Raw genomic sequence first — 1,009,758 nt, 5'->3', positions numbered from 1 at the left:
ATCCTCTGTATCTTGAGTCTGTCCTTTACTAGCCTGGATGGGAGAGGATATAAACACTTCTTCAGTAACATGTATCAGGATGTAGCTTGCTTTGGCTCACTTGAAGAAGGTTGCACAGAATGTTCTCTTTGGGAAGTTTTCTTTTGCAGTCTCTAGGACTGTACAGTTGAGATACCAGAAGGACATAATTGGGTAAACCACTATGGCATTGACAAATTTCTTTAAATAATTTTTTTAGAAAAGGTAACTAAGTCATATTAATATTAAGATGGATAATTTTAAAGCTACTGTTAAAGATTGTGATTTGTTGCTATCAAAGCAAGTGATAAATTGCTACATGCTGTGAGCATTATGTCTTTCATGTCTTTGTTTATATGATAATTTTAAGAGAGATAAGTAGATGCAAGGATTAAAATGTTTGGATATTTGAGTCTTGAGATTGCCTATCTCAAGGGTGTTCCAAGTACTGAATGTATTTCCTCAAGAATTTAGAAGCAAGTTTAGTAAAGGCGCAGGTGTTACTGGATCTCAGCTTGACACTTTTATTGCTGGTAATTTTTTAACAAATTGTTTGTTGAATTAGAAGGAATCCAGTTGTAATTAATTCAAACACATTTCTTCAGAAAGCTCTTGGATTTCTGAATAGAAATACTGGAACTTTGTAAGACTTGGGTTTAGATTCTACTTGTATTTTACACTTTGTGTAAATAAGGAGTAAATATCATGCTGATATAAAATCCATGTAAAGGAAAGAAGGGCCAAGCTCTGTGGTAGAAAGTGAAACCAGGATTGCAGGATGTCTTCTTCCTTAAGAGTATGGTAGAAGAACGGCTGGAAGTTTGGAAACTTGAATGCAGAGAACATGCAAGAAATCTTCTTGAGAACAGGTCTTGCTCTTCCTTGCCATATTCATGATAGCTTCAAATTATAAAAATTGACCACATTCCTATTCCTGTTTGCTTTTTACCACGACCATCATCAAGTGTCTGTTATTACAGTATTGACTGGTATTTATTAACTATTAGCTATCTGCATGCATTAGGGAGAAAAGTTTTAAAGTGAATTAAGTGTATTGATTCAACACCTGACAAGAAAAACTCACAAGTTGCTTGGGTTATCTGGGAGAGAAATTATGCCTGATGTAAACTCCAAGCCTGTAGACTACTTAAGCAATCTTTTCAAAGTGGCGAAGACTTCTGAAAGCATTACAGTGAAAACAGCCCTTTCTATGCCTAAATACATGAATGATAATGACCCCACATACCAAGTCAGTGATGTACAGGTAGCCCAGTTTGCTGAAAGCAATAGATATAAAAAATGTTTCTTTGACAATATTTAGTACCAATTTTCTTGAATGCCTTCTGTTTATGGGCACATTTTGGAGTTTTGCACAAGTTTAAAGCATAGTATCCATTTGACATGGAAACGTATAATACTGCTTTCACTAAAGAATTAAGGGAGTCATGGAATTAATCCCAAGTCTACCCACTTGCTAGGATCTCTTGGATATAAATTAAAACATAATTTTGTTCATTGAATGTGCATTGATTAAACTGGTGTGAAGACTAATTACTTTTTGAACTTGGTTTGCATGCACAGTAGAGTACCTACACCATTGTCCCTTCTTTTTCTCAGAATGTTATTTCTTACATATTGTGAAATTGTATATTTCTGTTTGTGAACTTGTGGTTGGAAGAATGTGTTCACTCTTACTGATGTCACCTGTATTTAGAAGCTTGTGTTCACCTGTATTCTGATTCACTTGCACTGTTTTGGAAATGTCAGGTTTACAAAAATACAACTTTTGGAATAAAAGATGAATGCAAAATTATCCTAATAATATTTTGTCAGTTATTTACCTTGTCTAGCTCAAGTACTTTTCCATTAAGTGGGTGAGACATTTTCTCCTGTATATTTGAATTAATATTATATGTGTGTGTTAATTTGTGTGTGGCTAATAGACATCTTTTATTGTAATTCTATGATTTATAACAGCAAACTGTTTGGAGACAAAGAGTACAGCTGACTTGAATGCAGTATTTTAAACCCATGCAAATAAAGGTAGTGAGAATTACTTATATTTCATCAATCTTGCTTTATCAACATCAAATCAAACCCCATGTGATTGTGATACTGACCTATGTTAAGAGTATCAACCTGTGTAACTTGAGTTCTGTTTCAATCTATGAATTTGGATGAAAATTGAATTTTTCAGCTTCATGTGCTTTTCCTGCAAGGATTTATAGTCCATAGTGTCTGGAATATAGTAGCTGAATAATATATTTGAAATTATGTTTTCAAGTCTATACATCCCCATGTTTACTGGTCACCTGTATAGGGAGCAGAAGCTAGATGTAAGCTTTTACTTCTACAGCTCTAAGTGTTTCAATGTTCTCTAGCCATACTAAAGCAGTTTGTTTCCTCAGTATTAAGACTATTGGCTATATATCTAAGAACAGGCTGGGCAGAGCTAGGACCTGGCCTGTGACTCAGAGCACATTTGTACTGGTGGAAGACCATAGCTTTATGGACCACAATGCCAAAGACATTGGAGAGTTCCAAGTACATGTGGTTTCTGACATTTGAAGGTAGCACCCTTCAAAGTAAAAATAAATGTTCTCAGTCATTGCTGGGAAAAAGTAGGAGCAAGCTGCTGCTAAAAGGAATGCAATGCCCAGTTTGCTTTTGGAGATTAGTGGAAGCACTAGTGCTGCAGCAGCTAAAATAATATCCAGAGACTTTTGGATGTACTAAAATCTCTTTGTTATCATGTGAGCCTGTGTGTGTGTAGGGTGTGTGTGTGTGTGTGTGTGTGTGTGTGTGTGTGTGTGTGTGTGTGTGTGTAAGCAAGCAGTGTACATCCCTTTCTGGGGCCAGAGGATTGATGAGCTAATGATGCCCTCTGTGGGGCTCACTTCTTATCACCTTGATAAGCAGAGAACAGCAGTTTGTACAGAGCAGGATTTTGTGTATTATGTTACTCCAAACAGCTTTTCCCTGTAGGACTTCTGTGACAAAATGGCTTTGTTTTGGAAATCAAACCCACAAACTTTAGCACATTTATATCTTCCGGTTTCACCAAAGGAAGAACTAGATCAAAATTCAAGAAAAATAATATGTTTTTTAACAGTAGAAAAAACTAGCTAATTTATTAGCATTCTGCTCAGCCTGGCTCATGTGTCTGGACTGGAGCTGGTCTGACATTGTGGCTCTCTATGCGTGCCATTGGCCTGCTCTTTTGATTGGGCACAATGGAAGTTTCTCTGCCAAATCTTTTCCATTTAGTAGTGAAATACCCCTTGAAAAGATAGGACACTTTCCCCTTTTTGGGTCTAGTGGGGTGCATATTGACCCAAGTAGTCCTGGGCAAGGTATCTTGATTTTATTAAAATTCTGAGTGCATAACACACTGGATAATTGAGATCCCAAAGGCCTAAGGATGGTGTCATGGGAGTCATTAAGGGTACAAAGTAGATTTTAGCGTCCTATGGACCCACTTTGCTTACTACCAGAATTAAAATACAATGAAGACAGCTATTTTGTATAGATTCAAATATACAAATGAATTTAAAGTCATTAGACTATTTATTGCAGCAAATCCAAAATTTCAATATTTTGGATGGCTACAAATGGAGATTTTATTTGCAAGTGGTTTTGACAGAAATAAAGAATTAATGGAGAAATTAATCTTATTAGTAAAAGAGCAATGAAATTTAGTTTATCATGTCTTGGTTATGCTATAATCCCCTGTGAGTGTTGGAAAGGAATAATTCACATATTTCTAGTTCATTTCTACTTGCTTTTTAGATAGCTAGTGCCATTTTAATGCTTGAACTTATAAAAATTCAATGTTTTAGTAAATTAATCTGCAGTTCAACAGCCATAAAGAATCAGAAATTAATGAAGTAACCTTAAGCAGAGATGTCCCTGCTTCAGACATGCATTCAGATACAATGTATTGACTTGCGTGAAATTATTCTAGATTTATATCTACACAAGTGAGAAGGGACTCAGATGGGCTCCTCTGAAGCTGAAGGACACACGAGACAGGCTGTGCACTAATCTGTGTTAAGTGGTAATGTACAATAATTTTAATAATATAATATAATAATTACAAGAAGTTTTCCTCAGGACTTGCAATCTAAGAGCTGTGTTATTCTATCTTAATGATGCTGCTCTGTGCTACAGTCAGAAAGATAAAAGGAACAGTAAAGGAAGTGATTGTTTTTCCCAGAAGAGACCAATTCATAGGGAGAATGTATTCTGTCCTACATCATTCTCTCAATGGAGATAGGGCACTTGAGAACTGGGCATGATCTGCCCCTTACCTTTAGCTAACTTAAATAATCAGACTAATTACTGAAATTATTGTTTTACTGTGTTGATTTTAGGTGAATGGCACAGAGTAGGAAATTGACAATAAAGTGATTACCTATTAAGAGGTCAGAATACTTGCTCAGTTTTAAATTAATGAAACCTATATATAGGATTGGATAGAAGATTATATAAATGTGGTAAAATACTTTTCTCCATTTTAATTTTCGAGTGAAAGAGAAATCAAATCTAACGGTCTGTGAAAACAGATTTTTTTTTTTTTTTTTTGTGAGATTGCCAAATGCCAGAATCAAGGTAGCATTTGTCCTGTTTCTTAACTCAAGACTGTATCTCCCCTTCATCAAAGGGGAGACCCATGTTTCACCTTGGCCAGGTGGCACAGGTTGCACCTTGTCTCAATCTACTTCCTGCTCAGCTGTGCTTGTCCCATTCTCACTCCCATTCTACAAACACTACCAGCATTTTCCCCTGGCCTTTTTCTGAAGTTTTTATTCTGCTTTGTAACTGGTGTTACCCTTCTCTCTCAATTTTGTCTGAATAAGAAGGCTAACTTAAATGTAAGTGATTTTTCCCAGCCTGTCACTGTTGTTTCAGACCCAAAAAAGATGTGTCCTGAAAACCTGGCAGTTTTCCCAATTACATCAGCAGTTGAGGCCTATGGGAGGTTAGGTCAGGAACTGTGGTCTTCTCCTCAGGTTTCTTTTCATCAAACTTAATAGCCAGGCTGAAGTGCACCTTGTCAAATAACGAATGAACGTGAAATCTGAGGGAGGTAGATAGACTGACAGACAGACACGTATAAGACTGAAACTTATTTTGGAATGGAAAAGTCATATAAAAAAGGACAGGCCTGCCAAAGTCAGAACCATTCAAAATTATGTAAGCAAATTGTTTTTTGATTCTGAAACAGGGACGTGGAACTGGAAGGTCTTCAGTTCCAGTCTCCTATTTTCATTGGCAACTATTCCATATCTTTCCTTTTATGAACTGAACAAAGTCCAGTAGAACTAGTTAAATTTTTCTTTCCTTATTGTTCTTGCTAAAGACTATTCTAGCATTTTGTCTTGATGGTACTTTTAATGGTAATTCTCTTCTCAATTTGTTCTCTTGGCCTCAAGGTCTTTTAATTTAAGGAGTTCCTGTCCTTCCTTCCTGATCTGAGTTGATCTTTCTTGCATACAGGTTACCAAACACTACTTCTTGGGTAAGATACCAATTTAAACACAGAAGAGCAAAAAATACTAGGTCTCTGTGAATAAAGTTGATTGAACTCAGAAAGGTTTAAAATATTCCCCAGAACTTGATTAAAACCAAACAAAGTTGTTGCCAAAAATTGATTTTTTTTTTTCAATAGTAAAAGAGGTAGAGAGGCAGAGAGAGAGAGAAAGGTGGGGCAGAGTTGGGAAACAGGGAGAGTGACGGGGATTAGGTAGAAACATATCATCCTCCCAAGGGTCTCAATGACGTCTCATGGGTTCCCTCCATCTGGTCTTGGTGATAAGTGTCCCCCACTGCCCTGCCAAAAAGTATAGAATCAAATGGATTAATATACATTTGGGCTAGGTGGGAGTGCCCAGGTGTCTCCCCTGAAGGGGCTAGGTTTGACACTGTTCCTTGCAGCATTGTGCATCTGTTGCATCATATTGTGGTCCTCTGGTGCAGGGTCTGGGGACCTCTTTGAGGCGGGCCTTTGACGGGCCATGACACCTCTTCTGCTGTCCCTTCTGTGAGCATAGCTCTCCCCATGGTGAAGGGGCCCCTGCAGCTGGTCTCCCCTGCACAGCAGAGGATGGACACTGTCATAGTTTGACACTGGCCCAGTGCCAGACACCCACAAGAGTCACTCACTCACCCTCCCCTGTCACAGCTGGGCAGGGAAGAGGAAAAGGAAAAAAAAATTAATGAAGGGTTCATGAATGAGATAAGGACAAGAAGAAAAACATTTCAAGGACAAAACAGGATCTGCTTAAGGTTGCAAAGTGAATTTATTACTAACAAAATCAGAGGACGATAATGAGAAGTAAAATAAGCCCTTAAAATGCCTTTTTTTCCAGCCCCTCCCACCTTCCCATTGACAGATGCTTCACCATAGTCTTCACTGTGGCCTGCAGAGGAATCCCAGCTCTGGTATCTGCAGCACCTCCTTCTTCACTGACCTTGGTGTCACTGTGTTATTTCCCTCACATGTTCTCACCTCTTCCTCATCTCTGGCTGGAATTAACACTGTCCCCACTTTGTTTTGATTTTCTTCTTAAATATGTCATCACAGAGCCTCTCTCATTGGCCCAGTTTTGGCTAGTCGCATGTCCATCTTCAGAGGCATTAGGGATTGGTTCTGCTGGACATGGTGAAAGCGAAAGCTTCCAGCAGCTTCTTACAAGAGCCACCTCAGTGGCCCTCCTGCTACCAAAAACCAGGCTGTGCAAAACCAATACATTCTCATACTGCCCCACCACCAAGTAGGCTCTGGGTGTGCAGGTGTGCACAAGAAACTCAGAGGGGACACAGCTCAGACAGCTGTCCTGGACTGAACAAAGGGATGTCCCAGACAGTATGGCTTCATGCTCAGTACATAAAGTCAGGGAAGGAAGGGAAAGATATCTGGAGGTATGGCATTTGTCTTCCCAAGGCATCATCACATATAATGGAATCCAGCTTTCCTGGACATGGCTGAACACGTGTCCACCCATGAGAAGTGGTGAAGAAATTTCTTTTATTTGCTCTTCTTTTACATGCAACTGTTGCTTTACCTATTAAAGTGTCTTTACCTCAGCAGTTTTTTTCTATTTTATTCTTCTGATTCTTTTCCCTGTTCCACCAGGGTGTGAGTGAGCAAATAACTGCATGGGTCTTGGTTGCTGGTTGGAGTTAAAACATGACTGTCAGTGGTGATCTGTTCTAGACTGAATAATAGAACATGATAACAGAATAAGGAACACCAAGATCAGTAAGTTTTTTCAGTCTTGTGGTTTTTTTTGTTTGTTTCGGTGGTTTTTTAAAATATCTTTTGCATTTGGAATGTGAATTATTTCAATATCTCTTTCCCTTCATCAAAGACTACTTCTGAGGAAAGTCAATATTTTAAACTAAACATATAGTATCCTCAGTATCAAATATTCCAAGCTTTCATTATCAACCACTCCAAACATCCAATTTCCCAATAATGCTTTTGAGCCATCTCAAAGCTCACCAAAGTGATACCTAAACATTCTGATTGTTTCCATCGTTCAAACATTTCCCCTCCTCTGGCATAGATCTTTACAGATTGTTTTACTGTCTAGAATTTTTCCATCATATAGTTTATAACAAACCTCTGCCTCCCCAAACATATGCTACTGCAGCAAAACATTGCAAGTTTTTCCCAGAAGAAAACTGTCCTTCAGAAGCCAATCAACAGTATTAATAACAACAACAAAATGAATTCTACTTTGCTTGGCTTGTCCTAAAAGGCTAAAGACTGGTCAAAAACATGACTGAAAGTTGAAGGTGTTCTCCTAAAGAATATTGAAAAGCCATAATCCAAAATAGTAGGTGACAACTCCATCTTCTATGTCTTTGAGATGCGGCAATTATATAAACTGATGTGCTAATAAATGTTTATGTTGTACTCCTTTTTTTTTTTATCCTTTCCAGCTGAGATGAAAAGCTTTCAATTGTGGCAGAATAAAAGCTCTGGAGGACCAGTTCTCCTTCCTGCGGGGTAGGTAGGCACTCAAAGCAACACCAGTGTTGTCATGGCAAGTATTTGAATACAAAAAGAAATGCTTTGGGAATGTGAAGCTGGATCATGTGGTAGCTGTTATTTTACAGTTTGTTCTTCTGTAGTATGTTTTAATATTCCTTGTTATAAGTTTGTAATGCTTTGTTCTATGTACCCCATTTGGTTCAGTCCTGTACCCTAATGGTTCAGTCCTGAGCTGTTTACCACAGTTTTCCCTGCCAAAATGTATGTCAATCCACTTGTCAGTCTCCTTGTATACTTCCCTTGTTCCCTTTTCTTGCCCCTGTCTGTCACAGATAGCACGTTCCTTTGGTTCTGGAGTGTTCCCTGTCTTTCATCCCTATCTCAAAGCAGAATTGGATTGTGAGGTTTGCTCCCTCCCTGTGTTGGCTTCTATTAAGGAGCTCTTACCCTGCACCCCTCCCCTAATGCCTCCTATTGCTCAAATGTTGTGTCCTCCCCGTGTTCCCTCTACCCTTTAAAAGCAGTCCTTCCTTTCATGTTCAGAGCTGTCACTTGCTCTGGCCCCCTTCAAGAGTTAAATCCTTAGAGATTCAGACAAGTGTCCTTCCGTTGTTCCTTTGCCTCAGTTTCCCCATGCTCTGTGCTCTGCTGTGCTCCCCACACCACAGCAATCACTGTCACCCGCACGGTCTCGGCAGAGACTTGGGGACAGCCACTCGTGTGTCTGCCCTGTGGCCACCCATGGGACAGTTCCAGGAACCTCCATCCCGAGGCCACTGAGAGCCAGACTCAAGATCCTAATTTTACCTGTGAGCAAAATTTCAGTGGGAGTCTTGGTGGCAATGGGGTGTTTAGCAGAATCAGTCATAGTCCTTGAGCCTGCTGGATACATTTAAGAAGAGAATTTATGACTAAAGTCAAAATCCATTTAGTGCTGAAAGTTTTCTATCAGGGACTAGACAGGCATAAAAATTTATTTCATGTAGACTTAAGATTAAAATAACTCCTGGATAATTTGAAATATGTATTTTTAAAGCTGAATAACGCCTCCCTTCCTCCTGAGCTGTTGTTTTGTATTTTCAATGTTAGCCTCATGCCCAGATGTTCTAAGTGGTGTGAAATAAGAGAAAAACCCAGTTGTGTGAAATAAATGTTTTAAAGCTTATGTAAGGTTAGAAGATCCTACAAGATTTTGATACTTACAGTGATAGACACTGATTGATATCAATGATATAAAAAAATGTGTCAGTACTTGAAAACTGTCTGGGCAACCCAAAGTGTGTGAAAGAGAATGAAACACAAAATTTTGGTTTTAGCAAAAGTGATATTGGACCTAAAATGTGAAAGCAAGTTATTCTAGTATGAAACATCATTCTCTTTGTCATTCTGTTCTAAACACACTCTGAAAGATAACTAGACTTTTAGGGCAGCATGCATGTTGTTATTAGACAAGTTTTCATTGTAATTTATATTTACTAGTTGGACCTAAATTACTAAAAATTCAACCTCTAACTTTGTCAAACAAAGCATTCCTGCCATGATCAATTAGTGATATGATATAATAGTCTTTATACTTTAGTCTGGATTAAGAAAATATGGGTCATATCCTCTAATATAAGTACTCTCCTCATTTGTCCTGAATTTTGAATTACTAATGTATTCAAAGACACCTTGAATAATTAGGAAAATCTCCTTAAATTAATTGTGCTTCGTGATACCTACAAAAATAGCACAGCAGCATCTTGCTGTTCACCTATTGCAATGCCAAGTGCCTTACTATTTCATGCCATTCTTCTTTTCTGTACCATTTGTTTTATTGACCTGGTGCCTTGGACTATAGAAACTGCAAAAGTTTGGCATGCCCTTAGTTCAGTCTATTACTTGAAAGACTAGATTATGGATACTACAAACTTCACTAGTTGAAACCTGGATAGACTTTGAAAACTAGACAGAAAAAAAAAAACCCAAAAAAAACCCACCCCAAATCATTAAAACTGTAAGTACATTTGGTTGATAAAATCCCATTCTTTTTTCTTTAGGCAGTTTCATTTACCTATGGCAAGCACTTGCAGCACAGGGCTGAAGTAATTGGAATGCCTGAGTGAATGCAAATCTGAGGAAGTTTAAGCACACTGTATATAAAGCTGATGTAGTTCTTGAGCAGTCCAGCACTGATCAATTCATTATCCTTACAAACAACCTGCTTAAGAAAACCTGCTGAAGACAAGAAAACCTATTGAATATTACTGTAAAATTAGAGAGCAAATCAGCTCTAATATTCACTAATGGATATGAACATTAGCCTTCAGCCAACTGCACTGAATGAGACCCTGGTAACACTTTGGAATAAAATACATTAGGGATTGAATTTTTAAAATTATTTTTTAAATTTAATGTATTGATTTTTTTATTAGGAGATAAAGTAGCTGAGGAAAGAAAGGGTTTAGGAAAGATACTGAAAATGGAAATGAATGAAGGTTGCCCACTGGCTCACCTTAAATATTCCTTTCATAGGTTTCTGTCATATTCAGCAAAAAGGAAACTCTGAGCGAATATTTTCTCTCCACAAAACTTCATTTGTTTACTTTACAGTCCAATGCTAGCATTGACAAGCATGCCAAATGTAACTTTGGAGGTAAAACTGACACCATGTAAACTCAAGAAAGCACCAAGTTTTTGTGTACACTTTTGTATTAGTGAAATCTTGAACAGTAAGTAGGAAAACCATCATTTCTGTTGTCTTGAGTGTTTTATTATTAAGAAGCTGAGATAACATCTTAACATAAATTATTTTTACAGTCTTTGGGAGGCAAGCAACCTCTTCACAACAGCTATAAAAACATAAGTAGTTTGAAAGATACCTTGATGTCTAAGCAGTGGTCCAATTTCCCTATTAAGAGTTAGCCTTACATCAAGAAACTTATTCTGTTTAATTTTTGTTGTTATTACATAAATGACATTAAAATAAAAACCTTTTTTCAGTCTTGATGCTTCAATTATTCTGTCTAAACTCCTTTTATGCTATCAGCTGTCCACAGCTGCTCCCAGGATTGGTTCAGCCTTTTTTAGTTCTTTTATAAACCACTTTATTATGTTGAAGTGTAACAGACTCCATAATATAAAGTAGCACAGCCACAGCACTGGAAGTTACATGCAAATGTCTAGACAGGATTTCTTCACTGGCAGCCATTGGGATTTTACGTTAGTTATGCATTTTAGGCATTTCTTGCCTTCGTGTGGACTTCAAAAAGCACATTAAGAGAAACATGGGATTATTGAAAAGTTTTCCTTTTACAGAATTTTCTGAAGCTTTAAACAGAAGTTTATATTATTAGTGCCAGATGTCTGTGTGATTCTATGCTACCACATAATATTTTGTATCTTTCCCATAGCAGTTCTGTGCTCTACACAGAGAAGAGGAACCCACTGCCCCCTTGTCTGTAGCTTGTCCAGAGATGTTGCCATATGATATTAGTCCAGGAAGCACTGGCCATGCTGGCATGTAAAGACCTGGATAATGGGTTGAAATGACCTAAAATTGAAATGGCTTTAAACCAAAAGAGGGTAGATTTAGATTAGTGTCTTGGTTTGAGCCAAATTGTGAGGAAGTGTCCTGAAATGAACATGTCCTCAGGTTCAAAAAAGAATCTCTGGAGGAAAGTGAAAAAAACCCTGTTAATTTAACAAGCAGAGTGTTCACAAAACATGAAAAAAGAAAAGAAAAGAAAAGAAAAGAAAAGAAAAGAAAAGAAAAGAAAAGAAAAGAAAAGAAAAGAAAAGAAAAGAAAAGAAAAGAAAAGAAAAGAAAAGAAAAGAGAAAAATGTTCAATAATTAAACCTCTCACTGCAGAGATGAGCTGGTAGATTCAGAGTCCTTTCTGTAGGTGTAAACCTTCCTGTAAGTATCCCTCCAGGATCCAGAGCTGGCGTCTGGGCTGTGGCATGACAGAGCCCCTGGCAGTCTTCTGGTGTTTCAGACCAGAGAAAAGCTGAGCAGTTCCAAGAGAAGAAGAAGAAGCCACAGACCCAGGAAAAAAACTTCTTGCTTCAGCTAACTAAAAAAAAAAAAACAAAAAAACCCAAAAAAACCAAAAAAAACAACCTAGCTAAAAAGCAAAGAAAATCTCTCTGTCTCTCTCCAGAGAACAAGAGAGCCGAGAACTGCAGGGGAAAAAACAAACCTGAGTGAATATCCTGGGTTGGCTTCATCACTTCCCTAAATGTCTCCCATGCAAAACCACCATAGCAAGTTATCTGTGTTTTGAACACAGGCGCTGAAAGAATTCTACCACCTTCTCCCCCACCCCCTGATCTTAAAGCTACAAGACTCGTGTCTGGGCATAGACCAGCTGATAGGGGATTCAATACCCCCAGGATAGTTAGCTATTAGGAAGAATAAGAGGGTGGTGAGCCACTGGAACAGGATATCCAGAGAAGTTTTGGATGGCCCATCACTGGAAGTGTTCAAGGGCAGGTTGAATGGGGCTTTGAGTAACGTGGTCTAATGAAAAGTGTCCCTGGACAGAGTGGGGAGGTTGAAAGTAGATGATCTTAAAGATCATTCTATGATTCTTTGAAATCTGAGTTGGTTCCATTGCTTCACAGTATGCTCTTTGTAAAGATAGGTCTGGAAAATAAATTTTGAGACTATGAAGCTCACAAAGAGACCCAGGGGGTGATGATATCTGTGGAGTACCTAACCTGAAGACAGCCACTTTAATTCACTGGGGAGCTAAAGGCTACAGAGGTAGCTTTAGGAGGGCAGTGAGTGAGATGTACCTAAGGGCTAAGGTGAGATAGGAAGAAGATGGTAAAGCTCAGCATTAGTTGAGGCCTGTTTAGCCAGCAACCGAAATTGTTTTATCTTTAAAAGAAGTGCTAGGCATAGAACTTTTCTGATATAATTATAGGGTCTGCATCTTGGAGACAACAGAGACATCCTTCTTAAGACCCCTGGGACTGGATACAGAAAGGAGAGTTTGGGAAATGGGGGAACCTAGGACCAGTTTGCTTTTACTGTAAAGATAATGGGCATATCAGAAAGAAGTGCCCCCAGAGGGAAAAGGACTTGAGGGTCTATGAGACTGAGCAAAAAGGGGAAGCAGAAGACTAGGGGTGTCAGGGGGTCTACCTCCCAGGGACAGAATACTATAAGGAGCCCTTGATGACTTTAAAAATAGATTCCCAGGAGGAAGAATTTGAATTTCTAGTAGACATGGGGGCTGAAAGAGCTTGTGTTTGTAGAATTCCAAAGGGGTGCAAAAAGGGTCAAGATACTGTGCAAGTAGTAGGTGCAAAAGGGGAAGGGTTCAAAGTCTCAGTTAAAATGCAAGTTTGAAGGGGCAAATAAAATAGAAATTGGGGATGTTCTATAAGTTTCAGAACAGGGTACAATTTATTAGGATGGGATTTGCAGGTGTAGTTATACATTGGAGTACTCCCAGAGGAAGGGAAAATGGTAGTTAAGCTTCTCCAATTAAGGGAAGAGGATGAGGAGAAAATTCATGAGATGGTGTGGGCAAAACCAAAAAATTGAGGTAAATTGAACATGAAACCTATAGTAATAAAAATAGTTAATGAGGGCCATCCAGTTTGGGTATGACAATGCCCACTTTCCCTGGAAGGGAGATGAGGACTGCAGCCAGTGATCCAGGACCTACTTGAGGAAGGGATCTTCGAACCATGTATGTCCCCCCCATAATACACCTTACAGGCTTGTCCAAGATTTGAGAGAAGTGAACAAGAGAACAGTGAATTGACACCCAGTAGTGCCTAAGCCCTATATGAGCAATATCCCCCCAGCACAGCAGTGGTTTAGTGTGATAGACCTAAAATATACTTTTTGGACTTGCCAACTGGTAGAGAAAAGTAGGGATATGCCTTTGAATGGGAGGACCTTGATTCTAGGAGGAAGCAACAGCTTCGGTGTACTAGGTTACCCCAAGGGTTTTCTGAATTCCCAAACCTATTCGATCAAGCCCTAGGAGAAGTACTACAACTCTTTTCCATCAGACCTGAGATAAAACTCATCCAATATGTAGATGATTTTCATCTCTCAGGACAGGAAGAAAAAGAAGTTTGGGAATCCAGCATAGCATTATTACAGTTTCTGGGGGACCAAGGACTTAGGGTATCAAAAGGGAAACTCCAATATGTAGAGTGTGAAGTAAAATACCTAGGACATGTGATTTCTTAAGGCAGTTGAAAACTGAATCCTGAGAGAATTGCAGGGATAGTCTCACTCCCATTGCCAAAAACTAAGAGAGAAGTCAGAAGGTTTCTAGGTTTGTTGGGATATTGTAGACTATGGATTGAAGGATATACACAGGCTGTCATATTCTTGTATGAAAAGTTAGTAGAAGATGAGATTAGGTGGGAAGAAGACAATGAGCAAAAGTTTGAAGCTTTAAAGCAAAAATTAGTCAGTGCACCAGCACTGTCTTCCTGCCTTAGACAAACCCTTCTATCTGTTTGTAGATATAGAAAAAGAAGTAGCTCATGGAGTACTAGCCCAGGACTGGGAAGGATCCAGGAAAACACTGGCCTACTTATCAAAACTGCTAGACCCTGTCAGCTGGGGGTGGCTAACTTGCATTCAGGCGATGGCAGCAACTGCCCTAATCATAGAGGAAACCAGAATTTAACCTTTGGGGGAAAATTGAAAATATACAGCTCACACTCAGCTAGAAGTATCCTAAGCCAAAAGTCTGAGAAATGGCTCACTGATTGTTGAGTGCTAAAGTATGAAGACATCTTAATAAATGGTGATTTAGAGCTGATCATGAGTAACCAACTCAACCCCACCCAGCTTTTATAAGGAGAACCAGGTGAGGAATTAATGCATAATTGTCTAGAAGTTATAAACTATCAAGCTAAAGTAAGAGAGGATCTAACAGATCAACCACTCCAAGGGGAAGAATTATTGTACATTGATAAATCTTAAAGGGTAATCCAGGGACACCAGGTAACGGGGTACGCTAGAGTAGATGAAGAGTTTGTAGCCATAGAAAAGGGTCCAACCTTTGGGACCTTCCAACAGGTCAGCCCACGCATGTGAGTCATATGATCTAAAACAAGCTCTGGAAATATTAGCACAGAAAAGGGGAACCATATATACATGCTCAAAAAACGCCTAGTTATAGTGCATACCTCTGGAAAAATTTGGGAAGAGAGGGGGCTATTAAATTCAAAGGGAAAGGAACTGATTCACAAAAAACTTATTTTAGAAATGTTAGAATTCTTATAATTACCAGAGGAAGTGGCAGTAGTATATATTAAAGGACATCAAAAAGGGATGACTCAAGAGGTGTGAGGGAACAATTTCACTAATGTAGAAGCTAAAAATGCAGTGGAATCAGGGACAGAAAAACTAATAATGGTATTAACCCCCATGAGAGAAATGCAAGAAGTCACGGTATTCAGTAGGGCAGAAGAGGAAGAACTCCTTAAAATAGGAGCCAAGAAAGATAACGAAGGGAAATGGAGATTAGCAGATGGGAGGAAAATTCCCTTGCCAAGAAAATGCTAGAAGGCATAGATGGAACAACACATTGTGGTACACAAGTACTAAGTGATCAATTTCTCAGGAGCTGGGGCTGCATAGGAATTTTTGGGATAGCTAAGCAGGTGACTGAACTGTCTGTGATGTGTCAACAAGTAAATAAGAAAGTCATGAGGAAAACACCCAGGGGAGGGTGAGAACTAGCCTTATGGCCCTTTCAAAACATCCAAGTACATTTTACTAAGCTTCCCGAGGTACAACAGTGGAAATTTCTTCTCGTGACAGTAGATTGCTTGACTCATTGGGTAGAGGCGGTACCCACTGTGAAAGCCAGTGCCAATGCTGTAAAACACTCCTAGAATCAATCATTCCCCAATATGGGATGGTAAACAGGATTGATTCAGACTGGGGAACTCATTTCACACTGAAGACATTGCAGAAAGTTGTTCAAGCCCTGGGAGTAAAATGGGAATTATACACTCCATGGCATCCACAGAGCTGGGTTGAAAGGATGAATCAAACTCTTAAAAGAGCTCTAGTTATACTAATGATTGAAACCCAAATGTCATGGATAAAATGCCTCCTTTTAGCCTTATTAAAAATTAGAACCCAACTCCAGTTAGATCTGGGGGTGTCACCCTATGAAATGATGTTTGGGTTACCCTTCCTAACCTCACCCCAGAAGGTTGCCACCTATGAGGAATGGGAAGACAATGCCAAGAAATATGTTATGGCTATAGCATGAACCTCAGAAGGGCTAAGACATAAAGGGGCTACTCCTTAAACTACCACCCTGGATTTCAGAATCTACAGTATTAACCCTGGGGACTGGGTGATGATCAAGTCATTAAAAGATCAGCTTCTAACTCCTCAATGGGAAGGTCCTTTCAGGTACTGCTCACCACTGAATCAGCCATGCATACTGCAGAGTAGGGATGGACTCATGCCAACAGAGTTAAAAGGCCCAGTAGAAGAACCCAAAGAATGGACTATAACATCCAGACTGGGTTAAATGAGATTGACTCTCAAGCAGAGACTGAGAGACAACCAGAAAAATAACAGGATGCCCAAATAGTAGAGTCAAGTTTCCACCAGCCAGCTCAAGAACTGTTTCCCTGTTTTAATGGACGAGAATTACAAGGATCTATTAAGGGGAAGTACACAAGGGACCATAAGAGGCAATGGGACAGAATCCTTAAGAACCACAAGTAAAATAAGATGAAGGAGGGCAAGACAAGGTTGACCTCTTATTCACTACCAAGAAGACTCTATAGCCCTGCTGCAGGTATCAACCCTGTAGACATGGTAAGGTAGGAGCAAAAAGGCCATGCCAGACCTCTATAAATCCTCAGCTGTCTTTCAATACAAAAGGGACTGGAGGGCAAGACCAAGCTGGCCTTTGTACTCAGCACTAAGATACACCTACTATGGGTATCAACCGCATAGGCTCAGTAGATGGGGGTAAAAGCCATGCTGGACCTCTGTAATATCATTCTGCTCATTCTGGATAAGGGTGTCTAGGGAAAACTGGGGATTGTTTCCCTTTGGTTCCTTCTGTCCTTGCCCACATCAACAGATGCTAGTGTGATCCATTCAGCTAAATTTTTTGAGACAAATAACTTGAGGAAAAGGGGGGATTGTGATAGATGAGTAATGCGATGACTGACACTCACAATTAACAGACAAATATCATGTATATATGTTAAGAGAAGTTTTATAGACCTAGAGTTATGTTTTACCCCCTCCTTGCATTGTTATCGGGGATGACCTGGGTTCAGGACATTTGGTAGGGTCGGCTTGTTACTATGGCATCACCTGTCCTCCAGTCAAGATTTAAGGAAGTAAACTCCACCACTGGACAGCAAAGAAGGAGTTGATGGACAGAACTTTTGGAGGAACTAAAGGGTTAAAAGGCAAAACCTCCATTGTGTGGATGAACACATGGTGGGAAAAAGCCTCTGCACCTACCACCATAATATTTTCTCTATTCAATTTTCTGTTGTATTTTTTGATAAGGTTCTAATAAACTTTTGAATTTTTTTGGAAATGAGTTGGGGCAGTGTGAGCATTTCTCACACTGCCCCAATGCTCACCGAAGCAGAACATATCTGAGACACTGCATGTTATGTCTTCCCACAGAGACATTTCCTCTTCATTCCCATACTTCTATTTTCTCCTTATTTGTTGCTTGACTTCTCTTTTTCTCAAATATTATTGTAGTTCCTTTAACAACAAAATTCTGAATAAAAGAACAGGAAACTGAGAGAATAAAAGGAGTGTTCAACCCTTTCCTTGAGATGGTTGCTGGAAGTCATAAATGACTGATATAATGGAGGCAAGACTCAGTCTTCCCTGATCCCATACCTATTGTAAACTGCTCAGCTTTACCTAGTTATGATTGAGTTGATAGATGCCCCTTACTTTAGGGGGAAGATAGTTGAGGGAAAGCAAATCTGACACTTTTGTAACAAGCGTCACTTGTGTAACTTGTGTAATTTGTGTGACTTTGTGTAGCAAAAAAGCAGTCAAAACATGGGAAAGTGCAGTGGAAAAAGCAATGAAAAAGCAGATGTTTGCACATCTGTATGAAGGAAAACTCTAAAGCAAAGCTGTTTCCAGGACTAAAGTTTGACCTCTCTGTGCTCCCAAATCACAGAACTGCCCCTCTGTATGTTTTAGGGTGAAATCGTGTCCCTTTGAGATCACCACAGTTCTTTACTCTTGACTTTGGGGGGAGCAGGGACTTAACCTAAATAAATATTTTATGGCACCATCATATAATATACACATCTTGTACTTCTTGGAGGAAAAAGTCAGATATTCATTTGTCATGCCATGTGGCAAAGGATGTGTCTGTAAGGCCATGTTCATAGCAAACAGGTAATACCTCTGAATTCAATAGGCACTACTGTGACACGGTCCTGAGGAGGCTAAAAGAAAAAAAATATCATTGATTCAAATGAGGCCAAGATTTCACCTCGTGTTTTTAATGTAGCAAATGTTATTGCAAGCCCACACACAGCCAGTGTAAAGTGCAAATTACCATTGGAGTTTGACATATTCATTACCAAACTAACGTCTTCGTTTATATGCATGTTGGTAATTAGAAGAGATGTTTCAGTTTCTTTCTTTAAAAATGAGAATTTTATTAACAAAATGGCAAACTTTCTTTCAATGAAAGCAAGTCATATGCTACAGGAAGAGACACAAATTTGAAAAAAGAGCTGAGAGCCAATATTTAGTGAAACAGCATTGCTGTACGGTTGAGAAGACAGACAATAACTCGCTTTATTGTGTAAATGGAAGTTAAGTAGAAGAAAAGTAACCATGGCAGTAGAGGCTCCATTTGCAAAAGCAGATTAAAAGCTACTGAAGACAGAGTAAAGACACTCAGAGAACATCAGGAGACCCTGTTGTTAGATACCATAAATAGATTTGGTTATTTTCCATCTTAATTTTTTAAAGTAATTTGGTGAAAAAAATACACTCACTCCCTCCCACCCCTCCCTTCCAAAACCATTTGATAACTCCTGTATGTTAACTAAAGCTGCACTATTTATCACGGGCAATAATATTTTTCCCAATAATTGAATATAACTGATGAAGATGCCATCCTTTTCTCCTGTGAGAGTTAGTTCCACCTTGGCACATTGCTATTAGGTCAAATATGGTCCCATCTTTTTGAGTATCAGTGAGAGAAGAGAAAAAAATATAATAGAATTTTTAGGGCATGGATGTGTAAATATTATATATATTTTGTAAATCTACATGCAGGGGAAAATCAATCAACCCAGTGTAAAATCTGGTGTAACTTTCTTGCACTTCTGGTTGAGTTTTCTTAATTTTGTCACTCTGCAGGGTTAACAGGAGCTTCCAGGGCCTTGTAATTCTATTCTAGAGTGACCTCTCATGTTATGTCACTCAACTTCTGTTTGAATCTGTTCATTTTACTGTTTCCAGTAAGGTTATGAAAATGTCATCAATTGCTTTGGATGCTGGTGTTGTATGCAGCAAGCTCAGTTTCACTCCCCTCTACCTCCTGCTTATTTCTTAGTCAATGCACCAACAAAACTCACAAGACAATTTTCTCCTTATTTTAAATTAATTTTCATATATGTTCTGTTCTATCTGCAGTCTTCACCTTATAGTGAAATGACCAGATGTCTCAGAAAGCCTCAAGCTATGCTGGCATCAGGAGAATTTGCCCCCATCCTGAGTGACTGCAGACTGAGATGCCAATATGTTGTAGTTTGTAATGGATGATTGATTTGCAAGGCTGTTTTGCACTGATTGTCCCTTGCTTAAAGAAGCTTTGGGCCTTTCAAAAATTATTTTATCTTTCATTTTATACCAGGCAGTATTTCCCCTGTGTGTGGTCTTGTGTCCACTACATCCTAACTAGCTGCTCTACTGTTTGTGATTCTTTTTTCTCTTGAAGAGAAGTTAATGGTTTTTTTAAAATTTTAATGGCAAAATTATTACATTGGAGAAATAACCAGATCAGTTGTCTAAATACCTTTGAATGTTCCAGGATCAGCCATGGTGGAAGAAGGTGGAAGACCATTCCTCAGCAGCCATCTGGACAGATCATCACACTTTTTTTCTTCTCCTTAGGATGGTTATGTGCCACCTCCTCCTCTCATCTCAATCATTGGATCCAAACATCTAACATCCACACTTAATAAATCTTTGCAAGCTGTGTCTTCAGACACCATGGGCAACCCTGTGGTGAGACCCCTCAGATTCGGCCAGAGTGTGCAGACATGTAGCTGTGTTCCCCACACATGAGGAAATCCTCCATGTTCATTAGAAAGACCATAAAACTGTTTCTCTGTGTAACCCCTTTGCATATGAATCCATACCTCTGAAATACCAGTACTCTCGAGGTCCAGCTGTCAAGGTGACCCTGAGAATGCAAAAGTCCTTGTTTCCCAGCCTGCACAGCCAAAGAAGAAGCCTGAATGCGTAGGGTTGGCTTCTCAAGGTTGTTTATTTTTTTCTTATCTATAACATTCTTTCTCTGACCTGCTGAGCTCTGTCTAGCAAGTTGTCCATGGCATTCTGTCTGCCCCCTAGGGTGGTGTTTACCTTTTATACTAAAAACTACGTGAACTATGTTTACAATAATGTGCCAATATCTATCATTTATGTTAGACAGTGTGTCTCTACCTTAAACCAATAGAAAAGTGTCACCATCACAGCAAGACATGGAGGACAAGAAGAAGGAGAAAAAGGTCAGAACATGCCCAAATCCCTCCATCTTGTCCCCTCAGACACCATTCTAAAAAGCCCCAAGATTCCACTCCTTCACCCCATGTCGATTCCACCACCACACCACTCAAACCCTTGTGGCCTGTAATTCCTCATAAACAGAAGTTTTTCCACAGGCTAAAATTGAAGCCACAGGTGTTTTTGACTTCATGCCAGTGTCTCCAGTCCCCCTGCCAGGGTCTCAAGACAGCCAGGTTGACCAGAGGGATGTCCTGAGTTACAACACAGTACAGGCAAGGCCATCTCTGGGAAAAAACCTGTGAATAGCCAGAAAGTCCGAGCTTGGACATTAGAGGCAGTTGGTGTTGAGGAATACACCTAGTCCGGGTAGGTCAGTGTGCTGCTGCAACGCAGTGCAAGTTGCAGGTTGTGCTTTGTGTGTGGGGAAATGACTGGAGCTTGCAGCACGAGCAGTGACCGGGCACTGAGCCTTTGCTCAGCAAGGTGCATGGGAACCTGTGGCACCAGCCGGGCAAGCGGCCACTCAGAGATACAGGGGAGCCAATGGCCCAGCAGAAGACCCTACAGCCCTGTGTGCATGGACTGGGGATACAAAACCCACGTATTGCTTGGTTCAGGGTCCCTCACTGGCAGCACCCAGCTTGATCTTGAGCTAGTTTTGTGTGACTCTGCCATGATTAAAGTACTTAGAGAAATCAGGTAGCTGAGACTCTCTTATGGGAAACTTGTGGCTGAGCCTGTAAGGAAAACTTGTCTGACTTTGTGAGAGGGGTGTATTAGGGAGTCTAGCAAGGCACACATTGACTTACTGAAGCCATCCACTGCAAAGGGTGTTTGCCACTAGCTGGGGTGAAATTCTGGGGTGGTGGAAGTGTTACTGCCAGAGTGGTTCCTGGATGGTCAGACAGGAAGGTTTCCTTAACAGCTGTCCTAGGACTGGAAGTGGGATTTGTAAATTACAGTCTTCAGGTTATAGCAGTGTCTTTTCCCTTAGAATTGAACCATAGCTTAATTGAACAGTAGTAAATTACTGATTTAACCTATTTCAGTTCCCTGGAGTTTTTAATGCATTCTACAAATTGATTACATAACTTTTACAAATAACAGGAACTGAGCTTTTAATTCCTCATACAAGGTACTTAAAACATAACCGGGCAGCATATGTTTCTCTGCCTTACAGTGTTTTTAAGCTGATCTGGCAAGAAAAAGGAATTCCTGAATAAATAGTAATTGGATTCTCAATGTTTTTAGTTGGGAGTGGGTTATCATAGAATGACATTTAAAAATTACCTGCTTTTAGGTGTGAAGGATTGCTGGGGTGTTTTTAGAGCATTATTCTTTTTGCAGGACTATGTTAGCATTCTGTTTGGCTAGTAAAAAAATGAACGAAAATCCATTGCATCCTTCATTTATTAAGTTATCTGTGAATTTTACCACTGTATTCAACACACTTTACTTTTTATTTTCTTCCACTCTGAGGTCATGTTCTCTAATAATTACATTAACCTGTTTTCTGTATAGCAACCCTTTTGTGTTATGTTCATATTTGGAAATACTTATCATTGTTTCAAATACACTGTTTTAGTTGGGTATGGGGAGAGATACCAAAGAGTCTCACTTTATATAAGTCTATTCAGTGTTTTTTGGGGTCTGCCAAAGATTTGAAATAGCTTTGAAATGTAAGCTTATTTGTCTCAAACCTCAAAAAATAGATACATACTAAAATGTGTGAAAAAAGTGAATTTTTTTTTGTCTGATTCTTTGCAATATTGTTATCATATTTTGCCTACAGAAATTTGCCAGAGTAAGTTCTGCAGTAAATCAAATATATGTAGCCAGAAGAATTGAAAGTGTTATTGGCCAAAACTTTCTACATAGAAAAGCCTGAAAAGTAGCTTCACTACTGACTCTTGGTAAGCTCTGTGGCAAGCCATTTAAACTCTCTACCTTTTGTTTTCCTCATTTACACAAGATTCAACATAGCTACATGACTAAACATTGTGTAGGAATGATAATCTAATAACACCTCTGGATACACTACCGAGGTACGCATGGAGGAATTTTTGGATAACCCTGAATAAAAATCCTCTTATGACTTTTTTTTGTATAGAAGAAAACCACATTTCCCCCGAGCCGGGGGAATACTGCAGAAGTAGAACTCGCCCCTAGAGGTCACTGCGAGCCAGGGATTTCGGCAGGCTCCAGCGAGCGCCCTGCGCGCCGGGAGCGGGAGCGGCGGCGGCGTCCTGCGGCAGGGCCGGCGGCGGGTCCCGGCCGCAGCGGGATGCTCCTGCGGGCTGCTCCTGCCTTCCTTTCCCTTAGCCTATCTCCCATTCCTCTTATCTCTGTGACATTTAAGGCTTACCACCAGAAACCAGTCAGTAGTCATCTTTTTTTTTTCAGATTACACCGTCTTTGGTGGAGATTTTTTCTTCAGTTTTGTTGGGTTTGGTTTGATCTGGGTTTTTTTTTTTTTTTTTTTTTTTTTTTTTTTTTTTTTTTTTTATTATTATTATTATTATTTTTTTTTTCATCTTTCTTTGCACTCAGAAGAAAAACCCAGAAGGACAACTGTGGCAAATTATGATAATTATTTTAGATTCAGGAGAAAATTCCCTTTCTGCAGGTGAAGAGCTTGACTTCTGGATTCTCTGGTGTTAATTCTTTACAGAACTGGACTTTACTGTGCTGTGTAATTTAGGCGGCATTTGATTTTGCTTTCTGGCATGATTTACCAATGCCTCCTATTTTTTAGCATATGATTTGAGATATTTCTGAGTTGACTCTCCAGTTTCAGTGTAGATCTCCAGTAGCTCTGAGGCTCAGTGTTATGCAGAGTGGTTCAAAAGCATCATGCTGCATTTGCAAGGACTGTAAAATTACTCATTCACACTTTATTTTCACATTTACTTTGTCTTTTAGAACAACTAACAATTGGTTGTAGCTATCCGGTTGATAGACAGAGTTATAGTTGGGTATGGGGAGAGATACCAAAGAGTCTCACTTTATATAAGTCTATTCAGTGTTTTTTGGGGTCTGCCAAAGATTTGAAATAGCTTTGAAACAAGCTTCTTCGTCTCAAACCTCAAAAAATAGATACATACTAAAATGTGTGAAAAAAGTGTAATTTTTTTTGTCTGAATTCTTTGCAATATTGTTATCATATTTTGCCTACAGAAATTTGCCAGAGTAAGTTCTGCAGTAAATCAAATATATGTAGCTAGAAGAACTGAAAGTGTTATTGGCCAAAACTTTCTACAATAGAAAATCCTGAAAAGTGGCTTCACTACTGACTCTTGGTAAGCTCTGTGGCAAGCCATTTAAACTCTCTACCTTTTGTTTTCCTCATTTACACAAGATTCAACATAGCTACATTACAAACATTGTGTAGGAATGATTAATTATTAACACAGGTTGTGTAATCCTATTTGGATAGTACAGAAATTACAGAAAATTGCAGGCTTTCTGTTACTGAAATAACTGCTATCTGACTAAATAGTTACGATAAAATGCCACACTGGTGTAAAGAAGACATAATGTGAAATATTACATACTTATATGGAAAAATGGAAGAAATACCACTGTCATAACTCAATAAATAAAAATATAAATACAGAAATTGATCTTATGTAAGTTCCTAAAACGAGCTGCATGTATTGGGCCAGGGTGGATAGATGCATAATGTTAATAGGGTGGAAGAAGTTAGTTGGACTGGAGTGAAGTGGTAATGTTGCTTCTGGTTACATTCTATTTCTTGCAAGAAGGGGAATGATGAGGAAAAAGTTGAATTTTAGAGGTTAGTTGAGAAAAATAGAATAAGCCCTCCTCTGGTAAAGGCTTTACAGGTAACTCTAGCACAGGGAATTTAATGATCTCAGTTGGCTGCAGTGGAAGTACTTATGGTCCGAAAGCACTTCAGTGTCCATCCAAAGTAGAGCCATGAGACTCTTGTGTTACATGAGGCCACAGCAGAAGGGCAACTGGAAAAGCTTAATATATGTCATTTAATACAAAGTATGTGTGCATGTAGTTTGCTAATGTGAAATATCAAAGAATCAAAGTTTTAAGCAGAATATTAATTTAATCTTTATTTTCTTGTCATTGTCTTATTTTATTTCAATTTAAAAAATACCTTCCTTAGTGGTGGCTGCTTAAATGCTTGGCAGTTGTAGCCCTACAGAAGATCATCACAATCCTATTGATCTATGAAATTTCTGGAAATTATCTGAAAATGTACTTTCTGCCTCAACCATTCAGTCTTTCCTTCAGTGTGGAAAATTTTGCTGTTTGTGAGATGGGTTTTCACTCACATAACAGACCTCTGCTCTTCCCTGTAGTGTTGACTGAGCATCTGCTTTACTTTGCAATTGTTTTTTTTTCAAAATAGTAAAGACTGAGGATGAGACCGTATAATTTTGTAACATCAGTGGCAAAAGTCCTCCTGCATCCCTCCTGGCCTCCATCTGAGAGGTGACACCATTCGGGAGAAAGCAATGTCCTACTTTCTGGATTTTGTCACTGTTGTTTAATGAGATAACAGCATGCTTTATCATTTAGCTGTGACATATGATGGGGTTAGGAGATCCAGAGAGATTTCTCAGAGCTGCCAAATTTGATGCTGTTCTGTAAAGGATATTTCTTACCAGTGAAAAGGTTTTTTTTTTTTTCCCCATTTCTTGCTCCCTTCTCATCACCAAAAATGTATCTGTTTCTCTCTCTAGGTCAACCTACTTCCTGGCAGGCTTGCAGCACTCCAGAAGAAGTAGGACGATGAAGGGGACAAAAACCCATGAAATAGGATGGTTTAATCAATCCTCAACTCCCATCAGAAAGACCAGCAGCACAGACTCCTGTGCCCCAAACTGTGCTTCCTTTTGTCTTATTTGGGTTCTTAGGGGTTTCTGCTGCAATTATGGATGCAAGAAAGGTGCTCCTGAAGAGAGCACTAGGGCAGTCCTCAGGAGCTGTAGTGGAAAATGAGCATCTGTTGTGATCGGCAAGAACCAGGAGCAAGGAATAATCTCAAAGACTGAGAATATAGGTGGTTTTGGCAGCTAGTGCAGTGAGGTGGATCTGTTTTAAACAGGCACATTACTATTGAGGGGCAGGGAGGAGGAGAAGAAATCATCAGGAAGGGTAGAAAGCCTATAGAAAAAAAGAAACAGGCAAAGGGAAAGAGAGGCATGCTGTCTGGCCTGGCTTGACTCCTCACAGGGGGCAAACAGCAGTGAGGAGCCCTAAGATGAGGGGAAGGAGCAGCTGAAGAGACTGGTCCTATCCATAGTGCTTACAGGCTTGGCATTGCTTCCTTCTAATGTTGTATCCCATCCAACGTGGGGACACCAAACTGCCAGAACAGACAGAACCCACAAAGTGAAACTACCTTTTATGATGGAGGGACAATCCAGGTGAGGATTGTTTTCTTCTCAGTACGCCTGCTGTGCTAGACTTAAACTTTCACTGCCAAAGAACAGACACCTGTCATTTCTTGAGAAAAAAAATTCAGTCTCTGTTATCTCTGGAGACCACAGAGACAAACAGTGCAGCAGCTTGCTGGGGTGCTTGCTGTTCCAGGGATAAAACAGTGGTGGAGACCTACTGATGCCCAGGAGAAACAATAGAAGCCAACTGCTGCAGTGAGAAAGAGCCCACTTGCTGTACCTGCTGCAGCCAGGGATGGCAGAGGAAAGGGGCAGGAGGGCACGCTTGGGCTGGGCTGCTGAATCATTACTGCCCAGGCTCCAGCCCCAGTGTGTCTTGGTGTGCTGCCTTTTCACAGTTAGGAGTTGGGGAGAGAAATAAGGAAAGGAAAAAAATGAATGATGTTGCACGAAATCTGGTTTTCTGTCCAAATTTTACACTGCTGTGGACTTTTGGTGTTTGGAGTGAGTTGATACGGGCTTGTCAAAGATCTTCTAGCCCATAACTCTGTCTAGATCCCAGCTCAGCACCACTCTGAGAGAGCCTGTGGAAGCAGCTGGTAGGGCTGTGGGCTGCCTGCCCTTGCCTCCACAATGGACTTTGGGTATGATCAATCCTCTGTTTCTGTCTCTCAAAGTGGAGCCCTCAGATCTATCAAAGCAATTCCACACATTTAATTTTGGTATGTTAGTGCCACAGGTTGTGTGGTGCAGGAAATAACATCTCTTCTGGAGAATGATGTCAAGGCCAGGGGAGAGTGTATGGCAGAACACAATTTTCAGCCAGGGTTTGCCAAACTGCCATGCAACTTTAAACAAACCTCAGTGAAATCTGCAGATGTAGGCTTTTCCCCAGACCTTTAAATCATTAGACTTCAAGTCTTGCTCAGCATTTGCTCATTAGCTCTGTTTCTAACGCAGAGCAGGGACAGAAGTGTTTGGGCGCTGCTGGTCTTTGGCTGTTTAGCCACAATAATTAGATATTTAAAGGGTGGAGGCTCAATAGACAGCTTTATGCATTATCCACACTACCAAACACTCCTGAGATACTGTTACAAACTTAAAATGAGTTGTATAATGCTAACAACCATGGAAATAAGGGAAAATTAAACATTTGGGTGTCTGGGCCTTTTAACAGTTATTGCTGTGTAGGATTCTCAAAGGCCTTAGAAGAGTTCCTGTTGTTTCATTGGAGGAAGGTGAAACAAAAGTCACACACACCATAGTACATGTCCAAAGACAGGAATATAATTATGAAAATGGAATTTATTCCAGTCTATTAGGTGACTAGCTGAAGCTCTTAAGTATGCAGATAACACCCTATAATCATGGAAGTTCACTAGCAGGTGATAATTTCCTTTCAAATTCCTTTGGATATCTCATCACATCAGAGCTCTAAGGCTTCAGCCAAAAGCTCAATTTTCAGTTATAAAATTACAGGCAAACTAAATGAGAGGAAAGGAATTTTTTAGGTGAGAGAATGGCTTATATCAGGCATAGCTGGAGTAAATACAGTAAAAATTATCAGGCACATAATCTCCTAGTGTCTTCTCCTGTGCTGTGATTGACGGTCTACATAGTCCACATAGGGTGAAACTACAAAACCACAATACTGTAGCTGTTCTGTAAAACATATTGGTATAAAAAAACATTGAGTTTGTGGATGGGAGTCCTACAGTCTACTCTTCAGAAGCATACATAGGAAGTGCAAAGGAAATGAAGGTCTGTAAAAGCGTGTGGGGAAATTTCAGCAAGCATATCATCCTGCTAGCCTAGAGCTAGTACCTAGAAAAAAAAGCAGTAAGACTGATAGGCCAGAGAAAATGACTTCTCAACTGTACCTTTGTTGGTATATATATAGTGTCATAGGGAGAAATGAGTAGACATCAAAATTATTTTACTGAGTATTTACATACTCATACTTGCATTTCACACAAGAGTTTATTAATAGGCATATTTATTGAAACTGTGAACTCAAAGTGAATATTAAGAGGAAAAATGAAATCTTTAAATGCAATAATTGACTGTCATACTACTTCTGAGAACCACTGTGCTAGGGTGACATGAAGCAAGTAACTTGTGTTCTAGTTGAATCAGCCCAAATGGACATATCTGATGGCAGTTCAAAATTGACCGTGTTGCCCAGTAATCCCATGTTGGATTGGGAATAAAAATGGTAGCAAAATTCCTCTGGTTTTGCAGTAACTGACAACAGAAAAAAATAACAAAAGCAAAGTATAAAATGATTTTTTAAAAAACATAGCATTAGTGAAAAAAAAAGGGCAAAGGTAACCCCCTGTGTGTCACTTTTTCCTAATATGTTAAGAAAAACTGCAGACATAAAGAAGTCTCTCAGAAGTCAGAAGACATCTAAACTTTCTAAATAAATTAAGACCTGTGAAGTACTTACTCAGCATTATTCAATCTTGTACTGTGTAAGAAGCAGGAGAATACCTAGTTCTTCTATCCATTTACTTATTTGACAGAGTCATTCGGAGAATAAAATCTTTCTTCTACTGAGGGAATACAGGGAGAGATGAAGTGAGACCTCTGATCAGTACATCGTGTTTTCCATCTGTTTTGTTTCCAACACATGGGAAAAACATAGCAGATTGCATGTTGCATTTATTGAAGAACATACACGTGTTTAAATCACAGTTTCCTTTCCTATGATGCAATTGTGAATTATTAATTTTTCATTCACAGTTAGAGCGTAGACCTGATGCAGAAGCTTAGTATAAGGTGGTATCCATTAAAGTAACCTAGACTGCTGAGAAATTATTCATTTTAATAGGGGAATGTGCCCATAGGAATAGTGGTTTTGTTCCAATTCAGCGTTGCAGGGACAGAAGTCTTCAGCCAATGTTACTCAGATTGAGAAAGTTCTTGAAACAAGATGGTACTGGACTGGTGCTGAGGAAAACAATGCCTTTCTTATGAAAGAAACAGGGAAATTCTTACAAATTTAAACTATCAGTTTGATGCTTTGTACCATAATAAGGTACAGTAGTGTTGACATCACTTTTTTCCCACAGCATGACTTCTACTACAATGGCACATAAGCTGCAAAATATCTTAAAATATTAACTATTAGGCTTTTAATTTTGAATGAGACTAAACAAGGACTCAGATTTTGATCAAAGACAGCCCATTAGTCTGTAGTTATGCTTGATTGAGATTGGGTCTGACAGCCAACATAATAATAGACAGACCATTCTTTAACATATTAACCCTTGTAACCTAATTTGCCATCAAAAAATGCAAATAGAATCCTCAGTAACATTTTTATCCACTCACTTCTCAATGACATTTGATTTTCCTTTTGCAATGTCAGAGTACTTGTATTACAATTTTAAAGATATTTAGCCTTTCTTCAGGACAGATGTAGACATTAGGTTCTTGCTCAGCTTTAGTTGAAAATCTCTCTCTTTAGCTACCAGTGCTCCCTGCAATATTTGCAAGTTTGAGGTTGAAGTTCCTGGTTTAACAGAGCGTTAACCACCCTCACTACACCATTTAAACATTTGATCATTATCAGCGCATATAGTTGAAATTGTACAGAGAGGATGGGGGGTGGCAGGAGAGAGCAGGAGGGAAAGAAGAGAGGAAGTGGGAAAGGAAAAACTGAAAAAGGTGCCCTATTTACTTCTGCAAGGAAGTCCTTGAGTCATTTCAAAAAGCTCAGAAGGAATAATTCACATGACACAACAAAGAGTAAAAGAGAAAAAAAATGCCTGCCATTGAATTGGTTTCTAATTGGCATTACACTATCTGTTCATATTAACTGTATATATCTTCAGCATCCATCTTTTTAATTTTTCCCATTAAAAGCAAAGTCATAAAGTCCTCCGAAAGTTAATCCTAGTCTATTCTGGGCAAGAAGATTTAAATCAACATGTGTACAGGAATGTTTAAATTCGGTTTACAATAATCCCAATGTGGTTAACTATAACCTCTAAGTAATTCTAGCAATGTTCTAATTTGCAAATGTTATAACAATCCTTCCCATTACAATTTCTAGCAACCAGTGGAGTGCAAGTATGAATTGGTTTGTTGATTTTATATTTTTAAAACTTTTTAATTTTTTTCCTGTTTTTTTCTTTCTCTACCTTCACAAGTTGTCTCCTGCCAGCACTTCAGGTGCACACAGCTTTTTGTGAGCAAGGCAGGATGCTTTCCATCCAAGTATGTGTCTTTTTTTTTTTTTTTTTTTTTTTTTTTGTCACATAAATCAGATCAACTGTGTGTCTGTATCTTGGGACTGGGTAATAGAATATCACAATGTGGAGTTGTGGGATAAGAACCTGATGTTTGCTCAACAGAGCTTAAAATCCTCTTGTTCCTGAAAAACTCTGTTGTGTAAATTGTTGATGTATCTAGGTTTTGGACTTAGAAACATGTCTTTCCTAGAATTTTGAGGATATGGATCAGCATACATTAGTTTATTGCAAGTGCAAAGCATGCCAAAACTTTCACTAGCATTTGCTGCAGAGATGAGCAGATGAAATGTTTTAAGAAGTGAAGAATTAATCAAAACATGCTAAACAACATCTTATGTGTCCAGTTGTCAAAAAAGTCTCAAAACTTGTTGTTTCATAATTTTTTTTGAGAAGGGAGGTCTCACTTGCTGACTTTTTTTCCTGAATAAATGTTTACTTTTTTATTTTGTTTTTATAAGACAGAGACTGAAATTGATGACACAATTTCATGATTCAAAGATACTTGGATTTGAGAGAAATCACAAATACCTCTTCACTGGCGAGTAATTCACAGTAGCATCTTCAGCTGAAGACTTTAGGGATTTTTAGGGATAGTGAGCCTTTGACACATTTCGTTGTGTGTAGTATACCTGGGCTGGCCTTATTCATGCTAACTGGTGATGCTCAGCAGGAGCTGATCTGTCTTTTGTCATGTCTAGTGTGGCTGTGTTCACACATCTGCTGGTTTAAAACTAGATTGGATGGTGGGCAGAACTCACTGACTTTGTTGTGACTGCAAGTCAGACACATATTGTGTTTCTTCGCCTAAAAGAACAGAAGACAAATGGGGATTTGCGACAATCTGCATTAAGAGGTTTATTCACCGTGAGTGTTAATGATAAGTGGAGAAAAATAGCATGCCAGAATGTGGTGGCAGCTTTGGCTGTCAGAGTACATATCTCGTCACACCTCTGACCAACACAGCTGTGCTGTCAGAACACGATAGAGTTTGCCTTCATTGGGAAGAAGATGAAAATAGAAGGAAGCAACCATTGGACATGGTGAAAGCTCCTGTCCAATTGTAGCTCCCAGGCTGACAACCCATGTCTCCCTACCCAAGTTTTTCCCCTCTTTTGGAAGGTCTGTTCCAACCACCCATCATCCTCTGGACTGCTTGGACATTTCCAACCACGATCCCAATGAATGTTTCAGCAGTTTGTGAGTTTCATACAGTCTTTCCTGAAGAGGGAAAATCACAATGAATGCTCTAGTGAACACAAGGAGAATGAGCTATGATATTAAACTGTGACAGGATTAGATATAGTTCTATAACTCCACCATCTCAGAAGACCCCAAATCTGCCATGACTAATTCACTGGTAAGATTGTTGCCTTTTCTTTTCCCACACCTTTTTTGTTTTAAAATAGGTTGAGTTGGATTTTTAAATGAAGAAAGTGAATTGGCGCAACCATGTGCTGAGTCAACTTCCCTTATAAGTTTATTTTTCAACTGAAGGCTCAAATGCACCAGTATTTTTAAGGTTTTGTCACCACTGTTGCTGCCTCTATCTCACAGCCACTATCACTAGAAAAATACAATGCATTGTGAGCTATTTTTGTGGTTGTAGATGTTTTTAAAGTTCTGAGAAATTATTATTATTTTTTAAAGTAAGACATTATTCTTTCCAGTCCATTCTTCCAGTTCATTAAAGTCACTTAATCCTCAACTCCATTATGGATTAAGTAACTTTACACTTAATCCATCATGGAGTTACTAGCCAGACACGCAGTTTTTCTCAGCAACTCTGAGCACAAGTTCAGACCACACTTCACCATTGGGTTGTGAACTGGGAGGAAAGGTGTACATTCACACCTACACTCATCATTGTTGATGATTACTAGCTGCCACAAGGATTTTTGTGTGGGAAGAGATGGGATGGAGTTGAGCTGCCAGCTGTGGGAAGCACCTGCAGAAGCACATGGCAGTACAAAGAAGCACATGGCAGCACAGAGAGGCTTGCTTCCGCCTTACCTTGGGGGAAGGAGGTGCCACATTGTTGTGTTGCACCAACTGGTTTGTTCCATATCCCCCCCTCTCCCCCTGGAGCCTTGTGGTGGTGGTCTTAGCCTGGATTATTTCCTTGCCTCACTTCTCACATCAGTTGCCCCACTGGCAGTGATCCCTCTCCTCCTCACACCTTTCCCCTGGGTTTAAAATCTCTTGCCATCAGGCATTCGGGCTCTTGCCCCTCTGGGATGCCTCCTTCTTTCCCAGGCAGCTCCTATCCAGAATAAAGTGGTACTCTGGTCCTGAGAGGAAAGAGTGCCTCCCAACTTTTACTCTTGTCCTTGTGAGATTGAGCGGGGCCGGGGGTCCGGAGCTAGCAGGATCAGAGCCCAAAGGCCCCGGGGATCAATCTTACACCACATGACAGAGCCCTGCGGAGAGGAACCTGCTGGCAGCTGACAGACGGGTGAACAGCACGTGATCACCCCATAGGACATTTAGAAAGTGTGTTGCTGATGTAGCAACATGGGATAGGTCATGTAGTGAATATTACCATGTAAGGAAATACTGTGCCTTGAAAAAGTGTATAAACCCGGCTCATTTCTTTGAATAAACAATTCAGATTCCCTGCTGGTCTGGGTCTCTGTCTCAGTCATTAAACATTTGGATGCAACCTTTCGGCTATGGAAAAGAAAGCAAGTTGGCTGCCTGTGTTACACAGAGAAAGAGTCAAACATCTAGGCAATCTCAGGAGCAGGAGGTGTCCTTCATATCTGCAGCTGCTTCTGATATGATTCCACTTGAAGTCAACAGTGTAGATTTTGGAGAGGGAAAATTTTTTTCATTTCTCCTCTTAACTAGAACGACCACATTGTGAAGGGCTATAGAATCAAATATACAAGAGTATGTGCCTGATTTTACAAGTAAAACCTTTCCTAACAGTTACAGAGAACAGCTGTTTTCCTATAACGACACAGGCATTTTATTACCCCCCCCTTTCTTTTTAACTGTGCTATATAATTGTTGTCTCCCCTTAATTTTTTCTTTCCATCATCACTGTTTGATAATTGTTTTTATGTAAGATATCTTCATTGACTTGACATTTCTCACAACAGCTAGAAAAAAGTGATTTGTTTGAACTGCAGGAGGTACCATGAATTAATAGCTGAATTCTATATTGTGTTCTCATTAAGGGGGAAGACAAGTCATCTTATTTATGAGTAACACTTTTACCTTGTAATTTTTCACAGCAAGCTAAGATAGCCCTGGACACCTACGGTGTCTCAATCAGAGGGTGACAGACAGTGCCATAGCATACACTCTGTCTTCAGTATGCTGCTGTCAGTCAGTCACCAGAGACTGAAGCTATTTGTGGTCCATAATAATGCACATTTGTATTGCAGGAGAAATACCATCACTAGACCAATACAATGCATCGTGAGCTGTTTAATGGGTTGTAGATTTTTTTAAAGTTCTGAAAAACTAATTTTTTTTAAAGTAAGACATTATCCTTTCTAGTTTGTTAAAGCGATTTTATGGGTTGTCTGTATAACTCTCTTTCATGCAAAGCATCCTTCTTAAGAATTTTTCTGGGACTCTTGGCAGGAGAGAAGATACTAGCACAGTGGCTTTCCAAGTTATACTATTTACTGTTAGCATTTGGAAACACATTGGACATGGTAAATTTTAGAAGGATAAGAACAGGGATCTGTTGTATATAATCACCCAGTTGAGACATAGTTTTTCATTAAAGTATTCATCAATTTATTAGACAAAGTTTAGGAATATAAAACAGTTGGAACTGCTGCTTCAGGACAGAGTACCTGGAATAAAAAGGCTACATCCATTGACCAATCTTTCCTTTTACCACCTTAAAGTCACAAACATTATAGAGTTCATCAACCACACTCTGCCAATGAAAATCTTGGTCAGAGTTCCTGGTGAGGAACTTGTGTTTGATGTCAGAAGGAGTAGAATGGAGGTCTAAGTAAGAATGAAAGCAGTTATATCGCTGCTAGAAAAATAGCTCAGGACTAAAGTTTGTCATCTTTTGGGTTGAATTCTTGTCCTTTTAGAGTCCATGTCGATTTTGACACTGTTGTTTTTATGATCAGGATTACACTACTAATATGTTTTGACCCAGCTTCCATTAAAAAAAAAAATTAAAAGAAAAAATGTTGCCCTCCTTTTTTATATACTCATGCAATATGCCCACTTGCACATAAAGTGGCTTGTGTAACTTTTATTTCTTGCCTTTGGGCTGGATTTCAAAATATTGTAATCTATTTGGCTTTTGTGACTTTCACTAATTAAACCATCTAAAGCAGATGGAATTACAGAAATTACAGGGTTTAGAATACAGTCCTAATTGGTTTACGATCTATGTGACACTACAGTGCCATTCAGACTGTGTAATGTATAAGGACTGCACAAAAGAGAATCTTCACCAATTAATTTTCTTAAACTCCATTATCTGCAATTTTTGCTTCCTCTTAATTTCTTTCTGTTAAGCTTTTTCCTGATGTCCTTGTTACTGTGGGAAGAGAGAAAGTATACCATTGCCATAGTGGGCCTTCTTCCATCAGCTAAAATAACCCAAACATTTTTCTTTTTTTTTTCTCATCTGCAGTGGAATAGAACAAGAGAATAACAGAATAAAAATCAGTGAACTTAAGAGTAATAGACCATACTAGAAATGTAAAATAATCATTGTGTACTCTGATACATTTTAAAATGATGGGGATTTGGGAATGCATAGAAAAAGATCCCATTTTTGAGAATGTAATCACTCAAAGTTGTAATAATGCTATGGGTCCCTTGCATAGGAGGGAAAAAAAAAATCCTTCTGTTTCTTTAAATTATCTCATTTTGCCATTTAGACATGATTTTTAAACTCACGATTCCTTTTGTTGCCATGGTAACAGGTTTTGGCCTTCGCGGTGACAGAAAAGTATCTCAGTTCTTGTTCCTCTTTGAACACATATGTTTCTATGTATAGCTGAACAGGCAGAGGGAAGGGAGGTGTGACAAGATCACACCTTTTGGAGCAAGGTAACACCTTGTGCCAAACCGAGGCTGTGCTGAGGAAATAGCCTGAAGCAAGGACAGATTTATCCCTCCTGATTACTGTGTGGACTCATTCAGACTCCAGCTTTAATGATGCCAGATAGGTTTGCTCCCCCTGCTCCCATCCCCCTGGCACCCCCTCTTTCCTAGGTGACATTTTAGGAATTTTTTCTATATGAAGCAAGTACTTGAATGAAATCTAGTTTTAGGGGATTCCTATGGAGCTGGCTGCTAGCATTTTGCAGCATTGCAGGGGTCAATTAAGAGAAACAATTATCTGGTTTTAAAGCTTTAATAAGAAAAGCAAAATAAAACAGAAAAAGCAACAACAGAAACGGAATAGAACAGAAAAGCAAGAAGAAAAAGAGGGAAAGAAAAAGTGGACAAAAAGTAATGTTAAATAGCATGGAGCATGACTAATGGCACAAGCATGTTAAAATCATTGGGAAAATGTCCTTGGAAGACAAATGAATTTTCAGCAGAATAATTAACTTAATTAACAAATTTGCATGCATATTCATCAGGCTATTGAAGTCTTTCCAGCACAGCTTGATGAGCATTGGTGTAATAATTGTCTCATTTACATTCTGCAATCTACTACAATTTGGGCCATGCAAAAAAAGCCGACCTCTTCCTTTTGACTTTCTTTAGGACCCTGACCCTCTCAACAAATGCATGCAAACAACATGTAGTGTCCAATATTTAGCCTTGTGTTCCATGCTTGATCAAAAAAACCTGCTCTCACTCTGCTGTGCTTTCCTGCCTTTTACTTTCCTCTTCCTTTGCTTTATTATTTTCCCTTTGGCCCACATTCTCTTTTTCGCCTCTGCTTGCTCTCCTGGGTAAATCTTGGCACCAGTTTTGACTTCAAATCTCCTGGGCTGCCAGACTGCATCATGTAAAAATTGCCATTTTCCTCTATCTCTGCAGGGCAATCTTTAAAGGCAGTAAGGTGTGACGCTCCAGACTGGCAGCTTGGCAAGAAAGAGCCCATGGATACCAACACACAGGAATCTGGAGGGTTCACTCTGACAGGCAGTCAGTACTGGGAACAAAAGAAATTGAAAAGAAAAATTTTATTTTACATTTTGCAGGCATATGGTCACAAAACCAGCAGAAATATATTTAATTACTGATATTGTCAGTTAAGCAGAAATAATGTACCAACAGCAGTACCTTATTATTTTTTCTCCTTAGATTATAATAAAGTGAATTAAAAGAGGTGTCTAGAACATAGTTGGTTCATAGTGTTGCATTTCACATCCATTTACATTTTTATCCCAATCATTTTTGAATAGAATCCAATCACTTGATTTTAGCATGATTTTCTTTTTAAATGAGAATTCATATTTTTAAATGCAATTAGGCCATTTACTGGCATTTTTTTACCTTGTTTTAATGCAAACTCTTCAGCCATGCAGAACTGAGTCCCAACAGTGTTTACAAATAATATTAGATATGCACACTGTGCTATAAGTGAATTGACTTGTAAGACACCAGCCTGAATGATTTGTACCAAATGTAACTCACTGTGCTACTTTTCAGGCTATATAACAACACTGTACAAGCTGTTTTCCTCAGAACATAAAATCATAGTAAAATTATGTTCCCTGATTTCTGGTTAAAAAGTTCACTGCTAAAAGAAATGCAGTACCTAAATCAGGATGGATATGGAAGGTAAAAACAGTGATCAAGGGTTGTGATATATAATTCCTAAGCCTATTTGCTTCTTTTTCCATCTTCATCACTCCCCAGATCCATGTGTCTAGAGCTGTGCTCACACCCTGCACCACAGTGAGCAAGCCAATACTGATTTCTAGTTTGTTTAAATAAAATGAGGATCCAGAAATTTTCATATTCCATTTTTTCTGTCCCTTCAGTAGTTTTAGCCAGAAAGTATGCTATGGGTGTTCCCCATGAATATCAACAGAATTGGACCTTTCAGAAAATGTTATGGCCATTTCCTTCTGTTTTGCTGCTGGGATTTATACAGCAAACTGCAGCCCAATCTTAAGCAATCAAATATAGTTCTCTTCTCAGTCTGATGGAATTCAAACCTATCATTAACCAAGCAGGTACTCTAATCAACTAGTTGTAGTGTGTTTTGGCAGGAGAGGAGAGCATTTCTAATCTCTTCATTGGAGTGGTTCTGTAGTTAAATATCAAAAGTATATCCATGTAAATGCAATGAAGTTGTTATGGTAAGGTCTCTTTCAAGAATGTAAGCTGCACTAACTTGCTTGATGTAGGTGATTTTATTCATTAAAGTATAACAAGAAAAAGTTAGAAAATATTTAAAATTAAAATTTCTCAATTTGCTAGGATATTTATGGCCCATTCAAATCTGTAAAACAGATAACGCTTCACACCACAGAGACACTATCCAAAAGTTACAACTTGGTACTTTTTAGCTTATAGAAAATATAGTTATATATATATATTTAACCTTTGAACAGTGCAGCATGTCTTCACCAAATGGTGAGTTCTTCATTTACAAGTATTGGATGAATTTCAAAGACTTTCACATAATGTGATTTTCCTGGTTTCAGTCACAATAGGGTTAATTTTTGCAGTGGCCAGGAGGGAGAATGTATAGGACTGGGAGGTTATTCTGGCCAGGCCGGGAGCTGAGAGGGGGTGAGGGTGAGGGCGAGGGGTGGAAGTAGGGCAGAAGCAGGGGGGCAGGTAGGAAGACAGTCTCTTTCAGGGAGAAGGAGTCCTTTTCACGTAATAAACTGGAGAATACCATTCCTAAACCACAACAGAAACAAATTAGTTTGCCAGTTAAAGTAGTTTAAAACTGGCTCATTTACAGACTTTAGCACCTGTGTCAGTTGAAAAGTCCCAAATGATCCTAGCAGCATAATAATTGTCATTTAAGGCCTTTCATATAAAGCTAATTCATACCTCAGGTTGTGGCCATATTTGAAGAACATAGGCTGTAATTAAGCAGTTATTAATATTTATTTTTTCCAGTTGTAGTTACTATTACAGGATAGAATAGATGTGCCATGATCAACAGATTTTCTAACTCCTAAACAGAGACTATATAATACAGGTAATTCTGGCAAGAATCATATTTCCACCCAATGTTAATACATTTGCAACAGTTCCACTGATTTCAGTGTCTGAGGAAATCGCACATGTCAAGAGAGAGTTGCTTGTTCAATTTTTCTCTGCATTTGACAATTACATTGCTACATGGAGATGGGCAGTTTCAAGGCTCTCACAACACGTCTGCTTTCACATTCCTGCAGATTGAGTCAGTAGCACCAGGGAGAACTGAGAAAGAATCGGTCTTGTGGTCACAAACAGAAAAATTATTTTTTTATTGAAGGAATAACCTCATCTGAATTATTGCAAGAATATTCTGAAAGTATCATATTGGAGCATGGTGGAGCTTTTCTTGGTTTGAGTGCTCTAACTTGAATACTTATTTTGGTAAATTAATCATTTTTATTTGTACTTGAGACACTGTGTAGTTTAAGATAAGTGAAACCCATGAAAATATTTTAATTTTTAGCAAATTTACATACCTATATTAATTTGAAGTTTCAATGACTGAAGAGAATTAAAAAGAATGGCAAAATGTTTATTTTTATACAAAATTTACCAGATTTGTTTTGTGGGTCTGTAATGTTGCTCAAAATATACATATGTATTTAAACATTATTACTTTAAAATTAAAGAATAGAAAAAAACAATGAAAACATTTTACACTGAAATTTTAAAGCAAGCATTTAACTTCTCAGAAAAAAGCCCCAACCTTTGTCAGATGAGATTGTTGGCAGGCTTCAACATGACTGTGGATAGATTCTGTGGGCTTTTATGTTGGTTCCCAAGCTGTATTTTTAATGTAGCTGCATTTTCTATTCAGATAAAAATTCTTTTGAAACTGAGGCTGATAGACCTGTACAACATGAGAGAGGGAGGAAGCCTAAGGACTGGATTGGAGATCAAGATTTTTCTGCTTGCTATTCCACCCATCTCGCTACAAACCCAAGACCCTTCCACCTGTACAATCCATGAGTCAGTGTAGAGTGTTGTCCATTTCTCTCAATCAGTGGTATCTCAAGCCACCTATATGGTTTTCAGCTCTGCAACCTTACTTGATCTACCTTATCCCTCAGTAGCTTCTGCAGCTCACCTCATAGGACTCCATACAGCAGCTTTCCATTTTCAATGTATCCCTACAATACAGCAGGAATCATCATTAAAGAGAAGCTATTGCTTTTCATTTTCTGGAAGTTGGTTATGTGGTAGGGCCTTCTCAGCACATGATACAAATCTTCTCCTCCTCTTCTGATGATAGTCTGACACTTCTATCTTTTGTCCAGTTTATGAAGAGTTCCAAGATCCCTGGGCAATTTGGATTACCTATTCAAGCTTGCTGTATGATCCAGTTACTCAATGTAGGTGGCTGTCAGGACGTCAGGAGGAGCTATGTCGCAGTGACAATCACTTCTGAAGCAGCTTGAGCCCTTTTGTAAGCTGCCACTATCTCTTTTTCAGTTGGATTTTTACAGGCCTCATACACTTTGTATTTCTGACCCTAGAACCCCGGGGTTCATCCTCAAGTCTTCCAGGATACCTTTTTGCCAGGGACTGCAGGAAGGACCATTCTCCCCATCTGCAGTGTAGAGGATATTTTTCACATTTTGTTCAGTCCTGACTGGCCCAAGGGCTTCTGCATGAACAATCTCCTGTTTAATTTGCTCAAAAGATTCTTGTTGTTAAGGACCCCACTTGAAATTATCCTTCTACTGGGTCACTTGATGGGAAGAGTTTACAATCTGACTGTAATTTAGAATATGCATCCTTCAAAAATCCACAGTGCCAAGGAAAGCATATGTTTCCTTCTTGTTGGTTTATGGAACATGACTTCTCTTTTATTTGCCACATCCATGGGAATCTTGATGATGTCCATCTTGCCATTTTACTCCTAAAAACTGAATTTCCTGGGCAGCTGCCTTGACCTTACTTTGCTTTGTGACAGACCTGGAGGATTTGGATTATCTTCTCCCCTTTCTCAAAAACATCCTCTGCTGTGTTGCCACACATAGTGATGTCATCAAAGTATTGCAACTATTCTTACACTTTTCCATTTCAGTCTGGATGAATGCATGGTAAATTGTGGGAACCAGGACTCCAGCTCATACTGAAGGTCCAGCATGTCCTTCACAGCAGCACTCAGTGGTGGGTGAGGGTCACAGAGTCAGGTTGGTGAGGTGTTGTTGATGATGCACTGTGTGGCTGTGATTGGTATGTTGTTCTTCCACCCTCAGCAGTCCCACAGCAGAAGGGTCCTTTGAGACACCAGACAAGGTATTCAGTTGTGTAATTTCCTCTATCTCCACAGCACCTATCCCAAAAGCCCAACAATGCCCTTTTGAGTCCTTGAAATAGCCTCTCCTGAGCTAATCTTTGCCAAGGGTGCATGGGGTCTCTGGGCAAATCAGAATGGGGTGATTTTGCCATTCATTCCCAATCAGGCTCACCTCAGGTTCCAGTTCTGTCAGGTGTTGGGACCCCTCTGTCACCCCAGAAATAGAGATAGATCATGCCCCTACAGATCTTGATGGTATCAGGGTACAATGTGTGCCAGTGGATTGTGTATACTGGATCTGATCTGGATCTACAGGGGACTGTTTGTTATTTCAGTCCCTATCGATTGCCTCCAGCACAGCTAATTCTTTCAGGTCCTGGATACCTTTCTCCATGGCATTCCACTTATCTCAGTGCACTATTAGGTCATCCATGAGAGAATACTGTTCCCTCAAGCTTGGCAGATGTTGCCTCCAGGGGCTGAGAGTTTCTGTCCTCTTTCCAATCGCCTTGCCAATGCCTACATCCTGGAACAGGGATCCCAATTGCTTGGCTTCACTACATCTAGTTTCACCTTGCATTTTGTGATATCCCAGCATCAGAACAGGCAGGTCACAAGAGCTCTCCTGACTGGTGGCTGAAATGTGTTTGCATATCTTGCAGCTCACCTGAGGGTAGGGATCAGGTGATTCTCTCTGGCCCTGCTTCTTCCTCCTGTTGTGAGTGCCTTAATCCTCTTCATCCCTCACTAAGTGAACTAAATTTATCTTGAATTTCTTTATAGGGGCACCTACTACCAGCACAAGTTGTTCATCTGGTTCAAGTTGCAGTTTGAGTGGCCTCAGTGCCTGTGGTTCTCTTTTCCTTCTCTTCCCTCTGAGGGTGCTGTCTAGTACAGAGCACTGTCCAATAAATAGTAGCCAGGGCCCAGCAATAAATTGCTTATTTGTGGAATTGCCACAGCATTCTTCTTGAAAATATTCTGTCACTTTATCAGTGTCTTAGAGTTGTTCAGGAATGAACTCCCAAGTAATTGGAGCAGATAATTTCTTGAGCAACTCAGCCTTTTTCTCCCACATTCCAGGCCACTCATGACTATCCACCATCAGGGCAGATCTCTGAATGACCTTCTTATAAACCTCTTTCCTGTCTCTAACCATGGTGCAGTCTTCTACGGGGAGACCTGGCAGATTTAGCAATAACATGCTTTCCTTTATATCCAAATGGAATTCTCCAAAGCTGTTGTAACAGGCCTGAAAAAGGAAAAGGGGGTAAAAAGCTGGGGAAAATCATATTTCCTTCACAGGCTGGGTGTGGTAGTTAATGAATTCCCAGTGGTAGAAGCCAAGTTCAGGGCAGGAGAGTGGTACTGAATACAAATCCCAAAGGACCCTTTTTGCCCTTGATGTTATCATGCCATTACTTGATATCTTAAAGCATATCAACAAAGTAATCCTGATCCCTCTTGCCACTCTGATAAAGAGCACCATGGTGGGGACATATTGCATATAGTGAAACATAAACAGGGTTAAATACCCAACCACATTAAAAGATTGAGCAACATTGTAACCAGAGGGATCCACAGCTAATATACAAATACTTAGATCAAAATTAGACCAACCCATTCTGATCAGATCTGTTGTTATCTCAACAATTCATACTACACAATGTATGCCAATTAAAAACTGTCATCATTTAAGCTAATACGGAATTTAAACTCCCCACAGCTCCTCCCTTTTCCCACCCCCTCTAGTGAGAGAGAGAGAGAGAGAGAGAGAAAAGGCAGAGATTTTGGGTGTCTTTCTTGAATTGTGGAGACCAGAATTGAACACAATACTCCTCACTAGAGCCCAGTAGAGGGGCAGGATCACCTCCCTTGACCACACTCTTCCTGATGCATGCCAGGATACCATTGGCATTCTTGGCTGCAAGGGCACTGCTGGCCCATGGTCAGCTTGTCATTCACCACTACCCCAAGGTCCTTCTTCACAGAGCTGCTCTGAAGCAAGGCAGCTTTCAACCTGTGCTGGTACTTGGGGTTATTCCTCCCCAGGTGTAGGTCTCTATACTTACTTGTTTTGTTGACCTTCATTAGGTTTCTTCTCACCCAATGCTATCAAGGCCCCACTGAATGGCAGCACAGCCCTCAGGTGTATCAGCCACTCCTCTTAGTTTCATATGATTGGCAAACTTGTTAAGGATGCATTCTGTCTTCATCCAGGTCATTGATGAACAAGTTGAGTAAGACTGAACCCAATATTGGTCCTTGAGGAACGCCACTGACTAGAAGCCTCCAACTGGATTCTACTCCACTGATTGTGATACTCTGATCTGTACCATTCATCCAGTTCTTGATCCACCTCATGGTCCGTTCCTTTGATCTGCATTTTGCAAGCTTACCTGTAAGGATTAGAGACAGTATAAAAACCCTTGAAGAAATCAAGGCAGACAACATCCACTGCTTTCTCCTTGTCAACCCAGATGGTCTGGATAAACCAGCTGACAATTGAACCTATCTATTGTCAGCAAGAGACCAGAATTTCTAGTCCCTTCCAGAGCTGCATGCTTCTATTTAGCATGAAAAGAAGATTCCCTCTACACTCACTCTACTGGTGAGTGTAGAGGGAATCTTCAGTTTACAAGAAAATTGGTACTTTAGAAGATGCTTAACTTACTTAACAGAACAGAGTAATAGGCAGATCTCAAACTTCTTGGTAGGATATTTTTTTAACACCATACTTTGTGCATTTTTGTCATGCATTGCCAACATGCCATATGCTTATAACACATGGTAAAAGCATGGGTAAGAAAATGTAATTGTGACATGTTAAGACAGCTCCGGATCCATAATACTTCTGAGCTAAAATACACTTGTGCATTTGTTATGTAAGTTTACAGGCCTTTTTTATTAGTCTCTTTGTATGCGTATCACTAAAAGGGATAACGTACCTCAAACTTAGCAGATTCCCAAGGAGTGGAGCAGGTGATATGAGCCAGGGTTTTGAGTCTATAGTTTGTAGTTTGCTATTGATTTTCATAAGCTAAAAGCTTTTCACTTGAGTATCCTGTGTCAATATCCTATTCCAGCTACACTGGAAAAGCAGATTTAATTGATTGTTTTTAAAATGGTTAAAAATGAAATGCAGGTACAAAAGAACTGAAGTGCTGAATTTATCATTTAATTGCATAATGGCCAGCTTTGTTCTTCTGTTTTTCTATATGTAAAGACTAGCAGCTCTTATCTCAAAGAGTTTATACTGTGAAGAGATAATGAAGAATATTATTGGTGGAGAAAAAAAGCTAATGAGTGATAAAGAAGATTTACCTAAGGTGAGTCACACAACACACAGTGACAGATTTGGAATAAAATCCAGGCTTCCTGCATTCCAGATCAGTTTCAGACATACTAGATCTTTCTGTCTTCAGCTACCACTGTTACTCATCTCCCTGGAGAGATGAGGAGACTAGCAGCTGTCCTCACATACTGGCATATGGGGCAGACTCCTCTTCAGAAGTTGCTGCAGGAGTTTGTCTTTCCAAACACGCCACTGATAAAACCAACTGCATTTGAGAAAAGTAGGCAATAGAAGAAAATGCATGAGGAATTGCAGTTAGGAACCTTAACCTACTGAGTCATGCAGGAACACAGACTCCATCTGTGACTGAGCAGAGAGAGGGGTTCTTTCATGGAAATATTCAGAATATAGCTAAGATGCCTTAGTCAGGCCAGTCTTACAGGTATACATGTTTATAAATGGACATTAAAGCTTGGAAATTATTTCAATAGTTGATTGAAGAACATTTTATTACTTGTTCCCACAAAAAACACTATTAAAATTGCAAGATTACCTGCCACCAAATGATATGCAGACTTCTTAGAGATTATATGTATGATACAATTTTATCAGTGATACCCAAGCACAAGATGCTGTAAACCCAGGGTTTACTCCATTCCTTGTTTTTTTTCTTTGCCTCCTATCTCTCAGCAGGCCACTGGACTAATCACAAACTACAAGAAGAGAGAAGGAAAGGCTATCCTTCATTTATCATCACTTTAAACTTATAGTCCAAGTGGTCATTCAGTTCAGGCAGATTTAATTCCTTCATCTAAAAACAGAATGTAAAGCCAAGGCCAGCATATGATTTTGTTCATTTACCATGCCCCCAGAGGGCTCATAATGGCATTTACTAATACCTTGCTGGCAATGATAGTGAAATACTCCAGACTTTTACCTCCAGAGATTTCAGCATTCATGGTGACACAAGTATGGATTAAAAAAAAAAATAAATCACAGAACTCTCTTTACTATTTGCATTCCTGGAACTTAAGACATTAGAAAGTGAAGTTTCAGGGATTGCCTAAAGAGATTGTACTGAAACATCAGTTATATGAATATGCTTTTCTCTGGCTGATAAGAAAGAAAATTTTTAAGAATTGGCACTGCCCAGATCCAAAACACATAATGTCTTTATCAGGAAATGGTATGTCCCATACTCCTTTGAAGTGCAGGATAATGCTGTCCACATTTAAGGAATTCATTTTCTGCATGGCAACCCTAGCTCCAGGTTTTCCCCACAGGGTGCTTTGCAAAAACAGTGGAGGGTGTACCTTTGTTCCGCAAGGACATTATTTTTCTCCATGCAGAATCTCTGTATGCACATATTAACAAAATGTAAGGCAAAAACCCTCCACCAACATACATTTACAGATAATAAGTAAAACCCTCACTATACAAGGCCTTGCATTTTCTCCTAAAGGAGCCCACTGCCTTTAGGACAGTGTTGATTGAAGTCATGCTAGAGAAGCTGCATGCCTTATGCTTGTAGAATTTTTATTTACAATTTTACATTACTTCATTTTTCAGTATTTATTTTTAATATTTCTGCTTGACATATGTATGTTTTAGTTAGTCCTTAACCATACTTCTTCCCTTTTTGACTGGACACAGGGTAAATATACAATGCAGTCCTGTATATAGGAAACCACCAGCAAGACACAACATAGAAACATACATGGACAACAGAGGCATTGTGTTGGTTTCTAGACACTATCCACACCAGGTGACTTGGTGAGGAGCAAATCTGTTCTCATTTCTTGACCCCTTCTATTGAAGGTGCTCGGTTGTTGTCCTTTTATTTCTAACAAAATCGTTCACTTCAGAAGGAAGATTGTAGTAATTTCATTGTGTTTGGACCCTTTTGGAGCTCACTTAAGTACAAACCTCATCTCTGCAGAGCCAGCAACATGGTGGTGGTGGTGACAACCTTTGAGATCCTGAGAACTCAATAAACCCCAAAGCTATGCAACCTGACACAATTATTGACTCACTTGATAAAACAAGGGTTGGGATGAGAGGTGATAGGAGGCTGAAAAGAAGCAACTAAGACTCCAGGGCTTCACCTTACCTCCTTTTGTTTTGTGTTGGGTACCCTCAATCCTGCATTGTGCTCATCTCCTTTCCCTTTCCCTTTCCCTTTCCCTTTCCCTTTCCCTTTCCCTTTCCCTTTCCCTTTCCCTTTCCCTTTCCCTTTTCCCTTTCCCTTTCCTTTTCCCTTTTCTCTTTTCCCTTTTCCATTCTATTCTCTATCTATTCCCTTTTCTATTCTATTCTCTATTTCTTCCTTAAGATATTATCCTAATAGTCTCAGCCTCAAATGGCAGAAGCAGCGTCATAAGCCTGACCAAAATGGTTCCTTGAAAGTGACAGTGAGCCTGTCAGTCCTCTAGGAGAGCAATGGGAGCCTGCACCTGGCTGTGATGCAACTTTCTAGGATTAAATCCCCTAGAACACCATGGAAGAGTGTATAATGAGAATGTTGCTCTTTTCATTTTGCTGTCAAATTCAAATCTGAATCCCTTCTGTTGTCAAGGTTTTCAAACCTTGAATTTTAATTTTGATGGATTTACCACCAACCACCCTTTGCACACAGTTGTTTCCGTCTATTTCTGGACTTACTGGCTGTGCTGGGATAGCAAATGGTAGGAGAAGGTATTATCTTAAATGAGCTACATGAAACAGATTTCTGTCCGTGTCCCCTCGGCATTTCTTGATAACAACACTGTCAACAGATCTAAACATTGTCAAGATGTGTGAAAGAAGCTAAGTTTATGTCTGTGAACTTTTCAGAGAATGGGTTTCAGAAACTTTTCATGCTTTTATTTTATCAACAAGAACAAAAAAATTCCATAGAAAGCAGATACTTTTTGTAAAATAATTTTTAGTCAGGACACCAGTTTTCTGTTTTGTTGAGAAAATGTTAACAGGCTCGTCTTGGTGATTTAGTGGTTTGAACATTTCAATACATAAATTTGCATGTCTGCTAATGGAAGACAGTTCAGCTTAAACCTTTAAGACTTCTAGTGGATGGTTGTAACCAAGTTTTCACCAATCCTTTGAATTTTTTACAATACTGATGACTCAGCCCTCAACACATGCTCCGTGCAGTAAATATTTAGGTCAACGAGAGCACAACTTTGTATATGTAAAGCTAAAAGATGGTTTTACTCAAAGGACATTTTTCTCTGTATGGCCTTGTAATGCTTTTGCACAAAGGTGAAGTAGCACCATAGAATTGAATATGTTTGACACTAATACAAGTCTTTTACCTTAGCTTCCCTAGCACAAATTTTCCCCAGCAGTCTATGTGTGCAAGAAATGAAGCAAAACACCACACACAATTGTCCTCTTGAGGAGAAGAAGAAAGAGCAGAAGTGTGACACACATCAATTCCTGCTCCAATGGAAGGTGCTCTGCTGCCGCAATGATGAACACAATACGAGAGATTGAACAGAAGTACTTTTGCTAAATTTTCAAGTTTTTGCTCCTCCTTTTCTGGGATCATGTCAAAAAGAGGTATATGGACCACTGAATATTATCCAAGAAAAGCTTATATGTAAATAAGCAATAAATGACAATATGCAAGTGCATATCACTGAAATTCTTAGCTTGTCCTTGTAGAAAATATATTACTGCTAACACATGAAAAGCAAATATTTATGTATTTTTATATACATTCTTTTTTACAGTAAACCCATTCCACCTTATTGTATGCTTTCTTTATGCATTTCTTTAGTGCATATGTTTCTGTGTGTCCGGGGCTCAAAGAATTTCAGAACTTTTCTGCTTGTTGATTCATTCCAAGTTGTGAGCTTGATCCCATACTTAAGAAATGAATGTCAAATTTTAGAGAGCAAGTGGCTTCTCTTTGCACAGTTACCTTCATACATGGAAACTTTCCTTCCTGCAAGTGCATTAAAGGCTAACTTTGCCTGTTGCTCTGCTCTTGTGTTCTAGATTTGCTGCTTTCTGATCAGTCCTGGCAATGGGATGAGGAAACATGAGTTGCTTTTGCTTGTAGGCAAGAGAAAGGAAAGTAATTAAATACCTTGTAGTGACCATAACATATTTGATAAGAATAGTTTTGGATATTAGAGTTCTGAATTCAGTTGTAGTAAACTTTTTTGCATTTTACCTCTGACTCCAGGAAGGTCTCCTGAGCACTTCTCCATCAAAGAACTCAACAGTTCATTTTCAAGAGGAAAGGTGAGTTATAGGTCCATTAAACACAGCAAAATTCCATAATGTATCACAATTACAAAACCACCTGGGCTAGGCAGAGTAACATTTTGTTGAATCACTGGATTAGACTCTTTAAGTTAATGTGCTTATGTTCATTTGTAGATCACTTTAATAAATAAGCAGTATTCCAAACTGCAATTTACTATCTTTAGATAATTGCATAATATCAGACTTCTTTACAGTATTTATATGAAGAAATTGGCAATTCATAAATGTTAAATTATACTATTTCTGCCTGTTTGCCAATTGCATAAAATTACTGAACTGTATCTTGCAGTCATCAGAGTAACATAGCTTGAGATACAGTAAATTCTAAAATACAGCTAATCTGTGCAATGCGGCTTCACATAAACTTATGTCAAATACTGTTGTGCTAGAAGAGATCCTGTTACCTGTTATGTAGAATGGATACAGTCATGTCACAACTGCAGTGCACTGGAGTAATTTGCTCTGCTTCTAAATGTTGATAAAGATTTACTAACTAATTGTTTTCAGATGGGTTCATATTCTTAGGAAAACTGCCTTTTGTGCTTGTGTGCTTGGTTTTGGACAACTACCTTATCTCAGTTATTTTATAAAATATGTTCCTGTACTTATTTATTCCCTGTGACTATCTTTTTATTTTTACATAATTTCTTTAATTACCCAGTCTGGGTTCAAAATATCTCTTTTTTATATATATATAAATTATTTCCTTTTTTAAAGGTTGTTGTCATTGTTTTAGTTTGTGGTTTGGTGTTTGGTTTTTTTGTTTTTTTTTTCCTGAATGTTGAACCAGTGAATTCATAAGAACCCAGAACTGAGGTTTTGCAGCAATTCTGAGTTTGGGTTTTTTTTAATGCCAGAGGAAAACTAAATATATAACTTTATAATATTAAAACAAATCCATTAGGATTTATAATAAATCTTAATGATCAAAGACGTGGATAGGCTGCTTTGGTATTCTTTATAGATTTTACTTGTGAGGCCACCTTCATTTCAAAACAGACATTATACATTGTGTCTCTTGGGAATCCAATCTATATTCCTTTTTCTCTGAAAAACAGAGATGGATATCTTTCAGACTTGGGTATTCCTTTACACAGAATTTTCTCATGGTTCTTTCCCCACCTTAGAAGCTCTGAGTTTCTTTGACAATAAAAGGAGAAAGAACAGAATTTTTTTATTTTTCAATCTGGCTTCTTTTCTCACTTGAATGTGGTATCCAGATACACCAGTAATGAGCAGTGAAGCCCAGGCTGAGACAACCAAGTCAGAATGTCGGCATATGGATTCCTGAAGCAATCTGGTGTGCAACTCTATTATTACGCTAAGAAACAGTACAGGGCACTTGACCCATCAATGTTACATCACACAGAGATTGCTCTCTGGAACTGATGATCATGATCATCTTGAATTTCCTTCAGTTACAGGCTGAGTTGGTAATTGCAGAAGTATTTTGTCCCATCCCATTAGCACCTTGTCAGGTAGCAGTGCTTTTGGAGGCACAGTATTTGAATTCTGTGGAGTTTGTTTGGCTTTTTTCTTTTGAATATAACAAAATTTAAATTTCAGTCTCACTTCTTGAATACAAGCATACAGTTAAATTCTCAGGCAGACATTTATTAGCATTTTGCCTTTGTAGCCATTTTCTAATCATTGTGCAGATTAAGTATTTCAGGAAGGAAAAATTTACTGTGATTTTTTAGCAAGTACCTCAGGCAATTTGCTGACATATATCAGTGCACTTGTCAAATGCTTTGACACAGATGTCTGGTTTTGGCAACTACAGAATTTGAATATCCTACCCTGTACATAGCTATTCATAGAGTCAATTCAGATCTGGTGTAGGTGGGTGCAACTTCATTGACTTCAGCTCTGAGGCAGTTGCCTGTGCTCAAGCTGAATTTAGGCTTAGAGAGGTGTGCCAGAGAGTACTCAAAATGGTCCTCTAAGACCTATTGCTGTCTCTGCCTGTGTGGGAGGATGTGTTACAGATGTTTCTGGGCCATCATGGACAGCCATGGCAGTGATGGATGGTCTGGCCTCACCCTTCCCTTTCTCTTTAGGAGTGTAAATCTGGAGTCAAAGCCAGCTCTGGGTAGTGGTTCCACATATGTTCCAGTTCCAGTCCTTAGCCTCTGGCTATCACATTTCTTCCCTGGTTGGAGCTTGGAACTTGGGATTCTGTACTTCCCTTTACAGACGGTTTCTTTGGCCACTGTAAATATCCCATATATGAAAAAGGCTCTTTATTCTCCCTCCAACCAGCCAGTCTAACTTCCTGCAGCTACAAATCGCTAACGTTACTTACTTACCTGAGCTTTTCACTAGTTTTACAGTAGACCTTGAGAAGAAAGGTGTCTTTTCCGCCCTTGGAAGAACAGCCACCCCTAACTGTCACCGTGATGGATGTCCAGGCTGGGGGCACAGAGACTCTTTGTTGACTCAGTTGGCCCCAGTCACTTTGGGGGCCATTTGAACTTCTACTCTGCTACCCAAAAACTCTTCCAGGGAAAGTTTCACATTGTGAAGAGGACAGCAAGGAAATTAATAGCAAGAGGATCAGCCCCAATGTACCTGATAATATTCCATAGGTCTGTGGAGGCTAGTATTGCCTCTGCAGCTGTTACTTCCCTGCTCAGTGATCCTCCACACCATGAAATATGTTAACGTGACTGGAGGGGAGAGGGAGGGCATGGGTCTCTGGCATTGCTGATTATTACCTGTTATGCTCCATTCCAATCCACTGCTGTCAGCTTCCCTTCCCCTATGTCTAGTCTAAAGGATCCAGTGAATGCATTGCAATTTGGAGCAAAAGCCTAACATTAACATGTCAGTATACCCAGACACTCAGATTTGCTAAATTTATTTGATCAATGTTGTGAGAGAAGGATAAAAACCTTGTTGTAGATGTTTGTTTGCCTGCAGATAGAAATGCAATTGCCATAGTAAATTTGGGATTGTCACTGCATATCACTTCTAGATTTGATTTTTCTCAAGATGCTTGTGAAATGAAACCCAGAGGATTGACACAATGTCTTTGATTGTAAATCGTTACGCTGAGCTGCCCTGCTGCTATCAGAAATAATGACAAAATATAATGCTACATGGCACACGTCATCCTTTAGTTTGAAGAACGCTTTTAATTTTATGCTCTACTTTCACATAAATGCCCTCACTTGCACCTTAACAAGCCCCCAAGCATTGGTTACCAAATGATATTATATCAACCCCCCCTTTTGTTCTCTCACTATAAAATTGAACAACTGGGATGGAGAGAATTTGGCTTTGGTCCAAAACATGGCTAGATTCATCTGCATTTGGCTCTGTGCCTTAAGATATAATATTCAAATATGAGTTGTCCTTAATTTTTGTTTAAATAATCCTTCTTCTTTTTTTTTTTTTTTTTTTCTGGGATGATTGCAGTACTTGCAAGATGTTTTCCCCTCCTGTTATCAGATTTTTATTATTGTTAAATGCAAATTCATCTCTTTTCCCCCATGGAATTAAGAAGATATGAAACCCAGTGAGACTGTTTAGAAATTAAATGGGCCCCCTAGAAACTGTTCTTTCAGAACCTCTTAATATTTAATCAGAAATTGTACCATTTCTGTAGTTTCCTTTAAATATCTCACAAAGTATTGTGAAGAAATTTATTTCTCTGATTTAAGTTTTTTTTTTTTTTTAGAAATAGCTTTTATTACCTATGAAATCCTAGAGGTCCTTCACTCAAACAGCTTTAGCTGATACTGTGGTTGGTTAATAATTATGCATGTGCTTTTGAGAGGAAGTGCTTGGTACATATTTTCAGGGTGGACCTGGTCTGACTGCAAAAGGGGATTTGGGTTAAACCAGAATAGACCCTTGCTTGCAACAGAGTTACATATAAATCCTTTGTGCATGATGCTTGCTGTGATTAAAGTAGAGCAGGACTTTGAGAAGTGGCCTATTACCAAATTAGCTGTAAATTGAGTCTTGTCTTGTACTTTTGAGTTCATGCTGCTCTATTTTCAGAGACAGAAAGAGGGGAAGCAGGTCAGTGGAGATTGTGATCTTCAGCTGAGAAAACATTTGCTGTATTCTCAGTGCTTTAGTTGTTTTTATTAGTACTGATATTGCCAAGAAGCAGTACCAATTAAATTTGTCATATGTGGTCAGGGATAACACAACTGACAATATCTGTATTTAAAAAACAGTAGTATCAGTATAAAGTATGTATAAAGCATCACCAACATGGTAAAACTTGGTATTTCATAAGACAGCAGACCATGGGGATTGCTTTAAGACAACAAGCTGAAAAAAACCCATTTAATTTATAAATGAAATATGTTTTAGTGTTATATGCCCCAGCAGGCAATTCACTCATTGGGAATAATCATTCAAAATCTGCTCTGCTTTGGTAATAAGCTGAAAGAGAGACAGAGCGGCATTTCCAAAACACTGGTTTTCTTACTCCTTAGGAATAAGTTATTTTATCTTTGGAATAAGTTATTTATCTCCAATTCACTCATTGGGAATAATCATTCAAAATCTGCTCTGATTTGGTAATAAGCTAAAAGAGAGACAGAGCGGCATTTCCAAAAACACTGGTTTTCTTAATCCTTAGGAAAAAGTTATTTTATCTTTGGGGTTTGGTTTGGTTTTTGTTCTTATTTTTGTTTGGTTTTTGTTGTTGACTTGTTTTTATTTGGTTTGGTTTTTGTTTTTCTTGTTGTTTATTTGTTTTGTTTTGATTTTTTTTTTAATTTAAAAAATGCTGTCTTCTGTCTGGAGAGTAGTCCTAAAAGGTTAGGTTTATTTATTTTTTTTAGATTTACATGAACTGTTAGTAACTAATGATAAATATGGGGATTTACACACTTTGTGATAGAGGAATTAACAGTCTTCCTTAGCCACCTGATCCAGCAAACTTCAATGAAGTATTTAAATCAGATATGGAGAGTAAATGTAAGTCAAGGGCATCAGTTGCTGAAGCAGTTAACAAAAGAAGCTTTTCTTATTATTAAAGTGTTTCCAGAGGCTGAATTACTCACTGTCATTTCTCAGGCTATAGTTATTGTTCCCCTACAACAATGAATGGGAGATTTTAAACTTCAGGGCTGGAAAGATGGGCTAACAGACTGCTGAAGCAGAAGAGGTTTGGGTCTTGCTAGGTGAATGTGAAAACTGGAGTTCTTGTCAATAAATGTTGATTTCCAAGAGGTAACAAGGTGCAAAAAATTTCATCTTGTTATTTATGAGGGATCAGCTTTTACTGAAACTGACTCAAAAAAAATCTCACTTTCCTGGCTTGGCATTTTGTCTTCCTCCTCTTTTCTCCCTATCTTCCTGTAATGGTAGAAGACTTTTTTTTCCCCCTCAGCTATAACTGTGAATAAGATTCAAATCTGAGAGATATATAGTGGCTGTGGATCTACCATATTCAGCAGATGAAAAAAATGTGATGATGCAGGGTCCCAAGAGAAACTATTTAAGAAGTTTTCTGTAAAAATCTGGTCCTGGTTGCTGCGTGGGTTGCAGTTAACCAGTATTGGGAGGAGCCCCAGAAAACCTGAATAACATGATTACAACATAATAGTGTTATAGTATCATAAGAGTGTAATAGCACGTTCCTATTCCTATTCCTATTTTAAAAAACTTTCTAGTAAAAAAAAAGGAACTTTAAAGGTTCTGTGAAGGGGACTCTTACCTTCTTGAAATGGTGAAATGAAGGTCACATAAAAATTGAAATATGTAGATGACATAACAGAGTTCTTTTGTACTGACCTGACAAAAAAAAAAAAAAAAATTAGAAGCTGTTGATGAGGCTATAAAAAGAGTTTCTTTCAAGAAAATTTACTGAACCTAGTGATTAATTAAAAAAAACAAAGTAGGTGTACATCTGCATGGAAAAAAACAGTCACACCTTTCTCTAAATTAGAAGGGGAAAACAGTGTATTACTCCTAATCTGATGTTCTTCTTTTGCTTTTCTTTTTAATAGATTTCACAGTCATATATTTGTTCCTATTGAATCTATTCCTTATATGTTTTATAGCTGGTGTGGTAGCTTCCACAAATGAACTATCACAAGTATAACCTATCTTTCCATTTCCAGAGAAGATTTTTGCTAGTAGATTCTACTCTCCCTTAACCATGAGTAAGGAGGCCGCTGGAAAACAGCATTAAAATAATATCAGCTCTCTCAAGAAGGAGGCAGTGGAGGCAGATCTAATTCGTATATGCCACTGTTAAATTATAAAGCAGCACCAATGAGGCGTGAATCATCACCTGCTGACAATTTCTGCAACTATGGCTGCACAGCACAGTATCTGTACAGTTAGACATTGATGTTGCTGTCAGAAAGGATAAAGATCAGAAAACAGGGTCCTTGGTAGGATTTGACCACTTAGGTATTGCCAGTTCTGCAATGAGTGTGTCTACACCAGGAGGCTGTAGCTGCACATTACAGACATAACATATGAGGCAGCTCTTCAACTGCATGAAGCTTCCAGTCTCAGTAACTGTGTGTCCCCTGTGACATTGAGTTCATCAAAATACTAGAGCAATGAGGGCACTATACCAGTTGTTCATAATGAGACCCTGAAACCAAACTTAAGCAGAGATGCCTGTGAGAGCTGATCTTCTGGGCAGGGAGGTAGATTAAGTACCTCTCGTTGCTGCCACCTGAAAGTCACGTGTGGATGTGCAGAACCAGTGCTGCTGCAGCTGATTGATTCTGTTTGACTCAACAGGTTGTTTATAAGCAACTGTTGATGTGCATTGTGTTCATATTATTAAGTGAGGGTTATTTTTGACAATAAGATGGTTGTGGGGAACTGTGACTTGTGAGTCTCTGCCACAGCAGTGTTGGCATAGTGCCTATGTTACACTGATGCCTTTTCATGGTCTTAAAAAAATTGAGTCAGACACAGTTCAGGGATAAGGGGGTTTTATCTCAGAATCTAATAAAATTCTTTATGATGCACCATTTTGACAAGGATGCGCTGCAATGTACACACATGATAAATTGTGTATACAATTTGTAGACCATGCAAATTAGCATATCTAAAAAAGATGCTCCAATGGGAGGCCTGGATGATATTTCCCCATCTGAGGAATTCTTCCATGGATGGGCCAAATCTCTAGTTTATAGGATATGTTCTAGAGGGGGCCTTGGTTTCTCAAGATAGTGTAGGGTTTTCTGACCTCCTATTATGAGGCCTTTAGGATGCTTGGTCTTCTGGTCTAACAAAATAGTAGGACTATGCTAAGCTATCAGACTTAAGGACAAGTATGCATGTTAAGAATACTGAGGATACATAAAAGTTATATAAAAGGTATATGAAAGAAAAGGCAAGAAATCATCTTGGCATAATTTCTTTGTGCTGGCTGGCTGCCATTCTGATACAGCCTGTAAGGAGCTTCTTAGCTTTAAGAAATTTCTGAACAGTGCAAGTGTAGTGCAACTTCCCCTTATTCATTATCAATAAGTGCAGAGGCTGAAATGCTTATCACTGTGCTTCAGTGCAGATGTTTTCTGTTCTGCTTGGGCTTTTCATATGTCTCTTGTCCAGCTGCTGTCTGGGTGTTTCCCACAGCATCTTCTCCATCCCATCTTGTGTGCAGCTCCCTATTGCTATAACTATGCTGAAAATGCCTTTCAACTCCCCTCTCTGCATCAGTGAAACTCTTGTGAAAATGAATCAAAATCCTTCCATGACATATTTGAGTGACTGCATTATGGATGTCATGGATCACATATGCATGTCATATCACTGGATTGTGTTGCCTACTGCTAGTTATAGGTTATAGATTTTCTTCTATAGCTTGTGTAGCTCTAACTTAGCCTATAGTGTGACATGGTTGCTGGAAAGCAGATACAGTCTTTCAGCTGGCTACTTTGGCAGGGTTTTTTTCCTGGAAAGGGTTTACATCCAGCTCATGATGTTTATTTTCTGCCTATTTTCCATATCTTTAACTTTTATCATTAATGCCTCTCACATGTCCAAGGACTGGGGGCTTTTTTTTGCCTTTCCACAGGATGGAAAGGATCTTTTACACTTCCCTTTCCTGGTTATTTGCTTTCCCCTAAAGCTGTGGAAGCATTCCTTTCTGTCCTCATGCAGTGAAATTCTGTTTGACCTGCAGCAAATGCCACTTTCTGTCAGAAGTCCCTTGGAAATTTTAAGGGCCTGTTCAGTCTTTAGACTCTAGAGAAGAGGGAAATGCTTAATCCTTACCAAATATCTTTTCAATATTAGATGCCTATTCCAAAATTCCAGTTCAAGACAAACTTGGAAAACATATGTAATATACTTGTATATTACAAGTTGTTGTATATTACATATGTAATATTGCCAAACAAATGTAATATATCAGCCATGAAATTAGGTTAACATAGCAGAAATTATGTGCTTTCTGAGTTAAAAGGACATCTAAAAAGAAAAATCATTTACTTCTCATTAATAGCTTAATAGCAAATCCTACTTAAAAACTTTAAAATTCTTTCTAAAAGTATGATAGAGCAGTTTTAGGACATTCCAAGAGCCTGCTTTAAAGGCTCCTTCTGTCCAGTTTCCTCTATTGGCTCTGAATCAGGTTAGAGAGTTGTGTCTTATGTTGTCTCCTGATATTCAGCCCTTGCTCTATCACTCTCCCAGCCCACAGCGGCCAAAAATCCTGTGAAGCCTTAGAGGAAAATGTGGGGTTATTTTTACTGTTCCATCACAAAAAAAAAAAAAAAAAAAAAAAAAACCAACAAAAACAAAACCCCAAAAAACCCAACAACAACAAACAAACAGGAAAAAAACAAAACAAAAAAAAAACAGAAAAAAACCCCACACCAAACCATTAAAAAACCCATAAGAAACCTCACCAAAACTTAGCTTCTGCCTACAACCTGTGAGACCAGCTTGATAGTAACACTTCAGTGCAAGAACCAGTCATGCAGACATGGCAGAGGTCAAGGTGAAAAATTGATGCTTACTTGTCATTTAAGAGAGCACAGACCAAAGGAGTGATGCAGAGTTACTCATGCTTGCAACTGCTGCATAGTCCAAATAGAAGGTTTTTTTTTTTATTGGAATAGGGACACATTCAAGCCTTTGAATACAGACCATTATTTCTACCTCAGTGAGCTCCTGCACCTTCAAAAATAGCTCAAAGAAAAGACACATGTAATTTATAGGGAGTCTTTTGATATCCAGATTCCTCAAATCAGCAAAATTAAGGTATCATTCTTATTGTATCTTCTGAGTTTACTCCTTTTCCAAGCTCCACAGACAATAAAGTTTTTGATGAACAAAGAAGTGATGATCAGACTATTACTCTAGATCCTCTTTGGCAGCAGGAATTTTGAAAAGGTAAGAAAAAAATGTTGTAAGAGTGCATCTTTTCCTTGTTAACCTTCTTCTCTGTTTCAGCTTTCCAACACCAGTAATTCCAGAAGAACCTTGCATTTCAAAAGGCAAAATTTAATCTGGTATTTCTCCTATTTTTCCAAAGACCTGCTTATCACAACACATGCAGGGCTAGAAAGCAGTTACTCACCTGAAGTCTATCTTAATTTAATTTGGTTCCTCCCTTCCGTAACACACCTGCCTTGTGCTGAGTGAGATATTTCCTATTAGTCAATGCAAGTTTTCTGTAATGATCTGAAAGAAGTATGGGAATATAGTTGAGAGATTATAGTGTAGTTGCTAGTATACATATGGCATGCAGGATTGAGGTCTCCAGCAGTATGTTGCCAGTTTTGGGAAATTTGTAACTTTTTGTTAAAATGACCCAAAGTGACAGGGAACAGCTAAAATCAATTAATATTCAAATGCTCATTAATTTTAAGTGGGTAATCATTCACAAATTTCAGTGGCTTTAGGTACCAGGGCAGAAATGTGAACCCTAGATGACACAGAGCTAACTGTGTGGCCTCCTGAAGAAGCTTCTGACCATATTGAGATATAATAGTTCCAGTCCCCACAGGAGAGGACTCTTACCCTAGTGGGAATTCATTCTAGGATCTTTTTTTCTGTATAAAATGGCCACACGGCAATTAATCAAAACACTGTTGACAAAATGTGATTTTAACATAGGCAGTAGTCAAATGCTTGATAGACTTGAGCTGGGATCCTACCTTGGAGTGTACACAGGACCCAGTCTTGTCATAGGGCCCTGATTTTAAAACTGTTTTTTAAAAGTCATTTAGAAAGCCATGGTCACACATAGTTTCTACCTGTTCTGGTACCTTTCTTCATATTTGCCTGTGAACAATTGACAGTTAAATACATCTAAATAGGGTCCCATTCATTTGAAAATATCTTTTGCCTCAGAAATGTGATTGTAAAAATACTGCGTGCATGTTTCCCACATTCAGTTTTATTCCTTGTTAGTTTCTGTATTATCTACATTATGCTAAAAATCTTCTTTATAAGAAATTCTCTTATAAACTCAGCCTATTATTCAGGAATCCAAATACCTTCCTCTTTAGTTGTTAATCACCACTAGTGGTGAAAATTCAATAGTCCATAGTTTCTTCTGCCACAACTTTTCATTCAAGGTTAGATGTAACACATAGGGTTTACTCACTGGCCCATGTATTTTGCAGTTCGTTGTCAACACTACTTCTAAGAGGAAATAAGCAAGCTCAATCTTTGCTCTTTTGTCTCTGCAGGGCAGACAAAGAACAGAAGCAACAAGAGCAACAATAAATATTTGATGCCTAAGCAGATATTTTTTGAAGGCAGTGACAAAATATTTTTAAATTGCTTTTTTATTATTATTATTCAGTGAGATTAATTCTCTTTGTTCCAAATATTTATGATATTTTATCATTTATGCATAGTTTCTGTAACAACATAAAGATTCTGTGTTTTGTCAATTTTTGTCCCCAAAATAAATAATTTGCAGTTTTGCCATGGGAAAAATAATAAAATTCTGTAAAAATTTTGTTAAATTGTTTGGAGATGTCAGTCATAAACATAGATGTTAATAAGGCAAAAAAAAGTTGTGCAATAATAAAGAGTCATAACATAGAAATACAGCATGAATAAACTGAAACATCAAAGGGTCTTGAATACAGTTCCAGTCTTTTATTTACATGGTAATCTCTGGGTTATGCATTATCTCTCCTATTCTAATGATGCAGCAACCCGCTATATTTTCTTTTCAAAATGGAGTAGCTGTAACTTTTTGGGGAAAAAGCATTCTGTTTCAAAACAGTGTCAAGAACTCTGTTCTTGATATATTACAAAAAGTATTAAATAACATGCTCTCTCATCTAATAGAGAAATTTTTGATTCCATAATATAAAAAGTAGTAATCTTTCTTTAGCATCTGTGTATATCTGTTGTCTCCCCACAGAAGCTTGCTAGAATTCTTGACATTTAGCTTCAAGCACAATATTTACTCTGCACCATGCTTATCTCCATAAGCATGGTGAGTGATCTGCATTTATCCAGGCTCCAGCTTCTGGTGATATAGAAGGGTACAAGCAGCTGACACTGTGACCCTGAAATTTCTCTAGCCTTAGAGCAAACAAAGCCTTCTGCTGAACAGTTACAGAGTTGAGGAGAGGTTTTGGCAGTTTTTAGGGATTTTAGTTTTTTTAGTAGAATTAGCTTCAACATAGGGATGCTGCAGAGGATAGTGCCACTCTTCTTCCCCCTGCAGGTATGACTTCTGTTTCTTGAGGGTGAGGAAGGAGTGTGCAAAGCAGGTGCTGCAGCAGAACATATTCTTACAGACATATTGTGCTAGATCATGAAAGCCATCACCTTTTTATGCTGCCCTAAAGACACCTTTGCAACACCACTCCTGTGCTGCAGCAAAGCAATGTTACTAATTGTAAAGAGCAAGGAAGGAAGTAACGTCAACCTGGCTTCATCAGCAATCCTAGAAATATCTGCAGGCATTCTTCCAACATGGGTGTCGGCAGAGTACTTCCATGGAAAAGGCATCTCTTTGTTTTGATGAAATGCAGAGTGCTAACAAAGTGACGTGTTTAGATACCATTTCCCATCTACTGCATCAGCAGTCCATTCTGTACACATTCTGGAAGCTGCTCTGCTAATAGATTGGCTCCTGATATGATGTCTGAAGCCCTTGATCAATTATTTTTGCAAAGTTGTTTGGCTCAGAAGAGGCAGCTTTCAGTAAAATAAGTGCTGGCTCAAACATTCTCTGCTTTTTCTCTGGGTGTGTTTGTATATATATGTGTGTGATAGATACATAATGATGTGCTACTTCTGCATCTAGAGCCCAATGGTTTTCTCTTATAGTCTATGTCAAATCACCAAGCACAGCTCTGGGGGGCCATGAAATAAACCTCCCTCAAAAATCAGTATATCTCTTGTGTAATGACCTGATTATAGCATTCAGTAGCAAGCAAGAAGTTGTGTCGTTCTGCTAAAGCAGTAACTTTTCCCTTTCCTCCAAGACAGTACCATGACCTGGCATTTGAGGGGCAGCAACCACGTCATGGGGTCATTTTCAGCCCAGCAGTTCATCCACAGGGCTAGAGAAAAACCTTACACCACTGGTCATCGGGGCTGCTCTGGGGAGGTGAGCTGCTCTTTGATGACAGACACTTCTTTAGTATCCTACAATCAATTTGTAAAGGTAGCTGATTGCCCAGGTGGGGTTTTATTTGCATGTCTGGCTTTAGTTTGGTTTGGTTTGGTTTTATTTTTTTTTTTTTCTTTTTTTCTTTTTCTTTTTTTTTTTTTTTGGTGGGGTGGGTGTGGGTATGTGTGTGCATGACTGTGACAGTATGCAAATATTAGTGTCCTGCACCCCAGGAAAATGACAAGGAGTGGAGGTAATTTTTAAGGAGAAGCTGTATAAGCATGGAACAGTTATGGTTCTTGATGTAAAGAAAGTCACCAATTCACAAAGGAATTTGATTACCTCTATCCATTATACACACACAGTGAGTGATCGTGCTACTAACCATCTGTCATCTATTTCATTTGCATCATCAACACCTGCCCTGTTTATCTGCTACATTCTTTTCTTCTCTGAATTCTTACACTGCTTTAATAAAATACAGAAGTGTTATTGTTAAAAAACAATTAATTTACAATCCTCCACAGAGATCGTATTACTTATATTTCAATTTAGCTTCTAATGACCTGCTTTCTTGCAAAATGACTTAATTCTGGTGTCAAAGATTAGTTATTAGACATTACCCTGATGCACCAGTCATGTACTGCTGAGACAGCCAAAGCAGCTCTAGGTGTCCCCAGTCATTAATCAGAACTCAGAGACATTTTCCCTATAACTCATTACAGAACCTGATCTCATCTGCCACTTTAACTCTTTGCTTTACTAAGTATTTAAAAATCTACTTTTCTTTGTTGTTTTCACAGTTTGAACCTTCAAGAGGGAGAAAATTATTGGAAGTCTAATTGCTTTGGAAAAATCCTCTTGTTGCTTGTGTTTTCTGCTGGCCCTCTGCTGAGAAATTAATTTTGTGTCTCAACTGGTATGTGAATAGGGCCTAAAAATCAGGACTTCTTGTTCTCTACATTGGTTTTGGGAGAAATTAACACAATTGGATTTTCCACACAATTACAGCCTGGGATGTACATTCCTTCCAATGGCAATAGACCACAGAGGCCAAGCTGCTTCCATGGGAGTGCCTTGGGAAGGCAGCTACCAGCAGCCCCTCCTTCCTGGGCTTAACAAAAGATGTTATGAAGCAAGTGGACAAATCCAGCCAATTCTTACAGCAACAGCTGGGTTTGTGAGCACTCAGAAGAATGACTGGTTTTGCAGTTTACACATTGATGTTTCATACACAAAATATTATGTAGAATCTATGGTAGGGCCAAATTCTACATTCTTACCATATTCCAGGCAAGGGTTGACTTTTCTTGCTCATAAACTAGTATGGCTTCTTCCACCTTCACAAGGAGTGTGGCACTTTCCTGAGAGTAACCTTATTTGTGAGGCATTTGCAGACAGTAAAGATAGATTTGATCTTTGAAAAACATATAAAGCACTATTCTGTGTCTTTGTTTACAGATTCTGTGACACATAAGAGAAATACTAGCCATTATATTAAATCCCAAATCTTTAGAACATTTCAGCAATGAGGGCATAAAAATTTCATATACTAATGAATGGATTATATATAGAAATTAAACCTTTTAAGCAATTTTTGTCAACTTCAGCTTATTTCAGCAGAGTATTTTTAAAATGCAAAACAAAATTAAAACTTCAGGCTTATAAAAACTCATTTATGGAGATGGCACAACTGGCAAGATTTAGCATAGAAAAGGTTATTTCTTTTATTCACAGCCAAGACTATATGCTGCAGTACTACTTCCAATAAAATTTTATTTTTAGCATGTCTAAATGGTACAGTTGAGAATGGGTGAAATCTTTTACTTTCCCAAATCACAGTCACTTCTGTCTGTCGAAAACTGAAAAGCTACGTAGTGTTATAAAAGGCAAATAGTGTCTCATTTGACTTCTTGACAACTGCATACCATGCTGGATGAATAAGAGATGCTCTTCATTTTCCTAAAGCACAGGAATTGGCTGTAGAGTGTGAGCTGATAAAACTTCAACAGCTGTCTTACAAGAAGTAGGATTTTTTTTCACAGTAGACTATCAAGGGACATGTGAATAGTACACTAGACTAACTCTTAAACAACAGGCATTCTATGAAATTATCAAACTCAGCTATGAGGGCCTAAGAATAGTCTTCCTTTGGATGGCAGAGGTTCTTCACATTGTTCTTCACATACTGTGAATGCTAAAGCTGTACATAAAATATTTTGCTAGGTGTGTTCTATTCTTATAGCTTATAATATTTGCAGATAAAATTAATTTGAAACATTGATATCTTAAATACTGAGAGGATCAACCCTTTAGACAATATGTTATGTCTCTTTGTATAAGCAACTTTAACAGTGCTGTTTCCAAATGATATAGACTAATTGTTTCAATGAGACTAACAAATAATTCATATTTATAAATAGTTTCTACACAGGGTGATAGAGCATGGTAGAAGAGTAAGTAACATCCACCTAGAGCCTAAAATGTCTTCAGACATAATCCTAAAATAATTCTGTTTTCAAATGGTGAAATGTTATGCTTTCAACTCAGGCTGCACATTATCAGCATCCAGATCAGGAGTTATGCCAAACTAGATGCAATCTAATATGGAAATGAGATGTTGGCCTTGATATTGTGTCATTCTTCTGAATGGGATCACCTGCACCCATATCTCCTAAGAGGAAATTTCAAACAGAGTTAGCTCCTTAAACCTTCTAATTAAAATGAGAAATCCCCAGGCTTCCATGACTCAGCCTCAGAAAAAGATTATTAGGAATTTAATAGGGAAAATATCGCATCTCAGACCATCTGTGACCCAGTGCTCTGTGAGAATTTAAAGAAAACTGGAGGGAGGAGGTGCATGCTCCAAAGCACACTCTAGAAGTATTTTGTTGGAGCTGCAATAAATCAACATAGTTAGAGTACAACCTTTTTCAGATTTAATTACTGTTACATAATTATTAGCAAAGCAGTCTCCTCTGAAACTGTAGAACTCATTATATCAAAAATCCCCAAGCTCCTGATGGAATTTATGAGCTAGGTACTCTCTTCCTAGCTCTGGCAAAATGCAATAAGATGCATTTGATTTTTGTCTCCAGCAATATTTTTAGTGGGGGGAGCCGTTCTATTCTATTCTATTCTATTCTATTCTATTCTATTCTATTCTATTCTATTCTAAATTTTTGTTTGGGGAACATTCCCTCTTTGCCTTTTTTATTATAAAACATGTTTGTTTCCATTTGTACACTTTTCTGCTCCCAGCATAGAATGTAGACATAAGCACTCAGGGACAGATACCCTTTCCCCTTTGTTGAAAAGGATTCACATCTCATTTTCTCCCTCTAGTAGCTACTGATTGAACTAAAATATGGATTCCCTCATGGAGATGCCCAAGGACAAAATTTTTATTGTCTTTTCCCAGAGGTTTTGCTATGAATACAGTTTCAAAACTTGCCAATGATGTGAACAAATTGCTACCAAGGAAGACTATTTGGTGTCTGTCTCAAGCAAATCTGGGGTGAGCCCCTTCCCTGGCCATTGTTGCCTGGTTAGGGACTTTTGACAGCTGCCTTATGGCTCCTCTGTAGGACGATGGAGAGATTGCAGGATGCCCTGACAGACAGGCTGACCTCAAAATCCATGACGTTGCTTCATAGATAGAAGCAGTAAGAGGCATCTCCCTCAGAGAGCTGAGAGAACAAGTGAAGAATGGTAATGGCCATGGTTTCTTTAGAGTCACATTATTTCACAGCTGGTGGGACTGGGCTAAGGAAGAAGCAAGGCCTCAGTTCAATCAGATGAAAAAACTACAGCAATCCTCACTTTCCTATTTCTTCCCTCAGTCAGGAAACTGCAATTCTTAGCAGAACTTGTGCTAGCACAGCCCATCCATCAGCCCTGGGAGGTACTCCAAAAAGCTAAGCAGGTCTTTAGTTTCTTATGAGCTCATAAGGCACAAGTCTAGGAAAATTATCATAGTATATTAAGGGGTAACTCACAGATAATCAATGCTTTTGTGCCACAGCACAAAGCTGAAATTATATTTACCTGTTGAAATTGCTATAATAATACTGCCAGATGGAACAAGAGCAGGCTGCTTTTTCTTGAGATGCATAAATTTGAGGCATTAGACAGTGACTGGTCTTCCTGCATTTACCCACTCCAAAATACTATTTTGTTGTTGTATTAGTTGACTTGAAAAATTGCAAATCTTATTCTGGTAATTTTATGTATGTGCAAAATTTCTCAGCTCAATCCAATTTTTTTTTACCTGTAGACATAATTGTTGAGATAACACTTCCCCCAAGGTTTAAACTAGTGCCTTACAAAAGGTGAGATGCTGAGATATACTGGGTCAGGTATATTGCAATATTAACTTTTGCTCTGCATTTAATATAATTCAATTATCTTCAGAGATATTACTCTTGTTAGATATTACAGGTTGCAAAATAACAAGAAATAAAATACAAATTAATTATGCATAACAATTTAATGTGATCTGTATCCTATATTTAATAAATTATATACTTACAATACTCCAAAAGAGAGATTAAGGAATAAAACAAGAATGAATATGGGCCCTCTTTCCTATAAGAGGGCTCAAGGATCAGGATGTGCATTTCACATGGTGCCAGCTGAACTTAAGTTTCCTGCACTACATTTCTAACAGACAATATATGAATAGGTGGTCTAGAAATGAAGAGAGAATGATAAAGACAGCTTGAAACTGGATTTCTAAATTTAGGAGGAGTCAGTCTATATAGTCTTTAAATTTTTCTTTTCTTCCCTAGGAAAAAGCAGTTGCTTGAATTGTTCTGGAGAACAATTTAATCACAAAAAAAACCAAGAAATCAGGCTATCACAAGGAGAAATTACAATAGTTAAGGAAAGAGGACTGTATAGTGTAATATTTGTTGGTGAGCTGAAGAAGAAAAGAAGACAAAGACAGGACACAAAGAAATCCTAGTACCATCCATGAAGTTTATTTGAAGAAATATCTAGATCTAGCTACTTATCTAAATAAGTCTTCTTCTGAAGCATCTCCCTGGAAAAGTGTACTGAATTTATTTTCTTGGGCACATCCCTACTTTGTGAAAGATGGGCTCAGGAGGTTTATTTGGCATGGAGGCAGAGAGCATGATTTGGGCAGTTATGTGGGCCACTGGGTAGAGCATCAGATTGAGGTTTCAGACTCTTGAGCAAGTTACCATAGCTTAATGAGGTCCTATGTAGCAGCTGAGTGTTGCAAATGTAGGGTAGCACATGCTAATTTAAACAATTTTCTCTGGGGCTCAGCTGATGCATGGCAGCCATTAAGCCAAGTCACGTGTCTGAAATCTGATTTAAGGAATCTGGGTTCAGCTTGGTTCAGGAAGTGGATCACTAGGTTTCTGCTCAGTTTGTAACTTCTTGGGACAGCTGGTTCATCTTGAGTCTTCTCATGCGTTTAAACTGTAGTAATAGTGCCAGCTTACAAATACAAAGTGTTCTGAGGGAAATAAAAAAAGAAGGGAATGTTATCAGAATAAGATGTTTGGATTTGGTATTGGGAAGAAGTGTGGAGGATGTCAGACTTTGGCAGAACTGAATGCAAATTTTTATTCTTATCCCCATTAATATTTGAGTAAATCCAGTGTGTTTAAAGGAGCTTTGCTGGTAGGAATGAGGGCAGAACCTGGCCCTCTGTTGGCAAGCATACATAACCTCAGCTGAGATTTGTCACATTTCCTGGGAAGTGCTGAGGAAAGGATGGAAAATCAGGGAATGTGAATTTTATTTACCACTTACTAACTTTGGGACTTTGAAAAGTATCATGTGTCCCTATCCTCTCAGGAAAGATGAGAGCACAAATGTCCATTTTTATTTTTTCCCCAGTATGGTATGCTTTTAATAATTTAATATTGTGATTTTTTTTCCTCCCTTGTTTGAAATGAAGGTCTCTCCTGTGGAAGGATTTTATTTTGCATTTGTGTGCTGATAATAACATGTGGCACTCCAGACAGCTATTCTGCTCAGAGCTAAAAAACATCAAGCCGCTCCTTTAATACTACTAATAAATATTTTTGCTATTTTTTTTCCACAAAGTGGTACTCTAAGCATTGTGCCAGTTCTCCAAGTGACAGATGCTCTTAGAGGTAAAAGTGTCAGTATTTACTGGTTACAATAACTAGTTCAAAACAATTTAAATCCTAAAATATTTATGTATGCATGTCAATTACAGTACTCTGCTACTCTTTATTAGATAGATTGACAAAACACATGTATCATCAGAGTTACAATAGCTATGATAATTCCTTGAGGGAATAACTCTGTAAAGAAAATGTGAAATAAAACCATAGTATTGTGCACTGTGATTAAATATTTTTTGTAGTTATATATTCTACAGTTATTTGGGTTGCTCATATATCAAAATGTTTGTTGCAAAAAGTAACATCTTACTGCAAAAATTATAGCTGTATTCTTGCAATAGCACTTTTATAAATTGCAAAGGAGAATGCTTTTCACATTCTTACAGTCCATTTCTTGTCTTGCTCCTCCTGTTACAAAGGACTTGAAGACAATAAACTCACAATTTTCAACAAAAGACATCTGACACCACTCCTGTGAGCATTTACAGTGGATGATAACATGGAACAACAGAGCAAGATTTGAAGCGCTGGATTTGGGGGTCTTCCCTTGTAAATATACGCAGCCTTTGCCTAGTTATTCATCAGACTAAAGATTTTCAAAAGAGCTCTGCTAGCCCCCTCAGCTACTGCTTCTGCGCTGGCAGAAGCAGCTGTCTCTTACCATTATGCCTGGAGGAAGCAGTGGCATTTGCCAGCAACTCCCTTTGTGTCAAACTCATTTTCTACATTCTCTTATTTCATTTGCATAGTCAACTGGTCCTTACGCCTCAAGAAAATCAGGAGACCATGTGAAGAGTAAGTTGTTAGAAATGGAGGTGCATAAACAGACCTCATTATATTCCCAACAGATCTGCCAGCTCACGAGAACATAACACCAGAGAGAGACTCTCTGTACTAACAGTTGACAGTACTAAAATAAAGAAGGCAGCTCCCCCGCTCCCTCACATTTCAGGAAATTATTGTGTAAATGCAGTGAAATACATCCGTGAGTCCTCTCTTCACTGTGATGCCCTTCTGGTGGACAGGGCTTATTGATGTCAGGAATGCTGGAAAGAGTAAGAATTAAGTTATAATTCTTATAACTTAATAGAAGCAGGGCTGCCTGTTTCTATTTTCTTCCTTCCATCTATCTCACTTCTTTCACAGTAATTTAGTCCGGGAGTGTCCCAGAAATGTAAGTTAGAAATTAGTCAAAATAACCTGAAATCCTGGAATAGCCTAGATCAGAGACTTGTTTCATTGAATACTTTCACAATCAGGGCTTCAGCATTGTTAGTGATTTGATCTCTAATGCTTTTTCCTTGTCTGTGTCTAGCCTGGCTGCAATGGTATGCTGATGCTTTTGCTGCCCAGGAGAGGTCTGGCAAAGATATTTTCCAGGAGAGGAAATCTCTATCTATGTATGCATCTGCTTACAACAACCACTCCGAACCACTAACACCTACTGATGCCTCAGGTGTGTCTCTGATAAATACTCATCAAGAACTTCTTTCTCTTTCTTCTTGAGTAGCTCCATGGACATTTGATAAACCTGACCTCCTAATTCTGATTGTGCTCATGCCTTTGATAGATATTTCCAGTCTATTACTTGATGAACTATAGTCTCACGATGTGAAAGCCTCTTTCTGCCCCAGCCCCATGCCTTTTCATGCTGAGTTTTGATATAACTGGCATTGTGCTGGACGTGGTTTCCCAGGTATAAGTGAAATCCAAGCATAGATGAACAGTGCCAAACCAAAACTGATGCTGACTTAGCAAACAAGTGTCAGTTGCAAGTACTGTTAATGAAAAAAATAATTCTGTGCCTATGATTTTGGCCTTATTTACTATGGATGTTGATCACCACAGCTGATGCCAGTTTGAAGAAAAAGAGAAAGCATGCTGGGAATCTCTGTTTTATTAACACCAGAGATCAGAAAACTGATCAGAAAGCTGATCATTAAACTTCCCACTAAGCAAAAATGCTTTAAAGATCTTGCTTTGATTATAAGATGTACTTCATTGAAAGGGTTTTTTCAAGAAGGAGAAAGAAGGAAGGAATAAGTAATACTGTGATCTGTGCAAGCCTGCAATCTAGTAAATAGAACTGTGGTATGGGATGCTGGTGTTCATGGCCTGCTCTTATTTGGAAAGAACTTGGTTTATTGCTCTTGCTCTTAGGTAATCTACCAATCAGACTTGAATCCAGGGGTATAAATCCACTGTAATTAGTCTCCAGCAGGATTTCTTAAATAAAAATGAGCTAGGCGTTGCTGGAATTTGGTGTGGTTGAAGAAGATAAGAGAGATGACTTTGAAAACAGGCACTGTTGCTCATTCAATCATGACAATGTTCTGCAACAAGATTACTGATAATGAAATGCATGTGCAGCATATTTCCTTAATCTAGTTGATGTGTTCAAGCTAATCACAGTGCATGCACAACTCTGGGTACATTATGCAAAAACTTAGCAGTACCTCACTTACAGGTGATCTATATATCCTTGTCAAAATTTAGGCTCTTTAGCTGTTTTTAAGTCTTGTAGACTTTTTTTTTAAGCTTTGTAAAGCTGATGTTATAACATTTTATTTTGGCCCTGTAGTCTCTAAAAGAGATACCAGATGCTTAGTGCTTTTAAAAATGTGCCTTCATGGTTAGGAGGATGAACTGGTAAATAGCAATTCTGACTATGGATGCTTTTAAAAATAAGCACTGGTTAAATCTGTAGTTCTGTGAATGAGTGTAGATATTCCTCAATCATAGGCAGGATATGATAATCCCAAACGGATTAGTGGTTTGGAACCTTTTTGGACTAATGTACCTGTGTAGGAACCACCTTGAACAGCTTTTTTCCCAGTAAGCACAAGCTGATTTTGTATGCCTACAGACCATTCTGCAAATGAGCCTCTGTAGTGACCAGGGAACCTAAAATTGAAGCCATATGGAAACTTACTATGCATATTAAATTGAATGCAGCAGTGTTAACAACGTTTTGATTTGTGGCTGCAAGTAATAAATGAATTACATTAATTTTGTAGCTGCAAGCTAATTTATCCAGAATTACTTTTTAATAACCAGCACCATGTTCACTTGTAAGATTTAAATACATTTAGGAAAAATTCTGAAGATGTTTTCTTAAAAAAAAAATGCTAGATTCTAATTTGAGACTGGGTTTATTCTGTAATTCTCTAGGTATTTAAAAGTAAGTTGTCACAGAGCAATGGAGTGAACTGGAGACCAGATTACCTCTACATAATGCAGGAACTGGGGTAAATCACAGATTAAATGGACAAACCAAGCGAAGACTGTTATTTCTACTACTACCTTTACACATACTGGCTGGCAGAAAAGAAGGGGCAGGTATAACACTCATATAGGGTATCTGAGCAGAGATATCCCTCTGTGTGCAATCCTTCCTTGGCAATAACTTATCCCTTTTAGGGGAGGAGTTTCTTCCCAGAAAACTTGTTGGCAACTTTAGGAAGGCAGAAAATGTTAGTGAGTGTATACTTGTAGTCTAGCACTGACAGAAATGTGTATGCCCCCTTATAAAATATCTTCTCTTATACCTTGGTTCATTAACAACATAATTAATATATTAAAACTAATTCTGTAGTGATATTTTTGCTCAGAAGAATGCTAAATTTAAAGGGAGGGCACATCCCAACACATAGATAGCAAAAAGAGTTAAGGGACTATGACCACAGTATCAGCGAGATACTCTACTCAAGCAGTATGTACTGTTAATCACTCATGGAGGCCACTAGGCATATCTTAAATTAAGAGCTTTTCCATCAGGCTGTTCCTGTGATAGAGACCATTACTCATGGCAGCCACCATTTTACAGAACGTGCTGACATCTGTGTGAGTACCTGAGGGTACAGGAACCCGTGACTGGGTAAGATGTGGATGTATGGCACAGCAGCAGAATCTCCTCTAGGGCTTCTCTTGCAGGTTCAGCTGCTTGAAGTGGCTGTGAATCCAGCACGAAGGCTGAAGTAAATGTTATGGGGTAGATGACCTGCTGTGTGAGGCAACCGGCTCATTCAAAATAGGGATTGGCAGAGTTGTATCTGGGACATATTGTTCAGGCAAAGCAGACTGGCACCCCAGCTCACATATGATGTGCCTGTCTCTGAGGAGGTAATTAGCTGAATTTGTTGTGACCACAAAGTTGCTTTTTCCTCACAGAGGTTCCCTCGCCTGTGTTTCTGCTGGGTGCTGCAGTGCATCAGGCATTGAATTATTACTCTATTCACTAGGAAAGATGTTGCCATACTTCTGGTGATGTCTATTCACATTCTACATCACTTGTTATGTTAGCGCTGTGTTTCTGTTGCTGCAATATTCTTTATTCTGATTTCTGGGCTCAGTTATCTTAAGATTCTCCTACAGTGAGTGTGTGAGATGAGGCACAGGAACAGGTTTATTCTTTTAGCTAAGTTTCTATTATTTAATTGAATAAGGGAAAAACTGAGAGTATAGTAAGAAAAAAGAACATATGAAATTTAGGAGTAATGGGAACATGACAGTTATGGCTAATTTGAATCCATGAGATGGAAATCTGCGAATCCAAACACCTGACAACAGGTGGTTGTACATATTGAATGGCTATTCACTCACCGTCTTATCACATTAATAAATTTTCTGGCATTTTGGCATCAAAACAATTATAACTACATGCATTCAAATGATTTTATCCACTTTGTGGTGGAAACCCACAAAATCCATCCCAGTGGGTGTAGGTGTGTCTTTGTATGTAAATGGATGGATGTGAACTGAAATGGTTATTATATCTATTGTGGGGAAAATATTTACTTTTCTAAAGTAATGCCTGTTAACAAGACAAAGATGCTAAGCCCAAGAACAGCTCTCCTGTAAATCCAGATGGAGAAGGCTTTTAATCATGGCTGACATGAACTCTCCTTTAGAATTTGGGAATGCAATCTCAATTCTTAATTATTGAAATTGGCAGGAGTCCAGCTTCTAGTGTTCTCCATATCTAGACAATGATTTTTTTCCTACAGGCACTTCTTTCTCCCCATGTGAGGCACATATTGACTAACATCCATGTGGGTCTCTCCCTGGGTTCTGAGGAGGATCCTATCAGAGTCTCTTTGTTTGCAAGTTATCTGCTCAACAAAAAATTCATTTCAGTTGCATCTAAGCATCCATGCATTTGCTCATGTGTCAATAAATAACATCATGGATAAGGCTATGCTTATCTTCCCATGTGATTTGGACTCCAATCTGATATCTGCTGAATTCCAACAGAACAAGAGTGGACCCAAGTCCTCACGTTCCTGCTTTCAGGAGTACAGAATTTATGATATAATCTGTGGTTTTGCCTTTATTCTCTATCTCAATAATCAGCTTCAATCCAGCTGATTATTAGATTTTGCAAACAGAATGTCCAAGCACTTCAGAATTAATGACATTTACCATGTGGGCATACTTATAGATCAGGAAATATCACCAGTTTCAAAAATTCTATTTCACATACTAATCAGTTGCAATTAAAAAAAATACTAAGAGGGGGGAAAACTCTCAGACCTGCTTAGCAGCATTCTACAGAAATTCAAAAAACCTTCAGAGTATCAGAAAGTACAATGTTCACAAGACTGGGGTGAGGATGAGAATATACTGAATATCCTATAAAAACAATTGTAAGCATCACTTTTTTCCAGCAAATATTTTTAACCTCCTGAAGTAGTGCAGATTTTCAGCTACAACCAGATATGCTTTACATACACGGTGTAGAATTAAATAATACAAGAATAGAATTAAATAATTCAAGTAATGCAGTTACAGGGATAAATGTGGAAGTGTAAGGAGCAAGTGACAAGGAAACAGTCAAAAGAAAATGGTGTTTTGGTGAAGTAGGGGGAGGAAATCTCTTAACCATTCTGTAACAACCTCTGCTGCTGTTGCCAATTCAGAGCCAGTTGTGAGTCATAGGGACTCCAAACTGTAGGCATTACAAAAAAGAAGAAAAAAGAAATAAAGAAAAAAAGAAAATAAATTAATCTTGTTTCCCTTCCCCCCCCCCCCCCCCCCCCTCCCCAGAGCTCTTTTGCTTGCACATTTGCCTTTCCCTTTTCCTAGCTCATTCTTGCACATCCTCTGAGATGAGGGAAAAAGCTCTACAGGAAAACATGCCATCCTTTTGGCATAGCATAATTTTTTGTGAGATGATTTGCTCTGGTATAATTGTGTGGTGGAGAAGGCTTGGGAGCGTGATTCTGCATGGCAGCCCTGTGTACTGTAGTTAGATTTGTATCAGTGAGATACGACAGGTCTGCCCTTGAGATTCTGCAGTGGCACAGTGCCAGCTGTTCACCATGCTGATCTGTGTCTCTCCAGAGCAAAATCAAAATCTGCTGCCATGGTTCAGCTCTGGGTCAGACCCACAGCCAGATTACTGAGGGTTGTTTTTTTTTTTTTTTGTTTGTTTGTTTGTTTCTTCTTAATTCAAAAACTGTAGAAATTTTGTAAGGGAAGCTTCTTTCCTGATAATTCAGACTAAAGCAGCACTGTATCTGCTACTTATACATCAAAGGCTGAAGGATTTTGGTATTAAACCTTCTTTGACCTCATGACCATAAAATATAACCACGGTTAAGCTAGATTCCCAATCTGCTAAGCAAAACCATGCAAAGACATTTTTTTTTGCAAGGAAAGATTCTGCCATGTATTGCACTGGGATTTCATTCATCTTTGTTGATGGCATTTCACTTAATTGCTGCCATTTGAGAGCCCTATAGGCAAGGCAGAGAAAGAAGAATAAAGTAGGGATAAAAATGGGAGAGGGAATTGCTAATATAGAAAAAAAATTCCCATCATGTTTGTGCCTGTGCAATCTCCATAAATTTTAAAAATCTTCATAGAAATAACCATAAAATGAAAAAAATGAAGACAGTCCCAAAGGGACCATAGTCAGGATGTGTCCTAAAACAAGGGTATCCCTACTGTAATTCAGAAAAGGTTTGAGATCTCCACTAAGGTCTGACAAAGCAGTGGCTGCCCCTCCCTCTCTCTTTGTGGTCTTACAGGGCTTTGTAGGACTGGGGCTTGGGCCACTGGTTTTAAATTGTAGTCTGGATGAGGTTTTTCTTGGCGTGGGGTTCAGAGATACCACCTAGCGCTATCAGTGTAACCTACTCAGTAATTACTGATAAGTCCAGTGTTACAGAGTGCTAAAATTACAGTACACTGTTATGCCTCCTGGCCCTTTTTGAAATTCAGGCACATCTCTGTCTTCAATGAGACTGGAACATTATGTTTAGTTTATTTTCCAGTACTTTTATTAGTTAAAAAAAAAAAAATAAAAATCCTTGCCCTCTTCTGACACATTTGGACAACCTTTTAATGTTCTCATATTAAAAATAGATATTAGGTCAGATGGGTGATTAATCTGAACCAGTACAGCCATTCCTAAATAATTGGTGTGTTTCCAATACCATAAAAACCACATTGCTTTTTTAAAAATCACACTAAAATTTTACTCTGGGAAATAATAAATGGCAAAGAGTTCCACTGTGTAAAAAAGCCACATGTGAAATAGCTCATCTTCTGACAGCTTTGGGGTTCCCATCTCTAAAACTGACAGAAGGTTTCAATATTTTTGTGCTAAAGGACACGGAACAATAGAAATTTCTCACCTAATTTTTCTGAAGCAGTTTTTGTTTTACATAATTCTATCCTCAAAAACTTGAAGGCAGTGAAGAGGACAACAAGACACACAGAACTGACCAGTTTGTTTTGATGTATGAAAGGGATTGAAAGGAGACAAACGTCAGAAAATGGAGATAATGAGTAAGAAACCCATTGGCTTTTATTCCTGTGATTTTAAAGAACCAGCTCTTTATTAGTACTCAGATTTTTTCCCTAAAATAGGGCATCTTAAAAGGCTTTTAAAAATCATGTCAGAGGTTGGAGCACCTTTTTATTCTGTGACTAGCCAGTGAAGGATCACAGAAATGTTTGTTGTGTGCATGGAAGAAAGCATGCAAGAGAGCCTTCTGTCAAGGGAGTTTCCTACCTCCGTATCTCTAAATAATCCATACCCTCCTAGAAAGAGAATGTTGGAGGTTTTTTATGCCATCTCAATATTTTCCTATTACTTGTTCCATTATTTATCGTGGAGTGACTTTCCAACTTGCAATGCCCTGAGCAAGCGTGGTTCTTGCCTTGAGCTACCAGAGGGGGAATCTGGCTGCAAACTGCCTCCCCATCTGTCATGGAGTGAGAGAGAAAGATCCGAACTGGCAGGGAATATTTTCCCCTTTCTCTTTGTCTCTGCTGCCAGAAGGGGAACAAGGAACTGGCCCATGAGTTATTGAGTTAATATAAGGCCATTGAGTTAATATACTTAATATAGAGTTGGACACCCCAAGATTGCACAGCCTGAAGACTGAACACTCCTTGGGTTCCTGCTGGATGTGTTGTGGTAGGCATTTCTTTCCCTTGGTTCAGGTCTTTACAGTTGCCTCCTCACACCAGTCTCAACTTATGCAAAGACCCTCCCCTTGTGCAACAAGACAGCTTTGAAGTACTTGGTGAACTTTCAACCTCCTAGAAGAGGCTTCTTTTAGTAAAATTGGTTAGGTAAGTTATCTGCCAATGCTCAGTGGGGGGTATTTGCCACCCAGCAAATGATCCCCTGTTTCTGGGCCCTCTTGCCTACAGTACCTTGTTATATATTGTTATTTCTCAGTGTGCATGAATCTGTGCCCAAGCTTGTGTGCTTTCACCTCATCGAATGGAGCAAATGCAATCAATTTTAGAGTCTTCTTTTCTCCCAAATCTCTCCTATATCCAGTGCAGAACACCTGGGGATGCTTTTGAGTTCACAGTCATCATCTTTCATCCAAGGTGGAAAATGGCTGCCTGTACCCTCTATGCCTGACCCTGAGGAAACCGGGAATGATCCTGGGCCAAACCCCTGAAATCTGGCCCAAGACTGCTCCAAAAGACTCCATTTTGGTGTCATATTTGTGCCTAGAGAGGATATTGGTTGAACAAAATCCCATGCTTGTCCCTCTACCTCTGCAAACCTGGAAGCATTTAGACCTTGATACAAACTTTGGGACAAGTTATCACTTTCTTTTGAGGACAGCCTGGTCTTAGAAGAGATGAACATCAGGTTGTATTTGTCCTGAGGGAGCTGCAATGCTTGGCAGGGCAGACTGTTTACTCCAAGTATTGCTTGTGACATTAGGCAAATTATCAGGAGAAATTGGCCCATCCCCTCTTTGTCCAGCTGTGTACTCGAGTGAGGCTCTGAGATTGATGTGTCATTAGCAAACTGTGACCCAGACTGTGATTCAGCCAGGAGCTTCCAACTTGAATGTGAAATCTGCACTTTTTATAAAGGTTTAAAAAAGTATTCCCTCCTCATTTAGAGCAGAGTACTTCTGCTTGTCAGACAGCTGCTGTATATCCATCATAATAAAGAGGTCTTGCTCATTCAGAGGTTTAAAGACTGTTAGCTTTTAGATCAACGGTTCATTCATTTTATCACTCGTGAGCTTATAGATAAATAACTCTAGCTGGTTAGAAAACAACTGAGGCTCAGCTAAGCTAAACTCCTTTAAGGTGTGTGGGACTGTGCAGACCTCTGTAGCTGCTGAACTAGTGTGGGCTGCATACACATCTGTAGTTTACTGGTGCTGTTTTTTAGTCAACACTAAGTTTAGCAATGTCCAGGAATTATTTTTCTTTGAAGTTCTTATAATTCTCATGCTCCTGCCATTCCCGCAATGAGCCAGAGCTGGAGGAGCAGCTAGTGTCCTCTGTGTTAGCTCAGGGCTCTTTCCCAAATGAAATTTGGCATTTCATTGAGAAATAAAGTTACTTTATTCCCATAACCTGTATTTCATTTAGCACACAGCTGTTTTAGTGGTATTTTGAATCTACTGCATCATTAATACATCCTTTTGAAACAACATAAGGTTCACCCTGATAATTCTTGACTTCCTTCCCCAGACTTAACCATTATGAGTGTCCTGGGAAGAAAGGTGTGTAGGCAAGATCATAGGCAACTGTATACTGTGAAATTATAAGTATCAGACAAAATACACGGAGCTATAGTATCACAACTAATAGATGTATTTTAAAAGTTGAAACATCTATCTTTAATTGCATGTTAAGTATGTACTGAGAAACCACAGTTATACATTTTTATAACAAACCTTTACATCTGAAGTCATAATAACACAAATAAAAAGTGCTGATTATATATGGTCAAAATAACTGAGGCAAATTTTTTGACAGTATCTTCTAAATATCATCATGTAGCCTCTGTCAGCAACACTCTAAAGTCAGGCTGAATACTATCAATGACAATAATTTTTTCCTTAGTTTACCGAAAACCAACAACTCAAAAACTATTTTGTTTCTTTGTTTGCCTTTTTTTTTTTTTTTTTTTTTTTTTGCATAGCTTTCAATATTGCTATCCTCTCACCTCTCTGCATATTGCAAGCCCATCTCAGCTCTGGATAATTACTTTAAAGTTCTTAATATTTTTAATCCAGCTCTCCTTGAATACATAATATATATTTTCTACGAATTATAAATACATTATTTTTATTAATCTGATTTCAATAACATGCATTTGTATAATTACTATACAATCAAAATAGACATTGACTTCACACAGTGTGTACGCTTTTATTTCAGTAATATTGTTCAGACACACTGCTCAACAAATCAAATAAGGAAACAAAAAGTTAAAAAGGAGGGAGAAAACCTCTGGGAGGAAACATATTCTCACAGTGATTACAGAAAAAAAAACTTACAATAAAAAGGGTTTATTAATACATAGAAAATTCTCACAATAGTTGAAACACACTTTAGGAACCAGTAAACATTTTAAATAGAATTGTGCCAATTATGCAGTGCCCAAGCATCTGCTTGCTCTTAATTAGATGGGGAGGTGAATGACCACTGTTTATTTTCATTTTCCTCATTAATTATGAAAAACTGCATTCAATTCATCTTGCATGGTGAGAGACTGGCTGCGCAGATGTAAGTCATAAGGGAAGTGGCTCTCTGTAGGCAACCTGAACATCGAGCTCTGCCCAAGGGGACCCCTGGGTGGCACTGCACAGTAATGCATACCATAATTGTAATTTTTGCCATAGTCCAAGCTTTCCTCTTGCTTCAGGGAAAATATCCCATTATAGTTAATTGGGGGAGGACTTAAGGGACCTTCAAACTGTGGGCTGGCGCACTCAGGGGAAGTGCTTTCATAGAAGGACTCGTAAGCACTGCAGTAATTGTATGGTTTCATGGACTTAGAGTTGTCAAGAGTCCCATGCCCTGGGGGGGTGCCAAGCTCCGGGCTGTGGTAGGGAGGATAAAAGGTGGAGTAGGGTGTGCGGGTATGATGGGCACCATCGCCTGCCTGGCCCATGAGGAAACTTCTGGCATTCAGTTGCAGGCATCCTGCCACCAAATTTGTAGTTGGCTGGGACAGACCCTTGCACAAGTTTTGGACAAAGGTGAGCAGGTCAGGTCTCTTCCCAATTCGCAGTATTTCAGAAAGAGCCCAAATATAGTTCTTGGCTAGTCTTAAAGTTTCTATTTTCGACAGTTTTTGTGTTTTAGAATAACAAGGGACAACTTTCCTTAAATTGTCCAGAGCATCATTAAGGCCGTGCATACGGTTCCTCTCTCTAGCATTGGCTTCTTGACGCCTGAATTTAATTCTTTCCATCCTTATCTTGCTCGTCTTTTTTTTCCTAAGGCCCCTTCTCCGTGGCAAACCATTCTCATCCTCCTCTTCTCTCTCTTCCTCCTCCTCTTCTTTTTCTGTGTCTTCTCCAGGAGATCTTTTAATATTCTTTCCTCGGAGGATGATCTGCTTTGAAAAGCTTTCTGTGTTCTTCATTTGCTTTTGGTCATCACTTTCTCTGGGAAACTTTCTACACATCTGGGATTCTGGCATTACAACAGACTCATCAAATGGTAGTGTTAACATGGTTCTACAATCTTAAGTTACCTGAAAGAATGCCAGCACAATGTTTAAATATTTCCATTTTTAAAGTTTTTCGACTCACACAGACAGCCTCATGCACCTTATTTGTGTCTGTGTGTAAGCTCTCCTTATAAGAGAGAGTGTGTGTATGTGTGCGTGTGTGTGTGTATATAAATGCTCAATCTATATTTTTTGAGTAAAATGGCAGTTGCAAATGCCCACATTTAAAAAAAACATAGCTGTAGAGAATTCTAAAATCACTTGAAACATTTGATCCTGCAATTAAAAAAACACATTTCTCACAGATAAATATGGAGTAAATCCATACTTTAAATGTACAGTTAGCTTCCTGCTCATTTATTTTATTTTTAAATAAATCCTTCAAACTCTCACCATCATGGAATCCAAAGAAATACAAAATGTGACAAAGCACTACAGAAATTTCATTAATCCAAATTCCCCTGGGTGGAAAAATGAGGAGAGGGAGTGTAGTTTTAAAATTGAGAAAGTGCCATATCTCTATTACCAGGTGGTAAATATTTTAAAATCACCTTTTGACTTATACTTCAAAATTCTGGATTTTTGCTCTCCACATTTCTTCCTTTATGTATCAAGATACTAAACTTTAGTAAGTTACAGTAGATGAGAAGGAAAAAAAAAAATGGAATATATCCCCCAAATCACTTAGCTAGTAATATAACTCAAAACAAAGCACTTTTCCTAGTTATTTGTATCAAAAATCACACAATATTTATTTCACATTAAGACAAAAATCAGAATTATTTAACCCTAAACGTATTCAGATTAGAGTTAGGAAATAAAATCCCCCTACCTTTTTTTCCCCCCCTTTTCAAGCAAAAATTCTATTTGATATTATCTGTTAAGTTAGAATCAACTTATTTGCTTTTTTTCTTGTTCTTTTCTCCTTTTTCTTTTCTTTCCCATCAATTAGGGGAGGGGGGGGAGGTGAAAAATTCCCTGCACGCTATAGCAGTGTTTATGTTCTGCGAGGTTCAGATGTCTTCCTCCAGCTCTTAGCTGACAGGAGCGGTCTGTAGATTCTGACTGTAATCCTGCACGTGTGCTCAGAATCCAGCCTAGAAAGGAAAAATAATTTCCTTTTCCCAATTACTTTGCTTTTGTTTGCAGCTTGGGAACAGCAAAAAGCTTGTATCCCATGGACTTCAAAGAGAGAAGCAAAGTAAATGCAGGGACTTTTAACAGAACAAAATTAAACAAAAACCCCAGTCAAAGACTAACTCTATCAGTATTGTCTACACATTTGCAATATTACATAAAAGCAATGAAAGTTTGTAATTGCATCAGAATAATAAAATGGTAGAAGTTATTAGACAGCAAATAGCATACACAAAATACAAGACAATGATACTGTATCTTTAAACACTTGCATGCACACCCAACACCAATTGAAATATATCTTTATTTGTATTACCTTAGCTTTTTATTTCATTCAACAATCAGTTTTCATTTTTTGCCTTCCAAATCTTTTCAGTCTGAATGTCGCATCGTCTGCTGGAGTCTAGATCGGTGTATATCTGCACTATCTCATTGATCTCTAAAAAGTGACATTGATGCCAACTGCCAGAGCTGGTACCCATGCCATCTGCTAGTGACGTCACTGGGCAGAGAAAACCACGTGAGTCTTTCTCCTGGGACCTTCATTCTGCACTGATCATCTGGCATCCCTCTAAGTGGGTACCAGCATTCAAGTATCAACACAGAAGGTTAGACTGATGGAAAAAAAAAAAAAGAAAAGAAAAAAATTCTGCACCAGCATTTCACATACAGTAGGTGCATTTCCACTGTGGTTGCTTCTTTTTAGCAGTCTAGCTGCATGGATAGACATGCCAGCATTTGGTGCTATCCCTGCCTACAGGTACAGCTGCCCTCTGGTTGTTAATATGGCATTGTTTATATGAGAAATGCTGTCTTGTATTGATCTGAGTCCCTCCAGTGCACCTGGTACCCAGGGACAAAAAAGAAAAGGCAAGGAAAGAAAGGCGGTAAGGGGGAAGTAATGCTGGTGCTATAACGCATAGCACAGTCACAAAAAGTAGTTTTTGTGTAATGCTGCTGGGTGAGATTTTTGGGGTGTGGGGTTTTTTTTGAGTACAGCTTGTTGCCCCAGAGCACAGGATAATAGGAGCAAGCCTCATGCCATCTGTAAGAAATCCATCCTTCGCATCCCTTGGTGGATTTTGACATTGCAAAATAAAAGAGGCATTTATAGGAAACTGGACATACAGCATGAAAGTTTAACAAATCATGCCTTTTTTTCTGAAGTATGTGGCAAGGCTCGCTGACCTGCTCTGGCATGTTGCAATGTGACTGGGGTGCACCTGCTCAAAAGTGTAGCTTAGGATTCTCAAAGGGTTTGGCCTCTGCCATATTTTCTGTCTGCCTAGTCTTTTTGTGAATGTTTCCCCAATATCTCTTTAAAAACTGAGTTATTCCCTTTGAAAACCTCCTAAAATCTCCCCCTGCTCTTCTGTTTTGATACCTAGCTTCTCCTTTCTTCATGCCCTTGTTTCTCCTGTCAGCTGCCTCTCCTGTGCTCCCTGCTCTTCCTTTTTAACCCTTTTGTCTCTTTCTGCTGGCAAAACACTGTTAAAGGAAGCTGACAAAGACTCTTAGCTCAGCCTTACCATGGAGCTTATGACAAACTCCACCTTCATGTGTTAGGGGTTTGTGTCTTGTTTTTTTTTTAATTTAAGGAGTGGCATGTCACATATAAGTGATATGAAGTGACAGGAGTCACCTTAGAAATATTATTTTTAAAATTTTGGTTTTGTTATTATTGTATATCACAGTTTTTTTTTTTTTTGTAACTAAATAATCTCTTTAAAAAAATAATGAGTGACTGAGTATGCTTTTAGTATTAAAATAATCCCTGGCAGAGCTGCTATTGTTACGGGTCCGTGTCAGCATTTCCATTATAAATCCTGGTTTTGAAGGGTTTATAATTCATTTGCTTCAATTCACATTGGTCCAAACCTTGGCATTAATGTTCTCAGCCTTCTAGCCCTCATCCAATTAATTTTTGTTCCACAAAGTTTCATTTAAATATGTTGGGGCATTTTTTTGATTAGGGTCGAGAACAAAAAAATAAGACTGCAGTACAGAACAACATGTGTGTGGGAAGATCATGTTTTATACATCTATATGGATGTGCTCAATGATTTTACAGCTTTTCATTAAAAAAAAAAAACCTCATCCTAAACCTTGAGGGTTTGTTTTTTTTTTTGTTTGGTTGGTTTTTTTAAGGATTAAGACATTCAGTCTTTACTTATGCTTTATAAAACCCAGGCTTTTTTTTTAGATTTTGTTTATTAAGGAAAATTTATCTGAAATGAAAAAAAATGTTAAAACTTACGGAGAAACTGTTCAAAAAGAGCAAATGCTGTACTATTCATAGCATTTGCTTCATTTTTACCACAAATATTACAATCTGAAACAAAGGAGAGGGTAGAATACCATTATCCTCAATAGGAATTTATGTATTAAGATTTATATTGTTAAAGGTTATAAGGATTGCCACCCTTTTCAAGGATTTTGAATTTTCAAAGTATTAAAAAATGCAAGATAATCTAAAAATGAAAAGTCCTAGAGTAACTAACACTGTTTCAATACATACTAAAAATATCATGAGATACTGAAGGAAACGTTGACATTGTAATAGTTCTATGTTTAGGGAAGGACCAACAAAATTCTCAGTTATATCACACGGCACCCAAAATACATGAAACTATTTCTCCATCCTTTTTTATTATTGAAGTAGGTGGCTATTTTTTTTTAACAACTCAAATGCATTTTTGAACATCTTTTATAGCGCTAATAAAACCAAAAATGAATTAGTTTGTGTTGAATGATTACCTCCATAGGAGTAATATTACAGTTTCACACATTTCTAATCCATCATTTGACCTTTTTTAATATTTTCAAATAAATTGTGGAGTAACAAAATAGCTGAGATATCAAGGTTTAAAAAGCCTCTACTGTGCATGCATAATAACTTTTCATAAGGCTTTTACTATGCCTATTTTGTATTATGGATCCATGATATGCAAATATGTACTGCTGTTAATATGCATTCACAGCATACCCAATAACTGCTGCTTTGCTGTCTACTGTGAATGCATGTTAAGAATAATACACAAAATACAGTTAAATGCACTCTATAGAATGGTTGCACAGCACCAAATATGCTGCAGAACACATATTTTTTTTCCCTGTACCTGGACTGTCCAGTCTTGAATTAAAAGTGAGATTATTTCAAATGGAATATTATAATAATACATTAATATTACTATGTATAAATAATAACACAACAAAATATTTATAGATTAATTTAAAAAATACTGAGTCATTAATAGATTTACTAAAATAATACTGAGTTCCAAGGTTTGCAGAGCCTCCATGGTGCATGAGGGGGACTGAACCAAACAGCACTGCATTCAATGTGAGTCCTTCAAGTAAGTTCAATATGCTATCATTGAAGCCCTAGGGAATGTCTTACTATTTTTCTTTTTCTCTCTCCTTTATTTTATTTTATTTTATTTTTATTTTATTTTTTTATTTTTAAATCATCTTTTCCAACCCTCTTCTTACTGGCCCATACCTCCCCATTTTGCTAGAGCAAGAAAACTACATCAAATTAAGGAACTCAGGAACATTTTGAACTGTGGTAGCCTTGGTCATTCACTGGGAGCAATGGGACCTTGTGGACAGCAGGAAACTGTTCAGAAGGGGAAGACAGCTAAGTATTTTTCTTTTATTTGTTTCCTCATCTTTCTAATGTACTCACTAGACATCACTGCAACACAGACACAGTGACAATCATGTGATGCCAAACTCCCTCTTCCACACTCATCACCTGACATGAGTTTGCCTTCCTGCCATAGCCCCCACATGAACAGCCCAAACACCAGAGCAATTGCTGCCTTAGGAGTGAGACTGGGGGAAAATGTATGTCTAGTTCATCTTAAATTGCAGTCAGACCATAAGGGACAAATACATGGGTAAGAGTGTAGAAAGCAGTGGCTCTGGTCTCCTGCTGGGTTTAATGCTACGGAGGAGGTGGGAACACCTGTTCAGCAGGAGCACTGTGTGTGCTTTTGAGGTTTTGGTGGGTTGGTTGATTGGTTTGGGGCTTGTTTGTTTTGGGATTTGTGGTTTATTTACTTATTTTTAAATTTAAATTATATGGTTTTACAAAAATATTCAAAAGAGGATAGCATCTTGGAAAGGGACCCTGGTCTGCTAGCCTCAGTAGTTTAAGACTGGTCAAATTTGGGGCTTTCTTCGTGAAGACTGTAGAGACTTTGTAGAGACTGTGTCTCTACAAAATGAGCTGCTGGGGAAAGAACCAGAAAAATGTGCCACATGCATGTTGTATAGCTAGCACACCATGGGACCAAAGTGATGTATCTCTCTGTCTGTGAAGAACTGTCCCTCTTCTGCCTCTGCATGTCTCCAGTGTGCTGTTGCAGACTCTGAACTTCTTTATGAGGGGAACTTGCTGTTCCCATCAAGTTGACTAAACACTCTTCTGAGAGTGCTAAGACAATAGATGTCCTTCTCCCAGGACAGATTAGAAAACACCAATAAGGACCCCTGGCTTCAGAGAAATAAGCTACATTAGCTCCAGAGGATTTGGTTCAGTCTGAAAATACAATTTTTAACCTATCTGCCAATATGGCAAAATATAAGTGAGTTTTGCATTAGGCCTCCTTTAATAAAGATGCATTTCTTGCTCTAATCAGACAACCTTAGTTTCATGTTTTGAATTGGTTGTTAGACACAAATAGGAAAGAGCTGTAAAGGGCTTAGTTACTCTCTTTTAATGGGAATTATTTGAGTAAAACACTAATGTAGAATCTGAAAATGGTTGCTAACTGCAATTGCTTATGTTTAACCAAAAATAACTTTGTGACCAGAAATTACTCTAAGATTTCTGAAACACATGACTAGAACAGGTAGATACAAAATACATTTGGGATAATGTTATTAATTTTGAGTTACTCCTGGTTCACACAAATATAAAGGAGTTGAAAGATGGTGGAACCAAATAATTTTAAAATGGAAAATACCTTTGTTTTTTTAAATCAATTAGAAAAGTAGAGGCACAATATGGCCTGAAAGTTTCAGTACCTGATCAAGAGGTGATATGTACTTTGCAGGAGTATGGGGTAAAATATTCCAGTCAGACCAGTCATGTAGCTGTGTCCTTCTTAAAACTGCGGGGTGTTAAGATGATTGCTATTGCTTTGTGGTGTGAAGCAGCCCTATGGTACATCTAAGACACCCTGACACTGCTCATCACCATTCATTCTTTAATGGCAATCCTGTCTAACAGCTAGGCAGTGATGATGACTTTCCTCCTTTTGAGATGATGCTAATGTGTACAGCGAATCACAGGTGTGCTTCCTCTGTGTTTCCATTTTGAGACCCTCTGCTCCCATCAATGCATGTTTTTTCAAGGACCTTGCAGCTAGTCCTTTTAGTAGACATAATGTTGCCTAAAATCAAATAAAACAAAACTTGCAGCACTGATAAAATAGTGAGCTAAAAAGCAGGTCTTTATTGAAAGTTCCCCATTGTCTTGGGCACATCCAGCATGAGATTTCTACACTTTTTGTAAGTTTAACAAATTAGCATATTTAAAAAATATTGTTCAATTAGAATAGCGGTTGGTTAGGTAATTTCCTCTGGGTTCTGCCTCATTAGAGTTGTTCCAGGGGCTTCTTTGCCCCATTTCTTGTTATGTCTTTTAAGTTCCAGTGGAAAACAAAATGTCGTTGTCAGGCTTCTTCTTCTTAAGAATGAAACTAAACAGAATTTGAAGTATGGATTAGAAGGGTTAGCCTATTATTCTAATATCTAAGAGACAGAGTATGAAAAATACCAGGAGCTGTGTATTAACTGTGTATTAACAGTCTGCAAAATTGCAAGTATTAGGAAAATGTATAAGAAGCTAAAATTTTTAGGCATCAATCATGTGGATATGTGTGACCCCAGAAGAAACCTACACTGCTTCCCCTTCCCCAAGGAGACCTCAGAACTATGATGTATGCTTTTTCTTCCATAGGCTTGCTTGCAATCTCCCTAAAGCTGCTGCCTTCTTCTCCCCACTGCAAATCTCCCTCAGCAAGAGGTGTCTGATGAGGTAGTCTCCCTAGATCACCTGTGTAGATGTTCCCAAACCTTTTTCCTCCTTTTCTGTAGTCTTCTGCCTTTGACAGGATTGTTCATCCCACATGGAGTGGTGACATGCTGCACTTTACATGGTGTGGTCATACTGGGGCAAAGCCTGTCCAGGAAGTAGTGGGAGCTCTGAGCACGTGGCTACAGCACTGATGCAGAAGAGCAGAGGGACCTTACAGAAAGCACATGCCACAAGATGAGTAGTTCGATTAGGACCTAAGGTCATATATATGTATATATATTTATATATGGATTCTATAAATTAAATGCAGTATGCAATGTAAGAGACTTTAATATCACAATTGCTTTAAAAATTGTTAAGATCACTGAAGGACTTTGCCCACTATAGCAAGCAATATAAAGAATCAACTACTCATCTGCAAAAACCCAAGCCCACCCCCCTACCTGCCCTCCCAACCCATTCCCCCACCCGTTCTCTCTACCTTTCCCACCTACCCCCAGTATGCCTCCTGGATTCCTGGAATTTGGACTGTGAGTTAGGTCACCTGATGGGAATTGCCAATAAGTTAAAGGTGTTACTATTGTCCAATTATCTCAGATCTAGGGAGAAGCAAGCAAGCAAGCAAGGCTTCCAGAGAAGAAAGTATCCACAAGGAGAGCCAAACCCAGCAGCTGTCCTGAAAATCAACTCTGCCTGGCTCCTGTAGGGGAAGCCACAGCCTGCAGACACATTGCTGAGGCTTTCCACCAGGGGACTGTGCATGATACACAGTGTTGTAACAAATCCCCAGTGCTGAGAAAGGCAGCGTAAAACTCTCCACTTCAACACAGGGGAGGTGCTTGGGCGTTCCCACGGGTACCTGAACATATTCACTGAACTTTCCACTGAACTTTCTTTTGTGGGAGCCCCTTCACCAGGAAGTCCAGAAGAAGGACAACAGGACATGGTCTGGATCCACGAGATGGTGATGTGTTTCTCACTTCAACCCCTATCCCCCTTTCCTATTTCTGTCTCTCTCTCTCACATTTACTGTTAAATAAAATCCATACTATTGACATTGACATATGGTCTCATTTGCACCTTAATTTGGGTAGAGGCTTCTCTCTAGTGATTGGATCTTAAAATACAAGGAAACTAAGAAGCTGAATTAATGATGACTTGACAGAAGTGTAAAATAAAATTTAAGTGTAACATTAGCTTCTGTTGGACAGTTCCCTCCCAGGAAATTATAGCATGCTTTGTAAGGGAAACTTTGTCAATGTTCCTTGCAAACTTTATAAGAAAGTCTATCACTTTCATTATTTGCAGCAGACTTTTGAAACTCAGCAGGGAGAAAGTCCTCAGACTAGAGAAGTAACTTCTTTAGCCCCATGAAACTTGACTAAATCCAGGTGGGCTCTAAGCTCATATGTAGGAATCATCATTTCCTGCTTCTTATAGGCATGAACAACTTAGGAAAATACATTTTAAAAAGTAAAAACTTTAAGCCTATTTTGCATGTTCACTATTAAAGGTGAGAAGGCAAGTAGCTGACAGAAGTAAATGCCAGAGCTACAATTGCCAATGAAAAGTCCATTCTCTCTACACACAGGTATGCAGGTAGTTTTCATAACAGTTCAGCAGTGGTGCTTGTTTATAGCAAATAATCTTAAGTGTTTAGCAGGATGACTGAGGCTTACTGTAATGGATATATATGCTCCTTTTGGTTTGCCTTTTATTATCTGAATTTATAACTCTTTTAGGACAGGACTTTTCCTGAGATACCGGTCTGATTGAGATTAGCAAATTTTCATTCAAAAAGCAGAAAAGCTGTCCAATCAGGCATCCCATGCTGTTAATGAACTATGGCCTCCCTTACATTTCTCAAATCTGTATTACACTTTTGACTGGTCCTAGCATCCATGATTGCCAAATGGCATTGCAACCTGTGATAATGCATGTACTTTAAAACCTTACTAGAGCTCTTTCCTTATTGAAAAAAAGATAATTTTGGATTAAAAAAACAAAAAGCAAAATAAACAAACCTAAGCTAGTGCCAGAATTGTTTATAGGAATGAATCAGAGAAATGATACTTTCTAGGAGGAAAAGGGAGGCATAAGGATCTTACAGCATTGATCCTGAACTTTTTTCAGTGATTTAAAATGGTCGATGCAAGTGTTAGGAGTCATGAAGGGTCCAGTGTCTATTTGATGCACATGCCAGAAATTATTTTTCAGAGAGATTAGGTGATGTGTGCAGTTACTGAATCATCTAGCCTTCCTGCTTTTTCTTGTTACACAAAACTATATGCATCTTTCACTGATTTGAAAACAGTGGAAGGTCGATAGCTATATATTTTGAAGGATCTTGACCATCTCATTTTACCTTGAGACAAGTTGGAACATTTGAGGTCTTATACCCACAGGATCAATTTTCCTGTGAGAGTCGTGGAGATTCACAGGTGGAATTCCACTGCAAATAGAATAGGAATTTATAAAACTGTTTTCTGGATTCTACCCTCAAGCTTCTGCGAAAGTGAAAGGCACAGCTAATTTCATCTTAGCTATAAAATTGTGCTGAAATCAGATATTTTCCCAATATCATTTTGGAAAACCTGATGTTTAAAGAACAATTCTTTCAGTGATGAAGAACAATTCTATTACTTCTAGCTGCAGATCTACTTTTAGAGTAACTGATGTTTCTTATCTATAAAAATCCATTGTAATTGTGTTTTTCACCAAATATGCTGATCAAGCAGTCACGATGGTGTTGTAAGATGTAAATTTCTTAGATTCTTAACCTAACAAATTCAATTCCCATATATAGAAGCATACAATTAAAGAAGTAGAATCAAGAGGGGACTTTACTTACAGCTGCATAGAGATTTTTATAAAATATATGGACCTCTCAGAAATAGCATTGTCTAAACAGTCAATCAAGTTTTCCAAAATCAACATGACACTGTGATCTGCTGTATATAGAAGTGAGGTTATCATGCACTTAAGTGCAAGATGAAGTAAACAGTACTTTCTGTAATTAACATCCCTTATGTCTGAGCAATCTCGAAGGAGTTGTGCAAATCCTACAGCTTGCCAACTTCCTTGTCCACCAGTCATCATGAAATCAGTGCTCCATGCCACAGTTTGAGTACACAGTGCTGATTTTGAAGGTAACCACTCTGTCAAGTGATCTCACCTAACTGCATGTGCAAAGGAAATATCTTTTGGCATATCTTTCGGCAGCGTGAAGTTTTCATTTCAGTCCTTTGGCTGGCTGAGGACTAGTTTGAATCTCCAAATAGTTTAAATTGCCACCTAGAAGGCACCTAGAAGTTTGGCAAAATCCCTTTCCTAAGAAGAAAGTGTGGCTTTTTGATCCTGAATTCTGTTTGTGTTTACCCTCTATTGTGCTGGTTGCTGTATTAGTTTTCTATCTAGCTCGTGCAGCCTTACTGTGAGCCTGCCTCTTTAAGCTCTTGAAATGTTGGGAAAAGTTTATACATGGCATGGTTTGAAAAATGCTGAAACAGTCAGTGGTCAGTAGAAACAGTACTGAAGAGGCACATATTTTTGCAAGTTATAAATACTTTTTTTCCTCTCATGGCATTGTTCCCAGTGTTAGACAATATATATCTGATGTATCTAGCTTTATTTTGGTTTCTTTCTGATCATGTTTATTTCAGTTGCTATTTTTTGAGAAATATGTATAGCAGTTCAAGTTATTACTGCAGTGTGTCCAGGAGAGAAAAAAATTTGCGCTTAATAAATTGTTCAAATGCATACATTCTGAAGAGTGTGCGTCTGTTCAGGCTTTCATTCCTGTGTTCAGGAATTTTATATGTGACTTGAATTTTTGTGGGTTGAAGGGGACTTTCTGCCTAGAGAAACATACTGGAGTCTGCATTTTGCATTTGGACCTGTAAGACATCTTGCTATGTAAAGCCATATAGATAAGATTTCTCTCAAAAGGGTACTTTGCTATGAATTTTGAAGACAGCTGATGTTAGCAGATGGTGACTAGAATAGCCATCTCTCCCAGTATCTCTAAATCCTTAAACAGTGTGAATACAGGCAGTGCAGTAATGATTTGGTGAGGCAACATAGGAAATATACTTGGCATTATGGCATGAGGCCAAATCCTGAGAGATTCATAGTTCCTGCACTATGTCTTGAAGGCTGGGTGCTTGAAGAATGAAATCTATGATGCTCAGGTTGGTGGGGTTTGGAGTAAATATTCCTTTCCATTCAATCTGTTATTCATTTACTTCTTGTGGCACAAATTAACAGTAAGATTTTTTTTGCAGAGACTCTGTGAAAATGCTCTTACTCCCACAGAAACATAAATCTTGATTATGAAGAAGATAGTTGCAGTTTGACCTGGTTACATAAAGTGGCGAAAAAATTCTTTCAGAAGAATGTGTTTATTTTTTGGCAAAAAACTTTGTGTTTTAAGTGCACTGTAATGAAATTTCATTCTGAGAATAAGGTATCTAGGAAAAGTAAGATCTTTAAATCACTTAGAAGGGATTTGAAAGGATGCTTCTTTTAAAAATTGCATATAATACATATATTCAAAACCAGAGCAATTTTTTAAAAAAATTATTGATTTGAAACAAATCTTCACTGGAAAATTTTCATTGCAGAATATACTTTTTTTTTCTTCGTTTTTGTTTCATATCTGAAGGAAAGAAAATTTTTAAAAGGGATCTTTGTTCAAAGAAAGGAATGTCTCAGTTTGCCTTATGTACTAAAATCTCTGTAGCACCTGGCTTAGATAATAATTTCTAAAAAGCAAACCTCTTTCAGCCATGTATTGTGGATTTGCAATTTTCACTTTTAAAATCCATTTCTCTATCATTTATAATATTCTACAATAGAATTAGAGGCTATATTAGATAGCCTATGCTTCTTATTTAACTACCATATCTAAATTCTTATTTAACTACTATATCTAAATGTTTCTACATGCTCCCCAGATATTTTTATTTCCTTTAATCATCAGCAATTCTTGGAAGCAGAGGTTCAGGATTCCTTATACCCTCAATTCCATTTTGCCAAAACCAACACAAAAAAAGATAGCCTTTGTTTAAAAGTTTAATGTTCTTAATTAGTAGAATTGTCAGACTAATTGGAATGACAGAATTGGCAGGGCTATTGTTATTTAGAAGTTCTGTGGTCTAGTGTTAACTGCTATTAAACCTTATAGCTTGTGAAAGAGAGGGAGTGAGGAGATGTATACACACAAACACACAACCTCCATTCTCTTCCATTTTAAATGACAAGGGTCCATAATTATCTGTGCTGACAAAATGTACTTAGGGACTGTTTAATCCATGAAGACACCGATGAAAAGTTAATGACTGTTTATGCACAAAAGTAACATTATGGAATAAAAACTATTTAAATGGCTACATTCCATCTGTGGCTGGAAAAAATACTCAAAGCACCATGAATTTTCATTTGAGTTGTGCATGAGAAATCTACTTTATTTTACTTTCTGTAATTGTGAAAGTTACCTTGAGCTTCTTATAGCACGTGGCAAATGGAGATTTAGAGTATTGTATGAACTGAAATTTAGCTTCAGTGCATGCTTGTTCAGGGTGTGTTTCATAGACAGAGGAGCTATCAGTCAAGTTCCCACGGTGAGTCAGATGTACAATGAGAAATACACTGAGAGCTCAGCAACTTTCACTCTCTGTGCATGTTCCCTTCCCATTGACCTAATTCTAAATTCTGAGATGATCATGGAAGGAAACAATTTTCTTCTTCAGCCTCAAATGAAAATAAAAAAATCTCTATTCAGACTATGTACTTAAAACATATGTTCCTGACTGAAACCATAAGGGACTGCTTCCCAGAGGTGAATGCTGTGAATATTGCTGCGAATTCCATGCTCACTGCTACCACATGCACATAATAAATACAACTTACATCTGTAAATGATTATATCTACAAGTAATTGAGAAAAGAGGGTGCTCAGGCAGCTAGAGAACCACTTGAAAGCCTGGTGTGTCCCAGACCGAAGTATAAACAAAATATTTCAATTTTCTAAGTACAAATATATTTCCCACTTTTATGTTTTCTCCAGCTGGGATGATTGCCTTCTCAAATATCTTACCAGTGATAGATTGAGGCAAAAGTGATGGTACTGATGATTGTTTATTTAGAGCAATGGTGATGTGAGCTAGAAGAGGATAGACAGAGGGCAGGGCAGAAAAATAAAAGGTCAGTAGCACTGCTGCCTATGGAGAACGTGGAGGTAATGCAGCACAGCATAAACATCTTTCTGTTCCTCTTCAGCCCAATGTAGTTCAAGTAGGCAGTTTATGCCACAGCTTGTTCACAGTCTGATAAAATCAATCTAGTCCTAACTGCACTTCCTCATCTATTTCAGAGAAACCAAATAATTCAATTTAACGTCAGATGTTTAAATTGTAGGTGTGTGGTCAAAAAAACCTGTACCATGATCAAATCTTGTGTGCTAACATTTTTTTTAACCTTTGTTTATGTAAAGCTAGAGTAAAATATAACAAATGTCTCTTTGTTCTTACAGAAGAAAAGGTGTGAATTTACATGATTCATATAGGAAAAGTGATTTAAGAATCAGCTACAAACTTAACGTTCATAGCTCCTATTGTGTTATTGCACAAAGATAAATTCAATTCTGGAAAAGTAAAATGCTGAAAAAGAGAAATAATTAAGATACTTTAGAAGAAATTACCTGATGAAAAAATCTTTAACTTAAAGAGAGTGTTTTCTTTCAGCTTTTCACTACATAGGTATTTCTCTCTTATAAGTGTCTGGAAATGATCTGTTCCTCTCTACTTTGTATATCAAAGCAGGAAATATCAGCTTCTGAAATTTAAATGCAGTTTTTCTGTTGAAAATACTGTACGGGAGTATACCAACAAAATATTACAACATTTCATCATGTCTGAAATTGAAAACAAACATGGAATTTTTGTCATAGCTCACTGGAAGAATTCTCTAATTTCATTTTCCCTAACTATTTCAAGGTACTTTGCAGGCACAACTTCATTTAAACCTGCTACATCACAGGTTTATTGTTTCTGCCTCAATTTGTTACAGTGAGGTATCCCCCAATGTGTTGAGAAAAGAACTTTGAAATACAATAAAAAAGAGGAAGCCAGACCTTTTTCTCTCCAGTAGGGATGTAGTGGTTTAGTTTCAGTTTTCTGACCAACACTAGTGGCTTGCACACATGTCTTTGAAGCACTGAATTGCTTCACCCTTGATTTGTATTAGTGATGCTTCTGGTTGCTGCCTTGGGCAGCCAGTGTCCCAGCCCTGGGCTCACCCATTGCTAAATATCTTAATATGTCCCAAGTGTGGTTCTTTGTACAGATGCCCTCTCTGAGCTGTGGGGATGGTATTGCATCAATGTGGGAGCAGAGAGGAAAGCAACACTCTACGCCTGTAAGAGAGATGAACAGAATTCTCATTTTGCTTCTCTGGATATCTTACTACTTGGGTGAAAAGGCATCCTTGTGTTTGGAGTCCTGGAGGCAAAGAGCTGAGGACACAGAACTTCAGTATAGAAAAATTATTTTCCTATTTTACTGTTATTTCCCCAATCATTAGTTTTATTTTTTGCTTAGGTGGTTTGCATTTACCATACTTATTAATTCTATTTCTGTTTGCCTTTAGGGCTTCTCTGTGCTTTTCTCCACCATTAGTTTGTTCTCTTTTTTTTTCCCCCAATGATTTTATATGTGATCTTTATGTTAATTTAGCCTGATAGTTGTCCTCTTGTCCATTGTGGATGCAATTGTTTCTAAAGAGATGAACAATATTAATTAATTTGTTGGATGAAAAGACCATGTGTATTATGCTACCTCTATTGCTTGATCACTGGAGTGATCAAGTTTTCCTTGAATGTTTTTTCATTTCTTTTGCATTCTAGCTTTATAAGGAATTAGAAAAGAGACTAAATGAACTTCCAAGAGCCATTCACTCCCATAAGACAAAGAACCACATAGACATATTGTCTATAATTCAGAACATAGCAATTTTTGGTGTTTGTTTAGATCTATGATCATTCTGATCTCATTTGTATTTTCTAGTACTAGCCTTTGATGAAGACAGAGCCCCAAAGTCTGTACATGAAGGTTAAAAAGAGATTACTCTTATTAAATCTCAACCTGTTCTCTAACAGTTGCTGAATTCTGAGAGCCCTGAAGCATGACCCAAAAAGCATTACTATAATTAATTATGGTAACTGATACTGGTACTCTGATATGCATATAAATTCCTTTTTCCAAACATACATTTTAGAAATCCACTTCTTGTGGTAGTGTGTTGTCTAGCCTAAGTAGACTATTGAGCACAGTCCATTTAGGATGTTTAATTTGGGGGGTTTTTTTCTGTTTAAGCCCCTAGTGTGTATGAGAAAATCAGTCTCATATCAGCTTTAGCAAAACAGGGATTTTTAGCCATCCTTTTGCCTCCTCTTCTATCACAGAGTCTTTTAATTCTCAATTTAGAAAGAACAGATTTGTTCAAAACCCATCAAAATCCTTGATGAATTTCTGGCAACTGTTGCTGTATTGCCATAAGGCTCCCTAGTCCTGTGCCCTTCCTCCAGACATTACTGAGTCAGTACGCAACCAAGAAAAAGACTGCAAATAAACTCAGTGGCGTGGTACATATTCTGTTGTACTGAGGCCACCCATCCTTCCCTCAGCAAGGGAGGGAGGGAGGGAGATCTTTACACTTAAAGAAAAATATATTTGAAAACAGTGCACTGTCCTCATGGAAATCATTCACTTGGAAGCAGGTAAGGTCCTCCTTCAGAACAGGGCAAAGGAGAGGAGCATCAAATAGTTCTTGTTCATGCTTTGCTTACATTAAATTATTCTTGAATAGGACACTAATAAATAGTGAAAAGTATATAGCAAAATATACAGCTAAGAGAACTCAGTAGTAAGTATGCTGCTTTACTTGCCAACAAAAAGCAAAAGTGAAAATGTTAACATGTGAATGATGCTCTCTGTATGAAGAGGTGCCATGTTCCAAGCATAAGTGCAAACTAAACCCACATTTGTGTGAATCGCTAATTACAAGGGTGAAAACACTGTCAATCTTAACACTCATCTGGGTTTCATCTTGGATACCAAATGGGTCTTGCTGTTCTATATGTTAAGAAAAGTCTTGATTTCACAGTCCTGACAAGAGAATGAATATCAGCCAGAAGTAAGTACAAGGACATAAACGTATTATGATGGAACTTTACTAGCATCACTTTTTAAAACTATATTTAATCAGAAAAAAAGAAAAAGAAAAACAAAAAAGAGAAAAATAAGAATAAAAATAAGAATAAAAATAAGAATAGAAAGAAAAAGAAAAAGAAAGAAAAAGAAAAAGAAAAAGAAAAAGAAAAAGAAAAAGAAAAAGAAAAAGAAAAAGAAAAAGAAAAAGAAAAAGAAAAAGAAAAAGAAAAAGAAAAAGAAAAAGAAAAAGAAAAAGAAAAAGAAAACCTACTGGAATTTCGAAAATATGCATGTCCTGTTGAAGCTTTCTAATAAAGGCAAGCACATCAAAGGATGAGTTTTATCAAATGTCTTAAATTACATCTCATGTCCTAGTACAATTAAAATTTAAATGTAAATCTTTAAAGCACAGTACAGACAATCAGAACATTACCATCTCATATCTATTAATTAATACCAAGCTCTGTTAAAATCTTTACATATTAATCTCTGAAACTTTGTAGACCTTAAAAAAAAGCAGCTACAAAACTCCCAGCAGGTGGGGACGCCTGCACTCTATAACAAATAATTTGGATCCCATGTGACTCCAGGATCCTGCAAATCTAGAAAGAGCAAAGGTGGTTTTAATTTTTTTTAATTTTCATGATGTTGAATGGCATAGCCATTAGTGTACATTAGTATTTCAAACAAAAATTACAAGTTTTTGAAAAATTAAATTTGTCTTTGGCTGTTCCATAAACTGCTCTTTCAATCTGAGCATTTTTAAAGGGTTTTTAATTTTCCTTTGTTTCCTAGAGCCTAAATAATAAGACTTCAGGTTATCAGTTTAATAGTATTTTATTCCATTGTTTGGATAAGAAAGAAAAATAAATAAAAAAGACGCTATCCTAGGGTTTTGAACTATGAGAAAAGTATACAGCTCAATTTCTGGTTGCATCTAGAATGATACAGGCCCTTGGAAATTAATTACCTCTAAGTCGTATTTATTGTTTCAATTTAAAACATAAAGCAAAACATTTGCTAATGCTTTAGATTTTTTTTTTAATAATGGGAGACTATGATACATCAGTTGTCTGAATTTCTGGTAATAGAAGTCCTCTGTTGACTTTTATAACATCTTTGACTGGTTCCCAACCTACATCTATAAGGCAGGTTAACTTAAGATACATTCAAACGCTCAAGAAAATTCTCTGTAGATGTTTCACATTAATGGAAAAAATGGTACACAACTGTGGGGGAAAAAAAGTAAGCAAGTGGAAGATGAAAAAAACTGGGAGCTGTAGAAGATTTCCAGTTAGCCTGAACTTGTGTGACAGAAGAGGGTTCACTTTGCTTTATGCCTTTCTAACCTCTTAGGAGAGGCTCCAAGAATGCTTGTAATTAACTCTGTTCTACAGCATCGCTGGTAGTTGGCGTAGCTTCATTTGATGAGGGGATTCTTTTTTTACAGCCAGGTGCTGTTGGGTTGCTATGCTATGAGGACGGATTTTTTTCCCCTGTCCAAAAAAAAGTAAAACATAGAATAAGCCCCGCCTTGCACACTGACCTTCAGACCTTGGCAGGCTTTGGTACATAAGGTTCTATGAACATGATGTCCTATATACCATTGCTGGGGCATTAAATCAGTATTGAGAACTCGCTGCACCTTGCAGATATCGGTGTGGGGAAGGAAGACTGCATATCTCCTGAGACTGGGCAAAACATTTGTGAAGGGGGAGTGGAATGACACTCTCTGTTCCCAGGGTGTCATGGCAAGGTAAGGATTGCAAGGGAGGGGTGGTGCCAGATGGGGAATTGAAAGTTCCCTGTTGAAATGGAGCAGAGACAAAGCAAAATTCAAGACCAGGGAAGGGCTCTGCAAGCAGTTTCTTCTTCAGCCACTCTTAATTTTCCTTAAACAATCCATTCAAATGTGATCTAATGAAGCTGCAGAATTAAGGAGTATATATAGCAGACCCAGATTCCTGGGATTTTAGTGCAAGCCTTAGCGGAACATTCAGGTAGAGCAAAGTGAGTGTTTTCCTCCAGATTATATTTCATGGATGTATAAACAGCATTTTATGCAAAATGTGTCAATTATGGAGTCACAGCCTGCAGCACAGCAAACTGGCTTTTCCTGGAACTCATAATGTGATAATTAAATTGCTAACAGGCACCTTAGTGATGGCATTTGCTAGGGATGTGCAAGACTTCTTACAATCATACCTTTCTGAAGGGAACCTATCAGTAGAGTTAGAATCAGAGTTTTTAAAATATATTTTCTTCAATTAGTACATTAAATTTTTATGTGGAGTGAAATGGGACAGGACGTGTTTCCCTTCCACTGCACAATGATTTATTACCCCAAAAAGACTGCAGAACTAATTAGCAGAGTAATTAATTAATATAAATTTGCATATTTGCATTTGCAATTAGTGCAGCCGACTGATTAGTCTGAAAATGGGAAGTTTGTCTCATTAGATGTTAGTGTCTGCTGGACCGGAAAGCGGCTGCCAGATGAGGCGAAAAAACATAGAATAAGCAAGAGTGTGTGTGTGCACACACGCAAGTTCATAATTGTCTTTTGTTAGAAGAACGGAGTGCAAATATGATACTAAGACTGCTGGCTGGGGGGGTGGTGTTTAATACTCTTTCCTTGCTTTTCATTCTTAATCACTTTTTCTGCCTGGTTTTCCCATGCATTTACTTCCTGCAGTGAGTCACCGCAACCATGAAACTCATTGATGGTTCTGTACAGTCACATCTTAAAGCAGGGCAGCTGCTGCAGATCTCCGGATTTTGGTGCTGGAGGGAACCTGTAAGAAGCCTTCTTTCTGTGTGATTGATGGGACAGGGCTATTTCACATCTTACTAGTTACATTGTATAACCAATTCCTAATGCTGAAAAGTCAAACTCAGTGGTGCCCAGAAAAGCTCAAGATAAGTGACTAGTTTTCTAGGTTCTGTTCTGTTATCTCCGTGGACACACCTGTAGATAAGCCTTTTTGTATTCATCTAAACAGTCCTTCTCCTCTGGAAACCTGAATTTGGTATGTCCCAGGTTTTAGTGACATTTGATAGGACATTGAAGACAACGTGTATGTCTCTCAGGTAAGATACCCAGATGCCAAAATATCTGTAGGCTAATACCAATGCTCTTCTCAGGGTGTCAAAGCAGAGCTAGTTTTCATAGGGGTCAGTGGAGGAGTCCTAGTACCTCTTCGGGACACTTTGCTCTCGCCACTACTGCTGGAAGAAATCTTCAGTCCTCCCCTTCTGAGACTGACTGTCTTTCCTTCAAGATTGCTGAGAGTGGAATTGGCTGGCTTTAAAACAGTCCTCTATAAGCACACTGGGTCCTCGTTCGAAAGCTTTGATCAGATTTCAGCCATTTGGTGCCACTTTGACACTTGTACAAGTATTGCGAAGATTGCAATGCATACTATCATTGATCATTTGCCATCAGCATGCACTTACAGTGAAGTCCAATTTCTCTCTAGTTCCTCTGCAGTACTATAACACACCACTTTCATTCCTCTTTTAAATTATTTTTTAATTTTATACTAAGCTTAAAATTTTAACTACAACTATAGAACTATGGTAAAACTGCAGTTATACTTTCAATAAAGTGTAATTCTGTATTGTTCCAGGAACAAGCTTAAGCTAATGTACACTTTAGAAATACAAATTCTGTACCCTCTGGTATACCATCATTACTTGGTAAAATCTGAGTGCAAACTGGACTCAAGTCAACAGGAATATATTATAAACTTGGATCTAATTTTTTTTTGGGATTTGCAGATGTTGGTTACATCTCCAGATGCCCCTGTCCTATTAGATGTGTATAACATAATTCAAAATGTAATCATCCCTATGAAATGAGGAAAGCCCTTTTTTTCCTTTGTATACCTATACCAATGTATGATAATTTGTTATTATGATATGTGTGGGATTGCAAGCAAAATTATTATTTCCCCCCTACCAATCAGTAAATTTTAATTCCCTGTTTACTACAAAAATTCCAATATATACCATCAGTATTTGAAAACAACTACAACGTGAGAAAATATTATTTTCTAAAATATATTTCTAAAATATTATTATTTTCAATTATGAAATCCAAGTAAGAAGGAATTTGTGAATAAATATTTGATGAAGAAAGAACTAATATGGGTAAAGAATGCTACTTAAAAGAATCTTCTTCCCACTACAGATGAAGATATAAGTTTTATAGTCATTCTTTAACAAGCATATATTTAAAAAATTCTATCATAATGAATTGCATCATAAACAATTGGAAGAAAATATGAGCATAAATAAAATTTGTCCCACAGGAATGTCATCTCAGGCAAAAATAAAACCATTTGTAGGATCAAATAATCAAACTTGCTTCCACCAAATTCATTATTATACTCAAAGCATAACCAGATTTTCAAACACATTCAGGACCAATAGAGGCAAATAATTTTTCATGCCCCAATCCAACAGAGTTCTCTGTCTGCACCCTTTGGCAATCTTTAAAAATCTAACCCAGGTGAGAGTCATTTTGGACATGGATGCATATGAGGCAGCCCTGGTCTGGGAGTATAGCACTGTGTTAAATACTATAGCTCACCATCATGTAGGACAGGCCTATTGGGATGGCATATTACAGGGACTCAGCAGCATGTTCCCACAGCTATCTTCCTGGCAGATAAGAATTGATTGGTTCCCCATCAGCTGGAAGTGCAGGCAGATGTGGGCTCTACTGAGCTGGTCTTAGTTTTAATTCACAGGCAGCTTTGCATCTGGATTGAAGCATCATTTGCCTTTATTTGCAACTTTGTATTCTAACACTATTTCCAATTCTGACCATCAAAACTGTGCTAAAAGAAAATTCTCTGGCCATTTAGGGAGATCCTTTTTACTCTTACTTCCCTCACTGTCCAAATGCTGACTCAACAGCTGAGAAATTGTTCACCCTCTTCCTAAACTTCCCTGCGCAAAATAGCAAAACATTCTGTTTTCATGAGGTCCAAATGTTACATTACACCTTTACTAAAAGAGTAAAGCAAAAAGCAACTCTTTACCAAAAGAATTGCATTTTGGCAAGGCTGTTTAAGTCCGAACACAAAGCGAATAATTTTTGCAGAAGCATGACGCATATGCAAACAGAAAAGCACAGGGTGTACAGTGCAGTTGGTGCCTGCAGTTGGAGAGCACCCCAAAGAGACTCTAGCAGCAGCAGGGACACAGCACTCTTCTTGGCTACAGTACATGGCAAAAAGAGAAGGATAACAATGCAGCTTCCTAGGCCTAATTAGCTGCATAGGGCAGAAGGAGAACCTGCGATATTCAGTTTTGAATAAACAGCTGCGGAAAAAGTATTTTATATTCATGAGAAACAAGAAGACAGCTTCCATGTGGATATTGATAAAGTATGGAATTCTTCAGCCCCAGTTGTTGGAGAACTACAGATTGCCTATAGACGAAAAGGGAAAGGTCAGAATCCCTCTATGTGTCTGGCATGCTGTCAAATAAGTCCTAATACAGAAAAATGGTGTCACTTCATAAAAATCTTTATGCATGTGGAATCTATTCCATAACAGTGGCAAGTGAAGCGATATTTTTCTACCAGCTAGGAACTTTTGTGTCCAGAAACATGGGTAAAACTGGAAACTGCAAAAATAAGTCACCTCCCAAGTTTCTGCTACCGACAACCAGGTATTTCAGCAGCTACTTCCATGAGTGAGATGCAAAGGAATCTCAGTTTTTAAGAAAAGCCTGTGATTTAAAGTAGTCAAACTTCTAAGGTGAGTACAAAAAAGGGAAAAAAAGGACAGTCTGGAGACTTACTGATCACTGCAAAAAAATAGTCTCCCTTTGCAATAGGCTATAATTTATCAGGACCTTGCAGCATATTCTGAATATAAACTGCCCATCCTGGGCAAGTTAGGTGGGGCTGGAAGAAGAGATGAGCAGCCACAACATTTGGTAGGAAACACCTGCTGGCCTGTTATCAGCACACAAGATTTCCTGGGAAAAGGGTGCATGATGCAAGACTGTTGACAGGAGGTGAAAACATACATGACAGTGTAGATGTATGTGACCAAGACAAGAGGGAATACCACTGCTCAGTCAAAATTCAGGAAGAATAAGCTAAAAGTGGATTGCAGCAGAATGTAAATCCCTGCATAGCAAATAGAGGACTTTGGGAACCACAGATGAAGTGAATGCTGTAAAACAATTTCTCCTAAGAAATGGAAAGCCATGGGCTGGGCGACTACCTTCCAACTATTAATGAGTACCAAGAACAGCAGAAGTCACAGGGTGCCCATAAACAACTGGAATGAGGCAGCAGTCTGAAAGATAAGGGATGCTGCTGGGAAAGAAACAAAATAATTCATGAAAACAAGGGAAGTTCCACCACATGGAAAAGTTAATCCTCACTTGAAAGGAACTCTTGTGCAAGAAGAAGCTCACAGTGAAAGGACTCAAAGTATATATGTCAACACAGCAAAATCATATTCAAAAGGAAAAAAAATATTCTTGTCTTCCTGGAGTGTCATGAGTTTAGTCACCACATGTGGCTGTGCTATTACCACTGAAGCAGACCACAGGCCCCTAGGGTACATTCATGACAAACCCCTAGTATCCTCATGGTCCAGAAATCTTTACTTCACTTTTAAACTGTGAGGGTGCTTCTTGAAAAGCACAATACAAGCCTGGAAGAACAATTCCTTTAGGAGATTTTTCTTGACTGTATTTGTGTTGGGCAGCATGTTCCAAAGTGGAAGGAAGAATTTTAAAAGTGCGGTAGAAGTGCTTACCAGGAAATAAATAGAAAGTGATGATGTAATCAGTCATTTGAAAGATGGAATAATGTCAAGAAGGTCTGTACAAAAGAGTGAGTTTCTTTTGCTTTGGAGAGAAAATGAATTGTACGAAGTGTAGCAGGTTAAATCAAAATAATCTGTGGCCAGAGCCAGAAAAAGTACTCCTAGCATACACCTTCATATTGTATTATATGATTTGGAGGCATATTCTCCCAATTAAATATTTCTCCACTGAGAGCCACACCATAACACACAAATTCCTAAATTTGCTCCACATGGCAGGACTGTTGTTGTGGGAAACCTTTGAGCATGTGAGTTGGACGTAGAAAAGTAAGGTAGCAGCTTGTCTTCTCTGACATGGAGGAAAAACTCTCTGATGTTGAGTAATGACAACAGAAATTTTTAAGGCCACTTCAAATAAAAAGGAAGGCTGTTAGATACCAAAACAATCAACCAAACAATTACCACAAAAACAATCCCAGAAAGCAGAGAAATTTTGCCTTAGGACCCTTGAAGATTTCAGGGAATGAGTGTCTGCTGCACCAACAACTTATGGTTTGCAGGCCATGGTGTCTCGGGATAGCTAACCCCAAGTGACACACAATTTCCTTTCACAGCTGAGTGACTTCTACATTCCTGATGAGGTTTTCCCTTTGACTCCAGCTCTGAAGATGCTGTCCATTTTGTGGCTCAATGCTGGAAAGCTCAGGAAATTATGCAACTTCCTGGCTGAAGGAAACAGGAAGAAATCCTCCTATTACTAAAAACAGGAAGGTGGAAGAAAGCCTCCTTTCTAATAGATGAAAGCCCTACTGCACAGTGTTTGGCTAATATTGTGGCCAGTTAGGAGTAATGCAAAACATTCTTAGGAAAAGCAGTTATCAAAGTGAAGCTGCAATAAAGCTTCGACCCAGCTTTCTGCAACTGCCAAAATACAGTTTCACCTTCCAAGGTACCACCTATCATCAATGAAGAGAGAGAGAAACTTTTTTAGTGGGCAGTTCTGGGCACTAGCAGCAGCATCCTGGACTATGCCCTTGTCTGACAGTTCCTGTTTCTCATTGCTGACCATGGAGAGATCTGGGAGTTCAGGTTTGTGGGGAAAGCTCTGTAGGAAGACGCCTTGAGGCAGGTATTGTGGTAAGTTTTTTGCAAAAACACAACTGTTTCCAGCTGAAACTGATTTGAAGTAAAAGTGCCACAAAACTTCATTGACTTTTTGACTGGGAATACATCATGTCTGTGCCCAATACATGATGCCCGTTTAGCTGAGGGACAGGCTGCTTGCATGTGGGTGCCTAGCTGAGTTGCAGAAAGCAAGAGATCTCTTTGTGAAAAGACTTACCCTTCTTGTGTTGTGTGTAAAATCTTCATGACTGGGAATGGTCTGAACTGAGGCAATGTCAGAGAGACAAAAGAGGCAAAATTGAAAATACATTAATTGGAAGCGACTCTCGAGTATTCTGCAGAAAATCCTGTTATTGTAGGTCCTGGCAGCTCTCTTAGTCTTAGCATTTCTAAAGAGATTTATTGAAAGGTCTTACACAAGGAATTATCTTCCTCAACCTGTGAAGACTTCCAGTGGCAAGCCTTATATAGCAGAGGTCAAGGGAAACCTAATTAAAGATGAAGACCACAGAGTTCAGCCCTGAGGAAAGACTACAGAGTTTCCCAGCAACAGCAGACTTAACCAGGAGACTTCTAGCAAAGGTAAAATTTTCTTTCAACCTCAAGAAATTTTCTTTCAACCACAGCACTAGAAGGTATTTGAATGTGAAGACAGCTCACAGAGAAGAGCAGAGAAACCATGTAGGTCTTGCACAACCAATTTCCACCTCATTCTCTGTTAATTCTCTGTCTTGTTCTCATGCATATGCAGTAGAACATCTTGGTTTCCCTTCTCATCCATCATCTACTGATGAGACATGGTATAGAGAGTCTCTGAGGGAAGGAAAGACCATGACAAAATGGAAGGAGGGAATTGTCATTTCAAGGAGTTCAGGCTGAAGTATGCTTTCCCTCTGGATCATGAACATGACTGCCATGGCTGTGCATGCCAGAGTCACATCTCTTATGTATGTGTACCACGTGCAGGGGATAAAAAGCTTCAGGGGTCCACAAGTATTGGTCATGGCAGAAGGAGGCTCACTAACACAAGTTTTGCAAATTCATCCAAATCATACAACCATTTGTATGACAAGAGATTTTCTGGTAGTCTTTTGGAATCCTGTGGGAGCTGAGTTTCTAGTTAGTGGAAGATCTGGCCATAAAACAAGATAATTATGTTTACAATGGACTTTAAAGATCTTCTCTGATGGTTGCTTCAGCACAGATGTTTAGGTAAGTACTAGAATAGAGATTCAATTGTCCTCTACTTTTTTGATGATGGCTGTGAATGACAGAAGCTTTGCAGTGGTTTAGGTGGGAAGGTATATAGAGCATGAACCACCATACAGCATTTATAGGCTAAGTGTTTGTCTTTCAGCCTCCAGAACCTGCCACTCCGCCCTCCTTGCGAGAGTCAACTCATACTAGGGCAAGCATGGTTGAATGTGCTATCTTCCTTCCAGCTTTGTACATCTTGTTTCCTGTATTATACTTGATTAAAGTAGCAGTTTCAGAGAGTGGAGCATTACAAATGATGCTGTAAGTCTTTAGGCAAATATCTAATTTCAATAATGATAGAAAGACATATTGTACATATTTCCCTCATGCCTCTTTCTTCAAAGAGAGAAGAGCTAAAGAACAATTATATGCCACTGGTAAAATAAATTAACAATCCTTCCATAAGTCTGTTTTCTGTGTGTACCCCTGTAGTACCTGCAAATACTGACAATGCTGTATATATAATAACCCTAATTATTGTGCTGTGAAAGAAATTTACTTTGAAACAGCACAATTTGAAATGTAGTGCAGCTATCCTATGATTGTTGTGTTAGAAGCTTCACAGACACACTGTCCAACTTGCAGCTGTGCCTGAAGTTCTATTGCTGAAGTTTTTCACAGTCAAAACTAGGGAACTATTTTGGAAATGTTTGAACTGACCTAAACTTTGGCAAACCAAGTCTCAGACTGATAGCATGAGCTAGATGGGATAAACATATTTTCATAGAGAGGATGAGATATGTCAGAGTGACAAAAGCATTTCATTCTATAACTCTCATCCTCTCATGCTGGGATGTGATGGTGGTAAGAGAGGGCTGAGGGTGACAGAAGAACACATTTTGGGTTATTGAACACTACAGGGCTTTATAAAACATTTGACGGAAAAATAATTTTAGGAAATTTCCTTTCTATCCTAGCCCCAGCTTTTCACTGTAATAGAACTATCCTTTAATTTATATGAAATAATTTTTTTAAAGAAAATTTTAAAAAGTAGTTTTGAATATAAACATACAAGTATTGCCACAATATTAGAGATTTTAGCCTTTGACAGGGATGCAGTGGGAATGGACTATTATTGGGACGGTACAAAAAAACCTCTTCTTGAGTCAGGTCTGATAGAGAAGAATTCATGGCATGGATGGCACTTTGGATTCATAGCACTTTCAACATCCAAAGTCCAACTTTGTGTTGAGCAATACACCTGGTGCAGGTAGCCTGGTTTGCATAGTGCAGTTCAAGATGCATATTGAGCTCTGGGTGAGAGCCCAGAGAGACAAGAGGCTGTGAACTGACAATCCTTTGCGTAACAAAGGGTGCAAAGACTACTGGCCAGGTAAGTGAATGGATACTGAGAGACACAGCAGGAGCCAAAGACTCAAGGAAAGCAAGACTTTCCCACATGTACATTGTGAGCGGGTTCCTTTGTTGGGAGTTCTCCTTGGAGGCATCAGCTTGAGCTGATTTTTCTGTTACTGTGATAGGAATAAATTGCTTCATGGACATCTGAGACTCTGGTATGGTAAACCTGTGCTCCAACCAACAAGGAAACCTGGTTTCACTGCATGATTGGGATGTGTAAAGCAAGGCACCCATTGGTTCCCTGCAGCCACCTACCGTGAAGAAGTTTCAGTCCCAGCAGTGAAAGTGTCTGGCACTGGGAATGTGACTGATTAAGTGTCTGCCAACTGTCAGACCTGGGTGTTTTCTTAACACCTCCAGGACCAGCAGGAATATAGGAGCCAAATGTCACTTCTCAAGAAGAGTGAGGCTTTACTAACAAGTCAGGTGGGTTTTTCTGTCTCTTAAGTAGTAAATGTTGCAAGAAGACCCTTCGTATATTTTCAAAAATGGCTGAGGACTGTTAGGACCTAAGTACTAGAAAGGGATAAGCAATCCAGGGTATTTACTGTTTGAAGTTGCCAGATCTGAGAAATCAGTTGAGAACAGAAGAAACTGCCTAAAGCCATCTGAGCATGATGTTTTGCAACTAGCAGTAAAAGTTTAAAAAAATAGGTGTTTTTGAAAAACTCCTTGAGATCTGCCAAATAATGCCATTTTTTCAGTCACTGAGGTATTTCAGGAAGATTACTACCAGTTACAGTACCGTCAGGTCTTCCAGAGTTATATGAACACATTGAGAGCCTTGATTAAAGAAAAAAAGTGAGAAAAAGAGTTCCATAGTGTGGAAGAATTGTCAGAAATATCTGTAGGACTAGCAAATATAAAGCTGTCTGTTTAATATATATGTTGAAAGTGAATATCACAGAACATTCCAAGGACTTTCTCTTAGTTTAGTGGCTTTGGTTGATGGCTTCTTCCCTTGAATGATCATTGTTCTAACCTGATGTATATCCTTTGTTCTAGAAAAGAGATGGGACATATTGCACTTGTGAATGTTCTTGCTACACTTGTTTTTGATGACAATGTACAAGACAGATGGAAAATCATTCTAATGAGTATTAACTACCTATATGACCATGTTTGAATATGCAAAATATCTTACTTGTGTTATGTTGTGTGTGGGGGGGATTAGGTTTCTTTCCTTTTGCTCCTTTTTACTTACAAAATATCTTCCCATAAGTTGCTAGGAAGCACTAATGGCTGGGCATTTAAGAAGGAAAAGAAGTGATCAAGCTCAGGAGAGGAGGGATCTGGTTGCACTCCTCTGGGAGTTTCTCTCTGAGGGGAAAGAAACTGTAAAATTGGGCAAGTAAAGGGCAGGGCTGGGGCAGCTGCTACCTCTCTCTCTTTGGGCTTCGGAGGAGGAGAATGGTCAGAGCTGCTGCTTGGGGAAAGGAATTTGCTGCCACTGCCATAACCTTAATTTCAAAATTCTAAAAATTTTGAGGGAAGGGGTTTATATTTTCAATTCCAAGGGAGGCTCCTGACTTCCCTAGAAGACACCTGTCTTTCAAACTAAGGCATGTTGTTAAATGTACAGTGAGTAAGGCTTGACATTTCTGTGGACATTAACTATTTATTTAAAGGCATTAACAGGAGTGAGTCTTGGATTTATAAATATGCATATAAGCTCCAGAATTCAGAATGTCGTAATTAAGTTAATAAAGACAGAAAGAAGAAATTTGAGTATTGTCTGGTTCTGGATAGTATGACAGCCTCCACTCTACTGAGACAAAGCAAATCTACTATATCAGTAGCTTTCAGTCAAACCACATTTGTTTTGATGCAAGTTCTGTTCCAATAAACTTATTTATAATATATATATACAGAGTGTAGGAGAGACATCTTATAGCTACTAGAGATTCCATCTTTATGTATACTTCCACAAGCAAACCTTGTCTTGTACATGATTTTGGAGCAAACTTACTGGGTGGGCAGTGTAAGAAGTCCACTCACCCCTATGATGGTGGGGTCATTCCTTAATATATTAACGTGGCTATGAGAGGCTTTCTGCTATGTTTTATGGACAGCTTACATGCCTGACAAAGTCAGTCATTCTGGAACAACACAGGGCTATTTGATGTACTACATATAACATGAACAGAATGTAGGAATCCAGGATCTGAATTGCTAGTGCTGGCTTCAAAACGTATTCACAACTATTACCCATTTTATCTGAGGTCTTGCCTCTGAGACTAATGTAATAATTTAAACCCTGAAATGGAACTTTCAGAGATAAACACCAAATATTGTGAAAATTCCTGAAAAACATGACATCTGGCAACACCATGTTTAAGCTGGCTCCACAGTTTTATATTGGTATACCTACAATATTTTTATACATTATTATTTAGAGAATCTTGCACCAAAAAGTATTTACTGACATGTTCCTTGTTTTTTACTTTCTTTTACTTTTGATTTTAAAAGGTAGTGTGTCATAGATGTTATCTGAAGGCCAGAGTCCAATTCTTGGTTCATATTGAAGAACACCTTCAGAACCACCACCAATTCCAGAAGTCAGGCTTTAACTGGAGAAGAATACTAAATCAATCTGAGGGAACATAAATTAATTAGTTAATTATTAATCAGGTTAGTACTTGAATACCAGTTCATGTTGTCAAAACTGAATGGTTTAATTTTTCAATTTCTTTGCAGGCATTTGGTGATTTCATGTATGCCCGAAGCATGACTCTGAGGCCTAAAGGATTTGAGAATATGATCCAATAGCATCAATGTCAATGATACATAAAAGGAGACTAAATTGGTAAAAAAGTATGCTTGTATAGGCTTTTTCTAATGCTAATTCTTGTATTACCAGGATAATTTTATTCAAGTATCACAGTATGGAACAAGAATAGGTAGCTGAAAAAGACCATTTTACCATTTTCATAGATTAATAATTTTCACCTTGGTATTACATATCTGGAAGAAATATACATTCCATTGGTTATGCATTGAAAAAACTTTTATTGTGCCAGCTGTACTTCATAGACCTGAGAAAGTGATTCAAGCAAAACAAAGGAGAACATAAAAGCACAACTCTTAATAGTTGTAAATCCTAAAGAGGCAATTACAAGTTTGATTTGAGTCATGTGGCTGGACTACATTGGAAACCTAAACACTTTACCCATATAAAGTAGATGTGAAAGCTTGGATAGGACTGTAAATAATAAATCCATCCTGCAGTTTTATTTGTGAAGTAGAACTCTTTTTATAATCTGGGAAAATAAAGCAATAAAATTCACACTAATTCATGTGTAAAAGGTAGTTTAACAGAGCTGAAATGTGTTAAAACATCTCTTTTTAAATGAGAAAAGTAAGTTGTGCAATAACTAATAATTTAAATGAAATAACTGAAAAGTGAATTAATGTAATGTTGCAAAAGGAATAATTTACAATTCTTTAGCCTTTGTGAATGAAAATTCTTTCTAATTTTTGAATGTGTTAGGCTATAGTATATACAGTGTTTTATATTTAGAATATTTCTGGGCCTATCAAGAAAAGCCTGGCAATTGCAGTACACATTTATCTTTGCTCTGGTGGCTAAGGAGAAGGGTAAAGGGCAGAGCATCACAGGATGCAACAACCCACCCAAACAATGACATGAAGAAGGACCAAGGTTTAAAATCATGCAGATCGCAATTGGCTGGTGAGGATAGACATGAAGGAGAAACACAGCTACCTTTGGGTGCCCTGTATCCCAAAAGGAGATCCTTCATTTAGGGTACATGTGCAGGGTCTTTACTCTCAGATAAATGGGACATGCTGAGTTATAAGCTAGTTCTGTGGGCTGCTTCAGCAGGTACTCACTTTTTTGGAGAACAATTTGACCCACAGAAATTACTTTAGACTGAGATAGATCATTACTCTCCACTGAACATTGAGCCACTCTAAATGGGTGCTTTCAAGTGCTCATCTTAATTTTAGGTGTGTAAAATTAGGTAAATGAGTCCTTCCCTTGATAGATATAATAAAGATGATGCAGCTCTTCCCTGATTTTTCTCAAGTGCTGGGCTTTTTCTCAAGACCTCTGTCCAAGAGGTGGACAGAGCAAGCTGAGGCAGTTCCTGGGCTGTCTGGAGCAGTTTTGCATGTGTCTGAAATAAAGTCTTCCTTGTAGTTCTTTCTGGATGTAGTAAGGCCCAGGCAAACACCAGTGTTTGGAGAAGAGAGGGATGGAATGAGGTATATAATTATACATCTGTTCTCCAACATTTTGACTCTCAGAATTAAAGTAAACTTTGAAAGAAATAAATAGAAAAAAAAAAAGGGAAAAATAGGCAGATCATGAGAAAGGGTAGTAGGACACAAAATAAATCCTATATTATAATTTTAATTCTTTGCTTTTTCTTCTGGAAAATGTAGGTACATTGAAAAAAAAACAATAGAACCTGTTTGTAAGAGAGGTCAGTTCTTATTATTCTGATCTACCTTGAAGCAGTTCTGGGGAAAAAAAGTCTTCTTGAAATGTTCCCTTTTGATAGTTTTCAGACAAATATTTTACTATTTTATAATTCAAGACAATTATTTTATCACAGTATTTAGTTAATTTATGGTCTAAAGTGTGAATATTTAACAACAACAACAACAAAAGAAGAGATAATATTATTTACATTAATATTTTAACAATTTAATTTTAGGGATTTCTACTCATTATTCTTCTTGAACAGCATTCTTTTCCAGTTTTTTTGATTTTTACCAAAATTCTGGAACTTGTGGGACAGAAAAAAAACATCTGTGACTTAACATAGTGCTTAATATCTAAAGGGGTCTTTGGCACAAACTATAGTCAATTCTGCACTTTGTCAGATTTTGGGTGTACTTTGTTGAAATGGGCTTCCTCAGGACTCTGAGTTTGCTGCTTCTCTTTGGCAGCGGCAAGGCCAGAACAATGTTAAGTATACCTTAACATTGTTAAAGCCACGTTTACTAAGAACTATGCTTCAGACTGTTACTTGCTACTATTTTGGCCTTATCAATTGAAGACATGGCTGTATCGTCAGGTATTGATGTGCGACGTGGCAGATAGAATAGTATTTCATGCTTAGCTTGTCTGAAGTTGCTTCTGCATGTATTTAACATTGGTGATTAACATATCCACGGACAGTAAGGAAGAAACCAGAATGGAAGCTACGGTCGAGGTCTGCAGGGATGTTGGCAGGCATAGACTGAGGTGTTACGAATATGACTGGTGCCACCTATGGGCAGGTAAAGAACAGTAACAGGCAGAGCTGGGGTGTACTTTATTGATGGAGCACCGTAACACTTGCTAGATTTTGGCAGTACTTTTGATTAGCTGTAGTTTTTGCATAGTTTATAAACAGGTGGTATTTATTTATCCTTCCCTGTTTTTTTCTAGTACAGACATACTATTGCTGTAGCCAGTGACTTGAAGCTGCAAAATTAAATTGGTGAATGTAGATGACTGAAAAGGAAATATTATTAAAAATTTGTTTTCTTCAGAGATAAAACCCCCAAACATTTACTGCTTCACACATTCACACTACAGCCAAGATGTGGACTCGATGATCTCATGGGTCCCTTCCAACTCAGCATATTCTAGGGTTCTATGATTTTGTGATAAAGGAAGCTCCAAACATCCTGGGATGAGGGTTCTGTACTTAAATTTAGATATTACTTTGTAACAGGACCAAAATAGAGCTAAGAAGCTGAACTGCAGCTGACCAAGAATGAAAAACAAAACTTGAAACCAGAGGAAGGGCACAGTGAATTCTAACTAAAATTTTAAGGGCTCTTCTCTCTCTACCTTTTGCAGTCATATTATGATTTTTTATTGGTATTAAAAAATAAAAATATTTCAGGCAAAATAAAATACTGGTATGACACTTTTTTGAAATTAGGTAAGAATGACACAAGAATCCTGACAGACTTGACTTCTAGCCCCGGCCATCAGTCCTACTTACAAGCTTTATCAGTTTCTGAAGATTTTAAGTCACATTGTCTTTTCCTCTTTTCTGTAAAAGACCTATTAGCACTGTAAAATGGATTATTGCTTATGGGATAAGATGAGAAGAGACCAGAAAGAATGGCAGTCCTTTTGTGAAGCTTCAAACTTTCTGTCTCTTGTATGTCCATCTCATCTCCACTCTTATCTTCAGCTGATGAAACTTTGGACATGATTTCCCTTTTTCTTTCTATGACTTTTAAACCAAATTTGCGCCACTGTTTTGTTGGTGAGGATGAGTAGATGTCTTCTTGCTTACCAAATAAGAAAGAGTGATTCTCATATCTGTAGTAAGCACAAGTGATAAATTTAGTAGAGATGCTGTTAAATATTACTGTCTGAATTTAAATATTCAGACAAAGATTAGTTGCCAGTACAAAATAAATGGTATGAATGTTTAATCAATATCTATCATTCCTGCTGGTCAGATATTATCTTCTTTGTTTAAATAGAGAGTTAAGCATGCTTGCTTAGTACTATAACTCTCCTAAAATTTGGACAGTTTTAAGCAAAATCCAATTCATACCTTGGTGCATAATTAGGAATGAATGATAAGGGAGTTGAATCACACATCATAGGTAGATACATATTTTACAGACTCTAAAAATTATGTCGGGGCATGGCTTTCAAAAATACATTTAGTCACTAGAGGGAGACTCAATCATATGTAACAGAAATTTTCACACTGGGGAGGCACATATCAATCAGGCTGGAGTGCTACTGCCCAAGTGAAAGGATGCTGACTTGGTAAGCATCTGGGGGCCATGGGGATTTGAGACAAGGCAAGAGCCCTTCATGGATCTGCCTGTTCCTCCAGAATTTCATCAGCAATTCCTTTTCATAAACCAAGCTGACCTGAGCTCCAGTGAGAAAATCAATCACCTTCAACATAAGTGAGTAGAAAAGGCTTTTAAACTCATTTTCAGCCAGTGCTGGTCTGTGCTGTGTAGGCTTTCTTGAGAAACCTGCTGGGTATGGCCAAATTTCTCACCCAAAGTAACTTGACTGGGTGGAGAAAGGGCAATGAAGAAAGCTTTGTGTCTCCCTGGGAGTTCTACTGTCAGAAGTGGGCTAGCACACCTTAAAAGCTCCTAACATATGGTGCCAGTAACCACAGATTCCTTCCACATTGCATTTGGGCTGAGCAGAGATGCTGCTTGGGGGAAAGTAGGGAGGATGTGCAGAGCAGGCTCCTGGATAATTTGTTGGCATGGGTGGGAGGAGACCTGTTTTTGTCTTGGTGGAAGGCCCTGCAGGGGACAATCTGTACAACTGTGGCTGGAAAAAGTGGCATGCAAGGCTAAATTGGCAGAGTCTCATCTCAGTGGTTTACTTAAAAAGGAAAGCTAAGGTGCAAACATTAGAGGCAGATTTTCTGCCCACTGTAAAGTGATTTGATCAAAGCACCAAGCCCAGTGTGAAGCTTGCATAAGTGTTATTATTCATCCAAAAACCAAACAGAGCAAACCAAAGGCCCTGTCCATGCTGGGATCAGGATTGGGCTAGCTTTAACCATGTTGCTGCTGATAAAACCACAGGGAAATATCTCTACATCTGGAGTTCCTGTTCAGTGTTTATCCATTCTGGGATACTGTTTAACAATGCATTAAACTAGGGTATTGCAAAGGTGTGGTAAGTAACATTTTTTTTACCATTACATTAATAATAGGTGTTATTTATTCTTTATTGCCCAGAAATACTTTATGGACTTGTTAATATTGCTTCCAAATTAATGTTTATGGAATCACTAATTCTGGATTTATTTGCCATATTTCTCACAAAGCTTCTGAGTCATAGTTCAAGTCTGCTAGGATTTGTGACCCTATTTTCTCTTTGCTTTGTACATTATGTATGTCTGTGAAATTTGAAGAGACAATTGCAGAATGTAAGATGGAGGCAAGTATTCTTTATTTTAATTAAAATGCTAACGGCAAAAAATGGTCCTATTGAGTGATTTTGTTGTAACATAGCCACTTGCTCCATCATACAGTAGTAAAATGCTATTTGATGCTTCCTCTAGACTGCTTCCCATTCTCCAGGGCTTATACTGTAGCCAAAACCATCCTCTCTTTAGGCTGAAACTTGGCACACAAAAATCTCAGCTCAACTTCAGTGCAGCTTGAAACTTGCAACAAAAAAATTTTACTTTCCTGTGTTCAAGTTGCTTTGGGACTACACCTTGATGTTCCTTGTAATGTTTCTTTTTGAGTGATTAAAGACTTCAACATCATTCCAAGATTAAAAATTAAGTGTTACTGTCATTAATTTTTAATGGAAATATCATTACTGCTGACTACAGTAAAAAAACCCTGTGTATCAAGCCCTCTGTCTGGGTTCAAGAAGGGCATAGATGTATCACTGCACAGAAAGAAAAAAGTTATTCTTTTGCTGGCAGTTTTTGCTTGTGTTGGCCATCCTAGATGGAAGACCTTACCATTCGTGGAGGGGCCATGACACAGGCTTTCATGTCACTGACCCTTGTTGGAGATATTTGATCTGATTCTAGCATTGTTGAAGCTGTTGCTGTAATTCATAAAAGCTGTTGTTGCTTCTATGAAGCCCAGCAAATAGAGAGTCTAAACTCTTCTTAACAAATACCTCATCTATGGTTATTTATGTATAAATGGTTTCTGAAGCTAGTCAAGTGTGTTACTGAGCAAATTGCCTGTCCTCATGTCACTGACTACAGAAACTTGGTCATAATAATCTGATTGGCCAGTTAGATTTGGATAGACCTTTGATCTTTTAATAACAGCATATGAATACACACAGGGGGAAAGGGAAAGTCAAATTCATTGCAATCTGAGGATACACAAAGACTAAGTTTAGCACAACTTGAATACCTAGGGCCAAGGGGAAGTTGTGCAGCAGGATTACAAATTTGGACATACATATGTACCTATCTTTTTTTTTTACTGAGTTGTGTGCCTGGTTGATATAAAGCAATTTTTCCACCATGTTTTCCCAAGATAATTACCATAAATTTAATCACTTCAGATGACTAGAGATTGTTTTCTAAGAAATTTTTCTCCTAATTTTATTTATATTCACTCTTTGAAATATCTTTCTACATAAAAAAATTAAAGATGGTGATGGAACTTTCTCTCTCTGTAAGACACCTATAAAAAGGGTTCCTCTTAGTAGAAATAAGGAAAAAATTTAGGTTTTTTTCATTATAGGAGAAAAAGTTGGGGAAGCACTGACTGACACTTGAAAACCGGAAAATGAACCCTCATGTGGAAGAATTTATAGTTGTTTATGCCAGTCAAGAGTCATATGGAAAAAAGACAGAAAGAGACAACAAGACCTAGCCTAATGGTGTAGGATAGTTTGGACTGATAAATGCTAGTCATTTAACTTGGAATAATGAAGAGGGAATTTGAAATGGCCCATTCATTTTGGAGGTTACAAGCTAAATTTTTCCTACTTAGCAAAAATACCACTGAATACAGGTCAGTCAGAACTTGTCACTCTGTAAGAGCTTAAAAATATAGGCAAAGTGTTAGTACCTGTAAAGGTTGAACTATAAACTATGTCAACCAGTTACAGATCAATGCAAGCCTGACACTGTCACTGTATGCATCAGTGGTATGTTGTCCTCTGCAACACAGGATCAGACGGGCACATGCACTACTATTTTTCTCTTTTCTTCTCTTTTGTTGGTTTTTTTTTTTGAGTTTTTCAGTCAACACTTGTATTACATTTTTAAGAGACCAGTGCTTATATGTTTTACAGTTTAAGGAATCTACTTTTGGCAGTAGAGATTCAGAAATAGTTGTGGATCCTCCTGGTAAACCATCCCCAGGCTTGTGGTTACACAAAGAAAACCATCTTCTACCTTTCCATGGGTCACTTATTCCCTTGTCTCATCTTTCTTGAGGCATCAAACTTTGTCTTGAGACATCAAACTTATTCTCCTATGCTGTCTTGAGACATCAAACCTCCAGTGACTGTAATAAGGTCCCTTTCCATGTCATGTCACTGATCCTACAAGAAGTGAAGCATCTTCTCTGCAGCAAAGCCCAGCTCTGCTGCAGATGGTGACTCTCCAGTCACCATCAGTGACTTGGGGGAGTTTTGAATGGTAGCAGTGCTCAGTAGGAACTGAGCAAGCAGATACTTGTGGGACCCCAGGCTATTGTGGGAAGGACCTGTCAAAGGAAAATGGAATGCATTAGTGGGTAAGGGTGTTCAGTGTTTACATGAAAGAAGAATGGCTGCTAAAAAATGAAACAATGGGGCCTGGTTCTGCTCACAGGAGTTATGGAAACCACTGGTTCAAAACAGATGGAGTGACATTTATGTGGAAGTGGTTTAAGAGGAGTGCAACTCTGATTTGCAGTCTTTATGGAGTAGTCTTTTCTTATTTCTGAGAGCAGAATCAGTCAGCAAGGTGAGTTAATAGTACGTAAGTAAAATTGAAGCCTACAGTAATTAAATTAAAAGCTAGAAAATTAGGAATGGTAAAACTGTATACATTTTAGTTTAACATAATCAGTTGGAGACTATTACATTACCAGAGAGGAACAGAAGCACAAAATACCATGATAATCACTTGCTGAATTAAAATTTTAAACCTATAAACTGAAAAATTGCACGTACCCCAGTTTATGACATGCAGAGTACTCATGATATGAGAACATGAATTATTTATATCTTCTTTAAGTGTAGAATGTAAATTTGTTTTGAATTAATTTTGAATGAATTTTGAATGAAATTCTGCCGGGAAATCAGTAAATGTAACTGTCTCCTGTGGCAATGTTTTCTCCTTCTAATTATTGTTATTATTATTTTATCATTTTGCTGTTTGGAGAGGGAAAGAAAAAATGGCAAATTTTATTGTAGTAAGTAATTTAAATAAGTTATATTGAAAGGATGTTGTAGTTTTCTTTGTAGTGAAATACACTGCAAGGTAGACAGATGTTAAAATAATTTCGGACAGAAAGACTCCACTATGTTAGGACAAATGGGTGTTCATGTCTTCAAAAATTACGTGATCTGAAAGGACCAATCAGATTTTGGAAGAATGGGTGTGGGGGTCTCCATGAACATCAAACCACACTAGTTTGTTGCAGAGCTGAGCACTCTGAACTATTGAAAATTAGAAAAAAATGCACAGGCTTAATAGACTCCAAAATAAAGTTGCTGGACTCCTCTGTCTTCTTAGTGGTCAATGACTTTTCACAGCATAATTTTCCACACAAATTTGGTATCACTTTTTGTGACCAAGAAGTCAGTATCTACTTGTTTTTCCTACAGAGAGTAAATTGGTAGACTGGTAGGGAACATGAAGGGGTTTAGCTAGTGCCTTATTATTATTGTGGTCTGTGGGATGCAGAAGCAGGTGCCAAAATTTATGATGGCCATAATATCACTGAAATTCAGGAAGAAGAAAAACCCCTCCAACATCATTCCTCTAAGTGTTAGAGAATCAGGCATTATTTTATTCTGGTCAGGATGTGCCATGGAAATAGTTCCATCCACCCATGCTTTTTTACCAGACTTTCCACATATCTATACATTAAAAAATATGAAGAAATCCTCATTCATTCGTTCTACATTACACAATTTAGTATTTGATCTCTTATCGGTTATTGATTCCTTAGGCTTCACTGCTAATTTGGTCCTCATTCTTTGGTTCTCTTATCAATCTTTTCCCAGATCAGGTGTGTCCAACCGCATCAGGGCTTAATTTCTGTTAATGTCTGGTTATCTCCCCTGTGTCTTCTGGCTACTCCCAACATGTAGATGTTAAACTCTCAGAGTCTAGGAATCTTCTTCCTAAGATTGAGCCTTATCAGGCCTCACCCAGCAAAACTCAAACACAGGTAAACAGTCTTTTGGAGGTAAACCTACATTTCCTCCCCCATCCAGTCCCTACCCCTGGTAAAGACAAACCCATGACTAAAGTTACTCAAAATTTAAAGAGTTATATCATTTCCAACAACAGGAATAATCTAAAAATTAAGGAAAAATCTCTTGTGAGTAGGGAAAAAGTAATTAAATGAATAACCCACTATTATTGTCACTTCTGATTTTTCCTTGTTTTTACCTGTACAAGTGTGTTCCACAATGAGGGAAACCTACCACTTTGAGGAAATTAGGACAGACAAGTTTCTAAAAATGCAGACATGCTCATAGCTTGCCTGTTGGCACTGGACAAGTGATTATTGCTTTGCCTTTGCAGTACTCCTGCTGGAGTATTTTACAGGTAAGTCTAGGGTAAAGTCACTGAGGAATTATGCCTTCCCAGCTTTTTGTACTCCTATGCTTATAAAAATTGAGGTAGAGAGCTTCTTTTGAATTGTGTCACAGTGTCCTTGGGGGTTACTGAAGTACCTAAGTCAGAATAACCAGGACTGAGGCTTTTTTACATTAGCCTGACCTTTACAACCCTTTCTACTAATTTTGTACACTTTCCTTGTCCATCTCTCCCATCATAGGGAATAATGATACCTCGTGGATAATGTTACATTGCAAACACTAAATTTGAGAGGCAAGTAAAAGATAGAAAACATTAAAAAGTTTTGTTTCATATAATGCATCATTTTTTCATTATTGGATCTTTGTCTTGTAATCCATCTGGATCCACAACTCCTCATTAGCTCTAAACTATGTTCTTCCCATTCTTGATCCTCTGACAATGGGAAGGTGATGAGCTAAAAATGTAAAGATTTTTGTTCTTATGATTTTGGAACAACTGCTCTCCTGTTTTCTGCTGCTTTTTTTCATGGACCATTAGCAGCTTCCAAAGGCAATATCCTTTCACTGTCACGCTATGCCATGGGGTGCCATTTCAACAACTTCAGATGAGGGCATTAAGTACAATTCTGGATGAGAGTCAGAGCATAACCAAATAAAAATAATAAAGGAAACCTTGTAAGAGCAATTTGGAATGCTGTCCTGTGCTGAATTCATTTGCAACTTAGCAAAAAAGCTACCAATCACTGGTGATTGGTACAATAGTCTTCAGCACCTTATTTAATCGTAAAGTATTTCATACCCTAAGAAACATCACTGTTCATTTGCTTTCCTTTTTTGGTGATCATCTTAGCTGAATGCCGAGTGGTGAATCAGTAGGAGGGGAAGAAAATTCATGTTTCTAATTCAAGGAGAATAAAAATGGACTTCTTGTTGTTCCTCTCTCTTCCCCCTTGCAATTAATCTTCAGTTAAACATTTCTTAGGAGAATAAGAAAAAAATCCTAGAAAGAAGGAAATAACCATCATAATCCTTTAGTAAATCTCTCTTGCATAGAGGTCAAGCTGTGGCAAACACTGCATACAGGTCCAAGACAAAGCACACTCCCAGTCAGTGGTAGGACTGTGGGGTAGAAGCTCACCTCCTTTAGCTCACTTCCCAGGGAAACAGATAATGATTAGTCTACAGGTCCTCACAGTGCTGCATGCTTTGGGGAGGACTCAGGCTACCTAAAGCCCCCGAGTTGGCACTGACTGATTTGGCACCAGCTTTTGCATTCAGTACTTGAATTTCATTCTTTATAGTGGGGAAAATTTGTAAGGTGCACGATAAATGGACTGCTCAGAGCTAGAACTGAGGCATTTCCTGACTCTGATGATGCATTCCCTTTCCATGCCTCTTTCATGGTGGCAGATATGCAACTTAGCAGGCACCGCTTGGAAGTGTCATGCAGAGATCCACATAGAGTCTGTCTGTGTCGTGAGTTGAGACTGTCTGGATGCCAAGCACCCACAAAAGCCTGTCACTCACTGTCACAATCTGCTTGTAGCGGGGTGTCGTGATGGTTCGTTAGCTGATCCCAAAGTGCAGAAGACAAACAGCAGGGGACTATCAGTTTAATCACAACAAATGCACTTTTATTAGGGACCAAAAACAATAAATGCGATAGTGGGGTCAGAAAAGAAATAAAAAGGATAGAGAGAGAGAGAGAGAGAGAGAAGGGGGAATAGGAATAGCTACCAACACAGGCGAGGTCCTCACTGGTCCGGACAATGGGGATCCGTCTTGTTGTGTTGGGGAGAGTCTCCAAAGTCCTACCTAACCCAGGGGTCCAGTTATAGTCCACAGAGGGAAAAGGGGGGAACATGCAGAACAATGAGAGTCTATTGAAATTGCTATGGGGGGAACAGGTGTATCTACAGAAAATCACCCAGGCTGAACAAACACAATGAAGAATAAGTCCATTGAAGTTACTGGAGAAGAACAGGTCAGGTCATTCTCCACCCCCCCCCCCCCCCCCACTCTTTGTGGTAAGGGTATCAGGCTCAGTCCTTGGGGAGAGGGTTCTTGATCTCTGTCTGTCATGGTGGTAATGAGGCAGATGAGGGGTCTGCAGTGAGAGACCACCAGAGTCACCCCAACAGTTCATTCAGCTTAAAGGTGGAGAGTGAAGCAGGAATTGCAGTAGGTCGCTCCGTGCTGGGTCCACACTGGGTCTTTGCCAAGTCCTTGCCAACTCCTTGCCAAGTTCTTGCCAGGCTCGTTGGGAACAGCAACGTAATGGTGCAGTACCTGCACCTGCACTGTTGCCTTCTCCAAGCTGGAACTGCAGCGGGGGAAGGGAGTTCCTGCTCGTGGCAATTGGCAGGCAAATGAGCAAGGGTCTTCAGACGGCCTCTTACACTCACTCCTCTCTGCAGCTGGACAGAGGAGAGAAAATTTATTTCACAGGTTCATAGGTCAAGGACCAGGAGAGATTACCCATCAAATACCATCATGGGCAAAACAGTCTCAACTTAGAGATACTAAGTGATTTTATTACTAACAAAATTAGAGCAGGATGATGATAAGTAAAAAGAAGACACTCAGAAACACCTTCTTCTCAGCCCTCCCTCCTCCCAGCTCTACCTCCTACTCCAGTGGTGCAAGAAAACAGGGAATAGGCGTTATGGTCGTTTCATCACCCAAGGCTTCTCCTGCTGCTTATGGAGAGGAATCCTTCCCCTGCTGCACCATAGGGTCCCTCCCACAGGAGACAGCTCTGCGTGAACTTCTCCAGTGTCAGGCCATCTCACGAGCAACAGCTGCAATCCCATGGGGAACCGTACCCCTCACACTGCTGCACTCTTCTATGAAGTGCAGCCTTTCAAGGACAGGCTTCTCCAGCATGGGAGCAGGACCCCTCACTCCATGGGTCTCTTGTGGGCTCACAACCTCCTCTAAGCATCCACCTGCTTTGCTGTGGAGCTCCTCCATGGGCTGCAGGCAGATCTATGCATCCCAGTGGACCTCCTTGGGCTGCAGGGGCACAGGTGCTTCACCAGGAATCTGGGTCTTGGTGCCTGGACCACCTCCTCCCCCTCCTTCTTCACTGACCTTGGAGTCTGCAGAGTTCTTCTCACATGTTCTCACTCTGTTCTTCTCTGGTCAGAATTAAACCTTTTTGTTTTGATTTCTCCTTAAATATGTTAATCACAGAGATGTTACCACAATTGCTAATTGGCTCAGCCTTGGCCAGGGGCACATGTCTTTGGAGCCACCAGGGACTGGCTCGGCCAGACATGGAACAAGCTTCCAGTAGCTTTTCACAGGAGACATCTCTGTACCCCCACTGCTACCAAAAAAGCAGGCCATGCAAAATCAATACAGTCATCAGAAATCCAGATCAGTCAAGAGGTTTAAGCCTAAGACAGGGAGGTAGTTGTCTTATGGTTTCTGTCTTGGCTATGCTGATAGATGACTTTGGGCTAGCTAGCTGTGTATTCTGGCTTTTTTTTTTTGTTGTTCTCTAAAAGAGGGCTAATCTCTCTTCCTGTGAATGATGGAATTTTCTCTGGCACTGACCTTGTAATATCTTTATGCCAGCAGGGAGTGTGTTGCAAGACAGTGAAGGTTTTAAAGCACTATAAATTTGTGTTGGGCTAGCTCTTATATGTTACCAGTGCCTTACTATCAGAATGTTTACATTTGACTTGCACCTTACCTAAAATAGTTTTATACTATTACTCTCTGCTCTGCTAAACAATATTGAGTCTTGTAATTTTCTCCCTAACACAGAAATTATTTCACCTTTACATGGTAGACTAGGCAAGGGTGTCCAATTCTGGAATAAAAGGCACATGGGACATGTTCAAAAATACTACTGGTGTGGGTAGCTGGGTGAGCTGCTGTAGTGCACTGCAAGCTGCAGATTGTGCTTTTCGTGGGAGGAAATGGTGGGATCCCCAGAAAGGAGCTGTCAAGTGCTTGCATAACAAAAGGCTTTGGGTTGGAGGGTGGGGGGTGTGGGGGGGGGGGGAAGGGGAGTGGGAGCTGGGGTGGACCTTGCCACCAGCCAGGTGACCAGCCACGCAGAGGTATGGTGGGAGGGAGCTGATGACTCAACAGGAAAGCCCCACACTACTGTGTGCACAGACTGTGAGGATACAAAAGCTTAGACATTGCATGGTTCAGGGTCCCTTCTAAGAAGCACCCAGCTTGATCGCAGGCTGTTTCTGTGTGAATGTGCCATGCTTTAAAATTACTTAAAGACCGTTGGAGGTTAGGATTTTTCCATTTTTTTTCTTTCTCTCAGGGAATTGTGTCCCATTTGTTACCCTAAGAGATGGTAATGACTAATACTTAAGAGACAAAAGAAGTGGCCAAGGTGAGGGGAAGCATGGAGTTGGTTGCTCTCTTAGCCAGCACTGTCCACTCTCCTGTGAAAATTTAAAAGTTTAATAAAGGACAGTAGGAGACAAAGACCACAGAGCAGGGCTGGGTGTGTCTTGGCACTCAGCCTAGATCAGCCTGCTATTTTGTAAACACTCTTTATATACCATTTCTATTGCATCAGCCTGTTACATATTCATAAACAATTATGCATAGCAAACTTTTTCCTAAACTAGTTTACATATTCCAAGAACTGGTTAGCATAGGTCCTCCGCAGGTCTGCCTTTTTAGAGCATGGGTATTCCTTGGTTGTGGTTTTAGTCCTTTTTTACCATCACCTTCTGTTATGGGCCCCAGCCCACACTGTCTTCAGACAGTGACTTAGTTGGCATACCTGTAGCAGGTGTCCTCATCATATGTTCACTGGATGTTATCCCATCCAAGCAGGCATTTTAACACAAGCATACTTATATCAGCTATTTCACTATTATGTCTAAGCTTAGTAATCAACAGAAATAAAAACTATGTATTTATAACAAAGTTACTTTAACACCACAGATATAAAATCAAATTTAATATTTGTGAAAAGTCAATATTATAATATGTATCTATAACACCAGGGGGATTTTCTCTTGGGAAGAGCAGAGATACTGTGAGATTTTGGCTGAGGGGTTAGGGGCTGAGCTCAGCTCCTCGCTCTCTCTCACTCTCTATTTGGAGGGGAATGGTCAATTTGCTGCTACCACAGAGAGAATTTGCTGCAACCCGGGAGTCTAGCCCCCTTACTGCTTCTTCCTTACAGTTCATGAACCTTTGCTTGTAAAACAGGGACCTTTGAACACCCAACCACATTGGAAAGGACCCTCACCTTTTTCCCCCTGAGGCACCTGGTCCCTCAGGGGAAAAACCTTGGACCCCAACACCCCAACTCCTTCAAGACGTCTAGCTCCTAGGATCCAGACATCTGAAACAACATCTGGGGCAGGGCCAGTAAGGAAATCATGTCTAGTGTGCATATGGTGTTAGCAGGGAGTTAAGTGGTGCACCTACTGGCTCACTGGAGATGCTAGCTTTGAAGGGGATTTGGTTCCATAAGTGACAGTCTGAGGTGGTGGAAATGTGACTGCCAGAATGGCTCCTGTATGGTCAGACAGAAAGGTTTCTTTATCAGCTGGCATGAGATTGGAGATGCCAGGGCTTTAAAGAGAAGGCTAGGACAGTCTCAGTTCTCTTGTCTCAGTTACATTAATGTTGTAGAGATTACTGATCCTGATATTGTTGTGTCTGGGCTGGGCTTTGTTTTTGTTTGGGATGGCAGTATTTTGGTGGGTTGGTGTCTTGGTTTGAAAGATGGGTGTTTGCTAAGGAAGGCAGAAGCCTCCCTTGGAATGGAGAATGTAAACCCCCTCCCTCCAAATTATTGTAAATTTGAAATTAAGGGGTTCTCAGGCAAAGATATGGGAATAGGAATAACAGTTCTTTACTAGTATGTATAACAAGGCAAACAAAACAACAATAACCATGACATTAAAAATAAACAGAACCAGGGACCCACTAACAGTCTTCTCGACTTCAGGCATTTTCCACTTTTGTGCAGTTACCATCACAGACAACAGGAATGAGCAAAAATCCTGGGCTGGTGGGTGAGATATATCAGAAGTTTCACAGCAGTAGCTGGAACTGTAGGGACATGCTGGCAAGGCAGTAAGGTGCAGGCTACAGCAAGAAGAAATCCAGAGGAGTACAAAAGAAAACTGTGCAGCAGGACAGCAGCAACCCGGCTCCTAGCAGGGCAGGGAGAGGTGAAGTTCAGGTTCTTGGGCCACACCAGCAGATAGTAATTGGTCCCTCAGGGCTGACTCCAGTGGTGCTGGTGTATTCTTCCCACAGTAAGCGACCATTTGGCCATCTTCTTCCAACACCCAAAGAGCAAGACAGAGAGCATCTGCCCCCAACCCCATCTTTTACCTGCCCTCTCATTCTCACGGTGTATCTGTCTCACCGAGAGAAACTCCAAAAAAACCAGAAGAGTTTCTGCTCCCCACTGTCTCAAGCACATAGTCATCAGTGATTCTTAGCATCTCAATGGAAAAAAAAAATCCACAATTAACAAGGAAAGAAAAAAAACCCCAACACCCAAGAGTTTGTTGGTTGGTTGCTTGGTTGGTTAGTTGGTTTTTTTTATTGTTTGGGTTTTTCTGTTCTTTGAATTTTTTCAGTCTCATTCTGACTCATGCAGATTTTTAGCATCTCTTTGACACAGAAATTTGCAATATAACCACATCCTCTGTGAAGAAGCATTTCTTTCAGTTAAATTTGAACTGGCTGTTGCTAGTTTTGTTTTATATGCCTTGCTTCTTACTCCAGAAGATAGAAGATAATTCACTTTATCTCAGTGGCACTCATGGTTTCATAGATTTATTTAGATACCCACATGATCATTTCATGACAGGCTGAAACAGTCCCAGTCATTTAGTAATTTCTCTTACCAAAAAAAGTGTCACACAAAAGCTGAATCTTGTTCTTGACCATCCTTGACACAATTCCCTTTACCCTTTCAGTTTCACTGTGCTCTTTTGAAAGAGGGGGGTAATAGAGTTGCAAACAACCAGCACATTCTGGATATATAAAATGCTGCCCCTGTATCCCTGGTTTATTCTTTATGACAAGTCTGTCATTCATGGACTTCCATTGCAATTATTTCAGGTGTGGCAATAAATTTATTACAGTGGCCAGGGTTATATTATAGTCACAACTCTGAGTGATAGAACAAATTACTGCCTCTGCAAGTCTCTGATGATGAGAGGAATAAGTCACCAAGACAGGAGATGTTCCCCTTACTTTTGCCTTATTTGCCTCTGTCTGCTTTATGATACCCCACCTTGGAGTGTTTTCAACTTACTGTACATTTGCTAGAAAAGAAAAAGCCTCTTTAAAACTGCTGAAATGAAAATTAAATACAGGATGGCTGCAGGCTATGTTTTTATTTGCTGGGATGTGCCACCATGGTCATTGATTCTGCTACTCTGGAGAAACCACTACTCTGGGGGAAAAAAGAAAAAAAAAAACAAACCAAAGAAAAAAAGAGACAAAAGCCAAACTCCCAAACACCCTCTCTTTGTTTGGACTTACCATAAAGTATTGCTAGTAATTGCAGAAGCCAATTGCACAACATCTTAATTTGACTTAACTGGCAATTTTTTTAAGCTGAAAAACAATAAAAATAGAAAATTAAGTCAGTGCAGGTTCTAAAGATGTTAAATTTAACTTCATGAGAAAGCTTTAAAGCTTTAAACTTTCATGCAACATGTTGTCTTGTAATTCTCTTCAGTTGGTTATATATTATTTTTCCTTTTTTGTTTTTTCTTCTAGTGTAATATGGAAGCGTAGAAATATACAGTAGTTTTGGAAAGAAGACTAAGCTTTGCTTTTTCTCTCAGTGCTGGGCTCTGTCTGACAGAAATGTTTCACAGTGAAAGATTATCAAGAGGTAGAGAGATCAGGTGTTAGCCTTATTTCTTAATGGCCACAGGGTAGAGGTTATTTTTATTAAGCTGTTTGTTTTTTTTTTAAAGTGAGTACCAATTCTAAATGACAAATTTTTATATCTCCCTTTTAAGAAATTTAAGAAATGGTAGTCTATTAAAGAGACAAATCCTTTTCGAGAAAAGAATTTATCCATTGTGGGTTTAACTTTAATAGATTAGTAGTTCCCTCTAAATCAATTGAGCTTTAGTGTGTTTTACAAAAAATTAAGCCATCTGTACGCACTACCAGTGAGATGATTTAACTATGGTAAGAAATAAAATTATATTAAGTCTATGTTTATTTAGCTGAATGTGAGCTGAAGGATTGTCTATTATAATACACATGTATTACACAAGTTGATGTGATGACAGAATTGTTTTATGCTATAAATACCTAAAGGATGCAAATCTATGTATGTTGTTAAAATACCAGGTAAGGATCTGCAAAATGAAGAATCAGTTTACATTCTCTACCCCACTTTATACCCTTCCTGTCCGATATGAAACATCTAGTCCCAGCTGCTTGAACTGTGATTCTGGTCACAGAAATCCCTCAGAGGTTTCCTAGGCTCTTCTCTAAGAAAGGTGATGTAGATGAAGGGTACTTGGCAAGGGAGGGCCTGGGACACATTGCAGCTAGTGGGGAATTCCTAAGGGACATTTTTCATCTGACACAGTTTACCAGAACTGCAGGTCAGTCAGGAAATCAACTGTCTCATCCAAAGCACTCAGTACTGTGATGAATTTACTCTCAACTTTACATTAGTCCTCTGTTGGCATCCAGAATCCAGACTCTGCACTTTGTCTAAAAGAGTTCAAGCTCAAGAAAGATGAGGATGTGAAGCTGATTTGAAGCTAAATTTGAACCTCCTTGTAGGAACCCAGGGCAGGGGGAATATCCCCTTGTCTGCGGTGCTCTGAACTCCCAGGAAAAAAATTTGACCCTTATTCATGGAGAAGGCCTCCTAAGCCTCAAAGTAAACTAAAGACCACAGAAATGTGAAATAGACTGTAGAAATTGTAGAGAGTAGTTTAGTATGTCACATGTGTGAGACACTTAGATTTTTAGGATTTTTAGCATACTGTAGACAGGTACAAGATGGAGGGTGCAGGGTGTTGTCTTAAGTTCCTTTCTTCTCTTTTCTTCTCCCTTCTTCTTCTTGGGTTTGGGTGGTATCTTGGGTAGAAAAATCCTCATTGCGGGTCCTTAGGGGTCAGTTATTGGGTTAAAAAGGGAAATAATCTAGGTGTCACTTCTTAATTGGTTAGTTTAGTTTTTGATTAGACTTAAAAAGACCTTGTAGCATGAGTTTGTTAGCCATTTTTTGCTGTTTTCCTGCATGCAAGGTCTGGGTGCAGATAGTGTGCTGAAGTCATGATAAGATAACAATAAAACAAGAACCTGAGGACCGAAAAAGTTCTGTGTGTCTGCTTTTCCAGACACAGAACTGCTTCAGGAGGGTTTTCCCCTCCCAGGGGAGCCCTCAGGGAGTTGCCCGACGTGGGGCCCACAAACTCACACTCCTTAGTCCTAGAATTGGTGCACATTGAAAGCTATTTTGAGTTGCTTGGTTTCATTTGACTTAATTAATCACCAGTAGATCCATTTCCTCTTCTGATTCTTGTTATAGTGGCTGAGAGGATCACAGGTTCTGTTGCCATGTGCTGGAAACAGTGATGACACACAGGGTTTTCATGCAGCTGAGGGAGTTTATTTGTGTACCCAGCTCTTTTTATAGGCTATTCAAAAGACACTGTGTTTGATTCTGATCAGTTACTACCAAACTATTGATCAATAGCTACCTGCTTGCATTTTTATCAGGGACTGGCTCTGTAGCCAAGCCCCTCCTCTTCTTATGAAGCATACAGATCATCTGTATGCTGTGATAATTCCACCTTTTCTGTTTTAAAATGTAAAACCTTCTACTAAACTCAATCTTTCTAGTTACTGGTGTGTTCTATCAGTTTTTTACTGTCATGTCTAGGAGGTATTAAAGTACAATGTTACCAGGTGCAGTAATGTAAATCACTTGAAACTTACAACTTATAATGAACATTACAAAGAAATTAACGTAAAAATGATCAGAGGTAACATTAAAAGCTGTTAGGGGTAGTATTTAATGTTTTTAAAGTGTCTTGATTTTTGAGGTCTAGATGAAATCATGGATGAGTTGTTACTCGAAAGGTTTATAGCTGGTGCAAAGCGTTGTTACCCATTGAATATTGACATCTGTGGAAATATATGCATTCCCCTTCTCTGTTTATCAAAGGCACACTTTACCTGTGTTAGTATGTTTGGTTGTGGTGAGTTGGTATGAATGTATCAGCTGTGCACAACTATGAAAGGTAGTAGTGATTTTTAGCCTGAAAATTATTTTATAGACATTGTAAACAAAAGTGATAAGAAGTAAGTACTTAGCTAGCAAACTCTGCAACTGAAATTTGTAATTTAAAGCTGTGGAGTTAATGTAAACTTTTAGGTTATTGTTATAGGTAAATAATGAGATAATTGGCTCTCACAATTAACCGGTGAATATTGTGTGTATATTAAGAAAAGCTTTATTGATGTACACTTATGTTATTATTGTTTAGATGTCATCTGTTCTTCCCATCATCCCCTTCACCCCCATATTGTTGCCACTGGACAGTCTGGGTTGTCTAGGACAGGCAGAAAGAAGGCATGTGCATATACCTCTTCCATGGAGCAGTTGGGAATGGAAAAGCTTGTTGCTTGGGTTGCATGGCATGACGACACCTGACCTTCCAATTAATTTGCAAGAAAGTAGTCTCCACCAATAAATAGCAAAGAAGAGTTGACTGACAGACTTTGGGAGGGGCCAGGGTTGCCTGCCGCAACCCCCCGGGGTATAAAAGGCAAACAGCCATTTTGTGGATGAGCCATGTGGCAGGCAGCCACAGGGGAGGGCTCCCAGTGCTGTTATTTTTCCTTGTTTAGTAATTTTGTTGTATTTTCTTTTTTTTGTTAATATTTAATAGACCTTTAAAATTTTAAAAAGTGAGTGGTCGTTTCTCTGTGTTATTATATTTTAAGAAAGCATGTTCAACAGAAGCGTTTATGCACTTTTAATATTTTGCTTTAAGATGAGAGAAGGTTAGGGTTAGATTAGTGAAGTGGTTACTTGTCTAGCTAGGTTTTAGTGTTAGTTTATGAAGGTCTGCAGGACACGAGAACCTTTTGGCTGCTGTAGAAGAGGCAGGAGTGGCACCTATCGAGGTCACCCCTATGGCACCACGCCCCTGCACACCTCCTCCCTGCTGCCCTTGCCGCTGCATGGGCTTCTCCCATGCTGGGATCCCTAGCCCTGGGGCAGGGGAAAGGTGATCGGGAAACCCCCCCTCCCCCTGGGATGGGTGGCGACTCTCAGTACAGTCAGGGTTGGTTCAGAGTGTTTTGTTGGGCTCTGGAGTTTTTGCATTGTTGCCGGGGATGCCAGCACCAAGGAACCACATGGGGCACAGCGCTGGGACAGCTCTAGGGCTTGGTGGGTTTCTGCTGAAGGCCCTGGATTTGGGACTCACTTGGTCTCTGTGACTCAGCACTCTTAATGACTGGTTGTTCTTTTACACAGATAAATCTGCCTCTTTGGTGGGCTCTTCCTTCTATTTTTCAGCTTTTTTGTTTCTTTGGCTCTTATGGCATCTGGATTTCTACCTCTACTGGCTTTTCTGGCTGCTGTTTCACACAACTCTTTGGCTGTCCTTTACTCACAGCTCTGGCTACATCTCTAGCTCTAACTGTCTTTTTCTCACAGCTGCGAGTTGTGGTTCTCTGCTGTTTTGTCTCGTTCATTTTCTCATGGCTTAGTTCTTTTGTTCATATGGGGGTCACCACCTGTCGCAGTGCATTGGAGATGGGCTGATGACACACATCAGAGTTTTCAGCAGCAGAGGGAGTTTATTAATGTACCCAGCTCTCTGTATAGGCTACTTAAAAGACTCCACATTCGACTCTGATTGGTTACCACCCAACTATTGACCAATATGCATTCATATCAGGGACTGGCTTTCTGTAGCCAAGCCCCTCCTCCTCTTATTAGGTGTATAGACCATCTGTATGCTGTGATAAGGTTCCACAGTACAACTTTGTAACAATGACTTCTTGATTTAGTGGCTTAAACTGGTTCAAAAGTTGTCAACAGCAACAGAAGAATCATTCCAGATAATGAAGAAGACTATGCAAGTTATACAGTTCCAGTGAAAAATGTGTATACATGCCATAGCACTTAGCCACTCATGGGAAAAGGGTTAATTACAGATCTGTATTTGGTGTGCTCTGTGCTTATATGAAAGAGTTATGCTAGATCAGAGCTTATATGACTCAATTTGTTTTCTACATGAGCTCCATGCACTCTGATGCTGTTGAGTACCATGCTGGAGTGTAGTTTAGTTCTGCATTAAAGCACTACTTCAGGTAAATTCTAATGTCATGTAGTAATACATATACATAAGTGACATTTTGTTTTGTCCCATTGCTTTATGGAGAAAGGAACCATGTAAATGTGGAACTAGCTCTCCCATACTACAAAGATAGCATTTAAAACCTATGGGCAAGATTTGCCTATGTATTTATGGTTATCTGCTTTCAATGAGATCACAGCACGCTTCACACTCTCCACACTGAGTAGAAAAGAAATGGGGAGAACATTCAAGACTTGAAACTGACAGTATAAACTAAGTGGAATTCATAGTAGAAAATGCAGGATCTGCCACACAATTTCTCTTTTCACAGTCAGTTTTAGCTCTGCCTCATTGCAAAGAGATTGCTATCAACAATAGTAGAACTGGACCTTTTTAATAATTAACAGTCCTAAACGACATATTTATTACCTGTCAACAAAGTGATTCATCTGATGTGTTCATTGAGCAGTGGAGAATCATGTAGCTGGAGTTGTAAGATAGGAGGAATGGCAGATAGGTGCTGTTACCTTCTGAAATTTGATGAAAGAAGTACGGAAGAGAGCAGCAAAATCCTAGCTAAGGGTTGTGAATTGAGAAGATTCTACTTTATGTTATGCCCTTTACGTTATTCCTGAGGCAGATGTTGATGTTTGTGTTGTTTTGATGAAACCTATCTCAAGGCAGTAGAGGATAGCATATGTGATATAGAAGATGAACAATAAAGAATCAGACTTTTCAAGGTCAAGAGGATACTCGGTCAATCACAGAAATCTCTGGACTATCCAATGCACTTTGCCAACATACAGTCAGGTCCTAACAACTCTGATCACAATTTAGTGGCTTAAAATGGCAAGAAAACAGCAATGTGGGAATTACTTTGAGACACTAATCTTGGAGCATTCACCTTACCTTCATGCTAACACCATTTTAGCCAGTAATCTGTTATTTTTTATTTCTTCATAACTAGAAATACCCCAGAGGGGGAAAAAAGCATTAGTATTTACACTTAAAGGAAGTAAATCAGTATGTGCACACAAGGGCAGAGAGAATTAAAAGAGTTGTGTTAATTTTTTTAAGGCTCAAGGAAGGTTAAATGTGGATTTTTTTGGAAGTTATTTTTGGGTTTTTATGGCCAGAGCTGGTTTAATGGCTGTAGCTGGGATAACTCAGTTGCCAAACAAATGGAACACTGAAAGTTTGGATCTGGACATGACTTCAGTGTTAGTGAAGATTCATTTACTTGCTCATTTCCATATGCTTATCTTTCTTTCCCCCTCATCCAACACACCTATATCTGAATTACATTTTTTTTACCTTGAGTGGTTCCCTTAACTTAAATGCTCATTGTTTTTCTATGTGTACATTGACATTGCCTCTGCATAAGACAAATTGTCAAAAAATGACATAGAGTGAGTGGAAAGGAAGAAGGTTTTGGCTTTCTGTTCTACTCCCCCCACACACAAAGACTAAGGTTTCAGTTTTGATTTCATTTTTTATTTCATATGAGAGTTTCAAGCACATGCTAGGAGAAAAGCATTACTTCACCCATAGCAAATATTCAGCCCAATTGATTTTTTTACCAGGTTTCACTTTTACCTTTCCAGAAAACTGGAGCAATAGACCCACAACAACACCTGGACAGTACTAAATCAGTGTAGTTTTGGCTATCTGCCTATACTCTCTAAATTGTTGTGCTTTTGGAAGGGGGAAGGATTCAATGTATTGTCAGTATTATGTACCCACCTAAATTTTCTTGCATAATAAATTGACTGACCTTATGAAAAGGTCAGTCAATTTATTATGCACATTGAGTTAATACAATTTTTTTTAATTTCACTTAGAACTTGGCATGATGTGCTTAAAACTAATACCATAAAAAGAACTGTTGAAAAACTCACAAGTTGTGAGTTGATCATTATTTGTGATTACCTGGCTCAGAGACCTCTAGAAAGTGAGCTATTATTTATCCAGTAATTTTGCATTCAGGCATTGTAAAGAATATTTTGTTCAAAATGTAAAGAAATTGTTTTCTCAAAAAAAAAAAAAAAAGAAAAAAAAGAAAAGAAAAGTAGTCTAGTGAGAAAAAGCAGTATTTCCTCTTTATTTCAAATAGTTACATGCCAGTGATGTACCCACAATGAACAGAAATGCCCTGTGGTGATTTTCTAATCCTTTATGTACCATAAGTTTCATAATTGGATAACTTATATTTCATTAATGCCCTCCCCTCCCCTCCCCTCCCCTCCCCTCCCCTCCCCTCCCCTCCCCTCCCCTCCCCTCCCCTCCCCTCCCCTCCCCTCCCCTCCCCTCCCCTCCCCTCCCCTCCCCTCCCCTCCCCTCCCCTCCCCTCCCCTCCCCTTCCCTTCCCTTCCCTTCCCTTCCCTTCCCTTCCCTTCCCTTCCCTTCCCTTCCCTTCCCTTCCCTTCCCTTCCCTTCCCTTCCCTTCCCTTCCCTTCCCTTCCCTTCCCTTCCCTTCCCATCATAATGGGATACTTAAGGTCTCTTCTCAAATTTCTCCACAACCAGGTGGGATTTGAAGATTATTCCTGGAATTTCTGATTTCATGATGGGTGCCATCATAACACAATGGCTTCTATTTATGCTCATCCCATATGCAACTGTTGTTATGAAAGATGCAGTCCTTGTACTTGGGAAGTAATTGTAAATGAGTTTGACCATTAATGGCAATTCATTCTCAGAAGTACTATGTAAATTTGTTAATGGCGTTAGGTTGAAACTGACTCAAGCAAGAGTTTGAGGAACCTAATAATTTTAAACTACCCACCTCAGAAACAGTTAGTTTAATCAATCATCTGCTTCTCTTTCACCCATCCAATAATCTTTCTTAAACAGATTTCATGTAACGATTTAAGACCAATGAAGGATGCAATTTTTAAATTACTACTACATTTTTAATGAATTTTGTTTTTGTTTTTTTTCAGTTTTCTTTTGAGGTGTTTACTCCAGGTTGTCTCATACTCAACAAATACCCTTTTGTGATGTTCATTTCATAGCAGAAAACTAATTTTTTTCACTTTCTAAGATGCCAATAGAGCTTCCAAAGGCTCTTTGGAGAAAGGGGGGGAAGGATTTTCCAAATGTCAAAAGTCACAGTGAACATGCAGGTGAGAAAGGAGTTTATCTTTCAAGTTTTCAAGGGTCAGTCTCCAAGGGGAAATCACCTATCAGTATATTCTATGGAAAGAAATAGGGTTTGTGTCTCAAACTATGAGCATTAGATGTTCAATAATTAACCCAGAGAATAAAAACATTATTCTGGAAGTAAAACTTTGGTGACGGTGACCAATGCATGAATGATAGCAAGTACTGAAAAGTAATGATCTGGTGAGACAGTTAAGAGTATAACAGTAGGTGGTTTTCTATCCTAGGCAGAGCAGGACATCCTGGAAGACCTTGATTTAATTATTGTGTCTGTCAGTCTTTATATGACTATAGGCAGAGTATTTAATCTGATAATGATTCAGGTTTTTTAGTTCTGTGAATTTACTTTTATTGCATTTCGATTACAAACTCCTTAAAAAGCAAATGCCTTACTCTATGCTCTATAATAAAAAGAAACTTAAGAACAATAATGTAATGAAGCTAAGTTTTATCATTATGACATAGTGTTTTAGTCCAGTGAATAGCATGATGAACTGTGAAGGGCATTAAGGATGTTGCATATGGTCTGAAATCTTATGCAGAGATCAACCAAACTCCTGATATTTTAATGAAATTTTAGGTAGGAGGAATAATACATGGTTGTGTTAAATGATGGCAGAGAGATATTTTGCCAATTTGCAAGTTCTCATATAACACTGTAAACAAAATTTTAAAAGCCCTTCCCTTGGAATACTTTGAAAACCAACCAAATCACACAAAACCCCTTGTATGTGAAAATAGCCTAAAAAGAAGAGTTGCAATATTATCATAATAATTTCAAAGCAAAAGGATAAAGCTAGGAAGCCAAGTATTTCATAATGAATGCAGCATATAGCTTTTAAACAGGGCTAACATATGGGCGACTAATGTGAATGTGAATGCAAATTAGATACTTTTGATTGCTTGAAATAAAATCAGCAAAATCCAAAGCTTCAAAAAGCAAATTGTGTGGATTTAACTACCTGAGTGCCACAGAAAGATTATTGTTCATAAAGTATTTCCATATATAAGAAGGTAATGAAGCTAATTTAGGTAATTCTAGGGCAAGCTGCCCTAGATTATTTGAAGATAAACTGTACATTTTCTCTGGCATTTTTTTTTTCCTGTTTTGTTTCTTGATCCTGGTTTGTTTAACCTTTTACTTCTACTTTCTGCTGAATTTGTCACCCAAAATTACCAGGCATCTCACTTTTAGATGTGGTATAACTTTCTATAAACATGCTTCTTTTGAGATAAAGTGACACAACTGGTGCTGGCTGGAATTAGCAGTCATTGGAACTTTACAACATGTAAAGCATGATTTAGAAGATAATGTTCAAGGGCTTCAACTGTCTTTTGGCTCAGGTAAATAGAGGGAGAAGATCAGAGATTGCCCTAAACCTTGGAAATTCTGATGTAACTTAGTTCAGCAGCACACATTTTGCACCCAGCTTTTCTCTGCTGTGACTAGTGGAAAAACTGGAGAGTAGCATTTTGTCCAAGACACTACCCTTTCATGTAGAAGCAGTAAGTTACTCTTGGTAAGAAGGAAAATTAAGAGGGTTGCCTACCACCAAATATTTGGCATGACTCGCCCCCACGTAGCAGCTATGTCATACCCTCACTGTGACCTGCAATTTTCAGGTTGTAGGAGCTACTGCCAGGAGCTCTTGAGAGATGGGTGCCAAAGGAGCTACTTAGTTTGGAGCAACACCAGCTAAGTGGGAGCCTGGGTGTTAAGACATATCCACTCCTACTCCATTTCCTGCTTGCCTAACTTAGAGCAAAATCTTAGGCTCTACCAGAAGAATCAAGAGGTGAATTTTATCGCCATACCTTCAGATCCATACCCTTCCCCTGTCAGACCATCTTTCCCTCATCTGGGGTCATCAACTATATTCCAAACTGCTGCCCCCTTGCAATGAAAGCAGCTCTTTGTTTCCTTCACAGCCAGAATTGCCTTGCACCCTCAGACATTTCAGCTGTTGATCACTCTAAACATCCCATCCACATCCATTTACTGCTGATACATCTGTTCTGAGTACTGCTCTGATGTCTTCCTACCACATCTGGAGATCTTTTTAGTGCATTAGCAGCCTATGCTGTTTTTTAGCATTCTTCCCATACCTGAGGCACATGGTTACACTAAGCCAAACCACTACAAGACCCACGCAGTTGCATTACATTATCCTCATTGCCGTAACTTGGGGAAGGGTGCACTGATCCTAAAGGACATTTTAACAAAAGAGGAAAATGGCTAAATGAGCTCATTTACATGTTTGCCAATCACTTGTGAATTTGCAAATATGTGAATTAGCACATTCTTAAATTTACATAAATTCACACATAGAACTGTGCAAGACTTGGCAGCTATGAAACAAAAAACAAAACAAAAAAACCTCCCAAAAAACAAAATAAAACAAAATGAAACAACAACAACAACAAAAGAATAAAAGAAAAAAATGCATTAATGGCTATGCAAAAAGGAAAGGAAAACGGCTCCAGAATATAAATTTTTTTGTGCTCATGCAAATACATAACTGGGAAAATCAGAAACAATTCTGTTACTATCAGTGGTACTCCTTTATATAAGTCCTGAAACTGGGCTTCATGATTCAAAACATTGACTTAGGTCCTCTTCTTTCTTGGAAAACCATAAAGAACAGTTGCAAAGACTAGGAAGAAAATTTGTTGCAAAAAGAAAAATGCAGCACCTAGGCATTGGTGAGTGTCAGCAAAGTGTTTTGGTACACTTAGAAGATTTTCCATCTTCTACACTTTGTTTTTCACATCAGCATTACTCACCCCTGGCTGTGCGCTTACACTCTGACAATTATACTGATTAAAGCAAATGATGTTTTTAAATCATGGCTGTGATAAAATTTAAATTGAGCCTGAAGGACTTCCTGGACCGCTGATGTTGCACTCGTGTTCATATGCCGGGCTTTGCTAGCAAGGTCACTGAGCTCAGGCTGCAGCCTGATTTGTTTTTGTTCAGAGGAATCAAGGTAGCAAACAGGTGTGTGGTGTTTCCAGCTAGATTACTTCAGCTAGCAATTGGTCTTGTCTTCCTTTATCTTCAAAACTGTGTAGCAGCTTGAATTGGCGGCAGGACCTTCTTTACAGGATGGCACTGTATGTGTTTACATCCTCAATTATTTGAGGGAATTTTGCTTGCAGTTGGACAGCTAATGCATAATCCTCATTGTCTGTTCCTTCCCAAGTGCAGCTTTCTCCAGCTAGTTATCTCTCAGCAGAGAAAACTGGTTGACAATGTCAGTGGATATTAATGACTTGGTCAGTGGCAGTTTTTTATTAGGAGAGGCATAGTCACCATGCATAGGCATGGCAAGGAGTGATGTGTGGCACCTAAGATGATGGTATTTTATGCTAACAGAATTGTAATTGTTGACAGTATATTCTGCTTTACCTGGAAAGGCTGGATTAATGGCCACTAAGTATACTGTCACTCTCAAAAAATGATAAGCACTTTGTTAGTCCCACACCCTGTTATTGTTACATAAGCTGGTTCCTTCATCAGTGTTCTGACCTCTGTTTTCAGCAGATATTTACAAGCTGAAAATGTAAGGGGCAGAGCTGTGTACAATGCAGTGGTCTAATATCGGTGTAAAGGCTGACAGAGGCCTATTCTTGAAAATGCCTTTTTATAAGAAGGATTTATTTTTTATTGGAGCAAAAATGGTAAGTTTGGCTGGAATTTTTTGAACTCTAAAAGTAAGACAGAAAAATAAAGGAAGTCAAAGTAAAATTGCCTTCATTTTGCCAAAATATTATTTTACTGAGACCTCTTTTTTTTTTTTTTTTTTCATTCTAGAAATCAAATAATACCTAAGAAAATTTAGTAAAGCAGGAGAGCTATTACATATTGTAGGTTCAATTTTAGAATTCAACTGAAGTATCTTTATTCTGAAATGCTTTGATACCACACATTCAGGAATGTTGCTAAAGTTTTTTGGACCATTGCTTGCACTAGATAAAAACAGTTGCAATGACTACCCTTGCTACCCCTGCTACAGAGGTAACTGGGCTGCAACCAGACTTTCTGTTAGGAAGAATGTGATGGTATGACATATGGGGAGAACTGGTATTTCCAAAATAGCTGGAAAGATTTGCAGTCCTCAAAATCTTACAGGTTCTTTCCTCCCTAATTTAAATGTCATACTCTACACTGAATATGTTTAGAGAGTAGTGTCACTGACTACTTCATAGAACTCAGTAATTTATCTAGCAATGCTCCCCTTAATGTGGATGACACAATTTGTCCAGGTAGTGACAATTTAGTCAAGCATAGAAACATAATCCTTCTGTCCCTGAAGCAACACATTAGTTACGTGACACTCTACATTTCTTCTTGTGAGAGTTGGCAACTATTTTAATTTCATTTTATATATTTTCATATCATGGGCTAGAAAAGAGAATTCTGTTGTTTGCCTCCCTTCCTTAAATTCCAGGAAAGCAGAGCTGAATAGATTAGCTTTTTAAAGATATTTCATTTCCTTAATGGGTCATTTTGATTTTTCAAATCTGTGAGGTCATAGGCAGAAACTGAAATGGTTTTATTTGCATTGGAGAAAATATATTCACTTTGTACTAAGCAAGTGGTTTACATATCTAAAAGCAAAGAGTGCACAGCCCCATCTGTCACAGAAATGATGAGGGAGCTTCTGTACTGTCAGCAGCACCTGGTGATATTCACATGCACAATCTACTTTGTAGAGAGAAAGGCCCCAAAGTTTTGGCAATGTCAAGTATTCTTAAACTGAAGCAGAGAGGAGATGAAAGGGTGAAATAACCTTCCAGAATAGGAATATGTTACTGAAAACCATTCATGCAAATATTTGTAATTGGGGTGGTATTTCTCTGGAAAATTTGCTCTTTGTATAGGTTTTATTTCTGATTCTCTGAAAACAGGCAGATGAGCGGGCCTGAGAAGGATGATGTGCAAAGTCTTGCCTTACTCCAGACTTCTCAGGTCGTCAGAAGTATGCAATTTATCTCCTCTGAGACTTTGTTGACCACCTGTCTAAGAAAAATATAGTGCATAAAGATAAATCTTTTAGACCTTGTAGAGACTTAGAAATGCCATCATGGAGGTGATCTATATTAAAACAATTGCAGAAAAAAGTAAAACTGGCCAAGGTTTATATATAATCTCCATACCCTTCAAGTAGATAGGCTGACTTTGAATAGAGATTTCTCATCCAATTTCTCTAGCAAATAGGTGCCAGCAAGTCTATCTATGCATACAGGTTCTAAGACTTCCCTGTCTCTCTAGAATTTTCAAATTAAAACACAGAGAGTTGTACATTTATGAAGTATCCTGTCTGCTAGTGAGGCAGTGTTCTGGGGTGACTTTATGATGTTTGTATCCCCATTCATCTCTTTAGCTCAGAAATAAGTTTTGCATGGTTCCTAGAGCAAAGCAGGGGACGGAAGTTCATTATCAGAAACTGCACTTGCGCCCCCACATCCTTCTGCTGCACTATGCTGCCTGCAGAACAGAGACAGCGGGACAGAGCTCTCCTTTGCTTTTTAGTTAGTTTTTAGCTAGCTGAGGCAGCGAAATTCCCTGGACTGTGGTTTTTCTCTTTCTTGGAACTGTTCAAAAACCCAGAAGAGCACCAGGAGCTCACACTTGTTGCCACCATGGCCTAGCTTGGGCTGCAGAATTTCCCAGTGCCAGAAGGACTGATAACTGACCGTGTGAGCAACCCACAAAGGGGACTTTCTAAATTTGTCATCTCTCTGGAGTGGTGAGAGATTTTATTGTTTAATGTTGTTCATTTTTTTGTGCTGGTGAATTCTTTGCCTGTTAAATAAACAGTTTTTTTCCACCTTTCTCCAGGGAAATCTTTTCCTGAAACGGTTGGGGGAGGGGTTGCTTGAAGCTGCTTTCTAGCGGAATCTCTTTGGAGGTTTTCTCCCAGATTTGCCCTAAACTGGGACAGGCACTTAGCAGACATGGAGCTGCTATGCAATCACTTTGTAATAAATGGATAGTGTGATGTTGGCTCTCGTGAATGTTAAATGTATGTTATAAGGTTGAAAGAAATTCTGTTAAGATCTGAATTTTGTAATGTTGAAAGTTGATCTCCAACCATTGGGAAAGCAGAAGCATGGAGGACTGCACAGACTCCAAGAGGTGGGATGAAGGAAGAGATGGGTCGGTGGAAGAGTGACATATGAAGGGTTGGCTTACAAGGGAGTTGGCTTGTCAACAGCACATATAAGGATTGTTACAGGTGTGGGCAGTATGCCTCTGGCTGCAGCTAAGCACCCAGCACAGTCTGTTTTTCCTTCTTCAGTCTCTTGTTGTGGTTCAATAAACCTTTTTAAAAATTTAAAAAGTAAGGTGTCATTTCTCACAACTTTAAATAACAATTTTGAAAATTCAACATGTAATCTTATCTGTGAGATAAAATAGGTGTTGGGGGTTAGGATTTTTTTCCTTTTATTTCTTTCCCTCATGGAATTTTGTCCCATAAGCTGCTGGGAAAAAATAACTGTGGATACTTAAGAAAACAAAAGATGTAGCTGAGTGGCACAACATAGGGGAAATTAAAGAGTAGGAAGAGTCTAGAGGGAAAGGGGTCATATTCTCCATTCCAAGGGAGGTTCCCACCTTCCTTGGCAAGTACCTGTCTTTCAAACTAAGACAATAGGGTACCATTCTGCTGAGACACAAAATTTCCTTGCATGAAGACATTACCCTTGCTGAGCATGGGCATAATGGAAAACCAAGCAGGAAACTGACTAAGCGAATTTAGATTAGCATCTTCACAGCAAATGTTTGGGGGCAGTTTTCAGCTATCTCCTGTGCTCATACTCCCAGCTGAGGATGTTTTGAAAAAGAAGAAAAAGTCATGCGTAATCAACCAGTTTTTTTTTTTTTGTTGGGTGTTTTTTTTTTTTTTTTTTTTTTTCTATAGCAGGAGCAAAGAGCAGGAGTCAAGAAGTGGAAGAGTCTCAAAGCTACATAAGACCATGTCAGAGCAGAGCAGCCAAACTGAAAAGATTGACATGAGGCAGGCAGCCTGAGAGAACCCTTTTAGTGGGCTCCTATTCCCCCCAGGAGTGAAAACTCTGTGAGGCCAGGAACTTCTTCATTTGTAGCATTTCTTAGGAAGCAAGGGAGAGTGAGTCTGCTTTGTGTTTTTACCCACTGAATAATTTGGGTGTTGCAAGTAGGAGCTCCAGGCTGGGACAATGGACACATTATCTCCTTTTTCTTTGCTGTGCTGCACTAGGATGCAGGCCTGGCACCAGAGTCTGTCAAAATCCCTGACTATAAGGCTTCTGTAGTACACATGTGCTATATAGGACTTGAGACAACATTTCATGTTCTTTTTATTTATTCTGTTTAATCTGCCAGAGAAATAAAAGACTGTATATCAAACACATAAAGCACTTAAACACATCTTTATAATAGTTTTGAGTAATAAAGAGTTTCACAATGTCTGTCACCACAAGAGCACTTTTAATAGTGTTTTCTTATTTTATATATCTATGCTGTTACTTCCTATCTTGATCACAATTAGAGAAAATTAGGGCAAGAAAGGCAAAATATTATATTTTATTGTTTTCTACTTTCCCAAAAGTATGTGATCTGATTTGTTTCATGTTTAAACAAAATTTTGTGTCATTTCTTATTTAACAGTATTGTTATTCTTTTTCAGAATAAATTCATCCTGCAGACAGATTTGTCTTTGGCTCTATCTTGATTGCTTTTTAACCCACTTGTAGAACATAAATACACTAATGATACACTATTTTTTGAACAGTTGTCTGTAGTCTAGAGACCTACAGTTTACATTCTTTGGTCTCTGGAATTAATGAATGTTTACACGTTGCTTGATCTCTCTGTATCCAGATTGGACTATGCTGTGACTAAAGTTCTGATACAAAAAACGCATTTCCTTTCGTATTCAAATTACATGTCTAACCATGGAGTGAAGTGCTGAACTGACATGAGGGATAGTTCACTGTGGAAACTTCATTTTATAAGAAGGGTGAGTCTAGCATGTTTTCGTGACATAAATTCTTGCACATGTGCTGTGAAGTAAGTGGACTGTATTGGGAGGACTTCAGATACATTGTATGTACGCAGACAGTCTTTGTGGTAAAAATCAGAAGAGTGTATATGGTACACATCCTAGAAGCAGCAGATTCAGATACCAGAACTATAATATTTATCCATACTTACCTACTACCATTCAGCAGGTACATATTAGGACAAAAAAGTGTATTTCACCCAGCAGGAAAAGACAGGGATGCCAAAACCAGAATAGCTTTATATAAACACCAGGTGTAGGTTTTTTATTTGCAGATAGTTTAACCACTTGTGAGCGACACCTAAGATTGTTTACTAAGTGAAAGTACCTTTGCTATCCTTGATGAAAACAACAAAATAACCACGTGGATACTTGAAAAAATTAAAACAAAATTTGTTTGTGCTGCTCCACTCCATGTACCTAAAATTGTACCTGGGAATCTTTCTGACTTCAGAGTGTTTTAAACACATATAGAATAACTGTCAAATGAAAAACTGCTGGCATCCTTACATAAACATAGGATGCAGAAGACAAAAGAGTATCTGTAAATCTTTTGTGGAAGTGGCGGCACTGTTGATATCTCAAGAATCAGACATGATTATTTGCCACTGCACACCGGAACCCAGGCTAGCTCTGCTTTTCTCCAGTGGAGCAGCAAGTGTGGGGAACTGCCTTGGCTGGGGTGAAGCCAAAGGCAGAACCTTAGAGCCAACAATGCCATAGGCAGAGGGACATTGTTTCTGAGCAGCGAGGCAGGAACCAAGCAGAGAAGGAAGAGGAGACTCTCCAGTCGTGAAGCTCCAACAAACTTTAATGACATCAAAAAGGTCAGGACAAGGAGAGCCCTGAGCACCTCTGCTCACGGGGTTTTAAGGCACAGCAAAACAAGGGGGTGGACACCAAATGACAACCAATAGGGTAGCACTAGGGACAGAGTTTAGGGGCAAAAACCCAATTAGGATAGGGGGAGGAGAAAAGTCTTGGTTGGGGATTGGTCCGGGTACTGAATGGCGGGGAATAATCTGGAAGAAAGGGCAGGGTTGCCTTGACAGGAAGGAAAGAAGGGGCAGGGTTGTCTTGATAGGCAGGGAAGGGTCTGGAACAAGGGGAGGGGATACATTGAGGGACAGATGAAGGGAGGGTGCAACTTAGGAAGAAACCAACTTAGGCAAAACATGAAGGATAACAGAACGAACCATTTAACAATCAACTTAATAAAACTTAATAAAATAAACATGATCCACAACAGTTAATAATGTACCCAGACAGTTACAAAGAAAGTAAATGGAATTGTGATTCACTTACCAGTGAATCAACAACTTGGCTCCATAGCCTCAAAGTGGAGGGGAAGATGGTATTGCTTAGCTTGTTCAGGTCTAGGGCAGAGTTTGGGGGTAAAAATATGCTACTGATAGTGGACAGACCTCAAAGACATTTGGCAGAGATAAGAAAAAGTAAAAAGACAGCTCAGTAGCTGTATTAAAATCAGCCCCAGCTAGTTAAAAGGTAATTCCAGCAGGGTGAGATTGTGACCACTGACTCAAGAAATTCACACACTCAAGAGAATGACTGATCAAGCAGGGTAATAAGAATGAGAAGCAAGAGAATAATTTAATCAGTAGAAGAAAGAATACTAATTAACAAGAGAACTAGTTTATTTGCCACGGGTATACCATGATTCCTTTATCTGCTAAACTGTATATATCAAGTTTTGAGAAATCAATGTGCTATCTTTGTAGATTTACCACTTAGCAGCAATCATTGAGGAAAAAATAAATATTTCAGCTATGTGTATGAGATTGGCATACTGCACACTGGGTGATTAATCCTGCTTTTAGGGACAACAATGCATCTTCTGGAATTGCTATATGACTTATTGAAATCTTTGCTCCAACTGTGAACAAGCTCAGACATGGCCAGGCCAGGCTACTACAGTGTTGAAAGAGATGCGGAGGTGTCATGTCCTGTGCTTAGAGGAACCTTACAGCAGAATGGGGAATAGCTGTTAAAGAACCTGCATGTGAGTTGGACGTTGCAGTGCAAGAAAAAACCCAAATTTTTCTGCTCCAATGAGCTTGTGTTTGGAGCCAAGACATTTATCATGAGGAAGAGGAAGCAGAAGGGTTGTATTGACTGGTGAGACAACTCACTGTTGTAGACAGAGCTGGAAAGTCAGGAGGAACATTTTTAGTTTCCTCTTGTAGGTTAGAAACACAGAGGGAAAAGAATAATATTTTTCTTGTTCTAGATTTTTTTTTTATCCCAGAAGAAAGCCAGAGAATCATACTCTCATTTCAGTACTCCAGCCCTTCAAAATGGTTTCTCTACCAAATAAGTATTCTAAGTAAATTACTGTTTTACTATTACTATTTTAAGTAAATTACTTGTCTAGGTTTGGAAAGACAGATATCTGCTAAGGAAGGCAGGAGCCTCCCCTGAAATGGAAAAATGTAGACTCCTTCCCCCTGAATTGTTATAAATTTGAAATTAAGGGGGGCTCTCAGGCAAAAATATGGAAGCAGGAATAATAGTGCTTTATTAGCAAAGAAAATAAAAAAATAAAATAAACAATGCAGTCAACCAAAGCAACACTGACAGAGTCAGAAAACAACCTGACACCCTGTTAGTCAGGTTGTTGGTAGCAGTCCAATTGGAATTGTGGCTGCAGTCCTCCTTTAATGTCAGGTGTGGTTCTGTTGGAGAGGTGATCCTGTAGAAAATGGTACAGTCTTCCTCTGAAGAGGCAGTGGAAGAGGCAGCTGTTCCTCTAGGAAAATCGAGCACAGAAAAAAAGCTGTGTTGGTGGGCCAGAATCTCCAGACTATATGCAGGTAGGAATGCTTGGCTCCTCCCTCTGGGTGGAGCATCTCACAATGGGATGTTACAGCTCTTATCAGTCATGCAGTGACATCAATGGCCCATTATCAGCAGATGTCTCCCCAGAGGGAGGAGTGATTGTGGAAGAGATAAGGAAAAACTGCTCACTTAACACAAGACAACTGCCATACAGATGGCAAATAGAATACATCTTGCTTTTCAATCTGGAACATTACTGTTTCTAGGCAGTATTAGTCTCATGATTCTTCTGTGCTCTAACGTAAATACGTTGCTAGTACTTAATTTTCTGTTTTGCTACAGTCTATAAATATTGGGCAGATATGGAAGGTTTTTAAACTCTAAAGAAAGGAGTGGAATGCATCCCATCTCACTCTTGCTATTTGGTCAGTTTGGTGAATGTGGCTCCCATTGATCAGTCACTTGGACAAATGAGTCCTATTCTAGGCATCTGAGTTTCATGGACATAATCTTCCATTTAGATTTTGTAGCAGCCAAACTAGCTGCTAGTAAAGTCCAGGGTAAGGGACCAAAAAGGCCCTTTGCATAGTATCCACAGATGTTTAATTCAGCTGTGCAGTAAGATGTTCAGGGTCCAAGGGGGTGACTGTTGGGGAAAGTCCAGGTTTTTGTGTATCAAGAGGTAGGGGATGAACAGTGATATCAGGGCAGTACAAAGATTAAGGCCAATGGGGGAATAGGGACGGAGTGGCTGAAGGACATAGGAACAAGGGAAGGAGCCAATGGGGTATAACAGTTTTTGAGGAAGCTTCTTGTCTCTCCCTAACCCAGGGAATGCCTCTCAGGGTCTCCATAAGATTTTATGTAAGTAACTTTTACTTTTTTGGTATTATATTCTTCCTTGTTTTGAACTCTTATCATTAAGTAAATTCTCTCTCCCATGAGAAGCTTTGTACTCTTCTATGCTGTTATTCCCAAAAGAAAGTTTGAATTTTGTTTATAAATGTACAAGCTGTACTTTATATGTACTAGCTGAAATATATTTATCATACTTCTAATTCTTAAAGTTAAAATATTTGTTAAAATATTTGTTTGTATTGATGCATGAGTAAAAACAATAGATTTTTTCTCCTTCTAACTCCCCACATGCTGGAGAAGAAAAACCAAGCAAAGATGCAGCTTAACTGAAATAACTTTTATGTATTTGGTTTCAGCACAACCTGTGTAGTGAAGTCTTTTGCAAACTCATTAAATGAACAGCTTGGATTCTTAAAGATTTCCCCTGACTTCAGTAGCTGGAGCTATTGTGATATATAGTTTATAATGTAACACATTAATGGGATCTAGATGTATAATAATGCATAGCAGAGCTAGAGCTCAAACTCTAGGAGTGAGCTTCCACTTTTTCTGGATTTGGGTTAATCAACTTGTAGCCTCCTTCCCTTGTGGGATTTCCTGGGTGGGGGATGCAGCAGTCTTACTGCTGCTCATCTCCACTGCTCCTGCATGCAGTCTGGCTCTTGGTTTGAGGTTTTCCTGCAATGACCTCCTTCCGCAATGTTTAGAGGATGTCCTTTCTTGGCTCTACCATCCAAAAGTCCAGAGGTCCCTCTCTGACTGGAACTCATGTTCCCTAGAAAGGGTAGAACTATGGCTTCCACTTTCAAATGTATGCAGATTAAGGGGCAATCTCTGAGCAGCAGTGGCACTAATGGTGGGAAATCACAATTTCTTGTGTGTCAAGAATTTACATTTACATTTTGTGAAAAAGGGTCCCTAAATAATGAATTTCAGCTTTTTATAATTTTATAATAATTTTATAATAATAATTTATCAGCCTTTCTCCTGCAGTCCTGTTCTAGCTGGCTGCTCTAAAAGTATGCAGTTAACAAGACAGCAGTGAACAGAAACGTTTTCAAGAGCAGATGGGCTGTACCTTAAAAACCAGGATTGTCCCAGTAAAACCATGACATCTGGCAATCTTTAAAGACCCCCAACTAGATGAAATAAAAATTATGAAATGGAGGAACAGAAAAATATATCTTTGCATTGATTAGCAGGCAAAATAATCAATCTCCGCCAACTCCCCTTTCAGTCCTTGGTGTAAACCAAGGGGAAATAGAGATATTATTTTCAGACTTAGAAGGGAAGTTTCATATCCTTTCCTCCTTCTTTCATGTTGTCTCCAGTAACTGTCTTTATGGCACTTTAAAGCAAAATATGTTACTTGCTATCCTTGTTGCTAGGTCCAGTTGAAGTTTTACAATTGTTTTTCAGATGCTTTGAATCAAACTGAAGCCTATCTTTGCTGAGTGTGTTATTGTGCAGGACAACACCTGTCCATAGGCCAGTTTGCAACTGAATTTCTTTCCTGGCCAACATATATTGGCATTCTCAAAACATCAGACAAAGTAGTATATCCATCTGGTCTCTTTCAAGTGTGGGAGAGCCACACGTACACCAGATCTACAATAAAAATACCATAGTGTTTTTTCTCTGAGTTGTTTTTAATGGCATTATACTACTATGATGTCAAATGTTACATAGCTGCATAAATAAAGTTAGACTCAATGATCGTAAAGGTGTTTTCCAATCTAAGTGATTCTAGGATTCTGCATCTGTAGTTTCATATACATGATCTAGTCTCATGGTAGGTTATGGGGTAGGAAGCCTACAAAAATATTAAGTGTGAAAACAGGGACAATTAATCTCTCTGTTTAGGATGTATCTTGCAAGAAAAATGTTCTAGAGCTACAAATTGAGTATAAAATTATGCTCCTTGCATTGCTAGGAATTACTTAAATTTATGTAGAAATTAGAAGACAGTGTGTTCCTATAGATACAGTATCTAGTGCAGTCAAATCCTCACCTCTGCTGGGGTGTGGGAAAAAATCATGCGATGTTACAGATGATATGCACTGTAGTAAAGTTAAACAGTACTGGTTTTATACTGTATTTCATCAGCAGATCGCACAATATATCTAGATTGGAAAATTGTATTTTCAGTAAAGGGAAAAACTAAATAGTAGAGTTTTGCCAGTGAGTGCTTATATATTAATGGCAGTTTGATAATGTAGAGGGAATGTTTCTCTAAGCATCTTTTCACCCATACGTTAAGAAGACAATCCAAAAATCAGAGCTCCCCGATAACCAACATATGCGTGTTTCCCAGTATGATTATAGGAGGAATAGCTACTATCAACCCTCCTCCCATACATGTCCACTTACCTGAATCATTGTAACCCATTTCCCTCCATTTGTATATCTATTTTTTTACAGTACAACAGTTCAATACTTTCTCATGTTCATGCCATAGTTGTGCCTAAGATATATATTTTTCATTTTAACTTTTTTTATTTTTTAATTCCAGATAATTTTCTAAAATAACTCTTACTGTTGTTAAAGCTAAAAACCTAAAAGGAGGTACTTTCCTCAAACATCAATATGTATTAGTTCATAATTTGATCTTCAGACAAATTATATGCCTGTTATCCTCATGAACACGGCCTGTTTGTCAGAGATGCCTCTCAATGACAGCCATGCCACTAGAGAAGTTATATGAGGATGGGATTTGCTTTCTGGGAAGGGAGTCACAGCTGATGCTGGTAGATATGAGTTAAAAAGCAGAAAACAGGTTGCTCCCATTTGCCCACTGCATTTTTACTAAGACTTATATTTATATGAAGTTTCAGTGTTGCATAGCCAAGCTTTTTCCCAACAAATATACATGTTCAGGAAAAAATATTTAAGTAAGCAGGGTCACTTAAATTTACCAATCCCATATATACAAGAACTGTGATAACAGAAGTTTTGTTGATATCCCACCCAAGATTGCTTTGATGATGAATACTTCAGAGATAGGGACTGTTTTAAGATATTCCCTTAGGAAAAAATAATTTTATGAAATCCCTAACTCATTCTAGAGTGAAAAAGACCTCTGCTGGTGGAAATTTGAACATTTATTCAAATAATCATTATTCAGGTCTTTTCATAAACATTTGTGTCCAAATGCTGTTGCACTACTTCCTCAGTATTTTTTTACAGTAATCTTCTAAGAGAAACTGGAATATTTCAGAGTTGCTGTATGTTAGAAGGTTATCACCTAATCATCAGTACCAGAAATATATATGCCCAAGAAATACTACTGAAGGTGTCACAAATGATGAAAAACTAAAGTGACTCCTAAATACTTATTTTTATATAAAACATTTTGCCTGTGGCATCTGTTCTGGCTTCATCCTCTCCTTATAATGAGCTGATTCCTGTAAGGATAAAATTAAATCATGTAAGTGAAAAAAGAATCATCTGTACAGAAGATAGATTTGATTTGGAAGAGAACAGTCATTCTGCATTTATGAATAAATTGTTTCTAATCTTTCTATAAAATCCAAAAGGTTTGTGATCTAAATTGTGTTTATAAAATTTGCAATTTTCCATCTCCTCTATGAAGGGGACTTAGGGCATGATAACAGACAAGAAACTTTGCAAGGACTGTGGTATTAATTTTTGGGCAGGCATGGACAAATAGAAAATTATAACCTTGTAGATTTCCTAAATTGTGTCTGTTTTGCAAATGTTATCTAAATTTTGGAATCACCTAAATTCCTGAAGTTACAGTACCATTTTCTAGCTCACTATTTTCTATGAAAATATGTGTCCGCTTTTGTTGTTGATAAATATCTGAAAGTGAAAAAGAAAAAATGGGGGGGAGGGGGTACCCACTTCCTGTAGTTGCTGAGCAGTGTTTGCCATATGTAACATAGTAGCAGAGTGGTAAAATACAATGTGAAAATACCAGATGCTTGTTTAAGGACAATTAAAAAAAGTAAAAGCACATTTTAAAAATCCCAGTCTCATTTTAAAAATCTTCAGTCTCAGAAGATTCTCGATTTCAACATAACCCTGTTTTTTGCTGGGGAAAGAAAATTCTTCAGAAACTTTCCAACCAGCCAGATATCTCTAGGGAGAATGCTGTCACAGAACAGGGAATTTCCTGTTATTTATATGCTGTTTTCACAAGTTGGGTTTTAGCACTCCAACTTGGAGTGTCCTGTGTGACAAAAAAGGTAGCAGAAGAGGCATGGCAAGAGCACAGATTGATGTATTTTTACCTTGGTTTGCAAGAAAACTTGTATTAGTTTTTTGCCATCCAGATTTGTTCTTTAGCATGTTTCTGGCTAAGTTCACAGAAAACGCTGGAAAAATATACTTTCAACACTTTCTTCTAATTTAGTACACCCCCCATATGCACCCATAGAAGAACAGACATATGCATATGTGACAATAGCTCCTTATTAATGGCTCTTCTGTTGAAAAATGTTCTTTTTTTTTTTTCTTTTTTTTTTTTTTTGCCTAGTATTTTAGAAGTAGCTCTGACAGGAATAGTTTCCCTTCACAGGCCATCAACCAAACTTTTTATTCATACAGAAGAAATTTGTGGCTTTAAATCTCTGAGGAAGAAGTGGAGTTGTTGCTGTCATGTTGTTGTTTTAGGGTTTTTTAACAGGAGATTGGGAAGTAAAATTTAAAATATTATCCAAAAAAGCTGAACAAAAGAAATCTATTGCTGAAGGGCTGAGTCCAGCTTGCTGAGAGCAGCCTTATGAGCTCAGATTATTTGTTTGTCTGGCTGTTAGTTTTGTTCCAAATCTGACCAGAGAAGTTTTGTAGACTTTGGCTGTGTAATTTTCATTTTTTCTTAGCCCACCTATTTTTTTAAAAGTCTTGTTTATTATTGGGATTGAGAGAACTTTGTACTGTTTCCATGAGTCATGAAGGCATCAGGTTTTGTTCTGATAAGCTCTGTGATCACCACCATCCCTCGGCACCTGACTAACAACTGGATAGGCTGGTTTCCCACAGGCATCTGGTCCTTCATACCTGTAGAAGATGCCATAAACTGGCATAGGCAATCCACTTTTGGATGTCATTAGGATCTCTTCCCAGTCTGTCTGTGCCTTACCCCGCAGGATTGCCTAGAGTGTTTTGCATTCATTTATGTCTGTGTACAGTGAAGATGGCTGCCATCAGCAGGATGGCAGCACTCAAAATAATTGTCTAAGGCCCTAAAATCTGTGCCACATCAACTTCTTGCATCACTTTAAGGAAAAACTCAACAATGTAAAACTTCCTGAACTCGTCTGTTCTTGAAAACCCATGACATGGAGTAGACAAATCATATTTGAAAATCAGGGAGGCTGGGCATCCATGAGTGAGGATTATGAAAATATCAGTCCATGTTAGGCAAATGTTTGTCCTCTCCCCTTTAGAAACAGGAAAGCTGTGAGAGTTTTTCAGAGCTGTAAAGCTGAGATAGGAGAGCTGCTTTACAGCAGACTCTCACTTGTCCCTCCTCTGGCTTCTGAGGAAGCATTAGAGCATGCTCTGCAGTACCTGTGATGGCACTGGTAAGACTTGTTTACTTTCCCTTATTTATTGAAGCTGTATGTGTTTTATAAGTCAAAGGAAGACAAAAGGAGACAAAGGAGACAAAACTTCTTTTCTGCTGTCCCACTGTGTTCAAATACATTTAATATAGAGGTAAGGTGTGTCTTACACAGCAGGACTGTCTCTCATACCATATTATTCCAGGTGCATGGGGCAATGCCATTACCAGTGGCTAAAGCTTGAAACTTAAATCACTGAGTAATTAAACATACACTAAGATAGTAAGCTGTGTACTTTTATTGGCTTGTATAAAGTCAGATTAAGTTATTGACTTATTAACTATACTCCTTGTTTTCTCAGATATAGAGATAGAATTAGTAATTGCTTAAATGAAAGATCTGGTTGATTAAGAGACAAAAAATCTGGCCTACAACACAAAAGTTTACATGTGCTTACAGTGTCTCTCCTGCCGACTCCAGTATGCCAAGTATGCTCTTATCAACACACAAAAGCAAAATGTTTGCCCTCAGGGTTTCCTGTGCCAGTTTTCAGATGGGCAAAGTTTATGTTCATGAAGGTTAGCAGAGCCCGACGTGAATGAAACCTTAACCAAATTTTCAGTGGGTAACTTTAAATTTACTTTTGTTTCCTCAGAATTCGATCTTAAGTGACTGTCAGTTAAATCAGAAGTAATTTTGGACAAAACCTATCTACTAAAAAAATAAGTTGAAACTTTGTACTGCAGAGAGAAAAAAAAGGAGTAATTACCATTAAACACTTGTCAGGCAAATTTTGGTGAACCTGTAGTATTTCTAATCTGAAATACAAGATCAACCTCATCTGGCTTCTTTCTTTATAAACTGACACACTCTAAGCATGCTGACTTCTGACTGAAGTCAGCCAGGCTGCCTGTGAACCAACCAAAAGCTATCTGAATCTGCTCCAAATAGATGACAAAATTTTGTAGTACTAGCTGCAAGCAAGCTGAATCAGTGTTTGCTTCTCTGTGTTAAACTGTTATTGAGATATTAGTGAAATGCATACTCATCCTATAATGGCTTTTTGAACCATTATTATCTTCTAATAAGAAGTTGGAACTCATATGTAAGGATCAGGTAGGGATAAAAAGTTTGGTGGGAATGAGATTTTGCCTGAACTATATTCCCATAAACAGCAACATGTAAAAATAGTTTGCACTGGTGCTGTACCCTGAAATTACTCCTTACAGGACTCATTTTACATTGCAAGTGCCAGTACACTTAACTATTACTGTAACTATTGCTTTATGACTTACAGAGACTAATTTTATCAAGAAGAAAACAAAATGTTCTAAATTCCAGTTCTGGAAAGTTAGCTTTGTCCATAAGAATGAGGGCAGTTATTCCTGGCTCTGACAACACTAATAATAGAAATTACAGATATTCCAGGAGAGGCCATTTGCCTCTTCTGGAATATCTGTATTGAACTCCCTTGAAACCAGTGGAAATGGGAATAGGAAGATTCAGCATTTCTATATAGATTTCACTGTCATGCTGATGTGAGGAGACGGAATGCTGCTTTTACCATTCCCCTTGAGGCTGTACAGGATTATTAAAATTAAAGTAACAATATGGTTTTTAATAAAATAGACAGAAGACTGAACACATAGAGGGAATAAACCTATTGATTGGAGGACAGAGCCCAAACATATTTTCAGACATTAAACAAGACAATACTTTTCACAGGTTATTCCCTGTAAGTCATTTGTTATTCAAGGCACTTACCCTCCTGACTACCTCACTCTTCTCTACTGGCCGGCACATTATTGTTTAAAGAAATTCCAAGAAAGCTGTTTCCCAATAAATTCTGTAGCAGAGGAAGGAAAAGATCCCACATGACAGGAGGATGAGACTAACAGTAAACAAAATGCTAAGTTCAGTTTTCAAGGAGACTTACACATAGTAAGGATTTGTAATTGCTCAACAGGACAGGCTGACACTGGAATTTTCTATGCTTTCCTGTTGCTGCCGTGGAGTGCCTATGGAAGAGCATTATGAGTAGCCCATGGGCAACACAACCCCACTCTGCACTGCTGCAATGGTAGACTGAGGACTTGAAACCCTGGAGAGCTGTTGTAGGCACACAGGGACAGCTGTTTGCTCCCATGACAAGTCCCACCTTCACCCCTCTTCTTGACTTGCTTCATGGGCTAGTGTGGAAAGGGAAAAGAGTAGACCCAGACTTTAATTGCCAGGTGCTCTGAAAGGATAGAGAAAGCCTGAAGCACATGTCTGATTGTGCTTATATAGGCAACATAAGGCTAGAGTAGTATTTCTGTGTTTTATACATGCTCCCTTCTCTTTCTCCTTCACCAGCAGCACAATGGCATGAGTAGTTAGTATCAGGGCTACTGGAAATGCCTGAAATTATCCTCAGGGTAGCTGAAGATCTTGGTCCAGTGATGTTGCTATCTGCTTCTAAAACTGGCCTCAAGTGTATATATGACTGCTAAGAGGTCTGAGTTCAAGGAATACACTGAAGTGGGACAGAGGAGCAGAGAGGTAACTTAATCCATTTCTCAAGCTCCCTCTTTGCTTCCAGTCTTTGCTCAGGGACACATTGGCGGTTGTCATGGGGGCTTGAGCTCCCCATGACAACAGTGATAGAAAATGCATTCAAGGATAGGCATGGTGCCAGCTGCTTGGTTTGTAGGAAAGGGAAAAGGCAAAGATGTTTGGGGCTGATACTTCTCTCACTTGCAGATAGCAACAGGAAACAAATCCACAGATGTAAGTGGGATTATATTGATGCAAATCTACTATTTCATGGATCCTTATGAGAGCTACTGAAGAATTGCCCTAACCCCTGTGCCCACAGAGAATGATGATGTGAGAACAGAGAGGTCTGATTGCACTCTTCTTATCAAAGGAAACCTACTGAGATGGTGCTGATGCCCTGTCACCAATTGTGGCCACTGTCCTAAAGTGGGGAGATAAGAAGAATATCTTGGAATGATATAGCTGCCCTAGTTCCATCAGAGATGTGCCTAGTCCAGTGCTAAGGGAGGAAAATATTTTTGCTGAATATCTGATCTATTATTCTGCCTAAGATCCTTTGGAAAGAAATTCCTTGATTCACATATGTGGATGAATAATTTGGTATGCAATTTTCTTTTTGTCAAACCAATGGCACTTTGGCCAAGTCTGTCCATAGAAGCAGGGCTGCACCATTTGTATCCCATGTTAGTTGAAATAAAAATGATATATAACTTTATATCTGGCAGAGCTTAAAGCAGTAATAATAAAAAAATACTAACAATCTCGTGATCTAACAGCCAAACATCATCATCCTTGATTTGTTTTGGGAAAAAAGACAATTTTCTTCCTCCCTATTAATTGTACTGCAGTGGTTCCAACTAGGTCTCCTTAGAGAACTGCTCATTTAACTGGTCCTTTTATAACAAAATTAAGGTGGTATACAGTACTTCTGCAGAATGAAGAGGACACTCGGCTAGATAAAAACTGTTGCAAAAAAGCCCAACAGTCCTAAAATCTGGCTGCTTCTTAAACCATTCCAGTGCTTGTGGAAATTACTTAGTCCAGGTTATCAGCACATTCATTTAGCTTCAGTATCCCACAGGGAAAAGGACAGAAAGCTGAATTGTTGTTATACTGATCTATTAGCTATTTCACACTAGGTAGTACAAGAAATACAATTGTTCTGCAGATGTGAGTGATTCTGTGTCTTCCTTCTTCATCTGAAATGCAGCATCCCTTATATTTTTTCTCTTCATAGCAAATATAGATCCAAAGCTGGTGATTGTTTTACTTGCGATCAGTCACAAAGAAGATCCTGGGACAGTCTTTTGCCAGAATACCATATTGTGTGTCCTTCACTCCTCATGGCTGTTTGCAATGCAAATTGTAGGCTTTGACTCCTGTAGTGCCATATCCATGGTAACCAAATGAAGGTAAGTTTGCATTACTTCCTTAGTGAAGTGAAATCCTCTCCCTGGTATATGTGCCAAGAAGGCATACAAAGTTAAAGGGACAGCAATATATTTCATGGAAAGGAAAGCAACCAAAGCATCTTTGCTTTTTTTTTCCCTTCAATTCTTTTCCCCATGTGTCAGTTATCGCCACACTCACTCCTTCATCCTCTCTTTCCTATCTTGTCTTTTTCAATAATTCCCATTGTTGAAAGCTAGACTAGTTCTGATTTCTGCTTTCCCTTTGCCTAAAGGCTAAGCAAACAATTATCAAGTCAAACTGCCAACTTAAACACTACTTCTTGGCAAAAGCCTTTCTTTACCTTCTTGGTATCTTCAAAAAAGCATAAAAAATGTGTGTGGAAAGCTAAGTGAAAAATGTCAGTGCTTGTATTCCAGTTTTTCAGACATCGGGTAGAGCAGAGGCAGAGGTGCACCAGCCTCCTTTTATGCCACTGTATTAATACCTGGATCAAACCATACAGGTTAGAGTTAGCATTTTCTTTGTAATGGCAAAATATTTTAGAATTTTTTTTTTAATCTGTAAAATATGATGTAAAGATAATTTTTTAATCTTCATTTCTGGTTTTAATTCTACTTAAAAGAGCTTAATTCAAGATTTAAAGAGCTGTTATTTTTTGATAGCTTCACAGGCTCTCTTTTGACTGGACAGATACATTTTTCACCTAAGGGAACAGACTCAAACTGAATGTACTGCAAAATTATTGCTGTTGATACTGTTTCCAATGTTGTTTTAGTTTTCTGCTCTGCACTGAATTTATACACTTTCCCTTATGTATCTGGAAGGCTTAAAATGCAACTCTTTCCCTCTTCAATACAGTCTCATGCTGTTTGAATACAAGGAACAACTTCTTTACTATGTAGATGATCAAGTGCTGAAACAGATTGCTGAGAGATGGTATAGACTCTCCCTCACTGGAAATACTCAAAACTATCTCAGCGCAAACCTGTGCCAGGTGCTCTAGGATGAGGCTTCTTGAGCAGGGAGGTTAGACAGATGACCCACTGTGGTACATTCCAAGCCCACCCGTTCTGTGATTCTGTGAAACACATTTAGCTATTGTTATTTACCTTTATCTGTAGTGTTCTCAATTAGAGTGAGCTCACGTAATTAAAATGAAGATACCATCAGCTTCCAGTCTTATTACTTAGGGTGAACAACACTGCTTGTCTCAACCAGCTTTATGACTTCTACCTTGAGAAGAACAGAACAAGTTGATATTATGGCCTCTAGACAGAAATTTTACCAAAGGCTTCACATGGGTAGAACCCTCTCAAAATTTATATTTACCAGCATATGAGAAAGTTTGAAGTGTTATTACAGCATTCATTACCTGAAGCTTTCAGAAAAGCTTCATTTCCTGGAGTCACTCATCTTTGTGAGTTTTCACATGTTCCAGCGGTACTTGAATATCAAACTGAGTGTCCTTTGTTTCTGTCAAAGCAAATGGCAGACATGCTGGAGAGACAAAATAAATTAAGATCATCCTACAGCAGCTCTGAGTCCAGTGTGCTTAACTATTTGGATGTTCATGAGTAGGGAAAGGGGACCCCAGCTCCATTTAGCTGCCCAAAGTCAGATCCTTAGGCTAAAAACTGAAACGGTGTTACAGTGCGCTCGGACATGCCTTTTCCCCATTCCCCGGGACCCTGTGACTCTGATCAGATAACCCTGGACCCCTCCTTCCTGCCCTGACAGGTTGGCGGAGAGCCAAGAAGCCCTCCCTGTCCAAAGCCTAGATAAACCCCTGACATTTCCTGTTCATCCTCTTTTGCCCCGCTCTTTCCCTTAGACATGACAGAATAAAGAGAGCTGGACCAACATACATCAGGGTAAGAGCCACTTTTGGAAATCTTTACATATCTCCTGATATTCCTCCCCTCAAGGCCTCAGATCTCTGGGCTAGCCTGATAATTTAGGGGGCTGAAAGGTGGGGGGAAAATATCAAAAAAGTTTTTGTCATCTCCTTTTGCTACTGATTAAGACAGAGAGAAACAGGAAGTTTTCAAGGAGTGATTTGTCCTAATACATGACAACTGAAAAGAAAGAATAATACAGATCACAAAATATGACTAGTTTTTTCCACAGAGCACCTGACTAGATGCATATTTCTTCTTGTTTAATGGAGCAGCCTTTGGTAGACAGATACTGTGCTCTTTTTCCCTGACAGAACTACTGTCAGTGTAGCTAAATCAGAATGGAGAGCACAACTGTATCACGTAAGTGACTCCGCAGTTGTAGTATGAAGGACATCTGCTGTTTTCTTCCCATTTTCATTTTTAAGTGTTATCTAAAAGCAACAATTAATTTATAAATAATACAAAGTATGAACTCTAGAGTTCATAGAGTTGATAACAGAATTTTCATCCTAGCTATGGGATCTGAAAAAAAGCATATTTTTTTCTATTCATTCTATGTTGCAAAAGCATACTTAGCATTCTGTTATCATGTCAAAACAGCCCAGTCACCACAAATATATTCAAATAGAGAGGACATTGAGGTCCTGGAGCATATTAAAAGAAGGGCAGTGTCTCAATATTGATACATAATTAAGAGAGGGTACTCTGTAATGAGTAGTCTCCTCTAAAGGGTTTCAATAATCCCCCTCCACAAACAGAAAATTAATACTAATAGCAGAAAGCGAAAAAAAAAAAAACAAAACAAGAGTTTATTAACAATGCCCACAGAATGTCCACAAGGCAAGGAAAAAAGTAAATAACTAATAAACACCAGATTATCAGAACTCACACCCCTCCACGCACACACAGGAACAAAGATCCAAAAATGCCTGGAGAATGGGGCAAATGTAGGGGAAATACCCCTTCCTGACATGTGGTGCAAAATGGCACCAGCTTTCACGCTGAGGAAAGTGGAACTTCCATGAGGGAGGTAGGCAAAAACCTGGTGGTTCTCTGGCATCAGCCTCCTCTCCACATTAATCACAGTGGGTGAAGCAGCTGGGCTGGAGCCTCTTGGTGTGATTTGTCTCCCTGGCTTGTCTCTCCAAGACTTGGGGTTGGAACAGGGTGGCCCACTCTGGCTGGTCCTGCTTCTCTATTCTTAGACCAGCAGATGTTCAGCTGACCTCAAGGCAACTGAAAGATTTTTACTGCAACTCTTCCAAGACATGGAAGGGAAACCTTTTGCCAGGGCCAAGAAAATCAAGATGGCGAAGCAAAATCTAACCACACAGTGCCACAGAATGCCTGGGCAGGGAGGCTTCAAAAATGGCCACCAAAGAGCCCAAAGCTTCCCCTTCCCTGCTCCAGCACACATCCAGTTATGGGCTTTAAAGATAAGCAACCATGTCTGGGCATAAAGCAGTTGATCATGGAATAGACTATCATCATAAATCACTTTAAGACAAGCAACAAAGCTGGCAAAGGGTCTAGAAAATCTGTCCTGTGAGAACCAGCTGAGGGAACTAGGGTTGTTTACCCTGGAGAAGGGGAAGCTTGGGGGAGGACCTCATTTCTCCCAAAAATTACCTGAAAGAAAGTTGTAGTAAGGTAGGGGTCAGTCTCTTCTGCCATGGCTCAAGTGAAAGAATATGAGGAAATGGCCTTAAGTTCCACTAGAGGAGGTTCTTATTAGATATTAGGGGGAAAAAAATTCACTGAAAGAGTGATTAGGCATTGAAATAAGCTGCCCATGGAGGTGACATAGTCACCATCTCTGGAAGCATTCTTGGGGTTATTGTTTAGGGTCATTATGGTGGTTCTATAATGATGGTTGCACTAGGTGATGTTGAAGGTATCTTACAACCTTTGTGATTCTGTAACAGGAAAGCAATTTTTTTCCCACTCCAAACAGTTGTAGTGTTTTTACAACATATTTTGCCTCTGGTGTTACATCTGAGCTGTTGTGCATGACTGTTGCAGACCTAGACATAACTTTTTTGTGTTTCATGCCAGCAAAGTCATAAAATCACCTCTCTTAGGTGCAGTTCACCTCATGGATGGGATTTCCTCAGGAGGTGGTGGCATTGTCCCAGGTGATGCAGATCAAGTGTCTCAGCAAAGTGAAAGCATTTCTTCTGTGGCAGATGAACTGTGCCTTGAACCAACACTTCCAAGGTCAGACAAGAAGCTTTCCAAATTTACTGAATAATACAGCATTTTATAAGTCTTCCTTTTCACCACTATGTCCCCTGATACTAAGCCATTTAAAAGCTACTTTTCCAGGGCTTAATCCATTTTTCTTTCTGAATGTCTTTAACACAGCGTGGTTTCTATCTCTTCTCCTTACTCTGTTCACAATCTCAGGAGCCTTGGTGTGATTAAAAATTGCATTGAAGGAACATTGCTTTTGTGGTTTGATGGAGCAGTTTGCATGGTCTGAAGGCTAGCAGCTGGACAGCTATGTTAGTGCTGTCACACTAAACTCACATTTGGTTGCAAAGGCATCTGAACACTTAAGAAAGGTTTAATCTCTGAATGATATGAGAAGTGATAAAAACCATGATGCCCCAGCACTTGCTGTTTCAGAGGACTTAAAAATTTCTGTTACAGTGATATTAAAAAGAAAAAAAGAACACATTATTCCACTGATTAGCATACAATGACAGAAATCTTACAATTTAAAAAGATACTATTAGCAAGACAAAGTATTATTATATTTGTGTTGCACTCAGGAAACTGATGTGCAACAGAAAGAGGAGATTTGTCCATTTGGAACTTGTGTTTCCAGATTAGCAGCCCAAAGATTCATCCTCAAAAAATACCTTCCCAGAATATCATTAGCAATAGAATCTCTATTGACTGATGGGCTCTAAAAATACTGATGTTTCACAATAAATAAATGCAGGGAATTATTTTCTTTAGTTTCCAGACTTGCTTTTTGAGATACATTAGACTCAGGACAATGTATTATACTGGTAACAAGCATTTGTGCTTTGCTCTTAGTCACTAATTCCATCTTTGTTTTTATTCTCAATGTTGCTTTCTTGTTCACAGAGCTTTTGATGGAATCTTTGCACCTGTTTGTATTTCCTGTTTGTCCTGGTTTAACATAAGTTAAGGTTTTCAGTTAAGGAGAAATCCATCAGCTACTGAAGTGATTCTCTGTAAGGACTGCTAACAGCTTCCTCCAGACCCAACAGAACCAATCAGCTGGCTAGTTTTGAATATTTACACACTCTTAAACCACTTAAGAAAGTTGAACACACTGCTGTGAAATCACATTTTAAAACTAACAACCCCTGGGGAAAACTCTCTTGCTTCCAGCTTTTGGACAGGTAACTGGGAGCCTGCGTGGACCGGCAAGGCTGGACTCTTTTGTAAGACCATTGTGATTGACTATGATACATTCAAATATATATGTAATTCATTAAAAGCATGGGGGGATGGAGCATTCAAACTGTAGACATGAGCAAAGGCATCTGTGCTAAAGCAAGCAGATATTGAGGTAGCTGAGATGCTGAGAGGTAAGTGATGAAGAGCTTTGCTCCCAGGGAAGATGAGGTCTTCCTCAGATGAGATGAGACCTTCCTTCCTTCAAGGTCTTTGCTGCTCTCTTCCCAGAGATGAAGATGATCTTAGAGAACCTTTGCTTTTTAACAACTCATCCTTAAAAGTGTACCACATTAGCTAAAGACTGATCCCTCAAAAAAAATTGTGAGGAAAGCTGTAAGTTGAGGGACTTTCACATGGTGAACAGATTTTCATCACCAGGGCACCTGATTTGCTGTGATGTTGAAGCCATGAGAAAATGGTTTCTTGTGGAAAAGTTTCCATGGCATGTCAAGAGAGGCTCTTCTCCCTAACTGAACTGAGGAAAGACTATTTTGGAGGTGGTAAACTGACTGAAAGTCCCAGGTTTTGGCTCTTTATGTTGTCAGTGGGAAAGAAAAGAAGAGGTGGGGGAGGAGAAGTATTCTGAAGGTTTATTCTGATTCTTATAATTCTTCTTTTAGTTCTGTTAATAAAGATCTCTTTATACCTTTTAAAGTTTTCAGACTGCTTTTGCCCTTCTTCTAATCCTCACAGCAGAAAACGAGTAAAGAATTTTAGTTGATGCATTGGCATTTGGCCAGCGCTCAACCCGCTACACTATTGAAATGTTAAAAAAGCACAACTTTATTTTTTCCCAGGGGAGTTTTTAAGTACCAGATACTTATATTGATACTCAGTGTCATAGTAATGATTGTGGTTTGCCTCCTTTTTCTTCATTGGAAAACAGCCAGTGTAGCAAAATCTAATATTTCGTTCACCAAACCTTCATGGGTGTTCTGTTTTCATTTCTGTCTGGGTGAATGTGCCACTTTTTAGGAAATATAATCTCAGAGCTCTGTGTTTAGTCCAAGGCTAGGCTGCTTCTTTCATCAACAGAGAAAAAAACCTCTTTGCGCCTTCTTCCTAATGTGGGTGAATTCTTTTACTGACCATAAAAGGAACTGGAAAGATTGGTTGGGAGAAAACATGCTAGCTTACTGGTATAGTTTAATTTTCAGTGAACCAGTAGTGAGCTTCCAGAGTTACAGCTAGGTAGATATGGACAGTCTTCAAACAACTCTGTTGCTCTGTAGTTTAACAAAAAAACCCCAAAAACCAAAAAAAAAAAAAACCAAACAAACAAAAAAAAAAAGAGTAACTTTGTAAATTTATAGTCCACATGTCAAAATTAGTTATCTAAAGACTTGAGTGTAAAGACTTGCAACTGTTGCAATCTTTCCATGTCTTTTTATTGTGCTAATGAGAGTTGCAGCATTGAATCCAGGAGATAATAATGTAATGAAGCCACGTGCCACTTTATTTTATGTCTAACTCAGCCATGTTGCAGATCAGCCCTTCCCTCCCTCCTCTGTAATGTATCCTTAAAGTGATAGTCTCAGTGGCTTTGGTTGAACTTGCAGGGTACAACATTTTTTCAGCAACTGCTAAAATATCTGTGGGCCATGTTTGTTTATCTTTGGGTTAAAAAACTGAAAAGAAAGGTGGGAGAGCTGGGATCCATTTCTGGCTCTGCTGGAGGATAATCCTCCCTCTACACAAGAGTAGACAGCCTCCACAATTCAAGCTATGCAGAAACTGTGTATTGGGATGCATTCATGCAGAATAAGAAAATATTGTTTTCAGTTTTCATTAGGACTGCTGGATACATCCAGAATATTTATGGCTGCATATAATAAAATAATGCTTTGCAATTTTATTTTGCTTTCCAAATTTAGTTATTAAAAGCCCTCAGACTACTAATGGAAATTACTAGACTCTTCTCCCAGTATTTCCTATGCATCTCAAGATTGACCAAAAATGAAGTCATACAATGGGGTGCTTGTTATAATTTGTCAGTGGTCTTCCTGAGAGCTCTACTTTTATTGTTAGAGGATTATATAGAAGAAAATATCCATCACTGGTTGCATTCTTGTGTTCTGTAAGTTTGTGTTACTTCATTATATAATTATTTATCTTTTTTTTCCAGTAAGAAATATCTTCAGTATTGAAGATTCCGGTAGGAAAATTGTGACCCCTGAAAATTCATAACAAAATGTTCTACTTTGGCGGATTTGAACCAAATATTGAGTTTTTTACTTTGTTGAACTACATCAAAATGCTTTTTATACAACTGTTTGTTCTGAAATGACCTGTTTTGCTTATGGCACAGTCCCTCATGAGAAATGTGTCTCATGCTCCATTAATTTCCAGGCTATTATTTGAAAGATAGAATTTCCCATAATGTGTCTCAATCTCTTTCTGATCAAATAGTCTGCTTTGTCATGATAATTTCACAAGGCTGTGTGCCCCAGGGTAGATGTAGCACACTGTACAAGAATGATTTATAGCACAAACTGTGGTTACACATACTGTATCTAATCCCATAGGCAAAGTACCACTGTAGAGAAATATAGTTTAACCTTAAACATAGTTAAAATTAATTGTATTTTCATCACCAAAATTGAGATATTTTTAAATTTTTGTCCAACTTTGGCATAAAAACAAAGCCTGAAAGACTGTATTTCCCATGAATTCTTCAGTATGACTTCATGTATTCCCTGCTTTTAAAGTGTAAAAGAAAGAACATATGCAGACTTTGGAATGATATTTGGAAGTGAGATGAGGAGCAAAAAATAAAATAGCAGTTGCCTTATATTACCGTCACAGCAACATTTTTCAATACTAGTGTAAGACCAAGTCATCCACATTCATAGAAAGGAGAGCTAGCTATTATTGCAGGTGTCATTACTAATTACCATGACACTATGCAAACATGGAACAGCTGAGAGCTATCATACAGCTTCCTCTTAAGCAATACACTGGAAAGGCTTTTACTTCCATTCTACTCACTCCTGGCCCAGATAAGCTGATTTAATTAGGTTCCTAATAACATTTAAGTTCAGAAATGGAAGACTTTACTCATGCAGAATGCTAAAATTTCATGTGTTTTGCTTTAAGCATAAACTCAAGATTTGAATCTAAATACTTAACAGAAGTCAATATATATTGAGGGGAAAGTTGGTGATACATACAGGAAACATGAGCCTATGGCTCTGTTTTTCCACAAACCATCCCCATCAATGTCCTGAATTATCTGTGTTGTGCCTGCCCATTGGACTGTCTTCCTGACCTTGTCTTGTCTCTCCTTGGGACAGAACACATGTTCTTTTGGGGATTTATTTTTTTTTTCAATCTACCAACAAGGGGGAATAAGTTGCGAGGCCAAGAGCAGAAAAGTAAGACAGAACATCAGAACACCATTCATCTTTTCTAATAAGGACCGCTTAATGATAAAGTATCAAGCACCACAGATCTTGGTCTGGACTGGGGGGACGTTAGTGGGAGAATGTGATACCATGGATAAGGTATATATTTTTTTCTCCCATAAGGCCCTCAACCAAAAAGTCCCAGGTTCACCTTCTTCACTGGCATGATTTCATTTTCTTCTGCTGAAGGAGTAGAGGTTTCTAGGATGTGTTTGCAATGTACTCTGGAAGTTATGGTATGATATTACTAGGTGACTGTAATTCTGCTTGATCTAAATGCAAAACTTCTCACTTTTTCTTACCTAATTTCCTCACCTGTTGAATACAGGGAATTCAGAGGTATTTTTTTTAATAGGAAAGGAATCAGAAGCTCTAGTCACCTCACAGCTCTTCATGTCCACAGAATATTTTTGAAGCCCAAAATATTCTTTAGCAGTCTTTCCATATCTGCACTTTCTGTTTATTGAACAGAAGATGCAGTTCAACAGTTTGTGATTTAATCTTGTCTCCTGTTAGTAAGAGATTACTAAGGCTAAAATGTCCTATCTTTCCCTAAGTATATGAGGCCACATTTTGGTTGGCAAAAGTATACTTAGATGTTCAGTGAAGAGTCCCAGTTAGCACCACAGTTGGTGTAAAAAGCATTTTTTATTTGTTTATGTTCATTAGGTTTTCTGACAGATTTCTAAAGGGCATTATTTCCCCCAAAGTATGTTTCCTTATTTTGGTAATCAGATTCAGTGTTTCCAGTATTGGGAAAAAATACTTATGTAGATCAGGAAACATAAATACTGTGCCCTCCCTGTTACAATTTCTGTGATGTCTTGAAAACAAATTCTAAAAAATGTCAACCTCTCTAATGAGAAATTTGTCATTACAGTCTTCTCATTAGGAAAAGAACTTGAGACTAACCATAAAGTGAAATGACCTGTATTGCCTTATCCAGAGATGCACACTTTGTCCAAGTCACAAGGTGGACATGGGGTCCTGTGCAGTTTATTACCACTTAACAGATTGGATGTCTTAGTCTTGATAGCAGTCTATTGGTATGCTCTTGCCCCACAGAAATACAGGACAACTTACTCTGTCCTACTACAAAAGCTAGTTAAGGTATCACAGACTGCATTTGCCTCATTTTAGAGTACAACCACACCAGCAACTGCCTCTTACCCAATTTGAGGTAACTTATCATGTTCTGCCCATTTGATTTTTTTGTTACTTGCTACTGCCTATATTGCCTATAAACACAGCATCATTAAAATTGTCATTATGTACTTAACATCCTACCCAGTGTTTCACAGTGCTAGGCTTTTATTTTGCAGCATTTGTGTTGGCCGAGTCCTGGCAATGTGAGATAGTGAGGAAACCACATCAGCAGTCAGTTTGTGGTATAGTGTTCTCTTACAGAGAGAAGTATGTATGTGCTGCTAGGGGAAAAATTGTGTTAATTCTCACTTTCTAATCTTATTTTTTACATTTTCTGGGATTTTATAGTGAATTTACAGCCTCTGTTGGTACATGAGTAGGAAATAGTATACAACTAGCAGTTAACTGTAATTCAAAATGTGCCCAGTTTGCTGCTAGAAAGTTTGTTTTATGTTACTGCACAAATCATGGGATGTCAGTAACCTTTATGTTCTCAATTTGGATGGATATCCTTTTACTGAATAAGCCAGAAGAAACTTATGTAAGAATTTACAAGCAGAAGAATAATACGCTGAAGGGATGCTTTCTCCTTCTTTACTGAGACAAATTTATTAAGTAGAAGAGAAAACTTTTAAAGTTTTTCTTCCCTATTTATTTTTATAGATGAAAAAGCCCATAGAATTTATCTTATGTAATTCAGGTATCTTCTGCTGTTTGTAGGCAAATGTTACCCTAGCTTTCTAATCAGTCAAGTGTGATAGTTCAGTGTTAGAATAGGAAGTTACAACTACAGGCACTGTGTATTTTCATGTAATTTATTCCTATCTCATCCTCATGAAATTATCAAATATATACCATACGCCTTACAGGTATAGCACACTTGGAGTCCAATAAACAGTGTCTTAAGTTCTTGGACATATATTTCCTCCTCCAGAAACTCTTGCAAGTATTCAGCCTCTGTCACTACTCTCAAACATATTTAGTGTATGATGTGAAGCCCAGAGAAATCAATATTCACAAATATTCACAAAATTTTGAATATACTTGAAAAACTATTATGTACCAAAAAATCATATCTGTATATGTTGGAATGGAATATAAAATGATATATTACAACTGTGGGTTTTTTATTAATAAGCCCCCAGGGATTGACATTTATTTTAATCAAATTTTCTCTATATATATCTTCAATGGTTCTGCAGCACATGGTATAACCCAGTTCACAGTGCTTACTTTTAAATGCAGAGGGTTAAGAGTGCACTGCTGTGGATTTTTGAAATATAAAGGTACTTATTTTCCTTTTCTTATTGACATGTATTATTATATTCTATGACTAAACCACACTTTGAGCTTCCCATAGTGATATTGTTTGTTTGTACTTTGTCACTCAGGCTAATATTTTTCCTTATTTCATTAAATAAGTCTTTTGGCCTTTTCTCTAGTTTGACAGATTTCTGTTTTGAGGGAAAAATGTAAGAAAAAAAATTACTTTTTGTTCTTCTTTGCAGTTTCCTTCTCTCAAACTTATATCAACAGTATTAATTCAAATATCTGCATATCCCTCTAGGCCTGTTTCATTTGTGAGCTGATGGATAATCTGCAATGGTAAAAAAAAATATCAATACAATGCTTCCACTCTATATAAACATTTGTTACTGATCTTAATAGGTGTGCGTAAGGTAGAGTTAATTTTGGGCATGATAAAACCTGTTGGCAAATACTATCATGGTGTGGGATATTCCTTTTACAGTGTGAGGCTCTGAAAAGCAGTTATTTCTCTACAGATTAGCAAATACAGAAAGAATAACGTGAAGAACAGGATCATTCTCAGCTGCCACTCCTGTTGCTGCAACTCATTATGCCTTGTGTCTCCAAAACTTTGTTATGAGCAATTATATCTTTTGAAGTAGGTAGCTAGAAAAACCATACTCCCTAAAGGTTCCCCAAAGATTCACCATCTGTCAAAAGTGAGCCACTGTGCCACCTTTATGATTGACTGGTATCTTACACCTACATTCTCACACCTACTGTAACATATTGCTCTTGAGAAGCGTATTGCCTCACTCATATCCACTCTTCTTCTAAGACATTCCTATTATGTATCATAATAAACCAAGACAAAATGCAATTGTTTACTCTAGCAAGAAATAATTATGATATCCCAGAGGAATATGTAAGTAAACGCATTTCATGGTTGCTTTTTTACCAACTAGGTCCCTGCTAGAGTTTTCAGAAAGTCCAGTTATGTCATACTGCAAGAATCTCAGCTTTTCCCACATGCTCACGCTCACTGGTCCACCCCAAAGGTTAGTTACATCCATATATTACCAGAGAGAACTACAAGTTATTAGTCTGTCCAGAGATCAACAAATATGAGTACAATTTTTAATAAGCAGTCAAGGTCTTAATTTGTAAAAGCCATGGAGTGGTTTATTTGAACAAGATCTAAATTATCTCAATCAAATTTGTAAAAAATCAAAACCTATCTGAAGTTACAGTGAGCTTTGGATCCTCTGGAAGGTAAAAGGCTGTGAGACTTTATGGCAGCTGCAGCATGCCTTGTGTGTGTTGTGTCTAGAACAAAGGGAGCCTGCAGAGCTGTGAACCTACACCTTTTATTAATGTTCTACTTGCTAAGCTATCTAGATGTAATGCCACCAGATTTTTCTGAGGAAAGAAACTTATAATAATCTTTTAACAACATGACTCAAAATGCAATGTGACTACTTCCACTTCAGCAATAGTCCCCACAAGAGGGGAAAAGAAGGGAAGATAATTATTATAAACAAGACCATATAATAGCTACTGCAAGATAAAAGTGGTACTGAGACAGTGATGTAAATAATCTTGATGTTTTCACCACAGCATCACTGAATGGCTGGTGTTTTGGGAGAAAGATCCAGTGGAGATTCTGCTTAATTTGGGGTTTGGTACAGAAGAACCTGATGTCTGCACAAAAATCCCTCCTCGCTTCCTCAGTGGTGTTTCTGTGGCAAAAGGATTTGACGTCCAAGCCTTTTTGGAAGCTCAGAAGAAGCAGATGGACATTGAGAGGCCAAATCTACATGGTAAGGAGAAACATTTTGGCAAAAGGAGAAGTTTTAGCCATAAACAATGTGGGAACTGAGAGGGTAGAGAAGAGGCTTATGAAAGAAAAATAATGAAAAAGAGACATATTTAGGAGACATTGAGGAGCCTTTTGTGACAATGATACTTCCTGATATGACTGAAGTACTGTTTAGCTCTACTCAGGTATGGACTCTGATTTATGTGCTAAAGCTACACAGCTTGTGGCATTTTAAAACAAAACTGCATATTGTCTGTACCCCACAATCAGAGATAGTCCTTGGTGTTGCAGAGGCTGCAGAATTAAATGTGTCCATTGACTCATCCACTTCACCAGCAGTACATTAATATGTACTGACCATCACTGGTGATGTAAGTCAATAGAGAATATTGGAACAAAACACGCAAGACTCCATTTTCTTCATGCAGGAAAAGCCCTTCTTTATTCACATAACTAATTTTTATACAGTTTTACAGACCTTGTGTGTGACTCCAATTGGTTAGTAGCTTTCTTGCCAATTACTCTATTGGTTAGTAAAAGGTATGTTACTTGTCCATCAAATCTCTCTATTCTCAAGTTGTTTGCATATTTTCTTTACTGATTCTCATGGGCTAGATTTAATGTTTATGCAGGTGCTAGTTGTTTTTCACCTAGTAATAGATTGTTATGTTAACAAACTATTCATACTAGGACTGTTTTCACAAGGGAACTTGCAAAGTCCTAGCTTCACTTATAAGAAATGACAGGCCAGCATCGATCTACCAGAGCAGGCCTGATTTTATGACGCCTTTCTTTTATAATTTTTCTACCTGACTGCAACAGAGAAGATATGGCATTCAGCCAGGCAGATGTGGGCCTACATTCCCTTTTACTCTTGGTGGGTTCCTCTCACAGGACAATGTTCACAGCAGATTACAAATTATTAACTTCCCATGACTAGAGGTGCCAGGGCTTGTGCATTAGACCCTAAGTAGAGCCTAACAGTTCTGTGGTTCAAATATGCATTAAGGGTAGATGAGGATCATATTTTAAGTACAACAAGTTCCTTGTTCAAAATGGCACTATTTAAAGCACTCAGTCTTGAGTTTTATTAATTTAGATTATTTTACTTCTTGTTTTGTGTATTTTTCTATTGAGAAATGAATACAAGGTCTTCACCCTGAAGATATTTCTGCATTAAAATGGAATTGTAAATCCTCTGGTATATCATACATCTGAGAAGTGCCTTTTTGACATAATATTCCCACAATTTGAAATCATATTCCCACATATTCCTGTGCCACAAGTTGTGGCACAGGATAGCCAGATGGCTCTTGAAATCTTCTGTTTACTGAAGATGCTCTGAAGCAAGATCTCTCACACAGCCCATGTATTGTTGTGTAGAACAAGATGGATGGAATAAGAATTTTAAGTGATATGTGAAAAATGTGATCCCCCTGCTCCCTCCCAGTCCCTCTCCTTTTATAGCAAGGCCTGTGCACTTATTTCAATATTTACAGCAAACCGATACATAAAACAGGTTTCTCAGCTCTCACTTTATTTCTGTCCTTAGAGAGAGGGAAGAGAGGGATCTGAGCTATTGGGTGTGAGTGGATGGAGATGTATTTGATGAGAAGACTCTCAAATGGATAAGAAATTGGTTGGATGGATGTAGTAGTAGTAGTCAATGGCTCAGAGTCCTGATGGTCTCTGGGATCCAGTGCAGCTTCAGCAAATTTGCAGATGACACCAAGCTGGGTGGTACAGTTGACACACCTGAAGAACACGATGTCATGCAGAGGAACCTGGACAAACTCAAGAAGTGGCCCTATGGGACTCCCATGGAGTTTAATAAAACCAAGTGCAAAATGCTGCCTCTGGCTCAGGCTGGGGGATGAACAGATTGAGAGCAGTCTTGCCAAGAAAGAATAGGGGATGGGTTGATGGATGAGAGTCTGGACAGGACCCAAGAATGTGTGCTTGCAGCCCAGAGAGCCAAATGTGTCTTTGGCTGCATCAAATTAAGCATGGCCAGGAGGTTGAAGGAGGTGATTCTGCCTCTCTGCTTTGCTCTTTTGAGATCCCATCTGGAGGGCTGCATCCATCTCTGGGGTCCCCAAGCCATAAGGGACCTATTAGAACAAGTCAAAAAGAAGGTTACCAAGATGATCAGAGGGATGGAGCTTTTAGGAGGAAAAGGGAAAATGCTATGATGAAAAGCTAAGAGAGTTGGGATTATTCAGCCTGAAGAAGAGAGGGCTTCATAATGACCTAGTTACTGCCTTCCCTTCAGTACCTGAAGGTAGGGACAAGAAGGCTGATGAGGGACTTTTTTATAAGAGCATGTAGTGATGGGATTTGAGAGAATGGCTTCAAACTGAAAGAGAATACATTTAGATTAGGTGTTAGGAAGAAATCCTTTACTGTGGTGTTGGTGAGGCACTGGAACAAGTTGCCCAGGGAAGTTGTGGATGCCCCATCCCTGGAAGAGTTCCAGGCCAGGTTAGATGAAGCTCTGAGCAACCTGCTGTGCTGCACTGAAATTTTCCCTGCCTAGGGCAGGAGAATTGGAATTAGATAGTCTTTAAGGTTTCTTCCAACCCAAGGCATTCTATGATCCTGTTATGGTGGATGGAAACTAGGAAAGTAGAAAATTAGATGGGAATGAAAGCAGAAAAAAGCCTTTGAGAGGAGTTTGCATAGTGTAAGTAGACAGTCAGTAACCAATGTGTAATTTCATTACGTGTTGTATTTGTTTTGGTATAGGGCAAATTTGGGAGAAAATTTAAAGTTGTTTTTTTTTTTTTAGAAAAAAGATTTAAGTGTTTTTTTCCTTAATTGGTTTGGGAAAAGATTTTTTTAGAGCAAAGTGGGAAAAATTTGTTTATTTAATATCCAAAATATTTTTTCATATAAAAATGAATAATATTGTACAATAAAAGCTTTCATTGCTCTAAAAGGAATTATAAGGTTAGAAAGTTTTCTTTGTATGTTGTAGTTTGGCTTATTCAGTCTTTTATTTGTCTTTTTGGTGTTGGAAATGTTGCAGTTCAGCCTTGATTTGGTGGGCTACAGATGTGACCTGTTGGTGCTTTTTTAGGTGTTTAGTTTAGAGTGGGTTTAAATAGTTTTAAAAGAAAGAGAACCTATAGTTAAAGGAATTATTTTTGCTTTAGTTACCTAAAAACTAATTAAAAGCGATGGAGAGCTCTGTCTTGTTTATACTGTTGCAGATAACATAGTTTAGGAGTAGGAATGTGAAGGAGTTAGTGTAATTTGTGAAAATAAACGTTGTGCTTTTTTTCCCTCTTTTTTGCTCTTAGAATTAGTTTTGAAGGTGCAAAACTTATTTTTGGGCTAAATAGATTTATGGGGATATAAGTATTATAAAGCTACTTTAGGACATTCTACTTTTTTCATATTGTTAGCTTATTAATAAAACTAAAATGTATTTAAACTCTATAAACACGTACATTATTTATATATATAATGTAGCTATATAGAGATAATGGTAATAACATTTAGTACATAGTGATATTTATACATAGTTTTTACTTAATAATTAGATTTTATTAGTTGTTTGATATTGTGTTGCTTTATTTTTTTGTATTATTTATTATATGTAACTTGTTTTTTGAGAAAAAACTGTTTTATGAATGGGTTTGTTTGTATTTGAGGCAGAATTAATTTTTTTTTTTAAATAAACTTCTGACATTATTGGGTATTGGCATTATAGGCTTTTTGTTTTTGTTGATTGTATGTAGGGGTTTAGATTGGGTATGGCTTATTCGATTAGTGGAGCTTTGGGTGTTACCTAACTAGGTGGCTGTTGTTAGATGTTGTTTTTAATCTTTGAAATTTTTTTTACTTAATGATTTTAAGGTGGTTTTTAATAGTTTTTGTTTGGTTGGTTTTTTTTCAGCTGGTGCATGGTAGGGGATATAGTACACTTAATGTGTTCTTTAGACTACATTTTGATAAGGTTGCTTTTGAAATTAGTCTCATTGTTTGACTTAATTTTTTTAAGGGTATTATGTTTCTAAAGGACTTTCTTTTTCAGGCTTAGGATGGTGTTATGGGCTGTACTGTGAGGCATAGAGTAGGGCTCTAGCTGTCTAGTGGTAGTTTTTACTAATGTGAGCATACAGCATTTACTTTGGCATGTTTAGGGTAGTGTGATGTAGTTAATTTGCTAGGCTTCTTTAAATTTGGACTTTTGCTTATTATATTATTGGGGTTTTAATTTCTTGGCTTGCTTGATTGTAGCAGATGTTTTACAGTTATGGATAACTTGAGAAATAATGTTTATGGTTAAATTTTTTTTTTTTGGTTTTGTGTCTATTTATAAGTGGTATTTTTATTTTGATGACTTTAGGCAATATGAGCTTATTTAGCTAGGAACAACTTTATTTTGTGTTGTTAATTTAAGTCTATTTTTGACACTTCTATCTTTGTAGCTTGATTGATTTGCTTGTTGTTTTGGTGCTTTTTATTATTTTTACTTTTGGAGATATGGGTATTTATATGGTGGACTTATAGGTCGTTTCTTTACTTGGCTAGTGATATATTTTTATTTTTTAGCAGCTTAAATTGGGGGTTTTATGCTACTAATGAGCTTTTTTTTCTTCCTTTTAAACTATTCTTGTAGAGCTTTGGCTACAATTTATGAATTAATGTAGAGGTAGAGCTTTGGCTACTTTGTTTTTTAGCAATGTTTAGAGCTAGCTGAATTGCTTTGAGTTCAGTGAGTCGGCTTGATTTACTTTTTTTAGTAGCTTTTGTAATTTGTGTGAGGCTTTATATGGCTGGTTTTTGCTTTCGTTTTATTTTTCTAATGTGACAAGTACTATTAGTAAAAAGAGTGCAATATGGTTTTTTGTTGGCAGTTGTATGGTGGAGCTTTTTTAGCATGTGTTACTTGCTCTTGTTCTTTTTTGTTTATGAGACTAAAGTTTTTACTTTTAAGTTAATTTGTAATTACTTTTAAAATCTTAGGGCAATTTAGTTTTTTATATACAAGTGCACTGTGTGATGAGGGCAATTTACCGGCTTTATGTGGCATTGATGGCATGGTGAGTAGAGGGAAATTTTGTTTTGAATATTTACTCTAGTATTGGTAGTTGGGCTGCTAGGAGGAGTTGTACTTTAGTGTTGATTACTTTTGAGGAGGTTTGAACTGTTTTTTGGGTTGCTAAATTTTTTTTTTTGTTGGAGTGTAGTTGGCTTTAGACTTTTTGTAATTTTGGCTCTGGAATTGGTGGTCAACTTTTAGTTTTGCTAGGCACTTTTTGTTAAAGTTTCTAGGATAAACTATGGTTCTTGGCTGTAGAATAGAGCATGTTTTTTATATTTGGTTTTGTTTTGACTGAGCAAAGGGCTATTGTATGAGTGATCTTTTGCTTAATTTGGGTAAAGGCTTATTGTTTAGGCCAGTGGTGTTTTGTGGGTGATTAAATAGAGAGGGCTTATAATTTGGTTGTATTCAGGAATGTGTATTTTTTAAAAATCTTATGGTGCTTAGGAAAGCTTGTATTTAATTTTTCTTGGTTGGTGGAGACATCATTTTGTCACAATGATGTTGATGACATTGGGGGGAATGTGACATTGTCTGTTTTGTCACTTTACTTTTAGGAATTGGATCTCTTGAGCAGGTCCTTCAACTTTGCTTTTTGTGATGGCAAAATTGGCTTTTAAGGGAATTGGGATGATTTTTATTTTGTAAACACTTTTGTTGCTGTGTTCTTCTATACAATGATGTTATTGATGTATTGTAGAGTTTTGGAGCTTTAAATTTTTCTAATGAAGTTTGGATTAATTTATGGTAGATGGTAGGATTGTGTTTCTACCTCTGGGGCAATTGGTTCTAGGTGTGTTGAATGCCTCTTGACATGAAGGTAAATTGAGGCTTGCATTTTACTGCTAAAGGAATGGAGAAAAATGCATTGGCAATGTTAATAGTGGCATACTATTTTGTTGCTTTGGATTTTAGCTTGTGTTGGAGTTTTTATATATTTGGTATAGTACTGCTTAATGGTGGAGTCACTTTATTTAAGGCACAATAGTCTATAGTTAATCTCTATTCTCTTTTAGATTTGCATATAGGCTAAATGGGGTTTTTGAAGGGTGAGTGGGTTTTGTTGTCTATCTTTTGGCTCTCCAGATCACAGATTGTCTTATGGATGGACATCACCGCATTTTGAGTTGTTTTGTATTGTTGGTGGGGCATTGTTGAAGTGGCAATTGGTATTTGTTGCTTTTCTATTTTAGGAGTCTTATTGTAGATAGGGTCTTTGATAGTTTAGGCAAGGTGTTTAATTACTTTAATGTCTTTTGTCTCTATAGCTGTTATCTTAAACACCCACCTGAGTCTTTTTGCGTCTTTGAAATACTTATTTTGGAGGAAGTCTATGCTTAAAAAGCATGGGGCTTTTGGGCTAGTTACAATAGGGTGTTTCTTTTAATTATTTTTAGTTAGGCTCACATTAGCTTCTACTAAAGTAAAATCTTGTGATTTTCCTGTCATGCTAGCAATAGAAATAGATTCTGCCCCTACTTGTTTTGATGGGATTAATGTGCATTGCTCACTAGTGTCAACTAAGTCTTTATGTTTTTGTGGTTTTGATGTGCTAGGCTAATGAATCTATACAGCCTAAAAACCATGTTTTTTTCTAGCCTCTACCTGGCTAGAGGCAGGGCCCCTCCAAGCTTGGATATCTTTTTTTAGGGTGGCATATATTTTGGAGGTTCTTTCAAGGGGATTGGACATGTCATCATCATCATTATGCTTTAGTTATGGCAGTTCAGTTATGGGCCATTGAAGTTGCTTCTTTTTTTGTGGAACTTCCTTTCTGAGTCTTATTGTTTTCTAATTCAAGCACCCATTGTGTTAGAGCAGGAGTAGATACCTGTCTTATTTTTTCATGTTTTTTTTTTTATAATTATGCAGGAAGAACCACAGCTCAGTTTGTGGGGTGTACCTTTTTTCTCCATCTGGGGGATGTTTGCATTTAGTACAAGAATTTTTGATTTGTATTGCCAAGATTTGGAAAAAGCCCTCTTTCATCTCTTCTTTGAGTTTTTTGTGATTGTCTTCTAATTTTTGCAGACATGTTTTTATATCTGTGATTTTTGCATGTGTTGGGCCATGCAAAGCATTTACATATGTTTGGAGCTTCTTCACCATATCAAGTACAGCATCTTCCCTGTTATTTTGCATTTTTTTTTTGTTAAAGCAGAGTGTATTCTTGTGGACAAAGTTGTACCAAGTCTGGATTTGTGGTGTGTAGGTCATCTGAGAAGACAATCTCTGCAATTGCCATTTCTCTCAAGCGTTGAATCCCTTGCTCTGTGGTCTTCTACTGGGTTTGTTGCATATAGAGATAGTTTGTACATAGAAATCTTTGTTCTACACTTCTCAGGACCCGTGCCCAGAGATTGTGAGGGTCAGCCCCGCTCATCATTCTTTGGTCAATAATCAGATTATGTGACAAGGATCTCAAATGCCTCGCTTCACTACTGTTTAGAATTGTAGCTTTTTTTGTAGCACTCTAAAGATGGAATACCTATAGATTTGTTAGGTTGTTGAGAGCAATCTTTTCTTAGGCTATGACGATTTTCTAGGGAAAATAACTTAATAGTGACTTCTGATTTTATGTCAGTTTTTGGCTTTGATGGTCCTTCCTCTGGATCATCATTATCGTCTATTGATCAGTTTTGGTTGTGTGTTTTCTGCCTCTCATGGTAGGAGCAACAGCCATTGGTTGAGGCTCACTGTCCAGTTTAGATATGGGCTTAGGCATACTGTTTGCTTTAGCTACAACTTGAGTAGCTGTGGTGTTGGCTGCAGCCTGAGTGATTGGGGTAGCTGTTGATTTATCTCCCTACCCCCCTGCTTCTGTCTGCTGCCTGTAGTGGTTTTGGTTTGTTAATTACTGCAGGACGAGTAGTGAGATGTTAGAAATCACAGCTATGGCCCGACCTGACCAGCTGTACTCCCTCTCCTACCCAGCAGCTGATGAGGGGTGGGAATGCACCCCGGGAAAAGGGGCTCAGCCCCATGGATGGGGCCACCTAGCGTGACCTGGTCAAGACAGGGGGATGGGGTGTCTTACTTTTTTGTTGGTTGGAAGAGAAAGACAACTTTTCCAGGATTTTTCATCTTTAACATGTTTTTTTTCACAGAGGCATGTACAGCTTCTCAGTGGTTTTACACAGAAGCTTTTGTATTACTTCTGTAGATGTTTCTCATGCAAAACTACCACACTGCCCTATAGTATCCAGCAGTATGTGATGATATAGGCCAGGGCCTAGCTTATTTCAATGATCTTTTTTTCTTTAGAGTCATTATGACACTTTTCTTTGAGGTATTTCTCCACCTCAGCTAGGTTCTGTATTTGTTCACATGGAAAGTCTCAGGCTATAGGGTTAGAAAATTCTCTTAGAGTTTGGCCCATATTTTCCCATTCTTTACACTACTTAGGATTTTTCATGTCTGGGTCAGGGGTCTAATCAGCTCCTCTGGACATCTCAGCCTTTATTCTAGACAAATTTCAGACTATATAAAGGAAATTTACTGGATTAAATAGTAGGGCAGTGGTATCTTCAACATTTAGCGGAAATTTAACATTTTCACCAAGTGACTTAACAGATTCAAAGGAGAAGAAGGAAAGGCTGAAAAGCATCATCTCCTGTTCCTCCTCTAACAAATTGGGTGCAATTACTAATAAACTCTTAAAACATGCTATTGGAATTAGGATGTAGGGAGGATTGTTATATGTAAAATTAATTGGGCCAAATTTATTATTAAAAAAAATAGATTTTTATTTTGCAACCGTGATACAGTCCAAGATAGCCACAATCCAATCAAAAAGGACAGTGCTGAGCCTGGGTATCGATGCTGGGTGAGACACAGGTCCAACTGCTACAGCATAAGGTCCCCTATGTTCACCCTGACTGTCCTGTATGAGCGATTTTTATACCGTTTATTTTGCCCGGGGCTGAGTCCCTTTTCTTCCTTTCAGACTTTCACATATTCATGTAGAGTCCTTTCTCTGCGATGAACTGAACAAAACCATGTCCGGGAGTGATGCTCATCCATGATCAAGTTCCCAGAATGAACCTGGCATTGAGATGTATCTCCCTGATGGCTCTGGCTATCTCAATCTTAGATATTTATCAAGTATTCATCATCCAGGTGTTCCTGGATCACCTTGAGGAACGATCCATCTACAGGCTGGCTAAATTCATTCATTTGCAAATGAAGTTCTCCTTCCTCTTGTCCATGATGGTTTTGACACTGTGATGCAATCCCTGACACTGACTTGCACACTTAAAACTCTTTTATAAGAATGTTTCTCACCAGCAAAATATATATAGACATATAAATAATTTTATATGCACAAATCCCATATACACATAACAGTTGGATGAAGAAACCATAAACTGTACTTATTTTGAACAGTCTCTTTGGTGCTGGAAAAGCTGCTGCCCAGGCTCGGCTCAGTAGGCCACAGGTGCTAGCTGCTGGTGCTTTTCTCAGTGCTCGGTCTAGAGCAGGTTTAAACAGTTCTACAAAAAAGAGAAACTACAGTCTAGGGAATTCCTCTGCCTCAGCTAGCTAAAAACTAACTAAACGCAAAGGAGAGCTCTGTCTCACCATCTGTACGTGCTGCAGACAACACAGTCTAGGAGCAGTAATGTGGAAGAGTGAGTGCAGTTTCTGAAAACAAACTGTGCTTCTTCTCACCCAGCCTTTTGCTCTCAGAATCAGTCTTAAAGGTGCAACACTTATTTTTAGGTGAAACAGACAAATGGGGATACAAGCATCATAAAGTCACTCCGGGACACTTGTCCTGTAGTCATCCTCAGTGTGCAGAATTGGACAATTGAAAATCTTCTGTATAGTCTTCTACAGTCCCTGTAATGTCAATGAGAAGAATAAATTCACAGAGAACAGTATTTAGCTGCACTTGACCCAATGAATTCAGCACTCTATGATTTTCTAATATAAAGAACTACACACTGATGTCTCTATGTAATCTGAACTGGTCCTTTTGAAGCAAAAGGAAAAATGTAGCAAATTTTTAATGAAGTAATTAGCATGTGTCTCAGCACTGCAAGTTTGAATAATCATGGTACCTGCTTATTTAAAGTTATGAGTTCTAATAATCATATTGTCTCCCATTCTGCCAAAATTATGAACATTTAGGACAGCTGGAAGTACTTGACCATGTAGTCAGTGCCCTCTCATCTTTGCTGACCCATGTCAATACCCAACAGACACACAGGACACTGGCAGGGGTGACACTAGTCTGCTGGATGCTGCAAAACTCAGACCTGAGATTACACAATTGAAGTGGAAAAGAATAAGTGAGCTCCTGTAAAGGTCTTCTCAGCAACCAATGCTACTGCCTCATTTAAAAGACAGAAGTCTGCTAAGAAAGGCAGGAACTTTCCTGGAACAGAAAGATGACCCTCTCTCTCCAAATTATTATTAATTCAAAATTATGTGGTTTCCAGGCAAAAAATGCAGGAAAAATAACAATTCTTTACTAGACTATATATATATATCAAGACAAACAACAACAACAACAGCAACAGCAATCAAAGAAAATCCAATAACAGCATTTCCCCACCCATTTAGCAATTTCCCCTTTGGTGTAGTTGCAAGAACAACTGGCAGGGGAAACTGTTGGCCTGCACTGAGGCAGAGGGGCTGTAGTACCTTCCTGACAGCTTCAGGGGGAACTGCAATGCAAGAGCGGGATCTCCCTGGTGGTGATGATAGCTCAGATGAGGGAGAGGGAAGAAGGGTCGACTTCTCCAGGCACCACATAGACTGTGCTGGTCTCTCTCAGCACTGGCAGCAGGTGAAGTCTGTCGGTGGAGTAGCTGGGACTTTCTTTTTCTCTTGCAAGCAATGGCCATACAAGCCCACAGCGGGCAGAGGTCGGTACTAAAAATGGCCGCATGGGAGATATCCAAAGTGAAAAAAAACCCACAAAACTGCCTCTGCTCCCAGCTGGGAAAAACATTGATGACCCCCCAGCTAAAAAACTTGCCAAAACCACTTCTCCCCATCCCCCAGAATTATTCCAACAGTTTGCCAAGGCACTCAGCCACATTTTCTGTATCTTAATTGCCCACCATTCATTCCCTCCTGGTCATCAACTGTGCCTTCCTCACAATGTCCTCCTTTTCAGGTAATAAATGGCAGAAAATTCACCACAAAAATAAAACCCACATCAGCTACTGAAACAGGGCTCACTAGTACTTGGGTAAGCCAACTTGCCCATATTCTCCAGAAAAAAGCAACCCTCTTCTTGTGCAGATGTTGCTGGTGGGGGGACAGTCCAAGCACACATTTCACTTGTCTGACACACTAACAAGTTCTAGGAAACAAATATGCCTTAGCATATCCTACATCCCAGTGCCCACCAATGCCATCAAAGAGTGGCCTTCATTGCACCTTGATGCAGAACAGCCCCACCATTCTCCTGCATGCAAGGTACCTGCTATAAACAGGCCAAGAAAAGTTTCTATTTCTGGTGGCCCACATGCTCAAAAAAGTGGCTGACCTAACCTGCAAGGTGCCAGATTCTTTTGAAATCTAAGAGGTAACCTGGATTTTGTACTTTATCTCCATTCTATTTACAGTATAAATTTGATTCCTTTTTTCAGGATGGAAGTTAAACTAAATATTTTCAACAAACACCATGCAACAGCATTATGGGGAAAATTATTAGAACTCACACTATTCATTGGGGGTTTGATAATTTTAAATTGTCTTTGTGTTAGGTTATTGTCAAAGAAGTCACCACTTAAGTTATTGAGATAGGATTCTTTCAACCAGTATGATAGTGTAAGGTGCCAATGTTTTTATACAGCACTAGATATTGGGTTTTTTTTTATAGTAGTAAGTTTCAGGGACAATGATACATATGGTAAAGAATATTTTTATAGATCTATTCATTGACCAGGGTTGATCCTTTCTTCCTATCTTTCTTTTTTTCCCCAAGCTAATTTCCTAGTGTGCTTTTTCAGAAGGTTGCTTGGCAAAATTAGCCTTACTTTATAGCAGTGCTTGAAATAATGTATCACTCTGTAAACTGAGCATACTATTACCCTAATAAAGCATTGTGAAAGTTTAGACTGAGGTGGTAGCATTCTTCTTGAGGAAAAGATATTTATCTTTTTAAGTCCATCCAAAAGTGTATTTTTCTGTGATTAGGTTGGTGCCACTTTTCTCTCAGTAGAGCTTGTTCAAGAGTTGGAGAATGGACCTAATTATCAGCCTCGGTAGGAAATAAGAGTGGTTTTTACAGATCTGCAGCATTGCAAATTTATAGTCCTGGAGCAACCTCTATGTCTTTCTAAGTCACTTAGCATGCTGAACTTACAGCTCCATGACTAGAAGGTCACACAAAAGGTCACTTTTGTGTGACCTGACAGGACAGTAAGCCCAGGTGATCATAAACTCCTCAAACAGATGTCTAAGACAATTTGGTAAATGCTGTATTCTCAAATTAGATAGGATATATATTGTTTAACCTCTGAGTATTCTCTACCACAACATTAAATTAGGACCATGTACTTTTTGAAACCATGTGATCCTTCTCTCTTATTCTAGCCTTTGAAAATGAGAATTAGAGACTGCTTAATGTACAGACTGCATGGAGAACACACCCAACATCAATGTTACTGTGTTACTTGTGTGTAATAGATCCCCTCTTCTCTGATTTTTTTTTTTTTTTCTGAAGGAGTTTATGCAGCACTATGACATGATATACTCATCGATATTATGAAAAAGTCAAATGGGTCTAGAGTAAAAAAAACATCTGACCTTACAGATATTCTTTGGCAAAAATATTTTCTTGGATTTCTTCTGCTAAGTAATTTCTTTTTCTTAGAGATATTTCTCTGAGTTTGTTCAAAAAAAATTATTAACAAAATTATTAGTGTATTATAACCTTTATGAATTTATTACTTTGACCTAGGCTTGGAAAAGTTCTGAGACTATTTTAAAGAGAAGGCTACAAAAAGAGAACCATCTGAAAGATGTTATGTTTTTATCTTGAAACATTCAGAATTTTTATTTGTTTTTTGCTTTTGCTACTAACTTCCCCAACAATAAAAATAATTACCAATAGTAAGAATTCTTCCTCCTTTCTTTTCAGGTTCAGATTTTGAGGATCAATCTCTATGTGGAAATGCTCCTGACACCCCTTCACCTGAGTGCTAAGAAATAATTTGGCTGGTTTTATTTTTAAAAATAAAAATTATCTTCCCATCTAGCTGCTTTTAAACTTTAGCTGAAAAATGAATTTTTTCTCTCTGCTCTCATCATCTCTGGCACTTGAATGCATCCTTCTAGACATAAAAGTCTAGATGATATGACTTGCTCAATCTTAGGGCTGTAAAATATACTTAGTTTACTAAGGAGACTCAAGGAGTGCACATAAAGAGGGTATATCTAACACACACCACTTTGAGCATGTAAGGTCCCAGTCTCATGCTTTAAGCAGACCTCTCTGCTCTTCTGCTATAAATGAGTAATGTGATGGTTGGCTCTCACAATTAAAAGTTAGATATTATGTGTATGCTAAGGTAAGTTTGCAGATATATATTGATGCTATTGTAATATGTAATAGGGCTCGGTGGGAAGGGGTGGCGGCTTGGGGCTGTGAGGCAGGGTTGCGCACTACGAGACCAGCGACTGGTGCCTCTTGGCAGGGGCCCCGGCACTGTGGACTCAGCTGTGCGAGGCTGTCTGTGGCAACTCGGGGTGCCAAGAGCAGTGGTGCCCGGCAGGGCTGACCCAGAGCGCCAGGCTGCGGAGTCTTCTCTGCAGTGTCTGCCAGCACACGGAGCCGTGGGGCCAGGGCGCTGGGCCATGGAGGCTTCCCAGCAGTCTGACAGAGTGGAGCTGCATGAGTGTGGGGGACCACATGCGCTGCTTGGTAGTTGCTTGCACTAGTGTGCCAAGAAGGGAGACCAGGGCATGGAGGCTTCCCCTCAACCCGTCGGCGTAAAGACCACAAGTGTAGTACTGCATGTGGCTGCCTGCACTGGTGTACTGAGGGTGCCAGGGCACCAAGCCAAAGCAGGAGAGGAGTGGCAGAACTGACCCAGTGGTACAGGGGTGCCTGGACCCTAAGCAGGTTGTTTATTTGCTTTTGTTTTCTGAGAAGGTAAAGCTCCTTCCCTTTCTTCCCTTTCTTCCCTTTCTTCCCTTTCTTCCCTTTCTTCCCTTTCTTCCCTTCCTTTCCTTCCTTCCCTTCCTTCCCTTCCTTTCCTTCTTTTCCTTCCTTTCCTTCCTTTCCTTCCTTTCCTTCCTTTCCTTCCTTTCCTTCCTTTCCTTCCTTTCCTTTTCCTTCTTTTCTTTCTTTTCTCCTAGCTAATCAAGGTGAGCTCTGTTGGGAGAGCCTGTGGTTGGTCTACTGGGGAGGCAGGCTCTGTCTAGAGAGCCTGTGGTTAGACTGATTAGGATAGGACAAGGAGCAAAATTGGAAGTCCCCATGGAGAGAAAGAGGAAGTACAGAGATGTCAACAGGTATACCCCCAATAACACACTAAGAAAATAAACCTGGTAGAGATGTGCCCCCCAACACCAAAAGTATGCAATATTATGTAATACAATAGACTAAAAAAGAGATTGAATATATGTACTAGCCATGGTGTGAGTCAAAAGAAGAGTAGATTTATCAAGTTGTAACTATTCTACACCCCACTCTGCCCAAACAAAATTCTAGACTTGAGAAAAACAGCTTTGAGTGTGCTTTGTTTTCCCCCTCCCTTTTACCATCTCCTGCCTTCTTGTATATTTCTCTGTGAATACTAATTTTCAATCAAATGTGACACAAAACAGTTGTTTTGCACTCAAATTTAATACTAACAGGTGCTACTTCTATTTCAAGTTAAGAGAAGAGCTTGAGTGTCAAAACCTTAGATAGTTTTCCATTAATAACACAGATACCTTTTCCACTTTCAGTCTGAGATGAAATCCTGATAAAAAATGTTGTTTCAAAATCACTGTCACCCCTGCTGATAGGCCTGGAGCTTTCCTTCCTGTTTCCCCAGGGGACTGTGAGCTACCCTCCACAGTAATAGAGACCACAAGTACCTGCTCTCAGTTGAGAAGTAAAAAGTGCCCCTTGAAAAAACACAGGCTTCTAGAGCAGTGGAGTAAGGCTGTTGTTAGTTCCTACCCCAGCATTCCATGATAATGTAAAGGGTGAAAAATGCCAGGTGTGCTATGCACTGGCAGTGATCCTCAATAAATCCTTCTAATCCTCTCCTTCATGCTGGTTACGCTCCTGGGAAAGACAGGACAGCAAAAAGTGCTCAGTTTTGCCATTGCAGAGTGAGAAGCAGGAAGCAAGAATCCAGCGTGGTCTCTCTGTCACCTTTACTTTAGGACATGCCTGTCTGTTCTTACCCCAAAGGTACAGAGGATGCTCTTTAAACTGTGACATAAAGTCCCACCCATACTCCCCTCTCCTTTCCCCATCCCCAATCTGACCCCATGATCCGATGAGGAGAGACCCACAGGGGCATCAGGGCCAGGAGAGCTCTGGGAGAGTGCTGTGCACGTGTGTGCCAGTGTGCACGGCTCTGTGTGCACATGTGTTTTCTAGTGTGTCCAGATGTGAATGTGCATGTCCTGGTTTGCACAGTGTACATATGTGCTGGTGTGCGCAGCACTGTTCACATGGATGTGCTGATTTGTACATGTAATGTGTGCACTGCTGTTTACACCTGTGTTAAATTGCACGCTCTCAGGTGTGAGTGGGTCTGTGCACAGCTCTCTGCTTGTGAGTGTGCTCAAGTTCTGGAGGGGTGAGCATGGCTCTGTGTGGGACATGTGCATATTAATGTGTATGACACTGCACACATCGGTGTGCACAGGCTCTATGTGCAAGTAGGTCTCGTGCTTGTGAGCCCTTGTGCATTGGTAGAGACTGTACATAGGTGAGTGTCTGTGAAACACATGTGCTGGTGTGGCAGGTTGGGTACACCAAGTGTGTGCTGTAAGCAAGTACTGTGGTGCACAGGAGCTCTGTGCAGGTGAGCAGGTACCTGTGTGTATGTGCACTAGCTCTGCACATGTCCCTGTATGCACAGGCTTGGCACACCCAGGGACGTGGCCCTGTGCATCCAGCTTCTGTCCAACCTGGGAAAACAGACATGTACATATATTTGTGTTTCTGTGTGTGTCACTACATAGCTCTGCTGGCTGGAGTGGTCCCTGGCTCTCTGTGTACACTCTGTTCTTGTAGGGAGAGGAATTTACCTCTATGTATAAGTTTGCTAAAAGGTTTATGTAAACTTGTATACAGTGATTTTCATCAAATTTAATAGTCTTTAAGTTTCCATTAAATCCCTGTGAACTTTGAATCCCTATCTGCAATTGCTGTGATCCACTGCTGTTCTGACCCACAGTTTCCCTGGAAAACTGCTGCCATCAAAACAGGATGCTAGGCCAAATGCTAAAGCTCTCTGTGATTTTAATACTTCCTAGGCCACACAGTTCCCTTGTGTTAGCAGTGGCGGGTAACTAAGACTGAATTACCCTTTCAAATAACGAAACATGTAACACAGTGCTATGTGCATTGCCTTCAATTTAACCCCTTAGTGAGGAGATCTCTTTCAGGTACTGCTAACCACTGAATCAGCTGTGCAAACACAAAGTGAGTGTGGACTCATGTCAACAGAATGAAAGGCCTGGTGAAAGAACCCAAAGAATAGACTATAACATCCAGACCGGATGAGAACCAAAGTTCAAAGACGTCTGAAAAGTAGAGTCAAGCTTCCACCAGCTAACTCGAAGACTGTTTTCACTAACTTTGGGTGGAGAGTTTGAACTGTATTAGTTATTGATGTAATTCTCCTGGTTTAATAAATGGGATTATAAGCATCTGTTGAGGGGAAGTGCACAAGGAACCATAAGAGGTATTGGGGCAGTTTCCTTAGGAACCAACAAGTAGAGTAAGACAAGAAATAGAGGCAAGACCAGGTTGTCCCTTGTGTTCACCACCAAGAAGATTACAGCTCTGCTGAGGGCAGCAACCCCTTAGGCATGTTAAGGTGGAGGCAAGAAAGCCATGCCAGACCTCTATCATTCCTCAAATGTCTTTTAATGCAACAGGGCCTACAGGGCGAGACCAAGATGGCCTTTGTACTTGCTACTAAGATACACATGCTATGGGTAGCACAGTAGATGGGAGTAAAAAAGCCATACCACACCTCTGTGATCCCATTTTGTCAATTCCAAATAAATATATCAAAGGAAAACCTAATTTGTTTTTCTTCTGCTCCTACTGACCTTGCTGACATCAACAGACTCCAGTATAATTAATTAATTTTTTTTTTTGAAAAGCAGAAGTAGATTATTGGAATTGAAAATGAGAGTTAATTGTTTGAGCCAAATGACTTATGGAAAAAGGAAAAGGGGGTTTGTTATAAATGAGTCATATGATGGTTGGCTCTCACAATTAACAGATAGATATTATGCATATGTTAAGAGAAGTTTTGTAGATGTATATTGATTCTATTATAATATATTCTCCCATAGTCCACTTGCCCTTCCTCCTTGTAATAGCCTTGGTAGTCGGGTTATTTGGGGAGGGCTGGCTTGTTACTAGGAGGTGCAGCATAACAACACCTGACCTCCAATGAAGATGTAAGAAAGTGATCTCCACCAATGGACAGCAGAAAAGGAGTTGACTGACAAAATTTTGGGAGGGGCTAAGGCCATAAAAGGTAGAGCATCCATTTTCTAAATGAGCATGTGGCTGCTGGTCATGGAGACTGCCAGTGCTGTAACTTTTCTTTAATCAGTCCTTTGTTGTGTATTTTTGTTAAGGTTTAATAAGCCTTTTAAATTTCAAAAGTGGGCACCATTTATCACATCTTCCAAGCAACACTAAAGCTGTGCTTTTGCTTGGTGAATTATGTGTCAGACTCAGATAATGCTTTCTACACCAACTCTCAGGTTCTCAGGAGACTGAAGACTACTACTATTCTGTATTCAACTTAAACATGACCATACAACCAGAACTCTCTGGTGGCAGCATGGCCTCTACCCCATGATCTGCGTCTACTACATTATATAGACTACCATCACATGAACTGACATAGTAGCAAATCATGTATTTTCTAGAAAATAAGTTGTTTGAGGAGCCCATGAAAGGATCAAAAGCAATGCTGTTGGACCAGATGTTACGCTATCATTTGGGGTAGTCCGGGTTCAGATCCTGAGAAGTGTTTGCTGTCAGGGATGGTGGTATTGGGGAAACGGCTGTTCAGTCTGCAAAGCAGGAAAGTCATTCCTTTCTAGAGACCCTCCTATTCAGTGTTTGGAGAAAGACTGGTAGATCTTAGTGGTTTTTTTTTTTTTTTTTTTTTTTTTTTTGTTTTTTTTTTTTTTTAATGGGATATAAATGTAATGAAAAAGCTAGTAACTAGCAAGGGACAAAAGTAATATTATGTCACATTTGTGGAGCCTGCACAAATAATATAGCAACCCAAGTTCCTACACAGGTATCTGTCCTAGTTTAAAAGACAGATGTCTGCCAGGGAAGGTGGGGACCTTCTCAGAATGGAAAATATTATCTCATCCCTCCAAATTATTATAACTTTGAAATTATGGGCCTTTCAGGCAAAGACTGAACCACTCCCAGCTAAGAAACTGCCAAAACCACACTCCTTTCCCCCTCTGCAAACCAGTGTCCAAGCCATGCTCTCTCTCCCTGGAAGCTTTCCAGTGGAATGCAAAGGTAATTGGACTGTTCTTTTGTATTTTAATCACTAATTTCCACACCCCACCCTGCTTCAGCTTCAACTGCCCTTTCTTTGCAGAGGTCTCTTTTCCAGGTAACAAATGGGAGAAAGTTCATTGGGAAAACCAAACCCATAACAGTATCTAAAAAAATCAGGTATCCACTGGTGCTGGGTATTCACAGGTGCCATTGGCTAGAGTGGCAGCTATGTTTGCAGGAGTGAAATCATGAGCCTATTGAAATCAGTGTCCTACAGCAGGGACAATGTTTTTTATCAAAATGTGTGGTATTTTCTTGATTAGTGCTAGAGCCCAGGAAAGGTGATGGAATAGAATTACTATTTATTCAGTTCTGAAGTGTTTATTTATGTTTTCAAATTTCTGTAAACATATTTGCTGTTTTCCTGAGGGGTTGGTGGTAGTGGTGTGATGTTTACCTGCGTACAGGATTGCTTACCTATGACATTCAAATGCTCTTGCCACATCTTTTTTCTTTTTGTATGTGTCCAGTTTGTCAATATGCAGTTTCATCAGCCTTCGAGGCTCAATGTGAAGTTGTTGCTATTCAGATTGGTCATGTAACCTGAGTTACATGAGGTTACTTTGGTTTTATTTTCTGATTAATGTTTTGATGTTCATGAACAAAGATATGAACCCATACCAGTAGTCTTGCTTATAGAAGTATCTGCAGAAATAATAGCAATTCCCTGGGACTGGTGAAATGAAAAACACCATTTGGATAAACTTTAGATAAACCTGTGCTTCAGTGATAAACTAAAACTGAGAATGTGGACATAGGCCACTGGGTAAAAAAATTAAAAATGTAACAATACACATAAAAATGCTTTTTTGCATTTTTTGTCCATCTCTAAAAAATGACTGTGCTATTTAATTGAAGGATTTAGTAGGCAGTATAGGTATAGTAATTACAAGATGAGGGACAAAAAAGAACAGTGTATCCTGAATACTCTTTCAAGGCATATGAATAAGAACATGTTTACTAGTAATTTCATGACAGGAAACACAGACAGCAATTATTTCTTTTCAGTTCAGGTAAGACTGTCATTCAGTTCAGTGATCAACCAAAATTATAGAAGTAAACTGAACTTATGTAAGATTTATGCCTTTGTAGAACCACTATTTAGATTTCTTTTAAACACCATAATTTTTTGCTCTTTTTTCTCTGTTGTTTCAGAGTATTTGATATTTTGCCTAAATTTAAAGTGGAGATTTCCAGCTTTTTTTAACAGGCTGTTTTCATATGCTTTGTCTTTTTATCACTACTATTAAATAGCATATCCGTCCATATCCAAAGAAGTCTTTCTGCAACTTCAACTTGCTGTGCATCATAGAAATAGTCTAAAAATTTTCAGTTGTGAATTTTATCGCTAGTAAATAATACCTAGCTTTTAAGAAGGTTCCCATTAAATTCAGGATGTGGTTCAGACCCATAAGAGGGGTCCGCAAAATAAGAGCAAGTGGGAAATAGAGTTCATAAGGACCCTACACAAAGAAAATCTCAGGTCTTGCAAGAGCATGCCTGAATTTATATTTGGCCTCCAAATCCCCTAGGGCGCAGGCTGCCTATTTTTCAAGTCTCCTGGAGTGTCTGATACCATAAGGGTCCACTCTTATTTGCCTGTGGGATCTCTTGGAACAACTGTGAGTAATTATGATGTGAGAGCCTGACATGACCCTACTGAAATAAGAGCTTACTTAAGTGAAAGTGTGAAGTGACCAACATGAGAAGAAATAGAGATAGGCAGGAACAGACTGCTTTGCCTAGATGAAGCATATTAGAGAAGACTCTTAGAAGTACTTGTCCCAGTGGTATTATTCCTTGGCTTTGTAGCCTGGCCTTAATTTTAGTCCAATTGCTTAATTTTCTACATTCTCCATGAAAGCCAATTCCCTAACTGCAGTATGTCTTCTTTATATTTCTCCGTAATGTAGAGTCTGGCTGTTTAACTGCGGTAGACTTTATGACAAGGCTTTTCTCCCCTCTTTTTTGGCAGAATACCTAGACTTAATTTTAAAAGACACTCAAACATTCAAACACCCCTGAATGACTTACAGAAAAAGCAGTGTTTACTAGTTCTGTTTTTAAAAATATGACAATTTTTTTTTATTAGGCAATTTTATCATTGTTATAAATAAGTAATTGTACTGGGGAGAAGGGATAATCCTTATTTAATTAAATTCATCTATACTCCCAGGTTGGCAGCAACCACACATATGTGAGACTAATACCCACAGCCTGCCAGTATGCATGTGCAATTAAAAATTCACTCTACAGTAGCACTGGCAGTTTAGTGTTGCTTTTGGCATTTACAAATTCTTTTATTTTGTGACTTTTTTTTACCATACACATATGCTGGAGCAGATGTTGCTTATTTGTTGTTTATTCAAATCTGTAGGCTCTGGCAGCTAACTCCAGAAGTCATTGTTCTGTAATGAAGCTTTATTTGCTGTCCTGTATTAGGACCCAGCAAATGCATGATGGGCAGAGTTAGCTCTCAGCAGGAGCTACAGTTACTGTCCTTACTTATTGGCTGTTGATACGCTAAAGCTCACAGTTAAGAAAGCTGGCTGGGCAGGATATGGAGCAGGGAAGAAATACTTAACTCCAGTCACTGTATCATTGCCCTGATGAGGTGCAGGCTTGCATGTAAACTCAACTGTTGGAAAGGTTCTGCATTCATCACCTGAAAAATAGAGCTCTTCTCTCCTTCTACACCCTCTCTCTCCTAGTTCTCCACCTTCCACGCCTGCTGCTCCTTCCTTTTTTCAATTACCCTTTGTAAAGTACTGAGTATAGCTAAAGATATTTCAGTGTTGCTCACCCCATTAACTCAGCGTGTGCCTGAAAATTCATTAACAGCAGCTCCTATCAGGGAGGCATGGGAAATCCTTGTTATTTGTGTGCGTATTATAGTCACCCTCTTGTTCCTTGCTTACTTGCCTCTCAGTCTGCTGGGTGGCCATGCACCGGAAAGGCATCAATTCCTGTACAGTGCTGACCCAAGGGGACACATTGCTCCCAGGCACTACAGTGCCAATAGAAACTCATTAGCTTGCTGGAAGAGCTCTTGGTAGCCCAAGAGATAATCAATCATGCAAGTAACCAAATCCATTTGGCTCACTGTGACATGGTATCTTGTGATATATCTTGTCCCAACTAGTGGTGCTGGGTATCACATACATTTTTTGCAGCAGCTGGGAATGTCCCAGCTTCCCACATACTGAGCTAACATGTTAGCTCCTGTGACTTACTAAGCAGCAATTTTTTCAATTATCACACTGTCACTCTTCCTACTTGCCAGCTCCTCTGATGGTCTGGCACCATTGCAATACTCGCAGAATTCAACTGGTATTTCTTTTAATTGACTGAGTACCAAGAGTGTGAATTCTATTTATTATCCATTATCCATTGTAAATTCTGCCTGTAGTTGAAGGAACAATGTCTTCAAAAGTACAAATGTGTACTTCCTATGCTTTAAAGATTAGAGGATTTCCCATGTGCTTTTCTCTGGCTTCAATATTAAGAAGTGAACAGCTGTTTTGTATTTGCTGTAGTGCCAACATAACACTATTGATCTTCATGTATAACAGTGATTTTTAGTGTTAAGTGTATATTAAAGAAAAGGGAAAGGCAAAGAGACAGACAACAGGAAGACTTGCTAAATCTGCAGTCAAAATTTGGGAGCCTTAACTTCATAATGTTTTACAACTATTATTGTGTTGCTACCACCTGACATCTATGTTAAATTTTGTCATTGGCTAATAAAAACAGTCTCCAAATATAAATTCTCCCTTCATAAAACATGATGAATAATAGATTCATAATACATAAATCCCTCTTTGCAGCACTTTTATCTCCTGCAGGTGACCTGGCACAGAGGGGGCATACACCTTCTTTAGTTGCTTTGTGTTGCCTCCACTTGATTTATGATGCCACGGCCTGTATTTTTCCCCTCTTATACACATGAAGCATGTAAAGGCTTTCTTCTTCTTTCTAGTTTCTTATGTAAAGTATCTGTAAATGGGACTAAGAGGAAGTTGCTGCATTTTAATACATATTATGCACTGAATAAGTCTGGAGGGTCCTGTGGTCCCAGAAAGAAGTGGAGAAAAAAATAGCAGTGTTGTGAAATGATGAGTCTTCAAACTTTCCTGTATTTTTTTCTCCTCCAAGAACATTTTGAGTCGCCTGTTTGCCCCAGAGAAGTCCTGCTGGAAAAACAATTTATTTTTTCAGCTCTTGGTAATACTTTGCCTGCTTCACTTTACTATGGACCTCCTTGATGTATCTCACACACTTCTATATGCCTAAGTCCAGCAATGGATGTAAAATGTAAACTTAGGATGTGGTGATGTCACCTTCACCAGTATAGAAACTAGATGGGCAGCAAAGAAAGGAAGATTACTAGCTTTTTGAAATAGTTCCTGTATGGTTATGCCACCCAGCAGTGGTGCAAGGATACTCTGTCTGCAGTCCTTGAGTCTATCAGCATCCCAAGGCCTTTAAAAGGTTGTGCAATTTTTAGTGAGAATATTCCTTAAATTTATGTCATTTTGTTGCATATGTGTGTCATATTTTAGGTTCTACTTCAGCAGGCTGATTCATCCTAGTGGAAAAGGATATACACACAGTGCATACTTAATGCAGATGGCCCAGTGAAGCTTATAGAATCTGCTATTGTTTAAATCATAGAGGGGAAAGATCATAAAATATCTTAGGTATCCAAGAAGACAACCAAATACTTAAAAAAGGAGAGATTGGTTTAGATCAAGTGATAGCTTTTAACACAAGAAAATTTCTGAAATGAAATCTAGCTGTTCCAAAGTTGTACTGATTCCTTGAAAGGCCTTTTCTAATATTTCCATCTCTTCCTTTTTTTTCCTCATACCCTCAACAGCACAGCAGTATCAGACTGTGCAGTCACAGACCTCTATGTTGCTATAGTAATTGTTCCAGTTGACATCCGATATTTTGAAACTTGCTGCAAAATTCAAAACCTGACCCCTACATTCAGCTCAGGCTTTGAGGCAGCTTTTTGAGAACATACATACTTCTTATGATGCTACCACATTGCTTTGAGAGAATTGGTTCACCTCACTGTTGAGGTGAAGAGGACCTCAGTGTTGATGATACCTCTGAGAAGGGGACCTTGTTATCCTGAATGTATTTTTATGCTCTGGAGAACTCTACATAATCCTTCTATAGGTCTTCTACATATTTCTTGTAGTCTTTACCTACTTGTTAAAACTTAGCATTTTTCCTTGGGAAAATATCACTGGTAGGAGAGAGGCAACCTTACTAAGCTGGACAATCTTAGACTCCCTGAGCAGAGTTTAATGGCTGTTATCATTGAAATAGGGCTATTGTAATTGATTTTTGATCTCTAGAAAGTAACACCCAAAAATCAGTACCTGTTCTTGCTTTTCAATTGCTTTGGGCACTGCTGACCAGAAGCACCAGGATCTCACAGAAATATAGAGATTTGTTCTGATTCTAGCCAGGATAGGGTTAATTTTTTTCAGCAGCCAGGAGGGACACAGCCAGGACCCTGGAGCTATTTGGATACCACCTTAAGAAATGTGCAGAGGGCATGGAGAGGGCTAGGGTTTTTCCAGTATTGTTAGGGTGTGCAGTGTGTGCAGTTGGATGACAGCAAGATCCACAGTTCTGCATGGTGAGCAGTTGCATGTGAATCTTTTGCCCATTTTATACATTCTTTGTGCTGGTTGGAAAGTAAACTGGGGGAGGAATTTACTCCACACAAATGCAGGGAGATTTCAAGATGGAGTTAAAAAATTGTGAGAGATTTCAAGATGGAGTTACAATTTACTAGGAAAGTCACAATGAAGACAATATTACAGACACACTGGCTTAAACCAAAAAGTCAGAGTCACCCTGTTGGTCAGGGTGGTGGTAGCAGTCCAACTGAATGGTGGCTGCTGTCCCATTGAAGTGATGGATGTGGTCTTGTCAAAAATGGTGTTCCTGTGGAAAGGCCTGGTCCTTCTCTGGCGGTCCAGTGGTGGTAGTGGATAATTCTTGTCCTCTGGGTGTCCAGTGGTGGTCGTGGTGTCCAAGCCCCAGATTATACACAGGCAGGAATGTCTGGAACCTCCCACAGGACAGGATGATGTAATTCCATGAGTCATTCTGGGAAGTCCTTGATGGTTTATTAGCAGCGATGACCCCCTCCCCACAAGGTGAGTGGGGCTGCTACTTCCCCAGAGAGAGTTATCACGGTGGAGTCATGGTAAAAAACATTGCTCCACCGATCTTAACAGTTCATCAGAAAGTATTATAGATGATGGTACACCCCATATTGTAACCCAGGACACTCTACTATTAGTAGTATTGCTGTTGTTACTGATGATTTTCTTATTTCACTGCTGTTTCTAGTAAATTGTTCGTTATCTCAACCCATGATCTTTACCTTTCTGTGCCTCCAATTCTCCTCTCCATCCAGCTGCAAGAGGTCTGGGGGTAAATGAGTGAGCAGCACGTAGTTTGGGATGTTTCAGTGGGAACATGAAATTGGGGAATATTATTCTTAAATCATGACAGGATCTTCCACTCTTTCACTCATTTTTGTCAAACGAGTAAATGCTGCAGTAAATGATCCTTCCTTTTTTGAGGTGGTTTCAGTTGCAGAGAGACCTATGAGGCTCCCTGTAATCACTTATTTTTTATTCATTATCTCTGTGCAGGTGCTACTGGAAGCAGTTGTGATGTAAAGTGATCTGCAGTGTAGGATGATGACATTCAGCTCTACCTCTCATTTTCATCAGACGCAGATACAACCATCATACAACTCCCAAATGCAGTGGTACAAATCTACATTAAAGACTGTTGGCTGAAGCTCAGTGGAAATAAGATGGAAGTGATACTGACTCTCAAGGCAAAGTAGGAGGAGAACCTGGCAAAGTTTGAATCTGTTTCATTAACTGAGGGAGGATAAAAGACTACCAAAATTACTACAGTTCAGCATTTTGACTAGATTCCTCACTTCTCCCAACCTCCCAGACTGTGGAAATATGGTTTATCACAGAGAACTGACTACAGTGTTATCTCTGTTCCTGTCTAATTCAGAACATAGATTAGTTATTGTCTTGGTTTGAAAGACAGGTGTCTGCCAAGGAAGGATGGAACCTTCCTTGGAATGGAAAATATAACCCCCTACCCTCCAAATCATTATAACTTTGAAATTATGGGGCTTTCAGGCAAAGACATGGGAAAAGTAATAACAGCTCTTTACTAGAATATATATATATATATATATATATATATACATGTAAAACAAGGCAAACAAACAACAACATCAGCCACAACAAACAATAGATGTAGAAACCCATTAACAGGCTTCTCTCAGCCACCCATCTTTTCCCCCTTAGTATAGTTGTGGCCACTGATACAAGTGGCACTGTTGGCTCCCAGCCAGATAGGGCAGGTACGACGATTCCCCTGTGGCTGCAGGGGTGCTGTGACACAAGCTCACCCCCACGCCACTGGTTAATGGCAGTGCTGTGGGGGGAAGAGGGATTTCCTTTACAAATTCACGGGAAGCAGAAGGTCTCAGTGTACATCGAGGTTGTGAAATGGACCATTGCAGGAATTGTGGAACAGCAGGCTGGTACAGCTGGAGCAAGCACACCCCATGGAGGTGAGGCTGGTGCCAAGGAGAAAAGTGTAGAGGGAGCAATATTGGGGCAGCCCTGCGCTGGCCTTGGCAGGCTTTGGTGAAACTCTGCAGAGTAGGGTAGCTAAGGCTGTATACACTTTAAACAATTCAACAGTACCTGAAAATTTTCAGAATCTTGTAATTTTAAATTATTTTCTATTGTTATAATCTCCTAGTGACATTCAGTCACTCAAGTCTAAGGTATTGGTAAAAGGACCTCCTTACCAGCAAATGGGAAAGTCCCTGGGACCCTGTTACTTGGGGGTGCAGGTGCGCCTGTATTTCCATGGATGTTGGCATCCGATGGGTGCCTGCTAAGTGTATATGTCCTGCTCTACAGCCTGCTTGGGATCACATCCAACAACTGATCTCCCTGACAGCCCCGCAGCAGACATTGTGGAGCAATAATCAAAACAACACTTTGCACCACTGTATGAAGATATGGGACCTGTGGAATGACAGTCTACTCCTACCTTAACTTTACTTAGTCTCAAGAAGACAGACACTTTGGGAACATGGATTTGTACATTTTAGTAGAAACAAAACAGCATAACCCATAATAGTTTTTAAGTTTTAACAGTTTGTGAATGAGTTAGGTGTTTGTTGTAGTTGTGAATAATTTGCAGTATGCCACCCTGCAAAGCTGTTCCTGATAGTACCCGGACTATGTCATCATGATTGTTCCACACACTGGGCTGTGTTCATCATCATGCAAGGGCCCGGCAGAGGATAACAAACACTGTCTTTGTATTTAAAAACAAAAAGGAAGAACTGTAGTGGCTAATAGCTGGCCTGTAGGCCTTACAGTTATAATCAATCATAATTATAATTTTATAAATGAATGCAACGAATTATAGAACTACCTCAGTTATATAATTTGATTGGTCTGGGCTGGGGGAACAGGCTTAGGCAGTTAGGGACACAGGCAGACACTGGCGAGTTAGCTGGGTGGTAACAAATTTAGCCAATCAGAATTAACTGCATGGGCTTTCAAAGCTATTTAAAGAGAACAGCTCTTAATAAAATTTGGCTGCTGCTGCATGAACATGTAGTGTTGTTTTGTAGCTTCAGTCTCAACTGCGACGCCCAAGTGCTTTAGGTGCAGATTAGAGATGGCCCATGCAAGATCAAGGCCAGGGAGAGCAGTCTGTCCTGGCCACTTTTGTGCACCACAATTTTTGAATGTACTTGTCACTTACCTTGCTTTGGCAACCTAGCAGTTTCCTTTCCTTGCCCTGCTGATCCTCCATTGCTTTGCATTCCCTTGCAGGTGCATGCCCCACCCTTGACCTGCCGACTGGCTTTACTGCAGGGCTTTGCCCATTTCCTGTTTCTGCCTGGCCTTAACAGTAGTGGACTTAACTTCTTATGCCCTGCCTTGCCTTTAACTTCTGTGACTTCTCTCACCTACCATTACATTTTCTTCCCCTCATGGCTCCAGGCTTGCCGACCTCTCCTGTGACTTGCCTGCAATTGTCTACACTTCCCTAGCATTGCCTTGCCGGCATGGAAGGCAAGGCAAAGAACGATAGGCAAGACAAAGCAAAGTATGGAAACTGTAGGGCCAGGCAAGGCAGACATAGGCAAGGCAAACAAAACAAGGGCAGGCTAGGAAAACTAGGCACAGTACTAGGAGGCAAGGCAAAACCAAGTGACTCGGAGTGCCGTTCCTTGGGATGTAAAAGAGCGACAATGTTGGTAGGGCAGATGTGAAGGTACCGTGGGGAAGTATAGTCCTGCAAGACATTTCTCTCCTGGCCCCTTCTATGTAGGAGTCATTGTTGGACATAGTCAGTAGAGGACATGGTATACAACTTTTGCTCGGTAAGTTCTTGAACGAGAATAGCAATTCTTTCTCCAGGGAAGGAAAAAATTTATCCCCAGTGCTGGAAGTGCAGATAAGAATCTGCATTGTGCAGTTCAAGGGTAGCAGCAATTTTCTGTCCTGGTATATTTGGTTTGGAAGCACTGACTCAATCCCTTCAACCATAGAATTGGTAGCCATCTCTGGAAGGCAGTCTCCCTCCTGAAAGGTTCAATTTGGCATGTTTCCAATTCTCACAGATAGCCTTCTTGAAATTCTGCCAGCACAATTCTTCTGGACAAGATAAGCAGCCACACTGAGCCTTGGTGTGCAGCTGATCTAGTCCCCCAAGCAGATAATGTCCAGTACCAGTGTTCTGATACCTTTGTATAAGATCAGTCTGAAGATGTTTCATATTTTCCAGGAGGGGATACCATTTCTAGTTCCACTCTTTGTCAAAGAAAGCACGTTTGGAGGAGCACTTTGGGTGGTCTCAGTGAATGTAAAGCCTTTTCCCAATAGGCAGTTCTCTGGGTTAGAGCTGTTGAACTCCAAGGAGAATGCAGATACCAAGCCGTGGAATTTTAGTCCTTGTAGCTTTAGTGTGCGAGCAGTCCCTGGACCCTGGCTCTGTGAGACTGAAGGCTCAGAATGGTTCCTAGACCTGTGAAGGAAAGTGTCGACAGCAGGGTGTGTGTTTGTAGTTTGATGGGTGCAGTTGAAATTGTAGGCAGCAAAGAACTTCCTCCACTGACAATTTTGCGAGCTCTGTATTTGGCAGATGTTTTCCAGTTTGTTACTGGAGACAATGAGAGTGAAAGAGTTTGTTAAGGCAGAGGAGTTCGTGTTGCCCTTTGAGTGTGGTGCAAGGAAGAGTATCCACTTGGAAGGGGAAGATCAGCGAAAACGTTTTGTCCTGACACAGTTGATTGGAGAGCAGGGACGTTTCCCACTTGTCTGTCCCGGGGGTGGTTCCGAGCTGAGCTCGGTGCGCGTCCTTCTTTTGTGAGTCGACGTCGCCATCGTGTGGTTCTGCTGATGAGCGCTGACAGTGCCCGGGAGAAGCCAAGCGCTTTCCCGGCCTGGCCCCCATCAGTGTTTGGAGCGGTGCGGGCAAGAGCTCCGCTGTGGATCCTGGGTCTTAGGCACTGACAGAAAGTGATCTTGCATGTAGAGGGGAAGGAAGGGGAATAATTTCATTGTTGGCTGTGCAGTTTATCGGCTGCAAAAGAAAAGGCAATTGCAGCATGGTCTCTTCCTTTTAGAACCTTTTCTGGGCCATCAGCTGCTCAACATGTAACTCTCACCCACTGAACTGCATCCTGCTCCCTGGAGATATTCACTTTCCTTCAAGCTCTGTGTACCATCTTGCACTCTAACTGTCCCAGATCCCAAACCCCTTCAAAACATCCAGCAGCTGTTCACAAAGAAAAAGTCCTACAACAAATGGCAGTGCTGGCCTTTATATTCCCTTTGCAGTCTGTAAATTAACAAAACCCGCTAATGATTCACACATTCCTTCTCAACTATGTATATATTGTATACACAGATTCTCTCAAAGTGGCAGAGTCTATCCTTACAGAGAAGTGTTTCCAGCTGCAGTTCTGATAGAGAGATGTGCCAGGACAAAAGGCATTTGCCAACCTACCCCCTTCCCTGTGCAATCTGACATTCTCATTGCAAATATTTTCACACACTTTCATTGTTGCTGCGTCCAAGCAGCTACAGATCACTCAAATAGAAGTGTCAAGACAGATGTTCTTAAAGTACCTCCTCTTCTTAACAGCTTTTAAATTGCATATAATGCTTTGTATCTTCTTTCTCAGATAGACCTGCCATCACTTTTTTCACTCTCACATCTTCGTTGTAAATGTCCAGCAGCTATTCTCATAGAAAAAGGGTGTAGAAGTAAAAGTCAGTGCAGGGTTGCACCTTCTGCATGTGTCATGTAAGCCACGTCAAACTCACTGGTACACTCTGTCCTTCCCTTCTCTGCTTCATCTACCACTGTGTTCTCTGGATGGCGCAGCCCAGAGTTAGGTGCCAATTGTTTCCAAAGAGGGGCTGGAAAAGGATAAAGCAGCAGCAGAAGTAGCTCTCACTGAACTTTAATCCTTACAACTAGAGAGTGAATTTGTTTAGCAGGTCAGTGGCAGCCACGCTTGTTTACAGCCAGTATGCTGTACCCACCAGCCTGCTGCTGTGCGGCTTTGTTCTTCCCCTCTTGTAAGCTGTCACACTGTTACTATCCTGGAGGTGAAAAGACATCTGCTTCTCACTATGAACACTGGGCTGGTAGTGAAGTGCCCCAGCAGGCTGCTTCTGACGAAAAGACACTTGAGGAATGTGCTTACCTTCGCAGCATTGCATAGTCCCATATTCTGCACCTCTTCTCATCTGAATCATATGGAAAAGATTTTCAGCTACATTTCGCTCAGAGAAAATGTGCCAGGACAAAACCTTGTGCAGAGCATGCGCCTGAATCTTGTCAATTTGCACCACATTCAAGGGGCAGTCCTCTTTCCTGTACAACATGCAAACAGCTATCAGACCATGGTGCTGTCTGCATGGTTCTTCTCAGCTCCAAGTACCAGTGTGCATATTACAGCCTTGCAAGGACAAAAGACTCAAAAAATGTGCAGCATCCACATGGAAGAGGAGAAAATTCATTGCCTAACTTCCATAGTGTGCAGATGAAAAAAGGCGAAAAATGAAGCAGCAGAGCACTGGGCTGGTCCATACAATGTATGGAATTGCAAACCTCCAGCAACAGCTTGTCCACAATCAGGGTCAGCAGAAAATATGCTTACTGCTGAGAAAAGTAAAGTGCTGCCATTGAACTTAATCCCAAAACATGGAGAAATGCATTTGCTTCCACCTTTACTGTTGCAAAGTCCTTGCTTCTGGAGATCGCAGATTAGCATGTGACAAAAGAGGAGGGGTTCTTGATATGCCACTTCTCCAAGGAGCCTTGAAACTGCACTGAAGACACTGCAGCACTGTACTCTTTCACTAATACTTGTGCCATCCCATTTTTCACTCTCACAACTCCCTTGCTGACCTTCAAGCTGCTCCCACAGAAAAAGGAAGAATGATTTCAAGGACACCTTGTGTTCTACAGAACTCTGAAGCTCTGAAGGTGTAAGAATGTGTTTATCTCTACATTTTGAGATGACTTCCCACAGGTGCAAACATATTCTGACTCGGATTGTGCTGTTGCGGGACTTCTGCAATTTGGTACACTGTTCACACAAGCCCTCTGCTCTGCCACTTCATTCTTTGCCTTCTGTGATCTGCAGAGGACTGAAGCTCAGCGAATGCATTCAGCTTTGCTGCTTTTCAGCATCTGGTACTGCACACCTGCATTGTGACATCTTTTGGGTGTGGGGCTGTAGTGTGTGCTCTCCTATTTTGAACTTGAGAAGGACCGGGCAGAGAGCATGATGATCTCACTATGCTTTGCAGATAGGAAAGAGGACTGCCACTTGAATGTGGTGCAAATACAAGTAGGCACAAGTTCCAGGGGAAAGCTCTGCACAAGTGTGTTGTCATGGTACATTTTCTCCAGGAGAGAGGTCATCGGCTGTCAAGATTTCGATGCCGTGAGAGGCAGATTGTGGGGATACACAGCGTTGAGAATGTTAGTGCATGGTCTAAGAGTCTTTCAGCAGAAGCTGTGCTCTGGAGCACTTTGCAGCTGACACAGTGTTCTGTGCAAGAAGTAGATGATGACGTGCCTCCAGGAGTATGAAAGCTCAACAGATTACAAGTGGCAAAGAACAAAGCCATGAAATGTAGGGCATTGTGAGCCCAGTGTTCAGATTGCTAGAGGAGTGTGTCTGCCAGCCACCTGCCTGCCAAATTCACATTAGCATTAATGGACAACTTTCTTGTGCTTTTACCTATTCCTATTCCAGTCCTCAGTGGAAAATGCTTATGTGCACGTTTTGAGATAAAGTCTAAGGGCAGCGTGTTACTTTTCCAAGCAGCAAGTTACTTTTCTGCTGACTGATTGTGGACGGGCTTTGGCTACAAGTTTGCAGTTCAGTGCACTGTGCACACAAGCCCAGTGCTCTGCTGCTTCATTTTTTGCCATCTGTTATCTGCGCAACATAGAAGCCAGGCGACGGCACTCAGCTTTGCCGCTTTTCCACATGGATGCTACACACATCCACAGTGACGTCTTTTGGGATCTTTAGTCCTTGTGAAGTTGTAATGAGCACAGTTGTACTTGGAACTGAGACAGACTGTGCAGAGAGCACCATAATCTGACAATGTTTTGCAGGTATTTTGGGGAAAAACAAAAGGTGTGCTTGAAGTGCCCCTTTTCGAAGCAACCCTGAAATTGTGCACAACACACTGTGGTGCTGCACTCTCCTTCTCAAATAGATGTACCGTCCCATTTTTTCACTCTCACAACTTCTGTGCCGACTTTCAGCAGCTGCTTGTACTTTGTACTATCTCACTCTGCTGCATCTATCATAGGGTTCTCTGGATTTGGGAATCTAAATGGAAGTGCAAGAGTTTCCACATAGCACTGGAGCAGGAATAGGCAGCAGCATTAGAAAATTGTGGGGGAACTTCTTCCGTATGACTGCTGCAATGAATTCTGCAAGCGAGTGTCAGCCATGATCCTCTAGCAGTCTGAAAACTGCACACAGAAGCCCAGTGCTTCACGGCTTGGATTTTTGCCTCTTGGAGGCTGTCACCCTTCATTCTCCTAGAGGCAAATAGGTGGCTGCTTCTGGCACAGATCACTGTGGCAGCAGCGAAGCATTCCAGTGCACTGCTCCTGCCAAAAGATGCTCGGGCCACACACTTACCTTCTCAGTGCTACGTAGCCTCGTCTTCTGTGTTGCCTGTTGCCTGAATCTTAGTAAAAAGCTTTTTGACTCCATCTCACAAAGACAAACGGTGCCACGAAAAGACTCACTTGCCCTGAGCTTGCCCTGGCAACTTGTATGTATACCACATTCCTGGGGAATCCTCTTTCTTATAAAACCTGCAAAGTGCTGTCACATCGCCATGCTCTCTGCATACTCCTTCCCAGCCCAAAGTACCAGCACGCACATTAGAGCCTCTCTACGACAAAAGATCCTGAGAGACGTTGCAGTGCGTGCATGCAGCACACACGCTGAAAAGTGGTAAAGTGGAATGCCTTCACTGAGAGTCAGTTTTGTGCAGCTCACAGGGCCACTGCGTGTTGTGAGCTGTTTCAAAGCTTCTTGGAGAAGGACAATTTCAAGAACACCTTTTGTTCCACAGAACTCTGCAGCTCTGAGGGTGTAAGAATTTTGGGATGACTTCCCACAGGTGCAAGCATATTCTCAGCTGACTCGGATTGTGAATGTGCTGTTTCTGGACTTGTGTTCACACAAACCCTCTGCTCTGCCACTTCATTCTTCGCCTTCTGTGATCTGCAGAGGACTGAAGCTCAGCGAATTCATTCAGCTTTGCTGCTTTTCAGCATCTGGTACTGCACACCTGCACTGTGATATCTTTTGGAATGTTTTGTTCTTGTGGGGCTGTAATGTGTGCTTGTCTATTTTGAACTGAGAAGGACCGGGCAGAGAGTGTGATGATCTTACTATGCTTTGCAGATTATATAGGAAAGAGGACTGCTTCTTGAATGTGGTGCAAATACAAGTTTCCACAAGTTCCACGGGAAAGCTCCCCAAAAGTGTGTCGTCATGTCACATTTTCTCTGTAAGATATAGTCAAAATGTCTTCCACCTAGATTTTCATGCTGTGAGAGGCCGATTGTGCGGGTACAGAGTGCAGAGAATGTTTGTGCATTGTCTTGGAGACTTTTGGCAGAAGTTGTGCACTGGAGCACCTCGCAGTCAACACAGTGTTCTGCACAGGAAGTAGATGACAAGTTGCCTCTGGGAGAATGAACATCAACAGCTTAGAAGAGGCAAAGAATGAAGTCTTACAGCACCTGGCTTGATTGTTAGAGGAATGTGACTGCCAGCAGCCTGCCTGCCAAATTCACATTAACATTTGTTTGGAGGAAGTTCATGGATGATTTTCTTGACTTTCTTGTGTTTCCACCTATTCTTATTCCAGCTTTTGGTAGAAAATGCTTGTCTTCACATTTTGAGTTGAATTCTAAGGGCAGAGTGCTACTTTTCCAAGCAGCAAACAATATTCTCTGCTTACTTTGATTGTGGATGCCATTTTGCTGAAGGTTTTCTGTTTGTACTGGGCACACAAGCCCAGTGCTCTGCTGCTTCAATTTCCTGCTTCAATGTTTGCCAGGCAATAGCTTTGAACTTTTCTGCGTGGATGCTGCACACATCCATTGCAATATATTTTAGGATTTTCAGTCCTTGCAAGACTGTAATGTGTGTGCTGGTACTTAGAGGTAGGAGGGAATGTGGGGAGAGTACCATGGTCTGACAGCCATTTGCACGTTGTATAGGAAAGAAGACTGCCTCTTGAATGTGATGCAAATACAAGTATCATTGTGATTGGCAGGTACACTCTTGGTAAGCTTGTTGTCCTGTGCAAGACGTAGCTGAAAAGCTTTCTGGTATGATTCAGATGACAAGAGATGCAGAATACAGGGCTATGTAGCACTGAGAAGGTGTGTTCCCCAAGCATCTTATGGCAGAAGAAGTGCACTAGAGTGCTATGCTACCAGCAAAGTGTTCATAGCAAGAAGCCAGACACGTATTTGCTTCCAGGAGAGTAAAAGCACAAGAGATTGCAAGAGGTAGAGGACAAAGCCTCACAGCAGCGGGTTGGTGGGTGCAGCATTTACAGCTAGTGACTGTAAAAGAACATGGCTTCCACCGACCAGTGAAACAAATTCACATTGGCAGTTGTAAGGATTAAAGTCCAATGAGGGCTACTTTTGCTACTTCTTTATCCTTTTCCAGCCCCTCCGTGGAAACAATTCCCCCTACCTTTGGGCTCCACTATCCAGAGGACACAATGGTAGATGCAATGGAGAAGGACAGAGTGCACCAGTGAGTTTGAGGCACGCTGGAAGGTGCAGCCCTGCACTGGCTTTTTCTTCTTGCACCTTTTTCTATGAGAGTATCTGCTGGATGTTTGCATCAAAGAGGTGAGAGTGAAAAAAGTGATGGCAGTGTATCTTCTTTCGGTGTGGGAAAGAAGATACAAAGCAGCAGTGCATTATGCGCTATTAAGAGGAGTATTTGTAGAACACCTTCTGTCTTGACACTTCCATCTGTGTGATCTCTAACTGCTTGGACAGAGCAACACTGAATGTGTGTGAAAATTACTTTGCTGCTAATATCAGATTGCACAGGGTAGAGGGTAGGTAGGTAAATGCCTTCTGTCCTGGCACATCTCTCTATCAGAACTGCAGCTGGAAACTCTTTGCTGTAATGATAGACTCTGCCACTTTGAGAGAATTTGCATATGCTATATATATATAGTTGAGAAGGAAGGAACATGTGACACATAAGAGTGTTTCATCTAGTTGCAGGCTACAGGGGAACTATTATGGTCAGCATTAGCTTTTTGTTTCAGGACTTTTTCTAAACAGCTGCTGGATGTTTTGAAGGGGTTTGGGATCTGGGACAATTAGAGTGCAAGATGGTACACAAAGCTTGACGGAAAGTGAATATCTCCAGGGAGCAGGATGCAGTTGAGTGGGTGAGAGTTACATGTTGAGCAGCTGATGGCCCAGAAAAGGTTCTAAAAGGAAGAGACCATGCTGCAATTGCCTTTTCTTTTGCAGCCGATAAACTGCACAGCCAACAATGAAATTATTCCCCTTCCTTCCCCTCTACATGCAAGATCACTTTCTGTCAGTGCCTAAGACCCAGGATCCACAGCGGAGCTCTTGCCCGCACCGCTCCAAACACTGATGGGGGCCAGGCCGGGAAAGCGCTTGGCTTCTCCCGGGCACTGTCAGCGCTCATCAGCAGAACCACACGATGGCGACGTCGACTCACAAAAGAAGGACGCGCACCGAGCTCAGCTCGGAACCACCCCCGGGACAGACAAGTGGGAAACGTCCCTGCTCTCCAATCAACTGTGTCAGGACAAAACGTTTTCGACAATCTTCCCCTTCCAAGTGGATACTCTTCCTTGCACCACACTCAAAGGGCAACACGAACTCCTCTGCCTTAACAAACTCTCATTGTCTCCAGTAACAAACTGGAAAACATCTGCCAAATACAGAGCTCGCAAAATTGTCAGTGGAGGAAGCTCTTTGCTGCCTACAATTTCAACTGCACCCATCAAACTACAAACACACACCCTGCTGTCGACACTTTCCTTCACAGGTCTAGGAACCATTCTGAGCCTTCAGTCTCACAGAGCCAGGGTCCAGGGACTGCTCGCACACTAAAGCTACAAGGACTAAAATTCCGTGGCTTGGCATCTGCATTCTCCTTGGAGTTCAACAGCTCTAACCCAGAGAACTGCCTATTGGGAAAAGGCTTTACATTCACTGAGACCACCCAAAGTGCTCCTCCAAACGTGCTTTCTTTGACAAAGAGTGGAACTAGAAGCCCATTTCAAAAGAAATGGTATCCCCTCCTGGAAAATATGAAACATCTTCAGACTGATCTTATACAAAGGTATCAGAACACTGGTACTGGACATTATCTGCTTGGGGGACTAGATCAGCTGCACACCAAGGCTCAGTGTGGCTGCTTATCTTGTCCATAAGAATCGTGCTGGCAGAATTTCAAGAAGGCTATCTGTGAGAATTGGAAACATGCCAAATTGAGTCTTTCAGGAGAGAGACTGCCTTCCAGAGATGCATACCAACTCCATATTTTATAAATTCAGTCAGTACTTCCAAACTAAATATGCCAGGACAGAATGTTGCTGCTGCCCTTGAGCTGCATGACGCAGCTTCTTATCTTCACATGAAACACTGGGGCCACATGCTTTTCTTCCCATGAGAAAGCATTGGCATTCTCATTCAGAAACTTACCAAGCAAAAGTTGCATACCACATCCACTACTGACTATGTCCAACAATGGCTCCTACACAGAAGAGGCCAGGGCAGAAATGTTTTGCTGGACTATATCTCCCCACGATACCTTAACATGTGCCTTACCAATATTGCTGCTTTATCTTTTACTTCCCAAGGAATGGCACCCTGAGTCACCTGGCACATTCTGTGCTGTGCCTAGTTTTTCTAGTCTACCCTTGTTTTGTTTGCCTTGCCTACGTCTCCCTTGCCTGGCCCTGTGGAGGCCAGGCAAGGTAGACATAGTTCATTTGAACTCAGTTCAGTCAAAGAGAGAACAGAGAGAATTCTCTCAGGCTTCAGTCTGGAAAAGTTAGGAGAATTAGTTCAAACAATTATTATCACTCTTTTTGTTCATGTTTTTTATAGATATGTTCTACCACAGTTTGCTATTCATAGTGCACCAATAGTGTGAAAGGCTTTTACTTTGAGACCACTCATATTTTACCTTAGTGAGTCCCATTATAAAAGGGACACGCTACTTTCATTAAATGTTCTTTAAGCCTTCTGAACCTTGGAATCTTTTCATCCACCTCTGACTCAACAGCAACATAGCCCTACAAACAATTTTCATGCTTTGCTTTGCCTTGCCTTCCATGCAGACAAGGCAATGCAAAGCAAGTGTAGACAATTGTAGGCAAGTCAAAGAACTGGCCAGGCTGGAGCCATGAGGTGAAAGCAAATGGAGTGATTGGTGGGAGAACGCCCAGAAGTTAGAGGCAAGGCTGGGCATAGGAAGGTAAGTCCAGTAATGGCTAAGCCAGGCAGAAACAGGAAGGACTAAGCAAAAGAAGGCCCTGAAGAACACCAGTAGGTAGGTCAAGTGTGGACATGTGAGTGAATGCAAGGCTTGGGAGGCTCAGCAAGGCAAGGAAACTGTTAGGTCACCAAAGCAGGGCAAGGCAGGTGAGAGGTACACTCAAGGATTGCTGGTACTCAGAAGTAATGAGGACAGATTGCTCTGTCCATCTTTGATCTCATGTGGCATGTCTCTAATCTGCACCTAAAACTCTTGGGCTACCTGCTTTCCTTCATATGCAAATGAACTGTCCTTCTAGTACAGGAGCCCTCGGGTGAGATGGCCTGTCTAAAATTCAAGCCATGCAAAGATTGGTGCCAGAACAAAGCTGCCCTGTCATATGAGTGTGGCAGCATGCATCCTCCCCTGGGCTGCCTCTCACATGCTCCTGAAACACTGCAGATACATGAGAGCTTTGGGAATTGTAGGAGGAGCAGGCAGAGCAGGGCATGGCCAGGAAATTTCATTAAATAAAAAGGCATCTTGAATTCCAGAAGGGGGAGGGATAAGGAAGGTAATGCAAGGCAAGGGGGCTTCAAGGGCAGTGCAAGGCAATACAAGTGCTTGAAGGAGAAGGAAAGACTAGGCTGGACCTAGAGAAATGGGTAAGGAAGTAAGGCAGGGGATGGATGAACAAGACAATGAAAGGCAGTGGAGACAAGGAGGCAGCGTGTCCATGTGTGTCCGTGTGTGTGTGGGAGGGTGGTGGGGGGTGGGTGAAGGGGTGTGTGCTGGGGCGTGCGAGGTACGTGTACATGTGTGTGTGAGGGTCAGGGTTGTGTATGCTGGCACTGTGTGTGGGGTGCAGTGCCAGTGGGGGCTACCTCACCAGCAAAAATGTGTGGAGGTAAAGGAGTAAGACCAATGTGTCTTTACAAAGAGACCATATGAATCTACTTGCAGACAAGGCTAGTGTGAGAAATGATACTCACTTTCAAAAAATTTAAAAGGTTTATTAAAACCTCCTCAAAATACAGGACTGACTATAGAAAATAATACAGAAAATAATGTTATTAACTGAATGGGATATGGGAGAAATTAGCCCAATAGTTTGGGCAGAAGGAAGAGGGCAAGGGTTGTTAAATATCCCATCAATTAAGATAGAAATGCAGTCAGAAATGCCCCCTGTTTGGGTAAAACAATATCCCATGTCCCTTGAAGGCCAGAGAAGACTAACACCTGTAATACAGGGACTCGTGGAAGAAGGCATAGTAGAACCACGCACATCACCACATAATACACCAATTCCAGCTGTCAAAAAGGTTGATGGAACCTATCAATTGGTGCAGGATTTGAGGCAAATTAACAAACTATTTCCAGATATCCAATAGTATCAAATCCATATACTCTTCTCAGTCAAATTCCACGAGAGCATTCATGGTTCTCAGTAACAGGTTTGAAAGATGCTTTTTGGGCCTTTAGAGGTGGGGAGCAGGAATTGGTTTGCCTTCAAATGGGAAGACCCAGACTGCAAACGCAAACAACAACTTAGGTGGACCTGCCTCCTGCAGGGATTCAGATTCCCATAAAGTATTTGGATGACCCTTAGAGGATCTTGTAAAGTCCCTTGTGTCTGGGGAAGAAATACAAATCCTACAATATGTGAATGACCTACTAATATCAGGCAAACATCAAGAACAGGTCCAAAAGGCCAGTATAAGCTTACTAAATTTCCTGAGAGAAAAAGGATTAAAAGTATCAAAGAAAAAATTCCAATTTGTAGAAGAGGTAAAGTACCTGGGGCATCTAATTGGGAAAAGATACAAAAAGCTCAGTCCTGAAAGAGTTGTGGGGATCCTGTCAATTCCACCACCCAAGACTAAAAGAGATATAAGAAAGCTATTAGGTCTAATGGGCTATTGTAAATTATGGATTGATCAGTATGCTCAAACTGTAAAATTTTTGTATGAAAAATTAATAAGCACAGAACCTGAAGCCTGGACTCTGAGGGATACTGAATGGTTCCAAGATTTAAAGGCTTGATTAAAGAAAGCCCCACTTTTGAACTTACCTAATTTAAGAAAACCATTTGATCTGTTTGTTAATGTTAATGAAGGGATAGCATATGGAGTAATAACCCAAGATTGGGGGGGAAAGCAGGAAGACGGTGGCTTATCTGTCAAAATTATTAGATCCAGTTGCAAGAGGGTGGCCAGGCAGTATTCAAGCTGTGGCAGCCACATCTACCTTATTAGAAGGCACTCTAAAGCTTATATTCGAGTACACACACTCCACGACTTGAAGACAGTGTTAAGTCAAAAAGCTCCTCAGTGGTTAACAGACAGCAAAATCCTGAGGTATGAAGTAACCCTGATGAATATCAAGAACTAGAGATTGTCACCTCAAAATGTTTATATCCTGCTCAGTTCTTAACCGGACAACCAATGGAAAATTTAGAGCATAATTATATAGAGCTAATTGAGATTCAAACAAAAGTAAGAGAAGACCTAGAAGAAGGGAAGGGACCTATATATAGATGGATCCTCTTGAACTGTAATGAGAAAAAGGGCTTCAGGATATGCCATTATTGAAGCGGGGGAAATCAAAGGAAAAGGGAAATTACCCTTGAATTGGTGTGCACAAAGTTGCGAGATACATACCCTAAAGAGAGGTTTAGATTTATTAATAGATGATAAAGGACAATCTACACAGATTCTCAATACACCTTTGGGATAGCTCATACCTTTGGAAAAATCTGGCAAGAGAGGGGATACCTTAACTCAAAAAAGAAAAATCGGGCACATTCTGATCAGGGAAGTACTCAAATCCCTCCGAGGACCAAAATAAATTGCCATAGTCCATATTAAAGGCCACCAAAAAGGGGATACTCCTGAAATCCAAGGAAACAAATTAGCAGACCTGGCAGTCAAAGATGCAGCCTTAAAAATAGGAGACCCTTCATAGTCCTAAGGGTAAAAGAAGACCAGGGAAAAATAAGGGAAGAAGGGGTACCAATTTTCAATGACAAGGAGCTAAAAGAAATAGAGAAAATTGGAGGGGTAAAAACAGAGGATGGAAAGTGGTATTCCCTAGGTGGGCAACAAATATTCAACCAAATAATAATCAGGAAAGTGATGGAATAAATACACCAATTAACTAACTGGGGAACACAAGGAATATGTGATAATTTCCTGAAATATTACGTGGGGATGGGAATATATGAAATAGCCAGATCCATCACAGGAGAATGTTTAACCTGTCAGGAAGTCAACCAAAAAGTGATGCAAAAAAACACTCTGGGAGGGAGGAAATTAGCCGTAAGACCTTTCCAGAGAATTCAGGTTGATTTTACTGAATTAACTCCAGCTCAAGGGTATAAACACTTATTGGTCGTAGTTGACCATCTAACCCACTGGCTTGAAGCATTCCCCACGAGAAGGGAGACAGCCCAAACTATGACAAAAGTTCTCCTGGAAGAAATTATTCCAAGATACGGGCTAGTAAATATTATTGATTTGAACCGTGGCTCCCACTTTACTTCCAGTGTTCTGCAACAAGCCATCGTTACACATCCCTTGGCACCCTCAGGTTCTGGGAGGGTCGAGAGGGTGAATCAAACCTTAAAGAACATTTTAGCAAAATTGGTCTTAGAAACCCAATGGAACTGGGTCAAATGTTTACCACTAGCCCTATTACGAATGAGACCCAGAACAGATCTAGGAATCTCTCCTTATGAAATGTTGTTTGGGCACCGGGCTTCTGTGTGCAATGAAGGCAATTGCAAATATCCAGCAGCTGCTCATTCCCAAGCACAGTCAGCTGGCTGTGTTCTTGCTCCTTGACAAACTCACCGCTGCCCTTCTTTGCTGTGCTGCCATCGAGTTCTCTGCATCTCGCAGCCTCAGGGGACGAGCAAGAATTTCCACGGAGGGCTGCATCAGGACTAAGTAAAAACCCAGGAAAGTTGTCCTGGAACGCCTTCCCTGCGCATGCTAACAGTGAATTGAACAGGCAAGCGAGCGGCAGCCGCTGTACTCTCGCAGTCTGAAGGCTGCACACACAGCCAGCTTCTTTGCGGCTTTGTTCTTCGCCTCTTAGCAGCGGCCGCGCCCTCCGGCTGCCGGAGCGCACAGACCGCCGGAGCGGCAGCCGTGCGCTCCGGGAGCCGCTTCTGCCCAAAGGCGCCGGGACCGGCACTTCCCTTCGGACAGCCCCGGAGCCCCATATTCTGCGTCTCCAGTCGGCTATATCTTAGCGAAAAGCTTTTCCACGAGGTTTCGGAAGGAGGAAGTGCACCAGCACTGCGCGTTTATCCCAATCTTGCCGTGAGACTTGGATTTGCTGCACATTCCAAGGAAACTACTGTTCCTAGGCAACCTGCGAACTGCTGACAGATGATCCTGCTCTCTACCCGCTCCTGACCAGCTCCCTGTAGCAGCGGGCACATTCCAGCCTGGCGAAGGCAAAAAATCCCAGAGAGATGTCACAGCGGATAGGTGGAGCACAGATGCTGAAAAGCAGCAAAGCTGAATAGCCTGGCTCAGCTTCAGTAGTGTGCAATTCACAGAAGGTGAAGAAGGAAGCAGCAGAGCAGCGGGCTTCTGTGTTCAGTGAGAGCAATTGTAGAAATCCAGCAGCTGCTCATTCCCAAGCACAGGCAGCAGTCTGGTGGCAGCGGGCAGGTGGCTCGAAGCCCCATCCTGAACACCTTGAACACCTTCAGAGATTACACACCCACAGCTTCACCGGGCAGCCTTCTTCTGGTGCATCACAATCCTCACAGTAAATAATTTCTTCCTGAAATCTACACGAAACCTATCCTGCTTAAGTTTAAAGCCACTGCCCCTTGTCCTGTCCCTACATGCCTTTGTAGAAAGTCCCACTCCCTCTTCCCTATTAGTCCACTTTAGGTACTGGAAGGCTGCTATAAGAATTTAGTGTCTACTTGCCTTTCCTTCCTGTATCATTAAGGACTACTGAAACATGTTTTCTGACATATTTTGTAGACCAGTTTTAGCCAGAAATGGATAAACACAATAATATTATTGGGAATTATATTTATGATCTGTCATGGTTTAACCCCAGCCAGTAGTGGCTCACTCACTTCCCACCAGGGGACTGGGAAGAGATAGAGAAGGGAGAGAGTCAGAAAGGTAAAAGGTAGAAAATTCATGGGTTGAGGTAAAGAGAGTATAGTAGGGAAAGCAAGTGCTGTGCACACAAACAATTCATTCCACTTCCCGTGGGCAAGCAGTGGCTCAGCCATCTCCAGGATGTATTCCATATATAATGATGACTTGGGAAGACAAAAGCCATCACGCCAAATGTGTCCACCCCCTCACCCTTTCTCCCTCTTCCCACCACTTTACAAGATCTGGAATATTCCTTTAGTCAGTTTGAATCACCTGTCCTGGCTTTGTCTCCTCCCACCTCTGAGTGAGCCTTGCTGAGCAATAACAAAAACATCTCTACATTTTCAACCCTGTGTCCAGCACAAATCCAAAACACAGCCACTGTGAAGAAAATTAACTCCCCTGGCTGAAACCAGCACATGATCTTATACTCAGCAGCTGTATCTGTACTGTAAAATTCAGTGATACCAGTGACCACCTCCTTGCTTCACTTACAATTTTAAAGAAAAAAAAATTCACTTGATTTTATTTCCTACTAGTGAGGTGTGGAGAAACTAAAGGAGAAAGACTTTTTTTTTTTTTTTTTTTCTTTAAATGACTTCTAAGGTCTAAGAACCATTTATCATTCAAAGAAGTGGCAGTAATGGAGTTTGGCACAGCATTTAGAATATTAAAAATAGAATGGAGAAGAAAAGTGTCATAGAGACATGTTTATCACTATGCTTGAAGTCACACTCCTGCATTTACTGTCTTGGTTAACATAATATTATTTAAAGAAGACACACAAGGAATGCAGAATTGATGAAAAGGTGCAAAAATTGTACATTTAATGATATACAATCTAAATCAGTCTACACAATGCAGGTAAATAAATTAGTTTATTCCAGTGACTGCATATCAGTAAGATTATGTGAAATGTTTTGTCATCATTAGTATTTTAATGGCTTCCCATTAATTCTTTTCAAACAGATTTAAAAGGAAATAGCACTTTGATGAGAATCTCTAGTTAAAGCTCATATAAAATGTCTTTTAACATTTACAAAAAGAGATTTGTGTTTTTGCAGACAAAGATTTAATTTTTCTGGTTTTCACTAAATCACACTATCCTGTTCTGTCTTCTAGGATACAGTCTTCTAGAAAATCAAAAAGGAAAGGAGGAGTATTTGTAACTATACTGTGAGCTCATAACATTACTCTTTATTAGTTAGTGGATTCTGCATTGGGCATAAATAAGTTCTATGGAAGAAAAAATTGTCTTGTTAACATTTTAGATTAAGGTTCAAGGACCACATAAAATGGATCAAGGCAAGTCTACATAAAAATGATATTGTCATTTTGATGAACTGTTGATGGACTCTGAAAACAAACACAATATATGCTTAGTTATATTATTATCATAATCAAGATCACAAAAAAACAAAATTAAAATTCCCTTTACAGTTGGGATGCACAGACTGAGTAATTTTGCATATTTAAACATTGGCTATTCATTCTTTTTGAATTATCCTATATATTAGACATTATTGAACAGATTTATTTCCTTTGGAATACAGAAACCCCATGTATTTTCTATTAGCAGAATGAATTTCATAATAAATGATAGATCAAGCATGAATAAACATAAGGCCTGGGTTATTTTTTAGTATTGTTATCTCAGTTTAAAAGTATCTAATGATCAAAATAACACCTTTATTAATTACCAGTCATATTCTATTGGCTTAAAAGGAATTATAAATCCAGAAGCATTCAGTTTACACTAGTAGTATGGTCTACCATTTTTGAGTAATTTTCCTCAAAATAAAAAGTAAAAATTATTTCATAATTTTTCTAGTTATGAAGAACATTTACTTAACACAGCATTAATGTCAACACTTACTATATATTTTTTTCTTAATATTTTCTAGAATGGTAGATGTACTTCTTTTCAGCCTTATTCTGTAGGCATCCTTATGGCCCTGTGTGATTTTCAAACATACTATAAAACAGACCCTGTGAAAGACTCTTCTTAACCTCAATAATCTTGTGTTGTAGAAAAGCAGGATGTAATACATCATTTGAACCACATTCATTTCTTATAAGTAACAAAAACTTGAAGCCTGCACTAATTTATACTTAAAAGAAAACAAAAGCTGTAGGGAAATAATTAACATTTATTTAGTTAGTAAAAATGTAGACAGTTATACATTAAAGTCTATAACACTGATGTATTTTGGAAATAATTTTGCAAAGAAATCCTATGTCACTTTCCCAGCATGGCAACTAGTACCTGTAGAGGACATTCTACACACTTCTGAAAGTGTGAAATTTAACAATTTTGAGTTTGATCCACTGAAAAAGCATCTTTTTAACTTTAAGTATGTAAGTACATGCTGAGACATCCCTAGATCTGAAGCAAAGCCATTATTTTAAAGGTTAGTTTTGGGTCAAGATTAGAGAGATCACCTTGCGGATGATTTATTAAAAAAAAAAAAAAAAAAAAAAAAAACAGACAAAAAATTCCCAACATTCTCCCCGCCCCGGCCCCACACATTTGCCTCCCAAACATTTCAAGACTTAGAATCTTTTTTTCAATTGTTCTGTGAGCTCCATTCTCAAGTACAGCTAGATACCAGTTTCAGTTAGTTGGGCTCAGAAAGGCTTTTCCCAGGATTAAACTGCTTTGAACAGCATTTAACCTGAGAGAGATTCCTGGGATTCAATGGAGAATATTTAATCAAAATCACAGATAAATAAAAAAACCTTTTGCAGAACAGTCAAGTGATAGTTAAGTACTGAAGTCTATGCTTCAGGTACTTAGCATTTAAGTCCTTGGTCTGGTATCAAGTAATTACCTTAACATCAGGCCCTTCAGCCATCCTTGTCTTCTCTGCTGCATTCAGTGAATAATTTTAGTACAAAGTAGACACATATGAGGCACAGACTACAGCAGTAATCTAGAAATCCCAGTGGGTCATGGGAGTGGCATGAGAACTTGCCTTTTAAAGCCTGGCTTTCTGTGTGACAGCATTTATGTAAGCTGATGAGCCTTCTATAAATTAGATGAGTATTCTAATGACAGAACTTGCAGGTTTTGGAGTAAAAAAAAATGGTTTGGGTTATTTTCTCTACAAAGTTGGCTAACTTTTGTCCAAGTGTATCTTGACATCTCAGTTAGTTAGAGGAGGGGTAAGCTTTTTCTTATCTAGCCTTAACATGTAAATAGGAAAGTGCTGGGGAGTGGAAGTAAAACACTGAATTAGCAAGAGACCTAAAACAGTCGAAAGTGTAGTTTTCTGAAAAGCTTTAATTCTGCATCATTCTGATGGATGCTGCTCCACTATTTGTGTTGCTACCCTCTTTCATGGCTTTAAGTTATTCATTTCTGCTGTTGGTATTTGCTGCTTGCTTTCACAACTTGACCAGTTCTTCTTCCTTTGGGATTATCCAGTTCAGAAGAGTATCTCCTGATTTTGGTTTACAGATCACATATGTCGAGACATATGTTCAGGACATATTGTCAGGACACTCTGTATATCTTCTGGATATATGTGCTCAACTTTAATATGCTTCCAGCAAATTTTAGGATGATGGAATTCCTGGTTGAACATCTGGGCTCTCTGTGTGACTCATGAATAACATGATTTGTTTAAAAAAACTTTCATAAGAATAATTTAAGCTTTTTAACAATTATTACTTTCCAGGTATAACATATCAACTAGGCTATCAAAGCATATTTTTCAATCCTTTCTGTTTAATATATACATATTATAGTAGCTATGCTCTAAGTGTCCTTTGACCAAAATTAATATCCTGCATAAAGGAAATAATGATAGCTGTTTAATTATTCATTCAATTCAGTTTATTATGAATCATTCTAAAATCTTAGCAAGACCTGCAAGATTTCAGCTGAAAGAATATTAACTGACTGTAATTGTTAGACCAGTGAGCTTAAACAATGAACATTATAAAACATAAATAGTAATTATTTCATACTTTAGGTATTCTAAGTCTGAGCGATCTGTAATATTTTCAGTGTAGGTTTCCTTCTGCAAAGCTTTTTGAAAGTAATTGTGGATCAAATGACAAAGGAAAATAATCTTTGGTTTATGTCAGATATTTGATTGTTTAGGTGGAGTTTACTATGGCATTTTATTGTACAACTTTCAAGATCATAAGAAACTATACTTATGTCCATTTTAATAACCCATAGGAAATGGTCTCAAATAAACAAGTAATTTTACATTACATCTCATCCAAAAAGCATAATTTCAGGTTGGTAATAATTTAAAGTGACGCATACACTACGAAAATATTTTGGTGATGAAATATTTTGGCCCTTGCTTCAAGCTTGTCTGATTAGCTAATTTTAAGTAAGCTAATTTAAAGTTTGAATATTCAGTGATTCTGTGACATTTCTTCCTGTGCTCATACAAAGGTTTTAATTTCAGATTAATTCTTTGTGAGATATATATCTATTTGCCTGCATTCTGCTGCTTTCTACTTTGAATGATGACTAAGCATGAGAAAATTGTGACTCAAATCACACATGTAAATAAGAAAAAGATAAACTTTCTGTTTATACATTTGCATGTACTTATTAATGAATATATGTGTTTGATACATGTGTGTTTTAGCCACTAAAATTGATAAATTTTTTGACTGAAATGATAATTTATAAAGTGTTGCTTAGCTTATTAAAAGTAAGATGTAGCTGTAGCTGGGAGTTTTATCCTTTAGTACTTTTAAAATTTAGCTTTTAGCCATACCAATTCTTAAATAAACATACATGAGTTGACTCAAGTTACTGCATTTGCACCAGCAGTGCAACAAAGTTGCTGAGTTATACCATATTATTGCTTTATGCTAAAGAGTCTCCCAGGGATTAGGAGTTCTGTTTCAGAGTGCTGCCATTGCAGTTTGTAAAAAAAATCAGATTTTAATTTTTATTCTAGTTTATTATTTTATTAAATTATTACATATGTTGCATGAGAATTCTGTGAAATAATAATTTATATTTGACTTATACAGAGAATAATAATAATAATAATAATAATAATAATAATAATAATAATTATTATTATTATTATTATTATTATTATTTGACTTATACAGAGTACTGAATGACTTTGGATGACATTATGAGTCAGAATATTCCTAGTATTTTTCAGGGTCATAATGATTTTAATTTACTCATTGTGTTACATAAATGGAAGTCTCTACTTTCTGTTCTTCCAGTCAATCTCTATATCACACTCGCATTCATAATTACAACCACTGTACAAGGGTAGTGTAAGCATTGATGAACCATCCCATAATCTGAAAGATGGAGGAAAAAAAATCCAATTATTTGCTTTACCATTTCTGATCAGAGAAAAATTAATTACACATTATATTTATGCCTATTCTTCACTAGATGAAAGGAAGTAGCAGTCACACACAGGAGTATATAAGTGTGAGGTATATTGTCATTTACTAATAATCCTTTTTGTGAAAAAGTACAAAAACTTTAAATTTAGATACTTCAGTATTGAAAATATTTCTTTTTTCACAGAAAAAACCTGCAGAATTATAGAAAAAGATAAAATATTTTCCTTTTGATCTTTCTAAAGCTTCCATTAAAAATATTTTCTAATAGATACATATTTTTGAATTATCATACTTAAACCTATTATCTGTTTCAAAATTCTTGAAACCCATACATTATTTGAAATCAATAATATTCTGTCCTTTTCATGCACTAGTAAGAGGTACATGAGCAGCAGCTCATGATCTCCCACGTAATGCCTCTTATCAGGGAGGTAGAGAAATCACACAAATTACCAAGAATCATATGAGCAAACTTACAACACTGCTGGAAACATAGCTTTCATCTCTACAGGCTCTACATGAGTGATTCTACAAACATGTGGAGGATGTGCTGTTCATTTGTGTAACTCCTCAGTCAGGAACATCACCTCTAACATCCCAGGCAAATGTTATGATAAAATGTTTTATCCTTTCCTGTAATAATGTATGGTGAGGATCCTGCTCTATACTCGGTACTTTTTCATGTGGTGAAAATTTATTTTATTTATACAACAAATATCCTTAAGAATGGTGGAGTAAGCAATATTCAAGACCTATAGCAGAATAATAATTCTCAACAAGATATGAAGGTGGCATCAGTGTAGAGATGCATGGCTGTATCATTCTGTCCTTCATGAATATATTTTCAATCTTTTTTCCTAGCTTATACTCTTCCCTGTCAGCTGAAAGGATGCTCCAGGGCTTCCCCACAATTCTTATTCTATAGTATCACTACCAGAGGATTGAATCTGGCCTTATACCTTAGATGAGAATGATGCTGCTATAGTACTTTGTTCATGTAAAACAGCCTTCCTAAATAGTTACTCTCAATAAAATGTAGAATCTGATTGATTCAGTCTCTCATAAGCAACAGAAAATATCTAAAGCAATTGCACAGCTCCAAATGCAGTAAAAAATATTTTTGCACAAATTCTTTTATTTCTTCAGCATAAAAATCTGAGCCTCTGGCCCTCTGTTGTGATGCAATGGAAATAAGTCTAAAAGTGGGTTATCTGCTATGGTAAAATACACTGCTGCTATTGATTTTATAACAGAGCTATGGACTCCTAGAGATCAATATAAGAGTATTAAGAATTTACTGAAATGCATTAGTAATTTAGTGCAATTTGGACAGTAGATTTACTGTGCAATTGCAGTTGTGCAAATAGAGAACTAACTCCCAAATTAATCACAAGGACTATCAGTCCTTAGACAAAGTATATCCAAAGTGCTGGTGTAACAAAGTTTTGTCTTAGTGACTACTTTATCACTCCTGGAATATTTTTTTTCCTAAACAAGCAAGATTGATGCATCTCCTTTAGTAGTATTTGGGACTAAAACTGTTGACAGTGCTGTACTACAGTGCAAGGACATTATCTACATTTATGCTATATTTGGAAGAGAAGAAGTCTCTCTGGGTTCATCCTATTGCTTTTAGGCTAGTAGGAGGAAGATTAACTGAGACCAGACAGCTCTAGAGTCTTCAGGAGTATAATATGTGGCTCACTTAAGGCAATAAATTAGAATAAAATACCTTTGTCTTCTCCATTTTGAAGCAGATATAACTGAGGTGTGAGGCTCTTTACCTAAAATTCAGCAGAAAGAAGACAATACTGTGAATTCATGAAAGAAGATTAACTACTGATAGTGAATGTAATGTACAATTCTATTTCTATTTTTGGGAGAAATAAAACTATTTCCTCCACAATTTTTCTTTAAATTGATTTACAGAGATTTTTGTCTGGATGCTGGTTATTATCTATAAAAAACTGAGATAGATTGGAGTTTTACCATCTTCTATATTGAAAGACTTCCATGAAAATTTAGATGTGATACTCTTTCCTGAAAACAGAAGCATACAAGTTGAGTGATCTGTCCAAGGCATACAAGTGTATTCATGTGTTTGATCCTGGAAAAGATGTTTCAGCAGTGTGTTGCATAGCAGTGTCTTTCCATCTTTGTGCCATAAAATTCAGCCTGCTGCATTTGCAGAAAGAAGTTCTATACCAATTCACAAATTTATCAGTTTGAATTTTACAAATTCACTCCTAGTCCTCATCCTATAGTCCCCTGAAGAGAATCTTTTGGAATTGCTCCCTTTGGGTTGTTATGTGTCCATATGCAGATTCTGTATGTTTTGTGCCTGTGCCACTGCTAGTTGACTTGGTCCTGTATATAAATTATATAGTCACAAAAGATCAACAAGGCTTCCAGAAAGAAGGAATGGTTTTACTAGAGGGCACTAAATGAGATGTTGGAATAAAAATTAGGAAAATTCTGTGTATGCATTCATTCTTAAGATTTTCAGATATATCTACTCTGTAAACTGATACCTGGAAATTCTGTACATTTAGTCATCCATATCCAGGATACAGCTGAAATATGTTGTGGCATCCTTCTGGACTTTTTTTTTCTCTTCCTAAACATCTAATTTCTGAGACATACTAGTCTGCCAGTGTTTTTCAGTGTTCCAGTTCTTTTTTCATTATTGATGCTTCACAACTTTTTGAGGTCCCATTCAAGTGTCAGGATATATGGGCTTTTTTTATTTAAGGCATTCTCTTATGTCAAGTCATATGTGACCTGTGATTAACAGGTCATACAGGTGCTGGTGTAAGAACAGCTGGTTCTCTTTGGTCTTTCATGTTTCACAGATACTTTTTGATGAAAAGAGAAAATATATTGTTCACATTCCAAAGAAGCTGTGACTAGATGGTGCTGAGATTGAACTAATTTATCTTGAGACAGACTTAGTAACTGTCCTGATAGGCTAATGTAAATGTTCTGTATTCTGGGTTCAAAGCAGTGTTTTGAACTTTGTGCTTATCACTGAGATATAACTCAAAGTATCTGTGATATTTTTGGTGGTCCATATAGACATGGGTCCATAGTCGATCTTCAGGAGACCTGATTTGGAAATAAATACGGAAATCATTCTAATTATTGAGCAATCCTAAAACATATATTATATCTTCAGTATCATAAGAAAAATGAAGCCACTTCCTGACACCAGCATTGTTTGCATTTCTAGAAGCATTACATCTGCAAACATGCTCAGGTTAAACTCAAAAGGGGCAAAGGCAACAGAGTGGTAAAAACAACACCTTTGGCAGGCTGTCAGGTTATTTTCTTCTGTAAGAGTATGAAGTTTACATCAGTTTTTATGCCAGAAGTTGCTACCTTTTTGTCAGTGTTTTGCAGTATAAGTTTCATTTCATTGATACCAAGTTCATTTTTTTTTAGAAGCAACTACATAGATGTCAGTAGGATACTGGCTCTCAGAGATTTTTTTTTATTTCCCCAGATTAAAGTAACATGTTTTTAACCATACTCACCTGCTTATGCAAGCCTGTATTCATGCCCAGTAGAAAAGTAGGCCCTCTTTGTTATTCAGAATAATATGTTGACTATTATAATATACATAAAGTTAATATACTGCACAAGGAAAGGACACTATCTTGGAATTACTTTGAAATATCAGAGAATAAAATTTAACTAAAATTGAAACTTAGAAATGAAATTGAATATTTATCCATTTCATATTAGATAAATACAGTCAATGTTCATCAAAAAATGCCTTTTATTCACTTAAGCACAGTGTTCTAAAACTCCTGCAGATCTCCTTGTTCTGAATAATTGCTAAAATATTCACTATATATTGTCTTTAAATTATTTTATAAAACCTAATTGTCAGAAAACCATTTGAAACCCTTCTTATGTTTTCCCCTAAGTAAAGAGGAGATGAGAGTTTTAAAATTTAGAGATTTTACTTTTTCTGAATGAGGGGGGTACTATTGCACCTTTTATCAAGATTAGTCTTCCTTATTTTCTTCCTTTAGCTTTGGAGAAGTTTGGAAACAGAGTAGAAAAAAAAATGTCAGCGCAGAAAAATAAATGTTTTACTTTTTCTGGAAAACATGGGGCAGTTAATATGAAAAGGAAAGCAAAAAGAAAAGAAAAAAATAAAAAACCAAAACCAAACAAACCTCCCCCAAATAAAACCAGAACACCAAGAGTTGATTTCGAGGCATTCAGAACTGGAGAGGGAAAAAAAATGACACACTGAGTTCCATAACAAGCTTCTTTCTTTTAATTTTCCACTAGATTTGGGTCTAACCAGTTTCTCATCATAAACACTATTTATGTTTCAATGCTATAAGCATAGCGGAAGAAAAATCGGAGGGAAAAACTAATAAAACTTTATCTGGTTGGGATTTTTTTATGTCTCTTATTATGTAACTCTCTTTTGCTATAAGCAGAAATGACATGATTAAAACCTTTTCAGATTTTTAGCAAAAAAATTAGGGACAGAAATATTAGAATGCAATATCTTCTCTTATATCTATTATGGTAGAGAGTTTGAATGATTATTGCTCAGCTTTTGCAGTACTTTATCGTTCCCACATTACAGTAAGAACCAATTACTACTTGAGATGTAATATAAAGGGGTAAGATTCAATGAAACAAGGTAAAAGTGAAATCCTAGAGATCTGAAAGAAGGAAAGTGACATCACAGAAAATGAGACCTTGGTCTAAAAACTGAGCATAAGCCATCCACTATAGAAGTCAGATGGCCTCATGATCAATCTGACAATAGGTTTAAGGTCATGCAGGGAATTTTTTCCAGTACCAGGCACTGAGACCTGATCTTTCCCCATCCAACGTGTGCAAGAAAAAGTTTGTCTTATTTTGTTCTTTTCCTTCTCTCACTTTTCTACCACCTCAAACTGTCCAATTCTCTTTTGCTTTGCAAAAAAGTAGCGAGCATTTCTCTCTTATAATTCTTTCCATTATCTCCACATTTTCCTAAAATTTAAAGTTTAAATTAAGATTATGTAGTTGTGTCATAAATTTATTTTAAGAGCTCTGATATACTGCATAGGATTGGAATGGGCATAATTATATTCAGAACATTAGTTATTTGCTGCTGGCAAATAACTCTTTCCTTCACAAAGCAGCAGTGCCTCTTTTATAAGGTTTGTATCTCCAACTGTATCAGATTATACCCAGGAACACTTGTACATAGCGCTACACTTTTACTTTGCAGGTCTACTGAATTATCGCTGGCAAGCTAAAAGAATTTATATTATTTTTCTCCAGTAAATTGCACTGTTTGTGAATATGTAATTGTGAATAAGACCAGACTTATAGTGCAACCAACTATATGCAGTTAGGGTCCTATTGAACACAACAAAAGTAATAATTTCGAATTGGTTCCAATTGGAAATTAAGCCCAGCTGCACTCAGCACCTCTAATCTCCGAGGACCAGATGGAACACAGGAGGGTTTATTTTCTATCAAATATCTAGAATATTAATGCAACAATTTCCCACTTAACCCAATAAAATATTAAAAAACCCACAACAACAACAACAACAAAAACAAAGTTAAGAGAATTTTTTAAAATTTAAATTTAAATATTTTTCCATTGATAAAAGGAAACCAGAAGATAAGGATAGATGGAAAATTGCATTTATCTAAAAAAGAAGCATTGAATCCAACATCCTATTAAGACTCCATTATGTTTTGCTCTTTGTAAAACTTAAAAGGGAAATAAAAAGTGGGCAAGGTCTAATGCCTTTTTTGATGTGGGTACTTAACATAAGAAGTCATTTAAGTGTTTTTAGAAGGTCATATTTTACTACTGCCACTAAAACATATTATTTATGTTAAAGCTCTTATTATGGAGATCCTCAGAGAGATAATTTTGGCCACAAAAAATAAAGATATTTAAGTTTCTCTAACACCTTTAATCCTTTAATTTTATTCACAACAATTAAACTTGCAGCCTCTTTAAGTCTCATTGTTGAAGGATCATATTATTGATTTCTCTTTACTTTCTGTTCAGTGAGAAAGTCTTTGTAACTTGATTTATTGATAAGATTTCCATGATTCCCAGGCTTGAAAGTAACTAGCAATTAATTGTCTCCCCTTAGTGTCTCTCTAGAGGTGACACTAGAGTGGCAGGTTTTAGTCATTGACCTTCTCAAGATTTGGAGGTTAGGATTTTACAATTTAGATTAACCTTGCTCAAAAGAAGGAATCTTCAAAGGTATAATCAATGTGGTCCTGAGATGTACTGCAGTTTTTCTTCAAGTATATTTTATTCTGATTTCAGTTGCAAAGACAGCTTCTGATTGCTCTAGTATCATACGTAAATTATTGTTAATGCTCCAGTAATGCAGGAGCAGGAACACTACAGACTACTGGGAAAATAAAGCCTTAAACTCATCCTGACATTATTAGGAGAACTTTGTGGAGGAGTGGAGAGAATAACTGAAAGCACGAAGATACAAAAATAAAATTCCTTATGTCTTCATTGTCTGAACGACTTGATTAGCTAGTAGGTTTTGTTTTGCATCTTGTGATGTGTATCTTTAATTGGTGGTTACAGATTAGTATGGCAATGGTATCTTCCATATAAACTGCATTATTCTTTTCAATATTGCTGCATACAGAGCAACAGTTCTGTAGTAGATAGGGACAGGCGAACGGAAGATTTCGGGATGTGACGGAAAGAAAGACCCCCATCCCCCTCTCACCCTGCAACATGTTATCCATTACCCCAAAGAATGTAACCACACCTAATCCAGTAGTTTTCCACTCCTGACTAACCCTAGAGACCCTACCAACCCCTCCTGATGTAGCAGAGTCCCCCAAGACTATTTAAACCCATGAGATAAGATAATAAACGCTTTCGACCGTCCACCACACTGGTGCCTGCGTGTGTCGTTAGCCCGAGTGGCCCAGGGGAGACTGGGCTGCCGTGCTGTTCCTTGCGACCAGGTTGCCGTTGTCTTCCATGAAGGCAATATAACTGGTGCCGAAACCCGGGAAAGATTAGCTCGGGCAGCGGGTGTCGCCTGGACAAGAGCAGCGGCCAGACCGGTGAGACCGTGTTCTCGGCGAGGGAGACGTCCCAGGACCCGCAGTCGTCATGGACGCCATCGCCAGGGTCGTAAGTGAGGTTCATAAGCAATGGGGAATTGAGTGTAAGCTTAAAGACTTTTATCTTGCTATAGCAAGGCTGCTTGAGCTTGGGGCAATTGAACGCCCTGTGGATGTTTTGCATCCGGAGATATGGGAAAAATGCACAGCCGTGCTGGCCGAGCACACGAAATCCTCAGGCAGTGGCAAAAGCCTTAAGGCATGGGGCAAAGTAGAGAAAGCCCTGCGCAGAGCAATAGAAGAGCAGGAGACATGGAGCGCAGCGCGTACGTGTTTATTGGTTATTACACCCAAGCTAGGCGTAGGAGCGGCAATGCAAACCGCCCCTGAGGGTGATCCGCCCGGGAGCGGGGATCCGGGGGGGCCCAGCACGTCACCCCCCTCCCCGGGCCGGGGCCCGGGACCCCCCACGGAAACCTCCCAAAAATCCGCGGCTTCCCCATCCGCCCCGCCACCGCCGGTCGGTGACCCGCTGCCGGAGGTGCAGCGGCGCGCAGAGCTCTGTTGGCGGGGACTGGCAGGGGAAGCCAGAGCCGCGGGAGCCGCGGCTCGGGGGGAGATGCTGCCCACGCCGCCCCCGTATCCCTTTGAAAATGGCGCCGGCAGCCAAGGGGAGGGGCGGGGCGCGGGCAGTCTCGGCGTGAAGAGCCCAGAGGCGCGGAGTTTCGCTAATGCGCGTGTGCGGGAGAAAGAGAAGGAGAGCGGCAGAGGGCTCGGAGCCGATCGGCAGCCGCGCCTGACGCCGCCACCATGTAAGGGAGAAACCCACCCCTGCAGGAGTCAGGGCGAGCCCGGGGGGCGGCAGCGGCTCACCCCCGGGGGGAGGAGCGGGGTCGGAGCCGCGCAAAACGGCACCGAGCCCCGGAAGTGCGCTGGCATTCGACTTCCGACTCTGAGTCCAGCAGCAGCTCCGGCAGCTCGGAAGAGCTGTCGGGAGCCGGCTGGGACTCTAAGACGAAGGGAACGGACCCAACGCAATTTAAAACAAAACCAAGTAAAGCTTTAAGCTGCACCGAAAAGCATCCACAATACGAACCAGCCCAGTTTACCGACTGGGGAGAAATAAAAATAGCCTGCGCTGAATGGTCCCCAGCTGGCATGGCAGCCCGCCGCGGCGCCTCCACCCCAAACACGCCCGAGAGGAGCCTGTTTGGGGCTGCGGGAGGAAAGGACATCTGGCCAAGGAATGCAGGTCCCAGCCCCAGGGAAACGGGAGAGGGAGGGGGCGCGCGGGCCGCACTCAGCCTCTTCCCGCCGCGAACGCAAGGCAGCCCATCTATGCCAACCCCCAGTGGGGTGGGGCGCCCTTATACCCCATACCCACACAGGAGGCAGCCAGCTTCGTACCCTCACCAGCGAATTTCGCAACACAGCCTGCGGTACCTTCGTACCCACTACCGCCGCAAGCAGCGGCGTGCCGCAGGGTCAGCAGGGGACGCCCCAGAACGGGACCCCTGGGTGGCCCTGGCCATGAAAATAGGGAAGGAGCCCCTGGTGCTATGGGGGACGTGCCGCCTTTATGGCAGTCAGGACCCCCATGTCATAGGGCTTCAGTTTTGGGCAGACACAGGAGCAGACTGCTCGATTTTTCCCCAAGCGCTGTGGCCCCGACACTGGCAATGCAAAGAAGTCCCCTCCAGTGAACGGAGTGGGAGGGCTCTCCCGAGCTTGGAAAAGCACCCAATTAGTAGCCATAACGCTTCATACAAAAAAGGGACCGGAACAAACAGTAGCAATCCACCCCTACGTTTTGCAGAACTGTCCACCCCTGATAGGAAGGGACATCCTTGCTATGTTAGGAGTCAGGATTACAAATTTATAATAAGGGCTACTGCCGTACACCCACTGCTGCCAATCAAACCTGACTTTCAGAATGTCAGTAGTTTTCCACTCCTGACTAACGCTAAAGACCCTACCAACCCCTCCTGATGTAGCAGAGTCCCCCAAGACTATTTAAACCCATGAGATAAGATAATAAACGCTTTCGACCGTCCACCACATTGGTGTCCTGCGTGTGTCGTTAGCCCGAGTGGCCCCGGGGAGACTGGGCTGCCGTGCTGTTCCTTGCAACCAGGTTGCCGTTGTCTTCCATGAAGGCAACACAGTTCCCTGCAAAAAAAGTAGCAGAAGCGTCTGATAGAACAGCATAGTCAGGAGAATCATATTTAAATGCCACCAATATCCTTGGTGAATATTCATTGGTTGTTCAAACAAACCTCTATCAAAATACCAAGCTATTTGTATTATATCAAAGAACTGGCAACCATTTGACTAGCTGATATTCACAAGCAAGTTCTCTTGGAAACTGAGTAATTTTCTTGCTCTGAGTGTGAGGAATTTGGTGAGGCTTGGAGTTTGGGGTTTAACACATTCTGGTATTGCACCTTGCATATGCTTAATTACTGTTTATATGAATTGTGAAAACAAAATTTGTATAATGATAAATAAAGAAATAACTTGGAAAATTAAGGTACTTTCTCATAAAACTTTTTGTCTTTACATTTTTGAGAGAACGCTACCCTCATCATTTGGAGAAAGTTCACTAATGCTGACTTTTCCTGCCAAGATTTTTTAAATCAGTTTGTAAATATTAATATCCTTTAAATTAAATTGGAGGAAGAAATTTTAAATGTATAAAAGATATCCACGTCTGTTTCAGACTAGTCAGAAACTCTAAGAAATAGGGCAGAAAGGTGTGTTCCTATGGTACCAATGTAGAGCCTCAGCTGCCACTTGAGACATTCACACAAATCATGACTTGACTTCTACAAATCAGATGAATGCCTTCCTTTTGTAACCATAATTGTCATTTTGTAGTTAACTTCATGCTTAACCTCTGGTATATCCTGTCACTTATTTTGCTGGGAAGGTGGAATGTAAATGTTGAAGTGTGAATCAGCGTAATGGAAAGTTGCTCAAAGCGTTGTATTTTTACTCTGAATTGCATTCTAAGAGTTTTACTGACCTTGGGGAATACAAGTAAAAATCATTTCCACAAAAATTGAACATATATTTTCTAGGAACATGTAGATAAACATTATGAGCCTTTGAGAACTTATTAGACGGGCACAGCTTTCTCATTTTTGAGCTTTATCATCCAGCTGAAGCACTTTGAAGTAGTTTTACAGATTTGTATAAAAGAGAAAAGTCAATTACAGCCTTGAATGTCTTACCATTTTGAAACTGATACATTGACAGACAAATTAGTAGCCCACCAAATTAGTAACTTTATTGCAAAGCCAGAAATGCTCAGCATATATGTGTGTCTAAATTTATTCCATTGGTATCTACAACTTTGCGTTCCAGAGCCAAATCCTAGTATTGCCCCCTTATTTCAATGGACCTATGTACTAGGTTTGTGTGGTCAGGTTTGAGTAGCAGAGGGGCCACAGGGGTGGCTCTGTGAGAAGGTGCTGGAAACTTCCCCTTGTCTGGCAGGGCCAGTGCCAGCCTGCTCCAGGATGGACCCACCACTGGTCAAGGCCAAACCCATTAGAAATAATGGCGGCGATGCCGGGATGGCATATTTTATAATAGGACAAAAACTGGGCAACTGACGCCAGAGGAGTGAAAATATGTGGGATAAACAACTCTGTGGACATCAAGGGCAGTGGGGGAGGATGGGTAAGAGCTGCCCCAGGCAGCAGAGCCAAGATTCTCCTGCAGCTTGTGGTGCAAACCATGGTGAGGCAGCTGTGCCCCTGCAGCTCATGGTGGTCCACGGAGGAGCAGAGATCCACCTGCAACCTGTGGAAGATCCCAAGCTAGAACAGGTGGATACTCAAAGAAAACTATGACCATATATGAAGATGCTCTAGAGCAGGCTCCTGGCAGAATCTATGGACTCATGGAGAGAGGAGCCCGTACTGAGGCAGGTTTTTAAGCAGCACTTGTGGCCCATGGGAGGTTCATGCAAGAGCAGGCTGTGCCTGAAGGACTGCATCCTTGGAAGGAACCAACACTGCTGTAGTTTGTGGAGAGCTATAGCCCCAGGAAGGACTCACATGGGACAAGTTCATGGAATACTCTCTCCCATGGAAGGTGCCCCAAGCTGGAATAGGGGAAGAGTTCTCTCCCTTTAAGCAAGAAAGAGTGGCAGAGGCAATGTATGATGACCTGACAAATCCCTAGTCCCAAAACCTGTTGTCCCTCTGTGAGAGAAGATAGAGAATCAGGGAATATAGTTAAATCCAGGAAGAAAGGAGGTATGGGGAGAAGATATTTTTAGATTTTGATTTTATTTTGCATTATCCTACTCTGATTTCATTTTCAATAAATTTAATTAATTTCCCCAGACCAAGTCTGTTTTACCTATGGTGGTAACTGGTGAGTGATCTTTCCCTGTCCTTATCTCAACCCATAGGTCTTTTGTTATACTTATTCTCTCCTGTCAGGCTGACAAGGAGACTGATAAAATACTTTCAGTGGATCTCTTGTGTCAAGCCAGGATCAACAACCATCACAAAAGTGATAATTGTATGCCACTACTGCTTTTATTCCCAAAAGATTATAGATTAAACTTTGAATTTGTACATATATGGAAGTAATCCTCTCAATAAGATAAAAAAAACCTCCAGCTGTATCAACAACACTAAACTTCCTTCATCAAGAGAATCCTCAGTTAAAGGGTGGAAACAAGCTTGGTTTGATAACCAGCTTGTTCTCACTTGCTTTTGAAGTCTCAGGCTACTAATTAGCAGTGCACAGCTTGCTTCTATGTGCAATGACAGAAAAACAAGGTCCTCCTCATCCACTAATGAGAATCTGTATTTTCTATTTCTTCCCTCTTGCAGGTATTTGCATTTTATTTCATGTTATTGAGCATGAAAGATTAATTCCTTTCAAGATTTTTCTAAATGGTATTTTCCATTCTAATTCATTACCTTGCCTAGGAAATCAAAATCAAAAACTATTTCTACTCAGTAATTTCTCAGAATGAGAAAATGGTGGCTTCTTTGAATTCAGGAAGATATTCTATTTAAGTTTGATAACTCAAGGGTGGTTCTAGTTTAAATGCAGGATGAATAATATGAAATAGTTCTTTGTAAGTGGAAAAGTTCCATGAAGTTTAAAACAAACAGAACCCAGACTAACAGTATATTAGAGTGCTAGATGCTGCTGTGGAATGAGAACATATAACTGCAGAGCTTTTCCAGCTATTTAAACAGATAAATTCCAGATTTACTGCCAGTACTGTTAGCTGACCTTGGGGTCCTTCATTAATATCTGTTCTTGGCAACAAGACCTTCTAAAGTACTCTGATATGAGATTTTTGGCTCAACATATACCTTGCATGCTTGGGCAGCATATAATAACATTGCAAAACCCAGCATCTCCACCTATAAATTCTATGGTCCTTATATCTTTGGTGAAATTCACTTTGCAGTTTTCTGGCAAAAATGAAAAGTAAGATATCACAGTTGAGGTATAACTGAAAAGAACTGGACTCTTTATTGAAATAACATTTATAATATTCATAAATGTAGTTAATTTTTAAATTGTAAACATTTTTAATCTTTGTCTTTAAATAGTGGAATGAGCATTAACTACTTGAAAACATTTCTACTCATATCTCCTGACATGTCCTAGAAAGCCCTTTGAGAGCCGCAAGTCTTGCTTGTGATCCACAGTTCATCCATCATAATTTTAAAAATGCTGCTCTTTGTTAAAATATGTATTTCATTAAATTATCACTGTTAAAACTGAAATTTCTAAAACTTGTTTTCCTTTCACACTTTAATCTGCAGTCTGCAGAACCATATTTGTACAAACATACCAGCTAGAATCAGAGGTCTCAGAGCAAAATAACCAAGAAGTATTCAGATATACTTCTTACCAGTTGTCTATGTAGACCAAAGGAGGGGCGAGAGAGATCATAAGCCCTGAAACAAATGAAGGTATATGGATGAGAGAAGTGTGAATTTAGTTCTGTAATTAAAAGCATTCAAACATTATTGCTGTATTAGCCATGAGAAAACAATGTGAAAAGTGGCTTAGTGGAACACTTGGAAAGCTCAGTTGTTAATGTAAGGCTCTCCAACATTAGCACCTTCTTTCAAAATATCACAACCTGTAGCCTTTGCATCAGTTTAACCCTTAGTACCCCTTCACTGCACAAGATAAACTCATTCTCTTGCCTTGAAAAGACTACCTAATTGCATTGAAGTACTTACCTTTCATAATAAGTGATTGAAAAATTTCCTTCCATAATTTCTTCCTTCTGTGCCTTACAGAAAAATGGCTGAGTTTGTAATGGCTTTTCTTAATGCCAGAAGAGTTTCTTCTTGATCTTGTTTCTGTGTTCATCAGAGAACAGAAGAGATTAATGAGATTTAGGTTACCTGTCAGCATATGATCCTCTTCCTGCCTCTTTTCTTTTTTATTTCTTTCCTCTGAAAGTTTGCCAAAGATGTACAGTATTGTTTCCACTTATTCTTGTGCTTTCAGCAGACAAGAATGCAAACTTAAATAAAGGAAAGTACAGAATAAGTGGGAAATTACATATGATACCTGGATGAGAAAACGAGTGCCTTTATACCATGCCATAGAAATTACGTGAGAGAACATCAGCTATCGTGTTCAGAAAGACTAGCTTAGACACTTAAAACTGTCACACTTGTTTAGATAACAATTACACAGCTGTTTACAGAATATAACTTGTGTAGCATCCTCTTATGATTATATTGTTCTATTCTTCCATAGAATCTCCACCAATGATAAAAGATAGTACAATAAAATAGAGGTCTATTTAATGGAAGAAACAAAGGGATGGAAGAGAAAAAAAATCATTTTTTGTAGAGCCTTAGACAAAGGAGGAGATTAATTTATTTTTAGGTTTCCCAAGATGGATTTGTATGTACAGAATTTCAGTGATGGCTAGATCTTGTTCTGACATACAGGAAAATACAACATTTTTATGAGTGAAATTAGAGGTGCAAGTTTTCCCACCCTGTCTCTCCCAATTTTCTGTGCATTTTTACATATAGTGCAAAGAAAAAACTGTAAAATATCTTTATATGTTCAGTCACAATTTGCTCATAGTGAAGCTAGATCCTTTCAAATGGAGCATTTTTTGCAACAACCCTGTTATTGATACTCATTGATGGTATAAACATTAAATTGAGAGTAGAATAAAGTCATGTGAAGTTTGTTAGTCATACTGGGTCTGGGAAGGCAGTAAGAAAACAGGACATACAAAGCTGCCAAGCTGTCAAGAGAATGGAGTCAGGCTCTTGGTGGTGCCAAGCAATAGGACATGAGGCAATGGGCAGAAACTCATGCACAGGAATTTCCTGCTGGTTATGCGGAAGAACTTCTATACTGTGTGTATGAACAAGCTCTGGATCAGATTGTCCAGAGAGTTTGTGGAGTCTTCTTCACTGGACTTATTTAAGAACCATCTAGACAAAATCCTGTGCCATGTGCTCTAGGATGACCCTGATGGAGCAGGGAGATTGGACCAGATAACCCAAACTGGCCCATTCCGTGATTCTGATGCTGTGACAGCTGGGAATCAGAAATAGGTCAAAGTCTCAGGTAACACTAGACCACGTTTCCCAGAATTTTTATGGCATCCCTGTCTCTGGAGATACTGAAAACTGCTTGGACAAAAATTTGGAAAACCTACTGTAGCTGACTCTACTTGAGCAGCAGGATTTGACTAGGTTGCCTCAAGAAATCCTTTTCACCCTAAATGATTCTGCAATTTTGTGTAAATAAATGCCAACATGTATTAATTTTTTAAATAAATTGTTATATCAAGTATAGCATTGATTTGTACTGTCAGAACTGTAAGCAATCCTTAAAAAAATATATCCCTGCCAGGAACAATTGAGACAAAGTTGTTAAATTATATGACACAACTATGTGCCATACATTCTAAAAATGTTTTCCCCTTTCTAATAGTGTGCTACTAGTTTTTTGTTAGTAGGAATTTGAAACCATTCATTTTGTTCCATTACAACATTTGTAATCTTTCATTATGATTATAATTTAGTTATAATTATATATAGTGTACTTCACTGTGTTCTGTGGAACAAAACCTTTTTGTGGTGTAAACAAACAATCTGTGTCCACAGTTACAAATGATTGATCAGACTGATGTTTCCAATTATCATTTTTGATTACATATTATTCCTGCAGAATCTTACTGATCTTTTTTCTCTTGATATTTGCATACTCTGCCTTTGGAAAGGCACATTTTTTTTCCTCTTCCCCACACAGATGTTCTTACTAGGACAAATAAAGGGCAATGGATAATGGAAGAGATTAGGTTATTTATATTGCTCACTGCCTTCTGAGTCCTCTACTACAGAAAACAAGCTGAATCACAAATACAGTGTGCACTGCAAAATGAGATTACACTTTTGGGTTTTTATACTGTACTTTGAATATGGTAAGGGTTTATTCATATTATAAATACATTTTTATTAAGATAAATCTCACAAAATTGGTCTCTAGAAGCACAAGCTGAATACTCCTAAGAGAAACTTCCTCTACACAGTTTGTACTTGCTTCTGAGAAAATACAAACTGTGTTTTTGTCAGAAAGTGAATTCCAGGTGCAGTTCTATAAAGTTAATTTGCGGAAAATTCATTTCAGAATAACAAATTTCATATGCCTGGTGGATGACCAGTTTATGTTTACATGATGACTGACAAGAGAAAGATGGGAAATTAATTTCTGGCAGGAACAAAATGTGGGTTGAAAAAATTTAATAGACCATCTTTTAATTATTAGAGTGAGGCGGATGTGTAGAAGTGAATTCCCTGCCTAACAAACCCTCTGTGGTGCCAGAAAATTGTCCTGTTGGCAGAACTAAATTTGAGTATTTATTATGTGAGATAGTATGATTAAAACTTTCATTTTGCATGAGGAAACAAAGTTAAAGGCTCATAGTTGTGATTTTAAATACTCAAGGGGTTTTTGTTTTGTTTCTTTTCCAATACAAACTGACATTACATGAGAAAAGAAGGGAGAAACTATGTAGTCAATTTTGATGTTAAACAAGTCTACAGGTGTAAGGTAACTTTGAAGTTGTATACTTATTGCAAATAGCATGATGTTTTTATTGTGATAGGATAATTTGGCTTTGCATTGTTAAGAGAGAAAAGATCCGAGTGTTTTTCACCCCATTAATAGTCCCCATTACTTTTATTTTTCTTTCTGTTCTTAAGAGCTGTTTTCATGTGGAGTGCAACTACTGTTTTCATGAAACAACATTGTACTTTTAATAACAGTCATTTAGACAGATCCATACTTCTTGCTGTGCACAAATGGCTCTGCAGCGTCACTTCGGGACAGTGAATACTGTGGGCTGCATGGAATCACATCATCCTTTATGGAGCAGAAAAGGCTTTATGGCTGCAAGCATCTACTACACTGTAGGGATTTGTTTGGTGTCTCACCAGAATCATTAGTCAATTCACAGAAAAGAGGAAGCGCCTGGGCCCAGCATCCTGCTGGTACATAATTTAGAAATTACTGGGTAGAGTGAGAAAATATTATCTGTGCAATGGTGTTATTTATTGAAACTAAGGCTGGAAGGGACTTTTTCAGGCCAGCTTTGTGGATAAGCACAATTTATCCTAAAGAAGGGGGTTTTGATCCCGTGAAGAAGGAAAAAATTATTCTGAGCAGAGAATTTTTTCAAGTGGAGGTCAATATTAAAGTGTGTTCTAAGATACTATGTACCTATGCATTTCACCCACATTTGGAAGGGCTAAGATAAGGATGAGTATCCATTTAAATCAGAGGCTCAAATCCTGACAAAATGGGAGAGGCAGAAACTAGATTTCAACTATCAATATAAAAGTGAGAAAGTGAGAAATAAACTGAATAGAAAAATACAAATATATTTTCAACATTTTCATAGGGAATTAGTAAATCCTTTGTGAAAAGGAGAAATGTGGGTTTTTTTGGTCTATCCCTGTGGTTTGTTTTTGAAGATGCATTATATTAATAACAAAAGCAGTCACTTTAAAAACTCATTACAACCATTCTCAAGATCGTATTATTATTTTTCAAAACAGAGTGTCTAGAAATGCATGGGTCTTTTTAATGCCTGAGCACCTACTCAGATTGCTTTCATACTGTGGAAGAATAAAAGTAAGTGTGTAAATCCCCTAGTTCTTCTGAAAAAAATGCTGTCTTCTGTTTTTACCAGATGTAGCAACGCATGCACTGTGTTACAGGACAAAACTAAAATCTCTTTACTCAGGAGTGGAAATATAAATAGCACTTGATGATAGCGTGCAGTATTGGATAACTTGGTGACAATTTTAAATATAGAAGTGGTGAAGTATATTTAGCAAAATTCACTCAGATGGACTTTCTGCTTTTTTCACTCACAGTATTCTTTAACTACTCTCTGGCTGAGTTCCTAATGATTTAATAAGTAGATTGATTTCAATCTTTTGCCTCCTGAAGTAGGCTGGTCCTTATCAGGTGTACTTCTTGAAAAGTCAATGGAATTAGAAAAACTTATGGCAAAACAAAACAAGCTATTTTGTTTCTTCTTTCATTTAGAAATGAAATTTGCAAGGAACTTATAAATGTTCTGACAAGAAACTCTTTTCTTAGCTGAGAAATATTTATGAAAAATATTCATCAGGAGATGAGCTCTCACTGCAATATACAGTAATAAGGATGAGGAAACATAACTGAAGATATATTTGCTTAAGCTCAATAGGCAAACAACAGACAAATCATTGTATGCCCAGAAGGCTTGAGATGGAGAGCACTTAGAGAAAAAAAAACAAAACAAAAAAATCCCACAACTTATAGTGGTTCAAAGCAGCACTAGTTTTAAATCCACAGATGAATGCAATATTGTAAAATCAACGGGACATCTTGTGGAAAAAAAGGCTCTTTTATTCTGCTTGCTCTATTGTTTGGCATGACCTAGACCTGCTTGTTATATTCTTTATTGCTTCTTGTGCAGGCAGATGTGGCAGTTACCTCCACATTTGTCTCCTTTCAGTTTGAAAAGACCACTGGTTTGTGGGGAATCACTGTGCTGCTCTTCCTTGCTTTTCCTTGTTTCCTAGAAGGGCCAAGTGGATGTGAAGTGCAAAGCACAAGATGGGGGTCTACTCTTTCTAACTTCTTGGATAAGACTTATGTAACACTTCAAAAATAACTCTACAAATGGAACCCTAAAAATATTGATGAATGTTTTACAAAACAAAATGCTAGAACATTTCTTGCTGGGATGTGATTTCTACATTACCTTTTATCTTATGCTTTAACCACAAAATGACCTTGCTGTCACAGCCAATTATGTGAACAGGGCTCAGCGTTCACCACAGGCCAAAGTACAAATCTGTAGCTCTAGTACAAATACATCAGTGACTTTAAAAAATACAATTTTTTATTACTTAATAGAAAGGATCCTACATAATAATTAACAGTCCTTCAGTTCTCAGAAAACATTTTAGTTCAGTTATGAAAATTTAAATGCTTCTAAGCCACTTTTTTATTTTGATTTATATACTTTACAGAAAACTTTAATGGTGCAACATTTGCTAATGTTGCACATCTAGTGTGCAGCAAATATTAATGTCTACAAAAAATTCTTCTACTTAGAGCACTTAAATTGCTCCACAGTCAAATGTGGCTTGAGAAAAAAGGGTTGAAAGTGGGTGGGAAAAACCAGAAAGTCATAGACTGGCTGAATTTGAGAAAGAATATATATATAGTATAATTTCACAAATTAATGCTCATTTAAAATTTTGTTTCTCAACTATGTTATGGATAGGTTATCCCTTTTCTATTTATCTTCTTTTCTTCCACAATCCTTTTTCTTTTGTACTTTGCATTCTTATATAGATACTCCAATACAGACCTTCTTCTTCACTCTATTTCTGGCTGCAGATTTGATGCACTGATGCAACAGCTGTTCAGAAAGCTGCCTTTAACAGGATGGTGGAGGAAGGGTGAGATGTTCTGACTGCATACCTGTGCATGCAGTCATGCATTTGTGGCAACTTTAATGGGAATAATTATGGAGTACTATACCAGTACTCAGCCTAAAAAAACAAAAATAAAATAAAAAAGTCCTGAAGAATATGGAATTTATTTGTTTTACTTGCCTTTGCAGCCCAAGATTTGGGTTTGGGATAAAACTCACTCCTTGAGTTATGGACTGGATCACTGAGCAATCTGTGATAAGGACAGGGAGAAGAATGATGGGAAGAAGTAAGAGATCAGAGTGTGTTTCTGTATGTGTGTGAAACCCCAAAATGCTTCAATTTGATGTTTCAACTTCCTGTTTCAAAATGAAGTCTCACCCCCAAATCTGGTTACATTAAAAACAAACAAACAAAACCCAATAACCGAAAGAAACACCCCCCCACCCCCGCAAAAAAAAAGGGCCAAAAAGAAGAACACAATACTTTATATTTTTAGCTCAAATAGACAGTGTTTACTCAGTGTTTGACTGAGAATTTGACTGAGGGGATAAGATGAACATAAATAAGAAATTATTTCCTTTTATGGGCCTTAAATACTAATGTTTTTTCATTGCTTTTGGTGCACCAGACATATCAACACAATCAGTTATTTGCGCAGCTTTACCTTCCAAAATAATTTTGCAATCTTAACACTATAAAGTCTTCCTTAATAGCAGTGTAGTTAAGTAAATTGTATAATTAACTGTAGATATAAAGTAATGTAGTTATATTACTTAGTTTTGAAGGAATTAAAAGCTTTCTTTTAATTCCTTTCTGATGAAGCTGTCTTGCCTACTGTGACCTTCAAATGACATGCAGAGCACATGAGGGGCAAAGGTCCTGGGTTTTGGTCAGAAGCAGCATTTTATTACATTATTCTTAATAGGAATGTTAAACATAAAATTTGTTTGGGTAGCAATGATAAAATAAAAAGTACTCATCTGGAATTTAACTTGCATGGTGTTTATATAATAAAGACACAGACTGGCTAGGTTATGAAGTACTGCACAAAGCTAGCCAGATAGTTGTATGTATCATTGTTCTGGCAACAAAGTGATATTCCAGAATGAGAGTGTGCCATAAACTCTTTTATGCAAAAAAATCTATTAAAAAATATTAAAGGTTATTTTGTTTGTAATGTCAGAACAGTAGTTTTCACAGCAACTTGTATCACATATATGAAATACTCAGCTTGAAGTCTGAGGCATGAGGGAAAGCCTTGCTTGGCTTCAGGCTGTCATTGCTGTAATTGTTAAAACAATAAATTGTTATGAAACGATATAAATTTATATGGACACAAAATCTTGGAATTTCAGTTGGCAGTTTTATCCACCTGAGAAGTGGTATTGAAAATTGTTGCCTTAAGACAATTTCTGCATAGAGTCACCTCATCATGATAACTCTCACTGCTTTAATATTTTTGGATGGGAATAAAAAGAATAATAATTTTTCACAGAGGCAATCTAGAAAACAGTTTATAGAGAACCAATGTGTCTCCATTGTCCACTTGTTGCATCATTGTTTGGAGTCCAGCCTGGTGCTCAATTAGCAGTAGTAAAGAGTAAGTGGCTCTGTTTTCCCCAATTCATTTGGCTTCAGATGTGTCCATGTATCTGGAGGTGGCCTGCCTACTGTCTCATCCCCATACATGATCTCTCAAACAATTAAAATAATGCTCCAAAGTGACTGAGGCAGTAATCTGGCCTTTCCCTTTCTCCTGTACTTGCTGTTATGTCCCAGGAGAATATGAAAAATCAGGTTTCTTGCTTCTAGTTTTCTAGTTTTAAGTACACCTTTCCAGACATCATTTGTCCTCACAATAAAATTATGACAGAAGCCTTAAGTTAACAAATGCCTCACTAAAGTATTGTCAAAATTTAGGAGTTTTTTGGTGGCTTTTAATGCCAATAAAACAGAAACTGTTATTAATTGTCACTTAAGTGATTCATGAATGCTGTATTTAAGGAGAACATTTCCCTTAAATGGAAGCAGATCTTTGCCAGGATAGAGTTTATTTTCTTCATATTATGTTTTGGATTTGTGCTGGAAACAGTGTATTTCACGCCTGGCACAGGCATGTTTTTATTATTGCTGAGCAGCAGCACCGAGGCCTTTCCTGCCCATCACAGCACCCCACCAGGAAGGAGGCTGGGAGTGCACAAGAAGCTGAGAGGAGACACAGCGGGACAGCTGATCTCATCTGACCAAAGGATATTTCAGGTCATACGGCATCCTTCCCAGCATGTAATCTTAGGGGAATGAAGAAGGAAAGGGAGGCCTTTGAAGTGAAGGTGTTTGTCTTCCCAAGTCACTGTTACACATGGTGAGGCTGTGCTTTCCTGAGGATGGCTGAACACCTGCCTTCCCATGGGAAACAGTGGATTAATTCCTTGTGTTTGTCTGTGTATGCAGCTTTTGCTTTCTCTGTTAAAAGGCCTTTATCTCAACCCAGGAGTTTTCTCTCTTTTACCTTTTCAATTCTGTCTCCCATCCTACCAGGACAGAGTGAGCAAACAGCAGTGTGTGGATTAGTTTCCAGCTGGGAGTGCTCAAGGAGAGTAGGAAATAGGATGACCTTTTCCATCCATTAATCATACATGTTTCTTTCATTTCCCTGGTTTGTGCAAGGAAATGCATGCAGGGTTTCATTTCCCACTGTAGCTGGTGCAAACCCCACTGCTCACCATGGACCTTCTGCTGGGATACTTGTTCTTCTCCACAATTCCCAGAGTGTCTTGAAGAATTCATTTGCTACTCAGATAAGTTTCTATTCCATGATATAGTTCATAACTTCAGCACATGTATTGTTTACTGACTCCTAGTTAGATCTGTTTGAGATATTCTGGGGAAGGTCCCATTGCCCTCCCCTGCCAGATTCCTTTATTGTTTTGGTTATCCTAGAATATATATGCTGAAACCAAGTTTTTGACAATTCTCAATTCAGCTTTCAGTTGGAAACCATTGTTTATTAATGGTTGAAAAAGTTGACTTTGTCATTAATTTTACATTTTACCTTTTTCCTAAATAAGATTTTTTTTTTCAGAAAATGTAATTTATCTGTAATATAGTGTTGAAATTTCATTAGCCTAAATAAAGCATAAAAAAGTTTTCAGATTTCTTTCCTGAACTACTTATTATTAATGTCAAGTAACCCTCATAAAATTTTAAACAATTCCCACCAATTTAAGATGAGAATAATTTTCAGAGTTGTCAGAGAACAGGGACATTTTATTTCCTCTTTTTTTACACTCGGTTAAAAACCTGTGCCAAGTTCTATCTTAAGAATTATGAAAACTAAAGCAGACAGTAAATGCCAAGATAACTATGTTTGAGCAGAATCATTGCCATTTTCAATTAATGGTTTGTTTAGATGAACATTCTCTAAATGTGAAAGTCATGTTGCATTTGCATTTTTCTCCCTTCATGTTTGCTGAATGTCTTGGTGTGATGTTCTTCATTATTCAGCACCTTTTCAAGTGAAGTTGACCATATTAATTCTGGGACAAGGCTGATAAATCCTTAAAGGAATAACACAGTGCGTCCCACCTGCCAAATCAATAACTGCAGACTGGAGATTAGCTGGTAAATGGGATTAGGTCTTCTGTTACAGGGCTGTGTATCTACACACCTCTAAGATGTTACTTTTCTAAGCATCTTTAACTGAGAAAGTCTATTCATTCTGACTTCTGCTTCTTCTATCAACAATAATTGAGAATAACTGAGTGCTGCATTCTTCAGTTTAAGTATATTGCCTTAGATTATTTGAGCAAACATCCAATTATGTTTCTTTAAAGTGTTAATAGTAAAATGAATAATTAATGGTTTAAATGCTGACTAGAACAAAAAAAAAAAAAAACTTTCTTTGTGGATAGAACTCTACATCTACACAAGACAAATACCAGCATTTTCATCTTTTGTTTTGTCAGATAACTGCAGTTCTTGCTTAAAGGTCAGTTCTCTGAAGTAATGGGAGTGTTTACTTGGGACTACCACCTTTCACAGTGCTTTATTAGAAGCAGTATAAGATATTCACTAAGGACCTTACATCCTTGTATAATGCCCTCAGTGATTTGTTTGAAAAATGCTAATAGAAATCTGGAGATGAGGGAGAAAAAGGTACCTGTCACTCTTCAGGCTTGACATCAAGTGGCACAGTCCCTGTCATAAGGTAGAATAATCCCAAAAGCTGGCTTTATCAGCTGTCAGATATCTCCATAGGCTCTCCAAACAGATTGCAAAAGCGTGGGAAAGGTTTACATACATACTCTTTACTTGTAGTCCCGAACACTTACCCTGGGGAAGGGTAGGACATTGCTCTGTAAAACCCTCCAGAAATGTAATTAAGAATGGGAGATGTGGAAAAGAATGTCCTGAATCTAGGCTGCAAGCTGAATCATGAGGAAAGTTGGCAAAAAGAGCAGAGAGTAGAAAGTAGCACAGATAAAGATGCTTTAGTTTAATTTTTTGCCTTAGTTCTTAGTAGTAGTAGTTCTTAGATAAATAAATGATAGAGCATATTTTAGTCATGGTAGGAATACTCCAAAGCCATATTTCTTATTTCAATAACCTAAAAAACAAAAATTACCAATTGAGACACTTTAAGATCGTTTCCAAGCTGCTGTGGGGCAGCGAAAGCTAATGACTGGATAACTCTCCTTAAATCAAAAGTTCCAGACTTGCTGATTTTTTCCTTTTGTTTTATTTTTTAAATTTATAATGGTTATTTCATTACATCATAAAAGATCTAATATTGCTAGTACTGCCTACATGCCTCTCAGGGCAGGCTCATCAATATTTGCTGTGGAGAAATAAAGTACCTAAATGAAACTGTACTACAGAATGTAAATAGCCCAGTCTTCATCACTTCACTATTAACCAAACAATGGGTTTATATCTAAAATAGACATGTAATTTCCATATGCAGATTAAACCAAAAAATGAGGTTTAAACTCAGTTATAGGAACTTCTTACCTTCCAAATATGTCTTACATTTCTTCTCAAATACATTGTGATTGTGATTGACTACTGCTAAGTAATTTCTGAAAGCTTTTCACCTTTTCCTCTACTCTTAAAATTCATAACACTTATTAAAAGCATGTTAAATGAATTTACAATAATGCAGACACAAGGTTTTGTTATCTATTTCTCACTACTAACATTTTTCTGGTAAAGATGTACATATTTAAGTGAGTAATTGTATAGACACATGTGATTGAATTAATACTTAATGAAGAGAGAAAAGGTATTTCAGCTGCTTGAAAATGTAATTTTGTGCTCGCTACCTAAAAGGTTTATATGAAAATTCTGGGGTAAAAAAGGCTGTTTATATGAACCTTGACAGCCTACAGGAAGGGCAGAAAGTAATTAATTTGTAATTAATACATTACAAACAAATATGGTATTTTTCTTAAATTGGACAATACTTATTTTCAGTTCATTTTTTTTTTGTTTAAAGAATTGATTTAATAATTTTTATTAAAAAATAAAGATTGATGATCAGGAAAAGCTAGAGAGAAATAGATTTGAAAAATATACTTCCACTGATGAGTAGCGGTTTCTGTTTGTTTCACTCATTTCTTCCTAAAAATTAATACATTTTTCCTCCTTCCTCTGAAGTAGGATGTTGTTATTTTTCTCAGTTTGAAAGGAGAAAAAGTCTCTGAGAGATTTTCATTATAGAATGGATTGTCTGAATTTCACAGTTAGTGCTGTAGAACTGGGGCTGTCTGATGGGCTCTTATGGTGGTGGGCACTATGCATACTCACATAAGTAAATTAAAAATAATTAAAAGTACTCTGAGTGCTAGTAGGAATATTTCTATCATACTTATGAGGTAATTGCAGCAGATAGAGAAATTTAGGAGAAATTAAAGCAATTGACATTTTTTTTGGGCGTTGCTATTTAGCTACTAAAGAAATATACTGAAAAACCTTTGAAAAATTTCCCAGAAATTTAGAATTATTCCACTTAGTTTACAACAATGAACTGTGACACCTAAGATACCCACCTGTTCACTTCAGATTCCCACCATAATCAAAGAAAACAGCTGAACTAAAATGAGGCTGCATTAGTAACTGGAGGATCCTGACCCTTCAGAGTAGGAAGGAGACTAAATCATCCTGAGAAACCAGAACATAGAGGAAAGCATTATGTGTAATTAAATACCCATCCTTTTCTCACCCTGTGTCTCTTCTTTTCTATGCTTTTAAATCTGCAGGTAATTTTTCTTTATTCGTAATTTTGACATATTGATAATCTCATTTTCTACTGAGAACACTTTTATCATGGATTCACTAATTTCTGAGATAGGGAATGAAGCTGTTCTTTAACAAGAAGGAGAAGAAGATAGAAATTCTTAAATGAATACAGTTTTATAATATATCTACAATAGTTATTTTACAATTTTTAAGTACTTACTATGGTGCAGCAAATAGAATATTCTCTTTTTTTTCCACACATATTCATTTCTGATGCAGAAGATATAGGCTCATTGATAATTGCTTGCAGAATGGTGAAAACTCCAGCTGGTTTCTCTCTGCCTAGAGTGTTCAGAAAAAAAAAATCTCTGTATTTCAATTCAGGCTGGTAATCCTTGTAGTTCCCTGTCCTTGTAGTTCCCTGTCCTTCATGTTAAAACAGGCAGCAGGAAAGATTTTCTAACAGTAAAATCTGTCAAAAGCTTGTCTTCCCACAGGGAGCTGCTGATTGCTGGTCTATTGTTCGTAGTCTCACAGTAGTCAGTGGGATTTCTAAAATGCAAATTTATCAGTCAGGTAAATGGAAAACAATTAAAATTTGTGAGAGTTGAGAAAGGTCATTTTGATCTGTTTGCCATCCATTCACGGTCTCAGTCCTGTATGGACAAATTCCTACCTTTTACAACAGGGCATTGACTTGGAGAATAGAAGAGATTACTGATATGCCTAAGAAGTTTGTGTGAGAGCACTTTACAAAATCAAGCCAAAATGAAAGTTTTCAAAAGCTTTTCTTCTTTGCTCGTACAAATCATTATTGCTTCAGTAGGAGGGGCCAAAGGCAGCCATCTCTATCTTTCTCAGTGCCAACTATTGACACATATTATTAATAGCTACATAAAATGACCCCGTTGGAAGTCAGAGGTGGACAAGGTTATACCTGCCTGGAAACTTGAGTTCCTGTTAGAAAGCACAAAAAACCCTGTACACTGATGCTTGCATTGACTTTTAATTGGTTCCCAGATAAATTCATACACAGTGTTCTTAAGCTCAGATCCATAATGAGTCAAAACAAATAACAGTCTCATGGATTTTGGCCAGAGCAGAAAGCACTAAAACAAAGCTCATGAACATCTGCAAAATCCGCTAAGGACAGCAGATGCCATGTTGCTGCAAAATTTTATATTTACAAAAATTGTTTGATTATGATTTTAGGGATTTTTTAAAAAATGCATCAAAACTGTTTAGACTAGATGCTTTGTTTATTCACAATAGGAAAAAATACAGAGCAAGTAACCTTGGATAGCTTTTCCTTGATGCTTTTCAAGAAGCATTTAAAAAATATTCAGCAGTGACTCACTGCTAGTTTAGGTCCATTTAGATATGCAAAGCTTTAAGGTGCAAGATAAATAACATAAGGTTGCTCATTAAAAACTATCAATATTACTAATTTAAATATTTTCATTATTTCTCTTGGAATTTCTTTATATTCATATATCTTTAGTAAGAGTTTCAATGCAATTCAATTTTCCTGTGCTAACACACTACAGAATACAAAGAAATTTAATGTCAATCTCACAGAACTCAATAAATGCTATAATTTCAGCATAACATATTAATGATTTAAGGACATTTTAAATGTCTTTTCATATTGATTCATTAAGCTTATGCAATATTTTTTAAAACATCCAAAAACATCAATTTAAATAGCAGAAAAGGGAAAGAGGGAGCTGGCTGAGAGAGACAGACTATGTTTGAAATTGCTGTATAAAGGATACCTTTGTAAAATAATTTCTCCCTGTATTTTTTGTTTTCCCTTCTTATAAAATCTAACATTTTTCCCTTTTCTAAATTAACAAAAGTTTCTCTTGGGATTTAAAAAAAACATAATACCGAAAAATTCCTTCTATTCAGAACAAAGAATTAAGAGCTGTCCATCAATTGCATTTTCATTTATAAGTAAAAGACTGTTTTCCCTATGTCTGAATAGAAAACCAGTTCTCACTCAAAGAACTGTAGTGGGTGTAACTCTAAACTGAATTGTGTGCCTTAAGTAATAGTGGTGATTTTACCCTGGATGGACACCAAGAGCCCATCAAAGCCATTCTATCATTCCCTTCCCCAGCTGGAAATGGAAGAGATAAGAATTGGAAGACATTACTCAGCAATTGCAATAAGGGGCAAAAGACACTTGATTTGGGAAAATTATTGAGTTTGTAAATTATTGAGGTAAAGCAATCAAACTAGTGCACGAATGAGAAATAAACCTAAAACTTAAAAAAAAAAAAAATTCCCTCTCTCTTCTTCCCAGGGTTAATTTTATTCCTGAATTCTGTACTTTGCCTCCTACAGAGGACCAGGGGGACGGAGAGTGAAGACTGCAGTCAGTTTATCACATTTTCTCTCTGCTGCTCCTTGCTTCTCAGGGGGAGGACTCCTCCTGCTTCACATGCTCCAGCCTGGGGTCCTTCCCAAGGGCTTCAGATCTTCATAAACTGCCCTAGCATGGGTCCCTTTCTGTGGGGTGCAGCTCCTCATGAACAGCCTGCTCCAGTGCAGGTCCTCTGGGGTCACAACTCCTGTCAGCTAACCTGCTGCACTACAGGCTCTCCTCTCTCCTGGGTCACAGGTCCTACTGGGAGCCTGCTCCAGCACAAGCTTCCCACAGCATCACAGCCTCCATCCGACATCCATCTGCTCTGGCATGGGGTCCTCCGTGGGCTGCAGGTGGATCTCTGTTTCCCCATGGACCTCCATGCGCTGCAGAGGAATCCCTGCTTTAGTGCCTGGAGCACGTCCTCCACCCCTCTCTTCACTGACCTGGGTGTCTTGCAAGGCTGTTCCTCTCAGGTACACTGTCTCCTCCCTGGCTGCAGCTGCAGCTGTGCAATAACACGTTCCCTTCCTGGATACACTTTCCCAGAGGTGCTGCCACTGCCGCTGATGGGCTCAGCCTTGGCCAGCAGTGGGTCTGTCTCAGGCCCAGCGGCCATTGGCTCAGCCAGGAATGGGGAAGTTTCCAGTGGCTTCTCACAGAACCTACAACTGACTCTCCCCATTGCCAAAACCTGTCCCTGCAAACCCAGGAAGTGTTCAGTTAAATCTGGCTCAGATGTAAGCTGTCATAAGTCTTGCTGACTTGGAATGTTCAGCACTTTCTTCTTAGCTGGATCCAGTTGATTGCTCTTAATAGAGTTTCGAGCACTTACTAGGAGAACCATTACACTAAATAATGGCTCCTGTCCTGTGGAGAGCCATTGTTGGGTACTTGCTACTAATTTATGCTTTTGAAGTGCACAAAGCCCTCTACAGTGTCAATATTAATCAGATTGTGTTGTTTTCGTGGATTCAAGTTTTCCTTGCAGTCAGTAGTATCCCTGAAAAGAGATGCGAGCCTTTTGATTTTGATTAGCTAGTATTTGATTGTCAAATCTTTTTATTCTTGCTTCTATGAAGTTTTGGGCAAGCTGAAATTACTTTATTATAGAAGGAGGTATTATCTCTGATGTTAGTGTATAAAAATTAATATCTATCTATCTATCTATCTATCTATCTATCTATCTATCTATCTATCTATCTATCTCTGCAGTGACTGCCATATATCCATTTCTTTTATATCCATTTCTTATATCCATTTCTTTTTTATATATCCATTTTTATATCCATTTCTTAATGCACATAAGAAAATTTTGTTACTGGCAGGAGCAATCAGCTTTACTAGTTGAGAATTAACTGACAGCAGCCAATGTTATTTTTATAAAATAAAAAAAACTCATAAAAATGAGCTGAAAACTCATAAAAAATAAACATGCATGCTATACCATGGAAATAGATCTTGACAAATATAAATAAGGAGTCAGATAGGAATCATAAATACCCCCTGGTATAATTTGTTTCTTAATGTACACATACTGTTTCTAAGTGCAGCCCCATCCCATTGGATCCCACAAAGTTTGGATGTACTGTGACAAAGGTACACTTACCCAGTATGAACAGGGTGAGGCCCCTTTCCTGCCTTGCAAGGACTCCTAAACCTCTGAGCCACACCAAGGCAGCAAAGACCCAGACTCTAAGGGAGGGTTGCGTGAGCCATCCACAGAAGTGAAAGTACCACAGTGGCTTTTTTGATTCTCCTACTTCCCTTTTGCTTTTCCCAGATAAATTTTAAGAAGATCATAATAGTGATGGTAGAAAGTCCATCATTGCAGTTTTTTAGAAATCACTGGGCATAGTTGATGGCACTCTCTTGCCATGAGGAAGGTACAACACTTTCGGTGGGAACTCCCAGCATTACATTGAAATCCCAAAGCAGATGTATGTAGCCTGTTTTATCCACACTTTGGATGAGAAGAACTGAATCATGGTATTAAAATCCAAACTCTTTCCTTTGTTCCTAAGGTACATATGGAAATATGTACCTTTCCATATGGAACTAAGGAAAGTTTTCCCCTGATGCACTGCTTTAGTAATATTTTTTTCTTTTCTTTCTTTTTTTGAGACACTTTGCTGTTCATTTTCACCGCTGTTTTTCTGTCACATTGATTGCAAAACATCTGAATACCCTGGTTTTTATAATTGCTTCAATGCTTTATAAATTCACACAATGGAAGCTTTAGGTAATATGAGACAAGAGAACCCCCCACTATCTGTTGCCTTGTCAGTACAATCTTAGCTTAAATTGCAAGAGTATATATTTCAGATTTCTGTATTTTTACTTTCTATTGTTCCACTTAACAAAGAATAAACTTAAACAGAAATATAAATTCATAAAAATCATATTAATAAGCATTAATGGCCTGAAGTCCTCTTATTTTGTACTAAACAGAGTATTTCATAACTACACACAATTAAATGAGTCAAAATTTCTGTCAAAATTGGGACAAGTTTCTCTGAAATGCAAAGCATTTATTGAAAATTAAGATAGTAAAACCTACCAGCTCTATGGTTTGATATGGCACTCAGCAGTTGTCAAACAGTATAATTCCATTTTCTGAAATCTTAGTGCTGATCCTATTTCACAAAGGTAAAGAAACAGATCAGGTGGTTACCTTCTTATTTCATTGTTATCCTAATAGACTAGTATTCCATTGTTAAGCTGATAGAGAAGTTGATTATTACTTTTTTTATTTTTCTAAATGTCAGCATAAACATTTTACCAAATGATTGTGACAGTGATGCTCAAAAAATGCAAGTAGAACTGAATGGCAGATATCTCTTCTGCAGTACCCTTCCCCTAACCATTAAGTCTCAGCTCCCACTGATCAGAACCAGAATCCAGTCTTTCACACAGATAGCAGTCTGTATTTTTGCTTACACTACTGTTGCATTGCACATGCTTTAGGAACTTTAGGAGGTACTTTTAGGTGCTTTAGGAAGTTCTTCTCAGATGTTCTGTTGAGTGAAGGAATCAAGTACTTGCAGCAAAGTTCTCCTTTTGTGCTTACTGTAAATATGTGTCAGAGAACATCTCTAACTGCATCCCATTTTTCTGGGGAAAGGACTGCATATCTGCCACACTGCATTTCAGGCATAAGCATATATCTGACCTGTTCCAAGGAAGAAAGGCTGCTGGCTTATCAGCAGCTAGTGTTTTTCAGATGTGTATTTGTGTTCTGCTCTAGGGAAGTCCTCTTCCATTTTTCAGTACCAATGAAACACCTGTAAACATTCTTCCTCTAAGAGAGAGCATATCAAGCAGCAGGAGGGAGGCAAAGGCTAGAGTGTAGCTGGAAAAATTAGAGCAGAAGGGGATCTTGATGCTTGTGAGTAGCTGTAGCATGGGTAGAGTACACCACAAAATGATGGTAAGGAGCATACTGATTGTACATCAAGATTTGTAAGGGTTGCAGGACTATTGTGAGTGCTTCAGCAAATTGTTGCCAAAAACGTGAATTAGTGGACAGGCAAGAAGTAAATGATATGTTTTGGGGTGTGGAAGGTATATCTGAAAGAGCATGATTTTGTAATCCCCTCTAAGTGATCAAGAGTACCAGCAGAAAAGTAATTCTACTTACACTTCAGAACAGATCAATATAATAGTAATTCAGGAGAGAAGTGGCCACCTCCTATAGAAATGATGACATATTATTCACCATGGATCACAAGAACTTTGGTATCCAAATGATCCATTGTCCAATTTGCTGTAAAAGTGGAAATAATTCTAGAGAGGAGACTTAGTGAAATAGCTTAGTGAAATAAGCTAAACCTGCGGTCTGGAACATGAAACTAACTCTAGCTGTATATTAATGTTGCACCTGTGTTTATTTTCCAACCTGTTTGCACGCTACTACCATACTTTCTTAGCAGTATAATATTTTTCAGGCAGTCATGCTGACTCAGCAGTCAGGCATTGCAGGCTGGAAAACATTGTGCCTGACTCCTGTGAAAATATTCAGTGGCAAGAGTCCTCTGTGGTGCTAACAGAAGCTTTAAAGCAACAAGGGCTTTGAAGTCTTTGCAAATTCCTTCTCATTCTTTTTAACCTCATTTTCAGAAGTTGTTTCCAATACAGAACTATTGATTGTGCAGCAAACTGAGTAATCTCTATCTGTGTCTCTATACTGGAATCATTCATCCTATGAGAATTGTCAGATAGATGATGAACTCATTTTCTTAAGTTCCTTCATATGCTTAGAAATCAATGTATTGAATATATTAATAATTTTAAAAATTGTTTTGACAATTTTCAATACTTATTGAAAATGGTGAACATTTGGTTTTAAAATTAGTAGTCTAGAATTTATTTGATAAAATATTATTTAAAGTAACTTCTTGATGACTGGGTGGAAGTAAAAACAAGAACAAAAATTTTAAATACAATTTAATAAATAAAATTAGACACAACCACATTCAAATATATAAAATTATTTCTTGTGTAGTAAAAGTATCAGCCTATGAACAGCAAAGTGAAAAAAGTTTCAATGTAAGGAATCAGAGGTTAGAAAAATGGCTGTTATTGTCTGGGTATACAATATTCTTTAAATTTTCATCACATTTTTCTCTTTTTAATGGGATTTATTTTGAAAGAAGTAGACTGTTACAAAAAAGTTGCTCTCAATTTTTTCCTATTATGCTGTACCTCTTTTATTTCAGTGTCTTCTCTACTATTTGTTCTGTGAATCATACTAAAACTTTCTGAAATGCTTCAAAACCATAGTTGAGGAAGATTCATGTACTAATTTTAAACACAGTTGCTGTTGAAAATATGTTTCCTGTTATAGTGCCTAGAGTTGCTGAACTAATCGCCTATACTTTTAGAAAAGTTTTAAATGAAATTTAATGAATAAAAAATAATAACTAACATAATAAAATATACATGTTTTCAGTGAAAACTTGTTCCATACACCAGAACACTTTTCTAACACATACTAGCCATTATTTTAATTTTCAAGTCTTGTGTCACTGCAATTCAGAATTATTTCCAATACAGTTCAAAGGTGCTACAGTACTGTAAGAAATAAAAGACCTCTAATCTTAATTTTTTAAAAAATTTTTAGGTAATTATGTAAAATATCCATATATCCTGTCACATAGAGTGAAAATAGTGTTCTGATATCTCATTTAAAATTGCTTATTGTTTTTATGTGGATTTTTCATGGATATCCCTTTTGTTCTAAATTTTACTTCTCAAGCTCTTAGTATCTGAGCATTGCAGGAGAAAGGCAAGAAAGTCTCCTCTACATATTTTTAATACTTATTATGTGCAGTAGTCTCTTTTACAATTTTTTTCTCATTTCATAAGTAGAACAATTCTTCAGCTATGTTAAATATTGCAGATTCAGCAAGTGCAAAACAGAGAAAAAGAAAAGCTGTTGCACATTTAGAAAAACGTATTTACTTTCTGTTAATGGATAATTCTAGAAAGCATCTCTAAGCCAGAGAAAATTCAACTTGATATTTCAAGATTAGCTGTGTCTAAGTGAATCAGAGCAGCCAGTGCATGAGACCAACACTGAGGGGGAATCAGAAGCTACCTGGCTAGATCTCTCTGTGATACAAAATCAGACAGATAGCAACTTTTTAACACAGTTTTTCTAACATGTATTAGAAATTGAGCATTCTTTATTGCACATTTGTCACTCTGAAGATCCTTCCCCTAATTAAGTGCCCCAGCATCAGGTGACTGGAGTTTTTATCATGCACACTGATTACATATTGATTAGTCATCCCCTCCTACTTATGTATACATATTAATTTATTTTACACAGTCACACCCCTTGTCAGAAGTCCTTGTGTGGTATTTTGGGTCTCCTTTTGTGATCTTCAGTGCCTGGTGTCATAGTATTTGAGGTGCTCATTCACTGGCCCCAGTCCTTGAGAAAGATCAATACTGATGTTTTCCATGACTCCTCCTTTGTCAGCCTTGCAGAGCTGAGCTGGTAGCCTGTTTGCTTAAGTTTCATCTTTACTTATTTTTCCAAGCTTGTGCTGTTCTGTTTTACTGTCCTTATCGACTGGAGCATTTTCAGTCCCAGTCCTAAGAAACATCCAACTGTCAGCCTGTACTTATTCGTAATTAATTGAGTCCAATCGTCTTATAGAATAGACATTTCAGTCTTCACGATGAAGGAAGAAAAATTCCTGGAAGAAATATCATGAATGAAATATCATTATTTCTCCATACAAGGAAGAAGAGTTTGCCAGGGATTTGAGCTTGTAAAAGGCAAGTATTAGCTGTGGGAGAAGAATCCCACTCCACAGCAGAGTGCCTTGCTTGTGAGCCTAACTTTTGCTATGGACATGTGGGTTATGTTTTATGGGCTTGACCTGCTAAATTATTTACTTCTTTTTGCACAATTTTTATATAGTTTCAGCAGTAGTGTGAGGGGCAAAATGATGACCTGAATCCGCTATTGTGAAAAGCAAGATAGTTTACTTGCTGCAATCTTTGGAGTGATTTAAAATTGGGCTCTTCAATTTTGTGTGCATGCTTGAACTGTTGAGCTACTTCATGGGAGAGAAGGGAGTTTCATGTCATTGGCAAATTTAGTTTTTTCTTCTGTTTTGATTGATTTCGGCAAGTGACTTTTGCAGCCTATGTGATACACTAAGGCTGTGGCAAATAGGATTCCAACCGATGATTTAGAAAAGGGAGAATTTCGTCCTGCATTTCAGCAGAATGTAGGTATGTTAGCACTGTCACTGGTCTCCTACCTTACCTGAAAATTCTCCACAGAAAACTTACCCTGGTTAGTAAAGAAAGCCTATGGACACTTTCTCATCTGAGAACCTGGCACAATTTTGAGAGGAAAAACACTCTTGAGAGCATGTTTTCAATTGTGTGTAAATGAAGTCATGTATGGCATGTAGGTGTGTGTGAGAAGTTTCAGATTAGTTGTTCTTCATCGCCCCTTTGGAGGCTGTGCTGGGTCTAGCTGGGATGGAATTAGCTTTCCTCACAGCAACCCTTTGCACCTGTGAGCAAAGCAGCTCTGATAAATACAAATCTTCTGGCTATTGCTGAGCAGTCAAGGTTTTACTTTCCCACTCTGCTACTCCGGTGAGGAGGGTGGGGATTCACAAGACTTTGGGAGGAGACACAGGCAGACCAGATTACCCCAGCTGGTCAAAGGGATATTACATATTATGTGGTGTCATGCTCAGCAAAAAAGCTGGAGGAGAAGATTTTTTTCTTGAGGCAGTCTTTCTTTTTAGACTGGCTAAGCATTGGTCTCCATGTAGGACGAGGAGCTGAGTTCATTACTTGGCCTTGGTGTGTGGATTTTTTCACGCTTATATCTTTCCTTCACTTTTGAGACTGTCTTTAACTTGTTCCATGAGTTATCTGACTTCTGCCTATTCTGTCACCTAGACAATTGGGGTGGGGAGTGAGTGGCTATATGGTGCTTAGGTACTGACTGGTATTAATCCTCCACAGGGGCTCTATCACATGCAGAAAAAAAGGCAGATTTCTGTATACAGAGAAAATAAGATGCATGATGGAGCCTGGTCAGTTCAGAGACTTCAAGCAAAAGGGAGAGAACAATTTTGGTTTGCAACATTTTTTCTGATCCATGTTACAGTTTTATTTAATCCTGCAATGCTTTCTGTAAATGCATGCATGGTCTCAGAATTACAGAAGAGCAGTGGAGGCCATTTATACGGTAAATGTTGTGCCTTGGGTAATAAAGCACTATCTTCCAGACATGAGTATCTGTCTTTGAACATCTCTGGTCATCGAATTGCTTCGTTAAATCATTTTTCTGATGTTACTTACTGTGCTCTCTTGACTACATATGATATTAAGCATTTTCAATCATCATTTGGATCAAGCACAAAAATTAATGTATGTGATATAAAATTTTAATTTAAATAAACAGAATTGTAATTATAACAATTAATCCTAGAAAGAAAAATGCAGCACTTACCAACTGTGAGACAGCATTACTAGAAGCAATAATCGTTCATTGGTGGGTTAAATTCATCAAACCTGAAAAAAGATATACTGAATTTCTGTTCTCAAATTTCCTCTTTTATGAACTGAAGATTAATATCTTGTTTTACTGCATTTGAAAGATCTATATTTCATTTGTCACTGACAAATCCCCCTTCATTTCATAGAATATATTTTTCTTAATTTAAGACTGAAAAACACAATTGAGCTAGGAAATGTTAGCTTGTTATTTATAGATACAAAAGGATGCTAAAAAAAGAGGACATAACAACTCCAGAGTCTTTAATCTCCTACTCTTTGTATCTCCTTTCCTTTACAGAGAGGAGGTGTTTCTACATACTGTAGTAGGACAGGAGAAAATGCACTACAGGTTTTGCTATTGCAGTTAGTTTTTTCCTTTTTCACACTCATTGTCTGATTTTTGCCTATGTAATATGGCAGAACATTAATTGGATGTTTGTTCATTCTGAAACATCTTATGCAAACCCAAATTACAGTTCTGCACCTGTCCTCCTGTGTTCTATAATTTTTGTTCAAATATTTCTAGTGTGAAACTTCAGCTGTAGTCATTTACACAACAAGACCCACAACTGGGAACATAATGAATACACAAGGGAATAAGATCCAACTTCAAAGTAACCCAAACAACCTAAAGCAGCAGGGGCTGAAGGCAATGGGCACATTTGAATAATATTAAATGTATCCTCTGACCTCACTTAATGCTCTGACAAAATAAACTCCAAGGAAAATATTAAAAATATAAAATTTAAAATATAAGTATGTACTGCAGTCATGTGACCAAATAATATAAGACAAACTTTTAAGGCATATTTATTTGTGACCCCTCTTAATATGATTTCAGTTCCTCACCATACACCTCTCTGTGTATACTTCTTGAATTGTCCTTTTTGATGGAGGCACACAGTAGAAAAACATGCATTTGAGTGTAAATGCAGTGTTCAATATTTGAAAGCAATAAATCATCTCTAGCATTACAATACATAGCAGGGGAGCAGTAGTCTGCAGTCTAGAATAGTGGACTAATACTGGCCCCTTTTCTAGTCAATCACTGCATTCTCCCCTCTTTTTTTCAGATGTTCTTGGAACACAGGAGTGTAACCAAGACAGCTAACAAAGTGAAACACATGGAGGACATGTATTGTAGAGGTTATCTTCTTTATGCAGCAATGATTTTTTTTTTAAAACATAGACTAAGACAAACTGCATCATCACCCATAACAGCAACCAGTGTTAGTGTCCTGTTAAAGACAGAAAAGTGTAAGGACTATATGAAGTGTGCAGTATTGAATGAAATACAGCAAATACAATGGTTAAAATCTGAGGGAAATAATAAAATATGCATGCATATAAGCATTTGATATGTAATAAATAAGAAAAAAATTATCTATGCAACCTGGAAAATTAGAACAGAGGGAATTTTGATATAAAGATCAAGTAAATTTACAATGAAATCATAATAAGAAAATATGTTAGTCAGACTTGAGTAGTAAACTGACTCAGCACTGGCAGAAGCTGAGATCCCAACAAAACACCAAGAAACCAACCACATTATGCAACTCCCCAGATGCTAATCAAGCACTATTCAAGAACACATTCAGCCAGATGTGATTCCTATGTATTAAGCAACCCACAAGCTATCAGTTTTTCAGGAATTTGTCAAACCTCATCAACCTGTGTAAAGTCTGAGCCTCCATGACTCTCTCAGCTAGTTATCACATGAAGAACCACATCTGAGTTATTAAATTTCACCCTTACATCTACTAGTTTCATGTGATGCCACTTACTTCTTGTACTGGAAATTATAGTAAATAATTTATCCCTCTCCACTCTATCCTCATTGCTATTAACTGAATACATTGCTACTCTATTCCTTCATTCCTACCTCAGTTGTCTCACTGAAACAAGTCTTAGTTACTATGGATGGAGCTTTGAGAAACTTGATCTAGTGGGAGAGGCCCTGCCCATGTCAGGAGGTTGGAACTAGATGGAACCAGGGTCTTTAAGGTCTCTTTCCAACACAAACCATTGTGTGATTCTGTGATTCTACTCTGCTTGTGTAGTTAGGTCCCTAGTGCTATTGAGCTTACTCAAGCTAAGGAGTCCAAGTATGATTTTATCACACGTCACAAAATGGATGAGGCTGGAAGACACCTCTGGAGATTGTCTAGTCCAGCCTTACTGCTTATTGCAGGGTCAATTACAGCAGGTTTCTCAGGAAAAAATCCAGTTGGGTTTTGAAAATCTCCAAGGCTGGATACATGACAACTTTTCTGGGCAACAGGATCAGCTGTTTAACAGTTTGACAGTAAACCACCTTTTTTTTTGCATTTGAATTGAATTTCATGCATTTCAATTTAAATTCATTAACTCTTGTCCTGACACTGGGCAACACTGAGAAACACCTTGCTCCACTTCATTTAATTCCATCCATCAGGTATTTTTACACATTGATAAGATTTCCCTGAGTCCTGGGAAGCAATTTGATTGGAAAAACAGGCATGAAAGTAAGATTAAAGAAATTACCTGGGAATTTTAGTTGAAAACTAAAGTTGAATAAAAGAAGCCTATTAATTAATTAAATAAGTTTAAAAAAACTCCAAAGGCCCAAAAAAAAGCTCTAGGTACTTCTCTTAGTTTTTCACAAAATAACAATGATTGCTGGTGTTCTGACATCTGATTCTTGATTTAAATTAGAACAGAAAAAGATTCAGGTTATTATAGATTTTCCATTAGATAAAGGTTGTGAATGAGTGTAATATAAAATTTGATTTTCATTCACACTTAAATGTCACCTCAGTAGGATTATTATTGGGGGTTATTTCATTATTTGCTTTCATTAAGTTTTTCAAAGCTCAAATATATTTTTATACACACAGGATTTGAAAGTCTATGCTAATAATAATCATAATAAAAAAAGCAATAATATAACTGCAAAACTAGTACAACCTCAAATCTCAACAAGTAAAATACAGTCATTAATGTAATATTAAATACCTTTAACCCGGTGAATTATTACCTTTTCTTCTTGTATTCATTCAGTAGAGATTTGTTAGCAAGTCTTAACTCTCACCTCAATAATAGAGATAAACCTAATATGAATATAGCATCTGCAGAACCAAATTTTTGGCAGTGTAAAATATAGGTAGTGTTTATGATGATATGGAAATCTTATTGCTAAAACAAGAATATTTTGAAGGGAATCTCTAGAACAATATTATTAGTAAACTATTGAGTCATTTATTGGTCTTTGCTTCATAATGAACTCTGCTTCCAAAACCTAGAGTAAATCCGCAGTAACTGTGATTGTATTTCAAACAGTGAAATTTAGCCAAAATAAGTAAAAAACATGAAAGTAAAAAATATTCAATCATATCTTTGTGCAAAAGACATAATTTACTGTCATTGCTTTCCAAATCCTTGCTCTTTGACTCACTGTCATTTTTTCATATCTGTGTTATGAGAATAGCAATTATTTCAGATTTGTGTGGTAGAGGTCTTAAACCCAAATATTAACAATCTTTTCTATTCTGACTCCACATAGAAATTGTATGAAATTCCCTAAGTATTGACATTTTCAGTTTTCTTGAGAGGGAAGATTTTTTTCCTTCTTCCCTGAAATTCCTTTCAGATGTTCTGTTATACATTTGTCTTCAATTCTGTATATCTATGATATAAGTTTAATAGTTTACTTTCCTTAGATACTTCCATTCTTAGCTGAATGCTTTATTTCAGCACTAATAGTGTATGTCATAAGAATTTCAATTAAAAAGTGGAATTTTTTGTGTCAGTGAAGTATTTCAATTACTTCATATTCAGAAAGTGTTTTACAGAATGTTGTGATTTGCAGGGGGTGCACTGTTGGGACATTTGAGATGATGTTAAATGTGTATGCACTAGTACCCTATTTTTGGAAATTGAAACAAAAACATTATGTCAATTCTGTGCCTTTTATACGTTTTCTTAACCTCTTGACCCTCTGATAGCATATGAGGTTTTGGCAGAAAGAGAGACATCCACTTCCAGCATCTTGACTGTGCAATGGTTTGTTTTAAGATATAGTGTGTAAAACCAGAAGAAATTAACTGATACAATTTACATGTGTTCTGGGGCTCCCTAGTCCTACTGACTTCATGTCATCTCAGATGCCTTGATGTATTTTAATTCTTGTAAATTTCATTTTTCTTTAATTATCATTTAAAAAATAAGACGTTAAAAACCTGACAAATATCTTCTAGAAAGGGAGTGAAAGAACATGAAATTAAACACAAATTTCCTGAATTCCAGGTTATGAATGAATGAAAAGCAATTCCTCTTAGTTCTACAGAGCTGTTTACAAAAAATACCCCTATTTTGTTAAAAGTGTTTGATCACTCTTCAAAAATGATCTTCAAATATTTTAATTATATATTTTTAGGGCACTTTTGTAAATAATTACTTTTTTTTCCAAAATCTTCCTGGATGCATATTAATAATGTGATAGCAACAGCTCAGCTACAAATACTTAAATGTCAAAAAGATACACTTGATATTCAATTTTGATATTGATATAACATACAGCCACTTACTGTCATATACAGATTGTGGGTAGCAGCATGTTAAAGATCACGTTTTCTGTCTACCCAATTTGGAAGTCAGGCTCACATATAAGCTGTCCAGCTTAGAACAAAAGCCTACCTATTCAAGACAACTAATGTTCAGCCAATATGCAATACAAACACAGAGAATCTCCTCAGGAGCGAGCATGCCTCATGGTATCAAAAAAGTCAAACACTGCCCTCACTTATGGTGATTTTATTCATGAAAGGCATATAAAGGACTAACACAGTTGCTGAGAACAGGGTTTGGCTACCGGACTGCACATCTGAAAATTATCAGAGTCAGATGTTTGTTTTAGTTGTGGCAACAGGGTAGGAGCATTGCCATGCACATGCTACTAGAGGAAGCTTTGCTAATTAGGTGTGACTTGTATGAATCAGGTCTTAGTTGTGGCTAGTAGAAAATATAAATATTTCTGGTTTTATCCAGCTCTGTTTTAGGCCCACTGTGCACCATCAAGTTGCTTTTGATATACTATCAAAATGTGTGAAAATTTAAAACAATCTTCTACACGAAAATATCTATGCTGTTGTTTCTGTGGGCTCTATCACTTCATCTGCTTCCCTGTCCTATGAAGAGACAATTTTTATTGGTTTAGTCTGTCTTTAGGGAATGCAGGACACCCTTCCTGAAAATAATAAAAACTACAAAATTTCCTTGTTGCCATCTGCTGTGTGTCTTCCTCAGCACACTGCTGGTATAAGCTATGCCAATTGTGCTTTTGATGCAGCCCTGTCCAATGATCCAAAACTCATTTAAAATATGAACCTTTCAGTCTTATTGGGAGGTTAATTTATATAATGTTGACATATCTTTACATTTCCCCAGAGGATAAAGGGAAACTTTTGAACATTAATAGCAGGCTTGTGATCTATGTATATCTGATAGTTATTAATTCCTTATCTATACAAAAGGTAAGCTATAGACCTGAGGTGAATAAAAGACTTCTGGTTCAAGAGAGACTCAGGCTGACCTTGGCAGTGCCATTAATAGTGAGTAGAGCTCAAACAGATTGCATAACACTGCAGAGACTTTGGAAGGAGAATATAAGGATATATGCACTTTGAGACCCATAAACCATTGTCTTACAAAATGTCTATGTCTTAGATCATCAGAAAAAGTCACATAAAATAGTTTTGCAAGACATTTTCCAAGACAAAATGCCTTGTGCATATCTGAACTTCTGTCATCTGCACAGCTACATTTAGGCATGGGTATGTACATAAAAAGTGGACAAAAGTGCTGGTTTATATATTTATTCTGATTCTGTTTAAATTTTGTCAAGAACAAAATTAAGGAAGTCTCCAACCTCAAAAGGTTTTCTAAAATGTTTCCTGTGGATGTGGCAGTGAAATATGGTGATATGCTGAACTGTAGCAGACAATCAATGGAAAAATAACTATATTTATAATATATATGCTTATGGTGCCTACAAAGTAACAATCTAACTGCAAAAGAAAAGTGGTGTAGAGTTATTTACATGTACTTCTTTAGTGATACTTACAATGGAAAAGGTGTCTTGGTACTCAAAGTACAATAACAGTCTTTAAAAACTCTCCATTTTTACGTTCTAATAATAGTCTCATTTCAAAAGAAGGAGACAAGGGAAATTTCCTTCACATCAAGGAATAGCGGCTTTCATCTTTTTATTATTTTGGAAAAATGTAGTATTTGTATGAACATTTTAAATATTCACTGATGTATGCTAAGATATTTTCCTTTTTAATTTGGGCTTTACATCTTCAAAGTGAGCAATAGCATTTTAAACTTAAATTTTCAGTGAAACTCTGGAAGAGGAAATATGATGTCTCAACATACTGTTTTCTTTAAAAAAACCAACAAACATAATCCCCAAATACAATGTACACACCCCCCCTCCTCCCCCACAGTTCTAGTCATTAGATACTCCAGGAAGTGATCTCCATTTTTTTTTTTTCTAAATGAAGTCAGCATGTTGCTATTGCTTCTTGTCTTAAAGTTCGTGTTTGATTTACCATTCAGTTTTGTAACACCATCACAGCAGACAGTTTACCACTTAAATGATAAAAGTTTCAATAGGCACTTTAGTGGAATTACGAAAAAGCTACCACTCTTCCACCATGATGCCAGAAAGCTACCTTCTTTCTAAGTCAGGTCAGTAAACTGCACCTTGTAGGCCTGAGCTTGTCTCGGTGTAATTCCAGAGTAACAAAATAACAACAACAAAAACCTGTGTATGTTACAGGATTTATAATTCTTTCTTAAATCAAACCAAAACTGACGGTATGATAAATGTAGTAACTTGCTGGAAACAATTGCTGTCTTTTATAATTGTCTTATATAAAGCTTAGGTTTATCTTTTAAATTTGTTGTTGGGTTGCTTTTCTTTTTGTTTCACTGTTGTAGTTGTACTTAAGTGACTTTGTCAGGGTTATAACTTTCTTCTCCAAACATATCTGCCAGGATCTTAAAGCGAGGTCCCCAGTCACTCAGATAGTCATAATCCTGATCTGCCTCTGTAGTGAGGGAGTCTATAGAGCTCAGAGACTCTGCAACAGATCCATTTCCTTCATACGCATAGGTAGCCAAGGAGTCATAAGGGGGTGCAGATGGATCTACATCATTTTCCTGCAGCCTTTGATTAATGAAATCTCTTATATCTGTGTTATCTTCCGCTGGTGGTCTGTGGCGTGTAAAACGCAAGGTGTCTGGTTTTATGTCCCTGCGTATTTTATTATCTTCAATCACTTTGGGATTCCTCAGGGCACCTATGTCAAAAGCCTGGGTGTCCTCTTCTCCACCTCCTTCATCATCATAATGGATAACATTATCTCTGATGTCTTCTTTAGAGGTCATCAGGGTGTCTTTTTTCTTCTGCCGTCGTAGCGCTACATACAGTACCACAATGACTGTAACGAGAGACAACTAAATTTAAGACATGCAGAGAAATAATTTAGTACTTTGATGACACATCATTATAGCTTTCTTTGAAAGTCACAAGCAATCAAAGAGATTTTTGTCCTTAGAAAAGAGCAGTGCTTAGCAGTGCTCTAGCCAATGAAAAATTACTTGCTCTTTGACATAGGAGTCTAACTTTCCCAAGTGCTTGCTGTACTGCTGGAGAAAGTACCAAATAATTTTCCTGCTAGCCTGCTTTGCAAATGAATAGGACTTCAGGCTTTAGTTCAGAGAAACAGAGATGTGATTTTTTAAGAAAATATTTTCTATAGAAAAATAGAGAAAAGAACCCTAAATTTACACATTGAAGACAAGAATTAAAAACTAAACCAAGACCCCCACAGTATATTAGAAAAAAATGGAATTTTTGCAATACAGAAAAAATAATCCTCCTGTATATTTTTATACAGTACACTTCAGTCTCTTCAGGGATCTGCTTCAAAATATTACTTGTTATAAGGTTCTGGAGAGAAGAGGGGTCCAGGAGAGCTGACTGATTTTTAAGTATCATGTCCTCCAAACTCAACAGTGGTCCAACTTGAGGAGCAGGAAATCAAGAAAAGGCAGCAGGAGGCCTGCACTGATGGATAAGAAGCTCTTGACTAAGCTCGGTGATGAAAAAAGAGGCATCTAAGAGTTGACAAAAGGAACATGCGTGCCAGGAGGAATATATGGTGACAATCTGAACACACAGGAATGCAGTAAGGAAAAAGAAAGCCTGCATGGAGCTGTCTCAGGAAGGACATGAAGGGCAGCAAAAAGGCTTTGTACAAGTAAGACAGAAAGAAAGGGTAGAAGGGTGAAGGTGGGCCCACTACTGAATGGGGCAGGGGAGCTGTTGCCAAATGACATGGAAAAGGCCAACCTAGTCAGCAACTTCTTTGCCTCTGTCTTTTTTTGTAAAGTTGTCCTTCAGTAATTCCATGTCTCTGAGACCAGAGAGAAAGTCTGAAATACAAAAGATCTAATCCTTGGTGGAAGAGGATCAGGATAGAGAATACTTGAACTAACTGGACACACAAGTGCATGGGATATGGTGAGATACACACATGAATGATGAGGAGGGTCGCTGCTATCATTGTGAGGTTATTTGTGATAATTTTTGAAAGGTCTTGGTGACTGAGAAAGGTTTCTGAAAACTGGAGCAAATGTCACTCCTATCTTCAAATAGGACAAGAAGAATGAGCTAAGGATCTAGAGTGGTCAGCCAGTATCACCTTGATTTTTAGGAAAGTGATGGAGCAAATAATTCTGGAAACCAAGAAGGGTTGTAAGACCAACAGGCATGAATTTATGAAGGTGAATTTCTGCTTTGCTCACTTGATAGCCTTCCACAATAAGATGACTCGTTGATGAAGAGAGAAAAGTGCAGTAATTTTATCTCAATTCTACCAAAACTTTTGATATTATCTTTCATAACAATCTTCTCAGAAAACCTGAGAAAGTGTGTAATATAGAAGCGATGGTGGGGTGGATTGCAAAGCCGCCAAACTACCAGACTGTAAAGGTTGTGAGCAATATTTCAAAGACCAGATGGAGTCCAGTCTCTAATAAAGTACCACAGGATTTGGTACTGGGACTACTTTTGTTTAATATTTTCATAAATAGCCTGGATGGTGGGATGGAGTGCACCCTCAGCAAGTTTTCAGGCAATAAAAAAAGAGTGGTTCCACTGTTCAAAAGGATCTCATCAGGCTGAGGGAGTGGGACAAAAGGAACTCTATGATGTTCAAAAAATAGAAATTACAAGTCCCACACAGAGAGAAGAGTAACTGCCCACTGTAGATGCTGTTGGCCAACTGACCAGAAGGCAGTTTGATGGATGAGGCTTTGTGATCCTGGTGGAAAGCAAGTTCACCATGAGCCATCAGCGTGCCTTTGTGTCAAAGATCAACAGCATTTGGGACTGCATTAGGAGAAACATTGCTAGCAGGTCTAGTGAGATGGTCATTGCCCTCTGCTCAGCTCTGCTTATGTACACTCGGAGTTCTGGGCCCAGTTCTGGGCTTCTCCATAAAAGATGGACATGAACTCCCTGACGTGAGTCCAGTGTAGAAGCACAAAGATGATTAAGGGATGGGACCGTCTGCCACACAAGGACAGGCTAAGAGAACCAGGTCTGCTCATTCTCTGCTCATTCTGGAGAAGGTACAGTGGGATCTTACCAATTTGAATAAATACCTGAGGATGGAAGTAAAGATAGAGCCAGGCTTTTCTGAGGGGTGTCCTGTTACAGGACAAGAGGCAATGGACACAAACTGAAATGCAGAAAATTCCATTAAAATGTAAGAAAAACGGGCTTTATCACCAGGAAGTCAAGCAGAGGAATATGTCGCCCAGATAAGTTGTGGGGTATCCACATGCTCTAACTAGAATTGTGGCAAAGGAGACAGCATTTTTCTTGCTTCAGAAAAACTGAAGTTGTTTTGTTTAGTTGGTTTTCAGTTTTGTTTTAAATTCTCCAGAATTAGTGTATTTGTGACTATAAATGCTACTCCATGGAAAGTGTGACCATTTGACATTCTTGTTCTGATTTGAAAAATATTTTTCTTACAACATAATTTTTTGACATGGAGGAGAAATCCTGACTTTTATCCACTCTTACTCAGAACCTATTTCTGTAACCCTGAGCCTTTAGTAACTTACTTAAGTGGCACATGCATCATCCAAATGCAATGAGTTATCCACATTATAGTCTATGTCAGGAGCTATTTTTGGGTACACATTAGGCTATCATGGGACCTTGGATGCCACTAATATCAAAACTAGGCATAGGCCAGCATCTGTAAGATTCAATCTGATTTCTAAAGCCCACATTGTGTCTGTGTAAGCTTTAAAGTTGTGTTTATTTCATTAGCAGTTCCTTCAGGCTATATTACAAGTAAGATGCAGTTTTGATATGCTGTAATAACACAGTATATAAATATAAGGTAGAACAAGTAATAATGCCACCTTATGAAATCAATGCCTGGCTGAAATAATAAAATCTTCCTGTGAAGCTTAATATAGATGTGGCCAGTAACAGTCTATGTTACAATTATTTTCTCCTCTTCCATTTCTTCATTCTCCTTTTGCTTAAGTGGTCCTGAAGAATTAAATAAAAACTCTTACTGTGTTCTGACTGCTGTTACTGTCAGTAGAATGTGTCTACTTTAGTAATAATCTAAAAAAATAATCTTTCAAGAAAGATATTTAAAATAATTTTAGAGAAAAAATATTATTTGGATTCCATTGGAAACTGATTCTCTTAATGCAATAAGAGATATTGCATGGGTTAGCAGATTCATAGTCATGAGCAGTGCTTTGGGAAATAAACAGAAATAAACAGCCACACATTTTCCATGGATTTTGGTAAAAACTAGGTGAAGCTAGTGAATAATGGGAGTAAAGCACTTTGCAGGGTTTCATGAGTACTAACCTAGAAGTATAACAATACACAACAAGATTGCAATCAAAGCTCCTGTGCTGAGGCCGACTGGTAAGAAGATTGCTTCCACGTTGCAGGACTGGATGGTGCCATCAGAATCACATCTGCAAACACGGATAGTCAAAGTGTTTGTGCTGCTCTGGACAGGGTAACTGCTGTCTTCAATTACTACTGGAAGAAAGTACAGCTCTTGCTGCCTTCTGCTGTAGCCATTTCTCCTGGTTTCAATCCCAGCTGTGTTGTCTGTAAAATATGACAGTCGTTAGCAGATTTTTATTGTGTACTTCACTCCATATTGTAGCTTGCATCACCCTCAGTAATAGGCTGGTATTTCATATTTGAAACTTGGTGAATGACATGCATTACGTAATTGCCTTGCTTTGCCTTTACAGAAGGTAAAGGTATTCTGACTGGTACAGTTAGTTTTTGCAGAGCCTTAAACAATATTCCTTTTCTTGTAAACCTTTTAACAGCTGAAATTTCAAAGATAAAAATAACTAAAAAATCCCCAAACAAAACATTACAAGTGTGATTATGAAGACTTTTCAGTTTTTTTCACGTGATCTCCTTACATTCTAAACCTGTGGTCCAAAGGATTTTGATTGCATATGAATTTAGAATAATGTCTCTATCAACTAATTAATTACCTTAAAAAAAAAAGTCATATACATGGACAATATGCAATCATTATTTTAACTTTCCTGTTCTGTTAAAAATAACTAGAGAAATGAACTGAGTACTAAAAAAATCAGTACAGTTTCCATCAATTAGTCCACTTGTAGACTTCTGTAATTTGTTCCCAGTTAGTTATTGTTGCTTTTCCTGCATCAAACAAACTAGCCAGGAAATGATGTAAAGATTAAAATAATTACATTAAAAGCAAAACCAAAATTAATTTGGCAGGGAATTAATGAGATGGAAGAACAAAATAAAAAGTAACCTGCTGCAATTACAATTTTCTATCTCACTTATATGGTTTATCATATTTCTTAAAAGATGTCACATGATGGTTTTCATGCCTCAGAGGTTTGTTATGAGGTAAAAGGATTAAGGGCTCTGAATGTCACACTCAAATACTGGTATGGAGTTCTTATTAAGGACAATAAGGAGGAACCCTAAATACCCAAAATTAGGTATGTTATGATTAGATGCCACTGAGAAGATGCATAGCTAAAAAAATGTTTCAGGCACCTCCTTTTCATCAAACTCAAACATGGACAGGTCAAGTTCAGTTACACTTAGTTTTGAAAAGAAAAAATGGCTCAGAATAGTTTGAATCAAACGAGCTTCCATCTTCAGCTTTTTCTTTCTATCTATGATTAATCACCTGCACTGTATAAAAAGTTTAAGAACTAATTTGAAGACATTAACTTTAATCTTATTTCTATTATTTTTTTCCATATTTCTATTATTAGAATTATTTATTTTCTTTAATTTTTTCCTCTAATTGAAACACTGAAGATCACTTTAATAGCTTACAATGCAACTAAATAACTTCCCATCCTCCATTGAGAAGAATCAATCAGATCAGCCTCTTAACTCCTTGATTTTGAACACTTTTTGTTGCTCTTTTATGACCTCTTTCAATTGTTCAAAGTTCTTTTGAGAATATGAACACAGGTGGATGTTTGAACTCTATACAGAAGAGTCTAGAAAAGTTGAGATAGCTTCTGATTTTTCAATCAGTTGGCAATAAATTAATTTATAGGATATGTGTGAGAAAAGGAAATTCTTTCTCTTACATGAGCAATGGAGTGTGCTCCACATGAAAGCTGCACTCTAGAGAGCAGAGTGAGGCCAGCAAAGCAGGAAGAGGGAGACCTGCAGTCCCTTTGGAAGCACTCCAGCTCTGCCAGGGCATCACTTCTATTAACAAGGTAGATTGACCTCAGTGCTGCTGAAAGGCAACCTTGAGCTTCTGTCTTGCTCTAATCCTCATTAAGTTATATTCTGAAGTTGGGGGCTTCTCTTGGGTGCAGCACAAGAATAACTGCTGAAGTATCAGACTACCCATGATTGTCAGTTGTATAGAATAGCACGAGGATTAGGGCTTCTTGATATATTTAAAATTTTTAAATGCCACCTTTATTTGTAAAAGCATTATTTGTACTACAGTGAAAAAACAGTACTCTGTCCTCAAAAAATAGAAAAAATTGCTTTAACAAAATACCTACCTGTTGCTTACATAATTGCTAACTTAATAGAAAATGGTACTTTTTTTAAAAGGTTTCTCTAGTGAAAATAAGGTTGTGTTGCCACATCTCTCAATTGTGCACAGAACAGACCTTTGTCCACCTTTTTGGCAAAAAAAAGGCAGATGATACTGCAAGACAGGGTTTTTGTTTAAACAGATTTTTTTCTAATATCTCTGTGAATCATTGACAATGAAAAAAGGTTTTTATGGTTTTTTTTTGTTTAAGACATTGTAACAAATCAGATATTTATTTTTTATTTTTCATTTTTTTAATAAGTTTTAAGAAGTGCTTTTAAAAGTTTATATCTTGGAGGTTTCCAGTTTTTATCAGAATATTGCACTTGTTTTTATGCAGTAGGGAAGCTTCATTAACAGATTACTGAGATCCAAAGTCATCTCAGTGTCAACATTACTGTTTAAACAGGGAAATTTAATTATCTAATAATATTTGAACAATTTCTTTGCCAAACTAACATGCTAAGTACACTTACAAAAGCTGCAATTACTATATAGACTTGCTAAGTTTAAAAATTCTTTTGATTATTTAAATCTGTTAAAATTATCTGAGATAACTTATTTTTAAAGCAGAAGTTTGTTATTATTTTAAAAAATCAAAACAACAAACCTTGGTGAAGTTAAGGGATATTTTAAAAAACAGACAAGCAAAAGAAATAAATTAAAGATCTTATTTTAAAGAAATCTTTACCAAAAAATTTAAAGGTATTTAGAAATACATAGTATTTATGTTCAAAGACTATATAATTGTGAAGATTCTACCCATATGGGCTTTGAACTATGTTCCAGAGCAGAGTAATGCCCAGATCTTCCAGGAACAGAAGTAAGGGAGCCTGGATCTGTTGTCAATCCTTCATATTCATTGAGCTGTCTGTCTCAAGAAAATTGTTTGAATGCCCTTTGATAAAATGCATTAGAGCTACCCAGTTTTGGTTTTATAAGATACTAGTATTCATGTCTACAATATTATGAATGGTTTCACTGTATTCTCTATTTATGAATCCTTAAGTGATGTTCTTGGCTCATTGGTTCAATCTCTTTAACTATCTGTGACACACAAAGATAAAAAGTCACTATTAAGTTTGAGAAGAAACCATTTTCATTGTATCAGCCTCACAGGAGAGCTATACATAAAGAGAAAATAAGAGCAGTTTGTTTTTTCAAATTTATTTCTTCCTGATGTTTCTTCAGGATTAATAGTGGTTAGCTTATGTAGTTGGCTTAAGGTTTCTACTAAATAAGAATGTCAATAATGTGTGGCTTCAAAAATTATGTGGGCCATATACATAATCTAAATACTTTTTTTTTAAAGGCTAAAAAAAGGCTTTTGCAATTTTATTTCAATTGGTGGATTATTAATTTCTAGCAGTTTTATGGGCTCGGGTCACTTAATCCGCAAGAAAGGAACTTTTACTTCACAAACAATGTAACCTCAAATTTAAATTGAAAACAGCAATTAAAAAATTAAGAATTATATACTTTTTTAGATACTTATAACCTGCAGAGTCAAATGTTTTTGATTTTTTTTGGATGGCTTTAGGTGTTCTTTCTTTGAAGTGTAATTTAAATTTAAAGTTCTTCTAATAGCTCAAATACTTATTTTTCGTTTATTTGACTAAAGTAGTTAGTAGTTAAAATTTACTACAGGTTCAGTTAAGCTATGTCTGTTCACAAAACTACATCCTTGGGAATGCTTACAGTAGAAAAAAAAAGATTAATTTTTTTTGTCTTGGTTTTTTCTTTGCCATCTAACAAAAGATGTTCAATTTAATTAGGATAAAAAAAGGATATTCGGTTACGACAAATGTTGGAAGAAAAATCAAGGATGTCAATTGTATAAATTTACATGTTATTAAGGGTGTTGTACTTCAGCAGTCCATATTTAGAACTCACTGTACTGCAGGACTATGTATCCTTAAGAAAGCACAACATCTGGGTACTTTGAAAATGGTTAGCAAAGTCATAGTATTTAAACAAGACAGCAAGAGTGCCTTGTTTAAAGGTATACCTGCATTGGCATATGGATTCTTCCTGAGATACTGAGTGATAAAAGGAAGAAAATAAAACAGGTAGCAGTGTTTTTGGAGGCCTGTAGGGAAATCTCAGCCTTTGGTGTTCTGACAATTCCTGCCCCTAAAAATAAGAAAAGGTGCAAGACCTGAATTTATATTAATATAAGTCCCAGCGAGTTTAGCAATTAGAAATGTCAAAGAAAAACGTTAGGTCTGCAAACACAACTGTAATTGAAAGTGAGCATATTTGTCATTGTCACTACAGTCTGCTGCTCTGACAGAGAGTTATGGGTAACCAACTTACTTCTGTAGTCATGGACTGTGAAGTTTGGTTTGTTGGAAGCCTCAGATGACAATTTGAAGGAAAACCTTTGCCCAGCTGGTGACAAATCTTTATCTGCTGCAGTGATGGTCTGTATCACCTGAAACCAGATTAATTCTGTCATCAGTTCATTCTTCCTAAAGAAGCAGTTTTGTAGAAGTGCAAAGTGAACATCAAACAAAACTGTTGAAAGTGAGATCTTGCTGGATTACTGTCATTCACTTAAAACACTGCACAGTAGAAGCAAGAAGTCTGAATTCTATAACCACCAGAGAACTCAGAAGGTCTTGCTTTGACATATCTGATAACAATCAGAATAATTTACTGTATATTCATGGTATTTAATATTTATTATTTATATTGGAAATCACGTGATGGCTTTCGGTTGAATGGTTATGCCTCACTTTATCTGCTACTACTTCTGTCACAGTTACAACCCTTTAAGAAAGGGGTGCTTTCTCCTCTCATAGCTATTAAATGCACAGTAAAGGGTGGCTTAGGCCCATATAATAGGAGAAATTTTAAAAAAATAGACTGAAAATTGACCATAAAAGTCAACAAATAGACTTCCAAGATGTATTTCCAACACAAACATTTTGTTTGTAGAAGAATTATGCCCATGATGTACTTTTTTAAACCCAGAAATTTCTACTGCTATAAATAATAAGGAAAAAAAAAGCAAAAGAGCAAGCATCACAAATTTTAAATACCTGTCCAGGCTTGGCATTTTCACATACAGATGTCTCATATGGAACTGAAATTTCAGGAGGAAACTCGTTGACATCCAAAACATTTATTATAACATTGACTTTGCTGGTTAATAGTGGGTTACCTATAAATAATATTAGAATAAAAACGTTACGTTTGTTGTCATCACCAGTCTCATGAGCTGTCATAAACTTGTGATCTCAGTACTGTGGCTCCCAAATGCCCTTGACTTCCATTTATTTCTGATTTGAACTAAGAAGAAAACAGAATCAAACTTATCAATTTGTGTCAGACTTTGATCCATTACTCTTCATGGGTTAAGGAATCAATCAGTGTGATTATGTTTATCAGAGCATAAATGGAAAAAAAGTTGTACCTGTTATTAAGAATGCAAACTTTTCTCAGATCACTTTTCATTAAACCTGTGGAAAACACTTCCAATGATTAAAACTAAATTCTGTTTTCCACAACTAAATGCAGAAAATCAATATTTATTGCCTAGCCATTGTTTAAATCTTCAAGATATCAAGGAGGCAAGATGAGCATACCAATTTAGAAGACAGAAAAAGAGAGAAAGATATGGAAAAACAAAATCTCTCTGAAAGCCAGACAGAGCCAGTGTTAAATTTAGCAATGAAATACACACAGCTAGCATTCAACTATTTGGCCATGTTATGAAAGATATTTTTCTTTAACTGCAAAAGTAATTGCAGGCAGCAAATACTTTTGTGCAAAAGAAATGTTAAACAACATGAATGTTGTTAATGTTAATGTTAAACAACAGTATACACCATGTTTCTTTCCACTGTCCTTCCTCCATAGATAATCCTCATCAGTCACTAGATGCATTTTAAAAACAAGTTTACTCGCAAATGCAATGTCTGACCAAACAGAGACACTAGTACAATACAAAGCAGAAAATGTTCTCTTTTACTTTATGCTGAGACCTCCTGCAAAATAGCTAATACATGAAAAATAGTATAGCTGGTGAGTCAAAAGTATAATTATTTTATCTTTTTTCACTTAAGATGAATGGCAAAAACATTTAACTACTGAAAAAATCTATGCTATAAATCAGGGTGTTGTAGGAATGACACCATGGGATGATGCTTAAGTACAAGAGGAGCTGTCTTGAATCTTCAGGAATAAATCACAGAATCATAGAATGGCTTGTGTGGGAAGGAACTTTAATGATCATCTAGTTCCAAGCCCCCCGTCACAGGCAGAGACACCTTCCACTAGACCAGATTTCTCAAAATCCCTTTCAACTTGGTCTTGGACACTTCCAGGGATGGGGCACTCACAATTCCTCTGGGCAACCCCTGCCAGTGTCTCAGCACCCTCACTGTAAAGAATTTCTACCTCATACCCAATCCAAATCTACTCTCATTCAGTTTGAAGCCATTCCTCCTTGTTCTGTCATTACATTTTGCTAGCTAAAGTCCAGCTTTCTTGTAGGCTCCCTTCAGGTATTGGAAGGCCACAATTAGGTCATCCCAGAGCATTCTCTTCTCCAGGCTGTAAAAACTCAATTCTCTCAGCCTGTCTTCATAGGAGACATGCTCCACCCTCTGATAATCTTCATGGCCGTCAATGGACCCTTCAAATTATTTGCATTGGACACTTGCTTTGCAGTTTGTATAATCCTTGGCATTTCTTTTGTTTATAACTAACACAGCAAGGGGCAAAGTCTCTTCACGTTGTCACTGTAAAAAAATTGCATGCTTTCTTCCTTATTCTTAGGAACTACTAAATGCAGTAATAGTTTCATGAGATGTCTGTCAAAACCAAAGCTATTCCCCAGTGATTTCTTAGTTACATAGGACTAGCTGCAAGATGAACTTTGTTTTACTTATTTACAAGTAGTAGGTAAACTGACCAAGCTATAAACACAGATTGGAACCAAGAAGACAACAAAAATGCACCACCCAGATCACACTTTTGTAGTCCCTACCTATGAATTTAATATAGAAATATTTAATATTTAATAGAGAAAATATATAATGACATCTCTTTGAATTCTCATTAATTTCCAATTCAGCATCATCTCTACTTGCAGAATGTCTCTGTGGAGGAGGGCATTGTGCAGTACAATCAAAGACACAGTTTGGTCTAGCAGCTAGGAATTGGGCACTCATTCTTTAGGAGCCTAAAGAGCTGGAAGATATCTAGATCACTTGTTCACAGTTGAATTGGTTCCTTTGTATAACAGGAATTAAAGGGCAAGACCTCTATAGAGAGATGAGAAAATCCCTGAACAGGTCAAATTCACACAGCTACTGGGAGAAACAATCTGACCTAAAACTTGCCTCTGAGCAGTACTCACTGAAAAGGAGACATAACTGACATGGAGAAACTCAGGTTTTGTTTTAGATGTTTTTGTGTGTCTGTTCATTTTAAGGTACAACACTGAGAAACAGGGGTTCAGGACATATTCTTCAAACAGATTAGAGATTAATGCATTGCCACCAAAATGCAGGCATAGATGTCCATTTCCTTTTAGGAATATGTTCACAGTGCCTTTCCAATAAAACTTTTGAATGTATTCAAAATGTATGCATGATGTACATGAAAATATCAGATGATTTTGATAATTTCTGTTAGACATATAAGTTTCTTTAAGAAGCTTTTTAGGTCATATTTTTGTAAACTCTCTTGTATAAATTACTTTTTGCTGTTTTTGCAACAGTTTAGGTAGTATGTGACCTATACTTTTAAAATTAACAGAAGGATTTGACTTTTTTTCCCCCTTAAAATCACAACAGGATAGCATGCTCTGGAAATATACATGAATATGAGTATAAATTTTGCATTTATTTCTCACTGATGGTATCTGATTTATTCTCTGTGATTCTTTGGAAGCTATATTAGAGGCCAAAATCTTCTATTCCTAAGTATTTTAGCAAATTAGAATTTCACCTTTCATAAATGGTCTAGAAAAGTCAGATATGAAAGTAAACAGAACCACCAGAGCCTAAGATGAACCTATTTTCATTTTGTTTATATGATTTTCTTTCTGGTTTGTGCTGACATCACTTTAACTACTTGTGTATATAAATGAAGACTGCAAGAAGATTGTGTGCAGCTTTGAATTTATATGTAATACCAAAGACCTGTAATACTTGATGTGAACAAGCATGAAGAATTGCATTTAAAATACTACTTTGCAGACTTGACTTCCATTTTCTCTGGTTTTTGGTTGTTGTTTCTCTCAAAATCAAGTCTTCATCAACCCTGTGAACACAATTGTGACCTACATACTACTATCAGTGAGTGAGTCACTAAAAACATCTGCTTTATGCCTTTTAAACCCAGATTACACAGATGAGAAGACAAACTGGTGAAATCAGGACCGTAGAAATTAAGAAACTGATTTCATGTTTTGATTCTGTAAGATATAGGGAAACTAATTAGCTTCATTAATTTATTTTATCAACCTAATTAATTAGCTGACTTAATTTTCCCTTGTTTTTCCTGTCTAAGACAGTGACCATCCTGCTTCCTTTTTTTGCTTGATTACCATCATTTGTCAACATCATAATGGTTCAAAGCTATTACAGCAGTAGAAAACATGTAACATTCTTTGAATAATAAACTTGTGAAAATCCAAGGTATCTGAGAAAATAGATACTGACTATTGAGGGGAACTGCTGATTATTTAATCCCAGTTATGGTACACAGGATAACATCAACTCCATCTTGAGATTTAAAGTGAGGTTTCTTTAACAGTCTCAAGATTTTGGCCTAGACATAGGAGATTTAGGAAGATGGTTTGGACAGGAAGGATTATTACATAATTTTTACCCTTAAATTATGACTTGAGGGTAGGAAAGCAGTATTAAGTTCTAAAGAATTTTAGCTATCTCCTCTTCTGTAAAATTAAAAAAAAAACATTTGCATACTAGGTAATTAGGCACCATATGGAGGAAATTTTAACACTGGACTGTGATTTTTTTATGCCACTATGCTCTTATAGCAGCTCTTGGTACAGTTTTAACCTGGGGCAACCAGTGGTCTTGTGGACAATTCACATGCATGTGCTGGGAATTAGTAAGGGCAGGGACTACTCTTAAAGGATTGATTTACATGTGGGGACTCTGGAAGGTAAGAAGGCACAGAAATAAGTTACTTAATGCCAGCTGGCCTTTGTACTTGAAATGAATGAGAGCCATGCTCAATTTATTAGTTTGGATAGGTTCTATGGCATCAAAAATGTTCAGAAACAGCAACCATGCAGACTAGTAGAGTGTTGATTTATTCTAATTATAAAGAAATAAAACAACAAGCTAAAATGAAATATAGTCACATAATAAAAAAGTCAGAGGAATTGGGAAGTGAAATGGGAGAAAATAATGTGAGTCTGAAATAACCTTCACCTACTCAAGCACTTTGTTCTATATAAAACCTGAACTTTATATTTATGCATGGGTTAGAGATGTTCTACATCCAGCTGCTTTCTCAGCAAGTCTGCAGTACAATCATCCATCTCCTTAAAAACATCTCCATTTAGGGACAATTCAAGTAAAGTTAGTTTACAGAATGACCATTAGGATGTGCCTAAAAATTGTAGGAGGTGTTGTTGCTTTTCTCTCACAATGAGAAAACAAAATCTTAGCAATGATGTTTTTAAATAACATAATCTGACTGCTACTAGTTATGCATCTAGTCTTATTTTATAAAGATATATTATATTTGCAAAACTATACATTATATATATATATTTCCTTATAGAGAGATAAGTCACCAGGAAGTGGAAATACTTCAATAACAATACTGTCTGTTCTTTTCTGAAGAAAGTTTATGTAGCTAATTTCAATAATGGGCCACCTATTTATCTAGTCATGTATATGTCAAGGCACTTCTCAGTGCATTTTTCCTGTGATAAGGGAGGACAGTTTCAGTTTCTATGCCAGCACTGGACAGCAATTTTTTATATCAATATTTCTTCAAATATAGCAATTTCCCCTCAATCTTTTTTCAATTTTTTTCTCTCTAACCATTATTTTTTCTTTTGTGCAGTGTGTCATCCCTCAATCCTCCACCTTTTTTCCTACGCTCTTAGTCAGACAATTGCACATAATGTTTTGACAATTACTATAGTTCAAATCCTCACAGATTTTGCCAGGTACTAGTATAGTAGAGGTATGGCAATTGTTACCATTACAGATAATGGTTGATGTATGAATATTTGGGGATCTGCTCCAATGAAGCACAGATATGCTTTAGGTGCAGATTCTTAGTATAGCAATTTATAAAATTGGGGATATCAAAATATGTACTATTTGCTGCAGCTCTGCTTAAATGTCATATTATTATATATATGTGTCCATGGGCAAATAAATTTCAGGTTTTTCGATATCTTTAATTACTCTTGGGAATAATAAACAGATTTAAATCTGTTTATTAAAGTTTACTAAAACTGTTTCCCTTGCTGCAGGAAAAAAAAAAATTACAAACCTCAAATATCTTTTTCCCACTACTAAGCCTAAATAGTTAAGTTTTAATGAAACATAGATCATGATGAGATCTTCTTTTTGCATCTACCTGCCTTTCAGTTTCTCTGGAAACAAATTACTGTTCTGCTGGTTTTTCTGTGAATACACACCTGCACGTGTATCTCCATGCACTCAACCACTTCTGAAGCTTAGGTTTCTGTTAGTGTATGTCTTTTCCAATCTAGTGATAAAATTCAAGTGTTCATTTGACTGCTGTTCTCTTTATATTTTCAGGTTCCAAGGAGTGAACCCATGGTTCTTTTTGAGATAACTAGAACTGAGAATTCTGGAGTTTTTTTTAATCTGAAATAATATATACCATCTCTGCTTCCCAAGTCTCTCTCTTCCTGTTAGTAGCATGTATTTACTTTTGAAGACTCGGCCAACAATATATTAAAAAAAAAACGTTACTTGCTACAGAAATAACGTTTGCCTTTTCTGACATATAAACAACACAGAATGAATAAGAAATACAGTAGGACCCTCTTCTACAGCCTATTGATGTCAACAGAAAGAATTCTGTGGCCTTTGCACAACTGCTAAGTGACTGGAAGACTTTATTCAGAGCATGAGATACACCCATGAAAGTTACAGTTGGACAAGACCATGAATGAGAAAAGTCACACACATGGATGGCAATTAAGAAAGTTGCAGGTACATAATATAGTGGAAGAAGGGACTTCTTATAAAAAAAATACTATGAAAAAGACAAAAAAGACAAGAAATGAAACTATCCCACCACAAACCACATAGGAAAAGAAGCGGTTAGGCGTAAAATTTTGGGCAGAGAGAAGAGAGCAGAGATGCAGCACACTGATAAATTCATTTAGGGCATTAAATCTTGACTTACTTTTAGTGTACTTTCTATCTGACTATCAAATTACTCTTTAGGTTATTCTGCCTTCAAAAAGCACATTGACTGACCTGTTATTTGATTAACCTAATTTCCTATGAAGTGACTTACAAAATCAGAAATCAGAACTGGAAGGCATCCATACAGCTCCTCCTACTCTCCATGCTGACAAAATGTTTTTCAGCTTCTAAGGGAACTGTGGTTACATGAGGTCTGCTAGAAAAACCTTACTAAACAGGGCTGATTGAACATCACAATTGTCCTCATGAGTCTGGGAAAATGATATTCATTGAACCTTCTTAAATAAATTCTTGGCAATTCAAGTACTCCTCACATTATATTTATACCTGAGCATTATATGCTGAGAAAAATATCATATTAGCATATTAATTCAGTTTGTGTCATACTTACTAACTTTACTTGCAATTATAGAGAAATTGTATTGTGCTGTGCTTTCTCTGTCCAGTAATTCATTAGTAGCAATGGTTCCTTCAGTAGCGTCTATTGTAAAGTAGCTGTCCACATCGTTCTTCCAGTCCATGAAGTATCTGTATGTGAAAAATATTAAAGAAAGTAGATGCAAATGTGCAAAGATTACTCATTTATCATAGCAGCAGTGTATCTGCCTCAAGTTTTGTTATTTTTCTCTTTGCAGCTATTACCATCCTTGCAGGAAGACGACAATAAAGAATGATTTATTTATTTTTTTTTTTGCTGGGCTGGAATGCTCAAGGGGAAATGGGATATAATAAAAGGTTTAGTACTCCTGGTGTTCAGATTATTTGAAAACCTTGAAGTCCTAAGAAGTTGATGCACATCTTCTGTGACCCTGATTACTTGTATCAGCCACTTTGGAAGCACTATATAGGCTTAGAAGGAAAAAGAGAAAAGGTATGTGAAATAGGGCTTTAGGTGGTGAGTGGTGATGAAGAGTATGCAAGATCCAGTCTCTTTACATCCATTTGTAGCTGCAGTGGGCTGGACATAGCCTTACAAAGAGGTGCCCTAAAGGATTTTGGCAGAGTAACAGCAAGGGAGATGGAGAAAAGTATGCTTATTCCCACACACATATATAGGATCGATAAATTGCACTTTGCCTGTGTGAAGAATAGGCACCTTTCACTGGACCTGTGAGGAACAGGGAAATGCCATTGTTTTGTGCAGTTTTGTGTAGTTTTATTTTGTTTTGTTTTTCTGAGCCCTTATTTGTCAAGAAGTGTGAACATAGATTTAAAACTAGGAAGGTTTATTTATTTCTTATTTTTCTCTAGCGAGGAATAGAAAGCAGAGATGTACCTGGTAAAATAGCTGCTTAAAAGCAGTGTGATAACTATCCCAAACCCATTTCCCTTAAATGCTAATTATTTTGAAAGTCTATTTTCACATTTGATGCTACTGTTTGCAGTCATGACACGATAGTATTTTTTCTGATGCAATTGCCTCCAGCTACTACTTTCCTTTTCATTGTTAGTCTCTTCATACCTTGATAGTGTTTCTCAAAAACTAGATGGGATGAAATTGAGAAAGCCATTTGTGAGCAGTAGCAATAAGAACAAAATGGCACTCACCAAGTGCATTCAGAAGATTATAAAGCCTAGAGTACAACTTCTATGACACCTCATTTCATGTAAACCAGTGAGAACAGGAATAAAAGCTGCTTTTTCCATCTCTAATTAAAATTATTTATGTATTTAATATAGAAGGAATGGAATGATAAACACTGTGTTTACTTCTGCAGAAGGAAGCAATGGTAGAAAGGAATATATGACATATTCATAAAGAAAATATTTCTACTTGGTACTAAGAATGCCAATACCTCTGGAAGACTTGAAGAGCAAAAAAGCCACAAATGTGGCTTGTTTGGAAACATTTTGTTCAATCAAAATTACAAAACTATTCCTATCTGTAGATGAAATAGGTTATTTCATCAATTGACAGGCATCATTACCAGTTTGCAGGTTTAATTGAAAAGTCTCAGAAATGGTTTGCTAAAGGCAGCATGTATCCTTTTACATAGTTGAGCAGGCACATCTTCTTGAATATGATATTATTATCTACCCATATTGGTAATTTCACTCTCTCTGTTCAAAATTTGCTTGACATTAAAATTATGAAAAATATATAAACCATTTATTAGAAATATCATTACCCAAAGATACTTGCTCAGGAGCAGCAAAATTACTCTGTCAGAGTTTGCATGTTTAATAAATTATAATTTCTTCCAATATTAAATGCACAGCAACACACAAATAAATGAGTTCAAAACATGAGAAAGTCGCTTGGCTTTTATTGCCCCTTAGGAAGATTAACTTTGCCTGAGTATTCTGCATATTGCTGTATGAACCAGAGAAAAAAAATACAGGCCTTAATTCAAAGCACCATGTAGGGGATGACCTCCTTCACCAGAAGATTTGAAAGTACAGAAAACATATAAAAATATGAACATTGTTGTGTTGGAGGTGGAGTTCAGGCATGAATAATTGTAGTATCAGAATCTGATTGTCTGGAAGCATTCACACAGGTGACTAACTTCATGCACAGGCCCAGTATACATATTCCTAAACATCAACAGGATCAAAGTCCACAGTAAGCACTGCAAGACTAGCACTACTCCTGCTGGTACTTCAGGCAGAATTCCTCATGGCTTCCATGGAAATGGGAATTGAATTAAACATATTGTTTCAGCACCTCTCATTTTAAGATTATTCATATCTAATTAGACTACCAAAGGGAGAGGTATAGGCAGAATTATTGGAAATATATTGTCTAAAATAGATAAATTAACAGGAAAACCTGCAAACAAGCATCCATTCTCCCTCCTTTCATTGGTTCTTTGTGTATAGTACCCAAGAAAACATACCTAGTAGAAAAATCCTCTTACAGGCAGATCTTCTGGACACAGAATTTCTCCTAGGTATATCAGTAAGTCTGTCAAGCTTAAGAAAAGTGGGAATGGGACCCCATCTATCTGGTCTTGAAATGAAAATTTTTTGGGACACCCCAAGGGGAGGTCACTTTTGGCAAAGACCCTAAGAAAATATAGTTTCCTTTTATAGGCAGAAATCACTCATGCTCAGTGTATGATTTTTTATAAATAGGACAGCAAGAGCTAATCTCTTTCTAAGGCCAACTTCCTAGCCTGAGATCTGTCCTTAATTTGGAAGAGATGCTTTGAAGAAGAGAAGAAATGGGAAAAATGTCTCCAACCAGAAAAATCAGTAACTTTCCATAGATCAACTCAGATATCTGGGACATAAAGCCTGACATTTTTTGTGAGATTGGGATACACAGAGGAACACTGTTGAAATAACTGGTATTAGGACAGCTGTCTAGATCTTCCAGTCATGGTCTAGCAGTTTGAAGCAACTGAGGTTGGTTTATTTGACTGCTCAGAGTGCCTGCAAGACAGACCATGGATAAGTGCACTAATCCTAAGAGGCATTTCCTTCCTTGAAAAGTTAGGGAGAACTTGTTATAGGACAAAGCAGAATTATTGTTCAGAAGCCCCTCTACAGGCCTGCCTGGTCACTCTCATTACCAGACATTGATATCATTCATATCCACTGGCAGTGAAGAAATTTTGACGTGTATGTCTCCCTGAATATTCTTTCCAGCAGAGAAGTGTATTCCAGATTATATTGTTGAAAGCAAGGAGTGTGTGGAAGGCTATGTCTTTGCTAACACTGTCTGAGTTTTCCCAAGAATAGCTTCATTTGAACATTATGTAGGATAGAAGAGATAGAATGGAAATATTCATTTTTAAAATTATAAGATTCAAGCCTATAAGGCTCCCCCAGAGTCCACACTGACCTCTGAGGAGCTCCAAGAACAATGGATACTCACCCTAGACAGTGAGGTTGCATGCCCCTCACGACCTCTCACAGAACCCTCCCACAGAAGAGGACTCACCTCCTTGCCAAGAGAGGAGGACAACAAGGAAGACTGAGTTGACTCTTGGAGCAGCACGGAAGATGTCAGGGCTTGATGGAGTGCTACTGAACACATGAGTGACAGCAGGTCATCCTTGGGAGGATAACAGGAACTCCGAGCCATTGAGTAGACAGCTGTAGTGCCTTCAGACTGTTATGCCATGAATAAAAGAACTGGACAGCTGTCCTGTGCTGCAGGAGAAACCCGTGTGACAACATGCTCTGAAGTGATGGGAGGCGGCAAAAGGCTGAGGAGGCTGTGAAGCTGAGGACTCAGGATGTATTTTTTGGCCTTAAAAATGTGGAGGGGAAGATTTCTTCTGCCTATCACAGAAAATGCTTGTTCTTGATATTATGATCGTGTAATTTAAGCCAAGAAATGAGCAAGGTAAGACATGTAAAAATGTGTGTGTTTTAGAGGAAGAGAAGACTGCTTTAAAGCTACACTGGGAGGATTAAAGCCAAACAGCAGAGGTAAAACTCAGGATTGACCTTAAAGAGTGCTAAAGCACAGACAATAGATAAAGTGAAAGATAAAGGCAGTGAGTGGAAATATAAGATCAGTACAACCAAAATTAGGCATTTGAAGGTTAATGGCTTCTGATCATTGTGCCTTTCTGTTCAATAAATATTTCCTTAAAAATACCTACTGATTTTTTTTTTTAGTTTGAGAGGGAGAAATAACCAGGTGATGGAGGAGCTTTACAAAAATACTTTGTCTCAACTCACACTTTGCTGATGTAAAGCACATCGCTTATTCTAGTACCTAGTGACTTAGAAAGCTGGCTATTTTTAAGAAAAATATTGCAAAGAAAGGTAAGGCATGAATTAACAATTTTCTGTAATGTGATAGATCGCTATTTTTGTATATGAACTTAAATTGTTTAAACTTCATTCATTTAAAGTTTTATTTAAATATTAAATTGCAACTAAATAAAATTCAGGGTCTATGACAACTTGGGATATATAAATACCACCCATCATATCAGAAATAATAAGCAGTAGCCTAAAAACATTAGGAACATAAATGAAAGCTACAAGAATTCAGTTGCATATTGTGATCAGTTAAGATTTTTGGTAATTACAATATATCTATAATTAAATAGATGAAAGAAACATTAAAGCAGGAATGGCAAAAGGGATGAGGGAATGGATGAATACAAATGAGATTCTAGGTGTGATGAGATTACCTGAAAGCCCAAAGAAATTTTCATTAGTATAATAATCATGTGCTGTGGCTTGAAATTATTAGATCTCTGCATATAACTGGATGTTGAGAATGTGACACCTCTACAATACAGTTTTGTCCTGGTCAGTATGTCAATAGATAAATATAAAAAAAATTAGAGGAAGCTTACAGAAAAACAAGAACCACTGTCTAGGATCTAGGAATTTCCAAGTTATAAGGAAAGATTAAAAGAACTAACATATTATTAGCTTGGATAAGAGATGAAAAATGGGATACAGGATAACAGCCTACAGATAACTGAAGAGCTTTAACAGCAAAAAGGGGATGGTTGGATTTTTTTCAACACACATAAGTGAAGGGCCAAAACTCAGGAAAATTTATGTGTTGTAGCAAAATTTTTCTGTCAGTGATGTATGCACATTATGCTGCACACCAGAGGAATGACAGAAGTGCTGTCACTTGGTACTAAAAAGGCACGCTGGGTAATGTAATAGAGACTGTGGAGTAAAGGAAATTTCTAGAAAGGTGGAATGATAATTCTTATAGTCTCTATAATTGTAGATCTGCTAAATAGGAAACAGTATCATCATACCAATCATACTCATAAGGTGCAGTTACAAATATTTTAAAGTATAACAATGGTTTTCAAGTCTTTTTAAGATTGTTGTTAATAAAATGTAGGAAAACAGGTAAATTACTCCAACAGTGAGAAACAAGACATTTAGACTTCAAGTCAAGCCTGAAAGAATCACAAAAGCTAGAAAATGCAATGTATTGAAGGATACAAGCTATGTGTCCTCCAAAATACCATCTTGCCACTAAAATTTCCTTTCTGCAATTCTAAATCCATTCACTAAGTTATCATTGTATAAAACTCAAACCTTATACCTTTTTAAGTATCTAGTCTTTTAGGAAGGATAGTTTTGCATTAGTTATAATATTTTGGCTTAAAAAGCAGAGAATTCTGGAATTAGTTTAACAGAAGCCCAAATAAGTTGCTTTCGCTGTACCCTTTTCCAAAGGAGTTCAGCAGTGTAATTTCTCAGAGTGCTACCCTCTGATCTGTATTTCAGCCTTCCCACAATGAATGTTGTCTATACTGCCCATCAGGTGATGACACTTAAGAGAAGGATGAAGGGATTATTACACCTCGGGAGAAGGTAGGAATGCTTCTTGTCATTGTTCCATACCTGTCATTTTCATGTATTTTATGTAACACTTGATCTTACACAAGAAAAGCATAGTTTGAGTCTTTGACATACTACTTGACTGGGTTCACAGTTCTTATACGTGGCTCCCTACTTCAGTGATTTTAATCAGGAGGTAGAAGGTTTAGTGATGTTAGTAGTCAGTATCTTAACGTGGTCTGGAATGAGTAGTATCAGTGCAAATAAATTACATTTTTCTCCTTTGGAGAAGATCAACCATTATGCCAAATTAATTGACAGGAAAGCAGTGGCTGCAGACAGTCAAATGAATGATGGGTCAGAGTCAAGCGAGGGAAGCTGTTAAACTTTTCATAAGCCTTATAAATCTTATATAGGAATTTTAGTAAAACATGGTAGGTAATATAGAAATTAAAATGTGCTGCAGTTCAGTTATTAGCCCTTTCAAACGGCCAATTCTGCCTGTCTACAACTTCCTGTGATTTCTCTTCCCTCTGCCTTTAAAGGTTTTGTTCATTTGCTTATCTGACCCGCCAGTCAGCCCCACTGTCTGCTCTGCATTTCTCATTACCAGCTGAGTATCTTATCAAAAGCTGTTGTCATCTGGAAAATGCATTGTTTTTATTCAGTCTCAACATCATTTTTCCTGCTTCATTGAGCAGGCAGAACTGCAAGACAGCCAGGCAGAGGGAAAGCTTTGTCCTGCAGTTTAATTAAGTCTCAGTTTTTGGACTGTGAGCAGCAGTAGAAAGCATGTTGGACTTAACACCCTCACTCCCGGCTTAGCAGTCAATCCTGCAATGGTGGGAAAGCGGTAGAGCACTTTCTATACCAACACTACACATTATAGACCCTGAATATCATTTCACCCTGATTTGAAAGGTGTACATTTGCCCTTTGCCCTGCTGCCCATGGTCTGTTCACTCCCCTTTCATCCAGCCCATAGCAGGCAGAACCTATCACCTGCATTCACCAAGGTACCCAGGTACCAGAGGACACATCTCACCTTGGAGAAGAAGAGAAGGGCTCTTGCTTTGCTGGTTTAGGTGGGGAAAGAGCATGCTGGGATGAGTGTCTGGATGTGTATGAGTATCTCTACTAGTGGGCACAGTGAGTATAGAAAGATGGAGCAAGTAAACGTGAATAAATACCTCAACGCTTAAGAAAGCTGAGAGGGTGAAAACAAGTGTGATGACCTGCTGTTCATCAGATAGTCTGCCTTAGTAGAAGCCTAACATTTATTTTGCACTTGGGTGCATCTGAAACCCCAGAGGATAAGATAGAGGTCCTTCTTGGGCTGAGGCTCCTATGCCTGGCCTGGAATGCTTTGTCTTCTGATAAATGCAAAGGCATTAAATATCATAAAGAGTATAAAGGAGTGAGCCCACTGGCATATATCCCATATAAATATTTTTGATTGTTTTCTTTTGTATCATATAAATAAATAAATATAAGCTCTGTTCTATATCTTTGGGAACCAAAATCTGAACAAATATCTTATATTTTTATCCATTTAAAAAGCTGAAGTAAAATGCTGATGCTGAGATAATAAAAGGAAAAGCAAATAAAATAAACATGCTGACTCTAGAGAAAACTGCAGAATACAGTAAAAGATTTATTGCGTGTTTAGATCATCAGTTGGGACTCAGATTGTCAGCTAGATCTGCAAGGGGAAACAGTGCAGCCAAGAATTGGAGGCATCTTTGTGTTGTTTTGGAGCTGATTTGGTAAAGTGCTTATAAAATAAGAGATTATTCAGAACAGTTCTGATGCTGCAGAGCTGTGGTATTTTCCTCTTTAATTTCTCTTCCATAAATCTCTGATGTATCAAGGAATGCAGAATCTACAGAGGTCAGTATAAGTATGAAGTCACCTTTTCAAAGGTTTTATGAATTTCATGAGGGCACCAAGGAAAATTTGCTGAATAAGCATCTCCTTGCTCCTGTTTGCATGCTGATGTTTTGACCTGAGCAACATCAGGTCCCATCCCTTATTCCTAAAAGGGGTTCCTCTCTTCTCCTATCTCAGTTGAATTTCTGTGCTGTTTCCTTCACACTATTTTCAGATTTATTTTCTAAAATAATCTGTTGTTATAGATCTGCATTGTTACTATTTCAACAAATGCTGACAGCAGTTTTTTAGCCATCATAGATAATTCCCTGCCTTTATTTTCCACAGATTCTGTTCCATTTTATTAAAGATGGATGTCACAGAATCAGAGCAGAGTGAGGTTGGACCTCTAGAGGTCATCTGGTCCAAGCCCTCTGTTCAAGCAGGGACACCTAGAGCCACTCATCCAGGACCAATTCCAACTGTTTTTGTAAAATATCTCCACAGATATTCCACCACTTTCCTGGGCAATCTGTGCTAGTGCTTGGTCAACCTCACAGCAAGAAATGTTTCCTGTTGCTGATATTCAGAGGAAACCTGTGTTTCAGTTTGTGCCCACTGCCTCTTGTCCTGCTTCCGGACTCAACTGAGAAGTAGTTGTTTCCATACTCTTTGCAGCCTCCCTTCAGGTGCTCCTGTGTGCACTAAATTAATTTATAACTGTTAAGACCCTCTTGAGCCTTCTCTTCCCTTCTCTTCCCTTCTCTTCCCTTCTCTTCCCTTCTCTCAGCCTTTCCTCATAGAAAGAATACTCCAGTTCCTTCATCATCTTCAAGGCCCTTTGCTGGACTCGCTGCAGTATGTTCCTGTCGTTCTTTTAAGCCCAGAATTAGGACACAGTAAAAGCAGAAGTATCTGAGATCTGTTTGTAACTACAGTCAGAACATGACTGAAACTTCAAAACACAGAGATCTCAAAAAGTATAAAACTCTCAAAACCACTGTTGTTTAAACTTTATTATTTAAACTGAAAACAACAAAGTGCAAAATATATAAGAAATTCTGTATGCAATAACAATTTAAACATAACAATAAACTTGAGTATTTTAGGACAGAAAAGTATAGAAAATGCTTACAAACAGACCTAAGGGACAAATTCAGAAGGAAAGGACTAGTTGCAGTGGTAGTTATCAAGACCTAAGGGACAAATTCAGAAGGAAAGGACTAGTTGCACAAGGTAGTTATCCTTGTGGAAAGGGATAAAAGACCTTAAATGAAAAATATTGGGAAGATCATTTATTATTCTATACTAATGAAATATCTACATGGTTGGCTTGGGATACCAAAGTGCAGATTGCCAACTAACACACTTCCCTGTAGCACATAGGTTTTTCTTAGACATAGTTTTAAGTCCTGAGCCCTCATAATTCTCTGTCAAGTCCTGAGAGGTTCACCAATTGAGGTGATATGATAATGGCTCACAATTTCATCTCACAATTGCTTTCTAGAATCCTTGAGAAATCCATTCCTGAAGAAATTTGAAATAACAGTTCTTGATGAAAAATCTGGAAGACTATTATTTGAGGTAAAGTAACAGTTTGTGCCTCTGGGATAAGAACTGGCTTTGCAAAATCATGTCACCAGGTGGTACAAGTGCTGTGAAATAAACCAGAAACTATTATGAACTATTATGATCATATTGTTCCTTTCCCCTCACTTTGGCTGTTCTCAATTAATTTAAAAGCTTTCCTTGCCAGGTCGTTCTTTGCCTTGGATCTGAATGCATACGTCTTGATTTTCAGCATCCACTTCCTTCACAAACAGGTCATTCACTGAGAGCTGTAGTCCATAAACTTCTTGGATCTACACATCTATTTCAGTTTAATCTCCTGACTGACATTTTATAGTGTAATATGACTGCATACACCAACAAAAGATCACTTGCTGTTTTTCACAAGCTTCAGTAAATTGATGAATTACTGACTGTAAATAAAGATTACTGGCCTCTCTCAGTTTTAGACTTTGTTTTCAGTTGCTTTTGACTTGCTGGACTTAGGAAATAATATTGCACACTTGAAGTGCAACCAGGAGTTGATCTAGGAAAATTTATACAAGTCAAATGAATCCCACCAGTCTTTTATTTGGGAAGGTCTGATTTTTCACTAGTACAGTCTTTCTGCCAGAAAGTACTTACCTTTGCTCCATTTTCCTGCCAGTCTTGAGAAAACCCACAGAAATCAAAATGTCAGTCTGCAGAATTGCAAAGGATTTTTAATGCACAACTCCATCTGTTTCCAGTGAACCAGCTGCAGCATCACAGAGGTCTAATAAGTGACTACATTTACCATCCCCACTGATCCTGTGTGATCACTTCAGCCTTAAATAGGTAGATTTAAGATTAAGGTTAAGACACATTCACACCTTTTTTGTAGTTTCTCCTTGTAGTAGCTCCAAGCCAATCACTGAATCAAGGTTCCACAGACCCTGAATTGATACAACTGAGCCACTTACCAGCTGAGCTGTAATAATTGTCTATGTGCACTTAATGCCATGCAAGTGTAAAATAAAATGTAGTAGTTTAAACTGTCATGAAGAAAATTGCCGCAATAATTTATTATTCACTCTTTGGGTCATGGTAAAGGTAAAGTAGAGACTGTGCTGCTAGAAAACATCTCCTTTTGACAGACAATTTATATACAGAATAAAAAGATTTTTTCTGCCTTCTGCTTGAAGAGAAGTCACTTTTCTGTCCAGTTTATTTAAACCACCCAGTTGCTGAGGAGAGACTGGGTCATTCAAACCTAGAAAATGACAGAACAGTGCATGGGACCATAGGGAAAAATATTACAGGAAAAGGGCAGTGGAGTAAAGGATGTGATTGCTTGAGTTCATGAAGATGAAGTTTAGGAGCTAGAAAACAGAACAAAGGAAGAGCCAGAAAGTGGGGAGCAGTGGGAGCCAAAAGTAGGAGTTAATTGCCTATATCATACCTTTATTGCTGGAAGGTAGGTACATGGAGATCTTGCTGATCATATGATAGCTTGGTGTTCACTGAGTCAAATGAGAATGGAAAGAAGAGGATGTTGAGGAAAGAGCAGATGTGTCTGCTAAATGTGGCATTGGAGTCCCTGGGTGAGCAAGGATACAGGGACTCTAAGCCAATGTCATCCAGTTCTAAATGCAGATATATCACTGGCCAGAGACCTCAACCAATCACATGTGTAATTGGAGCTCTTATAAAAGGATCGGGAGGAATTAACTGGAGGCTGTCACATGGAGCTCTGTGGTGTGTGTGTTGTCTGTGTCTCCAACCACTGACCCCATGGAACATGCTGATAATTAACATAATTGCTAAAGATATACCTTGGGATTCAGAGAAAATGTTGGAGGGAAACTTGGTTTCCATAGTTAGAAGATAAAGTAGCTGGAACAAAGTGAAATACATCAAGACACAGATCAAAAAAGGTGTCTGTCCTCAGCAGAAGAAAATATGAGGATAAAGCAGGACACCAATGCAGCTAACGGGAGATGCTTCAGCAGTAAAGATACAGAAAACAGCCATGGGAGAAACAAAGATTGTGGAGTAGGAGACTACTATTAGACAGAGCATAAGAGAGATAAGAAAACAGTGGGCTAGTAGGAAGACAGCCAAGGCATCTGCAGCAGAAACTGAGAAGTAGTTCTGCAGTGTTTGAATTAAATAGTTTGGATAAATTAGAACTTGGAATAGAGGTTTTAAGAGTGGGGTGTGTGACAAGGATTTGATAAAATGCAAAGGATAGAGTATTGTGGCAGCTGGGACCTGTGCCCCACCAGGAATGCCACGGAGGGTGCCAGATAGCTATAGAGAGCTTCCACTGAAGGCAGGAGGACACTCAGGCTGCTGTGTTTTCCAGAGAGTTTTATTGAGGGAAAAGCGAAGTCGGAGGTGCAGGGAGACAATCTCTCAGGAAGGGGAGCGGGCTCTGAGCGCGCAGTCCCGCGGGCAGGGTGAGGTATGTAACAGAAACGGGATCGGACGGTCAGGTACAAACCAGCCAATAATGGACAGATACAGGGGAGGAGCAGGGATGACCGACAGGGTGAGGACTGATGGGGACGGGGGAAGGGGTGGCTAACACTAGGGAGCCAATGAAGGCACAAAAAAAGGAACATTCCAGAACAAAGGGATAGCTCAAACAAAGATGGACATGAACAGGGATAAATGATTGGCATCGGGGGAGGCAGGAAAATTATACAGAAGTGGTCTCCCAGGGCATACCAGGTGGACTAACCCCGGGACCCTCTCCCACAGAGTATAGCTAAAATTGCAACAGAAACTGACAGGAGGCAACAGAGCAAAAAGTGTGCAGAACCACCAGAGCAGCTGAAAAGGAACCAAAATTCATGAATATCAACATCTCTTATCTGTACAAAACTGACTTGTTTCTCTCCAAAAATGGCTGTCACTTAATCTGTTATTAAATGAAGATGCTTAAGGTGCTGGAACTAGATGTCCCAGATTTGCTATATATGCATGAAACTATAAGATACATTTTAATGTCACAGGGTGGGACTTTTCTTATTGAAGAATAAGTAAATTCAAAATGAAAACACAAAAAAATGGTAAGAATTATGGGACTGAAAAGTTAAACTCTTACATATTTTAATTAATCTTGTTGGTGGTTGTACATAAAGAAATAGTGTTCTAGGATTCAGGAAGAAATCTTTATTTTCTTGATCTCAACATGACAAAGTATTTTTCTGGGCAAACACAACATATTCATAAAGGTGTATGGACCATTGTGAACTAGTTCAGGAAAAGAAATAAGGCTTTTCCTTTGGAACCACATGCAGGGAATACAGTCTTGTCCCTGAGATACTGAGGACAGGACTGACCTATGGATAGTACACATGGCTTTTTACTTTAAAATCACAGTTTCATGACTCTCAACTCGGTCAAGAAAATGCACAATACCCACAGCTTTCCTGCTATGAATGGTTCTTTCGGTTCATAAGGCAAAACTCCTGAGTCAAGCAGAGAAGACATGAAGGATAGTGTTTTGACACAGATAATGAAACTCATTGTTAATTAGAATTGTCTGGGGTTCACATCAGGGACAATAATCCTCTTATACTTTATGTCAGAAGATCATCTCCATGGCAATCTGACCACTTCAGAAGTGTCAGTGCAAAGTTGTTGAACTTCTCACATACTGTTAAATGGAGCTCACTAGGAGGTACTGCAGGTAATTCAGTCTTGCCCTCCATTTCTGCTTTCTTGTTATTTAGACAGCTTTGTCTATAACATTCATGCTGTATGGACAAATAAAACAGTGATTTTTCGGAAGTCCTAAAACCCCTTCTTCCAGAAGTACAAGGATCTTTACCAAAACCTTTCATAGTTACAAATTACGGACCTTACAACACACTACAGGACAGCAACATTTTTTTCCTCCCAGTCATCTTTAAACTGCTGTAATCTAGAGGACTCTGAGAGGAAAATAAGATCAGAACTGTTTTTGCAAGTGCTTTGGGATTTTTAATGGCCAAAATGTACATAGGACTTCACCTTAACATGTTTCTTGAAGCACTATGGATAAAATGGGAATAGACAAAAGAGATCACTTGAGACACATAAGCTCCAGATTTAACACACTTTGAAAATTAGGTGCACTGGGGTAAAGTTCCAAAACAGCCGCAAAGCCAGTCACCCTTGCAGGTGTTGTATACCTGCAGCTCTTTTTCTCCTTGTGCTTAATTTCCTGTTCATTACTAAATGTATGCTCTGTGTCCTTTTACTCCAACATCTCTAGCAAACATCTTCCTACAAAAAAAACCTTTTAATGCTTCTGACTTGTCTAAAAATTTAATACCAGTAACAGAAGAAAAGAGAAAAATAATATAACCCTCGCCATTTTCAATGTCCTCCAGCAAAATATTTTTCTTTAATGCCTGAGTCCGGTTTTCATCCTTAGTCATTATCTCCCCCTTACTGATGTGTCTAACATAACAGACATAAAATTTTTGTCTGATAACATGGATTTACTTGCACTTTTTAATGGCCAAACCATTCCAGGAAAACATTTCACAGAAAATGAATGAATTTGTAGAGAAAGTACAACCAGTAGTTGTAGTACTACTAGAACTAGACGGTACTTTGTATGGACTGTGTCTTTAAAAAGCATGACTTGCTTTTCCCTATTTGTTTAGAGTGCATATTTACTCAGAAGTTGCTTGGACTCTTTTGCAATATGATGAAATTGAAGTAATTCTTTAGCTCTATGAGATCATCTAGATTTTAAGCAGCTAACAGAGCATTGCAAACACATTTAATGCCTTCAAACTCATTTAAGCTTTTCTAATTTATGGTCTTGTTTTGTTGTTTTTTGTTTGTTTTTTTTTAAATTTAGGAAATATAAAACTTATGAAATATTGAATATTTATACATTGGTGTATTGGGTTGAGATGGAATTAATTTTCCAACAGCAGACTTCACAGTGCTGTGCTCTGCATTGATATCAAGAAAGATGTTGATAACATGCCACTGTTTTGTCTACAGCTTTGGTACAGCATCAACTCTGCGTCTCCAATATTTCCCAAGATCCTGCGAGGGGACACAACTATGCCAATTAAATTAACAAAAGGGACAGACCATACTGTATGACATCAGCCCAGATATAAAAGCTAAAGAAAGGAGGAGGAAAGGGGGGACATTTGTCATTTACAGTGTTTGCCTTCCAGAGAAACCACTATGTGTGTTGAAGTCCTGTGTCCCAGGAAGTGGCTGAACACTCCTTGCTGATAGGAAGTAGAGAATAAACCTTTTTCCTTCACTTATGCATGCACAAAGCTCCATTTTTTGCTTTAGTAAACTGCCTTATCAAGGTGTTTTCCATCTAATTTTCACTCCCCATCCAGCTGGCTTGGTGGGCACATGGCATGTCTACAAGGTCAAGCCACCACAGTCCTTTTTAGTGCCCATGGAGTGAGACAAAAGCAGTTCTGTCTTTCTCTCCCCCCTGCCCCACCGTCCCCACTCTCTCTAATTCTCTCTGTCTGATTGTCTGTCTATGTATGTATGTATGTATGTATGTATGTATGTATGTATGTATCTATCTATCTATCTATCTATCTATCTATCTATCTATCTATCTAATCTATCTATCTGTCTGTCTGTCTGTCTGTCTATCTATCTATCTATATTGCATGCTAGAGTAATAGCAGTTATCTAGTAGCAAGCTCCTTTGTGGGACATGATGTTTGTCAGCTGTGCTCCTTATCTCTCTGTTTTGCTGAGTTTGCTGGGAACATGTTAACACAAGCAATAGCCCTGTGCTTTGCCCTGACATAGCAGCCTTGTTATGTGGGGGGAGTTATCTCCCTCTCCCTGCCCAAAATTGATGTGAATGGGTTTATAATGCAGACTCCCATAGACATTGCTCATCCTTATTTAAGCTGCTTAATACTATTAATAGTATTAAAGAATACTATTGGCACACTATGGGATTTGCGGAATCTGGTGTAATCCTGGTGTAAGAAAAAAAACTTTAAGTATGGAGATATTGAAATGTGCCCTAAGGCATCCAGTTCCTGGTAGTAGGGTGGAAGGATTTGGGCAGATTCCTAGGGTGGTAATTGCCTCCAGTTATCTGTGACTTTACACCTGAACATGAGACCAACCCTGGCAAACTGACCCGTCAGTGATGGAAGGGTGCCTTGCCCACCCCAGTGAAAGCCAACAGCTTCCTGCCCTGTGCTGGGGCCGGACCTGTGCCTGCTAAGCCACTTGCAGTCCTTGCAGAGGGCTGTAGTTGAGGCAGGAACCCAAACTGCATTTGAGGACACTATGGATGACACTGGGACTCAAACCACAGCAACTACAGTACTTGAACCAGTAGTGAAAACAAAATAACGGATAGGGGAAGCTACAGGTCCATATAATTGATAGGAAAGGAAGGAAAAGAAGGAAGAGGGGAAGGTGGACAATCCTGAGAGGAGAGAGCGGATGAAAATGCTGGTCATTCAACAAATAACTTTGAAGGAGTGAGACAAATCAAATAAGAACCTGAAGTTAGTTGTTCCTTGACCTCATCAGAACTTTGAGACTTGCAGAAAGACTACAGTCGCCAGCCAGGCGGTGCTGGGATAACAGGGCTGACAGTCAACAATTAGAAGGTCATGAGGCCACAACAGCTAAAATCCCTTGCTAGAGATGGAGAAATTGAAGGAGGAATTGGAAAAGAAGGAGCAATTTGCAGTCTCTAGAGATGGCCTCTCTAAAGCATGAGGGCACAAAATCCATTTAAGGAAGATCTTGTGAATTCCCCAGGAAAGTGGATCACTGCAGATGAAGGTATCCAGTCCTTGAGAGAATTAGAAATCCTGGAAGTGCTCTATAGTAAAGTAAAAAGGGATAATGTCCCTGTCTATGTTTAGGAATAAAGTTTAGGAGAAAATGCCCTGGAATGAGCATTTCCTCTAGAGAGAAGGACTTTGATAACCCTGTTTGTCAATGAGAGAAATAAATCCTAGCAGGTGAAAGTGAAAAAAACCCAAAACTGTTTATTAACAAAAATAAAAAACCAAAAGGGTGCCCACAAGGCACAGAAGAGGATTGAATAAATGCTAGATACTGAAATTTCAAATACTTAACCCCAATCCCCCACCAGACAGCACCATCATGAAGCACAGATGGAGGCTGCCCTTCTTTGTATCAGGGAAAGGGAGGAACAGGAGTTAGCATAGCCACTCAAGCAGAATAGATGGGAATCTTTCTGTCATTAGTCTCTTCCTCACAGGAGAGGCTGGTGGGTTTTAGTGTTCTTAATTGTGTTGATTCAGCTCACATTTGGGATGGCCTCCCCACTAGCTCCCCAGGTGGGTGAAAAAAAAAGGTTAAAAGAAAAAAAATGGCAGTAACAGTTAATGGGGGAAAAAAATGAAAAAGAAAGCAGATGTTTCTTGGCATAAGCAGACAATTATGAATAAAGTATCATTATAAAATCACCCCAAGACAGTCCCTAAAGATCTAGAGGATGCCCTTTGCACAATGGCCATATGGAGGAAGGTGGCTCAAAGTGCCCAAGAAGCATCATCATATAACAAGTTGTCCCAAAACAAAAGAGGCCATGCTTTATGTACTGATGGATCTTTCTGCATGATAAGAAACCATCAGAGGTGAAAAGCTGCTGTGTGGGGTCCTACACAATGACTGCTGAAGGAGAAGAAGAGTCAAACCTATTTGTAGGAGTGAAAGCCATCCAGCTGGCTCTAGAGATCACTGAATTAAAAAAGTGGCCTGTATTCTGCCTTTACACTGACTCCTGGATGGTGTCTAATGTCCTGTGGTGGTAGCTGCAGCAATGGAAGAAGACTAAGTGGAAACACAGGGACAAACCCATGTGGGCTGCTGTACTGGGGCAGGACATTGCTGCCCAGGTAGAAAATATGGCTCTGAATGTAACTCATGTAGATGCACAGGTGCCCAAAAGTCATACCACTGAAGAACACCAGAACATTATCTTCATGTTTTTCTGTGGGCATGAACCAGCTGAATCAACTCATAAATGTGACCCTGGAGGACATGTGCAGCTTATTGGTGTAAGGGGTCAGCAGGAAGAGCAGCGAGACTAAAATGTAGGGTTCTTAACTGTAGATGGGCATTTGGACACTTAGGTAGTGAGTTCAGGGTTAAAAAAATGTAGACGTGGACATTATAGAATGGCTTAGGATTCAATATTCCAGTGAACACAGTATGTAGATAAACCATCAAGAGAAAATTATTTTTCTTGTGTAGTTGCAAAATACAGAATCAGTAGAAAGCACTTGAGTCTCCTAGGAGCATTTGTGAAACAAAAAAATCTCACTGAAGAGTGGTTATACACCCAAATCATTCCACTGTCATATGAAAAACTGCTCAACAATGTGATTAAAGGCTTTCTATCTCGTTGCAAGAGAGTATGGTTTTCAACAGAATGTTGACTTAACTGGGGCTATTTTCATAGGATATCACCAGGGAAAAATTGTTCAGACTTCTGTCTTAGTGAAGGTTTTCATCCTTTTTCAGAGAAGGAATGTGCCACAGACTCATAGACAAATAAATTTCTATATTTTAAAAAATGAAGATTATACTATAAAAAAGTGAAACAAACAGCAATAGTAATAGTTTTAAGCAAAATTAACAGTGACTTGACAAAGCAGGAGCTAAACAGTCACTGTGGTATGTTATATTTTTGCATATGATTACAACCAGCATGCTTATTGTATGTTTTGAGAGTATAAGTACTGACCCAAAATACACATAATTAATAAACATGGATTTAAACAGTCCAAATTCAATTTTTAATATGCATGAATTTGCATGCATTTGGTAGACACTAGTGGCATTTTCCTGTTCTGTCACAGTCCCATTTGATAAACAATAATATTTAAAGATTGATGGCATGCATTATGTCTTTAATATTTCTTACGAAAATCTGGGGATAAAAATGCTTCCTGAAGTCAGGTAGGCCCAGCACAAACTGGTACTGGAAGTATGTGCTAACAACTGCCTACATCTTAGACTGTGTCTAAGCTTTAAGGAGCTTCCTTATCAGTACATTACTCTGGTTTACTTTAATCTTTCTAATGTGGCTGTAAATAGGTTTTCAAAATCAATATATTACATTTCTATACCAGATCCCCCCTCCTTTTCATTTCATTAAAATAAACTACAGCAATAAATGAGAGACTTGCCTGTAGGAGTTTCCTTGTGCTGAACACAGCCATGTTGATCAGCAATCATGTCCCCACTGCCTCAGCCAAGATATATGTGATGATTGTTTATGAGAGCATTTGTTCTTTGCAAGATGTAGAGAGTAAGTAGTGAAAGGCGCAGTTCTGTGACCCACTGGAGTCTAACTCAAACAGACATAGCACGTAAAACCTTTCTCACTACTGTACCTTGGAGATATTTTTGTGGAAGACCCAGTGTACAGGACCAGACCTGAGCACATTTTGTCTCAAACTTTCTGAGCATTGCTTCAGGAAAGGTGTGATCAGAGGAGAGGATCCTGCAGAGGTGGGGCTGGGCTGTCCTCAGCCAACTTCTTGCTTCACCTTGAGACTCATTCTCAGCTTCCACCTGCCAACTCATGTCCTGGAGAAATGCTAGCTGTGCATGTGCTAAAACAGTGCGAAAAATCTACTTTACATAAGAGGTGTGCACCAGGTTAACTATAAAAGTAATGGATTTGGCCCCCTCAGTCTCTCTAGTGGTGTGTTGTGACATGTGAACCAGCAGGGTTTGAGGAGCTTTTTGTGGGAGTTGAGAACTTACAAAACTAAGGGCTACCACTTTTGTGGAAGTACGCTGTAAGAATTTAAGGACTTGTTAGCCAGCACCTTGTGAGTCAGAGTTATAGTGATGGTACAATAATAGCATGAGAGTTCCCTGGCATGTCATTGTTCAGCCTGAAGGAGAATTTATAGCAAATATCATGTCCTCTGCCAGTGGGTTGTGACATGCAGACACCATGCTATTCCTTAGTCTTAACACACCATCTCTTAAGTCATGTCAGTGTGTGGTAACTTACATGATCAGTATGATAAGAAGCTGTGAACACCTAATGATAATTCACCCAAATGAGTATCTCCTTCCAATATTTTTTTCAGAGCATCAGTTATCTGTTACAGTGACAGACTAGGTATATTTTATATCTTTACACTAAGTTCTTTGCCAGTGCTTCCAACTGTGAGCAGCACTTTGGGTTGTCAGAGAGGTACTAAAGGAGGAAAAACTCTCTTACCTGACTGAGCTGCTGCCAGCATCGAGGTCTTGTGCTGTCACTGCACCTATAATGGTTCCCACAGGTGTATCCTCATAGACTTCCATCGTGTACATGGGCTTGCTGAACACTGGAGGTTCATCCATGTCCAACACATTTATCTTCACAGTGGCAGTATCTTTGAATGGACCCACTGAGTGAAATCGATGGTCAAGATGGAGATTGGAGGCCTCTACCTTAAAGGTGTATGCCTTCTTCGTTTCAAAGTCTAATGGCTGTAGAAAGAACAAAAACAAAACATTAGATTTGACTAAAAATTAGACATTGCAAAATCACTTTGGTTGGATTAATCTGACAAAACTTAAGATTCCTTTTGTGTAAAACTAATCTCCTGAGCTAATCAATCATTTAAATTTGTTTTTCGGTTCATCTTATGCTAAGGTGAATTTTGAAATAGGCCAGATGAATCATAGTCAGGAAATCACTGCTTCTCTACATCAAAAAAACCAGGATGACTGGCATGGATGTAAACAGTTACAGTGTAGATGTCTGAAGTTAAATGAGTGAGATTCATCTCTTGCAAATGAGCTGAGTGAAGGTTAGTCAGAGATTTGCATTCGCAACTCCCATGCACTGGTAATCAGCTGTCTCTAGCAGACCCAGCTCCTTAAATAGGTTTCCTGGCTTTTTCTTAGCAGGAAAGGCTTTCAGAAGACCATGACAGTGATGAAGATGGGCCCAAATGAAAACTCTGATATATACTAATGAGTCAAACCAAACTTCAGGTACGACTTGGAATGTGAATTCTAACTTGATCTGAAACAAGCTTTTCCTGTAAAATGTCGATCTTAGCAGTGAAATGCTATTCATGCCATATGTTTGATCTACATGTACTTTTCAAAATGCTGACATTGGCTCTGTCTTATGATCCTAGGTATAATTCATAAGGTCTTGAAGATGACACAGCAGCTTTTGTGTAGTTATGTGGGGTTTTGACAGAACGTATTCTGCAAAATAAGGTTGTTTTGATGTGGGTTTCTGTACACACATATCAATTTAGTGCCTTTACTTCTAGAAAAGTAATCATCTCAAAACCCTTAATGCAGTCTTATTTAGTTGAAAAGATGCAGAAGTTTTATTTTCATTTAAAGGGTTTATCTGCCTTGGCTTTCATGTTGTTTTTAACCTTTCTAACAACGCCTTTTCCTGATGTCTGGGTAACACTGGCACCTAGTGGTTTCTGCCTATAATTTTTAAGCTGGAAATTTGCTAACAGAAATGAATAAAAAAAAACAGGTTTACATGTTTTTGAACAAGAATATTGCAATGTCTGTTATTTTTTCCCTAGTGTTTTCAGACAGTTGTCACGGCCAGGAGAAATTTAAATTCTTCAGTTTTCTGTCCTTGTCACAACAGGACATAATTAGCCAGATGACTGACTGGTGTAAATTGAAATAGCTTCATTAAAATCAATTGAGTTACCTTGACTTGCATTAGCTGAACAGCTACCATAATGATTATAAATCCTTATAAAAGACTTTGTAATTTCAGTAGACTAGATAGATGCTCAGCCTCTTTTTTTTTTTTTTTTTTTTTTTTTTTTTTTTTTTTTTTTTTTTTTTTTTTTTTAGCCAGGGACTTAAAATTAGCCATATAAATTTTGATGCCATATAAATAAACAGGCTTGAAAGTAATTCACTACCAAACACAACCATCCTCCTACAGACAAAATTACCATAAAAGCCAGTATGTGCTGCACCTTTGTGTCTGGACTGACAGAAAGAAGAAACTAAATTCTGAGAAGAAATGGACAAAATTAAGTCTGGTAGATCTCATGTCCCAGTGGTGAAACTCTAAGATGTTGCCTTCACTAAAAATAGATATGTTGGTCCAAATTGCTGCCATACTGTATTTTCATGTCCTATACTACTCATGCACACTTATTATGCATTGCCAAAATAATTTTACCCAAAATAAAAAAAAAAAAAACAAAAACAAGACAACTCTTCTCCAGATATTCATATAAATTTTTAACACATTGTCAAAAAACATAGTAAGAGGAGAAATCTGAAGTTTAAGGACTTAGTCTGGAGAAGAAAAAGTCACAGGTTAACCTAGAGATAAATAATTAAGACAAAGAAAGTAAGAAATCTAAGCTCCTACATAGGTAGTAATTTCAGGTAATACCTTGTATGTATCTTTCATACCACCAAAATTGCATTAAAACTTTTCAGATTGGCTCCTGTAATATATCAGTATATTTGCAAAGAGATGTATTAATGGAAAGAGCCATAATTCATGTAGTCTTTGCAGGCTGTCTTTCACCAAATTACTCTTCAAGCACTTATACCAGACCATGGTGCATGGCCAGTGCCCAGTCACAACATTTCATGATGCAAGGGGAACAGAAAGCAGAAAGATTTCAAACAGTTCTGTCTATTGGTATGTTCAGACTGGCATATTTCACTGCACAGGTACCCAGGAAGCAGGCAAAGTGGCTACATTATTTCTCTACCCTCCAGCATTATGGGGAAATACTAGAGCATATTTTTAAAAAAGACTGTGATCCCAAGAAGGGATAATGCTTTTCCACCATAACCTCAGAGTAACTCATCCTCTCTTTCTGTCCTTCAATGGGTCTGATGATAAATATAGTTAGAGGTTATGTGGCCAGTGCAAAGCACAGATGGCAGTCAAAATAAGAAGAGACAGGCTGAAAGTGATGAGCCATCATGAGAGAAAGAAATCAGTGACAGATTCCCACAAAATAGTAGAAATTAACCTTTAGCCTAAGTGAGGCTAAACCACAATTGAAATGTATGGAAAGTTGGGAAATGTTGCAAGTGGTAAACCTAGGACTCAATTTCAAACAGAAAAATACTTTGTACAACATGTATCATGTAACAAGAGTATGGGAATTGCAGGCTACAATCACCTGATCAGTCCTGGTTTTCCTATATTTGAACAGTTAAGTCATATAGATAGCATTGACAATTTATGATTTAGGCTTTTTTTTGAATTGTCCAGAGTCTGCCTGAAAACGTAAGAATTGAATGTCTGCATAGGTCTCAGGAAAAGCCTTTTGGATTTTTTGAGTTTTGGTTTAAAGCATGTTAAAAAACCATTTTATTATATTTTTAATTTTTAGTAGATATCACTAAAATCTGTCAAGCTAATTAGTGGTCCACACCATATTTTACCTGTTCTTGTTACTAAACAAAAAAAAAAACCCAACAAACAAAAAAACACCTCTCATAACTGTGTTTTGCTGTCATATAATAGCTGTCTGAGGGTGCTCAGTCCCATTTTTATTTTGAATCTGGAATTCTGTTAAAGAAAAACATAGTAGAATGTTTGAATTGCACAAAAAACTCCAAACCAGTCCTGTGAGTTTCTTGAAATGTTTTTCAATTAAACAGAATTTAATGAAATTACTTCATAGATTTTTTAATAATCAAGAGAAATATTTATTCCTTCTATAAAAGTAATTACATGCAGAAGGTAAACTTGAATAAGGCTTTTATTTTGTAAAAGGTTTTTTTTTTTTTTTTGTGCAGTACACAGAATTTTTGCCAATAGTAAGGTGGTGCCTTATTAACTGTGAACTATTCAATAACTGAAGTATTTCTAATTTATACTCTAAGTACCACTGACAGAACAGATGTATTTGGCCCCCTCAAATTGTCCTCAGCTGCTTTTTCTTATGTTGAGGTTACAAGCTGCTCTATATATAATTTCCTGGTAAAGTGCTATCAGCATATACACACCTGTGCATAGCAAAGCCATTCAACAAATCCCCAAATCAAATACATACTGACAAATCACTTTACCTTGCAACTCTGTAAGTACCATGAATGGATTTATTTACTATGACTAAGACAGCACAAAAACAGTTCTGTATTAGAAATAAATATATTTTGAAATATTGCTGTTTTCCACATTCAAGGCAGAAGTTAAAAAATGCTGCTATAGTGGGAAAGAGAGAGAAATAATTAAAGAACTGAAAGAAAAAAAAATTGGTCCAAAAGATATAATGAATTCTAATGATAAGCACAACAAGGGTGGAAAAATAATTACCCTGTCAGTTTGTCTGCTTCACAAAGAGGCAGGACTGGAAACTTCACTCATTTATCCACACATATCAACACATAAGAAATACTCTCTCACATAAGAGGGTATTGTTTCTGATAGAGGCTTTCACCTACAGTGATGGAAAAGCTATATTTTGGGATGAATTTTAAGCCCCAGGACATATGGATAGTTATGGATAGTAGGCCTGGGTTGACAGGAAATGCATAATAACTTAGGCTTGACTTCATACTAGCATTGTGCAATTGCAGAATAGCTCTGGGTCATATGTGCTGGTCTCAAAAGCTGGAAACATTTTCCCCTTCAAATGGGTTGAGCACCTGTTCGTTTTGTTAAGTATTGGCATAAGAAAATTTGCTGTGCATTGACACAATTTTCGTAGGAGCAGTTAAATTTCAGTAACTGGACTTCTGCATTGGATTCTAAACAGCATAAGGAAATAAGTGGTTTTATAGAGCAGGTTTAATAAAGTAGGCTCTAGATCAACCAGGAGCATTCATTAGTCAGAGTTGAGAAGGCACATTAAAAACCAAGATCTGTAGTGAATATTTCAAGATTTGATGGCAAGTGGGCAAAATATATGTCTTTTCTGTATCTGGAGAAGGGGAGAAGCTAACTAGTGTTAGGGATTCAGTTGTTTGCTACTCTCAAGTGTCTCACCCATTTATGGAGGTGTCTTTCCCTGTTCCAGGGAAAACCAAACCAAACAGCTCTATCCACAAACTACAAAGACTGAACATCTCTTCTTCCTTACCTTTCATGTTGTTCTTTGTGATTGTATCTGCACAGAATTCATCACTTTCTGCCTGTAATGAAGGACTTAATATCACCTACTCTTCCTCCTCAAAAGGCACAACCACTATTCCCACTCCCACAAACCCATGAGTTATGATTCCAGGCAGACAGTGCCTGAGCATACCCTTGCAGAGGAAATTTGCTGCCTTTGGAGAAAGAATGGGTGGGGTCGTGTGTGGTGAGAAGTCTGTTCAGTTTTGGTAGAAAAGCAAGGAGTAGCTTTAATGCAGTTCTCACTGAAGGACATCAGGAATCTGCCTTATGCTCACTCTTGTGTGGTACAGGTGTTCTCAGACTGCTCTTTACTGCAACATCCCAGAGCTACATACATGGGCAACACAACTGAAATTAGCCCACAGTCAAAGCACTATTTACTGACAGCACTTAAAGGCTTCTAAAAAGTGCCTCCTGAGGTTAAAAGGAAGCACAGAATCCTAATACTTTCCTGCAGCTTCTGGTTCTGTTCATTGTCCCCCAATTTATTCTATTTTATCATTGCTAAATTTACTGTTTCTCATTGCGCAATGCTGTGACATGCTGGGATTTCATGGCCACAGCTTTATCATCTGATCTGTTGGTTTTAGCCGTGGTGTACAACTTACAGAAAAAGATGTGTTTGTCCCCTGAATTTCCACTGAACCATGTGGAGAAATTCACCCAGTATAGTGGAGCAGTGTAGGATCATAACAGGTGGAGCCCAGAAACAGCTGTTTTCCAAGGTTCTAGTGAAACACTGCATAAATTAGTAAAGTGATGTCTTCAAGCAGAACAAGTTCAGTGCCTGAACCCTAATCATTTTCTGTATTAGCACATGCTGAGTCAATTAAAAGGCATCTGCACAAAATGGGGTTATTGTATAATCTCATCCTTGGTTTAATAAATCTAGCAACAACTTTTCAGAGAAAGGTTGGAATCTTCTATTTTCCTTTACTGTTGTGCCTGGTCATTAAAGATTTCAAAATCAGTCCCTTGCCTGGGACTGACACATCTGGGGCCACTATAATCTGGCATGAAGGAGATGGCCCCTTCTGTCACCATGTTTCTTATACCTTACATCCACTGTAGTTTGCTGAAGATTTTGGTACAATAGAAGATACTATCTAAATACCTAATATACACTGTATTAAACAACACTAGATAAGGGAGGGAACTATAATTCTATTCCTAACATAGCAATATTTCTGACTCTTATAGAGAACTGTAAACAGCACTATCCTTAAGCCAAGTCTTCCTCTCCTTTTTTACGGATATTATTTTCCTTTATTTTTTATTTTCAGAGGCAAAAAATATTACAGTGCTAACCACATAGTGGTGCAAGATGGCATTTGGATGATTTATTTAGCAGAATATAAGAAAAGTAATTTCCTTTTTAATACGTGTAACTAGCATAAGAGTAGTAGTAATCAACCTTATATAGGATCATGGCACAAAAAAAAAAAAAAAAAGCGCAACCAAAACAGATGATTTAAGATCTTTAACTTGTCCAGCTGTAGCTGTTCATGCCCATTTCTAAAGCAGAGAGTAGCATCCCTGAAGCAGAGAATGGCCTTCTGCATCTGTCAACACACTTAGTGTGCTAAAAGGAACAGTTCAGTCTGTGCAATTTTTTCCTCATCAAATGTATTTTCTACCAAAAATAAAGGTAGTCCAGGAAGGCTTCATTTTTTATCAATTTTGATACAGAAATCTCTCAATGTTTTCTGCATAATAACAGACCAAAAAAGCATCTGTGCAATGATGGACAGTTTCTGGCTGCAAGAAATTTTTCAGGGAAAATACAAGCAAATTTTACAAATGGTTTTGAAGTGCCTCAGCACTGAATTACTGCAGTACTTACAGCACATGCTTACAGAATATAACAGAGAAGAAAATGCAAACCTGTGTTTAAAGCATATAGCACTTTTTATTAGTGGCTTTCACTTACTATTATTTACAATTCTTAATTGAATGTGTTGGTCTTATTCATTCACTCACTTTCATTTTTAAAAAGACTTCAATATATACTTAAACATTTCCATAATTCCACATGGTTACTTGTGGAAATTGGTCAGTTGTGTCAAATTTTTTGCTTTACCTATCTAATTTTCTTTCTGCATGCCCTAATGACATCCTTAAACACTTCTTGAGTTGCCTGCTGACTTTTCCAAAGATTATATGACCACTTTTTTCTCCTTAGTTTCTTCAAAAGCTCCCTGCCTAGACAGTTCAGTTGTTTCTCCTGCAGCTGTAGCTTGTCCTGTAGCTCATCTTTTGACTCATATGGAAAGCCTGCTCCTGCACCTTCAATATTTCTTTCTTAAAATATGTCTATCCTCCCTGGACCTCTTTGTTTTTAAGGCCTGTTTCCCAAGGTACTCAGTGATCAGCATCCTGAAGAGGCTGAAATTTGCCTTCCAGAAATCCAGTGTAGAAATCCAGTCCATGTTTTTGATACCCCTCCTTGTTTCACTGAACATTGAAAACCCTATGGTCACTGCACCCCAGACAGCCTCTGACCACCACATCTCCCACCAACCCTTCTCTGTCTGTAAACAGAAGGGCTAGCAGAGCCCCACCCCTAGCTGGTGATCTTCCAACATCCTCCAGCTGCTTACAGAATAATATATCCACCTCTTCATCCTGGTTGGTGGTCTATAACAAACTCCCACCAGGGTGTCTGGCTTATTGGCTTTCCTCCTGATCCTTACCCATAGGGTCTCAATTTATCACCACTGACCTCAAATTCTATCTTGTCAAGAGTCTCCCCAATGTACAGAGCGACTCCACCACTTCTCCTTCCTCTCCCATCCCTTTGAAAAGCCTGTGACCATTGATTGCAGCATCGCAATCATGCAAGTCATCCTACCGTGTTTCTGTGATGGTGACTACGGCATAGCTTTCCTTCTGTGCCATGGCTTCCAGCTCCTTTTGTTTGTTGCTCATGCAACATTAGTGTATACACACTTCAGCTGGGCTGATTTCACCCTCGACTCTGACTTACCACACTTAGGCTTATCTCTGAAAAGCCTGGTTTCATCCCCTTCCCCCTTCAAACCTAGTTTAAAGGCCTCTCAATCAGCCAACTCCTGGGCTAAAATCCCTTTGCCCTTGTTAGATAGATGGAGCCCATCTGACTCTAGCAGGCCTGGTGCTGTAAAAGTTACCCCATGATCAAAACACTCAAAATTTTGCTGGCGGCACCAGCCCTTAAACCACTTATTGGTAGCATGGGTTTTCCTGTTCCTTTCATCATTCATCTCTGCTATTGAAGGAACTGAGAAGAGAACTGCCTGCATTTCTGTCTCATCAACCAATCAACCCAGAGCCTTGAAGTTCCTTTTTAATTACTCTGGCACCCTTATTAACATCATCGCTGCCAACCCGGACAACCAGCAGCAGGTAATACATACACTTAACGACAAGTATGGAAAATTCTATTGTTGTGTATAAAAAAAAAAGAAGCACAGAGGAGGCTTAGGATTAATGCAAGGAGAACTGAATTCTATCAAAAACCTGCTCTTGATGATGAAATATTAATTTTTAATGGTTCCTACTTACTGCATTTTCTGACTGGCAGTGCATATAGAGGGGTACGCAGCTGCTCAGTCTGACAGCTCCAGATGGACCCATTTTTGAGTCGTCTGCATGGAGGGAAAAAGGTAACCAGAAGGGTTTTTAAAAATGAAACAAAGTATACAAATTCCAATTAGGAGGAAACAGAACACTCAAACCTTTAGTCAGAAAAGAAAGAGGGTGTTAAGATGTCAAAGAGTTTGTGTCTCATTGACAAATTACTTCCTGTGAGTATAGTGGCTTCCATTTTATGCCATTAAAACTAGCAGAAGTGTCAGTGATTTGACATCATCTTGTTCTTTAATGCACCCATGGATAATTTACTGTTTCCCAGGTCAGAACGTTGAAGCCAGGACTTCCATTATTAGAGTGAATATAATACAAGTACAGATCAATGGTCAAAGCCGAGGAAAGTTAAGAACCAGCATTCTAAATTTTCTTACAATTAAAGCTTCACTTTTCCTAAAGCTTATGTTTATATACATGCCCAGAACTCTTTCCTTCCCAGACCCTGGTGAAGTGGTCAGCTAATTATTTGGTTTTTTTACAAAAATTTACACCTATAAGCCTGAGCTGTCTACAAAACATAACTGTACCTTCCAAAATGACTTGTGGTTCAGATTTCTTTCTACTGAACAAGTAAATCATTGGTGTATATGTAAATGCCTGGGTTCAGAAAACAATAACTGGTTAAAATGTGACATTCCCTTTTTCGATTTCTCCTACTGAATGCTTTAATCATTAAATTCTGAATGAAAACACCCTTTCCATCTTTGAAATTTATGAATTAAGTGTAACTTATTTTAGTGTTCTAAAATAACATCAGTGACTGAGATGTAGTGTGTTTCCCTGAGTATCTTATAACCAGCTACTTGGGACACTATCAGGAGTTTGGAAGTAGGACATGGCTATTTGCCATTAGGGACTCTTCTACCCTGAATAAAAACTGTGTTCACCATAGTACTTTATAGTATTCATTATCAAAATATCAAACAAAAATTCAAAATTTTCAAAATAAAATGCTTTTAGTCAAAATTTATTACATTTTATCTAACATAAAATATAACTCTTTCATTCCATGCTCTGAACTAAAAAGTTTTTTGCAAGTTTTTAGGTGGAAAACTTTCCAAACAAGACAAATTGTACTTCCTAGACAGAGATTAGAATTACTTCTTCACCATGACATCATTTATGAAACATCATATCTAATTGTATGTGAAATTAAAGTCTAAACTGCAATGCCTTTTAAAATGAAAATCACAACTGTGGATTCAAATAGAGATATAAGCTACTTATGTAGCACGCTACTGTGAGCACTTATGATGCAAAATTACAAAATGTTTCATTCCCTTACCTGGTTTACCACTTGAGCCATAGGCACATCCACCCATTGGTGCCACGTACCTTTTTCAGTTTAATGACTCCTTCCTGGGTGTACTCATCTGTCATGATGTCAAACAAGTTTCCTCCATCTCCTGGAACTATGTTGTACTCAATTTCTGCATTTTTCCCAAAATCAGGGTCCACAGCTCTGATCCGTCCAATAGCAGAACCAACGTGAGAGGTCTCAGGTACTTTTAAATGGAAGATACCTGTGACAAAGTGGTAGACAGTCATTCTTGGGATTTCTTGATAATTAACACAGGTATTTCTGATTAAAATCATGGAGCCTGAGCAAAATAAAAATACCTAAATAATCTAATTAAAATTAGGAGATGAAAACAACAGAGGTTTTGAAAAATATATTTTTGTCATAGTTTTAATAACATATTTTAATAATAGTTGTATCTATTGACTTTCCCTAGATTCTAGATTTTGTCCATTGCAGCTGTAAAGGCATTAGCATCTATATCTCTTGAGATATGTATCGATAGTTTTATCTTTAATTTCTCACATGTGATTGACTCTCTTGAAATAAATTGTACTTATAGACACTAGTACAATTAGATACTACATGTTTTTAAACACTTCTGTTTGTTTTTTGTTTGTTTTTCATTTTGTTTTGCTTTTGTTTTCTTGTCTTTTTTTTTTTGTTTAGAAAATATATTTATGACTTTCACATTGATTGAGAAGAAGAATTCAGCGTAAAAAATTTTCACCCATTTGTTTAAAATTGAGTACTATAAATAAATGTACAACTCCTTTTGGAAGATAAAGAGTATTGTTCATATAAGGACCACCAGAGGGTGCTCTTACTAAAATTTCAGAGGTAAACAATTTTAAGCTTAGAACAATTTTGCTTTTTTGCTTAGAACACAAGCTATAATAAAAAATAAAAACAAGCTACAAAAAAAATTTACACACTTTTAAAATAAGTATTGTTGCTGACATGTAAGGATAAAATGGTTTCATCCAGGTGAACAACTATAATGCTAGGCATAAGAGAGCTAAATGTGAAAGTCCAAAGTGCTCTGGGGCAGCCTTGATTTTAGCAACAGCTGTGGCAGCAGGCCTGGGCTTGTAACATGCTGCCCTGATTATTTCTCTGCTCCTGAAGTGCCCGTATTCCTCATTTAGCTGCATCTCTCACTAGAGTTACTTTGCTCAGGTGCCAGTGAACCTCTCCATGACCAGTGGGCAGGCAGAGCTCACCTTTCTTCATGTAGCAGGCTCTGCTGTCAGAACTGCCTGCAACTTTTGGAGCTGGTTTTGAGCCCATGATGTTTGATTCACTTTCTCCTGTCTCTCAACAAAGCTAGCCCCATAATTTTATTCCCTTTGGTCCATTTTGTTTTCCTGTGTCAAGGTTCCACAGCTCACACAAAGCAGCCCCTTCAGAAAACATCAGCGGTAGCCTGCTTGGTTCTGCTACATGAGACATGTAGGAGGAATTGTGCACCTCTTTTTCAACAGCATAGCAGGACAGGCAGCTGTGACCCTTGGGAGGCACATTAGGGAGCTGTCTCAGAGATTTCCACCCAACAGTGGTTCAGCCACACATCACAAAATGAGGCTCTGAGAAGCTGTATATTATGTAACAGCAGGATAGATGATTTTCAATTCAACTGCTGAATTAAACAGTAGACAATGTTCCCTGTCGTTATCTCCTTACAATGTATGCTGTGTCAGCTTTTTCAGCTTCACAATATTTTCAGGTGAAGAACAAAATGACATTAGCACTGCTGGATTAGGAGCAAGCTTACTCTTTTGTGAGCTAGTCATTTGGGCTGTGGTACCTATCCAATTGTCTGTTTGCCTCTGAAAAAAATCTCTTCTGTTTGCTTCCCCCATCTGGCCAACAGTACACAAAATATACCAGAAGGCAAAATTTACCTTTTCTCTTAGAGAAAAACCACCATAAGTCAGCTTGTGCCAACATTTACCTCTGGACGTCACAGTGTATAGGTTTGTATTACCCACTGACTGAGCTACTAAAGACTGAGCAATTATCATTTCACTACTTTTCTTTCCAAGGGAACATACTAAAGGAAGCTGTACTTCTTAGTGTTCTTCTAACAGCAGGAAAGGATTTTTATGACACAAAATGCTGTCATGACAAGATAGTCTCAGCTATTTTTCAGATGTACTTCAGTGATTATAGCTAAAGAATAAAATTTTGACATGGTGTTCATGATACCATCAGAAATCCTCCAATTATTAATGTAATTTATGAACACATGTATTACTGGGTCTCTGCTATGCAAATTGTGCAAAAAAAGAGACCAAAATGGTGTTTAGCTACACTTGAATCTTTTATTAAGTTTCCACAGTATAGTCTTAGCACTGATGACCTGGTCTTTTACAGGCACTTATATTGGATAAAAGAAATCATTCCTGCAGCCACTGCTGTTTACATCCACAATTTTAATGAAAATGAAATGCAAGAGCATACATAGATTTTTCCATCTTTGACAAATTGATCTCTTTTTAGTGATCTGAAGATCACTCGGATTCATTAAAACAAACATTTCCCTATAAAATATTGCACCTGGCTGAAAAGCATATGTGACTTAGATGAAGTCAAAAAAAGACTAAATTACTAATTTCTCATTGTTTAGATTTTTATCAGTCATTTTCAATTACTCAGCATTTCATAATTTCCAGAAATATAAGAGCAATAAAGATGGGGTCATCCAGATTAATTTGAAACTCTGAAGCAGTTTTCAACCCTGCAAGAGTCATATTTCTGAAGACGTAGTATGTAATTACAGTGCCATTGTCCTTCTGTGATATTATCTTCACAGCACATGGAACCTGTTAACTGTTCTACTGTGACAACTTTCAGAATAAAAGAAATGAAAACAAATAATGTATATTGCTGTCAGCTCCCAGAAAAACTTCAAGGGAATAGAATATATAGCATGAAGCCCTCATTCCCTTCCTCCCCACCCTCAAATAATAGAATCCTAGAATCACAGAATATGCTGAGCTAGAAGGGACCCATCAGGACCAGTGACTGCAACTCCTGACACTGCACAGGACACCCTGACGATCACACTATGTGCCTGAGAGTGTTGTCCAAATTCTTTTTGAACTCAGAATGGCTCAGTCTTTGTAGGGAGGACATTTGACATTATCAATATATGCTATACATCAAACGAGATAGAGAGACAGTTTTGTAGATTTTTATTTTTCTGTTTCCAATAGAGATTACTTCTTGATGTGGACTTGCTGTGACAGTTTAGCATTATTCATTTTTTATTGTCCATTTTGCCTGTATACACTACTACTTCCATTTTTACATAGAGATATATTGAAACAGGCCTGAGTAATAGCCTTTTAATCCCAAAGGTCCTGAAAACCTTATTCTCTTCAGCTTCTAGGAATGATGGAACAAGCACTTCAGACAAACTTATGCAGCAGCTGGTTACGCTGCTCAAACAGATCTGTCAAATTTTGTTGATGTGACTTCTCTGCCAACAAAAATCTTTCTTCTACTTGCATAAATCTCTTATAAATATGTTTTCTAAGTTTCCTCCTGTCTTTTGGGACATACCAAAGGAGAAAGCCCTGGCTTTCCTCATACTACACTAGCTTCCCACTTTGCTGATTTTAGTCACATACATTGCATGCAAGTCAGGAAATATTCATGTATAGGAAAGCTGGTAGGAGTAAATATTACTTTATTGCTTGGTTAGGACTTTCTGTTTCATATTGAATGGCATCAGTGAGGATGATAAAAATAAATGAGTGATAATGCTGTTGAAGCTTTTAAGCTGAAATAACTGACAGGGCTAATTTCTTAGTCCCAAAACCATTGAGAAAATGAGGCTGAAGTTAGCTAACAATTCATACACACTGCATCTGTGTTTCTAAAACAAAGATGGTTCCAAAGTGCATAGAGGGAAGAAATCAGAGCTGAGTAAGTGACAGGTAATCAGTCATATTGACTGAAATACAGCACACATTTACAGTTCCTCTGACGTGATTAGATTAGTTTTAGCTTTTAAGGCTCAAAAGCTGTTCTGGGGTTTGATTTTTACTTACAAAGATGTTAGGTGCTTTTTCATTTGTTTTTTACTTAAAAAGAAGTTTTTTTGTTGATTTTTTCTCCACACTTGAAGTTTACACCATCATTTACCAAAAAAGCTTTTCAAGTCTGATAGAAATAGCACATGAAAACCATTATTACTTCTTATCAGCAAAACAACCATTAAGAAATAACCCAGGTTAGCATCCAAGGACTTAAGTTAAATGTATAATGTCTGTCAATCAAAGAGCTGTAAATACTATTCGAACATTTTTTTCTAATCTGTCACCATACTTGTACTGTACAAGATTATCCTCTCCTGATTTTTCTTTGTCTGTACTTTTTTCAGCTTTCTGGCAGTTGCCAAAGTATTGCATTGCAGTGGATCACAATAGCATGATTCTTAAAGGCAAAAACACTGAAATAAAATAATTTATCCCTCTTTCTTCTAAATCTTTAAGTTTCCTCAGGAGAAAAAAAAAAAACAAAACACCAAACCAACAAAACAAAAATAAATAAACAGAAAAAAACCCAAAAAACCCCTACCAAAAAAACAAAACCCCACAACAACAAAAAGATACTCCAAAACCACAAAAACCAAACAACAAAACCCAAACCCCCTACACAATGTATTGTAATATTCTTGTTAAATTAAATTACCAAGCCATTTTAATTTTTATCCTGACTCAGGTTGTAAAAGCACTGATTTATGTCTGTTTATGAAGAATCATAAGGCAATATTTCATATTTTTTCACTGGTGCTTTAACTACAGTGCAATAGACAAAGGAAAGTATAGTGTAAACATACAAGCATATACTCAATATATTAAACCTGCTACATCAGCTACAGCTAATCAGCCTAATAAATAGCAGCATCTGATGCATATGCTCCTAAAACTAGGGAGATGTGATTTAGAACAGCAGTGAGATGCAGTCATGCCTTTCCTGGCTGTGGCTCTCTGCCCTGCAGAGAGGCTGAGACATTGTGTGGGAAAAAAAAGCCAGGCTTTGTCACCATGTGCCTGATGCAGGTCACAAATGATCTGGGATGGTCTTGCAAAACTTCACATATGGAAGTTATGAAAAGACTCCTTCCAACCTTTAACCCACTGCTCTGAGTTTACAACTTCATTAGATATAACCATGTTTAAAAATTTCTGATTCTCTTCTGTGGATTCCAAACTCCACAACTAGAAAAATGCATCTCCCAGTGCTGCAGAGATTGTGGATATCCAAGGGTCACCAGTACTTTAAGGGAAAATGAGCAGAAACAGAAACCATTTTGAGTTTGATCCTAACCTAGTTTAAGATAATCCACATGATGGAGCTTCCCCAGGGCTGGCAGCTACTGAGCCAGAACTCTATCACCCCCTGAGGTGAGCTAGCAGACTGTGTTTTTGAAGCCCTCCTCCTTCCATCTTCTGAAAGGGAAAATTATTTTCATTATACTAGTATACTTTTTTTGTATACTGAAATATTCAACATAATAATTTGCTGGGTTTTTTTTTTTTTGTTTGTTTTTGGTTTTTTTTATAATTATAAGGTGTTGTTGTCATATAGCTTTCTAAAAATAGACCTACCCACTGCATGTCAGAGAATAATTCCACAGTCATTAACATCCCCCTTGTTGGAGCAAGGGTTCAGGAAATGGGAAATGCACTTCATTTTTATTATCTCAAGATAGTCAAGCCCAAAGCTTTTTCCTCCAAAGTGTGCTGGTTGTTGCATAAAGAATACTTGTTGCAACAGAGTACTCTGTTTAACAACATAATGTAGAAATAATTATTGAAGTTGTTGTTTGGAGCCACTCACACTCAGATGTCTGTCCTAATACTGAGGCAAGGATAACTTAATCTTTGAAGATCTTAAATCATCTTTGTATGGTAGAATAGTTTTACCAAGAGGGGAAAAAAATACTCAGTTTTAGAAATTCCTCAAGTTTATAAAAAAGAGTTTATTTTAGATAATATGGCATTTCCATATTCCAACAGGCTGAGGAGAACTAATCAAGTTCCTGAGTAACTCTATTAATACTGATGTTATTGTTGTATGAAAATTCCCACCTTTGTTGCTGCCTCTTTTTGTGAAAAATTTGACTTTGCCAATGCCTTCACATGTTAGACAGTGTAGCTTTGAGTAACTCTGAGAGTTTGTGTAGAAAACCAGCTCCACATGATCAGTTTCATTATGTATCATAACCAATGAAGACTTGTACTGCTAATATCCAACCTACTAATTAGAAGTTAGTACCAAACAAAATAATCCAATGACACAAATAATTTTGGGGTGTATAGTCTAAAAGCTTGAATAAATTATTTTGTATGTAAATTATATAGTTGTTATAAAGAATGAACAAGGTGTAGCATGTATTATAGATAGATAGAAAAAAAGTTTTCTGAAGATGTTTCTCCTCTTTCAGAATGCCAGGCAGCATGTAATTGGCATTTATCAGGTAGGTTGCTTGGTAATATTCCAGTGATCACACTGTCACCATGAAGTAAATCAATACGCTTGTTCCCTCTATAAAATTTAAATTGAAAGATACATGTGAAACATTAACATGATAAAAAGTACTTTTTCAAGGATGGGACATAGAGTTTGTAATGCTCTGCTTAACATCCCTGCTTCTTAAATATTGTCTTTGTCACTCTGGCACAAGATATAATAACACAACTTTTACAATTCATTCACTCTTAAGAATACGGTCAAACCATCTACTTTAGGATTTAAGCCAGGTGTTCTAAATAATCTGTATTGGAAGAATAATTTTTCTCTCCATCGACTAAGGAAATTAGGTTCCTGTCTTAAATCCTCCAAGTCACACCTCAGTTCTATCCCTAAAATCACCTAAACAAAGCATGCTCAACATCTGTATACTCAAAAAACTCCTTGTGAAGACCTGAGTTTTACATATGCATTAAGTATGCTTCATGCAAATTATTTTTCCCAGAACTCCATATTACTTTTCTTCCCCATGCAGGCACAGGCTGAGGCCAAAAATTACTGCTTTTAAAGATGAAATTTTGAAATCATCAAGTACAAGTTTATAATAGTTTCCTATACTTTGTTTCAAGTTTTGGTTTACTGTCTGCAGTTTCCTTAAATGCTTGTGATTTAGTGTGTAACATAGATAAGAAAATAGTGATATAATTGGATAGCAATTGCGTACTTTGTATTTGTCTTCTCTTACACTGTATAGGAAATATGCTCAGCTTATCACAAAGTGATGTTTATGTTTCATAGTTTAAGTGTTTTAAGTAAGCTCTCTATAAATACTGCTCATTTTGCAATAAAATGCAAAAGTAGTGAGTGCTTTATTACAGGTCCTTCTTTTGTGAGCACTAGACAATCACATTTACAAATTCAACTAATTTTCCACAGAAGCCACCAAGAATAAAATAATTGTCACAAATTCAAGGCAATACTTAAAAGATATATGATATATGCTAGAATATTTCTGTTATTTTCTTTTTATTTTTATAGCTTTCTCTATGCAAATATAGTAAAGGTGTATTTTGGATTCATAGAAGATGGTTACCTTCAGCTCAGCTGCTACTGATGTCACTAGGAACATGTAGGTTGTTGCAAACACTTGGACATCCCATTTAATGCTTTTACAGGGAGTGGAGCACTGCTGAAAATCTGCATAAAACTGCAGTTCTTAGATATTTTTGAAAATCATGAACCTAAACTATTGTGATTATAATTAGATAATTACATATGGTCTGTTTCACTTTATGTTGCCCTGTAGTCTCTAAATTTTCAGAAAGTAAGCTCACCATGGTTAGAAGCAGAAAGGATATGTTGATTTCTTACTTAGATGGAAGACCTCAGGGAAAAAAGCAGATGCTGCCAGAACTGATAATGACACAGCAAGTGGCACTGTTGTCACTGAGTCACTTTGGAACCAATTCCCAAAGCATTGCAAGGCAACCCCATGCTGTTAAATCTGTAGCCTTAGCTACTTTTCAATATCAGAGTAGGCGGAGATGGATGGAGCTTTTAAGACATACCAAGGTTACTGAGAGTAATTTCATGCATCCAATCTAAATACTCTCTGTGTTTTGAATGAATAATTTCTTTGTCATTCCCCACGGAAAACACATTGTAGCGGAATGAATGACATGATTCCTGCCAAAGGTTGTTGAATTTTTATGAACTGTATTTATTTGCACCTTCTCTACATAAGGTAGCAGATGTAAAATACCATTATTAATGATAATAATCTTTTATGATGTTAATTACAGTGTTTAAAAACAATTTACCTAATCTTTCCATTAATGATCGATTACTACTTAGAGAAGATGATTGGAGGGAAATGAATAAACAACAGAATGTTATAACAAATAGATAATATTTAACTTCTAATCCCTATTGTGCTCATTTGTATTTCTTGAACTATTGTTTACAGTGCAATCAGAGCATTGCATTTCAGCCATATTTTTCATTGCCTATAGAGTAGTTTAAAGAAAGCTATATTAGGGTGTATGCTCTGCTTTGCAGCTAAGGGTTCAGTCTCTCTCAGTATAGACCTTTAAACGGGTTTTTTTTTCATTCAGTACATACTCCAAACAGTCCTCAGATAACCTTTGCTACTTATGCATTCTTGAGAATGTAAAAAACAATATAAGTGCATCAGACACAGAATTTGCTAAACTCTTAGTGTTTTGAGAATCTGTGGTAATTGAATATGTCCCCCTCTAGTTTATTTCTCAGTTTTCTTCCAATTAGTATGCTTTGGTTGGGAGTTCAGTTATTCAGTCTGAATAAAATGATTCAATCTTCAAGATGCTTTATGGTTAAGAATATGCAACTGTGACAGCTACAAAAAAGAGTAGTTTCCAGGGAGTTTTTACTATGGTTACATGCACTTTGGGGGGAAAATCAGCTCTTACTAAACGTTCGTGAAGAATTCTGATATGGAAAGGAATAATAAAAAAATAAGAGAAAGTTGGTATAAGTGCAAAGAGAAACTTTTATAGAGGTTAAATTTTAACTCCTTTATGTTGGACACACAAATAATGATAGAAGGCTACTTAACTGTGGGGTACTGTGACCCAAAGAGGGCTGCATGGCCTGGATTACAAAGCATAGGCTCAGACAAGTTACAAAAATACAAAGAAATTTCATGTACCAGCCAGACTCTGTGGCCCAGAATCCAGCCAATATAAATGGCCTAATTCCATGCTATTAAATTCTTTTACCCACACCAAAATAGGTCAATTTCATGGAAAGTGACTGCAGAAAATAGTTCCTGACCTGTACTAATTTCTCCAAATGCCCTGAATTTCTCCGGGAAAGCTTTACTTGGTGTTGGTCAAAACTATGCCCTGGACTGTTCTAAGACTAATAGTACAGACAACGTAAAACTTCAGGAACTTTCCCAGATATTCTCATGTCCTTCTTTTGCTTTGGAAAGCAAAATGTAATGTCATTGTATATCTTCTTTTAGTCTATATAAAAATGCATATTATTTCAGTGATTTAATTGTGGTGAAGGGAAAAGAAAAATATAGAGGTTTTTTATGACTACCTGTCAAATGTGTAACTCAAGTGAGTGAAATAGAAACAGCAGGCAAGGGCAACTGATCTGTGCGACAGGGTAGTGGCCTAAACAAGTAACATGAAGATGTAAAGAGTTTATCTGGGATGGTGAAGACTCATGATTTCAGTATAGCAAAATATGTAGAAACTCAGAGCTGGAAGTGATTCAGCAAAGCATAAATTATTTTTGCAGTGCTACCATTGGGAAAGAAAAAACTACTTGTGGAGTTGAAGGAAGAGATGGCCACAATCTAGTTATACAACCAAAATGAGATCAAGGATAAATATGTGTCTCTCACACAGGAGAGTGGAGACAAGAGTGCATGTTGAAAATAAGGATATACAGGAGAAGAAGAAAGAGAGGCTAAAGAATGATGAGACAGGTGAGAAACAAATGCAAACAGTACAGAGGTGTGAGACTTGGAAGGAACCTGGAATAAAGAGGAGCTACCTTTGATTCTCCTCTGATTCCTGTCAGAGCCCTTTTCAAATACTGGTCAGCAGGTATTTATCATTGTACTGATTTGACTGTAGTTTTACTGATGCTAAAGCAGTAGTGAGTCAAAGGTATTGCAATTCAAAATGGGTGTTTTTTTCATGATTGGCTTGCAATTGCATGACCCTATGTCTGGAGCCTTTGCAATCCTATCTTCCATCACTGTATAAAATGGTTGATTAAAGTACATGTTTAACTCAAGAATGAAGTTTTAATTTACTCAAAATTCACAAGTAAGTGAAAATCAGACTTGTATAAGATTTGTTGACATTAAACAATATAAGCTTGGTTAACAGGACCAAGTTGGTGATTTTTTCCTTTATGTCTTATGGCACAGACATTAGAAATAAAGATGGAGAAAATCAGGATTTGACCGCCCCTCTTTTTCTGATTCAAAGCAAGTTCTGGCTCAGTCTCACAACTAATCTCTGCCTGCAGGCTTGTCTGCAATGAATCTGTCCACCTGTTCTGTGCAGGTATCTCCCAATTGGTATAACATAAGTAATTAGTGGCTGGAACTGAATTAGGGCATCTTGTCTGCCAGGCAAATTCTCTAATCAATGAAAGAAGGACTCACTTTCATTCTGAGATGCAAGTGCTGTATATAAAACACAACTGTTAACAGAAATACTAAGAGAAGCTACACTTCCATATCTAAATTACAGGGAGTCAAGCAACTTCCCAGAAAATTATGCAGACTTGTAAAAATGCTTAATTAAGCTGCTCTGAACCTTAGCCCGGAGTAAATTTTCTAGCTAAAGAAAAGTAAGTAAGTTTTCTGGTTCAAAATTGTCCAACTAAGGCGGGAATAAATCCCTCTCGCTTATTTTTAAATCAAATCTCTGCTTTCATTATTTAAAATTTTTAGATTAGTGAACAGAATAATTTATTAATCATATGATCCTTTTCTATACATTTCTAATGCACTACTGTGTGGGATTTGTGTTGCATTCTTCTGAAATCTTTAGCAGTAAATACCTTTGTCTCTCATAAGCCACTCATCCAGAGCAATGGATTAAAATATTTTCCTTTCTATCTCTTGTGGACTAAGAAGACCTCTTCCTTGCACTCTGCTTCTGAACCTATTTTTCAATATAATCTGAGCTAGACTTGTTCAAAGTCACTTGAATGGAATCAGCCACGTTTAGTTTACTGAGTTAAAAACTGACCAGCTTTAATGTAGTAAAAGTTAGGATAATTAATGCATGTGCAATTTCTGTGATGTACTCAGCTTCCAATAATATACAAATAAGTAGCTATGATAAAAATTTTCAATCTAAAAAGTGTGTAGCCATATGTATAAAAAAGATAGGCTATTCCTGGTTCAGCACTTGGTTGTTCTTTTTTTTTTAATATTTCTACAGATTGTAGTAATTGACAGTAAGCCTATTAAAATAATCTGCAAACCAATAAGTAATCACAAAAAAATTAATCTAAAGGCTAATAATATGCAAAGCCTATTCCTCATATATAATGAATAATATGTCTATATAATAGATCATCCAGTTAATGTGCCATCATTCAAGTGCCATGCCAAGGTTAAATAACTAAGAGAATAAAGAGCTAGTTTATGTTTGCAAAGGTCCTTTTCACATACACTGAAATTCCTGGAATTGCATAAATGAAAGGTGTTTTTCTGTTTCTGAATTGTCTATTTTATGAACTTCATTCTCTAAGATTATTGTTCCCTCTGCTATCTCCAATAGAGGATTCCCTGTATTCTATGGAATGCATTGTACTGGCCACTGGTGAAATCCAAATCCAATTACCTGCAAACTCCTACAGTATGGACTGATGTGCAAGGTCTTAGGAATGATCCTTCAACCTCGCTTTATTTAAGGTGTCACCCCCAGAAAGATGAATAGTTGTGTTTCTGTTTCCAAACATGTTAGCATTTCTGGAAATTTGCCATGTTCTTTTTTGCGAACTATCTTGAAGGATTTCACTGAGTGGCTTTTGGAAAGACCAATGCCAGCAAAACAAATGGCCCTTATGATATCTAGGCCTTAATGGATAGCTGTCTGAATATTTTAAATGTTGTTGTAAACCCACCCTGAGATAATGTTTTCTGACCATCAGAGATGCATTTTCTTAAAGCAAAGATATGCACAAGTAGACATAATTCAAATATAAGGTTCAAACCTTAATTAACTTCTCTTCTATTAAAAAAAGTTTTTCAACATTCTCTCACAAAATTTACTTCTGTTAGCTGGAAATGATGTGATAAAATATAGCTTTACCCAAATAGTTCTTTTGAGTTCAGAAAAGCAAATTCAGGAGGTATTATATTAAAAAGTACACAACCTAAAAAGATATCAAACTTATTACTGACTTCATAAGACACTTGAAATCCTTTATTTGCTAATATCAGAATAAATACTTTATAAATTTTAAAATTCAATTGCATTTCTTCTAGGTCAGGGCCTTATTCTCTAAAAGCATATTTATATCATATTGAAATAAAAAGACATATTACCCCTTTGACTAAAATGATTCACATGTGCTTTTACTGCTCAGCATATGAGAGTTTATATCTCTAAATTTTCACACTCACTCTGTCAGCAGTGAACAAAAGAAAGAGACTGGGAAACTGAAGTATAATAAACTTAGACAGTATGAGTCCCCCCACTTCGCTTAATTGGTTTGATTCCATAAAGAATAATTTATACCAACTAATTATGCAGTTTTTGTCATTTAAATGTTGAAGTAATTATAACCCATCAATTTTTTCTTGAAGCTTATTTTAAGAATTGGAAACAAGCCACTGCTGTCCTAGCAGCTTGCTCAGACTGGTCCTCTGCTTGATGAATTAAGGGTTAGCCCATTAGCTTTCAGGAATTATGTGCTTAAGTATGTTTTTACTTAGCCAGCTATCATGTACATAAGTAGCTGAGAGAGAAAGGCCATTGGTCCCCTTGTGGACCAGGATGAATGCCTACAGGTACAAAGATTTTGTCCACTCCTCTCTGCTCAAAGGCACTGTTGTGCTATACCAATTTTTTTTTTTTCAATTACTTGAACTTTGTTATTATGATAGAAAACGTACTTACCTTTTCAGTCATTGCCTTATTTTTTTTTCCTCTTGTTTTGGTAAAAATAAAATTTTGACATAAAATATTTATTCTAATATTTAAAAAAAAGATCTATCTTTAACAATGAAACATGCACAGCAATGGAGAAAACTGCTGTAATAATGAAGAGACAAGAAAGAAAGAAAATACTTCTGGAAATAAATTTATACTAATAAAATAATTCAGATTAATTTTTTCCTACTAGTTTTAAAGAAAATATCAGTTTACTGATGTGTCAGTTTTCTGAAATGTGGGCCAATAGATACCTGCAGGTCAAACAATTCTGACAGAAATACATGTTTAGAGGTTTCCTCTCTGTTACACTCCTCATTACTAGGAGACATGCAAGGTGGGAGTTCCCCACTGAATAAGTTCAAAAGCACAGGTTCTAAATAAAAAATTCCATGTTCAGCAGGATAGTCAGTGGTTTTTCATCACTGGATGCTGATAACCCATCAAACTTGCCTGTCTCCTTAAAGGACCCTCAACGAGATGAAGGTATTTCGTGATACATTTTTTTTTTGCAAGCTTGTAATGTATTATTTATCAATGTAGCTCCTTCCAAATATTAATAATATATGTTCTCCTACTTCTGCTGTGAAATATTTTTTTTCTCCAGCTTTACTAAGTTCAGAAAATAAATTTAGGCTTTATCCTGTGAAACATCAGGTGAGCTATAGCATGACTTCTTTGGCATAAGTCCTTTGAAAAACTATGGTCCTGATTATGTGACACAAAAACATTAGCCCTGCAACAATTTATATTAAAGAACCTTTAGTCCTTTTTTTCAGTCTGCACTTCCTGGTCTTGTTGACCAACAATGGGAAATGGGATACTGGAGGTCTCAATCCCAGCAACACCCAGGGGTCCTGACCTCTTGCCAGGCCTGAACTTGGTACCTACACAGACTGGATTTTAAAGGCCTATTTTTCACATAAACGAAAATTTTTCACAAGTATCCTTTTAGCTATGGCAGTCAAGTAAATGGAAAAGTCCATTTTCTGGCAGGTAATTACTCCAAATCATTGCAATGCATTCAAGGAAAAAAATGAAAAATACACTTGTTATGTGTGAAATACAATTCATACTTCACTTTTTCTCACTTAGTTATTTTGTTTAGCTGTAATTAGCCTGGTGTGTCTGTGAATTTTAGGTACACTACGCATCGTAACCAAACAGGGCTGAATGGGATAGCTGAGACTGTAAAATCACTATGGGTGGTGTGGATGCTATCGAGGGGTATTATTTAGAAGACCCACAGCAAATGCACATCTCCATTAAAAGGAAAATCTGTAAGGGCAAACAAAATATCTAATAAAAGAAAGAACACATCTTTCAGAAAAATGAAGTTGTGTCTCAGAGAGGACAATAGAAAGAACCGTAAAACCTGCTTTATCTATAAAACCAAAATAAAGAAGACAAAAAATGAGTTTGAATAAATCTCTGCAAACAAGCTAATAATAATTGTCTTTTAAGACATCTGGAGGCAAAAGCCTGAGAGGAACTGTATAAAGTCAGCCCAAAACTGAGATACAGAAGTGCTCAGAGAAGATAAAATCACAAATGTAAAACTTACTACATTTTTTTCTTCATTGTTAGTGTAGAAAAACTGGGGATTTTTTTCTATCCTAGAACTTTATAGGGGACTCAGGAGAAGGTTAAATTAGCTGTAGAAGCAGTTGTGGAACAAACAGACGCAACAGTAACAAATCATTTGGATTAGCTGTTACATGCCTAAGAGCCTGAAGAATGAAATAAGGGAACTATTATTATGTGCAATATTTTGCTTCAAACCACTGTGGCAAAAGAAGGCTTGGAGGTATAATATAACACTGATTTTTTTTTTTTTTTTTTTCCCAAAAGTTCTCCAGGGAGTCCAGGGGAGATAAGGATGGATATGACTGACATGTACAGGCAAAACAGTAGGAGTAGATTTACTCAATTCAGAGAGAATTTCCCATTCGAAAAAAAGAGAAATCAACATAGCTTTTCTAAATAAAGCTGAAATTTTGCAGTTCTTGCTGAACTCTTTGAAGAGGTTAACATGCAGGCAATTATGTAAAGATAGATTAAAAGAAATGAGGGGAAGTTGTTAGTTGTATGATATATATTAATCTGTGTACCTTTGACAGGGGATGTGGACTCTGAAATTTAACATAAATTTCAAAGCAATGGGGAAAATTGATGCATGAAAAATACATTGAGGATTCTTAAATACAAAGACACCATTAGAACTAAATACAATTAGAAAGTGAGGAAGATCTATGAAGTTTTGCTTGGCCTGTTTGTAGATAACATCTAAGCATCAATGTAAGAGACAGAAGGAAGGACAAAATGGATCCTTCTTGTAACATGATCTTTCTTACATACCTGCAAAAACACAATATCTTTTCAGACTGAGTATAAGAAGAATTTTTATATGAGAGAAACTTCAGAGTTGCAGATGTGCTTTTGTACCTATGGAGAATTCATGATACATATAGTGGGATTTCAATTCATGGGCGAGAAAGAGATGCAAAGTAAAAAGCTGCTGTGATCTTACTGCAGATTCATGCAATATATTATCATATGAATTAACCTTACCAAGGAGTTTTAGAAGCTAATTATTTTGGCATAGTTATCAAGATATATGCTTGATTAGTTTCTGCATTTTGAAGGTACAGAATATACAAAACTTCAGTAAATTTATGGAGACAAGTAAGTGACAATCCTCCTAATCATACACAAACTATGAAATTCTTTAAATTAGCATACTTCTGAAAAGCTTCATTTAAACTAACTGATGGGAAATATAATAAATTATCAGTGAATGATCACTTTTTTTGAGTTTTGAGGCTGTAAGTGCTTTCAGTGACAGGTACAATCTTCTGGGCCAAGACATAAAAATCTGTCCCTGAATATCATAACAAAAACTCTTAGCATGAGCTAGCTCTGCCTTTGGTATCTGGAAGTCTCAGGTTATAACCTTTTGTAGTTTGAAGTAGTTAATGCAGTTTCTGTTGTAGTATTTCCAAAATTATTTTTATAGTGTAAATGAAATTAACTCAGGCTCAGGCTGATTTTGTGGAATGATGATATATAGCCTCTTAAACATTTAACTCATATTTTCAAATTGAGCTTTATATTATTTTTAAAAAACAGGATATCTGATTTTTTTATTTTTTTTTAATCATATACTGTTCTTTTTCCAGGATCTCACATTCTTATCTACAGGACTTTTCCAAATTAATACTTTTAGTCATGCTTATTTGAAAATCAGTGCTTTGGAATATTACATACTCTTAGGAAATCTGGGAGGGTTGTCGTTGACATCCGTGAGAGTGATGTTTACAGTGGTAGTACCAGCTAGTCCTCCCAGCTGTCCTCCCATGTCCTTGGCTTGGATTAGAACTTGATATTGTTCTTTCACTTCTCTGTCCATATTTGGCAAAGCTGTTCTTATTACACCTATGAGAAGAAATGGGAAAGAAAAGGAGAAAATAAACAAAGGGCTGTGATTGTCTACTCTTAGAAATTAATACTGCATCTCTTGAACCAGGAATAGAATTCTGAGTGTTGACGAGAGGAGGTCACATAAAAACATGCAAATCACTCAGGCTTTTTGAAAGTGTGTTTGTCAGCTATTCAACCACTAAAAATGACTGTTTTGTCTTTTCAATCGAGACATGAATGGATGAAAGAGGATGATGCGTCTTCACTAGTGATGTGAATGCTTTGATCATGTTTGCCACATCAGGGATGAGGAATGCTGCCTTGTACAGAGTAAGGCAATGTGGGAAGAGGTGGCATTGCATTGCAGAGCCTGCATCTTCAGTGGTTTCCAACCATTCACTTGACAATAAATTCAAGTTATTGTAGGCCAAGACAATGCTCCTCTATACAAAAGGAGGTCCTTATTAGAAGACTCTTCCTTTCCTAGAGAAAGTTTTCTTGATATAGCACAAATATGCATTTGAGGATTTGAAAATTTGAGGATTTCCTTTTAGAAAAGGAATTAAATATCACAGTAAGACATGACTTTTAGTCTTTTGTGATTTTGGGCAGCTACTATCTAAGCAGATATGCCATTATCTCCCTTTGGATATGCTAAGAAAATAAAGAATAAAAGGAAGATTTGGAGAGAGAAAGAGGGGAAAGCAATGGAGAGGTACTACTGAACACACAAATGAGCTGATGAGGTTGTATAAAGCTAAAAATATTTGGGGTACTAAAGGCTTTTTCTTGAAATCAAATATGCAGAAGAAAATACATGTGTTCATCAGATTTTTACAAATGTGAATAACATTACAAAATGCTATTTATTCAACAACAGTTATTAGAAAATATCTAGGCTCACATTGGTGCAGCTAACATGCAAAACTGAAAAAAAAAACCCAAACTGGAAGTATGACCTACCTGGTTATTATTGTTTTAGAAATTATTATTTTCTAGTATTAAACAATTTGATGTCAAAAGCAGGTTTTTTACCTGGTGTTAAAATGGGTCTGGAATTGCAAGAAGCAAACTTTAAAGACCATTCTTTATAGCAACTAACCACTGCTGTCTTAACAAGCCAGAATAGGAACCATTAGCTTATAATACTTTTTCAGAGACTAGAAATAACATTGACCTAAATCTGCTATTTCTGTAACCTATTAAAAATTCCCATTGAATTGAACTCTATAACAATTTCCTTGCTTTTCACTTGTAACATGATGATAATGACAATATTAGGAATCACATGTTCCTGCCTCAGGATGGCATATACTATACTGCATGCACTTTACTCCAAACTGAAATCTTGAATAATAAAACTGCAAAAATTTTATTCATATTAAATAGATTCAGAAAATAATATTTTTGCAAAGAGGATGAACTTTACAGGTTTCCTCTTGAATCTAGTAATCTTAATTAATGCTTAATTTGGCATTGCGAAGGCCATATGTTCCACAGTATTTTACAAAATCCTTGGTATGCTCATTCCAAGGAGAAAAGACCTATGGGAATGAAAGGCCTCCTGTGTCATTCTAACAAAATTACATATAGAAAATATACAAAATACAAAATTAAATATAAGAATTACAGAATCAGAATATACTAGGTGGAAAGCCACCCATCATGATCACTGAGTACAACCCTGTCTCTGTGCAGGACACCCCAAGAGTCACACCTTGTATCTGAGAGTGTTTGTACAAATTCTTAATCAGCTCTGTCACACTGGAGCTGTGACCACTTCCCTGGGGAGCTGTTCCCAAAATGAGTGCCTAAACACCCTCTGGGTGAAAAACCTTTCTCTGATGTCCAATCTAAACCTCCCCTGATTCAGCTTCATCACATTTCCTTGAGTCCTATCACTGGTCATGAGAGATAAGAGATCAGTACCTGCCCTTTGTCTTCCACTCATGTGGATGTTGAAAGACCACAATGAGACTTCTCATCAGTCTCCTCTTCTTCAGGCTGAACTCACCTCAGCTGCTCTTCCTATGGCTTCACCTCAAGGTCTTTTACCATCTTCATGGCCTTCTTTTGAATGCTCTCTAAGAGCTCTCATAGGTGTCATTTATATCATGGCACCCAAAACTGCCCCCAGCACTCTAGGTGAGTCTGCTTCAGTGCAGAGAAGAGCAGGACAATCCCCTCCCTTGCCCGGTTGGCGATGCTGTGCCTGATGCACCCAAGGACATGGTTGGCCCTCCTGGCTGCTGGGACACAATGACTCAGATTCAACTGGCCATTGTCCAGGACATCCATGTTCCTTTCCACAGTGCTACCTTCTAGTCCCTCATTTCCCAGTCTATACACAACAAGGGTATAGACTACAGAATCTCGTACTTGTTTTTATTAAGCTTCATATGTTCAGTGACTTCCCAGCTCTCTATTTTATCAAAAATCTGAAGGACCACCAGGTCCCCAAGAGAGTTGACAACTCCTCTAAATTTTGCACAATTAAGCAAACTTATACAGTGTTCCATGCAGTCCTTTGTTCAAGTCATTTACGAGGATGTTGAAGAACACTGTGTTGAGGATGAATCCTTGCAGAACCCCATTAGACACAACTCACCACTCTGATGTCACCCCATTCACATCAACTCTTTGTGCCTGACCTGTGAGCCAGTGGCTCCCCATGACTTGATGTGGCGTTTACCCAGCTGTGTGCTGGACATTTTGTCCAGAAGGATCCTGTGAGAGATGGTGTCAAAAGCTTTGCTGAAGTTCAAAAAGATGACAGAAAAAGATGACAGAAAAAACTGAGCATGAGCACACAGCAGATTGTGAAGAGAAAATGCAGTTTATCTGGTTGATATAGGTGCTCTGGGTACAACTAAGTGACTTTCTCAGAAAAGGTCCACATTTTTTTCAGAAAATGAAGAATGGGCTATCACTCCAGTAATAAAGTTCCAAATCACCCACTGTTTATTCCTGTTTGGAAGTGTAAGGTCATTCTATATATTTTTCTGGGAAAAAAACTTTATCATTAGAAAAAAAAATCTATGAAAATAATTTTTTATGTCTAGAAATTCATGGGTAATTTTCCTTTTTCTGCCTACTCTATTTCAAAGGCCTAGATGAAATACTGAGAAATATTATTTCTTTCAAAATCAGTTCATATGAACAGGACAAATGTGAATTAGAGTTATCTTACCAGCAAAGTAGAAGACTAAAGTAGAAGTAAGGATTCATTGGAAGGCAAGAGCTACAAATGCTGGTATTTCAACTTCAGCATTACAAAGAATATCTAAATTTAAATCAAAGGGTTATTAAAATGTAGAGGTCTTATGTGCATCTGATGGTGTTGTGAGTTTTTGTAAATCCTTTTACCTTAAGATTTTACAATATTTTTCAACTGCAGAATTTAATAACTTTGATTTTCTTTTTTGTCTTTTCAGATCTCATTAATATCAAATGTGCATAAAAATATGGTCTCCATGAGTTTGCTGAAAACTGAAAATAGTATATATGGCACTTGGGTAGAAGATTTGCTTTCCAAAGTTATTCACTCATAATTCAGCAGGAGATCATTCACTTTTGTGGAAGAGAAAACACAGGTTCCAAGAAAAACCCCCTACATAAATATTAACATCAATACTCCTGCTGATACCAATTTGGATTTCAATAATATAACTGAAGTCAGAAGATGGACTAGAATGCAAAGTCTAACAAAACCTAGTTACACCTAGCCATAAATAAGAATATTGACCTCAAAAACATATCAGAAAATTGGGTGGAAATTACATTTTCATGGTGGAAATGAATATTTTCATAAGAAAAGAGAATATACAGAGGAAAGAGAAGAGTGGTTATCTGTTTTAAGAAAAGTTTGCATTCTAAAAAAAAAACCCTCACATTAAAATCAGAAAAGAAATTTTATAGCATTTAAAAATACCTCCGACATATAAAATTTGAGGCCTTAGAATGTGGCATTCAAACAGTTGCTCTCCAGAAGGTACTGTAGTGCATGTAACCTCCCTGAAATATCAATAAAAGCCAAATCTCCCACTTCAACATGGTTTGCTTATCTCAAACAAAAAGATGGAAAAAGATTAGGAGTAAAAGGGGTAGCTGTGACATCCTGATCCATAGAGGTTAAAAACTATTTAAGTGTACCAGTTTCATAACAGAGTAAATGTGTAACACCTATTAGGAATGATTTGAGGAAGGAGTATGTATTGTGTGCTTGACAAACACAACCCTTATCTCACACATAAAGTTACGGTCAGTCGTTTCTCTCTTTTTACTTTGCAATGGGATCTTGAGCTAGCAACAGAAATTTCCACAAACATATCAACATCTGTGTGGTAGAAGCTAAAACCACAAACAATGTTTGCAACTGTTTGGGAAGGAAGAGAGAACAGAAGTGTTATTAAACAGCTCTATGCATTCACATCAGCTGCCTTCCTGAATACTGTGTGCACTTTCTCACCCTGAGGAGAAGGATGATTATTGGTATGGAATGGCTTCTGTTTAAAGAAGTCTTTGATCTAGAAAGGAGTTGTTTCAGGGTGAATATAAATAGAAATTAACTATTCACTGTCTTAATCAATGTCTCAGGTATGAAACCAGTTAAGAGATACCTTTCTTTCAAAAGAAAAAAAGAGAAAGAGGATTTGGTTCTTAACCAAATAAACTTCTGCTGTGGAACTTTTAGTCACTGAGTATGCAGCTGTACTCCTGGACAAGCCAAATCTACTGGGAAGTGAAAAAGTTGTGAAGGAGAAATACTTTCAGACTTTTAGTTACTTTGACCCTGCCAATCACCCCGGAACTTTGCAAGGACAAGTTACTTCAAAACTAGAAGAGTATTCCAGGGGTGCATCACTAAACACTTACTCTTCATCCCTCAATAGAGCTAAGCAGACCATCACTTTTGGAAACATAACACAGGGCAGAAATGTAGTATAGATGTTCTTGAATTCTTTAAATAACTACAAGATTATGTCTCAAAATTGTTTCTGGAATGCAAGAGATGGCAAAACAAGCCAACAACAACATAAAATATGCTTATTCATCTGCTGGCAGTTCTGAGTTTGTCATTGTACCTAAATGGCTTTCTTTCCTGCCAAAAGCACTCAGGACAGATTTCTGGCAGTAAAACTGCAGTGAAAAACTACTGCATAAACTTCTTAATTATAAAATAAAGAATTTGAAAGAGCAGATCTGTAGTACTGCCCTGGACATCTTTTAGAACAAATCATTAAGCATCATCCTGTGCAGTGTTATTAATGTACTGTTTACTTCTAAAGTCACTGTTAGATCCATGAGTAATTCTCATAATGTGAACTTCCTAATATAAGACACATTACAGCATATTACTAATGCTTGTAGAAGCATGAATCTACATGCTTTTTTTCTGGTATAGGATTTTAAACTATGCTGTATGTTTCACCAATCTTCCTCTACATCTGTGTCCTTTTAGCTCATGAGAAATTAATTTAATGTAATAGCCAAGTTTGTATGACATTCCAGGGCTTGTAGGGTCCAGGCCATCACCTATGGTTGACTCACTACTGAGTAACAGGTGAGAACATGTGACACAGTCATTCAAAGTGCCATGGGAAATATAGTTCTTCTTTCATGTTCCACTAACTACTCTTATTTTCTTGCGAAACTTGTACTAAAACTGTGATTTTGGCTCCAGTAAAGCTTTTTCTTGCCACTGAATTTATACCCGTTCTTTATAAAACTGAAATGAAATATTAAGTATAAGGCAACTACTTGTTTTCCCCAGACACCTGAAGAAGTCCTGTTTCAGTTTGAAAAGTAAAATTGCTCACTGCAAATTGCAATATGGTCTCCTGCTAAATGGAGCATGGAACAAAGGAATGTGTACATTGGAGATGGTGTGCTCACAGCCTTGCAAAGTTCCACCATTAGGGCTAAAGGCCCTGAATCTGACATTCAAGTACAGCTACTTTGGAAGGTGAAACTATTTGCTGAAAGGAGCATATGGATAGCTTTCCCTGTAGCACACTCAGGATGCCACAATGTGTGTCATTCACCATGTATGTTATTCCTTCCTCAACTGAATTACTAAATATAGAATAAAGAATGGCATTTAGAAATATAGGACAAGATACCCAATTAACATGTCTACCAACCTCCCAAATATTTCAGTCTCTTTAAACATATTATCTTTTTCTGCTTACACATCCAGAAGCCCCAAAGATAATATGCCCCAGGAAAAGAGGAGGGAAGGAGATGATTAGCTGTTCCACAGTCTCAAATTAGTTCAATATAACAAAACAATAATTACTGGAGAATTTCTGACTGTATGTTCAGGAAGTAAAAATACTGAGAAGACCCGAGTGAAAATACTCAATCATCAAGAAAAAAAAAAAAAGGACATATATTGAAGACAAAGCTGTATCTTAGGGAAATGGTAAAGCATTGAAAAAAGAATAATTCAATGTAGACATATTTTAGATATTCCAGTACTGATTAGATGAGCATGTTTCTTTTGTTTCTACAGCACATTGTAATTCATAAAAAGCTAGTCAATACTCAAAACTGAATCATGTTGAAAAATTGCTCTCCTGGATTTCGGCCATATCAACCAGGTCCATATTTATTCATTGATACTGCCTATATGAATCAAAAAAAAACAAAGCTTAAATCTTCCACTGTTGATGGTAAACTATTTACCTGTCTTGGGATCAATGGAGAAATATGGTTGCCCCTGAAGAATGCTGTAAACCACTCTAGCACTGTTTCCATAAGTGGGATCATCGGCATCTGTCGCCTTAACTTGAAGCACGTATGCTCCTGCAAAGAAACACAGGTAATCACATTTTTGTCATAGAGCAGTGATTAGGGATATTTCAGACACATTAGTCCAGTTGCTAGTGGATTCTGTTGCAATTCTTGTTCCACTGAAAAAAGGTGAGAATAAAACTGTTAATTCTTCAGTTCCATGCTAGCAGCCATCTAGGTAATAGCTGAAGCATAAAGGGGAAGAAACGGAAAGGTATCAACTATCAGAAGACACTTCTAAATAGTTTATGATTTTTTTGCAAAAACCTTTTAAATAACACATACAGAATGGAGGTTTGGGAAAACTCAATATTAAATTTTGAAAAAGGATTGTAGCCCATAATTTTGTGAAAAAAAATAGACAACCATGAAAGTAAAATACAGGAGTTGCCTTTAAAACAAGTGTTTGGTCAATCAGCTCCTAAATCTTCCATAAGATCAAGTGAACCAAGCTCTAAGTACATTAAAGAACTACACTGCAGTCTCCTAAAGTTGGAATTCATATTCTTACTGTAGAATGAAATTAGGTGTTTAGTTCAGGTAGTTATCTTTAAAATCCATAAAATCCAGACTTAAGCACCCTTGCCCTTACAATACAGTAAGAATTAGAAATACTGTGGAGGAAGTATTCCTTGTCACTTTGTTTTCAGCCATAACTATAGACCAGACCTAGTGCAGTGTTTACATTTAAATGGACCAATGGAGCAAAAGAAATGCACATGAAAGCAGAAAATTCACTGCAAATGGCAAAAGTCCACAGAAATGTCTTTTTCCTCCTGCTGTTTACTAATCTATTTATTTGCATTTCCTCACTGCCTCATAATTAAAGTAGTTTTCAAACTATATTATGCAAGAAAACAAACAGCCACATTGTTAGGCTTTCCCGTTGACTTTGAAGAATTGGTTCCTATGATCTTCTGTGCAATTCAATGTTGGAATTTGCAGTGCTGATTTGGAGTGAAGATTGCCTACATGAGAAAGAACACAGTGATGTCTGTTATCTCCACCATTCCCGGTTTAAGCAGAATTGTACATTTGAAGGTCATTTGGCATTTTTTCAAGAATGGTCATGGGAAAAAAAAAAAAAGCAAGAGCTTTAAGAATGCTACTTTTCTGCAATGAAATCCGACAAGTTTTAAAAAATGTTCAGAATTGGAAATTAACCTCAATAGACTTGTCAAAGTTTAATTCTGGGAGTACTTCACTGAGAGATGTTCCACGTGAAAGGTCCTATGACTTCAGCAGGAAAGTAACAGCAAAGGTTAACTTTGAAGGATAATTTTTTAGTTCCTGGCCCATATAATCTTGTCATACATCACTGATGACTGACAGTGGTGCTGAGAGGTTTGGTACTAGCATTGTAAAAACACTTGCTGCATGATAGCAGCATCTGACTTCTCCTGTTATTGTTTTTTGAGCAATAGAGAATGAAAAGCTATTCCAAGTGGTATTCTGTCTCTCGAGGAAAACACAAAAATATAAGTGCTATTTGATAAGCAATCACTTTTTTACAGTCAATTGGCCCATCATGTTCTTAAGCTGACAGCAAGTTTCATTAAAATCAACTAAAAGAAAGAAAATAATAAGTTAGCAAATAATAAGTGAATGAGTGAAAATAAACACCACAGCTGAATCCATATCTATATCTTCTCCCTCAAAAATGTGATGATGCAATGTGAAGAAAGCAGACACTGGCCATCAAAGTGCCTGAAAATTCTGTCACTGACTGAGGTGCTTGATGATTCCTATACATCGTGATTAGTTGTGTACATATTCCTAGGTACATGCTCCAGGTAGTCCAACTTTATTATACAAAAGGAGGATGAAATGTTGATTTACAAACTAAGTTTTTTAAGGGAGACATACAGAGTCTGATAAATAGCTGGCACTGAATATGAAAAATAATCCATTTCACATTGACAGCATTTTCCACTGTATTAATCCATCTGTCAGATATTTTAAACTAACAGATAATACATAAAGTTTATATTTTTATGAGAGATCTGGCATGTTGGTTTGTATTTTTTATATGCCTCCAGTCATTTACTTATTTAAATGCATACTTAATGTTCTAAATGGGTTTTCTGAATTTTTCTTATCCTTTCAGTATTATTAAGCTTTGCTCTTTGTATCAAACAAGCTTTCTATTTTATTGCAAAGCATGAAATCAATGTATTTTTAAAAGTAGACTCTAAATTATATTTTTCCAGGCAATAATGCAGGGCACTATAGCTGTAAATCTTTAATGCACAAATGTAGTGAGGAAGGATCCCATTAACTATAGTTCATGACATTTCAATTAAAATATATACTTACATTACTACATAGAGTAATGAAATGAACAAAAAAGATACAAGGTTTCTTTTTAGGAAAATACCTTATATGACAGCCAACACTTAAATATATTTTAAATTTTTCATGTGCATAAACACATATTTGATGTAAGGCATTATAAAATGCAGAAAAATTAATTACGTGCTTTAGTTATTTATGTTTTTGAAAGAGAAAAAATAATGTCAAACCATTCACACAGCTCAAGAAATGGTATGGAATTTTAAAGATTTTGTTTTCTTTGAAAAAATACAGTGGCATTGAAAGCTAACATACTATAAATCACAGCAAGCATACTCACCTGAATTTTACTCTAGCTAAAACTAAAGGAGACTCATCAATAAGTGCTAATAGAATGGAGCCGAAGATCTATTACTTGTTGGCAAAAGTGACAGAAAGAGCGCTAATAAAAAAGCCTTGTTGCTTATATCAGAACAACTGTAAGGAACTGTAGGACATCTGAGTTTAGACCATAACAGAAATGTTTATGAATTATTGATTTGACCTCTAGAACAATTACCTTTTTTTTTTTCTGACAGTCTCTCACTGGTAAAAATGTTATTTTGCTAAAATAAAAAGAATCTTTGAAAGAAGACCAATATTTATGGATTCTCTTCTCATGCAAGGTGTACTACAAAGAAATTTAAAAATATTCTAATACCCAGTTTGAGATTTTCAAATTGCGTATGAATGTCATAAAATTTGTTTAAAAAATAATTTTAGACTGTCCCAAATTTTGAAACAGATTTTTTGATTAATTTATTATCTTTTCTGTTTTTTTTTTTAACTTCTAAAACACTAAAATATTGACCCTTTTTATTATTTCAACCTGGAAGCAAATTTTACCATCACCAAAGTGTAGTTGGGGTGGGATATCTTGCTCTCTGTGGAGCTATTTCTGTCATTCAAAGTAATCAAGCAGGAGATCTGAATTTTTTATGTTTAGTTTGTTGACCAGAAGAGCATGACAAAGAATACACAAAACTCAACTGGGACTAGATAAAATGGCTATTTCATTGCAAAAGAAAATGAGATGATTCAATGCTATGAGAATAACACAGCAGACTTATTTAGACACAATTCCTGAAAAAAATAATGCACAGTCAACAGAATTGCAAGACAAACTAGAAAGGAAATGCTGATATGTTATGCATTTTCTTGTTAAGAATAGCTTACACTATGCCTGCAAATCCTATTAAGTTTGGTTACAAATGCCAAAATTCAGTTAAGTGGTAGCAGTGTGTTGTTTTACACAGGATGTGAGTGTGGCCTGCTTCGAGCCTTTGAAGAGGTAAGAGAAGGCTGGATGGGAGCAGTAAGTTTTAAAGGTTAATTGAGAGAGGAAGGGATGCTGAAATGATAGTTAAGGACTTGAAGTGTTCCATGGGCTCTGGCTGGAGCCTCTCCCCACTCAACAGTGATCAGAGATTCAGTCAAAGCAGGTGACTCAAGCCCTTATCCTAACAGGTTTTGAATTTCTCCAGTAACAAAGATATCACTGCTTTGGTGATCCTGTCTAGCAGATTCCTGCCTCAACTCTTCTTCTTTGAAATTAAGTGCTCTGATTTTGCCTTTTTCTTTTTTTAATTTTTTGTTTGTTTGTTTGTTTTTGTTCACCTTTTTCCTGTCTTTTGTTAGTAGGAAATGAGTATGTGACATTGTATGTGAATTTTCAGGGAATTACTTTTTGTAATGGACTACTAAAGGTAGTTTCATCTACTTCATGGTGAGTAAAGATATGATTTCCTTGTACAGTCAAAAGAACTGTCATCATCTTGCTGCATAACCTCTCCCCTTCTACATGCATTATGTAGTACTTTTGAAAGAAATTAGATAATTGTGAAAATATTTTTTTATGGGAAGGGTGAAGGAAGAGCACAGCTGCTGGCATAGAAACTAACTACTTTGTGCAATATTCTTTCTAAACAATTCCAAAAATAGCACCATGGCAACCCAAACAGCATCCATCTTCTTATCAGAATTCAAGCAAAAATCTAATCAACACATTTCATAGTTGTGGTTTGGGTTTTTTTTTTAAGTTTAAGAAAAAAAAAAGTGAATTTATGGCTCACTGCAGCACTACATTGCAATTCAGATCAGGAGAGTTCGTGTCTCAGTAAATATTCCCCTGACCTGCCACTAGTAGTTTCAGCAAAACTCCGGTGCTCAGAGGATACGTGCATTTGTAAAGAGAGATGCTGACATTGTCATTTTGGGGCTTATCTTCTATAGAAAAATTACCAGTAATAAGTTTTGAATATATACTCTGGACGCTGACTCCCACAAAAGTAATATGAAGAAGACATATTTTACTTGGAAAAGTCAGTTTCCAGTTTATGTATTCATGGCTGTGCAGCCCCGATAATAACACAAGCTTGCTGGCTCCATCAATATCTTGAACACTAGACACAATCAGGGAAGCACACTTTATTCCTGTTTTGCATTCCAGACATCACCCTGAACATATATATTTCTTTCAGCTATCAGAAGCAGCCATGGCCACAAAAGCAATACTGCCATTCCCTTTTGTAATTGATGAAGAATGGCAGCCTTTTGCTAATAGTTTTGCTGTGCTGGTAGCTAAAAGCAGCTGTTGCAAATCTCAGCATTTAGTGTATAATCAAGCATATTTCAAGCGCGTCTAGAATAACAGTTAACTTATATTGGCAACAATCCAGGGAGTATTGAAGCTAGCTTTTTTTTTTTTTTCCTGATGGTCATCCCTGTCTCCCTCATGGATGATGACAGAAAACAGGGGAAACCTGCTGTGGCACTTTTAGCTAATTATTTAACATAGAAATCAGCTAAGCAATTATTTTCTTTTCCCTTTCTTTTTTTCTTTTTTTTTTTTTTTGATACCATCATCTGTTGGGGTCAGCCAGAGTTAAGCAACTTAGTGTTGCTAAGCTAATAATGCCTGTTATTCACTGAATATTTATTTAATTTATTTATTTTTATTAATTTAGACTATTCATTTATTTATAAAGACAGCGGCTTACACGGCCTCAAGGCTGTGATAATGCTTACAGAGGTTACACTTGTGAAGAAAATTAGGAGCTTGCAATAGCAGCTAATAGGGTAAACTCAATATGCACATAAAGGAGCGGCCTGGTAAAGTAACTGCTGGAAATGATGCACAAGGAGAATGGCAGAGGAGCCAATTAGCAAATACTAAGCTTAATATATATCTGTTTGAGAAATACACCTCTTGAGAATGATTTTTCGTTGCTGTTTTCAAGATTGTTTTCCTTGTAGCAATATGACAGAAGTTCTTCTTTTATATATAAATGAAAATTAGCAAATAGAAAAAAATTAGCTTTGACTTCTGCTTTTATCATCTTGACAACTTGATTAGTTTTCAGGCTATGACTCAACAGGGACTTAAGTGTACCAGTATACCTTCATGGCTAGGGTAGGTGAAATAAAAATAACCAGTACACTCTCTAATCATGATTGTTGTGCTGGCAAATCTCCCAACTGTAGATGTTTCTGTGCTGATAAAAACATGCTTTCCCTGCCTTAGATTATGTTTTTCAGAGACATAGTTTAAGTTGTATTAAGGCCTTTACGATATCAAATGCTATGTCACAACCAGAGACATAGCATTTTTGGTGCTCCAAAAACACCATTGGAAATTGGATGTGTTGTGGGAAATACCTTCTTCAATGGAATAGCAAAATAATGAATTTTAGCCCTAATCAATGCACTGAAATCTTAAAGGCTTGAAGAAAAATGAGTCAATCCTAGAATAACAGCACAAAGAGTTGCTATTAATTTATTAATCTGTAAAATTGTTTCTGTGCAATTAAAATATTTTTTAAGACTCAAATGTTTAAAGAAAATGCTAAGTATCAAGTTCAATTTGAGAAAGGAAAGTGATACACTGGATCTGATTCCAAGCTGATGCAACCTGATGGTTATTATGATATTTACCTGGACAGGAATTGTTAATATCAGCTGCCTTTTCAACAATATAGATTCTTCTCATGCCAGATAAAAAAGTATTAGATAAAGAATTTTTAAGCATTCGCTTTTCTCATGGAAGAGCTCCAGATTCTTAATATGTGACAAAGAACTTGAAATTGTGACACTTCTCCTGACAGCCTTCAAGCCCTCTTGCCCCCAAAATAAAGTATGCCAAAAACGGTGGCCATCACATAAAGAACTCAGGAGAAAACAAGTCACAATGTTACTTCCACTATTTTATGGTTTGAAGTTTTCATGAGCTGGAGTTTCACACATCAGTTCTTCAAATGTCAAATGATTTATTCAGAATGTAGTAATAAGAAAACTTGAGCTTTACAGGGATACAAGAAAAAAATTACTGGGAAATAAATGTCATTCACAGTGAATGTCAGCTAAAGAGAGCTGGTTTTGAATCTCAGTAGATGTTCTAATGCTATATGGAGTCTGAGTTGTTTCAATATTTTTTACCAGATATTGGACCTGTTTAGAAATAATTTAATTCTGTGTTCACCCAGGTATATTTAGCTAAGCAAAGTTAATTTCTACACCAGTATTTGGTGAAAAAAATATTTTAAATTTTGAATGAAATGAAGAAGTTTATCAAGGCCATTTTCCCAGTTATATTTGAAGTCATGCACTTAGGCTCAAGAATTGGTAATGGAATTATATACTTATGTGGTAACATTTCAATAAAAAGACATTTGTAGATGTTGATGACTGAGCACTTCTAAAGTCTGCATTGCCTGTATCACATTTCTTCCTACCTACTTCAAATATTGTTGTTAAATCCCTCAAGAAAGATGCAGAGCTATCTTAATGAACATTTTTTTCCTTTTTTTTTTCATATTTACCATATTTTTTCTACTAAAAATCTACAAATTTGCTTAGGGCAATCTTGGATTAGGCAGTCATGATAGCAAACAAAAAGAACATCAGAATACATCAGTGACTTCTCTACAACCAAGTATGCAATGAGATTCTCTGTGAAAGTTGGTAACTTTGATTATTTAATCAGAATATTGCTTTGAAGACTTGCCTTCTACTTGAAGACCGAAGTATTGAAGAATTCATAAAATTTTACCCTATACATTTTCATTAAAATTTAAAATGTAATCTGATACATTCAGTGACTTAATTCATAATGTCAGTACTATTCTACACAGCTCTCTACATCAATATTCAACAACGCTAGCCTTCTCTGGTGAGAGGAGACAGTGACCCCACATAGTCACCATAGGGGTATGACTATAGGGGCTTCAGAACATGGAACAACATGGATATCCTCAGCCTTGGCAAGAGGTTCCTCTCATGCAAACTCATTTGCAAGAATAAGAGAAATGGCAAAAGGGGGATTGTTACTTTAGGTGACATCAGGCACATCCTCCATCACAAATGGTATTTAAGAAAAAAAAGGGGGAAGAAATCCAGCATCTGAAAACACTCAGGATAATAAGCCTCTGTGTAAGTCCTGGTCTGATTCCTACCCGTGACTGATTTACACTATGAAACATACAATTTCCAAACACGTCTTACCTTTCACCACAATAACTGGACAAATTATTCCTAAAACAGAGCTAATGATCTAATTTCCCTTTCTACAAGAACAGTACAAGGAACTGAAGGGAGTCAGAGGTTTGTGATGGATGAACAGAGAGAGCTTAAACAGAGCTGACTGTGGTAACTCCTTTTCTCCTCTGAGCTTTGTGCTCCCTCTCAGAAACTCCATCCCTGTTGTAGGAATGACCCAGTGACTTATAAAGGTACAAACTCAGGTCAGCTTCATATTTCCTTAAAAATTCAAAAGAGTTGGTGGACTTTGAACATGCAGTAGAATCATCCTTGCAACAGATACTCTTGAGAGTGGGAACAAATAACTGGCAACAGAAAAACATGCAGGCATTAAGATTAAGAGTGGACAGACTTTAAATAGAGCCCTCATGTTAATAGTAAGCACATAATTAATTCTACTTTGTTCTTTTACTAGAGGGATTGTACTGTCACTATCTTTGGAAGTTTTTGGGAGCAGATCAGACATCCGTTAGGAACGACATATATGTGATGATCCTCATGGAAATGCATTAAGTGAATCTGAGGTTCCCTCTGCCCTAGCTTTTTGATGACCTGTACTGCATAAACAGACTTCTCTCCCTTCAGAGAACTACTGTATCCTTGTTCTTATGGCTATGATGGAAGTGCTTTAATTTAGTTCAGGAGTGCACTATTGGAGCAGATCTTTCCCTTGCCCTCAGTGTACTCCTTCAGCGTGTGAACTGGATTATTTTGGATTAAAGCTAAAATGGAAGGTAGGTGTGCACTTGACGCAATGCTACTGTTAATAGGTAGCTGATAAAATCTTATTTGAAACCATGAGGGTTTCAAATACTCTGGATGCCAAATTCTCATCACACACTGTTCCATCACACAGCTCTATTTCTATTGCATCATGCTACTGCCTAGTATGACATCACATACTTTTCAGAGCCTTTAGATACTATAGGATTACATAAGTATCATTATTATTTCACATCAGGAACAGTTGCAACTTAATTAACAAAAATCTATAAAGTTTTAACTGAGTATAAAAAATGCTATCATGATACGACTACACATATTTGGCCAATTACATGGCACTGAAAAGAGAACATTTTAATGATTAGGAGAGAGACAGAATTCAAACCATAGGGTCATAATACACATATGGAAGTTTTAAATATACACACTTAAAACTAAGCATGACTCTCCTGTCTCAAATATTTTATATTAGTGTGACAACTCCCGCCTTTTCCTGTGCTTTAGGTTTTGATATTTTTTTTTCATAAAATCATTAAAAAAACCTTCTAGTGCACCAGTCTGATATTTTGTTGATCTGACTGTTAAATCAAATCTTGCATTAACTTCATATTTTGCATTAATATAATGCTTTGATACTACAGTCCTAGTAAACCTCAAGCATCCTTCTCAGAAGGCAAATTTCTGGACTGTGTACTGCCAGAGTGGGGATTTATATCCAGTTTTGTTAGGAAAAGTCCACTGAGCCAAAGAAAATGTCAGTGTTTCACCGGAGGAATGCACTTCCCAGGCATAGCTGGGAAGATGTTCTTTGCCAAAAGGTCACAGAAACATGATTTTCATTTTTTCTGCCTTACTAAGCACAGCTCAATTTCAGGATAATGCATATAGAGTTTTTCTCAGCATGAGGAAAGACTGAAGCAGAAGATGGTAACAGAGATCTGGTCCTGTTCTTATTTCAATACTAGACTGTTACTCAATAAAATATCTTACTGTTTCTTTGGTTCTCTATGATAAAATGATAACAGGAACCTTCAGACCCTCAGTGGTAGATACTGTTCTAAGACAGTTTAATGTGCAGTGACTTCTGGTGGTCTGTAGTATGATAGTAATATAAATGTCTTCTGTTACATCATTGATCATGACATAATAATATACATAATTTGAAAATGTAGCATTATGCAGAATACCACACCATCCCAAAGTAAGACATGAAGCATCACATCTTATTTTTCAAATCCCTCTAATTCATATCTTTTAAAGCATTATGTACTAAAGTCAAGAAGCAGTCAAATAACAAACTCAAGACCTGACAGAATAACAGTATTGCTTATTTTGAACAATATTTTATGAGAGAAGATATGTTGTGATAGAAGAAAGAAAGCATCTTGCATCCTGTGGCTCTGCAATTACCCAATACTGATTTTGGTCAATTTGTTAAAAACTGAAAGACAGTGTGGCTTTTGGAACAAACAAAAAACCTGAAGCAAAAATGTGATTTTAAGTTAGCATAATGCTTGTCAGTCCATGAAAAGCATTTCAGTTTTGAGCATGGTGAACAGGCAAGAGCAAGAAAGCTTCTGTTTCCAGGGTTCAACTAGGAGTGACACTCACATAAGCTGTGGGAGTTCTTGGTTCAGATGATTTTTTTTGCCTGAGGAAGTTCAAAATTTGTGCTGCGCATCTTTCTGGAAAATTTTGTACATGGGATTGCTTATATACTTATATATTTAATTTAATCATCCACAAGAGTATACACCTGTTTCCTAAAACATCTTCCAGACTCATGAAATATTACACTTTCTTTCATTTTGTTGCATCTAAATTTCTTCTTTTATGAGCACTCCTGATCAATGTAAATCTGTGCTTTCAGAAACATGAAACAATATTATCAAGTGAGCCTGAAAGATATACATTTATATATCATAGGTGGAATAAGACTACTGCTAGTAGAGAAACAAAAAGAAATGGAGTCTTCTACATAAATTGGACCACTTCATTAAAAATTTTCCACATTTTTATGTATGCATTATTGGCTAACTGGCAAACAGATTCAAGACATCTTGAACTGAGCTTTTCAGTGAGTGAACTCTTCACACAAAATCTTGACACAAAATTTAAAAAAAAGCATTCTTGCCTTTTGTAACTCAGTTTTAACCTCCTAAGAGAGATTCAAGGAAATGTTGTGGCAAGTAAGAAATATGATGGAGAATATGGAAAAGAAGGAGGTTTGAAGTATGGGACAAAACCCCCATCTCCTCTGTTTAGAAAAGACAATAACTCTAAGACTTATCTATTTTAAAATTGATATTGTTTTCATCAGTGCACCCTAATTGTGGGTACTGAAGTTTTTTACTGTTTAACTTCAGACACTTGAGACTCAATCTCAACACTCTAAAAGTTATTGTAACTGCCCATCCCAAAATATGGGCAGTGTTCATTTATCGATTAAATTTTAATTCATTTGTTATTTAAAAATAAGCCTGAACCCTCATGGGATAGTCTGTGTTATACTGACTGTGTGGGTTGTGGCTGCAAAGCTTCTAACTGGAAAGATGCCAGATTAGATGAAAAGGCAGACAGTGGTCCTGGGGTTATTCCAGATAACATTAAAGGCCGTATTCATCTATGTGCCACACTTCCCTGTGTGCCAGAGCTAAGTCCAGCCCTCCATCCCCAACAGTTCATGTTTCTCCATGGATGATCAAAGAAATTGTTCTCAAAGCTAGTCCAAAAAATGCATCTTCTGGCAAAGTGTAATTATTATCCTTATCTTTTAGCCAATTAAGACTATATCAGCTCATTTTATGTGGCAGTTCCTATTTTAAAGTCCTGTTTGGGAAGGCTGAGATCTTGTTCATCCTAAAATTAACAACAAACTTGTCATTACCTTAGATAGCAAAGGAGCATGCATTTACATACTCCTGGTGTTTTGAAATTCGAAATCTATCTAGCTCCGTCAGTCTAGATAAAACCAGATGTTTCCCATCATGTTAATAATCCAGAGAAATTCCCATCAGGATAATTATCCAGAGAAAATGGATAGAAATTAAATTTTCATAATTGACTTTGTGAGCTATAAGTTGGTTTTGAGAAGCCTTTCTGGTGGAAATACTGACTCAAAGCATTGTCTGAATGATTCTTCAAGCATTCTTTTCTTCAAATCACTGACTGACAGTGCATTCTGAATCCACAGTATGTGATTTAACTCTGTAGGAACACTTAAAATACAAAACCTCGTGTCACCTATCTCAGATAAACACAAGAAATCCAAAATATTTTGCTTTTCCTTTGCAAAAAGACATTAACATCTTCACAAAAAGGATTTATAATCTTATGTTTCTTATTACATTTCTCTAACTTACTAGATCACTTTAAAGATTTTAGCACTTACAAAAGCATGGTAGCCAAAGTTTTACCTAATTCACTAGAAATTGGCTCAGAAAAATTTCAAAATTTTTTAGAAATGTGCTTCAACCTATGTGTTACAGATGCTAGAGGAGACAAAAAAAACCCAGCTTTTAATAAATTATAATTTATTTCCCAAATATAAACATTTTTGACATAATTTTCTTCCCCAAGAGCCACAATCACATTTGTCAATTTAACTGATCCCTGAAATGAGATCCAAATTATTCAACAGGGATAAAATTAGTAGCAAGCCTCAGGCATAAAACAACAGTTGTCTTTAGCATTCATTTTTGGTTTATTAACTGCTATAGATCTACAACAAATGAGATCATACAATGATACTGCAGTCCAATTGAATAGTCTCTTATTCCTGCAGAAGAATAACTTTTTATTTGTTTGTATGTGGGTTTTTTGTGGTTTTCTTGGTTTTTTTTTTGTTTGTTTGTTTAATTGATTAGTTTAGATCAGTTTTGTTGGGTTTTTTTATTTCGTTTGGTTGGTTGGTTAGTTTTGTTCTTTAATTTTTCTACAACTCTGGAAACCTTTAGATGAAGAGCACAGGTATCTGCAAAGGCACATTGAGGTACTCCAACTCCCAGCATCTGAAAGTAGTATCTCAATTTTTCTCTCAAATTTATTAAGGCTTCTAGTTGTAGGACGAGTTACCATCTAAAAGCAAAATCAATCCAAACCAATAAAATTGCCAAGTCATCCATTCAGCTGCTAGAAGTAATCTTTCTTTAGAGAATGGTGATACTTCACCTCGACTGACTGCAGCTCTTCTCCTTGGCTGCTGATAAAACTCATACCTTTTACAATTTCCAGCCATTTTCCTATTCCCATTCCCATAGCCTCCATCTAGTGTGCCACACAGGAAATTCATCCAGTCTAAACTGCAGTTTCCCATAGTTATTTACATTTGCTTATCCTCCCTGTTTCTCCTGACATGTACCCTACTGTGCCTGTTATACAGCCATCTCCCTTGTAATCCTGTTTCTTTCTCCTCTGGGTCTTCCCCTCTTGAACCTTGCCCCCAGGTCTAGCTGGATAAAATGTTCCTGAGGCAGCTTGTTTTCCCTAGATTTGTCTCTGCAAAAAAAAAAAAAAAAAAAAAAAAAAAAAAAAAAAAAAGCTGTTTTATAGTGTCTCCTTCCCACAAAACTATGCTAAACTATGCTTCTGGATGCAGCACATTCAGTTATTTTTCATTCTTCAGTTCTAACCAGCCTACTTCTCTTGTTTTCATATTCTTTTCCATTTTATTTTATAAAGTCAAATTATATTCAAAATAACTATTTTTGACACATTTCAGTCTTTTTAATCAATTATGGGATTAATAATTGTGACATTGTATTTTCTGGAAATGTATTGCAAAAGAAATAAATCACAACCAGGTTTTTCCTGGCTCCATTGTACCTAGTGTCAACAACAGGCTTCATGTAAAGATATTGAAAACAATATACTAAGTAAACAATATGGACATCTTAATAAGAAATTGAAGCAGTATCAGGCCACTTATGATTTTACTGGGGTTTAATTTATTAATTTTTCTTACTCTGAAGACCTATGTGATTTTTCTTTTTTAATCATCAAAAGTTTAAAAAATAAGAAAACTAATAGCAATTCATGCTAAAGGAGATTAGTTGAGGATACATGTATAGGAAGACTGTGGGGAAAACATTCATTCATTTCTTTTTTATTGCAACTAAATATAATGCAGAATACAGTCTTATTTTCTTAAAATTCAGTAGGCATGTGAAGGCTACACTGAATGAAGGAATGCGCTCTTTGACCATTTTGTAAAAATGTCTAATTAATTTTCCTTTGTCACTTTCAATATGTTTCTATTACATGCTTGGGACTACTAGGGTTCCCAATGGTAACTGAATTTTGCAGCTGAAAATTACTGTCCTTTAGTAATTCTAAGAATTTCTCACTGAAAACTCTTATGATGATGATCACTCAGATGATGGTTGTGGCTATACAAAGAAGGACTCTGCTCGGTTTTACTTATTATTTTACATTGACTTGAATATTATTTGTTTACTTAGGATAATTGCAAATTTTTTGAGAAGTCAACTGCAATATTTTCCTCTTCACTACAAATGAAGATGACATGTTTCTGAAATGTTCTTCTCATGGACAACCATGCACAATAAGGGGATCCAATGGACTGCATACTCTTTGGCAGAAACAAGGTCTGGGAGTGCATCCAGTTCATCCAGTTACCAGATAAGTTACAAGTAATGCAATGTAGCAGGGCAAGTACCTTGGGCAGAAGGTGCCACTGTTTGCTGTTGTCAAAATTTCCCATGTGTTACCTGCATGGGTACAACTGGCTGGATAACTCAGATTTCCAATGCTGCTGGTAACTAACAGAATGCATTTACCAGTGATTGTCATTGTATTTGAAAAGCAAGAACTACTACTACAGAAATCCTCAAATCAACTGAGTTGCAATGTAATGAAGGCATTTGTATCCACCCAAAAATTCCCTGAATATATATATTATTTGAATTTCCTGTACTCCATTACTATGTTTTCTGAACATGATTTCACAGAATTATAGAATAGGTTTTTTAATAGATGCTTATAGCTATGAACAGAGAGTTCAAGTAAACAATAAATTGTTTTTGATTAATTTTCTTTGTTCTCATTATTACTCACATTACATTTATTGTGCAAAATATAATGGTAATTTTCCAAAATGAACAATGGTGAAAATTATGTTTGTAATAACTGTTACATTTCTTCACATCTTATTTAACTTTTAGTACTTCTTGCAAAATATTCTGTTTTATGATAGAGGAACAGCCTCTAAGTTATGACTTCACTTTCCAGGAAATATTTTCCAAAGGATAGCTCCACCAGATGGTGCCATTCACCTAATCAGATGAAGAATTCAGTCCATGAAAGCTTAAAATTTCTTATTCATAGATAATATTTAATAATCAATATATCATTGTTCACCATTTTGTTCATGTCCTATGCATTTATGAATGTTATGCTGATTTTTATTTAAAGACCTAAACTTGTCATAGTATCTGTTTCTCAAGGAAGGGTAGGCAGGCAGAGATGACCCAACATATTATTCAGTACCAGAGTTTTCAGTTTTGATTTTGGGTTTTTTTATGAAGAATAAAACAAAAAGCTGGAAGGAGTGGCCAATACCCCAGAATGCTCTGCAGCCCTTCAAGAGGACCTTGACAGGCTGAAGAGATGGGCAGATAAGAACCTTGTAAAATTCAACAAAAGTACCTAGGAAGGATTAAGCCCATGGACTAGGCTGAGAGCTGGAAAGCAGCTCTGCAGAGAGGGACCTGAGGGTCCTGGTGGACAGTAACTGTCCTTTAGCCCGCAGTGTGTTCTTGTGGCCAAGAGGTCAATGGGATCCTGGCATACTCTAGGAAGAGCATAGCCTGAAGTTCGAGGGAGGTGATCCTGCTCTTCTGTTCAGCCCTGGTGAGGCCACTTCTGGAGTGCTGTGTCCAGTTCTGGGCTCCTCAGTACAAGAAAGGCATGGAGCTCCTGGAGCAGGTCCAGCAGAGGGTGACAAAAATGATTCAGGGATTGGGGCACCTCAGGAAAGGCTGAGAGAGCTGAATTGTTTAGTCTGGAGAAAGACAACTGAGAGGGGACCTAAGTATCTGGAGGAAGGGTGTCTAAAGGATGGAGCCAGGCTCCATAGGACAAGAGGAAACAGGTAGAAACAGATACACAAAACGTTCCACATGAATATGAGATGACCAAGCACTGGAGCAGATTTCCCAGAGAAGTTGTGGAGTCTCCCTCACTAGAGATATTCCAGAATGTCTGAATGCAATCCTGTTCAATGTGCTCTAGGATGACCCTGCTTGAGCAGGGAGATTTGACCAGGTGACTCACTGTGGTCTCCTCCAACCTGACTTACTCTTGTGATCCTTTGGCTGATATAAAACTTGCATGCGATCACAGAAAATAAAAAAGGTAAAAATAAAAGCAAAACCTTCTACCTCAGTCCCCTACCTTTTCCCTCAGTAAGAAGCAACCTATGTCTGTCTTCCAAAACGGCTCAGAATGTTTTACTATTGGTTAATATATTTAATTTATCTTCAATTAATTTTGATCTCTAGATTTGAAACAAGCTGGAGCTGAGTCTATCCATTTGATAATTGCACACTTTTTCTGATTTACTTTAAATGGGCATTTCAAATTATTAGTATTTCTTCTCAGAGAATAAATATTTTTACATTTATTGTTCTATTACCAATCTTAGGCCTCAAATAGCAAATACAAGTCCAAATTTTCATTTTAGCAAAAATCTTACCCTCTTTCTATCTTCATGCCATATCTTAGGTAGTATTCCATTGTGAATGATCCTTCATTTGAGTACAACAGAAGACTATTGCACAGGGTCCTACATCCTTATCTGGCCTACCCTTAATGAAAATACATTATTTTTTTCATCAGGCTTAATATAGCATTTGTCAGAGAGGGAGTCTTTGTTTATCTCCATTCCTCAGAAGTGACCCTCTCTACCCATTCCACAGGCTGCCTGTCATTACTGTTCCCAGCACAGAAATGACAGCAGACCAAACATATCTGGAACAATCAGCAAGAAAGTTTGACATGCCTGAGAAAAAGGGCACTTATCTAGATGTAAACACTGTACTTACTGATAAAGTTCAGGTTAAAAAAAAAAAAAAAAAGATTAGACACAGATTAAATAGTTTGGTGCTAATTCTGGACACTTTCCTACATGGCTGTGTGCCAACACAGGGTTAAAAGCCATGCAGGCATAACAATGGTCATCCATTCACCTGAGATGCAGGACATGACAGACATGACAGTCTCTCCACAGACCTGTTAATGAGCACAGGCAGCATTGGGAGCAAAGCTGCTTCTCACAGTGCATGCCCAGGGGTTTTGCACCAATGCATACAAACTCTGAGTGAATCCAACACAAATGTTTCTCTATTTAATGCAATAAATTCATACACTGAGCTAAAAAAACCCATCTATAATGTCCAGTTTCATTTTCATCACAGCTCTGGAAAGCCCTGAAAGCAGACTCCTCTGAGGAACCAAAGTGCCTCCTTGCTTAAAATTACTTTCCCATTTAAACCTGGAGTCTCTCAAACTTTACTCAGGGCAACACTAATGGATTTTGGCAGAACTCTTACCTTTATAAGCATGCTCTCTGACAGCTGTATTCAAGAACACCTTAGCTTTCACTTTCTTTTGATTGTTTCTCTGTTTATTTATCTCTCTATGTATTTTTCACTGAACTAAACGTAGTTAAAATTGTCTCCAGACTTTGACATGTTAATTTTGAACATATAAATGCTAACAAATTGGATCCATGGTCCTTTCTTGGGTTTTGTTTTTGTAAATGGATGGTGGTAATAACAGGCTTGCGTGTAAAAACTACACAGTGCCAAGACTGTTAATAGTGAATCATACCATTGCTAGAAAAGCATTCAGTAACAGTTTCTTAGCTTTTTTAGGGTAAAAATTCCCTAGTCAAAAAAAGGAAGATTGATTTTCACTTCAAATTTTATTTCCAAAAAAATATGCTTAATGAGAAAGGTAAGTGATGCTAGTTTCTAGGTAATTGGGGACCCAGCCAAATCTGCTGAACTTGACTAATTTTTTTTAAGTCCAGTGCTAGTTACTACAATGGATTGCATTAGTACACTCCTAGAACAACTCATCTCCTGAAATAGAACTAAAATGACAGGACCCACAATGGTGTTAAAAAATTGATACAGGTGTTATGGCACTAATCCAAAATTTGACAGAATCTGACTTCCAGTTCCAGCATGTTTGTTCTTACTGACTGTGATTCTTTTCCATATCTCACAGTGTAAGAACGCAGTCAAAGAAATTTTTCTTTTTTCTTCTTTTTCTTTTTTCTTTTTTTTTTTAAATTTACCTTCACTGAAATTAGTTGCTCCCCCCAGATTGTGTTGCAAAGGCTGACTTATGTTTTCATTATTCCTTATTTTCACTGGGGAATCCATCTAACTAAAGAACAGTGTCAGTGCAAGAAAGGTTAAGCAGAAGCACCCTTGCAGTAAGTCTTTTGTCAACAAAGAAGAAATGAAAGATGTCAGATAGCTTGACTCAAGACATTAACTTCAGTGTGATATTCTGAACCAGACTCTGTTACTGTGGGACTTTGTTTCAGGCGCACCAGTGCCCTTTTGTCAAGATAAGCAGATCTTCATCCAGAGTTCCTTACATACACAAAAATTAACTGGTTTAAGCCAAAATAAAGCAATTACAGTTAACTATTTTTGCCCTCTTTAGACTTTATGACTGTTATTGGCAATGACTAATGAATTATGTTTATAGAGACTATTTCACAAATCACCAAGGAATTTTTCTGACAGAAGAAATGTATGGAGACTAAGGACCCCATATACCCTCTATTGATGTTGTGGGGCAGGACTCACTTTAACAGATAAGTCTTTCAGGATCATTGCAAGTATATATTTGAAATTATATGTTTATCTAAACTCTTCTCTCTCCAGGGTTTGCACATTTTATGTTCTTAACTGGATTTAGCATTAGAAAGACACCATCCTAATGGTATCTCATTTTTCATCCCTTTCATTTCATTTCCTGATTATAATGCACTAAAATATGCATTTGTATTCCAATCATTACAAGGAAATATTGAAACAAGCATAATCATTTAGCCTTTTTTCTACCCTCATCCCTTGGTAATAAGAAATTTGTGCACTTCTCTATATGAAACTATGTAATAGGTAATATCCTTATACTTTAAACTATGTTACAGTAAGACGGATTTCCATATAGAATGATAGAACAATTTGAGCTGGAAGTGACATTAAAGATCATCTAGTTCCAACAGCCCTGCTGTGGGCAGGGACACCTTTCACTAGACCAGGTTGCTCAAAGTCCCATCAAACCCTGAAACTTCCAGAGATGAGGCATCCACAAGTCCTCTGGGCAACCTGTTCAAGTGTCTCACCACAGTCATAGTAAAGAATTTCTTCCTGATTTCTTAACATCCAATCTAAATCTACCCTCTTTCAGTCTGAAGCCATTACCCCTTGTCCTATGACTTCATGCCCTTGTGAAAAGTCCCTCTCCAGCTTTCTTGCAGGCTCCTTTTAGGTACTCGAAGGTCCTCCGTGGTCTTCCCAGAGTCTTCTCCAGACTGAAAAACTCCAACTCTCTCAGCCTGTCTTTATAGGAGAGGTGCTCCAGCCCTCTGACCATCTTCATGGCCCTCCCCTGGATATGCTCCAGTAGGTCCATGTCCTTCCTGTGCTGGGGCCCCCAGAGCTGGATGCAGCACTGCAGGTGGGGTCTCACCAGAGCAGAGCAGAGGGCAGGATCCCATCCCTTGCCCTGTTGGCCATGCTGCTTTGGATGCAGTCCAGGACATGGTTGGCCTTCTGGACTGGAAGTGCACAGATCTAGGTCATGTGGAAGCTCATAAAATGAAAGAACTGAAAATGGCAGGTGTGTTATCCTAATTAGTATGTATCTCATACAGTATATGGAAAAACACTTCTGATCAGAACTGAGCCTCAGCTAGAAAACAGAAGCATGCAAATTATGAGATTTCAAATATTTTGTCCCTTACATATGAAACACAGGAACTGAACATACTTTAATAATCCACATAGGGCCTTTAACCATGAGACTCTCTTAAGATAAAATTTAAATACTACTTCTTAGAGGCAGCAGCACTAGAGATCAGCTCTTGCTCCAACAAATTGTGTAAAGTAAACTCCCACCTTTGTGAATTCAGTGTGCTTTGTCCATATTTGCACAAAACTAATTTAATTGAATGATAATACAATAAGCAACTTAAAGACTTTTCTCCGTTTGATAAAATTTTGATTTTTTTCTACAGAAAGCAACATCTCTTCTTCAAACAAGAAGTCAGAAATTCTACTCTACATAATTTATTGTAGTTTCTCTGGACTCATGGTTTGGAAAGCCAAAGCTCATGCAGTTATCTCCACAACTGACTGCTGGCATGTTTGCTGTGTGATTTATCTTTGGTAAATTATTGGTATGTCACTGTACGGTGTACAAGAAAGACTTACCAAATCACACTTTCACATAAGTATATTTAAGAACAAACTTCCATCCTTTTCTACCCTAAGAAAAAGAAAAGCCTCTGTAAGAGATATCAAGACCACAGTAAGGCTGGGAAGATCTTTGTCCCTCCTTTTCAGTATGTATCTACCTAGATGCAATTCCCCACTACTCCCATTCACTTAGCAGAGATAAAGCTCTGGGACTGCTGACAGGTGGCTATCAGCACCTTATTGCAGAGCCACTCTGGGACAGAAAAACAGGCATTTGGTCAGGGCCACAGAGCATGAGGAGTGCCACAGCCATGGCTGCAACTTGGTGCACCCGCTGCCCACTTTGGTTTCTGTCCTCTGCTCTTTCTCTGTGGGCTTTATCAGGTGACACCTGCAATGGCCTCCCAAGCAGCACAGGAATTCAACTTGCAGGCAGCTGGCTACCTGTCAAACAGCTAACTAAATAAAGACATCTTTTCAGATGTCTTTCCAGAAGCCAGGCAGGTCATGTCTCTTTTCCCAACCCTCTGCAGTTGCTTAAATGATAAGAATCATACTACCTAAACATTGCAGTAAAAATAATTGTATGATGAATATGCTGTAAGGTTTAATTGAAAAAAAGAAAAGCAATTATGAAACTCTGAGTTTAATTTTATATTAAATGTAAAGATGTAGTTCTGTACTAGACTTTTTTTAACTTTCTTTTTAATATCTACATATCTGTTTTTATCAAATTAAAATTAAATATGGAAGGACCATATTTAATTGGTCCTTCCATATTTAACCTACCAAACACAATATGTGTTGTGCCCTTTCTTCCCCTTGCTTCACATGCTTAGAAAAGATTTTTCTTTTCTTTTTATTTTTTTTTTCTTCAGAAAGCTTTCTGTCAGTTACTTGGATTTTTAGGTCATATATTAAAAACCATACACCACTTCAGTTTCCTTTAATTATTACATATTTGATTTTAAAAGTTCTTTAGGCAAAATTCTATTCTCAGTTACACACATGGAGCCCCACTGAAGTCACTAATTACCGTTTAATCAGATATATAACTTACTCTCAGGGAAAGCAGATAAGAATGAAAGGAAAGGCAGGAAGAGAAAGGACTCAAAGCACAAAATAATAGGCTGACTAGCAAAGATAATTTAATAACATAGACATAACTAAGGCTTATGGTGAATATTCTCTTCTTCCTCTGATTTTGTGAGTTAACAGTAATTTAAGATCAATGACTATGTACGTTTCATCAATTTAATTTAAAAGACAAAGGGAAAATTATGTTTAGTTATAATTGCATTGACAAAGACCATGCTCGCTTTTAAGTTTTTACTATTGCTATTTTTGGGAGGTACTAAATACTCACAGGGCAGAGAGACAGAAGTTCAGCTAAAACACAAAAAGGAGTATAATCACACCAACAGTAGAAATAACAGTAGAAGTAGTGATGCAGAGAGATTACATACATTGCATCACAACCTGAACTAAGCTATCTAAAATTACCTAGTTAGCTCTTCTAATTTAATGTCTTGCTGCATTGAGATGGACAAGAACTTGGTTAGGTTGAAAAAGCAAAAAAGTTACAATGACAACATAAACTATCCCAGGAAGAGAGCACACTGGGTTTTTTGTTACTTTTAGTGTCCATACTAGTTTCTTAAGATTGTCTTATACCACAGCCAAGCAACCACTGCACCATGTTGCTGCCACTTGCTGGCAAGGTTAACAGCAGGTGCAATGTCAATAGTATGGGCTGCAGAGCACTGTGTCTGCTCTTGTGCCTTGTAATCAGGAGACGTAGCATCCTTAGTGCTCACTGATACGTACTGCCATACCTGCATTTGCCATCTTCTCCAGGCCAGGTTTTGTGCAGCTAATTTGCCAGAACATTGGCTGTGAGCTCTGTGCACCTAAACCATTGCAATATTCTTCAGCCTGGTTTGAGCAGCCTGCAGTAAATGATCAAGCCAAGACAGATGTTTTGCCCCTAAACCAGATAAGGACTTAATATGCCATTATTTCTGCTTGCTCAAATGTGGGGATGGTACTTTTGAGACACAGCAACATTTTCAATCAATGTATTTTTGTAGCGATTGCCTGATTATGGCCTTTAACACATATTTCAAAAAATGCTATCAGAAGCACAATTGCCTTGCCTGTCCAGATATATTGAACCACTGCCAGCTGACCATATTTATTCATTTCACTAAACTGTATTTTCAGTAGTTAACATCACTGACCTGGCTTCTGTGATGTCAAGATTAAAAGCATTTTGCTGTATATATTGTAACTGTGTATAATAATACATTTTCACTAGTGATGGGTGGATTTCAAGAATTTCAAAGTTCTCATTTCAGTTGGGTAAAGGCTTGGGAGACTGAAAGCTACTCCTATATATTTTCTAGGTGTATTGAGTCTGTAAAATTTAATTTGAAATCCTGTCAGAGAAGACTCTTTCAAGTAGGCTTCTAAGGGTCTACATTTGGCCAGGAAAACCTGCAAAACACTTCTCATGATTTCTCAGAAATTTTGAAAACCCTTTCAGTTAGAAAATTAGTTAAAGAGATGTTAAAAATTAATATATAGTGGAAAATAAAGATGTTCTGCAAAGATGGATTTCTACATAGTTAGTGATATTCCTTTTAAAATGGCTGTATGTGTATTTTCAGATGGTCTTAACAACACTGTAATGGTCAGAAGAAAAATATTTAGTTACTTTTCCTTGTTTCTCTTGAAAAATCTAATTCTTGGAGATTATTTTATTGGTTTGAGTTTCCCTCCCTCCCTCCCTTTCACTCTCATTTTTCTTCAAAGGATGAGATATAAATAATGTTTTTCTTACATAGATATCTATTTATCCCTACTTTTCAGCTCACAGTAGCATGACTAAGAAGTTGTTAGTGGAGAACTTACATATTCATCAATTTAAAAACAGTGTAATTCTTTCTCATACAAGACATTCAAAAATATTTAAAGATAACTATGAAATACTTCCTTCCAAGAAATGCCAAATTAGAAAGTAGTGTGCGAAAACATGGATTGCAAAAATATAATATTATGCAAATATCCCCAAAATAATGATATTTTAGTTGTCCTTCTTGACAGGGAGGTTTGTGTTCAAAACCACCTGAAGAAAAGAAGTCTGATTCACAAAGGCAGCCTTCTATGCTTCAAATTCATCTTCAGTTCTGTGCTGGTTTTGGCTGGGGTAGATTTCATTTTCTTCACAGTAGCGTGTATGAGGATATGTTTGGGATTTTTATGTACACAGGATTGATAATATAAAGAATGCTTTTTGTAATTGTCCAAAATGGACTGTTGTGGTTTAACTCCAGTGAGTCACCAAATCCTACACAGCCACTTGCTCATGCCCCCACCAGCAGAACTGGCAAGAATATCAGAAGGACAAAAGGTAGAAAATTTGTGGGTTGAGATAAAGAGAGTTTAATAGGGAAAGCAAAAGCCATGCACACAACTAAAGAGAAGCAAGGAATTTATCCACTGTTTCCCCAGGACAGGAAGGTGTTCAGCCATCTCCAGGAGAGTAGGGAGATGACACAGAGGACTCCATGACACAGAACGGTGACTTTGGAAGACAAACACCATCACTACAACTGTTCACCCACTTCCTCCTTTTTCCCTGAAGTTTATATATTGAGCATGATTTCATATGGTTTGGAATATGCCTCTGATCAATTTGGCTCACCTGTAGTGGCTCTGTCTCCTCCCAACCTCCCAAGCACTCCCAACTCCCTCACCATTGTGGCAGTGGGAAAAGCAGAAAAAGACTTGGCTCAGTATTGCTCAGCAATAACAAAATCTAAAGTACTCAGAAAGTATTAATAATCCTATGTTCAGTAAAAAATCCAAAGCACAACCCCATACCAGTCCCTGTGAATAAAATTAATTCTACCCCAGCCAAAACCAGAACAAATTCCTAAGTTACATATTTTACAAATCTTTACATCATAAAGTATTGTCTGGTGCAGAGCCATTTTGTGATAATTGCTTTTTAATAGATTAAATAATTGTATTAAAAAAAGGCAGAAATACAATAGAGAGATAATATCTGAAGCTTGACTTTGTTAAATCTCTTGAAACATAAGTGATTACAGGACACTATTGAAAATCCACTTGAGCTGTTTTCTTTTAGCTGTTCTGTACATGATCACATTTAGAATAGTGAAGGAATAATATGAGAACTTTTTAATTAAAATTGTCATTGCCTCAAATACTGTGAAGAACACATCAACATTTATGGAAAATGAAGCATGAAACACAGCACTGTGAACATGATGGTCAAATTGCTGGGTAAGTAAATATTCTGCCTCAAAATGTTTTCAATGTCAGATATGGTTAAATATTTAAAGTACGGTTCTACTGTGAAAAGAAGATGTCAGAAAATAACTGTTTTGTACTTTGGAGATCTGCTTCTTATGTTTACTCATGTGACTGAAAACATGAGACTATTCCAGCTAGCTGCATTCGTTTCATCTGAAAGGCTGGCTACACAGACATTGCATGTGCTTATTTGTGTCGCTGGCAGTATGAACATAATTGTTAATTAGTTTCCAAGAATAAAATCTTAATTGCTGAGAAAGATTGTGTATCAAAGCACAAGTGAGCAGTTTTGTTTGCGACAGTGTGTGGGTAACATGAGTTCGATATGTCTAGGCTTCAGACCAGACCAAACACTGTGAATATTTAGTACCTTAGATTACAGTGCCTACCTTTGCTTCATATGTTAGAAATGATGAGCAAACATTTCAATTGCTCACTGTAAGGAAAAACTGAAGGGAAAAAAAAACATTAGAAAGACAAACTACGGGGAGCCAAGAGAAAACTTTCTTCCATATCCACCCCAAGCTGGCAGGACATCTGCTCAGTGCCCACCATCTGGGTGTGTCTAATTAGAGTCTACCTGGAATAGGCTCTCAGAGAGCTATTACAGAAACAGCTCTGCAGCAGATGCAGCTTCAGTCCCTAAGGGCTGAAAGATAAGGCTGCATGAAAAAGGGGACCACTGAGCAATGGGAATATTGTATCACTTTGTGCAGTAGTTTTGTAGAGTGAAATGATTCCAGAAGAAATAAGTATTGCTTGCACTTGGAATTTACATGGAATCCAGCAGGGAGTGATGATTACACAGAGCAGTAAGTACAAAGACATTGGAACAGCACACTGAGATGTAGTAAATACATGCCATCTCATACTGATACTTCTGATGCATCACAGTTTAGACTGATGTGATATGGATTTTTTCTTCTCTTTTTATTTTCCTTTTCCTTGAAGCAGTATATAATTTTTTCCTCCAATTTTTTAATCTATTCTTTTCAGGTTTTAATATCAACTTAATTTCAAATCATATTCAGCTGAAATTTTACACAGATCTTGTCTGTTTAGTTGCCCACATTCTAGCCAAAAAATCTCCTTAAAGATAACTTTCAGGGGTTAAACAAATTGCAGTATAACATCAGGAGAAGCAAAGTTATTTTCCACTTTCTCTAGCTTTTTCTCCCTGCAAAAGTATCACACTTGCCTAGCATAGTACTCTGAAGACTGAAACACAAACTCAGAATCATTAGATATCTTAAGATAACGCTAGAGAACTGAAGCAACTTCCCTTGTACCGGAGATGCTTTTATGTAAAACTGCTGTTTGTCAGAGAGCTCGATTCTTGTTTGTACCTTTTGATACTGATTCTGATCCTAATGCTTCACTGTCTAGGGTTTACAACAGGGAAGAAAAATCTGGGTTCTGGTGGAGTCTCACTTGATACAGCCATGTACATGTCATGACTTGGCTCATGGCTTAGGACACAGTCCCAGCTACGGAGCTCCCTGGTCCCCTTCTGTGCGGCCCTCAGAAGAGCCACCATCAGCTCTGCCATCATAAGGCCATGCTTTTAAAACCACAAACCATAACACATATAATATATAATTAAGGTTATACCTTCTCCATGAGCCATTTCAGTTATGTTGCTTATACTTGTCTTTTCCTGGGTCTTCCAGGCTAGCATGTGTTTCTCGGAGTCTTCACTCCCCATCACCTCCGCTTTGCACAGCAGCAGGAACAGCTTCAGGGAGCTACCTGACTGTGTAACCCTCCAAAGCCCAGCTCTCAAACACTCCTGATCTTTGGCCTCCACCTGTCTTGTGGCTGGAGCCAGATGTGAATAAACACCTCTAGATATCTGTCTTTGGGGCTGACAACACATGTGGGCAGATGAATAAGGTCCTCTGTAAATGGGCAGTTCCCATTTCCTTAGCCAGAAAATCACTTACTTGATCTTACTTAAATCTTCTGCATTCTCTTTTCCCAGAGGTGAGCTGAATAGTGTAAAAAAAATCCATATGGGACTGCAAACATTAATGATGTTTTCACCTACAACAATGGCAAGATAAATTATGTTCTTGGGCACAAAAATATATTCCTCCTATTCTAATTTCTGTTAGAATTTAATGCAGTTTCTCAGTGTTATCACCTGGCTTTTAAAGGCTCAATGGGATTTTCAAGCAGAGGAAGATGATTTATCAACTTCTTCCTGGTAGCTTAATAAAACTGCACATTAGTGAAAGCCACTGTAGTAAATTTGAGGACAATTAGAGATCAGTAGTCCCAGCTTTGACTGTACAGTGCACCCATCCAATGTCATCAGGGTGATCAGAGCTCAACAGTCTAATGACAAGTACAAGAATGGATTAAGCCAGCTGGGATTGGAAGTGGAGAGATGAAATAGCAAGTGACCTGAACATGACCTAGTTCTGATTATTCTTTTGAAATACTCAAGGTGTGTGTTATAAAGGATGTAGTGTTAAACCTTTTCTAGAAGAAAAGAAACCCTATGCTGATACTTGTCACATAGAGAGTATAAAAATACTGGGAGATATCTATGCACAACCCTCAAAAATCCAGAAACATTTAATATTTTTGAAAATTTTAACTATGTTGAAAGATCTGCAATTACATTCCTCTTGCATACTGACATGGTGTGAACTCTACTGTTAAAATCATCTTGATATACACAAGAGTACCATGCAGTCCTCAAGCTGAGCTCAGATCCATTTGTTAGTGGCCAGCTGAATCCACACAGAAGTTTGCAATAGCTGTGTTACAAAAAATAATTGATCTTCAGTGAAAACTTTAGTTATAAACATTTAATATGTTAATAAATCTTTTCAAGGTTTTTCAATGTTTTTTCCCCACCTTGGGAACATAATCCTAAACACTTTTAATTTTGGATGTAGAAAAATAACTAAATAACTGAGGCTCATCTTAATCAAAGATATGTCTATATTTGTGCTGAACAATTTTACCACAATTATCTCTGAAATTTTAGTAAGAAAGGTCAAATTATTTGGGTTTCAAAATTTCAATCTTTGATTGTAATTTTTTTTATGTGGTTCTAATTTTTTAGGTCAGTGAACTCAGAAAAAAGCAGCTACCTGTACAGACTACTTTTATATCATAACTTTTTATTTACATGTCACTAAAAGAAATATTAAAATAAATATTAAAAGAAAGGTAAATGGTTTTTCCATGTATCTTTGGTTCCCCAATAAAATTAGGTACTGATGATTCTCCCGGGCAACAGCACATGTATTTCAAAACCTAAGCATAGTTTTCTGTAACAAGATAATTCTATGCCAGTGGGGTTTCCCAGACAAAAAATGGGAAAGAAAGGAAAATTAAATTTCTGCTCAGAAGTTAAAGATCTGCTTAATGAAAGAGACCAGTGGCAAAAAAAAATACATTGTGCATTACCAAGGTGTGACATGACGTTTCCTCTTCTACAAATGTAAAAGAAAGGCATGGTGAGCATCTTCTTAAAAACGGATCCCAACAAGTGTATGAAAAAAGAGCATCTTTAAAAATCATTAGTCTTTCCTAAGGCATCTGGCCAAAAAAGAAAAAAAAAACCCAAAAAAGAACAGCCCTGAATGTTGTATATCACCAGTGTACTAAAGAACAGGTGAGAAAATATGCCTTAAGATAAAACTCTCAGCTAATGTCCCACATTCTTGTTTTCCTGGTATTTTAAATTCTTCTAGCAGAATTTTCATCTGTATTTTTTATTTAGTGAGCATGTAATCAGTGTGGATCATCTGCTAGTCTACATACAGAATAGACACACTACACAAAAGTAGTTTAAAATCTGCATGCTTTATATCTATTTTAAAGTATTTCAATAAGCTTGAAATTAGGTTTAAGATTAAATGACACACAGTTTTGCAGATTTGAGGCATAAGATCTGTAGGAATCCTTGGGAATTTACTAAAAAGTAGAACTAATTTACAAAGAGAGTGGAAAAAAATTCAGAACTGATGTGAACATCTGTAGAAATCAAAGATCATGGGAATTCATCAGCCTAGTGAAAGATACAATTTTTATAACTTTTTCAATTGTATTTTCAGAATATACCGCTTTATGGAGTACTCACAAAATTCTCTGTACTGGAAAATTCCCATTCCTTCTAAAAATAAGACAAGATTTTTCAGAAAAAGGGGAATTTTTCTCCACTTACAGGTACATAACAAAAATGGTGTATTTGCTAATATGTCTCATGTGGAACTGGAAAAACAAAACATGAAACAGCAAACAAAATAAATAAACAGGATTAATATGGACCTGGGAGTTCTGGCTTGGCTTCATTTCTCATATTGCAGTACTACTTCATTGTCAGAAGGGAGTTCCTAAATGGAGATGAGAGATTAGGGGGAAAAAAACACTGAGGAAAGAATGAGGTTCTGAGTTCCCAGATACATAAATCTAAGAACTTGAATTTTCTATTTTTGCATGTGGAAATGAAGTTGTGGTTCTTGAACTCTGGGATTGTTTTACCTTAAAACTGAAATTCTGCCAGTTTTCCTTTTGAAGGAAAATACCTGAAAATTTTCATGGACAATATTAGCTAATCCCACTACACTTTTATTGTACAGTATTTGTTATTCTGTAAATTGGAATACAGTGCTAGCCGTGTGTAGTTCAGGCATCTTTGGAAAAAAAATACAACAACCAGGGGCCCCATTTTTTCCCCCACATTAGAGAAATAATTCAATATGTCAATTTATTTGTCTAGTTTGTATAAGAAAGACAGAGTGCAATATGGGTGACCATACAGTACAGATCAGATTGTAAAGGCATTTATCTTCTTGATAATAAAAATTAAGGTATTTCTAGTGATCAAAACTGTATTTTTTATTTTTTATCAGATAAACTTACAGCGATAAACTTAGCACAATGTGTGAAGAGAAAAGCAAGTGTGCATGAGCTGTGAAACTGACCCCAGTCACCAAGGATGGCTGCCATGGTCCTGTACATATATCTGCCAGTCACTACCTGAGGGAGCAGAAATGTGCTGGAGACAGATGTATGTGCAATATCAGAAATATTAACTCATTAAAATTAGCTCTAGGCTATATGAAAGAAAACACAGAAAACTGTTAATTTCTGCCTCATTATTTGAGTATTTAAAAGGCAACACTGAAAATCACCGCTCAGAAAGCCTGCAAGAAAGTCTCAGTCCACATCTACACAATCCTTACCAATGGCATATTCCCACTTCCCACCCTACTACAGAAATAGTGTGTGTTCAAAACTGTTGCTGTTGAGGCAGGACGGGAATGAGAAGATTAGATTCAGAAGGCTGTGAGAGTAAAACTCCGGCTTATTCAAATACACTGCTCTTTTATACAGAGCTTCGTGAGGACCAACTCCATTGGTCCTGAAGTGAAAACAACACACAGCATTGGTGCAAAGCGCTTGATGCACAATGATAGAACTTAACTAGAAACAATGTGAAAAACAAGAGACAAAAAGAATTATTTACATTCTTCTCCAGCTCTTTCCCAGGCTTCTGCCTGGCTAGAAACTCTTCAGTTTCTTTCTTTGACTGAATGTGAGACCCACATAAAACATCTCACTTTCCCAGATGTTTAGTCAGAGGACTTCTGTCAGCAGGAGCTCAGCACTGAAACTCACCTGCAGGAAGGTTTCCAGATGTCTTTTGCTGGGACTTCCCTTGGCTGCATCCTCACTGTCCTGAGTTCCCACTGCCACCCAGGCTGGCTTATTCTTCTCCCTTCCCTGTCATTTGAGTGTTCCCAAAAACTTACTTTGATCAAACAGTAGCAGTAGAAGTTATTCTCTCTTCATGGAGGGTTATCCCTGGGTAAACTGACAAATACCATGCCTGATCAGGACTTCCATTCATGAATCCTATTGGATTGCTCCATGGCCAAAATATCTTGGATAAGCACAGCCTTGGATTCATCTAAAATGTGAAGGAAAGCCTGACTGCAAGCTTTAAGAACGCAACTACTCAGCACACCACTTGGCATACATATTATTTAAAGAAAACATTAAAAGGTACTGAAGACAATGAGATCCAATAATTATATTTTAAAGTAAGTAATTGGGATTTATTACTGAAATAATTGAAGGATATATGGTAATATAATGCAGTTTCATTTCCTATCTCCATGGTCATTCCTTCAACATATTCTTCTGTTCCTTACTGATAACCCAAAATTCAGGTACATAACTGGTAATTGGAGAGCTCTGAGGAAAAATCTAAGCTCAAACTTTCTTTATCTGCCAAATTTCTTAATTGCTGTAAAATGTAAACAAAAGACATTTGTTTGCTTTCCTCTGCTGTCACTGCATTACGGACTGACAAATCTTTGTTACAAGACTTACAACAATTCTTCTTTGAGAAGACTTTCTCTTATTTGGGAGTTCTGAGCTATCACCTCTACAACATAACTTTCTCCAGATGTGATTCGAGTATATATATAGCTATAGCTATAGCTATATATATACTTTGCAAATATTTTACTGGTAGTCTGTTAGTTTAATAAAGAAATGTGTTGAAAAATTATGATTTCTTAATTAAAATACTTAGACTTTGGAAAAAAGTAATAAAATCAAGCAATGATGCTCAACTGTCTCTGTAGGAAAGGGTACAGCATAATTTTATAATTTTAATTTTAAGCCCTTGTATCCTATTTGAGGGCTTCTTTAGTGCCTCAATTTTATTTCAATGCATTATATTCTTTAAACAAGACACAGGACAAAAAATGACCCAAGACACAAATAAACTGTGACCATACCTAAATGCATAAATACAAGTATTGCAATATTTATATAGCAGAGCTAGGATACAGAAAATTCTAGTTAAGGGTGATACAAACAGGCCTAACTCTGTATTTCACACAGTTAAAATGATTAAGGTAGAAACTCTACAATTCTTTCCAGACAAGAGTTTAAATCATTTACTCATTAGAGTTATTCTGACCCTACTCTGTGATTATTCCCCCTGATTTGCACTTCTCTCTCTATTTTGATGATCAAAATCACTTGTCTCTGGAGATCAGATAAAAAGCAATGCTTAAGTTGGCACCACAGGCCAAGAAAAAAAAAAATCAGAATAATTAAGATCATTTAAATGGTTAAGGCAGAGCATATCTGACTTTTGTCTGGGCTGATGTGTAGCCTGACTCTTCTTAGGTAAGGATTCTATTGCAGAAATTTGCCTTTTTATTCCACTCTCCAACATTTTTATATTTATTCCTGAATTTTAAATGAGGTAAGCAAGCCTTGATAATCATAAAATTCTGCACTTGTGAAATACCAAAGCTAAAATTAAATGCACTTAAATATGGCCTAGATATCTTGCTTAACTCATAAAAACAGAGTTCTACATTTCAGAGGAAAATATTTGCTCAACATTTGTTGTGTTAACATTTTAGAGATGAATCTACATCTGTTAAAAATCAAATCCAGGCCTATATATTGACTGTATAAAATTTGATTTTATTCAGTATTCAAGGACTCTTGTCTTCTCTTTAAAATTTCTAGATAAAATGCAATCCAAGTTATTGATTTTTTCCAAAGATCAAGAGTAGTAAAAATTGCAAAAGAAAATTCTATTTTAATCCCAAATAAAACAAAAGAAAACAAAAACAAAAACAAAAACAAACCCCAAAAAAACCAAACAATCAAATCAAAAAAACCCCAAAAACCCAGATCCTAACTTTAAATAGTCCATCCACAGTCCTTGACCCATGCATAAAAACAGACATCATGGTTATCAACTCACTAAACTTTATTTAATGAGCATTAATATATTGTCCTATTATTCACCTGCTTTACTAACTTTTTACTGTCTTTTTTTTGTATTCATCAACATTTTTTCCCTGACACCTTCACAAACATATTTTAAAAGACAATATTTTTAAGGTAATTTCCCCCAGTTCACTCGCACACACATCCTGTCTGTTTTTTGTCAGTTCTGGTACCAAATAATCATTAAGAATCAAGCTCTGCAATGAATATTTCTTCTCAGTTTTCACCAACTTCAAGACTACATCTATAAAACAGAGATGTGGCATTGCATGGTGCTTTTATGCACAACAATACCGAGGGCATGAATCATAAAAATGAGCCACTGCAAAATGCAATAAGCCCAGATGCAGGTTTTTTCTCTTTGGTGTTATTTAGATACCTAACAAAGAGATCCATACAAGTGAGCTTATTAGTGAAAAGGTGCTGTAAGAAATACCAATGAGGAAAGCTATAACCTAGATTTCTTCTTTCTCAGAAATTATTTACTGGGGAAACAATTTTTTGTTATTTTTGTTATTACTCTTTTCTGTGTTAAAAGTTTAAAGCAACTTTATTGTGATAAAATGAAGAAGCAGATGATGTTGCCCCCATGACTGCTCAGTGGATACATAAACTACAGATTTTTTTTAAGTCACTCTCCTGTTATATGTTGGTTGAATGCTTATTTCCTATCTCCTAAGTGAATGCTCTCTCAAGAGCATCACTCTCGAAAAAAAAAGGAGGAAGCTGATCTGTTTTATGTAGGATCATTAAATATTTATCCAGCCCAAAAAAAGGGAGAAGGAAGAAAAACTACAAAGACTCTGGTGGTTAAAACCTAAGGAGGGGGTATTCAAAAAAAGGAAAGTATTAAAGCTGCATCGGCAGCATCTTGTGTGAGTTTTCTACCTACCTCACTGCAACATGAAAAACATGTAACCTCTCCTCCAGCCACATTTTGCATGGGATATAACTCTGAACTCTGAAAATGTCACTGACTGGCTTCCGAAAGAGAATTAGGTATATCTACTTTATGATTTCTGACAGTGCTTAGGCATTAATTGGCTTCTAGCTGCTCAGCAGTGTAAAGTTCAGATGCTTCTATGTGCAAGCAGACTGGGGACAGACTTAGATGACATTTTAGGTACCCATGGAAAAAAATATCATAGGATTTTTTTTTTTTTTTTTTTTTGCTGTTTCAGGCAGCTGCTAAGATATTTCATGTGGAATCAGACAAATAAATGCATGTGGGTGTCTACCCTCAATGGCAGACCCTCACTTACTGTAGGAGTGCTGAATTTGATTTGTGTCTGATCTGATTGGGGTTCAGAGACATTGCTCCAAGTATCTGTCCAAATTTCAAGGACATGTTGACTCATATTTATAATGTAGGTTAGCAAAAGTTAGATGTCTATAGATGGGGGATTCTCAGTATAGCTTGAGGAACTTAGTGGTACAGCTCAAGCTATTAAGAGATATTTGGGAGTCTAAAGACTAACTAGGGTTTTCAAAACCATTTATATGCCCTACATTTTGTCATATCAAGGGATAGAAAAATATCCACAAGATTCAAGTTACTTTTAAAAATCTGTCTTGAGAATGTGCTGATGAAAAGCTTCCATGAACAAGACCCTACAAAAGAGTCTAAAATCTCTACTGTAGATAAGAGCAGTACTGATGTGATGCACAAGTCAATAGTCAAATCATAGAATATATCTGCAGTGTGAGAGGTGCAGCCTCATGTAGTCTTTAATACAGGCAGTCTGAGCAACAGCAGCACTGGAAATGAACCATCAGGACATTCCTGCAAGGTAGCTGGTGAGTTAGTGTCCCAAAGTCTCTTGCACTATGCTGCCATAAAACCTGTCCTGTCATCACTGTTAGTGTCCCCTTGTGCTAACCAAAGTAAATCGATCACGGTGGCTAAAATATAAAGCATCCAGATTGCAGTGCAGGTATTACTGAGCTTCCACAACTTCATCTCTACAGCAAATCAGTAGGATGTGCTGGTGCAGTTCTTATCCCTTATCTTTCCTTTAAATCAGCTGTTCAAAGATCTCTTATTGCTGTGCAGTGGCCCAAAGAGAGGATTCCTTCTTTACAGTTTGCCACTTCAATTACTAGCTTCATATGGATTTTGGAATTTAAGGAGCTGATGCCTTGCTACAATCTTTTGATTCAGACAGACAATCTGACATCTTGGCACCTCTCAGGTCATTTATGTAAGATTTTCTTCAGAAGGAAAAGCTAGAATTTGCTTTTGCTTATTTCTTACAAAGAAAAGCTGATGTGGGATCTGATTATCCAACACTTTATGTTGCAACAATTCCTAGTACAGCAGTGTCAGAATCTGGGTTGTGTGAAATAAAAACAGCTGTATACATTTGTTCGCTTACTGCCTCTCCCTCCACAAATGTTGAGTCCCCTCCTGCCCCTTATTCCCTCACCAGTATTGCAAACAAAACTATCAGAAACAGTGCTTTAATATATCATAGTAAATCTATTTTTACAACTCAACCAGGGTAAGGCTTCCCCCCCCCCCTCCACTATTTTAGCAACTGGATGATCTTTGGAAGGCACACAGGATCATTCACTGTTTGAACAACAAGGTGCTATGTCTCACTGAATTATGCTCAGTGATTAATATTGATTTAGGACTTAAAACCTGTGAACAAAGGATTAATTCAGAATTGCACGGAAAAATCATGAAAGAATCAAGCATCTGTTGAAAACTGTCTGAAAGGGTTTGGTTTGTGTTCAGGCATAAGGTGATATGGAGTGAAAGCAGTAAAAGTGGATGAATTTGGAGTTACTGAACCAGAGAAGTAGCAAGTAGGGCTGATAATTTGAGCATCTGTGTCTGTATCATCTCCTGCAAGACCATAAATTGTAGGCTTGAGCACTTGAACTTGTCCTTCAGGCATCTTTCTCATCTGAATTCTCTCAAGGCTGTTGAAAATATTGATTACTGCTGCCTTATCGCTAAAAGGACAGCAAAGTAGCAGGGACTCAGAGGCAAGCAGCAAGTGATTGAGACATGAAAAGTTTTCCACATAGAACTTTAAAGATTTTATCTGTTTAATTTAGAAAGGAGACAAAAAGATGTGGCATGATAGAGATGCATTCAGTAGGTAGGACTATACTTACACCAACTGCTATTATACCTTTTATCCTCCAGACTAAAAGTCAAAAATGTTAAAAATAGGAAAAGAAATGTTTTGAATTACATGAGCAATTTAGGCAATGCACAGCCACTACACCTAACAAAATGAGGATTAGAAAACTATTTGACATGTATGCGAACCCAAACAACAATCTTTTTTAAGAGATAAAGAAGCAGTAAATTGTGCTTGGATAAAACTTAGTCCCAAATAGGTTGTGACATTATAATCTGCCTAAATGTGTATTTAACCTTCTCCCAGGCTCTAGTTCTGGAAATTTACAGATACAAGAAGATAGATAGATTTCTAAGGTGATGTTTCTACAAAATGAGAATCTTAGCTACATAATTATCTTATGTTTCAGATAAGCAGATCCTATAGATCAGAACAAATGATAAAATTGATGCTTGCTGTACTAACAGCAATAAACAAGATGGAAAATGAAAGATATTGAGGAGATGATCTCCAGCTGTAGGTTTCTTGACAAGATTTTTATTAGATTGTCTGTAAAGATTCATATTATACTTTTAACATTTAGAATATCTATTCCCAAGGCATCATGCCAGCCTCAGTGGGATAACTAGCAGTCAACAAAATATTGCCAGTGAAAAATCATCCATTGTCAACAATGTGTAATCAAGATGTGAATGGCTAGCTTCAATTACATCTCTGAGAGTACCAGCAACAACATTCTCCATCAATCCTGGTGCAGAATGGTGTGTCAGGTAATCCCTTGGTTGGAAGTCCTCTTGCCTACTCCTTGCTATTTCCTTGTTCCCTCAAGGCTGCTCCATAGGTGTTACTGTACAAGCTGGCTTGTACTGATAAATAAGAAGAATGCTGATATCTTGAATGCTTATGTATTAACACCCTTTAAGCTTTTTATGAAAATAAAAGAACTGTTCTGAGGTTTTGTTAACAGAAATAATAGCTGTCTTTTTAGCAGTGTCAACCTAAATCAAGTCGAAGGCAGTATTAAAGGTGTTGATTTCTCTCCAGTAGCTCTTGAAGTAAAAGCTGAACAGTCTATAAAGATTTTTCTCTTCCTCTGCTGTCATCCTTTACTTTCACACCTGCCTGAAGTCAGCTTCCCTTCTATTTCCAATCTTCGCCTCGCTAATCCTCAATGATCTCACCTTTATTGATGGCTTCTGCACAAAAGGTGCTCAGACATAACTGGCAAGTAAGGATGTCTAGACAGTGAAATTTTACTTTATTGTGATATTTCACATAGTTTTGGATTTTCACTTCATCCTGCATAATTCCAGAAAAAAAAAAATTGCACTCCAGAAAACAATACTGGCACTGCTGACTTTTTAGCCAAGAGAACAGTTTCTTTCATTTCCATTGAACTTCTTCATATTTAGTTAAAACCTGTTTAGCTTGCAAGCTGACTAGCTTGTCTGGAAAGTATGACAACCTGTCTTGTCATCTACTATATGGAAGAGAAATCAGGGAACAGGCAAACGCATCATGTTCCAAGCTTCAGAGAAAATACTGCCTTGCCTATGGGTTCCGAGCCAGCCAGTGCTTGACTTGTCAGGATAATATAAAGAATACTCCTCTACTAAGACAGGAACCACCTTTTTAATTTTCCAATCACCAGCTAACCTGTGGGATGACTCTCTAGGCAGCCATCTGGTTTTTCAGAAAAAAATTGAAGAGAATTATATGTTTGCACCTTTCAGTTGTACAAGAATTTAGCAAAATATCTCCTGTGGAAAGGCTTCAATCAGCTCTATCAGGATCTTTTTTGAGAAAAGGTTGGAGGGATGTCAGATTCCTGTTCCTGCAAGATCTGTAAAGCTTCCATAGTTGGGAAAAACTTACAGTGTATAGGACAGATATTGGACTGGATTGCCAATCTATGCTCTTCCTTTCTACAAACAAGGAGAACTGTTAAGTACCTAGCACTCATTAAATCCAAGGTCGGCAGACAGATACACCTACTAATTGGCTGACATTCCATTTAAAGATACTCTTGTATATGCTGTTCCTCAGTCTGCAGGTATTTTTAGACCACTGGTTTATGTAGATTTTCTTTTCCTAAGGTATTATTTTTATCTGCAGTGTCTTTGCTATAGACTTTAGGCCTTATGAGATTCTCTAAACAGAGAATAATTTGTTCTTAACAGTATGTTTGTGATCAGTGATTTTTCTCTTAGTTCTTGTTAAACCAGATTCTCGTGAACACTTTTCTTATCACTCCAGGCCTTCCTAGGATTACATCTAATTTGCTACACAGAGTTGTTTCTGCACACAGAATTAAAGCCTTTAATCATATTTGGTTTAGTGACTCCCATTTGCTTCGTAATCTTGAGACTATTTTGCATTCTCTTTTGCCCTCCTCTACGGCTGATGATGACTTGATTGATTCACACAATCCATCAGTGACTGAGTTGTTAGACTTGTAAGATTTCTTAGTACACAATATCTGTCATGTCTGCTTTTATTGTTTTGTTTTACTGCAGAGTAAAACACAAATATGGGTGACTAGAACACTAGATATGCACTCACTTTCCATGCAAAATATCCATTAAAATCCTTTTAAAAATTGGCTTGTTATTATTACCTGCAGTGTTTTTATGAGAAGATGGGTAGGACATGATTACTTTTCATAAATGAAGAGCTGCCTTGTGACAGTGAAACCTTTCACTTGTTTCTTCTCTGAAAATTTACAAATAGAACTGAGCACATAACAACAAAATAAGATCAGTGGCTGAAAAGAAACTTTAAACAAAATTTATATTCATAGCCATGCAGGCTATGCAGTAGCTTGAAAAGCAGCTTTTATAAAATGTATTTAATGTTTACAGTCACTCAGTGGATGAGAAGAGTAATACTTTTAAAATATGTTTAATGTTTAAAACCACTTGGTGGCCAAAAGAACAGCTCTTACTGAAAAGCTATTTAATGTCCAGAGTAATTTTATGGTAAGAAAAAACCAACTTCTTGTTAATTTTTATCATTTACAGCTGGTCTGTGGCTAATAAAACAACTATCAGTACAACATGCTTTATGTTTACAGGTATTAGGTGCCTGCATAAAAACAATTTCTACATTTTTTGATACTGCACTTAAATATGTCAATTTCTTTCCCTCATTAACTCTTTAATTAACAAAAAAATTAACACATAATCCCAACAATTCTAATACAATATATCTTGGATCTAAAGGTGTTTATGCAAACAGCAAGATTTCACTAATAATTATAAAGCTTCTCCTTATATACAAAAAGAACTAATACTCAATACCACTGAAACTACCAACAATATTTAGAATATAGATTTAGAACAAACCCAATAGCTTAATTTTAATAATTAAAGCATTACTTGGACACCTAAAAAAGTCTAGGTTGCATCAAAAGATATGTCTGATTAAATTTATTATTTGATTTTTGCTTCTGAGCTGCAGTACAGTTGGTGTGTGGAAACAGAGTGGTTTTTACTGCTGTGACGTGGGTTCTTAGCTTTGCCCACATACAGTTAAACACAATCCCATAGAGAATCAAAGAATGGGTAAGGTTGAAGGATCTGCAGGCTACACTCTTTCTAATGCACCCCAGGATACCTCTGGGATTCTTGGGTGGAAGGACACACTGCTGGCTCTTGGAGAGCTTTTTGTCCACCAGGGCTGCCTGGTCCTTCTCCACAGAGCTGCTTTCCAGCAGTTCACTCCCCAGCCTGTGCTGGTGCATGGGATTATTTTTCCCCAGGTACGGGACCCTGCACTTGCTTCTGTTGAATCTCAGAAAGTTCTCCTCTGCCCATCTCTCCAACCTGTTGGGGTCCCTCTGAGGGGCTGCACAACCCTCTGGGGTATCGTCCACGCCTCCCAGCTTTGTGCCATCAGTGAACTTGCTGGGGAAGCCTCTGCCCCTTCATCCAAGACAGTGGTGAAGAAATTAAACAATATTGAACCCAATATTGAACCTTGGTGGACACCACTAATAACAGGCCTCCAGCTAGGACCTGTGCCACTGATTACAACCCTCTGGAATCTGCCTTTCAGCCAGTTCTCAATCCACTTCACTGTCCACTTATCTAATTCCCATCTCCTGAGTTTGCCTTTGAGGATATCATGAGAAACAGTGCTGAAAGCCTTGCTGCAGTCATGGTAGAAAATATCCTTAGATATATGGCTTATATATAAATGAGGTAAGAATCAAATGCCTTTAAATGGTTTCAGCACTAATACTGACATTTTGGGACTATAAAAACAGCTAGCAGAAAACAGCCAACCAGTGTCTCTTTTTAACAGCCAAAACTACTCAGCTTTGCAGAGAATTTTGCTGTTCACATGTTTGTGTAGTCCTGTGTGTCTTTCATTTTACATAGATTGTCCCACCTCACAGCATTTGCCAAATGTCTTCGTTTTACTGACAATATCCAACACCAGAGTGCATGAAAGGAAACTCACAGTATGGCAACAACCATTACCCTTTAACTAATACAGTCTTGATTTTATGCACTATTTTCTCCCTCTCTTTTGATCTAATTTTTTTTCTGGCTACCTCATGCCACATAATTGAAGCTGTCTGGTTGCCCAGTGGTCCATCATAAAAAAACCAAATGCTTTCAAAAGCTTTCACTGCCTACTTGTAATATTCTGTCAATATCTCAGTGTTTGTTTTTTTTTAAATACGCTTTTTGTTTTACATTTTATGCAATGTCCTGTATAAAGGAAAAAGCACTCTGTGAGAAAAGGCTAAGCAGCCCTAACCTGCCTTCCCCTCTGCTCCTTCCTTAAAACTCACTTTCCTACAGAGCGGCAAAAAATGTTATTCTGATGATCAGTGCAGTAGATGTAGCTTTTCAAAATTAAAGCAAAAAGACAATCAGAAAGACAAGAGCTTAAAGAGACAAGAGTAATTTTAAAAAGTAGTTCTTAGTGGGAAACCACTAACCATCAATTGCAAAGTGTTATCTGCCACCTAACAGCCCCAGGAAAGAGTATGGAAAAACAATGATGGAACATGAATTTTTCTGAAACATAGTCTGAATGAACCAGGGCACCAGGTCTGACCCAAGTGATGGACAAAATTTGTACATTTGAATAAAATGTCAAATTAGAGGACATGTGGGTATGATCCTGTAAGGTCAAATTCAGTATGGTTTTGTGAAGGGAAGTTGCTCTTCACTAAACCTATTAAAACCATTGGATTAATCAGTGAATATATAGCTCAAGATTACTGGCATAGATTAAGAGTAGCTAAATTTCAAAAAAGTTCCTAAGCAAAGACTCTTAAAAAAAAAAAAAGAAAAAAAGGAAGTTTGAAATACAACAGCTTTTCCTTATATAATCCAAATAAAAAGAGATCTAAAACAGTAGGAATAAATTGCCAGTCTTTATATGAGAGAGGGGTTGCCACTGGCATCTTTCTTGGATCTGAACTCATAGGTTGCCAGTAAAAGAGAATATATGAACAGGTGACAGCTTGACAAAATGAAAGCTTTGCTGCAAAATGCTACAGGGGAATCTTAACATAGCATGAAACTGAGAAAATGGAACTTCACATGGAGAAACACAAAGATGCTTCAGAAAAAGTAACTTATCAGTACTTCTCCAGAGGTAGGTTGTAGCTCCATCACCTATTAACTCTTGATCTTGGGATCACTATGGAAAATCCTCCAAAGTTTTCTTCTCAATGATCAACAGCAGACAAAAAAAAAAAAAAAAAAAAAAAAAAAAGAAAAAAAAAAATCAATGGGAAAAATTCAACAAGGAAACTGGATAAAAATAAAACATATTCAAAATGTTTGTATCTTGAATATGACATCCAACTCCCCTCATTTTCTCTAAGGACTTGGTAACACCAGAAAAAAAAAAAAAATGAGACCAGACTGGAGCTGGAGGGGCTGCAGACAATGGCTGCAGACAGATTATGCTGTCAGTTATCTGTCCATGAGCATGCATAATACCATTCAAAAGTATCTCTGGTCTCAATAGATTCCCAAAGTAATATCTTCTGCAACAGCCTGGGTAAGCTTTTGGAAACCCTTAAAAATATATTGCCAACAGCTAGGAATCTATATCAAAGGCAGGCTCATTCAGCATTTTCTCCAATGCCTTATAGTCCTTCCTTCTCCAGCCCCTGCTGACTGTAAACTTCAGGCTAAACTCAGGCACACAGTGCTAAACTGAACCAAACTAGAGTGTGGAATGTTACCCACCACTTCACCAGGTTAGTTTTCTACATATTGTAATCGTTGCACATGTAACTACATAGATGGATATATTAAACCTATGTTCCATTTGTGGATGTATATATATGATCCATCGTCAGTGTTCAAATATAAGCCAGTGCTTAAATAAAACCAATTAAGTATTCACTCCAGAAGGAAAACTGCCAGAAAATTTATAGAGACTATTTTCACACTGGCAGTACCATGGGAAGCAAATCCATAACGCTCTTCAGGTAGCTTCTTCGCACCACTGAGGAACACAATAAAAATAACCTCATACCAACTTTCTATTATCATTGAACATTTTAGTCTGCCACAGTGATCTGAGTTTGTAGAGTCCCACTTAATCAATAAAGAGTTGATGTACTGGAAAAGTATGAAATTAAACTGTGTAGGAAAGAACATATGGTATCTGTATATTATGGAATTGATGGGTTTAGTACAGCCATAGCTGGTCTATGTATAAGCATAGAGGAATAATACAAAGACCTTAGAAAACAATTAGGAGACTAATTTGCTGTTAAAATCAGCATATTCCCTGAAAGAAATGTGTGCGAAAGCAAATGTATTTCTGTGCACATTTTTATGTACAAATATATGAAAATATATAATAATATCTTTCCTTGAATGTGTGCTTAATGCTGCTATGCCCCCATTCTCAGTCATCTGGATTGATAGCTCTAATAAGGAGATAACCTTGGTTTAAACTCAGCTATATTTGCATGCTTACGTCAACTATATTGCAACAGAAGCTGGCACAGCTGCCAGAAGCAACAACACAGTTGATTAAACTATACTTAAGGAGAACATGTTTTGCTAATGCAAACTTACAAATGGAGATATTAGGGCACCCTTTTGAGTTCTTATAGATAAATTCCCTTTTCTAGTTCATGTTACATTTTGGAACTTATAGTAAATCAAGAAAATATTTTCAAATAAGATATTGATAAAACCAATTCAATATCATAAAAAAAACCAAAATAAACAACCCTCCCCCCCCATCCCAACCAACATTAGGAGTTCAGTTCTTAAGCTTTTATAAGTCTCTTATGAGGCATAAGGTAACAGCATTGCAATCTATGTTCTTAAAATATTGTTCTGCATTGTAATCTGACTCCATCTGCTGAGTTTTTCTGCAGGGAATACCAAATAGTTTTTAACATCACTTTCAAGAATAACAAATAATAAACAAAATATTTTTCAAATATTCCTTTAAAAAATAAAATCTTCACCATAAAGTATTCTGCACTCCATTTATCATGTGAGCAAAACAATGTCAATTTTGGAGGCACTGATATCCTTCCACTACAGTGTGGAAGCTGTGCCCACTTTGATACTATCAGAAGCACTGGAAATCACAGATGGGTACAGCAGCCTGCATGTTACAATAGCTGGTAACCCAAGGGGCTTTTCAAGAGAAGATCTTTCTTGTTTATGGCTGTGATTGACTTTCCTCTACATCATACAAGAAGAGATTACACTGCATATATGGAAAGAGCAAGGCTGGCTGTCCATTCAAACTTAGGCATGAAAGAGATTTGCATACAAGGTTACTTGTATTGGGTAAAAGTCATTCTAATTTTTTTCCTTAAGAGCATATGAAGGAATTTGGCTCCTGGTAAGGAAGGCATCACTAAGTAAAAATAGCAGTCCTAAAACTATCTCTTCAGAAAAAAAAAAAAAAATATATATATATATATATATATATTCAGTACCACTATCTTTTTTAATAAGTGATATTGATTAAAAGGAAAAACAAACCAACACTAGAGTACAGAAACTGCAGAAGAAAATTCAATCTGCCCTCAAAGTAAATTTGAAGGGAAAAAGTAAACTTACACCTACAACATGCATGGAAAGTAACAAAAGTTCTAAGAAAATCTACTGTGAAAAACACAGCTATGATAGATTTATCTAAGTAATACCTCTGTGCAGAAAACCAGAACTTGAGAATGCCACAAATTTTATTTTTTTTGCACTTTTTCAGTAAAAAATTACCAAGAGCCAGTTGATGTATAATTTTACAACAACACTGCAGCTGCAACCTTGATTTCAGAGGTGAATGCAGTGGCATTATTTCAGCCATCCCAGATTCAGCAATAGCAATTATTAGGAAGACTAGAGACATTACAAAACTGAGAACCATGTAGCCATGACAATTTCTAGAAAGTACCATTACTAATAATATTGACAATAACCTCATGCTAAAGTAACAAACTGGGTGAATCTTTGCATGCAAACATCGTGAAACAATAAAAGACTGCAAGTCACTAGTCACAAAAGCTTGTCAGGCTCACATAAGAGGCTAGTAAGGGTTAAAAATGTAGTGTTCATTGAATTTCCCACCATTTCCCAAGAAATATGTGCATGAGTGCAGTTTATAATCAATACTGCTGTAAAACTATAGTAAGTGAAATTTGGAACATTTGGTATTTAAAAAGTGGCAACTAGAAAATGAAAAACGTAAAAAAAAAAAAAAAAAAAAAAAAAGAGAGAGAGGAAGAGTTTATCTGGGATTTTTCCTAAGCCAAGACAACCATATGTTTCACCAGCTGAAAAATCAAAGTGATTTTCAATGTCAGCCTCAGGCACTGGTAAGTCTAAGCATCTCTAAAGGTGTAACTAAATGGTACTGATGATAGAAAGGAGTAGTTTTAGATCCTGTGAGAAATCTGTGCTTGCATAAGGAAAGAAAAAGAGATATGAAAGAACAAGAAAATAGCAAGACCTACATCAGAGAAGGCACAATCTCCTGGCACACTACAGAGCATTTCTGGATATTTTTTGCAGCAAGACAATCTAACAGCAAAAATTCTTATCTTCTTTAGTAGCCACTAATTGAAGTTTAGGTTCCATTTAGGGAACTCTTTTCTTGCCTTGCCTTTTCTAACCAATTTTCATCCATCTTTTATTTTTTTTATAGAGGAACAGATATAGTGAATGTGACCAAATAAAGAGAAGACCAAGAAGATCTATTTTTGGCATGGCATCTACTTCTGTTTTTCTAAAGGAGAATAAATTTAAAAGCATTTATTTTAAAATGATGTATGCATGCCACAGCATGCTCACTGTATCTCATTTACATTTACTCCTCATCCATGTAAAAGCCACCAATGTATGGCACATCTTGAAGAGTATTTCATATGAAGTAAAATCTCTTAATCTTCTGCTTAACACACATATTTAGGAAAATAACTAAGAAATATGGAGGAGAACAACAGAGTAAGGGAAAAAATGTAGGCACTGTGTTCTGCTGTACTAACCATCACAGATTTTAATTTCTTCTTTCTGAGAAGGTTTTAAACACAATTTCACTACCAACCATACATTCACTGGTGAGAAATGTTATTCTGAATTTCCCAGGTGTCAAAATGTAAGAAATGGTTTTCATCTATACATGATACAGTAAGTAATATTATTATGCATCTCATTATATAGTGCACCTATATTGTGAATCTACAGACAGGGTCCTGTAGGTGACTGTAGTGAATGTCTAAACTTCTGTAAGATTAACATGATCATTTCTACATGTCTACTCATATCACATTTTATTCCATTCTACTTCATTCTACTCCTCCTTATCACAAAATTTAAAATAATACCTCATTAATTCTATGTAGCAGCTTGTGTAGATAGCTAGTTGCCTCCCAGAATGACTTTAAAAGTATCAACATCTGAGGTGCATAGCTGAAGGGAAGCAGAATCCCTCTGTCACTTCAAAGTCAGAAAACTTCCAAAACTGTTAACAACTGCCAGGAGTATTAAATGGTTGGTACAGGCTTGTGAAGTACTGGGAAAATACAGTTTAGGAAAGAGAAGGGCAATAAGCTGGAACTAGCACTGGGAAGTTAAATGACTCCCAGCCCAGAGCAAATTAATTTCTGGTGCCTGCAGGGAAACCCAAAATGCCATCTGGCAGTAGGACACAAGCGCTGTGCTTATGTTGCAAACACACTGCTCAGGACCACTGCAGAATCAGCCATCAGGAAGAGACCAAAAGGGCCCATTTAGCCCATTCTCCTGCTCCAAAGCAGGATCAATGCTCTTCATGTCATTCCTGGCATAGATCACGTTGTGAAAATTCTTCAAGCAAAAAACTATTCCAGTACTTCAATATCATTACTGCAGTCCACCTTTCTCTGAAAAGAAAATTACTCTGTCCTCTGTACACGATGTTTTTGAAAACTTACCATGTTCCCAGGCAATTTTTTTTTCTTTTGTTCTTTTTTTTTTAGCTTAAGAGTCTAAAGATTTTTCTGGACATTAGGTTTTTGATAACTTGAGCCACTCTTGCAGACTCTCATTCTTGCATTGTGACCAAGCCAAGGGCAATAGTTACTTTGAACATGCAGAGTAACAGCACTTAAAAAAAGAATTGCCCCCTAATGTATAATTAGGAGATCATGCAAATGCTGTAGGAGTTTAAGAGTCACAAAGACAAAACCAGTTAAATGGCAAGATGCTCTACAGTAAACAGGCTATCTAATTTTGTCGAGCAAACAGCAAATGCAAACTAGGAAGAGAGGGGAATGCACCACATCATGTGACATAATAGGTTTGTGGTTAGAGAACCCCAGGACCATAGCATACCTTCCTCGAATATCTTTTTTTTTAACTCATCCTACCCTGCAGATTCTCATATTGCAGGAAAATAAGTTTCTGAATAAGGAAACAAAGCTAAAAACAAAACTGTAATCTATGTATATCTAGGCACAGAATATTAGAAGCATTTCTAATAATGAGTTTCAGAGGTTGTTTTTTTCATATCATCCCTCTCTCAGCAAGAAAAGTACACTGAAATAATTAAGTAATATGCAATTAGTTATCAAGCATTTATAGCTTCTTACTCACCCACTGGAGACATTTCTGGGACACTGGCAATATAAGGCCCATCCAGAAACTTTGGCTCATTATCATTAATGTCCTGCACTTTGATGATGAACTCTGATTCAGGCTCTAGTGGTTTCTTGGTGTCAACATCCACAGCCTGAGCCCGGAGTGTGTAGAAAGGTTTTTCTTCTCGATCTAGGCTCCTTATGGCATGGATGTCTCCTGTAGTCTCATCAATGGTAAAAACTGTGCCAGCACCATCTCCTGAAAGGGTATATTTAACAGTGCCGACTCCCTTGTCCAAGTCAGAGTGAAGCTGGAGAAGAAAATCAAAAGAGAGGACAAAAATATTAACAGCTTTTCTTAGGCTAGATGGCAATTTTTTTTTTTTTTTAATGTAATAAAAGACTTTGGAGGAACCAATTTCTTAAGTCTCCAAGTGCATGGAAAAAATGTGGGTAGTATGTTATGCAAGACTTTTACTCCTATCTAGTACAGCACAGACTTGCTGCAGTTCAGTAACTAAAACTGCAGTGAAACCGGGCTTCACATTTGTTATAAACTGAAATTTAAGACCAAGGACATAAAACCAGCCATAGTCACATCAAAAAAATGTGAAATGACATGAGAGAGTGTCAAAAGCTTTCACAGACATTTGGCTTTCAGAGAAGAAAAAGGGAAATATTTAATTATTGCAAGAGCTTGATGGCATCTGAAACTCAAAGTCAAACTTGGTTAAAAAAAGAAAATATACACCTCATGATTACAGTAAATGCTAAACAGAACTAAAAATACTGCCTTTTACACAAATATTTGATCTCTTACTTTGGTCTTTTCTGAGATAATCACACTACAGACTATGAATCTGGGAGTTTATTGCTCATTTTGAAAGTACAGAACTCAATATTTTCTGCCTTAAATACCAAGATACACATTTTTCTGGCTATTACTCTGATGAAGCTCTAATTAGAATTTTAAAAGAAAATTAAAAAAAAAAAAAAAACTTGGATTCAACTTCTTGGATCTTTTCACCCATTTAATCAGTGTCTATCCTACAATAAAGTGGACTTAAATATTATTTTAAATACAGGATTCTTTTAAATCCAAATACAGTATGATGAACTTCTTTCTCAGATGCCTTTACCTGTTCCATACTCATCCTTTAAATGCATCTAAAAGCATTAAAAAGATCCACAAGGTTACATCACTGATGCTGAAATAGTCTTTAAAATATTCCTCCACTTTTCCCATCTAGTGAGGACTTGAAAGATCTTCTATAATGGCCACCGGTCAGGATGGAGTTTTCAAGAGTGAATTCTTTTAAGCTGAATTGGAAAGCGATTATGGATATAGACATTATTTACATGATGTACTGCCCAAGGTGAAACACAATAGAGGAAACATGGGACATGAAAGGAGATTATGTAGAAAATGAATTACTGAGAAATGGTTTTGGTAATGGGGCAAGAAGCTATGCTATGGAAAAGGAGTTAAAGGCAATTACTAACATTTATAGCTATTGACTTGAAATTGAAAATAGGTCCTTGTAACTGTGGAAGAGGTCATGGTTTGTGGCACAGAGTGAACTTGAGCTTAGTCCCTTCTTTGTCTACTTCTTCATCTCATCATTCTTGCTCAGTGAATATAGTAATTTCTGATCTTTCATCTAGCTGCCCCCCACATGTGATTTTAAATTATGTCTCCAGTCCAAACTAAAGTATTTGCTTCCAAGGTGTTAAATATTTCCTTGCTTGCAAAATGAAACGATAATATGGTCTGAGATAATTAACGTCTATTTCTTCCTCCTTATTTTAATTTAAGTGGTTTAAAACTTCCTGCTGTTTCATTATACTCTGCTTAGTAAAAACTTGATATTTTTCTTCCATTATAATTTAGAGGCTTACAGACACACATCAAGAGAAAAAAAGAATCAAAATGATAATGAGAAAGCTTGAAGAAAAAAAGTGTATAAACTTTTTAGAGGGAACCAGACAACTGTTTTAGCATTATCCCTATATTAAATAAAATTTGTTTGGGCTTCATTGTGGAAACTAACTTGATGCATACTCCTGGAAGTAATAATATCACAGAACAAAATAATGCAATTATGAAACAGGAGTTAGTAAACAGAGAAGCATGACAAGATTACTCCCATCTCCTGTCATTGGATTTGGCACTAAATCTGAGATGGTTGAGTGTGTTTCTGATTGCCAGCTGTAGGTTTTGTGTTCCACTAGTAAGAAATCAGGCTGTATTGCATGTCTTATCTGAGCCCTTGGATTATACTAGAGAGAATCAATTATAGTTGCTTTTCCTAGCTGGAGAAAAAGCGTGGAAAGCAAGGGCTCCCAAGACAAAGGAAGATTGAAATACAAAGACATGACTAAACATAGGGTTTTTTTTTTTCAAATGTATTGGAGAAAAAAAGGTTTACAACAGGTAGGAATAGCAATTCTACATTTGTAGATGTATTCGCTGGGCTTCACAAGTATCACTCATCTGGTACAACCTAGGAACCATTCCACCCAATTAAACAGAGTTGCAATACTCTGCATTAGCTGGGATGTGTCACGTTGTATTTATTCACCAGATCTGCTGATTTTGACATAAGCTTCCTAGATGACATTGCAGGACAATGTGCAAATGCATGCTTACTTATAACCCACATCAAGCTATGCAATTTGTTGGTCAATTCAACATTACACAGTGTCAAATTACTGCAGGGGAACAGCTGATTGATTAATTTAAAATTGAATAAATTTTCCAACAATAGAGAGAATGCAAAACTTAGATTCAGATGCATAGATGAAGAGTGAGAAGCTAGCATTAGCTGTATTTACACAACACTAGGAAATAATCCTGACTTTCAAAGCCTGAAATTTTTCAGAATACAGTTTAAGCTAAAGAATAAGTGCTTGCTACTCTGTCTTGATTTATGTGTTACAAGCTGTATTGCACTGGAAGAAAAGACATTTTTTTTGTGCTGAAAAACAGATTTGTGAGAGACTAATTTTTCTGATTGTGTCCACAGCAACTTTGGGTTTGTATCCCATTTCACCTTCTTAAGGGGCAATTGTTGCAGAGGATAGATAGATACGATTGTTATTTTAGCTAGCCGGATGTCACTTCTACCCTTGGATGAATCCTGGAGTGAAATGGACTGTTCCATCCCACCCTGCAAAAGATTGTGGTTCATCCCGCACCTCTGTACCTGCCCCTAAAACAGAGTCTGTAACCCCATTGGCCCATGCCTTGTCCCAGCCCACCTGGGAGCCCCTGATAAGGGGGCTCTGAGCGGCCATGCGGCCTCTTGGACTTCCTCCCGCTCTTGGATTTCCTCCCCTCTAGGACTCCCTCCCTGCCTGGGGCTTCCCCTCTCCTAAACCCTCCGTTTCTCTCTCCCCTCCCCTGTCCTCCTAAGCCCAGCCACGTGCTACGCCTGAGAGCACGAGGCTTGGGCATCCCTGAATTCTCCAATAAACCTCTTCCCCCAACAGCAAGCTTCAGAGATCTCTGCCTCCCTACACCCCAACCGTGCAACAGGAGCTTACTCGTCCCACACTTGCTCACACTTATTTTCTAATTCTTGGTTTTCCACTAGTTCAGTAAAATTAAAGGGCAAGAGAACAAGTGCTCAGATATTACCTACTTTCCTCCCCACAATGTGTTTACATTTCAGAATCACCTGAATTTACTGCAACAAGGTTGTACAAATGATTGCATTCACACAGGTTGTCTTAATTTTATGTTTTCCCTATAAATCCTGAATATTAAAATGCAGTGGAGGCTTGGAAATGTGAGGGATTCATTTCTATCTTTGCTGAAATCTACACGTGTATTCTCTACTATGTAAGTAACACAGTTTAGTGTCAGATATCTGGACAAATCTATCCCGAGTATAAAACTAATAATTTCTTGCAGAAAAACTCTTGTTAGTGCAGAAAATCATGAATATTTTTCCATGATGGCAGAAAAAGACATATCATTCCATAATTCTTGCTAATGTGTACAAACAATAACACATATGGCAAAGGAAATGACTGAAAAAAAATAAAGTATGAATAATAAGATGGAGACTATTGTAAGATACATTGCATAAATCTATGCAGAAATTATGGCAATTTTTTTGAATCATATCCAGTACCAGATGCCAGACTGAATCAGTCTACAAATCCATGTGATCTAACAATCTGCTTCAGACTGTAACAAGCTGAATGCTAGTTTGCTTCAAAGAGGATGAAAAGTTGGTCACAACTCACTACTAGCACATCTGGGAGAAATTATTTATTCAGTTCTCTGACAGTTTTTAACAAGAACTATGATTGTTTGTATTCTAGCTATAAATTAAGATCTTACTGCTTCAATAACTCAGTGTTACCAGCTCTGTGTCACTTCAAGAATTCATACACTGCACAAATAATTTCAAACCACATGAAAGACCAGGAAATGCATTAGGTAATGTACTTCAAGAAGGGGTCTATACCTCTAGGTAAATCAAGCATTGCATGAGTATGGATAAGATGTATTTGTTCCTCAGTATCCTGTGGTGCTGATTTTCTCTTCAGTATCCTATTCATCTGATCCTCAACTGTTCACCTTCTCTTTCCTTAAATAATTCAATTACTTCCATTAATACAATCATTTTGAAAGTCAAATATGCAAATTCAATTATGTAGGTAAAGAAATTGGAAATAAAAGAAGCTTAAAAATTTGCAAGCTAGTCTACTTTAAAATGAAGCAATCACTATACCCCCACAAATCATGCCAGAGTAAGGGCTATGACATCTGCCAGGACTGCTGTGATCCTAATTTCACAGCAATACAGACATTGAGAAGTTGTTATATGAGTTGACAACTTCCCTTTCCGCATTTCCCAAATGCCAAGGAATGTTTAAAACTCCTAAACTGATATATTTACCCTATGATACACTCTGAGATTCTAGGTCTTATTCCACTGCCAGTTTCACAGGCTGAAAAAAAATTAGTCCCATGTATTTGTTACTAGTAAATAAGTTTACATGCTATATTGCAGTGCTTATCTGGTCTAAAAAAATGGTAGTTATTCCAAGCTATTAACCATTCCTTGCCTGCACATCAGTATTAGTTATACATCCCACATCTGTATCTTTACATCATTTTTCTTTATGCAATATATTTTAGGACTTTACTCCATTATTTTCTCTTCCTGCATCTACTCTCAGGTATCACCATTCATTCTGTAGCCACCAGCCCCTTCACTTTCTTGGGTAAGATGTGCAATGAAAACCACTTGAGAAACCAGAACATCATTCAATTCCAATATTACCTAAGACTGAAAATACAGAGTAATGGCCTGAACAGAGGAAAGGAAAAGAAGGTGATTTTTGTACAGTTAACATAGACCCAAGGAGACCCATTATGGCAGATCTCTACTGTAAAAGTGTGTGTTGGAACAAGGATTCCCACTACAAGAGAGGAGGGTGTAAATGAGTCTGGAGATTTTCTTTTTGGAAGGCTGCCCTTTTAAAATATAATTATTCTACACATATTTTCTCTTGGCAAGAACTCTATGATCTACACAGATTGCATAGCTTCTTTTAAAAACTGATAATTAGAATCTAATGTACTGCTTTCACATAAATATATTTATTTCTTCCATCTAAAAATACATAATCCTTGAAAATTTTCCTAAGATTCAAAGGGTATGGGAATGCCAGAGACTTTAATTCAGGACATGGAGAAATTAAAAGGAACAGTGTAATTGTTGCTAATCAAATCCAATAAAATAGTTTTTCTTTCTTTCCCTCTCCATCACACATACCACTGCAGAGGACATTTAGGGACGAGGTAAAATCTGCTTACAACATAATCAGTGTAAATGTTTCCTGATTATAAAAGTTTGGATTACCTAGGGCATCTTCTAAATAATAAGTTAACATGCATTGGTCAGGCAAGACTGCAGACTAAAGCTTGTGTAGAGATGAGTTAGGACGCTACTACAAATGGGTCAGATGAATGACAATAGGTATATGGAAACAAGGAGCAACTAAAATCACAGAATCAGAGAATCCTTGAGGTTAAAAATGACCTTTAATACAGCTGAATCCAACTGCAAAATCATGAGGTAAAATAAAGATGAACAAAAGAAGAAAAGAATGACTTTTTTTAAAGGTCATTTGAAAAAGAACAATTTTCAAAGCTTGAAATGATTTGTAATAGGAAGAGGTGTTCTTGAACTAGCTCTGTACAGGCCTTTTAATAAGAGACTCCTATCTGTGAGCCGGCTTTCCTAGTACTATGAAAATTTCAAACAATAATTAAAAATGTCAATTAATGGATGCACATATGTGTGCGTACACATATATATACAAAAATTTAAAAAATATTTTAATTAGTAAGCTGTGCATATCTTATCATCATGATTACTTTTCTTTGTGTTGTATTTCTATGTCTTTTTTCATATTTAGCAAAATATCTGCTACCAAAAATTGACATTTTGACTATTTTTTGAAAAAATAGGAATAAACCACATGGTTCAGCATTTTGAAATATTTTCCTGTTCAAATGAGATTAAAATACAACCTTATTCAAAAGCAATTAAGTAAAAAGAATTTATACACTTGTTTTGCAAATAAAGATGAGCTTTATTAAAATTAAAACACTTATTATTTAATTAAATAAAACATTATCCCCGTCATGGGGATTTAGTCTAATCACACTAAGTCAGAACAGATTTTTTCAATAATGAGTGTGGTTGTCAGGTAGTAAGATGATGGCAAATGAGTCTTTAGAAAGGAATAAAATCAGTATCTGACTTTGTCAGTTCAAATTATTCTTCTTCTCTACCAACATCATGCAATTGAGGGATTAGCGATTGTTATTTTTCTTATTCTTCTCTACATTAATGTTTTTGTTGCATTATGTGGAATTTAATAGCAACACTTCTATGAGCACAGTGAAAAAACTCCCAACATTCCTTTTATGGAATGCCATATACATAAAAAATATTGGCCAATTAAAAATGTTATGCACTATAAAGCATTGAAAGAATAAAAATTTCTCAATAATGTTGTAATATCATTTAATTATACAAGTAGTTATACATGTAAGTTACAAGTTGCATAAATTTCTGATGATTATTTCTGCCTCACCATTTCAGCTGGAGCTAATGTATATAGAAACATGGTGTTCTGCTCCACCGTCTTCAACTTTAATGCAAGAATCAACATAAAAAGTAACTTTTAAAATTAAATTATTTGTACTGATCTCATATACCTCCATGTTACAATTTTCTTGTGTACCCATAGGTATCAGTTCAGTTATGCTGAATGTTATTTGAGAGAAATGTTCTGCAGAATGGTGACAACTGATGCAAACTTCAATCTGTGGAGGTCTCTGGGAATAGCCATTGTAATGTAACAGCATAATCACAGACTCCAACAACAAATTCCAGTATTGGCCATTAGACAGCAACAGGAGACAAAATTTGAGGAAATTTATCAACTTCCAATTTCTTCTTTATTCAGCTCAATTTTATATATCCTTCTGAAGCATTATGAGCTACAATGTAGTGTGCAGACGCTGATGACAGCTCATTGGAAAAAGATTCTACCGTATTATAAAAGGTTTATAATTTTAGAATTTTTCAAAGTATTTAACAGAAACTGAGGAGGGGATTGAAAGTGAAACCCTCACAATCCATAACCCTTAATGCTTCACATGGGAAAAGTGAGGTTATGCCGTGTATCCTCATACCTAGATGCAGTCTTTTCACTACTGTGCACTCAAAATCTGTGGTAAATAATCTTCTGGGCTGAAGGAGGCTGTGGAAGACATCACTTGTTACTAATGAATGCATTTGAGTTGGCACCAGCAGGACTGGTTTGATCGACACCTGTGAAAGCATCGCTACTCCCTCTGCACCCACGCCTGGCTGGACTCCCTGCGGTTAAATAAGAGGGTAATGTTGATGTCCAAAACTCAGAAATGAGGGAAGGGAATTTGCCACAAACAGGGCTCTGGGGAAAAAAATCATCCCAGCTTTAGGCAGGAGGTATTTGTATTCCTCTTTAAGACGACACTTATTCACTGATTCCGAAAACTAAATGAAGAAAAGACAGCATGAAAATTGAATTCTAACTCTTGCTATTTAATTGTGCAAGATCAGCAAAATGTTCAATGGCATTGCTGTAATCAATTAAAATCATAAGTATGAAGGGGTGGTGATCTTTTGAGGTGGTGATTGCAGTATTTCCTTTTTGAAAGAAGAATCACTATCAGAATATCAAAAAGAGCTGCATCTCTCTAAATAATACATATGGACAGAAATACCTGATTTTTCACTGTGTTGCTTGCAGTATCTCTTCTACAATACATATAAAATATGAGTGCATAAAAATATTAATTATGCTGTATGAATAAATATAATAAAAAGAGACACTAGAGACTTAAGAAGTCTTTATGTGATTTTTTTTTAATCTAAACCAAAATTTCTAAGATACATGTTAAAGGATAGTTTATAATTTCTAATGACTGTCTACGTATATTTATGAAGATAGTCTCTCTGCAGATCACTAGATAACCACTGTTTAGAAAACTGAGAACAAGCAGGAACTTTGTACTGCAAAGTGTCACTGAAATGAAGCTGTTGGCAAGGTTAGAAATTTTCAGTTTAGAATGAGGTGTTTATGCTCCTGAAATGACAAAATCTGTTTTATTTCTAGGATTGTGTGAATGTGATCCAGTTTCTGTAGAATTATAGTCTATAGATCTCTTAAGCTGCAAGGTATAAAATCCTGATTAGTTATTTGGACTTTTCGGCACAGAAAATATCATTATCATCAGAGGACATGTGCTTTACTCCTCATCTCACATAATAGTTATGACATTATGGACTTGTTTTGTATTTGAGATTTAATTTATGATGGGAGCTATAGTGAGATGTTTTCTCTTAACAAGAGTTGCCCTACTGATGATAGTAGGAATACCTTGTGATAGGGAAGAAAGTGTGGGGTGTGCCATTCAGTTTCTGAAGTGACAAACAAAAAGACAGATGCCTGTTGGCAACTGCCATGCTGCTGGAAGAGATATTGACTCTGAGCAGCTTCCCACTCCTTTTCTTGGTGGTATTCACTTCTCCACCCTAAACATCTGGAGCTAATTGAATTCCCCTAAAATTCTTTATATCAGACTGTCCCATCTAGATAGATGAATTGAATAGCTGAGTTTTTTAAGCCTGGTTCTTTTCAAATTAATTACGGAAAACTCAAATTTCCTGCTGGAGTTGCTTTTCTGAGGAGGGAACAACCTGTATGAGGGATATGTGTGGCAGTATATATTTTCATACCACATCTGCAGCTAGGAGAAGAAATACACCTCCAGCTATGCAGTCATAAATATCTAAAGGCAAAGTAGTCACAAAGTAGTTATCTCCTACTGTTCATCAATCCTTAACACAGAAAACCCTAGTCAGGGGTTAGATGACCTCCACAGTCACAAAAGTGGTACATGTGACCACAAACAAAGTGAACCCCAAGGCTGACTGGCTTTCTGGATCAGCTATGCAGAATATCCAGAGATAGCTTCTCTGTAAGCCAAGGGCTCGGTATTGTTCCTAGAAGTGTACCCTAATTAGATCCCCTAAACTAGGTTTACTCTACTTCAGAAATCACAATTTTATCACATGCAGAGGCATGAAAGGACACGCTATCATACAGACTCTCATTGCTTTTCCCATTAGTCTAAATAAGCTGAAAATTTTCTGCGACCGAGATAATAATAGAAATAATAATAGCAACAATACAGATAAATGCACAACTTTTAAGTACCTCAAAAAGGCACTCTGTCATAAACAAAAAGTGACAGGTTCTTGTAGTAATAATGTAAAAAGAAAGACTAGAACTGTAACAAACACATGCCTAGAAATGTGTGTTGGATAAGTTTAAATCCATTGCATTTCAAAAATTAAAACTTTAAAAACTAAATATAAAAGCTTATGCTTAATTTTATACTGATTGGAACCTTATTTAGCAAATACATCTTCTGCTATTTTCTGATTCATATCAGTGTGCCCTTCAATTCTAGCTGGAACTTGGAAGGGTTCAGAGTAAACGTCTACAAAATTCTGGAGGTGCTGAAGAAGTTTTCTTCATTTTTATCCTTCCCTTAATTCATTTTTATCCTTCCCTTAATTAATTTTTCTTTTTTTTTTCCAAATATTTTTCTTTATTGACTACCTAGCAAATGAATGTTTAAAACTCTCTTCCTCACATATTTAAATTTCATGTTAAGTTAAATTCAAAAATCTTGTTCCATAAATCACACTTGCTGTAAAGCTCTGTCAGTTAAGGTATCTCTTTTTGTTTGATAATGATATACTAGAACAGGCAGGGAATGACAGAGTAGAAAGATTTTACCTCAGCCTGTCTATCACTGTGACAAGGCATACTACCATAAACTGTTTGACCAGTTATCTTACATAAACAGGAAAAAAAATTCTTAGTTCCATCATAGAGGTGGAAAGAAAAAAATTACACATATATTAGAGGGATAAATTTAAGGCATTTACAGACACAGAATTTTATGAGTGAAATATGATATATTTTGAATTTCTAATCTCTATAACTTAAGTTGGCCCAAAAAAAGTCAGGTAAATATTCATACTACAAGACACAAAAAAATTTGCAAAATAATCCAGCAAGTATGAACAAATAATGCTTAATGTGCAAGGAATAGAAAGTACAGCAAAAAAACTCAAAGTTCTTCTGTGCCCTATGCATCAATTCCAAGAAGGCACACCCCATGGATAATGTTCTGGCTGCAAAATTTCCTCAGAACAATATTTTTAAAGGCTGTCTTATCACACAGGAATGTTGATTTTCCTCAGGTTCCAGAAGCAGTGTAGGAAAGGATTGTGCTGTATGTATTTATTTCATTTTGGTGAAGCAGTACAGATAAGTGACATTCTGCATAGTTTGCATTTCTTTGCTATCTTGTGACACAGATTTTTTTTTTTTTTTTTTTTTTTTTAACGTTTGAGGTTTGCAAAAATAGGTAAACATTCTATTCTAATGGGGTCTTTTAACTAATCAATATTTGCATGGAAGAAAAGAAGGTTCTTAAGACACAGGTAAAGCATCAGATAGAGTTTGTTCTTCTGGCTTGCTTTACTTAAAACAAGCAGCATTTATATGGAACTATACAAAACTGAATCAAATCCCAGAAATCCTGGATATATTCTGAGTTATGGATACATTAATATTTCACATATTGTTAAGCTACAATGTGTAAGAGTATTGGTATGCCTTCTTTTTAATAAAAATGTCACACCTATGTATTAACAAGCAAAAGAAAATATCTTCCATAGCTCAAGGTTACATAATTTCTGCTCAAATAGAGCAATTTAATTATAAATCTGAATATGATTGCCTCTGCTGGATTTTCCCAATTCAGTTTTAAGAAAAACATGTTGAGTTTACATATAGTTATATGCTAGCTATAGCAATCATTTTCAAGATTTACTAATGTATTTAATGAATAAAGACAAATATTCCTAAGAATCAATGAGGAGTACAATACAACAGATAAAAAAATTAGAAAGCTTTATAATTTGGAAAAAAATTACTGTATGGCTGTTGTAAGATATCTGTTTTCTATAGCTGTGGCTGTACTTATGTTTTATAGTGATGAGATTGAAGAACAGCCACACCTGCCGCTGCTATTGGGAGTGGAGAAGGAAGAAAAGAGCATAGAGTCATTTTACCCTAGAGACAAGAGAGTGGGAAGGTTATTCCTTCAGAGAACTTGGAAGAAGCAGGAAGTGAGAAAAACTGTTTCTGGATGAGTTTGTATTCCATATTTCTGACAGAACTGCTCATTGAAACAACAGAGATGTTAATTTGTTCCTATCTTGTATATAATTTTTCTATAAATCCTGGGGAAATAAGTTAACAAGGACAAAATCTCTCCAGGGTCCAGGAAAGTGTAACTGTGTCCATAAAGCCTAAATCTTGGACTTTAGAAAGTCAATGGCAAAACTCCCCTTGTCTCCAATTTCATTCAGTAATAATTAGGGCCTTGCAAGCACTAGCAGAATACTCTCCTGCAGAGTACTGGCAGGGTTCTCTTCTGCAGACTGAGAGTAAACATTTTCTTCTGTTTAAGTTCATGCACTTAGGGGAATTTTCTTTTCACCTTTCAGTTTTACCATACTAAATATCTCAAAATGAAAACAACAGCAGTTTCTTCTTGTGTGGAAATCATTCACTGTCTCTCTCCTCCCAGCCCTCCTTTTTTATTTTCCAGAACTTTAAACACCTTAAATAGTAATATTTGTTTGTTTCAAGATTCAGGGTAGGATAAACTTTATGAAACAATGCTTTTGCAATTTAACACTAACTTTTGTTAAACAGAAATTACTATTAAATCCTTTCAGTGGTGTGGGAGTTAGTTGTGATGTGTCAGAGCTTTTATCCATTCATAAATGTTTGCAGAAGTCAGACTCCTTTCACTGACAAATATTGCAGCTATTGGTGGCTAAATTCACCTGTATTTGTAGCAGCTGTTAATTATGATCAAGGAAGTGATATTCACAAAAGGAACCCATTTTACCAATTTTCCTAAAAATATTCCTTTGGTGTGATAAATGACACACACCCTTTTTGAACATAAGAACAGACTTATCTTTTAAATAATAATATATTCACTGGCTGCAGACCTTCTGAGCATCAAACATCTTTCCTTTCTTGTCTGCCTTTAAGTTTTTACAGACTTCATCATCTTATGACACTACCCAAAGACTGTGGAAAATATTTGTGCCTTTTCAAAAAGACCGTGTAAATATTTTGCTCACTGAATAACAGAAAATCTCTATAGTGAATAAAGCAGTTTAAGGAAATATACAAACTGGTGACACTAATTTTGATTATACCTAAAAGATGTATATATAGAGTGAACAGGTAATTGCAGTTATTTACTAATGAATTTGCCAAAAATGAGTAAACCAGGAAACAGTAGTTATTTCTGTTGCTTCCCCTTTTTCAGGGAAAAATACTCTAGATATAAAAATAACTAAATCTGTTGAAAGCTAGCATTTTTAATTATATTAAAAATGAATAATAAAATATTTCTTTTCAGAAATATTGTTGTCAGAAAATTACATTTCCTTCAAGGATATCTGATGATGATTTGTCTTCTGCAGTATTGATTTAATGAATCAGAATAGATTCAATGAGAAAACTACCTATGAGCGTATTCTCTTGTACGTAGTGCTTACAGTAATTGAACAGTAATTCACTCTAGTATTGAGGCAAGTTGTATTTCTCTATCTCATTCAGGAGCAAGCTCTAACTACCAAACTACAATCATTGTGGGTGACTGACTATAGGAACATAGCAAGTACAACCCCTAGAAAGAGAGTCTGCAAGCCATCCACGGAAAACCATGCAAGGATGCACTCTGTAGAACTGCACTTTATCTAGTAGGAATAACACGTAACTGCCAAAGCACATATCCACAGTAGGGCACAAGTCTATTTACAACAGCCACATGACCCACAGAGCTGATTGTATTAAAGGAATAATGTCTTTAAGTAATTGAGTCTTATTTGACTCAATAAGAAGAGAAAAAGGCTTTATGCACAGAGCTTCCCATCTTCACACCTTGACCTTCCACAACTGCACAGGGAAATAGCCATCCTTCTTTAGCTGCTATGAGATCCAATTTAGAGCCACATCCTTTAAGTATTTTGAGAGGCTGGTTTAGCAGAATGAGAATATGGCAGTCACTTGTATGAGCCTTTTTAAGATTTCAGAATAGATTAATCTCTTGTTGGCATCCAGCTGGCCTTGTTTTGAGTGCTGTAAAATTTTCTGTGAAAAAATCATATAGCACAGACAGAAAAAAAATTAAGCAAGACCAAGCTTTTGATTTACTATACACGTGCCTTAAATGTACATATTTTTCATCTTAATGATACATTTTCCTGAAACATGAATTGGTGTTGTGGGATGCCAAACACCTGTCACAAAGAAATTTCATGCTATAAAATCATGAATAAACTATGTTCCAGCACAATTACAGCCATATCAGGACAATATTCTTTTCTCTAAGAATTCAACTGAATATCAAATTTATCAATTTTTTTTTAAATTCATAAATTTAGTAAGAAACACCAATAAATTGTTTGAAATTCATAAATAGATCAAGATTTCTTTTCTAATTTGTTAATTAACTTAATAACCTTGTTAGACTGGGCTTAGCTTGATTAACAAGGCATTTTAACACCAATCTCACATAAAATAAAAATAATCTTAAAATTAGTTTGATTTAAATAATACTACTAGGTAGTGGTGTTTCCATTAATGGAACAACTGGTACCTGGAGCAATAGTTAGATACTTTCTTCATATTTTGGTATATCAGCTGCACTGTACCACTAGTAGCACTGTAGCATTTCTGACATCCTGAAGCATATATTTTGTGGACTGGGCTAGTACTGTGGACCCCTAGAAACAATTTTGGGTCTTGCATGACTCCTTTGTTATCAGCAACACATGGCTGACTGTGGAATATAGGGTTCTTTGGTTTTTTGGTTTTTTTTTCTTGTAAGAACTCAAGTTTTGTCCCTATGAGATAAACAGATACAAATTCATTCTTAAGCTTGAGATGAATATGAAATGTAAGCTGTATTTTAGAAGGAAAAAAGAATGGGACAATCTGAAGATGTCTGAAGAAGGAGGAACAAGAAATATTTTTGGAAGACAGAAAAAAAAAAAATACAAAGTAGTTTTTGAACCTGTCTGTGATCTGTGAATGTCATGACTTTGATAGGCAGATGAATAGGTGCTTCAGCCAGGCTGGGCTGTACAAAGCACAGCTAAAAACAGATACATGCTTGTCCAAAAAGAGGTTATAAGAGAGGTTACAGATCTCAGGTGGAGAATATTTCTCCCAGTGAGTGCAGTGTAACTTTCTAACATACATCCCTCCCCGGCACAGCAACATAAATGCACCAGAATCATTAAGGGAAGGTTGTAAGGTGCTTTCAGATGACTTCCCAAAAGGGCAAGACTTCCCAAAGGGCAAATAAACTACTGTTTTCCCATCATTGCTGACTACATTTTGCAGGCTGATCCTGCTGTTGCACCTACCTCTGTCCAAGTGTATGTGTGCCAATGCTGTGCCAGGGCAGCAGGCACCAGCTCTTTCTCTACCTAGGCCACAAGAACTCATACATTGCCTGGCTGAGCAGTACTGCCAGCTGTGAAAAGAATGGAAAAGCACTTTTCCTTGTGAACTGGCAAAATAATAAACTAGTCATGGCAACAGCAAATTAGCAGCACATATCAGCACTGCAGGGTGTATATAGGATTTGTGTAGCGACACGCTGAGTCCCAGGGTATTACAGACTTTGACAAAGGAAAGTTAATGATGTTCAGGTTCTACAAAGCCATGTTCATGTAAGAGCTACGGATGATAACTTTACATCATTTTCAGAGAGCATTATCAACCCTACTTAGAGGCAGGGAAACAGACAAAGAAATAGAATGGTACAAAGAAGCCCAATGGTACAATCCATAAACAATTCATTGAAAGTGTACTGACTTTAATGGCAGTACTCAATTGTTCAGCTGCCTTCCAGCACAATAGTTGTAGATGAGTGTGAAGTTTGCTTTTCATTCAAGTCATAGGACCTCAAAAGTCAGGGAAATTAAGAAGAATAGTCTAATTTTATAGAAGTTCGTCTAGGAGCACCCAAGAAATTATTGAGCTTAGTAACTCCAGCTGAGTTAGCGAGAGAGAGAGAGAGAATAGAGAAACATCAGCTCTACAGTGAACACCAACTAAAGCAACTTGTTCTCCTTCCATATGAACCAGGGCCAGTTTGATGAAGGTTTAAAGTCAAAACCATTAAAGGTCAAGACTGCAAAACCAGAGAACCAATGAAAAGAAAATTTGGACCATTTATCAGCTCAAAAGTTAATAATTAAATGAAGTTTCCCCCAAGTGCATGTTTTACACACACAAACAGACACACGCAGATTGTCCTTATGCTTGTTTTAGAGTAGTTCTTTTCCTGGTTAACATGGAAGAGAAAAATAAAAAAAAAAAGGAGAAAAGAAAAAAAAAGAAGACTGTGATCAAAGGTGTAAATTGATTGCATTACTAATGGATGTTGCAAAACAGTTAACAAATGTTTCCAAAAGAAAGGGCAAATGAATTTTACATAGCCGAGTATTTTAAAAATACACATTTTATGAGAACCTTAAAGAAAAAAACCAGATGGCATTTTGGACTGCATTCTACATACAAGATTTCTCTATCATGGATTGTGAATTATGTATATATTCTTCTTATATCTTTTACATATTAAAAATGTTTTGAAATATTAATTTTACTGGTTTAGAAAATATTACCATGAATATTTTCAGAAGCACACATTCACAAGTACTAGCCTTCAGAGAAATAGAAATAAGGATAAGAGTATAAACAAGTATTAAGAAAATCACTTCTGTTCTTCATAACAACTAGTATCATTTTTACATGAAGATCTTTACCTTGAAAAATTCAGTTTTCAGTTGGAATATTCTACTTATCTTTCCATTTAATAAAAATAATTGAACTACACTTCATTTTATCTTTCATTATTGCAGTGAAAAAATCTGTTTAAATAGACCATCTATTAGAAACTAAATATTACAATAAATAACTTTTCATTTTTCTGGCATGATTCTTCTAACTTTGCATTGCCTGTTTGCTGCTTTGTCTTAATCATTTAAGATCAAGTCAAAATTTATTCAAATTGAAATATCTTGGTGACTTCAACATAAATTTGATCTATCTCATCATCTTTATTGCTCTTGATATGTTTTTTTTTGCAACATGAAAAGTAATGGGTGAACATATTCTAACACAGAAAAGAGCTAATAAAAAGATGACTTGGACAAATGTAACTTTTACTTGCAGATCACACACAGACACATAGGCACAGACATGCAGCACCAAACTTGGAAGTGAATTTCTTCTAAATCAATATCATTTTACGCAAACAATGTAAAACCTTATTTTTAATACCTAGATTTTTCAAGGATTGTAATTCATGAAAGATATACACTACAAACTTGAAATTTTTACATATTCAGGCATGTAGGGACCATAAATATAAATATCACTAAAAGTTACTCCAAAATTGAGATTATACACTCATGCCATATACTGCTATTTCACATACGTTCTTCCCCCGCTTAGTACATTAGCAGTATAAATCCCTTCTGCTCTGTAGGTCATCTTAAACATACTGGAAAATTTATCCTAAATGTAGGGAAAGATGGGTGACTAAATATGCCAGGACTCACCTAGCCTTGGGTAGTGACTCTGTATCTATTTTTTACAAGACACAAGATGTACCTGTGCTAGCAGGTAATGTGAACCAGTGGAGTGTTCTGTAGAATGAAGCAGCTGATGGAGAGGAATGATGCAGGCAATAAAGGCACCTCAAGGTTTTCTGCTGTGAACAAAATCTCATCTGGTTCAGTGGACTAAGTGCCAATTCATGTAGTGCATCCTCTCAGTTTTTTTATCGAGAAGTGATCTTGTTTGTATTCTCCAAGACCTCTCCTGATGTGAACAAAACTACAGTAAGTCTGAATATGATCAAGAGATTTGCTTCAAAAGTGCCCTTTAATTTGGAATGAAAACACGCATGGAGATCTGCCAGCTATCTGGTAACAATTCTGAAACACGACTATGACTTCAGAATTTAGGAAGTATAGTAATACTTCTTACGTTTGAAAGAATCAAAAAGAATTTTTAAAGAATGGTCGCATTTATTTTTTGGACACAGCCTAAAATGGAAGGGAACTTTATATCTGCATTGTATCTTTAAGTAAAAATATAGAGCTCTCATTAGGTGATTATAAAACTTGTGATGGCATAAAGTAAAAAGAACTGGAATTTAACATGATAAAAGGAAAATTTACTCTAAAATCTCTGAATCTGAATAACGATTTCTGAATATGTTCTTCTTAATAAATTCTGTCAAATTGTGTGGGGTACTGGCAATATTTAGAAAAATGTCTTTATTTACTTTGTAGGCATTGTTTTGGGTGCATCTTGTCCTTTAGTGTATAACATTAATGGACATTAAGACTAAGAATGACTTTCAGGGTTTTTAAGACATTGTCATGAAAGAATATCAATAGCTTTGAAAAGTCCTTGAAAAAAATTACCCATATTTATCTTTTTAATTTACATTTTTTTCTACAGTTTGAATTGCATTACTGGAAAGTAACACTGGAGATAAATTACTGGAGTAAATAATTTCTGCCTACTTGTTTAAGTCAGGATATGGACTGTCCATCACTAACAAACATGACAGTAGACAATAGACTCCCCACAAATGCAAAGAATAAAATAACCTTTGGTTCCTGTCCAAGATATTAGAAAGAGGCATTTCATGTGCCTTTTTCTCCCAAAAAAATAGTTTTATTTTTTCCCCAGTTTTACATTTTCCCCAATAATACACAATTACCTGTACAATGCATAAAATGTGATCAAATTCAGGACATATTATCTTGTATAGCCTACAGGAAAAGTAATGTCAATAGGCTAATTACTTATACCATTAATTTTTACAAGTTTTTAACCAGTAATACTCGGAGATAATTAAAGAAAATGTGCAGCCTGTCAGAATTATTTAATATGCTGAGGAAGCCATTACTTCAGAATCAGTCTCTGGGGCTGGGCTCCCCAAGGAAACATGTTAACAATCTATTACAAGGAACACAAGTGAATACCCATAAAGCACAAGGCAGACAGTTGCAAACACAAGACTCCTGGCTGCCTTATTTTGCCAGTTATTTTCATAATTTTGTCATCTATTTTGATGATCCATGAATACAGGGCTCATGAGGACTTGGCAGCACTGACCTTTAATCCCCTTCCCTCTTCCCCTTGAGCTTACTTTACCTTACTTTCTACCTTGCAGTTACAAATTTGACATTATTAATGTCAAGACTAGGAATGGACTTGGAAGCTAACTATTTAATCTAAAGAGCACTGCAGTGCTAGATGTAGGAAAATTTAATCAGTAATCCTTTATTTAATTTCCAGGTAGGCAGATCTGCCCAGCTCCCTGTTACAGTGTCCTTCAACAGAGACACAACTGCCCACTTATCAATACAGACAATATCAAACCTTAAACCATCATTTATATAAAAAGCCCCACATTTAACAAGAATTAGAAAAAACAGAAGGATGGACTTTCTAGTTTTTAAGGTTTCAATTTAATTTGTAAATTATTCAAGCAAATAATTCAGTATTCCTATGCTTTGACTCTCTACTTATGGAAGAGAGCTGCTACTTTCTTGCCTCACCAAGCCACTACAAGGATAGTGACTGAAATGTGATGAGGCCCATCAAAGCATGTCTTTGAATCACTCTGCATTATAGAGAGGTTAATAAGCAAAGAGGACAGAACAATTAATTTTTTTTTGTACGATCAATTACAATTTATTTTTAAAAAGTGTTGCTCCAAAACAAAAGAAATAGGTTAGACACTATTTTTTAATTGTTAGACTGTCTAATTTTACTGCCCTGGGTAATAAAATTATGCTATATTTGCTACCAGACTCTCCTGGCAAAAGACTCAGCTTGCTGAAGAAGGAATGGTCAAGTGCACTCCAGAACCAGGCCTTACAATAGGTTTCAGATATGATAGTGCAATAAACATGTCAAAATGGTGAATAGAGTAAATAAAATAATACATAAAAAAGAACCAAACCCAATCTTGTTTATATCCAAATGAAAGAATACCTTATTTTTTGTTCTGTATCTTGCTATAAAAAAAATAGCAGCTCAAGTTCTTGTTTCTAATATAAATCATACACTTGTTACTGCCTTTTAACTTCCTGATAATATCAAATTAGTCTATTAGCATGTAAATTATTCAAAATAAGTACATCTTTTAATTTTTAAAAATACCACAGCAACACATACCTTTACTGAAAAGAAATTTTCAGTTTTATGGGCCAGTTTTTCAAGTTTTCAGCATCTTTATAATGATTCTTAATATGTACAAATGCTGTCTGCCAGAATTCATTTGGCTTACGCAGGAATATCCTGATTCTGCAAACACTCATTGATTATTTTTCTGGACTCTAATACTGGCATCAATTAAACTAGAAGCAGTTACCTGCTGCTGGGCTGATACAGCTGGATTTGACAAGCAAGAGCTATTAGCTGGCTTATATGACAGTGCTGAAAAGTACTCTTGGTTTCCAGAAAATATATACTGCACTAATAATGTCAATGAGGCTTTTTTTCCTTAGCTTTCTCCTCCACAGTTTATGCTTCAATTCTCACAGTAAGAAAAAGACAACACTGTCACAGCAATTAAACTGTCCTATCTCACTCTTTTATTATAATCCTTAATTCACATCAGCAATAATACATACATATTTATAGGCTGATGGTTTTTGACACAATACCTCTTCTTGACTATTCACATCTACAACTTGACACATTCAGGAAAATAACTTTGGATCCTGCATTTTGAAACACTAAAAAACTGTACTCTCTTCAAAGTAGTAATTTTACACTGGAAGTAATTTTACAAGGTACAATAAAACATAAAAAAATCAGAATCAGCTGTGATCAACATCTTACTCAGACATCACTCCTGAAAACCAGTGCTATGAGAAAAACTTAAATAGAGAAACCTCTGCTGAATGGCATAGAATCACCATCAAGGACTATGGTTTACCCACTGCCACTGTGACACAGAAAAGGATTTACTAATTAAAACTCATTTATTGGCATCATCCTCTAGGATATTGGAACAGAAAATTCTCTCATCTTGTCTCACCTTAAGCTTCTTTAAAGAACAACTTGAACTGAACACTGTTTTTCAAGACCCAAAAATTAAACAAAAACCAAAAGGTTGGTGAACACATTCCTGACAGGCCTAAATTCTTATTCAACCAGCACATAAAACACCTATTTTTCAATGTATGTGGGATTTTGTATATGAATACTTTATGCAAACACATACAGAACTCTGAAGGTTTTTAAACTTGCAAGATGAACAAGGAATTCTTCCACAGAAGCAAAGGTGTAATAAAAAAATCCTTTCAATTACTTCTTGATTTTCAGCTTATCAGGCAGTCAGAATAACAAGACATGATCACAAATCTCATCCCCTAAAGAGGTCATTTTATTTTCATGATGCAGATTGTGAAGTATAATTCAAATCACCTACTGCCTTTTATAAGAATGCCATAAGATTTACATAAGAGGGTAAAAATATGCCAGCAAGAAGACATACAGGAATATTTGTGCTTTGTATCTGTCTTGTATCTGCTTTGTATCATGCTTGTCTTTTACAAGCATGTTTGAGTTTGAGTGTGGGTACCACTGTGGTTCAAGGGTTTTCACATTCGTGCTGAATGTGGATGATGAGCTTGCCTGGGAGGTTTCACTGTACCTGATCAAGTCTCCTCACATTCCCAAGTTGGCCTGAGCATAGGCTGAGCTAGTTCCCTCTCACTTAAAGTCAGAGAGGAAACCAAATCACCAACTCAGTGTGTGGGCTGCATCCTGGATAGCAAATGTATTTTGTGCTTAGCTCAGCTTCAGCTTCTGGCAGATTTGTAAGGGGCCTGAAGAGGCTCAGCTCTTTTTAAGGATGTTTTAAGGACAGTCCTCTGTCAGTGACATGGACTAGAAAACCAAAGAAGCAGTTTGTGTGGAATGGATGGCAGTATGAGATATTGAAAGGTATGAGGATTTGCAACAACATCCTAAGCCTCTTGCTAACCAGACTTTTTTTGGCATTACATTTGTAATAGTGACCTGCACTACTGTCTTATGGTTTTTGAAACTAATATTATTACTAATATATCCAAATCAACAAAATTATCAGTAAATTGCTACGTGAAGTACTGCAGATGTTTGCATTTTACATATAAAGACAAATGTACATATTTTTCACTAGGAGAAATGCTATTTAATAAAATGCATTTTTTCTGTTCAGACCTAATTTCTTACTTGATAAAATTCCTTGCCCACTAAACTGTCCAAGCCACATGCAACAAATGAGTCACTTTTGGGAACATGACTAATATAAACACTTATCATTATTTTATTCTACATGGAGGACCATATTGTTACTATCACTGAACCCCAAAGCATGGTGTGCTGCACTGGGTGCACGTGGCCTCCAACCCAAACTCTGCCTCTGGCAAAGGTAAAGGTCAGAGTTCAGCACATAATTGCCAAGTGTCCAGTGGTTTGTGCAGATACTGGTGGTGACTATAGTTATTAGCCTTTGGCAAATTGATTTTTTATGAATTTCTTCATTCTCTTATCATTAGCATGAAAAATTCTGTTATCTCCACAGCAACAGATGGCATGGAGCTACCTATTCTGGATTGATCAATTTTATGAACAATCATTTCCTTTTCTTTGGTCTGAATGGGCAACCTGTTGGCTTCATTTGTGCCCCACACATCTTGCTTTGGGGAAGGCAGTAATCTTCCCCCTTTAGTCTCACCCCTATGTTCTAGACATTTTTGAGACCTATCATATCTCCTTCTCTTTGCTCCTTTTCCAGGATAAGGAAATCTATCTTACTCAGTTATTCTTCACTGACGAGTCAGTCCAAAGGTCCTGATTAACCTTTTGTCCTTGTCTGTACATTTCCAATTTCTATGGGACACATGTTCTCTGAGACTAGAGAGAAATCATTCCCAGTGTGAAAGATACAGGCTCACCAGAAATTTACATACAAAGCTGTATTACTGACAACTATTTCCTTCAGCTGCTGCTAAGAATTTCTGATATCCCATTTGCTTTTTATGGCACTCATAGCACACTAAGCAAATGTGCATACAGCTATTATGAAACAAGACATCATTTGAGAGAGATTATAATTTCCACAGAGAACAACAATTTATTAATGAAATTGGAATTATTCTCCTCCTCCCACAGTATGTACCACTTTACATCAGATTTCATGTCTTATTTTAGTCCTCTTTCGTAATGTTTTTCCCATTTTTTCCATTTAGCCTTTGTCTTTAGTAACTCTAGTAGCTTAATTAGAAAAGCAAACACTTCCCTGGATACTCTCACACTTTCCAAAATAATTTATGATGACATTAAACAACATAGGCGCCAGCCTAAATCCTTACTGATATTGAATCATAGTGTCCAGGATGAAACATAGTAATGTTTTTTCAGTGGTCAATTAAGCATTTTCACAACAATAGGAATGAATAACCCATCTGTTACTGAAAATCTATTTTTTTAGCAAGGAGTAGCAAGGTTTTAATGGCATAACAGTATCAATCATTGATAACAGAATCAATAACAACTCTAACTTACATGTTCAGGGACTGACAGCTAAAATAAATACAATGCAGACAAGGTAATAATTTTTATAATTACTACTGGTGCTGGAAGACAGGAATTTTTTCCAAGGTTGCTTTGTTCTTTACACACACTTTTTTCTCTTATTGTAAATACAAGGATAACTACTGCACACAGCTATTTAGACAAAACCCATTGTATTTATGTATTTATGAAAAAAACCTTCTCCAGAGGAAAATTAAATTTAAGCTAGTTACTGAAAATTTAAACTACATTATTTTTAATTTTAGTATGCGCCAATTCTAGTGGACATTGTGTTCTCTCATTAGTATGTCTTTCAGCTTTTCTCCTCCATTTTTCACCTTCAATGAGATCAGCCCCTGGCCTGGGTGGGGGAGGGACATCTCACCCAGCAGTGTGGATATAATCACCTTTCCTCTTAGTCACCTTCTCCTGCCTATATGGCACATGTATCACTGCCATGGAGCAGTCATAGAACACATCCATCTGGTACTGCACAGTGAACTACACCAAGGAAATTATCTTAGAGTTATTTTAGAGTTTAAAAACAATACTGGTAGGAAAAGTCCGATTTTACACCAGAATGTTTTTATGCTTTAGATCATCTTCCAGCCTTAGAAAGAACATCATCTTTTTCTAAGACTCTGCAAATGCCTCTCTATGAGGTTATCGGATTATCTGGGATTTTATAATCTCTATTTAGATTGACTAAATGATAACTAAGTCAAAACAGGGAGAAAATTATACCGTAGTGTTCCTGTTACAAAATTATTTTCCACTACTGGGGCATCTAAATAATATTAGGTTATTTTTATGAATTATTATTATGTTCTCAGTTTTAATTTTGTCCCATTCCACTTTTCTTTGTTAAGACCTTTTTTGACTTTTCATGTTGAATTTTTTTCTTGGCTAGAAAAATATGTAATGTACTCTGTTTTATGAAATAATTATTATATAAGAAAGACTAGGCTCATTTATGAAACACAATTCATGTCACCAACTTGTGTAGAAAATATAAGCAAGATTTTTGGTACACAAGGTCTATTTGAAACCAGAAGAGAAGCTGTGGAATTCAAGGTTGCTGTTAACTGGATTAATTCCTCAAAATTTAATAGGATGCATAACAGATCTTATGCAAGAAGTAAGGTGATTGTAACTTTTGCATCAGAGTGGATATCAGATACGGGGAGACAGAAAGCAGGATTAGGGAAAGGTTATCTCTAGAGGGAGAGACAGGTCATGTAGAGCCTGTGGGACATGAAGCATTGCAGAGAGGGAAATGGTCATTGCCATAAAACCAATACTTGCTCCAATCCATTCTGTTATATAACAGAAATTGTGGTTTGATATATCACCTTCATAAGAGTGGGGGGGTTTTTCACTTTAGGACATGTGCTGTTAAAACACTTTTAGAGCCCTAAATCAAAACCTATGTTATGTAATGGCAACTCTTGACAAGACTGACAATCCCAATCATTTCTGTTTATGATTTGCATACAAGGATATTAACTGCAGTGACTGAAGATGAGACAACCTTCTAACTTGTCAGCTTCTCCTATATGTTGGTGCTGGACAGCTAATATGAAATTATTCTTTTTCTTATGAGCCATGATTTATTAATGATTGATTGATCCTAGCTGTGGAGTTTTGAGGTTGTTTTGTGGAGGTTTTTTTTTTCTTTTTGTTTGTTGGCTTGTTTGTGGGGGTTTTTTTGGGTTTTGTTTGTTCATTTTTGGGGTTTTCTTATTGTTTCAGGATATTTATAATTTTGTTTGAAAAAATGAATTTAAGTTTTAATTTTGTTACATTGTATTTCATGCTCATACTTTGGTTTTGAATTTCAGCAATTATTTTTCATGCAATGTTTTCAAAGATTTGCATTTTATTGAAAAAATTTAAATCACAGAATCACAGCATATTCTGAGTTGCAAGGGACCAACAAGGAACTTTGAGTCCTTGCCTGCACAGAACAGCCTTAAGGGTCACACGATGTGCTTGTGAGCACTGTCCAAATGCTCCTTGAACTCTGTCAGGCTGATGCTGTGACCACTTCCCTGGGAAGCCTGTTTCAGTGTCCAAACACCCTCTGGATGAAGAACTCTTTCCTTATTACAGCCTAAACCTCTCCTGACACAACCTCAGGCCATTCCCTGGGGTCCTGTCACTGGTCACCACAGAGAAGAGATCAGTGCTTGCTGCTCCTCTTCCCCAATGAGGAAGTTGTAACTGCAATAGGATCTCCCCTCAGCCTCCTCTTCTCCAGGCTGAAAAGACCAAGTGTCCTCAGCTGCTCCTCATACTCCCACTCAATGCCTTCACCATCCATGTGGCCTTTCTTTGGACACTCCTTAAATAGTTTAATGTCTTTCTTATATTGTGGCACCCAAAACTGCCCCCAGCACTCAAGGTGAGGACACCCCAGCTCAGAGCAGGACAATCCCCTCTTTTGCCCAGCTGGCCATGCTGTGCCTGGTGCCCCCCAGGACAGGGTTGTCCCTCCTGGCTGCCTGGTACTGCTGACTCCCATGAGTTCAACTTGCCACTGACCAGGACCCCCAGGTTCCTCTCCACGGTGCTGCTTTACAGTGAAAACTGTATAAATATCCAAATTATATAAATATGCATATTTTGACATTTAAGTAGAATTATAAATTATTTATATTTCTGAAATTTGCAGTTTTTTTCCCAATTACTGTTTTAATACCAAATCCGCATCCCTCTATAATGAGCAAAGGAAATAAAAGACTCCACATTATGAAAAAAGTTATCTATCTCATAGATATTAAATCCTGAGCTTTAATCTAATCTCCTATCACTTAGCAGTTCTTTCATATTTCTGTAATTTTTTTGTTTTCCTGATGAAAATTTCCACTTTTGTAGCACATTTGTGGCATTATGGGATCTCCATTTTTTTGAACACCCCAGATGTTGCAGCAATCATAAATTTTATTCAATTTCTGAACCTTCTTGTTATTTTGGTTTACACATTATTACCCAGATGCAGGAATGGCTCCAGGTACTTAATACTTTCCCACATTTTGCTGTCTGGCAAATGCTATTTAATTTATTACTTGGCATTCTGATGATCTTCCAGAAAGGAGGTCTCGTGATCGCAGCTTAATTTTAATGGATGGTCTAATGCTTTACTAATTATAAATTCAGCTTGCGTTGCTGACATACAGAACACATGCCCATGCCTGATCTGACTATCAATAACACTATGTCTACCAGGTGAATCAGAAATTCTCAGCCAAACTCCATCTTTAGATTAAAAAACAATAAAATCTTCGAATTCTCTTGTATTAAAGGAGGAGACTGTTTTGGTTTGTCTGTTCTCTTCAAATCCTTTGAAAAATTTCTAAATATTTTTTAAACTATCTTTTCCCATATTTCCCTGTTTAAATAAACTTGCTGCCCAGATGAAGCCATTTATACAGAAGCATTCCAAATAAAATTACAATATATGTAAGATTTTTCCTTTGCAGCTTAATTTCTACAAGCTCATTTGTATTTCTCTATCTGTGTTGGCAACACAAATTTCAGACACACAAGCACCATTAGCACCCTAACTCAGCTGTGTTTGGAGGTCTTGTGAGACCCAGTCATTCATTCTAATGGGACCATTTCCACAGGCTCGGAATCTTCTACAGTGATCACTGAATCCTTGCATAATACAGCCTGCTAAATTTTAGAGTTTGAAATATTTCAGTCTGTGACTTTCTTAGCTGTTCAGGACAATAACCTCAACATTTTACACCCTCTAAAATGTGGGTGATGGCTCAAGAAGTTGATCCTTCCTTTTTATTCTGATCTCTCCTTGTCCTGAGCTCACTCTTTCTCCTCTCTCACGCAATCAGTAAAAAAACAGCCCTCCTTTTTATTTTCTAGATCCAAATACCTCATATAATTTTCATCAATTGTGAGGACCACAGGCAAGAGGTCTTACTACTACTAGGCTCCTAATTTATCTGCTATGAGCTACCTAAGCAAATCAATAAATAAAGTGAAGCCACTAAATCAATAATAAACATTCTGTTGCAAGTTGTTCATCTCTGCTGCATGTCTTTGTACACCTTGTAAAAAGGTTGGCTTTCAGGAGTAAACATTAAATGCAAGTCTGACTTGCTCATGGGGGTTTTGTGTTTCCACAGTTCCATTTCCTTCTAACACTTTCAGGTGCAACTGTCAAAATTACTTTGTGTCTTCCATACTCTATGCAATATACAGGATGCAAAGCTTTTAAAGTCATCACTTTTTTTCACCAGACAGACATAAGTGGGAGAGACAAAGGTCTCAGCTCAACAGAGCAAGAAAAGAAATCCAGAATTCTGATACCAGTTCTGATTCCTCTTACACCTTTTTTACCATTTCATTTCTCCTCATCAATTTCCTTGCCTGTAATAAATTGTGACAGTGCTTTCGCTTGAATATGTGCCCAGCATAAACTCCGTAAACCAATTTAGTAAGCCATGTTAATGTAATCATGCCTGATTGCTCTTTAAATTACTACCTAAAGACCACTAAGGCCCAACAAGATTTCACTTTGATGTCAGGAGACAGAGGTGAGTAGATGTTCGATGTACTGAAAAAGCTCATTCTCATACACAGCATATCTTTCATATTAAAATCATACAGAATGAGTAACAGTAATGTCCTGCACCATGGGAGTCAATTAATACATTACTAGCAGCAGTCCCTGAAACAATTTTCATCTCCTTGATGATGGCACTGTGTAGATGTCTAATGGAAATAATACATAGCTATCTCTAATATTATTACTTCAGTTACGGAAATGGAATATGATAAATTACAAAAAACCCTTTTGACAACTTTAAATGAAATATTATTGTGATCATATTACTAAAAATCTAGTGGAAATACAATTTTAAAAAAGATTAGTTTAATTGGGGTACATTTCCTTCAAAGGGCATTAGCTTTCAAATTCACTGCATTTCTTTTCCTTACATTTTATTTTTGCTTTCAAGTCAACTCAGTGTTTTTGAATAATGCCAAAATGATAGCTACTGCTCTGTAAAATTGTTTGTCTGAACAGATTCAAAAAAAGCAGTGCATAATTTCCTTTACAGACTACCCTGTCATAGAGATACTCACCCAAGAGGGAAAAAAGAGAGCATGTATTCAGAAGTACATGTTGATTGAAACCTAATGGAAGGTGATCAACATTAATTCCATCATATTAAAAATTATCCACTATAAAGTGCATAAATAAATTCTATGCTAATATTTCAGATGCAGAGGATAAATGATAAGGTTTTGAAAAAGCATGTTGTTCTGTTCACAGATATAGAGCTCTGCTTCCTCCAAATGAGCACTGTTTCTGCCTTGATATATAGGCAAACCTTTGAAGATGATGAGGCTTTCTCAGGACAGAGTCAGATGAAAAATACCATATTGTTACATTACCCTGTACTGCCACAGAAGAGTCCTGAATATTAAATTTTTCAGCATCCTTTACTTAACAAAATCTGTAGTAGTTAGTATGTGAGCATGCATTAATGTGGCAGAGGTGTAAACAACAAACTTGTAAAAAATATGTTATTAATTGGAAGAAAATTATCTGGTAGGCTGAGGTTCTGGGATTTTTGTTGGGGTTTTTTTTGTTGTTTGGTTGGGGGGTTTTGGGTTTTTTTCTTTTGTTTGTTTGTCTGTTTTTGCTAGACTGGAAAATAGAAGAGAAATGTCCACTACACTGAAGAGGACTTTGCAATCTTTTCCTATGTACCCAGTATGCATCCAGTAGAAGCTACCATACGCCTGTCTCTGCAAACCTGAGGACAGACAGAAAAAAATTCTCAAAAAAATTGTGCAGGTGTGCAGCACAAGAAAGATGTAATGTATTTACACACTAGGAATGCAAAGACACATATAAAGGGAAAATGTCACATGCGGCCATCCAAAACCTTTGCAAGTATTATCCTGACCATGTTGTTCTCTTGAACTTTCGGTTTATTTTGCTGCCTCTGCATGTCACTGTTGAAACACAGCAATAAAGAAAGGTTACAGACATATTTGTAGTGTTCTGGTGGGGCTGTGCCCCCTTCAGCTATCCTTGCATAAGGGCAATTAAAACTGCTGCCTTGTTTGCAGGTGTAAGCTGTGCTGGTACTTGTTTTTGTGTGAGGACTTGATCCTCTGATGATTTCTGTCACCATTTACTGAGACCTGTGCTTTTGCACAAAAAAAAAGGCACGAACCTTTTGTCTTCACCCATATGTGCTGTTTTTGCCTGGCTTTCTGGATCTTCGCAGTACCAGGAAAACAAGTAAAGCACTGCAAAGTAAATGGGTAAGCCTTATCTTACTCTCAGAACATTGTCCATTTCCATGGGTTGCATGGAAATATCATACTCTAATTTTACTTTTTAGACTGGATCTGCTTAATGAATGTTGAGCAAAGAGGGTTATCTTCTGTAATCAATCAGATGGATTTTTATTCTTCTTCCAGATTACATTGAACATATTCCCAAACTTTAATAATCAGGTCAAATGCTTTTAATGTGTAAGCTTCAAGCACTATTTCAAAATCACCACCTGTAAGCTAGACTAATCCCCATCAGTTTTGTAAACTATATTTTGATTTGCAACCTGACATTTCTTGAGATAGTCATCTAAAAACAGGCATGAAAGGAATTACATTAACTGGCCGATAACAGAAGACATTATTTCTGTAAATCTGTATTCTCTTACAGAAGGTTTGCAATATTAGTTAGTCACCCTCAACTGTTTAGTGAAACTGTCAGCTGATTTAATAGATACATTAAAATCCTATTTATAAATTACTGTGACATTATTAGTGCAATAGTTCTATAAGTAATATAAATGCCTATGCACAGGTGTCCTGTTATCATGGCTAAAATGTGATTTCAGGTCACATGAAGTATCCTACACTTTATAATAGGCTTATTACTAATTTAAAATATATAACAGTAGCATTATAAAAATAATTAAATTGAAAATATATGCCTTTGGAAAAAACATGTAATTTTGGTGAATCATTTGTTTCTGCAGATTTAGTTCTGCAACCAATCCAGAACTTAACTGCATTTAACATCTTAAAAATATTATGTGATTTTTAAAAATTGCATATGATCTAAAGATATTGATTAGTGCCTGTTGGATATATTTTAGTATGCTGACAATGGTTTGAATTTATATGAAGGTTGGTTTTGCTACCTCGATCTGAAAGCACAATTACTCTAAGAAACTTTCTCTTTCAGTGTTACACCTGCATTGAGAGCTTTGTGGAAAATAAGGGGAAAACACCAACATCTCCAACGTGGTTTTGTTTATTTGTTTGTGTTCTGTTTTTTGTAAGAGATTTAGCAAAGATGACATACAAAAATTGGCAGGGTTTGTTGAGTTTTCAGTTATAGTAAAGCAAATAGTTAATATAGATAAAACAAGTTTTGATAAAGATCAAAATAACATTGTTGAAGAAAGTTATTACCTAGAATTAATTGCTCTATTCTAGAAGCAGGTGTTTTGATGTAAAAAAAGGGGTTTGACTTTTTGACTTTCCTCATACTTGAAAAGTGTCACACAATTTGTAACAGTTAAAAAAAGTCTTAAGAGGTAAAAATATCCAGGTAAATATGTAATAAGTGTTAGCCTTAATGAAAATATTCCGTAAGTTCTAAAGTTGCTTATAAACTCAATGTCAGTGGAACAAAAAACAGGACAAAGGAAAAAGCTGATTCATCAGTATAGTGATAATAGTCCATTTTGTGCAAAATTAACATTTTTTGGCAGTTTAGAACTGACCCTAAATGACTACCAAGAAAAACTTACACAAAGGAATGAAGACTAATGAAAATATAGTGATGCATTAGTAATATCTCTGTCTTTTGACATTAAAGTCACAGCAATCACATTGCCTGTGCTACAGCACCAAATGTGATGAGAGTCCTTGTTGGCACCTTCAGCAAGATGCCAGAACAAAGGTATGTCTTAGAGAAAGTGTAACTTTTATCAACTGGATATCACAAATATTATTTTTTCCATTATGTGGTCCCTCTTTCTTCCGACTTACAGCAAACTCATTGTATTAACTTTGTGGTACAAACACACTGCTTTGCAAATTACTTTGGCCAATACATTTTAGGTCTTCACGTGCAATATCTAAGTACATTTTTGGCTGCTGTGCTAAATAATCTAGTGATTTATTTATACATCCTCAGAATAGTTTTCTGGAAGAACATGAGGAAAAATTAATTTTCTGTTGATTTATTTATGTTTAGGGAAAAAAAGTTCCCCACTTGTACACAAAAAGAAAAGGTTCATAATGATATTAAAGTAAAAACTGAAGCATGATGACTCATTTTTACAGTAGGAGAATTTGAAACCTTGCTGTCTAGGGAAGTGGCATTTGGGGACCCAGGAAACAAATTCCTGATTTGTTATTTTCACTGAATAAAGTCCTTTACTTAAACTGAAATTTATGCACAGCATCCAGTTATACACTCTGCTAAGATTTTCTTCAGGTGTCCTTTTCAGCTTTCCTATCTGAAAACTTTATTGTTTAAATTCACCACCCCAACACCCCTCAAACAGTTTTCTGTCAATTACTTATGCACTTACAGAAACAGTGGACATATAATGAGAGGGTATTGCAAAAATTCTCTGCGGGTCTGATTGTGCATGTCTAAACACAGTATAAAAGCTGTAGTGCAGGACTTTGAATTAGGAAGAAATAAAACATATTATAAATACTTGAAAACAGTCTGAACAATCAGAAATAAAAGTAAATGTTTCTGAGACATAAGACAGCAGACCAAAAAGGATGCATCATCATTAGCTGAAAACAGATTTGGAATAACCATACCAATCACACCAATGACTGTTCATTCTGGGCTTGCAATTTAAAGTGTATATCTTATCTCTTGATATCAGAACAATGTTGCTAAATATTAAATATGCTATCATAGTAGTCTCAATTAAAATTAGTTGTGAAACACAGACTTATATTAGAACTCTCTTGTTTCTTTGCTTTTATTATTGTTGTTGCTTTTGTTTTCAAAAAAGAACAGGGAAATAAGACAAACATACAAAGACAGAAAGTATATAGTGACTACAGGAAAGGCTGGATGGTAAAAGCAATGAGCAGAGGGAACTATGGCCAGTTGTAGAAGATTTGTCCCACCAGAAACAGGTACACATTTATAATACATTATACTACTTCTCTGTATCATTTGAACATTCAAAGAAATAGTAAAAAATTACCTTTCCCACATACTGAGGTTCAGAGCCCATGTACTCCTCCAGCACAAAAAATTGATTCCACACCCAGCCTCGTTTGACTCGCTGGGTAGATGATCTCCTCCCTGGCACTGGGACAACATTTTCTCTTGGCTGTGCTTCTAAAATCTCTTGTGCTTGTGGATGCAGTGGTGTTAGGAGACCTCCATGGAACAGGACCCAGAGAAGCAGGGATAAGCAGTTCCTTGTGAGCATTGGCAATGCCTTCCCTACCACAAGTAATAAAAACTCCAGCACTTAATGCTGAGCAGAGGAATCCAGGTTTGAGGTGTCTGTGGCCTTCACCACTTAGCTTCTGATTTTATTGCAGAAATGCTAATGCAGGCATTAATCCTTCTGATGACAAGGTATTTGCAGCAATAAATTCCATCTATAGGGACCTATAAAAGAGATTTACATGCAACATCAAATTACATAGGATTATACTGAAGCATTCATCAAAATTCTCACACCTAGTTAGTTTCTAGAGACAGAGAAAAATATTAAGAATCACAGTTTAAAAGAGATTTCTATTTAAATTGTAGCATTGAGCTGCTCTAGAACACTGTGTAGTTATTACCTCATTCTTGCTCTGCTTAGCATTACCTTTGTGTCTGTAGGAGACAGGCCTGTAGTATTTGTTTTAGGATCAGTTATCAAACAGAACTGTTTCCCATCAGTGACAGCAAAAATGTTTACTATTTTTTTTCTACTTTTAGTCAGATTTTACTCAAACATCTTTTACTCAAAAAAGATTTACAAACAAAATACTGGAGAACAGGGGCTTTACTCTTTCACCCTGCTGTCCAGTGCAGGAACATTTACTCGCTTTCTCTGCCAGAAAACCATCTTGAAGTCTTCTCTACAGTGTGCTGGTTGCCAGGTATAAAAAATAACTGTCTGTAGGACTTAAGATAGATGCATTTTACATTTTAAAAGTAAAAATACAAATTATAGCACTATGGAATTCAGCACTTGGTTAGGGTCATATTGTGTCATTGATTTTTAAGTATAGGTTTCTAGGAAATCAATAGAGTTCTGGTTAAAAAGTAATGACATGATATGGACCTCAAAACAGAAGAATAATAAATAAAACAGAAGAATAATAAATTACTTAACCCTATATGTTTTTCTTTTTCAAACACTGCCAAAGGTTATATTTTCCTTACAAATAATATCGTTACTATCCATAACAATAAATAGCACAGAAAGTCTTATTTGTTGGATACATGCTGAAGTATTTAAATAGAAGTGATTTATAATCAGGAACCTGGAAAACTTAACAAGTCTTAAAAAAGAAAAAAAAAAACCAAAAAAAAAACCAAAACAACTGGAAGAATAACTGCACTTCCTAGGCTAAATTTAGGGTGAGATTTTCTGTTCTGATTTGAAAGGCTAGGTTTTAGGTCTTAATCAAAAAGAAAGCAACAAACCCTGGTGAAAGATATCTATTGTGTGTTTTAATTCTACCTTCAGAAAGGATAAAAGATGAGGAAAGAACTTCCATCTGCCCAGAATTCTTTAAATAGAAGTTTTTCTAAGTTATGTTCAAAACATTTCAATGTTTTTCATCTACAGCAAAATATTATTTTGTGCAATGAATAAGAACTTAATATTTGCACAATCATTTGCAGCCTATGGATTTTATTCCAGCAAAAGAACTTTAAGACCCTCCCAGCCACAACAGAGATCTGCATTCAGTATATTTTGTATGATTTCATTTTTTACTAAACAGTTCACATGTGGTTTTCTGCTTCTCTTGTTAATGCATTCAGTGATATATAACATCACATTCAGATTGTGTTCACCCATAATTCAGTTCCAAGATTTCCAAACTTTTTTGCCTCTCCTGATTCATGGTTGCAGAGTGCATTCCTCGTTTTTATGGCAAAATCATAGTAATCATGAAACAGCAAAAAATAAAATAAATTAACTCAACATATCCTTTTGAACTGCCCAGACATAGATGGGAGGTTGAAACAAATATAAAAAAGAAAGGGGTGGGATAGTCTGCACTGCTTCAGAAATGCCAAAGTCGTGTTGTAGTCAATTTAATTGCCATACCACTTCTCTTTGCTGAGAAGACTCTGTACACTGCAGTTCTCCCAGCAGAGCTCTGCCTCCGGCCATGTCTGTCAGTCAGGGAGCTTTTAAAATGTTATACAGCACCAAAAGTAATGCAAAGAAATTGCAAGACTTCAATGGAAGGAGAGCAATTCCCCCTCGGCTGGAAGGTTAGTAACCAAGTGCAAGACACAGAGCACTTTAACCCTTCTCCATTGGTCTCCCTGACAGCCTCCCAGAATGCCTACTGCAGAGTCAGGAAAGAGCAATGCCAGTGCTTGCTTCATTTCCCACAGCTTCAGAAAGATGATGAATGGAAGGGTCAGAGAAAAAATGGGAGGCTAATGGACGTTGCAGTACAAGATTGTAGCACAGATGCCCTCATCAGCTGCAAAAGAGTCCAACGTGAGGAATTTCTTTCAATTTTTCTTCTTTATTTTTTTTCTTTTATTTTTTTTAATTTTAACCTCAGCAAGGCAAATAATTCAGACTCTCATACTTTGGCACTTGAAACAATCACTCCAGCTTGCTGTTCTGTAACATTTGTGCTGTAGGAAACTGAGGCAGAAGGTTCTCCCCTAGTTGTTGGAACTCAAAATGTCTCTCAGACATTTTTAGAGGTTCCAGGCCTTGGTCAGAAGCATTTTAGACCCTGGCAGGCAGCTGGAAACAACTGTGATTTTGAGTTTGAGCCATGGAATGAGTTACCAACTTTGGAGGTGGAACAAGCAGTCACAAAAGGTTAGATAAGATAGTAAAAGTAGTTACAAAACAGAGGGGGAATTTTTTTAGTATTGTACAGGAGGGTTTTAGCACCTGTACAAGGGGGTTTTTACTTTGTACATGGGGGTCAGAAGTGCTAAGATGGAGGAAAGTGGGCTGATCTTGTTCTTCCTCCTTCTTTTTCCTTGCCTCCATGATCTTGGTGATGTTGGCACTCACAGATTGGTTTAGAGTAGAAAAGCACTTTGTAATATAGATAACAGGTACTGGGGGAAGACTATAAACATGTAATACGTAATATATCATATAAAAGATAGCAGCAGCCCTGGGCAGGGGGAGAGACGAAGAAGACAGCAGATAGAGAGGATATCAGTGTGTGTGTGTGCCTCTACCCAGGCTGCTGACCAAGCAGCCGCAGCCCGAGAAGACAATCTTTTAGATAACCAACAATAAACTGCCTTGAGACCGAACAGCAAGAGGCTGCAGAGGCTTTCTTTGGAAGCACGGGTTGGAGGAGAGACTTTGCCACCACACGAGACCCCAGACCAAATCTGGGGTTCTCACACCTAGTAGCTTCTTCTTCCCCATAATTTCATTGATGGCTTTGCAGGAGGCTTTGCCTGATAGAATATATTTCATAGCACCAATGGAACTTGTACAGGAATTCAAAATAAAATATGAATATTCAAATAATATTCATATAAAAGATGTATCTTTTTATTTTAGTCTGTGCTTATTGCTTTGCACTTTCTTTTTAAGCTACATCAAAACCTTAGTGCCTTTATATTGTCAAATATTCATTGGTCCCTTATGTATCTCTGAGCAGAGAACTACTAAGACAACAAGGATTTAGAAATCCACTCAGTACAATTAACCATAAGGAAGGTACATGATTTCCTAAATTTTTAGGGTATTATTTCCAGTGATGCTCATAAAGAAATACTTATCCAGTGAGATAGTTGTGAACAGACATGCACCCTCATTGCATCTCTTTCCTATATATTACAGAAGTACAGATGGTCAGATTTTCCTTAGATCTTAGGGTTTTTTCAGTATTAGCTGTTGCTACTCATTTCTTCAAACTATCTTGTAGGGACTTCAGTACCATTATGTATGATCTAATTAACCCATAAAGACAGCTACAAAGGGATGCCCCGTATGAATTTAGCCCCACACATGCTTTTATTACCTGTGATTACGTCTATTCATTTTTCCAGATTGATAAAAGGTAAATAAATGACCCAGCAGCAAGCATGGACAGTCTGTTAATACATTATTATTAAGAAATCTTGACCATATTTACTGTGTCCCCCAAACTGCAGGCTTAGAAACTCATGATATACAAATGATGAATAAAATATCACTACTAAAATTATTTATTTGGAATAACAAAATACAGCATAAATGGTGCTCCTGCAAGAATTTTGATTCTGACCTGGACTATACTGCCATTAATCTAAAGAGCTTGAGCAAAGAAATGCTTTTGGAATACAAAACTGATGCATGCCATTGCTGCTGCAACAACGCTCAATCAATGGAAGTCATGGTACCGCAGACACAAATCACCTCACCAAGCTTGGCAAAGGTTATCCCTTGTAGAGAGAACAGCCATAGATCTTCTGTAATCACTAGTATGCACATAAGGCCTCAGGTAGAGAAGTATTTGAAAATAAACTTTAAATGATTTTTGATGTTGTCATGGCTTAATCCCAGCCAGCAACTCAACCCCACCCAGCTGCTTGCTCACTCATTCCCAGTGAAGAAGAGAATCGAAAAGATGAAAAGTGAGGAAACCCATGGGGTGAACTAACAACAGTTTAATAGATAAAGCAAAAGCTGCAAATGCAAGGAAAGCAAATAAGTTCATTTACTCCTTTCCTATTGGCAGGCAGATTTTCAGTCATCCTCAGGAAAGCAGAGCTCCATAATACATAGTGGTGACTTGGGAAGACAAATGCAAGCATTCCAACTTTTCATCTTCTTCTCCCCCACCCCCCAGCTCTATATGCTGTCCATGATGCCATATTGTCTGGAGTATTCCTTTAGCCAGCTGGGATCATCTGTCCTGGCTTTCTCCCCTCCCAAGTCTTGTGCACCCACAGCCTCTTCACTGGTGAGGTGGGGTGAGGTGCAGAAAAGGCCTTGACTACATAAGCACTGCTCAATGATAGGTAAAACACCCCCACATTATCTACACCATTTTCAGGAAAATTCAGAATACATCCCCCTACTGGCTATTATGCAGAAAATAAATTCTATCCCAGCCAAAACTGGTGCAGACCTATGTGATGTATCTGCTTGGATCAGACCACAGATGCAGTACTGCCACACAGAGACAAGCAGGAAACACTAAAGCTCCATGATACACTCAAAACTGTCATCAGTCCAGCAAGGCTGGTAATTGAACCTCCATGAATGGAGGCAAATTGCTTACTGACAAAGTATCCATTATGCACTGATGGTGGGAACATTTCTGCAGCCACCTTTACCATAAATCTATCAGCACAGAGAATGCTTCAGCTCATGCGAAATAAGAGCTAATGTAGAGCAACCATCTTTGTACCCATAAAGAGATTTGAAAAAGCTTGGCGGTACTGTAAGATGGTTGATCATGCCAGCAGGAAAGCCAGATAACATCTATAAGTATGGATATGCTGTAATATCTGACCATGTAATCTTATTTCTCTGCAATATCTTGCAATAAGAAAAAAAAAACAGCAGGAAAAGAAGTCCATGTTTTTGGTATTTATTAAAATTAACTGCTTAAGTATTTGAGATGATATATCTTCTGGATAAAGAATAAGTAAAAGGATATGGCAAATCTTGCTCTGAGTTTAAACAAATCAGTTAGGTGGATACCCTCAAAGTTATTTATTTAAACAAATGCCATTAGATTAGACTCTAAATTACCATATTTCTTTGTGAGTTTGACTTTCTTAAGCTTCACAACCTACCTAGATACTTTGTAAATGAAAGTAATTTTTCCTTTTTCCACCTGGTCTTTTTAGTTAAGATGGGAATTACTTGGTAATATCAAAAGAGGGGTTAGGAGGAAGATTACAAGTAGACAAATTGCAAACCACAAACTAGCAAAGACTTTAATTCTCAGTCTGTCCATCCTACAAGTCAGAAAACGTTCAATAGATTAAGCAGGTCCTACCTCTGCAGCTACTACTACAACTTGGCAAGAATAACATCTGGAATCCCTGCCAGGTAACTGTCATGGGATAAAAATAATATCAGTGTTTCTACCTGCTGGAGTTTTAACATCATCCAAAACAGTTATTCCTTTATCTCCCTTTGTGTGAGATTCAATAAGCTGAATAAACTGCCCTAGTTTAACATCTGTCAGCAACCAAGCACCACACAGCTGCTCACTCACCCCATCAGCCAAGAGGATGGGGACAAGAGAACTGGAAGAATAAAAGTGGGAAAATTTGTGGGTTCAGATTAGAACAATATTAATTACAATATTAATAATATTAATAACAATAATAATCATATTGCTATGACAATATGCAATTTATATAAATGAGGGAGAGAAATAAACCGCAATAATTGCAAATGAAAATAATTGCAAATGAAAATAATTGGGCACCACCAGTGAATCAATGTCCAGCCAGTCCCCAAGCAGCAGCTCCCAGACTTTCCCCTAATTTATTGTTGTGCATGACTCCATATGTTATGGAACATTTCTTTGGTCATTTGGGGTTATTTCGCTGTGTCCCCTCCCTGATTCTTGTGTACCTCCACATGTCTGCTGCTGGTTAAAGAAACAGAAAAGGCCTTTACTCTGTGTGAGCACAGATCAGTGGTCAATAAAATATCCCTGTGTTATCAGTGCTGTTTCCAGCACAAATCCAAAACCACTGCTCCACACCAGCAACTGCAAAGAGAATGAACTCTGTCCCAGCCAACACCAGTACAGAAGTTTAGCTGGCTCTCTGGCTTTTTAGACTGAATCCTCACAAGTCTGAAAGTCTGAATATCAGTCCCATTACTTCAGAGGCTGTTCATAGGAAGTTGCTGATTAAAAGAGGGAATATGAACCAAAATCACCTAAAATAATCCCAATACTCTGTAGATAAGTGATAAGAGCATACTGATATAATGTGAGAAATATATGTAGAAAATACACATATGGAAGCTGAAACTTGGTAGAAAAAATAAAATACACATATGGAAGCTGAATCTTGGTATTTCTGATATATGTACATCCTCATATGGACAAGAACTATACTCTGGGGACTACTAAACAACAAATAGATGGAAGCATTCCCCTGCAATAAAGTGATGTTAGTTCACTTTTGTTAAAGTCTATTACAAAAGTCCCCAAATCCTAATATTTAATGTCAAATATTTTGCTTATTATAAAGTTACTAATTATTCAAGAATTGGCAAGAATAATATCAGCTTGATTAAGGCTATGATTTTTGGATTTGACTGCCAAAGCCACTTCCTCTCTGTGTTCGATTGTTCTCTGCAGAGATGTATTTCATCTACTAGTTGACAGATCAATTCTGATGCTAGTTGTACCTACAGAGTAATACCATCTATGAATCTGGACTACTCTATTGAGTTTTAACTGGCATAAAACCAAAGTGAAATGAGAATTATGTCCTCCATCTTTGAGTGTGATTGTCCTTGTAAGAACAACATAGGAGGGTTGTCACAAAGATATATTACAGGACAAAAAAAAGTGTGATATATTCGATGAATACCTAATAAACACATTTTTGTGTATAACATTGGAGAAGAGTCTGGCATTCTAAGCCTTTCAATAATAAAATAATTAGCTGGTTCTGTATGCAGCTATTTATACATATTGTGTCAGCTTTGTCATCATTAGTAATACTTACAGGAGATTATTTATGACTGAGCCATCATCCTCTACCATGGAAATTATCACTTCTAATTCACAAACATGCATAAGAATATAGGGAAATAATTGTTGTTTAAAAAAAAAAAAAGACTGTAACTTTCATTATAAAATGTAAATACAGCAGTAAATGCACATGGTGGCTCATTGAACTCTTGAAAGTTAACTCAGGTAAAATGAAATTTCACTTTCACTCCAGGTTAATAATTAATGTATATTTTGCTGAGGTTCAAATTCAGGCCTGTACTATGTAAATACATAATGCAATTTTACAGTTTAATTATCAGCTAAAAGAAAGAAACAAACTGTTTCCAAAAAGAACAAAGTTTCCTTTACAAATATGGTCAGATGATGAAGCAGTGTCATCAATTTCATTTTTATTCTGTCTTGTGTCATGTTTGACTCAGAAAAGTTTTATGGTCAATCTATACCTACTTTGTCAATGATCTAGAATCTTTATTTTTGATAAATTACAAACACTTTCATTTCTGTTAGGAATCTGTCAATGTCAATGCTAAAGCATGGACAATCAGGAAACAATCCTTCATTCTACTGTACTTCTATGCTTTTTGAATAAATATATGAGATGGGGGAAAGGAGGGAAGGGAAATAAATAAAAATATCTCAACATATTAGCAATACATGTAAAGCAATAATTGACAAATCTGAGGCTGCAGCTCAAATATATTTATAATTTTGTATGTAACATGAGGTATTGAAATGCATGTGAGTATATTTTAATGTAATCTTCACCATTATCTTCTAAATCCTTGGGATATTTCTGTTTTTCTGAACCTGTCAAGAATTCTATCAGATTGCAAACATACTTTGTTAAGATTTCATTATTAAAAGATTTTCTGCTATTGGTCAGAACCAGATTATAAGAAATTTGAAACTATTTATTAAAGTTTCTGGTCAGAAGGACTAAAAAATTACACTAAATTACAAAACTAACTCCAAGATAGAAATTTTGAAGTGAGATCTTGCAGGCATTTTTTTGTGTATTGTGTTATGATGGTGCAAGTATTGCTTATTATCAACTTGGTGTATAACCTTAAGCATTTAAAATTGAAAATTCGGGTCTCATTTTGCCGATTATTGCAACTTCTATAAAGTAGATTTAAATGTCCTTGTCTCCATCAACATACTATTAAAAGGTGTTTAATCCCCAATATTCCTTTCTGTAGTAGATTATAGAAATCCATAGTCCAACTTTTAGATTTCAGTCTTCTGAAAGGTTAATAGATTTGTTCTAACAGTACTGAATGATACAATTTCAGAGGATGATACCATCCTAAGGAAAACAGGACAGACAGCAGTTGTACCCAACAGGTTTCTGGCCATTAATCTTGTGAATTTTAACAGGTAGGTCCAGAGACAACAGGAGTGAGAGATAACCCATCAGTTTTCTGAACTGTGAAAATATCAGCTCAGACTTCTCAGTATTTTGGAGTCACCTAATTTATTCTGAGCTTTCTTCAATTCTCAATAAAATACAACTATTATGCTTGGTGATTTATCTTTTTTCACAACTACTTTAGCTGTTATTACCCTATCTACATTTGCTGGTAAGACTATGACTCTTTTCTAATCATCGATGAACTAAAACACCTCAAAAATCAAAACGTTCATGGATTTTTAGATACCATAAATAGTAATGCTTAAGTTTCTATTTTGATTATTTAAGTTTTCTTTGTTTTGCCCAGCATTACTGCATAGGAATATAAGGTCATTAGAGCAACTGAGGCAGGCTCTAGTTAGATAACATCAGCCAAAGTAGTCCTCATTCATATTTTGTTTTTCAAACTGGATTTGCTTCATGGAGACTCACAAAATATCAAAGCTGTGTGTGAATAGCTGTGTCTCTCATCAAGAAACCTTTCACTGAAGTAAAACCCTCTACTTGCCAGTCAATGTGGAAGTGCTCCCAAACTAAGTCCGTGATTAAACTCAGAGATGCTAAAAGCAGCCAGGAGACATTTTGTGTACAATTTCTAAAAGAAGATTAAATAATATTTGTGTATCACTTTCATCTGTACAAATCCTCATGTCTGTTGTATACAATTGCTCATTTCCCAAATTCAAGAGTAATGAATTGAGTAATTTTGTAACAGATGCCTGCTGTGAATTTCAGCAATTATGGCCAAGCACAGACAATAGATGAGGTGTTGCACAAGGAAATAAAGTGACACTCACTACTGCAGCTCTGTCTGTCTTGTCTAGAGAAATAAATGCAAATCTTATTGGTGAAAATGTTTCCTTTTAGATTCTTTCCTACCTTTCTAAATATTAAATTAAAAGGACAAGAAAATAATGTATTAGAAAAGAAACATGTCTTGTCATCTGTGTAACACTCACACTCAGCAACATAAATTATTCGTACTTTTTTTTCCCATTTGTGCACATGTGGATTTTTATTAACTGGTGTGAATATATTTTCAAAGTGTCATTCAAAAATGTATCTGCTATAATTTAATACAATAAAGGCAAATATTATTTTATGTCTGTTTCATTGTTCATACATACATACATGCCCAGTCTCACAGATTCACAGGAAATACAAGAAATAGATAAATTTAAGTATGAAATGCAAAATCTCATCAATCCTTGTAAGCTTATGATTTCAAAGGCACCTTTTTTTTATATAAAAATGTCCATAAAGGGTCATAAACCATTTTCAGTTAGCACTGATTTAACTTAGAATAGAAACCATTTCATCTTACTATGTTTACCCTTAACACCCTGCTTTGAATGACTTCAATAATTAAATTAGTATTAATTAAAACAAAGCACATATTTTCATAAACTATTACAGTTAACATCCTCATTCTTTATAAAAGGCATTGGTTACTTTTTTCTTTTGTTTGCAGCTTTTTTCTGTTATTTTGGTCTGAGCTCCTTCCATGCTAGAGTAAAATTGCAACTGTATAGTGGCTAGGTGGTTTATGATTAATGTAATTTACCTCAAGACATATAATGAGCAGCTTGTTTATTGCATATATTGCATATTTTATTTTTTTATAATAAACATAAATTTGTCTAGTTATTTCAGCCTGCAAAACTGTGGTTTACATAGGAAATCGATAATGTCTTTTTAAGGTTAAGCTCAGTGAAATGAAGTGCTGAAATAGTCCTGCTGAAATTGCACCTCAGCTGAACTCAGAAAGAACAGCATTATGGCAAGAGGATAATGTCATACCTGCAGTATTATAGATTGCAGCCAATCAACCAGACATATTTTAATCGCTAAGAGCACTGTCCTGTTGTACTAAAAAAATACCTTCAGGTCTCAAGGTAGAAAGATTGACACATTTAGTCTGGAGCAACCTAAATCAAATATTTCCCTAAGATTAGTGAATTAACCTTACTAGAGGACACAGCCCAGAGACACACATTTTGTCCTGGTATAAATGGAGTACTGGGCCTAAAACAAAGCTGTAAGGAAGCCTACTAATTTGGTGGAAATAAACATGTGTTTCCCTCCATGTAACCTCTGATCTGTGGTCAAGTGTGACCCATTGTGGTGTTCTAATCGCAGAATCAAAGAAACACAGAATGCTTGAGATTGGATGGGACTCCTGAAGTTCCTCTGGTCCAAACCCCCAGCTCAGTCAGGGTCAGCTACAAGAAGCAGCTGTAGCTACATAGGTTTTTTTCTACAGATGGAGACTACACAACCCCACTGGGTGGCCCATTTCAATGGTCTGGCCATTCTGCAAGTTTTTGATCCGCTTCACTGTCCACTTAATTTCACCACTGTCTTTATGAGTTTGTTTTGCAGCTGAAGTGAAGAGCTGTTCTAAAGTTAAGGTAAACTACATTCACTACACTTCCCTCATCCACCAAGCTAATTGCCTCATTATAGAAAGCTACCGGGTTGGTTAAGTGTGATTTCTCCTTTGTACATCCATACTGACTTCTTTCAGTTGCCTCCTTGTCCTTCATGTACTTGGAAATGGTTTCCAAGCTTCCGGGGCTTTATCATTTTCCTGAGGACTTAAGTGAGGTTGATGCTTTAGGCCTCATGGATTTGTGTATATACTGATTGCTGAAGTGCTCCCAACCTGGTCCTCCATCACTGAGACCAAATCTTCTTGGTCTACACATTAGCAGCAGGTATTGCCTGTTTTCCAGGAATTTCAAAGCTGCACCCACATGCACTATGACTAAGTCTCTTCATGAAGACAGCTTTTGTTGTTTACATTAAGACAGCAAGCGAGCCAAAACAAGCCTTTGTATTTTTCAAACTCTCTTCACTTCCCTCTAGGAAAGAGCCTTTGAAAGTCCAGAGGACTTTTAGAGAAGATTCTTGTTCATTTTTCAATTAAATTCACAATTTCTTCCATATAAATTAATGTGTCTTCTTATTATTAGTTACTACTTCTATTAACATGGAAGCCTAAAATATAGGTCTATATTCTGTGCTCCTAAATAAAGTATTTTGATTTTTCAGAAACACTGTGGGCTTCAAATGCCTGGTGAAAACCTTAAAATGCTTTCAAGAAACAAGTTACACTATGTACCCTAAAGAATTGCAAGGAAATAGCAATGCACATGCAGATACTCAACACATATTAAATACACTAAATAAAAGCTATTTGAAAGACAACATTTTAATGTAATGGAATAAAAGAGGAGCTCACCTATGACATCTAAAATATTTATATGGAACTTTTTCACAAAAAGATCTAAATTTTAATGGTGGTGGGGGTCACACTTTATCATAAACATAATGAACAAATTTTTGGTGTTTTTTTAACAAACAAATATTGTTCAGTGACAGAGTTGTTACCTGGAAAATTTTCCTATGTAAGTAGAGAAAACTCAGTTTACACAGTGAGCTTTTAAAAATATATCTGTAAATTAATTTCCTTATATCTCTAACACTTTACAAATTTACTTAGCTTCCTATATTTCTCTAACAGAAATAGTAAAAATATTTCTCATCATATTATGACAGATCATTCAGATATATAAAGAAAATAGTTAATTCAACATAAAATCAAGTATTTGCTTTCCTGAGTGTTCTAAGATATTAAAAGCAATTAATGATATAAAAGACAGTAAAATTTTACTGCTTATGAAAATTCCAACTGAAATGCTTTTATCACTTTACCTCACTTTAGCTAAAACTCTCTGATGTTAGAGCTTTTGAAATTCTTGGGAGAGTTTTATCCCTAGGAAGAATCGTATTTTCCTTTTCAAAAAGAACAAAAACAATTCTTTGGTTTTACCCCTTTTGGTACACATACATATTTTTATATGTTTTATGGCATTAAAGAACACTTAAACCTAAAGCTTGCAACTTGGAAATGGAATAAAGTTGTACTTTTTAGATTATATAAACCACTATTGGCTTTACTACTCCTTTGTTTTTTCAGATAAAGCATAATGCAGCAAACTCCTGTGACTGAGAATTTTCCATTGACTCACCACTTGCAACCCTTCTGTTTCTCAGCATCTGCTAAACCACCAAACGTATTTCCACCTATTTATCAGCTTTGTTCAGACCCAGAGACAGAATTCCAGGTGAGGACCAAAGAAAGAGAGAGACCAGACAGGAGTCTATCAGACACACCTCTCATCTGATGTGTGTGAAATAGAATCTCTGTTCAGCCATTCAAAACCTGGACTGGTATTAAGGTCACAAACTTTAGACCACTAGCTATGTTTTCATATTGCTGAAGAAAGGGGCTATCCTACTTTTGTTTGAGTAAATATAATGAAGTTTCTACAGAATTTATTAGCATAATAATGGAAAGTGCAGAAACAAATCTACTGTCCCCAAAGGAAATGAGAAGGAAAAACAAGGTTCCAAGATTCAGGTTTATCATTAGCACAGAATGAGCTACTAATTCTCTAGGATACATAACCCCCAAAACCATAAAATATTATGTCTTCTGAAGGCTCTTACTAGCTCAGTAAAAAAGGCTGTAGTTCTCTGTTACCTGTGTTAGCCATCATTATGGTATTCAAGCATCACTAATTATAATTAAATATTTAACTAGTTAGCATCTGCAGCAATACTTGGCAGCTTGGCTGGGCAGCAGCACACAATCAGAGCAGAAAGAATTGTTGTGATTATTTCTTAATAAGGTAGCTAAAATGGCTCTCAGCTAATCAATGAAAAAGACTGACTTATTCAGCCCTTGTTTAGAAACAAGCTGAATAATAGATATGCAAATGAGAGTTTTCAGACAGGTTACAGACTTTAATATTCTACTATTACTGAGAAATAATTACACTACAGTTAGGTAAGGAAACCTGCAGATGAGGTGCAGGGAATTTCTAATTTCCCCCTAAATCTACAGATTTAGAACTGTGCAACATCCCAGTTGTCATACTGGCTCAAGTTAGAAAAATTAAGAGCTATATACAGCACCAGCATTCCAGCATGTCAACACATCAATCAAGTCACCCCTTTATTGGTCACTAATTAATCACCTTCCCTATCTCACTCTCTTTGCTGTTTTTTTCTTCACGAATTTTAGAAACAGTATTTAGAAGAGATCAAAGAGAAGAGGGAGGAGATGAGACTTTGTCATTAAAATGTAACAGCATGTTAAAACAAGACATTAAGCCTGTAGTTAGACACATGAATTAAAGAGGTCTGCTTCAGAGGTCATGTGTGCAGAGTACTTTGAAAACTAAGGCAAGCTTTGGATACATATTATCATAGGGCAGCATATATCTTTCCATGATCAGCTTGTATAGGATGTCGGTCTATACGCCATGTTAAAACTCCAAATCTGTTTGCTTGTGTGAGCAATGGAAAAAAATACAGCATCCTTGATTATTTAGTTCACGCTTCCTGTTTGATGCAATCTCTGAAACAAAGAGACCAAACTGCTGCCAATCTGATTTTGAAGAGCACTAGTTTTTGCAAGAATTTGCAGCAAATCTGAGACTTTTAATCATCTTTCAGAGTTGATGTGCCTTTCAGCCTATGGGAGGTGGCAAAGTTTCACCTCCTACACATCCCATTTGTTCTGCAAAGATTAAGCATTTAACCACTTTAAAAAAATAGAAAAAAAATAAAAGAAGTTTTTCCAAAACTAAGTATTACAATTTCACTTATTGATTTCTTTTCTTCTAAGAAAACAAGGCAAAACTCCCAGGTCTCTAAGTTTCTTCAATTTATTTAAAAATAATATAATTTTCAGTCATTCTTATGATACGAAAACAAAGCTTTCATGACAACTACATTTGCTTTGACCTGCAGGCCAAAAAATTCAGAACAGCAAATATCCCTTTATTTTGTATTCTCTGTATATATGTATGCATAAATAGTAAGATATACAGAGACATGTATATATACCTAAGAAAAAGGACAGTTTATTCATTACAGGCATGCCTAAGAGTGGTAAATTTTCAGAAAAACACCAAATATATTTTCTGCTGAATAACATAAATTAATCTTCCCAATACAATGCAAAAAATCTTTTCCCCATCTAGTTTTCCTAAAGAAAAAGCATTCCTGAAGGGCACTGCCAATAATATGACATCCCCAAATGCTTTTAAGGTGCAGTTTCCCTTCTCATATTGCATGGGCTCCAAGAGAGTGGCTGTTTGCCAGTAAAAAAAGAAACAAAGTAGATACTTGATATATCTTCCATTTTCTACAAAGGACAGTGGTCCAGTTCTTAGAAGTGAAAATAAGAAAATTAAATATATTCTGCTGAAAAAAAGCCCCAATCCCAAATATAATGTGTTATCTCAAAGAGTATAAATTCCTTGCACAAAACTCAAATGCATTTTCTAATTTTGACTAGGTACCCATGACATTTATTTTTCAAATTGAAAGCACTTACTGCAGCTCTTTTACATTCCATACTATATTTTTAAATTTTCTCTTGTCAAAACTGGAATTATAGATTTAAATTTCACAAAAGAAATAAAATGAATCATATTCATGTCCCAAAAGCTTTTGAGGTTACAGAGGGTGATGCAGGAGATAATAACGTGATGGAAATGGATAAATTGCTAACATAAGAGGTTCTAGAATAAACATTGCTTTCTTTCAGAGTAAGGAATTCATAAGAGAAATAGTCCTTATTTACCAAATTCTTACTGCAGCACTCAAAAAGTACAGCAAAACTAAGAAGGCCAGAAAACTTTCAAGTTGTGAAAAATAGAATTGGACACTTACTGAGACATTAAGAAGATGAGAAATTGCAAAAGAAAACATGACAGAAGCTGAAAAGACAAGTAGCCATTTTAAATGTCTAATATTTTCATACACCCTTCCGTGACATTTTCTCTTCTGATACTGTTTTAGTTTTCCTTTTTAGACTATAGGAAAAAGAGGCAAAATAAAAGAGGCATGTACAGACTCAAAAAGTAATGGAATTAGATTTAGATTAGGATTATATGAAGTAGGAAATTTTGCAAGATGGGAAGCTCTTTCTTTTTTAAACTTTTAGATCTGAACTGTCTTTCCATTGTTTAATGAAAAGCAAATGTGACTGAAAACTTACATGAAAAACTTCTATCAAAAATTCTATAGTTGGTTAAACTAAGTCAAATCAGGTGAAACTAAAGAAAAAATATTTTAGAAATGAGGAAATATTTTTGAAAACTCTTTTTCACTTCAGACTTTTTCAAAGCATTTTCAGACATAAAATACCACTTAGAAGCAAAACATTTTGAAATTAAAATATTCAATAATGAACAAAATCCATTTACCTCAAAATTAAAAAAAAATTCAAAATAAAATTTTGTTTCATTTCATATGGTATTTTGAAGTGCCATCTCTTGGTAAATTGCACTTTATTCATAATTAAATAAATAAAAAAATTTAAACAAAGATTCCTTCCCTTTTGGAATTATCAGTTTTTTAGTTCAATCCTAATTTAAAATCCAGAACAACTGTAAAACAAAGTTTGTTCAAAAAGAGTTTCCTAAACAGAAAAAAAAACCCCCAAAAAACAGCCTATTTTCCATTCGATAAAGCATTCTATGGTAAGGCCTCTCATAAAAACAGTATATTGCAGTGTTGTATAGCAATTGTTTTCCATTGCCCTTTAATAAAAGAAGCTCCACAAATATTTTTGAACAAAAAACACCAATTAAAACAAAAAAAAAAAAAAAAAAAAGGAATAAACCCAAGTACAGTGATAGCCCTGCACCCTGAAACCACTGCTGTCATAAATAAAATGGAATACATTCTATTTGGAGATATCAGTTGTTGGAGATACAAACGGAAGAGAAAAAGAGAAGATTAAGAGGTGCCATCCTGTAAAGCAGACACAGGAAACTATAAAAGTAATTTTCAACATAAAACACAAGCCAGAAGTCTGCCCAGATGGTTTAACATCTCATATTAGCAGAGAGATAAAATCTATGTCCCCATGATGGGCAATGACCTTATAAGTTGGAGACTACAGAAATCCAGCAGTTAGAAGCAGAGGAAATTGAGCCACAGAAAGTGTTCCTGGAAGCCAGCAGGGAGAACAAGGACTCAGCGGTAAAGATTTGAAGTCAGCCTTTACTTATGTGGATGATTGAATTTTATAACCCAGCAGTGCTAAATAATTCTCTCCATAAAATGACAGTTTAATTCTATAAAATCAGCATAATTTTCATCTATCTAATGCTAAGCTGTGACAAGAAAGACTTATTTGCATGAATTTCCATCCTTCTGTCAACATAAAGTTTCCTGGCAGGCCCATGCTCTTGCACCTGCTCAGGATCTCAAGGCTTGCAAACCAACTTCCATGGGGTCCATAAGATTGGCTTATCTTTCTTCAGTCACTTTTGTCACTTGTGTTCTCTTCCCACTTTTCCCCATTATATACAATAACAGAAAGTCCTTGCTTTGAGTCAAAGGCCACAAAATCAATTAGGATTTCTCTCTTACGAAACCACGGCTCCCAAATCCCTGGTGCTTCTGATTTAGGAAAGAGAAGTAATAAGGATAATTTGGTTAAACCGATTACATTTAATTCTGTAAAAAAAAAAAAATACTTAAAATGCTGAACAAATTTTAATCTTTATTGGACAAACCTTGGGGTTTGGGGCGTGTTTTTTTTTAAATACTTTATACTATTGTGTCCCACAAGGCTCTGTCGTAAGACCGATATTCTTTAACATCTTCATTAGTGACATAGACAATGAGATCAAACACACCCTCAGCAAGCTGGCAGATGAAACCAAGCTGAGTGATGCAGCTGACACACCTGAAGGATGGGATGCTGTCCAGAGGGACCTGACCAAATTAGAGAACTCTGGTGACGAGAAATTCACAAGGTTCAACAAAGCCAAGTGCAAGGTGTTGCACCTGGGTCAGGGCAATCCCAGAAATGACTGAAAAATAACTAATTGAAAGCAGGCCTTCAGAGAAAGACTTAGAGGTTCTTGTGGACAGAAGGATGGACATCAGCCAACAGTGCATCCAGAAAGCAAATCACATTCTTCAGCATGGCCAGCAAGGCACAGGAGGTCATTCTGCCCCTCTGCTCTGCTCTGGTGAGACCATACCTGGAGTGCTGCATCCAGATCTGGGGTCCCCAGCACAAGGAGGGCATAGATAGACCGGTTGGAGAGAGTCCAGAGAAAGCCATGAAGAAGATCAGAAGGCTGGAGCATGTCTCCTATGTAGACAGGCTGAGAGAGCTGGAGTTGTTCAGACTAGCAAAGAGAAAGCTCCAGAGACACCTCATTAATAGCACTCAATTATTCAAAGGGACCTTATGGGAACTATCTAGAGCAAATTTTTACAATGGCAGATAGGACAAGGGGGAAAGATTTTAAAGTAAAAGAGGGGAGAATTGGATTGGATGTTAGGAAGAATTTCTTTACTCAAAGGGTAGTGAGGCACTAGCAGAGGTTTCCCAGACACATTGTGGATGCCCCATTCCTGGAATTGTTAAAGGCCAGGTTGTCTAGTGCCACATGGCAAAAGGGTGTGAATTAGATGATTTTTAGTCTCCCTTCCAAAACCCAAAACATTGTGTGACTTTATGGCACTATGAGTCTATGAATAGTTCTGAAAGAAAAAGGGGAAGAAACAGGTTTTTTATTTATTTATAAAAGAAAAGATTTTATTTTTATATTATCAAATCATGTGTCTGAAAATATTTTAAAGTCCGTTATACCTATTCATATATATATAAATTATTCTTTAGAATAAGGTGATGCAGTCAAATTTTAACTGAGTTTGCCGATTGCTTTCCATTTCCGTCAAGAGATAATCCACAATTGAACAGACCCCATGACATCCCTATATTTTCCCTTTTATTCAATTAAATGCTATCTGCTTGTAGATATGATGTCAGTTAAGATAAGGATTTGGTTGTCTATTTCAACCTGAAAGATTTTACACTGGGATGAATAAAGGAGACTGTTGCAGAGCAGAGTATATTTTTCATTCCTGAAAGACTTACAAGACCAAATAATTTTGTTGGAGGGTTGGGGTGTTTATTTGTTAGATTGTTTGTTTGGTGTTTGGTTTTGTTGATTTTTTTTAATCACAAAAGTAGAAACACCTCTCTGAGAATGTTTAACATTTCAGGGCTGCATAAACTACAGGTTTCTTATCAAGGTCTGCTCTTGGTTTCATTTAGTTTTCACAAACTGAAGCTTGGCAGAATACTTGCATATCATCTTTATTCAATAGACAAAGGCTTCTTGAGCATGGTCTAGGATGAAATGCATGATCACTTAGCCTGACATGCTTACACTTGCTCATTCTGATTGCAACAATAGAGCAGATTTGCCCTCTTGAAACAGCCTAAACAAGTTCTTCACCCTATTTCAATTTCACTTATCCTATAGAGCCTAAGGTTAAAGATGTGATTTGACATTATTATATTGACACTAAGGGGGATTTTTGCCATCTACAAAAACATGCATGAAAATTATAGTAACTATTCACACCTTCACGTACTCATACCTAAATTAATGCAAAATGGTTATTGCTCTATAATACTGTTGGTACACTGAATTGTGTAAGTCAGTCAGAAAAGAATTAAAAAATAATTTCTTCACAGTATGTCATCCATGGTTTATTTCATTCTCAGGGCATCCTTTGGCATCTGTATGCCTACTGGGATTCTGAAATCTTCTGTATAATCATTTTACAACAAAAGAAGACTTACTTGTATACAAACAGCCTGCCACCAAGCTGACAGCAGACTTAGTCACAATTCTCTCTACGTCTATCTCCAACTTTTTCAGAAGGAAAAAATCAACTCTTTAATGGGTTGAGTGAGAACAATGACTCTTTTGAGACTATGTATGAGATAGTCAGCTCTTTTCCTTGGGTGGAGGGGTACATGTGATTACCATATGTCACCACAGAGAGCTGGTCTGAAAGGGCTGACCTTGTGTCGCTTTGCAATTCCAGGAGCAGAAGCCTGACAGGATACTCACCCATCACCATTAATAATCTGAGAAAGCCAGGCTCCTCGATGAAGAACAAGATTAAAGATGGTTACAGAGTTCCACATGAGTTATTAGCTGTTAGCCTGATGTAAACATGACTAACGGATAATGGGATTAGCTTGGTTGAGCAGAAATCACCCGGAGGATCTAAACACTTTCTCTTCCACCCTAAAATATTTCAGAGAGGATGAAAAAGGGTGAGGAAAATCTTGTGTGTCACTTTAACAGCCTGGGTGGGTTATGACATTGCTGGAAACAGAATCCTCTGAAGGAGGCAGATGTGCATTTTGCACAGATAATTTGGGGCTTGGAAGAAAATAAAATTAATATGGGGAAGGAGACAAACAGATAGAAAATGTTTATTTTGCTCTTTTTTCTGGTGAATTGTTGCTTTTTTTAAAAATACCATTTAACTCTATAAGCAGCAACAGACTTCATTGTTACGCAAGCACAAAACAAACAATTTGGTATGCAGCAAACTTTCCTACAGGAGTTGACAAGCCACTTTCTCCTAATCAGTGATCAGATCTTAAAATTAAAACAAGGATAAAAGATTCTGTATTTCAAATACACAGAGAGACACCTAGACAAGCACCAAAGACAAGCAAGGCATTGTTGCAGATTTTTATCAATGTAACTGACACAAAAATCTTCTTAGGCTTATTAAAGAGCCTAGAAAAACACAGCTGAAAAGAGTAGCATTCACACAGCCTGCAAGAACACCCCTCCCTGCAACAAAACAAACACACAAAACCCCAAAACAACAACAACCAAAAAAGTCAAACCAAAACCAAACCAAGATAAAAAAAGAAAAAGTAAAGTAAAACATCAAAAAAAAAGAATATTAAGGCCTGGGTGTTAGTGAAAAATCTAAAATTTTGCATCCATATAAGGCATGAAATCAACAACATGTCAGTTTATAATTAATTTCTCTGAGTCTTCTGGCTCCCTTTTATTTTGGTAAAGCTGATCAGAAAAAAAAAAAAAGAGAAGAGAGGCTAAAGATCTGTGAAAATAATGTTTGAAAAAGTTCAACAGATGATTTCCTACTTTTTTTCCACTTTGTGGAATGCGTTTTAGAGCAATGATATGGATGGCAAAACAAACACTTGTGCTCACAGGACCTACAGGCGTTTTAAAATGGCATTTCAGAAGAAGAAAATGTGGTTTGCAGGGAAGCTTAAAAAAAATAAATGAAAACAAACCAGTATACATCAGTTCCACCTGAAATGAACTCAAGTCTCTAATGTCCTGAAAAACTGATAATTGACTTTCCTCATTCTTATGCTACAAATATTCAAAAAGCATTATACACACTCAGGGGTGCAAATTTCAATAATTTTATCAAGAATTTTGGGAAAATTTACTTCTAGGATATATTGCAGTTACAGTTCTGGGAGCTCTTCTTACAAAGTCTAAATTTCCTGTGCCTCTTTTTTCTGCATATGGTCACTGTAGATAACATATTTTAGGACAGTCAGTGTTTCTTATATTCAGAACAGCTGCAAAGCACAGTGGGATGTGAGCACACATTGCCCTGGGTAAACAGCATGACATTCAATGGTCCTTATGGACCATTTTTCCTGGTGGTTTTGCTCATTTGTCTGTTCAAAAGCATGTGTTCACTCACTCCACAAAATTATTTTTCAGTTCAGAAGCTGAAACACTGGAATGTCTGGAAAAGCTCCTAGCCAGTGCACTGTCCACGACGGCTGCGGCAGGCTTGCTCAGACCAGTGCAAAGCCCCACGTTGGGCGCCACTTGTTGCTTCTCTTTCGACCGCCACTTTGCTCTCGGGGGTTACTCACCGCTGTCCCCCGTCCCTCCCCGGCCCCCCGGGACCCTCCGGCTAGCTGTCCCCTCCAGGGGCCGGGGTTTTCCGCGGTCCCGCTGCCCTGGGCTCACCAGGCAGCGTCTGGGTTAGCACGGTCCGAGCTGCGGCGCTGCCTCAGTCGCCGCAAGGGTTCGAGATAAAGAGACCAAGAGAGACCAATGGTATGCTTGTCCAGAGAGATTGTATTGCCTGAAGCATTGCAGTGACCAAAGGCCCTGGGCTATTGCCCAGATACGGTTTTATACAGCAAAATTAAGAGATAAGGTCTTAAACAATAGAGACAGTGTTCAACTAAGGCACATCAGAACCACCCCAGGGGCCAGGTCCAATGGGAACTGCTCAGGGGTGGGGAGAAGGGGGTCTACAGAGGAATGCTGAAGCGGGACTTTCCCGAAACAGTGGAGCATACATAAATGTATCTTTTCCCTCAGTTTCTCATTCCCAAAGCCTTTCTAAAACAATGGGGCATACATGAATGTATCCTTTTCCTCAGTTTACCATTCCCAAGGCCTTTCTAAAATCTTCCTCCACGCTACCATGCCAGCATGACTGCAACAGGAAACCATTGTTTCTGAGCTTTAGAGTCAACCACGGAAAAGACAAGGAAAAAATAAGGAAGGAAAGGGAAGAAAGTCAGAAAAGGTAAAAGCGTTCTTCTTCTAAAAACCCTTGTCAATAACAAGGCAACCACAACTTCATTCTTTGACCTTAATACTATGGCTTTTTGTATCCACTACAAGTACAATAAAGGAAAATTTTTATGTTATCTGTTTACAGTTGAGGAAACAAAACTTGATAACACTCCATTCAGTTTTGCATTGGAAGGAGATATATGTAACACTTTTTAATGTTTCACAGGTTGAGTTTCCTAACATTTTCTTTCTGTGTAGTATAATGTCCTTCCATGGATCTCCTCACAATGCTGTTCTTTAAAAACAGGTCAACAACATTTGTCATCTATTTGTTTTTGGCAGAACTTCCATTGTAAAGGAAACACTTTCCTTTATAATCCTAATTTCCTTTATAGATCCCCTGCATCTAACACACTTAGCATACACCTTCAGAAAGTACTGGCACAAGTGAAATTCTACTTTAAGATTTACAGTTACAATGTTAATATATATTTCCCTACTATTTTCTTTAACTTTAATCCTGAATGTTGCAATAAAACCAAGATAAATATACATTACAATGCAAAAAAATTGGTTTTCAATTTTTTTCCAATCCTATTCGGGGGAAAAAAATGACCTCACAAAAAAACTTTTGTGGAACTAAGAAAGAATAAAGAGTTTATAATGTAGCAGTATGGTTATTTAGATCACAATTTGATAGTGGTGAAAAAAGAGCATATAAAACCTTTTAAACATTAAAGAAAAAGTGTATTTACTAGATAAAACATTGCTTTCATAATCTTCTAAAGGCCAAAAAACTAACTAGTGATCCAAATAATAATGAGTAGTGTATATACTAGAACTGTTCATTTATACATCCATATATATCATATAAATAAACTCTTCAGAGTGTAGCACATTACTTTTTTAGGCACTAATGAATAAAATATCTTGATAGATCCTCACAGAATATGAATACCAGCAACTGTATTTCACAAAGATGGAATTGAATATAGAACAAAGGGATCTGAAAACATCCACTGAGGCAAGCAGAGCTAGGATTTGAATTAAATCCAACCATGTGTCTTCAGCATTGGCTTAGTCCTTCTTGGCTATAAGTGATAGACTGAAATGCCAAAAGGTTCTTATCTAGAAGGTTATGCCACTTTTAAAAACTGCATTCTGAGAATGCAAAATTAATTTGATAGATTACCGTGTTACTTAAAAGCTACATGACCTGGCACAGCAAGTGCTTTCTTCAGCTTCCAAGATTACTCTTTTAAGACTGACTTGTTGATGCCTTCACATTACAGCAAGTCACATGCACAGAGCATGCAACATGCATTTGGTTTTATGATCTATCACACATGTAAATTTGAAATGCCCACAAAGTGAGCATCCAAAGAGAGCTCCAAAAAGAGCATCCAAACCACAATCAGTTTCAGTGTGCTCATGACAGCACAAACCAGTGAGGTTTTAATGAAGGAAAGCCAACCAGGGTGTAGAAAAAATAAAGAAAATTAAAAGGAATAAAAAAAGAAAAGCTATACTGCATTACCATTTTTCAGGTTGATTTCAATCTTTGGAAAAAATACACCAATTTATTTGTTGACTTCTAATTTGTGGCTGATCTAAATTGTGTAGTGCTCAAAGGAAAGTTATTCTGTGTAAAAAAGAATAAGAAATTTGATTACTCAAGTGCACTGTCTCATGAATACTATTGATCTCTCTCCTACAGAGAGTGGTGAATATTCTCTGTAAAACCTTTGTTTATAACAATTACATCTTAATAGCACTGTATGCAATTTGCTGGTTTTGCTAAATATATGCTGCTCTTGTGCTCTACAATACCTTGCTGAAATGTACAATTATTTTCAAGATGAATTGATCATATTTTAGTTTACTTATCTATGATAGTGAGCATCACTTTGAATTTGGCTTCTACACATTGATCAAAATTTTATTTTCTTATTCAATTCACACACTTTCTACACTTAAGCTGACTCTGTGTATTCTAACTACCAATAACATGATAATCACCAGGACGTATATAGAGCTGAAAGAAAAATCAAAAGAATTTGTAGGCACCATAGTAGGCTTCTTGGTTTTCACACCTGTTTTTTTGCTCTTTATGATGCCTAATCTATGGAAGATGAAATGAAGACTAACATTACTGGTTTCTTCAAACCCTGCTGGAGATATAATGTTTAGGTTCATCATATTCTTATGTTCATAATATCTAAGTGGTAATCAGTTATCAACACATTTAAAAATTACTTTAACTGGATCCAAGTTAAAGTAAAATGCATATTTCTCCCTTTATCAATTTTTTTTTTTGCTCTCTTCAACTTTAATAATTTTAATGCGCTCACAAGAGGAACTTGGTCTATTTAGCTAAGGTTAAACAATAATATTCTTTCTCCTCCTCTCAAAATCAGATATAACTGGTTTGCTCTTGCAGGTTAGATGGCAGAAGCATTTATAATCTTTTCTTTACTTTATACCAACAGTACTGTCAGAGAGAATCTCTGCTTTACTGCCTCCACCAAAAATCATTACATTTTTGCAAAATCATTACATTCCTGTAGCCATGTTCTCCCATCCATTCTCCCATTGCACCCAGGCAGCATCATCGTTTCTCTTGGAAAATTACTATATTGAGTACATACAGAGAAAATCAGCTGACTCTGCTTTTTGTGTAAAATAAGTACTTTTCTGCTTCCTTAGATATGTTTGTTTGTTATATCCTGTGCTTGACTGACCAATTAACATTATTTTACTCAGTCAGAGAGAACAGCCATCTCCTCTCTTCCCTTGGTGAACCACTGATACATTTTATTGCCATACACAATCAATAAACACTACTAATTTTGTATTTTTCCCTCTATAATAGAAACACATAATTAACAAACATTTTGATGCTGTAGATATGTAGCTCATTGCTACTACTAAGATAAAGCATGGTGGTAATTAGTCATTCTCTGGTGATTGACCTTCAGTGTCTTTTTCTAAGCCATTTTAAGTATCTCATGACTAAAACTTTACAATATCTGTACAATAATAAATAGATCAGGATCTTTTGCCTCCATTTGTGCATGCTGCACTGTCACTTTATTTTTTCTGCGTATTAGGCTGATTACTCGTTCCCACAGAAGCCTGCTGACAATTTTTAAGCTTTTATACAAGACCTTCAATACTTCACTGCATCAAATCTTAAAGTGTTGTCAAAATAGTTTTTTCATCCCAAAATTAATAAAAGGAAAATATTATAGTAACAGTGGAGCATGTGCTGGTTTCGACTGGGCTGAAATAATTTTTCTCCATAATATCTAGCATGAGACTATGGCTTGGATTTGTGCTGGGAACTTGATAACTCAGAGTTGTCTTGGTTGCTGCTGATCAGTGCTCAGAACCAAGGATTTTTCTGCTTCTTACACCATCCCAGCAGCAAATAGGTGAGAGTGCATAAGAATTTGAGAGTGGAAACAGCCAGGACAGCTGATTCCAACTGACCAAAAGGATATTCCACACCATCTGGCATCGTGATAAGGAATATATAAAGGGGAAGGTTTGCCACAGGGCTGCTGCTCAGAGACTGGGTGAGCATCAGTCAGTTAGTGGTGAGCAACTGTTTTCATTTTCATTGCTTGTCTTTCTTAGGTTTTATTTGCCTCTTCTTATTACTTTTTAAATTAAAATTAAAGTTGTTTTTGTTATTATTATTGTTGCAGTTATTAAGTTGTTCTAATCTAAACCCATGAGTTTCTTGCATTTACCCTTCCAATTCCTCTCTACCCCTCCAGCTGTGGGGGAGTGCGAGCAAGCAGCTGTGTGGTGCTTGGCTGCTGCCTGGAGTTCAACCAACACAGAGAGTGAGAGTCATTTTTTCAGATGAAGAAGGTGGTGATTAATTCTGAGCATTCATTTCCTGCCTTCTTTTCATCAGCCTTTCAAAGCACTCAGATTTTTATAACATATTGTTTTCCAACAGGGCATGCCCAGAACAGATGTTAAATTAAGGTCATATTATATTAAATATTATGATAAAATATAACCAGTTAGTGCTTTTTTTTTTCCTTTTTTAAATTAGGAGTCAGCCAGCAACACACTTTCCATTACCAGCAGAAGACAGAGTCCAACAAATGCAGTACATCTTTCCTCATATTGCTCATGCTGTCCTAGAATGTGATTATTTCAAATTTATTGGCAATCTGTTATTTTGCTAATTCAGTATATGACAGGACAGCAGCTGAAAACTCTGCAACCTGCAAAGGCTCTCCTTTGCAGGTTGCCAGATTTCTTTTTTCTCTTCTTTGACTCTATGCTTGTAAGTAAGATAAGGAAAAGCCTGTACCTTGTCTTTTATGAGTTACATTACAGAATGATTCTTCTGTACCACAAATGGAAGTGAAAAGGTTTCCAAAAAGTTGGCAAGAAATATGTTTTACAAATTTAAGGCAGTCACTATTCTTTTGGAAGTAAGGAGTGTTACTTGCTGAGAGGCATTATTTGATTTACTAACTACCGCTTTAGGCTCTGTAATCTATAGTTTGAACTGTTGGCCTATGCAATGGGCTTTCACAGCTTGTTCTATTTCCTTGTGCAGCCAAGGTTTATATAAATAGGTCAAACTTTTTTCCCCCAAAGTGAAGTAACCATCATGCTACATTAGAAAGTATGTTTTTATAACAGAGTAAAAAGTCTGCTGCCTTTATTTAAAATCTTAGTTTGCAGTAACTGTGACATATAGGGTAACTTGAAAGGAAACGTATATAAATTACCAGGCTCTAATGACTTAACTACACCCTGCAGTGTCTCATGCCCAGTGGATGCTGTATTGCACTGTACTGAATAGCAGGTCTATAATGAATCTCTACTCTTTCCTCCATGAACATCTAAAGTGTTGGAAAGACTGGTCTCTATGATTTGTGCAAAATCTCACACTCTGAAAGATCTTTTCACCGAGCTACAAGTGGAAAGATCAATAACAAGTCAATTTCAGCAATTCTTAATATCCTTTTATAAAATAATATTTCTATACATTCTCATGATCATTGCTGAAACATCTTTCTTTTTTACCTTTCTTGTTTTGAAAATGTTTATTTTACGCTTTTGCTCACATTTTAATTACCAAAGCAGAGATTTTCTTCAATGCTGTAACTGCAAAACAGCAGGCAAAATATTTATACCAATATCCTAGCTGGAAGAATCAGTAGACAAATCTAGAGATTTGCTTCCTAGAATAGTATTTTAGGGCCTCGCTGCCCTAATAGAAACACCTTAATTTTCTCAAAATACTGGAAGTTATATTTTTTTGTATCTTTCAGAGTGAATAAAGAAAGGGTAGTGGGGGTGGCAGGGAGGAGAGGGATTTTCCTTGTATTTGCCAAACCAGGGACGTGTTGTACCTATACACTGCTAAAGGACATATTCCCAAGATGGACAAGACGGACTTATATATCTTTACATCTTTACATACATTTGTACATTTGTTTTATTTACTATTTTCCTTATTACTTTCCCCTCTATTCTCTCTAGTTATTATTTTCCTATTTATTATATTCCTTTTTGTGTTTTTTACAGTCTAAATTTTTAGCTCTTCCCAGTGCTGCTTAGAATTTCTAGTCATTCTCCTTCATTTGTCTCTTTAGCTCAGAGTAAATGTCCAATATGTTCTTTATTATATCACACATCCATGGAAGTCTTCAAGGTCAGGTTGATGAGGCTCTAAACAACCTGGTCTACAAGAAAGTGTCCCTATGCACAGCAAGGGGTTTGGAACAAGATGATCTTCCAGATCCCTTCTAATCCAAGTCATTCTATGATATCAAACTAATCTTTCCCAGAAGATATACCAGATGCCAAAGGCAACCCAAGAAGTAATCAGAGATTATTTTTTGCTTTGATGAACGCATTGTAATAGTGTTTCTCCTAGAATTTCAGTCTCAGCAAAAAAAAAAAAAAAAAGAAAAAGATCCTCTAACTTATTCCCATTCCTTTAATTACTTTCCTCTATATATATGGAAATAATTTGATCATAATTTTGTTTTGGGGGGTACAGTTAATTTAGTGGTTGATTGTGTTTGTTGCGGTTTTTACTTAATTTATGTAATCTGCTCATATTTTAAAAAAATAAAGTATGGAATATCAATTTTCCCAAGGAAAAGGGGAACCTTTTAGTTACCTAAGTTTTAGGTAAGGTTAGAGACTTTTTCTGACTCTGAAAGATGAAGTACCTGCCATCTCCTAAAATGTAATAAGAACAGGCTCTTGACAAGCCCAGATCTTTTATCTAGACAATATTACAAGCTGTTACTCTTTCTCCACTTTATTAACCTACACATGTAGTTCAAATACTTAAATAATATGGGTAAAATTGCCACTACATATGATTAATTTTACCTTACTGCACCCTTGTCACCTGCTTGGTAACTATTTCATTGTTTCTGATGTAGAAGTGTCCAGTTTAAAATTAGTAAGTCCTTTCCCTATGTAGATAATCTATTCCTTTTTAGCTGCAATATTCATCATGAGTTGCAGCTCAACAGAACTTGTATCCTGTCAAAGTATTTCCCTTTTCCCAGACTCTAAATACCATTAACCTTTACAAAGTAGCAAGGTTTTACAGTGCTTGTTTTGTTTTCCAGACAGACTTTCATTTACTCATATCTGTAGACCATGTGCTAGAGATTTATTGTTTCCAATTCTGAACTATGTTCATACTTATGTATGAACATAAGGTTCATATATAACATACTCATGTACTTTGTCATGGCTTGTTAACAGTGTAATGAATTCTGTTTGCTGGTTTCTGTCCTAGAATTTTCACCTTTTCTAAAAATATAACAAATCTTATGGTGAGGGGCATATAGCCAGACCACATACAAAACAGCTGCAGGAATTACCAAGGAACAAGTGATATGAATATTTTCAAATTCAAACAGAGCATTTTGGTATGTGTATTTAATAAGTTTAGATAGCATCTCAAAGACCCTGGCTTATTTTTTTGTATCCCTTCCATACAGTTATGGATTTATTTGAATTGTCATTAATCCATATCAGCCCCTTGGGCCTTGAAGTCATATATTTAAGAACAGAACCAAATACGTCATTTTTCAAATTCTGCAGTAGATCTGGTCACATTAGACTGACTCAGGCACATTCAAAAGACACTTCATCTAACAGTTGTCTTCTATCTCAGAAAAGGTCTATTAGTGCTTTTAGCTACCTTTAGGGTATTAAGATGTAACAGTAATACACATTAAAAGACTTTATCCTAAGTAGTTTCTACTTTTCATTCTTCTTCACATTTCTAGTTAAAGTTACCAGTCCAAAGTCAGATGCAAATGGAGCAGAACACAGATTTCCACGTGTTCATGTTTTATCTAATTTCCCTGTGGTTGGAATCTCTGGGTTTTAAGTAGTCAATATCATAACATGGCATCTCTCTCAAACACTATTCTTTCATAATATTATACATCTTGAAAAGTGACCTAGTTTTGTAACAGTCCATAAATTACAGATCAAAAATCAGATGATTTATGACTAGCTAGACTATGCCTGAAAATGTTTGTGAGTACACATTCATAGGAAGGTGTTTTTTTGTTTTTTTTTAAAAACAAAAAGCTGCAAATCTGGATTTAATTACACATTAATTCAATAAGAAGTTTCAAATTTCAAATTGAGGCATGCAATTCCTTTGATATACACTACTGAATTATACAATCACGAGCTGAATTATTCTTTCAGCTTTTTTTTTTAACTTTTATTTTAAACATTTTCTAATGTTTTCTTCTTCATCCATGTTAGATTCAACTGCACAATTTCTCATATACAAAGCCTTGTGGTTCAGGAAGCCACCCAGCCTCTTATGCTAATAGTCAGAGAAATAATTCCTGGTCTTTTACTTGATGAAAAAAACAACTTTATAAGACAAAAAAATCAAGTTGATATGTCCTGCACATGACGGATATATAGATGATGTATCTGCTTATGTGACTGGATGCCCAAAAATTGGACAAAATGACACAGTAGTGTAATTAAATCTATGCAATGCCACTTAGCAACAAAAACTGAACCTGCCACATGACAAATGTGATGCTGTCACAGAAGAGGCAAGAAACAATAGAAGATATAGAAGAAAAGGCCATAAGGAACAAAACACCATGACAAAGCAGTCAACACCCCTAATGGCTAAGGGGTCACTGAGTAAAGAGGGCCGTAGACAACACCCTTTGGACATGTCTATCCATACAGAGGGTATTATTAGTTTGCTTTATAGACTTAACAAATATATGGGACTTCCCATTATATACAATAATGGAGAGAAATTATATTGAGGATATGCAATGAGCATAAAGCACAAATATCTCAGAATTCTCTGGTTGAAAAAAAATGTTATGTTATGACTTACATTTTATAGACCATGTTAAGGACATTAAAATATACACATGGATGTGAATGGTAATGTCAGGCATTATTAGGAAGTTGACTGTACGTTTTTATATTTAGGAGATATTTAATTAAATTTTTAAGGTACAGTAATGTTTAAGCAAAACAATTGGGGTTGTAGGCTATAAACTCTAAGCTGTGCCCATACAAAGAAATAATTTTGCAAATAACAGGATACAACATCAGTTTTCACTATTACATCTCATGCTCAAAAACTAATATAAGTTTTGTTATTTTCACAACAATGTTAAACATAATCATCTATGCATGTGCAGCACAGTTGTCCTATTAAGACACTAAAGGTAAAGCTCTAGCTGATAACTCAGTAGGTAGCTAATTTGTAGTTAATTAGATACGCAGGAACTAGCTAATACAGTGTGTAAAACTCTTACCCTCTTTGAACTCCTTAAGACCCAAATTTTCTTCCAAAGTGAATGTAACAAAAAAGAGACATTGAAAAGGGATGAGAAGGACAGAAACAGAGCTTATTAAATTTAATCTAAAAATGAGCAGCACTTCACTTCGTCACCATTACATTTCCAGTGCTCTTAATGAGCTTTCAAAGTGTTAAGCATCTCTGGACTTCTATATTTTGGACTCTGGATGTATGATGGAAACTGAGCTCAGATTTAAAAAAAAAAAAGTTTGTGTATCTTCCTTTATATTACAAGATTTCATAAAAACAGCAGTGTAATGGAAATCATTACATTCCAGAACGTTTCTCTTACTCAGCTGTAATTGCCAGAATCATGTCTTATTTCACTTTTGTCAGAAAGGAATACTAGTGGCTTCTGATGTTCTCCCACACTCTTGAGTGATAAATGAAATAGACTATAGGAAGAAAACAAATTATGAGACTGAAACTCACAATTTACACACAATTTGTTTCACCTCTTCTACAAGAAGCTTCAAAAATTTACTTTCGGCCCTTGAAATACAGTATGTTTCCATCAATCTCTCTGCATTTTGGAGGGACAGAAGGTAGAGGGCACATTAAGAAGGCCTTCAAAAATCCTGGTTCTCCTGCATTTTAACTGTTCTGCTTCATATATATATAAGAAGCTTTATTTTGTAACACTTTCTAGTTCACCAAAACCACAATCTAAACATAATTTTAAAGACTGTGCATATCTTTAATAGTGTATTCATATATGACACACGTATCTCTATATTATAGAAATAATTTGAGAATAATGAGACTCAAATGCACCTAACATATATAGCCTAATGGTTAGCTTCACTCAGGTGAGACCTCTAACTTCAAAAGAAATAGAGAAAATGTCTTGGAAGAGTTGAATTGTTGACAGCAGTGGCTTTAATTAGGCTTCACTTTGTCATCACTACTGCTCTTTCTGGCTGTACACAGCTCTCCCAGAAGAACTATAGAGAACTGTCTAGCCAGTCTTAAAACTGAAAGTCAACTGTCATTCATCCTTCCCAGAGCCATGGATCTCTGAGTTGCATCTGACACATATTCCTATATTGAGGTCGTCATTATTGATGTGAATACTGCTGATAACTATTTGTTTCATAAGAAAATGCTGCTCTGGTGGAACACCCACTCTTCAACATATAAATGAAACTTCTGAGAAAGAGCAAAAAACGTTTATTAGAGACAGAAAACACACAAAATAGTTCACACAGCACTAACCATGGAGAAAAATGGAAATTAGTATTAAGAATTCAAATTAATCCTCTTAGCATCAATAAAAATTATTTAAACTCATGAGACTGCCTATCCCCCTTCATATCATACATATTACAACCTTCTTTTCCTGAAAAAGCAAAGCACAAAGCCATTTTGATAATTTCTGGGGGTTTTTCTGCCCTATGGTGTTGATTTTTTCCAGCTGATTTTCTTTGTTCATTTTTGTATCAAACAAATTTTCGACCCTCCTGTAATTATGTTTCATAACTATTGCTAACTTGGTATTTTCATGATGAACTCTTAAGTTTAATTTTATTGTGTGTATTGAAGTAGCCCAACAGCATTATCTAAGACTTATTAGTTACCAAGGCCCAGGAAACTGGGATTTTTCTTTTTATTTTTCTGTTAGATAATGTACCATTTAAATTCTCTACCTTCTCTTGTTACTAAGCTTTGTTGGTGAAACAGACTTTGCCTTTAACCAAAAGATTGTGTCCCTTTTTCAGTTGCTTCATTACAAAACAAAATAAAAACCTTCTGTCTTAAACTTCTGACATCTAAATGAATTAAAAAATAAAATCACATAACAACAAAAATCTTTTCTAGAGATTAAATTTGTGCTCTTGTATTTTGCAATAATTTGACTGCATGAATGCTGGAACAGATTAATTTGAAATCCTGCTTAAGTATTTGGAGTTGAAAACAGAGCAATAAGTCATTGCAAATTTAATTTCCCTTAGATTTACAGTGAAAGCTCAGCTTTGATCTATGGCATCTATGTCCCAATAAACTGGCCATTTTTAATGTTATCACTCTTCAGACACATACTTCCATCACTGAAATATAAGGTATAACAGATATTTGGAACACTGGTAGAGGACTCTAGTGATGAATTAACAAACTGAAAGTGACAGAGAAAGCTTTGTAGAATATAGTTATGATGAACAGACATCAATCAGCATGCTAAGCCTCTGATTCAGCAGTGTGCTTCTGTGTCAGCCCCTACTTCAAGCCAGGAGCAGTCCCACTGCTTTGAGCCAGCCCCAGACCGAGCACAGAGAAGTGCACTTGAGGGGTAGGATGATGCTGCAAGAGCACAGACCTGCCACAGCTCTGCTCCCATCAGGAACAAGGCCGACTCCTGTGATGGCAGGAGCAGCAGCTGATGGCAAAGTCACAGCAGGCCTGGAGAGTGGGGGCTTTCTAACACTTTCAAACCAATAGAGAAACATCCTGTGGAACTGTATGAATGCCCTCTACTCAAACCTCTCTGGGTTTTATTTATTGGTTTGCTTGACTTTGCACCAGCAAAGTTTCAAGTTTGCTATACCTGAAGGTTCACCCAACAATGATGACAAAGCCTGAGTTGGTACCCCCCACTCCCTAAGACTCAACCCTTCGAACATTGAGAAAGTGCAAAGGCATCCAACCAAACTTTCGGGAATTTAATGGGAATCTTTCACAGGCATATGCCTCACACATACTCCTTTTGTTCTGTGTGTCTGTAAGTGTGAATATGACACAGCAAATGGACTGTGAATATTGCTCTCTTTGAGTCTTAAATATATTAGATTAATAAGTAAGGCCTAGAAATGAGTTGTTATGCTACAGCAAATTTGATAGAACCTTTGGTTAAATTGTTTAAAATAGGCTATCAATTAAATGCTGTAAAGTTTATGTGTTCTTAAAACCTCCAGGCCTGAACCATTTGTCAAGTCTGGGGCTAAGTTTCATAAGGGGATCCACTCTCAACATAGTGACTGAATAGGAGAGTTTCCCTTATTCTTTTCTATCTTTATAATTTCCTTATCTTACCCTTTTTCCATCCCAAGCCTCCACATAGATTTTTGGTTGGATTTCTATTTCACTCAGATTTTTCTCTGTGTTCTTTTTATAATCTAGCAAGTAGTACAGTGAACCTTGACAAGACATAAGTCATTAAATCTATAACATCAAACAATAACAAGAAATTTTAAAAAATAAATTGCAAGTTTTTTTTGCATTTTCTAAGTAGCCAGAACAATTCAAGTCAATAACTGATGAAAACAGGGGGGGGAAAAAAAAATCTACTTTTCTCTCTTTCTGGAACCAGGGAAAAGAAAATTCCCAAGTAGGAATTTTAAAGCACTGGTTGCTTCATTCTTCTGATCACCCATCAACGTAGATTTAAAGCTACAATTTAGCTGTTTGAACCAATGAGTCAATTATGAATCTAAGAAATTGCCCATAATGTTATTGTGAAGATTCTGCATTATCTCTTTCAAAAATTTATATTCATTATAACTTAATATAGCTTTGAACTTCTAGTGAAGATTTCTTGAAAACATTCCCTTTAAAACTTCATAAAACATTCCAGAACATGAAAGTTGTCTTGTCCACCTTTTTCAATGGAACATTAAAGAACAAAATTATTGACTATCTCATTTATAAATACTTAAGTACCAAAATGTAGGCAGTCCAAATTTTATTACTTAAAAAGAACGGGGTATGACAAATGACATCCTAACAATACATGACATTTTAGACAAAGAAGAAGAAAGATATATTGGCTTCTAGACTGTCTGCCAATCGTAAGTTGAATTATTCTGTTCAGTAGAATTTTGGGAGATTTTTTAAATAAAGAACTAAGGGAATAATGCTGAATGAAAAATAACCTTACCGTTTAAAAAGCTCATCCTATTACCATCAGTGAAGCAGCAGGAAATTCAGCTGCTAATGAACACCTCTAACCTTAACCACATCTATGAAAAAACTTGCTTTGCCTAAGCATAACTGAGAGGAAAAATCAGGCTTATAGTGTATGAAAAATGACATCTTCAGAAACATTATAACAAAATAATCTAATTCCACAAAAGAAGTATGAATGTTTTTGTGCTACCTGTAAGAAGACAGACACTTATCTTCTTCTATGTGACCAGAAGGAATTTATTAATTGAATTACAACATGGTAATTATAGCATTAGTGTAAGATTAGGAAATGACAAAGTTTCCATTTAACCTAAACCATTACATACAATACAATCCAGACAAAAAAAAATTTAAAAAACACCCCAAACTTAAAACACTCTCTCCTGACTTTCTAAGGTCTTTCTCTCATTTAAAAATATAAGCAAATTATTAAGTCTGTCACAAGTCTTCACATTGATCCAGATATCCATCTTCATTTTAACAAAATCAACCATAAATGCTGTATTCCAGAATTTTTCATGTTTTTCAATGACATCTCACAGTACTATGGATGCACAAGAATGACTACAAAACATTCTGTAGCTTGTTAGCAGCAGGTTCTTGAAGCAGCACAAATACTCAAATAAGCCAGCACTGAACAGAAATAGAATCCTTATGTTCTATCTCAAAAGAAAATCAATTTACAATCTCCCACATTAGCTACTCTCATTCTGTTTTTGTTTGTCCTTGTTTTCTCCTTATTAAAGAAAAATTGCAAAAGCTACATTTCTGACACTAATGCATTTTGGTCAATTAATGAAGCATGCATATTTCTTGTAAGATATAAGATTAAGTGAAACAGTTTTACTAAATTATAATAGTAGGATAGAATTTAATTTCTCTAGAATCTACAGCACGTTCACAATTTTGCCTGACATAAATTCCTCAAAGACAGGTTTCCACAGTATACAGACAAATATTTGAGAAGAGAATTAGAATATGAGGAAAAGACTGTATAATGAAAAGGCAAAACAAGACATTATGCTTGTTTTGGTTTGTTTTGTTTAGGATTTTTCCTTGGTTTGGTGGGTTTTTTTTTAGCATCAGAAAAGAACTTATACGTGTAAATACACCATAACTCAGCTTTAATTCTCTTCTGTCCTGTACTTCCCAGACAAAACCAACTCCACCATACTCCTTCTGTAATCATAAGTGGAAATCTGCAGAGGCTGACTGGAAGAAAACTTTCGGATTATGATAGCAAAGAGCTGGATCTGCTGAAAACCAGCCCAGATATAGGAAGTGAGGGAATATGCTGACAGTGCATCAGGCATGCTAAATCAGAGGAAATGCTCCTGAGATTTCCCTGAGACAGAAAATGGCATGTCCCACATGTGGGAGCTCAGCACCACAGAACACATTCACAAAGCAGATGGACTTACTGTCTTTTCTTCATATAAGTAATTAATCTTGCTTTTAATTTTTATGTCTTAATTACTTTGGTAACCTCCTTCCTCTGCTGAAAAAGCAGGGACTGGGTAGCCTTGTAAAGCATACTCTATCACTTTCTCTGTGTCATTCTAGTTCTTGGTAAATCTGAATTGCTTCAGACATCTCTGGTCTAAGCTGCAACTAGGTTGGACACATTTGTAGGAAACATTCATTACAAAACCTGCAATTTTACTCTTTTTTCCTAACTGAAATATTCTCCAACATAGTATTCATGTTCCATCAAAGTAATGTATTTTTCTTTGTCTTTCCTCTGGCAGAACACATTCTAAACTTCTATAGAAAAGTAACTACTTTATTTTTGGATCATGTACTATGGAAGCAATTATTTACTATGTTTCAAATCTGCATTATTCGCCTCTTATTGCACAAAGATTTTAATTTCAGTTTTTACAATTATTAAGACTGACGGTGACCTCAACCAGTGACCATGAAGCACTCTACAGAACAGAATTCTGCTTCAAAGCCTCCACTTCTACTCAAACACATTATTACTTCTGTTAATTCATGGGAGTTGATGCCTTTGTAGATTCATATAAGACAAAAAAACCAAAAGTCTGTTCTTCATGTTAATTAAGAACTCAAAATCCCAAGTCTCTCAAAATTGTCTGTATGACTCTGGTGTGTAACAAATTATATTGTTTAAAGTTAGAAGCTGGACTAAGCTAAAAGAAGCAGGCAAGTGAAGCAGTGTGCATCTTGATCACAAACACATGAAAAACCCCCCTCTCTTCAGCAAGTCTCGACCAAATTCACAACGTATGGTAATTTTGAAAGGGTGAAACCTTTTGCTAAAGGGTAAAAGCTATCTAAAAGCACCTGCCCTAGTTGAAGAGGGGGCGAAGAAAAGGTGAGCACACCCTGAAATTCTGCCATTTTTTTCCCTCTCTCCAGTGGGAAGGTTGCCAGAATCAGCCCTGCAGACTCCATCCTCTGCTGCCCCCATCCATCCCCTCTTGCTACTCCAAGACCTGGCTATGGGAAGTGGTTTTGGAAAGTGCCCAGTGTGGCTGAGCCCAGTAGAGCCAGCGTGGTGTGGAGGCACAGCCCCAGTGGAGCCCAAGCCCCAGTGCAGCAGGACAGTGGCAAGGCATGACACAGACAATACAGCTTGCAGGGGTTTGGCTGTCATTGTTTTCCATTGCCTTGGGCTTGGACAGGGTCAGTTGGCAGCACGGAAACAGCCACCACCTTGTATTTGTCCCGGCAGTCAGAAAGAAATAAGTTTATATGGTTTTCTGTGAGAAAATCACCTTCCATTTGTAAACTTTTGTTAATGCTATTGCTGCTGTTACTGTGCATTTCTTATTCCATTGCTTTTTTTTTTTTTTTTTCAGTAAATTGTTATCTCAACCCACAATCTCTGCTTTTGTCCCTCTCGTACTGGAAGGGGCCAGGGAAGGTGAGTGGCTTATTTGTAATTTAATTTCCACCTGCTGTTAAACCACCACAAAACCACTGAAATGACTGAATTTGCCTAGTGCCCAGCTTGAACTGTTACATGCCTCTGGTATATGCTATTAAAATCAAACCAAGGACAAACAGCTTCTGTGGAGAGGCATCTCTCAAAGCTCTGGGCTACACCTGGCCTGCTCTGATGATTAGGTACGCACAGAAAAGAAATAAAGAAGATGAACAAATTTGTGCCCAGAGAAGACATTTTAGAGCAGGAAGCCAGGAGGTGATAGTAACCTAGGTATCAATGTCCAGATGGCTATAGTGATGGAGAAAATAAAAGGAAATTGTGACGTCCTTGGTTACTTACATCAGTCAGTTGTGCTAGAAAGCAACAAGCAGCAACACAGCCTTTCAAGGAGGGCATCCTTGCACAGTGGTCTACTTACAAGTACCTTTTACATTATATGCAACTAAGCAGTGTGGTTCTGTTCCTGCATCTACCTCACCCATGACAATTATCTAAAATACTCAGTTTTGCAATCCTCCATCATATCCAGTGACTTACTTTTCCACTAGAATCCTAGTCATAGATAGTCAGTACTACACACAAAGTCCCTTCAAATTGTGAAGAAAAGAGATGCATTTGGCAATTTTTTGCAATATTGAATCAAGGAATTTGAGCTTTATGAAAGCAGATAAAGGTATAAGCATTGCCAAAACTCTGTGATTGGTTTATTTTAGTAATCATGAATCAATTAATTTTTACTTGGCAATTCTTACAATTAAAAAATCCAAACCATCCTCTCACAGTGGGGCTTGTTTTAAAGCCCTTGTATACAGAGAACAAACTCCCTTGAGGCAACAGACCTTGTAATGTGCACTTCTATCCCAGTGCAGTTCAGACTGTAAAGAATGTTAATTAATCTCCTACTGCCTGATAGCATATGCACAACACTATTTTTACAGTATTATTCAAATATTTAAAATGTCTTGACAAAATATGTTCTGAGAACATATTAACAGAATATGAAAGGACTAAATCACGGGAATTCTTCATTACAGCTGATATGCTGCATGTAGCACAAGAACATGACCAAATACAGTAAATGGTATTTACGGTAAAAAAATTGTAATTGTAAAATTTTGAAGATGGTACTAAGAGATTTAACACTGTGAGAGACTTTAATTATTTTTAATGGCTTAAACACTGTTATGAATAACCTGTTTGCCCACTGTGGTAAAACTGTGTAAAGAAGGTGTGACCACCAAAGCCACTCCTCCCTGAATATGCCTCTGGACTGGAACTTTAGACTATGAGTTAAACTGCCCAATCGAACTTGAGATAAGATGAAGGTGACACTATTGTCCATTTAGCTCAGATTTAGGGAGAAGCAAATCAGGCTGAGGGAGATGAATGTATCAAGAAAGATATCAGCTCTGGCTGGCTTCAGGGGCAGGGAGTAAGGGGAGAGAGTTTTTGGATATGTGGCATAACCTCAGGTGAGAGGCAGTCAACACCCACTGTCCCTTACACAAATTTATCAGTTGCAAACCTCCACCCCGCCCCCTGCCCCATCTATGGGACATTCACATGAGAGGCAGCTGAGGCGGTGTCATATTCCATCAAACACCCCTGAACTTCTCCCCTGTTGCCGAGGCCTTGAACCCAGAGCACTGCACTTGATGCAAAGTGATGCTGCAGATCCACAGTCTGTTGCAAGAGACAGTGTCAAACTTGAAACTTGCCCCCCACCCCCCTGCCAGGGATGGTACCTGGACATTCTCTGTCGCTGCAGGCTCCCAGCTGGATAATAATTAGCATTGAGTCCATGATTGCAGAAAGTTGATCAATTGCTTTACTCTATCATCTTGTCCTATATTATACTATACTTATTAAGAAACTCAGTAACCCTTACAGCCAGTTGGATACAGCTTTGACCTAACTGGTCAATCCATCCAAACACCATCCAGTGTCCAATTAAGAAATCACCCTTTGGTAGACAAATCTCCATGATACATTCCACATGTGCACAACAGCAGGTGCAAGTGGAGATAAGCATTGTTTCTCATTCTTTCCTCTGATCTCACAGCCTTCCCCAGGAAAATGCCTGGGAAAGTCTGTGCCTGCTCTGTGGCCAGAGAGCTGCTGCCACAATTCTCACCTGGCCTGAACCTATATAAATCTACTGAACTCTATGTTTTGCAGGATCCTCATCACCCAGAAAACTTTGAGAAGAGAGTGGTGATTTTTTCTACTTAATCTGTCTCTGTCACTCTCCTTCTCACCCCTCCCACACCTCTTTTTTCTCTTTCTTTATATCTCACTCTCTTCCTCATATTTTCTGTTAAATAACATCCATACTTTTGACTTCAGCATATGGTCTTGTTTGCACCTTAATTTGGGTAGAGGCATATCTCTAAACAGTTTAATAACCCCATTGTAACAAATATACATCAATGTTTCAGTGTTTTGGGAGAATTAAACTTTTTTGTATAAATTATTTTAGTTCTTTCCTTATTTCTGCCTGAAAACACAGGCATGTAAATCTGAATTTGCTAGTAGGTACTATAAAAAGCCAGTAGCAGGTAAAAATAACTACTTGCCCCCCAACTTACAGAGATAAGGTGTATTGTTTTATCTATTTACCACAGTAAGGTACAAGAAAATGTACAGTATTGAGCTTTCTCCCCTTTGATCTTTCTCTAAATTATTGAAATACTTAACATGGCTGTTACAGACATAAACCAAACTGAAAATGTATAGTTAGCCTCAGAGGTGTGTTCTCCCATCCATGTATGTACATAGTCTCTATTAGCATTAATGAGAACTAGCCATGCATATGGATGAGAGAGCAGACCCCTTAATTTGTTTAGATGAGACCAATTTTAATCAGTGTGAGCTAATGCATGCTTGTGTGGTTGGTGAGTCAACCTGTTTTGAGGGTTTCACTTCATATTCCAGGAGGCTGTGTATGCTGAGAAAATTTGAAACATAAGAATGTCAGATTAGTCAGGAATATTATTCTCAGGGTACTTTGTCCCAGTGAGAAGAGGAGCCACAGTGACATTGAGTGACCTGACAAAAGCAAACCAGGACAGAGAGCGACTGTTGAATGCCAGAAGCATGATTTTGCATTCAATCCCTACCATTAAAAAACCCTTAACAACCATCATTGAGGTCTGATGTAATAAATCATTGCTCTTGATCATTAAACACGGATCAGTAAACTTATGTTCCTAGTAAATCTTCAAAATTTGTATTACCTCCTAACTTCACAGCAAACTCATAATAAGCCCAGTAAATATGTTTATTCAAACAAAACATGCATCAAGAAAAATTATTAAAATGCATGAAAAAAAAAAAAACCTAAAACACAAAATACAAGGTGAGACTAAAGACCTGCTCGTAGAAAAACTTATGATATTCAGCCCCTCATTTGAAAATGACTTTCAGTCTCAAAACCAAAAAGCATCTTTTATGTTAAATACACTATCATTCTACTGCTTCATCTTTTACTGATAATCATTTTCCTAGCTCTCATCAATCCCACTTTGTGAAGATTAGATTGGTTTTAAAGACACAGAACTGAAACAGACAACAAAGGCATTGTCTGTTTCATCAAAAATATGCACAGATAAATATGGTAGCCTTTTTTTTTTTTTTTATTTTTCAAGAGAAAATACATGTTCCCAAACTGAAGACACATACATGTGCGTAAAGGACAAGAAACTACACCTCTATAAATGTACCTATAAAAGAGACCACTAGTGCAGATCCACTTGGAAGACGATGATCCGTAATTGTCTTTAGGTCATTTTGTTAATCTTTCCTTCAAGGTTTCACATTATCGGTGCTCAAACCATCTATTTGACAAATGTAACTTTTAGTTTCTAAAAGGTTTCAGCTATTGTGTTTTATGAGGTTCTCTGTAAAGCCATGAGTAACCTGTAAAGATCATCCTAAATAAAAGTCTAGTGTAACCTTGCACTACATCCCATAAGTAGTCAGTCTGAAACACAGAGAATCAACTGAAAATATAAAAAGTTCTAAAAATATCCTCATGTTCTCTTTTTCCTGCCTTATTTCCACAAAGAACAAGGGAGTTTTTCCTACTAAATTCAGCATGATGCCAGAAGAATATAACCAGTAACTGACACAGATACATAATGCTTCAGTTTCAAGAGATGCTATTTTTAGTACAACTGATGGTGACCACCCAGAAAACTGGATTATTTAATTCAAATATGTTGCATCACTCTCAATATCTCAGTGGGAAAGATAAGAGAGAGAAATACGTGAATGCACATTTAGACATTCACTCTATGCTGTTTACATGTAAATTGCCAAACACTTGGAGATCTACAATTTAAGATGCAGTCTTAGGAGAGTTTATGAAAGGAGCATGTGACAAACAATGCTTTAAAAATGCAATTACCACGAAAAAGAGTACATTTTCCTCTTATATATAAACTTTACTTATTTATTTATTCTAAATATGTATTTCACCATAATAAGTGAGATGAGAAATAAACTACTGGGGTACCTTTTTTCATCTAGGTAAAGAGTAAATATTTTTTAGGCAGGCAACACATTGGACCATTGATTTCTTCAAGTGAAAAAAGTTTTTGGAAGTCAATACTGATATTGACATTGAGACTTAAATGCAAGTAATATGAGATACGCCACTGAGATATCCATTTGGATTAACTAATTTCAAAACATATTGCAGAATATGGATAGAGAAGAGAAAACTGGATAGTTAAGTATTTTTATCAGAGACGATGCTTGGTAAATTATTACCACATTATTTTTATTACAGATGTACAAAAGTACGAAAATAAAAGATTGTTATAGGCATTTTCTAAGTGAATCATATTTTGCTGCTACGCAAATTCATGTAATATTTATAAGATAAGGACTTATTTCCATAAGTCTTAGCATCTGAGGGAAAGCAAGATGCAGTGTGTAGTTACTAAAAAGTAACTACATAGTGAGTTACTTAATAATTTATAACAATAAATTATAATAGTAACAGTTTATCTTAACTGGGAATAAACTCAAACTATCAAATCTTAAACTGATCCCAGCTGGATATCATGTCACATATTTGGAAAGTTTATAAACTCTATCTCTGATAATCCCCAAATAAAATACATGCACAAATAAATTAACCTCATGGTTTCAAATGAACATGTAATATTATTTTGTTCTCTGCTCTGGACCAATCTGTCTTCCACATCAATTTCAGCACATCTGCACAACATTCCAGCAATCTTCCCAACTTAGAAGAGTGGTATCCAAGATATATACTAAGGTATTTGAGCTGATCATCAAATTTTATTTATTTACATGGTATCTCTGTAGTCAGTGAAAGGGATGTCATCATGTTTAGTTTACTGGATAGTTAAAACAGACCTCCATTAAAACACATTAAAATGAAACTTCATTGGATTCAAAAATTCACATGAGGGCAAAACTAACAATTTTATTTTCATAAATTCTGTGAAGAGACTAATTTTCCTTTTCCATCAATTTATATAGATGCCTTAATCTCCATAGCTTAGGTAGATCAATTAGATCTCTCTCCTCTCCTCTCCTCTCCCTCTCCCTCTCCCTCTCCCTCTCCCTCTCCCTCTCCCTCTCTCTCTCCCTCTCCCTCTCCCTCTCTCTCTCTCTCTCCCTCTCCCTCTCCCTCTCCCTCTCCCTCTCCCTCTCCCTCTCCCTCTCCCTCTCCCTCTCCCTCTCCCTCTCCCTCTCCCTCTCCTCTCTTTTAAACTAAGTTGACATTTAGGACTTTGGCTTTAGGAAGTTGGAAGCACCTCTGCAAAAATCCATGTTTTCTGAAATTTAAAGTAGGGTGTGAGGGCCTGGAGCAGACTTGAGGGTCACAGATATGCTATCAGAAGACACAGAGCCAAAAGATCACTTCCCAATGCTAATGGGAAAAAAGAGGTGAAACCCTTCTGTGTCCTGGATCCTTTTCAACCATTTCAGAAACTTATTACTGAGTAACTAATATGCCCCTCAAAAATCACAGATGCAGGAATTTGTCTCCAGTGTATGGAAAAAAAATCACTTGGCCTGGCAATACATTTGGGTACAGAGATTTAATATGGTCTTTAGTAAATGAAGTTATATTCAGTCAGACTGGTAAAAAAAAAACTGTCTGAATTCTTAGTCAAAATTTTGCATGAAATTCTGCATATTCATTGTCCTTTTCCCAACTGCTCCTTTCTATAGAAAATAATTTAAATACTAGAAATCATAGCAATCTTTGATTTATGACTTTGGCCAATTTTGTCTTGAATTTTGCAGCTATTTTACACAGGCTAACTTTACAGTAACTTTTGAGATGAAAAAGACAAAACCAGTAAATAAAAAGCATTGATGTAAAGAGGTATGTAGTGCTTAGAGTTATGAAACAGACTTTAGAGAAATGAGCAGCTACTCACCACCTATTGGAGTCATGCTGTGATGGCAAAGGCAGAAAAGGAAATATTTTTATACCTTTTATTTCTCTGTTAACAGAGAACATGCTTTTTTCAGAGCAGTTTCATACTGAAATTGTGAACTGGAAGACTATACAGCTCCCACATGCCCATTACTTTTTACTAGCAAATCACTTATGTGTGGCTTTAAATTAAGCATGTCAGTAGACTTACTGTACTCATCAGTACTAGTCACATGCCTAAATAGGCTTGGAAGTCTTTTTGGTTAAAGAACCTTAATATCTTACAACAACAAGCAGTAGTAGTAGTTTATGAACAACTGTGAAAACAACCCCGGGAATTTCAGATATGAAAAAGCCCGCAGGCATTTCATTTAAAGTTAATATAGATGAAATAAAGAAATAATAACTTCTTATGAAAAGGAAAATCAGAATTTACATTAGAACAGTTTCAAGTTTAGTGATCTACAATTTCTCAGTTCTAATGCATTACTACCTTCCAATCTGTACATTAGTATGCGCTCTTAATTGCATTTGCTATTCAAGCAGTTACACATGCACAATCATATCAACACAAAGATTTGTTGATACTAAATGGAAAAAACCCAGAATCTTCCTTTGCAACATAATAAAACTTGACAGGGAACTGTAGTTTAATTGCTACCAACAGCTATCATACCTCTGCTAGAAACTGCTGATCCAGGCAACTGCTTACTATAGCTGTTGATTAACCATATGTGAATGTGTAAAATTCTAGGTTTATGACCTCTGGAAAAAGAGGCAGGCAATTCTGGAGGACTAAAAGGATATTGTGAGTTTCAGGGAGAAAATTAGAAGGGACAAAACCCACCTAGAACTTAAATCTGGCTATTGCTAATAAAGACAGTTTAAAATGTTTGTTTCACTACATCAGCAACAAAAGGAGGGCTAAGGAGAATCTCGATTGCTTATTGGATGGAAGAGGAAATATGATAACAAAAGATAAGCAAATGTCTGAGGTACTTATTTGCCTCAATTTTTATGGTAAGACCTGTTGTTCTCTGGGTACCCAGTCCCCTGAGCTGGAAAACAGGCATGGGGAGCAGAATGAAGCCCCTATAACACATGGGAAATGATCAGTGATCTGCTATAACAGTCACACACAGTCTAAGGGGTTGGGTGGAATTTACCCAAGGGTAATTAGGAAGCTGGCAGAAGTGCTCACCAAATCACTTTCCATCATTGTCTTTTTTAACTGAGGAGGTAACAGTGGATGGTAGTTTGGCCAGTGTGATGCCTATCTATAAAAAAAGGTTGGAAGGAGGATCTGGGGAACTACAGACCTGTCAGTATGACTTCAGTGTCACTAAAAGAAATGGAGCAGAACATCTTGAATTTTACCACGACACGACGATTTCTAAACCATGTTGACTAGATGTTCAGGCCTAGTCAGCATGGGTTTAGAAAAGGAAGGCCCTGCTTGATCAAACAGATCTCCTTTCCATGGGAATTCAACACCCTTAGTGGATTAAGGAAAGGCTCTGGATGTTTTCTACCTGGACTATCCTTTGACACTGTCTCCCACAGCCTTCCCCTGGAGAAACTGGCTACTCAAGACTTGGACAGGTCCATAGTTTGCTGGGTAGAAAATTGGTTGGATGGCTGAGCCTGAAAAATGCTGGTGAAGGGTTTACATCCAGCTAGTGGTCAGATCACTAGTATAATTCCTACTGGCTCAGTTTTGGGGTTAGTCCTGTTTAATTTCTTCATTGAGAACATGGACAAGGAGATTGAGTGCACCCTCAGTCATTTGCAAGTGATACCAATTTGGGAAGCAGTGTTGATCTGCTGGAGGGCTCTGCAGAGGGATCTGGACAGGCTGGATCAATAGGACAAGGCCACTTGTATGAGGTTCAATAAGGCCAAGTGCAGAGTCCTGCATTTGGGTCACAACAACTTCCTGCAGCACTACAGGCTGGGTGCAGAGTGGCTGGAAAGCTGCCCAGCAGGAAAGTACCTGGGAGTGCTGGTTGACTGCCAGGTGAACATGAGCCAGCGTGTGCCCAGGTGGCCAAGAAGGCCAATGGAAGCCTGGCCTCTATCAGCAAAGGTGTGGCCAGCAGGACAGGACAGTGACTGTTCCCTTGTACTCAGCAAGGCAAGGCCACACCTCAAATCCTCTGTTCTGTTCTGGGAGCCTCACCCTCCAGAGAAAGGCAAAGGAGCTGGGAAAGGGCCTGGAACATAACCAGTGAGGAGTGGTTGAGGGAGAGGGGGTTGTTTACCCCGTGGAAAAGGAGGCTCTGAGGAGAACTTACTACTCCTTTCAACTACCCGAAGGGGGTTGTTGTGAAATGAGAGCTGGTCACTTCTTCCAAAGTGGTAGGGAAAGAGGAAGTTACTTCAAGTTGCAACAGAAGAAGGTTTATTTAGATATTAGGAAAAAATTTCTTCATGGAAAGTGCTGTTGAGCACTGGAACATTCTACCAGGGAAAATTATGGAGTCACCATGACTGGTGGTGATGCATGTAGGTGTAGCATTTTGGTCCATGATTTAATGGCAGGGTAAGTTTTGTGTTTGGACTTGATGATCTTAATAGTCTTTTCCAACCTAAATGATTCTATCATTTCTACTTGCAATATTATTCGATGGTTACCAGATGATGGATATCATGCTACTTATTTGCACAGTTTTGGAAAAAAAATCTCTTTAGTAGTCTCAAATCTACAGCTCTTACCATGACAGTTTAATGTATTTAAAAGCCTGAAATGCAAATTAAATACAAAAAGAAACTCAGGCAATATATTTCAGAAAAACTGAAATTAAGTTATTGTTAATCTTTTAAAGAATATTTTCACTTAATATTTTGTCTACTTGAATATGTTTTGTCTCTTGAAATATGTCAAGAGACATATGTGTGTCATATGTGTTTGGACATACCTTTGAGAATCATAATTTTAAAATTGTGTTACGGAGCTGATGAATTACCAGCAACTGACAGATATTCAAATGTTCATGAAACCAAATGTAATACCAGGAATCTTTTTGTTGGTTAAATGTGTTGACTTATTTCAAAAAGCCCAGTATTTTGTGAATTCCCTTACACATATCAAATTAAAAAAACCCTCTAATTTGAGGTATATATACAAATGTTCCTTTTCTTACAAGCTCATGTATTTTGTCTTGGTTTGGAAAGGCATGGATATGTTCTTGGCTAGCTCTTCTTTGCAGATACACTTCTATCCCAAAAAAAATCTTCCAAATTCAGGAATTGGAAAAGTCAAACAGAAGATTGTGGAACACTTGGCCAACCTAAAAATTTGGGTTGTATTTGAAGTTTGTCTCAAACACCCTTCTTAGACTCCAAATGCTCAACTTTATCTTTAGGCAAGGTGATGATTGTAGTCCATACTTTTCATAGCAGCACATAATCTCTGTAAATCTCTGTTGTCCTGTCTCTCCCATTTTGAGATACCTTTGACAGAAACTTCCCATTAAGCTCTGGAAACCTTTAAGTTCCTGAATTTTCAATTCCAGAAGGCAGTTGGAAGAAATTATATAGCATTTTTCACACAGGAATAATCTTTTTCTTTCTAGTCTCTTCCAGATGAAGTATTCCAAAACTATACAGGCAATTTGTACAACATATTACAGAAAGACTGAGACTTAATTTTGTCTCTTAATGTTTTCCTGATGAGAACCTAGAATTCTCCAATCAAGATTTGGGATGTAGATCTGATCTTCTGTCTGCTCCCTTGAGATTATGTAGGAAAACAATTAATGCATTTGCCTTAGCATAGCACTTAACTGGTGAATAAAAGAAAAATAATGATTTTTTATTTCCTTTCTATGCTTCTTGAAGAAGACATCGGACTACAGCAGATGCCTTGAGTAAAGTTAGAGGTATTAAGGCACCAGCTTATATAACTGCTTTGTTTGCCTTTCCAAACCTGAATTGGATCATCATCCCTTTCATAGGATAGGCTTCAGATTTCTGTGTTCTCTTTCAGCAATGACCTTGCAAATTAAAATGTAACATAAGGAGTGAATTCTATTATCAGACTGCTCTTCAAATATACCCCTTTAAAGTACACAAAGATCATTGAAACTTCATTGCTATTGTCTGATAGGCAGCTAGTGCCTGTCATTTCATAGAGTCCATTATTTTATATTCCTTAAGGAATGGGGAACTAGGGTGCCAACTTTAAATTTGAATTTTTCAAGTTAAATGCACTAAGGAAATTCACATTTCTTACTACTAAAACTGACAACAAACATAATACCACAGTTTTCTAATTTTCTCTTTTTTTTTTTCTTATTTTCAACTCTGCTCTTGTGGTTAAGTGGGAATCACTTCCTGGCTACCTGCAACACAAAGTTTAAGCTGTCTGCATGGCAGTGACACACAGAGTAATTTAATGAAGAATTTTGCGCATCTTTTCCCCTCTCATTCTCATCAAGAAGAGAGAACATAATTGCTGACAGGAATTATCAGGATAACAGCAAGTTGCTGCCACATCAAAGTAAGGGAATGTTATGGGAACTCAAATAGAGGGTCTAAAATTAAGAAAAGGATTTGAAATAGTATAAAGGAGTATGGGTTTGTACTTTGATTATTTCAGTGTCTCTATTATGGTGACTACTAATTTTCTTTCTAGAACTTCATATAAAAATGGAAGATTAATAATTCTGGCTTATTTGCAAATTTTAATAATTTAGGAATTTATTTCTTTTTTGTTATGAAAGGGGGAACCATGAGCTGCAATTACTATCTCTTCCCTCTTGAGTGATACACTTGCAGTTACTTCAACTCTGGTGTTGAGTTGAATATTGTTAATACTCATTGAGTTGGTTGAATATGGTTAATAACTGAGATTTGCTTTAGTTCTTCCTAGTTACTGCATTAGGCATTAGAGAACCAGAGTTAGAAGCACTGCGTTAGGGCTTAATCCACCTCACTGGGAAGTCAATAAGAAAATTCAGGTTCACATCACTGGGACTTGAATTAGTCCTAAATACACAGAAAAAAAATCCAGCTGATGATACAGTTCTTATGTTCAGTTTGCAATTCAAACAGAATCCTTATGAGCATGGGGAAGTTAAAACTAGCAGTAGGAATTCTCTGGAATTTATTCTGAAGTTACTCTAAGAAAATAGGTAGCAAAACTAGAAATTGAAGAGATACTATAAATGACAAGAACTTGCATTAATAACAACACAGAGAAAATTATGGCAAATGATTACCACAAGCATTATATAAACCACTTGATTTGCACTATCAATAAACTATTTATTCACACTAAATTGCAAAAAATTATGTTTATGGAGCAAACAGTTTGATGTCCAGTATGTTATATTTATACAAGTCCTTAAAAGGTTCAGAAAGATCTCGTGCAGTAACAGCTTCACGTATAAGGAATTCAAATCAAGTTAATAAACTTAGTGCAGCTATAGTAGTACAGAGAGGATGGAGAGTCTTGACATAATGTATTATAATTATAGGACTATAAAAAAATAGATCGATGTCCTTCATACCATATTCAAATCTTGATTTTTGTACAGGAAAGAATACCGCCTGGTTCCACATGTCTTCTCAAATATAATGAGTCTCAGAGAGAATAAGCACTGTAATTTTCTTCCTCTGTAAAACCGGATTAACGCTATCTCATGTCTGATTTATTCCTGTCCCGAAGGAGTCTGAAGAAAAAAAAATCTCAGCTCAGTAAAGTAATAGTACAAAGAGTATCTTTGCTGAGGCATGGCATACAGGGCAACATACATTGTCTTCATCCTTGCCTAATGGGTAAATCACCTCACTTCTACTCTGTTTTCTGACCACTTTATTTTAATACAGATTACATAAGAATTAAACAGCTTCTGAACTTCAGCACAGGACATTATAAAACCAGTTTCTTCTTAGTGATCACACACTGTAGAAGTCGAAGATAATTTACATAATATAGTCTGCATCAATTAAAACAGAATCATATATCTCTGTCATGGTCAGAATATTCTTTTTCTCCCCAGGAAAATGATCTTTTACACTAAAAGCTTCATGCTGTCTTCATCACCATACACTTTCTGTACTAGTATGCTCACGTTTCAAGATTTTTTAGTGGAAAAACTCAGCTGCAAAACAATATAAGATAATTGTCATAAACAAAGAAAGCACACAGACTCCTAATACCTTTAAATTTTCAAGAATTCATAGCTGGTTTCTATGATTTTTTGTTTCACAGAAGTGATTGTGATACTGATAGTAAAGAGTGAGAACTTGTCATAACATACTACAAAGAGAGGTTCTCCCTGGTTTTACTTTCTTTGTTGAAAGTGAGAGTAGCAGATCTTCATCCAGTATCACTGAAATCTATATAACAAAAGTTTCACTGAATCAAAATCTGATAATCTTTTTTTATGGTATAATTTAAAACTAAATAGCTACTCTGAAGTTAGTACACTTGATGAAACTTATTTAAGGAGTCATCCCAGCACATGTCATTGACCTCAGTGTGAATGAACAGCTTTTAGTGATGCTTTTAAACAGCATGTCTAGATACCCTAGCACATGGTATTTTATAATTTCTTTCACTTACCTTACCATAACAATTCAATTTGAAGCAGCAGAAAATGCTGATGTGATTCTACCAGACAGATATTGACATTAGCTGTTGTTATGGAAACTTAAACATTATGGAATAACCTCACTGAAGTTACTTGATTTAGTTGGTATGTTTGACACATGATATATTGATAAGTTTTGTATGCTGTATGAAGTTTCAAGGTGCATTTTCAAACTGCAACTGCCAATGTAACCCAAATGGTCTTCACAAAGAAAGCCTTACAAAATATGACACTTTGAATATAATAGAATAGAATTATAAGAGAGAGATCCTTTGGCTTTAGCAGAAATTATTTAAAGAAATACCATCTTACTGAAGTGATTCTGTCAGACTAAATGCTCTATCTACTCTATTGTACCTCATTAGTTTTAGGTAAAATTCAGTACTTTATCACAATGGAACATTTAAGAGTTGATATCCATTGAATATAGGAGTTTGATTTTGAGACAAGCTCTAACTTGCTACAATTTTTACCCACAAATGCGGTATTTATGTAAATGTGTACATCACAAAAACTTGTACTGGGTAGAGGGTTAGATAAAGTTATTCTAGTCTTGTTTACATGAGACTGATGCTTTACCATTGTTTTAACATGTAGAACGGTAGAGCAGCAAAGGAAGCATTAGCTCCCTCTGTGGTTAAAGGAGCATAGGTTTGCTTCTTTCAGGACCCAAGAGACCTTCAAAAAAGATGAACCAGTCTTATTATTTCTAATTTTGATTGCCTAAATTTGCTATTTTAAAGATGCCTCCAGACCCAATAAACAAGAATTGGTTTTCAGAAAAAACAATATTATATGATCACAGCACTTCCACTCTCTTTTAATTCCATGCAGTTGAGTTAAACAAAAGAGAGAGTATTTCCTTTACTTATAGGCTAAAATATTTATTCTCAAAATCCTTCATAACATGCCCCTAATAAAAATATGCAGTCTGATCATCTGATGTACAGTCACAGTTTGTCTTCATAGGGTGGTTGTGAACACTACATCTCAGGTGCTCTTTCCTTGCATTCAGGAATCCACTTTGACCCCAAAAGCACTAACCCAGCCAGGCTGCATTTCATTCTGTACTGTCATGTAAAATGTGCTCTACAAAAAATAAGGAACATTGACCTTGAAAGGAAAGGGGCAGACGGGGGGAGGGAATAATAAATCCCATAACCAAACCCATTCAACAGCCCACACCAAGATCTAAGCTCTGTCAAAATGATTTCTTATTCCATTTTACTGAAGCAGTGCCATGCTTTATCACTTCTGAGTTCATGCCTTACAGCTGAGGCAGCCCACTTGAATTGGTAAGTTGTTTAGTTAAAGTATACACATGCTATTCACATTGTCAATATGATTTAAAATGAAAGAACAATTTGCAGGTGAAATATAGCCACAAATGCAAAAGGAAACTGAAATCCAAAGCACCAGAGCACATGTAATTAAATGTTGCATGTCTCACCATGTTCCTTCTTCCCGCTTACAGCAATACTACAGTTAGACACATGGCACTTGTGACTCCTTGGTGGAGGTGGCAGCACTAGAGCTTCCAAGAGCTTTTGATGAAGTCTCACAATCATAAGCAAAAGTGATCAGCTAACCTGAGCTAAATGTAATGTAGTACTACTTTCTGTTTCATTACATCGCTGCACAGACAATTATACACAAATTTCAGTTTAATGTGAAGAACTGCTGAATTTGTTTTGTGACTATGCAGATGTTGAAACACCTAAATTAATTGTGAGTTTAAAAAATGCTTTCCAATTCACCTAAGTGCTCAGTTTACAACCAATAGAGTTTACACTTCATTACATCTCTTCAGAAGTAGTTCTGTTTATTTATAGATATTTTTATACAAGCAGGTTGAGTTGCTTGGCTTTTGTGGTCCAGACAGATTGCTGCTTTAATAGAATAGCTCAAGCATTGCCATACAGGCATAGGCTTTTTTTTTTCTTTTTAAAGCAAAAGTCTCTGTATTAAAGAACAAACCATACTTTAATAGGGATATTGGCTCAAACAGGAAGGAAATAAAAACTTTTCTCTCCTCGCAATTTGCAAACAAAGAAACCTGGACCCAGAATGGTTGAAATGCTCTATAATTCAATTTTATTTTATTTTAATGTAATTGAAAATTCTTGTGAAGGCAATCTAGAATGTTGAGCTCATTTTCTATTGCATTGCACTAGAATAAAAAACTCTATGCATTTCATGTAAATTAACAACATTATCAGACTACAGTGAATCTAAACACTCCTCTGCGGTTACAACACTCCTCCATCTGTATTTTGTGATATGTGAATAAATAAAAACTTGGAAGTAATGCAAATGAAGTCACTGACAAAGGATCTATAACATTCAGAACTAGGTCATAAGTGAATGCATTAGTGTTCAATATAATTCCATCTTAGGTTTTAATGTTCACCTTCTCTTGTTCTTGCTGCCAATTGATTAGCTTTCAGTAAAGTTTACACATTACCATTAAATGTTAATAATGCATAAATATCAAACATACCATTGTAAAGTTAGCAACACTATTAATATCCCTAGTCTCTGTAGGTAATACTAGAAATTACTAAGATCAGTATCAATAGCCAGAATCATAAAAATCCTGTCTTTCTGAAAATGATAGCAATAAACAAAGTACAAGGTACAATGGATATTTAACATCTTCCTAAAAAACTGGTGCCAAGAAAGAAAAGACAACACTTATCTTGTAGACAAGATATTCCTCTTAGTATTTCACTTTTTTTTCTATCCTTTTATCTGTATGTAATACATGTAAAATGCTGTAAAATCTTAAGGCAATGCATATTCTGAACAGCTTAACAATATTTTGTTCTCTAGATTGTTCAAGGAAAAAAAAAAACAAGATAAAAAACACCACTGCAGCCCTGTCAGGCAGAAATGTCACTGTCAGATTGCAGATCCCTGTCAGGCAGAGCATTTTAAAAGCAGACAAAGACTTATGCAGAGTTGCTCGAGATTTCAGTCCCACTAGATGACAACAACTAGCTGAAGTATACACGTATGATAAGCTTTACACGATCCCAAGGGTGCTAAATCATTGTGTTGGCTCAAATTTAGTTTTTAAGAGCTTTGTTGAATTCACAGCTGGTGAGTTGACACTTTCTATCGCTCCACCACTTGGCAACAGATGCCTCTTACTTATGCACAGATGCTGAGTATCCACCCAACCCTAACATTAGCCTTGTGTTTTGAACTAATTGGGCCAACACAGTTGTAATTAAGATTTGAATAATTAGAAAACTAACATGATTACTTTCACAATTAATCCTTCTATTGTACCATTACATTCTCTTTTGGACTATTCTACAAACCTCTTATTTCTTTGGGTCCTGTAAATCCATCAACATTCTGAAGAGAGCAATAAAATTATATTTTGCCAATAATACTAAAGACATTTTAAAGGGCTGATTTCACCCTGACTTAAAAGAATTATAGTATGCAATTAGACTTCTTTTTTCTTTCATTCTATTTACCTATTATATGGGTAAATATATATATTATAAAGATATATATATATATATATGTACATATATATATTATTACCCTTTATAACAGCCACACAGGAAGAGAAACCATATACAAGAATGAACAAAAATTTTTAGGAACAGTATGTGAACACACTTCTATAGAGTGTAACATAGAAGATCGTTAAGATGAGCTGATTTATTTATCCTCTTTTATTCCTTTGACTTGGTTCTGCTCTAAAGTGGGTGCTGAGGGGTAACAGTTAAGCAAAGAAAAAGGAAAGGAAATGAAGTCTGCCTGTCTTGGTAAAATGGCAACAGTAGTACTTGGAAAGAATAATGGATCATCTGATTTTAAAGAGAAGAAATAACAGGAAATGAACAATTAAAAATTGAAAACCGTTAGGTAATGTCTAATCAGATCTTGAGGGGGCATACAAAATGCGTAAAGACTGGACGAATATGCCAACATCTCACACTATGGGTATTGCACTAACTTTAAACAATGCTCTAAAAGTAATATACAAAACCAAGATGTTCATGTATGTGCATGCTTACAGAAATGCCACTTCTTCTCAGACACATTTACTGCCATATACACACAGCAGGAACTCTCTTGTTCTGGATAGTAAAAACCAACACTAGTTAAATTTTCATTCTTTGCCATTAGGAAGGCTGAGAACAATATAGAAGAAACAATATAGCTACATGGGAATATTAATGGGAATCATAGTTTGTAAGTACATATTAACTGTTGTTTAATCAAGTGCATCTAGTTATGGGGAGGTGGGGGAATTTGTTGAAGACAGACTCTCTTGAACTAATGATTTACGTTTGCTGGTCTCCTCCAGGTGTTTAGAAGATATTATTTGCACAGATATCTGAACTTGCTTTAAAAGGCATTTCAGGAACATATTCATCAGGGAAATCAAAGAAACAAGAAAAAGGAAGGAGAAGTAGTTCACAAACCATTTCAAAGAACCCTAAGAGTTAAATGGCAGCAGCCAGTAGCACCCCAGCCTCCCCTAAGGCAGCAGCAGTTCAGTTCCCCTGAGGCAGGAGAACGAGCAAAGGCTGTAATTACTGTCTACCACTGGCATTGAAAATAAATATACTGCTTCTATATTCAAGAAGTCAGCAAGTCCTTAATCCAAACTAAGAATGCTCCTATTTATGCCTATGATCTCTGGGATTATATCTGACATTATGGCAATTTGTGATCACAAGTCAATCTCTTGGAAAAATATGAGTTAGATCCTGAGACATTGACTCTTCACTTCTTTAGGAACAGGAAAAGGAAAATAGTGCTAAGGACCTGTGGAGGGAAACATGACTCCTAGAAGGCACTGGTTAGTATAGTAACTCACTACTCATTGTTTGCTGGGTTGGGATAAATGAAAAAAGGAAACGGTCTCTTTATTTTTACGTTTGGCAGATGGGCAAGTCTCCAAAAGCTGAGAACCGACCTATTTGTGCGCAATGTGTGGGGAAAATGAGACAAACCAAGTTTGTCTTTTTTTTTATTTTTTTTTTTCCATTATATTTAAAGGCAAAAGAATTTTGGCAGAGGACAATAATTTCAGTACTGTATTGAGTCTAGCTGAGCCAGAGTTCATTTTCCCACAGCAGCTGTTACAGAGTTGTACTCTGCATTGGTATCTGGAAAGGTATTGATAACCAGCCAGGGTTTTGGGTACTGCTGTCTCTCAGCATTCCCACACATCAAGGGGCTGGGGTGGACAAGATCCTGGGATGGCACACAACCAGGCCAGCTGACCCACAATAACCAAGGGGATTTCCCATACCATATGACATCTGCTCAGATATAAAAGCTAAGGAGAGGAGGAGGAAGGGGAGGCATTTGTTATTTACAATGTTTGCTTTCCAGAGCAACTGCTACATTGAAAGTGGCCTGAACATCACTTGCTGAAGGGAAGTAGAGAATAAATATTTTCCTTTTCTTTTGTCGTGCACATGCCAACTTTCATTTTTGCTTTAGCAAACTGCCTTATCTCAACCCACAAATTGTTTTTTATCTTATTTTCCCTTCACTGTCCAGATGGGGAGTAATAGTGTGATTTGGAGGACACTTGGAATCCAGCCAAGGTCAACCCTCCACAAGTACTTATAAACTTCAATTTGTCCAAGACAAAAAGCTCAATAGCCCTTGATAGCATCACATAAATAGTCACACTCTCACCAAATCTCAGTCAGAGGTGCTGCACTGTCCCACTCTTGGCACTTTGGTTTCATGACTGAAGCAGGATCTTGTCTATTGCGCAACATCCTAGCCGCTGAATGACACTTCAATCCCAGACATAAGAGTACAGTAGAAGTCAAGACTTAATTGTTCTAAGACTGTTTAGACATTCCATGAAACTTCAAAGCTCTCATGAATGCTTATCAACCCTACCCGCTCAGTTCCATTTTCTAATTCTATCAATCATATTCAGTGTATTTCACATCCATAGCTGGATCCAGTTCCTGAAAAATAATAGAAAGTTAAATTCATTTTCCATCCATGTTGACTCTTTTGAATTTTGCCTGCTCTGTAAACTAGAGTTTCCCAGATACTTCTGTAGATTTTTTCTGTGTGGCAAAGTACTGAGGAGACTCTAAAATTTCTTTCACTTGTGGGGTTGGTAAACATGATAGGTTACCTTTTAATGGAATTAAAGATAGGTTATAAAACCAGAGCAGTGCTCCTTTCACAATACCTTCCATAAAATATAGTTTAATGCCTCAAAGAGGGATGAATAAGATTATCCAATTACAAAACTCTTGCAAAGGATTATCAGATTATCAGTTGGTTTTACAGAGAGCTTCAGAAGTTTTACAATTTTAGAATATATCAAATTCCACCATACATGGGATTATACTCTCTTAAAGAATTATAAAGTGGTATTTCGAATGATTACTTAGAATTAGTTTTCATTTCTGTGGCTGTGTTTTGCTTCAGTAAGAGAGCAATAGAATTTTGCATAATAAATAAAATACATATTATGTACTTCATTTGTATTCCTAATTACTTTCAGAATAAAAAAATAAAGATTTTAAAATATTTTGAAAGTAATTAAAGAGACAAAACCCTTTAATGTTAAAAAAAAACCCTCAATGTCTTATTAGAGATTGGCAAATAAACTGAAAAATAGAAGAATGATTTTGATTACTAATACTTTCTTTTTTTTGACAAGAAATGTTTCTCTATTTACATTTTTTTTTTTTTTATTTTGCTTTCCATCCTACTCACAACATTTATCTTGGTGTTATGGTGCTCTCTGCCTTTTCAAATATTTGCCTTCAGGGATATTGATGCTACTAAAGAGCATCTATTTCATAGATCTGCATTAAAAATCACTTCTTTTTCCTGACAAGCTATTTAAAACCTCACATTTATGCTTTATGAAGTGCACTTTAAAAAAATTTATCCACATATCCCATGAAAACTAAACCCATTCAACCTAAGTTTTGTTTCTTTGCAAGAAAGACAATTTCTATTTGAGGAGTTTAGCACTAAAGAGGTATGAAGGCAACATTTTCCAAAACAAATACTGTTGTTTATTTTTACTGGGGAGGCAGAGATAGCCTATCACAGACTTCAGAAGAATGGTTCCTAAAATGGCTAGTTTAACTGTGGAAATCAGTCATATCAGACTATTTTTCTTCAAAATTAAAACCTGAAAACAAAATGAGCAGGCAAATCACACAACACATATAGATATAACCTCCAGCACTTGTAAATTTTAAAATTTTAGATGGCACAAGACCTCTTCTGCCTTAATCATTTTTGCACAAGACATCCAGGCACAAAAAGGCAGAAAGTCAAAGAATAATCCCAAACATCCCAAAGTATGCTTAGAAATGATAATAAACAATGTCTCTACCATGATATTTGTCCAAAGAGAACTAAAGAACACCTGGTAGAGAAAGAAATGTCTGATACACCTAAACACATTAAAATCATTTTAGGTAGACCTACTTGTGTTTTGCTTGGTAGAACCTGCACTATTAGAAACAACTGAGGTAGGGTGCATGGTTACCATCTCCAGCTGCTCTTTATCAAATAAGTTAGATTATATCCAGTTAGACTTATTAAATCTCAGCTGTTAGTTAAAATTATCATCTGTCACTAGGTATGTGAACTTGAACTGTGTTCATGCCTTGACTGGACAGAAGACATATTTAGAAATATTTGTGAGACCTTACACTCAAGACAAAATTTAAACAGAGCATCTTGCTATTTTTACCTGAATTAGCATCCCTAGGCATGTACTACAAAAAGGGTTGAAATGAGAACTGAATGATAATTCTTGTTGTTCAGCAACCCCCTTCCAACATTGCACAGAACTGTAACATCAACATTTAGAAAGACAGTAAGTGTGTGTTTTCTATTCAAAGTATTCATGCTCTTTGATCACAAATAGGGCAAAAAATGTCATACAATTATTACAGAAAAACTGAGTTGATTAAAAAGGAGTGACCTTTAGAAAACATTTGCAAAAAATGCCCACTGTTTGTTGAAAGATAATGCTCCAGGCAGTTCCAGGAAAAATAAAAAAAAGCTAAACCAAATAAAGAAGTAAATCCATCCAGTTTAAATAATAGTCTTGGAGAAAAATACTTTTACCAGACCAAAAATACCCCAAACCAATACAAACAAACAAACAAAATGGCTACTTTCTAATATTTCCTGTGGGTTTTTTTGGGGTTGTATTTTTGTGGTGGGTTGGTTTTTTTTTCTGGTTATTTCTTTTGTTTTTTGTGGTGTTTTTTTTGTTTGTTTGTTTGATTTTTTTGGTTTTCTTCTTTGAGTTTTTTTTTATGTTGTTTTGTTTGAGTTTTTTTCTCTTTAACTATTAAAATAATCCAATTGCTTGCCCTGATGACTCTACTCCATCCAGCCATACATAGTATCCTGTCTACCTAGCCTAGGATTACTCACATCTTTCGCTGCTGGAACTCACATATGTCCTTGACAGATAAATTTTGGCTCTCAGGGTGAGAAAGAATGACAGGTAATTGCTATGTGCTGCATCTGATGGGTAATGCAGAGTGGGATTGAAGTCCATTGATGCATCTGAAATAGTCATTTACACATTCTGCACATTAACAAAGGACATTCACAAATAATAATAAAAAGAGGAGGATAGGGATGGGATGAGGAGACACGAGGACAAATGCAGAAGAAAGTGATAGTGTCTGAAAATTTTATTAGATTTACATGCAGTGAGGACCAAAAAATGGCATAGCAATTTTTATACTGAATCACAGAAACATCAGAGGCAAATGATGCTCTTTAAAAAGCATTCTAATTAGTAAATTAATTTGAGTGTTTTCCTTATCAGCACTTACCTTTTCAACACCACCTCTCACACTTCATATTAATTCTGACATATGCACTCATTCAAGTAGAAGCCAGGTATATCACATTTTCTCGCTTTATTTTTTTGACACACTCTCCTTCAAGTAACAGTTCAGAGGAGAAAGGGCCAAATTAAAAAAAGCTCTGGTTTATAGAAAATCTGAGTACTGCTGTCTAGGAGGTCAGATTTTAAAAAGAAAAAACCAACAAACCAAAACCCATCAGGCTATTTAATTATGAAAATATGAAACACAGCTCTACTGAGAGGTCTGCTCATCAGTCAGGACCTTTATTGAAAAGCACAGAGCTACTTTTTTACTTCTTTTCTTATAATAGTGTAATTCAGGAATTCTGTAACATCTGTCTGGAGTTACAGTGAGATAGATCTACACTTACTTATGCCCTTTTTAAAGAGATGTAGTTAAATATTTTAAATTATGGCCAACAAATACTATGAATACTATTAATATTTTAGAGAGAATTGGAAAGACACTTAACAAGCAAACATACAAGGCTCCTAAATGGAAACACAATAGTTTTGCATTTGGGTATATAATTATTACTCTAGTTTAATTAATGAAATATTGCTTGAACTAGAAGAGTTTTTATGGAAAGCTTGTTGCAATAAGTATGATTGAACTCAGATTTGGCAGAATGGCTTCATCATCAAATTCCTAGCAGTAGAATTGTGTAAAATTCTGCTCAGACTGTTCAAGACAATGAAAATCTAGTAAAGAAATACTGGTTTCTAACTTTTCTTCATGCTATAAGTATTTTTAGAAAGCTGTAATTTAAAAAAATTTAACAATTTTTTTTGTCAGCATTTTCTTAAATAGGAGAAATGAACCGTGGAATGGAGTATTTTTTTGTTGTTGTTGTTTAGATTATGCATTAAACTGAGTATAAAACAGATATATGAAAGTGTGTAACACACACAGAGAGACAGTATGCCTGAGGATAGAATGCCAAGGAGGTTCTTAAGAAATGTACTTTGTTATCTTCATCCTGGCTTTTAAGAGAGCTGCCTAAACTATCATCTCAACTCCATATACAGAAGAAATACTGCAATATAGCTAACTAGATAAATGGTCAAAGGGGACTATAAAACAAACAAGGAAAAGGGAAAGGAAATCAGAATCTAGGTCTCCAGTTCAAACCAAGTCCTGTAGGTAGTGTTTGAACTGCATAAACAAAACCAAAATTTTTGTGAAATTAATAAAGGCCACAAACAAGTTTTTGGCAAATGTAAATCTCCATTTACAATTACACTTAGCACCTGCTGGCAGCCTTCAGAGAACAGCAGCCAGGAGCCTACCTAATGCTTATAGATGCTAGGTCAAATGACCCAGTTCAAAAAGCTGGATTATGGGATCAATGCAAGAGTACATTGCTGATCAAGAAATGTCAGAAGTCATGCCTGTTTTCTGAAAAAGGAATGGGTTTTCTTACCTATTTACCTTTAGGGGGAAAAAAATTGTTTCAAGCATTTTACTAATCAAATTAGCCGCTATGGTATTTTGTAAGTGTACTTGGTGTGCTGGATAAAGTATTAATGCAGTCAGTGAGTAAATGCATGCATGAAAAGAATAATAAATCTTGCCTAACTGTGGAAACAAAAACTATTCATCCAAGTCATTTAACTGAGTATTCATCATCAGTTTTGGAGATTGTCCCAAATATACTATACTCCAAAAGTTGACAGAGCAAATAATTCTGGTACCTAAATAAATAACTACTAAACTTATGTGGTAGACAAAATTTTTCTTCAACAGTTTCTTATTTTTAATCTCAGACATCTACTTTTCTTATGAATATCTCCATAAAGGTTTGCATCTGAGCTGTGGTTGAAGGTTTGGACCATTCAGTACAACAGTACAGAGATGGACTTCAGCACCGGCAGGCCCCAAATCCTACTCTGCTGCAACACAGGACAGTAAACAAAGCTTACATCATACATATCCCAACCAGTGCAGTCATTGCCTTAATAAATATTGACAGCTGAGACACATGCAGCAGAAAGATGATACTCCAGCCCTGAACTGTCTGGTGTACATCAGTGAGTGTGATCTTTGCAGGAGGACTCTTCACCCTCAAACCTGAAGTGATACAATTGACAGAAACAGAACCACAGCTGCTCTTAAAGTAATCTGACCAAGTCTCATGATGTGAACTCTCTTAGTTCTCTCCTCGTGGTGAGAAGAAGAGAATCTTTAAACAACCCATTGCAATATTAGGATGGTAAAACCTGACCTCTGCTAAATACAAATTCCAATAATCAATATGGTGAGGTTAGTTTGTATTTAATTTTGATGTAGAATTTTTCCACCTGGAGCTTGAAGGTTCAACAAGAAAGCAGACTGAAACTTTGCCCCTCCCAAAAAGAGAACTGTATCCTCAAAGCTGTGCTACAAAATAATTACCTGAACAAATATTTGGTGACATATGCCAGTAAGTTACACCTCTACAAAACAACTGGGCCTTTGTGAAAGGTTCTGTTAATACAAAAGACAGTGCTTGAAAGTCATCCTTTAACATGCTGTTATCTTATCTATGACAAGCCACAATAAAAAGAGAAGCCAGGAAAAAGTAGTAGCAGAGTCCAATTAGCCTCTATATCAATTTATTAGAATCTGAGAAGTCATTCAGGAGGTGCAGCTTTCACAGTGGCTTGAAAATAGCAACCACTGAAAATATGCTCAAAACTTTTTAATTTAAATGCATAATATATACATTATAATCTCTGCTTATTTTTAGCTGTAATGTATAATTTTGCAAAAACAATGTAATCCTGAGGCAAATTACTTAAACCTTGCAGTGTTTCTATGAACCAGTGAAGAGCAGATTTCTACAGTCTAGACACATTCATAGCCTCCAAAGCTGGAAGCAGAACCATATCTTACTGTTCTAGCTACTTACTGTACAGTGAGATACAGTAGCTGACACAAAGACTGTACAATCAAAAACAATTAAAAACTAGAGAAAAAGAGGATTGAGAGTTGGAGCACACACATCCCATTCTTGTGAGCACTGGAGTGTCTTCAGTGGGGTTTTGTTTCAATTAAAAATGAAAAATTTACACAGATGGGCCAAGTGTGAAAAGTGATATTTCTGCAGCATCAAAGAAAGGAGGAGAATCATGGTAGGCGAAGAAAAGGAAAGAACGAAGGAATGTAAAGAGGAAAAGAATGAAGATAAACATATATTATTAGGAAGAAAATGAGACTTTACAAAGAGGAAGGTGCTACCCTGAGGTGCAAGAACAAGAGTCCAGGAAATATATTATGAAAACAATAAAGGAAAGAGAGATAACAAGAGTCTGGTGGGACACAATGGTCTTGCTGGGAAAGCTGATGTTAGTTTCATAAGCCATGTAAATAACACAGGGTTAAAATGTCTCCATTTCAGGTAGAGCAATTTCCCCATATATCTTCAAAAAGGGAAATTGTGGAAACTCATTAATCCCTGAAGTTTGTTCTAACTCACTGTCACCCCAAACTCTTGAAATTATATATAATTTTGGATAATATATCTCTTTTACATTATCTGGATTATGAACTATAGTCACTAATAGCTGTTTCCTCTTTCACATGTCAATATCCCTGTCTTAGTGGGACTGTTCCTCACTGGTTTGTGGTTGGTTTCATGTCAGTTTTCATAGAACTCACTTTCCTTTACTCATTTCCAAGCCTCATTTTAATGAATCTTCCTAAAAAGCTCATAAAACATTAAAGCATTAGTATCAAACACTAATTTTCAATGGAGTTAGGCCAGATAGTAATCGTATTCTGCTGCCAGTAATAAGGAGACATAGTTTGAGGCAAAAAAATTAACACCGACCTCATTCAAAGAACTTGAAATATCTGAAATAAAGTTGAACTCTGCATATAAATAGATATTTAATAGTATTTGATACAGCCTTAGAGTAAAAAAAAAAACAACTTCAAGAGTGAGAACTAGGCTATACTGCCTTCCTGTGTAATCTGTCTGCCTGTGTTTAACGAGTCTGAAAAGCTTCAGTAAGTCAGATGCCCCAGTTTATTTGTTTAATGAGAGGAATATTATTTCCCATATTGCTGAGGTCACTTTTAGGATCATTATTATGTATGAAGAGGCTCAAAACCCATGAATAGAAAAGATCAGGAAGTAATTGTAGAATTATTGTCCGCTTTTATCAAAACATGAGAAAAGCAAGCATTTCCTTATGTTAGATAAACTGTCATGTCATAAACCTCTGAGGCTGGCACACTGAAAAGTAAGCGTTCTTCACTTACAAGCAGATAGAACATGTGATCTTGTGATGTATTTGTAAGACTTGTTTAGAAAGGCACAGACACATTGCCATGAAAGTGTGATTTATTTATGTTTTACTTACACCAACAGCTTTGTGAAACAAAAGGAGAACAAAGCCATCATGTCAAACAATGTTTGTAGTCAGACCTCGTGAAAGATTGGAACAGAATTTCCTGCTATTTGTATGTAACCTGGATGTCTCCAATTGCAACTGTTTTAGGCTTGATTTCTTTTATTCCCTGAAGTGCATTAAGTTATTGTATTTTAATTTTTTTTTTTAGTAATGAATACTCTGATGTATATGAATGAATAATATCCTGAAAAAACATTGATTAGTCGTGAAAGAAAAAAAGTGAAGACATATACAATGCATTCTTATATGTGCATTTAAATACTTCTACTCTGGTCAAGACTTGCATCTCTGGGTGGAGAAAGCACCCAGGCATTTAGTAAACGTCAACTAAATATGACATGACAAATGAAGTGAGCCATATGCTACCCCAAAATGAGGATCAGTGCATCCAACTACTTCCAAAACCAGCTTTCTTTCCTAGAAAACAGTGGACATATTGAGTCACCACTATAAAAAATACAACTTTCAAAAATAAGTTTCAAGAAGGAGATATAGACAGTTAAAACTCTCAGTACTCCTCGAACATCCCCCCCCAAACCTCAGGTCATTTCCCCCTGTGCTAATGTTTTTTCAAGAAAGACAGTTTGGTATTTTTCACTGAAAAGGCTAATGGAGTAAGTTACCTGCAGGTAACCAGCATTTGCCGGAATTGTTATTTTTCTTTCTTTTTTCCCTTTTTTTTTGGGAGCATGGGCTGGGGGCAGGTAGTGAGGTGGTGATGTGGAGAGGAGGAGTGGAGCAGGGAAGAGGCTTGAGATGTATATGTCCATATCAATTAACTGAGTTTTTAATGCAGGATATAGTGCTACGAATTGTATTGCCAACAATAAATGATAATCAACAATATAGATATTTAACAACAATAGACTCAGCATTGGCTGAAAACAGGCAGTGCAATAAATTCACACTTATGTAAACTGCCTAGAAGTTATATACCTGTCAAAGCTATGAATATTTGAAATCACTTAACTTTCCCTTACTGTTTTCTTTTGATTTTAAACAAAGGTTTTAAACAAAATGCGTTAACTTTTAAGGGCAACAGAGAGAACTGACCTTTTCATTAGAACAGATCTTAATTTCATCCCTTACAGTATTAAAAAGTTTGGCCTTTACAAGCTTCTTAATTACATCCCCTGATAGCACAGCTATCAAGCATGGACATCACTATGACTATCCAAGTCAGTTCACTTTAGAAATTTCAGTGTGGATAGACCATAGGTACAAGGCTAGCTAACTCCAGGCTGTGTAAAAATCTCTGGCATTTTTCTATTACTTATTTAATCTTTCAAGACAGCCTCCCACATTTACTGTCTTGTTTCCTTACAGATAAAGATCTTCAAGTATCAGTCTATTTCTTTTGATATGTCTCACTTTCTATCAGCCCATAAAAAAAATGCATCCTCTCTCATCTCAGTCAAACACTGCTGTCACCCCATAGCAACCAATTTAATTTTCTGGCCACTTGTATTGAAACAGCACCCCTACTCACTCTTTCCCCCCCACATACAGGAGATTTGCTAATCCTATGAAAGCAGCTATCCAAATCCTACCAGTCTCCAAGCATAACATTCCTTCCACATGCCAGGCACAGTCTTCAGTCTGAAGGTAGCCTGGAAAGCTGCATGCATATTCTTGACTCACATTTCAAGAATCCCTTACTGTCTCATTTAAATGCCATGGGACCTTGAAACCCTGCATCCACGAGTTCCTGCTGGTGAGGGAATGATGCTCCTTATTCAGCATTGTGTTTTACCATAATGTACTTTTGCTTTCCAGCTGCTGTGCTTCCTCAAATACATACACAAGAAGAGAAGGTGCTCTTGCCTTTCCTCCTCCTCCGTTCTCACACTCCTGCATGCTTCTAACAAATTTTCTTCTTCTTTGTTTGTTGGTTTGATATTTTTTTTTTTTTTTTTTGCAAGTTTCAGAGAATCACAGGATCGCAGAAAACTGCAGCCATTCATTAGATGCTGCTTAAAACTGGAATCCCTCCCGAGGTGTTGCGGGCTGGGGCGCGGGGTCCTGCCCCCAGCCCGCTCCCGCCGCGGCGCGGGCTCCCTTGCTGCAGTGCAGGCTGGCACTTCACTCAGTCCCAACTTTCCATGCAGAAATTCGGCACCACGCAGGCAGCCAGATAAAGCAGCACTTACCTTTAATTGAAATCTTTTCTCTGGTAATGCTGGAGCATCAATCCAATCAGCAGCGATCGGGGAGAATCTAAGTTTCCATCAACACCCTCCGGGTAGCCGCATGCTGCCGTGCCTTTTTTTTCAGTGAACTCCTCACCGTCTAGAGGAGAGAGCGAGAGATCAGCTGAAATCCTCAGAGGCTCGTAGGGAGTGAGAGAAGAGGCACCAAAGCAATGTTTCTTAACGGGAGATTCTCAGCAAGCGTGCTCAGGTCTGGAAGATCCTGAAAGTGCTGTGATAGGCTCCTGTCATGTCCCCTGAGCCGTGAGATGATCATTGACCTGATTAGCTCTGAACACTCCCTACACGCAGAGAAAGCGCTGAGAGGATTGGTGGGTCGCAAGGGAATTGGGAAAGGCACCAGGGCCGCTTGGGAATCTTCATTCTTCCAGACTAATGGATGTGCTGCAGCTGAGGCTGTAATTTGTGAGGAGGTTATGCACAATGTTAACCATCTGAGGACTTAAACAATTGTGCTTTTGCGTGCTCTTTCTCAAAGTACACCAGCATTCAACGCAGGGTAGAGCTGAGTAATTAAGAGGCTGATGTAGCCATTTCGTAATACAAGGCTCACTGTATGAGATGTTCTGTAAGCTGAGAGATAAAGTGGATCCATACATTTGTCTCTGACCCCGGAGACAATAACACTTAATGGGCAGAATAAGTGAAATTAGTATAGTGGGCTCATGTTAACCCCCAGATGGCAATCAGTCACCATGGAAAGAAAAAGAACAACAAAACCCAAACAGACTAGAATTATTTAACAAGTGTATAAGGCAATTTACATAAAATGTGGAGAAAGAATTTCAAATTAGTACAGAAAGGACTTTTCAACATGGAGATAAATCAGAAGAAAACCACAACAATACACCAATACAAGTTCTTCCCTCTCTTACAGCAGAGGGGAAAAGCCAACAAGGAATGCATTTAAAGGATCTAATTTGCCTTTCACCTGCACTGATACAAATAAATCTATTAAAGATGACAGTTTAAATTTAGATCAGGATAAAAAAAAGCAGAGTGAAAGAAGAACGAGGTGTATTCATTACTTGTTTTTGGTTCAAGAGTATTATGGAAACTAGATTTCAGTGTACCAAGTATTCAGGCTTGCATGGTGAAATGCGTTAAGTCAAAGTGTGTCAACTTTTATGACTGCTCTCATTTACTAATTTCCTGTTCTTGGATGATAATTACGGCACTAGGCAGTTGACTCCATTTTCCATTCAAATTTATCCATGAAAATACCAGCTTGTGACTAAGAATAACTTTGTTCACAGAATAATATATTTAGTGTTGGTGATCTGAAGCACCAATATAAAATGGAAAATTGATATTTTTATAGTAATAATTATGAAGATTTGGAACCTATAATAGCAATGCTAGTTCATACATAGTTACCATAAGTTACTCTATGAATGCTGAAAAAAAGTTAATCATAAACATATACTGAAATTCTTAATCAAATTTATTTACTTTGGGTTTACTCATACATTTTTCAAGTAAATTTGTATAATTGTGTTTTAGTAGGAAAAACAGTAATAAAAGCAATTTAAAAGTTGTTAAGTCTCAGAGACAATGGATTATATGTTTACTTTATGAAGGCATTCATATCAGAAAGCTCATTATTACAGAGAAACGAGTATCATGTGATTTAGATCACCCAGAAGTAACCATGGAAGTCTGAATCTCCAATTTACTTAGCTGGACAATAAAAAAAGATTTTTCACCCTGGCTTTAATGCCTTAGAAACAGAAAATAAGTGTAAGTACCCCATATTTCCACTAGACAATCAGTAGGAACATATCAACTTTTCTACCCTAGCAGTTTTAGCAATATAATTTTCAGGATCCTCTTCTGGAAGTGCCACTCTCTTTCCTTTGAAAAGTGCCTCAATATGCAAAATCTGGATTATAAAATTGGCAATGTTTTATATTCAAACAGCAAACTTTTTAAAATGTAAGTTACTTTTTTTTTACAATTTATTGAATGTCTATAATCCAGGGATTCATGCTTGCCCTGGGACTAATGGTAACAAAGTAAAAATTAATCTACTAAGTAATCAAATAAGAAGGCTTTTAAACACATTAATATGAAATATAAACACATTCTTGAGTAAAAGAGCTTTATGTGTCAGGACTAAAGTGATTTCCTGTTACAACCCCCACTGAAAAAGAGACTGTTCTCCTTACCTGTATATTTGCACCAGTGAAAGGGTGGAAGTCATCCCAGTGCTTACAATCTTATCTGTTCTGACATGGCAGCCCTCATGAAACATGTAATCCACAGACACATGTTATATTATTAATGATTTCAAATATAATTAAATAAATTAAATATTAAAAAGACCTTATTAAGAGAATTTATTTGCTACTCCTGTAAGCTTCCAATTTCAGGTTTCATACTGCTTTGTTTAATTGAATCTTAGCTCTCACCAGCCCTAGAAATTTCAACACTTCCCTTAAACTGCTGTTCCAACCTATGAGATCTCCATAACCTCCATAACAGGAATTCTTTTCCATTTATTATTTTTCAAATATGTTTCAATAGTTTTATACAAAAAAGAAAAAGCTCTAATAATTTAAATGGTAATCACTTATATTCAATATTCTGATTGTCTTTTTTAAGGTTTAAAGGTCAACATTCATCAGAAGTTCATTGTACAAAACTGAATTAATTTGTTTCACACCACAAATAAAGTTCTGGGAAAAAAACAAAAAAACCTAGTAGATCCAGAAAAGGGACTGAAGAATGAAGGAAAAAAACCTGAAGTGCCAACATGATTTCAGTTTGTGCAGAAACAACTGGGACTTACTGTTGTCTTCAACTGTTAGGTAAGACACTGGAATTTTAAATTCAATGTTAACAAAGGAAAACAATAATTTGACTCACTCATTAATTGCTACAGTCTAAGTATCAGAAGCAAAGTCTGGTGCCTTGGGTCCTATTCTCAATCCTAAATACAACTTAAAATTTTGAATTCAGTTCCTATGAGTCATCTCAGTAAAGGGACAGAGGTTTTTCTGAACAAGGAGATCAGAAAAGTACTATGTTTTCAATAGGAAATTATACAGTTACTAAAGAGATAAAAAAATTAGGCACCCTTCTCAGCACATCATTCTTAAGAAAGGGGGCAGTATATTAAAACGGTAAAAAAATAAAATAAAATTCTATGTGATCTCTAATTAATCTTTTGAATTCACTGCCCCAAGCCACGATTACAGGAGAGAATTAATATGTATACATGAGAGTATTTTGAAATCATAACAGAATCTAAAATGGTTACACAATAATCATTTCTTTGTTCAGTATTGTTCCTCAATGCAAAGCAAAAACAAAGCAGAGACAGGATACTAGTCATGGGGAAAAGAATCCCTGTCCAACTAATGATTTAGCAGAAAAATTATAAGACCCTTACAGTATCATTGAATAAACCATGGCATTTTTACTGTCAAAGGCCATCAGATATTTGTGCTTCACTAAAAGATGTTTTTTAAAGATGAGTAGCATATTTAAAAAAGCTGTATTTTCAAACTTGATCATTTGAATAGACTGAATGCCAAAAAAATACAGAAAGCTGTACTAATGTAAGTGTCTTAATATTTTTGTAAAGACCTTTGTTTTACAGACACAAGCTACTTCAGCTCAATACCTATCATGCATCAATGTAAATTCAATACAGAATAAAGGGCCATAGAGGAACAGTAAGAAAAGTGCTAATACAGTCACAGCTTTCCTGCCAGCCCAAATCCCACAGAGAGTCAGTCTTGTCAGCACTATTGGTTCTCAGGAACAGAAAGGAGTAGAAGCAAATCGTGTCTATGTCCAAAGCTTCAACACACAGAATTATTCTTTTCCTACATTTAAAGATATCCTTTGGTATGAAAAAAGAAAAATGCTATACAGGATGCACTAAGAGTGTCAATTTTCTGAGCAATTTCTTCTTTTCTAATAAGCAAATAACAAAAAAAGAAATATTATCTGCTTCATTTTGGCTGGAAACATAGAAACTGGAAATAAGGTGTGCAAGTACTCTAGGATAGCAGCAAACTCAGCAGAATACATGGAAAAGATTAAGTAAAACTATATTTATCCTCCATCTCTTCAGAGAAAAACATAAATAATAAACCACTTTAAGACACTAAAAATGCTCTACAGAAAAGCATTTGAGTCAAACTTTCACAACCATATTTTTCATGTTTTGGGAACCAATTTTTCCCCAGGTCCTCCATCAACAATAAGACTAGTTAACTCTTAGTAATACTTAACTGCCATGCACTGTAGCTGTGAAATTTTACTCTCATCCTCATCAATTTCAAAAGCACCAGCTGAGCAAAGGCAACTCCAAACTCTTATCTGGCCTATATCAGCATAGCTACTTTGATTTAGGGGGAATTGTACAGCAGATTTATAAATTAGTGAGATCTCATGTAAAAGCAATACAATTGGTCATTAATGAATGCGACAGCAGGTTTCAAAGATCAACCTTCCTGTAGCATCATCTAATATTTTACTTTTTGATATAGATCATTTATTTCCAAACAGTTTGGCCACAGTGAGTATGGACAACACAGGAAATTTCTTTGCAACAAAGAGTTTAATCTTGAGCATTCAGTGCTTTGATTCAGCATCTTAGCCAACAGGTTCTTGATGTTAAGGTAAAGATGTGATCTGGATGGAAGGAGACAGCTGAATCCTTGTCATACTCTGGAAAACTGCTGACTTCATCAGGCTTCCCCTTGTAGTACCTCAAAGGGCTCAGACAAATCCAAACTGCTTTATGTCATCTGATCACTGTTCTCACTCCCAGTTTAGCAATACAAAAGCACTCCTTTTACTTAGGCCAGACTTCCAAATATAAGGAAAGTAGCACAAATATTGCTTTAAGACAGTTCTGATAATGTTATGTAACGTGAAGTTTGAATTTTATTGATTGCTTTTATTAAGCCAGCCTTGTAGGCTGAGACAATTTAATGTTGGTGATCTCTGTTTCCTGGGAGACATTCTCACAATGTTTGAGACATTTAGGAGGCATGGGTAACCCCAGATTTAAATAAAGGTCTACAAAATGCATAAACAAATGAAAGTTTTGGAGCATCCTAATACCACAGTGGAATTGTCCTAGAATCATAATGATGAGGGAAAAGTAGGTAGTGGTTAAGTACTCTGCAATTCAGTTCTGGGAAGAATTTATGAACATTATGCTTTGTAATAGTAGGGAACTTATGGGTAAAGAGAGTACATAGTCCTGTGAGTGAAAGGAAATATAGAGGGATAATATTTTTAAGGATATATTCAGGCCTAGTAAAAAGAAAATTAAAATGAAGGTAGAAAGAAAATATAAAATGGAAACAGGCCACCACTCTTTTGGAGTTTAACTACCATCTGAGAGAAATAAACTTTGTATCACAGAGGAACACCATTCATGTTCAAGCACCAAGTAAATTATTGTTGTCTATAATTACAAAGAAGGAAAGAGAAGGAACAGTTATTCAAAAGTGATACGTGCTTGCAATACTATTTCATTTACAGATGCATACTATATAGGCACTTTTGTGAAATAATGGAATCTAAATTCTGTTCAGTCTGTTTGGTGTGTCTTTCTGTATGAACTGAGAACATTGGGACTACTAGAATCTACCCAACAGCACCAAGGAAACTTTATATTTAAAGTTAGTTAACTTCTGCTGAAAATCTCTGTCAGCAATACACCTATACAGCTCAGCTGAAAAAGAAATTAAACAGCTGTAACCAAGAGCATGGTTTTGCAGCAAAGTTTGCAGTTTCTGGTCTGGGTCTTTTTGCTGGGGACTATAAAGCTACTTTAGACATAACAGCAAAAATAGGAGCACCCTGCAATTTGCGTCACAGGAGCAGTGTGGGAAACACACTCAGGGACATCCTTTCTAAAGTACAATTCCTCCCTCACATCCTTCTTGTTCAGGTGAAGGGAACAGTGTGATTTGTGGTATGATCTGTCTCAGCAGCAATTTACAACTTCCCAGTAAAATCTCTCTGCTCGCTGCCTTCTGCCATCAACTTGCTTTAGCATGCAGGGACAGGGGGGAGAGGATGGTGCAGAAAGTCATGTGCAGGGATGCAATGCACTGCTTGTAACCACATAAATATCTTGCACTCATCCATTAGCCTCCCTGTTCCTGTCTCTCTGAATAAGGAGGGGTTGCTTGTCCCCTTGAAGGGGACAAAACTGAACAGCAATTTAGTCTTGGGATTCTCCCTGGCATTTTTATAGCTGAAGCCTGTCTGCTACTTACTCAGACTAATACTATAAATCTAGCACACTTTAAGGGCCACATTTTCTGTGTCATAAAGCATCATATCTGTCCATTTTTCAGGGTAACCACAGGGCTTTTATAATAATAGAGAAAATCAGATCTTAGGATGTGACAATATCTCTGCCTGAGATTTTTCAGATGATACTGATTTCTGGAAAAGCTCAGAAAAATATAGTAGCAAGTTTATACTTGTTACTATATTAACACTAATTAACTTTACAGCAATCCTCACTTGCATCTGTCTGACTGGATTTGTTTCTTTTTTTCATTGCTCTGGTTTGTTTTTATTTTTATTTCACCATTGACTGTTTTCTTATATGACATTGCTCATCTCTTTTGCAGTTTTTCCATTCCAGAATCATCTTTAATCTGTTTTTTTATTGTTTTTAAATTTCCAATCTTTTTTAATATTCTTCCTTCCTTGTTTTCTTGCTGTCTATTTTGCCAGTCTTATAAGGAGAAGTATACTGCCTTTTCTCGGCAGTGTGAGAATGGATAGGTATAGAGGGAAATAACAGGGAGAATAATAGCTGCATTTTTCCATATACATATAAAAATATCTTATGTAGGAAAAGGAATCAAATGCTACCAAAATTGCTTTTATTTTTCATTCCCTCAACTACTATTCAGGACGAGCTGGAAATTCTGTAAAAGGAGCATGACTGGAAACATTTTAATTCTTCATACAGTCTCATTCTTCATAGTCTGAAACATGTTTTCCCTCAGATAACAAACATCAGCCCACTGACTGTGAAGGACAGCTTCCTTGTAACAGAGAAGAAGGCTGGACTATAAAGAGTATCTGCAGCAGTATCGTGTCAAGCTCTGAAAGAGAAGGCTAATGGGAATAGTAGCCAGTAAGGCAAGCCCTTATTTGGGGTCAGCACTCTCCCTTCATGTTGGACTATGCTGGTTAGATTTGCTGTGGAAATACTCAAACTACACCACATCAAGGTGACAGTGAACAGGAGGGTAAGGCAGTCCCTCATAACAGCTTCTTCAGAGGTTATCAGGAATATAAGTTATTTAGTGCCTTCCATGTGCCTAATGGCAAGATTATAACTCCTATAAGCATTGCACTGCATCCAATGGTGTATTAAGTGTCTTCAATGACATAAAGAAACTAAACTGTGTACTGCATATAAATCTTATTTTTAGATACCAAGGAACATGAAGATTTCAATCTAGTATGAAGACACTGACACTGATTAGCAGGGCCTAACCCTGTTGAGTTTCCTTCTTGTTTTACCACTCACATCATTACTCCTTCTAACACTTCCTATTACAGGCATATGATACATATCACGTGCTACATTTTACTCCGCCATGAGTTTACTTACCTATAATAAAAATTCAGAAAAATATTGCTTCCTCTTTCAGACCTGCATGTTATTTCTCATTTGCCTGTTTTTGGCTATATCCTGCATTTCAAAAGTCTCAGAAGCCTTTGTGATTATCAGGTTTCCAAAGGTTTACCTTAAATGACTAGCTGAAAACAGAATGAAAAGGCAATAATATACAAAGATATGTTCTTATTTTTCCATCCTGTAGTCATAATTTCCAGTTGGATCTATTAATGCCTTAATTTTAAAAGCTCAGAAGGCAGAGAATCAGATCACAATATGAATGTGACACTCAGTTCTAGCCAGCAGGAAACTGAAGGTGGCAGAAGCAGATTGGAGCTAAAATTCCAGACTCCTTAGCTCAGGCAGCCCAAGCAAAAGCCATATCTCAGCTGCTGCCTCTTCACTCAGGGAAGAAGAAGCCATGGTTTTTCATAAACTTGGGCATTGTATCCTGCAGAGGGAATTCAGCAGTGGCATCTTAAACTCTACATCACTGAAGTTTGCTGCCAAAAACCAGTACAGATCATGCTGGTATGGTTTCTTTAACACAATCTTACTCTGGAAACTTTTTGGAAGAGAACACACTTCCACAAAGCACAGACACCTGTTATCTCTTTTGAAGATGGCAAGGTTTGAGACAGTGGATAAGCAATAAAATTTGGGCTCCACTGATTAAACAGAATAGAATTCTCTAACCACATATGACAGATTAATCATATGATACATTTGAAAAAAATTGTTCAGTTTAATAATTATATATTTTCTGGACAGGAAGTATTATGTGATCATATTCATTTTGAGCCATTAGCCTCTCTTTTCCCTTTTTATGAATATGGAGGAATGAAAGATGGCTTAATTATAGCACTAGGAAATTGCTTGCCTTTTGGTGGGGGGGAAGAGAAGATGGTCTCATAATCACAATACAAAGTTGAGACTGGACCATATTACCTTAAAATATTTATTCTCAGTTACTCTCTCAGTTTCATTTGCATTTGTAATAAGTGGCATGTTTAAAAGACACTAGCATATATGGAATGGGAATAGAAGAATCTGGAAGCTGAAAGATGCAGGGCCTCACTTCATAAATATACAGTCACATTTTCTCTCATGCTTTCAAGCTCTAATTTGTGATTGATGTGAAAATGTGCAATATTAATACTGTCTGTTAAAAACAATGGGTAAAAACCACTGAAACTACATATTCATTCATGTTAATTTGTCTCTTCACTAGCAAAACCAACCAGCTTGTGTTCATCTATCTTCAGAACCACCTATACTGATATTAATCACTTGCTGAAACCTTGTGCCTTTTTTCTCCCCTATTCATGAAGGCACTTCTGAGAATAATAATTACACTACTTAGCCTTTATCTAGTGCTTCTCATCTTTCAAGTGCTTTACAAATATTAATTCACTAATTAATCTTTCCAACAACTCACATTACTCCCATTTTACAGATGGGGAAGCATTAGCAGAGAGGGTGAGTGACCTGCCTGAGGCCATGGAGAGCAGAAAAGGGGAGAGGACTAAGAGAAAAGATGCATATCACTAGAATGAAATGGAAGCAGATGGGACAATTATGGTGATTGTTCAGCAAATAATCATGAGATTCCAGTGAAGAATTCAACATACCCCTGGAGAGCAGGCAGTGCTGGTCCTACTGTATATTGTAGAGCCACTCAGTTTGCCAAAGGATCCAAAAATGAAAATTAAAAAAAAAACAAAAAAAAAAACAAAACTGAAAATAAAACTTCTTGCTCTTTCATAATTTTTTAAAAACAAGAGCAGTCTGTTCTTAGATACTGGCAAAGATCTTAAAAGTAATAATGAGCAAAAAGCTAGAGTCAAGAGACTAGAAAATTCTAATTAACTTGGGATCTTATTTGATGTGAGGCTATCTGTACTCAAAATTGGATCAACGAAATGTAATGACTGCCCAATGCTAGTGACATTAGAATTTCTATGCATAGTTCATTTTGCATCTAAGAAGTCTAAAAAAAAATATATAAGACTAGATCGATCTCATATATTTAATTCTAAGTGTAAGTGAAAAAAGTAAACAAATAAACTTCCCTCTTGAACCTTGGCTTTCTGCTTTCCAAATAACTTCTGTTTAATTAGAATTTTTTCCACTTTGTTTTAATTTGGTTTTGCTTTGTTTACAATCCCAAATGATTCCAAAAGAACAGGAATTTTGACATTAGGACTACAGGAGAACATGGGATAATACTATTGTATAATACTGCTGTGAGGGAGACTGTTTCCTTAAGGCTAAGGATGTAATGATGTAAGAGATACATCATTGTCTGGAATTTAGAACAGCGACTGATGATGTGAGGTATCCAAGCTAAATCCAGGAGTGAATTATCTAAGAACAAAAACTATTCTTTGGTCACAGCTGCTACAAACCTGGGGAGCTGTTTTGAATTGTGTTAGAATCTAACAAGTACAGTACACATACCTATCCAAATCAAAAGCTCAAATTCAAACTATTATACAAATCCAATGTACTTTATTCTCCACACAGACTGTGAACAAAGTAAAAAAAAAAAAAACAAAAAAAAAACCCACACAAAAACATAGAAAGCTGTGCAAAATCTAGAAGATATACAATCAGGTCAAAATGAGATCACTTTTGCCCATCTCTGAGTTTTTCTTTCTGCTCCATTGATATGCTAAATGTTTCAGTTGCACTTTATGTTGATATTGACATAATACTGGAGCTCATTGCATAGCAGATAAACAATGCAAGAGTACAGGAAGCTCCAATGAGAATGGAGAGGAGCGAGGGGGGATTTAAAAAGGCCCCTGACTGCATATCTGCTATAATATTCTGCACTTACAAGTGCTCTTACTCCTGTAACCTGTCCATTTCTCTCAATAGCTATCCCCTTCTCTGGAGATGACCTTAAAATGAAATTTAATACCTACAGAATAGCTACACTTTTTCAGGTTCTTAGGGCTTAGGAAGCAAATAATTTCCAAGATATAGAATGGATACACCTATTCTGTATCTTGGAAAATTATCTGTTTCCCAAACACTAAGAACTTCAGGCAAAACTTTTATTTAAAAAAAAAAAAAAAGTATTTTGCTTCTCTGAGAATTTGAAAGTAAAGTTAATTCCTTTCTCTCTCTCTGAGTTCTATATCCTCTTAAAATTAATTCTCCCTTTAAACTTTATTTGAGATGAATATTCAGGAAAACCTTTCCTGGAAATGAAAAGGTAGAGAAAAGCCTCTATTAGCACTATTTGATATTAATAACACAATTTTATGGTTTCATCATTTGCAAGCTTTGCAGACAATACACATGATTACCAATCCAATCACTGACAACGGCAAGCAACTTGTGACCTCAAAATTCTATAGCAGTAAGAAACAAATTGACTGGGAAGAGTTCCTACAGTACATTGTAATCAGGATGAAGCTATTAAATTTGTGATTCCATCCAGTGATTAAATTTGTGGTTAGCTCCTGTGATAGAATGGGGTTTATCTGATTACAAAAAAGTAACAATCACAAAACTTTCATAACAGATCACATACATAGGTACAGGACTCTTGAGAAGGATGCTTAGTGATGACATGAGCGTATCATGACAAACAAATGCTGCCTTTTGTCTGTGAGGCTTAGTTAGGTTTGCTTTATTAAGGTCAGCCTGTTAGAGTAAGACCACAGATCACTCTACCAAAATTCTGAGTGCTGTACACAAGGGAATTTTAGCAAATAAGAAAAGTGGCATAGAAAACAAAGTGCCTGGGTCAGCTGTGACGACACCCAACATGGAGAAGACATGTTTTGTTTAGGCAATGGACAAAAATATTGAGGATTCAGACCAGATGTCCTGAGTTTTTTCCCAGATGCTACTGCATTACACAGAGGCTACTGTTGCTTCATTTTGTGTACTTTCTTCAGTATATTTCAGCATTAAAAGGTGGTGGAATTTATTTTCATGTCTCCATAATCATATTTGGATGCTGTTGAGCAAAGATGGAGCTCAAAAGTGCTGTTGATAGAAACCTAATTACTCTTTTAGAAACCAAGTTCCTTTAAAAATGATTTTTATTTATTTACTTAGTCTAAATTTTTGTCAGGAACTAGGCAGTGCTGCATAATTCAATGCTGTAAGTTAAATGGGTGGTTGTCAAGGTAAGGCAAATACTGGTTCTTAGATGTTGGGAACTACAAGTGGGCTAGCTTTACATATCAGCTCATCTTTAATTAAAAATTTTTAATACATTCTGAATGTTGCTGATTCTAATATTTTAACGTACCTAAGGTTATTCTAGGCTAAGCAGAAAAGTGTCAGTTTTCTTTCTTTAGCAATCTTTTTATTTGCATAGGCTTTAGTTTTCTATTTTTCAAGCAGGAAACTGAATGTAATTATTTCAGATGTCTTCTTTTATTGCTTAATTAAAACTATAGAAAATGGTATAATATAAACTCTCTCTCATTGACATTTGCACAGCAGCACATTTGCAATCAACCAAAAGCATATTTGTCCTATGTCATTAATTATAAAAAGGCACAAATTATTTATTTATGATTATATTAAGAATGAAATAATAATTTGTTGAATAAAACACTCTATTAATAATAAATAATCCTGATCTCCATGAACATGATACCAGGATGAAAATTCATTAATTTAGTTTAGAAAATAATTAAATACAAGCATACACTCATAAAAAAGAACTCTACTGTCTTGTAAACAGTGGTAAAGTACATGTCTCGGAACAACCTCTAAGTAAGAACTTGCACAAGAAATGTATTATGGTGGAGGAATTTACTGTACTATATCATTGACCATTAATTCTGACAACACTACTTTTTCAAAAAGAAAGTTCTCCATAAATAAAAGACATGAAAATTCTAAAATTCAAAACCAGCACCTGAAAATAAAATAAAAGAAAGTGTCTGTACTTTGGATATTTTCTAATTCAGGAAAAAATATATGTGAGATTAATGATAAAGCCATTCATAACATATGTCCAAAGCCATGAATCATTTTTCCAAAGCATGGAACAAACCAATAATGAAATAATGAGTAAGATAGGCCAAGAAACATCCTGTGTATAACTATGGGTTTACAACAAATTCATTGGCAATGTTGACTGCAACTGAGAATTTTTAAAAGTAAGTTTACATTGTTATTCCAACTATTTTTTTTCCAATATTTTGATCAATCTCATAATAGTTACAATACTTGTGAAAGTGGCGTATGTAGTTGCCTGCTTTTTAAGTGATTGGGGCTTTCCTATTATTTATGTCTACCTTCACCTCAATTCTTCATCCTTTACACTTGCTCACATAGAAAATCATCTTCCTTTCTGCATGCATCTTTTTTCCAAACTGTTTTTTGAAGCACACAGGAAAGCTATGGCAACGGTGATGACGTCTGCACCCTTTAATTTGTAGCACAATGCTGTCTCTTTCCGTGCCTCATTCTCAGTACTAATAGGCATATTTCCAGCCACTTCACTTCCACTTGGTATTATATACATTAACAATCTTTTCATGCAGGTCCCAAAGCACAAAGCTCAGGAGTACCACATTTTGTAAAACATCAGACACAAATATTCATGTTCCAGAAAATATGAATGATTTTATTCTCAACAGCAAGCAGACTGGGAATGGTTGAAACTCACACAGACATATCAGAGTTAGTCCTAATTAGCTGAAATACCAGTAGCAGCATAGCAGGGCACAGGGAATAACTGCAGGCGAGCTGCCCAAATATGCTCTTTACAATATCATGCCAAGCAAACACTAAGTTTGAGAAACCAAAGAAGCAGCAGAGGACATATCCCTCACATTTCATTAAAGAAATCTACACCACACCTCAACTTTTTTGCCCTGGATTCTCACACAAAGTGGTCCCAGTGAACTGAGACAATTTTCATTATATTTGTGACCCAGTTGATTGTGGGCCAGACCTTGCATACATTTCTGCAGGAGACTGTTCTTAATCTAAAAGGCATTGCTAATACATACACACACACTCACACATTTTCAAGAAATTTCTCAAATGTCTTAATTTGAGAAACACCTTAATAATTGCTAAAATATGTGATATACACGTTGTTCTGGTTTCATCTGGAGTGGAGTTCATTTTCTTCACAGTAGCTGGTACGGGGCTGTGTTTTGTGCTGAACACAGGGTTGATAATAGAGAGATGTTTTTGTTATTGCTGGGCAAGGCTGACACAGAGCCAAGGCCTTTTCTGCTTTTCCTGCTGCCCTGCTGGTGAGGAATCTGGGGGTGCCTGAGAGGCTGGGAGGAGACAAAGCCAGGACAGGTGACCCAGGCTGACTGAAAGGATATTCCAGACCATATGACAATATGCTCTGTGTGTAAAGTGAGGGGAAGAAGAAGGAAGGAGTGGACATTTGGAATGATGGCATTTGCCTTCCCAAGTAACTGTTCTGCTTGACGGGGCCCTGCTCTCCTGGAGATGTCTGAACATCTGCCTGCCCATGGGAAGCAGCTAATTAATTCCTTGTTTTGCTTTGCTTGTGTGCATGACATTTGCTTTCCTTGTTAAACTGTTTTTATCTCAACCCATGAGTTTTCTACCTTTTGTCCTTCCAATTTCTTCTCCAATCCATGTGGTAGGGGAGTGAGGTGGCTGGGGTTAAACCATGACACACATGTGGATGGAAATATTGATAAGAATATTCCATCTAGATGGAATTATTGATAAGAAGAAAGGGTGGCCTACAACACCCCAACTAAAAGCAAAGTTTTCAGAATTTCAACATTTTCACAAGTAAAAGTCACATTTTAAAGAATACTGCAACATACCTGTATGCCTTGCAATATCACTACAACTCTAGGTTCTCATGTGTTATGTGAGTTTGCACTCTAATTTAGGTTACTTGATCGTCTATTGTAACAATAGAATGCCAGTAAGTTTTCTTCCATCTGAACAAAGACATATTTTTCAAAATAAGATTTATCATTCTTGTTTGGCATCTAAGTCTTACTCTTTCAATTACGAAAACATCATAGACAATTTGTTAAGATCAGATGCCAAAATTTTACCAAATTAATATTAGCAGAGTAGAATCCCATCATTCCTTGCCACAAGCTTACTTTAGATGACATGGCAAGAGAAAAAAAAAACCTTATTTTTCTGTAAAGACTTATTTTGCTGAATGCTTTGTCTTTCCCTGTCAAGCTTTTACAACTTTTCTTTGTTTTTTCAATGTTGTCTCATCCAGATGTTTATAATTTTGTAAATATTATGTAAACATGTCTCATCTGTGATTCAGGCTGGGACAAAGAGTAGAAGACATGGAATAAAACCGCATAAATTTCCTCTCAGTGAGGTATGTAACCTTACTGTCATGATTTAGGAATCATACTCCCTGCTTAGTGCTGTCCTTCCCCCAAGACTCCCCACATCCCCCACTTGCTTCCCCTCCTCCCCTCTTCCAGCCCTGGGTGGCTGCACAGGACTGCAGACTCAAAAGGGAAACATCACAGACTGAGGTAACTGAACACTGTAAACACCTTTTTGTCAACTCAGTACACAGTGCAGCTTCTATAAATTATCATTTAATACACTTAACCTTTAGGCTGTCAGATAACTACTGAATAGCCACCTAAATGAAAATTATTTGTTACACAGAGTTTATGAGCATCTACAAATTGATTTAAAACCTAGAATGATAATTTGAACTGAAGACACTTCTAGGTATACTGTGAACCTTAATTTCATAGAGTTAGAAGAAAGAAATCTGGTGTATAATGTTATTATTTACTGTTGCCAATAGATGATATATAAATGGGGAAAAAATCACAATTTTCATAGGTTCTTTGGTTTTTATTTAAAGACAAGTAACTCCTGCTGAATATTTAAAGAAACACTCAGCAAAGAAATAATGCAGAGCCTCTGTATGAAAAATCTGAGGAACATGGCAAATTTCTTCATTACTCAAGAGAGGAGAAAGATGGACAAGGCTAGCTAGCAAAGACAGGGGAAGAGCTGTTTTAAAAATATCTTGTCAATATCTTATTTTCTGAGCAAATTAACCACGCCAGCTATATGAAAAAGAAACCTCAGAATAACAATACCTGGTTTGTCATTATGTCAGCTGTTACTTTTTCTAAAGCCGACTTAATGGGTTTTTTATGTTATTTTATAAAGTAAATGTTGTCACCCTAGAGATTTCTAGTTTACAAATTAAAAGTGTACCTGAATCTTAAACAGTCCAAACTTAATAAGTCATTAGATATTGACGGTTTGCTCCTTACTTATTTTAATTCCAATTATAAACAATTTAAGAAACTGAAATCAAAAGAAACTAAGTTTGGGGGTTTGAGTTCTTTTAGAGTTTATTTTAAAAATAATTGCAAAGTTTGTCTGATTTATTAATTCCTAAGTAAGGATAATGTAAAGTCAAAATGGCTTTCCACTTGATTTCATTTAGGATTCTTCCATTCATATCAGCACTGCCCTGAAATAACAGAAAAAAATTCAACTACAAAGACAGCCATGGCTAAATTCCCCTTCACTTAAATAAGGTCAGACTTTTACCTCATACCTATGCTATTTTATCCTTCTATGCCCCTTACTGTAAGCATGAGGCACTGGACAAATGAAATCAGTGGAATTAAAGAGAGATGGAATTGGCATTAATGTGCTTTATTATTGTTTACCCCAACAATTCAGTATGGTTATGTGGGAATAAAAAGGTTATAATGAGAGCAGAGTATGGAAGAACATGAATTCATTCTCACAACAGTGATTGTAATGTTAGTGGCACATTGTGCTAACACAACCCACCCCAATTCGATTTAAGGAATTCAATCATATGTCCATCTCCAGTTGCAATTTATTTTTCTTCTTACTGCAATAAATAAATTAATTCACATACTAGATGTAAATTAAAAATAGAGAAAACACCTCCCATTAAAAACTACCTCTAATCTCCCCATCTGTCACTGTGCAATGTGTGAAGCAACAGATATGTAATATCACCTCTGCATTTAAACCCTTTAATACTGATAACTTGGTTTCCAGTTCCCAGTGTTCCATTCCCAAGCACAACGAAGGACAAGCAGGTCATCAGGTACAGCCAGCAAGGATTTAAAAATGGGAAGTCATGACTGATCAACTTGATAGACATCTGTGTTGAAATGATTGGCTTGACAGACAGGATGAGAACAGTGGATATAGTCTACCTTGACTTCAGAAAAGACCCCACAAGATCATCATAGAGGAGCTGTTGAACTGAGAGCCAGATGAGCAGATGGTGAGGAGGATCAGAAACCTGACAAATAGCCAGCCCAAAGGGTGATGAACAGTGGCACAAAGCCTAGCTGGAGGCCAGTAACTAGCTGTGTACTCAGGGATCAGTCTGGGCACCAATCCTGATCAATGTCATCGTTCATGATCTATACTGAACTGTTACTGTCAGCAAGTTTGCAGATGACACAAAATTGGAAGGAGGTGTTGATACATCCGAGGGTCAGGCTGCCATCCAGAGGACATGGGCCAGCTGGAGAAATGGGCAGACAGGAATGCTGCAAAGTTCAGTCAAGGGAACTGTGGCTGTGCCTGGGGAGGAACAACCCCAGGTATGCTTACAGCAACCAGCTTTGCCAGAAAAAAACTGGGGATCCTGGTGAACAACAAAAGAAACATGAAATAACAATATGCCCTTTGCAGCCAGGATGAATAAGATCCTGGCATGTTTTGTATTAAGTATGGCTAGCAGGTAGAAGGACTTTCCTTCACTCAGCACTGGTAAAGCCACATTTATTGTTGACTTTGACAGAATGAAGAATCTCAGGTTCTGGTTCTATAAAGACTGGGATCTGGCAAGAGCATTTTTTACCAATAGAGTGAGGTCCAACAAAGGGATACAACAATTACTGAAAATATTACTGCAAGGTTGATTGCAAATATATATATATATACACAGAAATCTACATTTAAAAATACTGCTATCCTGAGTATTATATAAGCAAAGAGTTTGCCATTTATATATCGACAGAGATATCTTAAAACAGGCACTTCTTGCAGGGATAAAACACAAGGAGCTAGATGAAGAAAAGTAAACACAAAGATTCCTCCAATTGTGGCCTAGGGACCTGAATTACATCATGCATATTTGTGACTTTCTGCAGCAGCAAGAGATGACAGCATAACATTTTTTAATAGCATTGTGGCAAACATAAAGCATTCAAACACAGGACTGGTTTAGACCTTGAAGCAACAGCATTGCTAAAAACAAGAACAAGATGCTTGAACACATATTTAGTTATTCAGTGTATTCTGAAAGCATTATCTCTTACAGAAGAAAGGATGTCTGCGTCAAGTCTCTTGCAGTTTTACTGTGCTGTTTTGTTATTTTATCTGTCAAAGAATTCTGCAGAAATGAAAACTCAAAAAATGTGTGTATCCTACAAAGTCATACATTTATATATGTATTATATATTATACATATATAATACAAAAATATTTGTTTATATTTAGTCTGTATTTGCTGCAACACTCAATAATCTACCAAATAACATCAAGATTTTTTTTTTTGTTTTTTGACTTTCTTAAGAGAAATTCACAGGGCAGCCAAAGAGGGGAGCTCACTAAGCTGAGCTCTGTAGTTCTGCAGTTACATCACTTACAGAATCTCCCACAATGAGTTCAGAGCTAGCTCTCATTCATTTGTCAAGAGGTGCATTTGCATCTCTGAGCTGGAAAGGTACCATGGCTCAGCTTTCCATATGAAGACATGAGCAATTTTCTATATCCCATCTAAGTGGCCTCAGGAGCAAGAATTAACTTTACTTTATTAGGCATAGCTTTAATTGTGTTAGACTTTATCTTTGGGGAAAATCAACTGCCTTGAAGCTCCTCCTAGTATTAACATTGATCTCAGTTTCAATCTGGCATCTTTACTTCTATATGATGAGACAGAGCAACACCCTCATGTTACACCTGCAGCTGGAGTCCACTATGATCCAGACAGGGAAATGTCCTGACACTGTTTTCCACCCTGAATGTTAAATGGAATCCTATATTAAAAAGGTACATTAGGCACTTGAAATTAACCTTTCCACCACGACAAAAGATATGCCTATGCTATTAAATTATCCAGTGCCTGTGACTCTTCCTGGGCACTGGGCTCAGTCACTCATACAGCAAATTAGAACAGTGTCCAGTCTTGCAGCCTCAGTGTTTTCTTGCACGATATTGCCATGTTAGAAGGCAGAAAAGAACAGAAGAAAGTTTATATAAAATCATCTTATTTTGGAAATTGAGAGTTTACTTACATTGCTGCTCTCTGCTCTGGCCTTAGTGCCAGAGAATCACAGAATTATGGAAAATAGTTTAAGTTGGAAGGGACCTTAAAAGGTCACCTAGTCCAAATCCCCTGCAATGGGCAGGGACTTCAACTAGATCAGGATGTTCACAGCCCTGTGCTACTGACCTTAAGTGTTTCCAGGGATGGAGCATCTACCACCTCCCTGTAAATCCTGTGCCACTCTTTCACCACCAATGTCATAATGACCCCAGTGTGTTTCATTTCTCGATGCAGACATGGTCAAAGTGACAAAGATCTGGAAGGAAGACTTCTCCTACTGATGTCCTATCAAGATTTCAAGTTAGGAAAAAGGAATCTATCATGGAGAATGCATTATCCGCGTTACATAAACTTAGAACAAAATGTAAAACTCTCCGCCTTTCAGGGCTGTCAGCCAAGCATGTATCTAGAGCCTTGGTGTTACTTATGAAGACACAGAGAAAAACTCAAAGTATTTTCATTCTGAAAATATAAGCAATCCATATAAACCACCACCACTAGACAAAGATGCAAGCATTCATGATTGAAAATCTAATCCTTGTAGTAAGTAGCAATTTGCAGAGTGTTTAATATAAGAAATCTGCCAGACAATAGAAGACTGACATTTAAATTACAAAGGAAAAAACAAATGGTTTGTATAATTCACATCATATGTCATGCATGTATTCTTGAGCTGCTGAAGAGCTCTTTACACTTTCAGGAGATTTTTACATTAATGTTCTCCAGTTTTGACTGGTCTTTCTGCAAGCAGACACCCTCAAAACGCAATGGCTCAGCGCTGCCAAGTCCTGCATTTATCTTCCATATACAAAAGTGTGGCAATCCCATTGAGACTTCAGTTCCCAGAATAGTTCATTTCCACAGTGAAATGAGTAGGAGTTTTCATGTTTTTTTTTTTTTTGTTTTGGTTTTGTCTTTTTTCCCCCTCCTGATGCAGCAAAAATCCATTTTATAGATGGCAAGTCATGGATGTGTTAGTAATTTAAGGAGTAATTATTAAAAAGATCAATTTCCTCTGTACTTTTTGTTGTTGTTGTTTGTTTTGACATCTTCAAAGAATGTTACTTATAAACTACAATTTATTATTAGTGATTTCCAACCCATTAGTCAATAGATATGCCACATCACATAATAAAACAGAGAAAAGCAGAAAAAGCTGAAACTGTTTAGTGTGACAGACAGTGTTATGGATAATAATAAAACATTTTTAGATCTTTAAGATCCAGATCCAACTCTCCTTAACATAGGTCAGAAAACTGCCATTGATAGCAATTGATTTTGGATGTGATCCAAAGCAAGTTAAGAATAAAATGAAGTGTCAGCAGCCAAGATGTACTCACTATTTGCTAACTACTCCAAGATAGGAAATAACCAGATGCATCACTGAAATAATAGCTGTCACGGAACTTTTGATCAACTTCTGGGTTTGCAACAACAAGTGTTCCTACGCTATTTGCTCATCTTAGTTATTTGGGAGCATCACTTCCTGTAAAAAAGCATTGCTTAGAGTTTGTTGATTGCAGCCCTGTCCTTGACATGAGTAAATATTTAACTAAGTACTACATTAAAGCTGGAAAATTGCTGATAAAACAAATATTTTGTACAATCTATGTTGAAAATGTTTCAGTGCAAAACAATTCAAGGGACTCATATTTAATGAAGAACACATTTTTTTAGTACACACTTTCATCTCACTCTAGAAATTACTTGGAACTTCCTGGGGGTATAAATGTTGATTCATTTCACAAAAGCCTTTTACTTTCTAAAATAACAGACATAGTAGAATTAGAGTTATGCAAACCTCATCATTTCTGTGGCAGAGTAAATACTACCTTCCAACATTCAGTTTTTCTACCAAGAAAGAGAAAGAAAGTTTTACTTTCTGGAACATGAAACTAAAAATTTCAGTATGTAACAAACTACAGTTTTCTGAAGTTTCTTAACATGAAAAACTTTGCTTTAAGTGTATCTTAATACGATTTTTGTTTTCCTACATTAACAAAATTTTTAATGTCCTTGCTTTTTTAAATGTAACCAAGATCAAGCAATCAAGAGCATACATATATACATACACCTCACATAAAGAGAGAGAATTAAATAAGCTCTTTTAAATTAACTGCTCAGAATACAACATGTAATTTACATTTTTTTAAATGAAAAGCAATATGAATGGTCAAAGTCTTCAGTGAAAAAAATCATTCCAACAGAATTTTTTTTCCTGAAGAAAGTGATTTTTTAAAAAAGAATTCTTTACTGTGACATTGAATGATTTATTTTTTAGAACTAGATTACTAGAATGAGATGCTAAAAAGTCAGATTCTATTCCTGATCCTCCTATTGGCTTTCTTGATAACTTAGGTAAGCTGTTTTTCTTTATCTGGCTCATGGTTTTTACCTTAATGAATATTTCACAAAAGAAACACATACAATTTTAAAAATAAAATAAAATTTAAAATTTTATATGTTTGAGTCTATGTGATTTATAGAAATTGTTTTGTATTATGGTCTTCATTGATTTTGGTATCTTACTAACAATAAACTGCTTTCCATTAGAATATTAAAAAAAATACAGATATTTCAGGAAGCTTTATTTAGCTCTTGACAAGAATCTTTGAACTACCAAAAAAGATTCCTGAAAAAGAAAAACTAAAGAAATACTAATAGGAGTGACTGCTATCACCCTTTGGATTTCATATTCAAAGAATTTTCCTCCCTGCTGGTCTAAAAGTAACATCTCTAACTGCTGCTTTGGAGTCAGGCTGCACTTTGAACACCTGACACCCTGTTCAGGTTCACTGACTACCAAAATAGCCAATATTCTATTGGAAACACCATCAACAGCCTGTTGATTATTTTAAGAAAATTAGTGAGAGCATCCCTCTAAGATGTTATAGAAAAAACCCTCCCTTTTATATTCCCCTAGGGATATATGTATAGAGTAGTAGTTTCACAGCAACAGCTCTATTTCCAAACCACAACATCCACATAATGTCAGGCAAATTAGTTCACTAAGCTTTCTGAGATCTTTTTCTTTGATGATATTCCCCTTCCTACTGATAACTTAGTTTAAAATATTTATCAAGACACAGAGGCAAAAAAAAAAAAACAACCAAACAGAAACACATTTAGTATAAAAGAAATATTATACAAAATGTGAACTTTAAGAATATGCTGCCCTCCATTGCATAATCACAGCTTCATTCTAATTGATCCTAGTTAAATTTTAATGGTCAACATCACAAATTTTTCTGAAATACCATTTTTAACTGCATAGCTCCACAGAATCAACTGTTATGCACCACACAGAATAATACAACATATATATATATATATATATATTTCTTGAATTACAATATCTTAAATGGAGCAGATATGGAAAAAGATTACATGAAAGATGACAGATCTTTCATGACAATCTACAGAGACACAAGCCCTATTCAGAGAAAGGTTCCTAACCAAAGTCTGTCCCTGATGCATTTCAAATTCATTTGCACTGCGCCTGCCTAAAAGCCAGACATGAAGAATCTGGAGCTGATGTAGAGTCTGGTAATGCTGATGCTCCATGCTACAGGAACCCGCTCAGACTCTTTCTGCTCTGAAAGGAAAGGTAAAAATCAGATTTAGAATCTAAGCAAGGAACATACAACATAGATTTCTTGTCATGGATATATCTTATCCTTCTGCTCTTGGCAAAACTTCCTATTGAAACAAATGTGAGGACTGAATTTTACTCATAATTTGCATATGCAGTACTATAGATAGAAGACATTTCTATTCTATCTCAGAGACTTACAAGGCCTATGATTCAGAAAAGGACTGAATTACATGCTTACATTGGTTTTTTGCTCTAGATGCAATGAGCCAAAAGCATTTGCAAATGATATATTTTTCAATCAAAATAAAAAGTTTGTCTTCAAAAATCTTAATAAATCTCCAGATATTTTAATAGCTTGAAAGTAATCTCTCAAATAAAAGTAGATCTAAAAGCATCATAAACCAGTTGTAAGAAATGATTCATAGGCCACTAAGCAGAGTGCTTATAGAGATCAAAATTTCCCTCAAAGAGCAGAATTTTATTCTGGAATTTAGTGCTCCTAAATAATCCAAAATGAGAAAATGTAAAACAAACCCCTCAACCATAAACAGCAAAGCCTTTAAAATTTTTCATGCATATAAAACCTCCCCTTTGGGATGCAACTAAAAGTCTGAGTGTTACACTGAAAACAAAATTTACCTAATAAAAAGAAGTGTATTATTTCATTTTACCTGCAATGTCAGTCAACCTTACTATTCATATTATGAGAATTATGGGATCATGTTAACCTTCTCAATGAAATACAGTCTTATTTCTACTCGGATTGTAAACTGATAAAAGTTACAAAGTAACTATTTAAAATCTTACCCATCATACCCCTGAAATAAAACTACAACAGTATAAGGAAAACATTACAAGGATGTTCATACGGAGAGATGAAAGTATTAGCACTGCGATCAATTGGATTTGACAAAATACAAGATGTAGGATTACCTTTGATATTTCAAAGCTTCTTAAAAGGATTCAATAAGAAGATATATTAGGGGAACAGAACTATGGAAAAGCAAAGGATAAAAGCAAACCCCTAAATAAATGGAGTAGTTCCTTTTACTCTTATAGGCTTTTATTCTAAAAGCATTTGCAAAGTCTAGAGGATGAAGTACACAGTCACTCTATTCAAGTACTGATGAGAATTTGAAGAAAATGTGTAAGTCTGAAGAATGAGCAGTAAGGATTACTCAACCAGCCCTTGAATAATCTCACCTTTAAATACTAAGTTAAAGTATTGATCCAGCCCTGGATACTTGCTGTGAACAAAAATCAAATCAAGACTACCTCAAAACCACCCCCCAAAGAAAATGTTATCTTTAAGCAGACCAAGTTTGAATAACAAAGTGCAAGAAGGACAAATCATGACATGCAAATACTGATTTTTTTTTTTTTTTTTGAGATTTGAGATTCACCTCTGATAACAGAAGTCTATATAACCTGTGCAAGTATCTGTTTCCCTTGCTGATCTTTCAGCATGATCACAGGCATTACCTCTTTTTATCTTTTACAAAAACCTTCCACCTGCCCATGTGAGAGCTTACTCATGGAAGAAGATCATAAGTAGAGATATGGAACATGAAGTCTGCCTATGAAAAAAAAAGTGAATAAAATTTACAGAAGTATAGAAGTGTACACAAAGTTTATGGAGTAAAGTGTGTTATATTGTGTATCTGTATAGAAGGAGAATACAACTTCATTCAATTTAGGAGAATGAAGAGATGGATCCATCCATAAGAACACAGCAAAGTTCAGAGATTTGTAGAAATTCAAATACATTTAAATTTCACATAAATTGCACTCTTTGCTTTCCCCCAGCTCATGGAATGTATCAGAGAAACATTTAATAGCGCTTCAGCTAAGAGAAGACTGATGCCAAAGCTCATACTCATCATACAATATAAGATATATGCAAACCCTGGCAGTAAAAACAGACCACATAAAGCTACTTTAACTCTCTTAGCAAATCCATTAATGAGAACTAGGTAGCTCACAAAGTGACCAACCATGTTTCTGCATACAGCTAACTTAGACATAGATCTGATTTTCAGCTGAATTCAGGCAAAGCCTTCCTTTCAGGCTGATTTGGGATGTCCAGCATTAGCAGTCTTATTATAATCTAGATAAAATAGTCTCAGAGGCAGAGCAGATAGAACTCTACACACTTATCTCACGGTTGATACATTCAAACTAGTCATATTGGAAAAAGAATTTCCTATGGGTAGGGATCCTAACAAACACATATTTGTCTAATTACATTAACACTTCTAATTCAAATAATACAGGGTTAAAAACCCACTTTAAACTGTGCCTACATTCTCTTTTTATCCAGGTGCCTATTTTTGTATGTCTTTAACTTCAGCAACAGCAAATGACTTAAGAGAAAACTATCCTAACTTTTGTTTTTCCCATATTGAGATATGGTAATAAAAACCCAAATCAAACCAAAATGCAAACAGACAATAGCTGTGCATTACACAGCTAACAATACCCATATGATAGACAATGGTTATTCATCTTTCTTTTCCACCTATAAGAAACCATATAAACAAACAAACCCCACAAAAATCTTACAACCAAAACTGCTACAAATAGCTGTATTTGTCAGTCCTAACCAAAGCATCTCCTTCCAGAGGACTTTCTGGTCATATTCCAGCTAATTTGCACAATTGTTGCACTGACAATACTTTTTGCAGTATCTTTTATGAATGATTTTATTACTAGGTAAGAGCATTTGACTTTGTGTGCTTAAGGAACTGTTCAGTGATCAAACAGCCCTAGTTCTTACCCCTGGATTTCATATCTTTTATAGAGCAAACACATAAAACTAGATATTTTAACTTTAAAAAAAACCAACAAGCACTTGTATTTAAACTTTTACCTTTTTCTTTTCCTTATTTCCTTTCAAAATAAATGTCTTTTTGAATGCATCAATTGCAATTATCCCTTACATGTTTTTATTCTGGCTTATGCAGTTAGCTCTGCCTCACTTCACTGACAGCTACTTAAGTATAGAGAGCACTTAGACACTGATTCTGTGTTTTAAAGTACATTTTCCCACTCTTGTTTTTACTATTTTTTTTTTTTTTAATGGTCGTCTTTTTACTTCTCCTCTTTGGATGCCAGTTTTCCCAGTGAAAGCTCTGGAGATTTTCTCTGCAAGAATCTCTTTACTGGAAGCCCAGCCCTAGGGATTTAGTACCCCTTTACTCAGCTGAGCTCAGCCTTGAGAACTCATGCAGCAGCAGAGCAGGGATCTAGCGTGGGGTAAAGAGAGTGGGGGAATTGGCTCTTATCCTCCTCCTTGCCTTCCCTATTGGTGTGTCTGGCCTTCTGCCCTTTCCAGTAGTTAATAGAAAAAAAAACTGCTAAACACCTGGATTCAGCCACTTCACAATACATAATAGAAAACAGAGACCTCTGATCTCCTCAGACTCTGACCAGAGACAGAAGTCACATTGCAGCAATCCTAGATTTTGACCTGGATCCCACATCTTCTCAGACTTCTTCAGAGGCTGCCTCTTTTCTTTCTCCTTCTCAGGATTTGAGCTAATAACATCACACACCAGTTCCTCTGCTACTTCCTCTCCAAATCAATGATTTTCCAGCTGAAGTTCGTAGCCTGACATCAAAACCAAGACAAAAAAAACCTGTCTTCCCTTCTCCTCATGTTTTTGGGGAACCTTCACCTCTCGAACCATTTATGAAAATAAATGAAATTCAAATATATACATAACAAAATAAAGTAAAATTTCACAAGAGCTAAAACTATTGACACAAGTTCTACTTTTCTAGCCTTCTCCAATCAGCTTGGTCACCTGCAGAGACACGTTTGCAGAAGGCAGGTCACTGGGCCTGGGATCTCTGAGGGGTTTGCCCACTTTTGCAGCCCTGGTTACCCTCAAAAGCCTCTCATGGACAAAAGGGACCTTGTTGTGTCTGCAGAACTAATAAAGTGCTGCTGATCTAGATGATGTGCTCATGCTTTACAGTCCACACTCTCAAATGATGAAATAGTAGAAATTGCAATAAAACTCACACCCTTCCTATCCATAGCTCCTGGGCACCCCAGAGTCTTGGCATGTGCATGCACAGAAGGGAGGGTGGGCTGCAAGGGTTTGCAGCAATTGCAATGTTCATGAAAAAGGTTTCTCCCTCCCCAGACTTTGTTCTGCTTCAGTTGATTCCCATACATTCCCTTGGCAAGTCCCACACAACTGATGGCTCTTGGCATGGGCTCTGCCCAGGGAGTGAGAGTCACAGGCACACACAGCAGGTCACCCACTGTCACTCATGCCAGTGCCAGGCCCCACGAGGCTTCTGCTGCTGATGGCTAAATCTCATTTATTAGCTGTCAGGATCTAACACCACTGTCCTGGCAAGCTAGAAGTGAGGTGCAGAGAGGGGAACGAGAGGGAACAATGACAGTAGCTGTAGCCTTAGTGTAAAAAGAATAAATAAACAAATAAAAAAAAAATCTTCCCTTAATATAAGCAAGTGCATTTTTCTTATTGTGACACCATTGTCCTTCATGAAGGATATTAAGACGCTAAAAATTTGGCAATGGGTCATGAAATGTACTAGAATTGACAATTGCTATATTTTTTTTAATGAAAACAAACCAAAGCAGCATTTTGGCTATTGAAATCTTGTAGAGACATAGTCCCATCTTGTGAAAGTGGTCCATATTCTACAGGTCTTATTTTCCCAACTGTTAATTTTAGAGAAGATGAGGATGCATGGATTATTTTTTCCCTGGCCGAACAGAAGTCTAAAGCTTTCATGTCCTGCTCAGCACTGTGGAAACACAATAACATCTAGAAACACTGCAGAAAACTCTCATAAAGTCTGCCTGATCATCAGTGTACATTGACAGTAAAGACCCACAGAGTGATTAACTACTAGGTCAACACAGAGAAAGATGATTCTACAGGTTCTACCATTCATGTGTATTTTATTTTTTTTTTTTTTGTCCTCTTCAAGGCAGAGGACAAAGGAACAGAAATAAGCAGAAGGTTCTACATAATAAGCCTATGATAATTTAACAAATAGATCTCTGTGCATGACATGGAATCTTGCTGTGGACCCAAACATTGGCTTTTTTAAGGTTAAAAAATTTTCCTCTGATTCAGAAAACTTGTAGACTGTTGACTAATTCCATCTCTTGACCATTTTTTAATAATTTGCTTTTTCTGATTCATGTTAATTTCTGTTAATGAACTTTATAAACACTCTTTAAAAAAACGCCAAAACTCTTTTAGAAGTTTTCATTCTGAGAACTAGCAGCATATATGAAATTTCAAAGACTATATTTATTTTGATAACAAGTAAACACCAATAAATAATTCTGTTCCTCTTTTTCCATATGCAAAAGTATAAAAAAATTATCTGAGGAGGAACTTGTGAATGAAGTATTAAAATTATTAGTGGGTTTTTGCTCTGAATTTCTAACTCTTTTGGTCACTTCAAGGAACACTGTCTTGAGAAGCAAGCTATACAGAACTGGAACATGGACATCAGAATCCAGTTTTAGTTCAACAAGAGACCAGTCCACGTGTATTTGCATCCTGAAAATTTGTTGCTCTTAGATAACTCAGGTTTAGTTAATGAACAATGAATATTTTAATATGCTATAAGAACAGTCCAAATTCTCTCAGTTAATTTAATAAGAACTGCTTCAGACATATCATAGAACTATCATTTCACACAAAACCCCTTTTAGATGTTAATGGAAGAAACTGAGCTGAAAATCTACCTTTGAATGAAAACCTTGTTTTTCAAAAGGAACTCAATGCTCAAAGCTCTTTGAAGAAGTGCTCACTTTTTTGAGCAAATAAGCCAGTTTAAATTATAAAGGCAGTCATTTGTATAGCAAATTATTTTATGATATTGAATGCTTGCTTTTTCAAAATAATTTTTTCACTGAGTTAGCTTTCTTGTTTCTAGACTTAGGCAAGAGGGCATGTTCAAATGCTGCAAGTTAGCACACAGACTTCTTAAAAAATATGAATCCCATTTCAACTTAGAAATACCAATATCTGTTATAGGAGTCAATGAATATTAGGATATGCAATGCCATTACTTTGGCTCATTTTTTTATAGTAAATATTACTGTGGAGTACTGCAGGTAGAATAAAGCATAGTGTGACCACAAACCATATAAGGAAATAATCCCAAAAAAAATGAGTTTAAAAGTTAAATTAAATAAAAAGCCATTGATTAATGGACTCAGCTGTAGTGCTTTATGTGACCCAAGTCCTTGGCACATATCTTGACCAGGTTGGCTACCTCAGACACTGCTTGTCCTGGGTAAGTGGTTGCCATCCCACGGCCTGGTACTACTATTTCAGTTCTGATGGCTTCATTATTTACCTGACCTTTTTTCATCTTCATTAAATTATCTAAGAAAATAAGAAAAAACAAAGCAAGAAGCAAAGCATCCTTTATGCTGAGTACCATATGAATGTGTGCAAATAATATGAGTCTGCTTCAGCTAACAAGGTAATTAGACTCTACTCAAAGCTATCATAAAAACAACTCTTTTACAGTCAATCAATTTTCTGACCATAACTGCTCCTTAGGGTTCAAAGAGTTTTAAGAATTTTTTCTTTTTTGCTTTTCATTAATCAATAAAGATATAATACTAAGAAGAAAATGCATCTTTGGGAGATTTGCACATGGCTTCTGGCTTTAATGGAAAAATACTATTTTAATGATATTAATTCAAAGTTCAAATTAATGTTTATAAATTAATATACTTTTTACAGAGTGCTTAATCTGTTTTCTGAGATAAATCAAATTCACTATTTTTAATTCTCATGCACACTGTTGACTATCATATATTCTTCTCTGTACCTTTTTAAATAGGAATATAGCCTAAGGGACCAATTGTCCTCTAAGTCTTTCAAATAAGTCTGTTTGTGTGGATGACTTGCTTTGAAGGCAAATTTCTTTCCACACTTTGATATGTGCTGGTTAGTGTTAGATGGTGAAAGCGTGGAAAAGAGCTGAGTTGCAGAGCACAGCAGTGTGATATGTATGTGGAATTTATTTCAACAGGGAAATGGAGAACTGCAAGTATTCACATGCCAGTCTTGCTTGAAAAATTACATTATTATTTCAAAAGAGATTTATCTCTTTACTACTACATTTAAAAAGCCTAGTTTAATTGTTCACTATTTAATTCTTCATGTTTCATTCCAGCTCCATATACCAACCAGATGCATATAAAATATAACTCATTCCATAGTCAATCAGGTTTCTTCAACCAGAAACATAAAATTTGAAGTAATGATGAACCATTGATTCTTTTGTAATAATATGTAAGCATCCTATCATCAACTCTGTCAACTGAAAGAAAATGCTTTACTTAAATTGAAACAAAAATGATGCTAAAATTGATCTTTCTTAGAAATCTGGTAATGAATAGGCTTTGCATGATGTTCATAAAACAGCTTAATTTTATTTTTTGATACTTTTAGGTTTTTTTCAAGACACAATATTATATTTGATACAGTTTTGTTTCAAACAGACACAATTTTAATTCTTTTCTATTCCATTAACAACCAAAAATCTATATTGATGCTAATTTCATTCTTTTCCATTATCTGAGAATTGCATCCTAGTAGGTTCTGCATTTCTGAGCAGCAGAGCCAAACAGTAAGGACTATTCCATGCATTCACACACACAAATGTGTTCTTAGCAGAACCACAAATCCTCCTGGTATCCACAGCAGCCCAATATCTCTTCCACATGATTTTCACTGGTGATTATTCCCAAGATACTTAACACAGGCATCCACACCACAACAATTCAAGAAAAACCCATTTAATACTTAAATAGTTAATAGGTCTGCATACACAAATAACCAAAATGTCGGAGTCTTTCTTAAGCTGCTCCTAAAAGCATCAAGAATCAGTAAAAAGGTTGAACTGCTTCCTATCTTTTGCTTTATATCAACCCACCACCATAAATCTTTACTATGAAAAGTCCTTCAAGTCTTAGCCTCTCTTGGTAACTGAGTAGCTCCCTCAAACTAGGAAACCTGACCAGATACACTAAGCAGATGCTGTAGAGATCATTATTTTTATGTTTCCTTTTCATTGCTTGTATGCAGACCCATCTCCTTGTTTTCTTAAGCTTAAACAAAATCATTAAATCATAGCACGCAGTTCAGTAAAAAAGAAAAGCATCAACAGCGAGATTTGAGAACACTCAGAATAATTCTCACCATCTACAGTCTTCTCTATGATCACATAGGCTGACATTAGAAAGTAGATTCATTCCCTTCACATGCTTTAAGTTTTATCCAGTATATCTCTGAACATAATTTATCTGTGAGCAACCAGCCTGGTGATTAGCTGGTCATAAGATGATGACCCAGCCAACCTGTGTCACATAGCATAGAAACAAAATGGAGATGATCCTCATCTTTGATATAAGTATGACCTGGATTGCCACCCATTGACTGAAAACTAAAACACGCTTTGGACAATTGTTTAATTTCCTTTCTCATGACAAAATAAATTGTAATCTTATTCCTTATTTGACTTAGCGGCACCTTCTCTTGCAAGATGAAGTTTTACCAGAATTTAGTTAGTGTATTTACATATAATTTTGGAGATTGAACAGAAGAGAAATGAAAGATGTATCTAATTTCCAACCACATTCTGTAAAATGTATTTACTATCTTCTAACATTAATGTTTTAAATTATATTTAAAGACGGTAAAGTGGCTGAAATCTTTCATAACACAACTCTTCCTGAAGTATCAAGAATATGAAATATTTACTGAAATTAAACAAAAAACTTTTATTTGACTTTCTAAAAAAAGATATAAAAGAATGAAACAGTGAGACAGAGAGGCTTTCATTACAGGCAAGATGAGGTTACTCGTATGTGGCAAACATCAGCTTCAGACTTTTTTATGCTAAATGAGAGCCCCCTTACAGCTACTTTGGAATATTTTCATGTCAGAATCTCCCACCTGCCCCCACTGATGCTGTTGAAATCATTCTATTCATATAGAAAACCATTTTTGAGTCACTTGAAATTTGATGAACCATTATAAAAATGTCTCCTTTGAGAAGCATATCATTATATTTAATAACAATTGATAAGAGAATTTGATATTGAATCATTATGTCTAATAACAATTGAAAAGAGAACCTGATTTAGCATTTCCCACAGAGCAGGAGAATGAAGTTCTCTTTTTGATCAAAACGCTACTACTGCATTTCAGAAAAAAAATCTCAGAATAGTTATGCTGGCATGAGAACAATTTTGCTTTGATTAAAAACCCATTTTCCAAGAAGAAAAAGCTTGCAAAAATCACAAATGTGTATTTATTAACAAAACAACACAAAACAAGCAAACAAAAAAAAAAGATTAAAAGAGACAGGGAGAGACCAGCTGTTTAACTGATCCAATAATTCATTCATGTTAGATGTTTCAGTAAGAAAAAGCAGGAACTCATGCTTCAGAAAGAGAATTACACTGTTTGGGACTCTCTTAAATGTTGACAATACAACAAGATATTACAAATGAATGCGATGCATAAACATAGGGGTAGTACTTTAATGTAACATGTCTAAAAAAACATTCACTCTGAAGTAACGTGTGTCTATCCATTTTCTTTCTCATGATTTCCAGATTAGACACTTCCAAAATAATTTACCACTGGAATAAAGATAAACCAATACTACAAATGTCATAAAATAAAGTTCACTCAAGCAAGTATTAAAGTAGATAAAAAGCACAGACTTGCCATCTACAGTGAAAAAAACTTTCCCTTTCTACAAACTGCTGATATAATTTAAAATATGCTAATACATGGTGAACATTTTGGAATTATTTCTGAAACTTTAGAGTGGTAAAGAACTTACACTATCTAAAATCCTCAGAGAAGTAGCACTGTATTTATAATTAGGAGTATAGTTTTACAATAAAAGAACTGATTGCAATCAATTTCACTTTATCAGTGGACAGTTTATAGGAGACAAGACTTGACTTTGACAGAAAGTTGGTTCTGTTTCACCTTAACAGTTGAACTTCCCTGCATTGAGGTATAAGACTCGGATAGACAAGAAGGTGTTTTTCTTACATTGTGATGTGTGATTTGAATTACTTTGGGGATATTCTCCTGCACTAAAACAATTAGTGCAGAGCACCTACAAAAGCACTGACAATTGAACCCGAGAGTTAAAACTGAGTTCCAGCTTTGTAAATTAAAGTTGTATAATTTACACTAGGAGAGGGGGAAAGAGGAAAAGAACACTGTTTTGGGATGCAGTGCTTTCTGTCCATATTGGACATGGACCTAAAACTTAGGTCTGGAATTGTATTCCTAGTAGGAATACCTATTGAAATTAAACAAAGCATCTTGTTGCATTCTGGATTGGAAGAATTTTCTTCCTATTTTATCAAAAGGGAAGAAAAACAGAATTAAATAACTTTTTCACAATGAAGCATTCCATCAAACCAATTTTCATTAAGATCTGCTTCTTGATGTTATGCTTCTGTGAAAATGATAAGAAAAAAACACCCAAGATTTCTAACTGATTATCCACATGGAACTTATGGACCTGCAGAGAAGAAGGACAGTCTCCTAAATGGAGTAAATTATTACATTTTTGGAAAACAGGGTCAAAATATTTACAGAATTTCACTAGGCACTCAAAAGACATACAAAGTGCCTTCACACTTATCAAAGCCTTTTTTTATTCTGTAGTATTGGTTCCCTAAAACTAAAACTTTGCTAAAACTAACATGGGTTTCCTAAAACAGGTACTTCTTATTGAATGACAAACTTAAACTGGAGCACTTTCCTCACCATTCCAGGGAGCTGCTTGGTGTCAAATTCGGTTGAACAAAGCACTGAGTACCTTCAAGTTTGCTGCCATTAATCCCCATCAGATTTGCACCAAAGAACGAGTCAAACAATCTGCTGCTGAGTTGACAGAACACATCAAACTGCCTCAAGCAGAGAATTCAATGGAGCTGATGATGCTATAAGATTGTACCTAAATGTTGCAGGATGGTCACTTCCCAGACCAATGGAACCTTAGCTCTGCAATTTAAAAGATTTGTTAGTGTTTTATGTTATCAAGACAGGATATAAGAGTTCTCTTTTCAACATTTAATGGTCACTAAGGGCAGGAAAAGCTCAAGAACTCTTTGTGTTCTGCTGCACAAGGTCAATAGCAAGGCCAGAAGACCATGGAAACAAAAAAAAAAGGAAAATATTCAAGAGAAAAAAGTAATGTAGAAGAGACAGGGTCAGGAAGGCTAAAAAAAAAAAAAACAGTTTTACTGAGTTTTTATGAGACACCACAAAAAGAAGGGTGAGATGTTACAGTAGAATTTCATATGGTCTAAAGGCCTAAACAAGTCAGAATTTGCTGAAACATACAGAAGTATAAATACAGAGAGATTCCCACTATGGTAGACCATCCAGTTTCACTCCTGACTAGAATCAAGAAAGTGCAGATCTGGGGAAAGAGCAAAAAAACCAGCAATTGAGCCAGTGTTTTGAAATGCTGGCTAGGTGTGGCTATTCACAGTAACAGTTAATCCAGTATGCTTCCCAATTATATACTCCCTCAAAAGTCCATATGCTTCAAAAAAATAGAGATGTCAGATTTAGATTTTAAAATTAACCCACCACTGGTATCGGTGTTTGGCACCAATCAACAGTGGATGGGAACTGACTTATCATCATCAGTTTATCAATCCTACAGTAAAACTTCCCTACCTTCTCTCTGTGAGTTCTCACAAGCAGATCCTCACAACACTGACTCCTTTTCTCTTCCTTCCACACAGCTAGCTGACTTCTTCCTGTCCCTTACACCGACCCATACTCCTCACAACACGGCCAACTGACTCCAACTCTCCCATCAACTAGTTGACTCACTCTTTTATAACACCCATCCTTATTGGACCATCCATATTGGACGCAGATGTGAGCTATTAAAGGCAAGGCTGTTCCTACTCTTTGATAATTAGTACAGCTGCAACTCCTCAGGGGTGAGATTGTCTTCAGTATTATCCCTATTCTCTCACAATCCATCCTCCCACAATCCACTTTGGATCAAGATAGTTTAGAAAAAAGAAAAGGAAACAAAAGTGGGCCCAGCTTGAAACACAAACCCGTTTTATCAAATTTGCACCTTAACTACATTATTTCTTGAAAATATATGGAGCTAACACTCAGGACAAGCCTGTAATTGCACATTAACTAAGGCTGTGGCTAATACAGAAAGCTGTCACCACAGTCACATCTGTGGTTTGTTCCTTATTCTTCAGAATCTTCTAGTAATTTTGAAGAGATGAAAATCCACAAAATATTTTAATTTAGTTGGTCTTAGGTTTCCAGTGAAAGAAAGGTTGTCCCTAACTTTTAGTCTTTCCCTTTTTCGGAAGCAAATATGAGTCAATTAAATTACGGCCTTGGAATGTTTACCAGCTTACAGATTTGACATTACCAAAGGTAACAACCTCAATGCAGATGCTAAGCTTCATATTTCACTTAAAATCCAGGGCCATTGAAATAAGGTATAATTTAACTGCATTTTTTTTTTTTTTTTATGGCAACACAAGCTGTTAATGACATCAACTCATACATAAGTTTGTGGAGAATTTATCTGGTCATCAAAAAGATACTTCATTAGGTAATTATGTACCTTTCCAAGTAATTTTAACCTAAGTTTAAAATGAAAAAGATCTATTGAATGAAGACGTGAATGAAACACAAATCTCAACTTGTCCAAGTGTGTTTAAATCTGAACTAAATGACATCCAATAAAATCTCTAAATTTTAAAAGAGCACACCACAGGTGAAAACAAGTATTTGCCCTAAGAAAATAATTTACGATCAGACACCTTTGTATATGTATGTTACGTGACATAAACAGCAATGCCCATGTTTCCTACAAAAAAAGCTCAATAGGCTTTTTTTCAAGGACAAATACAATGTAGTCCATAATAAAATTACATTCAGATGTTATTTTAAGTCATATGGCAGTTAATCACAATAATTTCTTTTATTGCCTTTGATAATTTTATATATCTTGTGCTTGTATTTTCTTAACAAAACTGAGTCTTGAAATATACAGTAAATACAACCCCATGAGGGTCCATGTCTGAACATCTCCACATATACTCTTAGCATTTTCAGCTGTCAGTTTTCATCCTCGGTCATTCCTATAGTAGTTTTTCCCTTTTATAAATTGTTCACATCAATGACTTATTATTTTTTTCCACTGCATTTTTAATTCTCTGTTCAACATCTACCACTATATGAAAAATATTAGTTAACTACTGGCAAAACACGTACCTCCTCCTTAAGGAAATATAGCCACACCATTATAGTTAAAGCTCTTTCAAAATTTCTGCAATTAAAAAAACTGCATTTCCAAGATTTACAATTCAAACATAAAGAAAAAATCCTTCTGGGGTGATGTTCAGCATACAAGGTCATAGCCCACAACAAATTTGTTTTACCAATTTTCAAGCAAATTGATTCTGCCATTTTGAGTGCTGCAAGTGTAAATCAAAATCTGTTCAAAGCTAAATGCTGTTGGCCATGTACTCATCTGTGCCAGCAACAGGATTTTTATGGCTTTTTATTTGGAACAAACTTAACCTTCAATCTAAACTGCATATTACCAACTTTATATTTAAATATATACATATATACATGCAATATATACATATAGATAGACACATCCATTTACATGCATAATAGAGGACCTTGTGATCCCTACAGCTGACATCTCCATTTCAAGGCTAATTCCATTATAGAACATTGGCTTGTAAAAATTAAAGACCTGAGCCATATTTTATGTCTGTCCTGCTGTGAAGGTGCAATTTTCCTAAGGAAGCTTTAGCACAAAATGCTCCAACACTTTTGTTCCAGTCACACAGCTGTGGCCAGTCTGCCCTTGACTGTCAGCATGCTACCTGGCTGAAAATCTCATGGCTTGCTGGGTTTTGTACACTTAGAAAAGTATAAATGGGTTCATCCTTCACGTTGTACTTGTAGCCTTTGTGTGGACAATAGGCCCAGTAGGACCTCCATGAGAATTCCTGCTTATCTTGAACACATTTAGAAAACTATATGATATTTATAATCAGTCTTTGTTAGCACATAGCACTGTTGTACTGATGTAGATGTCAAATAAATATTTGTTCCAAATGTAATTTTCTCATTTTCTAAACTGATGCATACCAATATTCCAGGAGTGCTAGGAAGATGAGCCCTTGTACTACTGCAATGTTTTTAATAATGTCCTTGACCTAATTTTGTAATTGTCACTGACAGATAACAAGGCTTTTTATCTTCATTTCAATTGAGAAAATATATCTTTTGAAAACAGAGTTGACCCATATTATTAATTTCTAGTATTGACAGAAAATTTGTTGACAGAAGATTCCTTCAGAGGGTCAACTGTCTTTCTAGGAAAAAATTGCATAGAATAATTTGCCTGTAACTGCATGCCTTTGGAAAAATTTTGAGCATCATACTGAGAATTAAATGGTATCTTAATTCTTTTAAAACAGTGCAACCTTCTTGTATAATACCATTTCAGAAGTAAAGATCACCTCTGTGTTACCTCACAGATGTAATTATAGTATAAAGTCATCAGACAAAATGCACCAGTCTAGCTGAAAATGTAACATGCACAAAGTAGTGTGGTCTGGAAGCACATTATTCAAGTCATGCTCTATCTTGAAATCAAAATGAGTGTTAGAGTGGCCAATTCTGCATTGACTGCACTTCTCTGTTTTACTATAATATTTCTCCCAGAGCTGTTTCAACTCAATAGTTGCATATAATTATATTCATTTCCAAGCTACCTTCAATTTATCTATATGGAATTAAGTTCCTCCTTCATTTTCACTTTTGCTGAATTTAAAAAAAATTATTTAATTTCATCTTTTAAAACTTGCTTGAAAATTAATTTCACTGGATTTAGGAAAGATCAGTGGACCTAATCTAGTAGAAATAACACATTTTGCCTCATTATAACTCAAAAAACTAAATTATACTGGCCGATTAGTTGTCTGAATTAGTACCTGTCTTGGCTTCTGCCAATTGGAAAGTTATGTGTATTATGGTCTTCAATGGTGAGATGTGTGAATGTATTTGTACTCATAGTACACTGATTTTCAGCTTTTGAGTCTTTATAATAATCTCAGTCATTTTCTCTCTTTACATTTGTCCAAGAGTGTTTAGATCACCATTCTTCACTTGAAGAAATGGTTTTACTTCACTTTCTGTATATTTTTACTTGGCATTTATTAGGATTGTGCCTAATAATAATAAAAATATTTAACTTAGATATTGCTCAGACAGACAAAGGAAGATTTAAATAAAGTTGAAAACACTTTCTAACATCCTGGTTCTTCTTCTCTAGTGTAGAGATACTAATTTTATTCTTTCAGTTGTAACCAGCTAATTAAATAACCTATCTACTTTTCTGCCTCAATTTATTTAAATGAAAGATGCATTGACCATGTTAATTAAGTACACTGGAGGTAATATGCTGAAAGCATTAAACAAGTAGACAGACTATATATATCTAATTGCCATTGGGAGACTATAGTTTATATACCTTTTTAAGAGCATTCAAACTGGTAAGTCAACAGGAATTCAGCTTTGCCCAGCCTTCTGTGATGGTACATCCTTTAAAACATAAGAATCCTAAATGCTGCAGGAATTGTCCAACAGTCTGTTTTCTCCCAAAACATTAAGCTCTAATATGGTTCTCAATCAAAGGGAAGTCAGAGGGAAAAAATCTCCATTAATGGGGATATACCCTGGAAGTTTGTTATTGTGTATTCACAAATAACAATCCCCTCAGGATCTCCATTTCTATTGTTTTCTAGGCGCAAGGTGCAGACTGAGTGTAGAAAATTTACTGACTATTGAGAGGCCTGAAAAATTAATGAATTTTAAAATTAATTGTTAATTAAATATAGAAGGGCATAATCATTAGAAATTTTAAAGATAATTAGGAAACTGAAGTCTTGCAGAATGTTCTTCCATTGAAAGTGGAGGGAAAAGAAATGAAAGTGTGCATTGTTATCAAAACTGTTTAAACAGTCATTGGGGGTAAAATAATTTCTACTGAAAAAAATAGGTTTTAGAACTAGCAAAAAATTAATAAAGTTTACTTAACAAAATAACACACAGGGCTACATAAATAAAATATTTCAGAGAATAGAAGAGTACATCAATAGAAAAAAAATAAAGTAAAAAGTTAAGGACTACAACAGAAGAAAAATAATTTGATTATGCTCTTCACCTATAATAAGATATGACAGACTCAATCTTATCTTCAGTGCACTTAAAACCAAATGGAATTACTTCAAATTCAGCAATATGGTACTTGGTTTCAATTGGTTTCAGAGACATATGAGGGTTGAATGAAACTCAGTTTTGCTCTAATAACCATGCTTAGAGGACAACTTTCCAGATTCATGTAAATATTTTAGTAATCCATAAATATTACACATTGCCAGAAATTATTATGTAATCTGATATGGATATAAGAGTTGCCATTTATTAATATAAATTTTTGAGTGGATGGTTTTTTAACATACTATTGATGAATTTATAAAGTTTTTAGAAAGGATATAAAGGAGCATGTATGTTTTCTTCTAAGACACAGATGATCAGCATCCCTCTGTTTTTTATTCTTTTTATATGTATAATTCTCCCCTACAAAATGAGATTAACTATGCAAAGAGCAGGGAACACCAAGAAAAGTCACAAAGCCACACATCCATTTAATTAATAAACAAAGAGAACACAAAATTATCTGCTTGTGAAGCAAGAGTAATCTCAGCAATAAACACTGGTTCTATTTCTACAAGCTGGAATAGCCATAATAAAATCAACAATAGAAACAGACTTTAGGGAAAACAATAAAGTCATAAACAAAAACAAAAATTCTGAGAAAGTGTTGTAGCACCATTACCCGTTAGAATTCTGACTCTTTCCTTAATGATCCTAGTGCAATGCCTTAAAACATAAAATTTGCTAGCACCAGGCTAAAGAAAGCAAGAGCAAAAGTCAGGAGATTAGAACAGGGAGGTGTGTTAAAATATAAATATATTATTAAATGCTTATTCATATTTCTACAAAGTGTGTGCACTGAATTAGCCCCAGCCAAGAAGCAAATGTCAGATTCTAATAATTGCATTCAGGAGCTAATGCAAAAAGGGAACAGATTGAAAACCTTCGCCCCCTCCCCAGGGAGAAGAAAAGACTGCTGTCCCAGGAAGTGGGAAGCAACGGAGAGAGAGTGCAGGTGGCTGACATCATCCTACCCTACATTAAGCAGAAGTGATTGCCTAATTGAATAACCTTCTGTTGGCAGAGAGACATTGTTCAGAAATGGGTGATCCCACCCTCCTGCCCTTGCAGCAGGTGGCATTCAGTCAGATGGAAAAGTACAAACGTCAGTCTAAAGAGCAGGATGGATACCAGCTGTAACTTGCATTCATCCAGACACTTGGGGAGAGAATTTTGACAATGTTATTTGAGATTGATGAAGATGAGATGGTTTTTATTAGGCTAAAGACTGAGGTTGGATTTTAACTTTTAGCACGCATAAGCAATCATTCCAGATTTTACAGTTGCAGGAAATCTGACAAAGTTTGTCAAAGACAAATTATATTATTTCTAAAAGGGACTTGTGTCTTTCAGCTATCAATTAATTAAGGAAAAAGGAATATACTGTTTTTAGCAATGCTATAGCAGTGAGGGAAAATGCAAGAACAATCTTCATGGCTGAAGATTGTGAAGGTAAAACATAATTTCTATAGGTCTATAGGATTCCTTGGCCATTCGTGCAGATTGCCAATATTCTTTGAATGGCAGTTTCATAAAAATATAGTACAGATTATACTATTTTTCCTCCTGCTTTTTTTTCCTATGTATTAGAGATGCCAGAGTGGGGCAGAAATGCTTTACTTTTGTCTAGAAGCAATTAGCCCAATCAAACCACAATTATTTTAGTTTCTCAAAGTATTATACCATTATTACTATCACTAGATATAACCAAAGATCCCTACCAGAAGGCAAGTCTGTATCTAAAAATGAAAATATTAATTCAGCAAAGCACTCAAAAAAATAATTCCTTAACCTTGATGCATTCTCAAATGAATAAAATTCAAGCATATGCTTAAATATTTGCCTGAATGATGGAACAGCTCAACTGCTTCTCCAAATTGCAGAAAAAGTCTGACAGAATGCTCAAACACATGAACTCATAATGACACATTTCACTACAAACATTTAACAAACTTGTAACACTGGTCTTAAAACAGAGGAAAAAAATTAAAAAAAAAATACTTATATCACAAATGCCAAACATAGATGCATCATTTGTATTATAATACAGCGCAGGCAGAAACTCATTTCAGAGGAATGATGAGGACAACAAGTAAGAATCCTTGAAGTGTTAAATACCATGTTTGCTTCCTCCACTCCAAGGCCAAAACACTCAATCACCAGGTCCCAGCTGTTCTTTCACAGACTGACAGTTTTGCAAAAGTTTGCAGCTATAGCAAATGGGTCTGACATGGAATGATCTGGGGTGAATTACAAGCACTGCTGAAAGTCAAGTCCATAGTGAAGGTACAGAGTGAATTTTAAAATCATGAAGAGGGTATTCCCAGAGATACGGTTCAGATGCCAAAGGACATAATTAATAGAAACAATCCATAGTAGTCTACTCCTGCAGGCCAAATGCCAGCTTTGCTGCTGGGAATTATGCCTACGGAGTAGATTTGTCTACTGGCAGTGTATTCCCCAGGACTAGTCAGTCTGCACAGGCTAGAATTAATGACTTGAAGAGGCTACTACTTTTAAAATTACTACCTTTTATGCAAACATAAAAAGTACCATGTGCCTCCAAACTAAAAATTTTGCATCTTCCAGGATAATAACTGATGTTTCATCATATCCCTCTGGAATTACAGAAAGTAAATTGATACAAAAAAAAAGGAAAAAAGAATTGGTAAATTGATGATCTACCTATACCATTTCCTAGAATCTTTGCTCTTCTAAGGCTTCTTAAGTCCCTTAGCAGGGAAAATAGCAGGAAAAGAACATAGAAACAACATCTACCCTAAGAGAACTCAAGACAAATTTCTAGATTTAGAGATCCTGACCCAATAAAAAGACTCTAAAGTACACAAATATCAGAAAAGAACATCAGAGGAAAGGTTTCTTAAGAGGAACTTGCTCTTCCCGTGAACTGGCAGACCCCAAGGGATGTACAAAGAAACAAATCAATCCTATAAAAGTTGTCATAAATGCAGGAGTTCATAACACAATCCTCTTTGGGAAGAAATGTCTTGATTGTTTTAATACAGTTCAAACCATGCCAATGCCCCTGCTGATTTGCTCTTATCTTGAAGCCAAATTTATGTACTTTGAATACTTTTAAAAGTCAGCACGTTGATATGATGAAGACACTTCTGTTCCCAACACATAATTAAAAATACTTCAATCTATTAAAACTAAAATATGCTGAAGAAATCCATATTTCCTCACAGTTGCCTCTTATGTGGGTATGGTGGAGGCTCAAGTACTCTTTGCATTATGTTCATAAATGTTGTAACAAAAAAAACCCAAAACAAACCATGTATTTTTTTTTTACAATTTATCATTAATCTTTTAATAAGCTTAAACTCAGAAATGCTTTCAGTATATTTTAATGCAACTAATTGAATATCAACTCTCCTTTCTATCTCCATCACAATATATAAAATCCTACAGCAACACTTACTTATCTTCCAAATAATATGACAATTTTTAGTCCAGATTCCCAAATCAGTGTTAGAAGATATTCCAAAATATTGCCACTACAGCATAAGAGATTTTAATTAATAATATATAGGGACAGATAACCTGCTTGTCCCATCTGGTGATTAGTTATATTTGAGGAAAACATGGTGTTTGTTACAGAGTTGACTACTAATTTTATGGCATTAACAGGACATTAACAAGTCTAGTCATTCTGGTTTTTTTTTTTTTTAAAACAATGCTGTGAATTACCCAGACTTGGCTGTGGCTAGCAGACCAAGGCAATTTTCATCTGGTGATGCCTTTCCTTTCTTTAAGTGCCAAAAACCTCTTTACTGACTACAAGTGTGCAAGTACAAATTTTGCATCTTAGATTAGATGTAAAAATCTCAGTAAGGCTGTGGGATATTGCTATGCAGATCACAGACAGTATAATTACTTAGGAGAAATCAGCTTGTGAGAATACAAGATAATCATTCTGCAGAATAAGCAGTGTGTCAAAATAAAATCATCTGATGTACTGGGATATCTAGACTGACGCTTTCTCTTCTTTGGTTTCTTAGGTAGCTCACCTTTAGGTTTTAAAGAAAGAATTATCCATTTTTATAATATCAGATAAGTAAGAATACCTGGGCCACATACTGTAGGTGGTCTGTTTGTGACTAGGGAAACATCAATAGAATAAGTTTAGAGCCCAAGAGATAAAATTGTTTCAATATTTTTCTTGAGCTTTTCTGTAGGAGAAATTGTGCGTAGACTCACAGGAACTATCTGTTTACTTGATCTCTGACATCCTGAATCTTTCTTTAAGTTCTGTAATTCTGCTCTTGATTCCTGCAACACACTGTAATATGACAACAAGAATCACTAAAGAAATTTTTCTTTTCACACTCCATAGACCATTGCTCAGTAGTACTACCCACTAAATTTTTATTTCAATATGTGCATGATTAAATAAAAATATGACATTCCATTTTATATTTTATATATTACCTAAAAACTACATATTGTATTCTGCTCAGTATTATAAAGTTTTCAGTTAGGAATAGGTGGTAATGACTTCAGGAGACTCAAGTTCCTTTGAAATGTCAGATTTCAAACTACAGGACATAAAGGTGCAAAAATAAGGCAATCTAAAATATCATGCTTTGAAATTTGGAGCCTATTAATCAAAGGCAAAAAACACATTGACAAAGTGACAACATTGACAACATCCTGCATGACAACAGTGAGCTTGATGTGGTGTTAAGCTTTATTAAAAATCAGAATTTATGATGCAGCAATTGAACCTGTTCAGTTGTGGTGACATGAATTGTCCTGAGTAAATAACATACAACATTAATATTTTAGTTTAAATTCCTGGATGGTATGGTTGATTAATAATCTGTACTTCAGGTTGAGAATATATGGCTGTTCAATATAACTGGGTTATGAATAATCCTTATTACAGAAAAAGCAGCGTCCTCTGAGGTTCAGAAGAGACATGTCAGTGGAGCAGAGGGAGTTGCATTATTAATCCTTCCATGTTCAAATGTATGTCAGCAACCAACAGAGGTCAATACATATCCCACAGCATTATGCAAATGCGTGCATTATTAAAGATTTTTTCTAGTCAGGAGGACTACAAGAATGTCATGAGGTTGTGCAGGGAGGAAATCAGAAGGGCCAAAGCCCAATTAGAACTTAATCTGACTACTGCTATAAAGGATAGTGAAAAATGTTTTCACAAATACATCAGCAACAAAAGGAGGGTTAAGGAGATTTTCCGTCATTTACTGAATACAGGGGAAAACAGTAACAAAGATTAAGGAAAAGGCTGAGGTACTAATGACTTCTTTGCCTCAGTCTTTAACAGCAAAAACAGTTGTTCTCAGCCCCCTGAGCTGGAAGATGGGAAGGAAAAGGAAATTCCCATAAACCTGCTTAGACATGCACAAGTCTATGGGAACAGATGGGATCCATTCAAAAGTCCTGATGGAGTTGGCAGAAGAGTTCACTGAACCACTTTCTGTCATTTACCAGTAGTCCTGGCTAACTGGAGAGGTCCCAGTTGACTTCAGGCTACCGTATGTGGTACCCATCTACAAGAGCCAGAATATGCAGGACAAACAGCCACGCTCAGCCCAGTCAGCATGGATTTAGAAAAGGCAGGTCTTGCTTGACCAACCTGATCTATTTTCATGACAAGATGACACACTCAGTGGATGACAAAAAGGCTCTGGATGTTTTTTACTTGGACTTCAGTAAATCCTTTGACACTTTAGTATATATCCTTTCTCCTGGAGAAACTGGCTGCCCAGGAAAAGTCCACTGTTTGCCGAGTAGGAAATTGGCTTGATGGCTGAGCATGAAGAGTGCTGGTGAATGGAGTTACATCCAGCTGGTGGCCATTCACAAGTGGTCTCCTTAAGGGCTCAGTATTGGGGTCAGCCCTGTTAAATATCTTCATTAATGACCTAGATGGCATCAAGTGCTCCTTCAGTAAGCTGGCAGGTGACCCAAGTTGGGCAGCAGTGTTTGTCTGCTGCAGAGCAGGAAGGCTCTTCAGAAAGATCAGGACAGGCTGGATCAAACAGCCAAGCCAACTCCAAGAGGTTCAACAAGGCCAAGTGCTGGGTCCTGCTCTTGGGTCACAGCAACTCCCTGCAGTGCTACAGGTTGGGGGCAGAATGACTGGAAAGCAGCCCACAGAAAAAGACCTGGGAGTGCTGATCAACAGCCATGTGGATCTTATCCGTGTGCCCAGGTGGCCAAGAAGGTCAAGAGCATCCTGGCCTGTATTAGCAAGAAAGTGGCCAGCAGGATCAGGGCAGTGATTGTTCCCCTGTACTCAGTAGTCATGAGGGCACATCTCGAGTCCTGTGTTCAGTGCTTGGCCCCTCACTAAAAGACAGACATGGAAGAACTGGAACACACCCAGAGAGGGGCAACATAGCTGCTGAAGGGTCTGAGAAATCTTATGGTGCAGCTGAGGGAGATGGGAGTGTTTAGCCTGGAAAAAAAGGAAGCTCAGGGGAGACTTTATCACTTTCTACAAGTGCCTGAAAGAGGGTGTATCAAGGTGGAGGGATTAGCCTCTTCTACCTGGTAATCAGTGACAGGACCAGAGGAAATGGCTTCAAATTGCACCAGAAGAGGTCTAGACTCGATATTAGAGAAAATTTCTCCATGAAAAGAGTTGTCAGGCATTGGGACAGACTGTCCAGAGAAGTGTGCAATTAAAAGAAGTTGTAAAGATAAAAATTTCTCGTCACTTTATATCTAGACTAAGGATTGACATCAGGAAGCAACAGAAGTGGCTCTTGGAAATAAAAAGTAATGCACTAATAAGATTATAACAGGGGAAGTTACGTTTGATTAGACAAACAGAAATGATTACCTATGGAGTTATAAGTGCAATTTGAGATTAAAAAAAATGTTGAGAAGACTCTTACCAGATTTCATTCCATGTTTGAGTGACTACCCATGGTTTTAAATTGGTGTTATGCACTATTACAGTGAATCGTATGACTGCTTCATGTCCAGGTTTGACTTAGTCATGCTACATTTAGAAGGGCTCTGGAACATTGGAATTTCCTGGGAATAACTTTAAAGTCTTTGAAAATGAGAATCACTTTCCTTTGAAGAATTGTAAAAGAGTAGCATTTTTGAAAGACGCTGTCTACCACTGACAACTGTTTCAAACCAAACCAAAACAAAACAAAACAAACAAACAAACAAAAAAAAACAGTGAAACTAAAAATTATGGTTTTGATCTCTACTTTTGTCATATGTTTCATGGTTTGAAGTCTGTAGGCTTTCATTAGATCAATGAAGACCTAGAGAAAATCCAGTGCAGTAGAATGGTTCATAAACCCTCATTCAAATTCCAGTAAAATGTTAGCAATTTGGGGAAGTGGAGGCATTTACATATCTTTTTTCCCAAATCCTGAGAGTGAAGACTCTCCTCAGCTGTGGCCACGTGGTTAAGTAAACACTTTTCATAGATTTTTTTAGTGCAAGAAAATTGCACACTCATGTAGTAATGTGGCCAGAAATATTTCTTGAGGCAGAACTGCAAGGGGCTAAAATTTTGCAAGGAAAAAAATACTATTATATTTTTCAGATAGCTTTGTGGTTATGAGCACAGAGGACACAAATTCAAGACGCAGATCTAACACTGTCCAGAAGGACAAACACAAAATATTGTCTCTCTAAACTTATTTTGTTTACAATGCGATTTAATAAAACCTAATTGAAACAATAGCACACTAATCACCTAAAAAAGATAGTGAAATGACACCGACTATGCCTACAGAAAACATACACAGGCTCTCTATGCCTGAAGCATTTGACAGGAAATAACAAGTTCTGGACTTATAAATCCTTCACGAATACAATATTCCATATTACCTAACAGGGATTACTATTTCTAGGCCAGTTCTGCCCTGTGACCCAACAACTCAGAAATTTTCTCAGGATTGTCAAAACCTATCTCAGGAGAGGTAGCAGAGGATACTGATATAGAAGCATTTTGTCAAGCTGTTGGAAAAATATTGCATTTAAATAGCATGTTTAGTGCATTCTTCTATATAATCTTCCTGTCTGCAAAGTCTCAAACATGGACAGTGAAGCAGCCACTGATCTCCATGCAGCTCCTTGACAAATCCAAATACTGACAGTATTCAGGACATGTTCTGTAGCCATCTGGACATCATAAAACAGGGAAAGGAAATTAAATTGGAGATAGCTTGCCAGCTAATTTGATCATTTCAAAGTTAAGAGTAGCACTGCAGTATTTCCAAGAGGTGACACAGATCTGCATTACAAATTGTTTCATTTTTTTTAAATTAAAAAAATTTAAAAACATCTGTTTTTAAAATAACAGATGAAATCTCTAAAAATATTTGGCTATGACTTAAAAAATAAAGGGGAAAAAATGACACAAACACTTTGACATATAGGTATTTGACATTTCAGTTAATGAAAATTTTTGACTTATTCATACTACTCAGATTTCATCATATTTTTCTAATGTTGAGAAAAAAATAGGAATCAAAAGATCAGTTATTTGTCCAGCTTTCACTGGTTGTATTTTAGTAAGTTACCCAGACAGAGTATATTTGGCTCATGTTTTTTATCAATGTGTACCTCTGACATACCAACTCCATTCAGCCAAAATATCAACCTTGGCAGACTTTGCTAGATTTTACATCTTTAATTTGTTTGTCTGTTCAAAAGATAAAAAGAACAGCCAAAATAAATCATAATTCAGCAAGCGCCTAATAATATAGCTCTGTATTGTCTCATCTACATACCTCTTAACTTGAGATATGCAAAGGTGAAATTTGACCACAGATTTGGATTCTGGATACAAGATAAATAGATTTTATCTGCATATAAGACAACATCTAACACAGCCATTGCCTGTGATTAGTGATCTAAATTACTGTCTATCTTTTTCATCTTTCATTTTTTTAAGAATTGCAAAAAGTATAAAGACTTGCAGGGTCTTCTTACTTGCTAGGCTGGGGATAACCTATAATAATGTAAATATTAATTTAAAAGACCAAACAAAAGAACAAATCTTTCTCCCATCTTACCAAGATGATGAACTTCTTTACAGAATAAAGAGGAAAATTCTAAAAATCATACATTTGAAGTGATGATGTTTCTCATTCCAAGTCACCGTTATGTGTCATGGGGCCCTGCTCTTCTGGAGATGACTGAACACCTTCCTGCCCTTGGGAAGCACTGAATTAAATCCTTATTTGGCTTTGCTTGCATGCACAGCTTTTGCTTTCCCTATTAAACTTTATGTCTTTATGTAGACCCATAATTTTTCCACCTCTAACTTTTCCAATTCTTTTCCCAATCCCAGTGGTAGAGGAGAGGGTGAGCAATTGTGTGGGGCTTTTTTGCTGGCTGGGATCAATCCAGGACAGGTGTGAAGGTAAATTTTCCACAATCCTGATGCTGTAAAGGTCTCTCACATTTTTCCTCCATTTGTTTTCTAAAAGTATTTCTCTGCAGTGTTTGGGGTTCAGCAACAGTTGAAGGTGCACAAAGAGAGAACTAACAGAGCCAGGACATCAGAACAAAACCTCATAAATCAATCCACAGTCCCTGAGATACTAACCCTGTTGGTATGTCATGGTAAATGCAGTTTGTCTCAGGAAAAAATAAAATAAGAAGGATAATTTGCAACAGGATAATTAATCTTTCTAGACTGTCAATTTTTCAGGGCTCCAAATCTCACTCCCAAAGTATTCTGTATAAGAAAATTTCAGAGCACACTGAGTAAGTGCCTTCTCTTCCCATCTCAGTCACCTAATATTTTCATTAGGAATGCAGAGAGAAAGAAAACTACCCCTGTGCTTTATACATTTTGCTGCTTATATGGAATTGAGAAGAGATGGCAAAGAACATGTCAGCAACCCTCATCATCATACAAATTTGTATTTTCTCTGCCAATACAATTCAGTTACCATGGTGTTGTTTGTGGTTCTAACATTTTGATTACATGCAGTCATTTTCAAAGGAAAGGACTGTTACAGTAACCACAGTAGCACTTAGTATTTTTCATCTTCAAAGAATATGACAGGCATCAGCTAATTATTTCTCATAGCCCTTTAATTCTCTTTAGAGTGTTATGGAGAGACAAATTCAATCCTGACTGTAAATATGCCCAACCATTTCAGCTTTACCATTAGAGCTGGAGCAGGCTAGTTAACACATTACAGGCCAGTGCCAGAAAGATTATTTTTGTTGACATCAACAGCAAGTTGATTTTATATGGCATGTCTGAAAAACAAGGAATAATTAAGTCCTTGCATTTTAAGGTTTATAAGGTTTATTTGTAAGGTTATTCCATTGCAAAGCAATGAGCCCTAGTTTTTCAATTCAGTAAATATCAAACTTTCAAGCCTGTAAGTGATCCTACCGACTTCAGTTTAGAAGCTTAAGCACAACTACAGACATTTTAAAGGTCTGGGAATGCAAAAGTACTTCCAGGATGAGGGTGACTGTCAGCTGAGGATGGAGGCACAAATTGTTTTGGCATCTAATTCTAAACCTGTGATTTTAGATAGTGCTCTCTCTGTTAGCCACCCAAAAGAAAGCTTGCCAGGTCATTACTTTCCCTTTCTCCTCTCTGTTTTACTGTGCATGAAGGTAGCAGGCACATATAATACTGTGCATATTTGAGACGTGCACACAACCATAACCATATACTTTATCTTATACACTACACGCACCAGCAACTATTAAAACCTGATGGTCCTGAAAGGCTGTGAACATTACATATCTAGTAATGCACTCATTACTGCAGTGCTGAGTGTTTGGCTGCTATAAACTCACTGGTTCGAAAAGAAATATACAGGAGTCCTGCTTCAAATCTGCTGGGCTTATACGTGAACTGAAACAAAGCATCATCCCAGTGAATCAATACACAAGTAAATCTTTTCCTAGAATGTTTCTTATAAAGCTTCTTTGAAAAGGATGGGAAAATTTTCTTAATTAGTAGACATTGACCCTCAGATATGGATAAGTAAACATTTTATCTGCAAGTAGCTGGAGGTTCCTCATAAATTTCACAGTCTTAGGAAAGAAGTGACTGCATAGCAATCCTTGTATGCAAAAAACCCTCCCTTCATTAACAAGCATCATATCATTCTCATCTTCTTTCATTTATTTTCTCTCATTTCTCTCCCTTCAATAGCAACAGTTTCCTTTGGATCTTTAGAACCTTCTGGTTTGAGCTATGCACCAGGTGGATATGGAAGGCTGGGTGAAGGGAAAAAAGAGAGCTTTTCTTCAGCACTTTATGCACATATAAAATAGAACATTCCACAGAAGACTTATGCTCAATATAAGACTGAAACTTGCTTTATCTTAACTGCCATACAAATGCACTATGTATCTCACCTTCCTTTGCAGCTCTCTATTCTCCATATCCTGCATTTCATTGCTCCCTGCATTACTTCCTAGAGCTCAGCCCTATTATTTAAAAATTCTTCCTTGAAATTAATGTCTTTTCTGACTTAAAAATGAATGTCTTTTCTTCCAAAACAAGGTATGATAGCGAAGAGTTTTCCCTTGGTTTGATTCAAGCTTATCATTCTGTCTAATTCCCATGCCTGTCTCTTCCTGCTTCATCATAGTTGTAGGAGTACCCATAAGTCAGACTGACATTTTTGTGTAAGGAATGACAGAACTGCTTACTTCTATTAAACTTCATCTGGGTATACTTGCCTCGGCATTTCTGGGAGGACAATGTAGTGATGGAAGGCTATTTGATAAAAATTTGTCTCTGGGATTCATTTCCCTAGAATTCCACCATAGCCTGTAGTGAGAATCCCCAGCTGAAACCCCCTTACTTGATGGGCTGCAGGTGTTCAGCAGCCATTCTTAGATTGAAACTAAGAACTACAGGACACATGTGCTGACCCCTTCAGGCACCCCATGAGGCCAAGTACACCTCAGACCTCCACCCAGAGGATAATCTAAATTACTGTTTACCATGTTAATAAATGTGTAAAATGTGAATCATGTGAAAGCTGAAAGTAGTAAATCAAAAGTTGTGCAGATTCACATTTTATGTTCACTCTTCATAGGTTTTAGAAATTAGACTGACCCATAGAGGATTATGGTGCAAGGAAGATTTATGGAAAAGTGAGAGTACTCATTAAATGAAAATAAAGACTATGATGACTTGAACTCTTATTTAGACATCTCAACATGAAGAAACATTGGAGGTGACAAATCTGATAGGGAGAATTCTTTGGATAAATAATTTTTTTTTTTTTCTTTGGGTCTGGTACATCTCTGGAACAGACTCAACTTTTTAAGTTTCAGTGCAGTTTTCAGTCTAACACATTGCAGATCTACTAAAGAAATCTTCTATGCCTAAAATAACACCATTTATTTTAAAATAATCAATACATCAGACAGCTAGAGCAACCACAGCACATTGAGCTATGAAGAAATAGGTTAGCCTAATGTTCTACAGCCCAAGGGAAGGACAGATGATATTTATATTACCCCTGAATATGAATTAGAACACTAAAGTTTATAAGGTTATTCCATTAACTGGATCCATCACTGGACAGCATGAAAATTGTATTATGTTTCCGGACAAGGTCTTGGGAGAATTGTAGAAGATCCATTGATGTTATTTTTGATTTTGCCTAAATTAAATGAAGGCTTTACATTTAAAAGATTTCCACTTGGTGATGGATCAATGTTCCATTGCAAGTTTCAATTTATCTTGTCCTGTGTACTGTAAAAATTTTCTTGCTGTTATTTATAGGAATATTTAATTAGCGAAGTCTATATAAGTAATTCTTTGTCCTACAGATGTTTGTTTTATATGAAACAGTTGCAAGTATTGAATAACTACTTAAAAAGACATAAATTGAGAATTTTAATTCCAAGATGCATTAGCTGGGAAGTAATCCTCTGAATAGTACATCGATGTTCATAGTCCATGTCCTCTGGCCTCCTTTCATTCAAAACTAACACAAGGTATGAATATGACAGTTTTATGATGCTTGGACAAGAATTGGGAAGACAGTGATGATACAGATGTGTTATGATCTGATCTAAGTGTTATTCTATTGGTCCTGGAGATTCATCACTCCAGGCACAGAAAGCTTGATTGCTTAACTGTAGACTTTACTTAGCAAGAATAAGAAGATACAGTCTGCCCATGAAAATGTTCCAGTCAAGTTTTCTGGAGACCAAAGTGAGGTACAAGTCTCCTGCCTCTCCAACTGTTTGTTCACATGTGGGATACTGGATGTGTTCCTAAGCTAACCTATTCTCCCACACAATCTCCTGTGCAAGTCTACAATTGCACACAGGCAAAGGAGGTCTGAAACCACACTTCTCAGGAGAGAAACACAAGTCTGTTGGTCAATTTGGGCAGGAGGTAGTGTTCTGCTTCTAGATGATGAGAGAAGTAACTCTCATTACAGCTCATTAGTAATAGTCAAAAGCTTCATTCCTCTTTCAGCAATGACTGTCCTCTATCCTTTCTATTCCAAACCCATCCTCTAGAAGGAGCAACACTCTAAACTGCACACATCAGTTGAAAAGCACATTTCTTTAGGGGACAGATGGCCAGGGTCAGCAATATGGCCACCTCTTCTAAGGCAGTTCTATTTAACCAGTCCACTCACCTGGAAACTTGTGTAGGAAAAAAGTAAAGTAGAAAAGGCATATTCTAGTCTGTAAGACTGTGACTGAATTAAAAAAAAAAAAAACAAAAAACCCTTAACACTGGATAACCAGGTATAATTTTTTTTATCATATGTATTGAAGAGTTACAGGAAATCTGCTACTTTTTCAAAGAATTTAAAAGATCTTCAAATCTAAAAATAACCAGACACCAAGAAGACAAGTGCCATACAGGCTCACACCTATTATCCATGGAGAAACAGAATTATAGTCAGAGTATGACATGTAACAACTCTGTGCTCTGTAGGTCAGGCAAGGTCATTCTGAAATTACCACAAAAAGCCAGCATAGAGGAGGAAAGATATAAAACATTCATTCTTTGTAGCCTCTAGTCTTCCCTGTGAGGAGAAAAGATGAGTTTCTTGCTTTGCAACTAAACTAATGTAACTAAATCCTAAGGAAGAAAAGGCAGCTTTGTAGTTGTGTGAGTTAATTTTTTTTTTAATGCATTAAACTGGGTAGTGTTGTGGTTTAACTCCAGCTGGCAAGGAAGTACCATACAGCTCCCTGATCACCTCTCTGGTGAGATGGGTAAGAGAATCAGAAAGTCAGAGAACTCGCTGGTTGAGATAAAGATATATTCATAGGAAAGAGTCACACCCACAAGCAAAGCAAAACAAGAAATTAATTCTCCACTTCCCCTGGCCAGGCCATTTCCAGGAAAATAAGGCTCTCTGATGAACAGCAGTTACTTGTGAGACATATGCCATCACCCTCAATATCCCCCACTTCCCTTCTTCTTCCCCTAGCTTTACATACAGAACATGATGCCATAAAGTTTGCAATCTCCCTTTGGTCAGTTGGGATCAGCTGCCCTGGCCATGTTCCCTTCAAAAATTCTTACTTGTAGGGCAGTAAGAAAAGCAGAAACTGCCTTGAATTCAATAAGGACTACTCAACAATAAAAAAAATGTTTATTTACTATCAATCTTGCTTTCAGCACAAATCCAAAATGAAGACCTTTCCCAGCAATAGCAAAGAAAATTAACTCTACCCTAGCCAAAATTGGCGCATAATGGTATATAGTCTGAATGTCATGTCTACTGCAGTCTGTTTCATATGGGACTCTAACAGTCCCAACCATCTGAAAAAGTTCAGAAAGAAATATATAACGTATGTAATAAATTTATGGATGACTTAAGATACCTACTGAGAATTTCCTGAAAGAAAGTAACCTTAACAGAGAGAAATCATCTCTGGCTCCTCTGACCCCCTCTGTACCTGGAGCCAAGAGCACTTGGCAGCATAGCAAAAATGAAAGGCTATTGTCATATTGGATAATATTAAATTCAGTCAATTAACATTTGGCTTCTGAATCAAATCAATTCAGAAGATTAAAAAAAGCCAAAATTATGATTTCCTTGCTTTCTGCTAGGCAGAACAAACACTGTTTCATCATACCTGGCCATGCAGTTTTTAAATCAGCCCCATCATCCATATTAAATACTGACTCTGCTGCTTTTCCTTGGAAACCATTCCCCATTCTCCCTGTACACCTTCACCACCTTTCAAAATATCAGTGTTCTAGTCTTATCAAATTTATAAAATATATGCTATAAGACCTGTAAATATCATAATCTTTTGCTACTGAATATCAGATTCACAGTGTATTGGCATGCAAGCTATACTCAATAAAAATGCTATTTTTTAACTTTTCCTATGTCAAACAAATCAGATGTTCAATGAATCAGAAGTAAACATATTTACTTTCAGATAAAATACATTTAAAGAAAATAAAAGAGAAAAAAGTAAACAGGAAAATACTACAAAGATAAAAAAGATGATGGGTAAATGTCAAAATAAGCAAAGGTCTTTGATGTAGTCAGCAAAATCCTGTGATTTCACCATAAATTTTATCATATTAAATGTGGTTCTAAAGTTACAATATAAGGATGGTCATACCAAGTCCTTTGGAGCATCGTGCTGAAAGTTGTATTTTGTCATCCTTCCTCACCTTCAGCAACACCTGAAATCAATACAGCTTTGCATACTGTCAACTGTTTCTGAATTTTCTGAATTACAGCAAGACATACAAGTCTGGAAAATAATGTCAAGTTACAAAAAGGGTAAGCACTGTACATCACTCAAGAGGAAGTTTCTCTCTGTGGGATTTTTTTATTCTGGATGGCAAGAAAATGTCAGTTTTCTTGTGTATAGTTGTATTTTAACAGACATAGACATTTAGAAGGCCTAAATAAAGTTTATTTTACATGTAACAATAACAAAACCAGTGTTCCATGGTGTCATATTTCCATTTTTTTGTTTTATTCTATAGACAGGTCATTTAGCAGTAGTATTTTATCTGCAATTGTCATCTCACAATAGAGATAACATCTTAAAATATGTTTGATAATAGATGAGCAGTAACCTAATCTTCTGTTTTCAAAACAGAATGCAGAAGATGACTGAAACATAGGGTTATACTATCTTGGAATACATTTGTACAACAGTAAGAATGAAGAATAAAGAATAATAAAACAGTTTACTAAAATTCCTGTGGGAACATTGAGAATGACTAGTAGGAGATCCAATGTGTTATAAATATTTAAGGCACTTTATGGGCTTTTTCACATAACAGCAATTAAGAATTTGGGCACGTTTGCTTCCTTGTGAATGAGGAGTACATTATTCTTGTACAATTGTAATAGCTTAGGTAGAGGCTTGAAACATTCTGAGAAACCTGAAAGTTTGGAAAACCAATTTTGTCACAGCCAAGCTTTGTACCACAGCAACCCAAATAGGAGGCTAAGGGACTATTAATTTAACTGCATTTCAAACACCTGAATTAGCTGGCTAATTTACCAGGCTAATCTCCTAATGAAGTTAGAGAGGTGTAAAATTTTCAGTATTTATTGGAGAGATTAATTCAGAGTACTTCCCTTTCTTTAGCTATCAATTTCAGGAATCTACTAAACTAGACCCAGCTGGATTCTTACCCAGATGTTTAAAGCTAGACACTATATATACATATTAAACCTTTGATCTGTATTAGAATCTCAACTCCTTTAACAGCTAAAATATTGAAGCAGTGCTAAAGATTAATTATAATAATAGATCTTCTGGAATGCTAAGCTAACAGAGCAATTAAACCATCTCAATTTCAAGACACTCCAAGCCAGTGAGCTCACTCTTATACTAAGGGTTAATAAATCGATCCCTTCTTTCAGATTATTGCTTCCCTTGATAGACTCTTTTTGCAAACATCACACCTTCTCTTAGGAAATGAGAAAAAGTAATGGTAAAATTATTTTGAGTAATAATACGAATACTGATAATAATAGAAAAAGAGTTATTTCTGGTTTATTTCTCATTGGCTTTCTAATTTGTTTTCCAGCATAAAACTTATCATTTAAAACTGAAGGTTTATAGTCATTCCAGCATTTCCATAACCTGCAAAGTACTTCACATTTTAATCTCAGTTGGCTTCATAAATTCCATATCCCTACCTTAAATAATAAATGTAGTCAAAGAGCAGTTTTAACAAATGGAACATTTGACACTGGTTTCTATACAGTTGGTTTTTGGTTTTTTTTTGATGCCTCAAGCAGTTCTGCATGTTGTACATCACAATATGTATGTGATCATTTAAATGTTCAGTGTGATTGATGGCTAATTAAATCTTCTCATAGCAATGAGTCACAGTAACTTTGCAGTGCTGATAAATCCGCAACACTCTGCTTGTCCTTTCTTTCCTAATTATACTGTCCCTGTTCTTTTATTAAAGTTATAAGGTGCCACTAAATGAGTACCTGTATTTTTATAACATGCAAATAGAGCTAATATTGTGCTGATAGATCCACTGAGCTTTACTTTGCTGTGGATGTTTACAAGTGGTTTCATAAAACCTTTTTAAGAAGGGATTTTTTAGTGCCTGTGTAAACTCATTGTGTGCTGCTTAATTAAGAAGTGTAACAGTACAAATAACATCATGGTGTTATTAATCTCTGGCTAGGAAGTGAATTGCTTTTAAGGATTTTAGGGATTTCAACAGACTATTTTTAAAGATGTACTTCATTGAAGCATGTTGAATATGCTGTTTATGAATCTGCTGAATATGGATCATATGTTGAATGTACTGTTTTAGTAATCTGTGCTACTAACTTAGCAGGGTTCATAAATTTGCAGCATAACATCTAACTTGTGAAGACAGGCCCTTTGTTTAATTACTATTATAAAAATTCTTGCTCTATACTCTTTTTATTTTATTCCTTATTGCAAGCAACTAAGAAAAACCTTTAAGTCTGTGCTGAGTCCTTGAGATCAGCTGAAGTATACTACTGAACGTATCCAAACTTAAAATGAAGCAATTTCTTCATTGTTAATAAGTAAACAGAATATTTCCATGAGCTTCATTATACTTCTCAGATACGGACCTTGGCTTTTAAAAAATACAGTAATGAAAGTCAAGTTAAAAATGGCATGGAAAGCACTTTGGCTTCTTCTGATCAACTGTTCTTTTTGCTGCTCCTCATCTAGATTCTTTTACTCCTTTGAAAGGTAATTTGTTGACCTGCATTGGTATTTGTGTATAAGATATTCTCTGAACAATATTCATCACAAGTATGGCATAATTTGAAAACTTTGTCAAAGGTAATAAATAGAAATAAAGAAGATCCCTCAAATATACTAAATAGCTGCCACTGGCTTTAAAGAAGTGTTTTGTTTTGGAGATGAAATAAGAAAGTAAAGAAAAGACAAAAATATATATAGCACTGGATGTACAAGAGTGGAGTGAAAAAAGTCTATTCAAAAGCTTGGAGAATACTTTCCACTCTAACTGACCCTTTCTCAGATCTTGTTCTGAAACCAGAGGACCTATGTGTATACTTAGGAGCAAGATTGTCTTCTAGTGTTAAGAACACTGAGCCTTTTACTTGCTGCATTGGAAAGGCCTCCTTAAAAAGAACAATTTATTGTTGTCTTCTTTAGCCATAACATTGACAACTATTCAAGTAGCTCACTTTCAGACAAAGCAACTCCTAGTTAATTGAATTTGTTCTAACAATTTTAGATTGCTCTACTTTTGGTTGTAATTACACATGCAGCTAATAAATACACTGAGGCTCAAGCTCTTCCTGATCTTTGCAATCAGAAAATGTATTTGCAGAAGCATTAATAAATACTTCTGTAATGTTAATTTTACTGCTACAAATTCAACTTAGCTTGTCCTTATTGACCTAGGTCTTCAAAAAAGGCAAAAGACCACGGATCCCAATAAAATTATTCAAGTTATGGCAATAACTAAACAAAATGAAAAACTAATTTTGTGTATTATCTATAATATTTTTGCTATCAAATGATTTCTCTGTCATGGGCCAGATTACCTTTTTTTTTTTTCTTTTCTTCAAAATGAAGGAACAATAATTGGACTCACAGGTGGTTTACACATAACTGATGTTATATCACTTCATTTATATATTAGACCTGTTTTAAGTCTAAAGAGGATATAAAGACATACACATGTAAAATCACTTGTTTGCTTTTGGGCTTTGTCCTTTGGGAACCAAGGCTACCTTCTTTGGACCTCCTCACAAAACAGGATATTCAGCATAACCTCCTAGTTTTCAATTCACTGGAGGAAGCAGGATCATGCTCTCTACCTATAGAGATGAAATTGGGCCTGCACTGACTCACAAACCTACAGTGAGATCTCTGAAATATACAGGTAGTCCTGATAATACACCTGGCCTTGATATAACCATACCAAAGCATAAATCCATGGTACATCTGCTTCTTCAATATTACGTGCAGTTCTGGCCCTTCCCTCCGTCTACATCTCAGGAACTTAAGAGATAAACAAAGGAATGGAGTGTCTTACCTACACTGAATGCCTGAGTGAATTTGATCTCTGCATCCTGGGGGGGAAAAAAAAAAAGGCTGGAAGATGTGGTAAAATTTTATAAAATTAAGCAACAAGTAAAAAGAGGTGGACAGGGTTAAACAGCGTATTTCGAAACAAGATAGGGGATAGAAAGATAAGCCAGGAGGAGTCAAGCTCAAAGCCAATGGCTGAATTGTAGAACTTCTTGCCAAACCAAAATTGCTTGTTTCAAAGGAGGCTCAGGGTAAACTTGAAAAGGTCATGGAAGACTGATCTACAGCAGGTTGCTAAATACCTAGATAAGATGTTCATTCATATCAAGAGTCCATGACCTGAAGATTGAGGAAGTCTGGAAAGACATATTGTAAAGCCACAAAAGAATTATAGAATCATGGAGGTTAAAAAAAGACCTTTAAGAACATCAAGCCTAACTGTAAAGCTAACAATGCCTAGTCCACCACTAAACCATGCCTCTAAGTGTCACATTTACATGCCTTTGGAATACCAATAAGGTGACTTGAGCATTTCCCTGACCAGTGTGCTCCAATGCTTGAGAACCCTTTAAGTGAGGATATTCTCCCTAATATCCATTATAAACTTCCCTGGAAATATAAGGCTATTTCTTCTTGTCTAATGTTTTTTGCTGGGCAGAAGACACTGACTCTCACCTGGCTACAGCCTCCCTTCAGGTAGTTGTAGTGTGATATGGTCTCCCACAAGCCTCATTTTCTCCAGGCTGAACACCCTCACCTCCCTTAGCTGCTCCTCATAAAACCTGTGCTCCAAACCCTTCACCAGTTATGTTACCCTTCTTTGGATATGATCCAGCTCCTCAATGTCCTTCTTGTAGTGAGGAGACCAGAAATTGACAAAGCATTTTTGCTGTGCCAAAATAGAGGAACACAATCACTCTCTATACTCTTTTCTAGGCCTTCACATTTGATCACTGTCCGAAACAGCATATTAGATTATGGTGATATATGACTCAGTATAGCCATTCTTACACTTTATTGCAAGTGTTCATGAACTAGCAATTCACTACTTTTCATCTATTTCAAACATTGCATGGGAAGATGAAGAATGAAAAAGGGCTAAATTTCACTGTATCACTAATTCTTCTTATTTTTACATTATGGATTAATTTCAATCTACACAGAAAACACTGCCTTAGCTGCCTCCTTTTTAACTTCAAATAGAAAAAAAAAAATTAAATCTATAGTGTACCTCGTCCTCTTGTAAATTTTACTTGGCACAACCCTGATTTTTCTTTTGAATTCATATATAATCAGCTAAGGAAAGACTCAGAGGGGCTTTTCTCCATGCCCCCTCCCCCTCCCCCCCCAGCCATAATTTTCCAAACAGTTATACACCCACACAGTTGTGATGAATGTCAGTAGAGCACATCTGCAGTTGCTCCATCCTTTATTGGTTAGTTGTGGGATGCAATGATGGTCAGATGTAGATCAATGCTACATCTGTTTCCATTTGTTCTGTCCTATTCTGGAGTGAGTTAAAAAGAATTCCCACCAGTCTCCTTTTTCATTTATTCATTTAATCTTCTTAACACTCTTCAAGCCAGTTGCTAAGAGATAATCAAGAGAAGAAAAAACCTACATATAGAAACTACGTAGAAGTCCTTACTTTAGGAAAAAAAATCTTCCAGAGTGCCTAGTAATCTTTCCAGCTGGCAGGAGATTTAATGTATAGTATACAGCAACCCAGCTCTGTCCTTTACACCAGAGAGAGATTAGCTGCTCCACGCAGACTATAAACTACAACTGGCAACCTCATACAATAAGAACAGGCAGCCACAATCCTCTGAAACTGATTCCATGCCAAATGCCTCCAACCAACCTTCCAGACAAGGGACCAAACCATAATTCTTCAGGTAAATACATTGAACTAAATGAGTCCTTTCATTTCAGGCAAAGACAGGGAACAAATGAAAGCATGAGAGACAGAGACTGGAACATAGTACCAGCACAGCAGTGGCAGCCCACATCCAGTATAATTACCAGTCATTCTGGATCGTGTCAGGAAAGTCAGACCAAGCACTTTGCATTTGGAATTAATGCCCAAGGCTACATTGTGCCAGAAGAAACATGGGTCCAGAAGAAAAAAAACAGAGTCTGAAAACAGGAAAAGCTCAGGCTATGTGAATGCTGCTATCTATGCACACAATTGGTTAGACTCTAGAAAATCTTCCCCAGAAAACTTTGGTCAGACTTGCATCCAAGAGGCCAGTGAAAACATCTTAAAAGGCAGCACAAATGTTACCTGACTTCTACCAGCCCTCTTGATGGTACTACTCTCTACTTAAGACATCAGTGTAGGCACTGCATACATTTGCAGCATGGAAAGCATCAACCAAATGTAATTTACTGGTCAAACATCCTGAAATGCCATTTAGAAAGCAACGAGGCAGACAGCTTTTCCATTTAAAAAGACAGAGGTAGCAACAAAAATTATGCCCCTTCACTAAATGACCATATTATAATTGAATAACAGTTTCCTTCCTATCCATTCATGTTATAATACAAACCTACTGAGCTGAACTGGTTTTTGCAAACCTGTTTCTGAGAACCTCTGACCTTTGATTTCAAAAGGTGCCAAGAATGGGCACTGCTTAACATAGTCACTGTGAACCACCATGCCCCATTTCTTTAAAAGCCCAGATCCAAGCAGGAGGCAGATAGATGTTGCTTTTTGTCTTGGATCAGAAGGAGCCTTTGGAGGAAGGGGAGACTATTCCCTCATGCAAGCAGAAAGAGTGCCTAGGTGCCAGAGACATTTTCTGGTGTGCAGGCAAGCAAGGAGCTCATGAGACAGTAAAAATGTTGCCTTGGGAGAGCATACAGGGGGGAAGAAAAAAATATTTTCAAACATACACATCTCCAAAATGGTAGTTAGCCACTTTCAATGGATCAACAATATTCATTTGCACTAATCCATCCTCAAAACCGGGCCTAATATCAAGCCTGGAAGACAAGAGAACTCTGCAAAAATAAATAATAATAATAAAAAAATAAATAAAAAAGCAGGAGAAATTTATTTTCGCATTCTTTCTTAGCTTTATGTCATTACCTGAGCTCTGTACCTTTAAAAGTTCATGCTTCTAGTCTCTGATCTAATAAAACCAGCATTAGAGATTCAAAATGTATTCAGTGTTTAGGGAATTATAAATTAAATAATTACTCCAGTCCCATCAAACAGTCACTGAATGATATTTCAAAGTATGGCCCAGAGTCTCTTGCTTTCAAACTGGCACTAAAAATGGCACTCTGGAAATGCTCTGCACAGCCCTGCCCCCATGAGACTTAGGGCTGAGATAGTCACTGCAATGAGAACCTCATAAAGAGGAAGATTTTCCAAAATATATGTCTGAGATACAGTGGGACTTGCTTTTTTTTTGCTTTTCTATAGGTAATTCCTAATTACCTATAGATCTATAGGTAATTCTTAATGAAAAAGAAAATTAGGAACAGGTGTTTTTGTTTTTAAGAAGGAACAATTTGTTACACAGCCCCTCAAACATAAATGCATGAACACACTACCAGGCGGAATTTTCCCACCCATTAGAAAATATTCTCTCTCTCTTGCCTTCTCTATTTTACTACAAAATATAAAAAGGACCCTAACAATATTGAAAATATACACTAGAAGGAATCTTATGGAAAGAAGAAAGATTTATGCCTGGCTGGAAGCAGCTTTAAAAAAATTACTTTGCCACAATATTTCATGCTACATATTTTCTATTGCACACTTTCCCAAAATGCCTGTCAGGGTTCAGCATTGAGGATAACTAAGAAAGTAAAAAAATAGGATATAGAAAATAAGTAGAGGTAGGAACAGTTAAGAACTAGAAATGGGCTTGTATATTTGTTTACTTTTAAAAGCAGAGCTGTATATTTTCTCCTTAAAGTTCTATTTCAAAATTATTAGTATATTAATTCTAATTTTCTAACATTTTTCCTAAAAATTTACATGTACTGGGAGTCCCAGAATAAGAATACTAAAGGTATTTAACATTTTAGAAATTGAGACTTGATTCTCTGAACATTTACTCCAATGTGATTTTTATCAATTTTACAGGGTCATGACAATACCATTTATTTTTATAAATACCAGTATAAAGATAAGGGACTAAAAGAGTAGAAGATGAGAGTATGAGAAAGGATAGCTGAAGAATTTTTACAGTTTCTGCCACATCTTTATCATCACTGGTACATTAACTGTTATGGGTTGTACATTTTGTCCAATAATAGTGTTCAAGGAAGTATTTAGGATTATTAGGATTCTATGTTGCTAATTAAATTTGATATAAAATTAATTTTATTGTCACTGTAGCAAGACACACTATTAATCTCCTGTTCTTCGAGAACCAGCATCCCTATAAGCAAATTAAGAACCATAATTTTCCTCCAGCCCAAATGCATGTATATATTTTATCTGATTATACAGCTTCCAATGAATAATATGTATGTGGAAATTTTTCTAGTATTACTGAAAGTGGTGACTGAAAGTCTGAGCCTGTAATCGTTACCTTGAAAGATTGCAAACAAATGGAAGCGGAAAACAAAATTAGAGTTGTTATATCTTTAGTAGTCAAACAAGAAATAGCTAAGAATTCATCAATGAAATTAAGAGATAATTCATTAATATCGACCTAAAATGCATAAGTTAGTTTTTAAAAGTCAGAGGTATATAGAACCAAAGCAATCATTCTTAAAGTCACTTAATACTGAGGAAAAACATACATTGAAATAATCTCTTTAAAAATCCAAATCTCAAATCTCCACTGGCATCCCTATACTGTTAATAAGAGAAACCTGCAAAAAAAAGGCAAATTATCCCTAGCAGATAAAAGATCAGAAGAAACTTTTTTAGTCAAACCAAACATACCTGATTCTGCAGAGTTCCTTTACTATTCAAAATTGAAGAAATATATATTTCCTTCTGCTGCCACCATTTAATTACCAAGATGATAAACTGTTATTCTATCTTGAACTCTGAATTTATTACTTGTAGTAAAGTACAGAATACCAAATGATTATTTATGGTCAACAAAGTTTTGCCCTACATTTTTACAATTAGAAGTCTTTTAAAACATGAGATCCTTGATTCATAGTAAAAGAATAAACACAAAGGAAAGTCATGGTGCAATTGTCTACTCAGTTTCCTTTAATCATAATTTCTAATTAAGCATTGAAACCTCCAGACAGCATATTCAACTTATGAAAATCATAGATATTTTGCAATATTTTATAAAACATAGGAGTGTTCCAAGAGGCCTTCATTTTTCATTTATCATATTCTATTCAACACATTGTATTTATTGAAATGGCTTGCCTTCAGCTACTTTGACCATCAGGCTAAACTACTGAAGGCGTGAAGTCTAGCAGACTCATGAGATTTCTGGGAATTTTTGAAATTTAAGAAAAGAATAGGAAGTTTAATATAAGCATAATATATGACAGAGTCTTGATAATTTCTATTCTTCCAGAGAAAGTCAGAAATAAATACCATCTATCAACCATGAAAACACATGAATATTGTTAAACCCAGGGAAGACTGAATATAGAAATCAAATTGAATGCATGGAAAGCATTTTGAACATGAGAAATGTATCAGGCAAAACATGATCTATTACCTCTGTTTAGTAGGGAAATTAATATAACATGGAGATGTCCTTGACTGGCTATTATTAGTTGTCTTTGCTCATACCCTTCCATATGTATGGTTAAGTATGAGTCACAGTGCCTAAGAGAAGAGAAAGAATCACAATACTTTTAGAAAAATGTTGTATTTCAGTGCTAACAAGGCTAGGGCACAGATGGAAAAAATTGTCTGTCAAGACCTCAAACAGCAACTTTTCTTCATGTCACCATTCCAGTACAAGAAATACCATAGAAAGGGCAGTTTCCTGCATTCCTTTTTATGGGACTAAGTTCCCAGTCATAAAACTAGTCATTATGAAAATATCTACTCTGCATTCTCAAGCAACCAAATCTACCAGCACTGGAAACTCAATTATATTATGTATTAATATTACATACATTAAATTTCATAAGATGTACTTGGCTGAACAGAGTAACTAAATTAAAATTTGATTTATAATTAAACCATATCAATCATTTCAAGAACATTAACATGACCAACATTATATATTTGCTACTCTAATGTCTCCTGAAATTGTAGTGCAAGTTGTCAGACAGTGTGAGTCATCAGTTCTGTGCAGCAGGTAATGTTTGTGGCAATGCAGAGAGCATTTAGAATGGATCAGCCATGGAATGATGAATTATTGGATTAATGGTATGTGTACTACACTACATATACATGTAGAAAACTGAAAATATATGGAGAAGGATTAAATTTCAGAATTACAGAGATCTCAAGTTTCTGACATGTTTCTATCCTTGTAAGCTGTGCATGATCATCAAGGAGAGATACAGGGAAGAAATGGGAAGAGAAACAAAGACCCTAGGAGAAAAAGATCAGACACATTTTATAATAGCATGTTATCCTCTAGATCAGAATAGGGCTACCTGTACTTTCCACAGAGTTAAATAATGTGGTGATTGTGAAATATGAATCATTATTTCTCTTCCAAATATTAGAAAATGCCGATACGATAGGTCAATGAATTTATAAATTACTCATTTGGTATAGTTATGCTGGCAAAGTTTAGATAATGACGCAGAGTTTATGAACAGATTATTTGTACTACAAAGAAGCATTGATTTCTTTCACTGTCAATTCTAATTTAGTAATTTATAGGAAAAGGTATGTGTGCCTTAATCACACATGGTGTGTGTGATTAATCAAAACTTTTAGAAAATTTGGAGATAAGCTGAAAAGTTACCCATTTATCAAAACAGTGACTTATTGGATCAAAGCCAGGGCTCACAATACCTTGTCAATATAATGTCTTCCAAATAAATATATTCAACTTTATCAAGAACTATTAGAGTAGAATTAGATTGTGTGATCAAGCACTTTTTTACCACAAGATTCCCAAATAGAAACCATTTCTGTAAGATGAAGTTCCTTACACTCCACTTCTCATGGAAGGACCACTGATATTAAATATTAAGAACTACCTTCATTAAAACTCTGCCATTTTCATGATGTAAAACTTGAAGAATTTTGATTTGAATTTAATAAACACGGATATTTTTCAAAATATGTTTATACAGTTACAAAACTAACAAACTGGTTATAGACTAAAAATACTATGAAGACCAAAATCCTAGGGATTTTTTCCTGTTTATTGTTTTGAGCTCATTGATTGAAATCAAATGTATTCTACATTGAAAAATATTTACTTCAGCAACTCCTTTACCTGGAATTCTGCTTGTTAGTTATGTGAAAATTTGAGAAGTCCCTGTTGAACAGTTTCACTCAACAGCTCCTACCTTGCTCAACACAAAGGATGTCTCTTAGAGACATCTAAGAGACTGTGAGACTAGAGACATCTCTGATGTTCTGTTTCATACATAAATTTCATCATCTTTGTAATATAATTGGAGAGCTGTGGGGTAAGGCAGCAGCAGAGGACCCCAAGCCTTCTAGTGTATGGCATCAAGGTACCAGTCCCATATGCTCACTTATATAAAGGCACTGAAGTCTCCTGAAGAAGAAGATAATTTTCTGGCATTTCAGCTAGACGCAGAAATAAACCAATCACTGCAGAGAGTTGCTATCCATGGGGTTTAAGTACAGTAGTACAGTAGAAACATGACAGTACTGCCTGGTAGATCTGCCTGCTTCTTTCCACAATGTCTTCTTAATATTCTCCTCTTCACATCAGCATTCATTGCATTTCATATGACTTTTTTTTTTTTTTAATTAGGACAATTATACTATTTCTCCATTATATTATAGTAAAGCATGAGACCAAAGTTCAAGACATCCTTCTTGGATAAAATGTGTATGTTTCCATTTGACTTCCAGTGAGTATGGGGCATTTCATTACCTTTTGAGAATAACAGGCACATTATCTAGGTTTATCAATAGATATTTATTTGACCATTCCTCATTTTCTGATAGCATTTACATGCCCTGTAATCTGGAGAGAATTAATGCTCTCTGTATTCTTATGAAGCAAGAAATAAAATTCCCATTTCCAACATAGAGTATGGAATAACTTCATTTTTCGCATGGATTGGAGAGTTGAACTCATATATTTTTAATCCCAGATTAAGTCTTGTCTCTGGTTAAGCAATTATTAAAACAGCTGGGAAATATAAAAGTGTTTTCTTCTGAACTAAACAGAGTAACCCAGTAATTTTTTATGAACACATATAATGTGGGTCATTTTCCTGCAAAAATTCTAAATTAAAAACCAGGATTCTGATTGTAACAACAATAAATAGACAACAGGTGTACCCTGGGTTTAGTGCTTATATCTTATTTGATATAAGATTGGTATAGGATGACAAAGGAAAAAATAACAAATAAAAATAAATAAAGGAAGTGAAACCCAGAATTCATCTGCTTGGAAGAAGTAAGAAACATGAGAATGGTTGAGCCTCACAGAATTTTAATTTGTACACTGATAGTAAAAATAACTATGCCTAATGCTTTCATTTGTATTTTTCTTGGTCTAATGAGGGGAAAATTCAAACTCTTAAGTGTAAAGACTGTTAAAGGATGTTAACCAGAAAAAAGAAACAAATTAAGGAAATTCTTAAATAAGATTATACTAATCAGTGAAGAAAAATTCATTAGTATAGTTTCATAGGAAGTGAAAAATTTGGAAAAGGTTTGGAAAAGGATGTGGGAAAAAATGTGTATTTGAAATAATACTATTACGTAGGCCATTTTTAATGAAAGTCAATTTAGTGAATGGAAACACACATTTCTAAAATCCAAATGCATGAAAGAATTTCATTGAAAATGTAAATATGAAGAAAGTTTATTAAATTCCTTATTATTTAAAATTATTTTAATAAAATATTTATTAAAAATTAATTTTTTCTAGACTTCTTGTTCCAATGGAATTACAAAAACTTGGTCCTGATATTATCTTTATATTTATATTTTCCAAATATGGAAGCTTAGTCCAAACTCCAAAATCCAGCTGAATTTCTTCCATCCATGTATTCATTATTATATGATTCTACAAGTCATGTCAATTCCTCTTGTCTAAAACACTGTTAACAGCTATTAGGCCCAAAGTAACAGTTTAAAATAAAAGTGGTGTCATTTTCTTTCCCTAATAAAAATGCAATTGACTAATATTATCTAAATATTCCAAAGGAATGCATTGAATTATATCCTCTATCTTGAAGTTCTTCAAAACATGCTAAAAAATACCAGTTAAGAAAATTTATTACTTCTTTTCAGCTTCTCTTAGCACTGTCTTCTAGATGGGTATAATATGTTACGGAATCTTAAATTTTAAGATTTAATTTTAGTGTTCTTTTTTTAGACTTTCTTTTAATTAACAAAGAAATGTTAGAAATTAATGTTGAGACTTTCTTTTCATTAACAGCTGACAATTAAAAAAGCAACATTGGAGAAATTTCTTGGAAGGGAATTTTCCCTGCTAATTCCAAAACTCCTCTTAGTAGTAATAAATAAAATTAAAATGAAATCAGAAAATGCTTCTACTGATATTGCAATATTTGAGTATAACTTGCTTTTTGGTAGCATTTACTTTGGATACCCAGACCAAAGGAGAAAAAAAAAAAAAACAGCAAAAAGCAATTTCAGAAACAAATTATCTCCAATGAAACACTTTGGATACATACAAAGAAACAGACAAACAGACTCTGGACAATGATAGATTTTATTTTAATCTACTCTTTAAGATTGTCTCTGGAGAAACAATACTGCAATATACTACTAGTGGATCTTTACTGTTTTTAGCATTATTAGTTGTTTTTTTACATACTAATCTATAGTTGCAGCAAGAAAAAGTAAAAATACTTTGTTCAGTAAAATTAAAATAATGCTTAGAAATGCTTAGGGATGGTTCTTACACCAAAAGATTGAAAAAAAAAGTATTTTAAATAAGCTATTTTACAGCCCTTATGTCATAAATAATAATGAGTGAACTTTGATGGACTAAGGATATCTTGGAAAAAAGAAGTTGCTTGACAAAGAATTTATTAAGTACAAAAATGGCTTGCAAAAGGTGTTTGTGTTTTACAAATTCAAGTTGTTTTGTCACTAGACATGCACTGGAAATGATAGTGCTATGGTTGGTTCCATATCAACCTGACATATCATTCCTCTTCTGCACAGTTAAAACAAAACCTGTATTAATTTGGATCTGACAGGGTTTTTGTTTTTTTGGGGATTTTTTTAATTAAAAGACAATCTTCCTTGACCAAATCACAGCTAGCAGTATACCATTATATTGAATTAGATCCATCTCTTCCTCTTCTCACCTATGAAATGCAGAAGGAGAGTTAATATTCAGCTATATTTGAGCAGAGAGAACTGAAAAGAATATACTTTCCTTTCCTGTGCATACAACTCATCATGTCAAATTCAAAGTCCTTATGAAGGGAAGTATACTAATTGCCTCCAAAAGTTGTGCCCATGCTGCATCTCAAGATATTTGCTGTTAAAATCTTCAAGCCGAAATATACAGCAGGTGAGATGTTCCCTTTGAGTGACTAATAAATTCACCTTATCTGTACGTTTTCTCCATGGCACATGATAAAAGGTTTCCCATGGTTGGACTGTTGTAAGCAAACTGGACTTGTAAGAAGGGAAGTTCCTTTGATGGCTTCAGCTAGGGTAGAGTTAATTTTCTTCATAGTATCTAGTATGGGATTATGTCTCGGATTTGTGCTGAAAACAGTACTGATAACATGGGGATGGTTATTTCTTGCTGAGCTGTGTTTGCTCAGCATCAAAGTCTGTTCTGCTTCAGACTCTGCCCCAGCCGTGAGGCGGCCGGAGGTGAACAAAGAACTGGCAGGTGACAGAGTCAGGACAGATGACACCAGCTGACCAAAGGGACATTACACACCATGTGGCATCAGGCTCAGGATTTCATTCTTGGGGAAGAAGAAGGAAACAGAGTGATGTCATTTGTCTTCCCAAATCCCTATTACATATGTTGGAGCCATGCACTCCTGGAGACGGATGAACACCTTGCCAGCACATGGGAAGTGGTGAACGAGTTGGGAAGTGGTAAATGAGTTCCTAGCTTTGATAGGCTTGTGTGCACAACTTCTGCTTTCCCTATTAAACTGTCTTTACCTCAATCCAAGGTACTTCTCACTTCTTCCCTTCTCCTTCTCCCCATTCTGACTGAGGAGAGTGAGCGAGTGGCTGTGTAGGGCTTGGCTGCTGGCTGGGCTTAAACCACAGCCCTTACATGTGAGGGTGCAGATTATCTCCAGTTACCAGTGAGCACAGCTCAGTGCTGACTAGATTCCAGTGGTTGCCTGAGAAGCCCTGAATAATACACTTTTACAGCTGGGGCACTTAAAAAGACATCTCATTATATCCCATTATTTTAATGGGCAACAGAATGCCAAGAACATATTAAATACAGTACTAGTTATGAAGAAAACACAATTTAGAGAGTAGTTTCAATTCCAACTGTTTTACATAATTCTTGTAAGACTAACCATAAAATTACCTGACTGCTTTTAAAAAATTGCTTTACTTCCTCTCTTTTCTATTTCAATCCTAATTATTTCCTGAGTTATTTAGAAAGTTTTGTTTTGTTTTAGTTTTTTTTTTTTTTTTTAATATAGTATTTGAGAAAAAAAATATTACATGCTACATCCTGAAGAAAATAAAATGGCCAGCACTGCTATACATCCTCAGATGAAAGAAAGTGGAAAAAAACTACATTCAATACTGCATCCTGGTCACTCTTTAATGACTTTAAACTATTTCAAACACTGACATTAAAAAAAAAAAAAAAAAAAAAGTAATGTAACTATAAGAAAGAACACTTTCTTTCCTAAACTATAACTTGATTCATAGTCATGTAAGAAGTTTGAAATGGGCTAATCATGTTTAAGCATCTGGTTTGCCTTCACTGGAGGGGGCAAGGAAAATAAGTGAAGCAGCACAGAGAATGCATTCCCTGATGATATTAGACAGTGATTTTCATGACAGAAACATTCAAGAGAATTGAGAAGTCTTTTTTGAATAATGGAAATTTTGTAGGGAAAAATGTAAGCAAAAATAAAATTCAGTGTTCAAATATACTCAGTGGTTTTACTATTCCTATTAAATAAATAGCATTATAGATAGCATCAAATTAATAAATTGTAGTAAAAATAAGACCCTACTTGATTTCCTTTGCACCATTAATCAAGACTAAGCACTCCTTAAGCATGCAAATATACCCTCTTCTCTTCACATTTTCAAGAAGTCTTATTAAAACCCACAGAGTTCTGAATAGAACAGAGTAGTTAGAACTGCCAGAAAGGTGCTCCCATCTGAGAAATAAGAGTACCAGCTACTTTCTGAAGAGAAACCTGAATGTGTTTCAATGTTTTTCTTCCTAATGCCATATAGTAAGTAATGTTTCTTAAGATCTTGTCAAATGGGTGGTAAACATTGCCAGAAAATTAAAAAGGGGTCAATGGTCATGTCAATCTTTAGAGTGGTACTTCCTTTTATGTTGCAAACATTGGCTTGAATGCAGTGAGAGCATTATAGCTGTCATAGCCAATATAAGACCTGAACTCTATCAGTCACAATGAAGTCTTTAATGAAGGTATAATTTTGTTTATTTTGCAAATCCATCTTGGACTGCACACTATTGATTGCAGCCAGCTGAGCTGCAAGCTTGGATAATGAGGTCTGTGCAATTAAGCCAATCCTCCTTAAGAAATATAGGAGTAGAAAACCCAACCCCTATATATCTGCATTACAAGAATCTGATTTACAACCTGGAAAATAAAGTCTGTTTTTGGTGGGTGACTGCAAGCAACTAGGAGTAGGCAGGTTCTGCCATATAACATTCCTGATATTTACTAGGTGTTGAATGCTAACACAATTTTTTCCTTGGTGAGATGAATTAGTTACTTGAAAGTACTCACTTTCCAAATTGCCTTTCTGTCCTCAGTCTTATTATTTAAAAATGACTGCCTTTCATATACCAGTTTAAGACAATTTTTCATAGCTTAATGTAGCCCTTCAGCTTCTATGTGGACAGCAGTACATTATGTAATGCAAACTTTACTATATATTCAAGAAGGAAAAGAGAGATACCCATTTATTTTTCTAAGGCATCACTTCAAATTTTAAGTACTTGTCAGATTCAGTCTGCCAAGCTCAATATTTCCAAGTTTACTTTAGCAGAGAAACATAAAATAATATTTGATATCCCTGTGCAAAGTAATCTTTGGTTTACACCTCATTTTCATCTGGTATTGATCAAGATAACTGAAACAATCTCATTTGAGGCCAGAAGATAAACAGGCTAGGAGTTGGCTTCTTCCTAGTATAACAGTAAAGAGGGAAGTACTGGGTTCTGGACTATTCTTCTTCCTCCTTTCATCCACTCAATCCATATTTTATTTGTAGTGATGTACTAGATAAAAACACTCTTTATAATTTTTTTACAAGTTACACTCTAAGAAAATATCTCTATTTCTCATACCTTTATTTTCTGAAGTACTCCTATTTTCTTACTGCAATTTACTTTATTATCCTGATCTTATCTTCTGTTTTGTTTTCGTTTCATAGGATCATAATTTTCATACTGTTATTACTGCAGTTCAATGTAGTTCATGAAGAGCCACTCACATTTATTTCTAATTGTTCTTCAGTTATAGCCTCTTTTATAGGTGTACTGCTAAGTGTTTTTCACACTTCTTTTAAAAATTGAAATTTCTAGCATTTTTCTTTCCTTATTTTGGAGTATGAATCATGACAGCATAGAGCTCTGCTGTATCACAATACTGCATTTATATACAGTCAATTGTAGGAATTCAAATGTGCTTGTCTTTTCTAATATGTTTTCACTCGTAGTTCTTATTCTCCACAATTTATTTTACTCCTCACAGTTCATATTAATCTAGAATTTATCCTTTTTCAGCTCAACTTGTAACTTTTTTTCTGAATATTCAAAATCCATGTGCTTAGCTTTTTGTCTTTTTCAGTTGCTACACTATTATGCATACAATGTGTTAATGTGGTTACCTGATTTAGGGGTCTTATCTTCCCCTACCCACTAAAGCCAGGATGTTCAGTAAATTAAAAACTGATGAATTTCCATACTATCATTCCATGGAGAATGATGAACATGGAGAAAAGAGCCTCCTAATGGACACTGAGAGAAGTTACATTTACTGAAGAAAACACAAATCCTGCCACAGAAGGGATATTACAGTCTATATATAGTCTAGTTTATATTCTATTTTTAATGCAAAGGTTTCTTTTCTGAGTTATAGGAAGTTTCTCCCCAAATGCTGCTAGATTCCTGCCATGAGTGACTCTGTGAGATGTGCTATTGTGTTTTGAGTCACAAACTCCAGCATTTTGTCTTCAGCTTTGGCATGATAGCAAATGCTTCAAAAAGAATGAGAAATGGAGCAAATATACAGTGTGGCATTTCTTCTCACCTTACAAGATGCACATGGCTAACAGATTAGAAGGTTGAATCCAAAGCATCACATTTAATCATCATAATGGGAAAATTTTCTATAAAATTTCCTTTTCCCTGCTTAATCATTGGATGCTTTTGGTTTTATCATTTTCCTGAAAATTTTACTAGGGGCCTTCTGCCTTTTTTTCCCCACCTTTGTTCAAAGAGCATTATCAAATGATCCATTTACATTTTTCTTTTTTTAGCTTGAATAACACATAAAGTATAAATCGTGTAAGTTGAGCAAGACAGAAACATGTCAAAAAGGGTTAGGAGACAAACAATCTCTGCTCACATAAAGCACAGTCACATTATGACTCAATATAGATATTTATATTCTTGACTATTTGACCAATGTCATCACACTTTCTGTACAAAATGTTATTATCAGGGGCCATACTATTACATACAAAAATAAAAGGGTAAACTAAAATCCTAATAAGTTTACTACTACTTGTGAGAAAAAACTCTTCTAAGCAGAGTTTTACAAGTTATTTATGATTGGGTCTGCAGTTTCTCTTTTATTTTCTCTTATTTACTTGAGAGAAAGAAATTACTGACATATAACACATCAATATTTTAAATATAGATTTGCAAAATGCAAATAAGAAAAGAGTTAACAACTATTTCTGTTTATGATGAGAAGTATCAATAAATTGAAAAAAAGATAATTGAATAAAAGCAAAAAAAAATCCTGACCAAGAAAACAAACTCGCTCAGTATAAATGACCAAAGTAGTAGTGAGGAGAATGAAGAGGTATCACTAAGTCACAATAATTTTAAAATAAATTTTACCTAACTAGATTGACAGCATAGCACAGAGGAGTAAACAGACCCCATTTAAAGGAATTTTACTGCTTCATACAAAATAATTTCTCTTTCATCCATACAAAATTCTCACAATCCCAAAACAAAAGCATCTTAAAGTTTGGCTCAGAAAGTCAACAAAGAAGTTGTCCTTTCATCATTGCTTATTGAACTCTCAAGCCCGAATCTTGCATACTATCAGGTTTCTAGTCACTCAGTAACCAATCTGTCATCTTTACTCCAGTTATAAAAAGTTTTATCACCTTCCCACCTTTAACTAAGGTTTTCTCTTCCACTTTGCTTCTGTGATGAAAAATAAACCAGGAGCTGCAGAAAACCCCTACATAACCCTACAGTTTAAAACACTTAGAACTTGTATAGAAGTACTTTATGCCCAGTACAGCTGCTGGCAGAGGATTTGGCTCCGATCTTACCTCCCACGTCTCCTGTAGCTGAACGGCTTCCGCTGGGTAGCTGTTTATTTCTCTTTTCCTTTCATATCCCTGACCTTTTTTCTAATGTGTTGAGCTGAGTTTGGAGGCACGGTGATGAATGAGATGTGATCACGAGAATCACAGTGAGGGTGCGATGTGCGGGGCTGTTTCTCGGGCAGCATAGTAGCAGGCGGAGGAGGGGGGAAGTGGAAATCTGACAGGTTTAGCTTGCTGACAGCCCATGTTTATAGACTCTGTAAAGAATACAGATGAGACAGAGGAAAGGCAGAGGCGACAATGACATAATAAATCTTAGCCCCAGTGTTTTCAGTCCAAAAAAGTAAAGAAATAAAATCAAGTTTGGGATGCTGTTAAGGGTTAGGCTGCCACAGAACTGAACCTCTTCCCTGTCTGCTTCTTTGGATGAGATTAATAGATACTCTCCGTTCAATTCCACTGTACAGTACTTCTGCCATCTGCACAGAAAATTGTAGCCCTCTTCCCCCTTTGACCAAAAGAAATTTTAGGTAATAAATGAGTTAGGCATTCTAGTTCCAATGAACATGGTAACAGATCTGCATAGATTTAAATAAATAAATAAATAAATAAATAAATAAATAAATAAACAAAGTGGCAGACTAAAGGCCAGCCTCCATTCTGAAAGCAGCAGTCAGTTCCTCAGCTGTTTCAAACAATGTGTTGTTTGGCTTCAGTGAAGCCATGCCAGTTTATATCAGGTGAGTGTTTTTTTTTCCTGTTTTTACTTGTGAAAAATTCCAAGTAAATTTCAAGTAAATTCCAAAGCACTAAATAAAGAAGGCAAGATTTTATCTAATAATAAAATTTAAAATGTTTAGAACTTTTTCCCTCTCCAATGTCCCAGATACAGTAGAAGTTTTTTTCCACTGTTTTGAATACATTCATCAAGAACATGACTTTTGTGATGCAACTGAATCTTTAATAGGCTACATCTTTTAATAGACTACATACATGCAGATAGACTTTTTCAGAGTTGCTCTCATTTCTCAAGTTACGCTTATTCCTACAAGAGCTACAATTTTTCACAATTCCCAGATGTGGAGAAAAAAAAAGAGCAACAATGTAAGCTATCAATACAAAATATTTTCATTCTTTTTAACCAGTTATCACCAAGCAAAAAAAGACACTCGAAGTAAGACTAGCCTTCTGTCCAGATTCTGGAAAAGAGAATACTGATTTCCTTCTCTGAAGCTGTAAAGTCTGTATCTATCTTCATTCATCTGAGTCCAGTGCTAGGAATGGAATATTTTATATTCATCTTGCTGCCTTTGGTAGATTTTCACATTGTTGAATGTACTAAAGAGAAGGCCCTTATACCCAAGTAAACTAACAGAAGAGATCAAAGAGCACATCAAGCACTTTAATTTAGACAGAAGAATGACACTGGAAAACACTTGTGTTTTCCTCTCTGTCTTTCAATAGCAACGTCTGCTTTCTGGCCAGGTAACAGCTTATTTATTAACTGGAAGGTGTTTGTTAACTTGTTCAGGCTCCAAAATTATGTCTAATCCACACTGGTCAGTTCAGCCATGCATCAGCATGTGCAAGTGCAGCCAGCACAACCTCAGTTATGTACTGTGTGAAATATACATGATGAATAGCACTGTTCCCAATGATCAGCCTTTAGAGACAAGGCACTTTTGTTGGAACACAGGCTAAATTTATACAAATTAAAATTTAGAAAAGGGGAAGGTTGTCATGAAAATCAGACTCCTTTAAGGCATGTAAAAAAACCCCAAGAATAATCACTAAAAAATCACTAGTTTTCAAGAGAGAGAATGATTCTCTTTCTAAATTTGCTAAACTTGTGGGGAAGCAGGGGTGGAGGGAAGACTTCCATCTTAAGATCTCAAATGATTACATACATCTGTCAATAGTCAGCAACGTAGCAAAGTATCATTTCAATACAAACTAACAGTTTGTTAACATACAGAATTAAATAAGTTTAAGTGGTTTATCCAGTATCTCCAAGAAAGACAAGTATAGAAACTCTGACTTCTGATTTTCTGATCTAATTCTTAAAAGATGCTTCAATATACAAGCCTCCTTTCTAACTGCTTGTCCTGAATCCCCGAGTGCTGTATTAAATGCTATTTACTTATCAGCTCCATTATATTTAGCCAGAATAATTTTATGTCTTCTGCTATCTCTAGATAAACTATGACAAAACAACAAAAAATAAATTATGTACAAGAAATTATATTTCTTGTTATTGCTTCCTTTGGCACACTTTTAAAATGCTGTCAGCTCTTCTCCTATGGAAATAAGAAGGATGTGAAAAAGCAAATAGTTTAAAAACGTTATATGAATAGAAATAATAGTGTAAATATATTAAGTAAAATAAGCAAGCCAACAAACAAACACAATTAATCAATTTACATATCTGGTATTCACCAGAGAAACAACCTTGTATATAGTCTCTTGATATTACGGTCAATTATTACAGATATGTCATAATAGTTATAGTTCAATTTTTCATGTTCATTTACAGCAGAAAATTGTTAAGCTAAGGCTTCCAGCTTTATTAGCTTCAGATTTTGCATTTTTTCTCATAAGCAGATTACAATAAATAAGACAGATTCTGTGATTAGTTTGGGAAAAGGGGAAGGAAGGAAAGCAAGATTTTAGAATTATTCCTGTGTAGTCATAATTCTTATGATCTCCTAACCTATGACAATAATGGCCTTTAATATCCATGACAGATCTTGCCCTGCTCTCCATTAGTCTCATAATTCTACACCTCAAAATGAAAAAGGTAGCTCACACAAAGAGATGAAAAGAGCATTTTTTTCTCCTGACAGGTAATGATTTTTAAAAACATATGCATCCTCCTAGCATCTTGAGAGTATAAAAACAAACCTAACCTCTACAATCAACATTGCTTATGTTTTGTTCTTTGCTTTTCAAAAATTTCTCTCTGGAGGTGTAGTTGAACATGGAGAAAAAAATTATGGTAGAAAAATACATTGTCTACCCACCCAAAGTCAAGCTGTCATCTCAGCTGAGGATGTTGACATTCAGTGTTACTTTCAGATGAAGACAGAATAAGTGAGACTGCTGCCTAATAGGACTACCAGCAGTAGAACTGTTTCATCCCAAATCTGGAGACTAGTTCTATTCTTATGCTAAAAAACATACAATTTTTACTCTTTCCAGACTATTGACTAAACAAATATCTCTTGGTCTATGTAGGATGTTAAATAAAATAACACTCTAAGTATTATTTATAAAATCAGGGACTAGGAAGGGGTTGAGGTTTAGATTACCTGGTCATTCCACTTAAAAATGGAGGACAAAAAAGCCTACTTGAGTGGTGCTAGCTAAATAGTATGTTATTTTCTTAACAGAGAATTTTGTTCCTGTATTTTCAGACAGCTGGAGTTTATAAACATCATATCTGTTACCAGATCATGCGTGGGTCTGTAGAATTATCTAATCTCCAAACAAGAGCTAAAAAAGAGTATCCTGGAAGCTGACAGCATGTAAACAAGTCAGTGATCTCAAATCACACCCTTTTTCTCACAGTGTCCTGACCTTTGGAAACACTGCAGAACTAACACAGCCAGCTTTCCTGTGAAAAATCTTCTAGCAGTGTCATGGAAAGGAACAGCCTGACCCCTAGAAGATACTCTGAGGGAGGAAGAGAACAGAAGTAGGGCTCAGGCTGTGCATACCAGATTGCAAACTAATAAAGACATCCTCAAAAGGTGCTCAGAAGTAAGTGGTTAATCAAAACACTGTGAAGGAAGTCCCCTCATTCTAGTGTGAAGGCACATCATGGGAAGAGCAAGAAGTGCATATCAGAATGTGCATCATCTTCCTGAGGCACTGTCACAGTCCAGTGAGAGAATACACCTCATTGCTCTTCTTTTTCAATCCTGTATGAGGTAGGATTCACCAAGGGAATGAGATTTAGTTATGGAAAAAGAGTTATCACACATGAAACTTCAGAAAATGTTATTTGCATGAAACTGTGCTTACTCTCAATTTCAGTGATTTTTTCTTTCTTTTATTCCTTAAGATTAAGGGAAAACTACTTTTGAACTAGTTGTAGGTTGGAAAAATAAGAAATCATAGCTTTCCAACATAATTTACAGCAACCAGACTAAACTGTCCCTTGCTTTTTTTTCTGTACTTAGTAAGACTTATAGAATTTAGGTATATAAAAAAGGTATAGGAATTCTACCATCTTCTGAAAGGTCAGACAAAACTGAGCTTGTTGGGATGTTTTCGTACAGGCTGCTAAGATTTGACAGAACATTCCTCTTAGTGCAGTATTTGATATTGTTATAAGCAGAAATAAAAGCTGGGGTATGAAATTTATTTACAAATTTATTTGTTACATTATCACACATTACCAGCTTCACAGATTAAACAGAATCTGAACTCGGCATGAAAAATAGTGCTGGAGCTCATTAAATCAGTTAAAAAAATATAGCAGGATAGCATCCCTGTTGGAAAAGTTGAATTTGGTGTTATCATCTTTCTCAGAATAAAGTGTTAATGATTCCTCTTACGAACTTCTAGCTTATGAAACAAACTTAGACAATCTGTTTTATCAAGAATAGAAGAAAATTATTTCACATATAATAAAAAGAATAAAACTAAGACAGTAACATTAACATTTTTCCCATTCAATCATTCCATCAGTGACTTTTATACCTTTTCAAGAGTCTTAAAAAAGTACAATAATATTTGTCTAAATGCATAGGAAATCTTCAGAGCAAAGTCTCAGTAAGTCAGACTTCACTGTCAAAATTTTCCTGATTAAGGAACTGATGATTTGTCCCAGTATGAATAACAGTACATCTCTATATTCATAATGGAAACTGTTTTATATTGATAAGAGTATATAGTGCATAATTTAAAATTATAAACAGTTCTATCAGTATATTACAAGCACATGTACACATATATAGCACATATATACACATATATATATACACATATATATATATATACACACAAGTTTAAAGCAGAATAGAATGCCTACAAGTTAAGATATTACCAAAATAAGCAAGATAAAATCACAGCTAAATTATAAAAACACATGTTCAAGCCCATTGCCAACACAAACTGGTGTTATTTTGGCAACTGTCTCACAAAAGCTTAAAACACAATATGCAGTAGCACAAACTATGGATGTAAAATTACTTTGTAGCACAGCTAGCCTGCATTTCATTTTGCAGTCTAGAACATGATGTGAATATAAAGGTAAAAAATAATTTACCAGAAACTTTTCCCCACTGAAGTTTAGATTCCATATACTATATAGGGATTATATTTGTTACTATATGGTAAGAAAAAATAATTTTAAAAAGAGTAATTATAAAATACTCCTATTTACATCCCTGGATCTCACTCCATTTTTGAATATATTTTATTTACCTAGATAAAAAGGATGGTCTTTAGGACTGGGCCAGATCAGGTAGATTTAAAAGAGAGAATTGGAAATAGATCTTCAAACATAGGTTTAGTTATATACTCAGAGTTTTTCTCTTTATTTATCCAGCATACTAACAGTTTGGAAAATCAGCAAAATCCTTTACCTGTGATAAAATATGCATTTTTTCCATCACCTATTTCCTCTTCTCTTTGGTATATTTTGTGTATAAAAATGTGAAAACCACTGTGTACAGTACTTTAATAAGAATAAACATGATATTAATAATTCTGCTGTTTAACCTTCCCAGTTGTAAGCCAGCTCCACATTACAGAGATTCATCTCATTCCTGAGCCCCTTGCCGAATGACAATAAATGCTGAAACTGCCTGCCTTGGACCCTTCTCCAGTGGTAGGTAAATATCAAATAGACTTTAATTATGACTTATTGTATCATGAAATCCACTATTTAACTACTCCTGTCCTGTGTGAATTTTAGTACACAATGTTTAAGTTAGCACACATAGCACTCAGTTGCTGTCAAGAGAAAAAAGCCAAAATCCACTAAAATTCAAGCCAAAATATATTAATACACAGGGAAAGAAGAATATGAAAGCATTTTTCTCATATCTAAAATGCATATAACTGGGAAAGAAGTATAAAACTTATTACAGCTTGCCTATTCACTATATGTATGCATATATATATATATATATATATATATACACACATACATACATATAGATACATATATACATATATATATCCTGTAGTGATTGGCTTAGTTAATGATAAATGTCATGAGTGTACACATTAACTCATTCAGCAGCATGAGTATCTGGCAAAGCTGACAGAAATAACTAAAGCAGTTTTTTTGAGGAAAGCAAAGTTTTTATCCAGCTAGGAAAAGTTTCATCACTGCAGGAATAAATAAATGTCTAAATTATGGTTTTGTTTTATTTTGGGTACTTGCTATTGTAACCATTTTTTACTTATCAGTGTAAGAATTTTCTGTGTAACTGGCTGGCCCTTATGAATATTTCATCCTTTGAAGACCTAGAGAAGAAGATAAGACTGCTCTAGTCTCCAAAAAGTAGCTATGAAAAGCCATAATATAATGAGTATTTTTTATCTATTCCTGTTTAAATCTCTTTCTTCTAACAATTTCTAAAACTATTATGTCTTCAATAAGAATACAAAGCAAAATTGACGTAATTTTGCCATATTTCCTTTACCTGGCTCCTTAGATGAATGACAATATTAAGGTCCCTCATTTATTGCTCAAATGCCTATTATTGACTTTGAGGTGTCTCACTAGGGGAACAAGGTCAAGAACCCTACAGAAAAAAACCTTATAGATCACTGCAATTTAAACAGAAAATGCCTTTTCCAAACACAAATGAAGGCATACATATTTTCTTTTACAACAAGAAAATATAAATACCTTCATTAATTTTTTGTTATGAATTTTTCATCCTCCAGTGATGTCTTTGAAGGAAACACATAATTTTTGAATGATTATTCTGAAACAGAAAACACATAATGGCTTTTTTTCTCATATTTTCTGGTCAATAGGAAGAATTTGTCACTACAATGCTTCCTATATGGTCACAGACCACAGTAGAGTTTTTATTCTCATTTCTCCTTGAAGTTAAAAGAAGGACTGTCTACATGTCTTGAAGCCAAAATGAGGAAAAAAACCCAAGAAGCTGAAAACCCCCAGAATATTTGAGGAATTTGTATGCATGTAAAGCAGAAAGCTTAAAAAAAAAAAAAAACAAAACCCCCCAAAAAACCCACAAATGAAATTTCTTGGTTCAGGAACTAAAGGACATAGCTGAAAGTTTCCATGACCCTTTCACAAACTCTTAAATTATGGCCATGATAGGAAATGAAAACATCGATCAGGATGCCAGTCACACTTTAGCAATAATTATGCAGAAGTAGCTCAAACCCATGCCAGATTCTATAATCTCATCCCTACTCTGAAATTGTCTAGCTGTAAAACCTACATTTCTAAGTCATGTAAACAATACTTGAGAAATAGTATGTCTCATTGTTCAAGCACGGGCCTCCCTAAGCAATGTTTACATTTCCTGTACTTCACACACAGATAAAACCAGTATTTTTGGATGTATGGATTGTGCGTCTCTTGTGCAGAGAAGGCTTTACATATTTGAGTAGGAAGTACATTTCTGTGGGAGGATCAAATACTTGACTGCAAATTCATCTGCATAGACAACTAAAAGAAAATAAAATCCCAGTATGTTCTGGCACTTACCTAGAGGTCAGTGAATCAGTGAACTCAAATCAATTAAAATTTGGTGAACTGTAATGTTCAAACCATTAGCACTTAAACATTCAGGAAAGTGTCTGCATTACAGGAAAGTTATTATTCAGCCACCACTTGTCAAGTCTGATAAATGGTCTTCCCTTTTGGCTTACTAAAATGCATTACCACGAGCTAGAGCTAATATTACCAGACTGAAACTGGTAAAGGCTCTGCCCTATGTGGGAGAAAAAAAATAACATGCATTTCTTTGTTCAAAGTAACAAAGTGAGAACTAATAATCATTCACATACTTTATATATTATATATGGAGACAAATGCACCAATATTTCTTAACTATATGAATAATTACCATTAAGTAAATGAATAGCGTTTTTAGAATTCTATGTGTTATATACTGTTACAACACTTCATTATGACTTCACTGTCTCACATATTTAGTTTTATGAGATGTGAAAAATGATGTAGCTGCATCTTATTAAATTAAATTAGACACCACATGCAGTTTAAGCAATTGCTGTAATTACTCTGTAATTTCTAAAATATGTATAATAGGAATACACAAATATTATAAAGCTCATTTTTATATAAACAGAGTAATTAATACGGAAATCTCAAACTCTCCTGACTGTCAAAAACAATATGCTTGCAAAACTTTAGGAAGGGCTGGCACAGTGCCTTCAAAGACTTTAGAAGAAATTGGGTAATCAGCTTTCAGCATCATAAACATATGCATACAGCATACAAATGAAATTCAGTATGTATTATATAACAAGCACTCTAGGATATGAAACTGTGATTCACCATTTGTTTTTGCTCTGGATAATAAAGAATAATTGCAACTGCACTCATTTGAATTGGAAAAAAGCCAAAATTGCACTATTAGAATGCAAAATGTTGGAGGTTGCTTCTACCACATCTGTGTTTTCTTTTGATGGTCAAACTTTTACCATGCATAGATCAAACTGGACAAAATTTCAGAGAAAAAAGGTGAGACTTGGTGTATGAGTTACTACTAAGCTTTTCCATTGTCAGAGGCAACATCACCATTACTTTCCCCAGTGTCATACCAACTTAAAACTGTCCAGTGCAATAGGAAGTCAAAGCATTAGTGTATATTAGAAGGCAAATGACAGCCATTTAAATGGGAATTTGTGTACCAAAGGCCAAAGAAACTATGAAGGTTATGGATACAAAAGGAACAATAGAAAAATCTCTTCTGTATTTTCAAGTGCACTTCGCATATTGTACAGGTTCATTTGAATAAGCACTCTGTTAGGTATTGCAAGTGAAATCCCACTTGTCATTACTTAGTCAGCCATACTGAGTGTTAATGTGGAAACATGGAGATTATTCTGCATCTATATTTTTTCTTTATTGTTAGTCTTAAATATGTCTTTCCTAGGAAACCAGACTATCAGACTTGTGGATTTTTTCTAGCCACTGGAGTATTTTGAGGGAAAGGAGTTTAGACTCATTTTGCAATTATTTTCTTCAACCTGGTCTAGAGACTATTCATAGTGCTCATTTATACTGATCTCCTATGACTGCATTAGGACCAACAGTCCTAGATACTGCAGGGCAATTGCTTTTTAACTTCTTTAGTAGAGTCTAAGGGACATTCACAACAGGAAATATTTTATTCTTGCTCTACTAACTATTCTTGGTTTTCTATTTAAATCTTTCAAGAATTCATAATTATAGAGAAACTTTCCTTGATCAAAATGCAGAGAAACCTAGAACCAGTTACAGAACAACTTGACTAATATTCTACATTTCTATATCTCAATTAGTGACAGATAAATTGTATAGAAAAAATACAATACGTGAAACCTTCTACAGAAATATTTCTAAAAAGGAACAGCTTTATGAAATCTGTAAAATAGGTTCTGTAGTTTTTTTCTGGTATGATTTCTCTTTTCAGGGAGAAGTACTTTATAATCACTCCTGCCTGATGATCTGGTAGAAACCAGGTTCTTGAAATCTCATTATATTCACTTGCCCTATTTCAATTAAGAAGAGCATCCTTCACAAACATGTCTTATTTACCATCATTGTCTGTTGCAGTACAAGGGTTGTACACCAAACAGAAAAATTATAATGTATATCACAATTTTATGAATGTAAACCATGTAACACGTGCAAAGTTTAACCAAACAACTTGTCAAAACTCATACAAGATGTGTGTAGCAGAGCCAAACCTAAGACAATCAAGATACAAATCAGTACCTTAGAATATGAAAGAGAACTTTCAGAAGTCTCATTGTTAGAGATCCAGATGTAATGTATAGGATCTCCTCAGCATCTACTGATGTTGATCCTGGTTTCCTTTTTATCTGGTTTACCAATTTAAGTGATCTTTCAAGGGAAAAGAAAGAAAAATCAAACCAATCTTCTATTATTTCTGCAAACATTTATACCAACTGTATTAAATTCTAGATGAAATTCTGTGATAGTTTCCATAAAACTACCCATGCTTTGTAATGAGTTGAATACAACACGGAAGTGTTTTAAATGAGGCTTAAGGTTAAAATCTAAAAACAAACTAAACAACTACATAGCACTTTCTCTTTACCAATCTCTAAAAAGGAAGTTAAGTGTAATTATATCTGTAATTCATTATACTGAGGAAGTGACTTGCCCAATATTCAGGAAAAAGTCAATAGAACAGTGTCCCACTCCAATGTCCTACTCAAGAAACATATAAATAGGGCAAGGTTTGTTCTGATGGACAAGTGATAACCATCTGAATGGAAACAATCTATTTTTACCTGAAACTTCTTGTGCTTTTGTTCTTTATTGATATGCCATCAGATTTACTGTCAATTGGAATTGCTTCTGATTTGCTTCTGGCAGAGGACAAAAGCACAGAAAGTCATCAGAAGGAAACAAAAAAGGAAGCTAATACATTTTGATCTTACAGCATTGCCTTTGAAAAGACTTTTATTTCTGGATGGTCCTCGTTAATTCAGTACTATGTTAATTCAGACTACTAAACAATGGTTTAATCTTTAGGAAGAAGTTTGTCAACATTTTCAGTGTACTTGAGGGTATACTAGAGGACTTATCTGAGCACTCAAGACAAATCCCTCAGTCTGCTAAGGGCTTTTTTTCCTGTTTTCCAAATAAGAAAGTAATAAGACTGCTTGAGACTCCTTGCATTCTGCAGGAATTTTTATTCTATATATACAGAATATCTTAATTCACTAATGTTTAGGCAAAGGTTTTGCATAGTAATCTATTAATCTCCCTCTAAAAAAACCCACACTGGTAACTGTTTAATATATGTTGGTCAGTATTGAGCAATGTAGAAGTGTGGTTGACTTGCTATGAAAATCTATAGCCAGTGGGCTTAAATTCACCTTACATCCCATAGCAAGATGAAGTATGCACACAGAACACAGACCCACAGCCAGATTTTGAACAAACGGCAATCCATGAGTGCTTTTTTTTTTCCTCAAAACACTACAAACTACTCTTCTCATAGATTTCAGACAGCCTGAGGACAAGCAAGGTTGCTTGTCAATTTATAGCCAAGTTTATACCTGTAAAGTGCCATGGGGCTCTAAGACTCAAATGAATGTCCATCTTCTTTATGCTGCACTTGGGCTTTTGAGACCCATGTCCTCTAGGTGCATTAATGCTGTCTGAGACTCATTAATATGGAGAGACAGGAATTTTAAGTGATGGGCTGTGAGATGTTGCACTCATTTTAGGATTCTAACAGGTAGTTTCACTAAAGGCCTCTGTACCATTAATTCTGCAGTACTCTTAATAAAAATATATAACAAAATTAATAATTAGAGACAAATTAATGTCAAGCAGTAAAGGCAATTCCAAGTACAGTAGTACAAAAGAGTAAGAATCCAACTAAGGCAAGAACAAGTTTAGTGTTAACACTTACAATTCACTTTCATACAGTTCTATTCTTCTCTTTTGCCTGTTTATACTGATTCACTTCAAATCCTTATTTATTTTTAAAACAGAATATAGTTCACATTCTTTTCCTCCTCCAAACATTTGTCAGTATATTTCTTACTCTGTTTCATTAGGTATCTCACAGCCATAAAATCATCTGGAGAGAATAGAATTCATTTGTGAAAGAGAGGCAATTAGTCAACTGTACATTTACAAGAAACTGAACACCTTCTGCAGGATTCCAGGTTTTATTTTCCTTTTTAACCAGTTCAGGGGAGCAGAAGCAGCAGGAACCATAAGACTCAGTAAAGATTTCACAAAAAGGTAGACAAGATATTAATATTCCAGGAAAAGATTTACTGACTTCAAAGTCCAAAATAGCTGAATGACCTACAAACTCCAATGGATTTCAAATGCTGTCCTTAAATATACCCTTACTTTATGGCAAATTAGGAATCTTATCAAGACTTTACGTATTTACTCCATTTGTGTCTTCAGAAGTCTTGTAGATTTTGGTTTTGGAAGAGAATAATCACTTGGGAATCTTAGAAGAGAGGTAAATACCATTCTACCCATTAGGGAATTTACAGTAAGAAGATTATTAATGCTGCTGAATGACAGAACATATGTGTTGAAAAGGCAGATGTAGCAAAAGGAACTTTTAACTTCTTGACAGAAACCATCATAAATGCATAAATATGACCTCCATACCTATCAAGCCTTTCCCACAGGAAATATAGGCTGGGCAAAAAATCACCTGTCCAAACACTTGCTAAAGTACAGCTATTTCAAAAAGAAATAAAATTGTTTAGGGTCTTGTATGTTCTACCAATTTTCTTGATAAATAGCCCTGTAGTATAATATGCATTATAGTATCTCCTTTTCCTCTCAGACAAAATTATTTAATAATGCAGCACATGGTCTTGGTACTTTCTTTGTGTGAGCTACCAAAAGCTTTTTTTGTAAAAACAAATCTGAAGACCACAGCAACAATAAATATAATGATGATGTAGATGAGAAAGAATCACAGATGAAAGCAAATTATGTTTAAACTATGAAAACTTAAAAATATGAAAATAAGCAAAACCCAAAAGTAAACCCCAAAACTAAACCAAACAAAAACCCCAAAATCCCCTAAAAGACAAAACAAAACAAAATAAACTCCAAACAACAACCCCTCCCCCAAACCAAACAAAACCAAATCCCCTATCCTCCCCCAAAAAAACACCCTTATTCTTTCGTGTCTAATGACATTTTTGCAATAAATAAATAAATAAATCTGGATATTTCTGTAATGCTTTTGATATTAACAGGACATCTTTCACTGTCTCTTAAAAGCCAGAACACAAATAATATTAATCACATGTTGAATTTCGTTCCTTGTTTTGTCTTCTCACAATCACTTTTTCCTAAGACAGTACAGGCAGTGTGTGAGCTATTGATGTACTGAGTCATTATCTATTCATAATTTTCCCCTTGGTAACAACTCAGTTACTGAAATTGTGACCAATGCCTCTGTGTCATACAGAGGATTCAGAAGGGTTGCCATTCAAAACAGAGAGTTTATTTTCATAGTAAGACAGGTTAAAATTTGCCAATTTCAAATTTGGCAGTAGAGTTTACAGGCCAAAGACTCAGGGTTTCATGGTGCTTGTTCTCCATCCTTCATCTGGAAATTGCACTTCCTTCAGCCTGGAGCTCTGTCTGTGCACAAAGCATGTACAGAAAAAGTGCTACTCATAATCTGCTGAAAAATTTTTTCTTATAACATAGTATCATAGAATTTTGGGTTGGGAGGGACTTTTCAAGGTCATCTAGTCCAAATTTCCCCACAATAAACAGGAACATCTTCAATTGCTTCATATGGCTTAGATCAGCATCCGACGTGGGCTTGAACACTTGCAGAGATGGGGCATCCACTTATTTCCAGGCAGGTTGTTCCAGTGTTTCACCACCTTCACTGTAAAAACATTCTTCCTTATACCTAGTCTAGCCCTCCTTCAGACAAAACATTAACCCTTGTCTTACCATAACAGCCCCTGATAAAAATTTCTTCCCATCTTTTTTATAAACCCCCTTCAGATACTGAAAGGCTGCTATAAGGCTTCAGTGGAGGTTTCTCTCCTCCAAGCTAAACAGCTCCAACTCTCTCACCATTTCCTCACAGAAGGATTATTTTCATGGCCCTCCTCTGAACCCATTCCAACAGGTTCATGTATTTCCTATGCCGAGTATGCCTTAACAGATACTTCTGCCCTTTCTGAGGAAAACTAATCTCATTCCTGCTCAACTGACTATCATGCACCTTATGTTTAAAGAGACTGCTCAAGAACACAGACAAATGACCACAAGATAACACTGCTGTATTAAAAAAAAAAAAATTATGTTCTTGTTTAAAATATGCTTGTGATTCACGCAGCTGTAGCAACCATAACATTCACAACCAGCAAAATTAATCTCATGTATCAAGGTAATGACCAAACCCTTAATTTGATATATAATGCCCTCCAATGTCTTGAGAAATGACTAACACATCATTGTGCAAAATATATATGTAGCAGGCAGAAGCTTGCATTCATAAAATACAAGAAACTTAGCTTTAATCTGTATATGAGGGAAATTTTGTCCAGAAAAGAAAACACTGTCAAATGTAGGTTAATACACTAACAAATGTATGTTAATAACTAGTTATTTTAACCTTTAAAATTTAAAAATAAAATACCAAACCATAGACTTTTCGTCTATTTCTTCTATCAATTGTCATTCTAATTTGATGAGATTTTAATGAAGGATTCCTATACCAAAGTCATCATACTGGTAAAGAAATTAAATTTTTTTTCTAAATAAGAATGTGACAATAATATAATCTATAAAAGAATGTTCTTTATCCAGAGTATCTAGGTATCATCATAAACACTTTCTCTTCAGTTTCTGCTGCTCTCTGTTCTCCCATACATTCAGCTGCAGAACCACACAGCCTTTTCTCCATTCTGAGAGTGCTCATATAAAAGCAGGACAGGCAGCATGATCTATAATTGCACTGAATATGAGGAATGGCAGGGAATAACTGGCAATGACAAAAATAAAAAGGAGTGTGAAATCTAGACCATGTGGGAAAGTAGGAAGCCCTGGAAGCCAGTCCTTGGAGGTATCATGGAGAAGGGAGTGGCCAAGTTTGGGGCTTCAAGGTTAGTGTCAATATTTTCAAATGTAATCTTTATTTTTTTCCCTTTCAAAAACTCTACTCATGCTACATTATAGATACATACACATAATAAAAAAAAAAGAAGCACTCTATAAACTATATATATTTTTACGTCTATCTCAGAAAATGTACTCGGATATCATGCACACTCCTTGGAGACTTTGCTGGTCTTTATAATGCTGCTCCCTCATGAAGAGCATCGAAAAGTTTGTTTTACAGGAGATGTGAAAGCAAAGGAACCTCTGAGGCTGTTCATATAAATTCATTCGTGACACCAGATATTTGAGCAAGCAAGTACTGAAAAGGAGAAATGATGTTAAATTCTGACACTTTTAGGGAAAATCTTGCTACTTTGTCCATTGGAAAGCCTTTATATAGCTCAGTAAGCAATCAGGGAGAAACTTTATTGTGCTTGAATCAATAAACATTAATGCAGTGCATTTCTGCCTCCTACACAATCATCTTGGCTGGAATAACTTCCATTCAGAACTCCTTTGTCCTTTTCATTTCTGGCTTCAACTAATTTCTTCTCTCTTTTGTCGTTTGAATGTTTACATTCAATTAAGGATATTCTGCTTTATTTATCAGCAGTGATTGATCTAAATTACAAGAATGACCAACATATAGTCGAGGGTCATTCAGAAAGTCTCATTAGCTTGTTGATTATTTAAGAGAAGGTTTCATTACTTTGTAAATAGAAATAGGTTCTTTATTCCAACAGACTAATGTTTAGTGTTCTGTGAATTATGTCATGTGACAATAAAACTCCTCAAAAAATACATAGCATATGACATTCATATTATACAGACTAGTTATTACTGCCACAAAGGATATGAGGATAAATTTTTTTTTGCAATTTTTAAACTGTCACTGACTTTAGTATAATATAGTTTAAAAGCTCAAATTCAGACCACACAACAAAAAGATTTTAATAAAATACTCATTTAGAATCACTTTTATGCATGTGTTTCTTTATGTGTTCACAGTAACTCAAAAGACATTCACTACTGATGTTTCTAGAAGATTGCACCAGAATTCATTTTGGCCCTTGTAGAATAAAGGTCAGGCCTAAGCTAGAAAAACAGAGAAATGAATCGTCAATCCACTGAGAATATACCAGAGCAGAGGAAATATCAGCTGACAAGTTGACACTGTCAAGTCCTAGACTGGTATGATATTTACACAACCTACTTTATGCGGACTTTAATTGGGCTTTTCATTTGTGTGTTCTGAAATGCCGTGTTAACTCCTGTGTAATCCTTCAGCATTTAGGGACTAAGCCATTTAATTTATGTGCTTAGATTTTAGCTCTTCATCATCCCTTTCTACTTTGAAAGTATATAAAATTCTGACTGACTAGTAAGAAAAGAAATAAAAGAGAAACCTTTCCCACTCGGCCATAAGCTGTGGAAGTTCTTCCCCAGCCTCACCCCCAGTGTAATTTCATTAACTCAATCATTTTTCTGACTGGAGCACAATCTGTGCACAATCTGTGGTCCTAAGAAAATGTTTTGATATTGTCACTCTGGGAACCTAGCTCTGTTTCCACTTCCTGTTTTTAGTAGCCTTCCTGTCCCTCCTCTGCTGTGCACTCACTGCTTGGCTTGGCATTGACCTGAAGGCTCTGCACAGCTGCTGCCTGAAGCCCAACATCGCTTGGACCTCCCTATCTCTGAGTATGCTCCCTAGGCTACCTCCATCCCTCAGGAGCATTTATCCAACCTTGTCATTCTCTTTTGTATGAATACCATACAGAAATGCACAGTACCATATAATAGAATATTAAAAAAAGGAAAAAATAAGAGAATATAAAAAAAAAGGAAGGGAAAAAAAGCTGAAACCTTTCTTGAATGTGAACAAAGTGAAAAAAGTATCAAGTTTTTCTGGTAGGTATGCATGGCTACATGACTATTTCCAGTAGACATAGAGCTGTATATTTTTAGTCACTGGATTACTTTAAATAATCAATGTTGATATCCCATATTGAATAAGATGAACAGCTAGCCAAGCAATTTAGTCAGTCATTCAGTTCTGCACTTATTTGATTAAAAGAAGGATGCATAGTGATCTTCCAGACACACAACATTAACCTTCAATCAATAACCACTTTAATGGTAGATGGACTTCTTTCTTTGGGTCTCTTCCAGTTGCATTACTGTGGAATTGCTATTTGGATAATGATTAATATGCTTAATACATCAAAGATTAATTCCTGTTTACACTGGAAGATGCAGCATTACATATTTTCATACTACAGTCTCTGTCCTCTAGTCATGGACCTTGAGAATGACAGGGTTTTGATTGCTTTCAGAATAGTCCCCATGATAAACAGGGATTTTATACTTATAATCAGCAAAGAAGAAAATGTTTATAATACTTAATTTGAAGGCACTTACTTATTTTCTGAGTTCAGAGAAACAGCATTAGGGGCTGAGCACATGGATAAAAGAAATGCAGTTGTTAAGCCTTTTCCCCCATTTGTTTTTTTCTTCTGCTTCTAATGAAGCAAAATTAAGAAGACAATTTATAAGAGGCTATGGTTTGGGTAGAAAAATCTTCATTCTTTGTTGAATACAGTGGACAGACATAGTCTGATAGTAAATAGATGTCCAGTTCTTAGAAACACAGCAGATTTAGGAAAAAAAATCATTAAGAGATACGCACATTTGAATGGCATTATAATATAAATAATGTATGATTAGGTTATGTTACCAAATTTAAGATTTCACTGGGTCAAGTGGAACTTCTTACCACTAAGAGTTCATAGGGTTATGATCTCCTTGACATTCTCTCTGAAACCTTATTCCCTCAAATCATTAGGGAAAAAAAAAACCCAAACAAAACTAAAAAAAAAAACAAAAAACAAAAAAAACAAACACAAAAAAACCCCAAAAACAAATCTGTTAGAAACAGATTTTATGTTTAACTAAAATGTTTCTAAGATAGTTAGAAGACCATAATGTTTTTGATAGGTCAACATATAAAACATATGAAAAATCTTCTGAACTAATTTGAAAATTTGGGTTTTTTTTAAGAAAATCCTTACTTAAACATATATCTCAAATATTTTATGTAAGCTCATATGCAAATTATATGTCTGGCTAAGGCATCAATGGCTATATTTTTAACTGCCAAATTGAGCCAATGGGTTGCCTAGTCCTTATGTGAGTGACATCACTGACATCACTTTGAGCTGAATAAGAAAAATAAATAAGTTCCACAGTCAAGAACTACCCCCTTCAAAGAGTCCTGCTTTCCTCTCTAAACCCAGAGCTTACAACTCATGTGAGAGCATCTTGATCCAGGTTCTCTCTCCACTCATCAAGACAGATTGGAGAGGCCAGCTGCATGTAGGGAATATGGGAATATTCTTAGACTGAGTGCATGCAGAACATGCAAGGCCATATTTGCAGGTTATATATTCATGATTTCTACTCTGTGCTTGAGCTCACCCAGACAGAGTGTCTAAGATACACTGACATAGTCATGGCCATTCCAGGGACAGGACTCTCCGATACGAGCACACAGTAATCTCTTTCTAACGAGAGAGGATGAACACAACTGTAGCACAAATCGTTAAAACTCATTAGTGTCCATTCTGACAGACTTACACTAAGAGTTTAGCTAGAAACCAGGCTTGATGCTGACACACTGTGTTTATGTCAGTGCTTTTCTCAGCTACTAGGAATTTCACTTGTGATACAAAGTTTCTAGGAGATGGAAAATATTGCCAGTAGTACCACCTCCCAAATCCACATATTCAGCTCCCACAAAGTTTTAGATAGCATGCCATAAATATTACTGTTTATTATAGTTTAAAAGTGGTTCATCATTGCAGAAGTTAAACTAATTGGTTCTTGACATCATTGGTGCCAAGATTTATCCCTGAACAATTTACATATTACACCGCCTTTTGAAGTCCACTGTAAAATAAATTGCTTCTGCCTTCTAGTCTAAAATAAAAGTACAAACTAAAATTAAAGCTAACTTTTCTACTAGCTGGACCTCAAATACACAACATCAAATTAGGATCCTGGATTAATTTTCCTATCATGAACATTTTAATATGAGCTTTGTATTTAAAAAAAGTAATTGCAAGGGAGACACGGAGGTAGAGAAAATAAAGAATGATCTCGCTAGCTTTCAAACACTGTTGGACAGCTACAGAAAACCATGGTTCTCATTCATTCATAAGGAAATTCAGGGAATAGGCTGATGTGGGCAGAAAACTGCTGACAATGACAAGATCACTCTTAGAAATTCAAGGAATAAGGGTCCTCTTCTCATTGTGGCTTATTTAGGATCAGAAAACAGCATTTAAGCATGGATTTTAAAAATAGCTTATTTTGACAAAACAAATAGGCTTTATTCTAGGTCTGAATTTTAAAGGGATGTCACAAATAAAACAGATCAAAATGTTGTTACTCTCACATGAAAGAAGATATGAACATAACTGAGTAATAACTGATCTGGCTCAAGTTTAAAAGCAAAATATTATACTTTCCCACTCAAAGTACTCCTCACCAAGCCTATTTCTTCCTTCTCTTTGACCCAGATGCGATAATGGCTTCACATGTCATTGTTACTGTGCTTCCTGTAACAGTTGTTAAGTAACACTCAGTGTTTCAGTGGTGGAGGCAATATTCACTTATGACTTTGAAACTGTTAAGTGGTTACAGCAAAAAACAGAATATCCATTAAGAACATTATTTATATTCATGCTCATTATTAATTCCAAACTTGATTTAAATTTGCACTCATCCATATTAGTTGACACAGAAAGAGTTTTGCTTGCTTAAAGCTCAACCGAAATTTCACAGAAAGGTAATAAAGTGATTACTTTTTGTTAACATTTGTCAGAAAAGAAATAACCAGGTTCAGTTTTCTCATCTTTTTATAACACAGACAGGACTACAGGAGATCAAATCCTGTCAGCCTCAACAAGCACTAGTATGGTTTATGTGACCTTTTTTATGGTTTTATTCCTCATTATCTTTGTCATGCATTAAATGAAAGAGAATTAAAGGAGACAAGTGAGCTAGAGCAGAATCCAAGGTGAGCAAAAGTTTGGATAAGAAATACAAGGGTGATAACAGGAGAGGGGAAAATGGCTGCAGTGGCAGCAAATAAGTTGTGTATTTAATTATGATGAATGAGGATATGTGAAGATTGGGGTTTACAGCATTATACAATTCAGGAATAGGAAAAAGCTATGTGTATTTCTACCTCTTTAAATTTGCCTTGACAATTCTTCCTGTCTTTAAAGATGTAATGTTTCAACATATTTATTGACAAGCAAAATACTTAATAGAAGTTCTTTAGATATGCTTAACCTCTAATATATTTTATATATATCATATCTATGTATGCCTAACCTCTAATGAAATAAATTCTTATTTGCATAATTACAGTAAGAGTGAATTCTTTAAGTAAAGAAGCAGAGCAAAATGATTATTCTAGTCTGAATAACAAAGCTGCAGTTTGAAAGTATTTGATGAACAATAATATATAAGCATCCCCAGTCTTTAATTTGCTGAACTATACATTGAAAATCTTTTGTTAGGAAGTAACTATTATATTTTCCATTCAACCTTTTATCTTAATGGCACAGTTGTGTGCCTCACAAGGCTTATACAGGAAACAAAAGCAACATTCATTAGTAGATATGTGTCAAAAGGCCAAATTTGTCAAACTATGTCTGACAATTGAGCATCAATTGAAAATTTCCCAGGTGTTATCACTTCTGAAGAAATATCTGACTTATTGACAATCATCTCTTTCTAAATACCTGCCTATTCCAAGTACATGAGACCCCTGAGTTTACACATATTTTCAAGCAATAGCTGTTGCAAATAAAGGCTGGTAAATTGCAATTTCTTCCTTTAGTTGCATTCATCATGGTGCATTTTGATCCTCTCTGTGATCCACACCTCCAAAATGGAAGGTTCTCTAAAACTGGGGCATGACAGTCCAGTGGGAACCCACTTCCAAAGAGCTAGTGATGTTGATTGCAAAGGAACTAAAGAATCAAACTGCAGTGCAGTGTTCTTACCCTGTCCTTAGCTTGCAGGCAGTACCGTAATGAAATGAAGAAAAGTGACAGAGACAGATGAGAACTCAATGTGACAACTGCTTTTAAAGGCAGGCTGAGCCAAAACAATTTGATGCAAGCAATATTTTAATCAATAACACCTCCAAGGCTTGCTCATTCCATTATTCCATTATGTACAAGACTGTGTGGCTCTACGGTTTTCTTGGGGTTTTTTTTTTGTTTTGTTTTTGGTTTTTTTTTTTTTTTCTTTCTTCTTACTATGTTTTGCAATTAAAAATATTTCAGACTAGTTACAGTGAAAAATTTCTACTGCATTCATTTTTGGAACAAACTGTCACTGCCACCATGGTGCAGCTTTTTTTCACGCTCTGTAAAGTTTAATGCTAAAGCAAGACATTTAAGGTGCTCTCATTTGCAAGAAACATTGGCTAGACCAGTTCACTAAAGACTATTAGTAAAGTGAAAAAGATAATAGAATTTCCTGAATGCTTCAGGAAAAGAACATGTACAGTAAAAGTACTTATTAAAAAAAATAAATTGTGTAGTGCTTTCAAATTATGCAAAGTCACCAGATCAAACTGTGGCTTTTAAAACTGAACAAATTATATCAGCATCTAACAAAGTAATATAAACTGTCATGCAATGTCACATTGCAAAATGCAAACTGTAACCTATTTGGCTACCATCCCTACGGAATACAACTTTTCAACATTCCTCTTTTAGAACAGCTCATTTTTATCAAATGTCAGCTTATTATATTTTGGATACATCAGTAGTTTTAGTTAAGTCAAAGCAATTCAGGAAAACAATAGAATTTTGGCAAATCTAGGGGGACACATCCTATTTTTTATTCAGTCAACTGTTTTCTATAATGCCAAATGTAATTTTAATTTTTTTAATCAATGAAATATAGAGAAAAGTACACTGAAAATAAAAATTGTCTTAATTAGAAAAATCTTCCTCTATGCCCATTGAAAGAACTTCTTGTTGAGAGTGAGATGTGCTTGACGAGCATTTCAAATGTTGTACCATCTACACAGCTGACTGAAACAACCTGATGTTATAGAAAGAGTTCTACATAAAGACTTTGCATTTAATTTCTCCTTTATCTTTCTTTAAATGAGTTGGGAATTCTTATTTTATGTTATCAAGCGTGGTTGATTAGACACACTGGTAAATAATGCAGTTTTCTTATCTGCTGTAAATGCATTCAGTTTCACATTTGTTTTCCTCCATGTAAGTAAATAATAGAATTGCTATATTGTTTCTCACTATGTGGCACAGTTACTGGATCATGTAATCAGAAAGCCCTACTGAGATTACTCAATTTGATAAGCTATTTTAGTCTTAGATAGGTAATGGAATGTTGTCATGGAGATCAATAATTAACATATTTACATTTGACCTGTACTTACCAACTTATACGAGGAACAGCAAAGCAAAGCAACATTACAGCTCTAGTCCTGGAGGGGAAGCAGCAAAAATGTATACATCTAAAATGGCATAAACTGATTGGAGGATTTTTTCCCCTTGGTTTTATAACTCTTTGTAAGGACAAAAGAAATCATTACTTTTTTATCGTAGAATTGCATTTTAAATGACAATGAGGAATCAATGAATTTGCTGAGGCTGAGTCCATGCCAGGCTAGAAGCCTGCATTTTAATGCAGTCTATAAGATCTTTAAACCAGAGACATTGTCATAGCTCTAGTCTGAAAATAACACCCACATCAACTGACCTATAGATCTGGATCAATAATAATCTATCCATGTATCTGTGCTGATCTTCAACAACAATTATTTTATCTTAAAAACAAAGATAGCTCTTCTCAATTCCCTATGGAAAGAGGCATGAGTACTTGATTTATTTTAATTATTAAGGAATAATTCATATGAAGAGCAGTGCAATTCTGATAAAAGTAACAGCACCTGTATATGACATCTTCGTCTCTTAGATTTCCTGCTTGGAGGATATGTAGATTGCTGATGTCTTCATTTTTTAATGGACAGGAAAATGTAAACCAATTTTTTCTCTTTTTAGCTTCCCCGAAGTATCTAGAGCCATTTGGGTTAAATACCAAAATAAAAATAATATCACTGTCAGTGCTTACTGTCTCTGTTTCAGCCTATAACAAGACTGATATGTTCACATTGATAGACCTCAAAATGTATTGTAAAGGAAGAAAAATTCACTTGAAATATTTTAATATGGCCCTTCAGGGGAAATGAAAATCAATATTCTGTACATATTTATGCATATTTATGTGAGCTATCTGGAAAAAAATAATTTTTTATAACTTCAGATGACACAAAGTCATTGACATAATAATTCTAAGTGGAGGCCATTTTATAAAGAAATTAAGACTCTTAGGTAAACTAGATGCACTTGAGATACGTATATGCTTGTATAATTTGCTATATGCTATCCATATAAATCAACAACACATGTAAAACTAGAGAAGAAAAAGAGTGAGTGTTCTAAACTGTATTGGAAGGATTTAAGAGAGGGTAGCCAGATGATTCCTGCATATCGTGTAATGAATTAATTAAAAACCAAACTTGTGTCAGGAGTACCTGAATAAAGGAAAGATCTGCTAAAATTCCAGAGGAAGTACTTATTACCTGTATAAAGCTATTTGAGAGATAATTTATACAACAGTTTGGAAAGTTCTGGAGCTGAACCTGCCCATAGGGATGATCCAAGGTACAGGAAATTTGTTACATAGTGAAATACTAAGAAAAATCCTAATTCCTCTAATGAGAAAATCAGAGAGATTTTGATGTACAGGTACATGGTTTGGCACAAATATTACTAAGGACAAAAGTTCCATTAGAAAAGCTAATAATCATAAGAACAAATAAGTAAAAGCTTAAAATGGGAAAACTAGAGCTAAAAATGGTGTTATCCTTATTTTGACATGGATCATTTCATCCTGTTTTGAACCAGGGCCAGTGGGATTTGATTTCTGTTTGATTTACTTCTTCCAAAACTTTTGAAAACTGTTAATAGGTTTATCCTTGTTTCTTTCATTTTAAATATACGTAAGTTAGTTGCAAAAATGATGTTTTCTTACACAGTTATATATCCAATACTATACTAGATTGTTTCTGTCATATAATGAAATTTTGATTTTAATATTTTTCTCATCCAGAATACTTTAGGTTGCATGATTACATTGTAATTTCTGTGATTACACATCTCTGTTATTTTTTCTTTAATTGACTGATGTCACATTTATCAGCGAGGCTCTAAAGAGCAGCTTGTCCTACAGGAAATGCCAGACCCTTCAAGAAATAGCCCCAAATGTCACACTTCAAATTTGGCTCTCTGTATGAACTTTTCTGCAGCTCAGGATTGTTTGGAAGATTATGTGGTTTAATTCATCATTAGTAAAAATATCATTCTGAAGCTTGCAAATTATCAATAAAGATGGCAGAAGATGGCACTGGTATAGGACATAAAGAAGTCCGGAAGAGGCAAAATATTATTTACATATGAAAATACAAATTTTGGGAATGGTTTGATGCCAAAACTATTATAAACATGGTTTACTACAATTCCCCCTTTTCTCCCCAAAAACAGACAGCTCATAATCAAAGCTGAGAGATTATGATAGAGAGGATGGGGTCCTCCTGTAGTGGACAGGTTAGAATTGCAGCTCCTAACATCCTCTCACAGTCATCTCGGGCTCTCCTTGACTACAAACAGCTATCCAGAGAATTTGCAGCTCTTAATTCCCAACAGGATAGAAAGCTGAGTGTGTAAATGGCAAAGATATAAACATGTACTTCCCGCAGAAGTCACCATGAAGTCTGACCCTAATGGATCATTTATGAAATGGCTGATATTAAATACCCTCCAGCAGTGTCTGTGAAACTTGTAACATATGCCTAAACCAAACACTGATTTCTAATCAGGATTTTAAGTGTGATTCATGATTTTGTGACATTCCTCATGTTGGCAACAATCAAAAGTATACAGTTGCTCCCATCGAAACACAAAACTATATAGACCACGACACAGTGTCCTCAAATGGAACTACTTGTTCAAAAAAAGTCATGGACATTCTTTTTGCATTATCAAGATTGGCTTCTGATACAGTCTTGAAGAAGTTGATATCCTGCCACATGGTATGAACAACACTAATATGAGCACTAGTTTGCTGTTTACTAGTTCAAGAATAAATTTTGAAAGATTGCTCTATTTTCCTAGAAAGATTTGTAACGCCTGGAATGACTTTTTTGTCTGGTTAATATAAACCATGAAGAAAGAATAGAATTATTAAGTTAACAATAAATATTCCATATTGTTATGCCCTCCTAAGTAATTTCCCTTAAAATACTAAAAAAACCCTACCTCATACAAATAAAAAAAGAAAAAAAGAAAAAAAATAAAACAACAATTCAAAAAAACCCTGCACAAAACAACAATGAAAAACCAAAAACTAAAACCAAAACCTCCCACAGCTTGCTGGGGAAATGAAAAAGTAAATGTGTCTTTCATTTGAAAGGGAGAACAGTTGTATACAGGACACAGAACATGCAGTGATGTATTGTATCTCAGTTCCATAAACAGTAATTTTCTTCCTATTATCTTCAAATAAGATTGTCTATCTACTTAATATAACTAAGATTTTCAAAGATGTGGATGTAAAAATAATAGAACAATGTCTGGGAAAAAAAAAAAAAAAATCTTTGATCTATCTCCACCTGTGTCAGTGTGATATTTACCTATGCTACTCTGTCATTATCTGTCTTTAGAATTGACAGTAAATTAGAGAAATGGGTATAGGGCTTGAAGGCAAAAAAATGGGAGAACAATGCTGGGTTTGCTTCTCTTAACACTCTTCTTGCTGTTGCCTCTGGCTAAAATGAAACAACCCCTTTTGGTTTGCCTTACAGTATAGCCTAGACACATTTCTCTGGCTATTTCCAATGTAAGTACGGTCACCTGCACACTTCTAGAACATGGAATAAAAATTTTGCAGATGATGAGCTGTGTCCTGAAATCATGATAGTAAAATTATTTTTTGTTTGTTTTTTTTTTTTCTTCTCACTGAACATAATGCTGAAAAATAACAGGTGTGACTGAATCTTTGCTATTTCCTAGTTTAGCTAATAAGAGATTATACTAATAAGAGATTATGCATTTGTGCGCATTTTTTCTTATTCTTTTGTTCACCTGTGTCAAACAAAAATGGTTCTTCTAAATAATTTTGCTGTTGTTATTTTATTTGTTATTTAAACTTTACTTCAAATGTCTATCTTTTGTCCTTGTCAGAACAAAAAATGGGTAATTCCTTTCTTAAAAAATGTATCAGATTTCTAAATGTAGCACATTTTAGAGCTTGAAAAATGTGCAGAAGTGTATCCTAACTAGATATTTCACACTAATTGTCTGTTTTCATTAGTATTTTTTTCTTTTTTTGTTGCTGTTACTTCTTCCCATTTTACAATGCATAATGCCAGTGCATAGCTCACAACTGCTTTCCTGATCAAGTCAAATTCTGAAAGTCATTTTTCTCATGGTGAATAGACCTAATTAATAACATAATAGCACTTAGATCCTACCTTGAGGACAACTTAGCTCTCATTCACTTACTAGTACAGATTTGGTTTTGGACTTATTTAAAGACTTGTTTGCATGTGATAATATACTGATATTTTAGGTCAGTAGAATTTGGTTTTAATATTAGCTAGTAACTGGTAACATCTATGAAAAAAATTACTGAAAAATATTTTTTTTTATGCTAAATTCTTTCATTACATGGCAGAGAATTAAAAGTGTCTGCTGTGGAGATTTCTGGGGAGACATGAAGATAGGCAGAGAAGTGTGCAAAACCAATACAACAGGAGGTATAACTAGAAACAAGACAAGTTTACCTTTAATTAAAGGAAATAAAGCTGGAAATAAAACCAGCATGGCACAAAAAAAGATCAGTGTGACCTCTGACATTCTGGTGAGGCTGAGTGCCTTTAAAAGGATGAATTAGATGATACCCAGACTGTGATTTGCTGTAACACATGATGAAAAGGATTAAGAATTTCCTAATTTCAGCCATATCTCACAAAAAACCCCAAAGAAACAAAAACAAACAACAAAATATCACCCCACACCACAAACAAAACAAACAACCACAAACCCCAAATCAACCTGCTACACCTGTGTAAGAACATATTCTTTTTCCATGACAGAGACTGTAGAAGCTGCCACAGAACCACTGTGGAATTACTAAGGGAAAAACAGCCCTGTGGAAAAAACCCTTATGTTATACAGCATTCAGAATAGCTGAAAACCTGGTGGATGAGTTATAAAGAATATGGTGCCTGAAGAATTTATCTTTAAAAAAAGACAGCCTGAATATATAAACCTGTGATTGAGTACCAAAATTCTTGTTAGGCCTCAGTCTCCTCTGAATTTTAATCAGAAAATAAACCAACAACTCACTAACTGAGAACACAGCTAGAAATAAATTATAGACAGATATCACAGATCATGAAAAATAACCACTTGCTATACTTTGTGAAAACAAAAGAAAAAAGCATTGATAGCAGAAATTAATAAAATAGATAAAGGAAACGTGGTAGATTGGTAAGAACAATAAAAAGTTCAATCACCTTCACTTTTTATAAGGAAAGAAGCATTAATTTTTCTTTTGCATTTAAATGGCTATAACATGTCAGCTTTTGCCACTCTTACAAAAACTAAACAATATTGTCAACCATTTGAAGATGAATCATCTTTTTCTAGGAACAAAGTGATTCGGTTGTTTGAAACTTCTAATGACATATTTGTTATACACTGATTTGGCAGAGACTTTAGTTTATCAGTAATTGCATTGTGAAAGCACTGAAACTAAACAGAAGCTAATTAACAGAATTTCCAAATAACTCTCCAGTCAGAGGGTTTAATTTCTATGGTAGGGTACTCTTTCTGAGCTAAGTTTCTTGATGTGGATAAAGTGTTGTTTAATCACTGTTTTCCCAAGGCCATCTTTTAATTAATTCACTGTTGCTATCTGCACCTCCTCCCTGCACCCCTTCCAGGTTTGCTCCCCCATGGTGTCTCCCCTTTTGTCCCCCAGGTTTGAGGAGTGAAACTGCCTTTTCCTGGTGGTTTGAGAACAGTGCTTGCTGTCAATTCACAGATTTATATGAGGTATTTCATTAGTATTGTTGTGTCTTGCTGGAAAGAATTACCCAACTGGAGCCCAAGCCAGCGGTCCGTGTCAACCAGCAGTCTCACTGTGAGCTACCTGTCCTGTTCGTAAACAAACCAACCCACCCAGAAAGCACTGAACTGCATTTTCATTTTTGTCCTCACGTGTTTGCTGGGCATACAATAGTTCTTCATAATTGAGCTGGCCAACTAGATACACTACATACTCAGGCAGTGTTTGTTGTGTTCTTTTATTCAAAGACTTCAAATTTGCTGATTTGTTTACACAGCTTGGGCTAAATAAGTAGTCACATTATGCACACAGAATTATTTCTGACCCTTCATTTCCTTTTAATCCTAAAATCCTATTTGTCTTCTGAGTGTCCTGGTAAATGGCAGAGGAAAAAAGAAAAGAAAACCTTTCAAGAGGAAAAAGAGGAAAATTTAGAAAGACATTTTATTTTCTGTCCTCTTAAATGTGTAAAAACCCCATAGCTTTAAAAGCAATGTAGTATTTAGGAACATAAAAGTTGTTTCAGAAAAGAGGCATGACAAAGAGAGAAGCAGTTAATAATCTGTTCAGCAAAATTTGTATTGATCTTTGAGCTTATTTCTTTATACAAGAAGATATTTCAGATAAAACTATGAGTGGCCAGCAATTTTTGTCTCTTTTTAGAAGCTGTAAAGTACAAGACAATTTTTCTCCCTCACCTTTTCTGTATGTATAAAACTCTAAGCTAGATTTTTAGTAGATATAGATAGGCACAAATGCCCTAAGTTTTGATGAAGAGCACAGCATTTCTGAATCTGAACCAGTGTTTTTTGTGTTAGTGCTGCCCATGAACTGTTCCTCAAAACTTAATTTTCCATAGGATTTTGGCAAGACTAAAACACTGTACTGAGTTTTGATTATTTATTCAATTTCTTTAACAAATACTTATGCATATTTAAGAATTTTACTTCAAAAAAATTGTAAATAAAATTCTGTTTTTCTGTCACTGAACATGAACAAACAGAAAAGGATAAACTATTATGGTAGAAATGTTCTCCTTTTAATGCTAACAAATGGATTTGAGATAGAAGTAATTTTATTGTGTAAATCCTTCCAACAAGATGAACGAGTATATTTAAGTATAGTTTACAAACAATTACATGCACTCAAGAAAAAATTCATATGGTTCTTAGTTGATAAAGAAGGATACCTATTGCACTAGTTTTAATTCTTGATAATGATATTCCAGTCAAATTTCATTTTGCTTGGCACGGTACAAATCTAGGAAAAAGGACAACTTCCAACATAAATGTTTAATAGTTAAAAATTCAGTATTATAGGTTAAGATTTGTAAACTATTCAATATAATTCCTGGCTTTCAAAACATGTCATCAAACTTCAGATTGCCATAGAAATTTGTTTTTAACTTTACTTATCTTCTTACCAGAAACATTAGTCTTGTAAGCAATCATATATTCATGCAATAGAGGTTAAGAAACTCACTCTGCAGCTTCTCTTTGGATATGACATTCAATCAATGTAACTTCAGAAACATATGTGTGGTCAATACAGTACGAAAACAACTACTACTGTAAACATTTTTTTTTGCACCTTCCAACCTTTTTCCTTCACTTTGGGATTTCTACAAGTATTCAATTTTAAATAAATAAATAAATATGTATCTATATTATGCCAATATGTATATGTATGTATACATATGCATGCACATATACGTATATGAATATACAGGGTCAAAGTCACAGTGTTTCATGTTGAAAAAAGATTTCACGTGAAAAACTAAGTACTCCTTCAAGGGTTTTACAGCTCTAATTTTTACTTTATATGAGTTACACCCATTATGCTGCCCACTGCAGCAGTTTTATATCAATTATTATATAATTAATGTGTCAAACTTGGCCTTCAGGATTACTGAGAGATTCACTCTCTAGTTGCTTTGCAAAATGGAGTACTTTGAACTGAAATGAGCTACCAGATTTAAGCATTCTGTGCTTAATAAGTGAAAATCTACTTTAGAAGTCAATTCTAATAGATTCCTAAAGTCATGGGATAAACAAAATAAAAAAAACATAATTCAGAACAATTTTATGTGATGATAAATCATCCAGCATCCTATAAAATTTTGGTATTTCTAGATCATCTTCAGAAAAACATGAGCTTTACTCATGTGAGAAAACTCACTTGCGACACAAAGTCAGAAGTTTATTGCTGGCTAGTCAGCGTTGTAAACCTTATTTCTCCTCCCCATCCCCACAATGATTTCAATTAATAAAATCAATAATTCTTGTATTCTTGTATTTTGGAAATTAATGCTTTAGTAAACTATTAAATAAATAAGATTTTTTCTTTTTTTTTTTTTTTTTTTGTTATTGTGACTCAGAAATGACCTGCAGTTATTTTTCGTGCTTTTTTGTACAGAGTACAAGTAAAATAGTGAATTCATCTTTATGAGACTGTGAAGACAATCCACTTACAATAGATAGAGCAATTTCATCTCTCTTTTACATTTAAATGCAGAATGGGTTGGATCCAATACCACTATTTCACTTAATTCTCTGCTTCTCATCTCTTTAACTACAAAAAAAAATCTATATAGTGTAGGTGTGTGTCTACAGAAACATGTTCACTGCTTAAATTATACCTGAAGGCAGAAAATTACACCAGAATACAATAAATAATTCCATTGAGGAAAGGCACAGTGCATAGAAAGCGAACTTATCCCACACATCAAGAGGAGCTCTCTTAGCTATAGCTAGACTCTCAGACTGGTTTTCTATTATGTAAATTTTTATGTAATTAAAAATAACTGATAGTATCTAGTACACATTAATTAGAGAGCTACAATTATAACATGAGTGATCAGAACGTAGCATTTTCTTTCCCTCTCAAGGTTTGGATGCCTGTCTGTGTATGGGGAGATGCTACTTTATCTCAGCATCATTCTCTACTTCTCTGACTGGATGTAACTGAGCTCTGAAATCCTATAAAATGCTGTATAAGCTAGAAAGGATCTCTGTCCTTGGTTTGTAGGCAAATGGATGCAAAGTATATAAGTTGGTCTTTTGAGGGAATGCAATACTAACATTCAATAACACCTAGTAGTCACCAACAACCATCATTGGAATGAGATGACACTCACTTAAGAGCTTAACAAGAACTCAAGGAAAGAAAAAAAATTAATGCTAATGATGATCTATAATCTCTCAGTGAAAATTAGTTGGACTGAAGGGAGGCAAATATGAATGTTAGTTTTTACAAAAAGTTTTGAAAGGATTTAAGCAACTTATTAATATGTATTTATAATGCTAAAGAAAAAAGAATAAGGAAAAAAATTGTGAACATCTGGGAGAATACTGTATTTGGGAAGAGACAGCAGTCCTTTCTTTTACAGAAACTGATGTTGCAAAATTTGAAGTCACATGACTTTTCAGCACATTTGGATGAGAGTGACCAAAGTCTTGTGTCTTCCTTAGATTTCCAAAAGGCTTTAAGATAAATTTCTTTGCCTCAGGCTTTTAAGAATAATAAGCAGGCAAGGCATTTAAAGAGATGAATTCAGACCATAGATATAAAGAGTTGTTTTGCATAATGGAGGGGTGGTAGTGGGGGTTGTCATAAATAGAATTCCTCCAGAGTTCTAACTGGTTCAGGCCTCCTAATCAATAACCTGGGCAAGAGGCAAGCAGCAAGGTGAACTGGTTTGCTGATGAAGATATTTAAGAGAACAAGGAAAATTGCAAAGAATTGTTTAAGGCTCTCAGGGGCCCAAACAGCAGAATGACAAAATGAAGCATGAAAAGTGTTATAAATTAATAAAGGTGCAGACAGAAAATAAATCTACTTCCATAAATGAAACAATGAACTCTAGTTTAACATAAGGAGGAGATCGGGTTGGTGTTTAGAGAGTTTCATCAGAAGAGGTACAAAACATGCAAATGCTACAGGAGTGGGGACCAAAAGAGCAGAGGAAAAAATCCAGGAGATCATCCTGCAATGGAATAAATCTTTTTCTCTCATATTCTATTTATATGTGTGTATATATATATATATATATATATATATATATATATATATGTATGTATAGCTATTGTTTACCTCCAGTAAAGGTAGTAGCAGCCAAACTAAATAAGTCATTGTTCAATAGCACTCCTTGCTAAAGGCAACTGTGAATAGAAAATGGTATATTATACATATTCAAAGGTTACTAGGCATGTTAATCACTCAACAATGTCTCCTGGTATCCAAATAATTTAGGGAATGTAAAGTACCCCCTTTTGTTCTTCTTCCTGATACCTTTTTATCTGAAAGTCATACTATTGTTGGACCCTTCACTGAGTCATTGCAGCTCATGTAAATGGCAACATCTGAGAATTGCTTCTATATATTTACCCTCTGCCTTTTCCCAAGTGTCAGGACTTGTGGTATCTGGGATTCCATGCAGGAGAGTAAAAGTCACACTAACCTTGCAAATGTTCAGAGGAAGCTGTTTGCTACTAGGATAGATTAGATTTGTAATTTTAAAAAAATCCAAACCAATAATCAAAAAGTCCTGTAGCACAAAAGATTTGTTATACACCAGCCCAGTCTGTTTGTTTATTTATTTAACTAAAGTATGGTGAATACAACTAGCATGACACCTAATTTATCATATATCTTCTTTAAATCTTGAAATAAATTGCAAGGAACTTATAAAAAAATTAATAGCCTTATTTTGAAATGGTTTGTAGCTCCAGAAATAAACTGTTAGAATAATATATGGCCTTATGATTTTCCTCAGATGAGAATCTTTCATACATTTCTGTTTCCTAAGATTTTGACAGTCAGCAAACTCTGCATAATACATACGAAGGCAATAACTATGAATGCTGTGCAGTGAAACTAGTTCTGAGTTCACTTTTCCATTCCAGACAAACAAATGCACCTAAAAGGCAAAGAAATACTGTTTAGATTCTGAATGCAAACCACAAGTAAGCTGCAATACAAGTCTCTGAGTGAAGAACACTTTAGAAACATTAGAATCCAGAATGAGAGAATAAAATAAATCAAGGCTTTTAAATGATTGAGTCATTACTGATTGGGTTCTGCACTTCTCTGAATTAATTTTCAATGGATTTCCATGAAGAATGTGTGCAGGATAATTTGAGTTTGTTTCTTGCTTTAGCATCTGCCACATAGCTGGCCTGTTATGTTATATTCTGGTAACTTCTGATTTATATAAAGGTCTATTTCAAACACATTCTATCTCTCTTTACCTTTGTCTCACTAGTTCACCATCTTCATGCAGACTAAGCTGGAGAAGTATTTTTGAAGATTTCGTCCTATTGTTTTTCCAATTTTAGTTTAGAATTTTTATGCACTTAGAGAAGAAGAAATATTTGGTTTTTGTGAAATGATTTTTAAACAGGCTTTGCTTCAGTTCCAAAAACCAAACCAAACCAAAAGAAAAACCCAAACAAACCTTGTTTGGAGTTGCAGAAAGAAAACTGGGTAAAAAGATTCTAAGATGGAATAAAGAAAATAGGGCTGGAGGACAAGAAAAGGGAGAAAAATGAGCTTTACTGTGAGGAATAAACAGCATGATGTTGCCAGCATAGAAAGACATTTCCAATATAATCTTAGAGAAGGGAAAACAACAGTTCTCTGTGCGTATTTGACTGAGGACAGCATTGCACATCACCTTTTGTTAATTACTTAGTACATGTAACATAAAGGTGATGGCTCTAGGTGATCTTGTTGCATAGTAAGACTGTTATCCATGTTCTCTTACTTGCTTACCATATAATTAAGAAAGGAAATAGTACATATCTTAGAAATATATATGGCCAGATACTGAAGTGAAAAGCAGAGAGAATAATCAGTGAGAATAATAACCTTTGGGTGAAAAAACACAATTCCACACAATGTTCACAGATAAGAAACTAGTGGAATAAGTCTGGTTAAGATTATTAATTTAATCAATCTTGGACATGTGCAGTTGTGGAAAGGAGATTGAAGAGGAGGAGGAAAGCTCAGTGAATGGTTATGTCACCTGTAAATAACGGGAGCTCCAGAAAAAAGAAAATATTTGCAAAAGCACTAGACTTAAGACCCCTGTGTGAATTCAGAGCTCCTCTATCCATCCTCTCTATCAAGCAATGCCAGACACACAGACCCACTCTACACTGCTATTCTGGCTGTTTAGAGCTGGACTTTCTCTGGCCTGGGGAACCAACTGTTCAGATGTAACTCATGTGGCACAGAACCATCTCTCAAAACCACCAGGTGGTGCATAAGCTTTAACATACTGCTCAGACAATAATTTCTCCTGTCTATTGTAATGTCAGGGCTTCCCAAACAAAAGAAAGCATACATTTGACATTCACTGAAACAGGATTAATTAGTTCTAGGGATTTTAAAAAATGGGAAGGAAAGAAAACCCACCCAACACTTAGCATATTCATAGTATAAATATGATTGAAAAAAGAAATCCCATTCTATTGAATTCTATTTTTCTATTTTATTTTCTATATTTTCAACTTTGGCTTCAAAGTATATTTCAAAGCATGAATGTCTTTGCATCACTGTATTACTCCTGTAACAGTATCACCTGTTATAAAATAAACTGACAGAACTCCTACCAGAATTATGGCAATTCTAAAAAGAAAAACAATCTCTTACCTAAAAATATTGTTTCATCATAAGTATCAAACTTAATAACTACATAATAATAAGCTGTTCTATTTCTTTGAAGAATTTGATTTAACAACCTTGCAAAATAACCATCTAGCTTACCTCTAACAATGTGATGAAGTTTCTGCTAAATGATTGTTAGATATTTTTGTCCCCAAAGGTCTTTGAATATTAGTATATCTAAGGTATTAAGTGATTTCTGTTCAAATAATTTCTGTTTTCAAAACTTCTTCCTGTGAAAACAAAACATTCTCTGATATACTTCTACAAACACCAATAGTTTTCAGGGAGTCAACAGGTTAATTAAACAGTACCTTGGAAGCTAAAATGAACATAATTAAACCTAATAAAACTATAGGCTCACTGGATTGAATTTTAGATATATATATATATATATATATATATATATATATATATATGTATAAATGCATATGAAGTACACATGCTGTGCTAGAGTCTGCAAGTGAAAAATGTGCGGTGTCTACAAAGATTCATGTTCTTTTAATGAAAATGTTGAATTTTGAATTTATCTTCTCTGCAGACAAATTTTCTGGTAAGTTTTGCACTCATTAAATTACTGTTTCTGAGGTTCCTGCATTTTCTATGCTAGCCATTGTCATCACTATTACTATACTTCTTAAGTGTCCTATATGTTACAGTCAGCACCAATGTGTGACTTACAGAACCATGGAATGGTTTGGATTGCAAGGGACTCTAAAGATCACCCAAATCCACACCCTGACATGGGTAAGGAGCCATTTACTACATTCAGGCTGCTCAGGGCCCCATCCAACCTGGCCTTGAAAATTTTCATAAGTGGGTCAGCCAGCACTCTCTGGAATGCGTTCCAGTGCTTCATGACTTTAAAAAGGATTTTTTCCTAAAGGAGAGTACAGAATTTCATCCTAATTTTTAATGTAAATATGCCCTCTCTCAGTTTAAAACCATTGTCCTTTGTTCTGTCACTATCTGCCCATATAAAAAGTTATTCTCCCTCCTTTTCACAAGTCCCCTTAAAGTTCTGAAAAGTTTCTATAATCTCTTCTAAAAAGCCATCTCTTCTGCGTGCTGAACAGCCTCAACTGACTCAGCCTGTCCTCACAGAAGAGGTGCTCCCACCCTTCATCTTCACAGCCCCTCTCTGGACTTGCTCCAACAGGTCCATGTACTTTTTATGTTGGGGGCCCCAGAGCTGGAAGCAGCACTGCAGGTGGAGACTCACAAGTGCAGAGCAGAGGGGCAGAATCATCTCCCTTGACCTTCTGACCATGCTGCTTTTGATGCAGCCCAGGACACACTTGGCTTGCTGGGCTGGAAGTGCACATTGCTGGGTTGTGTCCAGCCTCTCATCCAGCAGCCACCTTAAATCCTTCTCCACAGGGCGGCTCTCAATGACTTCCTCTCCCAGTCTGTACTCATATCAGGGACTGCCCCAATCAAGTGCAGCACCTGCCACTTGGCCTTGTTGAATCTCATGAGGTTCCCATAGGCCCATTTCTCAAGTTTGTCCAGGTCTCTCTGGATGGTGTCCCATCTGTCAGGTGTGTCAACCACACTGCTCAGCTTGGTGTCATCTGCAAACCTGCTGAGGGTGCACTTGATCTCATCATCTGTATAACTGATAAAAATATGAAAGAACACTGGACCCAAGGCAGGTGCCCCGAAAGACACATTTATCAATGGCTTCCACCTGGACATAGAACCATTGACCACAACTCTGGCTGCATCCATCCAGCCAATTCCTTATGCACCAAGTAGTCCACTGCTCAAATCCATGTATCTCCCATTTGAAGATAATGATGTCATGTGGGACCATATTGAAGGCCCTACAGAAGTCTAAATAGATTACTTTGGTCAACCCTCCCTCGTCAAACACTTCTGTCACTCCCGCAGCTGTGCTGGCTGTCTCAGATAATCTCCTTGTCCTTTTGTGTGCCTTGCCAGGTCTTCTAGTCTTCTAGGTATATCTGCCCCATGATCTTCTCAGACAGAGAGGTGAGGCTCATGGGTCTATAATTCCTTGCATTTTCCTTTCTCCGTTTTTTAAAAATGGGAGGGATGTTTCCCTTTTTCTGTTCTATTTCTAGCAGTAAGATTTATCCAATAACAAGAGTGGACAGGAGTGGCCTTGGATATCTACTGCCAAGTCTACTCATGAATTAAAAAGAAAAAGAAGGAAACGTTTGTCTTATTTGTAATATGCAGTCTCTTAAATTGTAAAAAGGAAAATGATTTCTTAGTGTATCTCTGATTTTACTGCCAGGGACTATTTTTTGTTAAAACATATGTGCACTTAGCTGTCACACTATACAGCACTACTTTTGATTAAAATATTGTATAATTAATGAATGAATTATGTTCTTAATCATTATAAAAAACACAGAATATTTTATTGAATAACTTAACTGGTTATCCTTCAAGTATTTGGGAAGGTTTATTTCTTCCCAAATAGTTACAGACTGTAATATTTAAATATTTAAGAGCTCATCAGTAACAACTTGGAAGACTGTATGCAAAGGTTTTAGTTATATACTGTAAGAAAAAAAAATAGCCAGTATGAACAACTGTTTCCCTGTTCTTTCCATAATTTTGTAGTTTCTACTCCCCCATCACCTACAGCCTTGTTGGGACTGTATATACAACTTACTAATTATTCCTCAATGTATTCAGCAGCCGAGTTGATGGAAGACAACATGAGCATTTAATTTGAAGGTGCCTCAACAACAACAACAACAATAACAACAACACAGCTTTTCTGAACAAGACTGCCTTCAACTGTCAAATAACTGCAGTACCACTGGAAAAGCATTATCCAAAGACAAGAGTCGCTATGACACAATCATTCCAGGTGGGTCCTCATTCTGCTGTGACAGCTCTGGTGTTCCACAAAAGGACAAGTTCTGTTGTAGCTCCCTGTACACAGAGATAACCAGAAGGAAAGAAGATACTTGCCAGCAAATGGATTACCTAAGATCTCCACTTAAAACATGTATCTCTAATATGCTGTTGAAATTAGTCTTTTAAAACAAGCCTTTAAAACTTTTGTCAGATTGATATTTTATTATCATTTCTAGTTTTCATTACTAAGATGTGATGGGTTGACTTTGGCAAGCTACCAGACACTCATCCAGCCAATCGCTCACTCCCTTCAACTGGACAGTGGGGCAAAATAATACAGAAGAATTCATAGACTGAGATAAAGACAGGGAGATTGCTGGTCAATTGCCTACAAACCATCCTGATTTGGAGAAAATTAATTTAATATATTGTCCATATTACACAATTCAATGGTGTCGAACAGAAGCAAAATCAAAAATATATTCCTCACTTCCAGCTTCTCAGGTTGACATTCACTCCTTCACTTCCAATTCCTCTACCTCCTCCTCCTCCCTAAGCAGCTTAGAGGGATGGGGAATTAGGGGCTGCAGTCAGTCATAAGAGCTTCTCTTTGTTGCTTTTCCCTGCTCTAGCCTGGGCCTTGTCTTGCAGCTGTCTGTGTACAGCAAGGGGCAGCACCATCTTCTTGTCACAGCCCCACAGACCCTCACTGCTCCTGCCAGCAACTACACCTGGCACAACAGGAATGTTGTATCCTATATATACATACACAACCTTTATCTATCCTATAGACACAATTATATATACATGTACTTGAAAATATTTACAAGTAAATAACATGGTTTATTAAGTCTTTGTCAAAAAAAAACCTGTTTAATGCTTTCTCACCTAGCTCAGAAAGTAATTTCCAATAAACATATCTCCTGAAATTAATATGCCTATGCCATAATAATCCTTCAGAGAATGTAAAGAAAAAATCTAACTCCAAAAAATCTCATCTTTAGGATTTTATAGAAAAAGCAACAATTTCCCTGGAACTCTACACACCTAACAGCACCTCAGGTTAATGCATAGTGCCTCAGTTACCCCAGACAATCATTATTAGGAACAAATGCATTAGACTTTAATATATGAACTAAAACCACCTAGAACTGAACTGAGACACCTAGAATTTCTATGTATCTGGAATTTCTGGTAATTGTCTAAATGGAGAATGTAATTTAAAAATTCTTAAAGAAAAAAGAAAGTATAATCTTTTAATAGAAATCTAGGCCTAGCTCTGCTAGAAATATTTTTTCTTCAATTCTTACGAGTGAATGTGTTCATTTCTGCCTTTTGTTTTTTAAAATTCTGTTATTTTCAGGTGAAGGCCCTGATTTACACCTCAACCTCTCACTTTGGAGGGAATACGTACATAGTTCAAACAACAGCATTTGAACAAAATTTTAATATTATAGGGGATTTTGTTCCACTTCTGCCCACCTGTTTACCCTTGATCAGTTGAACTTTCTGCCTCTACTCATGCCTGGTGCCTCTATTCAGGAACCAGAAGGAGCAGTTTAACAGACAGAATGTCTGTTTATTTATTTATTACTGAAATAATTTGTTTCAGTAGGATTTAAGCCTCCAAAGTTGCTTTACTGAACTGAAAGCCTATAGTATATTAGCATATAGAAGACACATATAGCATATTCTAGCATTCTGTCCTCATTTGGACATTTTTTTTTTTTTACCATGCATAAGATAAATGTGTGAAGATAAAAATGAAAATTATTTATTTTTATTCTCTGTCTCATAAAATAGAGAATATATTTTCCTACTTACTACAATGCATAAGTATAACCTTGAGAAAGCTCAAGACATCTGATTACTTTTATCAACCAAATTTTGTTGCTTTTTTTTTTTTTGAGTGTCTGAAGAATCAATTGAGGAAAAAAAATTTTAGAAGTTTACATTTCCTTCCCAAAACTGTAGCACACTCTAAAATGTGTTTTAGAGACTGTGCAACATTTTGTATTCATACCTATACATATAAGAGATACATTATATATTATATACATACATAATATAAAGTATATGTCCATAATTACATATAATATATAATGTATACCATACACACACACACACACACACACACACACACACACACATATATATATATATATATATATATATATGCATTACAATGTCTATTTAATTCTTCTGTTTTCTGTCTTCTGGTTTTTAATTTGATCTCATGCTTTTCTAAGCTAGATTAACTGTTCTGAAAGCTTGATTTGGCCAGTAACATTGAGATAGGTAGGATTCTGATGTTGTTTAGACATATGGAAATTACATTATTCCAAATTACCTTTTTTCTCTCAAAGAATCACATCTAGAAGTTTTGATGCATGTCAGGACAGGCATTTCTCATTATTTCAACATCTTTTTTTAAATATTAAAGACAACTAAACAATGTAGTATTACATAAATTTATCTATATCAGCATTGATCCTTCAACATTGCTTGGGAAATTTTGGGAGTTCCCAAGAATCAGATAAGAAGATACGAATCAGATAAAACAATAGAAACAAAGAAACACACAAGCAAACAAACAAACAAACCAACGAAACCAAAAAGAGAGGCATTAATATTGCCAAAATTACCCTCCAGGACAAAACTCAGTTTTTTAAGAGATGACATGCTCTAAAAAGAAAATCCAATTAAGACATTATTTCTGAAGAACTGGCAAACTCATCTCAATTCTATTTTTTTCCTAAAATAGGACTGATTCAGGTATTTGTGAAGATACTTAGCCTGAAATTACAGGTATAAATGGAAAATCATTATTGTCCATGAGACTTCAGTTTTATAATCCTAATCCAATTCTTGTATTAAAACTCTATATTCAGTGTTTCTCTTTCTGTCTAAGCGAGAGAAGTTTAAGGAAATTCTATTACCAAGTATCTGATATATCCAGGTTATAGCAGCATTTTACAGTACCTAGGACTGCACAAAATGAGATCATTAACTTCACTGCTGTAATTATTACCTGTACTATTAACTGCAACCTTAGCAGTAGAATTAAATATTTATCTTTTCCATGCACTAACTCTGAGAAAGAGGAAGGTCCCGAATGGAAGATAGTTCTGTCAGTAAAGGCCAAAATGTTCCCCTTAATTTAGTTCTTTTTGCTGACTTTTCTCAATAGAGTAAAATCACTTTAGCAAAAAAAACTATACCACTTAGGAAAGGCACTGAGAAAATCCACACAGGTTATCTTTGCCAATGCCAATCTATGCCAGGTAGGCTTATAGCAGGCAACTCCAGGAGAATGCCACTCAAATGGCAGAAGTGATTTAGTAAAATTTCAGATGGGAGCCTGAAAAAATAAATAACATGGTGCCTTTGGTGTATGTGTTGTTGCTGTAGTTAGATTTACTTCAGGCTTTGCTTTACACGAGGGTTGTTCATTATTTGTTGGCCATATAATTGTCAGAACAAAATATAATTTTTTTTCCAAACCCCCCTTACATATTCAAATGTTTTTCATATAATTGTTTTGGGTTTTTTTAAAAAAAGAAACCCAGTCCTCTGCTCAGAGTTATGCTGGTCACACTTGCCATTCTCAAATAACTTCAGCATAATCTGCACCATTTCATTTCTTCCAAGAAATACTATGTGGACACAAAACTCAAACCATAAACAAAATATCTGTAAAGATGTCCTAATTAACAATAGGTAATGGACCACTGTTCCAAAAATATATTCTCTTGCTATTTCAAATTTTTAGAAGGCATGAACATATCTAAACAAAGAGGTGCAGAAATTATTCAGACAATTCAATAAAAAAGCTAGCAAGGATGGAGATCTATAGATATAGATATGTGGGACATACTGTAGATTGCTGTGGGAAAATTACACTCTGCTCTAGAAATAAATGTACACCACAGAATTACATTTCTGTGACTTTAGCTTTTGTTTACCAAGCACAGGGAAAGTTATAAAGTATAATAGTCATTATTAATTGTAGTTTTTCAACCATCAGGTATGTATGTACATACCACTTTGACTGGCACGAGAAGGTGCATTACTGTTCCAACATGGTTTGCAGAGAAATTCAGTTTTAATTATATGACTTGATCTTTTTCAGTGATGACAGATGCATTTGTACTGTCATACCCATTAACTAAAAAAGTGCAACCCAATAGTCCCCCCAAACAAAAAAGTTAATGCAATTTCTGAAGTTATCCTGTATGGAATAAAAACCTTCTCTACTCATTATTTTTCTATCATTTTGATACGAGTTATGGAAGCCTCCAGAATGTTTCAATATTACAAAAGCCTATAATCTAACAGGATGCTTCAAAAACATAGGTATTTTTCTCCCCAAATAATTTGTATCATTGTTTATTAAGCCACCTATCTTGTGTCTTTTGATGTGTTGTCAAAAAATTAAATTTCTTTATGTTTTCCAAAATATTTTGCAATTTGTAATAACTTGTTTCCAGAGACACTAAATTGATTGCAGCAAGAGAGGCTTTTTTAGACTACTTCTGAGACAAATACGACATGGGCATTCTGGACATTATTCTTCCTCATAAATATTTACATGGGTCAAATTATTAATAATGAAACCCAAGCTTCTTTCTCTTCATGTGACCTTAAATCAATCTATTTCAGGAAGACAAGAATAATTTAATGAGGTTTTTTTATACTTGACCTGCAGGAGATCTGTACAATTCAGCGTCAGAGAAGTTGTGCCCAGTTGTATTCATTCAGTTCCAGCCTCCTCCCCAGGAAAAAAATCCCAAAGAACCAAATAGAAAGAAAACCACCGAAACCCACAACAAGGAAAACACCAGCCTTGCATGTGTGTAAATTCATTGTAATTACATGGCTTCATTTTCAGTTTCAGAGCAATTTTTGATACAGAATACCACTTAGCTTTCTCTCTAGCATTCAAAATATCCACCTAAGTATTCAGGGAAATATCAACCTATTGAAATAACCACACTACAAACTTAAAGGTAAGTATTTTGAATTTAAGCCCAAACTGTGATATTGAAACACTGTACAACATTCTAGGGAGAAGTTTGAAATAGAATCAAGTGCCAAGCAATAGAATCTTTTCTCACATGTTATGCTTCATGGAAAAGTAACATCCAGTGTTGACTAAAATATAATTTGAAGTGGCATGGATTGCTTTCACAACTACAACTCACCAGATATATGTTGATATAAGAAGAGGAAACTGAGAAAGACCATAATCTCTGCTATGACCCACTTTTTGCAAGTTGCATATAAATAGGAAGGAACTCAGCAACTCCTTGTTCAGCTCCAATTTGTATTATGCATTCCTCTTATTTATGATTCCTTTGATTATAGCCTAGGAAAGAAACTGATGTGTTTGCTTGCATTAGCATATTTTTTTCAGACTTGCAAAGCATTTAATCCACACAGAATAATTCACACCATTATAAATGGATAACTCATTGCAAACCCATGGCTGCTGTCACTTCATACAGTTATATTATTACACAGCAATTTATTTCATATAGGTCATACTAATGATTGTCAAGACCAAACTACTTCCTATAACAAAAGAAAAAACTGTTTATTTTTTAATTATTTCCAGAGTAATTTTCAACTCCTCAAACAACATAGTTAGAAAATGTTTGTTCATGGAATTTAATTAATTTTCTTCTAGCTCAATCACAAATCTGTGTTGATTTCATCTGAAAGACACAGTAACAGTTAGCAAGGTTAAAGAACTATGAGATCCTATTAGCCAAGAATAATGAATGTCAGTGAAATGAAACCTGCAGACTTTGAGTATGTCCAGCTATTGAGCTACAAAAGAAAGTGCTCTTTTAATTGGGACTCAGTACTTTTCTTCCTAACCATTCTTATGTCAATTTGTTCCTCCACTGGTATAATCAGATGCATCTGAATTTCAACTTTTGAGTAAGGTCAATGAATTGTCCTACCTAGGTGTCATAAAGTCCTTATTGTGAATTTTCAGATATAGATTTGTCACTCACTCATGCAACAGAGCCCATGTAATATGAATCTGAATCCTGAATCATTCCTCAGAAGTGACTCATAGCCTAACTCAGATTGCTCATGTCAGATAAGAAGAGCTAGAGACCAGAGCAGAAAATCTGTCAAGGATCATGCTTCAGTCACTAGAATTACACACCACTTTTACTAATAATGTGTACCTTAGTGCCTCTGGCAAAGGTTTCTTGGTAGCGGGACTATTTCAAGGGCATTACAGATCTCAGCAGCTTCCATTTGCCAATTACACAAGACTTGGAACAAAATTTTAACTCTTAAAATTGTAATTCTATTAGTCTCCAAATACAGGACAAGTGATATAGCTACATCTGATCTGTGCCCACATTCATTATTAATTAAAATCCAAACTACGGTTCCCAAAACACTACAATCCTTGCTTACAGCAATATTAAAATTTCTGAGTGATTTTATTTTTTGATCATTTTTATTTGGTCTCTCTTGAACTTCTTTCCTCTAGAGCCTTGACTTGAGAAAAAGATAATTTTTGTATAGGGATGGAAGAGTTCCATCATATTGTCTGTTCTGCCAAACCTCATCTCCTGAAAGCACCAGAAGACAGTTTGGCACCCTCTTTTATTATAACATCAGACAGTCCTTATAACATCAGCAGACCTACCTTCTGCAGGTCTTCCATTTGCCTGCCCCTCTCATGCTTTATTTCTTTCTTTTCTGTTATCAAAAAGAACAGCTAGAATCTGATATCCAGAGCAAAAGAAATGTTATGTTGGAAGAAGAAAACAATTCAGAACATGCTGAAGGGATGCCTCCTATTCTGTAAAAACCTGAACTCTGTCTTTTAAAACATTAATCTTTCCCCATTGAATCTGCTGTTCCCCAGCCTCTGTGACACAGCTCTCATAAGATGTAATACACCTAAAAATAACCAGGGAACTAAGTGCTAGTGGAAAACTCAGCTACTGCTCAACAACTTTAAAATTTGTCGTTCATATCTATTTACACTATACTCCCTTAGAAGCTCAACACCACACTTTCTTTCCAAAAGGCTTTATCTACTCATTATTCTACATTATTTATTTTTCTTGTCCTTTTTCTTATAATGACAATCAACACGACTTTGCTTCACTTACATTCATATTAGCACTTCAAAATTATTAGGCTTCGATTTTGCTTTGTTTTATTTTAAAGTTATTTTTTATACTTACAGATCAAAACTATCTTGCGGTCTTTAAATACTGACTTCTTTATTAAATGAAGATATATAGATGCAGATACACATATAAATAAATACTACACATTTATGCATATTAAGATATATTAAAAAGAAAAAAATTAGCCATAGAAAGAAACAGGCAATTAGTGACACAACTTATGATGCATTTGTTCTTGTATTACTTTTTCAATTCAGCTACAAACATGTTTTTAAAACATATTTAAAATGTTTAAAACTAAATCTAACAGAGCAGAAAATTAATATTTTATATTTCAGAATATTTACCAGCTTCATTGGCATTTTTTTAAATTTCTTAAAAGAACTATGCAATATGAAATGTGCATGCATAGCAGAACCATAAAAAGTAGAAGTTAAGGCATCCTGGATGTTTATGTGGATAATCTTTAAGAGTGAGTTTCACCAAATTAATCTGAATTTAGTCAAGAATCCTGCTAATTATCCATCCTACTTTCCTAAAGTTGGGTGTTGATACTTCACAACTAAGAGAAAAGCCACAAAAATTACTGGATGTTCAGTCAGCAAAATAATAAAACTTGTTCTCCATTTACATAAATCCATTGAGTAAGACAAAGCCATTTTACATTGGTGCTTTTCAGGATACTATTGCACTACATACACAGCCTCCAGGGAGCTGCTTCTATTTCAGTAGGCAATTTAATTTTCAGCATAATTTGCCATATAATTGTGTCTTTAAATTTAGTCAATTCATTCAGTTGTTCACATAATTAATTCTGATTTATTCTTAAGCTCTCATCTTGCAATTCTTTCATTTTTTCATTCTTTGCTTATAATTTGCTGAAGATTATATTAGATTCTCAGATCTTTTGGAAGCTTTATAAATCCTATGCACTGAATATTAGAAGTGAAAATACTTTGGTCTTATTTTAGCTTCAATGAAGCTTCAAGTTAAAATTGTCATTGAAAGCTGTGGCAAGAGAAATGTTGTAAAGGAATTCTGGATAATTATTTGATATTAAAAAAAGAGCCTAATCTCTTTGATTATTATGGCCTGTATATACACTCTATGAAAAAAGCCAAGGAAAAATATAAATCCCATATTATGTAACCAGCACTGAGGTTTTTAGATTTGTATGCAGTAAAAATGAACAAAGCAGGAAAGTCTTACAACTAATTTAATGATATCCAAGTTCTACACCAACATGCTACTTATCATTAAGCTTGATGCACACAAACTACCCTTCCTATCTGTCAGTTTAGACTACTCCTGACAATAGGATCTCTACCTCAACAAGGCTAGACAGTGATAAACCTTTAGTTGATTTGCAATGTGCAGGACTGACTGAAGCATTGACCAGGTTTCTGTGGAAAGAAAACTTTGATGCATAAATAGGGTTATTCATATTTCAGCTTTTCCTCTTTTGTCTATGTGTAGACGGAGCAATGGCTTCATCTTTTATTGTTGTCACAAACTGTCCATTTATTACAATAATGAATGATGAAACAGTGATTTTGGTTCTTCTTCATGTCAATGACTTTTAGTCTTATGCTGTATCAGAGCTCAGTGAGTTCTTATCCACTGTAAATAGAAGACTGCTGTTTTGAATTAAATTAAAGCAATGATGGTATGATTGCACCTACATAGGAAGGATTTTCTATTCCTTTCCTTGGTCTGTGTGTCTATTTTTGCAGAATCATGGAATTTGTGGTCAGATGTGTTTTCATATTTTTAAATTTACGTCCATTGCTTCTTGTTCTTGTCCCTGTCACTTGGTACCACTGACATGAGCTCTCCTTCACTCCCACTCTATCAGGTACTTTACCAAATTGGTAAGATCCCTTTGAGTCTTCTTTGCTTCATGCTGAACAGTCCCAGCTCTCTTAGCCTCTCCTTTTGTTTTTGCAGATGTTCTAGCTGCTTTCACATTTTTTTGGCCCTTCAATGGACTTATTCTGGTAAAGTCCATATATTTTTTGGACTGGGGGAACCAGAACTGGACCCAGCACTCCCAGAGTTGGTCTGATCAGTGCCAAGCAGAAAAAAAAGAACCCACTTCCTTTACTGGCAGCATTTTTCTACTGGCAGCCTGAGAAATTTTCTGAGCATACATTGTGCCTAATCGTCTATCTTGTTAATGAAGATGTTAAAAAGTATTGGCTCCACCCTTAACTCCTCAGTTACTTCACTTGCCTCTAACTGGACTTTTTGTCACTGATCATCCTTTAGGACAAGCCACTCAGAAAATTTTCAGTCGACCTCACTGTCTTATTTATCTAATCCATGTTTAATTCTAAGGATGTTATGGGAAACATTGTCAAAAAACACTAAAAACCATCTACTACTCTCTCTTTGTCTACTAAGCCAGCCACCTCTTTTTAGAAGACTATCAGGGTGGCTAAGCATGTTTTCTCATTCATAAGTCAACACTGATTACTCCTGAGCACCTGCCTCTCATTCACATTTAGAAATGGTTTCCAGGATTAATTGCTTCATTGGCCTCCCAGGCACTAAGGTAAAACTGACCAGTAGCAGTTCCCAGATCCTTATTCTTTCCTTCTTGAATAGGAGTGACATTTGTTCTCTTATAGCATCCAGGGATCACTCCTGAATGCCATGACCTTTCGAAGACAACCAAATAGCTCCAAAGTGACATCAACCAGCTCCCTCGGCACTTGTGAGTGCCACCTATCAAGCTTCATGAACTTACATATGCCTAGTTTCTTACAGTTCCTGAATGCTGACTTACCAGTAAAGACTGAGCAGGAAAAGGCATTAAATGTCTTTGCCTTTAACACATTCGTTGTCAGCAGTTTATCAGAAGCATTCAGCAGCAGACCCACTTTTGATGTTCTTAGTTTGTGAGATTTTTTTGTTTAGGTTTTTGATTTGCAGTACTACCCAAAAATTTTTTTTTGGAACTGCACCTAATTCTCTTTCTTGTCAAGATAAATATTCAATAGCAAGGTGGACAAATACCTTTTCCTTGCTGTTCTTTTGCTGGTTTGGTACTTGTAAAATTGATTATTTCCTCCTACATTCCCTGAAAAACTCAATTCCAGGTGTGCTTTGGCTTTTCCATACTATTAGCTCCACGTGGCCTCTAGTAAAGACACAGGTAATGAAATCCAATATGAAATAATTTTAAGTCCTTGTTGCTATTTATGAAAAGGCTACAATCAGTGCTCACTTTATGCTTAGTATTTCTTGTATCTACAGAGAAAATAAAAATGCCCTAGGGAAGAAAACCTTGCTTTTTCATTACCTGTAACAAGAAGTTACCCAAGTATGGGTGCACTTTTGTGTTGGTTTCCAGAGGAGGTGCGGGTGACATTATTTTCCTTCTAAATGTTTTCTCAAGAGATAAACACAGTTTGAGAAACCTTTTCTGGATGTACCAGAATTCTCCAGTAAGGAATGGAAATTAATGTCCACAATTCAAGTTACTTCAGACTGAAGAACTGCCAGTTTTTAGAAAGGACCTTCAACACTGTGATAAACCCCTGAACTCTATTAATCCAACTCTGGTTTATGGCACAAGTTAAAAAACTTACATGCTTTTCTATTCCATGTTTGATCATTATCAAACTTTATTTGTACATAACATTTTATTTTAGGTTTTTAAGAAGAGAATGTGTTTTAGAATGTTTTTTTGCCCATTATCCCCAGGCTCTTCAGGAGATTATAGGTTTAAAACTCTCTGCAATAGTACAATGCTTCCTTGAACAAAGCTCAAAGAACTCAATGCTAAATATATTTTGTAGTCTACTATGGAAATTCAAATAAAATAAATATATGAAAAGTTACAAGAAAGAAAAATTCAGGTCTGAATAGATTATTTTGAATATGAAAAATATTCTATTACAGACATCACAGTAATAATTTCTCTGATAAAGACAGCAAATTGATTTTTTCCTTCTATTACAATACCTTTGAAGTTCTGCACTCCTGCTTAGTGTCTGTTCTTATACTAACACAATGCCTGAGGAATGGAAATTATGCTTTTGCACCAAGGTTGGGACTTTTTTGGTTGATGTTTTTTGTTTAGGAGTTTTTTAATTTAGGTGTTTGGTTTGTAGTGCTACCCAAGAAGATTCTTTATGAAACAGCACCGAATTCTGTTTCCCATAAATAAGAATATTCAATGACAAGATGGAAAACACATCTGTGGAAATTTCCACAAGGTGGAAATTTCATCTCTGTGAAATTCTTTAAATAGACAACAACAAATTCATGTACTTATTCATGCTAAAATGCATCCTTTCAAAAACATAAAAAGCCTCTCTCCCTTTCTAAATAATTATTTGGTGGTAGATGTAAACCAGAGATAGTAATAATAAAATAAGGAGTAAATGTTACTAACAAAAAGAACCCAAGAGATTACTTCCCATGACAAGAGATAAGGAAACTGTAACATATACTAGAAATAGAAATATAAGCAAAAATTTGTTTCTTTAATGCTCATTTATGGACCAGAAGAAATTGGAATCAAATCCTATTCATAGTCTATTCTGTAAATCCACTGTACATGTTCATGAATTTTTATTGTAATACATTTGTTTCCTGATCTGATGTCTCAATATAGGTCCTGTGTCTTCACAACTGGTTTTGAAGAAAATCATAATAATATTGTAGGTTTTATGTTTTCGAAAAGAAGGTAGTGGATTGGGAAGAAAACAAAAAAAGAGGAATAATATCTAAATATATACATTGAAATTATCTGCTTTTCAGTGTTTTTTCTCCAATGTAACAATTGAAAATATCAACATCATCATGTAAGGACCAGGTAATCTACCATTTTAACTCTCACTCTCTGGTCTTGGAGAAATCCAAACAAGTAAAAAAAAAACCACCCCACAAAAACAAATAAACAAAAGCTAGGAAACAAGACCTCACATATTTGCTACACCAAAAGAGATCTCTAGTGCAACAAACCTAAAGAAACCTCCTTACTACAGAAGTTAAATAATGAACACTCACACCTACCCCTATTCCTACCTGCATAATCAAGGCCATGTCATTCAAGCACCTACAAACGAGAGATGGAAAATGGTTTTTTACTTCATCTGTACTAGTTGGAGGCTTCTACCTGGGCTAACAACTTCAAGATACCAATTCAAAAGAAAAAAATTCTTAGCTAATAATTGAGTCCCTCTTTGAGTCACATTTTGCAACAATGTGATTATTACACCTGTTTACAGCATTTATTAAGGTGTGATTTCATGCTGGAGGTTATTTGACTAGGATGTTTCCAAACATAAAAGTCAAAATACTTTGGCAAGCATTGAATCTGTTTTCCTTTCTCTGAACTCTCCTTGTGTGCATGTGTGTCCCAAATAAATCTAATGCTTTCACAGCTTATTCCATTTTTTCTTCAGTTCCCCTTTTGCTCCTCAATCTCCTTTACCTCTGTTCTCCTTTGTTTTCTTTCCTTCTTGATCTAATACATCTTATGGGTACTTCTTCCTTTGAGGCAATAATAAAAACCAGCTACAATAAACAAACAAAACAAAAAGGTGTCATGCAAATATACATGTCTCTATAGCAAGAGAGAAAGGGGGCTTCAAAAGCGACTTAAAACTGTGTTTGACTGAGCATAGTGTACTAGCCAACAAACAAGCAACTGAGAATCATTGGAATAAGCCAAATTGTCTTGGAATTGAATAGAAAAAAACCAAAATACAGGCTGTGTCAGTGGCAGATGCTAAAGTAAACCCCATGTGAAGTGACTGCCAAAGTCAATAAAGGTGCTTCAGACAGCTACATATGAAAGTTTTGATTTCCCTCTAAAAACATCAGTGTGATGCATAGACACATTGCAGCAATGCGAATAATGCTACCATCTCCCTTTTGGAAACACAAAACTAGCACACAGTTGGGGAAAAAAAAAAGTAAGAAACAAAAACAGCACTTGGAAAGATCTCTCAAGTTAAGCAGTCTCATCCTCAAATTCAAACATAAGCCCATAAATAGCCCCAGTCAGAAAGTATGTTTCCTGAATGCCTCTGTGCTCATATGCAATAGCCTCAAAGTCTCTGGATGACTTAGTGTCAATCTTCATCTGAAGACTCCTTAAGATGATGAATTGCACCCACATTTAGAAAACTAAGTCCACACAGTGATACCAGCCTACATTTGGGCTCACAGAAAAGAATAATGTTGTCACCTCTACATATAATGTTAATGATAAAGAGTTTGCAAAAATAACACATATGAGAATGGATTTAAGTTTTTTTTTTTTTGGTTTTTTTTTTTTTTTTTTTTGTCTGGGCAGTTTCAGCCCAGCAGAATGCCTTATACCCAGGTTATGGAATATACTAGTTTTATATAAATATAAGTTCTATATTTATATACATAGAATATATAAGAGCAGCTTCCAAACGTTGTTGAATTTTACATTATACAAAATAAAATAATTTTCTTTAAACATGTCATGGTTTAGGAATGGTAATAGTCCTCAATTTATTGCCCCTCCACCCCTGAGACTCCAAAACCATACACTGCTCAACCTCTCCTCCCCTTTCTCCATAGGCAGGGAGAGGAGTGTTGAAGGCACAATTGGTAAAGATCATTGTTTGAGATAAGAATAGTTCACTGGAAACAGCAATGGGACAAGAAAATAAGCAGTAGCAGCATCAATGTTAATAAAAAAATTATACAAAAAGGAGAGTGCAGAAGCCCAGTCTGGCCACAGCCATTCCGCTGAAGCTGCTCTCTCCAGTCAGGACCAGCATTCCTCCACTGCTGCAGCAGTCACACTTATTCCACTGGAAAAGCATGACCCTCTTTCCTGGAAGCTGTTCCCTGTCCCTGTCAACAACATAATGTGTTATTGAATAACATAATGTCTTGGCCTTGCCCTTTTCTGCTGATCTGAGCTGGAACCACAACAAGCCATTAACAGAGTAATGTAGAAATACCTAGCAAGGCTCTTAGAGCAATGGAGATCTGTCTTCTAAACCCTAGTCTAAGAACTATGTGGTAAGCAATATAAAATGTTTGGTAAAATAACTGAACTTGAGCATGAGTGGAATTTATATCTCCCCAGTATTTTTCTAAGATTTCACAAGAACTACAAAAAAAGCTCAGAAGGTAAAAATCCACTTCAGTTTGTCCATGTAATTGTAGATACCATGTAGTTCTAGTTGCCTACTTTTAAAATATCTTTTCTGAAAATACTTATACACAAAAATTGAACCAAATTAGAAGTCAATTACCATTATGTTACTATCATTACCAATTTTTTGCATGTAATTTTACTTCTAGAGTTTCACAACTCTGTGAAGTCTACTTATGCCTAGGCTGGATCAGTGAGCTGCAGAACTATTTACTTTGAAACCAGATTTTGACCACCAAAGATCTCTCATGCTAAAAGGCATCAATAAACACATTTTAACAGCCACTCCACATTTTGCTAAATGTCACTAAGATTTTGTCAATTTATAATTATTATTGTGCAATACAGATTTCAGAAGAAAAGACAAACTTTTCTTTTTCTCCTTTTATTCCTCTAGCTTTTGTCCTCCCCAGCATATGTTCACTTATAATTTAATGTATTTAATCATTTAACATTTAATAATTTCAGTGGGACTTCTTTGATCTCAATCCAGAGCACATAACCAGGTCATGATCTACACTGAACTTCAGAATAAAATTAACTGATAGCAAAACCAATTTCTTCCAGTATCAACATAGAGCATGGGGCTTACATTGTCTCTTTCCATCCCCAAAACCTCCCTCTGCACTCCCCCACTTTATGACCAAATTAAAATGAATTTGCATCTCCCTAAAAGGCTTTCACTGCATTAATTTTTGAGTGAACTGATTGTCAAATAATGCCTTTAGAATTACAGTTTCTTCCATTTATTTCCCTCTTCCTTCTGCCTATACAATACAGCTCCACACAGTGCTGTGGAGAGCATTCCAAAACCCTTAAAGAAAGTCTCATAAATTTTTGTCACATAAATACAGAAAAAAATAAATTACTACTCAACAACATTTATAATTGCTATTTAAACTTTTATTTGGTGTAGAATATCTGAATAAATGTAGTGACAAAAAAAAACTACACACACACAAAACAACACAGGAAATAGATTAACCAATGTACTACAATAAACACTAAATATGAGTTTAAATTTTATACTTCTTATGCACCCTGATCTGTCTGTAGGTGTGATACATACATTCACAGTGTCATAAGAAAACAAAATTACACTGACAGAAACTTCTGGTTGTACAAAGAAAATGGCATCTTTTAACAAAAATAGTCAGTGTGTATTACATTCAGATCATGGCCTTGAAACATACACCAACTCAATTATTTTTGGTAGAATCTAGAAGCTTATGCATGGAAATATTAGCAGACCATTCCTGAAATTTTCATTTTCATAGGTTCAGTGAGCACTAGGTAAATCAGGATTTTACCCCTTGCTTTTTCTATGCTATGCTGTTTGGTGTTTTTCAACTGAGAAGTGTAGAATGTATTTTCAGAATCATGCAGTGGAAGAGAAAAAAAGGAAAGTTCTCCCTTTACACTTATTATAGGATGATGTTTCTAGAGAAAAAATGACTATCCAAAAAAATTAAAGGCATGGCTCATTTCAATAAAAAAATAAATAGTACTTGTAATCTAAGAAATGTAGACACAACAGGAAAAATAAAACCAAAAAACTAGAAATCACTGACAGAATGGAAATCAATTTTACCATGTCAAACAAAAGCAATTTTTTTTCAGCTGTAAATTAAAACAACATGATACCACATTTATTTGCATACTCCAATTCTTGCTAAAATACAAAGGAAATCCTGACTTTCAAGATTCCTTATAGGAGATCTAATCTAAACCTACTCTTTTTCAGTAAGAGCATTTTCTATAGTCAGATTCATGGCATTTAAATCTACTTATGAGTCAATTACTTTACAGTATAATTTTAGCAGGTGCTAAATACTGACTTCATATTCTGAACCTAGTGTCATCCCATACTGAGAAAAATTGTAATGATCATCACCTAGGAATTACTTATGCAATTTCTGTACATTAGCTTCTCTCCTTACATAAATCAGAATAACAGCTATGATGGTCAAAAAGCCATTGAAAAGAAAAAATAATTATATATACACTTTATAGGTTGACTAGAGATGTTTTTTCTTTATTTAGCAGTAATTGTAACAAAGCTATAATATACTTGGTATAGTAGTGGTTTTTCAACTCATCATAGACAAATATAAAAGTCTGTAAATGTAAAAGATCATACAAAAACTTCTACAACACCTATAAGAAACACTTGAAAACTCTTGTTATTAAAATGTACAACTATGGAAAACTGGCTTGCTGTTAACAAAAAATCTGGGAGAGTGGAACATAAAAATATAATAATATGTATGATTTATGACACAGATCGTAATTATGACACTTTCTGTCACCAAATAATACTTCAAGGATAACAAGAAATTCCTATGTATAGCCCTTATGTGAGATCTTGAAACTTATGCAAGACATTTCTACTCTTTTTATAACCAACTGCTAAAGGGTCTCTCTGAATTAGAGGAAATATTTTATTTTTTCAGTCTTGAACACAGATTTGTATAAATATATTGGCCCTACCTTGACACCCACCCATCCAATTTTCTAAAATACATCATAGCAAAAAAAAGATGAGATGGGAAAGAGATTTCACATAGTAATCTTATAAGCTTTTGTTCCTTGAACAAAATTATCTAAATTTCATTACTAATTTCCCTTAACAAACTGTTAAGAAAAGCAAAGACTGTCTTTAAAGCTGGGAAATGCAGAAAGGGGTTTTACGAAGATCATTTGTTAAGGGATCATGAGGGATTCAGAGAAATGCTTCAGATGTCTCATAATGTGACACTTATCCTCAAATCTTAGCCATTTCAATTTCTTAAAACTTGTGCAAATTTATTATCTCCATTGCCACATGTCTCCATGGTGAAAAAAAATATTTTCTATAGACAGCATTGATTGTCATACAAAAATTTTATAAAATGCAATGAATTTATGGAAAAGTGCATTGAAATACATCACCATTTATCAAAAACTCAGATGAAAGTGATGCACTGAAGCACCTTATAGCTGGTCTGTACATGGAGGTAATGACAACAGAAATACACATTAGTGAGAGAACACATAATACGGTAAAATGGGTCCTCCCTTGCTAAAGTTTACCATAAAGCATTCTTTTGCAGGCTATCTTCTTGCCTCACTTTCATGTCTGTAGTATTCCTTTTTTATCCACAGAGGTCTGCTACATTTATTAATACCAACAGCTGATCATGTAAGTATGCACAATTTTTTCTCAAGCTTTCATGTTTATTCACAGAAAAATAAAAAATGTTCTTACTAATCCAGCTGGTGGGCTCCAGGAGACAAAGCTGGCATTTACTCTATTACTTATCTAATATTTTGCATAGAACTGCCTCAGAGTATTAGCAGTTTCAGATAATTAAATATTTATCTTTTCTAGCCCAATTCTTTCTTCAGTCACAGAACAAATCTTTTGTTCCTAATAGAAAATGACAGGGATAAAAAGATATTTTAAATCTTGTTACTCGTTCTGCGTACCTCCCTATTCCATTCCTTGTTTCCAGATAAGGAAGTGGTGGGATCAATTTAAAATCAATATAGGCTCTTCTATATTGTACTTTTTGATTTCATCATCTTTCCATTATTTCATAATCAGTCATTACTTGGTGAGTGCCTCTTACTCCAGAAGGATGAATTTTCTACTGTGACAATCTTGTGACTCAAGATTTTCCAGTCTGATCTGTTACTCTGAAATTCTATATAATTTCTGAATTTCAACATTTCAGTCTTCTCCAAAACTCAAGACATAAACTCTAACTTGATGTTTCGTTCAAGATATTTCTACCTAGGGTATTACAAAGTTCCACTATTCCTTTTCTTTCTTTTAATTTTATAAGGTAACCAAAAAAAAAAAAATAAAAAAAATAAAAAAAGCTTTTCTATGCGCATCTTTGAGCCTTCCATTTGAAATAAGAGGAAGAACCAAGAAGAAGTATCTGAGAACACTTATTAGCAACACCCCAAAACCACACTGAGGGATTATTCTCCACTTCTCTCAAATATCTGTAGCAGCAGTGAGGACACACTTTGCTCAGCATGAGGCAGGTATGCCAACTTTAATAAAGAAACCATACACCCACACTACTGGAAAAAATGCAAAGGTATGAGGAAACCTTTACTACAGAATTAAGTGCTTTTACTACAAAATTAAGGTTCAGCATAGAAGACCTTATACAAATAACCATATGTCAGGTGATGCTAAGTGAGCTTCAGATGTTATTTCATTGTAGTCCACTTGTATAGCTCATAACGTCAACACACACATCTTATCTTGGTATCATAAATTATAGGACAAAATGAACTGCAAATGTCAAAGGTCTTGGGAGGTGAGAGAACAACCAGAATCAATCCAAAGTAACATTCTTACTGGCTCATTAATATTTTCAGTTTTCTGTAACATACTTGCTACCGCATCAGCCTTAGTTGCAAAGTCCATAAGTTGTATAATTGTATCCTATACTATTATAGTATTTCATATAATAATATATAATGCAGTAAAATTTCAGGAGCCACTATTATTTTTACCAATATAAATAAATCAATGTAAAATGCAACTTAAATCGGGTGCACAATAAAAACAACAAACTGTGATTTGCAGCACCAACCCAACATCTAACATGTCAGATGAGAATACCATGACTTCAGTAAAAAAAAAATGGAAAATCTTTAGTCTTGTCTAATAAGGATGAATTCCTGGCAATTAGATCAGGCAATTAGTAGAGCTCTCCCTACTGATTATATTCATGCAATACTGCCAGTGGTGAGGGAAAAACCTCAGACTCATGAGATCTCATGAGAGTCACTGCTTTAAACACAACTACTGACACTCTGAAGAACAAGAAAGTCAATCAGAACACATTTCTCTTCTAGTGTCATCAGACATTAAGTGCACGGAGTCACCCCACAGGCAGTATCATGATTTATAAAGGTAAGAAACAGGAGCTGTCCATTAACATGGAAATATTTGCCAGTTTACTTAGTACAAACCTGTATTTTCACAGAGAAACCATCTGAGATATCTCAGATGTGTTTCAGCCTCATATCTATTATATTCCACAAAGTCATCCAAAGGAATATTAAAACAAACTAAACTAAAACTGTATTTTACTTTTTTTTCCTGTTTTGCCTCTGTCACCTGACCAGTTGGATGAAATACCAGTGTAACTCACATAGTCTACAACTAAAGAGAAGATTTTTTTTTGCTTCTAGTTAGTTCCTAATGGGGTCTGTGAGGTATGACTGAAAGAAAAAAAAACAGTAACAGGACTGTGGAGCAAAATAGCACTTTAAAAAGTGTAGAGGGCATCTTGTAATAATTTTTTTTTTTTTCCCTTTGTTTATCCAGTTCTAAAATTACTTGGTCCATGAGTCAGTCCTTTCATAAGATTGTCTACTTCAGAGACCCCTCAGACTAAAACTGAGGTTTGACCTTTAGAGTAGTTATCAACCTTGACAACATAGGAAAGAGATTATTCCCTTTACAATTCATTTTGCTTAAAGCCTTTAATCTTCCAAGAATTAGAGACTTCAGCCTCATCTCCATATAAGCAGACTAGCAGTCTACCCTAACTCTCATCTCTAGCTTGACTGCATTCCAGCAAAAAAGAGACTTAAAGGGACCTGAAAAAGAATCATCAGAAACCCATACTTCAGACAAGGCTGTTACACCCTGTCTGCATGGTGGAAAATGAATGGTTGTGGTTCCAAAACATCTGAAATAAACAGGATCCCTATATTCCTGGGTCAGCTGTTATTTCTTTTTCAGATAACTAAACTTTGTAAATTGATAATGGCTTACTGGCTCGCTTTTTACTTTTTTAATGAGCTGCAAGGAAAAGAAAAAAAAAGCCATCATATAATTATTTTATTAGAAGCCTTTAAGATCCATGCTGTGAATGCTTGAATTGCAGCAGTCCAAACTCTAAGATTGCGTGTTTCTTACATAGATGTGTGTAAAAACGTACTGCTATATTTTAACATGATTTGACATAAATCTTACAGCAAAAAGTAGTGAAACTGACAGCTAAGTCAGTCTTTGAAGAAATCCTGACACACTCAGTGTCTGAAGGGTTTTTTAAAAAACTACCTCCCAGTTATACTGCAAACAATAGAGGCTTGAGGTCAAGAAAGCTTAAAATCATTTTAGCATAGCCTTCAATGCACAATACAAAATATATTCAAAAGTTCCATTTTCTACTCTCAAAATCACTGTTTTTCTGACAGATGCTTATGTTCCTAAATATCTCTAATAATGAAGAATTCATTATTCTCCTACACAGTTTATTTCAATTATATTTTCCATAATAGGATTTTTAATTCTATGCAATCTGAGTCTCTCTTGATATAAAATTAAACAGCGCTTAATTCTCGCCCTATTTGTCCTGGGAAAAAAACAAATTATTCTTCCCTCTTTCAGGAACTTACCATGGCAGACTAAGATACCTATTTTTTTCCATCTTCTCTTTACTTTGAAAATATAATTTTTCAAAGGTTGTCTCATGCAATGAGTATGGTTTTTTTTAATCAATCAGATATTTCAAAGTATAATGTCAAAACCACTACAAAAGTATTACAGGAACTGAATAGAGATGAAAAATCATCTCCTAAACTATATATAGAAACACAGAATTATTCAGGCTGAACAGACATCAGGACATCTTTTGTGCAATTTTCAACTCAGAGCAGGAGTAAGCTGTGAGGTCAGACCACTATGCTCAGGGCTTTATTCAGTCTGGTCTTGAATATGTCCAAGAAGAGAGAGACTAAACAGTCTCCCTGAAAAACCTGTTCCACTGTCCTGTGACTTAAAGGATCTTTCCATACATCCAGTCTGAACTCCACTTGTTTCACTTTATACCTGTAGTCTTTCATTCTCTCCGATGCATGGCCATGAAGAGCTGATATTTTTGCTAACTCCCTTGCTGGCATGGGCAAGCTGCTGACATGTTCTCCCAAAGCAGTCCCTTCTTCAGGCTGAACAAACCCTGATTGTCCATACTCTTCTCAAAAAAAACAAAACAAAACAAAACAAACAAACAAAAAAAAAAAAACAACAAAAAAAAACCCCATATATATATATATATATATATATATATATACATATATATATATATATATATACATATATATACTTCCAGCTCCTGACTAGTTTGGGGTTCATCTGCTCATCCCAATTCAGCTAGTTGATATCTTTCTTGCACTGAGGAGCCCAAAACTGTAAGAAGCTAGATGAAATCTCATAAACTCTGAACAGCAGAGGGATAATCCTACTCCCTCAATCTCTTTTCTGTTTCCCTGTGAATACAGGCTAGATGCCACCTCTGCTGGCCCACATTAGATCCCTCACATATTTAATTTATCACAAGCCTTCAAGTAGAACCTGATATATGCTTTTGTCTCAGCCATCCAACCAGCTTTTTATCCATCTAGTTTTCTACCATCCAGAGTGCAATGTTCAACACTAATAATGTAACAATTATTACCCATTCTTTTCTCCATGCTCACAAAGCAGAAGGCAATCAGGTTGGCCTGGCACAAATGGGAGCCTGACTGTTCTCAATCCCTGCTTTCTCCTTCAGGGGCCCAGATGTGAGCTTTAGAATTCCATGATTCCCTCAGAAACTAACATGAGATGTCTATACAGTAGTTTCCTGTACCATCTTTTGTGCCTTGTTTGGAAGATGTGTACAAAATTTGCTTTTCTCCAGTCATCAGATCATGTCCCAAACTTTTCAAGCTTCAGTCTAAAATAATTTTACAGCATCATCTTCAGTTTACAACCCCTCCTTTCTTCCTTCCCCTGAGTAGTTACTGAATCAATTGTTCCTCAGTCTGCATTTTGTCTCTAGTGATTTTTATGCAAGGATATTCCATTTGTCTGTTTCACCACACCTTTTAGTGGTTATTTCTCTGTTCTTCAGGGCTATTTGGAATGCAGAGTCTAGCCTTTACACACTCTTAATTCTCATCAGCTTTGTAGATGGAAAATTTATCTACAAAATTAATAAGAAATAATTGATAAGGTTTCTATTTCATCACCCATCAGGTTAATGATAATATTGAATAAAGCCAGGTCTAAGCTCATAACAAGATCCCTGTCACACACTTTCACGCCAAATGTAAGATATCTTTTCATTATAAAGAAAGTTCTGCAACCAGCTTTGTGCTTTTTCTTTGTTGATACCTCTAGATCAAATACAGATTAAAACACTAAAACACACAGTACCAAAATTCTTAGTCAGGATTTAAGGCTACAAGATTAGAGAGCTTTGACAAAACTTATTCAAAATATGTGCATTTCTACCATTTAATTTATTTTTTAGCTCTTATTTCTGAAGTAAAAAATGTTATAACTGAAGTCATTTATCAGCAATCTAGAAGCATTATGTATTAAGATTAGAAGTATGCAACAGTGACATTGATTCCATCTATAACTTTTACAGCAGAGGTCTTAAAGATTTTTGACTTGGTCAAGTGAATGGTTGATATAAGAAAGCAACTAAGGATTTTGTTTGTTTGTTTGTTTGTTTTGTTTTACATTACTGGGGAATATAGATTTCCTATGTTTTGACCTGATCACTGTCATAGAAATTCAACAGGCTTATGTTGCAAAATCAGTTAACCAACCTTTTTGAGATATGGGAGACAGCATGATAGTACAAGAGGGATAGGAAAAAATAGAGACACAATAATTACTTGCAAGCAATTTATTGATTATGCAATCTTTTTTAATATCTAAGGAAACCTATCATCTCCAAAATATTCCAATTTCCTTATAAAATTTTAAAAGCAAATTCTTTAGCAGTTATTTCTGCAGCATTGCAACATCTTGCAATTTTTAATTATTTGTTTCAGGTGAATAAGAATATTGCATATTTCCAGTTTAATTTAGCTCTTTCATTTCAACCATGAAAAACAAATTCATAATTTCCAAAGAACTTGATTACCTTGGATTAGATTAAGACTTCAGTTTTTGAATTCACAATGTCATCAGTATATTCTTTGAAACCTGTTTTCAATCAGCTTGTTTTTGATGTATGCTCAGAAAATTAACGTTTTTTTAAATCATCTCAAATTGGCACTAAATACTAAGGAATTCCAAATTAATAAGTGGTATTGAAAGGTATATGTGTTTGAACATGAGATTATAAACACGTGTCTTAGCTATGCATTTGTAACCTGATCATCCTGCTTTTTCAAAACAGCATGTTCTATGCCACGTGTAGTACAAATCACAGAAGGCTTCATTAAAAAGAGAACAAAGACATTTACATTGGGCCAAATGGAACTTCCAAAACAAAGAGCAATTTCTGCCAGTTCTCAAAAAAGACAGATGTTTCCTTCATGGTTTTATTCTAATGGTTCTTTTGAATCATGGACTATTAATCTGTGATCCATTCCAAGATCCAAAAATAAAGAATGATGTGTTTTATGAGGATAAGAAACTACATGTAGCACATATTTGTAGTATGAAAAGGAAGTCTTATCATAAAGAACTAATTTTCAAGTTTACATGAAATCAGAAAAAGAAAACAGTCTATCTACAAATAGTATTCAAGGACAGCATTTAGTTTCATAGGAACAGAATCATTCTTGACTAGAATGGTAGATGTATAAGCAAACTATCTCTTCCTGTATCATCTGTTTTATTGGCTGGATTTCTAGAGTAATCAGACATCCCAATGGAATACTAGAAACTAAATGAACTTTCACTTCATCAAAAGTAGGAGAAAAGCAAAGAAAGGAAAATAATTTAATTAGAAGAAAAAACACCACAGAAAATCTGCCCCGAAGACATTTCCAGTATAATCTTTACAAGCTAATCAGAGGAAACAGCTATCCTGAATGAACGAAAGAAGTCTTCCTTGGGGCGTGTATAACTTTACAGCATTGTTTAAACAGTTATCAAATGGTCTGGCCTGAAGCAGTTGACAAAACAATATTCTCCTGATCATGATCTTCTGAGAGTACCCAGGAAGTGCTCTCTAGAAAACACTCTCTGTACATAATGACTGAATATAAACATTCTAATGCCATGTTTGCCTGTCTGTTGACAATCATCCTCCTTTTTTTTTTTTTTTTTTTAATTTTCAAAACATAACATGGTGGTCCAGCTTTATCTTTCACCTTTAGATTACAGAATCATAGAATGGCCTGGGTTCGAAGGGAAAGGGACCTTAAAGATCATCTCTTTCTAATCCCTCTGCCATGAATATGGGCACCTTTCACTAGTCCAGGTTGCTCAGAGCCCATCCAACCTTGCTTTAAACACTTCCAGGGAAAAGGCATACACAATATCTACTAGCAACTTGTTCCAGCGCCCCATCACCCTACCAGTAAAGATATTTTTTCCTAATATCTAATCTAAACATCTTTCAGTTTGATGCCATTCCCCTTTGTACTAGCAGTCCATGTCCATGTAAAAGGTCTCTCTCCATCTTCCTTGACTTCTCAATTTACTGTGCTAATTATGGAATGGATTAGAGCTTTAGAAATTTCAAACCTTCTTTTTTCTTCATAATAGATAAAAACTGATCACCTCCACTGTCAGTCATGCAGTACAGAACTCTGATGAACATTATATTCCTGTATTTCTTTCCCTGACAGAAATGCATCGAATTTTGAGTCACATATCAGAATTTTAAATAATCCCAAAAACCAAAACAAAAACCAAAACCCAAAAGCTCTTTTTTCCCTGATTTTCTTGGTTTGCAGGGCTATGAAAGGGGCTCCTTATGGCATCACGCACATTCAGTTCTCTTGCAAATGTTTTCAGTCCCTCTACACTGGCAGTCTGAGTATGCAAGTAAAATATTTTCAATACTTTGGTGGATAAAATTTATTTCGAGGTATACTGACAACATTAACAAACCAAAGAGATAAATTCAGGCTTTGCGATGCTTATTTGGCAGACTGCACACATGCTATGTTTTTTCATTGCAAGGTTGTTCTTCAATCGCCATGAGTATTTGAGTTGAATATTTATGCCTGAAAAAGAAGCTGAATTCAAGCAAAGGCAAAGGGCAATTCAACTCAAAGGCAAAGGGTTGCTCAGGAGTCCATCAATTTAAAAAGGGAAAGGTAAAGTATCATTTTTGTTTAGTGCCTATTAAGCAAGGCTTTCAAACATATTTATAAATTTTAACATTTAAAAGCAGATCAGGGCTTAGAAACAATGGGCACAGCAAGAATCAATATTTTTTTCTCTTCTCTTGGGGCAAATGTTAAGTATTCCTTTAATAGCAGAAATTATTTTAAGATCTGTTTTACAACTTCTTCCCTTTCAGAACGTAGGTGTTACTGTTAATTGAGAGAGCATCTAAAAAATTTGCCACCCTCTATCCCTGAACAAAGATTACATGCACAGTAAGTTATAATCCTTGGCTTTACAATACCGCTTTACGAGGTTAAGAAGATGAATGTTCATTGCTTTTAATCCTTACCATGATTTATGAGGCCCTGGGTATCCTTTCCCCAGAGCATCCACAACTGTGCGGTTTTTCTGCCTGCTGCTTAAATTACAGAGACATCTGCAAAGTAAATTATGGATTGTTGTCCCACAATCAAGCTGCCTCCTGATCTCTCCTGTAGTATTTATTTGATAACAGCAAAAGGCTTTCTTCCCCCTTGTTTATCACTCTTGTTTTTCTAGACTGGGTGATGCTATGATGACCTTGATTACTGCCTGCTCTGCTCACTTCCAACTAACATGTTCCACTGTAAAAACCCACAGTAAAAAGAAGGGGAGGGAATGAGCTGTGGGCGACAGACAGCTACATAAGGTGCATTATATCTATTAAACTCTTCAAAGTTTCAGAGTTCAGAGTTCACAAATCTGGAGATTATTTTCCTCCTCCAGAAATATATGTAGCTAAACCTAACATGTGAACACTTAGAACCGTTCTGAATGAGGTGAATACATAGCTTTTTGTTATTCTACTACCTCTCTATTACATATTCATTAATATGCTGATTTCCACACCTCTACTTATGTGCATGTGTCAATATAAACTTACCAAACAGTTAGAGGGTTATCTAAGCCATATGAAAAGCAGAGCCATATTTTTAATTATGTGCTTAATTTTATGATCAAGTAGTTTAAATTTGTATTTCATAATAAACACAGTAAGAATATAAACTCATTATCAACAACAAATCAGATACTGAGCATGCCAAAGTTTGTCTTTGTCCACACACAGGCATTCTTAGAAGATAGTCTACTCAGTGCCGATGTCATTAAATTTCAAATAAAATTTAATACAATAATTCCACATTACTTGCTCTCTATTATCCTTCTCATTACATTTCCATACTGTCCACCTGAGTGTCCTGAAACAAAATGCAATTTAAATTACAATCCAGATGTCAAAAAAATAATATTTTAAAGGCAAAGTGCATGGAAATATACCATCCAAACTATTTTGCTATGCAGAAATGATAGTCACATCCCAAACTCTTCTGGCACATTTCCAGCAAGCCTAGGCAAGATAGTGAGTGCTGATCACATTGACGTCAGAGAAGTTATTTTCATTTATTTGTCAGAGTTACTGAGATATAATCTCAACTTCCTAATTTCTTTTGACTAGTCAGAAGCCCAGAGTTTTGTAAGAGAAGATGCATAACTGAAAATTGTCTTGTGCTCTTTGTCCCAACGACAACAAAGGCAGATGTGAGCAAAAAATCTAGGATACAGACACTTTTCAACAGCTTCATAGACCAAATTACTAAAAACAAAATATTACCCCTAAAAATTCACCAACCTTTGACATCTTTTGGAGACTGTGCTGTAAACTCATTTAGGCTTTTACATCAAAATATATTATAGCTAATGTTACAAAATTCATACTTTCATATCTAATTGATTTTTTTGTCATTCCCAGCATTAAATTGTTGCCCAGAATATAGTAAAACCAGTTTACAGTACACTCCATATGCAACAACTGAAGCAAACAATAGTGTATTAATAAACATGAGGAAGCCTATGACACAGGTTTCTACCTGTGTGAAAGGGTTCTGCCAGGGTATGCCTTTGAAAGCAGACAAATACCATTTGACAAAAATAATACTATGCAAATACAAGAAAAAAAGCATCATAAAAATAAAGTTCAGAGAGAAAACTATTTTCTGTTCTTTAATAGGTACAGAATAGATGGCAAAGATGCTTTTATTTTCTCCAATCTACATCTAAATTGAAATAGTCTGAAGAATGTACCATACAGTACAGCTCTCTGTAAATAGTGAACTGGTCTGTAGCAGTGAAATATCTCTAGACTGTATCAAATATTTTTGTTGAGATGTCTAGCAAGGATAATTAGAATACTCAATTTCTTGAGCTCAGTTAAGTGGGCCCAAAAATAAATTCTGTTTAATATATAAAAAACAACAAACAAACAAATAAAAAAATTCCACCAACTAAAAAGTGAGAACTGAATACACCAGGTTTAACAAAGAAAATTCATCACAATTATTACAAATCTCTTTGAGATGACAGAGACATCTTTTTAAAAGTCTACCTGTGATTATGATGACACATCTTCCAAGACCTTATACAAATGAATTTGAGCCCTTAGCTGGCCTCATTCACCACAATCCTCAACTGATTGGGTCACTAGTCTGTAACAAGTTAAATTGTCATTGTCAACAATTGTTTCTCATGAAAATAGGAATAATAACAGCCCAAGAACAATGATGTGTTATTAAAAAAATCAATCTAGCATAAAAAACTATTAACAGATCACCACACAGCACTTTTTCTGTGCCTCTTGACTGAATAGGGCAAGGTGAGGAGCAGGACATAGTTCTTGAAGGACATAGGTTCTTGAAGCTGATGGACCCCACTGAGCAAACATTCAGAATTAAACTGCCTGCATTCTTTACAGCTGTCTAAAATTTGGGGGATCTTACTGCCAGTAGGCAATTCTGCAGAACATCATATTACAGCTCTGATTTGTATGCATTGCCTTGGCTAGGTTTCCTTTGTGTCAGCTATCATTCATCACAGCATGAAAATAAACATACAAAGAATTTTTTGCAAAGAATGGAGTAGCAATAATACGAGATAGGGACATCTCATATAATGATTTGTTCTTTTCACAATGGTTTTACAGCAAATTTTGTCACTACTATAATCGTATAAATCAGTATCATATATGGCAAGATTGCAATTTTTCTCTTAAATGCCATTCTGTAACTCACAGAAGCAACTTCTATAACTAGCCCATCCTGATATCTGGTTCCTATTACAGCTCTGAGACGCATTGTTATTTGAACCTCAATCTGATATTTAGATGATGGGGATGGGGGGAAGCAAACAAAAAAACACTGGAAAATATTTCCTATTACTTCAATTGGATAAAAAGTTGGAGGATCCTTTGCTGATCTTTTCTATTGTCTAGTGGTTTGCATAATGGAATTTTTGAATGCAGATGGACAGAAAGCTAAATTAATAGGGTGAAAGAAAAAAAAAATTAAAATATATAGGATTCCAAACCTAAGACTAGAAGGATATTAAGAAAGAGATGAAATCCAGGTACAAAATTATAAAACAAGAGAAAACTCAAGGTAAGATAAACACCTGAGTTGATGACTCTCTCTCTGTCTTCTTTCATACCCCAGGCAGTGTCCTTATCCAAGATAAGAGGTTACTAAAGAGAGGTATAACACCCACTCTGAGCCAGACCTTTAGATTATATTAAATTGAGGCTTTTAAGAATGTACAAAACGCTAAAAGAAAACCTAATAATACACTACAACATAAATTGCATATTTATAAATATATAACTTTCTTACAGTACTTCCAATCCCTTCCACTGAATTAATACAGAACCACTTTTGGTACCTTCAGAACTTTTAATAGCTTTTGGGGGCATGGAGGGAAAGGGAGGAAATAACAGAATTTTCTTTAAGTACAGTGGAAGAAGTATTTATTCAATACTTTGTTGAATTAAATTTTGAAATTATTAGTGTCATTCAACCACAATTTTTTTATGCCTGAGAAATTCTATACACTGACAAGGAATTTACTGTAGGAGTGATGGATTTCAATGCAATAGCTGGTACTATTCAAACACTTAGTCCACATGGATGTGGTGATATATTTCACCCTTTAAATTCACCATATTTTTGAGGAAGGCAGCACCAGAAGCAAACCTACCCACTTAACAGGAGAATTTTTTGAGTTTCTTGCTAATACAGACAGGATTTGAATCCCCTTATTCATTTCAAGCTTACCAAACCAACCACATTCCCCTTTCCTTTGAAGGACTTGTGGGCCCTTACATAAAAAATTTCATATATCTGCCAAAAACAAAACTTACAAACAAAAAGAAGCAGTCCAAAAGGAGAATAATCTGATACTGTACAAGCTCCTTTTGTTGCAGAAACCCCTAACAGAAAACAGAACTTGTAAACAAAACAACTTGCTCTTTCTCTTTGTTAGTTCTTCATGTTATTGGATTTGATAGCAACAATATTAACTTAATGGATCAATAACACTTGACATCAGTTCAAAAGAGCAGCTGAAACATGCATCCAGAACTACACACATTGTAGGGCTCTAGAGTCTACTGATGTAAAAATAAATAAAGAACCTCATAAAAGCCAAGGAGAAAAAAAAAGAATCCAACTTTTTGGTGTTAGCATAGCAAGTTCCTGATTCCTTAAAAATAGTCTTAAAATGCAGCATACAGCCTTAGTTATTTATTACTTGGCACTTCTTACCAAAACCATTGGCAATGGAAAAGAAATCCCAGTGTTTCTCACTGCAAATTAAGACAGGAGTGGTTCTGTAAACCTTATTGATTTGTTTTCTCAGTTGCATTGATTAAATTTGAAAAATCTTTTCTGCAAATAATCCAGTCTACTTAGCTGAAGGAAAAGTATGGCATGAAAACTTTAATATACAGTTTGCAATAATCATCTAACCTGTGGAGATTGACTGGGAACTATGGTGCCATTGAGTACCTTGGAATATTTCCACATTCAAAGAACATTTTGAACACATTTACAAAACAAAGTTAAAGCTGTCAGGATTGTTATAATCTGTGAAACTGTGAAAAGTATCAAGTGAAAAAGAATGTGCATATTTGGTGAAATATTATTCACTTTCATTTACAGATGTTTTTCCCAGTATAACATTTAACTGGAAGTCACCTAAATTTTGTTACAAGAAATTATGGTTCCTTACTCTTTTGGTTTTGCAGGTGGACTGAATTTCATAATGCTTTTCTGTCTGTGTTCCCTTCCCCCCACTGGGGAGAGGTGGATCACAATTGCTAATGATAGTGATGATTCATCTGGGCTTATGTTTTAGGGTTTTTTTTCACATTCCTGTTATATCAGCATTTATTCTCCAAAAACAAATGTCTTTGGGCAAAAAACTCCCCACACACAGGGTCATTCAGAAAGAACTTAATCATAGACTGAAAGGCCTCACTTCTCCCTGTACTTTTAAATATTTTTAGTTTTTCATTTTACTACACTAGTGTGTTTACAGATATTTGGCAGTCAAACACACTCTTCAAAACTATAACAGTCAATTTTGTAAAGAACAACATTTACTTCTGGGCTTATTTGCTAAATATGCTTCCAAAACAATTATGCAACAATTGTTGTACAGCTAATAATGCTTTCATGTTTACATATTGACGAGTCAATATTACAACAAGCAGCATTAACTCTTTTGCTGAATTCTGAGATTCCTGTGGCAAAATTCAATAATAAAGCTTTCACGAATTGCAGCACTTCAGGGTAACTCTTTGCATCCACCCTGTATTTCCCTGTTTCTGTTGACCACGGTAGATGGAGGTTGTTTCCTGACATTGCTGTAATGAGTGAGTCCCACTCATTACACTAAAACAACATACAGCATTTGCTATAAAATTATCATTTTTCTTCACCGTTTAAGCACTTTGTATTTTACAAAGACATATATGAAAGGATTCAAAAAAATCCTACAAAAGTCCAGTGGGTTTCTAAACCAGCTTTCTCTTCATGGAAAGAAGAATGCAGCAACCTCTGCATAAGTGCCTTATGCAGAACAACAACAACATGAGCTTTGAGTTTTAAATGGTCCAATGTTATTTTCATACTCTCCTCTGGTTTGTTTTTTTTTTGTTTTGTTTTGGTTTGGTTTTTTTTTTTTTTTACTCTGGAACTAAATGCTACACAAACATCTCTACTAGTCAAGTCTACTAGTTGGATTAGCTGCAGGAAAAATGAGACAGGGATTAATTACAATTTAAATTCTGGGGATTTGGGAGGGGTTCCAGGTGAGGCAGGGTGGCTATATTTGAAAGAAAAGGAACCTAATACCTTACAGTGACAATACATATTAAACAGTCAAACTATAAATTTAAAGGCATTTAAAAGAAAAGGTGATGGAGAAATAGGCAGGAATAGACACATAATTAAATTAAAAATAAATCCTATAAAAGACATGGGAATACAAGCATGCTGAAGCAATAGAATTCTTCCTCGTTTGCTGAGGAGTCAGAAAACAGACTGGAGAAACTGGCAAACCTAACAGAAGTCAGAAAAGTGTCTGAGTGAGCAGTATTGCCACATTCCCCACAGTTAAAAGGAATGAGAAATAATGCCTACTGAAGGAGATGATAAATATAACTTTTACTTAGAAGAATAAGAGCAGGACAAATCATACAATTGTTTAGGTTAGAAAAGACCTTTAAGATCATCAAAACCAGCCATTAACCCAGAACTACCAAGTTTGTAGTGCTCCAACACTTTAATATGACTCTGTGGTTTTGGAGATTGCCAGCAACCTAAATTATTTCTTACAGAATTGAATTGTCCTGGTTTCAGGTGGCATTAATTATTAACATCAGGTCATCCAATTAAGGAGGAAGAACACAACCCAACACAGACAAGCGGTTACAAATCTTTAGCAACTCAATTCAGGAATGAGTCATCCATTCACTTCAAACAGGTCAAGCACAACTCCAAGGTCAAACAGATTTATATAAATTACTTGAATGACAGTTTTTTCTGTGAATTACAACTGACAAAAACAAAACAAAAAACACATTATTTCATACTAAAAATGGTGAAAACAATCCATGAGAATGAGAAATATCTTTGTAAAGGTGTACAGAGTCACATCACATAAAAAATTTTACTTTTATTGAAGTCAATGAGAAATGTCATGTGGGCAAAACAGTTGGCTTTAATTCCTTAACAAGAGCTTGATGGGGTGTTGATGTTTTCAATATGCCAATGGACTGCAGCTTCTCCTATCCCACACTGCCCAAAACACTTCCTAAGATAAGTATGTAAAGAACTTTCTCATCCTGTTCTTCTTTAAGCCCCTGACAATGACTCTAGCTATTTTTGCAACATGAGTACTAGTTTGCTAGAAACTGGAATGAAACCAATCACCCATTTCACACAGCAATTGCACTGCTATCAGAGAGTAATGATTTTCAGTCACTACTGGCTTAGCTTGAATCTGAACTACTGGCTCAAAGGTCAAAAGCTTTATAACCAATTATCAATCTTCTGGTCCATCCAGACCCCTCTATTATCTTGTTTTCCTTTTGAAGATTAATGCTGTAGCCATAGTTTAATCAAATAAACCTTTGGATCTGACATTTACTTCCATCCTACAGCTCCTTCTTCACAGAAATGAGTCAAGAAAACCATAATAAAATTGCTACTATAAATTTTACTAAAAAATTAAATATCGACTGTTCAAGATTTGCCTAGGAATTAAAACAAAGAACTCTGTCACTACACTAAATTTATTTCATGGTTTCTTAAATATCTGTATTTTGTCTGTGAGTTTGCAGGCCCCAAGTTGGGCAACTCCCTGGGGGCTCCTCTGACGGGGGGAACCCTCCTGAAGCAGTTCTGTGTCAGGAAAAGTAGATGCACAGAACTTTTTCGGTCTTTAGGATCTTGTTTTATTGTTATCATGACTTCAGCATGATGTCTGCACCAGACCTTGCAGGAAAACAGCACAAAAATGGCTAACAACCTCATTTTACAAGGCCTTTTAAGTCTAATCAAAAACTAAACTACCCAACTAAGAAGTGACACCTAGATTATTTCCCTTTCTAACCCAATAACTGACCCCTAAAGACCAACAATGTGGATTTTTCTACCCAATTATAAGATACTACCCAAACCCAAGAAGAAAAAGGAAGAAAGGAACTTGAACCCTGTACCCTCCATCTTGTATCCACCTACAATATGCTAAAAATCCTAAAACCTAAATTCCTCACCTACGTGACATGCTAAACTACTCTCTACAATCTATTTCACACTTTTTGTGGTTTCTAACTTACTTTGAAGCTTTGGAGGCTTTCTCCATGAATGAGGGCCAAAGTCAGTGCTTTCCTGGGAGTCAGAGCACCCCAGGGTAGGCAGGGAGGTATTCCCCTTGCCCTGGGTTCCCACATTTGTCTGAACTTTTAGACAGGATTTCATGTGATTTCAAATACCAAGAGCGTAATATGGCATCTAAAAGTATTGGGACTTATCATTAGGCAGTTCAAAATTTTCACAGGATTCCTGAGATATGCAGAAAAATCTATACCTGTCCTGAAAACCACCTTGTTGACTCCAGTCTATCTGCCTTAATCTTCTTACCCCATAAAGATATAATTCAGCAGAAGGATAAGCATGACAGGATTATCTAAGGTCATGCTAGACTATTTGTGATACTAGCCAGTTTATTGCTATCTCCAAATCAAAAGTATAGTGATTTTCTAGGTAGTTTTTTGGTCTTTCTCACATCTTTTTATATCATACACATGTCTCAAGAGAAATGAGATGTTCTTTTTAAAGTTCTAGTAAAGAAAAAAAAAAATTAAGATTACTTCTGAATATATATTATTTACTTCTTAGAATAAATCATCGTGGACTCTCAAAATATTTTTACATCTTTTTCTTTTGGAGTAGCTCATACAACACTTGTGCTGCATGCCTGTTTCAGGAACAACAGGGAATTGACAAATAATTTGCTATACATAAATTCTTCTGTGAAATCATACCATATGTCTACTTTGTTAATGGTTGTAAAAAGATAATTTATCTAAGTGGAAAAACAAATAGGTATTCCCTTAGTTTCTCTCCATTCTCTCTGTAAGAACCTACTTACACAGACTCATAAATGCACAAATACAATTTCTTTCTACTACATAAGAGATTTTTATCACTTTTTTAAATTTGGCATGCTTTTCATTGTTATTTTTACTTTTTTCAGGAATTCTAATCAATTTATTTGATAAAAATATTAGAAGTCTAAATTAAGGGGAAAAAGAACATTGCCTCTACTATCAATCTGACAGTACTTCCATTAAGGACATGGGCAATGTAAAAATGGAATAACATTAAAAAAACAATGTACTGAAGCCATATGTTCTTATTTGATATAATACATTACCATGCTTTTTCTAGTCTTATTAGTCTAACACAACAGATCCAAGTTGAATTTATAAGGTGGCCATTATCCAGCACATTTAAGTCCTATCCACCCCAAAATATATTTTTAAATTAACAGTAGCAAATACCATTTTGAAAATGGGATGACCATGCAATTTTGTGGCCTCTCTGGATCTATTCTGCAGAAGTTTGAAGGAACAAGCAGCCTGCCTCAGTTTTAGTCAGGCATCTGGAGCCATGATACAGTGTCTACTCACGTACAGAAACAAGCTCTCTGAAGAGAAGTTAAGCCCACCTGTACAAGGGCAACTTTATCTTGTGTTTTGAAACCCTCTCAGGATTTGAGATCATTTTTACTATCGCTTTATAGCTTGAGGAAACCAAAATTGCTTGCTTGCTTCTGAAAACCATTGCCAAACTTAGTGGTTTTTTGCAGTGTGCTGCCTTTTATTTTTATTTCTCAGAAGCCATCATCTTTTTTGATATTATCAGAACCCAGGGTTTTCACCTGGTACACATGAACCTTTTTAAATGTTCAAAAATAAATGTTGTCTGTCCATTTACAGTTGTCGAGTTAGATTCCAGTGCTGAAAATTATCTTCTCAACAGCTTTGAATTACACTTTACAATTACGCTTTTCAATTTTAAAATTGAAAATAAATATAATTAAATCACTGTTCAAAGTATCTGGTTATTAGTTATGTCTTACAACTAGGTTATTTCTTTTTCTTTTATCTCTGTGGTAAGAACAGATCTAAGCACTTCTATTCAACATAATGACAGTGTTAATAGTGTTTTATTCCCCCATTACATGCACAACTTCACTGGTCATGACTGTTCCTGGGGGTTCTAGGCTCCATTTCTTTTTTATAGGTCTTTCTACAATAGACATTCAGCTTAAAATTTTATGTGGTTGCTTTTGGCAAGTAGAATTTCAAACAGAGTAAAATATTTCAGTAAATTTATATCTGAAGTTATTTCTAGAGAAAAGGGCAAACAGTTGCAGACCTAAACATATAACAGCAGCAATTTTCAAGTTTTAAAGACAAAATATTCTGCTAAAATAAGAAACAATAAATAAAAGGTAAAATCTCAAAAGATTTTACACTCTGACAACTCAATTGTCTCCTCTATAGTGTTGATATTACATTTTTTAAAAGAAAAAATTAATCACCAACTATCATACCTTAAAATCCCATATTCCCAAAGAAAATCTACGTCATTAAGTATCAGCGATTCACAATGCATCCTATGAGATTAAGCTTTAATGTGATTTAGGCATTAGTACTTTATAGGTAAGTATTGTAGAAATTTAAGACAAAAAAAAATGCTGTGGTCTACAGATATGTACTATTCTCAAGATACATATGCAAGGCACATTTTTAACACACAATACCATGTGCAGGTATGGAGAGATCTTATTTGGAGGAGGATGTGTAACAAAATTCAGTGGTGAAGCCTAGATTCATCCAACAGCTGGTGGCTGTAAGTAAGGTCGGGATCAAAACTCTGCAGGCTCAACACCTAAATCCGGTCTCAGAAATGCAAACTCTCTTAACCTCAAGGTCAGGAATAGCAACTATAGGCAGGACAATAGTTTATAATAAACAATATTTCCATGCTTAATTCTTCGCAGATTACAGATGAATATGTCCACTTTTAAGAAAAATTAGAGAAAATAGATTCTTCCCTTCTCCCATCAGGAAATAGTATATCACTAGAAAGCGTTTATGTGTAAGTCATCAAGATGTCTATGCTATAAATAAAAAGATCTTTTATTATTAATTTCCTTAAGATTATTTTTTAGTTATAGAAATTTTACAAATTTGAAATAGAAACAATAAACATGTGATTTTAATAGTTTAAAATCAGGTTCACTGCATCACCTGAAGTATTAGTTCTCAGTAGAAAGAAAAAACTCTAATAATCCCTCCAAAAAATCCAAGTACTAAACAGACTAATAGAAATCAAATAACAAAGAACACTTCAAAATCCACTTAGTTCTTTCAAATTACTTTCTTCTGTTCTAGAGTTTATAAAACATAATGTTGCTGAAAAAACACCTGTGAAGATAAAGTCCTGTGAAATTACTCCAACAACACAATGGCATTTGGAAGTCATTGAGTAGCCTAAATGTCCTCTGGAGGATCTGAAAAAGTGGCAGCTGAAGTCCATTGGACTGTGATGCCAACAGCCACAACTACACAGATGTAGCAGGGAGAGAACAGGTAGTCCTAATGCAACTCGAGACTACTTTTGTCTGTGCTCCTTCTCCAACAACATGAAAAATGCAGTGACAATAAAGGGCTTTCTGCTGATTATCTGTGTAAGAATTTCACCCTTATTGACTATTTTCAGAAATCTTAAACAAAGATAATGGAATTCCAGTCTGGGGGGACCAGGGGGAGGGGGCACTCAGGGTGTAAAACTAAGAAACCCCCAGATGTATGTGAATTTTCCATACGGCAGAAAACTTTTATTCCTTTCTTGCAAAGAAAGTGAAAGTCAAGTGTTCTAATTACATACGATTTGCACTGACACAAATTATTAATCAGCCAGAAACTATGCTTTACAATATAAAATATTTGCTTTTAGTTTTATAGAATATTTTTATTAATCTGAACTATAAAAAATCTTATTACTATATTGAAATTTAATATTTTGATCCATAAAGTTAATGAAGCTTTATATATCTTTTTTGTACCTATGTTTTATATGTTTTCACATTAAATTCCTAACATGTAAAAAATGTGACTTTTGCAAAAAAGTTAGGAACAGGAATCTATATTAACTCTTTCTTATTAAACTATTTTCCCAGACAGTGACATTATAAAATACAGTAAAGTTATAACAGTAGAATATCACCTTGTTATTGTCAATTCAAGGGCACACCTGGAGATTCAGATGGTTGGGAAAAAGTCCACAGCTGTGATAAGTGTTATGTCCTATTACAATTTCATGACAACCATAGCAGTAATTTTACATATGAATATACCTACTGCAGAGCATGAAAAGTTTATGATTCACTTAACTACCAAACACTGGAGGAGCATATTGTGCATAAGGGAAAAAAAAAAAGAAAAAAAAAACAAAAAAGAGATTTTGGAGCAAAGGCAATGTTCTTATTTCTCAACAGAGTAAGAATCACAACCCTTTATGTCTGCAGCAAGTCATTGAGATGAAAATAATTTAGCTTAATCCAGCTGGAACCACAGAACAAACAAATAATGCAAACCTCGCTCTTCTGTTTCCCTAGTTCACTGGAGCAAGCATCAGTGTCAGTAACAGCATTGTCAGAGGCTAGGAAGTCAAACTGAAGTGCTTAATTAAATATGGCATGTCTTTGCAGTTCTACAAAAATACAGCTACTGACCCAAGTTTCTTCTCAGCTCTGAGTGATGCACCCATTACCAATGCTCACAGCATCCTTGTTCAGAGAGGATGTGATGGTCCTCTAATGTTTTATCTTCAAGAGTATGGATATGAGACAAGACAAAGAACTGAAAAAAAAAGCTATTTTCAATTCCTTTCTTTTCTCTATGCCATCATATACTCTATTCTTTCAAATCAAACCTCTCAGACAGATTGGAAGCAAGAACAATATACCTTTGACACTGAGACCGGCAACTCCATAATTCAGTAATGATGGAGAACATATGAGCCAGGAATGGACGCATTTTGGCCAACAGTGAGTAAAAAATTACTGATTATCGGGGAACCCCACTTAAATTTCTGACTCCTACTCCCAGTTATGAGCTAGGTGTAATCCTAATTTTCACATCAAAGTGATGTGTGAAACATGTGAACCCTACACAACTTAGCTACAAAATACATGACCTATAGGGATCCATCCTTGGTGACAGAATCCTCCTGCACTTGACCTGCCATGCACTTCTTCATGCATTCAGGTTATTTCAAAGCTATTAGCTTGGACTTCTTCACTAGTAACTTTTATTTCAGGGCAAATACAAGTTTTATTATCTTCAGTTAAGCTGCAGTCTTTTAATCTTGTCTTGAGTGTATGATTATTCAATCTTTGTACAAATCTAACTACATAATATACACACACACATCCTCTTCTCCTTCACCTGTTAATAACAAAAGCAACAGGTGCATATTTTAGATATGTGCATATCACATATCACTATAAACCTTCCCAGGATTATTATTATCCCGTCCATTAATCTACCAGGATGTTTGTTCCCAAGTAGGCAAATTTACTTACATCATCCACTTCAGAGAGCAAAATTAGTGGGCTGGATTTCAACCTAACCATGGCCATTTTGTCTCAGTGTATTATTAGTAGATTTTAATTTCCTGTTATGAGTGATGGGAAGGGGTGGAAAGTCACTGTATCACTATGATACATGCCATATGAAATCAGCTTTGATCAAACAAACCTATCATTATTTTGTCATCACCTGATGGAACAAAAACCTCCTCTAAAACCCACTAAACCTCTAGAAGTTTCCTGGAGTATTACATATATAAATATATATATTTAAATTTCTTGCAATCTTTTTTATTCAAAGAGTTTTTAGAAGTGGCATTGACAGACTATACGAGTTTTTCTTGGCATATTTACTAAGATCACATTCAATAAGAGAATGATAGACAACAATGCTTCATCTGTGAAATCTATTTCACATTAGCAAAGGTTATATTTGGTTACAATAAATCTATTCCATCTAACTCTGATTATTTTAATCAATTTATTCTCCTATTTTTAGTTCATGACAAGGACACTAGGAAAAATCTGACACTGATTGAAGCTTTTGTGATAGCACTGACTGAAACTGATATTACAGAGTGGCCAGTGAGAATCACAATTGGTGGAAGAGGATGATGCTTCCACCATATTCCTCTTATCAGCACAACAGGAGGGTTCTCAGCTATTAGACTGTTCCTAAAGCAATTCCTAGTGTTGGTCACCAGAAAAAGGAAAGTTCAAAGATCTGTACTCAATAGGAGTAATATTGACCTGAGTCAGTTTGTCTGTAAAGTGACAAAGACACCCTATTCAGCAACATAATTCTTGGCAGAACTCACTCATTTTATTAATTATTTATTTGAAAAGCTGGAAAATTAAGTTAAAACCAAAACTATCTATTAAAAAATGTATTCTATTTGATAGGCACTTCCTCAGATACATTTGGAGCTTGTAAATCTGATTGCCTTATGGACTAATAAATATTTCAGCTTCCAAAATAACTGTTTACATATAACATACAGTAAGGTACACATTAGATTAAGGTCAAATGATACTACCTGTAAAACCTGGTTGGCATTTCTTAATGTTTACATTTCACTATTCAAATTGTATTTTATCCTATCTGTAAGATGCTATGGAAAAGACTCCCTAAAAGTCCCCAGTTCCCTAGGACTACATTGATTCTTTTTGACTGTGACTATCCAGGAAAGCAATGAATTCTAGAAACACATACAAAAAGAAAAGCTGAAAATGAAGATTTGAAATATTTCTAATCCTAATATTTAAAAAAAAACAAAAAACAAAAAACAATCAACCAACCAAACAAAAAAACCAAACAAAAAAAACCCCAAAACTGACAAAGAAAATAACAAAGGTTGGGGGCTGCAAATAAGATATTTTAGAATAGTGCTAAAGCTTTCTGCAGCTGCAGTGTCAGGTGGGACATTATGCTGTATGACAGCAAAATAGTCAATTTAATACTTAATACTATTGTTTTCTCATAAGATGTAATTCAGCAGTAATTAATCCTCATGTCAGGAAAAGATTTATCTGAAACATTTGTTGGCAATAAAAAAAACTTTCCTGGAGCCTGCAAAAACCCAAGCAACTAGCTATTTCCTGGAGGACTGATCAGGATGGATAACCATTCACATCACATGCTTTCCTTCACATTCTCTTGGCAAACACCAAGCAGTTTTGGGATTAATTGCAAGATAGGCAAAAAAAATAACTTTGAAATATATGTAAATAATAACCTAGCAATTGATATACATTTTTTTACAAAATTATCAATTTATCAAGGTTAGTTTACTGAAATTTTCCCTAGTTGAGGTTTTAATCTTTGAGTGTAGAAAACACTTCAAGTAAAACTTCCTTATTTTAAAGGTATTTTTCAATTTTACTTCATAACAGTAAAAACTCTTACCATATTCACAAGTCTTTCCATACACAAAATACATTAAAGGACTCAATTAGTATCCTAGAACTAACCAAACCATTGATTTATGCTATTTTATGTCTCGGATTCTATTTTTTTTCCTATTTCAAGTATACAATATTTCAAACCAACCATACAGAAAACTCCAAACAAAAACCCCACCACACCTTTCTGGATATAGAGGTATTTTACTTTCGGCATTATATGGGTAGGCAAGTTATGCACTAATTCCATCATTCCAGCAGGCATTATGGAAGAAGTTAAAGTTTTTAGATGCTATCATATGGTTTCACTTTTGTAAAGCTGAGGTTTATAATTGGTAATGCAAGATTTACCTGACTATTTTCTTACTTTAATGAAGTTTTTTTTTAGGAGTTTAAGGCAAATACAAATTATGGAGAAAACCTGTTACAGTCAACTGTGTCACTCTTTTCTTATTTAACAACTAAATTAAGAAATCAAAGCTGAAGTTTAGAATCTTTTAATGTGATTCTTAGATCACCTGGAGGTAGTTTCTTCTTACTTTTTATTTACCTCTAGAAGAAGCTACATTGCTTACAAAAGCAAACAAATCCTCTCCTCCTCAAAAGGGGAACCAAACAACAAAGCCAAAAAATACACCACTGTAATAGTTTGTAATACTTATCATATTTTGACACTAACTATTAAAGGATCTCTTATCTAGTTATGTAAATATAAATACAGATAAAGTTTCAGGTCTATGCTTTCCAAGGAACCCATCATTTGACATTCAGATGCCAGTAAAGAAAAGAATGGGAGAATGCAGCAGCCGCAGCCACTGTCACTACAGTGGTATTGTGAATTGGTATTATGAAAGGAAGCACAACTGACACAATGTTACACAGACTAGCATAGTTACAGGCCAAGGGAGTAAATTAAAAACAGTATGATGGCTGTCTTCACATTTTTACAAGCCAAGCAACATGATACTTGAGATTGGGTTCTGTTTTAGCGAGGCATTTTTACAAGCCTGCTGCTGTGAGTAAACTGAATAGTCCTTGTGCCTTGCCACTCAGGGGGGCAGCACAAGCTCCATGTACAGCCTCCTCTCTGAAGTTTCCCAATTACAGCAGGAGTCCGTGGAGTTTACCCATTGATAAAGTCTTCTCATGGAAGGATTTAAAGGATAGCTCTTCAGCAATCTTGTTAGATCTATTTTTTCTCAACATGTCTGGGCTTCCTTAGAGCTAGATTGTCTCTCTTTCCTCATGTAAAATGATGACATTTAGCTACCGTATTTCAATGTTTCTGTGCATGAAGAATGGGACCTAATGATTCATTCTGAGACAAAGAAGTTTCTTAAGTAAGTCCATCTGGACAGCATTAATGCAGTATAAATATGGTGCACTTACATTGTAGAGATATGCTGGTTTTAAAGTGCACTGTTCTTCACAACACTTTATAAATTGCATAATAGTAAAATAATAATTACTTTTTCTTATTTTGGTAATCTGAGAAGAAACATAATTAGACTAATAACTTATAAATATTAATTCAGTAGATAGACAGCATGCCTTGACTGTACCTTTGCAATAAGGCACTACAGCTTTTTTTCTGTTCCTTATAATTAATGTGTTCCATCTATGATCAGTTACTTGGAAAATAAAAGTATAACCCAAAAATAAAATTATAGCCCAAATTCCTTCCTTGTATGTTTTCATAGAAAATTAACCACTTTATTTTTGTCAGGGAAACTGACAAACTTTTATTTTGTCAGGGTAAAGGAGACAATGAGAAAAAAAATTGTACTCTACTTGTGGATGGATATTTTGCTAAAAAAGATGAAATGACACAAAAGTGCAGATGAAACCTCCTCATCCTTCTTCAAGTCTCAAATCAGCCTCATGTGTGACTTACTCATTGATGAAGCCTTTAGAGCTTTTGCTATGTTCAAGGACATCCGTTTATATTATATGTGTTCCAAAATAATAACTTCCTGCTATCATAACTGTTACCTGAAAATTGTAATAGCAAGTTACATAGCATTGTAAAGAAAGAGAAAAGCTAAATAATTCCATTTTAATTAGACCCTTGAAATCAATCAAACATAAAAGAACTCCGATAAGAAAAGAATTATACAAATTCCTTGTGTACTTGTGCCACCTACTGGGTATTGTTGAACTATGAAAAAAGTTGGGCAATAGCACTTTCAGTTTGCTGGCAGAATTTGGGCAGAAACCTGTCTCTACATACTCCATCCTAAATTATATATACCTAATTAAACACTTAGTGTACAAGTTCTTAGAAATTGCTACATTTACAAGTGTTGCTTCTCTTCTGCTTCAAAACTTCAATGAAAATAAAGAAAGTACATCAATCTATCTTGAACAACTTCTCCATTTCACCTCGGTCATATTCTTCCTAGGATTTTTGTTAAAATTAGTAAACTGAAGAATCCAACTTGTATTTGGGGTATGCAAAGAATCCCCCATATCTTCAGGGCACACAGTAAAATTTAAGACGCTGTTTTTTCTGAACAAAATACATGAATAAAAGTTTATTTTTTGGTTTCCTTTCTGGAAAAATGCCCTTTAATTAAAGGCCTACTTACATAAGTATTACAAAATATTTAACCTACTTAAAAGACAGGAGCCAAAAACTTCATTTTGAAAACAAACCCCATCTATTTTAAAGTTTGGCTTTACAGATAGTAATTAAAGTTGAAACTTATCAGGGAGATTTAGAAGACTGTAACCAAAGGGTAGAACATATGTCCTCTGGGTTACATGACTGTGCATGTTTCCATTGGCTTCATTCAGCCTTGAAAACTACTTCTACTAAAGAACTTGTAATTGATATCAAAGGAAAAAGCCCTCTGTCATTGTAGAATTGTTTTCTGCAAGACTATAGCAACAATTGACAAGGAATCACAAAGAATACTCTGAACAGAGAAAAGTACTGCAAATTTGATGTGCCTTCATATTCAAATGAGCATAGCAAAATCATGTCCAAGCTAACAGTTTTATCCCTTTTCTGGAAATCTTGAATTAACAGTATCTTCAGCAAGTTTTGCAGAAGGCACCTTGTTGGCACCAGAGGCCAACTGAGCAGGCCCTGCCCAGACACAGCCCCTGTACACTTTGTCACCATAGTCCATACAGGGCACTGACTGGGCTGAGAATCAACTGGGTTGCTCCTTCCACTGGCAAACACATTCATGAGGCTGCAGAGGTGCACGAGGTTTCCTTCATGCACTTGGTGAGGAAATCAAATGTGCATCTCAAAGAGATTTAATTTTAGGGAAAAATAACCCTTGATGCAAGTTGTATGTTAGAGGAACTACTACAGCAGGAACAATCTGGGTCAATGGAGGTAGAGCCCCAAAGGAAAGACTGAGCATGTACAGGTGTGATCCAGCCTGAATCATCTTGGGTACCTGACAACTTAACACAGTATCTGCCTTCTCCTGTCTGGAACACCACAGTCAAGCAAGACTGGAAACAGAGAGGTGGAAATTTATCTACAGAAATACATGGAACTTAAAAAAAATCCCATTAATAGAATTATAGAATGCTGAGAATTCTATAATTATGTTTTGTGCAACAATAACATTACACAATAACATTACAGTTATTATGTTATAGCTCATTATTCCAAAATAATTGCAAACTGACTTTCATGTCAAACCAATCAGCAGATGTGTCACACTGCACATACATGTAGAGCTTGATGTTCTTCTGCTGTAACTTAATCTTAAGGCTCTTTCCTAATGTCACAGAAATAGAAGTATCTGTGAGATTTTTATAATTAAGTACATCAATATAAATTTATACTACCATTCTGGGAAGTTTTTTTCCTGTCTTGACCAAAATAGATTGTCTCCATAAGACTGAATCCATATTCTTCTCTCTCCAATTTAAAAGCCAACCAAAGGAACAAACAAAACAAAAAATCACACCCCATAAATAAATAAATAAAATCCCTATAAAACAATCAAACCCTCTGACTTTTTTAAAGCCTGAAAACAGCAAGGTACTGTACAGCTTTCAGAAAACAGATGGAATGTTTTTGAGACTATTTTTATAGGTTAAAGTGACATTTTTATAAAATTATCTCCTTGTTAAAAACTGAAGTACATCGTGTAAACTTGCCTTTTTCCAAAATATGAGGCTATGAGCTGCACAGTGCTGAAGTAAAGCCATGATCCTACAATATTTTAGCATTCATCTAAACTAAACATTACATTATTAATATTGAGTAAATTAAAAGCTGTGATGATAAAGAATTAATTGTTTAAAAATTAAAAATTATTAACTTTCTATCAGTGAATCCTTTCTGGAATTCCCCAAGGGTGGACAGCTTGAGTATGCATATACCACATGTCAGTAGTCAGAGGATCACAGAGTGTGGTTTGAATTTCATGCTTCTATACACTTTCCTGTTAGAGCAGTGTAAAATACTAGGGTTTACAGGTCTTGGAATATCTTTACTTTTCTGGAGTGGATTTTACACTGTAAATAGAGATTGGAAATTTGAACAGAGTAGAAAACATTCATTCATCTCAGAATTTAGGACCACAAAGTTCCAAAGTTAATTTTCTGTTCTGCAACCTTGCTGTTCACAACGTAGCAAAACTGACATGAATCCAATTGCTGAAACTCCTTTAGAGATGAATTACTGTGCTGGTTCAGTTTCCCTCCTGATAATATTTATGAGCAATTCTTTTTGTATCTTGATTAGGATCATCCTGTAGGGTGGAATTTGCATGGTTGTAATTTTCCAGTTACTGTTCATACGTGCATGGATAAAAAATAATTACTTGCAAGATAAGTACTTCACCTAGGGAGGGAATATAGTTTCAAGTCTTTGAAACTTAGGAAAATCCACATTCTGACACGATCTAAGGTCTTAATCAACTCTATATAGCATAACATTCAGGCCCTCACCTATGTGTGTACCTATGTACTCAATTTATTGCAGTCAGCTAACCATTCAGAAAATAGAAACACAAAAAAAAATGTTTAACAAAATTCGGCACAAATGAAAACTTCAATTACACACTAATTTTTTTCATGCAATCACATGCATGAAAGGATTTCCAAGTTCTTATCTTCTCTACATGCATTTTTGCAAATATCTCTAAACCTTACAAACTATATGCAGCAGCAGAAATTTAAAGCTTATTTAATACAAGCATACAAGAACAAGAGTTTTTGGTGAGTCTTCAGGATTAGCATCTGAGCTGCATCTTGGATGTCTGACCTTACAAGACATGTTAATTTTAAGAAGCACTTAGGATGTGAGCGTGGGGATGGGATACCTCTTAGCCAGAAAGCTTGGCTTCAGTGCTAATCACTAGGGTCACCAGTTTTAGTGAGGTATCCTGTGTCTTTGTCAGAGATGGGTGGGTCAGTCTGTTTTGACATCTCATTTTTGCTTTGCTTGTATTGCAAAGGCATTTGCAAAGTCAGAGTGCCCATGTGGCTAGCAGCACTTATGGTACATGACCACTGGTAAGGAAGCTTCTCACTGTGACCATGCAGAAGGCACTCTGGCAGTCACATTGACACCACCAGAGACTTTCACTGCTGAGCCCAAAGCCCTTCACAGCTGGTGGGTCCAGTGACCATTGGACTCCCTACACCTCCCTCACACAGTCAGACAAGGTTGCCTGACCAGTTTGACCTTAGGCTTCCCTTAGAAGAATATGACCTATCTCTTCCCATAAAGCAAAAAAAACCGTGAGGAGGGACACCTGACAAAGGAACCCCTGGGCTTTTATACCCTTACAGTCTAAGTCTTGGGTCTTCCAGATGGGTCCTTGGTTTTTCTTGTGTCCACTCTCCTAGCCAGGACCAGTCCACATGCCCTTTTTTTGCCAAAGGGTTGGCACTTCACAGCATCTTGTCTCAGGCTCCCACCCAGAGCTCAGTCTGCATCTCCTCAACTACCACAGTTAATGAGCTTTGCTTAGAGCAGTGCCTCTAGAAATAAGGAGGTTGATCTCCTATACAGCCCAGCTGTACTGATGCTCAACACCAGTGTTGCATCTGGCAAAGAAAGCACTAGGGCAGCTGGAGATGCCCTGCACAGCTCTGTGCTCACTGCTTTTCCAACACTGTTTCCCACCCAACCTAATTAGCAAATGGAACAGTAGAAGCTGTCTTGTGGCCACATGTGTTCATGGTCAGATATATACAAATAATCTACATGCATCTCAGGTTGAGATCCGAACAACTGGTAAATATTCTTTCCCCTTTTCAACAGGCAGATGAAACATACGGAAAATCAGAAACCAATAAGAAGCTTCAATGAAGAAAGACCAGAAAATCTTTCCAGTTACCATATTCTCTTCTGAACTCTTATCATGGTCTTAAATTGTTAATTGCATCTTCATAGGACATATCAGTTAAATTGTTAATTGTATCTTCATAGGACATATCAGTTTTTAAAATTAAAATACTGTTAAAAGACTGTATTATTCTTCCCTGAGTATTTGTATTCCATGTAGCATGGTTTCAGCGAGTTATGACACAGATACTCAGTGAGAAGATAATGACAGGCCATAAAACATCACAAGTCTGTACATGTGTTTTCAGACAACTGTCAGACACTTGCCAACGCCTGCCAGCAGGCATAACCTGTTTCCAAGTTCTCTTAACATACTTATATATGAGTGGAGGATGTACTTGGATGTACTTGGTAAAGCTGGTTTTTCTGAACAAGTACCCTTTGAAGCCAAAGCATTTACCATCTTTGTTTCAGAAGGAAAAAACAAAATAAAAGGTGGTGTGTCTTAAAAACATATCTAAAAATGTTACCCTGGACAATTTTCCCTGTAGTAGTGCTGTCTGATTTTTTTTTAATCTCATCCAAAAAGATACTAGCATGTCATGTAACTCCACACTTCCTACACAGATTAGCTAGAGAGAGAAAGGCATGCCAAATCATATTACAGTTTAACAATGTTTCCTTTAACTTCTAGGAGAGATGATGAACAAGTCTTTGGACCTGTCAATTTCACATGTTCTTAAAAATATTTTTTTTTTTTTGCTTGTTCATCTTCTAACGCATACTCAATTTTTTTTGAAGGATTCATGGGCACAGTAATTGTTTTGCTTGTGTGCTATATTGAGAGGACATGCTGGATGGGTGGAAAGATGGCCTTGAGAGCAAACGAGAATGCCCAATCAGAGAAAGCTTCCTGGAGTGCAAGATATGATGGCAGAAACAACATCAGCACACAGAAGGAACTTGCAGACAGGGTGCATGCTGTGAAACTCCTAAGAAGATAAAGGGAGAATATACTCCCTTGGCAGGGAGTACTGCCAAGTTTTCAGAGGAGACAGACAAAGTTAGAATAACTTTGGATCTAGACATATACGTGTGAAGAACTGGAAATCACTTGGAGGGCAAGGCCATGGAAACAAACTCCAAACTGCTCTAGAAAAGCAAAATAAGCAGGGAGACTGTGATTCCAGCTCCTGTCATTTCCAGATGTCAAAAGCTGAATTTTAATCTCTTTACAAAAAATACGCCTCATTATGGTTGATGTTTCATTAAACCTCGACTGGAAGCTTTTCAGTATTTTCAGTGCATTTATTTTAAAGAAAATGTGCCAGCAAATATACTTCAAGATTCTCTCAGATTTAGACCTTGTCAAAAATACATAAAGCAGCAATTAACATTTGATAAAAGTCATGCCCACAGAAATGTGAACTTTGAATTGTATCCCACAACACTATGGCCCAATCCAACTCAATGGATAATGATATCATGTGCAGGAATTGCAAAGTAAATTCACTTCATCTTCTTCAGTATGAAAACAGACATTTAAAGTTGTCATAGAATTACTTATAAAAATAAACATATATAACAGTCAAAGTCAATGCTAAAAAAACAGAATATACTTAGGGATATTTTAAAATACATGTTTGTTCCCAATATTTTAATATCATTGCAGTCCTAAAATTAACAAAACAAAACAAAAAAATCACAAAAAACCAAAACAAAATGAAAAACACAAAGCAAAAATATTTAATGTAGAATGTTAATAATTTTCAAGTATGAGGCTATTTCACCCACTAATTCTATAAAAAGGAAAGCAGTAGTTTAAGTTTCCAGAGATACCACAATTAGGAAATTCCACACGAGGAATGCAATACAGTCTGATTACTAAGAGACCATGTTTTAAGAAAGGAGAAAATACTTTCTTCTCAGATTGTCTTTATAATTCTGCAATACAGAACATATTTTCAAACTTTTCTCCTAAACTACAAATATCAGAAGAATGTTCTTTTTTAAGAAAAGCCAAGATTCATTTGTTCCTTTATATCAGAAGTCTGAGTTTTAGAAAAACAGCTACAACTACAGCAAACCTTACAATTAAAATCATCAGGTGTGATAACCTTTGCACTGCCCGCGACCCAAAGAAACTTCTTTTAAGAAAAACCCTCCATGTCCTACTTTCCAATTTTCAGAAGACTACCACCCATAGGTGTATCTTTCTCTGAATCTCCTTTTCAAATTTTTTATAACTCCAGTGTGTAGTCTCACTAAAACTGGGTAAGAAACTCAGAAAGAACTGGTTCAAGGGAAAAGTCTATAATAGAAATTCCATAATTACAAAAGCTCTCTTCAAACTCCTAATTAAGATCCTATGCAATGATTTACAAATTTATTTCACACTTCTAATAAAATATATGAAGCTAGCAAGTAATAAATAAGAGCTAACCTTTACTCTAAATAAGAATGCTTGGATTTATAAGGCTAACTCCAAATAACTAGCTTCAAACAACATATTCTGTCAGCAAGTAGGACAGAAACAAGTACTTCATAAAAGCTTGAGCTTTTAAGACTGAGAAATATACACACAGCTCATGACTGTCATTGGGATTATCATCTCACAGTAACTCCAAACTCCTTTGAATTCTTTTCCAGTCTCATAGATACTTAGACCCAGAAGTTTTTGAAAAGGATCATTCAGAAACCTTTCAGGAGATTCAAATATGATCCCTCCATGATAAAATAACCCCCCACAGACCCTCAAACTAAGAAACACTGTCACCACCAGCTTCAAACTTTGTTCAGTTGCTGACAATGTCCTGCAGCACCTCAACACTGTTCTGCTGCAGGAGGCCTAAAGAGAATGGGAGCACTGGACATTGACCAAGAGAAGTAGGTGCTACCAAGTTACTGTGTAATAATTTTATAAAGCAGTATTAATAAGGTTCTCCTGTATTATTTTGGACTACAATCATTATTATTGCAAATAGACTAACAATAATTGAGCTTCACGTGTAGATTTTATTTTGACTGCAATTAAGCCAGTACAGGTAAGTGATGCATTGTCTTTTGCACATAACATTTGAATGCAAGGGGGAGGCACCCACACAGCATTTTCACTGTTCTGCCAAAAGGGGAAGGACTTGGAGCACTTAAACATCAATTCCACTATTGCACTTTCAAAGACCAAAAGTGAAGAATTGTGAAAGGATCTTACAGCTCTTAGATTTTGATGTTTACTTTTTTTACACTTGTACCTATCAGGCCCATACTAAGCAGCTTTTTGTCAAGTTTTTTTAATATAATCAATAGCTCTTAAAATCAAGCACTGAGAATTAATAAATAAGAATAATCTTCACATTGGCAGAATTTACCATTTCATTTTCCTTTCCACTATTCTGAATTATCAATATGACTAAAATCTCCTCCTTTATTTTTCCCCTTTTTTTTTTTTCCAAGTGACAAACACTATAAATGTGGAAGACTAAAATTGTCTTTCCTCTTAGAAAGGATGCTGAGTAGTCTATCATTGCTGAGGACAGCTAATACTGAGATAAAGAAATTATTATCTTCCGGTCTAATGAGAATACTACTGTTAAATGCTGCATTAGTATTCCTGGGTTTATAGCTCCAATATTTAACTTTATAATAAGCTTTGCATTGTTAAAGGAGAATCTACTGCCTGAACAATCTCACACCATGTAAGGAGTTGCATATCATGGTTTACTGGTTGCCTTGTGAACTCAGTAACTTATTGATTTTCTACCAGCTGCAGTGTGGTAAACATGGTACTAAATTAGTAGTATATGGTTCTGTCATGCATATTCCTTGACTACAACATAACTCCTTTTCATTTAGTGTTAAAATATATCACAGATTGACTAAAATATAAAAATAAGGAAAAATAGTAAAATATAAAACAGTACCACAAACACTGGGGAAAGATCATATTTCCTTTAAAACATCAAATCAAATAGAGCCTATACAAATGACAGGAGACAATCATCACCTGAAAGGATTAGCTGTAGCTTAAGTGAAAAATTATATACTCTTATTTAATTTTTCAATATTTTCCACCTGTATGACAGTGCCAATCATATTTCAGAAAGGCAAGGTACTTGTGAAGAATGGCCTGGGTAATGGCACACAGAAAGCTATTATACTTGGATTACATTGGTGGCACTACTGTGTGACAAAGTTAAGGAGCTCAAGTTTTTCTTAATAGTGTCACAGTATCTGCCAGTTACTGACAGATGTAAAATCTGCAGAGGCAATTTTCATGTATTTCTTCAGAAAGTCTCAATTACATCTGATGTTGAATAAAGAGAGAGTAGGAATGATTTTTCCTCTGTTTACTGAAAATGTACTATAAGCTTCCTGATGACTTGACCTATTTTATAAAAACTTCATTTGAATTTATCAAAATCAAGGAGGCAAGTGAATTCAGACTGGCTTTTCCCCCATGCAAAATAAAATTACAGAAATATCTGGAACTTTATCAGCCTTGTTGATAAACTAATAAATGAATGAATCAATTTTCAGTTATTTCTGAAAAATTAATGCATTTTGACAACAAGGATGATGACCTGCAGAGGAAATTTAAACTAATGCCTGCTTGCAAACAATGAAGGGATCAGCTTCTTACACATTTTGAAAACCTGCCAATCAGATATTTACCTAATTCCTTATTTCCAAAAAGTAGATATTTTACCCTACCTTGCAGCAAATCAGACTTTCCATTCTTTACATGTATTCATATGCAGAAATTAAGTACAAGGGTGAGATATTGGTTTTGTACAAAGATGCTTAATATTACAATCAGTATGAAAAGAAAAATTTAAAAGAAAAAAATTGCTTCTGTCTCTGAGCACAAGCTACTCCAGCAAGCTGCACTGAAAATTCAGGATCAGTAACAAAAGGGAACAACAGTAATATTGAATCATGCCTGCAGGTAACTGAGCCCTGAAGATTACTCTGACTGAGGAGGGCGAGAGAAACTCCTGAAGATCATGTGAGAATCTGCTGGACACAACACAGACCTTGGCAAGAAATTAATCAGAATTACACCTGGTGCTGTGAGAAAGGGCTGGGTTTCATTGAATGGTTCAAGAGGGTGGGTATGGGAGAAACAGATACACGAATAACTGAATGGGGATCACTGAAACATTTTAGGGAGTCTTCTAAAACCCACAGAACTTTGGCAAATATCTTAAGGCTACAATGAGTCTGAGATAGCCTTCACTAACACCAGAAATTCTGTAGTAAACAGTGGCCCTAAATGTTTAAGGTAAATTAGTTGTTTATCTGTGAGGAGACAGGATGAAAACCAGAGGGATTAAGATGACTCAGAAGCAGCAGGCACAGCAGAGGACAGAAGCAGGAAAGAAAGCAGCTGGCTGAATGCAGGCAGGAGCAAGTCTGGTACCTGAACATGGCAGTCCCTCCTGTCTTCTTTTTAAACTCTAACCTAAACTCACTACCTTCAGGAGCACATGGTCTATTCCGTGTGTGCTCAAGCAAGCAAGATGCTTGCAAATTTCAAATTTAACTAGGCAGCAAGAAAATGAAGATAAATCTGCAACTGGATATGAATGTGAACATAGGTCAAAAAGGAGTCACCAGAGGGAATTTTGTGTGCAAGTTTAAACATGTTTAGCCGCTGGGTAAGACAAGATTGACACATACAGTTCTGGCTTATGTGAGGACTGTTTGTGGGTCTGGGACACCTGAACAACTGGAGGTGATGTTCTTACAGTCAGACACATTCACAGTGTGTGTGTGTGAGGAGCTTTGTACATTGGTGCATTAGGGATAACAGGAAGAGAAAAAATGGCAGCCTGTCATTTAGCAGGGATGGCAAGCCCTCCTGTCTGGTTTTGAGTACTGCCATCAATTCCAAAGTCCACTGGTCTTCTTTTAACATGCATAAAGAGTGAAATACAATTCTGAGCTGTATGTGGTATTTATTCTTTCCTGCCAATTTATATTCATGTTGCAATCTACACTGTTTAGCTTCACTTAAATACTTTTTGCATGCAGGTGTTTTATAGATGCATAACTTGCTCTGTTCAATATTTATTATTTGTCAAACAAACAAAAATTCCACAGTGAGCAGTTATTGAGGCTCTTCATAAAACAACTACTTGAGTTTTTTCTCTCAACTGATTATCCAGTTCTTGCAGTTATTGCAATAAGTTTTCCTTTAACAGATTATTGACCTGGTTTACTTCCATTTCATTGATAAACCATTATCATATATCACAGTAACACAACTGCTGATAAGGCACACTTCATGCAGAAATCTGCCACCTGTGGCCTGCAGGTAAAGAAATGGATGCAGGGAGCCTTGTGAATGCTTTTCACCTGTGAGTAACAGCTGCTCAGAAGTGTGGTAAATTGAAAAACCAAGTTACTAATCTGGCCAACACCAACACTCCTGGGAACACTTTTGCAAGATCTCCAGCTTGGCACCTGCAAGAAATGAGTTTTATCTTGCCACAGCTCCAATTGCTGATACACACAGCAGAGGTAACTCACATTACCTTTAATGGGCTTGGATGAAGGCATTTCAGCTATTAAACTAATAACTTACACTAGAATCTACTATAATTTTAGCAGCTTTAAAATACAAATATCTATTTATTTCAAATAGCACTTCCTGATTACGGATTTTGTCCACAATTTTAAAGTTGATGTTTCAACAGGCTAGTAATGAATTGCTTTGTTCAGAGTGACACTGAGCTTTCAGAATTCTTTTGTTTTCTGAGAAATTGAATTCATTTAGAATTGTTTCCCCATAAGGTTTTTGATCATCACAATTATGCTTTCAAAATCTATACAAAGGCTTTTATATTTCTGGTTATTTTCTTAAGTAATATGGCATCAAAAACATCAATAGGGAGATTAACTTCTTTGTCCTCCACAGAGAACAGAAAAAGATGCAACATGCAATTTTTAATTTGGACTGCTTTTTAAAAACTGCTATTTTTATACCGAACCAATAACAACATCTAAAAAATTAGTCCTGCATTTCAAGTGCAGAAAATGCATTTATTACAGAATAACAGCAATAGGCAATAAAGAATTGCATAATTGAAAAATATTTATCTATGGACTATTTCTGTCTGTATATACATGTGGTTTTGTAGTGGTGAGTAAGAAATTCACTGGTTATATACTGGGTGAACAAAAATCAGGTTTAAATCTACCCCGCTGAACACAAGCTGTAGATTAAAAGATCTGTTTTAAAAGAATAAAAGAATTAGCAAAGAGATAGCTAATATTTTTCAACATTTGCAAAGCATATAAACTTCCAGAACTTCATTTCACATATCCATATTCATCCAACTTGTATCAGAAAAGAACAAACAAACCAGACACATCTATGAATGTTTGAATCAACCTCAGCCTTATGCTACAAGTCTTACTGCCAACAACCATATAAATAATAACAATTAGAGTAACATTCTGTAACCTCAACCTTCCCCTTCCTCTTTAGCAAAGAGCACTGTATTACATAGGAAAAAAAAAAAAAAAAAAAAAAAAAAGACAGGTTACTCTATTAAATAGCTCAAGTAGCAAATTGAAAAGTCTTTACACAGTATAACTAAGACTATTTCTCCAATTTCTACTCAGAATATCCACTAATTTTTTACTATTATTTTTGCAGCTTTACATGAAGGGATCCTACTAATCTTACTTATGCACCTAAACCCCCAAATAAATCAACATATCAAATGAAAATCAAATGTACAGGTATTACAACTTTTATGTATGCATCCAATCCAAATAATGGAACCAGATGAGTTCAACATTTCAGTCTTGCATTCATTCAGCACTGCTGACACTTGTATATTAAACTGATGAAAGCTGAAAAATCAATTCACAAACCTCCCCCTAAAATACCAAAACAAAAAACCCCAACAAAACAGTAAAAAAAAAAAAAAACTCTCACCATAAAAAACTGCAAAGCACCACATCTTTACCAACATGCTTCTTTTCCTCAGCAACAGGATGTCATAAAATAGTCTAAGTGATCCCCCCTGGATGCTCAGCAACCATCAAAGGTGCTCTATCACTCACCTCTGCAACTGGGTAGAGGAAAACAATTATAATGAAAGATGAATGAGAAAGATTAATGAGGACAGGGAGAGATCATTCATCGCTTACTGTCACAGGCAAAGTAGACTTGACTTGAGGTTATTAATTGAATTTATAACCAATCAAAATCAGAGCAGGATAATGAGAATTAAAATGAATCTTGAAAAACCTTTATTCCACTCCTCCTTCCTTCAGGGGTTCTACCATCTTGCCCCAGTGGTGTAAAGAGACAGGGAGTGGGAGATACGATCAGCTCATCACAGGATTTTCTGCCATTGCTCAGGGAGAGGAGTCCTTCCCCTGCTTCAACTTGGGTTGCCTCCCATGGGAGACATTACTGCATGAACTCCTCCAGCCTGAGTCCTTCCCACGGGCAACAATTCTCCACAAACTGTGACAGAGTGGGTGAGTCACCTTCAGGTACACCCTGCTCAAGTGTGGGTTCCCCCAAAAGGGTTGTAAACCCAACCAGGAAAACTGTTTCAGCATGGGTTCCTCTTTCTACAGGTCTGTGGGTCCTGCCAGGACCCTGTTCCACCAAAGGTCTTCCACAGGTTCACAGCATCCACCTGCTCCAGTGTGGGTTTCCTCCATGGCCTGCAGGTGGATCTCTGCATCCCCACGGTCCTCCATGGGCGGCAGGGGTGTGGGATTCCTTAAAATCAGAAGGTTTTGGGCACGTTTCAAAAGGCAGGCTTCAGAGACAGCAGGATGGTGATTAGAGCTAAACAGTAGCTATAAGAGTTGTCAGCAGAAAAATTACACAAGAAGTAGAAAGAAAGGACAAATAGAACAATGGTCTGTGTATTAACGCTTGGATAGAATAACTTCCTAAGTTGCAGAAAAGTATATCTGGTGAGATATTAGTAAGTTCTAAGCTTAATAATGGAGCTCTGTGCATTGTATCTTAAGGCTTACAAGCAAGTATTATACTCTAAATAAGCAAGCATTGTTTTAACCAAGGGTATGTGTATTTATATTGATTGGATAGAACTCCTGTCAATGTGCTTTTGCTTTGTGTGATTGGTCAGAAAGCTTATAAAGTAAGTTGTAACATTAAGTTCTTGGTCTGTTGCCTGGATGTGAGCTGCTGGCATTTTCCCATTGTCATAACCATGTAATGAGACTGATGCTAAAAAAATAAACAGCTCGAGATGCATGCCACAGCAGTCCCGTCCCATTCGTGACCTGTACATAGCTGCCGGTCGGCGATACAGGGGCACAGCTGCTTCACCATGGGCTGCACCACAGGCTGCAGGGGAATCTCAGCTCTGGCACCTGGAGCACCTCCTGCCCCTCCTTCTCCACTGACTTTGGTGTCTCCAGAGTTGTTCCTTTCACATATTGTCACTTCTCTCTGAGTGCAATTGCATCTGTGCTATACATTTTTTTTATTTCTTACATATGTTATCACAGAGGAGATACTACCTGTTCTGATTGTCCCAGACTTGGCCAGCGGCACATCCATCTTGGTGCTGGTCAGCATTGGCTCCGTTGGACATGGGGGAAGCTTCTAGCAGCTTCTCACAGAAGCTCTCTGTGTCCCTCCCTTCCCTCAACCCCAGCTACCAAAACCTCGCCACACAAACTAAATATACCTAATTGTAAAAGTCTTATGCTTAGCAGTAATGAAATATTTTGTCTGTCTCTCAGAAGTCATTAGTAATGTGGATTTCAGGTAAAATGGAAGCTCTGCCTGACAGGTTTTCTAAAACCTTGTTACTTTTTCCACCTGAGCTTCAAGTAATAGAGTCTCAAACAGTGAGCCAGGTTAAATAGTAAGAGGACAATTTAAGCAACTTATAACTTTGTAAGTGTAGTAGGAAAAGACAAAGCCATACAAATCCACTGGATTCTGTCTTCAAATAAGTCCATGAGTTACACACTGGAGTTAACTCATGAAGCGAAGTCATGAAAGGAGGTCATCTAAGTGAACCTGACTTATGTGTCTGAATGCAGCATTAACTGACCCAAGAATTTTCTACCCCTTCCCACTAGATGTCTTCCAGCAGGATGTCACCTTTCTCTTGAGGATAGTGGACTTGGAGTATCAAGTTGGCAGAGAGAGAGCAACAGGCAGAGACTACCTGGCTGATGAACTGTATTAATATTCCCACCTCATTTTCACAAAATGTCACCAAGTACTCTGACAGCAATAAACTTCAAAACTCAAACTTAATTAAAGCACATTTAACACAGATGTTGCTACTGGCAACAAAGTAGCATTGTCACTGTAACCTCTTCTGTCAAGGTGACTGCTGCCAGTCTTTCAAAATATAGACTCTATAAGTAATTGACTATATAAGTAATATTCAGATTTTGTATGTACTGTGCAATCAGATAGCAGAAAGCAACTTTTTTCCAGATTTACTTTTTTTCCAATTCTTTTTCTCTGGATATTAATTTTATTGGGAGCAAACAGGTTCAAAAAAGTCTTTAAGGAGTTCTGTTATTTAATAGTACTGATTTTTAGTGAGATTCAGATTAATATATTGTTATACTGCTTTTCATTCTCTCAAGGAGTCCAAGTGCTTCAAGATAGATAGATATATAGGTGTGTATATATATATATGTATGGACACTTTTTCAGACTGCCTCCAGCATCTGTTCACATTTCACAAATACTTCCTATGTCTGTTGAAAAGACAGACAGAGACATATACTTTTTTTTTTTACCCTGTAGGATATTCAAATGAGTAGCTGAAAATGTCAAAGACAGGGCAGATGTAAATTCCTTACCTATTTATCTCCTAGAGCTACAACAGGTAACACAAAACATGTGGTTTGGGTTAACTGTCAGAAGTTACCCATCTTTTACAAACTTCTTTCCCATAAACAACTAATTTTTACGTATGTATTCAAATAAAAACTTATTTTTCGGTCTCAGTTTGCATTACATTGGGCAGATACCTGATGTATGCAGGTCAAGATTTGATATATAGTCTCTGTACACAATTAGTGATAGAACTTCCTGATCTTTCTATATGGAGCCGTAGATCAAAAATAAATGTGTCTTTAAGTCTCCTTAAAAATTTGTGGAGATTTCAGTAAGCAGAGTCCTCTGTCCATGTAGCTGTAGCTTCTTTTACTACAAGCATGTGACTCACTTTCCCTCAATGTTATTTTCCTCCTTCTCCTCGTGCCATCTAAAACCTTTCATTTTCCTTCCTCCTACTCCTTGTTTTCATTTTTGGCTAGACAGCTAAAATAGAAGTCAGATCCGTGTCAAACCCCCAGCAGGCACCACGTGTCTGCCTTGGGCACAGCGCCGGGGCCAGAACACCTGGCTGCTCTTCCTCCAGTGCTGCACTCTGCCAGCCTTCCCTCACCATGGACAGAGGCACAGACTCCCCTCCCACCACAGAATTTCACAGGACTTACCAGAACTCCTTCACTGCCTGTAGGCTTCTACTCCCTGATAGATTTAAGATTTAAGAAGCCAATATATTAAAAACCATCACAGATAACTGAGAAACACAGACACTGTGACTCCGTTGGAAAGCCAGTAAATCATTCAAATTATGCTGAATTTCCTGATGAATATAGACACAACACAGTTCTCTTAAACTAGATATCCATTACTTAAAGAAGATATTGATTATTTATTTAGAATTTTTTTCGTCATCTTGTACTTTTAAATATCCACAGCCCATAAAGATCATTCATTTCTGACAGCATTTTTCTTCCAGAGTGCATGCATCACTGATTATAGTCTGGCTCATGTGCAGAGTTCCATTACTTCACACTGTAATTAAGGATATGTGAATCAATTACTAAATTAATTCCAGGGTTATAAAGCTATCCTTAAAGTCAGAGAATGATTCAGGGAATTAACAGGTACCAGGTAGGTAATGCTTCAGACAAAACTGCCTTGAATGTTCTTCTCCTAACAGCAAGAGTGCCTCCTGAAGTTTCTTAAAACTAGTTTAAGAAATTAAGTGGTGTCAGAAGTAATGGTCCTACTCTGGTTTCAGGGTTTGGCCAAGCAAGCACAAAAAATATATTGTTTTTATATTCCTTTAGTCTGTGTACTGCATTCCAGCTGCTGTTTCTTTGTGCTCAAACACAACAGAATTATAACTGACAATTGGCTGACAATGCATCTTCAGAATAGCTACATCAGCATATTTAAATGTGGACCAAAAATATAGAAGCACTGGTTCATTACACAAAGTTTGTTTTGAAAAGTCTCATTCTCTTAACTGTAAACTGTAACTTCTAATAGAACAGAGTTTCCTAGTACAAAACAACTTCAGGACGCAGTCACCAAAAGCAGTACACAAACCATTCAAAAATAAATCTAGTTTGCATATTTTTAATGTCAAAACATAATTTAAAGGCAATATTGAAATGCAGAAAAGGAAAAAGGAATATAAACCTTTGAAGTAATAGAATAAACTACACATGAAATATTCTCCAGGATAAACCATGTTAACATTTTTAGTTTTTCCTGCTTAGAAGTCTGTTAAGTACTTCTCTAACTTCTTTTTACAGTACTATGATTGACATAGGGATGATTCAAACATATCAAGACAACTTCAGATTTTAACATTGATCTCTCCAACTTGCATCTGTTTTATTTATAAGGATAAATTACTATATTGTAACAGTTTTCTGACCACACAGTCAGAAAAACATCTCCAAACTGGATCTTCCAAAATACAGTTTTAATCCTCTTCATCAAACACCAACAGTTTTCCTCCAGTCTTTAGTCTGCCTTTAAAGCCAATTATAGTAATCTAATGATAAATAAGTTTTATCTAATTTCTTTTGTTTTTTATCTTGGCAATGTAATCACTGAACCACATATTACTGAAAGAGTTTTCAAAAGGATACTACCTAACATTTCTTGGCTCAAAGAAGTCATATGCATTGAATGCAATAAAGAACATACAACATTTTCATTTTGGGGGTGGGGTTTTCATAGTGGGGTCTCTATATGTATATTCAGCTTTTTAGTTAGTATTGTACACAAAAACTTGGACTACTATTGATTTCTTAGACTGAAAAGTTGCATTCATAGAAGATTTCAGCACCAATATATATCTTCAGAAATTTTGTGCCATTTAGTAATCTTATTTAGCTGTTTTCTTTTCCAGAGCCTAAATGAATTTCCTAAAATCTTGCCACTCGTTATGAACTGCTTATAGCAAAACAGAGTCAATGATTAATTGAAGGAGGAGGTAGCAAAATAAAAATAATGGATAGTCACCACTTTGGCTTGGGCTGAGACAGACAGCACTAGATACAAGAAACAGAAGCCAGGAAATATCATGACACCTAATCATTAATTCTTTGCTAGTTTTTTGTCTAACACCACTAGACAGAGACAAATAATATCCTTTGAAGAAATGTCTGGTACTAACAAAAGCTGTTCACGTACTACATAAGAGGCAGCATCACCTGAGAACATTTTTCCTTTTCAGTCTTCTCCCCTTAGACCCTGGTCTTGCTATCTGCTCCAAAACAACAGATCAAAGCGCCTAGGGGGAACTGATGAAACGTGCAACAACCCAAATATCCCAAAGAAGAAGCTTCTGGCTTTAGGTCTGACAGCAGCTGGTAAAGCTGGCAAAATTGTGGAAATACAATTTCAAAAGAAGTAGTAAAAAGTTAAGAAACTACAACTTTGAAAGAATTACTGACACTTCTGTGTCCTAGCAGTGCCTGGTAGCAGAAATTTCTCCTGCTGTATTGGCATAGGGTACTAGAAGGAAAGTAAGAAGCCAGCTGATTGCTCCTGCTTGTTTAGGAGGAGTATCTTGATAGTTTAATTCACAATCAAGGGTTCACTTGGTTGGCATCTGAGGCAAGAAATCCAGCCAGCTGACATTGCTGCATCTGGGCCTTTGCTACATGACAGGTTAAGGTCAGTAGGGCTGACTTGAGCTGGCTTGTAACAGCTCAGCTTTCCATCTTAGCTGACCCCAGAGGTCTTTAGTCTGGAGAAAGAGAAGCATAGCCAAAACGACAAGTCTTCCTGCTGAAAGGCTGGTGGGATACTCCTTACTGCAATACATATGAATCAAGAGGAGGCTCAGATAACATAACTTATATTTTACATGAACATTTAGGCTACCAGCATCAGGGGGGAGGGGAACTACATACATGGCAAATGCAAGACAAGACATTTTCCCATAGGAAGCTTAGTGCTTCATTATCAACCTCTTCCCATGGATCAGCAGACAAGCAACCATGTTGGCTAAAAAAAAAGCAAGGTGAGAAGAAAAAAGCCCAGTTCAAACTAATAAAGTTGTTACAGACATAGGCTCTCACTGTTATACCCAGGAACTTCAGCACAGCCTGGTAACTCAGCTGCAGAAATCAGTACAATTTCCTAAACTTCAGAAAGCCAAAGCCACACTCTATTAACACACAGATTTCATGTCCTGCAAGAACACAGATGCATAAATTAGAAAGCAGATGGAGAGACTGCCAAAATTATGGTTTTTTTAACTGTAAATACACATCACATTCCAAACTACAGAAGACAGATTTAAATAATCTTCTATTTTTAATAAGGACCAAGAGATACACAGAGAAGTCAGTTTCCCTATTTGAAACATTGACCATCAAAAAGTTTGAAACACTGCCCACAAAAATCCCTTTTTGTTTTACCCAAGCAAAAAGGGACATGCTCATCAAGGTATGAGAGTAACACAAAGAGGAAAAGCTGACAGGCACATATTTATACAGATTTATATAGATATATACATAGAAAAATATATATACATATATGTATGAGTATGGACAGCACCTTGTTTGAAAGAAACATTGGTCACTTGCCTTATGACAAGAGCATGATCTGACATGGCCAGATGATATTTTTTTGCTTTGCATTTATTTGTGTGGATGCATACAACAGGCAGCCATTGCATTGTGCTGTATACAACCTATAGTACACTCTGGCAGAGAGAATCCAGTCATATTAAAATATTTAAGAAAAATATTAGGGTGCTTATAAGCGAAGTTAGATTTAGCAGTCCTTTATTAGGTACTCAATTCTTTCACTTCTCTATATATTTTCCTGCAGAGAATATTTTGCTTTTTGCTCTGAACTTCCTTATGCTTAAACAAATTATCTATCACAACTGGCAAAATATTTAATCCTATGGGTACCAGCACAGATGTACTGTCTAGCGTTATGAAATTGCCTGTTTTCTCAGCTTGTAAATTCAGGAAAAAAAATAGCTATCTAGTAAAAGTCAGATGTCTGCAATGGCAGCTAGCACAATGATACACATCTAGCATCTTAAATGCAAGAAATTAAATGTGGGTTTAATAAACATAAATAATACATATATATTCTCACATTTTAAAATAATGATCAATATATCAATAAATATATGTGCACACTTAAGAACCCAGTTAAGAAAGCTGATGTGCAACAAATCCTTTTTTTTTTTTTTTGCATTAGTTATTCAGGCTACAATTATTCAGCAATATTACAAAAACATAAAAATGCCAATACTACTATAGCGACCAACAGAGGTGCTCAAGTGTTGTGACAACCTGAGTTCTGTCTTGCTGTCAGTGCAAACACATCTTTCACATATTTTACCAGTGTAACAAGAAGAACAGAGCTAGTTACAGTCAACCAAGCAGTGTGACACCCTGTTCAAATGGTACGGGTATAGCTCTGTAGTACAGCCACAGTATAACCAAACACTCTGAACTGCTACATATATATCATGCACATATTTAAAAGCATTTATATGCTGAACGTATCAAAATAGACAGCAGGATTTTTCTTCATTAATAAAAGACCTGATGGTCTAGGCTCTATAAACAACTCAGATATTTGGATCATTTCTATTGAAGCTAGCATGAAAAATATGGAAAAGCACTTATTAGGGAAAAAAGTGTAAAAATGTTGAAAATTGTCATCCATAGTAACATGCTCACAGATGCGACAGACATTGACTTTAATATATTCTAGCTATATTAACACACTATAAGTATATTAGGTATGTTGCCTAATGGATGCCAAGATAGGCTTTGGATAAGCTTTAAAATATTACATATGTGAGCAGAAATGATGTTATTTACAGGGCTTATTGTGCACTATAAGTCTGACTGTGAATAACAGACCAGGTTGAGGGTAAAAATACCAGCATCAAGGAGCATTTTTACCCACTTAGGTTATGCATATAATTACTCTATAACAATATCTTCCAACTTTCTGTAATCACCCCTTCTTGAGAACCATCCAAAAAAAAAAAAGTTTACTTCTGGTTTCCATACAACAGAAAATTGCTTACTAAAGCTACTTCCTATGATAAGGAAATAAAGGAAACTAAGGTGATTCTTTTAAACTGGTGTTCACTGGCTGTTATGAATAAAAATCCACCAATATTCCTTGGAAGCCATCCACAAGAAAAGGCTGATATATTCAGTGAAACAAAACAAAAACAACAGTCTGCTCTGCATAACAGTAAAAAAAGAAAGGTCTATTAGATGAATACTGATCCCAAGATTTAGAAGACTGGCTGTTACTTCTTGCCTGATTTCTGTCAAGCCTGCAAGCACATTTATACAACTTACTCGGCAGCATTTTCCTTACAAATACATCTGAAAAATTCCACTCACTCTAAAGCAATCATTTTAAATGGTGAGACATCACAGAATTTGTTTTCTTCATGTTTATAACCATGAAATAAAATTTTGGTTTTGAGCTGTATATTTCACAACAATTTTGCAAGGTTGTCATGAAGCATGTAGGCACACTGGAAATGTCACAGAATGTGATTTTTCCTTTCAAAATGAAACATATGGCTTTTCATTTTACCTAGTGCACATCTTGGAACAGGCATATAAATTCTTTGGTGTGTGTGCACATTATAATACAGCTGTAAAGCCATTATTTTTTGTAGGGTTCTTGTGCATATTGTCAGCACCTGTAGCTGAATAAACCAGGCATAGTGATGATCATGCAAATTAGCAGAATTTCTTTTGTACACATAGATTAATCTTAATTCCTCTTATTATGCAGGAACAGGAATGTTTTAATTTTGTCTACAAAAGGTATAATTATTTTCTATTTGTTTGTGTTCATTCCAGCAGTTATCAGTTTGCCCCATGTTTACTGATGCTCAATTACTTTAGGACCGGAAATTCAATAAATTTTTATCTATTACTATTATTGTGATGGTGAAATATCACTTATTCTTACTGTTACACTTCATGAAGCAATGTTTTTTTCTCTGCATAATTATTGGCAGTCTGACAATAATTACATAACTTAAACTGACTTCTTAATTGTTCATTGGACTCCCTTATTTCCCATGACTTTTTCACAGAAGTTAGAATTCCATGTCTTGATCTACAACCTTCATAGTTCAGTATGGAATATTGCCTACATAAGTAAATATGCTTATTTAAAAAAAACTCCTCTTTAATTTTATCCATCATATAGAGTTTCCCACATCAAGTCTTCAACTGTATTAATTAGTATGTAAATTAAGAGAACAAGTGACTTACAAATCCAAAAGCATGCTAGTATCTTTTGCCAAATGATTTTTAATTCACATGATTTTCCAAAATTTTCCTTACCGCAAAAGCTAAAGCAACTGAAAATACTCTAGGTGCCCTGAAATCCAAAACACATGAAATGATCTAATACTACAGTTTCTTGAATCACACAATCCAGATATTTTTGGATTTCATGTTCATGAAGCTTACTTTAAAACTCTGCCATGTATTGATAGCAGTGGGTTGTTTTGGTAGTTTAATACTAGAAAAAGAAAATATCTTGCCAAGTCACTAGTTACCACACCTATGAGCAAGCAGCACTCCAGTAAAGACAGAGAGAGGGCTGGTCAGAGCGCTGTAGCATGGCTCACAGACCCCAGAGGGACAGGCTCCAATACTGCATGATGACTTCTCCATCATTTCTGTCACTTGTCAGGGACAGCGGAGCAGAACTGGGCCTTAGCAATTGCAACCAGCATAGCAGACTGAAAAAGAAAAGTCTGAAACATGTCAGAAAAAACATGTGCAGCATAAGATTATCAACAGAAAACATATATAGCTGCAGACAAAGGATGAAACTAATTAAAAATTAAACTAGTTAATTAGTCAAGTGTTGGAAATAACACAAGTGTGAGCAACTGGTATAATACTGACATGTTTTTTCTAATTGCAATGCCATCATTAGACATCATTCCTAGCCTTGGGAAATTTTCTAAATTAGAATTTGGCTGTATTGGATCTACTGTAAGCAGTGTTTTAGAGTCACATAAAACCACCTTATGTGCTTGACAAGTACACTTCATCAGGTGTTGAATTTGTTTTTTCCTTTTAATTTAATTAGAGACCATAAGGACTATGAATGACACCCAGCTGGTTAGGTTAAAAACTCACATTAAGTTGCAAGGAAACGTGATCCAGCACAAGTACCATTAGCAAGAATCTCTCATAAACAAAATCATAAGCTTAACAAAAAAAAAAAAAAAGAACAAAAAAAAAACCTCCAAAAAAAAAAAAACCACCACCACCAGGAAAAAAGAAAAAAACCCAACAAAACAAATACCAATTAACAATTCTCAACACTAAAAAAACCCTATTAAAATGCAAAGCCTTGAAAAGTTTCTAAAGCATTAAAGCCTCTATAGTAGCTGAACTTTGTTCCAGAAATAATATTCCTAAACCAGTTCCATAATTTTGACTTTAGTTTCCCCTACCATCTACTTGAGTTTAAAGATTACCACCATGCTCTACGTACTAAGGTGTTTTCTTGCATTACAGATCAGAGCTGCTAGTTACTAGCTGCATCTTTATAGAAGTAGCAGAGTATTTCAGGATTGTTTTATGTGAGCAGCAACCAAAGGTGCAGGGAAGAAAGTCCTGTACAATGAACAGTTCCTTTATATAAGACCATGATTACACAGAGAAATTTGACCATTTATTCTATCACAAGTTCATCTTTAGATTTTTGCTTTTTTACAACAGATGAAGGTAGACAGATATGGTGGAGGAAACCAAGTCTGAAATATAAAAGCCTTGACAGAGTGAGAGAGAAAAACTCAAACAGATCACAAGGATAAAATTATGCAAAATAAAAGGCTGTAAGAAAAGATGGTAAAATACAGTTAAAAAGCAATATTGCCTTTTTTTCTTTCTTTCTTTTCCTTAAAACCAAGTTTCAGGTCATCTTCACTATAAGCTTCAGAGAAACTAGAGTAAAATTAGAGAGGATTTCAAAGTTAGGCCTCTATGAAAGAAAGTATCAGAATAAATAATGTAAGGTTAAATGTCTTATTTACTTCTCTATCCAATTCTAACAAAATCATCCCATTTAGGTGAAATGGAAAAAAAGGAAGACATAGAAGTTAAATATGCAAGGTAAACTATTAGCATCTGTTGTGAATTTTTGGCTAGTTCAAGGCAGATAAGATTTATCCCTTACGTATAGTTATGTACAAACCAGTTCACTTCCCGATAAAGGGTAACAATTTTGCAAGTAATTTTTCCACCACTTAATGATCTACAATTACTGGTGGGGAAAGGACAACCATAAGAAGGTCAAAATTAAATATAATTAGTAAGAATGAGACAAGTGCAACTGTCAAAAGAAGTCAATATCAATATAGGGACTTATGAAAATAAATTAAATGCAAAATGAAAACATTCACAAGAAGATTTAGTGTCTTTTATTTCAGTTATCACTGAAATTAATGAACAGAATATTTGACTCAACATCTACTAGCAAACTGCAATTCAGATTAAATTGTTGATATGCATATAACATTTTATTCTTTAGCTAATTGTTAGATAATTAAATTGTTAGAGTAATTAAATTATCTTTTAATTTCAAAGATAACCTCTTATAAATTCCTCATAATAACTGCACTTCTTGTTTTTGAATCAAGACATTTCAGAGATAATTTCAATTGACATTATATATATGTTGGCTGAGCTGATAAGACAAAAGCCACAAAACAATATATAAAATTATTCCTGTTATTTCTGCCTTTGGCCAAGTTTCTTTTATGATAACACATGAAATATATTACTAGCACTAACCTGTAAAGGACAAGCAGACAGAAAAGTAGCATAAATAGCTTTCCTGTTGATTTTATCTATTATAAAAAAGGTCTTTAACTTTTTTTTAGCATATTCTACAGAAAGTTACTGAAGAGAATTGTTTTATACTTTATAGCAAAGCAATTAAAAAATTGTCAGGAATAAACTACTTTTCTGTCAGATTCCCAAAGCAAATAACTTGAATTTGATTAAGTCGTAGAGGACCTTTCCACCAGATTGAAGCAATTTGAAATAAATATTTTCAAATATGAATACAAATTCAAAAGCAGATGCATCATATGCCTTAAAGGTATAATTCAACACAAATAGTTAGATTCTTGCCTGAGTGACCTTTCTTATTTTTTTCTTTAAAGAAAAAAAACAACAAACCTCTCAGGATATGTTTTGACTGTATTTAATACCTGTGGAAAAATGAAGCATGAAGCATATTTTTTAGTAGTGATGAAAAATGTTAAAGATTCACTTTATGCAAGCCAGTATCATTTTGTCCTTGGTAAAGGAGCTGTGAAAGTCGGTGCTAACACTCATATAGCCAAAAAGAGGTTTTTCATTTTTAGAACAATGTACAGATTAGTCAGAACACCCATGTGTCAGGCAGCAAATTGATCAGAGAATTTATTGTGCTCCAATTTAGAACTTCATGACTCTTCCTACTTTCATCTGAAATATTGCATACAGGTGAATTCCAAAGAAAAAATTTCAACCTTGCGTGGCAAACCTTATATTCCCAAGAGACAAGCAGGGATGTTTTTATATTTCAGCCTGAATTAGCAGTGCGTCCTGGCTGCAAGGAATGCCAGCAGCATCCTCATGTGTGCTAACAGGAACACAGTCAGGAGGCTGGAGGGAGGATTAGTCTCTCCTGCTCTGTGCTAGACAGACAATATTTAGAATACTGTGTCCAGTTCTGGACCCTAGGTACAAAGCAGATGTTGAATAACTGAGTCAAGTTCACAAGGGAGGGCTAAGCCAAGCTCTTGCCCTTTGGGAAGGAGCTCTTTGCACTGAGCTGGAGGATGAGACACAAAGAACATGAACTAAAAAACACAGATTGCAATTTGATATAAGGGGAAAGGACTTGTGGTGGGGAGCAGAGAAATCACTATGGGGATAATTAGGCAGAGGAACAAGTACTCCAAAGAGGATCTGCAGTTTCCATCCTTGTAGATTTTTAAGACCTGGTCTCGACTCTGTGTTGATCCTGCTTTTGAGCAAGAAGTCAGACTAGGGGACCTCCCAAGGCCTCTTTGAACCCAATTACTCTATGATTGTAATGCAGAATTATACACACGTATTTCTGGGAGAAATAGAGACTTTGATTTTGGTGGTTGCCCTGACTAATCCAAAGACTCGTAGCAGGCAGCAGTCTCCTGTTACAAACTGCCTCTGTTCAAGGACTGAAGAAAATAAAGGAAAAACTTCAGGAAAAACAGAACATGTGACTGGAATCTCAGCTGACTCACAGTGCAGTGTGCTAAAACACAAAGGGATTTTTTTGATTTTGCTTTTAGTTTAACCTTTTCCTTAAAACCTACATACAGGCAGACATATCTGCTAGTGTTTGCAATGCATCCACATGCACAGTTACACACACATGTATAACTAGTCAGGACCTATTTTGCAAGATATCCAAACTCATCACTACATACTATGTTTTCACTATGGGCTTAATTCTCTTTCATGGCTTTCCCCAGTTGCATGTACAAGTCGATTCCCACCAACAACAGAATAAAATAATATAGCAGTATAGAGACATTGTTTCTCCATTATTGAAGGGGATGAATTTGTTGAACTTTATCAGGTTTTTTACACTACTGTCATCAAAGTAAGTTGGCTAATTAAAGTCATATGAAGAGGGGTGATAGGCATGAAGTTCAGGCCTAGAATACAGAGTCAATTAGTTATAATCAGGAGACCAAGTCAATTAATTTTAAAAATGAAATCAAGTCCAATTTTCACTAACAATTCAATCTTTATTTTTGATGTCTATTACATTTTCAAATTTCAGAGTATGCTTTAATGTTAGGACACATGCATACACACTTCAAATTAAAACTAATTTGAGCATTCTAATAAAGCATAAATACTAATTTGGTGCTTATTTTCATCTATGGGGTCATGAGAAGCTAGAGGCAATTTTGCTGTTAGAGAAAAGTAGACATTCATTTAGACTGGAGTTCAACAGAACAGATATTAGTACAACTACAATACCACATCAACTTATCTAACTCCCTTTAGATTCTTGGAAAAAGAAAAAAAAAATATACTTCATTCTTCATGGAATTAGCCTATGAGCAGATATAAAAATAAAATCTATTATGCTGAGTTATAATTTCAAACAGGCATCCTCATCAATAACAAGGAAGGGACCTTCTCAGCAGGAAAACAAGGTTTGGAACCCTGGTTGTGAAGCACAAATTTATGTGCTTACAAGAGCTCTGAGATGAAATAAACAAATCCCAGAAGGTAACTGGGGGGGAAAAGTCATTATTAAAGGGAAGGTGTATAAGAAGGACATGGAAGAAGTAAAACTGTCTAACCATTCATGCTTCACCAATAAGAGACATCATTACTATTGGACAAAAGACATCAGCGCCATATTTCATTTTACAGCACAAGGGATCAATGCCAGACTTATCAAAGTCCACCAATATAAGAAAGACCAAATTTTGTTTCTTCCATATTCTATTACAGGGCTGAAATTGAGGAAAAAAAAAACCAACTTATTCTCATTTATAAACAAAAACAGAAGATATAAGCAATATGAGTAATATGTCAAGAGTTATATGTCAAGAAAGCAGCTAACAGTAAGTCTCCCTGACTCATCCTGATACTAAGTAGACAGAGATGTCAGAACAGCAGTGGAACACCAAAATAAACTTGTGAGATGCAGCACTGATTTGTTGGGAAATCAAGCTCATCTATCCAGTCTCAGTAGTGACAATAGAACACACATCTAAAAAAAAGTCATATTTCAAAGGAAAAATTGAAAATTGAGGGGAAAAAATGGTGGTCTTCGGCGCATCAGGCAGTAAGAAAGTGCAATGGAATTTCTTCTTTCTTTAAAAAGATATATTCTCTTTATTAGCCTAAAGGTCAGCTTTGTACCATCTTCAGTTTAGTTTTCTGCTTTTTGTGTATGTATGCACTACTTTTTTTATTCATAATTCTCACAAATTTCCATGAAACACGCTCTTCTCACCTCGCATAGTTTATCATATGTGCTTGGAATAGGTTCCTCATTATGACATATCTATTTCTTTCCCAGCAATAGCTTTTTCTTAATTGTATATAATAATAGTTATTCTAGGCATTTCTTCATCTTCATTGGGGTTGTTTTCTTAATGCACTGTTACAGTATGTTTATGGAAAACAGGGAAAATTTTGGACTCCTAATGGTTGTTTTCCAGGAAGGGCTGTTTCAGTTCCTGTCACGTATTGGTTTCATTTGTTTGCCTTTCATCATGTTTACAGACCACAGACTGCTGAATGGAAACAAAGCAATCAAGAAGGGAAATCACACTTTTCCAAGAAAACTTTTCCTTTCAGGTTTGGTAGACAGCTTTAAGAAAGCAGATATATCTCCAGCAAAATATAAAATGATTTTTACATTATCTTTTTCTAGTAAAAAAAAATCTAAGAATGCATGCATTGCAAGCAATCTTATGAAGATACCACTTGAAAAATGGTTTGTTGAAATATGCTATATCAACTAGTTTCTTGAAATAATTCATTGACTCAGTAATGGTTCCCAGGAGTTTGGATTTTTCTGGAATACTCATTTTTTTAAAAAAAAAGTATTGTTAAGTGCAATACAGGGAGAGACCAGACCATTATCATGTGCTAACACATTAATGATGCAATTTGAAACCCACCATTATGAGAGATTCATTAAATGAATGTGAACATTAATTTATGCTAGTGCTTCATTTGAAAAAAATTCTAGCTGTCCCTTATTAAAATTATTGACTCTTCATGGTAGCTCCTGGATGCTGTTGGACAAATAGTAACTTAGGAACTGGACCGTCAACAGTATCAATGCACTTCCCAAATTCTGGGCTTTACTGAGAATTTTATAAAGTGTTAAAGAAAAACTGAACAGGAAAGAGGTAGCTGCTTACGTCTCCAGTAAGGCTTAGACCACTAAAATCACTGTTTTTGTTGAGGAGTTCTAAGGAAAACCATTGCTTCCTGAACAGCAGTAGAAACATTTTAGCCCAAGACCTTAACAAAAATTACACTTCTCTAGCTGCTATCATCCACATCCTTGAAATGGGATAATATTTCTGAATGAACTGTACACCAGAAATCCTCATTTTTCAAGAAATATACAACTTCTGCTTTGTTTTAATATGCTTGCCTAGATCTAGGTTTCTAGATCCAAATCTAGGCCCAAGAACTTGCATATGTGTGTACTTTGTGCCACTTTAACACCAATCTTCTCAGCAGATCCATTTCTGTCACTTGCCTATTGATCTTGTAACCTGATTAAGTTATCTATTTTTCCAAATAATAATTTAAAAAGTAAAATTATCATTAATGTAACTTAATTCAGAAATAATTCTGCTGAGAAAGTCCTCAAAAGAAACAGGCAAAAAGACTCGTCTGTCACAATTTACATGTACCTAAATAATAAAGATACTTTTTTGTAATCCACTAGTTTAGTCTCCTGATAACTTACATGTAGTTATAGCCATTGTTAACATTCAATACAGTAATTTGAAAAGTCTTCAATAAATATTTCTTCATATATAATGTATCTGTAAATCTATTAATGGTCAGAGAAGTGGAACACCTCTTCTGCAAGAAGGCTCCAGGGAGACGTCACTGTGCCCTTTCAATGCATAAAGGCTTACATGACAGACTGGAAGAGTCTTTACCAATGTCTGTAGTAACAGGGCATGGAGCAACAGTTTTAAACTGAAAGGTGGTAGATTTAGACAGGATATCAGGAAGAATTTTTTTGGTGTTGTTGGGGATTTTGGGGTATTTTATTAGTTTTTGTTTACTTGTTTGATTTTACACCATGAGGGTGGTGAGACACTAGGACAGATGGACCAGAGAATTTGTGGATGCTGCACATCTGTATTTGTTTGAGGCTGGGTTGGGCAGAACTTGGAGGAACCTGCTCTAGTGGCAGGGTCCTTGCCCATCTGAGGAATTGAACTAGATGATCATTAAAGGTTGGAACCACCCAAACACTTCTGTGATTCTAGTTTATTCAGATTTTTGTTTATTCAGCTCTCAACAATGTTTCTGTAGAACATAGCGTACTCTTATTTCCTGACCTCCTTCAGTTACTGGTAATGCCATTTTTATTCTACAGCTAGTGAATGGTACATCCATAACCACATAATACACCCATAATGTATTAGTCAAAAAAACCTTCTGAGATAAGACTCTAGTTTCCCATAGACCAAAAAAGAAAAAGATTAAAAAAAAAAAAAAAAAAAAAAAAAAAAAGCATTAGGCATATCCTAGATGGGCTAAGCCATTATGACATGTGACAGATAATGGTTAAGAGAAAAATAACCTTGTCCTAAAACTAAATATAATTTGCCACCCATCAACATATCTGATAGCGTGACCAGCTGTATCTTATCACATCATGGAATTCTTCCTTTGGCAAAAATGATGACATAAAACTAATCCAGCCAAGTCCAACCAAACATGATATGCCAAAAAAAGAAACAAAACAAAATCCAATTACTATTTATTCTTTTCTCAGGTAAAACAAATATTAAATAATTGCACAAAGAAACAGAAAACCTAATTCATGTTTTGGAATAAATAATTTTTTGAACAAAATTCATCAATAGTAATAGTAGAGAAAATTTTATATGTAGAATTACAGCTATGAAAAGATGGACATTACAATAGATGATCCTGTCCAAGCCTGTACATTCCTTAGCACTGAAGATCTGTGTATTTTGCATACTTCCATTTTTCTAACCTTATGCAAAAGTTATTTCAATGGACTGATAATGTGAATCTTACTAAATGGGGAGAGCTGCCTTGTATGATTACTTCATATTCAAACACATCACTTTGCCAGTCATTTTATTTACCTCGGGGAAGGCAAGAATATTTCTGTTTTCCCAAATTCATTGTAAGTAGCAAACAGTGGCACAACTGCAGCTGTCCCTCACAGTCAGAGCACAGCTTATTTCTGAAAGTGCTGGAATACAGCTAGTGCTGGAAACATAAGCCATGCTGAGTTACAAGACACTTGATGCATAAAATACAGTGGGGAAAATAGGTAACAGGAAGAACTGTTTCAACATTTAAGACTTAGAATGTTAAACCCCCATTTTTACAGGATAAAAGCTCATACCCAAGGGAAAGGAAAGAGTAGAGAATTAGAAAGCTGTATAGTTAAGTATGAGATGTGCTTTCTCTGCAGCATGAGAAATAATCTCTGGAGACTATTTTATTTGTTGTAACCTCCACAGAAAAATCAAAGCACAAAGCAACATAAAGCACATATATATTTTTGTAAACCATCATAACAGCATGTAATCACATTTGTACTACACGCTTTCCCATGCTGCTATCTTTGAAGTTTATTAACACTGATTATTGGACTTTGCATCTTACAGTACATAGTTAGTCCAAGATTTCAAGAGAAAAACACATATATATGCTGCAAGTTGGTGTTTGAATATTCAAGCACAACTCATCTATTGATTTAATTAAGCAGGGATAATGACAGCATAACCTTTTGAGATCTCCTCAAAATACCTCCATCTACAGTGTGCTTTTTTTTCATTATAGGTGGGATATCACCAAGTGAGTCTCTGAAAACTTTTTCAAGTATTTAATGAGATATGAGAAAAAAATTAAGGCATTTTAAAGGGTTTTGATACCAAATTTTGGAAACTTAGTTGTTTTGATTTAAACAATTTTCAGTCAATTTTAACAAACCACATAAATATTATAATGTTCTCTGTAAAATTAAGTGCTATAAAAATTTGGCACCTTCCAATTTTTTCAAAACCATTAGTGGCTGGAATATATTCAGAAGGCACCATTTCAGCCCCTCTAACTGATGTTTTCAAAGACTGAATTTATTCTTACTCCTTTAATATTCATAAGATGGCAGCACTGCCATCTTATAAGCAGAGATTCTGAAAACACTGCATCTGCACATGAAACTGATAATAGCAGTTACATCTGTAGCCATTTACACATTTATTACCTAAATACACAACCAAACTGCCAGACCTCTTTTTATATCAGTAACTCACCCTATAGTTGTGAGAAACACAAGAGTTGTCTAGAAATGTTTCCCATTGGGCAGACAGGCTCTGTAGTCACATTAAAGTAGCATTTTAACCCAACACTAAAATATACTTTTGTGAAGCTAAATTCAGATAATTAAATGCAACTTCAAAAGACAATCTGAACTTTTATAAAGAAGACAGCAGCAACATGACCATCAAGTTGAAGAAAAATAACCGCCTGTATACAGTATGGGTAGTCATAGATTGCCCATTATAAGATTAAAAGCTAAGAAGTCCACCAATGAAGATGCTGGAATAATGACTAATTTTCAGTCAGTTAAGCCTGAATGAGATATATGTACATTAAAATCCTTTGATTTGAACATTGAGCTCTTTGTTCACATTCTCATTCTGCAACACCCATCACTACCTCTCATCCCTGTTTCTTGATGGATTGTTGTAAGATAGTTAAAAAGAAGCTTATTAATAAGAAGATATCAGAATATACGAATGCTAAAATTACACCAACTCAAATTTTTTGTTGATGACTTTATAAAAAAGATTGCAAAGGACTAAACATTTATCATCTGTGCAGATTTAAATAGGATAGGAAGTAGCTGTTTTAACAACACTCCCACCTCTCTCTAAAAAACCCAGAATACGTCATAGAAGAGGAGATCTGAGAAGTATAATTACTGAAGGGATTTAATGCAGTTACAGGCTGGTTTTCATCAAGATTTTCACTGTGGCTTCTCACACCAATGATAATACATAGCTAGAGTTTGAGAAAAGGCAGTTCCACACACACTCAAACCTAATTAAACACATTCCAGAGACTGGCATCCATTAGTGAAAGCTTCACATCTCTGCTTTCTCAAAACTAGCTAAATATAATTAGTCAAGCTCAACTCATAAAGGCCTTCCTGTAAGCATTTTTGAGTACTTTCTTTGTCTTACACTACCTGCTTATAAAATTAGGTGTTTCCTTGCAGGTAACTGACAGGGAACCAAATGCTCACCAACCAAGAGATAAATGCTTGTGCCCATCTCAGACGAGAAACTGAAAACTCAGTTCAATGACTACAGTTAAAATCCTGTGATAGCACACCAGCTGACTGTTTTAGCTTCTCTGATTCTGGAAGCTTTTCTATTTTTTTGTTTTGCTTTTTAAATAGGAGATCAGCCAAAAGGGCATTTACTGAATTATGATCTTTTCCATTGACTATCACCCTGTCACTGATTTTAGAAATCAAACAAAATGCGCAAAGAAGAGTTACATCTGCAAGACATATATTCTCATGCTGTGTGTCCCCAGTTGGTTGGCACCTTTCAGAAAGGTCTCAATTCCCTGATAAAGAGCACTTATCCCTCTCTCTCATGGCCCATTCAACTTCATCTTGCTCCAACAGTGACATGCAGTTTGTGCACTGGAGACTGATTCTTTTTAAGCTCTGAATCACAGGACTGTCTAAACTTGTTTTCCTTCTGACTTTATCCCAAGCTTCTACATGAAACAATACTGTCATGCCAGAATAACTCAACAATTAGTAGAACACAGCATGACCTTGTAAATAACCAACATGACAGATAGCTAGGGAAGAGTAAAGAGAACAAAGTAAATTTAATTTCCCTTTTACAAACTCATTTGTGAAAGACAATCTACAGTTTGAGTATTCTGAAGAAAAATAATTTAAAAAAAGAAGTTAAAAAAATCAGCTATGAAGAGTATTTAAGGACAAGGCAAAGACAAACAACATAATATTCTCAGCAAAACAACCTAACTTACAATTATTTCAATTAGGAACATCTTACTCTCCAGAGATTTACATACATTGCAACTTGTATAACAGTAATCCTTCATTATAACTAACTAGCAAACACAGCCTGTTATTCATAAGGCATTATACTGTATTCATTACTGCTAGGTTGTGTGATGAAGCTAATCCCCAGAACCACAAAGGAGCTCAGAGACACAATGGCAGGAATGGGAGCACTCAACTGCACTCAGACCCATCCCAGGAGATATCTGCCTGTCACAGGCCCATCTCCACAAACTCAGGTGCACAAATGGAGGTGGGCACCCAACCTTCAAAGAAGTAGCACAAGATGTTACAGTGAGCAGCAGGTGAGGTGCCTACACAGGGAGCTGCCTATACACACCCCTCTTGGATACTCTGCTGTGCTCAAGGTACAAATTCCTGATGCTGAAGCTTCCAGTAGAGAAGGTATGCCGGTTTGGGTTAGGATAGAGTAAAATTTTCTCCACAGCAGCTGGTATGGGGCTACGTTTTTGTGCTGCTAAGTGTTGGTAACTAGGATGTGTTTGTTACTGCTGAGCATCAAGGCTTTTTTCTGCTTCTCACACCAGCAAGCAGGGAGGCTGGGAGTGCATAAGAGGTTGGGAGGGCACACAGCCAGGACAGCCGATCCCAACTGATCAGAGAGATACTCCATGCTTAATGTATAAAGCTGGGGAGAAGAAGGGAAGAGTGATGGTATTTGTCTTCCCGAGTAACTGTTGCGAGTCATGGGGCCCTGCTCTGTGCATCATGGCTGAACAGTTGCCTGCGCATGGAAAACATGGAATTAATTCCTTGTTTTGCTCATGCGTGTGTCATGGTTCAGGAATAGCGTTCTCCAGTTTAGTGTCTCCACTGAAAATATGCACTACTTGCCCTCTCTTCCTCCCCTCACCCTATAATGGGCTGGAGATGAGAACTGGAGGCACAAAACATAGGGTTCAAGGGTTGAGATAAGTACAATTTACTGGAAACAGCAATGAAACAAGAAAATGAACACCAGCAACAACAATATTAATAACAAAAGCATACAAGAGAGAGGCAAGAAATCCATGTGAAAATTCTCACTATAGACCTCAATCCAATTGCCAACATGCTAGCCCAACCCAGAAGGCAGCCTCTTCTCCCATCCCCAGAAAATTATGTGAAGTGATATAGAATTACTAACATGTCCTAGCCATGCCCCTTCCTTGACAATAATTAACCCTGACCTGGCCAGGACCAGGAGAGCACGGCTTTTTGTCTCCCTATTAAACTTCGTCTCACCCTATGAGCTCTCAGTTTGACCCTTACAATTCTCTCTCCCATCGCACACCATGGTGGGAGGTGAGTGAGTGGTGTTCAGCTGCTCTCTGGGTTTAAACAACAACACCAAGCATGACAATTTCTTATTTTTACAGTAGGTAATTAGAGTCCAGTCCAGCCATTCTGAAACATATTTAACTGAATCTTGGCATTTGCTGCAGTTCAGTCATAACCCCTGCTGCCAGCATATGCCACTAGAATGGGATTCATCCAATAAAACATTTATCTGAAATGTTCAGATATGCCCATGATTCTTTCTAAAAAACAGGCTTTTTTTATATTCTGGCCTTCAGAGAAATCTTGAAGTATGGGGGCTTCTTTCCAGTTCTTTTCCCACTAGTTCTCTCTCAATTAAATTGCTTTTTCTGCTGAATTTCTTTTTATATTTTGGTAGTGAAGCAGTTGCTCTTTGTAGATTTTTTTCTAATAATTTTATCTGTTTGTTGCCAGGAATGCATCTTGAGAAAAGCAGGAGACAAAAACATTTACCCAGGAATGGGATTTTTATTTATACACTAAAAAATGAAACAATAATCATTCCTTTTTTATGTTAAAAACCAAGTATACTTCCATAAGAAAATAACATTATAATAAGACTTTTTAGCAGATCCTGGTCTGGCAGCACATGGGGTATAGGTTTTAAACTAAAAGAGGACAAATTCACTGTAAGTATTTGAAAGAATTTTTTTTATAATGAGGCTGGTGAAATACTGAAACTGGTTGTCCAAAAAAGTGGAAGGTGCCCCACTGCTGGAAACATTCACAGTCAGACTGGACAGGGCTCTGAGAAACCCTATCTAGTTGAAAACATCCCTGCTCATGCCAAGGAGGTTGGACTAGATGATCTTTAAAGGTCCATTCCAACTCAAACTATTCTGTGATTCTATAGCTTGTAATACCACTGTATCACTAATTTGTACAGTCTCTTCATGTTTTACCTCCATAATTGTATGAAATTTGTCTTCCCCTACAAAGTACATACTCATAAGCTAAATTTTTTTTCATGATGAGCAGAAGGTGATACTATACTCCTCTAAAAAAAGTTGAGTTGGTGTTTTTCCCTTAATCCCAAGCCAACTCCATTAACACCGCAAGGGTCCTATAATTAATATGAAGCTAGTATAACTCTCCAAACATTTCAAATATATGCTGGGACAAGGCTGTTTGGTTGAACTCCTTTGTCACACTGAGGCACATAACTACTTCACACATCCAACTCTGGCATGTGGATCCATCCACACTTCCTAAACATTTTGGAATTCATCATTAGTTTATTTCCACAGTTACAGAGTGTATTCTTTCACAATGGGACGAATATTTATTAAATAGTAATCTATTAAATAGATTGAAAATTGAGCTATAGGAAAGCTAGATTACTTACTCAGGACAGCTTGAGAAATCTGTGGTAGAGTGAGAAATCAAATCTAGATGCTTAAACTGGGTTCCTAGACAAAACATGCAATAAATTCTAATGATGCATGCAAGAATACAAATGCTACAAGTCTACCTGGAAAAACTATTTTGAAAAATTTGATGTTTGTGTGTATTCAATAGTGAAACTGAACATCTCAAGAGAAGGAGGTCAGAAAGTTAACATGACCACATGACAACATGAGCTAATTACTTTGTCTTGCCTAAGGTTTTTCACAATGGGCAACAATTTTAGAAGATTTAGTAGGTCTTTCACTGTGGTCACCCTATATGATGCTATGATGACTTCAAGCATTGTAATTCTAGATAAACTTTTAGACCCCAAAAAAACAAAATCTATTTAAATAGATTTTTTTAGATGCATACTTAAATCCTTTTCTATTCATTTTCATCCCTAGCACATATTTCCAAGATTTATGTTGGCGTCAAAGTTTCATATTTTCATCATATTGGAAAATACAGGCTTTCAGCACACAGTAAATTCCCAGAAAAGACCACTATGACTTATTACACAGAAATCATTATGGCAGTAAGAGACAAAATATATTAAAGGTTAAAAAAACCCCCCTATATTTTCATGAGCAGGAACCTTGTTATTTTTGTGAGAAAAAAAAAAAAAAAGAATAAAAAGATATAAGAATTGAAATTTAACAATGTTTTTTCCACTACAGAAATTATAAAATTCCAGACACATTACAAACATATGCAGACTGTATGCTCCAACAGTGGTTTAATATACATTTTTGTCTTTGTGCAAGATTTAAAACCAAACCTCTACACAGGGATTTAAAAATCTAGTTATAGATAGTCTGCAAGAAAAGATGGTAAAAAAAAAATTTCTTCTGTACTAACAGCATACTCCCCAAAGCCCTGAAACGTAACAAACCTGATCCATTGCAACCACCTTTGAACCAGAATTATGGCAACTGCAATCTTAGTATCTCTTAAGACACAAAGTATCAGGGAAAAATAGCAACCATGAGAGAAAAACTCATTGCTCAGGAGTGAGAGGAGACCTTGCAAGTTACAAACTAATCAGAATAATTCCCAGACAACATGCTGCGATATTTGCATTGTCAGCTGGTTATTATGATTTATTGGAAAAGTGGGACACGGACACAGCAGTACAATGGAATTGCACTGTGATAGCTGTAGTATTCTCATTACACAGCTTTGGCTTTTTCAACCAAAACTCTGCACAGCAATTGTTTTCTTTAAAGCACACAGGACAAAAAGAGAGGAAATAAAAGAAAAAAAAAAACATAATAAAACCCCAGGTGTTTGAATCCATAGCTTTGTGAAATATCTGCTTTGACTTTTGTTCTTTCCTTATTTTTTAAAAAAAACAGTGTTTTAGCAAAACCACCATCTACATAGTATTCTAGAAGCAGCTGTGATAATTAAATAAATAATAAAACCACAATCAGAGCCCTTCTTTTGACTTTACACACATGATAACCATCTAATTAGGATTCCATTAATGGAAAACATGATCAGTCTTTGAAAGGTTAACTTTATCTTGTAATCATAATATAAAAGTGTCCTTCACAAGTTTTCAGATAGCCTAGTAACAGATATTTTTACAAACGGAAATGGTTTAGAGTTTTTGGGGTTTTATGGGTTTGCTTTGGATTTTTTTTAATAGTTTCTACCAGAAGAATTCTACAATAACAATTAGCAGCCGTAAAACTATAGTATTATACACACAAAGTGGTAGTGTATTGCAGTAAAGAGTCATAACTTCATAACATAGGACTTGACACTAAAAAAACCTTAAAAATAACAAAGCACATGGAAAATACTTAGAAAATGTGAGAAATATATACGTATATTTAACTCATTGGCATCATAACCACGATGGAGTTCACCTGCAGCAGCTTTGCACACACCAAGCTGAATGATGAAGTTAGTACACCTGAATGATGGGATGCCATCCAGAGGGACCTGGATAAATTTGCGAAATGGGCCCAATGGGAACATCATGAAGCTTAACACAGCCAAATGCAAGCTGGTGCACCTGGGTTGAGGCAACCCCCAGTATCAATACAGGGGGAATGCACAGATCAAAAGCAGCCCTGATGAGAAGGCCTCAGGGTGCTAAAGAATGAGAGGCTGGACATGACCTGGTAATATGAACTCCCAGCCCAGAAAGCCAAATGCGTCCTGGGCTGCATCCAAAGCAGCGTGGCCAGCGGGGCCAGGGAGGGGATTCTGCCCCTCTGCTGTAGCGAGACCCCACCTGCAGTGCTGCATCCATCTCTGGGGCCCCAGCACTGGAAGGACATGGGGCTGTTGGAGCCAGTCTAGTGGAGGGCTGTCCAGATGGCTGTAGCCCTCTCCTATGGGGAAAGATGGGGAAAGCTGAGATTGTTCAGCCTGAAGAAGAGGAAGTTCTGGGTGACCTGTGTCCTTTCAGTAACTCAAGGGGCCTACAAAAAAGCTGGAGAGGGATTTCATACAACAGTGTAGAAAAAGGGATAATATTTTAAACTGAGAGTAGGCTTATAGTAGATATCAAGAAGACACTCTTTACTGGCAGAGCAAAGGTGAGAAACCTCTTTTCCTTTCCCTCTATTATAAACAAGGGGTTGATCTCACAAAGATTGTTGCTTCGCCTATTCTAAGTTTGTCACTTAGATACAGAAAGGAGAACCTATAGGCTTAACCCCTTACATATTTCACTATGTGAAGAAAGTGCCACAACACTTCAGAGCCTTTAGCTTTAAAGACATGTTCATTCACTGTGGCAGCAGGTAAGCGTTTGGTGGGGGCTGCTGCTTTTCATTTTGAGACAGCCAGTTGAAGTATTTGGCTCACTTCCTAGAAAAAAAATGGCTTTCAGAAGTAAGTATAAAGATTCTCTGAAAAGCAAAGTGCTTACAAAATGTATCTTGCAATAATCCTATACCTAACTGCATCCACAGTCCCTGTATGTTTCTGTGCATCAGCAGCAGAAAGCACCCGCTCCCATTCACTCAATTTCAGATGAACACTTAAAAATAAAAGAGACTCCTGAATACAGCAGACTCCAGATGTTTCAGATTGCTGTGTGGGCACAGAATGAGGCTATTCAGTTTCATAGCAAGAAAGTAAAATACAGTAAATTACCTTGCCAGGGCATCAAAGTGGCACAGATTATGGCTCTTCTTCTATAATCATCAGATGATTAAAGAGCGTTTTCCACATTAAAATCTCTTACAAGGGACAACCATTATCCAACTCTTCATTTACTCATTAAGCTATATCTAGGTTTTTACTTCTCTAATTGCAATTTTATACCAGCTCCTTAGTCCTAAAGTGGTTTTTTTTTTTAAGAAAGAAAAGAGGTTTTAACACCTAAAGAGTAAAAACACCATTTTGATTGAAGAGACCTTGAATTTAAAGCTGCATAATTGCAATGTGAGTCATTTAAAAACAGAACAACAGTTCATAAAAAACCCAAAACAACAACCTGACCAAAGCAAACAGATTAAAAAAAAACTCCCAAGGGGCAGAAGCAAGATCCAGAAACCCAAGCCCCCCTCTTTATTTGCATGCAGTCCTCAACACAGGTGTTGTTCTGCTTCTTCCTTCACTACAGTAGAAGTGCCCCAAAATCATATCATCCAATGTCTGAAAGGAGCAAATGTTATCTTCTATACCAAAAAACCCACATAGTAAGACACATGACTCAGTTTACCCAAAGCAAATGAGACTGGCAACTGTACCTCCAGACCTCAAGGGGAGGGAGGGAAGAGGAGGTCTGGGCATTGGAGTGAAGGCCCCTCTCTTGTTCCTGGAAGGCACCCAGGTGGAGCAGGGAGGAGTGTGAGGAGAAAAGAGACACAGAGGAACTGTTTTGGACTGACCACAATCCAATCCCCCACACTCTGTACCGGGGCCACCTGAGGATGCAGCAAAGAGTTTGGAATGGAGCTCTACCCAGGAAAAGGCAGGGGAAGAAAAATGTTGTTCTAAAGTCTATCTTTGTTTCTTACAACTCAGATCTATTTAAAATGCCAGTACACCTTCTCTCACAGCCAAATCTGTTTTGCCTGATAGTAACTCATAAGGGATTCCACCCTCTATTTAAACCCACAATCTTCCATGGCAGCATCTCTCCCAGTGGGGAAGTGAGACAGTGGCTGAGCAGGCATCTGGTGGCCAGCCACTTATCTACCTATCACAGCAGAATATTCAGAACTCAGGTGTTCATTACAATCCAAAATATTTATTTCCTTCCCTCTAGAACCAGAGGACAGAATAAAGATATTCTGATTCATCATCATGTCTTGGACATAGCAAGGAATCCTAAAATTCAAGCCTTCTGGTCCATATACAGATTAAAACCAAATAATCGCCCTCTTATTACTTTAGACTTTGCAGCTAATCCCCTTTCTCACAAATACCCAGATACTGCATTTTAACATGGTGTTAACATATTTATCTCTTTACATGCAAATTAGACTAAATATAATTGATACAAAATCAAATATCATAAGCAAACCCATTAAGTTAAAAGGCATTAATTTCCAGCAAAAGACTGCGTAATACAGGCGTGTTAATTTTAACATAAGCAGCAGTGAAAACGTATTTGTGGTAGAGCAGTGTGAACAACTTCAGTTGAAACCAAGCTGAAATAATAACTCTACCAGAACACATCCCCCCTTTCTTTTAATAAAATATTGTGTCAAAATTAATTTCTAAAAATTATATTTCAAATAAAATTTTAATAAGGAGCTAGTGTGAAAGTGCTTGCAAGTCAATTTAAAACATTTTTTTCTACTATGCACATGAATGAGGCTATATATGACTAAAGTTAAGTAAATCAGATCATCTGCATTGCTCTGTGTGGATGCAAGTGTGAAAATTTTGGCCTTGCAGTTAATTACCTTCTATTTCATCTTTGACTGTATTCACATTACATTTAGTTTTCCAAAAGGAAATGGAAACTCTAAATGCACAGTTAGCTATAAAGTGCAAAGACCAGAAAAAGAGATAAACTGCTCAAACCAGTTACTGTCCAGGGCTTTACTGCAGTGTGAGTTCACCATGTTTCTACAATGAAATACTAAACCTTTCCCTGGAAATGTAATGCTGGCCAAGAAAGACTCCTTTCTGAGGTATCCCGTACGGATGTGCATGTTAGTCTTCAAATCATTAGTTTAAAACCAGTGACTACAAATCCGACAAACAAGTTTTATCAACAGAAGAAGAGGATTAAAGATTGGGTGGTACTTCAGAAAAGGTTGACAACAAATTGCAGCATCAAACAAAAAAATATTTTTAAAAGTGCTGAAACAGAAATATGCAGAACATCCTTACAGAAACATTTAAATTTCTGATGAATGGTGGAGAAAATAATAATGCAGTATCTAATTTTAAATAATGCTGGTAAAAAATAATCTAAAATTTACAGCCTGGTGAGATTTTTCCCATTACTGAGTCAACTGATACAGAATCTAATTAAACATAGGATGGCAGAACAGTTGGATAAATATAACTTGATAGACTCAAGCCAGCGTGGCTCCAATAAGAGGAAAAAGGGTAGAGAAGAAAGAAATCTCACTTCTTTAACCAAGTAGTGATACTTTTTTTGCAAGCACACACAAAATGGGGGGGGGGGGGGGGGGGAGGGCAAGGGGAAGGAAAGGGAATAAATTAAAATGGGCTTAATTAACTCATTTTCAAAAATAATATAATTAGATCTTTCCTAAAGGAATATTAATTTCTTTGTAATTACACATAAGGATATCAATTATTTAGCTTTATGGCACCAGCTGTGTACTAGGTAGCTTTTTAAGGGGCAAATATCTTGATTTAGAAACTAATTAAGCAATCGGAAATAAAGTTTAAAAGTTATTCCTGAAAACAACCACAGCTATTTTTAAATAGAAAAATCTCACGGGTCTATGCAGTCAATGATTTGAAATGGAAATAGCTAGCAAATGGATGACATTTCCCCAGTGACACCACACTGCTTCTGTTACAAAACAAGCAAGATGATAGTACAGAAAATGTAACATGAGTATTACAACTTGTGTTCCCATTGAACAGAGGACAAGAAACCTCCAGAATCATTCTTGAAATTCTCAGTGAGTTTTTTTCCTTTTTGTTAACATCAATCTTGGACTTCACCACAGGCAAGTTGATGAGTTTGGTTGTCAGATATTAGGAATGCAAGTTGAATTCTTAAGTACATTTGGTACAGGCAATTATAACAAAAAATGTCAAAACAATTGTCTGATCCCTTCAAAATCATAAATTAAATTTAAGATGATCCCTCTATTAGGCATATAGAAACCAGACATTCAGAGAAATCAAATTTTATCAGGCTCCATCTTGATATTTATTCTGTTCACAGATACTGCTATGAAGCAGAAACAAAACTATTTTTCCAGAACTTATAGAGCAATTGGTGTGAGAAAATAAAGGAGAAAAAAAGGCTCAAAGAACCTAGAGATGTTGCTACTGTGAACCAAACAGTCTAGGCATCAGAGTAGTTTCTCCCCTCTGCATCCACCAAGGAAAGCAGGAAAGCAGCAGATTAATTCGTTTCTGAGAGCAGTGAGGAAGCAGGAAGGGTAACTCTAAAAGTGCCAAAACACAAAATTAATCAAATTTGGAGAAATCACCAGCCAACAAGAAGAAACTTCAGGTAAAGTTGGACAGCATATTCTTACAGAGAATCAGGAGGGAGTCACAAACACATTTAATAAGTAAGAATTCCCTGTGGCTCCCACGAAACACAGATGACACCTTGGAAACAGTTTGGCAGCGCAGAGCAGCCCTGAGGGTCAGGTTTGGTTCTGGTCCCTGCTGCTTCTCAAGAACTGGGTGCAGGCACCCTTGCAGTGCTCTTGGACATGCACATTTTGCACAGAACTCGCTGGCATGCTGCTCTCAGAGCTCAGCAGGATCTGCTTCCACAGTTCATAAATTGTCACTTACAAAGACCTCAGCAAGTTACAGGAGCTCTTCCTCAAACCCTTTCCCTGCTCTGGCCCAGACAGTCACAAGGATCACACTCAAAAGCAAGGAGGTCCCTGAGGCTTCATCTGTCTGGAAACTTTTGGGATCAAAGGGTACTGCTGGAGAAGGTCTGTTTATTCCTCTTTCATTTACTTCAAGTTTCTGGTTTTTCAAGGCTCACAGCTATCCTCCTTTTCCCCTAGACTTTTGTTATTTTTTAATTTGAGTGAAAGGCCTCTGAATGAGGCCAAGGGGTGCACAAGCAACCTGGAAAGCCAGAAGAGCCTGAGCCCCTAACAGAGACGCAGGGAGGAGCAAGTAAGAAAATCTAAGAGAAAGGAACAAGCATATCTAGCTCCAAAAACGGCCTTAATATACAAGACACATCAGAATTGTGATGCAATGAAGACAAATATATCCAAGATAAACAATTTTCCAGGAAAGCTAAAGTAGCCTATGCTGGAAGTGAAGCAATACTGTATGTTCAAACAAACTTAGAACTGAATTAAGGTTAAACAAGCTATCTGTGTCAACAATGAGCACCAGGAACACACATAAAAATTCAATACCAAAAGACAATAATTACAGTTGGCTCTTCATTAGCAATTGCCTGAAGCTTACCAGGGAGTTCCCAAATATACACAGATCTACTTTTCCCTGTATATTTCTGCCTCTAGACAAAGCATATTGGCCTCTTGGATACCTTCAGCAAGTACTAGAGGTTTTTAGGTCCTTTTTTTTTTTTTTTTTTTTTCCAGTTAAGACCTGCTTGCTTCATTCAGAATTCATGTGGTTGTTTTTTGTTTTGCTTCTTGGACACACTCTTACTTTCCCTTTATCCCCACCTCCTCCCCCCATCTTATCTTCTGCAGTAAATGTCTTCATTTTCTATAATCTCAGAGAGAATTTTCAAATTCTTGACCAAGTAGGATGCATACAACCTGGCTAAGGAACTCAGCAGCTATAATAAAGAATAGTGTGTGTTTGAGAAGACAAACTTGGGAGCACACTGTTCTGAGACAAGTTAATCTACATTTCCTGGACTCTTTAAAGTAGTTAAAGTCTTCACCTAGGTGCTTCACACCTCTTAAAGAATTTATGAGTTTGTCTAATCCTTCTGGGCAGTCACACTTTGCTTTACCATGCTGACTGCTGGCAAGAAGATTCCCACAGTTCAATTGCATTTTGTATGATAAAAACCTATTTCTATTTGTTCTCTGCCTCCTGTTTTGATATTCTTTTCATTTTTGCATCATGAGACATGAAAAATGAATATTAAATGATTAATTCATGGTCATTCATCATTTTATAAGCCATTAGCCAATTTGTTTCTTCCTCGAGTTAAAGATTAGGTTACTTCTTGTATTGAAGTCATACAAAAAAAATCTGATTATCCCAGCTGTTGCTGTCAAGAGCTAGGGGATCAAATGATGAGCTTTAATGGCAAACATGAGTTTCTTACCTCTTTGTTCACTGGAGGGAGAAAGCAGATTTAAACTCCAGTTAGACAAAATCTGACACTTTCAACCAAACACTTAGCTCAAATTAATTAATCCAAGTTCATAGCAAATTATTTTGCCATTCAGATATTATCCTGGAAACAAAATATTCTGTTGCTTCAAAAACCCTTAAAAGAGAGCTCCCTTTAAAGAGTCACAGCAATTTGGGTTTTTTTTAACAGATGAGAATATTGTATTTCTCAAAACCTAATTTTTAAGCACAACACCGTGTAAACCTGCTTGAACTGTACCAATCATGCTTCATACATAAGCAGTATAACTTTGAACAATCTACAATTTACCATAACTTATCAAGTAACTTCCAAATGGAAGTGCCAATTAGGAACAAGATGTATGAAAAGAGTAACGAAAGATGAATTGAATTGATGTATACCACAAGAAACCTCAACTGAGCTGAAACCATCTACTACAAGAGTAGTCATCTCTCATATTTCCCACTCTTTTCTCAATTTCATATTAAAAAAAAAAAGTTCACTTCAGCATATGCAACTAGATTTTTCTTTTTCTTAAAAAACCACACTGATTTGTCAGGGAAATATTATGTATAATTTAGTAGTATTTGTATACTTTTTTGTAAACCAGTGAAATTATTTTACTTTAATGATTCAAATCTTCTGCAGTATCAGACCATAATGCACTCCTTACCATCAGCCAACTATAACAGAGAATCTAATTAAAGATAGGATGGCAGAGAAGTTGGATAAATATTACTTGATAGACTCCAGCCAGCGTGGCTCCAGTAAGAGGGAAAAGGGTAGAAGAGAAAGAAATCTCACTTTAACCCAGTAGAGACACTTTTTGCAAGCACACACAAAATGGGGGGGTGCAAGGGAAAGGAAATGGAGTAAGATATGTTTTCTTAATATTGAAATTTGAATTTTTTTAACAGAGTAGTTAATCCTGCATTTCCAAAGGCCTCTTACTCTATTCTGTTTCTGTACAACACTAAGTGACTGGGTTAGGTGCCTTCATGTCCTCTGAGAGCATAAAAACCCAAGAAATATTTACTACACAAGTCAAAATGGGGAGATGAGTAAAGAGAGAAGTACATATCAGAAGCTTACAAAACTCTGCATGAGGTAACTAGGCAGAGGAACTAAAAGGAACCGGCCTGTAAGCCCCCCTTAGTAGCTGAAGGCATTTAAGAACAATGCCTTAAGATCCCTGACAACCAGAAGAGTGGTATTCAACTCTTTCCTGTCTACCTTCAAAATATGAAGTTGCTTCACTTTTAAAATTTTTAATTTGGGGGGCACAAAAAAAAAAAAATAAGTCTTCATAAGGAGAGTGAAGTCTAACTCCCCTCCCCCCAAACAAACCCATAATATCACAGCACTAATTGGACAGAAGCAAGATGGATAGGTCAGAGCCTTCTCTTAGGCTGCACATCCCAGTTTGACAGAAGTGTGGAGAATACCTGTAAATATGACACAGTCATTACTCATTGAGCTTCAAAGGTTTCTACCAGGTTTGCAGATTCACCCAAACTGATGCTTAAATAAAACCAGAGAAAACTGCTTTCTTACATCTCACATTCCTGTACTTAGTCTCCTCTCATCCTGAGCACGGTAAATAAGCATATTAAAAAAAAAAAAATTAAAAAACCCCACAGTATTACTTTGGCACTTTCAATGCATTCTAGACACACTTCAAAATTGTTTATATTCATGTAAATGGATCAGAAGCTCTATAAAATTTGTTTGATGCAGTGCTTATATATGCAACTTATTGCACTTATATATGCAACCAGTTAAAGCCCACATTGAATGGAAGGAAAATTCAAGTGTTTTTAATGGGGCTTTAGAATCTGTAAAAAGGATGTCTGCTTTACTCCCTGGAGTGGAATACAGAAAGCTGAATGCAGTCATTCAGCAGCAACAATAATGAAAGGCCTGTAGCTGTAGCAGCATCATATTCTGATTATGCAACATCACACAGTACAACAGTAATTAAGGATGCAGCTGATCTAACTAGATGCTAGGACAGTGAAAATGTATAAGCATCAGCATGAGCTAAAATTCTCTTATTTTGGAAGTGTTACAAATCTATCACAGCTTGTTATACATCAAAACCATCCCAAAGAATTTGATTACAGGTGACACAAGGAAAAAAAAAACTAATTGCTCCTCCTCTTGCATTTCTCTAGAATATATTAACTAAAAAAAAAATCATTTGAAAGTCTTAAGCACAGCTGTAACAACTGATACTACCTTCTAAGGCTGTGGTATTATAGAAAAGCTGAAACCGAGAACAAAAACATTAAACTCCTGAATTCTTTAGCAATACAAGCCGAGCACTCTGTATTTTAATCCTGACAATCAATTATGTATTGTCTAAACTTTAAGATTACAGGAAGCTGTAAGTGCAGCAGATTAATGTTGGAGCATGTATTGGAATTGCCCTACAAGATGCTCAGGAGGAGATCTTAATGGTTCTGCCACAGGAACGGTCAGGTCTTGAACATAAAAGTCAATCAGCAGGAAATGCCACAAAGTCCATGGAAAATGAAGATTGATAGATGTTGTCTAAAATGTAGTTAGCCAGCTAGGTGACTAGATAAATTAATAATTAACAATTCTTTACATCTGCATTCACAAAATATTTAGAAGTATGACTGGCTCCTGTTTAAAGCCATATTTCTAGGTTCAACAAAGCACAATAAAACCTGTACTAATTCTCTGGACTTTTTAACATAGAAATAGCAAGGGTGTTTGTTAATAAGATGAAAAAATAGGATATCTAATGAAATTATGTATCTCATCCTTCCTAATTACTCCTTTATGATTATTCTTTTACAGGTATTAATCAACAAGGATGACATCCAGCAGAGTTTTAACAAAACACTTAGCTGTTCATGAACAATTCTAAAGCATGGTCCTTATCACATGTTAATTTAGCTGTCTGTATCAAAGCTCAGCTGACTGTATAATTGGATCAGACACTCCAAGGATAACAAACTCAGTAACAAAACTAAGATGTAGCATAAGAGTTTAAAAAAATTATTTGACACAAGCAAAATAAATTCTTATACTGCTAATTGTCCATCATTACCCAGAAAATGTTACTTTAGAAAGACAAGGAAAAAAAGACAGAGGAGGCATAGGATGAAGAAAAAAAGACAAAACAATGGGAAAAACCCAGTCACATTTGACAATATCTACCTAAACTATTTGTTCCAGACTATTGTTTGGAAGCAAAGAATTTTATATCCTTTTTAGTAGTTAAATCGGCACTTTGCTCTCAGGAGCTTCTCTGTTGACAAGCAGCAGATCAAGGAGTGCATCTTTCTGAGTCGGCTCCCTTAGGTGCTCTTCCATAATGTTGTCATCTAGGTCTTTTAAAAATCTTCTGGCCTGGGTTGCACCAGCTCTGTTATACTCCCAGTTGATTTCTGGCAAGTTGAAGTTCCCCCTAAATGCAAAGGCAATCACCTTGGAAGCATCCCTTAGTTCCTCATAGGAAAATTAATTAGTGTCATTGTTCTGGCTAGGAATTCTATAGTAGACTCCCACAAAGACATCCACATTGTTTGTTTGTCCCTTGATTTTTACCTAGAGGTTTTCAACTGTGCGCTCCCTTTATTCTAATCATCTGTAACGCACACCACCACCTCTCTGCCCTGTCTAAAGAGCCTGTAACCATCCAAAAGGGCCTTTCAATCAGGGGATTCATCACCCCAGGTTTTATTTATACCAATCATTTAAAATCTTGGACTGGCCAAAGCCTCAAGCTTCCTCTTGCTGTGTTGTCCTGGGTTGTAAGATAAGCTTGTATTCTATTTGCCATCTGTCGAAGGTTGGGCAGGTTTGTTATCTCTCCCAAAGACAATGGTTTACCCCGTAGAGGCAATGGTTTGTTTATACACTATTGACTGACTCACTGCAGGGCTGGGAAATGTAACACCATCCCATTGTGAGGGGTCCCACCCAGAGGGGGAGGCCAAGCACTCCTTTATGGTATAAGGGGGTACCTTTTTGGGGACAGAGCAGCTCTTTACTTTGGGGGATTGCCAGGGAAGCAGCTCTTTTCGGCGGCACTCGCAGCGAAGCAGCCGGAGCGCACTGAGGCGACGGCAGCGGAGCTCGGAGGCAACCCCGGCGCAGAGGAAGACGGCCCCACTGCCACCAGATCTTCAGAGGAAAACTATACTCTTCTAAAGATCACTACTGCAGCTGCAGTTCATCAATCACTGCAAGGGGAGCAATCGTCCCAGCAGGACTGCTACTGGCACCCCGAATCCTCAGGTTGTGGACTTTTTCACTGGTTTTGTTTGTACCGATTGCATTTGCCTTTTTAAATTGTTGTCTAGTTTTCTCCTAGTAAAGAATTGTTACTCCCATTCCCATATCTTTGCGTGAGAGCCTTTTGATTTAAAACTCCTAGTAATTCGGAGGGAGGGGGTTTACCTTCTCCATTGCACAGGAGGCTTTAGCCCTCCTTCACAGACTCCTGTCTTGTCAAACCAAGACATGTGTGCATTAGTATACAAACATTTCAGGTATGGTTTGCAGCCAACAACTCCTGAAGCATATTGAGGAACCTCATTAGTACTAATTTCCTCAAGATTTGGCACACCATCCCATTGCTCATCAATAGCAACCCTGGTTTGTCCCTTTCCCCCATTCCAAGCTACTTTAAATCTCTGTCAATGAGCTCCTGTGCTAGAATTCTTTTTACCTTATGAGAAGGGCAGATCTGATCAGGCGTCAGGAAACAAATTTTTTTTTCCTGTGTCACTTTTTCACTGACACCAACTGTGTAGCCACACATTGATCCAGTGGACTTGCCTATTCCTATTATCTGTTGGTACTGAAAAAATTGAAGAAATCACAACCCATGCTCCTGATACCTCTACCAATTTTCCCAGGGCCTTGAAGTCTCTTTTGATTGCCCTTGAACTTCATTATTTAAATGCTGCCAGCTTGAACAGCCAATAAGAGATAGTAATCAGAGGGCCTTACTAGAGACTAAGGAGTTTTCTGGTGACATCCCTTATCTGAGTTCCTGGGAAACAGCAGACTTCCCTGGGAGTTGGCTCCAGTCTGCACATCAGGCACTCCATCCCTCTTAGAAGGGAATCTCCTATTACAACTACCTCTCTTCCTCATATAGCAAGAGTTCCTTACACGTCAGGACTAGGCTGTCATTAATTGTACTTAACATACCCGTGAGAGGGCAGGTTCTCTTTAGTAACATTCCAGATTTATATTGTTTGGTAAAATTACTAGGAATAGAAACTGGACTGACTGGGTTCTGTCCACAACTGTACAACACGAATTAACAATTAAAGTAACAAATTAATTAGCAAGAGTTGCACATGGTATATGTATCTATGAACTCAACAATTTGAGCAACAAGAGAAGCAATAAAAAAAAGGAGAAAAAAGTAACTTGCCTGCATTTTTGTTCATCAGTTGTAATGAAACAGTAAAATTTAGAATACAGCACATTTAAATTTTATTTAAATTACAATTTGTAATGTTATTAAACACAAAGAAGAAGCAAAAAGAAAATCTCAAAATATTATGGGTTTGATATGTTGTTGCAGGCACTGAAGGTACAAAGACACATAAGAAAAAACAAACATGAAATAACTTCAAACATTCCCCAATGCATTTCTCACTCAGCATGCCAAAGTTTTAGAATACCAGTTTTTCTTTGTGAGCCAGAGTGAAGTCTGAGACCAGGCGTACAAAAGAAGCCTGAGTTTTCAGAGGGGACTAAAATTTTTTCCAAAATATCCACTAGGATAACATAAAAATATTTCCCAGAACGAAGCCAAAAAAGCCCAATAAATTTAGTGAATACTTTATGAATGCAAGAAGCCATTCACAGTTTTATCTATAGATACATGGTTGCTTTTCAAAATATCATCCTATTTATATTGCCAAACTACTAATATTGTACAGTTTTTTTCTTAAGTAAAGCTTTAGTCATCAAGCTACTTCAGCATATGTTTACTTTTGAGATCAATAAAATTTAATCAAACACTTAAAATATCTGGTTGAATTACCATGCATGACAGGAAATTCCTCCAGGCTCTGAGTCCTACCCCTACATCTTAGGGCTTTGATGATTATTTTATTGAAATAAAAATTTAAGGGTTGTTTGCTTTTTGGTTTGGGTTTTTTTTGTTGTTGCTTTTTAACACAGTGTTTCCTAAAACATCAAACAACAAATGCACTTTACAGCAACATCCTTTAGGACTGATGCTATGTGTGGTGTTCAGGCTATGTGAAAAAAATAAGGTTGAACAGATCTAAAGTCCATACTGCTACAGTCAATAGTGCTAATACAAAAAAAAAAAAAACCAAAAACAAACAAAAAAAAAAACCCAAAGTCTTTGAACTATCATATCCATGAAAATTGTAGTAATTACCCAAGGCCCACACCTATAACCTTCTCTTCGTTTTAAAAATTGTAAGAATTACACCAAAGCAGAGAAGAGAACTTGAAAGTAGTAGAAAAATACCTAAATAGAATTCATGCCACAAACACAACAACCAGCTCCTATAAACTAACCACAGGGCTTTGTAAATATTCTTTGCTCATGGGTTTCAAACAAAAGCTTGAAGAATCAATTTCTCAAGGAAGTCTTCTTATACACCCCTCAAGCATACCAAACAAAACCAACTCCAACCAAGCTGCTCAGTAATACCATTTTGGTTGTTCCAACTTAGTGGTCCAGTAAAAAACTCTCCAATAAACCCTCAGTCACACAGAACCCAAGTAATCCCAAATTCCCCTACCAGCCCAATTGCTCCACAATACAAGATTTTAGAAACAATTACACAGAACTTGCTTCAACCACAACTTATCATAAAACCATTGAGAAACGCAAGGACCACCCCAGGAGGGCCCAGAAATAACCCCATCACATTTAAACCCACCCAAACCACTTGCTTGCCATTTTCTCATAGAGTAGTACCTTTCACATTGCTCCCAGGTGTTTCTCCCATGCAGGTTAATAAAGAGACAAGGGCTAATTGCTTTCCTCTTATCTATCACATAAGGTGTCCTGCTTTAATTTACTAGACTCAGTAGTGAAATTTTTAGCTATGCTTACTCTACATAGTTTTCAGTTGAAAAAAAAGGTATTCAAGAAGGTGTTTCCCTTTAAGTTGTCCCTGGGGGCATAATAGGTATTCCCTTATTCTCTGTGACATTGCCTATTTATAAGAATGTTAACTAAGATTAAAAAACCAGTGACAAAGTTTTTGGAAAGTAAAAGTAAGCTTCTTTGGAAGAAGGAGATGAAGCAACATTAAGAACAAAAAATTGTTTAAAAGTAACAACTCAGCTGTCTCAATTAGACTGTTGATTATAATAAGGAAACTGACTTTTGATGAACTCCAAATCAGAATATATAAAGAAAAGTAATTCTTTATAAAGAAAATAAATTTTTGCAGTAAGATGGAAGTCAAGTATAGAATGTGTGAAAATATAGATAGAAAAATTTAGATAAGAGGATGTGAAAATATAAAGTATGTATGTCAATATCTGTTATAGTTGAATAGTTCTTTTTCAATTGCCCAAACGGGTGAAAAAAATTTAGCTTAAATAAACATTATGGAATGTCACTTTGTTGTGTGTATGAATGCACTTATAGTATGTAACAAAATACAATTTTCCATGCTTACTATGGGTTATAGCTATGCCATATGTATAATGAATACACTGAGTAAAATGGGATAACAGAAGTATAAAATATACAGTCCTTCACTCAAGGCCACTGTGTATCTTGCCACAAGTATTGTGCCTGTTTTGAGGATATAATACCTTCCACTGTTAAAATTGACTTTGATTCTTTTAACAGGGCCAGTTACCTTATGAAAACCTTAGTATACATATGCGTGTGTGTGTGTGTGTGTAGAAAGATGAATATTTTAAACAGAGTCATATATTACAGTGAAGATCTATCAAGTCTGCTTCACTTAAATTTACTCCACTGTAATGTCTCTAACTTTATTTGTGGCTATTAAAGGGCATGAACCAAGAGTATAAATCAAGAAACAAAGCGTTTGCTTGTGTGCTGGTTGTTTGTTGTTTTTTTTTTTTTTTTTTTTCTTGGATGGAACTAATTTTCTTCCCAGTACCTAGAACAGGGCTATGTAAGAGTGTTGACAAGACAGGGATGATTTTGTTATTGCTGAGCAGGGTTGCACAGAGTCAACCCCTTTTCTGCTCTTCACAGCACCCCACTGCAAGAAGGTCAGGTGTGCAGAAACATTTTTGAGGGGACACAGCTGAGACAGCTGACCCCAACTGACCAAAAGGATATTCCATACCTTATGTCATGTGCAATAAATGCAATAGGGGGGGAAAGGAGGAAGACGGGGGACATTTGGAATGATGGTGTTTGTTTTTCCAAGTCACTGTTACACACAATGGGGCCCTGCTCTCCTGACATTGGCTGAACACCTGCCTGTCCATGGGAAGCAGTGAATTAATTCCTGGTTTTGCTTTGCTTTTATGTGTGCAGCCTTTGCTTTCTGTTTTGAGCTGTCTTCATCTCAACTCAGGAATTCTTCCACTTTTACTCCCCTGATTCTCCCCCTCATCCCACTGAGGGGAGTGAGTGAATGGCTTTGTGTATGGCTTAATTGACAGCTGGAATTAAACCATGGCAATTTGGAACTTATGGCAAAGTTCTTGACAGTTTGGGTTTCCACCCTTATATCAACAAAATAATAGTTATTTTCTAAAGAACAATATACTTATTAGGCACAATCCTAATCAATGCCAATTAAGATACTTTTAGCATCTGACTATTTAGCCCACACACATTTTGTGGCCCTGTGAACTCCCATAAGGCTCACAGTTCTTACTGATTAAATGTTTCTAAGTGCTCTAGAACCACCCTGGGAAGGGTATTAAGTAGTCCCATATTGCAGGACAGCTGATGTTTAAGTAAATTGGCACCATAAGCAGTCCAACACTGATGTTCCAATTCATGACAACTCTCTCAAGGTGATGCCTTTCCAAAAACAGAAGATACATCAGCTGTTCTTCAAATAGCTGAAAATACCCTCTGTCTATACTCCTTCTTCATAAGGGCTTTTACAGTATGGGTATGACTTTCACATCTCACACTCATGCAAATATTCACTTCTAATTAATATCTCTCTTCTCTGCTCTTATGCAAAAAATCACTAAATAATTTTGTCTCCCAAGAAATAAATTTGATCAAATAAATTGATTAGGTAATTGAAAGTCTGTAGAGCACCTTGCCCCTGGGTCTCAAAATTTTCACTCCACAGGTAATTCTCCCTCAATAGGAGGTACACAACATTTTACTCCGACAATCAGAAGTGAGTAGAAAGGCTGTTTGGGGCTCTTGTCCACTTTGTGCACATTAGGTTTTGAAGTCATCATTAAGACCCTGAGCACTTGCACAGTTTATGAATGGTAAGTTCCACCAAACATGATGAGGAGTTTCATCTGATCTCTTTATGGCTAACAGACTCACCAGTAACTTATCAAGGAAAACAAGTATATTAAATTTAGACTTATTGTACCTTAAAAATATGTGTCATCATCTTCTATGGTTTGTAATAAAAATGAAAAAATGTCACAACTAATATAGTAAGAAAATGCAACAAAGGAATTTTAGTAGTGTTATAATTTGCAAACAGGTGACCATATCAAAGTCAGTGAGACAAAAAAGATATTGCTCTAAGCCTAGCCATATTTTTCTTACAGTTGACAGTGATTAATTGTTTACCTGGTGTTGTGGTGGTTGAACCTCTTATTAGGATGCTTAGTACTAATTAAAATTTTAAAAGATCTCTCTGCTTCACATGCTTGTGTCTCTCTTGGGGCCCATAAATAGCTCTTTTCCCTTTTCAGTGGAGAAAATGATGAAATTACTGACAATTCCCAATGTCTGTAACAGTTCAGTCAGCAGGTCTCTTCTCACATCAACACCTTAAAGAAAAATCAGTGTCTTTGGTGCACTTCTAAAAGTTTAAAAGGATGAAAAATGCTGGAAGGTTTCAGAAGATGGTTTTCATCTGAGGACAGAGATGAATTAAAACCAAAGGGCTAACACAAGAAGTTTAAAAAGTTTGAGCCTAGAATTTAGATAAACTAATGCCTGTGTGAGCCCCATTATTTTTATAATGACAAACATCTTGAAACATTTTTGTTTTTAAAATGTATAATATAAATTTTGATACTTTGAAAGTGTTTTCTTAAAGTATTTTGAAACATTGTGCCTGTGATAGTAGAGTAGAACTTTTCTATACCTTGAAGTTGCAGCTCCTGATCCTGGAACTTGAGTTAGTTGAAAGTAGATCAATATTTTATGATCAAGTATCATGCTTATGCCTGTTTCATAAGCAAATTTCATTAGAATCATCTGATGGTCTTAAGGTTTATGTAGTGCAGAAATGAAAAAGAAACCTCAACTACAAATTTGAAAGTCATCCTATTTTTGAGTTTAAAAATAATAATTAAAAAAATGTCATTCTTTGGTTTTCAGTAGATGAAAAATGAGTTTCAAAATATGTTATTTATTTTCTATTTTGGTAAGCTTTGTGAGCGCTTTATCTTATTTTATATTTTTACCAGTGATCTTTAATCTGAAAAAAATAACGTCAAGAATGTAAAAGTATGGAAGTTATATTTGCAGTTTCACCTGCAATTTACTAAATGTATTCTCTAGCAAAATGAAAAACTGAATTGGTTTTCTACAAAGAACTGCTTCAGAAATCTACAGAAACAAATTTTTATGGGCCAGAAGAAGAAATGCTGAAAAATATGGCCACACATTGTTCACACTGGAAGCTAATTAGTATCACCTATAAGAGACAGAGAAAAGGATGGAGGATGTTTGAAGGAAAGGGTGCTTTGGTGTTCCATACACCTGGAAATATCTTTCAGATTATACTATTAAACTCAGGAGACCAGAATCCTCTGTCTTTACTTTGAGGACAGGATAGAAAGTGAGCACAAGAATTTCCATACTCACTTTTGCCCATTTGTCTTAAATCAGTGCAAGTGTGAAGTAAGTTATAAAACTCAGCTTATAGTCTCCAAACTAGTTGGCTGAGGTGGCAAGTCTGATGAGTGTACTGCGAGATAAGATCAATAGCTTTGGAATCATGATTCAGAGTCTTAGGAGCTGTAATTGATTTTTTAAACTTTTTACCACTCCCCTGAACAGAACTGTATAGATTCTTGAAAACAAATTCTATTTGTGATGGGAATTTGAGATTCAATGTTAAGATATATATTAAATTTCAGGGATAGCAAAAATCACCTTTTTTCATACAGACTTTTTGTAGCTAAAATGAAATGGAAGCCTACAATTCTTTGATACCAAGGAGGGTTTTTTCCTCTAATCTTTGTAGGTGAGTGGTGTAGTGGAAAAGAGAGGGTTTATTTTCTTCCTCTCTTTCTTGCTCTTTTTTCTTTCTTTCTCAATAAAGTTATGGGCAGGAGAAAAGAAGAAGGCCAATAAAAGATATAATTTTCAAAATAATACTCAGAATATGATAAGGACATATCTTGCCACTTGTTTCCAATACTCTCTTTTACATGAAATTCTTCCTGGACTATGATCTGTCATCCTGTCCTAGCTCAAGAGATTCAGTAAAGAAGTTATCAAGACCCATCTTGATAACTCGAGGAATTATGCCTCATTTTAATGAAAAGTACTATGTGTATTTTAATGAAAAAAAATGAAAAATACTATGTGCGTTGATTCAACATAATACATACTCATGTAAGCAGTACCTAAATTAAGTCAATAAAATTCAGGTAGAAAAATACCTACTAATAAAAGAAATAAAATATAGTTTTCCTGAAGTTACAGAATAAAATACTTGCAATCTATTACCTTATATGAATTCCAAGTTTCGCAGTTTGCAATTATAATGATTTTGCTAAAAAATCTATATATGCTATATACTATACATTTCTGAGTACAGTTATCTGCTGCACTCACATTTATAATAATATACATGTCTGTGATTGTACTGGTTTATAATTTTGCATTGAAATATAGTGAGACTTAAATAGAAATGAAATAGAATTCTCTGTACAAGTATTTGAAGTGCATAATATGTTATTCAGAATTTGGCTGCTATCTGTTATTGCAGGAGAGGAAGTAAACGTTATGATTTTCTTCTCTCTCTTTCTAAGCAAATGAATACACTACAAATATATATTTATTTTGATCTAATGAATCAAACTTATAGCTACATTGAAAAACACTAGTAATGGACACATTCTGGATGACATATGTTCAGAAATATATCAAAGTGCTACATAGGTACCATATTTAAAGAAAAATTTTCTGGGGTTGTCCATCTCTACTTTCAATGAATAGAATTTTCTGTTTATTCTACTCTTTCAGGTATTCGCAGAAGCTCTTGTTATGTGTAAGTATCCTTGTTCCTACTTGGGGAAAGATGATAAATATTAATGAAGTTTTGATGCTCTAAGCCTAAGTCTCAATATTGGAGACTCACATAAACATTTTAAACCTGAGGGATTTCTCCTAATGTAACAGGGCTATTAAAGGATATAAGAATTAATGTGAGTGTAAGCAGTTGAAAGAATAATTCTGATTTGATCACATATACAAAGAAAAGAGTATGTCTTGAAATACTGTGATAGTCTCTTCCAGTTCATGGCCTAGTTTGAAAGTGTGGCAGTACACAAAGGAAATTAGAATGCTCAACTATTTCTAAATCTCAGAAACTGCTGTTTCACTGGAACTAAGAAGCCTATTTCTTTTCTGAATGAAATTAAATCAATTCTGTAATGCAAACTCTGCAGAACTTAAGTGATCTGGACCAAAATCTTCTCAACATTATATTTTTAATTCTGCTATAAAAGCTTAAATCCAGAGATCACAACTTGATTTTTTTCTGTATTTGCCAATAAGGCTTTAAATGTTTTCAAAGTGGGAAAAAAAAAAAAAAAAAAAAAAAAAAAACCAGGAAAAACCTTCAAGTGTATACATTCTTGAGATATATAGATCAAATCAGAAATTCAGAAATCTACATAATTAAAAGATATTAGTCTCTTTACAGTTAAAATGGAGCCACAAAATCTCCCATAAATAAAGGTTTAAGAGAAAATGGAGAACAATTCTCAGAATATGTGATCAGATTTAGGTAACATTAAAAAAAATTAAATGTCAATACATTAGACAGAAAGAGAATCAGAAGCTCCTGAACTCACTAAACGTGAAGGCATCAGGTTTCACTACAAAATCAGCTAATCATGAAAAATTAAGCCTGAGCTAAATACAGTTTGAACAAGTGTCCTTACTGATATTTTTCCTACATAATCTCCTGATATTTTTTTAAATTTAATTTTTCATTTCAAAATAGAGTTAGATAAATCAGAATGATCATTCTTGTTTCAAAATTAGAGTAGGGGAGCATCTAGCATGGCTTTTTCTATGCTGTTCTACCTTGATTCCCTGTCTAGAAACATATTTTTGGCCAACATGTTTGCCAGTCTGGTCATCTTCAGGGAAGCAGATGTATTCCTCTATTGAGACAGCAAATGTGACACACGTTATTAAAGACTGTCTATATTACAATTTCTGGTCCCATCTGCAGCAAAGGTAGCAGTCATGGAAGAACTAGGTGAAGATATTTATCTGGATTCTGTAACATTTACTCTTATCAATTTTGCTCCATCCCAGGACCCAGAAATTTCTTTTCTTTTTTTCTGATTGTGCAAAGGAACTGAATGTATGATTAAAATGGCAAGGTACGACACAATACTTGAAACTAAAGGTACAGCAGATCATATCTTGTAGCTCAATATCTTAAACCTCACATTATGAAGGTCATAATGCCCCTCTTCTCTTGCAATCCAGCAACTTTGTTTTTTCCATTCCTCCTTTCTCCCCCAAACTTCACAATCAAACAACCACAGAGTACAGAAAATTAATACACAGGTCATTCTTGGAACACCTCCGTAGTTATCAGATACTGAGGGGTATTTATGTTTCTAGTAACTGATTTTAGACAATAGCATTGATGGGAGCTGCACTGAATATTTCAAAATATTTCATTTTATTTCCTTGGAATGCCAACATGTCGACTTAAAATGTCATTAAGCACAGACTTTGTGACCTGAAAAGTTTTAATGTATTGAATATCTGCAGAGAGGTACAAGAAATTGACCAAAAAAAAAGGCGCAAAAATTTTTTACTGTTACTGATTCTAAAGATAAACTCCATGATGTGGTATGCAGTGGCTCTGTGCAAATTAATAAATCCTTTCATACCCCGTTTTAAGGATATAGATAGAAGTCCAGACCCTGAGCTATGGTAAACTCCATCAAAGTCAACATATTATGCTTAATCAAGCTAAATCCTTCAGGCACAGCACACCTTTATTCCTTCTTGCTTTATGTATACCCTAAAGCAGATGTCAGCATGTTCCAGAAATTACTATTGAAAAGAAGGCTGGAGTTTGCATAATCAGGCCTTATTTACAGGTAAAATGTGTTTCCTTGCTTACTCACTGCGGGAGAATTTTACCAAATAGAATAATAGGGTTTTTTTCACAAAGCTGTAGCTAGGAAAGTTGTGTGGACTTTTTATTTCAATTTGGAGACTGTAATGAATTTTTTATTGTCTTTTTTTCTTTTTAAATTCCATGTAGATTTTTCCTGCTGATAACATGATCTATTGTTCTCTGAAGTATGGTGAGATTGCCATCCCTTAAATAGATGGCACTTATTTGAAATTAAACCTCTACTAATGTATTATAATTATTACTTCAGAGTAATTTGCTGCTCCAGCAGGGAGTCAGAGCTAATCTGATGGTAACATTTCTTCTGCAGAGCTGTTAATATTTTCTCTATACTGAATATCCACATAATAGATCTAGCCTGAGGCTGATTAATGATTTTGGTGCTGGAACAGTGATTTGTAGCTAAATCACCCCTCACTGAAAGAGATTCAGTGTTACTTCAGTCAATACTGTTAAATAAGTGCAAACAGTGACTTTGGTTAGCACAAATGTAATCTAGTAAGGTGAGAGAGAGGCAATAAACTGAAATAAACAAGGGAACTTCTACCATTCATGCATTTCATTTGATCATGGAAAAAAATCACAAAAACAAAGAACTTCTCAACATCCCAATGTTCACTGCACAAAAAATCAAAACCTGTGGTACTACTTAACTGAACTGCCATTTCCTGAACAATGTAAAAAGGAAATTGAGCAGTATGGATAATAAAAACTAATATTTTGTCTTACTTTATCAACATGAAGCTGAAGATTAAGTAATTAAAATCTCCCTTTCCTTGTAAATTCTCCATGTCTCAGAATAGGAATATTTATCGTACTACATTATTATTTGAATTATCTAGAGGTAAATGACATGAATAATACAAATTCAAATATGAATCCCAGTGAAAAAAAATATTGTCACCTTCCACTACAATTTTTAGAAGAGATTGTTTTCATTTATAGTTCTATATGTCTGATTGGAATAAGGCTTCTTGAAAACTTTTCTGAGAAAAAATAAATATAAAAATAATTTCAAAGCTTGAAATATGTTGATAATGTTGGTTTAGTTAGTGCCTGTAATAATGTTAGAGCTAGTATTTTGTGTTTTGAATTAAAGCAAAAATTTCCATTTTACTTAAACTAATATTACTTTCTCAGGAAACACAAATATTTCAGATTGTGATTTTGGATTACAAATTTGTTTTCCTGATCTATTAATTTTCAGCTTATTTGTTTTTCTTGAGAAATCAGGCAAAGAATAATGAAAAAGAAAGGTGAAGTGGAGCTCCCTTCCACATTTTCCTACATTGCCTGAGTTTGAAAGCATAGAAAATATTAATTTCACACAATGCTAAAGAAAACTGAAAATATTCAGAACAGAAATTTTCTCAGATTCTTTTAAATATATGCATTTATATATTTCTCCCCATTCCTCTCTTTGTTCTGCAGGACATTTTTCTGTACATCATTTAAGGGTGTTTCCTTATAGACTGGTATTACCATAATGAGATGGGTAACAGGAGATAAGATCTGAGTCCAGCTGAGGATGGACTGAGGGCAGACACCACAGCAACAGATAAAATCTCAATCTAAATTTGATGGAAACTCCACGTGACCTCTCAGAAGAAAAGCTCCCTGCATTTTTCCCTTTTTTTTTATTTTTCTGCTTATTCTTAGGTGCCAGGGAGCCCCTGTCAAATCCCAGGGCAGTGGGAAGCCGTGACCTGCTGAGCCAAGAAGCCACTTTCCCCTCTGTCTCCAATTGCCAGTTTTGACTCCTTCACCCTTCACACTCAATCTATCACCTCAGCTTCCAGTCTGGCCTACAGCTACTGTACAGTGTTTCTGAATGTTTCTTAACTTTACCAAGTAAGCTTATTTTAAAATATTATATGAAATTGCCTTTTCTTACTGTCCCAAATCCTCTTCTCCAGCAACAAAAGCAGCTCTTGGGGGCAACTCTGTAGTTCATTGATATGAAAAATTAATTTGGATCATTTCAATACCGGAGAAATTGCAGAAAACTCTGGGTTCTGTTAATGCCAAGTATTGTTATAAATTAAAATCTTCAATTAGGCAGCTGTACCAAAGCACAGAGACACTGCTGTGATAGCAAGGCTTTGTGGGAAGTCTCATTTGTTGCACAACCCACCTATAAAATGATCAGCCTCAGACTCTGCAGCATTTGAAGTTCACTGATTAGCACACAGTCAGTAAATTTTTATATATAAATACTTTGCTGGGAAAAACAGTTTATGGGATTTACGAACAGATACTATCTGCTTTAGCAAACAGCTATAGCAAACAGCTATATTTTTTTTGCTAAAACAACCTGTCTTACCTTAAAGTGTAGGTTTTGTACTTTAGATTCACTGTAAGCTACAGTTTTATTCTTAAAAACCTAAAGATAGGTGCATTCCTTGGGTCTGTAAAGACTGTTTCAGTTCTTGGCTCAAATTCTGGATTTATCTTTAAGCTATTTTGTATGGGGTTTTGTTTTGTGTGGGATTTTTTTTGGTTTTTTTTTTTTTTTACTTAATCATATTTCTTAGAAACATAATTGGATTTTGAAATTCAAACATAGTGTACCAAATCATTCCGTTTGTAAGACAGCAAAACACTGTTATGTTAACATGTAAATTTTCTAGTCCTTATCATAATAAACCATCTTTGCTAGTCAAAACTTTCTGTATATGGAAGTGTCCTATACTTCCATACACAGATATATGTCTCAATTGGTGAATTTTTAGCAATTATTTTGTGAATATATAAACATATGTGAATATACATGAATTTGGTAGTTTTTAATCAGATGAGCTAATAAAAAAATCATAAATAGAGTTATCTGAGAAAAATAGATTTACAGTGCCTTGGCAGAGGCAAATGGCTGGAAGATTTAGGACTTCTCTCAGAAGAATGACTTTCTGCTCTGTATATAGAGATATATGCATGTACAAATGCATGTGTGGGTGTGTATCTGTATGTACTAATTCAGTTTGCACCATTTCCAGTTTATTGCTATCACACCTCCATTATCTTCTGTAGTAACTTTCATACAAGCATTCCTAGCAGTAGGGCTCATTGTAAGTCTGGGATACCATGATGGGAACAAACTCCTTTCCTAGCATTCTATTTGCACATAGAGCTGAACCCAGCCTTGTAACTCAGCTCTGTTCACCAGTAAAAATATGTTTCAGGCTTTATATTTTGTAATTGGATAAAAATACAAAAAAGTAAATGTTTTCAATATCCAACATTTATTTTCATTCTTCCTTCTTAAAAGTGTACTGATTCCATTAATATGTCAGTTGTTATATACAAATATTTAGCATTAAATATATCCTTCAAACTATTTTCCCTATTGATTATATAGTTCAACTGCTGCAAACATGAAATTAAATCCATCTTCTAAGAAACGTATTGCCCTGTACCTCAGTAAGAAAACATTCCCATCACTAATAAGATTGTAGGAATGCTGTATTAATGCTTTGCAAGGGCTCAGAACCAGAATCTGTTTGTCTTGGTTCTTCTGGGCTTCCTTATGTTTCCCAAGTTCTTTCTTTCAACTTGTTTTTCTCTATTAGCAATTATTGAACAATCAGGTTGTTATTGCCTAATTTATTTTAGTTTTGTTTAGCTTTGAGAAACTGAATGTTATGCCTGTTGCAATAATTTTCTGGAAAGCAGTAAGTTATGACAGTGTGCAATTACTCTCTACAGAAAGAAGTGGCACACTAGAATAGCCATGTGATTTGAGTAGAGGCATAGGATAGCAGCATAAGCCTTGTGAGTACCAGGACAGGATAAAATTAAGAGCTATGAATGATTCAACAATAAGCATTACATGCCATTATCAGGATAACCCTTGGAGATAGGCAAAACCTTCTTCTGGGGGCAACAAAACAGAGAAGAAATATCCAACAAATACAGAAAATACCATATAAAGTAATTTCATATGCAATGTGGCCACCAAAAGAGGCACAGGTGGTGGTAGCTGCCCAAAGGAGGCATCCAAGTAATACAACTTAACCAAAAGATATCAGGATAAGCACAAGGGACTACAAATAGGCACATCATCTCCCTGAATACACAGGCCACCTCCAAAGCCCTCAGGATCCCTAAAGTCCCTATGGGTGGTATCCATTCCCTCTAGGGTATGAAACATACCATTCAGTTTGGGCTACATGTAATCCTTAATGCTCATGTCCCTAATAAAGATATTAACCAATTCCTATCCCAATACCAACCTCTCAGAAACACCACTTGTCACTGGACATAATTGTGGATATTGAAATTATAAGAAGCCAGTTGTTTCTTCTAAATTTTCACAAGTCCATGGTGATTCATCCCAGTTTACTGAAGGATGTAATGGCAGGACTACTCTTGATCCTCTGTGGAAGGTTTTGGGAGTATGGAAAGGTCCCTAGTGACTGGAAGCTGGCCAATGCTATTCCAATTTACAAGAAGAGCATTATAAAAGATCCAGGGAACTACCAACCTATTAAGTCTTACCTCAGCTCCTGGAAAAAATTACAGAGATCATACTGAGTATTAATGGAAGTTATTTAAAGAATAATGCAGTCGCCAGGTACAGTCAACATGGGTTCACAGAGGGAAAGTCCTGTTTAAGTAATTTGATATCCCTCTAGGATAAGGCCACCCCACTAGAGGATAAAGGGAAAGTGGTAGATGTAGTTTTTCCAGTTTTAATAAGGCTTTTGATACTGACCCTCACAGCAGCCTTCTGAACAAGTTGTCCAAGTTGTGAGATGTATGGATTCACAATGTGTTGGTAGAAGAACTGACTGAAGAGTGGTGACAGGTGGTGTTCATCAGATGCAGGAACACCTGTTCAATCTGTTTATCAGTGATCTGGATGCAGGAGTTGAATGCACCATTAACAAGTTTGCTGATGATCCCAAATTGGGAGGTAGTGTTGACTCTCTTGAGGGACAGGAGGTCCTCAGGCAGGCAGAGGGAGGCAGAGGGATGTGCCCTGGAGGGAGAAGGATCTAGAGAGATTAGTGCTTTAGGCTGTGGTTAATGGGATAAAATTTGACTTGTGCAAATGCTGGACTCTGAACCAAGAACACAGAAATGCTGGGGAAGAGTATAAATGACAAGAACAGTGGCTGGAGAGCAGCCCTGCAGGTGGGGAACTGGAGCTGCTGGTCAGCAGCAGCTCAGTGTGAGCCAGCAGTGTGAGCCCTGGCAGCTCAGAGGGCAAACCACATCCTGGGGTACATTAAATATGGCATCACCAGCCGGTCAAAAGAGGTGATTATCCCACTGTATTCAGCGTCGGTGTGGCCCCACCCTAAGTATAGTGGGTAGTTCTGGGCTCCCGAGTTTAAAAAAGATCTGTTAAAGTGACTGTAAAAGGCTAGCAAAGCTGACGAAAGAGCTGGAAAGAGTATCTTATAAGAACCTGCTGAGGACTTTATGCTTGTCTAGTTTGGAGAGAAGAAGGCAAAGAGTGACCTCATTGCTCTTTACAGCTTCCTGCAGAGGGAAGGGGGAGAGGGAAATACTGAGATTTTCTATCCAGTAACAGGATGTATGGCAAGCTGCACTAGGGGAGGAGAACATTATAAAACACCTCTTTACCAAGACGGCGGCTCGACATTGGAGCAGGCTTCCTGGAGAGGTGGTGGATGCCCCATGACTGTCAGTGATTATGAGATATTTGGACAATGTCATTAACAACCCTTTTGCTGAAGTGATCAGGCAGTTGGACGAGATGACTGCTGCAGGAGTCATGGCACCAGTCTTCTAGATATTTCTAATACGGTAATCTCCGATTTTCTTCTTGATAAATATATGTATAACATGAGTAAATAAAATTAATGGTTGTTGCTCTAAGAACAAACTGTGAACCTTCCAGAATAATACTAATGACTGACTGATCACGATAGTGGTTTGTCTTCAGTGTGATTAAAAAGGTTTCAATATACATTATAATGCTTACATAAAGTTTCCTTTTTTGTAACAATTATTTCTAGCTAAGTAGAAAAGAACTTAAACATAGATGAGTAAGTATAGGAATTATTGGTATAATAAAAAGGGATACTGTAATTTCAAACAACATTTCAAAGACAATAGAAACCATATGAAAGAATACAAATTATCCTGATAATATGGAATATTCCATTCTTATGAAATAATATTTCATTATAAAAGAGTTTTAATTAATGGGAGTGAGATCATGAAAAAGAATAAAGATAGGAAGCTATCAGCAGAAGATGTTTGATATTTTTTACTGGTTTGTAACATTTTTCAGAAACACAGAAGGCATCTCAGTAATTGGATCTCAATTGCATGGAAAAGCACTAGAATTATCTCAATTATGCTATTTCAGACAACTGAAGAGAAGTCCTGAAGGACAGATAAATGCAACACAAAGTCCCCTGTCATTCAGTTTTTTTACTGTACACTTTGCTACAGCATTAAACATGTTGAAATATGTGTTGTAAATATACTTATTTTAAAAAGTCTGCTACAAAACCAGTTGTAGAACATATTTTAGTTTGGTTTACTTCTTTCCCTTCCACTATCTTTGGGGACAAATTACTTTCAGCTTCATGCTGCCAAATATTGAATAGCTTTTACTGGCATAGGACTAGAAAATTGTTATGAAAACTGAAGAATGTCAGTTTATCAGCTGACATCATCTCTCAACTCATCTGAAAAACCTCAGAGGTGAATGTGCCTTAAAGACTGTGCCCTCCCGAGGGAGTGACATATCATGTTATGGGTTTTCCCTTTTTCTTTGTTTTTCATTCATCCAGCATTTCTACATGAATGTTTATACATGGTGCATCAGCCCTTATTTCAGCAAAGGAAGGAACGAGGCTAGGAATTCCACCTCTATTCATCCTCCTTAGGAGTGGTTGTTCCCAAAGAAATACTGAGAAGGGATCATTTTACAGCCTAGGCACACTAATGAGTTGCAAACTGTCTGACTTCTATGACTTGTTCTCAATACTGGTGTAGGGTCAGGCCCCGGACTTATATCTCCATAAACTCAAATTAACAAGATTAGTCCTAATACCATATGTTAGCCCCAAATTGCTTCCTAGGTAATTGGTGAATTCAGTAATGGAAAAAGGTTAAACTAGCATTGCACTTTGAAGGGAATATTACTGCTGGGTAAACATTCAAGAGAAACCCAACACTGAGTGATATGTATTTGTATGGCACTCCTTTCCACAAGAAACAGAAAAGCAGATTGCATTGAATTGTCAGGGAGAAAAGATTCAAGGTGACACAATGTAAACAGATAAATGCATACTCTTATTGGTTTGTTTAAAGCTAAACTCAGATTTTGTAAATGTAGAGAAAGCAACTTTCTGATGGAAAATAAGTTTTGACTGCTACATTAGGTGGCAACACTCCTTTGAAAAATTAAAGTATGACTGTACTTGTCTGGTAGCACAGTCTCAATACACATTTACTAAGATAAATATCTTGGCCAAGAGACACTGGGTATGACTTCTGCTCACTATATAAACATACAAAAAATGTCTGATTATTTTGCTGCAGAATTTCAAAACCTTCATTTCTAGCAATGAAATCAAGTTGACCAAAACTATAAAGCAACAAGAGCTCAATTATATGAATTATTTTACAAGTTTTGTGTTAGATATAAGAGAATGGAAGGATAGCAGATTATAGGTATGCAGAATATAGGTATCCATTTTGTAAACTCCCTTTTCTAGAAGAAAACTTCTTGCAAATTTTGTTCCCTTAAGGATATTGTTTCAAGCATGCCTTTCACCACTGTTGGACAGATGGTTTTTGGTTCATAACTGAGGAGAAAAAAACATCACAAGAATGTCGAATATAGAAATGTTTTCCTCAGTAAAGAAAAAAATTGTGATTTTATAGGCAGATGTGCTCTGTCCACCCAGGAGGAGAGACAAGACAGAGAAAAACAAGATGATAGCAAAGCAACAGTAATAATGACCTGTGGTGTGTGGCTAGTGATGGCTTCTGTTGTCTGTGGTTTTTTTTTTTAGTTTGCTATGCTGTTCTCCTTTAGAGAGAGTTGTGTATTCTGCTGGAGAAATATATGAGATGTGCACTGAAGTGAAAGACAATACAATGAATTCACTTGCAAAATAGTGATGTGGATATCAATGAGGTATGAGTCTCTCAATCTCTATTAGTGCGAAAAAAGCTAAAGTAGAGAGCAAAGGAAAAAGAAGTTTTGAATGTGGTTATAAGGAAGCTTTCTTTCAATGCTGTGACAATGGAGCAAGTCTCCCTTGTCCAATCCAAATACCAATTTCCTAAATTTACATTAGGTTTTCCCGGTTTAGATCATATAATGGAATTTTAATCAAACTGTGTAATTTAGTAAAGCCTCAAATATTTTTTTGTAAAAATAACAAATAATCCTAAACCCCTTCAAAAATTTTAAGATTGCAAAAATAAATAAGAGCAGGACAGGCTGATTCACTATTATGCATTTTGCACACACTATGACATTGTGATATAAATTTGTTTCCACAAAGTCCCTGTCTCACCCAATGAATCCAATGACAACTTGCTCCATATATATTTTTTTATTTCTTCCAAGTTTCATAGGAAAGTGAAACACTGATATCAACCTTTCTCTAATGTCATCTGGGATTTTGGTTTTCATTTTATAGCTATGAAAATTAAGACTGTCAGAAGTATCTGGTACGTATCATCAAATGTATGCTTTTCTAGAACCCTTCTCTGAATAAACTCAAAGGTTTAACTCAGTTCTGGTTAACTTTAGGGTTTATGTGTTAGGGCTTCTGCAAATTAGTCAATTTAAGTATTCAAAAATGAATGATACCCAGCTGCTAAAAGACCCATGGAACTGAGCTTTTTAGAATCATACAAATAATCAGTTACTGAGATGGAGAGAAAATACAATTGTTTATGACAGCTTTAACAATTTATGTTTCACCATCTCAGGAGATGTGCTGAAATGATGCTGAAATGATTTATGATAATTGCATTATCATAAAAAAAACAAAAAACCACCCCAAAAAAAACCCAAAAAAAAAAACCAAAACCAGTAATAAGGAATATTTAAGCTTAACCACAAGTGAATGCAGAAAACAAGCAAAATTGACACTGAGCAACTGCATTTCCATAGTATTTTCAAATAAGTTTAAAAAGTACAGTGATTAAATTGTCTATAGTTTATATTCACATAATGATTCAGGAGGAAAGGGATGTCAGAACAAGGTCAGACGTAGGGTCAAGTCAGGATCCTCAGGTATTTATCCAGTTTTGTCTTTATATACTAAAAGGATGGAGATTGAACTACATTTCTAGAAAAGGTGCTCCACTTCTGGACTGTCCTCTGGGTGATTCCCACCCCTCTTATAGCCTGATCCTCTCTTATTTCACCTTTGTACTGTGAAGAGCCTAGTTCCATCTTCTCACAGGTGTCAGGGTGGGTGGTGGGCACTGCTCCAGGGCACCCTGGAGCCACTCCTCCAGGCTGAACAAGCCCTGGTTCCTCAGCACCTCCTCATGGGATAACTGCTCCAGATCCTAGCCAGATGAATTTACTCAAGTCTATCACTGTTTTCAGTGTTGAGACCCTAAAAGTGGACTCAGAATCCACATGTGCTTTCATGAGCACTAACATCCACAAACCTGTGAGTCATTAAACCTAGTAAATTATGGTTTAATACAGATTTTCTAAACTTTGAGTGGGCTAAATCACTACTCCTGTTTTTTTGCATACCTAAAGAGTCAGATTGATCTACTTAATTCCATGCACCTCATTAATGTCCCAAGTAAGAAAAAACATTTTAAATGTATAGATTTGTAAGCAAATGTATTATTGCTCCATTAAATAAGTATAAATTTTTAAGTTATTAATTTTTAGTACACAGTTGGTGTTGCCCTGGACAAGGGACAAGGACAATATAAGTGGCATGGATGTCTACCAACATTAGGCAGCTGTTTTACAGAGATTAATATTTAATAGTTCACTGCACTGAATTTAGAATTATTGACAAATACCCACTTCCCATTATAGTGGCTGACTTAGCATTAATTGAAGTAATAAAGTTGTTAATTGAAGTTTTATAAAAAGGGGTTTTTAAAGCTCTATTCAAGATTCTGATCTCATTAAACAAAGATAAATCTACCAGTGGGATGGGATGTACACAAGTATAGCTAATATATCCACTTGCTAACCCAAGTAATTTCAGGGTGCTTGGCTTCCATAATTGTATAACTAGAATTTCCTTTGAAGACAACATCATCTCATGAAGACTAATCATAACGTGAAAGGTGAAAAAAAGCAAAGACATTCAAGCTTTATTAACAATTATTTACAAATCCAGGATTTAGATATTTATAATAAAAATTATTAGTTTAGAATTAGGGCATTAATTAAGTTGTCAAATGTAGAAATGCCATAGATAGGGAATTTAGGAGGCCATTTCTTTGTTGCCCAAAATGTATAAACATTAGATAAGAAAGAGACCAATTACAGACAGTGCAGTGTATGAAGAGAAAGGGCACTTTGGAAGGCTTACAGTAAGAGAAGCATTAACAGCCTTGTACATTTACATGGATGTTGCACATAAGGAATGAATAACTTGTTGTTAATGTCCACTGGGGATAGAACATGGAGTAAGAGGCTTAAATTGAAGCCTTAAGTTTGATTATACATTAGTAAAACTTTTAACTGTAAAGACGGTTAAGTACTAAATTAAATTGAGGCTGTGAGATTTCCATCATTGGAGGTATTTAGCAGGATTTGAAATAACTGTCAGGAACAGTTGAGGCAAGAGGATGAAAAAGATGGTCCCTTTTGGGTATATTCTTTCATATTTGCCATATAATGTAAGACTTTTTTTCCTTTGATGCATCTTAGAAAAGTAATTACATATTGCATGCTGTGAAATCTCTTCTACTAGAAGAGAAATCCCAGCCAACATCCTGAGACTCATTTTCCTAAATAGTATAGAAATAGGAAAATAAATATGTCCCAAGGATTGACACAAATAAAAATGGAAAATAAGGAGGATATATAATAGCATTTGCATACAACATTAAAAGGAATAAAGCTAACACAAAAAAAAATGTTAGTGTTAAAAGAACAAGGTTATGTCTTACCAAACTTTGATGGCTTCAAAGGTTTTTATTAATACATGGGAAAGGTATTTATGAATTCATGTACAAGCTGTGTATCTCACTATTATTTTATAAGCTATTTATTTATAAGCTATTTTGCAGTCCTGTAAGTAGTTTTATAATAGAAGCCAAAGACTAAGTAGGCTTGGGGAATTGCCCCTCAAGGATGTTCATATCTAGGAGGTGGGAATAACTCTGACACAAGAACATCTTTATTGTTGCTTGTATCATATTTCCCATAATTTAAATAAAGTATATATGGGGTTGTCATTGTGCAAACTTTCGAGAAGAAGGTTAGATTACTGATTATTCTGAACTATCTCAGTCACCAGGCTGTTTTTTAAAGGTAACTATAATGAGAAAAATACGAAATGTTATGGACAATTAGAAAGTAATGTAAACCATATCATTGCAGCTGATGACAAAAGATATTGAAGGATATGTTGAGTCTGGATATTAATCTGCTAGACTACTGCATTTTTCAGAGGTTCAATTTATTTTATGAAACATCTCAATTAATAATCCAAGAGAATGCATAAGCACAACATTTGTTACAGATGTTTCTATCACTGGGTTAAACAGACATAATGAGAAAGAATCTAGAGAGGAGAGAAATCAAGACTGGAACTACAATGAGAATCACTGAGAAAATAAATAGTCCTAGAAATGCATCTTCGGGGTAAACATTCTCTTCTCTCAACAGTGAAGGGCAACACACTTTTTTTGAACAGATGGGACTATTTCAGAGTTGTGTCAACAGTCACTGAAGTTAGTCTTAGGATCAACCCAAAAGCACCCTGAAGGGAATCATTCCCTCCATTGATCTGCCAAACATGAGGCACTTCACATGTAAAACACAGTGGCCCTAAAATGCACCTCTGCAGCCATTCCAAGTCCCATATCTGTTTTCAGACTAAAGCAAATGTAAGGGGGTTAGTGAATGGTATGAAACAGGTGCATAACCCATCAACCCAAGCAATATGTCTGACAATTGCCATGTTTTTTTAAAAAGTTTTTCTAAAATCTTTAGTTATGATTTTTTACCTCAATTAAAACTTTTTTTTTCCTTTTTTTAAATAATTATTCAAAGATTAGAGCAAACTCCACTCAAATTTCACTGTTTTTCTCCAGGCATACTGATAATTCCACTCATCCACACTTCATTACTGGATTACTGGCATGAGGGCCCACAGCCTGTGGCTGCCCTAAAACAACATGCTCAGAACAGAGACATAAGACAGAGATACAAGCTCTCATTATATCTGACACTCATCTGAGCACTTAACTGTAATCATGCTCCTAAAGAGTCACAATCTTCTGAAAAAGAAAATGGCTCTAAGATCAGAATCAAGACTGCCATGCAATGCCAAGACATACAGCCATGAATTATGCATTGTGCATCTCATTTGCCTCAGAATGACATTTTGTAAACCAAAGCTTTTCTGTGCATCCAGTACATAGATATGAAGCACTAACCACGTATTATGCTACCAGATGGTTTAGGTTTGTTCTTTAAAAAAAATGCTCCAAATGTAAGTATACCACAGAAATATGAAAATAATAATTCTATAAAAAAACTCAAATTTGTTCTCAATCTCTCTCCCCCTTATCTTTTGATAGCATTTATCTCAAATTTTGAAACTCTTGCTTTAAATGATCTAGAACTCTAGAAGTGTTCACACACAACTTTTATTTTTTGCAGAGCTGAATTTAAGAGCCTAGAAAGCATTCTTATCACTAGGAAGAAAACACAACAGTATTTCATTAAAGAACTCTCAAAATTATTATACTCAATTTCAATTCTAAAGGACATTAATACAAACCCTTTTAATAACAACCATATAAGAATGAATCCTTGAACATTAACTCCAATGGAGCAATAGCCCCTGCATCTCAAAGAGCTACACAACTGAGTATGATGAGTGTGAACAGATGATGACTGGCAGAAAAAAGATTTCTTTTTCTATTTGGTGAATGCATGGGTTTCTTCTGCTTACCTCTTAATAACATCTACAACTGATTGCCCACAGAGGGAGGATGTTAAAACAGTCTGTTGTGTCAAGTTTTTAAAACAAACTTTAGAGACCCCTGGGTATTCAAGAGTAGGTCACAACAAAGGAGTTTTCTTAGGAAAAAGATGTGTCTTGTGAAGATCAGCCTAGCCACAGACCTGGAATTACATGCTATGGCAGGAAGACACATACTATAATTCTTTCCATATAGGAAGTTCCAAGATAAAATAAGTTTAGTCTTGGGCTTCACTACTGCTTCACTACTGGAATGTGGTTCCAAAATCTTCATGACTGTAACAGAAATATTTTCATTCCAGACTGAATTGACTCAAGGTTAATGTAGGCATATTTATTTGCTCTTGAGCCAGTAATTATCTTTACATTTCCTTCTTCAGTCTCATCTCATACATAATCTGAGACAAGTGATTGTGCTTTCTCAGGCCTCATTTTATTTTGGGGCAGTGTTTTCACACTGATTCATTCAAGCTGGAAGGGACCCCTAGGAGGTCCCTAGTCCCACCCTGCTCAGAGCAGGGTCAGCTCTGAAGTCAGACTAGGTTGATCTCCTCTGACTGTGTAGTTCCATAAAGAGTCCATCTCTGTCTTCTCAGTAAATCCACATAAGTACAAGGAGGCTGCTGTTACGTTCTCCTGAAGCCCTTTATTCTCCCAGCAGGACAAACCTTTTCCAGAGTTAATTTTTTTTATGATACACCTGCCTTGAAATTGCCTATTTTTTGTTATGTCTTTTGTCTTCATTTTGCCTTTGTTCTCTCTGCCTTATGGGCCATTTTAGTTTTGTTCCATGCAATCCATTATTATCTTTACTGAAATTCAAGACAAATAAGGATTTACTTTAATTTTGTGCCTAGTCCCCACTACGTAGCAGTCCCACTATTTCTTTCTATTTTTGTCTTATTTTATGCATACATTTGGAGAAATAGTGGTTCTCATTTTAGTTCCTCGGCAAACCTGACATTTGGCACTCCTTTATTTATTACTGAGCTCTGAAACACAGACTTAATTTCCTTTTTCCCTTTCCAATCAGTTCCTCTTTCCATTGTCTGCTTAATCTTAGTATCTTTCAAGTCAGTTATTAATCTGATATTGCCTTTATGCTTCCTCCTCTTTTAATGAAAGCTAGCCCCTGATCAAATCAAACCAAACCATGTAAAACCAAAATGAAATTCAGGTAAACATAACAACAATACCTGGATTTCAGCAAAGCCTTGGATAATGTGGCAATCTCTTGGAAAAGCTGGCAGCCTATGGCTTGGACAGGTTCCCTCTTCACTGTGTTAAAAGCGAGTGGTGGTGAATGGTGCTTCACTTGGAGTCCAGTTACTACTGGGGTTCTGCAGGGCCCAGCATTGGTCTTAGTCCTGTTTAATATCTTTGTTGATCATCTGGATGAGGGCATTGAGTACACCTTCACCAAGTTTGAAGACAATACTAAGTTGGGTGGGAGGGTTGATGTGCTGGAGGGTAGGAAGGCTCTGCAAACAGATGTGCACAGGTGGGATTGAAAGGATGAGGGCAAAGGGATGAGGTTCAGTAGGGCAAAGTGGCAGGTCACAACAACCCCAGGAAGTGCTACAGGCTGTGGGAAGAGTGACTGGAGATCTGCCCAATGGAAAAGGACCTGGTGGTGCTGGCTGACAGCAGCTGAACATGATCTAGCTGTGCCCAAGGTGGCCAAGAATGTCAATGGCATCCTGTTCTGTATCAGCAATAGTGTGGCCAGCAGGACCAGAGCAGTGATTGGCCTCATGTACTCAGCACAGCTGTCCACACTGTCCACACTGTCCTGACATGCCAGAGGCATCAGGAAGAATTTCTTAATGGAAAGGGTTGTCCACTTTTAGCAAAAGCTGCCCTGAGAAGTGGTAGAGTAACCAACCCTGTAAGTGTTCAAGAAATGACTGGATGTGGCGCTTAGTGATGTGGTGTAGTTCAGTAAAAGGTTGGTCTTAGAGGTCTTTTCCAACCTAAATGATTATGTGATTCTGTGAACATTGAACTAAATTAGGCCAAATTAAGCTAATGTATGATGTGCATACATTCAGTATGGTGAAATATAAATTCAATAGTCAGCCCTAGGTGAAATACACAGTTGTGCCTCCAGATGGAAAGACTACACAGAAGCTGCTGCTATACTGTCAGGATAACCATCTGCATGTTAACATGCCTGGAAAAGAACAATCAAGCAAAATGCAAAGGTGACTCATCCTTTCAATGTGTATGTTTTTAAAGGGTTTGCTACTTATTATTTAATAATTCAAACAGACTATCAATTACTAGGAAGTGCAAAACACATGGTTATTCTTCCAAATTGAATTTCAAATCTGTAGGAAGTATTTACTTGTTAACAAATTAGCCAAACAATGAATCAGCCAATCAAGAGTCTGGGTTGGAAGGAACTTAAAAGACCATTTGTTCCAGTCCCCCCCTGCTGAGGGTAGGTACCCTTCCACTGGGCCAAGTTGCTCAAAGACCCATCCAATCCAGCCTTGAGCACTTACAGGGATGGGACTTCCACAGCTTCCCTAGGCAACATCTGTAAGTGCCTCACCACCTCTGTCAGTGAAGAACTTCTTCATAACATCTGATCTAAACTGACCCTCTTTCAGTTTAAAGCCATCACCTCTTGTCCTATCACTCCATGCCCTTGTAAAAAAACCCTTTCCCAGATTGCAAGTCCCTTTGGGTACAGAAGGATGCTAGGAGGTCTCTCTGAAGCCTTACCTTCTCCATGCTGCCCAACCCCAACTCTCTCATCTCTCAGCCTGTCTTTACAGGAGTGTTCCATCCATCTGAACATCTTTGTGGCCTTCCCCTGGACTCTCTCCAACAGGTCCATGACCTTTTTATGTTGGGGACCCCGGAGCTGGATGCAGCACCCCAGGTGGAGTCTATTGAGGGCAGACTCAATAGTGAAGGGGGAGAATCCCATACCTCACCCTGCTGGTCACACTGCTTTTGATGCAGTTGGTTCTCTGGGCTGCAAGCACACATTGAGGCTCATGCTGAGCTTTTCAACTACCAATAAACCCCATATCCTCTCTGTGGTGCTGCTTTGAATCCACTTGCTGCCCAGCCTGTATCCATATTTGGGATTGCCCTGATCCAGCTGCAGGACCTTGCATTTGCCCTTGTTGAAGTTCATGAGGTTCTCACAGACCCACCTCTCAAGCCTTTCAAGATCCTGGAAACCATCTCTTCCCTCCAGCATGTCAACCACACCACACAGCTTGATGTCATCCACAAACTCACTTAGAGGGCACTCAAACGTGCTGTCCATGTCCCCAAAAAAGATATTAAATAATCCTGGTCCCAATATGCACTCCTGAGGGTGCTGTTATCACTGGTACATTGGACATTGAGCCATTGAACACATTATTTTTGGTGTTCAATGGGACAACACCAGCCAATTCCTTATCCATTAGGTCTGCCTATCCACTCTGTATATCTCCATTTTAGAGACAAGGATGTCATATGGGACAGTATCAAATATTTTGCACAAGTCCAGGTAGATTATATCAGTTGCTCTTCCCTCATTCACCAATCCCTTAAAACTGTTATAGAAGGCTGCCACATTTTTCAGGCATGGTTTGCCCTTAGTGAAGCCATTGTGGCTGTCAGAAATCACTGCACTGTTTTTCATGTGCTTTAGCACAGTTTCCAAGGGAATCTGATCAATGACTTCACCAGGCACAGAGGTGAGACTGACTGTCCTGTAGCTCCCCAGGTCTTTTTCCCCTTCTTAAAAATATTATATTTTGCTTTGATTGTTTCTTATTAAAAGACTTCTAGAAGTTTAGAAGGCAGCATTAGCTGGGGAAGAACAAAGAATTCAAGTTGGTGTAAATCTTCTGGATACTGGAATCTATTTTGAATCTATTGCATATTCAGAAAAGGAAATGCTTTACAGACTGAAGTGGGATGTATATCAATGTGTGCATCCTACTTCAGTCTGTAAAGCATTTCCGTTCTTTAAAGAGATTAGTACCACATTGTTACCCTTGAAATTAAAATATTTTTGATGGAATAGATGTCAGCAGGAACACAAAATACTTTAAGTGTGAATTGAGGTTATAAATACAAGCATGAAGAAGAAAGGTAATTTTATTTTAAAAATATATCACCAGAAAAGCAGTAAAGACATCAAGACTACAGGTAAGATAAGTTTCAAGGTAAGTTTCAAGCCTATATGGTATAGTGGTTTACTCCCTTTGGCTGTTCCTTGCATAGGATCAGAATAATTTCTGAGTTTTGGTGTTAGAAATTAAAGGCTATGTCTACTGGTAATGAGCCAGGCAAGAGTATGGTTTTAGCAGGAAGCAAGACATTTAAAAAGATTAATAAAATTCATATCTCAGAATGGGAACATCTTATACGTCTTCTAGTTGCAAAATTGTGAGTTTCAAAGCCAAAGCAGAGAAAACCTTATTTAGATATCCTAGTCTTGGAATGTTGTCTTTCATTATCTTCGAAAGCCTAGGGTCTGAAAAATCTGAATAAGTCACATATTATACAATAAATTTTCTGGGGCAAATCTATTTCATTATACAACAGGGCAATATTTAACAATACAGAGTTATATAAGTGTTCCTAAGTGTAAATACCGAAAAAAACTAAGACTAAAATACAGTTTTACAATATTTCAGCAGTAGTACCTCCTATTGCCGGAGAAGCTATACAGAAAAACTTTCCAGGTACTGTTTACATTTAAGTACATTTGATAAATAAGTATGGACAATAACCAGATGCTAACCTGTTTCAGTGTGTGTTTTTCCTCAGAACTGTCCATGTTGTGATGCAGGCACTAGGAGGCCAAATGTGGATATAATCCCCTAGTAAGAAATGGAAATGCAACAGTACAGGAAAGGTGAAGAAACAGCAGTTAGAGGTTAGGGTAGCAAAGACTAGATAAGAGTCAGGGGAAAGGGCAAGAAATAGCATCTGTAACTAACTGTAGATGTGTTCTTGCAGAAATCCATAAAGTCTATGAGCCTGTTACCCTAAACTGCAAAAATTGTTAGCTATCTTGGCTACCTGGTGATAGGCAACCTGTTCAGAGGTCAGTTTAAGTAACAGCATAGACTGAAAAATGCAGGAAGGAAAGCTTTGTTTTCTGTATATGAACTAATGTACAACAAAATACTGGGACATCAAAAGTTTCTAAATTTGGTATAGATAAGACAGGGAATGCCAGAATTCAAATGTTCTCTGCAGCCTTAGTTTTCAGCCATCTTGTACACAAGCAAAGTAACACTGTCTTTAAAAGGCAGCCACATTTGCATTGGAATCTCCAGCAATTCTTAGGCTGGAAGGAGAAAGTATAAAGTAGTAACTTAAAAATAGTAGACTAACCTTTTACTGTTGGGATCTTCTGAGTGCATTCTTCATTTACTTGCATACATTTTTCATGCATAGTTCTTTATAAAGGGGTCTAAGAGAAGGAGATTCCCTAGCTGCTACATGCTGGTTTCTTTTCCTCCTATTGATATTCCTCCAGTCATCAAATGGCTAGTCTTCATAAATAATTCTGAGCTACAGTAAGTGACTAATAAAATCCTAGGTTACTTCTCTTTTATTATCCTAAGTAGGGATAAAGGCAGCATGTACCCTCCCCTAAAAATCAGTGCCATGGCCAGTACTACTAATTAGAGATAACATCACTGCCTCTGGAGAGACTTTATTTATTTTCCAAAGCTTATTTCTGTTTTGTTCTTTTTACACTTGCTCACTGTAATTTAAAGCCCACAAACTCAGTTTGACTCCTGCTGGCTTTTCTTCTAAATGAATCTCTAAATGTTCAGTAACAAAGAAGGGTAGGATAGAGGATCTAGACCACCCAGTCACATTGTTCTGCTTATAATTTGATAGCAAATTATAAAACCAAAAAACCACTACTAAATGAGTCCTTCTGTTAATATTAAAAATGGAAAAAAAGTCTTTCAAGTCATCCAAATGGGCTTTATGATATACTGAAGGAATGAAAACAATACAACAACTCAAGTACAGAAATATGAAAATGCAAGTCTAAAGATTGCTTCTGTGGCCTTCTCCCTTTATGTATAGATTATTCCTTCTTGTCTGGTGTCACCTGGTAGCTCAGGAAGAGAACCAAGGAAGGACCACACAGAACAATTTTTTGTCCAGTATCACTCCTTCACATATTTCCATGGTTCAAGATATTCTCCTGTCAGTCACCTTCTTCTACCTGGCAGACTTTTTAGGTAGCCTATATAGAACTCTATCATTTGAATTAATACTGTATGGTAGCATGGGAAGTTTTTTCAGGCAGACAATAAATTAAAACTGATGGACTTTTTAGTCTCATAGAAATAACTGCTTACACTACAGGCAGAGAACTTCTGATCCTGAGAGCTTCTGGTCCTGAGAACTTCCTTTAAAAGCATCACATAGTTATTGAGCAGACACAATCATAGTCTTAATAAAAAAGGGCCCAAACTTTGTTGCTGAACTAGTTAGAGTTCAGTCAGGCTGATTAAAAACTGGGGGAGGGGGAAGGGAGAGATGGGATGTGCATTAGAGATCTCTTCAAGAAATTATTTCTAGAAGTTTGGCATCTGAAAAATTGAGACAAGAATCAATTGAAATAATATCAGAGCTATGGTATATGGGACAAAACTGGCACCTGCAATCCATTTAGCAAATTATTTTTGAAAAATATTTTATTAGAATGTAATTTATAAAATTAATTGATAAAAATAAGGATATTAAAAATCTTATTTTTCAGGTAGGACAAAAAGATGGTGGTCTTGATAGACCTTTATATTGGAAAACATTTGGCCTCATTCTAAAATCAGTTGCCAACATCAAGAAGCAATGGAACTTGTTGGGTAAATAATGCTCTGCTTTTTTTCTTAACATATTAGTTAAGCTCCTGTCTTAAAACTTGTTTCACACAAAAGTAACACTGAAGCAGACAGCAAACATGGACTATACTATCCTCAGAGTTAAATTCTGACAATACTAAACACAGACAGAAGTAAATACTTCTGACAGAACAACTAATGCAGAATAAGATATTGATACATCTGTTATTATCATGATTTATAAACCAACTAGTGCTGAGACAGAAAACATACAAACCAGCTGTATTCATGGTTTGAATTCACAGTAAGGAATATAATAGACTAAAAAAAATACAGCATGGGAAGCAGATGAGCAGAGATATGCCAGCTTTGCAGAAGAAATACAAATAGTCCAGAATAGTGACCCAGGCTCCTTACAGCAGGAAATGGTACCATGATGGTACCACCCCACTTTTGCAACAAGAAATGCCCGCACATTATTACATAGGATTTTGGACTTCTGATAGAATTCCAATTTGTTATAGAGCTTTGGGTTTAGTGACAGGATTGTCCACTGATTTATACTTTGCTCAAAAATCAGTTTGAGATTCAAAAATTCATTTTTTTACTATTTTAGAAATTAAAAATGACATTTGAAATGGCAACAGTAGGTGGCTGACCTTTCAAATTAATTACTGTATTTTAGTAGGCTAGAGCTGTGTTTTCACATCACAATAAGCCTGCATGCTTTTTCTCTCTTCTGTCAGACCTCTATCTTGGCATTAGGAAGATTTTTTTCTTACAGTAACTTTTGAAGGGAAGGTCACAGTCTTACAGATCTTGGTCTGGTAAGGTCCTGACCACTCCCTCAGAGGTATGGATTGCCCTTTATATTCCCTGAAACTTCCAAGCGACTTGCAAGATTGAGCCCACAAATGGCATTTGAAAGTGGGTTTTATTGTTCATTTACATTCATTATATTCCTTTATGTCCTGCCATTTGTGTGCAGCGCTCATTTCAAGCATACATTTTCAATGCAGAAGATTCTATCAGCAGCAGCAGATGTGAAAGTAATGACAGGCTGAGAAATGATCTGCTGGCTGATTTTGGAAAGTACTTTATTTGGCTCAGAACAAATTTGGTTGTTTAGAAGACCTGCATCATAATCATATTCAATTTCAACTTCTGGGAAAGGAAAGGAAAACCCCCCAGAACAAAAGGGTTTTATATAAAATGTATTAAAAAAGGATATTTAGGAGAATGCTAGCAGAAAAGATAAAAGGCTCCAAAGTCACTAGAAGTAAAGCAAAGTAAGTGAGGAAAACATAAGGAGAGATAAGGAACAGAAAATAAATAATAATAATAAAACCATAAGGGGTACTAAGCTAGCTGGTAAAAGGCAGATAGTGGGAGAGAGTACACAGGACAGCCATACTTCTCTCATAGGCCACAGCAAGAATCTTGGTTTTCAGAGAGAAGGGAATACTGTCCATACCCTCTTTCATGAGAAACCACCAGTGAAAATCTTTCCCAGAAGTCTCTGACAATTATAAAAATTTACATCTTTTCCCACTGCAGACTGTCATTTTCTCTCCCCCTCACCCTATAGCTCTTCATTTTGTCTCCTGTCTTAACCCTTTCCTGTATCTCCACATCCAGCTAAAATTAATCTAACTGAGTCTTGTTTGGAGTTTCTGAAGCCTGGGCACACTATGCATTTTAGAAAAATTCCATCAGTGGAGGATTTGTTGATTGATGATGCTTTAAAAAATTAGAAAAATTGACAACTTAAAAGAGTGGAAGAAATGTTAGGTTTAGGAAGCAAAAAAGAGACAGCCTGTAACTTAGTAGGAAACAAAAATTCCTATCCCCCAGGCACTCAAATGCTTGTTAATCCCCTCAGAAATGACCCAAATTAAAAAAAAAAAAGTATTGCATTCTACTGCTTTAATTACTGCTTGTTAAAAAAGCAAAACATGGCACTTCCTGGCCTCCAGAACTTCTTCAAGGTTCATAAATAGAAACACCGAAAACAATACTTCTCTGAAAAGGCTGCAGATTAATTTCTCCATGCATATATATTTCCTGTTATACGAGAGCTAAGATAACTTAGAAGGTAATTTAGAGGACAAAACCAAACTGCTAAATCAGAAAAAAAAAATATCCTTCTAGTTCACATGAAATTTGTTTGGTATTTTGTCTCAGGTTTTGCTAATCGTACAAACCCCCAGAGCCTTTTCTTATATTTTATGTCGTCTGAGAGTTGCACTTGCAGATTCTGTCAGCCTCACCTCTCTGACTGGATTGCTACTCTGCCAGTGGCTGTCCCTTGTCCCTACCCCTGTCCCACCACACAGCTGCTGATCAGCAAACAACCTGAAATGACTTTGCCTGTGCTGTCCCAAGGTAGTGCCTTCAATACCAAAAGGCTGCTGGGTCTAATCAAATCTGAAAATACTGCAGTGCTTTAGCAGCTCCTCAGATTCAGCTCCACTAAGCTGGCATCCTTGGATACCCTTGTTATAATTCCCACTGGCCACACTGCTACACAGACTTTTCACAGCTTAACCCAAAAATAAAGGAGATGAGAAAAAGCTTGACCAAAAGCATTTTTAGGATATTTAATACCACACTGAAAGAGGCAAGAATGCAAATGCCCCCTCTACGTGCTAGGCGAAAAGGCTAAGAGGAAGGAAAGAAAGAAAGAAATGGGACTCATTGAGAAGGAAGATGCTGAATCTAACCACAGCAAAGGAAGTTACAGATGTTCAGGCTCCAATGGAAATCATAAGTGGTGGAAAAGAGCTAAATGAAACCAGGCAGAAAGCAAAACTGGAATAATGTGTACATTAAAATGCCTGTAATTGCCCATATGAAAGGTCTATGTAGCCTGAAATCCTGAGAAGGATAAGCAGCAGACACTGCAGGAAGGAGCAGACAAAAAAGCACAGAAAAGGCTAATTCCTTGAGAGACAAAATTAAACATTTAAGTATGTGACTGAAAATGAGATTGTGTCTGGATACATTTGTTATTGGTCACTGCTGGATGGCTATTCTAAACACACTTTTAGTCTTGATAACATTCCAGGGCAATCAGAGCTACTTTTAGTCTTAAAAATGTAACCTGATTTATTTGCTTTAAGCCTGCCTAAAACTGCCATTGCATTTTCCCTTATTGTTGCACTGTGGTAAATATCAGAAAGCCATTCCCTCCTCCACTTTTTAGTACTAGTATTAGCATTACTGTAGGAAAGACATTATAAATAGAGAAAAAATCTAGGTCTTTCAAAATAATGTTTTGATAAGGTTAATAAGTCAGAAAGTCATTTTAGCAGATAAGACCTAAAAGTTTCTCTAATGACAGATGTAGGGTACTTATTTTGGACTCATTGCACTCTGTTATTCATTGTTAATCTGTTACTGGTCTTACGCAAAGATCAGAGATTATATTATTATTGTTATCATCACTCATTTGTGCATTATCTTATTGTAATTTTTTTAACTTTCAGCAAGTAAATATATTCCCTTTTCAGAAACACTTCAATTAATTTCCTGTAATTACATGCCACACATATTTCATTTCTCTTTCTACTAGCTAAAATGATTGGGACATAATGCTGGAAATAAAAGAAATACTTTGTTTTAATCATAACTTCCTAGAGAAAGCTAATTTTAGAAGGACTTCAGAATTGTTTCAGAATATATGGTCTCTGCCAAAATGGGTAGTTTTCATCAGTTATCTCTAAGTTTTTACTCAGGCTTTCTAAGAAATATTGAAAGCTAGAAACATTCTCTTAAAGAAGAAATGTAAAAGGGAAAGTCTAGATATTTGGAGTTCCAATCAAACTAAAATGTTCAATCTCAAAATGCACAAACTGCATTCAACAGCTGGATCTTATAAGGAGATAAAAATGAAAAGCCTTTCTGATTTTCAGGTTTTTTGTTTAAAAGTTATTATCTCATTGTAAAAGCAGTAGCAGAAACAATATAACCATGTGACAAATGTTTCTCTATTAAATTTTCTCTTTGAGAAAATTGTTGTAACAGCTGGGGACGTGATAAGTATGCAAAGTATTTAAATGTCAACAAATTCTTTCATACCTGTTTTATCATAGCTGTTGTTAGACACTTGAAAATATCTTTGGGCCAATCTTTCTTTAGAAGCTAGAGAGAAATAATGACATATAAAAAATGGCATTGGGGAAAGATGTAATTCCTGTTGCCAAATAAAAGCCCTTGCTAATAAAATATATTCTAGAATGACTAAACATTAAAGCACATCTAGTATGTTAGAGAAAACGGAAATATTCCTTGCTAGGAAGAATGCAAAGCACTGTTAGTTTGGGAATGAGCTTCCAGGAATGTGTTTCCTGGATTACATCTGCTTCAGAATTTCTACTTTCCATGGAATCCACAGAACTTGAATACAAATACACACAAATATTTGTGTAGGTAATTCTGTTTTCCATAGAAGCAAATAAAATATCTTTATTCAACCTTTAGCTCAGAATTCCTAGATATACATTAATCATATCTGACCAGGAATTTTGTGATTGACTCTATGGGATGAAAAAATACGACACATATATTTAAAGAGACACCATCAGGAATATGTATAAATTAATTACTGACAAATATTCACAAGGACTTACTAATTGTATGTAAAAATACCTTTTATCTACTGCGACCACAAAATTATACATGCCTTAATATTTAGTTTGATAATAAGTTTAAGTAATCCAGCTTTTATTTTGTATAATTCTTTAGGCTAAAATGAATTACCTGATTTTTAAAATAAAATTTAAGATTTAAAATATATTAACTATATTCAAAACTAATTCCCCCAAGAGGAAATTTCAATTAGATTCATCCTATCCTAGTTTAAATTAATCCATGCAGCTTATTTAAAACTCTATAGGAGGAAATAAATAAGCACATATTAAATTTTAGATGGTAAAAGTGATTTGCTATAATTCAGGAAAACAAAGCAAAACAAAAGAAACCAAAACAAAGAAAAAATCATCAAGAAACTAACTCATAAAATTATGCAAAAAAACATCTCAGTTAGTGTCTTTGTACAGTTGTCCAGAACTGAAGTTTGTTTGAAGAGCAGAAATGTCATAGCAATGCAAACCAGGAGCTGGTTGTGATGCATCCATGTAGATGGTATCCCTTGTGTTCATGGGGGGGTTTATAATAACTGCTTCTAATTTAACTGTCTAAAGAACAAGAATTTAATATTCTTGGATGTATGTGGATGCAATTTTATGTGCAATCACTGCTGCTGGGCTCTGTAAATCCACACTTCTGCTTCTGGCATTGATTAAATAATTCTATTTGTTTAATGCCACATATACCAGTAAACAAAATGTTTTACCTAGTTCTACATATTAATTTTATCCAAACTGAATAATGAACAGATAATGATACAATCATTCTAGGTACCTAAGCATTCAGGAAAACAAAATCACTTTTTCATTTTCTCAGTTACAATCAAGACAAAAAGAGCCAGGCTGAGGTATATTTATAAATAAACTTATATGAGATAAAGAAAATCTGTCTAATGTAAATTGCAAACACTGCATTCACTTCAGCAATCTGAGTTTTCTTTTACATAGTCTAAGAACTGCCTTAATCTCTACCTCATTTTGGTATGATAAGAAAATGAAAGTTAAGCAACAAATTAATAGAAATCCAGGAAAATATATTATTTTGTTATTGCTTATTAGATTTAAAGAAGAAATTCCAGTTTGTTTCTCTAGAGGTAGCACCACAAATTAAGATTGGAGATCCTCAGCTGCAGAAAACTATTTCAAATATATAACAATTGATTTTGCTGGCAAAATTACCCGTTTTGCCCTTCTAAATATCTAAATATCTATTTGTTTTTAAGTTCTAAAAAACCAACCAACCAATCAACTAACCAACCAACCAACCATAAAAACACCCAAAGAACCCTCTCCTCCAAATAAACAAACAATAAGAACAACAAAAAGTAAAAGGAAAAAAAGCACATGGATGTACCCTTTTTCCATTAGAATGAATATTTAAGGTATGTTTTTCCATATGGTAGTTCTAAAGTAATTTTATAATTTGGGATTAGTTTTTATAAATAATTGAATTTTTTTTCTTTAGAAAATCCCTGTTGTTTTTTAAAACTCTCTGTTTGGCAGAAGGCACAGATAACCATGTTCTGAAATGTTCAGACAACGGTTCACCTTTACTGTACATATGACTGCTGAAACCTTTCACAGACTCACAGAGTGGGTCAGGTTGGAAGGGGACACACTGGGTCATCTGGTCCAACCTCCCTGCTCAGGCAGGGTTATCCTGGAGCACATGGCACAGGACTGTGTCCAGGTAGCTCTTGAATGTCTCCAATGAGGGAGACTCCACAACCTCTCTGGGCAATCTGGTGCAGCACACCAGGCATCTGAACTATAAATAAGATCTTCCTGTTAAGAACTTTCTGTTCAATTGTAATACTTGACATGCTATACTTGACACCTTTCATTATTCTAGAATCTGAAGATCATGACCACATCCTACTATAGAATGCAAATGCATGACAAATGACAATTAAGACTGAATTTTTTTTCCTCTTCCTAGAGAACCCTGAGGCTGGAGAGCTTATTTTGATTTAAATATTGATTAATTTAAGATAGTGTGCATATTTTCTGTTGGAGTCCCTTTCAACATGTTATATAAATGAATATTGTTTAAAAAATACTATCATTTCTTATAGGTGCTATCAAATAGTCTGGAATTTGTTTTTCATTCAAAGTCTGCAGAGATGGAGGTCCCCGGTTATGTTTTCTACCTGTGTTAACTTAGGTCTTGAACCTGCCCTCATTCACCATAATCCTTTCGGTGCTGCAAGTTGCTCTGGACTCTGGCTCCAGTCTGACTTTTGCTGATAAATCCTACTGCAGGGAAGCTCTGGCACAGGACGAGGCTGACAAAGATGTATTTCACTAGACAGATAATGAGATATGTCTTTTCAGAGATGACCACTGGCCCTTTCTGCAGAAACTCACACCATTTCTTTATAATGAAGATATCCTCTGGTTTGAGAGTTTCTTGAGAAAATGTTTCTTGATATCCCAAATGCCTAAAGAGAAATACTAACTGAAATGTAAAAAAAAACCAAAAAGACCAAAGACCTAATGAAGATGAAGGCTCAAACAGGCTTTTTTTGGGTTTTTTTTTTTGCTTTTTTTTTTTTTTTCCAGTAGTGCCATCCTGAGTTAAAAGGATTATTAGTTCTACAAGAACTGTGTGATTTGGAGTAGGATAATTACCAGCACACTATGATGAGTAGCTAGTAATAATGCAACATCTCATCCTTCTTATTCAGAAAATTTCAGGAAGTCTGAAAAGAAGGAGGGAGCATGATAAACACATGACAAAATTCTATTCTTTCATTTAAGCTTGAGAATTCTCCCTCCTACAGTTTAAACAGATAACTATGTGTTATTCTGCCCCTGAAAACTTGCATGCATGATGAATAGTTGTGTAATGTAGCATACAGATTTTAGGTTTTTTATTAAGTTATTACTGACTTTAGCAACCTGTACTGCCACAGCTGAAAGAACATATGTTTCTCTCTCCTGCTTTGACTATGCGTAGTACTGCTGATAATTACAATCTACTCTGGGAAAAATTCTCTGCATTTCCTTGTATTTAAAATTAAAATTCTGCACATCTAAATTGCACCTTAAATTTTAAAATATCTTTACATAAATCCATTATGGAATTTGAATGGTGGCAGTGATGACATTTTGCACAGGATCGGATTAAAGAATTCACTGTTAAAAAGATGTGTCAATTAATTAAACAAGTCTGTGGAAGCAGATATCCCTAACACCAAAATAAGGCATAGTCATTCTCTAATCTACTAAAAATGCTTTTGGCATTATCCTTCCCATATTCATGAAGGCTAGTTCAGGGTCACAGATAGCAGTCCCCATGTCACATACTATAGCTAAATGTAAAAGCTTTTTTTTTAATATTTCTGAGGAATTATTCTTTCTAAGAACCATTTTTAATGACTAATCACTCCCAGTTGAAAGAAGCTGATAAAAATTATTTCAAATTATCTCAAAAGCACATCTCTGAAAGTATCCAAATAAAAACACCTTTCTTCTCATTGTCTCTGCTACAGGTAATCAATAAGTCTAAAGTGTGACATGTCAGGCATTACTTGTAACTGTATTATGCTTTCTTTACAGGTAGAAGGCTCTTTTTTCATGGAAAAGTTTAAAAGTTAAGCAAAAAACAGTATTACAGCAGGACTACTGATAGCAATGATAATGAAACTTGTTTACATTTTACTATTCTAAGAGTATGTTTTCATTCTTATAGTCTTATTTGTCCTCTCTGACTTTTATTCTTTGAACAATTCCATGCCCAAGTGTAGTCGCACAAATATATAGAAATAGCAATATTTCTCTTTCATTTAAACTGGTTAGGAGCAGAGATTGAAGTCCACAACTGCCTTTGGGATATGCAAGTTATGAAGAGGTGATTTAAAACTCGGCTTTCATGACACACATCTTTGGCCTGAATGAGTTGGAGGGGGCACATAAAAAATTGCTTGAAGCGATGTTAAAGATTCAATATTCACCCTTGAAAGGATATTGTAATGGTACAGCTTAGACAAATGCTTTTACAAACATTGATACAAAGTGAAGAACTCATGCTGCCAGAAATGGAAAAATTCTTTAGCATTTTGTGTTTTATGAATTCTTTTTAGTGTGCAACATCAGCCACAGAATAACAAGATAAGTCCTACTTACAGTCATATGTCACTGTGCCGATGGACAAGCTGCTTGGCCAGCCAGCTAATTTCTATAGTAGATGTGGTGGCATAGTAATACAGGAAAATTACGTCTTAGGATGCTGGAAACCTTGCTGTTCCATAGACATGGACATACAGAATGAAGGCATACTTCAAATATGTATGACAAAGTAACTATGTCCTCATTTTAGAAATATCCATATGTGAAATGGAGAACATCCACTAAATAATACCTCTTCTAGGATGAGAAAAATGGATCTGCCCAGATATTTTAAGGGTTTTAGTGTTTAAAGGGATGCATATTTTACTATTTCTAGGGGAAAAATAAAAGATTCCCATTTAAGCAGAAGAACAATTATGTGTACAATGAAAAGCATGTCTTCTATTTTTATTTCTTTCTTTCCCTATTATTTCATTAAACTATGCTATAATAACTGCATAAATAACACAAATCAATCCAAGCAACGTAGCAGGATCTGGTCACACTTGGACCACATTTATAAGGGTCTATTACTGTTATTACTAATGTTCTGTTATTCAAGAAACCTAACATTGCATTAGTCTTTCCTGATTTTTCCTGATGTGCCCATGGAAATGTAGCTGTCTCCTGTGATGACAGTAAGCCTTGTTCTTTCAGGTGTTACTGCCTTCCAGCTGACAGTGAGTATCCTGTTTGTTTTCCTTGGTTACACTAACTGTTTCACTCCCCAGGATGGCTTTCATCTTGTTTTTGTTCATGTTTGAATACCCTTTAGTTTCCTATTCCCCTTTTTTGATTAATGTCAACAATTCCACCCTAGTGTGATGAGCAATTTCATTGATAAACAGTTTATTCTCCCTTCCAGATAATCTCTAAAGGCATGAGGTATTTCTGCAAAGGTATTTCTGCAATGCATTGCTGGTATTTTCATGTTTCTTGTGTATCTTCCCTTGTTTAAGTATTTTTGCAGAGAGGGGTCTATTTCCACATGATCATCATAAACTTAGTAAATATTTTTTTCAGGTAAAATATAGAGTAGCCTGATTTTGTTTGTGATATGAGGATTGGATATTTCCTAAATCATCAAACTGCTTGAAAGGTTCAATCTTCACTGGCTGTCAATTGGTCACTTTTAAGACTTGATCTTCTCCCTGTTTTTCTGCTTAACTTACTACTGAACAGAAAACAAGGCTGTCCCAGATAACTTGAAGATCATCTGGAAATAACTTTCTCTGGCTGATCTCAGCTACTTCATGAGAAGACAAATGGCTCTTAAGAGTAGAAACTCAGCACAATCGTGGATGTTTATCTAGAAATTTAGATTTTAAAAGGAAACTACATTCTTAAATAATTGATGCAATGTATCTATATGGAACCAAGCAATAGCATTTGGGTTTACTAGGACTTTCTATTTCTATTTTAGCTTATTACCATTTACAACATGCTACAGGATTTGGATAAAAGATGAAAATTGAATAAATTGTGGTCATGAGGCTAAATTGTTAGAAATGCATGCCAGAGGAAAAAACATTATGTTCACATGCCATCAGTTCTATTAAAAATCTAATTTGATTCTAAAATTTTCCAGTGAAAATACTGTCTTGTCGAGGGAAGTGGGGTAAAATATAAAGGCTTTTACTTGATGCATTGACTTGTACTGATAATTGAGTTTCCATAGTCAATAAATGTCAGAAATAGTTTTCCAAAATCAATACTCTATTTGTTTTTCTCTTGTTTGTTTTGTTTATTTTCTTGGAACATATTTTACAATGGTCTGACCAATATTTTATATCAGTATATTTTCTCTCTGTAAATATTAGTAACTAATCAGTTATTAACATTGCTTCTTTTGCTTATGTTTGTAGTTTGCTTATCTTAAGTAAAGAAGAACCAGAGTAACATCCACACAGCCTAATTCTGAAAGTCAACACCACTTTTAAGTCCTGTAAAACTTCATGCAACGCTACAGAAACACATGTTGAACAGAAATTAATAAGAAAAATTATTATGCCTCAAAGCATTGTGCCCTTTGACTCAAAATACTGGGGCTCTTTACCAGAATGAAGGTAATCCTGTACAAGTAGTTTTTACAAAACCTCAGAAAATCCTGCACTTTTTTCTTTTTTTATTCATTGTATTGTAATGATTTTAATGAGGAAACAAAAAAGAAGGCATTTAAGAAGCAAAAATATTTCCTTAGGATGAACTGGGGGATTTCAATAGTTATTTTGGTTTTGAATACCCAGGGTATCACCAGCGTCACTAGAATTAAGAAAAGCTTTGGTAATGATTTTGCTGAATACAGACTGTTTAAAGAATCTTTACACTTAAAAATATAATGAAAACACTTTTTTTTTTCCTGAATACAGCAGTTTTAATTAGTAAATTCATTATTCCAACTCTACTACAATGAATACTATGCATAGCTCCTAATGGAGCTGAGCTGCTCTAAAATATGACTTAGAAACTCAGAATTCACACAAAGAGTGCTTAGTAAGGACTAAATGAAAACTCAGCAGAAAATGCAAGAACGTTATAATTTGGCCAATATTTGCTTATCCTGTACATTCTAGTGGGCAAAATTCTGTCCAGATGAAGTTGCAGCAAGCTTTATAAATAATGAACCTAAAATCTACTGATCTTTCATCCTGATGCAGAAAACTCTTATTAAAGTGTCAAGAGACATGAGAATGAAAAGTGTAGACCACCAGCAGATTATACACTTGTTTGCAAGGCCCTATTGTAGACAGCAGAAACATTTATCTAATTATCCTGTCATTCCATGATTTTCTAATTAACAATTAAAAAGAAAAACAAAAAAAAAAGAAAAGAAAAAACTAATACACTTCCTAGTTACTGTGGAATTGCTTTAATACAACAGTGTTTCCATGCTTTTTGCAGTACAAAGATCTATTAAGAAATAGAAAACCTAAAAATATTCAAGTTATGCATAAAGATTTAAAAGTATAAAATATATGCACTTCTAACAATATCTTGCAGCTTTCTATTTTTTTCCTACAGAAATTGTCTACAATACTGCCATTCTCTCTCATACATTGCATGGTGTTTTGGTTGCTTAAATGTCTTCCTGTCCTTCATATTAGGATTAATGCGGTTCAATTGTAGAAGGTATACCTTTGGGAATTAGTTATTTATTCAAAAAGAAAAGAACCCTTTTTTTTTTTTTTTAAGTGCTGTTAGAATCTAGGAGAATAAATAATTCAAAATAGTTCTATTCCTTTTTGTTTCAATACTCAGGTGTACAAGTCTCATCCATAAGAAATTCCACATGGTTCTTCAATCAGCTTCAGATTCACATCGTGATATTTAACCTTTTCATTTTTATTCTGTGAGGTAAACTAGGGAGATTCTGGGAGTCTAATAAAAGCAACATTTTTAAGACTGCTAACCTACTTGAGAAAGAAGAAAGACATTCTCACAAAGGAGAGAAATGTGAAAGTCTAAGAATAATAAATAAACAGACATGAAACAAAAGGCTTATGCTTACGTCACTATAAAGTATTTTTTAATATTTATTTTATGCATTTTATGCAAATATCAAAAGCATCATTTTCCGTAGCATGCTTTGAAAAACTTAAAAACATGGGTTTTTTTCTCTATTAAATTATGCAGAAAGAGAAGGAAACCTTTTTGGCATTTTTAACCTAAAAAGACAGTAATTTTCAACTGCAGGAATTCTGTAACAAGAACAAATCAATGTACAAGAACATAATCTTTGGTCTTGAGGTTATGGTGAATACGCTGAGGAAGAGATAATAATAAGTATTTAGGAAAGCCCTTTGGAACATTTCAATTGTAATATATCTGTACATTGCAACACCTCCCTGAGAAGCACAGTGTCACGTATAATTATACAGTGCCCAGAGATAACACAAAAGACCATCTGTAAGCTTTGAACAGATGTTTGAATACTTGAGCTTATCGTGGTCTTAACATTTTCAAACCTCAAAACAACTGCAGCTTCAAAAACAATACTGGATTAGGAATGAATTCAAAATTGGGATACTCAAATTCCTGTGAAGTTGATATTTTGTTGACTATTATTTAAAAGCATATATATGTTCAATACCTTGAATTTTTAAGGGAAAAGGTTTTTGTATACATAATTAAATACTTGCCAATTTTATTTTTCAGATTAGTCTCCCTAAAAACACACAGACTAAGAACTGTACAGACTAGTATAGACTATATCAGTTGGAATAATCAGAGACCAATCATCTAGCAAACTGCCTGACCATGTCAGGGCTGACCAAGTTGACAAGTCCAAATACTTCTTAAACACTGAGAGTCATGAGGCATTAACCACCTCTCCAGAAGCATATTCCAGTGTTTAACTACCCTCTTGGTAAAGGACTGCTTTCTAATGTCTACTCTAAACCTTTTCTGGTGCATTTATGAAACATTCCCATTCCATCCTACCACTGAACAGTGGGAGAAGAAATCAGAACCTTCCTTTCCACTTCTCTTCCTCAAGAGGTGTAGAGAGCAATGAAGGCTCCCCTCAGTCTTTTTCTCTGCAAACTAGACAAGCATAAAGCCCTCAGCTGATTTTCACAGGACATTCCTTCCACCATTTTTGCCAACTTTGTCATCCTCCTCTGGGCACACTGAAGGACCTTCACATTCTTCTTTAATGGTGAGGCCCAGAACTGCACATAGTACTTTAGCCAGGGCCACACCAACGCTGAATACAGTGGGATAATCACCTCTTTTGACCACTGGTGATGCCATATTTGATTCACTCCAGGATGTGGTTTGCTTTCTGGACTGCCAGGGCGCACGCTGCTGTCTCACACTGAGCTGCTGCTGACCAGCAACCCCAGCTCCCTGCCTGCAGGGCTGCTCTCCAGCCTCTCATCACTTATACTTTTCCCCATCCTAATTCCATCCTAAGTGCAGAATATGACTGTCATGGAGTGATTTATGATGCTAGTCCATTCTCTCCTTTATGCCCAAAAAATGGCAGCACCACCATTAAAGCCTGGGACTGTGTGCATGTGGGGCCAAGGAAGCTCTGGGCTCTTTGACATGCATTTTTCAAAACTCACAGCCCAGGCATTCCGTAGCACTGAGTGGTTTGGTTTTGCTTGGTTTTCTTGGCCTAGGCAAAAGGTTTTTTCCTCCCCTGGCTGGGAGAAGCAGCAATCTTTCAGCTGAGTCGAGGTGAACAGAATAGCTGCTAGTCCAAGACAAGAGAAGTGGGAGTGGGGCCACCCCATTCCAGCCCTAAGCCTTGAGTAGCCAAGCCAGGGAGAAAGTACATCAAGTGGCTCCGGCTCAGCTCTTTTGCCTACCATGAGGGCCATGGTGAGGTCAATGCCAGACAGCAACCAGGTTTTTGCCTACTGTTGAAAATCTTCCATGGAAGTTCCACTTCCCTCAGCATGAAAGCCAGCACCATCTCACATCATATGTCAGGAGTATTACTTTAACTTTTGCCCCATTCTCTAGGCATATTTGGAGCTTTGTTCCTGTGAGTGTGTGGGGCAGGGGATGAGTTCTGTAAGCATTCTGTTGTTCATAAACCATTGGGGTTTTTTTTTTCACTTTCATTTTTCTGTTGGTGGAGGGGGGTTACTGAAACTTTTAGAGAAGACTACTCATTGCAGAGTGTCTTCTCTTAAATTTTTTCTTAAAACTGAGACAATGGTATTTGAACTTTTGAATTTCATCCCAATAATCATAGCCCAAAGCACTAATCTATCTAGATGCCTCTGCAAGGCCTTGCATCCTTCAAGAGAGTCAACACCACCTACCAGTCTCCCAGTTCGGGATCATCAGCAAGCTCATCATAGGTTCACCTCCTGTATCCAGATCATTGATAAATGGATTGAATAGGACTCTCCCTGGAACTGCACCCCGAGAAACATCGCTGGTGACTGGTCACCAGCCAGAGGTAACCTCATTCACCACAAGCCTCTGAGCTCAGCCCTTCAGCCAGTTCTTCACCAGGAGTGCTGTGAACCCACACATCATTGCACTTGATATCCACACAAGGATAACTTGTTCAGAAGGATACTGTGAGGGTCCGTATCAAAAACTTTACTAAAATCCAGGTAACTACATTCTCCACTTTCCATTAATCCACTAGGGGAGTGACCTTATCCTAGAAGGATGAACTGAAACAGGACTTTTCCTCTGTGAACCCATGTTAACTGTGCCTGATGACTGCATTATCCTTTTAATAACTTATGCTAGTAACCAGCATGATCCTTTTTCAAGGTGCTACAGATAGACCAACAGATCTACAGTTCCCTGGGCCTTCCCTCCCTTTTTGTAGATTGGAATAATATTGGTTAGCAGATTAAATTTATTTCATTCAGGTAGCAGGAAATGGTGAGAAGTTCAGTGGGGGATGTGGTTTGTTTTAGGAGTCAAAGAGAAGAGAAAGGAAAACAAGATGTGCCAAAGAAGGCTGCAAGAAATTAGAAAGGAAGACTGAAAAAGGAAGGCATCAAGCAGATAAAATCCTATCAAACCATACAAACCATGCACTATAGAGGTAGATCTCCACACACCTTGGAGATCTTTAAGAACGGCTATAAACTCTTGGTCCCAAAGGCATCATACACCTACATGGAGCTGGAGTTTCACTAAATAGGACTATCAAAAGCATAGATTTAATGATCCTGTACTTACACCCAGCTAAGCAAATGATAGCATTCCAGAGGGCTGCCAGCTTGGAGTGCTCTGTAAGCAATAAAATTATAACTAAGCTATTAAGAAAAACTGATTCTCATTTCTTCCATTCAATAATCACTTGCTTTGAACAGCAAATACCTAGGTGGAAAGTAAAATGCAAATTTCTCACATGGTTTCTCACATGCCCATAAATCTCCCAAACCAAAAGTCTATGAAAGATAAAAGCCAAGGTTAGAAGCTACTTTGTAAAATGGAGGTAACAGACTTATACGTGAACGAAGTTATCACTGCAGACTAATGGAAACTATAGAAAAAACACTATTTCAAAGACAAAACTTTAAAGTTTCTATTCATTTACAGGTTTCTTGTCTTAGGGTACTGAAGAGAAAAAAAAGAAAAGAAATTCAACAGAGATATATTTGCACAGTCATAACTACAAAGTAAACTTTTCCAAATAAGAGAGAGGTTTGTTCACATTAGGTAAGATATTAAAAATACTATGTTAAATGGTAAAGGTGTGTAGTGAAAACAATTTTTTATAAGTCAGGAATAATTATAGGTTTTACAGTGTACCTGAAGTTTCTGAAGACGGCAAACCAACCTCTTTCTCTTCAAATGAATCTCATTTTTGTAGCTGCAGGCATAATTCTAAGGCTCTGTTTGCTTGGTAAACCTTCCATTAATCTCTAGATAGCAAAATATTCACCCACAGTTTATCTGTTCCTATATTAAAAAAAGGTCCTGATATCGCTAATCTGGTGTTCCTCTTTCCCTTATGAATGGGGAATTAGCTCAGAAAAGGCCTGCTTGAGAACTGAGGTGTTTATATATACACCCAAGAAAATACAAATAAAACAACAGTCTCTTTAGTCAATCTCTTGATTGAATCTTGGTTAGAACCTCTCAAACCCCTTTGGAGGTTTGGTGGTGTATTTATTTATTTAGATCACCTACAAGTAATAACTAGTGTCTATATTTAGCACAGACAATGGAGAAGTATCAACTCCTTGACACTGGATAGTCTGACACTCTTAAAAAAAAATTAAATTTAGATTCAGAGTTCACCTTGGCCATCTTAGAAAGATGGAGAATAGAATTTTCAGCCCTATTCTTTTAAGTTTCAGTTTTCTCAAAGTCTTTCTTACTAGATTCTTGTCTGCACAATGAAAAGTTGTGCACACACAGTAAAAACAATGGAAGAGAAGTATATACCCAGGAAGCATCAAAGTGAACCTTACTTCTAGATACCATTACAGGTGAGAAGCAGATACACTTTTGGACAGAAAATTTAGTCATTAAGAATCTTGCATGCAATTTAAGAACAGAAACTTTAATTGGCCAATAACGTATAATCAACGAAAATCAGTGAATTTCACAGAGCACATGTGAGTTTGGTCAGCTGACTAGCTCCCAAAGTTTATGGCTGCTTTAACTAGGAGCTTGACTAAGTTGTCTAATTTTCTGCTGATGTCAGAAGCAAGTATAAATGACATCTCTAAATGACATCCCCAAGATGTTGATTTGTATAACAAAAGTTTAACACTTCAGTCTTTTAAGATTTTCAATAAATCTGTGGAGAAATAAAATATTAATTTCTAAGAATATGTGTCTGTATTGGGGAGCAGGGGGGAGATACATATGTGAATTTTTAGAATCTAACTAATCTTTTATAGAACAAAAAAGTTTTTTTCTTTTTTTTTCTGAGTGTTACTTCCTTGGTATCACTAGCACAAGTGCAATGATTAAGTTATCTGTAGTCAAAATAACACCAACATCTTTTTATATATCAATACTGGAAATTCATTACAGATCATCTTAATATTTAGATATTAGGGAAAACCACAAACAAATTAATGGATTTAAATGAAAATACTTTGCCTTAGAACACAAAAATAAGTTTAAACAAACTAGTAATATTCAGTAGTCTGTAAATGAAGTCAATTCATGACTGTGAGTGTTCTTTGTTTTCTTGCAAGTAATTTCATTGTTCAGATGATGTATATTTGATATAAAGTGAAAAAATGTAATATGAAGACATATTGGAATATTACATACAGAATAGTCCAATCCTTATACTATTAAAAAATTAGAGGAATAGTAATTAAGTAATGCTTAAAAACACTCTCACTATGTGCTAAGCACAATACAATTTGTGTCTTTCATAATTTTTTCTGTGGGTTTAGATGTGTGTTTGTTTCACAAATACCAAGCACTCATAATTTCTTTCTAGCCATGTTGGGAAAACTGACTCATGTTAAAGTATGCCTGACAGAAATGTAGTATTTTCCTTTTTAACTACTATTGTTATTATTTTAACTTTGTATGGGGGGTATTTTGGGGGAAGAAACATGAAAATGACTGGAACTCTGGTGCATTTATTAATACTGGAATGATTTATTATAATGCTAAATTGACTGCATTTTCCTAGATTCCATCTTACTGTATGAGCTAATCAAAATTTGCAGATACTTTCTAGTTGGAATTTGAAAGAATATTTACATGATAGTATCATGTTGACTTGATTTTTAGGTTTCTATTGTTTGGTAAACTATATTTTCAGCATACAACTCTAGGGCATGATGAGCTAGGATACAAGTGGCACATTCCATTGTATGTGTGTTCATCACTGAGTTCTTAATAACATTTACTAATTATTTCTGTTCTCTAATCTCTAGCTACCTTGGCAGCCCAATTATAATAAAACAACAGGATCTCACCAGAAAATGGCCACCTTCGCTACAGTCAGAATAAGTACATTGCAGTCCTGAATGATTAAAAACTGGACAACTAAGTCATGCCAACAGAATATATTTTACATTTAAAAAAAAAAAGTTCCTCAAAGGATGTAATATAAACATGTTCTTAACTTCAACTCCACTAATAAAACTGTGCCCTACTAATTCAGACAGAATAGTAAAAGGTCAGAAAGATTTAAAAGCCATAAAAATGTATTAATTGCCAGAGCATTAGGCCATCTGTCATGAAGCAACAGTCTTTGTCCTCTGTGGTGGACTCAGCTATATCAATAGTGTAACTGCTGTTCAATAGCTGTGTGTTAGTTTAGCTCCTCCTGGAGCAGACATTTAATTGAAACTCAGACTGGCAAGAGTACATGGCTCCCTGCTGTTAATTGGTCTTTAGAGACTGTTAAGAAGTATGGCAATTATCTCTAGCCCCAGTCCCAAAACAACAAAAAGATTTTTAAAAGAAGAAAATAATAAGGTCACCTTGTCTTTTCATTAACAAGCACCAATAAAAAATTTGTCAGTTCTTTAAATAAATGTAAGCCTATGTGGCATTTTCTTTAGACAGAGACTTGAATAGAAGTATGGCACAGCAGTTGATCATGTACCACTAAGGCAGGTGGCCCAGAGATTGTCTGATCAAAACCAAAAGTCCTTTTTTTTGCCTTTTCAGTGAAAAATACTCTTTCTAGGATCATGTTAAGAGCTTCAATTCAAGGTGTTTAAAAATAACACACTATAAAATGTCAAGATGCCTGAAGAAGATGGATGGGAGAAATAAAGCAACAAGTGATCTGTGAGAGAGTCATAACACCCTTCAGAGAAGAGGACTTTAAGAGCTAATTAGAAACATTTTTCAGTACAAGCAGCCAGATGTATTTTCTGCCACAAATTATTTAAACTTGGAAAAGGAAAATTAAAATGTTCAGCAATTGCTCCAAAACACAAAACAATGGAAAAACTCTGTAATATGCAGCAACTTACCTTTTAAAAGACCACTTACAAGCTAAACACATATCTTCATTAAGCTCTAAATCTTTCCTTAGAATATAGAAAAAGACTTTAAAAAATACATAATAGTATAAGTCATAGTAGTATAAACACTTATTTCAAGAAAAAGGTAAAGGTGAAAAGTAAAAAAAGATTTAAATTTCCATATAGAAAGTCAATAGGAATTCTTAGAAAATTAAATGTGATCACTTACAAGATTTTATTTTCTATCTCTCAAGAACAAAAGTGACATTGAGAATACATTTTCATAAATAGATCCTCTTGTATTTACAATCAGAATACTTAATACTCATATCTAGAAATTTAAGAAAACAATCATCTTTGCCCCAAAACTCAAGCTGGTCTTAGAAATTTTCCATGCTACTATTGAAAAAGGAATAGTCAGTTTTGCTAGGAAGAATATGCAGGGAATACTCTCTTCTAAGCAACTTTCTCTTAATTCATTGAATCAAGACTCTGGTCAATAGCAAGAGAGCAATCCTGGAAAATTCACATTCAGCTGGTCAGGGAAAGCACTTTATCTGTTTAATGCAATGGATGAGGATGACCGAAAGACAGACTACCAAGGCAAATAGTGCTGCTCAGGGTAGTTTTCTTTCCCCTTCAAATAACTACACAACGTAATGCTTATGCATGTTATAAAATTTGCAGAAAAAACTGAAGGGCTAAACACAGAGCCATAAACAAAATAACCATGGTGACTACTGTGAGAGTTGTAGCCAATATGTTTTGTGCAGGCCCAGACTAGGGCCATGGTGGCATTTTGGGACTTCATGTGATACCTTTGAAAAGCACTACACTCATCAGCTACCCAGGGACTCAAGTAATTCCATGTTTCAACTTTAGTGTGAATGACCAATGGTCTAAATTAGTATTTTAGATGGTCTTCAAGCAGGAGACTCTTAAAAGCTCATGGCAAATCATCTTCAATAATGATTAACAAGGATTAAAAAATACACACTTTTATTTCTGTGGATTTGTTTCCCAAAGGAAAATTTGATTGTGAGAACTTGAATCTGCTTCACGGTATGAACTTATAGACCTGGTAATGTAACTCAGACAAGGGTTTGTTAAAAGAGGTCCTGAGTTTTCACCAGATTCCTATTTACATCATTATACTTTTAGATATTCAGGAATCAATTGAAATTGCCTGAATCCAAAGTACAAGTACCTACCCTACTGATAAATATTACTGAAAACACAAGAAATCTGAAAAGCAGACTTTATAAGCAGGAGTCTGATACCAAAGTCTGCAGAAGGTCAATTTGGTGTAACTAGGTGCAGTAAATTTTAATAAAGGGTGGGGGGGAAGATATTATGTATTATAAAATCATCTTTGCTTTTACTCAATTGTAGGAGACACTTCTCTCAGACATAATTCTGGAAAAACTTAGTCCACGTGCTCATATCTTCAGTTGCTCATTACATTAAATAAAGAGTTCAGGCTAATTAAATAAGACTGCTTTAAGGGAAATCTCAGTTCTCTTTCAATGCATACAGGCATGAAAAGCTTCCAGGTGTATACCTCTTGCTGGTATCACTGTGAAGTCTATTCCATAGAGTTGGAAGTCCAGCTTTTAATATTCTATACTCTTTTAATGCTTCATATATTTTTATTTGGTGTTATAAAAGTGTATTTAAAAGTTAAGATAGCTTTTGGGGGTTTTCTTTTTCTCTTTTTGAAAAACTGTAATGGTTTTGGGAATGGTGAACTGCACTTCAGACCATTGCCCTTTACAATTCTGGTTACTGTCTGTCTTAAAGAAAAAAGCCATAGGAGTAAATTCTCAAAGACCACAAAGACCAAAATAGAAAAACAAAATTATTCAATTTTCAAATCTCTGAAAAAAATAGGGTTTTTTTTAGGGAATTTCTTGCAGGTCTTATTCCAAGTAACCCAGATTGGTTGCAATTAATGATCCTTTTGTCATTAATGGTTCCCTCAATATTTGCACTGCTTGAAAGCTTTGTTAACATACCAACATCAATATTGATAAGTGATAATGTAAAGTTTGACAGAGTTACTGATGACTCGAGAGTCTTTAACTCCCTACTTTGGCTTGTTTTATGTGTAGGGGAGCAAAACATAAACTGCTATGTTTAGGGAAAGCATGCAAATAAAAACATTGCAGAAGACTAAGCTTGAATTTTTCCTGTACCAAATCTCAAAGTCATTGTATTTACCACTTAACAACTTCTGTTAAAGTGCCAGGTTGTTATGACTTAAGAGGTATATATTCATGATGAGGTGTTTAAGAATTCAAACATTGTTTATTATAATTAATAATAAGTTTCATTCTGGAATGCAGAAAGATTAATACAATTTTTTTCTTTTTTTTGTTGTTGTTGATATTGTTGTTAAAGATAGCTCTTTAAAGTGAATTAAAGGATTTCTGAACTAGTTTTCACAGGATGGAGTTATAATAAATTAACTGCATTGTAAGATTCCATACAGGACTGAACAGGATTCACTATTCCCCTCAATACTTAAATGGAACTTTTGTGGTTGTTTTAAAATGTCATTGGATATTTCAAAGAAGCACACAACCACAGAACGGTGTAGCTTGGAAAGGACCTCTGGAAGTCTTCTTGTCCAGAAGACAATTTTAAATACATGTCTAGCACCTTAATTTAATTGATGATATATGGGATATGTGCCAGATGTAATTCTAACCCCAATTAAAAGATATTCATAAGAAACTGATTAAGAGATCTCAGTATGGAACAATTGCTCACTGCTTCTTTGTGCCTTGTTTTTTTTTTTTTGTTTCCTTATTAAGAAAAAGCTATTATTTAAATAAATGCTTGTTACATAATTTCCACCTTGGTACCATTAGTCAGAGTTAGAAAATCTGTTAAATCTGAAGGGAGAAATATGGCTTGGAATGTAATTGAATATTAGAACCATGAGGATTATATTTTCTTTTCTTGATTGTCTCTAATACATGTATATATAAAAACAACAAATGCATGATTTGTTTAAAAACACAGATGAGTAAGTTTAGCCAAGACTATGTTTTTAAAGCTGCTTTCCTCATCTTAGATGCCCCATTCCTAGAAAAGGGGCTGGCATGGTGATTGTACATGCTCATCTGTGAACAATCAAATTTCAACAATAAAATGTGTCTGTTTCCCAGCAATTTCACATTATAGCAACTGAAAATTCCTTGCCAGAATAAAGGTGGGTTCAAAAAAGATGAATATGAACAGATAAGAGAAGCAAGGACAGAAAGGAAAACTGAAACATAGATGGCAGAATTGATTCTCCCAAGTCACTCATTAGGTTTGCATTCAGCTTCTAGGTCTGCTAGGAAATCAGAAAATTCCAGTATAGTTTCTCTTACTTGAAACTCTGAGGATATCATTAATTTACTGTTTGTTTCCTAGCTTTTTCCTAGCTGTCAGCAAAGATATACACTACAGGTTTCTCAAAACACATCAAGGTTTGTTGAAACACTACTGCTGACCTGGGATCTATATAAATATCATACATTTAATAAGGGCATCTCAACGGTATTTTCCTGAAAATAAAGAAATCCCAGTTTCCAGATTATGTGTAACTTTACTGATTTTAATGGGGAATATTGGTTCATATAATCTAAAAATTTGACTGATTTTTTGTAGTAGTCTATTACTGGGTAGATAGTACAGCTTTCATTTTCTGATTTAAAACTTTCTATTTGAATATCTTGCAACTTCTTGTTAGGATGATTTATAATATTTTTTTTTTCACTGTTTTAGCCTCACATCTGCTTGCTCTAACTCAAAAGAAAAATAATTAAAAGACTCCTCAGAAGCCTGGAAATTACTTTCACCTGAAAACACTGTATTTTAGATACAAATAACACATAGTAACAGTCATTAGCAGACTTTCTGTGAAACCTCTGTTCCTAATTCCTATTTAAACAATCAGATTGGGCCTGTTTAAAAAAAATCATCAAGATAAAAATATTTTAAGCAACTAAAGAAGGCAATCAATTTTCATAGGTGTGTGGTTTAAAGATTTTTGCCATCAAAGTATTTATATCTGCTGAGTTCTAGCTGCATATCAATTTAGTTATTTGGATAGAAGGTTTGTTATAATTCCATCTGTCACTGGAAAATGGCTAATGAAAATAAAAATTCTCTTGTCTTACAAAATAATTGAATCTGAATAAAAGGAGAAGCTTGGATTTGCATTATCTCAATACTATTATTGTTTAAGTTTTTAGTAGTTTGTCACTCTGTACAACCAATCTACTACAAATGAAGTGGTCCTGTGATTTCTTTTCAACTTTTCTATATGGTAAGAAGTATTTTTATCTTCTTATGAGGTTTAATTTGTTATTCCATTCAGTCTTATTGTTCAAGATTTCTCATTGGTTCATCAGGCTATAGCAGGAATTTAACTTTGGTTTCAGACTACACTACTTATCTACAAGACTTCCAAAACAGATTTTTTAGTCTCAAAAAAGACTTCTAAAACCTAATTTTTGTCAATGAAGTTTATCAGCCTTGAGGAGATACTGAATATACTTAAAATCATCAGAGATTAGTTGAGGGCAGTTAAAAAGTTGCACTGCAAAACAAGATAAATCCTAAGCACCCCGATTATTATTACAAGTAATATTTTCTTGTATTATAAGAAATATCTTGTATTATAAGAATTATGGGTATCATAAATGTTACTGGTTTTTTTGGGTTAAAAGTAATTTTAAGTACTCATGATACGTTTTATATAGCACCATTTACTTAAAAGGAGTAATAGAAAACTACTATGCCAAGATACTAATTCAGGAGAAAGGAATGGTTGATCTGCACTTCAGTAATGCTTTTAACAGTTTCTCCCGTATTATCCTTATAAACAAACTGATTTGTTGGACTTACTTGGATGAAGTACAGACAAGATAAACAGGGAGTGCAATGGACTAAATGCTGGTTGAACTGCCAGGCTCAAAAGATGGGCATGAAAGAAATATATCAGGCAAAATACTCACCTTGGCATGTACTGGCTATATTTGCATATTTAGCTTGCTATCTAGCTTCTTTCCACTTTTTTTGTTAATGTGTCTGCCTCTTATAACAGAATTCCTCTTTTTCCCTTTTTCCCAGCAGAATCTCCATAAAGGTAATGCAACAAAGCAAATTCTGTTCATGAACAGCCAGTTTCAACTGAAACAGCATGCTTCTTAGACTTAGAAATGGAAACAGAAATAATAATAGAAGCACATTGGGCCTGATTCTTCGCTGGTTTTTATCCAGTCAGGGGACTATAAGAATTTGAGGAGGTCCAAGACAAGCAGTTGCTGTGTCAGTTTTCATCAGTTGTGGGCACCTTAAATACATTTTTCAAACTTTGATTCAGTAAAGAGCTGCATGAAAGCAATTTGTTGCTTACAATACTTATCCAAATTCTCACAGTAAATAAAAATTATAATCCTTCCTCAAAGTTAGATCAAGATATTATTTTCAAATTGTAACATCAACACCAGAAACTCAGGTAAAGCTTTTGCAGTTAAAAAAGTCAAGGAAAGGATTAAAAAATTTCTACTGAATGTAGCAAGTCTTGCTTGATAAGCCCCTCATAAATAAATACATTTTAGTGCTTATTTTAAATACACATTATTTTTTCCTACCATTGGGGAAAAATTTTAAAATAATGAGAAGCTTGGCTTTATAGTTTATGTCTTCATCATATCCCTATCTCACCTTGCCAAATAATAAAAATAACTATTATATACAGAAATCACAGCTGGAAAAAAAACTGACAGCAAAATGTATACTAAATCTAAAATATATATTTAAGGATTTTTCAAAGAAGCAAGTTCTTGAAAATCCACCTTGGAGTGACTTGATGTAAATACTTAAAGAACATTAATTCTTTCCATATATGCCCATTATTTGGCAGTAGGACAGGCAAATTTCTATAAAAGAACAACTTTCTTCAAGGTTATTTCTTAAAAGGCTCAACTTTTTGAGATTTTGAATGTGAGAAGAATTCTATATAAAATTTGAAATGGATAAAGGAGCTGAGGAATTCTTGAGCAGTATTCCCTGATAATGAACCTTACACACAGGAAATAAATTCACTGTTCACATTGGGATTTTTCTGTATATTGTTGGAGTATTTTCATTCTTGCACACCTACTATTACCATTTTCTATCATATCTGAAACAAAGATTTACAGCCCTATATCTTTGGACATACTAAAGCAAACTATGACCTCAACTGAAAAAAATTGTGACCTTGGAATTTTTCTTTTTTAGTCCTCTTTTTTTTTAGTGAGCCCAGAAAGTTGGGGAAAAAAAGGTATTTTTTCTGGGTGGTACTCAAATGAAATAAATTTTGATGTCTTCTAATCCTGTCTTGTCCCTATCATACCAGATAAATCCATTCATTCACTGTAATTAGTAATCCAAGGTGAGGCAACTACATGTACTACTACAGTAGGAATTAGAGAGAGAAAGGGAAAGAAAACTCTCCCAGCAGAGCTCCACATGACAGACTGCAAAAATCAATTTTAATTAATTCTGCCTCTTTAAATCTGCCTGCTCTTTTGGAAAGATTGCTATCTGTGTCAGGCACTATGGCAAAATAATTAACAAAGCACTGCAGGGCAACTGATAGCCCTCGCAGCCAATTTACTTGGCAACATCTTGGTCTTATGAGAGTGCTAGGTGACCAGGTCCATTGTATTAAGTGTGGGATTTGTGTTCTATCTTCATGTAAAAGGTACTCATCTTTTACCAAGAAACATCTTGTGAGGTTTTAATTATATGGCTTCAAGCAAGAATTAATGAGAGAGAACTTCTGAAAAACAACTTCAGGGTTATGAGACTGAGACTGCTTCAATGTTTCAAGATTAGTGACAATGAAAACCCAGTGTAACAGCTATAAAGTTCATACTGGGAAGCACAGGCTTATGAAGAGTTATTTTGTTCTGGTTTGTTTTTTCTATTTGGCACACACACTTCAAGCCATCCACTGCAGAGGACTGACTTTTCTGAAGCAATATCTCTGTTACGTTACATTGCTTCATTTCCTGAAGTACTCGAAGGAGTGGTAACATATACTATACTGGTAATAAAATGTCAATTGACATTACTAACAGTAAACCCATGTATCTTTGAGTATTTTTTAATGGAAACATCTTAAAACAGTGCCCTTCTTTCAGAAATGGTGAAGCAATCAAATACAATGTAATGAACAAGAACTTCAAAATATTGTCTAAATGTGTCATTTAAAATGAGTGGAGTGTGTACATAATATAAAGTTTACATTTTGCAGTAGAAATCCATGATAACTGAGTAAACTGGTATATACCTTCCAGAAGAATCAGGTTAGTAGTTCAGCATGATTTGGGTTTAGGTTGAAATAAAAATAGTGGATTGTATCATACAAAGAATTTATATGGTAGAAATTCAATCTGTTATTTAAATAATTTGGAAAAAACCTCCATATTATCAAACCAATCTGTTTTCTATAGCTGACATGAAAGGCTAAAATAAATAAAAATTGAAGGTAACACTACTTCTTCATCCATACCTTCCACTTCTGATTAGGGAGGGCTTGGGAGTGGAGAGATGAAGTTAGGCATGACAAACAGGTGAGGAAAGATGTTGCTTTATTTCTGTCTTTTGTTGCTCACCACTTAAATCTAATTAAATTGATAAAAAATTAATTTTCCACATATAGACACTTTTTTGCCTGTAGTATACTAACTGTAAGCAATCTCCCTATCTTTGCCTTAATCTGCAGGATTTCTTATTTTATTCTGTCCCATATTATTTCTCACTCCCCACAGGGGGAGTGAGAAAGCAGCTGTGTGGGGATCTGACTGTTAGCCAAGACTTACCCACCATAATCTTACAAGAACTTGGATAAATCTCATCTATATCTCCCAACATTTATCTTTACAGTTTTGCCTAACAGAGAAGCAATCTCCACTGTTTTCTTCTTATATACTGGTGGGACAAAACCATTTTAATTTGATGAATAGCAGTTTATTTTTTAAACAAACTAGTGTGTTGTTATATCAATCAACTTTTTAATTTAAATTACTCACTCCAGCAGGTGAAAGTATAAATTCAGAATCTTTTCAGTTCACCGAGAAATTCTACAGTTCTGTTTACAGGGATGATGTACAAGAAACCAGAAGACTGCCACAAGAATCTATTCCTGTATGAGCAATCACCTCAGTGAACCATGTATATCTCCATAAGAGAAGTAGTCAATCAGAACTCTGTCATGAAACAATGCATACAAAACTTAACACTGAATGAAAATCAAGCACAATATTTGACTCATACTATAGCAAAATGATCGGGCTTACAGAACATTTTGTTTACTTCTTTTGTCTAGGTTCCTTTTTCTACAATACTGGCATATTTGGAAATAATAAAACAGACCAAAAAAAGGTCCACAGAAAAATGATAAAATACAATTTTCAAAAAATTCTCATCAGAAAATCTAACTGGCCTCTTTCTCTATTAAAGATTTTAGCATAATTCTGAGGCCACACAATGCAACTTCTGTCTCTCCTATACGTAACAATAAAATGCAAAAGCATGTAGGCCAAGATAAAAATGTTTGTGTAAATTAGGATTAATTAACTACAATTAAGTAAAACCAAATAAAACCTGAAACATTCAGGTAAGAAAATTTAATCAAGAATAACAGAGATTACTGGGACTGTTAACTGATGTTGGAGACTAAAAATTTAGCACAGCTATGAGTCTCTCTTTGTCACTATAGAACACAAATTAGTTACATTCTATTTCAATATTTGAAATATGCTGATATTGTTTTGCCTTTGTATCATATTAATCTTGAAAGAAGTGGTGAGACTTGGGACCATTCATTTGGAACTGTGTTTTACCTTTCTGATACTGTGTATCAGTGTTTTGCCTTTCTCTCCAGACCTACTGAAGTCAGTGAGAGTTTCCTATTGATGTTCCTAACTGCTACAGCGTGTAGTAAAGTTTTAAGCTACTCCTAACATTCCTACTTGAGGTTAATTGAAAATGGTCAATTGTGAAAGACTTTATGTAATTTTACAGCTCATCTACTCTATACAAAACTGTTAAATATTTCAAGGATGTAAGTCTGTTTCTTGTAAATCTAGATTATAAGTGTTTAATCATGAGAGAAAAAAGTTCTAAAGATAATTCATGAGGTCTTGAAGACTCTAGTGCTCTTTCCATCATTACAGCTGGTGCTCATTCTTCCAAATTTCAGAATATTATTAATGTGCAAGAAACACTCCCATGCAAAGGAAAAGTGTGGAGCTTATGAGCAGCATTACTTAAGCTTTATCTAAATGGAAATGTTCCAGATAGCTGTATTAATGACAAACTACTCTTTCTCTGACTGCCGTGGCATTATTATTGGGGCTGCTTGGTATGAATCAGACCAGCTGCAGTTATGATAGTTTTACTGCTCCATGGAAACCAGCTGAAAAGAAAGTGGGTATTACAGTTGACAAAAAACTGAATATAATCCAGCAGTGTTCTCTCACCACAAATAATGCAACCAGCATGTTAAATTACATTATGAGGACTGTGACCACCAGTCCATTTATTCCACTCTACTCAATGGAAGTGGATCCACACCTGGATTACTGTGACCAGTTTTGGGCCCCACAGTTGAAAAAGGTAATGACCTTCAAGAGAGCTTGAGGGAGAAGCCAAGGTCAAGGGGCAGTTTAAGAGAAAACCAGAGCACTTAAAGGAAAATTAAAAAGGCAACTGAGTCTAACTCTTTCTAGAGGTGGCAGACAGCAAAGTCAAAGGGGAAATGGCTAAAATTACCTGCCTGAGAGGTTCAAATTAGCTATTTGGAGGCTATTGCAGCTGGAGCTAGGTCACCTAGGGACTCAGCATAGCCCGCATCATTGGCAACTTCTGAGACTTCATTAGACCAAAACACAGCTGATGTGATCTACTGGTAATAATCTTGCTGAGAGCACGATTTTGGATGGCTTCCGTATGTGCTTCTAAGCACCATTTCTACAACAAACTCCTAAATGCTATCCAGTAAAGCACAAAAGTTAAACCAGATGAGCAGTCATGATGATTTGGAGGTTTCTTTAGCAAAGGACTGGTCCCTCCTGTAAATAAAATTGAATGCTAGTAAGAAAAAAATCACCATTTTGATATTTTCTCTCTTTCTTACCCATTTTTTTTAAATCCTGTAAATTAGAGAGTCTCTAGTAGCTCTTCCCAACCACTATTCAACTTATTCAATCACAGAGAAACTAACCTGAAACTTCAATTTAATATGTTTGCTGAAATATTGTTTAAAAGAATGCTTTTCTCCCTACACTCACAGACCAACTGTGTCTCATATGCAACCGAAAGCAGCATCCAAAAAAGAAGAGAAACAGTATTTCCCTTTGAAGTTCAGTTCCTTGAGAAAGAAGTGCTAGTGGTCAAACTTCAAAGAGAAACTGCCCTTCCTACCTGGCTGTAGCACTTCAGAGAGAGCTAATTTACCTCTGTGGTGAAAAGCAGGCCTTTCAGCAGTGGAGCTGAGAGAAGATGTAACTAGTGGACTCCAGAATTAGATGATAATTTTCTTTGAAGCTTGGCTGCTCATCTCATTAGCATTTCAGACATATTGAAATGATTTACTTTCTATTTTGATTTCATGTAGAAAGATAAATGGAAACTCCCAACCTAGCTCGTAAAGTTGTAGCTGGACTTTCAAGGGCTTTTATATTCTTAAATGGCAACCATTAAGTTTTCTGACATACATGGTAGAGGCAACTATTTTTTTTTTCATTTTACACCACATCAATTGCCATCCATAAGGGAAAGCATAGTATCTATCTAACAGAAATCAACAGAAATCATTTGAAAAAGTGGATGGTCTTATTTTAAGTGACAATGATTCTATAGAAATTATTTTTAAAATCCAATGCTTCTTTGAAATATGCTATGATTAAAATTTGCCCCATATAACTACTTTGTTTAAAGTAGCTGGCAGCTTGCACTTCATTATATTTGTATGGTGACATCTACTCAACTAAGGAAAAGGTCAGACGTACTATAATTCTGCTGGATAACAATTTCCTAAGTGGAATATATTTTTTTTGGATACATTATACATTTTTACCATTGACTTTCACAGAATTTAAAGGGCATAGCTCATATAGTCTGCGAGGGCTTAAAATAGCCAACACATCTCTTCAACCCATGAGGGACCTGACAACACACAAGTAGAACACTTTTCTATATAAGATTCAGTACAAGTTTCCATCTTTCTATAACTAACATTTTGATTTATACCATTTTGATGAAGCATCCCAAACAAACCCTGAAGGTTCTGAAAAGTTTAGGATAGCTCTTAAGCAATTCAGTAACTTAAAACATAAGGATAATTCAGTTTATGGTAAAAACAAAAGATAAAGAAAATTGTGCATCAGAGAACATTTGCTGCAGTATGAAAGAAAAAGCATACAAAGAATTGGAAAATCAATGAAAAGGAGAAAGCAGAGCTATGCTTGAAGGATAGGAAAAAGTAAGATTCAAATGTAATACAGGGAAGGGAACACAAATGAAAATATCTAATAAAATAATACATAGTGAATGAAAAAATACTATTGACATTAAAATAGTGGGTTTACTATTTTATTCTTTTACTGCCAGAGGGATTTTAATTTTATATAGAAAGAAGTCATCTTAAGAGAAAAAAATGTTTTAAAAATAGTTTAAATAAATTAATTGATGCTTAAAGAGATATACAGTAATAGTATTAAAACACTCCAGGGCATTTTTTATTAGCCTATTAATACAAACTTCAGGTGGTAAAAGCACTCGGCCATACAAAACACCTTAATTGTACATTAACTGACAAAAAAAACACACTTGGTTGAATTTCAGCACTTCATTACTGTTGCAAGTACACATACCTAAATGTACAAGCACAATTTTGTTTACAAAACACCACTAAGACCTACAGCAAAAATATTTGACAACAGGAAAATTATTAACTAAAAATCTTTGTTTCCTTTTCTAGAAATATGGATGTTTTTGATTTTTTTTCATCTATCTCAGCTTGTCAGGAGTCAAGTCATACAAGATAATAAATCACTTCATACCTTATTTGGTCTCAAAGGATGGACAAGTCTAGCTTTTCAAAGCTGAACTCGGACCAGCTTCACATTCTAATTCACAGAACATTATGATCTAACCATCTGATTTATCATCATTTGAAAAAAGGTGAAGGTTGAGATATTGTGAACGAACTGTGATTTGTGTTATTGTGTTATTATACAGTGTATCACTGCCATGGTATAGGCATTCCAAATCACAGCTGTCATTTCATGAAATTAAGAAGATGTGTGTGAAATTAATGGCTTTCTGTCATTATTTTTTTTAAAAGGCTTTTAAGTTAGAATGTCCATGTCACTTTCCTCTGTCTCTACCTCTAAAAAGTCCCAACAGGAGAGTGTTTTCTCATTTCAAAGCCTTGAAGTCAAATTCAAAGTATTTCAGTAAAAATGCAAACTTCAGCAACATAGCATGATGTTCAGATTGACAAGTATATATATACTTGTTTTTTAAACAGGAATAAAGAAAAAAGGCAGAAATGTATAAAAAAAGGTATAGTATTACTGTGTTTCTGAAAAATGTTCACTGATTAAAGAAAAACCTGATGAAAATACAGGAAAAAAAATTATGCAAAAGGTTTTTTTTCAATTTTTTAAATTTATAGAAAAATACTGACCAGTCTATAATCTCATTTAGAGTTGTAATTTCTTACTATTGCTTTAGTTTTGATGTCCTTGTTAAAATTTTAAAAAGAATTCTCAGAAGCCCTTACAGTCAGATAATTGTGTGCTTCTTCCACATTGCAGAGTGTTCAAGTAGTATACAACTGTAATGGATTTTTTCCCTCACACATCAATCAACTTTTAAAAATCTGATAAACTTAGTTCCACCTAGACCATTTAGCTGAAATTTGAGCTTCAGAATTATTCAGCCAACAAACTTATTTCAATTTCTATTGATTCGCCAGTCTCTTGGAAAAAGCATCAGCTAAACACAAACTGAGTTATTTTATAATTAGTGAATTATTATAATTTTTTTCTGATTTTCAGAGACAATTTTCTTCATAAGTGGTACATTTAAAATGCAAATTTTATATACCTTTGGTGCAATCATTTTAAAAAGCTTATAATTAAACAGGACTCATAAACTAATACCGTAGTTGCTATTTGTGACAGTATTTTCCAAAAGATATCTCAAAATGCCTCAGCTGTCCCTTCATCACATTTTTAGCAGAAACTGTGATAAATTTACCAACTGTGACTATGTGAGGACTGCCACTAAATAAATTTTAAAAGTTCAATAACCGAGAGTCTCTTAGAAAAAATAATGTGACTGTTGGTAATTGAAAGCACCCTACTGACCCTGCTGTGGATTTCTGTTGACAGGTCTGAAATCTTGAGCATCACTGACATCCAGGCAAGTTACCTCTCCTAGCAAGTGTCTCGCTTAAACAAGGTGAAGAAAAGTTCATGACAGACAAATTCATACATACAAAAGTACTAAATTTATAGAAAGGACATGTAGCTCAGGAAGTCAGTGAGCTGAACCCTGAGGATGGAGCCACATGTGCCCCACAGGCTGATATCACAACAATTGTCTTTGACCACTTTATCAGTGACCTGGGCAATGGATTCAAGTTTGGAGAAGACACAAAACTGGGAGGAATGTTTGATACACCAGAGCATCATGCTGCCATTCAGAGGGACCTCAGCAGGCTGAAGGCATGGGCTGACAGGAAGTTCATAAAGTTCAATAATGGAAATTGGATGTAGGGGGAATAATACCCTACATCAGTACACACTGGAGGACAGCTTTCTGGAAAGCAGTGTTTTCTAGTCAGACTTGAAGGCTCTGGTGGACTACAAGTTGAACATGAACTAGCAACTGTGTGCTTGAAGTAAAGATGAACAGCATCTGGGCAGTAGATGGCAACACAAAGGAGGTGATCATTCCCATCTGCCCAGCCCTGATGAGACATCAAATCTAGAGTATTGTGTCAATTTTTATACTTCCCAGTACAATACAGATATAGATTTTCTGAGACAAATTCAGAAAAGACCATGAAAATTATCTAGGAACTGGGGCATCTGACAGAAGGAGAAGCTAAAAGAGAGCTGGGACTGTTCAGCCCAGAGAAGAGAAGGCTCATGAGGATCTTACCAGTGTGTATACCTGATGGGAGGAGTTAAGAATAAAGAGCTAGACTCTTCTCAGTAGTATCTGGTGACAGGGCAAGAGACAATGGGCATAAAATGATGTGGAAAAGCCCCATTCAAAACTTAAAAAGAAACTTAAAAAACTTAAAAAGCCACCTCACAGAACAAAAGCACGTGTTTTTATACTATGAGAATGATCAAAGACTGCTGACACAGAGAGGTTTTGAAGTCTCCATTCCTGGAGGTATTTAAAACTCAATGAGACACAATCCTGAGCACCATGCTTCAACTGGCCCTTCTCTGAGAAGAGAGATTGGTTCTGGTATTTCTCCAGAAGTGTCCTCCAACCACAATCATCCTGTTTGATTCTGTGTGGGCCTCATTTGACACTATTTTAGACTATAACCTTTGACCACTTTTTACTAGACACTACTCCTCATGTTGGAGCAGTGTTTAATCTTCCCAGATACAACTGCTCTGAAAAGAAGCTGGGTCTACAGATTTTTTCCCTTTAATCTATGCAATATTAGGTGAGACATGAATACCCAGTGGCTGTTGATTGCAAGCAGCTCAAGCAGCCCAAGTTGTGTCCAATATGACTCCATCAGTCAAGGAAGATGGTGTATGGGTAAAGGAAACTGAGACATCCATCTGTGAGGGAAATAAGCCAGCAGTGACTGTTGATATCCAAACTGCTCCTTGTCCTGGCTGTAGGGTAAATACTTGCACTTAGTGTCAAGAAAAATCCAATCACATCTCCTGCCTCCCCAAGCCCTGGGAAACCATAGTTATCTCTTTTCTCAGGAGTGCCCATGTATTTCTCTTCTGTCTATCTGTATGGTATAGACTCTGTTTTGTGGCTCGTGGTAATACAAAACTTTGATATGCTGCTCACAGGGTCATGAGAAGTAACTCATTAGGGACAGACAAAGTTGAAGCAACCCAAACTCCCAAAGGCTTCCCTCTTATCTCCCAGCAGATTATAGAAGATCACAAAGATGGAAGGACTTTTTTACTAGAGAAGGAAAAGAGATAACTAGTAAATTTGACACTCAAGCTTAGGTCAAATAAATTTATAAAATGAAAAGTTACAACTCTTAGCTATAAATCTTACCTAAGGCAGGAAATTGGTACATCACTGAGGAGAAAAGAACAAGCCTTTTTGAAAGTTAGGAATATTAGCATAATTTAGTACTAGGAAGCTACTTTAATATCTACACATCAATACTTTGTAGAGAAATAGCCTTTATTGCTCAATCCACTCATCTACAGTTATTGCACTTGTATATATGTATCTATAACCAAATTTACATACTGCACACAAATATGCATACCATATATACATGTAAATTATGCCTATACGTATATGTGCACACACTTAGGTAGGATGTAGCCTGATTAATATTAGTTCTATCAAGCTTTTTTATTTCTGCCATGCAGTCAGATAATAGTCTTGTGAAATATCTTCATTTTGGAAACAAATAGAATAAATGAACTACATCCAGTTCCTGGAATAGAGCAAATAAACAAATTATAAGCATCAATACTAAAGCAAAACCATTTGTATATTCAATTTATCCAAACTTTGGCAATTTTTTGTAGCTGCTATTCACAGAAGCTGAATATACTGAGTATTGCCACTTAGTGTGCTAATAAATTATATATTGAAATTACATCTGTATCTCAAGTGTTTGCAATTTCACTGAACATGTATACCTAAAATTCTGAGCCTAAATCCAGTGCTTCCTGGATCTGTATATTTCTTTTGTCTTGGTTTGCACTCATATCCTTTTATCCTAGTAGAAAAATGAGGAACTCATATTTCTTGAATGAGGGAAATGTTGGAATGAGGGAAGAATCCCTGGAACATCCAGCAAATTGTGCTGGTAATTCAGCTGAAAGAACATCTTGTAAACTGTGCTGCACTTCCTACAGCTGGGTGTGGGGGAAGCACCATCCTGAAGCAAAAAACATCCTTCAAAAAAAATTTGATCAATTCTATCCAGAAAAGCTTGCAGGGTACTTTTTCTGGTTAATAAACCTCAGACAAAATTCCACTCGCAATAAATATTTAATCTCTTAATTTAACCCTCAAACCACTTTTGACAGACTATCTTAAATGCTGAAAAATCATTTCATTTCCACATGTTAATTGAATGCACTCACAGTGCAATCTATGAGTTTCTTTGAGTGGTAAGAAGAAAACTCAACATAAGACTACACTGATATTTGTTTTCTTAAACAAACTTTGGTTTGCATTTTTTGTATGCACAGAGATTTTAATCTCCTTTAGAAACTAGACGTGAAGTATTTTTCCCACACCCATCCTTGCAAATCTTTGTTTTGATACAAATCTGCAATGCTAAAAATGTAAAATTCTTAACCACATTTCTTTATTGTTATTTCTTTATACTATTCTTCTGTATCCTCTAAGTACATCTGTTTCATTCACACAGCTATTTTAAAGAAAGAAAACAGCAGTTCTGTAGAAAAAAAGTATGTGAATTTCTGTGAGTCATGATGTAAGGTTTATCAGCACAGGTTTATCAGCACACTTTTGAGTTCTCCTATGTGTCAGTAATATCGTATAACTGACTTGTTTCATGCAGCTCCTTTTATCTATATGATACTTCAATTATTTAAAGAAGTGGAAGTCTATTTCACTCCACTAAGTACAGCTCTCCTACTCTTAAAAGAGAAGAGTCAAAACTTCTAGGTTAAATCTTGATTCAGATTTAAATGAGATTTTAGTTGGGAGTCAGAAACTCTTAATTGTCCTTTGAAAAATTCCACTTTGAGGAGCAGCAGGCCTTCAGCATTTTTTGAAAGTAGGATTCTGCAGTTCCTTCTTGCCTACACTTTCACTCTGCTTTAGGCAAAAGAGAAAAGCGGAGATGTCAGAAAAATCTAAACCATACTACTGGCCATCTCCTCAAATGCAGTGGAAGATTCTGAAAAATAAGAACATTTTGCTCCAGGCTAACCTATGAATCTTTTTTCTGTCAATATAAATTTCTTCTCAGTAAAAAGGAGTAGGAGACTGAGATAAATCTGAAATATTATGCAGTTCTTGGCTAGAAAATTTTAAAACTTCAGTATCTTGCTTCCCATTATTTTGTTAAAATTTATTGATCATCATACTGTCCATTCTTTTGAATGTGACATACTTCACCTGTAAAATGGTTAATCTCATCTCAATTGAAATCACATCCTGCATGAATATACATAACACTATTTCAAATTACTCAAATTATATGGGTTCAAACTTTTATTCAAATATTTACTGTATTTCTGCAATTGTTGATGTAATGAAACACAGGGCCTCCCTTGGGGCAGAGAGACGTTGACAAAATTAGAGATGGACAATCACCAACTGCAGGAAATTTAACAGGGGCAAGTTATTCTGCACCTGGCTGCGTGTATAGACTGGGGAATGAGAGGCTGCAAAGCAGCTGCTAAAAAGGACCTGGGGGTCCTGGTCAGTGGCAAGTTGAACTCATGGGAGTCAGCAGTGCCCTGGCAGCCAGGAGGGACAACCCTGTCCTGGGGGGCACCAGGCACAGCATGGCCAGCTGGGCAAAAGAGGGGATCGTCCTGCTCTGCTCTGAGCTGGAACAGCCTCAGCTTGAGTGCTAGTGGCAGTGTCAAAATATAAGAAAGACATTAAACTATAATAGAGCATCCAAAGGAGGGCAGGGAAGTGGTGAAAGGTCTGGAGAGGAAGCTGTATGAGTGGCTGAGAGCACTTGGCCTGTTCAGCCTGAAGAGGAGAGATCTCATTGCAGCCTACAGCTTCCTTGTGAGAGGAAAAGGAGGGGCAAACACTGATCTCTTCACTCATGACAGGACTCAAGGAAATGGCATGAAGCTGAGTCAGGGGATGTTTACGTTGGGTGTCGGGAGAAGGTCTATTCAGCCAGAGTGTTTGGGCACTGGAATAGGGTCAGGGAAGTGGTCACAGTACAAAGCATGACAGTGTTCAAAAAGCATTTTTAGGCAACACTGTCAAGCACTCTCAGGTGTAATTCTAGGGGATGGTCCTGTGCTGGGCCAGGAGTTGGGACTTTGATGATCCTTGTGGGCCCCCTTCAACTCAGCGTATTCTATGATTCTGTAAGTTACATTTAGTTTAGGTGGAGGTATACAAAACCTATAACCCAAGACTGGAAACTGAAAGTTGACATCAAGCTGCCAGCTGCATCCTGAGCTCATCACAAATGCTTTCACAATCCTGCATCACACAGAAACTGAGTTTAGATTCTCCTGGAGAATCCTTACAAGTTCTCAATACAAGGCTAAACAAGTACAAGTCTCAGTTGTGACATCCTGGCTAATTTTAATCAGTCCAGTAATCAGCACACTGAGATAATGAAATTATACTCTTGTGTCCTCAAGAAAGGACAAAACATTAAGTGGGTGAAAGAAATCTCAGCAGTTAGCATTCTCTTAATCATTACAGTCTAACAGAGTAATGTTACAATCCTGAAGTGGTTTTGTCATTTTCTGACCAGCTCCCATTTTAAAGGCTCTTTTATGTACAGTCTGCTGGTGTTTCAGACACCTTGCTTTCAAAATTAGTAAGGGACATGTATGATTTGGGGGATTTTTTAAAATTAATTTACCTGCAGTAGCAGTAGTAATACTAATAGTATTCCTTCAAGGGTTACAACTTTCAGAGTTTTCTCTTTTTTTTTTTTTTTTTTGGTATTTTAACTCTGCTTCTGAATTCAACATCATATTAGATTCCTGTTTCTTCTTCAAAGTAACACATTTTATAAATTTGTTGAGAGAGGTAATTTATTTTCAGTGTCCCAGCTTGTAAAATTTTATAATTTCAATTTCCCATCATAAATTTAGAAAACCCTTGTACTTTTTAAATTTTGTATTTTTATAGCTGTTCACCACTCACTTAAATGCATTTTCTTCTTTTTGGTACCTTTTCTCTCTTTAGCCATTATTGTACTTCTTTTTCATTCTTAGATTCTCTTGCATTGAAAAGGCACCTTCTTTTCCCTTGTTGGGTTTTCTGACAACTACGACAAGTATTCTGATATAAATGTAGGTTCTCTCCTCACCTTGACATGTCTAAAATAATTTATTTTGCCCTTGCCACAACATCTGCAAACACTGTGAACGAAGACCTTATGCAAATCTCATTTCTCAAAATTACATCTGGTATTGTTCTCTCTTCTGTGCTCTTGCATACATATAAGTGATACTTTTTTTTCCCATTCAAAAACCCATAATTCTGCCAATTCTACAAAGACAATAATGGTCCTATAGACATTAGCATCTTATTGGCATTATTATCCTCCACAGAAATGCTTCTTAAAGCATTTCCTTTTCCTGGTAAAACTTGATTTTCTAAAAGTAAGTGAAAGATCACAGGTAAGAGCTGTCTTACTTCTATTTCTACTGAAGTCTAAATTCAGCAAAACTCTTAAGAGATTTTTTAAAATAAGCAGCAGATACTTAGATGTCCAAACTGTTTTGCTGACATCAACTGTATAAGCAGATTTCTAAGTGCGGGGGCACTGTTTTTGCTCATTCCACTCTCTTTTCTTCTCAGCTAGATGATTTCTCTGAAAAGATTCATTGCTGTTACTGGTAGCTATAATCACTGTGGAGATAAATACACACACATGAACAGGAAAGATAATGCCTCATTTCAGGTAAGATATATCCATCTACTTTATCTACTGGTATCTCCTGCACCAGGCTGACCTCTAACAGAGTTTGGGTTCTCATCCAGAATCTTGAAAAGGGCAAACCATTGAAAATGTGAAAAGAGAGATATTACTTGAGCATGAATCATAACATTAAAATGTTTTATTTGTATTAACTCTACCAAATGCAAGGTATTTACACTAGTTAAAATTCAGAACAATCTTATTTTTTTCCTTTCTCTTAAACATACCAAATAGGCCTTTAATATTTCCTTCAATAACTCTGATAACTGAATAAATAGGCCCTTGTGTACCAAGAAAAAACATTATTCATATGAAATAAAATTTAATTCATATAGAAGGATACATTAGCCTCTACAGGAAAACAGATATGTCTGACTAAACTAATTACATTCTCTATAAATTATGTATGAATCTGATAATTCTTTGCATTATTTGATGATTAAAGAAGACTGTTGGCTTAACTGCAAAGACTGGGCTAGAACATTTTTAAATCCAGTTTTGAGACCTCTCTCACAAGTAGAGTAAGTGTCATGAAAAGAAAGTTAATACATCTGAACCCTTGTTATTACTGAAAATAAGAATATGATCCTCAGGCTTAGAGGGAAGTGGGCTCTAAGCCTTAAACTAGCTATGGAAACTTTGATGCTTTCCTTACAACACACCAGGACTCTCACATCTCCTTGTGTAGCCATGTATCTCTAGCAATCATTTCACTCTGGACTCTGCCTACTACAAACAGATATTCAGGTTTCCTTCAGGCACTCAGATAAATAATTTTTTACCCTCTTATTCTTGCTATAAATTAATTAATTATCATGAGAATGGAAGTCAGATGTTAAATATCAAAATAAAAGTGAGTACTTAGTACTGTGTAAGGATAAACTGAGCATAGAAAAGGGTATCTATAATGCAAATCCCTTTTTGAAATATTTTCCCCCATGAAAGTTCTTCACTGTTAAGATTAATAAATGAATTTACATAAATTAAAAACTAATTAGTTATAATTCAACCAAATTAAGTAATTAATACTAATCCTGATTATACATTTTGCTTTGTTTACTTTAAAACAAGAAACATCAAAAACTTCAGATTTGCCATTTATTATAAAACAACTTCATTTTTATTTTTTTTTGCATTAAAGATGATATATAAGGCATGCTAAAGAACCAGATACTCATAGAGGATTTTTTTTATAAAACCTATATATATTTTCACATTTACACACCTTTCTTATTAAATTCTATGCAATTCACCCCGATTCACTCTTAATAGGTAGTGTTCGGAAAATTGGAGTGTGAAATTGAGGAGAAAATATAGACTTACATTTCAGAACCTTATCAGAGACTTGAAAATTCTCTATTTGTTGAGAGAGGCAATTTATTTTCAGTGTCCCATCTTGTGAGAATCCTTTTCTTGCAATGAAAAACAAATTAATATACTGGTAGTTTTTATTCCATGTAGAGCATTTCAGGCATGGACCAATAAAACGGGGGAAAATACAAAATCTTGGCAGAAAATTTGAAATATGACAGAACGCTTGATCTTGGGAAAGCTACACACTCCCTGATTGTTTAAAGTATTTCAATATTTCAATGCTCAACTTTGCAAAATTTAAGTGATTTAGTAAAACTTCTCTTGAAAAGTGCAAAACATCTCCTTAAGTCACCTGTGCAATTTTCTCTCATATTCTAATGGTTTTATCAGCTAGAAAAAACTGAAAAGGAGCAGCAACAAAAAAGGGTAAATAGGGAAAAGAAAATCTGGCTATGGTCTGGTGATTACTATGGTCCCCATTAAAGAGCCAGATCCCAGTCTATCAAGAAAGTGAAGGTCAAAATACAAGAGAGGCCTGTAAGGAAATGCACAGCCTGGAAAGCTATTATTCAAAGTCAGGGCAGATCTTGCCAAATAGGAAGTTCTGTCGACTGATGACTCACATTTTGCCCCAGCTAGGCAGACTGATGAGGACAGAACTGAAGTCATCCAGACTACAGGCTTTTACCACACCAGATGGGGCCATCAGCCATATCAATTTCTCTGTCACACAACCTCCGAGCCAGTCATTAAGAATCAGTTGGAATTAGCAGGGTTTCATTTGAATCATGACTTCAGAGATGTAAGTGTTGAATGTCACAGAAAGTAAAAGAAAAAACATTCATTTTCAAAAGGAATCACAGGGTTTTTTTGTGATTCTTCAACACCCACTTATAAAAAGGGAACAGCAGTACATCCTTTGTATCTCAAAGGAATTTTGTATGAATTCATTAGCGTGTGTAAACAGATTGAACTATAATAACCAGGGATGTATGAATACCAAAGCCTGAGAGAGAGAGACCAGAGTATCTTCTGTCCCTGCCTTATGCATGAGGCCACTTGGATGTGGAAGATGCTCTAGCTGCAAAGCAAAGCAAACAAAGCACTGTCACTGAGGATTTCATGAATTAAGATTACAGAAAGCTTAGACAGAGAACAACACCAGACAGAGTTTACATGTGACTTCATATGCAGAAAAATGACTCTGTAACTAACTGGGGAGATTGGGGAGGGAAGAGTAAGGGAATAAGGTAGCAGCACAAAGTACTGATGACCTATATGGGAAATGACTACTGCTCTATTAAGATCAACTTCAGAAAAAAGGATTAATTTTATATTTGGTAAAACAAAAAAAAAAAAACTTTGAAAAACTAAAATTATTTGAAGAATTTCATTTTATAGTTGACACAGTATTTCATGGGTTTGATTTTATAATATCCCTGATCTATATAAGACTCTAAGTCTTATATAGGACTTATATATAGGACACATATATATGTCACACCCCATAAGAAAACAAAATATTGCTAGTATTTTACAATCTCTAAGATGATTTTCATGTAAGATACAACTTCACAGCTTGATGGTTTCTAATATATATGTTCTTCATATTCCTAAGTACCAGCCAATATTAAGACAGTCTATCCTATGTTTCTGGAGAAGCAGAAGAGGAAGCAATGCTTTAAGTCCAAGAATCTCTCTTGGTTTTAGCTTCTTTAAAAATGTCATCTTTACGTGTTCTATTTTGACTGTTCTAGTCTATGGCAGTAAAGGACAAGATGCGACTAAAATTATATTGCCTAAATCCAAAATAAAATCTGTTAATCTATTTTGGTTTTCCAATTTAATTTTGATATTCAGTCATTTCAGACAATCATTTAACCCTCCCCTACCCTTCCCAATAAAATCTTATAAATGTAGCTAATACTGGCATATTTATAGCTACAGTGTTTAAATGTGCATAGGATTAAGGAGATTCAGAGGAATTAATCTTAAACAAGTGCTACTACACATAGTATTTGATAACCTACTGGACCAGATTTTCTTATTTTACTGCTTTATTTTACTGACTTGGGTCTCTGATATCCTTGCAACTATTTGTTCCCCCATTTAAACAATGAAAGAATATTGTACTGCATTCTATCAGGCAAAATTATCAAAAGAGACCATAACAATATAAATTATCAAAAGATAACATAACAACAAAAAAACAACCCATGTCTGTAAGCTAATGTTAGTTGAATGCATCCTGCAAATAAAGCACTTGCTGTTTTCCATAATGGCAGCAATTAGCCACTGGATCCACTGGGCAAGCACTGCTGAGAACTATCCAAACTGGGAACTTGTAAATCAAGAATGAGTTCTGACTGGAAATAAAAATTAATCTGAGGAAGTCCTTCATTTCAGTTTGCTTATGAACTCAGATCAGACCAGCCAATTGAATAGCTCCTTCTGTCCTTCGTGTCTAAAAATCTGTTGTCTGCAATCATAAAGGGTTTCTTAGCTACCTCCCCACTGCCTCTGAGGTTGTGCCATTGTCATGCTGTAGTATCAATATGATGTGCTGACATCAACTGACATTAAGAGACACCCTCTTATTTTTGGGGCCAACTTTTAAAAGGGCTATTGCAGCACTGGGGAGCAGGTTCCCACATGCTACTTCTTGAGAATTCCTAATGTATTAACAAGTACCAGGAAAGAAGAGATAGCATTTGTCAGCACATCATCTCAAGGTTTTACCCAGGCTGAGGCTGATTTTGATTTGTGATGGAAGTTTTCTCTCATTTCACTTTCTCATCAGACTTTCTACTGAAGGCTCTCTGAAAATCTCAGGTGAGGCAGAAACTCTTCTTTCCTATCCTAAAGAGTTTCTGTGTTGCACCATTGCCTGCAGAATGCTTCTTCCTGATGGAAGACTCAGCTGAACGTAGCATTAATTTTGCTAAAAAGCTCTTGTATAGACCATATGAATGTACTTCTTCCTGGCAGGCACACAGGTGAGCATAAGAAAATGAAAACACATCAAGGTTAACTTTATGAATATTAGTGAAAGATACCAGTGAAACCAGCTGTACTACTCACAACTGGTATTTGATAGGAGTAAGGAAGTGATGAGAAGAAAATTAACTTAGTATTTGGTATAAATACCTCAGAATAATTACTGAAAAGAGAAGATACTGTTGTGCCATTTCCAAGTCAACGTGGAGGTTTTTTTAAACATTTAAATAACCGGAAGACACAAAAAATATTACTAAAAATACAAATAATGGACACTTCATTCATGAAAATAAAATTGCTTGAGATTTTAATAATCACTAAAAGGCAGATATTTTGCTGATTAAAACAATAGTGGAGTGGTAAGGATTTCTAAAATTTGCCAGCTATTCTACCAGTATGTCGCACTTGGATGTTTCTGTCACAATGAGCATGCTGCAAGTTGTTCAAAAAAGTCTCTCTGTCTAGTTTTTGCAAGGTGGGGCAGAGAATGAGATGGGCTCTATGGCTTTTTATCATTTAAGAGAACCATATTCTATACCTTTTGGCTATTTAAGATGTATGAGAACATGCCTTCCTCAAGGATTTCTGATGGACTCAGGAAGTTTTTATCAAAAATTATTCATACATTTGCCCTTCTCCCACAAAAAAACTGTTTTAACAAGCTGGCATAAATTACTCTATTTGAAAAATAGTGTATAGTAAATGTAGGTGATCCAAAAAAGACAAAAAATAAAACAACAAAAAAAAATCAGATATCACTGTGACATGTTCTAAAACTAGATAGAGTATGATTCAAATAAAACTTTGTCTTGGAGGGAGCCATGGTATTTATTACCTTTGAAAACAAGGTTAAAGTGGGGCTTATTGCCTCCTGTTAATTAGGAGTAAATCTACAGTCCTTCTTTAAGGGATAAAATTTTATTATGTCAGATAACTTGATACTTCTTCATATACACAACTGGAATCAGTTTTAAATTACTAATTCAGTATATACTTCATTTTTTGATCCTTTAATGTGATTTCACGTTGTGTATAATTTCTTCATAAAGTATTATAAATGCTCAGTACATAAGTAATACAGGGACATAATTAGATTGTTTTCATTTTAGTGTAAAAAAAAAAGAAAAAAATTACTGTTCCTTACAGTTTTTCCCTGTCCAGATGTCTAAAAATATCTTTTGTCAATCTTATATTCAAAATAGTTGCAGATAAAATTCTTTATTGAGCTCTGATACTACATTTCCACCATAATCTGCATTTTTTGCACTTCATGTGAAGTCCATACAAACTAAAGTTTAATTTCACAGAAGCATAGAATAATGGAATATTAAGGGGTTGGAAAGGACCTTAAAGATCATCCAGTCCCACTCCCTCCTGCCATGGGCAGGGACATCTCCCACTAGAACAGGTTTAATCCAGTCCTGAACATAAGATACAGTAGTTTCATAAGGTATAGTCCCTCAAGTGAATCTCAAAGTCCCAAAAACATACTACTACATTAAGAAAATATTAAGACCAGAGAAGAAATGCTTCTTTAATGCAACTTTCATATCTTCTCACAGCAGGACATATATACTTCATGTGTGGCTAGAACAGTGAATGCATATGAATTTTACTAACAGTTTGGTTTATTTCCTAGCTCAAAATAGTCTTATAACCCTATTACTGATCATTGCACCTCAGCCATATTATGCCATATAAATACCTATGTTCCAGATGTCACTAGAAGGAAGGGAGGAGAGGCACATACATTTGTAAGCAAGGAATCAAACAAAATTAAAGTAATAAATATTTGAAAGTTTAACTTACTTTTTACTGTATTGACAATGAAATGTATTGAGACAACCATGCACAAGTTAATCCTAACTTTAAAAATTTCTTGGGTTTTAAAAGTAAAAATGGCCTTACTTTAAAAAAGGATTTCTGTAGTATTTATTTCCAGTTCTTGTACATTTTTACTACTTTTAGTGTCTTTTGTTAGTAGACACTAAAACTTATTTTTATTTCAATAAAGCAGATTTGCAGCATTTGAAAACATGTAAATTATGCTCCACAACACATATCTAAGCATGAATTAAGAGTACTGCCAACTTAATCCATGTATCTTGAGAAGTTGGACAAAAATTGATACTTAATCTTTTATTATAGAAAACATACTCTGAACATCATTAACACTGAAGCGTTTCAGTGTATTCCATCCCCCATTCTGGTTAATGAGGAGGTCCTCAATGGCAACATTTTTTATTTATTATGTATTATTTCAAAATTTAAAAAAAAACTTAGGAGAATTTAACAAATCTCCATAGAACAGATTATTTATGACGGTGCACAGAGAAGAAATAGTCCACATAAAGATGAAGACAAACAGCCAACCCAACAAGTTAAAATACTTCTAAATGCTTCTTGTAGTAGTCCCAATAAACTTCCAACAGTTTGTTTTCTTAGGATAATCTTTGTGAATTTTAGATATCACATAGGATTGGAATGTTGATTTGGACTGGTTGAACATAAGGCCCTAAAGTACTAACTTTGTCACAATATTTGTTGGAGGATAAATTACTTTCTGAAGGCTTGAGGAGGAAGCTGCTAAGAAGTTTGCAGCTTTCCATCTTTGTTCAAGTTAAAATGCTGCCAGTGACAGTGATCCAAACTACCGTAAGGGAAAATTAATACCGACTCAATTTCTTCTACACCAAGAAAACAAAGAATATTAATTATAAGTTTTTCCATTAAATATTTATATTTTTTGTTTGAATTTGGTTTTGTATGAAGATAAATAATACTTTTTAGATGAGTTTTAACTTTATTCATACTTTATTCCAAAAGATTAATTTAATTTCCCAGTTGTTGTGATTTTATAGCATATCTCATTCATGAGGAATTTCTAAATCAATTTCATGAAAACATCCAAGTATGAAAAGTTTTGGAGAAGGCCACTGACATGCTGATGTTTGTACTGAGGATAGGATGTTAGAATAATATAGGTCAACAGTTTCTTTATAGAGGACTAGGAAATAGTGGAAACTGTCACTTTTGATAATACAGTTAGGTCAAATTAAAATATCCATTTATATCAGTGCACTGTCTCTTCCAGCAATCAACAAAATGTGCCTGGGGGAAGAGTGTAAGAACTAAATGTAAGCATTTAGTGTTTTTTTTCCTCCAATAATATCATCCCACCCTTTAACAATTTGTGCACCAGGGGTTCCCTGAGACAGATGTGAGATTTTCTAGTAGTAAATTTCGAGATATTTTTTCCTTACATAAAGGAAAATCAGATGGAAAATTCCTGCTTAAAAACTTGCCAAACATGACAGGACATAATTTGTTTTCCTTTCTCTGTAATCTTATTTACAATAATTCTACATGAAATGCACGAGCACTGACAGTAGTTCCCATCAAAGACGTGAATAATGTGTGCATACACATGCAAAATAAAGAATTTACAGATTTTTTTTTTTTACAATCTTTCCCCCTAAATAACATCAGTTCCCTAATTAGGAGGCTGAAATAGTGTCACCTGATTTATGTACCCATCAAAGACAACTAGCAATAAACAGTAAAAGTAAAAAACTACCTCAATCTTCCAGATTCAGAAAGATCGACCAAATGTCAAACACTGTTTTTTTCTCAAAGTACTCAATAGGTTATTTTATTCTCACAAGTATGCTAGGCAGCTAATACAGATCTAGAATTACTGACTGCCCCAAAATGCACAAGAGCAAAAAATTGAAGCTAAGTGTAGCTTTATTATTAATGCAGAAATCAAACAAGGACCACTGAGTGAGTAAGATTGGAAATTTCTTTTTGGGCTATATTTTCTTACCAATTATAAAGATGGGGTTTCTTAACTTAAAATGTAGATATTTCAAGTGTGTTAATATACTTACTTAAATATCTGTGTAGGTTTTCTTCTGTTTTAAAAATTTATGTCCTTTTATCCATAATGTCACCTTTAAGCAGGTCACCTCATCAAATTCAATGGGATTTGGCACAGATCTGCAACCCACTGATAACTAAAATCAGACAAAAAATTTTTAACTGGTTTTTGTTTCCTTTTTTTTTTAAATACAGGGAGGAGAAGATAAATTGAAACACTTGAGTACAACTGACCAAAATGCAGGATGTTCCATAGGAGTTGTAATATTTTAAAATATTGGAATTAAATAGAAAATGGTTTTGAGAACACTAGTGAGGAAGGATTAAAAAAAAATCATCAGATCCAAGGAAGTTTTATTCAAAATATTTTGCTTTAGAACCACAGAAAACCTACAGCTATGTCTAAGCATGTGCAGCTGCCATTTGTTTCCTCCCACTGCTCAACACAAACAACAGGAAGAATGTTCTAGTCATGCTGCTTTCTCCTGAAAATTCAAGTTTCCTTTCAGCAAAGGTGTTGCCTTGAGCTTGCATGGCTAAGGGCACAGTGGTTAGAACAGTGACCTGGGCCACAGAAGACACAGGTGAATGTCTGTTTTATTTAACTAGAGGATTTAATTTGATTATTTTACACACTCTAAGGTCGGTGACCACAGAGCTTGGAAGTAAATGCCTTGTTTAATATTTTATGCTCTTCCATCTTTTAAAAATACTTAAATACCACCTCTTGTAAAGAAATACTCTCTGTGTCTATGATGTTTGCATTTCTCCCTCGCAAGTCTTCTATTTCAAGACTTCAATGCAAATTGAAATCCTTGTTCTGCCAACTGGAACTGAGACTTCAGCCTGCAATTTGTGTATCAGAGGTGAACATTTTGGTTTCTGCATATGACTCTATTCTCACAGACATCCACACACAGCCTGTACTGTAATATTTGCAGGCTGTGCTACAGCTGACAATGGCTCCTGAGAAAATCCCTGTTGAAATATATCCTGTTTTTTTGGGGGGAAAAAAGAAAAAATTAAAAAGCAAACCATACCAGCATTTTCTGACCAGCTATATAATTTTATTGCAAGCATTTTATGCAAAGAGAAAAATTTTGTTATGCACATCAGAAAGAACTTTGTAAGCACAGAAGGAAAGAATTTTGGCCATGCCACTGTGTTTCTATAGTGAAAAGATCTTCTCAATTCTTCCACTCTGCCAAAAGTGCTGATACTATTCACACTTCAAACGTCCATGAAACCAATCAGCTCATTTAATTATTTTCCATTCAGATAATTTCATTTGTGACTGCAACAATTAAGAGGATATTAATGCTTCCTCAAGACTGCCTTTGCCTTGACATTTATAGGATTCTTTTTAAATGTCATTGCTTTTTCTTAATAAGATGACTCCTTTTAAGCCAATATTTATATATGCAATTAGAGAGTTAGTACATAAAGCTCTTCTAAAGAGCTTTGTTTGCAGTATTACCTCAACCTCAACTCTGCAATTTGTTGTGGAGTTACATAAAAATTTTTGATTCAGTTCACTGTTGAGGTGTATACACTTCTCCTCAATAACTTCATTATAAAGCACTTTAAGTCCAAGAACTAAGGACAGCTAACGAGGCTTTTCTGCTAGACCAAATCAGCAAGGGTGGTAATTTATTTCAGCAACCTGGTCACCTGTGTAAATGCCTCACTTGCTCAAAGGCTACTGAAAAGTCCACTTCAAAATTTGATATCACTAGCCCTTATAACATAAGTCTTACACACACAAAATCCCAACTGTCAAAGGTGCCATGTATTAATTGTTTATTCACAGCTGTGCAAAAGGCTGAATTTAAAAAAAAAAACAACAAAAGCATAAAAACACCTGTCCAGTTGACCCCTTTCTTGAAACAATTTCAAAATATGTGTGGTTTTGGAAAGTTGTAATTTTCACAAAATTATAAATAATTTATTATATATTTATCTTTACTATAAAAATATTTGATTGAAATTCTAGTATCTAACATTAATTCTTCAAACCTTTGCAATATGACCCATCTTTGTGAGCTGCAAGTTCTCCTGTTTCCCAAAATGCTCCAAGTTCATTCATGCTCTTGAGGTCTCAGTGTTGGTATATTTATTAAAACTGAAAACACCCATTTTGATGGGTTCTAGTCTTGAATGCTGCAGTTGAAGAAACAATAATTACAATTTTTTCATTATAAGTCAATAACAATCACTTGGTTTATTACTGTTTATCTTAAAATTAATTTAGTACTGAATTTTATTCTGGTCCTTATCCCAGAAAACAATACAGCAGGAAATGGAACCATTTAGTTGCCCTTCAGCTAAAACCCAAATACATTCTCTGACACTAAAAAACGGGTTTGAAATTTAGACTGCTCATGGTCAGATATTTCAGATGTAACTAGTGAACTGTCAATCTATTACATTTCAAATCTGTTTACTTCCATCAAATTTATTGCAGCTTTCTTTGAAGTAAGAATGAATGCTTTGCTACACAGTAAAGTGCCTTTCAAATATCATACCTTCTAGCAGTATGAAACTGTCTGAAATATTGGAGATTTAAAGTGGTGAGATAAATTGTCAGCTGGTCTTCAAAACATATACAAATAATAGGTCCAGTTTCAAATCAGACTGCCTAAAATTAGATGCCTAAACACCTATTTCAGAGCTCTAGATTTTGAAGCACTTAGGAATGATCTCAGCTCAGTATTTCTGTTTTCTGATACCAGAGCGTAATTTCACACCAGTTATAAATTCAGAAACTTCATACTGCTTGAAACTAGGACAGCTACAACCAAGAATCTGTGACAGTGAAAACTCAGTGCAGTTGCCCCCAAACCGTCTCTAATAATTTCTTCAGTTGAGAAACAATTTGTTCTGCTTTCTTTGCTCATTTCCTTATTCACTACTGGATAAACCCTCCTTAGCTTCTCTTTCTCTGAGGTCTCCCAGGTCACTTGGTCCCTGGCTTATACATACACATAAATATATATGAGTACATATTGAATAATACATATCATATCAAAAATTAGAAAGTGTAGCTATATGCAGTTCAGGAACTGATAAGGGGTCTTTGGGAAAGCAGGAAAAAGATTGCTTAATATGATGAAAAAGCTAAATTTCTACAGAGTAGGTCAATAGGGGAAATACAAGAAACTGAAAACAATACTGAACAAGGAGCATTTATATCCAGTGAGTTTCCAGAGTTTGCATACCACAAATCACACAGAAAAAAAAGTGTGGTTCAGAGATGTTTTGTAAAACCAGTAGCAGTTTTCAGTAGCATCTGATTCCAAAATTACACATTTAATAAACCAAATCCCAACAGACTAGGATTGATAAATGAACATACAACATACTTCCTGCCATTGGAAATTCCTTTGCACTTTAGCGATGGGTATCAGCGTCTAGAGATGTGTTCCTGTATGAAAAACAGTATGCTAACAGTTTTAGACAGTTTTGTAGGGTTATTATTCCTCTTCTTGAGCACCTTTCTAAGGAGAACCAAGGGAAGCAAGAGACATAACTGAGACAAGGGCTTGCAGGTATTTTAAGATCTTAATGAAAGTGTATGTAGACATAGTATTTCACCTTTATTATCTCTGTAGAGAAGACAGGTTTAAACTGAGCTAAAAAACTCTATATCCTCTTCTCTGCTTTGTGGATTATGGACTTTACTGTAGTTCTAGTGGATGACGTATCATAATAACAAAGATGACTTCTTATGCTGGGAATTGCTAGCACAGTAAAACAGCCCTTCTTGCCTGATGAAGATTTTTATTTTTCATTTTTTAACCAGTTATATGCAAAGTAAAACCTCAAACTGGTATTGCTGTCATTTGCTCTGCCAAAACTCAAAACCTTACTTGCCTAAAACCATAAGGTAATACTATTGAAAAACTGATGGAAACAAGTAGAGAATCAAAAGTTTTATTTTCAGCCATGCAAAAGCTTTCAAAACTGTGACCGTTAATAAAGCTAAGCTTTAGTGGTCATTTAGCAGCACTTATTTCATGGTAACTGAAATTCAGGTAAAATGATGTAATGAACTTAGAAATAACATGTAATGCTAGAAAAGACTTTTAGAGATAAATATTTTTTTTCTGATTCTGTAATACCACAGAGCAGTGGTTACATTTATCTGCCCAGTACAGTGACAGATATATTTCACTTCTTCTCTTCCTGAGTAACAGTATAACGTCCATCACAGTTCTATGGCAAATTGAGTACCAATTCTATTACTTCAATTTGGCAATCCATAAATCCTAAATTCTGAAATGCTTAATAACAGACTAAGCCCATATCAACAAGCACAGAGCTTGAAAACAACTGAATATTTAAACTGCAAATTAACTGCATTTTAAGCACTCTGAAATGCATGAGAAAGACATTCAAGGACATATAAATCCATGCAAAAAAATGTCATCTGCTTGTAGAGCTGTGTAGTAGGTAATTACACTGTAAGAAAATTATTTTATCTAATATACTGATAGTCTGTAGATTAGCAGCAGCTACCACTATCTTTTATGCATCTTTAATTTCTGACCTGATAATTTTTAAAAGCAGAAATTGAAAGAATTCTTAATCGTTGTGTGGTAAATTGCATTAATATGTTTTTATTTTAACTGGTTTACTCTTTTTTTTTCTTGACAGAACTGGTCTTTTTTTATGAGAAACAATACTGCACAAATGCACTGAGTGAATGTAGAGGTTCCTCCTCTTTGCAGAGGTTATGTTCAAAGGAGTAAAATGCATCTCGGTCCTCCCTATGACAAGCTCCCTAATAAAGGAGAATTAAAATTCAAATAGTCAACATTGCAGCTATAAAAACCCCAGCAAGGCAATTTAACCATTAGGACAGCTTGAAAACAAATTGAAGACTCCAAAGGACACTAAAATAATGAAAATTTTCTCCTTGTTCTATTTTATCAGCACAGACAGGCTTGCACACCCACATGAGCTGAGGGAACAGGAACTTTTGTAGAAGTAGCACTTTCTCCGTTGGTTCATTATTGTCTCTGTCTTTATTCTGCTCCTGCCCTTTTAGGTATAAAGCTCCAAGGGACACAGAGGCAAACACTGTTTTGAGGATAGCTGTGGTACTGTATTTGCTAACTGAAATATTATGCTTGCAGAAGTAACCCTCCTTGTTACTCCCTACATGCCACACTAGCAGCTCTGTTTCACTGCTACCTCTCCTTTTCACAGTACTTGGCCCCTTATAGACAGAAGAATATAATACCAAATATGATACCAGGTACCAAAGATAGAATCTCAGTTTGCCTACTGCTAATTAAAAGCCTCCTGGAGAAAGTTGTTTTCATGGCAACACAGATTTAATGACCTATGAAAGCCTTACTCTGTTCCAAAGAGGATAACTCTACATATAACATGAGCAAGTCAAGTAGGAGGGAGTAAGGAAGGTCATCTTAAATTAATTCCTTTACAGAAGTATGGGATACTGCTTTTTTGGAGCTAAGATGATTTGATTAAATCCAACATGTGATGAACAAACTGAACGGAAAATAGAAACAGAAACCTTTAAACATGGGGAAAGTTAATTTAGGGAGAAGTAAGCTCATGAGTAAGCATGGAAAGGTGGAAGTAAATATTCTACTTATACGTACAAAAAGGCATCAGAAAATTCTCAAAACTTGGAAGAAGTCACTAAGTCAGGTTTCATTAAAGCTGGTAGAAGACATTCTCTGCTGAAAGAATACTTGTAACAGCATACTGGTTAGTTCTCAGAGGATAAAAACAATGTTCTTTCAATTCATCAAGAGAAGAAAAATCCAGGGAAAGAGTCAGAAACAAGACATCTTGAAACAATAAATCTGTATTTTCTGAACCACATATTATTTAATAATAAATGATAAAATAGACACATCTGCTTGGAAAAATACACATATCTGTTCTATTTAGGGTATTTCTCTGTTAATTAATATGAAAAAGTCCTGCAAGATACCTCTCCCAGAACTCTAAGGTTCCACAGACTCTCACCTGCACACTGTGATAGTCCCTGATTTAGGATGCTGCCAGCTGTGCCACTTTTCAGGAGGAATATGATTTACAAAATATAGATATATAATATGTAATCCCTAGGGCATAGATAATTTGATCTTGTTAGAAATGTTGTGCTTTTCTATGCTTTTAGCTTTCTAATACACATCGTGTATGTAATATCTGTACACATCCATGCCCATGACACCGTGTCTGCATTGTTTTACCCTTTACTTACCTCCTGCAGTGTGTAAATAAGATTTTTAACAAAAATCAAGCCACATAAAGAACACAGGAGACCTATTTTCTTTGTCACTACATCTATTTGGCTTGATTACTCTATCCTGTAGCTTTATCATCCCTAAATGTGTGCATGTCTCAGGATTATGCCTCAGGCATAAGAAGAAGCATTTTTAGAAAAAGCCAGTCTAAAGGAAGAAATAGTAAGTGACAGCTGACCAATTAGTTATTTTTTTTGTTTGGTGTCATGGGGACTCCATAGTTGTCAGCCATATAAGGAAACAAAATATTGTACAGGTCAAAGCATTTATGTATTCTGTATGATGAAAAAAACACAGAAAAAGGATCTGTGGAAAAATAAAGTAAGGATAGTTTCCCTTGGAGAAAAATTTTAATTAAAGTATCTTCTGGAACACTGAATTAGCAATTTTAAACTTGTCAACTAACTTCTGTGCAGTCTCCATTCACACAGCCAAGTGCTTAAAATTATATTCTCTTCCAACTTCCCTATTTAGCACGTTCTTGTCCCATCCTGTTTGGCAATATGGAAAACAGCATTCAATTGTCCACCTGAGCAAATCCTCCCTAAACTAAGAAATGATGAATCATTTAACCTACTGAAACTATCAGTTATCTATGCACTATTTGGTACAGATTTTCTTGTCTGAGAAGGCCACACACCTCCTTGGAGTCCACATGCTCTGCCAGTCACAGTCTCAGGGACACAGCAGAGAATTTCCTGGGTGGCTCTGCAGCTCCAGCTACAGCCAAGGTTTCTTCAGGATTAGGGGTTCAGCTGCAGCCTCTCTGGTCAGCACTGGAAGAGTTAATAATTTTCCAAGGCTACTTGTTTTCAGTTAACATATTTCAAAGGATGCAGGCAGATGGCATCACTTGCAAAGCTATTGTTTTAGTTTTTCAAGAGACACAGCAGCACCAGGAAAGCATTCAAAAGTTCCTAACAAGCAGGATAAAACCAGAGCTTGTATATTTGACAGAAATAAGCTAAATTCTTCAAAAAATAAAACACTGGGTATTTTTAAAGATTGCTGAGATGTATGAATCCATGTGTAAATTTCAATTACATCCATTTTTCTTGAAATCATATTGCAAAAGTCCTCATTGCAAGTCATGCCAAGGTCAAACAGAAGGTGCCTGAAGTAAATGAACATAATAAAAATAATTTTGCACCTTTACAAAAGCGTAGGAGTATAGGCTTAGCCTAGATAGGCTGTCCCATTTCTTCTTTTCTAGTTGCCTAATTATTAAAGTGCCTCAATAATGAAAAAATTCTTTAGGAAAACATTTCTTGTGTAGTAAAGGAGACATTCTAATACATAATGCTTTCATAATCATCAGCGCTAAGATTCAGCTTTGCACAATAAAATGCTATCAGAACTTTTGCAGAAATAGAGCTGTATTGATTACCTATATATAGGAGTTTACAGCTTGTTCCTTTAAATAATTTTCTCACAGATCAGTCCATAATATAGATGTCCACCATAATGTCCATTAATTCTTTACATATTTTCTTGTCTTTACAGACAAATATTTACAGAGATTGGATGCGTCTTCACATCCTCAGTTCCTTGGTGCAATTGTGCCTCAATACAAAGTACAGAAGTAAAAATAGATATGCAATCAAATGGAAGATGTCTACTAAGGTACAAGCATGATGCAAATGAAGTTCACTACAGAAATATTCCAGCTCTTTTTGTGCTACATGAAGCTTCAGGCTGTATCTGATGCATTTGAGAACTATTGTTTGCTGCAGATGTGACCCAGCTTTCTTGGCATGAAGCAGAAGGTTCCTCAAATCTAATACAGCAGCATTACTGAACTACATTACCTCTTTCCAATGAGACAAGGGAAAATACAGAAAAAACAGAGAGGTAGATATTAATGGAAGAAAAGAAATATGCAAGAGAAGGAAAAAGCAAAATAAAAAAAAATAATCAAAAGCTTAGAAGAAAAAAAGAGAAGAAAAAGGGATAATAAGAACATCAGCAGCAGGACTAGTAGGATGCTGAGATCTCGCTTGTGCACACATACACAGAAAAGATGCCCTGCACATCATGGACAAGCTCTGCCTGGAAAAGCAGGAAAGGAAGAATCTTACTGAAGAAATAGAAACAAGTACACAGTCTTCTGCCATTTTCAGTGATTCCTTGTCAATGACAGCCTAGTGAACTGATCATTTTTATGTGCTATTTAAAGTAGTAAGAACCAATGGTTGACTGTATATGACTCAATCTTATGCACTGCACCTACTTAGTTACAAGACATAGAATCAGAGGAAATAAAAATGACCCTGTGGCTTGTTGCTGAGTCCACAGTGAATCACAACAGCTGTTTTTGTGTGCAGCTGTATTACAAGGATAAAAGCATTTTCAATTACTCGGTTTTATTGTAGTCAGGACCTTGAGAGCTTTTGCACTGTGAATTGTAATTCTGTGAAATTCAGAATTACGAATTTTCATAGTATGGTTTCTCACTGTCTGCCTTTATTTTTGAACCATTTTGGATCTATGCTAATTGAAGAGAAAATAAATTCATCCAAAACATAATTATTAGAAAAGAACACAAAAAAGTTGAAAGAAGTAACATGAATCTTCTGTACTTATACAATTTTTCAGATTTCAAATGGGAGCACTCCTCACAGACAATATTGAATCATCTTTAAAAAGCCTAAAGCTAAATTTTAGACCAAATAATATTGCAGAAGGCAACTTATCTGAGAGTTAGGGAGACCAAGGTTTGAAGCCTTTGCTTGGATCAATTAAGAACAAAGACCCAACCTGCCTCTGAAGGAGTGGGTAAGTATTCTGCCCACTGTGCTGAGTAATTTACAATTCCTGTCCCTATCAATGATATTTTAGTTTTTATAAAAATTAAAATAACTTCCTTGGAGAGACTCAGGCTATAAAATATGGAGGTGAAGTTACTTAAAAATAAGACCCAAGTTAAAGTCAAAGCAAACAAGGATTTAAACTTTATTTTCTTACAGCCCAGAACTGCTAACCATCGTGCTAACTTCTTTTTTGACATCTTTCTTCATATCTCTCTTTTCCTCTACTGGGCACACAAAACAACAACAGTACTTCAAAAAAAAGAACTAGCTTTGACTAATCAGAATTTTCCACACCTTGCACTACAGGCACCTGATGTGTTTGCCTGCATAGTCAGTAGATTCCCATATGAAAACAAATACAACAAATATACAGTCATACGCACATGACTGTTTCATGGAGATACAAGTAACTTTGATGTCACCATGCAAGAAAATGAGCACAAATGAGAATGTAATAAGGAAAATTTACTCTCTGTGTCCTACTTTCTTCCCCTAATATGCACACATTAAAACAGAGACCAGCAATGCAGGTAGTAGAAGCACATAACAGACACCACAGCAAACCCAGACTGGTAGAATAAAGCTGACTTGGGGAAAAAACACATCTAAATGAAAGTTTCCATTCTACATCTCGGCTCCACAATGAAGCTCTAACAATGTCAGAGCTGTATTATCACCACTCATTTGGCCCATTTGACATATTTGATGTTAAGTAAAATATGCAAAATGCTGTTACACAAGCCAAAACCAAAATAAATGCATTGGTCTCTCGTGCAGTACTGATCTACTCTGGTACTCAGAATAATAAAAATATTGCATATTGAAAGAAATGTACTCTGTCATTTCACAAGAGAAGCATTTCATTTGCTGAAATAAATTACTAATCTGAGAGATTGCAGACAGAGTCATGTTTACAATATTTCAAGGTTCATCCTATTTTCTTGTAATTTTGTGCTGTTTTGGCAGCAAGATATAATTCATGATTTCTTTTTATCTGTCTGTAATGGCAGTGCAGTAAATTAATTCTGGGGTTATTTTAGCCAATCATAAATTCTGATTAGTTGTAGTCTAATTAAGGAATAATGAATGGGGAAGTGACAAATTTCCTCTTCCTCTTTTTTTTTTTTTTTTTTTTTTTGCAATTAGAATGCATACTGCACATCAATCAAATAATCTACCTTATTAAAAATCACAAACTTTTTTTGGAACCCACGTGCTGTTTTGTTGGCAGGAGCATTTATCAGGTTTTATGGCCAGCTGTCAAGAATCATAAGGTACCAACATTAAGCTATCTATCTGATAAATACCCTCAAGTAAAGATGAAAAATAATCTGCCTTAGCTGTTACAAGAATGACAAAACAGTGTGCAGTCTTTTTACTAAGTGTAGAAGAGGGTCAAGCCTTGATGTTAAAATAATTATTTAGGTTGTCAGACAACAGCTAGGGCCTAATAATTCTTCCAAGCACCTAAATTTCTACAATTTAGTCTGTTGTGTCACTTGTACTCCTCCAAGTCTTGATCTGGAGTGAAGAAGCAATAGAATAAAGTGAGTGCTGAATAAACTAGAGGTGAAAACCTCCATAAAGAAGATGGATAAACACAACTTTCCACATTATTAAGCTCACAAGCAACAGATAAAATATACTTTGGGGGTTTAAACTTATGCAAAAAAAATGTGAACTAAGGTAGTATTAAATAAGAGAGTTAAAGAATGTTCAAAATAAAGGTATTTCCTTTTTAGATAAAAGAGGGGCCAAAATACAAAATATAATTTTAGCAAAAATTGCCCAGTAGGAATATTTTGCTGATCTTATATGAGAGAGAGAGTTCAGATTTACAGTCTTACTTTTTTTTTTTTTTTAATGGGACTGGTCCTACTCCCTGTATTCTCCATCCTGTTCCACAGATCAACACTCTCCTTAGTGAATTAAACTGAGAAGGCCTTGAAGCATTACATGGAAGGAAATAGAAATAGCATTTTTGCTTTTCAGTCAGGAGTATGAGGCAACAGCTACAATGTCATGCAACGTTTCTGAATGAAATGTTTTCTGTTTTTATGTCTTTGTCAGTAGAATATTTTGTTTCAACTATTTATTTATTTCCTTCAATTTTTTTCTCCATGAAAGCTAATTCTGTTTCCAAAATGATTTCTTCAGCTATAAACCAAATTCTCAATAGAAAATAATTTCTCTCAGGAAAGTTTTCACCAGGGCTTCTATAGCTCATCCCAAATCTGAAAAAACTGACCCATTCTCAAGAATTCACAAAGTAATTCTCTGTTCATTTCCCCACATGTGAAAGCTGAACCATCACATCTGTACATTTACTTAGTATTAGATAATTTTGAAACCACCATGATTTTATGATTCCACTGGTTCAATTTCTCTTTTCTTTTTAATAAGAATCTCATTATGCTAACACCTATTGTTACAACTGTGTGACTTTAACAGGGGAAGAAAAGTTTCAAAATAAGAAATTGTCACATACAATACAGAAGAACAGGGCACTAGGATTAGATGCCTAGCATCAAAAATAAGCTGAACCAGAAAAATTAATTTACATTACCCACAGCATTAGTGCTGACTATACATATTACATAAATAAATAAGTAAATTGAATTTAAATTACACAATAATATGGATCAGAAAAGCACTATTGTTACTAAAATAAGGTCATTTTTTTTCTCTCTTATTCATTCTTTTTACCAATATACCATGAGAGCAAGTTTTTCTTGGAACTGTTACATTATATCTGAGGCAGAAATAACATTTCCCATGTAATTTTAAATTAATTGGACAAGAAAGTGTAATGTTATAATCTTAAATTAAGTCCACAAAAGTTTGAAAAGTCTATTCTTCAAGGAAAAAATCTCATGACATAAAGAAAATTCCAGGAGAAGCTGCGTGAGGAATATTCTTTTTCTGTCAGGTGTTCTGTCTAAGAGTAGGATTTAATGAGCTTCCCCTGACAAGGGTAAGTCTATATGTCTGTGGGTATTTAGGTAAGACACAGGCAAGAGATATTTGACATATTCCAAAGCAAAGCTTTCCACCTTGGCCTTGACATAAAAAGTATTATTTCTTGCTTTGCATTGCTTCTTATTAAGGTTCAGTCTCTATATAATATTTTAACTTAAACCCTCAAAAAAATCTGAGCACTTACCTCCTACCTGAGAGTTAGAATTCAACAGAAGGATATTATGGCCCTAAATTCTCCAAAGATCTTCATTTCCCATTTCAAATATCAAGACATTAAAACAAGAACCCTAATTCTATCATCTCAATGACAAAGAAAAAATAAAAATAATGGTTTATGCATGTACATATTTTCACATGGAAAATAAACAAGTTCACCAATTCCTAGGTAGATATTTCATAGTGGTGACATTTACAATTCCTTCTTTCCAGGGATGGATTCCACTCATCTATATGAAAAATGACAATAGATCCAAGAGTTGGTTGAAGATATGTTTTCATTGAGCTGCTTTCAATGTAAAGAAAATAAGGATTCAGTGATACAGATATGCCACATATTTAGATACTGAAGATAAAGATAAAAATAAAAATCCTATGCTTTCTGCATTATACCTGGCAGCCAGCTTAATCTACAATTAACAGCATTAATACAAACTTCAAAATCTTGAAGTGTCTTTATGTTTCATTGCAAAAAATCACTCTGCTGTAAAATTATTAAATAAAAATTATTAATCATTATAACTGATTATGGTTTGAGTGAAAATTTTAGCCTTGCTTGCAAAAAGCACACATGTTCCTGTTATTAGTCCATTGAGCTTGAAGGATTGGTCATTGCATTCAGATTATAAACTAAGTCTATATATTTCTTAGATATTACTAAAACACCATTATTTTATTATATAAATTTATCACCGGAAATTAGATCTGTGAAGGATAGAGAATGACCTTGGATTTTGATCTTTGGAAATGGTGAGTTTGAATATCTTTCAAATTTCAATATGCCAAACATGCTTAAGTAGGAAAACATTGGGCAGAAATAAAATTGCATGAGTTTAAGCTTCCAAATGCAAGAATACAATACTGATCCTCAAAAATCATTATACTGTGGATGCAAGGGGAGGGAAAAGGAAGAAAATCTCTTTCTATAAATGCTTCAGGCAGCTATCACAAGAGACTTTCAAGTCTGAAATTTGCTGCAACACTCAGAAAATTAAAATACATAGAACTTCTCAGAGTTTTAATGTAGTACACATTTCAAAAGCTATTTTTCACTATTTGAATGTGAGTATATATCACTAAGCAGCTGGGAAACCTAATTTAGGTTTGAAATCTGCTTACAGTTTTAAGATCCTTGGCAGTATTTCTGGGGAGGTCCTTGTATAATACTTCTAAAGCAAAATAAAAATGTTATATAATGAGGGCCAAATATATGAAATATTTTAAGTGCCTATCCTTTTACCATATTCCATGCCAAACCAGTCAACAATATTATTTCAATCACAATTCTATTTCTAATGCCTGATTTGAACAACAAACTCCCTCTATAGTATCCATACTCTTTAGGAAATGTTCTTATGGGTGGATGAGAAAAAGTTGAATGCATTAAAAAAGCACATATTTTTAAGCATTTAATCACTACTTGATGCTGTTGAATGTGGCTGTTTGCCAAAGCGTAGAATCAGAGAAAGTGGTAGAAACAATGTTAACAGGTACTTCCAAGTTAGATTTTTTTCACTGCTAGTGGCTTTCCTTAGAAGAATGTTGAATGAGTGAAACTATTTATATTTCCCTAGTGACAGAAGCTCTTGGATAATCTTTAAATTCAGCTATAATAAAATTAATTTATTTGAAGAACAGCAGTATTTCTTATGGCAATTGCTTCTGTATCTAGGTTGCATGTGCAGCTGGTAAAAAACAAAGTTCATCTCTTGATTTCCATAGGCCTTATATATTTGTATTAAAAAAATAAGGCAATTATTCCTCTACCCATTCATGTTTTAGCTGTACTATATATTAACTAGGAGTGGTTTATGTCTAGGAGAGTTTAGAGCTAGTGAGATTTATGGCAATTTTACTGGAAGCATTTATCAAGATTTAGTGTTTGTCAGCAGCTGGACCAGTGAGCAGCCTGATGGTCATTCAGCACAAAAACAGTGGTCAGGTGAGAAAGCCCAGATCATCCCCAAAAATGAGAAGTAAAAATAAACCTTAAGAGCACTGTACAAACATTTACAATCACAGCCAAAACATCTTCTCATCCTATCACTTAGACTGTTTTGAATTGCTATGCCTAAGTGATAACAATTCTTCAGTGTAAATGACAATGTGACAAAACTGGGAGAAGAAATTATGTTGATTCTCACAGTATATTCACAACTAGAAAACATATCCTTTTATTCCCTTCTCAGTGTGGCTACCAGCCTGAGTCTCCCCTGTGAGAAACTACAGGGGGAATAGTATTGATGTTTTCTTCCTGTTGGAAATTGCTCCATTTTCATGTTAGAGACTCAAGCTGTGAGGGGGTGAAGTGGGCAAAGTCATAAGGCACTTGACTTGTAAATAATCTGTCACAGCAGGTCAGGGATAGCTAACTTTCCTCACCTAAATGAAGGAAAAAGAAAGAAGCAAAAGACAGGGAGAGACAGATCTGATTTCTGCAAATGTCCAGCCCGTCTGCTCAGCCAGATGGCCAATTGAATCACAAGAGGAAGGTGTCACAGAGAAGCCTGAGACTTCCCTGCTTTATCATGCTCTAGCCAAAAATAATAATTCAACAGCATCCAACAGAACCCTAAAGGCTTTGTGTACTAGCACGCTGAGCTTTCCTGTAATCACTGTGATATCTTCAGGAACAAGGGGTGGCATGAATCATTATTTGGATGTGATAACATGACCCATACCAACATTAAGAGATAATAGGCAAGTCTGCACTCTGCAAATCGAATCACACCATGATCCATCATTAACCTAAGTGAGCTACTGCTTTACTGAAGGAGCCCTGTAAATGAATAGGTCACAGTCTATTTAAAAGCTGAGAGATTTGTTAATGCTCCAAGGTCTTTTATTGTATTAGAGCATACAGCCCAAGTACAACTAAGATTCTAAGTGTGTTTTTAAAGGCTAGGTAGCAATGGAGACAAAACCCAAGATTTAGACTTGAATATTTTTTAAATGCTCCATTAAAAACTTGTTTGTGCAAATACAGAAAGGTATTCTTATGTGTCTTGATTTTAATTTTTTCTTAAAGAGGAAAGAAAATAATCACTAATTTGATTTTTTTTTTGGTCTTCACAAACTTTCATAGTGCAAGGAGTAAAGACTTTGGGAGTGTAGAAAATTAATGCACTTCCAGTTGTTCTGAATCAGCATTACATGACAAATTAACATTGTCCTTCAGAAAAGAGATTCAGAATTAAGCCAACTATTTGCTAATTTAGGAACTCTGGATTTTGCATAGACGCAAGTCCAGGTGTTAATACCAGTTCTTCAGTATTCAGTTTTGATAACAGGACTGAGCTTCAAAACTGGTTAAGACAAATCTTTCAAGGATTCCCATAACCCTCTTTTTCTTATGGCATCCTGGCAGCTTTATTTAGTTATGGACACAACAAGGAAATATGGACATCCTCTGAGACTTCAGAGCCATAAAAGAAGAAGGAATTAATACTCCTAAAATCAAGTTTAAATCACAAATTATATATCTCTTTACCAAAAAAAAAATTGTTTTATTTTTATAGCTATAATCTTATAGCAATTATTTGCAATAAGGGAAAGAAATTAATGAATCTTTTAATCAAATCACTATACACTATCAAACCACTTTTGCCTGAAAAAGGTAGGAATGGGCTTCACAGTTGGGAAGAAAAGATCTCTTCCAAGTACTGCATGGATAACTTGGGAGGAACAGATGCCAAAAATCTTGATAAATAGTGATAAACTGGCAATCACTTGAAAACACTTGTATTTCCTTCTAGGAAGGATGGATAATTAGCTTCCACATTCTTCATTTTTACCCTGAAAATTTGAAAAATATCTGTGACCATTTACTATATAACTCTGTTAAACAGTAGTTCAGAGAATATGTAAGGTGTTTTAAGGGACCATGTGCTGTAGCACTTTTTGTGAATTTTAGGGCATCCACATAGAATAATTTTGGTTACATTTCTAAAGCTTTACCAGAATAAATTACTATATATTACTGTTGTTTAGTTAAATTCTTTGTTGGGACATACTCTTCTTTTGATAGTCTCAAATGATATATTCATTACCTGCATACTTCCTCAAGACCTTCTCACACTTTCCCCTGATGGACTGAAATTCACTGAGGCATACTGCTTTTACTGACAAGAGCCAAGTATAACAGTATGCAATTTTTTCCTCTGGTCACAGCTTCAAGAAGGACATTCATATTCATGTTTAAACAACTCAGTTCACTCTACACTCCTACTCTACAGCTGTGGGAAAAAATTCCAGTGAAACACCTTTCCTGTGCATAATAACGAAATCCCCATGAACCACACACAGCCTTTGCAGAATGTTAGATGCTTAAGTAAGCTGCTGTATCAGACCCTCCTCTAACTTTGAAGTCTGACTTACACTTGTATTTCTGGAACCTCCCTGATGCTATCTCTGTCTGTCTCCAAAATATAAAGAGCATATCAACTTTTATAGGTAGAAGACTTTTACCCTTCAATTGTTAGGATTGTATGCAGGCCACTGATAAGTTCTTGATTTCTATTTGATCCAGTAATTGAATAAAAATGAAAATGCCTTCTCTCAGCATAAAAGGGCAACAAATAATTAGGGAAGAATATATAGAAATCAACACAACTGCTTATGACAAGCATTATGAATATAGGACAAAAAAATCTGCAACCTATTCTTTGATCATCTCTCTCTCTCTGTCATAGCCAAACAAATGACACTGACACTTAATTAATTTTCTTTTGAGTAGAAATAATAGTTGCATTGTCCTGAAAAGTTCATTCTTGTCTCCTGACTTATATGGATGAGCTTTTGGAATCCACTATTAGCAACATTTTGGGTTTTTATTAATACTGATATTTGTTTATAAATAGAATTAGTCTTTGCTCCTATCACCAAGATACTATGCTACCAGAAGAAATAGAGACTGCATACCAATATTTCATAGAAATGTGGAGTGATTAAGATTGCAAGGGACATTAAAGAGTATCTAGCTCCAAAATCCTGTAGTGGGCAGGGATGTCACCCACTAGATCAGATTTCTCAAAGCCACATCCAACCAGGCCTCAAGCACTTAGAAGGATAGGGCACGCAAAGCCTCTCTGGACAACCTGTGACAGTGTCACACTACTCTCAAAGGTAGAGAATTTCTTCCTAACATATAATTTAAATCTCTCTTCTTTTAGTTTAAAAACATTCACCCTTTCCCTATCAATACCTGCCCATTCACTGTCCCTCTTTTTATAAGCCCCCTTTAAGTACTGAAAAGCCACTAAAAGTCTACATGGAGCCTTCTCTTCTCCAGGCTAAGCAACCCCAAAATTCAGCCCGCCTGCGTAGGAGAGATGCTCCAGCCCTCTGATCATTTTGGTGATCCTCCTCTGGACCCACTCCAACAGGTTTACAGGTTTTCTCTGCTGAGGACTCCAGAGCTGGACACACTACTTCAAAATGCAGTCTCACAAGAGCAGAGCAGACAGAGAGGGACAATCACCTCCCTCAGCCTGCTGGCCACACTTCTTTTTGATGCAGCCTGCATGCATCTGGCTTTCTGGGCTGCAAAAACAAATAGTTGTCGAGCTTTTCACTTACAAATAGCCCAAGTCCTTCTCAGAGGGCTGGTTTCAATGACTTCAGCTCCTAGTCTGTACTCATGTTTGGGATTGCCTGAACCCTGGTGCAGCACCTGCACTTGGACTTGTTGAACCACATGAGGTTCTCATGGGTCCACCTCTTGAGCTTGCCTGGATGGCATCCTGTTTTTCAGGGTCACTCAGCTTGGGGCCATCTGCAAACTTGTTAATGTCACACTTGAATTCACTGTTTACATCATTGATAAATCTATTAGAGAGCACTGATTTCTGTTTCAGGGCTTCCCTAAACCATATTAACAGCAGCTCCTAAAAGAAGCCCTGCCAGCAGGTATGCAATAAGCAGGGCAGGAACATGGAGGCCATGCTCCTCTGCCTGGCCAAAGGGCTTTGTGACTGAGGGAGTTTCCAGCCAAGGTTAAGCCAGATTTATTTCTGTTCTGCGCACCTAAAGAAGCTAGAGAATCAACCTGGCCAAAAATCTATTTTCAAAGCAAATTTCCACAGGAATAAATAATTACTACTGGAATACAACATGAAAGGTCTTGATGAATCAAGACTGTCATGCTTGTTCATTGGGCTGTCCTTTCAATGAATCATACAGCTTTATTTCTCTGACATGGACCAGAACTAGGGCTATTTTCATTAATGACAGGAATGTTGAAGCAAAAAACTTTTATTTAACTTTAGATAGGTTTTATTTCTCTTCTTCTACCTTGGTATTATTTCCCTATCTACCGTCATTAGTTTTTTATGCAGTTCAATCCACCAAATCATTAATGCATTACCCATGAGACCCATTATTTTGAACTGTTTACTTGTGGCTGAAGTAATTTTCAAGATTAATCTCTAATTCCACAAAAATCCTGGTTTTTTTTCATGCTGCTGTCCAAGTTTTCAGTGGTTTATAAGAAAGATGTAATGTACAGAACAGAACTGAAAAAAAAGACTGCTTCTGTGAGTGAAGGCATTGCACAGTCTACCACCTCTGACTCTGCTACTAGAGGACAGATGTTTGGGGAAAAAAAAAATTCTCATTTGGTAACTGACAGTGGGAATTAAAGGACATTAAGTGCAACAGGAGTGTCTATACTGAAGCAGTGGCCAGGACATCTCAAAATTCAGTTTCTAACTAAATTTTACAGTAGGTATTAAGAATGTATGTACTGAGACAAAGCAGAGAATAAACACAAAGAAAAAAAAAAAAGAAGCAAAATATTTGCTACAAGATTTCAAAAAGGAGGTAGTTATAACAAGCTATGACAGGTTCACTTGATCTGTCAAGGAAATGCAATCCCTTTCTGGAGTTTAGCAAAGTAGCAATTTCAGAGTATCTCACAATTGGTTTTACTGAATAGAAGAAAACAAATCAGCCAAAATAAACCAATAAAGAAAAATGAAATTAGGAAAGAAGTTCTTTCAAAATAAAGATGCCAAAATAGTATGTCTTAGCCCTGTCTTATTCAATAGCAAAGTTAAGCTTTTCAGTGATGAGAGGTGATTAATATCTTGTACTATGTCTCAGGGAAAAAGAGTACTTTCTTTACCAGACAGCTTCTTAGAACCATATTGACATATAAGGGAATTACCTCTTAGCATTACGCAGACTCTTAAGTAGCATCCTAAAAAGAGACATACTTCACTATTTTTCTGAAATATAGGTCTCTGAGCAGCAAATTGTATTAATGAGGGATGACAGAATCTGTACCCTTTTACCCTAATTTTTCCTTTAAGAGGTAAGCACAGTGTCACATCTACTCTGTGAAATCTGATAGTATCACAATACAAAATAACAAATACATGAAAACATACCCCAACTTTATTTCTACTACTATGACACATCCACTTAAAAGTATCATGCAGCTCCTAAATGCAGGCCAGTAGGAGTGAACTGAGAGAAACCAATGTACCACAGCAGACCACAGACCTCCCTCCACATCAAAGACTTTTCTAAAAACTTCTATAGAGCTGAAAAGAGGTTCCATCTCTTATAACAGACATATTCCAGTTCCTATAGTGAACAGCCAAGTACCTAAGAAAAACAAAGATCATATGATGTTTTTCATAATGCAGTTATAAATCATAACACTTCAGACAACATACCTTCTTAGTAATATTTGTCTATTTGTTGCCACCCTGAACCATAATTCATTCCTTGTGATACTTTCAACTCAATGTGCTATACAAACTCAAATCATGTTCACATTTTAAAATGTCTTATAAAAATTACTTCATTTAAAGTCTATGTATAAACACACCCAAACTGATGTATACATAAAATGCTTTAAGTGGAGGCATTTTTATGAGTCACTTAAGAGTGGAACAGTACTTGGCTTCATAACAATCTTCACATTCAAGATACCTCAAAGAGCTTTGCAAATGAATAACTTGGAAACCAATAAAGATACTGATGCTGTGGGCAAATACATATGATTTGAAGGGGAGCAGACAAATGCAGAGGTATTCGAGTTTCTTCTCTAAACACACAAATAGAAAACCATGGTTAAATTAAGAGAAATCAAATATACTATGGCATCAGCTTTAATTCTTTTTTGGTCTGCATTTCTCTCCTGTGGTTCTATTTTTTTTTTTATTAGGAGTATTTAATATACAGGTTCAAATATATAAGCTCTCTGAAATTAATGACAATGTGGAAATAAGATTAAAATATGGCTGTTCCACCCAGCAACATACTGGAACAAAAAATTATTGTTTAAAACAATTCATACTAAAATTGAACTATGTTTCTTTTTTAGCTTTTCAAGAAATGTTGAATAACTCTGGCAGAACTGTCATCAATTTGCTTGTATTTAACTTTGAATTTATAGATTATAATGAATTGTAAAAGTTGGAAGAGAGGTCTAAAATCATTGACTCCAACCACTGACATGGTTCTGCCATGTTCACTACCAAACCATGCCAGAATGTGACATATTCACATGCCTTTTGAACTCATCCAGGGATGACCATTCCACCACTTCCTTAGGCAGCCTATCTCAATGTCTGACCATTCCCACAGTGAAGAAACTTCCCATAATATCCAATCTAACTCTCCTCTGGTGCAGCTAGAGGCTGTTTCCTCTGTCCTGCCACTTGTCAACTGGGAGAAGAGGCCAATCCCACTTGGCTACAGCCTCCTTTCAGGCAGCTGTAGAGAGTGATGAGCTCTCCCCTGAGACTCCTTTTCTCCAGGCTAAACAACCTCTGCTCCCTCAGCTGCTCCTCATAAAACTAGTGCTGCAGACCAAGCACAAGCTTTTTTTGCCCTTTTCAGGACATGCATATAGTTCAGTACATACACGCACACACACACACACATATCACTGTTTGTCAAAACTAAGAAAAATATTCTGAAAAGAGTTTGGTATTCCTAAAAGAAGGAGAAATGCTCAACAGCAATTTTTACAGTCATTTTTCAAAGCCTTATGACTGTGAATGGGACAACTGCTGTAATTTAATCAAAGTGCCAGTTGTCATCACAAAATTATTTCATACAGTACTCAGTATAATACACTATTAAATAACAATATAAGTATAAATAATAATAAATAATGTCTGGTAATGAAGTATAAACAACAGAGGCAAAAGTTTTAGTAAACTTTTAATATTTTTAAATTAAAACTGGTATATGCTGTTGGAACCAGAAGAAGAATGCATGACAAAAATAAAGCTTTTAAAATAAATATATCCAAACTTGAAATATATTATTTTTCTTCATTGTTTCAGACCATTTTATTATAGCTAGAAAATAATGAAAAGACATGTAATGAGCACATGCACTCTCTTATAATCTTTTAAAGCATAAGGATTAGTAAAAGCAATACATTGCAGAGCAAAAAGTATGAGATCCTTCTAGGAAGGCACTGTTGTAGAGAAATGTACATGCAGAAATTCCCTTCAGGTGGGAATATCCACTTTCTCAAGAAAGTTGATATTTACAATATCATGCCTAATGAGAAAACTGTGCTCGAAATAATCTTTCTTGTTATCATTTAAGACTCAGTCATCACACAGGAAATGATGAGTGTTTTACCAGTTTTACAGCAGGGCACATGGTAAGGAGAGCCCTGCTCCCCGCCAATGAGAAGATGTTTCCATGTGCGTCAGTGGCTGGCTCCTATGGCTAGCACCAGGCTGTGTGCCCACCCCCGAGACTCTCTGTGCTTCACTACATGAAGACAGCACAATGTTCACCATGACTGTATCTGCTCTGTTTTATTGTAAGACTTCACACTGCATGGCCACATCAGAATAGTTTAGAAAAGTTAATATGGGACTAGCAGATTCTCTGAACATATTAAAGGCAATTTGCCTCAGCTGTGGGTGACTATAAGAATATTTGAAAAATTTGATAATGATGCTTTGCAGAGTTACATGTAAGTTACTTGCTTCTCTAATTCTGTGAGAACCATTTAAATACTTACTTAAGCACAACTTTGCAACCTTTTATTAAACATTTATAACCAAACTAAGATACAGTGGTAGTAGCATCCAGATAAAGACAAAAAACATCACGACATTTTCCTATGACACAGGTATCAATGATTTCTAAAACATTATCTTATACAAAAGTATTTAAAATAATTTGAATCTGGAAAAGCTGTTAGTCTAAAACTCACTTAAGGAAAAGTAATTTAGGAATTTTCTAACCTATACAATTTCTCAATCATCTCAAGCACTACTACTGAACCAATGGGTTATTTAAGGTTGAAAGAAAGCAAAATAAGCTTTTGCTTTCCATCTGAATAGTGACTACAAATCATGTTTTTCTTCAGAAGAGCAAAACTCTAGCTGATTGGTGCAAAATGACAAACTGCATTTAGCGAGACAAATGTAGCCTTTATATTTGTTATTCTGTTAACTACTTTCTATTGCATGTCATTGCAACTGAAATATTTTCTTCTTATCTATTTGGAAGAAAAAAATTACAAAGTACCAAACACTTTGAGGGAATTCTATGTATTATGAATAGAAATTGTGGGAGTTCCTTCCAGCATTGTGTATAAAAAAATACCATAAACCTGACATTCAGAACAGGTGGAAGGGAGAGGGACAGGAAGGGCACAAATTAATTGAAATAAAGCAAACTTGAGGATGAATGTCATCTATGGGATAGATGCAAGAATGACAAAAGAAATTTGCTTATGAAACAGTATTTTCAAAACAAAGATTTTGTTTATTACTTCCTCAAAGGAGAATCTGTTCCCCCTGCGGTCTCCCACAGGAGCCTCAGTCTCTGAAAAGAGCAACATCAGGTAACTGTAGGAATGTGACCCCTGTTGATGGAGTAAACAAGTTACCCTTTGTCCCCTTAAAAAGGAAAAAGCCCAGAAGTTTCACTCCTCAATTTGTTTAAAAGACACCTCATAGGACCTTGAGGACTACACCTCAAACTTAAGGATAGTCAATTGGAGAAGCCAAAAAGCCCACCTAAGAGATTCACTAGAAAAAGAAGAGAACAAAAGAAGTAATCACTTTCGTGAAGTGTTTTAGCAGGAGCAAAAACCTCTTCCCCTGGTTAGGTTTTTCTCTGTAAAGAGCTTTTTTATTTAGCCTTTTATTAAAACTTTTTGTTTTCAACACTGTCACAAGAGCCATCCTACTTATTTAATGCCACCTGAAGTAGCTGAGGTATCAAGGGTATAATGCTTATCTCCGAGAGCTTATAAGACCTGGCTTGAAGAGAAAAAGCATTAGGTAACTAGTTTGATCAGTTGTATTGAAAGACTTTGGTCTGCATGCTGATATGTTCCAGAGCACTCAAATCAGTTTAGCAATTAACTGCTTATTACTTCTACAATGTAGCCATCGGCCTTCGGATCTGAGAAAATATTTTGTAAGAAGCCTTGAGACCTCTGGAAAACACGCTGTGACCAATGAAAGGTTTAACACGATCTGAAGACTGAAATAAAAATGTCCTGACAAATTTGCTAATTTCATAAAAGCATGGTTTCGTGGAAATATTTTAATATTATTTTATTTTGAATCTGAAATGTAATCACTGACAGAGCAAAAGGTGCATTATAATAAGACCTACTTAGTATTCTTGAATAGTTCAGGTTTTGTTATTTATATTTGAATTTAAGATAGAGAAAGAAATACCAGGAACTCAACCACTCATTGATGCTATCCAGCATCCTATTTAGCCCTGTATAGATATTTGCAGATACAGGAAAAAACCCAGTTGACCATCACTCAATAAACACAGACATTTACACAAAGTCCATCGTCACCACCACATCATAGCATGCTCTGAAATTAGTATTTTAAAGGGAAGAAACATGTTTTCTCCTTACTCTAGATTAAATATAAAGAATTGAAATACCAGAGCCACATAGACATTAACATCAAAATTTACATTAAATACTCAAGGTAAGTATCTTCACACATTGCTGTCATAGGCACACTTGCAGCATGATTTGTAATTCAGAGCAAAACCCACTATTAAAACGTTTGTATAAAGATTATGCATATCATACTGTTCATCACATGACTAATTCGTAGAAGATCAGTTTGAAACATTATAAGGACAAATCATGGCTCACATTTGAAAACCTTGTGTCAGGGCTAAATTTTATTTCTCCCCATTAAATTTTTTCTGCAGTGCCCTTTTTTGTTTATTTATTTTAATGTGGGAGGCTGCTGAGGTGTTTTCAAAGTTGTTTCTAGTCGAATTCACATTCCTTACCTTATTTTCTTTAATTGAACCTTATTACTTCAAACGTCAGTGCGGCAGAAATCCCCCCTTTCCTGTATTCACACATACACAGAGTACTGAGCACTCAAATATTTTTTTTTTTTTTTAAAGGAGCATAAAAAACCGGCAAATACATTTCCAGTCCCACGAGTTTCACACCCTCTCTTAGCTATTTTTCCTTTCAACTGAGAGCCCAGTTTGGAACTCCGCATTTTCCCTTCTGTCAGCCCCGATCTCGGCAGCCAGCAGAGCCGAGGTGGCTGCACCCACACCTCCGTGGCACCCAGGTACCCGCGTCTCCCGGAGGGCTGGACACCTGCAGAGCGGGCAGGGGAAGGCACAGCTCCTTCCTGCCCCTGCACTGCTCCCTCTCCCTTTGGCACTGCGGACTCGCGCACTTTGTTCCGAACTTATTGAAGTTTTGCGGTTCCACACCGGGATGAGCGGGGAATGCAGGCGGCTAAGCCCGCACGGCCGGGCTCCTCGCGGGGCGCCGCCGCTTCCCCTCGGCGGAGGCAGCGCCCGCCCCTCGGTGCCCGGCTCCGGGGCCCCCACACCACAGCCCCGGCCCCGGCGAGGCCATCCCGGGCTCTCCCCCTTCCCGGGAAAAGCCGCCTTACCTGCTGTATGGAGCTGCAGAGGCACCAGGCAGCCCGGCAGCAGCGCCCACAGCGGCAGCGCCTCGCTCGCTCAATCGCGGTAGCGGCAAACTGCCCCTTCTGGCGCTCCCCCTCATTCACAAACCATGTCGCGGGCAGCAAAGGCAGGTAGAAACCACTTTCTTACTGGAAGAGGCCGGTTCCCTTCTCAGAACGCGTTTGAATCGCTCTCTGAGGCTCCCTACACATTTACCCTTCAGATCAATACTGCACTTCAGCAGCAGCCTGAGCTCAGCTGCGGCTGATAGAGAGCAGCCAATTGGTATTGAGGATTCCCTTTCGGGAAGCCCCTCCCACAAAAATACACCGTCTGCATCTGAAATTTTGTGAGTTGTGAAAAGTAGTTTTAACCCCTTGCTTGAAAACTACCCTGTGCTTTTGGAGCTCTGGATAATCTAATTTTTTATTTTTGCATTAAAAAAAAACAACTCTGACTGCACAAACTATTCGCTCCTGAGCGCTTATAAGCTGGGTAGCATTCAGTGAGAAAAATAAAATACCCGACCTGGCAATCAACTAACTGACTGGTAGGAGGATGATGTTTTTGCAATCTAGTAGATATAGCCCATGACAAAAAAAAAAAAAAAAAAAAAAAAAAAAACACAAAAAACCCACCAAAAAAAACCCCAAAAAACCCACCAAAAAAAACCACCACCACCAAAAGCCTCGTACCCCCCCCAAAAAAAAACCAAAAAAAACACACCACAACCCCCCACATAAAAAAAATACACAAGAAAAAAAAAAAAAAACACAAAAAGCTGCCTCCTCACTAAAAATGAAAAATGCCTCAAATCTATCATCCAGACATCATCATTATTTTTTTTCCAACAAACTTCCCATATTTCTGACCAAAAATATGCCTTGACTTCAAGTAAGCAAGAAAAAATAATTTACATAGTGGCATATACAGACACAGTAACATAACAAGAGAAGAAAAACTTTTATTTTGCCCAGGCCTGAATTTTATTTCATGAATATGACTTCACCATTTCATCAAGGACATTGAATGCTTTACATTTGAAGACTTGACTTAACTTGTAGAGCCATACAACTTTATTTCTAGACCCTCGCAGTAAATACGCCACCTTCTTGTTTGTTTCTTGGTGTTTATATGAAGGCAAGACCTGTTTTAAAACGGTTTAAACCTGAGAGCCTGCTTTTCTGACTTAAAGTAAAAGGTATGCCACATGAATTACTGCAAAAATAGAACATTTTAAATAGACTTAAATTTTCAACAAAACAGACCTGCCTAAAATACACAGAGGTAAATGAGTTATGTAACATTAGCACTTTCCCTTCTATGTGGATAATACAATCTTCATAGCATTTCAATATTCTGAAGTTTGTACTTGCAAATTAGATAGTCTGCCTAGTAAAAACACACTTAGGTTTCCATCAATATAGCTGAAAAAAGTGGAGTGCTATATTTAACATAATATTCATTTGACAGAGGCAGGCAAATAAATTACAGATACATGCATGGATTTTAATGTGGCCGGCAGCAACTTCATTAATTTTAGTCAAATATGGAAACAGGCCTAACTACTGGGGAAACACAAAGCAGCTATCACCTATGAGGTAAGGCCTTCCTCTCAGTCAAAATACTGAACACTTTCTGCATTACAAAGACATAGTTCAGGACATTTGGCTTCTGGCTCATGGGCCATTTGCAGTCTATTAAGATCACTTGTATGACCTCTAGGCTCAGTTTCAGCTGCCCTCTTCTCCAAGAATAACTTGTAGAAGACAGTAGGGTGTGCTGAGCTATTCTGGTAGTGGCTGCAGGACAGCTTCGAGCTCCCTGACTTTCAGGGAATTGCTTCTCCAATGTAATTCCAGTTCTGAGCATGGTACCTGCAAAGGAAAAATACGCCTGACCCATAGTTTATCATTGGAGGAGCCTTAAAAAGTCCTTATCAGTCTGCTCAGTGTGTTTCTCAGATCAAGTCTAAGAACATTCTGCAGAGAGTGGAAGGTAGGCAGAATATATGCTGAGGAAATAAAAAATATGCGGTATATCTGAGGCACACCGCCATAAAGTTCAGAAGCATAAGAGAAATTGCCAAATTGATCATATTTTGCATCCCTATACGTACACACATATATGCACACCTGGCTAAATTGTGGAGAAGACCATATACTGCCGTCCAGTTGCAGGAGATTAGTGAGCTTTCCAGAAAAACAAAGTCATAAAACCACAGACATTAGGCTAACCTATGACAAATTAAGATTCTGTATCTTTGCCCATGACACACTATTTTACAATTGAAATCAAACTGCATGTAGCTGCGATACTAGCTAAAACCAATTCCTAGTGATAAGGAAGATATGTGCTAATGTCTTTACAAACAATGCAATGGCTGAAGGGAAAGATGTGTCTTTGAAATGGGAGTTTATGTCTCTGTTAACTTCAAGCAGCAGGTTTGTTACAGAGCCCAGACACCTTGGCTCCTGAAAAAGTGGGTCTGAACTTTGGGGTAAAATAGTAGGTTCAAGTGGGGATATGTGCTAGGTGGTTTGGGAAGGCTGTACCTTCCTAGTACCTCAGCCGATGGGGAAAGGGAGAGGGCAACATGCAGCCGGGAGTGCTGTGCCCTCCGAAACTGAGAGAGAGAAAATCCCGCGGGCGTGTGCCCCAGTGGACTCTCTCCCCTTATTAAAATAAAGTTGCAGGATTCCTCTGTCTTCTTTTTGGACACTGGCTTTCATTGCATGGTTTTCTATACCCTAGATAACATGAAAAAAAGGGCATTTCTCTTCCCAGAGTTAATAGAGTGGAGCTGTCATGTAGAAAAAGGAGCATAACTAAATTAAAACCTTCTTCTCCCAGTGAGCACCAAGCCCATCAATATGAAAGATTCCAATATTGATAGTAGGGAAGTGGTCTCCTCCACAGCTGGTCAGCCCTCCCAGTCCTGCAGCAGTGTTGCCCTGTAGCACTCTCTCATCCCTTACAGGTATGATGTGTGCTCAGAATTAATACATGAGCTATTTCTCAAAGTCCAGCTTCCTCAAAACAGTAAGTTACTGTATTTTATATGAAAATGCTGGTAGTTAACCAGAAAAAAAATCATGCCCCAAGAGCTGTTTGTATAGATTATCAAAGCTACCAAGTTCTCCTCTTACATGGAGTCCTATCTTTGTTGTGTGAAAAGCTGTGGCTGTCATGACACTGAAGTAATTTCTAGGGATTTAAAAAATGAAATAATTTCTTTTTTGTCCATCATGTGAACAAGCCATGAAAGTGTCCTCCAAGCAAAGCAGTTTAGATGTGTAGTGACTAGATGTTCCATATTTTTAAATCTAGGAGATGATCAGCAAGTATAATTTTCATCTTTGTCAATTCTATTAACTGATGACAAAGAAATGTTGTTATCGCACTTCCTTAAATTATACTATAGAGGTGGCTGTAAAAAGTTCATTCAGTCTAGTTATTCCCTTCTAATGGAGTATACCAATAATAAAACTCATACTAGCTGCAAAATTATTGAAACACTTGAAAGCCTACTTTAAACTATCTTTATTTCAGCTTTACAGTTTGATTTAAAGTTTGACAATTGAAAGTTCAAAACAAACCCTAGAAAACAGACCAATATCATTTACAAAAGAGTATGTGAGTCCTTGCAAAGCCACAAAGTTAAATTGCTAATTTTAGCCTCCAATTTTGCTATCTGTCATAAAGAAATATGTGTGTGGTTTAAAATTCCATTTGTTAATTTGTTTTTTTAATTTTTTTTTTTTTTAGAAAACACTGAAGCATGAATAGCTCATTTCTTAGTGTCACTCTAAAGGAGAGATAGAGCTACTTATTTATGAGAGAATACTCATTAAAGTTGAGAATGTATGTATCATGGAAGACAATGCATCCAGAGGAACTGGAATTCCTCCTTCTTTGAAAAAAAATCCTTGCATGACAGGAGAAGCAAACATGTTTGCATTTTGCCCCTGCATCCCTACAAATTCTTTTAATACTGGTCCAGATAACTCAAGTTTCTTCTTGCTACTCCTAGGATTTTTCAAAGGTTTCTTTTAAGAAAATGCAGGCTGGATAAATACCCTTTACAGAGTCTAAAAGACTTCCCATGCCATCCAAAACAAAGTCTGAGATTTTTAGCCTTGAAGAATAATGGAAACACATTTATAAGGATAACTGAATTGATTTAAGCAGCTACTTATTTGCCTGACTTGTGCATGGTAGAATTCAAGGTTTAGCAATTTCTGAGGAGAATTCATTCATATACACATGTAAAACCAGGATTAAAAGCCCACATGCTGCACAACATAGGTAAAAGAGATTTGAGATTTCACTTGTGAACTTTTTAAATTGATAAATATTTATATATATGTAAGATCAGCCAAGCAGTGTTTGCCTGAGAGCTTCATTTTGTTGGGCAACCTTATTGAAAGAGATAAGATTCAAAGAGAAAGATTAATTTAATAGGTATACTTACTAGGAATCTATGGGATCTTCCATAATCCCTGAAACTTCTGCAGTTAGATCTCCCTGAACTTAAACCAGTATATTACATTAATAAAGTGGTAACCTCCCTCTTCAGTGATTTCCCACCTTGTTATCCATGTAGCCATCAGGCTTCTGTTTTCTCTGTAGTTATAAATATGGATTGTTATAGTGACACCTAGAGAAATCAACCCAAGATCCATCATTATCCTAAGAGAGCTGTAGTTGAAATCCCTCCCTAAGGTCACAAGCAGAGTCATAAACGACAGGTGTCATTTCCAGATGATGTCTAATCTGTTCTAGAATTCTCGGAGGACAGAGAATTCACAGTCTCTCAACTAGCCTCTTCCACATTTTAGCTACATTTACAAATGAAAGATTTTCCAGGTGCTTAACATGAAACTGCCTGGTTGAAATTTAAGTCCTCTGGGTTTTGCTCTACATATAGTCTGGTTTAGCATAATGTGTATTATTCTCTTCCTTTTTGCTATGATATTTCATATCATGCAGATATGAAATACAGTTATATCATCTCTAACAATCCCCGTTCCTTCCATCTCTCTTCACAGGACTTTTTGCTTCCTAGATTCTGAGCATTCTTTTTACTCTGTTCTCTTCTCTATTCAACAGATTTCCTGTTTCCTAAAATTAAATGTCTGATACTGGATACAATAGGGCTGCTGTGCTCTGTGCTGGTAAGACATATCCTGAGGATTATTAGAAAAGTAATGCCTTCAAATTTGAGTACTGTCTTTATTCAGGGTCAATGTCATTCTTCTCTTTGTCATGCTGTTATCCTAATAATCAGTCCTTCTCTAAAGAACTTGCACTTTAAACAAAACATGAGAGAGAGCTCTCAGATGCAACCAGTGCAGCAGCACACTATGAACAGAACAGTGCAGGTATGACTGACTGTTTAATTGTCATTGTCAACACAGGAAATGAGAGACAGAACAATAGGGTGCAATAGTGTTTGCATGAGGCATTTTGAACTTCTCATATTTCTTATTGCATCCTTCCAAAAAGCTTTCAGTTTGCCAATGTCTATGCCACTATCTTTGTCTCATCCAACTGCCTACTTCCCATAATGTCTACATGTCTGCAGATCGTAGTGCTTTTTATCCATCTACCCATTGGAAGATGCACCTTTAGACACAAAACATAACCTGTATCACATTTAATTTGTAAATATTTCAATATAAATGTTTAGTCAGCTGGGTTTTTTTCAACTCCACAATTGATGCTACTTCTTAGAATGTGTTCTGTGGATTTGTTGATTTTTTTTTTACTTTTGTATTTTAGACATAATGACTGCTAAAAAAGGGGGAGCAGATTTCACCAGCTGAGTAGTTTTCCTTCCTGGTGAGTCCAGCACTGTCACACTTTGCCTGTCCTACTGCTGAAAACATGAAACAAAGCATCAGGACAATTTTTTTGCATCCTTCTTTTGTGGCTTATCCCCATTTAAGGCCTGCCTACTAATTCAGTTAGCTTTGCTCTCCACCACCATTGTCAACAGATACAAACGATTACTCATCTCACATTCCACTAAAACAGTATGTTTTGATGCATTCACAAAAGCAGTAAGTAAAATAGAACCATATAGCTAACTCAGACAGTTATGAAATATGTCAAATTGATGCAAACTAAACCTAGCTGTGTGTGAACTTAATTAGCATCATGAGCACCAAATGGATTATCAGCATGAGAGGGATAGCAAAGGCTATAGCAGTTATTAAGAAATATAAAGTTATGTCAGTAGCACAGATGAGAACTATGTGTGGTTATCACAGAATGGAAATCAGCTCTAATGTACACAGACAGTAGTTCATAAAATAGTTAATTTTTGTTTTAATTTCGGTATAAACTTTACTTTTAAATAATGTATTCTGTTGACCCACATTTCATAATTTTTAAGTTTTCTACATTATATATTTTGATAGTACTGTTGAAACTGTTGTGTTCTAGCAAGTTATCACAATTTTCTTCTGGGGATAAATACGTCTCCATAAATTGTTATCACTAACCTTAGATTTTTGCAAGCTTTTTCACAGGAGTGAAATTATAAATACACTCATATTAACATAATCCATTTTTAGTAATTTCTTATTTTACTGCATCTCTAACAAGACAGTGAATTTATTTCATTGAAAGGTAAATTTATTTTTCTGCTACTCAGAGACTCTTAAATCTCAATACAATGCCTTCTCTGAGCTATAGACAATACCTTTAAAACAGTGTTTTATTTTGTTGCAGTTATTTTAATTTCTAAGGCAATATTAAAAGCCTGTTGTCATTTTATATACTTATTTAGATGATACATCCAGGCAAAGATTCTCTCAAGAAACACAATAAACTTACCTACATTTCCAAGTAAGTAGCTATTCTTTATACTTCTTAAAATTACATTTCTGCTTTGCTAAGATTGCGTGTTCTATGTGCTATGTACTTATCTCCATCAAGTGTTTACCTCATGTATGTTACACGTGAATAACAATTTTATACATGTAGATCTAAAATTAGTTTACATAGCAGTAGTAGCATGATTTTCACAAGGAAATAATGAAGAAAAAATAAATTGAGGGAATACTTTCTACAAACAAAGGCTAGATGAGCGATAAATCACTGAACTGGAACAGAATGGCAGACATTAAAAAAGTCATATCACATACTTGTTTGCAAATCCTCCAAAAAAGAGCAGCTTGAGTTTTACATGTACCTATCTAAAGTGTTTTAATATCTACTGATGAAACTGGATGCAATTATTATTCTGAGCTCAAAAATCAACACACTGTTTTTACAAGTTTCTTGCAACTTTTAACAAGTTCTTTCATTTATGTTTTCTGCTACATTCATGTGTGAAATGTGAATACAGACACTTTAATTAAGATAGAAACTATTCTGTGAGAAGATTGGATATTTTTCATAGTGAAGCACTATGGTACTGGGGCACTGAAAAGTGCCAAATAATTACCAAACAGTCAGAAGATTTTTCCTGGAATTCAGGTTAGAAGAAGCCCATTGAGCCTGAGCATACATACACAGGGATGAAGTGTTGCCTTAGAGCTTACAGAGAGTAAAAATACTTAGAGTGTACTTTGGCTTTCTCTTTGACGAGCAGCAATTCAACAAGTTCCTGCTTCCTCTAGGCTATTCACATCCAGTTTGTGCTCTAACATCAGTCAGTCTGAACCAGAGAGTGCCCTTCCTTTTGTTTCTACTGTGTACCTCTACATCACCCTGAAATTCATTGCCCTCTTATCCTAAGGCTTTTGGAAGTGGCAAGATTTATCAGCCACTGGATAAGTGAATATAGTATATAGCACAGTAGTATTTCATTCAGTATTCTCCACAAAGATGCCCGAGAAACATCAAGGGATCTCCAACCCCTATTTTTACAGAACAGATGTTTGCAGTCCACAAAACATTAGTTGGGAGTTATTTCTTTGATTCTGCACCTTGGTTACTATTGAGGTACATAGGCCAGAGCATCCATCCATCTTGCTGAAAACAGGCCACTACTACTAAATGAAAAAAAAGTAGTAGGCTGGAAATAAATGCACAAATGATTCTTGACAGTCCCTGCCAAAAATAAATAATGAACATTTATCAGGCTTAGAAGAGAACAAAATTAATATTACCAAAAACATGAATGGAAACAATTGTCTTTTTTTCAACTTTAATTGCAACTTATAGCATGTGGAAATTGCTATCTCTAAACGTACATATTTACATTTTTAAATGGTTTGCAGAATTTGTTTCAACAAACTTTCAGTACTGTTCACACAAATTTTGTATATTTACACAGACTGCTCACTCCAGCTTCCAAGTGCATTAGTAAAAAGAGATGGAACAAGATGGAAAAATAATTCAGCCAGTGGCTTATACAGATGTGGTCTAAATGCATGTTGCAACATAAAAATACTGCTGTCTATACAAGATTATTGCAAGGTCCATTAATAGCTACGGATAAGAAACTAGTGCATATTCTCTTAATTTTACATGTAACTTAGAAATCAAAGAAACATCTGAGATTTTTTTAGTTACTGAAATGATGCATTCTGTCCTCCCCCTGGTTCTTTTTCCACTCACACTGTAGAAACAAAAGAAGAAAGCTGATTGATATCTGTCTCAAACATTAGAAAATGGTTCATTTTCACATTCCATTTTCAATTAAAAGTATTCTTGAACAATTTGCTTTTCCAAGAGAATACTGAAATAGTGGTCTAAGATCTAGGCTTAAAATCTTAAAATATTTGTCATTTTTTCCAACACTGCAGTTTCAAGAGAACTTTGAGCAGGCAACACATAGGACCACTGCTACCAAAATAAGTTGTCTCTGTTTGGTACAGAGCGGATCCTAAGTACTTCTTCCTTTTATGTAACAAGCACAGTAAGAAGCAAAGTAAACGTGTAATTTTGAAGCAGATGAGGATGAGTCAGGAAAATCAAAACAGAGTTGTGAATCAAACAGTTTTTTTTTTTTTTCATTGACACCCCACACACACATACACACACACACTAGTTTTTTAGGTTTTTTCCCCTAAGGTCCAAGTCTATGTATATATACACTTCCAAGAAGAGGTGAAATTGTTGTATTATGTAAGAACATTAAAGAGAATTTTAATCTATTAGGAAATCCAGGCTTGTTGTTCTGCTTCAGAACATTGAACATATACAATAAGATTATTGCAGACTTCTTTTATCATGACAGAAATGAAAAGAATTTACAGACAAGATAGTAAAGGGTGTAAAGACATTATTTTATAATCCCATGATACCTGTAGTAATTAAAATACACTGCTTAAAGTCTGATGCCTACTCCCAGAAGTGAGTAAGAAGGGATGCTATAAAGATGAAGGAAATAGTATGTGCAATTCATTTTGTAATCCTCCTCACATATGAACATTGCTCCATTATTGAGAGAAAGGTAAGATTCAATACACTCAGGTTTGGCTGAATGGTATCTTGGTCGGTGTCAATCCATCTTTTTGCAAGGATCTGCTACCTTATATATTTATTTCTGGGAAGGTTGTTACTTTACAGAGAAACTCACAGAATATCTGATTTTTGAACATGTGGAAAATTAGTTTTCCTTCTTTCCCCAACTGAACAGGCAGACTGCCTCAATATCATCTGTTTCCTTCTACTCTGTTCTGGTTTATTCTGGTTTTCTTCAAGACATAGCCTTCAAGACATGAGAACAAGTGAGCAGATGACAGAGGCAGACACTAATAAAAAGTATTCATTTCCTAGTGCCAGGTAATGATAATATTGTATAAGTAATACCTGAAAACGTGAATAATTAAATAAATAACTTAGAAACTGGGTATAGACTGTGGAAATTTTACTTGGGTTGAAAAGGAAAGAATTTTATTTTTAATTTCTCATATGTTTTAGCACTTTACTTATTCAAATATATACCAGAGAGACTCTTTTCAAGACAAAAAAGAATGGCCAAACAAACCAAAAAACAAAAACAAAGCAACCAACAAAAAACACTTGGGCAAAGAAAATAAACATAAAATAAAATAAAATAAAATATAATAAATGGAAAGGAGTATCATTAAAAATACAGAAATTTTGATCAGTTCTGTTTTATTTAGAAAGCTTTGATTTTGATTGTTCTGCAACTGGAAAACATTAAGAATAACTTGTGTAAGTCAAGTTTATAGAGCTGAAAAAATAGATTGAGAAATTATTCTGATTAAAGTAAATGTACAAGATAAAATTCTAATGTTATTATATCCTTAGTGTTTCAATGAAGTTTGAAGCTGAGATAAATCTTGAAAAACTGGTTCCCAGTAATTCTTAGCTACATCCTTCTAGTAAAAAATATGTTTAATCAGTGAAATCGTACTGATTTGAGAGATCACAATGCATTTTGTTGACTTAGGAGAGAAACACAGTAAAGTAAAAAAGTTTATTAAGATTTCCATGACTAACGCCATCTTTATAAAAGCAAATAAATTTGTATCTAGAAATATGCTGATGAGAAAGGAGGATGTCCTTCTTACTAGCAGCAGCTAAATAAGCAAGACTTATGTCTCTCCGTAGAGGGAGGTTAGATTCTGTGAAAATTCTAGTCCAAGATGCATGTAAAAACTCACTAGGGACTATATATCCATCAGCTATCCTTTATTTCAAAGAAAGAGGAAATGCAGCAGCTCTTGAGCAGATTTTGGTTTGGTTTTATTACTCTCAGTGGAAATATGTCTTTAAATTTTGCAAGTGGAAGTATAAAGAAGCTATCATGGATACAAATAAGACACCCACACTACTGCAATGTGTAGTAAGTCAATATAAATGGATATACAAACAGAAGATTTAAACATAAATCTAACAATGGAGAATTTCAGAAACTTTTTATTTGGGTAAGCATCAGTGCTTTTTCAAACTATCAAAACTATCCATTGCCAGAAAAATACTCAGCTTCTAACCCATCTTCTAAATCTCTTCCCTCTCTATCCACTGCCACTTTCTTAGGAAGGTGAAAAGACACCAGTTTCTCAGAATGAAAAAATAAAAGGGAGTATTCCGAGACTAGACTTTTCTATCCTATAAATGACAGGAATACTTTAGAAATGTCATGCTCATGCTGGCTAGAGATGTGATTCTGATAAAATTTGACTGAATATAAAGAAAACCTATGGAGAGCAAGCAATGGTAGATTTAGCAGGTCTGATCATCAATGAATAAAACAGTAGTAACTTAAACTCAATAAAGTGTATGTCTGTAGGTATTCCACTGAAGTAACTGCAGAGGAGTGCTCTTCCATGGGACTGTTAACCTCCAGAGGAATTTGTTTCAGAGTTGAGTTCTCACTAAAACAATGCATTTGATTTCTTCCATTGTGAAAATAATGGTATTTCTGGTATTAACTCTGTCTCCAGAGTTAATTTTCGCTGACTAACTTGAATTAGTAGGAATACTATAACAAAATTCTATGGGAATTCAGAGCTTTACTTCTTTAGTGCTCTGCTATGATTTTTATGGGTCCCAAAATAATAATTTTTTATGCCATCCAAAATAAAAATCTGACATCAAAGTTACATTTATCTTGCAATTCCTACATTACTACCATATGATCTTAAAAAGATCTTTAATGACATGTAAGGCACAAAGCTTTGTAGTTTCTTTAGTGCATTGATCCCATATAAATTTCTGTCAAAAACCTCAGCTCATATATTGCCAACAGAGAGCTACTGTTGGCAGATTTTGATATTTCACCTACTCAGTAGTATATATACAATCACACTTCAACTAAGGTGGATATTTTCCCTCTTTTTTTCTCTCCCTAGCAGGTTACTGAGCAAACAGTACACATAGCATATGTCAAAATGAAAAGATATTTTTTTCAAATTCTCTGCAAAGTTATTTGCTCTCCCTCCACGTGAACTCAAACATTTGAATTTTAATATTTTTTCTTGTTACCTCAGGAGTATGGTAATGAGATTCCATCCTAAAATTGTAAAAGGCACTTTGAATATTTCAGGTTTCTGAAGAACCTTTCATAATATATTGCTTTTGACTGCTCTTGAAGAACATTTCTATTAAGAATCTGAAAACTGTATTTAAGACAGATTTTTGTTTGTTGTTTTTCTTTGTGATTACACATGCAATTAAAATAATAAACTTCCTGAAGGAGGTTTTCAAGCAGTCTGGGAGCCTGGTTGTAAAGTTCCTGATCTACGTACTCAGTGACACAGCTTGTTTGTAACTTAGTCTGGTTCTAAACACAGACTACAGTTTGAGAGTTCTTTGGTAGGTGGCAATGAACCACCTACCAACATATTTTCAGAAACGAGATCAGAAATTATAACTTTATGAAACAAAATTAATCTTTTTAATAAAAATATAAATATTTGGAAAGCAATGTCTATTTAAAATGCATTTTTAGTCTTAAACAAACATCCTTGATTAAAAGTAGCATGAAGCAACATTTGCAGTAACTACAGCAGTTTAAAGTCTCTGAACATAGGAAAGAAACTTTCTGATGAAGGTATATTTCAAGCACTGATTAATTCTATCTCCTTGCTTTAACCAAAGCCCATTCCTGACTACACAAGACATAAATGAGTTATAAGCTCTGTAAAAACCTGAAAAATATGTAAACTGTGGGATTCTGTGAGAAAGAACACTAAGAACATGGAATAATTACAAGGGATATTATGGATGTAGAAAAGTAGTATGAAATTTTAGTAATGAAGAAAATTAAATCACAAAGAAATTGAATGAATATTTGATAATTGCACCCATTAATTCCTCATGTGTCTGAGGAAGCTAGCTCCCTGAAGCTAGAAATCCACACGTCAAACATGTCTAGATGTGTATTTAAAATTAAGCACAGTAACGTAGTAGTTTTTATTTTGGAGACAAAGCAAAAATTTGTCCTTGCAGCTTTCTCAAAGCTACTCTTTTTTGATTCTTCCACTAAAACAGTTTAGCATCATGAAATTATTAATTGTCTAAATTTTGGAGCCAATGTCACAACTTGTAGCCTTCAAGGGCTGGCAGACACTGTAGCACAGTTTCTCTTTCATTTGTGGCATGTTGCCTACAATTATAAGAAGAAATGCTGCATGTTAGTTGTTTGCATCAGAAAGTGACAGTCTCCACAGCACAGGGATAAAATCATCCTTTTCAGTGCTCAGCTTGATCAGCCTGGGGGCAACAGCTGCTGTCATTTCAGCTGTTTGTTTTAAATGTGTACTTTTTGGTACCTCAAGATGGCATTTCTTCTTCAAGCAGAGCCCAAAGCCCACAAAGTCATCCTCCAGTGTAAAAACTATAAATTCCTACCCAGTACTAAACTAAACCACCAGCATGCTTTATCTGGAGGTAGGTGCTGGTGAGCTGAATCCTAACCACAGTCGGTCACTTTCTGGTTTAGGGTGTTGCAGCATTATCTTGCACTGTCTGTTTTTTACTAAAAGAGGTGGGAAGAAATAAACACACAAAGCCTCTGATGGTCCTTTCTACCAGAAGAAGAAAATTTATTTTATGTGTCATATTTAAATACACAGAACATTTTCTGGTTTCATGTCCAACCAAATGATATCCCATTCCTGAAGACTGTAGGAAAAGATACATTTGTCACTATGCAGCTCTCATCGCTGCTAATAATCAGTTAATTTGAACAGAATCTCCCTTGAGGAACATATAGAATTAATTAGAACTGATCGAACAGCATAAATCATAATTTGTTGATGCTTTAGCACATATATAATCAGTTAAGCCCATAATAGTGGTAAGGCATGTTATTTGTTTGTAAATACTTGGGAAGCTACCATTTTATTTATAAAAGATGCTGATAATTGCTGAAGGGTTTGTGAGTTTCTGCATACATTTTTATTAATTTCCATATTAATGATGTATTATATATTATTCCTCATTCATTATTCCTCAACAGTTATTTTCTTCCAGGAATTTAGGCCATCTAATTGACTGAGCAAATACAATGCATTGTGATTTAAGGGACAAATCACATACCAGGAATACTGAAGTGCAAACTTCAATATTAAAAAAAAAAAAAATCAAAATTTCCCACATAAACCTCTTGGCAGTATTTTCACATTGCAGTGTCAAAATAAATTAATTTTGCAGGTAAAATGCTTTCTGGAACAATTGAGGATGTTCAGGAAACACCAAGTATTGTTCACTCCTGTTATGTGATGTAATATTTATCACCCAGTCATGTAACACGTTGTACATATATACACAGTTATGAAGAGACTGGCTTTTTAGGGGAATAAGTTTGGGGCAACTAGTGTAACCATACATAATGCTGTGCAGGAGACCACAGTCTAACCTACAATAGACAAATAAATAGCTAATAATAGTGATAATGGCAAGGAGGCAACTAGTAAAGGCATATAGAGAAGGTGGTGTTGTTTCCACTGTAACAATAAGCTTTTCTGTAAAATTCAGAAACTATTAATAAGCAATGCTTGGAAGCCTTTAGATTAGCAGAGATGTTCACAAATATTAAATATTTATACTAAGATGTGTTGTTAGAGTTTTTCTCTGTCTTTTCTACAAGGCAATGAGGATGACAGAAACCAGCTCTTGAAGATTATTTTCTTGTGTTTAAGATGCATAGCTATTCAAAACACAAGGGCTTGGTAATGGCTTACAAACAGACTGGCCCCCACTGGCAGCTACAGCAGGAAGATCTTCAACATCATTCATTTTAACAGACTTCTGTTTTCCCTGGTCACAGCTCAGCCAACGCAGCGTGAGGGAGTGCAGGAACAATGTTCTCCTCCCTCCTTCCCTGCCTCAACTCTCTCACTCCTTTTCTCCCACAGACCACCACACAGCAGGCTCTGAAAGCAGCCATGCTGATTGTGCTTGCTAAATATTGAAATAATAAATTTTGGGGCTCATATAAATTACAGCATCTGCTGGCTGGAATCAATGGACCAGAAAAGGAGGGTGGTAACAACATCCTGACAGACCATAGATTAATGTCACTTTACTGTTTAAACTTCATCTGTTGTATGTGCTTCAGAGGTTAAAAAAAATTGCAAGCTAAGACAGTAATATCATCTTACTGTGTTAAAGACACCTATTAGTCATGTCCCAGGCAAATAGGGATTTATGACTCAGACATAATTCTTCCAAATATGCCTGCTGTTCATAAAAGGCAGAGATATATGACTCAAAAATAACTCTGAGACAGGAATAATTTTACACTTCACTTTGCAACATTGACTTTCCTCCAGAACTTACAGTGAAATCTCCACGTTTTATGAATAGGCTTCTGCCAATACTATAGATTTATAGCTACAGCTTCCAAATCAGGTGAATTTCTCAGCGAAACAGAAGAGGAATAATTTCAGAGAGAGAAGAAAGATACATTTAGATCTTTGTCTGTTAAACAACAGTACACAAATTACATAGAATCACAGAATTATTTAGGTGTAAAAAAGCCTTTGGGATCATGGAGCTCAACTGTTAACTCAGTACTACCAAGTTCACCACTAAAACATATACGCAACTTTTAAAAACCTCCAGGGATGCTGATTCCAGTACTTCCCTGGGCAACCTTTTCCACTATTTGAACACCATTTCAGTGAAGAATTTTTTTCTGAATATCCAGTCTAAACCTCTCCTGGTGCCACTTGAGGCTGTTTCCTCTTGTCCTGTTGCTTGTTACTGGGGAGGAGAGACTGATTCCCATCTGGCTACAACCTCCTTTCAGGCAGTTGTAGAGAGTGATCAGATCTCCTCTGAGTCTCCTTTACTCATGGCTAAACAAACCCAGCTCCCTCAGCTCCTTCTCATAAGATTTGTGCCCCAGACCCTTCACCAGCTCCACTGCCCTTCTCTGGACATGCTCCAGCAGCTCAATGACTGTCTTGTAGTGAATGACCCAAAACTGAACACAGGATTTGAGGTGTGGCCTCACAAGTGCCAAGTACAGGCTGATAATCACTGCCCAGATCCTGCTGGCTATACAATTGCTAATATAAGTTCACATAGCCTGTGTTATGGCCTTACTTACAGTCTCCATTTTGTTATAACAATTTACTACTATAATTTAACTACATTCCTATGATCTTTCTCCAATGATTCTTTCAAACTGTAGTTTGGTTCTGTCGTAGTCATATGCATTTCAAGAATGAAATGAAAAAAAAATGTAGGGGAGGTACACAGCTGCTGTTTATGTCTCAGCTGTAACAAAATATGGATAAATGTTCTTTTGCCAGAACTGTTGCTATCAGGATGCAGTAGCTGCAATGTGATTCCTGTGGCAAGCCCCTGGCCAATGAAGACTTGGCCAGACTGCTCAGACTGCAAGAGGACATCCTTCACCTGCTGCATCAGCCCTGGTCTGTTTCTCAGGTGCTTGGGCAACAAAAAATCCTCTTCTGAAGTCCACTTCCATTTAACTCAGGTCATGCCTTTAGGAGGGGCTTTGCTCCTTTGAGAAATCACAGGTTTGCCAAAGGTTCACCTTTTAATATAGACAATTGTCTTTTGGTTTCAGATGTCAAATATTATGTTCACAGATCTATTATTTCCTCAAGAACACTTCAGTCCTTCTTTTTGTTGAGCACCATCCACCCATCGGAGTAGTCCATGAAACACCACCATACAATTCTGTCCAGCTGACCTCTTGGTTGTACTGTATACTTGGAGTTGTTTATTCTGAGAATTAAAAATATTAATATCTGATAAAATTTGGTGAAAGTTTAACATTATGTCTCATATGTCAACACTCTGTTATTCTCTATTTCTCCTTCTTCAACAGTTTACTTGTCTAGTTAAGAAATACTATGAAAGTGATTAAACACAGACCTGAGAAAAAAACAGGAAGTAATACCAGAAAGATCTCATGAAGTGGCTCAGGGCTGAATTTTGATTTCTTGTATTTCCATATTTCCTAGTCAAAGAGTTCTCTGATTGATGCAGACTGGCACAGCTCTTAAAGCTTAGTCATAAGTGAATATCTGTGTTTGCAAAAAGTCTGTCCAGTATATTGTTTTCTATAAGGTGTTATGGAGAAACTATAGCTATATCAGTGATCTAATACCAAAACCACAAGTTGTATCTCATCTTCTCCTTAACCTAAGTTAAAACCATCACATTTTTCACAGCAAAGAAACAGTGAGCATTGAATCCTCTGAGAGCCTGTTGTGGTGCCAGTACCTCTGTAATTTACCAGCTTGCACCCAACAAGACCAGTGCTCAGTAAGCCTAAATGTTTAGCAGGTACAACCAGGCCTGTGTCACCTCTTATCATTTTGTAGGTGTAAATAAAGGTACTCTCCTTTCAGTCATCTGAGCTTCCTGTCTATGACTAGCATGAAATCCAACATACTTCTGTAAAAAGTCCAGAACTAAAGTTTAAATTCCCTCATCCACAATCAATTGAAATAACGTGACACAATGCTTGAATTGTTCTCTTTCCTAATGTAGACACACATTTGTTATCACAGCACTAGCAGCCACAGGAATTCAGTATCAGCTTTCCTTCCAAAATCTCAAGACTGTCTTAAAAGTAAAGAATAAAAAAAAAACAACCATGGTTTTAGAGTTCTGCTGATTTCTTTCTTGAAATAAAATTAACTCCAACAAACCTAAATGAAAACTCAGGACATATTTGGTCATATTTCCAATTGATTACAGGACACTTCAGAGCCCAAAAATAAATTAAAAACTAGCAACATGTTTTCCAAGAAAATAACCCATGTAAGAACCTGAAAAAATCCCAGAAAAGTGATTCCAGGTGGAGGGAGTGTGGTTTAAATAAAATACGAGTAACAGTAATATCCTGGAAATAAATCAATTTTTTTTTCACTTTTTTGCAATCATTTTATCTAGAATCCCATTTTAAAGTCAATAATGGAAGTTACATAAATATCCTGGCCATCACTCATATGAAGAAGCATGGAGGACACAAATTTTTGCCTATTTCTACTGAAGAAGCTCGGAGTCCTTACTCTGTTCTTCAAGGAATATGAACATAAAATGTTGCCTCACTGCAACAAGCTAAGTATATGCAACTGCACTACATGTTCCAAGTTTATGATGAACTGCAAACATGTACTTAAAACCTCTTCAGGGTCTTGCTTTGGAAGAAACCACAGTAGCACATTGTGGTCTATAAGTTCCAGAAGCTCTGTAACTAGCAATTACAGAAGATAGAACACAGTGTCTTCCTACATACTATTTAGGCACACAGCTGCTGAATGTTTTTTATTCTTTCCTACAGCCTATTTGTTGGTCTTCAAAGCTGCTCTTTGCATTTCCTATATTGATGCACTACATATAAAAGTTTAACTGAACCGATTAATTGACATATTTTATCAAATAATAAGGTTAGATCGGGGATTCCAACAGCCACACAATGTGGCTGTTCTTCTTCTAACCATTCTTTATTTTTACTAATAAGCACTTTTTTTTTTCCTTAAATCCAGTGGACCTCTGAAATCCTATGCTGCACTTCCTTCAACCAACTCCTTCTCGATAGGAATCTCCCAGCTACTGTGTAATACTGTAAAGTGATATGAGCTATTAACTAGCAAATTAACCATACAAAGCTACTCAGCCTTCAGTCTTCTCTCCAGCACTATCTGCCTCCATCTGTTTCTCCTTCCATGCTTTTTGTAGGTGTTTTTGATTGTGCAAACTGGGATAATGTTTTTAAAATCAGTGAGATGAGAAGAGAGAGGATGATTTCTAGAAAAATCCCACACTGGGTGTACAAATGAAAAAAAAAAAGTAGTTTGCCTGTTGCCTGTCTGAAAGGCTTTTATCCAACTAATTTTCTCACTGCAGGGGGAAAGTAAAATTGGCATGCACTTCTCTGGCAAGTTGTTGGAGCCTAAGTGCCCTGACTGTCAACCCCTCCTCCTCCTCCAGGCTGACTGCCAGCTTGTCTCTGCCTGTTCTGGGAAAGCTGGGAATACAGAAATCTTAGGGAGAAGGTTGTGACAGAGAGTTCCTATTCACTTTTTTCCTGCCAATAGAAAAATAAAATAAAATTAAAAGCTTTATTAACATTGGCAAGAGAAGCAAGGTGTCTGGTAGAAGAAAATCCAATTGCTTTTAAGATCTGAGGCTCATTAAAGACTTCATAGAAAAATGGTATGTAGATTTACTTCCTTAGGAAGAGGAAATCTCATTTCTTAAGACAGATGAAAAGACATGTAATCATTTTTTTTCATATGGATTCAAATTAGCATGATAAATTAACCAAGTGTATTATCCTGAATTTACTGCCATGTTCCATATATTAAATGCAGAGAAGTAATAACTAGGAACATTTTCCGATTTGGAAAGAAAACAAAATTAATGATTTTTCTTTAATTGTTCCCTAAAGTTTTATATTAATGCTCCTCCATTTGTGCCTATCCTGTCAAGACTGCAACCATTAATTTCTCTGAAATTTAACTTTTTTTTAATTAATAAAGACAATAATCATCCTTACTTTCCCTTTTGCCAATATAACTCCCTAAACTGACTTTTGGGTGGCTGCTCTGAATGACTTAATGAATTTAAGAAATGTCCAAAATGTAAATGGAAACCTCAGGAAATTATTTCTAGCTGACTAAGTTTTACTTACTCTTCTGGCTTCCAATCAGTGAGATGTGAAAAAATTCCTCAAAATAGAACAGACTGAGTATAAAAAAGTATAATATCTGACATGGTGAACATGGAATAGTTAGTATTTTTTTCAACTGAGAATAGATCAAAGAAAATTTTGACAGTCAGTGGCTTAAGTCACTGCTGGGATTATTGAAGAACCAAGTCATTTAACCCTCTGATACAATCTGGAAAATATCAGCTACACTGAGCTCAACCCAGTGTGCTGCCCCCTTTTTAATTTTTCACATGACAAGCAGATTACACATATTTTACCTCTGTATTAACTGTGCAAATGGAAAATGATGTAAGCTTGAGCATCAGTAAAACATGAAGTATTCTGTGCTTGAAAATACCTCTTTTTTTGCCACTGTCTTTAGATTGAGAGGCTGACTTAGCAGAGCTGAATATATGTGTGCTTTGTATTAAGCTTTCTCCAGTTAAAGCATGTCACTACTCAGTCTTTGATCCTCCCAAGTCAGAGCTGAGTGGCAGAGATGGCTCAGTGAGATCGCTGCCGCACTGAGCTCCTTATCATCATTCTTAATTGCTTATCCTCAAAGCTCATATGCAGTATTTTTTGGAATGGCACCAGATTCTCTGTGTGTGCTGACCTAGGGGAACCTTTCCAGGTTCTGCATAGTGGCACAATATCCATCCTCTCTGTCCAGTTTTTACCTCCCACTGATGTTATGTTGGCACACTGTGAAAACAGCTGCTCAAGCTGCTATCTTTCCTTACTTCCCCCTAAGGTTTTTATCAAGTCCATGCCAACACTCAGAGACGGTGTTGATTACATCTTCCTTGCCTGATTCCTGAGGTTTGACCCCATACTCTGATGCATCCAATATCTGCTGTACCATCTTTGTCATTTATAATAATAAATCTTGAGCAGAATTTCTCTTTTGAAGCTGTAAAGAGAGTTCAGCTAAAACTCGCAAATGTCAATATGTTGACAGTCATATATCGAGTACATTATGCCAGGAATCTGTGAAAACCTCTTGAGAATTTAACCTGTGCAACTTTATACAATTTGTGGCTTTGCTTCCCGGGGAATTGATAATGAATCAAGTTACTGTGGCTTACCAAGCATCTGCTGAGCTACCTTTCACATTCACTGCATGTTCTTAGCTTGCAACAATAGTGAAGAAACGTGATTTATCTGAACTACTTCACTACGGGTTAAGCTGTACTATATATGAATTAAGTGTGCAGGTATATGCCCTTAGTTCTATTCATGACATGTTTTGACTGCAAGTGTGAACATCAACCAGAGTAAATATTTACCTCCACACAAATGGAGAGGGGGAAGAGAGGGAATATTTGAACAAGAGCTCCCTTGCCCTCAGGAAGTGAAAGCCATCAGCCAGCTGCTGGGTTTCTTGATGACTGCAGGACAGATCCAAGTGTTGGGAGTTTCCGTGTCTCTTTGCTCATCATGTTTCATAGCCTATTTATGATGTCAGAAATTCCCTGGAGGAAGAGGGTGGCTTCCCTGTCAAAGAACTGACCCTTCTGGTCTACACTTCCTTGGGGAAGCAAGCACAAGGATTTCACTGGGGAAGACTCACAGTTCTTGTCAGCCTGCAGGACCACTACTAATGTTGCTGAATGTACCAAAGATTGGATTAATGGCTCTGTCCTGCAGCTTATTTTTTTCTGCCAAGAATGGCACACAGTGAGAGATGAAAGAATACTATCATTACTCCTTCTGTAGGGTTGTTTCTTTCTATGTATAAATTTTTAACTTTGGGCTTCCGTGAGCTATGCATTATACTATTGCAGAGAACCTAACAAGTAAGATATATGTTCATTTATAACATGTAAACAAGTCATCATTAAAGAAAATATAATCTAGAGTGAGGATTTAAAGTTCTTCTGTCTGGTCACTGCAGTCTTGGCTTATGTAAGTACTTGTGATTTTGTGTAGAGTTTGCTCAAGGCCAATGCAGGAAGAATTTCTTCATTCATCTGCTGTCTAGACAGGCATACTTTTAAAGCTGTACAAGCTGTTTCTGGGTCTCACTGCTAATGGCTGTATCAACTTTGTTCCAAAAGGACTGCAGTGAACTTCAGTGACATGTACTGCAAGCATGATATTATTCCAAATATTTTCTGAAATTTTAAATCTTCACCTGTAACATGATTAATAAAACATCAGCCCTGAAGAAGGAGTTAGATAAATGTTTTAACTTTAAACAAGGTCCAGCATATGATGAAAAGAATATTACTAAAAGGAGGCAAAATGAATCTTGCATATTGCATGTTTGTTTGTTTGTTGCTTTGGGTTTTTTTTATTAGTGTTTTGCAAAATTAATGAATTTAGCACCAGCAAGCCCAGGATGTTTCCTTATAGAATACATATTTCCCTAGTAACACTCACTTTGAACAAATATGATGCATATTCAGATGTAATAAAATAAGGAAAATATATTTTATCCAAAAATTAACAATTGAAGCACAAGCCAATACTGTACGCTTAAGAGAAACTTTTAAAAGCAATGAAATCCTTTATGAGATTCTAACCCATGCTCTTTGGTTAGTACCTACCATATCTCACAGGATCAGACACACTAGGGTCTTAATTGACTCATATAAAGTGTCAAATTAGCTATATGCAGCAAGGCAAAAAAAAAAAGTTCTATTTATTTTGGTTTATTCTAATTTTTAACGCTACCTAAGAGAAAACCTTCAACATGAGCAGCATTCCTGAAAACATTTATATAATCAAATCACATTTTTATAATTAGCATATATACGAAAGCTAAAGAAATACTAAAAAATATTTTATTTTTTTCATTTATGTTAAAAGTAATTAGACCACTCTCTTATTAATAAGTATTTATTTTGAACTGCAAAACAATAATAATACAGTATGCAGTTTAACCCTAATATAAACCACTGTTTTTATTGAAAGAATTCATCACTTTGTTTCTCTATCAATAGAACTGAACGCTCTCTAAGTTTCAAGAATAAGTGTATCACACATCCAGCTCCAGATTGTCAGTAATGTTCTTCCTTGCATCCATTTGAGTATAAATTAAGTACAATAAATACTGTGGTTTTCATTTGGCTTTAACAGGCAAGTATTTAAATGGGCATTCAGTAGGTTACTTTAGTAATTGTTTTAGGTACCATCAGGATGTAAAAGCTGTAATACTAACCTCTTTCTCTTTTTTTTTGGCTCATTAAATAGAGAAGGAGTATCTGTAGATGTTGTCATGTAGTCAATGCAGTGGTAGTGATACTTTTATAATGCTCAGATGGATTTTAATTACATTTTAATCTATTTTGTGATTCATCATTCATAATACTCCACATTCAGGAAATTCATAGATTTAGTCACTATATTTTAACCCAGTAGATACAGAATTTGCATATTAGAGCTGTGAACTTTTTCATAGACTGAATGTAGACCTTTTTTCCCATATATGATATTCTATTGGAACCTCTTTTTTGCCAGTGGAGTCACATGAATACTGAAAGGAAACATTGTATTTAAAAAGTATTATGGAAGGAGAAATTTCAAGAGATTTATGACATTCTGTGCATTCGATTAGCCTGACTGTTAGCCCTTCCTTGACACATGTTAAATGAATTGGTTTATATTTCATATAACAAATTATTTACTGGGATATCTTCACAAGATACTCTAGGAATGCAGTAATTTGTTTTGATTTACTGCTTGCTTAGACTATTTTTGTCAGAGACATTTAAATCCAGCCTCAGTTCTACGTAGAGAACTGAAACACCTCACCACCACCTACAGATCTATCCCTTAATTAAACTACACAGCTGGAGCAAGAGTTCCACTTGTTTGAGGATGGAAGTCCAGAATTTCCTCAGGAAAATTAAATAATATGGCTGTGCCTGGTTTGCCCTTCAGTATATCTGGCATTAAAATAAATAAATAAATAAATAAAGGGCATTTAAGGCACTTAAAAACAGTAATCATGACCAAAGTAAAACCTGTCACAGATGTGAGCTGTTCCACCGTAGGCAGCTCCATATGCCTTATCCACCTCAGGCTTTAAAGCATTACATAAATAACCAGGAGGTTTCTCCTCTGTAGGAAGAGTGTCATATCTGAGAAGATTAATTCTAACTGCAACACTAACCACCTGACTGTCAGCTCTGTAAAGCCTCACAAAGAGGACAACTCCCACAAGAACTTCTAAACTAAAAAAAAAAAAACAACCTAGAAATAGCATTTACCATATATACACACACATATTTATGTGAATCCATGCCGGTTAAAACAAAACGAAACAAACCAAAAAATACACTTCAGGTTTCACAGGTGCCCTCCTAACCAAGGAAGGCAGATGAAGTTTGGCCCAATTTTTTTCTGTGCAGGCAGATGCGATGGGGGAGCTGCGTTCCGCCTTAATTTAAAGGTGCAGCACCACCTGCTGTCAGCGCACACCGCGCTGGCTGAGCGCCGCTCCGCTTCACTTCTTGGCAGCTTGGACCGCCTGCAGGTACACCGGTAGCATCACCAAAGTAAGGGTGACACGTCTAAACCGAGCGAGAATAGCTTTTGCAAAATAAAATTCATGATTTCAGCTTGGATAGAACAGAAATGAAGGTAGTGATCAAACAAACTCTTCATGGTGTGTCTATGGGATTTAATTTGATATTTAGAACTAGCAATGCTGTAATTTAACTCATGGTTGAAAATCTAGTGCCAAGTTTATGTAAGATCTCCCCAAAATGAGAATTTTAACATATTTTTGTATGGAAAATATCTGGTTGTTGCCATAAGTTTTCTTTTATGTTCTCTAAAAAATAATATTTGCAAAAATTTATCTTTTAAATTTAGAAAAATTACATCTTGCTATAACACAATATCCATAACTTCAAAATTATACCACATTATTGAAATTATAATTTAAAATATATTAATTTCTAAGCCAATTTGTTTTCATATTAATATGCATTTCTTAATGCTTAAATATCTCTTTTGTAACAAGAATAAAATTTCACTTATATACCTTATATTAGCATCGTTGAAATGTCAGGCTATTTTTTAGATTGTGCAGTCTCTATGAGAGGGATTAGCATTTTATTATATGTTTGCTTTGTGACTTCTATAATGGGACCCTGCTCTGGCCTCATTTTCATAGCAGGAAAGAAAAGTAAAACCAATCATAATCAGAAAGTGCTCAGCCTTATGAATCAAATTTTCCTAAAACTTCTAAATCCAGTCTCCAGAGCAGCTTTGTGAACCCTTACAAGGAAGCCTGAAGAAAACACAACCTTCCTGCCCCCATTAAGTGGAACATCACTTTCAAACCTACTAGAAAGATGACTACTCAATACACTAATAAAGCAGCAGCTAACCAAATTACATCTATGAATTAATATCAGATTTTGTTATTTTGATTTTTCAAAGTCCTGTCTAAAATTTCATGAAAATAAAATCAGTTAATTTTGCCAGGTTCTCACAGGAAGAAGTGAAAATTCCTCAGTGGAGCACTGAAGGAGTACGTGATAACCCCAGCTCTTCAAAGGGCTTTTTGCTGGAGTCCAGAAAATTTCCATTTCTTTTGTTGTTCTATTTCAGCAACATCTATTTTAGTGCTCTCCTGTTTCTCTAGGCACTTAAGATGTCCACCATCTTCACCATAGGCAAGTGTAATAAACCTCACTGGAGTCACAAGTCCTGTATTAGCACGTGTGCTCAGTGGGAGAGAGAACTGGCAGGATACATGCTGACCTGTGCCAAAACCATTATTAATTCTTCAGGTACTGTTAGCAGCTTCAGGCTACAGAAAAATAATTTACTTAGAAAAGCAGTAGGGACTTTTATAACACCTTACAAGGTGAACAAACATTTTCAGCCCTAAATACAGACAGTAGTTTTCAGGGAACAAGACACATAAATCTCAAAGATGTGCTTTGTTGATGTATAATTTTGTGGAATTATACTTATTACTATGAGTATTTAAAAATCTGCTTGTTAGGAAACTGCTAATTTTATTGCCTGTTGTGCTAAGCATCCAGATGTCCCAAATAACTCTGGATTTCTACAGTTATGCCAAATACTAAAGCAAATTATATTATTTATATAGATTTTGTCCCAGTTAGAATTCTCTAGATAGAGGTATTCAAAATGTCTTTTTTTCTCTAGTCTCACGGCCTTCTATGATGATGATACTAAGTATTGTTTCTAACTCAGTATCTACACATTAATTTATGACTTTCTGAAAGCTACAGACTGGCCAAGAAATTAGACTCCGTGGGAAAACGGACAAGAAAAAAAAATTGCATCTTCAATGAGATGCTATAAAATCTAAGATATTGGGGGATTCACACTGAACAACAGTGTTTTGCTTCTGGTCAACAAGTCAGACCAAGACATGATTTAAACAGATATGCTGTTGGTTAATCAAGACTTTTAACTATATCTGGGTTTAAATTATTAATTGCAGACAGCAACAACTTTTCTGAGGAGATAACCACACTGCTAGGGCTGGAGTCATCATGCTATGAGCAAAATCCATAAAAAAGATTTCTTTTTTCTGGAGCATGTTTTGAGGAGAAAAATGAACCTTTCCCACCTCCAGACCCTTTCCCATCTAAATAGCTGCTCCATTGAACCACAAATACGGTCATAAACCACATACAAAATTGGATCATTGACACATTCAAAAGGTGTGTGTGAGCACTATTTCTCAGGTTTGAAGAGTTTTGAACCTTTTCCTTTTGCTAGTTTTGTGTGGCTGTGTTTAAATCCTGCTTCTTTTTCCTATGTTATAGCAATGTAAAGGCAGTAGCTGATAATAAAGAGATCAAACCCCATCATTTGGATTTAAACACAGGCCTGCAGAACTCAGAACCATTTGGGATTGACTTCACAGAAAGAAAACTGCCAAAATCTCAGATTCTCAAGAACTTCTTGTCCTAGAAGTGTCAGATGCTCAACACTTGTTTATCTTTCGGGAACAACTGAGAGAATTCTAGTGAATGGCATCAGTAGGTCAAACTCAATCTTTATCACTAAAGAATTGGATGACTACTGAACAAGTTTAATTTAATGTCATAGCTGTAGATAATCAATACAGAGATTTGAGGATGAAATTAATGTAGAAACTTAAGAAGGTACTTGTGGTACAAATTAGCGTTGCATGTATTTAAAATCATGTGCATTTCAGAATTAAGTGAAAGCCTGTAAATTAGGAATTTTAATAAGCTTTACTGATCAAAATAGTAAATAAAAAGCAACCAATAATCTTCTTTTCATTGATCAAGTAGTATACTGTAGTTCAATAAAGAGGAAATGTTTAAATAATAAGCATCATCTAGTAATATAAAAGGAAAATAAACATATTTGTGGAAAATTTGACAGCAAGCGTATATGTTAAAAAATGAGGAATACTTATTTATGATTTTACATTGGATGACTTTTCATGTTCTCTGGTTTTCCTGGGTCTTTACATAGAAAAAAATCAGCTTGATACTATGTCACAAATATGAAACAGTTATAACATGCACAAAAAAGTGTGTGTGGGAAGAAACCTGTATTATTAAGGTTTTTAACTTTAGCATGTTGAAATACATTTGGAAACCCTTCTAAAATTTGGATGGCAATCCAAAATAAAATTAATGTTCAATATTTCTAGAAATTCTTTTCAGTGGTTTGGCTACTTCTTTGGAAACAAACAAGGAAAGCAAAAATCTCTGTCTCTAAACAAGAATCTTTTTAAACGGTTGAGGTAGTTGAGGATTCAGCCTCCCTAGTTAAATCTCTCTGCTTGTATAATTGGTTCTTCTTCCAGTACTGAGCTGTTAATTAAACCTCAGTAGTAACCAACACCTCAGCATAGATTTTCAGTATAGATGGTTTCATTTACCAAATTCTCTTTCTGCTTGTTTGCCTGTTTCAACACTGAAGGTCTACTTGTTTTGATCTTGTTCTCTTTTTCTTTTACTGTCTGATAGAAAAGAAAAAACACTTGGATATTCTATCCCTTGTACTACAAATTGATTCTAGAAGTAGTTCTTTCTCAAATAAAAATACTGTCCTTTTTATGGTCACAGTTGCTTTTGTCACACAAGGTTAATTCCATAAGCATCTTTATGTTAATCAAAATTCCAGTGTCTGCACCTTTACAAAAAAAAAAAAAAAAAAAAAACTAAAAAAACCCAGCCAAACCAAAATACCTCCAAACATGAAAAGGTTTGTGTACTTTGGCAACAGTAATTCTATTGCAAGATAAAATCATCCTCATTTTTATTTCTGCTGCTATTTTTTGCCTCTTTTTAGTTTCTTTTGGAAATTTGCACTTACAGAAAGACAACTATGACTTTGATATATGAACTTCTTCACAACTAAGGAAACTCTTCAATGAAATTGTCTATAGCACTGATTTGCAAAGTCCATTAAAAAATGATGCTAGGATATTAAAATAGAAACATCCATATCTATGAAATCTATTTGAGCATTTTAATACATAATAAGCATTCAATTTAAACCAGGACTTTCTTTGTAATAAATTTAAAAATATTATTTTATCAGCTATGAAGAAGAACATGGAAGAAATTTTTATAAAAGAAGAAATAAACAAAAAACAGGATGTGTCAGGTGTATAGTTAAAATTCTTGCATCTTTTTCTCAGCAGCTTTGTTATCTCTAAGCAAGTATTTGTTGTTCTGGAAAGTGTGATTCTGGACGTTTTTCAAAAAACACATTTTTCCCTCAACACTTTTTACATATTTACACCAGACTGGAACAAATATGAATTGCACTAGAAATAACACTTTAAAAGCAGGACCTTCAAAACAGCAAGAGAAATAAGTGACAGTGACTTTTTGGCAAATACATTTCAAAGCATAGCACTGGACTGTAAAAGTTCATGTTAACTTGTCAAAAATAAATGATTTTTTTTTACTTTCCTAAAGTCAGCAATTTTACCAGTCTTCAGACATTAAAAACTGCTCACAGAGCAACTCCATTTTATTAATCTTTTTTTTTTTTTTCTGGTTAAGCAAACCCCTAAAATCTATCAGTCTTGGAAGCTGCCTACTGGTTTGATTTACCTTACCTTCTGAACCAGGATTAAATAGGAACATTTCTTTGAGAGTGAACTTTGACTATGTTTTTGGTTTTTATTTGGTCATTAATTGGGTTCAGGGGGGTTGTTGCATTGTTTTGGTATTTGTTAACTGGAAAGAGACAAGTGATACAGCTAAAAAAACAGTAAGTGATTTTTTGCTCCTCTGTGGGCAAAACAGTCTGTGCTGACAACATAGTGCCCACCTGAGGCACACTCCCAAGCTTTATCTTCTGTGTCTTTCACATGAAATGGCTTCCCTCATGGGTTCATGATAGATATTTTAATCTCCTGTTCTGTTTTGAATCATGTTGGGATGGTTTTTTTACTACCTATAATTAATCTGATTTTTAAAGATGTAGGTAAAACAATATTTTACCTATTTTTTTAATCATAAAATGGAATAGAAATTTACACTAGAAAACTAAAATATTAAGGCTAACAAGATTGACTTATATGTCTAATCTCATGAGGTTTAGGTTCATTCATACATTTTTTTGGAAACTAACAATCTGCATAGGACTGACAGTGGTGCAATGCTGAAAATATATCTTACTATCAAGCCATCCTTCTAAGGCTTGTGGAAAAAGAGAATTCTGGTTATTTCAGTGTGATTCCTACGATGCTTCTTCATTTATCACAGCAGTACAAATAAAATTGATGCAAAAGGAAATGTTGCCTTCTGGTCATTCCAGAAAAGAGATCAGGCCACATGATAACCTCTAATAAATTATGCCTTCAGATTACAGCTGGTGCTTTATTTTGCTACAGTAGCAAGAAAGACTACATTTTGATAGTAGTTATTGAGAAAATCCTCCAGAGAGAGAACAAGTTTTCTCTTATGGCATAGCCACAGACAATTTGTCTATCTTTTGACAAGTCTTACTTATATCTGTATTTCCTATTTAAATAAAGCTGGATATTTAATTTCTTCCACTCTTTGAAATACCTTAGAATTTATAAACACCATCTCATTCTGGGAATAATACAGCAAAAAGAGCACAAACTATTGCAGATTAATCTAAATACTGCTGCAATTTTGCAATAATATTCCATTTTTGTAGACTTCTTTCACAATAATTCCTTTCCCAAAACTTGCATGTCATTTTTTTTTTTTATAATAAATTGCAGATAATAGAATTATAAAATATTTTGAGCTGGAAGGGACATATAAAGAGCATGTAGTCCTATAGCCATGCAATGAGTAGGGACATTTTCAACATCAGATTGCTTGGAGTCCAAAGTGAATAGAGTTATTTTCTCTCACAAGATTAGGATGAACTCATGTAGCCATACCTGAGGTAAAGGTAATTTATTTAATTTATCTGTAACTGCTAATTGGCATTTAATATTAATATATCTAAAACAAGATCTGGGGGTTGCTTTTTTTGTTTTTTTTTTTTTTTTTTTTTTTGCTTTTTCCTGGTTGGTGTTTTTTTCTCCCTTTATGTCTTTACATAGCAAATATCTGTAAATGAATAATTCAAAATCTAAGCTTGTGCAACTGTCTAAATTTTCAACAAGCATTATGTGAAATATTTTTCTAATGCAAATAAAATGCATTTTACAGAGTTCTGTTTAAAATTCCTTTTTAATATGAACCTTTAGAGAATGTTTAAAAATGCATTTTCTGAGCTTTTGCTGTCCTATGTTGACTCTTAAACAAAGTAAATATTTAATCAAGATACCAGGGGAGGAAGCCACCTGGGCACCATAGGCTATTCTATTTAATAAAATGTTAGGTGGTAATATTTAAGTGGGAAGAAAAAAGTTTTATTTCTGCCATGGGATATTAACATTTTTCCATCTTTTTCACATTTGGTCATGTATCCAAGCTACACTGGCTCTTCAGAACTTGAATGTCATAGTAGAAAATTAAGAAGCACTGAGACATTAATTCAGTTTGAATATCTGTAAATTCTACAAACACATTAAGGATCTATGACTCCTTATCGGTTCAGCCTCAATATCAGCTATAAGCTACTTATAAAGAAAATAACAGTAATATGGATTAGGTGTCAATTGGCAAAATTATGAAGTCACCAGTAGTTTTCTGTGTGTGAAATAACCTGATCTTTCAAATGAACGATCTTTACGTTCATTTCAGAGGTGAGGTGTTTTGGAAAGTAGATACTGACTGAAGAAGGAAATTTAAGGAAATTGTTTCATTGAATATACTTTTCAAACAAAGAAATTAGGATGTTTGGTACTCCAGACAACCATTAAATATCCTCCATAAGCTATAAAACACTTGGAGTGATGTAAAACAAACAGCTTTCCATGACATTGTTAAAAAGGAACTTGTGCACGCAGCCTGAATGTCTGCACATGTCAAAGTAAAACTGTTGTGGTTTGACACCGGTCACACACCAGGCAGCCATGAAAGCTGCTCACCCACCCTCCCTTGTCACGGCTGGGCAGAGGAGAGAAAAATTTAACAAAGCATTCATGAGTTGAGATAAGGACCAGGAGAAAACACTGTAAGGGCAAAACAGACTCAACTTAAAGGTACAATGTGAATTTATTACTAAAAAAAAAATCAGAGAAGGATAATGAGCACTTAAAATGAGCACTTAAAACATCTTCTTATTCCCAACCCCTCCCTCCTTCTCACCAACAGGGCAGGGAGACAAGGCATGAGGCTTTTGGACAATTCATCACCCGAGGCTTTCCTCTGCTGCCCAGGGAGAGGAATCCTTTCCTGCTGCACTGTGGGGCTCCTCTTCTGCCTCGTAGTTCCACTCTCACAAGCAGCGACCAAACCGCACCTGCTGCAATGTGAGTCCCTGCCACAGGCACAGAGTCCTCCCAAATTTGTTGTGGTGTGGGTTTGTCTTCCACAGGGAGCAGTCCTCCAAGGACAGGGTGCTCCAGCCTGGAAGCAGGGCCCCCTCTCTCCTCCAGGTCTCCCACTGGATCACAGCCTCCTCCAGGCATCCATTGCTCCAGCATGGGCACCTCTCCCACGGGGTGCAGGTGGATCTCTGCATCCCCTGTGGATCCCCAGGGGCTGCAGGGGCACAGCTGCTTCACCACGGTCTCACCACAGCCTGCAGAGGAATCTCAGCTCTGGCACCTGGAGCACCTCCTGCCCCTCCTCATTGACCTTGGTGTTTCCATGTGGTTTCCCTCATGTTCTCACCTCCTCCTCTTTTCTGTCTGGAATTAAAACTACACCCAAGCTTTGTTTTTATTTTCTCCTTAAATTTGTTATCACAGAGGTGTTACCAACATCTCTAATCAGCCCAGCCTTGGCGAGCAGCATGTCCATCTTCAGAGCCATCAGGGGTTGACTTTGCCAGACATGGTGGAAGCTTCAGCAGCTTCTCACAGGAGCCACCTCTGTGGTCCCCCCACTACCAAAAAACCAGGCTGTGCAAAATCAACACGAACACTCAGAAGAGACACAAAGAATACTAAGAAAATCTATCCAATCCCAATCTTTCGAGTCTCCAAAATAATGAATGTTTTGGACTAGCTGTATCATTAATAATTTTATTCCTGTCTCCTTTAAGACAAGCTGAAGTTCTGAAAACTTTTGCAGGCACATTCCTTGTTCTTCCTGTGATCATATTTCTATTTCTTTCCAGAACATGAAATCACTGGAGTCATATACTCCAACCTTTTTTTTGCTATTAAATTTTCCAAGAACAACAAGTACTTTGAAAATGACTGAATAAATAAAAAATATATTAGTTTATATACTTAGTCTAAAATTGTGTTGCCATTTAGACCTAAAGTGCATAGGTTCTCCTGCACATCTTTGCTTAAATTTTAATAATATTGTGATGTTTAAAATGGCATATTAAAATCAATATATAATAGTTGACAATCTTATTTGTTAGTGTTTTCACCTACTCTTTGAGTAATCTCTCTAGGTGAAATCTAAAATATTAAATATTGTCTTTCTAAGATATATCTAAGAGAATCAAAAATACTCGTTAAGTAGTTTTAAGTTCTGCTCTGAAATTAACCTAAATATAGGCTTATTTTCAATCTAGTTAAAATTACCATTCTAATTTGTGCCTCATCTAATAACACCAATATCAATGAGTTTTTCAATCAATGTGTTGGTGATTTCACCAACGCACAGAGGTGTCTAGAGTACAGGTCGTAGGAGGAACAGCTGAGGGAGCTGGACTTGTTCAGTCTGCAATAAAATAAAGCTCGGGAGGGACCTTAATGCTTGCCACAACTATCTGAAATGAGGCTGTAGCAAGGGGAGAGGTCAATCTTTTCTCACACGTAACAAGTGATAGGACAAGAGGAAATGGCCTTAGGTTGCACCAGGGGAGGTTTTGATTGGATATTAGGAAAAATTTCTTCCTGGAGAAGGTTTTCAGACATTGCAACAGGCTGCCCAGGGCAGTGGTTGAGTCACCATCCCTGGAAGTTTCCAAAAAGGGTGCGTGGCACTGGGGGGTGTGGTTTAGCGGTGAACACAGCAGCGCTGGCTTAACATTTGGACTCAATAATTTTAGAGGATTTTTTTTGTGATTCTATGATTCTATGTATGTAATTTAGAACATGTTTAATAATATTAACAAAAATGTATCATATAAACATCAAGAGACAAAGAAACATTGTAAATTCATTGCTTTTGAACTAAGAGAAAATTAAGTCTTTTCATATAAACTGTGGAGTTAACCTGTTAACATTGTCTCTATTAGAAGGACTGTAATGATGGAATTTGAGGAAAACAGAAACTAATAGATGTTGAGGAAAAGTACACCACCACTGCTGCACCTACTTGAAACTAGGAAAGACCGATGATATATATAAAGAGAAAAAAGTAAGGGAGAGCTGCTGAAGGAAATAAAGACTCAAAAAGAATGGAATATTCCTGAAACCGATTACAGGAATTTTATGCTTATAAATCATCAGCCTTTGAAAAGTAAATAAATAGGTAGAATTTGAGGGGGGAAAAGTTAAAATGCTCATTCAAATAAGATTTTAAAAAATTATGCAAGTACTTCAGACAACTTTCCCATTAGAAATTACCACCCTTACACATGACATAGTATACGATAGCATGACATTGTAAAAATTTTTGCAATTGGCTAGAATGACTCTTGCAAACGTATACTAAAATCGGGGCAGATGTAACCTAAGCATACACTTGCAGGGGGAAATAAACACAGAGAAAGCTGATGTCTGTGCCCCAAAAATCATTGTTCTTTCTCTTAGAACTTCATCTTCCTCTCAGCTCACTTCTGAATATTTCACTGGCATGTTTTTAAGTTGTAAAAATTTAAGAAATCAGACTAATTATTCTAATGTATTAATGAAAGATAGGTTTTCAACTCATTAAAATGCTGATAATCTTCTGATTGACTCAATTGCCTTTTCAATTACTTCAACAACAAACACAACCGTTTCTGTGCATAAAGGTATTTCTTGAAGAATTACTTGTTTTCAAAAAACCAAATACCTGTCTGCTGGAGGTGAGTAGGGTAGAAGAGAAAATTTATATATGTATTTTCATTTAAATGAATAGATTTTATGCATCTGCCACAGATTGAAATGCTGCTATGTGCCTGTCTTCAACATTGAATAAAATATAACTCTTCAGCTTTATTCCTAGTCCAAGTTCTGTCAGCAGCTAGGATTTAATTTTGAGAATTTTTAATAAGAAATGTTTTCCTTAATTTCTTTTGTCACACAGTTTTTTAATTAGATCTCAAGTTAGTAAACATACTTAATCTCTAACTTGGCATTCCTTAGGCTGATGATGGCTATGTTATAGTGAGATTAAAATGTCTCAGTATAAGTTTGTTTTTGGCTTGTTAGTTGTTTTGGCTTGTTAGTTTGTTTTTTTTGGGTTTTTTTTAAACTGTCTCCAGGCTGCAAACCCTTTGGCAATGCCTTTAGAAACATAGACTGCTTACTGACTTTATTTTCTTTTTTCTTTTGTTTATTTTTCCTTCTGTTTATAAATTATGCAAACTGACTAAATTCCCTCAGTATATGAGCAGTGGAAATAATACAGTTGTTAATAACAGGTTTTGAATCTTGACAGAAAAGACAATTTGCAAGAGTTGACTAACAAAAATAAGCATTCCAAACAACCATAACTTCAAACTTCTCTTCCTCACTTGCTCATACACCAAACTCTGAAATAATATATTGTATATAAGCAATCTAGTGTGGCATTAGATCCAAGCTCTACCAAAACAAGCAGGAACAAATTGTACACCGAATGATTTATTATTTAAAAAGTTTTCCTTACTTCTGATTTCAGTTGAATTCAAAACCACTAAGTACTTATAACTGTCTTTATTACTTTTACTGATTTCTCATACAAATATGTAAACATTCATCATTATAGCAAAAGCTGCTTTTCGTTCCATTTACAAATCCATTAATTTAAAAACTGTCTAAAGCTTCTAATAATTAGTCACAGTTAGTTAAACAGGAAAAAAAACCCAACTCATCACCATGCTTTGGTTGTGAATCATGTGAGTTTTCATTTATCGGTACAATATCAGGATAACATATGGTCCTGTTCAGAGACCATCACTCCATTGAGCTTCATGCTGCACAAACACTGAAAATTGTCTTAAAATAAATGTAAACAATGAAACTATAGGAAGAATTGTAGTAGAGAAGAGCACGGAACATTTAGGCTATTAGCAACTTTGTAAATGAAACACAAGACAAGAAAAACTTATGGAGACTTTTGAAGAGAAAAACATTTAAATCTGCTATTTTTTTAAAGGCAGAATGATGGGAAGTATTAAAAAAACCTGTTTGTGCTTAAATGAAAACATGACGGAAGATGCCAGCAGACTGGTGGTCTGCATCAACATTTGTGATAATGAATTAGAGATGACAGGAAGGGTGGCAGATGAACTAATCAACCTCAGAGTAACAGTGATAAGCTTGTACTGTTTTACAGTATTAAAAAAGTGAAACAGAAAATGGATGGACAGAGAAGAAGAATAACATGATGAAATAAAACTGGTTATAAAATTATATGGTATCAGCACTCAGTAGATAGTCATGAAGCAAGATTGTATTTGCCTACATGAGCTATGAACTTGTAAAAGTGATTGATACATAAGCTGACATCCTAGTGTATTAGATTCACTCTCATTTTCTCTATAAACAATGAATAACTACCAAATTTCCAAACATTCTGTATTGAGCGTGACTGGAATGGAGTCAATGATCTCCAAAGCAACCTTCACAGAGCTGTCTGGCAGAGCTGTCTGCATTGGCAGGTAAAAGGGGTAGAAAGCAGTGCTTTTCCTGGGATATTCTATACCATATGATGTAATGCTTATCTGAGAGAAAAGAGGAAGGCCTGGAGGGGGCATTTGTTATAGAGATATTTGTCCTCCAAAGAACTGTAACACATACTCAATCCCCGTTTCTTAGGAAGTGGCTGAACTCTGCCTGCTGGTGGAAAATAAGAGGATAAATAATTATGCTCTGCTTTGTTTCGTGCTTCCTTTACTTTCATTCATTATACTGACTTTTTTCCTCATCCATGAGTTTTTAAAATCTTTTGTGTCCCCATCCTGTTGAGGAGGAGGAGTGAGATAGCAACTGAGTGGGCACATGGCAGCCAGCTGAGGTGAATCTGTCTTATTTTCATTGTTCCTTTTTTCCTTAATTATTTTTTCTGTAAAAAAATTTGACTTACAATAATAATAACTTTTAGAATCAGTCTTGTAAATTCCTCTAATCTCTGACATTATTTTTAAGGATGTCTCAGTTTTCCCCACTAGCATTTTTATAAGCAACCTTATCTTCCTTTTTAAATTATTTAATAGGATCATTCCAGAATGATGATTATTTGAAAACTAAATCTTAAAATAAAAGGAATTGGACTGTAGCTGTGTTAATGCAGATGATTAGAAAGTCCTGTAGGAGAAGAGCAGAACAACATGGATGCCTTGCCCCAAAGGCTACCCAAGGAATTTTTTGGTCAGCCTGGATAGGCATTCTTAAATTATAGAGTGCAATATCTGCTGAGGCAATGGGCACCAGACTTTACCCAAACTTGACCAGGAATGAGCCAGGACTCCCAAGCTCTCCCAGGTAAGGGGACACAAGACTGTAGGAAACAGAGTTTACTAAATTCAAGTTTATATGCTGAAATTCCAGCTGGAAAACTAAGGACATAAATTAGAAAATAAAACCTTCAATGAATAAAAAATACATAATTTTGTCCTTCACTGTATTTTAATCTTTATCATAATGAATCATTCAAAAATTGAAAGAAGAAATAACAGAGAGAGACTTCTAGTTTCACAGAAGTTTCCAAGAGAACAAAGAGAATGTTAAATTAAAAATGGAGGAAAGCTTTCCTCCCTTAAGGTGCATTTTTGCTACAAAAAGGTAGTCAAATGTTTTTATTATACAAAAATAAAGTAATGTAGGAAAAAATATATAGGGTAGATTTTACAGCCTGTTTCATATGAAAAATAATTCATTTCAAAAATATAAAAATAAAATATTGTTATGCCAGGCTTCTTAGAACCTATTTGTATGGGACATGTAAAATTAAGAATACAATAAACACTACAAATATATCAGGGCAAATCAATGACTTGTTGTGTTTTAATGCCCTGAATATTTGAAGTACACTTAAATCAAAGTACACAATTTCATTATGGAAAACACAAATGGTAAAGACTAGATTCCCATAAAAGGACTCAATTTCTCATCTATTGTTATAAAGGTATATATGAAAGTTTGACAGAGAGTAAGAACTGTGAACTTATAAAAATTTATAAATTATCATTCTTTAAAGCCATCCAAAACAAATCTTGGATCTTCTTAGACCTTCTCTACTTAGCCAATTACCAGGGTTATTTGATGGAACTACTCTGAGTCTTAATTTAAGAAAAAAAAAAAATTGAATTTAAAATCCTAAATGGAATGCTGCCAAACTTTTATTATACCCATATTTGATTTGTGAACAGAAGAGCAATTTAAACATTCATACATGTAACTTTACTTTGCATGCATTATGAAATCATCTAAAGACAGTTGACAATTTCTTCCTCTCACTGATACTCTTTGTCATTGTGGTTTGAGATTGTTTGTGCTAATTCAAGTATTTAGGTCTCCCTTGCCCTACTGCTGCGATTATATTTAAAGACAGAAATATATTGCATCTGAAACTGGGTATGCAAACCACCAATTGATTGCACATTATGTGTATGCGTATTACAGAGACAGTCATTCTTATATTACCAGAAGCATTATCTTTTAAACCTAAGTGCTAGTTTCTCTGAAAACACTATAAATCTATCAGCACAACACTTAAGAAGGCATTAAAGTTTTTGTAAAAAAAGGTCCTTAAAATAATGTGCATTCACAAAATTATTAGAAGTGGTATATGATCTATGTGTGGGATATAAATATGCAATCTTTCCAGAAAAATAATAAAATGCTTTAGTGACTGTAACTATGAATTTAAAAAATGCAATAGATGAAGGATAGTCTATCAAGATGTAAGCAAAAAAAAAACATTAAGTGCAATTCTATTTGAAAATGTGCATGTGATGAAAAATTTATCAACACATGGGAGATTATATAATCATGGACATTATAAGAGGAAAAAGACTGAAATTATTTTTCAAAGGATATTTTTTTGTCTTGAGTGAACCTGTTTCCAAATTAATTATTTTTCCAGGCTTTATTTTCATTCAAATTAATGTGACTTGATCTGCTAGTTTTAGGATTTAACATATACTTTTATCTTCTACTATCGTAGTAGCCGTCATGATGGAAAATAAACTTGCACAGTAATTAAAATTATGCTGTTAAAACAAAGAGTTTTGGAAGTGCACTTTTAATGTGCTTTATGTAGCACATCTAATCTCCTTATATAATAACACCCAAGGAAATAAATATTTATAACAAAATATAAATAATATCTCTGAAGCCTTATTTTTCTTTTAGTAGGTAATATATTTGCATTAACAGAAGTCACAATTTGCAACTAATATGTATTTTTTTCTGAGGCTTGAATTAGAATAAGAAATTGTTCTGCACTACAGAAATTATGTCAGAGTGGATTACTTGCCTTTTTTCACCCTTTTTTATGTTGAACAGCTTTATGTCATGTCATAACATATCACAAGCTGTGGCTGACAAAAAAGATAAAATATGATGCCAGCAGAGCACCCACAGAACACCTTAAGCCAAGAGTATCAATTACAATGTAAATGCACTGCAATGACAAGCACAATTACAATAAAAACATTTAAGATGCCCTAAATATGAGATATTTCCTTAGCTACTTTGATAATAATAAGGAATTTTGGTAAACATGTATGGTATTATACTTTTATATATTTTAATGGTTTTATATCTCCCCCTGTGATCCAAATATTGGCATCTGTTACACAGATGAGACAATTTGGATATAATATTCTGTAGTGTTCTCTTTATCACTTTCTTTTCATATTGTAAAGCATTCCTTTAGGCTGTTGTTTGGGGGTTTTTATGGAATCATTGATATCTAAGTCTTACATGCTGAAAAGTACTTGAGAAGGTCACCCAGACCAGCTTCTTAGGGCCTTATATTCTTTTGTTTTGAATATGTCCATGAAAAAGATTTAACAGCCTGGATGGGCAGCCTGTGTCAGTGTTGCACCACACTCAGAGTCAATTCCTTTATCTTTAATATCTAACCAACCCTCGTCTTAACTCCAAGTTGGCTTTGTTGTCTCATGTGCTACTGCTGTGCATGTCCCAGGCTGATCCTGGTTTTTCTGTACCCTCTCACCTCTATACAGAAATTAGCTCTCCCCTCTGCCTTCCATGACTATGTCACAGACTGTCCTGTACTGTGGAGCTCAAAAGTAGGGGTGGTACTCCAGACAGTCTTATAAATGCCACAGGGGAACGGTTACTTCTCTTGGCTCTCTGAATTCTTGCTAATACAGCCCAAGAGAAAGCTCAGCCAAAGAGCTGCCCTCATCTCTAAATCAAATTATCTGTGTAGGTGAAAGAAATAATGCTTAGAATAATCTTTAAACACTGTGGGAATAACCTTCCTCTTCCAGAGCAACACACAGTCCTACTAAAAGGAGTGTTGGTATGCCTATTCTATGCTGGTAATACTCTTTCTTGATCTCATTTCAGACCATTCATGCAGCAAGGTAACAACTGCTATAAAAGCACCAGAATGAGATCAGTAATAATTGATGCACAAGTCTGACAACTACTGTTTACAATAAAACAGGAAAAAGATTTTTTTTCCCTTAAGATTCTGTCTTGTTACTCATCACTGAAATGCACTTCTCCCAGGACGTGGTGTATCCACTTAGTAAAATGGATTGTGCAAAATGGACACCAGTGACTTACAGCATAGCTTTGGGCCAAAGGTCCATGGCAGCAGCATGAAAAACGGCATAAATAAAGACACTGCTGAGATGTCACAATAAAAGTGAGTGACTGAGGGAACCATGAATAACACAGATGTTCTTGAGCTGGTTTTGTGTCACTTACTTTTGTTGCTGTAGGAAAGCAGCTGATAAATTATTGATTGTACAATGATGAATATTGACAAAAGTAGGAATGAGAAGTATGACCTATGAGCTTCTCTCAGGGTATCACAAAAAAGTCTACAGATAAAGATAGGTAAAGAAAACTCATTGTATTGAAAAGGAATCAGCGAATTCTTAAATTTACTGCTATACTGAGAGTTGCTAAGGGAAGGACCAAACTCTTGACTATTCCTATTTGAATATCCAAAGGTTATTGAGGGAAATTATAAGACCTCCAGATGCATATTAGAAGATAAAAATTCTGCTGAAGCAGGAAACACATGTTTTTATAAAATATAGGAAGAGCTTGTTAAAATAAATAGATCCAAAAGCCCACAATTCTGTGGCTGTTTACATACTCTCTTTCTTCTCACTTTTAATGCTGCTGTTTAACTGTCCTATTCTTGTGTTGTGTTCCCTACCTTAACATCTTCATCTTCAAATAAAAGTAAATAAAAGCCATGCTGAGAAAATTATTGAAGTATCTGCTGTGACACTGCTATCTTACTTTTCATCTGACATATCTACTTAAATTGTAAGGGGTTTTGTTTATTTATTTGTTTCATAAGTAACCTTAATCTAGCAAAAGAATAATTACCATCCATTACATACTTTTAAAAGTTCTGCTTTCATTTATTTTGGAAAGAGGATAAGCTTATACAAATATTATTAAATTTTTAGGGCACTAGCTGGAAGTATTACATTTGCAATTGGGCTATGTGATACATAGTTTGTGGAATGAATTTGATTAATTGCTGTAGTTTATGTTGTTTTTACTTCAAGTACAAAACATAATCCTTTTGTTTCATCAGCAGTTTTCATCTTAGTAATTCTGTGAGTTCTGGAGTATGCATTTCTAAAGAAGTATTAAGGACAAACCTGTTGTTATGTTTCTAAGTTTAAAAATAAACTACTATTTTTGTGAATATTTATGCCCATAAGTGACAGCTCAACATCCTTTGACCCATGCTCCTTTGCTCTGAAATATGGTTTCTAGTCCGACTCACTAACTGCAAGGATTGCAGAACATCTATTTAAGTATTCTCCTTTGATTCCTCCCAAAATAATTTTCTAGGATTTTTGCAGTGTTCATTTGTCATGTAAGCCTCCTGAATGTCAAGATTCTGAGAATAGCAGTAGTTAGGAATGTTTTTCTATATGCACCTGAATGTTTATGTAGAAATGCTATTATAGAAAGAGTTATTTAAAAATAAAATTATGAAGCTTAAATTGAAAAAGATATAGTAAAGGAATACACCACACTGAAGCTTCTAAAACAGTAAGAGAAATTTCTAACGGTATCTACAACTATTTGCAGTATATTTGAAGAAGTCAATTTAAATCTTAAATAATCAAAAGTGACACTGTGAGTTGCATCTCTATTATGCCTGTCAGATGCTCTTATATGTGAACAAGAGGGCAGTTCAAATTTACAGAAGACAGAGTTTCTGAAGAATCTGGTGAAAAGTATTTTATTTGAACTTTCTGACAGTACAAAGGAGAACAAGCCTGAAGAAAAGGAAGCCTTACTAATTTGGGCATAGTCTGACTCTGCCAGGCAGTGGCCAGCATACTAATAATTTCCATAGCTAATAGGTTATTTCTTTAAACTGGTGATTTTTACACAGCTCTCACAGAAGGATAATACTGACGTGATCAATAAGGTGGCCATTGCTCTAATCAGATAAAGATCTAATGCATTGCTTCTAGGCAATAAAAGTCAGTGCAATATCACTGCATTTTTGCTAGTTATAAGAAATATCTTAATTCAATTTCATGGAAAATTGACAGCTGAAAAACAAGGAAATATTTTGTAGTCACATAGTCAAGCATTATGTTACCCATCCCTCCCTGATAAATTTTAAGAGAAAATTCATTGCAATCATTCTCCCTAGCCTGTCAGTTTAATTTGGGGAAGAAAAACATAACAAGGTGATTTCAATTATCATCAAATTATACCAAAATTCAGAAGACAAATGCTATAATTAACAGATGAAATAAGACAACTCTGCTTTAGGAGGATTGACATTACTCTGTGTGGGAGAAACAAGAAGCAGTGAATATTGTTATATTGCACAAATGTGTGCATGTAATGCTGCAGTGCTGGAGAACAATGTTTTTGTATTTGTGATCACTGACCATTTAATGCAAAACTTATGAGATTATTTCTGGCACATATAGACAAGCAATATTAATTTATGCAATCAATATATGGTCTGTGGGCCAAAAATTATGTATTTTGATCAATTCACAAAAAATCACACCAAATCAAAGAGTAAGCCTTGTGAAATGATAATTATATTTGAGCACTGATGGGTACAAAATTTCAAAACTTCTGTTGATTGCCAAAGTATTTAAAAAAATCCAACTTGCCATGCAATGAATGCTAGTAAATAGGATGGACATGTGGGTTCAAAATAAATTCAGAATTTTTAAGAGAAGCATAATGAAAACCACTGAGTAGTTCTCTGCACTGAGGGGTTTTGCTGGTTGCTGTGTCTACAGTATGCCTACTTTATTTTTTTAACAATCTTTTCATGCTGTTCCATGCAAGTTTTACATATGCTGACAGTGATGGCCAAAGACGCTCTTATGTAGAGCTATAAATATGCCAGGCTTGATCTTTCTTCAGCTCCAGAGACACATAGAAGAAAGTAAAATTTCATTTTATAGAAATTCTCTTGACAGTCATAACCTCACACTATGAACAGAACAAAACCTTTAGGTGAGAAATTGACAAACTGCCATGAATGAACCAAACTTCAAGGCTTCAGGGTCTTGTCTGCAATCTCTCCCTCTCTGCTTGCTGTTCAGAACACAACAGCATGAGATATTCTATATTAATGAGGTTTCATGCTAGTGAGATGAGATAATTGCAGATGTGGGAATACACTATACACAATTAGGTTTCAGTGACATGCTGTGACACTGTTAAAAAAATTTGCAATACTTAAACTATCATAGGACTTCTGAAACATGTTTATATTGACACAACTCAGAAGAGAATTCTGCCTGTTATTTCCTTTATGCCTTCAAGTTCCTCTAGACTTCCATTAAAAGCAGGCAACAATGAAGCCCTTTGTTCATAATAAACAAGTTTTGCATTAGAAAACAGAAGTCAAGAGAGCTTGAATGTATTTCTGATAAGTAGTAAATGAGTCATTCAAGGTGTCCCAGGAAGAAATTTGGACAAATATCAAGATTAGTTGTATAAAACACTTTTTCAGATATATCATGAATATGAGTACAACAACCATTCCCAAAGCAATACCCCCTAGCGGGAGGGAGAAGAACACATCACTCATATTGAACACAAAGAATACAGAATTTATGTCCAGGCTGGAGAGACCATAAAGTTGACTATCTTGTACTTGATCTCTTTCTCTTCTCTCTTTTTTATTATTTCTATCTCTCTACCTCACATTCATTGTTAAAAAAAAAAAAAAAAAAAAACAATCTGTATTACTGACTTTGGCATATGGTCGTGTTTGGACCTTAATTTGGTCAGAGGCATCTCTCAACATATACCTTGATATAAAACAGATCTTTCTACAAAAGTGCATGTAGTGCATATAGTGATAGCATAGTGAGAAAACTGAAAGAGAAAAGGTTTAAACTAAATTATTAGGAAGAAATTCTTTGCTGTGAGGGTGATGAGGCACTGGGGCAGATTGCCCAAAGAAGATCCAGATACTTCATCCCTGGAAGTGTTCAAAGGGGATTTGAGCCACATGGTCTATTGGAAGGTGTCTCTACTCATGGCACAGGGATTGAAACATGATTTTTAAGGTCACTTCCAACCCAAATAATTTTATGATGACTCTTCCTTTTCTTGACAAGGAGCAGATATATCATCCTCTTTAATTTTTAAAGTTCAACTTCTTCTGCAGAATCTATCTCTGGATCATTGCTCTACTCATAAATAATAGCCTGCTTGTACTTAATCCTGCAAATCATTTTCGAATACTTGGATCCATTTTCAGATTCTTATAATTTTGTTGAACTTCATACATGAAGGCTGCCACTTTCCATGGTAGCTATTCACCTCATCATGTAATACTTTACTTAATTTTTAAAGTAGCAAAAAAAAATTATTTTCATAATTGCAATAAAGAAATGCTATTTACCCTTTTAATTGTTCTTTTGCTTATTCACAGCTGCTTTGCTGGTGCTGTATTAGTTTGAATTTTAACACATGGTTGTCAGTCTGTCAGGGACATACCCATTTTCATTCCTCTGGAGAACTGTACCTGCCTGCTTGCTGGTGCAGCTGGGGCTACCAGAGGAGCACATGGTCCTGCCCTCCCAGGCTCCCTGTGCACTCCTACCTTCTTGCAAAAATGAGTGTAAGAGGTGGTGGAAACAAACTACAGTTAATAGTACTCCTAAACACAAAAAAATCTGACCCCAAAATAAAAATTGTGAATCTGTGAGCATCAGTATTGCCCACCAGTCAGGTCACTTATCTGTCAATCTCAGAAAAATGTCACAGTTCTAATAGCGGTCTAAGTTTTGAAATGCATAATTTTCCTGATTATATTTAGAACATCTATGAAAAAGGTCACAAACCCAAGGATCACGATATTTTAGAAGACTGGATTTAAAACTGCCTGTACAATTCTAATGGGCATTTTTCTTAGGATTCAATAGTCAATTCTCTGCAGATATTTTTTGCTCTATACATAGAACTGGGCACCTTCAAGTGACTGAGCACTGAGGTATTTATTTACAGTGGAAAGATGCAGAAAACAAGCCTCTCACAAAACAGAGAAAGTGCATTACAGCCATGAACAGCTGCACTTCACCCCATGGAAATAGGTGCTGTCATTTCATGCAAAATTTTTGTGCAATGGTTAACAACCTTTTCTCCCAGTACTGCCTTTCATAAATGACCATCATTTTGATGTTGCCTCTCATTTAAATGACCAAAATCCAAAATTTATTGGCAAAGCTTAGGAAGTACCTGTGAGTATCACAAACGTGGCTCAAAATTACTAAATATTATTCAAACGGTAAATTATTTGAAAAAATTAAGCCTTTGTCATTTTAGATTAAGAGTCAAAATCACTGGATGTTTTGAACAAGTTTTACCTTTTCTTCTGCCATTTCTCCATCTGTCAAATTGAGATAATTTTCCATCTCTCTCCTGGAAAGGAATTTTCAAGATGAAAAACGGCTTGCAAAGAAAAGTCCACCTGTTATTTCATAGGCAGTTCACTATAGAGAAGATATGAAGTAAAATATGACATGGCAATAGAAAATGAATGATGGCATAAAATTAAATTAAGCTTCAAATAACTCTTAGAACATTGTTCTTTCCATGGAGTCACAATTCCTGTAGGAAAAATGGAACTATAAATCCCTCCCACACACATTCCTATACTAAAAAATAGATTACATTAAACAATTTCTCAACTGCTAAAACATCTGAATATTTAAATTACATCTGCTAATTATATTGTTTTATCATTAATCAGGTAATTAATATATGCATGAGCTTGTTAAAATTAAGTCAAACACTTCTCCATGTTGTATGTTTCTAGTTTTTCTCTTTCCAGATATTTTTCTTTCTTCCTCCCAATAACTTTCATTGCTCTTATCTGAACCTTAATCTTATGAATAGCATTCTGGTGAGATACTTTAAAAAAATTATGGCAACAATGCATTTGCAGCAGAAGTTTTGAGGCTTAAAATAAATTTATTTCTTCTCCAATTCATGGCATTGGTGATAGCAGCTAAAAATCACAGTTGCCTTTTTCTGATATACGTAATATTAAAATCTCCTGTCAACACACTATCTCATTTCAACTTCATGCCTTTCAGTATTATTTCCTCCTGTATTTTTCCCATTCTTTGGATTTATTATTTTAATAGGCTGCACAATATTTCTACACATCAAATCAATGCCTATACTTGTAATTCCTAACTTTATTTTCATGTTTGTAATCTGAAATAGAATTGGGTTGTGATTTTACAAGTGGGATATATCATCAACTATACATTATAAAATGTTCCAAAACCACAGTAGCTAATCAGTAGTTTAAAATTCTGATTGTATTTTCAACAGTATTAATGAGTTTGGGAAAAAAATGTGTCTTTCCCATCTGCCTGAAAACAGATCTTCTTGTGAGGACTGAAAAAGCAGCAGAAATTCAGTATCTTTGCTGCTTCAAAAATACCTAGTATTTGATAGGCTCCTAGCTACCTGGAGCTAGAAAAAGGGGCAGATATTTTAATTCTTTTTATGTTCTATTTTTATTCATGCAAGAAGGAAAAGTCAGCAGCCCAGTATTTAGTAAGAGAGCAATGAAAAGGATGTTAGCTTGTTGTCTCAAAACCAGCAGTCACTGAACAGTGACTAATTCTATATTCTATGTGTGTATACACGCACACACATCTATATGTGGGTCTTAGAAAACAAATGAAGCACCAATTTTTAAGCTCTTATCTGGAGAAGATTCAACACATTCATAATTTTTAGAATGTGCATACTGTAACTGCATTCCATCTAAGAGCTCAACATGTCTCCAAAAGCATCTGCAGGAACAGATGCCTACATAATTTTATAGAGTTCCTGCGTACAAAACACTACATAAATTGTGTGAATCTCTTCACGGAATCTGCTGAGAACATTAGGCTAGGTAATATAGCTATAGGATTTGCAAATGTCAAAAAAAAACCTTAGAAGTTGATCTTACCTTGCATTTTCTGCATTTGTATAGACTATATATATGGATAATGTGTTTGTATTTATAATGTGCCTGTGTTTGTATATACACAGAAGCATGCTTACAAAGAAAAGAAAAATATCAGTGTTACTCTGTATTCATATATTGGTTATAAGCAGTTGTCTCAGACAAGGACAGGGAAGAAACACTGCATTTAGAAAGCAGAGTGATATCAGTAAGGGTTATCACTTTCACTGATATTAGATAAAAAGAAATTTTCTGCTTTGTGTTGGGTTTCTGGAGAAGAAAATGATAAATATGCATGTGCAAGCAAAACAGTTCATGCTACCAGCAAATGCAGCAGACCTTCAAAAGGGTTTCATTTTTAAGTTCCTTCTTTTGATCTACTTTTATTTTCCCCAAATATTCACTTTTGCAGTAAAACACAGTATAGGTCATTTCTGTAACATTTTAAAGTTCAGAGCCAAATAATAAGGTCATCCATTTCCCTATCTATGAAACAGTTCTAAACATCCTCCTTCCTGGAACACTGGTAATATTCAAAAACTACTTATTTTAAAATTCAAATGTAGCGTGCAAATTGCTTCTGCTATGAAATTGCAGCATTGAATTGTCTAATAACATGGGAGAATAAGCAAGCCACATACAGGGACTGACCTGCTAATCCCATGAAAATGAGGGAACTTCTGAAGGCAAAATATGACATAGTCTAATTTTTTCTCTCACTTTAACTGGATTAGAAAAAAATTCAGGCTGAAAGAACAACACTGAATTTGTAGAATTAGAGCTTAATTTACCTCTTTCTTTGTGCAATCACATGTGTTTGTCATAAAAATCTTAAATTGTCCACAGTATTGGAGCAGTGACACATAAAACTGAACACAAGAAGATAATAAATCTGTTCTAAGATAGAAGATAATTAGAAAATTATTAATTTCCATGGGTAATTTCCAGCTGTTGCATATCTTCCACTGCCCTGCAAAAGCCTGGATGAGAGCTTTCCCAAGGAGCTCTCCTTGTGGCACAAGGTGGCCAGCTTGGAGCTGTGGCCATGCACCAGAGCACAGGCACACTCTGTCCCATAGTCACAGAAGGGCTGGCAGCAGAATGCATGGCCAGCAGCAATCCTGCCTGCTCAGCATCCCTTGGGTTCAAACAGGAGAAAAGAAAAAACTTCCCCAAGAAAACAAAAAAAAACCCAAGTCTGTGGAAAAAGTTTTCACCCCTGAAAAACATATTGAAACAAAGTTCAATTAAAGAGAGAGTGTGGCTTTTGAGGGAATAATGTCATAGAACTGACCAGCTGGCTGATTCCAGCTTCATAAATCTAAAAATTGAAAAATTCTGTTTTCTGACTATGATTTGTTCTATCTTTAAACCAAGTGCACCTGCTTACTTAAAATTAACAAGCAGAAGTTTAGTACTAAAGATGTGAATTTTGAGGAATGTGAAGGGAAACTGGACATTTAAAATAAAAAGGGAATTGGAGGGTTAAGAGGTGAATAAAGTTTACAGAAGATGTGAAACTAAAATTCAAGCCATAGAGAAAACTGAGGCTGGATGAGGAAAGGACATGCTTGTCTGAAACAATAAATAAAATCACAATTATCACTAAAAATCTATTTAAATTTTAAATTATTTTCCCATAATTTAGCTGAATTTATTGACTATAAAAAAATTTGATCTCTGACATTGATCACCTGTTTCTGAAAATGCTAAGCATCTCTTCTGAGGAAGATGAAACTCCTAAATTTTGAAAGAACAGTAAACGCCATCTAAGTAGTAGAAAGCAATCTTTCATTAGCTAATTCATATAAAAGGCTAGGATTAAGGAGTTAGGCTAAGCACTAACTCCTAGGGTTACAAGGCTATGCTCCTATGGTGTGCAATAATTACACCAGTATTCCATGACCTGTAGGCAAAATCCTCATCCTGGTGCAGCAGCAATAATGCAAAACACTACACTCAGCACTTTATACACAAGATTATGAGAAATGTTATGAGGAAAATGCACTTTTATCTTTTTCTATTAATGCTTTAAAATATATTCTGTCATTTCAGGGCAGATCAACAGGCACAGAGATTGTTTTGTCAGTCTACTAGTTTGTGCTACAGATAGTGTGGGAACTGGAAATGGATCCCATCTGTGAGATGAAAGGTGAGATTCAGACAGTTCTATTTTCTATTTTGTTATTTTAGAAGGAGCACAAATATTAAAAGTCTGCTGATGGCAACCTCTTTATCAGTGCATTAACTATAGGAAAGTGAGTTTGTCCTCTATAGCAAGAACAAGGCACCTTCAGGGAGACATCCACATATGTGCACTTTATATTTCCTAAATGATAACTGTCATGTCAGGTGCAGACCACTGCCCCATCCCACCAGTGGGTGTTGTCTCCCTGATCAGCAGCTTCTAAACAACAAAAACATGCCTGTAGGAGATGATCCAGATGGTTTCACTACTAACACACACAGTGAGCTCATCACATATTTAAAATTTTTTTCTTCTACTGTGGTAGGCCTGGGGGTACCACTTCCTGCAGGTTATACCCACTTTACAACAGCTTGTCTACCATCATCCTGAAAAGTTAAATTTCTCAGCTTGAAACAGCAGGGATATCTCCCACATCAGGAATGTGATTAATGAAAGCAGCTAAGGCAAAGGTCTCAGCAGAAGGAACAGAAAAGTGCTTTGCTGTCACAACTATCATGAGTAGTAACACATTACTGGTGGTACTCAGGCCTCAGCTCAATTTTAATGTATGATATGTGCACAAACTAGGGAAGTGTATTATTATTAACTTTTTAAAAATTATTTTTTAAATTAATAGCTTGTTCTCTCTTGTGTTTTGAAGGTTCAACACTAGAGAATTGTGTTTTCCATAATGGAAATTCCATGAAGGACTATCCAGCTGCACAAAATGGCTTCTACATCACACTCTTATCAATGTAACTGTGATTTCTAGCAGTGTAAGATGCTCAAACATCTCCTAGCTTTTATTCCACAGGAGGAAAAGCATAACAATAAAAAGCGACAGGATTTTTTTGAAGGTGACAATTTGTTTCAGTGTTGTGAAAAGCAGTCACTTCAGAAGGAAACTTGGACAATTCTTGGAACAAAAATTTCATGTAATTCCCCTAAAGATAGATAAATTACAAATATCTAGCAGCCCAATATGACAATATTAGTAAAATTATTTATTTTCAATAATTTTCTATTGCATTCAACTCAACTAAGCACTTTGTTTTTCCTCCCAAGTAGTCTAAGAAACACTGCCAAGTATGCTTACATGTAACCTGTGCATGTGACAATGTATATATAGAAAGAAATACAATTTGGCTGCTTCATTCCCACATTGCATCATATTGTGACCTGGCTCATTGTCTGAACACCTTTGAGTTCAGAACAATAATTTCATTTGCCCATCTCCCTAACATATCCAGGCCAGCACAGAGCACCTCCCAGCACACCAGTGCATATATGCGGCCATTAAAGACCTTTAGCTTTCCCTGTCCTTAGGAGGGTGACTTCAAAATGTGTTTTCTTCTTTCTTTCCCAAGACTGCTGTCAGTGTTAAATAAGAACAGATGAGCTAGAGGAAAAGGATAGATATAGCAATGTGTATGTTAATGGTATTGAAAAGGAACACACAGTGTCTCCATGAGACATTGTGGCTGTGGAAGAAAAATGAGGGACTGGCAGTAAAGAGGTAGAGAGATATTTGAGAATGCACTTCAGCTACTTTAATGTTATTTTGGTAAAACAGAATAGCTGTGGATGCAATTTAGCTGATGACTATAATCTACTCAACCTGCACCTCTTGGTGTTATAAAAGAGAACACTTTTGATGTTAGATCTGCCATAAGGTTGACAAACTAGTTAATAATTTAGAATTAGGTTTTAGTGAATTACATTTCTGCTGCTGTCAAATAAACTGCAGTGTGACCCCACTAAGTCTTGTGGTTTGAGGATAGAATGCCAGGAACTGGCATTCTTAGGTGATGAACACCCAAGCACTAATTAAACTCACGTATTTCTATTAGCAAGTTAAGTCCATGATATAGTCACTTTTATTTGACAGGCACATCCATAGTTATTCTTCTAGGGAGAGACCTAAATTTGTCTCAAAATGCTTTTCTCAAAAATGATGGAATAAATAACAAGGAAAAAAATAACCTGTATTCCAATAGCATCTAAAACCCCACACTGAAACCAGAGCATTAGTGTGAGAATTGTGCCACTGTAAAATAAAAGGCAACCAGTAGAATATATTTTTCTAAAATTTAAACAAGCAAAATAAACTGAAGAAAGATAAATCCATTATTCAAAGCAAATTTTACCTAGATTGCACTGTAGTGTGTGACATTAGGGAACAAAGGTATGGAGCAGAGATCAAAATCTAATTACCAGTGTATGTCATTACGCAAAACCAAAGGTTGCTCCCCTTTAAAACCAAAGAAATTTGTACCCAAGTCTGTATCTTTAGTATATAAATTAAATCAATAAATAAATTTTTCAATTTTAAACACTTTTTTCATTGTGTATGTCCTTTAACATCCTACTGTCCAGCTTTCATTAATTTTGACACTAGTAAATGTAATGATATGCAATGCACGGCATTGGAAGAAAATACATAGAAACAAATATTATATTACCATTTGTTTATTTGAAGATGCTCTTGGAATCAGAACAGCTGTTTTAATTAAGAATAACTATGAAATTATTTAAACTGCAATTTTTATACATGTTTCTAGTAATAGAAAATGAGATATATTTATCCATATATATGCATATAGATATGTGGTTATCCTTTTCTACACAAAGGCCTTAGAAGAAAAAAAAAATACATTTCTTACAGGTGTTTTTTTTTTGTTTTTTGTTCAGTGAGGACACCCTACAGTAACTTTCAGTAACTCTGTGATTGTTTGCTTTGTCACATACTCACTTCCACAGCCAGTAAATATTCAGTTATCTTTTTCTTAAGAAAACAAGCACCACTAATGCTGCCCATTTGTGTTTGCACATGTTAAGAGGAATATCTGTTTAATTCAGTTGTGCTTTTCCTTTTATTGCAAAGACTTGTCAAAAAACTTTTATAGAGAACCATAAATGGAGTTTAAAATGCTTTGTTGTTTGATTTAGTTCAAAAAGATTATACTGACACTGAGCATGTCAGACATTTTGGCAACTCCTGTTGCAAAGGGGTTTTGATTTAACATTAATATCTTTCAGTAGGCTTGAATTTATTTCTTTGTGGGGTGGGCATTCCTGTCATATCTAATGGTCTTTATGATTGCTTCATATGGGATTTGTCTAGAGAATTATTGTGTGACCTTTATATTTAAAGTGCTACAATAAAACTCAAAATTACATGGAAAGTAACTAAAATTTTCCTCAGTGACAAAACCAACAAAATTTTCATTTAGAGATGGAAGAAAAATCAATGGAAGATTGAAATTTCAAATGGAGATGTTACAACAGATGCAACCCAAAATGCCTGTTGATATAAGAATTTCACTTGCTCTTTTCCTTTGGTTGTGGCAAGATCTGCTGTTGTGTGGGAGGTTTGGTCACAAAAATATGCAGAGAAAGGCTAAAACCATTAAACATCCAGAACGGGACTTATTAATTCCTACAATACAGAAAATGGTGCAACTTCCAAGAAAAACAGTGCATTATTGGGAAATACAGGGCTACACAAGAGATTTCTAAAATTCCTACATCTGCCAACAATTAAAGTTCATTTTACTGTTACAATAACTATAAGCTCTGTTAATGGAAAATAGTCCATTTAAGCACTCTTAAGACTGACTCTAGAGAAATGATATTTTGTTGGACAAGTTTTCCATTCAGATAGCTTTGAAAATAATTTCTTCACAATACAATTTCCTCAACCAATGAATTACTCTCTCTTTATTATTCTGTTTGCCAGGATTTGAAAAGTTCTTTGCCTATGTTCTCTCTTCTCATCCTCTGTTAAACCACTGTGTTAATCCCATTGGTTTCAGCTATTTAAAGATTCATAAACATGGGATTTTCTGATCACCTCTGCTATTACAAATTTCATTCTCTAGATGAAAAATTATCCTTTGCAAGATTATTACGTTTCTTGTCTGTTTAGAGTAAGATACTTGTATTTTTCCACACTGATTTTGTGGAAATTTACTTTCTGGGGGGATAGAGAAAGAGGGAATACAATACTTGAAAAATATGTTGGTTTACTCATGTAGGAAAAGTGGTCTATGAGACATTCTTGATCTTGTTTTATGAAAAAGAAAAAGTTAATTGCTCTAATGTACTATCCCAGCTACATATAACTTTTGATAGAAAATGTCATTTCCACAGATTAATTGCCACAGCTAATGGTGGTTGCTCCATCAGTTTAGTAGCTCCTCAGCTGCTGCATTTTCCCCCCGCCACTAGTCCAGTGGAAGTGCCTATGAGAGGTGACACCTAGAAGATATCTCAGTAATTAGGAGTGATTCACCCTTTCCTTCCTTTTACATCTCTAAAACTCCTTCCTGTGGCTCTCAATTCACTGTAGCAAGATGTTGTCCACTTCCTATATCTGAATTTCATCACACAGCTCCTTGGAGATGGTGATTTGGACACAGGATGTTTTTCATTCTCTTTTACAGATTCTTTGTATAATTTAGGACTGAACACTAGAAATAGGATGGGTGCTCAGTCCTCCAGTATTTTTACTTTGTTTCAAGACAATTTGCTGTTATGTTCAATTAGAGATAGAAGCATAGAAAAATTGCAAGACATTCTCCATAATTCTTTAGTTCTGCAGAAAGTCTGGATTAACCCCACCACTTAAAAATTTACTTTACCCATTACAGTCTATTAGAATCAGATTAATTGGTTTTCTACCTGGTCCAAAAGCACATGGAGTGAAAATTGGCTTTCCACCTGCTTCCTAATTATTATGAGACATCAGGAGAGTATTAAAAAAACCCACTAATAAGGTCCTGCATGGTTTCTCATCACAGATACCAGAGCTTTTCATGGGATACAAATCTATCATACTGAGCCATTAAATTTCTAACTCTGGCTTTTAAATGTCAAGCTGGAGATGGAAAGTTTTTGCCTTAATGACCTAATAGTAACTTCTCATAATAGTTTTTATATGTGTATAAATAGGTCAATGAATATCAAGGATAATTGGAGATAACTTAATGCAAATCATGTAATTACTGACATGTAGTTTGACTGCATGAAACTCAGCCTCTACAAATGTGAAGTATTTCTGAATTTTAGTAGAATCAGTAAGTTTACTCAACAGCATGAATTGAGTTCTTAAATTGTAGCATAGCAAGTATTTCCTTCCACTCAGTCAAGAGAGAGAACTCATGAAATAAAAGTTCTACCACTCTAATATGGTAGACACTCCACTGTGTATGGTGAGTACCCAGAACATCCAATTATTATTCTTTGTACCTTAGTTTTCCCAACACACAACACAAATCAAAAAGACTATTGAACTCTTGCTATAATACTGTGAGATCTCCTGGCTAGAAAGAACTGGTAAGACTGGGTAAAAATCATATGAGATCATGCAGCTTGAAAATTCTTATCCATGTTACTTTCCCCAGATCAGCTGACTCACATGCAGACATGCATGTTTTCCTCAATAATGATACTATAAGAATTTACTGTATTTCAGTCCTCATTTATTTCTGGCAGTGTAAAACTATTTTACTATTTACAGTTTTCAATAGCTTCTCGTTATTTATTAATTTCTGCCATTGAATGTTACTATTTGTGAAAACCTATAACTAGCATAATTTAATAAACTAGTAATTTCCGTGTGTTGTAAAGGAATATGAACAGTTAACTGAAGTAATTTTGTATTCCTATACAGCTATTCTTAGTTTTCACAGTATCAAAAGTGCATCTAGAAATGCTGTATTTTCTTAGAAAAATGCAATCATTTAATAACATTTATGGATAACTTATTCACTTACAGAACTTTTAACTACTAAGTATTTCACATCCACCTAATTTGAGAAAAAAGTGATCTACCCTTACACATACTGGGAATTATCATATTTTTGGCAGTAAAGCTTTGGAAAGGAAATATTCTCATTTTCAGAGGTTATGCTTGAGAAGAGTTTGGAAGCAATTATTAAGCAGAGAGAGATATGAGAAGACTTATTCCTCAAAATCAAAAAGGGGAAACTACCTGTGGTTACCACCTACAACAAAAGTCACATACTGAGGACTTTATTTGAAGTAGAATCCTTGAAGAGGGAAGATGTTAGTCTAAACAGAGTGAAATGCCTTTAAAAATAGCTTGGCTCAACTACCTTAGTTACTTGAGATAGTGGCCTGTGTAGTAAATCAAGAAAAAAGTGGTTTATGTGTCCATTTTTGCATTTTATGAAAATTAGAAACAACAAATACATCACTAAACTCAAAAATATAGTCTTAGAAAATAGATGAGAATAAAATAAAACTATTTTAAAGGTCACCATTATACTTAGGTTAATATTTCAGAGGACCAAATCACTTGGTAACTGAAGATGAAGGGGTTTTTTTTATGTTACTATATTCTTTCTTACATCTCACTGACAGCTAACATCTATTGGTTTCTTTCCACCTCCTCATACACAGAAGCTCAATTATTACAAAGATTTAATAACAAAACATGTGGCTGTTTAGAAATGAAAATCTAAGTTGATTATAAGTAGTTTCTTAATGCCTCCATTGCTTATCTGCAATATTCATCTTCTGGGCTGAAAGTCATTTCCCTTGGGAAAAGTAAGTGTTGAAAAAAGTAAATTAAAAATCCAACAAACAAAGAAAAACCCCACTGCTGCCTTTAAGTTCACTTTCTCTTTGAACAAGGAACCTTCTTTCCCAAAAGAAGATTGAAAATTCCCAATATTTTATCTTTTGGGGAGGATGCTTTGGGATTCATTAAGTATCTGTGAGATAGAGAACATCCCAGGCAAAGTGGGAAGAGAACACGACAATAGCAGCTGCCTTCCTCAGAAAAATTGGTCTGGTTGATAAAAAAAAAAAAAAAAGGTGAATCACCCCTTAGGCTATACAGTCTTGTGCAGAAAGAAAGGTGATTCAAATCAGATTAGATTTCTGCCCTTTCGAGTGTTCTCACTCTGATTTAGAAAATACAGACACATACTAAAGAAAACTTGAATAGTGTATGTGTTTCAGATAGAATCTTTGTATCCCAGTCTCCTTTGCAACTCATCTAGAAACCTCTGAATCTCAGAAGCCATTGTCATAGGTTAACCCCAGCAAGCAGCTAAGCCTCACACAAGCTCTCACTCATTCTCCCTTTGTGGAATGGGAGAGGAAATAGGAAAAGTTTAGTGGACTGTGATGAAGACAGTTTAATAGGCAAGGTAAAACCTTCACATACAAGCAAAGCAAAATAAGGAACATCACCTCCGTAGTGTTCAGCCAGCAGGGAAAGCAAGGCTCCATCCCCTGTTATGATGACTTGGGAAGACAAACATCATCACTCAATGTGTCCCCTCCCTTCCTTCTTCCCCTGATACTTACGCTAAGCATGACACCATATGGTATTGGCATACCCCTGTTCTCAGAAATCCAAGATACAGCCCCATACCAGATACTGTGAAGAAGCTGAATTCTACCCTAGACAAAACCAGCCCACCCAGGTACAACAAGCAGTGAAAAACATGAAACACATTTCTAAAAGTTATGGGCTTTAGTGGGAAAGAGGTAGGACTTGAATTATTTATTCAAAGCTCAAAACCTCAGCTAACAGACAAACCAATTACATAGGACTTCTTAAGACTAGTTGTACTAAATACTGGAGCAGTGGCACGAAACTGGTCTTTTTTGTTTTTAGGATTCCTATCGGCATGATATGAATTCTGAATTTCACTATACTCATTTGAAAACTCAACAGCTGTTCAATTTTTGTCTCTATGAAGGCAGTATTAGAGCAACATAAAGGTATCAAGACAGACATCTGTTCAATTGCGCATATATCTAATCTTGAAGATTTGTTAATTTCTGTGTTTCTTAATAAATCTTCATTTAAGGATGCCAAACAATTTTAAAAATGCAAATTGCACATAATAAAAAGTCTTTAAAGTACACAATTACTACATGTATTTCACATAGAGAAAAATAAATGCAAGAAAAATAAAGGCAAGGTTTGGCCAGCCTCAAATCATATATTTAAAGAAATTTTATCAACTTCTTCGGCCTCCTGGACAAAGTCTCAGACTACCTTAATCCAATGAAATCATGGTTTACTTCCATGTATAATAATTTGAATATAAAAGTATGAAGAGATTTCAAAGTTGGACAGTGCTACTATATCTTAGAGTATTTAAATTGTTCAGGAAAAGTGCTGCAGTTTTTCTGACCAGTCCCTATTCGGTAACCAGTGAAACTTAATATTTTTCTCAAGCTCCTATCAACCAGGTATAATTGTGATTTATCAGTTAACTCTAAATATTTAGTTATGCTACTTCAATTCAAAGTTCACTTAGGTGAAATCTGCACAAGTTTATTCTACTCCTTCACTGATCTTAAAGCTGTACATACACTATGAAGAGCAGACAGGAAACATGCTGTGCTATAAAGACATTGTACATCTTTTATTCAGCATGGCAAATACTACAGTGGAAATCTTGAGCAGCTTTATCAGCCAATCCATCAGCCAGTCAAACTAAAGCAGAAATGCTTTGGAAGGGAACATCCAAGAGTGAGGAGACCAGCTGAATTATGACCCAAGATCTGGTTATCTCAAATAGTCTCTTTTACCTCTCAGCACCAAGGGGCAACAATGCAACTGTACTCTGATCATTTACTCTACAATCACACATCCTCCCCTGCAAGTGAGATACAGACACAGATGGAAAACACGAAGCATGCTGTTATAAAATCTACAGCAGCATAGATATAAAACAACCATTAGCTGCATTTTACTGGCTGCTTTTCATGCAAGGGGGGAAAAAAAAGAGTAAACTAGAGTCACATGGTTTATGAGGCAATTTCTGGAACAGAGGCAATAAAAAAAAAAAAAGAAAATATGCCTATGGGTTTGATAGGAAAAAAAATCACTTAAACTGATCTAGGAGTGGAATTAATACATTTAAAGAAATGCAGCAGATGGAGAGCAGAATAACATCTCGAGTTAATTTATTTTTGGAGCACACAATGAGTTTTAGGATATAATTGAATTAAAGCGTCAGAGAATGAAATAACCCTTTTCTTGTTCTGAATATTGTTCTCACAAAAAACAAGCACAGCAAGTTGCCTGCAGTTTTTAGAAAAAAACATCCCAAAATATTTTTTTACACTTAATGGATTCAATATAAACCTGCTGGTTGATGAATGTGTCTATGTCTAGCAACAAAATGGCCAGTCAACAGGTGCCTAGACTTCTTCCTTATTTTGGCATCACTAGGATACAATGCTTGTCATGCAGGTGTACCAGTTTTGTGGATCTGCCAGCAGCAGTTGTGAGTGAAGTTTTTCCTCTGATTTATAAAATTACATGCTTCAAGTGCTTTTCTCTTCAAAACATACATTAAGAAATGCCTGTAGTGCAGTGGCTTGTAAGAGTTAGTCTTCTGTACCTAGACTGGTTTTAGTATTAATTTCATGTCATTAAAATTTATATCCATGTATAAGAAAAATAAGATATTTTTCACCTCTGGGCATTCATACAAAAAAAACCAAAAAAAACCCAACAAAAAACCACAAAACTGAAACCAAACAGTTTTATTAACCCAGTGGCTAGTCTCTATTTCTTCTTGGAAAATGACAAGACTATCATATAAATAAATTTATTAACCTTGTCAGAGGTATTTTCTTTCTTGTAATGCAGGTACCTACAAGATCATGGTGCACTGGTCCACTGCCCCCAAACACACAACTAAAGAAAAACTTCTGGAAAATATCTGAAATCTGAAGGACAGCAGATTTTAAAAGATAATATAATGCATTTACTTCAATCAGTGTTAACTTCACTACTTTTTAAATTGATCTTTCAGAAAAAGGGATAATTTTAGTAGGTTGTTTTTGGATTAAGTATTCCTACCAATTCTATTCGTATCATTCATATCATTATTATTGAATTATGCAGTGATAACTAAGAAGTACTCTGTGTAGTCTTTAGAGATAGTCTCTAGAGATTTTCTTGCATATTTGCAGAATTCAAGGCATTGTAATCACAGAACTCTTTTTCCCCCATTTCTGAGACTTTATTTTACAAAATGTCCTACTTTAAGTAGGGCACTAATGAAAAAGAAGTTATGAATTCCAATATTAAATAGGGTTAAGACCTACATAATATTAATTTCTACTGCCTTAAGCACCCTAAATCATGCTTAGCATCCATGAAGGAAAAAATACAATTTTAAAGGTGCAGAAAAACTTATGGAAAATAATTGAAGTGTACAGGCTACATCATTGATGTGAGAGTAAATAACCTTGCATCAGGGCCATGTTAGGTTGCAATTCAGTTTGGATAGTAGTACACTAAGAGAGAAAAGAAGAAAACCATCAGGCAAATGTGGACTGATGGTGAGGTGAGAGAATGTAAAAAATGGTTCAGCAAAACAGCATTATGCTTTTTCTCCTAGTTGGTCAACTTCATACTCGGGTGAATTATGAAAGGATGCACAGAGTAGAAAAAAGAAAAGTCAAAATTGATTTTCTTTAAATACCCAAAACATACTTTGGGAAAGGGAAAGTGAGAATATCACTTCAACACTCCATGAATTATAGAAATACTGGTAGCAGAGATCATTCTGCCTCTATCAAACAGATCTCCAAAAAAAATATAAATTTTTTCCACATTTGCTTTTATTCCAAGTTAGAATTTTAAAGAGTAAAAACACATCCTACAGGAATTTTGAACAAGCTTATTTAACAGAATGCTTTACTGAGGGCTAGAACTTCACAAGTCCCAAGTTCGCTGCCATGTTTGATGAGCTTTGTAACAGCATGGTCTAGAACATAATTCTTTCAAAACATCTACATAGAATTTGGACAGTGCAAAACTGACATTTGATGTAGTGTCTGTGTAACAGCTGCATCGACCCTTTGAGAGGCAGAAGATCAGACAATACTGAGACTTTTATTATACTCTAGTTCTCTCTTATTTTTGATGAAACTTCACTGTGGGAAAAATTCAGAACTACAATATGCAAAGGTATGTCTGGGAGGGCAATTAAATTTTATTGACCCTAAACTGGAATTTTAAAATCCATTAACAGATGAATTGATCCATTTCTACAGTGGGGATAAAATAAAAAAAAAAATCTATCCCAAAAGGTTCTCATAAATCTATTAATACCATCTATCTCCCTCCATTTCCCACCTCTTCCCCACCCCCCCCCCCCACCCCCCCGCCCCGGATTTTTACTCTACTCCCAACTCAACTCTGATTTACATTACTGAAAGAAAAATATCCCATCCCCCACCCTATTCCCACCATCCAGTTGCATTTTTTTTTCCTTCTGACAGTCTATTTCTGTTCCCTTGATCTGATCTACAGTTCCCTCTCTGCACTGCTTCTCTTCCCTCAGTTCCATGACAGAGTACACAACAAAATTTATAGTACTAAGGCCTAGTCAAGGCACTTGCACAGAGATCATGTCCTGGAAACACTTCACACACTTCTGGCTATTAGGTAAGATTGAATTTTATTGTTTCTTAAGAACAACAGGTGCAGTATAACTACATATCCTTCTCAGTGACAGAAATGGTAATGACCTGTAAACCTACATACATAACAGATAATAGTTGTCACATGCTCATGTGAAACTTTTTTTGGCTCAAAATATAATTTTCATCTACTTAAAGATGATATACAGTCCAGAAAAGTGGAGTATGTAGCAAAGAGATCTCATTAAATACACCTTCTCAGAAGAGAAAAAATAATTTTACTTCTGTCAGTCCTTTAATGTATTTGCATATTCAGCTATCAATTATAACAAGTGGATAATAGGCTCCAGGCCAGATTGTCCAAGAGAATAAAAATCTGCATACAGCATTGGCATCTTAAAACTGAAGGAAAACTGAATATGGAAAAGGAACATATCTAACCTCTCTGGAGTTATTGTTTGATAACCTCTCTGGAAAGGTCTGGCTAAGAAGCCACCGAGGAGTTCATTGTTTCATGAGCTGTTACAGCATATTAAACTGTGACTTGGCATCTTCAGGGGCAGAAGTTTACTGGAGGCTAGGTTAGTTCTTTTACACACACACATTCCCCACCTTTCTTCTTTAGCAAGAGACATTTTGTGAGATCAGGTGTGCTGTAGAATCTATTATAACCTATGCAGCATATCTTCTAATGACAGGTAACTTGTCACTACATGCTTCACTTTCCTTCCCTTGCTACAGACTGGCAGCTTCTGCACACTTTTCATTGTGCAGGTGCTTTTTTTTTGGCAGACTCGTTCAGATAATAGAGCAATCCAATCAAAACATCACTGGGAACTCTTGACAGAACATTTGCTGCTTTAGAAACATTTGCACTCGCCATATGGCAAGGGCAGCTTAAGCTATGAAACTCTGATAATTTCAGGTTTTAGTCAGGGAGGGCATCTGAGATTTATGATGGCCAGAATTCATTGTCTTGAGAAAGCCATCCAAATATTTAAAGCAATTCTGTAGGATAGTTCCAAAGCTGAGTAAAGGAGAGACATTTGGTTTTCACTGCCATTTATATAAGGAACTATCCATTTCAACAACCATTCTGTACCTTACAACCACCAAGCCACATTAAAGTGGCACAGCAGCTTTCTATGGCAATAGAGCAAAATATAACAGCTTGCAGTACTAGTAATCTTGTTTGCAGTTTTTTATTGAGCATTTTCAGTAACATACTTACCAAAACATCAAAAATAATGATAACATGACAAGCATGATAATGAGATTGCTTCCTTCATGTTTTAAAGGCACCGCATTTCTTAAATATACCAAACTCTAATTTGCTTTAAAAATAGAAAGAGATAATTTGTGTTTACTGGAATTTTTATAATAGAATTCCATTCTGACATGGAAAATATGGATAATTATTACTTTACATCTTTTTATGTCATTATGAGATCTCTCCATAAATACTTGTGAAATATAAATTTCATAATAGCATAAATTATATATTAAAAAAAGCACGCTTAAAGATTATTGCTTGTTAGTTTAGTAATATAGTAGATTTCATAGCAATAGCAATTTTTACATGATCAGGTTTCAATAGTAACAGCAACTTTTATTTCCATTTGCTCTTAAGCCAAGGGAGCTTTTGAAAAATACTTTTAGCCCTTTCCTAGGGATATCAGGTTACTTACCAGCCAGTGTTCCACATTTTTTTACATCAGTGGAAGAGATGCCACTAACAGAAAGAAAACCATAATATACAGGCATACTGTTGGAGAAAAAAAAAGGAAAAACTGAAGCAGCTGTTCAATGGTCATGGAAGTAATACAATGGTATGTTATCAGAAAGTGTTTAGTCTCTTTCTTGCTTTCTTTGTATGACTGTTTATTTTTTTAATACAAAGGTAATTGATTAGATATTAATAATTCTCTTTTACTTTGTGTTTTAAAAATGGGATTATTCCGTACATTGGTTTGTAAATGAAATACTTGCTGTTGATGACTGTTTCACTTTCCTCAGCATTGGTTCCAATAATTAATGTGATATCAGAGGACTAATTATCACAATGAAGTTGACCAGAGTTTCTCACAAAAAAAAAAATTAATTTATTTTAATAAGTGCAAGAGCAAACCCATGATACACGTGCTTATGTCTACCAAGCAATCCAAAGACTGAAGCTCATATACTTGAGAGACTACTCCAAAAGATCACGGATCCCAAAGAACAGCTTTCTTTAGGAAGAAATTCTTTACAGAAAGGTGGTTAGAGATCATGTCTACCCAGGGAGGTGGAGGAGTCACTGTTCCTGGAGGTGTTCAAGGAATGGCTGGACATGGCATTTAGTGCTAGATTGATGATCTCGGAAGTCCTTTCCAGCCTAATTGATTATGCAATTCTGTGATTCTCTACTGGTTTGAATAATAACTGAATGACTTGGTTTCTACCTAGTCTACCCTGTGAACATGAAACATGTACGGCATTACAGATACACAGACAGTCCTGTTGCAAAAGCTTCTATAAACTGTAAGGAAAAAACAGATTGAACATGTGAGGTCTTGGAACATGAAGTGGGAGTAATACCTCTTGTGTTTGATCTCTGAGCCAACACTAGGGCAATTCTATCAGGCTTAAAAAAAACCCAAAAAACAACCTAGCAGGTTGATGCACAGCATATCTACAGTCCAGAATATAAGCTAATTTTACAGGCATTTAAAAGTTAGGAATGATATTTTTCCCACTACCAAAGGAAAAGTAAAAAATGCAGGGGATTAAATAAATCCACTTCATACAACTTGTTCTGGGCACTCTATTCATAAGGATGCTTCACCATTTTAGTATCCTTAAGTGCTAAAGTTGTGCTATGTTATTCCAAGTAGGAATACCTGTAATAACCAGTGCCTGGTTATATCGATGAGAGTCTTTGGGCAATTGTATTGCAAAAAAACATGATCCTGGAGGCTGATAGTCCCCAAGTTCCCTACTGGTATGTTGTTTAGTGGTTGGTATTCAGATAAGTCTAAACTAGGCATTAGAGAAGGGAAATACTATGTTGATACAGACTACAGATTGTATTTTCATTATCAGAGTGCCACAAAGCTGAGACAAAGGTTTACATAATTGTATTAATCAGTTTAGACTATTTAGCTTTTTGTGAGCTAATCCTCTTAGGTAGGGTGAGACAGTAAGAGGTGGGCTGGCTCCTACTCAAACTAATCCTTGGGCCTGAAACCTTATATAGCCCTACAATTCTCCTTTTTTTAAAAAAAAAGCTTAAGTCTTATAATCATCATTTTATGAATTACACTGAGTTTTTACTGCTAGATTATTACACCTGAGGGGGAAAAAAATCTCCTACAAACTTAAAATAAACCATAACACTAAAATCCCCACATTCCATTTAGATATCTACTGAGAATTTCCATAGATTTTATCTACAAAAACTATCATAGAACAGTACTCGCAAGTTCTAAATTGTTATTAAAAACAAAAATCTTTCTTTAGATATTCTGCAATGCAAACAGGGTCCAGAAGAGCTTTTTATATTTGCATATGGAAAAATATTACAGTAGCATATAGAAGCAGAGTTTGAGGTATAATTTTTTTATATAATATCATTTGCTGTTTACTTTCAAATACACATTTTTTTCCAAATGTTTGGAGACAAATATTTCTTAAAATATTTCCTAAAATATTTCTTGATTACCTGAACACATCTAAACACTTCAGCATTTGGAGGTCAAGTTATTTATTCAAGAAATATTTAGATGCAATAGTGTGAGAATAAAACCAGCAATTTTCAAAACATCTATTTTTTTTCAACCTACTACTTGAAAGAACAAAGTCTACACTGCCTAGTTGAATAATATTTCTCCTTCTATGTTTTATAGAGAAGCTATCTTTCTTTGCACTTTAAATATTGTTATGCTATTTAGTGTATATTATGAAGAAATCTTTTCTCCAAAATGAGGTATTAAAGGACTTTGGCTTTGCAAAGTCAAATTTACAAATGTAGAAAATCCCAAACACATCAATTTCCATATGAAGTTCTGTTCCTATGTTAATATAACTTTTCCAAATATTTATTCCCATACTGTTTTCCCAGACGAGCTGAATCATTCACAGCAACCTTCATATAACTCTTAAAGAATTACAATTATAATTCAACATATGAGATCTGGGAAATACTTAGATAGCAAGAATAAAAATGAAACTTATTCACTTTCTCATTACTTTTAATTCTCTCATAAACATACCTGAATTATCATGCTTTATAGATAATTAATAGAATCTACATCTATCTAATAGATAATTAATAGAATCTACATCAAGTCCTCTTCCAATGACCAAAATTCACAGAAACAAACAAGTTTTAAAATTCTAAAGTCATTTCTAAGTAACCAAGGTACCTATTACCTTCAGTTTAAGGAAGAAGGTGATCTTATTTGTTCTTTTGGACTACCCTAGCTGTAAGTGAAGTAGAGGAATTAAATGCTTTACTTAAGACGGCCCTTCCTGCCAGTGCTTTGAGTCATGTACACTAACAGAGTGCACTTTGAAGCAAGTGTGGCCATGCATAACACTGCAAAGATTAATGTCTACAGAGGAGAAGATCTTGTGTTTTCCTCAGGGGAGGAATAATTTCATTACAGTCACAGCTGTATGACCAAAATACACAATATGAGATCAGAATGTATTACATATTGGAAAGAAAGGATACACACACAGCCAGCTTTAACCACTTGAAATAAGAGCACAAAAAAATTTAAGCTCCTCTATAACATTACAGGTGTCTTGCCTATGTGAGATTTCTTCTCCAGATCATTCAACTATTTCAAAAGGCTATTCCATAGCTATTCATTTTAGAAAGGACATAGGTATCCTGCTTTAAGATCCTGAATTTAGATTGCTAAACTCTGATGAGCGAACAATCCACAGTCTGATATCATAATCAATTTTTCAAGCTTAAGGATATTAATCATTATGAACATTTTTCACCTTCGTTAACTATACTCAAGTGGAAGAAAACATTTCTGTGGCTTACCTTCCTCTCTCTCATCTTTCTCTTGTGAAAGAGGACATTCTTTTATTCAATTCTGCAAACTGCAGAATTTTATCTAAACAGGTAATTCTGTGCATTAGAGGAATTCACAGCCACTCTCATGGTCCACTTTAAAATGCAGCTGGTCTTACAAAGCTACAGTCATTATGCTGTCACCCTGATTCTTAAGATTTTCTAAAGTCTTCTGAGTTAGCATTCTGTTAGAAAACTTTCCCACACAATTTCTATAAACAACATGTTGTTTTGCATTCCTTCATGGGTGTGGAGAACTTGATGTACTAGTGGTTTGTCCAACGTCTTTGGAGAGGTGGCCCATTCACTCTACAATCCAATGTCACCTTTGGAAAAGTATAAAAGTTGGAGTCAGAAAATGAACTTTCTTCTTTACCTTGCAAATAGCAGTGGCTTGTGTCATGCTTTCACGTGTCCTATAGAGACATTATGCCACTCTGGAGTCCAAGCACTACTGAAATTAAATGGAAGTTATGTTATTAAATTATTTGTTATCTCCATTCTTGAGTATTTACAAGGTAAATATATGCTACTCTAGGTTTAACCTCCATAATTCTGTCTAAACTTTAGGAAGCATTCCAGCACATAGATCAAGCCTTGTTTATGGTGCTCCTTATAGTTAAGCATTTGCTCTCCTAAGCAACATTTAACGAAAGTGAGGTACCTGATGGGCCAACCTCTGGTTTTATGTAAATACACTGGTCAGGTTTACTCTGATGCATCCAAACCCTGTTGGGTATAGCATCACACCTAGATTTAAGCAGTCATTTACAGCAGAATCAATAAACATTCAGACACTTCTTTTAAAAACAAGCCTTTATCCCATTCTTGAAAAGAGATATCACAGAAAAGTTGCAATACAAGAATGAAGTATATCAGTCTCATTTAGATCCCCTACAACCACCTTGAAGTGTTTATGACTGAAAGTCACAAGATATCCAAAATCTTCACTTCAGCCAAAACTCAAAGTCAGAGAAAGAAAATACATGCAGATAGAATAATAGCTGTAAAAGGGTGATGACAGACTGAAGGATAAACAAGTCATGACTTTCTCATAAAAGTAATCTCTTGATAATATTTTTATCAGGTTTATTATTTTTCACATTTTAGTATTAGCCTAGACAGATATTTCCAGTTCATGACTGCAAGAACAAAAATGTTTAATACAAAAATTTTATTAAAATGCATATTTATACCTAAAACTAGAATGGATTATTTGTGTGGAGTTTTAAAAATACCATTGTGATCTTTATAACTGTGCAAGAAAAATCATACAGAAGAAAACTTCAAAACATATTGTTTTGGAGAAAGATATGTCAATATTCGTGATGTATATGATTTGGTTTGTTTACTTTGAATTAGAAGTGAAAATTTGGCATCCAATTGTTTATGGGAGACCTGTACACCTAAAGGATGGAGTTTATTACAGTGCCAGTGCTGTGTTGTCTCAGCTGCCTTTCTATTGATTAGCCATGCTGTCACAGGATGTCAGTCGTGATTGTGCTTTAAATGTACTAATAGGTAAGCCATTAGAAGTTAATTAAAACAAAAGCTGTCAATATACTTACTACGTCAGTAAGTACTTAAAAATCTGTAGGTGGCTGATAAGGCAAAGAGTGTTATGAAATACTGTCAGCTTATACTTCCCTGATCAAATGGAATGTCAAGTTATATATTGTTTTAATAACTATCACCATAACAATAAAATGAATGGGAACACTCCAAAGCAAAACTAAATGCAAGGCAATATCTAGAGCCTGTTGTTCTAAGACCTTGGTCATACCTTCTATGTGTGAGTTAAAAACTATTCCTTTCCCCTCCCACAATTGTCCATCTGAACAATAAGATAATTGTAGCAGGACATACACATGCTCCACATTTAAGACTTATACTAGCCTATGTAATTTCTGAGAACTATCAAATAAAGAAAACTGCAAAATTGATCATGGAGTTGTAAGCATTTAAGAGATACTGGAAACTAACTTTAGAAGAACTTTGTATTTAGCTTTACTCCATATCTTGTATTTATTTGTATTTAGCTTTATTCCACCTTTTTATCAAAGAAGCACTGAATAATTTACATGACATTCTTAAATTGCACATGAATAGAAGTTTGAAAAATGTTCCCTACCAAGAAAGTAAAATCACTCAGAAAACCCTTCTACATAGCTTATTGTGGTTTGAAGTCACAACACAAGAAAAACACTTTTTTCCTGTTAAAAAAAATTTAAATGAACAAGCAACTGATGAGAGGAAGAATTAAAAGATGATTAGTTATTGTATTTATGACTAGCAAAGGAATGTTTTTTAGCCTTTCCTTCACCACCTAGGAACAAATTCCTTACCACAGCTTCCCTTTACTTAGAGCAATTCAGAGTTACTAAAAAAAAATCTGGATTCTTGTCTTAGCCATCTTTTAATAATTGAAGCATAGAATTGTTTGATTTGGAAGAGAACTCAAGTATCACTTAGTAATAGCCCTCTGCCAGGGATGCCTTACACTAGACCAGGTTGCATGAAATCCCATCCAACATGGCTTTGAACACCTCCAGGGATTAGGTGTCCGCAACTTCCCTGGGCAACATTCTCCAGTGACTGCCCACGCTAATTTTTGAAGAGGTAACCCCTATTTTTGAAGGGATAACTACCAGTCACTGGGAACTCCACCAAACTGCCATGGCTTCTCAAATATGGACAGCAGCTTAACTGCTTCCTCCACCAGCTTCCTTGAGACACACAGAGTTGTTTTATCAGGTTCCATGGGTTTGTGCACTGTCTTGTTTCTTAGATAGTTTCAGACCTGACCTTCTCCTATAGCAGATGGTTCTTCACTTTCTCCATTCCTGCCTTTACCTTCTGTGAATGTGGCTCAGACAGTGCTGCTGGAGCACTTACCAGTAAAGACTGAGACAAAAAAGTTGAATATTTCTCCAAATCCCAGAAAACCAGGTTTCCCTTTTCCATATTTTCCCTAGTCCTCATTTTATCACAGACATAACCCATAGGAGTTTTACTTCTTACCATTGACACCTATGGCCAGGTTTAATTCTGTCAGGGCAATAGCTTTCATAACCTGATCCCTGGCTGCCCAGACAATCTTTTTATATTTCTCCCAGACTATTTGTCCCTGCTTCCATGCTCTCCAGGCTTGTTTTTTGTGTTTGTATTTGTCCAGGAAATCTTTTTTTCCCGCCCCATTAAGCTCCTGGTCATTTTGTCTGTCTTCCTCTTTGTTGGGATGCATAACTCCTGAACTTAGTGGAGGTGATCCTTGAATATCAACTAACTTGCTTGGGTTCCTCTTCCCTCCAGGGTTTTATTCCTTGCTACTCTACCAAGTGGACTCCTGGAGAGGCCAAAGTTTGCTTTTCTGAAGTCCAGGGTATACAGAGTTTGGTGTGTACCCTCCCACAGACTTCAGTGTCTTAAGAACTCCAGAATTTGATGGTTACGGCACCTGTAACCAGATGGACACTCCCCAGAACACCTCTTGGTGAGAACAGGGTTCAGCAAAGCACTTTTCCTTGTTGGCTACTCTATCACATGGAGAAGGAAGCTATTGTTAATGCATTCCAGGTACCTCCAACAGACATGGGAGCAAGTCTCTCCTCTTGGCCAGTTGAATGCCTCTCCTTCAAATGCCTCTCCTGCCTCCTGCACGTCCTCCTGGGCAAACTGCCCCACCCTGCTCTGGCTGACATGCCAGGTCCTGTTTGCCCACTCTGCTCCTTGTGCTCCCCAGGGCTGCTCTTTGTCGGCATTGGGGGTGACACCATTCCTCCTGGCCCCACACACCTCATCAGCCACACACATGAGAGCTGCCACTTCCTTGCAGGTCTCAGCGCTGCCTGGGCTTTCCCAGGACCACTCCCTTCCCCCATACGCTATGATATCCTGCTCCGCTACGGAATGTGCCCGCCATTCAACTCTGCAGTTAATGTTTTATTAATAGCAGTGTGGTCTACAACCATAAACCCCAGCATGATGAATATTAATAGTTGGAAAGATGATAAAAATTTCAGAGCTAAGCACATATGATTCATTAATATGCGGGGATCATCATAAAGGTCTGCTAGACTAAAACGTAGAGTTAAAAAGTATTTTTTTTAAAAAATGCCTTTGTAGTGATCAAAAACATCACTTGGTGCATTGATATTCATAGTAATTGACAGCAGTGCAAACAGTGTTCCCCTAGACCTATTGCTTTCTCCCTCTTTACTCCAGCTTGACTCTTTGCTGGGTAGGTATCCCACATCTAAACTCTCAGCTTTATATTGATACTTAGGTGAACAAACAAAATACTTCCCTCTCACTGTTTGCTCAATCATTATTCCCACCTTCCCATCAGACTACACTGGTTTTTCTGCCTATAAATTATATATAAGCAGGCTTCTATAATTGCATTGGTTTCAGCTAGATTCATAATACAGTATGAATGATCTAAATCTAACCTTAACTTCTTTGGGTGAAGTAACTCTGCAAGAAAACAGAACAAAACCAATTGGAGTATCTGCATCATATTCTACCTGCCCCAATTAGAGTAGATGATGGTTTTGTTTTTCACATGGACAGTAAGTAAACATGTTAAGTTTAATTGCATTAGATATTATGAAGCATGAAGTACTGCAAAAAAAAAAAAAAGGTTTTACAAGCTAGCTGTAAGAAATTCTGAATTGGACTGCAATTTGAAACAATGTATATAGTTGGGAAAAAACATGCTTTTGTAGAATTACCTCTTAAGAGTTACCTTTCTTTGTACTACACCTGAGGATTTTGAGGACAATACCTCAGATTTTAGATATTTCAACTTCTGTAAGCTGTGTTGCTTCTGTGATTTTTTCCCTAAAATTTTGATGTAGTTAAGTATTTACTGTTTTCATTGAAAAGGAGCATTAAACCTTTATAAGTAACAAGTCAAAGAAGAATAAAATCTCAGCAATTCAAGACATAATAAAGTAGGGAATACAATAAATATGATGAGCAAATCAAACACGGTTGTCTTACATATAGTGTCTTGTCTCTAAGATAAAGCATGTTCCATTAGTTTGGTATGGAGACATATACTCAAGGAAGCGTTCCAACAAAATTTGTACATTTATGAAATTGCAGAGTGGGACATAACTACCATTATGTATTCTGACATGCTAGAGCTCTTAGCATCCCTGCGTGAGGTCTTTTCTTCTTATTCTAGCATAGAGAAACCAAGAAAGATAGATATTTTTAATGCACGCATTTACAGTTTTCCCCTAATTTTGAAATAGCACTTATGCTACTTCTTTTCCAGTAAATTTGATGCTAAAATTTACCCTGCCATACTCAAATCTCCAAGTACATATTTCATATTAGTCAAAAATGCAAACCTGCCCAGGCTCCATGATCTCCATAATGTACATTCCTGCCTTTTCTGTTTGCAAGCGTAAAAAGACTTGAAAGCCACTAGCTTTTATTAATAAATAACAGTTTCTCAGTGCACGAACACCAAAAAAAAGAAACCTGACTTAAAAAGAAATTTTACCCCAATTAAGTAATGTGCTCTTGTAGTAAACAAAAGAAGTATAAAAGAATCATGGAACATTTAGGGTTGGAAAAGGCCCCTAAGGCTTTGAGTTCAACCATCAAGCTAGCACTTCCATTTTCACCACTAAATCATTTCTCCAGGTGTCATATCCACATGCTTTCTGAACACTTCCAGGAACAGTGATGCCACAACTTCTAAGAAGCTAGTATCAAGGCTTGGCAACAATCTCGGTGAAAAAAATTTTCTAATACTTAATATAAACCTCCCCTGGCATAACTTAAAGCCGTTTCCTCTGGTCCTGTCATTTGCTTCACTGGAGAAAAGACTGAACCCCCATGTCTCTACAACCTCATTTCAGGTAATTGGAGGGAGCAAAAAGGTCTCACCCAAGCCTCCTCTTTTCCAGGCTAAACAATCCCAGCTCCCTCAGCCACTTCTCATAGGACTTGTACTTGAGACCCTTCAGCTTTGTTGCTCTTCTCTGGACAGACTCCAGCACCTCAATGTCTCTCTTGAAGTGAGGTGTCCAAAACTGAATTCAAGGTGTACCTTCACCTGTCCTGAGTACAGAAGGGCAAGCACTGCCCTCATCCTGCTGGCCCCACTATTGGTGATATAGGCCAGGATGCCTTTGGCCTTCTTGGTCATCTGGGCACAGTTGGATCACATTCAGCATCCCTATGTCCTCTTCCACTGTGCAGCTTTACAACCACTCTGCCTCCACAGCCTGCAGAGCTACCTGGGGATGTTGTGAGCCTAGGACAGGACCCACTCCTTAAAAACATGTCAGGTTTAAGGGTTGGTAGAATAAGACTAATCTCTCCAAAGTAAGTAATGGAACATTTTACATAGAAAAAAATACTGCCCTCTTCAAGGTCTAAATAGATTATAGACTTAAGTTTCAAAATTATTAAACTGTGCTGTCTGTTGAAATTTTTCATGTGGGTTTAGCAATCCTCCCAAAATCGCCATCATATATTTCCTACAGAAAGACAATTTGGACAGAGAAGTATGAAGATTTCACAGATTTCACCTTCTTTTATATTTCATCAAGACTAGAGAAGTGGAAAAGCCATGCAACTAGGTTAATTTCTCTAATTGAAGTAGCAGTCATATTACAATATGCTTAAATGAATGGCTTTTTAAACTGCATAAATATTACAGCTCATAAAAATGTCCTGATTAGCAATGTCTATAAATAACACATTTATTGTTGCATATTGTCCTATCATCTTTTCCCTTCTAAATCTGATAGCAGTACCAGAAACTTGGAGTTTGAAAAGTTGGCAGCTGTATTGTGATATTGGATTAGCCAGGTGAAATCAAATTATGAGATACCAGTTTAAAGTGCTAAAGCATTCCCTAATGAAGCTTTAATTTAAGATATTAAATGTCATCATTTTCATTCTTCATTGACTCTATAACTCAACAGGGAATAACTTCTTTCACTGCACCAAGTTTCCAGTATAATTTGTGTCTTGATGAGGTCTTGTTTACCTCAAAAATTAAACTTAAGTAATGATCCTATTTAATAAAGTACTAAACAGAGTAATAAAAATATTTGCTTCTTGTGTCTCAAAAGCTGTAAATTTCAACATTTAAACTTTGTTCAGTAAGAACTCTTTAACTTGCCAATTAAGAAAGCCATTTATGCAGCCCAGTCATTTTTGATTATTTAAAAATGAAAATTATTGATATTACAGTAGTTAAAAAGCAAAGATAAGGCTGACTCTGGGGAACTTTTTTCCTTAAAATGAGATTAAATTATGTTCTATCATCATAGCTTACTTAGGTGGGTAAAGGTAGCTAAGAGTTTGATCATTTAAATTGGAATTTCTAATGTCGGTAAACACTTGATATTGATGACACAGAACTACCTGTTCCTACGAAATCCTAGTGCAGTCAAAATCTTTGAATCTCAGACTTGCAAACATTTCTCCAGTATCCAAGCACTCAAAAACTATACCAATGAAATCTGAGTATATAACTCTTTAGAACCCCCTATCATAACTTCCAACCACAACTGACTATGCTGAGGATTACAATACTTATTAAAGTGAGATATTATAAGGACATATTTTCTATTTCCATGAATTTTAAGAATGGGATAGAGATTGCATTCGTTTATGTCTCTTCCATCAGCCTTTCACAGGATAATTATAACTGAATAATATGATTTAAAAGATATGAACCTGCCACAGGTATATGCTTCTCCAAGAGACTCCTGGAGTTTATATGGCTGACAAATGTACAGCTCTCATTAAATAAAAACTTTTGAGAGTTCCAGGAACAAAAAGTGGCTAACTGATAAGAAGTACTAACTTCTTTTTATATGTAGTACTGTAACATCCTGCAAGTCCTGTTCAAAATTTAACTCCCCATATGCTAGGTGTCGTGAGTTCCCTCCTCATGACATCTGTGTGAGAAATGAAATCATTTGTTAAGCTGGACCAAAACAAGAAGTTCTTAAGTGCGGAACATCCATGGGTCTCCTGAACAGGAGGTTATAGCTCCCATGTCCCCTTCAAAGGAGTTACAACTATTGGGGACATTTATTCAACCCACTCTTAAGTAAAGGCATAGCCAGACAAACAAGAAATGTATTTTGCTGACTAGTCTCCGATGCTATCCTCATGGAAAGAGAAGGACAATTAAAAACAAAGGAAACAGAGATACATGAACTATATTAAATTTGGCTCTAAATTACAACGTTTAAGTGCTCTGCTTTTATAATTTTACTAGCTATTATTTTTTCAGTTAAAGCAGCAGGATTTGAAAAATAAGAACCTTTCCCTCAGATTCTTCTTTCTAGAGGGAAGAACAAAAAGTCTTTCAGGTAGAGAAGCTTCTCTTCATAGTGACAGAGCTCTGGTGAGTAGGTGGAAGAATCCAAGAAAGATCTGCTATCTCTGACTGGATCTACCTTCCCTGGGACAGGCTTCATGGGAGATTAGGATGTATGATATGGAAGATTACCTACCCTCATTTCTCTGGCTGAACACTGACTTCACCTCAGAGAGAAGGGACTATAGGGATGCCAGTAGGTTGTGTACGGAATGTAATAAGGTTGTGAAAGGGGAAAATTAAGAGTCAAAGCTCAGTAAGTTCTATATATAACTTAGAATAATTTTCAAAAAAAAAATTTGTTTTATTAAACCCCACCAATGCCTAGAATGGATGCACCAGTAGTGTAGCAATGGTAAAAGTCCTGGTAGAACAAGAACTTCTGTATCCTCTGAGAGTAAGGGCTGGTAAATTTAGAATAATTGACTGCATTCTTCTATTTCCTCCTGCACTATGTATGACCACCTTATTGCAAATTGTCACAGGATGGCAGAATAAAGCCATGACTGTACCAGAACTTCAAAAAAGTGAGTAGATACTGTAAAAGGGCAAAGTACTCTTAATAATTCAAAGCAGATTAGAAGAGCTGCTATATTTGAAGATTCAGGCTTCATTCACCATGTCCTATCTAATTGCAATTACAAGCATTTTTTTGTCCTTAGTTAACCACTACTGAAGGCAGTAATCAGCAAAGGAACCCCAAGCTCAATTCAGAGATTTAGTTCTTCTGGTTTTATGCATTTTTGAATATGATTCTATTATACTTCACTAGGACAAAAGAAAGATGATTGTCAGGAAAAGGAAATGTGGTCCACTTAGGAATATAAAAATAACATAGAATTTGTTCTTGAAGATATAGTCCACTCTTCAAATTTTATATTCATATACTTCATGAGAAAATAAATATATTTAGATGGTTGACTAGTAAATTAGCTTTTTTAAATTTTATTAATCAATTATCTTTTATGAGCATAATATTCCTCTTGTGACTTTGAAGTTCAAGTACATAGCCCAGTATTTCATACCAAAAAGCCTTTAGTGTCACTAGAAGTCAGTATTAAGCTTTCCCCCCAGACCTTTTTAAGACAGACCACACTTTGAAAAATGTTTAAGGTATAAATTCAGAACATCCTTATATTAGCAGTGTCTTGTTTATTTCAAAAAAACTTTAAAAAATTGGGGTTAATCTAAAGTAAGATGAATGCAAATATAAGCTTTTTTTAAACATTAAACCAAAACCAATTTTAAACATTAAAGATAAATAAGAGCCTAAGTATAGCATGCTCACACTAACATGTCCTAGAAAGCCTCACTACCTTCCCTATACTCCCTATATGATCAGAATAAAGATTGTGTGCTTTAGATTTCCACTGTGCTACAGATGATGTTTATTTAGGAAATTGTATAAAGCAATGAACCAATCATTAAGCCATTTTTAGACACTTTAAAAGTATTCTCACAGGGTTATTGCAAAGAAGCTCCCTTCTCAGATCTCCTGGATGGTCGTGGCATTAACAGTGGTGTTATTTCTAGAGTTGAGCTTTCTCTTGAATTCCTCTACCAAGGGCTCCTAAGTCCTTCATGCTAAACCAATTTTTCATTCCCCCTGAAACACAGTCATTTCTTAATTAAAGACAGAGTGCTTTAGTTACAAAAAAGGTTTTCTAGTACAGGCAATTTGCCTCCTTGATTAAATAGCAAATCCTTAAAGAAGGGTAAAACCCTGCTCTTTTTGATAGTTGCTTGTACTAATTTAGAAAAGTGCATGTTGCACTGGAAAGTATACTCTCCTTCAAATAAGCATTAAACACTGTACAAGCATCTTGAGAAATTATTACTAGATCATTACCAGTAAAACTAGGCAGTGTGCAAATGAATTTGGGATTACTGATCCTCAGCTTCTGTTTTACATGCAGAATATCAGTACAGCATTTTCTTCTAGTAAACAACATGGACCATTAATTTTGCCACAGGGAGTAAATTTCAAGTAGAGAGTTGAACTAAAAACCAGTAAATTTATTTGTTACAGTAGTGTTAAATATAATAGTGTTTATACTTTAGCTTTATTTCAAGATAACATCAGCATGCATCAAAAGCTTCATTACTACTACTTACATGTTTCCATTCTTAAATTTCCTTGATCAGCCTGAGCAGATTTTCGAAACCTATTTGAAGATATTATTTGCTGGGAAGTAATTTCTTAAAGTTCTGAAGTTACATAAAAAGGCTAATAAAAATAATTCATGATTGAAAATCAGATCACAAACTTTTTCAAAACACACTTAGGCTTTTTAGCAGAAAACGGTACCTGCTGATGCAAAATCCTACTTAGTCCTAAAATTACATTTTTTGAAATTGCTAGTAAGTACTAGGTGCTAATTCCTGCTCCAAACCAACAGAACAAGAGGTGGTCTTATAGAAGTATCATAAAAAGACAATTTATATCAGTAATCTTACCTTTGATAGCGCTTAATATGAAGAATTTTATTTCATAAGCCTCAGTTATTTTAACTACCTTTAATCATACAAAAAAATCTTACAAGACAGCACAAAATATACAGCTACAACACTGCATATTCAAGGAATTAATTCAGGTTTTAGGAAACATTAATCAGTGAGATGAAAATTTCATAGTCGACATTACATCTAATTCTATGGTATCTACGACTTTATTACAAAATGAGCTTCAGTTGAAAAGTCATTTGTTGAAAAAGAATGTGATAAAGCCTCTTGATCTCAAATATGTCACTAATAGATAATAAAAAGGCTAAAATCAAACTTATACTTTCCTACTTTTCACACCATGTTGCAAATCAGATACACAATAAATAACTTTGTAAGTGTAGAGCAAGGCAGCAGCTTTTGTCTAAGAAGGGTTACTGTCACCACTGGTTTTATTTGTAGAGATCAGAGCTTCTTATCAGGTGCTTAAAAGGTCTCAGACACATAGCTCAGGTTTCTGCATAGGTATACTTGGCATTTATTACCTAGCCAGAGGGCAGTGCTAACAAGCCATAATTTCTCACCTGCATTTTTAACATTTGCAAGGAAACACCTGCTTAGCAAAGTGAGCTATTATTGTTTTTCTTTTCCAAAATTATTTTCTAACTATCCAGACATTAAAAGAAAACTCTTCACAATCCATCAAGTCACTCATGAGTAATAAGGAATTTGTATTTGTCAGTTTAGAAAAAAAGATACAATTTGCATTTCAATTTTTATATGCAGTTTAATGATTTGCAACAGTAAAAGGAGAGAGACTTCCAAATCTCTGAAGATCTTGGTTTAAATGCCTACCCTGCCAGTCACTGATTGCTATGTATGAATATGTATACGTGACTTTTGTGTTTCAATCATCCAGTTCACAATGAACATGATTCTTCTTTCCTCCTAAACGTTTCCTTCTTAATTACAAGTCTTTTCACAGTGTGACTATTCTGACCACACACTTCTGAAACTTCAGATACTGATCTTTACCCATGCAGGCATACTTGCAGTACAACTAAAAGCCTAGTGGAGAGGGAAGAAGGGAAGGGAGGAGAGCAGAGGGGAGGAAAACACAAAATAAACCCCACCAAAACAAAACAAAGAAAACCTTTCCCCACATGTAAATTATTCTGATAACCTGAACCACAGTCAAAGAATGAGATGCAAAAGTTGCCAATTAGATTGCAGGGACATGATTTGAGTTATATATAGAACAAGAAGGCAAGTATACATATCCTGGATATAAGAAAAAAACAACAGCAAATAAACTGGAAAGTTTGAAGTGGACCAATGATTATGCTTCATACACACCTCTGTATAAAACATCCAGGTGTCAAACACTATTGCATTTAAGCACTTGCATAATTCAAGAAGGGGATTCAGGAAGGGAGAGGGAAGACAAACACTTTCAGAGAAGTAGGAATATAAAAAGGATTCTTTTGTTCCTTTGCTGTTTCAAGTAAATAAGTTGTGTAGTATTAATTCCCTCTTTTTTAGCTGAGCAATTTATCCCAAAAGACTAGGAATTCCAGTAAAACAACCAGAAATTATCTGCAATATTGTACAATTACATTTCACATATCTCATATATAAAGTGAAGCCTTTGACAGTTTTCGAGGGGGAACTTTCTCTCTCTCCAACTACCTGAAAGGAGGCTGTGGCCTGGTGGGTGTTGGCCTCTTCTCCCGAGTTGCAAGAAACAGGACAAGAGGAAACAGCTTCAATTTGTGCCATAGGAAGTTTAGATTAGATATTATAAAAAAATTTCTTAATGGGAAGTGTTGTTCACAATGGGAACAGGCTGTCCCCAGAAGTAGCTGAGTTACCATTCCTGCAGGTATTTTAAAGGCACATAGATGTGGCACTTCGGGACATAGTTTAATAGTGGACTTAGTTCTGGGTTAACAGTTGAACCTGATGCTTTTAGAGATGTTGTCCAAAAAAAAAAAAAAAAAAAAAACACCAACCCAAAACAATTCCATAAACAGAATAACTTCCTGAAAACTATGACTTCTCAATGCTTTGCAACAGTGTGTGAGACTGGCAACAGAAAGATCCACACTAGTTCTCTAGAGCATCCTTCAGAGCTGCAGATGTTACAGCATACGAAGGCCACAAGATACAGAAATATTTTTCCTGTCGCAGTTCATTGTCTACAGTACGAGTTACTAGTAAGGCCCTTTAGGAAACAGCCTACCAATGCCTCCGTCCTAAATGGAAAGTCACTTTTAACTGCCTCAGCCTCTCAATTTGCAGACCAGGAATAAAGGGAAAACCTAAGAATATTTTAAAAATTGTGATAGGCAGAAATATGGATCCTACCACTAACACTATTAAGTCTTCGGTCCATATACTCTTCCTATGCTCACATTCTAGCAAGGATTACTTCTTGCAGTACAAAATTACAAATAGATTTTACTTTTTGGACATCTGCAAAATCATCATGGAAAGACAAGAAATACTTTTTCTAAAGCAAAGCCAGTACACCTGTCTTTGAAGCATGGTGTGTGCAAGTATGCTGTAATTTCTACACAAAAAAGATTCTCTTAGAGGCCACCTAAAAAATATCCAGTTCTCTGTTATTAATCACAATACAAATAACCTAACTATTAAAGCTCATATCTCAATATTTACAACACATTGTTTAAACGTAAAGAAGTTGCACACCTCTTTGGAGAAAAGAAGCTGTAATTAGAAGCAATAAAATGCTTAGGTTGTCTTTTTCATAGAATTATGTATTTTCCAAGGTGTTTAATTATGTTTTATTTTAAAGAATATCCAGGAGACTGATCTTTACTGGAATATCTTTGCATTCTGAAAGAAAACCAAGTGCTCTTCCTTCCGAGCAATGAAGGAGTGATGAGGAGTCAATAAACTGAGTGAAATTAATTCTGTTACAACCAGATGATAATTTGTTTTTGTTTACTTAATATGATACTTAAGCTGGAGAATAAGTTAATTAGACTGGTTTACAAATAGTGGCATGTCTCACACACTGTCTGGAATATAAATATTACTCTTACAAATAAGGATGTATGACTGGCAAGATAAAATCAAGAATTGGTTGTAGTGTTTTCCAGGAAATAAAAAAGCAGGGAATGCAAGTCTAATGCCTTCCTAGCTAATCAAAACCCAAGCAGCTCCACTTTCTAACTAATTAAAAAAAAATTACTGGAATAAAATAATTAACATAAAAATTAAAATTTGCAATCCATTTTTCGGACTTCGCTGCACGTAAGTTAGATTTAGAGGGAAAATATTTTTGAGAACTTAAGAGTGAGTCTGGAATCAAGTGCCCTAGCATTCACATACTTTAATATATGAGCACAGATCCTCAGTAATCATGATGATTGCTCATGAATATCTTCAGCTCAGGACTAGAAATACAATGATGTACCCCAAGTCTCCTAAAAAGTAAATATCCTTTTGAAAGCCTCATTTCACAGTAAGTAGGTATTAATGACAGTATTTTGCTTATTATTCATTCAGTAGTTAATGGGTTGAAGTGGCCAAACTGAATCAAGTTTTGTAAAAGTAGGGGAAGACAAGAAGGCATAACAGAATCTCAGCTTTTGTGAATTTTGTGAATCAAAGGAATTGTGAGAAAGTCAGCAGAATTATTTGCACATAAAGCATTACTCAGTATCTTTCAGTGACAGAATTTGAGCTTTAGTTACATAAAGGCAACTAATGATGTAACTGGTTAAATATGAGCTCTTAGATCCTTAGAAAGTGTAACATTTGCTTACTATTGCAAGCCTTTAAGGGTCTACAGATCTTATGAAGATTTGTGTGTTTCTAGTATACAGCTCCAGGGTACAGTCCAAAACAGTACTGAATTAAAAGAGTAAATGCAGCAATATCTCTGCCAATTGAAAAGAAGTTTTAACCTTAGTTTGGTCAACACAATCAGATTTCCTGAAATGCAGGAGGTAAATTAGATCATCTGAGCTATATAGCTTTTGATAAATACAGTCTTCTGCTTTAGAAACTCACTTGTCTTCTGCACATTCCAGCTGAATTCATTAAATCAGTAGAATGGACAATATTACTGGCAGAGAACGGTTTCAGGACAAGAAAGATGTTGGCCTGGTGTTAAACACCACAAAAATCCTTAAAATGTGTCACAGAAACACTTAAATGTGTGTGAACAAAAAAGCTGGGTGAACCAAAAGAATGACTACCATATAATGAATGCTCATCCTAACTTCATGATCAAGGAGAAAATGATCACTCAGAAAAAGCAAAAAAAAAGCTAAACAAAAAACCAACAACTTCTTCAGTGGGGATCATCCAAGGATGATTTCTCTGCTGTGATAGTAAGGGATAGCCTTTCTAATGCCTGAATTCCAAGACGAAAAGCATGAAGTATTCTGACTGGTACCTTGTTACAGACAAGGAATATAAAAGATCCAGAGCATAGGAACAGCCAAAGAAGGTTACAAGCAGCTACAGAGGGAGAGAAAAAGGTGCAGAATTCTATGCCCTTGACACAAATGTGAGAGGAAGATAATTGAAAGCTTTTTATTATTTAAGGCTAAAGGACTGAAATACCTATTCCTCATTTACCATGAAATTACAGGGTTTAAAGACATGTTGCATTATCATTTAAGTCTATTTCCTTACATTAATTTTTTTGTCTACATAATTTCTGTGACCTGCTTATCTACTTCTTCTCCACAGTTAGAAGCTACATCCAGGCAATTCATTTCAGTGCTTACTTACTTATGTATTTTGAAAAAAATTAAAATATCTAACCTTAATATTTCTTATCATTTCATGAATTAATTATCTTTTATCTTCTCATGGACATAGAAAAGAATTATTCCAAATAATTATTCTTCGCAATAGTGTTTTACACGCTTAAGACTATCATCTTAAACAGAATAACATTAATTGAATCATATTTTTGTTGTAAGCCATGTTTAATTGACCTTTGCTCACCCTTATTATCCCCTCTGAGCTTTCTCCAGTCGTACAAAGCTCAGAACTGGACAGAAGCCAGAAGATCCTCCCAGCATTCTGTAGAGCAGGATTATTTCAAAAGGCCTTACAGAATGTAGATCCACCTATACCAGAATATACTATTTTTTTTTCCCAGAACAGCAGGATATCCCTGGGTTATGGCTCAATTAGAGGCTCATTACTGAGCTTTTTAGAGTAGCTGTCACCTGAACATTTATGTGATTTCCTATATTTATGCAATTTTAAAATTCCTGCTTTTATGTATTTCCTTGTGAGTTTTGAATCTTATTTTTCCCAGTAAATTCAATTGCAACATTTTTAACTATCAAGTGTGTAGTCTCAGTTCAGTGTCATCACATTTTATTCTGCATCCAGTTACCCCAGCCACTAGCAAAGCTCTGATGAAATAAAAGCATAAGAATTGTAATTTGCATCAGTTCTCAAACGTCAATGTTTAAAATCAGTTCTTGATAAGATCAATGACAGCTATAAGTTATCAAATTATCTTTCTTTTCTTCTTTGGTAATATTACTATCTTATACATTATTAATTTCATCTTTCAGCTGCTAACATCTGGTATTTGGGTTTTTGGAGTTTTGGTTGGTTGGTTTGAGGATTTTTTGCGGTTTGTTCCCTAAGAAAGTGTTCACAATCTTATTACAGCATACTCTTAAGTGGCTCCTGTCTCAGCAGCAGTGCAAGCATTCAGTTTTCATTTTGCCATTTCACCTTTTGGCAAATTAACACAATTCTCTGAAGAAAAATATCCTGTGAACTATCTGTTCAAGGACAAATCCTTAGGGATTCAGAGATTAGATATTCAGAGGTGAAAAAACTCCCAAGAATCATTTTTTTAATAGCAGTGCTTGAGAGTTCAGTAATTGAGGAAAACCAGCATTAAAATTAGAGATTTCCCTTCACATTCAAATCTCAAGGTACTATCCTTACTTCATGTGATCATTATAGAGTCATGACTTGTTAAGGTAAGTGGGATGTGTACATGCTAACCTATTTATCATATAGCTAAAGATCATACTTTTCCAAAGTTAGTGGCAAAGATATTGAACTAGAACCGTGAAGAAATTCTGTATCTTCAACATATTCAGTGCTTACTAAGGATATAACATGTAGTTGTAGCAAAGTAATGCTTCTAAGTAATGTGTTACATTAGTGGGACCAAGAATTGTCCAAATAAAGCTGAACTAATCAAAAGACAAAAGGTTAGAAAAGTAGATTCTAAAGTAAACCTTAAGCTTTTTCATTTTAAATATGGAGAAAAAAGATATTTTTTTCCTGTAATCTCATAAACATGATTCAGATTTTTAGATTTATCTGTTTTTCCCTATCTAGCTGTAAAATACATTATTATTTACTCCTTGAAATTATCGAAGTATTTTGAGATTTTGACATTTTGTATAAATAAGTACGCATCCCAGAAAGGATTTGTCTTGTTTCTTCTTTTTGGCAACATGAGTTCAAATACAATAAATTACCTCTCTTACATTAAAATAGATACATTTCAGTTGAAAGAAATTTGAGTTAGTAGTTCTTTTTCAGAACCTAAGCTAAGGTAGCTTGGGTGGTTTTTTTTTTGCAATCTATATGTTATCATATAGGCATGCAGACAGGTAGCTTTAACTGAGCTTTTTGTCACCTCAGAATGGTTTCCTTGCATGCCTGGGCTCATCTAAAGGGTTACATACAAGCAGTAATAGTATCAAAACATACAAATAAAAATTTCTCACTTTAAAATTATTGGGTGGTATTAATTATCTAGGTTTGTCTTAGACAGTAATATTAAGATAGTAGCATTATTATAATCCTAATTATATTACTATTAGTGATAATAATACTATTAATATACAGATAGCCTATTCATTTTAATAATACTATAATATGGATTTCTCTCTCGGGGTTCCTGAAGGTCAGGGTGACCCCAAGAGAGATCTGAAAAAAGTCTTTGCTTCCCTAGCTCGAATGCAGCTAAATGAGGACTCTTGGAATGCTTCCAATTGTGCTTTTTCAAGGTTGTTTATTTCTTCTTATTCTATAATATTTTCTCTCTGACCTGCTGTGGTCCACCTAGTACAGAAGCCACAGTAGTCTCTCCTTGAGTGGCTCCCATCTTATAGACTCAAAACTACGTGTCTATGTTTACAATTTCTTTACCAATTCCCATCATCTATGTTAGAGTGTGAATTTCTACTTTAAACCAATAGAATAGTGCCACCATCACACCAAGACATTGAGGACAAGACAAAGAAGAAGATGGGTAGAACATGCTCAATATTCTCCATCTTGTACCCCCTTGAACCCCATTCCTATAATCCCAAAATTCTACTTTTTCGCCCAGTGTTAGTTCAAATATCACACTATTAAAACCCTTGTGACTTCTTATTCCTCATACAAAATTGACAGATTTTTCTACAGGCTAAAATTGAAGCCATAGATGTTTTTGACTTCTTGCCAGGGTCTCCAAGACCCCTGCCAGGGTCTCAAGGCAGCCAGGGCAGCCAGAGGGATGTCCTGGACTTTGACACTATAATAATTCAGATTATAGTTACAAGTAATCCATCAAGTGTAATTTATCTGAGCACAAAAATGAAGATCTTGACACTGCTAAGTTGTGTTGGACAATTAAGATCTGCACTTGAAAATACCTTGATGTTGCTTGCTTGCTTAACTGTGTATTGAATGAGCATCAAGTGAGTGCCACAAGTATAAAAAAATAGTAATTGTCAGCATTCAGGCATCCCATGTAAGTCACCATGCTGGACCTTCATCTGACTAAATTACCACATATCCATCTTTCATATGACATGTGAGAGATATTTAGTTGTTTACTGCCAATACACAGACAGGAAAAAAGTGAGCGTTAGATACTAGTATTTTGACCATATTACAACTTCAAGATGCTGTCAGAAGATAGAATTAAAGTCAACACAAGAAAATATTTAATAATTTTATTCTTAGGAGATAGTAGGTGACACACAAAGCTGACCATCCTCCTCACTTAATCTTGTTGTTCTGCATAAGACAGTTTGTCTTTCAGAAGGACTGTAGCTGAGGTTTTTTTTTGTAACCACAGTCCGTTAATCTATTTCAGTAACCACATATCACTTTTCCCCATTAACAAAATACTATTTACCTTTTCTCCCTTTCAAAGTCAGTTAATGCTAGTCTTTACAGGGTAGTTTTTGTTTTCTCTTCTTTTAATTATTTAATTCACTTTGCCTAAAATTAGTTCAAACAAGTTTAATAAATAGTCACATGAAATGACTATGCATCAAATTAAATTGATGAGCACTGTGCAGGAATGTTTTCTTCTTCTTTCTTTCCCTTCTATAATACAATGCTTTTTTTTTTTTTCCTTATTTTGTCAACAAAATTCCATTTTTGCTCTCTGTACTAAACAGAGCATGACAGCCCTGGAAATAGTTGAATTTACCAGCTGAAAAAGGAAATGACTCAATTCAAAAATTAAGATTTTCCTTCCACAAAGCAAGAACAGAAATATTTCCTTCACTATTTAATAAACATTGCTTTCCTCTCCTCCTTGTTCCCTCTCTAAGACTACAACAAGCTTTTCTTAGACTAAAAAATCCAAAGCAATGACTTGGTTCTTCTCTACTTGAGAAACATTTTTGATTTGTGTACTTGAGTAGCTTTTCTCACTATAATTCTAAGTATTTCATAAATTTACCTTCGTCTCAGGACAAAGAAGATTTATTGAACTATGAATATAAAGTAGACCAAGTTCTTATATTTAATGAAGAAAGTAGCGACTTACAGGACTAATCAGGAAGCTTAAAGCTATTTAAATGAACAGACTAAGGGAAGTTTTGGTCACTCTCTAGCCAAATGATGGGCTGGAACTCATTTTCACAAATGTTTATTGCAATTGAAATATTTCAAAGTAGTATTACTCCTGTCATAAGATATTTCATCATGCTTGTACTAGAAAGAACAATTCCCCATTTGAACTGGTAATGAGGGCACGGTTCAAGAATTACATAACCAAGTGACAGAAATCTGCTGTACTAATGTGTTTGCAATAGTAAAGAAACACATTATGTAGTAAATATTTCCTCAAAAGTTTGTCGTGGATAAACCTGTAACTTCACTGCAAGAACAGGATGCATTCACAAAGATGCACTGCACAGTCAGTTTTCAATTGAACGGCTCAAGGATTGTTTTTATGACTGAATAGTAATAAAAACTTAATTTCAGAGACTAAATCTTAGGATTGGATATCAATAACAATTCAATTTCAGAAACTAAATGTCAAACTTTATTATGTTAAAACTACAGTAACAAAACAAGGCAAGTGCACTATATAGAGCATGTATCTTTCCCTCAGTGGTTGGAATGAGAGGCATAATAAGAGGTATAAAAGGCATCATCTTATGAGAAGAGTATCCAAAGATTTTCAAAATGCATTCCAAATGCAATAAACATCCTCTAAAAATTTTTTCAGATGCTGCTTGTGTTCACAATGGCTAGAGGTGGCTACATCACTGTGTTACAGCAGATGGGTAGTTACCTGATAAAGAAACAGGATTTGAGAGTGGCAGTCCTTGCAAGACACTCAGGAAAGATTTTTCAAGAGTTAAAGGCCACAAAACCTAAGAACTTTTGTAGGACTCATTGATTTCCACAGGAGTAAAATACAATGAGTTCTCAGGCTGGACCAGCTAAAAAGTCAAAGAACTTACTACAAGCAGCAACTCGAGGAAGTAAGTTTAGGAAAATGCTGACCTCTGTCATACTGATCCTCTCCAGATTATTCTCAGGTTATTAGCCACCTTCATTCAACTATTCCTCCTATATGCAGATCTTCCCTACAGATGTATGGTAAGGCCAAAAGTGTGAGAGAAATGCAGCTTCCCTATATTTTTTTACTTATTTTTTAAAGAAATTCCTTGTTATAAAGAATAATGACCCAAAATGGAACAAAAAACTTTCATATGTTAAATATAGAGAGATCACCCACTAAGAAACACAAAGTTTAAGTGTAGCAGCCTATGTCTCCTTCCTATTATTATAGCTAATACTTTTTTCTTGATTTTTTTCTTTCTTCTTTTTTTCTTTGTAACGCAAGAAACAGTCTCAGAATTTTTTTTGATGCACCATAACTAGTGAACAATAATTTTTATATAAATTTGCATATTTCTTCTTCAAGATTTCAGGTTTTCCTCAGTTCTTAGGTTTAAGTCAAAATAACATTCCCCACTCACTGGCCCCTGTTACCATAAAGGCAAAAAAAGCTATAAAAAGAACATTGGTGATCATTAGGTAAATTCAGTTAGAAACAGTACCTTCCTTCAAAGGTAACATTCAAACTAGATGAAACACACAAATACCAAATCCAGATTAAAATTCAACCATTATGTGGATGGGAGTAAGGGGGGAATCTGTATAATGGACAAGTAACTTGGTTGTCCAGGACAACCACATCACACCAGGAGAAGTAGACATCATTGAGGTGTTTTAGTAAATTACAGAATTTCATATTTTATTACCTTCAGTTTTGTCTCTTCCCCTTTTTTTGTGGTAAATTCAGTTCAAAGACATAAAACCCACTCCACAAAGTAAATCACTAGTGCACTTTCTCAAGATCTATAAAGTTTATAAATGTATAATATGAATTTTACTCAACTACTGCTGCTTTCTTGAGTTAACTACTTCAGAACTTTTAAAACTTGATTCAAGGAGACAGCCAAGTGCATCTCTTTGTTGATGATCTTAAAGTCAGCGTATGATTGCCTTTGATTCTCAAAGCCTTCAGTTCTGGTCTCAAATGCCAGCTAGCATATTTTATTTCCCTTTTAATTTTGTATTTTCTTGTTTATTTGTTCAAATCTAATTCCAACCTTATCAGACTGATACTACAACATTATTTGGCATTGAATTTTTGCTCTTTGACATATATCAACTTAATTGGATAAGAATGAGAAAGACAAGCAAAACTAATCAGAAACAAAATTAGTTAAATTCCAAGCATAATTCAGTGAAAGTAATGGGAAAAGGTCTGAGTCATTACTTAAACTGCAGAACTTCAGGAAGACAGATTGCACATTTACTGGACTCAGGAGCCAGCAGTGGCCAAGAAGGGCAACAGCATCCAGGCCTGTATCAGAAATAGTGTGGCCAACAGGATGAAGGCAGTGATCTGTACTAGTGAGGCTGCATGTTGAATTCTGTGTCCAGTTTTGGGTCCCTTAATTTAGGAAGAACATTGAGGTGCTTGGGCATGCCCAGAGAAGGGCAGCAAAGCTGGTGAAGGGCTTGGGGCAGCTGATGGATCTGGAGTTGTTTAGCCTGAAGAAGAGGAGGCTCAGGGAGGTTTGAGCACTCTACAAGTGCCTGAATGGAGGCTATAGCCAGGTGGGGCTTGGTCTCTTCTCCCAGGTAAACAGCGACAGGACACGTGGACACAGCCTTAAGCTACACCAGAGAAGGTTCAGGTTGGATATAAGGAACACATAAATGGCAACTGGGCATTGGAATGGGCTGCCTAGGGAGCTGGTGGAGTCACCACCCCTTGAAGCATTTAAGAAAAGACTGGATGTGGCACTTAATGGATCAATCCAGTTGACAAGGTGGTGCTTGGTCATAGGTTGGACTTGATCTCAGAGGTTCTGTCCAACCTAATTGATTCTGCAGTAGGACAGAACATATTCCTGTATGTTTACATTTAATGCTAATTCTGACCTTAGGAAGATTGTCACTCTAAGGGCCAAAATAACTCCCTGGTAGACATTACAAGAGAGATTAATCTGGCTAAGGACAATTCTGTGCTAGGTAACAATGTCAGTACTGCTGAGAATTCAATTCCTGCTGGCCTTACAATTTAACATGTAAAAGCACTTGTACAAAGTAGTTTTTTGTTTCACAATGGTGGTCTGAATAGAAAATGGACTAACATATGTGATAAATGTTACAACTTGCAGATTACAGTATATTTAGATTTTCTTTTTGTTTAAAAACAAAAAAAAGGAAGGCTGTTAAGCCTGCAGACCATCTCCTTTACCAACATATAAGGAGAGAGTAACCAACCATACTTGCAAGGTCTGCCGTACCACAACGCCTATTCATGGCTTCGCAGCCCCCTCCTCCTGCTGTTGACTTCGCAATTAAGCATACGGGCTGGTAACTAGTAAGAATTAGTGACAAGACTTCTCAAAGACAGGCTCCCTGCATTCCCTCCAGTCTCTTGTAGCAAACAGTTTGTTTTTTCTCCACATTCCCCTTCAACCTACTATCTTACAAGCATTCAGTAATACCAGTAGGACTTTTAATCCCACCGGGTTATATAGAGTACAGGAAAGCAAATTGCTTTTTTCTAAAGTTAGTCTTAATACTGCAAAAAGATGTTACAGGTAAAGCACAGAACACAGCAACTCTGTGGCAAGGAGAAATTAACGTACCTAGATTCATTTATCATGGGAGAAGCCTTCAAAAAATAAATCGGAAAGAAAGAATGAATAAATTTTGTGAATTTTTTAGGTACTACGAATAAGTTTCATTTTTTAAGAACACACAACTCTAGAGGTCCTTCAACTGCAGAACAAGTTTTTACTGCCATATTTTGGATGGTATGACTTGTCATGCTTGTAGCACTTTCAGTTATAACACAATATTGTAAGATGAGGGGAGGCCAAGATGTTTCAACTAAAGAGATATTCTTCTGTCATGCCTTCCTTTCACTTCACTTCTTTACCCCTTAGACATACTTGTTTGGGTCTCCACTGCAAGGATTATTTCCTCCAAACTAATTTCCTTCTGCAGGGGGAAAAACTGACAAGACTGGCATGCAAAAAATCTTACTGTTATAAGCTTCAAAAATGAGATACATTTTCCCTTTTGTAAGAGCTGCTGTAACCAGCAAGAGGTAATCACCATTTCCCTGCTGCTCCCAGAGAAATAGCACAGGATCTATGCTCTTAATTGAACCTGAATCTGTTTCAGGTGTAGTAACACAACACGCAATAAACCCAAAGGCTTAAACTGGGATCAGGTATTACACTCCATGTCAGTCAAACACTATCCTACATGAAAGTGGCTCCAACTCCCCATTTGTTTCCCACTCACTCTACATCCCATGAAGAACAAATGTCTGAAGGAGAGTCAATGCATTTTAACAGGTTTGATTTGTATCAAATACTATGTTGTGTTCTCTTTTATTCCTTAACAAAGCCCAAAATTGTAACAAAAGGAATAGGCACGTCTAAGTTTTATCTTATTGAAGTAATACCCTAACTATGCTTCATTACTCAAAAACTGAAGCATGAATGGCTTCTCAGTTATTTCAAATTGATGATAAAAATAGTCAATATAAATTATGATCTGTTCCACATGGGGTCATCAGATAATGCATGTGTAGGCAAAAACACCATCACACTCTCATACTAGAGAATAAGTCTGAGTGAACCTAAAGCTAGCAATTGTCCTTGTTTGAGCTGGGCTAGCATTAAATGTCTTCACCATAGCTAGTACAGGGCTGTGTCTTGGGTTAGTGCTGGAAACAGTGTTGATAAGAGGATTTTTTTTTTTTTTTTTATTGCTGAGCAGGACTTCCACACTTCTTTTAGTACTGCCCTGCTGACAAGGGTGCTGAGGGTGCAGAAGGACTTGGAAAGGGACTCGGCTGGGACAGGTGACACCAACTGACCAAAGAGATATTCCATACAGTAGGACATCATACTCAGTTCATAAACATGGGAGGAGAATAGGGAAATGGGCAGGAGGATGTGAGGACCTTTGTCTTCACAAGTCACCACAGCTACATGTGATTGAGTCCTGCTCTCCCAGAGGTGTCTGAACTCTTGCCTGCCCTTGGAAGTGATTAATTCCTTGGTTTGCTTTGCTTGTGGGCATGTGGCTATTGCTTTTCCTATTGAACTGACTTTATCTCAAACCATGAGTTTTCATTTGCTCTTCCTATTCTCTAGCCCATCCCACTGGGTGAGAACCTGCATGGTTCTTGGCTGCCGGCCAGGGTTAGCCATGACACCACTACAAATCAAAGACAGCTTGGCCTATCAAATATATATTTCAGTTACCTCACACTCTCCAACAGAAAGAATTCACATTATAAATCAAGACATTACCCTTCATTCTCCTGACACATGATTCTTTCATTTGAAGATAATTTATTCTGTTGGGGTTTCAGTCTGTTTATCCTCATCTACTGACTGCTGGAAGAAGGAACAGTTACCTGAAAAAAACTATTATGCTATTAAGTCATAATTGAACAGAACCTTAAAAGCAGTTCTCATTGAGCCAACCTCCACTGTTACAAGTATGATTTTAAACTTTATACTTAATACACCCAAAAGGAAAAAAATGAAAATGGGGTATTTGAATGAATTATTTTACAAAAAATGTCAGCTTATCAGGATGGATATGCAAGGTAAGGTATTAATAAAGTTAACAAATTTCCTACCACAACATAAAGAGAATTATTAAAGTGATCTCATATATAATGCCATAACTCCTTAAATCATTATGTTCTACTCTGGTAAAATGAAAGCTTCCCATGAAGTGTGGAATATCTTACTGCCAAGTCTGACTAGGAAACCGCCAACATGTTTTAAACAGGATATACAATAATAAACTGCAGTACAACTTGCCAATATGTAATGACTTTTTCAGTACTGCATGCACTATAACGTTTTAAAACAACGCTGAAACATACCATTTCCTTTGCCATCACCTTCTTGCTTGTTGAATTTTGAGTATCCTAATGACAGACTAATTCTGCTAAAAAAAAACCCACTCCCTGTAAAATAACTGAACATTTTTCCCCTGTAGTTGCATATAAGTTATTTTAAATACAAAAATCCTGAAGCATTTTCTCTGGACTGTTTCTATACTTCTCCACAGGATGTTGATGCAACACTACAAACCCTTTGAGGGGATAGGTTAGAAATTATTGTTCCAGACCCTTGCTGTGAAGATCTCCTTGAATACTCCTTCCAGGCAGTCACTGATATAGTTTTTATGTAGTATTATGCTGTAAATCCTAGGTGTCAAGTAGACCTGCTTGTTTTCTAAGAATGCTTTCCCATCCCTCACCTTTCTATCTGTCTCTGGAGAGGAGGTCAGCTGTGGTTAGGCAATGTCTATGCATTTGGAATACAGAAGACAAGCATCCTGAGGTTAAGCCATTCAGTTTTAAGATTAAAAACAGTTTGACAGCAACCAGGGAAATGCTGATACATAACAAGTGCATACATAAGTCTGTAAAAGAAAGATCTTGCTCCAGATATATAGATTGATCTGTTCATGCAAAATAATTTTTTTCAAAGCATCTGAGGGATTTTTATTTGGTTTGATTTATTTAAAAAAAAAAAAAAAAAGAGCTCTGCAGCAGCCTGTTTCAGGCAGATTGCACATTTTTCAAAGCAATGCCAAAGAAGAGCAGTTTTACAAAACAATTAGCATTGCTGTTGTAAACACAGGCTCCCAGCTTTCTCCTGAAGCTCAATGATCTAATTTTTTCAGGTCTCCTTGCTTGTGCAAAGGAAGTTCGTAGTGCTACCCCTTAGACAATTGCTTTTGGTCAAGAGAAACAGCTCCAGCTTTGTTTATTTTACACAGCTAACTTGCAGTCAGACCAAGAATTGCTGGTGCTGACACTGGAAATGTGATTGACTGCATCTTGTAACAGTATATTTAAATAATTCATAAAACTATACCTAAATCTTTCCTTTCTCTCAGATTTTTTTCTCCAAGTGGTTCTTTATCACTTCAGAAATCCTTTGTTAGAAAACTATATTGGTGGCTGACATTTTCATTGCTCATTGCTTCTACCCTCCCTCAAAATATTCTGCCTCTCATAGTTGATGGTCCACTGAAGAGCTTATTAAGGCCATACATTGGTCAGCCCATATTGCATTTAGACCATTCTTGTTTATCAGCTCTTCACAGAAATTTTGGTACTCTGAGGTGTATAAAATATACAGAAAAATTCAAAATAATAATCTCATGTTTTCCCCTTAAAAACAGAAAGCTGAATTTATAATATGAAGAGCAGGGATGACAAACTTCTGTGGCTCAAACAAGTGAAGACAAAGACCCACAGCAAGATTAGCATTTTCTATTTTTTAACAAATTCCATATGATAGCAGTGTATCAGTCATAGCAGTTGACACTTTGCTATAAAATCCTTCCTATAATTGCACCAATTAGGTGCTCAAGAAACAATGATGAACATTTAAGGGCTGAACATTAATGCATGCTATATAAACACTTCAAATTTGTAAAGCAGTGGGGAAAAATATTTGATCACTATTTTACAGAAGATATATGTTTAAATGTGTTGGTAGCTAAAAGCCAGAAGTTCTGATTTCAGTTTCTGCTCCCACTGAAGATGTTCAAAAGACCTACAGCCCTAACGAAAGTGGGAGAAGACCAATAAGTAGGAAGATTATATGTGCAATATATTCACCATTGTTTCATCCAAAGTCTAAAGGTACTCTTCTCCAACATTTAAGACTCTGATATTCGGAATAGTCTAACATAAAGAAACGGAACATTAACAGAAAAATAAAAGACAAATGAAAACAAAAAAACATATCATTTTACAAAATCATGAGTTGATTTGCCACTACACTGTTCAAGGCTATGTCACTTATTTTGTCTACAGCTTAAACTCATTACATTTCCTTATTAAAGCAGTTTGTGTATGCCCCTATAAGTGCCAATTCTGAAGTTAACTGGCACATTGAATTGTATGAAACCAAAACACTTTTTAGCTTATGTTGGCTAGGCATGTACTATTTCATTAGAAGTACTAGGAAGTGTTCCACAGCATTGGAATTCAATTATCTGTCCTTTTAATTGTTACAACAGTCCTGTCTGGCATGGTTTTTGGCCTGGATTAAACAGTGCTCTCCCAAACTATCCTTGGGCACATTTCAGGAATTGGAAATGTTCAGAAACTACTCCCAAATGCCAATTTAGAAACAGCAATTATATTTTTGAAGACTAGGATACTTGTGTTCTGGCATTAAGGCTAGTTAACATAGTACTGTTGTACTTGTGACATACCCATAGACTTATTTAATTTACCAATATAGGGATAAGCAAAAAATCCCCAAAAAATACTTCTCAAAGCAAAAATACTGAAAAAAATTCAGATGTCAATAAAAGTTTGGCATTACCCAGATGACTAAATGAAGTCCTTTATATAGCCTAAGATTCAGATGTTTTATAAAGGTATTAATAAAAATTTAAGCAAGGAAAGAGAGGTCAGAAATGCAAACCTACTATACCACATTAAGAGAATCTCAATTTTAAATTTATTTTTCATCTTCAGTGCAGAGGAAGAAAATCCTGACCTACAAGTGCTGACAAGAAGTATATTTAATTCTAGCAACATTTCACCTAGCAAAAAGGTAGCCCTTTACAGCTCTATAGGATACCTATTGATTAATACTAAAGGAAGTCAGCACAGTCATTTTAGGAGAGATGATAGAGCAGACTAAGAGAAATCCACTTTCCTGAACAATACGTTTTAACTGCTTAGGGACACCATAATACAAAGAGCTGCTTAGAGAAGTGGAGATACCTACCTAAACACAGACCCTAAAGCATCTTCAAATATTTACTATTTCCTTAATGATGAGATTTCCAGAAGAACAGAGGGTTTAAATAATATATGCCAACTAGCCTATATAAAAATATATATAATGTTCTATATTAATCAGTCTCTTTTCCTTTTTGGAGTAGTTTGAAGCTGTATTACTCCCCTTATGGGAGCCACCTGAAGCAGTTCCTTATTGGATTCAGTGATTTTTTTTAATGTTCAATTTAAAAAGTATTTATACTTTTATATATATATATAAAATCTTCCAATTGAAGCGGTGTAGTGTATTAACCTATGTGCTAAAAGCTGTCTTTTAAACTAGCATTCCTTTCTCCCTGGAGACTGAGAAGTAAAACCAATAAGATTTCTTGATGACAAAATAGTCATGACAAGAATTAATTTTTGTCTTTCTAGGCATCTACCTCCAGCCTCTAAATCTGACTAATAATAATAGCTTAATGCATGCTGTCTCTCTTCAGCAGAAATGTTTTGCTCCATAGTTTCAGGTGAATATGTAGGAAGAAGAGCTTGGAGTAAAAATCACTGTAAGGGGAGGGAAAAAAATCTAGTAGATGCATAGGAAAACACTGTGCATTTAATATCAATATCAATTTAATTTCAATAGCAGCCAATTACAGGTATGTGATCTACTATTTTTTTTTAATTGTGAAAAAAATTATTGGTCTCCCTATCTGTAAATAAAGTGCTAATGAAGATATCAATGGACTATCAATCAAATTAGTATGCAGTATTTATTAACCAATACTGTAGGGCTATTTCCAGAGGTCTGTTGCAAGATGCCTCATCTATGCCTGTACATATGTGCCACAGTTTCCAAGAAATCCTAAAATGTTAATGAGGATTTTTTTTCCCTAAAATGTGTAGTATTTTAGAAAATTATCTCCTATGCTTTACATACTGTTTAGTTATGCAACACACTACAGATCATGGAGGCTGTCTTTCTTATATCGCTTTCAAACTTCCCATATTTCTTCTCAAGAGAATCCTTGAAATCACAACTCTACCTCATCAGTAGATCTTCCAGCTCTTCTTCCAATTGGAGATCATTAACCAATAATTAAATTTTCTGTGCTTCATATTCTGGTTAGTATTTTCTTCCGATACTCTCTCAAGAAGTCATTATTTCCCTGAATATATACATAGCAAACTTGGATAACCCCTATGTCTAAATACTTTTAACTCCTTTGTTCTCATTTGCCCAACTAACCTCAATGACTAGTAATGTTGATCATTCTTTTATACTCTAAAAACTACTATAACTAGTTTATTGCCTTTTAAAATGCTGTAAACTAGCAAAAAACAAGAGCATGTTTGTGTTAAAGGAAAAGGGATCAATGAAAAGAAAACCACACATTTAAAATAAACCTGAGAAAAGTTGTACAAGTGCAAGGTCAAAAAGCCCATGAAGGGAGGGCAACTGACACGATAAGAGGAAACATCTTACCTTGCAGAATTTGCCTCTGAAATGCCTCAAAGCCTGGCCTGCAGCCTCATCCTCTGTCTTAGGCAGACTGGTCATTACACATCCAAAAACTCACCTCCTGCTAGCCTCAGCATAATATCCTGACACCGTCACAAATGGGCAAATGTTTTGAGTAATTAATTTTTAATAGTCCAGTCTCATATGCACTAAATAGTACAAAATCAAGTCTATGAAACACAAAAAAAAACTAGAGAGGGGGAAAGAGGAATTTTTTATCAGTGGCTGTCACTTGCCTCATGAATCTGCCACAACAACACTAGCACAAGACCAGCAGTCTGGGATTAACATGACAGAAAAGAAAGAAAAACAGGGCTACAGAGGCCCAGGAAAACTGTACCTCAACAGCTTTATTGCTGCCATAGTAAAGAGCTTGAATCCTACTAATACCATGGGACCTGCAGTGCCAGACGTCATATTTATTTCTACATAAGAAGGGATTTCCCCCCAAATAGTTTGCCATCATAGCTAGCACTGTGTAAGAATAGTCAGGCTTTTGCATTAATCACAGCTGGAAAGCTCTGTCAATATTGAGAAAATGTTAGTTTCCATAGGTTAGCACATATACTTCAAATGCCTTTTGATAGCATATGGGTTATACAGAAAAAAAAACATTAGAGTGCTTCCCTTCACTGCTGTTTTTGATGTGTTGCTATGACTGCCTTGAAAGAGATAAGTTTTCATCCCTGCTTCAAGACCCACATTAAACAGATAAAAATACTTCCAAGAAGATCCCTAATGCAGTATGTTAAAGGGAAAAAAAGGTATCAACCCAAATCAAATTAAAGCAGTGATGAAGAGGAAATTACTAAAGCCATATTTTCTGAAAGGTTTAGTATTAGTACCAAGACACCCTTTCAGATAGTCCAGCAGTAGGGATAAAAAAAATTCTAAAATTTGCAGCTTGCTATACAGACTGCAAAGTAGCATAGCCAGTAATTTCATAACACTTTTCACAAACTACTATTTACTGAAATAAGTAAACAGGAACTGAAGTCTTAAAGAAACAACTAAATATGAAAATTATATTTAAAAAAATGGTGGATTAAACTTCTTTCACAAAAATATATTTAAGCTCAATTCTCAAGTACTGAAAAAACTATTCAAGAAACTCAGATATTAAGCTCACTCATCTCCACTTTCAGTGTATTAGTTAGGCCCAAATCTAGAGGAACTTCAACAAGCAGTTATGACTAAGACAGAAATTTAAATTTATTAATATGATAATAAATCCTAATACTGTTGTTCAAGTTTCAGTAGCATAAAACTAATAAACTAACAAAACTTTAGACTGTAGATCTTCACCACATAAGCCAATCTTCCCAAGAGTTGCTTGTACTCCGTACAGGTCTAACACACTGCAGGAAAAAAAACCAAAAAAACAAAAAAACCAACCAACCAAACAAAAAAAAACACAAAAAAACCAACCAACCAAACTAAAAACCACAAAAAAACCCCACAAAAAACAACAACAACAAAAAAACTAAAGCACAAAACCACACACCTCATTAAAAAAAATGTATTATGCAGTGACATTAACATTGTCAGAAAATAAGCCATCTATTTACCTACCAAGAGAGATTGCAACCTGGATAGTCTAAACCATGTTCCAGACTTAACAGTAGAAGTTATGGCATTGCTAAAAGCACCATAAAACTGCATTACAAAAGATTCTGAAAGGCATCCAGTCTAGCTGTGCTTATAACAGAGTATCCATGCTTGCTTTCAGCTGAATTTTCAATCAAACTCCTTAAGTTTCTGGCCTTCATACTTAATGTTTTTTTTTTCTATCTACAAAGCAGAAATATTACAGTTTAACCAGCAAAAGCCTCTCTGCTGAAGATATCGGCACTTCAGAGTCAAAATACATCAAGACATTAAAATCACTCCTTGCATACCCCAGAAAACAATACAAGTAAGAAGACTTGTTAAGCTCCTGTAAGTGCTAAATTAATATGTAAAAGCTGATTAACAAACAGAAAGAAAACTTTAGACAGCTTATTCCAATGAACATACTAAGCAGTTCATTTAGAGAACACACAAAAGACTACATAAAAAAATATTTTCCACCATGGTCCTGTAAAACAGTGGGGGGTTTTTTAGTGATTACGTTGAAGTCACAGACTGTGTTAGGTAATAATTGTGTCCTGTCATTCTATAACAGTTTCTAGGCAGGGTTCTATAGCAAAGGAGAACTCTTCCTTTTTAAAGGTCACATAAGGGAAATGCTGAGGCAGGAAGAATCCTTGCACTGTTTCAATTATTTCCCACCTTGCCCTCTAAACAGCTAAAAATACATCTTCATGCCTTTTCTGATTCAAGGGAAAAAGTGCAAAGCATAAATATCTTGAGTGTCAGAAGGAAGTGAACAGTACCACTTTTTAAAAAAAAATATAATGGAAAATAACTGCTATCTCACACAACACAAATCAAAGATAGGAATATAGTGCTTCAACAAGAGTATTGGAAGTGGATGGTGATTAAATGTACAGGTATTAATTACAATTTACTCACACAGTGAGGAAGAATCCATTGAAAGTACAAATACAACAGACATTACATATTTTAGTTACTACCCTTTTTCAGTTTTCTTGTGTAAGTACAGGGCAGACATGATCACACTAATGTCAGATGAAATTTAGGTTTTCTGCTATATTACCTGAGTTTAAAGGGGTTTCTAAGCAAAAGATCTATTTAGGGCAGATAATACTCCACAGCTGAAGGAGTCCACAGCAACATGGGAAGACAACACATCTCATGCATCTCTAGAAAAAGATTAAGCAAAAAAAAAAAAAAAAAAAAAAAAAAAAAGGAAAAAGGATGTCCCACTACACTATAAAACTGAGGTGTAGCTTCAAACACGTTTACTAAAAGAAATAGCTATAACTGTATATAAGCAATCTTCCCAGCTCCTTAGACCCCTGCTTTATCTCCTTTTACCAAGGAGGTTAATCTCCTCAGCACACAGAGAAGACTAAACATGGATTTTTTCAGTTATACATACAACCAAGCCTAGGGAAATACTGAAAAGGATCTAAAAGTTTAATTCCTTTTAGATAACTAGATATGTTTTTAAAAGCCAAAAAAATCCATTAAAAAATCCAACCAAAACAAACTCCCAAGTTCTTGGGAAAAAAAAAGTCAGTAAGTCAGTCAGTGATAATATGTGATAAGACTATCTACCCTTCCCTTAGAAATTCTAGCACATACATCATAGAATTTAATATAGAGAAAACCAACTATCTAAAAACACTGTGTAATAAGTGAAAGAAAATGGTTTCTTCCAAAATACTTTCTCTCTACTTTTTGAATAATTTAAGGAATTTGGTTGTATAAATCAGCAAACATTTCTTGCACTTTTAGTACTCCAACCTCAAAATTTATAATAACACTAAACAGTGCCAGAAAAAAACATCAAAAGAGTTTCCATAACTGTCATACAGGTAAATTTCAATCAAAAGGGCTTCAATATGACAAACAATCATATTAGAAAATATCTCCTATTTTACACAATCATTTCTGGAAAAATTAGACTTCACAGCAAGTTGGTAGTTCTTAAAAGGAAATTCAAACATCCATCATCTCATCTTTCAGGAGATCAAGGAGACCCATAGGATACAAGTTCAACCTTGTGCAAAAGCCAAGTTTCCTTTTCTACTTCCCTAGATCTTATAGGCAAGATCTTTGATATCTTTGAATATAAAATAACCTTCTTTTCCAGCAAAAAACTTAACTTACACATCTCCTTAAAGCAAGTAATTTTTTTTTAATCAAGTAACACCTTTTTTCACCAGAACTATTTGGACCACATAATTGCATTCAGTAATTAACCTACCAGACTACAAACAGATTTTAAGCCTTTTAATGACAAGTAATATTATTAGCCTCCTTTGCTGACCAATGAAAAAAATCCCAATAAAACAGACTACCACAAATATGCATTGTCCTTCACTACTTTCTGCAACTGAACCAAATTATAAACTGAAAACAGAAATATAGGCTTCCTCATTAAGACAGGCAATAAATATCACCTGATCAAAAAAAAAAAACAAAAAAACACCAAGAAATCCTAACAATATCACCACAGAAACACTTGTAAAAACAAACAAAAAAATCACAACTTACCAGAGAAAAGACTCTTCATAAACAAAAATATTTCATTTTCCTATTCCTTTCCTGAGAGAACATTTTATAGAGGGGCCTGATTTCCCTAAGTATATCTGATCAGGCACAGCTGTGCATCAATTCCTTCCCCTGCACAGCTGTGAAAGATGAGGCACTGACTGCTGATATTTGTTAGTCTCTGCAAGCTGCAATAGAAATGGGATTTTAGGGGGATGGGGGGTTGAAAGGAAGAGTTTTCTACTAAAATGCAGTTAATAGTCTGGTGTTTAAAGTGTTACTTTATTCAAAAATACACTATTCTTTTGGTTGTGAGCAGGGATAGAATAATTAATAAAAACAACAGAATGGAGTTGGCCTAGCTGTTTCTCTGTTACATGCCTCCTGACTAGCCAAACCCCCTCCTTTGGCCATTCTTTATTTACCTTCCATCTCACTGCCAAATTGAATGTATATGATTTGCTATGTTTTGCAGAGCATGCAGCAACTGAAGCCTCATTCTTCCAACATAACTTTTCTTTCCATTAAAATAAAGTATGTCCACCACTAGAGTCAGGACTGTAGTGCAAATTCCCACAGCAGCCTAACGAAAAAGCTCATCAGCCTCTCCTCTGAGCACATATTGAAGGTTATCTGCCATTGTTTCACATCCAGTAGGGTATTCCATTATTAGCCTGGAGTGCCTAAGGCTAGTGGATGTAAATCTGTGTATTCTGCTTCCCACTTGCACTGCCTACAAAAACAGGTGTGCCTTAAAAACTGTAGGTAATGAAAATCGAGGCTTGGACATATCTGCAGCCTCAATTTCTGACACAAGCAAGCATCGATTCACTCCATAATCAGGACTTAGCCCTGAAAGAAGTTAATAGAGGATCAAGGAAATGTAGAAGAAAAAGGTGGAGACAAGGGGTGATGTATGAGAAACTTGCAGAGTAAAACAGAGTAAAGAACACAAGTGGTACTTGTGAAGAAAAGACATAAAAAAAGACAAAAGGCACTTAAACCACTTGTACAGACACTTACTCTGAAAGAGCAGGGCAAGAGTTCCAGATTTAAGCAAAAAAAAGGTAAAGAAAAAATGCATACAAAGCATTCTAATAATGTTTTAATGTTTTAATAATGGATACATGATGAAAATCAGGATTAATATTTGATTTTAGAAGTTAATGTTACAGCTCAGTGCTTTACAAAAAATTAGTCACCACATCCATTAGTTTGTTATTTATTTGAGTGAACATGGGTATTGTAAAAATTATAATACCATTAATGACTCTATAGAGGGACTATTGCTAACACCTTTATTAGATCCCTGAACATATTCTGCTTTCCCAGAGACAATGTCATGTTTTGGCCTAGCCATCTGTTCTTTCTTGATGAAAATTTATGTATATATATAAAATTAATTTTATTATACATATTTGGTACCCAAATATGTATATTCTGTATATTCAGATCTTCAATTTTATATTCATAGTGACTTCTAAGGAAGTTCATAATTCTTTGAACAGGATTCCTCACTCAAATATTAGATGACCATATTAGATTTATTTCCTTTAAATGAAAATAAAAATAAAAGTGATATTTCCCCCAAAATTAGCAAAACTTATAGGTTTCAGAATCATTCAGCTTCCTGTATGTTTCAGGCAGATGATTTTCTTTTAAGTGATTTTCTTTGCACAGCACTGACATCTTCTTTTTTAACAATATCTTGTGCTTTTTCTTTCCAAATCTCTCTCTCTGGAAGGAGAAACTCACTTTTTCCTCCTAATTCTGGCAGTCTTGTCATGGCTTTAGAAGAACAACAGTGATGAAATTTTGGGTGATTAGAATGTTTGAGGTGCAGAAAAATAGGATGGATCCTTCACAACACGGACTGGCTGTGATGTAACATGATCCACCTTTCATTCAGACTGGGATTAAATGCTTTCAGGTATTTGGGGATCACAAATACTTGGACAAATCTAATGTTGTGTATTTTCTGTTAGCCTCTACCATTCCAAACTAGGATGCACAGACCACTCCTTTTTGCTTATTGCTGTATATTTGATATCAGGGAGACTAAATTTAATGGATTAAGGGCAGCTTTGATTTTCTTAATTGCTTCTCACAGTATCAACCACAATTCATAATTATTTCAGCTTTTACTATTTCATAATCTGCTAGAGTTTACTAATGCCTTGGCTCTGCTTTTGTCTATCCAACAGTTTTCCCTGCATGACAAGTCGAATTCTACCCTGTCCTTTAACTCCAGGAATGAAAGCAGGAGTACAGAAGGCCACATAAGCATTACATGATGCTGAAGTTCGAGATGCATAACAGAGGAGCCATGCAGACACCTAATGCCCAGTGTCATGTGGCACTCAGCTTGGATGGGTGTGTGTGATGTGGCACAAGATGGGCAACTTGGGGAGAGCTCTTATGGAATCTGCACGCCTACATTTCCAACACCTGTAAAAACAACACAGGAATCCTATTTACCACAGCAGGTGTAGAAGTGAAATAAAATTTGTTCTCAAAAAATATAATGGTTTTCATGTTATTTAAGCAGTGTTCCATTCTTGGTAGCTTTCTCAGCTTTACTGTTTACATTCTGATACCCTATTTGAGTAAAACAGATTGCATAGCTTCTTTGACAAGAGCCACATTTCATAGATGACACTTTAGTATTTTGCCCAAAATCAACATAATTATTTTTATGTGCGTTCTTTTTATTACCTACTACTGACTGAGCCCCATAGCAAATTGAAAAGTCATTAACTTTTTTTGTTGTACTGAAGTGTTGCAGTGAGTTTTGATTCACGTGAGTCAATGACAAGTGAGTACAGTTTAACCTATAGGTAAATCTTCCTGGGAATACAGTGGCCAAACATAGGCTTCACTCTCAGATAAGACAAGCTATGATCCAATTTGATACTAGATTTTATATAAATGAATATATCTAAGTAATATCCAGTAAACTTATCCAGAAACCTGAATGAAGTCTTTGACAGCAACAAACTGGTTTTTATCACATACTTAAATTTCAGCTTCTGCCATTTTCAGAAATCAGTGTGCTTATGTTTATACGTTTGGTCTACCAGAGTAGAGATTTTTAGGCTATATTCTGTTAAATTTGCTTTCATTACACTTACAAATTTGTGTTAGAGTTCCAGAATCATACATATACTGCTGACATAGCAGTCAAGGAGAAGGCCATTTAGACTCCAGGCGGTTTCTTAAGATAGTAGGCCAAGAAAATATACTTTGCCATTCTCTATTCATCTAAGATTGACACATTAATCTAAAAATCTTTCTTTTAAAATTTTTAAATTAAATTAATGAAAAGTTGTATGATACTGAATTTGTGAAGTTATAGTTATTAAAAATAAAAGGATAAATGATGATTAGTCATACATTAAGCAATGTGAATTCTTACAGTTTCCTTTTTGTTCCCATTCTTCCATGTGTCAAACATATTCTGATACTTTTTAACAGAATATAATTTCGTTAGACATTAATATTTATGACTTTTTGTCATGTAGAAACACATTAAAACTAACAGCATAACTGCATCTCTTTCAATGCGCTATTAATTTTTTTCAGGTACGGTATTCACTTGGATCACCGTTTCATAGCTTGAAATGCATTTTAATGTGTAAAAATTTACTGTATTTATATATATATTCATTTGGCACTTTTAAAGCATCTCATGTATGCATATACTGTTGCTCTCCTGCTTACGCATCTCATCTCTTGGATTTTTTCGCATACATAGATCATCTCTTTAGACTGCAAGCACAGAGCTTGTACGTATGGTCTGATCTAAATTTCATGTCATTTGAGAAGACACTGAGGCAAAAAGTTTGACCATGGAGAAAGCAGGTTTTTCAGTGACTGATGTTGATAACATTTACAATAACGAATAATGAAATTTACATCCTCACACAGAATAAGATCACCGCTATATCCAGAGAATCGGCATAGATTTCACAGCATAGATTTTCTTCAATTTTTTGCCTGGCACAATGTTGTCAGGCAAAAAATTGCTGATAGATTATTTAAGTATGGTGATACAAAGGACAAGGTTGCTGGGGAGATAAGAATTTTTTACATAGACACACCGATATAGTTGGGGGAAAAAAAAAATGTAAGATTTCAAGCACAAAAGCCTTTCCACAGTCCATTGTCAGAGAAACAACAAATAAGAAAGAAGAGTGTGGGTGCAGTAGCATTGTTGAGAGCTTCATCCACTAAGGAAATTAACTACACAGATGTATTTCATTGCCTGGTATCATCTGATCTTTCATTCAAAGTGGACAGCCTTAAATCTATGTCATCTATTCTTTTAGCAGACCTGCAATTCCACATCATATTGCCACAAATCATGCACACATTTCTTTGTTATCATATGTTCCCTCATCTTCAGATGACAGTTTGATGTAATTTATGAGCTTGCACAAGTCTATTCTGTTTTTTTTTTCTGACAGACAGTTGATTTTTAGTGTTGTACATAGATTTAGCATTTCTGAGTTTAGAAATCTAGCCTCACAAGGACCCTCAAGGGAAGCAAGCAGGGCTTTTTTTTCTGATTTATGGGTAGGAAGTTGTGCCAGAAACATTGCTTTATTGCTTAAAGAACCCCTTACACATTATAACCTTTTTGCTGTTGACAACATTTGGCAGTAGATACTTTAAAGTAATGCCAAGGCACAGATTTTTGCAAAATTGCTGGCTATACATCCTTAACTTGTGCTGAAATGAAAGCACAGCTCACTTTGAAGTTACTGGCTAAGAAAGTTGTATCCCTGTTGGCATTCTTGTCAGTGGTCTCAGCAGACAGAAGCACCTTCTCTTTTGAATAGCTCTTGGTTTAGTCCAACAGATAAGTACAACTGTCCCCACAGTTGAACTAATTCAGTGGACAGATAAAGGGATTTAATTCTCCAGCTTTCCCAAAGCTGTTCCTTTTGAAACAGTAAATTCAATGAACAGAAAACAAAATGTATAAGCCTTCCTAAGATAACACAGGTAATCATCAAATTAAATCTAAGTATTATGTAAATGCATTCTTGGTATTTGACTTGATGTATTTCAGGATATTGCCTTTAAGCTTCCTAGTTCTCTACATATTATAGTCTTTTTGCCTCTGGTATAAAATACTGCAAAGCCATACTTTTTCCTGCATCTTCAAAGCTTGAGGAATCTGACTAGGTTGGGCTTTTAAACTAAAAGTCTTTTGGCTCAAGGGTAGTTAAAGGGTTAATGCAGACAGTTAAGAAATGTGCTTACTTTGACTACCAGGCTTAAATAATATAAGAGCTTACATATTCCTATGTGATTATAATAAGCACATAGCAAAGCACTAGCATGGGAAGCTCTCGTTACAGGCCTGTGTGCTCCAACAAGGTGTTCAGCATTCCAGTGGCCATACACAGACCCATGACAGGAACTAACATTAAGGCCTGTTAATGTTTAATATCCACCACAGGGGTCATGTCTGCAGTGCTCTCTGCATGTTACAGTTTGGGGAAAATTTACACTTTACCATTCTGTAGGTCTTTTACAAACACCTCCTAAACATGTATTATTGTGGTCAATCTGTTGTATTGCTGACACTAATCCTGAAGATGTAGTTCTCTCATTACTTATTAACCACTTGCTGCTCATAAATGCTTCAACCCTGATTTAGCTCAAATCAAGTGAACAGAGAAGTTTTTCCCAGTACAAGTGGTGATATTGAGCTTTATGCCATGCATCACGCAACTCCTTGGGGATCAGCAGAGATCCTGGGTCACCTTTATTTCCAGGGAGATAAAAATATTTAGAAAACTTCTGTAAGTCACTGCTGGAATAATGAAGGCACTTAGAATGGAACAGTATACAGGAGTGACACCTAGGATACCTGGCAGTTCTGGAACAAGAGCAAGGGAGAGAAAATTCCTTGGAAGACAGCAATCAATTTGGACCTCAGGGAGATGCTTATTTCTACAGAAAAAGAAGCAAGGATAAATGCTGACTGGGAATGCAATCAGAAAGCTGTACTTTACTGTGAGCAGTGCACAGAGAAATAATAAAACCCACAGACAAAACCATTATCATTCTGACAATGAGATCTCTCAGAAGTCCTAATTTTTTTCTTGACTTCAGATTCTGAAAACAGACTCTAAGGAAGCTACAAAACACAGACACTGGATAGTGTCCTTTCTGTTAAGTTAATCCTAGTTTTTACTGTTTGTGTGTAATATGAATAATAAAATATAAGAGGCTAATCTGTGTTTTTTCTCCATATGAAACAACCATGATGTGCTGATACACACTGGTATTTTTAAGTTTATTCTCCTCCTGCCTGGACAGGATAAACTGCATTTACATCAGTCTGAGGAACTGATTTATATTGTCACAAGAACAATGTGTTTTATAGTGTTGTCTGACTTTGCCTATCTATTTATAGTTCCTGGTCCAGTTCACTCCTAGACAAGCAGCCTGTCATGCTTTTTCTTTTCTTAATGTGCTCAAACCAGTGACTTTGAGCTGTCCTTACTCTTTCTCTTCCAACTGAGAGATCAGAATTCCACTAGTTTATAAGTAAATATATTTGAGTACTGCAAGACTAGATCCCATTCAAATTAATTTGCTTCACAGTTTGATCAGTGCCCTAGATGTACATTTCTAGGACTTTATGAGGTAAATTTCATAGCATTGTATCATCACTGTATGAGGTACATTCCACAGCTTTTTATCAAGGTGTTTTATAAGATATATTTGATAGCATTTTATGTAGCTACTTTATCAGATAGCATAAATAGCATTTTAACAGTAACCATTTAGGGCATATGTCATGGCATACAGTTGCCTACAAATATATAAACACAGAAACAGTGATAGAAGACATGAAGAACAATGTTAACTCTCATTATTCTGAAGAAAATAATTGCAAAACTGATCTTTTTGTACAGTATATATTTTTGTACAAGGCAATGTATTGTACAATGATTCAAGCAGAGAGTTTTTCTGTTTTGCTTCTTACATGATAGAACTACTCTCTCCCAGGTGTATTTCCAGTCCAGTAGTACTTGTAACATAATATTTCTGTATATCCTGCTAATGTATACTCACTTTTTTCTGATATATTTTCTGCTTTCTCTCCTCACAAATCAGTTCCAAGTCCTCTGACATAAGATGCTCCTGCAGAATTGCAGTCCCTGTCCTTACTCATCCCTGCAGTGAGTGCACTTCTGCATCACTCAAAGATGCTCTGTAGCCAAGCTCCCCAGGCAAAGTCCACAAAATTACCTCAGGCATTAGACAAAGAAGAGTACCAAAAAACAGAACTAAGAGGGGTAAAATTAATATGATTTCCCTGGTAGTGGGAAGAAGTCAGGAGAAAGGAAGCACAAAACGGATGATTTATTTTTGTATTTGTTTCCATGGAAACTGAGCAAAAAAACCCCAATAACTTCTGGATTTTTTTTCTGTACTTCTTACAGGCCCACCATATTTGCTGAGGTAACCATGAAGTACAAAATCTTAGTAGACTTCCAACACTTGTCAAATATATAAAGGAAATAAGGAAGGCAAAGAGGTTATATTTGGAGAATTTAAAGTGAGGCTAAGAAGGGTTGGAAGGGGTTAAATATTTGGCAGAATATCTAAATGATCTGAAGCTTATGACTGAACAGTCTTCATATGACTTGGTAGGGAAAATCTCTCAAAAATCTGACTCAAAAAGATTTTAGAGCACAAAAGAAAAAATTAATTGAAACTAGCTTGTTTGGATCACCATTAGACAAACAGTGAAAGTGGCATAAAGTGATAGTGCTAAATGAACACCATTATTGTCCCCCATTTACCATTACAGTGACCTGTAAGAGCAAGGAGTTCTAGTAGTCCATCATCCACCTCCTAGTCTTTCTAAACCAGCATCTCAATCTACTCATTAGAAGAGTAACCATGCAGAAAGCCACACGTTCATATTTACACAATCAATCAATCAATCAATCAATCAATAAGACTGAACTTTAGAGAAAGACAGATTTAAAAACTTGTTTAGTTTATGCTGTAATCCTTTTTTCAACAGTTTCTGTTCTTGAAATATACTATCTTAAATGATTCACATTTTCCTGTATGATGCACTTAGTTTTTTATTGAATTTATTAAAATATAGAAGAATTGTGATAGGAAAATTTTATCTAACGGCATACAAAGTCAAACCTCCTACATGCTAAATACCAGGCCTTGCAAGTTCATTAATATGTAAAACAAAAATAACAGCATGCATCCTGTCTTGAAGGTAGGAATATTGGCACCCATAAGTGCAGCAAGAAGGATCTTGAGGGTGATATCCATCTGCCTACCTTGAAGTTCTGCACATAGAGAAACTTCAGAGAGATCTCAGATTTCTCATTAACCATTCCATCTTGAGAGTAAGGAGGAAAATATATATTCAAATTTACTTCACAGTAACTTTACTTTACTTTACTACACAGAACATTCTGGTGTGGTACATGGAAATGACACCATGTCTTCTTCTACTTACATGCTTTTGACTTTTTTTTTTTTTTTTTTTTTCAACCAATTGAGTAATTATTTGCAGCAATTCTAGTGCTCAGGGTAAGATTTCATCAGCCAAAATTGCAGAGTACCAACATCATAATACAGGACTAAGCAAAAATCAAGTATATGTAAAGACATGAGTTCCACAGCATACACATGATCAGAGAAAACAGTGCTTATAAACATTGCTGAAGGAGAGGATGAACAACAGGAACCAGGTTTCCTTCTTGGTGTATAGTTGGGAAAATTATGTGAGTAAAGTTCTGTGAGACTTAAGTATGGCAAATTATGTAATTTGTCGCTCAGCATTCTTTCAAAAGTAATGATTTTCTCATGATTTCAGGCACATTAATCTGTATAGTAAAGTCAAATAATGTTTGGCTAATAAACAGTGGAATAGAAATTTCAATACTGTTTTGCTGTTGATGCATGAGATAAATTCTTAGGTAAGCTCTGTCATCCTGATTCTCTAGAGCAATTGCTGGATAACCAAAGTCTACAGCAGTTTCCTCACACCAGTAGTCCTTAATCTAAAGAAATTTGACTCATGAAGAGCAAGTCCTTCACATCCTACTACTATTGATACTGCCAGGTCAGTTACTAGAACATATACCAAAGCTGCTGAAAACTAAAATAGTACAATGGTAATTTCCAGTGTGAAGGCAAGCATAATTGTGTTCTCATGAGCTGCTTCATATAATGACCATGGCACTGAATATTTTTTCTTTAGGTCTGATAATCATAAGTTGCAAGTAGTACCTTCTGCCTGCCGAGCTGTTGATGAAATATGTGACTGAAAAGTCACAGAACTGTCTGGCTCACATTATGCTTCCCATGGTGCATCACAAGAAAGAAAATGAAAAAATCGCAAATTTTGTCAGACTGCCAAAATATCTCATATAATTCTGAAATCAAATCAGCTTTGTTGCTCCAGGATCAGCTGAAGGGGCAACACAGCAGGGCACAATCCATACATGAGGCACACACATGAGACAACATTCTGATATAGATGATTTAGAAGTTGATATGCCACTGACAATCAAGAAAGAACTGGCTGAGGATGTGAAGATCAGTGACAGTCTTGACAGCAGAGAGATGCTGGAGTTTAAGATCCCAAGAGAGGGGAACAAGACAAAAACCAGGATCACAATCCTAGATTTCATGAGAAGAGGCTTTTGGACTGTCCAGGAACCTACTTGGAGGAATTACATGGGATATAATTATGAGAATAAAGTGAGAGCCAGAAGAACTGACTGATTTTCAATTTAACATATAAGCACATGTAATAGTCCCCCTTTTATTGGTATTCAATAGTTTTTCACTGGGAAAACATACATAGGATTTCCCTGGGAGAACTTACATTGCTTTAATTTAGTTTTCATTCCTATTCAAAAAGACCCTTTAAAATGATCAGCTTTGCAACATTCCAAAACTTTATTATGGTTTCCTTCTCTCCAAAATTTCTCATTTAGAAATATCAGATTTAAATGATGAAATAAAGAAAGAATTCTCCATAAGACAGATGACAACACAAACCATAAAAATGGTTATCATAAAATATTTTTCTGACATCCAAATTGAATTCTAATAGTAAATAAAGTAGCAAAAGCCAATTACATTCTGATCCATTTCCTATGAATATATGTTTAAATATTATGCAATATCCTATTAGCATAATTTTTTAAAAAAACTGGTCTTTTCTGTCTTTCTTTTTTATTCATAACCAGAGGAAAACATTAAACTCTATATTTCCATTTGAAATTGAAGCACAATCTGGCTTATTTTATTTTGTTATGTTGCTCACCTTGAGTGAATATGGAGAAAAAAATTCAACAAATATGGAAAAAAAGCAATTTAAGGTCAACATACACATGCCTGTATAGATACAAGGCCTGATTTTTGAAATTCTCCTTTATACAACTAATTTTAATAATGTCAGAAAGAATCTATGGGCTCAGGGGTAAAAGAAGAAGGGAGAAAACAACTTTGCAAACTGTCTAAAGGAAAGATAAGAGCTGTAATTTTAGTTCTGTAGGGATCACTGAAAGAGTTACTCTAGAGGTGTCTGTTTATATGGAATCGTAGCTGCAATCATAAACCAACTACAGAGGCATAGTAAAACCCATATTCTCAGAGATTCAAAATGAGAAATAATGACAAAGTAAAAGAAAATACACAAACATGGGAGCTGAAAGACAGACAATTTCAGCTATGGTAATTAGCATAACTTTTCTTTCATGATATAAGAATTGCATTAAATATATGAATAAAACAAAACTGGCCAATGGACTTGTAAAAGAAATTCCTTGCATGATATGGGTAGCAGCAAACAGAGACAAAATAATAGCAGCACTCTAAGATCTCCAGAAAGTTCAAGGGCTGTTAAAACTCAACAACAAAGAAGAAAAAATTGTGCAGTTTTCTGTTTTCACTCTTGTATGTTACAGAAGATGGACTGCAGCATTGAAAACTCATTTTAGTATATGCTGAAGTTTTTTTCTTGGTTTAGACTGGAAGAGAGAAATGTTGAATATCATTCTAGTAATGAATTAAAATCCAGGTTATTTTGGCACTTCTGGAATCACATCTGACTAAACTACATTTACAAATAGTCCTTATATAAAATCAGCTTCTGTCTAGGCAATACATTATTTAAGGCAGTCCTCATTACATTTGATGATTTAAAAAAAAGATCTTGCTAAATCAGTGGATCAACAGCAAGAATATAAGAGTAAATTCTGAAGTACTTTGCTGGGTTTTGACACTCAGGAAAGAAATAAAGATATGCTTTGCTGCTTTGTTGAATCAGGGTGAACTTATTTCAGCAAGTATATGTGTAAATGTACACACACACAGAACTAACCCTGTTAGCATTTTTAAATAGTGAATACAGACTTCACTGCTTCCACATCTATGGTCTGTGTGCATGCTTACACTGGTCCTAGGCAAGAACACAGAAAGGGTGGATGTCGTGGAGAGACAATCCAGACCAAGACATTTATTCTTTGCTGCACTGTCTTTCAGTAACAAGAAGAGCTTGATTCCGTCTTTCAATATGGAAAATTCTCTCAATCTCCTATTGAATGGCAAGATGAACACCATGGTCTACTTGCAACATTTCTACTTATTTATAATTTTTTCTCCATAGCCATATAATACATATAATCAGCATATTGTATTTTTAGATGGAGAGCAGTACGTCAAAATTATTCTTTTCCTGTTTATGAGCTTTACAATTTATACATACATATGCATGAATGAACGAGACAAGATGTTGCAATACAAAACTTTTAAAAAATCACAAACCCTAGCTATAGGCAGATTTTTACAAATATTAAAATCCATAGTTACGTAAATATTGTCAATGCTACATTCATCTTCTAATGATCAGCACACAAGACATCTGGCAGGATTTCACAAGAAATATATCAATATGCCTTTTGGTAACCTATTTTTAATCATCATATTTTAAGCAAGAGACAGCGTGGGAAATAAAGGAAATTGCGTGAAAGCTTCAAGGTAACTTAGAAACAAGCAAGTACTATTCTATTTTGTGCTTTTATGCATTTTTATGATCTTATAGATTTCTTCTTATTGCTTTTATGTGCAACTTTTTCTTTTACATGTTTGTTTCTCCACACCATGGCATGATAAAACTACTTAATATTGATACTTTTTATATGCAAAAAATGAATCTCTTTGATTGAAATAGAAATATCCATCTTTCTACTTATACAAATTTATAGTAATATGGTAAAAAATTGAAATGATTCCTCAATGTTGTAAAGAAACAATAGCTTTGACAGTTAAATACACTAATGATATCTCATGTGGCATCTATAATGATATCTTATGACACTGCCATAATTATTTAGGTCATCACTATATATTGTCAGCAGCCACATTTACTATCTTTTTACTTGTCATTTATTTCTCATATATAGTTTCTTATATAGCAAGTGGCAAACATGTATTGGGACATTACATTTTGAAAAAAACTTGTATTCTTCTTCAAAGCAATTAATTCCTAAACACTTTTATCTGATAACCTAGTGGTTATATTTGTTATATTGGAGATATTGGCTATATCTCAGAGTTCTTTATATTTCAGACTATAACTTAAAATTTAAAATATAGACTTGAGTCTCCTTTGTAATAAAACATTGCACATTTGGCTAGGACATCAATGTGCTACAACAGGAAATTTGTTACTAATCTAGTAATAGTTATTAGGCTGATATTCTACGGCAGAGAGAAATCGTATAGACAGTAAAAAAGTAGTATTAGAACCAGTAATTCAAGCTTAATGAAGCAACATTAGCACTTTTATGTTGTACTTTCTAATTAGAAAGTCTGTTAATGAAATTGGGGCATTTACTTAATTGCTGTGAACAATTATTTTCAAATTAAGCCTAGCAATTAAATAGCATGATTAAACTCATGCTACAGGCTTTTTAGTAGAGAGATATGGTAAGTATCTTGCCTGTTGTACTATGCACGGTAGTCAAAACTATGAAAATCTTCTGATTAGCCAATGTAAATTAAGTGCAATGCCATTTCACCAAGAACATGAATCAATATGCAAAAAGGGGAAAAAACCAACCTCTGTTATAGAGCCCAAATAACAGCCAGAAAAACTCATGTAAAAGCTACTTACAGTGGTGATATTTTCCTCATGATTTCTTCTGTACAAGGGAAGGTCAAGGAGATGAATGCAAATTTATCACATTAGTTTGCATTCCATGTAGCAAGGATGATGAAATAAAATGTATTTTCCTTTTAAGGCCACAGTTAATGCTGACAACCCTTCAAACCATTTGATCTCTCCTAGCACCTCACATATGAATTTTTCTGATGAACAAACTGAGATAATTGAGTAATCTGAATTAGTTATACCAGTAATAGTAAGATGGTAAGGTGATATGTATGACTTAACAGGACATACATGTTTCTCTTTATAAAACACAGGACCTCATTCATCAATGCAGGACCCTGGACAGCGTTGTGTCTCATACAAGATATGAATTCTGTTGTATGCTACTGCTTTGAGTCTAATGATAAAAATGCATTGAAACTTGGAAATGGGTATTTTCAATGTTCAGCAACCTAGCTAAGAACCTATTAAGAATATATGATGTTTGCAGTATTAGAATTACTGGGAGAAAGAATATTAACAGCAAGACCAAAACTGAGACAATGCACTCTCTCATCAAGTAACATTTAGGTGCAATTCATTTTCTACTAATAGCACACTAAATAAAAAAACCCAAAAAACCCCCAAAAAAACCAAACAAAAAACCCCAAAAACACACAATTTAAATAAAAAATGTTCTATCCTTTTCATGAAAATTTGGGAAGTGATTAAAAATAACTGACTTCACAGCATTAATTTTCAAGTATAAACAGATCCTAAAAGAATTCTAAATTTCACTTTATTGCAATCATTCACCATATGTTAGCTACTATTATTAAATACTTTAAAAAAAAAAAGATAAGAAATTGAACATGATCTAAATATCAAGCATAATCTGAAATAGGTTGATCAAGGATGTAAAAAGTGAAGACTGCAACTTATCTAATGTGGTGGAATGGTTCTAAATAATTTTAAAAAATTAAACGGAAAAGTTTGAATAAATGTGGCCTATGACTTGAATTCATTTTCCTGAATAAGAGTCTCTTTTAACATTATGTATTGTCTTCTATTCAAATGTCACTCAATATAAAATAAAATGTGAAAAGCAGGAAATAAAAATAATATAAAAAGAATAAAAGAGAAAAAATAGAAGAATTAGCACACACTTTCACATTGAAAAGAAAGCTAAATAGTGGTTATATTCTGCTTATGATTTTAAAGTGTTTTCTTGAAGATATTAAATGCTATTTTTTGCACTCCTTTTTGTAACTGCAGCAATTACCTTAACCACCTATCAATCAAAAATTTCTGCTTATTGGCAAAAAAATTTTATGTTCTATTTTTATTAAAAAATAAGACTGGGATGTGAAGCACTATACTGCTGTATCATTCATATATTATAAGCATTCATGAAACTTACTTCTTACAAAAGTAAACATATTTTTCAGGTTTGAAAATAACATGGGAAAGGAAGAACCTATGATTAAGTGCTATGAAAAAGCTGAAGAAGTTAATTATTGTTGGAAGATAAAAAGTTTACACAGCTTAATGCTCCAAATTGCCTGCCACCAAGATAAACATCTTACATCAAAATCAGGATCTCTACAAATACTTTTGTCATGTGAATTCATTTTAGACATTTCTTCCCATTTAAACAGATCATTGCTTTTCCTCTCTCAGCTAACAGCCAGATACCCAAGGCCACTACGGGACTCTCCAAGCTCAGCCTGGGTTGGAGACTGACTTGCTGCAGAAAAGCATGCTCAGACCCTGAAGACAAAGGCCAGGGTCTTTCAGGGGATGCTCTTCCCCACCACTGCACCCTGCATCTGCTGAGCAGTGTTTTGGTCACACAACCATCATGGTTACTGTCACTAGACATGTTGTAACACCCTGGATACTTAAATGTATGGGGTAAACTGAGGCTCCTCTGCTCTGGGTAGGCACAAGGTAGAGATTCCAACAAGATATTCTCAAGAGGTGAAAATTACATAAAAGTTTTCCTGGCAAAATACAAAAAAATCAAGAGACTTTGGCAGAAGACTTAGTACAACATAAAACATTTATCACAACCTTGACTTAGCCCATTCAATTTAGCAAACTAAGTTTTGTTTCCACCCATTTGATGTTACATTCCATGAAGAGAGTGTTAGAGGAAGAAGAAGAAAGGGAGAAAGACAAAAATATAGGAAAGATAGAGAAAGACAGACATATAGCTACCAACTTCTGGTTTCCAGTGGTGTAATAGATAGAAAACTTCAAGATGAAGGAAAAGTTAAAGAACCATGTGCTGGTATCCTGGAGACCCCTCTTAAACCTTGGCCTCTCGTGAGCCTTTCCCCCAGATGGAAATTCCAGTCTCTCAGACACTCAGGGGCTTGGTTAGAAACACTGAGGTTTCACTGAGGCCGAATTTATTTTTGCCTTTTTGCTTTTATACAGTCTCTATATTCCTTATGTACATATTTGTAGCTTTGTACCCTATTATTATATTCCCAGCTAGCATTTTACCTATTCTATTAAGAGACAGAAAGACAAAATAAATTCCCTAGCAGCTCCAAGTCCTGGGGGTCCAAGATAAGGCTCTCTGGGAGCCAAGGTTGAAAACAGCTCTCTGAGACATATTTTCATAAACAAAGTTTAGTTCCTATCTAAGGGGGAAGTGCCGTGAGAATTCAGAAAAGGGTAGAACCAGGGACAAATTACCTCATCACTTATGTCTCCAACTGGGGATTCTTGACACTTATGCTAATTTTCTAAACATATAGAAGTTGTATCCATTTCATGTTACATGTGCATCTTCAGTATTTTCCATCCAGCAGCCTGTGCACCATATGGATCCTTAGAAAGGTAACCACTTTTTATCACCTAAGTCTGTCTGGCTCATGTTTTAGGACTAGTGAAAAAGCATCAAAGGACTGCATCTAGTGTGCCATGGCTGGCAGACACTGTGGGGCTGGGGGCATGGGGCGCAGTCTCACCACTCCCTACCACACACATGCAGACATTCCAAAGTGTCTCAAACCATCAATCTTTCCATTCTCTGACACCTGTTATGTCAGACTGTACTATCTCACCAAAGCCACTGCCCTCCACACTCTCTTGTCAGCCTTAAACCCTTGGATTCCTCCTCTTGCACAGCAAAACCATCTTTCTCCTCTGAGACTCCATTATAACAGTGCTGGAAACAGTCATTCTTGTCAAAAGGCAGTCAAAGAAAAACAAATATTCCAAATGGGTATGGTTAGCACATGGTAAAGCATTAGATAAATGTAGCATAAATTTCCACAAAAATGCTACTTCAATATAATTCGAAAGAACATACCATGATGGGAAAGCACACTAGTACAATTACTGATGTCACAAATAAAAAGAAAACAACCAAACAGATATTACTATCTCTTCAGTATAGAATTAATTAGACTAAAATGTCAAAATAAAAGCAAGTAATTAGTATCTTCAAAGTGAGATTATATATATATATAAAGCCTAATTATATAATCATTGCATCAATACATAAAAAAATGACAATATACTTTATAGTCTGCTCTTCTATATGATAACACAGTACAGTATTTCCAATTACATACCAAAACAGAGTTTTTATACTATCTTCAAACTGAGTTTTGTTACTCTGTAGCCCTGTAAGATAGAGTACTGTCATTGGTATTAACAGGTCACAAGATTTTTACTGACTTTGGAAGTCTCAGGACTTGTCAGGCTACCTTGGTCTGAAACATTCATCAGTCTGCACCTTTGTTTTGCTTGGTCTATCTGCAATAATCCTTTCTAAGTGACATGGGGTAGCTATGGTTAATTTGTTTTGTTGATGTTTTCAGGGTGTGATCATAGTCCTAGAGATGACAGCAGCAGGCAACTATGCTACAATGAGATATTTATGACTCAAATATAATGTTGCAGTATAGAGAAAAATAAGCCAGGTGTGAGAGCAGAGAGCGCATACTAGGAGGTGCCCTCATATCAGGAGGTCCAGGATGCAGCACAGGGGAGTACAGGCATATGATGAGAAGAGGTGGGACACAGGATAGAGAGGAGATTTCTTTGCCATAAGCAACATTCCACATGCCAGTTAAAGACATGTAGACTAGAGCTAGGCAAAACTGGCTTTGTTTTAGAAAGAAGAAAGGGAATTCATACCTAACAGCATCTAGCATCCACAAAAGGCAACATATCTATTGAGATGTAGCATGGAGCTGCAGACTAACGAAAAAAGGAAAGTTTACAATGCATGCTAAAAAACATATAGGAGCAGACCCAGATGAATCTAAGGCATGTAAGAAATAAGGAGTGAGGAAGAGGTAGAAAAAAGTATCAGCATTTTATCGTAGGACAGTTGCTTTTCCCTCTCATTCTCTTCCTGGTCCTCCTCTGGACTCATTCTGAAAGGTCCATGTATTTCTTGTGCTGCAGACCCTAAAGGTGGATGCAGTACTCCATGTGGGGTCTCATGTGAGCCAAGTAGAGAGGCAGAATCACCTCCTCTGACTTCTTGACATATCAATCTCTTGACATAAACATGATCTCAGACTTCGACTAGTACTTAGCAATACAATCTTTTTGCATCTTCCGGGGACTGGTAACCTGTTCTTAAGAAAAGTCAGTTTAGTTTTTGGTGTGTTTGAGGGTTTGAGGTTTGGGGATTTTTTTGGTGTTTGGTTTTGTTTCATTTTTGTTTGTGTTCTTTTGTTCTTTTGTTCTTTTTTTTTTTTTTTTTTTTTTTTAAACTAGATTGCTTCAAATTGTTTATGGTTCTGAAGAAACCTGGTGGAGAAATGCCACTGCAAATGGGAAGTAAGATATGAATAAAGCTGGTAGAACCTGCCCAATTTATTTCACTGATTCACATGCTCTCTGATGTTCCCTGAGAAATATTGAAATATGTATTAACTAAGGGAGAGGAAGTGGAATTTATTTGTATCAATGCTTTTCCTATTGAAGTCATAAGTATGTATCTACTACAAAGGCATTCCCAGTGCAGGCAGAACTACATCTGAGGACCTGCAAGCCTGCTCTGCTGTTACAATGAGGAATTAATATAAAGAAAATAAATGCATTTCAGGGAATGTTGCCAATATAGTATTTTGAACATTAAAAGAACTTAGCAAGGCAGACACCTTTTTGAGGTACTTATACTGTGAGCTAGGTCTGAATCTAATCTGAAATTATATTTACTGCATTTGCCACTACTTTTCCTATTGCTTGAAATGAAGAGCTAAGCTGAGGAGAAAATTAGTAATTTTCAGTAGTGAATTGCCCCTACACAAAACCCAGGAGTCTGTAGATTTGGCAGCTATGTTCTTATCATACCACTCCACCTACTATGAAGAAGTAAGTCCTTGCAAGCCATTTTTCATAGTTGTCTTTACTTAATAAAACTTCCCCACATTTATGCATGTGGGGCAAAAAATCAAAGTTTGAAATTATAAAAGTATTTAAAGGTTTGTCACACATCAAACACAAAGAAGAGGGATCTGAAGATTAGAAAAAATCATGCTAATTACACTCAGGGGCAAAATACTTTGAAAGCATGATATTCATGAGAAATAAATGAAACAAAAATTGAATTATGCTTTCCAAAAGTCTTTTATGCATATGCCAGCCAAGTAAGGTATCATGACCTTATTACATGAAAAATATGAAAATTAATAGAAAAGTATAAAATTAATAGAAACTGTTCTGACAAAAGAAGAACAATTTTACTGACAAGTACTAAATCAACTACCTTAGCTGACTTCTCACTTCTTTAAATTAGCACAGACTTTTAGTTCTTCAATGAGCTAATAATTCCAATTTAACAAAGTAAAAATCAATTTACCCCGGTCTGGTATTTCAGCTTTCCTTTTGTGTGTGTGCATATATGTGAGTTAGAGATTTATAATTCTTCGTATAAGGATGTTATGTTCTGGAATTAAAAATATACCAAAAAATGACTGAATTTCTACCACAATTTTTTTTTTCTTCAATATACAATCCACAATATATCTCTTCCAAACTTGGCATTATGATATTTTAAAAGATAATACTGTAGGCTTTGGAGTTAAATTCAACTCAGGTTATTTTTTTGCTGCAATTATTTCAGTAAGAGTGAAAGAACTTCCAAGAGAGAAGAAATATTTGATAAAAATGGTTTATCTCAGCTAAAAATATTTGACCAGAGCAGCACAGAACCTTCCTGTCCTTAATATGATTAGAATTTTTAGTGTTTTAAAAGTTGCAAATAGAAGCCAAACATATAGAAGAATCCTTACACTGAAGCTGTTACAATTAAAGCTTTATTTAAAACACTGCATCTTTGGGGATAGGGATAGTACTTGGAAATCCTTTCCTGGAAAACTTGGACATAATTAATAGATGTATATTTCTGACCCCTGATATAGTTGATGACACAAATATTTAAAATAATTGTGACAGCATGCTAAGTTTTTCATATGAAAAAGAAGTGGTGGACTAAATAAAATAAGTACTGGATTATATATATTTGCACACATTAAAAAGAGTATTTTTTAATAATGTACATATTAATGCTATAGAAATACATTCTTTTCTCAATTCTGTTTGCATGATTAGTGAAAAAAAAATTAGACAAAGAAATTTATTTTTGTATTATTTGGGATTATCAATTTTTTGCCTAAATCATTCTTGCATATTTTGTAGCATTTATGTTTAAGTAAAGTACCAGATACCTTGACAAATCAGAACATTGTTCTCACTGGTGTCACTCTTACGTCAAGAGCTACATTGCACAGTAGATATGACTATGCCTACGTTTACACTAGTGTCAATAAAACAGATATTAAAATCTGTGGTGTTATCACAGATTAGAAATTACATTACAGACCACAGACAGCAATGAAAAATTTGAAGCAATTAATGCCTCTGAAAAAAGTCTCATTAAGTGCTAAATTATGAAAGAGTTATAACTCACAACAATTAATATTTTCATTAGACAAAGATGGTTTGTAGGCACTGACAATATAGCATGAAGATCTTCAATAGTCCTCTTTGAGGAGTCCCTAGGGATAGTTAGTAATTCAACAGAAATATTGCTTGTGTTTCTACAGCACCTAGAACCCTTCAAAACCATTTATTAAGCTAGAAGAAATAACAAAAATTCAATTTAAGAAACCTTTCACAAAGGGAAATTGTAAGAATCAAAAAATGTATGAATATGTGAAACAAATTCCAAATTAGTGACTATTATGGAATAATCTAGAGTTAAATGTCTCAAAATATGCAGTGAGCAAACAAAATTTAGAGTAAAGAAAGTAGGGAATTTTACTCTTCCTGTATACATACTTATAATACACAAATTAAGTATATCTGGTAAAGTACTGGCCATTACTTAAGCCGTATAATAAAATGAATGGCTCTAGAAAAGCTGAGGTAAAAAAAAGCTTTCTTGAAAAGCCTCTTATTAAGGGAATGAGGGGCAATGCTCTATAAGTAATGATCAAGAGGTTTATTCCAAACAGAAGGAATTTAAGTGCATTTAAAGCACATCTATGATGACCTTAGAGCACTCTGCAAGACCCTTAACTGTTGTTTTTCTTTATTAAACTTGTTTTTTTTTTAAAAAAAAAAAAAAACAGTGGAAAATGCTTGAATTAAAAACCAAGAAAAGTTGTTCAAAGATGGTGAAGTATTTGGTTTTTTTTGTTCCATAGGCACCAATGCATTCTATATGGTGAATTTTGCTGTAAGGTTTAGAGATCTATAAGTCACTGGTATGTATGGCATTTTACAAATTGGAAGTGTTTTCCTGTGGTGTAACTAAGAGTCCTGTGGGCTATGAAGTAATCTATCTCACAAAAGCTGTAGGCAAAAATCCACAATTCTAAAAAGGAGAAGTAAGGGTGTGAGAGTCCTAACGGCTGGGAGAGACATGTATTTTGAAGGAGAGCAAAATTACTTCAATAGAAATACATGGTTAAGTTCTATAACAGACGAAGGTGGAGTAAAATAAAATTAAGAGATAATTACTTCAGTAGAAATACCTTAAAACGAGCCAAAGAAATAGAATTGGCACATAGAAAATGTAATATGGAATGAATTCCAGCAAGACTAAAGATGCATGGTTTAAGATTACAGTGTTAAGAATATGGAGTGGGTTTCTGTACACAACCCTTCCTGCCCTGGGTCATTATTTGGGTAAGCAAGGCTGTTTCATCAACATGAGATCCTTCATTATTCTTTCAACAATAATTCTGCAAAATTTTAATCACTACTTATCTGAGACTACTACTTCAGCCACAACTTCAGCTTGGTTTCTAGAAAATCATTAAATCAGTCATTGACACAATTTCATGTATTGTTATCCCAACTCATCCCAGAGGATTATCTATGACTATCAAGCAAGCCTATAGAAAAACTGTAAAAAAGTTCACTGGGAGCTTGGCATATCCTGTTCAGCCATTTGTTTCTGTATTCAGACCATGTATCACAGAGAATTGCTGCTGCTAAATGAGATCCCGGAAGGCAGAGCACCTTACCAGCACCTCCAACTCTCATGAGTTGGTACTGCCCACTCAGTTTTTCTGTGCCATTTAAGGACTTATGCATTCCTAAGACCATTGTTGTTTCTTCCACTTATTCAGCTCCGCTCTCTCTTTTTTCCCAAACATATATATAAGTGTACTTTGAAATGTGTTCTTTCTTACTTTATAGTATCAATAAATATACTGTAAATCCTAAATTTAAAAAATTGTCAAGATAAGAGGACATAGGAATTTTCATCATACCAGGCATTCCTTATTGCCATCTTTCTGGCTGCTGGCCATTCTATTTTTCACTGATGAATGGTATTTACCTGAAATTTCACACAAACTGTAGATCTTATCCTAGGTCTGTAACTAATCTCTGTTTAAATTCATGGTCAATGGCTTAGATTCTCATCCCTCCCATGAACACCAACCTACTCTGCTCCCTAGATATTCCTTAGAGCAAAGCATTCTTGAATCCATTTTCAACTCTGAATATTTACCTTGAGTGTCTTTGACATTGTCCCTATCATATAAATTATTTCTCTTCTAAGATCTTCCCTCCTAATAATGCAATCACTAAAATAAACTGCTTGGTCTCACAAAACTCTCAGTTCATAGCTATTTTTGTCCACAGTCCTTAGCTGTACAAGACATCATTTGGGGAAGAAAGGCTTCCTAGAGTTCAAACAGAATTCAAGATAAGGAGAAGAGAGAGGTAAGACCACCTAGAGCATTCCTCTTGAATTGGTCAGCAAGAGGGAGGAGCGAGCTGCTAAAAACACAGCAAGAGTAACTAATGGAAAGGTAATAAGAATGGTGGCTGTCCAAGTTTCCACTAGTGTTACTGCTAGTCACTGTACATAACAGGATGCCTCTCAGACTCTTTCATGCAGTAGATTTTGACCTCTGTCACATCCTCATCTGCATGTGCCACTGTTTAGATAGTCATTCACAGGAAGGCTGTCAAAATCTCAGTTCAACAAAAGAGTATAGCAGTAGCCACAGAGATAATGTTCAAAATGCTGAACTTTCACAGAAAAGGAAGTATTTTCAGATGCAATTTACAGTTTATACGTGGTGCAAGATGCATTGCATATTACAGATTTTTGGAATGCTCTGTCAATCAAAAATAGTACAGCTTCCCTGTGAGAAGGTTTGTAAAGTTCCCTTGGATTCACAGTGGGGCAGAGTACTTGTTTAATTCCAAAATCTCTGCAGTTCCCAGAATTCCTAACGCAGCTGCTCCTTGGCTGAATCACAGCAATAGTACTAAACATGAAAAAAAACATCCATGAGACTCACTGTGGCTGAGATGTTTAATGGAAAAATTTACATCCTGCCATTACATTTCCTTGTCTCACACAGTCTCATGCTGATGGATAGTCTATACTTGCTCATTTTACAGGTAAGGAACTGATGGGTGGGAATGAAGTTAATCTTGAAATCTTGTTGCACTTTGGAAATGCCTGTTAGCCTTGAGGGGGGGGGAAAAAATAGTAAAACATATAAATTTTTTGGTTTACCTGATGAAACACTCTGGTAAGATTTGAACTTCTTCATACTGTTTTCGACACCCAAAATCATAGGAAGAAAAGTCCCTCTGACCAGCAGGTATGCATAATACATATTGTGCTGCACTAAGGCACAAATGTAATAGAAAATTATAACTGATGAGGTTTTCAGGTACTTACTGTGTGCATTCTTCAACATTAACTTCAATACAAGTGTTTCATCCTCTTTTTAAAAGTCACATTTTTACCATTTCCTTAGAGGAAATCACAATAAAATAACTAAGATATATTTTACCAAGTCATTATCCATACAAGCTGAACTACAGATCTGGAAGTAATTCTGACAGATCCTTGCACTTGTAAATGTCTCTGTAACATCAGTAGGATTCTCAGGGGGCCACTTCCATGAAGTGTATTCAAGTATATCTCTATCTTTTCCATGTCTGGGAAAACATTTGGTAGACTGCCTAAGCTACAAAGAGCTGAAAAAAGTTCTATGTCCTTTTCACCCACATATTTATTGGGAGGAATTTAAGGAGTTAGATACTCAAAGAATAAGTAAATATTGCTCAATTTTTTTTCAGATTCCTTTTGGCTTGGCAGTTGCACATTATTATTATAAAGATCTTTCTCTAGTCTGCCTACATAAGCACCGAGCAGAGTATCAGATGCAATACGTTATTTTAAACTAATATTTTGACCTTAAATTTTGATCATCTATATATGATTTACCACAATAGTCATCTCTGCTCCCTCTGTTCCTTCTGTAAATAGCATTATCATAGCATTACCAAACCAGAGCAAAAAAAACACAAGGAATAATTTTAAAGGAATGTAGTTCCTTGGTAGGTGCAGCCCAGGAATTAGACCTGCTGTTGCTGCTGACTCATGTTCAGCTTGCTGCCCACCAGGACTCCAGGTCCCTTTCAGCAAGGGACACACCAGCCACACACATGCTGACCTGTAGTGAGCTTTTTGATTATTTCATCCCAGGTGCAAGAATTATCACCTTTTATATACACCATACTGTTCTTGCTAGCTCACCTTCCAGCCTGCCAAGTTTCTCTGGGATGGCTTGCCCTTGTGACATGTTCACCTCAGCACATTTGGCACCATCAGGAAACTTGGTGAGGGTGCTTTCAATCCCATCACTCATGTAATTTACTGGGACAGAATAGGGCCAGTATCAATCCCTCAGGGACCTCACTTGTGACAGGTTGCCAACCTGAGCCAAAGCCATTGACTACCATCTTCTGGGTGTGAACTTTTTGCAATTTCCTACACTTACTACATACAATTCATTCAATCAGTCTCTTTCCCATGGCCACTCCAGTTGAGGAGTGTCCATGGGAAACAGCGCTGAACACTATACTGATGTCTCTATAAAGAGGTTAAGTAAGGAGGTATTTTGTATGTCTCTTATGTCAGTAAAGGTAATTCTAACTATGATTTTATTGCTTATGTTCCTGACTAAAATGTTAGAAACTAAGAAGGCAACAAATAAAAACTTAAAACAAAAAGCTTAAAAGCTTTTGTGGGTTATCAAGAAATATTTTGTAAAGGGAAATGCAGTTTGGTAAAACTCAGTACATGATAGAAATTGAGAAGTAATTAGTTTGCAGTGTACAACTGCCTTCACAAAGACATGCTGGACACTGAAAATCTCTGCAGTCTAGAAGCCAAAACCAAATGAAAAGAAACAATCCAAAGAAATTAAAATCAGAAATAAGGATGAATGCATACTTTTCTATTTGTAGGTCAAGTTTGAAATTCAGTTTGTCAGGAATTGCATATTCTTTTCCTAGTGATGCCCCTAAATGGAATTAATGTTTTTCTAATTTAGCTATTTGGTAAATTCAGCTCTAGGTAAATTAAAGTATTTTCTACATTTAACAAACACTTGTTTAATATATCAGTAAAGAAAAACGCTTTCTCAACCAACCCAGAGGTATTATTCCAATTTAGCTTCAGAATTTAGAGGAAGAAGATCAGAGCTGCACTGAACATTTTTTTCCTCTTATGATTTAGGGTATAATAGCAATGCCATGTTTGTGTTCAAAGGACCTGTACTGCCACAGGAGGTCCTATTCATACAGAGCCTCAAACAGACAGTCAAACAATAATTATCTGATCCTAAAAAGGCATTTGTTAAATATCTGGAGAGCTGAGGTTGTCAAAACCTTGTGAATACTGTATTTGCAGAAGGGTTTTAGATAGTATGAGAGGTAAGAAGTAGTGTCAGCTTTGAAACCTATTACTGAACAATAAAACCTATCTGTTCTTATATCCATGAATTGCATCCTGCTCAGTCATCTCAACACCTTTTTTTTTCATTCCTTTTCTGTGGTACCATGATAGCCTCCCCATCCTTTCATATTGCTTTTCCTCTTCTAGTATTAAGGTCTGAGCATTTTTCCTATACTTAAAGATATTCCACCTCCTCTTATTCTAGCACCCTATCTAACCTAATCTATGTTACACCAGATGTTGAGCAGTTTTTTAGAGTAAAACTCTGAAAATCTGGGCATTTTATAGCCTCAGAAACTTCAAGAGAGAGAAACAAAACCCAAGACTGCCACTGCAGATGACATGCTGGTTTGATTTGTTACTGTATTAATTTTTTTTATTGGAAAGTCCAGAGGGAAGTGAAGAAGATCAACATGTTGAATATCATTTCACAGCATGAACAGGTGTTACAAGGAGTTGATGACATATAATTGAGGGAACGAGAATACTTAGTCCAAGCCTGTGGTATGTTTGTACTTTTGCAAATACTCTTTTGTGAAATATGTACAAAATAAACATTTTGAATGAAAACCAATCAAACAAAATAATGAAAACAAAACCAAGCCCCAAGAAATCACATTTTTGCAACATAAAGAGGAGTCATGAAAGATACACAGTGCTGCTGAGACAATGTTTTTTCCTTACTCTGAGCTGCAGTGAAAGACCAAAACTACCAATTTAGGAGGCAAAGGGAAAGTAGGTCCTCTTGTGCAACATGGTGCAGTGCATTCTTGCAGTGAATTGTTTACACTGGAACACTATCTGTTTTAAAACACCTTTTCATAGAATCCTAGAGTCCTTTACATTAAAAAAGACCTTTAAGATCATCAGGTCCAACCATAAACCTAATATTGCTAAGCCCACAACTACACCAAGGCTCTAAGCATCACATCTATGGGCCTTTTAAATACCTCCAAGGACAGTGACTGGGCAGCCTTTTCGAATGTTTAACAATCCTGTCCATGAAGAAATTGTTCCTAATAGCCACTCTAAACCTCCCACAACACATTGTGAGACCATTTCCTCTCATTCTGTCACTTGTTACCTGGGAAAAGAAATCAACACCCACCTGGCTACTACCTCCTTTTGGGTAGTTCCAGAGAGCAATAAGGTCTCCCCTGAGACTCCTTTTTCACAGGCTAAACGATCCCAGCTCCCTGAAACACCCCACATATGACTTGTGCTCCAGATCCTACACCAGCTCTGTTGTCCTTTTCTGGACATTCTCCAGCACCTAAATGTCTTTCTTGTAGGGATGTCTTCTTGATGTGAAAGAGGATGGACAGAGGATTTGAGATGCATCCCCACCAGTGCTGAGTACAAGAGGAAAATCACTTCCTCTGTCCTGCTGGCCACACTATTGCTGATACAGGCCATGATGCCATTGGCCTTCTTGGCGTCTTGGGAACACCCTGGCTCATGTTCAGCCATTGCTGACCAATACCCTCAGGTCCTTTTCCACTGGACAGCTTTCTAGACATCCTTACCCCTGCCTGTACCCTCACACAGGGTTCTTGCCAACCCATGTGCAGGAACTGGCACTTTTAATAAAACCTCACACCACTGACTTTGGCCCATCAATCCAGCCTGTCCAGATCCTTCTGCAGAGCCTTCCTACCCTCCAGCATGTCAATGCTCACACTGAACTTGGTGTCACCTGCAAAGTCGCTGAGGGCGCACTTAATCCCCATATCCAGATCATTGACAAAGATATTAAACAGGACTAAACACAATACTGAGCCTTGTGGACCCTACTTGTAACTGGCTGCCAACTGGATGTAATTTCATTCACCAGCACTTCTGGGATCAACCATCCAGTCAGCTTTCTAGCCAGAAAACAGTGGACCTGTCCAAGCCATGAGCAGACATTTTCCAGGAGAATTATGAGGGAAATGGTATTAAAGGCTTTACTACAGACCACATTAAAAATATCCACAGCCTTTCCCTCATGCATTTAGTGGAACACCTTGTAATTGGAGGGGATCAGGTCAGTCAAGCAACATTTGCCTCTCATAAACCCATGCTGGCTGGGCCTGGTACCATAGTTGTCCTTGCACATGCCATGTGATGGCACTCAAGATGACCTTCCCTAGCACTGATGTTAGACTGATAGACCTGTAATTCTCAGGATCCTCCTTCTGACCTTTCTTGTGGATGGAAATGACATTTGGTAACCTCTAGCAACTAGTAACCTCTGGCAACTGGGACGTTCCTCTCCAGTTAGTCAGGACTTGTGGGAAATTATGGAAATCTGCTCAGTAAGCACTTCTGCTAGCTTCCTCATGTTGTGATCCCACTTCTGCTGCAGCATGGGCTCCTCTCTCCATGGGTCTGCAGATCCCTGACAGGAAGGAGGCCTGGTCCAGCACAGGCCTCCCATGAGCTCTCAGCCTCCTTTCAGGCATCCACCTTCTCTGGTATGGATTCCCTCCATGGGCTGCAGGTGGATCTCTGCATCCCAGAGGTTCTCCATGGGCCGCAAGGGCACAGGTACTTCACCATGGTCTGCACCACAGGCTGAAGGTGACTTTCCAGTGCCTGGGGTGCCTCCTGCCCCTCCTTATGAGCTGATGTTGGTGTGTACAGAGTTGTTCTTTTCACATCTTCTCACCCTGCTCTTCTCTGGCCATAGCTATATCTGCCCAATATCTTCTGTTTGTCTTAAATCTGTTATCACAGAGGTGTTACCACCATTTCTATTTGGCCCAGCCTTGACCAGTGGCATGTCTGTCTTTACCTGCAGGTATTGGCTCTGACAGACATGGAGGAAGCTTCCGAAACCTTCTTATAGAAGCCACCCCTGTAAAACTTCATATAGAAACTCCTCCCCTACCAAAAACTGTCAGGCAAACAAAATACACATAGAAATAATAATTCCAACAAAGTCTGAACAGATTACTTTCTAAAGAATTCAGAAAAGGGAAAAATATTTGTTTTTCTGCCTTATAGTGTATATATATGGTTTGTAAAATATGAATTACAAACACATTGGCACTGGTATTAGATTTTTACTCTAACATTGTCAGCTTTATTTAGATTAAAAATCTTGGTATCTCTGACAATCCTTTCACCATTCCATCATTGTAATAGTTTGTAATGTATACAATATATAAAATAGAACTCTCCAATACCTTTCATGCAAGAGTAAATAAAATGCTGAGGAATCTTTCCTTATAAGGAGTTATGACCAGAATATTCTGTGTACAAAGCCCTTTGTACACAGGACACATAGAATGCTGGTGTGGAAACAATCAATGCTGGCATAGCAAAGTGTAATAAAAGACAGCTGTCAAACAATATGACAATGCAGAATAATGGGAACAGGGGAAAGTGGAAAGCCAGAGCATCAAGTCTTTGATGAGATATAGAATAGAAATTCTCTTCCCTTTCAGTACATAAAGAGAAGGGTAGTAATTTGGAAGAGTGAGAGGCATATTTACAGTCAAGAGTGCACTGAAACTCTAGGTCTGGATATGAATCTATCAAATTTGTCCAAGTTTTATGGTTTTTCAGCATTTCCAATTCAAGTTGTAAAACAAGAAGGAAATAAATACTGTCAAAACCTAAAAAGATGTTAACATAAAGTTGTATTCTAAACATGAACACAATTTTAAAGGTCTTTCCTTCCATTCTTTGTGAAATGATTAATCAAAAAGTCTTATGAAATGAAAACAAAATAATGCTTAAAGACTGTGTTTATAGAAACAAAAGGAAAGACAATCAAAATGCATATTTTGTTTTTTTCCCCCTTTGTTGTCTGTTGTCCTAAATACCACAGGTGACATCAGAAAAAACTGGTGAAAAGAATGCACATCAATACCTTGCACAACAGGGCCACTGCAGATGGAGATAACACTTTTCTCTCTAAGTTAATACCATGCAGATACCTTTGAGACCAAAAAGAATCAGTTCTATATAAATTCAATTTGATGAGAATTCAGTATAAAGAAGACTCAATATGAATGTTATATATATTGCATTGAATTCCTGTTAAGAGAGAAAAAAACCTCACCTATTTATTTACTTCTTTTAACACTGGTTAAAACCAAATCTTTGGATGGATATACAAAATCTATTTCTGCACTGATCCTGAAAGAATCAAAAGCAATTACCAGAAAATGATAAAAAGAATGAGAGACAAATGCACTTCAAACACTTTTCATTCAGGAAACATCAGGACCAGACATGCTGGCTGTGTTCCAGTTTCAATATGTGTTTTCAGTCAAAATGATTTTTGTTCTCTCTCCCTATGATTAAATATAGTGTAAGTAGGGTGCTAGATACACCTTATCTTTGCAGTAGAGTAATTCCCCTATTAATGGAAAGATAACAGGGAATAAAGTGGAACAAAGCTGACACTTAGGTGTGAATTAAGGCCTAAACAAGTACAGGAGTGAGACATTAATTTTATTTGTGTTTCTCATTCTCTACCCATAAGTTTTCCACTTAATGTTTATGTTTCTGATTTTATCTTAGGAAAAATAATACATACAGTAGTTGCTTTTATTAGCATGAAACAGAGACATTGCGAACTAGAAAATTATCATGAAAACACTATGTTTCTGACCCTAGCTTTACTCTTCAAACTAAGCATTAAAATGAAATAGATTCTTAGGGTTTTCCAGATTTGGGCTTGTCACAGTACAGCTAGTCTGTAGCTGAACAAGATAAATCTGGCCATAACAAATCCAATTCAGCTGACCTGGCTCATTCCAGGGAAGAGGTAACAGAAACGTCAGCCAACCCTGTTCAAGCTTAGATGCAGACACACAGAGAACTGGGCGAAGAGAGATCCCATACATTCAGCTATCTAACCCAGGAAATACAAAGCCCCTAAAAAAAAGGCAGTCATAATAAACTCGTGGCTGTTTGCTGATGATTCTCAGTATGTTGTGTTGTGTGCCTGTCTCCAAACCACAACCCCACATAAGAGGGCTGTTATAAGAAAGTTCTGTTTTATGTAACCACCTACTTCACTGGTCTTCTTAATGCAAAGCCTGATTCCTGTTTTCATTTCGTGACACTTTGGTATTAGGAGTCCAAAGTAGTAAGTAAAATCCATAGATCCTCTTTCTATGGAGTAATTTTCTCTCTTTCTTATCAGCTTTGCTGATGACATGGAACTTGCATAGAAGAGCAGAGGCTGTTAGAGAGAGAAAATGAGTAAATATACTGTTCTGCTTGTAATAGTCACATTTTGGTAAGAAAAGGTCTAAAAAATAAAATAAAAGAAAACCTCTAGTTTGATGTAGTTATTGTACCAGCACACAGTGAATGAAACATGGTATTGAAAGTCATGAACAACATGATCTAATCAAAGAAAAAACCCAAACTACACAAAATTTAAAAACTCAGACTAGAGAACAGAAAAACTCAACCTAGATTGTAAACCAGATTTCCAGATGAAGAAAGAAAGGAAAAGAAAACACTGTAAATGGTACCAAAAACAAGTCTGCATGGAAGATAATTGGATTTTTTTTGTATTTTACTGAAGAACCAATGAGAAATTAATAAAACAAATTATAGAAATGAAAACATGTTTACACCTGGTAAAGTTGTATAATGAGTAATATAACTCTCAAGATAACGAGATGCAATTTTTCATTTGAAACCAAAAATCAAAATAAAAATAGACTAGATTAAATATGACCTTCATATACGTATTTGTAGGATACTATGGACTCTCTCACCTTGGTCAATTCCCAAGTCCTTGGTCCTGGCAATGGCAGTAACTACTCACCATAGAGTCAGTCCTCCTGGGGGGAAAAAAAACAGACTCCAAAATTGACTTCTGTGCTGCAACTTCCCCTGGCTTTTCCTTTCCCTATCTCCTCACTAGATTGGTATCCCTGGTGGCCACCCTGCTTCCCCTGGAGACAAAACCCCTCTGCCCAGCCCTTAGCTCTGCCCCCACCCCTTCCCCTTCTTAAGCTGTCTCCTGCATGTGGTCACTCTCTTTTCCTCACTGGGTCCCCTTCAGCCACATGTGATATCCTTCACTGGAATAAAACCCTGCACAAAGAGCCTTTCTCGCCTCTATTGCTGAGCCAGTTGTGGTGAGTGTTGAGTGAGAGTCTGACTGCATTGCTTGAAGGTTATCTCAACCTGCTTTTCCACAGGAGAGGCTTGTTGGGGACAAGAAATAGGCAGAAGCACCCACCACTCCAACACCCGCATTTTTAAGTATTCTGGAATGGTACAGCTTTCTTAATTAGAGACAGACTCATCATCTAGCACAAGCAACCTCTGTGAGAAGGTAATCAAACAGAACAGCAATAAGGAAACTTCTTCCAAAAAAAACCAATGGAAACTGAATCACCATCATCATCACAAAAAGACCCTAAAAACCAGTAAAGTTACTTTTATTTGGGAGACATATGAGTAAAGATATTGCAACATAGAGTTTGATACATTCTTGAAAAATGCCATGAAAATCTGGGTAACTTCTCAGGCCTGCATGACCTCTATGTTATTTAGCTTCATTGGTCACAAGTTTAATGCACTACTGTGTAAGTTTTTGGAGCTACTGATACAGGATTAAGTAAGCTATATTACACTATAGTAAGCAGGATTGAAGACTCATTCAGGAACACAGAAATAAAATCATAAAGGAAGAATTTCCAACAACTGAACGAGACAGCAAAGTAAAAGAAAAAAAGCTACATATATAGCAAATACATACCTCCAACAGAGGAAAGCATCTATGTTGGAACTCAGATACAGAGACTTCCAGTATGCACACTGTGCAATAAAGAAGATGCCAACCATCCAGCTGCCATATTTACAATCACCTTATTGGATCAATGACCCATTTCAGTTGCATTGTAAAGCCAGCAGCAATGTGATTCCAATAATATGAAGCTCTAACAGCCCGGAGGATTGCAACTGAAGCTTAGGAGACAGACAATGAAACCTTTCTATGGTGGGTGGATACATTCAGGCTGTCAGTAAAAAACTCACAGAACCAGACACCCTTTTGCATTGAGTCCATAATGGCTGCACTGAGTTTATAACAGCTGGCACACCAAGGTGCTGGAAGAGGGAGGACATCATTTTAGTTTCTGTTTAGCTTTCTAATAGAATATGGGGAGAATACATCCTCTCAGTACATTCACAGGCAGAGCAAGCTGCATTGTGTACATCCACAGAAGTGTGCAGACAAACCAGTGACCTTAGTGAGGCAGCAAGGAAAAAGTACATTTAATCTCTTGAGACTAACGCAACATTCATCAGTGGACTTGTAAGAGCGAGACAAACATTAGGTAAAAAGAGAATCTACATTAAGACATATTTCCTGATTTATCCATGGAAATGTCGTTCACATAGCTTGTGACATTAAATGGGCTCTGGGATTTTACACATCCTGTGTCAATTTTCCTCATGCTTTCTCTGTAGGTATCACAGAACATGAACACACTGTCAGATTTCTCTAAGAAACAAAGGAATCTGAGACAGCCAAGATTATAGATGATGGTCTTATCCTATAACAGAAAGAAAAAAAAGGAAAAGGCAACACAGGACTATGGACAACCACAGGATTTCCACATCTCAACCAGTCTTCACTCCTAATTGACTGCCAGGATTTAAATACCATCCTAGAAGAAGACAGGCTGAAGCTGATTTATTAACATAAAAACACAAACAAACAAATTTTTTCCTTTTTTTGCCTCCTCTTGCTTAAATCTGTAAATATGTTTGGAAAAGCTGTGTGATGCTGAAGAAGGAAGCAGCAATCCACAGAAAGGGGAAGTTTCAGTTCAGAACTTTCAGCATTTGCACTTGGTTGCAACTGGGTAGGCTAGAGCTCTGCCTAAAATTCAGGGTGGATGTCTTGAGAAGCAAATAATGAAATATGTATATGCTTAGTAATTGTTATTACTTAGTTATTATTATTACTACCCTGCCACAATTTATGTGGAGGAGACACATTCCTACAAAGGGGGCATCTCTATCTGATATCCTTTAATGGATGACAATGGGATTTTTCAATCACTCTTTGGACTAAAATGAATTTTTATGGCTTTTTCATCTCTAATATAGATCACGTGAAGAGCCCAAAATGGATGCCTGTTGACTTCAGAGATCTTCCAGCCAGAGGAACTGAGACCCACTAAATAAAGGCTGAGTAGAAAAGATTTGAAGAGAGTCCAAAAACTGAGGGGAACAACCATTTTTCCAGGTTGTGTGAGTATACAGGAGAATCCCTTGAAGCCCTCAGATAGCTAATATACAAAGTGCAAGTGTAAGAATACTTATATACGATAAAAGAACCCAAAAAACAAAGTTTAAAGAGGTACTTTTACTGGTACTCCATGCTAATAAAACAGTGAGAATTAAAGTATACCTTCTAAATTATCAAAATATGGTCAGCTTTGCATTTGTGAAACTTCCCCTACCTGCCTTGAATATTTTCACAAGGCTGTTTTAAGAGCTTTCCCAATCATGCTGAGAATCTATGTACTAGCAGAGAACTAAATTAGGGCTTCTTAGACACTAGTTAGCCTTTTAACCACCAGCTCTTACTCTGAATGGATACAATTATAACTGAGGTAATGCCATTATCACTAAATTTTCAGAGAATCTAATATTCATGACACAAGATTTATTAAATAAAATTTGTTCAAAATATAAGATTTATTTAATCTTAATGCATTCTTTTCCATAAAGAATATTTTAAAATCTCTTCTCTAGTAGAGATATTATGGAGACACCTTCCAAGGCAGGATTTTCTAGGGATGGACTGAAGGGAATATCAAGGCATTTTGGTAACATCTTTACCTTGAACTGAACAGCAGCAAAGTTTTTGCCATTCCCACAATATTGTGACTAAGATAAAACATCTTCAGGGTTTACAGTGACAAAACACACTTGATCAGTGTTGCAGTTGCACGTAGTTTGGTATGTCCCAGCAAACAGAAAATTACAGAATTACTGATTCTTTATAATTTAATAAGTACATATCCAGAACCTTCACTGAGAATAAAAATGACAGATGTGTATAGCATTTGCCAAATGAGATATGTGACCTTGACTGAATAGTGATCTATATAAGTAAAATAGTTGTTGAACTGGATCATGGCATGAGGTGATTTGTAATAAAGATCATGTTATTGCATCATACTTTGGGAGCAGGAAGTAGAAAGGTCAGAACTAAAGTTATTTAATCCACAGTGTCAATTTAATCAATACATTGTTTACAATAAACATAGTTATTCCAACTACATTAGATTAAGAATGCTTCTCCTTTTCTGTTTCTAACTGTTTCTATGAAGATCAAGCTCCAGAATAGATGAAGTTAACAATAACAGTATTGTCAGTAGCCACAGGGTACCTTTTGCTTGTTTTTCACTTGCTCTGTGATTTGCAAGGCTTAGAATAAAAATTAAAAATACCTGCCTGACTACTTAAAGAGACAGCCCTTATCAACTGATTCTATTCTGTCACAGTAGTTACACTAAAAAGTAGAGAGATTTTTCATTCTGAGTGACAAAATCAAAAAATACATTGGACTATTTCCTCTGCTGATTTTTGAGGTACTGAAATCCAAAAATTCTAGTGCTTGCTACTCCTGAGCACATTGACTGCAATGCACTAGACAGCACTTCTCAAAAAACTCTTCTAACATGAATGAATACATAATATAAGCAAAATCTCACACTCTAGACATCAATGACTTAGCTGTGCCACCTTCTTTACACTCATCCACTATTAGACCAGACTATGTATTTGAGGATGATTTGAGACCAAATCGCAGGGTTTATTGTTTGTTTTTCAAAGAAAGAAAAGGAATGGAAAGCACATTAAGGGCCTAGTCCCATCCTCTCTCATATCTAAACATATTGTATATGATGAATATTAAAAAGTGCTCAGAAGTGCTGTTCACAGATTGATGCAGATGAGTGGAGGCAGCTGGGAAAAAAAACCCTACACTTGTAAAAAGAGTATTCAGGTTATAGATTTTCATGTTCACAGGTTTTATGGGAAAAGAACATGTCAACAGTCTAAGGGAAAATGGAAACTTGTATTGTTTGGCAAAGTGGCCTAGTAAAATAGTTGCGTGATCCACTGTTGCTGTCTACTAGATAGAGCTAAATAAAGAAGAAAAATAAATAAAACTAACATTATTGTGTGTAATATCAAAACAATATAGGTTTGAATTTACTGCCTTATTCTGAAACAAACCTGCATATTAATAGATCATCAAGTTGGTGAAATGGATTGAGATTATAATCCTTTACTGGCACCAGGTAATACTAAAAAAGCTATCTTAAATGACAGTGAATGAGTGACATAATATCATAGTTTTAGAATCTAAAAATGCATAAAGATAATTTACAATATTTTTTCTGTTATTTCAAATAAATTTTCTCATTTAAATAAAATTATTATTTTGAGGATGTCTACCTGTGTTTAAACCCCTTATTTCACAGGTCATTCTTCACAGGAAAAATACAAGTGCTTATACAAAATACTAATTTTTCCATGTATTCATTGAAAGGATACTTACTTTTATTCCCATGATTTAGAACTGCATACTGGTTAATTGTTTAATTTCTGTCATTTTTTTTTCCCAGAGATAGCTTTGGGGTTTTTTCCAACAGTTTTTTTACCAACAGGTATAGCTTATATTTGCTGGGATTTTTATAAAACTCTTTGGTTCCTACAACTTGCTTTTTTTTTTTAATTTTTGTGGGTTTTTTTAGTTTGTTTGAAAATTTATTATTTTTAGTATACAAAGTAATATAATATGTGAATGTATACTCAAGAAGCACTGTTATTATCTAAAAAGTGTCAAAATGTGTATTTTTGCAGCTACAAGATAAAGCTAAAAACAGATGGCTGAACTTAATTTAGAAAGTGAATTATAATATGTTCATATGAATAATTAATATTTACTATACTTCATTCTTTTTGTCCATCTAAATAACTGCTCATATTTCTGGGTTTTATTAGGCAATTTTCCTGTCCCTTAGAGTTTTAACATCTCTGGAACCATACTTGTGACAGGTTTTAATGCTTGCTTTTTTCTTTTTCCTAGAAGCCAGCTTCTCTGCTACAATTCAGTGGTTAGTGATTTTTACCCTGCTTGTGAAACCTTTGTTGTAACACACTGCTGGTCATCCAAGAGGCAGATCAAAAGTGCTGCCCACTGAATGAGTAGTTGGCAACAAAAAGGGAATTCCTCATAGGAAACTGGTTTAGTTTTAAATGGCAACTCCTAAGAAAATACTTAGATGGCCTGAAATGTCACAGTGTTCTGCCCTGAAGGATTACTGTTTTAATTGTATTTTTCTCAGTGAATAAATCTGTGGGCACTGTGTCATCCTGGTTGCAGAGAGGGGGTGAAACTTAAGAGCAGTGCAGCCATGGCCAGGTTGGAGTTCTAGACCATGTACATCATCATTGGGGGAGGGTGGCTTTGGGGGTAAGAAAAAGGAAAGTACCCCTGGAAGTGCATCATTTTGTCTCCCTCTCTTCACTGGCAGGATTGTGAGGATGTGAACCACATCCTCTGAGATTCCCCATCCCCTCTGCATTCCTCTGAGACACAGCTCCAGCACACAGTGCTGGAAAGCAGCCCAGCTGCTTAACTCTAACCCTAACCTCTAGGGAATGGAGCAGCAGAGGTGAGCCCAATTCCAGCTGAGCTGAGCCAAAAGGACCTGAGTCGTGCACGTGGAGCAGGGTGGAGCAGTCTGAAATGTCAGTGCCACATGGATTTGAATCAGCAGAGTGCAGTGGTCAGGAAAAAAAATCGGCAGCACAGTGCCAGCTATCCAGATTTTTTGGGATATGTCCGTCATTGTCATTGTTTCAGGCTCAGGGATGGGAGTGCCTGCTGCAAGGAGCACCCTATATCTTGTCTTTGTCTGGAAAACCATGTGGTGCTGCTCACAGGAACAGCTGCCTCCTTGCTTTTGTCCCAGCAGCTACATGGAACTAAGGTGAGCTGGTGAACACCATTTTGTGTGTAATGCAGCTTCTCTTTTGTGCCCTTTCTTCTTTAATATTGTTGTTATTGCTGTGCTTTTCTTATTCAATTGTTTTTTGCTTTCAGTAAATTGTTGTCTCAACCCATAATCTTTGCTTTTGTCCCTCTCTTGCTGGAGGGAGTGGGGAAGTGGGGTGGCTTATTTAGAGTTTAATTTTGGTCCAGAATTAAACTACCACATACGTTATATTCAAAATAATTTTCAGTGTAAAAATTTGCAACTTTTTTTTTTTTTTTTTTTGAGTTCATAACTGGCCAAAATTGACTTTATTTGACTCCTTATTAGGGTTTACATTGGTGACTCATAGCTGAAAAAGGCAGTCCCCTACTATCCCCAGTCATCCAACACCACCTGGACATTTTATGCTTCCTGGTGAACATAACCTAACCTAGCATGATGCTCTAACACATACTATCAGAAAGACTTGCTTTGATATACACTTTTAGAACTGAAGGCTTAAATGAGACTTCTGGACAATAACTATATAAGTAATCAAAGGAGAAAAATAAAAGTAAAAACCAAACAGAAAATCCATAAAGAAAAGACAAAATCCTGTCACTTATGGTAACATCTTTTCTGGTACAATATTTTTACTTCACCTGCACTGTTCTCTGTGCTAGTACAGCTGTTATTGAGATCATACTATGGCGGGGGGTGGGGGGGGGGGGGTGAAAGGGAGGGGGGGAATTTTTAGCAATTAAAATAACCAACCTTTGATGTTCTATTTGAGATGGACCTTTTCAGTAGTATGGTGTGTAACACAGCATATACAGAGTAATATTAACACAACTGTTGTGCTAATGACAAAGAGCCAGAGGAGAAGCAGGAGTTTCTTAAGATGCCTCTTGACTTGTCCATCAAAGTCAAGAACTGCATAAATACCAACCTTTCTGGTACAGCCTTGAAGGCTGATAACACAAGATACAAGTGGAGAGAGGATGAGGGCCCATTTTTTCAGAAAATTTGTCAACTGAGTAGGAGGGAGATGCAAAAATAGGAGTCATATACACTTTGAGTATTGTAGCTATTTTACTTACTACTGAGCACGAAGCCTGTATTTTGGCACTGAATGTAAGCAGGAATGAAACCAAAATGATGGTTCCACATTTGAGTGCGTTCAGATTATAGGAATATTTGAAAGGCAAATCTATAATGCAAACTTTTGGCTTAAAATATTCCTCTGTTTTGCCATAATCAATGATAAAAACTGTCTTGGGTTATATTTACTTAAAATGTGTAAAATGTTAGTATAAAACAAGTCTCAAACAGAGAGGGCATTAGCAAGAAATGAGAGCAAAAATGCAATTAACTTTAAATAGATGTTAGTTCTGTCTCTAATGATTTTTTCTTATTTGTTGTATTCAATTCAATAGTGTCCAAATATATTTAATAAGGTTTTAATTAGATACAAAATCTTTTACTTGCCTCTATATGAGTTTCATTACAGTAATTACTTTAGGAATCTGAGCAAACATTCTAAGTCATCAGTTAATGGAAAATGGGTTTGTATGTTTCACTTAAAAATTTCATTGGATTATCCTCATCTCAAAAATATGAGCAAATTCAAAATTAGAGACAATAAAATACTACTCATCAATAAACCTGTGCATGTGCTAAATCAGAATTTATTCTTCCTATTACTTAAAGTCATAAGAGAAGCGATGCCTACATAATGGGACCACTATCAACCTGCATTTAAATAAGAGTAAATGCAGAGAGAAAGCATCCAAAAAAGTTATTTTGTATTTTGCTTCTTATTTCTGGCCATAGACATTGCATTACTAAATATTCAGCTGAAGCAAAGAATTTCCTTTTTTCTCAGAACTAAAGACTTGTGTTTTTCAGCCCTCTGAAACTGGCTATATTTTTTCAAATTAAAAAATTTATACAGTTATGAAAAGATAGGCAAATACATATACATATAAACTTATTTTCAGAAAGGCACAGGTAATTTCATACAATGCACTTTCTCTGGGAAGTTTATTTGATGAAACACGCATTTATCTTATTGACGCTTAGTTTTGCCTCTAGTTCACAAATACTCCATGCAGGTTTATCCAAGGGAGTTATAGGGATTGGGTCCATGCTTTACATATTTGTGGACTATGTAAACAGTTTGGTTTCCAAATTTTTAAAGCTCTCCACACTTCTTCCCCTCTTTTCATAATGTCTTTGTTCTGTGGAAAGAGAAGCCATAAAAATTTAGATTATTGAATGATTTGGGTTAGAAGGGACTTAAGATCATGTAGTCTACCTCCCTGTAGGAATAGGGACATCTACCAATACCTATCAGTTTGCTCAAAGTCCTAAGCAACCTGACCTTGAATGATGGGGTATCCATAGCTCTGGACAATCTGTTCCAGTCTCACTACCACCATCATAAAAAAATCTTTGTCTTTATGTCCAATCTAAACCTACTCTCTTTCAGTTTAAGATCGTTGCCATTTGGTTACAGACTTTGAAAAAGAGTAAAATTATGTCAGTGGTTGTCTGTATTGAACCCTTTAATGCTGGGCGGGCAACCTGATCTTGTGAAAGGTGTCTCCACCCTCTGCAGGGGGTTGGAACTAAATGATCTTCATGGCCCCTCTCAACCTGAGCCAGTCTATGATTCTATGAAAAACAGCGTTAGAACTGTGGAGCAACACAGGAAAATATAATAGCCACATGCTTTTAATACCATAAATGGTATTAAAGGTTTATACAAGAAATCTTACACTGGTAAATCTCAGCTGCAGTGGCATCTGTTTCAGCTCTATCAGACTATGTATGAATGTTAACCTATTTCCTTCCCCCATTAGCCAATTTTCCACACGTGTGCACATAAATATGCTCAAAGATGCAAGTATACTTTAGTCAGAGCACTCTCCTCTCTTCCTTCTCCATCAGCTACTACATCAGCTACTACAATGACAGATTATTGCACAGAGGGAAGAAGTATATTTCTTACCTTCCTTCTTTCTTGAATTTGAATTCTCTGGCAGAAACAGCAGCTTTGGGCTCTCTGACAGGCATGCAAAAGCAGGTGCTACTTCAACAGTCATTGCCTACTTCTTCCCAGATAAAGTATTTGTTGTTTTCATTATGTTCTCTGAGCATTTGAGCGCATGTAAACTAAACTCACTGAGGATCCATCACAGCTCACAAAAGAGGAAAAATACTGATTTTTGTTTCTTCAAAAGAAAAAAAGCAAAATAGGCTCTGAATTTTGGCAGAACTCAAACCTGAGGAATTTTACCTTGTAATTAAAGCTTTAGAGATTGTAAGAAACACTGAAAACCCTACCCATAGAATTTTACAGTCTGTTTTCTCCTAAAGAAGATAAATAGAAAATATAAACAAATTTTGCCTCAAATAGAAATTCTTGGCAACAAATGGGAAGTCATCCTATTAATTAGATAAATAGGACAGTGTTTTTTATATTCATTCTTTATATTACAGAAGTGTGTAGTAGGAAAGACAGAAGCCTACATGAAACATCCATACATTAACAAGCATACATTAACATTGCAAACATCTAATATCTGCCCTAAGCTACAGAAATGCTTGCATTCCAAAAAAAACACCCCAAACTCGCCAAAACCATGACATGAAAAAAATCAGTTAAAAGAGGTATTTTGAGAACACAAGACTGTGCTCTTTCAGTTTTTAAATTATCACACTAAAAAAACATTAGTTATATATTGTCTATTCTTGCCACTGATGTATGAGAAAATATTTTGCTTGAGGGAAAAAGGAGGAGAACATGAAGAAGCCTTTCCCTTTCTGTTTGTGTATTGCTAGCACTTGCTCCCCTCCTCTGTCATACAGCCTGTTTTGGGACTCTGGCAAGATGTTTTGTGATCTCCGAAGAAAAATCTTTGCTCTTTCTGTTCCATTAACATTACACATGGAAATTGTATTTACTCAAAATGGATTTAATATACAGAATCTGCCTCCTTCTGCCTCTCCTGGTTGTATGGCTATGTTGGTGGCCTTTAGTAAGGTTTGATGCTTTCATTTCAAGGGCAATGGCATATGCAAGGAAGTACCTGGATCTCTAGCTGGAATTTTAAATGCATTAAATTACTGTTTTAGCAAAAGAGTTTGGGATCAGCTTGAAAGTTTCTTTGTTGGATGAGTCACTAGGTTTTGTTACTACAGAATGACAAACATCTGACAAATAATAACCTGCCTAGAGATAAGGATACCAATAAAATAAACACCTAGTCACTGCAGAGAAGCATCATTCCTGCAACAGATATTTGCTCAACTATATTCACAGCTGAATGATGGAAAAGGGTAAGCAGACATTAATCTGGTCTATGGTATAGAGAGAAAAAAGTGACATGGAACTCTGAAGATCTAATGGCAATTTATGCACTTTATCTGATTATTCTTTCAATATAATAAACTATATGAGAAATGATTACATTGTTATGATATAAAAATTATTCCCAGGCAATTCTAATAAACAAGAATCACAAAGTATATTTATTATATTTTATTTCTTTAGCTTATTTTTATGTTAAAAATATAAATGAGAGATCCTCAGAGAGATGACTTATACAGGAGGCACTATGACTCATAGGCCTCACAAAACAGATGAGACTTGTTATTAGGGCTGGGCAAATCGAATAAAGAGTATGCTCCATACTTACCAGAGATTTCAATGACAGGAATAGGGCTTTATTCTCTCTATGTCTTTAGTAGTTTCACAGCAGTGCAAATTCATTAATTTCAGTGAGACAACTCTACAGGTGTTACGAGTGATTTATGTCATGGCTACACATTGTTGGAATCCGTGGTATTGATGATCCCAAGATTGTAAAAAGTCTCTGTCTTTCTGCCCCTTTGCCAATGAAGAAGTCATAATTCGTCTGTGCTGTTTTCAAGGTTGTTTATTCTTGCTTATCTCTAACATGTTCTGCTGCCCTGCCACAGGTCTGTCCTGCAGGGCAGCGTGCAGGGCTCTGCCCTCAGTGGGATGTTACAAACATTAAATACCAGAAACTACCTGTGCTATATTTACAATAATGTGCCAATATCTATCATCTACGTTGAACAGTGTGTCCCTAGCCTAAACCAATAGAAAAATCCCAACACTACAGTGAAACATGGAGGGCATGAAGAAGGAGAAAAAGGACAAGACACACCCAATTTCCCCCATCTTGTCCCCTTTGAACCCCTAATCTAGAATCCTAAAATTTTAATTTTGCACCTATGGCACACTTAATTATTACTTATATCAGACAATTCAGAGGTTGTAATTCATGCTGTAAGATTGAAAACTTTTTTCCATGGACAGAGATCAGAGACAGTGTCTCTCGGGGCTCTGTACAGGGGGGTTCCTGACCCCCTGCCAGGGTCCCAGGCCCTCCAAGGCAGCCAGAGGGAAGCTCTGGATTCCCACAACACATAAAGGGCTGTATATCAAAAAGTTCTCCTGATGTCATTATTTGTTGTATTTTTTGTAAACATCCATTAATAACTTCAACCATTTCAACACTATTCTGCATCTTTGTACATGAGATTTTCTCTTATTGTAGAACAAAATCATACAAATCCTTAAACATACATATCCTAGTTAGTAATATAATTGAAATTAACTGGATTGTTCACACGATCAAATGAACAAATACTTAAATATACTTCAAATCATAACCATGGTGAGTCAGTTGCTCTTACTTCTGTTGTGTGATTCATCCCATGATGAACACAAAATTCTGTGAATACCTTACCATGCTAGTAGAGCTCTGGGTAGTAATTTTGAAAATTTGGGTATCATTGATTTTGTATAGATGGAATTCTACTAAAGGTATAACACCTTCAGAAATCCTTGAGAAATTTACATACTTGTTCCCATTCTCAGAAAGTACATTAAGCATTGAAAGAGTTTTATTTGGAACTACCAATTTTCAGTGAAACTTAATATGTGTCACAATTGTCATCTGTCTAGCATGGAATTAATCTTTATGAAAAACTGACATGAAAATCCATCCAATATCTACATCAGTTTTAAAAAACTAATGCTCTATCTTTCCTGTCATGACCTTGTAAGTATTTTGTCTACCTATTCATCCCCCAGTACAATTTTGGAAACATTATAAGTGGATAAGGCTGTTGTGTTCTCTATAAAAATGTTGATTAGAAATTGAAAAAAAAAATAGAACTAGAATACAGAATACTAAAATTCCAAATGTAGGATGAACACAAAAGACCTGTAATGATTCTGTAGACAGCAGAGCTCCTTGAGGAGAAGAAACACACTTATTACATTTTTACAAATTGATTTAGTCTATCTGGACTTAAACAAAGCCTTAACACTGGCATGTGTCATCTCCCATGGCATTCTCCTGGAAAAGCTGTCAGCCCATTAGTTGGACAACTGCACTGTGGCTGGGTTAAGAACTGGCTGGATGGCCAGGCCTAGAGAGTTGTGATGAATGGTGCTGCATCCAGTTGGTGACCAGTCAGTAGTAGCACATCCCATGGATAAGCATTGGGCCCAGTTGGGCTCAGTCCTGTTTAATACATTTTTTGATTATCTGGATGAAGGGATTGAGTCTAGCATTAGCAAATTTGCAGATGACACCAAGCTGAGTCACAGTTTTGATCTTCTGTAGTGTAGGAAGGCGCTGCAAGAGGGTCCTGGACAAGCTGGGTTGATGTGCCAACACCAACAGTATAAGGTTCAACAAAACTAAGTAACAGATCCTACATTTTGGCCACAACAGCCCCATGCAGTGTTACAGGCTAGGAGCAAAATGGCTGGAAAGCTGTCCAGTGGAAAAAGATCATCACTGGTCCACAGCAGCTGAACATGAGCCAGCTGTGCCCAGATGGCCAAAAAGACCAATGGCCTCCTGTCTTGGATCAGGAATAGTGTGGCCAGCAGGACCAGGGCAGTGATTGTACCCCTGTACTTGGCACTGGTGAGACTGCTGTATTTTCTTCTGGGCCTCTCAATTCAGGTAGGATATTGAAATTCTGGGAAGTGTGCAGAAAAAGTCAAGAGAGCTTGTGAAGTGTCTGGAGCACAAGTATTACAAAGAGCAGCTGAGGGACGTGGGGTTGTTTAGCTTGGAGAAGAGGAGGCTCAGGAGTGACCTTTTCACTCTCGAACTATCTGAAAGGTGGTTGTAGACAGGTAGAGGTCGCTCTCTTCTCCCAGCAACCAGTGAACAGGACAAGAGGACACAGTCTTAAGCTGTACCATGGGAAGATTAGGTAGGACATCAGGAAGAAATTCTTTACAGAAAAGGTGACTAGATTTTGGAATGGGCTTCCTGGGGTGGTGCTGGACTCACCATCCCTGGAAGTATTTAAGGAAAGATTTGCCATGGTACATGGTGCCATGGTCTACTGACAAGGCAGTGTTAGGTCATAGGTAAGATTTGATGATCTCAGAGGTTTTTTTCAACCTAATCGTTTCTGTGAAGTATCTGGGGGAAAAATCACTAGTTTCAGCTTATGCAAATGGGTATTAGATTATAAAACACTCTTCTATTCTCAGAAATAGATTGATAGAAATAATAATGCCTAGGGCTGAGAAGCAGAGGAAGGTTTCCAATGTCATTCCCTTTACTGTCTGTATCACAAAAAGAAGTTTCAGAGAGCTGTGCTAGGAAGACAGTAAATATCATATTTTCCTCTTTTAGAATGTATAATATAGATATGAAGAAACCTTCACTGACTTTGAAGCTGAGTGCTCCAAGTGATGCACATCTGTCTGCTACTTATGAACAATTGAGCAAAGCTGAATGCACTAACAGCTGTTGTACTGGTTATAAGCAGTTTTGCCCTCTCCAGCACAGGGAATAACAGAGTCAAAATCATACTTCCTAGAGTACCTTGTTTGTCTCATGGCTCAGAGTTTGTTTGCTCAGAGGGGCATCACATCCCCTCCATGCCTTTTGCTCACTCTGAGAATTACAATCTGCTGCTGCCACTAGTTTTGCTCCAATTTGAGAATGAGGTTAAAAGATTTTGAGTTCCAAATCTGCACAGAGACTCAAAACATATGCATGTAGGATTTCAGCGTTTGGGGTGTGAATTTTTAGGGGTTTTTTGTTTGGTTTTTGTTTGTTTGTTTGTTTGTTTTTGTTGTTGTTGTTTTTTAAAATAATTATTTGGAAAAAAAATCCTAGCAGTGATTATAAAAGACTCATCATATTAATTTTATACCACAGTGCTGTGAATTTACTGGAGTTGCAATAGGTGAGCAAGTATCACAGAAGATTCCACATCCAATCCTCTCACCAAGAAGATGAACAGCCTCATCTCCTAGGTTTCTTTTAATAAATACATAATAAATGAGAAAATGATTCTAATGTTTCCGTCAAAAATTAAGAATTCGTGTAATGGAAAATTTGATTATGATAGCTGTACTGTGAAAGATGAAATTTGGAACTTAATGCATCTGGTTTACTACTTCTGGCTTTATAACAGATAATTTTAAAAACCTTAACCAGTCTTTTTTTTATCTTTTCATGTCACAAATTCCAATTTTTTCCGACCAGAATAATATTTCCATCCTGTTGACTTTTTTATCTCTTTCAATGGTGTTCCTTAAAAACTGGACCAGAAAAATCAATTTTAACTCATTCTCTGCAAGGAGCAGACAGTCAAAATTATTTTTTTATATTAAGCCTTGTCCAGGTCATCTCTTCAGAAATCTTAACCACTGCAGAACTCATGCTTTATATTTCAATGTACTGTGATAGGCTAAATAATAATTATTTGAATCAAAGAGTATTAATACATACATTGAAAGATAATGTTACAGCAGCATTAAGAGGATGAAGTAATATTCATCAAAATTAAAGGAAATTTATTTCCATCACTTTGTGACTATATTATTATTTTGTTACAGGTTTCATTCTATTTCCGAGTGGTATCTGCTACTTAATTAAACTAGTTTCCATTAAAAAAAAAAACATAGAAAGTGTCTGTTTACAGTTAGATCTGCACTTCACGAGTCATAAATAGTGTAGAGCTTATGATGAATGAGGCGGAACATTTCAGGAAAAAAGCACAGTCAAGAAGATGAGTATGATCATGAATAAGCAGATTTTCTCTCTCTCCCCATCACAAGGCCCAAAGTAATACATATTTAATATTTATACTAGATTCTCAAAATTAAAAACATGAGTTCTAGTATAATTCTCACTGATTTCTCATTGAAAAATAGCTAAAAATAAATAGCTAAAAATAGCTAAAAAGCCATAAAGCAGACATTTTCAGGAAATCAGTAATACATGTTCCTCATCAATTTGCCCATCATAGATAATACTACATACTTTTAATGGCAGCTGTGGCCTATATAAAGACGCCTCAAATTGATATAACATCTAATTGTTTTAAAAGAATAAAAGAGAGTTTTGAGAAACTAGGTACTGATGTACTGAAATTGTTATCTCAATCTCAATAAGTATTTCAGACAATTTTTTATCATAATATTTGTTTCTTGGTTCTCCAAGACTTTTCTAGATTACTAATAATAACAATTGATCTTTCAGGTATCCATGAAATTTCACAAACTACTAGGTGCAAAGGAGAGAAATCTCTGTTGGTAGTCCAAGTGGTATGTTCACTGAAATAATAAATTTTCTATTGCTGTAGATACAGATAAGAGAAACTAAACTAGGCCTATAGAAAATGATAATAATAAAATGTATTAAAAATATTTAGTTTATTAACTTTATTAAGTTAATAAATTCTCTATAAGCATAAAACCATCATGCACTGCTGCAATTAATTCACACTGAGATAAGATAAATAAATTTTAGTGAGTACATTTTAATTGTTATTTCTCAAGTTTTGAAGCAATGCTGATAAAGAAAAAAAGTGAAATGGTTCAGAAGCATGTCACTGCAAATACTAGTGTTTGCTTAAAAAAAAAAAAGGCAAAAGAAAGAATGCATATGCTCATAGGTAACCAGATTGAGGAACATTTCATGTTTAAGTATTGCATCACCGTCATGGCCTAGTAACTTGATGCTCTACCCACTTAACCATCTGTCCTATCCTACATCTAACATATTAGCTATTTAACTTCGAAATTTCTAACCAGTAGTGTTTCTTGTTAATGTAGAATGTGTAACTATTATTTCTGCATAAAAAGATAAATATAATCATCCATTTTAGGTACATGAATTAGCTCTGATGCTATAAAATGTACAATTCTTATGATGAGGCAAAATAATTAGAGGAATTGATGACAAGAAAGAACAATAACTACACATTCTTCCTATTTACAGTCACACCTGCTTAGAGATTAAATTGTATTTTTTATGCTACATTAAAACAGCATTTTCTACAGGAATGCATTATGGTTCCAAAAAGCAATTGAAAATGCCTTTGTGAACTCAGCAGTATTTTGTGTTCTGCAGTCAGCACTTGTGATAGTGTCAATTAACCTGTAATTCAACTTCCAAGAGAGGAAAAAAATAGAAGAAATATCACTCCAAGAAACATGCATATACTTCTATTCAATGTGTAGTTTGTTGTAAGTTTGTTCTGGGAATTTTGTCAGTCTTTTCAAACTCCTGAATCAGGCAGATAAAACTATAATAAAGTGTTTGATCTGAATGCAACCTTCTAAAATTGTCTCTTTCAGATGATCCGCAGTCTGGAAATACATATTTTTGTCTAAGCACTCCAATGTCTCAGCCACTATAACACCTATGATGGTTTTGATTACCTAATTTATATATTTTTCTTAATTTTAATATTTTAATATTTTTGAAATGGCAAAAATTTTTCTTCAGCAACCAATGATCATTATTTCTGTCAAATCTCCTCTACCATGTCACTGAATTTCTTTTCCTTTCAAGAAGTTAGAAACATACCTGGATACTACCAGTCTGGTCTTTCTCCTGGCATCTCAGTTGAGTTTGTAATGAGTGTGTAGCTACTGTTTACTATGAGATCTCACAGATAAAATCAAATGCATTATTTAATGTCTCCTAGTATCAAAAGAAACAGAAGGAGAACATCTGTTCTAAAACTCTACATCTTGGGAAACAGGATTATAAAGCTATTCTATCTAGCTGCAGTGGTTTCAATAATTATGAATGGACAGGGATTATTTTTTTTTTTTTTTTTTCATTTTGTTGTGTAGGCTTTTGAACAATTTGGACAAGAATAGCCAACAATTCAGAAAAAACCAAAAAAGCCTAGTTGTTCTTAACTGGTCAGAGTGTGCCACATACATGAGAATGCCAAACCCAAAATACCACCAGCAAGGTGGTCACATGCATAACTGGATTGATTTGACTTTTTAACAATTGGTTAAAAAGAAGTTCTGATATAATATTTTCAAAGATCCCTATTGGCACCAGAGTTGTTTTAAAAATTATTTGACAGACTCCTTCTTACATTCACAATTATAACAATACTTTAGCCCTTACAATAGATACTTTTATGTATGCTGTACAGAATTCATGTTGTCTTTTAAATCTGGCTGATTACTTTGAATTTAAGCATTAATTATTTAAAATGCATTAAAAATACTGCAAATGCAAAAAAATACTACATAAGATGCTCTAACACCATCAGCATTAAAATCTGATCTTAATAAGTGACTAACATTCAAAAATATGGTGCCAAAAAGACTAAAACAATTTGCAGGAACCACTATAAGACCTTGAATCAATGGAGCCTCTGAATATATCTCTGATTAATTACTGCTGAGTGTTTGTATTTGCAATTTGGTAATTTGTAGTTACCAAAACTATTCTATTCTTCATCTGATGGCAGATAAAGAATTCGGTTACCACTTAAAAATTATCAGAGCTTTAAAAGAAATAAAAGCAGCTGTTCAACTACAAGAATACTAAGAAGCCCAGAGCTGACCCAGCAAATTAATAAATACAAGAGTCATAATAAATTTTAATTATTTGGCTACTTGCTTATTTACACATAGAGAGGAAAAACATTACATATAGAAAGGCCCTGACCAATCAGATAATATTTTGTTCTAGGCAGAAGATGGCAATAAATGCCTTCCAGAAGAGCTTTGCAATCTGAACATTCTGACTTTCCATGTGAGCTCACATAAATAATTAGTATCATAGTCTATATTTACACATACATATTTAAAAAAAGAGAAAACTGTGGCAGATCATTGCAATTTGACAATCTAGTTAAAAGATCAGGATGCACCTCCCCTTCCCCAAAATCCTATTAATTACTTAATTGAAGAAGGAAGTCAGAACTGTGTAGGGGAGGTCTTTTTAATATTAATTACTGAAGAAACATCACTTGCAAGTGGGTTTGCACTGAAAGTATTAATTGCCATTGCACCTAATTATTGAAGAGCTATTGGTTTAATGGTGATTATGTAGAATTATAGAAAGGGTTTAGGTTGAAAGGAACCTTAAAGAGCAACTAGTCATGCCCCCATTGCCCCCGCTTCTGCAATATCAAGCTGCTCAGAGCTCCATTCAACCTGGCCTTGAATATTTCTTGGGATGGTGCAGCCACAACTTCTCTGGGCAAACTCTTCCACTGTCTCAGCACCCTCACAATAAAGCACGGCTATTATGTAATATCTTCTTAATATCTAATCTAAACCTACACTTTTTCAGTTTAAAGTTTTTACCCATTTTCTTACCAGATGCTTTTATAAAAAGTCCCACTCCAGCTTGCTTCTAGACCCCCATAATGTACTGGAAGGCTGGCATAACGTCTCTATGGAATCTTCTCCAGGCTTAACAATCTTAACTCTCTCAGTTTATCTTCCTGTTTAGTCTGTTTAGTTAAATATGGCAATGAAATTAAACATCTCTATTGTTTAAAGGATAGCTTAATGTTTACTATGCTAACCACCTGTTAAAAAATAATTCTTAGCGAACATCAGTGCTATGAGTATAAGCAATATGGATTAGAGAAACCAAATTGGTTGGAATAGTTCCCAAAAGTACTGAGAAAGCTTCTCTTGACTGTGTTTTTAATGAAGAACAAAGGCTAAAGATGTTAAATTCTTTAGTTCCACACTTTATTTTATGGTATCGAAGAAGCACCATAGAATCTATTGTGGAAAGACAAATAACAGCACAAAGCTTCTACAAGATTTCCATATAATGCAATGGCACAGAGAAAAAAACTTTAATAATAAAAAAGACCTTGACTTAATTTTGGAGGATAATATTATAGTATCGACATATAACTTAGAAGCCTAGATGACATTTTACACATATGATTTACAGTTTTACAATTACAATTTTACTAGAGCCAAATGAATCTAAGAAACATGGCTATTTCCTTCTGTTTTTAAATACTAAAAGAACTTATGCAATAAATCTATCTTACCAAGTCTAAAGCATTAAAGTGCTAACTGATCATTTCTTTATATAATCAGGGCTACAAAATATTCTAATTTCCACAAACATTTCTCTGTCCTACAATTCTGTCCTGAGAGGAGAGGAAGAAAGAAAGAAATAGGATTTTAGATATTTTCCTGAAGAACATTGGTGACAGAAAGTTCAGCAGCAAACTGTTTCTGTGATTAGGCTGGAGGACATATGGAACTCCCACACACATCCATTACAAATTAATTACAACTAAGAAGACTTCCAAAGTGTTCCAGATGCCTCAGACTGAATGCTCTTGTAGTTCACAAGAAGTTCCTGACAGAAATCTTGAACAATATGTAGGAAGAATTTGATACATATATCTAAAGTCATCTTAGAGTCTTTTTTCAAACACCCTAGACAAGGAGAGCTTACGTAGATAACAGACAAGGGATATGAACCATCTCCAAATACAGCTGGGTAAGAGGAAACATCTGAACACGGAAATAAATACTTGTGACTGATATCTCTGTGCAAGATTTTCAGGTTCAGAGGTTTATCTTGCTCAGGGGATCAGTAAGAATGCAGAACTGAAGAAGCCACCTTCCACTAGATTCTTTGGTGCTGACTGACCTCTGAACAACTCAGGGAGACAGAGATAACAGAAGCTCTTCTGAGTGAAAGAATAAAGAACTAAAAACCCCACTGAACACAAAGGGAGTTAGGGAGCTGGTAAGGATCTAACAGTTCTTCACTATGCACTTCACCAGTGTTTCAAACATCACAGCTGGTTTCACATGCACACATCATTGCAAATTAAGTACTTCAGTTGTATTCCTAATCCAAAATTATGAGAGAAGAAAATGTTAGAAAGGTTAATGCCCCGGACATCCAGCAGTTTACAAAAGCAGGGTGGTGCTTTTCTGAGGGCAAGTCTGAACCTCTAGCTGAGGACAAAAAACCGGAGACATGAGTCTCAGGAGGAGGAATGCATGCCCACCTGTGGATTACCACCACAACAGACTGGCCAGCATTATTGGATCCAAGGCTAATGGTATCTTTCTTTCTCTATGAGCTGTCTTTCTCTTTTCCTCTTCCCTTCTGTGACAGCAAATGTATGCTGTTTTGATACTGTTGATTGCAAGTTTTGCTCAGTCTCGAATTCAAATCTCTTCAGTTGTTGCCAATAAATATTCCAATATTTGCAAAGACCCTTGGATTTATGTGATTATCCCTCCTGTTACTGCACAGAAAGAATTAAAGCAGCCTTCCTTTTTCCCACTGGTGGGATGCGATAAAAATTAACAAAACTTTTGCATTCTTGGAAATCCTCAGTGCATAGAAATTCTGAGTCAAATCTCCCAAGAGTCTTAAGAGTAACTAAAAAAAATAAACACCAATCAAGTGAGTTTCAAAACCAACCAAAATCAAAGTTCAAAATCAACCAAAACAACCAACAATAAAGTAAGTTTCCAAAACCTATAAAACAGGTCATATTTTGACTTTATTATTTGGAATGTTTACTGTTCTTAGAACATACTAACTGCTACATTCTACAGCAGAAAATTAAACATAACAAGACATGACAAAACTGAAAGATATAACCATTATATTTTGCAGGTTAATAAGAGCAGGACAAAGGTCAGAGTGGGAACCCAGAGAGAAATGAAATTTTTTCTATGTGTAGAGCCTATGTTGAACCTTATGAAGCAACAATATCTTTTATATTATCTTTCTTTCTTTGATTCCTAAAAATTACTATCCTTTCTCTGCAAAAAGGAAAGACTTTGTTTATTTGTATTCTGTTTGTTTTAAGAAAGTACTATCAATCCATTAAGCAGAGTAACTATGAAACCACCACACATTTTGGTACTTTACAAAAAGTGGATTTTATTGCTGTTTAATTTATGAATTACTTTAGAATAAAAAAGAGGTGTTCTTGAGCTTTTGCCATCTGATTCTTTAACTTGACACCAGCTTGAATTATTTTCTATTAATTGTTCTTTGCAGTCTCTTCCCTGCTTAATCTGTTTTTTCTAGTATTTGAACCTTGATTATCTAATTTTCTGAATAACTGAAATCCTTGAGTCTCAATTCTAAATGCTCTTTCCTGCCCTTTTCTTTATTGCCTCATTTCCTTAATACCTCTATCATAATGAGCTCCTAAGAACTGCACACTGTATTTCAAATGTTGTCATGATTGCTGCTGTCTTTTTCAGTGCCAAAATTATATCTTCTTTTATTTAGTTCTCAGGTAACACTCTTATTTTTAGAGCCAAAGATATTACTTCATCTTTTTAATTTCTCTTTTTCAGTGAGGTGTAGATTCTGGTATTTTTAGTCATGCTGAATGTAAACCTCATTCCTCAAATGTTACACATCATTTAAGATGGGAAACTAACAGAGAAAAATTTGTGGTAATTTACATTTTTGAGAGTAAGAAGATGGGTAGTGTAATCAGATGTCCTTGTTTTGGCCGGGAAATAATTAATTTTCTTTTTAGTTGCTGGCACAGAGCTTTACTTTAGATTCAGCTTGTGAATAATGTTGATAACACTGAAGTTTTGGTGGTTTTTATGTAGTGCTTACTCTGAATCAAGAACTTTTCAGTGTCATACTCTGTCAGTAAGGAGCTGCACGAGAAGGTGGGAGGGGACATGGCCAGTACAGTTTCCAAAGGGATAGTCCATACCATAGAATGTAGAAAATGAGTGGCACTTTGTTGCCAGCTTGTGTTAAACTGCAGGAGGATATAAAATTTCAAATTTTCTAAATTTCTAGCTCCCCAGACTTCTGCCAGCATAGTGGTTTGCGTGAGTGTGGATGTATCCACATGTAGGATTACTGTAATTCCTAAAGCAAACACTCTTGATTTTAACTTCCACTGCCTGTGGGTCATACTGTACTTTTGACTATGCAGTACAAAATCCTAACAAAATAAAATCTAATGGAGAGCTGTTGTAAAGAAGTGCAATAGAAATGCAAAAATTGGTATATATGGAAAAATGAATGGGAATGTCCACATCTGGAAAAACCAGAAAGAACAAACTGAAGAGGACAATTCACGAGTATGATTTGTATTGATGGCACCTAGATAAACATAAGAACAAATGTCCTAGAACACCTTGGGACAGCAAGGTTAGAAAATGTAAAACAAATTAAATGAAAAGCCAACCAGAGAAAGCCAACATTCAGATTAAACAAAATATTAAACTGTAAGAGATTCCAAAATTATGTTACAGAACAGAGTAGGGAACAAAAGACACCCAAATAGGGAGAAAAAGCACAGTGAGTTCTGATGAATCACATGTATGAAGAACAGAATGAAGACATTGACAGCTTTTAGGTGGCATTAAAAGGCAGACCAAAAACCAGCACACACTGCCTTGGCCTCCTAGTTCTCTGTCCTACCTGTGAACATATCTTGGCTTTTCTCTTCTTCCCAGAACTCATTTCAGCTTCAATTTCTGTTTTATTGAAGCAATGGGAGCAGCTGCACCAACAACCTAATAGGCTTGAGTATATTTTCCCCAACTTAATACCTTTGCATACTACACCTCTGTTTGACTACCCTCCATGCAAGAAGTCTTCAATCTAAACTCATTCAGATGTTTTTTCTAAAATATTTCCTTCCATCAGTATACAACAAAGACATCTCCAAACTCAAAGTAACTTTCAGTTAATAGTTTCAGTGTGTCATGAGATTTAGAATGCAATGTTGCATGAACTAAACAAAAAATAAATTCTTAAAAGCTGCCTGTACCAGTTGTGAGGACAACACAAAGATGAATCAGCCAAAGGGTCTAGAACAAAACCCTCTCCTTTTAGGGGTCTCCTTTGGGATTCTTTGTGTGTTTCCTCCTTCTCCCTTCCAAGTCTTCTCCCTCTCCCCAAATTTAATACTAATTTTGCAATTCTTGTAAAGAATAAATCATCACCACGTCCTGGGAATACTTTAACAGACTTTCTTCCCATGTTTTCTGATTTGCTTATTATTTGAGAAATTCAGCATATTGTTGTCTTTCTGCTTTGATGACCCTTTAAATATTTCCTTGAATATAGAATTTGCACATGTCTAGCAGTTCCTCCACAGTCTGACAATGTGTAATAGATTTCTGAATAATTAGCTGTGCAGGCTAAAACCTCAAAGAAACAATAGCCCAAATAAGCATTTGAGTCAATGCACATCCAAACCTGATTATGGATTAGGGTGATCATTAAGCACAACATATCTGTCAGATCAGGTATTAGACTTTTTAAGCCCACACCTGCTTTTGATTGTATTAAAATACTTAATTTTACTCAGTGCATGTCTCTTCAAACAGCACTGTAAGACAAAGATATACAACAAGATATGCTCTTTCCTAGCAACCTAATTGTTTTGGTGTATCTTATATCCTTTTGAAAAATATCAAAAGAACCATTTTCAATATCACTAGTCAGTTCTATAGAGAGGGCAGGTAAGGGCCATGTCCTGCAAAGAATGGAATGTAAAAATCAATATTCAAGAACTGGTTTGGATATAGAAGTTTTTCATCTTCTTTTTTTTTTTTTTTTTCCTTTTTTTGCCCCTCAGAGAAACAAAACTGACCTAGGAACAACTATAGCACAACTATATTGACTTTCATTTTTACTGAAGACAGTTTCCACATCAGTTCCTTACTGTCATCCTTCACAAGATTTCCCATCAGACTGGAAAGTCGGACAGAATAACTATGAATTTTACATTAGCCCAGTACCTTCTAGGATTGCATTTTATCAGAGCCATATCTGATCAGAAAGTTGCATTCTTTACTAAGAATGAGCCCCAGTCTTGTTTTGTGCTTTTTCACCATGGACTCACATATAGATTAGATAGTGTGAACTGTGTGGATATATAAGAAAAGGTTCTAGGCATGTTACTGCTATTTCTGTTCCCTATCACTAGACATGAAAGCAGTACTTACTAGATTTCCCTCTTTGTCTGGGCTGAATACCATCTGCTCAACACTGCACTTACACTATTGATAAACAATATCAAGGGGGTGGGGAAAAATCACATATTGCATGATCTTTTAAAGCCAGCTTCATTTTCAGGGTAACGTACCCCTTCAGATATTTACAGATTAAACAGTAACAGCTCACACTGTGGCTGACAGATAACACTTGGAACAATTACTTACAAGGTACTGAGTTGAATAAATAAAATGATCCTATAATCTATGTCAGCAAGACACATTCCTAAATGAAATGTTAAAAAGGGCATTTCCCATTCTTCATCTCTTCATCTTCTCATATTTCATTCACTTGTGCTTCTTTTCATACCTTGTGGGAGAGCACCCTATGATTAACTGGGCTGTTAAAAGCTGAGTTACTCCTCAATTCACCTCTACTGGATTTTTGGAGGGTAGGTTTGAAGAATTTTAGGGGTGTACTAAAGAACTGTTATCTGCACCACAGTGGTTTAAATTCCAATTTCCCTGCAGAACATGGTGTTATCAGCCAAGAGCAAAAGTTGAACTCCTATGTTTGCCCTTAGTCCAAGATAAGCCAGCATGAAGGCGATAATACATTTAGATGAGATTTTTCATAAGTGAGTAGGACTCATTTAAAAGCCCAGTTAAACCTTGCAGTGAAAAAACGTCTGGCAGCTGAAGGTATTTATGTGATTCAGGGTAGAACATAAGGGCATGAGTATCACATTAAATTATCAGCAGCAGTTTCAGTAGGAAACATACTTTAGGATATGCTGCATCTTGAACATTTTACTGCCCACCTTTCACAATGCATTTTAGATACCGTAAGTAATTTAAGGGAGAGAGTGCTCAACTCAAATAGCATTTTAAAACAAAAGGGACTTTCAATTTGTATCAATGAACTTGAACCAGATCTTTAAGAAAGAAAGAAAGAAAAAAACCCAAAAAACCACCACCACCAAAAATCCAAAGCAGATTTACAAGAAAATCCACATAAATTCTATATAATTCTTTGATACATGGAAAAAAATCACTGTTGATTAGAATGTAAAATATATGTCAGTTATTGCTATTGTACTTAGGTTGTACTAATTTTCAATAATTTATAAATGAAGCTGAGGTATGTTTATTGGAGGTTTTGTGCCTGTATGTAATTTTTTTATTAAAGCTAGTTTTCTTATAACTTTCATAGTCACTAAGAAAAGTTGATCTAGGAAAGCACAGGAATTTTAATGCTTATATTCCTTTAAGAAGTGAAATTTTAATGGTTTTGTTTTCATCCTCAGTTTTAATAAAATGTCAAAATATTGAAAAGTGTTAATTTAAAATAAATTTTAAATGAATTTTAGAAGACAGAAGCATCCTCCATTCTTTTAAAACATTTGTATATTCTATATAATTTCATTCCTGCAGTTAGATTTTTTTCACTTTGAATTGCATTAACACTAAGTCTTGGTAGTGGTTTACACAAGACTTAGTTCATCTATTTTCACATGCATAAGACAAAAGAACATTATTTTATTGAACATATAATTTTGTATTTTTAATATACCTCAACAGACTGCCATGACTACTCAGCATCACTAATTTACCAACCCATTTTTAATTTATTTGCAAAAGATTATGTGAGACTGAGAGGTCCTTGTGGTGTCCAGTGAAGATAATACATTCCCATTGAAAGCAATGGTCTTTGGATGATATTCTGTTGTTCTCACCAGTGATTTGGAGAGAACATGAATTCTCAAATGTCTTTCTGAAATCTCCCACATATAGAAGAAACTGCTTCAGATCATCTCATGAATTATAGCAGTTCCAATAATAAGTGCTGGCCCTGCTTCAAAAGGCAAAATTTTGGAAAACAATCTGTCTCTCGCAAAGTGCTTAAACTCAGTTTCAGTAGCCTGTGCCAAACAATCTATTTTGCATAAATTGAACTGAAGTTCTCCAAGGAGATTTTCTGTTCATGTTCCCTAGAGATTTCATAGTTGCCAGCTCAGTCCATGTCAAATACACAGATAAGGGTATGACAGTCAAGTATGAACCTAGCTGGTCTCAGAAATATATAAGGGAAAAAAACACAGTTTTTAATTCAAGTTCCTTGTGATAATTCAGCCTCAAAATTATGAAAATTCAGCATGGGGATGTGAAAGAAGAACAATACAGTTCTAAACCTTTGTGAATTCTGTTTTACCATGGAAATTTCTCTAGTCTTCTTATTCCTTAGTAAATTGCTTTTCTCTGTCCTTTTATTCTCTGTATCTTTAGTATGAATAAAACCTTTCCTCCACTGCACCTTGCTCTACTTTTTTCCCTTTCAGTCTTTCACTATATATTGCATGGTTTCACACAGGAATAAAATTTTAATCTCTGCAAACATCCTTCAGACTCTTTGCTGACAGGACAAATTTGCTAATTTCTTATGAATAAATAGCTAATGCTTGGATTACACTTAAAGCATAGGTAACTGTGAGCTTCTGATGCCAAGTGTTTCCCTTCTGCAATTATTTATGCAGAGTGACACTGAATTTCCTCAGAAAAGGCACATGGCATTTCTTTGTGCAGCCCATTTAGGTAACATTACCAGATGTTCAAAGACATTTTTATGCTTTGTTCCTGTTGGAACCAGTCCATACATGGAGCACAGCGATATAAGAAGTTATAGCATCTTACACTCTCTCTCAGCCTATGTATTATCCAAAAACTTTAAAGAGTGCAAGGCTGATCCTTCTTCAATCCTCTGGAAAGCAGACTCTCCTAAAATAAAATATAAATCACTAAACCTGCACCTTAGATGCACTTTGCACTGGGCCTGTAAACTGATCAGTCACAATTACTTTTTGTGTCAACTTCCCTATGTTTGATATATATAATGCCTCTTGGAAAAATCTGTAAATTGCTATTATAGCTCCATGCCAGCACCATGTAACTACTCATAACTGGACATGTGCTCTATGAAACTACTGAAAACAATTCTATTGTCAATCCTTGACACTGACAAAACATACTCTATATATTGATTTTTAAAGTGCTATCTAAATGCAAGCTCTAATACAGCAAATGGTTCTGTGCAGTAAAACCCTGATTTCTGCCTTCTACCTGAAATCTACCTGATTTCAGAACCCTTGAGCTTAGGGAAGATGGGAAAATCAGGCACTCTACATATTTACATTTTCAAACACCATCTTGTTACTTTTATGCCCGTGGAGTACATTATCATAAACAAATTATTTCAGTGATGAAAGTTTTGCTAACTTTTCATTAGAGGGACAGAGCAGCCTTCTAAGAGGAAAGGCTTAAGGGATTGGGTTTGTTCAGAGAAAAGAGAAAGCTTAGGGGTGACCTACTTCTGGCCTTTCAGGACTGAAAGGGAACCTGCGACATTTAGAGACACTGTTTACAAGGGCATGTAGTGACAGCACAAGGGGGAATGCCTTCAAATGGAAATAGTAGGTTTAGATTAGATGGATACAATTTTTTACTCTGAGGGTGGTGGGGTATTGGAAGAGGTTGCCCACAGATGTTATGAACATCCATGCCTGGAAATGTTCAAGGCTAGGCTGCATGGAGCTCTGAGCAACCTGGTCAGGTGTAAGGTGTCCCTGTCTATGGGAGGGGGGTTGGAAATGGTTGATCTTTAAGGTGCCTTCCAATCCACACCCCTCTATGATTCTATGAACTGTAATAATTATTAGTCAGTGCTGCAGTCAGGATGATGCATAGCAAAACAAACGTTTTAATGACCCGGGTTTCATGCTGGTTGCACCAAGGGAGAATTAACTTCACTGGAAAAGCCAGGTAGCTACCCTTTCCTTGGGTCATCAGCTCAGACATATTGCCATAAGAATCCTGCAAACCAGTAAACACAACACAGTAATTGCTAATAATGGGCCACAGGCTCCGTGCTAGGCTAACTCCTGCCTTTTGGCACTGAGCCCTGACTGGACGTTTCCCTGTTAAACATCGCTTAGCTGTTGACAGCAGCAGCTCTTCTAAAGCACTGGCAGAGGATATAAAAATTATCCTATGGGTGGGCTGCCACTGGTTTCTCAGTCTTGCCTTAGGGACACACATAGTGCAGCTAATGTTATGTATGCACCTCAGGTCCCTGTGTCTCAGCTACATTTAAACGATGTAGGAGGCTGTTGTCAGTGCAGATGCAGCGACAGCACAGCCTGCAACAACTCACTAGCAACATCACCAGGAGCTTCGTGCTGCCGTGCCCAAGCTGTCAGCAGGAGAGGGGTTCAAATACAGCTTCTCTTGAGCCTATGCATTATCTCCTACAGCTGCAGTTGGTTCAGAGACAAGAAGAAAGAGGCACTTGGAATCTATTTATGGTGTGTAAAGGTTTTGCCTAAGGATAGGGATCTCCAGTGAACCTGCAATAAAATACACATTGATTTAGCAATTTACTGCAGGTCAGTTGTAGGTCACTGGTGGGGTGAGGGAGAAGTTCCTAACCTGCTGATCTGACAACACTAAGAACATCTGTAGCCAGAGAATTGAGGTTGTGACAGTTCAGCTATCTTATTTGCATATTTAGAGAAATAAAAGGCTAGTTATCAAAATGTTAAATATATTACAATTTACTTAGCTACTGCATATGCATGACTAAAAGCATTATTTTTTTTATACATATAATGGGTTTAATTAGGAAAACCTAATTATAAATTAGCACAATTATAAAGGAACTAGTGAAACCATTGGAAGAATTTAAGTAGCTTCAGCTTCTTAATTCAAGTAGTTTGAGCTACTTAAATTGGTTTTGTATATATCTTTGACAAAGTTATCGTAGATATTTACTGTTTTGAAAAAATAAATAAATCTAAATCAGCATATGATTACCAAATTATTAAGGTTTATTTTCTTCTATATAAACATGGAATACAGAAATATTTCAGAGTTCAGACAGTTTTCAAGAGAAGTGACCTAATCCTACCACATCAAAAACAGTTCTCCTGGAGCATGAAACCTAGGGTATGGAGTCTCATCCTTTTGCCCTAGGACAGTACTTCAGTGGGGTTAATGCAAATTCACAGTCATTTAAATGAATTAAACACGAGATCAAAATCAACTTATCAGATATACCAGAGATTTTTTTCTTTATTTTCAGTTAGTAATCTTCTTACTGATTAAGAAATATTGTAATTATACTTGTTCACAGTAATCAAGCAGTATTAGTCACCAATATTATTTTTAACAGTGTAACTTAAATACAAGTTGTTTTCACAGAGTATTCAGATCTAGAATAATAATGGTAGACTACAGAATATGTTATTTAGTTCTGTTATTCAATGAGTCCATAACAGTTTCTTGGGCAAGGTTTCTGGCATGCGAGTAAAAAGACAGACTTCTAATTACTACAAATGTGACTTTGAGGGTTATTTTCAATCAGATATCACATAGGTAGATCTCCCTGCTGATGGAAAAGAGTAAGGAAAAAAAAATAAATTGGGTGTCCCAATGATTCAAAGTATTTTTTTATTAAAGAAAAAAATACCCACAGCAAAACAAACTGAAAACAAAACAAATCCCCAAAAATCCCTCCTATAAAAACCCCAAAAACACCCTCCCAACAAAAACTTGGAAGCATCTACATCGAAAATCAATGACTATCTACTAGGGAGACCAAAGATTAATCTTTGAATGACAAAAGGGAGATCACCTCAGCTAACATCACATATCTACAACTAGGTATGTCCAGCTCTCCTAGTTATCCTAAACTCTTTTTGTAGTCAATGGAAAATAACAGGCTTGTATATGTGATTTACTTTTTTTCCACTTGTACTCTTAATCTTCTTCAATGAATTTTCTCTGAAGGGATATTTTACCTCCCTGTTAATTCCAGCATAGCAGTCTCTAATTAAATTAGTAGCTCTTGGGCAACAAGGACTTAAATTGTCAGCATTAAGTTTAAAGTTGTCATGCATGCTGTATGAAGTGTTACATTTCACGCAGAGTTTCACATTAAGTAAAAAATATGAAGAGAAAGGAAGATATCTGGGCCCACAAAAGTGACAGAACTGAGGTGAATAAATGTGTGTCTTGTTCATTAGCCAAATGCAATTATTCAAAGACCTTTCCAACTCATTATGCAAACAGCATAGTGCTGAATGATGAGCAGCCCTTCCAAACAACCTCCCCATCAAACAAGTGAGGGAGACATATATTCTATCCTGAATTTTATTACAGTTGAACAAATATTTATATCCTGAAGGAATTTATGGCATTTCAGAATTTCTTGTTCTCTAATAAGGGTGAAAAGTCAAAGTAGCCTCACAGGTCTATGGTTGTGTTTACATTCTGAACTATACTTTGAAATAAGAGTTTGCTAGGAATACACTATGAATGGAGAAAATTGCTTTTGACCTTTTTAGTTAAAAAGTATGACACATTTACTGTGGATTTTTTTTTCATACACAAGACCTATTTTTCATAATTTTATGCAGAAATAAATTTGAGGCACTTTTGTGGGTTTTTGCTCAAAACAACTTTTTAAAAAATACAAATATTGTATTAATGTAATTGCAGAAAAATAATATTAAAAATTAAAAAGGCAGAAATTATTTGCTACCTACTTTTAATGATTTACTATAACCATTGAGCATTATTTCTATTATCATAAAGGATCAGAGTTGTTAATCCTCTTTAATTCAAAAGTGGCATTTTTGTGTTTTTCTAATTTAACAGCATTCTGGAAAAATGGGCATTAGACCTAGATAATATTCCTGAGAGTCTAAATCAAGTAGAATTTCTCCACTTTTGGAAATAGTGACTGATCTGTGGTATTATACAGCAGTATTCCTCCTGATAATGGCTTGGCTAATATTTGTCCTGAGTGTCCAGTTAACCCTGTAGCAGGGGTACAGTTGGCAACTGATTTATTTGGAACACTTAAATCTCCGGTTTTACTGCTTTCTACTAATCAGCCATTTATATTTTGCAGTGATTCAGTAGTCAGCATGTTTTACTGTTTCCTGCCACATCAGGCACATGGAGTTGTTTTTTGATTTTTCCATTAGCTGTTAATAGATCTGAAAGCATTCCTCATTATTTTCTTTACCACCCAATTTAGACAGTTATTTAGCTTCACTGAATTTGCAGTTCTGTTTAATGCCACTGGCAGAGGTTGTACTAAGCTTTTCTGGTCACAAAACTTCCTATATTCTTCGCCTTGACACACATGTTCACAAATTAAAATTCAGGAATTAGTTAAAAGTTTGTAATGTACTTAAAAAAATTATAAAGAAAAAAAACAGTAATATATTATACCTCAATGCACTTGAGGGAAAAAAATAAGTAAGAAACTAAACAGCACTTGAGTTGCACATTTTTTTCCATTTTATGAGAGACTTCACATGATCCTTAAATTTGGGTTAAGGCATGTAAGAACAAGGACTATTTAGTGTGTGATTTAACCTGTGCATAACTCACTTAAATGTAATTGCAAAGTGAAAATTGTCCATTTACTTTCCCAATAATCTGCCCAATTAATCAGCCACAGAAGGTCACTCAGCACTAGACAGATCATGCTAGACTCCATGTAAATCTTCTGTAGCATTCATTCATCTTATGTTAGCAGACCCACTGTAGTAACCCACAATGCATTACCCCAGTGGTAGAAAAAAGAGTTTTATGGACCTGATCAATAGAGTTTATTTCAATTATTATAAATAGGATAGGTAAAACTTTTGCAGTTAATACCATCTTATCCTAGAAGATGCATACAGTTTTCAACATTTCTTTATTTTCTGTTTCTCATTACATTGCTAAAAAAGTCACAAGATGATCACCTTAATAATAGAAATTTAAAAATTAATTCAGCTTCCAAAAATATAACCAAGCAATCCACTAAAGAATCATAAAATTCCCAATCAATAATCATATTTTTTCTTAATTTTCAGCTGTTTTTCTGATGCAGTCAGATAGCAGATTATCCTATTTAGGTGTTTTTTTGAGTGTTGAGAGTATGTATGTTGTCAAAACCTAGCTGGGTTTTTTTATTAGGAAAAAATTTCCAACACCAAGCTACAGGTTAGCCCATCTGGGTATGCAGTGTAAAGCATTCAGACCTCTAAGTCAGACTCTGCTCAGTTTATTGCTCTTTGTAGAATCTAGTTATGTGAACATAAGAGTTTCTTTCATAGAGGATTCCTGCTTCAGCAAGGGTGAATTGATTACAGCCCGTATACCTACCTAGGTGTATCTGTACCAGAAATAATGTATTTTTTCCTCCATATTAACCTTATTAATATTATTAATATGCTTATAAAACCTAATTTGAGTATTTTAAATCTGATATATGGAACCTCCATATATATACAATAATCTAAATACAAAAGAATTGTTAGGATTTAAAAATCCAAAATTACTTACTATTTTAGCTCAATATCACAAAACTTTTAGGGTATCTATTGAGAACTTTTTTCAAAATCACTTTCAGATATTTAGAAACAGAATACTAGTCAAATGGAAAATTACACAATAAAAGTTATTCTCAGGATATAACACCATCAATTTTTTGTAATTTAATTTCCCATTCAATAGTATTGTCTAGAGGTATATCCCATATACTGAAGAAAAGTCCTTACTTGCAGAGATAATTTATGGAATCACCAGAGTTAACCTTTCTCCAGTAATAAAGACACACTTTAAAAGCTAAACTGTTGTGTGGGTTGGTAAAAGCTTTGCACATGATGATTTTGTGACAAAGCTGAAGCCTTGAAACAGCTTTGAAGTAGAAGTTTGGCAGTGCTTCAAAGCTGAGAGATGGCAAAGCATAAAGGACTGTTCCCACTTTTTCCTACATTGGAAATAAAGAGACTAAGGCAGAAGGATGGAGTAAAGATTAAAACAGGTTTTGCCAATTGGATAAAACATAAAAGAATAAAAGACATGAGTTTTCTTGGTTTAAACACACAGAAAAGAGAGAGAACATGTCTGAAAATACTTTTGAAAGAAGAGTATAGTTGACTGAATGGTCAAGTTTAAAGCCAAGAATTGTAAAAATCATTTTGAAATAAACTGTTATTCTTTTGAAGAAATATTTCCTTATATTTATATACAATTTTTTCTTTTTCAGAAAATTTTAACTGTGATTTTTCTCGGTGGATCTCTTCTAAAGAATCAAACAACACTTCCTCCATTAGCCTGTTCTTCATTAAAGGACATGCAAATTTGTGTTAATGATAGAAAAAGAAACAATTAAATGAAAAAAGAAAGCCCTTCCAGATGTACTGTCAGAAACGAAAACAATTCCAAAGAGACCCTCATATAATGTAAATAAATTATAAATAATTTTTTTAAATAGGTAAAACAAACACCTGTCAAGTAGTTTATGTACAGCTGTTCAAATTTTTGTGCATAGAAATGTACTAGAATACTTATCTAACAGTTAAAATTTGGTTATTTTGGGGACAGATTTTGCATGTATAGATTGTTTGCATGGTTAGATTGTTTTCAATGCTAAAAGAATACATGCATGAAGAATTATTGCAGAAATCTAATCCATGTTTCAAACTTCTAAGGCATGGATTTTTTTTTCTATTGAAGGCCAATAAAAAGCTAACAGAAAACAGACAAAATAATCTGTGCATAGAACCATTGTAATAGCCAATTGTGTGGGAAGCTGGAGGGCTGTAACTTGCATACCACACAATCTAGGGAGGAATAAATTTCATTAATCAAGGCAGGAGATGATAAGGATGCAATCATGGACTTTAGGGTAGGAAGGTAAAAGGTAAAATCTTCTTATCCTAAGCTGTGGTCATTCAGTGCCAAATTTACAGCCTCTGTGGAACAAGACACTATTCTGCAGCAATGGAAAATGATAGTCAAATAAAGGGTCATACCCAGAGCAGGAAATGTGACAAAATTATAGGTTTCCCTTCCATGCCTTACTTGTGTGTAGCTGCATTACAACTTGCCTAATAGTAAGTACTGCAATAAAACATCACTCACATTAACAATACAAGAAGCTGTGTCCTCAAAGCACTGTTCCTAAGATTGGCTAGAACTTCTGCTCATAATAGTCCAAAGCCTTCAGGTCAAAGTATCTTTATATTTTTACCCAAAATAAAATACATATTTTCAGTTCTTATATTTTTAAAAGCAGCCTCAGAAAACCCGATTGTCTGTCAGCATCACAGAATACCCGATTGTCTGCTGGCATCTTTACAAAAAAAATTCTTAATTTAAAAAAAAAAACCCAAATCAAACAACTTGATGACAAGATTTTACTAAGCAAATGACAAGCAGAAAAATAAATAACATGAATGGCAAAAAAATGCAGGGCAAAATGCCACAACACCGTTAGGGAATATAAACTCCTCCTTCTGCAATAGCTGAGAGAAGGGGAACCACCCCAAATCAACAGAAATTCAAAATTATTTTGTTTTACCAAGTACTGTCTAAACAAGTATAAATTTAATCATAAAAATTCAGTGATCTTCTGTTATTGATGCCTGAGAGGCTGCCTGGAACAGAGGCTAGAGAGTGTTAAAGGAATAAAGTAGGTGTTTATTAAAAAGGCCTTCAAATGATACACCTTTTGGCAGTACAAGAGCCTGGCCGAGGCTACACCCAAGATGGATGATGGGTCACAAGTTTTCACACTTTAATGAGTTTTGGTGCATTTATATATTGGGGTTAATTTTCCAAGTACAGCTTCAGGTTATGAAATCCCATCCTCCCAGACTGCTCTCCTCAATTCGCTGTTTATACTTTTTGGGCCCAAAGCTACAATGGTGTCCTCTGTCCCTCAGTCTGGAAAAGGATTGTTTTGTCTAACTAAACTATAAAGAGAACTTGGTCACCATTTATATGAAGTTCAGAGTAAACACTAAGGCAGTACAGAATCTGAAAAATATGAAAGCTAAAACTTAAGGCATCATTATTACCTAATAAAATACACTCCCTTCCTTCCAAAGCAAGCTGCACTGTCACAGCTTCTTACTAATTACCCAGAACTTCATAACATGCCATTGTGTCTTCCCACCCTTGCCTTCAGGAGCCAGCATATTAACTACAGCCCTCACAAAGAACACCCAGAAATCAATTTAAATGACATCTTTCTCTTGATTTCAAAGAATAGCTGCTTTTCTCTACTTCTACTTCTCAGTAATCATAAAATCCAATAGGTTTCTGCCAATAGTGTTTACAAAATCCAACAAATCTGCAAAACAGAGAAGATGCAACATTTTTTACTTACTGACAACCATAAAAATATTAAGCAAAGGTCTCACAAGCTCAGCTGTTTGTTGTGTCTGCTAATTGTTAGATTATCATTTTTTTTTTTAATTCACTGATTTTTCACTAAATTAAATTTAGTAAAATTAATTTACTGGTTGTTTACTAAGTCATTAATTATACCATGATTTTCATATTATGAAGATATCTAGAACAATGGCAAAATATAAAAGATCAACAAAGATATTAATCAGTATCTCTCCTGCTACAGAAAGTTACCATTACAATACAGCTTAAAGGAACTGTTGTATTTTAAATCAACACACTTAATTCTAGAGGCTCTATTACTGCAAAGTATTTGCATGTCTTACATAAATAATGCAAACAGTGCATGAATACTTGTCTGAAATCTGTGTATTTCTTGAATAGGTCTGAGGGAAATACAATTGTATTTCTGCAAGTGGAAGATTACTGGAAGCTTGAAAGAAAACTAGCAATTTCTTTTGCAGATTTTGGAAGTAAACGAAGAAAAGAAGCAATCTTTTATTGAAACCTATGCATTAATATTATGTATCATTTATTCCTCATGTAGGGATTTTTTCAAATTATTTGTCTGCTTTCTCATCCCTCCTCCCCATCAGCAAAGCATCCTTAAAAACCAAAATATCCAAAAGGACTACGTACCAGCTTTTTCTGACAGGTTTGGAACGAGCTCTCCCTGTACTAATTAGAAGGACCCTTTGGTGTTCTTTTACAGCATGTACTAAAACTTTGTCTCAAAATTAACACTATAATCCACCCACTATTAGAAGTATCACACTTTTTTTTCCCCTTCACATTATGATCGCCTCTACAGTCAAGGACTAATGTGTTTAGCTTGTCAAAACGTCAAAAATTAACTGTTATATTCTAAGATGTTATATAACTTGTAAAAAATATTTTGGCGTTATGAAAATGTTGCCAAAAGAAAATAATATATGAGCTCATTAGTACCTGAAGGGTATTATCAGCTACATCCCCAAATATTCTCACTGAAAAAATGTATATGCTTTTATTTAGAAGTGATAGCAGTTGTCCATAAGTAGGTCCTACGTTATATATGGGTTTACATTCATGCAAGGACTTTAATGAATTTCCTACCAGCCCATGCAAACATAAAACTCACTGCTTTGTGTCTTACCATCTTCAGATAGAGCAGGTGTAATTTCATTGCTTCTTTTCATGCAAATGTGAAATCTTCCAATTTTAAATACTTAGCTGTTTGCAGGCACAATAGAAAGCATTGTTGTGCTTCTTACTCTGGTAGAACAATTTGACAGCAATTGGTCAAAAGGAATCACCTTTATGGGACAGCTAACACTGAAGGAAGAAGAGCTGTTCTCTCCTTAAGTATGTAGGCTCATTTGCCTACTGAAAGACGAACACTTTGATGTAAGAAATTTGGAGTTGAGAGCTATACTTTTAGAAATTTGCAGGCAACAAATAGTATCTTGCAATGGTGAAACAACAGCATACTGGGCTGTATCAGCATAAGCGTTGCCACCACTTTCTCTTTTTTTGGCACCACTGGACCACATCTGGAATATTACGTCATTTTTGGGCTCCAAGGTATTAAAAAAAAATTGGAAAAAGGGAGTGACTGCAACAGAAGGCTAGCAATGTGATAAAGGGGGACTGGAGGACATGATGCAAGGTGGTGAGAGCTGGCCTTCTTCAGTCAAGAATAAGGGAGGATCTTAGCACTATCTTCAGAAAGGATGGTGCTAGATCCATCCTTAAACATTACACTTGGATGGCAACATACTATGATTTCACTTTCAGTAGAGGTTAATGCAAGATGACCCTGAGAGATCAGATCCTCTACAAAGAATATGGGTGGGTATGGAAAGTAACAGTGACTGTACTTTTGTTGATCCACTTACACACAGAGGGTCTTTCCAAACTAATTTTGTTCAGAACAGAACTGGTATATCCCTTACACTTACGTAAGAGATTCTTTGTCAAATTTCCATGTTAACTACAACTGTAATCTTTAAATTACATTTTTCAGTCAAAAGCAACGAATGTACTTCTCTCATGAGGGAAGAGATGATTTTTTTTTTTTTTTGTCTAGAAAAACATATGAAAGAATTGCTACAGTTCTCAAGGAGATATTTTCTCCATTACCAGCGAGGGAAAAAATTTAGCAAAACTTGTCATGCATTGTTTTCTTCCAATTAACATATTTTCACAATACAAATATTCTACTTAAATTCATTTACCTCCTTATCTAAACTATTCTTAATGCCATAGTGCTCTTTTGATTATTTTATTACTTTGTTATGGGAGAATGAAGTAGCTCTTTTACAGAAAACTTTATGACTGCTCCTTCTTTGGGTTTGAGATTCAAATGGATATGCTAATACCCAGCAAAGATCACACTTTTATAGCCTCATGATGATTTTATCTCACAGTTAATATCATCTTCACACCTTCCAGCAGCACATGATGCCACCAATCTTTTCTTTTGCGAAAATAATTCTTTCTAGTGTTTTATTTGGAGTGATAGTGACCGAACCACTACTACTCTACGCTATGAGTAGATAAAAAAGGGTGTTACAGGGAATATATCTCCTTATATCACATAAAGATATCACTCAATACTACATTAATCTCATCTACAAAGAACCACTTTACTAACAGACTAACCTTACAAGAAAGTAGGTATCAATATGCTCCTTCACAAGCTATCATATTTTTCCATTTTCCACTACAAAAGATACTTCTACACATGTGACTGGATAGGAAAAAATATTGGTTTATAGAGCTAAATAGATGATTCATCTTTGGAACTGAAGTGAACAAACTATTCCTCTACTACCCCGGCTCCCAAAAAACATATGTATTAATGTACATATGCATTATTTTCCTCCTCATAAAAGTGAAGTGTAGCTTAAATAGATGCTAAATCTGATTCCATGCTCCCTGGAAGCAAAATAATATTTCTTTAAGTTATTATAAGTTATTATAAACACAATTTTAACAAAGTGTACTGCATACAAATAGCATTTAAAAAAGTAAGCATTCAGGCACTGATTTTTATTTTCCAGAACTCCTCATTACCTTTACTTTCAGAATGCATCAGAATTATTCCCCTTCTATCTCTTACAGTACTACTAACAAAACAAGTAAAAACACCTAAAATATGGTATTAACATCTTCTTCTGTTTGATTGGAAATATACAGACCAAATGAAATATAAAGCCAAGAGAATATTAAAAACTCTATGGATCCACATAAAAAAAAAGATGCCTTCATATGCTGACACATTTCACTATATGAACAAGTATATTTTGTTTTTCTTTCAAGTTAATGGCACTGATCGCTTTTTAATTAAAGGCATGTAGCAGAACAAATGCAAAAGAAACAAAGAAAAAAGGATATGGTTCAAATATTTCTGCATAAAACTCCAGATCTTCAATGGATATAAATTAGTTCAGAAGCTTAGAAATAAATAAGATATGCAAATTTGCATATGCTAATGATCCAAAGTCCAAATCAGAAAAAAAATACATGAGTTATAGACTACAGATGTTCACATATTAAGTTGAATCAGGTACATTACTTTTTTAGATGAAACTGCAAGAATAAAATTTGTTATAAACATAGATATATAAAATTTGAATCAAAGTACTCAAAGATCTTTTGCTTGGGATTTTATGGTTGTGAAATACAGAAATGAAATTATCTTAGTTAAAGTAATTTTGCTTCCTTTTTCCCCACATCAGTAGTCTGTTGTAATTGGTGAAACTTGGCCAACTCAATAGAAATAACAAGAAACTAAGAAGGATATTCTCTGTGTGCCACTTTAGGCAATGGTAGTATAAAGAGAAGAATATTCCAAGAAGGAATTGCTTTGTTTTTCTCTCAATGTACTACATATTTACAGCAGCTAAACAGTGTAAATATATTTCATTCCTAAAGTCATGTCCCTTCTAATATCTTCAAATGACACAAAAAGTAATAAAATCACATGAAAAAATACTGATTTCTAAACTCTCCTGAAAACCCCAGACGAGCCTGGTGCCATCTTTCATGACATAAACACAAAGCAACAGGTTCTGATACCTCTGACATATTTTGAAAGGCTTTCAAAATACTATTATGAAAATAATATTTTACTGATTCATACAGATATTAAATCTGATTGGTCTGAATAAATATACCCTTCATGTTTTCTTCTCTGCACAAATTATTATATTTATTATGCAATCCGCTGTGAAGCTCTTTCTGGCTTTGCTAATGATCTCTGGGTGTGCAAGAAAATTCTATAATTGCTACTGTTCAGTGTCCTCAGAAATCACAAGTTCTCAGCAAACTCTATGGTGAAGGCTCAGCCTGTTTAGACAGGTTCTCAATCAATAACTAAATGTTCTTAATCAGAAAGTTTAAACTTCTGTTCATGGGATATTGAAAGCAACTAACAAGAGTAAGGATTGCTTTGTAGGACATAATTTTGACTTTGCCCCCGTGCTGTAAGAACAAATACCCATGCAGTCTATAAGTAGCACTTACCAAGACAAAGCATCAAGGTTGTGTTCAGGAGTTCCATCCTACTAGCAGAGGCAAAAATCCATATGAGGACGCCTGGGACACAAGAAGAGCACAAAATTGCTTTGAGCCACTGCGCTCACTGATAAATGGCACACTAAGAAAAAGACATTACTTTCCTCCCTCACAGTGGTAGCACTAACAGAAATCTATAATAAGTTATTTTCAAGATCATGCTTCATATTATTTAAATTCTCCCCCAACATATAAACCAAAATCTTAAGAAACAGACAGAAACCCAAGCTGTACTCTGGACATAGAAAGCTTTCATTACCTACAATTGACAAGACAAAGGATGAGGATGATATAACAGTCACTACAGCTTAGGACACAAGAGAATTAGGTTTGGTTATCTGACCCTCTCCACACTAAAACTCTCTCTAAAAGGCTCATGCAGTGCTTGGTTAAGCTAAACCAGAGACACAGAAGTGTAGCTCTGAACCCTTTCCGAGTAGAGAACTCAGCTGGTTTCTGCAGTATATTTCAAGGAAATCCATCTCTCCTCCTGAGATTTCAAAGTAGAAAATCCATGTGTGAGGTAGGAGAGGAAACTGATCCCAGAGTTCACAAAGGGGCCAGGTCTGCAGACAATATGCAGCACACACCTCTATGAATGCTCACTAGCCTTTAAAAAGAGAATATTACTGCAACAGCTACATCTCATGAGTTATGAACACTGCAGACTTTGAATCCCTACAAAGAGAATTCGAAAAGCTTGTTGAGCCTGCCTCTCACTGAAGGTAGCTGTGTTTGGAATATTGATCCTACACATTACATATTAAAAGCATCAAAACCATGTAAGCAACCAAAAAAAAAAAATCCCTTTGAATGAGTTAGTTCAAACACCTTGTGTTGTTTAGTTTATATGTGGCCAGAAGGAGGTATTTTGGTATTGCTATGAGTAAAATATGCCTACAGTATGGTGGCCTAGCCAAATGAGAGACATGAAGAATAGTATGTCAAGAATCTTGCCAAATTTTAGCTTGACATTTGGAACAGCCCACTCTTGGATAAACTTAATTAATTCCTAATTTATGACCTTTAAACATAGTGCTAGCTGAATGTCTATATATATTGCAAACCCTGCCAAAGAGAAGTTAGCGTGACCTGCACATCACAGTGATGGGCCATCATTTGGACACAGCACATCTTTCATCAAGAAGGCACACATAGTATTTAGAGCAAACACTAAACATATGCTGAGCTTCAAGATTTAAAGACTGTTTGAGTGAAATGTTTCAGGATAAGTAACTTAGAAGCATTTACCTTATGCACATTATTGCAGTTTCTTATCTTTATGAACATAAAACATATGGGCACATACAATTTCCAGGTAGTTACTGTTGGTTATCCTGACGGATGACTCATGGCTGCCCATAAAGTCAAGTAGAATCAGTTACTAAGACAGTAAACCCAATAAATTAAAAATTATTATAATTCGTCAATCATGTTGTCAGGAAATGACAAGTTCCTTTAAAAGAGATCTTACCATTACTCCATTGGTAAAGACAGAAAAATGTGAAAAAAATCTAAAAAATAATTCTTTAATATATAGGTAAAGTATGATTTTAGATAGATTTCAAGAGTCTACAAGAGTGAGAGAAACTAATACAGGTAGTCTTATCCAAACTTATTTTTGTTCATGTGCTTTTATTCAATTTCTCCTTTAAGAAATTTTTTACAGAAAATCAAAATAGTAGAATTCCACTAATCCAACTACACAGGGTAGAAAAGCAGACAAAAACCACTTACAAGTGACTTAAAATAAATTTATCTGTATATCTCTGTCTTACAAAATTAAGACAAAAATGTCCAAAATAATAGGAACCTTGAACTAACATGGGGTTTCTTAACCATTTTTGGGGAAATAAGTTAATAATGAAACTTTCATTTTTATTTCTTTCATAGACACAAGAGCTTCTATCAGTTTTTAGAGTTTTATTTCATCCTAAATGAGGATAACAATATAAGGTTTAAATTATTTTCACAGCATCAAATCTGAAGAAATTATTTTTTGTTAGAGGCAGTGGAGTTGATCAGACAACAAACTGGAGCTATTAGTTCTTAAAATATGACACTGAAACATTTATCAGACATTTCTAAAATAAGTAAATTTTCATAATATTAGTTATGAAAAACTCAAACAAGCAAACAGTAGAGAACATTTGTATATCCAGTAAGGGCACTATGACAGACTTCCTAGTAACCTTCAAAGAAAGTGGATAAAATGGGGATATCCAAAATGGAAAACAAACAAACAAACAAAAAAAAACACACTTTGAGAAATTTCATAAATGCTTACAACTGCCTCACCAAAATGCCTCCTTGAAAAAGACCTACACTTTTGTTACAAAGAAAACATGCCCACAAAACCACATCACTTATAAATGAAAATTATAATTTGCCTAAGCATTTTTAAGTCCTCTCCTACTCAAGTATATCCTAACTGTTAAATTATATTTTCTTGTAATAATTAAAAGGTAACACATTTGAAGTCAGTAATCCACACAAGCTTGTGGCATTGAGCTTTCCTAGAAGCAATTCCTCAGTGAAAAGAAAGCAAAGGTGAAAGATGGATGTATATTTATTATTAGAAATAGTTGGTGTATCAGACTAATTGGGATATGAAGAGATGTTGATAAATTTGGGGAAATTAATTTAGCAGGCAAAGCTAGTTGGCCACATTCCTTAAGAAGTGGAACACTGCATTTATTTTAAATCCACAAAAAAAATACAGTTCAAGCAGTACGTGGCTAACTGCAATAGGGAGCAAAAACACATAGAAAACTAAAATAGTTTCAAAGAACATATGTAACAGATTTTAATAGAATAAAAAGTTACATAGCCTACTGTGAAGTGCAGGAATTAATATATTTTAGAATTCAGAATTAATATATATTAGAATTGTGAGGATATAGTCACATATATCAAAGCTATTAATATTCAACAGCCCAGGGTAGCTCATTGTAGGGAGAACACGGGAAAAGTTTTTTTGACAGGTTGAACTTTAAAAGAAGTAGGGTGTTTTGAGCTGCTGAGGAAATCTGGATTGTGAAAATAAATCCCTGAGAGATGGATTATTGGGCAGGTAATGGCAAAAGGTATCTGATAAATTGTAGAGTTATGTGGTAAACTTATTTATTACATGCCTATGCAATTTGTCACAGGGCTGTCTCGTTTATCACTTCCCCATGCGAGATGCATATATTAATATTGCACACTGCTATCATTGCCTGACAGTTTATGATCCTGTTTGTGAAATTCATACATCATTTTTCCCTGCTCTCTCCTATCACAAGATGTTCCATCCAGCTATATTTCCAGATAAATGATAAGAAATTATTCCTGACCCACCTGGTGTCATGCCATATGCTACTAATAATGCAGACTATAAGTTATGTATTTTCATACACAGACTGTAGGGTCAGTCATTGCCGTCCTGTTGCTCACAGATTTATTCTATCAGGATAGGTCATTGATCAATCAGTAAAAGCTGGTATTCTCACTCAGCTGAAATGGATCTTGTCAACACCACTCTGCTAAAACACACTTTTAACAAAATGGCTGATTCATGAGAACACTTCTTGCAATTGCTGGTTTTTTTTGTGGAACCATGTTACTTCTCAGCAAGAGCTTAATATTACCTTTCACTGAAACACCCACATCAAAAGGCTGCAATTGTATGCTCTTAAATTTCATTTTGTCTACACTGAATCATAATAGCAGTTTCCTTTGAGACAGCCAAGGCTACCATAAGTATACTGTATGCAACAGGGTAAAAGGGTAGTCATGGAAAATTTTGGTATGGTAAATTTGATTATTAAGCTGGTAAATAGCTATGTTGCTATTAAGTTATGAGATATACATTGCTGTTGCTCCTTTTCTGTTTCTTCTGTTTCCTTAAAGCTTCCTGTGCTTGAGAGATGACAGCTTATCATCCTTATGAGCTAAGTTATGAACTCCATATTAAAAACCATCTAGGAATGTATTTGTACCTACAAGACACCAGAAGCTCATGTGGGAAAAGAGTAGCTCTCTGTGAAGCAAAAACGTGAAAAATATAGGTAATAAAATGAAAGAGTAACAATCAGCTATAACTGGGGCTCTCAAGGAACCCAACAGACAACAAGAAATAATTTAAACACATATGAAATCTGTTCATGTAGATATCTGAATCCCCTAAAAAGCAAACAGAGCAAGAAACTATCACCAGGGAAAAAGCTGATTTATTGGCATAAATTCAACAGTCTACAATTAAATGTCTCAAGAAAAACCCACTTAACCTTTTTTTTTTAATTTCAACTTTTTGAACTTTCTTTTATCTAGAGTTTCTAAGAAAACTCTGCCTAAACACAGTACCTTATTCTCTCCTCCCTCTTCCTGAATAGTGAAAGTCAAATTAAAAATTTTGACATAATTTTCAGGCTGTCCTATGGAGATGTAAAGAACAAAATGAACTTGCTATATATTATTTTGCATGTAATTTTCAGATGGGGAAAAACTTCACATTTATTTATATCAGCATTTGGATCAACTAATCACAGACGTATAGATGGCTTCTGAAATCCTAATTTATATTCAGGTTCTATCTGGAATCATCAGACTGAGAAAGCAACAGCAAGAAGATTTTATATAAAGAAATTAAAATTTTACAAGCTGCAGAGTAGTATTGTGCCATGTTATACATATTATGTCTTAATTGGTATGAAGACAAAAAAAAAACAATTGGAATCAGAGAAATAACAAAGATACATAGTAATACAGAGAGGCAAAAAAATTTCATTAGTATTTCCACAGTCTTCATAATGCTGACAAACTAGGTTTTCAAGGACAAAAATAATTTTAATATGGAATTTAACAGACTTGAGCAATATTTTGCCATGGAAATAGGGCCATGCTTTGCAAAGGTTGAAACAGTTTTGTAAAAGAACATAGAAAAGCATTGAAAGGCTTAAAAATGAAACTTGTCATACAGACTCCACATAGTGTACAATCAGAAATATGTGTGTGAGAAATCTTCAAGAGAAAGGAATATTCTTAAAATATTCAACAGAACTGAGCTCTGGGTAACTGTAAACCATTCACTGCAGGTCAATGAGATAGCTGAAGTTCCATAGCAGTACTTTCCTCAAATTATACAGGAAAGGTTTGGCTGACCTGATGGGTACCCTTTGTACTGCAGGGTATGTGAGGCATGCAAAAGTGAAGCTAAAACCTAAAATGTTGGCATATGTAGCTTTTGCAGGAGATGGATTGGTTACAGTGCGTCAAAAACATGTCAAATACTAAATCTAATTCTGGGACAACTCATGTAGAAAGGCAATGAAATCCTAAAGATTGATTCCAGGATGTCTTTACCAGCACAAGGAAGCTGACAACAGAATATAAAATTCAGTTGACAGAATTCAATTGTACTGTCACGAAGGCACTGAAAAAATGCTGGCAATAAAAATTTTAATGACAAATTTGATTGATTAAAAAGGATAAAAAAAGAAAAAGGGAAGAAATACAGGACTGATCAACATCCCTTTTAATGTCAAAAGTGGAATTATTTGTAGACTTCCCAGTGCACTAAAAAATTGTGGAAGAAAACTCTTTTAAGAATCTTTTACATACATACCATTGACCCTTTCTAAAACTCTGAAGCAAGGGTTGTTGAAACAGATGCCTTATTAGAACTTATTAGCCCTAGAACTACGTTCTATTCACTGTAGCTGATAGTTTATAGAAGAGAGATCAGGGAAGACCAGACAAGAAATTTCTGGTATAAATAGCCTCCAGTGGTAGCCACAGTTTCAGACTCTTGGATCAAATCGTTATTGGAAAATATTAATTCTTAATAGTTACAGCTACTGTCCAAAAATGGAACTGCTGGAGCATAGGAGCTCCAGTGCTGAGAGACAGTGCTTTGTAATTAGTAAGAAGGAAAATGTTTTGCAAAATTTATTTTAAACACATTGCTGTCAATCCTGTATTTGACTAAATAACCACAGGATTTAAGAAAGGGCTAGTTAAAGTCCCTCCTATAAAAAAAGGATTCAAACCCCTCAAACAAATACAAACAGAACCTCCAAAGAACCCTATGACAATCAAAAGATGAAAAGCATTTATAACCATAAGACAGTGTCCACAGAGACAATCAGGGAACAGGCAGCCATGATAGATATTTCTTCAAAGTTCATTTTACAAGTGATAATTAAGGAGCAAGACTTCAGCCTTCCAGTATAGGAAAATAAATAATACAAATATACTAAGACTTAAAATTCCAGAAACTTAAAAAGGCTGAGCTTATCAGTGGGAAAAAAACATGCAAAAAATTATTGAACATAATCCACAAAAGTTTTCAGAAATTTATAAGGTAAAGGAAGACAGTTTAGGGATTGCCTGTACATATGCACACTCCTAGAAGACCAAAGAATGAATCCAAGCATAGGGCTCCCGACTGTTCCTTAATTAACAGCTTGCTCCCTAGCTCTGTTCTGAGTCTCACCAACAGAGATTGTACATTACAGGGCATGATTCAATAAGCAGAATTTAAGAGACTACATACATTTTGATTCTTTTTAACCACAGCTCTGCCATGCTTGTGCCTTCAAACCTTCTTCATGCCACCATGCCACATCTGAGGTTTATAGCACAACACCAATGCATTTTGCAGAGAGAGCAATGTGGTGGGCAATAACACAAATCTCACATTTCTTCAGACACAACTCACACAAACGTACCAAAACACCAGTTTTAGGGCTAGAAGAGAACTTTCTGACACTCTTGTGTTGTGCAATGTGGACATGGCCAGTCTTTTCTAGGGTCAGCAAGCCCCAGGCTGTGATCCAGTCTGGGCTACTCAATTCTAGAATCAGGGACCAATTACTTGTCCTCTCTTATCAAGGTACAGACAGACTGGCACTTTAAACTGATGTATATGGTTAACTTCATATTCTTCCACTTGAAAGTGAAATATGCAAGAATAATTATTTTCATGTCTTGAACTTATAGTATCTTTAGAATGTTTTGGTTTACTAGAAAGAGTCAAGTAATGTCAGTGAATAAGGGATGAGTGAGTTATGGGAGTTAAGGAAAAGTTATCTTCAAAGAAATTACTTAGAAATATGCAACTTTTCTCCCTTTACTCTTCCACCTTTTAAATCTAATGTTTTAAGATTAGTTTTTATTCTATTAAGGATTCATTCATAAAATTTGGCAAACACTTCTCACTACACATCACTCAAGAATAGTGCATATATGACAATCAATATGCAATGCAGCATTATCAATGGCAATAAAAGTATGGAAATACTGTAAATATGAGCATTCTGTCTGATAGCCTTCCAAAGTTAACTATCCACAATAATGTACAATTTTGTTAAAAGTAGAATAATTTTCTATATATTTTAACTGTTTTCTGAGAATTCTTCTGAAGAGATTTACTAGATAGGTGAGATGGCCCAGTGTAAAATTTACCTATGAAATTTTAAGCTTTTAATTAATGTACTCCATGTTCACATTGTGCTGCAAAATGCAGCACACCTATCCTCTGCAGACAAAACCAATGGCTTCATAGGTTTGCCTCAATTTAAAAATTACCTAACCTCCAAAACAACAATAATTACAAAAAGCAGCGTGTACTTAATAAAAATAAAAGGAGACATTTTTAAGGACAAGCCAAAGAGTTTCAACCACAAATGACAAGTCACTTTAACAGCTTTTTAACAAGTATCATCACATGCTTGCAAAAGTATGGTATGTAGAAATAAGACTGTGGATCTAGTTAACTTCATCAGTCTTAGTTGTGCCAAAAGTGTGTTCCAGGATGGTTTCTTTTTTATAGGACAGCAGAATTATCTCAGGCATTTATGCATGAGCTCTGTTTGGTACTTATTTAAGTGTTACATACACCTATCCAAAAAACATTCATCACAAAATCATATACCCTTAATCCTCATTCAATCTTCAGTCTCCTTATAAAAGCTTCCTCTCAGTATGTGCTTTTACAAGTGCAGAATTTCCACCCCTTAATTTTCATACTTTACAAAATTTTATTTGGAAAATTAATTAGCCAAAGCATCAAGGGCCTACCAGCACTTGCTCTGACTCTCAAGAGCCTTGGCAGTAGGTAGCTGTCTGATCACACCTTCTGGGAGCAATACCTTGAGTCTCCATAAAGTGAACTCAGACTCAAGGCTTCCATGACCTGATATTCTGTCTTTGCTTCCTGGTTTTGGTGTTTTTTGGGTTTTCTTTGTTTTGTTTTGTCTTCAGGCAATTTGAATATTTTATCAGTATAAACAACAACAACATCGAGCTGTAAGATTTTATATCCTCAGCTGTCAACTCCCTAACACAGCGACCCAGGAGATTAAAAGTGTACAGTCAAGGTAAGACAGAGACACCTTGACCAAAAACTAAACATTACCAGTTAACAACACAACTCACTGTATATTATTTTTATTCTACTTTGAATTAGACTCATCTAGAGAAACCTGTTAAATGTATCAACAAATCCTTGCTTTCTGACAAAAGAAAAAAATCTCTAAAATACACCTCAGTTTGCTTTCCAGTCCCTACCTGTCGGCTGTACAATGGGGAAGTAACACAACACAGACTTGAGGAAGAAAGCAGTAGCTGATGGCAAGGCCGGGCAAAACGCTGCCCGGCAGCCAGGGCTGAGCGAGGAACAGCGAGCGAGAAACAGCCCTGCGAGCCCCGAGGGGACAGCGGGAGCGGGGATGGGACAGGAGAGACCCGGCAGGGATGATCCTGAAGGGACGGGGCAGGAGACCCGGCAGGGATGGTACTGCAGGGACGGGGCAGGAGAGATCCGGCAGAGATGGTCCTGCAGGGACGGGGCAGGAGATCCGGCAGGGATGGTCCAGCAGGGACGGGAACAGGAGAGATCCGGCAGGGATGGTACTGCAGGGACGGGGCAGGAGAGACCCGGCAGGGATGGTCCTGCAGGGACGGGGCAGGAGAGATCCGGCAGGGATGGTCCTGCAGGGACGGGAACAGGAGATCCGGCAGGGATGGTCCTGCAGGGACGGGGCAGGAGAGACCCGGCAGGGATGGTCCTGCAGGGACGGGAACAGGAGAGATCCGGCAGGGATGGTCCTGCAGGGACGGGAACAGGAGAGATCCGGCAGGGATGGTCCTGCAGGGATGGGGCAGGAGAGATCCGGCAGGGATGGTCCTGCAGGGATGGGGCAGGAGATCCGGCAGGGATGGTCCTGCAGGGACGGGAACAGGAGAGACCCGGCAGGGATGGTCCTGCAGGGACGGGAACAGGAGATCCGGCAGGGATGGTCCTGCAGGGACGGGGCAGGAGATCCGGCAGGGATGGTCCTGCAGGGACGGGAACAGGAGATCCGGCAGGGATGGTCCTGCATGGACGGGGCAGGAAATCCGGCAGGGATGGCCCCGTGGCTGGGAGAGACCCGGCGGGACAGGGCTCTCCCTGCGGGCACTGGGAGTGTTCCGGGCGGGAGCAGGGAAAGCGCGAGGAGAAGGGATCGGCAAAGTGGAGTTGCTGTGGGCTGACGCCCTCTCATTCCCATTCCTGTGCGTCCCTCAGTGAGGGAGAAGATTGCTGGGAATGAAGGACTGATGGTGAGCCTGGAAATAAGGGGGAATGGAGGGAAGATGGCTTATTTTTTTTTTTTTTTTTTTCTCTCACCATGCAGATCTTTTTAATTGGCAAAAAATGAAACTAATTTTCCCTAAGTTGGGTCCATTTTGTTGGTGTAATTACTGTCAGCAATCTCCCTGTCCTTATCTCAATCCTTGAGAATTTCCATCTTATTTCCCTGCATGTCCAGTTGACAAGAAGAATTGAGAGAGTGGCTAGCAGACAATCAATGTCAACCCACTATATTCTCATACTACTCAAGGAAAAAAAACATTTAATCATACTCTTGCAGTCTAGTAAACTTAGAGGACAACCTAAAAAGAGATTTGATCCTTTGTAAATCTGTAAAGTGGTAACTGGGATCCACATGACAAGCAGAAAAATAACATGAGCATTTGGTACATAAGAGAATTGGGATGAAAAACTATGACAGAATTCAGACACTGACCTGGAGCTGTTCCACCCACAGATCTCACATTGATGCTACCCAGTAGCAGTGCAAGCCACTGTTCTGAGAAATAAGTGTCTCTAAAGCATAATGGTTTGACCTTTTTATAGAGCTGAAGAATAAATAGGAAGAAATCTCTATGATGAGATGATTTGTATATAATAGATAAGAACTTCTAGCTATTTCTTTTGTCTTTTATTGGATATGAGGACAAATGGATGGAGACACAAATAAGAGCCTGAAGTGGCTAAGCACCTTCTGTTTGCTTGGACAATTACTAAACTAGAATATGTATTTTACTGAAAAACCCCAATAACTGTTTGAATGCATTCATTCCATATGGAATCTGGATTTTGGTGGAAATATTGAGAGGATCATAGAATAGTTTGGGTAGTGAAGGGACGGTAAAGGGCATCTAGATCCTATCCCCCTTTAATGGACTGAGACAATTTTCACTGGATCAAATTGCTCAGAGACCCATCCAGCCTGGCCTTGGACACTTCCATGGATGGGGCATCCATGACTGCTTTGGACAAACAGTTCCAGTGCTCTACTACCTTAGAAATTTTTTGTCTAATATATAATCTAAATCTAGCCTCTCACAGTTCTCATCTTGGTGGCTTCCCCTGGACATGCTCCAACAGGTCCAAGTCTTTCCAGTGCTGGGGCCACAGAGCTGGATGCAGCATTGCAGGTGGGGTGTCACCAGAGCAGAGCAGAGCAGAGGGGCAGAATTCCCTCACCCTGTTGGCCACACTGCTTTGGATGCAGCCCAGGACATGTTTGGTTTCTGGGATGTGAGTGCACATGGTTGGGTCATGTCCAACCTCTCATCCACCAGCACCCCCAAGTCCTTCTTAGCAGGGCTGATCTCTTCCTTTTCATCCCCCAGCCTGTGTTAATAGCAGGGTTTGCCCTGACCCAGGGCCAGCACCTGGCACTTGGCCTTGCTGAACCTCAGGAGGTCCAAGTGTGCCCACTTCTTGAGCCTGCTCACAACCCTCTGGATGGCATCCCATCCTTCAGGTGTGTCAGCTGCACTACTCACTTTGGGGTCATCTGCAAATTTTCAGTTGCAGATGCATACGTGCATCACAGAAACAACACTAGAAGTTGATCAGTCAAGGAATCATAAGAACTCTATGAGCTTTTTCTCAGCATTACAGAGCTAATGTTCTCAGTAGTCTGGCAAAAAAAGTTTTGAGGCAGATTCTAATAAAAAATATTTTAGCTGCCAATTACATTTTATATTCAAACATTACCATCACAAAGTGAGGGATAAAAGGAGATAAATCTACTTATCTTACCAAATCCATGAAAGGCTAATTTAAGTACTAATCAAGGTCTGTAAACACTGATGCAAGAAACAGACAAAAAAATTTAGAGGGATCTTCCATCTGTTTAGCCAGAATATAATAGCAAAAGTGAATCAGAAACACATTTTTATAGTTAAGTAAAGAAAAAAATTGAATACTGTGACTTTGCCATCACTTTATGTTTTTAAGTTAAACTTAGATAAATGTATAAAATTGCATGACCACAAATGACAGAATGTGAAAAAAAATTCCAATTATATAATTTAGACTAGACAGGCATTTGATTGTTCTAGTCCTAGCCTTCATAAAAGATTGCACTAAAGCATGGTAAATTTGATAAAGCTGACTAAAATACTCTCATTTAATTCACTAACTTTTAAGTTATTTTCATGTATATTTAATATTTTCCTTTTTTTTGGTCTATATATATTGTAAGAAGTCAACAGGAAATATTTCAATGTCATACCTAACAGATTTATTGGAATGAATTCTTCCTAAACAGAGCTTTTAGCTGTTATCTATTTAAATTGCCATTTCATTATATTTTTTTTCCTCTACTGTATGCTTTGTATTTCAACTTCTTAATTATGACTATTACTTTTTTCACATATTTATTTTTACAGGCACCTTTTTTTTTTTTTTTTTTTTTTTTTTTTTACATACAGGAGCTATTTGTAGTGTCTTAATGGGCAACACTTTCTACTAAGTGAATTAGTTTTGTGAGAGATTTGGCCGCAGTTTGGTGGGGAAATAATGGACTTTGCTTTGTCTATATTTTACCTTCTGGGTACATCAGATTCTGCTTAGAGACCTAACATTTGTTTCCACTATTTATGCCTGGACATCATAAAATATTTCAAGCTTCTCTTGTTATATAGACAGTCACTATTGCCTACACTTGGCTTTTTTTTCAGCAAAGTGGCGTTTTGTGTTATGTAAAATTTTGAAGTAGTGCCTTTGTAAAGAATCTCATCATATGCAGCAGCTCCACCTATGCAGCCACAATTTAATTTTATTCTTGGAAGAATCTCTGCTGCATCTGTTTGCCATCCATGAAGAATTACTCTCAACCTGTTCTAAGCCTGGATCATTTTATCTCTTTGTTGACCCTGATGTATTCTGCTGAAGAGGTGGACAGTACCAGCATTATTTATTCTAGATATTTCTTCATGCAGCTCCCTTCTGAATTCATAGGTTATTTTGAAAGCATAAACTTAATTTAATAAATATTCTTCAATTTAATGCTAATTGTTTGAAGCTAATATGATGATTCAAATCTTCCTTCCACAAGATATGTCTGTCAGAATTTACCTCAAATGATTTCCAGTCTAGAGTGACTAATGACAACTAGAACATATGTTCTTGCTTTTTTTTCCTCAATATAAATATATTGTGACTTAACTGGAAATCCTAACCAGGATATAACTATTGTAGCCTGAAAAGAACTAATTGGAGAAAAGACAATTTTCATTGGTCTATTCAATATAAGTACTTGCATGTATTAAATCTTCGTTAGACAGTATCCAATGAAAGAACAGTATGTTAAAAGGTAAATGCAATAAAATTATATGCCTAAGAAACAGTACTCCAATACCTGCTACACAAGAAGCAGCACTATCAAACAGAGAGCTTGAGGCTCAGAGTTTCGAGCATTGTGAATTTAATGTTTACTATGCAAATTTCATTGCCTGAAGCCCTTCTTTTCCTGGTGAGGAACTACTAAACTTAATCTCAGCTTCCTGAACATTGGTAACCGCAGTACTTCTTTTGGGTCAAGGTCAGGAAATGCCCATAGGAGATGGAATGGAAAATTATTTGTTGCATTTTGTTGTGTTTACTTCCCAAGCTGCCAGCTTTTCATAGTATTTCTGCTAGTCAAGAAGATCTACAATCCAAAAAGTCATCCTGGACTGGTCTACCAAGACAACACTGAAGCATGGCTCACATAGATCAGTTCATCATCAGTTCAATCAATTAATAGTAATATTGGATATTCTGTGGTATTATATTGCAATCTCAGCAGTTCCATGGCATACCATTTAAGTATGTCAGTGCACTTGTAACTATAGTGCAAAAAGCATGTTAAAAGATCAATAAAATATTTTAGTGAAGCCAAGCCTCCCACAATTTGCTAACAATTTTTCTAGCCAAATTTACCAAAATGGAAAGAAAGGAAGAGGTGAAAGTTCTGTCTGTGAACTAGTGGGTAACAGTTCAGCAGCTTGCCAAATTATTCTCAAGCACTTTGGCACATCTCTAGATAAAAATTTACATGGTTCAGAGGATTTGATGTAGACAGGAACATTTGTCAAATGATAACCAAACTTTTTCAACTTACATTAGTGAAGTTAGGAAGCTGAACTATGGCTGCCTTTTTCACTAATCCATTAATTAAAGAAAAAAGGCACAAGGCATGACATGCCTTCAAATCTATCTATATCTGTAAGCAAATGTGTAATTCAGGAATGCATTATAAGCATCATTAATACTAATACAGAAAGATACTGCAGACATATTTTATAACCATAGGTTTCACACATGCAGTCTGCCTGAATATCTTTCCTCAGTTCAGAGTGTTCATCTGTCTTGTAGAAATAGTTCAGCATTTTCATTCATCATTTCAATGAGATGAGGTAAAACCTCTACATTTTTTTTTCCAGGCTTGAACTGGTGTATTTTCATGGACTGTGATTCCTGAGCCCATTAATAGTAATGATATTATATGGTTCACTGTAGTCCTTTCCATGGGCTGCTGCTCATATCAGAGCAAGTAATAAAGAGGCAAAGCCCTCCTGGATGGAAATGCATGGCCTCACTGGAGCTGGGTGAATGGAGAGCAGCTAAAAGTATCAACTAATAGAATCCACTATTTTGCCTCAAAAAAGAAACAAGTAAGCAAGCACAAAAAGAAAAGTGACCCTCCAGAAATAGAAATGAATTATAGTTTTTTTTCTTGTCCATTTTTAATGGAGTTTCATCATTAGACACATTCACAGGAGTAGACAGTGAGTTTTTCTGTATGGCTTATACAGGATATTATTTTGAACTGCCTGTTCATTGCACTCTTCTAGATATGTGAATAAAAGTGAAAGCTCACAACCTTCCCTATTCCCCAGGGAACTGTCAGCTGTGCCAAATTACCACCACATCCTGAACTGTGCTGTATCCCCAGTCTGAAATGATTTTATGGCACCCAGAATCATGATAGTCATTATGCCTTGAAATAGACTTCAAATGTTGTATTTGTGTGAAACAAAGGAATTAATCCATTTATTTGGAATTTTCTCATCTTCCTTCCTCTACTCCAAGAGCTGGGCTGCTGGCATCCATATGTAGTTTCTCCCTCTTTTTTTCTTTTCAAAGATCATTTGTCCTAGTAAGCTGTATATTTTGGGACTGGTAAATATCTATCTTCCAGAGGTCTTCAAATGTGCTTTATGACACTGTGTGGGAATGAGACCTACAGCCATGATATATATATCATTAGGTATGTGGTAAAGGGGTTTTCATGAGATATGCAGTGATGGGTTTCTGTGGGTATGATGAAATTTCTGTGGACATGATGGCCTGCTGAGGTGGTGACAGGTTGTCAGGCAGAAGCCAGAAAGCCCTTTTTTCTGCAATTGTCCAGGTGGAAGTGTGGAACTTGAATGTGTCCCAGTTCCACTACACCCTTGTGCAAGATACACAGTCTTTGCAATCTTTCTTTGTAAATCTTGATATCCTTCATTTACTCACAAATTACCTCCTCCTTCCATTTATGATGGCAGTAACAGAATATTTGACAATACTCTTACCTCCACTTATTCCAAAAGTGTATGTTGGCATTTGAAATCCTCAGCAATAGAGGATGAGAATATGATGACCTTGCATGCAAGCGGACGAGACTTGCTCCTTTTTCCTCCCCAAAGTGAGAACACCTCTGTGATAAAATTTGCACATCCAACTGCACCTGAGTATACCCAGGAACTCTTGTTCACTGTGCTATACACTTATATTTTGCATGTGCGGTAAATTTATCACCAGCAACATGAAAGAATCTATAACCTGTTGCTCCAATAAGCTGATTTATTGGTGAGCCTGTGCTCCAGAAAGTTGCTTTTTAATTCATCCCGACTTGTTTATTTGGTTAAAACTCACTATTTGTGACTCTCTCATTGCGAATCAGACCAGATTAGAGTGTAGCCCACATTCTTTATGCATCTGGGTTCTTACTGAACACAACCAGACTTATATTTCCAAACTGGTTCTAATCAGAAATTAAGCCCAGCTGCACTCAGTCCCTCTGATTCCTTAGGACTCACTGAAGCAATGGGGTTTATTTTCTCCCAAATCTCTATCCTCTTAACACACTGGCCTAAGTTGAGTCACAACATAGAAATCATTACTCAAAGGAGGTAAAACTGATACTCTTAATTCAGGACTGCTGTGACCAAGAATGAGTGAGAACACTTAAGAATGTCAACCACAGCAATCTTCATTGCTACCCCAGCACACTCCACTGAATTAGCTTCTCGAGTGTCTACACAGTCCAAACAAAATATCAGAATGTCACAGTAGAGAAACTATTGTCAGATAATGTTGTCATGCAGTAAAGCGTGCTAAAAAAAAAAAAAAAAGAAAACCAAATCCAAACCAAACTCAAAACCAAAATCAATGAAAAAACTCTAACAAAACCAACCAACTAACCAACCAATGAAACACCTTTTTCCCCTGAAAGAAAAAAAAATGCTTGCCCCCCAAAACCACCAGCAAACTGTCTAGACATTCTCTACAAAGTTCCACAGAACAATGAAAATAAAGAAACCCACAATATTAATTTCCTGCTGCACACAAGGAATGAAGCAATGGAAATATTCTGGGTATGCACTCCAGATCTTGACACTGGATCTTCTTCAGAAGAAGCTAAGCAAGGGAACAGAGCTTCCTTCAAAACCCTAAGGAACTCATAGATAACCTAACATAATGGTCATTCAGTGTTGTACAAAAGAACAGCAAGTGTAAAGGACCCATTTTCAAATTATCAAGAGAAGTATGAAGAGGACAAAAAAAAATCACTATCACCTTTTTAAAAAAAAATATTTTTTAATTATTCTCACTTTCATCTGTTCACTTACGTTCACAACATAGACATATCTTCTCTTTGCTCATGGAACACAGACATTTTTCAGATAGATCAGACACAAAAGACCATAGATTAGCAATGATGCCTGCAGATACATAGATGACATTAATTAGAACCCTTGTTTGGCATAAGAAAGCTATGGCTGTTGTCTTGGAGACCAAATGAATTAATTCAGACTGGTTTTTTGAGAGGGATGACATTATGAATAACCTCCACATACATATCTTTTAAATGCAAAATAGTCCTTAAGCTTGAATATAAAATTTCTCTGAAGCTGAAAGAAAAAGCAGCATCATTACTGTTTTAAGAATGTAATCTTAATTTCATATCAACAGAATTTTAAGAACAAAATTGTTCAATATTCACAAATCTTAATTGGTGGGCCTTTCAGAGCAGACACCATAGACACTACACAACTTGCAATTGTGCACTTTGTAAAGAAAGCTGAACAGGAGCTGTGAAAAGCATACTTTTCTTAAAAAGTATGTTAATTTAACAGATGGTTTAAAATACTAAAATGTTTGTGCCCAAAGGATGCTGAAAAAAGCATCAGTGAAAACATTAAGCAACAAGTAGTAAAACTGTAATATTGCTGCATGGCAGGATATGTTTTACTTCCTGTTGCAAGGCTGAGGAGACACTGAGAAGAATTTTATTGTGACTAAACTGTGGAATGACATCCAGGCTCTGATCCCATCACAGTGGAAAACTGCTCTGGCAGGTCTATTTACTCTGAGTCCCAAGCTTTATTGTCTGACAGAGCAGCACTACCAGAGAGTTGATCAGAAAGATGCATAATGTAGAGAGGTCAGAATTAATAAAGATTTGCTTCTGACATCTTAGAGCTAAAACATCACACTTCATGCTGCAGTTACTTCAACTAAAAATACCTTCCTGATTGCAGGCCACCTTTTATTTTACCAGCAGTCACTGAGAATGAGAGACCACTCGCTGCCAAATGTATTATTTATTTATTAGCATACCAAGTGAAGGACAACAGTAAAGCAATTTCTTTCCTGTGGATTTCAGCAGAATGCAAATAATGCTATGAGAAAATGACTGTTTTGTAAAAATTAGTGTTGAAAAGTCCTTACTCTTTAAAGATCTTATTCCTAAAAATCCACCTGATTAGTAAGACCTGTTGTACTGGATCAGAACAAAGATCCATTTAGCTCATCATTCTCTCTATAACAGTGTACAAAAATAAACATTCAGGAAAAAGTATGTAAAAAATAATAGACAATAGGAATAGCTTCCAGTTATAGCCTCCACAGCTCTAAACATCTGATTCAGGAAATTCCCGAATTGTAGTGGAACCCCGTTCATGGATTCTACATCCATAGAATTTGGCTTCAATTAGCAGCAACTAGGATACTTGCTTTAACACTTCTTTCCCTTTCTACAATTTTAACACTTCTTTCCTCATTTTGTCCATTCATTTTAAGCAATGAGCAATTGTGGAGGATGCTTGGAAGAATTACTAAGGTTCTTCAGTCAAAAACTGGAGGGATAGTCTGCTCTAGAGCTCTTCAGTCTTCAAGGATGTCATGAGTTTTCCAAAACTGCTGCTATTTCCTTGAATAATGTTATCCCGAGGAAATAATATCCTAGTTCTGTAGCATATATAGTGAGGGTCAAATCTTTTAGGGAGCTAAAACTTTCAGAATGATCTAAAAAAGCAGGAAATCTGTTTTTGTAGGTAGCCTTGGATGTGTCAGCCTTTATAATTTCTTCACCAGTTAACAGTCATTAACAGTCATTCCATCCTTATTGTTTCTAATCAGTTCTTCCTCTAAAATCTCAAATTGTCTCAACAGCTCTGTATCCACATCAGTCATGAAGCAGGCAGCAAGTAATGAAGCATTCCTAATGAAAACTCACAAAATATTTTGGTTTATTCCTTTTCTGGGTTTTGGTTTTTTTTAGCAAGTATTCCTTGGATTCTTAAGTATTATATGGTCTTTTTTTCTGTATAAGTAATAGTTTCAATTTTTTAGGAAGCATTTCAGCATTGAGGAAGGAGGTATCTGAGTAAACTTTTCAAGATTATAAAATATTTTTATGGTTATCTTTACATTAAATGCAAACAAAACATGGCTTTTCAACCCTTGCATCATATTTTCCAGATCCCGCTTTTATAAGCTTTTAGAAGAAATATAAACTGTAAGACTGAGAAGGTGTAGTGATAATTAAGAGCAATCTACTGCATGGAAGGAGTTTCTGTATGAAAATGCATCACTTAAATTTTTTTATTCATTACCTTTTGTTAAAATAAAATCTCAAATGAGAAATATTTTGTCATACTGCTAAAAATCTTGTGGTTTTTTGCATCTCAGAGTTAAAAAGTATAATTAGTTTGTAAGTAAAGCTGACTTCCTTATGCTGTCATACAGTGTGAAGGTATTTTATATTTATAATAATTGAAAGTATAACATTGTGAGTAAATTTCAATATGGCTTTGTTTCTAATGACTGAACAGAGCTGAAAGGGGTGAGAGCTTGCTATGCTGTGTGGCTCTTGCTACATGAAATGGTGCTGTATAATATAGTTTCATGAACTTTGGAGAAGAATGCAAAACTTTATGAAAGCACAAAATAGGAGAGAAAACCAAAGAAAATAGTGCCACAAGGGCAAGATATTAAAGGTAAAGAGAGTGGGGAAAGTGGAATGCCACTGTGATGGTCTTTTCAGCTTGATGAGCACTGTTTTCAGTAATTCTTACTAGATGACTTTAGTGATAATTACCTCTAGAGACTGTTTATTCCAACACCCTCTGCTTTATGCCTGATGTTACCAGAGACCTCAAAACTAAAAACTGTCCTTTCAAAAATCTGTATAATTTATGACTTGTAAGTTTATTGTTGAGCCTCTGAGGAGGTTTTTTTATGATGCTGCCAGATATCTTGTGCCCTTACAGAGGATCAACTTCACCAAAATGCAAACTTTTGAAAACTTATGCAGAATTAGGGTACAGGTTGATACAACTTGCAGCTTGTCCGTTTCAGAGGCAAAACTAGACTCGAATTACCTGCATACAATCTACTAGTTTTCATTAGGTTTTTCTGTCTGTAGTCCCATTTTTCTTTTGATAAAAGCAAAGAAAAATATATATTGGTATCAGGGAAAGGTGAAGTTTTTACTGCAGAGAAAACAGATAAAAAGGGCAGAGGAAGCAAAAAGTTACTATGTAAATTCCTGAAAATTGGTGTTCACAATGAAACTTTGACTATTCCAATGAACAGCTAAGAATTTACCATGCATTTGGTAATCAGAGGTGCAATTCAGATGCCTACACCATTAGCATTTACCATTCAGGAAGTCCCAGAGTATAGCTCTGTCTCCACTAGCTGTTCCATAAAGTTTCGTTTAAGTCCTAAGTCTCACCTGCTTGATCTAAGCAGAAGTTCAAGAACATCCTATACAGCAAGAGATGCAAATAGCATGACATGGAAAAATATTTGACACGAAACAGAAACTGAAAAAAATTATGCGATCTATAAGAATAACCTGCTATCATTCTGGAAGTAATTTTAAAATTTTTAATATAATTCTCTGTGTGTCTTCTGTAAAGGGTTAGGGATTGTATTCAGTTGTCTTACATAGACACAATAGGCAATCTGAAGTAAATCTGTGTCGTGGTTTGACACGGAAAGAGAATTCTTTTTCAGAAGGAAGAGGTTAATTTAGATATTGACTAATTGAAAGTAGACACGCCTCTGAGAACACAGAGGGGTTGAAAGCAGAATTCCCAGGGGAACTCGCTCTCTTTGGTTCCGGTCAGCATGCAGTGCAAACCTCCCCTGCCCAGCCACGAGCTGGGTGGGGGAGGGGAAGCCCCCATGGCCTGAAAGGTAGGCCCCAAGGGTGGTGGAAGGACTGAAACCGGGCTGGCCCCTGCAGATGGAAGGGTGGAAGAAATCTGGGATGTCTCCATTTCCTCCCCCCCCACCCCGGTTTCTCTCCCGAGGGGGAGAGAGAAAGAGACGGCGGCGGTCCTGTTCTGTCAGCAATTCCACCGCGAGGAAGGAGGAGGGGGGGGAGCTGCAAGGTGCCCAGTGCGTGGGAGTTGCTGGATGTCCGGGCATTGAGCCATCCCTGGGGAGTTCGGACTTTTAACCCTTCCTTGAGAAATGAAAGCTTTGTGAATTTTCCTTTCCCCTCCTCGGTTTGAAAGAGAGGAAGAGGAACACCTTGGACCCTGGGATGTTGGAAAGAGGAATTCTAGAGGGGAGGGAGACAAGGAGTGGCTTTTAGCTGGACTTTTCCGTGTTAGCCACAACCTGAACCAATCTTCTCCTCCAAGAGGGACTGTGTTTTGGGAGGATGCCAGTGAGTCAAGAGACCTGCTTCAGCTGGGAAAAAGACAAAATTAGAGTAAACAGAGAAAAGGTTAGGGGGTTTGCGGTGGTGCCCCCTTGCCCTGGAAAAGAAAGAAAAAAGAAAAAAATCTCTGTTCTTGAGCCCTTAGCCCCAGGGGAAAATGGGGGGGACTGTGGTCCCAAACAATGAAAAACTGAACTGTTGTTTTCTCCCCTCTTGGCAGGGCATCCTTGAAAGGAAAAATCCTAAAAGCAGTCTGTCCATCCATTCATTTAGTGGTGAGAGCACTGTGCATGGAAAGGAGAAGGGTCACCACAGCAAACTTTTTCTCCGGGCGGTGCCATGTGTGACATGGAAACACAGGATGTGGAGCTGTGTTCCTTGGGGGGTCTGTGGCACAGGAGAGACTCTGTTCCCTCGATAGACTGAGTATTGATTGTTTGGAGAGTAGAAACCTGATTGAGGTCCAGATTGTGTCTCACTGTGGTTTATTAGAGTTGGGTGGTGGGGGGAGGAATGTTTTGCAAGATTTTAATTTGATCTTTGTGTAGTTTTTTTTTTCCCTTCTTTAGTTTTCTCTTTTCTTTAGTAGTAGTAGTTTAATAAAGTTTTTTCCCCTGTTATTAAGCTTAAGCCTGCTTTGCTCTATTCTAAATTCCACTTCACAGCATTCAAGAGAGGAATCACATTTTCATAGGGGCACTGGCATTGTGCCAGTGTCAAACCATGACAATCTGTGAATGCTTTATGTCTTAGCAATGATGAGACACATGCATACTGCACGTATCATTTACAGATTTCCATTTTCGGCTGTGCACCAAAACCAAGCCTCTTGTAGGAATTGATAGTCCTGGCCTCACTTTGCAGTACAGACTACCTTATCGATGTTGGGATTATTTTTCTTTTTATTGTGGGACCCTTATACAAAAGGCAGAACAAACCACAAAGCTGTGTAATGAAATGAAAGTATATTTTCCAGCAGTAAGTCAGAAAATCAACTATTGGGAACAAGTGTTTTTCTGTACCTTTCACTGAGTCACTAACTATCTGACAAAGGAAAACTATTCTTTGCTCAAGGAGTTGACACGACAATAAAACATAAGTTTTTCTTCTCCTAAGGTTTAAAATAACTTTGTGTACTAAGAAAAAAGGAGGTGAAGTAGAAACTATCCTTTTAGAGTGATGGAGAAAACAAAGGTTTTTAGGTATTCATTAAGCACCAGATAAAAAAATAACATGTCCTCAAGAAAATGTGGCTAGAAGGACTGGAAATTAAAATGTTTTTTCACTGGAGAAGTTCTGATGGACTGCTTTCCACAGACATGATATGAAACAAGTCAGGTTTGTTGGCCTTTTTGTCTGTTATCATGTTTATAAATATTCAATCATTCCTTCTCTGCTAACATAAATCCCATGATGAATGAAGGCGTTACTCTTAGTTTCTACAGGTTTTTCTCCCCTTTCTCATAAGCCTTCATTTTTCTTGGCATTTTGTAGATTGTTTTAGTTTTGTTTGTTTATGTGTGTGCCTGTGTGTTTTCCCCTCACTTTACAATATATGCTGGTTTCTGACAAAAAAAGAAAACTAAAACCAAAACCAGTTTTTGTAAAACAAAACAAGAGCAAAGCACATTGTGTTTAAGGACTAAGAAAGTAATGATAAAACATAATTATCAAAATTTTTTTTGAGAAAAACATTTTTGCAAGCGAAAAATAAATCTGTATTTACCATGCACAGATGCTCACTGATGATAAATATTTTAAACAACATATTTCTTAAAAAGTTTGATCTCACATTCAGTTTAATAATAAAAAAATAAGCAGATGGCAGCGCAGTATGTGCCTTTTAGATATTATGATAAGATCTCCATTGCTGAAATGTGAAAATTACCTTGTGGCTACTCAATCAGTATAGTAAACTATGCTGTTTGAAATGCAGAAACAAACATTTAGAATCATGAGTTCACTCAGCATGCAGGAAAGTTTTCAAAGCAAATTACAGTTCAAGTTCTGCACAGTCTTTTTTGCTTCAAAAATTTTTGTAATACTATAGTTTAAAATCCCTTTAAAGCAGCTATTAGTTAGGCTTCCTGCCTTCTTTAAATATGCTAATAATAAATTTTATAACAATAATAAACTATACAAAACCTGAATATTGCTGTTGTGAGATCTTCAGCCACTCAGAAGTTAAGAAATGTTATACCATTAAATGCAGTATGACACAGTATGTTCCACAGTACTTCAATAGTTTAAATTATATCTCTGGAATGCACAGAAACTTAAATATGTTTTGGAGTTTTAATATTAATTTTTGAAGTGATATATACAAAGGGTACATTTTTTCACCTGAATCCAAATGACAAGAGAAAAAAATTTACAACATTGAACAAGAAAGACAATGAGAGAGAAGTGTTCTTGAACAAACAGCTAGGGTTATTTATCAACATTGTATTTATCAAAGCATACTCCCTACTTGGCTCCAGACATTTTAAGAGCCATTTCTGTAGAGGGATAAGCCTCTAAGCACAAGGCTTCTACTACATATTTTCAGTTTTATTTTAAAGAGGATTTAGGGAAAGGAAGGCTGACTGCTGTGTGAAGAAACATGGGTTGCAACTACCTGGCATTCACAGGCCATCGTGACTGGATTTGTCTGCGCTCCAGGTTGGCTGAATGGAAGCCAGCAGCAGACCAGAAGATGCTGAGGTGCAATTAACGTGGCACTGAGTTTGAGCTAATAAGCCTTGCTGGGAGACAGGGATTTCAGGCTCGTGTGACACTCCGGCTCAGTGCCGTGCTAACGCAGCTACATGCCTTCCAGTTTAGACCTGGCTTGCATCCAGCTGGTTCAGAGTGGTGCAGGCAAGGACAGCTGGTATTTGCTCTGAGCATGAACAAGATTTACTAGTGACTGCTACTGCCTGCAGAAAATTCCCACAGCAGGAACTGTGCTGGGAGCAGCACCTTCCACTTCTGATAGCTGGAAATCCAAGAGATAATGAAGGGACTCATAAGGCAAATTGAAGATATAAGCAAATAGAGATTTTTATCCAAGATACATTTTTAAAATTTATTTCTTCTGTCCTTCTTCAATGACTAAATAAGTTATTTTGCCCTTCTGTGACACTGCAAATATAGCTGCCCCATGATCACAGAAGAAAATAGCACAAATACTCTTCAGCCTGACACAGAGAGTTCACAGAAAGAAGGTCACATCTCTCTGCGACTACATTCAGATATAACCAAAAATCCTCAAATCTCCTTGTATCATCATGCTCTGAGTATACAAAACATTAAAATTATATCTCAAAGCCTAGTCTGTGGGCTGCGGGAAGTCTGGAATTTAAAACAGGGAAGTGCATGAACCCTGTCTATCAAGTTAAGCACTCCATTTGAGAGAAAGGAAAGTCTAATGCAGAATCACTTTATAATCTTAACAGTATACATATAAGGAGGTTAATACAGAAAAAGTATGTAGGTAATGACAGATAATCACAGAATATTCTGAGATAGAAAGGACCCACAAGGGTTGTCAATTATGAATGGCCTATATCAAACCCACAACCATGGTGCTGTTAGCACAATGGTCTAACGATGTGAGCCAAATGGTTTGTGTTCCTCCTACTCCAGCAGGTTAGGAGGCAGTTACAATAAAGTTTTTTATTGAAAGAATATCTGAAAACCAGAAGTAAGCTTCCCAGGGAAGCAGTGGTGGTGCAAGGCTTTCAGAGTTTGAGAAGCATTTGGACAACACTTAGATACATGGTTTAACTTTTAGGTTGCCCTGTGTGAAGTTAGGAGTTGGACTCAATGATCATCATAAGTCCTTTCCAACTCAGGGCAGTCAATTGAGTAGTCATTTGAATGCAAAATAAAGTTATTAAGGGTGGGAGGTGAAAATTTTTAAAAGGAGCTTTTTCAAAATAAAAATGCTATTACATGTAAGGATGTACAAAGTAAATAAATCAGCCCTTTATGTAGATCGAATATCGAAAGCAGGGTATAAGGAATGCAGTGTGCTTAAGCCAAAGCTCAGAAAAGACAACCACTTGTTCAGGCAATACATCTATTTACCAAGTGCAATAAGCTTCTAACCCTCAAAGATGAGAGTTGCTGCAGCTTAAGACCAGATCTAACCAAAGGAGAGAGTTTGCAGTAGAGGGAGGCAAGAGCATATGTGGGAAGGTAGTTGCTGCTGGTGTAAGGTAGGTAAGAGTAAGGATTTCTTCCTTACAGGATGAAAAAAGATGAGGTGAGGAGCTGGTGCTTATCTGAACCTGACTTCTGAGAGATAATTCTTGAGAATTCTTCACCAGCCAAGGAAATGAACCGTGCAATAAGATCTTCATACTGGAGAACCCACACAGGATTTCTTTTTCTGCCACACATCACTGAACACAAGGTACCAGTAGAATTTTGAAACTGAGGATTTTTCTCTCTTTGAATAACAGGTCTCGGTTCTTCACTAGAGGCTGAGGTTGGTTGTGCATCTGGATCTCCAAGGTCAGAATTGTCCCAGATGCTAATAATTACAAATATTTTTTCTTGAATTCCATGAAATTATTAGACCTTACACCTCCACGGCAAGTCAATGAAGAAAACAAGAGTCCTGTACCACTCAGACTTAAATGTTAAATCCAGTGGTTTTACTGCTTAAATTCTGAATAACAGTCATATGAAAGAAAAAAATGAAAAAGAAAATCAAAAAGAAAGAGAAAAAAGAAAAGATAAGAATAAGGAATAGGGTTATATAATAGCACTGAAGATGTATATCTGAACAAAGCAATTTATTTGAAAAAATAAATGTCTTTTTAGTTCTTAAAATACCTAATTACTTAACTCAACCCTAAACTCAAGTTCCTTTAAAGGCTGAGAAGAGTTTGAAAGCTGAAGGGTCATGATTTTGGGGGCTAAAGTTTTAGAAATGCTTTTCAGCTTTCCAGGGATCATGAAGCAAGATGCGAAAGCTCAAGCTTGTAGAAATGTCAAAACATAAGGTCCAGCAGCCACAACTACACTAAGAGAAGTCTTACCTTTAACAAACTTGTATGAATTTTAAAAAGAAAGCAAATTAAAACAAAAATCTCTAATGAAACTAAAATGAAACCCAAAAATGAATCAAGTCTAATTGAAAAGAATATTTTTAAAGTTTTTAGGGGGTGCATAGTAGATTAGACTACTACAGAGCTTTAATATAAAGCATAACCACTAACAGTCCCCAACTTCTTATTTAAGAGGTTGTAGAAACCATGGACCTTGAACAAGTTTAAACTCCATTTAAAATTTTCTCTGCCAGTTTTGACTTCTTTCTTCACCTGTACTTAGCTTTTCTTTAAAACATAGAACAGCTTCTCCTTTGATATATTCTTCCATCTTCCCCTCAACCCTGCCAAAATAAAGCATAATGATGTAGAGAAATACATCTGGCCCAGGTAGCTTGGCTGCAACATGCTGACTGATATGCAGATTGAAATGCAGGTTGAGCTCTAGGTGTGAGCCCAGACAAGGGTCTGTGAACTGCCAACCTTTGGGATAACAAAGGGCATGAAGATGGGTGACATCTGCCAGGTGAATGAGACATAGGAGGAGCTGTGAATTGCAGATCTTTTGGGTAACAAAGTTGATGAAGTCCTGTGACCAACGATGTGGCTGGACAGGGAGAGGATGCAGGACCCAAAAACTCTGGAGGAAAGTCAAGACTTGAAGTGCATGGCATCTTTTGTTGGGTGTGTTCTTCACAGACACTGGCTTTGGCTCTTCTATGTTACTGCACCATAAATAAATGATTTTATGGAACCAGACATCTGAGACTCTGCCATGGGAAACAGGGGGTCGAACCAGTTGTGTGGGAGTGAGGTGTGCAGGGAGTCAAGCAGGGCACCCATTGGATCACTGGAACTGCTCCCTGTAAAGAAGCTTCTGTCTTAGCACTGGAAGTCTCTGGCCTTGGGTGTCTGACTGCCAGAGTCTCATGAATGGTCAGACTGAGAAGATTCCTTAACAACATCCTTAAAAGTTAAGCAGCATTTGCTTTCTCTACAGCATATTTCTTGTATATTATTTAATTCTGGCTCTAATTGGCAGATTTTGGAAACACACCCATTTTGTAATAGCCATGGAACAAAAAAATATTTTTATATTATATTAAATAGCTTTATAAAATACAATCATCTCAGTATTTCTTGGATTAAAGGAAGGATTATATTGACCATTATTATTTCAGTATGTGTAGGTAAAATTAAACAACCTTCATCTATCCTGTGAGCACTCTAGATCTGACAGCAAAGTCTTTGAAGCTGACATTCGCTTTGACATTACTCTGACTCCAGCAGAATAAAAATACTACTTAGCACTTACCTAGCACTTTTTATCTTCAAAGCACTTTGCAAACATTATAATTAATGCTGACAACAACCTGGTGAGGCTTGTAAGAGTTATCCTCCCCAGGTGGTAACATGGGAGAAACACAGAGAAGTTGCTTATCTAAAAAGAGAGGTGAGGAATAAAAGTTTGGAGTTTCCAGTACCTTGTTCTGTACTTTGATCACATCTCTATACAGCATTTTGAATTGTTTTTATTGCTACTATTGCCGCATTACAATATATTTTAATCTTAAACTCATTAAAGGTAAAAGAAACAAATGGAAATTCTCATGCTGAACATGATAGAACCCCCCACATTAGTAGTGTGTGTGTATTTTGAAATGTGAATTCATTCCTTATGGTACATACACAGAAATGTAAACAAAAGAGATCCAAGATCACTGTGAACTAGTTGAATTTCAATACATCAAAAATTACTACAATTTCCATTTATTTTGTAGTCAAGATTTTCTACTCTTTGAAACACTGCTATCGTTTCCCTATTGTGCAAATCTGACATTTTGTTTCCTGACTGCATAAGTAATCTTTGCAAAATCCAACAGCACAAAAGGCACGGGGAAGGCAGCTGAAAATCCTTTTCACCTTAGTTTAATCCCTGAGTGACAGAGGTGACATGTCTGTCACAGTCGCTACTCTTGAAGGCAAGCAGTTGGGAATCTTCTGCAGTCGGATCTCAATTTAGGCATTAAACACTGGCAGTCCTTCTTCTTCACCTCCCTGCATTTCAGGACCAAGGCCAGGGAAGGAGCTGTGATTTCTCCCTTCTTCAGAGGCTGTTGCCCTAGCCACTACCGAGCCCACCCACATCTCCACAGGACAGAACAAATTGCAGGATCCAAATATTGAATTATCTTGAAGATAGGCCATAGCTGGGAAAGTATTAGACTAATATCATGCCTATTCTGTAGGAATAGAGATTTCTCATCATTATTTTCTTCCCTTTGATGCCCATATAACTATATGTATAAAAAACATTACAACTTCATCAATGCAGTGGAAATGCATGAATAGTAGCTGTTGCTGAGAATAAGTTTGAATGTAAATGACAATACAGTCATCTTTCAGATTATTGCAGGAATTATAATATTGTTGAAAACTTCTTTTGATTGTGGTTTAGGATCCTACAATCAAAATCATAGGTTTGAGTTTGGAAGAAGCCTTTGAAGATCAGCTTATCCAAAGCCCCTGCCATGGGTAGGAACATAATTCTCTAGGTCAGGTTGCTCAAAGCCCTGTCCAACCTAGCTTTGAATGCTTCCTGTGATGGGATATCCACAATTTCTGTGGATGGCCTCTCTCAACCACTATATTCACAAGAAAAAATGCCTTCCTTATTTCCAATCTAAATCTGCCTTTTCTTTTGGTTAGAAATTGTTGTCCCTTCTCCTGACAGAAAAGGCGTTGGTAACAAGTGTTTGTCTTTCTTATAACTCCCTCTAAGTATTGAAAGATCTCCATGAAGCCTTCTCTTCTTCATGCTGTAAAAGCCCAACTCTCCCAGACTGTCTTCATAGGAGACAGGTTCCAGACTTCTGATTACTTTTATGAACCTTATCTGGAACCAGTCTAACAGGTTCATGTCTTTCTTCTACTGTGTACCTCATTATTCTTCGCATCCCTTGCCAAATTCAACTCCAACCATGCCTTAAATTTCTTAATCCCATCCCCATTCAGGCACTGTCTCAGTATTTCTCACAGGATAAATATCCTTGTTTCCACTGCCTGTACAGAAAGAACAACCATAAATGTCAGAGGAAAATGTAAAATATACTAAATTGACATGCTTTCAGTACATTAAAGATTTCAGTTCTTGGCTTTTAATATATTATTTTTAAAGTTATTGGTATTAACCACCTCTATGAGCCCCAGTATATTTACATTAATACGGTAATTTCATATCTGAGTCTGTGACCCCCCAGTTGATAGAATTTCAGACAAAATGTAACTAACAGATTCTTTCCTTGTTCCTAATATAAAATGCAGAGAAGGAGGAATGCAATTTTCAAAAGCTGATGGGGTGGAGAGAGAGAACTACCCAAGGTAACACAAAGCATCCATGACAGGGATTTTAAAACTTTTTCCTTTCAGGAACAATTAGATCCTTTATGCTGGTTGCCCTTCACTTGGGAGTCACAGCTCTAAGTAATCACTCAGAGTTCAGAACCTTTTAAAAAACATTGAAGAATTATTCTTTCCTATCAAAGGACAGCCAAAGGAGGAGGAGCAAATTCTGACACAATTTCATTTAACAGAGCATGGGTAGTCACCCTGAATTCAATTAACTTTTTTCTTTTGCCAGGGAACATTTGAAACACTTTTTTGCCTACCCTACAGTAACATCTTGGCCACCAATGGGAGAAGGTTTATTACCCATTGCTGCTTATTTATTTTTTTAAGATAATTAAGTATCATTTGGGACAAATAGAAGAATGGTGACAATGTCTTTTGGTAGTTAGACCACTTTCCTGGGAGAGGGAGACTCCTTCTCCCAGGAAACATTTTAGACTATGATACTACAAGTTCTTAATAGAAAATTGCAAATTATTGGCTATATAATTAATAGATTACTCTGTAATGGATGTGTTTATTTTGCTAAATGCTGCAACCTAGGGTACAAATAGGGTGGTGAGACACTAGCAGCATTTTCTTAAATATAATGGTCTTAAATAAAGAACTATTCCAATGCAGGTACATATTTGGTTATACTATTATGTAACTATTAGGTTACCTATTATATTATTGGGAACTATCTCAAACAATTATGTTTGATTAATAAGAGAAGATAATAAAAAGGATAACAAAAAATCTGATTAAGAAACAACTCTGTAGTCCTTTTTTTTTTCCATATTGACAGATTATGGATTTTTAGGTGTTCAATGTTAGGATATGTGAGACTTTTGAAGTCTTAGAGGTGAATATGCCCTGCCCCCTGCTCTTTTTTTTTTTTTTTTTTTTTTTTTTTTTTTTTCCTAATTACAAGGGCTTGCAATCCCACCACTTGGAACTGAAAAAAAAACCCCAAAAACTACAAAGAATCAAAACCTGAGGTTTTTGACAAGCCTAGGTGACAGTTCCTTCCTTAAAGACCCCTGAAACTAACCAAACTCAAAATATAACATTTCCCTAAAATAGGTACCTTTATACCCAGCCACACACATCTGACAATCAGTTATTAAACAACGTTACGTTGGTTGTTTGACTCCCACAGCTCAGACTATCTTACATACAGCCTAACTGATAACTAAAGAGAGGGATGACAGATACTTGTTTATTCTGTGTTTTTTTATGTTATATTTTTATCTTCAAGTCTTTGTTTAACCTTGTCCAATGTGGTAGTCTGTTATTTTACAGTTTGTTCTTCTGTAGTAGGTTTTAAATATTCCTTGTTAGAAGTTTGTAATGGTTCATTCCATGTACCCCATTTGGCCTCCCTAATGGTTCAGTCCTGAGTTCTTTACCCCAAGATTTTCCCACCAAGTGTCGGTCAATCCACTTGTTAGTCTCCTTGTACCTCCTTTGTTCCCTTCTGGAATGCTCCCTGTCCTTCATCCCCTCCTCGAAGCAAGACTGGATTGCAAGCTTTGCTCCTTCCCCTTGCTGGTTTCTACTGGGGAGCCCTTCCCCTGCACCCCTCCCCTAATGCCCTCCTATTGGTAAAACGTTGTGTCCTCCCCATGTTCCCATCCCTCCTTAATAGCAATTTTTTTGCCCTCACCTATTGTCACTTGACTCCTCTGGGGAAATAAACCTTCTTTGGAACTCAAACGAGTGCCCCCTCTCTATTCCTTTGCCTGGTTTCTCACACTGTGCTGCTGCTGTGCTCCCCACGCCGCAGGCTCTGCTGCAGGGAGCTGTGAGCCCTGCACGCCCCAAAACCCGGAGGGACTCAGCAGAGATCTGGGGGCAGCCGCCCTCGTCACTGCCCGTCAGTCTTGGGGAGTGAGCTGGCTGGGGAACATCTTCCCTGTGACCAGCACACAGTTAGAGTCCAGTATTGTAAACAAAACTTTCCATATAAATAAGTATTTTTACTTCACTGGAGGAAATGAATCAAAACCAGAGGTGGTAGACTGAAAATCGAAGAGAAGATGGGGACTCTGGAAGCAATTATTGTTTTTGTAGCACCAGTGTCATACATACAACATTACCTAATTCTATAATGCAGATAATACTATGATATAATTATTAATATAATGGACAGCATTGTAATAAGGTGTTGTAAATGTAATATGTACAATAGAATATTTACATCAGGTGTCTTGCATGTTAGGACTTTGTAGCTGCTAAGAGTAATTCCTTTTGGAAATTAGCTTTTTGGAATTTTTTTACTATACTCAAAATATTTTTTCAAGATAATGCATATTTGGCTACTTTTCTGTATGAAACACATATTTAGTAATCTTCTTTGCTTTGTATTTTGTACATAAATGAAAAATTTTTCAGATAGTGCATGGAATTTATACCAAAAGAGTAAAGAAACTACATATATATGTTGGTTGTTTCTGCTTTTGTAAGTCCTTACAAACTCATAAAAACCCCTTCATGCTTAGACAGAAGCTCACAAAAAGCCATGTACACTCTCACACCACAATCACAGACACAGAGTGAAATAGAGGTAGGCAAATACAAGAGAAGCAGAATCTATTTCATAGAAAAATGAAGGCCATTGTGTAGTGGAAAACTAGTAGTAGAGATCTAGTTGTAAGTAGTTGCATTTCAGTGCTCTCATTTCAACTATTTGCATGCAAAAGTAGTGCAGCATTAGCATAACTACTCTGCAATATGACATAATTGCTGGAGCAATACAAAACTCATATATTCTGAAAACATTTGTGTACACAATTTCTGCATTAAAGTCAAAGGAAAAAAGAAAGCAAAACCAACAATGAAAGATTTAAAACATTTTCTGAAGGAGGAGGGTTAAAAATTTGATATCAGCAAATTTTAATCTCTAGCTATCTGTCTTATTTTCATCAACGTTCTCTACACACAGAAGAAACTGCAAAAGAGCTGAATGCCATTAAGAACAATTTAAAAGTAGGACTGTATATCATACTAACTATTGTTATTTATCTACCTCAAACTATTTCAGTAAATGCTGAGATTTTCCTGTGATGAAAAAAATATAAAAGATAGTAACTTTTTCAAACTACCTAGCTACTTCTCCAGTATCAGGGGATACTAGCACATATAAAGCCTTTGGGTCTATATTGTATTCCTTTTAGAACAGATAGCTGGGAGTAAAGAAAGGAACCATGCTGCCATAATTCTTCAAAAATCTCTAGCTCTAGGCCTTTAAGGGGAAGTCAGATATGATTTAGAAGTCTTCAGGTTACTTTCAAGAATATTGAAAACAAACTAGCTGCTGGCCTGTGTCAAGCAAAGTAAAAAATTCATTTTTGCTTTACTGATGTTCTTCAACATCAGAAAGCTGGAAAGATTCAGTTATATTTTTCTATAACTGATAGACTAGAGAAAAACTGAAGTTTATTGTCTTTTTTTTTGTATTCAGACATCTCTCATGTCTCAAGTGTTTTACCAACTATTCTACCAGTCTGCTTCTGTAAAGTTTTTTATTTCTGAAAATAAAATATCAGTGAAGGCTTTAAAGGAATAAATGTAATGGACCACTCAGTATATTAGTGGAGATGTAGAGTAAATGCGGTCAAGACCTCTCTTAGAGTCTTTCGGGTGAGTCTGTATTTCTTAATAAATCTACCAGTCTCCCTTCACCTTTCTGGGTATGAATGCTATTTCATATTTGAAGATACCAGCTTATGAAACAGCAGAATATTTACAAGGATGAAGGAGCTGTACAGCATAGCTAGAGTTGTTAATTTGCCATTACACTGAGCCTGTATCATACAGGCACACACAAGTTGACTCTACAGTTGAAGCATCAACATGAAGCAAATTTAGTCAGGTCCATCTGGATTCTATGAATGTCAGAGGAGAAATCTACCTTCCTGCACCAAAGCAGCCATACTAATAAGATAAAAGAAAAATATCCCACAATAAAAAAAGGCTATTAAAATAAACAACTTGTTATGTTAGAAGTGGGGAAATCTAAGGCTACTTCAAACTGATGAAAGACTGCAATTAGTAAAAGCTGAACTTCAGATAAAGACCATAATAATACAATGAATCAACAAGATAGTGCTTCTACAGCATTATCCAATCCAACATGAGTAATCAGCAGCTCAGACAGTACATAGTTAAGGTGATGCAAATCACACTGGCATAAAAATTGAGATGCTGGTATAGAACTTGTTTAAATGGTAAATTCTATTTGGAATTGAATGTGTGCTGCCTGTGCTTCCTGCTGACAAGCTGCAAGAGAGCTATTCTAGCACCATGCTGTGATAGAACCAACCATCTTAGCTGAAACATTCTACAGCTAAATTACAAGTTTTCTTCTGGCATATGGGAAGGTCTAATGCTTCAAGGAATGACACCTACCCTGACATAATTTTACTACAAGTTGGTTTTATTTAAAGCATAGGTTCCAGGGACAGTCAACTTAGTATTAAAGAAGAAATCATGGCATCATTTTACTGCACAGAATCCCTTTCTTATTAGAAGGTACATGAAGCATTTTTTAAATGTGTTGCTCTTCGTTTCTCCAGCAGTACTGCAATGTCAGCACTGTCATTGGTACAGCCTTGCTTCATGGTTCTCATTGCAAGGGAACAGAAATTCATTTACTTCCATAAACCCAAAGAAAATGCAGCTGGCCATGCTTTAAAAAACACAGAAGGAGTCAGGGCCGTAGGTGTTTCCAAGTTCTCCAGCCATTTTGTATGTGCACATACCAGGCTGTATTTCAGCTGATACAAGCAAGCAGAATCCTTTGCAAGTGCAGGTCACATCCCACAGTGGTGGCTGTATTTGTGTTTGTGTCCCACTCACACACACCCTTCACCTCAGACACTGCAGGTTTGCAGCCCATGGCCTCAGCCCAGGGTGTCTGGATTTTCATTTCAAGTGGTTAGTACACATCAGCACAGCTCAGAGTAGACTGGATCACAGGTGCTATACAGGAGAATTTGTCTCCTTTGCAATATGGTTGGAGCCAAAATGCTTGGCTGAAACCCATTTAGTGATTGGATAAACATTACTTAAATTACAGCATCCATTGCCTGCTTTAGAATGACTTCAAGTCCCTATAGGAGACTAGATGTCCAAGAGCTGGACCCATATACTAGCCCTGAAGCAGCCTGTTTTCTCTCCCATTTTGACTGGAAATCTTCATCTGTACTCAGTGAGAGACCAGTGGTGAAAGATCAGGCACATCTTTTTCTTTGTGTAGCTACTATTCTTTTTCTAGCAATAAACTAAACTGACATCACCCATCTGAACCATACAGACTGCTGTGCATTATAGCAAGATAAACTCACTATAAAGTCTGTCTGCTGACAGCCATAATAACTTACAAACTTTTACACCCATACAAAGTATGAACTCTTCAACATACAAAAACTTTTCAGAGAACTTACCAACCACAAAACTGCATTACCTCTCTACACGAGCCTGTGGGCAGGGCATGTCACTTATCCTGTCCATAAGAAATTCCTCAGGGTCCCCTTTGGAGCAGCCTCCAGGACCAGCTTAAATTTGGCCTTTATGCTTTAAGGTGCTCCAAACAAATATCCTTAACCACTGCTTTTGGATATACCAGAATCAGCTTTCAATGAATGACTTATCCATACAGTAGCACAGGGCTCCCATGAAAACCTTGTTAAATTATTCATATGTGGGGAATGAATTCATGTATGAGGAATAGCAAATACTCACAAGTAATATGCCTTTTAAAAAAAATACATGCCATAAAGCATTTTCTGTAGTATGATTTTAAACATCTTTGTATATGTGCAAATATAAAAAAGACAAGGAAGATTGTATCAAATCCATCAATTTAATTGTAGCAATATAAGTTCTACATAAAGACCTGAAAAAAACCCCTGGATTTTTGACATTTCAGGTTTTACCATCTCAAAATGCACAAAAAGAAGATATAATGATTCTAAAATAACATTTGCTGTATTTGAAACATCTGTTCCAGTCTGCACTTATAATTCTCCTGTGTTTTCATAATTTCCTTCTATCTTATCACATATTACTCAAAACAATGTAAAAACAGAAGCTATCTGAGTTTTCAGGGCAATGGGAATGAGGAAGAGACATGCACGTATCTCCATGCCCATGCATAGAAATAAAAACATGCTACAGACAGCAATGTTTATCACTTCAAGTTTTTCAAGTATCATCTCTGCTCTCAACTCAATTTCAGTCCTTCCACTCAATCTAAAAACACTTATGATTCTGCTGAGAATTCACATAGGAGTTGACTTATATCACAACAACAGGAACAAAAAATTAAGCAAAAAGCACAGCTTCAGATGTTACCATTGTGTTTCAAAGTACTTTTCTGTGACAAAAGTTATTAAATTTCCATAATAACATATTAGACTCTGGCTATGATTAAGGGAGGGAAGAAGATATTCTTAAAAGGTATTTTAAAGACATTTGTGGGGTCATTTTGGGATTATTTCTTTAGAGGGAATTAATAGATATCCAGCAGTAGTTTTGTCTGTAAGGTAACTGATTGGATTCCTCTGTGAAGATACTGGGTCTTCTTTATACAAGAACACTGTATAATCCAAAGCAGAAAATAGGACAGAAGAAAAAAAGCAATTAGAATTACAATTAGAAATTGTACAGCTAGAAAGAGTGCAATAAGTAAAATAGCTAACTCAGAAAATACTCTGATTTCAACTCATTTGTGCTATTTTATACAATTGTTGTTAATGTTGTGGATCTAATTTTATTTTGATATACAATGGTGGATCAGAAACTTTAGGCAGTACCATATTCCAGGCATGACAAGAGACAGGTGCAGTAGTCATAGTGCTGGGTGCATTACAATATTCCTTTATATAACTGATTTGGTGATGTCTTTTAAGGTGAATCCCCCCCAATATTTCTACACTCATTCAGGATATATCCTCTCAAAGGTACTAATTCTCTAATTTATGAATGCTGAGCATTCAAATTTGGTAACCCTTGTCAGTGTACCAGACACTTCCACTGCAGATAGTAGTTGCATGCTTATTTTATAATCTAGGGTAAAATCACTGGCAGCACAACAGACTTACCAGGTAACCAATAAATTAAACTGAAATTTTACTTAAAGCTGCACCAAAAATCTCCCAATTAGTGTTACAGTATTTTTTTATACAAGTTTCTTTTACATTAAGGATGAATTAGAATTTTTCATGTCCATTTTTGTATGTGTGTGTGTTTGCATGAGTGACAACATTTTAGCCATCCTGGATAGCTGAGAACATTGTCTAGATACTGCAACCTGTATTCTGGTAAACCCAGCTATGACACCAGCTATGTGTGTCTTTAGTGGCTTAGTAGTTTGGAAGCTTTTATATAAAAACATACTTCAGTCACTCAGAACAACTGAAAAGCATTAATTATTTTACTCAGATTTTGCAATGGCATTATAAAATATTTACAGCAGTATTCTAGAATAAAGGTAAATCCCAGTGTGATCTGTTTGATCAGCTGAGACTAGGGACAGTCAGAACCAGACAAAAGGTAGCTTTAACTATTAGTCACAAAAGAGAAATGCTTCCTTGGACAATGAACCACTCAAAAAACAAATAGAAGTCAATTTACTTTGAGATATTCCTAAGAGACAAAATAGAGACATTTGTATGATAAATTATTCATCATAGTTTATTCACACAATTTTAATTATGATATTCTTTCAATAATAATCTAAACATAGAGAAACTCAGGGGACTCAAAGGCTCAAGACCATTGATTGTAGGATACAGAGCTTTCACCTTTATATTGACTGTATGTGTGGAGACTGGATTCAATGAGTAAAAGCTGGCATCACCTGTAATCTTTGTGATTCATGGAAAAAGAGCAGGTGATGATGAAAAGGAAACAGCAAGCCAGGGATATGCCCCCAAGAGGTGCTGGGTGAATTCAGAGGCAATTAAAAGTATTCAGTCCTTTAGGAGGCCCTTTAGCCCAAGGCTGTTACAGGAGCAGTGACAAATGGCTGCTTCAGAGAGCAGGACTGAGGAGACAAGGATGTGCCCAGGCTTGTGCCCTGCTGGTTAGAGACTGAAACATGGATGCAGTGACTTTTCTGCCATTGTCATGCTGTCCTTGTGAGGTGAAAAAGCTGAGTTTTCAAGAGCTGAAGGGGCTATGCTCTTCACAGGGAATGCATGAAGAAGAGAAGACAACCTCAGCATCAGTCTCATATCATTTAGAACCTATTTTGCAAATTTTGGCACAAGGCACTAGTCTTAACTGAGTTAAAAATAATAATAAAATACCACAGGAAAAGTGCAAACTATTGAAACCATCATACCCAGATGACTGCCTCCCTTTTATACTTTCTGTAATGAGATTTTCTGCCTTGCTTTAAAGAGTGATCCAAAACTTAAGCATCAGAACAGCTGACAGGAAGTGAGAGAGAAGTTAAACTCCAAAAGAGCACAGTCAAACTAATTTTTATTCTTTTATGCATTAGGATGCAGATTAGAAAAATGATGGTGGGAGACCATATTCTGAGAACAACAACAGCAACAAAATCACCAAAACCACCTATTTTCAAGTACTCACTTTTCTTGAGGAAACTTTCCTTTCACTTTTAGTGAGCTGGCTGTTCTGGGAGTAAGATTACTTGACAAAAAAATCCCTCCTCCCCCCAAAAACTCCCAAACCAACAACCACCACTAATAAAACCCACACTATTCCAGAAAAAAAGAAGCAAACAACCAACCTAGATTACAAAAGCAGCAGTACTTTCTGTGTGCTTTTGGTGTGTGAACATGATTTGTTTTGTTATGTCTTACAAGACTGTATGAGAGTGAAAATGTATCTATAAACATGGAAAAATCCCAGGGCTGGCTATTCCAAATGTTACAGATACAAATTTGTTGTCTACATTTTTATACATATATATGTATGTATATATGTGTATATATATATATATGCATATGTGCGTGTATATATACATATATACACACACATGCTCTGACCCTACCTGTGCTATACAGCCACCCTCAGAGAAAAATTTACTTTTCCATCTTGCAGAAGAGGCTGAGGTACTAACAAAGCCTCATCCCTGAAATTTTAAGATAAGTTTATTTTTCTTGTTCTGTACTTCAAAGGAGCTCCTCTTTCCCAGAGCACTGTCACAAAGTACTTATGTGGAACACAGGTTAGACAGATTTAAATGTGGTGAAAATTAGAATAGGATAAACAAGAAAGTATTGCAGAGGCATCTGAGTCCTGAAAGTTTTGGAAGATATAAGATACAATCCAAATTCAAAGAGGGAAGAAGATTGATTTACCTAACCAATTACCATTTTCTTCTAAAAGGAAGTTCTCATAAAAGTTTTCCATTTTAAGTAGGTTTTGTCAAGACAGCAATGCTAACTCAGAATCAAATAAGATATGATCATCAGAAAATACTAAAGGAAACAGTAAGAATGAAGTCTCCTCTGTCCTAAAGGTCTTCTGTTGAATACTCACCACATATATTCAATTTAATTATGGCTACTGGCACTGTGTGGCAGGAGAGGTCACAGAGTGCCATGGCCATACCCAGTCCTGCCCCAAGCATTCTGTAACCCAGTCACATCTCACATGAGATGGCTGTGGTGGGTACCATGGTACCTCAGCCTTAGCAAAGCTAGGGGCCTGCTATTTGCAGAAGTGCACCCTTCCACCCAGGATGTGCTGGCAGTGCCTCCTAGATATGTGTTACACAGCTGTCAGACTGCCAAAACAGCATTTGAAATCCCCCAAAAACTTCAAGCATTTCTAGCAGATTTTGTTGTCATATAATTCCTCCTGCTCCCCCTCAAAAAACCTTAGAATTTCCAAGCCATTATTTGAGTGCAAAGCTCTTGTGAAATAGGGAAGGAGAGCTTCAAAAAGAGATGTAAATGGTGTCAGTCCCTCAGGATGATAAAGGGTCAACCAGTGCAAGACTCTTCCAATTGTACATCTGTCATATTCTTTGCAGAATGTCTTGTTCCAGATTTTCTGGAAATAGTCTTTCAGATGGAAAAGTCTTTTCAAAATAGAAATCTTGTCTCACCTTTCACCATACTAAGTTGTTGCCTTTTCGGCTCACCTTCAGACAATTACACTGTTACTGCCCCAAGCACTGCAGCCGTAATTGGGTGGCTAAGATCTTATATAACTTAGACTAGAGGCATGTTAAAAACCTTTACCAGCTATCCTCTTTATGCTCTAGTAAAACAATTAAATTATGATTTGCATTCAGAGGTGACCTGCCTGGGTTACAGAATGCTGCCATCATACTGACAATATGTTGATCCTGCTCTTGGCTCTTCTCTTGCCTCTTCAGCAAAGGCACAATTTGATTCCTGAAAGGCCAGCTGCAGTAGCACTGTCCTGTTGATGAGGGCTCTCAAGTGAGATAAGGATGCTCCTGAAGGTGAAATATCTACCTTCTGCAGCCGAGGAAGCAGAAGCACCATTTTTTTGAGGTATTAGTTAGCTGTCTACTCCTTGCAAGGGCACATTGTTCCCTAAGTACTGTACAATTAAGACTACTTTAGGGACAAATCTTTTCATCCTCCTGTGCACCTTGCAGTAGCCGTCTCCTGCTGTGTAAACTTCTGCCCAAGTGCTGGTGAACAGGCCAGTGCATGTAGGAGCTGAAGACAAATAATGCACTTAGGAAATAGACAGGGAAAATATCTTAAACTGTCCTTCACAGCACTGCAGGGTGGCATAAAGACAAAGACTCCATTACAAGTTTACAAAGACCCAAGCTATTTTCATGCTACTCCAAAGCAGGTGTAGAGGAGCTAAAAAAAATAGTCTATCACTGCCATGCAGAAAAGCTACATTCTCTAATATTCTTATTTGCTACCTTACTTCTTGGGAGGGACTTTGTAGTACAAAGGAAGATGAATGTGTAGCACATTAAGATCTTAAAAATCACTGCAACACCGGGTTGTTCTTATCTAATTTCTTTATTTCTCTTATTTTTTTTTCCAGACCTCTGACTTTGCCATACCTAAAAGTACTTTTGGTATAAATAAAAAGCTAATCAGAAGACAGATGTTATAGTTTTATTGCCCTCTGATCTCTGCTGATGAAGACATGGTTACTGAACTTAGAAGTAATCGAATGAGTACTAACGCCTCAATTGCTAGAGGTCTCTACTTAACTGCATGGCATACAAGAAGTACATAATAAATTTTACAAACATAATTTATATCTTTAACTTTCTGTAATTGTATTATCATTGATATAATGCAATTCATGTTTCAAATGCTGTGTCAAATGTAGTGCTCTTCCATGGGTGATTGCAAAATTACTGCATACCCACATAGAAACAAATAATCTGTTTTCAGCCTTCCTGAGGAGAAACAAGTACTTCTGCAGAGTGAATTATATGAATGAAGTGATTGCACAGACATCTGCTAAACTTGTTTACAGAACTCCAGTCCCAAGTGACAAGTCAGGCTTGAGACCAAACCCATCACTGCTTTTGAAAGCTGCTATTAAAGTCTGTGCAGTTCAGTGCAGTCACATTAAAGCCTTTAAAGTATTACTAAAGTCATTGAACTGACAGGAGACTAAGTCAAACTCATCTGCTCCCAGGTTTACCAATGAGATACGAGTAATTCCTGAAGCAAAAACATATTCACTAGGAAAATAAACTAAACCATTTACTTACATTTCTAGAGGCTTCACATTCATTGCATGTTTTGTATAAAGACAAACCACCTTTTTCCACTTACACTCACATTCTCCACATGGATAAGCCTAAAACCCCCAACACATTCAATTTTTTTTAACACGGATTGATGGACAGGCTTTTTTCTTTTCCTTTTCAGTAACCTATACAAGATAATACACTGTGGATTTTATATGTATATGCATGTAGACATATTTCAACACTGCACTGACAATTATTTCATGGTACGAGGCAGGGAGAAGTATGTTTCAGAGATATTGGGAAAGTTGGCCTATGGAATAGCAATGAAATAGCATCACATGCTGGCCTTATTAAGCTGCAAAGTTTGTCTGCCACAGATGTTTATGGATCCGTGGATGTGAAATAGAAAAAAATGTTTTCAGGCTTAGATTTTTTTTTTTTTTTTCCAGAAGTAACCTTTCTTACAGAAGAAACATTCTTTGCAAACAAATAATCATTGGGGAAAATTTGGTTTTCTGTTAAAAACTGTTATTTTTAAATTGTGACATGGAATGACATGCAAAAAGCTCCATAAATTTTAAAAAATCTCATTGTATAATGCAAAAAAAGTATACATAATATCATTAAATAAGGCAGATGCATAATTATATTAGACAGTAGAAATATCTGAGGATCAAAGACCATTGTTGTATAGCAGTCTCAGATGACTGACTGCTTAGCCAGTCCTAGGAAGGTAAGCCTTACTGAACTTGACCCTGAGGTCATAATTAGATGTTTTTTTCACAAGACTAGGTAGATCTTTATATCATAAGAAAAAATATTGCTTTTACTGTATTTTTTCATTTAGCTGTTAACAGTCTGTCTTTTTTCTTCATTCACAACACACAGTATTTCAGAGATATTGTTTTTAGGGCTCATTATTTATAGTAGCTTTTCTTCTTAAAAAATAATTTTTTCCAATTAAGCCCAACAGTCATACATTTCTCTCCCAACTTTCTGACAATACTTCATGACTATGTAATCAGCCTTTCAGAGAAACAGTAAATTCTATATTCTGTTAGAGAAAAAAGTGTAGGGTATGCAAAGCAGCTAGAAAATAAATTTGCCTTTTATCACAGCAAAATTTCACAGAAAGCATGGCTGAAGATATACTCCACTTGTCTGGATATACTGATTTTCCTCACCTTCATTTTTTAAAATATTAACATACTGGTGCAACTTTTCACTCAGACAGTGGAGTTTCAGACATAAAATTTGTTTCCGGCTTCACATAAATTTCACATAAATTTTAGTAATACTGAAAATACCACACTGAAAAGACCACAAATAAAGGCATGCTCAGAGCTGGTGTTCAGCATAGGCAAGGAACAGAGTTGTTCAGTGGATTTCTCCCTCTTGCAGGCCCTCAAAAAACAGTCATAGATTGGTTTGGGTTGAAAATGAGCCTTAAAAGTAACCTAGTCCAACCCCCTGCAAAGAGCAGCAACATTTTCAAGAAAATCAGATTACTTAAAGCCCCATCCAGCCTGACCTCAAATATTTTCAAGGACATCCATCACCTTTTTGGGCAATGTTTCATCACCCTTATTGTAAAACATGTCTTCTATGTAGTCTGAATGCACACTCTTTTAATTTAAAACAATTACCCCTTGTCCTATCAAAACAGACCCTGCTGAAAAGTCTTTTTCCAACTTTCTTGTATGATCTTTTAGGTACTAAAAAGTCTCCCTGGAGCCTCTTCTTCTCCAGGCTGAACAATTCGAACTCTCTCAGCCTGTTTACATAGAAGAAATGTTCCATCTTCCTCTGGACCACTGATCTATGGCCTTCCTCTAATGGGGATCTCAGAGCTGGATGCAGCACTCCAGGTGGGCTCTCACCAGAATGATGTAAAGGGGCAGAATCTTCTCCCTCACTCTGCTGGCCACACTGCTTTGGATGTGGCCCAGGATGCAGCTGGATTTCTGGACTGCGAGTGCACACTGACAGATCAGGTCCACCAGCACCCTCGAGCCCTTCTTAGCAGGCCTAAGCTCTCAAACTCTTCATCTCCCAGCCTGTGTTGATACTGGAGGTTCCTGTGACACAGGTGCAGCCCCTTATACTTGGCCTTGTTGAACCTCATGCGGTTCATGCGTGCTCATTTCTTGAGCCTTTCTAGGTCCCTGTGGATGGCATCCCATCCTTCAAGTCTGTTAACTGTACCACTCGGCTTGGGGCCAGATGAAAACTTGCTGAAGGTGCGCTCAACCATACTGTCTCTGCCACTGATGTGGATATTAATCAGTCCTGGTCCTACTATGGACCCCTGCAGAGAACCTCTTGTCACTGTCATCATCGGGTCATTAAAGCATTGATTACTGCTCTCGGTTGCACCACTCAGCCAATTCTTATGATGTCATGTCTCAGCTTCTTGTCCTCTCCTTCTTTAACCCAACATTCTCCTCATCCTCCCTTTCTAGCTCATCTTTGTGGTGTGGTTCATAGGCGTGTGCAACCACAATCCTAATTTCTGCATCCTACTACTGATCTGCTTTGCATTGCTTTTTAGATCCTGCAAAGGACAGGGAATTCTCTCCCCTTGCCTATGCAGAACCCTTCAGTGAACACATTCCAGAACCGAACAAGTTTAATTTCCTTGGAGTCTGTGAGGAACTGGAGGGAGGAAGTCCATGAAACATCCACCAAGAACCACCCCAAACATCACTGATCCTTGCAAACTGATTGCCAGTGAGAACTTCCAAACTATTACACTGAGAAGATACTAAGCAGCTGTCACAAACCTGAGTTTTGCAGAAACAGGATATGTTACCCTCTCAAAATTCAGTTCAGTCAGCAACTACCATCTATGGTTTAAGCACTGTGATCTGTGCTTAGAAAATTTATTTACCTTTTTTTTTTGAGGGCTTATAGAGATATGATCTTAATGTTTCAAAACATTTTAACTTTCTCAAGTTTTGAGGTTACATTTAATTCCACATCAAATTCACTGAAAACATGAATTACTTGAATATGATATCAAATCACAGTTTAGATTAAGTTCCTGTGGAATTCCAGGACCGTAAGTTTCACTCACAAGGTTTTATGCTTTGTAATACTGGACTGCAATTTTTGAAAGGCACAAATACAAGTTAGATGTGGATCTTTTGTTGAATTTCAATGTGATATTAATACTTAATTTTCATTCAATTTTCTCAGGGTAGCAATTGAGCAAAAATATAAACTTTAGCAGTAAGACCAGTAGAAACCACAGGGTAACATTCATCTCTCCTTGGAGAAGGTTTTGCATATCTAAAGGCTCTAAGTCAGGTGGGTACTTGGAAAATCCTAATATGTTTGGTTCATTGCTGGTTATTTTGCTGCATCAAGGCACTAACATGAAAGTGATTTGCTTTTAGGGATTATAAATAGAAAATGAAAAAACTACTCATTTTGTATACAAAGAGAAAAAAGGCACTTACACATATTCCTGACATGAGTACAATTTGTTGCTGTACAGAAAGCAGCAATACAAATTCTACAGTAATGGTTTTGTCATGGGAAAAGCAATTTCCAAAACAGGAACTTATCATTACCCTAAGCAGTATAGTTTCCTTTATAGCCATGTATACACTAAGAAATACAAATATTGATATTTAAAATGAGAGACACAAATAATTGTGTAGAGGAAGTCTACAAATAATTGTGTAGAAACAGTGATTTTGTAATATATACTCAAGCTGAAAATATAAACAGAAATTTTAAAAGCCATTTAGTAAGATGTGTTAGCATAAAGGGTCAGAAACAAGAAACATTATTTTAGTTAGATTCATAAGCTTAGATATGCTCAAAATTGCGTTTGGAGGGATATTTTTATTTGTTTTCAGTTGTCTAATAACTACCTGCATTATTTGTGATCACACTGAAAGCACACATTGTCCCTTGAAACTCCTTGGGGCCCTTTAACAGGATAGTTTCCCAAGCATATATGATTTTCTGAAAAAAATTTTTTGTGAATATGCACTCTTTAGCTGAGTGCTGCAATGCTATAAATTCAGATTTCTAGTAGTCTCTATAGGATCTATCCAAATTCAAACCATATTTTTAATCCAGTATTAAGTAACAGGAGATCTTGAACAATTCCAAGTGCTAAGGGTGTCAGCTCTGCATAAAAGTAATACTGTCTTTTTTATACTATTCTTCCTGTGAACCAGCAAAAAAACCTATCAAACACAATTATGCACATATTTAAGCTTATGAATCTAAATAAAATTGCATGTCCTGTTCCTTATACATTATGTTAAGGCATCTTGTTAAATTGCTTTTAACATTTTTATGTTTGTGTTTTGAGTCACAGGATGCTTTGAAAACTGTTGACTTGATAATGACTGGGACTGCGTGGGCAGTGTGACAGACAGTTATTATGAATTCAGTAATAGCTCACATGCAGCTCTGGATATTAGAAATTGATTTTCTCATATCACAGACCTTCTTCCATTGATAATCTGATCAATGATACCTAGAAGGAAAAAATGAATGGAAGGAAGCTTGAATAGTTTTCTTAGCTCAGCAATGGGGACTAGCATCACACTTCATCCTCCCAGATACCAGACAATTTACTGAATCTAGAGAGAAGCTACAGGGCTTCTGTAATGTATTCAGTGCTGTGGGACAGCTTCTTCCACAGGGGCTGGATGAATTCTCTATGCTTTTGCCACCACCAAATCTCCAAGTCTTCTTTATTTTCCCCAAAAGATATAGAGTTCCACATCTCTATCTCAGATACTTCTGAGATTGGCCTATTTATCATTTACAAGTATTGCTTTGTTAGAAAGCATTAAAATAAGCTCCAATAGGAAACAAAAAACATCTTTCAGCTCTTGAAAATAGGGAATTAATGAGATTCACAGATCTTTGGAAAGGTGGTTAATCATATCAAGGGAGACAGGAGAGCATGAAAAGCATTGGGCCACATCTACAGTTCCTTGAAAAGTTTTGAAAGAGAGAGAAACCATCTGCCTTCATTCTGTTTCACATCATCAAGGAAACACATCTACTCCCCACTATAACATACCCTGAGTTGCTTGACCGGATGACGCTCGATGGGATGATATGGAGCTTATTTCCAGAAGCTCCTTATCTCTAAAAATATCCTCTGCTATCTATTTCCCAAATGTGAACAGAGATATTAACTACTATGAACCCTGCTGCCAGAGATTTCAAGGGAGTGAGAGTGACACTTCAGGAAGGTTTGCTCAATTTGAGCATGTCATGAGGTCAAATGAACTGTGGAAAACACAACAGAGCAGCCACATCACAGCACCAACTTTTTAACAATAGTTGCAGGACTTCAGGTCAAATGTCATCTACTCACTTGTGCTTTCATGTAGCCTTCTGCAGTATTTTACAGTTTATCATATACAAAACAAGAGATACAAAAAGAGCTCTTCCCACCTTGAGGGATGGGAAATGTTAAGGTGAAAACCTTAAAATACCTAAGATCAGTTTAAAGCTGTTATCTAGGGCCTGACAAAATTTAAATGGCTGTGGTGTAGACTATGGTATTTAATAGGAAATGCTAACTTACTTAGCCATGTAAGAGATTACCTAGTGAATTTAGTCTTTTTTTTTAAGATTGAAAATATACAGAAAAAAATTAAGATTAAATCAATGAATTCTTCAACAAAATGTGAGAATGTAAGCTGAAAACAGTTAACATGTCAGTTATCTGTTTTCTCAACAGTACCCCACCAGACAAGGAAGAGCAGCCCAATGACTATACCAGATTTCTCAGAAGTTTCTACTGTTGCCCTATGAAACAGTGCCATGATACTCTGTCATCTTATTGCATATCTTGATAGGCTTAACCTAGAAATTCTTAGCCAATGTAAGCAGATTTAGTTATGACCATCTAACTTTTTCATAAATTCATATATTTGTGGGAGGTTTAAGGTACAGAATCCTGAATAGCATTGTTTATGAGACATATCACAGTTCATTTAGGATCCTTGTACACTTACATGATCTTAAGATGTACTATGGGATTAGTACTCTAATTTCTTTCAGAGTGCTAAAAATTCTGATTTAAGTCTCAAGAGCTCCTTAACAATTAGTAGTATATTTAGGCATCTGAAACAATTACAATGTGATTTCTGTTTTTTTTATGAGTATGCTGTAGTTTCCCATTTCAAACATATGTAGTTGATTAAATGATCTATGACATTTAAGTTTTGTTTCTTGGCTTGGAATTATTATGGTTATAAGTGCTATGTGATTTAATTTAATCAAACCAGCTATTATGCCCTGGGCCAGTCCATTAAAAAAAAAAAGAAAAAAAAAGAAAAAATACTGTACATTTAGTCCAAAGAATTTCACCATGTTTTCCATTTTACAGTAGTCTTATATTCTAGAAATTTTGCAATGCATCAATATTTTTAATTATAATATTACAATAACCCTTACCCATGCTTTCATTATAACACTTATTGTTGACTATAAGTTCTTCTCACACTACCTGCCAAATTCAGCTTATTAAAAATGACTGCAGCAATATCCACTGCCAAAATAATTTTTTTAACCACCATTTGCACAGTATTTATATGTTGCTGCATCAATGCATTTTTTTCATAGAGGTTCAATGGCTGCAAATCCTAAGCATAAGTAAACATAAGATTATTTTTGCCTGCATTCATGCTTTTTATCAGAATCTATTTATTGAAAAAGTGGCAATTTGGTATCCTGTTGTTTGTGCCACTCATAGTAATCACAGAGCATGGATGTGCAGAACCCAGGCAACTCCTTCTGCAAGATGACAGTTTTACAATGCAACCATCTCTGATAGAAACATGTACTTTATCACACAGTTTCTTGTCCTTCAGTTACGTTCATGTATCTCTATAGTAGGAGAAGAAATCACCATTACCCAGTATGGGAACTAACCTGCATTTAAACAGTATTTTTTGCTTTTTAACCCACACTTGTTCTCTCCTTCAGATCATACTACAGCACCACAAGCAGTTCCACCTTGGGAATAGAGGGCAAACAGAGACAAAAGTGATCGCCTAGGAAGGAAGGTTAATTGAACATCAACAAACTCTGTATCATGGAGTATCAGGATCCGTCCCCATACAGGCCACCAATTGTTGGCACCAATCAACAGTGGATGGGAACTGAGTGTCATCATTAGTTTATTATCTTACTGTAAGACTTTCATACCTTCTCTTCGAGTTCTCACAGGCAGCTCCTCATAGCACTGACTCCTTTTCTCTTTCTTCCACATGGCTGGCTGAATTCTTCCTGTCCCTATCACAACCACCAGACCCTGTCTGTCCCTCACAGCACATACTGACCCTTACTGTACCTAACACAACCACCTAACCCTTACTCCTTACAGCAGCATAACCAACTAACTCCAACCCTACACTCAGCTAGCTGACCCCTCTTTTATAACACCCATCCTTATTGGACCATCAGTATTGGACACAGCTGTGACCTACTAAAGGCAAGGCCGTTTCTACTCTTTGGTAATTAACAGCTGCAACTCTTCAGGGACAAGATTGTTTCCAGCACTATCTCTATTCTCCTACAATCCATCCTCCCACAATGGAGGAACTGGCTTGCTCATGTTCAGTAACAGGTAAAAATTTTTACAATGCACAGCTAATCCCACTTCTTCCTTCCAAGATGGAGATGAAAGAAAGGGAAAACAGATCTGTTAGAAATGGCACTTATTTCACTTAGGATGCCATCTGACAAGTTCAAACACTGACACAACAGCAGAACAAAAACCTAAAGGAAATAGTGTTGCAAGCATTCAAGCCCTGTGCTGCTCATTAAGCAACCTGTTTCCCCATGTACTCAGAACTTCAAACATGTCTTTGTTCTTAACATTTGCTTTCAAGATTTATAGGCAAGCTCACTGTGCCTGACATAAATGCTCTTGCACATATTATGCTTGCAAAACCTCATAATGGGCATGCAAATTGATATTTATTCACTCAAAGACAGTAACTACAAATAACTACTCCTGCTGCAGTATCCATTGAGAGTAACTGTGATACATTAGCGTATCCATCAAAATCTTCTTTTGAACAAGAAAGAACTTTCATCAAGTTACCAGTTTTCATCAGGAAAGAGGTATAGGGACATTTTTCCCCAAGCAGTGGTCAGCAGGGAACAGGTATAGGGGCTTTTTTTCTGCTTTTTTTGGGGTCTTGTGGTTTTGTTTGCTTGGTGTTTTTTAAGCATTAGTAGGAACAGCCCCTAAAGAGCTCTTGAGGCCGTGCAGCAATAATTCCTGGAGCTAGCTAACCTCCATTGGGAGGGGCTACGTGAAACAGAATGGGCAGCAACGCAACCCTTCCAGTACCTACAGGTGAATTGCTTGTTTGCACTGTCATTAAAACGCAATTATGCAGTTTTACTTTCACAGAATCCCCTTCTAGAGACAATGAGATTCTGGCCCTAGCAACCATGGAAGCTGGATCAAGTGCTCTGCCTACTTCTCTCTACACCCACAAACCTGCCACAGGAATTATCATCAGGCTTATGGAGATTAATTTAAGATTGCAAAGCTCTGATAATGAATTCTGTAGCAAACAAACACAAAATGCTTTTAACCACCAGGCCTTTACCCAAGAACAGTAACAAAAGTCATTATTTCCTCCCACTACCTTACAAGAAAAATAAAAATCCACCATTTTCTGATGCTGTTACAGCTCTCATTCTAAATCAATTTAACACTACCTTTCCCTCATAAGGATAGTACATGAATTTTTGAACTTTATAAACAAGAACAAACACCAAATATCTGCACTGTTATTAGCAAGATGAAGAAAACAATTGTGAAATTCATTATATTACACTCAAAGAGAAAAATCACAACTAGAGTTAACACGCAGAGGTTTTCTCTGTGGAGGACAGAAGACATATTACCTTCTCATTCAGCTTCACAACTCACATAAGGTTAAATCACTGCTGGCAGTTTTCTTCTGAGGAACTGTTGGAATTAAGTTTGTGATGCAATACAAAGAAATCAATCAAATATGTTGTTAAGTCCCCAGGATGTATTAAGAAGTGTTAGCTTTGTGAAAGGAAACTTCAGCTGCATTTTGCTTTGAACTATTTTCATACTTCAGCAGATAAGTCAGTTTAGACTGATCAAATAATCAAATATTTACTTGTAATCAACGTGATCAATTAATGCATTTGTGATTTTAATATTGTGACTGTTCAAAGGCAAAACAAAACAGACCCTATAGTATTCCCATCTGGGATATCACATGTTCAAATGACTAGCACTTGCTGTTTCAAAGACAGTGCACTTCTTTCTCCTATCATTCAGAGCAAAAATTCTCTTACTTTCCAAAGTACGCATTCATTTCAAATTGTACTATCAATGCATTAATAGAATACAGCCCAAAATTTGTATTCAGAGCAGGGAAGGGAGACACATGCTATAGAAAATAGTTACCTGGTTTATATTTTGAAGAGATAAGGCATATTTGCTATTCTCTTGTTTAATTAGAAATAACCAAAATTAATTTAAATTCAAGGTAAAAGGTACTTTTTTAAAATTTGTGATACAGTTTAGGAAAAGAATGCCAAAAAAGGCTTCAAAGAGTGGTGGAAACCTGAAAAGGAGGTGTTGAAAAGGAAGAGCACCACAAATACAAAGTAATTGCACAGTTTTATACTGTGCAATTACTTTGTATTAAGCTAAGCCTAAGTCATAACATCATTACTTTGGTGATTTTTAAAGCTTCTGTGATTTTTAAAGGGATAACTTTCTTACAGTATAAAATACACATTTATACTTATTCTAAAATAACTACAGAATAATTGTGTCCCCTGTTATTGTTCCAAAAATATTTTCTTTTTTATACTTTAATACTTTCTTTAGACTTAATGACAAGCAGCTGAAACAGGGATGATTGGTGACTGGTTTTCCTCAGTTCTTATTCTGCTGATGTTCTGCTATTGCTCTGAACTTCCTTATTTAGGCTTTCATTGCTATCTTGGGGAAGCTCAAGATGAATGAAAATAGACACCATTCTCAGTTAACCTTGTTCAATACAACTTACTTTACTGGGAAAGAGGACACTGCTGCCATATTAGACTGACTCTACATATAAAAAAGATCCAGGATTGAGGCTTCCAGCTTCTGAATTTACCTCATGACATTCTGTACTATGCCTTAGGCAAGCTTTTAACTTCCAGACTTTATGCCTGTTTTCAAAGTGAAAGTGCTATGGCCCTAAGACAATTTTATTAGCTTTCTTTCCTTTTTTTGCTTCTCCTTACATTTTTTATACATAGATCATAAACATGGATTTCATATTGCTTTGTTTACATAGAACAGATTTAGTTCCCTTATAAATCTGCAAAATGGAAATAAACACTTGTGAATGTTGTCATGATTAAGCCATTAGTCACAAGCCTCAGAAGACAAATTACCCTAAGCATGGTTCAGGAGCAGCAGAAGACTGTTCATCCTAACTCATCTTTATTACAAAAAAAGAAAACAACAAAACTGAATGTTGCCACTGATGCACTTTTTATCTGACCATTTAGGTAAGGTTTCATGGGAAAGGAAAAACTAATGGTCGAAAGAAGGCTTCTATAGAAACTATTTATTTTTATTTTTATTTTTTGTACCATGAAAAGTAAGACATAAGCATTTCTGTCTTTAGTTGTCCTATTCAATACTGCATCTTCCCTCTATACCTCAAATGAATCAAGTCAATTGTCCAAGAGAACTCCATCAGGCAAAAAGAGAGGAACACTGTAGGTAACCCAAAGATATATACACACAACTGATGAGCCTCTCCAGGTATATCAGGAACTAATTTCTGTTTGTTTTTCCTCTCAGCAGAGGTCACTAGTTTTCATCTCTGCTGTACTCAGCTATTCTTCTCAGGAAATATGTGGGAATCTCTGAAAATAAAACTTTGAAAACTTTACTGGTTTTAAACCATGTCCAAAATTAACTAGTGTATTCCAAAATTACTATAGGGAAATATGACTGACAGAGGCAGTTAGTAAAACTGCATAGGTCTCATTACACTCAAGTAGAAGAGGGCTAGAACTGCATTGTAGGCTTTGAAAAACAGGCCTCTGGGAATTTGCAATCTTTTGCTGTTCAAAACTGAGGAACTCTGAAAAGTAGTAGAAGGATATAGATACAAAAATTCATTTAGAGAGGATTTAGACACAGACCATGATTAATTTGCAACACTAGGGGATTAATCCAAAGATCCCTGGTGCCTTTCTTGTCATGCCTTGTTATATCACTCTATTAGATATTCAGTTTCTTCTATAAATGTATCAGTATTCTGATGTCAGAGTAATATAAAAAAAGTCAGATTATTAATCCTAGTTATTAGAAAACACATCAGCAAAATTCTAGTTCTAGAATGCTAAATAACTACAAGATGAACCCAAGCATCCAGTCATCATGGTTTCTCAGGCTTTGTGACTACATTACTGCCACTGTCATATTTGTGAGAAAAAGCTCCACAATATCTTAAGTTACTGTAATGCATCCTCAGTCATCTGACAGAGCTTACAAGAGATAATGGCTGCAGAACTACTCATCCAAATTTCACATCAAGCACCACATCTTTTAAACTATTCGTTACACTGTTAAGTCTACCAACACATGCCATAACACATGTATTTGGTTCAATGAACTTTTCGGACAATCAGGGTTGACAGGATGAGTTTCACCTTTTGTTAAAGGACTTTTTTTGGTCGTAATCATTGTTTTTATAGTTTTACCTATATTTCCCTGTTTAATTAAGTGTCTGCAGAAGTCCATTGAGGAAGTCTTTATAGTAAGAAAAAACCGGAGTTGTGGAATCTTTTGAACCCTTCAGGGAAATCCCCAGGGCCTTGCCTTAGAAGAATATACCATAGAGTCTCCACCTAGGCTGAAAGAGAAAACTTCCCCCATGGAGCTTTGCACAACACTAGAACTACCCCAGTTCCTTTCCCCAGATGTCCCTAATTCTTGTGGTCTCTTTCCCTGTTTCCTCATTGATTGTGGTATTCCTGGTGGCTGGCCTCATCTTCCCTGTAGGGCAATTCCCTTTGCCCTGTCCTTTGTGCTGCCCCTGCACCCTCAGGCCATTGGCCACTGATCCCATATTCAACACTGTGCACACCACACGGCCTAGTCTTTTCTCCCTGATTTCCTTTCAGCATGCTGGAATAAACCTTTGCTAGAATTTATCATACAAAAGGCCCTTCTGCCTCTCTTCGCTGAGCTAGCCATGGTGAGCTTGGTGTGTGTGGATTTGACTGCTTTTCCCGAGTGCGTTCACAAGTGGCTTTTCCACAGGAGATGCTTATTGGGAAATAAGTAGTAGTATCCACCATCTAAACCCCATGCTGCTACATCTGATTTTTAATTTTAATATAAAAATTGAGAAATATTTTTAACTACTTACACAGTTTAAATAGCACAGGGAAATTTATTACATGATCCGATCAGTAAATTTCTGAGGATAATCATGCTTCCTTTCTCCATCTAGGTATGAAACAATACTGTGGGTTGACTTCAAACATTGCTAGTGCTGTCTTGTTAGCATGCAAAATACAGGAACACACGATGTCATGAAAAGTTAGCATCAGTATGGTTATTCTGTCCTTCAATATGTTATAACGGCTCCCAAGTTATATGTGTCCCCATATATCAGCTGTGTTTCCTGAGAGGTTATACTTCTAAATGCAATGTAAAAGAAATGTGGTAAAATAGGAGTAGAAAAAACAGACCTGCTGTTTCCCTAGCAAAGTATAAGACTGTTGCCCATATCAAAACTACAGAAATGAATGCATTTATTGCAGACATATTTCAGCTACTCTGATGATTGCTCTCCACAGAAGAGGGAAAACCTAAGAAAATGGCCTTTCAGACCTTGCATAAAAAGCTATTGATTTCACTGGCTGCAATTTATCTGGTATCTTACTCTCTTTAGAAAAAAAAAAATTACTCAGCTGGGTCACATAATTTTTGCCAGCAGCATAAGACGCTTTACAGTGTAAGATCACACTAACACATTAATTGTTTCTTTGGCACCTCTGTGAGAAACAAGGAAGAGTCCTGCCTATTTGCCAGGAGATTCATAAGCAGTCTCACACTAATGCCTTATCCTGTAAATTCCCTCTACAAAGAATTTATCATCATAATCACTGAGCAAAGTATGTGCTACGTTTAAGAACAGGTTGCCAAAGCCTAATGGAAATTCAAACATATTGTGGAACGGAGAGACAAAGTAAGATAAATTGTTATGCCTCACAGTTAAGTTTAAATTTGGAGAACAGTACACAATGCAACACAGAATCACAGAATGGGTGAGGTTGGAAGGGACTCCAGTGGGTCATCGGGTGCAACCTCCCACCTCAAGCAGTCATCCTAGAGCACGTGGCATAGGATTGTTTCCAGATAGTTCTTCAGTATCTTCAGTGAGGGAGACTCCACACCCTCTCTGGGAAATCTGTTCCAGTGCACAGGAACTGTAAAGAACTTTGCCCTCATTCAGGTGGAACTTCCTGTGCACCAGTTTCTGCCCATTGTCTCTTGGCCTATTGCTTGGCACCACTGAGAAGAGCCTGGCTCTATCCTCTTGACACCCTCCCTTTCAGATACTTATATCAGTGATGAAGTCCCCTTTGAGTTGCCTCTTCTGAAGTCTGGAGAAACCCAACTTCCTTATCCTTTCTTTGTGAGAAGAATGCTCCTGTCCCTTAATCATCTTTTTCACCCTCTGCTGGACTCACTTCCAGAGCTCCATGCCTCTCTTGCACAGAGAAGCCCAGAACTGGACACAGCTCTCCAGGGCTGAGCAGAGAAGCAGGATCACCTCCCTCGACCTGCTGGCAGTGCTCTTCCTAATGGGCCCCAGGACCCCATCGGCCTTCTTGGCCACAAAAACACCCTGTTGGCTGATGCACAACTTGCTGTCCATCAGAACTGTTTGCTTCATTCTGTGTGGTTTGTGGTCCCTGGAGCCATTTAAATCTGGTGTGGTGGCTCTGATAATGCCCTCATGTCAACCCCACTGGCTCGGGCTGCAGGATCCTGTCAGGTTCCTGCTCATCTCTCAGCTGTTGCTAAATATATCTTTATTCAAAAGAGTATGAGCTAAGTGGTTTTGTTTCTCTCAACTCCATTCATCTGCAATCTTCTGACAGAGGCAGAGTTACTCAGCAAGCTATTGTACATTTAAATAGAAAGCAATCTTGAGAAACAGCACAGCAACTTTCTATTCCTTGGCTGTTGTTTAAAGAGCCTGGGGATAAAATGATGCCTGAAGATTTCATATTCTTACCAGATCCACTTTCTGTTTCATAAAGCAGGATTGCTCCATATTCTGAACCACAAACCTATATTTGCTCCCCTTACATTTTTCCTTAATCTCTCATTCTTGAGTATTCCTAAACAAGTAGTTATGGCACATAGTGACAGAAATGTCTTAGAAAAAGCTGTTCACGTCAAAAAAAGGATCCATGTCCCACTGTAAGGATTCTCCACAGAAAATATTTATTTTTCTGAAAAACTGTCAAAGAAAGAGTATATCAGTAAAATTGGTAATCATAATTACCACAGAAAAGCAAGCAAGACAAATGTGAAAGATATATTCTGCACATAGACTAGAAAGGTATTTAAGCAAAAGCTTAATTACAAGAAAGTGAGTAATCCCAGTGGCCTGTATAACTGCTATAAATCATATTACCAAGATACAGAACCTATTTTTCCCTCTCAGGGAATTGCTGGATTTTTGGGATTCCAGGATACCTTTGAAAGGTCACTCTGAGCTGATTAATTAACTAAGAAAAGAGACAGACTGAATGACTGCATTGCAACTTATATTGAGATGCATAACGTGTCATTTAAACTGAGTAAATTATGGACTGAATAATAAAGACACTAGAAGTGAGCTCTACAGATCAAACAACAAACAAATGAAAAGCTATAAAGAAAATAGAAGTGCTAACTTTAGTCAGAGCACTTTCAGGAAAATAATTTTCCGTTAATGAATATATTTGATTATTTTCTACTATATGCATAGAATAAAGCCATATATTCTGTAAACCAGTCTTATATACAAGGCAGCTCTTCAGGTTCTTGTAGGACTGTTCTACACATTTCAAAACATCTGGTGGGGCCAACAGATACCTGCAGGCTGGTGGGGATATGTCCTGTCTTCCTGGTGGAGAAGTTTGGCTAGGCCTAGATATAGGTACTGAAGTGGGCTGAGAGATCAAGACAGGGTGGTCCAGGAAGTTGTGGTGGCTCCTGAGAATAGAGTAGACTCTGCCAGATCCTCTCTCAGCTCCCCCTGCTCCCCAATCCCCTGGCAACCACAGCCTAAATTCTGCCATGGTGCCCCTTTGGGATAAGCAGAGCACACGTTCCCCAGGCAGGTGCCGGCTGCAGGAACTGCTGGTACTGGCTGCACCTCCCATGGTGTCCCTGGGTTTGTAAGCAAATCTCTGAACTGTCCAGGAGGACAGGATAACTCCCTACACCTCTTTCTCCATCCATAGTACAACCAACAGGGCTGAGAGGAGCAACCCAAGAAGGGAGCAAGCTAGCCACAGGTAGGAGTACCCTAGAGCTGATATAAATGAAAAACCTCACATGCAGATTGGGGCTCTTGCACCATCCCACCTCACAGGTTTGGCCTCCTATGTTCTGTGGTAAATAATGCCCATTTCAGTCATCTGCTGTAAACCAATAAGATTAGTATTACTTCATACCTATTTCTCAAAGAAACTTGGATTACAATGAACCGATTTAGCAGTAGAGTTTGCTTACTTAGATTACTTTGTTTGCTTTGAAATTCCTTGGAAATCATATAAACCACAGGCATTTCAGAGCCATAAAGCCAATTCAAAATACTCTATTCTATCTCTTCAAGAATACCCTTAAACATCAATGAATTATCTGCTTTTATTATGCAAGAAGTTGTACTCCCAGGTGATGAAAAATTAACTTACTTCATTCCAGGGGAAAGTCATACTGAGCTTTGATAAATGTACCTTTATGTTTAAAGCATATATTCAATGTTAACACTTCAAAATGCTTAGTAAAGGATAAAACATTATAGTTAGAAATACATACTATATACATGGTTTTAAAAAAGCAAATGGTATACTCTAAAAAGCAAGGGTAGTGCTAGTGCTCTCTTACCTCCTACTGGTGTAAAGGAAGAGTAGTTCCTTTGATATCTTCAGTGTTATGCCACTTAAAAGTTAAAGCAACTGAAATAAAATACCAGTTTTGAAATTGGTATAAAAGGCCCAATGTAGAAGTTGATCAGCATTTGGATTTACACTCAGCAAAACAAGTCAGACCCATATTATCACTGGATAGATTTGCTGGTTAGAGTCTCTGCACAATTCAAGAGAACAATGTAATTCAGAGAGGTGATCACAAAAATACCAATTTTGGCTGACTGCCACACAGCTTTAGGAACTATTACCTCTTCTGGTTAGGTATAGAAAATTACAGGATATCACCAGAGTTTCAGTGATTACCCAGTAAGTTTGACAGTAACAATATTGCACTCCTAATATACCAATGCATCTTAAAACAGTATTGCTGGTGGGCAGGATCATTATTGCCATCTACTAAGAGGACTTGGTCTCCAGAAAGTCAGTTCAATGGTCTCTGATCTTAGTGTCAGGGATTATTATGATATGAGCTAAAGAAAAATTGTAGGTACCTTACTAAGTCTAAGTGTCACCAAAGTCAAGAAAATAAAAATGTTTTGGATTGAATATACGGATGTTTTATTATTAGTGCTGACCCCTGCAAAGGATCAGCAGTACAAACCTTAAGAAGGTAATTTATATTATGTTAATGAAACTTTTCATTTCTGCAGTGAAAAATGTAATCTACAGAAGATTACTGCCCCATTCTTGAACTACTGCATCTTCAGTACCATGAAGAGGAATGGATTTTTAAGTTGTTTTCTTATACTAATCAGAAAATCCCTGAAGTGAAAAGTATCATAGGAAAAAAGGAGATTACTTAATGTGCCAGGATCTGCTTTCACCAGCAATAATTTGATTAGCTTGTTATAATGTTAGTCTGCTGTTCATGCTCTATTTTACATATGAATACAGAAAATCTTAGTGGAGAAGAAGTGTTAATAGCCTCTCGTCCAGCTGCCCTAAAACAACCACTTGTTTCATTGTCAGTCCAAAGCTAGGCTTTTTGATATTTTTCCTTCCTCTTGTAACTCACCTACTTCTTTCTGTTCATTATTAGCCACTGTTTATAAACTTGTGATGCCTCATATTTTTAAAAGTAAAAAGGAAATTTTTACAGTAGAGCATCATATTAATTTTTTTTCTTATTTGCATTGCCAATTTAGTGTTGTTGGAAGAGCTTTTGCACTGTTTCCAAATGCTCAAATGCTGTCAGAAACAGCATGAAGGTTTTATTTTCCCCTTGGAAACTGAAGGCAGTAAGTTCCACTCTAGTTCTGTACGTTTCTTATTTTCTGCATTCACACTGTTGTCTTTAATCTATTGTTTCATGGCAGATAGAACCAAATGAATTTGTTGCTTCCCCATTTTTCTAATGCGATACCATTCAGCTCGATTAAAAGGAATTTTTTTTCTCTTACAAAGCTGTATGTTTGGGGAGAATGTATTGCAACTTAATTTGCCTTATCTTCTAGGAAAATATACTACTGAGTGTCCCATTTCCTCTGTCCATTGCTTATTTATAACTGTATCTAATCTGTTTCCTGTTCACAACTGTATTTGCTTTTGTCAGTGCATTATTAGTTTTTCTTTCTAAAAGTAAATCTCTGTATTTCATTTAACTAATTAAGTTTTATTTCTTTGTGTTATTGTTAGTTTTGCAGTTTTTATCCATACTGAAGACAAGGTTGTCTTGTAGACAATCTACAGACCTATTTTCTTGTTGCATTGACATTTTATTGCATTTTATTCCACTTGGTTTCTTTGTAAGCTGCATTAGGCAAAAATTATTTTCTCCAAAATTTGATATGAATGCACACAATCCCATCCTATTTAATCACACATTATTGAAGTACATAGATCACAACTGATATAACTAATGTAAGAAACTCAAGAATAACAATAAGTGTTAAAAGCAAAACAAATGTATTCTGTTTTCTAGATTCTTTCAAATTGCCTGCCAATAAGGAACTAAAAAAAAGACTGATGCAACCCCAGGTATAGAGTGTTTGAATCAGCCTTTACTCTTCATCCTCAGTTATTTTTACACACACACACACACACACACACATATATATATATATATATATATATATATGTATAACAGACTGCAGCTTTTTTTCTTTCCTGTATTGTATCAGAACTCAGGTGATAATAAACGTAAGTGCAGTTGAGTTTGAAAAGCATCCAACCATGTTCTACTGCCTGAGACTTGTGTCCAGGTGGTACTCAGCAGTGGTAGTCAAGGTCAAGATGTTCCAGACCATTATGTGTCACCATGTTCCAGCAATAAAAATCCAGGGCCAGCACTTTGATGGAACATTTCTGTGA

At 36.4% G+C, this 1,009,758-nt stretch overlaps 2 protein-coding genes across 6 annotated transcripts; both read right to left on the bottom strand.

The window, feature by feature from the left end:
* Positions 1-77,064: 77,064 nt before the first annotated feature.
* NEUROD6 (neuronal differentiation 6) lies at positions 77,065-80,716 on the bottom strand. Of its 2 annotated transcripts, XM_021546454.3 has the most exons (3): positions 80,411-80,706; positions 79,790-80,054; positions 77,065-78,981 (listed from the first exon to the last, which is right to left on the bottom strand). In XM_021546454.3, exon 3 carries the CDS (start codon positions 78,958-78,960, stop codon positions 77,947-77,949), a length of 1,014 nt encoding a protein of 337 aa, XP_021402129.1. In that variant the 5' UTR covers positions 78,961-78,981; positions 79,790-80,054; positions 80,411-80,706; the 3' UTR covers positions 77,065-77,946. The 2 variants fall into 2 exon arrangements, with proteins under 2 accessions (XP_021402129.1, XP_021402136.1); XM_021546461.3 differs by lacking the exon at positions 79,790-80,054 and having other exon boundaries at positions 80,411-80,716.
* A 177,363-nt stretch (positions 80,717-258,079) lies between these two features.
* CDH12 (cadherin 12) lies at positions 258,080-779,511 on the bottom strand. 4 transcript variants are annotated; one of them, XM_077786157.1, is made up of 13 exons: positions 779,241-779,511; positions 531,470-531,506; positions 406,391-406,806; positions 373,810-374,104; positions 327,349-327,468; positions 320,509-320,676; positions 304,114-304,301; positions 294,295-294,548; positions 274,825-274,961; positions 268,068-268,189; positions 267,340-267,457; positions 262,806-263,057; positions 258,080-259,338 (listed from the first exon to the last, which is right to left on the bottom strand). In XM_077786157.1, the coding sequence occupies exons 3-13, from the start codon at positions 406,619-406,621 to the stop codon at positions 258,842-258,844; spliced, it is 2,382 nt and encodes a 793-aa protein (XP_077642283.1). In that variant the 5' UTR covers positions 406,622-406,806; positions 531,470-531,506; positions 779,241-779,511; the 3' UTR covers positions 258,080-258,841. The 4 variants fall into 4 exon arrangements, with proteins under 4 accessions (XP_077642283.1, XP_021402088.1, XP_077642276.1 ...); XM_021546413.3 differs by lacking the exon at positions 531,470-531,506 and adding an exon at positions 473,039-473,177; XM_077786150.1 differs by lacking the exons at positions 531,470-531,506; positions 779,241-779,511 and adding exons at positions 473,039-473,177; positions 473,263-473,287.
* Between the last annotated feature and the right edge of the window lie 230,247 nt (positions 779,512-1,009,758).

The sequence above is a fragment of the Lonchura striata genome, chromosome 1 (assembly GCF_046129695.1).
Source record: "Lonchura striata isolate bLonStr1 chromosome 1, bLonStr1.mat, whole genome shotgun sequence".
In the NCBI taxonomy this organism is placed as follows: domain Eukaryota; kingdom Metazoa; phylum Chordata; class Aves; order Passeriformes; family Estrildidae; genus Lonchura; species Lonchura striata.
Note: the sequence above shows the minus strand (reverse complement) of the source record. Positions and strands in the feature narration are given on the sequence as shown.

What these genes read in the sequence shown, in the direction of transcription:
- NEUROD6 (XM_021546461.3), bottom strand. Translation starts at nt 78,960, where the DNA reads ATGTTAACACTACCATTTGATGAGTCTGTTGTAATGCCAGAATCCCAG.
- CDH12 (XM_077786157.1), bottom strand. Translation starts at nt 406,621, where the DNA reads ATGCTCACAAGGAACTGCTTATCCCTGCTTCTCTGGGTCCTGTTCCAT. An exon ending in AACCTCAGTATGTGGGAAAG is followed by an intron (nt 374,105 to 406,390) that starts GTAATTTTTTAC and finishes TTTCTTCTCCAG; the next exon opens with CTTCACTCTGACTTGGACAA. An exon ending in TATAATTGCAAGTAAAGTTA is followed by an intron (nt 268,190 to 274,824) that starts GTAAGTATGACA and finishes TATTATTTATAG; the next exon opens with GTAACCCACTATTAACCAGC.